General features: G+C 43.2%; 11 protein-coding genes, 14 long non-coding RNA genes, 2 other non-coding genes and 2 pseudogenes across 61 annotated transcripts; 12 read left to right on the forward strand and 17 right to left on the reverse strand.

The window, feature by feature from the left end:
• Positions 1-1,239: 1,239 nt before the first annotated feature.
• LOC145511616 (uncharacterized) lies at positions 1,240-27,279 on the reverse strand. Its single transcript, XR_014057996.1, has 7 exons — positions 24,575-27,279; positions 22,816-23,571; positions 22,117-22,225; positions 21,501-21,856; positions 2,095-2,254; positions 1,848-1,937; positions 1,240-1,569 (listed from the first exon to the last, which is right to left on the reverse strand). It is a non-coding gene; the product is annotated as an uncharacterized LOC145511616 (long non-coding RNA).
• Positions 27,280-29,594: 2,315 nt separating this feature from the next.
• TSPYL5 (TSPY like 5) lies at positions 29,595-34,748 on the reverse strand. Of its 2 annotated transcripts, none has more exons than XM_081505180.1 (2): positions 32,475-34,748; positions 29,595-30,303 (listed from the first exon to the last, which is right to left on the reverse strand). In XM_081505180.1, the coding sequence occupies exon 1, from the start codon at positions 34,650-34,652 to the stop codon at positions 33,408-33,410; it is 1,245 nt and encodes a 414-aa protein (XP_081361306.1). In that variant the 5' UTR covers positions 34,653-34,748; the 3' UTR covers positions 29,595-30,303; positions 32,475-33,407. The 2 variants fall into 2 exon arrangements, with proteins under 2 accessions (XP_081361306.1, XP_081361307.1); XM_081505181.1 differs by having other exon boundaries at positions 29,595-30,463.
• A 137-nt stretch (positions 34,749-34,885) lies between these two features.
• LOC145511615 (uncharacterized) lies at positions 34,886-48,406 on the forward strand. Its single transcript, XR_014057995.1, has 4 exons — positions 34,886-35,165; positions 43,137-43,337; positions 43,439-44,646; positions 46,457-48,406. It is a non-coding gene; the product is annotated as an uncharacterized LOC145511615 (long non-coding RNA).
• A 72,438-nt stretch (positions 48,407-120,844) lies between these two features.
• LOC145511625 (uncharacterized) lies at positions 120,845-140,078 on the forward strand. The gene is made up of 3 exons (XR_014058010.1): positions 120,845-121,115; positions 134,127-134,219; positions 135,520-140,078. It is a non-coding gene; the product is annotated as an uncharacterized LOC145511625 (long non-coding RNA).
• On the reverse strand, positions 125,876-168,625 carry LOC145511623 (uncharacterized). Its single transcript, XR_014058008.1, has 7 exons — positions 168,402-168,625; positions 167,721-167,909; positions 163,656-163,722; positions 160,137-161,858; positions 157,326-158,581; positions 156,435-156,632; positions 125,876-126,152 (listed from the first exon to the last, which is right to left on the reverse strand). It is a non-coding gene; the product is annotated as an uncharacterized LOC145511623 (long non-coding RNA).
• A 5,893-nt stretch (positions 168,626-174,518) lies between these two features.
• On the reverse strand, positions 174,519-312,600 carry LOC145511619 (uncharacterized). 11 transcript variants are annotated; one of them, XR_014058000.1, is made up of 10 exons: positions 271,010-271,796; positions 264,809-264,881; positions 263,764-263,874; positions 245,345-245,560; positions 234,301-234,484; positions 233,169-233,441; positions 191,032-191,305; positions 180,569-180,703; positions 178,626-178,725; positions 176,756-178,057 (listed from the first exon to the last, which is right to left on the reverse strand). XR_014058000.1 is itself a non-coding variant. In XM_081505196.1 (6 exons), exons 3-5 carry the CDS (start codon positions 299,923-299,925, stop codon positions 263,801-263,803), a joined length of 276 nt encoding a protein of 91 aa, XP_081361322.1. In that variant the 5' UTR covers positions 299,926-299,972; positions 301,302-304,293; positions 305,491-305,833; the 3' UTR covers positions 232,776-233,441; positions 263,764-263,800. The 11 variants fall into 11 exon arrangements, 2 of the variants coding, with proteins under 2 accessions (XP_081361322.1, XP_081361321.1); XR_014058002.1 differs by lacking the exons at positions 176,756-178,057; positions 178,626-178,725; positions 233,169-233,441; ... (1 more) ...; positions 245,345-245,560; positions 271,010-271,796 and adding exons at positions 174,519-175,818; positions 225,384-225,464; positions 299,797-299,907; positions 301,302-303,487; XR_014057998.1 differs by lacking the exons at positions 176,756-178,057; positions 178,626-178,725; positions 191,032-191,305; ... (2 more) ...; positions 245,345-245,560; positions 271,010-271,796 and adding exons at positions 221,147-221,298; positions 225,384-225,480; positions 299,797-299,972; positions 301,302-304,293; positions 305,491-305,833 and having other exon boundaries at positions 180,444-180,703.
• On the reverse strand, positions 182,374-182,969 carry LOC145511620 (transcription factor BTF3 pseudogene; annotated as a pseudogene).
• LOC145511569 (uncharacterized) lies at positions 257,853-260,747 on the reverse strand. The gene is made up of 2 exons (XR_014057961.1): positions 260,663-260,747; positions 257,853-258,932 (listed from the first exon to the last, which is right to left on the reverse strand). It is a non-coding gene; the product is annotated as an uncharacterized LOC145511569 (long non-coding RNA).
• Positions 290,282-294,124, reverse strand: LOC145511627 (uncharacterized). The gene is made up of 2 exons (XR_014058012.1): positions 293,546-294,124; positions 290,282-292,687 (listed from the first exon to the last, which is right to left on the reverse strand). It is a non-coding gene; the product is annotated as an uncharacterized LOC145511627 (long non-coding RNA).
• LOC145509304 (small ribosomal subunit protein uS11 pseudogene) lies at positions 304,274-304,738 on the forward strand (annotated as a pseudogene).
• Positions 308,042-363,208, forward strand: MTDH (metadherin). 10 transcript variants are annotated; one of them, XM_081505182.1, is made up of 13 exons: positions 308,042-308,758; positions 324,054-324,152; positions 337,250-337,334; positions 338,060-338,236; positions 339,664-339,729; positions 341,197-341,433; positions 343,918-344,007; positions 345,953-346,051; positions 352,055-352,179; positions 355,193-355,300; positions 356,956-357,096; positions 359,245-359,401; positions 360,107-363,208. In XM_081505182.1, the coding sequence occupies exons 1-13, from the start codon at positions 308,372-308,374 to the stop codon at positions 360,175-360,177; spliced, it is 1,842 nt and encodes a 613-aa protein (XP_081361308.1). In that variant the 5' UTR covers positions 308,042-308,371; the 3' UTR covers positions 360,178-363,208. The 10 variants fall into 10 exon arrangements, with proteins under 10 accessions (XP_081361308.1, XP_081361309.1, XP_081361312.1 ...); XM_081505183.1 differs by having other exon boundaries at positions 341,206-341,433; XM_081505186.1 differs by lacking the exon at positions 343,918-344,007.
• On the reverse strand, positions 355,633-422,972 carry LOC145511621 (uncharacterized). Its single transcript, XR_014058006.1, has 7 exons — positions 422,435-422,972; positions 408,232-408,278; positions 392,650-392,725; positions 389,721-389,856; positions 387,783-387,979; positions 358,030-358,088; positions 355,633-356,225 (listed from the first exon to the last, which is right to left on the reverse strand). It is a non-coding gene; the product is annotated as an uncharacterized LOC145511621 (long non-coding RNA).
• A 118-nt stretch (positions 422,973-423,090) lies between these two features.
• Positions 423,091-427,663, forward strand: LOC145511626 (uncharacterized). The gene is made up of 2 exons (XR_014058011.1): positions 423,091-423,241; positions 424,289-427,663. It is a non-coding gene; the product is annotated as an uncharacterized LOC145511626 (long non-coding RNA).
• A 1,568-nt stretch (positions 427,664-429,231) lies between these two features.
• Positions 429,232-430,362, reverse strand: LOC145511624 (uncharacterized). The gene is made up of 3 exons (XR_014058009.1): positions 429,993-430,362; positions 429,768-429,883; positions 429,232-429,489 (listed from the first exon to the last, which is right to left on the reverse strand). It is a non-coding gene; the product is annotated as an uncharacterized LOC145511624 (long non-coding RNA).
• A 7-nt stretch (positions 430,363-430,369) lies between these two features.
• LAPTM4B (lysosomal protein transmembrane 4 beta) lies at positions 430,370-493,165 on the forward strand. The gene is made up of 7 exons (XM_081505193.1): positions 430,370-430,693; positions 455,036-455,147; positions 464,853-464,926; positions 465,269-465,391; positions 468,345-468,443; positions 473,013-473,108; positions 492,573-493,165. Exons 1-7 carry the CDS (start codon positions 430,595-430,597, stop codon positions 492,648-492,650), a joined length of 681 nt encoding a protein of 226 aa, XP_081361319.1. The 5' UTR covers positions 430,370-430,594; the 3' UTR covers positions 492,651-493,165.
• On the reverse strand, positions 491,087-506,742 carry LOC145511622 (uncharacterized). Its single transcript, XR_014058007.1, has 3 exons — positions 506,515-506,742; positions 501,365-501,422; positions 491,087-491,350 (listed from the first exon to the last, which is right to left on the reverse strand). It is a non-coding gene; the product is annotated as an uncharacterized LOC145511622 (long non-coding RNA).
• LOC145511777 (U6 spliceosomal RNA) lies at positions 499,205-499,308 on the reverse strand. The gene has a single exon (XR_014058158.1). It is a non-coding gene; the product is annotated as a U6 spliceosomal RNA (small nuclear RNA).
• A 2,848-nt stretch (positions 506,743-509,590) lies between the features above and the next one.
• On the forward strand, positions 509,591-675,207 carry MATN2 (matrilin 2). Of its 4 annotated transcripts, none has more exons than XM_081505204.1 (19): positions 509,591-509,824; positions 525,884-526,054; positions 564,317-564,886; positions 576,263-576,385; positions 601,124-601,246; positions 617,952-618,074; positions 632,574-632,696; positions 639,245-639,367; positions 643,519-643,641; positions 643,866-643,988; positions 656,695-656,817; positions 658,018-658,140; positions 660,633-660,755; positions 665,407-665,820; positions 668,618-668,770; positions 671,853-671,924; positions 672,258-672,392; positions 672,772-672,870; positions 674,629-675,207. In XM_081505204.1, the coding sequence occupies exons 2-19, from the start codon at positions 525,910-525,912 to the stop codon at positions 674,682-674,684; spliced, it is 2,874 nt and encodes a 957-aa protein (XP_081361330.1). In that variant the 5' UTR covers positions 509,591-509,824; positions 525,884-525,909; the 3' UTR covers positions 674,685-675,207. The 4 variants fall into 4 exon arrangements, with proteins under 4 accessions (XP_081361330.1, XP_081361332.1, XP_081361331.1 ...); XM_081505206.1 differs by having other exon boundaries at positions 672,315-672,392; XM_081505205.1 differs by having other exon boundaries at positions 525,910-526,054.
• Positions 675,208-681,869: 6,662 nt separating this feature from the next.
• RPL30 (ribosomal protein L30) lies at positions 681,870-685,145 on the reverse strand. Its single transcript, XM_081505215.1, has 5 exons — positions 685,108-685,145; positions 684,949-685,000; positions 684,408-684,553; positions 682,706-682,836; positions 681,870-681,969 (listed from the first exon to the last, which is right to left on the reverse strand). Exons 2-5 carry the CDS (start codon positions 684,967-684,969, stop codon positions 681,920-681,922), a joined length of 348 nt encoding a protein of 115 aa, XP_081361341.1. The 5' UTR covers positions 684,970-685,000; positions 685,108-685,145; the 3' UTR covers positions 681,870-681,919.
• On the reverse strand, positions 682,149-682,280 carry LOC145511809 (small nucleolar RNA SNORA72). Its single transcript, XR_014058183.1, has one exon. It is a non-coding gene; the product is annotated as a small nucleolar RNA SNORA72 (small nucleolar RNA).
• A 9,793-nt stretch (positions 685,146-694,938) lies between the features above and the next one.
• On the forward strand, positions 694,939-727,354 carry ERICH5 (glutamate rich 5). 4 transcript variants are annotated; one of them, XM_081505209.1, is made up of 4 exons: positions 694,939-695,118; positions 715,215-716,354; positions 719,686-719,802; positions 725,910-727,354. In XM_081505209.1, exons 1-4 carry the CDS (start codon positions 695,061-695,063, stop codon positions 725,918-725,920), a joined length of 1,326 nt encoding a protein of 441 aa, XP_081361335.1. In that variant the 5' UTR covers positions 694,939-695,060; the 3' UTR covers positions 725,921-727,354. The 4 variants fall into 4 exon arrangements, with proteins under 4 accessions (XP_081361335.1, XP_081361337.1, XP_081361334.1 ...); XM_081505211.1 differs by lacking the exon at positions 715,215-716,354; XM_081505208.1 differs by lacking the exon at positions 725,910-727,354 and having other exon boundaries at positions 719,686-721,184.
• Positions 727,355-730,248: 2,894 nt separating this feature from the next.
• RIDA (reactive intermediate imine deaminase A) lies at positions 730,249-737,692 on the reverse strand. Of its 2 annotated transcripts, XM_081505212.1 has the most exons (6): positions 737,557-737,692; positions 736,102-736,207; positions 734,683-734,737; positions 733,048-733,116; positions 731,883-731,938; positions 730,249-730,670 (listed from the first exon to the last, which is right to left on the reverse strand). In XM_081505212.1, the coding sequence occupies exons 1-6, from the start codon at positions 737,619-737,621 to the stop codon at positions 730,608-730,610; spliced, it is 414 nt and encodes a 137-aa protein (XP_081361338.1). In that variant the 5' UTR covers positions 737,622-737,692; the 3' UTR covers positions 730,249-730,607. The 2 variants fall into 2 exon arrangements, with proteins under 2 accessions (XP_081361338.1, XP_081361340.1); XM_081505214.1 differs by lacking the exon at positions 733,048-733,116.
• A 168-nt stretch (positions 737,693-737,860) lies between these two features.
• Positions 737,861-776,170, forward strand: POP1 (POP1 ribonuclease P/MRP subunit). 4 transcript variants are annotated; one of them, XM_081505199.1, is made up of 16 exons: positions 737,861-737,947; positions 744,309-744,449; positions 746,059-746,226; positions 747,434-747,609; positions 748,810-749,058; positions 752,540-752,627; positions 753,014-753,201; positions 753,885-754,141; positions 754,236-754,347; positions 759,203-759,314; positions 760,062-760,181; positions 765,043-765,158; positions 767,192-767,383; positions 768,677-768,831; positions 773,151-773,492; positions 774,450-776,170. In XM_081505199.1, exons 2-16 carry the CDS (start codon positions 744,311-744,313, stop codon positions 775,099-775,101), a joined length of 3,066 nt encoding a protein of 1,021 aa, XP_081361325.1. In that variant the 5' UTR covers positions 737,861-737,947; positions 744,309-744,310; the 3' UTR covers positions 775,102-776,170. The 4 variants fall into 4 exon arrangements, with proteins under 4 accessions (XP_081361325.1, XP_081361326.1, XP_081361327.1 ...); XM_081505200.1 differs by having other exon boundaries at positions 754,254-754,347; XM_081505201.1 differs by lacking the exon at positions 737,861-737,947 and adding an exon at positions 743,327-743,843 and having other exon boundaries at positions 754,254-754,347.
• On the reverse strand, positions 775,496-780,342 carry LOC145511633 (uncharacterized). Its single transcript, XR_014058013.1, has 2 exons — positions 777,309-780,342; positions 775,496-776,909 (listed from the first exon to the last, which is right to left on the reverse strand). It is a non-coding gene; the product is annotated as an uncharacterized LOC145511633 (long non-coding RNA).
• A 28,714-nt stretch (positions 780,343-809,056) lies between these two features.
• On the reverse strand, positions 809,057-890,708 carry NIPAL2 (NIPA like domain containing 2). Of its 3 annotated transcripts, none has more exons than XM_081505216.1 (11): positions 890,287-890,708; positions 865,049-865,117; positions 862,981-863,152; positions 847,996-848,055; positions 838,078-838,199; positions 826,490-826,586; positions 820,702-820,837; positions 818,673-818,761; positions 813,417-813,480; positions 812,198-812,292; positions 809,057-810,457 (listed from the first exon to the last, which is right to left on the reverse strand). In XM_081505216.1, the coding sequence occupies exons 1-11, from the start codon at positions 890,419-890,421 to the stop codon at positions 810,345-810,347; spliced, it is 1,152 nt and encodes a 383-aa protein (XP_081361342.1). In that variant the 5' UTR covers positions 890,422-890,708; the 3' UTR covers positions 809,057-810,344. The 3 variants fall into 3 exon arrangements, with proteins under 3 accessions (XP_081361342.1, XP_081361343.1, XP_081361344.1); XM_081505217.1 differs by having other exon boundaries at positions 862,981-863,149; positions 890,287-890,536; XM_081505218.1 differs by lacking the exon at positions 812,198-812,292 and having other exon boundaries at positions 810,356-810,457.
• Positions 835,676-840,751, forward strand: LOC145511635 (uncharacterized). The gene is made up of 2 exons (XR_014058014.1): positions 835,676-837,240; positions 838,380-840,751. It is a non-coding gene; the product is annotated as an uncharacterized LOC145511635 (long non-coding RNA).
• A 7,408-nt stretch (positions 890,709-898,116) lies between the features above and the next one.
• Positions 898,117-914,982, forward strand: LOC145511636 (uncharacterized). Of its 3 annotated transcripts, XR_014058017.1 has the most exons (4): positions 898,117-898,225; positions 907,295-907,425; positions 908,734-908,829; positions 914,434-914,982. It is a non-coding gene; the product is annotated as an uncharacterized LOC145511636 (long non-coding RNA). The 3 variants fall into 3 exon arrangements; XR_014058016.1 differs by lacking the exon at positions 914,434-914,982 and having other exon boundaries at positions 908,734-910,605; XR_014058015.1 differs by lacking the exons at positions 907,295-907,425; positions 908,734-908,829; positions 914,434-914,982 and adding an exon at positions 900,611-900,791.
• Positions 914,983-999,052: 84,070 nt separating this feature from the next.
• LOC145508612 (uncharacterized) lies at positions 999,053-1,031,727 on the reverse strand. Its single transcript, XR_014055475.1, has 2 exons — positions 1,030,688-1,031,727; positions 999,053-999,747 (listed from the first exon to the last, which is right to left on the reverse strand). It is a non-coding gene; the product is annotated as an uncharacterized LOC145508612 (long non-coding RNA).
• On the forward strand, positions 1,017,772-1,021,893 carry KCNS2 (potassium voltage-gated channel modifier subfamily S member 2). The gene is made up of 2 exons (XM_081500376.1): positions 1,017,772-1,018,414; positions 1,019,059-1,021,893. Exon 2 carries the CDS (start codon positions 1,019,102-1,019,104, stop codon positions 1,020,533-1,020,535), a length of 1,434 nt encoding a protein of 477 aa, XP_081356502.1. The 5' UTR covers positions 1,017,772-1,018,414; positions 1,019,059-1,019,101; the 3' UTR covers positions 1,020,536-1,021,893.
• Positions 1,031,728-1,053,402: the final 21,675 nt, after the last annotated feature.

Here is a 1,053,402-nt window from a genome sequence, read left to right on the forward strand (position 1 = left end):
ACAGAATCATTGATCCAGAAAACGGACTGGTGGCTGCCAGGGGAGGTGGGGTAGTGGGGGAAGGATGGAGTAGGAGGTGGTGGTTACACATGTAAGATTTTATGTATAGAATGTATAAGCAAGGTCCTAATGTATAGCACAGAGAACTACATTCGATATCCTATGATAAACTATAATGAAAAAGAGACACAGATGCATAGAACAATTTTATGGACTCTGAGGGAGAAGGTGAGGGTGGGACGTTCTGGGAGAATAGCATTGAAACATGTATATTATCATATGTGAAACAGAACACCATTCCATGTTCGATGCATGAGACAAGGGCTCAGGGCCGGGGCAATGGGATGACCCAGAGGGATGGGATGGGGAGGGAGGTGGGTGGGGGGTCCAGGAAGCGGAACACATGTAAACCCATGGCTGATTCATGTCAATGTATGGCAAAAACTATTACAATATTGTAAAGTAATTGGCCCCCAACTAAAATAAATAAATTTATTTAAAAAAAATAATAGAAATAAAATAAAATAAAATAACAGCTCAAAAAAAAAACTATAATGGAAAAGATTATTTTTAAAAAAAAGAATGACTATATATGTATAACTGAATCACTTTGCTGTACAGTAGAAATTAACACAATGTGGCAAATCAACTATACCTCAACTTAAAATACATATATTAAAACTGGAAAAAAGGAATTCAGGGACCCTTATAATTTGTGAAAGTCAGGATCCCCACATAATACCAGTTTTACTTAGAATCTTTCTAACAAGAAATCACTATTTTGTCAATGTTTCTTTGGTTGGTTATAGGTGGGTGTTCAGTCGTGTCAGCTCTTTGTGACCCCATGGACTGCAGCCCGCCAGGCTCCTCTGTCCATGGGATTCTCCAGGCAAAGATACTGGAGTGAGTTGCCATTTCCTTCTCCAGGGGATCTTCCTGACCTAGGGATCAAGTGTCTCCTGCATTGGCAGGAAGATTCTTTACTGTTGAACTACCAGGGAACTGGGCTTCCCAGGAGGTGCTAGTGGTAAAGAAACAGCCTGCCAGTGCGGGAGACAAAGAGATGAGGGCTCGATCCCTGGGTTGGGAAGATCCCCTGGAGTAGGAAATGGCAACCCACTCCAGTATCTTTGCCTGGAGAATCCCATGGACAGAAGAGCCTGGCGGGCTACAGTCCACAGGGTCACTAAGAGTCGGACGCAACTGAAGCGACTTAGTATGCACACCAGGGAATTAGACTTAATCAATTTTTAATGTATTGGAAGGATTCCTGGGATCGCCAGTAGCATCTGAGAAGAGAAAGGCTGGACCTGGAGAGTGCAAGGTTTTCATCTGTGGCTTCCTGGATTTCTGCTTCTCTCCATGTGTTAACAACACTTCTCCCCAACTTATCCCTTTTCCAGCTTAAAACAAGAAGGTGATGCTGGCCCACAGTTGTCAGTTATGGATTACCTCTGTGCCAGACACCTGCACCTAACAATCATTAAATGTCAAGTCCAAGTTCTAGAAGGGAGATTCGGCTCAGCTTTGCCTAGACGAGGCGCCATCTCCGGGTCCAGTTAGCTGTAACTGAGAAGAAGGGGGTGTGGGGAATATGAACATGGGCCAGGGGCCATTTTCTATTTGGGGAAGGAAAGTTCTCAGAGAAAAAGAGTCTTTGGAGGTTGAAAAGGTGCCCCGCATAGAGCTGCTGATGTAATGACTGTGAATTCTGTATCTCTTAAATGAATTTTTATTTTATTCATCCCAGAGACACCGGAAAACATTTGAAATACTGCAGTGCAATACAGAGCTGGATGCCCTCATGGGTGCCCAGACCTACTGCAATGACCCCTCGGTTCTCTCACGTGCAAGGCCTGCATACAGGAGCCAGTGTTTCAGTGGAGGAAGAATAAGCTGAATGGTTCCTGTTAGTCCTTGACCTCTCTGGTTGTGTCCTGGGAAAGATATGGGAAAAAGAAAGCGTCACCTGCTAGAAATGATGAGAAGAAATTCTTTGCCTCCGCTTCCCCCAGAACCCTCCCAAGGGCCCCCTCCCCATCCTTGGCGTGCCTGGAAGCCCCCCAGCCACTGTGCCTCTGTGGCTAGTTGTACCAGTTCATCCTTGGCCGGCAGTGGACGGCTCACTGGGTGGCGGCTCCAAACTGCTGGAGGCTAATAAAACGAGCCCTAATGAATGACCGGCTCTGCTGATGATATGGAACTCTCAGATTTATTCACGTTGATGACTTGCGTGGAGTAGACCAAAGGGACTCTTAGCGGTGTAATGAGGAGATAAAATTTTGATGAATGAAGCATTAACTTGTTGCTTAAGGAATAGTGCCTAATTAAGAGGGTTGTTGACCCTAATTGAAATGACGTTGCCAAGGTGAACCAGAGAGCGATGCTGGACCAGAGAGAGTTTCTTGCTCACAGCAGACTCTCCTGCCAACAGAGGACCTAACTTTGGTTTTGGTAAAGTTTATAAATGAGCTTTGTTAATGGGGCTTTTTAACCCGGGGATGGAGCTAGATCTGAGGAGGGCTAGGTGTCAGATTTTGCCATATCCAGGCCTCCTGGTTAAGTGGAAGGGACCAGGACAGAATCAGGGAGGGGGTCTCTGCCTTTCTCCCCTCCTTTCAGGATGTGCTGCTGCTCTGCTGGGTGCCCAAGTGTGCAGGGGCAGATAAAGAACTTCCAGAGTGTAAACACTGAAAAGACACAGCCCTCCATGATACACAATTTAAAATAAATGTAGTAGTAAACTTTAAAATTAATTCAAGAAATTCTAAAGACGTTCTGATTTTTTTTTCTACTACAGCTTCGATGCATCTTTTTGAAATATCAAATTCTTTCTTTCAAAGGCTCTATTAGTTCCCCTTGGGTAAGCCAGCTCTGCGGATAAGCGAGAGAGAGAGAGCCAGGACTGACACCAACAGCCCCAAGTTCCAGGCCTTGGCTCTGCTCCTCCAGTGCCTGAGGGACCTTGGGCAAGTCAGGTAACCTTTATGGCTCTCAGAAAGGTCATCCAGAAAATAATGGTTCCTCACTGGGCAGTTCTGAGGGTCAAATGAAATGTCAAAGTGCTTCATAAACTTTGAAACACGACGCAGGCTCACAGAGGAGGCCTTGCATGATATTCATCACGCAAATGCTCGACACAAGGAGTGGCACCAGAAAGCGACAGGGTTCATATCCCAACACTATCCACTGCTGAGGTACAGGACTTAAAATTCTGTCCCCAGGCCAAACCTCCTTACAGTTAATCTAAGCACTCCTTCTTGCCAGAAGGGAAAGGTCTGCCCCTTCCTGAGCGTCTGATGCCCTCAAGAACTCACCGTATTTGCAGATGCAACGCAAATAGATGGCAAAATGAAACTGCAAATCTTGCAATAAATGAGGGATTTCATGAAGTCGATGAAAGTGATATTGGGGACTGCACAGTTCAGGGAGCTAAGACACTGACCAAGGAGTATGGGCAGAGGTAGGCAGCTACCAACAAAGAGAGGAAAAGTGCAAGGTCAGTGATGCATCAGAGAAAACCATTTGAATAGCAAAAGCTTTTGAAGGGGCTTTTTGAGAAATGATAAATGCTCAAGTATTTTTAAAAGTTGCTAGTTTTTGGATTGTGGTACAAAAGTTAAATGTGAAGAATTTAGTATTAGGTAATCATATGTTTTGTTGGAAATTTTTCACATGTAAAAATGTTCATTCATTCTTGAAGAATTAATAGTTGTTATTAACTCCCTAAGTTTGATCAACAGAAAATAATTTTTATAAAGTTATGTGTGTGTTCAGTTGCTCAGTGGTGTCCAACTTTTTGCAACCCCATGGACTGTAGCCCTCCAGGCTCTTCTGTCCATGGAACTTTCAAGGCAAGAATATTGGAAAGGGTTGCCATTTCCTTCTCCAGGGGACTTTCCCAGTCCAGGGATTGAACCTGCATCTCCTGTGTCTCCTGCATTGGCAGGCAGATTCTTTACCACTGTGCCACCTGGAAAGCCCAATTTTTATAAAGGTTTTTATTAAATATTTCATCTTCTAGGCAAAATCACATTCAAGATTTTGGGGTTTTGATTTTTTTTGTTTGTTTTACTATCTTACCATGATCTTTTGATCAACATTTTAAGTGGATTCACTTTCACATAGCTTTTTTCCCCCATTAATATCAATCATTCTCAGATAATGAGGACTTTTTATAATTATTGAATTGCTGTTGCTAATTTCATTATTTCTCAGTCTCCCTCCGTGGAAATAGTGTTGACAGTCTCCTCAAGCCCAAGGGAGGGAAAGGAATGAGCTTCCAGCCCTTCGGAAGTGGAAAGACTCAGCGTGTCACTCTGTCAGAGATAAAGCCACATGTCTTGGAAATAATACAGTAGAAGCGAACCCAATTTTCCGGGCAGAATTGACACTGGAATGCCAGGCTGGTGCAGAGCACCCTGGGAGAGGATGTGGAGGGGACTGGCTTTAAGGCATGAATGCCATGGTCTCTGTACCACTGGGACCACCAGGCTGGACTCGGCTACTCCGGCTGGCCGAGATGCTCCTGCATCCTCTCTATGGGCTACATGGCTCTCTCCCTGAACCTCAGTCAAAAGAGTCAGGTCTCAAGGGGTCTTGGTGACCCCTCACAGAGGCTCTAACTTAGATGTGCTCATCAGTAACATTGGAAACAACAGGGTCCCACCTCACCAGCAGGCTGGTATTCAATTCAGGCTGAGGAATTCAATGTGCCAGAGTCCTTGGAATGTGACCCCAAGAGTTCTGGTCCCACATTCAGAGAAGATGTATAGCTAGAAAGTAAGATCTCAGGTGCATCTAGGTGGAGTCAGGACCACATCACATTTCTTCGACCTTACTAGCTATATGACCTCAGGCAAATTACTTGGCTTGTCCAAACTTCCACTTTCCCTCTATAAAATAGTATATGTATGGCTGAGTCCCTTTGCTGTCTACCTGAAACTGTCACAACATTGTTAATCGGCTATCCTCCAACATAGAATAAAAGGCTTAATTAAAAAAATTAGTAAAGGCCTTACAAATAGATCGGTCTAATGGGCTTTGAGGTGTATCTTAAGTCAGACTCACCAGAAGTGGATTCTGAGAGGAAGATTCACATGCAGGTGGTTTATTTAAGACATGCCCCCATTACAAGAGTTGAGAAAACAGGCAGGGATGGGCAGAAGTCAAAGCGAGGTATGGTTTCCTAGCCTGATCCTCCCAGGCACTTGGGAGGATGCTGTACATCAGCCTGTCCCACTCACAAGGAAACAGGATTTTTGTGTGCCTGCACTGGTCATTTGGGGGCTCAGGGCGTGCAGGAGATATAGTCCAGGCACTCAGGCACTCTACCCTGTGGACAAACCAACGCCAGGAGTCAGACCTGATGAGATTCACAGGTGTGAGCTCTGGAAGCATCAATATGGTAAAAGAAGTCCCAGGACCTGGCAGAGGACACATGGCATCTAACACAGGCAGGCTTGTGGGAGAGGATTTGTGCAGAACACCTTGCACAGTGCCTATGCACAAAAGTTGCAGGACACGTGTCCCCTCTTACTGTTGCCTGTGCCTCTGTGGTTGTAATTATGAAATTGTGATTGTCATCCCCTTGGGCATTCTGCCAGGGAATGTGTCATGAACCTCAGCCAAGGAGCTGGTGGTCCTCCATACAGGGAGATAATACATTCTAATGCACAGGAAAGAAAAGGGCACTAACATTCATTGAACAACTACCACTCAAGCGTCAGTCATGCCGCTGAGCGCTTTCATAAGCCATCTCATCTACTCCTTATAGCCATCCCTTCAGGTAGGATTACTATCTTTCATTTTTACCACTAAAGAAACATATCCAGAAAATCATAATATATTGTCTGTTATCACACAGTTAACGTCTAGGTTCTAAAGCAATACTCTTTCTCCCTAAGAATAAGCATGTTAGTCATTCAGTCGTGTCTGACTCTTTGCATCCCCATGGACTGTAGCCCACCAGGCTACTCTGTCTATGGAATTTTCCAGGCAAGAATACCGGAGTGGGTTGCCATTTCCTACCCTAGGGGATCTTTCTGACCCAAGGATCGATGCCGGGTCTCCTGCATTGCAGGTAGATTGTTTACCATCTGAGCCATAAAGGAAACCCTTAAAAGAGGTGATATGGCAGAGCCTGCCTATTGCTAGCCCAGCATGTTCTGAGCAGCAGTGTCAGTTCAGTCGCTCAGTCGTGTCTGATTCTCTGCGACCCCATGGACTGCAGCACCCTAGGCCTTCCTGTCCATCACTAACTCCCAGAGTTTACCCAGACTCATGTCCATCGAGTCAGTGATGCCATCCAACCATCTCATCCTCTGTCGTCCCCTTCTCCTCCTGCCTTCAATTTTTCCCAGCATCAGGGTCTTTTCCAACGAGTCCGTTCTTCACATCAGGTGGCCAAAGTGTTGGAGTTTCAGCTTCCAAGTCAGTCCTTCCAATGAATATTCAGGACTGATTTCCTTTAAGATTGACTGATTGGATCTCCTTGCAGTCCAAGGGACTCTCAAGAGTCTTCTCCAACACCACAGTTAAAAAACATCAATTCTTCGGTGCTCAGCTTTCTTCATAGTCCAATTCTCACATCCATACATGACTAATGGAAAAACCATAGCTTTGACTAGACAGACCTTTGTTGGTAAAGTAATGTCTCTGCTTTTTAATATGTTGTCTAGGTTGGTCATAGCTTTTCTTTCAAGGAGCAAGCATCTTTTAATTTCATGGCTGCAGGTCACCATCTGCAGTGATTTTGGAGCCCCAAAAAATAAAGCAATGAGCAGCAATGTAGCCAGCTAACGTAATAAATAACTCAGCTTCCCCTGCAACTAAGGATGACCAATAAAAGTAAAAGTGGGGCTTCTTTAAAAAATGAATTCCATCAGAAGGCCCTTTTTTTTTTTTTTTACCTGTCCTTCTTCCTTCTCCTACTTAGAATACAGATGTGATGACTGGTACTCCAGAAGCCATTGTGGGCCATGGAAGCTAGAGATCTGAACTTATTCTAGGTATTTGGACTTAGTTTATATGAGAGAAAATGAACCTCTATATTATTGAGGCCTCTTTTATTTCTGTTGTCTGTTTCTGGCAGCTGGTCCTAATCCTTAACAGATACAAACTGAATGATATTTACAAGTTCTTTCAAGAAAGACTTCACTATCTTGAATCAAAGTAAACTTCCCATTTGTCCCAAGCCCTCTGTCCTGAACAATGTGGATGCATGTCTATAAAATTGAACCCATCAAGTTTAAACACAACGGAAAATGTCAAACTGCTAGCAGCTGGAGGTTTCAGAATTTCCAGGACAGGTATAAGTTCTTTTAAAACTGCAGAAACTGGAGCGTCTGCTGAGAAAGAGAAAGCCCTGATCTGACAGGGTTACCTGAAACCTCACTACCGCTATGACCTGGAATTCTATCATCACATCTTCACCACACACCATCCTTTCTTGGTCTCCAACAACTGGCTTCTCCCCAGGAAAGCAACAGCATCTCACCCTGTATCTTGCAGCCCCCTAACCTCCCCTCTATTCAGCAGCTTATTTCTCTGAGTGCAGTCCCAGGAGATGGTGCATGCCTCAATTGGAAGATGACTTCCAACTCTATTGTGCCATTTGCAGGAAGAGTTGATCAGAAGCTCCAGTCGATAGTGGAAGCTCCGTGATCTGGAGCACAGAGGGAGGCTTACATAATCAGGGATGGTTTGTCAAAGCAAATTTCACATACAACGGATTCTATCACCTCGGGACTTGCTGGTGGAATAAATAATCACCATACACATTTTGTTAGCTACGCCTCGTTAGAGATGGGTGTTTGGAAACGACATCCTGAAGGCTGCTTATCTGTCAGCACTCTTTTTAAGTGTGGTGAGTGCTCCAGATAGGATTTTATAAAAGAAAATTAGACGTTGCCATGGCCAGATGCTGCTCGTCATGGTTACTGGTGTCGAGGGAGCAACGTGACGGCTGGAGCTCACCTTCAGAGCCTGCAGCTGCAAGTGCTGGAGGAAAGCGGGAAAGAAGTTTCCACACAAGGTGGAAGCTTGGTCAGAACTCTTCCAAAGAAACATCTTGACTTCAGTGAAGCTTCAAGTCGCTGTGAATTTCCCCACCTCTCTTCTGTGGACCTCTTGCCTCTGCTAATCTTCAGGATGTGTCTGACGAAGTCTGATAGGATCACCTCAATACAACCAAAAATACGTCGGTGGCAGATGGCTCTGTCCTTGATGGGTCACACCTGAGTCAGAAGGCGGAACATTTCTCTTTCGAATCCAAGCAGGGCTCTGTCAGGGGCCCTCCCTTAGTGACCACGTGAGGGCAGAGGCAGGTCACTGAGGGCTCCATTCCCGGGCACAGTACAGCACCTGGCACTCAGTAGGTGCTCGGTAGGCAAGTTAAACTGAAGTGGGTTGTCACACCCTCGGTCTGGGCTTCTCTTCACTGTGAATAGCTCCCCTCACGGCTTGCCAGGCCCTTGAAAACACACTCTAATCTATCTCCCTGTTCCCCGACAGGAACCTCCAGCCAGCATCAGTGAAAGACTGAGGACTGAATGGACTCTGCTGACAATGTTGGTAGCAGGCAGCGGGGCTGAGAGCACCTGTTCAGCCTACCAAGTCAACACCCACAGTTGTCCTGTCAGCAGATACAGGGGAATATCAGTATTATATTACTGGTGAGAAAACAAAGAAATAGAGTAGTTATTTAGTCCAGGGTTTCATATGATGTCCAAATGTAAAGATTATCGTGGACTGTGAAGATCTGCATTTGTCATAAAAGGCAAGTTAAGAAATGCTAACTTGCTTCTCAAAAGGATTCCTTTACATTTCCTTAAACTCGCCAGGTTGGTTTTTTTTTTTTTTTGCATTTATAATATATAGTTGTTAACAAAAATCTGTATACAACTTTTAGCAAACTGTTTGGTCCGCAAAGCAAAATTGTATGTCCAGTGGAATTTTGTCCTAGTCAACCTGTATCGATTAGGCTATTCCCACACATTTCCAAATAGGAGCCTGGGGTTAACTGGGTGTCATCAAAGAGTCTTCAGCCCCCTTTCTTTAGGTGAAAAACAAGGAACATGATTCCTGAGCCCTGGCGGGAATGGCCCTGCCTTCGATGGGTCTAATGCTAAGCTGAATCACTATTGGCTGTTTTGTTCATCTTTCAGGGCCTTATTTCCTCAGGGGAATAAAAACACTGTGTTAGATAAGGCAGTCTCAGGTTAAAATCTGATGCCTTAAGATTCTAAATCTGGAAGAGCAGAGACAGAGAGGTGGGCAGGGTGAGAATGAGCAGTCACCTGTGCAAGAATAAAGAGGATGAAGCCCTTTTAGTCAAATTCCCACCAAAGCCCTATGAGTGGCTGCAAGAATAACTGTTAGGAATACACTGGCCAAGTGCATTCCATCCGAGCTCTCCTTGAACTTGGGAAGGGTGGTGTTGGTGAAGGATCTGTTTCTCAGCATTCACCACAGAAGTGTTCCCATGATCTATTCACCTTCTGAAGCATTAAGGGGAGAGGTTCCTGTTTCAGGAAAATTAGCTCTGAGGCTGGGAGTCAGGAGAACTTTCAAGTTCTCTCCAGAAGTGAAGCTGCAGTCATTAACCGTCCTGTGCGCTGAGGCCGGCCTGCCTCATTCAACAAGATGAACCATGAGAGTGTGCAGAGCTCACAGAGCATGCAGCTACCGCTGCGGCCCTGACTTACGCTCTTCCCCTTGAAAAACAAAGGCATTAAGCTTATGGATGTGTTTGTGAGCGACAAGGCCCCTGCAAAGAAAACTCCTAGGATGTAAGTAATCCCAGTGACAGAAGGGGCTTCAGGGATTTCTGACAAATGAGTGCTCCCCACATTTCACACTGTCTTTTCAGCCTGTGGCCAGCTGCCCAGACCTCTCCAGCTTCTCTAGAAACAGAGGGAGAGCTCTGTCTTCCCTGAGCCTCTGAGCCCGCTTCCTGCAAGGAAGGACGAAGAGGTGATGATTTGGGTAGGGCTTAGCCTGGGGACTTCCTCTCTCGTGACGCCATCTCTTTCCCTCTACTGTGATGACTTCACAGCCCTTATAACTTGAGTGGAATCCCATTGAGGCTTCCCAGGTGGCTCAGTGGTAAAGAACCTGCCTGCCAATGCAGGAGACACCGGTTCGATCCCTGGGTCAGGAAGATCCCCCGGAGAAGGGAATGGTAACCCAGTCCAGTGTTCTTGCCCAGGGAAATCCCACAGACAGAGGAGCCTGGTGGGCTGTAGTCCATGGGGTCGCAAAGAGTTGGACACAACTAAACACGCATACACACACACACACACACACACACACACACACACAGGATCTCATTGAACAGAAGGTTGGATGAACAATCCCCATAGTTCTATCCTGCTTTCCATATTTCTGTGAACCCTAGCAATGTGGCGGGGCTGTGACCATGTTGCACAACCCCAGAGGGCTCCATTCACACAGAGACCCCAGACGTGGTTTGGAGGGCTTATTTTTAACCCCACTTGGCACCTAGTATGTCATTGAACCACAGTCTACATTTTCAGTCTTAAAACCTGGACTTTATCTGTGTACTCAGTAATTTTTCTGCTTGAATTCTGATAATATTGTATACTGTTCTCATCTCCAAGGTCATACCTGCCCCAAGAAAAATCAAACTCTTGGGCTAATTGACAAGGTCGCTGGCTCCACACTCACTCAATTTTGTTAACAGGCTAACTATCCTTACTTCACTTTCAAGTCATGTTCCCACCCCCACTCATGTCACATGAAAACCTTTATAGGTCCTAGACCACACCTACATCACGTCAAATATGTTAAAACATACCCACAGTGTTCATGGATGAATAGATAGATAGACAAATAGATAGAATCATACACATATATTATTTACATTATATTCTATATTTTTGCTATATATTTTTGAAAGGAGATTTAATTTTCATAAATTTGAGTTTGCAAAGAATAAAGAACTGTTTTATTTTTATAACCCATACTTTTATATTTATGCATAACTCTATGAGACCTATACAGAATCCATTATTAGATGACAGTGTTACATTTTATATACATTTATTCATGTATTCATTTTAGCTTTGAACTTTTCTTTATACATTTATAGTTAATAAATATTTTCAGAAGTCTTGAAAAACTCGTAGGCCTACGTATAAGGACTAATGTAGGAATGGTCCCATAATCTCCCCACCCCTATGCTGCCGCAGCCAGCCCAAATCCTTTTCTAGTGGATCCCGAGTAACTCCTCCTCCGACATCCTGGCTACTGGGTGGCTGCCGCTGCTGGGCTCATATTTCTGTTTGTGCTGGGCTCTCTGGTTACCTAAGAAGACCACACCCCCAAAAGTTGCTGCTCTTCCTTCTCCATTAAGGATGACATCTCTCGCTTATGGAGAGTTTATATTAAGTTCCCTAAACTTTGGGCCAGGAGGTTATTCATGAGCCACTGCTCAGAACCTGTGTCTCAAGGGAGATATGAGAACTTGACTCTGCCCTGCATAGGAGGGAATTCCTGACTCCCCAGGGCAGCCTTCACCTCCTCACCCAGCATCATAAGCAATCTCGTTATCTGGGAGTTTGACCAAGTCCCAATGTACCTGCTCTCCAAAGGCTCATAGAAATCTCTCGTGACGTCTCAGAGTGACCCACACTCACATTTTCATAACATTTAACACTCCTCAAAAGATCCTTATGAAAATATGAAAGATGTTTTGAGTCAGAAGGATGTTCTGTTATGAGGATATGTTGACTCCTAAGAATACTACAATTTAAACCACAACAATATCATCATGGATACATTTTTGTACTGGAAGTATTTTCTGGAAAAAGCTCCACTCAGTCAATCTGATTCCTTGATCAATTTTTTTTTAAATAGTCCAGTTAAATCCATTCAAAGTCTTTTCATTTTCGTTGATATTGAACTTCACAGAAGTTATTTTCATTGGGGGTTCTTTCCCATGCAAGTTTTACAATAAAGCTGTGACCCATCAATATGTGTGCTTTGTTTATATCAAATATTATGATTGTTATTTCTGCCTTTGAATGGTTCCTTTATAGACATTACTTCTACAAAGTTCAATGTTCCCAAGTCAGGCTTCACAGATTAGAATTTTACATCATATAGATTTTAAACACAGTTGGCTTTCATTTCTGTCAATCCTCTCTTCCAGTGATGTTCAGCATGAACCATATAGAAAACTGAGACTGTGTCTCTTTCATGGCAAAGCCACAGACTGTCATGGGCTTTTACACCTCCCAGAACAAGCCTATCATTTAGGGCTGGGTTGAGTGGATACAATGAGTGGATAAAGCATAAGCACTGGAATGAGATCATCTGGGTTAAATTGGGCAAATTATTCAATCTCTCAGTTTTCCCATTTGTGAAATGGGATCATCATTAGTATCTAAATCACCGGGTTCTTGTGAAGATTAAAGCATTAGCATTCAATTTTTCACACAGTACATGGTATATAGAAACCATCTAAGAATTGGTAGCTCTTGTTATTACTCCAGTCACCTTAAAAACTGTATCAGTTATCTATTACTAGAGTTACAAGCCAACCTCAAACCAAATGGCTGAAAATAGTAGTAACTATGGCTAAATAATCTCAGACAGTAAAGAATCTGCCTGCAATTCAGGAGACCCAGCTTCAATCCGTGTATTGGGAAGATCCCCTAGAGAAGGGAACAGCAACCCACTCCAGTATTCTCACCTGGAGAATTCCATGGACAGTGGAACCTGGTGGTTACACTCCATGGGGTCGCAAAGAGTCAGAAATGACTGAGCGACTACACATGGCTAAATAATATTCTGTTGTATTTATATACCACAGTTTACTTATCCATTCATCCATTGATGGACATTTGGATTGTTTCTCCCTTTGGCTATTGTGAAAGTGCTGCTATGAACATTCACAACTATTTGAGCACAAAAATGAATGAAATACTGACACCTACTAAAACATGGGTGAATATGGAAAACATGCTAAATGAAAAGAAGCCAGTCATGAAAGGTCTGTCTCCATAGAGACAGAAAGCTCTTGGTGGCCACCAGGAGCGAGAGGGAGGGGACAGGGAGTGCCTACTTAAAGGTCACAGGGCTTGCTTGTGGGGTGATGATAATGTTTTGGAACTGGAAGGAGGTGGGGGTTGCACAGCATTGTACTAAATGCCATTGGATTGCATGCTTTAAAATGGTTGATTGCATGTTACATGAATTTCACTTCATTTAAAAAATAATGTAATAACCGCAATTTATTCTTTCTCATAATTCTGTGGGCCAGCTGGCAGGCTCTGCTGGCTTCACCTAGGCTCCATTCAGCCTAGGGTTGCCTGGGAGGGCAGAGCCTCTCTTTCCAACTCATCCTCAAGGAGTTAAGTCCAAACCTCAGCAAACCCCAGTGCCCTAGCACCTACCAAGTCTCAGCGTCTGTTATGTGTGCTGATATCTCATTGGCCAAAACAAGTCACATGGCCAACCCCAGAGCCGATGTGGGCGGGAACCACACAGGGGTGAACGCCAGGAAGCGTAATCTCGGGGCCATCACTGGGACCATCTTCTGTAGGTATCCTTACATTCACCTACCCCAACTCAGACTTGGATCTGAAATGACTCTTGCTCCTGACTGATGTAGAAGAGAAAGCCTTATGCTTTTAGAACAGTGAGATGTAGGTCTTATATACATCCAGAAATCTCAGAATGTAATGAAACTCAGTTTTCTTCAGCATTCCTCTTTTCTGGATTTCCTCCATATCTAATCTCACTGGTTTTGATCAGAAACCACCTTACTCTGATCTGCACAGCCATTGAATGTGAAACATCTGAATGAAGGATCAGCAGAGACGCAATAAAATGTTCATCTTCACAGCATCCAATTCTGCAGGCTCTGGATCCACCATTCCTGACACTCGCAGGGGGTTAATCCTATCAGGACGGACTGGTCAGCTTGGGGACTTACCCAAGTCTTTCTCCCAGGGCTTCCCTGGAGGCTCAGATGGTTTTAAAAAAATGCAGGAGACCCAGGTTTGATCCCTGGGTTGGGAAGATCCCCTGGAGAAGGAAATGGCTACCCATTCCAGTATTCTTGCCTGGAAAGTCCCATGGACAGAGGAGCCTGGTGGGTTAGAGTCCATGGAGTTGCAAAGAGTTGGACACGACTGAGCGACTTTCACGTTTCTTTTCTCCCAACTCTGCCAGGAAGGGCTCCCACATCCAGGGCTGCCTGGCTGGGAGAGTGCTCTTAGTGCCCATAGAGATGACTGATGCCAGTTTACAAAGGATACACATGCACATTCTCTAACTTAGACCCTGTGAGGCTGGTCCTGTTACCACCCCATTTTGCAGATGGAGAACGTGATGGAGGACGAGATGCAGGCTCAGACCCCAATTTGGGAAAGGACTAGTTGCCGCCAGCCGCCAGCTCCTTCCAGGCATGCCTAGCTGCGGAGGGCTGCTTCATCCAAGGGCAAGACTTTCTTTTCTGGGCAGTCACGCACTACAGACAGTGTCAGGACACCCAGGCCCTGGCATTCCGGCCCACAGCAGGACCAGTGATGCAAGCTGTATGCTCTAGAGACCCCGTGGGGGTTGCTGACCGACTCCTCCCCTGCCCAGCTCTACGCCGTCCACACACACTGATCCGTTGTGATTGTCCTGGAGGCCAGATGCTATCCCATGTCTGCTCCCAGAAATCCCACCTGCTACAAAGAACCCTCCCTGACGGCTCAGATGGTAAAGCGTCTGTGCGCAATGTGGGAGACCTGGGTTTGATCCATGGGTCAGAAAGCTCCCCTGGAGAAGGAAGTGGCAACCCACTGCAATATTCTTGCCTGGAAAATTCCATGGATGGAAGAGCCTGGTAGGGTACAGTCCATGGGGTCACAAAGAGTCGGACATGACTCAGCCACTTCACTTCACAAAGAACCTGAGGCTCCTCCACACCCCACATCCAGAAGCTGGAAGTCGGAACTGCCAGTGCCAAGGCCTGGGCTCCTCTCACCAAATCCTGCTGCCTGGTGATCACTGCCCCTCTGGGCAGAGGCAGGCCCATTTCACTGCAGAGAGTGTGGGTGATGGACTGTGCAGGGACTGGTTTAGACACAGCAGGACAGTAGCCCCAGAAGACTTTTCCATCCCACAGGAGCACCAGGTTGCTCACCCACCATGAGGGGGACGGGTCTGGCAAGGCTGGTCCTGACAGCAGGCTTTGAGAGGAGTAGGGGAACCTGAGCCTGTGGGTGGTAGGGCCTACTGTGGGGATGGGGGCACGCGGCCACCATCACAGTGTGTGGAGGCGGGAAGGAAGAACGAAGAAAGAGTAGGTGCAGGAGGGCGCTCGAGACAAACCTCAGACTCTGGAGATGCCAGACCCCCTGCTTCTCACGGGAGCCAGGAAGCCAAGCTCAGAATGCCCCCAGGATGCTCTGAGGCCTTACTCAGCCTTCTGGTCACCCGTGCCCAGCCCCCAAGAGCCCCCACAGTGAGCCTGCACCCCACAACCCTACGGACAGCCATGACGAGCCATGCTGAGCCTGGAGCCAAGAAACTTGCTGCCTCAGATAGGAGAGGGTTCAGCCGTGAGAAACAGGGACCCAAGGTAGCGGTGGCTGAAACAACAAGGAAGTTCTTTCTCTCACATATAAAAATGCAGAGGAAAGCGATCCATGACTGGGATGCTGGCTCTACATGCTCTTGGGGAGCCCAGCCTCATTCGGGCTCACAACTCGGCCATTCCTGGGACGGCCATTCCATCCATGTTAACAGATAGGCGGATGGAGGAAGGGGTAAGGACAAAGGGAGTGGAGGGTGGGCTCCTTCTCCAGAGGATCTTCCCAACCCAGAGATCAAACCCGGGTCTCCTGCATTGCAGGTGGATTCTTTACCATAAAGTCTCAGGGCCAAGATTCAAATCCACTCCTGTCTTGTTGCAAGGCCAGTGCTCCCAATCAGTACCCCTACTGTCCTTGTCCACCATCACCCCCCTACACACACACACACACACTGCCATCCTTACATGACTAAGCATGGTTTTCCCTCCAGGTCCAAGCCCAGCTGAGGAGCTGAGCTGCCAGCTGGCAGAAGACCACTGCTGGGGTACGAGGTATGGGGTCTACAGGACAAGTCCCTCTGGTGCCAGCGGCGGCTTCACCTCTTACTTCAACTCCCAGTGGGCCCCTCACCCTCCATGCCCACAGCTGTGCTTCCTGCCCGGCAGGTTGATGGAAAGAAAAATCCCCCAGAAGAGGCAGGTGGAAAGCAACAGTGCCTTCTTTTGAAGGCGAGGGGAGATCATGGAAGATGCCCAGGATGCATCTGCGGTGAGAGCCCTCCAGCAGAGGAGCCAGGGCAGGGCTGGCGGGGAGGAGGGGCTCACTCCTGGAGACAGGGAGGCCCCGGCGCTGAGGACCACATCCCCCAAGCACTCCGCTCCCGGGGCTGCATCCTGTCCTCAAATAAACAGCATCACAGCACTGCCCAGGGCCAGGGCCACGAGGCCAGGGGCTGTCAACGTTTCCACCAGACAGCTCTCATCTTTCAAGCTGAAAAGGCAGCTTTCAGAGTTTATTCTGGATTGAGACTTTTCTGTGTCATCTTGGGACCCAATTTTTAATTTACTTTTCATTGATTTAGATTCTCCAGGGATGGAAAAACGTCCTGAATCAGCTGCCCCTCAATCCTCACTACACGTCTTTCCAAAAATAACCAAATAACTGCCACCTTTGTCTCAACGAGGGCTGAGTGGTTACAGATGTCAACCATTCTGTTTCATCCCTGGAACAAATGATACCATCCACCCCTGTGTCCCAGAGTCACAAAAGCCATGCTGCCAAAGGTTCCCCTTGCCTCGGCCGAAACTGCTTACCCAAGTCGACCAACTCCACCTGAGTATGTGGTCAATATGTCGTGAACTCAGTCACATTGGGGGCCCCTTGAGGATGCCCTCCTTGGGCCATGGGCTGCTCATGCTTCACTTTCTGCTGTACAATGGGCATTGCTGCCAAGCGGGGACCGGTGGTCTCACAATGTTCCTCATCCTCATCCTTCATTACCTCCTAGTCCAAGGCACTGGGTTCCTCAGAGCCACACATCTCTTGCTCCAGCACGTGTATACAATGCCCTAGCTCCTCCTCCTGTCTCTACAACTCATGCACTTGTGCAGCATCATGGAGGGCACTATCCATGTTCACCTTCAAGGCAATCAAGAAAATCCATCCCATGGTGCCAGCAGCAGTACCTGCTGCTTTGTCCAGCAAATGGGACATAACACCTGTAACGCCTTCTCAAGGCTATCAGGTGACCAGTCCACTGCCTCCCAGTCTTTACCAGGAGGACTGCAGCCACCGGGTACCACTACTGTGTGGTGGCCCCTGGCTTCCTCCATCCATTGGAGCCTCAGGCTCCTCTACCTACTGTGTAGCCTGCCCACTATGCCAACTGCCTCGCTGTTTACATTGCTCACTGAACCCAGAGTAGGCAAGGCATGAGCGGGGAAGCTGGAAGAAAACTTGAGGAGCCGTAGAATCTGCAGACATGTTTATTCTTTCTGGGCTGGTGCAGCAGCCGTAATGCAGTCATGCTGTATTCTCTCGTGGTTGACCCAGTGGACAGAGCTGTAACTCAGCCATAACACAGCCACAAGGGCTTTTCAGGTGGAGCTTAAAAGGGTACACAGAACAAAGGTGGCCCGTGGCCAACTGAGTACATCGTTATGTGCATGCGCAGTGCTATAAGTGATCTCTGCTGTTATATAACCATGTAAAGTCACTGTTTACAGAACTTGGGGGCGAGAGCGAGAGGACGTGGGGTGAGAGAGCCTGACCACCACCATCTTGGCTAATTTGCTCTTTCTCTACAGTTAGCATGGGTCACCATGGCTCCAGCTTAGCTAGGGCTGAGGAGCAGTTAAAATACCCAACAGGCTGGGATAAGGTAACAAAACACTCCACACTCTAACTACAACTGTCCCTGAAAAGAGAGCCTGAGAAATGCTACCCTGGGCATGACCCTCCCTGTTCTCTCCAACCCTCAACCAAAAAGAGGCTGGAAAAAATAAGGTTAGCATCTCAGGGCGGGCTGGGGGGGCGGGGGAATAACATAACAAAAGCCCCCAAAACAAAGGGAGATGTCTCCCAGATTATGATCTTTCCAAAGTGAGTGGGCTATAAGGAAGGTTCTTCACCTGGAACTCTAAAGAAATAGGAGTCTATATTCTGGATCACGGGCTTCCCAGGTGGCACCACTACTGATAAAGAACCTGCCTGCCAGTGTAGGAGACATAAGAGACATGGGTTTGATCCCTGGGTCGGGAAGATCCCCTGGAGGAGGGCATTGCAACCACCTTCAGTATTCCTGCCTGGAAGATCCCATGGACAGAGGACCCTGGAGGGCTACAGTCCATAGGGTTGCACTGCTGCTGCTGCTGCTAAGTCGCGTCAGTCGTGTCCGACTCTGTGCGACCCCATAGACGGCAGCCCACCAGGCTCCTCCATTCCTGGGATTCTCCAGGCAAGAATACTGGAGTGGGTTGCCATTTCCTCCTCCAGTGCATGAAAGTGAAAAGTGAAAGTGAAGTCACTCAGTCGTGTCCGACTCTTCACGACCCCATGGGCTGCAGCCTACCAGGCCCCTCCGTCCATGGGGTTTCCCAGGCAAAAGTACTGGAGTGGGGTGCCATTGCCTTCTCTGTAGGGTTGCACAGAGTCAGACAAAACCGAAGCAACTTAGCATGCACACATTCTAGATCACCCTTTTCAGTTTAAAATGATAAACAATTTCTAACCAATTCATTTTAGGGTCAACACAATTATCAGCAAAGTATGTGTTTGTGTTTATCTATTCAAAGGGTTTCTCTAGGAACTGAGACCAATTTGAGACGACTTCCCTTCATCAGAGACCAAATTAAAGTTTTGCCTGCAGCTATGGCATTTTTTAAAGCATTATTCAAATGCCTCTAATGTAACTGTTGAAATGAACGTTCATACTTAATTTGAGTACTGTTTAGATCCACAGGGGGATTCCCTGGTGGCTCAGACGGTAAAGAGTCTGCGTGCAATGCAGGAGACCCAGGTTCAATCCTTGGGCTGGGAAGATCCCCTGGAGAAGGAAATGGCAACCCACTGCAGTATTCTTGCTGGAAAATCCCAAGGATGGAGGAGCCTGGAAGGCTACAATTCATGGGGTCGCAAAGAGTCAGACATGACTGAGCGACTTCACTTTAAATGTCAGCCTTACACCATAAAGCTACCAGGGCTAATGCTTAAATTTAAGATTGGTTCAGATCTCTTGCTAAAGCACCAAATATTTTTTTTCCAGGAAACCAGCAATATTGTGTTTAACACCTAAAAATAATTTCCTTGGCCCCAAATACTCTCAAATCATTGAGAATTTTATGTCTTTCTTTGGAAGGAAATAGCAAAAACCCAGCAGAAGATACAAAAATAAATCTTGCTGATTGAAACTAGTTTTTAAAGCACTTCTGTCCAGTCATGAGTAAGACAAAGAAATCACAAAATACTTTCAAGAAGAATGTGCTGTAAAAAGGAATGAATTTGAGTCGATTCTAATGAGGTGGATGAACCTAGAGCCTATTATACAGAGTAAAGTAAGTTGGAAAGAGAAAAACAAATATCACATATTAACATATATATATGCAATCTAGAAAAATGGTACTGATGAACCTATTTGCATGGCAGCAATGGAGATGCAGACATAGAGAACACACTTGTGGGTACAGTCGGGGAAGGAGAGAGTGGGACGAATTGAGAGAGTAGCATTGAAACATGTACACCACCATATGTAAAATAGCTAGTGGGAAGTTGCTGTATAACACACTGGTGCTCTGTGACATCCTAGAGGGGGGTAGGCTGGGGATGGGGGTGGGAGGGAGGTTCCAGAGGGAGGGGACATACGTATACCTATGACTGATTCTTGTTAATGTATGGCAGTAGCCAACACAATATTGTAAATCTATTATTCTTCAATTAAAAATAAATTTTTAAAAAAGAAGAATATGCAAAATTATCCTCTCATCCAGAGACCATTTAATCCTGTACTGGTTTTGGCTAAATTTTTGTTTCATGCTTTTATTTAACTGTTCACTAACTCCTCCTTCATTTAGATTATAAAGTACATTGCACATCTATATCCCACAGTTCTTTCAACGCATCATGATACCTAACTCATGTCTCAGATCAGAGAAGGTACTAAACAAGCATGCTGTCCAGATCTATGAATAAATAGAATGTTGTCAGTCCTCCCAATTATTCCATTCTGGCTATGCCAGTGGTCGCAGAGCCCGGTGAGACCTTGAGTACCATGTGACAAGTGCCCACCCAACAACCATGCTCCTTTTTTCCCTAGAAGCTGTGTGCCCAGCCCCTGGGAACCCATCCTGGTTGATCTAAGTCGGTCATGGCAGTAACATTCTCCTTGGCCAGAAATTGGTCTAAGAGGGGACATATATGTATGTGAGACTCGTGTCTGGCCAATGAGATGAATGAGGTGTAAACAAAAGTGCACTAGAGACTCCAGAAAAGATTTCCCTCCCCAGTTAAGAGGGAGAGAGGGGGCTATGCAGGAGAATTCCCTGTTTGCCCCCGTGGCTACTTTTCTATTTTAGATACTGTCTCTGAGAACATGATGCCTGGAAGTAAAGCAGCCATCTTGAGACCATGAGACAAGTGTGAAGACATAAAGTCTTCACTGAGTGTATGCCAAAAATGTTAGAAGGATGGAAAGAGCCTGGGGACTTGATAAAATAACAGAACAGCTAAGCCAAGCATGGGATCACTTGCCTCCAAATTCCTTTTTATGAAAACATTCACTGCCCTTTATCCTTGGGCCTCACCAGTCAAAGTTTCTGTATATACTTGCATTACAGTTGCATACGTTACTTGCAGTTACAGAATACTGAAAGCATTCTATCTGATTCATATTACTCTCACTAAAATTTGGAGTAATTATGTCTCCTTCCTATAAGGAAGAGAACCTCTCTTTTTACACCAAAGGCTCTCTCATCTGTAAAAATTCTGGCTGAGTAACCCTGACCAAACTTTTTAACTTTCAGAGCTTCAGTATCATTAACTATAACGTAGATAATGCAGATTTCATAAGCTTACTATTACAAAAAGTAAAAAATAATTTGTACATAAGCCCCTCAGTCTGGTATGCAGTAGGTATTCAATAAATGCTCACTACCTTGCTTCTTTTCCCTCCATGTGATCCCCGTGTGGAGCAGAAAGGTTCTGTGAATTTTTGTCAAGTCCCACTCTTTGCGACTCCATGGACTGTAGCCTGCCAGGCTTCTCTGGCCATGGGATTTACCAGGCTAGAATACTGGAGTGGCTGGCCGTTCCCTTTTCCGGGGGATCTTCCCAACCCAGGAATCGAACCTGGGTCTCCCGCTTTGCAAGCAGATTCTTTACCATCTGAGCCACCAGAGAAGCCCATAGGGAAGCACATCCCTAGGGCAATGTCAAGAAAGAATGATTTCTTACCATTTTTTCTCACTCAGAGACAAGAGCAGTGCTGGGAACGACTGTTTGTGTGGGAGGCTGCAGCTCAAAGACCAGCTTAAGACCAGCAGGCCCATCTACGCTGCCCACAAACAAACAAATCCCTTCATTTCATAGCTGCGACACCCTTTTGTTGAGCCTGGTGCCTTCTAGGACTCAGCTTCCCTGTCAAACCATCTACTCAGGGCCTCAGTAGGCTTCTTACTAAATGGCTTCAGGCCAGGAGAGTCTGTTTCCCGCAAGCGGCCCACAGCTGGGAGCCTCTGAAGCGTGGGCTCCACAGCTCAGCTGGCAGTGTCCAGAGTGAGTATGCCCAGAAGCCTCAGGGCACCATGAGCCTGCAGACAAGAAGCAGGCAGTCGGCAGGCTGTGTTCCAAAGCCGGCTTCAGACACACACCTGGGCACACCCAGGACCCATGCCCTTCCTGTTCACACACCCAGAGATGGCCTCCCACACACGCATGCACACAAACACACACCCTTTCTATCTGTGGTGAGTGGGCACCTTCAGAAGAGCTGGAAGCTGCCTGCGGCCACACAGCCTCCTCCCTCCTTTCCAAATTCAGGAGACATTGTTAGTCTAGCTCACCAACTCACCTGCAGACCCCAGCCTGAGAGGCAGGGCAGAGTGGTGGGTAATTCCCTCAGCTTCAGGAGTGATAACTTCCATGACACTGAACACGTTCTTGGGCTCTTTTTGTCTCATCTGGAAAATGCAGGTAACAACTGAATGGTGGTGAGGATGTGATAAAATGCCTTAGCACTGTGCTTAGCATGTGATATGTGCTTAACAGAATAGACTTAAGTGCCAGTGCCTATTTAGTAAGGGACGGTCTCCTCCCGCCAGAGGACAGCTGCCAGGCACAGCCCATACAACAACCATGGTATCAGGCCGGAGCTCCTATAAGACTAGACGACCCCCGGCCCACACTCTTTGTCAAGCAACTCCTGTGCCTACGCACTTAGGATTCAACAGTGATCAAAGAGCCTTGAGATCTTACAGTCCAGAGGAAGAAACAAACTCAGAGACAAAGTCATCGTCTGGACTTGTGATGAGCCCTGTGAAGGAAAGGAGGAATACAGCGAGCGGCGGGGCGTGGAAGAACTGTTTTATCGAGGAGTCAGGTAAAACCTCCTCCTGAGAGAACGCCGCGTGACCCCTGCGGAACTCAGAGTCCAAGGCGGGTTGGATGCGTATATGGCGCCCACGCCAGAGGCGGCGCTGAGAGCAAAATGAGTTCACAGGGCATAAGACGAAGAGCTCCCACAGTGACACACCCGGCCCGAAAGCCTCACCTCCTGAGGGACAAGCAGCCTGGTCTGGCTCCTCCCCATCCCCTAAGTGTTCTGAATGCTCTCCTGAGACTTCCGATGCCACCGCATAGGCCACGCAGCACCAGGCTCTGAGGACCGTAGGTGAGCTAGCATCTCAGAATTCAGGCTTCTTAATACTGCAACTCAAGGCCCCTCTCCCCTACATCCACTCCTTGGATTTCACTCAGCAGGTCACTCTCTAGTCCAGGTGCTTTTCAATGACATCATTCTTTTGAGATTGACTTGCTTCTAACTCAATTTGTTCAAGTGATTTGAATTCAGAGGACCTCTTAGGAGATCTCAGACTCTATATACACATCCCCAGATAAAGAGAGAGAAAGCTCCCGGGAAAGTCATCACATGGGCTTAGCTTTCTCTTATTTTCCATTAGAGACCTGTGTGCTATGGAAATTACTAAAGCACAGCATACCTGGTACATTTCCAACTTCCTGCTCACCTCCATCTTCCTACTTGATTTCCAATATGCTGTGAGAGTCATTTGGTGCGGTTTTGGCCTGAAGTTTTGTGCAGGTAATAGCTTCCTTTCCCCACCACCCTTTAATGCATTTGTATTAGGTTCGTGCTCCTCCTTCACTTGAAGTTATTCCCAATCTCCGCTCCTGGGTACTTCTAACGTCTCTGCAGTTTGTCACCGATGCCTTCATGAATTGTCAGGGACCATTCATTCGCTCACTTGTTCAGGACTGGATGAGCTTCTACTGTGCGTAAGCCCTTGAGCTATGGGAATGCCAGAATAAATAAGACACACTGCTAATTACTAATCTGCTGTCTCAAGGACCTCATAGTCTCTGGTGGAAGCAGACATGTAAATGGGCAAGAACAAGTCACCCCATCAGGTACCATGAATCGAAGTGTGAAGAAAATATGGTGGAAATAAAGAAAAGGGAGGGATGAATTCCACCTTGAAAGATTAAAAACTACAGCACAGACAAAAATATCTGAGCCCTATCTGAGCACCCAAGAGGAGCTGTGAGGGTGTTTTTCCAGCAAATGGTATGGGCAAATGTGCAGAGTGTGAAGAAACACTATGGTGTCTGGCGAACTCACAGTGGTTCGTGATGGCTAAGGCGCACCCGGGGAAAGGGGAGAAAATAAGGGACAAGGATGAGAGGAGTCTGCCGAAAGTGAGTTTGGAGCAAAGTGGGAGTCAGTTGTGTAGCCAAAAGAAAGATGACCATAATTGATTGTGAAACATTAAATACATAAAATTCCACAAGTTCACAGACATAGTAAAGAGGAAAAAAAAAAAATGCCCTTATTTGAAAGCATTAGAGATTATTACTACACCAACTTCTGATTCTAAACACTGGAAACTAAAGGGAATAAGTTAAGCATTTATCTGCCTTTCTAGAAGGAGGTATATAGAGTTCATCACCAAATGATGAGGGTGAGGTCTTCTTTATAGAATATCAGCTAAGATATGTAAAAGAACTGCCAAGATTAGAAAACCACTATTTAGTAACCCACAGAGAAATAACTGATTTGGGCAAACATCACCAATGGCTGCTAAAACCTTGAGATGACAAGTTTAAGGGAACAGGATATTTTCACAGTGACCAAGTACCATCTCAGAGATGACCTACTTAGAAGGGGAGATGTATCTTTACAAAGGGAAGATCTAGTGATCACCCACCTTAACCAAGAGATGGAACTAACAGCGTGATAGTGAAACAACCTGCCATGCGCCTTCTGAAGTGACACCTTATAATAAAGTACACACCTCGTTTATGCAATATCCTCGCCAGAGGTGTTTCACCCAAATCCTCAGTTTTCAGGAAGTACAGGAGACAGAATGAAAAGTTAAATTACACCAAGAAGATGCGATCAGACAAATCCAGAATGTGGGACAGCCTGTGAGACACCTGCCTAACCTGTTAAGAAATTCAGTGTTATGGCCAGGTGGGGCGAGGTGGGGAGAACGTGAGGGAATTTTTCTTGTTTTAAAAGGAATAAAAACAGCAAAATGCAATGCCTGAACATTATTATACCTTGATTTTAAACCTAATACTATAAAATGGGGCTTCCCAGGTGGCACTAGTGGTAAAGAACCCACCTGCCAATGCAGGAGACTCAAGACACATGGGTTTGATTCCTGGGTTGGGAAGATTCCCTAGAGAAGGAAATGGCAACCTGCTCCAGTATTCTTGCCTGGGAAATCCCATGGACAGAGGAGCCTGGCAGGCTACAGTCCTTGGGGTTGCAAAGAGTCAGACACGACTGAGCACACACACACACACAATAAAATAATCTTGGGAGCAATGGAGAAATCTAAATTTGGACTGGATACTAGACAGAACTGTAACTTCCCACAGTCTGATAATGGTTTTTTGATCATGTAGGAGAATATCTTTATTTCTTATGAGGTTCATGCTGGGTATTTAGGGGTGAAACATCAAATTATTTTCAGACGGTTCAGCAAAATACAAACATACACACATGAGTAAACAAATATGGCAAAAAGTTAACATTCACTGAACTTAAATGGTAGGTATATGATGGGTGATCATTGTACTTTTCAATCAACTTCCATGTAAGTTTTCATAATAAAAAAGTTTGAAAGAAAAAAAATGTAGGGTCAGATAACAAAGGGCCTGTTTTGAGCTTCTTGGAAATTTGGACCTTACTCCTGGAGGCTGAATGGGTCACTGACAAGATCAAATTTACATCTTAGAAAGATTATTGGCTTAATGTGTTGACTCAGCTAGCGTTTACTGACCACCTCTAGCTCAGTTGGTAAAGAATCTGCCTGCAATGCAGGAGACCCCGGTTCAATTTCTGGGTCAGGAAGATCCACTGGAGAAGGCATAGGCTACCCACTCCAGTATTCTTGGGCTTCCCTTGTAGCTCAGCTGGTAAAGAATCCACCTGCAATGCAGGAGACCTGGGTTCAATCCCTGGGTTGGGAAGATCCCCTGGAGAAGGGAAAGGCTACCCACTCCAGTATTCTGGCCTGGAGAAGTCCATGTACTATATCCATGGGGTCGCAAACAGTTGGACACAACTGAGCGACTTTCACTTTTCACTGAACTCTGAGAGAAGCCTGGGCTAAGTGCTGTGGGAGATAGGAACACCAAAAAGGCATTGCTGGCTTGAAAAACATTTACCATAAACAGAGGAGGTAAGACACACAACAAGCTTTCTTGTCAGAAGAGGTGACGGGGGAGCTGGGGAAACCGCTGACCCATGCACTCCCAGGTATTATTAAGCGGTGCTCTGGGTCAGCAGCACGGCCATGTCACCACAAAAAGGACGGATCTACAGGTGACTAAGATCGCCCCTCAATTCTAGCCCTTTGATCTCTTATTCCTTGATGGCAGAACCCCACTGTCATGAGAGATGCTAAAAAACGCTAATTTCCTCAAATCAGAGTGTGGGAGCATGACTCATTTCTGGCCCAAGGGACCTGACTCAGGTCTCCTGAAATCCACCAGACACTACAGGCAAAGATTTTCTTCCCTGATGACAGAGATATGGGAGAAGACCCCTTCTCCTCCTTCCTGCCTGTCTTTAAGTGCAGCTGGGTGAAACTGTGGTGCTTGGAGTTACGGAACCCCAAGGGGAAACCCAAGAGAAGCAAAGCAGAGAGGGGGACCCAGAGCCCTGATATCATGGTGCTACTGAAGCAAGCCTGTCACTTCCTACCACCCAACTTCTTGTTGCGGAAGAACTTCTTGTTACCCTTTTTTCCAATACATTCATATTCGCGTATTGATACTTAGAGCCCCAAACCTCCCCACTCAGCCTCCATCTGCAGCCATGTGTGCTTGGAACCAGTCCTGACTCTGGGACATTCTGAGTTGCTCAAGTCATCGAGTCACTGCCCCTCGTCGAGCTCCAGCAGCTGTGGACAATCAGGAAGGTTCACATTCACGTCAGCTCCGATGGATGGGCGATGACCGGTATGCTGTGCTGAGGGTTCTGATGCACCGAGTGAAGGGTTAAATGCAGGTTCTGCGTGAAGAAGTGCCTCCAGTCCTGTGCCAGATGACTGCCCAGGCCTCAGGATTACCAGTGTATGTTCAGAAGGTGTTTGGAAGCAGGAGCCCTGAGTTTGAGCCCCAGCTCTGTGATTTTGGTCATTTAATCTCTTCCAGCCACCCTTATGGGATAATTGTTATCCCTGAGATGGTGAGAGTGACTGTGCTTTGTAAACCATGAAGTATCACACGTAGGAGTTATTTCATCTTATATTTGTCAAACCTCAGCTCAGGACCGGCTTGACATGAGGCAGGGAGAGGAGGAAGGAATTCAAGTTTCCAGCCTTGGACAGTCCATAACTGAACCCCTGACCAGTCGGTGCTGGACCTGGGGTACAGAAGCAGGACGAACGTGAGGTTGGGATTTCAGGTCAAACTGACTCAGCAGAAGTGAGCTGTGAGCCTGACTGGTGAAATGTAGTTGGAGAAGATTCCAAAAATGAAGACGCTAAGGACAGAGACAAAAACCACAGACTGGAGACGGAGTCTCTGGGGTTTGTTTTTTTACTGCCTCTATACTGGAGGGATGTGGCTCCACCCAGCAGTACCAGTGACTCCCCAAGGCCAAGCACCTCCAGGGATGAGAGTGTGGAAGGAGTTTCCAAACTCTTCAGAGGGCAAAGGAGGGGGGAAGTCCCCTCCCTCAGTGAGGCCACCCCCAGGCAGGGTACCTCCTTCCCTGTAACAAATCAGTGCAGTGGACCAGAGGGGGAGCCCATGTGTGAGGGGAGACAGAAGTTGAGGGAGACCTTGGGTAAGCTACAGGGAGTAAGACGCTTATTTTCTTCTCTCTGCTCCCCCATGGCATAGCACAAACCCACTACATTCCAGAAAAGCCCAGCAAGTAAAAAGAAATCAGGTCTTTGGCAATAAAACTGGGTGAGAAAGGGGTAAGGGACTCCTAGCATAACAAGAATTACTGGGAGAAGCCCTTACTCTCCAGGTTATTAAAAGTCCAAATTGCCTTGTGAAGTCAGACCTAGAGGCCAGAGTGAAAAGAGGTTTACTTTAGCCGCCCCCATGTGGATCTGACACACTCACTGGCCCCACGTAGGAAAAGGGAAACAAAGGATTGACTGACAATTTCAGGCAAAACCGAGAGGAGGCTGAAACCCGGAACGAGGGGCCGAATTCAAAGCTGTATTTGTCCATTGCTGTATCTCTAATGTCTACAGCAGAGACTGACACACATAGGAGGCAATCAGTGAGTAAGACCCTGGGGCAGCAGGGGGATGAAAGCCCACATCAGATGGGTTCTGCAAGGAACTGAAGGCAGGCCTGTGGAAGGGGTCTTGGGAAGTGGAGGCTCTGAGCCTCTGAAGAAGCAAGTACATGAGCTGAACTGGGCAGAGGGCCGTCCCGGTTCGCAGCCCTGGAGGACTCTGCATGGGTCCTGAGAGGATGCTCACACCCAGAGAGGCTGCCCCCCGGGACCCTTCTGCACTCCACCTACCACTAAGAGCGAGGCTCTGGGTGTTCGATTGTTTTTTTAAATTGAAAATATTCCAAACTGGGAGATTCTGATTCTTGCCACTCTTTTTTGAAGATGCAGCAACACCAGGCCTGCTGGGCCCCAAGTAAATGACCTGGCACTGCAACACAGCTGCCCCAGCTACACCCACCCCCCGACTTCTTCCCACTGCCCCCCCAACACACACAGAGCTAAGACCTCGAAGAGACAGGAGACAGACAGCCAAGGACAGAGACTTCAGCAGAAATTAGCCCTGCCGCCACCTTGATCTCAGACATCTAGCCTCCAGAACTGGAAGTCAACTTCCGTTGTTTAAGCTACTCGATCTGTGTTACTTCATTATGGAAGCCCTAACGAACTAACACACAACATCCTTATAAAGCAAATATGGCCCTCTTCACAAATTCAATTACCAGCCTAGCCCAAAGGCATTTGAACATAAACTGTTTTAAATTCATTCTTTCATTCAACATTTGAGCACCTGAACACTGCACATTTGTTGATTCATGCCCAACATCATACAAACCAAATTTTATTTTGTTAGTTAACAACTCACTTCTAATTTTTTTTTTCCAGCCATTTTCAGCTGGGCAGCTTTATGTGGCATTTGGTTGTCTGCTGCTGATCCTCCTGATTTTTGGAAAACGGTCCTTGTTATGAATCTGTTAAGAACAGCATCAGACACTTTAGTTTTCAACTCTGGCTAGACATCAGAATCACCTAGGATGTTTCCGGAATAAATAGCTACACCTGGATCAATCCCTTTACCCATTCTGATTCAGCTGGTATTTGTGAGCTCTGCCAGTATTGTATATTTAAGCTTCCCACATAACTCTGATGTGCAAACAAGACCGAGTGTTGTTACTCTAGTTTGAAATGTCCTTGAAGTCACCTCCTTTGCTACTCCAAGTTCACAAACCACCAGCACCAGCATCACCTGTAAGTTTGTCAGAAATGCAGAATCTCAACTTCACTCCAGACTGCTGCATCAGAATTCATATTTTAACAGGATTCCCCACATGATTCAGAGGAACTCTAAAATTTGAGAAGCACTGGCTTTGCACTAGAATTACCTGGAAAGTAAAAACAAGACTGCCTGGCTTCTTCCCAGAACCACAGGATCTCAATCTCTAGTAAAGGCTTGGGAATCAGAATTTTATATATTGTTATAGAGCTAGTCACACAAGGGCCTGAGGCTTAGGAATCACTCATGTATGCCACAGTATACATGCCATCAACTACCCAGCCTCTGCTTAACCTTCCAATTCTTTTTTAAAAATAATAAAATATAATAGAGATACAAGCTTTTATTGTTTCCATCACACATGCAAGCTTACAACTATTTATACTGTTTCAGAACAGAGAAATAATTGCATTATTACCAGAGTGCCAAATTACCAAGTAAGACAACCGGTTACTGATTACTTTGGGGAGGTTATTTTCACAGAACACAGCAACAATTTCCAAATTATACTTTACTTTCAAGTTCAGAGTTATATCATGAGACCAGGACACGCTGATAATTATAATAGTCACACAAAGTCTACATCTTACAGGGGAAAAAAAAGACTGTTATTCTGGTGAAAGGTCTCAAGTAAGCACCTTATCAAAGACTGATAGGTAAGTCTTTGAAAGAGTTTACAACAGAGCAGTCTCTCTTTCCTCTTGTGGACACAGGGAAAAGGCAGCTTCAACACTTTTTGAGACTTCTTGTCAACTCTGAAGACTTTCATTTCTAAGGCCAATCTCTGGAACATCATTAGTTAACATGAAAAGCAAAAAGCAGACCTGATGTGACAGTGAGAGTGCGCCCCACCACGATCACCGCCAGCAGTGTCTCAGTCTCCCAAAGTGGTCCCGGTTGAACTGGCACAGTGTCTTGGACTTTCGATAAACAATACAGGCGGGGAGACGGAGATGCAGATGAAACTGGGTTGACCATAACTGATAAATGATGTAGCTAGGTGACTGCACACGGGGTCTCTCCACTTCTGTGCATGTCTGAAAATGTCCATAATAAAGAGGAAAAAGCTTTAAAAAAAAAAAAATGCCAACTTGTACAGCTCTATTTTCCCATTAGGCAAAAAATAGGGAAAATGGTAAGATTTACTCAGAGACAAAATAAGTAGCATATAATCTTCCACAAAACACAAGGCCACACCTAGAACAAAAGAGAAAGTATCCAAAGTAATGTTATTCAGACTCTGTTTTTGTGATTTACAAAATCTACCAAAAATGCGAGATTGGACAAAAGTTTGGGCATACCCTCACCTTGGCAAAACATTTGCCCACTACCCTTTAATTCTCCCGTCCCTGTCCTAGGGAAGGTTCCTCCCCCTCTGTCTCTGAGAAATAGCTGTACTCTCCTGGAGGCTCCTCAAGCCACTTCTAGCTGCTTTGCCAAGCCCTCTCCACACCAGGTTTATTCCCGCTCTAGGTTTTTGCCCCAACTCCCCTGCCCCAAACACCCTCTTGACAGCTCTTGAGGCAAGACTTCCCTAGCCCATGGGAAACTCTGAACGAGGTCTTCCATAAGGAGAGAGAAATTAGGGTGAAAGCAAGTACACCCTGAGTACTTACCCCACCCGCAGGGATGAGGGGGAAAGAGGGCAGAGAGAAGCCTGGGCAGAGAGGGCGCAGCTCAGCCTTTACACCCGCGAGAAATGAGCCCTGGAGATTCAGAAAAGTACTCCCTCCTCCCCCATCCCCACACCCCAGGACAGCCTTGGGATCCCCATATTGGAGACCACATCTACTCCCAAGGGTATGTAAAGGTAGAGACCTCACTGCTGAGGGTGAGAGCTGGGGAATCAGAGTCCAGAGGGCAAGAGGCGCTTGCCCAGAGGAGGAAACAGAAGGCAACTGGGTCTTAGGGGGCAGAGGAAAAGGCCAAAGCAGGAGTAACCCTAGTCCACAACACTGCTGCCTGGGGGGTGACCGTGCTAGCAGATGCACCGCCATGTAAAGAATCTCCATGTCAGAATTACAGAGGGAACCCAGCAGGTGGGAGGGAGCAGGATCTGACCACAGACCCACTTGGCCTTCTGGCTTCCTCAACCCTCTTCCAGCCAAGTGTGTGTGTGTGTACAGAACAAGGCCCCAGCCAACTGGCTAACTGTATGCAGAAAACCCTGGTTTCACAACTGTTTTCTCTTTCTGTCTTCTCTTTCAGATGTAACACTACTGAGACAAAACAAAAGAAAGGGAGGGACAGGTGAGCGACAAGCACAGGGACAGAGGGAAGGAGGGAGGGAGGGTGAGGAGAAAGAGAGGATTGAGGGGGAAGGTGTAGAAGGGTGAGGTGAAGCAGACACAGGCCCACAGATCAGAAACAACGCTTCCCTAGCAACCCCACCATAACACTCTGGTCATGTGTGAGGCAGGGATGGGGGGAGTGGATAAAGGCACCTAGATTACAGATGAGTCCATCACGTGTGAGACACGGATGGGGGGGAGTGGATAAAGGTACCTACATTATAAGTGAGTCTGGATGTGTGTGAGGCAGGGATGGGGGGAGTGGATAAAGGTACCTAGGTTATAGGTGAGTCTGGTCATATGTGAGGCAGGGATGGGGGGAGTGGATAAAGGTACCTACGTTATAAGTGAGTCTGGATATGTGTGAGGCAGGGATGGGGGGAGTGGATAAAGGTACCTAGGTTATAGGTGAGTCTGGATATGTGTGAGGCAGGGATGGGGGGAGTGGATAAAGGTACCTAGGTTATAGGTGAGTCTGGTCATACATGAGGCAAGGATGGGGGGAGTGGATAAAGGTACTTAGATTATAGGTGAATCTGGTCACACGTGAGGCAGGGATGGGGGGAGTGGATAAAGGTACCTAGGTTATAAGTGAGTCTGGATATGTGTGAGGCAGGGATGGGGGGAGTGGATAAAGGTACCTAGGTTATAGGTGAGTGCAGTTACGTGTGAGGCAGGGATGGGGGGAGTGGATAAAGGTACCTAGATTATAGGTGAGTCCGGTCACATGTGAGGCAGGGATGGGGGGAGTGGATAAAGGTACCTAGGTTATAGGTGAGTGCAGTTACGTGTGAGGCAGGGATGGGAGGAGTGGATAAAGGTACCTAGATTATAGGTGAGTCCGGTCACATGTGAGGCAGGGATGGGGGGAGTGGATAAAGTTACCTAGGTTATAGGTGTCTGGTCACCACCCTCACCTGGAGCCACAGCTTGACGACAGTGAGCACATGTCCACACGTACCAGCCTGCCCATCAGTCCAGCAGCCAGCAGGGTTCCTGGAAGGCTGGAAAGGGTAGGTGCGTGTCTCATGCACCGGCAGAGGGCCTGTGTCCACAGGTAGTTCTTGAGGTCCTTGTTGCCCAGGAAGCCAATTGGGGCCGACTGGCAACCTAGACAAAACTCAATGGCCTGACAGTGATGAGGTATGGTGCAGACCTTGACAAAGGTTTACCAGAAAGGAGAAAGGCCCAGAGGCAGGATGAGATGCAGAACAGTACAGAACCCACAGCAAACTGCTTCTCATCCTGAACCTAAACCCATGTCTAGGAGGGCAGCATGGGTCCCTGGCCAAAACCAGAGATCCCCCTGCAGGTGGTACCTTGGCTGGTGACCCCAGAGCCAAGAGACAATCAGTTTTGGCTGATGGCCAATGCCACGTGCACTAGCTTCATTCTGCAGTGGCAACTGAAAACCTTGCCACAGATGGCATGCATGGCTGGCATGAACTCGAAGCCCAGCAAGTCACTGGCCCTGAAGTAGCAGCGCTTGAGGATGCGCTGGTCCTCTTGCTGATTGACTCATGAGTGTCCATGTTAAAGACAGGTGGGAAAGGCCAGAGCCAAGAAGAGGGTCCAAGCAATGTAGAGAAAGGCAGCACACACTGCAATCACGTTGAGTTTAACATATAAACAGGAGGGGCGAGATCACGTAACATGTGATACTAATGTAAAGAAAAAGCAAGAACGTCACGGGGAGGCAAAAGAACATGATCATAAATGCCATATTCTTGTAACTGAAGTCCAACAGGAGTAGTGTGCAGAGGCCAACACGAAGAGAAGGCAGGCAGCCAAACACCCAAGGCCAGCCGGGCATGGGGCCAGCAGGAGGTAGGACGCAGATTTGAGCAGGATCAGTTGGACTTGTTTATCCCAGGCTCCGGGGTCTCCCCTGGCGGCCTCGCAGGACCCGGCCTGCCCTCCTTTCCTTTCTCTGCACGGGCCCCCTCACTCATAAGATAGTACTGTAACGGATTGGGCCACAACTCCTCGTTGATTATCTCCACAATCTTGTCAGACTCGATGGAGCTGTGGTTTGAAAACCAGCCAAAGAAGCTCCGGGTGTTGTCGGCGTTCCCCTGGCTAAGGGTCTGGAGGTCGTGCCCGGGGAGCCACTGGATCGGAGTGGAACGAGACACCACCTGACCCGAAGGGCCGCACCCATATTCCTTGATGAGCACCTTATTTTGGAAATAGGGGTTGCGCCCGAAGTAGAACTTGATTTTGTAGCCCAGTCTCGCCAGGCCAAGCTCTTCCACCTCCAAGCTATTCAAATAGCTGAGGACCTCTTTATCCTGGTTGTTCAGGAAGGACGAGAGCTGGGGGTGGTTCTGAAAGGCCTGCCCCCAGAAGCCTGGAATATTCTGGATAAGGAGGTTCCGGCGCTCTAGGTGGTGCAGCCGCAACTGCCCAAACTTGCGGGAGAGCCGCAGGTAGGCCCGGTCCGCCTGGGCGTTCATGGTCTCCAGCTTCAGCTGGACGTTCTCCAGCGTATCCATGCTGCCCTCTGTCGCCGGGGGCCCTGACCCCGCGTTCTCCACCTTCTTCTCCTCGCCCACGGGGACGGAGGCGGCCTCCGCCACGGCCCCTTTCTTCGGCTTCCCACCGGCCAAGGCCGCACACCCCTTCCCCACTGCACTACAGGTATCTGGAGCCTTCTTCGCGGCGAGGCCGCGCCGGCTTCCGACGCGGGGCCCGTTTCTCGGCCTCGCCACGGTGCCCACGGTTCCCACGAAGACAGTGTCGGTCACCAGGCGCTCCGGGAGGAATGTGGCCTTGGCCGGGCAAGGCCTGGTCACCGCCTGCCCTCGAGTCCCCGCCGCCTGGGCCCGGAGCGCGAGGCCACAGTCTAGGGGCAGCCGGCAGGCAGCCTCTTCCCCGGGCTGGCGGGGCGGCGCGGGCGCGGCGCCTTCCGGGCCACCCCAACCCGCGCCAGCCTGCACCTGTGCCGCCTTGGTCTCCTCCCCGAGCCTCTGGCACTCTGGAGGGTCCGGGTCGCGCGGGGCGTCGTCAGGCGCGGCGCGGACTCGGCCTTTGGCGCGGCTCTTGCCACGGCCTTTGGCGCGGGAGGACCTTCTCCCCTTACTCCGGCCGCTCATGGCGGCGGCCGACTGGACCTCAAAGCCGTGATGCGACCCCGCGGCCCCCCTGGCGCCAACTCGCGGCCCTACGGAGCGGTGCGCTCCATGGCAACCACCGACGTCACAACGGCACGACTGTACCGTCGCGCGAGGACGGGATGCGCCCGCTGATTGGCTCCGCCGCCGCAGCTGCGCAAGAGCCGCCGACCCTCGCGGGCGCCCCCACCCCCCATCTCACCCCTCCCCAACTCACTTTCACCGGTTACAGAGGGATGTGCTTCCGTTTCCTTTTTTCCCCCTCCCCTTTGGTCTCAGGTGTGCTCTCAGGGTCCTCTTCTACAAGATACCCTCAAGACAGCCATCATTATCAGTACCCCCATCATATGCTTTCTAAACTAACCATCTAAAGTTCCTTCGATTATCTACTGTAACATCTGTCATGATGAACCTGCTCCTGGTCTCTCTGTCTCATCTTTGAAAGACTTTGCTGAGGGATGTGCCCTGGTACTTTCAACTCCAGGGACTTTAAAGGTAAGTACCATAATGCCAGGCCACAGAGCGATGTGACATGTGGTCGGATTTTAATAGTAATTATCAAACTAATAGCGACTAGTATTTTATGAGTATCATTACATCAGGCACTTTACTATGTGCTTCATATGCATTCTCTCAATGTATGAAGGATGTATCGTTATCATTCTCATTTTCCAGGTGAGAAAACTATGGCTCAGAGATGCCAAGGAACATTCTTGACATAACACAGTAAGGCATGGAAGCATAATTCTAACCCAAGCCTATCAGACTCATAACCTTTGTTTTATATTCACAAGTGTCTAGTCCTTCCAGACCTGCTCAGCTGTAAATTACTGCATTAGTTTTTATGAAAGGCAGCCTCAGGACTCCCCTAGTAGTCCAGTGGTTGGTACTCACCTTCCACTGCAAAAGGCAAGGGTTCAATCCCTGGTGAGGAAGCTAAGATCTCACTAGCTGCACTGCACAGCAAAAAAAAAAAAAAAGTTCGACCTTACCTGTTGCACCAGCATCAGCTGAGCACCTCTTCATCCCAGGACCATCACCCAAATCCTCTAGCTGCCTCAGGCCTAGTTTACAGAGTCAGGCTATCACTCAAAGTATAGGACCAGGAGTGAAGGCTACAAGTCAGAATTACTTGCTATAATTGGAGTAAGACAGGAATGTGTTCAGAGAACTATTATCATTCAAGGAGTAGAGCAGGGCTTCCCAGGTGAAGGTTCAGAAGCAGAGCCTCCATAGTGGCAGCAAGGAGGCCCTAGAAATTTCTTAGACCCTGCATGGAAACAGCCAAACAACATATCTCATATTCCCAAGAGAGCTCTGGACCATACCCTTACTAGCCACGTGAAAGGACATGAGTGAGGCCAGTGACGAGGTTATGACCAGTATGAAAGCTTTCAGGATGTCCTTTTAAGCTCAAAGGGAACAAGAAGGCCCTTGCAACCAACTAATGGAGGAGAAAGCCCCAAAGCCCCTTGGTTTTCAGTACTTCTTTACTCTCATTACTCGGTGTGGGGTTGTTGACTGGCACTGGCATCACCTGCAAGCTCGTTAAAAATGCAGAATTTTAGGCCCCCCTCAGACCTACCACGGAGAAGGCAATGGCACCCCACTCCAGTACTCTTGCCTGGAAAATCCCATGGACGGCGGAGCCTGGTGGGCTGCAGTCCATGGGGTCGCTGAGAGTCAGACATGACTGAGCGACTTCACTTTCACTTTTCACTTTCACGTATTGGAGAAGGAAATGGCAACCCACTCCAGTGTTCTTGCCTGGAGAATCCCAGGGACGGAGAAGCCTGGTGGGCTTCCGTCTATGGGGTCACACAGAGTCGGCCACAACTGAAACGGCTTAGCGACTTAGCAGCAGACCTACCAATTTAGAATTTGACTTTTAGCAAGATCTTAATTGGATTGTTTCCGCATTCAAATGGAAGTATAGGAGACGAGGAATAAGAGGAATTGTTTTGATTCAGGTGGACTTCCCAAGTGGCGCTAGTGGTATAAGGAACCCACCTGCCAATGCAGGAGAGGTAAGAGATGCCCGTATGTATGATCCCTGAGTCAGGAAGATCCCCTAGAGAAGGACATGGCATCCCACTCCAGTATTCCTGCCTGGAGAATCCCATGGACAGAGGAGCCTGACGGCTTACAGTCCATGAGGGTTGCAAAGAGTCAGACATGACTAAAGCAACTTAGCACGGCACAGGGCCTTATTTTAAACCAGCCTAATACAAGTGACTGCTATCTTTCTCAAAGACTTTACAATAGCTTGCAAGGCCCTCTGTGATTTGTTCAGTTCCCTCCCTGCCACTACCCAGCTTACCTCTCTAATCACATCCTCTTGTCTCTCCCACCCACTTCCAACTACACTGGCCTACCTACTGTTCTTCAGACTCACTAGGTAGGCTCCTGCCTCAGGGCCTTTGCACTAGCTCTTTCCCCAGGTATGGTTCAACTCCCTTGGCTGGCTCCCTTCACACTTTGTTTAAATGTAACCTTGTCAACGACTGTCCTATTTAAAATTGACACCCATCCCCATCCTTCTAACTCTGCACTACTTTTTTTTTATTCCTCAGCACTTGACACGTTGGTAGCCCTTCCCTTCTCCAGAGGATCTTCCCACTCCAGGGATCAAACCTGGGTCTCCTGCATCTCAGGTGGATTCTTCACCATCTGAGCCATCAGGGAAACCCATAACACACTATACCAACTCTTCATTATGTTTATTACTTAACTGCCTCTCCTCTCTAGAATGTCAGCTCCATCAGGGCAAGGATCTTTGTTTTGTTCACGTGTGACTACAACAGTGTCTGATGTCTGATACATGAAAAACACTCAATAAATAATTGTTGAGTGAAAGAACCAGTCAAAGCAGAGTTTTTAAAGTGAGTTTATTTTACAATATTGTAGTGGTTTTTGCCATACATTGACATGAATCAGCCCTGGGTTTACATGTGTTCCCCATCCTGAACCCCCAACTAAAATAAATAAATTTATTTAAAAAAATAAATAAATAAATAAAGTGAGTTTATAAATTGATTTTTAATTTACTGTGAAATCAGAATATGCCTCTTTTCCCCACAGAAGCAATTTTATAGGTGCAGGTTTTGTATTCAAATCAACGCATGGAAACCTGTTAAACTGATAATTTAGCTTTAGAAAGCATCTTTTGATATGGGCACCATTCAGGGACAGTCTTAGGTAAAAATCTAGAATGATGCTTTAAAAATTAAGTTGGGGGAATTAATATTTAACTTAAAAGGGATTAAGCCAAGAATCACCTTAAATCTTGTTGAAGGCGCTTTCATAATCACTTCTTCCCAAGCCTTCCATCATCATTTCAGAGCACAATAAGCAGCCCTCGATCTCACAGAGTTGTTGTTAACTGTAATACATTCATTTGGCAATTAGACATGCAGTTTTGTGCTAGTTCTTGAACAGAATTACCTCTTAAACCAGATAACCGCAGTCTGGAATTCTCTGTAAATCTCAGCAGGGAGTCTGAGGGTGGGGTGGGGTCAGCTGAAGTCATCACCATCCCTGTATAAACTGCAGAAATTGATGGATTGGCTCACTTTTCAGAGCACTAACAGTTGGACTAACCTCCGTTGTCAAGAGCCTTAATCCAGCATTAACATCTGCGTCATTCTGCGTCATAACGCTTACCCATGACTAAACCACTGCAGGATTAACATAGGCTGACCACTGCAGCAGTGTTTATTATACAATCTGCTTCAGCCTTTCATCATGTCAAAGAGATAAGCATTGGGTAAAGGGAAGCGAATGTGAAACTGACACCTTATATACACTTCTCTGTTCCTTGAGAAGCTGGTCTGTGCTACTGAACTAAACTGTTGGTTTTCTTCTCAGGCATTAATAGTTAATTTATATGAGACTGCATCTTGGGTTTCCAGTTAGACAGTAGACTGTATAAGGGTAGAGACCGTGTCTCTTTTTTATCCCTCAAAGCACCTAGCATGGCCCTTACACATACTAGTAATTATAACACAATTTCACCTTTATTTTGCATTTTATCCAGTACCATGTTCCAATTCACTGAATCCCTAAACCACTCCGTTGGGCAGGTACAGTTATTTTTCCCATCTTAGAGCTGAGGTTACTGATGTACAAAAGATCCTGGACCTTGCCCAAGGTCACACAGCTAATAAATGATCTTAGCCCAAGCAATCCAACTCCTGCACCCACGCTCTTAGCCACTAATCTGTGATCTAAAATTATGGCTTGACAGATTGAAATATCAGACTCTCTATAGTGGGTAAAGATACCTTTTAATTTTCAAATATATATTTTTAATATAGTTATACATGCACATGCCTTCATGTACACCTACAAATATGTATAAACTGATATATATGTTAGTTGTGAATTATTTTCTACGTTGTGTATATGTGGCATGATGATGCTGAAGAGAAGTGAGTTTCATTTCAGCAGTCCACGTTGGGAATAACGCATCTTCATTTGCACTGCATTTGTGAAAATCGTTTTATGAATGTTATGAAAGAAATACAAATTTACTGTCATGAACTCAGACCTGGAAGCATTTTCACCTTTCCCCAATAACTAGTCTTCACTGTTGTTCTCTGAAAATTGTACTTCCTCCATTCCTTTTAAGGTCTGATTTCTTCCAATCATAGAAATTAGCACGCTGGGAAAAAAAGACATTCCAGTCATCCAACCTATTCCCCAGTCAAGAGAAGCACATTCCTCACTGACTCCCTGCTGATGGACTTTAAGATCCCAGATGACATTTTTTAGCCACGAAGATTTTCTCTTCCCCAAGGGTGATAGTTTGACTCTGTTAGATGAGACAGTGAGTACTGCTTACGGTATGAAATTTTACCAACTAACCCTCCCAGATTATGGAAGATCATCAAAAAGGAGAGACGTAGGGCATATTTTCAAAGCCAAAGAGGGAAAGAAAAAAATCTGCCTCTTAAAGGTAAATTTCAAAAACTATTTAAACTTAATATCTTAAAAAATGTGCCTAGCTTTTTCCCAGTTCCCTCCCCCTACCCTGCCGCCCAAAGAGCAAAATTTTATAGCAGACTACCTAAGTCACTCAGTTCACGTCGTATTTTGTTGTTGTTGTTCAGTCACAAGTTGTGTCTGACATTTTGTGACCCCATGGACTGCAGCATGCTAGGCTTCCCTGTCCTTCACCGTCTCCCAGAGTTTGCTTCAACTCATGTCCATTAAGTCGGTGATATCCAACCATCTCATCCTCTGCCGTCCCCTTCTTTTCCTGCCTTCCATCTTTCCCAGCATCAGGGTCTTTTCCAGTCAGTCAGCTCTTTGCATCAGGTGGCTAAAGAATTGGAGTTTCAGCATCAGTCCTTCCAATGAATATTCAGGGTTGATTTCCTTTAGGATGGACTGGTTTGATCTCCTTGCTGTCGAAGGGACTCTCGGTGTCATATAAGTAGTCTCATGTCATATGCTGCTGCTGCTGCTAAGTTGCTTCAGTCGTGTCCGACTCTGTGCGGCAGCCCACCAGGCTGCCCCGTCCCTGGGATTCTCCAGGCAAGAACACTGGAGTGGGTTGCCATTTCCTTCTCCCTCATGTCATATAAGTAGCTGCAAAATATTTTAAAATATTGGTAGACATAATCTTCTTTCCTGGCATTTTCTTTTCACCAAAAAAAAAATGAGATCTTTAGGCTGAGGCTTTTGTTATAGAGAAGGGAAAATACCAAAGAACCCAGAAAGAGTAGAATTTAGCAACTTAAATTCTTCGCTTTGAATTTCAAAATAAGTTCTTGAGAGGGGAAGATATAATAGCATTGAAAGAGAAAGCTTTAGCTCTGCAAGGGCAAACCATGGAGCGTTAAGAGTTTATAATATAAATCATAAAGAAAGAAAAACATGTAATGATACATGAGCCAAATCTCTACCACACAAAGAGGAGACAAAAATCTTTGCTGGCTGGAGTTGAAGAGCTTAGGGAACATTTAGAGAGTGCCTTGTTGGTTTGTTGGTGCAAGATCTTGAGAAAGAAATTCTCACAGTTACCCCTCCAGGGGTCAAAACTCTTAGGAAGCTGGTAGAGACCACCCTCCCTGGGAAGGAGTAGGGACTACTCCTCTCAGAATAGGGAGAACTAGTTCCCAACTTGAAAATTTGGACTCAGAAGAGAAATACTCTTAGGGGGCTTTATTCCCATTATAGGGCAGCCATAAGAGTTTGCACAGGGTACATGTTGCCAAAGGAAGTTCTTTGAATTTTGTGTTTTAAGTGTTGTTACCTAGTTACTTGAATTGCCATGTTTAAGTTCATCTGAATTTTATAAATTGTTGCAACTATGAAAATTCATATTCACTACAATAATATTACCTGGACTAGACCGGGTATCTAATGGGTTTAAGCCATGCAATACCAAAGCCAAAGAAACTTAAGGGACAGTTGACTTCAAAACTCCTTAGAAGGTAAACGACATTGATTATTTTAGAAAATAACAGAGTATTAAAAGAAGATCTCATAAAACACGGTTATGATTGCAAAAATTAAGAAATTTATGAGACTCCAATCACCAAACATGAAGATTTTCACTACAATTTAGGAAGGGACCCTAAAGCAAAACTAAGTGCTGTCCAAAAGAGTCTTCCATTAATTGCTTGTATGTAGAACTTAGAATCATGGGTGTACCCTATTTATTGCAGTTGCTACTTTTATATGTAATTTGGTAATTGAATTTCTCTCTGGTTGGGATATACATATGTCAGGCTTCATCTCCAACCAGAGTAGAAGCTTGGTGATTTACAAAATCTGATCTTGCCCTCTATGTCAGCTGTATAGTGCCTTCCCTGAATCACCCTAGAGCTATTCCAAATTGTCCCACAGCCGTCATCACTTTCCAGAACAATAAAGCTGCCCTCAGTGAACACCTCCACGTGCTGTCTAGTGCAGAGAGCTGTAGGTGCAAGGTCTCTCTTTTCCCTACCGTCTCTTTTCATGCCATACTTTGTTCATATTTTACCTATAATTTTACTATCTTTATTATTCCCTTTCCTGTATGTACACACATACTCTTTTTTAATAAAAAGTTATAATGTTGTGATAGTTTCAAGTGTATAGCAAAGTGATTTAGTTTTTTATATATAGGTATATATATATATGTTCTTTTTCAGATTATTTTCCGTTTTAGGTTATTAAAAGATATTGACTATAGTTCCCTGTGCTCTACAGTAGATCCTTGTTGTTTATCTATTTTGTATATGTATAGCCGGACACGACTGAAGTGACTTAGCAGCAGCAGCAGCATATGTATATGTCAGTGTGTATATGTCAACCCCAAACTCCTCATTTATCGCCCCCCTCTTCCCCTTTGGTATCCATGAGTTTGTTTTCTATGCCTGTGAGTCTATTTCTGTTTAGTAAATAAGCTCATTTATCATTTTTTTAGATTCCACATATGAGTGACATCATATATTTTATCTTTCCCTGTCTGACTTACTTCACTTAGTATGATCATCTCTAGGTGCATCCATGTTGCAACAAATGGCATTATTTTATTCTTTTTATGGCTGAGCAATATTCCACTGTGTGTGTGTGTGTGTGTGTGTGTGTGTGTGTGTATACACACATACCACATCTTTATTCATTCATCTGTCAGGTTGCTTTCATGTCTTGGGTATTGTACATAGTGTTGCTATGAACATTGGGGTGCTTTATCTTTTCCAATTACACTTTTTGTGTTTTCTGGATATATATCCAGGAGTGGGATTATTAGATCACATGGTAATTTTATTTTTAGATTTTTAAGGAATCTCCATACTGTTCTCCATAGTGGCTGCATCAGTTTACATTCCCACCAGCATGTACATACACACTCTTAACATACTTGCGCCTTCTCTTTTTTCCCAACAACACATTAATAGTACAGAAGAATTCCAGAGAAAGAAGTGAAGTTGGTAGATTTTCACTTGGAAGATTAATTGGGAAGAAAAGATCCCAACAGGACTTAGATATGAATCTTGGGATATCCCAGAAAAAAAAAGTCACTGAGAAAGGACAGTATGGCAAACAGAAGCTGGACATAGAGAGCAGACCTGTAGACCCAGTGCAGGAAGGAGCAGGTGGGACGAATTGAGAGAGTAGCTCTGAAGCATGTACACTACATACCTGAAATTAGAAAGCCAGTGGAAATGTGCTGAATGACACAGGGAGCTCAAATCTGGTACTCACTGACAACCTAGAGGGGGTGGGAGGGGGTGGGAGGAGGAGGGAGGTTCAAGAGGGAGGGGACATATGTTTACCTGTGGCTGATTCATGTTGATGTAGGGCAAAAATCAACACAATATTGTGAAGGAATTGTCCTCCAATTAAAAATAAATAAATTTAAATACAATTTTTAAAAATCCTGTGATAGCCAGACAAGACAGTTTGGCTTGTAGAGTCTACTTTGCCACACCTGTTCCTCACCCCTGTTTTGTTTTGTTTTTTTTAATTCAGTTTTTAAGTGAAATCATGAAGGAGTGGCTAGAAATTACCTAAATCCCCCCAAAGGAGAGCAACTTTTGTGGCTGTCACTCAAGAAAAGCCAATGAACGTAAAGAACGGTAATCCCACTCAAGCTAGACTCCATCTTGTGTTGTTAAGGCAAGTGAGGAACTGGTGGGAACCGGGAGACAGCTTTACTCAAGACGAGCACAAGTAAGGGATCATATTTTTGTCGAGATGTTTGTCCCTTTTCATTTTAAACTTCAAAGATAATGATTGTTATTTTTAACTGGTTTTATCTTCTCATACCTAAGATTCTGTGCTACCTCTGATTTCTTACCGTGTGTGACTTAGACTCCGAAAACATTTTTCATCGCCCTACAATATGAAGGCTTTGCGAGATCAACTCAGAGACACATCCATACTGCTCTGCTCACCCAGCAGCCATATCTGCAATCTCTACCAAACAAGTAACAGGATTCTGACACAAATGGTAGATTTGTGTGACTAACACTGCCTCTCTGGGTTGGTTTTTTCTTCCCCTTCTCAACCAATACCCACATAATTGATCAGATGGCCCACATGGCCCCTCTGATTCTCACATTAAGACAGTTAGGACACCAGCAGGTTATTGCTCAAACTGGCATTTTTCATAATCACCGCACACTAGTCAGAATGACTACTGTCATCAAAAAATCCACAGGCAGCAAATGCTGCAGAGGGTATGGAGAGACGGGAACCCTCCTACACTGTGTGTGGGAATGTAAATTGGTACAGCCACTGTGGAAAACAGTATGGAAATTCCTTTAAGAACTAAAAATAGAGCTACCATATGTCCCTGCAATCCCACTCCTGGGCATATATCTGGAGAAAAATGTGATCCAAAAGGATGCATGCACCCTAATGTTCATTGCAGCACTGTTTACAATAGTCAAGACAAATGGACAGAGGAATGGATAAAGGAGATGTGGTTGATATATACAGTGGCATATTACTCAGCCATTAAAAAGAATGGAATAAAACCATTAGCAGCAACATGGATGGACCTAGAGAATGTCATACTACGTGAAGTCAGACAGAAAAGGAGAAATATCGTACGGCATCCCTCATATGTGAAATCTAAAAAAGAAATGATACAAATGAACTTACTTACAAAACAGAAAGAGACTCACAGACTTAGAAAACAAACCTGCAGTTGCTGGGGAGAAAGGATAGTTAGGGAGTTTGGAAAGTTTGAATATATACACTGCTATACATTCAGAACAGATAAGCAACAGGGACCTATTGTATAGCACATGGAACTCGACTCGATGTTATGTGCCAGCCTGGACAGCAGGGGTGTTGGGGAAAGAATGAATATATGTATATGTGCGGCTGAGTCCCTTCGCTGTTCACCTGAAACCACCACAACATTGTTAAACAGCTATACACCAATACAAAATAAAAAGTTTAAAGTTTTTTTAGAAAACGGAAGCCTAACACTTTGTCTTCCTCAGAAAAAGCCAACCCCATCTGGCCTTGGGTATGATTCAGCACTAATTTTTATAATATCCAACTAAAAAGTGGTATAGCCACATTTAGAAAAAGATATTGCATAAAAGTGAATTGTGTGGCAGTAAGTTTCCCACTGCAGAATCCAGGCTGAAATGTGATAGTAAAAATCGAACTCGAGAAGAGTATACAGTGTCGACTAAGAGTTTACACACACTCTGAGAGAGATGCTGGTCGCTGGAGAGTAAGTAGACTCTCCTACTCTAAGACTGCCTCTCAGAGAGAGCAAGAGTGTGGAGACTGGGGAAATCTCAACAGCTGTGAGCTCCAGAAGGATGGGGGCAGGGGAAGACTTAGAAATAGAAGGCCAAATATAAGGAAAGATAAAAAATCTATTTTCTGGCATGGGGATTTAAAGAGGGAATTGCTCCCACACTGCAACCCTCTTTAATAAGAGAAAATAACTAAAGCTAAGCAGCATGTCATAGTTGAGATTTCTGGAAACTCAGCCATTCCCAGCATCATGGGATCTGTGAGTCCAGAGCCAATGGCAAGCAAAACAAGTAGCAGTTGGAACATAGAATTATTACTTTATGTAGAACAGGAAGAGAAAGTGAACTGTCCTGTGGCTAAACATATGACCTGTTGGCCAAGAGATTCCTGCTTCCTTCCGTTATGTGTTCTCTTCACTCCATCACCCACACCCCACCCTCAAGCAGAAGGAAGCAAGAACCCCCACTGCAGGGCTAGTCCTGGAAAGGACACTGGGCACCAGCAGGCTTCTTGCACAAGGTTGCCAAGCACTGGAGTACCTGGGCAGCCCACCTACTCCTGAAAGAAGGTGAAAATGCCTGTGGAAAGTATTAGTCGCTCAGTCATGTCTGACTTTTGCGACCCTACAGACTGTAGCCTGCCAGGCTCCTCTGTCCATGGAATTCTCCAGGCAAGAATACTGGAGTGGGTTGCCATTCCCTTCTCCAGGGGATCTTCATAACCCAGGGATCGAACCCAGGTCTCCTGCCTTTCAGGCAGGTGCTTTACCATCTGAACCACCAGGAAATCCCCTGTGGGAAGGATAAAGCAAATATTCCTCTTGTTTCTTGTCTTCCATCACTCAAGCCAATTAAAAAGTAAAAGTACCTGAAAAAAAAAGCAAGCAACAACAATCATTTCTCCCAGTTTGTATAATCAAACAGGATTTCAGCAATCAATGATATTAAAAAAAAAATTACTACCATATGCCTCACGTATTACTCCAGTAATTGAATTCTTTCATCAAGAGAGTTTATATGGCATTCTCTTGATGATGAAAGAATTTATTTCCTAGGAGAAAATTCTGGAAAAAATCATGTTAAGAATCATGCTGGCATAACTCAGTTTTATCTGAGTCTGGCTTTCTGCCTTAATTTTATCATTCAGTCATGACTGGCAAATATTCCCAACCACCCCCTAAAACTGCAAACAGCAAAGTAACATGCCATTTGAAAATTAAGGTAGAAAATTCCTTTTATGATTTTGCAATTGCATTTATGGGACGGGATAGGATGGGATCACATGAGATGGACGAGGGGATTGGCAGGAACAGATAGCAGCTTAATGCAGCATATGTTAGGGTCTAAAGAAATTTTTCCCAAACCTGTATGATTTTGAACTCAGATAACCCAGGCTTCCCAAGCTTTTCAGGCTTTCCAAATGGCTTTGCCATTTCCAAGGCAAACCATTCAATATCACAGTAATCCAAGTCTATACCCTGACCAGTAATGCTGAAGAAGCTGAAGTTGAATGGTTCTATGAAGACCTTCTAGAACTAACACCCAAAAAAGATGTCCTTTTCATTATAGGGGACTGGAATGCAGAAGTAGGAAGTCAAGAAATACCTGGAGTAACAGGCAAATTTGGCGTTGGGGTACATAATGAAGCAGGGCAAAGGCTAATAAAGTTTTGCCAAGAAAACACACTGGTCATAGCAAATACCCTCTTCCAACAACACAAGAGAAGACTCTACACATGGACATCACCAGAAAAGGTCAATACTGAAATCAGGTTGATTATATTCTTTGCAGCCAAAGATGGAGAAGCTCTATACAGCAGCAAAAACAAGACCCGGAGTGGACTGTGGCTCAGATCATGAACTCCTTATTGCCAAATTCAGACTTAAATTGAAGAAAGTTGGGAAAAGCACTAGACCATACAGATATGACCTAAATCAAGTCCCTTATGATTATACAGTGAAAGTGAGAAATATATTCAAGGGATCAAATCTGATAGAGTGCCTGAAGAACTATGGATGAAGGTTCATGGCATTGTACAGGAGGCAGGGATCAAGACCATCCCCAAGAAAAATGCAAAAAGGCAAAATGGTTGTCTGAGGAGGCCTTACAAATAGCTGTGAAAAGAAGAGAAGCAAAAGGCAAAGGAGAAAAGGAAAGATATACCCATTTGAGTGTAGAGTGCCAAAGAATAACAAGGAGAGATAAGAAAGCCTTCCTCAGTGATCAGTGCAAAGAAATAGAGGAAAACAATAGAATGGGAAAGACTAGAGAGCTCTTCAAGAAAATTAGAGATACCAAGGGAACATTTCAGGCAAAGATGAGCACAATAAACGACAGGAATGGTATGGACCTAACAGAAGCAGAAGATATTAAGAAGAGGTGGCAAGAATACACAGAAGAACTAAAGAAAAAGATCTTAATGACCCATATAATCACAATGGTGTGACCACTCACCTAGAGGCAGACATCCTGGAATGCGAAGTCAAGTGGGCCTTAGGGAGCATCACTACAAACAAAGCTAGGGGAAGGGATGGAATTCCAGTTGAGCTATTTCAAATCCTAAAAGACAATGCTGTAAAAGTGCTGCACCCAATATGCCAGCAAATTTGGAAAACTCAGCAGTGGCCACTGCTGAGGACTGAAAAGGTCAGTTTTCGTTCTAATCCCAAAGAAAGGCACTACCAAAGAATGCTCAAACTATCGCACAATGGCACTCATCTCACACCCTAGCAAAGTGATGCTCAAAATTCTCCAAGCCAGGCTTCAACAGTACATGAACCTCGAACTTCCAGATGTTCAAGCTGGTTTTAGAAAAGCCAGAGGAACCAGAGATCAAATCACCAACCTCTGTTGGATCATCGAAAAAGCAAGAGAGTTCCAGTAAAACATCTACTTCTGCTTTATTGACTATGCCAAAGCCTTTGACTGTGTGGATCACAACAAACTGTGGAAAATTCTGAAAGAGATGGGAATACCAGACCACCTGACCTGCCTCCTGAGAAATCTATATGCAAGTCAGAAACAACAGTTAGAACTGGGCTTGAAACAATAGACTGGTTCCAAATAGGACAAGGAGTACGTCAAGGCTGTATATTGTCACCGTGCTTATTTAACTTGTATGCAGAGTACATCATGAGAAATGCTGGGCTGGATGAAGCACAAGCTGGAATCAAGATTGCCAGGAGAAATATCAATAATCTCAGATATGCAGATGACCCTTAAGGCAGAAAGCGAAGAAGAACTAAAGAGCCTCTTGATGAAAGTGAAAGAGGAGAGTGAAAAAGTTGGTTTAAAACTCAACATTCAGAAAACTAAGATCATGGCATCTGGTCCCGTCACTTCATGGCAAATAGATGGGGAGACAATGGAAACAGTGACAGACTTTATTTTCCTAGGCTCCAAAATCACTGCAGATGGTGATTGCAGCCATGAAATTAAAAGTCGCTTACTCCTTGGAAGAAAAGTTATGACCAACCTAGACAACATATTAAAAAGCAGAGACATTACTTTGCCAACAAAGGTCCATCTAGTCAAAGCTATGATTTTTACAGTAGTCATGTATGTGTTTGAGAGTTGGACCATAAAGAAAGCTGAGCACCAAAGAACTGATGCTTTTGAACTGGGGTGTTGGAGAAGACTCATGAGAGTCCCCTAGACAGCAAGGAAATCAAACTAGTCAATCCTAAAGAAAATTAACCTTGAACATTCACTGGAAGGACTGATGCTGAAGCTGAAACTCCAATACTTTGGCCACCTGATGAGAAAAGCTGACTCAGTGGAAAAGACCCTGATGCTGGGAAAGATTGATGGTGGGAGGAGAAGGGGATGGCAGAGGATGAGATGGTTGGATGGCATCACTGACTCAGTGCCATGAGTTTGAGTAAACTCTGGGAATTGGTGATGGACAGGGAGGCCTGGTGTGCTGCAGTCCATGGGGTCGCAAAGAGTCGGACATGACTGAACAACTGAACTGAACTGAACCCAGGCTACCTGTTGGAAGCAGCAATACTGAAAAAAGCTAATGACGTACGGGGGCCTGAATTTATTTTCTATCACTTCTGTAATAAATTACCACAAATTTAGCGACTTAGCGCAACATAAATGATCTTACAGTTCTTGAGGTCAAAAGTGCAAAATGGCCACACTGGACTGAAATCCAGGTGTCAGCCAGTCTGCATTTCTGACGGAAAACCTAGAGGAGAATCCTTTCCAGCATTTCTCCATCTCCTGCAGGTTGTCCTCATCCCCTGGCTCTTCAGCTCTACTCCGTCTTCACATCTGCATCTCACCAGCCTCCCTCTTCCGCTTATCAGGCCCCTCCTGTCGCAACAGTCCAACCCAGCTTCAGTTCAGTTCAGTAACTCAGTTGTGTCTGACTCTTTGCAACCCCATGGACTGCAGCACGCCATGCTTCCCAGTCCTTCACTATCTCTTAGAGTTAGCTCAAACTCATGTTTGAGTCAGTGATGTCATCCAACCATCTTATTCTCTGCCACCCTCTTCTGCTCCTGCCCTCAGTCTTTCCTAGCATCAGGAAAGATGCTTCGCATCAGGCAGCCAAAGTATTGGAGCTTCAGCTTCAGCATCAGTCCTTCCAATGAATATTCAGGGCTGATTTCCTTTAGGATTGACTAATTTGATCTCCTTGCTGTCTAGGGGACTCTCAGGAGTCTTCTCCAACTCCACAGTTCAAAAGCATCAGTTCTTTGGTGCTCAGCTTTCTTTATGGTCCAACTCTCACATCCATATATGACTACTGGAAAAACCTTAGCTTTGACTATACAGACCTTTGTCAGAAAAGTAATGTCTCTGCTTTTTAATATGTTGTCTAAGTTTGTCATAGCTTTTCTTTCAGGGAGCAAGCTATGACATATTGTCTGACAATATACATCCTTGACGTATGCCTTTCCCAATTTTGAACCAGGCTGTTGTTCCATGGTCATTTCTAACTGTTGCTTCTTGACCTGCATGCAGGTTTCTCAGGAGACAGGTATGGTGGTCTGGTATTCCCATCTCTTTAAGAATTTTTCACAGGTTGTGATCCACACAGTCAAAGGCTGTAGCACAGTCAATGAAGCAGACGTATATGTTTTTCTGAAATTCCTTTGCTTTCTCTAAGATCCAACAAATGTTGTCTTTTTGATCTCTGGCTCCTCTGCCTTTTCTAAATCCAGCTTATACATCTGAAAGTTCTTAGTTCACATACTGCTAAAGCCTAGCTTGAAGGATTTTGAGGGATAATAACAATAGGTAATGTTTATTGTTTTCTCAGTACCAGGTACTTAGCTGTATGTTGTCACCGTGCTTATTTAACTTGTATGCAGAGTACATCATGTGAAGTTCTGGGCTGGATGAAGCATAAGCTGGAATCAAGATTGCCAGGAGAAATATCAATAATCTCAGATATGCAGATGACCCTTAAGGCAGAAAGCGAAGAAGAACTAAAGAGCCTCTTGATGAAAGTGAAAGAGGAGAGTGAAAAAGTTGGTTTAAAACTCAACATTCAGAAAACTAAGATCATGGCATCTGGTCCCATCATTTTATGGCAAATAGATGGGGAGACAATGGAAACAGTGACAGATTTTATTTTCTTGGGCTCCAAAATCACTGTGGATTCTGCAGCCATGAAATTTTAAAAGATGCTCCTTGGAAGAAAAGCTATGACAAACCTAGACAGCATATTAAATAGCAGAGATATAACTTTGCCAACAAAGGTCCATATAGTCAAGGCTATGGTTTTTCCAGTAGTCGTGTATGGATGTGAGAGTTGGACCATAAAGAAAGCTGAGCGGTGAAGAATTGATGCTTTCAAACTGTGGTGTTAGAGAAGACTCTTGAGAGTCCCTTGGACTACAAGGAGATCAAACCAGTCAATCCTAAAGAAAATCAACCCTGAATATTCATTGGAAGGACTGATGCTGAAGCTGAAGCTCCAGTACTTTGGCCACCTGATGCAAAGAGCCGACTCATTGGAAAAGACCCTGATGCTGGGGAAGATTGAGGGCAGGAGGAGAAGGGGGTGACAGAGGATGAGACGGTTGGATGGCATCACCGATTCAATGAACGTGAGTTTGAGCAAACTCTGGGAGACAGTGAAGGGCAGGGAAGCCTGGCGTGCTTCAGTCCATGGGGTCGCAAAGAGTCAGACATAACTGAGTGACTGAGCAAATACCAGGTACAGAACTTACTAAGGAGCTTACGTTCATTTTCATATTTACTTCTGGCAACAACCCAGGGAGATAAGTGCCATCATCATCCCCCTTTCATGGGTAAGAAAACTGAGCCTTAGAGAGGTTAAGTAGTTTGTCTAATATTAAACAACTGAAATTCAAAGTGAGGTCTGTCTGGCTCTTAACCCATTAAGAAGCAACTCAACTGGATTGAGGTTCCTATCAGAGAAGGTGTATTTCTTGCTCACGTTCCATATCCATCACACCTCTGTCAAATCGTCACCATTCTGAGACCCAGCAGCCTGATCTGGGGTATTGTCTTTCTCAGATATTGTCCTTGATTAGAAGAGAGGAAAGAGAGAAATGATGGAACCTCGTATAGGCTTTTGGAGCATTATCTTTGAGGTGACATGATCACTTTTCACATTTCATTGGCCAAAACAAATCAGTGATTAAGCCAAACAGCCATGTAGCTAGGAGGTTTAATCTACTGCCAAGTAAGGCAGCAAAATATTTGGATAGAATAATATAGTCTTTAACAGCTTTACATATGATGCCGTATGTACCACTCCTTGAAGACAAGAGGAAAAATGTTTGTTTACCCATGAAGTCAAGGTGATGAGGGACCTCCCATGATGGCACAGCGCTCATCTCTCAGCCACCTGGACTTCTGGGTCTGTTGTCACCTATAGAAGTCACCTATATGGAGGGAAATTCTCAAATACTGAAATTTCCCTTCATCCATGTGCCCAAAGTGTTTAATGCTCCACTATTAGGAAGCTGTATCACCTGAGGATAGCTATGTGGTACTAGAAGTTATGAACTGTTCTTCCAGGGAACTTTCTCCTGATTGGTAAAATCTATTAATAGATGGATTCAGACCTCTCTTAAAGCAGCAGATGAGAAAGAGTGGGGTTTCCAAAGGTTCTCTGTCATCCAAAGATTTCCTGGGATTCTAATCCAAGCGGAGAATACACTTGTCGGAGGACAGTTTCTAGGACCCAAGGATTCAAAGTGATGGTTGCGTCTCGTTCAGTGGTCCTCACTGTGCTCCGAGAAACCATGCTCTATACAACCTGAGGTTCTACAAAATTGTCTCAGAAATGGCCACCAGAGTGACACCCCCAGATAAGTCCTTGCCCTCATTCCTGGGGCTTCCCACACAAGCTGAAAGAGAAAGTCCCTCAGTCGTGTCCGACTCTGTGCGACCCTATGGACTGTAGCCCACCAGGCTCCTCTGTCCATGGGATTCTCCAGGCAAGAATACTGGAGTGGGTTGCCATGCCTCTCTCCAGGGGATAGTCCCGACCCAGGGATCAAACCCAGGTCTCCTGCATTTCAGGCAGATTCTTTGCCATCTGAGCCATCAGATGAATTAAAAAAAAAAAAATGGGGCTTTCAGTAATGATACTCATGATGGAAGGAGAGAGAGAAGAGTGCCTTTTGGTATATCCATTGACAGAAAATCTGCGAAGCAAGGCTCCATTTTAGTAGTCTGGCAGATTTGTCTGCCTAGGGTTGGTTTCACCTGAAGTTGTAAATGTTCTGCCCACATGGCCCATCCAGAGAGGACAGAACTGAATCGCTGGCCATCCCTGCAGAAAGCTGAGGAGCAAAGGGTGATAGCAGGGAGGAGGGAGTGGAGGATGTTAAGGAGGCAGGACCAGGGGAGGGAGAAAGAAGAGAGGGTGCCGAAGGGGAAGGTTTGTTCCCCATGCTGCTGAGAAAAGTGGCCCTGGAGCCGAGCCCATGGCTCTCGAGGCAAGGATGGGTGAATGCCACAGGGGTGCACGTCTGACACCCCACCTCCCTCTGAGCTCCGTGGGGTCCAGCGTACCCTGGGATGGCTGTCAGTGAGGCTGCTTGGCATACGCTGTTAGGACCACTTCCTCTCACAGTTGGCTTGAATGCACGTGCATAAAAGGCTTCCACTTAAGATTTAGTTTGAGCTTTAAAAACGAAAGCTTAAAACCCCCACAATTTAAGCCAGTCTCACTTCATGGAAAAGGAAATAGGAGTCTAGATTGAAATTGAATTGGCCTGTTGATGTGAAATTGATTTGAAATTTCAAATCAACCCTTGAAATTGAAAGGCTTGTCCAAGGTCAGGGAGAGAACAAGTAGGACCCAGAGCCCAAAACCAGGACTCTGGGCTCCCAATCCATTGTCCCTGGCAGGCGGTCTGAAGATCCTGGCGTGCGTCTCTGATGGTCACAGCCCTGTCACTTAGGGGCGACCACCATTTGCTTTAACTGGGTAACCTCGCTTCCAGCTCGCTGATGGGGGAGAGGGAGTTATTTGGATTTTGCAGTGAAACCTCAGCTTTAAAAGGAACCAAACCTTCATCTTCCAGGGTGACTAGGCTCCTCTAAGAGCCGCAGCATCCACGTGTGAGCTCTGGCTCCCCCTGGTCCCCACGGCCCCCCGCGGCCCCTCCTGAGGCCTCCTCGCAGTCCGCAGAAACACCGCCTGGCTGGTGGCGATGCTGGAGCCTGGGAGCTGACCGCCAGTCGGAGCTTTCTCAAGTTCGCCACGTTGCCGTGACAGGACTGTGTCAAGGCCCAGATGCTTGGGCATAAATAAATAGCACATCTGGGACCGAGAAGGGGTCCAGCTGCGTGTGATAGAAGAAACCGGGGTGAGAACAGGGCCAAATGATACACAGCTGGAAACTGTTAAGTTAGGAGTGAGGTGGGGGAGCAGTTGAAGCAGAGAGGGGAAGAAAGAAATGGAAAGGGGGGTAGGGAGATCAAACCAGGGATCACGGCTCTCTGAAGGCTCTGAGTTATAAGTGCTGAGAAACAGACCCATGGTTTATACAACAGCTGAATTAAGAGCATTCCTACCAAATGGTAGTTTATAATAATTGATCTCAAAGCAGAGAGACCGGGGCAGGGAAACTTGACTCGTGGACGTCTGGCAGCCTCGGATGTGTCAGTTTGGTCACCTCCCAGCTCTCTGCATCTATAAATGGCCTCGTGGTGAGCCCGGTGAAGGAGTTCAGCCCTCCATCGATGAGCACCCCGGGGCTCCCTGCCTGGGGTCGCCTGGCATCTGGGAAGCTGAGTGAGTTCGCAGACTCCCCGGGCAGCCTCAGCGGCCTGCACCCGTGGTGATCATGCAGAGAATTAAAGCAGGGGGCGGCGGGGGGTGGGGTGGGGGGTGCAGTGACATCACGTCATTCAATCCCAGCCCAGAGGCCCCCGACGGATGAGTCACCGAGATGAATCAGCGATGGCTGCAGGGGGAGCCACACACCCACGGCCCCACCAGAGACTAAAAGCTACCTTGGCATCACCACCAAACAGAGGAGAGGAAGTCTGAGTAAAGGGGAAATTCAGCCCAAAAGAAGAGACAGGAAAACAATCTGTTCCTCCTGCTCTTAGTGGAAATCAAATGCATGGATTACCTCCTTAATGAGGACTCGGTTTAATCTCCTGGATTAAAAATGCCACAAATGAAGCCATCATTAAGGGATGCCAGAATCCAGGCTTTCTAAACAAAGCCCAGTGTTGCAGGGTAAAGCTTTTCTAGATCCTTCCAGCCCCTCCCAGCTCGTTCTTGTAGCAGGTGATACCAAGTAAATCCTGGCTATAAAATGCAGGATTGCCGTCTTTTAAGGAAAGCAGATGACTAAACAGAATGGACCCCATGACAACTCATACTTGGTTTGGCTGAGATTCCAGGTTTTCTGTATTCATAGGGAATCTGAAACTATAAATGGCTTCGTTTGGGTCTTGGTTGGGAAAAGTTTCTAACTGGCGGTGATTACACTTGGAAGAATTCTCAAAATGATTGAACAATAACAGGAGAACTAAGCTTGGAGGCTAATTCTTAGTTTATAAGAATTCCAGTGGAGAGGGGAAACCAGTCAACCTTCACAGTATCATTTCTAGTGATTCTGAAAGCTCGAAATAAATAGGGAATATGGTTGGAAGTTGCTACAGTTGATCTATGAATTATTTAAAAACCTTTCTTCATTCATTCAAGAAATATTTATTGACTACTTTCTATAAACCAGGCATTATGTTGGAAGCCGGGGATACTCTGTTGAATGAGACACAGCCCCTGTTCTCAGGGAGCTTGTAATCCATCAACCCGAGTTCCTACAACCATTGTGACTGTGAACACTCAGCTGTTCATTCTGTTCAAAATTAACTTCTTGGAGCATCAATTGATTCTAAAGTAAGAAAAAAGTCTGCACAGAACTGAATGTATCCCATGCCTCAAAATAAAAATAGAATTGTATTTAGAAAAATCTTAATTTTGTGGTATTCCAAGAACACAGAAACTGCATAAAGAGAGGTAAGCCAAAATTCTTTCTATAGCCTGATAATTAATTTGCAGCTTAAAATCTCCTACAAGAGACTCCAAACCAAAGTGGTATTTTAAAGAAGACGAATTAGGGAAGTTGATGGAAAGCATGTTTCCTAAAAGTATCTCATTGTTCAAAATCCACACAATTCAAAAGCAATCACAACCACAAATAGGTAGATATTACAGTTTGGGGGGCTTGGGGGCAAGAGTGCTATTTACCAGCTGAAAGGGCAGGGCCATGTGGCAACAGCAGAAACCCTATTTACAGTTTGTCTTCCTGCTGGTTTGAAATTATATCATACTTTCCTCATTTTGGGGTTTAGTTTGGGGGCCTCCCAGATTTTTTTCCATCCTCTTCCCCCCAGGAAATTGATCCGTATGGGCTACACCAACAAGTCTCCTTGCCCTCTGACTTCCAGGCAGGTCCCACCAACAGACATTAGGGTGATGAAGGGAGAGGTTTAGGTGTCTCTTCCCAGAACCCTCTGCCAGGCCACCACAGATCAGCTGTGTCCCTTTACCAAAGTCCCAGCTCCTGTCAGGTGACCCTCTTCACGCAACTAACCCTTCCAAGGGGTGCAGTAACTGCTCCTTCCCCTCGCCTTCAGGGCAGGAAGGGAGATCGGCACAGTCCCTTGAAGTTTCCCTACACCCTGCCCATGCCTTTGTCAACGGCTCTTTCATCCAATTTAAGCTTGCCATCTATTTGCTGTTGGGACCATGGCAAATCAAGGAGATTTATGTTATCACAAATGTTGCACCTAAAGGGAGACTTTATTACTATCTTCACATTGCATGATTTCAAATTTGCTTGGTTCAAACTTGCATGAAAAAGCAATAAATTTCAAAAGATCCACAGGCCCATCTGCGTCAGTAATAGGGCTGAAAATCAAGGTTTACAACAACCTGTCTTAGATCTCCCTCGGTAGCTTTAAACTATTGTCCTTTATGACTTTGGGGACCCTCCTTTTCTGCTTTATTTTTAGCTTAAATGGCAGATGTTAGGTTCTCCAATAACAATTCCTTCTGACCTGGTTTCAACATTAATTTCTTGGGAAGAAGACAAAAAGACTTTACAGGCAGTACATTTAAGGCAGTCACCCCTCTGCCTTTCCAGACACTGGCATCCCATTCCCAGGCTACAGTAATCTCTGACACATTCAGAAAAAGACATGTGACATCTCTTCTTCCACTGCAGCAATGCACAGGGGTGGATTTTTATCTGGCTTGACTTTGCCATAATTTCAGCCCCTCTTGTTGGGTCACTGATTGGCTGGTAGACAACTTGGCTTCCACTGCAGCTCAGAGAAGCCAAAGCAGACAGTTTAGCTGCGGGGCAAATGGGTGTCTGTCACCAAGAGCCAAGGCTCATCTGCTGATTCATGGTCATGGCCCATCATCTCAGCTTTTGCCTCCTCCATCTGGAGCTCCCCATCCATCCATTCATTCCTGCACACTGGTGCCATTTCCACTTCATCACTTGCAAGGAAACGCATTCTGGAAGCTTCATGGGAAAGGGCAGTCAGCAATTTCCTGAGATGCATGTCCAAAGAATATGGACATGAATATGTATATATTCATATATATACATATATCAGTTCAGTTCAGTCGCTCACTCGTGTCCAACTCTTTGCAACCCCATGAATTGCAGCACACCAGGCCTCTCTGTCCGTCACCAACTCCCGGAGTCTACCCAAACCCATGTCCATCGAGTCGGTGATGCCATCCAACCATCTCATCCTCTGTCGTTCCCTTCTCCTCCCGCCCCCAATCCTACCCAGCATTAGGGTCTTTTCCAATGAGTCAACCCTTCGCATGAGGTGGCCAAAGTATTGGAGTTTCAGCTTCAACATCAGACCTTCCAATGAACACCCAGGATTGATCTCTTTTAGGATGGATTGATTGGATCTCCTTGCAGTCCAAGGGACTCTCAAGAGTCTTCTCCAACACCACAGTTCAAAAGCATCAATTCTTCAGCGCTCAGCTTTCTTCACCATCCAACTCTCACATCCATACATGACCACTGGAAAAACCATAGCCTTGACTAGACGGACTTTTGTTGGCAAAGTAATGTCTCTGCTTTTAAATATGCTATCTAGGTTGGCCATAACCTTCCTTCCAAGGAGTAAGCGTCTTTTAATTTCATGGCTGCAGTCACCATCAGCAGTGATTTTGGAGCCCCAAAAAATCAAGTTTGACACTGTTTCCACTGTTTCCCCATCTATTTCCCATGAAGTGATGGGACCAGATGCCATGATCTTAGTTTTCTGAACGTTGAGCTTTAAGCCAACTTTTTCACTCTCCTCTTTCACCTTCATCAAGAGGCTCTTTAGTTCTTCTTCACTTTCTGCTATAAGGGTGGTGTCATCCGCATATCTGAGGTTATTGATATTTCTCCCGGCAATCTTGATTCCAGCTTGTGTTTCTTCCAGCCCAGAGTTTCTCATGATGTACTCTGGATATAAGTTAAATAAGCAGGGTGACAATATACAGCCTTGACGGACTCCTTTTCCTATTTGGAACCAGTCTGTTGTTCCATGTCCAGTTCTAACTGTTGCTTCCTGACCTGCATACAGGTTTCTCAAGAGACAGGTCAGATGGTCTGGTATTCCCATCTCTTTCAGAATTGTCCACAGTTTATTGTGATCCACACAGTCAAAGGCTTTGGCATAGTCAATAAAGCAGAAATAGATGTTTTTCTGGAACTCTCTTGCTTTTTCGATGATCCAGCGGATATTGGCAATTTGATCTCTGGTTCCTCTGCCTTTTCTAAAACCAGCTTGAACATCTGGAAGTCCACGGTTCACGTATTGCTGAAGCCTGGCTTGGAGAATTTTGAGCATTACTTTACTAGCATGTGAGATGAGTGCAATTGTGCGGTAGTTTGAGCATTCTTTGACATTGCCTTTCTTTGGGATTGGAACGAAAACTGACCTTTTCCAGTCCTGTGGCCACTGCTGAGTTTTCCAAATTTGCTGGCATATCGAGTGCAGCACTTTCACAGCATCACCTTTGAGGATTTGAAATATATACATATATATACAAATATATACATATATATATATGTATATGTATTCATATATATGTGCATCACTGTCCAGGGATGGACAATGACTGCCTTTGTGACAGACAGCCATGTAGTGAACCAAATGACAGCACTGAATTTAGAATCCGATCTGAATTTCAATCCTAGTTTCATCTCCTGTTAGCTGAGTAACATGGACTTGTTGCTTAACCTTTCCAGTTCTTACTTTTCTCCTCTGTTAACTGTGGGTATTTTTAGTACCTGGCTCGATGACTGTTGAGATTCCATGAAAGAGTATTGGTAAAGCTCTTAGCACATGACGTGGCTCTGGGATCACTCAGTAAATGAGGGCTCTCATCCAGGAGCCCCTAGGTGGTTTTCTACAGCTCCATGAACCCCTTCATATTCAACACATGCTCCCCCTTCCCCTGCCTAACTACCAACACGCAGATGCAGTTTCTCCCCTTGGTGTGTCTAGATTCTCTAATCACAGGGGTTACGTCTTCCTGTCCCATAGAGATCACAGATGGATAAACCCACCAGTACAGGAAAGGGCAGTGTCATAGGCACGAAAGGCTTTGCCCTTTTAAAAGCATTATCTTTGAGGGGTGAAGGGTTAGGCTTAGCTGGGCTCCTCTGATGCCTCTCTGAGTAATGGAAAGACAGAAAAACACCATTCAGTCTATAAAACTGTCTAATCACTAACCCTATCTACCTACACCTCCTCTGCTGCTGCTACTGCTGCTAAGTCGCTTCAGTCATGTACGACTCTGTGCGACCCCATAGACAGCAGCCCATCAGGCTCCCCCGTCCCTGGAATTCTCCAGGCAAGAACACTGGAGTGGGTTGCCATTTCCTTCTCCAGTGCATGAACGGGAAAAGTGAAAGGGAAGTCACTTAGTCGTGTCCGACTCTTTTCGATCCAATGGACTGTAGCCCACCAGGCTCCTCTGTCCATGGGATTCTCCAGGCAAGAATACTGGAGTGGGTTGCCATGCCTTTCTCCAGAGGATCTTCCTGACCCAGGGATCGAACCTGAGTCTCGTACGTCTCCTGCATTTGTGGGCACATTATTTACCACTAGTGCCAACTGGGCAGCCTTATCATTGAAGACTTTTAAGCAGAGTGTTTAGACTTAGATCTTCAAAGAACACTCTGGGAGCTGCATAAAGGATGGAGAGAAGGGGGCATAACTATCTAAGTGCTTCTGGAATGTTTGAGTGCGCCTGATCAGCTGGTGACCTTGTGAAGATGTGCAGTCTTATTTGCAGGAGGCCTGGGGTAGGGCCAAGATTCTGCAGTTCTAATCAGTGCTGCTGGTCCATGGTTCTTGGTCCCAAGAAGTCAAACCATTTAGTCCAGCCTCTGATAGTCCAAGTTTGACGGGGGAGAGTGCCTGTGTGCTATCTTGCTCAGTACACCTCCTAGCATTGGGTCCAGTATAATCAGCGTGTTTTGTAACTGCTTTCTGACAATGCTGATGTTGACCTATGACAGTGAAAAATAAAAAGAATTAAATTGCTGAAAATGTGCCCCAAAGATTTCCAAATGCTAGATATTTGTTTGAGAGTGAAGAAAAACAACCCAAGATTTACTGATCTTAGTTTAGGTTTTGCTTTCCAACAGTTTCAGACTGTTTCTATGGGACCACTAAATCATTTTTTTTTTCAACTGAATGTTTTTATTTAATGAAACAATGGATTTTTAAGTTTATTGAAATAAAAAAAAAATACCTGTCACCATGGTTCTATAATAATATTGACAGATCAGTTCAATGCCCCTTGTAAAGAAGGACTGAATGTCAGAATGGTAAAAATCCTTTTTCTCAGTCAGCTCTTCTCTTCCAGGTCTGTTGTGGAAACAAACCATTGGGGCTACATCCCCCATTCTGTCACTCACACATCTCCATGTCACTCAAAGCACAAGGAGTTTGCTTGTCCAGGCAAAGAATGACTGGTCTGCCTCTTGGAGGATATCTGCGTTTTTATCGATCAAAGTTTCTCAAAGTGAGGTCCCTGGACCAGTAGCACTGGCATCACTTAGGGACTTGGTAGAAATACAGATGCTCGGGGGACACCCCAGACCTCCTGAATCACATTCTGGAAGTGACCCAGTGATCTCTGTTTCAATGAGTCCTCCAAGTGATCAAATTGAGAACTGCTGTCCTGCATTTGGGTTTCCGGGTGGAGAAGCTTCAGCTGAGTGACCCTCCTGATGATATTCCCTACCTTTTGGAGAGGATCTGTGTCCTCCTGGTGAATCTCAGGGAAGGAGTTGAGCGTTTGAGGTCAGCCACTGCTGGAATTTCTGATTCTCATCTTCCTTCCCACAAAGGGTGCACTCAGCTGGAGAACAAGAATTTGAGGGTGCAGAATCTTCTAATTCTTCCTACCCATAAGCAATGAATATGATGGCCTTTAAGGATGACCTTGATCTGACCTTGCAAAAGCCCTTCATACCCGAGCAGGCGTGGCTGTGACATAAATTGCATTCCAGGAAAAATGGAACATTTTAAACCTAGTTAAAACTAATCCCCAAATCGGCAGAGCTGCAGCATATGTGCTTTTTTAGACATTGGGGTAGGGAGGTTTTTTCCCTACTGGGATTATGTCTCTTTGACATTCCTAGAGGCCTAGTGTTTAAACAATAGTCAGCTATGTTCTTCCTGGCTGCAGAGTAACAGTGGTGGTTTCATGCCAGACCTTAATCTAGAACTGCATTCAGGGACAAGTGTGAAAAGAGGGAGCTGATCCCCAGATTCAAGTCACCCCCAACCACCAGGCCTCAAGGTTATCCTGTTTATTCACTAACATAAATTCTGGCCCGAGCTTTACTTCCCAGGGACACTAACATTGGTGACACTTCCAAAGGATGATAGATTTCACTAATGAAGACATCAAAGAAGGGGTAGGAGCCATTGTTTTTATAAAGAATGTCCCATCTTCTTGAGTTTACATAAAGAAAACAACCCCTGACTCCCCAAAGAAGCTCAGCCCCAAAGCTAAGAAGGCAACTGAGAAAGCCTGAGCCCAAAACAGTGTCGCTGAAAACGGGCTTGCTCAGAAACTCCAGGAGGAACTGGGCTCGCTGTCAAAATATGCTTCTGCCTTTTTAGCTCGCTAGAATTGAAAGACAAATAAAAGCAGATGGGCTGATGAAGCAGGAGGAAGAGAAAGGTTTCCTTAGGAGAAGGTTCGGGGTTTAGAGACAAGGTAGGTGGATATAAAGGAGATCAGGAGGCATATCCAGCTCCAGCTGCTCATAAAGAGATTAGGAAGAAAAGTGATGAAATGTAACAGAGCTAGCTAGAAAGACTCCTCCCCCCATCCCCACCCACAAAGGGATCCCAAGTTTAGGAAATTGTTGAGAGAGGCAGGCTCTTACAGCTACAGGAAGAAAGTCCATAAAGAGAGCAATCAGAGAAACCACACACAGGGACCTGCGGCAGCAGTGGTTACAGAAATCTTAGATTTGACAAGGGAAGATCCATCTAAAATACTCAGAAGAAATACCGGGTTAGTTTCAAGATGAAACCGTTAGCACAAGTGACAATGCAGACAATACCTGTGACCTGAAAGAAATGCCCAAGAAATCCATGGAATCCCCACAAAATCACAGTGAAAATGAGACATTTTAAAAAGAAGCCAAGCAGTTCGAAAGTAGATCAGGTGCAAGCCTCAGGTTACATATTGGTCTACCAGAACTACACCCCCTAGGTTAGATTATCCAACTCATGATATGAAGATGGAAAACCTTTTTTTTGAATGATAGATACTGGAAATATCCAGAAATCTTTGATTTCTTAGCTCTCAGGATGAGGTTAGAGAAGGAAATGGCAACCCACTCCAGTCCTCTTGCCTGGAAAATCCCATGGATGGAGAAGCCTGGTAGCCATGGGGTCGTAAAGAGTCGGACACAACTGAGCGACTTCACTTTTCTTTCTTTCAGGATGAGGTACCCTCAAGAGAAAAAATCTAAAGGTTAACGACAGAAAAACAATCCTAAAGTTTCTAAGTTTTAATTTGCTTCATGGGAGAGAAATAGACTTTGAATTAGGCTTAGTGACTGGGGCTGCCGCTGATGTAAATCTCTGAACTCAGCAAGAAAACAGGAATGTTTCAACGCCCAGTCTCTAAAGAAGGAAAAGGTATTTTCATGTGGATTTCACTCCTACTCGTCCACCCACCGCACACATGCTAAACTAGTGCCATAAGTAATCTCTCTATGGAAGTTGTCTCCCAACTGAGTTTAAGTTCATAGGTCATGGATGATGGAAAAGTGCCCTGAGTAGACTGGATGGCATTCTGAAAAAGGTGAAACCGAAAGTTTTTCTATGTCCTCCCTTTCTTAGAGCCTTTACTGTGATCTTCAGGATATTAAATATAGAGTTGTGGAGATAGAATTTGGCTAGGTATACCTGTGCTGGAAAATGAGCTTTTGATTATGTTCCTCTAGAAGACGGTAATATTTTGTAGAAGAAAGTAACTATAACTTTAGGTGTCTGAGAGACTTTGGGTTGGATTAATTCACTTCAAAGACACCAAAGGAACGATACATCTTTCACTTAAAGGAGCCCCATCTACAAGAACCTCTGAGAATCCTTTTGGCCCAATCTGAGCCAAACACAGCTGAGCAGCAGAGCTCCAGCCATTAAACCAAAGATGCCCCAGGAAACTTTCAAAGCACATTTTGTCATATTCCCGATTTCCAACTCTCTTCCCCATTCTCTGGACAATTTCTACTGACCCCTGGCTCTCCCCATTCTCCTCCCAATTTCCAGTCACTTTCAACTGGCACAGATCTGTGCTGTCCGATATGGTAACCATGGATGGCTACTGGACACTTGAAACGTGGCTTTTCTGAATTGAGGTTTGTGACAAGATTAAAATACACACTGGATTTTGAAGACAACATTAAAAAAATGTAAAATATGTCACTAATGATTTTTGTTTTGATTACATATTGAAATAATATTCTTGTGTATTGATTAAATATATTAAAAATAATTTCACCTGTTTCTTCTTCCTTTTTCAGTGTGGCTACTAGCAATTTTTAAATTACATATTACATATGTGTTTCACACATTTCTAATGCAGGCCTAATACTCTGGGCCCCAAACATCTCATGCTCACATCCTACTCCTGATTCTCAAAAGCACCCAAACCAACTTAACTTTTCTTCTCCGGGGTAAGCACAGATTTCAGTGTTCTTAGTTGGAGAACTGTTTTATAAACGAGCCATATGGTGCTAAGGGTTAACTATGCTTAGCATAGTCATATGTTAGGGCTCTCACGTGTATTTATTGAATACCTACCGCGTTTATAAATTGTACTTGAACCAACTGGGCCTGTTAAGGAAGCATCAGCTAGCCCTGACATCCAACAGCTAACGATCTAGTTGGCTATCACCATTTGATGACAGTAATCTGAAATATTGACCTATCTTCCCCTAAAAGAATAAATCAAATAGGAATTCTAGGCACAGTGGTAGAATCATGGAAACTACTTGTATTATGGTCATAGAGGAAGTTCCATGGAACCTTTCAATTCATATCACATGTGTCTGCATACTTCCAGTCCACTGCATTATCAAGCATTTGGAAATCTTTTTTTGTTTCTTTTTGTCCCTGACAAGAATTACAGGGTCTGCAGTTCTCTGGTGTAAATAGTATTCTGAAGAAAGATAAGTGACTTCAGCCAAGTTCAAAAAATAAAAACGAAATGGCAAAATACCTTCTACTTTGTCTCTTCTGTTTGTAGACACAGGAGTCTGGTCTACCTTGCAACCTCATCTCCATATCTACTCATAGAAAAATCAGAACAGAACCAATTAAATAAGAGACCCACTCAGAGAGGAAACACATTCTGAGAAAATGATTCTTCCTTCTCTTTTTCCCCTTTTATTGAGGAAGCCAATCATGTCAGTTCAAAAGGCCAAAGATAATTTCATTTATAAATCGTACATTTTAACCACATGAATTTTAGCCCAAATTAGGAACGGGATTTAGTTTCAATTCTCTTTCCTTTGAACTTGATTAGTTTAAAAGAGGAATGTTTTGCTTGAAGCAGTTAGTATTTGTAGCCCAAACACTTTCTGCTCACTGCTGTCCACAGGGTTGCCTTTGGATATAAATGTCCCTAATAGATCACACTTTGGGGCTTAAAATATCCATGTTCATCCCAAAGTGTTTATTTTCTTTCTCCTTCTACAGACACTGTAGTCAATTTCTTTTCCAACCCTTTTTATCTCAAAGAAAACAAATTTCATCATTTGAAAGTGTATCTTATGCCATAAAACCAGGTCAATATTAAGAGAAGAGTTGTAATCACATAGATCAGTATCAGTCACAAAACACAGGATTTAAAGTGGAGAATGTTGAGATCTTATCAACCACAGTGATTAATTACAAATAAAAGAGAAAGCAGAGCCCAAGCTTCAGTGTAGAGATCTTATTTATTGGGATTTGAGACTGTTCCAGGAGCAGAATGAACAATTCTGCCTACCTGAAGCTACCATAGTTAAGCTGGAGTCCCAGATTCTGATTATAATCAATCGTTGATTTATTTTCCATGTTATGACAGATGTTCCTAGCCTGAACACATGCACACTTTCTCATGTCTCTTTATTTTTAGGTCTATACACTCTTTTCTCTGCCTAATATGCTTCTCTTCACACCACTTCCCGACCCATCCATGCCTGCCAACCCACAGGTCCTCCCATCTCCCAATTCAAACAGCATCCCCTCTGAGGAGCCTTCCCTGATGTACCTTCCAACCATCCCCAGGCAGAGACAGGTACCCCAGCATGCTCCCTCTTGATGCCCTTTGCACAGACCCCACTGCTGTAGCACTTCTCACTGGCTGGATTATTATTTGCCCGTATGTCCTCCCAGGATGGTAAACTCTTGAGATAGGAAGTGGGTCTTGTTTACCAAGGTATCAATAGGGCCTGGTATAGCATCTGGAACTAGCCATGCTCAGCCAGTCTTTTTTGAATGAATGAAGTCAACACTTCATTCATATTTTCTTCTGTGCTCTGGAGTATAATAGTACTGAGGGCAATTCAAGAGGGCAATTAGACAAAAATCTCTTCCCTATGGAGTCCAGAATTTCAAGAAGCTGTACCCAACCAGCATCATGATGGAGCAGGTGATGATTAAGCTCTAGAATGGGAGGGAGATCACTGCAGGGTTGAGAGCAGGAAACCCACAGTGGCCACGAATAATAGCCAGAGCCCAATGTGAATGTTCATTCACTTATTCAGTAAATATTTATTGTGGGCCAGATGCTGATTTAGGGGCTAAGAATACACCAGAAAATGAAACAATTTCCTGCCCTCATGGAGCTTGGACAGCAAGGAGATCAAACCAGTCAATCCTAAAGGAAATCAACCCCAAATATTCATTGGAAGGACTATGTTTAAGCTGAAGCTTCAATACTTTGGCCACCTGATGTAAAGAGCCTACTCATTGGAAAAGTCCCTGATGCTGCGAAAGATTGAGGGCAAGAAGAGAAGGGGATGACAGAGGATGTGATGGTTGGGTGGCATCACTGACTCAATGGACACGAGTCTGAGCAAACTCTGGGAGATAGTGAAGGACAGGAAAGACTGGCATGCTGCATACAATCCATGGGGTCACAAAGAGCCGGACAAGACAGAGTGACTGACCACCAACAACATGGAGCTTACTTTTTGTTAAGGGGAGACAGGCCAACAAATTAAAACAATCCCCAAGAAGGCACATGCTAGCCCAATAAGGGAAACAGAGACATCAGATTTTGTTAATCTGCTTCTTCCTGCTTCTTGTCCATTATGAGCTGGCTACTCTGTTCAGTTGACATAAAAAATGGAAGACCCATTTGCAGATGCCTTTGTGCTCACATTTGGAATTATCTTTGCAGCATTCACACTCCCAAACAGCTATTTCCTTCTCCAACTCTCCTTCCCTTCTCCAGGGAGTTGCCCAGGTGACCAGCCTGCCCAGGTCTGTTCATAGGTAGTAATGGGGTTTGGGCTGCAAAGTTGACACTGGTCTTCATTTTCAGTTTCTAGGCTCTGTAATACTGAGGAATCAAGAAGAGGATGTGGTGTGATGCTTGTGGCAAGCTTCTGGCTTCTTAATTCTTTAGACATATTTTTGAGCATCCTAGTGCTTGCCACTGAGCACACCAAGATAAATAAACCACTGATTCATTCAACAAATATTTAATGAGAACCTACGAGAGTCCAGGAAGTAAGTCTATCACTGGAGATTCAACGGCAAGCAAAAGAGATGAGGTCCCTGCCCCCATGGAGATTGCAGTGCAGTCAGAGGGACAGATATATACAAGAAAATAAGTGTCAGTCCATTCATCACACAAATGACAACTCGCTCACTCTTGAGAATTGGTGCAGTAAAAGTGTTCCCTTTGCTTTCATGTAGATTTTCTTCTTACTTCTCTTCTGTTTCTCTGGTTATGTCTCTTTGCCTCCTTTATCCCACTTTTTCTTACTTTTTCCTCTTTTCTGTTTCTAAAGCTCATGGTTGTTCAGTCGCTCAGTTGTGTCCAACTCTTTGCCACCCCATGGACTGTGCTTCACACCAGGCTTCCCTGTCCTTCACCATCTCATGGTGTTTGCTCAATCTCGTGTCCATTGAGTCAGTGATGCCAGCCAACCAAGGAGGCAGCTCTTCACATCAGGTGGCCAAACTATTGGAGCTTCAGCTTTAACATCAGTCTTTCCAATGAATATTCAGGGTTGATTTCCTTTAGGATTGACTGGTTTGATCTCCTTGCAGTCCAAGGGACTCTCAAGAGTCTTCTCCAATACTACAGTTTGAAAGCATCAATTGTTTGGCCCTCAGCTTTCTTTATGGTCCAACTCTCACATCCGTACATGACTACTGGAAAAACCATAGCTTTGACTACGTGGACCTTTGTCAGCAAAGTGATATCTCTACTTTTTAATATGCTGTGTCTAGGTTTGTCATAGCTTTTATTCCAAGGAGCAAGCATCTTTTAATTTCATGGCTGCAGTCACTGTCCACAGTGATTCTGGAGCCTAAGAAAATAAAATCTGTCACTGTTTCCTTTGTTACCCCATCTGTTTGCCATGAAGTGATGAGACCAGACACCATGATCTTGAGGACCCTCAGATCTCTCCAGGTGAGACCTCACCTTGGAGCATTTGGCTTCAGTCCTATGTATGAAACTTCCCACTAGAAATCCTCACTTGTTTGTCTTCAAAATTCTCAAATGTAATACATTTAAGTTGAATTTATTATCCCTATGCCACCCTTAACCCATAGCATGCTTACCAACTATTTCCCCAAGTCTTGGAACCAACCTGTTAATTTCGTATCGCAATGGCAAAAACCACTTTCCCCATGGACACCCACCAGAAAGCCAAGGGTTGGCCTTTTCACCTCCCTCTGTCTTCCTCCCACATTCAGTCAGATTTCAAGTCCTGTGGAGTCTGCTTCCCTAACATCTCCCAAACCTATCCCTCCTCTGCTTCACCTTCACCACCACCCTTTCCATTTCTAGTAGGGATTACCCTACATGTTCTCCATTTCATCCCAAACCCCCTGATCTGCCTTTATGTGGCCACAGAGTTATCTCTGCACAATCAAATCTAAGCAAAATCTTCAATGGTCCCCAGGTTATTTTAGGAAACATTTGTAAGCTTCTTCTCATGGCACACAAGGTTTTGCATTTCTCTCCAGCCCCATCTCTTGCTATTGTCATGCTTAAAGTACTTGTGATTCCCCAAACATGCTACTCCCTTCCCCAAAAACGTGTTTTTAAACCTCTATCTGCCAGGAACATCCTTTACCCACTTCTTTGTCTGGTTAAGTCTCACATCCTCTTCAAGACTCAGCTCAGAACTTCCTTCAGGAAGACTTTTGTATCAGCTTGGATATTTTCAACTTCAGCTAACAGAATATCAAGCTAGATATTTATTATAGTATAATGTAGAGATTCTTAGATTCTGCCATTCCAGAACTAGTTCATTTAGCAGCTGAGCCCTAGGCTGCCTTTTCTTTGTCTCCATTTCAGAATGCACACCTTGATTCCAAACCTGAAATCCACACAAAATTACATACAAAGTCAGAAAAAAAAAATAAGAGCTTCTCCTTGAATATCTCTTTTATTTTTAAGCAGAGAAGAAAATCTTTCCCAGGAGACTTCTCTTCTGGTCCCATTGAATAAAGTCAAGGTCACTATCTCACCCTGAACAAATCACTGGCAAAGGGAGAAGAGTTACTGTGGTTTATCTGTGACTGGAGGAGAAGCTCCTTTTCTCTGAGGGCATTACAGAACCAAGTCCCTATTCTGTGTGTGTGTGTGCATGTGTGCATGTGTGTGTGCACCAAGTCCCTTCAGTCGTGTCTGATTCTTTGCAACCCTATGGACTGTAGCCTGCCAGGCTTCTCTGTTCATGGAATTTTTCATGCAAGAACACTGGAGTGGATTGCCATGCCCTCATCCAGGGGATCTTCCCCACCCAGGGATAGAACACGTGTCTCTTAAGTCTCTTGCATTGGCAGGCAGCTTCTTTACCACTAGCGCCACCTGGGCAGGCTATCAGGTTCTGTAGGCAAGAATGAATGACAGAAATGGAGGTTAGTAGGCTAATGACAGTTTTGGCTATTCTTCCTCTCCTGTAGCTCTTCGCTCACCACTCTCTCACCAAAATGAATTAGGTTCTTGTCAAGTACTCTGTCATTGTGCTTTCCAAACTGTTTTGCAGTGTTGATTTGGTTATCTGTCTCCTTACACTGACCTCTGTACAGTTTATTCATATTTGATTTCTCAACACCTAGCAAAAGCCTAGTGCATAACAGGTACTCAGTAAAAATTAATGTTTGAATGATTGAGTGCTTGAATTAATTAATAAGATGTCCAGGACACTTTCCACATGGTTCCATTAATACTAATAATTTGACCCATGAAATTTCTATTGTTTTATTGCTTTTGTAGCTCAACCCTATGGTTGGCTACCCTTTGCAGCAGCAACCAAATGACCACTTTCTTCATTAAAAAGGATCAATGTCTGTTGACTCCCAAAAGGATCATGCTGGGGTTGAACCATTTTTTCCTATTATTCTGTTAGTGTCTGCCAAGCCAGCAGGGATCAACACCATCTATCAGCTTCCCATCTTTGGGGTGGAACTTCAAAGGCAAGGTTTCTTTTTCTGGGTCAAATTGACCTGTAACTTTCATCTTCTTCACACTAACCCTCCATCTGCAGAACTGCCATCATCTCTGCAAAGTGGCCAACAGCGTCTCATTCAGTGCCTTAGCAAATATTTATTGAGAGAGCTAGTGAATGAATCATTTAACTGACTTGTGTGTAATCTTCAAAAACAGCCATAGCAGACAAGAGTTCTTATTTAAAAGGTATGTGCCACAGCGGAAACACCTTTAAAAATAACCAAATTAGCAGCTTTTATCAATGTTGACATTCTGTTCACAAACTAATTACCTGCTTATGTAACTGACCTTATTAAGGGATGTTGACACCTTAAGTTATCTTTGGAAACCAGAATCATACCCAAATACAATTACCATCTCACCAGTTTTAAAAACTGCCATTTTGATGTGACCAGAATTCCCTATTGACTTCAGAAATCCAACTTAAATCCTTCAGTTGGAAGAAGAAGAAATGTGGATCAAATCAAGATGAATCATGAATAAAAATAAAAATAGAAGTGTCAACAGAAGCAGGCACTGCTAATCTTCTAATGTAAGACAAACATTAGCTAGTTGGTGGAAAATTTGTTTCTGGCTCTTATATGGAAGATGGTTCCTTAGTAAGCCAAAGAACTACGGAACAATGTAGATATTGCTCTTGTCAATATCCCATGTGACAATAAGCATTATCCCTGTGGTAGAAGTCACAGCCATCCCCTCAGCACAGTCGAAACATGGAAGAGAATACTCTATTAGAAGGTAGGGTCCATGAACACAAAGTGAAGGAATCCTGCCCCAGACTACCAGGCAGGAGTATATCTTCATGGAGGTCCCGTGAGCAGGACTTGTCAGAGGCTCAGTGAGACCCAAATGTCATTCCAGCCATTAGGTGTGGTAACTCCCACTGGAATGGAGTGGCATCCTCATGAGGACATGGCCAGGCACAGCTTCAACAACACAGCAACTGGAAAGGGGGCTTATGTGGCACAAGATATAAACCAACCTATGAAGCCAAGGAACAGAACTGCCAGTAAACACTGCCTCCAACAACAAACCAAAGGCTGATCTTGGCTCATCAATATCATAAACTCCTAGAGAGTGGAAACTGTTAGATGATGGCATTATTATTCATGAGTAGTATTAAAGTTGAGCTAACTCTGAAATGCACATTCAGAAAATTGTCATGAGAGAGGCAAACTATTATACATAGAATGGATTAACAAGTTCCTACGGCATAACACAGAGAACTATAGTCAGTATGCTGTGATAAACCAGAAAGGAAAAGAATATGAAAAAGATGGCATATATACATAAAGCCGAATCACTATGCTGTACAGCATGAATTAAGACAATATTGTAAATCAACTATGCTTTAATAAAATAAATTTTAAGAAGCAAAATCTTGTCCCATGAAGATGAGCTTTAGAACTTATTTAATCCACACTCCTCCTTTAACATAAGAAGAAATCAAGGTTTAAAGAGGGAAGGGACTTGCCTTTTCTCAAACAGCTCTCTCTGGGAGAGTTAGGACTGAACTTCTGGACCCTTAACTCCAACCACATCCCACTTTAACTCTGCACCAGAAAGTTCCCCTCACATTGTTATGGCTTTCAACCAAACTTGATGAACAAATCCTGTCAATCATGATTGTGTGCTAGCATGGGGAGATCCCGGTTTTATGGGGCTTAACACATATAATTTGGAAGAAGGGACTTCTTTAAGACAAAGAATACAAAATGAGGAATATAAAATTTGGTACAAAGGTGAATATTTCTTCAGACTGAGAGAGCAAAGTACAACAAATTACAAATGTAACAAAGTTAACTAATAATACAAGTATTATAAAATCCATAAATGTAAGATAATACTCTTATGAATTAATTGCCTGGCACATTTTCTATAATACTTTCTTGCCCCACAGTTTTTGGCTCCATACTGTCAATATAACTCTTCATATAATAATTGTGTAATCTTCTCCAGAGAGAGATTAGAAAATTTACTCTTGCTTCTAAAAAAAAAAAATTTTACTGTCAATGGTTTAGAAAAGTAACTCTGAGCTTCACGAATTATTATTGGCAATTTTGTACTAACTTTTAGGGTTTTCAAGTCTGGGAAACTATCTAGTTGCTTTCAAAAATGAGCCATAGGATTTCAGGACATTTCTTGGCTAATCTTAAATACTTTTAGAATTCACGGCACACATTTACTAGAGAAAATGCACTTTAAAATGGTTGTTATGTTGTAATGAGCTACATAGTTGTACAACAAATTAGTCGTATGCCACACAATTATTCGAAGATGAATATGTGTAAGAGTTTTGTTCAGAGATACACTTGGTTCCACAGGCTGTTTCTTACATGCTGTTTTATCTGGAATCACCAGACTTCATCAGAACAAGAGATATTATTACATTCATAAGAACATGGTCTGCTAGGCATGCAGAAGACACAACTTTGCATTTAGAATGGACTCTCCATTTAGAGTATTTATGAGACTCTGATTATAATATTTTAAAATGTAAGGAGCATTTATCAGTGTACACCCCACATCGTTCAAGTATATATCTGACTGAGGAGAGAGCTTTCATTTTGACAGAGTCATTGAGTGCCACATTCTCTCATTACAATCTTGTACATCTAGTGATTCAAAGACTTCTTCACAGACAAGTGTCTAGATACACTTGAAACCTTCTTTTCATCTTCTCCCTGGCATCAGGTCTGGACACGGAAGGACACATGTGTGACATGGGGCAGCCTCTGGCACAGTGAGTGGGGGAAAATTTCAGAAAGTCATTGACACCAGGAGATCTAGCAACAACTTCACTCTACATGCAAGTGACTGGAAACCACATAAATATAAGCCACTGAACCAAACTAAAAGTATCTCCAAGGCTACATCCTCTTAGCAACATCCCTAAAAGTTCAGGCCATGATAAAGTCACCTGATCCAAGGCAAAATCAGAGAGGGAAAAGGCAGTGCTCTTAATTTACTGTGGTTAAAATGCCATTTTGAAATATTTACAGAAACTATAATCATGTGAACACCAAGCTGGAGATCCTCACATGCCCTTGGAACGGAGCTTGTATGTGAGGACCCTTGAAGGTTAAGCTTTATGAATTTCCTGGTCCTTGTGCTTCTGTGTGCCAACCTTTGTATCATCTCCATGCAGCGACAGGGAGAAAATCAGCAAAGTCAGCTTTAAATGTGAAGGGCATGGAGTGATCAGATGTGCTGATAGGAAGTGTGTTCATTTTGTGGGGCTCCCACAAGAGCACTGCGTACTAAGTGTCTCAAAACGACAGGAATTGATTGCCTCACTGTTCTGGAGGCCAGAAGTCTGAGTTGAAGGTGTCAGCAAGGCTGTGTCCTCTCTGATGGCTCTAGGGAAGAATTCTTCCTTGCCTCCTCCACCTTCTGGTGGCTCCCCAGAACCCTCGGCATGCTTCCCTAGAAGATGCACCACTTCAGACTCTGCCTGCACCGTTGTGTCTGTGTCTGTGTCCTTTTTCTTCTTCTCATAAAAACACCAGTCATATTGACTGAGGAAAGGAAAGGAAAGTGGAAAGTGAAGTCGCTCAGTCGTGTCCGACTCTTTGCGACCCCATGGACTGTAGCCTACCAGGCTCCTCCGTCCATGGAATTTTCCAAGCAAGAGTACTGGAGTGGGTTGCCATTTCCTTCTCCAGGGGCTCTTCCCAACCCAGGGATTGAACCCGGGTCTCCCGCATTGCAGACAGACGCTTTACCATCTGAGCCATCAGGGGAGGAGCCCACCCTAATCCAACGTGGTGGTGGTGGTGGTTTATTCTCTAAGTCATGTCCGACTCTTGCGACCCCATGGACAGTAGCCTACCAGGCTCCTCCGTCCATGGGATTCTCCAGGCAAAAATACTAGAGTGGGTTGCCGTTTTCCTTCTCCAGGGGATCTTCCCAACCCAGGAATCGATCCCAGGTCCCCTGCATTGCAGGCAGACTCTTTACCAACTGAGCTACAAGGGAAATCCAACGCAACTCCATCTTAATTACATCTGCAACAACCTTACATCCAAATCAGGTCATGTTGCATGGGACTAGGAGTTTAGACTTCAGCATATCTTATTTGGGGAACATAATCAACCCGCATCAGAAAGGATGCAATGCTCTCCTCACAACGCATTAACCCCGGCTGTGTGATCCTAAGCAGCTAAAACTTGCGATTCAATAAGCATCAGTTAGCACTGAGCATGTGCTGGGGATCCGAAGAAGAGAAAGATCAGGCCGCCACTCTTACTGAGCCCCCAGACTAGGAGAGAGACATGTGAACTGACAACACCCCGCAGGTTGGCCATCGCCACTGCAGGCACATGTGACCAGTGTGACTGCCCACTGAGGAGAGGACCCACAGGCATGAGGGCTTCTGCAGAATGCCGTCTATTCGAATTGCCTTTGAGAACGATTGGATGTTCACCAGATAGACGAGAGAGGGGAATAAAATTCAGGCAGCGGTCCTGGTACATGAAAAGGCTTGGGTTGAGGGGAAAGGGTATGTTTGGGGGGAAGTGTGTGTGATTTTGTAGGTTGGAAGCGAGGCAGTACTTTACAGCAGCAGATTAGATCAGAAAAGTGGAGGGAGCTGGTCATGAAAGCCTTGTGAACCACAATAAGGAGTCTTTATAGTATGGAGGGGAACAGGAGAGGTACCAAAAGGAAAACAAAGTGATTGGATTTGCATTTCAGAGAGATGGCATCAGTGTAGAGGGTGGGCAAGACAGAAGAGGAAAATGGGGGATCCCGCCCTCTGAGACCCTTCCCAGGAAGATGCCCAGGTTCATGTCTTCTTTAATCTCAACAAGCTTCCAGATACACTTGCAAGCTGTGGGAACTGGGACCCAGTGAGGGGAAGGAACGCTCATAGCTCAGCCAGGCTAATGCACGCTTGGTCCATGGGCTCAAACCACAGCTGTCGTCCCAGGAGGAGGCAGCCAGAGGCTGGGCCAAGGCAGGAAGAAGCATGATAAAGAGGAGAGGACTGACGCAAAGGACAGACTAGAACTAGAGTCCCATATGGGTGTGTGTGGAATAAGAGAAAAGGGAAAGCCCACGGCCTCTTAGAGTCCTACTTGCTCGTTTCTTATGGTCCCTGCAGCCTGAAGTGACATGCGCACCCATGATAGAGCACCCCGGGGAGATCAGAAAGCACCAGACCACCCAAGCGTCACCTTAAAGGAGAGGCTTGGTTTTGTCTCCTTGGCTTCTCCTTCTGGAGTCCTCACATTGTAATAAAATGAATCTGGACCTTTACAGGGATCAGCCAGGGAACGGGAAAATTCCAGGGAGGAAGAAGGGCAGGGAAGAGTCCAGTGCCTTGGAAACAGGTGTGTGCGTGCGTGCACACACATGTGAGCCAGAGTTAAGAGAATCAAGGCTGCTCTTTTCTCTTGGTTTTTCCTTGCAGTTTTGTTTGCCTTTTCCTTTCTTTTCTTTCCTCGGGTCTATTCTTTTCTGGGACATTCTCTGAAAGATTTTGGGTGAAGTATCTTCCCTGACACTGGCCTGAGTGTGAAGGGCCAGGATCCCCAAGCTCATAATGCAGGGAGGACCTCAGGGAGTGGGCTGGGTCTCCTACTGGCCCCACCTTCGGAGTTGGTTAAAGTTCATACCTGATTAATTGTATATTCCATACATATGTAATATGCATCAGATTAACTATTATAAGGTTTATTATATTGTGGTAATCAATCATCTCCACAAATCCTCAATCTTTATACTTTCTGCTCAAAAATTCATCTCCTCACAAAGGTTAAGAGTTGGAGAACTTCAGTTTTTATCCTGCCTTTTCATTCATTCATGCATCTATAAATCATCCTTCACTTATCAAATGTGTATTAAGAAACTCTTCTGTGCAATCCTAGGTGGTGCTAGTGGTAAAGAATCCGTCTGCCAATGTGGGAGACACAAGAGACGTGGGTCCGACCCTGGGTCAGGAAGATTCCCTGGAGTAGGAAATGGCAATCCTCTCCAGTATTCTTGCCCGGCACATCCCATGGACTGAGGAGCCTGGTGGGCTACAGTTCATAGGGTCGCAGAGAATCGGACACAACTGAAGCAAAGCAAGCAGGCATGTGCTATCCTAAGATTATGAAGACAAAATCATTCTATAAAACAGAATAAAATGTGTGTTTAGTAGAACATGTATTGAACTTTTAAGTCCTCCTCTATAAATTTGTGTTACTGTGTCTTCTCTTTTATATGCAAAGGTGAGGTCACCAGCCTGCCCTCAGGGACACATGCGCTCTGAGCTCCTTTCTGGGCATGGCAGGGGGTACCCGAAACCATCCCTCTCATGCCTCAGGCTCTTTGTGACCCAGTGTATGTGCAATGATTATGTTCTGAGACTCCATTCACTCATATACTCCAAGCTTGTGTCTCCACATGTGCTGGTTCTGATGGCTTCTAATTCATTTAAATGTTAGGGTTGTCTCCTTTAAGTTTGTAAAGGTCCCCAAAATACCTTTCCTTTAACCATAATGGTCAACTGGTAGTGTATGTTGAAACCATTGGTTTTCCAAACATAGTGCCTGCAGTTAACACTGACGTTAGCCCCATCATAGCTACAAAGCCATACAGTATTTGGAGAAAGCTGCCCTTTGGAGTGCCCCAGGTACTGGGACAGAGGAGCCGTGTGTGCAGGCCCAGTGTAGCAGGCAGACCCTCGGCACGTGGAGGACTGGACCCAGACAACAGGGGAGCCAGCACACTGATGCATGACCAAAAGACGGGAAAGGCATCTGGGAACAGGCCACGCTCAGAAACAGGCAGGCAGTGGGGTTCAGTGAAGGCAATCAGCAGGGGCAAGGGGCAGGCCTTCAGATGGGAGCGAAGGGATAGCTCACATCAGGGACAGAGAAGAGGGCAGCGAAAAGAAAAGTTGACTCTGGAAGCAGACAGACCTGGGTTTGAATCCTGGACTGGCCACTCCGAACTGGAGAAGACTGCTGCCAAATTCCATACCTGATTCTCTTCCTTCTGAGCCAGCGTCCTTTGTGGTGAGTTGTGGCCATGTGACTGCCTTCTTGCCAATGCCCCGTGAGCGGAAGCCATCTAAATTGGTACCTTAACATTTCCCATACCAATCCTCCATTCTGCTATACCCTCGGCTTGACCTTGGTACTGAGGGAGCACTCTAAGATGATTGCATGCGTGCATGCTAAGTGGCTTCAGTTGTATCTGACTCTGTGCCACCCTATAGATTGTAGCCCGCCAGGCTCCTGTGTCCATGGGATTCTCCAGGCCAGAATACTGGAGTGGGTTGCCAGGCCCTCCTCCAGAGGATCTTCCCGACCCAGGGATCGAACCTGTGTCTCTTATGTTTCCTGCATTGGCAGGCAGGTTCTTTAACACCAGTGCCACCTGGGGAGCCCATATATAAATATGTTCTATTGTAAATAATATAAATATATAATCAATAAATGTAAAATACAATATAAACTTTATATCTTTTGAATTTAGAATAGTAGCTAATCTATAAGAGCCCTTCCCCAGTGGCTCAGAGGGTAAATAAATCTGTCTGCAATGCAGGAGACCTCCTGGGTTCAATCACTGGGAGTGATCCCCTGGAGTAGGAAATAGCAACCCACTCCAGTATTCTTGCCTGGAGAATTCCACGGACAAGGAGCCTGATAGGTTACAGTCCATGGGGTCACAAACAGTTGGACACGACTGAGTGACTCACACTAACTAACTATAAGAGGCCCTCAGGCAGTATTTGTTGGCTAAATGGATGCATGGAGCAGAGCCCAGCTGTAATAATAGGAACACAAAGTCAAAGACAGCTAAACAGCATGAGTGATGTCACGTGGAGCTAGGGTCCTAGGCTGGCTCTCTTATGGTCTTCTACACCCAACTGGCCCAAGAGTGGGGAAAACAAATATATTCCTGCCTGCATGTCTGTACTGCCTGGAATACTGAGTCAAGTAGGATTCTAAGGCTGCAGCTTTCTGGACTTATCAACAATGAATGTGGTGGTCCATTAATGATGTCTATCTCAGAAAGGGAAGCAGGAAATAGAGGTAAGCGTATCTACAACTGTTTTCCTGGAAACTACTTATGGGACTGAACTTGCTGGTGTGGGTCAAATTATCTCAGCTGTATAGGGATGTAAGCTACAGGGAAAGCCAGGACTTGACAGCATTTTTGAAATGCCATTTACCACCTGTGCGGGCTATGATTACACCAAGGCTGACAGTCGTGTGATTAAACGTTCTGAGATGATTAGTCTGAATGCGCTTTGGGCTCCCAACTTTTTTCCCATTGATTTTCAACGGGTAATAATAACACAGCGACAAATTCTACGTTGACAAAGGGCACAGGGGGACTTTTATGCCCACCGTAACCAGGTCTGTGTTCCCCTGTGACAGTGGCCACATTTCACTAAATTAGAACTTGAGCTAACCTCCTTTTCATTCCTGCGGTACGATTTTTTTTTCCAACGGATGGCTTGGCTTGAGGCAAAGCACTTGAAGCCTGATGAAGCCTCGTCTGATAGTAATTGAAGATTAAAAACTAAGCCTTCACGTTTTGAAGCATGCCGCGAGTAATTCAGCCTTGTTACAGCAAACCGTAAAGCTGAGGGGTCTCTTATTACCATAAAATATATCTTGCAAAATCATTTTCTATTTGTCCAAGACCAATCACCTCTTTCTCCATGAGAAAAGAAAGAGCCACTTTTCTCCAGTCAGTTTTAACTGACTAATATTCTGCAAGGTTTTAGGATTTGCATAGCTCAGAGGCTGAAACAACAAAATATAAATGAGTTGTTTAAGTTCTCAAGGCTTCCTCCTCAAAGGTCACAGAGTCTCTCCCTGGAAGAAAGTCAAGAGCCTGCAGTCCTTATTTTACAAACCTTTAATTTATGCAGTGGACTTGCTTGGGGATACTGTCATATCTGTCATTGCCAGGTTGACACCTGGACCCAAGCCATATGTGTGCTTATTTCATTTTTTAAATGTATTGCCAATAGTCAAAATTCAATTGTATTGTTGCTATTCTTGATTTTGTTAGTTGTTTATCCAGTCACTTTGCTAAACTTTATTAAGTTTAATAATTGATCTGTAGATTACTTTGGATTTTCTTTTTTATTTTCATTTTTTTTAATTAAGAAAGTATGACAACACATTTACAGGAGACTTGGAAAATATAGAACAAGATTGCATACAGTTTCACTATATATTACAATTATTTTTTAAGATTTTTAGTTGGAGTTTCAGTATCAAACTCTCAAAAATTAGTAGAATGAATACACAGAAAAGTAGAAGGACATAGTAAACCTGAAAAGTACTGTGAACCAACTCAACATATAATTAAGATTTATACAATTTTTACACAATAGTAGGATATAATTCTATTCAACTTCCCACAGACTGTAAACCAGGAGACACTGGAACATATCCAGGGACATAAAACAAGGTACAAAAATTTCATGGTCTGAAGTTACTGAAATCATACAAAGTCTGTTCTCTTATCACTATGCAATTATGTTAGAAATCAGTATCAAAAGATATTTGAGCAATCCCACTGCTGGGCATATACACTGAGGAAACCAGAATTGAAAGAGACGCGTGTACCCCAATGTTCATCGCAACACTGTTTACAATAGCCAGGACATGGAAGCAACCTAGATGTTCATCAGCAGACGAATGGATAAGGAAGCTGTGGTACATATACACAATGGAATATTACTCAGCCATTAAAAAAAATACATTTGAATCAGTTCTACTGAGATGGATGAAACTGGAGCGCATTATACAGAGTGAAGTAAGCCAGAAAGAAAAACACCAATACAGTATACTAATGCATATATATGGAATTTGAAAGATGGTAACGATAACCCTATATGCGAGACAGAATAAGAGACACAGATGCATGGAACAATTTTATGGACTCTGAGGGAGAAGGTGAGGGTGGGACGTTCTGGGAGAATAGCATTGAAACATGTATATTATCATATGTGAAACAGAACACCATTCCATGTTCGATGCATGAGACAAGGGCTCAGGGCCGGGGCAATGGGATGACCCAGAGGGATGGGATGGGGAGGGAGGTGGGTGGGGGGTCCAGGAAGGGGAACACATGTAAACCCATGGCTGATTCATGTCAATGTATGGCAAAAACTATTACAATATTGTAAAGTAATTAGCCCCCAACTAAAATAAATAAATTTATAAAATTTAAAAAAAAAAAGATATTTGAAAATAACCCACAGAATGCAAACTAGTACAGCCACTATGGAGAACAGTGTGGAGATTCCTCAAAAAACTGGAAATAGAAATGCCATATGACCCAGCAATCCCACTGCTGGGCATACACACTGAGGAAACCAGACTTGAAAGAGACACGTGTACCCCAATGTTCATCACAGCACTGTTTACAATAGCCAGGACATGGAAGCAACCTAGATGCCCGTCAGCAGACGAACGGATAAGGAAGCTGTGGTACATATACACAATGGAATATTACTCAGCCATTAAAAAGAATACATTCTAATCAGTTCTAATGAGGTGGATGAAACTGGAGCCTATTATACAGAGTGAAGTAAGCCAGAAAGAAAAACACCAATACAGTACACTAGCGCATATATATGGTATTTAGTCAATCGATAAAGATAACTCTGTATGCGAGACATCAAAAGAGACACAGATAAATAGAACAGTATTATGGACTCTATGGGAGAGGGCGAGGGTGGGATGATATGGGAGAATGGCATGGAAGCATGTAAATTATCATGTGTGAGGCGAATCACCAGTCCAGGTTCGATGCATGATACAGGGTGCTCAGGGGTGGTGCACTGGGATGGCGCACCAGGATGGCCTGGAGGGGTGGGATGGGGGGTGGGGGTGGAAGGGGGGTTCTGGAGGGGGAAAGCATGTGTACCCATGGTGGATTCATGTCAATGTATGGCAGAACAAATACAATGTTTTAAAGTTAAAAAATAAAAAAAAAATTAAAAAAAAAAGAACCCACATATTTTCAAATGCATTGTGACATTTACTAAGAGAGATCTTCGACTTAGCCGTTGAAAGCCTCGATAAAGTTAGACTGAAAAAAAACACAGAGGGTGATTGCAGAGTTTTCCTTTGAATTTTCTACCCTAACAACTTCAGGTGTTCTTAGTATGACTTTCATGATGCTAGCATTACACTTACTGAAATAGTTAAGTCTACTACTATAATATGAAATAGAACTAAAGATGGTAATCCCTCTAGTCTTCATCTTGATGTTAAAAGGAATAATTTCAGTACTTCTCCATTTTTTATGATTTTGCTGTTGGCGAGCTTTTAAAGACTTTTTTTTTTAAGTTAACGAGGTTTTTTCCTGTTGAGCTTTCCTCCTAGTTGCTAAGAGTTTATATCATGAACACATGGTGAATTTTAGCAATCAATTTACAGTGACTATTGATATAATTGTACCTTTTCCCTCTTTTAATTTTTTTGGCCATGCCACGTGCTTGTGGGATCTTAGTTCCCTGACCAGGGATTGAACCCCTGCCACCACAGTGGATGTGCTGAATCCTAACTACAGGACTGGCAGGGAGTTCCCATCCCCTTTATTTTAATATGTAGTAAATCATATTAATTGATTTTCTAATGCCTAACTTTATATCATTGGGGTAAATCCAACTAACTCATGACCTACTATCTTCCTACATCGCTGAATTCAGTTTGCTAATATTTTTGTGTAGAATGTTTGCACCCATGTTTATAAGTGACACTAGACTGTAATTCTCTTTTCCTGTACTATCCTTGCCAAGTTTGATATTGTTACTGTGCTAGACTCATATATTCTGAAATAATTTTTATAAAATCAAGATTTTTTTCAATGTTTGATAGCACTTAGTAAAACTGTAAAATTGTTTTTAAAAACACAATAAAACTAAAAAATATTATCTATATTTTGTGGCAATATTTAATATTACTGAATGAATATTTTTATTTATTATAAAACTACTCAGATTTTCTCTTAAATCAGTTTTGGTCAGTTATATTCTTCTGGGATTTGTCAATTTAATCTAAATTTTCTAATTTAGAGGCATTAAATTGTTCAAAGACCATATTTTCTTTTTAATATATGCAACATCTGTAGTCAGATTTTTTTGTATTTCTAATGTTATTAACTTGTGGCTCTTCTCTCTCTCTTTTTCATTATGTTTTCAGAGTGTGTCAATTTTGTTAACCTTTCAAAAAACCCTTTGACTTTGTGAGTCTTCTTTATTATTTGTTCATTTTCTGCTTTAACCCTGTGTTATTTTTTCCCTTTACTTTTTTGAGTGTATTTTAGTCCTTTTTCCTAACTTCTTAAGATATTTAATTAATCCATTTTCTACCATAATTTTTGTCCGACTGTTCTTTAGACTATAAATTTCCCTCTAAATATAGCTTTAGTGGAAGCTTAAAATTTTTGATAATATCTTTAATATGATTCAGTTCTAAATATGCTTTAATTCTCTTTGTTATTTCTCCTTTGGCCTTGGAATGTTTAGAAGTATGGCTTTTAAATTCTAAATAATTGGAAAATTTTAGTCATAGATTTTTTTGTAGCTTAATTAAGCTTGCCTAAAGAATTCCATGGACAGAGGAGCCTGGAGGGCTATAGTCCATGGAGTTGGAGAGTTGGACATGACTGAGCAACTAATCTAAGTGTAATATGACATGATCAGGTAAGACTTATTTCAGAAATGGAAGGTTAATTTAACATTCCAAATCAATCCCTATAACTCACCAAACTAATAGAATAAAGGAGAAAAATTACATGTTTCTTTCAATAGGTACAGAAAGAAAGTAAAAGCATTAGTGGCTCAGTTGTGTCCAACTCTGCGACCCTGAGGACTGTAGCCCACCAGGCGCCTCTGTCCATGGAACTCTCCAGGTAAGAATACTGGGGTTGGGTGGACATTTCCTTCTCTGGCGGATCTTCCCCACCCAGGGATCAAACCTGGGTCTCCCACATTGCAGGCAGATTCTTTACTGTCTGAGCCACCAGGGAAGGCCCAGGTACAGAGAAAGCATTTAATAAAACTCAACACTCATTCACTATAAAACCTACTAATAACTAGGCATAGATGCAAATTTCCTGCAAAGTGGATTTACCTACAGCAAGTGCCACAATTAGTTTTTGGATTATTAAGCTATTTGATGATTATTAAACTTCAAACCCACCTTTTTTTTTCTTCATTTTGTGTTTTGGGAGCTTGGACTCTGCATATCACATTTTCCTTTGCCAGCAAGCTCCCTGTTAGGCTTAAGGGGACACAAGAGAGGGGCTGCTACTCTGGAGAAGGAGGAAGGGACTTTCTCTTTCCTGTTTTCTTCCTATTTGTTTGTGTTAAGGCAGCCAAAGCTCCTCAACCTGGAAGTGCCGGTTGTTTAGTTTGCAGCTTTTTTTAATACTCCAGAATCTGTCTCACCATGCCCCGTCAGAGCTAACAATACCAGCCCTGGTTGCCCCTCCTCACAGGTCTGTAAGCAGCTCCAAGGGGCTCTCTTCAAGGTCCTCAAGCACTGGTCAGGCAATGTACCATCTCCAGGGGTCTGCAGCCAAATCCATAGAGTCTGTTATCTAAGCTTTTGAGTTTTACTAATATCAATTTCTTTCCCTTTGTTTTCGTAGCACAAGGGTAGCAGCTGCTTCTCTGAATATCACAATCTCTGGGATATTCAATACTTAATGTCATCTCTTTGCCTTTTCTCTTCTCCAAAACATGGATGACAACTCTTTAAATTAAATTCCCTCTCTTAAAATAACTTGTATGGTTTCTGTATTCTAACTGACCTGGACTGATAAATACCTGATGGTAAAATAGTAGAAGCTTCTCCCCGAGACACGGAATTAACAAGGATATCTGATGACATCTCATCTACACAACATCATCTTGGAGGACCTAGCCAGTGCAGTAAGAAAAGAAAAAGAAGTAAAAGGTATAATAATTAGAAAAGAAGAAATAACAGTATTTTGATAATATGATGGTATACATGTGTGTAAGGAGATCAAACCAGTCAATCCTAAAGGAAATCAGTCCTGAATATTCATTGGAAGGACTGATGCTGAAGCTGAAGCTCTAATACTTTGGCCACCTGATGCAAAGAACTGACTCATTTGAAAAGACTCTGATGCTGAGATAGATTGAAGGGAGGAGGAGAAGGGGACAACAGAGGATGAGATGGTTGGATGGCATCACCAACTCGATGGATGTGAATTTTAGCAAGCTCTGGGAGTAGGTGATGGACAGGGAAGTCTGGTGTGCTGCGGTCCACGGGGTCGCAGAGTCACACGGAACTGAGGAACTGAACTGAACTGACCCATTTGTGCATGTGTGCTAAGTTGTTTCGATTGTGTCCGACGCTTTGCGATCCTATGGACTACAGCCCACCAGGCTCCTCTGTTCAAGGGATTCTCCAGGCAAGAATACTGGAGCGTGTCGCCATGCCCTCCTCCAGGAGCTCTTCCCAACCCAGGGATCGAACCCATGTCTCTTACATCTCCTGCATTGGAGGCGGATTCTTTATCACTCACACCACCTGGGAATAGAAAATACGAAGTACCTTGGGAACTATGAATAAGTAGATTTAGTCAGATTGGGATTATATACATATGTACATATGAATATAGATAGATAGGTAAATAGATAGATAGGTAGATCAAGATTAGTATTTGTAAAATTATATTTCCAAATACACTGGCAACAAATTATTAGAAAATGGAATTTTTAAAAAGATAATTCTTACAATAGTATCCGAATCCCCCCATATCTATAAACTTAGCAAAAGATGTAAAAACCATTAATGACAAAAATTTTAGAAGACTTAAATAAACTAAAAGATTCCTACCCACTAACCAGGAATACCTGCTTTATATTTACATTGCTGTGGGTAGAAAATAAACTTCTACTGTGCTAAATCCAATGAAATTTAGAGATTTATTTGTTACAGTAGCTAGTATTATTCTAATTTAAATGTTTTGGCTGAAAATGCCAGTATGATATGATTTTTCCCAAAGGTTAATTAACTAAATGTGCAACCCGTAAAAATAAGGTTTTTATTAGGTTCCATTTCAAAGGCTTTTAATTAAAAATCACCCTGTCATTCCCCAGCTTTCACTTTGCCCACTTCAGAGCCGGAGAGGCTTTTCTATTTGTTAGTCCTCAGAGGTTGGCTGAGCCAAACTGGTCCCAAGATCATTCTCAAGTCCAAGGGAGGAAACTCTGGAGAGAACACTTCTTTCATCATCTGTCTTTCCTTAATCTCTTTGCGGTGCTGTGCTTCCTCGCTCAGTCGTGTCCGACTCTTTGCGACACTGTGGACAGTAGCCCATCAGGCCATGGGATTCTCCAGGCAAGAATACTGCAGTGAGTTGCCATGCCCTTCTCCAGAGGAGCTTCCCGACCCAGGGATCAAACCGGCACATCTTATGTCTCCTGCATTGGCGGGCGGGTCTTTTATCACTAGCGCCACCTAGAGTATCAGAGGTAAATTCGCCAGCCTTGCCCACTGGTGCTTTTTAGAAGATCAGCTCTAACCTCAGCTCCTGGTTGGATGGGTGAGCTGAAGCGTTGTCTCTTCCCCGTCTCCCAGCAGGCGGGCATCTGACCCAAATCCAGCTGATTTCCTGGTTTGTCAGGGACTGGAAGATCATTCAGATCCATTTTAAGCCACATTCATGCTGATAAGTAAACAGGGAAACCAGTCTATAAAGAAGCCAGAATGCAGTGCTTATTCCTGGAGAATATCAGGGGCCAGAGGGCATTGGAGTGAAAGAATCTGAAACTAACTGACAGTTTTCCACTCCCCTGGAGCCTCACTATACTTCCTGCAAATGAGGCTCATGAGACTCCTATAGGCTTTCGCTAAATCCCTCCTTCTTTACGATTATTCAGGTTGGCTTCTGTTGTTTGTAACAAATAGACCCTGATTGCGACACAGAGCGTTATGACAGTATTTAGCCAGGAGTCTGAGGAAGAGATGAATCCCTGTCTTTTCTCAGTTTTGCTTCTGTTACAGTATAATTCTCTAAATATTAAAAACCTAATTTTCATATAGATAGATAAGTAAGCCTTTGTCATACTTTTATTCAATTCATTAATAAAGGAGCAGGCAGGATGACGATGCTGGATCAAAGGAGAATATGAGAAGGCAGCCCTCTGCTGTCAGTGGGGGAGGAACAGAGGGCTGGGGTAGGATTGCAAATCCAGATACAAAACTGGTTAATATCCAAGAGAGCAGCAAAACCATAATATTTGGAGTTGTCTTTTCTACCAGACAGTAGATAAAATCATCACCATCTCACCCATACTGTAACATGTCTGAGGCCAAATCAATCGTATAAATTATATTACATTCCCCCAAAGTGGGAGGGGATCCCTAGACAAGCTTCTGTGTGAAAACACAGATGTCTAGGCCCAGCGCCCCAGAAAGTCTGATTCAGTAGGCCTTGGGCTGGGCCTGAGAATCTGCATTTTAACAAGTTCACAGGTGCCACCGTTAGCAAACCACACTTTGGGTAACATGGCCTTAGATGACATTAAAAGGTCATGAAGTCATCATTTTGCTTACTTCCAAGTTTTGAATAACTTTTCTCAACACTCCACTCAGAGTCCCCAAGGGAGATCTAAACCTCCAGATGAAGAAAAGCAAAGTAAGGCAAATAGCACTTCACTCGTGGCTGAAGATTTGAGCTCAGAATCAAGTGGAGGGCTTAGGTGAACACAGCTGGCTTGTACGGAGGAGTCTTTCTTTTCTGTGTAGGTAGGTCACACTCTGAACCAGTCACACTGGACCGGAATAGCCATTTTCCCTCCAACTCATATTTGAGTCCCTGGAATTACGATTGCAATGCAGGGGAAAATCTTATTTAAGCCACACTACCCAGAGATGGAGGAGAAGGAATTATAGAAAGAGGGAGAGAGTAAATTCCTTTCAAAATCAGGAACCAGGCTGACCTAGGCAGCCTTCCCGGGAGGCCTTCTTCTGGTGTTCCAGCAGAGAAGAGAGCTTCAGCTGGGAGAGGACAGGCAATCGGGCCTTGTCCTAAGGGAGCAGTCTTGACTCTGCTTGCTATCCTGGCTCCAGGGAATAATGTTGCCAGATAAATTACAGGACAATTGACTAAATTTGAATGTCAGATAAGCAATGAGAAATTTTTAGTGTAAGTATGTCTCCGATAAGCACGAGAATATATTTACACTAAAAAAAAATTAGTGTTTAATCTGACATTCAAATTTGACTGGGCATCCTATATTTTCATTTGGTTATAGTAACACCAACTTTCTATGGCTATTGTGAGGATTAAATGAGATAATGAAAGTAAAATATTTAAAACACAGGAAGTGTTTGATCTGTGTTCCTTGTAAACATCTTTCCAATGGTACAGAAGGTAGGTCTTAGAGAGAGAGGGTTAGCTGCCAATACTGGACAGCAGGTGCCCCACCCCCTCCCTGAAGTCCATACACTGAGTCCTGACTCTCAGTACTGTGGAGTAATGTGACTGTGTTTGGAGAAAAGTCCTTTAAAGAGGTGGTTAAGTTAATATGAGATGGTTAGGTTAATATAGGGCTTCCCTTGCGGCTCAGCAGGTAAAGAATCCACGTGCAAGGCAGGAGACCTGGGTTCGATCCCTGGGTTGGGAAGATCCCCTGGAGAAGGGAAAGGTGACCCACTCCAGTATTCTGGCCTGGAGAATTCTGTGGACTGAACAGTCCATGGGGTCACAAAGAGTCGGGCATGACCGAGTGATTTTCACTTTCACTTAAGTTAATATGAGACTGTTAGGATGAATTCTAATGCAATCTGACTGGTGTCTGTATAAGAAGAAGAAATTTGGACACAAAAAAGAGGCACTAAGGATTCAGGTAGACACAGAAAAGATCAGGTGAGGATGCCACGAGAAGGCGGCTGTCTGCAACCATGGAAAGAGGCCCCAGGAGAAACCAAACCTGCTGACCCCTTGATCTTGGACTTCCAGCCTCCAGAACTGTGAGAAAACAGATTTCTGTTGTTGAAGACACCCAGGCGGTGGGATTTTGTTATGACAGCCCTAGCAAACTAACGGAGCAGGTAAGGGGTCAAGCTGGGTTCCAACTCCAGTGATCAGGCCCCAGTGGTTAAGCGGTGCCTATCCACTAGACAAGACCACCTACACTGTGGTGGTGGATTCATCCTAACATTTAAAGTTAACTATCGGTTGTGATGGCAAATGCATCTGTTTCCACCATCCCCTTCACCCATCATCTCCTCCAAGGTTCACACTCGCTGTCCCGGTTGAGTTTAGCTTATCAAATAATCTAGACCATTCTCTACTTCACCTTCCACCACCTCCTTTAACATTCCTGGCTGCCAAGAACCCCTTACTGAGAACGACTGGTGTTACCATCTGATGGCTGCTGGCACAGAGTCACACTCAATCGATGGTCACTGCATTGCCGCCGCGGCTGTTGGATGAACGTGGGAGTGACAGAATGCACGGTGTCCACCTGGCTCTCACTCCTGGGCTCTCCCAGAACCCGTCTCTTCTCTGGCCGTGCTGTTCCCACCCAGCCCTCCGCAACCCCGCCCCCAGGGGGAAAGCCCCGTGATTGGCCCCGATTAGCTGTAGAACTCCTGGTCTTTGTGACAGTGTGTGTGCACGTGTGTGTGTGTGTGTGTGTGTGTAAGTGTAATAGAAGTGGGGCAGTGCAGGGAGTGCCCACATTCTTGTCTGATTGCTCAGTATTTTTATACAATTACAGGCTGTAACAGGCAACAGTGTGGACTGTTTTAGTTCCCCCAGTCTTACCAGTGTAAATATGTCTACAGGCTATCCATGAAACATTTCCAATGAAAGTTGGAAATAAACCTCTCCCTAGAATGTTGAACGCTTTCAGTTCTTGAATTGAAAACCAGAGTAAAAGCTAAAACTGGACTAGAAGACAACAAATTATTTAGCTCTGCTAATAATTTGGGAAATGTGTTGTCCAAGAGAACAGCCTTTTGACTGCTAGCTGACTTCTCACTCGTCCAGCACACCTATTACGGGTTGAATTGCAACCCCCTGTAAAACACAAAATAGGTTTATATTCTGACCCCTAGTACCTTAGAATGTGACTTTATTTGGAAATAGACTTAATTACTTAAGTTGAGATGAGGTCATACTGGAGTAGGGTGGACCCATAGTACAACTGGGTCTTTATATGAAAAAGAGAGACAGAGACCCAGGGAGAATGGTGCCTGATGACAGAAAAAGTTATTGCAGTGATGTGATCCAAGGGTGCCAAGGATTGATGGCACCCTTGACCACCAGAAGATGGAAAGGGGCAAGGAGGATGTTACCCAGAGTCTCAGAGGGAGCATGGACCTGCTTTTATCAAGATTTTGGATTCTGGCCTTCAGGACTGTGAAGTACCTTTGATTTAAGCTGCACGTTTTTAGCTTTACAAATGCTATAACAAAGAACCAACACAATTTTAACCCTGATTTTTTTTTTTTTTTTTTTTTGCTGGAAGCATATGTAAAGTTAAGGATTCACAAACTCATTTTCATCCATTTTCCTTATAATTTTTGCTAGATTATTCATTTGAGCTGTTATGTGATATATCTGTCATAAGCAATTAAAACACAGTCTTAGAACAGCAACAAAAAAGTTTGTGGTTCTTTGTTACAGACACCCTAGGAAACTAACACAGTGCCCCTTTGCTTTTACAGGCTTGTCTGGGTCAAAATATCTTCAGCGGTTTTGTAAAATTTTACAAATTGTTCTGTTAGTTATCTGTTGCTGAGTAACAAACAAACAAAAGCTTAGGAGCTTAAGATAACAAATTATGACTTTATCTCAAGAGTCTATGAATCAGAACTCAGAAAGGACACAAAGGACAGCTCATTTCTGCTCCACAGTGTCTGAGATTTCACCTGAGATGACTTGAATGCTGGGGGCAAGAACGTCTGTGAGGCTGTCTAGTCTCTCTCCTCCTCCCTTTCAGGGTTTGCTGGCGTGGATTCCTCAGAACATGGTGGCCTCAGGGTAGCGTGAAACACCCTTGGAGAGCTCAGGACTCCAAAAGCATGTTCTAAGAGGCTAAGCTGCTAGTTCTCATAAAAGCTAAGGGCAGAACTTTCGTAGGACCTCATCTGCCATACTCTATTGATCAGAGCCGTCACAGGCCACCCTTAGAGTGTCAAGGAGGAGAAACAAACCTTCTCCCTCGAAAGAGGGACTGTCAAAGAATTTGCAGCCATCCTTATTTCACGTTACGTGTAATTCTAAAACATGTATGTACTCAGGGCAGTTTTTCCTTAAGACAGTGGAGTGTAGCCCCACTGTGTCTGGCTTCAAAAAAAGAGTGGGGAAAGTTTGATAGGAGAAGTGTTGGATCTGAGTGGGACACAGTCCTCTCCGATGGGCCCCCGTCTTTTCCACTGCTTGAACTTTATGCAACGCCAGAAAGAGTCAAAACAATCTGGAAAATCAAAATGCAAACCCCAAAAGAAGGCAAGAAGCTTTGATTTCAACGCGTAAATTATATGGTGTGAGGAAGCTCGAGAAACACCGTGCAGAAACTACAGTGGGGTGGGCGGGAGGGACCCCCATTCACGTCTTGTCTGAGGGACTCTCATTTCCTTCCTCCTGAGAGGGTGGAAAACCATCCAAACTAGGACCTGCTGTTCCATCTTCCCTCTATAATTCCTTTGTGAGAGAGCAGGGAAGGAACGGAGGTAGGCAGCAGGGACAGGAAGAAGAACTGCTTCTAAACACATCATCCTGCTCACCAGCTCTGGGGTCAGGTAGACCTGGATTGGAACCCCAACTCTGCTCCTTCTTCCTGTTGTCACCTTGGCAAGTCACCTCACATCTCTAAGCCTCCATGTCCTCACCTGCAAAACAGGTATAATATTGCTGGCTTTGTGGGATTTCTATAATCAATAAATTAGATCATGTTGGAAAACGCATGTAAAGTAATTAGCATAGGGTTTGACATGGAGAAATAAGTGTTCCACCCATGCTTTTTGTTGTGGTCATCACTCTCGTCTTGGTCATTATCATCTTTAGGATCTGGTGATTCAAGATGAAAATCTAAAGGAACTGATCAATATGAAAACAGTGGCTCACTTTGAGGGGGTCGGTTTTCTAATTTTTTATAAGTTTTCTAGTTCTCTGACTCTAAAATGAACATATATTTGTTTTTCTAAACAGGAGGAAAACAGATGTTATCTTTTGAAGTTGATCAATATGTCCTTTTAGTATTCCCTTGAGCTCACACTGCTCAAAGCTCTCTTCCTATTTCTCACCCCTCCTTGCCCAGAGAAGGAGTGGATTATATAGACTGCAAGCACCCATAGCAGTGGGTCCCCCCCAGTCCCCTCTTGAATTGTAACCACAGTTTCCTAGGAGTCTGGAAGCTGCAGAGAATAGAACACCCCTCTCCACCCTGATGCTTTCCAGATTTGGCCACAGCTTCTCAAGACTCCAGAGAGAAACACAGGCTCCAAACTGCCTTAGTTGACCAGCAAATGTGAAACAAAATACATGACCCCAACCAGAGCCAGCACTAGGGTGGGGGGAGTGAGGAACTTCAGGCACAAAGTATAACAACTTTCTCCAAGACACTGGGAGTCAGCGCCTCCCTCCATTCTGCACCCTGGGCACCTCACTCCCCTGACCCTCCAGTGGTGAGTCCAACATCACGATGCCCAGGAAGACACCAGGACCCCAAACAGTTCCCACCCCACCCTTCCCCAGCCCCTAGAGGAGAAAAAGGGTTGACCAGACTGTTTATTGTGGCAGGAGTACCACCTCGACACTTAACAGAAAAGCTACAGTCCAGAAACCAGAGAACGTATGCACTGGAGGGAGCAAGCTGGCCTTGGGTTCTGACCCACATGGAGACAGTGTTGTCGTATCTTGTCCAGCTCCTGGGGTTGCCATGGCCTCCAGCAGGGTCAGCCTGTCTCCCAGACTGCAGAGTGCGTGCCCTTTCTCTACCCGTGAAGTTCTGCAGGGCCACTCCTGGGGCCAAACCAAACAGCTCTCATCTCCAGGAGCTGACATCATCTCTCCTTTCTTCAGGAAGGGTTGCTGGGCCTCCAACAGACCATCTCTTCTCTGTCTGCAGGATCTGCCGCTCTGTCAACTACAAAGCTCTGGGGCATTATTTCCTTCCGAGCATCATAGACTGTCCCCGCCCCCATTGCAGCTCTCTGTCTGCGGGACAGCAGCCCCCCACTACAGGAGCCTTCAGGCTCCAGAGCACATCTTCTGGCTTTTTGTGGGATGTTTTTGGTTTGTGTTGTTCAGTATGATTTTCAGTGTTGAACTGAAGGTGGTAGATGATTACTTTCTGCTAATTATTTTCTGCTTGGCCTCCTAGACTCCTTTCAGTAACTCCCTCCAAAATTTCAGCATTAAGTGATTTGGTGCTTCTTATTTGTCTAATGAACTCCCCACCCAGATGTCTATGTGGCTTGCTGGGACCTCCCCTTGTCTTTACCTTGTTTCTCTCTCTTCTTCCCAGACATCTTTTTTTTTTTTTTACTCTTTTTATAATTTATTTTTTAATTAAAAAAAATTTATTGAAGTATAGTTGATTTACAATGTTGTGTTAGTTTCAGGTGTAAAGCAAAGTGAATCAGCTGTATACATATATATCCACTTGAGATCATGGCATCTGGTCCAATCATTTCATGGCAAATAGATGGGGGGGAAATGGAAACAGTGGCAGATTTTATTTTCTTGGGCTCCAAAATCACTGGGGACAGTGACTGCTGCCATGACATTAAAAGATGCTTACTCCTTGGAATAAAAGCTATGACAGACCTAGAGAGCATATTAAAAAGCAGAGGCATCACTTTGCCAACAAGGGTCAGTACAGTCGAAGCTATGGTTTTTCCAGTAGTCATGTATGGATGTGAGAGTTGGACCATAAAGAAGGCTGAGCATCAAAGAATTGATGCTTTCAAGCTGGGGTGCTGGAGAAGACTCTTGAGAGTCCCTTGGACAGCAAGGAGATCCAACCAGTCAATCCTAAAGGAAATCAGTCTTGAATATTCATTGGAAGGACTGATGCTGAAGCTGAAGCTCCAATACTTTGGCCACCTGATGTGAAGAGCTGACTCATTTGAAAAGACCCTGATGTCAGGTAAAATTGAAGGTAGGAGGAGAAGGGGCCACAGAGGATGAGATGGTTGGATGGCATCACCAACTCAATGGACACGAGTTTAAACAAACTTCGGGAGATGTGAAGGACATGGAAGCCCGGCATGCTGCAGTTCATGGGGTCACAAAGAGTCAGACATGACTTAGCGACTCAACAACAAAAACTTTTTTAGATTCTTTTCCCATATAGGTAATTACAGAGTATTGATAGAGTTAACTCTGCTGTACAGCAGGTCCTTATTAATTATGTATTTTACATATAGTAATGTGTTTGTCAGTCCAGATATCTCAATTCATCTCCCTCTCCCTTACCTTTGGTAACATAAGTTTGTTTTCTACATCTGTGACTCTATATCTGTTTTGTAGATAAGTTCATTTGTACCCCTTTTTAGATTCTGTGCACACACAAAAATGATATCATGTGATATTTGTCTTTGTCTGACTCACTTCTTCCAGTATGATAATCTCTAGGTGCATCCATGTTGCTGCAAATGACATTATTTCATTCTTTTTCAAGGCTAAGTAATATTCCATTGTATATATGTACCACATCTTCCTTATCCACTCCCCTCTTGGTGAACACTTAGGTTGCTTCCATATGTTGTTTCTGAACCTCTGTTCTGTCCTCCAGCATGGCCCATGTTCCTGCTCCATGAGCCACCCCCACCTCCTGGAGTCAAATAAGACTGGACTAATAAAAAGAAAATCTGATTTCTCCAAAGAAGACATACAGATGGCCAAAAGGCACATGAAAATATGCTCAACATCGCTAATTATTACAAAAATGCAAATAAAAGCTACAGTGAGGCACTACCTCACACCAGTCAGAATGGCCATCATTAAAAAGTCTACAAATAACAAATGCTAGAGAGGGTGTAATGAAAAGGGAACCCTTCTACACTGTAAACCCTTCAATTTACACTGTAAATTGGTAAACCACTATGGAAAACAGTAAAAAATTGAAAAATAGAATTTCTGCATGATCCAGCAATCCCATTTCTGGACATATATCGGAGAAAATGCTAATCTGAAAAGATACATACACCCTTATGTTCATAGCAATGCTATTACCAATAGCCAAGACATGGATGCAAATGTCCACTGACAGATGACTGGATAAAGTAAATGTGGTTCATATAAACAATGGAATACTGCTCAGCCACAGAAAGGAATGAAGTAATACCATTTGCAGGAACATAGAATGACCTAGAGGGAAGTAAAGTTGGAAAGAGAAAAGCAAATATATAATATCACTTATATGTGGAATCTAAAATATGACACAAATGAACTTATTCACAAAACAGCAACAGGTTCACAAACATAGAAAACAAGCTTATGGTTACCAAAGGGGGAAGGCGGTTGGGGAGGCATAAATTAGGAGTTTGGGATTAGCAGATACAAACGACTATATATAAAATAGATTACCAACCAGGATCTACTACTGTATAGCACAGGGAACTATACTCAATATCTTGTAATAATCTATAATGGAATGCATGCTCAGTCACTCAGTCATGTCTGACTCTTTTGTGACCCCATGGACTGTAGCTCCCCAGGCTTCTGTATCCATGGAGTTTTCTAGCCAAGAATACTGGAGTGGGTTGCCATTTCCTCCTCCAGGGGATCTTCCCAACTCAGGGATCAAAGCTACGTCTCCTGTGCCTCCTGAATTGGCAGGCAGGTTCTTTACCACTGAGCCATCTGGGGAGCCCTATAATAATGGAAAGGAGTATCTATCTATCTATCTATCTATCTATCTGTATGAATCACTTTGCCGTACACCAGAAACTAATATGACCTTATAAATCACCTATACTTCAATAAAAACTAAAATAAATTAAAAACAAAAAGAAAGTCTAATTCTTCCATCTTTGGCATGCTTTGTGAATTCCTGTCAATAACTAGCAATTTAACAGGTGTCACTTTTAATAAAGATCGTCTTTACCAATTCTCTTTCCTCTAACTGGCTTTCCAGGATGGCCCTTGATAGTGAAGTGACTTAGTCATGTCTGACTCTTTGTGACCCCGTGGAATAGTCCATGGAGTTCTCCAGGCCACAATAGTGGGAGTGGGTAGCTGTGCCCTTCTCCAGGGGAATCCTCCCAACCCAGGGATTGAACCCAGGTTTCCCGCATTGCAGGCGGATTCTTTACCAGCTGAGCCACCAGGATAAGTACATGCAAGAAGGTGTCATTCCTCTTGTCTTTTCTGCTGTGCTTGTTGGCCTTACTTAGCAATGAATGACACTTGGGTCTCAGGAAACAGACCCAAGTGTATCCTAAAGCTTTGCATGTCATGGCCAAGCTCTGAAGGATTCCTCTACTGTTTCTACATGCCGTTGGGATTAGCACCACAGAACCAGACCTTTAACTGGAGTTTATGGCCACGTTTTGTCTCGCTAATGGTGAAACAACACAATGCCATCACACTCCCCCTTTGTTTGGCAGTTGCCATGTTTTAGGAGTCAGCATTATTATCTGAAAAGTCATCTCTTTCTCTTACACTCAGACCCCCAGATATATGTAGCTACATTGAAAGACATATGAGCTAATCGAAAGACAGAGGATCTCCAAGGGTAAAATTTACAGAGGACACTTTATTCTCACTTTTGAGCCTGTCCGAGTCAAATCCTTTTTTCCACTTGTTTGTGTTTGTCCATAAAGGAGAGTGCAACCTGGTGTGTAATGGAGAACCTGAGAGTCTGCTCAAAGCCTCCAAGAATTACCTTCAACCCACAGCATGAGACGAGGTGGTTGGTGCCATGATGCTAGACTGATATCTGGCCAAAATTATCAATGTCATTGTGAGAGGATCGTCTTACTGGTCATTTAAGGATGCCAGTGTATTTGGTTTCATTAACTCCAAATCGAGATGAGCAGTTTCTAAACTGCTTTCCCCCAGTAAAAAACTCATGTCTCTAGAATAAAAGAAGATTTGTGTGGATGAAGAAGTATCCCTGGTCAGGAAAGTACAAACAGATCATACTTACATGACACTGAATAAATGGCTAAAAAGGACCAAATCTATTTGGAGTGATGACTAGTCATCTGATGTCAGACTCTGTCCGGAGCAGCTGAATAAAGTGGGATTTTTACCCCATAACTGATTCTGGCCCATTACAAACATGGCTGGTTCTGCCGCTCCATAGCTGCTGCTTCTAAGTTCTGCTTCCGTGGCCCACCTTAGATGATTCAGCATTTATTGTTCCATCAGTTTACTCTAAAAACATTTATTGAGGACCTCCCTGGTGGTCTAAGGTTAAGACTTGGCACTTCCACGCTGCAGGGGGTGCAGCTTCAATCCCCTGGCCTGGGAACTTAAGAACACACATGCCCTGCAGTGTGGGGAAAAAAAAAAAAAAAGCAGAAACATTTATTGATCCCTATTCTATTCATAGCACTGTATCAGATTAAGCAGAAATGTAGAGGTGAAAAAGCTAGTCTATACTCTCAAAGATGTTAGAGCAACCAGGGAGATACACAAGTGGACAAATAATTAAAAGACAATAAAGAAAGTTAATACTGTCATTAAAGAACTGTAAGAAAGAACAAAGGAAGCAGTTAACCCTGCCTTGATGATGCTCATTTTGACCTAAATGGTGTTAAGGTTATTTGCCTAACAGGGGATTTGTGATTTTCCAAGCAGGGGTTCTAGTGTGCTGTGTTCCCTCAACTCAAGTTCATGTCACACGGTGCCCTTATTTAAGGCAAACTGGTGAATCCCTCCCCGTACTCAATCTGTAAATGCCAGGGAAAGATATCATTGTGCAAAGGAAGCTGTGTTTGCAAAGGGAGGCTGGGGTGTCATGGGAAAAGGTCTGGAGATTCCCTGCTCTGAGGAAACTGGCTTAGCCTTCTTGGCTATGTTAGGCTTTTCTGAGGCAAAAACTAATTGTCCAGTTGGGGCCTGCTGGGGTATTTCACATGAGGCAGAATTGGTTCCTTGGGGGGGTTAACCCAGCCTGACCTCAGCTAGAAGTCCCTCTCAAGACCCTTTGTTTTCTTCAGCCAGTAAGTGTATTTACTTACATGTCAGTGGACCCAAAACAAATGTTGAAAGCCAAATTCACAAATGACACGCAAAACTACCAAGTCCTTTGCTAAAGAATACCTCTCTAAAGGACACATTCCCCATTTGAAAATCCAAATATGCAGATCACAAAGGTGAACAAAAACAGTTCAAGGGAAAAACAAGGCATTTTACCCCTTTGAAAGAAGAATATATAACCCAGATAATATAAAAAGGTAAAGTTTGTTAGAATATTGCCTTTTACATGAAATTAGTTCATGGATTTTATCTGCAATCCAAGCATATTTTCTAAGTCTGAGTTGTGTCAAAACATGGCTGGTTGAATAACAGGCCACTTAAGAAGAATGATTATCTTGGGCTAGTTTCCACCAACGTGCTAATAGTCATGTCTGTATTGTGTTTGCAGTTGTCCAAGCACTTTTGTATCCATGACCTTGCTTCATCCTCACAGCAAACCTCTAAGAAAGTTAGGACAACTATTTTACTCTCGCTTGATACATGAGAAAACCAAGGTCTGAGCACAGCAAGCAAGACCCATGAGCCTGGAGTGGTCCTAATGCTGTAGCTCAGCAACCTTTCCACTCCCTACGCTATCTCCTGGGACGAGTGCCAGCTGTTTATGGAACTAGGCATCCCGTGGGGACAAAAAATCTCTCAGCCTTCTCATTAATTCAATTATTTGTTCATTCGTTTAACAAACCCTCACTGAGTGCTTCCTGGGTCGGGAAGATCCCCTGGAGAAGAGATAGGCTACCCACTCCAGTATTTCTTGGGCTTCCCTGGTGGCTCAGCCAGTAAAGAATCCACCTGCAATGCAGGAGACCTGGGTTCTCTCCCTGGGTTGGGAAGATCCCCTGGAGAAGGGAAAGGCTACTGACTCCAGCATCCTGGCCTGGAGAATCCCATGGACAGTCCATGGGGTTGCAAAGTGTCAGACATGACTGAGCGACTTTCGCTTTCACTTTCTTTCGCTGAGTGCTGCTGGGCAGGAGATAAAGTGCTGACAGGACACAGCTCCAGCCTCATCCAATTCAAAGTCAACTGTAGAAGACACATAACTAAACAAATACTTTTAATAATAAAAGTGCAGTGATGCGATGACAGGGCAGCCAGGAACTCGCTGCCCTAAACTCAACACCCACACTGTGTGTGGCATTCAGCTGTCTCTGGGCTCTGCTGCCTTTTATAAAATAATAACAACCATCCACAAAGTGCTATTATGTGCCAGGAACTACTGCATTTGGCTTAGATGCATTGTCTCATTGAATTCTTGCTGTGACTCCTACAAACAGATACTGGGGTTGCATTTTATAGAGGAGGACCCTGGAACTCAGGGAGTGTGACCTGATGTGTTTGCCATGGATTGCTGCATTGAAAACTACCCCCCAACTTGCTGACTTAAAACAACCAAGTATATTGTGTTGTTATGTTATGTTAATATGTACATAGTTAATCATATTGCAGTCTTCAAAGCATTAGTACACATGTGATTTATCTTATTCAAGATATATGTTCACCCAGATATTTTAATTTTCATTCCATAAAGGAGAAAATTGCGATTCACAGAGCGTAAATGACTCATGGATTTGTGTTAAGTCGTTATAATTTTTAGTGTCAACATTAATGACATTTTAGTGTTGGAGCTTAAATGATTTTCCCACGCTTGCCCCAGATGGAGCCTGGATTCCGGTTTTCTGCCTGCAAATCCCAGGAAGCCCAGTGCTATGATTATCCTTTTCACTGATATCTGAATGTTCTCTATTTCTACGAAGCCCTCATGGGCAGCTTTTAATCCCCACTCATCTGGGTGAGGCACAGTCAGAAGATCTAAAACCTCCTAAATCCCTTCACAGGGGTCCTCAGCCCCTCTCTGCCCTGCCAGTTTCCCAGTGTAACTGCAGCACCAAGGCCACCATGATGGAAAGACTGGGGACAAGGAGAGAAGAGAAGCTCCCAGAACTTCAGGAAGCCCCCTGTGTGTTGGGGGCACATCCCACTGTCCCACCCAAGGGTCACAAGGTAGCCTTTGCAATCAGAAGTGGAAACGTGTCTGCCCAGGACTCAGAGCAAGCGTTGATCTTCGTTCATTCTTTTGCAAATAGCTCTGGCCCTTCTTCTCTGTGGTCCTCAATCACAACCAACCACTAAGAACCCCCCATTGTACTTCAAACCCACACTGCGTCTCCTGGTTGACACAACAGCCCCCTTACTGGGTGGTTCCCCTAGTTTTCACTCTTCAATTCACTCCCCACAGAATCCAGAATAAGCTTTCTAAACTCAAATCTGATATTGAAACTCTTCTGCTTGAAAATTTTCAATTCATTCTCACAAGTCTCAGCATTTAGCTATATTCCTTATCAGAGAGGGGCTTCCCTGATAGCTCAGTTGGTAAAGAATCCACCTGCAATGCAGGAGATCCCAATTCCTGGGTCGGGAAGATCCACTGGAGAAGGGATAGGCTACTCACTCCAGTATTCTTGCGCTTCCCTTGTGGCTCAGCTAGTAAAGAATCCGCCTGCAATGCGGGAGACCTGGGTGCGATCCCTGGGTTGGGAAGATCCCCTGGAGAAGGGCAAGGCTACTCACTCCAGTATTCTCGCCTGGAGAATTCCATGGACTGTATAGTCCATGGGGTCACACAGAGTCGGACACGACTGAGCGACTTTCACTTTCACTTATCAGAGAAGGCAAGACCTCGGCTGATCAGGCTCCTCCCCTTCCCTCACCAGCCTCACATCATCACTTCTGCCCCAGGCACACTGACCCGGCATGGCCAGTGTCTCTTGAGTACCACTTACTCTCGCATTTTCTGACTGTTCTTGCCCCCACCCTCTTCCACCATTTACCTAGTCAATACAGCCATTCCTGCAGAAGCTTTCCCTGTTTCCAGCTCTGGACTGGGTCTCCTTCCTTTGTCATCCCTTGATGTGCCTTGTGCCCATCACTTACGTTGTTACTGTGTCAGCGCCAGGAGAACAGAGCTTGGATTTGCCTTGTCTTTTCTATCCACCATGGCCAGCCTGGCATTACAACCCAGAGTAGTGACTTAAAATTTTATTGAAATAATGAGTGAACGAATGTGCCCCCCTGCTCCATGTTCCTGGGATTCCAGGCCTCAGCGGCTTTAATACTCATCAACCCACAGGTCACCAAGGTTCCTTTGGTCCTAATACCTCCGGGGAGATTAGCCAGTTATTGGTGGAGACCTCCCACAACTTGAGGCAACCTATTCATTCATTTGTTCCATCAACAGATATTTGTACCAGGGATGTTCTGGGTGCTGGAATAGAGTCAAAGATGAGTTAAGCACATAAAAGTTCAGACCAAAATGAGTTCTTAGTCTGGTGTCTAGAGCTTATGTTATTTCAGACAGTTCCTCGGGGAAATAATAGGCTCATGTTTATAAAGTACCTTAATAAAGACACCACCTTGGTATTACTACTCTTTCTCAAATACATCTGGTCTTTAGTCACTGTAACATTACCAGCCTGTGCTAGAATATTATCATCTTCTACTGTTCCATTTTGCTTTATTGCTTAAGTTTTGGAGTATGTGGCTCATAGCTAGCAATACCCCCCTCTGAATTGATGACAGCATACACACCAGCCGCAGTGTTATTGTTTGGAATTGTTTTTGAGATGGTAATAATTTTAGGAGTTACTATTAACAAGTGATATAGGTCAGTAATATAATCAGCAATATACTGTAACATTTTATGACCCTTCCTCCATGCCCTTCTAGTTAAAACATAAAGAAATAAATATTTTTCTCAGGGACTTAGGGGTTTGTGAGCTTCTATAGGATTTTAAGTCATCTTCATTAGAGTTTATACAGTTTATTCTCTATGCTGCCTCAGCCCCTGGGAACACAGGAAATGTCTCAGTAAGACAAGATTGACTTTTTCTAGTCCAATAGATACATTCATTTATTCAAGTATTTGTTTATTCTCCCAATAGTTTGAATACTTCTGTTGTTTGTTGTTTAGTCATTAAGTTGTGTCTGAGCCTTTTGCAACTCCATGGACTGTAGCCTGCCAGGCTTCTCTGGGATTCTGTCCCACTCTCTATCCATGGGATTTCCCAGGCAAGAATACTGGAGTGGGTTGCCATTTTCTTCCCCAAGGGATCTTCCCAACACAGGGATTGAACTCACATCTCCATTAGCAGGTAGATTCTTTACTGCTGAGCTGCCAGGGATAACACTGATTCAGTGTAGTTAGCTCCCATATGCCCTGATGCAAAACCCACGTCTATGGGAGAGCTGATCGTACTTCATCATTTTATAGAAGGGACTTGGCATCCGTGGATTTTGGTGTCCAAGGATTGGGGCGGGGGGGGTGGGGGGGCAGGTCCTGGAACTAATTCCCTGTAATATCCAGGGTTAAGTGTACTTACTATCTGCCAGGAGCTACAGTAAATGCTTTCTAACTACTACCCACAGCAAACTTTAAAAATTGGTGCCATTTTACAGATGAGGATGCTGAGACTGAACAAGATCAGATAAACTATCCAAGGTCACATGAGTCCTAAGTGGCAGGGGAGGAATTAGACTTCAAGTCATTCTGACTCAACAGTTCACATTTTTAATCAGTGCACCTTTCTCAGTTTCCTTAATTCCAGAAATATCTGAGGTGACTTAAAAAACATTCAGTACACAAGATGACAAATCAGTGAAGTAAAGAGATAAGAGGAAATTTAAGGTAGAAACAAATAAGATGGAGCTGGAATTAGCACACAAAATATACACTCGAGAGTCCTGTGTACTTTGAAGCAGAAAGCAGCAAGTTTGCCTCTACATTTCTCAAAGAGGGACATATATTCATTTACATACTTTACAGTATTCATAAAATGAAAAAACTAGGTTCTTGGGGGAAAAAAGTCTCTATGTTGGTACTGAGTTGTTTTTATTGTTCAGTTGCTCAGTCATGTCCAACTCTTGGTGACCCTGTGGACTGCAGAACACCAGGCTTCCCTGTCCTTGACCGTCTCCCGGAGTTTGCTCAAACTCATGTCCGTTGAGTCAGTGATGCCATCCAACCATCTCATCCCCTGTGCTGAGACTTACAGAGAATTTCTCACTTGAGACTCTTAAAAAGGGCTGTGTGATGTAATGATAGACTGTCACCAGCCACAGCATCCTGCAGCAAATTCGACAACAGTTCCATGAGGCCAGTTCATGGATCCCTTTATAACACATCTCAGTGCCGTGAAGAAGTTGAACCTCATAACCCAGGTGAAAAGAACCAAACCCAGATTTTACAGCTTTCCAATGGCCCAGCTGAATCCCAGGAGGCAGAGTTCCATAAACACATTTTCTAACACCACGGGTGCAGGCATTCCATGGCACCGCTAAAGGCAAGCCCATGGTCTTCCGCTGGGTGTCTACGTACTGATAGACACTGATAATGTAGCTAACCAACAAGGACCTCCAAGCTTCTATGGAGAATGAGAAGCATTTTGAGGACAGGCACCTGGTACACACACCCCATCCCTCTCCTGTACAGAGCGAGACACAGGAGAACCCCGAGTAGGGCTCAGATTCTCTCTGAAAATAATTTCAGGCACATCAGGGTACTATGCGTGACTGAGCCCCCAAAGCCTTACTCAATAGAGTATACCTGTAATCATTTCAGGCTAGAACAAATTCAATCAGCTATTAACAAACTCCAGGTGCAGTCATTAAAAAAAATCAATAAATACACTGATCAAGCCAGATAATGAACTTTAAGCAATGTCACTTCCTGGCAACCCCTCCAAGATACACCAGTAACTAAACACATTGACTTGTTGGAGCAGACTGTCAGAACAGGTTAGTTAAATGTTGAAAGATATTAAAAATATTGTTGGTGGGACTCAATTCCAGCATCTTGAACAATTTTTTTCCACCTGCTTTGAAAGCAGCTGCCAGGACCCAGACTGGCATCTTAGAGCCTTAGAGCCAATTTTGCCACTTGGATAGAACAACTTCACTCCTGGGCACTCATTGGAAGTGTGGGGCAGACTGTGCTGCTGTGCTTTAAAGTACAGCATTATCTGAACTCTTTTGGACCTATATCCAATCAATAAAATATGATATGGGCTTTCCTGGTGGCTCAGACAGTACAGCATCGACCTGCAATGCAGAAGACCCTGGTTCGGTCCCTGGGTCAGGAAGATCCCCTGGAGAAGGGAATGGCTCCCCACTTTAGTATTCTTGCCTGGAGAATTCCATGAACAGAGGAACCTGGAGGGCTACAGTCCTTGGAGTCACAAAGAGTCAGACATAACTGAGCGACAAACACACACAAAGTATTATATGTATATGTGTGTGTGTGTGTGCGCGCGTACATGCGTGCTAAGTCGCTTCAGTCATGCCCAATTCTTTGTGACCCAATGGACCGTAGCCCACCAGGCTCCTCTGTCCATGGGATTCTTCAGACAAGAATACTGGAGTGGGTTGCCATGCCCTTCTCCAGGAGATCTTCCTGACCCACGGAGCAGACCTGTGTCTCTTATGTCTTCTGCATTGGCTGGTGGGTTCTCACCACTAGCGCCACCTGGGAAGTATATATACATACATATATACACACACACACATATATATACACATATACACACACACACATATGTGTATATGTATCGTTTATAATACTAGATTATATGTATCAACTACCATACAAGCAATACAAAACGGTCATTAAAAGAGACATTACGTGACCCCCACTCCTGGGTATATATCCAGAGAAAACTCTAATTCAAAAAGATACACATACCCCAGTATTCAGTTCAGTTCAGTTCAGTTCAGTCGCTCAGTCATGTCCAACTCTTTGCGACCCCATGAACTGCAGCACGCCAGGTCTCCTTCTCCATCACCAACTCCCAGAGCCTACTCAAACTCATGTCCATTGAGTTGGTGATGCCATCCAACCATCTCATCCTCTGTCGTCCCCTTTTCCTCCTGCCCTCAATCTTCCCCAGCATCAGGGTCTTTTCAAATGAGTCAGCTCTTCACATCAGGTGGCCAAAGTATTGGAGTTTCAACTTCAACATCTGTCCTTCCAATGAACACCCAGGACTGATCTCCTTTAGGATGGACTGGTTGGATCTCCTTGCAGTCCAAGGGACTCTCAAGAGTCTTCTCCAACACCACAGTTCAAAAGCATCAATTCTTTGGTGCTCAGCTTTCTTTATAGTCCAACTCTCACATCCATACATGACTACTGGAAAAACCATAGCTTTGACTAGACAGACCTTTGTTGACAAAATAATGTCTCTGCTTTTTAATATGCTGTCTAGGTTGGTCACAACTTTCTTTCCAAGGAGCAAGTGTCTTTTAATTTCATGGCTGCAGTCACCATTCACAGTGATTTTGGAGCCCAAAAAAACAAAGTCTGTCACTGTTTCCATATTTTCCCCATCTATTAGTCATGAGGTGATGGGATCAAATGCCATGATCTTAGTTTTTTGAATGTTGAGTTTTAAGCCAGCTTTTTCACTCTCCTCTTCCACCTTCATCAAGAGGCTCTTTAGTTCCTCTTTGCTTTCTGCCATTAAAGTATCATCTGCATATTTGAGGTTATTGATATTTCTCCCAGCAATCTGGATTCCAGCTTGAGCTTCATCCAGCCAGGCATTTCTCATGATGTACTCTGCATATAAGTTAAATAATTGCATATAAGTTAAATAAGTAGGGTGACAATATACAGCCTTGACGAACTCATTTCCCAATTTTGAACCAATTTGTTGTTCCATGTCCGGATCTAACTGTTGCTTCTTGACCTGCATACAGGTTTCTTAGGAGGCAATAAAGTCTTAAAAATAAAAATTAAATAGTAAGAGTAGAAAGTGATTTTTTAAATAGAAGAAAATGTCCCAAAGTTCTAGAAAGGAATTTCCAAGTGCCCAAGAGTATTAATGAAAGAGACCCCTGCCCAAGCATATCCTAATAAAATTTTTCAATGGTAAGACTAAATGCCTAAAGACAAAGGAGAAATACATTAAACCTTCTGTGATGTACACTGAGCAAGTCTCTCGATTGGCCCCCTACAAGTCAAGTGGCCTCTGACAGACCTGATTCAAGCAAAACAAAATTCATCCCACCACAATTGGTAAGCAAAGAAACCAAGAGAATCTGCCGTTAAAACCAAATAACTTGGTACATGATTTACAGTTGACCAAATTTTAGAATTTCACTATCTCAATTATAGATTATACAATGATTCTTTGGTTCACGAAGTAAGTTTCAAAACATCAAGAGACAGGCTGGTTTCAGATCCCTTTATCCACTGTTGTATGTAATGCTTAAATGATATTTAGATTCTGCCCACACTGAGTTCAGGCTTCTGCTCAGTGAAAAAAACCAATTTTGGAAACAGTCCCAGGACCCAGATCTGGGGTCGTTTGCACAGAGTTGCAAGTGGAGCATGCAAGAAATGCCAGGAGCCAAATCTTAGCCCTCTAGTGAATTTTCAGGTTATAATTCCAGCAAGCAGATTATAGAGCTACGGTGAAATTTACTTAAAACCACTACCCATAGGGAAATCAGTCATGAACTCGGACCTTGACAAAATCCCTTACAGCTTTCTCCTGATACAAAGACACATAAGAAAAGAGCAAGCAATCAAGGATCCTAAACAAACAGCTTCAAGCAAATATATTTTCTCTCTACTGCTGCAACATAGGGCAGAAAACATTTGGTCTACATTGCTGAAAAGCAATGGTCACAATTAGCATCTTCTATTAAAGGGTTTTGTTTGGTTATAAGTTGTAGACACAGTCACACCAAAGGCTGCCTCCACTACCTTAGTGACACACTAGAAGCCATTTCAAAGTTGTGAGCTCATGCTGATGCTTCACTTTAACTCTAATTTTATTAACTCTTTCATCATCTGATTTTATGTAAGCATTTCCTGATTCATTTTTCTCTAAAATGCCAGCTTTTCTCCTGTCTTCTGTATACAACATATTCATACCAATTTTAATACTTTCTAATATATATTAATATATATATATTAAAATTATAACACTGTCCTTCCTGGTGGCACAGAGGGTAAAGCGTCTGTCGGCAATGCAGGAGACCCGGGTTCAATTCCTGGGTGGGGAAGATCCCCTGGAAAAGGCAATGGCAACCTATTCCAGTACACTTGCCTGGAAAATCCCATGGATGGAGAAGCCTGGTAGGCTACAGTCCATGGGGTCGCAAAGAGTCAGACACGACTGAGTGATTCCACTTAACACTTAATATATGATTATATATATTATATAATCATATATTATATATAATCACATATCATATATTATATATCATATATATAATAATTATATAATTATATTATTACATTATATATTATAATTATATTATATTATTGTATATTATTATATAATAATTATTTAATATTATATAAATATAACATATTAATATATATTATATTATATATAATATATTCAGTTCACTTCAGTCGCTCAGTCGTGTCCAACTCTTTGCAACCCCATAAACCGCAGCACGCCAGGCCTCCCTGTCCATCACCAACTCCCTGAGTTTACCCAAACCCATGTCCATTGAGTCGATGATGCCATCCAGCTATCTCATCCTCTGTCATCCCCTTCTCCTCCTGCCCTCAATCTTTCCCAGCATCAGGGTCTTTTCAAATGAGTCAGCTCTTTACATGAGGTGGCCAAAGTACTGGAGTTTCAGCTTCAACATCAGTCCTTCCAATGAACACCCAGGTCTGATCTCCTTTAGGATGGACTGGTTGCATCTCCTTGCAGTCCATGGGACTCTCAAGAGTCTTCTCCAACACCACAGTTCAAAAGCATCAATTCTTCGGTGCTCAGCTTTCTTTATAGTCCAACTCTCACATTCATACATGACCACTGGAAAAACCATAGCCTTGACTAGACGGACCTTTGTTGGCAAAATAATGTCTCTGCTTTTTAATATGCTATCTAGGTTGGTCATAACTTTCCTTCCAAGGAGTAAGTGTCTTTTAATTTCATGGCTGCAGTCACCATCAGCAGTGATTTTGGAGCCCAGAAAAATAAAGTCAGCCACTTTGTTTCCACTGTTTCCCCATCTATAATATTATATTTATAATATAATATAATTATATATTATAATATATAATATATATAATTATATATCATATGTTATATATTATATATCAATTAATACATGATATTATATAATATATAATATCATATATAATATATTATAATATTATGTTTATATAATAATTATAAAATATATTATATATTATACTATAATAATATTATAATATATTATATGTTATTTATTATATAAATATATGTGAATATTTAATATATATTTATATATTGTATATATATTATATATAAACATGTACATGGAATAGTACAAGGAACTAAATGCCTCCAGTCCTCTAGGGGGCAAGATTATTTCTACATAACAACCTCTACCTCCTCTCACTCACCCTCCCCAGCTTCTGGAGCTGCATGATCAGTGAAAGGGGAAAGCTTGGGATTAAGAGCACCAATAAGATTTCTGCTAAAAGGGGACATCGTGGGACTGGTAGATGACAAAGTTGGCATTGTAGACTGATGAAGCAGCAGTTTCAAATGAGTTGTGTTGTCTGTGCAATAATTATGCAATGGCTTTAGAATTCTCTGGACACAGAACTGTCAGTGATGTCATAGGCATGTAAGTAATCCCCAGCAAGGGCACAGATCTAACCTTTACCCCATGTTTTGGTTTCATGATTTCCATTTCATAATAGCAATAAGATATGACAGGTGGTGCAGTTCTTGAGGGTTTATTATACTTCTTGGGTGGTTGAAGCCACTCAGACTTTGGCCTGAACCTCCCAAGACATCTGAGAAGTATAGTAATTTCCCCCAAATGCAATGCCTGACATATCTTGCTGCTTAATTGCTTTGCACTTACCAAGTAATTCTTAAGGTGAATGCAGGTAACAGTGTTCACATTACAGTTTATACTGGTAGCAACTACTTTCTATTGGAATATTCCTTTAATCCAATACAATCTAGTGGATTAAAAAATATTCCAATATGTTACCATTATAAACCCTAAGATAAAAGGTTACTTAAAATCACGAAAAATGTTTATATTTTGTAACAGTGTGTTGGAGGAGAAAATAACCAACTGAAATTCAAGAAGTTAATTTGAAATAAGACAATCTTCAAGTGACAACCATGTTGATGAGTCAAATATGTCAGTTATTCAAGAATATCTCAAACTCTACCATCTAAAAGACATGAGAGAGCTTAATTTACAAATAATATGTTCAATAAGAAAAGAGAGAACAAAAACATAAGTATTATAAAAGGGAAGCAGTTCTAATGAGGTGGATGAAACTGGGGCCTATTATACAAAGTGAAGTAAGTCAGAAAGAAAAACACCAATACAGTATATTAATGCATATATAAGGAATTTAGAAAGATGGTAACAATGACCCAATGTGTGAGATAGAAAAAGAGACACAGATATAAAGAAAAGACTTTTGCACTTTGTGGCAGAAGGCGAGGGTGGAATGATTTGAGAGAATAGCATTGAAACATGTATTTTATCATGTGTGAAATAGATGAACAGTCCAAGTTCTATGTATGAAACAGAGCACTCAAAGCTGGTGCATTGGGACAACCCAGAGGGATGGGATGGGGAGAGAGGTAGGAGGGGAATTTGTGACGGGGGACACATGTACATGTATATATAAAATATATTATATATTAAATATATATAAATATATATTATATATTTCTATATTGATATATATTTTTATATATAGTAAATATAATATATATTATATATGTTATATATAATATATATTATATTACATATTATATATTTTATATTTATATTATATAATATTATATATTATAATAAAAATATAATATATCTCATATATTATAATATATATTATATATATTATATTTTATATATATTATACTATATATAATATATATTTTTATAAATATATTTATAAATTTATATATAATGTATTATATTATATATAAATATATAAATAAATATATATAATATATATAAATATATTATATGTATAATTATATGATATATAATTATATAAAATATATAATATATATTATATATTAAATACAATATATATTTCATATATTATATTTTATATAGACATATATAAAATATAATATATGAAATATATAATATATATAAATATATACATTACATATATTATATTATAATATATATAAAATATATATTATATTATATATTATGATATATAATAGGTATAATATATAATACATATAATTATAATATATAATATAAATACATATAATATATATATTTTTATATGTATATATTTATAAATATAATATATATCATATATATTATATTGTTATTTATATTATATTATATTATATTATTATATATTATAATATATTATATATTATATTATATTATATTATATTGTTATATATAAATTTATAATATATATAAATTCTATTATAAAATTATGCTCAAACTACCGCACAATTGCACTCATCTCACATGCTAGTAAAGTAATGCTCAAAATTCTCCAAGCCAGGCTTCAGCAATACGTGAACCGTGAACTTCCAGATGTTCAAGCTGGTTTTAGAAAAGGCAGAGGAACCAGAGATCAAATTGCCAATATCCGCTGGATCATCGAAAAAGCAAGAGAGTTCCAGAAAAACATCTATTTCTGCTTTATTGACTATGCCAAAGCCTTTGACTGTGTGGATCACAATAAACTGTGGAAAATTCTGAAAGAGATGGGAATACCAGATCATCTGACCTGTCTCTTGAGAAACCTGTATGCAGGTCAGGAAGCAACAGTTAGAACTGGACATGGAACAACAGACTGGTTCCAAATAGGAAAAGGAGTACGTCAAGGCTGTATATTGTCACCCTGCTTATTTAACTTCTATGCAGAGTACATCATGAGAAACGCTGGGCTGGAAGAAACACAAGCTGGAATCAAGATTGCCGGGAGAAATATCAACAACCTCAGATATGCGGATGACACCACCCTTATGGCAGAAAGTGAAGAAGAACTAAAGAGCCTCTTGATGAAGGTGAAAGAGGAGAGTGAAAAAGTTGGCTTAAAGCTCAACGTTCAGAAAACTAAGATCATGGCATCTGGTCCCATCACTTCATGGGAAATAGATGGGGAAATAGTGGAAAGAGTGTCAGACTTTATTTTTTTGGCCTCCAAAATCACTGCTGATGGTGATTGCAGCCATGAAATTAAAAGACGCTTATTCCTTCGAAGGAAGGTTATGGCCAACCTAGATAGCATATTTAAAAGCAGAGACATTACTTTGCCAACAAAAGTCCGTCTAGTCAAGGCTATGGTTTTTCCAGTGGTCATGTATGGATGTGACAGTTGGACGGTGAAGAAAGCTGAGCACCGAAGAATTGATGCTTTTGAACTGTGGTGTTGGAGAAGACTCTTGAGAGTCCCTTGGACTGCAAGGAGATCCAATCAATCCATCCTAAAAGAGATCAATCCTGGGTGTTCATTGGAAGGTCTGATGTTGAAGCTGAAACTCCAATACTTTGGCCACCTCATGCGAAGAGCTGACTCATTGGAAAAGACCCTGATGCTGGGTAGGATTGGGGGCGGGAGGAGAAGGGGACGACAGAGGATGAGATGGTTGGATGTCATAACTGACTCGATGGACATGTGTTTGGGTGGACTCCGGGAGTTGGTGATGGACAGAGAGGCCTGGCGTGCTGCGATTCATGGGGTCGCAAAGAGTCGGACACGACTGAGCGACTGAACTGAACTGAACTGATATAATATATAATATAATAATACATATTATAATATATAATTATATTATATTATGATTATAATATAATATAATATACATATACTACATATTATATATAATATATATGTATTGTATATAATATATTATATATTTTTATATATTACATTTATAAATATATACATATAATAAAATAAATATATATTATATACATTATAATAATATACTATATATAATATCATATATTATATGATATATAACATTATATTATATATATTATATATTGATATATTGATATATATTTTTACATGTATTGCATGTTTTTCTATGAATATCTATGACTCAAGAAGAGATGGGAAAACTTAGTGTACATGTAACCACTTAACAAATTTTTTAAATTGCCGAAGATATATCCTGAAAATGATAATCGGTTCAGATGACTTCAATGGCAAATCTAGCAAGCACACAAACCCTGTGTTACGTAAAGTAAGGGCATGAAGTGGGGGATGGGCAGCAGCGAGAGCATATGAGGCTGACATAACCCCAACACCAACATGGAGAAGATAAAATAAATCAAAGAAATGACTGGCCAATCTTTCTTGGAAAAAAATTTTAAAGTCATACATGTAAAAGCAGCAAAGGTAATATAGTAGTAATTTTTTAGAATATACATCATGGTGAAGTTGAGTTTATCATAATTATGCAAGTATTAAGCAATTATGCAGTATTATAACATCTATTAATTTAATTCAATGCATTGTGAAGTTAGAGATGAAAAAATTATGAAACCCAACATATTCTAAAGGAACATTAGATTTTTAAAAAGCCTATCCTAAAAAGCTGAGCTAAGAATAGAAGCAAGCTTATTAATATGATAAAGCTATCTAAAATCTCTAACAAACTTATATTGAAAACATTCCCATTAAATTCAGGTAAAAGACAAAGAAATCTCCTATCATCATTGTGTTAGATAGCTAGCCAGTGCCATAGGATAATAAAAAGAAACAAGAGGAATTATTTGCAAGATTCAAAAGTACCAAGAGAGCTGTACTGAGTATCTGATATATGAAAAACTTACAAAGGAAGAGGAAGAAGATGAGGTAAACAGCTAAGATCAGGTCAGGACATAAAATCTGGGGTAATACTATTTTGAGGATGCCAGATAAGGTCAAGGCAATGGTTCCTAGGTCAGGTAAATTATTATGTTAGAGCCTTAGCCTTCCCCCCTTCTTTTGCCTCTGTATGTGATCCAAATGTGAGGTTTGGGAAAAAATCTATCATACACACATATACACTCATGCACACAAATGTCATTATTTGCAGTGGATAATGATATCTTCTAAGAAATATCAAGATAAATTTATTAATGAAAACTACTAATGGATTCATCAAAGGAGCTGAATTCATGATCAACAAAACCAGTCTTTTTCCAAAATTAATCAATTAGAAAATTTTATAGGAAGAGAGACTCCACTCACTACTGTAGCATAAAAATATCTATGGGGAACATATTAGATAATACTCAGAAAAAAATATGGAGAAAGCTTTGAAAAACAATACATTGAAGGATGTTTTTTAAGAGACCAGAATAAACAGCTATCCATGTTCTTAAATTGAAATGTTTATTATTATATGGACTCCAATTCCCTCCAAATAAAATATAAACCAATGTAATTATAATCAAAAAGACTCTCAAACTATTTAACAAGCTGATTCTAAAATTCCACCAGGAATAAAGAACAGATTAGAATACCCAAGTAAATTCCAAAAAAGAACAATGAAGAGGGACATGCTCTACCAGCTTTCAAATCATGTTATAAAGATAATATAATTTAAAGTTAGATACTGGAGCAAGAATAGAAAAATAAGTCAAAGAAAGAAAATAGAGAGTACAGATGCAGTCTAATGCACCCATGAAAATTTAGTATATAATAAAGGGCTATTTTTGTTTTTCCAAATCTTTGTTTCAATAAAAATGGTATGCAACTGCCCATTCCAAAAAACAAAAACTCATAACCCTGTATAACACAATTTAAAAAAATTAAATCTAGATATACTGAAGAATTAAACATCAGAAGAAGAACCATAAAATTTTTAGATAAAAATAGTGGAAAATTCAAAAATCCATAAAGAAAGAAATTGAAATATTGAATACATAAATTTTTTAAATTGCTCTGTGGGAAAAGATGTCATAAAAGGTTTAAAGCTAATGTGAAAAATTTGAAAAAATATTTTCAATAAATATGAGGACAAAGGATTAATATCCAGATAGTGCAAAGAGATTCCACAAATTAGTAAGACAACAACAGTCCATTAAAAAAAAAAATAGATCAAGGGAAATAAATAAACATTTCACAGAAGATACAAAAGCCAATTAAGAGATTAAAAGATAAGAAAACTCACAAATGAACAAGAAATCCCAAATTAAAACAACTATGAAATATATTTTTACCCATTCCTCTGACACTAATTCTTAAGTATGAAAATCCAGTGCTAGTGAGAGGTTATGAAAACGAGCACTTTCATCCAATTTTTATGAGATGATAAATTAGTAATGCTTTATGTATCAAAACTAAACAGCACCTACTCTTCCACCGAGAATTTTCAATTATAAGTGTCTACCCGAGAAACATACCCACATATGTGCACAAAGACATGTTCACTGCAGCATGATTTGTAACAGAAAATCTTGGGGGAAAACTAATTTCAAATAAAAAGAAAATGGTTGACTAAATTTGTGGAAGGTAATATATGTAGCTAGGTTTCTAGACCCACTTGTTCACTAAATACAACTAAAACGCAGGAGGAAATATGACAAATATCTTAAAGGCAAAGAGAGCTGCAAAATAACTAAGAATTACTAACATCAGCTCATAAGTGAGGATGGGAACTTCAAAAGGCAGACAGAACACAAAAAAGGTCCTTTCACCAGAGCATATTTCCCAAACTTAGAGTACTTCTATTTCGTTTTTATAGTCTGAGGAAGGCCAAGACCCACCAAAGTTTGGAGGACTAATAGAAAATTCTCATCCCCATAAGCTGTACCCTCAGAAGGAGAAAAACAAAGTCCCAGAAGTTATATCCACAAGCCATTCCTCACTCCAATTTATTGCCCAAATTCATAGTGTCTGAGGTGGGTCTTATAAAATGCTCAAAACAAGTATTTGGTTTAAAGTGGTTCTGGGACTTCCCTGGTGGTCCAGTGGTTGAGAATCTGCCTTCCAAGGCAGAGGATGTGGGTTTGATCCCTGATTGGGGAGCGACGATCCCACACGCCCTGAGGCAACTAAGCCCACACACCACACTACTGAGCCCATATGCCACAACTAGAGAGTCCGTGTGACGCAAAGAATGATCCCACATGATGCCACGAAGATCCCATGTGCCACGACTAAGACCCAATGCAGCCAAATAAATAAGTAAATATTTTAAATGGTTCTGAACTTGAACTTGTAATGCTCTCAGCTGTGTTGCAAAGGCAAATATTCACTGGAAGAATTCACCTTCATTCCTGCCTCAAGAATATTTCTACACATATACACACGCACATACATGCACACACATACACACAATGAAAAGTGTGTGAGCTTTTCGCTAGAGGTCCTGTCACCAAGTTTGAGAAGCAGCTGAAACAATAGACAGACAGCAAAAATAAACCCCCAAATTTAGATATGTGAATTATCAGTCAAAAATGTAAATAGCTCTACTTACTATGACTAAAGAAAGAAAATAGAAGCTTGAAAAACATGTGCAATAAATTTAAAAACTATTTTAAAAAGGTTTTCACAAAACTGAACAATGTATCTAGAACTGAAAAGACGTTAATCAGCATTTGAAGCTCAACAGGCAGATTTAACGGCAGAATAGATGCAACAAAATCGACAATAAACTGGAAGATAGACTAAAAAGTATCTGGAATGAATTAAAGAAAGACATATATGGAAAAGATGAGCAACGTAGTAAGACACAGAGGATAGATTTAACATATATTGAATTGAAGTTCATACAAGAGGAGAGAAAGGATAGCAGAGGAAATAATTAAAAAGATAATGGCCAAGAATTTTTCAATAGTATTAAGAGACATCAATCTACAGATTCAAGATAAGATACACAATGAAACAACACACACACACACAAACTACAGAACACAGAGAGTCTCTATGTTAATAAGAGAAAAAAGATAGATGACCTCCTACCAGTTGAGCTGAAAGCTGAAATGCCAACAGCCACAATGAGAGCCCAAAGTCAAAATTCAACAAAATGACAGAAAATCACTGTCAAACCAGAATGTTATATCCAGAAAAAAATTTTTTCATGATACATCTGTAGTATGGATTATAAGTAGAATTTTAAAAGAATACAGTATGTCTATTGGGCTTCCCTTGTAGCTCAGTTGGTAAAGAATCTGCCTGCAGTGCAGGAGATCTGGGTTCCATCCCTGGCTGGGGAAGATCCCCTGGAGAAAGAAATGGCAACCCACTCCAGTATCCTTGCCTGGAAGATCTCATGGACAGAAGAGCCTGGTGGGCTGCAGTCCATGGGGTCACAAAGAGTCAGGCACGACCGGGCAACTAACACTTACTTACTTATGTCTGTCTGTGCTGAAGGAAAAAATTATGTAAGGCATATCATCATGGAAAACACATGTTGCAGAAAATATTGTATAATTCAATGTATGCAAAATATAGACCATGTTTGCATAAGTATCTACACTAGTCTATAAATATATTAAACAGAAAGGCTTTGAAGGAGCCATTAAAGGGTGAAGAATGATTACCTCTGAGGGGGAGTGAGCTCTCTGACCACTGAGGCAGGGAAGTGAGACAGGAACAAACGTGGCTCTGCCTGGCTCTTTCACGTTCTAGGTCAGGCTGTCTGCAGGGCGCTCATGTCCTTCCCTCTTCCAGGCAACAGGCACTAGGCCAGACTCTGCCTCACACCACGCCCAGGGCCCTGGGCCTGCCAGTGTCCTACTGCTCCATCCTCACCTCGACTGACAAGTTCAACTGAAACGGGGAAGAAGTGGATGGTCTATTTTGCCCTCGGGTCCAAATAGCATTTTCTAGTCCTGTCTTGTCAGAAATAGATTTCATATTTTGATCCCAATCTGACATCTGTGTCTTTTTTCTCAACAAGCTTACCAACTGAACAAGAAATGACCTGAATAATTGGTCACTTCAAAACTCCAACAAGGAGAATGTATTTATGTATTAGCTTGGAGAGTCCCTGCTCATAGTGTGATTTCAAAACATAGAAAACCAAAGTTATTTGTATTGAAAAAGAAGCAGTTTGTCTTTGATTCGATTCAGTTCAACATCCACATTTTAAGCACCAACTGTGTGCAAGCAAAGCACTACTTTTGGTAGGTACTTTTGGTAAGACAAGGTCTAATCTTAGAGGCCATTACAGTGCGGGGGTGGGGGTGGGCGTTGGTAGGGCAGGCAGCAAACAAACGCTAAGGCAAAGCAGAAAGAAAACAAATGGTCAAACAGAGGTAGAATCAAAGTTCTTCGAGAGCAAAGTGAATGGTCAGTTAGTTCCCCAGGGGGTCTGAACAGCCTTCACACAAGAGAAGGCATCCAAGCTGATAAGCAAGACGAGTGAAACTGTGATGGAGAAAGACAGGCAGAGAGAAGAGGAGACATGAAAGCATAAACCAAGAAGATATATCCCAGGTTCGTAAAACTCTGGGTTGCATGACACAGTTGGAACAAAATAAGAGAGAGACAGACGGAGTGACCAAAGGGGACTGCAGTCAGGTTAAAGGAGCTGGTGGCTGTTGGGCTCAGGAACTTAACATTGTGCTGTATACAGTGGGAAGCCATGCTGGACTTTTGGTATGGTCAGATCTGGGCTCTGGAAAAACAACCTTGGCGCTGGAGAAAGAAGGATGGATTGGAGAAAGAAGAGAGGGCTTCCTGTGAGGAATTTTGTAATGATGACCCACATAAAAGACGCAAGTGGTCTGACCTACAGCACTGTCACAGTCAACTGTAAAGCTATGACGAGGGCAGATCTGTGGGCATCATGTGAGATGTGGGGAAAAGAGAACCGTTTCAGGCTCAATCAAGTGGCTTTGGGAGAGGGGGCAGAGTTCTCTCCAGGTGCCACCTGGCCACCCAGGAACAGGAGGCAGTGCCAGGAACCCAGCAGCCAGTGGGCAGCCTGGTTTCTGGAAAAGGCTGAAAAGATGTCACCACAGAGCAAAGTGAAACCTCAGGGAAGTTGCAAAGTGGCCTCAGAGCCCAGAACGGAAGCCAAGTGACCTACTTTTAATGTTTCCTTTTTAAACAGAGGGCCTGGACGCTATGATCCTGGGACAGAGTCTACCCTCAGGGCTTTGGCTGGTCTGGTGGGATCCAGCTTTCTGAACAGAGTACCTGGACAGATCCTGCAGCAGAGGGCTGGGTCTGAGGCATGGCTGGGTTTTGGGGTGCACCACCCCTTTCTCCTGAGCCCCCTGAGAGCAAGTAGGAGGGTGGAGGAAAGTTCTCCAAGGCGAGGTCTGCCATCCTGGGTGACACTCAGCCACACCAGAGTAATATGGGACCAGACGGATACGAACAACTTGGTCTGATCCTCCCTGGTTTTTCTTTCAGTTTCACTGTCATTAAGTCTGGACAAAATAAGCCTGGTTGGGTATCTCCCAGATCTCCAGAACATGCATGGCTGAGAGCCTCCAGCAGAGGCTTCGTTGATCCCTATAAAGAACTTTAATTATGCAAAGATCTCAATCATTTGATTAATTTTCAATGTGCACAGAAGCTGTTCATTTCCATCAAGCCAAAACACTTTTCATAAGCCTGAACAGCCCCTATCTTTACAATTTATCACCATCATTTTATTACCATCGTCTTTGGGGACACCCAACACCAAGCCTTAAGGCGGGAGCTTAAAAAAAAAAAAAAAAAAAAGACCTTTTTCACATTTCTGTGGCTGCCACGCAATATTCAGCTTCCATAATTCCCCACCCACCTTGGCCCTCTGGGCCCCCCACTCTGTTGAACACGCAACCCACAGATGTGCTGGGAGATGGCCAGACCACAGCTGGGGAAGGTTGGCTGCATACGCCTGACCTTGGCGTCTGGGGATGTGTGCGTTGCTCAGGAGCCCTGTGTTACAATAGTCTCAGTGTTGGATGAGAGCGTGCCAGGGGAGGGTTGAACAAAGAGTGGCTTGTGTGAGCTGGACCACTTTGCTGCTGTTTCTGTTAGCTGGATCCCCTGGCCATCAGATCCTCCAGCTCTCACTCCATCCCCTTCCTTTTTCTCCCAAGGACTGTTCTGATGGTACCCAGACACCAGTGCCATCCAAACTCCAGCTGTTCTTAGGGTCAGGGCTGCGCCACGATTCCCAGGACCACAGAGAACAACCATAACAGTAATGTAAAAAGAGCAGCTCGAATTTACTGAGCACCTACTACACATGTGCCAGACATGCTTTTGTTCATGGAATCCACACTTGACAACACTAGGAGGTAGATTCTGTACACTGTACATATAATAGATGAGGAAGCTGAGGCTTGGAGCACTCCATTCACTGATTCTGCCTTGCACTATGAGCTGGTAGACGCTGACGCCCTTAGCTGCTGACTCCCCTCCTGGAGCTGGTAACGGTCACTCTGTACTTCCGAGATGGTTGGTTGAGCTTCCCATTTCTCCATTTATATTCTCCACTCCATTCCCTAATGCTCTAGAGAGGCCAATGGAAAATAAACGCTACCTTCAACCATGGCCAAGGTACAAATTTGGGCAAGACATGGAATAGACTGCCTCACTGAGCCAGAGTCTGAAATTAGCAGGAAGGGGTTAGAATAATGGGCAGAATCATCTAACATGATGCAATTTCACAAAGACAGAGCCCCACATTGGACTCCTAAACACCACATGGGTACATCCAGATGTCTACAGGAACATCAGGTATGAAAACACCCGAGCCAGGGACATTCCTGGTGGTCCAGTGTGAAGAATCAGCCTTCCAATGCAGGGAACATGGGTTCGATCCTTGGTCAGGGAACTATTAATAAGATCCCACCTGCCGCAATTGCCCTTAATCAATTGCCCTTAATTGCTGCAGGGCAATTAAGCCCATGCGCTGCAACTGGAGAGCCCCAGCACTGCAACTACTGAGTCCGTGTGCCACAACGAGAGAAGCCCACATGCTTCAATGAAAGATCCTGCATGCATAAATAAATAAATAAACATTTTTTAAAGAGAGAGAGGGGGGGAAGAGGAGGTGATTCCTATGCCCAGAGGACATAAAAAGAAAGAAAGAAACATCCAAGGCCACACAGATGCTTGAAGCAATACTAACAACAATGGCTCTAATAGCTAACGTTCACTACACATGTCCTAGATTCCAGCACTGTGACAAGATCTTTCCTTTTACTAACTTATTTAGTCCCCATTTAAAAGGAACATATATACTTAGGAGGTTAGGGCCACTTGCGCTCCCACAGAAGAGGAAACTGAAGCTCCGGAAGTTCCTGAAGTGATTTCCCATAATCCCTCACTAGCCAGTGGCTGAGCCAAGCTCTGGAGACAGGCAGCTGGCTAAACTCTGCTCTAGCGTCCTCTCAGCTTTACAGAAGTTCATTAGATAACCTGCTGCAACTGTACACTGCATGCACTAGAGTTTCTAGAATGAGGGAAGCGCATCAGTGCCGGCCCGTGCCACATCAGGCAGCACAGAAATCTACCACATCCAGCCCAGGAGGCCACACTTCACAGCAAAGATGACTGAACAAGGAGCTCTTTCAGAGGAAAGTGGTCAGGAAGGCAAAGGAGCCAGACCCACATCCCACCAGGAGAAGCTAAAGGAGTTGGCCAGAGCTCCCTGAAGAAGCTGCTTCTTCAAATACCAAATGGGCTTATTCGTGGAAAAGGGACTGGATTAGTTTTCACTGGCCTCAGGGGTCAGAACTAACAAGAGAGATGGGATGTCACAGGGAGAAAGCTTTCAGCTCAATAGTTTACCAACCCTGGGGAAAGTGAAAGGGACTGGTTTACCCTTCCCTGGAGGGACTCACACAGGCTTGACCACCAGGAGATAGAGTGTGGTCGTGGGGGACCCAGAGCAGCAGGTGTATAGCTAGACAAAGCACAGAAGCTCGTTCTATGGGTAAGGATTCTCTGATCTTTGAGGATGACCTGCCCCCTCCTCTCACTCCCAGACACCGGCCAGTCTAGAACCACGGGGTGTTGCCTGAGCCCTCTTGCAGCCCCGCACCCACCTGGCCCCAGATGATCGGAACAGAGGCAGATGCTTGATACAAACACAGCCATCAGAGTCGCATCCTGGGAATCTGGGCTTAGAAATGGCAGCAGTGGACAACATCTGGGTAGCTGACCCTCTATTGTGTACGCTTGAGAGCCTTAGAGCAGCCATGTTTGCCAAGTGGCCAGAGGAGCAGAAAAATCAATCCGCATGAAAGAAGGAGGGCATATAACAAGATGCTTCCAGGTCTGGGTGCCAAGCACCATCTGAGGCCAGCTGCTCCCCTGCTCCTAACCATAGAGGGACATCCTTGTATCCTTTTATGAAATATTCCCCAGGGAGCTTGTGACGCTTGTAACCGAGAGAATCCTGATAAGAGATAGTGGCTGGCGGTCAGGTCCCTCCCACGGAGGGTCTGTGATGGGAGAGCCTGTCCCAGTGCAGCCCTTTGAAGTCAGCTTCTAAACAGCGAGGAGCCTGTGTGCTGAGATAAGAGCCTGAAATGGTCATCTTGGGGCTTTATTTTTTTTTCCTTCTCTCACTTGCTGACCTTGAAGGGAACAGAAGGCCCTGAATGGAGCAGAACTTCAAGTCTGCTGCCATAACAGAGATTAGGGACAGGCCACTCCCCCTTTAGGGCAGCTAAAGTCCTTGAGCTGCAGGGACACAGAGAAAAGGAAAGAGCTAATAACCAGACTCCTTTACTTTCAGACTCGTGAGAATCAAGAGCAAGCCCTGAGTGGAAGAGAAGAGAGACTGAATTAATTCTGTAATTAAGACTAGAAAGTCACAGAGGAGGAGGGAGCCGCCAAGCGGCCCTCTCCCTCAGACACGTGGGGAAAGTCAGCACGGGAGGAGGGGTACTAGCATGGTGAGGCCCTGACCTTGGCGGGGAGAGGGGGTCTCTGTACTCAGAGACAGAAGGACCAGAACTGGGTGGGGTACAGGAAGGACTCTTAGGGAGGGAAGTCTGTGTTGAGAGGCGTCTTGAGCCCCTCACAAGCCCATATAAGGCCTGGCGCTCAGGCCAGCCCTTCAAGGAAGCAGTTCCAGTGCAAAGGTCACGTCCACCAGCCACTTCCATGGAGGCAGCCTGCACGCCCCCGGCTCACCTGGCAGCCTGTGCTCCAAGGATAGTTTAGTCCCCATCAGGACAGCCCCATGTGGCTCCTCCCCTATCAACTGCCCTAAATGTACTGATGTCCCTAAAACAGAAAGTGGAGCCTTATCCCCAGGGGCCATGGTGTATGGAAGCAAAGGTCCAGCCCCTGGGCTGGGCAAGACAGCCAGCAGGGAGCCCTACCCCCAGCCCTGATGTACACAATTCACAGGTTCCAGTGACTGGAACTGGAGACCACTGGGGACCGTCTTCAGGGAAGATCACAAAGGAGGGACCCTGAAGGATGTGAGTACTGAGAAAAAGAATGCCATGGAGTCAAGCGTCTGTTTTTGTGTCTATGAGCAATGTGCAAGCATCAGTTGCTTTGCTCAGTGTACAATGTAGGAAACTGAGGCTCAGTGACAGGAAAGGAGAGAAGGAAGAAGGGAAGCAAGTTTGTTGAAACCCACAGAGTGGAGGGGCTGTGCCAGGCATGTCGCTGCCCACATCGGTTCCCCTGGGTCACGTCAGCTCGTGTCCTCAGTTTCTGTCCTTCTTGGCACCTCTGTCGACACAGGGGCTCTCATCTTGCCATCCCTTGGACCGGTCCTGCTTCCGTCTGCCTCCGCTTCCCCCCTTTAGACCTGTGGTCTGCCGCGAACACATCCACCCTGCAGAGTGCCCTCAGCCATGCCCAGCTCTCCAAAGGCCATTTACCTCTTCCTCCTCTCAAATCAGGCTACTCGTCTCACCTTGCCCGGAGACACTCACAGGCCCAGAGGCAGCATCAGTATCCCCACGCTGTTTTTACACCTCTGTGACTCGCCCTTCTCCCCATTGAACACCCTCTCCCTGAAAGCTCGCAGCTCTCTCTGACCCTCCCTTTCACTACATCTGTCACTCTTCTTGATCCACTACAGTCACTAATTCTGACATCTGATTTATCGTCTTCACACACTATCCACAGCCCCACCCCCAGCTTTCCCAGGATCTCAGCTTCCTGCATCCCGTACCTCACAATTTATTTTTTTCCCTTTTTTGCCATCAAGCATATTTTATTTTATTTTTTTTGAAGTATAGTTAAGTATAGTTGATTTATGTTGTGTTAATTTCTACCATATGTCACAGTGCTTGTTATACATATACATTTTTCATATTCTTTTCCATTATGGTTTAATCATAGGATATTGAATACAGTTCCCTGTGCTCTGCAGTAGGACCTTCTTTGTTTATCCATTCTATATATAATAGTTTGCATCTGCTAACCCCAAACACCCACTCTCCATCCCTACCTCCCTACCCCCTTGGCAACCACAAGTCTGTTCTCTATGTGTGTGAGTCTATTTCTGTTTTGTAGTTAAGTTCGTTTGTGTCATATTTCAGATTCCACATATAACTGATATCATATGGTATCTGTCTTTCACTTTCTGACTCATTTCACTTAGTATGGTAATCTCTAGGTCCATCCATGTTGCTGCAAATGGCATTATTTCATTCTTTTTTTGTAACTGAGTAATATTCCATTGTATATATGTACCACATCTTCTTTATCCAAATCTCTGTCGATAGACTTTTAGTTTGCTTCTATGTCTTAGCTATTATGAATAGGGCTGCTATGAAGATAGGGCTGCATGTATCTTTTTAAATTTTTTTAATGTATTTATTTTTAATTGAAGGATAATTGCTTTACAATATTGTGTTGGTCTCTGCCATACATCAACATGAATCAGCCATAGGTATAATATGTGTCGCCTCCCTCTTGAACCTCCTTCCCACCTCTCGCCCCACCTTATCCCTCTAGGTTGTCACTGAGCCCTGATTTGAGTTCCCTGAGTCATACAGCAAATTCCCATTTGCTACCTATTTTACAGATGGTAATGTATATGTTTCCATGCTACTCTCTCCACTTGTCCCACCCTCTCCTTCCCAACCCTGTGTCCACAAGTCTGTTCTCTACGTCTGCATCTCCACTGCTGCCCTGCAAACAGGTTGATCAGTACCATCTTTCTAGATTCCATATATATGCATTAATATACGATATTTGTTTTTCTCACTTACTTCACTCTGTATAATTGACTCTAAGTTCATCCACCTCATTACAACTGACTCAAATGCAGTCCCTTTTATGAATAATATTCCATCATATATATGTACCACAGCTTCTTTATCCATTCATCTGTCGATGGACACCTAGGTTGCCTCCGTTCCTAGCTGTTGTGAATAGTGCTGCGGTGAACATTGGGGTAGATGAGTCTATTTAGGTCTTCTGCCCACTTTTTGATTGGGTTGTTTATTTCTGTGGTATTGAGTTGCATGAGCTGCTTGCGTATTTTGGAAATTAATCCTTTGTCAGTTATTTCATTTTCTATTATTTTTCCCATTCTGAGTGTTGTTTTTTTCACTTTGTTTATAGTTTCCTTTTCTATGCAAAAGCTTTTAAGTTTAATTAGGTCCCACTTTTTTTTTTTCCATTACTCTAGGAGGTGGGTCACAGAGGATCTTGCTGTGATTTATGTCATAGAGTGTTCTGCCTAGTTTCTGGTCTTACATTTAGGTCTTTAATCCATTTTGAGTTCATCTTTGTGTGTGGTGTTAGGCATGTTCTAATTTCATGCTTTTACACATAGCTGTGCAGTTTTCCCAGGAAGAGGTACATGTATCTTTTTGAATTGGGGTTTTCTCCAGATATACGCCCAGGAGTGGCCTTGCTGGATCATGTGGCAGCTATATTTTTAGTTTTTTGAGGACCCTCCGTACTGTCCTACACAGTGGCCGCACCAACTTACATTCCCGCCAAGAGTTGGGGAGGGTTTCCTTTCCTCCACACTCTCTCCAGTATCTATTGTTTGTAGATTTGTTTAATGATGGCCATTCTGAGCAGGGTGCCATACCTCACATTTCTGAATTACATCTACCTCTGCTCCGTCTCCACAAACCCATTCCGTGAGCACACCTTGGCCCAACCCATAGCTGCTCCTCTGCTTACATCTTAAACTCCATCATTTAAAATCTGAACGTTTTTCTCCTACTGCAAACAGCTTAACCTCCATCAAACTGCTCATGAGGAGTATCGACTGACATTCCCAAGTTTGACCCAGGCCTTTTGATGACGTGCTCCTACCCCAGCCCCTGGACCCTGATGGGCAGTCTCTGAACACAGATTCATACAGACTCCTAGGGAGGGTCTAATGGGGAATGACAGTGTTTCCCACTCATCTGATGTTGGGAAGCACCATTCTCCCGGAGAGGCCATCTTCAGATGGAGGTTTCGGCTATCCTGAGAAGCTCTTTCAATCCTACACTCTCCCTGAGCACAGCTCTCCTTGATAATTCTTATTCTAAGTGAATGCATATTTCATTGTAAGCACTAAGTATTTTACATGTACAGTATACAGTAACTCATTAGTCTTCCTGATAATCCTCTGAACTCAATACTATTATCCCATTTTACAAATGAGAAAATTGAACCACAGAAAGGTTAAACAACCTTCACACAGGTAGTAAGTGGCAGGACCAAAATTCACACTCAGCATCCATGCCCCAAAGCTCATGCACTTGACCCCAAAGCTCAATGCACTGCTGCTGTTGTCAAGCCAATGGCAATTGACACCACCAGGCCCCTCAAGATAAGGTCAGCTCAAACTTCCATTCCTATCTTGAGGAAACTGCAGTGTTCTCCCCACATCCTGAAATTTTTCAAAAGGTCAACAGTCTCATGGTCACCTCTGGCACTAATTGAGCAGCTCCACTAAACTTGCCATAACCCCCATTCTTGTGATGCCACATCTCATGGGTATTCATTTATCTCCACTCTGGCATTGACCCAATGGGGAAACTCAACCCCTTTCATTGACTGTGTGTTTTTCAAACTGCAGGCCCCACGTCTTAGCAGGTCTTAAAAATCAATGGTCACTACCAGCATTTTTTAAAAATTAACTGAAAAATATCCGAGTTCATGGGAGGAATCCTGGCCATGCACATTGTACTACAAATGCTGTGCTCAGGTTCTCTCTCCCAAGCAAGAGCCACAGTGGCGGGCACCTGATGGACACACACAGTGACCAGGAATGGGTCGATTGTTCTTTTGCTCATGGAAGCCTCATTCTATCTCTCTACTTATGATGGTCAATTTGACCATTACCATAATGTGAGGGTTAATTTGGTGTCCTTTATATGAAAATTTGCATTTTCCCTGTAGGCAAAATTGTCAAATCATTCAACTGAGTTTTGGTGTGTCGAGAACTTAGTTAAACTATTGCATAGTATTGCTGCCTCAGCATCTATTCTGTGTGGCCAGTAGCCTGCAGGACCTTGGACCCACACTAGCTTTTCTCCCTGAGTGCATTGCTGGATAACAGCCCACAGAGTCACAAACAAATGTCAGTTCTTGATGCAACTCCCCTAGCAACCCTTGTGATCAAGTCTTTCCTGCCTCCCATGGCCTTCTCTTGTGCCACTTAGATAAGACCCCCTTGCAGCTTGCAAAAACCCTGCTTTGGGGGGTTTGAATGGACTGATCCAGGCTTAGCCCAGGAACTCCAAAGCACTCCATCCAAGGACCCAGATAAAGGCATGTGCCCCAGGTCCTGCCACTCTCTGTGTCTGCACCCCACCTGGACCTCCTCCCCATGCGGCCCCTGGAGGTGAGCTGTGTACCTCCCCTGAGATCTCTCCATTTTAATTTCTATCATGGTCCATTATTGAACTGGGGGTCACCATTCTGTGACACCCCCTAGGCTCTATGTAACAAGTGCTGGTTTAACAAAGTCACAACAGCTTGCAAATTTGCAAAATCTTTTTCAAAAGGTACGCTATCAAACATGTCATTTTTTATATTTCTCAACAATTGTTACCTTTCAGTACAAACAATATAAATTGACCATAAAAATGATATTTTATTGCTAGAAGACAGAAGAATGATGAGCTGAAAAATCCCGAGGCACTTGTGCAGCTCAGCTGCTGGATTTGAAGTTAAAACTAACCATATCAAGTAAAATGGCAACTTTATCAGTAAACTTGAACTTAACTTGAACAGCATTCTAGAAAAGTAAAAACTGAATGCAAGATTTTATAATGAAGAGTACATAGAATAAGGACTTTATCTAATCCCTTGAAAATGAGAGAACCCAATATATTTTTTGTGACAGTATATTTTCTACAAATCCCACAAAGTCTTTTCAAATAAAGGGAAAAAAGACAAATTATTGACACAATTCCTAATCTGAGAGGTAGTTCAAATCAATCTCTCGAGTTAGCTTCCAGAGCTTAAATTCCAGATCCCCCTCTTATAGGCTGTGATCACTTGGGTGAGCTTCTTCACCTCTCTGTGCCTCATTTCCTTATCTGTAAAGTAAAAAATAATAACAGTAGTTAACTCATGGTGTCATTGTAAAGATAAAGCTTGTCCTGGGACTTCTCTGATGGTCCAGCAGTTAAGATTGCTAATACAGGGGACACAGATTTGATCCCTGGTCCAGAAAGATCCTACCTGCCACCAGGAAACTAACCACAGCTACTGAGTCCCGCATGCCTAGAGCTTGTGTTCCGTAGTAAGAGAAGTCACCGCAATAGGAAGCCCACCCACCACAGCTAGAGAGCTGGCCCCCACTCACTGCAACTAGAGAAAGTCCTCATGTAGCAGCGAAGACAAAGCACAGCCAAAAGCTAATTAATTAACTTTAAAAACAAACAAAAAAAGGTAAGGCTTGACCCTAGGGAGTCCTACATACAGGCCTTTGTTTATGGTATTCTTAGTCATTCTACAGCAGTTAATAAGAAAACCGTAACCTCATAGATAGTGACATACTGTGCAACAAAAGAGAAAATCGAATACACAGCTCCTAAAAATATTATTTCTTCAACATGCATAAATATGGTGAATGCTATTTTTAATGATAAATCCTCAGTTTTGATAAAATCAAAACTCTTCCTCTTAGTGAAAACCCAGTATATTGTGCAGAACACATAGACTAGCATAGATTTTGAGATCCAATTTGAGGGCACCAGTATTATAAGAGAAACAATCTCTGGGGCTTTCCTCATGGCCCAGTAGTAAAGAATCCGCCTGCCAGTGCAGGGGACACAGGTTTAATCCCCGGTCCAGGAAGATCCCACATGCCATGGGACACCTAGGCCCTTGTGCCACAACTGCTGAGCCTGTGCTGTGAGCCCGTGCACCACAACCACTAAAGCCCGCATGCCTGGAGCTCGTGCTCCGCAACAAGCGAAACCATTGTACTGAGAAGCTCATGTACTCCAACTAGAGAGTAGCCCCCATTCACCACAGCTAGAGAAAGCCGACATGCAGTAGCGAAGACCCAGGGCAGCCATAAATAAATAAACCTTTTTAAGAAAGAGAGAGAAACAACCCTTTTCATTTATGTCAGATATGTGTGGTAAGATAATACATGGAGAAATTGTTGAACAATTTAAATTGGGTCTCACACAACTGAATTAAATAGTTATAAAATTAGAAACGGGGCTTCCCAGGTGGTGCTAGTGGTAAAGAACCTGCCTGCCAATGCAGGAGATGTAAGAGGCAAGAGTTCAATCCCTGGGTTGGGAAGATCCCCTGGAGGAGGGCATGGCAACCCACTCCAGTATTCTTGCCTGGAGCATCCCATGGACAGAGGAGCCTGGCGGGCTATGGTGCATAGGGTCACACAGAGTCAGACATGAATGAAGTGACTTAGCACACACACACGCACAAAATTAGAAACACATGTTATTGATCAATATGAATTAAACTGGGACACTATAATGAGATTAAAAGACACAAGACAGTAAATACAACTAGAAAAAATAGTGGAGTTATTAGAAAATGGATAGACATTACTGTTTGGAATGTGGCTTAAATATCATGAGGCTTGGGCATCTAAAGATATTCTACGAATCTCATGGACAAATTGAAAAATATAGGCTAAGTTGTTAAATTTATTAAAAGAACCTCACCAAAACTGACTTTGGGAATATTTTATTCAGAGATTAGAGCTAATCATATCCACTGAAAGTGGTAAGCAGGGTATATGAATTCCAGAATGAAATTCACGTTTTTCTAATTGAGAGGTAGTACCAATTGATCATTTTTTCAAAGATGATATTTGTTAATAAAATTGCATATGTTGCTGATGTTTTCAGTATTCTTAATGAGCTAAACTTTAAACCATAGAAGAAAATCCACTAGATAACATATCCAAGGGTTTCAAACGATTTTAGCCAAGTAAGTAAGAAACAATGGCTTTCGCTACTAAATCTTCCCAATGTTACAACATATCAAAGAGAACATTACTAGTTAACACAACCCAAGTGAAATAGAATTAGAGATATTTCACAAGTCTCTTCCACCCCAAACATTTAATTTTTAGCTTTCCAAAAGGGAAATTGAAACATTAAAGAAAAACACTTGGATTACAAATCCATTTTCTTTTCCAAACCCTGATTCAATAACTGAGTTTAACTTGATGCTGTCCAAAAAAGAGAACAAATTACTGCAGCTTAGACATTTGCCTTGAAGAAAGATTACAAGATTTGTTTATGTTCATTACTTTGGATTAAGACTAAGAAGTTTTTAAGCAGAAAAAGTATGTTGCTAACATTATCATTCATGGTAACCCATTTGGGTGAACTAAATTTTCAACCTTGACCACATGAAAAACAAACAAAAATTGTGATCAATAGCTGACCAGATATGCCAGAAGTAGATGTGCCTTAGGATAAATTTATGAACAGGCGAGAACTATCTCACTATATCTTTATTTGTTTGAAATTATAATAATTTTCTTTATTTGAAACTGTTTCCATTTGCACTTAAGAATTAATACCGTAGCTGATATCGAAGCTTATGTTTGTAGTTTATCACATGAAGTACAGCTAAGTATTGTATCATGGAATAATAGATGTCTTTGTACATGTGTGGGGTGGGAGGGGTGCAGTCCTGGACTGAGTGAAAACTCCTTCCAAAAGGATGACTTTAGTCAGTCACCTCAACCCTACGCTAAACCATCCAGGAAAACATCAAGCCCCAGGCAAGGGGCTGCATAGCATAGGAGGGGTTACATGGCCACAACATAGAGCTATCAGCTTAGAATTGCAACTTAATTGTCTTGCTCTTCAGTTTCGGCCACTGGGGTCACTTTTGGACCCCGCTAACCTGCTGCTTGCTGCCTCTTCTCCCCCCTTTTCCATCCCTTCCCCTCATCATCCTCCCAACTCACTTCTCCAGAGCCCCAAGAAGCTCCAGATTCATTTCCCTCTACTGAGCTCAGTCTTCCCACTCCCCTCTGCAACCCCACGTCTACCTTGGCATACCCAAAGCCTCTCAAGGTCTCAGCTAAATAAACATAGGCCCACTTCCCTCTGGAAGATCTCTTCTTCACATTGTCAGGCCCCAAACTCTTGGACCCAACCTACCTTCTTTTGTTCCTGGAATTCAGAGTCTGTCTTTCCAATCTTTAGTCTCCTCAAGGCCACCTCTTCCACATCCTCAGACTCACTTGGCCCATTTTTCTTGCTCCAGCCCTGCTTCTCTCCCTCCTTTCTTACTGGACCCTGCTATTGTACGATGTCCTTTAGTAACAGCCAATCCCTGGGGAATAAATATGCCTACATCCAGGACCTCTCTAAGGAATCCTCCTTCCTGCGCTAAGATCTGAAACTCTCTCCCTCGGGAGCTGTTCCCTCCTTGTTGTTGTTGTCGTTGTTTAGCCTCTAAGTCGTGCCCGACTCCATCCATGGGATTCTCCAGGCAAGAATACTGGACTGGGTTGCCATGTCCTTCTCCAGGGGATCTTCCCAACCCAGGGATCGAACACATGACTCCTGTATTGGCAGGTGGATTCCTTACTTCTGAGACACTAGAGGAGCCCATTCTCTCCTTGACCTCTCCTTAAAATGGCTCCACCAGTAGTAACACTTACTGAGCACTTAGCTTCCCCTGGATCCAAGTGCTTCACATAGATTATGCTCACAGCAGCCCAGTGGGGTAGATTCCATTGGTTCCTGCATTTTACTGGGGAGACGAATGAGGTTTATGGAGGCAAAGTAACTTTCCTATTCCTGCAGCTGTAATTGGGGCAGTTCAGTCAGTTCAGTCACTCAGTTGTGTCTGACTCTTTGCAACCCCATGGACTGCAGCACACCAGGCTTCCCTGTCCATCACTTAACTCCCGGAGCTTGCTCAAACTCGTGTCCGTTGAGTCAGTGATGCCATCCAACCATCTCATCCTCTGTTATGAGCAGCTGGGATGTGAAAATGCCATGACCCTCCCTGACAGCCAGGCTCCTACTCGGTCTCTCTCCTAACACTCTACTCCACCCCTCTGCTGCTGTTAAGACTGCACTTTCTGGTATTGATTTGTATGACCTGCTTGTATATTTTGGAAATTAATCCTTGGTCAGTTGTTTCATTTGTTATCATTTTCTCCCATTCTGAAGGTTGTCTTTTCACTTTGCTTATAACTTCCTTTGCTGTGCAAAAGCTTTTAAGTTTAACTAGGTCCCACTTGTTTATTTTTGTTTTTATTTCCATTCCTCTAGGAGGTGGGTCATAGAGGATCTTGCTGTGATTTATGTCATAGAGTGTTCCGCCTACGTTTTCCTCTAAGAGCTTTATAGTTTCTGGTCTTACATTTAGGTCTTTAGTCAATTTTGAGTTTATCTTTGTGTATGGTGTTAGGAAGTGTTCTAATTTCATTCTTTTACATGTAGCTGTCCAGTTTTCCCAGCACCACTTATTGAAGAGGCCGTCTTTGCCCCACTGTATATTCTTACTTCCTTACATTACCATATGTAAAATAGATAGCCAATGGGAATTTGCTATATGACACATAGAACTCAAAGCAGGGCTCTGTAAAATCCTAGAGGGGTGGGATGGGGAGGGAGATGGGAGGGAGGTTCAAGAGAGAGGGGACATATTTTATACCTATGGCTGATTCATGTTGATATTTGGCAGAAAACAACACAACACTGTAAAGCAACTGTCCTTCAATTAAAATAAATAAATATAAAAATTTTTTTTAAAAAGATTGCACCTTTCACCCAAACCATGCCCTAGTGAAGCTGGAGCAAAGAAGAAAAAAGAGAAAGATATCTGATCTTCTGAGAAACTGTGAGCCCCAGGAAGACAAGAACTTTGCTTATTCACTGCTGTATCCCAGGACCCTCATAACCTCATCTAAACCTAATTACCTCCCAAATACCACCAATACCACCTCCAAATACCATCACATTGGAAGATAAGCCTTCAACATATGAATTTTGGGGAAACACAAGCATTCAGTCCATAATACCTACTATGCAGGGAATACTAGGGCATAAGCTAGTGCCATGAAGAAGTTTAGCCATGCCACCCACTCAACCATTCATCCATTCAAGAAGTATTTATTTATTGAGCACCTGCTCCAGGCCAGACACTCTTCTAGATGCTGAGATGGCAACAGTGAACAAGACAAAGTCCTTGCCCTCATGGAGTTTAAAGACTAGTGAAAGAAGTTAATATATATATATATATATATATATATATATATATTTATAATACAATACAAAGGGGATATGCTGACCATTAAAAATAGTCAAGCAGCAGAGAGTTAAGATTTAACAAGGTTGGTAATACTTGAACACAACCTGGAGTGACAGACGTGGGCAGGGCAACCAAGCACATACCTGTAGGATCGGGTCAAGGCAGAGGAGAGCAGTGCACAGCACATGCAGGTGAGTACTTGGTTTATCTAAAGAGCAGCCCCAACAGAGGATGGCAGGAGTGTAGCCTGATAGAGGGAAAAGTTGTTACAGCCTTGCCCACTAGCCCACCAGATGACTGGGTACAAACTAGACAACAGTTCATTGTCAATTGCCAGAAAGTTATAATAATGACGACACAGATCTATGATTGCCTCCAATACCAATGGTGCCCTCTGGAATTGTGAGAAGCATAACCTGAACAACTGTATGGCCCTGGGTGGAAATAAGACCAGAGAGAGGTCCAGGCAAGTGATATCAGCTGGGGAGTCATCAGCCGCTAGATGGTCTCAAAAGTCATGGATCTGGAAGAGATGATCTGGAAAACGAGTCTGGCTAAGGAAGAGACAAGTTCGAGACAGAGCCCAGGCATGGTCCGACAGGCAGAGGTCCAGAAGAGAAGGATCCAGGTGGTGAAACTGGGAAGGAATGGGCCGGAATGTCGGAAGGAAACCAGGAGAGTGCAGTGTTCTACAAGCCAAGGGGAGGATGCCTCAGGAAGGAAGAAGTGACATGCCGAATGATGCGCTTAGGTTGAGATAAGGAGTGAGAATTTTCCCCTGGATTGATCAGCGTAGACATACGGAGTTTTGATGGAGTAATTAGGACCAAAACTTGATGAGAATGGATGAAAGAGAGAACAAAAAGGGAGGAAATGGAGACAGCAAAAAAGAGACAGCTCTTTAGAGGAGTTCTGTGTTTAGAAAAGGAACACAACGTGAGTCTGGAGGCTGAGCACGATACGGGGGATGAAGACAGGGGGTAGTACAGTAGGTTTAAAGCACAACAGAATGAAGGGGTAGAGGACGAGATGGGTGATGCAGAAGAGACCAGACAGGTGGGAGCAGGGCCCTTGAGCAGGTGAGAGCAGCTGGGACACAGGGCGCGGGTGGAGAGCCAGCCTTGAGTAAGAGCTTCTGTAAATTCTCCCTCAAGTTATGGGGGGACAGAGAAGACAGGAAAGCAGGCAGTGGTGGATCTGGCTAGTGAAGCCTACCAGAGTTCTCGTCCATCGCTTTCATTTTCTCGGTGAAGTAACAAGTAAGGCTGTGGGTGATCACTGGCAGACTTAGGAAAGAGAAGAAAGTGAACCAGTTCTCTCAAAGGGTAGATAATGAATTGACAATGGAAACAAAGTCATTCTGCCGGAGGCTGAGAGCCTACCTCAAGTCCGTAGTCATGAGTTGAAAGCCTGGTCAGACACAAGCCACACTCAGCTGCTGCTGGGAGCAGGTCTGGCTAATGAGAGAGGTGGATTTTACCGGAGTTGGAGTTTTGCCAACAAGTACCAAGAAGGGAGAGATGAATGAAGGAGTCAGGTGGCAGGAAAGAAGATATATGAAAGATGCGCTGTGAAATCTCAGCTGGGTACAGAGAGATGAGACAGCAGTGGAAAGAAGGAAGATGAATGGAAGGTCTGAGATGGGCCAAACAATTCCCGAAGTTGGCCTATTGAAGGGAGTGGACTAGGACAGGAGGAGACAGAGGTCAGAAAGCACTTGAAGTGAAGCTGAGACTTTGAGGTGGTGAAGGAGAGGGTGCTCCAGAGTCTGGAGGATGCTGGCCACAGAAATAAAAGGCTGCTGTGGTTGGAACATGAGATCCCTGCAACAGAGAGGCCCAGGGCTAGATGCATCACGCACATGGATTTCAGAATACTAAAAGGAATGACAGGCTTCCCAGGTGGCATAAAGAACCCTCCTGTCAATGCAGGAGACATAAGAGATGCGGGTTTGATCCCTAGGTCAGGAAGATCCCCTAGAGGAGGACATGACAGCCCACTCCAATATTCTTGCCTGGAGAATCCCATGGACAGAGGAGCCTGGCAGGCTATGGTCCATAGGGCTGCAAAGAGTCAGACACGACTCAAGTGACTTAGCACACACCACGCAAAAGGAATGACAAAAGCGGCGGTGGAAAGACTGAAATCTAGGGGTTAAACTTATCAATGAGGAGGAAGAAAGTGGGTGACGCAAAGGGAGGAATGGGACGTGGTAGAGCCCTATGGCCTGTGCACTCGGGGCCCTGACGACATCAAGGAGTGGGAAGAACAAAGCCTTGGAAACAACAGTGAGAAGCCAGGAGGCCACCTTACCCACCTCCCAGCCCAGGGTCTGAAAACAGTAGGAGAGAAAAAAAGCAACCAAGAAACACCCCTCGAGGGAGGTGTGGGGGATTTCAATCAAGCTGCAAGAAGATGAAAAAAATGTTCTGAAAAGAATCTGAGGCCCTAGAAGACTTTGTTGATGAGAGGCCACAAGTCCAGGAGGCACAGTGGGAAGCTTTGGAGGGCTGGGGAGTCAGAAAAGGGGGCAGTGGCTTAAAGGCGGCAAGAGTGACATCAACAAGGAAGGGTCTAGAATGCTGGACTTCTGATGGTTCCTGAGGTAAACAGACAGTGGTGCAGAAAGGAGTCCTAATGGGTGATCACTTCTCATCGCTGCCTCTTTACAGACTGGCCTCCGAGGGCTGAGGGAAAGGAAGTCAGCATGTCTCCAGAAGCCAGGTTGAAGCCAAAGTGTTTCATTTCTGATCTGAATTATTCAGGAGGTTTCCTTATTCTCAGTCTCTCTCTGCCGACAGAGTCCCGACTTCCTGGCCTGGTTAAGCTGGTGTGAACCCCCGAGCCTTCTGCTCCATGGACCGACTTTCAAACCCGAGCTCATCGCTATATCGGTGACATACGTCTCTTTCAATCCACCTAGAATACACAGACTGTGGAAATAAGTATTTAGGGGACAGTTCTGGTTGCTTTCTGCCTATGCTGGCCCAACACTAAGGGCTTTTCACAATGTGAGTAAAATTACCTGAGTTTCATTTTCAGTGGAAGCACTCAGACTCTTGTCTATGGTAGACAAACAACATGGGAAAGAAACCAGGAAGTGGGCAAATACAACCTGAGCCACAGGCCACAGTATTGAGTATCCTTTTTTTGTTTTTTCTGAAGGATGTGGTCATCCCAGGTCAGGTCTTTTCACACCTCTCTGCCTTTAAGCAAGGCTATTTTGTCCCTGAAATGTGTGTCTCTGTTCTCTCTGCCTGAGGAATTCCTACTCAGACTTGAAGGCTCAGTTCCAATGCCATCTCCCCTTCGAAGTCCCTCCTAGGTCAGCCCCCTCTTCCTCTGGCCAAGTCAGCTCTTCCGGCCACGCAGACCCATGTTATCCGGCAGGTGGTGTAACTGGCCTCTCTGTGTCTTCAACTCTTCCCTCCCCTGGCTCAAGCTCACCATTATAATCTCTCACTTCCTTCTCTCCACTCCTCCCTGGCTCACCTCTGCTTTTCCTTCAGGTTCCTGCTCGCAAATCACTCCTTCGGAGGCTTCCCTGGCCCCTTATTGACAGGAGGTCCTCCCTGTTAAATTCTCTCAGTCCCTAGTTTGCTTCCTTCCAGCCCTGATCACGGCTGACCACACTGCCTGCTCCTCTTCCCGACAAGCAAACAGCCAAGCTGCAGCCTTCACCCCTTGCCTGTCCCATCTTCCACAAATACTTCCATGTCACAGAAAAAAAAATCCAGAGATAGACACCCATCTAGAAATGAAAAGAGTTGTTGCCAATCTATCTTCCACCACCCAAACTGCACCTTTTAACCTGAAGCTGCATTTTAAATCTTTTCTCAGCATCAACAACTGAAAAGATTAGATCATCACTATTCAAAGTCAGCCCTGTGTGTCTGAGTCTATTTTAGTCCACTAAAAGGAGCCAGGGGAGGGGGGTGGGGTGGGGGGCTGGGGGAGTTGAGGGGGGTTGTGGGGGGGCAGGCAGGGACCCTCAGCTGCTCCCTTCAGCCAGAGCTCAGGCTGGAGGAGAAAGATCTGCTTCTGACTCTTGCCCTTCTGGGGGCCCAGGACAACTCACTGCAGTTCTGCCTGCTCTGAGATCTCCTGAAGCAAGACCTATGACAATTTATTCAAAGTCAGAGGACAGAGAAAGAGGTGCACCCAGGATGAAGAATCTCCCATTCTGTTCACTAGGGAGCAGCCAGAAGGAACTTCTCAAAATGCAAGTCTGATCAGGTCCTACTCTTGCCTGGAAACCCCTTCAAAGACTTCCATCCCTCGTAGGATGAAATGCAAACCTCTAAACAAAGACTGTGAGGCTCTCAATGGTTTGAACCCTGGTCATCTCTATGGCCACAACCTGTCCCTCTTGGGGTCTTTGTGGGCCCCATAAATCACGTCTCTTTTTCCCACCCAAGTTTTGGACAGTGGAGGGAGAGAACATAGGAGAAGCCGATGGAGACCATAACAGCATCTTTGTTCATACGAATGGCAACTTAGAGGATGAAGCTGGGGTCTCTGCACTGCTGTGCTTTCATGCTCCGAGACCCAGAATCGGGCAGACTTCCCTGCCCCAGGGAGGCAGTGCTGCTTGACACAGAGTAGACATTTGAGAACTATTCATGGAATGCAATGAATGAATAAATTAATAAGTGAACAAGAAACATCTTGGAGAGAAGTAATAACACACACAAGTGTGTGTGTGCTAGCTTCGGTGGTGCCCAACTCTGTGCGACCCTATGGACTGTAGCCTGCCAGGCTCCTCTGTCCATGGGATTCTACCAGCAAGAATACTGGAGTGGGTTGCGATGTCCTCCTCCAGGGAGTCTTCCCAACCCAGGGATTGAACTCATGTCTCTTACAGCTCCTGCATTGTCAGGCAAGTTCTTTACCACTAGTGCCACCTGGGAAGTCCAACAACAACAACACACACACACAACTATGGATCCCACAAAGAGAACTACTAGAGTACAGGTTGTTCTTCATCCTCAGGGATGTGGCCAAAACTCGCCAGGCCTCTTTGTGCACAATTGGGACCAGGCAGTTGCAGTCTTTCCCTTGGAAATGGCCTTGGAGATGGAGAGTCTCCTGTGGGAAGATGATTGGCAAGGGCTCTCAGGATCAACACCCCTGGAAAGTGAAAGAAGCAGGGCCAGACACAGAGAGGAGTGACGCAATTGTTATGCATACAGTCATAACAGGGCTTCCCTGGTGGCTCAGCTGGTAAAGAATCCGCCTGCAATGCAGGAGACCTGGGTTCAATCCCTGGGTTGGGAAGATCCCCTGGAGAAGGGAAAGGCTGCCCACTCCAGTATTCTGGCCTGGAGAACTCCATGGACTGTATAGTCCATGGGGTTGCAAAGAGTTGGACACGACTGAGTGACTTTCACTTCACAGTCATAACAAAGGCCTCGCTGGAACCTACAGGGAGAGCTGGAGCTGGAATTGCCTTTCAGAGATATTTCAAAAAGGTGGGGACTTCCTGGCCTTCATAGCCTGTGTCATTAAACGTAGGTGGGATATAGGCTGACTTTGGGAAGGGGGAATGACCTTGGGCGAGGTGTCCTCTTCAGTTGAGGACAGGACTCAGAGAGGGACTCAGCTGAGAAGTATCAGCTGCAACACCCCCAGCAGCCTTGGAAGAGGAAGGGGGCCCTGGTGGCACCCAACAGCATCTGCAGCAAAGATCATTCATGACCTGCTCTCCAGGTCACACTTGGGCTTGCCTTCTGTTTAGAGATTTGTTCACTGGGCACTAGGTGACTCATCCAAAAAAATTTTTTTGAACAACTGTTATATACCAGACACTAAGCTTTATCAAAAAATATCTAGGCCCTCCACAAGAACTTCAATAAAAAGGTTCAAGAAGGATGCTAATAAAAAGAGCTACTAGTTGGGCACGTTCCACATGTCAGGCACAATAGCAGGTGCTATCCAGACTCAATTAGTCCTTGCATCAGTTCTGTGAGAGTTGGTCCTTGCATCAACTCTGGAAAGATATTATCTCCATTTTACAAATGCAGAAAAGGCAGTTCAGAAAGGTTAAGTGACTTGCCCAAGGTCACATAGCTCCTAAGCAGCAGAGCCTTCTTTGACTCCCAATTCCATGCCCTTAAACACCATCTTACACTGCCCCCGTTTGAAGAGAGAAAAGGACTCCCAGAATACTTGCATATATTTATGTCTGTTGGAAATGCATGCAGCTGAAGGTAATAGTATTTCCAGCTTATAGTGGTTCAAACAAATCAAGATTTCATTTTCTCATATCACAAAATGTCTGGAGGCAGCCCACCGCTAGGGTTGGTTCAGTGGTTGGGTTATGTTAGGCTATCTCTGCAAATGGATTGGCCTTTTCTACATACAGTTTGCTTCCTGGTTGCAAAATGGTGGTTGAACCTCTAGACACCACATCCATATTCAAGAAGAATGGGAAGAAGTAGCATTTGTGATACATTCTCCTTTCATCAAGAAAGAAACATAAAGCTTTCTCAGAAGCATTCTCAGATTGTCTTCCTTTTACATCTCATTGACAAGACTATTCATATGACCCACCTTCCTTCACAAGATACTTGAAAACATTTAGCTTTTTGAGCCCCTATGAGGGTGGCAAACAAGGAGTCTAGAGACGGGCACTAAATTGGCCAACACCTGCCACAATCACCTACATTATCAGTCTGCCTTATAGTCATTGTTTGTGTGTCTGTCTCCTTTACAAACAAGAAGATGGTAGAAACTCCTTCCAACTCAGTTTGTTTCTTGAAAGTTCCTGGCACATAGTAAGTAGAATTCCAATAAATATATGTTCTACGGAATTAAATGTCCCATTCCCCAGCTCCTGCTCCAGGGCTGACTCCTAGAGAAGAGACCATTCCCTCTTCTTAGATGGCCCTTTACCCAATTCACAAGCACAGCAGCAATGGGAAGGATGTGCTTCTGAGCTCCTAGCAGTCTTCAGAGCATCCTCCAGAAGTCCTGGAGTGGAGATCTCAGGAAGAATGTGGGGAGCCCAGACTTTCACCTTAAAAACTTCGGTACCACAGATGGGTCTTTATTTAGCCTTGTTAATAGAAAGAAAATAGATCTCTAAGTCAAGAAACCTAACTCTAGTCCACTATTTTCAAATAACTAAGTAGGGTCTTAGGGAAGTTTTTTCACACACCTCTGGGCCTCGGGGTCCTCATTTATGAAATAATGACCATCCAACTATGGGTGCCTAGGAGACAGTTTCTTAGAATTGGAAGGGATATTAATCCCTCCTTTTTAGAGATTAGAAAATTGGATCATAGGGAAGAAAAGTGACTTATACAAGGCTTTCTGGCTACAATGAAATGGAGTTGCCTAAATAAACATTTATACAAACACAAGAACCACAGTGGAAAATCACATAATCATAAACTCTGCCACTTTCTGCTAGTTGGTGACTTTGAAGAGTCTCAGAATACCTCCAAGCTGAGGTGTCACTGGCACCGTCATGGAATCAGACTCGAGGATATCATTTTCTGGTACCCAAGAAGTCAGATTACACTGAGTTACATGTATCCTAAAAGAATCTTCTCATTTCTACATAAGTCAACAACAGCAGACAGGCTAGCAAGGCTAGTGTCAAAGCTTGTCTGCAGCCAATCATTGAGCCTTTTCATCAATTCTGGTGAAAGTCTGGGCTCCTCACAGCTGCCCTGCTTCATGCCCCTCTTAGGTCTAAATCAGTGGCTCCCAACCTCAACATGGCAGTAATTCACATGAGAGAACACAAAAGGTCAAAAGCTACTCTGAATTTAGCAATGCTTCTAAATAAATTTGTGTCTTACTCACCAAAGCAAGTTCTACATATATTTTCAAAATAGTACTTTTAAAGTGTCACAGTTTACACTTAATTTCATGCAGAGAGTCATAGTTCAGGAAATATAGTTCTAAAAGTTGACAGACAAGGTCATCAACGTGCCATCATTCATGTGTTTCCATAAAGAATCATGCTGGAGCAACGTGGTATGATGAAGAGTGGATAGTAATTGTGAGACTCAGTAGACATCCTTTCCCTACAACTGTTACTATATGACATCGGGTGACTCACATTATCTCCCAAGGCCCTTGTTTCCTTTTCCTTAAAAAAGTGTTTCTCAACACTGGAGGCGTTGGGAATCACGATGGCCCTATGCCCAGAGATTCTGATTTAATTGTCCTGTATGTGGCCTGGAAAATGGGATTTTTTATGCCCCCTAAATGATCACAGCATGCAACCATGTTGAAAACCACTGTTACAAGGGGAAAGAGGTGAACTAGATGAAGACAATGAACACTGACCCAACTTCTGCCATTGCCCTCCTCCCACTGTAGACACTACTGCCAACAGGGGAGTTCCTTACGCTAAGTCCACAGGTTATCTCCCTCTCTTCATCAACACGACGACCCACACAACCACTGCCTGGCACAAAGGATGAGATGTTTTAGCCCCAAGATATTAGATAAGTTTTAGGCTCCATTTCTAAAATTCTTAGATTCTGAGAAGAGAAAAATGATACAGAGTTCACAAGGAAACTCATGGACTAGTTGATGCAACTCAAAGCTATTTCTTCTTATTTCCCTGCTGATGCCTACGTGTGCTGTGGGTAACCACAGTCTTTGCTTATCAGACACTTTGGCCAATTTATTTGTTTTAAATCGTACAAATAAATTTATTTGTAATATTTTATTTGCTTTAAATTGTACAAATATTTATTTGCAATAAATTGTACAAATAAATCTTCTGGAATTGAGAGCTCAATATTCATCGTGATTATCTCAGTAAACAAAATCTATTATAAGCCTCCTAGTGATGACAATACACAGCTTGGTTGTTTGAATGGCATAAAAATTAATCCAATCACAATAGGAAAACATGATAATTAACAACGTGGCTGCATCTAAGTATATTTTAAGTCACCTAATGTAAAACAACTTCCTAAGCTTGAAATATAATTTTTTGAAATTTATTTCCTTTATTCTATTTTTGGAGAAAAGTGAAAGTGAAAGCCGCTCAGTCGTGTCCAACTCTTGGCAACCCCATGGACTATACAGTCTGTGGAATGAATTCTCCAGCCCAGAATACTGGAGTGGGTAGTCGTTCCCTTCTCCAGGGGATCTTCCCAATCCAGGGATCGAACTCAGGTCTCCCACATTGCAGACAGATTCTTTACCAGCTGTGTCATAATCACTCAAAGACATTTAAGATGATGGTTCTCAACTGTGGCTGCACTTAAGAATTACAGAGAAGCTTTAAAAAAATATTGATGCTTGGGTCCCAATCTCAAGATTCTGACGTGACTGGGCTTGAAGGCAACCTGCATGTTGGGCTCTGATCAGTGACTGTAAGTTCACCAAAGACAAGCACCAGAGTCTCGGGAAAACACCATCCACCTTAAGAGGAAAGAGAGCTACGTAAACAAGGACTTGTACTCTGTTCCTTTGCGTGCAGCCAATGCGTACCCACTGCTACTTGGCTAAACCAACAGTTGGGAATGAGTGGGAATTCCCTGGTGTTCCAGTGGTTAAGAATCCACTTGCCAATGCAAGAGACATGGGTTCGACCCCTGGTCCAGGAAGATCCCAAATGCCTGGGACAACTAAGCTGTGAGCTATGACTACTGAGCCCATGCACCACAGCTACTGAAGCCGTGTGCCTCAGCCTGTGCTCCACAACAAAAGAAGCCACCGCAATGAGAAGCCCGAGCACCGCCAGGAAGAGTAGCCCCCACTTGCCACAACTAGAGAAAGCCCACACACAGCAACGAAGGCCCAGCGCAGCCAAAAATTAATTAACTAATTAAAAAAAAAAAAAGAGCTGAGAACTAGAAGGTAGGGAACTCAGAGAGAGAGACTGGTAAGCAAACCCAGCAACCGTGAGCTAAACCATCAAAGTGAGCACCGCAGTTTAGACAGGGAGACCCCTTCACCCTCTGTTAGGACGTTCTGGCAGGAAGCCATGGGCCAGGTCATAGGACTTGACAACTAAGCTCCAGAAGAAACAATATCAGATCCGGCAGGGTCGGAAAATCTTCACAGGGAGAGAGAGCTGGACTCGTCTGCTCACTCACTCTGCCAAAGAGGAGCCCCAGATGGGACCCAGAACAGTTCCCATAGTGAGAGCCGGCGGCTGCAGTGAAAGCAATAAATGGGAAAATCTGAAAACCGATGACCAGTGTGTTTGTTTATATTTTGCCCCAGAACAGGGAGACCTTTGAATGTCTCCTCTGCTCAAAGCGCCTGTTTTCCACATGTCCCAATGGTGAGTAAAGAGTAAAAGAAAAAAGAAAATGGAATTTGAAGACATATGGGCCATAAAGCCCTATTGGTCAAACACCCCTTTTGCTCCATGCCAGACGTTTATCATTCATGCAGTCACAGCAGCTCGCAATGAAAAACATTGACTTATAAAGATCACTTTATGGGTAACAGTCCCAAAGGCAACCTCATTGGAATAATTTTGCCATCATCTGGGCACCATGTTTTCCAGTCCAGCACTGAGTTAATTTAAAATAAATGACCACTTCAGTGTATTAGTGCCATATAAGATGGGGTGTAATTTCAAGGGAAAGGTAGAAGCTTAATGGAGCAGGGAAACATGTACAGAGCCAACACCTGTTTTATACGAAATTCTAGCCTTTATACAAACTGTCATTAGGTTGCAAATACTTGTTGGGAGCTCAGTTTTTGCTCTATAAACAATCCTAGCTTGCAAAAGCCTCTGAGAATTTTCCTGATTTGAAAACGCATTTAATGATCTGAAGGGCAAAAGAAAAATGCTGAAATCCAAATACAAAATAATACAAATAATAATCCTCATGTTCAACATGGAAAAATAATGACATATCGGTAATCATTAGGCTTTGTGTTTAGTCTTCCTCCAAGAGGATTGCATGTTTTTACAGCTACATTGAGAAACATCTTTAAATAAATAATTGCTCCCTAAGTTAGGTCTTAAGAAAACAATAAGAGATGGGCGGCTTCTCCCTGAGCCCACATATCTCTCCTCTTGACTCTTAGCTCATTCTCCTCTTTTCCTATTTTTCTGACATCTCCTATCAGATCCCAGTTTCAGCTAGAAATAGCAAACATGACATTTCTTTACTATCTTTCTCTAAATTGATTCTTTCTTTCATATAACAAATTAGCTCTCATTATTGTCAGAGAAAATTTCAGAATAATCTTTGACTGAGTTCACATATTCACTTTGAAACAGCAAAACTGCAAAGACTGTATTGTTAGGTCGCATTCTGGCCCCTTTAGGGCTCCAAGAGTGAAGAGAGCTCTTAAGCACCAGTTCCTCCTTTGCCATAAAAGCCACCTTTCTTGGGCCCAACTCTGGTTGGGCCAAATGCAAATCAGTACAGTAGGACTTGTCATTGTCTTCCCTTGTCTGATTTGTCACTGACTTCCGTCGTTTCTTTCTCTGTGACATTGGCAAAATCTGTCTTCCACATTCAATCCTACCTCCAGCTAGAAAAGTAGGTAGAACTACATCTACCTAGACATACGAGAGGCCTGTTCAGTTCAGTTCAGTGGCTCAGGCGTGTCCGACTCTTTGCGACCCCATGGGGTCACAAAGAGTCAGACACTGTAAAATAAGTTACTTATTCCCACTAAAAAGTACCATATCATGCTTTACATGTGTACTAAGTCGTTTCAGTCATGTCCAACTTTTTGCTACTGTATGGACTGTAGCCTGCCAGGCTCCTCTGTCCATGGGGATTCTCCAGGCAAGAACACTGGAGAGGGTTGCCCTGTCCTCCTGTCCTCCTCCAGGGGATCTTCCCGACCCAGGAATGGAACCTGTGTCTCTTTTGTCTAACCTGCATTGGTAGGCTGGTTCTTTACCACTAGCACCACCTAGGAAGCCCATATCATGTATTACTGAGCTTCAAAATATCCATTCCCTACAAGTGCCAGCTTCTCACAATTGTAACAGGAGCTAGACTCAAGGCTGATGGTACAGAAGGCTGGAACACGCAACTTACACATGCATGTTGCAGATATTCAGAGATGAACTGTGAGGAGTCAGTCTTTATTTTCCACTCGAGGGCTTGCTTGTTTAAGTGGGAGCAGAATCAGTCTGCCTTCGGCCAGTTATGGAAGATATCGCATGGAAACTTGAGTTACTCTTCACCATATTTCTCGGATGTTCTCGTTGAAAGAATGGCACCTGGTCAGCTTGCCAGTCAACAACCCTCCAAATTTAGCTCTGCCTCCAGTCCAAGTTGTGTTCATTCAACATGAGAACCACTATTGATTCCTCATCATTCCCTTCCATTAGTGAATGGGAGTCTCTGCCTCCATTTCCCCTCCCTTCAAATAAAATCCACTTAAGGAGGGCATGGTAACCCACTCCAGGATTCTTGCCTGGAGAATCCCATGGACAGAGGAGCCTGATAGACTATAGTCCTTCAGTCTCAAAGAGTCGGGCACAACTGAAACAACTTAGCACGTAGGCACACAAGCTGGAATTAACCTTGTCTTAGGGCTTCCCAGATGGCACAAGTGGTAAAGAACCCTCCTGACACTGCAGGAGATGTAAAAGATGCAGGTTCGATCCCTGGGTTGGGAAGATCCCCTGGAGGAGGGTATGGCAATCCACTCCAGTATTCTTGCCTGGAGAATCCCATGGACAGAGGAGTCTGGTAGACTACAGCCCATAGGGTCTCAAAGAGTTGGACATGGCTGAAGCAACTTGGCACGCACACACTTGCCAAGTGCGTGCTGACCTTCAGTCTGAAGTCCAAAATGGGTTTCTTTGTGCCTCATACATTTGTGGGGAAGGTGAAAAAGAAACCCAGCTCCCTCAACCAATGCGACTGTCCATACATATGTGGCATTTCTATGGGCGTATAGACTGAGGCCCCAGAGCAACAAGAAATGGAAACCAACAACCGCTGAAGGCCACTAGCTGGCTCCACTGCGCCCCCTCCAGGGCATCGCAGGTCTTCACCACTACAGGCAATCATTTTTTGTCAAACAGGTGCTGCTAAAAAGCCCTCCACTCAAAATGAAAAGAGGGAGAATTCAGCTGACAAGAAATAATTTCACCCATCACACATGTGTCTTGGGAGGAGAAGAAATGAGCTCCACCCTTTTAAAAAAATGAAGTAAATCCATTAAGGGCCTCTCTGTGATGAGTTACTAAGAAATAGATCACTTGCCTCAGAAACTCAGGCAAAGATCGTGCTGCACAAATCCCCAAGAGCATCATACTGGCCAGAGCAACGTGAAGAGAATTGGAATTGAATAACCCCCTTTGGCCGCTAATGGATCACCACAGGCAACCCGCTCAGCCTCCCTGGGTCTGTTTCCTACCTGCGACTTAGGAAGAAAAATCTCCCAAACATGGGCTTTAAGACCCTTGGGAAAAAAAGATATATATCCTAAAACAGCTCTGTTTTCCACAACCCGTGCATTTCAAATGGGACATTGCTGAGTGAACCACGTTAATTCTTCCAGTCTAATCACTCAGTAAAAAAATAATGCACCTTTAAAACAAAGAGGAACACCAAAGCTGGTGGTTCTACTGAGAAGAAAAAGAAATGTTTTGACAATATCAAAACACCTTTGCTGGACCACAGTGATGAAGACATCAACTTGCTTGAGCCATTTTTCTGCCAGCATCGCTGCCTCTGCCAGCCCCCAACTCAGCTGCAGTCCCTGCGCCTGACACTGAGAGGAGGGTTTTCCAGCCTGATTCATCTGCCCAGAAGGCATTCCTTGGGCCATGTTTATTAGCGGCGGGGGGGCGGGGGGGTGGTGTCCTGGGAGATGGGGAACCATCTCTGTGTCTTAAAGGGAGATCCCTTAGACCTCATTTTCACAAAAATCCTAAGATAGGGAGAGGGGATTGCTGATGGTCATAGAAGGATCCAGACCCAGATGGAGAAAGCAGAGCAAACTGGTACAAGTGGCCAGTTTCCTGAGAACTGTGGAGGGAGACTGCAGGCTCTTAGAGCAGCATCACGACCAGCAGGGCCTTGCCTCCAATCGGGCACAACTGCAGGGTGCGCCCGGGCGGAAGGAGGAGCAGGTGTATCCTTGGGGAAGGGGTCAGTTGGCAGCAAGAGGCCCCTGACATGACTCCTTTCTTCTTCCCATCCCTGCCTCCATTCTGCACCACAATGGGGGCTGCCCACATATCCACACATCTCCCCACAGACCAAGGTTGCCCCTTGGTCATTCATGGGCCCAGCTTTGTAACACTAGTGGCCTGGGAATAGGCATGCAAGGCACTGGAAGCAGCCTCTGCACTGTTTGCACAGGAGTTTTCAGGGACCTGGGTACCCAAAATGTAGTCTAGAGAAAGAACACATTTTTTGGCCCACGGGCTCCTTCTGGCAGGAAGAGGTGCAGCCAGTGGGGTGCCCTCCAGAGTGTGGGGCCCAGGACAGAGGTCTCATCTGGTTCAGTCTAAGGGCGATACAGGAAGAGGTCTGGACAGAGAGACTGAGATGGCCCTCGTGGTTCTCCACGGCTGGTCTAGAATTTGCAGGCATTGCAGAAGTCCCCATGCACCCTGGCTGGAGTCACAGAAAAGGTAAGAAGGACTGAAGAGGCCTGGAGTTGGGGTGATGAGACTCCCAAGAGCAAGGACCTTGAGACCTGAGGCAAAAGCCACCACTGATGTTAGCACGTGACCCAGCAGTAGATTCTGTGAGGATGGAAGCAGATACACAAAGACAAGCAGGCCAAGACTCCTCAATCAAAGCTAGCAAGGATCCAGCCTATTGGGCCAATGGACCACACACCTGTACACTGGCAACCACATGGGAGTAAAGGAGACGGGATGAGAGAAATGCTGACGATCCAAGCGTCTACATGGACCACACTGAGCTCACCTGAATGAGGCAGATTAAACTGGGAAAGACTGAGGTACCACGAGACTGTACGTTGAAAACAGTAGTACTCTTCACCCGCCTTTCAGTTTCACCATTTAGAGTGGTCTCAGGAGAAAGGTCAGTTTGTAGCAGCACTACCCAACCGTTCTCCCATCATGGTGCACAGAGCAAATGACAATATGTGCGTGGATCATGGGAGAAGGTAAGTGGCTGGGAGCTCCTGTCCCTCCCAGCTGCCCTGAGAGTAGAGGTATCAATATCTATGCACCTCTGAGGGTTTGTCATAGCTCTTCTTCCAAGGAGCAAGTGTCTTTTAATAGAAATATAGACCCCCAGCTATGGGATGAGCGAATGAAATGGACAAATTAATCTACATTTCATCACTTCCTGAGTAACTTCAGTCAAGATTCTTTACTGCTCAGTTTCCTTTGGAGAAGGAGAGATAATCATCACTACCTTGAAACGCCATGGAAACAGTGACAATGGAAACAGTAACAGACTCTATTTCCTTGGGCTCCAAAATCACTGCAGATGGTGACCACAGCCATGAAATTAAAAGATGCTTACTCCTTGGAAGGAAAGTTATGACCAACCTAGACAGCATATTAAAAAGCAGAGACATTACTTTGCCAACAAAGGTCCATCTAGTCAAAGCTATGGTTTTTCTAGTAATCATGTATGGATGTGAGAATTGGGCCATAAAGAAGTCCGAGTGCCAAAGAACTGATGCTTTTGAACTGTGGTGTTGGAGAAGACTCTTGAGAGTCCCTTGGACTGCAAGGAGATCAAACTAGTCCATCCTAAAGGAGATCAGTCCTGAATATTCATTGGAAAGACTGATGTTGAAGCTGAAACTCTAATCCTTTGGCCACCTGATGCGAAGAACTGACTCATTAGAAAAGACCCTGATGCTGGGAAAGATTGAAGGCGGGAGAAGGGGACGACAGAGGATGAGATGGTTGGATGGCATCAGCAACTCGATGGACACGAGTTGAGTGAGCTCCGGGAGTTGGTGATGGACAGGGAAGCCTGACATGCTGCAGTCCATGGGGTCAGACATGACTGAGTGACTGAACAGCAACAGCAACACCTTGAAACGCTACTTGGTGAGGCTGAAATGAGGCAAGGGATGCACAGCCTCTAGGAAAGTTAGTATAAACTCAATCCACATTAGGTTTTTGGACCACTGTTCTTTATCAACTCTAAGCAGACATTCCCAGGGGGACTCAACTAGTAAAATGGACAACACTAAACTTTTTGTCCCTGCCCAGTATGGCCCTTCCCTGAGAGACCCTGGTGTCCACAGTTGCTTCAGACTCTGCCTGGCTATTGAGCTACAAATCTCTCTCCCTCTCCAGCCAATGGTGGACCCATATGTTAAATTGCCTTTTCTCTTAATTCATTCTTCCTTTGGTGCCCAGACCTCACTCTCCTCACCTTCACAACTAACTGATCCCCATTTCCTCTCTCAGAACCTACACCTCACTCTTCCTTTAGAAGGTACAGAGGAAAAAACCGTAACAATACATCCTAGATGGAGGTTGGCAGTTTGGGGGAGAGGCTCATGTCAGGAGCCTATGAAGTTGCCTTGGGAGTCCTGGTAGACCTGAGAGAACCTCAATGATCCATCAGAACAGGACACTTTGAGGTCAGCAGATTTTTTCCTAAGAAGTTTCACATCCTTCCCTGAAGATCAGTTATAGCGCCAAATAAATCAGCCACTCCTTCACCCCATCTCCTTGAGGAACTGTCCCCCTGATATCTGTGAGCCATCTCATCAAATCAGTCCTCCAAAAGCTCTGAGACTGAATATCCCTGCCCTGCAGCTAATAAGGAACAGAAGTATAATTAAGGCTTTTCATTTAACAATGAATCAACCAAAGCACTTGGGAAAGGTGTGACATTTACAAGAACATTTACATTTCTGTGCTAAAATATTATTTTAAAACTTCACACTATATCACCAAATATAGTGCTGAGTGGAATTAAACACATTTCAGGTATTTCCGTATCATAGGTTTTGTTAAGCCTGGTGCTCTGGAAATACCTGAGTTTGCACTGGAATCAAGGGAAAAAAAGTGGCTCAGGAGAGGGAAATGTGAACATACATCCAGTGTTCTTCAGTTCTTACGTGTCTAGAAAACTAGAGCCAGTATGAGGGGATTAGACGACCCCAGCGGCTTGACTGGATGCCTTACCCCGAGGCTAATACACAAGTAAGTTCCAAAGAAGAACCAAGGACGAGAAAGCTTGTCTCCTTGACAAAAACAGAGCTGAGTTTCCTGACTCCTCAGTCAATTGCTTCTAATCTGCCCTTCCTGACAGCTCATTACTTTCTTTCCTAAACATGCCAGATGCTAGACGGTCTTCTCGGGCTGAGGAAAAATGAAGTGAACCTTTACGAAGTATGGAGCTGAGCTTCTCTCCTCAGTAGATACCACAAGGGTCACTCAGGGAGCTTGTACAGAGACAAATGGTCTGGGGTTCACTGCCCCAGCCCTAAGTGCTCCCTGGAATTTAACACCTTTCACATTTCTCTGTTTCTTTGGAATTTATGCCTTTAGCAAAGCAACTGGTGCACGTAATTCAGAAATCTCTTTTGGGAGACACTTTGAACATATAGACATAACTAAGGTCTTATTTTTTTTTTAACAAATTTATTTATTTTAGTTGGGGGCTAATTACTTTACAATATTGTAGTGGTTTTTTCCATACATTGACATGAATCAGCCATGGGTTTACATGCGTTCCCCTTCCTGAACCCCCCTCCCACCTCCCTCCCCATCCCATCCCTCTGGGTCATCCCATTGCCCCAGCCCTGAGCATCTGTCTCATGCATCGAACCTGGAATGGCGTTCTGTTTCACATATGATAATATACATGTTTCAATGCTATTCTCCCAGAACGTCCCACCTTCACCTTCTCCCTCTGAGTCCATAAGACTGTTCTGTTCTATGCATCTGTGTCTCTTATTCTGTCTCGCATATAGGGTTATCATTACCATCTTTCAAATTCCATATATATGCATTAGTATACTGTATTGGTGTTTTTCTTTCTGGAAGGTCTTATTTTAAACAAATTTTTCCCATGAACTGTTCATGGCACATGGAGACGTTTCCTTTTTAGAATCATGCATTGTATACAGTGTGGCTGTAGCTTTGTTCTCAGTGACCTAGCTTGTTTCTGATTTGTTTCTCTCTCCCACTTAGACAAGGCTTCCAGCATGACTAAGGGTGGCTAACCTAGCGCACCCATGTTCTGGGGACCCCTCTGCGCTGTGTGGTTCTCTTGTGTTCCATTTCTCCTCGGCTCTGTGGTATACTAATATCAGACTACTTTCAACGAAAAAAGCTGGCCATGACATCATTATGCTGCAAGTCAAGTTTTCTTCCCAAACTCCCTTCCCTCCCCTGGAGCCAGTACTTATGAAAGATTTTGTAATGGTACTTAGGAGATTGAGGATTCTGTTATCAGTTAGGATATGAGTTCAGTTACCTGTGACAGAGACCCAGACTCACATTGATTTAAATATGATAGAAATGTATTTTTCTCTCTCTTATGAAAGCTGCTCTCAACTACCTATCCCTGGAGACTTCATGGAGGCCTCAATCCAGCCACCAAGAAGGGAGAAGGGAAGGGGACACACCTTCCTTCTGAGATGTATGACCTGGAAATGTCACATGGCACTTTCACTTATGTCTCACAGGCCAGAATTTAGTGACCTGGCTACACCTGTCTGCAAGAGAGTCTGGAAAGTGTAGTCTTTACTCTGGGATAGCTTGCCTGATAATGTACTTGTTGTTCAGTTGCCAAGTCACATCCGACTCTTCACGACCACATGGACTGCACCATGCCAGGCTTCTCTGTCCCTCATCATCTCCCGGAGTTTGCCCAAGTTCTTGTCCAATGAATCAGTGATGCCTACCAATATATCAAAATAATGTCCCATACGATAACTGTAAAGCCAAAACAATTTGTGATTTTGGACCAGATTCTTCCCCTGAACCAGCATTTGTGAACATACTGCCTTCGTTTTACAACTCAGGGAGCAGATGTACACCAAATATGAGGCTTCATATTTAGGGATATGGATTTCTTGATCCAAGGAAACCTGTATACAGGATGGAACGCATGAAGGAATTATCCAGATAATTCAAGGCAAAAAAAAAAAAAAAAACCATCAGGTTCTTAGAAATAACACTTTCTATTCTAACTACCTAACAGGAGGATTTGGTGAGAAGTTTTATAGCAATAGTTCAAGGGTAGGTTTGCTGATAGGATTAGGGTGTGGTGCAGCCTGTTGTTGTTTAGTAGCTAAATTGTGTCCAATTCTTTTGAAACCCATGGACTATGGCCTGCCAGGTTCCTTCTCCGTGGGATTCTCCAGGCAAGAATACTAGAGTAGGTTACCATTCCCTTCTCCAGGGAATCTTCCTGACTCAGGGATCAAACCCAGGTCTCCTGCATTGCAGGCTGATTCTTTACCATCTGAGCCACCAGGGAAGCCCTTTGGTTCTGTAAAAGCCTCAAAGATATTTTTATGTGTATCCCTTGAGGCAGAACCAGGACCCTGCCCCACAGCTACACTATTGTTTCTTGGCTGCTCCTCCCTTGTCTCTGCTTGCTTAGCAGTGGTTTGAATCTGACCTTTGGGATTCAGGGAAAATCTTGGGAGACTGGAGCCTGTTCCCTATGAACAAAGAACGAAGGACACAGAAAGGCTCCCAGGAGCCCCACAGGGTCCTGCTCGGTTTCAGAAACAGTTTACACTGCAGATTCCAAAGTCACTGTGCACTCAGCTCAGTTCAGTTCAGTCGCTCAGTCGTGTCTGACTCTTTGCGACCCCGTGGACTGCAGCACGCCAGGCCTCCCTGTCCATCACCAACTCCCAGAGTTTACTCAAACTCATGTCCATAGAGTCGGTGATGCCATCCAACCATCTCATCCTCTGTCATCCCCTTCTCCTCCCACCTTCAATTTTTCCAAGCATCAGGGTCTTTTCCAATGAGTCAATTGTTCTCATCAGGTGGCCAAAGTATTGGAGTTTCAGCTTCAGCATCAGTCCCTCCAATGGATATTCAGGATTGATCTCCTTTAGGATGGACTGGTTGGATCTCCTTGCAGTCCAAGGGACTCTCAAGAGTCTTCTCCAGCACCACAGTTCAAAAGCATCAGTTCTTCGGTGCTCAGCTTTCTTTATAGTTCAACTCTCACATCCATACATGACTACTGGAAAAATCATAGCATTGACTAGACGGACCTTTGTTGGCAAAGTAATGTCTCTGCTTTTTAATATGCTGTCTAGGTTGGTCATTAGCACTGTGTTTAGGAAGAAAAGTTAGCAGTCACTTTGTCAAAAGTCACAATCATGACATTAACCTGCCTGGGTCCCCACGTGGGGCAAAGGTGCTTTCTCGGTCACCCCCTGTGGTAAGGCTGCTGGCAGCTGCTTCTAGACAACACTTGGATAGGCACTTAGAACTGAGAGATGACACTTCTTTATACCACCTTGAGTTCAGGAAAAGATGTCAAAAAGGGAAATGTTAGGTTCCTTGACTGCTGAAGTTTTGTGTGGCAGAAATTACCTAAAGCAGTGATTCCTAACTCTCACTGTACAGTGGAATCACCAGAGGAAGTTTTAAAGCATCTACATCCAGGCCCAGCCCCAGGGATTCTCATCCAGTTATCCTGAGGTGGAGCCAAAGGACCAGAATTTTTAAATGTCCCTGGGGGATTCTAACATGCAGCCAAGGCTGAGAACCAGTAATGTAAGGAACCTCCTCCCTGTGTTTTGAAGTGAGCCTTGATCCACCCCAATCTTTACAGGATGTGCAACCAAGATTAAGAGATTTCAGATGAAGTGAGCAGGGAGCCCCATTGCCTTCAGTGGTTACAGCCAATTATCACATACTTACAGCTCTGATGTTGAGCCCTAGGAGAGGGTAGGTTGAACAAAGGGAGGAAAAAAGAACAGAGGGAAAAGATTAGCTTTGGTCATGCTCTTGTTGTACAAGGAATCCAATTAAAGCACCCCTCAAAAGATGTGGGTTTAACATAATCCTACATAAGGACCTGAAAAGGTTGCAGAAAATGAGATGACTCTAGGGACCAGCTCTTCTGTCAGTTTCCCTCAAGGGCCTGATATTGAAGACTGCCGGTAATGTCACCTGAACTAGTCACCTCCCCATCACGTTTCTCATTGCTTCCCTGCACAACCCAACACTCTAGCCAACCTGGACCACTTTCTGTTCCCAGGGTCCCAACTTCATCATGGAGTCCTTTTCATTCCCCCCAGTGGGATGTGCTCTGGGCCTCTTCTTAATCCCATATGTTGTATCTTTATTATGACATGAGTTATATATCCTACTGATGTTACACTCACTTGTCTTCCAGTCTTTTTCTCCCAATAGTACAAAAGCATCTAGCAAACAAGCCCTGTGTCTTACTCATCTTTGCATCCCTAACATGTGATTGACCCTAGCAAATATTTATGGAATACATATGAATTTCCAGAAGCTCCTCCGGAAGTTTCTTTCGTGTGTAGGTCCCAAGAAAAGGTACTTCGTATCTTATCTCCTGCTTCTGAGTCATGAGAGCCTTAGCAAGTCACTCAGACTCTTTGAACAAAGGTTCTTATTAGGCCTGCCCTGGAGAAGAGAAATCTCTGGACTGGACTGCCACCTATCATTTATTTATCTATCTCATATCCATTTAGAGCCATTTAGACTCTCTCCCGGCTGCTGAGTCACTTGACCTTTCAGGATGGAAAGGAAAAAAAAAAATCCCGAAGTCCCCCTTTAAAAACCTTGGGGCTAGTAGAGAAAAAAAGATGCAAATAGGTGGGGTTCAGTGGTGGACACACAAAGAAAGTTCTTCAAATGACAATGTGTGCATGCTAAGTCACTTCAGTCATGTCCAACTCTGTGACCCTATGGACTGTAGCCCGCCAAGCTCCTCTGTTCGTAGGATTCTCCAGGCAAGAATACTGGAGTGAGTTGCTATTTCCTTCTCCAGGGGATCTTCTGGTCCCAGGGATCGAACCCACGTCTCCTGTGTCACCTGCATTGGCAGGTTGGTTCTTTACCACTAGTGCCACCATGACCATAAAACCTTTAAATAGCTATTGCAAAGGAAGGAATGCTTTCCGGAGGCCAAGAAGTTTTTCAGTTAAATGAAATTCTCCATCTACAAGGAGGCATGGGCCCCCGATCTGAGCTGTAGGTAGGAGAGAAGAAGGGTCAGCAAAGGTGGTTATTCCTAAACACATTCCTGTGTTTTAAACTTTAAAAAGCCAGCCAAACATTCTGCCTCCTTGGGAAATAGGGATAATAACTATATCCACAGAGTTTGTGAGGACTGATTGATTAATATTATTGTCACAGTAAAACTAGCATAACTGATATTACATGTATAGGACTCCATACAGTTTACAAAATTTTCTTACTCATTGTCTCACTTCAGATTCACAACAAGCTGGTGACTCATAACTTATCTCAGAAAGAGAAAAGGACTCACAGACATAGAGAACAGCCTTGTGGTTGCATGGGAGAGGGAGATGGGGAAGGGGCAGAGAAGGAGGTTGGGATTAGATGCAAACTAGTATACATAGGTGGAGAAGGCAATGGCACCCACTCCAGTACTCTTGCCTGGAAAATCCCATGGACGGAGGAGCCCGGTAGGCTGCAGTCCATGGGGTCACGAAGGGTGGGACACGACTGAACGACTTCACTTTCACTTGTCCCTTTCATGCACTGGAGAAAGAAATGGCAGCCCACTCCAGTGTTCTCCACTCCAGTGGAGAATCCCAGGGACGGCGGAGCCTGGTGGGCTGCTGTCTATGGGGTCGCACAGAGTCGGACACGACTGAAGCGACTTAGCAGCAGCAGCAGTATACATAGGATGGATAAATGACAAGGTCCTACTATATAGCGCAGGGAACTAAATTCAGTATCCTGTGATAAACCACAATGGAAAAGAATATGAAAATAATATACCATTATTAATAACAATATTAATTATTATGCTGTCCCTTCAGTCGTGTCCAACTCTTTGTGACCCCATGGAGCATTGTCCACCAGGCTCCTCTGTCCATGGGATTCTCCAGGCAAGATTACTGGAGTGGGTTGCCATGTCCTCCTCCAGGGGATCGTCTCAACACAGGGATTGAAACTGCATCTCCTGTGGCTCCTGCATTGCAGGCGAATCCTTTACTGCTAAACCACCAGGGAAATCTTATATATATATAGATAATCAGTTTACTGTAGCAGAAATTAATGCAACCTCGTAAATCAACTGTTATCAGTTCAGTCGCTTAGTCATGTCCGACTCTTTGCGACCCCATGAACCGCAGCACGCGCCAGACTTCTCTGTCCATCACCAACTCCCGGAGTTCACCCAAACTCATGTCCATTGAGTCGGTGATGCCATCCAACCATCTCAACCTCTGTCATCCCCTTCTCCTCCTGCTCTCAATCTTTCCCAGCATCAGGGTCTTTTCAAATAAGTCAGCTGTACTTCAACTGTAATTCAGTTAAAATAAACAATAATAAATAAATAATTTTTTTAAATTATGATCTCCATTTTACAGAACATGAAACTGAGGTGCTGGCTGCTGATGTAGAGGAGGACCACATGTTCTTTCCAACTGCACCACACCCCTGGTGACACAGGAGGCAAGACTTAGGGAACCCCATGCAAGAACCTCACCCCCATTCAGGTCCTGGGTCAGTACAGAGCTCCAGGCTCTGGAGTCAGACACACCTGCCCAGGATCCCAGCTCTGCCTTATAAGAAACTTGGGCAGGGGACTTGTTAACTTCGTTGGGTAGCAGGCTCCTAATTTGTAAAATGGACATAATAATACCCACAGGTTTTCCTCAGGATTAAATGGGTTTGCAAAATGCTTAACACGGGGTTGGGCATAAGACAAACCCTTAATGAATGGTAGTTATTAATATTAGTATAGGCTTCAGATATGGGCAATAGCACACCACACATTGCAAAGTGCTCTGTAATTATGGCTTCCAGTTAAATACACAACTTAATGGAAAAAACATCTGGGAGTTTTCTCTGGCTGAAAATAAACACTAATTTCAAATGAAAAATCTGTGCTAAACCATTATACCTCAAAGGGGACTCCAATATTTTTTCATGACTATGTATCCTGTTACCAAAAGTACACACACTAATCAAAGCTGGGTTTTACTTATTTTAAAACACCCTGTGTTTTAAAATGTCTCCCCATAAACCATGTCCACTAGATTACCCCATATTTCACTGTACACTTCAATAATCTTTCCATGGTAATCAGCCACCTTGAGTTTGCCCCTTTGTATTTATTATGCCTGAGTTTTATTATTTCCTTGGTAAACCTTGTGTTTCAAAGGCTTTCCAAAACAACTCAATCACAAAAATACGCTTTTGGGTGACACTTAAGATATAAGGTTTTAACCCCATGGTGAAATAATTTTAATTATAAAAACAAAACCATGAAATGGAATCCTGGTGATTAAACAAATCTTTCGTTATCCAGCTAGCTTGTAAATCCCTTCTCTCTTCCTTCTCATTCAGCTTGCAGACCCGGATGTCATCTCATTAGATCAGCGGCTCAGTTGTGCACACAAATGTCTTACACCAAATACACATATCTCTTTCCACCTCTCTCCCAACATCTAAGCCTCTTCTTACACAGAGGCAACACCAAATTAAACCGGAGGGGAAAGTAAATAAGGAAATCAGGTAACTGAAGCAAAATAAAGCAGCTGCAGCTGCTGTTTCAGGTCAACAGTACCCAAGTGTCAAAAGGAGATTTTGTGATGTGAATACTGAGTGTGTGTGCGCACATATGTATCTCAATAATTACTAAATTCCCCCCATTCCCAGTACTGAGGTACATGCCTGGCACGTGTAAGTCTTGATAAAAGTTTATCAAATGAATCAATGAAGTACAAATATTCCACTCAATTCATATTCTGTAATAGCCCTTGTAGGATGCTATGATCCCACGTAATATCTGTATTCAAGACTTTTTTTGGCAGTTTAAAGTCTAAACAATTATACTTTGTTCAAGCCCCAAATACCACTCAGATTAGATAACAAGTGCCTCATGTGTTGGCTTCCGGATTGCATCCATCAAGTCCCCTCCCGCCTTACCCCAAGAGCTTGCCAAAGTTTTGGAAAGACGAGGAAATGAGTGTTACACGTGAAAGGAAAATGGAGGAGAGGGTGCTGACTGACGTGCTGAGAACAAACCAATACTCACTTCCCTCAAATCCATGACTCTGTGGGCTGAGTCGTCCACGGTCTCCAGCTGGAAGCCCTCACCCTCCTCTGCACTGGTCCCAGGAGAAAGGGCCCCAGAGCCTGCGGATTGGGGATGGCTTGCATGGCAGGAAGTAACACAGGGAGTTTGCTTTGGGGCGTCCTGAGCTCTGATGCTCCGGGGAGCCCTGGGATGTCACTGTAAGAAAAGACTCTCAGTGAGGAAATGAGGAACTGGTCCCAAAGACATTTTAAAAATACATCTGCTCTTGGGAAGAGAAATGAATCTAATATCTTTCTCACGGAACTGACTTGCAGATAAGTGGGAAATTTTGGTCATTCCAGGGGAAGCCTCACCCAGCTACACAGCTGGAAATGATCCTTATCCTCCCATATAAAACTCACACGAAAGCCCAAAGCCATTATGTCATCTTCTTGTCATTTAATGATCAGTTGTTTGGGCTTTTTTCACTTTTAATAATCTTTCATTCTCACCATCTGGAACTGGCACCTGAGCAATGTTAGAATTTTTTTTTTTTTTTTGATGTTAGGATCTTTAATATCCTCCTCTGAGTTGGTAAAATTGGATGAATTTCTTTAGGAGGGGAATTAGTAGTTTGGGAACTGTTTTCTTTAATTTCAGACTCAAACATCTCCAAATTTTCAATGAGCCGGGGGATTATGTTTGAAATCAGAGTGGTTTCAGCCTGACTTGGTCCTTTTGACTTCTTGAGAAGAACATAAATAAGTCCTTTCTTCACTGTCAGAAAATGGATGGGTGCTTGCTCTTCACAAAAAGACTCCATTTCATATCAATTTATAAAGAAGTGTTTTAGGGATATACAGTCTGTACTCCACTTTCTGCATCTATGCTAAGAGGCCTCATTCTCACCGTGAGAGGCACTGGGGTGACACCATATGTGTGGGGTCCAGCAGGAGGGCAGGCGGATTAGATAGAGGACCCTGACCACAGACTGAGAGGCACAAAGAGAATATAGTAACAGGAGGGGCTGCTGGATGAGGCGGTGTTGCAGGACAGCTACTCTGGCAACAGGAAATGGGGCAGGAGGGAGTAGGAAAGGATGCAGCCACAGTGGAAATCCAGGCCCCGTAGTGTCAGGATCCGGCCAAGAGAGGAGGCAGTAGAATATCCCCCAGGAGACACTAAAGAAAATGGGACTTGACCTTGCAGCACTGTTTACAATAGCCAGGACATGGAAGCAACCTAAGTGTACGTCAACAGATGAATGAATAAAGAAGGTGGTACATATATATAATATACTCAGTTCAGTTCAGTTCAGTCGCTCAGTCATGTCCGACTCTTTGCGACCCCATGAACCGCAGCACGCCAGGCCTCCCTGTCCATCACCAACTCCCGGAGTCCACACAAACCCATGTCCATTGAGTCGGTGATGCCATCCAACCACCTCATCCTCTGTCGTCCCCTTCTCCTCCTGCCCTCAATCTTTCCCAGCATCAGGGTCTTTTCAAATGAGTCATCTCTTCGCATCAAGTGGCCAAAGTATTGGAGTTTCGGCTTCAACATCAGTCTTTCCAATGAACACCCAGGACTGATCTCCTTTAGGATGGACTGGTTGGATCTCCTTGCAGTCCAAGGGACTCTCAAGAGTCTTCTCCAACACCACAGTTCAAAAGCATCAATTCTTCAGTGCTCAGCTTTCTTTATAGTCCAACTCTCACATCCATACATGACAACTGGAAAAACTATAGCCTTGACTAGATGGACCTTTGTTGACAAAGTAATGTCTCTGCTTTTTAATATGCTATCTAGGTTGGTCATAACTTTCCTTCCAAGGAGTAAGCATCTTTTAATTTCATGGCTGCAATCACCATCTGCAGTGATTTTTGAGCCCCCAAAAATAAAGTCAGCCACTGTTTCCATTGTTTCCCCATCTATTTGCCATGAAGTGATGGGAACGGATGCCATGATCTTAGTTTTCTGAATGTTGAGCTTTAAGCCAACTTTTTCACTCTCCTCTTTCACTTTCATCAAGAGGCTCTTTAGTTCTTCCTCACTTTCTGCCATAAGGGTGGTGTCATCTGCATATCTGAGGTTATTGATATTTCTCCCAGCAATCTTGATTCCAGCTTATGCTTCCTCCAGCCCAGCATTTCTCATGATGTACTCTGCATATAAGTTAAATAAGCAGGGTGACAATATTACTCAGTCATTAAAAGGAATAAAATGATGCCATTTGCAGCCACATGGATGGACCTGAAGAGTATCAGAAAAATAAACCAGACATAGGTCTTTTACCTTTAGGAAACTCAACCTAGAGAGGAGCTTAGAAGAGCCACAGGTACTATTTTTTTTCCCCAGAAAAGGACTTCAGTTTGTACCAACTCATATTTTTGGGTGAATATTTGTTATGGGTTGAATTGTGTTCTTCCAAAAAAAAAGATATGTTGGCATTCTATCACCCAGTAACCCAGAAGATGACCTTATTGGGATACAGGTTCTTTACAAATGCAAGCAAGAAAAAATGAGGTCGCTAGGTTGGGCCCTAATAGAATATAACGGGTGTCAGAAAAAAGGAGAAATCTGGACAGAGGGAAATACACACACAGGGAAAACTTCATGTGAAGATGAAGACAGAAATTCTGGTGATGTTTCTAAAAGATAAAGAAGGCCAAAGATGGGCAGTAAATCACCAGAAGCAAGAGGCCTGGAACAGAGCTCCTTCATGGCCCTCTGGAGGAACGGACCTTATGGACACCTTTATCCCTGACTTCTAGCCTCCAAACTGTGAAACAATACCTATTGCTCTTTAAGGCTCCCAGTCTGTGGTACTTGGTTTACCACAGCCTTGGCAAACTAATATAAGAGTCCAAGCTCTCTGCAGGGAACTTTGGAAGGTGTAAAATAAGGTGCAAAATCAGAGAGAAAACTGGTTGTAATAGTGTCATGTTAGAGTAGCACAGAACAGGAAGGGATTAACTCTAGTGGGAGGAGGGACGAAAGCAAGACAGTCTTTATAAAAGAGGTGACATTTGAGCAGGGTCTTACAGAATGAAAACTGAGGCTGCATATGGGGTTAGTGGGGCTTCCCAGGTGGTGCTAGTGGTAAAGAATCTGCCTGCCAATGTAGGAGACCTTAAGAACCCGGGTTTGAGCCCTGGGTCAGGAAGATTCCCTGGAGGAGGGCATGGCAACCTCCTCTAGTATTCTTTGCCTGGAGAATTCCATGGACAGAGGAGCCTGGTGGGCTACAGTCCATAGAGTCAAAAAGAGTCAGACACAACTGAAGCGTCTTAGCATGAACGTACGCATGGAGTAAACGATGTGCTGTGTGCTCATTCATGTCTGACTCTTTGTGACCCCATGGACTGCAGCCCACCAAGCTCCTCTGTCCATGGGATTCTCCAGGCAGGAATACTGGAGTGGGTAGCCGTTCCCTTCTCCAGGGGATCTTCCTGACCCAGGGATCAAACCCAGGTCTCCTGCATTGCAGGTGGATTCTTACCATCTGAGGCACCAGAGAAGCCCTGGGGTAAATGGTGGTATCACTAAATAAGAAGGAAGGAGGGGGGAAAGCAGGTTTGGTGAGAGAGAATAAGGTCAGTTTGATTTTGAACATTTTCATTTTGAGGGACCACTTAGACATTCAAGAGGAGATTTCTATTCTGTGCACCCAGGATTAGGAATCATCTCACTGTGTCTATTAAATTCAATCCGTCTTACCTGGGGGCCACAGAGAGCTAAATCCTTCTTGACTTTTGAGCAGTCATTATCGTGAGGCCTGAAGTTCCCAGTGTAATAAGCAAGCCCTCTGGGATCCTGATTCTGCCTGCCGGTCCATGCCTCTCGCATTCATAGCTTTGTTCTCATCCTCCCTTCAAAGAGTCTGAGCTTGATGACGATCCAGAAAGTGTCCCACTGCTGCAGAATCGGAAATGAGGGTCCTCCACCTCACAGCTGGGGCTGCATTCTGGGTCGCCAGCGGTAACTTCTTGCTTTTGGAATTCAGAGGGAAGGGCTACTATGGAGCAGGAGCCTGACCTGGGAGCAGATTCAGAAGCTCTTCAAGGCCGGCAGAGGGAAGTGAGTCATCACTGGCCATCAGAGCCGAAGGACTCCCTGCAGCTGGTCCCCCCACAGCCTGCTGGGCTTCCTTAAGGGAGCCAAGTGTGCTGGAAAGGAGGACGGAAAATTGCGCTCATAGATTACCCCTTAAAAAAAAGTGTATGGAACTGATCAGTATGTTGTGGGAAATTCTGCGCTCCCAGGACAGAGAAGACATAAAACTGGGCTTTGTCAGAGTGGAAGCAAGAAAAAAAAATCATTAGAGAAAAATGTAAAACCTGCGCCATGCCCTGTGTTCTTCCAAGAAACCCATCCTGATTCTACTAAATCAGCTCCCTCTTTCTAAGTCCTTCTCATTTCTTGCTTTCCTCTTTTTCCCTTTTTTCTTCCCTGTTCTCTTGTGTGGGTTAAATTTTTTTTTTTTCAGGAGGGTCTATGGACTTGACGAGTTGCTGAAGTGAGGTAAAGTGAAAGTCGCTCAGTAGTGTCCGACTCTTTGCGACTTCATGGACTATACAGTCCATGGAATTCTCCAGGCCAGAATACTGGAGTGGGTAGCCTTTCCCTTCTCCAGGGCATCTTCCCAACCCAGGGATCGAACCCAGGTCTGCTGAAGTGTCTGCCAATGAGTCAACTGCATTCTCCCCTGCGGGGTCAGACTCCCCGCTTCTCAGGAGCAGAGGGGATGAACAGAGCTCCTTCACCTGCCAGGAGCCGCTTCTGTGCATACCTGTTCGCTTTTGAGGGGCTCATAAATGGTGCCCCTGTTCCCCAACAGAGTTCTGAAACGTTCAGAGGCAGACACGGGAATCTGGCAGACGAAGTTGGAAATGGAAATACCACCTTCGATACAGATGAAAAGCTCTCCTGGAGGGCACGGCTCAGCTCCAGCGTCACCGTCACCCGCCAGGGACAGGCTCGTCCTTCGAGACCAACCCTGAAGGACTTCCCTCATAACCAAGAACTGATGAGACACCGTCCCTATATAAAGGCTCATCCGTCAAGTAAGACCCTCCTCTTCCTCTGGGGAAGAGTGATGTAGGAGCAGAAGGAGGCCAGGGTGTCCCTGTAAAGAAGGACCCTCTAGAGAAGGAAGCACCGAGAGTGGGGAATATGTGCTCCCCTCACAGCGCCCCCTGCAGGAGGAGGCTCAGGAAGTCAGGATTTCGAGCATCAGTGGAGGAGATACTTGTGGAGGTTTTTGGACAGTTGCCTCCTCCTGTGGTAAGGTTGGTCCTCCTCTGCTCTGGTCTCACTATCATCATAAATCAAAAAGAAATATTTATTCTCCATCCCAGAAAGCCCTCGGGAGACACTAGAAGGCATTCAGAACTGAGCTTGATCATTTCTGCACTAAAACTCTCAATAGGTTTCTGCGTCCTATAAGACAAATGCAAACATGTTAGGCTGGTATGATACAGTCTGTATATTTTTTTCCAATATCCATCTTCTTACTTTTTTTTTAATACCTCTCTCATTCCCTGCCCCCAACACATCTGAGTTTTAACTGGTCCTAAGACTGCTCAGCTGTGTCTGACTCCTTGTGACCCCATGGACTGGAGCCCTCCAGTCTCCTCTGCCCATGGAATTCTCCAGGCCAGAAGACTGGAGTCGGTTGCCACTCTCTTCTCCAGGGGAATCTTTCCGACCCAGAGATCTAACCCAGGTCTCCAGCATTGCAGGCAGATTCTTTACAGTCTGAGCCACCAGGGAAGCCAAACTAATGCAGGAGCCCTGGGTCTGATCCCTGGGCCGGAAAGATTCCCCTGGAGAAGGGGATGGCTACTCACTCCAGTATTCTTGTCTGGAGAATCCCATGAACAAAGGAGCCTGGCAGGCTACAGTCCATGGGGTCACAAAGAGTTGGACATGACTGAGCGATTAAGCACACAACACAATCTTGTGATTAGAGGCTGCGTGCTTTGAGCCACCTGATATCAGTCTGGCCTTTGAGGAAAGGAGGAGAGACTAGAGATTGAGTTGAATCACGTGGCCAATAATTCAATCAGTCATGCCTACATCATGATACCCCAATAAAAGCTCTGGACATCGTAGTGCAAGTAAGCTTGCCTGGTTGGCAATACTCAGTATACTGTCACACACCAATGTACCCAGAAGGTGAAACATCGTGACTCCACAGGGAGAGGACATGGAAGCTTTGTGTTTGGGACCCTCCCTTTATACTTCTTCTTTCAGCTTGTTCTAATTTGTATCCTTTGTGCTATAATAAAACTGTAGTCATTAAGTACAGCATTTCCTGAGTTTTGTGAATAGTTCTAGCAAATTATCAAACCTAAGGGGTGGTGTGAACCCCAAAGTTTGTTACTAGTTGAGCGGAAGTGAGGGTGGTGCGGGGACCTCTGAACTTGCCACTGGCCTCTGAAATGAGGGTAGTCTTGTGGAGGACTATGCCTTTAATCTGTAAAGCTTAATTTAACTCTGGGTGCTTAGTGTCAGAGCAAACTCTGGGAGACAGTAAATAGCAGGGAAGCCTGGCGTGCTGCAATCCATGGGGTCACAAAGAGTCAGACGCAACTTAGTGACTGAAAACAAAAAAGTGTCAGAAGTCATGACAGTATTCTTTCTGCTTGGGCTGGATATCTGACTTGTCTGACTGTGTGTTGCATTCAATCAATTAGCAAAAATAGATTCAGCATCAGATGAATTATAATCTCTGCTCTCAAGGAGCTTGAAATCTAGTACAAAAGGAAATTACAATAGTATATGTACTCATAGAATGATGCACAAAGTATACCATCAAGGGAAGATAAATTGCAACTTGTGGCTAGAGGACAGTTGAAGAGAATTTTGTAAAGGAGGTGATCTCTGAGCTGACTTTTGAAAGATGGATAAGTGTTTGTCTCAGACAAAGAGAAAAGCATATTCTAGTCCACAGGGAGCACACGTGCAAAGGCACAGTGGTGAGAAAAGATACAGTGTGTTCAGGGAAATCCAAGCTCATCTGCATTGTTGGAGCACAGTGTGGGAGTGAGAAGGGGGAGGGGAAGGCAGTAGGTCTAGAGAGGGAGGAAGAGGCTTCGTGTTCCACAGCAAGATGCTGGAACTTTATCCTGGGAGTTTCTCGCCATGCAGCCCAGGGTCCAACCATCAGTGAATAATGTTTAACAAGTAATCCATTTAGGGAATGACTGTACTATGTGATGAGCAGAAACTTGCCTTAACTTGCATTTTGAAAGATCGTGGTGGCCTCCCAGACCAAATGTTGCACAGATTAAACTTGCAGCTGAAATCAAAGAAAATTGACGGATAAGATTGTAAAAATGAAAACAACTTAAAAACATTGACTATCTATCTGAAAAAAACATGAAGAACTTCCGGGCTAATTTTGGGGTGAAACTCTGTAACCAGAAAGGTAAGCCAAAAGTGAGACCTACAAAATGGCTTATGACCTGAGGGCACTTGCCAAGGACACAAGTGACCCCAGTCATCAGCAACAGACCTGCAGAGAGAGGAGTTGGGCTCAAGCCCACTGACAGTGAGGAGTTTGGGGAGACCTTTCCCACACTGTGCTGAGATCCAAAAGGAATATAATCTCAAGACAAATGCAACCAGATCTCATCCTGCCTCTCCCCCCAAAAACCTCTGGAAACTTCACAAAGGGTTGTTTCAGTGATTAAAAAAAAGAGAGAGAGAGAGGAAACAGAAAAGAAGAAAAACAGCTATTCTTGGGTATATTTAGTCACAGACAGCCCTCTTAGAAATTCGAACCTCATTCTGTACAGCCTGGATGTTGAGTCACTGGGTCTCAAACCTTGAACCTTGCTCTAAGGTGTTCTGACTGATAGCTCATCTCAGGAGAAAACACGTCAAACTGAGACCTCAGAGCACTCACACAGATACTTTTTCAATAGAAATGACCAGAAAAGAGAGGGTGTGGAGAAAAGGGAACCCTCTTACACTGTTGGTGGAAATGCAAACTAGTACAGCCACTGTGGAGAACAGTTGGAGATTCCTTAAAAAACTGGAAATAGAACTGCCATATGACCCAACAATCCCACTGCTGGGCATACATGCGAGGAAACCAGAAATGAAAGAGACACATGTACCTCAGTGCTCATCACAGCACTGTTTACAATAGCCAGGATATGGAAGCAACCTAGATGCCCATCAGCAGACGAATGGATAAGAAAGCTGTGGTACATATATACAATGGAATATTACTCAGCTATTTAGAAGAACGCATTTGAGTCAGTTCTAATGATATGGATGAAACTGAAGCCTATTATACAGAGTGAAGTAAGTCAGAAAGAAAAACACCAATACAGTATATTAACGCATAAATATGTAAGTTAGAAAGATGGTAATGACAACCCTATATGCTAAACAGCAAAAGAGACACAGATGTAAAGAACAGACTTTTGGATTCTGTGGGAGAAGGCGAGGGTGGGATGATTTGAGAGAATAGCATTGGAACATGTATATTACCATATGTGAAATAGATGGCCAGTCCAAGTTCGATGCATGAAACAGGGCACTCAAAGCCGGTGCACTGGGACAACCCAGAGGGATGGGGTGGGGAGGGAGATGGGAGGGGAGTTCGGGATGGGGGACACATGTGCACCCGTGGCTGATTCATCTCAATGTATGGCAAAAGCCACCACAATATTGTAAAGTAATTAGCCTCCAATTAAAATAGATTAATTTTTTTTTAAAATGAAATGACCGGAAAACAAAGATTAACAGGCATACAAGAAAACAAGACAACCTGAACATAAAAAAGAACCATCAAAAAATCACAGATCACAGGAATAGACTCACAAAGATTTCAGATAGTGGAATTATTAGATCAGGTTTATTTTAAGAAAAAGAAAAAAACTGATGACATGTTTAAAGAAATAAATAACAACACGAATATATATGCATGGAATTGTTGTTTTAGTTTTATAGTCTCTCAGTTGTGTCTGACTCTTGCGAACCCATGAACTGTAGCTCTCCAGTCCCCTCTGTCCATGGGATTTCCCAGGCAAGACTACTGGAGTGGGTTGCCATTTCCTCCTCCAGGGGATCTTCCCAGCCCAGGGATCAAACCCAAGTCTCCTGCATTGGCACGCAGATTCTTTGCCACTGAGCCACCAGAGAAGCCCAGGCATGGAACAGGAAACTCTACAAAGTAACAAGCATATTTGAAAAAGAAATGAACTTCCAAAATGAAAAATATACAAGAACCAAAACAACAGTAATAATGGTTGTATTTGGCTGCAGGTTGGACACATCAGAAGAGAAAATCAGTGAACTGGAAGAAATTGTGGACATCCTCTGAGTCAAATAGAATCTCACTTTCCAGGACTTTAAAACAGAATTGTTCCCTATTCTTTCAGTGGAATTCTGGCAAGTTTTTGGGTTCCCTGGTGGCTCAGAGGTAAAGAATTCACCTGTAATGCAAGAGACGCAGGTTTGATCCCTGAATCAGGAAGATCCCTTGGTGAAGGAAATGGCAACCCACTCCTGTATTTTTGCCTGGGAAATCCCATCCATGGGGTTGCAAAAGAGTCAGACACAGCTTAACAACTAAACAACAACAACATGGCAAGTTTCCACAGGTTGAGCTGCTATTTTGTAAAGCATATGTGGATAATTATTATCTCTGCTTCTTCACAGAAGCTGTGATTCTCAAATTATTTAAGGTGGTGGTTGACTGCACCCATATTTTTGGTCAGCAGCTCAAAGAATGAGGCAATTCATCCTCCTATGAAGTACATGCAATCTCAACACTCAACCCAGAACTATGAAAGAGTGAAAATTTGCCATCTTTGGCAGGTGGAAGTATCAGGAGGTGCTTGATGAATGCCTAGTAGGTCAATTTGATAATGTTTTCCTTTTTGATTAAGAATCAACATTTTCTTGTGTCTTCATATCACCAACATCCAGTGTCTGGGGTTTTGAATGTTACAGAAGTCAACAACTCTCCTCCCAGCACCATATGGCCCCTGGAGGGCTGGGGAAATTTATCTGAAGTTTCCACAAGCAAAACTGCAGTAAGGGCCTCCTTGCCCTTTGTTAATTGAAAATAAACTACTGTCTTTTGGAGAGGGACACAAGCCTCTGAGTCAAGGCTATATATTGTCACGCTGCTTATTTAACTTATATGCAGAGTACATCATGAGAAATGCCAGGTTGGAGGAAGCACAAGCTGAAATCAAGATTGCCGAGAGAAATATCAGTAACCTCAGATATGCAGATGACACCACTCTTATGGCAGAAAGTGAGGAAGAACTAAAGAGCCTCTTGATGAAAGTGAAAGAGGAGAGTGAAAAAGTTGGCTTAAAACTCAACATTCAGAAAACTAAGATCATGGCATCCAGTCCCATCACTTCATAGCAAATAGAGGGGGAAACAACGGAAACAGTGACAGACTACTTTCCTGGGCTCCAAAATCACTGCAGATGGTGACTGCAGCCATGAAATTAAAAGATGCTTGCTCCTTAGAAGAAAAGTTATGACCAACCTAGACAGTATATTAAAAAGCAGAGACATTACTTTGCCAACAAAAACCTGGCTAGTCAAATCTATGATTTTTCCAGTTGTCATGTATGGATGTGAGAGTTGGACTATAAAGAAAGCTGAGCACTGAAAAGTTGATGCTTTTGAATTGTGGTGTTGTAGAAGACTCTTGAGAGTCCCTTGGATTGCAAGGAGATCAAACCAGTCATTCCTAAAGGAAATCAGTCCTGAATATTCATTAGAAGGATCGATGCTGAAGCTGAAGCTCCAGTACTTTGGCCACCTGTTGCGAAGAACTGACTCATTGGAAAAGACCCTGATGTTGGGAAAGATTGAAGGTGGGAGGAGAAGGGGATGACAGAGGATGAGATGGTTGGATGGCATCACTGACTCAATGGATATGAGTTTGAGTAAACTCTGGGAGTTGGTGATGGACAGGGAAGCCTGGCATGCTGCACTCCATGGGTCGCAAAGAGTTGGACACCACTGAGTGACTGAACTGAACAAGCCTCCAAAGGCTGCCATGGAAACTCACTCACTAGAGGATTTGGCAGCTGCTTACACATTTTCATTTCACCTACAGCAGGATGGAATCCAGGCAAAGAAATGCTCAAAGTATAAAAGTATTTATTAGCATGGGACTACGCATGTGTGTTGCCAGGTACAGGCTCCACCCTTCTTTTTGAGGACGCCCAGCTGGAGGGTCCAGGGGGTAAGATATCCTAGGAGCATTATCACAAATCAGCTCTGAGGACTGACCAAGAAGAGCACGGGACATACCCTGCAGGAAAGTGAAAAGAAAAGGTAAATTGTATGAGAAGTCACCAGCTTCTGCCCCTCAGGAGATGGGGCGGTTCAGGTCAGGACCAGGGCAACCAGAGGACTCCAAGGGAAAACTCATCTCTGATTCATCTTCTGCTCCACTCGCAAAACCTTCCATCAGTTGCTGAGATTTTTGGAACCATTTGCCTAAAACAAAAGAAAACACTCATATTGCCAACTCAGAGGGGGAACAAAGGGCTGGATTAATAAAAAGCAAAGGAGGTGGAAAAATATCTTTGGAGGGGAGGGCAGAGCTTGACTATCTTTTATATTCTACCAGTTTCCAGGTTCCAAACCTCTTGGCTATACTACCATAACATTCAGAGCTGGAAGGAAAATGAGTGTTAGAGCAACATTTTTACATTTCAGGGAAGGAACTGAGATCCAGCCATGTGGATGAGTGACTTATCATAAGTCATTAGTGACAAAACCCGACCCAGGACCCAGGCTCCCTGCACTGACCCTTCTTTGCCTCAATGTCCCAGATCCCAGCAATCAGCAAGTTGTACAGGGTCTCATTTCCTCATCCTTTCCCTTGCCGGTGCTACCACAGGGCCATAGGCCCTTACCACCCAAGACAAAGGAAGAAGAAGGTCAGTTCTGTGCTAAGCCCTTGGCAAACATGCATTTAATACTTACAACACACTGTGAGTTGAGTAATAATTCCTGTCTTGCATATGAAGGAACAGAGGCTTGGAGACCGAGGTCACACAGCTGGCCAGTGACAGAATTGAGACTCAAACCCTTTATTCATCTGACTCCAGGTCCACATTCTTCGCCTCAGCATCTCCCGCCTCCCAAGGCTATTTCAGTGGCTTCCTACTTGGACTCCTGTACTTCCTCCTGTTCCCATTTCAAGCCCCCTATAATCAAAGCCAGATTAATCTTCTTAAAACTTGCTGTCACTCCCAACCTCTTATCTTGTCCACCATCTGGTCCAGCCTGCCTCCCAAGGCTGGTACTTGCTGCTCTGTGGGTGTGTTTCTGCATGCCTCATTTGCCCCCCCTACACTGCCTTCCCCCTGCCTTTTCTTCTTCTCAAAGCACCAGCGGTGGTTCTTCCTCAATACTAATTGAACGCCTACTGATTCCTCTATAAGATTTATTGCCAAGGGACAGTATAACTCAGCAGGCAAAAGACAGCCTGGAACAAGCTGCCTGATTTGAATCCTGACTCCACTCAATATGAGCTGCATGACCTTGAGCAGGTTTCTCAGCCTCTCTGTGCCTCAATTTCCCAAAACACAGACAGGATCACGATGACTCCTACTGAGAGGATTAAATTAGTTAATATACATGAAACACTTGGAACAGAATAATAACTCAATAAACAGGAGCTAGTCCTGGCAGTAGTAGTAGGTACCAAGCACGGGGCTAGCTGCTAGGATACAGAAGTGATAAATCACAGTTGGTCCCTTTGCTCAGTCTGGTGAACAAGGTGGGCATGTCCACCAGGAACCGCAGCCCAGTGCTCTTGCTGCTGTCATAGGCAGGTACAGAGGGCTGAGGGAGGTGTTAAGTATCTGAGGTAGGGTGTTAAGGTTTCAGGAAAGAATTTATGCTTTACCTCGAAATTAAAGCATAGGAGTTCTTCTGGACACACAGAGTGATGGTGTAGGCATGACATCCAAATAAACATGGCACGACCATCCAGGGGCTACAGGGAGGATCCAGAGGCTGGGGCAGAGTAGAGCCTCATCCCATGAAGACCTTATGCCATTCAGAGAAGCTTATGCTCAAGATAGAAAGCAGAGGAATGCCCACCCCAGACCATAATGATCTCAGCTACTGCTGACCTGGTCAAGAACATGTATTGCCAATTTAACTAATATGACACTTACTTGCTGTCTGTCTCATTTCTGAGTGCCAAGCAGCCCACACAAGCATTTCTGAGAAGCTTTGCTATGCCAGCCCACCACTGGCCCCTCTCTGAAGCCCCTCTCTCATCATCAACAGGGTGATATGTTTTCCACCAGGTAACTCTGCTACCTTGACCACAGCTGATCGGACCAAGGACTAGCATTTGATTTATAGGCATCTGACCTCTTGATTGGCCAGTGCCCAAGAATGGGTGCCCAGGACCAAAACCAGACTCAGTGGGTGCCATTTCTTTGGGACGCAGACTGCCCAAACAGAATCTCTCTCTTAAGGAAATCTGAACGTGAAACACACAGAGAGGAAAACAGACATAGAGGCGATGGAAATGGGAAAACTCCCTTTGGAAAAAGCAATAAGGGCCTTCCCCCTGGTGGTCCAGGGGTCGAGAATCCATTTGCCAATACAGGGAATGCAGGCTCCATCCCTGGTCCAGGAAGATCCCACAGACCCCAAAGCAACGAAGCCCGTGGGCCACAACTGCTGAGCCAGCACTACAGAGCCCAACAGCCACCGCTACCGAGCTCAGGCGCCGCAATGAAGAGTAGCCCCCGCTCACCACAACTAGAGAAAGCCCGTGCAGAGCAATGAAGACCCCGTGCAGCCAAAAAAAATGTTTAAAGAAATCTCTTTTTAAAAGCTGAGTAATATTTCCTTGTATATAGGTACCACATCTTCTTTATCCATTCCTCTGTTGATAATGTCCTTTGGTTTTAAAGAGTACAGGCCTTTTATTCTGGAAGATGACCACAGATAGGATTCTATTTGATATTTCCTTTTGGTCAGACCTCACTATGCATTCTTGGCAGCAACACCATGGAAAAGAAACTGGACTTTACATGTTATGGTGTATGATGTCATCCTGTCTAGCCATGGGACATTGATCTTGATAGCTTGGTTGTGCAGGCACCTTCCAGATTTCTCATAATGCCATTTGCAGCAACATGGATGGACCTAGAGATTGTCCTACTGAGTGAAGTAAGTCAGACAGAGAAGGAGAAATACTGTATGACATCCTTATATGTGGAATCTAAAAAGATACAATACAAATGAGCTTAGAACAGAAAGAGACTCACAGACCTAGAGAAAGAACTTACGGTTGCTGGAGGGAAGGATAGGGGGAAGGATTATGTAGGGAGTTTGGGATATCTTCAAAAGGAATAACCAACAAGGACTTATGGTATAGCATTGTCCCCCGCTCCCAGGTCCCTGCTGGCTATTTGCAGAAGTTCTTCACAAGCAGGGAAAAGGCCTCCGCAAGTGATGCCCGCTCCATCACCGTAGGTTAATCAAGGCTCTCTGTGCAGTTTCTGCTCGCACTGCCTTCTCTCCGAGACTTGGCAGGGAAATGCACACTGTTTTTCATCCTAACTCAAAGACAGCGAGGTTTTTCATATCTGTGCAAGTTGGCATTCAAAGAAGCAGTGCGGGATGAAACAGAAAAACAGCAGAGGCCCTAAGCTGCAACTCGTAACCAGCTTCCCTGATGCGGCACTTTGGCCAACGTTAGACTGGAGAGCCCTCTTTTCTTTACGTCCTCTTTTCTTTACGGGTTAAATCCTGTCAAATTTGATCCAGCTCCAACCCAGACTTGTCTCTAACAAAATGATTGTTTTCTAAGCCCCAGCTGCTGGCAGACTCATTTCAAGACATATTCAATATAAGGGAACCACAGTATAAGGTAAGATGTTTAAGCGGGGTGTCTTAGACTGCATTTTCCTCTTGTTCTCTGTTCCTTTCTATTCCTTCCCCACTTCTCAGCACTGTCTTTCCATTCTTGGCCTTTGTTAAGTGCACTCTTGGGGCCTCATTTCTGCTTCATTGTCTAGACGTCTATTCATCCTTTCCTGCTGCCTTCGCCCTCATTTATTTACCCTTCACTCTCTCTTTTTGTCTTATTTCTTCCTTCTCCAGTCTTAACGTTGAGAGGATCTACAGTCCTAAAGCTAGGATTTAGCTTTTATTCCAAACCCTGGCAACAGGTACCACTCGGGCTCTGATTCATCAGGACAGACACTAGCAATGGAACTGGAACAGGATCTAGAAGGTTCTCAACTCTGCCACTTGCCAGTGGTTTGTGGGAGGTGGAAGGACAGGGCAGGAGAGTGCCCTCATGGCAGTGGACAATTACTATTATGTGAGTGATTCAGAACTATTTCTATCTTTTAATGATCCAGAGTGGACCAGATTGAGAACAAGAAGAATAGTCACTGACATCCCAAACGGGCCTAGCTCTATCAGCCAGGCCTCCGTGTCGCTAGGAGCTGGTGCTAATATGGGTGGACAGACCTTGTTGAATATGAGTGACTTCACAGAACACCAATGACTGTGATGGAACCAAGGAAAAACAAGACCACGACAAAACATGAACATCATCCAGAGTACAAAAATGACCCTGCATCCCCCTATCCTGCTAGTGAGAGATCCCTTTTCTTTACCGGTTACAGCTCCAGCCTTGACTCATTCATCGCACCTCCTATGGTTGGGTTAAGATCCCCAACCATACCCACTTCCGGAAAACATCCAATCCTGATTTCTTGAATGTTCCCCCAAATTATCAAACATCAAGCACAGTCCAAATCCTATAGTAGGTTCTTCCCAACACCCTTTAACCAAGTCTCCCCAAGTTCCCTGGGGTGTGTGTCTCCCTCGTCACAACAAGCAACAAACCCAACTAGTTCAACCACCAGGGTGCTCCTGGTGGGCTTTGGCCGGAGGTCATTGACGAGGTGCATTTGTGTCCTGCCAAAGCCTCGAGATCACTTTGAGAAGGGGATTTCTGACAAGAAGGGCCTGAACCCTCAGTGAAGGCTGTCATATAAGTTCCCAGGGAGGAAGAGAAAGGGGACCTGCTCCTCACCCTCTCCCGCTTCCCACTGGTAATTCTGGAAAGCTACCAAGAGAAGAGCATGAAGTCTCCCAGATCTAGCAGGAAATCCCGACCTCCTGGCTATGGAAGCCTGTTGTCAGATGCCGGAGAGGAAAGGACATAGTTCGGTGTAGATGTATCCTTTCACCTGCTCAAGAGTTGGGGGACAGCTCCCTAAATGCTTAGAATAATTCCCTAGCATCTATAGTACTGCTGCCTACTCCCCACCACAGCCCACTTCCACTCCAGAGCTGATCCTGCTTCCTCCCCATACTAGATTTTCAAGTTTGGTCCTGGACTTCCAGCAGGCATTATTTTCCCTTTCTTCACTGCTTTCAACTAACACACAGGAAGGAGCAAACAGAAAACTTACCAACTCATCAAAGCCAGTGTCAGGAGATAGGACCAAGCCTGCGTTTTAGAACACAACTGAATCTGAAGATAAGCACTAGGCTTCCAGGAACCTGAGTGGCCACGTGGTATGCCCAAGTTCATGTAACAGTGAGTCTTGTTTCTGCAGTTCCTTCCCGCCTTCAGACACTTGAGTGAAATATGCTTCAGAAGAACTCATAATTGCTAGACACCAAATTAGCCACCAACCCAGGCTTGCTCCTAAATTATTCAAGATGTTGGAAAAATACCTACACAAAACAGATCAATCACAGAAATCAAATACCTACCCTGCAGTTCTGAGACAATTAGGTGGAAACATTCTGCAATTGCACACTAACAATTATTTCTCCCACTGAGTGGTATCAGAAAACTTGGAAAAATTAAATGTGGTATCATATCACCAACCCACAGAGTGGAAGGCATCACCCTGAGCACTGGATGTTAGTAAACAGAATTACAAAGCCTAGTAGAATCACGGAACAAATGCAAACCTCAGGGAATCACTGTCTTTCAAATAAACAGAGATTAGCTCCCTGTAAGTTTTGGGGGCCGGATGGTGGCCGGGGGAGCTGTTCCTAATTCAAAGTTCTCAAGGTCACAGGAGTAGCACCCAGGAATGTCAGAGCCCAGTGGCCACTCCACCGCATCGCACCAGCTGCCCAGTTTGGGACAGTTCAATCCAACAGAACAAAGCAGCTGGAAGATGCTGGAGCAGAGAAAATCATGGCATGCTAAAGAGGCATTCTCCCTGAGCTCATTAAAAAGATATATTAATTAGGATAACTAAGCTGCTGTAACAAATACACCTCAAATTTCCAGGGACTTCTTAGCATAAAAATTTCTTTCTCTAAGTGCCATTCCAGCGTGGATTTCATTCTTATGTCAGTTGGGGCCCCTCTACCCCTCCGGAGCAGCAGTTCTCCGCCTTGGTCATCCTCTAGAACATCTGTGCTTAGCCTCTCAGTCACATCGGACTCTTTGCGACCCCATGGACTGTAGCCCGTCAGGCTCCTCTGTCCCTGTGGATTCCCCAGGCAAGAATACTAGAGTGGGTTGCCATGCCCTTCTCCAGGGGATCATCCCAACCCAGGGATTGAACCCAGGTCTCCTGTACTGCAGGTGGATTCTTTACTGACAGCCACCAGGGAAGCCCTTTAGAACAACATCTGGGGAGCTTAAACTGTTGCTGGCACCATACCTCAGATTGATGTAATTAGCATCAAAATGGGCAACCAGGTCTTTTTTTTTAAGCTTTCCAGATGTTTCCAATAAACAGCAAAGGTTGAAACAACTTCACCAGGGCCCTAGAGACCTCCACCTTGAGCTGGTGGAAGAGGAAAGGGACAGTGGAGAAAGCAGACCTCCTCCCCAAAGTCCCAGCCTGAAATGACAAACACTCCTCTGCTCACCTCTCATCATCGGGAACTTGTCACACAGCCACACGTGTATACAAGGAGGGCTGGAAAATGCCATCCCTGTCTGACTTGCCTGCTCCCAGTAACAATGCCACAATGGGGAAGAGAGAGAACACATGTTTGATGGTTAGCCATCTTCTAGAATGAATATATGAGAGGGGTCATGCAGAAATAGAAGGAGAAAAATGACAAAAGAGGCGAGCGTTAGGAGAGACCAAAGTATTTATAATAACTGAATCACTTCGCTGTTATCTGAAACTAGCACAACATTGTAAATCAACTATACTTCAATTTAAAAAATTGAAATAAAAAAAAGAAAAGAAAAAAGAGGAAAGGGATAGGGAAAAAACCCTGAGTACTAGGAGGGAATATAGCATACTCTAATAGAAACTCAGGCATGAAGAAAATGCAGACTCTAGTACAGTCTCTGGCAAAAATTTTTGTGACCTTGGACATGTCCCTTATCCTCTCTGGGCTCAGTATCCTGTAAAGAGGGAGAGTTGGACTAAAATTTGTAAGGCTCTGTGATACTTCCATTCAATAGGATGATTATGGAAAGCTGAATTTACAGAGAACTTATACAAGAGAACTTTATGTCTTTCTGTAGTCATTTCTAAATGATATGTGAATGAACTCAGTTTAGAAATGCTGCAGGCCTCTGTTTTCTCTCCTTCTCTGCTCCTGCTACCCTTGACAATTACTGAAGCTTATCCAGGTTGCCATTTGGTGAATAGCAAAAGAAAAGAAAATGAACTACAATTCCATCATATGGTTTTCTTTACTCAGTAAAGAGCAAATCTCAAGCAACAACATGCTAGTAAGTACATGCATGGTAAGTTGCAACAGTTCGACTCTTTGCGGCGACCCTATTGACCGGAGCCCACCCAGCTCCTCTGTCCATAGGATTCTCCAGGCAAGAATACTGGAGTGGGTTGCCATGCCCTCCTCCAGGGGATCTTCCTGACCCAGGAAGTGAATCCACATCTCTTACATCTCCTGCAATGGCAGGTGGGTTCTTTACCACTAGCGCCACATGGGAAGCCAAATAAGCACAGGTGGGAACTTAATACATCAAAGAAGAAAAGCAGAAGGAGGAAGGAAATGTTAAGCATTGCATTACATAACACAGTGGGCTTCTCTGTCCCAGGCACGCAGGGAGAGCCAATACGTAACGGCCATCTTTCTTCACTGTCTGCCGAGGAGACCCAAAGAGCATGCGTGAGCATTAAATGTGTGATTTGTCATGATAACTCAGATTTGGAGTGTGTCTTCCCCTTATAGATCTGGTCTTCTCATTCTTACAAATTTGTGCTTTCATGCTGTTTGTGCTGTTTCCCATTGTGCATAAAAAGGCAGCAGTAACTGTGTGAATGTGCCCATCGCGCATGTACCAAGCTCAGTCGGTCAGCGTAGCCCTGGTGAAGAGTGCATCTTCCGAGACTTTCGTATTCGGGAGGCAATGGGGCAGGCAGCCTCTGTTTACCTGGATAGATTTGCTCTCGGCCTGTAAACAGAAAGATGGCCACAGCTACAAAGGAGAGTGTTACACAGAGGTCTGTTGTCTCTCAAAAATCAAACCTGTACTCGGTCATTGGATAAATGAGGGTGAGATATTATTAAGTTATCCTTACAAATAGCTGCAAAGATTTAGGAGCCTAAAGACCAAAAAGTGAACTTCTTTCTCCTGTGAGAGTCCAGGTGCCCAGGCTGACAAAGGCTCCTCCATCTTCAGAAGGCGGCTGCATAAGTCTCCCTGAGAACTGCCCTCCCGGTTCACCAGGAGGGGGAAGGAGCATGAAGGACCCACAAGGGCTGTACCCACTGCTTCCACTCACACCCCAGTGGAGAGGACTTGGGTACAGGGTCACACCTAAATATACAGAAGGCAGAGAAACGTCATCTCACCGTGTGACCGGAAGAGGAATGATGGATTTGTGTGAGCAGCTAGTGGTCTCTTCCACTGGGTTTTCCAACTGCAGGTTGGAATTCATTCGTGCATCATAAAATCAATTTAAAAAGTGCAAATTAGCATCTTTTAAAAATGGGATGGAAGAAAGGAGAAGGGAAAGAAAGAGTAGGAAAGGGGAGGGTAAAGGAGGGGAGAAGAGAGGAGAGTCCAGAGACTATTGCATGAAGGAAGGCTGCTGTTGGTGTTTAGTTGCTCAGTTGTGTCTGACTCTTTAGTGACCCCATGGACTATAGCCCACCGGGCTCCTCTGTCCATGAGACTCTCCAGGCAAGAATCCTGGAGCAAGTTGCCATTTCCTCCTCCAGGTGATCTTCCCAACCCATGGATCAAACCTGCATCTCCTGCAGCTCCAGCACTGGTAGGCTTACTCTTAACCTCTGAGCTACCGGGGCTTTCCGTAAGAAGGTTAAGTAGTGTTTAATGAAATTTGCATCAGTTGTATGTGTGTTGATAAGTTACTGGGTCAAATGAATTTCTTTTTCTTTTTTTTTTTTTTATTTCATAACTTTTTTTTTTTTTTTTTTTATAAATTTATTTATTTTAGTTAGGGGCCAATCACTTCACAACATTGCAATAGTTTTTGCCATACATTGACATGAATCTGCCATGGGTTTACATGTGTTCCCCCTCCTGGAATTTCTTTGTTTAAAGTTTTTATTATGTATTGGAATATAGTTAATCAACAATGCTGTGTTAGTTTCAAGTGTACAGCGAAGTGATTCAGTTATACATATATTGGTATCTAGTCTCCCTCAAACTCCCCTCCCATCTAGGCTGCCACATAACATTGAGCCGAGTTCCACGTGCCATACAGCAGGTTCTCATTAGTTACCTATTTTATACATAATAGTGTATATATGTCCATCTCAAGCTCCCAATTCACCCCACCCGGTCGTTCCACTTAGGTATCTCTAAGTTCATTCTCTACATCTGTCTCTATTTCTGCTTTGCAAACAAGTTCATCTGTACCATTTTTCTAGATTCCATATGTAAGCAATATTACATGATATTTGTTTTTCTCTTTCTGACTTACTTCATTCTGTATAACAGTCTCTAGGTCCGTCCACATCTCTGCAAATGGCACTATTTCATCCCTTTTCATCGCTGAGCAATATCCCATTGTATATATGTACATCTTCTTTATCCATTCTTCTGTTGATGGAGATTTCATTTGCTTCCATAGTTTAGTTATTAGCAAATCAAACAACCTCATTATAAAGCAGCCTCACCTGGTGTTGTGGGTTTAATTATGTCTCCTACAAAAAGATATTTTGGAGTTCTAACCCCCAGTACCTCAAAATGTGACCTTATTTAGAAATAGAGTCTTTGCAGGTGTAATCAAGATAAGGCCATAGGATGGGCCCTAGTCCAACATCACAGGTGTTCTTATAAAAAAGGAAAAAGGCACACACAAGGAGGGCACCGTATGAAAATGAAGGCAAAGATCAGTAGGATGTGTCTGCAATCCAAGGAACACCAAAGACCAGCAGGAGATCGCCAGCAGCTGGGAGAGGCAGGGAGCAAACGCTCCCTTATGATTCTCAGAAGGAAGCAACCTCCGAACCCTGTTGTAGGGCTCCTGGCCTCCAGAACTGTCCCAGAATCCATTTCTGTTGTTTAAGGCACCCAGTGGCACTTTGTCAGAGCAGCCCTGGGAAATAAGACAGGCAGCTCACTTGGAAACCACGACCCCAGACAGGCAACTCCAACGGTACAGACAATTCTGTACCTGGACTTTTCCTGGTGAATGATTCTAGGGCTCAATCAAGCCTATCTGACAAGAGAAAAAAGTGAGAATTAGGGCCATTTTCATTCAAATGTTCCTTGTTTTCTTTTTCCCTTTAGCCCTTTCTGGAATAGAGTAGTCATAAAATGGATATAATGCCATTATTAACATCATTATCAACAATTCACATGTACAGATCTTAGTGAGAATTAGATTTTAATGTCTCCTTACACTGCCGAGTGCTGGAGCCAGCTACACCCAGCTAATTCGTGGCGACAAAACTGGTTATGCTGATGCATGATTTATTTTTACTCCTATAGAAAGTTGACACTTTATTCATTAAACTGCTCCCTTTAACACATTTCTAAATCATTGCTTTCCACTCTGATCCAGTCTAGTTCTCATTTCTGAATTTCAGCTGGAGTGGCTTTGATAATGAATTCTTTTTTTACCTGACAAGAGAAGTTAAAACCTTCCCCTCCTGAACATTTAAAAGGGAAATTCAGGCCCTTTTTTGTCAGGCTGTTTATCATATCTCGCAAATACTCAAATCCATTTCCTTTGGAAAAGGTTTGTCTTTCTATGACAGGCATATAAAAAGGTTTTATTACAGTACCTTATTCATTGGCACTGCTTGGCCCAAAGATAAAAAAGGAATTCATTTTCTGGATTTTCCTTGAATGTCAGCTCTATACTTTTCTTCTATTATCAGAGTTCTTAACCCAAGAAGAATGGAGGAGAAGGAGAATTCAAGTTAATAACACAATATCAAGCTTCATTATTGACTAACATGAATATTGAAAAATCCCAAGATAAAATATGAATTTAAATGAAAGTGGTAAAGACAAAACAAAAATCTCTGTAGGGATTTAATGGCAAGCACTCACTGGGTTTACTCGAGACATGCTACGCTGCATGGCTCCCCAAATCTGGAAAATCATTTCAGCATCATTTTTTAGGTACAGCCTGATCTGTCAGTTACAGCATAGAGCAGTGCCGCTCAGGCTTAAATGTCTATGTAAACCACCACAGGGGCTGCTTAAAATGCAGATTTATATTCAGTAGATCGAGGCTGGGGGCTGAGACTGCATGTCTGAACCATTCCGCTGCGATGCGGGTGCCATAGGTCAGGGACAGCACATGGAGTAGCCAGAGCTAAAAGGCCAAAGCAGTGTGTTCCAGGCCAGAATGGAAACATCGGCTTCACTCTAACCCTTAAGCCGAATTTGTCAGAGTAACATAATTATGTCTTGAAATTACATCACAGGCTGCGATCCCAATCTCATACTAATTTTCACCCGCTCTTGGGATGCACCGTTGTCTGGGCATGTCTGATGGGCTGGTGGAGATGCTGTGTCTGGTGCTGACACGGGCCAGCTCCATGGACTTACGGCTGATGCTGTTGGGGAAGGCTGCAGACAGAAACCCAGGAAGCTGTGTGCAGTAGGGACCTGGGAGACTCGGAGACCCTGCAGGGGAGAGGGGCACACGCCATGGTGCAGAACGTAACTTCACCTCTGCATGGAGCTTTTGTGCAGGAAAACTGCAGAGGGATTGGGCACCATACCCGCCCACCCTTAGGGTTTGCAAGTTGAGAAGCATTAGGAGACCACACGGTTGGGGCAACGATTAGAGGATCCAAAATAGAAACCCAGCTCAGTGCACAGGGATGACCCTGAGGGATGGGATGGGAAGGGAGGTGGGAGGGGGGTTCAGGATGGGGGACACATGTACACCCATGGCTGATTCATCTCAATGTATGGCAAAAATCACTACAATACTCTAAAGTAATTTGCCTCCAATTAAAATAAATTAATTAATTAAAAAAAACAGTTTATAAGCTCCTGGCAAAGCCTTGGTGGCAGTCTAAATGGGGCTGGAGCTCATTCATTACACATCGGGGTGCAGGGGTGTGGTACTCATAGTGGTGAGGCAGGAGCAGGGCCAATTGAGTCCCCATCCATGTAAACACAGGAGGCTCGAGGAGGTTTGGTTACACTTGCTTCTAGAGGCAGGGAGCTTGAAGCAACATAGTATGGGTGACTCACTGACAATCTATCTCTTTGCCTGGGAAAACAACTCAAGCACAAATAGTAAGGCTTCAAATGATGAGGCATGTGTACACCTTTCAGTTGCAGACATCTCTCATTTCATAAGTCACTGAGATGGCCAACCTTCAGATCATAAAAGGTAAGTACAGTGTAGGGATAAAAGAGGGGCTTCTCTGGTGGCTCAGATGGTAAAGAATCCGCCTGCAATGCAGGAGACCTGGGTTCAATCCCAGGGTTGGGAAGATCCCCTGGAGAAGGGCATAGCAACCCACTCCAGTATTCTTGCCTGAAGAATCCCCATTGACAGAGGAGCCTGGCAGACTGCAGTCCATGGGGTCGCAAAGAGTCAGACAAGATTGAAGCGACTAAGCACAGCACAGGGATAAAAGGGATTGGGGGGAGGGGAAGGGACCACCCGTTTATTCTCTAAAACACCAAAGTTTGGAGCACAGTAACTTCAGGTGAAGTTCAATAAAGGATAAATGATAAAATTCAGCTCTCAGCCAACCTTGCTAAGTCAAGACACGTTCAGTAAACTTCTGTCCCTGAACCTGTCCACGTGGGTTGGGAGCATCTTTGTCATCTTGAAACGCTGCTTTTAGTGACTTTTACATTCTATTGATTGCTGGTCCTCTCTTCTTGCCTGAAAAAGATGGAGAATAATTTTGGCAACAGGAACCAAGTGATGTAGAAGAACCTGAAATTCCTTCTTTCTATCTATTTTGTATTTATTACAACAATCAGAAAAACAAACCAAAGATACTGTCTGTCCACCGGCAGCACCAAAAGGTTTCCACTGAACCCTGAGCAGTGAGCCACTCAGAGCAGAGAGACCCAGGGTGGTACTGGAAGTCATTGCAGTGGGAGGCAGAGCAGAAACCTCAGGGCAACCTCTGGGTAGCACCACCCAGTGAGAGAAATCCCACAAGTTTGCAGGGTCTGAGCATACTCATGACCAGTTATGTGAGGCCTCTAGGTTAACCTTTATGGAAACTGGTGTATGTCCTTGCTAGAGTTGTTAGTCATTCTGATGCTTAGCTGCAGAAGTTCAAGCCCAGCTGATGCTTCATTCCCACCCCCACCTGCAGCTCCATCATACTAATCATGTGACCTATGTCCTGTTTCCTCTTCTGTGAAATAGGAATCTAACAGAACCGACTGCACAACGTTATTAAGAAAATAAGTGAATGATGTATAGAGAGGCTCAGTGCAGCGCCTGGCATATTGTAGGCGCTCCAAAAATGCTGCTGCAGTTTTTGCCCTGCCTTCAGCTGCCAGGAGACAGGAGAGCATAGTGGTTAGAAGCATAGGCTAAGGAGTCAGACCGTCTGGGTGCGCAGTCTCATCTCCAGTGCTAACCACTGACAAGTTAATCAACTGCTCTCTGCCTCGGTGTCCTCTCCTATGTAATGAGGATGATCATAACTGACCACCTCACAGGGTGGTTTTGTTAAAAGACCAAATGGGATAATCCATGGAAAGTACTTAGCACCCAGTTCCTGACACACAGTAAGTACTCAGTACACTTATGTGCACTTCTATTACTTCGCCACCAAAGGTCCACATAGTCAAAGCTATAGTTTTTCCAGTGGTCATGTATGCATGTGAGAGTTGGACTATAAAGAAAGCTGAGTGCTGAAGAATTGATGCTTTTGAACTGAGGTGTTGGAGAAGACTCTTGAGAGTCCCTTGGACTGCAAGGAGATCCAACCATTCAATCGTAAAGGAAATCAGTCCCGTATATTCATTGGGAGGACTGATGCTGAAGCTGAAACTCCAATACTTTGGCCACCTGATATGAAGAGCTGACTCATTGGAGAAGACCCTGATGCTGGGAAAGATTGAAGGCAGGAGGAGAAAGGGTCGACAGAGGATGAGATGGTTGGATGGCATCACTGACTCAGTGGACACAAGTTTGAGCAAGCTCTGGGAGTTGGTGATGGACAGGGAGTCCTGGCATGCTGCAGTCCATGGGGTCCCAGAGAGTCAGACACGACTGAACTGAGCTGAACTGATTACTCCCTTACTACTCTGACCTGAAACCTTTATTTTTTTTTTACGAGGCAAAGAATTTTATTTATCTTTGTCTCAAACTTTATTCTTAGGCTTCTTCAGCTTAATTAGCTGCAAAGAATGAATTGTATATAAGCAAAAACTGAAAAGAGCTGCAGTGTCCAGGGGCTTAGGCTTAAAAATATTAGAGATCTAGATTTTATCAGATCCATAAACAAAATTTTAAAAAGCAGTCATGATATAAAATAGCAGCTCCCAGTAACTTCTTCAAGATTTGCCTTCTTCAGAAGTTACCTCAATTCAGTTTGTTTCATTCTTGGAAGCCTCATCAAAATTCTCCACAAGATCTGGAACTTCATCATTCTCCTCCTCTCCAGCAAGCGGTGCTTTTCCATCCACGGATTGTTTGGGCAGAGCTTCAGCCAGTCTCCTTAAACTGGTCCGACTGTCTGCACCAAGTTGGTTTAAGATGCTGGGGAGCATTTCCATCAGTTGTTTTGTCTCAGCGTGGCCTGTAATGGTGAAAGTGTTTGCTGCCAGAGATGCCTGAATTTTAGGGTTGTTAAAGTGGATCACTGTTCCTTACTTTGTGAACATATTCACCTCTTCAATACCAGAGATATTGTTTACCCCTAACTTCTTTAAAGAGAACTGAAGTTTTATGTCATCTGCTGTGGCTGTTCTGTGAACCACCTTCTTCTTTCTGCGAGCAGCTCCTTTCCCACCAATGCACACTTGTGCCTGCAGTTTGTCGAGTTTCTCTTGGTTCATGATAGTTTCTTTCACCTTGTTGGAGCGGAAATGGGGCCGTGCTGAGGTTAGGCGCACACACGCGGGGCCTCCCTCTAGCTGCCATCTTGAGTCCCCGCGCGCGCGAGAACTGAAACCTTTAAAGACAAAGCAGCTTCCGGTTGAGCTTTGTGCAAAATGTCACAAACTAACACCCTGGTGCAAGTCACTCTCGCAGTGGCATTATTCGCCTGCTCATCCTGTGGTTTATTTATTTTTCATCTACATCAGGTTTTAGTTGCATTACGCGGCAGCTTTCATTGGGGCACACACACTCTCCAGTTGTGGCGCACAGGCTTACTTGCTCCATGAGATTCCATGACACAGAGGATCTTAGTTCCCCTACTAGGGATCGAACCCGCGTCGCCTGCATTGCAAGGTAGATTCTTAACCACTGGACCACCAGGGAATTCTCTGTTCATACTGTTTTTAAGGATGCTACTTGTTTGTCCCAGTCTCAGTGAAGACAAAAGTAAAGTCGCTTTCTCCAGCGATACTTTACACTCCCAGACAGAGAGCTGAGTCAAGGGAGGAGAGATCATTTTCTGGAGCCTTGAGGAAATCTTTACCTAAACCTTATGAACACTGCAAAACAGTGTGGAGGGGTTTTGGATTTTCCCCACCTGCCAGTTCCTCACAGTTTATCTAAGGAATAAAGACATACACTTAGGTAAATGAGGAGATTTTAATAAAAAGATTCTGCCCCTTTTGCTTTTTGATATCAAAATTATTTCCCAGAATCCTCTAGTAGACTGTAAATAAGCCTTCTTTGAGAATCCCTTTCACTCGGACCTGCCTTCTCTCTAAAGCATAATGAAAGGGGTGGGCAAGGGGCAGGGGTCCCTAAACCTAGAAATCCTCCAAGAAAAGATTCATGGGATTCATAGGCCAGCAACACAAAACCTGAAATCTCATCTGAGAAGCTTATTCCATTACAAGTTTTCAGAAATTACAAAAACTAGTAACAATAGTAGAAGAAGACCAAACTTACACCTGGCAGTCACGGCTAGCTCAAGGCATGTTCATCCAAGACCCTCCACTCTTCTGCCATCCCCTCGCCTACAACTTTCAGAGACCTCCTCCCCCACCACACTCCAGCCCCCAACCTCACCCCCAACACACACCCACACTCCATATTCTTAATACCCTTCAAATGTCTAGGATTAGTGGTAGGGAACATTACACCTATTCTAGACCTGTTCTCTTCCCTCCCTTTATTAAAACTTACCCATGCCAGGTCCACACTCGCTTCTATGGGAAATGACTCAAAACCTATGTTACACTGAGGCTGTAGAGGTGTTTGCTTATGTGATAGGATTTAAAGCACACTGTCCTGCATGTTCTCTGCCCCCACTATAAAGTTCTTTCCCATACTCCTCCCACAGGTCCTGAAATACTGTCAAAGGAGTCTTTGCTGCTTTGGATTCAATCTTCACCATTTCTATGAGCCTTCTGTTGAATTACAATAAAGTCATAACCAGGAATGACAGGCTTAAAGACAATGGACCAAAAGACAAGGAAGTTGTAACAGAATGGTAAAAATCAGAAAAATAGTTGTAGAGCTTAAGGAATTGTTTTCTTTAAAAAAAGCAGACATGCTCCTTGAGCCAGCAAGGGATGACATAGCGGCCCTATGTTACAGGGAAAGGGCCAAAAGAGAAAGGGACATGAGAAAGGATTAGGAAGAAACCCCCATTTCACAGTCGTGCTCAGCGCCAGCTTGGTGCTAGACCACAAGTGGAGCAACCGTCAGATAAAGTACTCCTCATTTCAGTATGGCTAATGTGTCACCCTCCACTGTCTTGCCCCCATCTGCTTCCTCTTCTCTTGCTCCACCCAATGAACTTCTCCCTAAAACCAATCAAAATATATACCTTCCTTTAAAAATGACATCAACATGGGAATCCAGTACTGCAGCAAGAGAGCAAGGGATACATTCTGGTGGGGAGATGCAACTCTATCAATGAGTTTCTCAAATCACTACATTGTTGTGACAGCTTGTTTCATACTACACAAGACCAGGTTGGTTGGTTTCATTCTATTTGTGTCCTAGAGAGCCTGCGTCCCTTCATTCATTCAGCAAATAGGTATTGAGTACCCATCACATGCCAGACACTGTAAGTCTTGGGAGATCCAAACATAAAGCCATATTGCTGACTTCAAGGACCTTATGTGCTGGTAAAATGACTCTCAAAAAAATTCTTAGCCCTGATTTTGTAGCTTTTGCCAAATTTCATGATGTAAATATTTCCACTATGGCCAATATCAAGCTACCCGTGGTTTCCCAGGTGGTGCTAGTAGTAAAGAACCTGCCTGCCAATGCTGGTAGACTTAAGAGATGCAGGTTCAATCCCTGGATCATGAAGATCCCTGGAGGAGGGCACAGCCACCCATTCTAGTATCCTTGCCTGGAGAACACCACGGACAGGAGCCTGGCAGACTGCAGTCCATAGGGTCACAAAGAGTTGGACAGGACTGAAGCAACTTAGCATGCACCTATGGTTTAACAGCAGGCTCACAACACTCTTGAACACGTAACATAGCACTTGATTCAGGTACAACCACTGAACCTCACAGTTGAATGAGGGAGACAAGAACGTCAGGATACAGGGGCAGGCACAGAGTGCCATGGAACCACACAGGTAAATGACAAGTTCTACCTGCAGAGCATCAGAGAAAATCTTAGTCTCCAGTCATTGAAGTCAATGAAGGAGAGAGTTTAAAATTTCAGTGCCCACTAGGCTATAAGCTCACTGAGAGCAGAGCTTTCTGTTTTACTGTATCTGTCTTGTAACGTCTTTAAGTAGGCTTTTCTGTATATCACATAGATCCATGTGACAGCTAGTAAACTGAGATTTTGAAGGAGACAGAATTAATACAAGTAGCTTGCCCCTTTTTCCTGGTGGCTGTACAAGTGGTTTGGGTTTTGCAAAAGGAAGCCTTACCACTGCTAAGTGCACTTGAAAACTCATTTTATTTTTTCAACCTCAGTTCTAATTAACTGTGCATATGGCTGCCCACTCATTAGGGTCAGACGGCCCAGCTGGGGCTGGATCTTCCTGGCATCTGGACTGAGTTAGCATGTGCCTTTGGGACTTGAGTCTGTGACAAGAGCTTGTGAAGGAGAAATTCAAAAGAGGTTACAGACTCAGGTGCCAAAAGCAGCTGCATTGACTCCTCCAAAGTGAACCCAAAAGAACAGGCAGCCATGGAAAAAAGGCCCAGAGCAACAGATCAAACTCACTCTGCCACAGAGGTCAACTGAGGACAAATCAAGGCCACAGGAGGGCTGGACAGGGGCTAAAGGGCCTGAAGGTTTTAAGACTTGACAACTTTAGAAATAAGAATTCACTGATGTGTCACTAAATCCAAGAGCAGAGAATGCCCAGTGACCCAGAAATACCACTCCACAGAGATGCAAGTCACAATGACAACCCCTTCTGTTGGTGCTATTTCTACATCTCATATTTTAATGCAAAACCCAAAACACATTTAGTGGAAAACAACTTTGTGACCCTGATAGACCACATGGCTTGCTACCTTCCAGAAAAGGGGATTCCTTTCTGAAAAGTGTTTGTTTCCATTACTTATTTAAATTGTATACTGGAGTTGTATCTGCATGCCTGCATGCTAGGTTGCGTCAGTTGTGTCCAAGTCTGTGCTACTGTAAGAACTGCAGCCCATAAGGCTCCTTGGTCCATGGGATTCTCCAGGCAAGAAAACTGGAGTGGGTTGTCGTGCCCTCCTCCAGAGAATCTTCCGAACCCAAGGATCGAACCTGTGTCTCTTATGCCTCCTGCATTGGCAGGTGGGTTCTTTACCACTAGTGCTACCTGGGAAACCTAAAGTTGTGTCTACCAAAGTCAAAACAACTACCCTGTTTATATTAATTAGGAAAAAATCCATTAATCCATTATTGGTATTGCATAGACAGACTGTTGATTCACTGAATTTTCAACTGACTGCTAAAGTACCTGTAATGAAGACACCACTCCAGAATATATATAAGAAATGTGAAACCGGAAAATACTTAAAAGTAACTAGCAAAAGCTTCTAGCATCCTGAAATAGCAATTATAAAAGGTGAATTACTCTCAGGTTTTCTTTGATTCCTTCATGGAATAAATAATTCTTCACCAATGGCTACCAACCTCAGCCCTTCCTCTTTCAATAAAAATCTTGGTGTGAACTCTCTTTAATTCCCGTTTTCTACAACTTAAGTACATCCTCAGATTGCTCCAGAAGCCCTGTAGACATTTGCTTAGTAGCAGAAACACAGTAATAACTAATATCTCATTTACTACATGTTCAAGCATAAAAGGTTACTAGTCTGGAGATTACCTAAACCATCAAAAATTCTCCTGAAATCATTAGAATTTACTCTATAAAGCAACAATATTAGTACACAGTACATATTAAATCATATTTATTATTTGCATTCTTGTTGTTGTTTAGTCAGTAAGTTGTGTCCAACTCTTTTTGACCCCATGGACTGTAGCCCTCCAGGTTCTTCTATTCATGGGATTTCCCAGACAAGAATACTGGAGTGGGTTGCCATTTCCTTCTCCAGGGGATCTTTCTGCCCCAGGGATCAAACTTGGTCTTCTGCATTGGCAGGTGGACTCTACGGCTGAGCCACCAGGGAAGCCCATTCTAGCTACTCCAAAAAGTATTTGCAGTGGTTTAGCCAACAGATACATATACTTTTCAAACATTACAATAAGGATAAAACATAAAAAGCATGTACCACAAGGAGGAAGATTATTATACAAAACCCAGACTACAGAGAGTTTCTATAACTGAATCCTAAATTTTGCTTTAGATTTTTCTAGAGGCAGATAGGAAATTTGGTGAATTATATAATTCTCATTCATTAAAGTAGAAACAAAGATTTTGTTCTTGGGACTAAAATCCAAGAGAAAATTATTGCCTGAATCTATATATCAAGAACATTAAAGAACAATAGTAGGCAACATTTAAAGCAATTTTAAAGATGCAAACATTCTTCATGTAACCATTTCTTATATTAAAGCCCACAGGTAAAATATTAGGTCCATTTTCTATGAAGGCATTTCTGCAGAGGAGTAAATTAATGAGCTCCAGGTTTGTGATTTTCTGTGCTAGAATTTGATGTGGAGATAGAACCTGGAAACTCTAGAACATTAGATGATTAGAAATTCTGTTAGATTGTCTTCCTCAAATATAAAATATCATGGCTGGGCTTTAGAGAGACAACCCAAGACTGAATTCTCCTAAGTATATTTGTTTATAGTTCTGTTGACACCTGATGTCAGATCCATGTGCTTTCAATAACAGAAATGCAGGGGGCACAATGCTACTTGGTCGTGGAAATCAAAGAGATCTCAGTTGTGGTCCTTGCCTGACCCACCTAAAGCCCTTGTGGACACCTTTGCTGAAGGGGTTCTGTGTGTGTACCTGGCCAAAGCTAACTGGACCAGGGGCAGTCACTTGACTTATAGGCTAATGAACCATAGGCCACTTAAAACTTATGACTTGGCTCAGTCATTGAAAACAAAAATTTGTCCACTGCAATCCTCTCCCTCCATCATTTAAGCTAAAAAACAAAAAAGAAAGAAAAGAAATACTGAGGTTGGGACAGTCAACTGTGAAAAAAGCAGCTGAAAGATGATGATGTAGATAGAAGCCAGGATTGCTGTTGCTCCATGTGTAAAGCAAAGATAAAAAAGAGGAAATGCTATGAGAAGCAGAAGATAGGAAGCAGGGAAGTGCATGGAGATACAGAAAAGAAAACTGAACGGAGAGAATCGAGGTGCAAGTCTGCAGACGGGCTGAAGGTTCATTGGTACAAGGCTCTAGAATTCAGACCCTCTGTCTGTCTGTAGTCTCCACACCTTGCCCTTTCCTGTCCGGTTATGCAGTTTTCCCTGATTTCCTGTGTGCAGTTCTCCTTAAAATAAGTGGTGAATTACCTAAGACAATATTCTAAGTCACTCTTTCCTCACCCAAAGAGGAAAAATTTAAATATATTGCTTTGTCTGTAGAAAGAAACTTCCACCTCTCCAGCAAATTGGTTGCTGGTGTCACTAAACCAGAGGCAAATTGTCCTCAAGCAGTATCTTCTCAGTGGTCTGGACAAATTGAAATACAAAACAAACTTTCACTTGAGAGAAATATTTAAGAACAAATATTGCTAGTGATTTGCCTTTGTGTGTGTGTGTGTGTTGTTTGTGTGTGTTGGTGGGTGGCTTGTGGGAGAGGGATATTAGTACCCTTTCCTTGAATAGTTGATTTGAAGTGACATTGTTTCCTGACCAGGGCCAGCTGGAGTGGTTAGCTGAGGGTAGCTTAATCCTAGATAAACTAAGACACTTTGCAGTATGGTCCATCTGAGTATTGAAAACTGTCAACCCAAAACATCAACTTTGATTTGGAAGAACTAATGGAATGAAAAAAGATAATGAAGTTGACCAAGGACACATTTTCCAGGAATATACAGCCTGGATTTGAATTCTGGCTCCCAAATCTGTTAGAGGTGGGACTTTCAAGTTACTGTGGCTTTGTTTTCTCATCTGCACAAGGGAATCACTATAGCATCTCCCTTACTGAGTGGTTATGAGTTCTAGGTGAAAGGATTCAACAACATCACAATGTCTGGCACATGGCAGGCTCTGGATAAACGCAAGGGCTCATTATTACCCCTCCTGTGGGGAGCCTTATTTCTGTTATTTCAGTCTCTTTATTCTCAGATACTGTTCTCAGGAGTCATTTTTGGGAAAGATTTCAAAGGAGCAAAACTTAAAAGGCAAAACATACTTAGGGAAGGTGGTTATACTGATGTGATGGCATGAGGATATTTGGGGATTAATTGGCTGATTTTGAGGAACTTAAGTTCTAAGAATTCCATGGACACAGGAGCCTGGAGGCTAAACACTCCATGGGGTCACATAAGAGTTGGACACGACTGAGCAACCAACGCATTGACTTTCAAAGTTCTAAGCGCTTGGTTGAGGATGAAGCAACCCTTTTACAATAGTGAAGATTCAAATATCCTTCCTGTAGGAAATTACCCATCTTAACAACACCAACCAAAACAATTCGATTTTTAAAGCCACCTTCTGTTCCTTTCTCCTTTCCACACTCACTCTTTCTGGAGCTCACTATCACTAGGTTCTTACAAGCTCACATCCATAGAATTTCTCTGACTTCCCAAAAGAAAGAAAGTCCCCAATCTGAGAACCTGTAGCTGCCACTATTAGTGCCCCAACCTTAACCCTCAGACACAGACTTCTGACGGCAGATATGTGCATCTCCGCACCAGCAGGTTTCATAGAGCCGAAGGGCTTCTCTGCTTCACATGGCAGACCACAAGGGCTGGGAAGACACACCCAACTCCGCACTCTTCAGACAGGATAACTCAAAGGCAAGTGTTTATTGTGCTTCTCGGAGTTTCCCCTCCGAACTAAGTTCCAGGACCCATGGGGTGGCTAAGTTAATAACACACCCTTCAGTTCAGTTCAGTCGCTCAGTCGTGTCCGACTCTTTGCGACCCCATGGACTGCAGCACACCAGGCCTCCCTGTCCATCACCAACTCCCGGAGCTCACTCAAACTCATGTCCATCCAGTCGGGGAGGCCATCCAACCTTACTGGCTGTCTTTTCTTTTCAGTATTACTTTTCCCCTCTCCCTCCCCAACTAATGTTCTCAAATAAACTACTTGCCCTTGAATCCCTGTCTCAGGGGTCTGTCTCTAAGTAAGTAAGTGTTAGTCGCTCAATCGTGCCCAACTCTTTGCAACCCCATGGACTGCAGCCCACCAGGCTCCTCTGTCCATGATATTTTCCAGGCAAGGATACTGGAGTGGGTTGCCATTTCCTTCTCCAGGGGATCTTCCCAACCCAGGGATCAAACCCAGGCCTCCCGCACTGAAGGCAGATTCTTTACCGAATGAGCTAGGAGGGTCTGTCTCTAAGGGAATGCAAATGAAGGCAACATCTCTGAGAAATCTTTTCCTTATTAAGCAGTCCTAAATGTCCTAGAGAGCAGTTGAGGCTCCCAACTTGCTTTCTGCATTAATTTTTTTTTTCTCCATCTTCCTCATAGGTTTGCCAAACTGCCAAAAGATGGCTGTCAAGGACTAAGAACTGAGAAGGCTCCTCAGTGGGTCTGTGATGAAAATCACCACCGTACCTCTGCAGAGAGGCAGGCTCGCTTGGTCATGGAAACGATCCCAGGAGACAGGGACAGCGCTCAGTGGTGGCCCTTCATCTTCACCCTCCAGGACAAAAGTGGCCGGCTTGCCTTTGCCGAGGTACCAGTTCTCCCGTGGTGAGGACCGCCAGGCAATTAGGTTCTGCTCTCTCCGAATTTCAGCAAGAGCACAGAAGTTTTATTTTTAACTGTGCAGGCAGGCATTGCCATGGTAACGTAAGAACTCCAAGCGCAATTTGATTGATTGATGATGCTGTGGTGAAGGAGGATTGACACAAAAGACAGTGAATAAAAAAAAAAATCATTCAGCTTTATCACCCTGGACTGAGTTTATAGATCTTAGTTATTAGATACTAACAGTATGTATTATCTGTTTATACATATGCGGAAGGAAGCACGGCCATTTTCCTACCCTGGTCCCCTAGAGCAAAATGATAAAGAAAGAGTTGATCATCAGGGAAGTGAGCTGGTCTCATGAATTTACGAGTCACGAGATCAATGTAGCTGAAAGTGCATAATACTTGCTGGGCTGAAGAGCAGAGCATTCAGACGCCCCACCCACCACACAACTGATGGGGCGCATTCTGCCGCTCCCTCCCCCAAGGACATTTAACTTTCAACCACCTTGTCCTTTCAATTAATTTTCCTCTTTGTAGTGGGGATGCATTCATGCATGCTCAATCATTTCCATCTCATTCAACTCTGCAAACCTATGGACTGTAGCTCGCCAGGCTCCTCTGTCCATGGGAATTCTCCAGGCAAGGATACTGGAGTGGGTTGCCATTTCCTCCTGCAGGTGATCTTCCCAACGAAGGGATCAAACCAGTGTCTCTTAGCTCTCCTGCATTGGCAGGCAGATTGTCTATCACTAGCGCCACCTGGGAAGCCCCTGTAATGGGGATAGTATATTTGAAATAACCCTCTAGGTATTTTCCCTAAATCCAACTTCTTTCTTTACAGCCCAGACAATATTTTTGCCCCAGGGAAGGTAAGGGACTCTCAGACACAGTCGGTGGGAATAACAAAACTAACTATAGAATTACCACATGACCTAGCAATCCCACTACTGGGCATTCAGTTCAGTTCAGTCACTCAGTCATGTCCGACTCTTTGCAACCCCATGGACTGCAGCACGCCAGGCTTCCCTGTCCATCACCAACACCCGGTGTTTGCTCAAACTCATGTCCATAGAGTCAGTGATGCCATCCAACCATCTTATCCTCTGTCATCCCCTTCTCTTCCTGCCTTCAATCTTTCCCAGCATCAGGGTCTTTTCCAATGAGTCAGTTCATCACATCAGGTGGCCAAAGTTTTGGAGCTCCAGCTTCAGCATCAGTCCTTTCAGTGAATATTCAGGACTGATTTCCTTTAGGATGGACTGGTTTGAGTTCCTGGCAGTCCAAGGGACTCTCAGGAGTCTTCTCCAACACCGCAGTTCAAAAGCATCAATTCTTTGACACTCAGCTTTCTTTATAGTCCAAATCCATACATGACCACTGGAAAAACCATAGCGTTGACTAAACAGACCTTTGTCGGCAAAATAATGTCTCTGCTTTTTAATATACTGTCTAGATTTCATAGCTTTTCTTCCAAGGAGCAAGCGTCTTTTAATTAAAAATTTCATGGCTGCAGTCACCATCTGCAGTGATTTTGGAGCCCAGGAAAATTAAGTCTGTCACTGTTTCCATTGTTTCCCCATGAAGTGATGGGACCAGATGCCATGATCTTCGTTTTTTGGAATGTTGAGTTTTAAGCCAGCTTTTTCACTCTCCTCTTTCACTTTCATCAAGAGGCTCTTTAGTTCCTTTTTACTTATACCCAAAGAAAACCATAATTCATAAAGACACATGTACCCCAATGTTCATTACACAGCTATTTACAATAGCCAGGACATGGAAGCAGCCTAGATGTCCATCAACAGATGAATGGATGTGGTACATATATATAATGGAATATTATTCAGCCATAAAAAGAAATGAAATTGAGTCAGTTGAAGTGATGTGGATGGACCTAGAGCCTGTCATACAGAGTGAAGTAAGTCAGGAAGAGAAAAACAAATATCGTATATTAATGCATAATATGGAATCTAGAAAAATGGTACTGATGAATCTATTTGCAGGGCAGGAATAGAGGCACAGACATAGAGAACAGACTTGTGGACACATGGAGGGAAGGCGAAGTAGAGACAAGTTGAGAGAGTAGCATGGACATAAACACACCACCATGCGGAAAATAGAGAGCTGGCAGGAAGTTGCTGTATAGCACAGGGAGCTCTGTGATGACCTAGACAAGTAGAAGAGGGGAGTGGTGGCTCAGGATGAAGGGGATATATGTATACATATGGCTGATTCATGATCTTGTACAGCAGAAACTAACACTACATTGCAAAGCAATTATATTACAGTCAAAAATAAAATTTTAAAAATTTAAAAAGAAATGATATAGTCACTCTGGGAGATAGACTGGTGGTTTCATAGACAACTGAGCATACTCTTACCATACACTCCAGCAATCACACTTCTTGGTGTTTACCCAAGGGAATTGAAAACTTATATTCACACAAAAGTGTGCACAAGGATGTTTATAGTGGCTTTAATTATAATTACCAGAACTTATACACAGAGTACATCATTCGAAATGCTGGACTGGATGACTCACAAGCTGGAATCAAGATTGTGGGAGATACATTAACAACCTCAGATATTCAGATGATACCACTTTAATGGCAGAAAGCAAAGAGGAAATAAAGGATCTCTTGATGAGAGTGAAAGAGGAGAGTGAAAAAACTGGCTTAAAACTCAACATTCAAAAAAACAAAGATCATGGCATCTGGTCCCATCACTTCATGGCAAATATACAGAGAGAAAGTAAAAACAGTGACAGACTTTATTTTCTTGGGCTCCAAAATCACTGCAGACAGTGACTGCAGTCATGAAGTTAAAGCTGGAAGAAAAGTTATGACCAAGCTAGACAGCATATTAAAAAGCAGGGACATCACTTTGCTGACAAAGGTCTGTATAGTCAAAGCCATGGTTTTTCCAGTAGTCATGTATGAAAGTGAGAGTTGGACCATAAAGAAGGCTGAGCAATGAAGAATTGATGCTTTCAAACTGTGGTGTAGAGAAGTCCCTTGGACAGCAAGGAGATCAAACCAGTCAATCCTAAAGGAAATCAGTCCTGAATATTCATTGGAAGGACTGATGCTGAAGCTGAAGCTCCAATACTTTGGCCACCTGATGTGAAGAGTCAACTCTTTGGAAAAGACTCTGATGCTGGGAAAGATTGAGGGCAGGAGAAGGGGATGACAGAGGATGAGATGGTTGGATGGCATCACCAACTCAATGGACCTGAGTTTGAGCAAACTCAGGGAGATAGTGAAGGACAGGGAAGCCTGGCATGCTGCAGTCCATGGAGTTGCAGAGTCAGACATGACTGAGCGACTAAACAATGAACAACAAACTTGGAAGCCATCAAGATGCCCTTCTCTAGGTGAATGGATAAATAGTCTGTGGTACATCTGTGGTATGCTTTTTATATAGATGCAGAAGAATTTATTGAAATGCCAGACAAATATTTTGAAGCCATTGTATTTGCATTTCATGGACATGAGAATAAAACATTTGTAAATTTCAATAACAGTTAAATCTTGGTTAATTGTGGATTATCCATTAACATTTTTTTTAAACTTTGGATCAGACTTAAATTTGACCTACACCTTTACAGCTCTCCTGGTGACAAGTTCATTAGTTTAATTAAAATTAATTTGAACTTTGGTCTAAACAAAAACACACCGGGAAAATAAAGATGTAAAGGAACTTTATCAAGCATTGCAAAACCAGCTAGAAATTACTTGTAGTTTTCTAAGTGAGTATTATCTCTGTCAGTATCCTTGATTGGAAGTAATCAAGATGCCCTTCACTGGGTGAATGGATAAATAATCCATGATACATCAGACGAGGGAATATTATTCAACACTAAAAAGAAATGAGCTATCAAGTCATGAAAAGACATGGAGGAAAGTTAAATGCATCTTACTAAGTGAAAGAAGGCAATTTGGAAAGCTACTCGCTGTATGATTCCAATTATACGGCATCCTGGGAAAGGCTAAACCACAGAGAGAATAAAAGATCAGTGGTTACCAGGGCTTAGTGGGGAGGGATGAACAGGCAGAGCACAGAGGACTTTTAGGGCCGTGAAGCTGCTCCATATGACACTATAGAATACATGTCATTGCAAATTTGCCTAAACCCATAGAATGTACAACATGACCCCTATTGCAAACTATGGACTTTCAGTGATTATGATGTGTCAGTATAGGTTTATCAATTGTAACAAACATACCACCCTGGTGTGGGGCTGTTGATAATGGCCCATACAAAAGGTTTTGTATGTGTGGGGCAGGGGTATATGTACCTTTCCCTCAATTTTGCTGTGAATCTAAAACTGCTCTTAAAATGCTGTTAAAAATCAATAATAGATATTTCCCCGGAGGTCCAGTGGTTAAGACTCGGCACTCCCAACGGAGGAGGAATGAATTCGATCCCTGGTCAGGAAGCTAGATCCCACATACCACAACCAAGATCCATTGTAGCCAAAAAACAGTCAATAATAAATAACATACAGAAATATATATGGGCTTCCCTGGTGGCTCAGATGGTAAAGAATCTGTCAGAGATGCAGAAGACCCAGATTTGATCCCTGGGTCGGGAAGATCCCCTGGAAAAGGAAATAGCAACCCACTCCAGTATTCTTGCCTGGAGAATTCCGTGAACAGAGGAGCCTGGTGGGCTATAGTCCATGGGGTCACAGAGAGTTGGATACGACTGAGTGAGTAACACACACTAGGAATATATAATATATATATGTATGTATATCACACACCTGAGTATATGGAATAACCAAATAAGGAAGATTCCTAGGTTACAGCTGGTTGTTCCCGTTTCCATAGATGTGACTGTTGTTGTTGTTATTGTTCAGTCGCTAAATCGTGTCTGATTCTTTGCAACCCCAGTGCCTGACTACAGCACGCCAGGCTTCCCTTGTTGTTGTTCAGTTGCTCAGTCATGTCCAACTCTTTGTGATCCTATGGACTGCAGCACACCAGGCTTCCCTGTCCTTCACCATCTTCCAGAGTTTGCTCGAACTCATCTCCATTGAATCGGTGATGCCATCCAACCATCTCATCCTCTGTCGTCCCCTTCTCCTCCTGCCCTCAATCTTTCCCAGCATCAGGATCTTTTCCAATGAGTTGGCTCTTTGCATCCATCAACCAAAGTATTGGAACTTCAGTTTCAGCATGAATATCCAGGGTTGATTTCCTTCAGGATTGACCTCTGATCTCCTTGCTGTCCAAGGGACTCTCAAGAGTCAAGAAGACATGATCGTTTACTCTACAGTGCTTAGCTGTCCTGCCAAGATCATATAGTGGTTAGTTCTCTGCATTGTATTTACCTGTCTGGCACCTCCACGCCTCATCCTGCACGCTCCAGATAGACTCTCTCCCTAGAGATGAAGAGTAGGAGGAGGGATAGTAAAGGGCAGGGGCAGAGCTTACCTGAGAGGTACTGTTGTGTTTTGGCCTTGGTGCCCTGTGGACTCTTCATGGTGTGTATTGGTGGGTTCACCAGAGACTTCCCTCGAGATCTCTCACACAATCCCCTTAACACATCTGACACTCCCTCCACTCAGCAATTGTTACCAACCTTTAGCACTCTGTTTCTGACAGGTAACACCTTCCAGGCTACCTTCTTGAGCAGAATTTCTCTAAACTTGCTCCAGGCCATAGTTCACACTGGATTCATTGGAAATATGCACCCTTTCTTTCCTACAAACTGGGGGGCAGGCCACTCACTAAGCAGCCACTTTTCTGTGCTCTGTCATCACTCAGGTCAGCTAGCTCCTGCAGTCTTCTGTGTGGTCACAGATATCTATGGCATCACAGTCTCCAGACTTGACATGCCCACCCTCATATTCATAACTCTTCTCTTCTACAAGTACAAAAGCACTAATTACTTTAACAATTCTCTATAAGATATCCTTTCAAGGCTGTATCAGTGATCCATTGCCGTGTAACAAACCAAAACTTGTGGTTTTAAAAACATTTACTTAACTCATGCATCTACAGGTCGGCTGATGGCTCTTTATCTTGGACTCATGTATGTATCCTCAGTCAAATGCCAGGTCAGCTGGTGACAGGCTAGTCTACAACAGTGCCCTTTCACGTGAAGCCGTTGACTGACTGTTAGCTGGGGTGATGACTAGGCCATGTGTTTCTCATGTTGGGCTTCCCTGGTAGCTTAGCTGGTGAAGAATCCACCTGCAAGGCAGGAGATGCTGGTTCAATCCCTGGGTCAGGAAGATCCCCTGGAGAAGGAATAGACTACCCACTCTATTATTCTTGGGCTTCCCTGGTGGCTCAGATGGTAAAGAATCCGCCTGCAATGCGGGAGACCTGGGTTCAGTCCCCGGGTTGGGAAGATCCCCTGGAGGAGGGTATGGCAACCCACTCCAGCATTCTTACCTGGAGAATCCCCATGGACAGAGGTGCCTGGTGGGCTACAGTCCATGGGCTCACAGAGTCGGACATGACTGAGCGACTAAGCACAGCCTGGACTTGTTCACTTGGTAGAGGCATGATTCCAAGAGAAACTGTGGAAATGTGCAAGGGCTCACAAAGTTTAGGCTCAGAACTGTCTCACCATCATTTCTCCCGCACTCTATACAGGCCAAAGAACATCACAATGCTTGATTCAAGGGGTGAAGAAATAGGTTTCATCTCTTGATGGAAGAAATGACATGTTCAAATGGCAGAAAGTATGGAAACAGAGAGGAGGTTGAAAGATTGGGGACATTTTTGTAATTCATCTACTACACAGGCAATTTTCTATTTTGGTCTTTGTAATAAGCTCTAGCTCATGTGGATCCCTCTTAATGCTATTTTTATTAGTCTAGCCTAAGATGGACATTAATTTGTATGAGAAACCACAAAGAAAATTTCTGACTAACACTGATATTACTATTGACTAGTTTCTTTCCCTTGCTCCTGATGCTGTTATGCCACTGAACTCATGTAGCTATTTTTCTGGCTCATTGTTCAGAACATTACACATGTAGAGGAGGCAAAAAGAACTTCCTCTTCCCTCTCAGGTCTATCAGCTGGGGCATGCAAAGTAAAAAGACAAAAGGCTGATTAACGGGAATAAAAGCATTTATATTTTATTGTTGTCAATTTTTTAATTTTACAAGCATGGGGTAGTGGGGAGGGTCACAGAAAGGAAGTGAAAAACCCAAAGAAGCATTCAGACTTTGAAACTTATATACAATTTTAACAAAGGGTGGTAAGTTGCAGAGAAGTAACTAGACAAAAAAATGGCATTGCAGAGGTGGTAAATTACGGGAAGGTAAACATGTGAGGAAACTAATGGTAGATAAGTGTTGCTTAGTAAAGCTTCTCAAGCGGCTCAGCGGTAAAGAATCCATCTGTGAATGCAAGAGACTCAGATTCAATCCCTGGGTGGGGAAGATCCCCTAGAGGAGGAAATGGCAACCCACTCCAGTATTCTTGCCTGAAAAATCCCAAAGACAGAGAAGCTTGGCAGGCCACATCTGTGTGATGGCACAGAGTCAGAACAACTGAGCACGCACGCACATAAACACACACACGGTAAGAATTGTGTACAGACTCAATTTGGTGCCCTCTCCAGGGATGTGATGTCTGGAGTGATCAAGAGTCATTCTCCTTTTCCTGATAAGAAAGAGTGAGACACCTTTGCAAAGAGAAATTTATGTTAACTTTATGAAAGGGAAATTTATGTCCTGCTTTTAGACAGACAGAGTCTCTGTATTTCTTAATTGCCTTCAGCTCACACTATTCCTTATGCCAAAGTAGAATATTTAAGGATGCCATATCCTGATCTTCTTTATATACATACATTCCTGTTCAATTTCTTCTTGCTGGTCTAGGCCCATTTCTTCACTTTGAGAAGCCTGAAAGTGTAGTCCGGGCTGTTTCCTATCAGAAAGTATAGGAAAACTGGGACCAATCAAACATGAAAGTTCTTGGTCAAAGAAACAGCTCACTCCACACTTATAAGGCCCCTCTGACCTCATGCAGCTCAGAGAAGTAGAATCAAGAGCTGTGGTCTTATTAGTTTGTGGTGGGAGGTCTATGGTTCCTGTTAAAAAGACCCTCTTTATCCAGAAGAAGCCAGTAAGACTCAATACAGATGTGTGGTACAAGTCAATCCAGCAGTCTTTTGTAGATATAAACCTAAGACAATTCAGAAAGTGATACAAGAGGAAAGACAAAAAAAAAAATCAGACTGGACTGCTACATGCAAAAGAATCAAGCTGGATTACTCTCTCATCCCAGGCACAAAAATAAATTTAAGATGATTTAAAGACCTAAACGTAAGACCTGAAGCCATAAAACTAGAAAAAAATCACGAGCAGTAAGCTCTTTGACACTGGTATTAGTAATGTATTTTTAGATATGTCTCCTCAGGCAAGAGAAACAAAAGCAAAAATAAACAAATGGGACTGCATCAAACCACAGTGAAGGAAGCCATCACAAAATGAAAAGGCCACCTACTGAAAGAGAAAAGATAGTTGCATACAATATATCCAATAAGAGGTTAATATTCAAAATAAACAAAGAATTCATATAATTCAACATCAAAAAGTAAACAACCCAATTTTTAATATGAGCAGAGAACCTGAACAGACAGTTTTCCAAAATAGACATACAGATGGCCAACAGGGACATTAAAAAGTGCTCGACATCACTAATCATCAGGAAAATGCAAACAGAAGGCATGGGTATCATTTAAAAGACCACATATAACAAGTTTTGGTGAGGATGTGGAGAAAATCCTCACGCACTCTGGGTGGGATTGTAAATTGGAGTAGCTGCTATGGAAAACAGTTCTGGAGATTCCTCACCAAAAAAAAAAAAAAATTGAACTATCATATGATCCAGAAATTCTACTTCTGGTACGTATCCAAAGAAAACAAAAGCACTAATTAGAAAAGACATGTGCACCTCTATGTTCATTACAGCATTATTTACAATCCAAGATATAGAAGCAGCCTAAGTGCCCACCTCATAGCTGAATAGAGAAGATGTGATATGTGTGTATATTTATACACACACATTAATATGGGGGCTCCCCTGATGCCTCAGTGATAAAGAATCCACCTGCCAATACAGGAGATGCAGGTTCGATCCCTGGATCAGGAGCATCCCCTGGAGGAGGAAATGGCAACCCACTCCATTATTCCTGCCTGGGAAATCTCATGGAGAAAGGAGGCAGACTGCAGTCCAAGGGATCTCCAAAGAGTTGGACACAACTTAGCAACTAAAAACAACAAACAAAAAAAAAAATAAATAAAAATAAAAAAAATAAAAATAAAAACAACAAACAGCTAGACAGTTAGATATACACAGTGTGAAATATTTGTTGCTGTTTTTGTTCAGTCGCCAAACCATGTCCAACTCTTCGTGACCCCATGGACTACAGCATGCCAAGCTTCTCTGTCCTTCACCATCTCCCAGAGTTCACCCACGTTCATGACCATTGAATTGATGATGCCATCCAACCGTCTCATCCTCTGTCACCCTCTTCTCCTTCTACCTTCAGTCATTCCCAGTATCTGGGTCTTTTTCAGTGAGTCAGCTCTTTGCATCAGGTGGCCAAACTACTGCAGCTTCAGCTTCAGCATCAGTCCTTCCAATGAGTATTCAAGGTTGATTTCCTTTAAGATTGATTGGTTTGATCTCCTTGCAGTCCAAGGGACTCTCAAGAGTCTTCTCCAGCACCACAGTTGAAAACATCGATTCTTCAACGTTCTGCCTTCTTTATGGTCCAGCTCTCACATCTGTACATGATTACTGGAAAAACCATAGCTTTGACTATATAGACCTTTGTTAACAAAGTAATGTTTGCTTTTTAACACACTGTCTGGGTTTATCATAGCTTTCCTGCCAAGAAGCAATGGTCTTCTAATTTCATGGCTGCAGTCACCATCTGCAGTTATTTTAGAGACCAAGAAAAGGAAATCTGTCCCTGTTTCCACCTTTTCCCCTTCTATTTGCCACATAATGATGGTACCAGATGCCATGATCTTAGTTTTTTTAATATTGAGTTTTCAGCGGGCTTTTTCACTCTCCTCTTTCACCCTCATCAAGAGGTTCTTCGGTTTCTCTTTGCTTTCTGCCATTAGAGTGGTGTCATCCACATATCTGAGGTTGTTGATATTTCTCCCGGCAATCTTGATTCCAGCTTGTAACTCATCCAGCCAGGCTCTCTCATAATGTTCTCTGCATATAAATTAAATAAATAGGGTGGCAATAAGCAGCTTTGTCTGCTCCTTCCTCAATGCTGAACCAGTCAGTTTTCCATACAAGGTTCTAACTGTTGCTTCTTGACCCACATGCAGGTTTCTCGGGTGACAGGTAAGATGGTCTGGTTATCCCTACCTCTTTAAGAATTTTCCACAGTTTGTTGGGATCCACACAGTCAAAGGCTTTAGAGTAGTCAATGAAACAGAGGTAGATGTTTTTCTGGAATTCTCTTGCTTTCTTTGTGATCCAGCAAATGTTGGCAATTTGATCTCTGGTTCCTCTGGCTTTTCTAAACCCAGCTTGAACATCTGGAAATTCTCTGTTCATGTAATGCTGAAGCGTAGCTTAGAGAATTTTAAGCACAACCTTACTAGCATGGGAGATGAGTGCCATTGTCCGGTGGTTTGAACATTCTTTAGTACTGCCCTTCTTGGGAATTGGGATGAGGATTGTCCTTTTCCAGTCCTATGGCCACTGCTGGGTTTTCCAGATTTCCATGACATACTGAGTGCAGCACTTTGATAGCATCATCTTTTAGGATTTTAAATAGCTCTGCCGAAATTCCATCATCTCAGCCATTAAAAAAAAAAGAAATCTTGATACTTGCAACAACATGGATGGACCTAGAATGTATTATGCTAAGTGAAATGAGTTAGGCAGAGAAAGAAAAATTATACTTTTATACATGAGATCTATACATGTAATTAATCTTATACATGGAATTATTACTTATACATGGAATCTAAAAGACAAATGAGCAAACATGACAAACAGAAACAGAGTTATAGATACAGAGAACAAACAGGTAGTTTCCAGAGGGGTGGGGGTAAGGAAAGAAATAGATGAGGGAGATTGAGGTACAAACTTCCAGTTGCAAAATAATGAGTCACTGGTAAGAAACATATAGTGTGGGGAATAAAGTCAATAATTATGTAATATCTTTGTATGGTGACATATTGCAAGTAGGCTTATCAAGGTGATCATTTTCAAATGTATAGAAATATTGAATCACTATGCTTGTAACAGGAACTAACATAGTGTTGTAGGTCAATTGTACTTCAAAAACAAACTAATAGAAAATGATATCAGATTTGTGGTTACCAGAGGTAAGAGTAGGGGAAGGGGGAATTGGATGAAGGCAGTAAAAATGTATAAACTCCCAATTATAAGATAAACTAGAGGTGTTTACCACAACCTGATAAATGTAATTAACATGGCTGTGTGTTATATATGAAAGCCATTAAGAGAGTAAATCTTAAGAGTTCTCATCACAGGGAAAAATAATTTTTTTATATTTCTTTAATTTTGTATCTATATGAGATGATGAATGGTCCCTAAACTTACTGTGATAATCATTTCATGATGTGTATAAGTCAAATCATCACTCTATACACCTTAAACTTACACAGTGCTGTATGTCAATTATATCTCAATAAAACTAGAAGAAAAAAATAAACCAAAGAGTGGGAACAGTAAAGGAATCAATCAAAAGGAAGAATCCAGAAAAAGAAAGAGAAATTAGTGACAATTAATTACAAAGGGGAAAAAGCATATTGGGAAATAAGACAGGAGCAAGGAAGTGGGACAAATCTCAGGTTCATTTCCTGCTAGTCCTTCAGAGTGTGAAATCTATTGCCTATTCGGCAGACAGTTTTAAAAGGCCCTCCTAATTCCAGTCCCAGCAGGTAGGCATTTAGAGGGGAAGGCTGTCTGATCAGCTGAGTGGATGGGTAGTATCTGGAAGCCTCTAGGCAGCCATTTCCATCTCTCTTCTAAGGGAACCAGTTACTGTTCTGTCACCAGAAGAATGCGTCCTAAAGACTAACGGTCCAGACCACACAGAACTGAAATGGCTCTTCACAGGGAGCCTTTGTAGAAACCAAAGCTGTTGGCGTGGATCTTAGGGATGATTCTGCTGGATGAATATCAAGCATAATTCAACAAGCATAATTCAACAATGCATTAGCTCTTTTGGAAGCCACATCTACCACTGACTCTGAATGAGCTTGTCTTCTGAAATCCTAAGACATTTCTTCTTGTGTAGTCCACAGCTCTCCTATATTATATGTGGGCTGCTTTTCTCTAACTCTTTTCTCAAAGAGGCTTTCTGATTAGAGAAAATGCATGTTCACACATAGACTGAACAATTACGAAGCAAACACTATAAAGGAAGCGTGAAGGAGTTACAGCAGAAAGCCTTCACAGAGGCAGGAGGAGACAGTGACGTAAAGACCTGGGCCCATCAGTTTCCTGTGACTGCCATCACACACCAGGTGGCTTAAAACAACAGAAATGTATTCTCTCATAGCTGTGGAGTTTGGAGGTCTGAATACAAGGTGTTGGCAGGTCCATGCTCCCTCTGAGATTGTGAGTAGCATGACCTCTTGTCTCTTGTAGCTTCTGGTGACAATTCTTGGCATTCCTCAGCTTGCAGTAGCATCATTTCAAAAGTCTCTGCCTCTCCTATCATATGGCCATCTCCCATGTGTGTATGTTTCTCTGTCCAAATCTCTCTTTCTATAAGGACGTCCATCAGCTTGGATTTTTGACCCACCCTAATCCAGTGTGGCCTCATCTTAACTTGATTACATTGGCAAAGACCCTATTTCCAAATGGGGTCACATTCACAGATTCTGGGCAGATGTGAGTGTTTGAGGGACACTGTTCAGCCCAGTGCAGGGGTGAATAGCAATTTCCCCAGCTTTACTAAGAGTAGAATAAGAAGAAATAGATTTAAAGTAGATTGTGAAATACTGAGGTTTCTTAGGCAATAGCATAGTGAATCTGGGCTTCACAGGTGGCTCAGATGGTAAAGAATCTGCCTGCCAAGCAGGAGACATGGGTTCAATCCCTGGGTCGGGAAGATCCCCTGGAAAAGGGAAGAGCAACTCAGTCCAGTATTCTTGTCTGGAGAATTCCATGGACAGAGGAGCCTGGTGGGCTGCAGTCCACAGGTTGCAAAGAGTCAGACACGACTGAGTGACTAACACTACCACTGCTATAGGATGAATTCAGGGCTCTGGGCTACCAGTAGTCTACCACCAACTCTTGGGTGTATACAGGCCTATGTGACAACTCCTACTCATCTGTGTTCTACTCATCTGACCACAATGCCACCTCCCATTCAGAGTGACAATCATCCTTTACCCTGTATGTCCCTGTAAGTGGTACCCCGGATAGTCATCCATTCCCTCTCAGGCTTCACTCCATGGGTCAGGCAGTCCCTGACTGCCCTGCCTACCTCTCCCAGGGGCTTTCTGAGACAGTTGCCCAAGTGGCTACTCCCAACTGATACTCTCTCCAATCTCAATCAATTTGACAACACCATGCTCTCCCAAGTGGATCATAAGTCGTGTTGGATGGAGGTGGGTTGGGTGAAACCACTCTTCCCATCCCACCCCTCTCCTATCTTTCCTCCTAGGGGCATTGTGTGCAAAGCAGGAGTTGGGTCAACACGAAAGACATCACATCCTAGGAATGCAGTGATTACAGCCCAAAGTGTTTCAAGAGAAGACTGTGTTGTTTTGTGTTCATTCAATAAATTTCTGAGTGGTAAATTTAACACAACCAGAAAAGAAAGTATCACATTTTCCTGCATGCTCTGGGTGAGACTTGCAGTTGACATGGTCAGCAACGAAGCACAGAAATAAGCTCTGATAGAGTCAGAAGCCAGTGTTCACTGGCAACATAATGAATGATGCAGCCTCGTGAGTGGTAAGATAACATTTATTAAATAAAAGGTACTAGGGAAATTCAGAGGCAAGAAGATTGATATTATTTTAATATAAATGGATTCTGAAGAGCCAGGGCAAAGTAATTGCAGCCTTACTACCTTTTCATGTGATAGGAAATGTGAAATTAGCCTGAAGCATCAAAGAGATGGTCCCTGGATCTGAACAGGAAAAAAATGGCCCCTGGACACCATGAAGCCTCTTCACTTCCACCGGCGGGACAATAAACAAATACATAAGAACTTCAGCTGTAGTCCTAAATCTTCATCAACAAATCACTGCATCTCCCATGGATTTTGTATATGAATTTTGTAATACATCTTTTACTCAAAAATGTCATATAGACAGAGGTCCCACACACACAAAAAAATTGCAGTGTCCCTTGTGGAGCCCTATACCAAGGTCACAGGTGCAAGGCCTTGTACCAAGGCCACAGACTCAGAGTCTGGCACCAAGGTCATCTCTGGAACTGACTGAGCCCCATAGCAACTATTTCCATGAGCCCCTCCTGATCTAAACCGGCTAGCTTCTGGACCCCATGTTAGGTAACATACCTGCCCTATTACCCACCCTATAGCATTCTAACCAATCACCTAATGCCACCATTCCAGCAGGAATTTTGTCTTAAAGCTATAAAAATTGGCCACTAGCCCACGAAAGCAGTGGCTCTCCCTTGAGCTGGCCCACTGTTGTAACAACTCTGATAAATTCTATTCTCCTTTCATTCTGCCTCTGGAAATTCTTTTCCAACCCACACACAGACCATGACATCCCTGAGTAGCTGAGAGGGGATGGGTGCTGTGCGAAAGTAGAAATGCTCTTCATAGACAGAGCACAGACAACTCATCCAGGGAGGAGGGCAGGTGGAGTGTGTGGACACAGATGCAATTAGCTGGGTAGATATGGTGATGGAAACATGTAGAAATCCTCTTCTAATTGCTTCTGTTAGTGAGACAGGCAGCAAGCTGAGAGTAAGGACTACAGAAGAGGCTTGAGATGAGAGAAATAGATATGAAATAGCTCACTCAAGGAGCGGGAGCATAAATGAAGTAGGAAAATGTAATGAGACTGCCAAGCAGCAATAGAGGCCCACTTGAGGTTAGTGGCCATAAATTGGAAGGGGCTCCAGTCAGCAGGATCACGAGCTTTACCAGCCATGCTCAGCTGAACAGACACAGAATCAGTAGAGACTTGGATTTAAACAGGGTTTTGCCAAGAGAATATGATGAAGGGAGAAAAAGAAAGGAAATTAAGAGTATATATTGTTGTTCAGTCACTCAGTCATGTCCGACTCTTTGTGACCCCATGGACTGCAGAACTCCAAGCTTCCCTGTCGTTCACCATCTCCTGGCACTTGCTCAAACTCATGGCCATTGAGTCGGTGATGCCAACCAACCGTTTCATCCTGTGCTGTCCCCTTCTCCTGCCTTCAATCTTCCCCAGCATCAGGGTCTATATATCAAGAGTATACATAAGGGACTGATAAAATTTCGACCATGGAGCCCAAGTCTGGTAAGGTGGCAGGTGAGGACATGAAAAGGCTGTGAGAGACGGTGAGAAGTGGAAGGACTGATGGACTGTTGGTGCTAGTGATGCTGGAGAAGTCATGCGTCTGGGATACTTAGAGGTAAACTACAGAGAGAGAACTTCAGAGTGGTTTGCTTAAAACTAGCATGTAGATGCAGCAGAGTCATTGGTAATGGTGAGGTCCAGGGCATGGCCAGGAAGTGGAGGCTGAAACAGGGTGTAGGGCAAGATCATTGGAGGAGGGAATTCCCTGGTGGTCCAGTGGTTAGGACTCCACACTCTCACTGTCGAGGGCCTGGGTTCAATCCCTGGTGGGGAACAAAGATCCCACAAGGCACAAGGTGCAACCAAAAAAATTCACTGGAGGAAAAGAAGCCAATGAACTGAGAGGTCAGAGTACTAGAATAGTTATTTTTGCAGATATTGAAAACCTCCAAGATTACAGTGAGTGGTTCTAGTCCTCTTAGCAAGCATGATATTGAACATGCTTCTAGGAATGAAGAACAGAGGGAGGTTGGGTTGGAAGATGTCTGTCACAGGAGAAATACAGGTTACAATCTGATTGAAATTCAAATCCAGGGTTTTCAGGAAGAAGATAAGGAGAATGATCTGGCCACGGCAAGAAGAATCAGGAGGAGATGGAATCTATCTCCAGGCTCCATAGTGTGAACAGTATGTCAAAGAAAGCAACCTCCAAATGAGAGGGAGGCAGAGAGGCCAGTCATGAGAGCAAGATGATAAAGGGAAACTTCAGAGAAGAGGCTGGAGAGAGAAGGTTGATGACTGCCCTTGAGTTCCAGAGGGCAGAGTAGAGCAGATGATTTAAGTGTCCTTTTTGTTCATTTGGTTCTACCATAAAAGCGTATCCCATTTGTGATAAGAACATTTTTTCTAATATGTGACTTGAAAATTTGAGGAGTTGGGTCAGGGAGATAAGGTCAGAGAAGGCCGTGCACAGAGCCTTACAGGCATCAGAGTCCTGGGGACAGAGGGGTGAGCAGGGAGACTGAGACAGCTAACTCTGGGACGATTCATTCTGCTGGTCTCCAGGCAGGGAGGGGCCAACGCTGGGAGAGCTGTGGGGGAGGGAGTGGAAGGGAGTCTGCAGGGCTCTGGGGACCCTGTTTCCCTTTTGCCCACAGAGGTGGAGACCTCCAGGAGGGCAGGTCTCACCTGCCGTGTGTGGATTTCATCACTCATTGGGTAGGGAAATGACAGATGATTTAAGTGTCCTTCTTTTTGTTCATTTGATTCTACCATAAAAGCATATCCCATTTGTGATAAGAACATTTTTTTCTAATCCCAGAACCCTCTAATTCTTTCACCTACTGTATGACTTTGAATTGGTCATTTTTTTAAAACACAGATCATCTCCACTTATTCACAAAATTGTGAATCAACTATACTTCCATTTAAAACCTGAGAACAGAAGATTAAAGTATTTCCTGCACATACCATTAGAGGAACATGTTCTACCATTCACATAGCACAGGCTCTCCCACACATATATAAATCTACATTCCAGAATCATTACCAATTGGCCTAGAATCTAGACTTTCCCTGCTGTCACTAAAATATTTAACCCTTAGGAATGACACTGCTCTAACTCCCTTCTAAGTGTTCTATTTCTCTGTATTAACTCATCAAAATCGAGATAATCCTGAAGAGAACCAGAGCAAACAACCATGAGGAAGCAACTGTTTTAATTAAATCAACCTGAGGAAGGAGACGGTGCCAAGTCTCCCAGGTACCTATTTCAGGATGCTGGAACGAATTCATTTGTGAGAAACCAACAAAAGTCAATCCAAATTATTTTGAAAGCATTATGAGGTAGATTATTACGAATACCAGGAGAAGCTACTCACACAGACCCAGCCCCTTATAAAGCCAAAGACAGAACATTTCCTTCTCCACTAATGACAGGAAGGTACACTACATTGACCGGTCCTCTTGTGAATTCCTTCCCAACAAGAGAGCTCCATCAACACTCCCATAAAATCTGTTCCTGTATAACCAACAGACTATTCGACTCTCCAAATTGCAAAAAGGACTTCTAAATGGGTCCTTTAAGAATAATATGTGTTTCCTGAAAAAAGAAATTGGAATGGCCGTTTGGAGTGTTGAAAGCTTGTATTTATTCAGGGAACAGGAACTTCTTTTGGAATTATTTTCCCCTGAAATGTTCAATATTGTTGCTATATTTTAAAAAGAGACGGGGAGAGAGAGAGAAAACCCTCCCGGCAAGTATTAACTAGCCCGTCCAAGCCCTGCACCATGACAGCAGCAAGGCCTCCCTTGGCCTGGACTGGGGAGCATTACCAGTGCTCCAGTGTCCCAGGCCGTGTGCCAGCTTTTACAAGACCAACTTTAGTCCAACTCCTTTCTAATCCAAAGCCCATTAACCTGGACCCCTTGTCAGGTCTGTTTGTGCCTTACATCTAGCTTTAAAGGAGAATGTTCTGGGTCAAGAGATGATTTCTAATATTTCCTCTTTTAAGTTGTCTAAAATTCACAGACGGATGTAATTAGACAGCAGGCAGATCACTGGGGACAGGATAGCTGCCCATCTGTCTAATGAGACTTGGAGGCTCAGCTTTACTGAACTGCAGATTCTAGTCCCCATCCAGTTGGCCAGAGGTTATTTCCACAATATGTTTCTATTTTCTTCTTCAGCTACATTTAAAACTGTGAAAGCAAGGGGGCCCCTAATCCTTCCTCAGGAGCAAAAGTGATGCGGATCTTACCGGGAAGACTTTTTCTGGGCCCAGCTTAAGTTTTTGTTGGCTCAGCATTGACACATTTTTTCCTAAGTGTTTCCTCTTGGAGCTCAGTGGACTGTTGAGTTCAGTCTTGCTATTTGTGCTTCAGATGCTTGAAGAGAGTTTATATACCCACTCCTATCCCTGGCTGGCTGCATTGTAACATACCTAACTATTTCGTTGCTCTTTTTTTGTTTAATATTTATTTATTTGGCTGTGCTGGGTCTTAGTTGCGGGAGGTGGGATCCTCTATCTTCCTTGTGGCACGTGGAATCTTTAGTTGCAGCATGTGAACTCTTAGCTGCAACATGTGGAATTTAGTTCACTGACCAGGGATCGAACCTGGACCCCCTGCATTGGGAGCATGGAATTTTAGCCCCTGGACCACAGAGAAAGTCCCTGTTCCATTTCTTAATCTCCCTGACCCCTATTCTGTCCCTGTATATAACAGGATAAATCTATCCTCAACTAATTGTGGCTTCTGAATTTCCTGTTATTTTTCAACAGTTCCCTAGCATTTGGTGAAGAGCAGCTGTATTGGCTTGCTATTGCTATGCAAAAAATGACCATAGTATCTCAGTGTTTACCATTAACCATTTATTTAACTTACACATCTGTGGGTTGTCTGGATCCAGCAAGGCTGTATGACTGGAATGGTTCATCTGGGTTGGCACTGTTTCACATGTCTTTTGTCGTCCTCTATGGCCAGAGGGCTAACTGAGCCATACAGCCTTGCTGGGTCCAGACAACTCACAGATGCATAAGTTAAATAAATGTGGGAGACCTGGGTTCGATCCCTGGGTTGGGAAGATCCCCTGGAGAAGGGAAAGGCTACCCACTCCAGTATTCTGGCCTGGAGAATTAAATGGACTGTATAGTCCATGGGGTGGCAAAGAGACGGACATGACTGAACAACTTTCATTTCATGGCCAGAGGGCTGAGACGTGTTCTCCTCACAGCAATGACAGAATACAGAAAGGAAAATGGAAATACACAAGGCCTCCTTAAAAAGAAGTGCCACACCATCACTTTCACCCTTTTTTATTGATGAAATCAAATCATATGACCAAGCAAGAGGGAAATAGACTCCATCCCTTTAGCAGGGCAACTGCTGAGCGGATAGAGCGAATTAGCCAAGATGGCGTGTTCAGGCTCTCTCACCCCACGTTTTGTAAATAATGGCTGTGTAACAGCTGAGATCACTCATAGCTCTGTGCATGCGCGTCACGGGATACTCGCTTGATCACGGGCTACTTTCTGCTGGAGGGATATGTGAGCTCCACCTAAGAAGCGGTGGTATTACTACTGCCTCATGGCTGTGTCCGTTGGGTTAACTACAAGAGGACAGAATATAGCATGAATACTGGTACGTCTGGGGCGTCAGCCAGGAGAGAATAAACATGTCTGCAGTTCCTACGGCTCCTCGAGTGTCCTTCCAGCTTTTTAGTTTGTGCCTTGCCTACCCTGGGTTCAACGAACCATGTGGACAGTGTGAACAGCGAGGCAATGGGAGCTGTGAGAAAGATCAGCAATACAGCTGCAGAGTCACATGTCTAACGGCATGGATACAGGAAAAGATGAAAAAAATAGTCACAATGGCCAACGCATCTGAGCCATAATACAAGCTTCAGTTTAAGATCTGGTATCTTTCATTGTTCCATCTGAGTACTGCCAATTACCTTCACAGCATCACTGATGCTCATCCGAGATCTTGAAGCCTCCAAGGACTTATAGAACCTCATTTACCAAGTGCCTGACAGAATGGAGATGGAACTTGTTTAGGAGAGAATCATTAAACCTCTCCAGAACCAGATCAGGATGATGACTGGGGCACTGAAGAACAATAAAAGTCATTCCAAACTCATCGATGAAACAATAATAATAATGATAGAGGTTACCTACAAGGAAGTGGAATAGGGGCAAGAATGGGAGGGAGAATTTCATGGCAAATCAATTGATACTTTCAGGTTCTTTGAAAAAAGTGAATGTTAAAGCTACTCATAAACTTAATCTAAAGAGAAATAAATAAATAGTGGGCCAAGCTAGGGTGGAAGTTGGGATAGTTTTTGTTGATCATCTACTATGTTCTAAGCCATTTATATACAGCCTTTCATTGATGGCATCACCACAAGGTTGCCAGGTATTATTGTTACCACTTTCAAAGGAGGAAATTGTTCTAAAAGATCAAGGAACTTGCCAAATATTACACTGAATTTTTAATCTGAATCAAAAATATTTTTAAACTGAAAACGTTAGTTTCAAACCCATATTGGTCCTAATCCCAATCATCTATATTCTATTCAATGAAAGAAAGTGAAAGTGTTAGTCGCTTAGTCGTGTCCGACTTTGCGATCCCAAGGACTGTAGCCCACCAGGCTCCTCTGACAGGCAAGGACACTGGAGTGGGTTGCCATGCCCTCCTCCAAGGGATCTTCCCGACCCAGGTATTGAAATGACAGAACAGCCCTTGGAGAAGGAAACAGCAACTCCAAGGACAGAGAAGATTGACAGGCTACATCCATGGGGTCGCAAAGAGTCAGACATGACTGAGCGATTTCATTCACTCACTCTGGCATTGCAGGCAGATTCTTTACCATTTGAGCCATGAGGGAAGCCCACGGTTTAAGAATTCTCTTACTGCTTGTAATATATATAGTCAGACAAAGAGACAAACTCATCATATAATTATCTGAGGGAAAAAAATCTGCAAGAGAGGTAGTTATATGAAAAAACCAAACAGCAGAACAGGTTATATAATATATTATCTTTTGGTGTTTAAAAAAGGCAGTGGAGCAAGGGTAGGTAGGGAAGAAAATATAAGTCTGTATTTCTCAATGTATTTGCTATTCTATGCACGAAGAAACTCTAGGACAACACCTAACAGACCAAGGATAGAGGTTACTTACAAGGAAGTGGAATGGGGCAAGAATGGGAGGGAGAATTTCATGGAAAATCAATTGATACTTTCTGATTTTTTGAATAAGGCAAATGTTAAAACTACTCAATATTATTCTAAAGAGAAATAAATAAATAGTGTGCCAAGCTAGGGTGAAAGTTGGGACAGAAAGATGAAATAAGGCTTTGAGAAGTTTTCACTACAAAGCTCCATCAAAAGGGCAGTGGAACACATGTAAACCCATGGCTAATTCATGTCAATGTATGGCAAAAACTATTACAATATTGTAAAGTAATTAGTCCCCAACTAAAATAAATAAATTTATAAAAAAAAAAAAAAAAAAAGGGCAGTGGAGGCTTCCCAGGTGACTCAGTGGTAGAGAATCTGCCTGCCAATGCAGGACATGCAAGAGATGCAGTTTCTGGGTTGGGAAGATCCCTTGGAGAAGGAAATAGCAACTCCAAGGACAGAGAAGACTGGCAGGCTACACCCATGGGGTCGCAAAGAGTCAGACATGACTCAGCAAGAGAAAAAAAAGAAAAAATGATTTTCTTTTTTTAGAAAAGTGCAGCAGATTAGAAGGGCATTTAGAAATCCAAATGACCCTCCATTCACTATCAGACCATCATTTCAACAGGAAAATGTATGGCATACACAATCCCATCTAAAACAGTGCTATGGAGATAGTGACCTAGAGCTTTTAAAAGGAGATTCCGTATCATCCCTCTGCCCTCCATGTTGACCAGTCCTGCTGTATGTATCCCCAAATTGTAAAGCCATTTAATCTGAAGCCTTGAATCCCCTTGAATTGTACTGTGGCAGATTCTCAGTTCTCTTTCTTCCTCCTGTAGAATTCTTTTTCCTGATGTTCTTGTTTGAACTTTCTTTTTATCGTTTATCAGTTCCTTATAGCTCTTTTTTACAAATTCATTGGAATTATATCTCTTGAAGCAGTGACTCTTTTTACCATTTACAGATTGTTGTTAAACATATATTTAGTGTGAAGTTGGCTATAAAGTGGACATTTCTTATGCAGTATAACTTGTGTATGTAAATGAGTGTTTTTGTTTCAAAGTAGTCACTTCAGGAGGTTATGCCCACAAGAATTTAAGAGGTTATACTCATATAACTCTGTTTTCCTTTGCCATCAAGTAAGGAACAGAATGATACTTAGTCTTGCCAAGTCCAACCCTTAAAACTTAGACCTGTGACAACCTTTCTGAAATCCTCAGGTGTTCATTCTTTATAACCCCATACTTCCCAATCATAGCAGAGTTTATTTGCCAAAAATGGTTGTAACAGCATCTCCCATCCACATATTATTCTTCAATAACTTTGACCTTTTCTCCATCAAGAAAGGGTCTATATTCCTTCTCCCTCAATCTGAGAAGGCTTGCAACTAGAGTAGAAGAGACGTTATGTGACTCACAGAGTTAAATCTTTAAAGTGTTACCGTTACTTCCTGGTTCCCTTTAGAATTCACTCTTGGAGTGCAGAGTGAATTCATATGAAGCCCAAGCAGCCGCAGGGAAAGGCCATGTATAGGTGGTCTGGCTGACAATCCCAGCTAAGATCCCAGGCAACATCCAGATCAAGTACCAGACACATGGGTGAATGAGTCTTCTGATGATTCTAGTCTTCAGCCATCAATCTACCCTCAGTCTTCAAGATGTTCCAATTGACATTTACTGTCCCAGTTCCAAATTTTCATGAAACTAAGGTGAGAGATCTATGCCTGCTCAGAATTCTTAACCCACATAACAACATGTTTGCTGTTTTATGCCACTCAGTTTAAGATGGTATGTAGTGTGGCAATAGTATCCAAAATAGATTTTGATACCCCGAAGTAGGGCACTGCCAAAATAAAACCTAAAACATATAGCATTGACTTTGAGACTGGTTGGTTGGTGAAAACCTGTAAGGCTTAAAAGAGGTTATTCATGAGGGATTAAAGGAAAGTTTTTCAAAATGTTATTGGAAACTGGAAGAGAGGGGACCCTTCTTATTTAGAGACAGAAAGTTTAGCAACATTGTCACTGTAGTAATGTGGAAAATAGGACATATATCTAACAAACTCAATGATCTAGGTTAGGAGAATTCTAGGCAGAATATTTTTTTAATTTTTATTTTGTATTGGAGTATAGTTGATTAACAATGTTGTGTTAGTTTCAGGTATGCAGCAAAGTGATTCAGTTATACATTACACGTATTTATTCTTTTTCAAATTCTTTTCCCATTTAGATTATTACAAAGTATTAAGCAGAGTTCCCTGTGTTATACAGTAGGTCTTTGTTAGTTATCTATTTTAAATATAGCAGTGTGTACAATAAACCCAAATTGCCAATCTATCCCTACCCTGCACCCTTCCCCCCGATAACCATAAGTTTATTCTCTAACTCTGTGAGTCTATTTCTGTTTTGTAAATAAGTTCATTTGTATGGTTTTTTTTAGATTCTGAATATAAGCAGTATCACATGATATATTTCTTTCTCTCTGACCTGCTTCATTTAATATGAATCTCCAGATCCATCTTTGTTGTTGCAAATGGCATTACTTCATTCTTTTTAATGGCTGGGTAGTATTCCATTGTACATATGTACCAATCTTCTTTATCCATTCATCTGTTGATGAACATTTAGGTTGCCTCCATGTCTTGGCTGTTGTTAACAGTGCTGCAATGAACATTGGGGTGTGTGTACCCTTTCGAACATGGTTTTCTCTGGATATGTGCTCCAAGAATGGGACTGCTGGATCATGTGATAACTCTATTTTTAGTTTCTTTAGGAACCTTCATTCTGTTCTTCATAGTGGCTATACCAATTTTCATTCTCACCAACAGTGTGGAAGAGTTCCCTTTTCTTCACACCCTCTCCAGATTTTATTATTTGTTGAGTTTTTGGTGATGGCCATGCTAACTGGTGTGAAGTGATAGCTCATTGTAGTTTTGATTTGTATTTCTCTGATAATTAGCAATAGTAGCATCTTATCATGTCCCTGTTGGCCAACATTGTATGTCTTCTTTGGAAAAATGTGTATTTAGGGCTTCTGCCCATTTTTCTGATTGGATTGTTCATTTTTTTTATATCGAGCTGCAGGAGCTGTTTGTAAATTTTGGAGATTATCCCCTTGTCAGTCGCATCATTTGCAAATATTTTCTCCCATTCTGTGGGTTGCCTTTTCATTTGGCTTATGGTTTCCTTTGTTGGGCAAAAGCTTTTGAATTTAATTAGGTCCCATTTATTTTTGTTTTTATTTCCATTACTTTAGGAAACCAATCCAAAAAGATATTTCTGCAGTTTCTGTTATCTAGGCAGAATAATGAAAATGACATTTGGATTCTTCTTGCTTTCAATAACGAAATGTGAGAAAATAAGAATGAAATGCTAAATATAACGGTCCAAGGACTTACTAGGTTCAAATAGAAAACATTTCTCATTCCCAGCCTCTCCAACAGCAACCAATTCTTAAATTAAGAAAAGATCTCAGGCCAAAGATCAAATCCAGGGTAGAGTTTGATTTAAGAGACTCTAAGATCCTTTATTCAGACTTCAGAGAACATTTCAGATAGGCGACAGGCCTTTTAAGGATCTTAAAGACATACTTCACAGATTTTCTCTGTTAAACAATATGGTTCCTAAGAACCATAAGGACATGGTCCCACAGTAGTGCCAAGTGAGCCTGAGAGAGGAGGGTGCTTATCTCAACGAGTTTTGTAGGTATGGTTTTTGTTTAATGGAAATAATAGAGGCACAGGAAACTCGCAAAATCGTTTAATGAATTATATCAGATTTGATATAAAAGGACAGAAACAAGAAGCTTTTGATTCTTTGACCTACTATTTGTGGTAAATCAGAAAAACTACTCAGTGATAAGCACCAGCAATTTCTTATAGAAAAGGAAGGATGACTCAGAGGGTGGAACCAAGAGAACAATTCCCAAGCAGTAGGGATAAGCCCTGACCGAGGAACTGACAGTATATGCCAGGTTAATTTCCAAATTGCTAAGGACCAGTAACTGCTGTGTACCACTCATTTTCCCCTTCTCAAATAAGAGGGCTGTAATAGCTACATAAGGCCTTGTCCCTCCAATGTATATCGGGTGGGGAGGAGGAGGGTGGGTAATTTGTCTCGGCACCAGAGGCGCTGCATGGAAGAGCTTCATCCACACTGGATCTGATTTAAATAATGAGATCCTGGACTTCAAGCTGATGCGAAACTGGGATGAGACTTGGGGTTCTTGGAGAAGGGGATGAGTAGATTCTACACGTGAGAGGACTGTGAACTGCTGTGGCCAGAGAGAGGGTGGATGGTGGCAGATAAATTTTCCAATCCTGCACATTCTTACAAATCAACTTTGACACGCCTCCCATTGAGAATGGTGGTTATGTTCCCTCTCCTTAACTATGAGGTGGGAGTGGAGCCTATAAATGACACCGTGTGACTTCCAATAGGTTGTTAAAAGCTGTGCAGCTGAAGCCTGGTTCCCTTGGGGATGGTTGCTCTTGAAACCAAGACACCATGCTGTGAGGAAATTCAAGCAGCCGCTTGAAGAGGCCACATGTGGGTGTCTTGGCTGACAGCCCCAGATGAGGTCCCAGCGGACAGCCAACGTCAACCATGTGAGTTGGGACATGTGAGTAAGTTGGCTTCCAGCCCCGAGCTGTTGAGTTTTCCCAACCTTTCCGTCTGCCCACTTGAGGCCCAGACACCATGGAGCAGAGGCGAGCTACTACTGCTGTGGCCATGTACGGACTCATGACTCACAGAAATCCAGGAGCGTAATAAAATGGTTTTTGTTTTGTCACTCAGATTGAAACAGTATGTTACACAGCAATAAAACCAGAACATCTATGAAGTCACTGCCAAGTGCAGTATCAAACCTTAATAAACTTTGGAGATACGCTTAGATTTCAGTACCAGGATCATCCTTTGCCAGCTGTGTAGCTGTGGGCAAGTCCCCTAGATAATTATTACTGCCTCATGGGTTGATTGTAAGAGTTTAATGGGATAATACACATAAAGTACAAAGTAAAGTATGTGACACCTACTAACACTCACTAAGTGTCTGTCACCTGTGATTACTCTTCACCCATGTCTTTATCATTGCACTCACTGTTGAAATTACCTACTTTTTTTCTTTCTCTCCCAGTAGACCATAAGCTCCATGACACTAGAACTTATTTTTTTCTTCAAAATAGTTTAGTGCCTAACTCAGGCTGCTTGGTAGACTACTTTAAATCCCAAATAATAGAATGTGTCCAAAAGTGGTATTACCAAAGTTTAATTATACCTGATTAACTTCTGTTTCAATTCACATCCACAGAGCACTTAATACACGTATTGTCATAAGTCATCTTCTTAGCAACATTATAAAATCTTATTTTCATTTGATAAATGAAGAAACTGAAACTCAAGAAAATTAAGGACTTGCTCAGCCTCACCAATGGGAGTTCAGGTTCATCCATGCTGACTTCGCCCCCCACCCCCACCCCCGCCAGCATTTCCTCCCGCACGTCAGCTGACACAGCGGAACCCTCAGGATCCCACCCTTCCAATTTCCCCTTCATGGACAAATTTCCATCCTTGGAGATGGTCAAAAATCAGATAAAGATTACACAAATAAAGAGGATATCTATTTTTTTTCCTCCAAAACCAGACATGACAACACAGTAATGACAGGTTTTCTTGCAAGTTCTAGAAACTCTTCCAAAATAAAAGCACAATGGTTTTAGCAATTTTGGATTAAATACCCAAAGGTGAAGAGACACTTTTTCAATGTACTCCTCTATGGTTGAACGTCATATTTTCATTCTTCTAAGTGTTCCCTGTAACTATTACACATTGTCTAAAGGGAATATGAAGGTTTGGAAAGATACTTTGTAATCTTTCACAGAGGAAGGTGGAAGGCAGTGAAGAAAAGGCAAGGAAAATAGTTTCAAGTTGTTGACTCATTTCATAGTCAATGAATAGCCTTGTTACTCCCTTAAGTGGTAGATCCATCAAGAAGAGGATATTCAAAATATATTCTAAATGGCATTTTATGGAGGAGGGAGGAGAGGAAGACTTCAAACAATTTAAGCAAGGTTTTTTTTCACACTGCTCCCATCTTGAAAACTATTTATATAAAGGAACGCCTAAATACTTTTCAGTACTTTGAAAAAATATTATGACTAAGTATGAAAAGAGTGGGTTTCAGACTTCAAAAAAAGCAATCCCTTCTCTCAGATCAAGTGAACTTCACAAGAAAATTTCTACTCTTAAAGTGTTAGCCTCTTGATGATTTTGAAAGGTCAGAAATGAAATTAAATAGAATTTACTCATTATTCTTTGGTTTGGTAAACAAATATTTAGAGCGTGGCTACTAATAGTAGTTGCTTGGAATACAATGATGAGTCCCGAAAACATCATCCCTGCCTTCAGAGCCCGTACAGTCTAAGAGAAGAGGTAAACCTTGCAGTAACTGCCAACTGGGATAAGTGCTATGAAGGAAAACTAGAGGTGGTAATGGACCATAAAGGAGGAGAATACGCTAAGCCATGGAAAGATCTGTAAGGCTTCTCCAAAGGGTGACATTTGAACTCAGACCAGGATGGTGTATTAGTTTCCTGTGGCTGCCATAACAAAACTCCCCAAACCACAAGTCTTAAAATGATAGAAGTTTATTCAATCACAGTTATGGAAACTAGAAGTCCAAAATGAAGGTGTCAGCAGAGCCCCAATCCCTCTGAGACCCTTCCTGGCTTCTGGTGGTGGCCGTCAATCTTTGGCATACCTGGGCTTGCAGCTGCACCACTCTAGTATCTGCCTCTATTGCCACGTGGTTTTTCTCCCTGTGTGTCTCTTAAGACCTTCTTTTATGGACACCTTCATATTGGACCAAGGGCCCACCCTACTGTGGTAAGACCCCAACTTAACTAGTTCATCTGCAATGACCCTATTGCCAAATAAGATCACATTCTGAGGGACTGGAGACCAGAACTTCAACATACCTATTTTGGGGACACAATTCAACTCATAACAGATGGTTAGGACCTAACCAGGAGATGATAAGTGAGCCCGAGGGAAGGGCCTGTCAAATGTCCTATGGCAGGAAGGAGGATGACATTGGAGGAACAGAAAGAAGGCAAGATGACATTACCTCACAGTCACACTTCTTTTTGGCTTATCCATGTGTGATGATCTTTTCTCCTGACGACTCATCAAAACTGTAGTGATGGTTACCTTGATCAGAATCCAAAGGGTAAGATATAAACCTGACATTTCTCTATGTTTCTGAGATCCTCATGAGAAAAAAGTCCCCAAGGATGGAGCACAGAGGTTTTCTAGATAATATTTCTCTCAGCAGCATTGACTGAAACATAATTTAAAAGTTTTCCTTTTATAACTTCAGGTCCTGGGAGATTTCATGTGTAGCCTGAAGTCTCCGAATAAATGACTAAACCAAGTCTCATTAAAAACAAAATAAAGATGAAAAAAAAACACCTTGATGGTCCCTCTCATGGTACAAAATAAGCTAGTTTCCAGAAGGCTGTATCTAAATGAACATCCACCCTTATTTTTATGACCAACCCACATCCTGATTCTGTGGTCATTCACTTCTTTGAATCCAGATCAACTCCAAAACCAATTGTAAGACCACAAATCAAGATGCAATGTCTGGTTAGGCGATTCCTGTAAACCCATTGTCTGCTTACAGCTTTTGAAGTTGCAACAGATCCCCAAGGATGGGGAAATTAGATAGTTTACGCTGGACTAATGAAGAGGGCTGGAGTATCAAAGAAGTCGTGGGCCACAGAGTACCTAAGAGCTGGATCCAATTCTGGGTTATTGTCCCGGGGGGAGTGGGTGGGTACATATGTGTGTAAGCATCCGTTCTCCAGACCACAGTTGACTTTGGAACAGGTTCTTCTAAGAAGTTACACTGGACACTGAGAACATCATGTATTCTCAGGTCGGCTTTTCCTGGAATATTCAACACAAGTAGTTTGAACTCCATCCTGTAACGTATTTGTCTCCCATTCATAAACTTGATTCAACTTCCAGGAGCTAATGCACAAAAGTAGCCCTAAGGCTTGTTATTGACACGAAATCCAAAACTGATTTCCTCCGGACTGTGCCAGGTCTTGTTTGACTGAGATCACAGGACCTGACTCTTTGTAACTCAATCCCCCTTTCTTTAACTGGGCATAACGTGTGCCCTGTGTACTTCAGGGTTATTGAAAGGACGGAACAGGTTTCTTATGGGAAAGCGTTTTGAAAATGCCATGTACACGTAAGGTCTGGTGATTGGTTCCATTCCCTCCAAGCATCTCTCTGAAATCAGTTCCTCCTTTCCTCCCAGTCAGCCTTGGCCTCCTTCGGTTGCCCTACATACACACACACACACACAGGGTCAGAGGAGGACGAGCATCCCTGTGGGTCCCCACAGCCTTCTTCCTGATCCCACATCTGTTCTCTTCCACCTTCAGGTGTCTCACCCACAGCTGCACGTCTTAGCCCAGTGGTTGTCAAAGTTACAATTACTGGGATAATTTTTTGAATTACCAGTGCCTGGACCCCAGCCCAAAAGCTTTGATTTAATTGGTCTAGGCTATCGGTAATTTACTAGAGCACTCCTAGTGATTCTAATGGATAGTCCTGATATTTTTTTTAATTACTGTTTTAGAGGCTCACAAACAAAAATCACAATAATGATAAATATTTATTGGGCAATTCCCACTTGCCGGGTACTGTGATAGGTATTTTAATGCATCATCTCATTCAGTCCTCACAACTGCCCTCTGAAATAGGTGCTTTTCCTCTCCTCTTCCCAGAGAGAAACTGGAGCTTGCACGGCTTACCTGCCTCATTCTCTGACACGCAGCTACTCCATGGGGGATGGGATTCAGACTCCATTCTGTCTACACCAGAACCCAGGCAAGGTTGATCACCAGGGCACCGAAGAAGCCACAGAGTTAGTAAATGAGCTCAGAGAAACCCTGAAAAATCTAACCTTAATTAGGGAAAAAGAGGAGGTGAAGAAATTTGTCATACCAAATGAACTTAAAATGCAAAGGCTTTTTGACACAACATTGTTAGAGCATTCTTCTTTATCACATTTCAAATGTACAGTTGACCCTGGAATATATTAAAGCTGGGGGTTTCATTTAATTTTCTATTGCATTCCATAAAGCAGTATCTTACTCTCAGATTTCATAGTCCAAAGAAAAGCATAAATGATGAGGTTTGGGGGAGGGAAAGGGCCCAGGGACCACCAAATTTTCCTCAGTTAAGGGAGATATCCCTTTCCTTCTCTCTCCCCTACCTCCCCACAAGCCACAGTAATGCGTAATAAGTGTAGACCATCCATAAGCTGTAGAATCTCTTTTTTCTGTTATGGTTGTAACAAAGCCCATCCTCATTAAAATAATGAGGTTCTGTGGTTTTCTAATTGTCCTCACAGAAGACTGAAGATGCTGAGGGCCCTCCCAGGTGGGGGCGCAGGGGAGAGGCAGTAACTTAGAAGTAAGACTGAGCTGGGGATGCTAGAGGCTCTCCATCACCGCTCTACCAGAGCAACTCAACTTGTTTTTCCTTGACCTAGTAAACTTCACATTAGTTTGGGCTTGAAGAACAGACTGTCACTCTGTTGAAAGGAAAGTTTGGAAACCACTATACTAGTTAAGTTCCGTGACCCAGACCCTACCTGAATTACCAATGTTGGAATAATTGGATTACAACAAAGTGTGCGAGTGTGCTAAGTCTGACTCTGCGACCCCATGGACTGTCGCCCACCAGGCTCCTCTGTCCATGGGATTCTCCAGGCAAGAATACTGAAGTGGGTTGCTATGCCCTCCTCCAGGGGATCTTCCCAACCCAGGGATCGAACCCGAGTCTCTTACGTCTCCTGCATTGGCAGGTGGATTCTTTACCACCAGCACCACCTGGGAAGCCCACAACAAAATGTACTTCACCCTAAACCTGTACTGAGCCAATGTGGATGATTCAGGAAGTGTTGCAAGGTCTTATTAAGGAAGTGGTGGTTAATAGAAGGATAGTGCCAGCATTAACCACTCTTGGCTCTCCCAATACGTTATATGTTCACATAGTAAACTCTCCAAGTTGCTCTTTTTTATTTTCTTTCTTGAAGTATAGTTGATTTACAATATTGTGTTAGTTCCAGGTATTCAGCAAAGTGATTCAGTTATACACGCGCGAGTGTGGGGGTGTGTAGGTGTGTGTGTGTTAGTTGCTCAGTCATGTCCAACTCTTTGCAACCCCATGGACTGCATCCTCCAGGCTCCTCTGTCCATGGGGATTCTCCAGGCAAGAATACTGGAGTAGGTTGCCATTCCCTTCTCCAGGGGATCTTCCCAATCCAGAGATCAAACCCAGGTCCCCTGCATTGCAGGCAGATTCTTTATAGTCTGAGCCACCAGGAAAGCCGAAGGACTGATGCTAAAACTGAAACTCCAATATTTTGGCCATCTGATGTGAAAAGCCAACTTATTGGAAAAGACCCTGATACTCAGAAAGATTGGGGGCAGGAGGAGAAGGGCGCGACAGAGAATGAGATGTTTGGATGGCATCACCGACTCAATGGACCTGAGCTTGAGCAAACTCCAGGGAGGTGATGAAGGACAGGGAAGCCTGGCGTGCTGCGGTCCATGGGGTTACAAAGGGTCAGACATGACTGAGCAACTGAACAACAACAATACATGTATTCTTTTTTATTCTTTTCCATGATAGTTTATCACAAGATCAAAGTTGCTCTTAATAGAAGTTGAGAGGACTTCCATGGTGAAAGGATGAGGAAGCCTCATCCTTTCTCCGGGGTTCAGGAGCCTCAGGCAACCTTCCTGCCCTCTGAAAACGTAGCAGCAGCAAATGACCAGGACCATTCGGGGGCAGCAGCTGAGGCAGCTACTTTGGAGCAGGCTGTGCGCACCATTTTGCCAAATGGCATTGCATAATTTTTTCCCCGATGTTTAAAGTGGAACTGTGAGTAGTAGCTTTTAAATAACACTTATGCCATTTTCTGATTATGAAAGTAATATTTTCAAAGGTAATTGACTTCAGACTGTTTCTGCTTACTGCTCATATCTCCAAGGCCAAGAATGACAAAATCTGCCTTCTTATTAAAAATGGGACGGGGGGAGGAAAAATTATAGGGAGAAAAACAAATTACTATTTCAACGAACTAACCTGCAGCCAAAAAACAAACTTCTTTGTGTACATGGATGAAATTAAGCTGTGTGGATGCCACAGATATTTTCACTTGAGTAAAAATTTCCAAAGAACGTTCTCTTTATGGCTGCATGCTGCAGCATACCGTATGGGCACACTGGCCTTTGTTTGATCATTCTCTTATTGTTGACCTTTAAGACGATTTCCACTTTTGAGCTGTGGTAAATAACATTGTGATGAACATCTTTGAGCATAAATTGGGGCCTGCACAGAAGGCTGTCCCCCCGCATAAGTCACAGGAAGTAGAAACAGTAGAGTTTTTACACTATATTTTAACGAGATGCCCCTTCCGGTTCTCCTCCTTCGTTTCACCGGTCCATGTTCTTTTATTCTTTGTGATCTTTCTTTACTTGGTGCCTTTAGCAATTTCTAGATATGCCTCTGGGATTCTGTCCTATTTTCTTTTCAAAGATTCTTCGGGGGATTCTATTTTCATTCAGCTGTTTCAGGTGTCCTGGCCGTTAGATTTGAGCTCTTAATCAGGGACAGTGCCCTCAGAGCTGATGCAATCTCTTACCATCTTACATTCTATTATACCTTGGAAGCTATTCCCCAGGATCTTTCAGGACATAACTTGGATTTTACTTACATTCTCCTCTGCTTCTAATACTCCTGCGTTATCCAAGCATATATTAAAATGGGTAGGAAACAGGCTTAATAACACAAAGCTGCACTTTCTGAACTCTATCTCTTTCCCTGGGAAATCTCTTATGCTTGGAAAGTGTGGTTTCGTGTAATTCTTTTAAATCAGCGTTTCACTGGGGAACACGGCAGAGTTGTTGAAATTTGCACTCATTCACCTTCAAGTTGTAGTTCAACATCTCTTTATATTCTGCTCTTGAGCAAAACAGGCCCAGCGATTATACCAGCCATCTCCCTATGGCTAAATTATATGAAGCCAAATTTAAAGTCTTTGGAAACACAAAGAGGTTTCAAATATATCCAAGTGTCTTCATTTCTTGATGATTTCACACTTTACTTTGGCACTTTCAGGCTCTGAAAGAAATCAGTTTGGGGGTTGTCTGTCTGTTTCGAAACTCTGATTTAAAGGTTGGTATCCTTCGGAAAGCTCAGGGCAGCATAAGGGCCCCCAATACTGCCCGACTGCCAACATTCCCACCACCGACTTCCCCAAACTGTTACACCTTCTGTCAAAGCATGGGGCTTACTAACACCGATGTCAGGGACGGTGGTCAGCATGGACCCCAGTGAGGCCCCACAGCCTGGCATTCTAGTGGAGAATTCTGGACAAAATCGATGTTTCTCTGCTTTGCCATGGAAACCGTATAGAGTCCTCCCTATGCATAAACATATCTGATAAGATTACACAGAGCATCCCACCAGGGGAATCTAGGGTGATTTAAAATGCAGTCTTTCTCCTCCTGCTAAAAACTCTGTAGCATCCATTTTATTTATTTATTTATTTATTTATTATTATTTTTTTTTTTGTAGCATCCATTTTAATGAGAAAATGAACATGACCAGGGCTGAAACGTGGCCAAATGCATCTGGATGACCATGACAGTTGTTAAAATATTAAAATGCTTTAGTATCAATTGGTAGATATACATCTTTCCATCATGCCCCACCCCCTCAACATCAGGCTCCTCCCTGGGGGACTCCCCACATCCTCAAGATCCAGCAACTAAAAGGTTAACTTCCTCCAGCATAGCTGGGGCTCCAGCACCTTAATCCAGCCCCACTGAGCCAGGGTCTCTTCCAACTGATGATCTACTTCAGTAGTAATAAATATTTTGAATATTATTCTCAAACTAGAACATGTCAGTCAACCTCAAAAATCATGGAACATATGTTCACTACCATTTTTAAAAAATGTTATTTTATTCTCACCTTCAATTATTCAGCAAATGTCTATTAGGCGCCGGCTCTGTCATGAGCAGAGTACAATGCTGCCTCCAGGAAATTCACGATCTAGTGACAAAGACATCTAACAATAAATAACTTCAGATAAATAACTTCAATACTGTGTAATAAATGCTACACATTTATAATAATACAGCTCTATTATACAGTATTCTTTATTATTACATTTATTACATGTATTCTTCTACAGATGAAGAAGATGAAACTTCACAGGGGAGGAGGCAACTGTTATCCCGGGAAGGGTGTCAAGCAAACTAAATAGCCCACGGGAGAGCCTAGAAGCCAAAGAGGAGAAAACGTGCTCAGGGAGCTAGGAATAGTTCCCTGGGGGTAGATGGAGGGAAGTGATGAGAACAGGAGCTGTACAGTGAACCCAAAAATGATTTGCTTCTACATCTCACAACTGCATTTAAGCTGAGGATAAACTGTAGGTGAGTCCTAAGTCATGTCTGACTCTTGTGACCCCATGGACTGTAGCCCGCCTGACTCCTCTGTCCATGGGATTTTTCAGGCAAGGATATTGGAATGGGTTTCCATTTCCTTCTTCAGGGGATCTTCCTGACCCAGGGAGCAAACCCATGTCTCTGGCCTCTCAAGTGGATTCTTTACCACTCAGCCACCAGGCCAGCTCTGTAGTTGGCGATGCTCTTTCCTGGGCATCTCAGAGAACTTGGGTCTCAAGCTGTAGTCAAACTTGCCAAGGTTCTGCTATTTCATTCTCAAGATGGCTCTGGAGGCCACCACGATCCCTCTGCATAGAAAACCCATCAGCTACAAACAAGAAGAGGCACAGGAAAGAGTTGCGAGTTGGCTCCTGGTGGAGACAGGGCCCTCGCCATGCCTCTTCCAGACTGATGGCCCCCACATGGTGCCTGGCACGCAGCGAATGTCTGTTGAAGGGATAAATGAATGAATGAGTGGGGAATAACTTACAAGGACAGTTTGGGAGATTGAGCTCTCACTAAGCGCCCCATAAGTGCTTGACTAAGTGATCATGGCAATTCAATAGTCATCATTTCCTGGTAAGACTGATGCTTTTAATACACGTTTTAATCGGAAAAGATCAACGTCTTGTTAATTGTCTCCATCTCAAAACTGTTTTCACTCAGTTTTCCAAAGCCTGAATCTCGTGATGAATTTTGAAGCCTGAGGGAGGATCCATGAGACCTTGGTCACCGTTTCACCCTCTCCCTCGCCTACTACTTCTTGCTTCCCAACCCACCTTGTCTCTCTTTCCTTCTTACTCTTAAGTGGCTGATCTCCTAGGATTACCAACATGTGCCAGTTTTCCCTGGACTTTTGTGGGTTTGGCACCGAAAATCCCACGTCCCCGGACACTCTTCCCTCCCAACTCAGGCCCAAGCGAACTGGGACAGTGTGTCATCCTTTTGATGAAGAGCTTTTTTTTAGACTGGAGACATTCCGCAGACAACAGAACGCTTTAGTCACTTGAGTGACAGAGAATCGTTAGCGGGAGAGAACTTCCAAAGCCCAGATCCGAATCGAGAAAGAGGAGCATGAATTTGCCAGGTGATCGAGGCAGGGGAGGTCATTCTAGAAAGGACCAGTAGAGGCCTGGGGGTGATTTCATCAGTGAAACAGAGGTCCAAAGAGCAGCAGGAGGACAGAAGGGAGGAAGTAGAGAGATTGCTGATTCTGGAGCCAGATTTTTTAGTAACAAAACAGCAGGTAACACACATATCCATATGCAAGTCATAGTTGCCAAAAAGAAACCCTTTTGACTGCCAGTTTAGATTAGCTGTGCTCTTGCTTTCATCCGTTGCTGTGAATAATCAAGAATTTGCAGAACTTCCCACTATGCCCAAGGGAGAGTGTGGTACGGATCCAGTCCCACATGTTATACTCATCCTGTTAGTTCCTACTGTTAACGTGAATAAATAAGAAATCTGATATGACTAAACACCACCCCAGGCTGCATGATGTAGCAAAAGGCTAATTTATTTTTGACCTACTACTTATGTGTGAACATCTGACTCAGAGCCTCTTGCCTTCTCTCCAGAGACTCAAGCAGCTAAGTTGATGAAACACCTGAATATTACGCAGCAGAACTTGGATTCATTTCTTCTCTCTTCTAGCTCTTTGCTCTAAACATCTGTTTTCTCCTGCAGAGGCCTGGATTCATCAGCAGAATAATAACACAGCAATCCTATATACAACTGTATTCTTGACAATGAAACTCCAATGCCTGCAGAGTGTTCTCCTACTCTCGACTCTCTATGACTTCTTAATCCCTGAAAATCTAGTCACTGACACTAATGTTTCTGTATTTTACCACAGTCCACCAAAATTACCAGTCATCTGTACCATATTGATTCATGCTGACTTTGCTGGAGTGGATACCTTTGCTGCCTACCAAACACCCATTCTCTTTTCTTCCTTCCTAACAGAGCCATAATTTTGCTCAGGTGTAACACAGCCAAGTGCCTCAGAGGAAGGTGACTCCCACCAAAGTCAATCCCACCAAGGATAATGCCACTGTTTCTGGAGTGAGTGGATCAGGCACAGGCTAATAACCCAGGGACGGCCAATGAGATGCAAGAAAAAGCCTGCGAAGACCCCTCCCTTGTTCTCCATAAAGAGCCTCTGGAAGGCTTTGTGGGTCGTCTTTTTTAAATGGCTGCCTGAAATTGTGGCAGCTGTCTTGCTAATTAGCCTGAAGATGCAACCAGCACTGAGGATGGCAGAACAGAGACCCAAAGAATCACACTCCAGATCGTGAGCTTCAGGCCAGTGCTCTTATCCTAAAATACTCTACTCCTAGACTCTTTCTGAGGGATGATTTGGGGAGGGGGCGGTCTTGAAGATATGAGGTAAAGGTCCTAGACTTATTTCTTGGAACTAATTCGACTCAACTAATTCAGTGCTAGTCCAAGAATCATTTTCATTAATTCACAATAGCTATAATCATGGTCAATGCTAGTATTTTTAGGAAATATTCATCATTGGTAGCAATAGGATATTCAAACTAAAAAATGTGAAAGGAAATGGTATCATTGATAAGGACAAAAGGAAAGTAGGAGCTTAAAGTGAAAAGGTAAAGACCTCTGAGAGCTCTCCTCTCCTGTTAACAGAAGCATTCTGTCACCTGAGATGTAATATATGAAAAACCCCTGAGATGAAAGCAGAAGTTAACTGTACCGGAAAGAAGGGTAACACACAGAACAGAACTCACTGAGATCCAGATAGTGACATTTGACCAAATGGTAGAATTGTAGAAACAAGGATGCTGGACCAAAATTAACTATAAATTGATGATGGATATTAAAGTCCATGAGATTGTAAATCAACTATACTTTAATTTTTTAATGTAATAAAAAATAATCAAGGAAAAAAGTGAAAGCAATGAAATACCCTTTGTGTATGAGATGATATTGTTAGTTCATGATCGATAAGACAAGCCTTTCAGCTACTTTTTCATTTGGTGAAGGATTAGCATTGAACCAGCCACCCTGAACTATCCGATGCCTCTTTGAAGACAGGTGGCCAAGGGGAAATGTACAGATTCCTGAATACCTGAAAGCTTCAGCTTCCTTACCTGTAATTAGAGATAATACATAATCCGACTGTTTGTGGAGAGGATGAAGTAAGATGGTACATGTGAAGCCCAAAGCAAGTGTTCTGTATACTGTAAAATCCCAATTTTTAAGTTCCTTTTCTCTTCTCCTCCCACCCCTAACTTGACTGAAAGGATCATTGTTCCCTTGGAGTATTAGTGAGTAATTAGAGCCATAACTGTAGAGAACTATTTGATTTGGGGCAGCCATTCCCCACAGATGGCTGCAAAGCAGAACTGAAAGTCAGCTAGAGTTTCCTCAGCTCCTCAGAATCAAATGCTCCCCCAAAGGACTCTCTATGAAGAGCCTAAGAAAGAGCTTATCTAGTATAATTATACTAGAGTCTAATCATTTGTTTCTATGAGTTTCTTCACCACTCAATTAGAAGTGGTTAGGAAGAACCCAGAACCTGAGCATAAAAGATGCTCAGTAAGGAAGGGAGGAGTGGAAGGAAGGGAGAAGGAGGGTGGAGGCAACAACCAATCAAACGGTGATGCTTGGCTTCTAGACCAGGGCTGTCTGCTGTAAGTGTAATGCCAGCCCTGAAAGTGAGCTACATTTATGACTTGATATTTTCTGGTAGCCACATGAAAAATGTAAGAAGAAACTGATGAGATAAATTTTAATAAGACATTTAACTTAGTGCAATATATCCAAAACACTATCATGTCAGCGTGTAATCAATATAAAAAATGATCATGGGATTCTCAACTTTTTGTATTGTCTTTAAGGTCTCGTGTGTATTTTACACTTATTGAACATCTCAATTCAGACTAGACACATTTCAATTGTTCACTAGACACGTGTGGCTAGAGACCTCCATGTTGAAAGTACAGCTCCAGACTCGATTCACCTTCTCTCCATGCTTTTCCCATTTCAGAAGCCCTACCTCCGCTGCAGCAGTCCCACCCACTCCCCTCCATTATATCACTCCAGTCGAGAGCATTCCTAATTCACTCTGACTTATGACATGTACTCACCCCAAATCCCAGATCCCTGCCCTAAAATTTGTATTTAATCTGGTGCTGTTGGATATTAATTAAAGTGGCCAGCAGTGCCAAGTGACAGCCTGAGTGTTAATAGATGGTGGGACAGAAGACTCTTTCTTCCCACAAAGGATTTATACGCATCCTATATTGGGAAAAGAAATGGGAACAGGAGTTTTAGCTAGCCCGCTCTATGAGGGCACCTAATCAGCTCCCAAGGTGCACCTGAAGATGTGGGTAAAACAGAGCACAGACACTCTCATTTGTCTTCATATCCCCAGTACCAAGCAGGCCGACTCTTTACAACCCCATGGACTGTAGCCTACTAGGCTCCACCATCCATGGAATTTTCCAGACAAGAGTACTGGAGTGGGTTGCCATTTCCTTCTCCAGAGGATCTTCCCAACCCAAGGACTGAACCCGGGTCTCCCGCATTGCAGGCAGACGCTTTCCTGGTGGCTCAGCTGGTAAAGCGTCTGCCTGCAATGCGGGAGACGTGGGTTCGATCCCTGGGTTGGGAAGATCCCATGGAGAAGGGAAAGGTTACCCACTCCACTATTCTGGCCTGGAGAATCCTGTACAGTCCATGGGGTTCCAAAGAGTTGGACATCACTGAGCGGCATATAAAAAGGGCAATAAATATTGGCATTAAATGTGATTGAAATTAGTTGAGAATAATAAGTGAGAGTTCAGTCAGAGCTACTTAGGGAATTCATGGAGTGTGACTAACAGATTTCTTGGGATTTAAGTGAAAGAGTCAGTCTTTTATTAGAAAGCAGGAAATACAAAAATAACATAGTGGGAAAGAAATAAGATGGCAGAAATCCCTTAAAGTCATGAATCAGAAAACAGAGGGCATATGTTTAACATTCAGGGATTGTGGAAATGGATATTTATGTATTCATTCAACAAATATTTCTTAAGCCAGTCTCTGTGCTAGGCACGGCCACATAAATGTGAATAAGACATTAGCCCTGCCCTAGGGAGTTCTAGACTAGAGAAGAGACAGACATGGAAATAAATCTGATGCTCCTACCTTCCTACCTTGTGATGTGATGAAAGGTATGCTAGAAAGGAAATATTTACAAAAATAGAATGGGGTCAAAAAGGAAGGCAGAGAAGGCAATGGCGCCCCACTCCAGTACTCTTGCCTGGAAAATCCCAGTCCGTGAGGTCACTAAGAGTCAGACATGACTGAGCAACTTCACTTTCACTTTTCCCTTTCATTCACTGGAGAAGGAAATGGCAACCCACTCCAGTATTCTTGCCTGGAGAATTCCAAGGACAGCGGAGCCTGGTGGGCTTCCATCTATGGGGTCACACAGAGTCGGACACGACTGAAGAGACTTAGCAGCAGCAGCAGCAAAAAGGAAGGAGTGACTATTTAGGGGGTTCTGGGATGACTTTATAAAGGAAGAGAAGATAGACCTTGAAAGATGAGTAGTTGTCTGCCAGGCAAATTTAACAGGTACAAAGGCACAGAGGCAAGAAAGTACGTGCAGCATTCTACAACTGAAAGTAATTCAATGTAATTGGAGCAAAGCATTGGGTACAAAGTAGAGAGTGGTTGGAGTTGATGTTGAAAATGCAGACTGAGCCCAAATCACAAAGGATCTTACATACTCTGAAAGGGATTTGGACTTTAGTCTAAAAGCAGTGTGGACTCAGACACAAATAACAGACATGTAGCTGCCAAGGGCAGTGAGAGGAGGGAAGGATTGAGAGTTTAAGATTAACAGATATAAACTAGTATATATAGGGAATAAACAAGGTCCTACTGTATAGCACTTGTTCCTTGGAAGGAAAGCTATGACAAAACTAGACAAAATATTAAAAAGCAAAGACATCACTTTGTTGATAAAGGTCTGTATAATAAAAGCTATGGTTTTTCCAGTAGTCATGTACAGATGTGAAAGTTGGACCATAAAGAAGACTGAGCACTGAAGAACTGATGCTTTTGAATTGTGGTGCTGGAGAAGATTCTTGGGAGTTCCTTGGACTGCAAGGAGATCAAACCAGTCAATCCTAAAAGAAATCAACCCTGAGTACTCATTGAAAGGACTGTTGCTGAAGCCAAAGCCATCAGTTTGGCCATCTAATGTGAAGAGCCAACTCACTGGAAAAGACCTTAATGCTGGGAAAGATTGAAAGCAAAAGGAGAAGTGGGTGACAGAGGATGAGATGGTTAGATAGCATCACTGACTCAATGGACATGAATTTGAGCAAACTCCAGGAGATAGTGAAGGACAGCAGAGCCTGGCGTGTTGCAGTTCATGAGATCACAAAGAGTCAGACACGTCTTAAGAGACTAAACAACAACGATTGGATAGAACAGAGAACTATATTTAATATCCTGTGATTAAACCTAACGGAAAAGAATATGAAAAAGAATATGTGTATAACTGAGTCATCACTTTGCTATACAGCAGAAATTAACACAACATTGTAAATCAACTATACTTCAATAACATTCAAAAAATAAATAAATAAAAGCAATGTGGAACCAGTCAAAGTTTTAAGCTGGCACATGATGGATAGAATTTCCCTGCCCACCTGAAGTTAGAAGTGATCATATGACTTGTTTTGGCCAGTGAAATGCGAATAGAAGTGCTGGGTGTCACTTCTGCATGGATGTTTAAGAGCCAGTGCATGCTTTACCGCCTTCTCTTTTACCTCCAGCCAGTGACCAGCAATCTTAAGGTCCTGGCTTTTCTGTCAGACTCAGTTCCTGAGTGATTACAATGAATAACAGTGGACTTGTAGCAAGAGTAAGAAACCTTTGTTGTCTTAACCACTTCGATTTAGAGGTTGTTTATTACTGCAGCAAAACTTCAGGCTATCCTGACTGATACGGCAATGGAATAACATGATCAGATTGATACTTTTAAAAGGCAATTGATGGCAACATGGAGAATGAATTAGAGGTAGGAGAGGAGGTTAATCAAAGGCAAGAAAACCAACAGGGAAATACTGTAATAATCTAGTAAAAAAATTATAATGGCCTAAAATTAGAACAATAATAGTGGCGATAAAGAAGATGAGTTATACTTAGGAAATATTTAAAGAGCAAAATCAACAAGAATTCAGTGATTAATAAAATGTGGTTTATAAATAGTTTAGTCATCTGTTTCTTTGTAACAAATTCCTCCAAAGTGTTTCTGCTTAAAATAATGATAAATATATCATCTCACAGTTTTCTGTGGGTCAGGAGGTTCAAGAAGAGCTTAGCTGATGGTTCTGGCTCAGGATCTCTCAGGTTGCACTCAAGATGTTGTCCAGGGCTGCGTTATCTGAAGGTCTGACTGAGGTTAGAGGACCCATGACCAAGATGGTTCACTCGTATGACTGACAACTTGATGCTCAGTGTTGACAGGAGGCTCCAGTTCTTTCCTAGAAGGACCTCCCCATAGGGCTGCTTGAGTGTCTTTATGACATGGCTGCTGGCTTCCTCCAGAGCAAGTGGCCTAAAAGACAATGAAATGAGGTGGCGCTTTCTCTGATAACATAACCTAGGAAGTCACACACCATCACTTCTAATGTATTCTTTGGTCAGACAAACCAACCAAGATACACTGTTGAAGGGGGCCATAAAAAGATTCAAATAGCAGAAGGTGAGGATAATTGGAGGCCATTTCGGAGCCTGACTACTACAATGAACAAGATGGAAGTTAACAAAAAAGGCTGACTCTGAGAATTCTGGCTTGAATGATTCAACAATGGAAGTAAGCATGATACAAAACACAAGAGAAAAAAATCAGCTTGTGAGAGGAGAGAGGAGATAAATATTTCATTTTTAGATCTGTCATGTGGAAGACATACACAGATGCCTAATCATCATTTGAAAATAGGAAGTTCCTAAGAGAGGTCAGAGTTGAGGATTTAGGAATCAACGTTATCTAAGTGGTGGAGGAAGCCAAGGCAGAAAATAATATGGTCCAGAAAGGATGTGCAGAAAGAAAAGGAAGAGAGGGAAAGAGGAAAAGCCAGCAATAACAATGACACAGCAAAGAATCAAGGAAGGAGGCAGAGAATGAGGGCTGTCTGGACATGAAAGACAATAAAGGAGGTAGTTCAATGAAAGTTTCAGCAGCAATGCCAAGTGACGTGCATAAGCAGTCAGTAATATGAGCAAGCCCACTGGACTTCACAGTTAAGTAGACTGGCCATGTAGTAAACAGTCTCAGTAGAGGAGGGTTTTGGGGCTTGCCTAAATGCATTTTTTTCACCCTTGAGATTAAACATTTCTTCTTGTGCAATGGAGGTGGCTTTCCTCATAACAGATCCACAGTGTAATATCATGAGTACAGAACAACCACAACTCACCCATTATATAACAACTAGAAGGTACATTAATGAAAAACTCTTTATCACGGATGCATCATGCTCCATCCATGGGTGATGGAGAGGTAATGAATGGGTCAAAGAACTGTCTCCTTTGCCCAGATAACCATGACTTCAGGAAAAGCTTAGGACATTGATAATCTTCTTAGGGCAACCAGGAAGCTGTCTAGAGTTAAAGGATAGAAATACCACAAATTAGAATCACCGGATGAAAATTATATGAGATCATCTTAATGAATTTTTCATTTTAAAGATAAAATGAGACCCAAGAAGATTAAGTTATATGCTTATGGTCACATAGCTGTTTTTTTTTTTTTCTTTTTCCTACAGCTAGGTCCAGGCATCCAGCCATCCTGTCCAGTGCTCTTTTAACTCAATCCCATTTCTTCACATTCACGTGCATGCACTCACACACATATCAACAACTCCGACATCAAGAGAAAACGATATTCAGAAGTCTAATAGGCATCTCCAATTTAACACGGCTAAAACAGATATTGACTTTGTTCCTCAAAATGTGCCTCTCACAGTCTCCCCAATAACTGTACAATGTACACCCACCCACACCCTGGAAATCTCCCTAGATGTCTCTCTCACACCCTCACATCCCACACTTCATTTGTTAGCAAGCCCCACTGGCTCTACCATCAGAAAATTCCCAGAAAAAGACCACCTCCCACCACCCTGGTCTGAGCACCTTGATTTCTTTCTGAGCTGCTGCAGTGGCCACCTGGCCATGCTCCATGCTTTGAATCTTCTCTGTCATGGTCACAGCAGCCTGAGAAATTTTTATTCTTCAAACCATAAGCCATGTCAAGTCATGCCTCATCTCAAAACCCTCCAATGGCTTCCCATCTCACTCAGAATAGAATCCAAACTCTTTCCCATGCTCTGTAGGCCCCCACATAGGCTGCAACCTCATTTCCTAGAACTCCAGACTCATTCATTTCACTCGAGCCACACTGGCCTTTTGGCTGCTCTTCAAACACCTTGAATTCATTCCTAGCTTAGAGTCTTCACAAGCGCCATTCTCTCTCCCTGAATGTCCTTCCCAGAGATTTTCCCACAATTCACTCCCTCACTTCATTTAAGTCACTGCTAAAATATTACCTCTTCAGAGAAACCTTCCCTGGCCACTTTATCTATATGAAATAGAGAAGCCTGCACAGACAGAAAGCAAACTTAAGGTTATCAGAGGAGAAAGGGGGTGGGGGAGGAATAAATTAGGAGTTTGGAATTAGCTGATATAAACTACTATACACAAAAGAGATAAGTAACAAGGTCCTACTGTATAGCACAGGGAACTCTATATTCAACATCCTATAGCAAACCATAATGGAAAAGAACATGAAAAATATATATATATAAAACTGAAATTAGAAACTAACCAGTAATTAACATAACATTGTAAATCAACTATACTTCAATCAAAAATAAAATAAAATAGAGATTCCTGCCTCCCCAACATTCTCCATCTTTTTATTCTGCTGTTCTGCTTCATAGCATGACCAACACCTGACACTGTTTTACACTTTTATTTATTATTGCTCTTTTCCTGGTGGAATTTAAGCTCTATGGAGGCATTTTGTTTACTAAAAAGTCCTCAATACCTTAAAAACATCTGGCCCATAGTTCTTATTCAGTTGCTAAGTCATGTCCGACTCTTGGCAACTCCACAAACCAGGCTTCCCTGTCCTTCACCATCTCCCTGAGTTTGCTCAAACTCATGTCCATTGAGTCGATGATGCCATCCAATCATCTCATTCTCTAATCACCCCCTTCTCCTCCTGCCTTCAATCTTTCCAAAAATCAGGGTCTTTTCCAATGAGTCGGCTGTTTGTGTCAGGTGGCCAAAATATTGGAGCTTCATAATAGGTACCCCCAAAATATTTGTTGAGTAAATCAATTAGGATTGAATCCTAAGATCAAGAAATACTCAAAGAGCAATATTATTTTTAGCCAACAGAAACTTAATCCAGGGAGGGACTTAGCAAAAACTGGAAGCAGAGATGTCATGGGCATTGCTACATTCGACATAGTTGCCTTTGGTTTTGAAGACAATGCATTACAACAGCCCTGAAATCTTTGTCTAGGATCAAATCCCAGCCCACTAATATGCTCAGGAGCCAGTGACCCTGAAAAGACAGGAGGTGATATAGAAAAACCAAAACTCATTAATAGCTTGAAATTAATAGCTTTGGGCCTGTATTGTCAGTATTTACTGAGCCTCCCTCACTCCTAGACATCCTGGTGAGAAATTACAGAAATAAACTCAGTCACAAAGCAATAAAGGGCACTGCTATAAGGGATTCAAATCCTCATTCATTTATTCATCTTTTTCATTTACCCAGCACTTTCTTTGAGTGGATACTATGTGCCAGATACTGCTAAGTTAAAATCTTTTCTGAAATAAATAATATTTGCTATTGTTTTTGTTCCAGTGATCATGCTTATTTTATCCCTGTCACCATCATCTTCATCATTATTTCTGCCATGCTGGAGGCATGTGAAGGTCACCATTGGAACCCAAGGAAAGTTATCTAGATGTCTGCTGACTTATGGTTCCTACGATCGGGAGAAATGATGACATATATCAAGCAGTCTCAACTATACCTCCCAGAAAGTCATTTTATTTTGAGAATTTTGATCTTTCTATCTTGGATCGTAAAACCTAAGTTACCTGAGTTGTAGGGGTGAAGGGGAACAATTGGGCTAATTTCAGAGAGGAAACTCCATTCCCCTTGTTGTTGTTGCTGTTCAGTCACTCAGTCGTGTCCACCTCATCACAATCCCATGGACTACAGCACGCCTGGCTTCCCTGTCCTTCACCATCTTCTAGAGCCTTCTTTGTGATCCAACTCTCACATCCATACATGACTACTGGAAAAACCATAGCTTTGACTAGACGGACTTTTGTAGGCAAAATAATGTCTCTGCTTTTTAATACACTGTCTAGGTTTGTCATAACTTTTCTTCCAAGGAGCAAGCATCTTTTACTTTCATGGCTGCAGTTACCATCCACAGTGATTTTGGAGCCCAAGAAAATAGTCTTTCACTGTTTCCACTGTTTCCCCATATATTTGCCACGAAGTGATGGGACCAGATGCCATGATCTTCATTTTTTGAATGCTGGGTTTTAAGTCAGCCTTTTCACTCTCCTCTTCCACCTTCCTCAAGAGGCTCTTTAGTTCCTCCTCACTTTCTGCCATAAGGGTGGTATCATCTGCATATCTGAAGTTATTTCTATTTCTCCCAGCACTCTTGATTCCAGCTTGTGCTTCATCCAGCCCGGCATTTCACATGATGTGCCCTGCATATAAGTTAAATAAGCAGGGTGACAATATACAGCCTTGACATACTCCTTTCCCAATTTGGAACCAGTCCACTGTTCCATATCTGGTTCTAACTGTGATTTCTTGACCTGGACACAGGTTTCTCAGGAGGCAGGTAAGGCAGTCTAGTATTCCCATCTCTTTAAGAATTTTCCACAGTTTGTTGTGATCCACATAGTCAAAGGCTTTAGCGTAGTCAATGAAGTAAAAGTAGATATTTTTCTGGAATTCTCTTTTTTTCTATGATCCAATGAATGTTGGCAATTTGATCTCTGATTCCTCTGCCTTTTCTAAATACAGCTTGTATGTCTAGATGCTCTCAGTTCACAGACTGGTGAAGCCTACCTTGGCAAATTTTGAGCATGACCTTGCTAGCATGCGAAGTGAGTGCAAGTGTGAGGTACATTGAACATTCTTTGGCATTGCCCTTCGTTGGAATTGGAATGAAAACTGCCCCTACTTTGGCAATCCTTTCCCAGTTTTAGTTTAATCCTAAGAATCAATAATAACCTTAGTTAGGATGATAATAGATAAATGAATGGCTGCAGTACCTGAAATTCTTGTTTTCCTTCTGAGAGTTTGAGCTGGGTGGGTACCATAATCTTAGCCTTTCACATCATGTTTTCAAATATATCATGATACAATAGAAACTATTTAAGAAATAAGAAGATGCCAGCCACTGTTGGCATTTAGAAATAGTCTGTGATGACACAAGAGAAATCAAATGTTTCACTTCTGCAACATTTTTCAAAGACCTTCAGTCAGGCCTAATGCCTTCAGAAATAAATGAAGGGGAAAGATGGATTGCCATGCTAAAATTCTGGCAAAGAAACAAACTGAAAGCTAACTTTGAACCCATCAAACACATCTGCTTCTGTCTGATCCTCACCAAGAACTCTGTATATTTCCTTCAAATTCTATTCTGACTTCCTTCCAAATATCCATAGGACTTCCCTTCACTCCCAGGGGGATTTGTTGTCACTGAGTGTTCCAAACATGATGCATTTATTTCCTTGGGCTGCTGTCACAAATTACCATTACCACAAACCAGGTGGCTTAAACAAATGGAAATTTATTCTCTCACAGTTCTAAAGGCTAGAAGTCTGGGATGAGGGTGTCAACAGGGCCATGCTCTCTTTGAAGACTCCAAGGAAAAATTCTTTGCCTCTCCCAGCTTCTGGTTGTAGCTGGCATTTCTGGCTGGTAGAGGCATCACTCCAAGTTCTGCCTGGTCATCACAGGGTCTTCCCCCTTCTCTGTGGGTCTCTGTGACCAAATTTCCTTTTTCTTACAAGTCTTTGGGTCTTGGACCCATTCTAATCCAGTGTGGTCTCATCTTAACTTGATTACATCTGCAAAGACACTATTTCCAAATAAGATCACATTCACATTCAAGGCATTAGGACCTCAAGAGATCATTTCAAAGGACACGATTCAGCCCACCAAAATGCCCAAACTTTGGGTTTCCTACTCTGAGAAAATCTCACCACTGGCCTTCCCTCTTTCCTTCCTTTCAAAGGATGAAGTGAGAGTCCTACATTCAAAAGATTTAGACCTACCTAGTAGGAAGATTCAGCTGTACATATAAATCACAGAACAAGGCAGAAGGTGGTAATTGTCATGAGAGTCACAAACACAGTGACACAAAAATACAGAGAAAAGAAATCAATTCCTGCTGGGGGGAATCAAACAAGACATTTGAGCTTGACCTTGAAGACTATCTTACATTTGGATTTTCAGAGATTAGTAAAAAAAAATCTCCAGTTGAACTGGGTGAGCAAAGGTACAGAGGCAAGAAAGCATGGCATGTTGATATGTTTCTCAGTATCAAGAACCCCTCCTGTGTCATTGCTACAAATACATTTCATAAGTTTTCAAAGAAGAGAGATTAAAAGGAAAAGCACCAAAAAGCAAACTAACAGGAATCCTCTCCAGGAGGTGAAAATGTCCTTTGTGGTTTTATATTTTTTCTAATTTTCTTCAATGCTTTATGCCTTTTTCTCTTTGCCACACTTTGTGGCATGCCAGGATCCAAGTTCCCTAGTTCCCTGACCAAGGATCCCTTCAAACCTGTGCCCCCTGCAATGGAAGTATGGAATCCCAACCGCTGGACCCTCAGGGAATTCCCTGCATTTTTAAAAATATCCTATATATTTTTATTTTTTTAATTTATTTGTTTGGGCTGGGTCTTTGCTGGGGCATGCATGATCTTTAGTTGTGGCATGTGGGATCTAATTCTCTGATCAGGGATCTGAACGCAGGCCCCCTGCACTGGGAGAGTGGCATCTTAGCCACTAGCCCACCAGGGAAGTCCTATCCCTCCTGCATTATTTTTAATTAGCAAAACAATACTTGCTTTTTTCATGAAAGATTTTCAAATTACCTCACACAATCGTCTCCAAAAAGAACAAATTAAATCTTTCCTGATACAGAATTATTACTGCGTGACTTTAATCGTGTCACTTGTGACCGGGAGGGAGGAAACCACCCGAAGATGGGAGTTGATGGATCAGCCGGTCGCTGAAGATACCGGCATTTCATCCTGTTACTTGACTGAGAAGATGGGGGGAAACGCGGGTTTTCCTTTAGGTGAGCAGTGCCTGCCCTCTGCTGGTGATTCAAAAGTTAGTCACCAAGGGCGGGAGTTTTTCTTCCCAATTTCCCAAAGTGATGAAGAGACAAGAAATATAAAGTCTCCCTTCTGATTGGAAGGGGCTTCCCTAAGGGGCTTCCCTGATAGCTCAGGTGGTAAAGAATCCGACCGAAATGCGGGAGACCTGGTTTCGATCCATGGGTTGGGAAGATCCTCTGGAGACGAGAAAGGCTACCCACTCCAGTATTCTGGCCTGGAGAAGTCCATGGACTAGATAGTCCATGGGGTCGCAAAGAGTCGGCCATGACTGAGCGACTCTCACTTTCTGGCTGGAAAGCCGTTCGTTTTGATTCCTCTGTCTGGGTTCTGCATTACTTTACGCGGAGGAGAGAAGAGTCTGTTGGTCCCCTCTTTCCTTCTTGGGCCAGTAGCACAGCCTGTCCTCGGGGCTGGGACTTCAAAACGTCGCTTCCCCAAGTGAGAGGCGTTTGTTCAGTTGGCGGCAAGGCGGGTTGCTTCTGTTTGCAGGAGGGTAAGAAAGCAGGGCTGAGAGGCGGCAGCCGCGAGCTCCATGAGGCCTGGCCCGGCGTGGAAGCCCGGCGCAGTCCGGGAGCCTGAGGCCGGGCCCTCGCGTGCAGGCGCTGCCTGGCTGGGCCGTGAGCCGGCCGGCCTGGGCGGAGAGGCCTCCCCGATGGCGGCTGGGGCCCTGCGAGGCTGAGCGGAGGCCGCGCCAGAGCGCGCGGAGGCGACTGCGGCAGCGGCGGACGCCCCAGAGGAAGAGCGCTCCGCGCCATCCTCCTCCGCCTCTGACGCAAATTTGATGCTGCGGTTGGATATTCGGCCGAGATTATCATGGATGATGATTTCCAGAGATTACAGAAGCATTTCATGGACAAATACTACCAGGATTAGAAGACAAGGAAGACAATGAGCTCACCTACACGCCTGTTTCTAACAAATACGTTGGTAGAAAAGTATATAGAAGAACAGGTGTGGAGCGGCTTCCCGGATTTAACATGGCAGCTTCAAAGCGCCATGAAGATGAAGTGGTATTTTCCACAAGGTGCTCACCATGATGGACTCTCTGGCTTTTAAAGAGATATTTCTGGACTGTCGAGCAGGAAAAAAGATCAGGGACTGGACTTCAGCTGCAGTTTAGCGGTGACTTCATTGTGTAAATCATCTTCTATGCACCTTCCCAGAACAATCTGCCACCCTAGGTCCTACCTCCAGACAGTGGGATCTTTCTGGACCTCACCAGCCCAGTAGACTGGAGAGGCTTTGGATAATGATGTCGGAAGAATACATCTCGGAAAGGCTGACTCTGTTTTGCAACTCTTCATTAATGTTAAATATTGATGGGTCAGAAGAAAATTACCTGACCTTCCTGGGACATGCACTTATCTTCAGTAACCCTAGTACTCCTCCCCAAGTGGACACCTCTCAGGGGCTTCTGAGTCTGGCTCCTGCAGCAAGCCCAAGTCCAGCTTTCCACCTGGGGGCCCTTCCCCAGCCTACATGTTGGTGTGTCCCTGGGCTAAAGAAGGGTCAGCTAATGAGCACCCACAGGCCAGCTGCACACCTTTATAAATAAAGGTTTACTGGAACCAACACATCCACAACATTGAAACCTCTAGGTGGCATTTTGGGGGGTGAGGCTCCAAGGAGCTCCAGTCTTTTATGTCTCAGCACAGAAAGAATTTAGCAAGAGGAAAAGTGATAGATAAAAAGTGATTTATTAGAATAGGATCCTTGTGAGGTTTACAAACAGGTGGGCAAGAGGGTGCCATGCCAAGAACTTAGTGGGATAGTTTTATACTCAGAGAAAGTGAGGAGGGCAGAAAAGACCACCTTCTTCTGCGTTATTGAGTAGACGTCACACTTTCATCATCAGCTCCTCCTCCAGGTTGGACAGGGGGAATTTTTTGTCCCTACACGGTCAAGCCAGGACTGTCATGGCACTATGGAAAAATTATTTCAGATCTCAGCACAATGAGGGTCTTTCATTTTGAAATATGGAAACTCATTTCCATACATTATTATTTTTTATGTGGGCAGACCACGTTCCAGGGGTCATTAACTTACTGTGCTCACTGGGCAGGATGTGGATCTCATGCCACCATCGTTTTACTGTTCAGAGGCATGTCCATGCTTCTGCTGCCTAGGTTTTGTTGCTAAGCAAGCCTGCTTAGTTTTGTGGTTAAGCAAATCTGCTTTCTTTTGGGGGGTGGATTTTTTTTAAGTTGTTCATTTTTAATTGAAGGATAATTGCTTTACAGTATTGTGCCAGTTTCTACCAAAAATCAACATGAATCAGCCATAGGTCTACCTATGTCCCCTCCCACTTGAACATCCCTCCCACCACCCCCTTCATCCCACCCCTCTTTGTTGTCACGGAGTCCCAGCTTGAGTTCCCTGAGTTACACAGCAAATTCCCATTGGCTGTATATTTTACATATGGTAATGTATGTTTCCGTGTGACTCTCTCCATACATCCCACCCTCTCCTTCCTCCCCACACCCTCTCAGCCGTGTCCATAAGTCTGTTCTCAATGTCTGTGTCTCCATTGCTGCTCTGCAAATAGGTTCATCAGTACCATCTTTCTAGATACCATATGTGTGCGTTAATATACAATATTTGTTTTTCTCTTTCTGACTTACTTCACTCTGGATAATAGGCTCTAGGTTCATCCACCTCATTAGGACTGACTCAAATGCATTCCTTTTTATGGCTGAGTGATATTCCATTGTGTATATGTACCACAGCTTCTTTAATTCATTCATCTGTTGATGGACATCTAGGTTGCTTCCATGTCCTAGCTATTGTAAACAAAGCTGCAATGAGCATTGGGGTACATGTGTCTTTTTCAATTTTGCAAACCTGCTTTCTCGAGGAGTCATTAACTTTCCAGGGTCTCTTATACTTCTTTCTTTACTTATAATCCCCTAGCGGGATTAACTATTTAATCACCTACTTTGTCCCTCTATTCTGTCCCTATCAACATCATTTGTGTGATGTCAGGGCAGCTTTCATACTGCACAAGCAGAGTTTGGTCTGCTTTAAGTATGTTACATAGGCTGTATGATTCTCAAAGCCTAAAATATCTCCTAAAATGCCTGTAAAGAAAGGTCCCCAATCCCTGGGTGTAAGGATAGCTGGAGGGGTTATGGTAGGGAAAGCTGTGAAGGGAGATAAAAGGGCAGGAAATTGCTGAATCAAACCCCTGAGAAGAATAGCAAAATGGCAGTACGTAAGTTAGCACTTGGCTCAGCTGCATGTAACAGAAAACCCAATCTTAGACTCTAACAAAATAAAAGTGTCATTGCTCTTACATAAAAGTAAGCAAGAAGTTGGCAGTCCAAGGTTAGTTTGGCAGCTCTATGATCATCAGGGACCTAGTTTCCTGTTGTCTTTCTGTTTCCATCATCTTTAGCAAGAGGTTTTCTTCCTCCAGGTTGTCTCATGGCCCAACATGGCTCCTAGAGCTCCAGCAATTATATCTGTGTTCCCGAAAAAGAAAGGATAGGGCCAAAGAATCTACCTACCTTCTACCTAAGTCAACTCCCTTTAAGAAAATGACCTGGATTTCCCACTCTGCGTTTCATTTCCAACTCACTGGCCACGTCAAGCTATAAGAAAAAGGGATATGTGGCCTCCCACAACACCGTGTTCATGAATCCTTCATATTTTTTCCCACTGAATCCAAGAAGGGGGTATTAGATGTTAACAGGTGCACTAGGATACTCATGTAAGAAATAGATACATCTCCTTGCGCATCTTGCTATATTAATATTTGTTCATCTCTCAAATATTTGTTGAGACTCTACTGTGTACCAGACACTGTGCTTGCCCCTGAAATGTTCTTTTTCTTTCTTTTGTTTTTTTGAATATGTCAGTGTTCTTTTTAGTTATTTCAGAAAATGGAAGGATAGAAGGAAATTTTCAGGTATCATCTGAACCAATATATTATTCCCTGATTAACACATGTGAGTTCTTTTTCCTTTATGTGTAATTGTTACCAAGTGGTACATGTCTTTAGACAGTATGTCCAAATTCTGTGGGTTAAAGTGGTTTTGTGTTATGGTTAATGTAAAGGGAATTTGTCTTATAAAAGCGTTTGTTCACTGTAACTATTTTTCTGATGTTTCTCTCTCCCCACTAGACTATCTACTATTTAAGAACTTTTTTGTTTTTGCTAACTGCAGGTGCTTAACTAAGGTTTGATGAGGGAATGAAAGAATGATCTTCCAGCCTTAGGGCTGAGGATCTTCTGCCTTTATAATTGAACTTGGTGACTATTTCCTATTCTCCTGAGATAGATGACAGAGATGCAGATAAGACTTACATATGTGCAGAACTTTACAATTTTCCAAGTACTCTCACATACATTAAAAATCATTTTAAGTTTCCATGCTATGTTGCTTCAGTCGTGTCCGACTCTTTGCAACCCCATGTACTGTAGCCCGCCAGGCTCCTCTGTCCATAGGATTCTCCAGGCAAGAATACTGTAGTGGGTTGCCATGCCCTTCTCCAGGGAACCTTCCCGACCCAAGGATCAAACCCTCATCTCTCAAGTCTCCTGCACTGGCAAGCAGGTTCTTTACCACTAGCGCCACCTGGGAAGTCATTTTAAATTTAAATGAATCCAAAAACTACAACTTGACCACAGGAATAGTAGCAGGTTTTCCTTTTACACTGACTGTCATTAGGAGAAGTTGTTTCCTTCCTTCCAATTGGTCTACTAAATTGGTCTTTCCATGCAGAATTTGAAGGTGTCCATTTCAAATGCTAGAAGAAGCATCACTACCTTCTTCAATTGAAGAAAAATCAAGTAGCGAATTTAAACAGCATCAAAACTAATCCAGGTTGAGACTTAGTAAAAACAAATTTTTAACATAAAATATGTGAAGCAGTGGAATGCTTTCCTAAAAGAGGTACAGAATTACCATAAAAACAGTGGTTCTAAAATTACTCTCATCACATAGTTTTCCTATGGGAAAACCTGCAGGAAAATATTTGACCACCAGAGGGTGCTCTACAAAAATCCAAAGGAACTCCCTAAGCGAACTCCCTATGAAACGCTCAGATATGAAAGACCTACCAAGGGCTAGGCGCAAAGATTTCATGGTCGTTTTCCCAACCAGTTGTTGGTAAACTGTACTCCATGGAAAAGCACTGTATCTTCGGCTCTCGATTTCCAGATCAGGACACCATTTCTTAGCGGAAGAGAGTCAGGTGGGATCAACTTCGGCCCAAACTGGAGTTCTGTGCCAGCTATAACCCTCTTGCTCTAGTGACACCTGCTTTATTGTTGCATCTGCTCATGAATATAGAAATTTACATATGGTTAATTTATGTTTTCCGATCCTCTTAAGTACATTGATGATGAATAAATCAGAACAATATGAGAACATATGAGGCTGTTACATTTAATTTAGCAATTAGTATTTAAGATTAACGGAACTGTTTATCATTTAGAAACACCAGGATTAATCCTTTTAATTACCATCTGGATTTCTTGCAAATTATTTGATTTGTTTAATCCTTGTTTGCTTCCGTTCAAAAGCCCTCCGATTTCACTAATTTGGCACACCAGATTTTCAGCTAATCATCTTTAGTCAAAAACAAAACAAAATATAAGAAACTTAGCACTGGAACCACTCTGGTGGTTGAGAAAGGATGTGGGATGGGAGAGATCCCCATAAGCCATCAGTTACCTGTGGGATCCTGGGCAAATCACTTCCCGCCTCTAAACCTCATCTCTTCCCTCATAAAATGAGAGAGGGCTGAACTCTTTTTCAATTAAAAGGGAGTGCTCACCAGACACCAAGAAATCCATTATCAAAACTGCTCCTCGTGGGGGATGTAGCGCTTACTCCAATGAAGACTTGACTCCTTTGGGACCCAACACAGGGAGCCATTCATGAATGACTCATAAGCCAGGGGAGCCTGGCAGTCACTAGAAGCTGACTGACTGCCTCTGTCAGAGTCTATCAGGCCCCACAGACCGCCCCACTATTCACGACCCGCTTACCCCCCTCCCAGCTCTGAGTCCTTCCTCAGGCAGGAGTCTTTGCCTTTCCTCATTTCCCAAATTCCTATTCTATGCACAGGAATCTGCCCTTTTGGAACCCCAGGCCTTTGAAATTTACAACCAAAGAATGCTTTCTTTTCCTTGTCCCTCTGTTTTCTCTGAATCTTCTTCTCCTAAGGCAATGAACACAGAAAGTATGCTCACCAAATGGGTCAAGGAGCCAGGGATATAAAGAAACACCAGAAACAAAAAAACAACTTAGATTTTAAAATATTATCCCTCTGTTCTTCATGTGAAATCTCATCCAGAAAGCCAAAATGTAAGAGAGATAAAAAACTAACCATGTGGCTAAGGGGTGGATGGGAGATGGGAGGGCCCCAGGGCCCTCCCCATGAGACCTAAGAGAAGTCAGCCAAGGAAAGTTTGAAAATTCATCAAACTAGAAAATCTCTATGGTCTCTTCCAGCCTGAAAGTTCTATGATTCAAAGTTAAAGAGCAAACTTTTAGTCTATTTTCCCAAAACTTGAAAATAGCCCCACATAATGAGTGTGACAAATGAAATAAAGGATGATTAATGCAGGCATGTTCCCAGCCTTTCCTTAATCCTGACCCTACTCTTTGGCTTGTTGTGGGATTTACAGCTGAGTAGGGTTTTGTGATGGTGAAGGACAGGGAAGCCTGGTGCACTGCAGTCCATGGTGTCGCAAAGAGTTGGACACGACTGAGCAACTGAACAGCAACACCAACAACAAAGGTTTTGTGATGAGGAATCAGCATGGAAAAATGAGAAACAAGAAGAGACACTCCGTCAAAAAGTCAAACACAGAAGTGATACATGTTGTTGATGTTTAACAGAAAACAACAAAATTCTGTAAAGCAATTACCCTTCAATTAAAGAATAGATTTTTTTTAAAAGTCAAAAAAAAAGGCTATATGACCCAACAATTGTACCCCTAGATACAGACACAAAACAACTGAAAAGAGATACTCAAACAAACCTTGTACATTCATGTTCATAGCACCCCTCTTCACAATAGCTGAAGGTTAAAAACAACCTAAATGCCCATCAACAGATGAATGGATAAATAGACTGTGGTACATAGTTACATACCCTGGGATGTTATTCAGCCATCAAAAAGATACAGTGCAGATACATGCTGGGTGAATCTCAAAAACATTATGCCGGTAGAAAGGTAAACGAGACACAAAAGGCCACATGTTGTAAGATTTCATTTATATGAAATATCCAGAATAGGTGACTCCATAGAGACAGAAAGTGGGTTGGCGAATGCCGGGGGCTGGGGGAGGGGAGAGTGGGGAGTGGCTGCCCCATGGGTACCCGGTTTGGGAGGATGAAATGTTTCAGAGGTAGAAGTCCCATAATGAATCCCACACTCATTATGTGAGTCCCTGTGTTGGGTCCCAAAGGAGTCAAGTCTCCCACAGACTTTCAGAGGTAGCGGTTGCACAATATTATAAATTTATTTATTAAATACCACTTAGTTCACCTTAAAATTGTTAATTTTATGTTTTGTGGATTTCATGTCAGTTTTTTGTTTTTTTTTTTTTAAGTCAGTTGAAGAAAAATCATGAGACAGGATCAGGGAACATTTGCAGGGAGAGGGTTTGAGGGAGCTGCTGAGGAAGGAACAACTGTGAGTGTGAGGGTGGGGGACAGTGGAAAGTTGCTGGCCATCTTATGTCCTTCCTCCTCCCTGAAGTCCACGTGAAGGACTCTAGTACTGTTACAGTCAAGAGCACAAGTTCTGGAACCAGACTGCTCGGCTTTAAATCCCAGTCCTGTCATAGACTAACTGTGACCTTGGCCAACGTTCTTAGCCTCTCCATACCTCAGTTTCTTCATCTGTAACTTGGAGATAATAATAACATGTAGTTCATAAGAGTTGTTAAAAAGGTAAATTAATTAATCTATGCAAAATACTTAGAAGAGTGGGCAGGTTACCCCACTGAAACCTTCTTCCTGGGCTTCCAAGACCATGGAAACTCCTAGTTTCCTCCTTAAGTCTTGGGAGATCCTTCTACTTCTTTCTTACAGATTTCTCTTTCCTGCTTGTACTTTGAATGTGGACGTTCTCCTAATATTCTCACCTTGGTTGTATTCTCATTTGCTCACTTGGGAGAGCTCCCTCTCATTCTCACACTTGGGGACTCTCCTGGCTATTAATTACACGCAAGCTAAAAATATCCATCTGTATATATATTATTTCCAAACTCCAACTGCCAACTGGACATTCTTTATTTTGATGTCCAAGAGACCCAAAACAGCACATTCCAGTCTGAAATTCTCTGTTCTACATCCTTCTTTATATTCTGTATCAAGGTTTTAGAACGTCACCACCGACAAAGAATCTCTCTTTGACTAAACTCCTTAGGACTTTCAGAACTCTCTTCTCAATGGCTGACTTGGGCTTTCAGATTTGTCTATTATTCAATTTTAATTAAGAATCCTGTTAAGTCACTTTAACCAGAACCTCCCATCCCGAATATCTGATCAGGTTTCTCATCCTCTACCATGCCCCAGGTGATGGCTGATCACCTTGGTCTACATTTAGCAAGAAACTTGTTAGGTTGGTTTACCCAGAATCCTCCCTTACCCTGGTATTTCTTCTCAGTATTTTTCCATCCATTGGTCCCCACTCTGCTCTTTGGCTATAAATTCCCACTTTTCTTTGTTGTATTTGGAATGAGTCAGTCTTTCTCACCTACTACAAAACCCCACTGTAATAGCCCCACTTGAATAAAGTCTAACTTACCAGTACTTTAAAAAAAAAAAAAAAGAAGAAGAGTGTGGGCTATCACAAAACCACAGTGAACTTTAACTTGTGTTCTTTGTCATTTTGGTCTCATAGATCTTCCTCACTGACCAATCCATTCAAGAAATGAGTGTGTCAGTTGTGCTCTATAAATCTAATATCAATGTGAACCTATTCCATGATTTTTTAATGCAGACTTCAAGGCAATTATAAATAACACCACCTCCTAAAAAAAGGTGCTTAGTTTCCTAGGGCTGGTGTAACAGGGTACCACAATCTGGGTGGCTTAGAACAACAGAAATGTATTCTTTCACAGTTCTGAAGGCTAGAAGTCAGATACCAAGGTGTCAGCAAGGCCTTGTTCCCTCCAAAACCTCTAAAGATGGATCCTTCCCGGCTTCTTCCAGCTTCTGGTAGCCCCAGGCATTCCTTGGCGTGGCTGTAAAACTCCAATATCTGCCTCCATTGTCACAGGTCATCTTCCTGGGTGTTTTCATATCATCTTCCCTCTATGCATGTCTGAGTCCAAATTTTTCTCCTCTTATAAGGACACCAGTCATATTAGATTGGGGACCCACTCCACTGCAGTATGACTTCATCTTAATTTAACCAATTACGTCTGTAAAGTGCTGTGCTGTGCTAAGTCGCTCAGTCATGTCTGACTCTTTGCGACCCCATGGATCGTAGCCTGCCAGGCTCCTCTGTCCATGGGAATTCTCCAGGCAAGAGTACTGGAGTGGGTTGCCATGCCCTCCTCCAGGGGAATCTTCCCAACCCAGAGATCGAACCCGGGTCACCTGCATTTCAGGCAGATTCTTTACCATCTGAGCCACCAGGGGAGCCCCACATCTGTAAAGAACTTATTCCAAATAAGGTCATTCTGAGGTTCTGGGGTTAGAACTTCAACATATATCTTAGGGGTACACAACTGAACCCATAATACCCCCTCAATTGCTATAGTTCTCTGAATGTGTTCATCAACTTCACTGCCATCCATCTGTGGTCCATTCCAGGCGACCAGCTGCTGGAAGAGTCCTGAAGGAGCAAAACAGTTTCCTTCTGCAGACACATCTCTCACATGATGCAGGCGTACTGTACTATAACAATTGGTTACAACAGGTACAGGCACTGTGACCATTGGTCACACTTGGTTCCTCATCCACTGTGAACTCCCTAAGGGTAGGGGCCATATAGTATTCGACTCTGAAGAGTGGAAAAGACTAGAAGAGTACCTAGTACTCAGTGGAGTACTCAATGGAGCCTTCAACAGGAAGAAGGGAAAGGAGGAAAGTAAAGCTCTGCTGTCTGTGAGCTCAGTGGCCCCCACCTGTGAGTGACACCAGGCCCTCGGTGCTCCTTTTCTGTTTGTTCCACCTCTTGTTTATCTCACATGGGCCCCAGCTTTGCATTCATCAAGGTTTTGCTCTGGATTGCCAATAGCCATGCTGACCACAGGCTGGAGCGGATAGCTCCCTGCAACTCCTGCATGAAATGAACTCCTCTTACCACTACAGCCAAGTCTCTGATGGCCTTACAGTCACGGCTGTCTTCCTTACAAGACCAGGACTAGAGGACACAAGCCCTGATCACCTGCACCTCAGGCCAATACCTACATAAATAACAGTAGCTTAGCCTTATTGAGAACTTACTATATGCAATTCTATTCTATTCTGTTCTCACATGGATCAGCTCATTGACACCTCACAATAATCCAATGTGGTAGAAACTGTTGTTATCTCAACAAAGATGAGGAAACTGAGACTTAGAGAAGCTAATAACTTGGCCAAGGTCACAGCTCATGAGAATGGGAACCAGGATTTGAATCCAGACAACCTAACTAATGTTAAGACAAAAATATCCAAAACTTGGAAAAGATGGCTGCCCATCTTTTCAGTGTCATGCTAGAACATTACAGAGCCACTCCAGAATTATTCTAGTGCCTAGGGGGTTGGTTTACCCTAATGACTGATTCTCTACTCTTGATTAAGATATTCTACAACTTCATAAAAGTAAATGTTAACTGGGGGTGATTCAAATGATTCTTGACCTATACCAGTGCAAGTGAGGTTTTCTCTAGTGGAAAAGATAACTCCCAACGATTATAGTTGTATTGTTCTCTAGGAGATTAGCCTGTTTTGTATCTAATTTAGCAGTCTCAGTCCAGCATTCTTTCTTTCAGGGACTATAAATACTTCTGTTTCAATTACAATCCTCTGAATCAGGTCTACCATCCTTCTAATTCCCTCATTAATGAGTTAATTAAATGTGTGGCACATTCATTCTATATTTGTATGAGAATTATGTTCTTAATATTTTACTTGGCACACCAAAGCCCACATGCTTAACTACTATACTAGAATGAATGAATGATTGAATGAGTGACTGAAATTGAATATATGTTGATATGTTTAAGAAGGGAGTACAGGGGAGTTGGGGAGAGATGGATTAGGAGTTTGGGATTTGCAGATGCAAACTATTATATGTAGGATGGGTAAACAAGGTTCTACGGTATAGCACAGGATATTCAATATCCTGTGATAAACCATAACAGAAAAGACTATGAAAAAGAATGTGCCTATTTATTTATAACTAAATCTCTTTGTTGTATAGTAGAAATTAACACAACACTGCAAATCAACTATATTTCAATAGAGTAAATTTAAAAAGAAGGGAGTGCAAACCACAATTGGAACCCATCCATCCCTGAAAGGGCAATGAATAAAGTGGTGAAAAAGAGAATTACATATAATCTATTAGAATACATTATATATTTAAAATATATATCCCACAAAATATCTAATATATCCCCACAAAAGACTGAGTATAAACACAGAATAACAGAAACTGCTTCAGGGAAATCCTGTTGGTTTATTTGGGAATTTGGTGGAAGCAAGACAGACCTTTGAGACCAAGACGGGTACTTAACAAAAAGCCAGGTCTTCCCCCTGGAGAATGAACTGTGTGTCTCTCAAAAGGTGTATTAGAAAACAAAATTCAACTGAGTAAATTTTAAAGATCTTATTAGCTTTATTCAACAATTAATGAATCAGACAGCATCACATCTAGCAGATTAGGAAGAGCTCCAAGGAGCTATACAAAATGAAGGACTTTTATAACCAGAAGGGAACAGGAATAAGAACGTTATGCTAGGCAAAAAGGTAGGTGGATTATTGGAAGGTCACTTTCCTTTAGGGGATGGTAGGGAGCATCAGGAGAATTACCTAACTAATGCTGATCAGGCGACTCCTGATTGACTAGATTCCATTTCTGGGAAAGCCAAAACTGTAATTAAGTCAAATTTCAGTTTGATAATGTGGGGCTTAGCATAAGCAACTCCAGTGGGGCCCTTCAGCTTGTTTTTAACAGGTATAACCTCCTGGGGATTCTTAAAAGGAAAAATAATTAACACCTTTACCAACGACCTGGTTCAGCAGAAGCCAAACACCTTAATTCAAGATGGCTAATAGAAGTTAACAAGTGAAATAACAACCCAGTGCATGAATGATATTGTTGCTTGGAATATAGAAGCTGCTTAATAAATATTAAATGAGTTCAAAAATTGACCCCAATGCAGAAAAATCACTTCTGCAGAAAATAGAGCCAAGTTGAACCAATTCAGTCAAAGAGGTCTTACAGAGCTATTAAAGTTGTTTCCTTTATTTGGGGAAAGATTATGACACATCTACTTAGTTCCAACTCACTGCTAATAACTTGCTAATGGTGCTAATGGAGTTCTTAATGATATGGGAAAGACTATGAATGACCTATTTACCAAGTGTTCAGAAACACAGGCATACGTTAAAAATCCATTGTGCTTCTGTTTCTTCTGCATCTCATTTCTGGGATGGTTGCAGACATTTGTGGTTTCTATTTATAAATAGAAGGATACCAGTGGCACAACATGGAAGGGAAACTCCAGGCAGAATTAAGGGATGACCTTGTAAAATGTTAGCAGGCTTCCTGAAACATGTCCCTCGTTAGGCAACATACTTACTGATTCATTCAAGGCGCTCTTAAGCCAAAGGAATATAACAATAAACAAAATACACAAATTGCCTTGTCATCTTAGAGATTATATGCTGGTGGGGGGAAACAGACATGAAAAAAATAAAAAAAGAAACGCCCACAATGATAGATGGTGACAAGTGCTGTGGAGAAAAGAACAGAGGGACAGCACAGAGGGATTTCCAAGTGAGGGTTGGGGGGCTTGCTACTTAAGAATAGAATGGAAAGCAAGGTGAAAAGATAGCTTTCAGAATGGAGGAAATAATAGCAAACAAAACAACTGACAAAGAATTAATCTCCAAAATATAACAGCAGCTCATGCAGCTCAATACCAGAAAAACAAACAACCCAATCAAAAAGTGGGCCAAAGAACTAAACAGACATTTCTCCAAAGAAGTCATACAGATGGCTAATAAACACATGAAAAGATGCTCAACATCACTCATTATTAAAGAAATGTACATCAAAACCACAATGAGGTATCATCTCACGCTGGTCAGAATGGCCATCATCAAAAAGTCTACAAACAATAAATGCTGAAGAGGATGTGGAAAAAAGGGGACCCTCTTACACTGTTGGTAGGAATGCACACTGGTACAGTTTGGAGACTGTACCAGTTTACAGAATGCAAACTGAAACAGTGTGGAGATTCCTTAAAAAACTGGGAATAGAACTGCCATACCAACCAGCAATCCCACTGCTGGATATATGCACTGAGGAAACCAGAACTGAAAGAGACACATGCATCCCATGTTCATCACAGCACTATTTACAAAAGCTAGAATATGGAAGAAACCTAGATGTCCATCGGCAGACAAATGGATAAGGAAGTTGTGGTACATATACACAAAGGAATATTACTCAGCTATAAAAAAGGAATGCATTTGAGTCCGTTCTAACCAGGTGGATGAAACTCTATACAGAGTGAAGTAGGTCAGAAAGAGAAACACAAATACTGTACATTAAGGCATATGTACAGAATTTAGAAAGACAGTAATGACAATCCTATATGCAAGGCAGCAAAAGAGACACAGATGTAAAGAACAGACTTTTAGACTCTGTGGGAGAAGGTGAGGGTGGGATGATTCAAGAGAATAGCATTGAAATGTGTATATTACCATACGTAAAATAGATGACCAGTGCAGGTTATATGCATGAAGCAGGGCACCCAAAGCTGGTGCCCTGGGACAACCCAGAGGGATGGGGTGGGGATAGGATACGGGAGTGGGGGTTCAGGATGGGGGGGCACATGTGTACCTGTGGCTGATTCATGTCAGTGTATGGCAAAAACCATGACACTATTGCGAAGTAATTATCCTTGAATTAAAATAAATTAACTAATTAAAGAAAAAAATAGAATGGTCAAGGATAGCCTCAGTGAGTAAAGACTTTTAAGGAGATGTGAGAACGCAAACAATAGGATTCAGTTACACATATACATGCGTCTATTCTTTTTCAAATTCTATGCTCCAATATACATTAAAAAATACATTTTCAAAAAGAAAACTTCACATTCCTTGTGAAAGATAAAAAACAAGCGAGACAGAATAAGAGACACAGATGCATTGAACAGTCTTATGGACTCTGAGGGAGAAGGTGAGGGTGGGACGTTCTGGGAAAATAGCACTGAAACATGTATATTATCATATGTGAAACAGAACACCATTCCATGTTCGATGCATGTGACAGATGCTCAGGGCTGGGGCGATGGGATGGCCCGGAGGGATGGGATGGGGAGGGAGGTGGGAGGGGGGTTCAGGATGGGGAGCACGTGTGGACCTATGGCTGATTCATGTCAATGTATGGCAAAAACTACTGCAATATTGTAAAGTAAAAAAATAAATAAAAATAATAATTAAAAAAAGAATGCCTATATTGAAGATGCTATTATTCAACAGAAGAAGAAGCTATTAGTTCAAACTTCACTGAATAAGAATTGAGAGGCTTCCTCTCTACAAAACGCCTTCCTTAAAAGACCTGTAGATTTTATAGTATTTCATTTTCCATATTTAATAAATGTCTTTAAAAAATAAAAGTTTAAAGAAAAAAAAAAAACAAAAAACAGTGTAGGTGTTTGAGGAAAGCGCATTCTAGCAAGAACAGCAAGGACAAGGTCCTGAGGCAGGAGCATACCTGTTGTGTTTGAGAGACAGAAATTTCACAGGAGACAATAAATAAGAACTCTTTTGATTTGGAAAAAGAAAATTCCACAGGGGAAGCGGAGTGAGGGAGGGAACAGAGCAGAAAAAGGTGGAGGGAGGAGGACAGGTGGGGTAGGGGGAGAACTCTTATGAGCAACTGGTGTCTTACCAGGATCACCCCGGCAGCTGGATTGAGAGCAGACTGGAGAGTGTCAGGGCCAGAGCAGGAAGAGGAGTCAAGAGCTGTTACCCCACAGAATGGAAGCCACTCTTCCCAACAGCCTTCCCCTGCAAATGTGTCCAGCCTGCTCTCATAAAGTCATCCCATAGTGTGCACATTAATCCCTGCTTGGTAAGAAAATCAAAAAAAAAGAGAGAGAGAGAAAACGGGGCTGGACATGAGGGCTCTCATTTCCAAGGAAATGAGAAATAAATAAATAAAATTGCAATTTGTGTCTTTGATGGGGAAATTGAGTGGACTCAAGTCTCCTTAGGAAGAAAAAAAAAAAGCTTATGCTAGTACGTTAAAAATAACAGTGCAATACAGAGTGTGCTGGAATAATTAGCTTGGAAAAGGGGTTGCCCCAGTGATCTCATTACATTTCCCCAGATGACTTTTCCAAGCAGTGGCAGGTGAGTAATAGGAAACCACTGGATGGTCAGGCACAATGGTCTAGTTTTAAAAAGCTATAATTTAATGTGGAAGTAAATGGCAGAGTCCCCAAACATCAAAAGCAGATGATAGTTAAAGAAAACAACATGTACTCAGGCCCTATAAATGGCTCTCTTGGGATGTACTATCATGCTGTCTGTCCTTCGCTGCAAGCCAAGTCCATGAGCCGCTGGTATCCTTGGATGCCTGCCGAATGCACGTGGGTGAAGGTTCCTGCCTGTTTAAATTGTCCAGCGCCCATTCAGCTTAGATGCAGAAGGTCTGTAGAGCTTTTTCCTACACTGCACTTATGGAAACAATATCCACTGCTTGAAGGTTAATGTTTTGCTGCAGGTCAGTGCTTTTTTCACCCTGCCTGCTGACTTGCATGAACCGAAACAAAAACCAATTACTCTTCAAGATCAAAATCTTCAGTTGCCTCAGGAGCAGTTTTAATTTAGTTTTAGAACTTCCGACCAGCTTTCTCCCTCGCCTCCTGGTGTCAGATGTAGCCAAATTAAAAACATTGCCAAGTAATGGAAAGTTACTTAAATCTTTCTCTTCTGACTGTTTTCTCTTTACAACCATTATGATCATATTCTGGCTGGCCACAGACACATTTCTTTTAAAATGGAATGCCGCTTGGCTTATTTTGAGCTTTTTTTCTCACCCCCTTTATATTGACCTCTATTCCTTTATCTCATTCCCTTGGAAGCCTGAACCTCAGTTCTATAAATACATTAAAAATAAAAACTGATCCCATTTGGAAACAGGTAATATCATTGAATTTATTCTCAGATCACATCATTGCAAACAATTCTGGTTTGCTCTATAACATGCTTAGAATGCAAATGTGACCAGGCTACAACCTCTTGACATCTGTACTGGTCAAAGGGGAGCCCTCACGTTGTGCTATTCCCTCCCCAACCCAGCTGACCAAGACCCCCATGCTGACCCTGCCTGTGCTCCAGGATTGACTGTCTTGCCATCTCTTAGCTGGTGGACTGGATGCCACCCACTTAGTAGCAACAAGCGGTTGTTGTTCAGCTGCTAAGTTGTGTCCAACTCTTTGTGACCCCACGGACTGCAGCACACCAGGCTTCCCTGTCCTTCATTATCACCTGGAGTTTGCTCAAACTTGTGTCCATTGAGTCAATGATGCCAGTCAACCATCTCATCCTCTGTCACCCCTTTCTCCTCCTGCCCTCAATCTTTCCCAATATCAGGGTCTTTTCCAATGAGTCCTCTCTTCACATTAGGCAGCCAAAATATTGGAGCTTCACCTTCAGCATCAGTCCTTCCAAAGTATATTCGGGGTTTGATTTCCTTTAGGATTGCTCTCCTTGCTATCCAAAGGACTCTCAAGAGTCTTCTCCAGCACCACAGCTCAAAAGTATCAGTTCTTCGGCACTCAGCCTTCTTTATGGTCCAACTCTCACGTCCATACATGACTACCAGAAAAACCATAGCTTTGACTAGCTTTGACCTTGGATGGCAAAGTGACGTCTCTACTTTTTAATACAAGCAGTTACTAAATAGGAAGCAGTTCCCTGCCTGTAACTCCATCTAACTCAGCATCTCAGAAACTAGCCCCTGCAGAAAGATGGTCTCTAGCCTCAACTAACATCTCAGTATATTGCCCAAGAATTCCTCTACATGTGTCTACTCATTAACTCAAGTCATTTAATTTCACCTACTGTGTGCAAGGCATTGAGCCAAGCATAGGACAGTTCCATCTTCTGTTCCTCCCTCAGCTATTTCTAACCTACACTGTTCTCCTGGAAGCCCCAGCCCCAACACCTTCCTCATTCCTCTTGGAAGTGACCTAGCTGATTCCAAAGAAGGGCTCCCTGAACTTCCTATCCCATCTTGACATCTACATACATATCAGCCCCTCACCTGCCTTTCCCTCCTTGCTTCCCACCTCAGTGGAAAAGGTATGATCTGGCTTCCGTTAGTTTCCATTTCCTTAGTGGTCTGACTCCACCAACTTTTCTCTCTCTTTTCTACTTTCAATCTCATCCCGCTAGTGGTTCTTTTCCAACAATATTTTTACCTCTTCAGGTCTACCTCAAATTAAAAATTCACCAAAAAAGTGGGTTTTGCCTCTACATCCTTCTCTAGCATTCAGCCTATCTCTGTCTCTCTTTAGCCAAGCTTTCAGAGGAATCTACGCATTCAGTCCCTACTTCATCATCTCAGTGACAACATTAACATAACTGGTTCCCAAATGTCAATCTATGTCCTGGGTTCCTCCATATGTGATCAAGGACTTGCTGGATATACCACCATTTAGATGGCCCAAGGCACCTCAAAAGGCATAAGCCTGAAAACAATCTCATCAACTAGCTAGGACTACAAGAGTTTAGATCCACCTCCACCATTTGCTGGCAGAGTGACTTTGGGTAAGTTATTGAACTATTTGTCTTTTAATTTCCTCCTGCGTGAGCATCGAGAACTATGAAGAATCTGACATGGTACTCTACTTGCAAACTAGCAAGTTAGCCTGCCATACTTTGACAGATGCTGGTAGAATATATGGAACTCCTTGGTCAGAAATAAATGACAGTTTATTGCCGACAACAACTGCAGTAGCCAGAGTATCAGCGTGTTTTATACTGGTTCCTTGAGCCCCAGTTCTGGCAGGGAGATGCAAAAATATGCACGTGCCATGTGCTTACAGGAGAGGAACCTTGAATTTAGGGAAATTGCTCTTTGCTCCAAAAGGAGACAGTATGTCTCCCAAGGCTGCTTGTTTTATGTTCAGTAAAATGTGGGGAATGTTACAGTAGCTACACTGCCAGGTTGTTGTAATAAATGTGTTTTTTAAAAATGCCTTTAAAACAGAGCTAAGTACATATAAAACCACATAGGTTTTTTTATGTAACCTAGGGGCTTTCCTGGTAACTCAGATGGTAAAGAATCTGCTTGCCATGTGGGAGACCTGGGTTCAGTCCCTGGGTTGGGAAGATCCCCTGGAGAAGGGAATGGTTACCCACTTCATTATTCTTGCCTGGTGGATCCCATAAACAGAAGCGCTGAGCAGGCTGCAGTCCACGGGGTCACGAAGAGTCGAACACAACTGAGCAACTAAGCGCACACACACACGTTATTTCATAACCCTGTTTCCCAGTAGCTCACTGGTTGAGGGTGTATGTTACTTATCTCTATGTACCACGTCAATGTCCAGCACTATGTGCTGTATGTGTATACAACAGTGGCATGTCTGCTAAATAATTGGTTGTCAAATATCTGAAGATCTTGAAATACCACGTGTGCTATTTTACATTCCAGGCTATGCTCAATGCTATAATGGTAGAAATCTTAAACACTGACTCATCTTGGGCTTCATGAATAAATTACAATGCTGATTATGAGAGCTGTTAAGTTGACGTGAGTTGTATGGGGGAAAAAAATCACTTAATATCCTGCTTTTCAGAAGATTTCATAATTCCTAAAAGCTTGCTTTAAATATCTGTTCCATGAAAAGGACTATTATCCCTTTAAACAAGTTACAGGTTAATAGGAGCAGTTTCAGACAAAAAAATCGCTTTTGCCCTTACAGTTCATTTGACCAATAGCACAGTAAGTCTCTGATGACCCACAACCAAAAGTCAGTGACTGCGTACATTAACATGAAACTTATCTAGTAAATAAAGGTTAGAGAGTATATTCTTTGTGCCAAGCACTCTCTCAGGCAGCAGGATTATCTCAGGCAGAGGAAAGGGCCATTATCCTTCCTGCCCCAGAGGACTCACATTCAGAAGGGAGGTTAAGCATCAAAAGCTCAAATACAAAACCATCGGGGGAGTTGAATGGAACACCAACAAATAGCATCCCCTTTTCCTGCCCACATTCTGAACAAACCAAGAAGTTAAAGGATCCACATGTGGAGATAAAAACATCATCCTTAAAACTGACGAGGCTAAACCAAGAACCCGGCTTTAGACGAAGGCGCCTCGGTGCCCCTGGAGAGTCATCCACTCAAGTCACAGAAGATGCTGGACCACCACAGGCAGCTGGGGAACACGTGTCCCCTGCAGGCAGGCAGGTCCCGAAAAGGAAGGTGGCAGAAGGGCCGTCTCTGCTGTTCACGGTGCACGTCCTCCTCAGGCTCACCCCTCTGTCAACCCACTTCCATTGCTAGGGATTGTTACAACCCACCCCCAGCAGCACTTCTTGCCTCCCTTTCCTGCTTGTATTTTTCACTAACATTCATCTTCACCATCACCAATGCACTTTTAAAATTTTGGTTATTATCTATCCCTTTCTTATTCCGTACTAGAATGTAAGCTCCATAAGCTGTGGTACACATATACAGTGGAATATTACTCAGGCATCAAAAGGAATAAAACTGGGTCATTTGTAGAGATGTGGATGGACCTAAAGACTCTCATAGAGAATGAAGTTAAGTCAGAAAGAGAAAAATGAATATTGTATATTAACACATATGTGTGGAATCTAGAAAAATGGTATAGATGATCTTGATTGAAAAACAGAAATAAAGACATAGACATGAAAAGCCAATGTATGGACACCGAGAGGGGGAGGGGTTGGATGAATTCAGAGATTAGAACTGGCATATATACACTATTGATAATATGTATAAAACACATAACTAATGAGAACCTCCTGTATAGCTCAGGGAGCTCTTGTAACTACTCTGTGGTGAACTAAATGGGAAGGAAATCCAAAAAAGAAGGGATATATGTATACGTATAGCTGATTCACTCTGCTGTACAGCAGGAACTAACACAACATTATAAAGTTGCTGCTGCTAAGTCGCTTCAGTCGTGTCCGACTCTGTGCGACCCCATAAACAGCAGCCCACCAGGCTCCGCCGTCCCTGGGATTCTCCAGGCAAGAACACTGGAGTGGGTTGCCATTTCCTTCTCCAATGCAGGAAAGGGAAAAGTGAAAGTGAAGCTGCTCAGTCATGTCCGACTCTTAGCGACCCCATGGACTGCAGCTGTACTCAAATAAAAATTAACTTAAAAAAAAAAGAGCAAAACCTTTGACCTTTTTTTTTTAACTGAAGTCTCCTGGCACATACATAAGCACTCAATAAATTTCTATTAAATGACTGAACAAATGATTGAACAAAGGAATGAACTGAATAAATGGGTATCTTCCCAACTATAGCACTTGAGGGGGATTCACACTCACCAGCTAACGGGGTCCATCCTGGGAATGGCCCAGGGGAAGCAGATGCCTACTGGTCTGATTCTGGCACAGAAGTGAAGCGGGGGAGCCTTCCTGAGAGCCACATACACTGAAGGCTTTCAGAGGGACAGCTCTAGCCTGTTCACAAGTGACCCCAAGTCCTGAGCCTCCAAGAGTCTTCACATGCGGAAGACTGTACAGGAACACCAACGGTTTGCTGAGGGCAAGGCCCAGGGCCTGCTGGCCGGCCTGCTGGGTATCGACAACACGGACAAGAAGCTCATTGAGTGGCAATCCCCAAAAGTACATTGTTTTGCTAAAATTTTACTTTCATTTTACGTTCGAGGGATTTGCTAACAAAAGAAACCACTCGTTACACGCATAAACAATTTCAATTTTCTTATAGAAGATTATTTGACTTAATTTCATAGACAAAAGTAACAGCATATGTATCACCAAATTGGGTCGACCTACATCCAGACTTGAACAGCTCTGGGAAGTCCCTCATGAACAGCAATCTGGAGTCCCAATTGAGAAAGGGTCCCAGGTGGTGTACCCACCCCATCCGTGAGACTTCAAATCGCAGTTTAGGGGGCTTTCCCCCCACCTCCCGCTTAAAATCCCAGGTTGCAAACTGATAGCATCATCAGTTTGTGTGCAAAAATGCAGCTCTGGTTTTACTTAAACCTTTTTACAATGCTGTTTGTTTTGCCTTGTGAGTCATAGGATTTCATTAGACCCCAGGGAGTTGGCCAGACCCTCAGGGCTCAAAAATTCCAAGACCCACTGCCTTTCTCATCTATTGTGTCACCTGAGTTTCTGTGCTTGAGGGCAGGCAGGAATCCAGGCAGTGTCCAGGCAGATCAGAAGCAGGTCTCAGTCCTGCTCTCCTGCTTCTGAAGCCTGAGCAAGACTTCCTCCATTTTAATTTCCCTAACATAGATGGAGCAGAGAAATGTTATAATTCTCATTTATGGAGAGAAATCTTGACTGGTTTAGAATCATATAGCCATAGGATGTTAAAAAGTGGGAAGAGCTTATAGATTGGGGGATTTTACCATTTTGGGGTTCCAGAGCTCTATGTCTGGTGAACCATATTAACCCCTTCTGAGGCAAATGCTTTCAAGCGTTATTTTAAAAAAATAGAATTACAAAGAAACCTATTACACTAAAATATAGCTACCAAAATATTTTTAAAACTTGGTGATAGTTGTACAACTGTGTGGATGTAATTAATGCCACTGAATTATACATTTTAAAAATGGTTAAAGTGGCAGATTATATATTTTTACAATAATAACAAAATATTTACAGTTTGTAATAGAATAATATATATTAAAAACCAAGACCTAGTCACAAGTCTCATAACTACTGTCAGTCTAAAGCGGAAGAGAGTAGATATTTGGAGACATCTCCCCGGTGGTGCTAGTTATAAAGAACCTGCCTGCCAATGCAAGAGACATAAGAGACGCGGGTTCGATCCCTGGAGAAGGATATGGCAACCCACTCCAGTATTCATGCCTGGAGAATCCCCGTGGACAGAGGAGGCTCGTGGGTTACAGTCCATAGGGTCGCAAAGAGTCAGACACGACTGAAGCGACTGCGCACACAACTACTACCAGAATGAAATGAAAATATCTGATTTCTGTACTCAATATTACATAGGAACCTATAAGGGAAAAGCATCCGAAAAAGAATTTTATATAACTGAATCACTGTGTGCTACACCTGAAACTTGTACAATATTGTAAATCAACTATATTTCAATAAAAAATTTTAGAAAAAAAATCTGTGATTTCTATTGATAGGAAACTCTCAAACACTGCTAAGAAAACTGTGGTTTGTGGCCTGTATTTGTAATTTAAGGAAATATTGAATTTCAGTTAGTAGCCAGTGAAGAAAGAGATAATCATGATCTCCCATTACAGAACATCTTTCTCTGCCTGTTCCTTTTGGAGACGGGAGGTCTCAGATAGGTGGATATCTGAGAAGTCTAAGATGAAAAGTCTAAGAAAGTCTCAACCCCCAGGCCCCTGACTCCCACACAAAGCACACAATGTCAGAGAAAACTCAGTGCCAGAGAAGGATCTCAAGTACTCGGATATATCATTTTACTTGTCCAGGAATGAGTCAAGTAAATGGGAATTCAGCTATCTCCATCTTCTCTGAGGACCATCTTCCCTCAACAAACGTTCTGCATATTGATTCTACTATTGAGACCTAGTACATATTTTTAGGGGTTTCCCTGCTGGCTCAGATAGGAAACAATCTGCCTGCAATGCAGGAGACCAGGGTTCTATCCCTGAGTAGAGAAGACCCCCTGGAGAAGAGAATGACTACCCACTCCAGTATTCTTGCCTGGAGAATCCCATGGATAGAGGAGCCTGGCGGGCTACAGTCCATGGGGTCACAAAGAGTCAGACATGACTGAGTGACTAACACACACACACATATTTTTAATCTCTGCATTTGAGATTAAAATCTGTAAAATGAGACCAGTAACTACTTACCACACTGGGTTGTTAGGATTATGTGAAATAATATATTTAAACCTTGGTCACAGTACTTCGCAAGTTGTTTAAGATAAATAAATAATGCTTACTAAAATATTTCATGGTTCCTTAACCCTCAATTCTTTTTTAATGTCCACAGGTAATCTGTCAATGCAGTGTGAGAGTTAAATGTCTTGGGACTCTGTAAAAAACGACTGGTTAAATTTAGAGATATGTTTTCTGTCTTTCCAGACCTACTTTAACATCCAGACTGCTGTCGCCAGCCTCCACAGCTTCACTCCTCTGCAGCGCGAGCTGTCACAAAGTCTTGAAAGCCCTCCTTTGGAGTCTCTCCAGGCCTTCCTGAGTCTGGTGAGACAAAGAACACCTGTGCAGGTAGGCAACCTGTGCAGGTAGGCATGGCCTCTCTGCCCTCAGCCAAGGAGCACACACTTGATAGACGTTTTCTAACTTCCCGATTCTTCAGGTCTGAGCGTAAGTGTCGGGCAAAGTAAACATATGTATATCCTTCAAAATATTTTGTGTAAATATTTAGTGTATTAAGCTGAAAATTCTGCTGAATTCACAGGGGGGAAAAAAACACAACTACTCTAAATGAAGGCTCTTTGACGATAATTTTCTGTGAAGGGGAGAAAGAGTAGATGCTGGAAAGCGGGGCTGGGTGGGGGCTATGGGATACACGAGGAGGCTGAAAGGGACCCAAGGATCCAGGTAATGGGTGGAGCCTTTGGTGGGAACTCGGGAGACTCGATGTCTTTGTGGCAGCCACTGGGCAGGGGGGCCCCATGCCCCTTTCTTTTCACACTCTGCTCTTTTCCCCCTCGACGCCGCCTCTCATCTTCTGTCCCCCCCACCTCTAATCTGTTCCCTCCCCAGGATCACCTACACAAGTTGCAGGGCCCAGTACAAAATGAAAATGTGAGGTCCCTTGTTCAAAAATCATTTAAAAAAAGTTTAGGATGGCCAAAGCAAAACTTAAAGTAAACCTTCTGTGTGTGCTGGGGGCCTGTGCCACAAGGCGGGGGTCACACACCCACACAGCCAGCCCCCAATTCTCTGCTGGTGCCACATGCCTCCCCCAGCTTTCTCTCCAAGGTGACCCCCTCCCTGGCCCCACCCCACGCAGATGTTAGGACCATAGACTCCCTCACCCCTCAGGCTGCAAAGGACCCCAGAGGCCAGCCCCTTCACTTACAGCCCAGGAGACCAAGGGGGTGGCTAAGGGGCAACCACAAGGACATGCCGGGTGGACCACGGCCCCCAGCTCTCCCCACTCACTCACCTGGCTGCCCGCTTCTCTCACCACCAGTCATCCGGGGGTTCCTTTTGTCTCTCATGCCCGAGTCTACTGAAAGCTGTAAAGGGAAAAGAAGAGGGAGAACAAAGCTCAGAACAGCCCCAAATAATCAGCAAATCAAAATACTGAAACTGTTTCCCCTTAAGGTGAGATCAAGCGTTGCATAGCCTAGGAAACATAACCTCGTAAAAATGGGAAGGAAAAAGAAAAGACATGCTGATTTCAGGTCTTACAAAACTTGCTTGGTCAACCAGTATTTGCCAAGAATTATTGCAGGTTTTAATACCATAACAGTAAAGAAGGCAAAGCTCCTGATCTCAAGAGTCCCAGGAGGCAGTCAGATCAGTAAGCTACAACCCCTCCTCAAAAAATGAACTTGAAAAAAAGGCAGGTTATTAAGCTGTGTACATCTATTACACTAACTTTGTTTTTTAAAATATTAAAATAAAATTTACTTAAATGGTCCCTTAGAAGTGGTTCTGTTTGCTGATGAAGTTATTCATTTTATTTTTTCTTATAATTCAATGTAGTTTTCATGCTTTATTATATTTATAATACGTATTACATTTATAAGACAAAAAATTGAATGTTTTTACCTTTGACAGTGTATAGAATTTCTATGACTCTACTCCCAGATGAAGTGATTTTAAATATGAATAAACATAATCATCACCATAGTATTTATCATAATGAAAAATTAAGGACGTTTTGCTCAACAACTTCCCTGGAGAGTTCTTGAACGACCTGGGAATGTTGCTACTACAACTTAGAGATGGTGCCACTAGGTGACAGCAGTGAGTCTCTGACGTGTGAGTCCAACTTCAAGGCTAGCTTGCAAAGCCTTCAGAGCCCAATGCTGGTGGAACGCTCATTGAAATTCTTTCTCAAAATGAAATTACAGTGTTACTCCCCAAAAGCAATTAACCTAGGAATCCCACTTGTAGGAATACATTATTAAAATAATGGAATAAATGAATAAAGATGTATGTATACAATAGCAAAAGTGAAACCGCCTAAATTGTCCACTCATGGAAGATTGAGTACATACATTGTGACACTTTATTAATGATGAAGTTCTATATTGACAGAGAAGGAGGCCCATTAAATATAGTTTTTAATTGAAAAGAAAGCAGACTATCCAATGCTGATAAGGAAGATAATTTGCTATAAGGATCAAAAGCCTCTAGCGTCAGATGGTCAGTGATCAAATACCAACCACACCAGCTGTGTGAATCTGAGCACATTTCTTAACCTGCCTGAGCATGATTTACAAAATAGGAATGATATTACTACCTCACCAGGTTGTTGTGAGGATTAAATGCAGTATTACAAGGAAAACCCAACAAGAACATTTTGCATATACTAAGCTCTCAGCAGGTCTTAGCTACCATTGTGATAGCAACTGTCAGTATGATACTATTGTCCTTTTCTTTTTTAATTATTATTTTGTTTCTGACTGTGCTGGATCTTCATTGTGACACACAGGCTTCTCTAGTTGCAGCACTCAAGGCTTAGTTGCTCCATGGTATGTGTGATCTTAACTCCCTGACCAGATAGCTAACCTACTTCCCCTGAATCGGAAGATGGACTCAACCACTGGCCCATCAGGAAAGTCCCACGGCTGTTTTTTTAAATATCCAAAATATCTATATATGGACACATGCCTTTTCCAGGAGGATACATATCAAAATGTTACATTGATTATATTGACAATATCGGGGTGGTGAGATTACAGGTGATATTTTAATTGAAGCTCCTAGTAATTTGGAGGAAAACTCCCGATGATGGCTCTATATGCTAAAATACATGGAGATCTGGAACTATATCTTCCACTCTGGTTTCCAGGAAAAAATATTTTTTCAATTTCTTATTTAATAACAACAACAAAAAATCACAGTTTTAAAACAAAGTCTACAACATATCTAATAATTTTCCCTTTTACTTTCTTTTTAAATTTGATTCCACCTCTCACCACACCAGAGCTTGGTTTGAATGTTTCTGTATATCCACCCTTAATTCTAACTTGTCATCAGGATCTTCCCCAGCCCAGGTTAGTCCAAAGCTGGGGTCAGCAGTGCTTTCCGCTCCGGGCTGGCTCAGCTGGTTTTCCCCCACCCCCGCTACAACCCGCCCTTCCTCCAGGTGCACTAAAGAGGGTTCTTTCCCTTCTGTTCCTACTTCCTCTTCCTCCCACTGGCCCCAAACCATTTCTTGTTAGAGAAAACCGCATTCGGCTCTTAGGTTCCCTCCAGTCACACTGTTTCTCTGGAGTTTTTTTTCTTTTTCTGTTTTTTGTTTGTTTGAACACCATTTCCCATTTAGTTCCTTTGAGCGACAGAAAGGGGTGAACGAGGATGAGATGGTTGGATGGCATCACTGACTCAATGGACATGAGTTAGTGCAAACTCAGGGAGATAGTAAAGGACAGGGAAGCCTGGTGTGCTGCAGTTCTGAGGTTGCAAAGAGTCGGACAAGACTGAGCGATTGAACAACAAGATAAAAAGAAGAGGTCCTCTCCTCTTCCACCGGCCACCCTTCCCTCAAAACCCCTTCTTCCTTTTTGTCTGTCCCTCTGTATTCTTTGTCCCAGTGAAGAAACATTCCTCAGCTCCCTCCCCTTGGGTTTTCTCTTTAAAACCTTGCCAACTCCTCCAGAAACAAAGATTAATGTGTCAAAATCCTGACATGCATAGGGAATTTTTTTTAGAGAATTAACATCAAATTAAACTGTTTTTCATTACTGTAATTCATGGCATTAGCTTTAGCTGCACCCCACTCAATTGCCAACATAGACTTGCTACTGGTTATGGAGTTATCTCAATTAGCTTTTCTACCTATGCCCTCATTCTCAATACAAAGAACAAATGAATGGCCTTCAAATAGTAACCTCTACATTTGCACCTTTGGAAGTAGAAGTCAGTGAATTCTCAGCAAAACTAAAGTTGGCTCCATCTGCTGATGTTGAGAATATGATATAGATACTGGTTCTGGCATAAGGCAATTTTTTGCATTGCCTTAGTGATTAAAATGATGGAAGAAACTGTTAGTACAATTTTTTAAAGTGAAGCCACCAAGTTTAATTCATATAAGTGTATATTGCAGGTAAGATAATGGTACGATTTTGTAAGGATAAAATACAGTAAATGAAAATAACTTCTACTCACGCAAAGAACTCACAGCTTGACACAACTTTTATAATGTTTAATAAGAGTTGCATATAATATAATTTCATTGATAAAAATCCTAGAATGTAAATCATTAATAATAATAGCTTCTGATTTTACTCTAAATCAACTTAGCAATTTAGACTTTAAAATAATTTAAATTAGTTTTTATAGTATTTTATGCTTAACTCAAAAATTTCTTTTTAATCAAAACAAAGATGACTCTGAGGATTTATTCATTTATCAAACATTAACTGGGAACTTATGACTAGCATAGTGTGTGGAGCAAAGTTGGGGAGGGGTGGACTACAAACACGGGCGACAGTTTCCACTTGCAAGGAGTTTGTCATCTACTTGGCAAAACACACACATAAAGTAACTCATGGGAAATTTTGAGAGCAACAAAATAATCAAGTGAAACAATATTTGGAGCTTACATGTTTTTTAAGACTTTGAGGTGCCAGATAAAGTGCAAGACCCCCAGTTAAAATTTTAATTTTATAAATAACAAAGAATTCTTAGTGTAAACATGTCCCATGTTAAAAGGAAGGGGGAAAAAGTATTCATTATTTATCTGAAATTCACGTTAACTGGGCATCTTGTTTTATTATTTTCTAAATCTGACAACTCTACATTTGAGGTTATATAGGGAACAGAAAGGATCCTAACAGAGTGGAGTAGGTCAGACAAGCTTCCTGGAGAATGTGAGTTTTAAGCCAACTGCTGATGAAAGCAGTGGATGGAAACAGAAGACGTTCCAAGCGTGGGAAGCAAGTGTCCAGGGCACTGAAATCGAGACGAGCAAGTAATTCCTGGTTAGGATGGCAACCAGATTAGCTTAGCAGGAGGAAGATTTTCAGGAGGACAAGAGAGCTGAGAACTGCTGATGTAAGTTCACTTCAGTTCAGTCGCTCAGTCATGTCCAACTCTTTGCCACCCCATGAACTGCAGCACTCCAGGCCTCCCTGTCCATCACCAGCTCCCGGAGCTCCCTCAAACTCATGTCCATTGAGTCAGTGATGCCATCCAACCATTTCATCCTCTGTCGTCCCCTTCTCCTCCTGCCTTCAGTCTTTCCCAGCATTAGAGTCTTTTTCAAGGAGTCAGTTCTTCACATCAGGTGGCCAAAGTATTGGAGCTTCAGCTTCAGCATCAGTCCTTCCAATGAATATTCAGGACTGATCTCCTTTAGGATGGACTGGTTTGATCTCCTTGCAGTCAAAGGGACTCTCAAGAGTCTTCTCCATCACCACAGTTCAAAAGTGTCAATTCTTTGGCACTCATCTTTCTTTATGGTCCAACTCTCACATCCATACATGACTAGGGAAAAACCATAACTTTGACTAGATGAATCTTTATTGGCAAAGTAATGTCTCTGCTTTTTAATATGTTGTCTAGGTTTGTCATTGCTTTTCTTCCAAGGAGCAAACATCTTTTAATTTCATTCCTGCAGTCACCATCTGCAATGATTTTGGAGCCCAAGAAAATAAAATCTGTCATTGTTTCCATTGTTTCCCAGTCTATTTTCCATGAAGTGATGGGACTGGATACCACGATCTTAGTTTTTTTAGCTGATGTAAGTAATCACACTTAACTTGATTTCTTTCTATGGAGTTTGTTTAAAGGACAATATTCCTACTTTCCAATCAATTAGACTCTTTTAAAAAATAATTTTTGTCTATAAGTCAAAACCACAGATTTCAATGGCTTAGATGCAGAATATTTAAATTGTATAGGTGTTTATCGCCACTGGTTATTTACGTGGGCATTGCAATTTGAGTTTTGTTGTTACACTTCTTAAAGATCAAAAATCTGTTTGAAGTGTACAATATGTCCAGTTGAAACATATATTTGTTTGTTTTCTTACTTATTGATTTATTTTCCCAGTGGCTCTAATGACAGGGTCCTGATAGCTGAATCTTTCTGGTTGTGGGGAGGGGTCAGGAGTGTTACAGGGAGGAGGGTGCTAGCGCTGCATAGTAAAAAGAGCGGGGAGCCTGGATCCTGCAGAGTGCTCCTATTGGGGTAGAGAAAGTACCAAGGAGAAGAGGATACTGAAGGGAATAATGAAACAAACCCTCTTTTTCTTCTGCCTTCAAATCTGCATTTCCTATATCTAGCAGCCCTATTTCTAGAAAGCTATCATAAGCTCTGGAGTATATTGTTATGTGAAGAATAGTATGCTAGACCTATAGGAGAACACAGTATAAAAAATATATGTGCTTATATTTTTAAAATATAAATGATTATATTTTAAAACAACAAAAAGATAATCAAAAAATAAAAATAATAATGCCTACTATAAGAGAAGTAGGAAATGAGGTAGAAAAAAAAATACAAACTAGACTTTAGATGTGCCTACTTGTTTAGTAGATTTAACTGAGATCATGTAAATATTTAAATAATTTATACTTAAAGAAAAAGCAGTACTTAACAAAAAATGAAAGGAAACAAATGAACATAACTGTATTTTCAGATGAGGGCATAACTACCAGAGAGGAACTATTCTAAATGACTTAAAAACATGTAATTTGACTGACATCCCCTGTGGGATACACCCTACAGATAGAAGGGACTGTTAAAAACAAAAACTAATAAAATCTTAAAGGTTTCAAAGTGTGAACTGTCACTGTCTGAGCTGTTGTGTCTATAACTTGGGAATAAGCAAATGAGTAATTATGTGATGCTCAAATTGTCTCATAACCAACATTAATGAGAACTGGGATTATTGGTGTAGAAAAAAGAAAACAAATGAATTAGAAGAGATTAAGTAAAAATCTTATAGTCATGAATTTGAATATAAAGTATCAATATGAACAAATGACTCATTTTTTCTTTAAAACAAAAACTATATTTCCTAGCTCTATCTGATGAAAGTTCTAGAAACAAGGATCCAAAAAAAGTAGAAATAAGCACCCTAGTGCTCCAGTTGTGAACTTGAAATACTATTTCCACTAAAAGAAATAAGGGCTCATTAGAAAGGACTGGGGCTTCCCAAGCGGCTCAGTGGTAAAGAATCTACCTGCAATGCAGAAGTCACAGGAGATGCAGGTTCGATCCCTGTGCTGGGAACATCCCCTGGAGAAGGGAATGGCAACCCACTCTAGTATTCTTGCCTGGAGAATCCCACAGACAGAGGAGCCTGGCAGACTACAGTCCATGAGGTCTCAAAGAGTTGGACACGACTAAAGCCACTTAGCATGCATGCAAGCACACAAAAAGGACTAATTCTAGGGACAGTGAAGTAAAAGGTGAGCTTGGAACATCTCATCAGACAACGGAGAAGTTGTCAATGACTACAGAGTCATGTCAAGGCATCAATTTGACCAAAGATGGAACCATTGAGCATCAATATGAATAATAATGGAAAAGAATTTAAATATATCAAATATGTTGATCTCATGAGTTTGTAAAGATAGTAATGCAAAATAAAATGTATTGGTCACTGTTGAAGGATACTAGTGAACTGGTTTATCATTCTGAACACTGATAAAGAGAATCAAATGTTTATCCCGACTTTCCTATGTAAACTCTACTACTTTGTAGCCAAATAGTATTCCAACTAAGAAAGGAAGAATGAATGACAGAATTAGAATACCACCAGTCTGAAACTTCACGTGAATTTATGGATCTAGGCATTAACCATCAATGTCATCCCAAAGAGATAACATTGGTGGTTAGAATATATTTAAACCAGACATCAGGTACCTCCTGACAGAGGGACCATGTGGTCTATGAAGGGGTCCTGCCGAAAACTCCAACCTGAATCTAAGACAGCTTCAAAAATCTAATTACCACTGAGCCTCCCTGGCTGCACAGGCAGCAATGCAATGAACCAGCCCCTCCCTCTAGTAGACGGGCACAAGCCCAAAGCCCTCTGAGCCCTGCAGAAAGCCATGCAGGAACCCAGGACTGCCCCCAGCAAGCTAGGAGCAGTCCTGTGTACTCCTCAAATGGAACTGGGGCTACACTGCCAACCATGCAGGAATACTACCCTACCTTCCAGTGGGCCCACAGCTACTGGACAAGGTACAACCTTGCAGCCCACTGGGGGCCAACCTTACCAGTGCACCCATGGTAGTTGGTCCCACCACAGTAGAAAGGTGCATACAACTCACATAGAGGCACTCCCAGAGCATATAGCTCTGGTGATTTAGAGAGGAACATGCTTCTGGGCCCACAAGACTTCATCTACATAAGGCCACATCTCCAAGATTGGGAAATGTAACCAAATGTAACACGTAGAAATAAACACAGGAAGTTGGGGGAAATGAGGCAGAGAAATATGTTCCAAACAAAGAAAAAGTGAAAGCAAAAGTCGCTCAGTTGTGTTTGACTCTTTGAGACCTCATATATATAGTCCATGGAATTCTCCAGGCCAGAATAATGGAGTGGGTAGCCATTCCCTTCTCCAGGGGATCTTCCCAACCCAGGGATGGAACCAAGATCTCCCACATTCCAGCTGAGCCACAATGGAAGCCCTCCAAACATAGAAACAAGACAAAACCTCAGAAGAACTAAGTGTAGTGGAGATAAGCAACTTATCCCATAAAGATTTCAAGGTAATGATCATAAAGATGCTCACTGAACTTCAGAGAAGAATAGATGAACACAATAAGACTGTCAACAAAGAGTTAGAAAATAAAAAGAAGAAACAAACAGAGCTGAAGAATACAATAACTGAAATTTAAAATACCCTACAAGGAATCAATAGTAGATTATATAATACAGAGGAAAGGAGCAGCAATCTGGAAGACAGAGAAGTGAAAATCACCCAAGCTGAGCCAAAAAAAAAAAGAAAGAAAAAACAATTTTTAAAAAACAAAGGTCGCTTGAGACCTCTAAGACAATATCAAATGTACTAACTTTCATATTATAGTAGGCCCAGAAGGAAATAAGAAAAAGACAGAGAACATATTTGAAGAAATAATAGCTGAAAATTCCCTGACCTGGGAAAGAAAATAGACATTTAAATTCAGGAAGCACAGATAGTCACAAACAAGATGAACACAACAAGATCCACATCAAGACACACTGTAATTAAAATGTCAAAACTTAAAGATAAAAAGAGAATTTTAAAAGTAGCAACAGAAAAGCAAATAGCTCTGCACAAGGGAATGCCCATAAGATTCTTAGCTGACTTTTCAGTTGAAAATTTGCAGGCCAAAAGAGAGTAGATAAAAGGAATAATACCGTATGGCAAAAACTACTACAATATTGTAAAGTAATTAGCCCCCAACTAAAATAAATAAATTAATTTGGAAAAAAAAAAAAGGAATAATACCTGCAACCAAGAATACTCCATCTGGAAAACTTACCACTCAGATTTGAAGAAGAGATACAGAGTTTTACAGAAGAGTAAAAGCTAAAAGAGTTCCCCACCACTAAGCCAGGTTTATAAGAAATGTTAAAGAGATTTCTCTAAGCAGAAGAGCCCAGAACTAGAAATATGAAAATTATAAAAATTCACTAGTGGGACACCCCTGGTGGGACTTCCCTGGGGGTCCAGTGGTTAAAACTCCACACTCCCAATGCAGGGGGCCCAGGTTCAATTCCTGGTCAGGGAACTAGATCCCACATGCCTCAACTAAGAGTCTGCAGGCTGCAACTGAGACCCAGCACAGCCAATTAAATAAATACATAAATAAATAATTTTCTAAAAGTCACTGGTAAAGACAAACATACAGTAAAGGTAGAGGATCAACCACCTAAAAGCTGGAAGGAAGCTTAAAGACAAAGTAGTAAACTCATCCACAGTAAGTAGTTAAGGGATTCACAAAAGGATATGAAATATGATGTCACAAAGAGTAAACATGTGTTGGTGGGAGTAAAAGGGTATGGTGGTTATAATGTATTCAAACTTAATTATCAACTTAAAATAAGCTGTGTTTACCTCACGGTAATCACAAACCAAAAACTTATAAACACATCCAGACAGAAAATCAACAGAAAAGTACTAACATTAAACAATACATTAGATCAGATGGACTTAATAGATATATAAAGAACATCCCATGCCAAAACAGCAGACTGCACTCTTCAAGTATACATGAAACATTCTCCAGGATAGATTATATGCTAGGCCACAAAAAAGTCTCAATAAATTTAATAACACTAAAGTCATATCAAGCATCTTTTCCAACTTCTGGTATGAAACTAGAAGTCAACTATAAGAAAAAAAACTGCAAAAAAACAAAAACAAATACATGAGTCTAAATAATATGTTATAAACAACCCATGGGTCACTGAAGAAATCAAAGAGGAAATCAAAAAGTACCCGGAGACAAAAGAACACGGAAACACAATGATCAATAATCTATGAGATGCAGCAAAAACAGTTCTAAGAAGGAAGTTTATAGCAATACAAGTCTACCTCAGGAAATAAATAAAATCTCAAATAAATAGTTTAACCTTACACCTAAAGGAGCTAGAAAAAGAAAAACAAAGAAAACCTAGTTACAAGGAAAGAAATCATAAAAATAAAAGTAGAAATTGATTAAATAAGTACTAAAATAAACACAGAAAAGATGAATGAAACTAAGAGCTGGTTGTTTGAAAAGATAAAATTGATAAATCTTTAGCCATTCTCATCAAGAAGAAAAGATAGAGGGCCCATATAAATAATATCAGAAATAAAAGAGAGGGCTTTCATGGTAGCTCAGTGTTAAAGAATCTGCCTGCCAATTCAGGAGACGCAAGTTCAATTCCTGATCTGGGAAGATCCCACACGCCATGAAGCAACTAAGCAATGTGCTTAGTTGCACCACAACTAGAGAGCCTGTGCTCTAGACCCAGGAGCTGCAACTGTTGAGCCCATGTGCCACAACCACTGAAGCTTGTGTGCCCTAGAGACTGTGCTCCACAATAAGAGAAGCCACCACGATGAGAAGCCCACACACCTTAACTGGAGAGTAGCCCCATTCAATGCAATGAGAGAAAAGCCTACACAGCAGCGAAGACTCAGCACAGCCAAAAATAAATAAATAATTTTTTTTTTTTAAAAAGAAATGAAACAAGTTACAATTGACACCACAGAAATACAAAGAATCATAAGAGATTACTATGAACAATTATACATCAATAAAAATGGACAACCCAAAAGAAATGTGTAAATTCCTAGAAATATACAATCTTCCAAGACTGAATCAGGAATAAATAGAAAATATAAATAGGCCAATTACCAATAATTAAACTGAATCAGTAATTTTTAAAAAATCTAACAAAAAGTCCAGAACCAGATAGTTTCACACCTGAATTATACAAAACATTTAAGAAGAGTTAACATTTACCCTTCTGATGATACTCCAAAAAATTAAAGAACCCTTCTGAACTCATTAGCCAAGGCCAACATTACTCTGATACCAAAACCAGACAAAGATACCATACACATATAACAAAGATAGTATAGGTCAATATTGCAGATAAACATAGATGCAAAAATCCTCAACTAAATATTAGCAAATCAAATTCAGCAATACATTAAAAGGATCATACACCATGATCAAGTGGGGAGGGGGAGGGGAAAGTAATACTGAGAAGAAAAGACAGTCAGTAAGGTTGGATGGGATGGCCTCCCCGGCTGGATGGACATGAGTTTGAGCGAGCTCCGGGAGTTGGTGATGGACAGGGAAGCCTGGTGTGCTGCAGTCCATGGGGTCACAAAGAGTTGGACACGACTGAGTGACTGAACTGATTAAAAATTTATAGTTATATTAATTTAATCAATATTAATAATATTACTATGACTTTATTTTACACAGAAAATAGATTTTCTATTTTATCAATTTTTCTACTGAACAGAATGTGTCAATATTTTATATTGCTATCAGAATAATAAATGTTGAATTGCTAAAAGAAAAAACGGTAGTTGCAAATCAAACCCATCATCACTTTATGAGATTACTGATGACATTTAAAAACATGATGCTTCTCTTTATCCTTGAGAAACATATATTAAAATATTTAGGAATAAAAATTATATGAAATCTGAAATCTGCTTCAAATGAATGTTGGGGAAAGGAATGGGAAATAAGAAGAAATCATATTGGCCACAAAATAATCATCTTTGAAACTTGGAAATGAGTACATGGGGGTATGTCATACTTTTCTCTCTACTTTTATACGTTTCAAATTTTATTTAATGAAACATTAGTAAACTTTATACTACCCACTAATAAACAGCTGCAATCTATTGAACACATAACATGAATTCTTTCACTTGACGTTGACAGCAACTTTGTGAGTTAGGTACTATTACCATCATCTTTATTTTAGCGATAAGGAAACGGAGGCTTAGAGAAGGTCATTAACATTCTGAAGGTCCCACAGTCAGAACAAAGATTCAGTTCACCCTATTAACCACCCTCCTATAGTGGACTTTCTAAAAGACTGTATAATGCTGCTAAGTCGTGTGTCTAGTTCTGCATGAAATGAGAACAGAAGTAGTCCTTGGGGAAAGTAGGCATCTGGGTTTCAGTCATTTAAAAAAATTTTAAATCTCCAAAATACATAACAAAAAATAATCGGGAAAACAATAGCGTGTCCAACCCATGCCAGAGAGAATGTATCACTACTACTATTCACAATAAAAAGCCTATTTAAGCCAACACATTATCCCTCCCAAAAGTATTATTGAGCCTTTCAGGGAATGAAAAAGCAGGCATAATACTTGTAGGCAGGCAAAAAGACACATGGTCCTTAAGGGAATATGAATTTGAATAGAAAAATTTAAACAATGGAGAACGGTCTGCTTCTTAGATCCCCTGATGTATGAAGTTTGGTTCATTTCCAATAGCAATCACAAGATGCTGGCAGAGGCCCAGCTGGCCTGCTTGCGAGACCATCTGGAAGAAAGAAAAGTGTCGACCACACACTGGTCAGGCTGACAACAGCACTGGATTGTTTGTCCATTTTTACATTACCTGTGGAACTACCAGCAAGGTTAAAGAGGAGTGACATCAACTTCAAATCATCCACCACTTCAAAATAATTAGAGAGTCTCGTCGAGATACTAAGGGAGGCTTTTCAGAAACAGAAGGAATCGGGCTTAGAATGATTTATTACCAAGTTTTAAAAAATTAGTCTGGAGTTTACCCCTGGTCTAATTTAGGGTCAATATTATCTTCTCCCCTGAATGTAATTCAAGAAAGCTATCTTTATGATTCTGTTCATATCTAACCACCCAGACATTATGCCTCTGACTTGAATATATAGCTTTGAGGTTGAAAACTGTTATCTGTCCTCAACATTCTGTTCTAGGAGGAAATAACTTTTATACTGCAAGAAACCAGCCTAATTTTTTATTCTAAGTAACAAAGATACAATTTTCACAAGGATTTCTCAGACACCAGAGATAAAATACTTGATCATAAAAAGGTGGTTTGTAAATCCCGTTAGATTCATGGAGAGAGCGTGTGTGGTATAGATTTCCAATTGTCCTTTCTCCATTGCAAAAGATATACAACCAGGGTCACTTTATCAGTTTTACTGAATTTCAAGTATGTCACATAGTAATAAAAGGTAAAAAATTAAGACAGTAAATTCAGAATCAATCAGTGTCTAAGTCAAATAGTCTTTGTAAGAACCTTACTGAACTCCCTGGTGGTCCAGTGGTTAGGGCTCCGCACCTTCACTGCCTATGGAGTGTGTTCAATCCCTGGTTGGGGAACTAAGATCCCATAAGCTGTGTGGCATGGCCAGAAATAATAATAATTATAATTTTTTAAATAGTGAAATAAATTAAAAACCCACTTAGATTATCTAATAATGCCCAAAGGGGTTAAGAAAGAAAGAACAATAGAAACTGAGAAAATATACAGTAGCATGCTGCTGCTGCTGCTAAGTCGCTTCAGTCGTGTCCGACTCTGTGCGACCCCATGGACGGCAGCTCACCAGGCTCCATCGTCCCTAGGATTCTCCAGGCAAGATTACTGGAGTGGGTTGCCATTTCCTTCTCCAGTGCATGAAAGGGAAAAGTGAAAGTGAAGTTGCTCAGTCGTATCTGACTCCAAGCGACCCCATGGACTGTAGCCTACCACGCTCCTCCATCCATGGGATTTTCTAGGCAAGAGTACTGGAGTGAGGTGCCATTGCCTTCTCCGATACAGTAGCATAAATGTAGGTAAATAAGGACATCTAAAATTATCACAGTATATTTTCTACTTTATCAATGTTTTCCACCAAAGAGAGTATGTCAATATTTTATATGCAGCTGGAGGAATAATAGACATTGAATTGTTATTGTTAAAAGAAAAGAACTATAACAGCAAATCAAGTTCACCATCACTCTATGGGATTACTGATAATGTAGGTGCTGTCTTCTTTATTTTCAATTTCTAAAAAACACTTATTTATCACTCACATAACTCTCTTTCATACCACAGGAAATGTACATTACATACATTTCCTATAGCAATGCAGATTACATATTTATTCATTCACTTAAAAATATAGCAATAAACTTGACAAGCCACTATATTATACGCCAAGCACTGTGCTAGTCCCAGGGAATACAACTATGAATAAAGTGGTCCCTGTCTACCTGAAGCTCTAGGAGAGAGAAACTACTCAACAGACAATTAGACAGTAATAGACATTAGGAACAAATGTAATTACAATTCTGATGACTCTCAGAAAGCAAAGTATAGGGTGCTTTGAGAGAGTGTAAAAATGGAACCTAAATGTAAACATTTATTTTACCAGAAAACTCACCAAGATACTTAGTATTGGGAGAATATCCTTGTTGCCTCCCAAATTTTCCAACCTATCTTGCAAGCCTGCAATTAGACAGAGTCATGAGATTGGTTCTGACCAGTGGCCTGGGAGGAGAAATATGTCACTTCCAGGAGGAAGTATATGAGACAGTGTCACCTTCCAGCTCTTTCCTCCCCAGCCATGAAGGTCATGGAGGTCACATGTTGAGATGAAGTTTCACAAGATACGAGCAGCCTGGAGTTGCAGGTCACAACAGAAGACAGGTACCCTGGAAAGTCACCAATTTCATCAAACTTCCTTTGATAAAGTCATTGTGCAAAGCCACTGAGATTTTGAAGTTCATTCATTACTACAATGTAACTATTGTTCCTTGGCCATATCCTGATAGAAATTATGCTTCAAAAAACCAACAAAACAATAAATCAAGTCCTGATTTGTAGCATTTGCAGATTTTGTGGTCTAAATTTCCAAGAAAGAGCCATGCCCAATTTCAAGCTACCAATGTGACATCCAGGTACATGGAGAATAGAGTTGAGTTAAAAAGAGACGTACTACTAGCGCACTGTTATCTAATTCTTCACCACAGGGACATAACGGACATAAATAAGCTCGAGAGTATAAATAATGGTATATTGTAGTGTAATATGTACGAAGCAAGGAACTTTGAATATTTATTATCTTTGTTTTAACACAATTTAGTTATACATAAGTTTTTAATAGTTAACTGTTTAACAACTCACAAAATTTTTGAAATATACATTATTTTTCATATTCTTTTCCATTATGGGTTATTACAGTTTGCTAAAGTCCCTTTAGCAGCAGGAAAATCCTTTTATTCAAAAGTTGAAGTTAAATGACTAAAAGTGTCTTTAAAAAACACAGTGATGGAAATGGTACCTAGTAGGGATAGGCATGCAGTCTGTCAACAAACAGTAAGAATAACATACGAGATCCTTTCTTAATTGACAACTTGAAGAGAACATGAAGGCTTCTGAAAGGGAGAAGAAAGTCACCCACAAAGAGCTAAAGTTGGACATCTTCACCATCTTACCTGGACAAACAGATGTTAATGGGGTACCTTGGTCTCTAGAGCTGTAGACCTTTACATCATGACTTGAGAACACAGCATCTGTATGACTTGGGCCTTTATTTTTTTTTAACATAATCCATCATAATAAAGGAATATCAGAAGATCCATGAAACACTAAAAAAACTTACTTGCAGAAATTTGGACAAATTCCCATCCCACTAAGAATTGAGGTGCTTTTTATTATTTTTTTCTCACATTGCATTGCAATGATTTGTGTATATTTTTGCTTCACAGGAAAATGGATTCTATTTTATTTATGTTTCTATATGTGACACAAAAGTATCAGCACAGGGCTTCCCTGGTGGTCCAGTGATTAAGAATCCACCTGTTAATGCAGGGGATGCAGGTTCGATCCCTGGTCCAGGAAGATTCCACATGCCGTGCAGTAACTAAGCCAGTGTGCCACAACTACTGAGTCCACTTGCCTAGAGCCTGTGCTCTATAACAAGAGAAGCCACTGCAATGAGAAGCCCACACACCACAACAAAGAGTAGCCCTTGCTCAGCCCAACTAGAGAAAGCCCACACACAGCAACAAAAACCCAGTACAGCCTAAATTAATAAATAAATGAATATTAAAAGGAAAAAAAAAGGATCAGCACAGAAAAGGGACTAAAAAAGAGGATCAAGGAATAAGTGGGGGAAAGTACATTGCATGCTTTTTGTTTGAGATCTTCAGACCTTCACTCCAGCTTCACTCTCTTCTCTCTGAAGCCCCAAGGATCATTCATTCTCCTATTCTTCTGTTCACAGGAAACTATCTCACTGGTAAATAACTCAAGACAAATGTTCAAGAGGCCTCTCTGCCCTCACTTCCTCCATGCTTTAACACCTGCCCTTCACTAGTCTCACTGTTTCCCAATCATAATTTTTTTTTAGAACAACAGCTGTATCCTATTCAGCCATGTACTGGTAAGTGTATAACAATCAGCTCTCAGGGCTGGGAAGTCAAATGATTTGTAGCATTTACCAATTTCTGGTGTAAACTGGTATAAATACGTTCACCATGACTGATTTCTAGCTACCAGTGTGACTTCACTGAACACAGATTTGAGAAGAGATGTACATATAGTCACATACGGATGTGTGTTGGACTGTAAAGAAAGCTGAGTGCCGAAGAATTGATACTTTTGAACTGTGGTGTTGGAGAAGACTCTTGAGATTCCCTTGGACTGCAAGGAGAGCCACTCAGTCAATCCTAAAGGAAATCAGTCCTGAATATTCGTTGGAAGGACTGATGCTGAAGCTGAAACTCCAATAGTTTGGCCACCTGATGTGAAGAACTGACTCATCTGAAAAGACCCTGATGCTGGGAAAGATTGAAGGCAGGAGGGGAAGGGGACGACAGAGGATAAAATGGTTGGATGGCATCACTGACTCAATGGACATGAGTTTGAAAAGCACCAGCAGTTAGTGATAGACAGGGAAGCCTGGCATGCTGCAGTTCGTGAGGTCGCAAAGAGTCAGACATGGCTGAGCGACTGAACTGAACTGTACATACAGTATATGCCCTCACAACCAACTTCAGCTCCCCACTGATTCACGTCTCATCAATCAGTTTTACTTATCAGTATGACCTTGGAGTTGGACAGAGCTGGAGTCTAGATCCAACGCTACCACTGGGTGACTTTGGATGCCTTATTTAACCTCTCTAAGCTTCCATTTCTTTATCCATAAACTGGAAATAAAAGCAGCTACTTTATAGTTCTTGAGTGTTAAAAATGAGATAAAATATGTGGTAAAGCACTTACCACAGTGACTAACACTTCGTAGGTGCTTAAATATCAGCTATCATTATTTTTATTAATCTCCTACCCTTGAAGGGTCACCATTCAGTGTTTCCACGGATCATCAGGACACCACCTTTGTCATCTGCACAGCCTGCCAGTTGTCACAGGCAACCCCACCCTATCTGACCTACTGTACAAATATTTGCCTAAGCATTAGTATACTAAAATCCAGCTCTATTTTAGTATGCCAAAATTTTTCTTTTCAAACTGGTAGGAGATAGGTCTGAAATATCAAGAATGGAACTGATTTACTTCCATAACAGGAAGAAAGAGATGGAGCCTGCGTTTTTCAAGTACCTACTTTGGCTCACAAGGCACTGTGCTAGGGATTTTGTTTGTTCCCTTGTTTAATCCTCACAAAATCCAGGAGATATTAAATCTTAGTCTCATTTCAATGGATGAGAAGACCTGGACTCAAAGGGATTAAGTAAGTTGCCCGAAGTCACACAGCCAGTGGTACAGAGCCAGGATTCTTCTGGCAGATGCTGAAGCCACTCTTTGCCCTGTACCATGGTGTTAACCTCTTCCAGAACACTCAAGTGGTGAGATGACAGGCTAAAGTCCTATGAGACTGCATCAGTTGCCACAGCTTACAAGTAGCAAATGGATTAGACATGTAAGAGTACATTTAGCCTGCATGTAACAGAAACTCAATTACAGTGTCTTAAAGAAAGGCTCTTTCTCATGAAATGAGAAGTCCAAAAGGATGTAGACTAGGCCTCATGCATTTATTCAAGGAGATCATCAAGATCTCCACCTCCTTTAGCCTTCTGCTCAGTTTTCAGCATGTGACTTTCTTCATGGTCATATGAGGGCTACCCCATCTCCAGGTAGTACATCTACTTCCCAGAAAGGAAGAAGTAAGAAGACGCAAATTTTCTAAGTGTGCTCTTTTTTCCATAAGGAAAATACTCCCTTTCCCAGAACCCTCACCTGTAGCCTTCTGTTTATATTTCATTGGCCAGAATTAGGTCACGAGGCCACCCCTAGTTGAGAAGGATCCAGGGAATTTTGTCTTTTTAACTGGATACGGTAAGGATCTAACACAGCTGGGTTTCTGTTACAAAGGGAAAAGAAGAGAATGGATATCAGGAAAGAGAACAGACAGCTTGATCTCCAGTGATCCCCAGAGCAGTCTGCAGTTTTTCAGGGTTGAAAGGAGAAAGAACAGCAGCATATAGAATCTTTGAGATCATTAGTCTAGTTCAACTTCTTGCCTAATGAAGGAGTTACTTCTACAGCTTCTCTAATATATGGTCACCCAGCTTCACAGTGTAGTAGACACAACACAGTGGTGTCTGGATGCTTGACTATTATACGAGAGAGAATAGGACTTTAGGCCCTAGCAATAAACTGATTACAGAATTATGGTCAACAGTCCAACTGGACAGCAAAGGGGAGTATTAGAGTCAAGATGAGAAAGTGCTGGGGTCAGTGAGTTCCAATTATGCAGTAAAAAGATTTCCATCTTCCTAAATCAGCTGATGAAAAGTGGAAACAAATTGAAAAAGGCTGAAAACTAAAAGATGCCTAAGGGACACATGATGAAAGGCATAGACTGGCCCCCACTGACACAGCAGACAAATCTACTGCAAGAAGAAGCTCAGCATGTGAACCCATGGCTTGGGTAGAATTATCCTGGTTACATAGCATGTAGGTCCTGACCTGATTATTTAATGCATTATTATATCTAACTCAATGGTTCTCAACGGAGAAGGCAATGGCACCCCACTCCAGTACTCTTGCCTGGAAATCCCATGGACGGAGGAGCCTGGTAGGCTACAGTCCATGGGGTCGCTAAGAGTCGGACACGACTGAGCGACTTCACTTTCACTTTTCCCTTTCATGCACTGGAGAAGGAAATGGCAACCCACTCCAGTATTCTTGCCTGGAGAATCCCAGGGACGGCAGAGCCTGGTGGGCTGCCGTCTATGGGGTCGCACAGAGTCGGACACGACTGAAGCGACTTGGCGGCAGCAGCAATGGTTCTCAAAGTGTGGTCTGGGGCTGTCTGAGACACTTTCAGGAGGATTTAAGGTCAAAACTATCTTTGTAATAAAACTAATAAGTTCTTGCCTTTCCTCTCTCATTCTCTTATTAGTATACAGTGAAGTATTCCAGAAGATACATGACCTGCGATATCACTGCAGAAACAGATATGAGAATCCAATTTTTCCTAATTAAGGCAGACACTTAAAAGATTTACAAAAATGTAAAACAATGCCTTCTCACTATATTTCTTCTCACTCTTCTCACTATATTTCTTTGGCATATCCCCATGTAGCATGTGGGACTGAACGCATATCCCTTGAATTCCAAGTGCAGAGTCTTAACCACTGGGTGTCCAAAGAAGTCCCTCAAATTTTTTAAGGAATTTTTTGGACTTCTCTGCTGGTCCAGTGGTTAAGAATTTGCCTGCCAAGGTAGGGGACACAGGTTGGATCCCTGGTCTGAGAAGATTCCACAAGTCACATGGGCAACTAAGCCCGTGCCATAAGTAATGAAGCCCATACACCCTCGAGCCAATGATCTGCAACAAGAGAAGCTACCACAATGAGAAGCCTGTGCACCACAACTAGGGAGTCGTCCACGCTCACCACAACTAGAGAAAGCCCGTGTGCAGCAACAAAGACCCAGCCCAGCCAAAAATAAATATTTTTTAAAATTTGTTTTATGCTTTGGAAAAAATAGTTTTTCCCATAAAAACTGTGTTATTTCCATTAACATGTAATGGGTTTATTATTGTTGTTTTTAAGTGAATCTATAACTTCTTAAAATTTCTCACATTTAATTTATATTATGGTGAATATTGATAGCAATAACCACGTAAACAAAATCCCTTTGGGGTTCTCAATAAATTTTTAAGAGTATAAGAAGGTCCTGACACCAAAAATTTGAGAACCACTGACATAATTTATAATACAATGGGGGTGTTTGAGAACCAGAACCGCAGCCCAAAGGAAGGAGTAAATATGCTCACTGGGTAAGTGATATGAAAGTACTAAGAAGGCATGGAATTTGAATGCCTTGAAATGAATGAATTGAAAAAAAATGTGAAGTAAAGAAACCCATTGTTAATTCTTTTGTGTTAAGTTTAGGAATAAGTTTTATAAACATCAAGAAAATCTTGGTGTATTTGCATTTAAGGTCTTTGAAATGTTTAAGAGAATCTGACATATTACAGAAACTGACATATTAGCAGTATGAGTTACTGAAATTTTCCACCTGTCTTTTTTTACTTATTTTAGAAAATGTAACAATTTGTTTGCATTTATAAACAGTATTTAAACACTTGAGATATACTACATTTAGAAGTCTGTACTTAAATCTGTTCAGGCTGCTATAACAAAAATAGAATAGACTGGGTAGCTTATAAACAACAGACACTTATTTCTCAAAGATCTTTAGGTCAGGAAGTTCAAGATTAAGGTGTCAGCAAATTAGCTGGTCCGATGAGAGACCACTTCCTGGTTTGTAAATAGACAACCTTTTGCTGAGTCCTTACAGATGGAAGGGGTAAGGGGACCCTTGGGCCCCCTTTAAAAGGGCACTAATCTCATTCATGAGGGTTCTGCCTTCATAACCTAATCACCTCCTAAAAGCCCACCTCCTAATACCTTCACCTTGGGGGTTAGGATTTCAACATATGAATTATTTGGTGGGGGGAGAGGGGTAACAAATATTCAAGACATAGCATGTATATTAATTTAATGTATATAGATTTACAACAGGTGCTTAAATGCTTAGAAAGATTTTTGTTTGAAACCTAACAAGTAAATTGCCCTGCATTTGTACTATTTGAGATATTCAGATATGCAATAATTGATACCAAGACCACACTTCTTTTTTTCTCATTTTAACAAATCTGCAACCTGAGTGTGACTTACAAGCAATGTGATAAGATAGTATTGGCATTATTTTTCCTCATGAAACTACGTGAAATAATGGTGCATCTCACAATCGATGGCATCTTAGATTTGATGTTATGGAATTAAACTTGTAATAGTAGTTTGAAATGTCTCAGGAAACTCAATAAACTAGTTCTATTTAGGAGAATTTAACTTGTTGAATTCGTAAATTAATGGAACATTGACTTAAAAAGCAAGAGAAAGCAATTTTTCTTGACCTTTACAAAAATTCACAAGATTTATTAATAACAAATGGCTTCAGAAGCTTAAGAAGATCAAATTTTCCCAATTTACATTATTTAAATACAAGCAAATGTGGATAGTATTTTCCTGCATGATAGCACCCTAGGTACAAACTGAAAGGATGTCACAGAGTGGCACACAGAATGAGGGGAAATTTTCAGTTGATATTTTTTCTCAGTATCCAGTTTAAAATATATTATTCCATATATATGCCTAAACCATTGTAAGCAATTTATCAATACCTTTCTCAGTGCTGAACTTTGAAGTTAATCTATAGGTTAATTGTTATCAGCTTTATACAAATTCATGAACTTTATTCCAAAACAAAAATGTTCAGCACAAGAAGCCCATCTGCACTGGACTATCTATCATGGTGTTTTCAGAGGTAGTATTTTTATCTTAAAAGACTTGCCATTGTAAGCACTGCTGAGACAGAGGAAGTTCATCTTATTAGAGAAAACACTCTGACTCTAATGGTATTACCTGAGAAAGCAATAAGTGTGCAAGTGAGAGAACATTGTGTTTAAACCCCTCAACTTGCCCAGGGTGAATGTTACCCACCATTCAAGTGATCAAGCTTGAATCCTTCTCTGTTTCCATATCTAATCCGGAACCAAAGTTTGGTTCTTCCTTCGATGTAGAATGGAGCCTTTCACATGATGTGAAACTTTGGATCTTCTTTTCACATGTTACACTGTAAGATGTTGGCATCCAGAGTGGAGTGGGGCTCATATCTAACCCCTCCCACCTCACTCCCCACCCTCACCCCCTCCCAAGCCAATTCTCACTGCCACAATTATACAGTCCAGCCTTTCTTCTTTCCCATGAAATGTGTTCTAAATATGGAAACATTTAGAACTTCAAAACCTAAATATGAAAGGCAGAACTCTCTCTTGATTACTGCAGGATTTAATTTAAATAAAAAGCTAGCTTAGGACTTCCGTGGTGGTCCAGTGGTTGAGAATCCGCTTGCCAATGCAGACGACATGGGTTTGATCTCTTGTCCAGGAAGATTCCACATGCCAAGGAGCAACTAAGACTGTGTGCCACAACTACTGAGCCCAAGCTCTAGAGCCCACAAGTCACAATTACTGAAGCCTATACACCTAGAGTCCACACTCGGCAACAAGAGAAGCCACCACAATGAGAAGCCCATACGCCACAACTAGAGAGTAGCCGGCACTTACTGCCACTAGAGAAAGCCTGCACACAGCAACAAAGATCCCGAGAAGCCAAAAATAAAAATTAATTAAAAAAAAAAAAAAAAGCTAGTTTTGCTTTTTTGAAGGTAGTATCTTTTGTCTTCAACAGATTGCTGAAGAACTGTTGCAGGAAGGGGGACCCTTTCCAGGGCTTTTGTCTAACACTCAGAAATGAATTCTCTGAGGAGACACACAAGCTGACAAAGCAAGAGACTTTATTGAGAAGGGGCACCTGGGCGGAGAACAGGAGGGTAAGGGAACCCAGGAGAACTGCTCGGCCACGTGGCTCGAAGTCTCGGGTTTTATGGAGATGGAATGAGTTTCCAGGTTGTCTCTGGCCAATCATTCTGACTCAGGGTCCCTCCTGGTGGAGCACACGTTGCTCAGCCAAGATGGACGCCAGCAAGAAGGATTCTGGGAGGTGGTAGTACATGTGGTGTCTCCTTTTGACCTTTCCCGAACTCTTCTGGTGGGTGCTGGCTTATGAGTTCTGTGTTCCTTACCAGCACCTCCTGTTGTAAAATAACTCACACAAATGGTTACTGTGGTGCCTGGCCAGGGAGGGCGGTTTCAGTCAATGTTTGCCCTAACAAAACTACTGCAGAATATGCATGTGGAAATTCTAACTTAAGAATTCTGCAATTGTTTTTCAGTGCCTAATCGCTGGTCTCTGCTTGAGTGCCAGTCCTTCCAGTGTCCATCAGATGCCCCTCCTGAGGCCATCAGAGTAGACCCTGGGGCTGCCCACACAGGTTTTCTTAGAATGACCAGCTCAGCCTCTAAGGCCAGCACCAGAAACTCCCAAGGGGGCCTTCACAGCCAATCAGCTGTTCCTTCTGGCTCTGTTTCAGTCTCAAACCGTGCTCTATTTAAAGGGCTGAAAGTTAAAACCGAGCCAAAGAAATAGCTAGGAGGTGACAACAGCTAGGCCCACAAGGCTTTAAATAGAGTGAGACACGGCATAAGAAGTCTCCCTAGAGTGTTCCTTCACAGTAAAAGGGACCTGTCACGAAAGTCGCTCCCTGTATACCACTCATGACTGCACTGGAGCCAAAGGCAGGGTTGCAGTCCAGTGAAGAAAAAGGTGGGCTAGTAGCGCTTCCATTTGACAGGAGACAGAGCTCTGTCATTATAAACTAGAGAAAATACCATTTGGTATGCAGAGAAAAAGACATTTCACAAAACAAATGGGAGGCATGTATCTATTGGTCAATTATGATTTCATCTTACTCTAGGAACTGTTGAACTTCAGATAAGTGATTCTTCACCACAGGAAACTTTATTATTAATAGCTCCTAAAGAGTCCTTCAACAGCAGGGCTAGGCAGCTCCTAAATGTGTGAAATAAGGTGGAAAATAAGAGTTGACTGGCAAGTTTGGCCCCACCTAAAGATATTCAAACTTTAAAATATTTAAAAACACTGAACCGTCCTTGACAAAACCAAAATACAGCTGTAAGCAATTCTGGCACACATACGCAGGCTTGTCTTGCTGGCTCTCAAGTTAAGTAAAGAGATTATAGAAAGTCAACAAAGGTTTAGAAACACCCTTTTAAATATGAGGTTAAATTTTAGACAACATGACTCCCTGATGTGAAAGATGAGGTGATACACTCCTGCTATTTCTACTGCCCACACTTTCCCTCATTCCATTTTTCAGTGCTTATAATACATTTTGCTTTGCCAGGTTATTAACCATCACATTGTGTTCTGTAATAGTGGTCCTTCTAGTTATTCAGCCTTTGCTCTTTTTAAAAACAGATCCAGTGCCCATTTCTGGTTTTTGTTCTTGTTACCAATTTTTAATTCTTGAGCTTCATTCGCTTCTTGGGCTGAATTTCAACATCAAGTGACTTTTCCTTTGTCACTTTGTTCAAGGACCCCCAGGTTTTATATTTCTTACACACTAGATTCTAAACCCTATTTTCCCTGTGTTTTTCATGCTTGAGAAAACCTACTTGCTAACTTTATACCCAGTGGTTCAGCTGGGTCACAGTCTCTTTTCCTCAGAAGTTTATAAATATTGTGGCGTTGCAACATGCCCTTGAATATTGCTGAGAAGTCTAATGCAAGCCAAATTTTCATTATAGGTGACTTATTTTTTCTTCCTAAACAGCTAAAAATTTATTTTCTTATCCTTGAATGTCAGGCTTCCCTGATAGCTCAGTTGGTAAAGAATCTGCCTGCAACATAGGAGACCCGGGTTCAATTCCTGGGTTGGGAAGATCCCCTGGAGAAGGGATAGGCTACCTGCTCCAGTGTTCTTGGGCTTCCCTTGTGGCTCAGTTGGTAAAGAATCTGCCCGCAATGCGGGAGACCTGGATTTGATCCCCGGATTGGGAAGATCCCCTGGAGAAGGGAAAAGTTACCCATTCCAGTATTCTGGCCTGGAGAATTCCATGGACAGTCCATGAGGTCCCAAAGAGTTGGACATGACTGAGTGACTTTCAGTTTCACTTTCATCCTTGAAAGTCAATAAATAGCTTAACATATGTCTTGATGTTCATGATGCTGTATCAATTTTTTCTAGCATACAATGTGCCCTCATATCTAAGAATTCAGTTTTTTTAATTTCAGAGAAAGTTTATTTCTTAAGTATGTAGCTCCTTTTATTATTCCATCCAGTGTCTGTGTTGGATGGTCTCTGACCTCCATATTGCTTGTCTTTTACGTATTTTAATCTTTGTCCTTTTTTCTCTGCATTCACAGGTTATTACAAGCATTTCCTCCACATCACTAATTTTATTTTCACTCACTGTCCATCCTGTTCCTTGCTCTTCGTAAATTATTTATTAACTGTATTATGGTGCTCTGTGGGGTCTCAGCAGAGAAGGCAATGGCACCCCACTCCAGTACTCTTGCCTGGAAAATCCCATGGACAGAGGAGCCTGGTAGGCTGCAGTCCATGGGGTCTCGAAGAGTCGGACACGACTGAGAGACTTCACTTTCACTTTTCACTTTCATGCATTGAAGAAGGAAATGGCAACCCACTCCAGTGTTCTTGACTGGAGAATCCCAGGGACGGGGGAGCCTGGTGGGCTGCCGTCTATGGGGCCGCAGAGAGTCGGACACGACTGAAGTGACTTAGCAGCAGCAGCAGCAGTGGGGTCTCAGTTTCTTTAGTGCAGAAATTTCACTTTATTCTGTTCTTTTATTACCTCATTTGAGGGCCTTAGTTTTATAAAATAATAGTATTATAAAGTTCCTCTACACCTTAAAGCACTCCCAGTGAATCTTTTTTTTGTTTAGAGAGGGTATATCTTTATTTAAAAAACCCCTTCTCCCCCTTAAAACTTCTATCTTTTTATACCAGGTTCTGTTCTTTTTCTTCTCTTTATCTTTTCTTCCTTCTTTTTGCCTAATGAGTTTGCTTACTGGTCATTGCATTCCTTTTCATTTTTCACTGGACAGCAGTGTCCTAAAGTCCTATCTACTCTGTTCTAATGCTTCCACCATATTTAGGACCAATCAGTCTGCCCCGTTTGGAGCGAATTTAATGTGTGGAGTTGCTTTCAATCCAAGTGTTTCTAGCCTGAGGGCACAGTGGGAGATGAGTGAGCATCCGGGTCAGGAGAAGCCTTCTCCTGTGAAGTCCAGTTAAATATCTTGCACCAGTGTCTACCCCACACAGTGTATATTTCTCTCATTCATCCAGCTCCCCACAGAAACCTGAAGATTCAGATGACATGGAGGCCTTCCTAAGGAGTAAGTAGGGTTGGCAACACGTGGGGCATTTTCCTCTCCTTTTCTCGGGGCTACCTACAAACTCTCTAAGACTGCTTTTGTCCAATCAGAAGGCATTAACAAAAATTATCAGTTTTATTATTACTATTCCTGTGAGTATGAAAAAAAGATCTACCCCAAAACCTCTCACATTCTCCTTAGCCATCTTTTTTGAAGCTTATTATGTAAAATTGTTCTCCTTCATTTGGATGCCATTCGTTCATAAATTGTTGTCTTCGTTTTTTTCACTATTTCTGGTCATTAGTTTTGGAGAAAGATTGTTTAATATGGATTTGTCTTGCCATTGTATTCAGATGTCAGTTTGCCCTATTTTCAGATCTTATAAGCCTATGATAATGTATGAACAGAAAATATCCAGAGAAATATTGCTGATACTTAATTGTTAAAAAATAAAAACTTTTGGTCAGTCTACTTATCGCTGTTGGTCAGACTATTTATATGCTCTAAACTTCTAAGACTGCAACTGTATGATAGCAAAGAGGCACAGACTTCAGCTTCCAAGCCCTGGAGTCCCACAGGCCTGTGTTCAAAATCTCAACTCGGCTACTCACTGGCCGTGGGATAGTGAGAAAGTTACGTAAAGCCTGTTTATCATCTTAATCTGGTGATAAAAAGGGGATGATAATAAGAATATCTACTTCATCAATTGCAAGGATGAAATACTTCACATTAAGTGTTTATCACAGTGCCTGGCACTGAACCGTCTACTTTGTAAGTTCTATGTGAGTCTTCTCATTTCCACAGAAGAAAGGAGATGTAGATGTATGATGCAGCCTGAAGGCAATGGCACCCCACTCCAGTACTCTTGCCTGGAAAATCCCATGGACGGAGGAGCCTGGTAGGCTACAGTCCATGGGGTCGCTAAGAGTCGGACACGACTGAGCAACTTCACTTTCACTTTTCCCTTTCATGCACTGGAGAAGGAAATGGCAACCCACTCCAGTATTCTTGCCTGGAGAATCCTAGGGACGGTGGAGCCTGGTGGGCTGCCGTCTATGGGGTCGCACAGAGTCGGACACGACTGAAGCGACTTAGCAGTAGCAGCATACAATAGGAATTTTTTTAATTGAAAGGAACCTTAAAGGTTATCTTATCTAAACCTCTGTTATAAAAAATGAATTAAGATCATGAGAAATTACATCAGAAATAATATTATACCTATTCCCAAATACCCTGATTAGTCTCTTGGTCAATAGATATGAATGTTCTGAAGGTGCATTTCTCATTGTAAATTATTAACTAGGTATCTTACCCACTAAAAACACAACAAAATCATTTTGGCAAGACCTGTGATAACTACTGAGGAACTCTGGATTTAGGTCCAGTGAACTTTCTATTGATTGACAGCTTATCTTACATTATTAAAGGAACTACCTTTAATCCATGAAGGTTTATAAAAATATTTGCACATAAATAAATGTAGTTTTTTACTTTTTTAGTTTGGGTAAAGAGACATAACAGTAAAGTTTTATACTATTCACAAGATATAGGTCTGTCATAGAGACACACTAAGCTCATCCAAAGCTTGATCTTGGCCATACCCATGATAAAAGTTTTACCCAAATTCATAATTATCAAAATATACCTTTTTAAAGATTATGGTGTCAAAAATGCAGTGATGTAACTAGCTAAAAGAAACTATGAATTCTTGGAGGAAAAATATTTAATATATTAAGCCACTACCATCATAATGTATGATGTTTCCAGCCCAGACATTCTATGCCTAAAAGAGGTCAGAGCAGGATAAGCCCTGGAGAATGTTTCACTGGATGAAACTTGTGTGCCATTCCTACTTTTCTGAGGCACAGTCACCAGTAGTCATCTTTATACAATGCAGTCTCCAGACCCTGCCCTCCTTAGCTTTGTTGTTATTGTTCAATTACTAAGTCGTGTCCAACTCTAGGTAACCCCATGGACTGCAGCATGCCAGGCTCCTCTGTCTTCCACTATCTCCCGGAGTTTGCTCAAATTTATGTTCACTGAGTCAGTGATACTATTCAACCATCTCATCCTCTGCCACCCCCTTCTCCTTTTGCCTTCTGTCTTTCCCAGCATCCAGTTCTTTTCCAATGAGTCGGCTCTTCAAAGTCAAGAGGCCAAAGTATTGGAGCTTCAGCATCAGTCCTTTCAACGAATATTCAGGGTTGATTTCCTTTAGGACTGACTGGTTTGATGAAACCAGTCAATCTTAAAGGAAACCAACGCTGAATATTCACTGGAAGGACTGAGGCTGAAGCTGAAGCTCCAATACTTTGGCCACCTGACGCAAACAACTGACTCATTTGAAAAGACCCTGATGCCGGGAAAGATTGAAGACAGAAGGAGAAGGGGACGACAGAGGATGAGATGGTTGGATGGCATCACCGACTCGATGGACATGAGTTTGAGCGAGCTCTGGGAGTTGGTGATGGACAGGGAGGCCTGGTGTGCTGCAGTTCATGGGGTGTCAGAGAGTCGGACACAACTGAACGACTGAAGAAGTCACCATCTGCAGTGATTTTGGAGCCCAAGAAAATAAAATCTGTCACTGCTTCCACTTTTTCCCCTTCCATTTGCCATGAAGTGATGGAATCATCAGATGCCATGATCTTAGTTTTTAGAATGCTGAGTTTTAAGCCTGCTTTTTCACTTTCCTTTTTCACCCTCATCAAGAGGCTCTTTAGTTCCTCTTCGCTTTCTGCCATTAGAGTGGTATCATCTGCATATCTGAGGTTGTTGGTATTCCTCCTAGAAATCTTTATTTCAGCTTGTGATTCATCCAGCCCAGCATTTGCATGATATACTCTGCATAATTTAGCTTATCACCCTCAAAACAGCCAATGGTCATTCAGGCTGTATTGTTGCCAAAATACTTATTCAAGCTTCTCTTACCCTCTGCCAACCAGGTAATGGGATAAACAAGTCAGTTATAACTGGTTATGAGCTAAAGGATTAGACCAGTGGTACAATATCCCACTGCCTTCCCTTCCCAGAAAACATATTCACAGACAATATCTTCACTGCTATGGCTTAACCTAAAGGAACGCCTTCAAGTGGTAAAAAAAGAAAGAAAAAAAAAAATCCATGCCACAGAAGCCAGAAGGAAGTTATGGCATCTCATAGCTGTCAGAGGTCCCTAGGGGCTGTCCTAGACTACTAAATGAAATGTGTCCTGTAAGACTTGGAGGACTCCTCACAGAAGCCCAAGCGTATGGCGACTTAGTCATGGTCTGGTATCAAACATCTCAAGCCATCGTGACTCTGGTGCTTCAGGAGATGGCCCACACAGGTCATTCGCTCACCACCTGCTGGGCTTCTGAGGTCTCAAAGGGACCAGATCAGGGAAGCATCACGTGAGTCTTCTCCCTACTGACCTTCCTAATCACCCTTTTCTCTTGTCTAATTGGGAAAGTAGCCCCCTGCGTCCTGGCACTTGACTTGCTCGCAGGCTGCTCTCTTCTTCCCCTTCCCAGAGAGGCACACAGAACCACAGCCGAGCACTGGCCAGGAGACCAGGGCGTGCGGCTTCCCTCCAGAGCAGCTCTGCTTAAGGTGGATGCTGATGACGCCTGACGACAGTGCACAAAGTCAAGGGATTTTCTATGGTTCAACAGAGAAGCCCCAGCTGGTGAAACCCACCACACTATCCTCCTAGGACTGAAACGTGGCTACTTAAAGCATTTGGCTTACCTGGTAACACTGATTATCTCACAATATTTCAGGACAAACGACAGCCAGAATGTCCCATACGGGGAGGTTGTTAATGGTTTTCATACCAAGTGTGCTTCCCTAAATAAACTCAAAGACCAAATCTTTGAAAGTCAAATTTTCAAGTTAGAAGGAGTGCACCCATTGCTGAGACCCATAAAATATATAAAATAGCTAATTAAACTTCATCTTTCAGACTCAGTTTTTGACATACTTTCAACATTTGCTTATGACGTATAATTTTGCTTTTTTCCTCCACAGATGAACTCACAGTCCACCAGCTTAGTCCAATGAGCACTCAGTTGACTAAAGTGTCACAACTTTCGGCATGCCACATCTATCTTCTCAGAAAGAGAGATTTTCTTTCTATCTATTTTCTTCTTAAGAAGAAAAACCTGAAGTTTTAGCCTGTAAAACCTGTAGCTAAGTTTGGCCATATGACTAAGTTCTGGTCAACAGACTGTGAGCAGAAGTGACATGCAATTTCTGGTTGTGCCCCTTAAAGATTATCTTTTTTCTTTAATTTATTTGGCTGTGCCAGGTCCCATTGCAGCACACATGATATTTAATCCTTGCCCCTGGCATGTGGGATCTTCATCATTTAGTTGCAGATTTCAAACACTTTGTTATGGCATGTGGGATCCAGTTCCCCGGCCAGAGGTTGAACCCCAACTGTATTGCAACTGTGGAGTCTTAGCCACTGGACCACCAGGGAAGACCCAGAAGACGTGTCTTTTTATCCTACTCCTTCTTCTCCCTTCTGAGTGCCTAGAAGTTAGACATAGTGACATGCCATCTAGGACCAAGCAGATAAGGCTAATATTTTAGGGCCACAGGTTGAACTGCAGGATAGAAGGAGCCTACATAACAATATTATACGAGAAATTAATTAGACTATTAAATTCTATATGATTCTATATTGTTTAAACACCTGTCTTTGTTACAGCAGCTTATTCTGTATCCTAATTGAAACACTTTACAATTTCACTTGTTTTACATTTAGAATTTATGCTTTTACTTACTAATTGCTATTTCATTTTCTCTAGATGTTGCAGAGCATTTCCATCAAGGAACAATAAAACACTCAAAGAAATACACACATTTCTGTACAAAGAGAGATGGCAACTTTGCTAAAATGGGTGGGTGTTAAAATCATGCAATAGCTCAGAATGATCATTTTGTCAGCTAATTATAAAAATTCAAGTTTGGGTAAAACAAATCTTATTCTCAAGGTTACGCACGGTGCTGTCACTTGTACAGAATATTAACATTGTCTGTTAAGAGAAAGTGTACCTGAATACTGAACTTGGTTCTTTTTGGAGCAATTAGGGCACAAACTAGAAGAAAACATTTCAGTCATTCAAGATAAATGATTTCCTGTTGTTAAATCCTCTTAGCAGATATAAACAAATTACTCTAAATCTATATTTAACAATCTTTTAAGTTTGTTTTTAAAGTTAGCTAGGGTAAGTTTGTTCAGAAGAGATAATGGACATGTTCAAAAAGTTTCTGATATAAATAGATATCAGTTTATATCAATTTCAGAAGGTATATTACTATGAGTGGCAAATTTATCAAATAGATAACTCAACTAGAGAACTAAGTAAGAAAGAAAATTTTGAGAGTTATAAAGACAAGGAAGCAGTCAGGAAAACAAAAAAGAGAAATAATTTTAAAATAAAAAGCACTAGTGCTAAAAGTTTTGTTTCACTGTGATGCCAGTTAGACCATAATTTGTTTCTATTACACTACCACAAATATAACACAGTAAAGACAGAAGTAGTATTATTAGAAGAGGAAAAGAAATGTGTGTCTCTAGTCTTTCTAATTCTCTTTGGGCTACCAAAATTGGGTGGGAGAGATAAGTCAGGTAGTTAAATGTTGATGGGTGAGAAAGAAATCACATAGCCTTCAGAGAAGTCATACAGAGTAGCTGGAAGACGCTACGAGGACTTTCAGTTTCACAAAATATAAATAAGTCTTAAGCAGGATCTCATCACAAAATGAAGATTCATGGTAATAAATTAACCTCTCTCAACTTTTCTTTTGCCACTAACGGAATCATGATCACCATGTCACTCAAAAACAGAAAGTCAATCATCCATGATTCTTCCCTCCCCTTTATCTCACATTCTGTCACATGTCACACTTCATCTCATTTCCACCACCACTGGATTTAGGCACTGGGTACCTCACATCCCAGATCACTGCCAACAGCCTCCACCCCATCTTCCTCTTCAGTCACCACATTTGTTAATTCATTAGTTAAACAAATGCTTATATTAATAGTGCCTAGTGCAGTAAGTGCTAGGGGTACCACAGTACAGAAGTTAGCCCCCATGGCACTTATGTTCTAGCAAGAGATACCAGCAAATCGATTTTATGGTATTCTTGCCTTTAAAGACTCCACAGAACAATCCCAGATCTTATCCTGTGTTATGAACTGAATTGTGTCCCCTTTAAAATTCCTACAGTGGAACCGTAACCCCTAGTGTGACTGCATTTGGAGACACAGCCTTTAAGAAGGTAACTGGAGTTAAGTGAGGTTATAAGGATGGAGTCTTAATCAGACAGGACTAGGGTCCTTATAAGAAGAGGCAGAAGGAATTCCCTGGTGGAACAGTGTTTAGGCCTCAACGTTCTTACTGCTGGGAGCCCCGGGTTTGATCTCTGGTTGGGAAACTAAGATCCTGCAAGCTGTTCAGTACAGCCAAAAAACAAACAAAACAAAGAAGGGGAAGAGACACCAGAGATTTCTCTCTCCCCATACACAAGCAAACAAAAGGCCATGTGAAGGCACAGCAAGAAGGCAGCTGTCTGCAGCCAAGGAGAGAGCCCTCAACAGAAACAGCCTTGAGGGCACATTAATCTTACACTTTCAGTCACAAGATCTTGAGAAAACAAATTTCTGTTGTTTAGGCCATCCAGTTTCTGGTCCTCTGTTACAAGGCAGCCCAAGCTGACTAAGTCTTTATTCTCATTCTCACCAAACAGGGCCTATTCTCTAACTACCAGGCTTCAGCTTCAGGGAGGTAAAATTCTCCACATGTACTCACAAAATAACTCATCAGGAATAAGAGTCACAGCACAGACAAAACTTGTACCATACTCTGAGCAAAAACAAAGCAACAAACAAACAAAAACTCATTGAGTCCAAGTGATTCATCAAACTTAGGATTTATTAGATATAGCTTACTAACTGCCAAGTTTCCTAGGATTTATTAGATATAGCTTACTACAGTTAGTAAATTTACCTTTCCAATTACAGTATCAATTTTTTGGTCAATTTTTGAGGATCTGAGGTTATTAATTTACATAAAAATTTTGGTCTTTGCCAGAACGGACACCTGTGTCTTTCCTTTCTGCTCAGCCACCAAAATAGCTACTCATTTTCACAAATGTTAGGTCTCAAATGAGGTTTGAGGAATTTTTTTTTCTCTCATCCAGCAGAGGTGACTCACCACATTTTAAAGAAGTTTTTCCTTTTAGCAATAAAGTTTTCACAAGTTCAAAAATACCTCTGAAAATTTAACAGAAACCTTAGAAGCCACTGGTTATGACATGAATCAGCATATCTTAAAGTTTAGTGGTGGCATTATTCAGCAAAATAGGCCTAAATGAAACAGAACACTTAAGTAAATATTATAACTCTAGAAAGCATTTCCCAGCGGGGCATTTTAAATTTATATGAAATTTTATATATATACATATATATATATATATGAAAATGATTATCATCTTGGGAGAAATTTTTCTATTGGTCAAAAATAAGTTTTTTCCAATTTTTGAAAGATGAATAAAACCTTTTAGGAAGAAGGAAGGAAAGAATATTTCAGAAGACAGAAGTTGGGCTCTCCAAGCAGATTCCTGGCTCTCCGAGCACATTCCTGCTATAACCCTGCCATGGGTGAAGCCCAAATGTGTACCATACAAAATAGTTCTTACTTCTTCAGATTTGGGCTTCCCAGGTGATGAACAGGTAAAGAATCCACCTGCCAAAGCAGGAGACACAGGTTTGATCCCCGGGTCAGGAAGATCCCCGGAGGAGGAAATGGCAACCCACTCCAGTATTCTTGCCTGGAAAATTCCGTGGACAGAGGAGCCTGACAGGCTATGGGGTCGCAAAGAGTTGGACACGACTGAGCATGCACACATGCTTTGGGTTTACCTGGTACAGAGAAAATTAACAATATTGTATGCTTCACAGTTTACATCTCACTTGCATCATTAGTTACTGCTCAGATTAAAATGTACCCAAAACTCAGTGACTTCTCTGGGTACAGAGGCACAGATGTACCATTATGTTTTGATTTTTGAGGCTGTTTATATGACGTGCTACACACTCACCTTGAAGGTAAAGTTTAAAAAAAGCAAACAGAACAAAACCTTTATCTTATTCTGATTAAAAGGATAGGATATATTCACATGGGCTTCCCTGGTGGTTCAGATGATAAAGAATCCACCTACAGTGTGGGAGATCTGGGTTTGATCCCTGGGTTGGGAAGATCCCCTGGAGGAGGACCTGGCAACCCACTCCAGTATTCTTGCCTGGAGAATCCCCATGGACAGAGGAGCCTGGCAGGAGACAGTCCATGGGGTCACAAAGAGTCAGACACAACTGAGTGACTAAGCACATATATTCACATAAAATATTCAAACAATTTAGAAGAGTATAAAGAAAAAGTTTTCAAAAAACCTCCAAAAAATCCTACTGCTGTACAGATTTGAGGGATTGTCTTTCCAGATGCCTCTCAATCCATGTATATATATACACATATTCTAAAATTGTAATGATCTGATACCCATGTTATTCTGTAACCTGATGTTTTCACTTAAGAGGTAGGCTTTTCATGTCAGTGAATAACTGATATACATAGATATATGTCATATTCTTTAATGGCTGCATAATATTCCTATCCTTGTATATGTCACAACATATTCAAACAATCACTTCCTTTGATTGCTTCCAATTTTTTGAGATTGTAAACTACAATGTAATGACTATGTGATTCTACTTTTGTGTATTTATTTGATTATTTCTTTGTGGACAATTTCTTAGCAATGGACTCTGCTGAATCAAAAAATCATTTGCCTTTTGAGCTTTGGCTTTCTAAAATGTCTGCGCCGCCAAACTGTCTTCAGAAAGCTGTGTGCCTATTTACTCTCATCAACACTGTACGAGAATGTCTGTTCCCCCACAGCCCTGCAAACACTGACTTTTGCCCACCTTTTCCAACTTGGACACTATCGTAGATATATTAGTTCTACTGCTGTGTAACAAATTACCACAAACTTAGCAACTTAAAACGCATGCACTAGCTCACAGTTTCCAGATCCGCTAAGGTCTCTTCAAGGCTGCAACCAAGGCATAAGCCAGGGCTGGGGTCTCACCTGAAGGATCACTTGAGGAAAGACTTGCTTGCAAGCTCACTTACATGGTTGTTGGCAGGACTCAGTTCTTTTTTGGTTGTTGGACTGAGGGCCACAATTTGAAACTGGCTGTTGCCCTCAGTTCCTTGCCACTTGTGTGTCTTCAACACAGCAACCTGCTTCATCAGAGCCATGAAGGGAGAAAGTCAGCTTGCCAGATGGAAATCAGAATCTTTTGTAACTGAATCACAGAAATGACATTCTCTCAATGTTAAGGTAGCTTATTGGTTCTCAGAAGGAAATTACTTAAGGGGATGAGATTACACAAAGTCATAAATACCAGAAGGCAGAGATCACTGGGGACATCTTGGAAAATGCCAACCACAGTCCACCCTCTGGTCCCCAGTGACTCATGTCACTTCTACATGCAAAACACATTCATCCTCTTTTAAGGCATCTCCTCAAATCCAGGATTTCATCATCTAAATCAGGTCCAGGTACAGATGAAGCTCCTTAGGTGTAGTTTTGTTCATGATATCTCCTGCAGCACAATCTCTTTCAGTTTGAGGGAACTGTGTAACTAAACACTAGTTTTCTTCTCCTTAGACATCCACCATACAATGGTGTTACAGCAAAGGAAAATAGCTATATACATTCCCATTCAAACTAGGGGGAAATTAGAGGTACAAAGGCATCAGTTGTCCATAGCAATCCTGAAATACAACTCAGAAATGTTGGAAGTTCCTGCATTAGTTTTCAAAGTCTAGAATAATTATCCGTGAGTCTTAACTCCACCCTCTGGACTCTTGATTTTATGCTCTGAGTCTCCATTTCTTTCTCAAGAAAAGTAGTGCAGTTTGCAACTGAGTAATTTTCTCAGCCTGCCTCTTGCCAGTAAAGTTTTGGAAGTTCCATACATTCTTTATGTTTTCTACTCTCTTCATCCCTTTCAGTCCAAAATGGCAGTGTTTGTGGTATATTATGTTCTCAAAAACTTTTTGAGCCTTCTGCAAATGTCACATGAATCAGTGTGAAATAATTTCAATGAGTACTGTGAAATTTCATGGTGCCATAAATATATGCAACATGAGGAGTGACCTGGTCAAGTGCTGGGCACAGCGTCTGGGAGAAAATGATGTTTCACTTGAAATAGGAAGGATAAGTGGAAATTGAGTAGGAAAAGCAATCAATGAATTTCATGCACAGTGCAAAGGGTTTGTAAAAGTAGAAAGCATCAATGATTGAGAAATGAGTGTGAACAGAGCAAGGAAACTAAGGGGTATCCCCAGCTCTCATCTCTCTCCTGGAGTCCACATCCATGTGTGATAACCTATTTGATAACTCATCTGGGTAATTTGTACTCTCAAAATCAATGTGTATAAAACAAAGTTACTAATCTCGAGTTGCCAAACTCAGCTCTTTCCCCAATATTCCCCATTTCAAAGAATGGTACCACCATCTATCCAATTGGAAGTGAGAAACTTAAGAGTCATTGTTAAGAATTCCTTCTTCTTCAAATCCCTCCACAAAATCTTACGGACTCTATCACTAGTTACAGACTAGTGCTCACCGTAATTCAAGCATCCCACGCTCTCTCACGTCCCAAAGCCTTCACTTTTGCTGGTCCTCATGCTTGGAAATTCCTCTCCACTTTCTTCCTTCTCTTCACAGCAACATCCTACATCCTCCTAGACTGAACCTAAATATATAGTATTTGAAAGTGTTCCACTGCTTGAAATACAGAAATAACCTTTCCCTTGTTGGTGATATCACTTTGTAAGTCATCATCACTGTTACAGACTGAGTTCTCTGTGAAGTAGACTTTTAGATGGACATATAAGGAAGCGCTCTTGGAACCAATACCAAGGGAAGGAGAAGGAGGAAACGGGACTGAGTAGCTCGAGAACTGGGCTGAGATACAGAACCAACAATCCTCAGTCAAGCTCAAGGAGTACTGCGGGGCTGGGATGGTCTTTCAAAACTGACCTAGGGTGGGACAAGGCCAGGACTGTGCAGGCCCAGGCTGAAGAGTCACTGGATGTAGGTTGTCCCTGAATGGGGACATGACCTTTGCTGAGGATGTTTTCCTCAGTCATTTCCCCAAAATCTGACACCTAAGAGATGGCCTCTGGTAGGTGTAGGCAGGTGGCTAGGTATGAGCAGAGAACTGAGGGCAGGGGCCAGGTGGCAAGAAACCTTGCTTAAATAAACTTTCACTTTACTTTCTTAACCTTTCTTCTTCATCTTCAAATTCTCAATGAAGAAAGAACCTCAAATTCACTGGCAACATTCCCAGAGTTAGGGGGAAGTCTTTCATTAGCAAAGCAGGACCTGGGAGGTACAGCATAGCATCCAGTACAATCTTTATGCTCAAATCTGTTTACTGTAGTGATACTCTCCTGCATTAAAGCCATTTAAGAAAGGGTCCATCATCCTCACTAGGCTGATTTTTGAGGATACTATGCATTTAAACCAAAGAGCTGGGATTCAATAGATGTCCAGTGAAGAAATGATTGACTAGGGGCTTCCCTGGGGGCTTAGTGGTGAAGAGTCCCCCTGCCAGTGTAGGAGACATGGGTTCAATCCCTAGTATGGGAAGATCCCATACGCCATGTAGCAACGAGCCTGTGGGCCACAACTATTGAGGCTGTGCTCTAGAGCCTGGGAGCAGCAACTACTGAAGCCTGCAAGCCTCGACCCAGTGCCCCACAAGAGAAGTTACCACAAAGAGAAGCCTGCACACTGCAACTGGAGAGTAGTCCTTCCTCCCCAAAACTAGGGAAAAGCCTGAGAGGCAATGAAGACCCAGCACAGCCAAATAAATATTAAGAAAAAAAAAAAAGATTGAATTAACAATCCAGGGAAACTGATTAACTGAAACCACAGACATCTAACTGATGGAACAGAGTGCCAATTTCTTCCTTTGCACCAGTATTTTTCAATCATTTTTTCATTATCACTCCTCTAAGGGCCTTTTTATATACTTTCCTATGAAGTTTTAATGTCACATATATATTGTGTATCTGTGCGTGTGGTATACTGTATCTATACTTTGTACACTAAAAAACATTTTTTTAGCCCCCAAAGCCAATACTGAGAAATCCCCTGGGGGAGCAATATTGTTCCACTGAGAATGTATGATTTACACTAGTTAAATATAACTTCAAAGAGGATCAGATTACTTAAGTCAGCTCATCTTACAGTAAGTAAAAGTGAAGTCGCTCAGTCTTGTCCAACTCTTTGCGACTCCATGGACTGTAGCCCACCAGGCTCCTCCATCCATGGGATTTTCCAGGCAAGAGTACTGGAGTGGGTTGCCATTTCCTTCTCCAGGAGATCTTCCCGACCCAGGGATTGAACCCAGGTCTCCCACATTGTAGGCAGACGCTTTACAGTCTGGGCCACCAGGGAAGTAAAGATACCTGATTACAAAATGGGTGTGGCATGCTGAGCATGAAATCAGAGCAAAAGGGGTTAAAAGGCCTAAAGGGATACCTGTAGAAATGGTCCAGCATACCATTCCCCACTGTAAGGTTACAGCAACTCCACAACTGTATAGTCACAGAAGCCTCCATTATTTTGCCTAGCTTCTGTGCAAACTATAGCTTTTGTCATTTTTGTCAGTTAAATTTAATTACAAAGTATCTCAAGTATACAAAAAGAAGAGAGAAGGAGCACTCTTGCATTCATAACTTAAGAGATAAAAACACTATATATTCATTTGCAATCCCCTACACATAATGTGTGTATGTGTCCAACTCCTTGTGACCCCATGGGCTGTAGCCCGCCAGGCTTCTCTATGGAATTTTCCAGGCAAGAATACTGGAGTGGGTTGCCATTTCCTCCTCCAGGGGACCTTCTGGACCCAGGGATCAAACCTGAATCTCTGGCATCTCCTGCATTGGCAAATGTATTCTTTACCAACTGTGAGACCTGGGAAGCTTTACTGAAATGCGAAAGTTTGTCCCCACTCCAAATTCACACGTTGGAACCCTAACCCCAACATGACTGTTACTTGGAGATAAGGTCTTTAGGGAAGCAATTAAGGTTAAATAAGGTCATAAGGGTGGGGCCCTAATCTGACAGAATTAGTATCTTTATAAGAAGAGATATCAGAGAGTTCACTGGCTCTCTCCCCACCATGTGAGGACACAGCAAGGAAGTGGCCATCTGGAAGCCAGGAAGAAAACTGGTCCCCTGATCTTGGACTTCCAGTCTCCAGAACTGTGAGAAAAGAAATCTCAGTTGTCTAAACTACCTAGTTTATGGAATTTTGTTTTGGCAGTCTGAGCAAACAAACACAAACACACTAATCCCAAGAATTAATCACAGAGTATACAGAAAAAGAGGAGAAACCAAGGGGTCAAGAACAGTTAAGACTGGGTTCTACTACAAACTCAGCCACTCTGACTCTGTGGTACAACTCTTAACCCTCTGAAACACCCTTCTTCTCTTCTATGAAATGAGAGGCTCTAGGTAGAACTTCTTCAGGTCTCTTAAAACTTCCAAACTAAGCTCTTTCCAGTGATAAGAGTCTGGAGAAGATGCACAGAAATGGCACCCTGCAGGGAGAAAGAAAAGAAGGAACAGGTCATCAGCCTTGGCCCTTGGGTGGCTGAAGGAGAAAATGTATTCGGTATGTGCCACACCTTTGCATCCGTCATTGACACTTTTGTCCATGTCACCAATTTTTCAGGCAAGGAAACCATTTGCCGTGTAACTGGCTGGCTAAAGGTGAAGGTTGACTGAGATGAGTCTTCCTCATATGCTGCCATGTTGGCTGCCTAGGATGTAGCCCAGAGATGCAAGGAGCTGGGCATCACTGCCCTCCACATCAAACTCTGGGCCACAGGAGGAAGTAGGACTAAGACTCCTGGACCAGGAGCCCAGTCAGCACTCAGAACCCTTGCCCACTCAGGGATGAAGATTGGGCGGATTGAGAATGTTACCCCCATCCCCTCCGACAAAACCTGCAGGAAGAGGGGTCTCCACGGTCACCATCTGTGAACAGGACTCCTCAAATTGTTGTTTTGTTAATAAACTGCCTTGATGTAAAAACAAAAAACTTGCAAACTAAAAGTGTTACATACTGTGAGCTATGGCTCAGGCAATGACAGTGCCAGGATTCTATCCTCATGAAATTCTTACGGGTATTCACAAAGCTATTTAGTTATAAGTGTATTCATGACAGAATTGCATTTAATGGCAAAAAACAAGAACAGCAACAAAAACACTTGTAAATAACCTATCCAACAATAAACTATGTTAAATAAACTATATAGTAGAGCCAGATCATAGAATAAGTGAATATTTATTGTGCAAACCTGTTAAAAAAATTAACATCAAGTATATAATGCTGAGAAACCTTAAAATTATAGATCGGCAAAAACTTTGTCAAAAATACTATCAGTGAACATGTAGCATGCCACTCCTGTATGCAGCTGTTCCTTCCACGTGGGTCACTTTTCAAAAAACTGTAAACTGTCTTATTGAGGTATATTTGACATAAACTACAATATCTAAAGTAAACATTTGTTAAGTTTTGACATATATAAACCCATAAAACCCATAGGCCCATAAAACCAGAATAATAAAGATAACATATCCATCACTCCCCAAAGTTTCCTGGTGCCCCTTTCTAATCACTCCCTCCCACCACTCCTTGCTCACTCGCCTCCCCAAATCACCACTGATTTGCTGTCACTATAGATCAGTTTGCATTTTCTAGTTTTATATACATGAAATCATACATTACATACTCTTTTTTGCCTGGCTTCTTTCACTCGGCATATTTATGTTGACATTCACCTATGCCTTCACGTATTTATTTCTGAGTGGTATTCCATTGTATGGGTCATTTTAACTCTGAATTAGCAGTCTTCATTTCCAACCCAGTTGCTTCAAGAAAAGTTTCAGCAACAACATCTAACATTTCTTTTAACTTTACTATTTTCAAGGAATTAGGATATTCCAGGCCAGGCTTGATATACTCTTTTAGAAACCGCTTGCTTTGCTTTGACTCTTTCAAAGCATCGCTTCATTTAAATTTTACCTAAATTTCATTCTGCAGCAAGTTAATAAACCTAACATTGTGGGGCTACTGGTATGTTCCTGGTGAGTTTTATCAGCTGAGTTCTATCAAGTGACATGAATGATGTCACTAAAATGTCACTTTGCATTTGTCATTAAATGCAAAACAGTAATCAGTGTATGAATCCATTTTTGTTCTTAAATTAAAATACTTTAAAAGATGACACAAAGCTATATGTGAAAAATTATTTTATCTGTATTACCAAATACAGTAAACATTTTCTTTTTAAGGTCAAAGGAGAGTCACACATACAAAAAAAGAAAGGCGATAGGATTTTACATAATCAGTATTTGCCAGACGGCCAAAGAACAGGGATATCCAGCTACTATTATTGTATAATAGCTTAATTCATAAGACCTCAGGTGTTCACCTAGAATGGGCTTCTTAGGAAAGATATTCTTCATGTCTCTGGAACCAAAACATAAATGTAAAATTGTAAACCTACTTTCATAAATGTAAATAGAATTTGGAACCTTTTAGAGATAAAGTAGTTCCAATGACATCTTCCAAGTTTTTGGCCTTGTGATTTGCACTGTCTTTAATTACAGTCTTTAATTATAAGTCTGTATAAAGCTTGGCTAGAGTAACAGTTTATCATTTACCAAACTCCCTTTCACTCATTAATCACAATATGCGTTACAACACAGTTGCAAAGTAGGTCAAAATACTCCTAAATACATTTTTGGCATTCAGTACTTACTAATACTACTCCCCTTTCTATTCTTTGAGAAAGCCTGTATTTAGTTCACTTAAGACACTTGCTTAACATGTTAATTATCATTTAACGAAAACACATCAAGTTTTCTCATAGGGAAATATAACGTCAAAACTCTAAGGCAGCCGTGAATATAATCTTTGTATTTTTAAGATCTGAAAATTCACTTCTTCCTAATGTTACCCAGATATGGTCAACGCAGCATACAAAAAAGAATTTTTGGAAATTCTGTGATCTTGCACAAAAGCTTGAAATAGAACGCAACAAGGGAACTACTTCATCTACATGTAAAACACAATCCAATATGCCTCACATTACTTATTAAACTGCAATAGGAAAACAATACCGCCCACGTGCCTTCCAACTTTTTTGAGTTCTGGCGAATGACAGGAACGCAAGGCAAGAGCGAAGGAGCGAAAACCACGCGAAAGCGCCCTTGGTCAGACTGGCAAACTGTAGACACGCAACGTGGGTAAGTTGAGACAAACCTAATTTGTGAACGAAACCTAGACCCCGAAAGAACAGTGCCCGACTTCGGGCTCAACTGAGCCCAACCCTGGAAGCGTCTAGCTGGACCCGTGATCCAGTTAGTAGAAGCCGCTTCCACCCCAACACTACTCCCAGAAAAAGAACGGACAAAAGCAGACAGCTACTAGGGCGACTTGGACCCACACCCCGTGACCTGGTTCCTCAGCTCAGTTCAGTCGCTCGGTCGTGTCCGACTCTTTGCGACCCCATGGACTGCAGCACACAAGGCCTCCCTGTCCATCACCAACTCCCGGAGTTTACCCAAACTCATGTCCATTGAGTCGGTGACGCCATCCAACCATCTCATCCTCTGTCATCCCCTTCTCCTCCCATCTTCAATCTTTCCCAGCATCAGGGTCTTTTCCAATGAGTCAGCTCTTCACATCAGGTGGCCAAAGTACCGGAGTTTCAGCTTCAGCATCAGTCCTTCCAATGAATATTCAGGACTGATCTCCTTTAGGATGGACTGACTGGATCTCCTTGCAGTCCAGTGGACTCTCAAGAGTCTTCTCCAACACCACAGTTTAAAAGCATCAATTCTTCGGCGCTCAGCTTTCTTTTCAGTCCAACTTTCACATCCTAGCTCTTCACCCTCTGGCACGCCCCGCCCCCCCTCCCCGGCCCGCCGCAGCCCCCAGGCTTCCCCAAGAGCCCCTCCCCTGAACCCATTCAAAGCGCCACGTCTCCTAGCTCCTGGCCACCAGCCATCCCGCAGAGGCTTCCTCCAGTGAACCCCTCCCAGCCTCCCGCCCAGAGTCACCGGTCCCCAGTGCTCGGCGCGCCTCCGGCAAACGCCGAAAAGCGTCCCAGCCGACCGCCTCAGCCGCGCGCTCCCTCCAACGGCTTCCCCTCCCGCCCGGCCTCGCCCGCGCCCACGTGACACCCACGCCCCGCCCACCAGCGCCCACGTGACCCGCGGCCCTGCTCCGCCCCCCTGTCGCCTCCCGCTGCGTGGATCGCGGCCGGAGCCGCCATTGTTCCGCCGAGGGAGGACAGCGGGGGCCCGGCACTGGCGCGGAGACGCCGCTTAGCGGCCGCCACTGGAGACACTCCCTCCCGCCGTCCCCCTCCTTCTGGCGGCGGCAGAGTGAGGCTCTGACGAGGGGGGAACCGGGGGAGCACCCCCCCGTCCTCCTGGCAGCGGCCGCGGCCGATCCCCGGCTCCGGCGCGAGGGGCGGCCGCAATGCGCTCGGCCTGAGGCGGTCCGGCCCCGGCGCGTCCTCGCTTCCCTCGACTGTTCCACGGCGTCTCGGCGGCCCGGCGTCATCCTGTGAGTCCCCCCGCTCCCCCTGACGGGGAGGGAAGATGGCTACACGGAGCTGGCTGGACGAGCTGGCCCAGCAGGCCGAGGACGGCTCGGCCCGGCTGCAGGAAATGCTCTCGGTCGGCCTGGGCTTCCTGCGCACCGAGCTGGGCCTCGACCTGGGGCTGGAGCCGAAGCGGTACCCGGGCTGGGTGATCCTGGCGGGCACGGGCTCGCTGGGGCTGCTGCTGCTCTTCCTGCTCGGCTACGGCTGGGCCGCGGCTTGCGCCGGCGCCCGCAAAAAGCGGAGGAGCCCGCCCCGCAAGCGGGAGGAGGCGGCGGCGGCGGCCGCGCCGGCCCCGGCCGCTGACGACCACGGCGCGCTGAAGAATCTCAGGAGCGAGGAGCAAAAGAAGAAGAACCGGAAGAAATTGCCGGAGAAGCCCAAAGTGAGTAGGGGAGGAGCGGCTGGCTGGTTGGGGGAGTGGGGAGCCCCCCGCCCCCGTCGAGCGATCGGGAGGCCAAACCCCCGCCGCCCCCGTTGGGAATCCGGCAAAGGGGACAGAGGGAGCATAGTCGAGAGCCGGGAGGCAGCCTCCCAGGCGGAGGCGGCGATCGGTGGACGCGTTTCTCGGGGATGGTGGAAACTCAAGAAGTATAGGACCCCGTGGGGCAGATGGGTCTGGAGGAAGGAAGTTAGACTGTTTTGGGGGTACATTTAAATAAAAGCCGCCCGGGACCCTTGACCTCCCGAATGACATGCCAAGCCGCCGCACCCCCCCACCCCCCGCCCCACTCCGAGGCCTACTTGGGTTAGGCTGCCTGTGTGTGCGGAGGCCGACGGGACCTTAGGGTGGCGTTGGGAAGTTGTGGCAAGACTGCGCCTGGAAGCCAAGAGCCTGCGTGCTTCAGGTCCCGCCGAGGTGGGAGGCAGTGGAGGAGATAACGGTGACCTCAAAACTCTGGGGCTTACTCGAGGATTAAAGGTACCCAGGTCTGGACGCGCTTCCATTTTAGTTAGGGCTCTAGAAGGGAAATGGTTGCCCACTCTGCTTCTGCTGCATGTGGCCCCTGGAGGCCGGAACAGGAGCCCGGCAAGAGGGAGTCTGTCTTCTAACGTACTTTGGGGTACACGGCCCTCTGAGCGGGCGCCAAGGCAGGTTCAGCGGAGCGGTGTGGGAGGTTTTGAAATAGGGTAAAAAGGATGACAGAGCAGAATGGTGCCGGGCTGAGAAAAGTGATCAGGCGCCCATTTACCGGACCACGTGTGGAAAGGCAGAGAGCATCACGACCGTCTTATCGTGCCTTCACCTTTTATTTCTGCAGCCTTGATTGCCATGTCCCTCATGGTTCTCCCATTAGAACTTTCATGGGTTTATTTTACTTCTTTAAACATAGCGTATAGTTGACCAGAGTATGGAGGGTGTGCAAAATTGGAAACAACTCCTAACCTATTTTTATAGCCGCTGGTTTTAGCGCCTCACCTTTTCAGCACAATAAGGTTCTATGTGAAATGCCCTCTGGTTTTTGCTGGACACTGAGTGGTATGTACGTGAAAGTTAGTTGGTCGTGGAAACGGATGAGGAGACAGATTCAAAAATAATTTTAGTACCTTGTGGACTGACAGGTGCTGTAGAGGTGTGAACAGTGTAAATGAGGTTTAGAGAGTGGGAGGGATTTGGAGGAATTTAGCAAAGTTATGGAGAAAGTCAGATTTGAATTCAAGCTAAAGTCATGAGGATATGGTTGGTAACAGTACAAAGGATGACACTGTATTAGAGCTGTGACAAGTCACAATTACCGCATTATTAGGTCTAGATTAGACCTGCTGGTTAAGAGGATGCAAGATATGTACAAGAACTAGAAAAGGATACAACTTTGTTAGTATGACTACTGCCTTAGGTTAGGAGAAGCGAAAATAGAAGTGATTTGGAAGCTGTGTAATTGTATTTAAATTTGTAGAGAGTATCAGGGTTTACCAGAAAGTAATGTTATGGTGGAAACCTGGCTCCAAGATAGGAAAGAAGGTGATCTTGAAAAAAATCACATTCATTCATAAGCCTAGGACCAGTGTGGATGAAACAGGTTGTGAAAATTTCAAAGCCCTGTTTGTGCCTCTCGAATTTCAGACAGACTTGGGTCAAGAGACAGGTGCTAACAAGAGCCCATTCGAAGTGCATCACAATGCTTAGAAGACCCATCTGAAGAAGGAACTTCTTCCTGTGGAACTTGTGCTGTGAAAAATACTCATCAGACTTAGTATTTGTGCTAGAGGGAAGGAATAAATAAATCCAGTGTTAGCTTTGGAGAATAGAGAATGGGAAGGCTGACAGAGTGGTTGAGTGTTAATTGCGTAAGCAAATGTGTTTGCCTACCTAACAGTAAAGATATGTTGGAGAAGTTTATCAACATTTACAAAACTGTGGCTTTCAAAAGTTTTTGACCACAACCTAGAGAAAACATTTTACAATACCCCCACACACACACTATTCTATTTTTCTTTAATGATATTTGTGACTTACTAAATTAGTTTCACATTTGATTTGACGGGTGACCCACAGAAAAACACTGCATTATGGGGTTAAGAAATCCAAGCTTCCATTTAGTTAGTTATTAGTTGGTTAGTATTCATATGCTTCAGCACTTTGCTAAGTTTTTATTTGGGGAAAAGCAGGATACTGCTTGCAAATTGAAGGCAGTAAAAAAGGAACACCATATTCATGTGTCTTACAGTGAAAGGGATACAAAAGCAAAAGCTCAGTTTTCTCCAAGGAACTTCTTATTCCAGTTGTGGAAAAAAGATATCAAAAACTTAACAGTGCAACCTTAGTGAGGGCCCAGGTAGCCAGGAAAAACCTTTCATGGAATTTGACTTTGAAAGTGGGGAGGAACTGGATATTGGGAAAGGCTGAAGAAAGAGCAAAGGCTTGAGAGTGGAAAACTTAACTCAGTTGGCCTGGCAGGAGTTGGAACTCTAAACTTGAGTGAGGCATTTAATCTTGCTTTCATTAGCTTATCTTGTTTATAAATTGAAGATCTTACTTGAGTTAAAATACTGCAGCATTCCTCAGAGTGTTCGCCCTGACTACTTGCAGTAGTTACTTTGAATGCTTGTTAAATTGTGTGGATTCTTGAGTCCAACTACAGATGTAAATTCAGTCTATGGAGCTGGGTCCAGGGAATCTGCTTTTTTAACAAGCTCCCTTGCCTATTTGAAAATCATTAACTGCAGTAGTGCCATAAGATTCAAAGTGTAAGAGAGATTTCTAGGTGCAGTCATGTAATCTTATAATCCATCTTTTATTACTACACCATTCTGATAAACATTTTGGATATACTTAATTCTGATTCAAGTGGATTCAGGGATGTCAACTTATACAGTTTTTTTGAAAGGACGTTGTGAATTGTTTATTTTTGTCCTTTTGAAGTTTTCTCTTAAATCTTTCCAGATTTCACAACTCAAATTTTTAGTTTGTTTCTATGCCTGTTTTTATGTATAGAGTAGATGTCATTTAGCTTTTTAAAATCTCTTCATAAGCATTTTTTTTTTCTTGTATTGGTTTGCTTTTTGTCCCCTAATACCTTGCCATAGGTTTTTGTGTTCATTCCCCTGTTAAAAGTGAAGGGGGTGACACTTTTCACTGGGCTTATCACTGTTTTCTTACATGTGTTTTTCTTGACACCTCATTCATCTTGAGTATTAAGTAGACACTCAGTAAATATTTTTTTCTTGACTTAACCTGTACAGTGATTTAGATGGATGTAAATGGCAACCCACTCCAGTATTCTTGCCTGGGAAATCTCATGGACAGAGGAGCCTGGTGGGCTATAGTCCATGGGGTCCCAAAGAATTGGACATGACTTAGCGACTAAACAACATCTCAAATAGCTGGTTTTTAGCAGTCATTGCTTTGTGTTTCAACTGGAAGCAGGTAACCAAGATCATCATCAAAGAAAATTCATTTTTCATAAAGATTTTCCATAGTACAATTAATATCTATAAGCTCAATAAATAGTGTTTTGTCTTATTTGCTACTGTATAACCTTGCACAGTGGTTGGCACTTAATAAGTAGTTATTGAATGTATAATATAGTAAAATGTCCCGCCAAAGTATTTTTTATGCCTAGAAAACATCCATGTGAGCCACCTTTTTATTTTTACAGTGAAAAAGGCTGTGTTTGCCTCATCTGGCGTAAATTCTGTAAGGTCCATCTTTCTATAGCCGATAAATCATTCTAATAGTAAGCTGTGTCTTTTGTAGTAGCTACTTCTTTTCCAGTTTCACTGCCACTGCCCTACTTTCGGACTTTATTACCTTTTGTTTAGGCTATCCTAACAGCATCCTAACTGGTTTTCCTGCTTCCAGTCCCTTTGTTGCCAATCCTTTCTACCCACTCATGCCAGTTAAATCTTTTAAAGTGTTAGTCACTCAGTCATGTCTGACTCTTGGCTATCCTATGGACTGTAGCCCACCAGGCTCCTCAGTCCATGGAATTCTCCAGGCAAGAATACTGGAGTGGATAGCCATTCCCTTCTCCAGGGATCGAACCTGCATTGCTTATGTCTCTTGCGTTGGCAGGTGAATTCTTCACCACTAGCACCACCTAGGAAGGCCAACTCTAATCATGTGACTTTCAAATTCACATCCTTTTGGTAATTCCCCAACACCTGTTGAATAAAATTCAGTGGCATGACTCTCAAGCCTTTTCATGATCTAATCCCGTCTTAGATTTTATCTCTTAGCATTACCTGTACGTGGAGAAGGAAATGGCAACCCACTCCAGTATTCTTGCCGGGAAAATTCCATGAACAGAGGAACCTAGCAGGCTGCAGTCCATGGGGTCACAAAGAGTTGGCCATGACTGAGCACATCAGCACATTACCCATAAGACATTACCATTAGCTAGATGTTAGAGTCTCTCTATTCATATTATCTTCTTCTTTTCATATGATTTCTTCTAAAAGGCCCCCTTTTTCTGTATCGCTACAAATTTCTACCTATCCTTAAATGGCCCAGCTACATTGCTACCTCTACTATAAAGCTTTTCTCTAGCTCCCCAGCTAGAGTTAGTCTGTCTTTTTTATATATTTATTTTATATCTTTTTATGAGAGCTAAAACAGAGCATTGCCTGGGAATGTGCTTGTAGGATGACTCAGATTTTTTCATAACTCTATGCATGTCCAAGAATGACAAGTATTGATTTGGGGGTTAGAAATAACTTTTAGCTAGTAGGTGAATTTGTGGATATGGAATCTCCAAATAATGGCAATCAACTGTTTGTTTGTATCTATAACTGAACTAATGGGCTTCCTTGGTGGCTCACTGGTAAAGAATCCGACTGCCAGTGCAGGAGATGAAGGTTCAATCCCTGGGTTGGGGAGATCCCCTGGAGAAGGAAATGGCAACCTGCTCCAGTATTCTTGCCTGGAAAACCCCATGGACAGAGGAGCCTGGTGGGCTACAAACCATGGGGTTGCAAAAGAGTTGGACGTGACTGACCAACTAAAACAACAACAGTAACTGGACTGTTTCTCCTACCTCCAGAACCTCATGTCTAGATGTATACTTGATTTCTTCAACAGGAAACCTGATGTTTATCTCAAAAACTTTAACATCGTCAGAACAGCACTCATAATTCCCTGCCTTCTCCCAGTTGTCTCCATTTCTGTAAATGGTAAATGACTACCTTTCCTTCAGTTATTCAGGCCAAAAATCTAAGAATCATTCTTGATTCTTCCCTTTTCCTTGTATCTTCATCTTCTTCACCTCATATCTAATCCTTCAGCAAGTTCCATCATTTTTATCTACAAAATATACATTTAGTCCAGCTACTCTCATTCTGTTTCCACCTTCACTCACACACACAGCAATAGCTTCTCTAGACTGCCTCCAGTCATTTCTCAACACCCTAGTAACCAGTCTTTTTAAAAGCAAATCGCCATCTTGTCTAAAACCAACATTTTAGTAGCTTTTGCATTTAGAATCTAAACTTTTTTCCTGTATGGCTTAGCAGCTGCATTTCTTCTAAGCAAACTTGAGTTGGCTTCCTCTCATTTGCTACTTTCACTTACAGTAATCGTTTGCACTTCTTCACGCTCTTTCACAACCTAGTGCTGCAAACTTGACCCACTGTTCTAATCGACCTTTAGATCTCACTTTGAAACTCACTCTCCTAGAAAATACTTTTCTGATCACCCTATTTAGGCATCCCCTTCTATTTTCTGTCTCAATCTTTTGTATGTGTTTCCTTTATTATAGTTTGTAGATTGTTTATTAACGTCTCCATTTACTTTTGCTCAGGGTCTTTTTTTTCCTCTCTAGATTATAAACCATGCTATCAGTGACTGGCATATTAGAGCCTTTGGTAACTATTTGTTAAATTAAATGCTGCATGATCTAAGATGATATCTTATTGTTTAGCTGAATGATCTAATCTGTTATTGATTTTACCAAAAAAAAAAAAGAATCTTGAGATTCAGAGAGATTAAGTGACTTATTCAAGGTCATAGAGCAAAGGCATTTCAAAGGCAAAACAATATCCTGATTTCTAGCTTTAGAACTCACTGTTATTTCCATTATACCGCTCTGGTTTTGATAGCATGTTCCAGGATATTACACTGCATTCAGAGAATGAATCTAATTTTTCTCAGTGAGTTACAACTTTATTGCTTTTAAATTTTACTTTTAAAAATCAGAAGTTTCTGCTGAAAATTATAATGACCTTTATAGCAGGTCCAGAATTTTGGCTTCATTTGTTTGGTCATATGACAGCACTTTTTCATCCTGTCATTTTCTTCTGCCAGAGGTGCTACAGAGAAGACCTTTAATAGTTCTGACAGAAAAGACCTTTAACAGTTGTGTTCATCTCAGATACCAAGAGCAGCAGTAAACTCTCAGTGCTTGTTTTTGTTGCACTTCAGCATTATTGGGTAATGTACTACTTTTCAAGGTTGTGAAAGTCTTGAAAGCATTTTAAAATTATTATTAGTATTATTCAAACAAACTCAAGTGATCTGTGTGAGGAATTGGTGTTGCTTGACCAGTGTTTTTGTTGTTTTGGTGGAGGGGGCTTGGTAGTTAATTTGTATTTGTTTGGTTTGGTTTGGTTTTTTTGGCCACACCATGCAACTTGTGGGATCTTAGTTCTCCAGCCAGGGATTGAACCTGGGCCCTCGGCAGTGAAAGCACAGAGTCATAACCCCTGGCTTGCCAGAGATTTCCTGACTCATTTTTTGCTCTGTTTTCTCTCCAACTGTGCTAGTAGTTTGGAGAGAAACTACTCTCAGATCCATCTCAGAAACTACTTTCTCAGATCCATCTGAGAAAGAACTACATAGATATGTGTATGCTGTATCACCTTTAATCCTTATCTCAGTACCCATCTGATATAAAACCTTAAAAACCAATGCTGTATTTGCTACTGCTGCTGCTACTTCTACTGCTAAGTCGCTTCAGTTGTGTCCGACTCTTTGCGACCCCATAGACGGCAGCCCACCAGGCTCTGCCATCCCTGGGATTCTCCATGCAAGAATACTGGAGTGGGTTGCCATTTCCTTCTCCAGTGCATGAAAGGGAAAAGTGAAAGTGAAGTCGCTCAGTCGTGTCTGACTCTTAGTGACCGCATGGACTGTAGCCTACCAGGCTCCTCCATCCATGGGATTTTCCAGGCAAGAGTACTGGAGTGGGGTGCCATTGCCTTCTCCGAATGCTGTATTTAGTGTTTCAAAAATTATCTTTAGCATAACTTGGCCATGTGATTGGTATTGAGTATCATCTCTCTAACCTATAAAAGTAGCCCTGAGCATCTTTGATGTTTTAGTCAACAAAGAGATGTTTTAGAATCCCTGGAGAGGGTTTAGTTAGGCTAGCTATTCAGAAGGCACAAGGATCTCTGTGTGTTCCATGTATTCAACTCTTTGTGACCCCATGGACTGTAGCCCGCCAGGCTCCTCTGTCCGTGGGATTCTCCAGGCAAGAATACTGGAGTGGGTCACCATTCTCTTCCCGGAGATCTTCCTGACCCAGGGAAAGAACCACATCTCTTGCGTTTCCTGCATTGGTAGGCACATTCTTTACTTCTGCACCACCTGGGAAGCCTGTACAAGGATCTTTATCTCAGGATATATAGCAAGATGTTTGCAAATTTGATTTATAGGCCATATTTATAAGATTATTGTCCTAGCTTTTAGGAGTTTAAAATTGGGGTTGAATCTAAAAACAAGTTGATAAATTACTGTGAGTGAAGCTGTGTACTGCGATGTTTAGCTTATGTAATTGATATGTGCACAGCATTTGACAGAAAGAAACACACAGTTTGTGTTTTTAAATAAATGACAAGAAATTGTTCTACCTTGAATATGTATCAGCACTCTTCCTAACTAAAGCTAAGAAACTGACCAAGACTAAGTCTTGTCCACTAAATGAGATAATGCATGTGATTGGCACATGGCAAATGTTGTTGTTGTTCAGTCGCTCAGTCGTGTCCGACTCTTTGCAACCCCATGGACTGCAGCACACCAGGCCTCCCTGTCCATCACCATCTCCCGGAATTTGCTCAAACTCATGTCCATTGAGTTGGTGATGCCATCCAACCATCTCCTCTGTCATCCCCTTCTCCTCCTGCCTTCAGTCTTTCCCAGCATCAGGGTCTTCTCCAAGGAGTCAGTTCTCCGCATCAGGTGGCCAAAGTATTGGAGCTTCAGCATCAGTCCTTTCAATGAATATTCAGGATTTATTTACTTTAGGATTGATTGGTTTGATCTCCTTGCGGTCCAGGAGACTCTTAAGAGTCTTCTCCAACACCACAGTTCAAAAGCATCAATTCTTCTGGCCTCGGCCTTCTTTATGGTCCAACTCACACATCCTTACATGACTGCTGGAAAAACCGTAGCTTTGACTAGACAGACCTTTGTGGGCAGAGTAATGTCTCTGCTTTTTAATATGCTGTCTAGGTTTGTCATAGCTTTTCTTCCAAGGAGCAAGCGTCTTTAAATTTCATGGCTGCAGTCACCATCTGCAGTGTTTTTGGAGCCCAAGAAAATAAAGTCTGTCACTGTTTCCATTGTTTCCCCATCTATTTGCCATGAAGTGACAGGACATGGCAAATACTTGGAAGTTACTAGATCTGTCAGCTAAAGATGTTATCTGTTGAATTTCCATAATGTCTTGCTTTTTTTTTTTTAATCATGGACATACTATGTAGAGTTGTGCTTTCCAGTATGCAAAGTATATTTTCTTGCTAAGCAAATTGAGACTTCAGTGAAGTAGTAGCTTGTCCAGGGTGATAGACATTTTGGGATTCAACCGTGATCTCAGCTTGCCTTCAAAACACACACTCTTCTCCTTTTTAGAGGCCCGGGGACGGGGAGGTGGGGAGCGGGGGCAGAGTGTACCTTTTGTCTGGCGTTATCTGAGCTATACTTGTCTTCCTTTGCTGGGGTCTAAGCTGTGTGAGGACAGGGATTGTGCCTCGCTTGTCTTTGTTTCAAGGCTTTAAGAGTCCTGCTTATTACTCTGCTGAGTTCATTTAATGAATATTGAGTGAATGAACACAAGTGAATATTGTGTAATCTGTTTTAGAAAACAGACTATAAGCAGCTTTTTAAGAAAAGAGATAGTATGACATGTCTCTCGAGCAAGCCTGGACTATTTCTAGCCTTTGAGAGGCTATATTTACTCATCAATTGTATTCTGTTAACTTCCCAAAAGAGTTTGTGTCTGCAGCATGGGGCCCATTGGATACATGTACAGTTTCTTAAGGCTCTTGACCATCAGGACTTAACATTTTGAGCTTGCTAATATGAAAAATGACTTGAATGTTGGAACATAGGATGAGGATATGGGCCTTCATAGCTTTGGGGAGAGGAAAGGATATTGAAGGGAAGAAACTGTTTCTTGAACAAGTATGCTTTCATACGTTCTCTCATTTACTTTAACAAGAAACCTGTGCAAGACAAGTTACATATTTTCTTCATATTTATAGATGATGAAGTTGAGGATTAAGTCAAGGAAAATGTTTAAAATCATGGCGATTAAATATAGAAGTTGGACCTTATTCCCAGGTTGTCCACTCCAAACCCCATAGTCTTTCCGTATTCCACTTTTTCTTGGTAGTTAATAGACTACCCTTGTAGTTTTGAAACTTAAGAAGTTTACAAGTAATTTGAAGTCATGGGTTTTACATTTTGTGACTAAAAATAAAAATTTACATAATTAAGTGAAAATAGTGTCAAATGTTAAACCTTAGATATACTTACTGTAGCTTTTGATTCTTTTTAAAAAAATTTATGTATTTATTTAGCTGCATCAGATCTTCGTTGGGTCATGCGGGATCTTTTGCTGCTGAGCATGGACTGTGTAGCTGTGGCACACAGGCTCTAGTTACAGCACAAGGACTCAGTTGGTTAGCGGCACATTAAAGCTTAGTTTCCTGGACCAGGGATTGAAACCAAGTCCCTTGCATTACAAGATGGATTCTTAACCATTGGATCACCAGGGAAGTCCCAGCTATAGTTAGAATCGGTTTAACAAATATGTAAAGGTCACTCAAATGGAGTAGAAGTCTATTATTAAGCATATCTTCTTACTCTGAACTTTAAGACTCCCAGAGGGCAGATTTCTTTTGTATGTCTGTGTCCCTGAGGCCCCTAGCCCAGTGCCTTGTACTAAAGTAAAGTACTTAGTGTGTAAAGAATTGTATGAAATTAATAAATTGGAAACTGACGTGAAGAATTTTATTTCCTTGAAATCATAGTTATTAAATAAAACCCTTCTCCGCTGCTGTGTGGCCCCCTCCTCCCTTTTATGTTCCTGATTGTCAGCTGGGTGTTTTCATTATGCATTATCACCCTCCCGAGAGACGCACCCAGACACACACACACACACACACACACACACACACACACACACTCTTTTGGGAATGTATTTTTAAGAAAGATCTGGGCTAGGAGTTGAGGAAATGTATTAATATTAAGGTTGACATGGCATTGTCTACAAGTTTATCCATGTAAGAAATTATATTTTTCTATTACTGGTTGATTTTTACCAAATTTGGAGGATGTTTTGGAGTGGTCTAATTTAAAGTATAGATTGCATGCTATATATAAAATTAACTTTGATTGGCCCTAGAGGGGAACACCTCAGAATTTTCCAGAGAATTTTAAACTGGGGCACAGTGAGAAGCTCATGTAATTCTAATCTGTAGAAGCGACACTGCATATGTTAAGGCTCCATGACCAGAGAAAATACTTTCATGTAAAACTGAGCATGGAAGTAATATTGGATTTGAAGTGTTAGTTTGTGATTAGTTCTTCTCATGTGAGCAAATCTGCATAATACATTTTTATTTGTTGTTGTTTAGTTGCTAAGTCGTGTCTGTCTCTTTTGTGACCCCATGAACTGTAGCCCACGAGGCTCCTCTGTCCATGGAATTTCCCAGGCAAGAAGACTGGAGTGGATTGCCATTTCCTTCTCCAGGGAATCTTCCTGACCCAAAATCAAACCTGTCTTCTGCATTGGCAGGTGGATTCTTTATCACTGAGCCACTAGGGAAGCCTTCATGCTTCCATTTAGGGATTTACTAATTTAAATGTGGTTAATGCTTTTCTGGATTACTGTGAAGGTGTGGTCAGCCACCCAGAGCCAGACATTCTGGAGAGCTAAGTCAAGTTGGCATTAAGCACTGCTGTTAATAAAGTTAGTGGATGTGACAGAGTTCCAGTAGAACCCTAAAGAATGATGCCATCAAGGTGTTGCCTTCAATATGTCAACAAATCTGGAAGACCCAGCAGTGGCCGCAGGACCAGAAAAGGTCAATCCTCATCCCAATTCCAAAGAAGAGCAGTACTAAAGAATGTGCTAGCCATCAGACTGTTACACTCATCTCCCATGCTAGTAAGGTCATGCTTAAAATCTTGCATGCTAGGCTCTGCATTATGCCATCCAAGAACTTCCAGATGTTCAAGCTCGGTTTAGAAAAGGAAGACAAACCAGAGATCCAATTAGCAGCATTCTCTGAATCATAGAGAAAACAAGGGAATTCCAGAAAAACATCTACCTCTTCCAGAAAAACATTGACTATGCCAAAGCCTTTGACTGTGTGGATCATAATAAACTGTGAAAAGCTCTTAAAGAGATGGAAATAACAGACCATCTTACCTGTCTCCTGAGAAACCTGTATGTGGGTCAAGAAGCAACGGTTAGAACCCTGTATGGAACAACTGATTGGTTCAAGATTGAGAAAGGAGTACAACCGGGCTGTCTGCTGTCACCCTGTTTGTTTAACCTATACACTGAGCACATCATGAGAAATGCTGGGCTGGATGAGTTACAAGCTGGAATCAAGACAGGTGGGAGAAACATCAACAACGTCAGATATGAAGATGATACCACTCTAATGGCAGAAAGCAAAGAGGAACTAAAGAGCCTCTTAATGAGGGTGAAGGAGCAGAGTGAAAGAGCCGGCTTAAAACTAATTATTAAAAAAACTAAGATCGTGGCATCTGACCCTATTACTTCATGGCAAATAGAAGGGGAAAAGGTGGAAGTAGTGACAGATTTCCTCTTCTTGGGCTCTAAAATCACTGTGGATGGTGACTGCAGCCATGAAATTAGAAGATGTTTGTTTCTTGGCAGGAAAACTATGACAAACCTAGATAGTGTGTTGAAAAGCAAAGACATTACTCTGCTGACAAAGGTCAATATAGTCAAGGCTATAGTCTTCCCAGTGGTCATGTACAGTTGTGATAGCTGGACCATAAAGAAGGCAGAGCACCAAAGAATTGATGCCCTGTAGTGCTGGCAGAGACTCCTGAGAGTCCCTTGGACAGCAGGAAGATCAAACCAGTCAATCTTATGGGAAATTAACCCTGAACACTCATTGGAAGGACCGATGCTGAATTTGAAACTCCAGTATTTTTGATCATCTGATGTGAATAGCTAATTCATTGGGAAAGTCCCTGATGCTAGCAAAGATTGAGGGCAGAAGGAGAAGAGGGCGTCAGAGAAGGAGATGGCTGGATGGCATCACCGATACATTGGACATAAACTTGGGCAAACTTTGAGAGATGGTGAGGGACAGAGAGGCCTGGCTTGCTGCAGTCCATGGAGTCGCAGAGTCAAACATGACTGGGCAGCTGTACAACAGCAATGCTTTTCCAGGACAAGGCCTTCTTGACCAGTGGTAGCAGAGTACGAGACCAGATTAGTGCTATTGGTGGTGGGTAGGAGAGGCACAACCACAAGAGTGTATCCTTTCTTCCTACTGTTGACTTTTCTTTAGGATAGGAGGCTTTTTATCAATATTTCATGATATCTGGCGTTTGCAGGAAGTTGTTGATGACTTATGGAGTCCCAATAATTATGAGACCTATATAAGCCCAAGAGATAGTGGAAAATTGGGAAATCTGCATAGACCAGAGGGAACAGCTGCAGTTCTAGCCGCTACACAAGTTGATTGTTGCAGAGAAGGAAAGAAAATCAGCAAGGGTTGGAACATGGGACCCCCTTTGGCTTGCTGATCATTGAAAGCCTATGAAATGGAAACTGAGTGTTCCTGATCACTGATTGAGGACTTCTGACTTTGTGTGAAAGGAAAGATGGTTTCATCTTTGATTTGGGAGGCTCTGTCAACATGTTTGCAGTTGTCTCAAATTTCTTTCAACTTTTTGGTGGTTTTTTAACATAGTTTTTAACCACTTAATTTCACCTTTTTACAGTTAGTATATAAATTGTTGTTATTTCTTAGTCCCTAAGTCGTGTCCAGCTCTTTTTGTGACCCTATGGACTTGTAGCCTGCCAGGCTCCTCTGTCCATGGGATTTCCCAGGCAAGAATACTGGAGTGGGTTGCTATTTCCTTCTCCAGGGGATCTTCCCGACTCAGGGATTGAACCTGTCTCCTGCAAGTGGGTTCTTTACCACTGAGTCACCAAGGAGGCCCAATATATAAAATGACTCAATTTAGTCATTTACATGAGTAAAATGAAAGTATTTATAAGTGACTATGATAGTTTCCTGAAAAGATTAGTTAAAGGAAGCTTCACGGATATGAGGCTTGTGAGCTGCCAAGTAAAGAGATGGAGAACTGTGTGGACTTGAAGCTTTGAGACTGTTCAGGTGGAGTAAAGCTTACATAGAAAGGTGAGGATGACCCCAGAAGACCTGAAAAAGGAAGTTTGGCTAGAGAGAGGATGGTCTGAAATAAATGGCATGTGAGAATTGACAGGTAAGGTGGTGATACTGGAAAGTATTGATAGAATTAAATAAAAGTTTTTGTATTCCTGATGTGGATATGGCTGTAAGTCCAATGCCTTTCTAGGGTCTGACCATTCTCTGTGCACTGTCTCCTCCACCCCACCTCATCCCTGCCCCCCAATATACATGAACAGAGAAATGAGAAGGGATGGCATTAAAGTAGCAGAACGGCACAGAAGAGAGAAAACCAAACCAAGAGTAAGGACACCCGGTTTCAGCATTAGCTGTCTGACTTTAACAGGTTGCTCAAAACTCAGCAGATTAAATTTGGATTAACTAGGAATTTAATCAACTAAAAGACACCTTTTGTTTTGATTTTTCTGCTATAAATCTTGTCTCTTTTTCCAACTGCATATCCCTAATAATTTAGCACAAATGTAGGTAATGTCACATTAAAAAAACTTAGCATGTTCATATTGTTTTCTTGACTATAGCTCTGCTATAATAAGTAATTGATGGAAGTTTGTTCTGCAAGAACTCGGAATAAAGCAATAGAAACTAGTATATTGATTATTAACTTATTGTGTTGAATATGAGAAGAATGGGCAAGTGAAAAGAAGTAATAAGATCCAGAAAGAAGAAATTAGAATACAGATTCTTGGTCCTTTTCTTCTGGGTCCTGAATCTAAGTACGTTTTTGGCGATGGGCTCAGAAATGCTTAATTAAAAAAAAAACTAGTGATTCTGATTAAAAGCTAGAATTGGTGTTCACAGACTTCATTCTACTCATGAAAACCTCTGAGTGCTATCATTTTGTTTTAGAGATGCTGGAAAAGCTGAGAGAGCCTTTTTAAACTGTGGCATTGGGTTGGTAAAGCTTCTTAATCCTAGAATAGTAGAGCCGTTAGATTGTAGGATTACAGGGGACATTAGAGATTATCTACTACAAAGACCAATGAACTATGGTCCATGGACCAAATATGGCCCTCCACCTATGTTTGTAAAATTTTTTGAAACACAGGCACACTCATTCGTTTATGTATCATCTATGGCTGTTTTTGTGCTAGCAGAGTTTTATAGTTGTAACAGAGACTACACGGCTCATAAAGCCTAAAATATTTTCTATTTGGCCCTTTACCAAAAATGTTCGTGGACTTTTGAATAGATCAGACCTATCATTTTTACAGATGTAGAAATAATACTCAAAGATAATGAAATACTCTGAGTACACAGCCAGTTGGTGGTCAGAGTGCAAGTACAATTTAGTTCTTGCTTCCATTCCATTATTTTTTGTTGGAGGTACTGATGCCTAGGTGAAATCAGAATATAAATTTGTGGTACAAATTTTGCTCATTAAGTTCATTCTTTTTTACACTACAAGTTCCTGGAAATGGTAGTCTGACAAGTCTTAGGTGACACAGCTGTACAAAAATCTTTTTAATTTGGGTTACGGGGTAGAATTTAATCATTGATTCTGTTTCCTGAGTACAAGTCTTTGGTTTGATCTGCCAAGCAGTTTGATAACAAAATCCATTTTTGTTGCTATGCAGCCAAATGGACGGACCATTGACGTGGCTGAGGAAGAAGTGCGAACTCCTCGAAGTGTAACAGCAAAGCAGCCGATAGAGACAGACAGGAAGAGCGAAAGGGTGAGTCTGGGGGCCTGTGACATTACAGGCAAGGCTCTTAACAAAGAGAGGGACACACAAAATGTTACATGCACACCCCCACCCACCCCCCATTTAAGGAAAACTAAAAATGTGAATTTATCCTAGTGGATGGGTAGATGGTGAAGGTTTAAGTAAGTTGTGTGTTTTTTAAGCAAGGATGTATCACTGTGTGTTTTTAAACATTGCTGTGGCATTATTAAGTATTCATTCTGCCAAAGACAATTTATTTATGACTTGAACATCTTTTATATGAATAAGGTTCCAGATATGTTACATACTTCTTACGGGAAAACAAGATTGTGTTACCTTGCTAACTGCACATGTGACATAAAAAGCTTGACAAAATTGTCCTCTTGTAGTAAGTGTTAAAGTAGATTTCTTTTGTGATAGCAGCATAATCATCTGTTTATTAGATACAGTTTCACTTTAACAAAGGAAAATGTTCTATCCTCAGGTCATTATTAAAAGGTTTGGGTGTGCACTGTTAAATTTTCAAATAAGACAGGGATTTTATTCATTTTCTAGTTGCCAGTGTTAGAACTGACCCATTTTTATTTGACTTAATTTAGCTTGTAAGTAGGCAAAATGTACAAGAAACTTAACAGTGGTACCTCCTGCTGTGGGCAAGAGACTTCTTATTTAAATCCTTTTGGTATATTAAAAACTGCATACATGACCAGTGGCACGACAACAGAAGAGATGAACTTGTGTGCCAACTTTTGCCAGTTTCTTACAATATGAGGGCTACCATATTAGAAGCTGCTGTCTCTTGTAGGCACTCCCTTACTATTACCAAACTTCTTGAAAATTAAAAAAAAAAACGGCACACACATCCACACCCTTTTCTTTTTTTTTTAAACCCTGTGCGTACATAACTCCTTTTCAGGGGAAAATAAACAAAGAAACAGCCACAGGTAGGTAAGTAGTTTCTAGGAACCAAGGTACTGCAGCTCCTGCCCCATAAAATAGTGGTATAAAGTGGTTGATACAGTTTCTTAATGCTTGTAATTTCAAAGTAACACTGAAGAACTGGTGAGATCAATTCTGCCCCCATAATCCAGTGAAATTGGTCTAGGGCCAAGATAACTGCAGGTGGGATAGCTTAAAATGAAGGATGGTTGTGGGAAAGAATTAAATATATTCCTGACTTGTCCTTTGGCAGTAAAATAAATAGAAAATTACTTGTATTAACAAATAAGCATACAGTTTAGGAATTGTGAATTTACACTGTGAATAGTTTATATGTTTAATATAGGTTTATACTTCTTGCATCTAATGTTTCCTTATTCCTGGGCTTTCTCTCTACTAGTGAGCATTTTATATTTTAACTCCTTCTACTGCCTGAATTATCCTGAAAAATCTATAGTTGGCATAATTTATCAGCTACCATTTGTCTCTGATTAATCATATATAGATTGTATGTATCAGGATGTAAAACCACAGGATGATTTAAATCATTCTGAAATCTCTTATGTTAGAAAATAATTGTAATAGTTGACATTTGTTAACTATCTATAATGTGGCAGGCACTGTGCAAGATGAGGTAAATGTATTTACTCATATAATAGGAACAACTTATTGAGCACTCACTGAGAGTACTTCTAAGACTTTCTAGAATATTTATACATGTTACTTTAATTATCCTTATAAGAACACTAAGGAGGTGGTATTATATCTATCTTACAAATACGAAACCTGAGGCTTAAGTTACCTAAGCTGTTACAAGTATAGTCACTTCTAACCCAGACCCATCTGACTCCAAAGTCTGTGCTTTTTACTGCTCTGTATTATTTCTAATCCTTTCAAAAACTCTTCCAGGCAAATAGTATTAGCCCCATTTACAGATAAGGGCTCTGAATCATAGAGGGATTTTGTGACTTCTCTTTAATTTCATGTATATTAATAGTTCCTGAACTAGGAATTGAACCCAGCTCATTCTGATGCCAGAGCCCATGCACTTTGTGATCACTTGACAGAACCACCTCCTTTTAGTTGCTGTTGCCTTTTCAGTACAAGGCTTCTACCTTTGGTTAGTTGCCTATTTGATTTGACTTTTTGCTTAATAATAAATGCTACAACCCATGGCTGATGTTTCTTTTTTCCATCTTTCATCTTAAATTTATCCTTTTTAACTTGGTTCAGTCCAGCTCTCTTTTCAGTTAATTTTTTGTGCTGTGTGCTTTTATGTGTTTTAAATATGTGGTGTTTTTTTCAGACTTCTTCTTGTCTTTTTTTATAAATAAACATTTTAGATCTATTATGTACCTTAATGTATATTATTATATATTTGTTTTTGTCTCAGACCCACATCTTAGGCAATTTGAGAAATACAATTTGCCCATAAAGCAGTTGGACTCTGTGCAGTGATATTGAATACCTTGTCTTGTCACTTGTTTGTTGTTGTTGCTTAGTCACTGAGTCGTGTCCAACTCTTTTGTGAATCCATAGACTGTAGCCTGCTAGGCTCCTCTGTCCATGGGACTTCCCAGGCAAGAATACTGGAGTGGGTTGACATTTTCTTCTCCAGGGGATCTTCCTGACCCAGGGTTCGAACCTGCATCGGCAGGTATATTCTTTACCACTGAGCCACCAGGGAAGTCCATCAGTTGAGTAAGCCTTATAGATAAAACTTTGTCTAAAAAGCAGAGAAGATGAGCTATAGATCTTAAGTGTATAAATCAAGTTAAGCCACCAGATTTTCATTTGGTTCAGTGCTTGACCCAAAAGTGCTTGAAGGTCAGTGTTTCATTGATGCTGGTCTCTAATAGAATATACATTGAACCGTTAGCCAGACTGAATGTATTGTGCTACTAGATGCTGAAGGGAATAAAGAAAAATGGAAGATGTACTTACCTTCAGAGAGATTACAGCCTTGTTAAGGAAGGGAAAACATAAGAGAAGGTATCAGGTAAGGCCTTGAGTGCCAGATATCCAGAGAAGAAAGATGATCCTGTTTGGGTAGCCAGAAAAGATAGGCTTATTGGGACTGTTGAGGATGGGGGTGGTATTTCAGTAAATAGAAGTGGGGAGCCAGTTTTGGCAGAGGAGAGAAACAAGTGAACACAGTCATTGTTCATTTGAAACAAAAGAATATATTTAGACATACTCAAGGGAAAGGCCAGTCAAGTTTGACAGATCAGGGTGGGGTGGGGTGTGATAAAAACTTAGATATGTTCAGCAATATTTATAATGAACGAGTCAGCATTGCATCCATGATTGTAAAGGTCTTAATTAAGACAGAAGTGTAAAGATGGTTAGTAAGAAAAACAGCAAACGCAAAAATGTGTAACATTTAGTCACTATCAGGTTGTTGAGGATGAACTCAGTGATTGTCCTACTGAAATATTCATTATAAGTATTAACAACTTCTTACATTTTGTGATGTACACAATGTAGAGAGTATTTCCACATCTCTTAATCCTAATGTACAACTCTGGGGAGGAAGGTATTATCATTTTTTTTTAATACAGCCTATTAAAAAGAGTTTAATGAATTTCCCAGGATCACATAGTAGTAAGGAATGGTCTCTCGATTTCTCTGAGATAGCAGCGCTCAAAGTGTGGTCCATGGACTCCTGGGCAGAGGTTCCAAGGGGTCCCAGAAGACAAAACTGTTTTTCTAATAATTGAGACATTGTCTTTTTTACTCTTAATACTTGCATTAATGGTCTGAAAGCAACAGTGAGCAAAACTGTTGACTCTGTAGGCAGTGACACCAAACCAATTGTAGTTGAATGCTTTATTGTAGTCTACTTACAGTTTAAAAAAAAAGCTTGTTCCACTTAAAATGAATCTATAAAAATAATAATTAATTTTATTAAATCTTGACCTCTGAATACATGCCTTTTAATTATTCTGTATGATGAAATGGGAAGTATGCATAAAGTATGCTGTGTACTGAAAAACAGTAGTCGTCTTAAGGAAAAACACCTGTGCAACTGAGTTGCAGCTGGACTAGCCACTTAGTTCTTGTTACTCCATTTTTACCTGAGAGAACAAGTAGTAGACAAGCCATGGGTTATTTAGACTTGGATATTTGTAGACTTTTCTCAAAAATAGTCAGGACACTTCAAGGAAAACAACTGATAGTATTGTTGAAAAGTGCTTTGTTTCCAAGTGAAAATTAGAAATTTGGAAAATGTCTACCACCATGAGTTTGACAACATCCCAGTACTTAAGGAATTTATGATGAGATCAGTGGTGATGTTAACAATTTTTTAAAAAATATTGTGTATAATGGAATTCTTTTTTAACCTTTTGACAGATGTATGTGCTCTGCTTAGCAACTCAGCAAATCATTATTTTACAAATGCTCAATGATTGCATGTTCTAAAATTAGATAAGTATAAAAGATTCACTTAAGATGCAAGATCAGTGGATTTTAATGTGGTATAGAAAGCTCATTGACGAAGTTTCAACTTCAACATTGCAACAATTTTTAAGAAACTACATTTGACAAGTTTTGTATAATATTTTTTCCTTCTTCTATCTAAAATCCTTCATGACTTCTCATTGTTCTTGTTCTACAATCTTGAACATAATCAAAAGCACTGTAGCTCAAGTCTTTTCCTACTTCTTATCTTCTCTAAGCTCCAGATACATAGGTTTTCATTCTTTTTGTTAAACAGCTTTATTTTGAGATAAAACTTAACCTCTTTCATGTGTACAATTTTAGTGTATTTACAGAGTTGTACAGCTGTGACCACAATCTAATCTTTAAACATTTTCCTCTTCCCAAGAAGAAAATGTGTGCCTGTTCAACAGTTCTCCCTGTTTTCCCTGTCCTCCCCTTGCAACTACTAGTCTTTGGTGTACTATCAAGAATATCACAATTACACAACATTGTAAAGCAATTATATTTAATTGCTTTACAAATATAGTTTTAAAATGCAAAAAAAATAGCACTATTATCTGGAAAACTACTAAAAAACTACTCCTTCCAGTTACATATCTGCATGTACGTAGCTATATTTTTTACATGCTTCAATCAAACAATGTATCAAAGTAAATTAATGCAAAAATATATATGTAAATCCAGGGTTTTTTTTTTAATGGAGCCAGATGTAAAAGATATTTGCACAATGTAAAACATGACATTCTTCTCACTAAAACGTTTGTTTTAGAAAATAAGTTGTTTATATAGGTACAATTATACAATATATAGGTTATTATACTTTGAAATAAGTTAATACATATCTAAACAAATTCTTAGTTTAAATTTATAATGGTAGATATCAATAGATACAACTCACACAAACAAAGGCTCTTGGATATTCTCAGCACATTTTAAGAGTATAAAAGATTATCCTATGACCAAGACATGTGGGGAGTAATTAGTGTTTAGAAGACCAAAGACAAAATTATTCTGAGGCAGCATAGATTTTATACAGGCATAAACTGTAGCAACTCTTAGCAAAATAGAGAAAAACCTGCATGCCCGGGGAACTTACATACATTTGTTTTATCTTCCATAATGCATCTTAGAAACTATAGTTTCAAACCAAGGATTGTCAAACCAAGAACCAACTGGTCATATCAGGCTCTCTCTGCTTGTTGAAAGTTTTATTGGAACACAGACAGACTCATTTATATATTGTCTGTGGCTGCTTTTGCAATACAGTAGCAAAGTTCAGAAGGCAATGGCACCCCACTCCAGTACTCTTGCCTGGAGAATCCCAGGGACGGCAGAGCCTGGTGGGCTGCCGTCTATGGGGTCTCACAGAGTCAGACACGACTGAAGCGACTTAGACTTAGCAAAGTTGAGTGAGGGCAAAAGAGGCCTTATAGTTTGCAAAGCCTAGACTATTAACTGTCTGTTCTCTTTTTTTTTTTTCCCCCCTGAACCCCTGTTTTAAACTCTCAATATAGTCTTTTGGGCTCATTAAAATGTCTCATTATCTGGAGTGCTTTAATATCATCTGATTCTCTAGGTCTTGGGCTCTGACCTTCCAGGCTCCTTTGTACCACAGCCTATAGCTTTGTGATTTGGGTTCCAACCAAGGAATTAATTTTCAAGGCCTTCTTTAAGGTTAACCAAGAGAACCCTCATTTCTGCCTTTAGACTTTTTAGTCTGAATGCCTAACAAATAGTGGAACTGAGACTAGAACCATGACTACTGCCTTAGCACATTGTTTTTCAATGATGCTATGGTTCTTTCTGGCAGGAAGTGGTAAGGAGTTCAAAAGTGAAACAGTGAACTTGTTTTTTAAAGTGCTTAGATTGAAGCAAGAATGGATCACCCAAGTGGAATTAGTTTAGGCTATTGTGCAGGACAAATCACAAGCTGGAATCAAGATTGCCAGGAGAAATATCAGTAACCTCAGATATGCAGATGACACCACCCTTATGGCAGAAAGTGAAGAGGAACTAAAGAGCCTCTTAATAAAGCTGAAACAGGAGAGTGAAAAAGCTGACTTAAAGCTTAGTGTTCAGAAAACAAAGATCATGGCATCCGGTCCCATCACTTCATGGCAAATAGATGGGGAAACAGTGGAAACAGTGACAGACTTTATTTTCTTGGGCTCCAAGATCCTGTGGACAGTGACTGAGGCCATGAAATTAAAAGATGCTTGCTCCTTGGAAGAAAAGCAATGACAAACCGAGACAACATATTAAAAAGCAGAGACATTACTTTGCCAACAAAGGTCTGTATAGTCAAAGCTGTGGTTTTTCCAGTAGTCATGTATGGATGTGAGAGTTAGACTATAAAGAAAGCTGAGTGCCAAAGAATTGATCCTTTCCAACTGTGGTGCTGGAGAAGACTCCTGAGAGTCCCTTGGACTGCAGGAAGATCAAACCGGTCCATCCTAAAGGAAATCAGTCTTGAATATTCATTGGAAGGACTGATGCTGAAGCTGAAGCTCCAGTACTTTGGCCACCTGATGCGAAGAGCCAAGTCATTGGAAAAGACTCTGATGCTGGGGAAGATGGAAGTGTCAGGAGGAGAAGGGGGTGACAGAGGACTAGATGGGTGGGTGGCATCACTGACTCAACGAACATGAGTTTGAGCAAACTCCGGGATATAGTGAAGGCCAGGGAAGCCTGGTGTGCTGCAGTCCATGGCATCACAAAGAGTTGGACACAACTGAAAGACTGAACAACAACAAAAAATTGGAAATGTGAGAACCAAATCTGGGAAAGAGTTAAGGGCTCCATAAAAGAAGTTCTTAAGAAAGGTTTCTTATAAATTTTTAAGATTATAAGTTGATAACCGTGCTGCTTCTGCAATGTACCATAACTTATGAGCTAACACCAAATGTATTTAAATAGTTTAATGGCTTGGTTGGTGAATCAAGTATACAAATATAATAGCTCAGATTTTATTTGAGGGGGCAGTGAAAGTTGGATAAATAGGGCTATATGTAATTCATTCTAGTTTTAGGCCCTTTCATTAATTAACCAAATATTAATGGAATACTTCTGTGTGCAGAATACAGTATTGTAGGCTCTAGCAATATAATGGTTGGTAAAACAGGATAAAAGGGTTGATAAAAGAGTCACTGTTCTCATGAAGTTTAGTGGGGAAAACAGTTAGAAACAAGCAAGTATAAATGCTGTGAAAGAAAATAACCAGGATGAGAAGAGTTAAAATGCAAGTTGTGTGCACTTCCCGACACCTGCAACTCTATGCTTCCATTCAAAAAAATTTGTATCAGGATAGTAGTGAGTGGGGTGATCCTGAGTCTAGTTTAAATCATACCCGCTCCCCAAAATGGGGGAAATCAGTTGCACGCCTCTACTTTTAAAAATATTTGTGACATTTTTCATAATCTCATCTTGATTTTGTGTCATCAAGTTACTGAGTTAAATTAAGAACTGCTAGTTTAGATAGAGGAGAGAAATGGAATTCATATGCCTTTTGGGCCTTTCATTCTTTGCTATTTAACCAGGCCCAGCTCGCCTGTATGTTTGAGACAAGTGAGGAAAATAGTGCCAAAATGTTGAGCAGTATAAAATTAGGGACTTGCCATATTTGTTTAGGCAGAAAGTAGATGAAATTGATCCTGAAGCAATGGTTTTCAGACTTTGCAAGTTCAGTTCAGTTCGGTCACTCAAGTCATGTCCGACTCTTTGCGACCCCATGAACCACAGCACGCCAGGCCTCCCTGTCCATCACCAACTCCCAGAGTCCACCCAAACCCACGTACATTGAGTCAGTGATGCCATCCAACCATCTCATCCTTTGTCGTCCCCTTCTCCTCCTGCCCTCAATCCTTCCCAGCGTCAGGGTCTTTTCCAATGAGTCAGCTCTTCGCATGAGGTGGCCAACGTATTGGCGTTCCAGCTTCAACATCAGTCCTTCCAATGAACACCCAGGACTGATCTCCTTTAGGATGGACTTTTCAAGTGGCAGTTGCTAAAACTTTCAAAATAAATTTCACTAACAGCTTTTAATTTTGTCAAGTACATTTTTTTTTTTTTTAATTTTACTTTATTTTTGGCCTCGCCTCGTGGCATGCCGGACCTTAGTTCCCTGACCAAGAATTAAATGTGCACCCCCTGCAGTGGAAGCATGGAGTCTTAACCACTGGACCACCAGGGAAGTCCCATCAAGTACTTTTTTTCTTCCTGATTTTTTAAAATTAATTTTTATTGGAGTATAGTTGCTTTACAGTGTTGTGTTAGTTTCTGCTGTATAGCAAAGTGAATCAGTTACACGTATACATGCATCTACTCTTTTTTAATTTCCTTCCCTTTTAGGTCACCACAAACAGTTGAGGAGGGCTCCCTGTGCTGAACCCTACTCAACCATTGCTCTGGGTTCTCATTAGTTAATAGTAGTGCGTATACGTCAATACCAGTTTCCCAATTTGTCCCACTCCCCCCACCTTGGTAACCATGTTTGTTCTCTACATCTGTGACTATTTCTGTTCTGCCAATAAGTTCATCTGTGTCATTTTTCTGGATTCCACATGTAAATGATATTATACAAGTACAGTTTTAAAACCACTGTCACCATTGCCAAAAAGAAAGAAATTTTGATACAATGGAAGAAGAACAAAAATCTCGGAAAAAAGTTTTTGCCATGAGTTAATGAAAAACCTCAGGTACCAGCCATTATTCAGCAGACCAAAACACTCTAGTATCCATTTCTAGCCTTTAGAAAATTCTCACAATTCCTCTTTTTTGTGCAGTATTTACTTTATCACTCCTAATGTTGCCAGCAGAGACTTTAGATAATTATAGAGTTATAAATATTAGGTCAGTTTCCCCAAATTTTAAGGACCAGTACTTTCCAAGTTAGAGAATAAATTGAATAAGGGATACATTCAGAACCTGGCTACTTACCTTGTGTGTTAATAGCTAATTACAAAATAAAATATCATTTCACTTAAAATTTGTACAGTATTCTTACGACAGTTTTGATGCAATACAAATATTAGATTATACTCCCTAAGTTAATCTTTTTAGCATTAATTGGGTACTGTTCTGCCTTTCTTTATACTTTGCAGTTCTTTAAAATAGCAATATCTGTTAAGAGAGCAGTTAGCCATTTAAGTAGATTTGCTTTTGTTGTCAGGGTGCACCTTTTGCCACTCTGATAACAATAGCATTTATTTGGGTATTGCCTAACATTAGGAATGTCTATGTTGAGATTGAAAGATGAGTTTAGTTATGGAATTATTTCTGTGTGTTTTCTTTGATTCCCAGCTCATATTTAAGTTCTGTGAATTTGATAGCAGATTATTTGTTGTCTTAGAACTGCTTTAGCACATGTGCTTTTAAAGACTGTGCTCTCCAAAAGTATCCACTGGGATGAAGGAAGAAAATATTAGGCTTTCTGTTTATACTGCTTTTTTTTTTTTAATTAATCTTTACTACATGTTTTATATATGGCTAGTCATTGGCACCTTTATTCGGGATGTTAAAAGGTATTAGGGGACAGGAAAGTGGCAGGGATAAAGCAGATTAGTTGGAACTTGAGCCGAGTTAAGAAAAAATAGTGAACATCATTTTAGGATTTGGCCATCAGTGGGGGGGGGGGGGATACATGGTAAAGGGTACAAAGAAAGTCACCCTAAAGCACCCAGGCTACTGTACTTTATTTTGAGAGAAAATTCATGATCAGTAGAGTTTGGGCAAAGAGAGGAGTATTAGAGGTGACAGTCCTGTTGGAACCAAATGATTACATGTATGTGAATAAAAGAGTATAAAGCTGAGATTAATTTGTGGAAGAGCTTATATGTCATATAAGGAAGGTAAACTTTATAGATGGTAGAAAATGGTAGGAATTTTGTGATGGGAATATAAATTAATTGGACTGGTATAAATAATGTTGGGAAGTGAGTAATAGCAGGGAAGCCCTTGAAGATAAGAATTTCTCCTAATGTCTCATTTACATGTCTATTTTTCTTATTAGATTATTATAGTACAGTTTCCACTAGTAGAAAGTTTTATTTAGCTATATATACTGAGCTCCTGAAACAATGTCTGACACATGGTGAGTATTTAATAAATCTTGATTTGCGTGAATACCATTCAAGAGAAGCTAGTTTAATAATTCACCCAGCTCGATGGTGAAGCTTACAACAATGTTGAGGGGAGGGGGAACTATGGGTAACAGTTAGCAGTCTGCTTTCACATCCTATTTAATCCTTAAAAGAACCTTATGTGAAGTTAGTAGGAGATTTTGTCCCGTATGGCCACTGGGGAAAGGAGTTGAGAGTGATTCAGCCTCAAATCACATAGCTAATACTTGATTGAATTTATATTTGGCATTAAATGTAGAGAGGCAGAAAGGAAAGATTTGTGAGGGTAGGCTCTGGAGTCAGAACTAGATTTTTAGTCTCAGTTTCAAAACTTAATAACCCTATATCTTAGGCAATTTATATTATCTCTTTATGGCCTCAGTTTCTTTATCCATAGGTTGGGGTACTTACCCTAGTTTTTGTAGGTATACACTGTCCAATGTGGTAGCCATTTGCCACATATGGCTATTTAACATTGTTTATTTTCATACTATCTTATTAATTTGTTGTCAGTTGCTAAGTCGTGTCTGACTGTTTTGTGACCCATGGACTTTAGCCTGCCAGGCTCCTCTGTCCATGAGATTCCCCAGGCAAGAATGCTGACATGGGTTGCCATTCCTTCTCCAGGGGATCGTCCCAACCCGGGGATCTAACCTTGCATCTCTTACATTGGCAGGTGGATTCTATTCTGCTAAACCACCAGGGAAGCCCATCTTAATAGTTATTAATATTGATTACATTTTGAAATGATAGTGTTTTGGATGGTGTGTTGGGTGAAATATAAAAATTAGTGTTACATATTTTAACTTTTTAATATATGCTAAAATGTTCATGGTTTGTATTATACTTCTGTTGGACAGTACTCCGCTAGACCAAGAGGTAGCAAACTCTGGGCCACCCCCCCACAAATTCAACCAAATGCCTGTTTTTATAAATAGAACTTACTAGAACACAGCCACACCCATTTCATTCTGCGTGGTATGTGACTGCTTTTCATGCTACAGCAGCAGAATTATTTGGTTGCTACATATATATCCATGCAGCCTGCAAGGCCTAAAATGTTTACGGTGTGATCCTTTGTAGAAAATGTTTGCTGGAAATTCCCTGTCAGTCCAGTGATTAAGACTCTGCACTGTCACTGATGAGGGCTCGGGTTCAGTTCCTGGCAGGGGAACTAAGACCCCACAAGCCACGCAGCCAGAGCAAAAAGAAAACTGTTGCCAACCTTTGCTCTAGGTTGTAATTGATAGATGCTTCGTGTGTTTTATCTTTGCTTAAGAGTGAATGTGAGAGACAGATAGTAGATCAGTGGTGGGTCATTGGATCAGAGGGGAAAAGATAGTGGGGAGTGAGTGTTAATGGGTGCCAAGTTTCTTTTGGGGGACAGTGAAAATGTTCTGGAGTTAGACAACAGTGATAGTTGTGCAACTTCGAAGATACCAGAAACCACTGAGTTGTGCACTTGAAAAGACGGCATCTCAGATTTTTCTTTAAGTGGATATGAGCCTGGTTTGGTAGATGTAATAAAGCAATAGATTAAAACATGTTCATGATAATGGGAACGTGCAAAGAAACATGCAAATCAAGTGTGGAGAATATAAGAAAAAATTGTAATACTTTTTTATATATTCTGATGTCACGAGAATATTTGTCAATAGTTTCTTAATAAGAAAAGCAATTAGCTGTCATTTATTGCTTACTCAAACTGTCATTTACTGCTTACCCTATTCTTTTTCATTGTAAACTTAGTGTACAATAATACATACATAGCCAATTTCAGTAAGTAAGTGTAAATTAACAAGTATAGATAAAATCTGTATTTTATGAATAGTAGTTCTCTTCTGGAAACACTTATCATGGCTTTGTGAAATTTTTAGCAAGCTTTTGAGAGGAGAAAATATTAGCAGAAGAGAATTGGAAGGCCATTCTAAAAATGTCCATATCTTGTATGCGTGTAGGTGTTTTTTCTTGAATGAATTACTATACATATACCATATTCAAATCTTAGATATTTTCACACTGCTTTGAAACTGACAAAATATTAGCTGCTTTGTGCAATTGACTCATTAATTTGTTATACGTAGAATATGCCAACAATCTGTTTTTTGAAATCAAAAAACCAATAATCAGTACATCATTTTCTTTCTGACCACTCGCAGTAGTCTTGTTTTACTGTGCTGAAAACACCATGTTATAGTGCCTTATTTATGATTTAGGGTAGGATAGCACGAGGTCTTAAGAGCACAGACTTTGGAGCCAGATAGACCTATTTCCTAATCCGTTAACTTCATCTGACCCAGAGCAGCCTATTTAATATTGAACATCTCTAAATCTTTGTTTTCTCATCTCTAAAATGGGAATAATACTGTCTCCAGTGATTTTTTTCTTTTTAAGGAATAAAGAATTAAGTGTAAAGTGCTTAGCATATAGTAACCACTGAATAAATGATAACCTCATACTATTATTACCATTTAATCTGTTACTTTTTTTAATCAAACATAAAGTTTTTATGGTTGTCAGCATCATACATTTCATTATGTATTTTACTGACTTCTGCCTTTTCAAAAACATAATGAAATATTAAGTAACATTCTATTTTATTTTCAGTCAAAGAAAAATAAGAAGAAATCAAAATCAGATGCTAAAGCAGTGCAAAACAGTTCACGCCATGATGGAAAGGAAGTGGATGAAGGTACTTGAGCGAGTGAAAGGACTGTAGAAAAATTTTTAATCTTTTTTTTTTTTTTAACCAAGGTGCATTATATAAAAGCTGCATTTGTTTTGCTTAATCGTGTATCTAGCTCTTCTGTTTAATAACTCTAGATTTTAATGTACACATCAGTGACATTATTAGGAGACACTTTTCCCCCTAAATTATTTAAGGATCTAATAGTTCTCTCCTTAAAGGGAACTGCCTTGAAGTTTAAGGTCTAGCTCAATATCTTGAGCAATTTAAAAACCATTCATTTTGTCTTTGTTTCCTAGAACTGTGGTTTGGGTTTTTCCCATTGTTCTTAAATATACCATCCCTAGAAGACTGTGTACAAAATTTTTAAGTAAGCCATTGTCCTCATCTAATAAACCCATTTTGTTAGTAAGTATATATAACACTCTCCTACTAGTTCTACCCAGCAAGATAAAAAAAGATACAAGATAACTTCTATCAGTTTTTTTCTAAACCAAAGATGACAGATCTGATCAAAATTACTAGAATAAATAATGGCAATTAGCTGCCGGAAACAGCACTATTAGAATAAATTCATAGGATAAATGAATATAATCAGCACTCTTGGTTTTTAGTTTAATATCTAAATTTATCATGATATTTCAGGTGCTCCACCCTGTTTTCCCCTGAAAGTTACAACCTTTTTGTCTTCCCCCTACTGAATAACATTTTTTTTTCTGGGGCTATGTTAGGAGCCTGGGAAACTAAAATTAGTCACAGAGAGAAACGACAGCAGCGTAAACGTGATAAGGTGCAATCTGATTCTGGTTCATTGGATTCAACTATCCCTGGGATAGAAAATACCATCACAGTTACCACCGAGCAAGTTACAACTGCATCATTTCCTGTTGGTTCCAAGAAGAATAAAGGTATATTAGTGGAACATAAGAGTGATACATCAAATCCAATTCCTTTTAATCAGATGTACAAAATATCATTACATCAAAATCTGGCTATTTTGAACTGCTTACCTCATTGTGCTGATATACCCTTCTTCGTGAGAGCATTGTGGACCACATATTGGTTTACCTGATACCAGCAGTGTTACTTGTTACATACTGCCTAATGAATGACCTATTGAATTAAAGTTGCCGTTCTGCCTTGAGTCACATGAGAAAATGATTGCTGCTCTTTTCTCACGTGTATTGCTTTGACCCAGCTCTCTGTAACATCTCTACTTCTTATAGTGGACATTCATTAAATGAAATGACTTGTCACCATTCTGCATGTTGGGTGCTTTCATTCCAAGATGAAACAAGCATGTTCTGGATAGTGTGGATTCTATCTGAATTTCTTGTCACCCCAACTCTTTGAGAATGCTGTAGGTGTTTGATAAAGCTAGACTGGAACTGCAAACATTATTGAGCTAATGCTCTTCGGGAGTTTTCAAATGTTCAAACTATCCAATACTGATGGCCTCTTGGTAATTCTTACATTGCTGTCATTTTTACCCTGAAGACATCAGTCTGCCGAGTGATACTGTTCATCTTGCTTCAAAGCATTGACTTTTCTCCCTTTACCTTTTCATTCATTGCCAGCACTTCCCACTTGTCTTCAGACCTATTTCTTAGCCTTGATAGCTTTTACTGTTTTGCTTCATGGTTTGGTGGAATTTATTGCTGTGGTACAGCATTGATTTCTGCTTATCCATTTTCACTGTCACCTGTTAGCCATGCTATAGTGTTTGTGTTGGTGACCCTTTTTCACTGTTTCATGCATGCCTTCCTTGCTAGCACAGTCCTGTGTCATGCTGATTTTTTGATACATTGTGATCATTATGCTTTTTAGTGTCAGAGAAATATCAGCAATGTCTTTGTTATAACGTGTGGTCTCACCTCTTGCCATATTTCGTAAATCCTGGTCCAGATATTGGCAAAATTGTTCTTAAGTTGATGTGTTTGCTTCCAGGATTGTTGAAAAGGCAGCTAGCTGGTATTGTTGAGAGGTGACAAAGTTGAATCCAATTACAGAGCCCAGTTCTCCAATTCCTCCTTTAAAGAATCTTGATAACCATTGTAGAACAGGATACTCGATATCTACTTGGGCAATTTTCCAAGTCCTTTATTGGCATTTTAGTTGACTAAGAATATGGTAACTAGAGAACTCAATTCCTAAGAACATGTGAAATATGTTGTGAGTAAAACTCTTTTCCAGTATAAGACTTTAGTACTTCAAGGAACAATTTATTATAAATAATTAGTAAAAAAAAAAAAATTTTAATTTGTATGTTACTCCTAATTTTAATGTGCATATAGCCTATTTAGTATTAAATAAATTTTATTTCTATTTTAACCAGGTGATTCTCATCTAAATGTTCAAGTTAGCAACTTTAAATCTGGAAAAGGAGATTCTACACTTCAGGGTGAGAGAAATTACGTGTAACTTAAATTGAAGGCCCATCAAAGTGTTAATAGAAACATATGTATATGTCTCTTTCCTCACATGAATAACATCGACAAAAGAGAAAAAAGGCTTAGAAATGATTTTAATTATTAAAGTAACATAATCATATTTCAGAGATTTTGGAAAATAGATAAACAGAAAAGTCACTCCCACTTCTAACAGTCTTTGGTATATTCTCGTTGTTCATCCCTCTCCCTTGTATGAAAAAACATTCTTTTAGTAATAGTTTATATGCAATTTTGATTCTTGCTTGCATTGTTTAAGCCAATAGAGAAAAAGATTTCTTTTTTCCCATGGACTTGCATTTTATACAGGCATATATGGGATAAAAGACTTTATTCCTGTTTATTAAATAAGAAACCTTAATACCTTTAATCTTCTAAACTACTTCTGAACAATATCAAATATTTCATAATAAATGGACTGTAGTCTAAAATTATACAGTACTTCACAAATAGAAAATATATTTTAATTATTGATTTATGATAAAGATTAAATTAAGTAGAGAGTGGTATCTGTTACCTAAAAAGTGTTTGTAGTAAAACAAAAATTCAGAAATGAAGAAGCAACTTATTTCAGACTTGTTCTTAACACTTTCATCTTCCTTCGTTCTCAATCCTGGCTACACATTACAGCCATCTAGGAAGCTTAGAAAACCACACGTGTATATAAAAAGCAACATGTACTTATATACACACCTGTGTGTGTGTATGTGTGTGTATACACAGATACATGCATTACACATATGTATGGATACCTGCATGTAAATGTATACACACAAACATACTGATGCCTGGACTCTACCCCTAGTGATTTCGATTTTGATTGATTTGGGCTGAGGTTCTAATGTCTTCAGTTCAGTTGCTCAGTAGTTTCCGACTCCTTCTGACCCCATGGACTGCAGCATGCCAGGCTTCCCTGTCCATCACCAACTCCCAGAGCTTACTGAAATTCAAACTCCAGTGTCTACATCTAAGAAATTTTTCATTGGATTTTAATGTGTAGCCAGGTTTTAGAATCACTGCCTTAGACATAACATATATGATAAACGTTTAAGGAAAGAGCATATAACTAGGGAGAAGCCTTTGTGTTTTTAGTGGGTGAGTATTCTGAGTATACCAGAGTATTTGTTTTCCTGTTTGCTCTGTTGTACTTTTGAGCAGGTCTGTCTGCTTTTGAAAACATTATTAGTGTGTAAATATATATATATAAGCTCAAACCTACTTGTATTTTTTAAAAGTCATTGATGGTGGTCATGTCACTTTTCAGATCCTTCATTTTATCTTTAAAGCTTGATCTGTTTAGAGGACAGTAGGGGGAAAATGAGTGATAAATGTAAGCCAAGCAATTATGGAAATTTGGAAATATCCCAGTTTTAACAAGGAGTCATGTATCCATTTTTAATCTTTGTTTTCTCTTCTTTAAGTGTCTCCAGGATTGAATGAAAACCTCACTGTAAATGGAGGAGGCTGGAATGAAAAGTCTATGAAACTCTCCTCACAGATCAGTGCAGGTGAGGAGAAGTGGAACTCTGTTTCACCTGCTTCCGCAGGCAAGAGGAAAACCGAGCCATCTGCTTGGGGTCAAGACACTGGAGATGCTAATGCAAATGGAAAAGACTGGGGAAGGAGTTGGAATGACCGATCAATATTTTCTGGCATTGGTAAGAGCTGTTAGAAAATTTTAAGTTAGTTTAAAATGCTTATCTGGTACATTTAAAATTTTCCGAGAATGAAAAACAGATCCATTGGTAGAAAAATTAGTCAAGCTATACAGAAAGAAAATGATTAACTCATCTCAGATCCTTCACATGGAGCAAACTGGGAACTAAATAAGTGAATAATAGCATTTATTATTTACTCTTAATGCTTTCATGTGCTTTTATCACATTTGATTATCAGTGTAGCTAACTGGTATAATTGTGTATTTTTAGTTTTATAATAAGTGTAATGTGTGAGCAGACTTCTTGATTAATTTCAACAGTACTACTATTGAGTTTAAATAAAAGTAATAAATGGAGGTACAGTTTCTAGCATCAATTATACATACAGTTTTACATACAAAATGACTGTTGGTAATTAATTTTTCCCCTGGATTCTAAAGATATAGACTAGTGAGAGCCTTATTTCTGTTGAGAGCCTTCAAGTTAAAAGCAACTTAATTTCAGGTTGTCTGTATGATAGAAAAGAGACGCATATTTAATATGGAAAACTACAAAAAGAGAAGGAAAAACCTACTCTTAATCACATCACCCAGTGACAACCTTTCCTTATGGCTTTTTTTTTTTTTTCTTCTGTGTACAGTTTCAGTATTTTTTTCCCCCGTAATCCAAATCACTTGTGCATTTTTGTTTTCCTCCTCCCTCACTTAATATTGTACCTCAAACATTTTCTTTACTTTCTGTATTTCATTTAATGATCCTATAATATATTGTGTAAGCATAGCATAGACTATCACTATTCCCATATTATCAGAGAAATAACTTTTCTTTTTTTTTAAAGAAATATAAATGATGTTGTACTGAATATATTTGTTGAGGGTTACTTCTTTAGGATAGATTCTTGAAAGTGATATTATTGGATTAAAGGAAATATGAATGTTTACAATGCTCTACGATATGTTGTCAAAGTATTTTCTAGGAAAGTTCTAATTTATACTGTCAGCATCAGTATGAGTGTCATTTATCATATGTATATTACCAAGGTTGAGTAGTCTTCTTTTTTTTTTAATCTTTTCTAATTTAATAAGAAAAAAATACATAAATTATTTTGATTAAATTTTTTAAACTACTAATGGGGTTGAATATTTTTCACAACTTCCTTGATCATTTCTATTTCTTTCATAAATTGTTTATTCATGTTCTTTGACCATTTGTGTAATGGCCTCTTGTTTTTTGTGCTTTAATTTGTAATTCCTTGTGCATTAAGCATATCTTTTCTGTTATGCTCATTGCAGGTTTATTTTAGTTTGGGGGATTGATAATTACAGAATTTTTAGTGTTTAAGTAGAAAAAACTATTTCTTCCTATGTCATTTGCTTTTCCCATCACTTCCAAGCTTAGAAAAACTCATGTTGAGCAACATCCCCAAGAAACAGACCTCAGATCATTTGCTAATATTGTTCTTAAGCTTGTTCTCTTTTCCCCTGCAGTGTCCAAAAATTATGTAGAAATATCAAAATTTGTTTTGTAAAAGACAGTCCCTAAATTCCTAGCCTCATTTTCAGCAGTGATAAAAGAATAACTTTCTGTGGTATAAAGCATCCTTTCACACTTAATAAAAGAAATGGTCATGTTTAATCAAGTAATCTTAAGAAGAACTATGACCTTTTGAGATATTTGTAATTTACTTGTAAAAGCTATGTAGCGTTATCATAATTAGGACATAAATTGGATGGTAGTACTTGCTTAATGTTGCTGTAGATAAAATTAAGCATCAGAGTTCCTGCCTAGATGGATTAGGACTGTTACGAAAATTGAAAAGAACTGTATTAAATGAGGATTGCAGTTAGTTTCTGAGAAGAGGCAGATGTGACTGCCCTCATAGATGTATATGTTCCTTAAAATACTCATATGTAAATAGGAAATTGCTTTAAAAATGTTGAGACGATATTATGGTATAGTGGAATGAGTGTGTTCCTAGTTCAGACAGACCTATTTGGTACAAATTCCTATTTTTCCACATACTAGGTTTTATGGAGATTAGGCTAATTATTGAACCTTTGTGAACCTCATATTTAAGTAGTTTAAAGGATGGGCTATGATGAATGTCAAGTACCAAGTTTCAGTGCCTGATCCAAGCTAGTAGTAGCTTCATTGTGGCACGCGATCAAGTGTGTTGCCATAGGAGAGAAAACATGGACTTGGAAAGTTGGCTCAGGTTCCAGGCTGGCTCGGGTGTGTTCTGTCAGCAAGTCACTTAACTGCTCTGAGACTTTGCCTCGCAACGTTGCCCTAAGGATTAGAGGTAGTTGGTGTCAAGAGCCCAGTACATAGCAGACATTCAATAAACAGTCGCTGTTGCTGTACTAGGTGGTTCTGATTTCTCAGGGTATCTTTAAATATTATTGTCATAGTTTTAAATCTGTACGTGTCTTTCAAGTTTCATTGTAAATTGAAGGTTCCAAGTGACGTTCTTTATTTTAACAGCTGCTTGGTCTAGTGTGGATAGGGGAATGAATACCTCTGAACAGAATTCTGCTTCTTTTGCATCTCTCACACTTAACTCTGCTGTTTCTGGTATGTGAAAACAGTCTTTCATTTAGTTAAAAAAAAATTTTCTGTTTAATTTTAGCACTTGTTCTTTGAAAAAATAATCAGAGTCAAGTACTGCTAGCCACATAAATTATAGATAAACAATATAAAGTAGCAAAGACCTTGAACAGAAAGTGAAAGACCTAAACTCTTACCTGCTGGTGGCTCAGTTCCTTTTGTTGTGTAGATAGGAAGATTTTGTGGCCTAACATAACTGAAAGCATGTTGGCACACACGCAGGCGAATGCAAACATTAATAGAAGGCCTTCCTTCAAAGTCATGCACTTGTTACTAGTTTATTCCATTATTACTACCAAACTACCATCAATCCAGCATTACTTATGTAGATATACCATTTATTAATAATAATTCATGGACCCAGTGTGCTAATCTGTAGTTCCACAGCATATGGAGCCACTAGTCTAGAAGAGAGGTCAGCAAACCTTTTCTGTAAAGGGCCCAATAGTAAATATTTTAGGCTATGTGGGCCATTCTGCCTTTGTAGCAGGGAAGCAGCCAGAGGCAATGCATAAACCAGATGAGTGTGTCTGGGTGAAATTTTGTTCTTTTGACTTTTCTTTCAACCATTTAAAAATATAAAAACTGTTCTTGGCTCCTGGGCCCGTACAAAAAGGGAGTGGCTAGATTTGGTTTATGAGTTGTGATTTGCCAACCCCTGGTCTTACAGGCTACATTGTAGTTCCAGAGGTACAAGTTAATTTCTTCCTTCATTTGGTGACTTTGTACAATACAGATGCTGTTCTCTCCATATATTCAGAGAAAGCTGCTAAAGAAATAGCAACAGTGTTACTATAGTCTTTCTAAACAACTAATGTGCTAATTATATATGAATTTTATAGGGTTGCTCTAGTTGTTAAAGTTTATTTTTAAAATATGTAACCATTTTGAATTTATGTCAAGCATGTTAGTGGTAAGCTAATAAGCTAATCTACAACCAAGTGAAAATCTGTGAGTGAGGACTGTTATGAGAAGAAGTGATTATGCCTAAGTCTCTTACACAAACATATTCTTCTTAACCTTTTCTTTATATCAGTGGCTCTGAATCCAAAGTGAGTATCAGAGTCACCTAAGAAGGACTCCAAAACACATGCAAATTCTGATGCAGAAGGTCCAGGGCATATAAATCCCTGATGGAGAACCACTGCTGTACATTTCCATGCTAAAATGAGCTTATGACAGTAGAGCCAAGGATTTTGACCTGGCATCTTTGAATGTGTATGCCCTGAAAACTGTATGCAGAATTTTGTGTTAAGTCTTGGACAGTAGTCTAACCACAGCTTTCTTCATACTGCTTAAGGGCTGTGTGACCCCCACCTCCCAAAGAAATAAAAACAAAAAATTTAGGAGATAATTTTGTCTTTAAGTGCACTTGAACTTAACTTGGTCTCCAAACCTCCAGCACAACTCTAAATTCTCTTTGGCTTCTTTCTGCCTCGCTTCTCTAAATATCATCTATTTCTTTTGTCTTTTTCCGTAGAAAGTTCTAGCAAACTCAGACATTTTCTCGTTCTCTCCTTCAGGGTTCTAAGTATATAGGCATATTCTGAAACATCTAGGATTTTTTTTTTTAATGCTTTATTACTTTTCGTTAAGAAAAATAAAACTTTCTTGACTTGAAATTTGGAGATAGCCAATTTGAAGTATATATTATAAAAGATAAAATCTAATGGATCGGTACTAGGGAAAAAATAGATTTCTGATCAGTGAATTCAATCTAGTGATTATCATAATCTAAAATTACCCTCAATTCTACTTTTCTATATCTTAACTCTTTTTCTAATGTCTGAATTTTTCCTTTTAGGAGAAATGAAAAATAATTAAATCTTCGTGTGCAAAGTATAGAACTATTGTTATGAAACATCATTAGAAATTTCCATTTTTAATTTTATTGCATTCGTTTTCATTTAAGGGTCTACTGCTGAGCCAGTTTCTCAGTCTACCACTTCTGATTATCAGTGGGATGTTAGCCGTAATCAACCCTATATCGATGATGAATGGTCTGGGTTAAGTATGTCCTTTTATCAGTTTGCTTTTGTTTTTATTTTCAGAATTTTCTTTCTAGCACCCTGAATTCATGTTTATGTTTTAATTTTAATTCTAATTTTTCACCTTTTAGGTCATAACAATATAACTTAATACCAAATGTATACTACTTATAAACCAATTATTAAATACCTGTAGAATTTTTTTAAAAAACTAAGTTCAGTTTTCATGATTCAGGCAATATTTAAACATGAAATTTTCTTATAGTTGCACTGTAGTTTTTACAGTTTTGAAAATTGTTTGTTTTAAATAAATGTTCTATTTATTTCCTTAGTTTTAATATACTAGAGTGAATAGAATATATAAGAATGGCTTTGAATTTGTGAGGTATGCAGGTTATTATGTTGGTAGAAAACCATTTTCTTAGTCTAATTTCCAGTAGAAGCATAAGAAAGTTAAAGGCAAGAGTCACAAAAAAGAGGAAGGGAAAAAGAATATGAGTTTTATGTTCAAAAAGCTCATACCATCTTCATTTTAAAAACATATTTTTTTCCCCCACAACCTCAAATCTTAGAATTTAAAACCCTCTGAAGACAGGAACTCTCTTTGCCTTTTCTTTCTGTCAGTACTAAGTGCAGTGCTTTACACAGGTGTTCAGTAGTGATGTTGCTAATAAAGGCAAACTCCTGACTGTGCCAGGCACTGATCTAAGTGGTTTAAGTCTTACGTATGTTATTAGTTGTGTAGTACAGTTCTATGAGGTATAGGCATTATTTTTTACCCACACTTTCCAGATGAAGAAACTGAGACAAAGAAAAGGTATCTAATTTTCCCCAGCCACACAGTTAAGTTGGAGGAGCGGGTATCAAACTTTGGTAGTCTGGCTCCAGAGTTCATGCTCTTAACCACTACATGTACAGCCTTGGTGATGATAGTAATCATGAAGGTAAGTTTGAAACACAGTCTGAAAATTAGTCAGACTGGTCTCTGTTAGATTAGTTGAGGGAGATGAGGTTGGAAAGGTAAATTAAGAAGGACCATACTGTGAAAAGCCTTGAATGTTAGTCGCTCAGTCGTGTCTAACCCGACTCTTTGTGACCCCCATGGACTGTTGCCTGCCAGCTCTTCTGTCCATAGAATTCTCCAGGCAAGAATACTGGAGTGGGCTCCTGTTTCCTCCTCCAGGGAATCTTCCCCACCCAGGAATCGAACACAGGTCTCCTGCATTGTAGGCAGATTCTTTACCATCTGCTGACTAAATATTAAGGAGATAAGGGTCAGAATACTAGTTTAGAAGGTAGATCCTAGTTCTAATCCTGACTTTAAAAAGTAGTAACTCATATGTCTTGAATTTTGTCACTTATCTTGGAATCTATATTAACTGACCTGTAAAATAGAGCAAATAGTCTCTCATATCTGTTTCCATCGAGTGTTACGAGGTTTTAATGAGATATTGAATGAACATGAAAGTTCTTTGAAAATTATAAAGCATCAGATAAATAGGAAGTATTATAAGGATATGAAAGCAATTTTTAGAGGAAAAAAGGCCTTAACTGTACTTTGGGAAGAATGAACAGCTATGTGCAAAACAGACTTGAGGAATGAGTATAGGACTAATGGGTAGTGATTGTAAGAAAATAGCACTGAGATGTCTTGGGCAGCTGTGGGTTAAAGCTGAGAAAAACTGAGCAAGCAGGGCTCTAGGCATCACTGCTTGGACACAATAGGTCTACTTTTTTATCCTTGTATAAAAAACACAATTGGCTAATAAATAAGATACTGAAATAAGCATATCCATGGGACTCTATTCTTAAAGTAGTAAGTGTTAAGAACACTTTCTTTGTTCGTTATGCTGTATTGGCAGTCTTTTACGTCCTCAGTTACTCTTTAACCACATTTTCTCTGTGAATTTTATTTTTTGTGTTACCTTCTTTAATGTCACTAATTTTGGTGCTCAGTGAATTTAGTCATTCCTTCTAAATTTATAGAATGCATGAAGTATTTGCAATTACTAATCCCACAAAGTATATATATTATTTAACAGTGTGATTTGAGTAATATATTGACCCCCTGGTTTGAGGCATAGATATCATTATCTGGCAGAAAGGCACTGAATTTACCGAAGCACTTGACTATAAAGTTAGGATGCGAGGCTTCCATGGTGGTCCAGTGGTTAAGACTCCATGTTCCCACTCCCATGGAGCACAGGTTCGATCCCTGATCAGGGAACTAAGTTCCTGCCTTGCAGCCGAAATAATTTAAAAAATAAAATTAAGATGTTAAAGTATAGAAGTTAACGTTTTTTAAAGGCAGGCGTTAATCTGTCAGTTATCTTGACCATAAAGGAACAATATCATAACCCCTATTAAAAGTCAGATTTTGAATAGAGTTTTGTTTTTGTTGACACATCAGAGTGAAAGAATTAACGGCCCCATAGTGAAGAGGTTAAGAGCATGAGCTTTGAGGACAGACCACCTGAGTTTGAATCTTAGCTACTTTGTTTTTCTGTGCTTCAGTTTCATCATCTGTAAATAATATTTCTTCCCTCACAGACTTGTTGAGAGGATTAAATGACATAATACATATAAAGCCCTTAAAACACTGCCTGATACATGGTAAATATTCAGTAAGTGTTGTGGTACTATTTATTGTTTTCTAGGAGCATAGTCGACTCAGTGAGGTTAATTTGTATTGTCTGTTTAAACACTGGAGAATGTCTTTCTAACATAATTGTTTTGTTTTATTAAAGTTAATGCTGAATTAAGTTTTGAACAGAAACAACTGACAACCATTTTATTACTGAAATAGAAAGGAAAACAGCTATGAGATGCTTAAACCTAAAACATTGTTTCACAAGCAAATTAAATGGAGAGATATTCCTTACCATTTTGAAAAGACAGCTGATATAGTTCTTTGGAAACACTTAGCAAACTAATGGAAGAATTTTAAGAAATGAGAAATTATAATTGGAGAGAACTATGCTATGAATGAAACTGTACTACACAATTTCAAGGAAACTGTCTAAGAAGTAGACAGGCCCATGAACTGTTATTACATTAGGCCCATGAACTGTTAAGAATTATGCATTGAGAAGTTGCCTGGTGACAATTTTTAGACTTAGGTGATTGACCTGTTGTTTTAAAGTAGTTTTATTTGAGGAGTTCCCTGGTTAGGATTCTCTGCTTTTACTGCCGAGAGCCCAGGTTCAATCCCTGGTCGGGGAACTAAAATCCTACAAATGGGGCAGGGGTGGGAAGCAGTTTTATTTGATCTCCAGTTAATTTTAAAAGGTGGTCCAGTAGTTTCCACTGCAGGGGGCACAGGTTCAGTACTTGGTTAGGGAACTAAGATCCCACATGCTGCACAATGTAGCCACAAAAAATAGATAGGTATATCAACCTGAAATCAATAAACATGGAAAAATCACCATAAAGCTTTAATAAAGCCAGTAGAGATTTATGTCTCTGTTAATGTTCTGATAGAAGTTGAAGCATGGGCTACAGTTATTCCTCAAGCTTTATGGTTGTCTAAACCTTTAAAAAATAATAATTTTACCAAGTACTCTATTAGGTTTTTATCCCTCACCACCCCTGCACCACTACCATATTTATTAAGAGTTTATATTGTTCTTATTTAGTCGCTAAGTTGTGTCTGACTCTTGCAACCCCATGGACCCGCCAGGCCCCTCTGTCCATGGGATTTCCCAAGCAAGAATACTGGAGTGGATTGCCATTTCCTTCTCCGGGAGGTTTTCCCGACCCAAAGATTGAACCCGTCTCCTACGTTGGCAGGCGGATTCTTTATCACTGAGCCACCAAGGAAGCCCCATTTGCTTAACCTTATTTTTTTCTTGACAAAGGTTTTTTCCTGATAAGAGGGCTTAAGAGACTTGGTTTATGAACACCAGTTTTCCAAATCTAGGTTTCTTATTTGTGAGGGTTAAGCAAAATCATTGACAACTTTGGCATTCAAATCTCCTAAAAATATTGTTAATGAATGCTTGGTGTAAGGTGAGCAGTTAGTTTCAGACATCTACTAGATCCATTTTTACTTATAAAAATGACTTCTACATTAAGACATAACCAGGTGTATCTTATTGGGGGATTTACAGGATTGTGAGAAATAAATTAATTGTATATGCTTGATAACTTTTAAACTGGCTTTCTATTGTTAATGTCATCAATAATGTATAAAAGCAGTAGATACCATTTATTAAGCACTTACTGCATTGTCCTGAACTGCTTGACATGTATCTTACATAATCCTTTCAACAATCCTACGAAGTTGGTACATAGCCCGTTAAGATTAAGAAATTTGACCCAAATTACATAGTTATTAGGTAGACTCCAGGAGTTGGTGATGGACAGAGAGGCCTGGCGTGCTGCAGTTCATGGGGTCGCAAAGAGTCGGACACGACTGAGCGACTGAACTGAACTGAGAGCAGTATTCAAATACAGATCTGTTTGACTCTAAGACACCTTAGAGTCTTACCCTCTGTGCTGTCACTATGTGATACTGGCTCTGGATACCCGCTTGTAGTAGTAAATATAGAAATACAGAAAGGAACTTCCTTTGTTGTAATACATTTCACACTTGCACTGGACCATAACTCTTATGTTTTCAGTCTCTCCCCATCCTCTACTGGTTTAGCCCTCTTCCCTCTGCGCTTCTCATGACAGAACCTGTCCCTCGATACTTAACTGTCTGTTGTGCTTCATCCCTGAGTAAACTGACTGTGAGCCTTTTGTCATACTCATTTTTGTATCTCTATTACCTGTCTAGCTCAAGTTCTAGTACTTAATGAGGTGAAATTCCTATAACTCCATTGTTAAGATGTATCTATTATTAATGTATTCTTTAATCTCTTCCTCATATAAGTTTGGGATCATGGTGCACAGACAGTTTTGTCTGCCTTTTTTTTCCTATGAGCATTTTCCCAGATCATTACATACTTTTCTGAAACAGACTTTTTAAAAGTCTTGATAAAGATGTATCATAGTACCTCCCCTCTAAAGAAAAATTATAGAATTCATGTGGAAAAATAAGAATAGTGAAGAAAATAAGAGAAATGCAGGCAGATTTGTTTTTCTAGATGTTAAAATGCATACAGAGTTACATTTTGTATGCCACCATCCCCGGAATAGATGAATGGAACAGAAATTCCAGAAACAGACTGAAGTATATAAGGATTTAATATTTGGGAAAAGTAGCATTTGGCATTAATTGGGCAAAAGTCAGGGTTTGGTTTTTGGGTTTTTTCCCCCAGTAAAGAACAATGTTAGGATGACTTGCTAACCATTTAGAAATAAAGCCTAACTTCTGTTATCTTGACAGTAAGTAGTCATGGGTGTATACATGGATGTGTATGAAAGTCTAGGTTAAAATTTTTTTCTTAAAAAAAAAAAATTGTTCTTGAGAATAGGGTGATAGAAGCCCTAAAAATGACTCACATATTTGGAAAGATGTAAGTAGCATTGAATAATCTGAAAAAAATGTAAGGTAGAGGTTAAATATTTTTAAAAAGAGGAGAAAAGAAAGAGGTTGACTATTCTACATGATTTGGTGAACTCGAAGAAGAGCCTAATCTTGAAATAGTTGATAAGGAGGGGAAGAGTGTGATTTTGGCACTTCTGTTCAAGACTCATTTTGTACCCTGGGGGGAAGAATCAGAAAACAAAGAAAAAATGACCAAGTCCTTCTTATAGTTAGACGTACACAATGAAAAGACAGCAAATTCAGGAGACAAAGTTCCTTTGATAATAAAGGAAGTAGGAAGAATGGAATAAATGGTTAATTAATAAGTTTTCTGGAGTTTCTTAGTCATTCCATCTAGTCATATTATGTGCCCAGCAGAAGTTGGGGAAAGATTTTTACCATCGTGTTACTGGGTTTTTCCCTAGCTGTTAAAATGGGAGGAAGAAGAGTAATGGTTTAAAATTACAGCTTAGTTCAACATAAAGAATTTGGGGTTTTGCATTTGGTTTTTGGCAGAAATGACAGATACCTGATTCACACTGTTAAATTTTAGATGGTCTGTCTTCTGCTGATCCCAGTTCTGATTGGAATGCACCAGCAGAAGAGTGGGGAAACTGGGTAGATGAAGAAAGAGCCTCACTTCTGAAGTCCCAGGAACCAATTCCTGATGATCAAAAAGTGAGTAAAAGGATCGGTGGGTATGTTTATTTCTCTGTGCATCCACCTGTATTGGAATTACTAAGGGTTACATTCTGTATTATAAATGTATCCGGGGTAGAACTGCTTCAGAGAGGCATTCTAATCATACTAGCTTCAGTCATCTTAGGGTCACATGCCTTCTCTCTAGTACTGTTTCTTCTTTCCACAGATTATTGAGGATTCTATGTGGAAAGCACTATTATATACTGATAAGAAAACAAACGCGCAATTCCTGTCCTCACCAGAATTATTATATCAGCCTACCAACTCTTGGTGTGTTTAGATAAAAGCAGATTGGTTCTCAGTAAAAAATTAAGGAAAGCGCAAGATAAGACTGAGAACATTATGAAAAAGGGACCAAGGAAAGGAACATGTTTGATGGAGAGGAATATGGAATCAATTGATGGTAGGATCCATGGTTTATATGTCAGTCTTCCCCTTCTAGGCTTCATTCCTTAAAGAAAGGGACTGTGAAGTTTCTATTTTTGTAGCTCTAGCAACATGTTTGGCATTTAGTAAATAGATGAAACGAATGATGTATATTGCCACAGTTTTATGGAATTCTGTAAGGAGAACCTACGGACAGCCTTTAAACCATGGATAACGTCATTGCTAGGGTTAGAAAAATTAGGCTAGATATTGCAGAAAATTGAGAAGACTGATTTTGGAGCCTATTTTGTCCTATTTGATTACATAAATCAGGGCAGGAGATAATTAACTAGGTTGATAGATTTGAAAAAGAATGGAAGTGGTATTTACAAGAGACACTAAGCTACTGATTGAACTTTTCTGCTGGTTAGTTTTTCTATTAAAAAAGTCGAAGAGAAGATAATAAGGCCATTATTATTCAACAAAGATTAATTGCATCTGCCTTGGGTCAGATATTGTGCTAGTAGAGAAACAAAATATAATTACTGCTTTCAAGGAGCCTACACTCCAGGTAGGGAGATGAGGAAGGAGACCAGCACTCTGGATGATAAAGGTAATGTTATAATGTATTAGGTATTATGAAAGCACTTTGGAGTTTTAGCAAAGGCATCCCAGAGGTAAGAGCAAAATGTATAGCAAAGAGAGGTCAGAAATGAGACTGGAGAGAGAAGCAGAGGGAAGAGTCTACAAGCCCTTGAATATCATGCAAAAAACCTTGGATTTTGTCCTATAAATAATGGAAGAATATTAAAGTGGTTTGTTGTGTTTTTGTGGGATTTTTTGTTTGTTTTTGTGGGGGGTTTTTTTTGCTTTTTGGCTGCTTTGGTAATCCTTGTAGATAAAGGAATGGAGGCATATGAGAATAAAGGCAGGAATACCAGTTTAAATGTTGGTTAAGTACACCTGTACAGTAGTGGTAAGAATGGTATACAGAGTAGGGGAGAGGTTTGAAAAATAAATTGAAACAAAATCATCAGAACATATGGTTAGAATTGATTGGAGAAAGAATCATCAAAAATGTCTTCCAGAATGCTTAGGTAACTGGGATGGTGAAAGTGGTGCTCCCAACAGAGAAAACAAAGCCAGTTAACTGAGGGGAAAGGTGGCTGGTTCAGTTTGGGATGTCTTAGATGCGGGGTGTTCTGTAGATTTGCCTAAGAAAAGTTGTGGCACATGGGCTTAGTTGTTCAGCGCTATGTGGGATCTTCCCAGACCGAGGATCAAACCCATGTCCCCTGCATTATAAGGTGGATCCTTAACCAGTGGACCACCAGGGAAGCCCAGAATGTCAATTTTTTCATGAGTTAAAAGATGTTAATTTCAGCCTTTTCCCCATGAACAAAAATACTGTTCTACCATGAGGAACCACATTTCTCTTATGGATGGATTATAAATTGGCTGAAAAGCAGACTGACCAGAGTTCTTGTGACCTGAATTTCCTTCAGAGGATGCATCTTTTCATATGATATTTTCATTATTATGAACCTGTGGTAAAAACTTCTGTGGAAGTTTCTCCACAGCGAGCAACTGACTTGGACTGAACGTCTCTTAACCAAGGCTCTAATTTGCTATTTTTGTCATGCACAGTATTATTTTCAATGACATTCCTTCTCACATTGTTTTTTTTTTTTTTAATTAAGCCTTTTGTTTTGAGGTAGTTTTAGAGTCACGTGTACTTACAAGAAATAAAACAGAGAAAAAACACCTGTACTCTTTACCTAGGGGCCCCCAGTGATAACATCTTGCAGAACTCTAGTACAATATCACAACCAGGACCTTGACACTGATACAGTCAAGATACAGAACATTTCTAGGGCTTCCCTGGTGGCTCAGTGGTGAGGAATCCACCTGCCAAAGCAGGAGACAGGGATTGCATCCCTGGTCCGGGAGGATCCCACATGCTGCGGAACAAGAGAGCCCAAGAACTACAACTACTGAAGCCCACATACCGCAACTTGAGAGGAGCCCCCACTCGCCCCAACGAGAGAAAAGCCAACACAGCAGTGAAGGCCCAGCGTAGCCCCCAAAATAAATATAAGTAAAAACTTTTAAAAGATGCAGAACACTTCTAGTCTCTTTGTGAAATACCTGTTCATATCTTTTGCAACGTTTTCCAACTGGATTGTTTGTTTACTGTTGAATTTTGAGTGTTCTTTATATAATCTGGATATAAGTCCTTTGTTGGATATATGATTTACAGATACTTTCTCTTCCTCTGTACCTTGTCATTGTCTTAACAGGGTCAGATTCAATCTTAATGCAAATAGCTCTGTGTTTAAATAAAATGAATGACCTATGAAATGAACTTTTAAAAACCAAGGTTTGCACAGCTCTAATTGATCATGTAGTGAGTAATGAAAGATGTAAGAAAAAAGGGTTTATCATAAACAAATAGAAGAGTGAAGAAGAATTTTGTTATTTTTGTGTGTGATTTAAGATCAGTTTTATTATGACTAATATGTAGAATTTGGGAGAAAAAGACTAAACCTAATAAATTATTTCCTAATTTCTGAATAAAGAAAACTTCATTGATTCATTTCAGTATTTTTGCTTTTAACATCAGGTTTCAGATGATGATAAAGAAAAGGGAGAGGGAGCTCTTCCAACCGGAAAATCTAAAAAGAAAAAAAAGAAAAAGAAGAAGCAGGGTGAAGATAACGCTCTTGCACAGGTAAAGTATCAAAACAACAGACATCCTTCATTAAGCACCTACTACTCACTTATGAAAGGATCATTTGCAGATGCTAAGAAAATGTAGAGATATAAACACAGGATGTGAGCCACCAGATTTACTTAGTGTTTGAAAAGTCACAGAATGTTTTAAAGATTTTATATATCATACTCTAATAAAAAGATTATTGCTCTAAAGAAAGTTATATCGAAGATGTAAACCAAAAGCAGTTAACTAAAATTCTAAATTAGTGCACTTGGGTTTATGTTATGGTGAAATGAAACAGAGGTTACGGTATTTCACACTTAACAGAAATTCTTTGAGCAGTGGAATTTAGCAGATTAGAATTTTAATACAGTTATAAAAACCATGTGCATAACAAAGGACATCTTGCACTTGACTCTGAGTTTGCTGGCTGTTGCACTTGGTATCCTTTCCTGATATTTTTGGCTTTTAACAGAAAGTTTTCCTTTTCTTTGGTCTTTTCCTATCTGGGAAAGTATTTCTAGATTTTAACATAGTTGAAAACAAAGATTAATTTCAAGTGTACTAGATTACTAGAAATATGCATGGCTTTGTTTTTGAAAGCATTATCACTATTACATTGCAGCTTATGAAAATCTTGTATCTCACCTGTAACTTTGTGGCTAATTGTTTTCATTCCTTTAAATGTAGGAGATAGCCAAAATATTTAGAGAACAGGCTACGTAGTAATTTTCCTACTGAATTAAATCGTGAAAGTTCCTTTGTGGTGTTCTTTTCTTTATCATTACTGCACTGGCTCTTGGTTGCTTCACACAGACTAATTGCGGCAGCTGGGGGCTACTCTGCGTCGTGGTACACAGCTTCCCACGGTGGTGGCTTCTTGTTGTAGAGCACATGCTCTGGGCGCGCAGGCTCAGTAGTTGATGAGATCTGTGAAGTTCTGTAAAGTACATAGCACATGGTAGCCTATGCATAAGTGATTATATTTTGGACTTTTTTCCTTACTATTTACAATGATGTCGTATTTAATATATTCTTATTCATAACCTCTTTCACATACCTAAGCATATAATGTATTTTTAAAAGTCTATAAAGGCCTAAGAATGGAAATGTTTAAACTTGGAAAGGACCTTAGAATATATCTACACAAATTTTATTTTACAGTTAAGAAAACTACAGTTTGAGGAAATCAAAAATTTGTTCTTGATATTTTATGACATGCCTATCCATGTCCTTTCTACTGTGGAAGCTTAATTTATCTAGAAAGTGCACTTATGTATATATATATTTCATGCTTTGAAGAAGTTGTTAAGTGAAATGCTATTTCTAAAGTCTTAAAGTATCAACTAATTCACCATGTAATTTTTCTAAAAGTACTAGTTTTTTGTTTGGTTTAGTAAATTAAATGATTCCCATTTGAGGTTGTGTGTTGTTTTGTAGTTTACAGAAGATTTAAATCCCTGAAGAAAACAGGAATGATGAACATACCAGAGATTTTTAAAATCTTTGAATAATAATTGTTCTTTTATGCTCTTTTAAGCTATTTGGGCAGTTTCTATAATAAAATTGTCTTCTTGAGAAATATCTTCTGGACATTGGTATTATGAACCAAGTATATTTTAATTTGTAGAAATGATTTATGTCATCTAATGCACTGCTTTTCTCTGTAGGACACAGAAGAATTAGAAAAAGAGATCAGAGAAGACCTTCCAGCGAATACCTCTAAAGTCCGTCCAAAACAGGAAAAAGCTCTTTCTTTGAAGACCATAAGCACTAGTGATCCAGCTGATGCACTAATCAAAAATAGCCAGGTAACTTCTTGATATCCAAGAAATAAAATTTTGATGACTGGAGAATTGTATTAATACTAATATTTTATTGAAACACCATGCTAAACATTTTTAATATACCAAATTGCCCTCATAGCAACCCCAAAAGAAAAGATACAACCCATTATATCAATGAGGTTAGAGAAGTTGAATGAGTTGGCCCAAGTCCCACAACTGTCAGCAGCAAAACTAGAGAAAGCCACTAGACTGTTTCTTTTTCTTGTTAAATATCTAGGCATACAAGGGATATAGATGGATGGCTTACAGAAAATGTGAGTAGTTGCACTTTCCCAAAAGCATGCACATAATGTATTATGACTGTGGTCCAATCTCTAAAATGTAGCATTTTTTTAAATGTAGTGACAATATCTTGAAATGTGTGTCATCTGTGGAAAATCTTGATATGTCAGAAGGGACCATTTTATAAAAGGTCTAGAGCAGTGACACAAAGCCCATAGTGCTTTAAAGTCTGATTTCTAATTTGGTAAGTTGTATCATTTAGAAATATATGAAATATTAATAACTATGAAATTGTGCGTAGTTCTCATTCAAAACGTATATTGAGAATCTCCCACACTATTTAAAGTTCTGGAGATATATATAGCAGAGAACAAAGCAGAAAAAAAAAATCTCTGCCATTATGGCGCTTACATATTTATTGAAACAGCTTTAATATTAAGACCACAAAGGGTCATGTGACATTTTGATAAGTCATTTTCAGAAGTCACCTTGTAAAGGATATTGGAGTCCTTCTGTGATTTAATATAGAGACGTGAGAGAATGGAGGGTGGGAAGAGATTTAAAATGAGTACTAAAACTTTGGAATAAATACAGGGAACATTAATAAAACTGAACAAAGCGACATAAATGCAGCTTCAGATGCCTGAAATAGAAGGAAGGAGTCCTAGTCGTTACCTAGGCATACACGTTGTCTTTGTTTCCTTTCTCGTTTTGCTTTTTTGAATTCATGGAGCCTGGAAGAACAAGGGGCAAGAAAAGTATGACTTACCCTTGTTTGTGTATTCAAAATCGTCATCACAGATAGAGCGTAAGGGTGACATGGTCTCTGACTCGCCTGTGCCAGCCTCACCCCACATACCAGTCTCCGTCCCTCACCGGCCCTGAACACCTGTCACCAGTCCGGCCTCACTCCGGCTCATCAGTTAGCTGGCCGCTCTGCTCCCAGGTTGGAGAGGAGAAGCAAGACCTAAGTTTGGCCCTAAGCGTCTATCATTTCACTACCAGACTCAATGAAATACTGAGGATTTGAACCTGAGGTTTACTAGTTGCTTTAATAGATTAGGACTAGTAGCTATAGTCTGCTTTATCTGAGGCTATCTTTTTCCTTGGGGAGAAAACTGAAGCTGTTGCTGCTGCTGCTACTTGAGATATCCCTACCTCATGAGAAGGAGAAAAGGAGATGTCACTACTGGTAGTTCAGAAATTTGCTATTTTTGCCTTTATAAGAAAAGGTTTTGAGGAGGTGAGAGTTTGTGGGAAATGGATGGAACCATTGAATACCAACACGTGAAAAAATCCTGTTATTTGTAATGAAAAAGACAAATGTAAAAGTTAATGAAAATTGAATTATTCACTCCTCTTTGAGATTCAGTAGACATCTTGTAATTTTACACATTTCATCATTTTTATCTCAACCTGTATTTGTGGATCGGAGAAGGCAATGGCACCCCACTCCAGTACTCTTGCCTGGAAAATCCCATGGACGGAGAAGCCTGGTAGGCTACAGTCCATGGGGTCGCTAAGAGTCGGACACGACTGAGCGACTTCACTTTCACTTTTCCCTTTCATGCACTGGAGAAGGAAATGGCAACCCACTCCAGTATTCTTGCCTGGAGAATCCCAGGGACGACGGAGCCTGGTGGGCTGCCGTCTATGGGGTCGCACAGAGTCAGATATGACTGAAGCGACTTAGCAGTAGCAGCAGCAGTATTTGTGGATATTGTGAAGATTTATTCAGTTATATGTCACTAGAGGGCAGGCATGAGTTGTAGTGCTTCTGCTGGTAAATGATTTATTCACCATCTTTGTATTTCAGCTGAGCAGCCTCTTGTTATTACTATGACATTTGATTTTTTTATGAAAACCTAAGATAATTTTATTTCAAAATAGCCTATCAAGACTCTTCCACCTGCTATTTCTACCGAGCCATCTGTTGTTTTATCAAAAAATGATTCTGACAAAAGCTCTTCCCAAGTGCCACCGATGCTACAAGAAACAGATAAATCCAAGTCAAATACTAAGCAAAATAGCGTGCCTCCTTCACAGAGTAAGTAAGCTTCATTTTTGGTTCTTTTGGTGTTCTCTGTACTGTTTATAGGTGTCACTGTCTTAGAAGTCTGAAGGATTACTTAGTTCAGTTCAGTCACTCAGTCCTGTTGACTCTGCGACCCCGTGAAAGGATTATTGGAGCAGCCCTTTCCTCCTCTGCAAAGCCTAGATTCCTTGGAACCTTGCAGAGCTCAGTTGTGAGGACCAAGGAGCTAAAGTCACTTCAGGCCAGAGTAGGTGGCTAAGGACATACACGGAGGAGCTCTTGGTATCTGCCCCTACTCTCCGGGTCCCTCCCTTTTCTGTGCACAAGGTCTTGAAACTGTAAATTGTTCTGTGCCCCCTTCCCCACCTTTTTCTCCCTTCAGCTACCTTTAGTGTCCATTTTACCCACTTTCACTCTTATTACTTAGATTGAGTCTTTTAAGTGGTGGTTCTTCTAGGTGAAAATGATGAACATCCATATGGTTAAACCAAATAATACATTGGAATTGAGGGAAAGAAAGGAGGGCAGCCAGAGAAAAACCTAAAAACCTGTAACTAGAACTTGAAAATGTGAACATAAAATTTGAGGCATTATAAGTGGATTTCAGAGCATGTTTTTATTAACATTGCTTTTATTTTTTTGAAACAGAACAGTAGTTACTATCCTAACCTCTCACTCTCTCCCCCTTTCTCTCTCTCTCTTTTTTTTTTCTTTTAGCCAAGTCTGAAACTAGTTGGGAATCTCCCAAACAAATAAAAAAGAAGAAAAAAGCCAGACGGGAAACGTGAATTTTTTTTCTTCCTGAATTGGACATGTGTTTGCAAACACTGTCTTGAAGATTATGCTGTTTATGCAATAATTTGTGAACATGTACAGAGTTTTATATAAATTTAAACCAGTTTTTAAAACAAAACTGTGAACACAACCACCATAAAAATGGAATCAAAGGAAAGTTAATTTATGAAATTAAGAGGTCAGCAGAACATACTACAGTGCTGGAAGACATTTGGGGAAGGTCAATCTAACAGGAAGGATCTTAAGATTATCATCCTGGTTTTACAGCAGTGCCCTGTTTACAACAGATTGTGCCCTATCTCATCTGCAGCTAAGGAATAAAGGATTCTGATTAGAGAGAAGGTTGCCTACAAATGAGTAGGCAGCTTCTTGGATCTTATGCACGGAACTTAAACCATTTGAATCTGTTTTATGCTTAAATCAAAGTGCTTTGATCAAATGCATAATCTGCCATATCTTTACATATTTGTTGGTAGCAATTTGTATTAAAGAAATCACAAGTGCAAATAAAAAGTCATTTATTATTTAACTAAACTGTCATGGTTTAGTTTGCAATTTTTAAAATGTTCTTAAAACATTCAAAATGCAGTTGACACTTGTATGGCTTATGAAGTTATTTTTGATAGTCTTACTTGAATTGTTCAAAGTACAGTATATTTTAAGTTAAGAAAGGTAAACTGTATGTATTTGTTTTATACTTTTAAGGTTCAGACTCAAAAATAATGCTCTTGTGTATGATTTGAAAACTTTCAGGCAAAATCCAACTTATATTTTTTTTCCTTTCCCTAGCAATTACTTTTTTCCAGCATCAATTCTTCTTTGTTACTAATACTTTTTGACTTTACAAGTGAAATCTTTCACAAACTAGTTACACAGACAGAACTTTGAGTACATGATGGAGAATGAAAAACTAGAGTCAGACAGCTTTAATTGACATTGTCAAGACCTCCAGTTATCAGGAATACATTTTTTTACTGCCTTAACCTGTAGTGCGTAGAATATGCATCAATTTCTTGAAGGGGATTCGTGTTTTTATAAGAATTTTCGTGTAATTATTGCAATCGTGATCAAATAAGGAACGTTTCCTGCTTGAAACTGTATTGATTTAAATGATGTGTGAGACGTTTCACCATTTTCAGGCACTGTGTAATTCTATTGTAATAAACTGGCAGGTATCTTTGTAACTATGAATAGTGCATGCTCAGCCATGTACACTGTAAATAGCCTTTACCAAACGTGTTTGACAAGGACCATAATTAACATCACTTAGTGAATTGTGATAAAGAAAAAAAGCCATGACTTATTTGATGTGATTGGCTTGATTGTTTTCCTGTGGCGCCAAGAGTGAAACCGTTTAACAGCCGTAGCCAGCGGCACTGACCCGTCCCTCCCGCTCTGTCTCTTCTCTTCGGTTTGACAGTGTTGCGTTACCACCCTGGGAAAGCTACGGAAACGAAATGGTCTAGTGTTGCTGAAGACCGGCCTTATTAATGGACAGCTTTCCTAACAAGCGATTATTAACTTGTATCAGGTGTTAACATCTGTTTCAGGAACACGGCAGTATGTTTACATGTCAGAAGTTTTGTTTCATTCTATGGTATTTCTAAATTGATTTGTTTAAATAAATTCAGCAAATGGATAGCATTGTTTTTATTTGCTTCAGTATCGGGATAAAGAAGCTAAAGTCCAGGAGTAAATTTCTTGAAGTGACTGTATGAGCTTTATATAGCTGCTTCCTAAAGAGATCCAGGGATTCCTGCGTTGCAGCACTTTGTAAAGGTATCAGCAAAGGAGAATTGAATAGGAAGTCTGTGTAATTTTAGCGTGTGCCAAAAGATCTAGCTCGAAAAATTTAATTGAACTCTCTCAACTCTACCTCACCATTTCTTTATCTGAGAATTGTGTTGGCTGTGTCGAATGTCAGACTTTATATTTCTCCAGCTTAGTATCTCTCATTGAACCACCGACGCCGGGTGTTACAAACACCTTCTTTTGAGGGGAGATGGGTGCAGAGACGAAGAAGTGCCCTTCTAAATTGGGGTGGATCCGAGATGGAAATACCCATCCCTTCTCTCTGGCTCAAGAACTAGGGCATGGCTTTTATATTTCAAGAGATGGCAGCTATGAGTGTTAAAATTACTATCGATTCATTCTCTTACATATGCATGAGGTGCAGACTGTTGCACAGTTAAAATATCATTGATTGTTCATCACTCTTCACTTGTTCCATTAATGTTTATGACATGGAAGCAGTTTCTGGCATCTGAACCAGAGGAATTGTTTTCCAGCATCAACTCAAAAGACACTAAAATCCAGGGAGGAGGGGAAGAGAGAATTGTTGTCCTTTGGAGGCTTGGATTAGATGCTCCCCCGGCCACTAGTAGGGAGATAAGTGACCCCCTTTAAAACTTCTATCAGGCCTGAAGGGGATCCTTGTTCTGATTAACAAACAAAGCCTCCTAGAGAAAGACTTAAATAAATAAAACTCGCCTTCATCCTGACCTGTCTTCCTGTACTTGGTGAAAGTCCTTCCTGTCCTGGAGCAGGGAGTAATGGGTCAGGACTTCCCCAGACTGGAATCCTACCTCTCTGTACCCTACATTGAGCAAAACAACAGTTGAGAGAGTCCAAAAAACAAGTATTGAAATAAAATGTCATTAATGTAATTGACCGTGTTTCCTTTGTGCATGCATTTTATTGGATGGGGAGTGGGAATAAGTCATCTGAATCGAATGGTATTATTTCATAGACTAATCCAGTTTGTACTTGGGTTAAAGATATTGAAGGGCAATATTTAATTACAGAGTTTAGTTTTTCTTAAAAGCAATTCTCTTAATATAGTGTGAAATGTCTTTCAAATTTTAGAATTTAGGCTTAAGATGTCTAATAGATGTCTTAAGACTTTCCTATAAACTCATTGCACAAACTGGAATTACCTTCCAACAGACTTAGGGAATGCAAATATGTTATTTGTAAAATGCATTGAGTATTGTAAATAAAACAAGCCATTTTTGTTTTGTTTAAGTTGCTTGTTACAGTTCTCTTACGGGAGGGGACTTCGCATCCTAAGCTAGTCTAAAAAGGCTTCTTGATGTTGTTAATGTTTCTAAATTCTAGGTTCTATATGTTTCAAATGTTCTTGATGCTCTGAAACCATAGGTGCGCTTGGAGGTTTTAACCACTGGAAAAGGCAGAAGTGTTCAGAGTGAAGCATCTCTTGAGCTGTCCCTGTTTGTGACACAGCGTTGTCTGTGGGAAACAGCTTCCATCATCTTAGTAGATGTAACTCACCAGGTGCAGTGTATCACTCGTATCAACCCTTTTAAGTTAAGGAAATGAGACTCAAATTTGGCATCATTATTTTAGAAGTTTATTTCTCTTTCATGTCCATCTGAGAAAGCAGTCAGAGCTGCTCTGGACTGCGGGACCAGACATCCAGGGTCCGTCCTCCTGTGTTGCTCTCTTGCGTTCTCAGCATGCAGCATTCGTGTCACGACTGCAGACAGCTGCACCAGTTAGAAACCCCCTCTCAGCCTTTCTGCCCCCTTCCTTAAAGAGCTCTTCTTAGCAAGTTATTCACACCACACAGGCTTATCCACGCAGTCACTTGATCCTACTAGCTTCAGAGGGGCATGGGAAATACTAAGTCTCCATCCTGGGCTGTCACGGGCCAAGTTAACGTTCAGGTTTCATGACTGAGGAAGCAGCAGAGAGCCGGCTGTCAGGAACAGCTTGCCGTCTTCCGGCACAGGGTTGACATACGTCGTATCGTGTATATTATGCAGCCAAGCATCGCTTTCAAGGTCAGGTTAGCTTTTCCCATTGAGCAGAAATTTAAAATCTCTTGGATGCTAGCTTATATGTAATAGATTTTGAAAGAAATTTCTGCCACTCAATGCTTTAAATTCTAGAGACCTAGAGGCTTAAAGAAACTTACTAGCCTGCTATCACACATTCACTGCAAGTATAGATTATAACAATTTTCAGGGAAGTTACCCTGGTGTATAATCTTTTAAAAATTAAAAGGCGTTATTACTATTCAAAATACTTTAATAAAAGATTTCTAATCCTAGCATCAAGACAGGTATATGAGGTGCTTGTAAAATGTTTGCTACCTACCTAATAATAAATACTGAGGTTCATGAACAGGCTAATCTGAAGAAAAATATAAGCAGATTCAAGGTCATCCCCATGATAATGGCATTCTTATTTGTATGTGTGCTTTCCTTTTTTATTTATTGTATCAAAGCCTTCAAAATGAATATATGTAACATGTACATAAATTATAAAGCATAATAAAATGAACACCTCTGAAACCACCATTCTGCTTAAGAAATAGAACGTTACCAGTAGGGGTATTGGGGGTGAGCTTGATCTTTGGTAACAGGATCAAGCGGCGAGGGTGGGGGCTGTTGGAGCGGGACTGCAGAGGCATGGACGAAAATAGCTGCTCTCAGATACCCAGGGTTGGCACAGGTCCTTTTTGGTGCCAGAACTGACTAGGGGTCCCAGGTAACACACGTCACCAGGTCTCGGAAGGCTGTCTTGGCAGCCTCACTGGTGCTGTTTCCTAAAGTCATCCCACCGACATCTAGTGGGAAATTGTTGGGATGAATATGCATAGGTACACACTGAATCACTGTTCGTGAAGAGTGCCCTCGGAGTTGTGCGATGCACACTTGACGTGGCAGCCTTTCCACAAGGAAGGATAGCGAGGCTCTTTGCTAGAAGGCGCTCCCCCAGGATCAGAAGAGCAGTGTGTGTCCTGCTTAGGGCAAGGGCATCTTGTGAAGTGTGCCAGGGGCTACAGACTTTCTAACAAACACCACAGGGCTTTATGGCAGATCAACCAGAGCACTGAGCTCCTTAAGACACTAGAATTATGAATAATTTCTTTTCTCTTCTAAACTGTCTTCAATAATTTTAAAATATATTGCTGGGAATAGTTGGAGCTATTCCCACTTCTCATCAAAACTGAAGTGACCACGATGATGAACAATGGCAGAAAACCTGCCTTAGCACTGAAACTAGGAAAGGGACATACAATGCCAGAAACTGGGAGGCATCTGATTATTAGCAGTCAAAATCCAGAAATTTTTCAAAAGAGATGCAATAGCAGGAAATCTAACCAACCATTTAATCACCGAGTTACAGCAGCAAAATACATGATCATGACTCTAAGCTGAAGTATTAAATCCAACAGCTATTCCAAAATTAGATTTTAAAAACTTAAAAGTAGGTGAAATACTTATGTCAGATCCATTAAAGTCAAAACCAAGGCAGGGTTACTTGCTAGTCAACATTGTCTTACATATTAGCAGTTAAGAAAAATTTTAAATTGGTACATCAAAGAAGAAAGAAATCATTTTTTCCTGATTGCATACCTAGAAAACCCAAGAGGTTGTAATAAAAAGCTTATGAGCACTAGAAAGAGGATACACAAAGTGGCAGATAAACAAAAACAAAATTTTCTATGCTAGAGTAAGGACCTACAAAAGGAAATGGAAAACAAAAAAATTACATCATAACTAAAGATAGCAAATATTTAAATGTGGACAATCTTTTGTCCACATTTTTTTTAAGTTTTTATTGAATTTGTTAGCGATGTTGCTTCTGTTTTATGTTCTGTTTTTGGCCATAAGGCACATGGGAACTTAGCTTCCTGATGAGGGATCAAACCTGCTGCACCCCCTCCATTTGAAAGCAGGAGTCTTAACCACTAGACTGCCCTTTTATTTATTTTTTGGCTTCACCCTGTGCTTGCAGGACCTTAGTTCTCTGAACATACTCAGGCCCTGGCAATGAAAGTACCAAGTCCTAACCGCTGCACTGCCAGGGAGTTTCCATAACTACCATATCTAGAATTAAATGTTTCAAAAAAGATACAAGGCCAAATGAAAACTAGTCTTTTCAAAGGTCAGAATAACAATCTAGCAAATGAAAAACTGTCCTTCTTTATTTGGAAAACAAAAATATCATTAATTCCCAAATTTATAAGTTAAATTCAACTCCAGTTAGACTGCAAATGCAACAGATTTTTAAGTACCTCAAAGACTATGAAAACAAATAATGTGAAAAAAATGAAGTGAGAAAAAGTAGTGGGCGGTTACAGGAGAGGGCCAGGGGGCCCTCCTCATGAATACCAGTTATGAGAATAAACTTTGAAATGTCTTGTATCTATCAGGGTTCTCAGCTGTAAAACCCAGAGTCTCCTCTGGCTAGTTGATGCTGAAAAAGAATCTGGAAGCACAAGAGATGTAGATTCCCTTACCACCAGGAATAACACCCAGCCTCTTTCAAGGGCTGCTCCAACAAAAACAGCCCACCCACCAGCTCCTCTCAGGATGCTCAGGACTGACTCCTGACTCCACAGGGGCTGCCTCTACGCTGCTGGAGGCCACGCCATGTGTGTCCACAACAGGGTTCTGCCCAGGCCTTCTCTTCCCTCCCTCCTCTCATCGAGTTGGGCAGAGGCAAGTTCCCATCTATGTGTGTCAAGCAGCAAGGGGTACTGGAGAATGAATTTTGGCAATGTGAGGAACTCCAAACATAAGAATGTTCAAAATTTATCGAGCACTACACCCGTGTAATTTAATAAGTTGTCAATAAGAGGATAGGTTGGAAGAACAGGATGGGGAATCTAGAATTACGTTCATGGGAATTTTATATACAGTTTAGGCGGTGTTCTAGTTTCAGTGGTAAAAGGTTAATTTCTTTAATAGGTGGCACAACACAACAAAGAAAGCTGGATTGCATCATGCCTTATATATGAAAATAAACCCCAGTTGGATTTAAGACCGAAAAAAAATGTTTTTTTAATCTTAAATGACAGTATAGGAAACTACATGTACAACTCAGGAGTGGAGGAAATACTCTTTTTTATATAAAGGAAATTTTTTTTCCAGTTTCATTAGGAGAAATAATTAACATATATCACTCTATATGGGATGTTCTTAACCAAGAACTGGAAACGTAAAAGCTATGAAAGAGAAGATACACAATTTTTTTTAAACTTTCAAAATGCTTGATTTTGAAATAATTACAGATTCACAGGAAGTTGCAAAAATAGTCCAAAGAGGTCCTGTGTCCCCTCACCCAATTCCCCCCAGTTGCAATCTCTTACAAAAACATGGAACTAGAAAAAAAAAAAGAACTATGGAGCAGAGAAATGCAAGCAGGGACCAGGTGGCAGGAAATCAAGAATCTTTGTAAACAGCAGGAGGACTTGAGCAAACAAAGAAAAGCAGGAACCTCCAGACTGACAGGAAATCGCACATTTTGGGCGATAAGGCTCCCAGAAGCAGACAAAGAAAGGTGGGGAAAGGCAGAATCTCCTACAGTCCACGGTAACCCCTTGCTCATTATGCTTTCATTAAAATAAAATTAGCCTTGCAGATAAAAAGTATCGATCTTGTACTGATTCCATGACACTTCTGATCTAAGCTAAATAAGGGCAAAAATCTGTCCTCCTGAAACCGAGCGAGGCCCTGGAGGGCTCTCAGGCACGGAGGGGTTTTTTTTGTCCCCCATTTCTGGTAGGCAAGACTCCAGCCCCATGACCTTCCCTGAATTCCAAAGGGCAGATTCCAACAGTTGCTAATCATGGGAGGAGCAGCCAAGAAACCACCAGAGGCAAGACTAAAGGTCCTGGAGAAGCTCAGCAAGACTTCCCTGGAGGTTCAGATGGTCAAGAATCTCCCTGCAATGCGGGAGATCTGGGTTTGATCCCAGGGTCGGGAAGATCCCCTGGAGAAGGGAATGGCAGCCCACTCCAGTATTCTTGCGTGGAGAATCCCATGGACAGAGGAGCCTGGCAGGCTACAGTCCATGAGGTCAGAAACAGTCGGGCACGACTGAGCAACTAACACAAGTTCATCAAGTTTAGGAAACGGCGACTTCCCTGGTGGGCCAGCGGTTAGGTAGGACTCTGCCCTTCCAATACAGGGGGCATGGGTTCGGTCTTTGGGAAGTTCTGTGTGCTGCTTCTTGTTGTTGACTCACTAAGTCGTGTCTGACTCTTTTGTGACCCCAAGGACTGTAGCCCACCAGGCTACTTTCTCCATGTATGGTGTTTAGCACAGCAACCCATCCCCACCACCACCTCAAAAAAATATTAGGAGACCAACCACTTGAGATTAAGGGAGTGCAATCCTGCACCCTTGAACCATTGTGATAAAACCTGTCACCAAACTTCCCTGGGTTGGGACACATCATTTTTTGAGGCAGGAGTCTACGGTGTCCGGCTTTGCCTGGCAACGTAATAGAGATCTCCTTTCCCACTTCACCCGAAACTCTGCCTCTAAGATTTGACTTGGCACCGGTGTACAGAGAGACTGAGCTTTCCATATCACTCCCCTTGGGAAGATGGAGCTAGGATGAAAATCAGGGAATATAGCCCCCAAACTCCTCCTTCCCCAGTGAATATTCCACCTCTTCATTCGTATGCTCATCACTGGTTTTCCAAAGAAACCCAGGGCAGCAGCTCCTCACCTCTCTGCCTGCGCTCCCTCTGATAGACTATTCTTGCTTTCATAAATTCTCACTTTACTTTCTTAACCTCCCTGCTTCATCTCTGAATTCTTTTCAAGACAAGGCAAGAACCTTAAATTCACCAGAAACAGTACAATACCCAAACCAGGAAATAGATCCTGTTGGTGCAATCAAAAGATTTTATTCAGATTTCACCAGCTTTTCCTTCAGTATGTATATTTGTGCAGTTTATGCAATTTTATTGCATTGGGATTCATGTAATCACCACCATGATCCAAATACAGAACTGTTAATGACCACAAAGGAACTCCCTTGTGCTTCCTATTGTCAGGGGAAACACACTCACTGAAACCGCCCTCCCTGGCCAGGCACCATGGTAACCATTTGTGTGAGTTATTTTACAACAGGAGGTGCTGGTAAGGAACACAGAACTCATAAGCCAGCACCCACCAGAAGAGTTCGGGAAAGGTCAACAGGAGACACCACGTGTCCTACCACCTCCCAGAATCCTTCTCGCTGGCGTCCATCTTGGCTGAGCAACGTGTGCCCCACCAGGAAGGACCCTGAGTCAGAATGATTGGCCAGAGACAACCTGGAAACTCATTCCATCTCCATAAAACCCAAGACTTTGAGCCACGTGGCAGAGCAGTCCTCCTGAACTGACTGTGGTTAATTTAAAGGGGCTGGAAAATTTTTTAGGTTAATGAGTGGGAGGGTTTATTTCAACTATTTTGGGGAAGGCACAGGGATTTCCAGGAATTGAGCCACCGTCCACTTTTTGACCTCTTACGATCAGCCTCGGAACTCTCATGCTACCCATGGATGTGCTGTTTAGCATATGCTAATGCATTACAATGAACATAGAATGAGGCTCAAGGTCCACTGAAAGTCGAATCTTCTGCCATCTTGAATCTAGTTAGTTCTAACCGGTTTTTGTCATGTCCTATAACTCTGCCATTCTTTTTAAGATTGTGCCCTGCCTCTTTCTGCCCTGTTTCACCCTGACTGCCATTTTTACAACAAGAAAGAACTAAAAAAATGGTTCTAGGCTGGGCCCCCAGAAGCTACCAGTGAAATGTCAAGAGGACATTGCCTAAAATATAAAATTCCTTACACATTAGGCACTGCTTTAAACTGGGAGACTGGGAACAGTCCAGACATCCATCAGGAGGTGTTGACTGAACAACATACATTACATGTAGAGATGGCGTTCTAGCGAGGATGGCATTCTATGTGGCTGCAGAAAAGAATAAGGAAAATCTCTGTCTCCTGATATCTCATGATCACTGGGTGATCAAAACAATGAAAGGTGCTGTTCTTCACACTCCCGAACTTTCCATTCCTTCAGACACTCCACAAATCTGATTCCAAGCTACCTTTTACCTTCATGCCCACTGCTTCCCTGCACATACCCCTTCCTGACTCTTCTTTACCTTCTCCACCTAGAATACCCTTCTCTTGGGACTTCCCTGGTGCCCCACTGGCTAAGATTCCACACTCTCAATGCAGGGGGCCCCGAGTTCAAACCCTGGTCAGGGAACTAAATTCCACATGCAACTAATGGTTCACAGGCTGAAACTACAGATCCCACATGCCACACCAGAGATCAAAGATCCCAGGTGCCACAACTAAGGGCAGTCACATACATGCATATATACATTTTAATAAATTTGTAAGTAAATAAAAAATAGAATACCCTTCCCCAGCTACCTATAGTTGAATTCCAACCAAGCACAGCCCTATAGAAACTTCTCAGTGGAAGAAATGTCCTATATTCGTACTGCCAAATACAAAGCCTCTAGCCATATGGTTCATTGAAAGCCCTTAAAATATGGCAAGTGAAACTGCAGGACCAAATTTATAATTCAATTTATTATATTGTATTTCATTCTCAAGAGCCATATAGGCAATCACTTCAAGATCAGTTTAAGTCTCTTGGAATCCTCTCCTGATCTCCTCAGTCCTTATTCATTCATAACTTTTACACACAAACACAGACACACACACACACACACAGATTGCCTCCTTTCTGCATGGCCCTGGCCTGCATCTGTACTTGGATCCATTATACTCCGTGTCACTGCTGCCCTGTCTTCCTCTGCAGACTCCTACATTCTTTGAGACCTTTTCTGTCCATCACGTTTCTGGGCCCCCATGGTGTCATGCCTACAGTTAGGAATTGGAGAGCCATTTGCTAGACGATTTTGAAGTGTGACAAGAATAATTGTTAACTTCTCAATATAGAAATTGCTTATGCGCAAATCTGTAGTTGGGACCTGCAGCAGTATAGAGCCCAATTCTGAGCTTAAGGAATATGAAAGGAGATTAAATGCTCATTTTTAGAATTTACTGAGAATTTATCTGGGTTACTTTCACTTTATGTGCTGCTCTTACCCTTCTATTGACTTACAGAAGTTACTGACACCAAATTGCTTCCTCAGTAACACAGATGATTTATAACTTTCCTTAGGCCTACAGTTCTATTTTGCAATGTATGCCATTACTTAATAGGAACTGGTGGAAAAGTTTTGTGCTATGTAATAGTCTTTTGAATTGAAAGAATTGCTTGCTCTGCAGTATTTTCAATTTTATAAGCAAAGCGTTTAATTCAATTAAGCTTTTTTTTTTTAGATAACGGTAGATCCCTGTGCAGTTTTAAGAAATAATATAGACCCCTTCACCAGTTTCCCTCAAAGGCAATATCTTGCAAAACTCTAATGCAATGCAGCAAACAGGAAATGGACATTGGTATCATCCACCACTTACTTTATTCAGATTTCCTCAGTTTTAGGTGTCCGTCTGTGAGTGTATTTAACATTATGCAATTTAACCATTCAGAGATTCCTGTGAAAGTGAAAGTGAAAGTCACTCAGTTCATGTCCGATTATTTGCGACCCCATGGACTGTGGCCTGCCAGGCTCCTCTGTCCATGGAATTCTCCTGGCCGGAATACTGGAGTGGGTAGCCTTTCCCTTCTCCGGGGGATCTTCCTAACCCAGAAATCGAACCCAGGTCTCCCACATTGCAGGCCTATTCTTTACCAGCTGAGCCACTAGGGGGGCCCAAGAATACTGGAGTGGGTAGCCTATCTCTTCTCCAGAGGATCTTCCTGACTCAGGAATAGAACCGGGGTCTCCTGCATTGCAGGCAAATTATTTACCAACGGAGCTATCAGGGAAGCCCCGGAGATTCGTGTAATCGGCACCAATTAAGCTACACAACAGCCCCATCTCACAAGTTTCCCCTTCTACCATCACACACACTTTCTCCAGCCCCACCCCTGTCCCTAACCCATGCCAACACATACTCTGATCCTTATCTCTATGATTTTGTCATTTCAAGAATGTAATACAAATGGAATTATACAAGGTACACCTTTGGGATTGGCTTTTTCACTCAGCATAATTCTCTTCTGATACACCCAAAGTATTGTATCAATAGTTTATCCTGTTGTTGTTGTTGTATAGCATCACATGGCATGTATGTACACAGTTTATTTAACCACCCATCCATTGAGGACATTTGGATTGTTTCTAGATTTGCACTATTACGAACAAAGCTGCAGTGAACATTAGCGTACATATTTTAGTGTGAACTCAAGTTTTCGTCCATCTATGATAAATGCTCAGGAATGAAATTATTGTTTTCTCTGATGATTGCTTGTTTAATTTTGTTAGAAACTGCTGAACTATTTTCCGGAGTGGCTATATAACATTCCCCCAAAACAAAGCTTTTAACATAAGAGCCATTTTGAAAATAAGTTCAAATCCTGTCAGACATCAGGTACTTCAGTAAAATAAATTTGCTTTAGACCCAGGTAAGTTCTGGTCTCCGAAATAGATCCTACTGCTGCACAATAGACAAGAAAATGCACTTGGGGATGGTTGATTTGGTTTGTTATCAATCACCTAGAGCTTGATAATGTCAAAAATAACTGAACTGAATAGAAAGTTCTGCACAGTCATCTCCTCTGCACTTTATGGGTAGCTGATAAGAAGTGTGGTGAGGTTGGTGAGTTCTGGGAGGATAGAGGTCATTAAGGGTAGTAGAAAAAGTGACAAAGATATTTTTTTCATGGTGAAATGTTAAGCAGTGTTGAATCAAAAGGAAAAAGAAAATTGTAAATCTGTCACACAGGACAAATACCACATGATTCCATTCTCAAGAGAAATCTCAACTAGTCAAACTCAGAGAAACAGAGAACAGAAGGTGGGTCCCCAGGGTGGGGGTACAGGAAACATGGGGAGCTGTTCTCAGTGGGTATAAAGTTTCAGTTATAAAGTTCCAGAGCTGAGCTGTACAACAACTGACTGTCATCAGCAATACTGCAGTGTGCACTGAAAATTCTGTTGAGAGTAGATTTCATGTTGTGTTCTTACCACATAAATAAATAAATAAATTTATTCCTTTGACAGAGCCCTGATTAAAACCAAGAACACAGATTCGCAGGGAATTCTTTGTTGTTCCAGTGGTTAGGGTTCCTTTCTTCCCCTGCTGGGGGCACCGGTTTGATCCCTGGTGGAGCAACTAAGAGCCACGGGCTGCACCAGGCCAAAAATAAAAACCAAACTCCCCTCCCCAAGACCTGCGAGATTCTAACAGCAGCAACCTTGGAGATTGAGAATCTCTGGGGTCTGATATTAGATCCTGTAAAGAGAAAGCACCGACCCCTACCTCCCTTTCTATTATTACTTAAGAAAGGACTGTGGACTGAAAAAGATGCACAGCATGAGAATTGCAAGTTAAGCTGTACTGGGGGCAAAATGAGGACTGCAGCCCAGCAGACAGCACCGCAATTAGTTCTGAGAGACTGCTTCAAAGAGACAGTGGGAAAAGGTCAATATATAAGATTTTGGTGAAAGGGAAGTTTCATACAATTAAGCACTCATTTTACAAAAGGTTTTCTGCTTTTGTAATTTTACCATGAAATTACAAGATGCTTGCCCTTTAGAGGAAAAGCTATGACAAACCTAGACAGCATATTAAAAAGCAAAGACATTACTTTACCAACAAAGGTCTGTCTAGTCAAAACTATGGTTTTACCAGTAGTTGTGAATGGATGTGAGAGTTGGACCATGAAGAAAGCTGAGCGCCAAATAACTGATGCTTTTGAACTGTGGTATTGGAGAAAACTCTTGAGAGTCCCTTGGACGGCAAGGAGATCCAACCAGTCTATCCTAAAGGAAATCGGTCCTGAATATTCATTGGAGGGACTGATGTTGAAGCTGAGGCTTCAATAATTTGGCCCCCTGATGTGAAGAACTGGCTCACTGGAAAACATCCTGATGCTGGGAAAGGTTGAAGGCAGGAGGAGAAGGGGACAACAGAGGGTGAGATGGTTGGATGGCATCACTGACTCAATGGACATGAATTTGAGCAAACTCCGGGAGACAGTGGAGGTCAGGGAAGCCTGGCGTGCTGTAGTCCATGGGGTCCCAAAGAGTCAGACAAGACTGAGCAACTGAACTGACTGACTAAAGCACTCATTTTACAAAAGGTTTTCTGCTAGTCAAAAGGATCTGATATTATCATGAAGGGATTTAGTGCTTTTCTAGATATGAAGAGATGCAAGGATTGGTCTTATGAAATCTGTTCCTGAAAACATCCAACGATCTAAAGACCTGTCCCACAGATTCCCTGGAGCACAGAGGGCCTCACTCCATCCTGAACTCCCTCAGAGGGTGTTGAAGTTCAAAAGCTGCAGCAGTACAGGGTTCATTCTCTGCCGGGAGCCAGCTCACGAGATCCCACCCATGACAGAGTCATGAGGAGAAGACCTGATGAGCAGAGCAACTCAGGCCTCAGGGAATTCTCGGAAGGCTGCCTCAGCGCTCACCTTAAAGATGATGTCTATCTTTCTAATAAGCCTCTTCTTCTTTTCTGTGACTTAGGTAGAAGGCCTTTCCTGATCTCTTGCTAAATAAATCAATCTGAAACCCTGATTGATAGGGCCCCCGAACGGTGGCACCCTATTAGATTATCTAGGTTATAGAGTATTTTAATCTAAACTCCTCTTGCTAGCATATTAGTTTGTTTAATAAATAAGCCTGTGCCTTTGGAGCTAATGTGCATGACTGCTCCTTAATAATAAAACAGCATTGAAAGCCTCCGCACAGAAAGCCCCAATGGGCACAGAACCCTTCGTAAGAAAAAAGGCTTGTTAGGAAATATAAGAAATATTGCTTTATGAAACTGTTACTTAGTCTGTATTTACTCACTATGTTTTTACTCTTAACTTTTTTAGCCTATATAATAAAAGCATAATAGTTAAAAATTTATATAAATAAAAGTTTAGCTTTAATACAAATAATAAGACAATTGATGATTCTTACTTAGAGCTGACCTTCAGCTTGCTGTACTATGACTTTATGGAACCACATTCTTTTCTGTTAGGCTCAAGGCGTAGGATAGATTACCGAAGACAGGTTTTACTTTGTACTTTGAAACTTTGTTAATAAATTCTAAAAAAAAAAAATAAATAAATAAATAAATAAATAAATTCTTTCTTTGTCATAATCTACTGTGCCTGATACAAAAGTGTTCTGGCTGATCAATCCTTATCAATAAAGAGTCACAAGATGTTAGCAGGCCTCCAGGCCGGAAGATGATGTAGATAACTTGAAACTTTGGTAATTAAGATATGCAAATAGTATCCTGGTTTCGATAAAGGTCAAAATTTCTGACCCATTAAACTGATTTGGTATGACTCTACACTTTACATTTGTTTCTTTGTACCGCTAAAAATATAAAAGCTGTCTTAAAAACAATAAAGTCGGGAGACACTTGGAGACGCTAAGATATGCTGTGTCTTCTCATTCACATCGCCGCCGCCGTCCTTCCTGAGGGAACCCCTGGACCAGCTGGAGCTGGACTCCAGCAATTCTCCACAGAGGCAGACAGCAAATGCCCTTGGCAATGCTCTTGAAAGTCACTCAGTTGTGTCTGACTCTTTGTGACCCCATGGACTATACAGTCCATGGAATTGTCCAGGCCAGAATACTGGAGTGGGTAGCCTTTCCCTTCTCCTGGGGATCTTCCCAACCCAGGAATTGAACCCTGGTCTCCTGCATTGCAGGAAGATTCTTTACCAGCTGAGCCACAAGGGAAGCCTGACTGGCAAGTGCCAATTTACAGTTGACAGGACAAAAGGCTGGAGAATATTACAAGTCAGATACCTTGAAGTCATCAACAATATAAACAATGATCAGTTCAGGATAAAAGCCCTTCTTGGAAAGTGTATACATACTCTGTATTTTATCATCATAAATTTAAATATTTTATTTGCCAGAAGCTTTCTGAGAGTTTAAACTCTAATGCTGTTGCTGCTGCTAAGTCGCTTCAGTCGTGTCCGACTCTGTGCGACCCCATAGACAGAAGCCCACCAGGCTCTGCCATCCCTGGGATTCTTCAGGTAGGAACACTGGAGTGAGTTGCCATTTCCTTCTCCAGTGCATGAAAGTGAAAAGTGAAAGTGAAGTTGCTCAGTCGTGTCCCACTCTTCGCGACCCCATGGACTGCAGCCCACCAGGCTCCTCTGTCCGTGGGATTTTCCAGGCAAGAGTACTGAGTGAGTTGCCACTGCCTTCTCCGTAACTCTAATGATTAAATATTATATAGCTTTTGACATCGATGCTGTGTAAGGCAGTAAACATCCAGCCATAATGTAGATATGGAATCCAAAATGTTTCATCCCATGAATCACATTAAAAAAACAAAGATCATGGCATCTGGTCCCATCACTTTATGGCAAATAGATGGGAAAAAATGGAAACCGTGGCAGATTTTATTTTCTTGGGTTCCAAAATCATCATGGATGGTGACTGCACCATGAATTAAAAGACATTTGCTCCTTGGAAGAAAAGCTAGCGTATTAAAAAGCAGAGCCATCACTTTGCTGACAAAGTCCATATAGTCAAAACTCGTGTTTTTCCAGTAGTCATGTACAGATATGAGAGTTGGACATAAAGAAGTCTGAGCACGAAAAAATCAATGCTTTCGAACTGTGGTGCTGAGTTTTGAGAGTCCCTTGGACAGCAAGGAGATCAAACTAGTCAATCCTAAAGGAAATCAACCGGAATATTCATCGGAAGGACTGATGCTGAAGCTGAAACTCCAATGCTTTGGCCACCTGATGAGAAGAACTGAATCATTTGAAAAGACCCTGATTCTGGGAAAGATTGAAGGCAGGAGAAGGGGATGGCAGAGGACGAGCTGGTTGGATGGCATCACCGACTTGATGGACATGAGTTTGAACAAATTGTGGGAGATAGTGAAGGACAGGGAAGCCTGGCGTGCTGCAGTCCATGGGGTCGCAAAGGGTTAGAGATAACTTAGGGACTGAACAACAAATCACATGAAATATAAAGTGTTTTTGTAAAATAATGAAAAATACTAGTTTTTCAGCCAGTCTATACTGTCTCACAGGCATAAAAGGAAAGATGAAGGAACTGTATCATATCTGGGCAAACCTTGGTCTGAGTAAATTTTGGATTAGCATCACTGGTGGTTCTTTTCCAGCCTTCCCCACAAGAAGGAAGTAATCCCCCTTCACTGTTCCCTCTCTCCACGTGAGAGAGGGGCTGGGCAGAGGATGGAAGCAATCTAACTAGATCTAGGTTCCTTTCATCTCAGGGTTTCTCAGGTCTGGGCTTTCCTTGTTTGTTTGTTGTAGGAAATTGTGTTTACTCATTGCATGTTTGTAAAAGGAAATTGAATTTTCTACCCTTCAGCCCACTCTGTGTGCCTTCATCAATCTCTTTAAAATTTATTTGACTGGTAGAAAAACTGTGCAGATCTTTTTGGAATTAGGAAATATGCACCAGATTTCCTCCATGTACCAATTTTGAAACATGGAAAATTTAAGAGTGATTTTAACAGAAAGGTTTGTGAAACACAGTTTAGAATTTGAACTTAACAACATATCACACATTTGATTATTACCCCAACAAAACACCATCAGTAAAATACACTTGCTGATGGTAGGATGGATTATGAATTGATTCCATCTGCATGAATCGCATATCTTGTACCCAATCATAGCTATCATATATGGAACATCTTTTCTGTAGTAGATGCTTTAAGTGTCTTATCTCATGAATGTGTGCTAAGTCACTTCAGTCATGTCTGACTTTCTGTGACCCAATGGACTGTAGCCCACCAGGATCCTCTGTTCGTGGGATTCTCCAGGCAAGAATCCTGGAGTGGGTTACGATGCCCTCCTCCAAGGGATCTTCCCAACCCAGGGATCGAACATATGTCTCTTATGTCTCCTGCGTCAGTAAGTAGGTTCTTTACCATTAGCACCACCTGGAAGCCCCATTTGTTATCTCAGATGCTCACAAAATCTAACTTAAGGAACTTTGAGTGTGTGCTCAGTCACTCAGTTGTGTCCGACTTTTTGGGACTCCTTGGACTGTAACCTGCCAGGCTCCTTTGTCCATGGAATTTTTCAAGCAAGAATACTAGAGTAGGTTGCCATTTCCTTCTCCAGGGGACCTTCCTGACCCAGGAATTGAACTTGCAACTCCTGCATTGGCAGGCAGATTCTTTACCACTGTGCCACCCAGGAAGCCCAAAAGAAACTTAAAGTAACAGTCTCAAATTGCAGAGACGTTGTGCGGTTCAGAAGGTTCAAGGAAGAGAACCAGCATCTCAGTCATCTTGCTAAATCAGTATTTCCCAAGCCACTGTTGTGTGAACACTGTCTGGGAGTTGCTAGTTGAGTTTCAAAATTTATTTCAGAGTCGAAGTTGAGGAATTCCTGTATACTGTCTCCTCCCTTAGGAGTCTGTCTTTCATATCGGCATATTGAAGTTTCAGAAAAACCCTACATTTAAACAAGTGTTTTGGACTTCCCTGGTGGACCAGTGGCTAAGACTCTGTGTTCCCAATACAGGGGGATCTGGGTTTGATCCCTGATCAGGAAACTAGGTCCTACATGCCGCAACTAAGAGGTCAGATGCTGCAACCCAGGGCAGTCAAATACATTTTTTTTTAAAGTGTATAACTCTGTTTCACTGAGTAGCCCACAAATATGTTTGAACTTGAAATTCTTTATTTTTTTAAGGAATGCCTGTCGCGTCTTGGAAACTTACTGTGATTGACGTTGAGTTGACTTTTACTGAAGAAGTGACTACTGAGACCTACAGCTGAGGACCAAGGGGGCATTAAGTACCATGCGTTCTAAAGAGAACTGCCATCACCATGGCTCCATCCTGGTCTCTCCACCCTTTCATGGTGTCGGTCCCCACCCCCACCCAAGAAGACTAGGGAGGGGAGTTAGGAAGTCACAAGAGCAGAACGCTGTTGTTTCAGAGCGGGCTTTCCCTGCCGTCTTTGTGAGGTGGATGGAGCAGGTCCCCCACCACCACCCCGACCAAATGACGAGGGGTTCCCAGAGAAATTCTTCTGAAGATTTGACTCCCCGTGCTACACATGGAGGTCATTGGCACAGACCAGTCAGTGATGGCAGAGAAGACTGCTCATCAGAGCTCTCCAGAGAAACAGAACCAGCAATGTGCGTGTGTGTGTGTGTGTGTGTCTAATAGTGCAGATGGGCCTCATCCAATCAGTTGACAGCCTTAAGGAGCATCATACATGTATGTACATATATATATAGTTTTTGTAAAAAATTAAGACTTTATTTTTAGAGATGTTTTAGGTTTACAGCAAAATTGAACAGAAAATCCAGAGATTTCCCATACACTCCCTGCCTCCCTGCTCCACAGGCTTCCCTGGTGGCTCAGCTGGTAAAGAATCTGCCTGCAATGCAGGAGACCTGGGTTCAATCCCTGGGTTGGGAAGATCCCCTGGAGAAGGGAACGGCTCCCCACTCCAGTATTCTGGCCTGGAGAACTCCATCCATGGACTGTATAGTCATGGGGCTGCGAAGAGTTGGACATGACTGAGCAACTTTCACTTTCCCCGCTCCACATGCACATACAGACTCCTCCATTATCAACATCTCCCACCAGAGTGACACATTTGCTGGGGGGAGGACAAGGGACACCTCTTTATTACCCAAAGTCCATAGTTTCCCTTGGGGTTCACTCTGATATTATACATTATATGGGCTTGGAGACATGGCAAACCATTATGGCATCATACAGAGTATTCTCACTGCCCAAAAAATCCTCTGTGCTCTGCCTAGTCATCCCTCAGCTGCAAACTCTGGCAACTACTGATCTTTTTTTACTGTCCCGTAGTTTTGCCTTTTCCAGACATCACAGAGTTAGAATCATACAGTAGGTAGCCTTTTCTGATTGTCTTCTTTCAGTTAGTAATATATAGCAATTCCTCCATATCTCTTCAAGGCTCCATACCTCGTTTCTGAGAGAGAGATTTATTTTAAGGAATTGGCTCATGCAGTTATGACAAGTGGCAAGTCTGAAATTGGCAGGCCAGGCTGGCAATCATGCAGAAGTCAATGCTGCAGTCTTAACAGTCAAAGACAGTCTACAAGCAGAGTTGTTCTTGTGGGGACCTCAGTCTTAGCTCTTAGGGCCTTCAAATGATTGCACGAAGCTCTTCCACATTACAGAAGATAATTTGCTTTACTCATACTGCACTGATTTTGGAGGCGAGCTGAGCGGCATATGGGTAGTTCCCAGGGCTCAAACCTTAGCCCCTGGTATTGGAAGCATTATGTATTGGAAGTCTTAACGACTGGACCACCCGGGGAGGTCCCAACATGCAGTGATTTAAATGTTAATCACATCTAAAAGTTGCCTTCACAGCAACATCTAGACTTGTGTTTGACCAAATAACTGTCATCATGACCTAGCCAAGGTTACACTTGAAATTAACCATCACAACCCCTAGGAGAGGATAAGTAATCAGGAAAAAAAAAAACTCAGAAGCTGTCTCTCCCGTCTAACTACCCTAACACCCTGGAGAAACTGGAGTAGAGAAGAGGAAGGAATCCCCAAGATAGATCACAAGCTCCTTCCTCCACTCCAGTTGGGAGAGAAAAGACGAGAAAGCTCAGAGCAGCTCCATCTACCTCCACATCCCTAAGTCATAAACCCGGCGAGTGCTTGGAGGTGGGGAGAGGAAGTTGCGGGACAAGGGGCAACGTCTAACAGGAGCTATAAACAGGACTGGACTGTTGTTACTAGAACTGACTGGAAAGTGATGGAATCTTCTAGAAATGTTTCTATGGAATAGGGAAGGAAGATTCAACAGCAAATGGATGAAGGAAGGCGTGAATGGAACCGAAGAAATCATTTTGTGTTTAGACCCTACTGCTCTGACACTCGTTAATAAAAATGATGGCATCTGACTTCCCTGGTGGCCCAGTGGTTAAGAATCTGTCTGCCAATGCAGGGGACATGGGTTTGATGCCTGGTTGAGGAAGATTCCACATGCAGAGGAGCAGCTAAGCCCATGTGCCACAACTACTGAGCCCACACACTCTAGGGTATGCCACTACAGTAAGAAGCCCACCCACTGCAGCTAGAGAGTAACCCCCACACACCGCAACTAGAGAAAGCCCACATAGCAACAAAGACCCAGCACAGCCAAAAATAGATAAGTAAGATATATATTTTTAAATGGTGGTATCTTGTTTTAGAGGCTCAGTTTCATGTTTATACCCCATTTGCATTGACACCACTAGACTAGTAATACATTGGCTAAGAGACTCCCAAGTTAGGACACATGCTTTAATTCACTTTTGTCAACATTACCATAAGAAAGACAAGTGAGCAAAAAAAAAAAAACATTTTATATATATATATATATATATGATTAAAAATTTAAAAATACTTTTTTTATGGCTGAGTAATATTCCATTGTATATATGTACCATGACTTCTTTATCCATTCATCTAGGACATCTAGGTTGCTTTCATGTCCTAGCTACTACAAATAATGCTGCAATGAACATTGGGATACGTGTGTCTTTTTCAATTATGGTTTTTTCTGGGTATATGCTCAGTAGTGGGATTGTTGGGTCATGTGGAGGTTCAAGCGGGAGGAGACATATGTATATCTATGGCTGATTCATGTTGATGTATGGCAGAAATCAACACAATATTGTAAAGCAATTATCCTCCAATTAAAAATAAATAGATTTTTAAAAAATAGAAAAAAGTTACTTTTATTTCAATAACTAGTAGGAGGTAAATTTATTTTCTCAGACATCAGGCTTAGGAAAAATGTCTTTGAAGAATCCATACAGAGAGGTGATGGTGGCCGGGGGTTTCATGCCCACGAGACCTGAGACTTGAGGCCCTGGAACCATGAGAGACAATACTGTGGGATGTTGTAGGGCTCCACTCACTCTAAAATCCTATTCTGTATAAATTTCTACAATATCCAAAGTCCAAAGGAAAACAGTACAGGGTGTTACAAAGATACATTCCAGGAAAGAGAATTAGAATTTATAATCCAGCCCTTATCATCCATCCAACTGCTCATTTCTTTAGGGCTATAAAACTTAAAAGGGAAGAATGACCCAGTAACATTTTAAACAGGAAATTGGGATGATAATGAGGACATTTAAAATCTCCCACTTTGTCCTTCTTGTTTCAATCAGCAGCTCGATTGAGATTTATTGAATACTTACTGTAAAAAGCATAGAATTAAAGTCTAAAGGAAAGAGCAAGATGAGCCCAGCAATGCTTAGATCTGCTGCCAGGAATTTATTCTAAACATAGTACTGAATAAACAGCCACGTCTGTTTAGCTCACTGCTGTATCTCTGGCATCTAGAACTAGTAATTAGCCTGATATAAGTGATCAAATGTTTTTTCAATGACTAGATAAATAAAGGGATCCATGGCAAAAGTGTTGCCCATATTATACAGAAGGTGTGCCTAAGCTAATGATGCAGACAGGAGTTGCCTCTGTTTCCAACTCAGTAGCCAACTGCTCCACTTGCCTTTTGCAGTGCTAAGTACCTCAATGTTCTAGGCACTGTGTTAGGCGTAGGGATACCTCCGTCAACAAGGATCTCTCAAATCAATCCCTCACTTTACAACTTGTACTTAAAGAGGCAACACGCAAGTAAGCAGGTAACGGAGGGACAAGTGGATAAAAGCCAGCAAAGGAGGACCGTACAGGGCCAGGAGAGCACACGTCACTATGAGGGAACCCTGATTTATTGGGGACAGTACCACACCCTCCTCGCCTCCTCTGGAGATGGTTGTGGGGAGCAAACTACTTTATACCCTGCAGTGTTATGTAGGCCAAGGAAGCCTACTTGAAGGGATTTGTGTGATTTTGTTAGGAGAAACACCGACTAAATCTACCCACCCTGGCCAGGCACCACAGTAACCATTTGCACGAATTATTTTATGACAGGAGGTCCTGGTAAGGAACATAGAACTAACAAGCCACCACCAACTGGAAGAATTGGAGGAGGTTAAAAGGAGATGCTGTTGGGGCCAGTGTGAGGAAAGCAGGAGAGACTCCATCTTGAAGCCTGTCATCTGTGAACTGGGCCTGAACCCTGCCCAAGAGTGAGAAAACCGTTGCTAGGGAAAACCAGGTCTCCTGGAGACTTCCCTCCCTACAGATGACAAACGGAGATTGTAGTTGAGGTCAGACTGCCCCTGTTACATCAATCATGGAGACATACCCCTTGATGTATAATCATTATTCCCCACCTTTTAACCTTAATTGTTTGTTCTCCTAGCACCTGCTTGTTGTCAAACTCAATCATATACAAGAAAGAGGTTGCTAACATGTAACCAGTCATGTAGTAGGGGGTATAAAATTCAGCCTCACAGAAACATCAGGGTCCTTGTTGGGAACTAATTCCCTTTGGACCCGCTGGTGTAATAAACTACTCCACTGTCATGAGTGTCCTCCAAGGTATGTTTTGTGACTCTGGATTCCACAACGATGCCAGTCCATATGTCCTACCAACCTCCCAGACTCCTCCTCGCTGGCATCCATCTTGGATGAGAGAAAAAACTAAGATCATGGCATCCGGTCCCATCATTTTATTGCAAATAGATGGGGAAACAATGGAAACAGTGACAGACTTTATTTTCTTGGGCTCCAAAATCACTGCAGATGGTGACTGCAGCCATGAAATTAAAAGACACTTGCTCCTTGGAAGAAAAGCTATGACAAACCTAGACAGTGTATTAAAAAGCAGAGATATTACTTGCCAACAAAGGTTCATCTAGTCAAAGTTATGATTTTTTCAGTAGTCATGTATGGATGGGAAAGTTGGACCATAAAAAAAGCTGAGGGCAGAAGAATTGATGCTTCTGGACTGTGGTGTTGGAGAAGACTCTTGAGAGTCCCTTGGACTGCAAGAAGATCCAGCCAGCCCATCCTAAAGGAAATCAGTCCTGAATATTCATTGGAAGGACAGATGCTAAAGCTGGAACTCCAATATTCTGGCCACCTGATGCAAAGAATTGGCTCGTTGGAAAAGACTCTGATTCTGGGAAAGATTGAAGGCAGGAGAAGGGGACGACAGAGGACAAGATGGTTGAATGGCATCATCAACTCAATGGACCGGGGGTTGGTGATGGACAGGGAGATGTGGTGTGCTGCAGTCCATGGGGTCAGAAAGAGTCGGACACAACTGAGTGACTGAACTGAACTGAACTGAGCTGAATCTTAACAATCCTGAGAGACAGCCAGGTGGCTACATTGTAGAAAGACATAAGGAACGGAGCTCATACTTGCAAGTACCTAACTAAAATAAATAAATAAAGAGAAAATAAATCTCACCCTAAATATTGAAGAGACTCTTTAATGGGTATGCAGTTAGAATCTGCATTGCAGGCAGATTCTGTACGGACTGAGCTATGAGGGAAGCCCACTTTAGGTAGTATAGTAATATCAAGTCTTGTTTTCATCACATAAATGTCTATTTTACCTATTCTATTCTAAATAACCATCCAAATAATTTTTTTTAATTCATTGTGGAAACTCCTTTTTTAAAAAGAAAAAAATTTTTTACCTCATTAAAATAATAGCTATGCATTATGAGCAATTGTTTTGTTGGTACCTATAAAGCAAAGGAGAAGGAAATGGCAACCCACTCCAGTTTTCTTGCCTGGAGAATCCCATGGACAGAGGAGCCTGGTGGGCTGCAGTCTGGGGGATCATGGAGAGCTGGACAGGACTGAAGTGACTTTGCATAGCAAAAAGCAAAAGTCAAATTAACCTAAGAGCTTATTTGAATGAGAAAAACTGGTTTAGGAAGCTTCATTGAAGTCTTCTCAATGGGCCTTACAGATGCTAAAAAGAGCGATTAAGAATATCAACAAAAAAATTGGAAAAAAAGAAAAAAGGTCTAGCTATTATTTCCCACCAGATTCCCTGGAGCACAGAGTGCCTCACTCCAGCCTGAACTCCCTCAGGGGTTGTTGCAGGTCACCAATGCAGGGTTCTCCAGGATACAAGGCAGATGCCTTTGTTGTCGTTGTCGATGCTCTTGGTAAGTGCCAATTTGTTGCTGACAAGTTATCTGGGGCCAGTCGGGCTAAGGGCCTGACTTCCTCATCTCTACCCAACTCTGGGGATCCCAGAGCCTTTTATATACAAGTAGGTAAAATAGGGAACAAAAAGCAAACCTTCTAAATTCTCCCCTAAGACCAAAGCTTGTTGATTGGATCCTTATGAAAGCTAAAGATACAAAATTTGCTGGAATCTAGATTAAGGTATATAAATTGGTACATGTAAATGGGCTTTATGTCAGGTGGTGACAGTTCTTGTTTACTTACATTTTGGGATAAACACCCCCTGGTAGCTTATCTGGTAAAGAATCTGCCAGCAATGCAGGAGACCTGGGTTCGATCCCTGGTTTGGGAAGATCCCCTGGAGAAGGGAAAGGCCATCCATTTCAGTATTCTGGCCTGGAGAATTCAGTCCATGGAGAAACAAAGAGTCAGACACAACTGAGCGACTTTCACTTTCACTGGGATAAACAAGGCATATAGATTGCCGCTAAGGAAATATTAACTAAACATCCCTGGGAAACCAACAGTCACCCGATTCATACAAAATAAGTAAACTGGAAACTTAACATGTAAGAGTTAGTAAATACAAAAAATTATGATTTTTGCCTTGGTTTAATTTATAAACTCAGAAAATGTGTACGTGCTAAATACCATGTACAAACCTTTAAAGATGTGACAAATTAAAACTCTAAAGTTAGAAAACAGAACTTTGTAAATACATTTCAGTTTGATAAAAATCTTGCCACTGGTTTTAGTTACTTTAGGTGATAAAACCATTCTTTGAAAAACTAAACAACTGCCTTTGTCTTGCAAATGTATGAATCAGAATGTGAATACAGACCTCAAGGACTAGACTAAGCCCAATTAAGAAGGCAAGACCTGAAAAACCAAGAAAAAAAAACGCGGCAGTTTTAAATCAACTGCTTAAAAGGTTCCCACGGTCAAACTTTATAGATAGTAAGCCTTAATCATCTGAGCAAGCAACTTTAAGGTATTCCAACTGTTTGTCAGAGCGTAAGTTTATATTAATATTGTAATACCTAGTTCATATCTAAGCTTTTAATAAAGACATGAGATCTCTAGTTTGTTTATGTCCGTGTACACCTTATACATATGAGATATCTCTACTTCTAAAAGGTATTTTTAGAATGGGAATTACAAAGAGCTCTATTTAATTTTAATAAAAAGCGATTACGTTTAAAGAAAAACTGGCCAAGATGACTTTCAGGTTCGCGTGAACTGGGAAATATTCAATATTAAGTTGATCATTTCAGTTCAGTCGCTCAGTTGTGTCCAGCTCTTTGCGGCCTCATGGACTGCAGCACACCAGGCCTCCCTGTCCATCGCCAACTCCTGGAGTTGACTCAATCTCATGTCCATTAAGTCAGTGATGCCATCCGACCATTTCATACACTATTGTCCCCTTCTCCTCCTGCCTTCAATCTTTCCCAGCATCAGGGTCTTTTCAAATGAGTCAGCTCTTCTCATCAGGTGGCCAAAGTATTGGAGTTTCAGCTTCAATCTCAGTCCTTCCAAAGAACATTCAGGACTGATTTCCTTTAAGATGGACTGGTTGGATCTCCTTGCAGTCCAAGGGACTCTCAAGAGTCTTCACCAACACCATTGACACCTGATAGCAATGTTTAAGTTTGTTGATACAAATTAATGTATATGTCATTAAGAGTCATCAAAATTAAGTATAATACTTTATTGTACCTAGGTTTAATAAATAAGATCTTACTAATCTTTTTCAAGAGAATCTCTGAACATGATGAAACTTCCAGATAAATGTAAATGTGATAAAAAATTTGGGATAAAACTTTAATCATATTTTAGAAATGTCTAATTAATATAATTTTCCAGATGTTTGATAACTTAAGATTCTAAAGCTCTGCCAATTTAAGTTAAGTGATAGAAGCTTATTTATTTAAAAGATACTGATATTGATTACTAAAAAAAAAAATTAAAAGTATTTGAGAATATTATTGAAAATGTTTGGTATCACCTGAGATGTTCTCTATAAGAAAGCAAATGTTTTCAGAAATTATCACTGGTATTTATACTCACTGTTCTATTGAATGCTAATATAAAGGTCAGTTTCTGGTTGCTTAGGGAAAGTAAGATGTGTGTTTTCAGTAAGGAAGTTATGAGAAATGGAATTCCATTTTATGAAGGGGAAAGAAAGGAGCTCTGACTTACAGTGGCTGTTTCAAGATGGGAGAACAAAGTAATGGGTACATAAAGTGATAAGAAGGTTTGTGGAAAGTGGACGCTGAGAAAAGAGTTTTGTGCATGGTTAGGACGGACTAAGTCTAAAGTAAACTTAATTAAGTTTACCTTTAAATGAATTTAAAAGTAAGCTGGTACAAAACTTGAATTTGGCTTTTCTCTCCATTAAGAGGACACACACACTTTCTTCAGATGTTGAACTGCCTTTGTTAATAGATTTAAGTTTAAAGAAAAAGTGAAGACACTCAGTCGTGTCTGACTCTTTGCGAGCCCATGGACTATAACCTACCAGGCTCCTCAGTCCATAGGATTCTCCAGGCAAGAATACTGGAGTGGGTTGCCATTTCCTTCTCCAGGGGATCTTCCTAACCCAGGGATCGAACCAGGGTCTTCTGCATTGCAGGCAGACGCTTTACTGTCTGAGCCACCAGGGAAAGATTTAAGTTTACTTACCTCTTAAATGTACTCTGCATATAACTTATATGCAGAGTACATGATGAGAAATGCTGGGCTGGATGAAGTACAAACTGGAATCAAGATTGCCAGGAGAAAAATCAATAACCTTGAAGGAAGAAACAGAACAGGCTCCATCTTGAAAGCAGGACTCCATCCTGGGCTGGACTGTGGACTTTGAGCTATATGCCCAATATCTATGGAAACGACATACCAACTGGAAAACCAGACCCCCAGGATGGAAGAGCCCCAGTGCTCGTACCTAGACTCTCTGTCGCCTAAAAGAATACCCTAATTATCTGTATAACCGAATAGAATCATAAACTCTATTACACTTATTGGGGTATGACCACAGGCCTATTGATAATTGTCCACTGTTAACTACCTAGGCTTAAGGCATAGGAATCACGGGTGAGCCTTGATTGTATCTTCCTTTTCCTTTGTCAGACTAGTTTCAGAGAATTTGGGGAGTTGAGTTTGAACACGTACACTTAGAGTATATAAAGGGAAGGGAAGTCGCTCAGTCGTGTCCGACTCTTTGAGACCCCGTGGACTGTAGCCTACCAGGCTCCTCTGTCCATGGGATTCTCCAGGCAAGAATACTGGAGTGGTTTGCCATTTCCTTCTCCAGAGGATCTTCCCGACCCAGGGATCGAACCCAGATCTCCCGCATTGGAGGCAGACGCTTTAACCTCTGAGCCACCAGGGAAGTCCTAGAGTATATAAGGTTTTCACAAAAACTGGTTGGGGAACTTGGCTAAGAGGAGACTCTGCCTTGGGCCCGTCAGTGTAATAAACTGCACTCCACTATCTGCATTGTCCTTCTGAGTGAGTTTGTTTCCCGGAAGGTGTGGCTACAACATTATCAGTTCCGCCTGTTGGGAGGTGGTGTGAGGTGGCAGAGGTGAAGCTTCAATTGTCTGGGTCCCGTGGTTGTGACGAAGGTCCCCCTGGATGATGGCATATACTGTCATGAAGGGTGGGGATTTTTGAGAGCTGCCATCAATGAACCAGTGTGGGTTGTCTGGGTCTAGGATGGGCTGATCTGTTAAATGTTGGAAGGGGTTTTGGGTACGATCTACTGTTAGGCTGCCGCTATGTAGGAGGGGGTCTATTGTAGAGGACGTGGGTAATAAACTGGGGGGGTTAAGGGGAGAGCAGGGGGAGAATGAGAGCTGAGGGTCGAGGAGAAAGGCATGTAGGACCTGCACCCTGGAAGGGGGAAGGGAGAGGAAAGCCCGATGTGATGTAAGTCTCGGAAGGTGTGTGGAGAACAGACTGTTAAAGGCGCATGCCTAGAGAGTTTGTTTCGGATACAAGGGCTGCAATAGCAGCCATGGCCTGTATACAGGGAGGCCACCCCTTGGTCACCATGTCAAGCTGTTTTGACAGATAGGCTATAGGAGCCCAGGTGTCTCCGGCCCACTGGCATAGAAGTCCCAGGGCAAAGAGAATGGGCAAAGAGAAAGAATGGCCTGGTGTGATCTGGCAGGTGGAGAGTTGGCACTCGGGGGAGGCTCTGGGTGAGCTGGCAAATAGGATTGGCCAGCGAGGAGGGGTTGAAGAGAGGCTCATCCAGACATCCTTTAGTTGCCTCACAGAGCAGCTTTGCAATGAGGGAGAAGTTAGGGATCCAGATATGGAAAAGGGCTTGTTAGGAAATACAAAAAATATTGCTTTGTGAAACTGTTACTTAATCTATATTTACTCACTATGTTTTTACTCTTAACGTATTTAGCCTATATAGTGAAAGCATAATAGTTAGAGATTTATATAAATAGAAATTTAGCTTTAATACAAATAATAAGACAATTGTTGATTTAACTGATGATTCTTACTTAGAGCTGAACTTCAGCTTGCTGTTCTATGACTTTATGGAACCACATTCTTTTCTGTTAAGCTCAAGGCATAGAGTAAATTACCAAAAACAGGTTTTACCTTAAAACTTGCTGTTGATGAATTCTTTCCTGATGTGCCCGATACAAAAGTGTTCTGATTGATCAACCCTTATCAATGGAGAGTCACAAGGTGTTAGCAGACCACCAGGCCAGAAGATGATGTAAACAAAATGAGGCTTTTTGTAACAAAAGACATGCAAAGGGCTGCGATGAGGGTCGAAACTGCTGGCCCATTGAGCTAAATTGATAGGCCCATTAAGATATACCCATTAAGCTAAGTTGGTATGTCCCTTAAGCTAAGTTGGTATGTCCCTTAAGCTGAATTGGTATGACTCTATACTTTACATTTGTTTCTATATACCACTAAAAATATAAAAGCTGTCTTAAAAAACAATAAAGGGAGTAGACACTTGGAAAACGCTAAGACTCGCTGTGCCTTCTCATTCGCTTCGCCGACACCGTCCATCCTGAGGGAACCCCTGGACCTGCTGGAGATAGACTCCAGCAGGCCTCATTGATTTTTTGCAGATCCTGGACCAGTCTCCAAGAGTTTGGTCCCTTCCTTACTGCCAGAATAGGGGTGTTGTGTGGTGAATGGGTAGGAATTAAGATAGAGGCCTGAAGAAGACGGTCCATGATAGGCTTAAGTCCCCTGTGGGCTTCCAGGGTGAGAGAGTACTGTTGTTGGGTGATTATAGTCGAGGGGTCTTTTAGGGTAATGTGGACTGGGGGATGATGCTTGGCTATGGATGGGTGATCCATGTCCCAGACTTGGGGGTCTAAGGTGGGTAGATTCAAGGGAAGGTCAGGGGTGAGGGAGCGGGACGGTCCAGGTGCCATCTGCATGCAGAATATAGACTGTATCGAGGAGGGGTATGGTAATAAAGACCCCCAATTTGGATAACAAATCTCTCCCTAGGAGTGCCATTGGGCACTGAGGCATTATGAGGAATGAGTATATGAGGGTCAATTTTCCAAATTGACAGAGTAATGGAGGGCTGATTTTTGGCCTTAAGGGAACTCCAGAGACCCCCTTGATTGTGAGTTCTGAGTCTTGAATTGGGCCCGAGTAGGAAGTTAAGAGAGAGAAAACGGCTCCAGTGTCTACTATAAAGGAGGTCTTTTTCCCGGCCACTACCCTGTCTACCCTAAGTTCCGAGCTCGTGTCTGGGACACGGGTCAGGGGCTGGAACCCGGGGCCCGTCATTGGAACCACTCTCATAGGGTTGGGCTAGGGTTACGAAGAGAAGTGGGGATCTCCCCAGGGCCGCCAGGGCGTCCCTGGTGACAGTCCATCTTCCAGTGTCCCCACTGACCACAGGTTAGGCATGCTTTTGTGGAGGGCCATGGGTTCAGGCAGGACTTTGCCCAGTGTCCCGACTGGTTGCATTGGAAGCAGGGTCCGGGGTGGGGGGGGCGGTCTTAAGCCCCGGTCTGGGATGACTTGGGCCAGGCTGATCTCTTCCTTTAATTGCTGCCACCAAAAAGGCATATTTTGCTTTTCTCTCATGGTCTTTTTCTCTCTTAGCCTCCTCCTCTCTATTATTGAACACCTTGAAGGCTACTTCTAGAAGGTCTCTTTGGGGGTTCTCAGGGCCCTTCTCTAGTTGTTGAAACTTGTGTCTAATGTCAGGGGCGGACTGGCTGATGAATTGAACATGGAGGTAGAGTAACCCAGCAAGGGTTGGTGATGACTAGGTTGGTATACTTCTGGACTGCCTCTGTGAAGTGTGCCAAGAATAAGGCTGGATTTTTGTCCGCCCCTTGGGTGATTTCCCTGACTTTATCATAATTGACGTGGATATGAGTATTTTTCTGCATTCCTTCTAGAAGGCAGGTAATCACATGATTGAGTCTCCTGGTACCTGGATCACAGTGCTGGTATGTCCAGTGGGGATCTAACTGAGGTACCACCTCATCAGCAACTGGGCTATCCTGGTCTTGGTTATGTAAGTGATCGGCATCGGCTTTCTCTGCTTGCCAGATACGATCTTTTTCATCTGGGGAGAGAGTGGCATTTAGGATATAATATATGTCAATCCACGTGAGGTTATAGGCCTAGGAGAGTCTCAGGAATTCTTTTCTGTATCTCGTAGGATTTTCAGGAAGTGATCCTAACTTTTTTTCTATCTGGCTCATGTCTGACAATGAAAATGGCACGTGGACTCAAGTGGGGCCCTCTAGTCCTGCCACCTCTCTCAGGGGAAAACTGTGTTGGGTACGTGACCGCGTGGCAGGGGGAGAGAGAAGTGGGGAGGGAGAGTAGGGAAGATGGGGTAATGGGGTTGAGCGGGAGTCAGGAGAGGTTTCGGAGCCAGTAAGTGAGTTGGATGAGGGGGAAGGAGAGGCTTGGCGGGGTGGCAGGTGGGAAGGGGGGTTGTCCACGGGGTCAAACTCCAGGGGTTCAATCGGTGGTTAGTTGAAGAAGAGCCCTGTTTTCTTGGGAGGCAAGGTGCATAGAAGGACTTCGTGGGTAGAGCAGGCCCTGCATAGGGAGGGCCTGCTCTGAAGGGCCCAAAAGGCTTGGGCATATGGGACCTCCGACCAGTTGCCATTCCGTTTAAGGAAGTTGGTGAGATTTTGAAGAATGTTAAAGTCAAATGTGCCGAATTCAGGCCAGTGGTCTTGATTGTCCAATTGGTATTGAGGCCAGATCTGCATACAGAGCTGTTTTAAGCGGTTGGCTTTGAGTTCAGTGAGTAAGAGCAGTTTGAGATTTTGAGAACACAGGCCAGAGGGCAATCTTTTGGGACAGATTGGCCAGACCCCACAACTGAAAGGCAAGCAGAGGCTCCTATTGGGAGCTCGAGTCGTCACTCGTAGTCGCAATAAGAGTTATGAGAAGAGAGCTCTGTGTCGAGGTGGAGCATCTCCCACCGTCGCTTATAGAGTGGCCTTAGGCCGGGGGTCCCCGGGACCCAGAGAGGACTAGGTTCTAGGGCGCCTCTAGAACACCGTCTGGATCTTACCTTAATCTAGGGGCCGGCCTGAGTAGACTGTTGCATGTAGAACGGTCGAATGGCAAGAGTTCCCTGTTCCAGAGGTCTGTCAGAGAGAGAGAGAAAGAGGACAGAGCTGGAGGCCTGGGGGCACAGAAAGCACCAATAAAGTCTTAGGACAAGGCTTGCACCGCTGGCGAAGGCACTAGGCGTCCCTGAGGGGAACTTACGAGGCCTGGCAGAAAGTGAGTTCGGCGGGTGTTCACATTCCCAGATTCCGGGAAAAGGAAAAACAATGAGAGGGAGAGAGAGAGATAGATGTCTCGCCCTCTCCCGGGTTTTGGCACCAAGAATGTAAGGTATAGTTCGGGCCGAGGCAGAAAAGAAGGAGAGACGACCTCAACGGAGGTAGGTTACCTTTATTCACACAAGGAGGGGTGACAGTCGGCCTAACAACTGGGCTGAGCGCAAGAGGGATCAGGGAGGCTTCATATTTAAAGGGAGGTTTGTGGAAGTGATAAGGGAAACGTTAGTCTGGCGGGACCCTTTTTGGGTAATCTTTAGTTGAGATGGCATTTGTAGTTGAACAGGGGGTGGGAGGTTTTGGGCAGGGGGTGATAAGTCCCCTGGGCAGGGGTGATAAGTCCCAGGTAGATACAACCGGCCTGGAGCATTAGGGTGGGACTTAAAGTTCGGTTTTGTTTTCCCCAAAGTTAGATGATTCAGCAAAGGCCTTTGAGATCATTGTTTTCTTTTCTAGGCTCAAGGACTCCTTCAGCAACCAGACTATTAGTCTACTAAATTCTGAGGTCTCTATAATGAGAAAAGCCATCTTACAATATTGTATGGCCTGTGATATCCTTAGAGCAACTCAAAGGGGTACCTGTGCTATAATTCAAACTGAATATTGTGTTTATATACCAGATGAATCCTCTAATGAGTAATCCTCTAATGGGAAAATGGTTTGGTTCTGAAAGCTCCTGGCTTAAATCCATATTTGTAACTTTAATCACGTTATTAGCTGTATTACTTACAATCTGTTCATTTTATAAGAATGTTGTCTTTTGCATTACATAATGTACAACCAGGCCTCCAGCCAAATTAATGGTAAGTAAACATCTTAAAGAAATAGATCACATTTATAATGTAGAATAATTGTAATAGCATGGTTCTAGGTATGGGAAGAGGCAACAAGGGAAATATGTCCTGAATCCTATTAGGTGAGAAGATAGAGGATCCAGAGAATCTTTTATTATTTATCAATGGGCCTAATCCAGAAATTAAGACCTGGAGCGATTTATCAATAAAGACCTTCACCTGATCTAGGATGAGTCTCACAGAGCCATGGGACCAAAAAAAAAAAATAATGGTCACGAACTGTCTCCTAAATATGATTGAATTTATTACCATGGAGCGTGTTAGGTAGTTAGAATAGGAAACAGGAGTCCAAAATGGCGGTGGCTAAAAGAAAGGAAGGGAAAAGCCCGCGAAAATGGAACAAAGGAAGGTCAAAGGAAGGTCCGAGGACCGGAGTGAGAACTTCAGGTAGAACAGCACTCCTGGCTAAGCCCAATTTACATAGGGCAGGCTCAGGGGGAGGAAAAAAAACATAAAAAGCGGAGCCAAAGCACTCTCCTTCCCTTTCTCTCTCCTGCCTGCTGGAGCGTAGTTCTCTTTGTGTCTTTGGGGGTCGACAGTCGGCAGGCCCTCATGCTTCAAGGATGGATTTTCCTGCTATCATCTAAATAAAATAGAGCTGTAACACTGATTTGTCTAAGAGCTATAACATGGTCTCTCTAAGACCCGAGAGCCGTGACCTGCCGAGGGCTCTAATGTCCGTCACTGCAAATTTTTGTTGTGACGTGACAAGAACCGAGGAGCATACACTCGCGTGACAGGGAGGGACTGTGAAATGAAAATATCTCCTGCCATATTAATCAACAAGAAATGTCACAGCCATCAGTGACTTCTGATGTGAATAAGGGTTCCCATCCAGTGGATGCTGCCACCTCCGAAAGTGACTGCAGGGGAGCTGGAGGAATGCAAGAAGCAAGGCGAACAATGAAACAGGATTGGCCCCAGATAGCTGAGGTGCATATGAAAGGAATGAATTTAGTGAGCCCAGAGGCTTGCATCTTCCCATACAAAGAATGCTAGATTCATTAACTTGATACCTGGTCTTTTATGTTCAGACTGCCTGCTCCTTTTGTTGCAAACTTGTGTATAGCCTGAATTCCCCTCAACTGCCTCCTTGGAGCAGTTTCTTAGAGCTACTGAGATGCTGTCTCCCGGGCCCAGAGTCCTAAATATTCCCACTAAATAAAATAACTCTCTACTTTCAGTTCAGTTCAGTCATTCAGTCATGTCCACCTCTTTGCAACCCCATAGATTGCAGCACGCCAGGCTTCCTTGTCCTTCGCCAACTCCCAGAGCTTACTCAAACTCCTGTCCATTGTGTTGATGATACCATTCAACCATCTTGTTCTCTGTCATCCCCTTCTCCTCCTGCCTTCAGTCTTTTCCAGCATCAGGGTCTTTTCCAACGAGTCAGTTCTTCGCATCAGGTGGCCAAAGAATTGGAGTTTCAGCTTCTGCATCAGTCCTCCCAATGAATATTCAGGCCTGGTTTCCTTTCAGATTGATTGATCTCCTCGCAGTCCAAGGGACTCTCAAGAGTCTTCTCCAATAGTATAGTTCAAAGACTTCAATTTTTCAGCGCTTAGTTTTCTTTATAGTCCAACTCTCCCATCCATGCATGACTACTGGAAAAACCATAGCTTTGACTAGATGGACCTTTGTTGGCAAAGTAATGTTTCTGTTTCTGCTTCTTTTTTTTTTTTTTATGTCTCTTTTTTTAAATATGCTATTGCCTAGATTGGTCAAAGCTTTACTTCCGAGGAGCAAGTGTTTTTTAATTTCATGGCTACAGTCACCATCTGCAGTGATTTTGGAGCCCTCCAAAATAAAAGTCTCTCACTGTTTCCATTGTTGCCCTATCTATTTGCCATGAAGTGATGGGACCGGATGCCATGATCTTAGTTTTTTTCAGGTTGTGACTGTATTTTTTAGTTGACACCTGTTAAGCTACAGTAGACAGGCCTCTGTATCGAGTAGCCAAAAATCCTCTTAAGGATAAAGGCACTTAACTCACATAGGGTAAATCAGAGAAGACTGGACTGAGGAGGTAACATCAAAAGCAAGACACTGGCAGACAAATCAAAGAGGTGGGGAAGAGGGTTCAGTTAGGGGTCCAGCGTGAGTGAAGAAGGCCTGGGGAGGAGAGGTGGGCCTCGTGCAGGAGCTACGGAAGCCAGTGTGTGGCTGAGCCCACAGAGCAGCTCGCTAGAGCCAGGAGAGCAGGGCAGGGGTGAGGGTAGTGATGAGCGAGGAAGCCAGGGAGGCAGCAGGGCAGAACCATTAGGACCTCGGATGCCTGGTTAAGGGCTTAGCTTTAATGACTCTAGGAGGCCATCAAGGGTTTCTAGCATGGAAGCGACAGGGCCAGATTTTCTTATCTTTCTGGTCGTTCTGTGGAAAACAGGTCAAGGGGGAAACTAGCAGAATGCAAAGAAACCAGCTAGGAGTCTGCTCAGGGGAACCGAGTCATCCCTGTTTGCCCAGGACTTTTCCAATTTTATTTTTATTTATTTATTTTTAATTATTTCATTTTTGGCTGCAGCACATCATAGTTGTGAGCACGCGGACTCATCACTGCAGCCTGTGGGGTTCTCTCTAGTTGTGGTGCTCATGTGGGATCTTAGTTGCCCCACCGGGGATCAAACCTGCATCCTCTGCATTGGCAGGTGGATTCTTAACCCCTGGACCACTAGAGAAGTCCCATGGATTTTCCCAGTTTTAGCACTGGGAGTTTGGCATTCCAGGAGCCTCCCTCTCCACCCCTATGTGGGGTCAACAGGAACAGCTGGTCACCCCAAGGCTGCTGCATGACCCCAGGAGAGAACTTTGGTGGTAGAGATGAGCATGTGGGGAAAGCTTCAGGTTCCTGCAGATGAGATGAACACCAGCTATCTGCTCTTGGTCAGACAGAACTCCTGCACTCAGAAATCACGCCTCACTCAGCCATCAAAAAGCACAAAATAATGCCACGTTCAGCAGCCTGGACGGATTTAGAGATTATCATACTAAGTGAAGTAAGTCAGAGAAAGACAAATACCATATGATATCATTTACATGTGGAATCTAAAAAATGAAACAGATGAATTTGTTTACCAAACAGACTCACATAGAAAACAAACTTACGGTTACTAAAGGGGAGGTGGGGAATAAATTAGCTTAGGAATAATAGATACACACTACTATATATAAAATGGATAAACAAAAAAGTCCTACTGTAAAACATATCATTTCTGTAAACACAATTCCAAAATAGTTTATCTTAAAGTCTTATCCTATCTCATTTCAAACATTTCTTCTGCACTATAAGTAATATACTTGGTTATTTAACAGCACAGCATTGTTCTCCCTATAAAACATTTTGCTTTCATAGCAAAACCTTCTATCTTGCAATAACCTATAATATTTCAATAGTATATTCGATATCTTGCAATAACCTATAATGGAAAATAACTAAATCACTTTGTTGTACACCTGAAATTAATGTAACATTGTAAATCATCTGTATTTCAATTAAACACACACACACACACACACACACACGAGAACCCTTTGTGAACAGAAGACTGGGTATGGCTTCCACAGGCCACCAAACTCCAAAAGGTGAACAAATCACCATGGTCAAGGTGTAAAGCAGTTCCTTTTCTCAAAGAATAACATTTTGCTCTAGATGCAAGCAATCTTATTCTGAGTCTCGTACTCTTTCCTTCTTGTTACAGTTATCCTCATCTGATGGTTATCCTCATTTGACCTGTTCACAGCCAGGACACTGAGAGCTGAATGAAGCGCAGACGAATTCTGACCTTTGGTCTCACACCACAATATGGGAACATTCTATAAATAAAATCGATGCGGATACCCAGGCTTCCAAACACTTAGGAACTCTGTATGACTTCAGCTGCTGTGTCTCCAGCTCTCATCTCATTTTGTAACCCTCCCCTTGACATGTCTGGACTTCTTGAGGAAAGTCATATCAAGATAACAGTGTTTAATTACTACTTGTATCACAAGCTTTATGCATTCCCTGAAATCCAAAACAAAAGTAACTGCAGTCATTGACCTGAGAATTATAGCATAAGGGGAAAAATGGCATAAGGTCACAGAATCAAGAAGGTTTTGCTATGAAAGCAAAATGTTTTATAGGGAGAACAATCTGTGCTGTCAAGGAACCAAGTATATTACTCATAGTGCAGAAGAAATGTTTGGAATAAGATAGGATAAGACTTTAAGATAAACTATTTTGGAATTGTGTTTACAGAAATGGAATAAATAACGTTATTTATTTACTATTTATTTATTTTGGGTGTGCTGGGTCTTCATTGCCATGCAGGCTTTATTCTAGTTGCAGGGAGCAAGGGCTACTCTCTAGTTGTGCTTGGGCTTCTCATTACAGTAGTTTCTCTTGTTGTGGAGCACAGGCTCTAGGGTGTGTGGGCTCAGTAGTTGCGGTTCCCAGGCTCTAGTTGCCCCTCCACAAGGTGGGATCTGCCCAAGGTGGGATCGAACCCATGTCTCCTTCATTGGCAGGTGAATTCTTAGCACTGAGCCACCAGGGGAAGCCCCTGATACTTCAGTGTTAATTGTCTCAGCAACACCTAACTAACAGAGCTCTTCCGAGTGTTAGCATTTGAAATCACAGAGTGAAATGCATGAATCACCAAATATTAATCTAAAATCTACTATGCTCCACTAGCAGACATTTCTAACAAAATTGTGGGGGAGAAGTGGTCAGAGAAAAGAGAAAGTGGAGGCTTGTATGGAGGGTATTTATGGGCAGGGCCTAGGAAAAACTACACACCACTTCCACCCACATTTCATGGCCCAAACTCAGGCATAAAACCTCACTTAACTATGATTTTACTATGAGAAAACCTGGAAAATACAGTCTACACATCAGTGCAGAGGGAAAGGACTGGGTTTGGTGAATTCCTCTCCATCTCATCCAGTAGAACATATGCTACACACTCAATAATTGTTGAATGTGTCTGGTCTGAAGTTTCACAACCAAGTGCTACAGCTGGAATTTCAGCTTCCTCCACTCTCCCACTCTTCCTCCTACACGCCCCACCCCGATTTGCTTCCCCATTTACCTGCCTGTAATGACTGAAGGCGGGAGGGGAAGGGGGTGACAGAGGATAAGTTGGTTGAATGGCATCACCGACTCTATGGACATGAGTTTGAGCAGGCTCCGGGATTTGGCGATGGACAGGGAAGCCTGGTGTGCTGCAGTCAATGGGGTTGCAAAGAGTCAGACACGACCGAGTGACTGAACTGAACTGATACCACTCGTGTTTAAACAATTAGAGCCCAATGACAAACTTCTCTTTTTTAAAATTTTAATTTACTTATTTTTGGCTGCTCTCAGTCTTTGTTGCTGCACTCAGGCTTTCTCTAGTTGCAGCTAGCGGGGCTACTGTCTAGTTGTGGTGCACAGGCTTCTCATTGCAGAGGCTTCTCTTCTTGTGGACCACGGGCTTTAGAGGAAGGGCTCAGGAGTTGTGGCCCACAGGCTTAGTTGCCCTGAGACAACTAAGTGGAATCGTCCATGTGGAAGGTTCTATATGGAATCTTCCCAGACCAGGAATGAAACCTGTGTCCCCTGCATTGGCAGTCAGATTCTTAACCACTAGACCACTAGGGAAGTCCTCAATGACAAACTTCTACATCAGGAAAACCAATTAGACAAAATACACGCTGTGTGTGTGTGTGTGTGTGCTCAGTCATGTCTGATTCCTTGTAACCCCGTGGACAGTAGCCCACCAAGCCTCTCCGTCCATGGAATTTTCCAGACAACAATACTGGAGTGGGTTGCCATTTCTCCCCTATCCAAAGATGGAACCTGAGTCTCTTGTGTTTCCCACATTGGCAGGCAGTTTCTTTAACACTGTGCCACCTGGGAAATCCTGTAGAGTTGGGTGCTAATCCTGTAATGAAGGCAAGATACAGAAGGTAGAGTAGGCTGCAGTCTGAGCTCTGCAAAGGGCTTGTGTAAGGAGGCAGGGAGGAAGCAAAGGGCCAGGTGAGCAAAGCAGGAGGGTGAGAAAAACATTCAACTGAAGTCTTCTTTGTCTCGAAAGAAACAAAGTCTAGTTTGGGATTCCTATTTTCATTGTCAAACTAGGATGAACATTTGTCAATCTGGAGGATATAAAACTAGCTTTGTGAGTGATTTTTGGAGGAAAGCGTCCTTATGTGTTAGTTTCATGGGTAGGGGAGTGAAGTCTGGGGTCAAGACAGTGGAGGCTGGACTCTCACCTCTGACATAGCCCACACTGTGTCTGTGGAGCGTGTCTCTCTCTTGGCCACTAGCACCATCTGAGACTGAGTTCTGTCTATGCAATGTCTATTTTCTCTAAATAAATCAACTTCTTAAATTATCAAAAAAAGACAGTTGGGGGTTAATTCCTGGGATTCCCTCCTGGCTGAGAGGGTAAACAGTCTGCCTGCAATGTGGAAGACATGAGTTCGATCCCTGGGTTGGGAAGATCCCCTGGAGAAGAAAATGGCAACCCACTCCAGTATTCTTGCCTGGAAAATCCCACGGACAGAGGAGCCTGGAGGGCTACAGGGCCACAGTCCACAGGGTCAGAAAGAGTCGGACCCGACTGACTGACTTCACTTTCACTTTGAGCTGGAGGAAGTAACCCAGTCTCTGTGCCTTGGTTTCTTCAGTGAGAAGTTGAGCTAATAACATCAGGTTGTTGCGAGGATTAACTGAGGTATACATACAGAAAGTAGTTAGCACTGTACCTGGAATACAGTAAGTTCTGGATGTATTGGCCATTATTATCATTGTCATTATTAACCAGAAGAATCTTGTGTCACAGGGCCAGAAAACTGGTGGTCTCATTCTCCTCCCTCCTTACGCCACTCTACACTATTTCCCCTCTGCCTTCTTGTAAAAAGCCCCCTATTCCTTGAGGTCCATGCCATTCACTAAGCCCTTGACCTGGCCTCAGCATGGTCATGTCCCCAGGGCTGCGCTAGGGTGCCTTCCTTCCAGCTGAACACAGCCCCACGCCGGGGCGCCTGGCTCTTCCAGTGGTCAGCAGGCTGGGTTTCAGCCCCAGGTGGGCAGGGCACACCCACCCGGGTACAGGGCATCCTGCGTCTACCAAGCTCCAGGTCTCTCCCCACGGGGAACTGAAGGCTCCGGCCCCTGACTCACAGTGTCTCCCTCTAGCCTGTTTGCCATAACAGCGGGTGAACTCCCATCCCTGGGGACCACTCGGCCAAGTCCCTGCCTCTCAGTCCCTTGGCCCCCCTTGGGACCTTCCGCCCCACACCTCTGTGACCGCTGCTTCTACGTGAGCGACCTCTCACCCACGTCTCCCCACCCCCAGCTGCCCACAGACCCTCGGACCTTCCCCCTTCCCTCAGTCTCTCAGTCATCCTCCTGGACGCTTGTTCCTTCTGGGTTGATGACTGAAGAGCTTCCCTGAGCCTCTGTTCTTCCACAGCTTCCCCGGCTCAGCGCCACCCTCTAGGTTTCACTTCCCTCCCCCATCCGCGTGGGCCGCTGAGCAGACTGGCCACCGGCGGAGACCCAACCGGCCATCTTAGGGGGCGCCTCAATCCCACCTGAGAGAAGACACCACCTCTACATGCCGATGCCTTGCTTCTGGAGATCTCTGGGGTTTTAGTGGAGTTTTAGTGGTTTTCTTCTAGAGGTAAGAGGGAGCTGTTCTCAGATACCTGTGATCCTCCAGTCAAGGAAACTCTCCTGCTGGGGACGAGGGCCACAGGGCAGCCCAGTTAGGAGGGAAGAGTCCCCCTGACTCCGGACAGAGTCCAGCCCGGCTCTGTTCCCTCTGGACAAACGGGGTTTGGAAGCGATGGCAGCCCCGCCCTGGGGCTGCTGCAAGTGAGGCTCATCTGAGCCGCTTTGCAACCTGTGGGCGTCACTGGAGCAATAGGAGGAGTGGGGGAATGGAGGGATGTGAGAAGCCTGACTCGGACAGGCCAGCTGTCAACACTGAGAGGCTCCTCCTTCCTTCAGGTCGATGGGCGGGGACTTGATTGAGGGAGGAGGTCCCAGTAGAAGCAAGGGCAGGAGCCTGGACAGGGCTGCGGATGTGAGTCAGGGCCTGGGGACTTTCACAGAGTTGGGTACAACTTTCCCTGACGTCCCCTGACTGGTTCCCACGCTCAAGGAAGGGGGAGCGCCTGTGTCTTAATCCACTTAGGTCCCAGGGATATGGTGCCAAGTGGTTGCCAATAAATGCTGTGAAAATGGACTGAAAGTTCTCCAAAGTGTCCCCACACCGTTCCCATGAGGAGGAAGTCCTAGGGACCCAATCTCAGCCCAATCTAAACGCCATATTGGAATTTTTGACGCTAAAATTGAGGGCTTCTCCCATGTTCCCATGAGTTCATCTTCTGATGTCTGTGCAGAACATTAGGGAGCTCTCCTCCTGTTCTTCTTGCCACTGTCCCCAAACCTAAAATAAACAGGAAATGTTCTCAGCTACTCATCCAAATAACAACGTGGACTGCTACGAGGTATTTGAAAGTGGAGGTGTTTTTCTTCTCAAACACTGTAAAACAAATATTTACTGAAATTCTCAATTTCTGAAATATTTCATGATAATCTCCAATCTTGTACATGAAGTATCAAATCTTGAGAGATCACAAGGAAGAATGTATTGATGTTACTTTTTTTAAAAGGGGGGAGTGGCAAGGGAAATGTTGCCAAAAACAATTCCAAGAAAACTGTGAAGTCAAGTGAACTGTAAAATAAAAACTGTCTCACAATGAGCATTTTTATTTGAATAATAAAGACTTAATAAAAAGGCAGAAAAAAGCTGAGTTAAATGAGAAAGATATTTGAAGTCGAAAATGGCGTATTTCTTTTCTTTAAATCCTTTGCTCAATTAAAAAAAAAAAAGCATATAAATTTACCAGGGACTCAAAGGGGGCATTTGCAGCATGATAAACAAAAAACACTTTGAGGAGTACCATGGGTTCATTTAATTTATTATAATGTGTATTTATCATATTTTCATTAACTCACAATACATCCTTTTCTCTCTGTAAAGAGGATGATGTTAAATTACTTGGAATAGGTAAGTCCTTCAAAAAGTTTTGTTTCAATTATTTGTTTTGATTATCTAAGCATTAGTAAATTTGTCTAATATTGTTTTAAAATAATTTCCTCTCTCCTCATTACAGCAAGGCTTACTTGTTTTGTTGTTTTGTTTTTTTTAACTGTTTGTCATACTTCGAAGCTTGCAGGATCTTAGTTCCCCAACCAAGGATCAAATCCATGCTCTTGTCTGTGAGAGTCCTAACCACTGGATTGCCAGGGAATTCCCTCTTTGGTTTCTTTTTTTTTAAATGAACTTTGCTTTTTAGAACAATTTAGATGCACAGAAAAACTATGACTATAATACACAGGGTTTCTGTATACTCTACACTGTTTCCCCTGTTACTAACATCTTACGTTAATCTAGTATATTTGTCACAATTAATGAACCAACACTGGTACATTATCATTAACGAAAGTACACATATAATTCAGATGTTTCCATAGTTTTCCTCTTCCAAGATCCCAACCAGGTACTGCATTGTATTTAATTTAATCTCCTTAGGCTTCTCTTAGTTGTGACAGTTTCTCCTTTTCCTTGTTTTTGATGACCTTGACAGTTTTGAGGAGCACTGGTGACATATTTTGTAGAAAGTCTCTCAATTGGGATTTGTTGACGATTTCCTCATTATCAGACCAGGGTTATGGGTTAAGGGGATAAAGACCACAGAGATAAAGTGTCCTTCTCAAAATATCATATCAAGCATAGGTACAGACCATCGACAAGCCTTATCACTGTTGACCTTGACCTCGATCATCTGGCTGGGATAGTGTTGGTCAGGTTTCTCCAGGTCACTTTCTATACTGTGCTCTTTGGAAGGCAGTCATTTGTGCAGCCTACACGTATGTTCAATCTCCTTGTGAGTGAAGCAGGCACATAAATTATTTGGAATTTTCTGTACCAGGGGATTTATCTCTTCTCCTTCATTTATTTACTTATTCAGTCATTTATTTATATCTGTATGGACTCACAGATATTAATGCAGTTCATTTTTCAAGGTGTAATTTTTTCCCCATGGGAAAAATAAAACGGGCTGCCAAACATTTCCATAAACAAAGCGCCCTCAGCCTTTTCTCAAGCACATCTTGAGAATGTGTTAAACCCTCTGCATAGCAAGGGACTTGGCATAGGTAAGGAAGAGTTACTTGATGTAATCTAAAATGGCTGACTCACTAAATGAAAATATCCTTGTGAAAATTTCCCTGGTATGTGCTTAATCTAAATCCCTCATTTCAAGAAAACGAAATGTAAATGCATTCTTTGTTTCTGAGTATTATACAAATCACAGCAAAATAGAAACAAATCAATGTAAAAAAATGAAGACCTGATTATCTTTCTTAGAGTTTAAAAACAAAAATAAAACACATCCATAAAGTCGAAATGGTGTGTGATAAAATTCCTAGCAAGATAAATAGATAATAAGTAGAAAAAAAAAAAAAGAAACCCACATCTTCACCACCAATGCCCAGGAATGATTTGATCAGAGAGAGAGACAGAGAGGAGAAGCAAAGTAATGAACTTCCTATCCCACAGCCTTCCTGGGCCCCCAGAATCCTGAGACCCTAGGAACTCATTTTCACTGCAAGTCTTTCCAAGTCCTAATGAAAGAGTCGGGGGGGGGGGTGGCGCGGGGGGTAGGGTGGGGAGGCCGGCTGATGGCCCCTCAAAAGCCAATAAACAGGCCAGGTGGGTAGAAAGGAAAGTTTGCTTTATTTCAGATGCTGGCAACTTGAGGGGTAGGGTGGCAGATATCTATTCAAAGGCCAACTCCACCCCCCCCCCGCCCGCTCCCTCCCCCGACAAGCAGGGGGCGAGGGTTTTTATAGGCAGAGTTTCCGGTAGGGGCTACATGCAGAAATAGCACAGTCATCTCTGATATCATCTACAGACTGGCCGTCAGTGGTCTGACCAGCGTCAACTGTTTTAAGTACAGTTAATCTTCAGTTCCAGGGTCATTTGTTCCTATTTCTTTGAGGTTCGTTCTCGGAACTGTGGCAGCTTATATCTTGGGTACAGTCCGGTTCTCATGTAGTTAACTTCTCCACCTGGTGTTTTAGTATCTATAACACAGCTCACAGGATATGGCTCAGAATATTATCTAGAGCCCTTGAGAAAGAACTAAAGGTCCTTGACTATGCTTAATGACTACATTATTATTATTTAGTCTCTTTTGACTGTTTTTCTTTGTTTCATCATTTCTCACTTCTCTGATTAAACTTATTCTTTGACTAAAGTTTCCCACAGGCAAAAGGCAGGCAGAGGACATGGGGGTGGGGGGGTGGGGCAAGGACCACACAGTCCTGCTCTGTTTCACTAAGACCACCCAGCCTTCCAGTAAAGCTCTTGGTTGTCAAGGTGACCCCAACAGGTAACACTGTCTTCGGATAATCACCACTAGCCTTGGGCCTGGGCACAGTTATCAGGCCTCTCCTGACTTCCCACACTCTCCAGGCCCCTCTGGAAGACCAGTTTTTCTTCGTCTTTTACATATTTATTTGGCTGTGCTGGGTCTTAATTGCAGCATGTGGGACCTTTTTTAGTTGACACACATGAATTCTTAGTTGCAGCATGTAGGATTTAGTTCCCTGACCAGGGATCGAACCTGGGCCCCCTGCATTGGGAACTTGGAGTCTTAGCCAGTGGACAACCAGGGAAGGTCCCAAGACTAGCTCTTTCCACATGACTGCCCACTCCTTTTTTCACTCCATTGCCTCTGACACCTCAGGATTGCTCCTCAAAGTCAAAGTGTTAGTCTCTCAGTCGTGTCCAACTCCTTGTGATCCTAAGGACTGTAGCCCGCCAGGCCCCTCTGTCCATGAGGTTTCCTAGGCAAGAATACTGGAGTGGGTTGCCATTCCCTTCTCCAGGAGATCATCCTGACCCAGGGATTCAACCTGGGTCTCCCACTTTGCAGGCAGATTCTTTTCTTTTTTTAGGGCCCTCCTAAAGCCGCTCTGTATACTCTGCACTGACAGCCAGCCGGCCCTCCCTGTCCCTCTTCCTACTACTCTTGGAAGATAATGTTATGTGGAGACAAAGGTCTGGCATGGACACAGATATCTGTGTGACTCTGGGCAAGTTGCTTCACCTCTCAGTTTCTCAAGCAAAACATGAAGACACTGGGCCAAGTCAGTCCCAAACTCTTTCACTCTGAAATGTCATGATCCTGTTAAATCCTTAAAAGCCAGGATAACTGGATAAAACAGTGATGTAGTCATGAAATATTATCTTATCTTTCCCTCAGTTCCCTCTCTGATGAGGGCATTTTTAATGATTATCTGATATTATCAAATATAATAAATTGTGGGTTTTTGTTTTAAGTATGCTTCTCAATTTTGCCATCAAAGAAGTATATTTTTTTCAAAGTGGGATTTTCATTTTGATGGTCTCTAGCTTTTTTAAATAACTAATTTAATTTTGTGAAGGAGGGAAATAGGATTGGGGAGGGAGGGGAGTACAGGAAGCTTAAATCTGTATCCATAATATTGTATTTCTTTAGGAAAAACAGGAGGCACAGACAGAAAAATCTTAGATTGTGATGAAGTCTGAGATACAAAAATTGTTCGTTATATGATTGTGAATAGTTCTCACTTTGCTCTAATCGTTTTCTTCTTAAGTATAAAAATTTAACTTCTCGTATCCTTTTTTCTTTTGTTGGCCTTTCGATTATTGGTATTTAAAAATCGATAGCCAGTCAATTAAAATAGGACCAAGAAGAGGTCTAGGTTCTCCTTTTCCTTTGCAGCTCTTATTAGGTCCCAACTCCTCTAGGGAGACTTTCAGTTTACCTCAGTCTCCTGTTAACTTTCAGCCAATTGCCTGGTGACTTTGCTGGAAGGTGCCACTTCTGGGCTCTTAATTCACTTGTGCAACACCCACATTTTCATCCGTGGCACACTGATAACCTGTATTATCATAATGGGCGAGGTCACTGTGCTAACAAACAACCCCACAAGTCATTTCTTGCCCACACTGCATGTCTACGGTGGATTGGCTGTGGCTGTAATCCATGTCATCTTCACCCTGGAACTGCTGATGGAGCAATCTTAACCTGCCACCTTGCCTGTTTCCTGGTTATTGTTGTTTGGTTGCTCAGTTGTGTCCAACTCTTTTTACGACCCCATGGACTGTAGCCCACCAGTGTCCTCTGTCCATGGGATTTCCTAGGCAAGAATAATGAAGTGGGTTGCCATTTCCTTTTCCAGGGGGATCTTCCTGACCCAGGGATCAAACCCCGGTCTCCTGACTTGGCAGGCAGATTCTCTACTGCTGAGCCACCAGGGAAGCCCCTATTTCCAGATAAAGGAGGAATAACCTGGTAACCATCATCCAAGTCTGAAAACGCCCAGCCACCTGACTTCTAACCGTATTTATTGGCCAAAGCAATTCACATGGAGACTCCTGAGTTTAGAGGGCTGCTGCTGCTGCTGCTAAGTCGCGTCAGTCGTGTCCGACTCTGTGCGACCCCATAGACGGCAGCCCACCAGGCTCCTCCGTCCCCGGGATTCTCCAGGCAAGAATACTGGAGTGGGTTGCCGTTTCCTTCTCCAGTGCTTGAAAGTGAATAGTGAAAGTGAAGTCGCTCAGTCGTGTCCGACTCTTCGCGACCCCATGGGCTGCAGCCTACCAGGCTCCTCCGTCCATGGGGTTTCCCAGGCAAGAGTACTGGAGTGGGGTGCCATTGCCTTCTCCGAGTTTAGAGGGCAGGGGTATCTAATTTTCCTGGTGGGAGGGGCACCATGGCAAGGGAACCAGACTGTTGGGTGTACGGGTCAGTAACACAATCGACCATCCCTTAGCAAACATTTCTTCTACTGAATTTGAACTTTCATCTCTCAGTTGACAACCTTCCTGTGATCTCACCTGCTGATGCTGCCAATTTTAGCAGTGTTGCCCTCTTAAGGAACTCTTTGTACAAGCATTTAAATATTTCATTGCATTTTAGCCCTTATTAATTTATAACCATGGATGGAAAATGGAAAATGAAAGTGCTGATATGAGTCATAAGGAACACAGGTCTCATAACTTCAAACACTAGAGAGGAATCCTTGGGTATGCCAAAGCTGTGAATCTCTCAATCAGAGGGTCCCTGGTCAATGTGGGCTAGTTGGCTCTTCTCATTTGTGAAGGAAACTAATTAAGAAACTTGTAAAGAGCTAGGACAATATCATCAAAGCTCGCATTGTAACTAGAAAGATTCTTAACTCTCTGGTAAGAGAAACTACTGCATCAGCTTTTTAACATACTAGTTTCATATGTATATTTTCAGAAACAATTGCCTGTGTTGGCTGGTGGTTTTATCTAGTGCTTTACACATGTGGTCTATTTCCTCAGGTTGTAAATCCCTGCGGACAGGATCTAAGGGGCAGCATGGAGAGCTGAACATACTCACGTTCTGCAGTGAGACACCCTGGATCCAAATCCTGGCACTGACGCCACCTGGCAGCAAGACACAGGATAAGTGGCTTAAAGCTTTGGACCCTCAGTTTCCTCATCTGAAAAAATTGGGGTTTTAATACTTAGCTCATAGTTTGTTGTGAACTTTCCTAATACATGTAAAATACTAGCAGCTGCTACATAATGCTAACTTTGTCTAAATCCACCATTTACTATGCTTACCATGTGCCAAGCATGGAACATGCTCTATTCTTTAATAACCTCTCAACAACCATAAAGGTAGGATTATCATTCACATTTTATAAAAATCAGGAAGATTAAGTGATTCTTCCAAAGACACAATCGTTGGCAAATTATGTCTTGAACTCATGCCCTTTTATTACAGAATTCTATAAACTGAATAAAGGGAGATTAACTGATCTTCCTACTTCAGGACCTAAGGCATTGCAAGATCCTGCTTCTCTAGATCATGAAAGAAGATAAATTACTTGATAACAATTTAGAGTTAGATGTCTCATTGCTCTCAATTCATTTGGTTCCCCTCTGCTGCTCTTTGTGTGTGTAGTAAAATATACATAAGATTTAGCCTTTTAACCCTTTTTCTGGTATAATTCAGTGAGATTAAATACATCCACAATGTTGTGTAACTGTTATGGCTGTTTGCAGAATTTTTTGTCATCCCCAAAAGACATTCTGTACCCATTAGCTCCCCACCTCCTTCTAACCTCTGGTAACCTCTATTCTACTCTCCATCTCTAAGAATGTGCCTACTCAATGATACCTCATTGAAGTGGAATCATACCATATTTGTCCTCTTAAGACTGGTTTATTTCACTTGGCCTAACATTTTACCTTGCTGTAGCAGGTATCAGAATATCATTCCTTAAACAAAAAAGTCTATTATGGGAAAAATCACATAACAAAATCTACTGTCTTAACCATTTTATTTTTATTTTTAATTTATTTGGCTGCGTCGGGCCTTAATTGTGGCATGCACACTCTAGGACCAGTGGGCTTAGTTGCTCTGCCGCGTGTGGGCTCTTAGTTCCCTAACCAGGGGATGAACCCGTGCCCCCTGCATTGGAAGGCAGATTCTTAACCACTGGACCACAGGGAAGTCCCTATCTTCACCATTTTTAAAAAATTTTGTTTATTTATTTTTGGCTGCACTAGATCTCTGTTGATGCGCCTGGGTTTACTCTAGCTCTTATCTGCGGTGCGTGGGCTCCTCCTTGCAGTGGCTTCTCTGTGGAGCTCGGGCCCTAGGGCTTGTGGGCTTCAGTAGTTGTGGTTCACAGGCCTCGTTGCCCCACAGCATGTGGGATCTTCTCGGACCAGGGATCGAACCTGTGTTCCCCGCATTGGCAGGCGGATTCTTAATCTCTGGGCCACCAGGCAAGTCCTATCTTAACCATTTTTAAACGTATAGTTTAGCAATGTTAAGTATAGTCACATTATTATGAAACAGAACTTTTTCATCTTGCAAACCATGAACTTGTATCCATGAAAAACATCCCCTCCTTATCCCCCTCCCCTATGTTTCGTTTCTACGAATTTGACAATGTTGGATTCCTCGCATCAGTGGAAGCAGACAAGATTTGTCTTTTTGTGATTGGCCCGTTTTGCTCAGCGTAAGGTTTTCAGGGTCCGCCTCTACTGTAGCATGTGACATGATTCCCTGACTTTTTAAGGCTGAATAATATTCCCTTATGTATCTATACCTGTGTTTATCTCACATTGTGTTTATCCATTCATCTGGACACTTGTGTTGCTTCCCCATTTTTTGTGAATAATGCTGCTGTGAACACAGAGTACCACCTGCTGTTTTGGTAAGCAGGAAAGTATGTCTCCCAGACTCCTTGTCAGCTGGTTTCTGGGAGTTCAGCCAATGGAAAGGTCTGGCAGAAGCCTGGAGGAGGGGAGGAGCGGAGAGGCCAAAGCAGTCTCCTCTCTCTCGGCTTCAGGAGGCACTTCCACCGGCAGCAGCCTGTCTAAGAGATCTGCACCACCCACGCAGCTCCGCCCTTCCCACCGCTCTAGCCGGGTGGAGATGGGAGTGCCCTTCCTAGTTTTGCCAATATCTGGGTTGCCTCAGTGTCCCCTGTCTGCCTTCTCATCTGGGTGCAGCTGTGGTATAGGATTTAAGTTTTCTTTCACTGGTGGGACGTAACACAATGACACTCAGACGGAAGGCAGAACTCTGTGACTGAAGGCTCCCCAGTAGAGAAGACATCCAGACAGGACCCCCCGGGGACAGGGTAACAGCAGGTTCGACTGTAGCTTCTGTATGGCAAGCAGGGCGAGGTTCCAAAGGTTTTGAGGGCTTCCTGGGGACTGGGTATTTTGAATAACTGCTGACCCAAGGAAGAAAGCGCCACCCTGAGTGTTGGGTATCTGGGGCCTCTGACCTTGGGTAAGTGCATATTGTAACACAGGCATGTTAGAGCCTGATAAGGCAAGCAGTTTGGGTGGGGGCTTAACAAACTGCCTGCAAAGTTGAACTGAGCGTTTGCAGCCATGTCTTCAAAAGTGGGTCAAGATGGCACTGGTGAAGTATGTTATTATAGGAACCAATTCCCTGCAGTACCTTCCCTTTGTGTAAAATGTCTAGATTGGCTTCTGTTTTCCTGACTGAACTCTGATGGGCACAGTTGCATTTGATGCCATTCCAAATCTTTAAACATTGATAAATTGAAGAGTATGCCATGCTAACACCACTATTCATCCGAATGTTGTGGTTGTGTTGTTAGCCACACTATCTACCACTGATGACTCCCTCTGCCCCTCTTGTCTCTTTCTTTACTCTATGAGGTTCTTGGAGGCAGAGGTTGGGTCTTAGGCTGTCTCTCTCACAACCCCCAGTCCAGAACCTGAGCAAACCCCAAATGTGTGCTTTAATAAATATATGATTCATTACATGGATCTCAGAGCGTATCAATCACCCTTTTTGACTTCCGCCTTGGCTGCAGCTCAGGGCTGGAGCCAGCTCCACACTCTGACCTTCACAGTCCTGACCCCTGACTGGGACAAGATCCAGATTCTTTAATGAATCATCTGGCATCCTACTTATTTGCTTCCACACACTCCTATAAAACTGGCATTGATCATAGCCTCCATGAAGCAATTCTTTGTTATTTGACAGAAACAAGAGACAGCTCTCACTTTTTTTGTTGTTGTAGTTTTTTACTGTTGTTTAGTTTTGTGTTTAATTTCTGAGAGAAATATGGGGCCTGTCCCTAGGGCCAGCTTCATGGGCCTGCGACCTGGGCAGTACTACAGGGTCCTCCCACTTCAAAGGGCCCATGCTTGGGTTAATGTTTCACTGCTGTCATCTTCAAATTTCTGACAACCTTTAAACCAGAGGCCTCACAGTTTCAGTCTGCACCCAACCCACAGGTCAGGTCGTAGGTCCTGCTTATCTCATTTGTATGTCCCTCAGGCTCATGGCATCAACTTTTTTTCAAGTCATACGGGCTTAATATTTACGAAAACCTCAGTGGTTTAGAAGTTCCCTCAGGAAAAATAATCCAAACCTCTCCGTGGAGCATGGCATGAGAAGCTTTTCATCTTCTGTTAACGTCTCCTAGCTACACTGACACCCATAGGACTTCCTCAGCCCCATCACTCTCTCATCTGCCCCTTTTCCTTCCAAATGTTAAATCCCAGCTTTTGTACTACTTTCTGTTTCTAACCTCGGGGCTCACCAGCCCCTAGACCCTTGGGTATCCTGCTCCCATCCTGCCCAAGTTGTCCTCTGTCTCTCTCCTTGGCCAACCCCAACTTATCCTACAATCTGGAATTTAGCTGTCACCACCTCTGGGAAGTCCTCTCTGACCTTTCCAAAGCTGAGATCTGAGGTTCTCATAGCACCCTGTGCTAAAGATTTCCAAGCACTTATCTTGCTATTATGTTTTCTATTTATTTCATGTCTCCCTCATTAAATGATGAGCTCCTGATAGAGACCATTTCATGTTCTGAGATGGTGGCCAGACTTAGTTCCAAGGAGATACTTAATAAGTTCTCGCTCATCAAATGAGTGAACGGGTGAATGGTCTTAGACCTAGAAGAGAAGTGCTTCCATGATTGAAGAAGACATTCCAGAGCGCCTTCTGGCATAGGCATGTGGACCCCCTTTCCAAAGCATCTAGGGAAAGCATTGAGCCCCCTTTTACATTTCCACAAGTTAGGTAGTAGCTCTTGGGATTTCTCAGCTTTTTTATTTTTAAATTTGATTTATTGATTTTTGTCTCCACTGAGTCTTCATTGCTGTATGCCTTGCGGTGAGCAGAGGCTACTCTCCCGTTGCAGTGTGAGGGCTTCTCATCGCAGTGGCTTCTCTTGTTGCAGAGGATGGGCTCTAGGGCTCTCAGGCTTCAGTAGTCACAGCATGTGGACTCAGTAGTTGCAACTGCCATGCTCTAGATAGAGCACAGGCTCAGTAGTTGCGGTCCATGGGCTTAGTTGCTATAAGATGTGGGATCTTCCCACACCAGGGATCAGACCCGTGTCTACTGTATTGGCAGGTGGATTCTTTACCACTGAGCCACAAGGGAAGCCCTGAATTTCTCAGCTTTGAGAGGGCTCCTGAGGTCGCTCCTGGGACAGCTACTTGCTGAGGTCATGGAGGTAGTTCAAGTGAGACCTTCCCTCCCCCAGAGGACTGCCTGGCTCTATACAAATCCCAGATCAAGTGTCTGTTGCAAATTATTACAGAGAATGGATAAACAAGGTCCTAATGCATAGCATAGGGAATTATATTCAGTATCCTGTGATGAATCATAATGGAAAAGAAAAAGAAAAAGAGGGAATCCCTGGAGGTCCAAGGATTCGGACTCAGTGAGTCCACTGCCGTGGGTCTGGGTTCAATTTCTGGTTGGAAAACTAAGATCCCACAAGCTATATGACACAGCCAAAATAGTAATAACAGTATGAAATATATATATATATGTATGTATAACTGACTCACTTTGTTGTATAGCAGTAACTAACACAACATTGCAAATCAACTATACTTCAACAAAATTTTTATTATTTTTTTTAATGTCTCTTCCTTCACCTTTTCTGGTCTGCATTCTATTCACCCTTTACAAGGCCCGACTGAAACGCTAATTCCCCACAGTTTTAATGTAATTATTCTCTCTGCTTTCCCAATGCGTTTTGTTTGTGCCTGTAAGGATACTTGGCACACATTCTAAATAGCATCACAGTGACTTGTGCACTAGGCTAAACAGTCAACTTTGGGAGCAGGAGCAGAATGTTCTAACATTTGTAACCTTTATGTCTTATGCACAGTCACCACTCAGAGTAACACTGGGTAATTTGGAGCTCAAACAGATAGATTGAAATGTAATTTGTCCTAGAAAAGAAATTTGACAAAAGAAAGAGAGTGGCATTATCTGACAGAAAGAAAAAATTCCCCCTACTCATTGGAAAATTCCTGAACTTGGAAGAAGGGGGGCAGGGGAGGATCTAGGGAGAGAAAAATTGGAGAAGAAGACAAGGGAAAGGACCTGGTGACAAAGAGGTTGCAAGTTCTGATGTCCAAGAGGTAAGAAGAGCTTAAAATCGAAATGAAGGCAGGTGGCACAGTGGTAAAGAATCTGCCTGCCAATGCAGGAGATGCAGGAGACCTGGGTTCGATCCCTGGGTGGGAAGGGTCCCTGGAGGAAGAAAAGGCAACACAGTCCAGTATGCTGGCCTGGAGAATTCCATGGACAGAGGAGTCTGGCAGGCTACAGTCCTTGGGACCGCAGAGTTGAACACAACTGAGCAAACAGAGTGAAGGCACCACGGGGACAGTGAAGGATGGAGAGGAGGCATGACAGGTGAATTGCAGGGCAACCTGACCAAGGCCATGGAGGCTGTTGTCCTTCACCCCCGCAGAAAGGAAGCAAGCGTGTCCCAGGAAGCTGAGGCTTCTGATAAAATGGAGCAGGGTCCTGTGGCTCCCCACCCCCCACCCCCATGTCCTCAGACTGCCATTTGTCTGTGGAAAAGCTTTAGTCAAAAAATAAGTTTAATCAGAGAAGTGAGAAAATGCAGAAACAAAGGAAAACAGTCTAACTAGACAAAACAGTAATAGTTTAGTCGCTAAGCAAAGTCAAGGACCTTTTGGTTCCTCCTCAAGGGCTATAGATAATATTCTGAGCCATATCCGGGAGCTGTCTTGTAGATACTGAAACCCCCACCGGGTGGACGAAGTTAACTACATGATGACCAGACTGTAGCCATGACATGCTGCTGCTGCTGCTAAGTTGCTTCAGTCGTGTCCGACTCTGTGCGACCCCATAGACGGCAGTCCACTGGGCTCCCCAGTCCCTGGGATTCTCCAGGCAAGAACACTGGAGTGGGTTGCCATCTCCTTCTCCAATGCATGAAAGTGAAAAGTGAAAGTGAAGTCACTCAGTCATGTCTGACTCTTTGCGACCCCAATGGACTGCAGCCCACCAGGCTCCTCCGTCCATGAGGTTCTCCAGGCAAGAGTACTGGAGTGGGTTGCCATTGCCTTCTCCGGTAGCCATGACATAAGCTGTCACAATTCCGAGAACTAGCCTCCACGAAATGAAACAAACCGACCCTGGGACTGAAGACTAACTGTACGTAAAACAACAAGATGATGCTGATCAGCCCTCTGCATAACCAATCCCTCCTCACTTCCACCGGGCCACCCCATTGCCGGCATCCGAAATAAAGCAAACTTTCCATCCACTCGCCTTGCCTCTTTATTGGCTTTTGAGCAGAGCACTTTTGGTTACACTAGGGATGAAATCAAGGTGACTTGTCTAAATAGCACTGTATGACTGCAATCAGTGTTCCAGTTACGTCTGCTACTGTTTGAAAAACAAGTGACCGAGAGAGCTGTGACTAATTACCTTGGGAAACCACTGTTTCTCTTTTTGTGGCCAATCCGCATATTCTCTTGCATCCAAATAAATACAATTCCAAAGGCACGGACATAAAGTGTTTGTTTGTTCTAATTTTATTTGCATTTATATTTTGCTGCATTCCATAAGTTTTTGATTCTTCGGTTTCTTCTGGGGTACCTTTTTCTTCTGTGCAGCCTCCTCTTCTGGTTTAGGAACAATGTGATCTTTCCCAGTAAGTATCACCTCAATGTGGCAGGGAGAGCTCATGGATAGGTTGATCCGAGCATGAACTCTGTACATCCTGTGCCACATCTCTGGGGCTTTGTTCACCTGGATGTGCTCAATGACCAGAGAATCTACATCTCATCCCTTAAGTTCAACTTTACCCTCTGCATTTTTGAGCAAGGGCAGGAAAAATCTCAGCACTCTTTTTGGGCCACCAGCCCTGCGTCCATTACCACTCTTTGGCCCGTGCACACCTACCAGCTCCACCATAACAACAGAATGGACACATGGCTTCTTTAAAGTGATATCCTTCAGATTCTTGGTGGCTTTTCTGATATGCGTACCGTTAAAAGCCAGCGGCAGTGGGGTAGGGGTGGGTGGGGCGGTGTGGGGGGAGGGTTCACAAGTGTTCTTAAAGTGAACGTGAAGATTTGCATGATTTTGTGGGGTTTCTGGATCAATTTTTAGAGGTCACTTCAGGCTGCTTACCGGAAAAGCTTAAGTGTTCTGCTGTTGTTGTTTTTAATTTTTGATGGTGCAGCTCAGCTTGCAGTATTTTAGGCCCCCTACGAGAGATGGAAAAATTGAACTTGATGTTGAAAGTGCAGAGACTTAACCACTGAACCACCAGGAATTCCTTGACATTAAATTTCATTGAATAAACTTCACTTGCAGATGTACTGTTTCTCTCTCCCTGGCTGCTTTCTCCTGCTAAGAGTACTTTACTCTGTCTCTTTTCTTATCAAAAGCAATTTGGCTAGAGTCTGTAAATTTCGAATATTTGAAGATTAAGCTCTCAGAAGTACAAAATTCCTTTGAATCAATGAGTCACTTACTTAATGAACGTGAAATTCTGGTGGGGAGGGCAGAGCAGGAGATAACTATGGGAATTTCTTCTCAGAGCATTAATGCTTGTCCTAGAGCTGGTTAAAAGTGGTTTTGAGCATCATTAAATATTAATGGAAGATTGTGGGGAGAAAATTATCACTAACGTGAAATAAAACAGGAATTTGAAGTGAAAAACAAAGCACAAACTGAAATTTCTTATTTGGTACCTCTGATTAACGCCCACAATTACGTTCTTGTTGTTCAGTAGCTATGTCATGTCTGATTCTTTGTGACCTCAGGGACACTTGCTCCCCTGTCCTTCACATGCCAAGCTCTCCTGTCCTTCACAATCTCCCAGAGTTTGTTCAAACTCATGTCCATGGAGTTGATGATGGCATCCAAACAACTCGTCCTCTGTTGCCCCCTTCTCTTCCTGCCCTCAATCTTTCCCAGCATCAGGGGCTTTTCCAATGAGTCAGCTGGTCGTATCAGGTGGCTAAAGTATTGGAGCTTCAGCTTCAGCATCAGTCCTTCCAATAAATATTCAGGGTTGATTTCCTTTATGATTGACTGATTTAATCTCCTTGCTGTCCAAGGGACTCTCAAGAGTCTTGTCCAGCACCACAATTCAAAAGCATCAATTACTGCCATATCAGTAAACAAGGATGTCACAATCCTCAGCAATTGCAGCCCTCCAAAGTGAGCTGGTGAGCCCTGAGGGAACTCAGGACCAACACCTGCCATCTAGTAGCCATCAGACTACAGCTACTCCCTACAGTGAGCCCAGAGGAACTCAGGATGTGAAAAAATACAAGAAACTGGCCCCAGGTAGCTGAGGTACATATCAAAAGAATAATTTCAGTGAGCTCAGACTCTCGCATCTTCCCATACATAGAGAAATGTACCTTAACTTGGGACATCTAATTTTCTTTAGTTTACAAAAAGTTTTTGATGTTCAGACTACCTGCCCTTTGTTGCAAAATTACTATGTAACCTGGCTCGTCCCCTTTGCCTCCTAGCAGCAAGTCGCTCAAGATTATTTGAGATGGTGTTTCCCAGGCCTGAAGTCCTAAAAATTCCCATCGAATGAAATATAACTCTCAACTTTTAGGTTGTATTTTTTAAGTCAACATAACTAAAAATAAATAAATAAATACATAACCCTTCCCTGAAAGCCACAGGGGAGTTTAGGCCTTTTGAACATGAGCTGCCTATACTCTTTCCTTGCTGCCTGCAATAAATCCTGTTAAAGTACCCTCACCACAACCCACTATCAGTATATCGGCTTTACTGTGCAGCAAGTGACCTGACCCAAAATTCAGTCCAGTAACAACATAATTGCCAACATTCACTGGATCATCAAAAAAGCAGGAGAAGGACTTCCCCGGTGGTTCAGTGGCTAAGACTCTTTGCTCTCAATGCAGGGGGCCTGGGTTTGATCCCTGGTAAGGGAACTAGGTCCCACATGCCAAAACTAAGACCCAGCTCAGCCAAAAAAAAAAAAGCTTTAAAAACAAAAGAAAAAGCAAGGGAATTCCCCCAAAATATCTACTTCTGTTTCATTGATTATGCTAAAGCCTTTGTGTGGATCACAACAAACTGTGGAAAATTCTTAAAGAGATGGGAATACCAGACACCTTACCTGCCTCCTGAGAAACTTGCAGGTCAAGAAGCAATAGTTGGAACTGGACACGGAACAATGGACTGGTTCCAAATTGGGAAAGGAGTGCCTCAAGGCTGTATATTGTCATCCTGCTTATTTAACTTATATACAGAGTACATCATGTAAAATGCCTGGCTGGATGAATCACAAGCTAGAATCAAGATTGGAGAATTATCAACAGTCTCAAATATACAGATGATACCACACTAATGGCAGAAAGCAAAGAAGAACTAAAGAGCCTCTTGATGAAAGTGAAAGAGGAGAGTGAAAAAGCGAGCTTTAAACTCAGCATTCAAAAAATGAAGATCATGGCATCCGGTCCCATCATTTCATGGTAAATAGAAGGGAAAAAAGTAGAAACACTGACAGATTTTATTTTCTGGGACTCCAACATCACTGCAGACAGTGACTGCACCTATGAAATTAAGACACTTGCTTGTTGGAAGAAAAGCTATGACAAAGCTAAACAGCATGTTAAAAAGCAGAGACATCACTTTGCTGACAAAAGTTCATACAGTCAAAACTATGGTTTTTTCAGTAGTCATGTACAGATGTGAAAATTGGACCATAAAGAAGGCTGAGTGACAAAGAATTGATGCTCTTGCATTGTGGTGCTGGAGAAGCCTCTTGAGAGTCCCTTGGACAGCAAGGAGATCAAACAAGTAAATCCTAAAGGAGATCAGTCCTGAATATTCATTGGAAGGGCTGATGCTGAAGCTCCAGTACTGTGGCCTCCTGATGTGAAGAGCTGACTCATTGGAAAAGACCCTGATGCAGGGAAAGATTGAGGGCAGGAGGAGAAGGGGACGACAGAGGATGAGATGGTTGGATGGCATCACCAACTCAATGGACATGAGTTTGAGCAAACTCTGGGAGATAGTGAAGGACAGGGAAGCCTGGCGTGCTGCAGTCCATGGGGTCACAAAGAGTCAGACACAACTGAGCGACTGAACAACAACATTTTTTTTTTTTTTTTTTACAGTTTTTGCCTCTGTGAGAAATTCAATTTTCACTTGGGGGCAAATATCCCGGAAAAAATAGCTTCTAGCCTTTACTCCCCCCTGCCGATCTGATGGCTAAGATTCCTGGTTTCCATTCAAGCTACCCAGGTTCAAGTTCTTGTTAGGTGATTAAGATCTCACTTCATGCCACCACTCATGGCTGCCTTGCCAAGATTACTACTATAACCATATATCTTTAACTTTTTATTTTTTATTGGTATATAGCCAATTAACAGCGTTGTGATAGTTTCAGGTGCACATCAGAAGGACCCAGCCCTCCCATTCAGTCTGCCCTATATCACTGAGCAGAGTTCTTTGTGTTATACAGTAGGTCCTTGTTGGTTATCTATTTTATATACACCAGTGTGTACATGTTGGTCTCAAGGAAGCATTTTTTTTTTTCTTTTTTTTTTTTTTCAAGGAAGCATTTTTAAAGGTGACATTTGGGGTGAGAACCACAGGGGGCATGACTTTCTTCTGATTGGTTGGTGGTGAGGTTAGAGGGTGATGTTTCAGGAATGTTAATCATCTGGGGTCTTCTTCATCATTGTCCACCTGGGGTAGGGAGGTGTGTCTTTGTTTCTGCACAATGACTCAAAGGTATGTGTCGGATTGTTGTGCATACACCTTGAGGAGGAAGTGGGATTCTGTTTGAACACTGGACTATTATGACTTTTCTTGCTGAGCTGCTTTTCCTCTGTTTCTGCATTCCCTCACTTCTCTAGTCGGCAAGCACTCCTGCCTGCTCTTTGAAGCTCAGGGAAGGCTTAGAAGACTAAAACCTTTTTCTACAAACAAGAAATGGGAGCAGTGGAGGGGTTTTTGTATCCAGAGGGCCTCGCAGGGTCTTCCTCGGCTTTCGAATTCACTATTATTTCTTATTAGGGCTCATGGCTGACATCTCTGGGGAGGACTCTAGAGTTCCTTGAGATCCAGGTTTACACTACACAATAAGAATGTGACAACTTTACAGCCTCGTAAAACTATTCTTGCACTTAAGCAGCCTTATCTCATAGTCCTCTTCCTTTCTATATAATCTGTCTTCAAGAAATATAGATCCAACTGCTGGAGTCCAGCTCCGGCAGCCAGGGAAACGCCCTGAAGGGATGAACAGGTCGGCGAACGAAAATGATGCAGTCTCTCGCTCAAAGCACTGGGCTGCATGTTTATTTTAAGCATCAGGTTTTCTTTTATACTTTTACAAAAGCATTAGGTCAGAGGTATGACATCTTCAGTTTCCCCTCACCCATATTTACTGTCACCATAAATCATTGTTGTCCTTCAGAGTTTCTTCTTAAGTGTCCTTGTGATAACACTGTAACTCAAGTTTGTCTCTGGGCTGTATATTACATTCCTCAGTTTATTTCTTATCTCTTTAAATCCTGCTATCCCCTAGTAACTTAAGTTCATCATCTCCTAAAAAGGCTTTTGGCTGTTAGTATCTCTAAAATACCTAGTTTCCATAAGCTATAGTAAAATATGCCAACACTACAACATACCTTAAACCTTTAGCTTCTAACTATTCTTAATTATTCCTAACCCCTAAACTCAGCAAACTTCTTTTGCCATAAACATTCCCCTTATAGGCAGGTTTCAGATAACAATGTTTCCCATGATCTCAGGCTGCAGTCTATGTGCTCATCCTGGAGCATTCTTTGTAAAGATCCTTGAACAAACGTCAATAGTTAACGTTATGGATTATAACATTCTTTCCAGCCAACTCAACCGGAGGAAGGAAAGGACAAGTCAGAATCACAAGACCTAACTCCTTCATCCCGGGACCGTGCCTGCGGGATGAGGAGAGGGGGTTGGGGCTGTGCCTCCATTTTGTCAGTAATGCCTATCGCGGCTCCCGACATCTCCCCCTTTTTTATTTTTTAGAGCATAAGTGTGAAACTCAGTAGATAAAGCAGAAACACTTTGGTTGAGTATTCTGAAAAGGCACGGGGCTAATAGACAAATCAGAACCAACAGACATAAGCACATGGCTTCATTAATCATTATTGTAAAAAAGGATCCATGGGAAAGATATCCCTCTAGATTTTTAAAAAGGGAATTAGAAAGCCATTGAGAGGAAAAGTCAGACTCCGCCTGGTTCATATTCTGGATATTTTGATGTAACTTAGAAATATCAATACTAGAATCTGAGTGATTCCAAACGCCTAAAATATGGTTTCTAATGCGTTCCCAAGAATGCACAGAATCATTCACTTGTAGAGGGGTAACGCACATCTATTTAAATTCAGCATGGCACCTTAAAGACAACTCTATTTTTAAATTTGTAATTTCTTGCCCTACAAGCAGGACTGCTTCTTCTAAAGCATTGACCTTATTTTCTATCTTCCTATCTATAATTTCCTGTGTAGCAAGAGCTACGGAGACATTTTTGGACAGGTGATCGACAAACGAGGCAGTATGCACTTGTTTTGACAGGGCAACAGCAGAAACCGTAACTGAAGCAATTGTGGCAATCAAGGCAGTTATTCCCACAATCAGAGCTGCAATGAATCTCTTAGGTCGAGAAATTAAGCCATTAAATTCATACAAAACTTTCAATGCATAATCATCAAACCATTGTCCCTCTAATTTTACAGGAACCATCAAATATGGTGGTTGTTTTACAATCATCACAGCCTTATAATTACTATAATCGTTCCCATCAACACAATTTGATATAAAACAATTCACACATTCAACATTATAAACAGTTTCTCCTTTAAGAACTCTCAAATCATTCCGATTTTTGGCCAACAGAAAGGCATAGGGAGAATGCATGCAGGCCCGTACAATGTATCTTTGTTCATTTAAAGGTCTGTGTAAAATCACAGGTGCCATAGCAGCCAATGCTCTCCATAATTCAGGTTGTATGGGACCTGTTTCATCGAAACTCACTAAAGGAGGAACCCATCCATTAACATGCCACCTAGTAATTGCTAAAGGATAAGGGATAAATAAATTATTTCATATGGATCTATAAGCTTCTTCAAAAATTAAATTTAATCATTGATCCAAAAGATAGGGGCACCCCCATTCAATCAGAGAATGTCTGGTGGCAACAATGGGAATAAATAATTTTAGGGCATACATGCATTCTTTCCAACGAGGAAAGCCAGAAATTTTGCTTATACTTTCCCAGGCCTGTAGTCCTTGTTCATCAGAATCCGGGGTGGGGAGTGCACACCTTGGAAAGTCCTTTAAATGAGGGGCTGCCTGTTTTATGGCATCATATTGTCTTTCTTGCGTCCCCAGCATCAACAGCTATAAGGACCAAGTCTCTCTTGCCATTACTTCTCGGAGAATCAGTAAGCATGCCTTTCAAGGAAGTGCTACCACATCCATTCAAAACCGGAGGAAGGTGTGACAAAGCAAATAGGTGGATAAACGGACACGCCTGAAAAATTGAAGGGAGCCCTGACCACTGTTTTTAACATTATTAGGATAGATGGAAGCCCCGCCCAAAAGATGAGTATCATTAACAAAAACACGAATGGGCTCAATTATCCAATCTACAGGCTGGAAAAAAGGTGGATTAGGCAAATAGGTCCAATGAACTTTTTCTGCGCTGGAGGGCCTCGGCTGACAAGCCAACACAACAAGCATAGCCACAAACATTACCATAGGAGTGGCCTCATATCTCCCCCTTCCTATTAATTCTTCAGCCTGCTGAGCGAGGTGTTTCAGCTGGCCCCATGTTGGCACCGTGCTGGAGGTAGTTGCTTGAGTACGATGATGGCAACGAGGTGGAGCAGAATATGGTTGGACTCCATCAGCGTCTCTTTTGAAGCGCCAGGTGCCTGAAGCGATGTACTAGCAGCGAAGCCTCAGGTGAAGGGTCACCCGCCCTTCGGCTTTCTTTGGTTCCTTCAGGTCCGGACTCGACAAGCTTCTGATCTCGCCAATATCCTTCAGTCCCAGACTCCAGGACTCCAGGGATCTCAGCGACCTCAGCGGTCTCTGTGGTCTTGGAGATCTCATGGGGCTGGACATGTCAAATCAGTCTGTCAGGAATCTAAACAGGAGAAGTGGAGTCCTGCGGAAACACACAAGCATACCCTCTCCCACAAGTTAACAGCACATCTGGCCCTTTCCACTCTCCGATAAGGAGGTCTTTCCACTTGACCAGGGGCCGAGTCGCAGCCTCCTCAGGAATCCAGTGTCTCATAATTGCAGTCTGCCCCTGTGTATCTACGTTTAAGTGATTACAAAGGTATCCACGGTAACATGCACACAGGACAGTTTCCCAAAGACCGGGGTGTGAGTTGTGTCCATTTGCCAGAGAGCGTTAGGCCTAAGGCCTCGGGGATTTACTCCTAATGGTAGAGATGGATTAGATGTTGGGCAGTTTGGACATAACTTGACTGTTTGTCTAGCCGCCTCCCTAGGGATATGAAACTCATGCCTTAAACCAGCTGCATTTTGATGGTGAATTTTGTGAGAATTTTTAGCCTTGTCAATCTTTTCATTTAAGTTTGAGGCAATTACTTTAGTTAATGCATCTGCCAAAGCATTTCCCTCATGTAAAGGGCCAGGCAAGCCGGAATGGGCTCTATTATGTCCCACAAAATATTTCTTAACTCTATGCTTAATCTCTTTCGGTGTAAATCGAGTAACAAGGAGAAAATAGTAGTCTTATTTTCCGGAATATTAGCAGTCTCAATATGAGGAAACAATCTTACAATATATCGGGAGTCAGTTAAAAGATTGAAGGCACAGTCTCTCAAATGTTGAAAAGCCCAAATAACTGCTCTTAACTCAGCTCTTTGGGCAGATGTCTCTACAGTTACCTGAATATGGGATTTTCCGGTAATAATTGTAACTGCTTTACCATTAGAGGAACCATCTGTGAAAACTAAAATTGCCCCTTCTAAAGGTTGAATAGAAAATTTCTTTGGAAAAATCACGGGATGTGTTTTTAAAAAATGCAAAAGGGGGTTTGAGGGTAAATGAAACAAAATTTGTCCCCTGAAATCTATCAGGGCAACTTGCCAATCATCACTATTTTGTAAAAGAAATTGCAGTTGATCATTATTAGATGGAATCACTGTATTTGCTACCTCTTTTCCAAAAAGTTCCACACTTCTTTTTCTACCTTTTATAATTAATTGTGCCACCAAGCTGGGATAAGATAAAACTATTTTTGGGGGGTCACTGGTAGATGGAGCCATTCTAATGGGCCTTCTTGCCACAAGCATCCTGTAGGTTTATGTTCTGTGGCAAGAATAATTAAATCCCATCCTCTGGTAATACTAATTCTAATTAACTGATCATTCAAAGCCTCATCCACTTTAACAAGAGCCAACTCTGCCTCATTAGTCAATTTTCTCTTAGAACTGGGATTAGGATCGCCCCTTAAGCAATCAAATAAAGGCTTTAAATCCGAAGTAGTCAGTCTTAAATGGGGCGTATCCAATTAATATCCCCTAATAATTTTTGGAAATCATTTAAAGTTAGTAAATGATCTCTTCCCAGCTGCAAAGGAGCGTGACTCACAGTATGGGTATTTAACACCCTTCCTAAATAAGAAAAAGGAGGATTTACTTGTATCTTATCTGGAGCTATCTTCAAACCCCAGTTTTCCAAGGCCTCAATCAATTCAGGTAAGATTTGTTGCAATAAGGCTCTATCTTTATGGGCAGCCAAAACATCATCCATATAGTGTATCAAATATAAATCTTTATACTTCCCTCTAACATTTTGCACAGCTTGATCCACAAATTTTTGACACAGGTGGGGCTATTTTTCATCCCTTGAGGCAAAACCTTCCATTGAAACCTTCTATAGGGCTGTTTAAAATTAACTAAAGGAAGACTGAAGGCAAATCTCTTACAATCTTGGACAGCCAGGGGGATGGTAAAGAAACAATCTTGTAGATCTATGACTATCACATTATATTGAAAAGGTACAGCTACTGGGGAAGGGAGACCAGTTGAAGGCCCCCATGTCTTCCATAGTTGCGTTTATAGCTCTCAAATCTTGTAACAATCTCCACTTTCCTGATTTCTTCTTAATGACAAAAATAGGAGTATTCCAGGGACTATTAGAAGACTCTATATGGCCGGCCACCAGTTGCTCCATAACTAAGTCTTCAGCTGCCTGTAGCTTTTCAGCTGTTAAGGGCCATTGCTCCACCCATACGGGATCATCAGATTTCCAGATAATAGGATCGGCAGCAAGAGCAACAGCCTCTAGGATAAATTTGAATATCTTAAACCTTTTTATTCTTGTTAGGAACCATTTCTAATGGAGAAACAATTCCCTGCTGATCTTTACCAAGCCCCTTGTCAGAATTACACCTCATTTGCAGCATTTGGTTAGTAACTTTTTCATCTGGGCTATATAAAAGCATTCCCATCTGAGATAATATATCTCTCCCCCATAAAGAAAAAGGCAGTGAGGGAATCACATATGGGCAAAAGGTGCCTTGTGCCCCCTTTTCATCTGACCATGTCAAAATTTGTGAGCTCTTAACAACCGAGGGCACTGACCCTATTCCTACCAAGCCGGCATTGGTCAGACATGTTGGCCAGGATGAGGGCCAGTCTTTTCCAGCAATGCAAGAGACATCTGCTCCAGTGTCTAACAGCCTTGACATTTTATTTCCTTGAATTAAAAGATCTTTCAAAGGCCTTGAAGCTGTAATTTCTTGCACCCAAAAGGCTAGATCACTAGGTCCAAATCCTCTGGGGCCCCTAGCTTGAGAAGTCAAGGTTTTTCCTATCTGATAATAAGGTAAAAGCAGAAGTTGTGCTATTCTTTGACCTTTATTAATTTGCACAGTTTTGGCAGGCTTCGAAATCAAAACTTTAATTTCCTCAGTATAATCAGAATCTATTACATCAGGCACCACCGAAATTCCTTGAAGGGAAATCGAGCCACGCCGGAGCACAAGTCTTAAAATGCCCTCAGGCAGGGGACCAGCCACTCCTGTTGAATTGGAGCTTCCTCGCCTTCCCTTTTTGTTTTGGTAAAAACTACCGGAAAGGCCATAGAGAATTCTAAGTCTCCCCGTTGTTTTACTCTTTTTTTTTTTTTTTAGCCTGGGTGAGGGCCCCCTGAAGGGGCTTTCTCCAAGGAGCTCGCTCTGTATATTGTACATGCGTCTGCTTTAAAAGCTTCTTTGTTTCAGAAAACTCCTTATCTTTCTCAGCCTCAGGCAATGCTCTGGGAGGCTTTGGGGGCAAAGTGGGGAACTCCTGGGCCCTGGGAGGCTTTGGGGGCAAAGTGGGGAACTCCTGGGCCCTGGGAGGCGCAAATGGAGGCAGCGGCGATCGCCTTAAATCAGAAAGTGATGGATAAATTTTTAAAGGTTTGCGTAGAGGAGGAGGGGCCTTGCTAGGGCGCTCGGCCGCAGCGTCCTGCAAGTCCTCTCCTTCCTCGGGAGGTTGAGTACAGTCTCCCTCCTTTTCTTCGCCAATGGCAGAAAACATACTCTGCGCGGAAGACGGAAGCCCACCATCCACCATTGCAGCCTCTCCCATAGGCTGTCTAACAGCCTCATGCCGAGGGTCCAGTACGTCCCTAATCATATTCCACAGAGCAAAAGCATCTACCAGAACCTTTTCTGGCCCATGCAAAGTAAAAAACAAATGTAACTGATCTCCAACCTTAGCCCAGGTTTTCAGATTTCCTCAGGAAACCATGGGCATTGCTCTTGGACAGAAATTAGAAGTTTAATGCCTCTATGGGCTAACATGTGAAGTAATATTTTAATAAACATTTAGAGAATACAAAATTTAGAAGTTTAACGCCTCCATGGGCTAACATGTGAGTAACGTTTCACTAAACATTTGTCTATTCTTGGATGCAGAGAGTCCCATTTTCCTAGAGAATATTTTTACTGATTCTGTGCTCTCCTCACCCTGCCTAAACTGCAGAGGGGTCCTGGTCACCCACGAACACAATCCTACCTGTCCCACTTTGCATTTATGAAATTGCTTAATTAATTACTTACCTACTTGATTAATTACTTATGCTTCAGGTGTTCTCTGTTCTGGCGCCAGAGTCCAGCTCCGGCAGCCAGGGAAACGCCCTGAAGGGATGAACGGGTCGGCGAACGAAAATGATGCAGTCTCTCGCTCAAAGCACTGGGCTGCATGTTTATTTTAAGCATCAGGTTTTCTTTTATACTTTTACAAAAGCATTAGGTCAGAGGTATGACATCTTCAGTTTCCCCTCACCCATATTTACTGTCGCCGTAAATCACTGTTGTCCTTCAGAGTTTCTTCTTAAGTGTCCTTGTGATAACACTGTAACTCAAGTTTGTCTCTGGACTGTATATTACATTCCTCAGTTTATTTCTTATCTCTTTAAATCCTGCTATCCCCTAGTAACTTAAGTTCATCATCTCCTAAAAAGGCTTTTGGCTATTAGTATCTCTAAAATACCTAGTTTCCATAAGCTATAGTAAAATATGCCAACACTACAACATACCTTAAACCTTTAGCTTCTAACTATTCTTAATTATTCCTAACCCCTAAACTCAGCAAACTTCTTTTGCCATAAACATTCCCCTTACAGGTAGGTTTCAAATAACAATGTTTCCCATGATCTCAGGCTGCAGCCTATGTGCTCATCCTGGAGCATTCTTTGTAAAGATCCTTGAACAAATGTCAATAGTTAACGTTATGGATTATAACATTCTTTCCAGCCAACTCAACCGGAGGAAGGAAAGGACAAGTCAGAATCACAAGACCTAACTCCTTCATCCTGGGACCGTGCCTGCGGGATGAGGAGAGGGGGTTGGGGCTGTGCCTCCATTTTGTCAGTAATGCCTATCGCGGCTCCTGACATCCAACTAGCTTTCTCTTTTTTCAAATCCAAAATGAAACGTTGACACGTGCTCTGTAATAATCTTAACTTGTCTGAGATGCTTGGCTTAAACAGCGATTAGCGGCTAACATAGGATAAGGATTCTTCTGAGGTAAGAGATAGATGGGTTGGACATCTGGTGTTTGTCAATTAGAGTAAAGTTCAAGTTTTTTCTCACCCAGACACTCCACGAACAAGTGGTAGTCGCTCACTCGAGTCCAATTCTTTGCAACCCCGTGGACCCCATAGCCTGCCAGGCTCTTCCGTCCTTGTGATTTTCCAGATAAGAATACTGTAGTGGGTTGCCATTTCCTTCTCCGAGAACAAAGCTAGAGGTAAAACCTGAGCTCTGCTAAAGAAATAAGGTGCCCAATCCTGAGGTCAAGGAAGACTTTCCTGTCTGCACAAGTGCAGGAAGTCTTCTTGAGGGTCGAAATGGGAGGGAGTCCAACCTCACAGTAAGTGTGGACATGTGCCCACAGGCCTCTATGGTCAGATTCATCTTAGCAAAAAGTTGTGAAAGCTTCTTGGGGATGGTCCAAGGAGAAGTCAGATGTGAAAACAGAAACAAGATAATTGACCAAAGGTAAGCAATGACCTGGGCTTCCCAGGTGGTTCAGTGGTCAAGAATCCACCTGCCAATGCATCAAACAGAAGAGATGAAGGTTCGATCCCTGGGTCGGGAAGATCCTTGGGAGAAGGAAATGGCAACCCACTCTACTATTCTTGCCTGGGAAATCCCGTGGACAGAGGAGCCGGGCAGGGGACAGTCCTTGGGGTCACCAAAGAGTTGGACAGGATTTAATGACTAAACAGCAAGGAAACAAAGATCCGGAAGGACTGTCCTATATGAGTGACTTAAATCACCTCTTTACTGGGCCCCTCCTCACTCAGGCCCCCTATCATCGCTCTCCAGGTGCGTGTCCCTGCCTAGCTTCTGACGTAGTGTGGGCCTCGTCATTCATGACAGCCGCACTCCTCTTTGAGTGTGTATTTTTGCCTTGCTTTGGACTTACTGCACTCCTCCTCCTTAGAAAGGATGCCATACCCTTTCTCTCTGGTGTGTATCTCTCCCCTGCTTCTGACTTCAATAAACTGTTTTTCTACTATTTGTTCTCCCATACACTGTGCTGTGTCTGTGATAATAAGCTTTGTAACTGTTTTTTACAGTTTTTGCCTCCTTGAAACTTTCTTGCTTTCAAACGTGGAAAGGATCGAGGGCCACTTTGCTTCTAGCCTCTAGTCCTGCGTGGTCTGGTAGCTAGGTTTCCTGATTTTCATTCAGGCGACTCAGATTCAATTCCTGGAGAGGAAACTAAGATCTCTCTTCAGGACCACTCTCTCTCCAAGATCACTTCCAGACCAAACACTAGATGGGAGGAAGTAACTGCAAACTGGAGTCCTAAGAGTATCTCAACTCTGTGTTGGGTCTCACATGCTACCCAAAAAAACTGGGTTCACCTCTTGATGGGTGTGAAGCCAAATGATAGAACCAAAATAAGGATTGTGAGAAGAAAGGATTTATTACTTGCAGCAAGTAAGGAGAACACTGGGGATCTTCCCCAAGCAGTGTCTAAGAGCAAAACCTGGTAAGTTTTAAGCTAAGGTTATAGGTTATGTATTCATGAAGGGGTTTGAGTGATCAGAGTCCAAACTTAAGTTGATTGAAGTCATGAGGGTCAGAAAAGGTCGACAACATCATCCCTTAGAGCAGTGGTCCCCAACATTTTTGGCACCAAGGACCAGTTTCGTGGAAGACAACTGCTCACCGCATGCTGTGTGGTCCCGTACCTAATGAGGGGTGGGGGGTGTTGGGGACTCCTGCCTCAGAGGATGGTTGCACACTGGAAGGGGTGTAAATTCTGCAAAACAGTTCAAGAAAGTGAGTCAGCTTAATGGTTACCACTGAAACACACCTGGGAGTCTTCACACCTGATTTGTTATCTTTGCTATTGTTACTTCTCTTGCCCCTTAACAGTCTTTTCTTGTGTTCCCTTAAGACCTTTCTTGCTGAGGCCTGTTCAAGGACAAGCACTGGGGTCAGTCTTAGATCACAAAATGGCTTAGGCCAAAAAAGGCTTCTCTTATGCCAAGAAAGCCATGGCTGGTTCTCTCTTTTTTTTTTTCCTGGACTCCTTACCTTATACTCTTACACAGAGACCTTGTGGCAGTACTCGGCTTGATGACTGTTTCTTTAGAGCTGCAGTCACGACTTAAAAACGCTACCTGAAGCACAGCAAGTACACATCGTATTTTCTGGGAAAAGAGTAGTAGCACAGTGATTGAGCTGGGAAGCAGAGACAGACTGCTCTGGGCGGCTTCAGCAGCGGTTCAAAGGACTGCAGTTGGCCGGAATCACCCCTACCGTTTCCCTCCTCCAGCCAGTCTGCAAGATAACGGTGATGGCACCGAACCTATAGAATATCTGCAAGATACAAGTGGAAGGAGAAAAAAAACCCCACCACCAACTAGACTGTAAAAGAATCTGGAACCGGTGGTGGAGTTACACGAATGACCAAACAAAAGAGGGGAGGCCCGGAACTCCACCAGGGGCCGACTCAGGGACTGCCAGGGCTGAGGGTTGATTGATTTCTGTTCCCCGGGGCGGGAGGGCCGACAGCCGGCCGGAGCCCGCGGTGACGTCACAGGGCCCCGGAGCCCGTCACGTGGTCCGCGGGCGCCCGGTCGACCCCGCCCCTTCCCCGCCCCCTCTCCCTGGCCCCGGCCCCGCCCCCTTTCCCCGCAGCCCTCGGAGCGCAGGGTCCGGCTGAGGTTCCAGCTGCGAGCTCTTCGCTGGGAGAGGCGCGGGGCCCGGGGCCGGTGGGCGGCGGACGGGGGCCGGGAAGAGGGAGCGAGGGTAGCCGGGGAGAGGAGGGCTGGCGACAGCCGCGCGGCGCGCCGGACCGACGGCCGAAGCTTCTGCGAACTTGGGCGCAGAGTCGGGCCACTGCGCCCGCGGCCCGAGCGATGAAGATGGTGGCCCCCTGGACGCGGTTCTACTCCAACAGCTGCTGCCTCTGCTGCCATGTCCGCACCGGCACCATCCTGCTCGGCGTCTGGTACCTGGTGAGCGCGACCGGCCTGGGCGAAACCCCCCGGGGTGGGGGTGAGGGGCGCGCACCTTCCCGGGAGGAGCGCGGGCGCCCCGGGACCCCCCGGGACCCCGCCTCACTTTTCACACCCCCTCATGGGTACTGGCTGCGGCCCTCGGGGTTGGGCGAAGCCAGCGTTAATCCGCCTAAAGTTATATTATTAGAAACTTAATTCTCTGGGCCGGCGGCTCCACGATGCGCCCCCCCCCCAACCACCCCCCCACCTCCGGGCTTAACATCCTGTGGCAGGGATGCGGTCAGGGCCCGGTGTTCGGGGTGGGGAGGGTTTCGGGGGGCGGTGCGCGTGGGCTGGGGTCGCGCTGAGCAAGGGGGCGCCCCGAAGCCCTCCGCCGGGAACCGGCTGGGCCTCCCGGAGCTGCGCGGTTTCCGGCGAAAGTGCGCTTTGGTGGTCTGCGAACTCCCTCCCGGCACCCCGATTCTCGCCTGCGGAGCACGTGTCCGCCTTTCCTTTCTTCTCCGTGTCCGCTGGGCTTTGTGCTTTCGACGGGTCGGGAGAGCTGTCGAGGCAGTGAGCCGGCACCTCTTGCTGCCCCCCCCCCCGCAGGTGCTCGCGGATTTGCTGCCGGATCTCCCGCGCGTCTTCGCATCCCGAGTGGGAATGGCTGGGGATGGAGGTGCCCTACCCACACGTTTGTTGTAAAGCCCTTACCCTAGGAGGGGCTTGCCTTGTGATTCACTGCGTTTCAGTCGGCCCTGGACAGCCATTTTGCACCCACTTACCTCCCCCCAAACCCCCGATTTGCAGGTGATCCCCACTTTCTTAGCCGACCCCGAAGGCCCATCTGGTCTGTTAGTTTGTTTCTAGGTTGGAGCTCTTTATTTGTCTGGGGAGCAGTGATTATCAGGCGCTAGTGAGGCAACCTGATGGAGTCGTGCCCTGTACCAGCTCCAGGTTGATTGGTGCCTCCCACCCAAGACTGCACCAGCACCCGAGTCGGGTTCCGCTGCATCGTGATTTCTGCTCCATTATGATGGAGAGTTAAGCCCGAGCCTCTTGGCGCTGAATGCCTCTGCAGCACGAAGAAACACCTTAGACGTGGTAGTAAGATGGCATATAGAACTTTTTAGTGGTGTGGTACATTCTGATCTTAGTCATCAGAGTGTTTTGGTCGGTTCATAATTCAGTGTTTGGATATAACACGGACCTAAGTCGAATTGTGAACTCGTCTGTGGTGCCATTGTAAGCAAAACACCCCTCTCCCCCCATATGATGTTCTCTGTGCTATTTATAGTTTCAAGTTTCCTTTAGTCAGTGCCTATCACAGGCCACACAATAGAAATATTTGGCCTTAAAAGCTTTCAGACAGATCTTTAGTATATGTGGGTTTTTACTGTGCAGCTTGAATGCAGAGAGAACATCTGGGTATTGGCTCTACCCTGGTTTTACTGAAAGCAAAAAAAAAAAAAAAAAAAAAACCCGGAAATTTAAAGTTACACCGAAAAATAGTGGGTGGTCTCGAAATAGTGCTTTTATTGATGATCAAGACAGACAATTTTATCCACATGTCTTGTGTCCTCCTTGAAGATGTTGAAATCTGCAGGCTTGCAAGTAAATCTATGAATGTAGTTTGTAAAATCTAGGGCACTGCATTAGGCAAATGGACTACGTGATCTACAGGAAAGATAAATCTACTTGAGCCCTGTTGTTGGCTGTAATCCAGTAGGACACATTAGCGTGATAAAAGGAGAGGACTCTGCATGCTTTGTCCACAGCTTGAGTGTGCTCTTTGGGGAAAGCAGTTATTGGTATGCAGGTTTTAGCATTTGGAAAGATGGCTTTTTGAAAAATAATGAGAAAGCTTTACAGCAGATGTGAATAAGCAAGCCACTTTGGGGATTCCCAGGTGGCGCTAGTGGTAAAGGACCCGGCTTCCAATGCAGGAGACGAGAAACTGGTTCGGTCCCTGGATGGGAAAGATCCCCTGGTGGCAGAAGGGGCAAATCACTCCAGTAATTCTTGCTGGGAGATATCCTAGACAGAGGAGCCTGGTGGGCTACAGTCCACCAGGGTCACTGATTGTTGGATACGACTGAAACGACTTAGCACAAACACAATGTTTGGGAAATCTGCTACAGGTCATCTTTATAAGTCTTTAGCTTTTCTCAAAACAATTTAACCTTTTTTTAAACTAGTGAGTTTCCCTCATCCTTTTACATATAATTTGGTTATCCAAAACTTCGATTTACACATACATTTTTAAGATGAAGGAGCTAAAGAACAAGGCATCTCTTTCTTTTTCCACCAGTCATCTGGATGGAATGAAAGAAAGTGAAGTTGCTCAGTCGTGTCCGACTCTGCGACCCCATGGACTGTAGCCTACCAGTCTCCTCAGTCCATGGAATTTTCCGGGCAGTAGTACTGGAGTGGGTTGCCATTTCCTTCTCCAGGGGATCTTTCCGACCCAGGGATGGAACCTGCGTCTCCTGCATTGCCGGCGGATTCTTTTACTGTTGAGCCACCGAGGAAGTCCGCTGTACTGTTGATAGCAATCCTTTTTTGGCCTCCCGCTGTGGCTTCGCGGAGTCCTCATCACTGGGTCTCCAGAGAATGCCCTGGATTCCTTGATTTAAAAAAACCAGAGTGAACTACGTAAGGGCTAGGAGTTGAGTTTATTCAGTGTCTTACTCTGTATAAAATAGCCCAGGGGAACAACCTCTCAGAAAGCTCTGAGAGACTTGTGAAGACCTGAGGGAAGAGCCAGAACACATGAATCTTTTTGCTGTGAGAAAATCTGTAGTTGAAATCCTAAGATGAGTGTTCATCACAGAACAGGCAAATCAGGTTAATGATTTTATGTATCATTTTCTAAGTATGGGAAGATGCAAGAATCTGGGAAAGTTGAAATTTCTCAGGTATGGATCTGCATTGTCTTGGGGCAGGTGTCCAAAACACAGACCGCTTCCTGTCTCTCTCTCTCTCTTGAATTCCCCCGGTCCCAGAGTCTGGGTGACTGCAGTGGCTAATGGCTTGATCCTGGTAGAACTGGAATGGCAGGCAACATTTTTCTCTACAGTGCTTTGCAGAAGCTTAATTTTTACATATTCCTGGTAGATTTTTTTTTAATTCCCATTTTATAGAGGAAAATCAAGGTGAAGAGGTTAAGTGATTCACAGCTTGTGGTCTGAGTGATGTATTGGTCTGTGCTGTTCCCACAATTTTACCTTTTAAAAGTTGTGTGTTTTGTTTTTGCTTTGAAATGATAAAGGTTTCCTTGAGTCCAGTTTTTAAAAAAAGCATATTGATTTCAGGTATTTGTATTAGCGATCACTTTTCATTTACTTTCTTTTATTTTTTTCCCTTTAAAAATTGAAGCATACTTTACATATGGTGACAATCACAGGTGTTAAGTGTGCAGTTCGTTGACATGACCAATGTATGCACCTTTGTAACCCACACCCTTAGAGAACATTCCCAGAAAGTTCCCTCGTGCCACTTCTCAGTATATCCCCTCCATAGACACCTCCACCCCATAGGTGTTTTGCCTATTCATATCAATGGAATTATATTGTAGGTGTTCTTTTGTGTTGGGTTTCTTTAACTTAGCATAATGAATTTTACATTCATTCATGGTTTTGGAGTGTGTCAATATTTGTGCCTTATTATTGCTGAGTATTACTTTGTTGTAAGAATATACCACAATCTGTTTATCCACTTGCCAGATGATAGACATTTGGGTTTTTCCAGTTTGGGGCTATTATGGATAAATCTGCTCTGAACAGTCTTGCAAAAAAAGACTTTGTGGACATCTGTTTTTGTTTCTCTTGAATAAATACCTTCCAGTGGGGTTCCTGGTCGTTGTGTGTTTTTACTTGATAAGAAACTGCCAGGCATTTTCCGGATTACCATTTTTACACTCCAGTCAACAGGGTATAAAGTTCACTGGGTGCGTAGTAGTAGCTATTGGTGACTTGGGTTTGAATTCCCCTATGAGACTGATGACATGAAACAGCTTATCTTTGCTTCTTGGCCAACTATATATCTTCCTTTGTGTTGATTGCACATTTTTTTAAAAACTGAGTTTTATCTTTTTTTTTTTAATCCTACGGATTTGTGAGAACTCTGTATTTTGGATACCAGTCCTTTGTTAAATATATTCTTTGTGAATATATTCTCTCAGCGTGGCTTGCCCACTGATTTTCTTAATAGTCTATTTTGATGAACTGGAGTTTTTAACTTCAGTTAAGTTCAATTCGCCTTTTTTCTTTTATGGTTAGTACTTTCTGTGTTAGTACTTTCTTTGCCTACCCTGAAATTGTAAAGATACTCTCTTACATTTTCTTTCGTAAGCTTTATGGCTTTAGCTTTTCTGTTTCCATCTGGTTTAGTTTTGTTTTTGTAGAGCTTTTGTGTTTTGTGTACTACAATGTGAGGTGGAGGCTGTTATTTACTTAGAAAGGCAGTTTAATCATTAAACCTAAGAAAAAAGTTGATTTCTCCCATCACCTTTAATAGCTACAAACTTTTTTTAGAAAAACAAGTCAGATGCATAGCTATCCTCACCGAATGAGGACTGATTTGCCTTGGTTTCCGGAGGGATCGTGATTTGAAAGGAATACTTGAGGCAGAATGCTTGCTATGTGGGCTTCTAGGATTTCCTCTCTTCAACAAAACTTAATATTTTAAGCCTGAATCCATTAACTTTCCCAAATTTGCCCAGACTCAGATTTGCCCACGCTAGTCTCCTTCGACCCCTGTCTCAGATTCCTCGGATAGCCTCTGTTCCCCCTTGCCATCAGGATCTCTTCCTTTATTCCATCTCCATGTTATATTGATTTTTTTCCCCCAACTTCCTGAGTGCCTTGTTCTGTCCTGTTCTGATTCTTGCTACCACTTCTCTCATAGGCTCTCATTAGCTCTCAGTTAACTATTACAATAGAATCATAACTGGTCTCTCTGCTTCTAGCCTTGCCATCAATAATCCATTTTTTCCCCCAGTCTGTTGCATATGCAATTTCCAGAGGTATTTTTCTCAAACACAAATACGGGCTTGTTATCCTACTCCTAAAAAATGTGGGCTCACTACCTCCAGGAAATGTGTGTGTTTCATGACGCATCTGTTTCTCGTCCGCTGAAGTCACCTTACACAATTAACCAGTGTGGTGCATTTCACCACGTCCCTTTCCCTCCTCTCTCCCATCCCTCAGATTACCTTCCTTTAGGATACAAATACCTGCCATATATGCCAGCCAGTACTTAAGCTGTGAGTCCTGAGATTCATTCAGATTTGATAAATTTATCTGTACAGTCCTGAACCAAACAGTCCATGGTTATGTGACTAGAATATACTGATGAATTTAGATCTGGGATATGCTTCCCTTGAACTATTGGTTAGAAGGGATGTGAGTGGGGGGTGGGGTGGGATTAATTTAAAATATCAGTGTGACAGCAGAGGGTTGAGACATCCGGAGGCTGTTACTGGGAGGAGGAAGAAAGAAGGTTTGGAGAACAATAATGAACAAAAATAAATCCCTGCTGTATTCCTTATGCTAAAGGCCACATTTTTTTTTTTAACTCTTTATTTTGTATCAGGGTATAGCTGATAAGCAAAAAAATGTTGTGACAGTTCAGGTGGACAGCAAAGGGACTCGGCCGTACGTATACATGTATCCATTCTCCCCCAAACTCCCCTGCCATTCAAGCTGACACAGCACTGAGCAGGGTTCCCTGGGCTCTACAGTAGGTCCTTGTTTGTTTTCCATTTTAAACATAGCAGTGTCTGCATGTCCGTCCCAAACTCCCTAACTATTCCTGCCCCCAGTCCTTCCCCCCAGCAACCATAAGTTCCTTCTCTAAGTCTGTGAGTTTCTTTCTGTTTTGTAAGTAAGTTACAGAACACTTCTTTTTAGATTCCATGTATAAGGGACGTCATATGATAGTTCTCCTTTTCTATCTTAACCTCACCCAGTGTGACAATCTCTAGGGCCATCCATGTTGCTGCAAATGGCATTATTTCATTCTTTTTAATGTAAAGCCTGCATTTCTTATGGAATATATTTTGCCATCAGGACTTGCATTGCTCCTAACACCCTCAAGTATACTTTTTCCTTTGTAATTCCTTTCATCTTATCAGATAATTTTCTTAGTATGTTTTAAAAAGTAGTGCTGATAGTTGGAAGAATCTGTCATTGACACCTAGCATGGGTCCTCCTTTGGGCATACTGGCCTTTTTATCATTCTCGAAGTGTATTTTAGGTTAGTCTTCAGCAAATACATACTGAATGCCTCTTTGTGCCAGACACTATTCTTTGGGGAGCTGGCCATATATCAGATTATAAAGGATAAAAGAGCTCAGAGTAGCTGGTCTCATTGGCTTTATGACCTGGCCTGTCAAATAACCAACTAGTTCACTTTGAAAGTCACAGCTTGCTTGTGTACCCAAGCCTGGTGGGTTCTTTTTGTATCCTTAGAAGTCCTGGTGCAATAACTATTGATTTCTGTCTGGATAGTAGTACTGGACAGTAAAACCGACATCTTGCAATTGTAGAGTGATTGATACATAGTTTTCAGAAGACTTTCACATTTGTTCCTGTTTAGACCTCAAAGCAACCCTGGGGTCAGGCTTGAAAGGTGGTGATATGCTCCGTTTAGATGAACAGTTTCTTTCCAGCTGTCAGATTCTATAACTTGGACCATAAGTCCAGGGCAAAATAGGGACTAACTCATAATACGTCGGTAATTCTTACTACCTCCTGTTTTCCTGACTATATTAGATTGTGAAAGACTGAAATTCTAAGGTAAGGGTATGGATTTTATTCTGTAGATAGTGAGAGGCACTGAAGAATTATTAACAGGGGTGAGAAGGTGAAAGCAGTTTTTAAGGAAGGTGGAAAGGGCCAGCTGTTTTAGATGGCCAGGTGACAAGGCAGGGTGCGGGCAGCCTTCCAGATGGGAGATGCTGCTATGTCAGGTCTTCCCACCAGAAGTTTCTCATTTGCTAATGATGCAAATTATATGAATGGGAACTCTCATTGGTTAGTTAATGATACAAGTCTATCTTGCCATCTTGCTTCTCTCCATCTGAATTAGGAGTCAAACAGATTTGGGACAGAAATGGATACTGGGTTTTCAAGAGATGTCTAATGAGTCCCTTTAAAAAAAATACAGACTTCCCCACCCACAAATAAAAAGGATCGAGGGAAGTTTTATGAAATATTGTCTGGTGAAGATTTCAGTGGTATTTACTACCATTTTTAAAAAGTTTTAAAAAATTATTTCTATTTATTATTTATGGCTGCACTGGCTCTTCGCTGCTGCACACGGGCTTTCTCTAGTTGTGGTCCGTGGGCTTCTCATTACCGTGGCTTCTGTAGTTGCCCAGCCCAGGCTCGAGGGTGTGCTGGCTTCAGTAGCTGCAGTGCGTTGGCTCAGGAGTTGTGGCTCATTGGCTTAGTTGTCCCTCAGCCTGTGGGCTCTTCCCCTGACCAGAGATCGAACCTGTGTCTAATATTATGATGGATGTTCATCCAGAACATTTTAAAGGCAAGACAACCAAGAAATAGTTTATTAATATCAGTTTCTCTGGGTCCCACTTGAGATACAGTTAACGTAACATAAAAAGGCTTGAATATTCATTGGAAGAACTGATGCTGAAGCTGAAACTCCAATACTTTGGCCACCTGATGCGAAGAACTGACTCATTTGAAAAGACCCTAATGCTGGGAAGGATAGAGGACGGGAGGAGAAGGGGATGAGAGAGGATGAGATGGTTGGATGGCATCACCGACTCGATGGGCATGAGTTTGAGTAAGCTCTGGGAGTCGATGATGGACAGGGAGGCCTGGCATGCTGCAGTCCATGGGGTCGCAAAAAGTCAGACACGACTGAGCAACTGAATTGAACGTAGCAAAGTGGTTAGCGTGAGTTTTGCACCAAGATGTGGATTCTGTGACACACTCATATCCCAGTAGCCCAAAACGAGGCAAAGGACTTAGCTGCATGGGAGGCAGGGAGATGGTATCTTCAGCTGGGAATTTACATATCCAGATACTCCTGTTATTGTGAAGGAAGGGGAGAACAGATTCCAGGGGTATCTACTAATCTGATATGACTCCTAACAATAGTCTTATTGCTCTGATCCCGTTGCCTGTTGGGCAACTGGTACTAATTATCGGAGGCTTTAATTCCAATATACAAACCAGTACTTGTTGGGCTTTCCTGGTGGCTCAGATGGTCAAGAATCTGCCTGCAGTGTGGGAGACCTGGGTTCGATTAGTGGATCGGGAAGTTCCCCTGAAGATGGAAATGGCAATCCGCTCCAGTTTTCTTGCCTGGAGAATTCCGTGGACAGAGGAGTCTGGCAGGCTACAATCCAGTTAATAATTCTAACAATAAATAATTGCAAATAATCATTAAAAAGTATCACAAAGCAATTTAAGCAAGTCATAAAATGGTTGCAACTACTGATAAAACCAAGTAGTATTCAAATGCCAGTATATCTTTCCTAAGGTCTGCTGCATCAATGGAGTTTTTAATTGCTTGTCGAAAATTTATTTAAAGATAAAATGAGGGCCCGTGGTAGCATTTTTAGTATGAAAGCACCTGTAGTCATCTGTGTAAGACATCAGATGCAGCTAGCTAATGGATCTGGAAACCATAACTGTGCTTATGGATAAGGGTTTCTCATCTCAAAGAAAATGAAAGTGAAGTCACCCAGTCATGTCTGACTCTTCGTGACTCCATGAACTGTAGCCCACCAGGCTCCTCAGTCCATGGAATTTTCCAGGCAAGAGTACTGGAATGGGTTGCCATTTCCTTCTTCCCATCTCAAAATAATTGTAGAAAATTTAAGCCTAGAAGGAATGTTGATGGGTATCCAGTTATTTTCTTCCCTTCATTCCTCCTCTTTTAACAGCTTTTGAGAACTTCCCGTTTGTTAGGAACTGTGTGAGCTGCTGGCAATACAATATGATTCAAAATAGACCCAACCCAACCTTGCTGACATGGAAACTAGGGTCTAGTAAGAGGAAATTGCCAGTAATGAATGTTTGTTAATTAGTAATCACAAATATTGGAACGTAATTGTGTTAAGCAGTTTTTGGCTATCTGCTGTTTTTTATTTCTATGGCTATAGTCGTTCACTCAAGAAATTTAATATATGCACTTATCAAAAGTCTAGACTTAATAATATCTTTGTCTTTCTTCTGAACAGTATATGTCCTTTAACTTGTCATTTCTTGTATTTTAGTGTCTTTTCTTTTTAAAGCTTCCCAAGACACTGACCTATACAATCGATGTTCGCTTCGAGTTACCCACATATTTACACATCTGTCCATCATTTTCTTTTTGCAGTTACTACAATTTTTATTCAAAAAATAGACATTCTAATACTCCACATGTGGAAAGTACATGACCCATCATTTTCTTGACCAGCTGTTCATGATCACTATCCTTCTGTCTGATATTTAAACATTTCCTTTAGCGAGGATCTGTTTTATTTATTTTGCTGTGCCAAGTCTTAGTTGTGGCTTGCGAGTTCTCAGTTGAGGCACGTGGGACCTAGTTCCCTGACCAGGGATTGAACCCGGGCCCCCTGCATTGGGAGTACCGAGTCCTAGCCACTGGACTGCCAGGGAGGTCCCAGTGAGGATCTGTTGATGGTATACTGGTATTCTCTGAAAACATCTTTATTTGGCTCAAGTTCTTGAGAGATATCTCAGTCCTTGTGTCTGTGCTTAGTCGTTCAGTTGTGTCCAACTCTTTGTGACCCTTGGGACTGTAGCCCCCCAGGTTCCTCTGTCCATGGGATTTTTCAGGCAAGAATACTGGAGTGGGTCGCCCTTTCTTCCACCAGGGGAATCTTCTCAACCCAGGGATCAGACCCCGGTCTCCTGCATTGCAGACTTGATTCTTCACCCTCTGAGCCATTGGGGAAGCAATGCTTGGTTGACCATTACTGTCTCTTAACACGTTCAAGCTCTCCATACACTGTCTCTAGAGTTACGCTTTGCTGCTAAGAGGTCAGCTGTCAGTCTTGTTGACATTTACTTTATTTTCCTTCCTTTTTACAAAAATATTTATTTAGCTGTGTAAGGTCGTAGTTGCGGCATATGGGATCTTCATTGCTGCACGCAGGATCTTGTGTTGTAGAGCGAGGGCTTTTCACTAGTTGTGGTGCAAGCTACATAGTTGCAGAATGGAGGCTCAAGCATGCATGGGCTTAGTGGTCCCACGGCATGTGGGAATCTTAGTTCCCTGACCAGGGGTTGAACCTGTGTCCCGCATTGGTAGGCAGATTCTTAACCACTGGACCACCAGGGAAGTCCCTTGACATTTACTTCTGATTCACTAGGTCTGGGGTTGGTCTTGGTGGTTCTACATTAGTAACACATGTGGGATGATGCTGACACTTCATTTTGCTGACAACACTTTTCTCTCTCTTTTTTTTTACTGAAGTATAGTCGATTTACAGTGTTGTGTTCAGTTCTGCTGTACAGCAAAGTGACTCAGTGATACAGACCACACTTTTGATAGCAGTGGTTTGTGGACTCATACATTTCTGATGCTGATTTTCTTTTCTTGGAATCATGCATGTGTAGTCAAAACTTGACTCTTGATGCCTTCAGAAGGTATTGAACAGAACAAGTAACTGAAAGGCTTAGTGATAAGAGGCAAAGTGTCCTTACAAGTAACAAATTTTAATAGAAAGATCATTAGCGCCTTTGTGAAAATGTTTAAGAGATTGCGGGTGGGCAGAGATAAATGGGAGATTGAGATTGACATATACACACTACTATTTATAAAATAGATAACTAATAAGGACCTACTGTATAGCACAGGGAACTCTACTCAGTACTCTGTAATGACCTATATGGGAAAAATTTTTTAAAAAGAGTGCATAGATATATATATGTATAACTGACTCACTTTGCTGTATAGCAGAAAGTAACATAACATTGTAAGTCAGCTATACTCCAGTAAAAATTTTTTTTCAAGTTAGTAAAATTTCAGTAGGTGCTTTCTTTGATTCTTCTGTTACTTACCTGAGAATATTTCTTTACCTTATTTTTTTTCTCCTTCACAGCTCTTTAGAAACTAAAAGGAAGTTTCTTAGATAATCTGTTTGTTATAAAGTAAGTATGTAAATAGGAATAGAATCGTAAAAGATACTTATTTATAATAGTGACGGTTAACAATTTACTGGATAATCTTTTCATTAGTTTACTTTGAGAAATAGCTTAGAATGGTGATCTTCAGAAGCTGTTTACTTTTGAAGTTATCTAATACTGTTTTCTTTTAACTAAAAGTAACAATGTAAGATATTAATATCACCTTCAAGAATGTTTCATTACCTAGATTCATAGTAGTGAATATTTATGGCACGCATTTTATGTATGGAAAGGAAAAAGCATTATTTAACAATTCAGCTTTATGATTGCAAAGTATTTCTTTGTCTATGAGTAGTTAGACTGTATCATTGGATTTTATTTTAATTTGACAATTAAAATTTTTAAAAAACTTAGCTATCAAGTTATACATTAGCAGCTTTTTATTCTAAATTTCAAACTATGTGTGCAAACTAGAAGTCATTTTTTGGTCTTTAATTTCAACTTTTGAGTTTCTTTTTAGGTGATTTAAATGTATTGCTATTTTGTAAGAAAAAGTTTAACTCCAAAGTACAAGTAGCAACACTGTTCTTGAATGGGATGCAAAATTTGTATTCCAGTGGTTATCTGTTATTGCCTCTTCCCTTTCACTAGTAAAGACATTCTGTTTTATGAGTTTCAGTTTTGTCTTTGGTAAATAGCTGTGGGAATAAAGTATTCTTTTATGTATTGAAGCTAAGCAGAGAGTAATAATCACTTTAAATAGTCTTTCGAAGCATGTTTCTTTCTTTTTTTTTTTTTAATGATAATCCAAGTTGTTGGAATAGGATGGTTGCAAATAGGGACTAACAGATCTAATATATAGAGCATCTCAGAACACAAAGAGCACCAGGTTTACTGCCCTAAAAAATTAAATTAGCCATTTTTGCACTTTATTTTTTTTTTTTATTTTCCATTTTCTTTTATATCTAGGTCTTTAAGAAACAAGGAAGATAGCTTTCAAGTCTAAACACTGAAACAACCTAAATCACATTAATATAACAATCATCCTCTCCTAAAGGAAACTAAACGAATATATGAGTGGAAAATAGTATTTATTATGTAGCTTTCAGAATATAGAAACATCTCAGAGAAATTGTGACACCAGTGTATGTATATATGAGGTGAAGTGAAGTTGCTCAGTCATGTCCGACTCTTTGCAACCCCATTGACTGTAGCCTACCAGGCTCCCCCATCCATGGGATTTTCCAGGCAAGAATACTGGAGTGGGTTGCCATTTCCTTCTCCAGCATTTTTGCACTTTATGTTTTCTCTTTTCCAGATGCTGGCCTTCTAAACCTTCTGGTGTTTGATCCTTCTTTATGTACATTATAAACTAGGCTCTGGCTTGGCCTATCTCTTTATATTCAGAGATCCAGAAAGTTCTTTAGGGCACAAAGGGGAACACAGTTGTTCTTCCTGTCCACACCTGCCTCTCAGGTCTCCCAGTGGCTCTTTGGACAGCCTTCTTTCTGGCTCCTGCCTGAGGACTATCCTTTGCCTTCTGTCCACCGTACAGACATCTTTCTTATCATTCCAAGAGAATATAGTGGTGATTCAGCCCAAGCATGAAGATCAGAGCCCGACCAAATCCGTTCAGGGAAATTAGAGTTGCAAATCTGTCTCCCTCTGCTTGCCAGCCTCAGGTCACATGAGATCGGCTCTCTGGAACCCTCCCTTGAAAAGAATTCCGAGCCTGCTGCCAGCGGATTGGTTGACAGAGTCGCCAGGGCTTGTGAACCGGGTGTGGTAGTAGCTTCTTGGGTGGATCCTGGGTTACTGGAAGGAGCATGTATAGCATTTGCAATCAAAGGACCCATGACTGAGTCTCAGCTGAAAAGGTCACAGCTCCCTGCAGGTTTCCCATGAATCCTGAGAGTCCTCGTCTGCGGAGTGGTTGTAGCAATGATCACACCGCTTAGGGCAGGCAAAACTGCTTCAGTAATAGGTAGAAGGTGTAGTGGTGGTGGTTTCCTGACTTAACCCATCACCCATGGGGAAGGTATATGGGAAGGATGGCACTAGGCTCCAAAGTGAATCAGAAGGACCACATTGAATTTGCGGGGCGGGAGGCGGAGGGAGAATCTGTTTAATACAGTTTTAAAATTCACCTACTGAAATGGGGCCCTAAGGAAAGATACAATGTCGACTGCTTAAACTTTCTCCTGCACGCACACTGTATAAAACAAGAGGATTTATAGGTTCTGTATTGAAAACACCGGCTTTACTTACAATCCAACTCAAAGGACTACCAAGGGCTGTTCATTTTTACATTTTTGTTTCCTTGAGCTTTCTCTTAACATTTAGTTCTCAGTCACTTAGCCTGATTCCCTAAAATTGTTTATTTGTGCTGTAATCTTTGTCTCTCGAGATCTCCAAGTCTCTTACTTTCTGGTGTTAAGAAGGTCCTCTTCCTACGGAGGGTTTCAAGTGCCTCCCTCTTCTGCCCAGCCACGAGAGTAGCAGAACTCCTTTTTACTCTAAATGGAACAGCCAGTTTATTTGACTGTCCTCCCCACTAGACAGCAGACTAGCTTGAGGGGGGATTAACATGTACTTATGTTAGCCTGCTGCTGCTGCTGCTCCTGCTGCTAAGTCGCTTCAGTCGTGTCCGACTCTGCGACCCCATAGACCACCAGGCTTCCCCGTCCCTGGGCCAAGAACACTGGAGTAGGTTGCCATTTCCTTCTCCAATGCATGACAGTGAAAAGTGAAAGTGAAGTTGCGCAGTCGTGTCTGACTCTGAGCGACCCCATGGACTGCAGCCTCCCAGGCTCCTCTGTCCATGGGATTTTCCAAGCAAGAGTACTGGAGTGGGGTGCCATTGCCTTCTCCGGATGTTAGCCTAGTGCTTGGCATATATTTGTTGCCTAATAGCTAATTTTTGAACGATTCAGTGGATGAGTTAATGAATGTTACAACATTTATTCTACATTTTATTTTGTTTACTCCCTGGACTACCAGGATTTTATGGTGAATTAAATTTTCCCCAGCATATATTTACCACAGTTGTTTGAGTTGAAATAGTTAAGTGTCAGAAATTTATTTCACTATAGAACAGAACCACGTAGACAGGGTCTTACTTGAATAAAATCACATTTGTATCAGAATTCTAAAATTTAAGTAAATTTCAATTAAAAAGTAAAAACTTGGGACTTCCCAGTGGTCTAGTGGATAAGAATCCACCTGCCAATGCAGGGGACACAGGTTCGATCCCTGGTCTAGGAGGATTCCACATGCCACGGAGCAACTAAGCCCATGAGCCACAATGACTTTTTTTAAGTCAAACTTAATTTCAGTTTTCCCATTGAAATTGCACTCAAGTGAAAGGCACATCTGCCATTGATAGTTTTTAGAAAAGATTTCCAAATATTGCTGCAAAAAAACTAGACAGCTGTCTAAAAACAGTATTATCAGATTATAATTTATATTTTAAAGTTTTTAGCCATTTTACTGTGAATATTGCACGCATAGAGAAAGTGCACAGAATATAAACACCTTGGTTATCAACTGAGCAAACACTTGGTGTATCTACCACTCAACTGTGACTTCTAAAAGGTTACTCTAGAGGTGACAACATATATCCTTGACTTTTAAAAATTCTCACATTAATTGGTACAGTTCTCTACCTGGACAATACAAGGACCTACAGTCAGTTCAGTTCCAATTATTCCCTCTTGATCTATATGATATTATGTATTGTTTGTATTTTGTACTCATAAGTCATTATTGTTATTATTTGTTATCAGTATTCACAGTTGCCAATGTTGGTATCAGTTTTATTGTTCTTAACTTTTTGGTCCACCTTCAGCCTTCTATCTGGTATCATTCTTATGTTGTCCAAAGAATACCCTTTAATGCTTTCTTGACTGCTCAGCTGCTGATGACACGTTCCTTTGGTTTTGTCTGAAGGTATTTTAGTTTTGTTTTCATCCTTGAAAGATTGTTGTTGTTTTTAAGCTTGTAAGGTGGTCCTTTCCTCCTTAACATTTTGGAGATGTAACTCCATTGTCTTCTAGCTGCTTTTGTTTTTATTAGAGCCAGCTGTCTGAATATGTTCTTCTGTTTTATCCAGCTCATTTTTTTTTTTTTTGTAACCCTCTTAATGGGTTAAACCCATCCACTAAGTTCTTTATTTGGCTACTGTATTTTTCATTCTAGAGTTTCTAGTCTTTAAAAAAAATCTCTCACATCCCCCCTCTTTTGTGATTCAAATACCCTGACAAAATTCTTATTCTGTTTTTTTCTTTTTAATCTCTTTGAATATTGTAAGTGTAGACACTTTATATGGGGAGCCCATTAACTTCAGTATCTAGAGCCGCACCTATGGTCTGTTTGTGTTGTCTGTTGATTTTGCTGGTCCTCATTGTTAGCATTCCTGTCTTCTCCTGTTTCTTATATTTGGGACATTGTATTTCAAAAACTGAAGAAGTTATTCGAAGCGTGGTATGGCATTTTTTCTCCACTAAGGGTTGTGATAGATTCTTACAGGCAACTGGCAGTGCCCTCCACCCAGTCTCAGATTCCGATGAGGCAAAGCTGGGGCGGTGTCCCTGCCGTGTCCTCATGAATGAAGACTTGTCTCAAGTGCATCTTACTGCAGCCCCTTCCGATCTGACAGTGAAGCCCTGGGGGTTTCTGCCCTCCATCCCCACCAGCGCCCCCCTACTCCAGGTCTTAATTCTCTGGCCCAGCAAGGCTGTCAAGGTGCCCTCAGGGTCTTTACTCTCCTTCCTCTTTTCTGGAATCCACAAATTGCCCTCAGGAGTATTTCTGCCTTCTCCTGAATCTTGACGGGTTAGTCCCTCACTGCTAGAGAAAGCCCGGGTTCGATCCCTGGGTCGGGAAGATCCCCTGGAGAAGGAAATGGCAACCCGCTCCAGTATTCTTGCCTGGAGAATCCCATGGACAGAGGAGTCCTTGGGGTCACAAGAGTCAGATACCCTTACTGAAAGTGGCAGACCTCTTAATTGTTCTTATTTTTTTTTACTCTGACTTTTTCTTTTCCTCTGATATACCTATTTCCAGGTGGGTGGTTTCTTTTTTTTTTCGGTTGTGCTGCGTGACTTGTGGGATGTTAGTTCTCCCACCAATGATCAAACTTGGGCTCCCAGCAGTGAAAGCCCAGAATCCTAACCACTGGACTGCCAGGGAATTCCCTATTTAGTAATACTAATTCCCTATTAGTATAGGGAATTAGTAATAGTAATTCCCTATTAGTAATACTAATATTTTAAAATATATTTTATATTAAGAATATTTTTGAAGCTTGAAATATTTTTTCCTGATCGTAAAAGCAGCTATGCTCTTGTTAGGTACTCTGAAGAGTACAAAAAAGGTACAATGATAATGAAAGGTAAAAGGTACCAGCAAAACTACCACATGGTTTATAACATTGTATGTTTTAGTGTTTTTAGTCTGTGATTTATGCCTGTGAACATAAATAATAAATTGGAATAAATTTTACACTGTGGTTATCAATTAACATAGTGTGAACATTTTCTTGTCATTAATATTTTTTAATACAACTTTTAATGCTTATGTAGCATTCTCTTATTTGGTTGTAATCTTATTTAGTCATTCTAATTCTGTTTAAAATTTTCATTACTATAAATACGTCTACAGTGATCATTTTTGGACACAACTTTCTGTGCAGAACTCTGATTTTTGTGTAATTATCATTCAGTGGGTTTGAGTGTTCTTAAGTTTCTTTTACTGAGGCTTTTAAAAAATGATAATTGCATTTTATGTTTTCAGTTGTTTAGATTCAAGCTACAAGTCTCCCTGTTCATTTAGGGTCTGGTATGATTTAAGGGTGAAGAGCACTTTGGATCCCCAGAGAATATACAAGGGCCTGACACCACTTAAGTATTTGGACAGACGTTGAATTTATTTGCATGTGGAAGTAATCATTGTCAAGAACAAGGGAAAAAATATGTGACACCACAGGAACACTTGGTAAATAGAACAGGAACAGTTTGTACGTGACCTCCCAAAACGGACATAGAAAGCTCAAAGGTTGGTAAACATTAACCGAACAGGAACGTAAATATTCCCTCTCTTTCTTTTACATTTTGATTAGCTATGGTCATTGCATAATCTGCTCCTGGCAAGTCCTAACCATCTTCGTGGTTCTCATTTGGTGGTGATGTTTCATTCTTGGTCAGAATGGATGACTGGGTGATTTCTGTGTTCTCTTTTTTGGGAAGTGCTTCCTTCCCATTGTTCTTGGGGGCTTTGACTTGTATTTGACCATTTCCATCTGACCACATTTAATATCTGCCGCGGCTAGTCCTACACACACACACCCGTCTCCCCTTCACACACACACCCGCCTCCCCTTCACACAGACCTAGGTCCTCATGGGTCACCCTGTCAGCGTTCACATCCCATGTGGTGTCTTACATTCCCATCCAACACCTGAGGTTTCATATAATAACTCAGTAAACGTGTAGCAACACACAGACCTTCTGTTACGGAGGTTTCACCCTGGGATTAAAAGGGCACAGTGGTGAGTCTTTGGTGATGTGTAATGACCTTGCCATTACATCTTAGTATTATCTGTCTCCCTTCTCTGGATTCTGGAAGAACAAGAGCAGCTGGAAGGGAACCTTGGCCCCAGGAGTGTGTGAGCACAGAGGCACAGGACGAGGGGATGATCATGACTGAAGCAGCCGGAGCGCAGCCCACGTAGGACCTGGGACCCGCTCGGGAGCAAGAACTCAGACATCGGGAACGATGTGACTTGTTCAGAGACTGATCAGGAGAGAGGGCAACAGCATTGAGGACTGCGAGTCAGGCCGTCAAGAAGTGGGTCAGACCAGACACACCCAGAGGTCGGGCCTGAGGGCCAAAGACTGAAGAAAAAGGCTTTGAGGCCACGTGGCTGAGCTAACACAGGATAATTCGGACAGCCTACAAGTACTGTGGGCTTCCCAGGTGGCTCAGTGGTAAAGAATCCACCTACCAGTGCAGGTGGCCTGGGTTCAATCCCAGGGCTGGGAAGATCCCCTGGAGGAGGAAATGGCAACCCACTCCAGTGCTCTTGCCCGGGGAAATCCCATGGACAGAGGAGTCTGGTGGGCTACATAGTCCATGGGGTCACAAGAGTCAGACATGACTGAGCCATGCACATATATGCAGGTGCTTTTCCCACCTAAATCTGCCTTGTCATAGTCCTTATTTCTGATAATGACTAGATTTTGTCACCCAGGCTTGAGATGTCGAGAGTCTCTTTTTTTGCTTCTTTTTTATCTTTGCAGCTCGTCAGTTCCTATGTCTCTAATAATTTCGCCTCCACATCGAAAGGCCTTGGTTCTTCCACACACACGGCCTAAAGAGAGAAGTCACTTAACCTCCCAAACCGACGCCTAAGATGACAAATGTGAAGTGGATCAGAGCCTCACTGCTGCTCAGCCAGACTGTTGAGGGCCTTCCAGGTTGCTTTCCGGCCACCAATTTAGCCCCCCAGCCACTCCCAGCTTGATCTTCCTCACAGCAGCTCAGATCACGTCATATCCCACCTCAAAAACCTTTAAAGTTTCCTCATTAACTATTTGGATACAGCCCTACATTCTTCGCTTGGTTTGAGGACCCGCCAACCCCGCAGCCTGCCTTTCTGGTCTCAGCCCCTCACACTTTCTTTTGTCTACTGTGTTCTAACCAAATCCAGCTGCTTGCTAGTCTCAGCACAAGCCCCTGTTCCAGCGGCCTCACTCACACTTTAAATTTTTCTTTCTGGTTTTTTTTTTTGGCCCCACCACACGGCTTGCAGGGTCTTAGTTCCACAACCAGGGATTGAACCCCGGCCCTAGCAGTGAAAACACCGAGTTCTAACCACTGGACTGCCGGAGAATTTCCAAAATTGTTCTCTTGGGTTCCAGAACCTTCTCACTTTTCCAGTCCCTGTCCTAATGCTCCTGTGTCCACTGCACCTCCCCGTGACCCCGGTCTCAGCCGCAAGCTTCTGTAGTAACTTCTTCCGATTTTCCATTATTCTTTCTCTGAAGTCTTGTCCTGCTTCCTCTTTTTTGCTTTGTGTTATTTGAGTGTATGGTTTACTTACCCTCCTGAATCCTGGAAGGTTCTTCCTGAGCGCTTAGCAAAGCATCTGCTCAATTTTACTAATTGTTGGAGGCAATTAGTGAAAGTATTATGATAAGTAAACCAGGCAAGGGGATAATAACAAGCTGATCAAGAGTTGACAGGCCCATTGGAACCAAAAGGACACGAATGCAGCTGCATAGCCCTGTCTGGAGATTGAACCAGGTAATTTTCTGATGCCAACCAAGAGCCTCTATGTGGTTCTCGTTGAGGTCTGTAGACATAAGGCAACTAATTTTAAGTCACTGTTATACGCAAGCCACTCTTCTAGGAGTTTTACCAAATGACTATACCAAAGCCTTTGACTGTGTGGATCACAATAAACTGTGGAAAATTCTGAAAGAGATGGGAATACCAGACCACCTGACCTGCCTCTTGAGAAATCTGTATGCAGGTCAGGAAGCAACAGTTGGAACTGGACATGGAACAACAGACTGGTTCCAAATAGGAAAAGGAGTACGTCAAGGCTGTATATTGTCACCCTGCTTATTTAACTTACATGCAGAGTACATCATAAGAAACGCTGGGCTGGATGAAGCACCAGCTGGAATCAAGATTGCCAGGAGAAACATCAATAACCTCAGATATGCAGATGACACCACCCTTATGGCAGAAAGCGAAGAAGAACTAAAGAGCCTCTTGATGAAAGTGAAAGAGGAGAGTGAAAAGGTTGGCTTAAAGCTCAACATTCAGAAAACTAAGATCATGGCATACAGTCCCATCACTTCATGGCAGATAGATGGGGAAACAGTGGCTGACTTTATTTTTCTGGGCTCCAAAATCACCGCAGATGGTGACTGCAGCCATGAAATTAAAAGACGCTTACTCCTTGGAAGGAAAGTTATGACCAACCTAGACAGCATATTTAAAAGCAGAGACATTACTTTGCCAACAAAGGTCCGTCTAGTCAAGGCTATTGTTTTTCCAGTAGTCATGTATGGATGTGAGAGTTGGACTATAAAGAAAGCGGAGCGCTGAAGAATTGATGATTTTGAACTGTGGTGTTGGAGAAAACTCTTGAGAGTCCCTTGGACTGCAAGGAGATCCAACCAGTCCATCCTAAAGGATATCAGTCCTGGGTGTTCATTGGAAGGACAGATGTTGAAGCTGAAACTCCAGTACTTTGGCCACCTGATGCGAAGAGCTGACTCATTGGAAAAGACCCTGATGCTGGGAAAGATTGAGGGCAGGAGGAGAAGGGGACGACAGAGGATGAGATGGCTGGATGGCATCATTGACTCGATGGACATGGGTTTGGGTGGACTCTGGGAGTTGGTGATGGACAGAGAGGCCTGGCATGCTGCGGTTCATGGGGTTGCAAAGAGTCGGACATGACTGAGCGGCTGAACTGAACTCCTTTGAGCCTCAAACAGAGTATTTTCCATTGGCTTTTTTTTTTTTTTTCCTGACTGCTCCTCAAGGCATGAGGCATGTGGGATCTGGGATATTAGTTTACTGAACAGGAATCAAACCCAAGCCCCCTCCATTAGAAGTGTGGAGTCTTAACCTCTGGACCACCAGGGAAGTCCCTCTACTGGCTTCTGGTTATACTTAGAATAAAACCCAGACTCTGAAACTAGACCTACATGATCCCTAAATCTGGCCTGTATTTTCTAACCAGACTCACTGCACTGCCTCCTGACCCCCCCCCTTACCCGCCTTACTCCGCTCCCTGCTACATTAAAGCTTCACCCATGAATCCCAGATTTATGTGTGTTTTTTTCAGACCCAGTATGATAACAGAAGTAAGTGCATTGCCTTTGATGTTTTACTTTTAGAAACACATTCTGATCTTATTTCAGTCCATAATCTTATCCAAAGATAATAATGAAGAGAGGATAAAATGCCAAGAAAACTTGATGATTTCGCAGAGATCTTTGCTAAATCATCTGCCAGTTGTGGGACGAAATCATACTTTCCTTTAAGCTTTAAGTATTTCTGAAAGGTTTTCTTCAACTAGAATTTTGCTAATCATACTCTTTAAAATCTGCTATGAAATTTCTTGGCTCTTTGGAGGGAAACAAGAAACTGGCAGTTCTAATAGCCATTGTGGGGAGGGTGACGGTAGGAATAGGAGAGAGACTTGATTTTCGCTGTGTACCTTTTTGTACATAAATTTTAACCACATGCTTGTGGTATCTATTTAAATGAGTAATATATATATGTTCTAGAAAATTACCACTCATTATTATAACTCCTTGAAAAAGCAGTCTGGCCACGTTTGGAAAATAATGGAAGGAAAACGGTTATTCCAAATTCTACAACAGTTCTAAAACAACCACTTGGGATTGCCATTTCAAAATTGGATTCTAGAATGGGTATTTTGTAAAATGAATAACCTAACTCCGCATTTGAACCTCTTCTGTACACTGGCATTTCCAAATATGATTTTTAATAGTGTACGTGTGTGTAGTGTATGTGTGTGTGTGTGCTGAATTATGTCTGTCTCTTTGCGATCCCATGAACTGGAGCCAGCCAGGCTTCTCTGTCCATGAAATTTTTCCAGGCAAGAATACTGGAGTGGATTGCCATTTCCTTCTCCAGGGGATCTTTCCGACCCAGGGATTGAACCCTCATCTCTTATGTCTCCTGCACTGGCAGGCAGATTCTTTACCAACTAGTGCTGCTTAGGAAGCTGCCCAGTTTCTATAGGAGGAAATGCCTTTAGTTATTGTTGTTAGTAGAAGAATTTTCTTTAAGTATGAAAGGTTATTCATCTTTTTCTCCATTTTGACCAATGTGAAACACAGAGCTCTATCACAAGTGTCTCAACTCAGAAAAAAGGAGAAATGACCCAATCTCAGCCGGAGCCTCACCTAAGCTCTAAAACCTGCCCCCACCCCAGCCCCATCAGTGTTGGTCCCTGTGTGTATGCATGCAGCGGGGCAGTTGGGAAGAGAGGGCTGGAAATGCCACAGTGAAATGGGCAGAATCTCGCAGTTGGTGGGATGTAAGGAATAAGGAGGATGGGGAGCCCAAAGATAATCAAGGTTTGAGTAAAAAGAGAATTAAAGATGCTAGGTTTTTGAATTGAAATTCTTGGAACTCAATCCCATTTCTACAGTTTATTCGCCTGATCTTCGGCAGCGTTCTTAACCCCTAAGCATCAGTTTTCTCATTTATAAAACAGATAATAAAGCACCTACTTCAGTTAGGTTATTGGAGGACTAATGAGAAAAACTCCACATAAAGCACCTAGCATAGTGCCTGAATGTTTTCCACTTCCAATTACTAATGGCAGTTCTGCATTTTAATATTTATTTTTATTTTATTTCTGTCTGTGCTGGGTCCTCATTGCTGCATGCGTGCTCTCTCTAGTTGCAGCGAGCACGGGCTACTCTCTATTTGTGAATCGCAGGCTCTGGGGCACACAGTCTTGGTTGCCCCGAGGCATATGAGATCTTCCCAGACTAGGGATCGAACCCGTGTCTCCTATGTTGGCAGGTAGAGTCTTCCCCTTGGACCACCAGGGAAGTCCCTGATTCTGTTTTTAAAGGTAGAGACTAGGGGCACCGAGCCCTGCCTGACGCGGTGCAGCGTGTCTGCGGCCCCGCTGGAGTCCGCGGGGGCATCGCGGGACGCGGGCGTCGTGTGCTCGGAGTCAGTGGCCCTGAGGCTTCGAGGTGGCGCCGGGCCCTGTGCTGGTTGGTTGGACGTGTTCCACAATGGAACGTGGGGGGCCGTGTGCAGTAACGGCCTGAAGGACGCCTCCTTGTCCATCGTCTGCCAGCAGCTGGGCTGTGGGGAGCAGGGCTGGCTGGAGAACAGGCCGGCGCTCACCAGCCTGGGCACCTCCTGGGTGGACAACATCGAGTGCCGCCGGCTGCGGAACGCCACGCTATGGCAATGCCCCTCAGGCCCCTGGCACCCGCACTCTTGTGCCCGTGGAGAGGAGGCCTGGATCACCTGTGCAGGATCATCAGGGACAACGACACAGGATTCCGGGGAGGCCCTCAATTGCTCCTCGATGGGCAGCTGCCCAGGTTCTGGAATGTCGAGGAGTCTGCCCTCAGAAGGTGTTTATGAGGACATTGGAGCTGCCCCCATGGGGGAGAAAGACGAGGCTGCTGGAGCGTCTGGGGCCGAGGTGCCGCAGGAGGAGTATGATGACGCGGCGGAGCCGGAGCCCGAGGAGGGCGACGCGGAGGAGGGGCCCCCCTGAACCCCGCGGATGTGCAGCTCTGCGCCATGGCGTCCATGGCGCTCCTCCTGCTCTACTGCTGCTACGCGCAGGGCTCTGCTCCGGCCAGCCCCTACATCTAAACGGGCGCTCCGTGGGCGGGGCTCTTCCTAACCCGGGCCTCCTCACACCTCGGGCTGGGAAGGAAGACCCCAGTGGCCTCTGCCCCGGGACGTGCTGACCACGAGCCGGCTCCAGGGGACATCAGCGAGACTAGGGCAGGGGAGAGGGCAATGTGCCTGGGGGCTTTCATTCTCCTTGTTTCTTAAAGAGTTTTATTAAATGTCTCATCCATAAAAAAAAAAAAAAGGTAGAGACTAGAAAAGGAGGATATGAGAGGTGGGCAATGGTAAGGAAGCTGATTTCTGCTTAAGACAGGTTGGGTTTGAAGTACCCAAGGGAAATGTATTTAGTAGTTTCCAGAAAACAGAAATAGGGGCCTGGGATAGATTGGCCTGTGCCACTGCGGGAGTTAAAGATCTTCCACGAAATAGCTTTGCATTCATTCTCTGTCACCCTTCCCTGGATGGGCTCATAACTCTTGTTTTCTGAACCTGTGGAAAATGCTTGGTCACCTAACAAACTTGAGGTTGCTTGAAAAGAGTGTGCGTGGCTAGCTGGGGAGTTTTTCCAGCCACTGGCCTCAGGGCTTCTGCGTGTTTCTGCAGTGCTCCAGGGTGCCCGGCCAAGGGGACAGTGAGCTGAAACCAGCTGTCTCCTGCACACCAGGCTGTGTGCCCTTGGCTGCGTGAATGGACTGGCCATGTCATGTCTCTGCCTTGGGAATGTTTGTCTGCTCCCTCTGAGGGTGGGGCTTCGTGTTGAAAGTCCAGCAGCTGTTGAAGTTAAACTCCACGTGGTTCCTCTAATTTTCTATTGTAAGGGCCATATACTGGAGTTCGTTAAGGTTTTTTTCTTTTCCTCTTGCAGATCCTCAATGCCGTGGTACTGCTGATTCTGTTGAGCGCCCTGGCTGATCCAGATCATTATCACTTTTCAAGTTCTGAACTCGGGGGTGACTTTGAGTTCATGGATGATGCCAGTAAGTACATCAGACAATTGTAGATATTTTGGTATTTTCAAGGGCAGGGAATCCGGCTGCCACTTCTCCCTGTTAAATTATAAATAGTGATTCATGGGTCCATTTGAACTGATGCTTCACTCTCTTCCCGTCGTTACAAATCAGGACGACAAATATTTACGTATTTACGTGCTGCGTGTGTTCTGCCTCTAAGGGCAGGAGTCTCAATCAGATCTCTTTTGTCTTGTCTTTTTTTTTTTCATCTTATGTTAACTTTCTTGTTTTTTTAAATTTGTTTTGTCTGAATCTTTTTACACCCTGGGCCTTTTGGCTCTTTAAGGGGGAGAGGGACTCAGGAAGGAAGTTTCATATCTTATTGTGTCTTTATCTCTCAGTATTGACCTTTCCGTCAGAAAGTGACCTAACTACAGTCATGCTGTGTCCATGCTGACTGAGAGGAAGAGGACTGTGCACAGTCCCGGACAAAAGGTCATGCAGATTTATTTTCACTGGCCTTGCAGAACTTTAAATGCATTAAAAAAATGTGTCTGGAACAAAGTGAGTAAGGTGGAGAATGGCTGAAGGTGCAGTTAAGAGATGGACTGAGAGCCTTCAGCAGACATGGTGAGACTTGCGAAATTTATTCTCAGAGAGAGAAAGTCAGTTTTAGTATTTCGTGGTTATGAACTGGTGTGTGTTTTCCAGAAGATCCTTTTTGTTGCTGAGTGGAGGTGCATTAGGGGGCTGGGTGTGTGAGTACAGGGGCCTGGACACTGGTTCGGGGGGTGTTTCTCTGCAATCCAGGCTACACTGAGGATGGGGAAAGAAGGTCGGTTTGAAGATGGGATCAACAGAACTTACTGCTATGGCCAGTGAGAGAAAGGGAAGAATCAAAAACGACTCCTACTTTCCAACTTGAGTATATGACCTGCATCTTTTCAGGGGTGAGAGAGTCTGGAAATGGTACACACCTTGCAGGAAACTCAACTGTTTATTAATTTATTTCAACTTATTCAACAGATCTATTATAAGCATTCCAAAATGAACAAGAGTGTGTCCATCTCAATCACTGGCCTAACTTCATTTCCTTCCTAGATGACTTTTAGAAGCCTAGTAAACCAGTTCATTGCTTTGATATTAGACCTACTGATTCCATGAAGGCATTGGCGAAGAAAACTCAAATGACTTAATTAGCTTAGCATAGTTGTTAAGAGTGTGGCTCTGAAGCCAGAGACCATACTTTGAAACCTGACTCTGCTGTGTATGAAATGGGCTAATATTGGGCTAGTTACTGATGTTTGTGTGACTTAGTTTCCCCCTCTGAATATAGGGATGACTGTAGTATCTGCCTCGTCAGATGGTTCTGGTGGCTAAGTTAGTGCATGAAAAATGCTTCAAATGGGATCTGGGTCATAATAAGGGCTCAATATATTTCACTGGTTTATAGGCTTTTCTTAACTTAGATATAGCAAAGTGGAGAGATTAAAAGGGTAGTTGGGTATGTGAATCTATAACCCAGATGTCTGGGAAGGGGTAAATTTGAGGACATAAGTTTCAAAAAGACATTTACCTTAGGGAGATAGTAAGGAGAAAAGGGCAGGATCGGGTTGTGTAGGAGCGCTGACATTAGAAGTAGGAGGAGCAGCCGGAGAAGAGCTGAAGTGAAGTAAAGGCAAAACCAGTAGATACTTTATAGCCATTCTCTCCCACCTCCCAGCTTCAGAGTAGAGACCAAGGAGTCAGGGCAGTTATATCATCTGGGGGCGGGACCTGTCAGACAGACGTGGTTTCTGCTGTAGCATTGCTCATTCTCTCTGTTCTGGACAATCCTGTTACTCTGGTGAATTCCCCCAGAAAGGATAATGAGTTCCATTAATATTAAATTAATATCTCTCTGCCTTTTCTTCCCTTGAGTTAAAAGACCATGCAAGCTATAAATGTAATATTTGATTGACGTTTAGAAGTAATTTATCTTTCAGTGTTTCCAGTAGCAGGCTTCCTTTTCTAAGTAATTGAGGTTAGAAGAAGAAACTTGAAATGATACAGCTACGGTTGTTTCTGAATCAAGTAGTAATACTGCCTGCCTTGTTCTAATTGCCGGAGATTAAGCTGAGTAGTGACTGTCCAACAGTATTGGCTTAATTTAGCTGACTTCAAAGGCTTGCTGGTACTCAAAGCTTTATAACAGTAATTATTTTGTAATAACCTGGATACTAATTCCAGTGCATTTGCAGTTTCATATCTTTGAAAGAAATGAATGGTTTATAATTACTTTTATGACAATCTATTGATCTTTTAAATCACATGGTTGAAAAGATACAGAAGGATAAATGTTTATTCACTTGAGTGAATCATTTTCTTAACTGCCCTCACATTTCCTTTTTCATACGTTTTGATCTCTTTTTAAAAAGAAGTTGGTCAGGGACTTCCTGGTGGCTCAGTGATAAAGAATCCACCTGCCAACGCAGGAGACACGGGTTCAGTCCCTGACAAGATCTCATATGCTGTGGATCCACCGAGCCCATGCGCCAGAACTGCCGAGCCTTGCTCTGCAACGAGAGGCCACGGCAGTGAGAGGCACACACACTGTGGCTGGAGAGTAGCCTGCGGCTCAGCACAAGGAGAGCAAAGCCCGCGCAGCAACAGAGACTCAGCACAGCCATAAATAAATGAATAAGTGAATTTATTTTAAAAAATGTAGGTCAAGGGTCATCATGGCCGACAAGGCTGCTATATTTAACATACACGAGTGTAGAACTAAATAGTCCTTGAAATGGATACAGTCATTTGCTTTGAATTGTGCTTGAAGGTTATGGGATACAGTATAGCAATTTAACCTTGTTACCTTTTGGAATGGGTAGCCACCTCAAGATTTTATCAAGGACAGAACAGGAGTGTTTCTCACTTTTCCATGTGCTCTTTTCCCAAAATGGTCGGGTAGAAGATGGCCAGATCCCCATGATTTACATTGAAATGGAGGATATAGGAGAATCCGCTGGGATAAAGGAAAGAAAATAAAGATTTCTCTTTTTAAAAACAGCTAGCTCTTGAACATTTGTATTTTTACGTGATTTATATACAAAAACTTGTAATACATTTATAACTTATAAACATACTTATATGGTAAAAAAAAAATGGAAAGTCTAGGAAAGACTAGAAAACTGTCAGAGATTTAAGGAAACAAAGGAGATCCAGCTACATGCAGTATGAGACCCTGGATTAGATTCTGGAACAGGAAAAGGACATTAGGGAGGAAGCAGAAACAGGTAAAATTCAGATAAACAGATTTCATGGTTTTATTTGTGCAATATTAGGGGAGTGGCAAGGAACTGTAACAGGAGGTTTCAGAGCCAAACATAATGCCAAATAGCAGATTACCCCAATTCATTTCTGATTCATTTTGCAGCTAAGTTATCTTTCAAGCCAAACTTAACTTGTGAGTGTGTGTTAATTGCTCAGTCATGTCCGACTTTTTGTGACCCCACAAACTGTAGCCCTCCAGGCTTCTCTGTCTGTGCGAGTCTCCCAAGCAAGAATACTGGAGTGGATTGCCTGCCATTCCCTTCTCCAGAGGATCTAACCAACCCAGGGATCAAACACGGGTCTCCTGCATCGCAGGCAGATTCTTTACCATTTGAGCTGCAGGGAAGTCCAAAACTTAACATTATTCATTGGGCAAATAATATATGGCCATTAAAATAATAAGAAATTTGTTTCTGGGAAGGAAATGACCATTAGAATAATAAGAATTTGTTTACCATATATATGCATCTCATTTAAGATACACTTGTTGAAGAAAGGATGGTCTTTAAATTGTTCTGTGTGAAACCAAGAAAGAGAGAAACAGATACTTCACAAAGGAAGGTATTCTTATGAGTAAGAAACATGAAAATAGTCTTCACATTATTGGATATAAAAGAAGTGGAAATTATAAGCCCAGTAATGAATCACGATGCCCCTTCAAAATGGCAACATGAACAAAACTGACAATGCCACCTGATGGCTGTGGAGCCACCGAAATTCTCAAGCTACAGCCGGGAGTGTAATCGTACAACTTTGGGAAAACCAAAGCTAGATATACACCCACCCTATGATCCAGCAGTTTCATCCCTAGATATGTAGCCTGCGGATATGAACGCTTGTGTCCCTCATAAGCCGTGTGTAAAAATGGCCATAGTCTTTTTGTTCATAATAACCAAAAACTGGAAGCAGTCCACTTGTTCCCAGTGGTAGAATGGTCAGGAAGTGCAGTGATCAGAGATGAGACAATCCAAACCAAATGGGTGCTGAGGGTTCATTATAGCACTCTGTATACTTACATACTTCTGGGTGTGTTTGAAAGTTTTGATAATAACTAAGAAATAGAAGGGAAAAAAAAAGATCAGCAGGGGCCTTCCCTGTGGCTCTTGGCACCACATTGGAAAAGGCCCGGGATGCCTACCTGCTCTCTATTAACGTACCCCCAAACCAGCTGGGCAGTCAGTCCACTTGTGCACAACATCCCAATGTTTTGAGGAAATAGACATCCAAATGCAACAGCAGAGGAAGTGGAGCCATAGGAACCATCCTGGCCCTTTATTTTCTCCATCTACCCTCCCACCCTTCCACCCTTTTCATCTTTTTATCCTTTAAATCACATGGCTCAAAAGATTGCGTATTCTACACCTTGCTGCTGCTAAGTCGCTTCAGTCGTGTGCGACTCTGTGCGACCCCATAGACGGCAGCCCACCAGGTTCCCCCGTCCCTGGGATTCTCCAGGCAAGAACACTGGAGTGGGTTGCCATTTCCTTCTCCAATGCATGAAAGTGAAAAGTGAAAGTGAAGTCGCTCAGTTGTGTCCGACTCTTAGCGACCCCATGGACTGCAGCCCACCAGGCTCCTCTGTCCATGGGATTTTCCAGGCAAGAGTACTGGAGTGGGGTGCCATTGCCTTCTCCAATTCTACACCTTGCAGCCATCTTATTTTTCTAAAAACGTAATTCAATGAATATTTATTTTCAAGATCTTTTTACCAAGATGTAGATCTAAGAAGACCACTAGGGGTAGTGATGTAATTTGCTTGATCAAGGCTGGCTGTTAACTGTCCCTAGGTATGAAGGAGCCTTGACCTCTTTCTAGGGAGCACAGAGCTATCTTTGGGTCAGGGCCAACCCGAGGCCACCTCACAGCAGGGGGCAGCCTCTTATTCTCTCCAATCCCTTGTCTGGGCTCCTCCTTGGCTGAACTCAGCTAATGCCAGAGGGTAATGCAGGCCTGTTGATGATGGCCCGTATGAGTCTGGCTGCTGGGGGCAGAGAACTGGATGAGGACTTGGAGAGAGAGAGTGAGTGAGTGTGAGTGAGTGTGTGTGCCTGTGTGTAGGGGGCGAGGGGGGAGCTTTGTATTTTTCTCTCAGTAGCTCATATTATTGCTGTGAATGCATCTGAAAAGAGTTCTCTTCTAGACTTAATTGTGAAAATATACTTCAAATATTGTTTCCAGAAGCCAAAAATGTGGCCAAAAATTAGAGAAAAGTGAGCTGTAAGAATGCAGGTAAGAATACAAGTGTAAATCAGGTAATCATCTACCTAGCTACCAGTTTTATGGGAAGAAAACAAATCCAAGAAACGCAAAGGGAGAGGAGAGTAAGAGCTGGGTTCACGTCAACAAAGGCATTTCCGGAAACTCCTTTTCTGTTTCAGTGATTGGCTAAGTATCAGGAAATGTTTTCTAATTAAGTCTTTTGCAGCCTGTGGCGTAGCGTTTCTTCTGAACCTTTTCAAATTAGAACTGCATCATTAAGCCAGGAATTTAATGTAGGAAACAACTTGCGGGCCGTGTGATCTGACTGGTTGGTGTACTGTGCACAGAATAAGTAAAGGATATTTCTGTCACTGACCAGTAGTTTACTGGTTGTAAAAATCCCTGTTATTCGAACCAGTTCCTCATTCCTGTGGACGGAATTATAAAAAGAATGAATTTTAATTCTTCAGAGTACCTCTTGTATTTGCCACGGTATGCTTCACCTTATTCCAGAGGAGTTGACTTCTCCTCTAGATTGCTAGGAGATGCAAGATTTATTAGCCTGTTTTATCTGCTCTGCATTTTTATTTGACTTAAACTTTGATCCTACCTAAGCTGTTTCATATGCTGATGATTTATTCATTCTGTTCACTGTGGTTGGTATAGTTACTTATAGGAATAGAATTTTGAAAATTTCCTTATCTCAAATTAACATTTTTCTGTTATCTCATTGTGAGTGGTGATAGGATACCACCTAGGTGGTATAGGATAATTCTATTTATGCCTTTTAAATTTTTCCTGAGTTTTATATTTTTGAGAAAGATGGAAATTAAAAAAATTTTTAATGATTATGTGAGATTTAGTTCTGGAATGGTTTTCTTTTTAGACAGAATAGGACATAAAGATACTCAAGATTTTAATTTTTCTATATTAACATTGATATGTCTAATATTAAGAGATAACTTATCTAAATTGTATTATAACCTTATATAAATTATATGTTAATATAAAGGTCATTGATATTATTTTTTAATAAAGCCTTGGGTTTGCTTGTTTATCTGTCTCTGTTTCTTTTAAAATCTATGAGGGAGTCAAAGAGTATCCCACAATGGGTTGGCTTTTATAAAATTAATTTTTCTCAGTATAGAAGATACTTGTACAGAATTTAAAAACCATCAAAGTAAGACAAACAAGAAAATAGTGAACTTCTGCTTGAGTTCAAGTTTCAGAGATTGCTACAGGTTCTAACAAGCTTTGCACATAATAAAGGATGTCCAGCTCCTCTTAGCGAGGCTCTGTGGCTTCCCAGGACTCTGGCCTCTCCACCACTGTATTCGCTGTATCTCCTTCACAGCTGGGTAGCACAGAAGAGCATCGCTTCTGGAGGTAGACTTTTCTTGGCTAGTGTATCTCATCCACCACTTGCTAGCTGGGCAGTCTTGGGCAGGTTACTTGCCTGGCGAGAAGACTGTGAGGCTTATGTGAAATGCCCCGTTGGTACCTCTTCCCACATAACAGGGGAAGGTGAGGTCATTTAGCATTAAAGTTATAATGTAAATTATCAATACATGTGTATCCTAAAGGAAATCATACTCTTTAAGTACTGATCAGTATTCATTACCTTTTTTTTTTTAATTAATTAATTTATTTGGCTGTGTTGGGTCTTCATGGCTGCCTGCAGGCTTTCTCTCATTGCGGAGAGTGAGGCCACTCCTGTTGTGGTGTGTGGGCTTCTCACTGTGGTGGCTTCCCTTGTTGCAGAACTGTGGACTCTAGGGCACGTGGGCTCAGTAGTTGTGGCTCAGGGGCTTAGTTGCTCCATGGGATGTGGAATCTTCTGGGACCAGGGATCGAACCTGTGTCCCCTGTATTGGCAGGCGGATTCTTAACTGCTGGACCTCCAGGGAAATCCCATCGTCTTTTGATTCTCTTATAAAAAATTTTTTTGAGAATTAAATTTTTACTCCATTAATAAAAGTCATCAGCTTTATTATTAATTTATTGCATTAAATCTGTGTCTGTGTTAGTCACTCAGTTGTGTCCGATTCTTTGCAACCCCATGGACTGTAGCCCGCCAGGCTCCTCTGTCCATGGAAGTCTCCAGGCAAGAATCCTGGTGTGGGTTGCCATTCTCTTCTCCAGGGGATCTTCCCGACCCAGGGATCGAACTCTGGTCTCCTGCATTGCAGACAAATTCTTTACCAGCTGAGCCACCAGGGAAACCCTATATATCTGCTTTTTTTCTTTTCTTTTCTTTTTTTTTTTTAAACTTTTTTTGGCTGGGCCTTGGTGTACATGGGGTCTAGTTCCCTAATGAGGGAATGAACCCGCGACGCCCCCCCCCCCCCCCCCCCGCCCGCATTGGAAGTGCAGAGTCCATTGGACTGCCAGGGAAGTCCGGATTTATCTGCATTCTCTTACAGAAAGTACTTTGACCTTGTGCTTCTGTTTGTAAACCTCCCATTTAAAATATCCTCTCATCTCTGAAGTTGAGGATATAGAACAGGTGATTCTGAAGTTGGAATACTTTGGAGAAATACCTATAGGAAATGGCAGACTAAATTGGTTTATTTGGTTAGTTCAAAGCTTAAGGAGAAACAGCATAGAAGAGTAAAGTCAGAGATTTGAAGTCATAAGATCAGGATTAGTCATAGTTTAGCCTTTTAACGCAGATGCCATCTCAGCAGGTTATGTAACCTCTGAGCCCTGGTTTTATAATCTCTTCATTGGGCACAGTAACATCTACCTTCGAGTTAGGAAGACTCAATGAGATAGCTGTGAAAATGCCTCGGGAACTGACATCTGCACTCTGCAGATAACTTTACTGCAGGGTTTTTTGTATTCTCTTAGCCTGATGATAACCCTACATGTTATCTTCAGAAACCCAGCCTTATTGTACTTCTTATCAGAATCTCTTAAAAAAATACATGACCTCTTGAGTAAGTCTTCAGTTTGTGCCTCCTGTGATATAGGCTTTATACTAGAGATGCACTGTTCAGCAGAAATACAGTGCAAGCACATAAGTCACTCTAATTTCTTAGTAGCTTCGTTTAAAAAGGTAACTCAAATAGGTGATTGCCTTTAATAATATATTTAACTCAGTATATCCCTAATATTACTTCAGCTTGTCATCAGTATAAAAATGATCAATAGGATAGTTTAATTTTTTGTATACTAAGGCCTTGAAATCTGGAGGACATGTCAATCTTAACAACACATCTCATTTTAGATTGACTACAGTTCAAGGGCTCAGTGCCCACGTGGGGCATGTCACCTCCATGCAGTAGTGAATGAGTCATAGAAACTCATTTTCGTCAGGAAGGTTCCTCTAGCAGAGGAAGACAGACAGTCCATAAACACCAAATATAAGTAGGACAATAGTGATGTGTTCTATAAAGAAAATAACAGCAGTCTTGTGGGCATGACTGGGAGGCCACATTAGCCAGGATGACCAGGGACGATCTCCTGGAGGTGTTGAGTCAAGACCTGAATGATTAAAAAGGCAAAAGCTGATCATGTGAAAATATGACAGACATTACAGGGCAAGTGTGGGGCCCTGAAGTGGGATGAGTCGGCTTGTTCAGTGAACTCAGTGATACGTCTGGATTAGGCTGAGCAGAAAAACGTGGGAGGGGATGAGAGGTCAGCAGGTTCTAGACTAAACACAGACATAAAGGCCTTGATAAGAAATGGAGATTTTTAAGTGAGGTAGGAAGCCTGTGGAAAGTTTTAATAGGGATCTGAGACACGTGAGATTATAAAATACAAGTTATATACCTATTTGTTAAAAGAATACCTCAGTTTATATATATATAATTCAGTGGACCAAAAGACCAAACTGTTTAATATATAGAGATGTTTATATATATATTTAATATAGATGTAGATATATTTAATATCTGTTAAATATATATATCTATTAAATATGTTAAATAGGTTTAATATATCTATTAAATATATCTATAAATAGAGTTGAACACCACTGAGTGACCGACACAGATATTTTATATAGACGTACAAACATGATTTAAGGAGGACATCTTTCAGGCACTTTGCTTCCATTATCATCTTCTCAAATTCCAAAGGAACACTGGTGATTTACTTAGTAAAAAGTTCTTGTCTATAATTGCTTTATAAACAAATTGCCTTTGAAGAATGACTAAAAAATGTTAAAACAGTAGAGCTACAACTGATTTTCTTTCTTTCTTAAAAAACTTTTGACAGACATGTGCATTGCCATCGCGATTTCTGTTCTCATGATCCTTATCTGTGCAATGGCTACGTACGGAGCATACAAGGTAAGCGGCTTGGGAACAAGGTCCTGGGCCTTTCCCTCCATCTCTTACACGTATAATCTGTGTCGCTGTCTGTAAGAAGTAAGTTATGGTTGTTCTCAGTTTCCTGTAGGAATCTTTGGAAGTTTAAATCTCTTATTAATGTTACATGGAAAACCGATGTTACAGTCTCAGAAACGTTCGCTGGAGGCTTGTGGTTGACTGCTTTTGTGTGGTTTACCACGTTGCCATCATGACCCACTTTAATGTATTTCTACTTTTCCATTTCCCTTCATATTAAGATTTCTCTGAATTAATGTTTTTTAATACCAAGCATATTAACACATTCTTCTCTCTTCTGTTCAGCAACACGCAGCCTGGATCATCCCATTCTTCTGCTACCAGATCTTTGATTTTGCCCTGAACACCTTGGTTGCGGTCACCATACTTGTTTATCCAAACTCCATCCAGGAATACATACGACAGCTGGTATGTGTGACCTTCAAAATTGCAATGTCTCTTCATGACATCGAAGAGACATCCCTATCTTTGGTCAAGATAGGGATATAAAGGAAGTAGAGATAAACATACACATAATAATTTATAAAAAAACTTGCATCTGAGATTAGAGATTTTTGAATAAAGATTTTTAAATTTCTTAGAATGCTTTTTGGGAAAACTTAACCCCCTAAGGTAGATCAGTGGTGATGATGGTATTGGAGGCACCTACCTAATTTACAAGCTGCTTACTAATTGTCTTGTTTTTGTAAAATTCGATTTGCTCAGTTATCAGCAGAGGGTAGCTTTTTGCCTCTGCTGTGTATGGAAAATGGGAAACTTGATATACACTGGTTCCCACACTTATTGACTGTAGAACCCCTTTCTTCCTCCAGCTTCTTTTTGGGGCTGGTTTTCTATTAAATGTCCTCTGTGACCTTATGAGTGAATATGGGTGGCTTGCTATTAAGAAGCTCACGGAGGGTGTGAGGTTAGGATACAGCCATGCCTTCACGTTTTTAAATTGTTGTGTTTTGAATTATGAATGTATATGAAAATGTAATTTCTTCAAAATCAAAGAACGTTTAAATGGAGAGAATGTTCAGTCTTTGGAGGTTGTAATAGTAGTTTCTGAGCATGGGGGAAGAAGCAGGTTGTCTTCTGGGATGAAGACACAGACTTGGGGCTTTGATGTGGTAACAGAGGTCAGGACGGTCAGTGGAAAAGAGATGTGGAGCGGATGGAGGCAGGCTGGAAGTGTGGCAACAGTTCCTGACCTTTCGGGAGCCTGCCCGGATCATGGGACTAGTGCTCCGTGGACCGCGTATGAAAAGCCTCTAGAGTTTTGTCCCTTTAAAATATCAGGTGGTCATTGCTGTAGGAAATAGCTTTTTTTTGTTTCTTAGAAAACAAGTCTATGTTTTCATAGAGTGTAGTGTCAAGGAAATTTTGGTGTTTTCCTATTATCTAACTTAACGTATTATTTCTTGTGATAACAGCTAAGTGTTTCTGCGTGAGGGGGTTTATACGTGACCAGCAGGTTGTAGAACTACCTCTGTAAGGACTCGGGCTTGAGTCTGTAAAGATAATCTGGCACTGAGCTCCTAGCGCCACCCGGGAATTGTGGAGGAAACAGGATTGCCACGTAGCCTGTCATGTGAGGGGGTTGGGAAAGGGTTTCATGCAGTAGAGGACATCAAGGCAAGACACGACTATAGTCCTGATTACTGTAAGGTTTCCAAGGAGGAGAAAGGCTGACGTGCAGGCAGGCGTTTAGAGCACTCGTGATGCTACCTAGACTTCCTGTCACACGCGCATCATTCAGTCACTCTGTACTCACTTCTAAAATGATAATGTTAGTGACGCTGACAGTGATCCTAGTGTCAGTTTAAAAAATCACTATCTACTCTTATTTGTAAATATAAACCAAATTATACAAGTAGGTATCTTCCGAAACTCCTACTTGAAGATCCCTCTGGGCGGAACGAGCAAGGCCTCCAGGTTATCACAGTGCCTAAGCGGCAGACAGCAATGAAAGGGGACATCAGACTTCCCCTGATACTGCGGCTCTTGTTGACAAGTTGAGATATAGTGAGTCTGGGGAGACTTGTCTGAGAAGGCTGATGGAGAGAAGTCCCAGTGCCTGCTCTTTTCATGTGGAGCCTTGTAAAACAGATAAAATAAGCTGTGCATGTGTTTTTGTAGGTCTTAACTGGATATAGAAACCATGTTCACTTTTCTGGGGTAAAGAGTGTAAAAGATCTTTGTGGAAAGGGTCTCACCCACTTTAATCCCGGTTTGTTTGATTTTTCCCCTATGTTTCTGGAAACAGTAAGATTTCATGTTGTTCTTATAAATAACATCCATTTGTTTTCTTCTTAACCCTTTGAGATCAGTACTACAGACAGCCCTTTCAGGTTCCAAGGGGCAAGGGCCCGTTTGATGACCTGATCACAAGGAATGACTTAGATTTTATTTCTTAGGTATTTTGCCAGGATGGAAGTAGACTCTGAAAACCACTGGGTGAGGGTCACCCTGGAGAGGGCCAGCCACATGAGTCACGAGTTTTCTCCTTTGTTAAGTCTCAGATTACTGCTAAAGTGGGATCCAAACATATAGTATTGGGTGACAGGGAGAGGTGAAGGGTGACCGCACAGAGCTGCCTTCCACATACACTGTCTAAGCCGATTACCGTGAGAGCGTTGATCTGTGCTGAGCACATGGTTTATGGTGATGTCCTGTCATTCCCAGGAACTATATATAGTAGCAGATTTCAATCCTCCTAAAAGGGTTTCATTTGCCCTGGTAGTTAATCAATTTGGTCAGATGGTAGGACTTTTTTTTTTTTAATTCAAGTGTAGTTGATTTATAATGGTAATTTACAGTGTTAATTTCTGCTGTACAGGGAAGTAATTGTTATACATAGATATACATTCTTTTTACTAAAAAAACTTTTTTTATTGAAGTATACTTGATTTAACAATGTGCCAATCTGCTGTTCAGCACAGTGACTCAGTTATAAACATACATGAATTATTTTTTTAAATATTCTTTTCCATTATAGGAAATGATATTTCCATTATAGGAAATGATATTCTTTTCCTAAAATGGAAAAGAATATTTTCCTGTATCCAATATCACAAAAGAATATTTTCCTATTTCCAGTATCATAGGACATTGAATATAGTCCCATGTGCTATACAATAGGACCTTGTTTATCCATTCTGTATATAATAGTTTTGATTCTTTTTAATGCTGTAAATACCTATTAATACAAGATTCTGCTCTTTGAGAAGTAGCATCAGTAGAAATGCTCTATATAAAGAAGGCAGTATTTTATTTTAGTTTTTATTTTTAAAAGTTATTTATTTTTGATTGTGCTGGGTCTTCATTGCTGCACTTGATAATTAATGGGATTTGCCAATAAGACTCTTCTCTTTTCCAGCCTCCTGATTTTCCTTACAAAGATGATATCATGTCAGTGAATCCTACCTGTTTGGTCCTCATTATTCTTCTGTTTATCAGCATTATCTTGGCTTTTAAGGTAAGCGTGAAGATTTTACATATGGTCTAAATATTATTGAATGTATTCATGAATGCCACAGAAGTAAGCAAATTTCTGTCTATTTATTATCTTCCTTTAGATTTCTGAACTGCTTTTTGAATTCCTAACAGTTTTGTTTCTTCTCTTATCTGTATGACAGAAATAAACACTAACCACACTTAACACAGGCCAACTCAAAGTATTCTAAAATCTGTTTGGATGTGAATAAATTAATGTTGTGCATTTATGCAGTATGTATTATGTATCATAGCATCCATTACTGTGTCTCAGTACACATTCCTTTGTAATTTGATTTTTAAAAAATATTTTTTTCCATATTTAACTTTTTGAAAATTTTTTTAGTTGAAGGGTAATTGCGTTACAGAATTTTATGGTTTTCTGTCATTTGTTTTTTAAAACATAATAAACTTTGAACATTATTCTGTAACAATGTATTAGATGAACTTAGTTTTATAAATTAGTTGTTTTTGGACATTGAGATAGTTTCTACTTTTTTACTTCTAAATAGTACTTCAATGAATATATTAAATTAAATGTATCTTCTGTATACTTACACATTTATTCCCTCAAGATATATTTCTTGACATTAGAAGGATATGCATAATTTGAAGGTTTTCTGTAGGTTATCAGATTGGTCCTCCCCTAAAGTTGAATGACTTAACACTCCCTTCAGCCACATTTCCCTCACCTTCAGCAAGTGAGTGGCCTGTATCTTTTTCCTCTTTGTAAATCTGGTAATAAAAACATCATAATTACTGGAACTGGTGTGCTACTAAGTAGAAAATTCTCAGGTTAGACTTTGAACTTTTAATTCTGAGTATCTTTCATTGTCTTTATTTAGGCATAAAGTTACCTGGTTCTTTAAAAATCAAGCCTCAGTGAGCTTGAATAAGCTGTGTTTCGGGAGAAGAGTCATAGCGGTTTGTTGAAGAGGAGTAGAAAGAAAATGATTCATTGAAAGTCACTTAGGTCTGCATTTTCTCTCCATAAAGCACACTCTGCATTTTTTGATATTGCACGTATGGTTTAGTGGTGAGGATTTGGGTGAATTTTATAGACGGATGTTGAGGCTTACCGCCCCTGCAGCTCCTGCCCCCACACCCCAAATTCTTGACTCCTCAGTCAGCCCCAGACCACCCCTGGCATGAGGCTTCAGACTGTCAAATCCCACCCCTTGAGCTTTGTCACTGAAGGCTAGATTCCTCTTTAGCTTCTGCCCGATTGAAGCCCTTCAGCCATGCCTTCCTGTAGACTCTGTGTATTAATTCCAGATTTTCTCATTTTTACCGGCAAGAAGGTTAATCTGACCAAGCTACCCTGTGCCATTGCCCAGAAACTGCTCTTTAAAAATGCATTTTAATTGTGTAGCCATTTACATTTTTATTGGAAATGCTTACTTGAGATTTTAAGTCAGGGGACCTAGATTTAGCTTCAGTCACTGCTGTATCTAGTTGTGTGACCAGAGCCTCGGTTTCTTCCTTTCCTTAACAGCAGTAATAGCTACGAAAACATTCTGTAGGGCAGGAAGGTGCATCACTCATTTACTTACCCAGTAAAGCCCTGGTGTGCCAGGCCACGTACGGGCAGGAAGGTGCATCACTCATTTACTTACCCAGTAAAGCCCTGGTGTGCCAGGCCACGTCTTAGGTGCTGGTGTAGGCATCATGCGTTTATCAGTTGCAAATCACAATGATCTAATAAAAGGCTTCATACAAATTGTTCACAGCACTGTCTCCAACCTGTGAGTAACGTGTTACACATAATAATGATAATACATAATAGCTATATTATCTGTTCTCGACTAACCAGATTGCATTTCCTTGAGAACACAGATCCTACCTTCATTTTTCTCTCCCTTGTGGAGACTCAATAATTGTTAAAAAGAAAATGTGAATACATATATGTTCTGTGCTGTCACATATCCGTTTGCCTGATTAGTAGCTCTCACAACCTAAATTCACTGTTAAACTCTTCAGTAAGTTTTATTGCTGGCGGTCCCTGGGAGCCCAAATAGGACTTGTGTCAATTTCACTTTGTTCTTGGTTGGCAAGGAACAACGCTTACCACCTAGCTCTCCAAATAAATGACGGGCTTACTTAACCTGTCAGTACAAGTTCATTTGGAAAATAGACCAAATATTTCTTTTTCTTTTTTAAACATTTTTATTTTTTTGTTAACTTTTGGCTGTGCTGGGTCTTACTGCTTTGCGCGGGCTTTCTCTAGTTACGGTGAGCAGGGGCTACTCTTCGTTGCCATGCACGTTCTTATCATTGTGGTGGCTTCTCTTGTTGCGAAGCACAAGTTCTAGGCTCACAGGCATCAGTAGTTGTGGCCGGCAGACTCCGTAGTTGCAGCCTGTGGGCTCTAGATCACGGGCTTAGTTGCTCTGCGGCATGTGAAATCTTGCTGGACCAGGGATCAAACCTGTTGGCAGGCAGATTCTTATCCACTGTGCCCCAAATATTTAATGCTTTAATCAAGATTACAGAAATGTCAAACGGAAGTAAGTTTACTGCAGTAAGTTATTGGGGTTTTAGAGACATTGGGCCAAGTTTTTCTCCTGTGGGAGTGTTGAGCGAATGTGTGCTCCGAGTGTTGCAAGGGGGCCCTCGAGAGTGCAGACTGGACGTATGAGGCCCCAGACACCAAGTACGTCCCCTCCGGGTTTAACCTTCATTTGGAGATTCATCATTTTGGAGGCCTCACATCAGAAAGAGTTCTTGCCTTAAAAAGAACCTTCTGTTCACTGCTAAAATAATGGACAAGTTCTTGCATAGGACACAACAGAAAATGTTCAAGCATTCCTTTTTTATTTGTATTAAAATTCTCACTGAGTCTAGGGTTTTTTGTTTGTTTTTGATTTATGGAGAAGCAAGAACATTGTTGGGTTAACTGAAGATTCGTGTAAATTGAACATACTGTGTACAATGTTCCAGAAAAATACCCTTTCCATCTCTTTCTCATTGTTCTCTGGTTTCAGATTATTGCCATTCAGAAAACATTTTACTAAAATAGCATTACACAGTAAATAACATTTTCATCTTAACATTATCACAGAAAGTTTAACTGTAGGAAATAATAACCCCCAAGTACAAATGCAGCTTCAAACCGCTTTCTGAGTACACAACAGAACGTTAACCTCACTCTGCTGAAAAGTGTTGACACATACCCCATTTGTCTTTAAATGTCTTCTTTTTTGTAAAGCAACTTTCTTGAGATAAAATTCACATATCATGTTCTCATATATCTATATTCTCATATATATCATAAAGTTCACATATCATAAAGTTCTCCCATTTAAATATACAATACAGTGGTTTTCAATATATTCACAGAGTTATATAAATACAGCTCAGTGGTTAAACAGTGTAATTGTAGAACATTTTTACCATTTGATGTTTTCCCTCACCCCCACCCCTTGCTCCTGGTAACCACTAATCTGCTTTGTGTCTCTGTGGGTTTGCCCATTCTGGACATTTCTTGTAAATGGAATCATACAATACGTGGTCCTTTGTGACTGGCTTCTTTGACATTTCCAAGGTCCATCCATGCCGTAGCTTGTATCAGAAGTTTCTCTCTCGCTGAATAATATTCCATTGTTTAAACATCATACAATGGAATATTTTGTTTGTCCAGTCTTGACAGATACTTGGATTGTTTTACTCTTGATATTATGGATAACATAAACTTTTATGTGGACCTACGTCTTCATTTCTCTTGGGTATATACCTCAGAGTGGACTCTCCAGGTCACGCGGTAACTATTTAAACTTTTGAGAAACTTCCAGGCTGTTTTCCACATGGCACCATTTTACATTCTCGACAGCACTGTAGGAGGGCTCCATTTTCTCCATATCTTTAAACGTCTTTTAATCAAAGAATTTCAAAGCTAGAAAAGGCCTTTATAATCATTTCATTTTAATCTAATTACACATGATGGGAATGAAAGTGCAGAGAGTTCATATTTTAAACATTTCCCATGAGCTCATGCTTTATTTCTAGTATGTCTTTATTCTGAACCTGAATTTTAATTATCCTCTTTGGATATTTCATTATGAAAATGGAAATGTTTCAGTGAATTTTATTGACCATGAAGCAGATTGACGTGCTATGAACCTTTTTTTTTTTTTAAGTTGACTTGTATAATAAAATTATATATAATGATGCAGAGTAAAAATCCCAATGATCCAGAGTTAAAATGTGATGAGAACTGGCTAATGAATTGGTTGTTCTGTGACTGAGGGGCAATAAATATTTGTAGAGAATGCTCCTTTCACTCCTTTTTCCTGGAACTTTTCTCCTACTTTCAGCCCATTCCTCCCCACCACCTTCTGCATGGTGTGGTAGAATAAGGCTGTAGTGTCACCTTTGGCCAGAAAGTTACTGTACCCAAAATGTGTAATTTTAAAGGCTTTTTGGCCTAGTAGAGTTAATGTGTGTTTAAAATTTATGTAAATAAATATTTTGCAATATGGCTTTATCCATGGTGATATTTTAAATTATCTGAAGTTTGAAAATTAAGGTCCTAATAATGACTACTTATTTGCAGGGTTACTTGATTAGCTGTGTTTGGAACTGCTACCGATATATCAATGGCAGGAACTCCTCTGATGTCCTGGTTTATGTTACCAGCAACGACACTACGGTAGGTGTGACGTCACTTCACATGGAGATCTCCACATGTCCACTCTGATGGCTTCTACGCGTTTCTAGTGTTTGCTGGTTTTTTCACTGTTGTTGAGACATATTCATGAGCTGCTTAGTCATCAAAGGATTCATAGTTGAATGAAATGTGTTTTGTTTTCCTTACAGGATATTAAAATCTAGATGGCTCAGCTTTTGATTCATTTAAAAATTATTACAAATAGATAATATGTGCCTCTCCACATTTGTGTATGTTAAACTTGCATTATTAAACCATGGTAGATAATTCTAGATATCCATTCTATATGACTATATACCTCCTCCTTTGACATGTGAAATTAAACTTAAAAATGTGATGGTATAGGTAGAACAAATAGCAGAGCTTACTGCGTTTTAAAGTCTTAGGCTGTACCAACTGAGTTAGCCAGGTAATGGAATTTACTGTGTTTTTAAAACTTGTCCTGCTTATGTAAACTTTAGTAAAAGAATTGAGATGATATCTGTTATTAATACTTAAATTTTTTAGACCTATTAAGTATGATTTTGCGCAACACATCTTCACTGGAAGAGTCTTCAAAAAATCATTTGTCCTTAATGTAAATGATCTTGCCTGCCTTTAGCCCATTCCTGACCTGACTTCCTTGTGTATAAAATGGGGATAAAACAACTTCAGACTTTATACTAAATAGACAGGTGCTAGCTGGTATCACTGAGATGTATGTGGGATTTCTGCAAGAAAGAGTATTTTATGTGAATAGTTTTCCTAAGTCCTTAGTAAGCAGGTGTTGACTTGAGTGAGAAATGCATGAGCAGTGGTTTAAGAAGAGGCTTCACTATGATCAGATGTACTGACCCAGTGTGCCATTTGGGACACCTGCAAAATTGTGTGCACTGGTCACAGGAAAATACGTTCTGCCTACTAAACCTTTAACCTTTAGATAATTCCTTTTGGGTCTGTACATCTCTTTAAAAAAATAACTTCACAATTCAGTTCAGTTCAGTCACTCAGTCGTGTCCGACTCTTTGCGACCCCATGAATCGCAGCATGCCAGGCCTCCCTGTCCATCACCAGCTCCCGGAGTTTACCCAAACCCATGTCCATCGAGTTGGTGATGCCATCTGACCATCTCATCCTCTGTCGTCCCCTTCTCCTCCTGCCCCCAATCCTTCCCAGCATTAGGGTCTTTTCCAATGAGTCAACTCTTCCCATGAGGTGGCCAAAGTATTGGAATTTCAGCTTCAACATCAGTCCTTCCAATGAACACCCAGGACTGATCTCCTTCAGGACGGACTGGTTGGATCTCCTTGCAATTACTTCACAATTACTGTAACTTTTTTTTTTTAACTTTTATTTTATATTGGAGTATAACTTGTGACGGTTTCAAGTGGATAGCAGAGAGACTCAGCGGCACACATACACACATCCATTCTTCCCCAAACACCCCTCCCATCCAGTCTGCCACATAACACAGTTACTTAGAGAATGTTTTCCTTCTCTCTCAGTTTCTAGGGTATTAGTTACCTATCAATATCTTTCTATTTTTCCTTTAAAAATACATCTCAGAATACATTTTTTGTCCTGCTAAACTAGTAAAAAAAGTTTGAGATTGGGGATTTGAGGAACCAGTAAAGTTGCTAACAAGCAAAATATTATCAGAGCCTCATCCTAAATATTATGAATGTGTGGAATTTATGATACTCCATTTTTGAAAAGTATTTCAGAGAAGATAATGCCCATATTGCACGTGTTTGTTTGGATGTACTTTTGGTGGTTTTTCATAGCTTTTTGAAGGGTTTTGTGTGTGAATAATATATGTATGTATATATCATATATATATATATTGTGTATATACACACAAACACACACACATATATAGGTTTTGCATATTTTTAGTAGAAGCAAAGCAGAAGGGCTACATAGATAGATATGTGTTATATAGATACACCTCAAATCACAGGATATTCTGAAATTTATAAAAATTGGGGTGCCTAGAGAATTTGAGAAGCAGGAGTGAAATGCATCCAACTAGTTTTGTAGAGGATGCTTTTATTTTCTGTTCTTTGAGATTCAAAATTAGGTAAGAATTAACAGGTATATTTTATTTAGGCTTACATGCTCTCAAAAATAGTTGTACTTAAAAATCATTGAGATATCCCAGCTCTTCTAATAATAGGCCTTTCTTCAGAAAGGTTTCCAGCTTGGCAGTAGTTAATAGTAGCCAGGATTTGGGACCATGGACTGGGGCCAGCTGCGATTGTTTCCTGGTGTGTTGACAGCAGGTCCTGGGGAATTGCCTGATGGTGGTTCTTGGTCATTATCTTAGGCATTCTCTATCATCTTATCATTTTTAAGATAAGGAAACTGATGATGTATTTTTGCTTTTCTCAAAGTTCCCAGTGAACCCCCACCCCCGCCTTTTTTTTTTAAAATGAATGGTATTCCTGGGAAAGGGAGAGTTATCATTTCTCATAGCTTGCATGGATAATGCAAGATAGGGACAGATTACCATCTAAAGTCTTAGCTTTCTGGAAGCATTTTTAAAGATTTATTTTTTAAAATAATGGTATTGTGGATATTATTCTAAAGAGTCCTTATTATATCTAAACTAATAAGTCCTTAACATCGTAAAATATCCAGTATGTATTTAGATTTTCAGTTGCTTCATGTTAATTTTCCTGGCAGTTTATTTGCAACAGAATCTGTGGGTCAGGATATATTTTAAGACTTTATACTTTTTTTTTTTTTTAAAGAAACAACTTTGGCCCACAAACGAGACTTAACTGATTGCATACCTCTAATACAGTTCTCTGTATTTTCAGTAAATTAATAGTTGGATCTAAGGACTTCTTGTATTTTTATTTCCGTATTTCTTTTTTGCAAGACTATAGTTGATACATTTGTTCTTCCATTAGGAGAGAGATAATGGCTGGTTGATTGTATCTGAGATGTCAGCAGCCATTGATATAGATTCATTAGGAATTGAAATATGATATTCTATTAGTTTTCATTTATTAGCTGGAATATCCCTACGAAGAAAAACTTTCCCTCACTTGCTATTTAATTACCCAGTGGTACATGGGGCAATGATAAATTTTGATGGTTTTTCTCTTTATCAGTTTTCAACAAGTTGTTCCATCATTTTCTAGTGATGACCAGTGGGTTTTTTTTTTTTTAAGTAATAAATGAACTAATGAAAACAGGCCTCTTATATTAGAGCTGGGGATGTTCTGTTAAAAAGGACAGCTATTTTGATTAATGTTACCAGTAAGCCTAAATAGTAAAATTTACCTACTATTCCATATTTTAGACTTTGTCTAAGTGGAAAAGCAAAATGGTTTTCTAAATAGCTAGTACATTACCATCCGTATTAATGCTCAAATTGTGCCATCTTTCCCACTTAGACCATCTTCAAGTTGGTGCCTTAATATAGCTGGTGGTCTGATTGCTTCCTTGCTGTCTCGTTGACATTGACATTGTTCTAGGCTCACCTTGTCCATATCCTGTCCCAGACCTGGAATTGGCTGTTTCTCTAAGGAACCCTGCTTCCTTTCAGCAAAGACCATAATCTGCATTTCTCAGGTTGGAGAATAGATTTTTAAGAGGGTTCTACATGTATAAAGATTGTTTTAACTAGTACTAAATGAATTCTAATTTGCATTCTAACTTAAAAAAAAAAAAAGCAACAAATACACTGGACCCTAAATAGGGATTTGAATGATGTAGTTCTGTCATTTCCCCTGGTCTCCTAGCTTTATTAAGATCCTCATAGTGTGTAATAATGTATGTTTCCCCTTTGCCGTGTCTTTATTGGGAATCCACATGGACATAATAATACGTTGTGTCTTTCATTTCCTATCAAGTGTTAAGCCAGATGGCTTTTCTCCCAGGCTGAAGAGTCTCAGGGTGACCTCTGTGGGAAGATAACTGGGGCTCTGGTTGGTAGAAAATAAATGTGCTTCTGTTTTCTTCTCTAAAACAGTACACGTGTTATTTGCCAAATACCTACTTTTCCAGATACTACTCAGGGAGAATAGAGTTATTAGATATTGGAGATTATTCTCTGGGTTAATCACTCTAGTTTCTTAACTAAACAAAAGCTAAAATCTTTGAAAGAAACGCCTGAAGACAGGTCACAAGTACTATTAGTTCATAATGCCTCTTGGGGTCTTGGGTTTTTTGTTTTTTTTTCCCCATGATGCTCTTCCAATGTATGTGTGCTCAGTCGTGTCTGACTCTTTGTGACCCCATGGCCTATATACCTCCTCAGGCTCCTCTGTCCGTGCAATTTTCCAGGCAAGAATACAAGAGCAGGTTGCCATTTCCTACTCCATGATGCTGTTAGGCCAAAAGAAATACCTCGCTGTTGATTTCATTAAGTAGTCAGGTCCAGACTACTTTTGAGTGTTAGTTAGGGTAGTACCTAACAGGCTTTGTAGTGTTTTACTTGAACATTTAAAATATCCCTTTGAGTCACTGCCATACAGGGCTAGGCACCCTAAGGAGACACAGTCTTTTCTTTAGAATGTTGTAGAAGTCACGTTCTGGATACATACTACATAATACCACATTCACTCCCTTGCCTTCATCAAAATCAAGCCTTAGGAGGAAGAGCATATTAAAATACTAAACATGTGGATTATAGAAATAGATTTCTTTCTATTAAAGTTTATGCAGATTGAGTTGTTAAAACCTCTTTTAATCAGCTAATACCAGCGAAAACTTGTCACTCTAGCATTCTTGCCTGGGAAAATCCCGTGGACAGAGGAGCCTGGTGGGCTATAGTCCATGCGGTCCCAGTCAGACACGACTGAGCCCAGACACGCACAGCCAGGCCGACTCTAAAGATCTCTTCCAGTCCTGGGCACCTCAGATTCACGTCCATTGACCATCACCTCACCCAACAGCCCCTTCACCACTGTCATCTGCCTGTATGAACCAGAGGGTCTAGGAGGCAGTGTGGAGGGAATGGGGGGAAGAAGGTTCTTTAAAAACAGGACTCCTAGAGGATTTGAAACTTCAGCCTGTAAGTTACTGGCTCTGTGAAGCTTATGACCTAGTGAGTACAAGAATATAAGAGAGACATCTTATTCGTAATATCTCTGTTTTAGTTATCTTCTTTTCCCTTGTAATTTAGTTAAGTAGTTGGTGCATTACCTAAGCTTTTCATTTTTAATTTTAAAATTGTGAGAGGTTGATGTGGACTTGGCAGCGTCTCAGAGAAGCAGAGAGAACATTCAGGAGACCATGTCCATGGTCAGGATCAGTGTGATGGTGAGGATGAAGGCAGTTGTGATGCAGGGTGGTAGCAAAGGGGGTGAAGAGGAGGGGAGATTGGACAGGGCTGTCAGAGGCCGCAGCGATCGTCAATAATGAGGGAACGTGGAACAAGCGTGATTGCCCAGGACGCCGCTTGCTGTGATTGTGACTAGAAACGTCATATCCCTCACCTGAAGGGTGGGAGCCGTCTCTGGGACTGAGAGTTAACTGGCCAGCCCTCGTCTCCTCAGCAGTGTTCCCACAAGCGTCATCCAGCCGAGCGCTGAAGAACCCCAGTGAGGGTCCTCCCTTCTCTGCCTCTGTCCTGTCTCCCGCTCTGAAGCTTTTGTACTGTGGGTTTCTCCCCAGACACTTAGGTCACAGTTGCCATCTGCCAGGCTCTGGGCCGAGTGCTTTACGTATATGAACCAGGTCTCATAAGAGTCCTTGAAGTTGACCCCCTGGGTACCAAAGAGGAAACTGAGGCACCAGGTGGGTAACTTCCCAAGATGACACAGCTGGTGAGAGCCTGGGGCGTGGGGGACAGTGATCACCACATCCTCAGCCCTGCTCCAGTCGGTTCTTCACCCCACGGTCCTCCTGGACCGTCACCGGTGCAGGCTGCGGCCATGGCCCCTGTTCTTCCCTAACGGGAGGGCATGGGGTGGGCTTGGACAAAGAGGAGTGAAGCAGGGAAGCGATGTCATTTAGATGATTCTTCTCAAGGAGAAGTCACAAACTTTCAGAGCAGGGGGACTTTTTGGTTTTGCTTGTTTTTGCTCTCTAGCCCAAGGGAAGGAACGGGAGGGTGGCTTAGAGAAAGAGGTGTAAGGAAAGTTAAAAATGAACTTGGTAACACCAAGGCAGCTGCCTTGTTTGTTTAGATACGTGTATATGTATATATGTATACATATATATTCCTTATATATATTCTAAGAGTTTGTATAATCTTTTTCAAATTTTTCCCCCATTTAGGTTATTATGTAATGTTGAGCAGAGTTTCCCGTGCTAACAGTAGGTTCTTGGAGTTCCCTTGTGCTAAATAGCCCTGCCTTTTGTAATTCAGCTTCATATGTGCACGTGGCTTCAGATAGATTTCTCTGTTGGTTTTAATAGAAAAACATCATGGACTGGATGCCCGCTGAGTTTTTCCCTGGAAAGCATTTTCCCTGCTTTAGTGTATTCCATGCTTCAGTCGGACAGTGCGTGACATTAACTCAGCTCATATTTCTTTCCTTCCTCCTTCAGTAAAATATAGCATTTGAAAAAAAAAATCGCAATCTGTTGGAAGTTATCTCTGACCCATATAACTTTACAGTTACTTCATCCAGAGAATATCTGGAGCAGTCAAATCAGCACATTGATATTTTGACACCTAAAGCTTCTGAAAGAAGAGTTCAAATAATTCAGTTTCCATTGTGAACCTGGATAAAGAATATTAATCAGTTGCTCAGTTGTAACCTTCTTATAATAGCAAGTGAAGAAAAGTATAGAGTAGCTTTGCAGTGAACCAAGAATAAAATCACCCTCCACTTTCATTGTGTTTTACTTTAAAACACACTCAGAACTTGATTTCTTATTTTATCCCACGTGTCCAAAATAGAATTCATGTTGACTTTAGGAACAAAGACATTGAATTTTATCTTTTAACATCCTGAGAAAGTTTCTGGGAATATATATTAAGGAAGTAAAAGTAAAAAAAAAATATGCATAAGATGTTCATGGAGCATTGTTTTTGTAAATTATTTAATTAATTTTATTTTTGGCTGTGCGGGGTCTTCATTGTTGTGAGGACTTTTCTCTAGTTGCGGCAAGCTGGGGCTAGTCTCTGGTTGCAGTGTGTGGGCTTCTCACTGTGGTGGCCTCTCTCGTTACAGAGCACAGGTTTTAGAGCTTCAGTGGTTGCAGCACATGGGCTCAGTAGTTGTGCCCTTTGCCCTGAGGCACGTGGGATCTTCCCAGATCAAGGATCGAACCCGCATCTCCTGCACTGGCAGGTGGATTCTTTACTACTGAGCCACCAGGAACCCCTGGCATTGGTTTTTAATAGCAAAAGTATCTAATCTCATTGTCTAATAATTGGGAACTGGTTTGATTTAATAAAGGCATGTCCATTTGATAAGATGTCCTTATGGCCATAAAAATCATGAGCAGTGTAAACAGCAGAAGAAAGGCTTTTGATGTTTTTTAAAAGCAGAATCTAGAAGTTTGTGCTCCAGCTATGAAAAAGCAAAGCTTGTAGACAGCAGATTCGATTCTAGTAGAAATTAAGCAGTTGATTTCTTGAGTAGTAGAAAGCACAGTGGAAGACATTTCTTCCTTCCTGTTGATTCCAGGGATGGATGAAAGAAGTGTGTGGTGAAGGAGACCAGGTAAAAGGGGGATCTGAAGTTTGAAGCAGTCCTTCCAGTCCAAAGGGCCCTGGCGGCTGCTGAGCAAGGCAGCTGAGCCCAGCCGGGCGGGCAGCCCCTGGAAGACAGGGTCAAGTCCCATCTTGCAGAGGTGGGCACAGTAGGTGGCGAGGCACATTCAGGCCTGGGCGCCAGGGAGCGGCTGGAACCTGTGGTCAGGTGTCTGTGGTGACAGCTCACAGAGCGTTCCCTCACCCGCCTCAACAGTCAGGTGTTTTCATTTGAGATAAAAAATGTAGTACTTTAGATATTTATTTTGATCAAGGTATATGCATATATATTTAGATGTCATGATTTGAGATACATTCATTTGAACATGAGATACTTAAGTGCATTTTAACTTTCTCTTTGGGCACCTATATTATTTTGGTGTTTTCCTGCCCAAATATCTCACCAGGGAGGACTTCTGACCCAATTCAAAAGATATGAGGTATGAATTCTATATAAGTATAATCTGAAAGAATTTGAATAGCTTCTCTGCTGAGAATTAAGGGAAATAGTAATTTTCTCCTGTAATATCAATTTATAGTGGTTTTTTGTGAATTGATAAAATCGGTGTGGCTTGTGGGATCTTAGTTCCCCAACCAGGGATTGAACCTAGGTGCACCAGGAAATTCCTGCTGTAGTCGGGAGTTTCCCCTTCCGTAGTCAGAGGTGAGGACATGGGTGGTCCTCACTAGAGCCCTCCAAATTTGTTTATGTTCTTCCTGACTCCTGATGAATTCATTGAGTACAAGATGCCATTGGCTATATATTGCACTATTATTTTGGGTGCCTCTTATTGTAAAGTGCTGTGAGTTACAACGCACAGGCTAAATTCAGGTGTTAAAATGTATGAAAATGTGTACCTTGGAATCAAAAATATATGGTTATGTGTATGTGTGTCTTTACTTAAATACGTGTGTGTGTGTGTATTACAGTGGGAGTGTTTGGAAAGTTTGGGAACAGTTATCTTAGATGTCTTCGATAAAGTCAGGCTTTCTTTTGTGATGATCCTGTCTGAAATGCCCAAATGGCAATTTTTAGTTAATCACGGAGAGTCATGATTCAACTATCCCTCCTTTCCTTTTTGGCCTAAATAAAAGGGCAAATGTGATAATGTAAATGTTGCCTGTTTTTTTTTTATAACTTTTTGTTTTGTATTGGGGCATAGCCGATTAACAATAATGTCATGGTAGTGTTACGTGAACAGTGAAGGGTCTCAGCCACACATAGACACGTGTCCATTCTCTCCTAAACTTCCTCCATCCAAGCTGCCACATAATGGTTGCCTGTTTTAAACCAGGTGCATTGTAGACTATCAGGGGTGTAATAAATGGTGAAGACATAAATAAATATTTTGACTACTCGGGATTAAGTGGACCTTTGTTAGATTCTAATGCTTCTAAATGATTTGAGTGATTTGGGACTGTGTACTTTCACATCTCACATTATCACGTCTTCTAAGGTCAGAATTTTTTTCTATAAAAATTTTTTTGTCCATAAAAAACAAACAACTGCCTGCTCAGTTGCTCAGTCGTGCCCAACTCTTTGTGTGTGTGTGTGTGTGTGTGTGTGTCCGTGTGTCCGTCCAGCTCTTTGCAGCCCCATGAACTGTAGCTCCCCAGGCTCCTCTGTCCGTGGAATTCTTCCAGACAAGAACACTGGAGTGGGTTCTCATTTCCTGGGCTTCCCAGGTGGTGCTAGTGGTAAAGACGCTGCCTGCCAACGCAGGAGACACAAGAGACATAGATTCAGTTCCTGGGTCGGGAATGTTCCTTGGAGAAGGGAAATGGCAACACTCTCCAGTATTCTTGCCTGGGGAATCCCTTGGACAGAGGAGGCTGGCGGGCTACAGTCCTTGGGGTTGCAAAGAGTTGGACCTGACTTGAACACACTGCTACTCCAGAGGATCTTCCCAACCCAGGGATCAAACCCACATCTCCTGTGTCTCCTGCATTGGCAGGTGGATGCGTTACCACTGCGCTACCTGGGAGCCCTCTGTAACTAAAGGGTCATCTTTAAATTTGTTAGGGTTAGGGTTTTAGCCTCTAGTCCTGAACTCGACTTTCTCTTAAGTTTTTTTTTTTCTTTTCTCTCTGTTGCTGTCAAATTGATCTGAAATGTAAATCTGGTTTTGTCATCCCCAGATTTAAAAGTCTTCAGGGTTTCTGCTGTTTATTACTGTGTTCTCAACTGTGATGTCCTTCCCACTTTGCTGTGTGACAGTCGTTTGTAACTAGTGGGGTTATATTTTAAATCTGAGCTTGCCAGTGGTTTGCTTTCTTTTTTTTGTCCTTTGAATAAATAAGAACAGATTTAGCATTATCTCTACAACAACATCAATCTCCGCTCTACAGTCTTACATTGTAATATTTTCTTGAAGCCAGAGGAGGGAGTGGAGTGATAACTTCATCCTGCCAAGTTCATCTTATTTGTGAAGCAGCTCTGAGGGACTGTTAACTGATGTGTTATCAACAGCTGTAGGTCTCATGAGCTGTGGTGCTCTCATGAACGCTGTGCCCCTTGCCTCCTTCCCCCCAAAGGAGCCAAAAAACAAAAGGATAAGGAGGTTTCCATTTATAGTGGTGTTTTCTTTATTTGTCCACACTTTGGTGAGAGCGAAGGGCAGTTGGTTTTGTGCAAGCTCGCTTGTGAATGCCCACGGGCGTCTCGCACACGTGGCATCACCAAAGCTCCCATCCCCTCCTGGTGGGGAGGACTGCAAGTTTATCAAGAAGGTGGTTCCACTTCCAGGCCTTGCTGACAAGTCTGGCTGGGGTCTTGCCTGTTGTTCCAAGGCTCATCCCTTGTAATCTGAAGCACCCAGGTCTTTAAAGCACACCATCTACACCTTTGCCGGTGTTTCTCAGTCTTTCGGGGACAGTTCACATATGCTCTCCCTAGCTCCTCAGTGGGCTTTCTCCAGCCTTCAGTCCTCATCTGTGTCCCCAGCACTGGGCACAACAGCTGCCCTCTGGTGGCCGCTTGGGTGTCCTGGGGTGAGGAGTCAATGAATGGACGTGGCGGTCCAGCCACAGGCACTTCTGATTTTAGAACCATAACTAAATGAGAAGTGCCAACACCTCTGCAGACGTGGCAGCCTGTAGGGAAAACGGAGTCCATCTTGTCTTCTTTCTCATCATTCAGTTACTTTTGTTAAGTTTGGTAAAGGAGGTAAGGCTAGGGGTGGTGGGCTGGAAGATCAGCTTTAGGGGAGGTGGGTGCCACGTCCACTCCCAGCTTTTGAGGTCAAAGGAATCATGACCTCAAAGGTCTTTTCCAGAGGAGTTACTCATGGTTCCTCTGCCAGGCCCTAGACATATCCTTCATAGTCAAGAATGGAAATACTGTCAGGATTCTTGAGAGAGAGAGAGCCAGTCAGTTAGGTCAAATCGGTGGTGAGTTCAGTGACCTTCCCCTGAGGCTTTTATCCAGCCATCTGCTTGCCTCATTGTGTGTGGTTCAGAGCAGCTTGCGTGTTACCCTGCCACGCTTCCTGCAGCCACCAGAGCCGAGCGCGGGAGAGGAGCTCCTTTTGTGACCCACGTGAAGCCGCTTGTGAGGAGAATGTTTATTGGTGTCGCTTTCTTAAGGAAGGGGTGTAACTGAACTGGTTAGACAGAAGAACACTGTGTTGATTATCCTGCAGTTTTTGGAGAGTTGCTTCCATTTATCTAGTGCCCAGCTGCTCAGCCTGTGTGTTAGGTGTGCAGCCTTCCTGACGTCCTTACAACCATCTTTTGAGGAGTGTCAGTTGTGCTTTCCGTTTTATAAGCACGGAAGCTGAAGTTCAGGTAGATTTTACTAACTTTCTCAAGACCCCAGGGTTCATACCGCACAGAGCTGGAATTTGAACCCAGCTCTAATTTCAGAGTTTGAGTTTCACCCCCCCACCACCACTACCACCACTACCACCACTGCCTCTAGAATTTGACCACAGCCTGTAGCTGAAATGCAGTGAAAGAACTCACATCTGGACACATCTTTGTCTAACAACCTGTGCTGACAAAGGACATGGAAACGTAAGACTCGCCTTTTAGAAATTTTTTGGAGGGGAGAGCTGTAAACATACAAGACAGTTATTACTACAAGAGAGGATATTATTTAATTGATAAGCTGCTTATGTCAGTGCTTCAGAAGAGTGGTCTTGTATTTGAGTTCAGAGTGCTGTACTATAGTTACTGCCGTTTCTAGTGTTGTTCTTATGACCTCATATTATCTGTAAAGAATATGGGAATATCTAACTGATGTTTTCATTTTAAAAACTAATTTATTTGTCTGATCCCAGGTGGCACTAGTGGTAAAGAATCTGCTTGCCAGTGCAGGAGACGTAAGATACGAGGGTTCGATCCCTGGGTCAGGAAGATCCCCTGGAGTAGGAAATGTCAACCCACTCCAGTATTTTGCCAGGAGAATCTCACGGACAGAGGAGCCTGGCGGGCTACAGTCCATGGGATCGCCAAGAGTCAGACATGTCTGAGTTTCTGAGCCCACACAGTTGCGTAGCATAATCCAGAGGAGAAGAGTAATTGCAGCTAGAATATTTCAGATCTCTGCAAGTGATTTTATTTGGGCTTTCTGTGGAATGACATAAGAAGGACAACATTTGGGAGAGAGAAATCATAGGGAAAAGGAGTCCGATTGGTATTGAACTTGCCATGCTAGGGAGTCATAGAAATAAAGCAGACAGGACAGAGCCAGACAGTGGGCTGCTCGTGGCCTGGGCCTGAGTGGCGTGAAGAGCATGTACTAAATGAGGAAGTCCTTTGTTTCCCAGGGCTCACATCTGTTTCCTGGGGGCCCCTCAAGGCCTCCCAGTCCTCTAGTTTCCGGTCGTGTTTGGGGCACCCTAGCTGAGCTTGGGTCTCACAGTACGGGAGGAGAATCTCACACAGGCCAGGGGCCCCTCTGGGCAGGGAGCTCCAACTGCGCTCTGCTCCCTGGTTGCTTTATTAGTGTCTGCTCTACACGTGTCCTGTGCCCACCACCCTTCCTGGCTTAGACGGGTCATCTCCGGCAAGTTGGGATCCTTTTCCAGGCCCCTGCAGAAGCTCAGAGCGAATACGTAACCTACCCACCAGCCAGGAAGCATGAGGGATGCAGTGGCCCTGAGCCTGCCCACTGGCCTCAGGTTTGCAAGTTGCCCCTTGATGATTGACTTCTTTCCTTCAAGACTGCCATGATTATTCTTTTATTTTTAAAATATTTTTAGCACAGCATAACCTGTGCATAAAAATCATGGTAGTGCAAGGTTTACTTCTCAATGGTCTGCTGCCATTTTCTTGCCCATTCTCCACTTTTCCAGCCCAGAAGTAAACACTGTCAACTCGTTTCTTCAGGTATTTACCTCCATATTTCATCTACATTACTAATTTTTCAAGGATCAATTTGAGATCCCTTTTGACTTGTTGAATAAGATTTAAGTTTTATTCTCCCTATATTCTCCACTACTTCATCTGCCTAATACAGTCACGTGAGATTTTTTGGTTACCTCTCCAGTTAGTGTTTTCCTTGATTTTAAGAATACTGCTCAGTGCAGAGCTCTGTCATGTACTTCCCTTTTCTTGTACAACTTCCCCCCCCCCCCAAACATTGCTTTATTTTTTCAGGTGCCAAGTTTTTAACCTTTTACCTTGCCCTGATCTGTCAGATCTGTCCACTACCTAGTAATATTTCCCAAATGTTTGACTCTGTGAGATAATCGATCAGTTCTTCTTTTTTTTAAACTAAGGCTTCTCCTGCTCCAAGGTGGATGAGGTGCCACAGGCCCTCATCCTGGGCCTTGACTTCTTCTTAACCTATTTCACCCTCATTAGGATGTGGAACCAGCACACAGACTGCCAGTGCAGTTTGCCTTATGCCCTGTACCCTCCTCCCCTATAGTCTGGGACCCCAAGATCTTCGATGGTTCTTTGAGAATCTGATGAGAGCTCTGAACACTCTGCCCAGGAAAATAAATGTGCACATATAAAATTTGGCACATAATTTTGTGAATGTCGAAAGTTAGTTTATATAACATTACCTACAATGTAATCCTGTCAACCGTAGAGTTCTGAATAAGCCTTCAGAACTTAACTCTGATATTACAGTGAAATTACGTTTACTGATTGTCCCAATACATACTTCTTTACTCTTAAGCATTTTATCATTTCTTAGTGTTTGATGGAATGAGTGAGTTTTCCTAATTTTAATGACTTGCAGACGTATGGCTAGTTGGAATCACTTCTATTCCAGGTGTTCCATTTTGTAGCCTTTGATGTTAATCTGTTTCTCCTTCCAACTGTTCTGTATGTTGATGTAGCTGAGGATGAAGATTCTCTGTATAACACTCTCCACATTTGTTGAGTTGAATCAAAATGAATCATGAGCTACTTTACTGGTAGTGCATGTCCCCTAGCATGACAGCTCGCAGTGAAAGAAGATACTGTATATAGATAGATGCTCCTAAGGAGCAGATGCCCTGCTGGGGTCATTGACAAGAGGGATTTTCCATCTGCATGAACGGGAGTTCCACCATCAAACACTCACTCTGTAGTTGAGATCCTATTAAGACAAACTCCTGGGGTCTGTGCTTAGACTAGAGCTTGATTGTATAGAATATTGCTTGAAGTAAAGCGGTGCATGGCTGAGATATATAATGCATTTGTGTTTATCCACTCATTGATTTGTTGTTCAGTTGCCCAGTTGTATCCAACTCTTCGCGACCTCGTGGACACACCAGGCTTCCCTGTCCTTCCCTATTTCCCAGAGCTTGCTCCAACTCATGTCCAGCATCAGGGTCTTTTCCCAATGAGTCAGCTCTTCATATCAGGTGGCCAAAGTATTGGAGCTTCAGCACTAGTCCTTCCAATGAATATTCAGGGTTTATTTCCTTTAGGATGGACTGGTTTGATGTCCTTGCAGTTGAAGGGTCTCTTGAGTCTTCTCCAGCACCACAGTTAGAAGACATCAGTTCTTTGCTGCTCAGCCTTCCTTATGGTTCAACTCTCACATCCATACATGACTACTAGCAAAACCATAGCTTTCCTTCCAAGGAGCAAGCATCTTTTAATTTCATGGCTGCAGTCATTTTCCACATTGGTTTTGGAGCCCAAGAAAATAATGTCTGTCACTGTTTCCGTTGTTTCCCCATCTATTAGCCATGAAATGAATGGGACCAGATGCCATGATTTTTGATTGTTGAGTTTTGAACTGGCTTTTCACCTTCTTCAAAAGGCTGTTAGTTCCTCTTCACTTTCTGCCTTAAGGGTGGTTTCATCTGCATATCTGAGCTTATTGTTATTTCTCTTGGCAGTCTTGATTCCAGCTTGTGCTTCATCCCCCTGGACGTTTAACATGATGTACTCTGATTATAAGTTAAATAAGCAGGGTGACAATACGCAGCCTTGACATACACCTTTGCCAATTTTGAACTCACTAAGTAGCTGCTATTTATTAGACAGCAAGGTAGGGACTGAACGACTTCACTTTCACTTTTCACTTTCATGCATTGGAGAAGGAAATGGCAACCCACTCCAGTGTTCTTGGCTGGAGAATCCCAGGGACAGCGGAGCCTGGTGGGCTGCCCTCTGTGGGATCGCACAGAGTCGGACATGAGTGAAGCGACTTAGCAGCAGCAGCAGGGCATAATGTATATTTTTAGTCTTCAGAGATTATATTTTGGTCATTCAGTATGAATGATCAAATTTTTTGAAATAAAAAACAGGGTGTAACTAAATGCCAGCTTCTATCAATGTCAAAATAATTACATTTCTGTTAAGTTTTGTGTTGTAGGGCATCTTAATTGGCATTTTCTATCTTAATAGACCCTATAGTTATTTTCTCAGATTCCCAAGTTGCTTCATTGATTTTACTCGAAAAGGACAATAGCCAGTGTTTTCCATAAGTTTTAACACACTGTAAGAGAAGCAGTATGGCAGTCCTCGTTTCACCAACGCTTCCTTGAAATCATCATTAAAATTAACATCGTGTAGCTTAAACAAAGACACTATCCCTTCAGAATTTAAAACCAACTCCATTTGGAGAACTGTTCATTGAAAGTAATTTAGGAGTATGAAGTGTTCTGTGAAGAGTATTTTCTGGTCTGCATTTAGTATGTGGTCATGGGGAGGTGAAGACAAGTGTGAGGGTATCAATATCTTCACCAGGCATCTTGACTTTGGATATAGGGTCCAAGGCGACAGAATATTTGAGAGAGAGAGCCCGTGAGGATGTTAATGATACGAAATGAAACTTGAAAATGAGTTTGAAAGTAAACAGCAAGAAACAGTGACATACGGCCAAACCTAATGTGAAAATAAGTTTTTGGCAAAAGCAGAAGACAAATTTGCAGCACTTTTTCTTCTTCAAGACAGTTTTGTGTTTAATCGTCCATGAACATTTTGGAAACTTTGAGTGTTCCATTTGGCTCGTGGCGGGGAAAAAAAATAAATTGGCTTTGATGGCTGATTTCACTTCGTTTTGAGTGGCCTCACCTGTTTTATGGTAACTCCTTCAAGGAAAGTGACAGACAGGAAGCTGCTGATTGCTCAGTGAGGTGGTGCAGCATAAAGCTGACACCGAGTCTTGCAAAATCGAATGTTTCTATTGCTGATCACAGCTGTTTCTGCTGGTTGTACCTTACACATGTGTGACATGCTCACACACACGTGCCGGAGGCTGAATCTTCAGGTCAGACTTGCAATCGCAGAGAGCTGGGCTGGCGCTTTAAAGTAGAGAATACGCTCTGCTCCAGCCGAAACCAGCAGACTTCCTAGTGGACATGCTACTGCCAGAGACCAGAAATGCTTCTCGAGGGGACATGGGTCCCCTTCATGCTCTGACCTTGGCCTGTCTCTCCCGTCCCTTCTGCACCACCCTGAGCATCACATCACAGCCCCTGGGTTCCCAGGAAGCGCTCTGCTCCCAGCCCCCTCCTTGCGCCAGTGCCCCCGCCTCCCTGCCCGCCCGGCGGCCCTCTTCACCCTCTGCCTGGTCCTGCTGGTCCTCCTGAGGAGCTTCCCTGCCCTCCAGCTCGCCTCAAGCTGTCCCTGTCTGTTCCTGAACATCTTATCCACACCTGCATGTCAGTCTCGCTCATCAGCGTGATGCACCCATCGCTGCCCTCCCCAGGCCATGCGCTGAAACACAAAACACAGATCTTGGTAAAGTTACAGAGTCACAGGCGTTTGGCTTCATAGTAATCTTAAGTGGGTCATATAGGGCTACAGAGGAGAGGTGTGAAATTTCCGTTTTTCACCTAACATGGAAAAGGGCAAATCCACTTCCATAAATTAAATAAGGTCCTCATTTTGCACCCTGTAAACCCTTTCATGATGCTGTTAAGGACAAGTGTAATCTCACCAAGGGTGCCACGTCAAAGATCAGTTCCTCGAGTTCTCTAGAACAAATGTTCCTCCACAGACAGCGAGGTGTGTTCACGTGTGTGTATGTGTGGGCATGACCCAGCACCCTCTGTGTCCTCAGTCAGCGTTGGCTTGTTGGATGCAGGTCACACAGGGTGGTTTTGTGAGGGCACACGGGGATGCTTCCTGGCCTCGGCCTGGTGCCTGTACTGAGTGCGCCCTGGGCGCTCTTCCCTTCCAGCGCTGCCAGCAGCAACTGAGCCCTGGCCCTGAGTCTTCCTGGGCAACGCCTGGGAGGAAGGAGTCATACAGGTGCGGCTTTGCCACGACTCCGGGGAACAGTTCTCAGACCCATTTGACGTTCTTGTGTGTGCTGAGCCAGTTACCCGCTTCCCACTGTGTGACCCACTTCCGGCTGTGTGACCCACGTCCTGCGGTGTTACCCGCTTCCCACGGTGCAGCTCCTAAGTCCATCTCCTCCCTACCCCCGTTAGCCCACGCAGAGCTGGCCTGGTGCCGTCTTACCTTCGCCCGCCACCTGGCTCTCCAGCCTCCCGGGTAGAGGGCGCCAGAGGAGGAAGGCGTTTTCCCTCCCAGTTCATGTGTGCCCCGCAGCGTTCAGATCTTCCTGTCCGTGGCCCCCGGGGCAGCGGCACAGGCAGCCCGTCTTCCCGACAGCCCTCCAGCACACACCTCCTCTCAGGCAGTTTCCAGGGCCAGCGGCACCTCCCTGTCCCCATGACCAGCGCCTCTGCGGCCGCCTCCCAGCGTGCCGTCAGGTGGTTCGCTTGCTTGGCCTGGTTCTACCCAGGAGGCTTCTCTACCGTCCAGTGAGTTCAGCCACACCGTCTCCAACAGTGGTTCCCCAGCCTTTGGGGGAGACCCCTTTCCATGTTTGCTCCTCCCGTGAGTTCCCTCAGTCAACACTGATATCTGGCAGGGTTCTCCTTTTTTGCTCCTCAGTGAGTTCTCCATACCTCCAATCTCCTGTTCATACAGTAATTTTTTATTAAACTTTTTTCTGTTTGAACCACGGGGTGGTTTCTGTCTCCTGAGGGAACCCTAACCATGCAGATGCCCCCTACCAGCGTCCCAGCTCCACACCGCCCCCCGCCAACCATACGGAGACTCCACGGGCCAGCCTGCAGGACAGTGCACTCAGGTATCCACCGACCTCATCTGTGTGCCTACTGGCAAACAGGCCCTGGGTTCAGGAAGACAGGACTGCAGCCCGGCACTTGTTGAAACACTAGAAAAGGAGAAAACCAAATAGTGAAGTATATTGAGTTTGAGTGTGTGTGTGTGTGTGTGAGTGTGTGTGAGTGTGTGTGTGTGTGTGTGTGTGTGTGTGTGTGTGTGTGTGTGGTGGGAGGTGGGAGTAGTGTAGATAAAACCCAAAGAGAAACTTGAGAGAATTTTAGTGTCCTCTAGGAGCCCAAGGGGCTAGATACATGGCATGGCAATTCATGGGGTTGATAAACATTTACCACTTTTAAGTCACATCCTAATAGAAAAAAGTATTAATGACAAAATGTGGTTTTGTTTTGTTCCGCTTCATTTGTGAATATTCTTTCTTCTTCCACAAAGACTTTGAGCTGGGTAGGGTGTCTCAACGCATCTCATCTCTGAATTCCTAAGGGAAGGAACCATCAAGTAGTGGGTATACAGTAAATGTTAGTTGACTAAATAGAGGCCAGTCATACGGAGTTGATGTTCTCTGTTTTGTAAACACTCCGCAAAGTCAAAGTCACCAGTGTCTTCTTACGTTGACAGTTCGTAAGTGATTACTGACAGTTCGTAAGTGATTATGGGCAGTTGTTTTTGTCCTTGAAATGTGAACAGAAAGGTTGTTCATCAGCTTAGGATTTTTCTTTCTTCTCCAGCCATTTACAGAGAACATCAGCGGCATCGGGTGTGGATCACAGCATGTGAGGTGTCTTTTTAGACCTCTAATTCTCAGGGATCCCTGTGGTGCAGACATAGAAACAGAGGTTGGCTCGCTTACCTGTGGTGATACTGATAGGATGTGGCTGAGTCCCCGCTTGGAGTCCAGGTTGATACCAAAGCTCTTGTGTTTCCCGCTTCACTGCCCAGGTCTCACCACACGTGGCCCTGTGGTCAGTCAGGCGCCTGCCCTACTTGTGTGAACACACATACACGTCACCCCAGAGCCTTTGTTCCTCTTCAGAGCCACTCCCGCGTGTTTCCTTGTCCTAGAAACACAGCCCTCTGGCCCCCGCAGGCACTGTGACATCCAGACACAAGTGGACAAGGATAAGAAAACTCAAGAGAAGGCCAGAAGTCTCTTTCCTTTACTTTATGGATTCAAAAATCTCTCCTCCCCCAAAAATCCAGCCACTTGCTGAACAGTTGATGCTGGTACATGTCATGGGGAAACTTCAGCTAAAATAAAGACCAGGGGAGCAGGTGTGCACCCTTAACCACTGACCCTTGTCTTCCCTTCTTCCCAGGTGCTGTTACCCCCGTACGATGACGCCAGTGTGAATGGCACCACCAAGGAGCCGCCGCCACCGTACGTGTCTGCCTGAGCCTGGAAGTTGGGCGGAGCGAGAGTGACAGCTGGACTTTTCATACATCAGAGCAATAGTTCTTTAATTTTTCTTCTGAGATGAGCTCTCTGAGCTTATTTGTCATGGAAATGCTACAGTTTAAAATTTTAGATGTTAAGTTGAAACTCTGTAGTTTGAAACCTATGCTTTAGCTGGAGCACCGTGATAGAGTAGCTGTAGAAATTCTCTCTGTGGGGTGGGGTGGGGTGGGGTGGGGTGGGCTCCCCTAGTCTTCCCTCGGCATCGGAACTACCCGACAACCCGGATGAATCTTCTGTCCGAGGCATCTGTTGTACGTCCTGAGCCCCAGAGTCGAAGACTTTCCGACGCTTTTCTCTTCATTCCCTCTTTCTCTTTTGAACGTGTATAATCAAGTCAAAATTAGACAATGCTTTTCCTCGGCCATTTCAACTTATAGAAGAAACCCTTAGGACAGGAATGTTATTTGTGTAGAGTCCACATAAATACATAAATAAAACAAGAATTTCCTTAGACATTTACTTTATGATTTAAATTTTGTGACAGTTTTTGAGTTTGCTGGTCAAGGATTGGATTGTGGGCCAAACTGAGACCCTCTGATAATCCACGGCAAGGCGGACAGTCGGTGGCCGCCCTGGTGGCTGCTCTTGTCCGCGCGTGTCTGGGACCACAGTGTGGCGTGTCGGGGGGAACTGATGGATTTGGTCCCTTGTGGTGTCAAGTCTCTCTTTGTTCCCCTTTTCCCTTCCCCGCTCAGAAACCCCTCTCTCTGAGTGTTCTGCCCTTGCCTGACTCGGGGAAGACACCCACCACCAGCCTTTGTCAGGTAGAATTACTGATATATATTTACCTAACACTATGAAAGAAGGTTTTCTTCTCTCCCTACAAGGTACAGCCTGCTACTGTGAACTTCAGAGTATGCCTTGTGATCTTCAAAAAGTTTCTGAAAAATGGGAGGCGGAGGCCGGAGGGGGGGTTGCTTTTCTTGTGAAATACCCTTGTCTTGACCACCTGAATTTTCACAGATTTTTATATATTCACATGTTAAAAAGTCACAGCTCTTCTGTTTGTTCATTACTGGATGTGCTTATAAATGAAGGCATTTGCAATTAAAGTGAGATTTTTCCCACATCCAAGAAGACCACCTTTGACTCCGGTGATTGTGCCTGGAAACACTTCTTGCCCACCCGGGACTGTGTTAGACACATACGACTTGGCCCAAGGAGGAGGCTCTGTGGCTTGTCTCACACATAGGTGTTTTTTAATATCTTCATGTTGATAAAATCAGAGCATCTTGGTCCAAGAGAAATGGAGAGGAACAGACATGAACTTGTAGCATTCCTAACCCCCTCCTCTGCCAAGCTCTGCCAAACTCTGCCAAGCTCTGCCAACTCAGCTGCTTCGAATCTGATTGCTTTCTGTCCGCAGTGCAGTTGCAACAAGCTGTTTAGATTCTCCTGTGTTCCAAGGGAGGTTAAAATAGAAGGGATTTTGGCTTGTTTCTGGATAGGTGTTTCAGATAATTTGGAAATGTAAGAAAAAATAAGAGGTGAAGCGGGGGTGGTTTTTATCCCTGAGAATTAGCCTCGGTCATTTCTTTTGGTGCATCACGTTAGTATTCCATATACACTCAACCTCAGAAACTCTATTCCTTGAAGCCCTGGACCCAGAATATTCCCACCAAGTTAAACACATGTAGGGTTGTTACGGATGAAAAAGGCCTATCAGAACGTTTCACTGATCCCTTGGAAGGCATGTGGGAAGTCACAGTTATTTGCATGTTACTCCCTGTGATTTTCCGGCACTTTGCTTAATCATGTTTTACACTCTGAAAAATGACATGTGATCAAGTGGAGAAAAATGCTGGTTTTGAGACTCCCTTCGTAGGGTCCTTGGAGGGGATCTCGTTCACATGACACTCAGCACCACTGACCACAGGATGTCATGTCATACTCAGAGACCCCACAGGTGCTGATGCTGCTGGGCCTTCCTGAAAGGACAACTCAAGCTGACCCCCAAAGCTGCCCCCATCCTTACCTCTACAAAGTAAGGAACTGTCTTCATGTCTCCACTATGGAGAGGTTGTGATGCTTGGATTAAAGTTACCCTCCAGAGCATACTCAGCAGTTCGCTATGTCCCTGTCTTATTACTAATACAGATGCATACCTCTTTAAATGTATTTGAAGCCCCACTTTAATATCTACCTCTGTTCTTCTGTTTTGTTATCTACAGAGAACAAGAACAGTCATTACCTCAGTTGCTCTTGTGCTTATATACTTTCTGGTCACTTGACTGATGAGAACTGATGAGAGATCTTTGGGTTTCTTCATCTTGAAACCCCCAAACCCCGTTTTAAGGTCATGGATGTTCAGCTCAGCACCAGGAGGTGTGCAAATGGGCCTGCCAATAAGCAGCCTGTGGGAGGGATTGGAGTCTGTTTGCTGGACAGAGGGAAGAGGAAAACACATCTTTGGACTTAGATGGGGTCCGCCCACACTAGAAATCCAGCTTCCATTGAACAAGCCAGTCCGGTTTCCAGAATGTCGCGTCACATGAAAGGGCTGGTTGACTAACTGCTCCCCTTCCTGTACCTTCTTCCTACATAAACACATGAGCAGCATCTCCCCCAAATTCCTTGTCCCTGCCCCCACCCTATCCTGTTGTCCTGCAGAATGCCAGACAGGTTCTCTCCACCCTTCTTTCTTCCCCTATTTTTTTAAACTGTAATGGTCCCAAAATTTGTTTGGTTTGACTGCTTAGCCGAACCGCACCTCATTGCATTTGTCTTTCCACCTTCAGTTCATTAATCAACAGTACTCAGTAATATTCTCAAGAGACCCTTTTTAGAGACGAAGCATTCAAGTTTTCTCCGTGGAGGGGATGTATTATATGTGAAATAGTCATCATTGGAGGAAAAAAATTCTGCTATACAAATGGAGCTTTTATAAAAACACTATTTCCACTTGAAAAGATAATGTTAGCTTTTGCACCCAATCTGGAAAGCGACCTAAATATTGTGACTTAATATTGCTGCTGGTCACGTAGACAAACATCTGCGTTCTGGCAGGGAGAGGACAGGTGAGGTGTAATGCCAAGGGACAGCCAGTATAAAGTGAGACATTTCAATACCAGAAGTAGTGCCTGCTTCTGTGTAAAATGGATTTTGGGCAGCTCACATGCATGTTCTAAAAGGGAAGGAGAAAGGAGGCATTGCATAGATGTCGCCACACCCATGAAATTACTTAAAGTGTTTTGCCTGTGGGCCAAGTTTTCTGCCAAATGACTGGTATGTGGAAGCCAGCCAGGTCTGCAACCTTCTGCCGAGAAGCCACACATGCCTGCTGCTGAGTCGTGTACAGAGACAGCAGAAGAGAAACTATTGCCTGGCCAGCCCTGGAGAAGTGACATCAAAGCAAAAGTCTTAGCTCTCTACACCCATCAATACAACCCTAATTAGAGGAAACGGCTGCTGCTTCAGAATGACGAGTTGGGCTCAAAACAGCATGATGGACTAAGGTTTTATTTTGTCCCATCTAAAACCTAACATACTTTTTTTTTTTTTTTGAACACAGGCTTTTAAAAAAATCATTAGCAGGCTGATTCATGTTGAGGTTTGACAGAAAACAACAAAATTCTGTAAAGCAGTTATCCTTCAATAAATGTTTTTTTAAAAGCCATTAACAATAAACACGACAAAACAAGTTTTTACTTACTAAGTAAAGTTTATTATCATGGATCTTCTTCAGCTGAGCAAATAGAACATATATACTCTTTGGTGTTTGTCAAGTTGTCCAGGGTATATTGTTGCAGTAGAGTTTGGAGTGGAACTGTGTGACCATGGGTAGATTGGGTGTAATTAGCCAGCACTGAGGGCCTCATTTCTCTTAGAAGAGCCTGTCAGTGAATGTACCATCAGATTGTCTGCTAGTCAAGGTTCAGTGCTATGGCATATTGAGTCCTGCTGTGACAAAAGATATGCAACAAGAGGTGCTGGATTCCTGGGACCCTAAGTTTGGGGCCTCCAATCTAGACCTTCTAAAGAGCTGATGAGGCTCCGTCTGTGGTCTCCACCTGAGAAACCCCCGGCTCTGGGAAGACTGGGAACACTGGGTCTGCTCTCTGTGTGACCCACCAGCACAAAGGACAGTGTGTCTTGTGTGTGTGGGGGGGACACCCTCTGATTCAGTGTGGGGGCCTTAGTGTGATGTCATGTTTCCCCCAGTATCATTTTAGCTAAACAAATGTATCTTTATTTCACTATTTTACTTTCACAAGATAATTTCTTTAGTTCTTTTAAATGTTTGTTCAGTCACTAAGTTGTGTCCAACTCTTGGCAACCTTGTGGACTGCAGCACGCCAGGCTTCCCTGTCCTTCACTATCTCCCGGAGTTTGCTCAAACTCATGTCCATTGAGTCAGGGATGCCATCCAATCATCTCATCCTCTGTCGTCCCCTTCTCCTTTTGCCTTCAATCTTTCCCAGCATCAAGGTCTTTTCCAATGAGGCAGGTCTTCGCATCAGGTGGCCAAAGTATTGGAGCTTCAGCTTCAGTATCAATCCTTCCAATGAATATTCAGGGCAGATTTCCTTTAGGATGGACTGGTTGGATCTCCTTGCAGTCCAAGAGACTCTCAAGAGCCTTCTCCAACACCACAGTTCAAAAGCATCAATTCTTCGGCACTCAGCTTTGATGGTCCAACTCTAACATCCATACATGACTACTGGAAAAACCATAGCTTTGACTATATGGACCTTTGTCAGCAAAGTGACGTCTCTGCCTTTTAATACAACACTGTCTAGGTTTGTCATAGCTTTTCTTCCAAGAAGCAAGCATCTTTTGTTGTTGCAGTCATGTTAGGTCTTTTAAATTAAATCTTTCTTTCCCGCATATTTAGTGTTAGTCTCTCAGTCGTGTCCGACTCTGCGACTCTGTGGACTGTAGCCCACCAGGCTCCTTTGTCCTTGGATTTCTCCATGCAAGAATACTGGAGTGGATTGCCATTCCCTGCTCCAGAGGATCTTCCCAACCCAGGGATTGAACCTGGGTCTTCTGCATTCCTGCATATAGTCCCTTGCAATGAATAATAATGGCAGCTCTAACCCTGCTTACTCCCGGTCTTCTCTTGATGACCTCATGTCATTAAATATTCACTGTGCCTGAGATGAAGCATTGTTCCCTCTTCCCCCAGATCTGCTTGTGTTGACCCCTGTATCTGCTAGTGGCCTCCCCTTCATTCCTGTAACCCCAACTTGAGATCACAAGGCCTCTTTGCTTGTCCCTTTCTCTCTAATTAGCCCCCAGACCTGTGGCTTCTACCCTGTTATCTGGCAGAATGACATTTACTATTCCCTGCACCTTTCTATCGGAGAAGGCAATGGCACCCCACTCCGTACTCTTGCCTGGAAAATCCCATGGACGGAGAAGCCTGGTAGGCTACATTCCATGGGGTTGCACAGAGTCGGACACGAATGAAGCGACTTAGCAGCAGCAGCAGCAGCACCTTTCTATGTGCCAGCTGTGCTGCTAAGCACTTTACACATATTAACTCTTTTTTTTTTAATTGTTTTATTTTATTTATTGGACACACAGCATGTGGGATCTTAGTTCCCCAACCAGGGATCAAACCCATGCTCCCTCCATTGGGAGCTCAGAGTCTTAACCACTGGACCACCAGGGAATCCCCACATATTAACTCTTAATCCCCATCTTACAGATGCAGAAACTGAGACTTGTGAAATAACTGATCCCAAGTTTCCACAGTACATGGCAGAGCCAGGATTTTGTTGCCAGTTGAGTCCATCTAAGCATCTATTTCATCTCTTCAAGACATTAGGAATCTCCGAGTTCTGTACCTAACCTCTCAGTTCTTACTAACAAGGTTGAGTTCTACTAACTGGAATGAAAACATTACAAGAAGGAAGTTAAGTCATGTAAAGCCGTATGAAGTTTGTAAACTTGGGGTGGATTTTTTTTACTTGAGGTTTGTGTTACACAAGTAAAGCTGTCAATTTCCTATTTAATCAGGCTTAATCATGTTCTGCGAATATCAGCTTTTAATTCTTACTATAAGGAAAGTATTCAGCTAGGAAGAAAGATCAACTGAGGTGGGCCTTTTGGAGCAGTTAATTGTTTTAAGTGAGCGATTTTCTTTTGAAAACATTAGACACACTTTAAAATGCACTAGTTTATCTTTTCTTTTTTTTTACCTTTTTTTTTGTGGCTACGTTGTGCATGGGCTTTCTCTAATTGCAGTGTGTTGGCTTCACATTGTGGTGGCCCCTCTTGTTGCAGAGTACGGGCTCTAGGGGCAGTATTCAGTAGCTGTGTCCGGACCAGGGATCTAACCCGTGTCCCCTGCATTGGCAGGTGAATTCTTTTTTTTTTTTTAATTGAAGGATAATTGCTTTACAGAATTTTGTTGTTTTCTGTCAAACCTCAACCTGAACACACACCCCCTCCCTTTTGAACCTCCCTCCCATCTCCCTCCTCATCCCACAGAGCCCCTGTTTGAGTTTCCTGAGCCATACAGCAAATTCCTGTTGGTGATCTATTAAAAATATGGAACACATCACGAATTTGCATGTCATCTTTGCATAGGGGCCGTGCTAATCTCTGTATCATTCCAATTTTAGTCTGTGTGCTGCCAAAGCAAGCACTGGCGGGTGAATTCTTAGCCACTGGACCACTAGGGACGTTCCTGATTTATCTTTTAAGAAGAGTATGCACTATAAGGTTCCAAGCATAAGTGAGTAGATTAGTGATGTAATGTGTTTACATTATCTTGGAGGAATGATTGGGGCCTTGAGACCCAACTCCCTTCCCTCCCCTGCCTACCCTAGAAAGCCTATCTCACAGGGTCTGTTTCCACATTTACCAAACAGAGGCAGAATACAGCAGCCCTCTCCCACGAAGCTGTAGGCTTTCTTCTGCCCTGTGAGGTTAATACACTAAATCATCTGTGTCCCTGAAAACCAGCTTCCTTGAACATCTTAGGGGTGAATCCAGGTCTGACATCATTAAACTTGTGCATTTAACAATAACATTACAATAAGGGAATTTCCTGGCGGTCCCCATGGTTAAGATTCAGCACTTTCACTGCAGTGGCCCAGCTCAAGGAAGATCCCACAAGGCGCAAATAAACAAAATTGCATAAGTAATATATTGCAAGAAAAAATAGAAAATAAAACCAATAATTTATCCTTTGGGTCTCATCTTGAATGTCACTGCCTTCTGGAAGCCTTCTGTGACCCTCTAGTCTGGGAGGGATTCGTTTTCTGTTCTGCCATAGCATAACATGGGCTTCCCTGATAGCTCAGTTGGTAAAGAAATCGCCTGCAATTCAGGAGACCCCAGTTCAATTCCTGGGTTGGGAAGATCCACTGGAGAAGGGTAAGCTACCCGCTCCAGTATTCTTGGGCTTCCCTGGTGACTCATCTGGTAAAGAATCGCCTGCAATGTGGGAGACCTGGGTTCGATCCCTGGATTCAGAAGGTCCCCTGGAGAAGGGAAAGGCAACCCACTCCGGTCTTCTGGCCTGGAGAATTCCATGGACTATATAGTCCATGGGGTTGCAAAGAGTCAGACACGACTGAGGGACTTTCACTTTCATGGCATAGCATACCAGAGCATCCCAGTCAAGGCACACCTTACACTCTGGTTCCTGTTCCCTTTCTCATCTGTCCTCTCCCAGTGGATTAGAAACTCAGACAGAGGCTGTGTCTATGTTCCTTAGTGGTCTGTCCCCAGCGCCTGGCATTTGTTTGGCAGATAGAAGAAGCTCAAACATAGTCACTAGAATAAGAACAGAATAAGCATAGGAGAGGAATTAAAACCATCTGTAACCTCACCCATGGTGATTGTGGCAAATGCTTAACAATTCAGTGGGACTCAAGCTCCACAGAGACTACTTTTCCCAGAAAAGACCACTGGGGGAATAAAAAGACTTCATTCCTATAGACCGTGCGAGGGAACAAAGGGAGGTCTCTCCACAGACCCTACCAGTGTGTTTACTGTGGGTTGGGGGTGGGGTGGTGTCTCAGCTTCTAGAAGTTGTAAAGGTGATGGGCAAAACCCAGCAAAACAGAAGGACTGATCTCTGAAGAAAGATTAAAGGACAGCTGAGATGGGATAGATGACGCCCTGCTGCAGTTCTCATTCAAAGGAAAATGGCATTCTTAGCTCTATGCTTGTGATCGAGTTCTTTTGTGTGAGTTTAATGCAGGAGGGCTCTGAATGAAAAATTAAATCACTAGATGTGTGGCTCCCTTGAACTTACTCTTTTCCCTTTCCTAGTAGATCAGTGTATTGTTAAAACAATCGGTAACCAAGTCTGAAACCCTCTGGAACTCTGAGGACTTGGGGACATGAGGGAAAATTTCGAACAGCCAACTTGCAGCTGAAGTCCAGCTGATACGTTCTACTTCCTGGGCACTTCAGATTTAAATAAAACCCCTGAGAGCCTATGTGTGATAGAGCATGTTTGTCTTTCAGCCTTTACAAGAGTAATCTCAAGATTCCATCCAAAAAGCCTTGTGCATTTCCCTGTGGCAGGGACCACAATCACTGGTCCAGAAATGCCCCCCAGCTGGCAAGTCCTGTGGTGGAAAACAGTCATCAGAGGAGGGGTGCAAACTCCAGGACCGGTGTGTGAGAACACAGGAATAGGAGCTGAGGAGCGGGGCAAGAAGCCCTTCCTGCCCACGCGCAACATACCTGCTTCCAGGAAGGACAGCATTCCGAGAGGGGTGTTCAAACGTGGAAGAGGAGCAGTCTGTTTCAAAAAGAGATGAAAACGTGTTTACATGAGGACTCAGAATTAAAACCTACCCTCTTCCCATAAACCCAAACTTTATTAAGATGCAATTCACATGCCATAGAATTGTACAACTTAATGGTTTCTTAACATTATCCAGTCATGCAACCATCACTACAATCAATTTTAGAACATTCCCATTACCCTTCAAAGAAACTTCTCATGTATAAATAGTCATGCCCCCTTCTTCCCCCAAACTTCTCACCTCAAGGCAACCACTAATTTACTTTCTGTCTTGATGGATTTCCCTGTTCTGGACATGGAATCATACACTGTGCAGTTTTGGGTGATCTAGCTCTCACTTAGCTATGCTGTTTTCTAGATGTATCCATTGTTGTAGGACATATCAGCATTTCAGTCCTTCTTATTGCCAAATAATGTTCCATTTTAGTTATCTATTCATCTTGGTGCCCATGAAGGTTGTTCTCACTTTTTGGCTATTATGAATGCTGCTATGAACATTTGTATACAAGAGTTTGTATAGACATATGCTTTTATTTTTCTCTTCTACGTACCTAGGAGTAGAATTGCTGGATCTTATGATAACTATATGCTTAATTTTTTGCGAAGCTGCCAAATTGTTTCCCACAGTGGTTGCTCCACTTTATATTGTTACCAGCAATGTTACTAGGGTACCAGTTTGTCCACATCCTTGCCAACACTTGTTTTTGCTCATCTTTTTTTTTTTTTTTTAATTACAGTCATCCTAGTGGGTGTGAAGTGATGTCTTGTAGTTTGGTTTTTCGCTTTTGTTTTTTGACTGCACTGCGTGGCATTTGAGATCTTAGTTCCTGGGCCAGGGATTGAAACTGTGCCCCCTGCAGTGGAAGCGCAGAGTCTTCACCACTGGATCATTAGGGAAATCCTTTGTGTTTATTTAATTAGAGTATAATTGCTTTACAGTGTTGTGTTAGTTTCTGCTGTACAACAAGGTGAATCAGCCACGTGTATACATATATCCCCTCCCTCAGCGTCCCTCCCACCCCTCTAGGTCATCACAGAGCACTGAGTTGAGCTCCCTGTGCTATACAGAGGCTTCCCACTAGCGGTCTGTTTTACACATGGTAGGGTATATATGTCAGTCCTAATCTCCTAATTTGTCCTCCCCCTCCTTCCCCTCCTGTTCTCTAGGTCCACATCTGCAAATAGGTTCGTCTGCATCATTTTTCTAGGTTTTTCATGTATGCATTAATATACAATATTTGTTTTTCTGACTTAATTCACTCTGTATGACAGACTCCAGGTCTATCTACATCACTACAAATGACCCAGTTTCATTCCGTTTTATGGCTAAGTAATAGTCTATTGTATATATGTACCACATTTTTTTATCCATTCATCTGTTGATAGACATTTAGGTTGCTTCCATGTCCTGGCTATTGTAAATAGAGCTTCAGTGAACATTGGGGTACATGTGTATTTTTGGATTATGCTTTTTTCAGGGTATATACCCGGTAGCAGGATTGCTGAGTTGTATGGTAGTTCTATTTTTAGTTTTTTAAGGAATCTCCATGCTGTTCTCCATAGCGGCTGCATCCATCTACCTTCCCACCAACAGTAGAATAGGGTTCTTTTTTCTCCACACCCTCTCAGCATTTACTGGTTGTGGATTTTTTGATGATGGCCATTCTAACTGATGAAAACAAATCTAGGGACGTCTCTGGCAATCCAGTGGTTCCCTGGTGGCTCAGCTGGTACAGAATCCACCTGCAATGCTGGAGACCTGGGTTTGATCCCTGGGTTGGGAAGATCCCCTGGAGAAGGCAATGGCTACCTACTCCAGTATTCTTGCCTGGAGAATTCCATGGACTGTTCCATGGGGTCGCAAAGAGTCAGAGACGACTAAGTGACTTTCACTTTCACTTTCATTCTGACTAGTGAGGTGACATTTCATTGTGGTTTTGGTTTGTATTTCTCTAGTAATTAATGATGTTGAGTATCTTTTCATGTGCTTTTTGGCCATCTGTATGTCATCTTTGGGGAAATGTCCTTTTAGGTCTTTTACCCATTTTTTGATTGGGTTGTTTGTTTTCTTTGATAGTCTCTTGTGGTTTTGATTTGCATTTCTGTGATGGCAAATGTTGTTAAGCATCGTTTCACTTGCTTATTGATTATCTGAATATCTTCTTTGTAGAAATGTTTATTCAGAAACCTTGTCCATTTTTTAATTTATTGAATTTAACTTGGAGTCCTTTGTATATTCTATATACAAGTCTCTTATCAGTCTATGATTAACAAAAAATTTCCCTCATTCTTTTCAAAAAATTTCCCCCAGTCTTTTCTTGACAGTGTCCATTGAGGCACAAAAATGTTTAATTCTGATCAACACCAATTTAACTATTTTCCTTTTGTCATTTGTGCTTTCAAAGTCATATCCAAGAAACCATTGCCTAATACAAAGTCATAAAGATTTACTTCAGTGTTTTCTTCTGGTTAATAGCTTTAGCCCTTACATCTTTGATCCATTTTGAATTAATTTTTGTATGTGGTATGAGGTCAGGGTCCAAGTTAATTCTTATCGATGTGTCTATCCAGTTGTTCTAGCACCAATTGAAATTCTTTCCCCCATTAAATGGTCTTGGCACCTTTGTTGAAAATCAATGAACTGTGAATGTGAAGGCTTATTTTTAGACTCTCAATTCTAGTTCAGTTGATTTTATGTCTATTTTATGCAAGTACTACATTATTTTGATTACTGCAGTTTTGTAGTAAGTTTTGAAATTAGGAATTGTGGATGCTCCTACTTTGTTCTTTTTCAAGATTATTTTGGCTATTCTGGGTCCCTTGAATTTCCATATGAACTTTAGAATCAGCTCATTAATTTCTGTAAAGAAGCCAGCTGGGATTTTGATAAGGATTGTGTTGATTCTGTAGATCAGTTAAGGGAGTATTCCATCTAGACAATACCAAACCTTTCAATCTATGAATATGGGATATCTTCCCATTTGTTTAATATCCTCTCATTTCTTTCAACAATGTTTTGTAATTTTCAGAGTATAGGTTTTATACTTCTTTTGTTAAATCCTTTTCTAAGTGACTTTTTCTTTTTGATGCTATTTTCAATGGAATTGTTTTAATTTCATTTTCAGATTGTATAGAAATATAATTGATTTTTGTCTATTGACAAAGTCAAACTTGCTGAACTACTTCCTTAGGTCTAATACTTTTTTAGTAGATTCTTTAGAATTTCTACCTACCAGGTTGGGCTTCCCTGATGGCTCAGTGGTAAAGAATCCACTTGCCAATACAGGAGATGCAGGTTCAGTTCCTGGGTCGGGAGAGGAAATGGCAACCCATCCCAGTATTCTTGCCTGGAGAATTCCATGGACAGAGGAGCCTGGTGGGCTACAGTGCATGAAGTCACAAAAGAGTCAGACACAACTGAGCGACTAAACACCACTATCACCTACCAGATCGTGTCTTCTGCAAATATAGTCTTACTTTTTTCTTTCCAAACTGGGTACCTTTTATTTCATTCTCTTGCCTTGGCTAGAACATCTAGTCCAGTGCTGAACAGAAGTGGTGAGAGAGCATGTCCTTGTCTTGTTGCTGATCCTAGAGGAAAAGCTTGCGGTATGATGTTAGTTGTGGATTTTTTGCAAATGTTCTTTACTAGATTGAAGATGTCTCCTTATACTTCTAGTTTGTTGAGTGTTTCTATCATAAAGGAGTGTTGAATTCTATCAAATACTTTCCCTGCATCTACTGAGATCATGTGGTTTTGATTTTTTATTCTGTTGATGTGGTGTAGTACACTGACTGATTTTCAGAAAATTTTCTGACATATTCTCTTCTCCTTGGACAGTCTGGAGTTAGTGGTGAAGCAATGTTGGCCCATGCCCTCTCATTAGGCCTGGCCAGGATGCTGAGCTGTCTTGGAACTTTTGCTTTAACTAAAAGAAAATTTCAGGTTTGTCACACTTTGGTTATTGCATCTTCTTTTCAACATCTTTTTGTTCACAAATAGCGTTCATGTAGCCAATAATGTTCTGGCACTTTCTGTACTTAGGAATTGCTTTGTCAATTCTTGCTTTAAATGAGACAAGACATTTCCATTGCTTCTTTCCTGAGTGTGCTCTACCAACAAAAAAATTGTTCACTTTATTGCATTACATCTTATTTTTCTCCATCTTATGATTTATTGTGGCTCTCAGGAGTTCACTGCCTTATTCCTTATTCTTTCCACTGGACCATCTGTAGTGTTTCCCCTTCTGTTGGACTCCGGTAATAACTGTGTCCCAGTTATTTTCTTCAGCGAGACAGAATGTACAAAATTTCTGACTTCTGATATTTTTGTTATTCTTGAGTTTATTGAGCTCTGCCAGCATGCTGGAGGATTTTATAGGACACATACACATACTCATTGCCCAAGTCTCCTGCAGTCTGAATTAACACCAGGCAACCAATGCAGACAGAGATTCAGCAATGGCAAAAGGTGAGAAGACAGTTAGCTGAGTGTCACAGACACGACACTGTTGGCTTCTAATAGCAGACTGCTTTGTGCCAATTCCTGGGCTTCAGGAGGAAAGAGGCAGCAATCTGTGTTGCTGAGTGATGCTTCCACGCACAGCAGGTCCATCCTCCACTTCAAAAGTGAAAACTAGTCTCCAGGGAGATGGGCAACGTTTCGGCCTTGTTAATATCCAAGAACTCCACTCGAGCTTGCCCAAGTTTTAAGGCTCCCCAGTCCATCTTCCTATCTCATTTTTGATAAGCAGCCTTATCAGCTCGATTTCACAAGAAACTACTCTAAACTCCAGGTTAAAGCTGCAGCAGCCCAGTCTCTTCCACAGCACGGCCTAAGGAAGATGGGTAAACAAGCTAAAGAGGGCCTTCTCTCCGGAGCCCCTGGTCCAAGTTCAAGGTCACAGCAACACATTGGAGTCCGCTTTCCAAGGTGGGATGATATGTTTATTTAGAAATCATTTCACTTGGGGTGATGGCGCCATCAGTCAGCCTGTCGTCAAGGGGACCCTCTGACATGGAACCTGCTGTCTATGTTGAGGGGCATCTGGAAGGAAGCCCTGCCCCAGGTGTGAGGGTGCCTCACCCAAGGCTGGAGTGGAAACCGAGCCACTGCGTCTGCAGAGCTCCACTGTCTCCCTTCTGTCCTGCTCTGACCAATTGGCAGGTGGCCCCAAGGAGGGGAGGCTCCTCTCCCAGGTGAGACGTCCTTGAGCGGGATGGGGACGAGCTCCAACAGTTTACATGGGACTCAAACATCAGGCCCCTTCATGGATCACAGCCTTGTCATGGCAAAGGGGCTTGCATAACTCAATGAAGCTACGAGCCATGCCAGGCAGGACCACCCAAGACGGATGTGTCATAATGAAGAGTTCTGACAAAACGTCGTCCTTTGGAGGAGGGAATGACAGAGCACGCCAGCATTCTTGCCTGGAAGATTGCGTGGACAGAGGCGCCTGGCCTGCTACAGTCCATGGGGTCGCAAAGAGTTCGACATGACTGAGCACACACACCCATTAACAGTCTCCTAGAGAAACACAGGGCGAGTGAGGTGACGTCCCAGTTCTAGGTTCCTCTTCGTGTTCTGCAGAGCTTGCCTGGTATGGCCCTATCTTGTCAACAAAAGCGATGTTTCTATTATCAAGGAAAAAAAAATCAATACAAGGTTTATTTGAGGCTGTGAGTTCTGTGAGCCAACCTGTCTGCTCTTTGTTTTGCTTATATGCTGGTCCTCTTCTGTTTGGTAGTCTCATTTTAATCTGCCCTCTAGGAAGGATTCTAATGCAACACAAAACAAAAAGTTCTACTATTTATGAGGAACGAATGAAACAGGCAAAGTCTGTATTTGAGGCTCTTCATGAATGTGAGGTCTGGGTCAAACGACTGCCCTCCCAGCCCCGTCCTTACTCCACAATAGACCCCCCTGCCGGAGACAGAGAAGTGAGGTGAACCCAGGATAGCTATCAAGGGGTAAGTCATTTCAACAGTTACAGATTCTAACTAACTCAAGAGTCCCGAGATCCTGCACACCCCCATTCTTGTCTGCCTGCGTGAGTGCCCAGGTAAGAACTGGAATCATAACCCCATACTTTATATAAATAAGGCTCTCTACACTAAGCCAGGAGCAGAGCCTCTGGTACAAAAGGCAAGTTTGGACTTTGCCTAGCAGGCTTTATTATTATCAAACTGCACTCACCCCCAAAGGTAACTGGGAAATGAACACCATTGTTTCATTCTGACCATATTTCAGGATACTGAACTCACTTTTGCTTCTCCTTTTTTTTTTTTCTTTTTCTGGCAGACCTGAAGATCATTTCACAAGGTAGAACAGCTCACTGACCTATTTGACTCAGCCCCAGGCATACTTTGTGCAGAGACTTCTTCTGAGGAATTCTGATAGAACTCCCTGGGGCAAAACATCCATCTTAGTTGGCATACACCAGAATCACGGAAATCTGTTACTAAACTACAATTCGTTAACATTTGGAAGGATTTCAGAATTGCTATTGTTTCCCTGGTAAATTACTGGATCATACTGGTGTCTTGGAATAAGGCAATGCACTTAAACTGTAAGTTTCCATAAACTGTAACTCAACTTCCCCAGCTCCTAAGGGATTTTCACTGGCTCAGACTCAGGAAGAATTTTCATTTGTGGGATCCAAGACTTCAGAGACCAAACATTTCCTGAAGGCTTTCCTCTGCTTTCCGACCTCCACCTACGTCCTCCCAAAGACATACAAAGAAACTATTTCTGATCAGTGCAGGCAGCCAAGAGCGCCCAGTGTGCCTAAGGTACAGGGTAAGGGAACAGGAATCCAGTATTCTTTCTTGGCTTCATGACATCACTGAGCTGCCTTGATGGCTTGAGTATGTTGACCCCTTGCCTATGGCTAGAATTTTAATTACCCATCTAGAGCTTTCCTGAAGAATCGCTTTTGTACATGTTTTTTTAATTCATATTCCAGAAACCAAATCATCAAATAGGAGTGATGATTCGGTGTCAGGCAGCTAAGAGTACTTAAATGATCAGACTCGGGCACTGAACATTTTGAAACTCGTTAATTCTACTGCCTCTCATGCCATAGCTTGTTAAAACCTGAACTGGGTTAATGGTTTGGGGTTATAATTTTGCCCGATTATTAGAAGATGCCCTAGCCTGTTGACTTTCCTGGTGGCTCAGACAGTAAAGACTCTGCCCACAAGTCGGAAGACCCAGGTTCGATCCCTGGGTTGGGAAGATCCCCTGGAAAAGGAAATGGGAACCCACTCCAGTATGCTTGCCTGGAGAATTCCATGGACAGAGGAGCCTGACAGGCTACAGTCCATGGGGTTGCAAAGAGCCGGACACAACTGAACAACTAACACACTAGCCTGTTGTACAGACCTGCACTCACTGCAGCTGGCCAGAAGCAGGGAGAGCTGGCAGGTTGGCAGTGCCAGGCCCTTTCCTTGCCACTGACCAGCCCTGTCTCCTGCATCCCTCCAAAATCCCCCTGGAGACCTCTAAGGTCATGTTGCCCTCACTTTACCAAACTGCAAACACCTTTGCCCATAATTTCAAAAGTCTGGCCTGGACCAGACCTTCTCTGCTCCTTCAGGGTAGGAACCCTATTTCCCTTCCCTCCTGGCATCCTTACTCTCCTCCCCACTCGGGGGCCTGGTCTCTGGCCAGTGGACGCTCTGTTAATATGAACTGGCAGCGGTGCTCTGGCCACTGCCAAGACAGCTCCTGGCACTTGTCACCAATTACCCCAATTCTTGCCGCTTTCTTCTTCATCATCATCGACAAACGACCAATCATGCCCCTCGGTTCAGGACCGGGACTCTATCATGCCTGCCTTCCTCCAGAAGATGCTCTCCATCGCACCCCAGCAACCCCCACGCCCCCCGCCAAGCCCCCAAAGCTCCTGGCTGTTCTCGAGCCTGCGGCCCCCGACCCCGGGAAGCAGATCCCAGCCTGGGCTCGCGCAGAGCGAGGTGGCAGCCGGCAGGACGCGCGGCCAGGGCCCCCGGTTCCGGGGCTGCCTTCGGGGTGGGGCGGTCCTCGCGCCGCTCCCTCTCGGCGCCCGCCCCGTCCCCAAAGAGGACACCCCTCCTCCCGCCGGCCCGCTCCCCACCCTCCGCGGCGCCGCCTCCCCCGCCCGCCCGCCCGCGCTGGCCCCGAGCCGCCCCGGCAGCCAGCGAGCGAGGGGAGCGCTCTGGGATGGGACTTGGAGGAAGCGACCAAGGAGGAGACAGCGGCAGCGCCTCGGGCTTCTTCCCCGGCTCCCACGAGCGGTCTCCCGGAGGAGAGCCGTGGCTCTCGGAGTGGCGCCGAGGCCGGCGAGGAAGACGCGGGCGGCTGCGCCCCTGTCTCGCTTCCCAGGCGCCGGCGGCGGCGGCGGCGGCGGCTGCAGGTGAGCGGGGCGCGCTCTCCCCGGGGCCCCTGCCTGGCCCCGCGGCCCCGAGGCGGTGACGGACCGACCGACCCCTACCGACCGACAGACTGACAGATAGGCAGGGCTTGGGCACCCACGCACGCGGGCGCCGCCCCCGGGCTGGCTCCCCGGCCTCCACCGCTCCTCACGGCCCCCGCCGCCGGGCGCCCCCAGACCACCACCTCTCGCCCCAGGCCCGTGGCTCCCGACTCCTCGGGGCAGACAGAGCCCGAGAGGGATGGCGGCGCTGCGGGACCCCCGGCCGGGGGCAGTCGGGCCGCTGGGGCCGGGCGAGCTCCGCGCGCGCTCCCCGCGCCGCCGGGCGCACCGCGCGGCAGCCACCCCGCGGGGTCCCGTGGGGGCGCTGTGTCCCGCCGCGGGGAAGCCCGGACCCGGGCTCCGCCGACCCCCGGGAAAGGCAGACTTGCGGAGCGCGATTCCGCGGTGATTCCCGTTCGGCTGGCGAGCGGATCGATTCCGACTCCCCGCCTTGGCTGGCTTGGTCTTTTCACGCCCGTGTCAGTATTTTGTTCTTGGTTTTCTATGGAGCTAAAGCTCCAGCTTCCTTACGTGATGGGGAAAGGAAAGAAAGATGAGGGCATTTTTTCGTCGTTGCTAGAAACCCCCAGGATAGTATGGAGACAGGAGAGAAAAAATGAGGGAAACCCTCCACCCCTCCCGTTAAGGTCTCCGGGACTGGACTCCCAGGAAGATAGCTCCTCGGGAACACACTCCGGGCCCTGAGCAAACCCAACTGACCGAGTTCCAGATCGTCATAAATCAGGGAGCTGGGCCGTGTCTGCACCAAGTGCATTTAATTGGCTTGCAGCAGCGGGGCAGCCAAGAGACCCGCAAGAGGCTGCAGGGGGGTGGAGATGGGGGGACATGGTCAAGACCAGAGACTCTGGGTTGGCCTGCTGAGGTTCAGACCCTGGCTGTGAGCGGAGCTTACAGGTTGGTAACCTTGGAGTTACCCAACTACTCTATGCCTCACTTTCTTCATCTGTCTAATGGGATGATCATCCCTACATGGCGGTGAGGATTAAATTCAAGTACTTACAACCGTTCCAGGCTTCTTAAGACTAGTTCCATGACCTGACTCTCCAGAAGAGCAAGGCATTTCTTTCTAGGAACACAGTCACCTCCTCTCCAACTCTGGAAGGTAGGCTCTGAGTGGATACCTGAGGCTGGCAGGTGATCCGCATGTATTTAACTGGAATTTTGCACTCAGGAGTGCCCCTGCACAGTTCTCCCTGCCTGCTTCCAACAGGACAGCCTCAGAAAATCATATTGCTGTTCCAAGATGGGTTTATGGTCTGGAAAGTTTCCTTTCAAACCCGGAAGCTTGATCTGTTGGAATTCCCTGTTGAGACTGCAGATAGATATCTGTGGCTCTTCACCTCTGTTTCCCCATCTGCCCCAACTTTTTTTTGCTGCCAGTAGAATTCAGGCAGGCCACTCTGCTCTACGAAGCTAGGGTCCCTGACTCTGGAGTCCAGTGCCCCTGGAGGCACTGAGGCTGGAGCTCGCTGACCGGAGGTGCAGAGTCCACCTCAGAGGTACCCTCAGATGGTTGCCATGCTCTGAGCTCCATCGTCACCACGTATCTCCGTTCACCAAAAGGTAGTTGAAATGAGGCTGAAGACTTAAAGAAGAGGGAATCGAAGATTGCTTCTTTTTTTTTATTTATTTATATATTTTTGGCTGTGCTGGGTCTTTGTTGCTGCAAGGGCTTTTTTCTAGCTGGGGAGAGCAGGGGCTACTCGCTAGCTGTGGTGCATGAGCTTCTCATTGTTGGCTTCTCTTGTTGCGGAGCGCGGGCTCTAGGCATTCAGGCTTCAGTAGCTGCAGCTCCCAGGCTCTAGGGCCCAGGCTCAGTAGTTGTGGCCCATGGGCTTCATTGCTCCACGGCATGTGGGATCTTTCCAGATCAGGGATTGAACCCGCGCCACCTACATCGGCAGGCAGATTCGTTACCACTGAGCCACCAGGGAAGCCCCGAAGATGGCTTTTTGAAAGATAGAGAAGGAAGAAGAGGATCATTGAAGGTTCTGGAAAGAAATCCCCCCTTTTTCCTAGAATCAGCAACCGGTGGGGGGCCTATGAGAAGGCAAGGGGTGAGGAGGGGCGGGGATGAAGGCGGGGTAGAGACAGGTGGTGAGGGAGCACCAGGGTCAACGCTGGCCTGCAGGGGCACTGGGTGTGAGGCTGGGTGGGCGGCGAGGGGGACACGCTGGGGCTCAGGGCTGAGTTGCTGTTTGAGAGCAGCCGAGTGCACCGGAGTCTCATGCTTTCACTGGGATGGGACTAGCGGCCTCTGGTTTTTAGCATGTGCGTTTGAGAGAGTCCTTTCCTGGGACTCCCTGTTTTTAGGGAAGCTCGGGAGGGCTCCTCTGTTTGTAACATAAGTCAGGACGGTCAGAAAGAAAGGGTGGAAGTGCCAATGAGAGAGTGGAAGCTATCCTTGCTGTTGCTAGTAAACAGGGCCAGGGAGGCCCTTCCAAAGGACCAGTTGCCACTTGGAGCTCCAGCCGTGAGGTCATCTTTGAACCTGCCATGTGGCTCGGCAGACAGCCACCGCTGCCTTACCCGACAGGACCCTGAAGGTGATTCAGAGAGAGAGAAGGGCAGGTCTGTGCTCCATCCCAGAGGCCTTGGTTGTTGGCGGTAATGATGCAGACAGTGATGAGGGGTTGTGGGGTACGACCTTGATCTTGGCACCTGAGGGACCGAGGTTCTGGTCTCAGACCCGCTACTCATTACTTGCAAGGATTTTGAAAAGTCACTTAGACTCCCTGCCTCAGTTTCCTCATCTGTAAATGGGAATAGGACTGTTGGGAGAATTAAATTAGTTAACACACATAAAAATGCTTAGTGTAATACCTAGCTCAGAGTCAGTGCTCATTATTAATTACCTGTAATTATTGTTATCTGAGCCTCAGTTATGTCATCCATCAAATGGGATGATGCCATCTGTGTCATAGTGTTGTTATAAGGGTTAAATGAGTTAATTAACTGTGAATTAATCTGCCAGTGTGTAGTATATAATAATGCTCAGAGTGAACTGGTTGAAAATAAGATTTATACCAAACTATCTGCATATTAAAGCAGTGGTTGAGCAGGTGAACTAGCTAACATTTTTCAAAAGTTCGTTTAAGAGTCTTGTCAAAGAAAACTTTACCACTGGGGGCTGTGGCTCACTCCCCACTGGAATACCCCACTGCTATTTTAGGTTACTGTACTAGTTTCTTATTGCTGCTGTAACATATTACTACAAACTTAGTGCTTAAAGCAACACAGATTTATTGTCCTTCAGTTCTGCAGGTCAGAAGTCTGAAATGGGTCTCACTGGGCTAACATCAAGGTGTCGGCAAGGCTGTGTTCCTTCTGGAGGCTCTGGGGGAAATCTGTTCTCTTGCCTTTTCTGGCTTCTGAAAGCTGCCTGTGTTTCTTGGCTCCTAGACTTTTGTTCCATCTTCGAAGCATAGCAGCTTCCAGTTCCCCCTTCCTTCCCCCTTTTCTACCCCCCCTTTCCCTCCGCACTTCTCTCTCTTATAAAGACCCTTGTGCTTACTTTGGGCCGACTTGGATAATCCAGGCTACTTTCTCCATCTCGATATCCTTAGTTTAATCACATCTACAAAATCCCTTTTGCCACAAAAGGCAAAAACATATTCACAGATTCTGGGATGATTAGGTCATAGACATCTTTGGGGGCATTATTCTAATAAACAGTTACTATTAGAGAAAATGATGTCAATCAAAGGATTTTATCTCATTTCTGTTTAGGGCTTATCCCTGCACCTTCCCAGTTAGGTGAGTTTGTTTTCACTTGTCTAAAAGATGAGACCACAGGGGTCAAGACTAAGGGTCACTTCTTCTGTGAGCCCTGGGTTTCTGCAAACGCAGTTCTCAAGTTGCTACTTGCAGTTTCTCCCTTTCCAAGACAAACCTTAACACTGGCCCCTCAGCATGGTCTCCTTTTCTAATTCCTCTTCTTCTCCATTTAGTGAAACATAAAGAATGCTCCCACCCCCCAAGATCTCCTCTGAGAATATCACCACCTTTCTGAGATCCCTAGACAATGTCTGTATTAGTTTTCCATTGATGCTGTAGTAACTTACCACAGACTCACTGACATAAAACAAGTTTATGCAACCTATATGTCCACTGACAGGTGAATGGGTAAAGAAAATGTGGTATATCTAGCTGAATTACTCAGCTATACAAAAGAATGAAATAATGCCAATTTCAGCATCATGGATGGACCTAGACATTATCATACCAAGTGAAGTAAGTCAGACAAATATCATGTGATATCACTTAATATGTGGAATCTCAAGACATGGTATGAATGATACAAAACAGAAATAGATTCAGAGACAGGAAATAAACTTATGGTTACCAAAGTGGATAGTGGGTGAGTGGGGGGAGGTAAATTAGGAATAACACACACACACTACTAAATATAAACTAGGTAAACACCAAGGATCTACTGTATAGCACCAGGATCAATACTCAATATTTCATAACAACATATAATGGAAAAATCTGAAAGAGAATATATATACATATATGTGTGTGTGTGTGTAAATATACATGTATGTATAACTGAATCACGTTGCTATGCACTTGAAACTAACACATGGTAAACTAACTATATTTCAATTTTAAAAAGTCTCTTATCTTCTGTTTCTGGAAGTCACAAGTCTGAAATAGTTCTTACTGGGTGTTATCATTCCTTCTGGAGGCTTTAAGGAAGGATCCATTTCCTTGCTTTTTCCAGCTTCTAGAATCCCTCCTCATTGCTTGGCTTACTGCCTCTTGTCATCTGCAAAGCCAGCAATGTCAGGCTGAGTACTAATCATGCTGCTTCCCTCTTAGGTTTTTGAGGACCTTGACGACTGCATTGGGCTCACCTGGATAGTTCACAATACTCTCCCTGTTTTTTTTTTTCTTCTATTTTTTTAATTGAGATATAGTTGATATACAGTAGCTCCCCATTTTTAAAGTCAGCTAATTAGCAACCGTAATTCCCCTTTGCTGTGTAATGTAACATATCCACGAATTCTGGGGATTAGGACACGGACATCTTTGGAGGGACATTATTTTGCACATCCCAGGGCTTAAGAAGGAGTTCCAGGTCAGGACCACCAGTACAGCCTTATTCTTTTTTTTTTTTTAATTTTTAATTTTAAATAAATTTATTTATTTTAGTTGGGGGCTAATTACTTTACAATATTGTAGTAGTTTTTGCCATACATTGACATGAATCAGCCATGGGTTTACATGTGTTCCCCTTCCTGGACCCCCCTCCCACCTCCCTCTCCATCCCATCCCTCTGGGTCATCCCATTGCCCCAGTCCCGAGCATTTGTCTCATGCATCGAACATGGAATGGTGTTCTGTTTCACATATGATAATATACATGTTTCAATGCTATTCTCCCAGAACGTCCCACCCTCACCTTCTCCCTCAGAGTCCATAAGACTGTTCTGTGTCTCTTATTCTGTCTCTCATATAGGGTTATCGTTACCATCTTTCAAATTCCATGTATATGCATTAGTATACCGTATTGGTGTTTTTCTTTCTGGCTTACTTCACTCTGTATAATGGGCTCCAGTTTCATCCATCTCAATAGAACCGATTCAAATGTATTTTTTTTAATGGCTGAGTAATATTCCATTGTGTATATGTACCACAGCTTCCTTATCCATTCGTCTGCTGATGGACATCTAGGTTGCTTCCATGTCCTGGCCTTATTAACACCCCTTCCAGCGTGTGCACAGTAGCCCATTCAAGAGAGAACACCCATTAAACTTCCTCCAAAATCTCTGCTGCAGCTCACATCTCTCCCTGCATCCCTTTGTCCATGGAATGATCTGGGAGCAAGGCGGGCAGGAGTGGTACTGCACACACTTCATTGTCAAGTAAACTTATAATCAAAAGCACATAGAAAATGATGCAAAAAAACCATAAGGAAACAGTTCAATGGATCTTTTGCAAAATGAACACTCTCATATGACCACCTCTCAGACTGGCACCCCAGAAGCCCCCTTTGTACCCCCAATTAATTATCACCTCCCCCAAAGGTAACTGCTATTCTAACTTAGCATTACCTGTTTTTTAAGAAAACATTTTATGGAAGCACACATATAAGAAAGTGCACTAATCAGGGACGTAGCTGAATTATTTTTCATTAATTGAGCAATCATTAATTTCATTAATGAGTAAGCGTTGAGTAATCAGCAGAACATTTCTAGCACTCCACAATCGGCCCTCAGCTCCTCTCTTTTAAGGACACTTCTCTGAAGTTGTGCACGCAGCATTGACTTCTATCCCCCTGACCCATGTATAGTCACCTGATAGGGAAGAAGGGAAGACTGAGCATTTGGTCTTAATTCCCACACATGTCCATTGAATAAGGGAGCATTCTGTTACTAAAGAGGAGGGGAAATATTGGAGGACAACTAGCAATGTCTACCAAGACCTTTGTAGTCTCTCCACTGTGAATAAGGGGCAGGTCTAGGGCTGTGACCCTGGTATGGATGGAAAGGGGAGAAGGAATGTGAGACATCACATGGTAGAATGTGGTGCTTACTTGTCTGGAAGGGAGAAAAGATATGGTAGGAATGCCCTGCATACCAAAATATGAGGTGAGGATATTTTCCCCCAGAAAATGATTCTTTGGAAAAGAGGAATTTGCTCTGTATTTGAGTCCTTGCAGAATCTCTTAAAGTAGGGGAGCTCTGTCAAATATGTTGAACATATTTGGGATGGAACATTGGCTTGAAATGTCCTCAATCAATGTACTAATTTTGGATACACATAGAAGTCAACTGACCAAAACAGTACAAGAAAAATCAATTCAAATTTAGTCATTATTCTTCTGGACACAATTTCACAATTACAAGTGTTGGATAACACTGGATACAATACCTTAAGAGCAATGCAATGAATAAGTTGCAGAGATGGTGAATTTATGTTTCCAGGACATTAAAAAACCTAACTGTCCTCATGTTACATAAATGGGGACTGGTGGCCTGAGATAAAATTTCCAGTGACAGTATCATATATAGATTCAGAAAGTACTGTATCTCACACAATTTAAACAGAAGTGAAGGTGGCAGAAGACTCAAAAAACATCTTTAGTGTTGATGAAATACTGATGTTGGAAAGGCAAGCATTTGAAAACTGTTTTATGAAGTGAGAAAAAAACAGTTTTATGAAAAACACTTTTCTTATGAAATATTTTTAATGAATAAAGCATTATTGCTACACTAATCCATATTTTGCAATCTAAAATATTTTGAATATGCATGTATGATGAAATGGATACTTAATTATTATAACTAGATATTTGATATTTCATCGATACCATTTAACAATTATGTGTTCAACATGGCCAAGAAGTCTGGGGGAGAGGCTCCTCCCATCATAGGGCAGAGCCTTTGGGGTCACCCCCATTCTGGCAAACAGCGTACATAGATGAAGACATGCTTGGCCTTGTCAAGATGTTGGATGCAGAACTAGAGCCAATTTGATTCAACATTTATTGATCTTTTGCTGATCAATAAATGTGTTTATTCAGCATTTACCTATTTTCTAAAAGTTCATTTACAAAATTCAGCACCCGGGATACAGAGATGACAAGGTGTAGTTTCATGGAATCGCTCAGAGTCTAGTCAGGGAGGCAGATACGGAAGCAAGAAAAAGAAACCCAGGGCCAGAGCGGACAGCCAACCCATTGCTAGGAGGGTGTAGGAATATCAGTCCTTGCTGAGAAAATCAGAGAATGTTCTGGAGAGTGGCTGACGTCTGAGCTGAAACTTGAGGAATGAATGCGATTTTGTTTCTTTTTTTTTAGCTACATCGCGTAGCATGTGGGATCTTAGTTCCCCTACCAGGGACCGAACCCAGGCCCCTGGCAGAGGAAAGCATGGAGCCCTCACCCCTGGTCCTCCCAGGCAGTTTTGATGACTGTGTAGAAGGTAGACTGGACCGAGGGACCAGTGTGAATGAAGGCGCCCAGCTAGGACAGGAATCTGAGTTCCTCTGGCAGTGGTCAAGTGGCTGGGGTGTGTGGGGGGCTGCCGTGGTTGGAGGGCGGCCAGTGGGCCTTGAGCATGGACGGTAAGCTGTGAGGTTGCAGTTGAAAACCAAGTGGGGAAGGGGCAGGACCCCAGGAGGTAAGAGCAGTTCTAAAGCTTCTGGAGGAGTCTGGGTGAGAAATCGAGAGACCAGAGCATTGCTGCAGTGGCAGGCCCCGCTGGGAGGGCTGGAGTGGGGAGCCGGCTGGAGCGGGGAGCCGGCAGGCGCAAGAAAGACAGGGTGCGTCCACCCATGGATGTGGTTGTGACTTGAGGAAGACATGGGAGCTGAGGCCAAGTCTCCTGTTAACGTTGACTATGGAGTCATTGTACTATGAAAGGACTTGAACCTGGAAAGGCCGGGCTGGCAAGCAGACCTAGACCATGGGGCGAAAATCACAGTCAACATCAGGTCAACATCTAAGTGTCTAATACTGAGAGCGTCCTGAGCACCGTGACCTCGAGTCCGTCCCAGCAGAAGCTGGGCTCCACTTGCCGGCCCTGAAGGAGCTGGGGATTCCGGTCTGAGGTGGGGACCAGCAGGAAGGCCTTTGGGGCCGTCCGGTGAGACAGATTCCCGGTGGCTGCAGTAGCAGTTAGTGTGGACCCGAGGTGTGCCAACGGAGCAGCGGCTTGCGAGGGATACACAACTATTGTATCTGATGTCTAAGAACTTTCGGCACAGAGGAGGGGACTCAAAATCTCTTTTTTTTTTAGCAAGTAGGCTGGCTGCCTGAGAGATGGCGGGGGTGGAATCTGGGCTTTGTCACTTAACTAGCTCTGAGGCCCTGGGGGAGCATCTTTCCATCTGTGGCTCTTTGGTGTCCCACCCAAGGAATTGGGAACTTGTCCACCTCACAGAACGGTTGTGGGACCACATGAGATAATAATACACAAAGTGCCCTGCTCACTGCCCGGCCCATAGCAGGCACTTGGAAAATACTAGAGCTTTAGCCCCTTTCTCATCCAGGGGCGGGGTTTATGGCCTGGGAGGGTGTCAGGCCCAGGCTTCCTCAGGAGAGCAGCATCGTCCCCGCCTGTGATCTGGTTTAGGCTGGGAAACGTGGCTTCCAGGTCACGCCTCTCATTTTATAGCTGACCAGTTAAAGCCCGGAAAGTTAAATCACCTAACTGAGGTCACAAGGCGTGTTGAGACAGAGCCAGGCCTCTCCTCTCAAGGCCCGTGGCACGCAGTGCTGGCTCCCGTGAGATTCTAGGCATCTGTCAATTGACTTGGAACAGTGATGCTTAGAAGCAGTTATACCAAGACGATCAGAACAATCTCCTCTCTCTCTCCTCCACCCTCTTGGTAAAGCTAAATGAAAAGACTCATTGTCTCATGGAGAGGAGAAAAATTGCTAGAACAAAAGTCAAAGCTGTTGTATTTTTTTTTTTTTAATATTCTTTCCATGCCCTCAAATGCTTCATGGAATCTGTTTTGATTGAATTAACCTCTATTTCTCAGTACAACAATTCTTCTCATATGCCCATCTATGAAAGGAACTGTTTCTCAAACATCATTCCATTTTCTGGTGAGAATTGGCTCTGGCTTCTGTTGTTCACATGCTAGCAGTTATAAATGCCACACTGAGAAACAATGATTAGTGTGGGCTACATGTATTGACTTATTTTTTCTTGTTTCACTGCCACTGAATTTTTTAAAAAGATCTATCTTGTCAGATATTAATATTGCCATACTGGTTTTATGTTGATTTGAATACAGTATCCTTTCCCCTACTTCTTTAGATTTTTTTTTTTAAACAGCTTTTTTGAAGTCGAACTTAAACAATAAAATTCTCCACTTTGGGATCTTCCCTGGTGATCCAGTGGTTAAGAATGTGCCTTGCAATGCGGGGGACACAGGTTCGATCCCTGGTCAAGGAACTAAGACCCCACATGCCATGGGGCAACTAACACCTGATGAAGCCAAAAATAAATATTTTTTAAAAAGAAAAAAATCTTCAGTTTTAAGTGTATAATTTGATGGGCTCTGACCAATGTATAGAGCCATGTAACCTCCACCACAATCGTGGTGAATGCTTACGTCACCCCCCAAATTTCCCTCCTGCCTCTGCGTTGTTGTTCAGTTGCTCAGTTGTGTCCTACTCTTTGTGGTCCCATGGACTGCAGCACGCCAGGCTTCCCTGTCCATCACCAACTCCCGGAGTTTGCTCAGACTCATGTCCACTGAGTCAGTGATGCCATCCAACCATCTTGTCCTCTGTCGTCCCCTTCTCCTCCTGCCCTCAGTCTTTCCCAGCATCAGGGTCTTTTCCAAAGAGTCAGCTCTTCACATCAGGTGGCCAAAGTATTGGAGTTTCAGCTTCAGCATCAGTTCTTCTAATGAATATTCAGGATTGATTTCCTTTAGGATGGACTGGTTGGATCTCCTTGTAGTCCAAGGGACTCTCAAGACTCTTCTCCAACACCACAGCTCAAAAGCATCAATTCTTCAGCACTCAGCCTTCTTTAAGGTCCAACTCTCACATTCATACATGACTACTGGAAGAATCATACCTTTGACTAGATGGACTTTGTTGGCAAAGTAATGTCTCTGCTTTTTAATATGCTGTCTAGGTTTGTCATAGCTTTTCTTCCAAGGAGCAAGCATCTTGTAATTTCATAGCTTCAGTCACCATCTGCAGTGATTTTGGAGCCCAAGAAAATAAAGCCTGTCATTGTTTCCATTGTTTCCCCATCTATTTGCCATGAAGTGATGGGACCAGATGCTATGATCTTCATTTTTTAATGTTGTTTTAAGCCAGCTTTTTCATTCTTTTCTTTCACCTTCATCAAGAAGCTCTTTAGTTCCTCTTCTCTTTCTGTCATAAGAGTGGTGTCATCTGCATATCTGAGGTTATTGATATTTCTCCTGGGACTCTTGATTCCAGCTTGTGCTTCATCCAGTCCTGTATTTCACATGATGTACTCTGCATATAAGTTAAATAAGCAGGATGACAATTTACAGCCTTGATGTACTCCCCAATTTTGAACTAGTCTGTTTTTCCATGTCTGGTTCTATCTGTTGCTACTTGACTTGCAAAATTTCTCAAGAGGCAGGTCAGGTGGTCTGGTATTCCCATCTCTGTAAGAATTTTCCACAGTTTGCTGTGATCCACACAGTCAAAGCCTTTAGTGTAATCAATGAAGCAGAAGTAGATGTAGCTGACCCTCTTTTCCCATCCAATCCCCTGAGATCAAATCAGAACCATTGATCTTCTTTCTGTCATGGAATGTTGCCCTTTGTTGGATGTCACATAAGTGGAATTGTTCACTATGTAATCTTTTTGAGTCTGGCTACTTTCACTCATCCTAATTAGTTTGAGATTCATCCAGTGTATCATTCCATTAATTGGTAAATATTAGTCCATTTTATGGATGTACCACAATTTATTTACCCGTTCATTAATATATGGACATTTGTGTTCCCAGTTTTTAGCTTTCACAAAGAAAGCTTCTATGAGCATCTGAGTATGTCTTTGTGTAGATGTGTTTTTATATCTTTTGGGTAAATATGTAGGTTGCTGGTTGGCCCAGTTTGCCCACAGCTGAGTTTTCTGGGATGAAAGGCTTTCAGTGCTAAAACACAGGCAATTCTAGACAAACCAGGCCAGTTGGTCACCTTGTGTTGTCTCATTTGGGAAATGTATGTTGAACTGTGTGAGCAACTGCTATATTGTTTCCCTAAATGACTGAAGCATTTTGCATTCTTACCAGCAACATATTAGAATTCCAGTTTTTTACATTTTTGTCAATGCTTGGTTATATCAGTCTTTTTAATTTTAGATATTCTGGTGAATTTGTCATGGAATGTCATTGCGATTTTTTTTTTTAAGTTTATTTGTTTATTTTGGCTGTGTGGGATGTTAGTTTTAGCTCAAGGGGTCTTCGGTCTTCATTGTGGCACTCAGGATCTTTAGCTGTGGAATTTGAGATGTAGTTCCCTGAGCAGAGATCGAACCCAGGCCTCCTGCATTGAGAGTGCAGAGTCTTAGCCACTGGACCACCGAGGAAGTCCCTGTCATTGTGATTATTAATTTGCGTTTTTCTAATGACTGAGAATGTTGAACATTTTCTCATATGTTTATTTTTATCTGAACGTCTTCTTTGGTGATGTGAGTGTTCAAATATTTTGCACGTTTTCAAGTGGGTCGTTATAGGAATTTATGTCTGGAATATAAATGATATATAGGTATATAGACATATAAGGATATATGTCTTGGAAATCTTTTCTACCAGACTGTGACTTGCTGTACCATTGCATTTTGAAAAAGGAGTTTTTAAAATTTATTTTATTGAAGCATAGTTGATTTACAACGTTGTGCTAATTTCTGCTCTACACAAAGTGACTCAGTTATGCATACATTCTTTTTCATATTTTTTTCCATTATAGTTTATCACAGGATATTGACTATAGTTCCCTGTGCCATACAGTAGGACCTTGTTGTTTATCCAGTCTATATACAGTAGTTTGCATCTGCTAATCCTAAACTCCTCTACTTCTCTCCCTGTTGGCAACCACAAGTGTGTTCTCTCTTCTGTGGGTTTGTTTCGTAGATACGTTCCCTGTGTCATATCTTAAATTCCACATATAAGTGGTATCATATGATATTTGTTTTTGTCTTTCTGACTTCGCCTTAGTATGATAATCTCTAGGTCCATCCATGTTGCTGTAAGTGGCATTATTTCATTCTGAAGAAAGAAAGTTTTAAATACTTTAAGATACTAACTTGTGTTTTTAAATTATGGATTTGTGTGTCACTGTTTTATTACAGTAGTCATAAGTCAGCATCAGAGTTAATATAAGGTACATTAAATGGCTCAATATGACAAAATTAACAATGTGTACTTCGTATTAGTTGGTTTGATTGCATAATGATGATAATAATAATAACAAGTAGCTGTCACTCTTTGTACTCTTACTATGTACCGGCAGTATTCTATGTGCTTTATTTTTTTAATTTTTTAGTTTTAATTGGAGGATAATTGCCTTGCAATATTATGTTGGTTTCTGCTATGTATCAACATGAATCTGCCATAGGTATACATATGTCCCCTTCCTCTTGAACCTCCCTCCCACCTGCCACCTCATTCTATGTGCTTTATATATTTGAGCTTATTTAATTCATACAACAACCAGTTTAAAGATGAGGAAACTGCGGTAGAGAGAGGTAAAGTAACTTGCTCAGGGTTAGACAACTAGAAATCTTTAGTTCTGTTAATTCTTTTTTTAAAAAAATTTTATTTATTTATGGCTGCACTGGGTCTTAGTTGCTGCTCGTGGGCTTTCTCTAGTTGTGGCGAGCTTTCTCCAGTTGCACCCTTTGTTTTTGGTGCACGGGCTGCTCATTGCCCGGTGCAGTGGCTTCTTTTGTTGCGGAGCACAGGCTCTCAGGCGCTTGGGCTTCAGTAGTTGCTTGGTTTTCGGGCTTAGTCATCCCTTGGTATGTGGAATCTTCCCACATCAGGGATCGAACCCGTGTCTCCTGAATTGGCAGGCAGATTCTTAACCACTGTACCATCAGGGAAGTCCAGTTCTGTTTATTCTCAACTCCCTATCCCTCACCTATCTCCAGGGCCTTTTGGTTAGCAATGGTGACTTGAAAATGCAAACACTTCTTGAAATCCACAGTAAACCCAAGCCACATGAAATGATGTTTGTTTTTTGAAAATGATAATTATCCACCACAACGTGTTCTAAATGTTTGGATTTAATTGCAGATGTGTTGGGATGGATGTGGACCCTTAAGAGCGTGTTGTATATATTTTGAAAGACATAAACATGGACTTTGTACATATGGGAAGAAGGAGACCATCACTAAAATAATAAATCACATATAAATGACATAATACACTTCGAATTGATTAAACCAAGGAAACTTGAAATAAACAGTAGGTTTAGGATCAGAGAAAGAGGGAAAATCTTTTAAGTTTTCTTCCTTTTCTAAAAAGGAACCTCATAGGTTAAGCTATGAAAAGGGACCAGTTAGTAAAGAGTTTTATTTTGTTTAGAAGGGGTGGGCACTAGTTATCCATAATGAACTAGCAATGCTCTGGAGCTTCACCCCTGTATCACCTGCATAACCTTAGGTAAATTATTTAACTTCTTTACTTACTGTAAGAATTAAATGGCTTACTACATTTAAAACACTTGGCTCAATGCCTGGCACATAGTAAGCACTGAATAAACATCTGCTGTTTTTAACGGAGTCTTAAGGCAGAGTGAAAAATGAGCTAGTGCCACACAGCAAGTGTGAAAAACTGGTCTTTGAAGGTCGACAGGCCTCGGTTCATCTCCAGGTCAATTCCTGAAAGCAGCTTGCTGAACAAACAGTTTACTGAATTATTAAGATTTTTTTTTTTTCCCCACGTTTTGGGAAGTGATCCCTGCCCTTGTCCTGCCCTGATCCCACCTCTGACAGTGAAACAGCTATGACCTTTCATGAATTGACTTCTGGGGACTTGACTTGCAGCTAGCCAAGTTTTCTGTTAATTGGTCAATTGGTAAATTAGCCGCTTATCCTGGGTTTGAATCCCTTCTTTGCTACTTATTTCAGCTGGGCGACCTCGGTCAAGTTACTAAACTTCTCTGAGCCTCAGTTTCCTCTTCTCTTAAAAGCAGAAACAGTAATTCTGATTACTGCAAGATAGGTATGAGGATTAGATGAAATCAATTGGGTGAAATGGCCAAGCACAAGATGAGGACTTAGTAAAGAAACTTTACAGGCAGATGATCTTCCTTAAATGTTGTTCCTCCTTAAATATTCCCTCCTCCCCACCAATTTGTGTAAATTGATAAATTGCTGTGACATCCATCGTGATGACTGAAACTAGAAGAAAAACAGTTTAAACCTAGTCCCAGGACATTGCCTTCTCCATGAGGGTTTGCCAGGCGGAAGAGTCCATATCATTCACCACATGGCAAGTGCCTTTCTCATCCCATGTGAGGTACTGAGACTGGCCATCCTGGGAAAACCTGGATCTGATCATGTTACTCTGCTCAGAATCCTTCCCCCAGAGCCTTCAACAGCGGCTACTCTGCAGGACCAGTACGAAAAGAGTTCAAGTCTGGTCAAGAGTGTGCTACTCGGATTGAAACTCCCTCGCCTCTGTGTACATCTGAAACTCAAGTCAGGGCTAAAATTCTTTCTGCATCTGAGAACTTCTTGCTCAGCATTGCATTAGATCCTGTTCTTCTCTGGTCTCCTAGTGCTTTTGCTTGCTTGCTTGTCCCCACCTCCCCATGTGTGCCGGACACTATCCTGAATGCATCAGTTACATGGATTAAGTCACTCAATTAACTAATATTATTCCATATTCCCACATGACATGGGGAGATTAAGTAGCTTGCCCAAGGTCACACACAGTTAGCAAGTGTCAGAGCCATGATTCAGAGCCCGGCAGTCTGGTGCCAGAGTTCAAGCCTTTAACCACTACACCATGCTCCCTCTTAATAGACGCGGGTGGGAGGCAGAGAGGCTGGGAGGTTAAGTCATGTTAACTTATGCAACTATATGTGAATTCCTTGGGAAACATACAGATTAATTCCTGCCATCCACTATAATTAGACTAAGAAAATATTGTTACTTGGACTCCTTGGGTGGAGTTTTCCCTTTTTCAAATCCAGGATATAGAATGTGACTACGAATAATTGATAATAAACTTGACTGAAAAGAAACTTCAGGGTAGATTTTTGTTTTTCTTCCCCCAAGTTTTCAGTTCAGTCTTATGGTGACCAAAGTGGCGAAAAATTCCAGCTATGCACGCCCTGCTCAGACCATTCACGAACCTAGTAGTGGGGTCTGAGGGTCACACACACAAATGGCGTTTTAAGCACGTCTGATTGGGGAAAGGCAGGGGGTGGGAGGGTGCGTGGGTCTACCGCACGTCGGGTTCAGGGAGACCCGGAAACCTCACCCAGCCTCCTTCTCCTGTTATGTTTGTCACAGCCTAGCCCCTCTTCCTCTTCTTGAAGATGGAAAAGATGCTGGTGGGCTGCTTTCTGCTGCTCTTCGGACCGACCCTCCTCCTCCCCGCTGAGGCCAGGGAGCGGCGGCCTCCTCCCAGGTCCATCTCCAGAGGGAGACACGCTCGGACCCACCCTCAGACGGCCCTCCTGGGTGAGTGACGGGGGGCTCCACCCCAGAAACAGCCCAAGGTGGTCGAGGGCGGTCCTCCAATGACGGCGGGGGCCTGCCCTGGGTGCCCACTTTGGGTGTGCTTGGGGGAGAGGGCATCTCATTGGCAGGGAGTTGTCCTGCACTGAGGATGTGGTTGTACATTGGTTTTCAAGTGAAATTAAAACCTCTTCTATTGCAAAACTTTTCATGTAATCTGAAGCTCAGGACTTTTCTCCAGTAAGCAAGGGCGTGAGTTTTCATCTGAAAAGGTCCTGGTTGGACTTACCCGGACAAGGGTGTTGTGAGAATGTTTTCTTGGGTCTGTCTGCTGATCTGTGTTGATGATGCTTCCCGACCTGGCACCTTGGGAAGAAGAGCAGGTTTGTGGAAGGTGGAAGCTGGCACGAAAGAGAGGTGGAATCAAGAGATTAGAAATACAGGATGTCAGAGGTCTGTGTTTCTCTCCCAGAGAACGTGTTTCCTTCAGGCGAATTTTTTTCTTTCTCTGAGAGAAAGGCAAGGTCCTGAAAACACATAGGATATAGAGGAATATGCCTGGTTCTGAAGGTGGGCTCTGGAAGGCTGAGGATTCGGGGGTAACAGGAAGGCTGGCCCGTGGAAAGATGGTGGTTTTGGCATAGACCTGGGTTCGTAGACCTGGCTCTGGTGCTGACCAAGTGGGTACACTTAGGCCACGTAACCTCTCTGAGGTTCAATCTCCTCATCCATAAAGTGGGAATGTTAACGCTGATCTTTGTGAGAAAAAGGCATGGTAATGAATATATGTGAATTAATAGGTACGCAGTGAATGAAAGCTTTCCCACAACCATCATTCCATGAAGTTGTTCTCCAAAACTGTGTTTTTTTTTTTTTTTTCTGACTACATGGCATGCAGGATCTTAGTTCCCCAACCAGAGATTGCATTTGTGCCTATGTAGTGAAATAAGGAGTCTTAGCCCCTGGACCTCCGGAGAAGTCCCTCCAGAACTGTGTTTCATGTTTGTACCTTGTTGGCCAGCCCCTAAAATCTGACCCCCGCCGAAGGCCACTGAGAGAACTGCCACGTGTCTGGTTGCCTCATCGTCTGAAATGACAAGAGGCCAGAGGACCTAGAAGCTCCATTCTGAGAGGTCAGAATCTTTACGGTGCTATAAGCGATGACCCCAACGATGCTGGGCCCTCCATGTCTTTAGTCTTCTGAGAATCTGTCTCCATAGTGACATAAACAAATGATTTCTTTTTTTTTTTAAATTAGTTTATTTATCTATTTTTTTTTCTTTACAATGTTGTATTTGTTTTGCCATACATTGACATGAATCCACCATGGGTGTACATGTGTTCCCCTTCCAGAACCCTCCTCCCACCTCCCTCCCCATCCCATCTCTCTGGGTCATCCCAGTGCACCAGCCCTGAGCACCCTGTATCATGCATCGAACCTGGACTGGCGATTCGTTTCACATATGATAATTTACAAGCTTCAGTGCCATTCTCCCATATCATCCCATCCTTGCCCTCTCCCACAGAGTCCATAATACTGTTCTATATATCTGTGTCTCTTTTAAACAAATGATTTCTGCAAATGTGGAAAGGACTAGGGGACGTTTAGTATACTGATTAAAGGACTTTTTAAAAATGTTTCAAGATGATAAACATATATCATCATATGATAAACATATCTGTCTATCATCTCTCTATCTGTAAAGAGAGGTGGCAGAGGTGTGTGGGTGTGTGTGAGGGAGAGAGAAAGCTAGAAATGCCTGATTCCTAGATCAACAGCAGTGATTATACAGTTGGGTTTCTGATGGGGCTGTTTTTGGAATGAGCCACCCCACACTTGGCCAGAAGAGCATACACGTGCCTCTGGTATTAGCTATCTCTGCCCCTACTCCCTGCCTCTCTCTCTTCCCCCCACATACTTTTTGAACACACACATGCACATAGACACACACACTCACACACTCTCACCTCCCCCCACACACAGACACTGGGCCTCCCCTAGTGGTCAGCATTCACTGCTCTCTCCTTTGACTTGAGCTCGGGCTCTGAAATAGAAACCCCCTGGTCTTCTCAGGTTAGAGATCCTGTTTCGCTAAGGGCATCAACCCCGAGTCTAGCATCCTCCCCCTCCGCGTTTCTGATTTTGCAGCAGAATGTGTCAGGGACAAAGAGGGGGTAGGATATGGCACACCTCTGCCCCCCAAGGAATGGCGTGGCCACTTCCTGATGTGTGGGAGGGCAGCTTGACTTGGGAATGTGGTGAGTGACTGCGAACCATGAAACTGATGGCAAACGCCACGGTTCTGGCCTGGATTCTCTAGTGCCATCTGCTTTCCGTCTACCTTTGACAGCGAACAAAGATGGAGAAGCCGCACTCCTTGTAGTCCTCACCCTGACTGCTTTTTTGATGGCTGGATTTGTGGTATCCACTGCAGAGTGTATTTCACCAATTACTTGCTTGCATGACTGTCTCTGAATGTTTAACAGAGTAGAACCAGAATTGTTTCTTAGGCTAATTTTTCATTTGAATTTTCTGATTTTCTAAAAAAAGAAAATTTATATTTATGTCTAAATTCAACTGAGGGGCTGGATAACAACTCGAGCCTATTAAAAAAATAATGCAGATATTTTTCTGCCTTCCTATAGATGTTTGCATGTCACTCAGGTGGTAGTCCGTGATGTGTGTCCAGGCGGGCTTACCTTCTACTTCATTCATTGATCTGGAATTTCTGCTCTGTGCCAGACATGAGGGGGTTAAAGTGCAACCAAGAAGTACACATGCAGTGGGGAAGACAGATGTGGGAAAGGCCATTAACTTGGTGGAATCTGTAGGGGCATAGCTAAGTTACAGCTCTTCTGTGCCTGCTGTTGGCTCAGTTTAAGAAAGTGGTTCTCAAACTTTTAGGTCTCAGGACCTTTGTACACTCAAAAATTATTGAGGATTCCAAAGAGCTTTTGGTTCTGTGGGTTAAGTCTACTGAGGTTTACTGGATAAGAAATTGAAATGGAGGGACTTCCTTGGTGGTTCAGTGGTTAAGAATCCACCTGCTGGGCTTCCCTGGTGGCTGCCTGTACCTCAATGCAGGAGACTCAGGTTCAATCTCTGGGTCAGAAAGATCCCCTGGAGAAGGAAATGGCAACCCAATCCAGTATTCTTGCCTGGAAAATTCCATGGACAGAGGAGCCTGGTGGGCTATAGTCCATGAGGTCGCAAAAGAGTCAGCCATGACTTAGAGACTGGCAAGGATGCATGGGTGAGTACTCAGTTGTGTTCAACTCTTTGCAACAATAACAAAAAAGAATCCACCTGCCAATGCAGGGGATAGGGGCTCAATCCCTGGTCTCAGAAGATTCCACATGTCGCGGAGCAACTAAGCCCATGCACCATAACTACTGAGCCCGAACTCTAGAGCCCGGGAGCCCCAACTACTGAGCCAACACTCTGCAACAAGAGAAGCCACCACAATGAGAAGCCCACACACTGCAGTGAAGACTCAGTGCAGCCAAAAATAATAAATAAATTGAAAAGGAAAACTTTAAAAATATTAATAAATTTTAAAATAACAGTAATAAACACACAGGGCTTCCCTGGTGGCTCAGCTGGTAAGGAATCTGCCTGCAATGTGGAAGAACTGAGTTTGATCCCTGGGTTGGGAAGATCCCCTGGAGAAGGGAAAGGCTACCCATTCCAGTATTCTGACCTGGAGAATTCCATGGACTATATATTGTCCATGGGGTTGCAAAGAGTCAGACATGACTGAGCGACTTTCACTTCACTTCAATAAACACAAAACCTGATGCATAATGCAAATAAAGATATTTGTACAACGATATTTTCAAAATAAAAATATTATGAGAAGAATGGAGGATTTTACATTTTTGCAACTCTGTTTAATGTCTGGCTTAATTAAAGGCACCTGGATTCTCATTTCTCATCCATTCAGTCTGTCATGAAATACTGTTTGGATTGTGTTACTTGAAGAAAATAGGGCCTCACACAGATATGTAGTCAGAAAAATGAAGAACTTAATCATAATAGCCATTTATATGAGTATGGGTTCTTTGACATGACACCAAAACTTGGCAAATGATAGTTTCTTCAAGATTAATAGTAGTGTGGACTCTAAAACCACCTCAGTATACAGTTTTGAACTATATACACATGTTTGAGAGAGTATAAAAGGCAAACATTAGTGTTGTTACAAAAATAGTTTTGATTTCATGGACCCTCTGGTGGGGGTCCCCAAACCACCTGTTGAAAGTGGCTGGTTCAGGGGAGCATTCCCAGGGAAAGTTGGGACCGCGTGAAGCTGGTAGATGAGCTGCCAGGGAAGGAGTGAGGATGGAGCATGGAGGTGGGGGCGGGTGAGGCCATCGGGACCGCCATGTCTGTAAGGCAAGTGGTCTGGGCTGGAGACAAGCCCAGAGAAGGTGGGAACCAGGTAACTTAGGACCTTGGGGGCACCAAGGCAAAGTCTGGACTTTGTGCTGCAGAGGTGGGAGCCCTGGAAGACTTGAAACTGGCAACAGTGGTGATCATGCTGATTCCCTTTCTACCCACTGTGCCACCTGAACAGCCTAAGTAGGGTGTGCTATGTGTGTGTGTGTGTCCGGCTCTTTGCAACCCTATGGACTGTAGCCCACCAGACTCCTCTGTCCGTGGGATTCTCCAGGCAAGAATACTGGAGTGGGTTGCCATTTCCTTCTGTAGGGGATCTTCCCAACCCAGCGATTGAACCTGGGTCTCCCACATTGCAGGCAGACTCTTTACCGTCTGAGCCACCGGGAAAACCCAGGGTGGGCTATATGCAAAGCCTAAGCTCATGGAAGCTGTTAGATTCTTCCCTCTGCACCTCTCCTGCCTCAGTGGCAGCTGTCCCCTCCTAGACTCCTTCCTAAGTTCCCTTCAGGGTGGTGCTAACTGGAAGTCATGTTGCTCAATACTCCTAATTACTGCCTGCTCTGCGTCTGCACACTTTTCTCTTTATTATGTCACAGTCATATGGGGGTGGAGCTGTCACCAGTGGGGCCATATCAGCCTTTCTGGAAACCTTAACCCTCCTTGCCCAAAGTCCCACTGTATCAGTGATGCCCCTCACTCTTGGAATGAGAGTACATGCAAACCGTCTGTGTGCTTCCACCTGCTGGCTCCCCTGTTTTGTTTGTCTTTTACGAGGTCCTGTTGACATGTGCTGTCTTTTCTAAATTTACCAAGCTCGCTCATTTTATTTCTACTAACTAACCTTGAAACCTTTTCCTTTGCCTGCAATAGACTCCCCTTTCGGATCAATGGCACCCAAAGAATTCATGTTTGTGATTTAAAAGAGCCCTTTGTGACAATAGGACAATAGCTTTGAGAAGTGGGAGGTGGTGCCCCAGAGTGTGTTGGAGAGGGGACGATGGGAGCTGACTTCCCATCCCCTCAACTCTTCTAGGAAAAATTCCAGAGGTGTTCAGGGGGTAAAGGTCATGGAATTTAGTAAAATTTCTTCGAAACAGTTAATTCACTACTTAAAAATAAGCTAATGAAGACAATCGAAGAACTCACAGTATACATCCCCAGATTCTGTTCCTGGGAAGGCATAGTACGTTACTACGCCTTTATCTCCAATTTTGCATATGTCTCTAATTAAACCTGATCTCAGAACATCAGAAAAAATGAAATGTTTCAAACAAGGGGCTGAAGCCTAAGTTAGCAATGTGACCGAAGGAATTGGCTGGCCTAGGGAGTTAAGGGTAAGAATGCCCTACTCTGTGTTGCCAGTGGAAGTTCTTGCCTAGGTTGATAATTATTAACATTTTCAAGCATTGGCTGCCAGTAAATGAATTTCCACATCCTGAAACAATCCCCTTAATTGACATTTGTTGGCACCCTCAGTGAGGGAAGAAAAGCAGATGCCAGAAGACATCTGAACTTTTGGCTTCTGGAAGGACAGACCCATCGAGGCCACCAGTCTTAACATGCCCTGAAGCCACTGGGTCACGGATACAACTTTTGTCTCCTTCCTCGAGCTTTCTGGGGCTTTGTTCACCCTCTTCTACCTGGAGTATTTTTCCTTTGTTGTTGTTGTTCAGTCACTTAGTCATATCCGACTCTTTGCGACCCCATGTACTGCAGCACGCCAGGCCTTCCTGCCCTTCACCATCTCCTGGAGTTTGCTCAAACTCATGTCCATTGAGTTGATGATGCCATCCAACCATCTCATCCTCTGTTATCCTCTTCTCCTCCTGCTTTCAATCTTTCCCAGGATCAGGGCCTTTCCTAATGAGTCGGTTCTTTTCTTGGGGTAAGGCTTATTTTCAGCCTTGGAGAAGGAAACAGCAACCCACTCCAGTACTCTTGCCTGGAAAATCCCATGGACGGAGGAGCCTGGTAGGCTAGAGGCCATGGGGTAGCAAAGAGTAGGGCATAACTGAGTGACTTCACTTTCACTTTCACTATTGTCAGCCAAGGGCAGGCTAAATGCCACCTCCTCCCCCTGCCAGCCAAGCAGGACCCTCCCATCCTGGGATGGGCCACAAGCACTCAGATCCTCTGCCAAGATGTCAACTCACTTTGCTTTATATTCTGAGGGGTAATAATGGCACCTGCCAAGGATTCCTATTCTGGTTATTTTTGTACTTGCCTTGTTTTTAGCATCAGATTGTAAACCCTTGAAGGAAGGGACCGTTTCATGTCTCATGACACCTCTGGAGGTATGATCACTTACTGAGACCTTGCTGTAAGTAGGGAGAGGCCACTCACTTGATCTATGAAAAAAAGACAAAACACTGCAAGGTGGTTATAGGTTTATCTCATTTTTAGACGAGGAAGCCAAGGTGAAGAGAAGTAAAGCGATTTGGCAAATTTGTTAAGGCTTCTGAAAGTGAAAGTCGCTCAGTCCTGTCTGACTCTTTGCGACTCCATAGACTGTAGCCCGCAGGCTCCTCTGTCCATGGGATTCTCCAGGCCAGAATACTGGAGTGGGTAGCCGTTCCCTTCTCCAGGGGATCTTCCCAACCCGGGGATTAAACCCAGGTCTCCCACATTGCAGGCAGATTCTTTACCACCAGGGAAGCCCAAGAACACTGGAGCAGGTAGCCTATCCCTTCTCCAGTGGATCTTCCCAACCCAGGAATTGAACTGGGGTCTCCTGAATTGGCAGGTGGATTCTTTACCAGCTGAGCTACAGACTTCTGAAAATCCAGAATGAAAAGGTGTCCCTCCCAACCCCACCCCACTCCGCGAGAGGATGAGTGGCTAAGGAGTTGTGTGTTTGAGCAAAGAAATACTCGAGCTTGGTACCTGACCAGGAGTTTTGAGCAAACCACGAGATGCCCATCAGTTGTTGGAAGTGTTGCTGCTACTGCAGGTCACACTGAGGTCGCTGACCTCAAGCCCCCTCTTTGGTCCCGCCCACAGTGGAAGGTCCGCCGGTGTTGGACCGCGGAGAGGGTGAGGCATACAGATGGCTGATTTCATTCTCCTGTCCATGGTTGCAGTCTCTTAGCACGTGACCCTGGGAAAGCTACTTTTTGCTCTCCAGTGTATTCATCTATAAAGGGAGGTGGCTGGAGTCAGGGGTCTTTCCTGTCTCATCGGGAGCGTGGTTACATCACCTATTCCGGCCTTCCTGTTGTCCCTTCTCTGGCTCCCAGTGGTAAACCTCTTCTCTCTGCCATCCCCATGCGATCTTTGGCCTTCTTTCCTTCTCTCCAGATGAAAGGGAGAAGTTTTAAGATAGAAGGGATGGGGCCTTAGAATCAGGCAGGGGGTTGGGTTGGGGGTGGGGTAGGGGCGTGGTGCACAGTAAGATCCGGGAAACTGAACACTGGGCCTCAAACCTAACTGCCTCTCAGAAGCTCCTGAAAGACTCATTATACACAGACCGCTGGTTCCCAGGTCCAGAGTGATTCATTCAGTGGGCCTGGATTGGGGCTTGAGAAGTTGCCATTTCTGGAGACCTCAGTTTGAGAACCTTTGCAGGGGAGAAATCTAGGAGTTGGGGTGGGGATGGGCAGAAGGAAGGGATCTTAGTAAGAGATGCTAAGCATGAACCAGAGAGACAGTGCAGGATGAATAACATTTGCTGAGAAAATTGCAGCTGTGGAGTATAGGCGAACTGTCAGCTGGGTCGACTCTTTCTGCGACTTTGAATAAGCCACTCACATTTTCCTACCCAGGGGGAGTTAGCAAAGGGGCAGGGGGCCTCAAGTCTCTTACAACACAGCATTAGCTCACATCTAAAGAAGCCAGTGGCCAGTGTGTGTCTTTATCATCAGAACTGGTTATAAAAATGAAGGTTGATGCGTAGAGCTGATCAAATTGTTTTTAAGTAAAGCAAAGGCTTAGAAAAAAATAAACCCTTTGAAATGAGATCATACCCCCTTTATCAGTCTTCCTCTGTGCATCCTCAGTGACACAGTCAGGGCAGAATTATGGACCCAAAGGAGGGACTGTCATGGCGGCTCCTCAGTCCAGACACAGAAAGTACATCTCATCTCCTCGCTCTCTGCCTGTTTTATGTATAAGGCAACATCTCTGTTATCATTCAGTTGTTATAAACTATATGAAGTGAATTCTTCATTCCTATCTTGTGATTAATACCGAGAAGCTCCAGAAAGGATAGTATCTGACTTAAAACAAGCCACAGAGTTAATAAGTTTCCTAGCCAATGAATATATAACTTGACTTTCTTTCTTCTACAGAGTCTCTCACCTTCTCTTCTCTAGTAAACTTTGTCCCCTTCCTGTTCTGTAACTCTCTTTTATCTCTTCTTCTCCATTCCCTCCCTCCTTCATTTCCTTCTTCAGTTCCAGGATGTTTGATCCTCAGCTTGCCCATGTGTTTGGCATCTACAGTGTGTATGTGTGGGCAGATGGGCTGAGGGGGTGTCCTTTCAGTGGGTGACATAGCCACTGTTCTTTTCTCCTTTTTGATGGCTGCTGCTCTTGGGGGGCAAGGCATACAGCCTTACCCTTCCAGAGCCAATCATGTCCCAGGTTTCCCTACCGGATGATAATAATAACAACATTAATGATGGCTGCCCCTTTTGGGAGAGCATCTACTGTGTGCTAGGCACTGTGCTAGGCAGTTCATTCTTCCTTCTTCGTGGTATTAGTATTATTATCCCCATTTTACAGATGAAGAAACTGAGGCTTAGGTTAAATGTTTTGCTCAAGGTCATGCAACCACTGAGCAGCAGAGGTGGGGTTGGAGAAGCCAACGTAACATTTCCTTTGGCTCAGATTCTTTTCTGCAACCCTGCTCCTCTGTTTTAGCCAGCCGAATTGGACTCATCTTATGAGTGTCCATGGAGGGCAGCCCTAATTTCTCAGTTGGGATTTATTAATAGTGTCCCAACAACACACCCCCGCAGCAGGCTGTCTGCCCCAGCTTGTCAGCCTGGACAGTGATTGCCAGCATCATTGTCTGCGTTGTGTCAGCGATGATAATAACGTGAGAGGTACACAACAGACACTCAGTGAACACAGAGAAGGAGCAAATGAACCAACCAGCAAAGAGGAAAAGTCTCCAGAGAGGAGCCATGGACTGGGGAATATTGCTGAAGACAAGGCATGTGGAAAAAAGTTGAAAGATCTGAGGATGTTTAGTTTGAAAAAAAAGAGAAGATGAGGGGCTCTGAAGGCTGTGTTATGGCACAGTTCAGACTTGTTATTAAGACACTAAGACCTTAAAGAGGAAATGAAGACCCAATTACCTGAGTTTTTAAGGAAACAGATTTTTCTTCCCTGTGAAACTCTGTCACCACCAGATTAGCACAGGGAATGAATTGCCTCCTCAGGCTGTAGGGATATCAAAGGCCTTGTGTGTAGGGGGTTAAATAAACATCTCATCTGTAAACTGCTACATTCCAGGATTCTGGGGAGATGCCTGCAGAATTAAGAAATGAACCCAAAGATAAGGACTTTCTCCTCTATTAAAAAAAAAGCTAAATATTTGCTTTCCAAGAAAAATCTGCCTTAGGAACCTTTGAAATAATGTTTTTTTAAGCAAGGGAGAAACTAAGCCTTTTTTAGTGACGTGCAACATATAATTTGTCGAATTCCTGGGTTTCTCTTCTGGCAATGTTAAGTGAATGAGTGAAAGAATGATTACAGGTAAATTGCCTTACCTTTTTTGGTTACTTCAATGTAGAGCTTGCAGTCAACAAAAATCACTAAGCCTTTATTACAGGTGCTTAGTATCACATAGCAGACTTTTTTTTTTTAGCTTAAGTGGAATACTTTACAATTTTTTGTATTAAATTTTACCTTCTTTGTTTAGGTTCATCATTCTCAGCTAATACGTTTTTCCTCCTTAGCAAGTTTGAATCATTTCCAAATTTGATGAAATGTTTTCTGTATCTTTTTCCAAGTCCCTACTGAAAATATGAAAAGATATTGATATTTTATATTCTTTTGAAATGATTATAAAGAATGATCAATTATCATCTTTACTTAAAAAATTAATGTCTAAATATTTAATGACCCAGATACTGAAAATACAAGGAGAGCTAGTTCCAAAATTACCTGAATAATCAACCCATAAACATTTCATGTATTCATGAGAGGAAATATTATAGAGACTTGAGTTGTATATTAGTTTCTAGAGCTGCCATAACAATGTGGCACAGACTTGAACAACAGAAATTTATTTTCTCATGTCTCTGGTGGCTAGAAATCCCAGATCAAGGATTGGATTCTTGGTGATGTTACCGAATGCAAATCTGTGTGCCTGAGGCACTGTGAGGCCCAAAACCCAAAACTCTTGGAGTTTGAAGCAGAGAAAGGTTTATTGCAAGACCAAACAAGGAGACTGGGTAGCCCATGCCCAAAAAACACCTGAACTCCCCACAGGGTTTCAGCAAAGTGGTTTAAAAGGCCAAGTGAGGAAGGACATCCCAGTGTCTGTGATCAGCTCATGCATAATTCTCTTATTGGTTGATGGTGAAGTAGGAGCATGGTTAACAGTATCAATCCTTAGGTGCCAGGAGGTCTGGGGGCTGCTTGCTCACGATCATCAGGTAATTGATTTCTTCCATTTGGTGGTTTTTAGCATCTGAAAAACTCAGGAAATATGCATGACATCCTATTCTCTGGGTACTTCAGAGAGGAGCTGGGGGGTAGGGAGGAGGGGTCTGTCTCTGTGGAGTCCTGCTCAATTAAGTGAGGCCTCTCCTCTGGGTTTGCAGACAACTGCCAGCTCCCTGTGAATTCACATGGGCTTCCCTCTGTCCCCATCTGCATCCACATTTCCTCTTCTTATAAGGACACCAGTCACACTGGATTAGAGGTGGCCCTAATGATCTCATTTAACCTTTGTCATCTCTTGAAAGACCTCATCTCCAGATACCGTCATATTTGGAGATACTAGACTTCAACTTACGAATTTTCCAGTTTGTGGAAGACAGTATGTCTTCTCTGACATGTTCCTAAGTAGCCTCTTTTCCCTTTCTGATTCACCTCACCTTCCCATTTCAGGGTGATATGACTGTTCCTGACATGTTCAAAGACTCCAGCAGTGTGGAACTTATTAGTTTACTGTCGTGCATTCCTGAGACTTTAAAGCAGGTCGGACAAACCCGATGGGTTGGGCAGCCAACATCTTCGGGCTGCAGATGGGAAACCAGTGCCATCTGGCCAGGATGTGAAACCAGGTCCAAGTAAGATCTTTCAAAAGCCAGGAATTAAAACCACTAACTCAGAAAAGCTTCCTTTCAGTATATCCAGAGAAGGCTGATTTATAGGGAAGGATGAAAGGAGGGTACTGTGTGTATTTTGGCTCCTCGGAGGACGGTGAGGCTGGGAAAGGAGGAGGAGGGAGACGTTTTCGTAAGCCCGCAACCAGCCAATGAGTAAGAACATCAAAGAGGAAGCTGGACGGCCAGACACACAAAGAGCTGATGCAGGGGACAGGGCTGGGGGAGAAACCAGAGGGATCTGACCACTTGGGCTGGGAGGCAGGAGGGGCCTTTGGAAAGGCACGATGGAGTATGTGCAGTGAGCGACATTTGGCCAGGAGAAACCCTGGGAGGATGAGCTCCAGAGGCCTTTCAAGTCAGGCTGGACCATGAAGTAAACTGCAGAGGAATCCTGTCCAAAGGGCTCAGATCTGGCCAAACCTATGAGAGGCTGCTTTCCATCTCCAGCTCTTCATTCCCCAGCCCTGACCCTGGGCCTCCTCCCAGTCTACTCCATCCATTCATTGAATAAATATGTTCTGAGAGCCCCCACGTTCCAAGCACTGTGCTAAGCCTGGTGCAAAATGAAGAATTCCTACATCTTTGGGACGTGTTAATGGGACAGCCAGGGAGGCACCCCCTCCTCCTCAGCCTCCCATTCGCCAGTGTCCTGCGGCTGTCCTGTCTGGGGTTGCCCCAACCACTGAAGGTAGCCGGCTCCTTCACTCCGTTCTTCCAGTCCAACTTGAATTTGTCTCCCCTCTTCCAATCAAATTTGTCTCCCCTCTTCCAATCAAACCTGACTTTGTTGCCAAAAAGAAGAGAAATAGACAGACCATCCATTTACCAGCTGTTTTTCCTAAACCAAAATAATTTAGTTCTAATACGTGATCTTCATTTAATAATTTGCCTTGGTTTTATCATTTATTCATTCAGGGAACACACTTTGAGTATCCTGGCAAGGCACTGTTTAGATGCCAGTGATACTGCAGGGTCAGACCTGGTCATAGCTGTCTCACTCATGCTTTAGGGTTTGGTACACATTCCTCCGTTTTCAGGCAGCCTAGGTCTTTTGGGGGAAATAGGATCAGTGAGAGAAGACGCCCTCAAGAGCCAGTAAAACTTAGTCATAAAACCATCTGGGCTTGATGCCCTCTGTAGAGAGGATGCATTTGACAAGTTATTCAATTTCTTGAAGAGTCATTAGTCTATTCAGGTTTTCTATTTCTTCTTGAGTCTATTTGATAATTGGTATTTTCCTTAAAAATGGTCCGATTTGTCTGTATTTTTGAATCTGCTGGCATACAATAGTTCACAACACTGTATTTTAACATGGGGCATGCATTCTATTCTTTGATTTTCTTTTTGGCTGTGATGGGTCTTTGCTGAGGTTCTTGGGCTCTGCATTGCAACGTGCAGGCTTTCTCTAGTTGCATTGAATGAGCCTAGCCATCTCGTGGCATGTGGGATCCCAGTTCCCTATCTAGGGATTGAGCCCATGTCCCTTGCATTGGCAGGCAGATTCTTAACCATGGACCACCAGGGAAGTCCCAGGAGATGCTATTCTTTAACAAAGAGTGCCCAGCATTTTTTCCCCCATAGTCCACAGAACTCTGAGCAAAAATTCTGAAGGAACATTGAGCCCTGGCGGACAAGTGTGCAGACGATAGGGAAGGTGTCTTCATGTACTCAGGTTTCCCTGATACTACGTGGCATTTGCTTTACAGTTTTACAAAGATCTTTGTAAGCTCTGAGAGCTTTACAGTTTTACAAAGCTCCTACTGAGCAACTGACACACACACACACACGCGTGTGCAAAAGGCTTTCCTTACTTCCTTTTCCTCACAAAGCCCTTGAGAGATAGATTTTGTAATAATCCCCAGCTACAGATAAGAAAACAATCCGATCAGAGATGTTAATTTATCTGTGATATTCAGACAAAGCTGGAAATCACTCCTAGATCACACCATTTTAATTAGAAGAGAGTTTAGAGGTCATCTCATTAAAAAGTTTCTAACCTGGGGTCCATGGGCTTCCAAAGATCCCTTGGATAGACTTCAGTGGGTCCAGAATCTGGATGGGAAAAAAATAACATCCTTTTCCACTGACCTCTAACTGCAATATAGCATTTCCTTCTATTATAATTGTAAACCACAAACCACAGGAGCAGCAGCAGTGCTGTCTCAGCGATAGAGATCACAGATCTGTTCATGGCACGTTACAGTCATCAGAGATAATTCAAAATAGTGCTTACACTCCTCACTACTTCAGAATAACACTCGTTAGGAACTCACCTTTCTACCTTGTTATTTAATGTTATTTTTGAAAGTCCATCTGTTACTCTATCCCCAGTTTTTTTTTTTTAATATCTTGATTCACTGTAGTTCAAATAATTGACCTCCTTTTTCATCCTTGGCATTTAAAAAATTTTTATTTATTGTGCTACTATACACATAACATAATATTAGCTATTTGAGTCATTTTAAAGTGTACAGTTCAGTGGCAATAAGTACATTTACATTGTTTTGCAACCATCATCACTGTCTATTTCCAGAACATTTTGAACATTTTCATTATTCCCGAGCAGGAATTTTCTATCCATTAAGAAATAACCCCCATCCCTCCCTCTCCATCCCTCAAGAGTTTCTTTTCTACTTTCTGTCTCTTTGTTGCCTATTCTAGATACCTTGTGTAAGTAGAATGAGGTCATATTTGTTCTTTTGTCTGACTTTTCACTCAGTGTAATGTTTTTCAGGTGCATGCATGTTGTAGCATGCATCAGAACTTCATTGTTTTCTGGCTGAGGAATGTTCCAGTATATGTATATACCACATTTTGGTTATGCTTTCACCTCTTGATGGACACTTGTGTTGTCTCCACCTTTCGGCTACTTGAATAACGTTGCTATGAACATTGGCAAACAGGTATCTGTTTGAGTCTCTGCTTTCATTTGGGAGGGGATATGTACCAAGGATGGAATCGCTGGGAAACATGGTCATTCTGTGTTTAACTTTTCTGAAGAAATGCCAGACTGTACCACAGTGGTACACTTTGCACCATTTTGCATTCCCACCAACAGTGCACAAAGTTTCCAATATTTCCACATCCTCACCAACACTTGTTATTCTCCTTTTTTTTTTTCTTTTCTAATAGCCATCCTAGTGAGTGTTGCATTTCATTTTGGACTTTTAACAGCTGTATTCTGAGAAGGCATCATGGGCTTCATTAGGCTGCCTTGGAAGTCCCTGGTACAAATAAGGGTTAAGTGAGGGAGTCAGAGTCCAGAAATACTGTTCCTTGCTCAAGGTGAAGTAATTGACCAGCAGCAGCCTTGGGCTTCACACCAAGTCTTCTCGGGCTCAGGGGAGCACTTTCCCCTCCTAACACATGGGCTGTTGTCATGTAGACATTTGCCTCAGCCAGTGGTCAGACTGAGTCAGGGCTGGAACAAAGCCATCAACCAGCCAGTCACTGAAGCTGAGGCCAGCCCCAGATGCAGACGAGACGGACATAATCCCTGTCTGCAAACCACTGCGATGTAAAACTGCCACACGCAACCACGGCAGCTATATCTTTATTTGTTCAACAAACATTGAGTGCCTTGTGTGAAATCAAACACCATCCTCAGTTGGAGTGTCTCAGAGGCACCCAAGGGGACATCCCTTGGAGATGCTCAAGTGATAGTTTCATTTCTGGGTTAAAGTTCAAGAGGGAAAAAGAACGCTGCCTGTGTTTCCTTTCAATACAGAATTGCGTTCTGACCTGTTGTTTCCTGACCAGGAGCCTCTAGCTCTGCAGAGACAGCCTAAGATGGCTTCAGTCTCATGGCCCCATTTTCTTACTGACCTTCCAATCAACCATGGCTCCTGAACCTTTCCACACCTGCCACCACACTTGTCAGCTTGGTTTTATAAATAACCATAGCTAAGCTCAGTTGGTAAAGAATCTGCCTGCAATGCAGGAGACTCGTGTTCACTCCCTGGTTGGCAACCGGGTTCGATCCCTGGGTTGGGGAGATCCCCTGGAGAAGGAAATGGCAACCCACTCCAGTATTCTGGCCTGGAGAATCCCATGGACAGAGGAGCCTGGTGGGCTACAGTCCATGGGGTCATAAAGAATCTAATATGACTGAAGAGACTAAACCACCACCAACTTTTAACAAGTGTGAATTCTAGCTTTCCACCATGTGATCATGGGTAAGTAAGCAGAACCATTCTAACCCCAGTTGTCTTGTCTGTGAAATGGGGATGATAATCACACCTCCCTCAGAGTGGGAGTGAGGATGGAATGAGATCCTGCAGATAAAGGGCTTTGCACAAAGCCTGGCATGGAGTTAGCTTTCAACACATGCTTATTGCTGCTTATAGTCGCATTTTAAAGTTTATTTTTAAAAAACATTTTGTACATTGCAAAGTGGTGTTAACAGCTCCCACTCTACTGTGAGATCTTTAAAACTAGGAGCTAGGTCTTTTCATCTCTGGCTTTAAAGCATCTGGTGTAGTAGCCTCACAATAAATGTGTAGTGAAGAAATGAATGAGAGAGGACATTTATTAATATTATTAGTACTGTTACCTTTATTTGAGCATCTACTGATTTAAATATAAAATAGCAATTTTTTTCTTTTTCAACCTTAAATCAGATATTGATCTTAGAGAAGAATGTCTAAAAAACTGGTTACATGAGCATTTCAGAAAATACGCTTAGTTAGCAAAACAGTTTAATAAAATTTTATTCGTAAAATGTCAGAACATGTACCATGAAATTCATTCATTTATACATAGAACACATTTCTGTTGAGTAACTACTCCACAGCAAGACTGGTATCAGTAGTGAAATTTCTGTCATGTTTTATATGGCAGAAACCAACACAGTATTGTAAAGCAATTATCCTCCAATTAAAAATAAATAAAGTGGAAACTTACATTACCATATGTAAAATAGATAGCCAATGGAAATTTTCTGTATGGCTCAGGAAACTCAAATAAGGGTTCTGTATCAACCTAGACAGGTGGGATGGGGAGGGAGGTTCAAAAGGGAGGGGATATACGTATATCTATGGCTGATTCATGTTGAGGTTTGACAGAAAACAACAAAATTCTGTAAAGCAATTATCCTTCAATTAAAAAATTAATTAATTAAAAAAATGAAATTTTTAAAAAGTAGTGAAATATGTGGATATTAGTTAGGGTGCAACTGGCATAAGCTAACAGTGTTTTTATTAAAAGATACTTGAATATCTTACGAAAAATCTGGAGGTCAGTAATTCCTGGTTTGTGGCATTGGCTCAGCTTTATTATTGACACCAGGGTTCTTTCCAACTTTAAGCTGCCTCATCCTGGGATATTGACTTTCCTTTCTTAGGCCTCAGGCTTTATAGTCGCAAGATGGCTGCTGCAGCTCCAAACATCACATCCTTCCATGGTCATGGTCAAGGCAGGAAGAGAATAGGGGTAGAGGAAAGAAAATTTTTTCATCCCTTTACGTACTCCTTTTATCAGAGACCAAAATCTTCAGTACCCTTTCCTTTCCTCCCCACTAGCCAAAACTGGATTGCCTGCCTATCCAACTACCTCATCTGGAGGCTGGAATAACCATGTCCTGTAAGGAGTCATTCCTGGCAGGGGATGAGATCGCTCCTCACAGAGTTCATGGTCACTTCTTTGTTCCCTGGAATCTTAGCAAGGGAGCAGGAAGGGAATGGGAAAGAAATGAAGTTTAAGAAGGCACCTATTAGTGTGATCCAGTCTACCGTGTTAAGCCATTTTTTTGAAGGTGGCAAGGAGACCGCTTCTGAATCCAGGATGTTCCAGACTCACCTGAAGCATTTAGAACAGCAATGCCAGTGTAGTGTGGCTCAGGGAAGTAACATGCGGGCCTTGGTGGGTCATTGTTAGGACTTGGGTTTTCTCCGAGAGATGAGGACTAAAGGAGTGACATGATTTCACTTTTGTTTAAAGTATCGCTCTGGCTATTGGATTGACTACAGTCTGCATAGGAACAAAGGCAAATACCATTTAGGAAGCTAACACCATCCTCCAGGTGAGGGATGTTGGTGGAGGTGATCACTTCTGGAGTGTAATGAAAAACTAAGAAATACTTCATTTGTGGCAAGTTTCCTCAAACCTTCTGGGAATTGCTGGGAATTTATGGGTATAGCCCACAGAGTACCTACAGTTACAAGGAGGGAACATAAATGGAACATAAAGTCATGTGGGTTGCCCCTTTCTGTAGCTGCGTGTGTACATTTGTTGTTCCCTGAAGGCAATGGCAACCCACTCCAGTACTCTTGCTTGGAAAATCCCACGGGTGGAGGTGCCTGGTGGGCTGCAGTCCATGGGGTCACGAAGAGTCGGACATGACTAAGCGGCTTCACTTTCACTTTTCACTTTCATGCATTGGAGAAGGAAATGGCAACCCACTCAGTGTTCTTGCCTGTAGAATCCCAGGGACGGAGGAGCCTGATGGGCTGCTGTCTATGGGGTCACACAGAGTCAGACACGACTGAAGCGACTTAGCAGCAGCAGCAGCAGCAGTAAATCAATTATGAAGAGTATGAATTCTAGATTCCTGGATTCAAACCCATGTTCTACCACTAACTAACTGTGTGACCTCGGGCAAATTACTCTAACCTCTCTGAGCCTGTTTTCCCACCTGTTAAATGGAGATAACAGGTTGTTGTGCAAAGTAAGGGGTTAGTACATGTAGCATTGTATTGATATATAATGGTTACCAATTAATATTAGCTATCATTGGTTGGTGGTTGGTTTAATTGCTAAATCGTGTCCGACTGTTGAGACTCCATGGACTGTAGCCCACCAGGCTCCTCTGTCCATGGGATTCTTCAGGCAAGAGTACTGGAGTGGGTTGCCATTTCCTTCTCTAGGGGATCTTCCCGATCCAGGAATCAAACCCCGGTCTCCTGCATTGCAGGCCGACTGTTTACCAACTGAGCTACAAGGGAAGCTCCAGCTATCATTATATATATGTGTCTAGTCACTTGTAAAAGTCAAGGTATATCTCTATTTAATTCATTTTTCTTAAAACCATAGCACGCAAGAGCTGGAAAGGAACAGAGAAATTATTTAGTCCAACCCTAGAGATCAAAGTTACATAGCCACTCTCCCTCCAAAAAAGAAGGTTTTGTGGCCCCTGTCATCTAGCAGGTGGCAGAGTGGAGACCAGAAGATGGGTCTCTGGGCTCCCAGTCCACAGCAATGCTTTCATTGCCTTGCCGTGTTGCTTCCATGCAGCCCTCAACACAATACCAGGTAGAAATAATAAAAATAACAGAAATAATTATTTGATTTTCACTTCATGCCAGGCACCATCGTAAGCACTTTACACATGCTCACTTATTTAATCTTCATGGCACCCCTCTGAGATAGGTACAGTCATTGTCTCTGTCTTGCAGAAGAGGAAACTGAAGGTTAGAGAAAGCAAGGACCTTGATCAGGATGGAGAATGTGCATGGTGTGCGCCGACAAGGAGTCAGAAGGCTGCCCCAGCGTTAGCCCACATGATCTTCCTCATTGTAAAATAAGGAAACTGAACCCAGTCTTTCAAGTCCCTTTTCAGTTTTAGAATTTGCATATCCTAAGTGCTTTGTGATGATTAATTCTGCAAGAAATACCGTTTCAGTTCATTAAATTTGCTGTCTTATTAACTGCTCTTCATTTTAATTATCAGCTGCAAGAAAGAACTATTTGTGAAACTGCCTAGAAACCAAAGTCACCCAGTCTGTGAGGGATTCCTGAAATGTTATTTCGGGTTTCCATGGCAACCCTAACATTGGACGGATAGCTTAATGGAGTCAACTGCAGCAGCTGGAGCCCAGCATTCGCTGGAGCACCCAAGTGATGAGGAAACAAGTCGCTGGCTGAGTAGATTTCCTTTTGTGTCGACTGTCTCAGTGTACTTAGAGAGTGGAAACCTAAGCCCAGCTAAGTAAGAATGGAGGAAGTGGAGCGTCATCTGAGTGGAGAGAGAAGACAAGTTTCCAAATGAAATAGTGATGAGAACAACTCAGGTGCCTGAGGAAGTCACTGTAGAGAGGAGCGTAGCGTACAGAGGCTTCAGGGAAGGGGAGTAGCGTTAGCCCCACTTCTGCAAAGCTTGGATGGACTGGGCCTTCAGGTGAGCTTCGAGGACTGAGCATGTCCTGTTGTGTTTTTTTGTTCCAGTATATTTGGAATTTTCATCGGGTACCCACTGTGGATGAAGGGGGCATCAAGAAGGCAGATATACTGAGGAGCTGATGGGACAACCAGGGCCAGTGCAGGAAGCAAAGCTCTCTTGGTATATTAAGCAGAAAGGGATTTCATACAGAGAATTAGGTGCTTGTGTAGTTTTGGAAAGGTTAGAAGAGTGGAAGTTCAGGGCCATCACCTAAGAACCGTTGCTGGAATTGGGACGTTGTTGCTGCTGTAACTGCATCTGTGAAGCTGCTGGGCTGACACTGGGACATGGAGTCTATGCTCCTACAACCTTACTTGCCAGCAGAAACAGGCTCCACCTCCCTTCCTCCTTTGTGAGTGTTATCTAGTTGATGTTACCTAATTCTCACCCAGAACCCTAGCTGCAAGGGAGTCAGGGAAATGTGTTCCTTGTCTTTTTAGCTTCTGCAGTACAGAGGACTCATAAAAAGAGGTGGGGGTTCATGCTGAGTGCAGTTGTCATTCAATCCATAGTTATTTCCTTGAAACCTTGAATTAACTAGGGAAAGAAATAGAGAAAGAGGAGTTGGACACCCAAGAGGGATGAGTTGGAAGGGCCCAGCTGCTGACCTAAGGTTTCTGCTCCACCAGCTGAAAGGCCTTCAGTAGACTCAATCCAGGATTAGGTAACAAAGGGGCAGAAACTCAACTCCTAAAGACAAAGGAGTTGTCTTTAACATACAGAAGACTAACAAACACATGAAAAGATGCTCAACATTGCTCATTATTCAGTTCAGTTCAGTCGCTCAGTCGTGTCCGACTCTCTGCGACCCCATGAATTGCAGCACGCCAGGCCTCTCTGTCCATCACCAACTCCCAGAGTCTACCCAAACCCATGTTCATCGAGTCGGTGATGCCATCCAACCATCTCATCCTCTGTCGTCCCCTTCTCCTCCTGCCCCCAATCCTACCCAGCATTAGGGTCTTTTCCAATGAGTCAACCCTTCGCATGAGGTGCCCAAAGTATTGGAGCTTCAGCTTCAACATCAGACCTTCCAATGAACACCCAGGATTGATCTCTTTTAGGATGGATTGATTGGATCTCCTTGCAGTCCAAGAAACTCTCAAGAGTCTTCTCCAGCACCACAGTTCAAAAGCATCAATTCTGCGGCGCTCAGCTTTCTTCACCATCCAACTTTCACATCCATACATGACCACTGGAAAAACCATAGTCTTGACTAGACGGACTTTTGTTGGCAAAGTAATGTCTCTGCTTTTAAACATGCTATCTAGGTTGGCCATAACCTTCCTTCCAAGGAGTAAGCGTCTTTTAATTTCACGGCTGCAGTCACCATCAGCAGTGATTCTGGAGCCCAAAAAAGTAAAGTCTGACACTGTTTCCACTGTTTCCCCATCTATTTCCCATGGAGTGATGGGACCAGATGCCATGATCTTAGTTTTCTGAACGTTGAGCTTTAAGCCAACTTTTTCACTTTCCTCCTTCACCTTCATCAAGAGGCTCTTTAGTTCTTCTTCACTTTCTGCCATAAGGGTGGTGTCATCCGCATATCTGAGGTTATTGATATTTCTCCCGGCAATCTTGATTCCAGCTTGTGTTTCTTCCAGCCCAGCATTTCTCATGATGTACTCTGCATATAAGTTAAATAAGCAGGGTGACAATATACAGCCTTGACGTGCTCTTTTTCCTATTTGGAACCAGTCTGTTGTTCCATGTCCAGTTCTAACTGTTGCTTCCTGACCTGCATACAGGTTTCTCAAGAGACAGGTCAGATGGTCTGGTATGCCCATCTCTTTCAGAATTTTCCACAGTTTATTGTGATCCACACAGTCAAAGGCTTTGGCATAGTCAATAAAGCAGAAATAGATGTTTTTCTGGAACTCTCTTGCTTTTTTGATGATCCAGCGGATATTGGCAATTTGATCTCTGGTTCCTCTGCCTTTTCTAAAACCAGCTTGAACATCTGGAAGTTCACAGTTCACGTATTGCTGAAGCCTGGCTTGGAGAATTTTGAGCATTACTTTACTAGCATGTGAGATGAGTGCAATTGTGCAGTAGTTTGAGCATTCTTTGGCATTGCCTTTCTTTGGGATTGGAACGAAGACTGACCTCTTCCAGTCCTGTGGCCACTGCTGAGTTTTCCATATTTGCTGGCATATCGAGTGCAGCACTTTCACAGCATGCTCATTATTAGAGAAATGCAAATCAAAACTGCAATGAGCTATCACCTCACGCCAGTCAGAATGGCCATTATCAAGAAGTCTACAAACAATAAATGCTGGAGAGGGTGTGAAGAAAAGGAAACACTCTCACACTGTTGTGGAAATGTAAATGGATACAGCCACTATGGAAGATGGTACGGAGATTCCTTAAAAAACTAGGAATAAAACCACCATAGGACCCAGTGATCCCACTCCTAGGCATATACCTGAGGAAACCAAAATTGTAAAAGACACATGTATTCCATTGTTCATTTCTGTACTATTTACAATAGCTAGAACATAGAAGCAACCTGGATGTCCGTCGACAGATGAATGGATAAAGAAGTTGTGGTACATATACACAATGGAATATTACTCAGCCATAAAAAGGAATGGCTTTGAGTCAGTTTTAATGAGGTGGGTGAACCTAGAACCTATTATATAGACTGAAGTAAGTCAGAAAGAGGAAGATAAATACTGTATTCTAACACATGTATACAGAATCTAGAAAAATGGTACTGAAGAATTTATTTACAGGGCAACAGTGGAGAAACAGACATAGACATGGGGAGAGGGGAGGAGAGGGTGAGATGTATGGAAAGAGTAACATGGGAACTTACATTACCATATGTAAAGTAGATAGCGAACAGGAATTTGCTGTATGGCTCAGGAAACTCAAATAGGGGCTCTGTGTCAACCTGGAAGTGTAGGATGGGGAGGGAGATGGGAGGGAAGTTCAAAAGGAAGGGGGTATGTGTATACCTATGGCTGATTCTTGCTGAGGTTTGACAGAAAACAACAAAATTCTGTAAAGCAATTATCCTTCAATAAAAAAAATTAATTAATTAAAAAAAAAAGACAAAGGAGTTGTCTTTAAATTCTCCCTAGTGCTTTCTCTATAGTATATACACAGGGGGCATCTATTTACACCTGAGACCTGGCTGGGAACTCTGGCAGGAGGGCCTTTGGGTTAGCCAGGAATGGAGAAGACTGAAGCCTGGGCTGAGTCAGGAGCCCTTAGAACGTGCCCTAAAAGAGGATGGGCACATTTAAAAGCCTTCTGTGTCTCCTTAATGGAATCCAAACTTCTTGGTAGCAGGCATGTGTGCTCCTCTCAGCCACTGCTGTCCAGTCCTTTAAGATGCACCCATGGCACCCCACCTGCGTTACCTGTGCACAGGGCGCCCTGCTTGTTCTGGCTCCCAGGCCTTTGCTCATGCTGACCCTTTGCCTGAAATGCCCACCCCAACTCTGCCTGGCCAGTACCTGCTCAGCCTTTGATAATGGGATAAGATTGTAAGATATAATATAATATAATATAATATAATATAATACGGTACCCATCAGCTTCTTTAGGAATCTTCCCACCCACCATCTTGGGATCATGCTCTCCTCCAGGTTCCAATTGCACATGGCTTTTTGTGAATCTTATGAAACTGTCTTCTCTACAAGGTCGTAAGCATCTCCTAGGCTGAGATTCGTTCTTGCACTGTATCCCTAGCACCTAGCACAGAGAGAAGGGTTCTACAGTGTATGCATAACTCAAGTAAACAAAAATGATGAAAGGAATTTTTCCTTGGCCAGTACACCTCTGCCTCTACGTGTGCCTGCACCCCTCTCCTTCCAGGGAAGAACTACAAGACTGTATTTAGCGCGGCCCCTTCCTGTGGCCCTCATCCCTCCCAGCCCAACCCAGCTTTGTTATTCACGTGTCTCTGCTCTGCGCCCGACTTCCATCTGGACTCTCAGAAAGCCGATGAGGCTGTTGCTCAATGTATTAAGTTAAAATGCTCCTATGGGCCGAATGCCAGTTTTAAAAGCTGCCTATGCTCTTTTTTCACTTCGAAGAGAGGAGAGATCACCTGTTTCCCTGTACTTTCTGTATTCTCTTGTATTGGGGAATGGGCACTGTGTATGTGTAGACAACAGTTTTAAGAGATGAGTCGTTTCTCAATTTGAGAAAGGAGGAAACCTGGTGAGAAGGGTTTTGCTGGAGAATACCTAATCAATTCTGAATAGTCAGCTCAAGGAATTTTAAAACCGTTGTCTATTTCAAGACTTCTTTATACTTCTTTTCTCAATTGGAAGAAAGCCTGTATTTGTAAGACACTCTGAGAGGAGATGTGAGGGGTGGTTTTTTGTTTTGTTTTGTTTTGTTTTAGCACAACTTAAGCAAACTGCTTTACCTTGCAAGGAAATTCAATTCATTGGAAATTGTTTTTTTCTCCAGGGCTAAACTGGGGCAGCTTTCTTTCTGGCTCTCTTGCAAAGAAAATTGTCCAGGGTTCTGGAAACCACAGTTGTTGAACTTCATACGATGTCTCTTTTCTTTCAGCTCATGTAACAGTTACGAGAGGAGACTGGTGTGATGTGGCATGTTTTTTTCCTTTCTTCATTTTTTTTTCTTTTCCATTTCACTGGCTCGTTGGTGCACACTCCCCGAGGGCTTTAGAAAGCTGTGTTCCTAAAGGAATTTATGACGGTCTGCAGGGAGAATAGAAATTTGAGCTGGTGTCAGCCTAGGTTCCCTCAGGGCACTACTGGCCCATGTCTCTGGTTTATGGAGCACCATTGCTAGCCAAAGATGCAGGCTCATCCACTAGAATCTTCTTTTAAACAAAAGCAAACGCATCATGACACTGGCAAGTATATTTTACATAAAAATGTCCCAGTGTGGATCTCTACAGCAGACAGAATCCATCCTGCAGGGGCTCTTCTTGGTTTGGGTTAAAGAGTACACAGATCAAATCTGGCAATAAGTTTCACCAAGTGTCTGTGAACGTTGGTGCTGCTTGTAGGTGTTGGAAAGGTGATGGAATGAAAGTTGACATTCAGACCATATCTCAGTGCTTGAGAGAAGCACGTGAATGGTATCAAATGGCTTTCAAAGCAGGTCTTTGTGGGCGGAAGACCACAGAAATCACCTCTGTGAATGTACACTGATCCTTTTATCCTCAGTAATGGGCCAAGACATAGAAATATATTTGCTCTGTGTCTTTGCTGGATTCATGCCTCCGTGTTCATAAGTACAGTCTCTACTGACTGTTCCTTGTGGTTGAAGGTTCAGCTGTTCTGGCTAAGCATATGTTGTGCTTACCAAATAATAATTCATTTTCCCTGCCTCATTCTGCAGTCATCTGTATGTGAGCGCCGCTGAGACCCTGGACTGTGGCCCTGTAAGGCCAGGGACTGCATCGTCTATGTGTCAACAGCCACAGAGCACCAGCATTGTACGGACAGACCTTGTTTTATTGTGCTTTGCTTTATCGTGCTTCACAGATACTGTGTTTTTTTGACAACCCTGCATCAAACAAGGGATCAAACCCGCGTCTCTTATGTGAAGAGGACTTTGCACTTAGGGGAGTATGTCTTAAGTTGAGCTTTAACTCCTGAGTCTCATTCAAGTCTTTGCCACTGGCCCTCCCATATATTTAGTTCAGTTCAGTCACTCAGTCGTGTCCGACTCTTCGCAACCCCATGGGCTGCAGCACACCAGGCCTCCCTGTCCATCACCAACTCCTGGAGCTTGCTCAAACTCATGTCCATTGAGTTGGTGATGCCATCCAAACATCTCATCCTCTGTTGTCCCCTTCTCTTCCTGCCTTCAATCTTTCCCAACATCAGGGTCTTTTCCAGTGAGTCAGTTCTCCACATCAGGTGGCTGAAGTATTGGAGCATCAACTTCAGCATCAGTCCTTCCAACGAATATTCAGGATTGATTTCCTTTAGGATTGACTGGTTTGATCTCCTTCCGGTCCAAGGGACTCTCAAGAGTCTTCTCCAACACCACAGTTCAAAAGCATTAGTTCTTCAGTGTTCAGCTTTCTTTGTAGTCCAACTTTCACATCCATACATGGCTACTGGAAAAACCATAGCTTTGACTAGACAGAACTTTGTCAGCAAAGTAATGTCTCTGCTTTTTAATATGCTGTCTAGGTTTGTCATAGCTTTGCTTCTAAGGAGTAAGCGTCTTTTAATTTCATGGCTGCAGTCACCATCTGCTGTGATTTTGGAGCCCAAGAAATAAAGTCTGTCACTGTTTCTATGGTCTCCCCATCTATTTGCCATGAGTGATGGGATCGGATGCCATGATCTTAGTAATGGTAAAGAATCCGCCTGCAATGAGGGAGACCTGGGTTCAATCCCTGGGTCGGGAAGATCCCCCAGAGAAGGAAGTGGCAACCCATTCCAATATCCTTACCTGGAGAATTCCATGGACAGAGGACCCTGGCGGGTTACAGTCCAAGGGGTTGCAGAGTCAGAAACTTTCACTATCACTGTGTTAACTGCTGACCGGGAGGATAACTTCCTTAGGCTCTTCTCTGGGACATTTTTCTGTTCAGAAGAGACACTTCATGCTAGGTCACCTGCTGAGAAACAGTGGCTAAAAATACAGGCACTGGAATCAGACTGGCTAGGGTATGAAATCTCTTCTCTCCACCAATCATTCTCCTCATGCCAGCAGACTTGTCATTTAGCCTCCCTAAGACTCAGCGCCCTCAACTATAAGTTAGAGGTAATAATGGTGCCTATTTTGCTTTTACTGAGTCTAATCAAAAACCAGGAGAAAACTGACCTGTGCATGATCTGACAATGGATCAGAACCCACGAGAGGTAGGACGGGGGTTCAGGGTGGGGGGACACATGTGCACCCATGATTGATTCATGTCGATGTATGGCAAATACCACCACAATATTGTAGAGTAATTATCCTCCAATTTAAATAAATAAATTACAAAAAAAAAAGGAATACAGGATGTAAGGTTTCCGTATTTACCAGGTTTCTCCTGGCCTTGGGGAGGGAGTGGGGTGCCGGGGCATAAGAAGGGGTCTCTTCTGGATTCTTGCTCCCTGGCTTCTCTGATCGTCTTTCAGGCTCACACGTCCCTTGGGGTAGAGTCTTCTTATTCGCTGCACCTAAGAATCACCAGGAACAATTGTCTAAGTGCAGATTCCTGGGCCTCAGCCTCAAAGACTCTAATTCACTGGGTCTAGGGTGCTGCCTAGGATTCAGCATTTTAAATAAGCACCCCCAGGTGCTTCTGATGTGATCAGGACATTGAGGGTCCCCACTGTGGGCTGTGTTTATTGTACCTGCTCTGACCAGCTGCCACAGCCCACTATGTGGAGGAGAGTCTACAGCTTCTCTTTTCACTCTCCCACACCTCCCTCCACATAGGCACATTGACAAAAAGAAGCCAGGACCAACTGAGCATCTATGTGTGTTGCACTCTGCTGGGTACTAGGGATTCATAGAAGACATTGCATGTGGCTAGTGTCTCCATATATGAGATGCTGGGAGGAGAATGCTTAAGACATAGGTGACCACAGGGCTGAGTCTTAAGCTGAGGAGGTACTTGAAGGAGGATGGTGTATAAGGAACTACTGAGTTGGCCAAAAAAGTTTGTTCGAGTTTTCCATACTGTCTTATGGAAAAGCCTGAACAAACTTTTTCTGGCCAACCCAATACAGACTGTTAGATATTGCTGGGGTTTAAGGTATAGGACAAGGCAAGGTGGGCGGGTCTAGGAGGCTCAAGAGTTCATTAGTTCACTCTCCCATGACCTTGCTGTCGGTGACCCTTAGGAGGGTGGCTGTTGGAGAAATTGCTTTGAGGAGACAGCATCCTGGGCTGGTTTATACTGAGAACTCACAACTGCCAAATTGAGCTACTGTGACTGACAAAACTCACCAAAATATTTATTCAGAGGAAAGTTCTGCTATAAAGAGGGGAAGAGCAAGGTCCATTTGTTGGGAGAGTCTCTCTTATCTCCCAGGTCAGGAAAGCCATTGATAAGATGATGGGGCCTTAAGGTCTGGAGAGGGATCTAATGGGAGTGAGTGGAGAAAATGGCTGGCTGGGCAAATTGATCTCATTTTTGTAAGCCCCCCGGTCCCCGACTCCAGGCACTGGGTGGTGGGAAGGGGGTGAGGGGTGTTGTGCTGAGAGGACTCCTGTGGCTGAGCTTCGATTCTGAGGCTGGAATGGATTAGTGCAAGGGGAGAGGGCTGGGATTCTTGGGTTCAGTGTGCGAGGCTTGGGATTTGCTCTCCTGACTGGAGATTTTATCGTGAGACTGGCTGTCAATCCGATTGTCTCCTTTCTGTGGTTTATACAGTTGATTTTTTGAACTTTATGTGCAGGGTGTGACATTTATACCACTTAGATATCCTCCTGTTCATTTTGACTCATTATTCCAACCTTCAGAAATCCTTTCTGGCCCTGATTCTGTTATTCAGCTTTTTACCGATTCCTTCCAGCATTGTGTGTAGTGGTGTACAGAGAACCACAAATACTCCCAGAGTTTGGAAAACGGTGTGGAAAATGTTACCAAGCGGGGAATGATTTGCTAATGAGTCTACGATATGTCTTCAATCCCATTAAGAAGTCCAGGGTGTCTCCCTAATATAATATAATCAACTTTTCAGATCACTCCCCAGGGGTTCTTTAGGGAGATGTGAGTGGAGCATGATTGATTCGGAGAAAGCCATGGCTCATCAACTGCACTGTAAAATGGCTGGCGTGAGGTAACTCAGCAGCTGCTGACTGACTAATAGGGGAATAAGGGAGGGAAGGATTGAAATGGAGTCCTTTCAGCCTTGGCCAAGGACCACCGTGCTCCAGTCAAGTGCCCTAAGTACAGGGCAGTTGCAAGCTAAGTCTCACTGGGAGGAAAAATCAAAGGTGCTCCAAACTGCCTCTGAAATATCCATAAAATCACCTGTAAACCTCAGGGCTGGACACAGTTTGCAGGCACGTGGGGAGAGAACACATGAGGTAGCCACAGGGGCCACACCTCAGGCGTCCGTGGGCAGGTGCACATGGAGTGTGATGGTGGGTGTTACGAGGTAGTCTTTTCTCTCAGTCTGTCTGTCTGTCTTTGTTAGGCCCATCTAGTTCAATACACACAGACTAAATGCCTATGGGATGCAATTTCCTGAATTCCAATGTGCTATTTTATATTCTTATAATGGAGAATACATACCACTTGTACAGTTTGAGGAGACCATTTCTTAGGACATTTCTATTTGCTTTGTCCTGACCCCATGCCTACAGCAGCCCTCCATCCCAAGTGTGTCTTTGTCTAGAAGTTTGTGTGCACACCGTCTACATGGCCACCCTTCTTATTTCTCATTGAAAAGTGGTTAAGTTTGCACTAATTCTCAGACAATGTCTCAAAAGTATGGTTAGCTAACTTACCTTTACTCGGCTTCTTAGAAGTGAATAAAATTGAGCACTTGAGCCTTTGTTGCAGAGGCCCCCAGACTCTGTAACCAGGTTGGCAAAATAATTCCATTATTTGCAGGGAAGTGTTGACAGTATCCTGAGGCTGAGTCCAGGCTGAGTGGGAGAGGACAGGGATTGATTAGTAAAGTCTGCCAGGGACAAGGGAGGAGAAGGGGGCCTTGCTGAGCCTGCCTTAGAGCCTGGGTACCCACACCAAAGATGGCCACCCACGCTCTTCCTCTCACTCTGAGCACTCTGTTTATCTTTTTCCTCTGCCTATTTTATTTAATTCTATTATTATTATTTGTCTCTATGCCTGCTATTCGCAATTGGGAGTCTTCCCTTCATTCTGTCCCCAGAGCCTGACACATAATGCTAAGTTGCTTCAGTCGTGTCCGACTCTGTGCGACCCCATAGACAGAAGCCCACCAGGCTCCGCTGTCCCTGGGATTTTCCAGGCAAGAATACTGGAGTGGGTTGCCATTTCCTTCTCCAATGCATGAAAGGGAAAAGTGAAAGTGAAGTCGCTCAGTCGTGCCCGACTCTTAGCGACCCCATGGACTGAAGCCTGCCAGGCTCCTCCGTCCATGGGATTTTCCAGGCAAAAGAGTACTGGAGTGGGGTGCCATTGCCTTCTCCTTGACACACAATAGGTCCTCACTAAATATTTGTTCGAAGATTGGCTCTCCTTAAGTGTTCTACCTAACTGGTCTGGATATGTGGAATCTACAATTCTTCCCCACTCTGCGTGTGCGTACGTGTGTGCTCAGTTGCTTCAGTTGTGTCTGACTCTGTGTGACCCCATAGACTGAAGCCCACCAGGCTCCTCTGTCCATGGGATTATGCCAGCAAGAATACTCGAGTGGGTCGCCATTTCCTTCTCCAGAGAGTCTCCCTGACCCAGGGACTCAACATGCATCTCCTGCATTGGCAGGTGAATTCTTTACCTCTGAGCCACCAGGGAAGCCCCTTCTTTCTCACTGGAGTCAGTTAATTGCCTTGTTGAGATCCAAACTATAAATTTCTTCTGATTCTCCTGATCTATCCCATTTAGGAATAAAAACATAAATTGTGCATTTTTACCCCTTCTCAATCTCCTTCTGGTTCACAATCATCAAGTTCTCCCTCCCCCTCAGGTCCCCACCCCCACTTTCTCTAATCATAAAACTGCTTTTCTCCCTTTGAAACTCTTGGTAAGCTAGTTTTTCCTCTGTCCCTTTGTGACCTTTGAATCATGTTTCACAGTGTTTCTGGTTACTCTTGGGAATTAAAGTCCTAATAATAAGAAGAGCTTTAGCTCTTGGCTCACTGCCACTGTCTCCAACATTACTCTTATAATTCTTGGTGATTTCAATATCTGCATGAACGCTCCCTTCTTCGCGGGATCGTTCCTGGAGTATTCTTGTCCTCCACCATATCTCAGCCAGCGACCTCTCTTATCATACTCCTGACCCTGCGATTACAATAACCGCAGTTCCTTCATAATCTCAATTTAAACCTCCTATTTCCCCTCAGCTCACCCCTTCTAGGATTCCAACTTCAACAGTCCTTTGACCTTATCTAGACTTTCAGTCCCTTGACCCCACTGCTTTTTCTCTGCCCTTCACCCCTTCCTATCTTCTACTTCATATTCCCCCAGCTTAATTTCATAGGAAACCTTATAGTTGCTCTGTCACCTACCTTTGTTGCTTTCCTGATCCATCAACTCTTGGCTGCATGACAACCCTGGTTATATCAACTTCCTCGTGCTTTCCTCCTGTACCCGTGTAGCCAAGTGTAGCCAGAGCAAAGCACACAACCATGCTATCAGTGTCCCTTCAGTTTCATGCTCACTACCCTCAAGTTGGCCTTTAATGCCACCTGGAAATCCTATTCTGGTGCTCTTGTCCATTCACTGTTGCGCTGTCCTAGAAATTACTCCATTTTTCCCCTTGTATCATTCCTTTTTTTAGTTCTTTTTTTAAAAAAAATATTTATTTATTTTGGCTGCATCAGATCTTAGTTGCAACTTTCGGGATCTTCATTGCATCATGCAGCATTTTTCGTTGTGGTGCACACACTCTCTACTTATGGCTTGGCCTTCAATAGTTGCAGCACATGGGTTTAGTTGCTCTGTGGTATCTTGGAGCCAGCTCCAACCAGGGATTGAACATGAGTCCCCCCACATTGCAAGGCAGACTTTCCACCACTGGATCACCAGGGAAGTCCCCACAGTTATTTTTTCAAGTGCCCACACACCACCTACTTGTGGGAACTTTGCTGGGAATTGTTAAGAAGCATCACGTTTTCTGAAATCTGTCTCCCTTCTCCACCCTACCTTGGGCATTTGCCTGTGGTCCAGGTCATGTTTCTCCTGTTCCCCACAGCCCATCAAAGGCCAGCGACCTTGACTTTCTATTTCCCCCAGGGCCCTGCTTCTCCTGATCTCACAGGAGGCACTTGTCAAGCACAGGAGAATGTGAACAACTAGCAGCCTCATTTACTGAGATGCTGCTCTTCAGGGAGGCAAGCATCTGTTTTCATCATTTTATTAAATTAAAAAAAATTACAAATAGGCATTTAGCAGGGGAGAAGCACTTGGCAGGAGGCAGGCAAGTTCGGGCCATAGCTTCAGGCCCCGATTCCAGGGAAGGAAAGAACTGACCTCAGAGAGCCAGTGCTGTTCTGGTGCATCTTGAGTGTGCTGGGAAGGGCAGGTCTAAAAGGACAGAAACCTTTCTGAGCATTGCTTGGTGCTTAAGAGCATGGGCTATGGAGCTGGGTTCAGATGAGACCCTAATCTAGGCATCTAACCTTTCTAGACTCACTGTTCTCATCCATAAAATGGGAATAGTACCTACCTGCTAAGTTGGGTGTGAAGAATAAATAAGTCACTCTGTGTAAAAGTACTCAGAACAAGTCAAGTACTTTTAGGTACCCAATAAACAGTCCAGCTATAAATTATTATTATATTCTCTTTTGAGTCTCACGATAGTCCTGTGAGGTATTATTATCCTCATTTCACAGAAGAAGAGACTGAGGGCCAAAAAGGTGAAGGGAAGGCTATAGACCACATGGATGGTAAGTGACATTGGCTGGGCTTGCCCTGAGGTCACAGGGCAAGCCTGTGTTTGCTTGTTTCACTAAGCATTTGTGACCTTTGAATCATGTTCCATAGTGTTTCTCATCATTCTTGGGAATTAAAGAAACCCCTCTGGTTAGTCCTAGTAACAAGAACAGTTTTAGCTCTTGGCTCATGGCCACTTTCTCCAGCATTAGAGAAATGTTGCTGTTTCACAGAGCCCCTTTCAGTGTCTGGATGAAATTATTTTACCCTCATCATGGAGATTCACATACCTTCCTTCTCCAAACCTGCCCTGACCTCTCTGGGCAGATGGTACCAAATATTTGCTATGCAATTACATGGCTATAATTGAATTTAGCCGCAGCAAGAGAGACCCGATTAGTAACAAATCTACAATCCTGAGAGGAAAGAGATGGTTCCAAGGCTGCACATTGTAATCCTTCTGGGGTGGGAATGTGGCTTAAAATTGTTCTGGCTCAGGTTCACCTTCTCTGCGAGGGGAAGAGACACTTGTTTGCCCAGTGAGTAGGCTGTGGAGTCGAGCTGATAGAACTGGAAGTACTGTTCACAAGGCTCAGACCGTCACTTTTTGGCTTGGGGGATGGCGTTTTATGATGTGCCCAATACCCTCTTCCAACTGCTGCAGAATGTCTACAGTGAAAGGCAAGATGGAAGATTGTGTGTATTCTTCTCTTGGGCTAATTAGACAGGGATGCTGTTTATCAGAGCTGATATGTGAGAGGAACACACACAGGGGAGATGTTTCTGGAAAGATCTCTCAGCAGTTCCTGGATGGAGAAACTGTGAAGGCAAATATTTCAGAATGTCCTCGAGTATTTACAAAGCTCGTATTCCAATGCCAGCAGTATCGAGACTTTTCCCAGGCGCCTGCCATGAAGTGGGGAGAAGGCACCCGGATGGTCCCAGGCCCGACCCTAGTGAGCCCTGGGGCCTCGTGGAGGTGGAGTCACCTCTCTGAGCCTCAGTTTACCCTTCTGTAAAGTGAAATACTTGGACTCTATTTAGATCCTTCCTGCCCTAAGACTTTGTTAGTCTGTGAGTTCCTGGACCAAAAGTTCGAAAGTGGCTGCGTTCCCTCATAAAGTGGCAAAGATTTGAGTCCTGGACTCAGCAGGACCTAGACCTGAGGAGAACGGGACGACAGAGGATGAGATGGTTGGATGGCATCACTGACTCAATGGACATGAGTTTGAGTAAGCTCTAGGAGTTAGTGATGGACAGGGAAGCCTGGTGTGCTGTAGTCCATGGGATCGCAAAGAGTCGGACGTGACTGAGTGACTGAACTGACTGAACTGAGACCTACTCTAGCACTTTTTGACTCGGATTTGAATCCGTCTCCTTGAACTGCCAGTTCTGACTCAGTGCCTTCCAGCTGAAGCCTTGCTGCATTACCCGGAATTCCGCTTAATTCTACAAACGTTGACTCAAGACTTAAACTGTATCCCCACTGCATGGCTGCAGAGATGACCAGTTTCCCACATTGGTAATCCACAGTAAGATATGAGGTCAAGACTTACCAGAACTTCCTTTCTCCAGAAAACTCTCTAGGTCCTACACTCATGGTTTCCCAGAGTGTGGTCCTTGGACCAGTGACATCAACTTCACACAGGAACTTGTTAGAAATCCTTATTTTTATGTGCCAGGTTAGGCCTACAGAATCAGAAACTCTGGAAGTGAGGCCCACCAACCTTAGTTTTTAACAGTCCTTCAGGGAATTGGGAGACACCTCAAGTCTGAGGACCACTGAACCAGCTCTTTCCAGGACAGGCTGCAAAAGCTATGTTTCTGAGCTCTCGAGGGAACCGAGGAGACGTCCTGGAGAAAGTCGGTCACTCGGGCTGCCAGAACTCATTGTTTTCAACTCTCAGTCACAGCTCCCTGGAGGTTCCCTCCAATACCCTTTCGAACCTCTGAGGTGCTTTTGTAAATGCCAGGCGTTGTGGAAAACTCCCCATTTGTTTTGATGGGAAGGAATCCAGTGGAGCACATCATTCCCTGTGCAACTTCCAGATTCCCCTTTAAATTGATTGTGATGCTTGCCGAGATGCTGACGTGGAAACCAAGACCCACAGGAAGAATCCCAGTTCCGGGGGGACCTCTGCTTCCAGAGGAAGAGCGTTCTTAGGGAGCCAGTCTGCTGTCTCCATCCCACCCTCCCTTCCAAGGAGCCTTTCGTTAATATCCTCCCACGTGGCCGGGTCCAGGCTGGTTCCAGTCCTCCTGAGCAGGTGGAGATCACTGGGTCCTGTTCTCCCCGCAGTCAGTTCAGACTGAAGCTGGTAGAGCAGGGGGTGGGTGTCCAGACTCAATCCTGGCAGGTCTGTCATGTGTTGCCCTGACCCAGGGCCACATGCTAGACCACAGACACTTTGCATGGAAATTAGAGAACGGCAACCCCTCCAGGGGCCTCCAAAGTGGACGCAGCCCCTGGGGCTCAGGACTGGGCTGGATTTCAGGCCCTCGCACTTCCTCGGGCAGGTACACAGCTGTCCGCGGCCACCCTGCCCCTCCCCAGCTGGAGCCTGGCACAGGGAGGACTGAGGAAGGAGAGGGGTGGAGGGCCCTGTGGGTGGAGCAGAGCCTGCCTGTGAAGCTCCCACATATTGGGGCGGGGGGTCCCACCTACTGGGCCCAAGACTTAGCTCTTTGCCTGCAGCTAATCCTCAGAGCCTCACAACCGCCCAGTTAGGTGTTGGTCCTCCACAGAGTTTTTCTGTTCCTAAAGTATAAGAGATTTTCAAACTCTCAACACCTTCATGCTCTCATCTATCCAACGGATGTGGTTCCCTTGCTCTTCAGAGCTTGTTCTGGAAACCACATGAGACCATAGTGATGAAAGCCGTCTGGAGTCAAGATGTTAAAATGTCAGGGTCGATATTGATCTTATCCCTGGGTCCTCAAAGGCAGTTTCTGGAGGCTCTGGTTTGAGAAACTCACCTTAAATTCACCCAGCCCCCAGTGTTATATGTGGGTGCCACAGAAGGTCAGCTTTCTGCCATGATGCTGGTCTGAGGGTTGGGGGGGTATATGCTTCTGCCCCTGAAATTGTTAGGTGTGTGAGGCTGCAATGCACGAGGTGTGTGCATGCAGGCGCTCAGGGGCGAGGCAGGACCTGGCAGGCTGGCCTGGATAGGGTGACCTCACTGGCCTTTCCCACTTGTCATTTCAGTGACTGGGCTCACTTCATTTTTGGCTTTCTCCCTCTTTCTTGCAGCTGTGCTGATTGGGATTTAGGGCAGGCATTTGAGATCCCTCTTCTAATCCCTGTTAAATTGGGATTTACCAGCGGGAAGTCTGGGAAAGGGAGGGAGGAAGGGGAGAGAGGCTGGAGGCCATCACTTAGAACATGGGAGAAATTCCAGGAGGAACGCCCAGCCTCCACCTCCACCCTGTGCGGCAGGAGGCCTGTCATCTCATTCTCTTTCCAGACTGCCTTCTTGCTTCAGCGCTGGAGGAGTAAGCTGGCAATTGCGCTGGTAATGGAGAGACTCCGACACTTGCCTTTTTTCCAGTTTAACTGTGTCCTTTGTTGAAATGTTTCTTGGCCAGGTACCGTCTCCATTTCCACTGCTGCCCCCACCTGCCAGCCCCCCACCCCTGGTTGAGATTGTCTCCTTCTCAACCAGATTAGTGCAACAATGGTCTGGATTGTCCACACTGCATACCCCTACCCGACTCAATTGACCTTTTTTTTCTTTTTTTTAAAAAACCTAAGGTATAGTTGATGTACAATATTATATGTTACAGGTGTGCAACATGGTGCTTCGCAGGTTCTAAAGGTTAGCCTCCATTTATACTCATTATAAAGTATTGGGGAATTCCCTGGCAGTCCGGCAGTTGGAACTTTGTGCTTTCACTGCCGAGAGCACAGGTTTAATCCCCAGTCAGGGAACTAGGATTCTGCAAGTTTCATTGCGAGGCAGAAATAAATAAAATAAAACATTGACTATATTCCCTCCATTGTACGATATATCCTTGTAGCTTATATTGTGCGTAGAAGTTTGTACCTCTTAATCCCTAACTGGTGTATTGCCCCACCCCTTCCCTGTCCCCACTGGTAACCGCTAGTTTGTTCTCTATAGAGAACTGTTTCTTTTTTGTTTTATTCACTAGTTTTATTTTTTAGATTTCACATATAAATGATAGCAGTTTGTTTTTCTCTGTCTGACTTATTTCACTTAGCATAATACCCTCGAGGTTCATTCATGTTGTCACAAATGGCAAAATTTCATTCTTTTTTATGACTGAGTAATATTTCATTGATTATGTATACCACATCTTCTTTATCCATTCATCTGTTCATGGACACCTAGGTTGCTTCCTTATCTTGGCAGTTAGAAATAATGCTGCTATGAACATTGAAGTGTGTATATCTTTTTGAATTAATGTTTTTGGGTTTTTTTCAGATAAATATGTGGGAGTAGAATTGCTGGGTCATATGGTAGTTCTAGTCCTAGTTTTTTGAGGAACTTCCATATTGTTTTCCACAGTGCCTGCACCAATTTACATTCCCACCAACCATGTATGAGGGTTCCTTTGTCCATATTCTCTCCACAAACTTCTGCCCCATTCAACTGACCTTTTATTACATAACTTCCCTACAGAAGAGATAAGTTACATAATATAATGCTAATCATATTATGCCCATCAGCTGTGGTAGCAGTACAAATTTCAATCTGAATTTAAAGTCATTTTTGTAACTGGCTTCAAGCTACCCCTCCAACTTCATTCCTATCCATAACTCTTAGCAGTGCCTTCAACACTCATTCTATCGTCTGCTGTATTCATGCCATCTTGGGCTTTTGTTCATGGGTTCATCTGCATGTGTTCCTTCTCACAGTCCAGACACTATACATCTGTGAAGCCAGCTTGTGTCCCATCTCCCTGACCCCAGCCCACTAATATCTCTGTTCTCTGAACACCTAGCATCAGCACTACACAGTTTCATACTAGTTATTCTTTCCTTTTTCCATTAGTTAAGTCTCCCCAGGTAGACTGTATACTCCTTGACTTGGGTCCCCGTCCTAAGCATCTTCTATACTTCCTGCCGTATCCAGCCAAGCTAATGTGCTGTGCAGTAAATAATAAAGTAACTTTGACACTGCTCAGATGTTTGCCCACCTAAAAACTACATTGATAACTTTCTAGAAACTGAAGTTCACTTATTTTGTAAAAAGAAATAGTATCTTGTTTGCTGCCAATATTCATGATCATCCAGTCATGCACATATACATCCTTACAATCTTCCTGAGTGAAGAAAAATGATGAAGATTTGAAAGGTGATCCCTGGCCCTAGGATTTCCAACCTGCATTGGTTCCTTAACAATCTTATTTTATTTATTTTTAATTGAAGTATATTTGATTTGTGATATCATGTTAGTTTCAGGTATATAGCTCAGCAATTCAGTTACACAGATAGATATAACTTCTCCAGATTCCCTTTCCTTATAAGTTATTACAAAATATTGAAAATAGTTCCCTGTGCTACAGGAGGTCCTTGTTGGCTATCTGTTGATAATTTATTGTTGTTGTTCAGTCTCTCAGTTGTGTCCAGCTCTTTGCAGGCCACAGGGACTGCAGCACACCAGGCTTCCCTGTCCTTCACCATCTCCCAGAGCTTGCTCAAACTCATGTCCATCGAGTCAGTGATGTCATCCAACCATCTCATCCTCTGTCGTCCCCTTCTTCTCCTGCCTTCAATCTTTCCCAGCATCAGGGTCTTTTCTAATGAGTTGGTTCTTTGCATCAGGTGGCCAAAGTATTGGAGCTTCAGCTTCAGCATTAGTCCTTCCAATGAGTATTCAGGACTGATTTCCTTTAGGACTGACTGGTTTGATCTCCTTGATAATTTATATATAGTTGGATATTTATGCTTAATACTCTTATGATATGTTTGCCCTCCCCTCTTTTCCCAGGGAGTACCTGTGAAAACAAGCGAGCGGACGTGGTCTTTATCATTGACAGCTCGCGCAGCGTCAACACCCAGGACTACGCAAAGGTCAAGGAGTTCATCATGGACATCTTGCAGTTCTTGGACATTGGCCCTGACGTCACCCGTGTGGGCCTGCTCCAGTATGGCAGCACGGTCAAGAACGAGTTCTCCCTCAAGACCTTCAAGAGGAAGTCCGAGGTGGAGCGCGCTGTCAAGAGGATGCGGCATCTGTCCACGGGCACCATGACGGGGCTGGCCATCCAGTACGCCCTGAATATCGCCTTCTCGGAAGCAGAGGGGGCCCGGCCCCTGAGGGAGAACGTGCCTCGGGTCATAATGATCGTGACCGATGGGAGGCCCCAGGACTCGGTGGCCGAGGTGGCTGCAAAGGCCCGGGACACGGGCATCCTGATCTTTGCCATCGGTGTGGGCCAGGTGGACTTCAACACCCTCAAGGCCATCGGGAGCGAGCCCCACGAGGACCACGTCTTCCTGGTGGCCAACTTCAGCCAGATTGAGACGCTGACCTCAGTGTTCCAGAAGAAGTTGTGCAGTAAGTCCTGCTCCTCTGTGGCTCTTCTCGGGGCATCGCTGGGATGAGGTCATTCATCTTCCCGTGTTCATTCTGTGCTCCCTGGTCCCAGGTACTGTGCTGGCAAGGGGTCTTTAGCAAAGGTCAAGGTAAGACATAGTGTTCTCTTGGGGTTCACTCTCTGGCCAAGAACACTCATTAATAATGATGCAGGTTACAAATAAGTAAGTAACTACAGTTGTAAGTGTAATGGAGGAAGAATTCAGGGCAGGACCTGACCTAGGCCAGGGGCTCAGAGAGATTTCCCTGGGGAAGGGACATTTACACTCAAGCTGCATAATGAGTCAGAATAGGGAGGGGAATTTTTCCTCCAGCACCTTGGATTGGCCTGGCATTACCTAGGTTGGAATTCATGAGTTGGAGTAAGTGTGAAAATGGGAAAAATGTAACTTCTCCTTGGATGGCGTGGAATACCAGGCATTTTTGCTCTACAGTGGTGCTAGCTGTGGATGTTTTCTCAACCCAGAGAGAAGCCTAGTGTTTGGGGGGGACAAGACGTGCTCCTGGTGCCTCCTCACTTGATAGGATGGCAGGTCCCTCCCAACTTCTCCTGCAAGGTTATGCCTCCCCAAGTCCTTGAGCTGCCTTATTCTGCGCTAGAGGTCTTTTCCCCCATCCTGCTTTCCAACCCTACTCTCCCTTCCTTGCCAGACTCCTCCCAGTAGCCTCCAAGCCGAGCTCCTGTTCAGCTCTCCCAGAAGGTCAGCTTGTCCTTTCTCGGTTTCCTGTTTCTGCCACTGTCTTCTCGTCCCTTCTTCCTCCAGAAGGGCAGGGGCCCAGGGTGCCAACCCAGGCTCTGTGCTAGTCCCTGGAAATGGGATGAGGCTCCTGACCTGGTAAAACAGTGTTCAGTCCTGCCTTGTTCACCCCCACTGGCCTCTGTCCCCTCCAACTGTCTTGTTTCTTTGATGAGAAAACAAAAGCGAGTGTCTATTCTGAGATGACTAGTATTTCCCTGGAGTCTGAGTGGAGGTTGGCCTTACGGACCAGACTCATCTCCGACTCCCCAGGAGCAGGAACCTTTGGACCACTTCTCAGAATGTGAAAAAGTCCCTCCATCACCTCTCCCCCGCCCCACCCCGTCGAAGCCTCAGGACAGAAGAACAGTGTGCTTTTGATGTGTCTTTAAAGTTCTCTACTGAAAAAATTGACTTCAAAAAGCAGAGAGCCCATTGATTTTTTTACTCCAAAATCAAAAGGTTTACTTGAAAAATCAATGCCATGAAGGAAAAAGAACCTTTCGCTCTGCAATGTCACTTGGAAAATATTCAGAAGTCCCATTTCCCTGGCGCCGCAGAGGGTCTGGGCTGCTATGGCATGCCGTGGCCTGAGTCACCTGGAAAACTTCACCCAGTAGAACGCGCTGCAAACATTTTTAAGGTTTATGACTTTAAATGACTTCTGCAGAATTTATGCTCCCCCTTTCCTGGAAATATTAAAAAAAAAAAAAAAAAAGAAATTGGTCCTGTAACAGTTTTGACGGGTTTATTCATTTGTCTTGGAAAAATGTTAATGGAGGAGTTCTTTTCTAAGCTCTCTGAATTGAACAGCAAAGGGAAAGGTAATGTGATGAGGGTGAGGTTGTGAACTTGCTCATAGAAGAAACTTCTCTCTGCCTTTTGACCAGGCAGCAAAACTAAAAGACAGTTTGGCTACCTACCTCATTTCTGTAAGAGCTCTAAGAGAACATCAGTATTATGCCATTCATTCATTCGCCAGGGCCCAGAAACTGAATCCCCCTTCCCACCCTGCAGAAGGCCGGCTCCTGTCTCTCCGCATAGCAGGGCTCCGCTGAGCAGACCTGTCAACTGTCTTGAAAGGTTAAGGGGGCCCCAGGGCCTCTTTGTCAACTGTGCAGGAAAGATCACAATAACTAACATTTACAAAGCATTTTCTCTTGTGTTTTCACACTTGATCCTCACAAAAATCTGGGGAGGCAGCACGGTACTATCCCTCCCTTTTATATGACTGTAAACTTGTTAAGTGGATTCCCCAAGAACAAGCAGCCAAGAGATGGGGGGCACTAGGCATTCTGCTTCCAAACCTCTTGCTTGTTTCACCCCTCTTCGCATTGGGAGGTAGACATTCCTCCTTTAAGGTAAACGGTTTTCTGCGAGCAACCTCTGCAGTCCAGCCACGCTAGGTCCACCAGCTCTGAGGTCGACATTCACGCTGGAGTTGGATGGGACGCCTTTGCGGGGGTGAGGGTGGAGGGCTGTCTCAATGACTACCCCCCATGTCAACTGTGCAGATGCTGAGCAAATCTGTAAAATGGGGATGTTACCTGCGGAGTGTGGATGCGTGAACAGATGGCATCAGAAACTGTAGACTCCTATTCAGTGTGCACCGTGTTGTGTGTGATTACAGTCAAACACACGGAGGACCAGCAGGGCAGGCAGATGGCCTCCGCTTTGACCTGCCCTCCAATCCTCAGACAACAGCGATGAGTGTCTTCCATGTTGCAGATGGCAGTTCTTTGGGGTTTCGGAAATCTCCTTTGCTCCTTAAACATTTATTGAGCTACACTCTGATAGTATGCTACTGCTGCTGCTGCTACTAAGTCGCTTTAGTCGCGTCCGACTCTGCGCGACCCCATAGACGACAGCCCACCAGGCCCCTCGTCCCTGGGATTCTTCAGGCAAGAACACTGGAGTGGGTTGCCATTTCCTTCTCCAATGCATGCATGCATGCTAAGTTGCTTCAGTCGTGTCTGACTCTGTGCGACCCCATGGACAGCAGCCCAGCAGGCTCCTCTGTCTACCAGATTCTCTAGGCAAGAATACTGGAGTGGGATGCCATTTCCTTCTCCCTCTGATAGTATAATAACAGCTAATTTTGTCCTGAGCTAGGACCTTTCCATACATTATTTGACTGAATACTTATAACAGCCCTGTGAAGCAGGTACTATTATTACCCCATTTTACAGAAGTAGAAACTGAGGCTTAGAAAGGATAAGCAGCTTCAAGTGGCAGAGTTGGAGTCTCTCTGGTTCCAGAGCACTTACCCTCCAGCTGCCAGGCCTGAGGGTTTCAGGCTGGTGGGAAAACGCTCTTATCACAGGTAAACAGGATGTTTGCTGTATGAAGGGTATACTTCAGAGACTTGGGAAGTCACCTGGCTCTGATCACAGAATGCCTGGTTCTTCCTAGGGAGTCCAGGAGGACTTTAAAGAGCAGATAATACTGATGATAGCTTTTATTCTCACAACAAACCTGTGAAGTAGGTGCTCCCATAATTCTCACTTTACAGAAGAAGAAACGGAGACCCAGAGAAGTTCAGTAACTTGACCAAGGTCACACAGCATCCAATGGTAGAGCCGAGGTGTGAACCCAGGCAATCTGGCTCAGAACCTACATCTTAACCACGATGTGCTACATAGATGTGAAAGAAGAATGGCCGTTTATTGGATACAATGTGTAGGAAGGGTGATTGCAAGGAAAAGAATGAATCTTTAATGGTTTTTTTCTCCTTTATTTAAAAACAAAAACAAAACAAAAAAATGAGTCCAGAGTCTCTGTTAATTTCATGACTTCTAAGGAGACACAACCCACAACTTGAGAAGTGCTAAATGAGAGGCTAGGCAGGGACACAGGTCAAAATAGAGATGGAGAAGAGATTTCAGAGGGAAGATGGGCTAAGGCTGGTGTGCTTTGGGCGGAAGTGAAAAGCACGGCTGGATCTGTGGATTGGGAGAGACAAGGTGTCTCCAGGTATGATGAAAGCAGACACTTCTATTGTACAATTAGAAGGTCTGACCTTGACTGGGAGTCCTGGCTCTGGCGCTCACTGGTGTGGACATGAACCCGGGCACAGCGGTGGCCTTGTAGCCACTGGCAGTGAATTCCTATACCAGCCACAGCTGAGGGCGGGGAAGCGGGGGCCTCCTGAGGTTGTATTCTCAGGCTGCCAAGAAAAACTTAGAGGCCGGGTGCCCTGTGAATGAGGCCCTGTCTGCAAGGTGACCAAAACCTACCTGTGCTGACACCCAGCGTTTTTGCCACCCAGTGAGAGAGGACACTGAATTTAGAGGCTGAAAAATGCATGTCTATCCTGAGCCTCCTGACAACTTGTAACCTGGGTAGGGCTGTCTGTTTTCTTTCTTTCTCTTTTTTTTTGGCCGCACCAAGCCACTCACAAGACCCTAGTTCCCCAACCCGGGATTGCAGCCGGGCCCTCAGCAGTGAAAGCACAGAATCCTAACCACTGGGCCACCAGGGAATTCCCAGGGCTGCTTTTAATTAACCTCTTGATATCGGCTTTATCAGCTTAGCCTGGTATTTAAAGCCTGGAGGTTGGTCGTTCCTACCCTAAGAGCCCCACCTTACCCAGGCACAATGGAAGGCCCTAATGGTGTTCCTGGGCTTCTCTGGTGGCGCAGTGGTAAAGAATCCGCCTGCCAGTGCAGGAGACGCCAGAGGCGCATTTTGATCCCTGGGTCAGGAAGATACCTCGGAGTAGGAAATGGCAACTCACTCCAGTAGTCTTGCCTGGAAAATTCCATGGACAGAGGAGCCTGGTGGGCTGCAGTCCATGGGATCACAAAGAGTCAGACACGACTGAATACTCACTCACTCCATGGTGTTCCTAAGAAACATCTCCCATCAACCCGCCTGGGTAAAGCCCACACTTCTGCAGCCCTTCAAGGCCCTGTCACTCAGTGGGAGGCCAGATCGACTTCCACAGGCCTTGACTTTCCATACCCAGTAATAGTTCAAGACCCCCAGTCAGCCCACCCCTCCTTTGATCATTCCTTTGGTCAATCACATATCCATTAATAAACATTCATGAATGTTCAGACTTCCTAGTTAAAAAAATCCAAAATCCAATCCTGCCAATGAGTTAGTCTGCTCATTAGTGATTCTTTCTCCTGAACACAAAGCCTTGTTCCAGCTTCAACCTACAAGGCCTTCGAAGTGTGAGACCCCTGCAGGCCACTCTAGGAGGCAGGACAATCCCCCTCTCTTCAGTCACGTCACAAAGGCCTGTCCCCCAGGAGAGGAAGGCGCTAGGGTCAGATGCTCTTAGGATCACTCATTCCTCACCTATAGAGTTTTAGAGACAGAAAATTTTTATACTACCTTAGTAAAAATGTTTGGGATTCTTTTGGCTGAAAATAATAGACATTCAACTTGAGCTAGCTTTAGAAGAGAGGGGATTGAGTTATATTATTCATGGAAATAAGAAGTGTAGTGAATGACAGTCCAGGTTTGCTTCCATATCCACTCTCTGCTTCCCCTTGGATTTATCTGATTTCCTCGGCAGACAGCATGTACCCTGTCAGCCCTCAGATATGCTTGCCCTTGGTGGAAGCCCCCCTTTCCTCAATTCTTGTGCCTAAATGCCAAGAAAAGGCTCCAGTCATCAAACCCTGTACACTTAACAGTGGCCAGGAGTGGGACTGCCTCTAACAACACATAGCTCCCCCTGTCATCACACATTTAAAATGAGAAGAAAGGACAGCTTCTAGAAAATAGAAGTGTCTGTACTAAAGGCCCCTAGACACCAGACATGCCTTTATTCTACAGGTGAAGAAATAACTCAGAGAGAGCTCCCTAGCTTACCTGAACGTCCCTCACTTGTTCTAGGCAGAGGGAAACTGGAGCATTGGTCTTCTGGCTTCTAATCCAGTGCTCTTTCCATTACACCAAATTCCTGGTTCCAATTTCTTTTATAGTACATAGCCAAAACAAGCCTTAGTAACAAGCTGTCACTCCAAACCTTATGCAGTAGTTCTTTTAATTTCCCTATTCAACAAGTGAAGAAAGCACAGCTCAGGGAAACTAAGGAATTCATGCAAGGTCCTGGCGAAGCTCGGCTTTAGTCTGTTCCCAGAAGCCGTCTGCTGTGCTGTCTGCAGCTGAGCAGATATTTTCTCTGCCTCGTGTCTCCTGTCTAAACAATCCTGTCAGGGTCTCTGTGAGAAGTCAAGCAGCAGGCTCATCACTTGGGCCTCGCACCAGTGGATAGCGGGTGTGTTGTCGACTTTAGATTTCCTTCATTACAGAGGAGAATCGTGACACGCTGAGAGTTGCACAAGAACCACCTCTATGCCCATGGGTAATTTGATGCCAGCAGCCTGGGAAAAAAGAGAGCTTTCTAGGGGTGCAAAGCAAATGCAAATTAAAAACAGGATAATGATTTTTCCCTGTCAAAACTTAATGTTTGCTAATCCTGAGTGCTAAAGTTTGGAGGAAGTGGGAATCATTACTCTCATACATTGCTGGTGTGAGCTACCTTACAAGGCAATTAGGTGATACCTATTTAAAGCAGGACCCAGTCCTAGAGAAACACAGTTGCACATGTGCTCAAGGAGATGTGTTTGAGAATGCTCATCACAGCACTGGGAAAGTGAAAATGTGGACTGGTTGGGGAAATGGCTAAATTAAATGAGGCATAGTCATGTGACCAATGGATAAAGCAATTAAAAGGAATAAACCAGACCTAATGTACTTGATCACCTGCTTCCCAGGTGGCACTAGAGGTAAAGAACCTGCCTGCCAATGCAGGAGACGCAGGTTCGATCCCTGGATTGGGAAGATCCCCTGGAGAAGGAGATGGCGCCCCACTCCAATATTCTTGCCTGGGAAATGCCATGGACAGAGGAGCCTGGAGGGCTACAGTCCGTGGGGTCACAAAGAGTTGGACATGACTGAAGGCGACTTAGCAGCAATGTACTTGATCAAATCTAAGATGTACAGTTGATTCTCATTATTCTCGGTAATGATGTTCCATAAAGTCCTGGTGAATACTGAATTACTAAGTATGAACCACTGCTCCTAGAGGAAATACAGGATTAGGTTCCTCTGAGCCTCTGGTCCAGCACTGTTGTCAACTGATCAATACATTATCTTGTTTCATGTGTGATTCTGTTTAAAGACACCTTAAGGACTTCCCTTGTGGCTTACCTGGTAAAGACTCTGCCCACAATGCAGGAAACCTGGGTTCGATTCCTGGGTTGGGAAGATCCCCTGGAGAAGGGAAAGGCTACCCACTCCAGCATTCTGGCCTGGAGAGTTCCATGGACTGTATAGACAATGGGGTCGAAAAGAGTCAGACATGACTGAGCGACTTTCACTTATTTATATATTGTGGATTCATTAACATTGAACTCACAGCCAACAGCACTATCACTCATGCCTAGATGAAATTTATTAAACACACATTTTCTCCGAAAGGCACCTCACAGCCTTCTCGCACTTAGGAACACCAGACACACTTCACTTCAGCAAACACCAGCACTTTAGCACTATGCTTGGGGCCATCCTAAACAGCAAAATCACTGACAAAAAGCACAAAAACACAAAAGATGTGGCATCTAATAGACCTTGAAAAGGACACTTGTTCACAGACTGAGAGCAGAAACGAGTGCAGGGCATCGCTTTTTCAGCTGCGGGTGGGAACGAGTGTAATCAGGCAACTTAAATTTTTCATTGCTCTGTGCGTGTCCTTAAGTGATGATGAAAACACTGTGAATACTAATTTTAGGGTTACAAATAAATTCTTACAAGTAGGCAAATTTGCAAATATGGAATCCATGAATAATTAGGATCAACTGTCTGTGTCCTCACGTTTGAACATCTCCGGAAACTGGATGGATCTTAGATTCCATGAAAGAGAGTATATATCAATAGAGGCAGCATCTGTTATTAATGTTGAGTGAAAAGCCAAGTTGAAGACAAATATATATAGGACGAACCCCAGCATGTAAAATAAAAGTCCGCCACACTTCTCCTTTGTTACATACAGTTAATACATATCAAACATTCCCCTGGGCAGTGTTTTAAGCACTTTACCATCTCAATTACTTTAACCCTTACAAGGCCCTTATGAAGTTACTACTATTTTTACTCCCATTTATCATTAAAAAAGTTAAGAAAATTGCTCATGGTCACAAAAACAGATATTTCAGGACTTCTGTGGCGGTCCAGTGGTTAAGACTTCGCGCTCCCAATGCAGGGGGCCTGGGTTCCATCCTCAGGAAACCAGATCCCACAGGCACAGCTAAGAGTTCACATGCCATGAGAGATCCCATGTGGCACAACTAAGACCTGGCACAGCCAAAATAAATAAAAAAATAAACAAAAAAATCCCCAGATATTTCTTTCACACTGAAGTAAAAATGACTGATTTTAATCTATAAACTTTCCTAACGTTATTTATGGGCTTACCAGGTGGTGCTAGTGGTAAAGAACCCATCTGCCAATGCAGGAGACATAAGAGACACCGGTTCAATCTCTGGGTCGGGGAGATCCCCTGGAGGAGGGCATGGCTCCCCACTCCAGTATTCTTGCTTGAAGAATCCCATGGACAGAGGAGCCTGGCGGGCTACAGTCCGTTGGGTCGCAAAGAGTCAGACATGACTGAAGCAACTTAGCATGCACTTACAGTGTTATTTATATCTTAGGAATTAAAACACAGATAATTGTAAACTCAGAACAATCGCAATCATTCTAAATTGTTTTGGTATGAAATTGAAAAGTTTTACCTTCATTCACTGCCCACCATGTTTCTTACTTTGAAGTAAAGGGACATATACTTAGGATATGCCATCAATTTCATCAGAAACTGAGTTTTCCAACACAGCGTTAAGGAGACTGTTCTTAGCTTTTGAAAGCCTCTTCTGTTTTAGCTTTATAAAAATAAATTTCTATACATGAACGTCCTTTTTGTTTATGAGAACATTTGCATAACTTGTACTCTGTTTATACTGATGCTTGTTAATTTTAAATATGTTCAGGTTGAATTATATGAAGCCAAGTAATAAATTTAAGATGTAAAAAACAATAAGAATTTTTGTTAGCTCTGGACAGACTTATGCAAGAATCGATGAATCTGAAAGCTGAGGTACTTCAGAAACTAAATGTGGAAATATTTTTAAATTGAGACATAAAGATTATGGAAACATATGAATGCATTATTTTACTCCAAAAATTTTGTAACATTTTTGCCTATTAAAAAATTACATTATTCTTGGGATTGATGAGCCTGAGACTCTGGTGATCTTTATTACATCCTCATTTAACCAATAACTTTTCCTCCAAGCCCGTTGCTGCCTATGAAAATCCACACACGAACCAAAGCCCCTTCTGGTATCACTAAACCCTCTGCTCACCAGTTGGATATTATTAATTGAGCTGTTGAAATTTCTGTTTTCATAGGTCACTTTTGACCTGCTTTTAGTTGTTATATTGTTTAATTGCTAAGTTGTGTCTGACTCTTTTGCAACTCCATAGACTGTAGCCCACTAGGCTTCTCTGGCCATGGGATTTTACAGGCAAGAATACTGGAGTGGGTTGCTGCCGGAGTCCAGCTCCAGCAGGTCAGGGTTCCCTCAGGATGGACGGCGTCGGCAATACGAATGAGAAGACACAGCGAGTCGTGGTGTTTCCAAGTGTGTTCCAACTTTATTATTTTTAAGACAGCTTTTATATTTTTTGTGGTATATAGAAACAAATGTATAGAGTCATATCAAATCAGCTTAGTGGGCATACCAATTTAGCTTAATGGGCATATGAATTCAGCTTAATGGGCCTATCAATTCAGCTTAATAGGCCAGCAGTTTTGACCTTCATCGAAACCGTTTGCATGTTTTTAGTTACCAAAAGCCTCATTTTGTTTACATCATCTTCTGGCCTGGGGGCCTGCTAACATCTTGTGACTCTCCATTGATAAGGGTTGATCAGTCAGAACACTTTTGTATCAGGCACAGCAAGAAAGAATTCATCAATAGAAAGTTTCAAGTTTCAATTACCTGTTTTCGGTAATTTTACTCTATGCCTTGAGCTTAACAGAAAAGAATGTGGTCCCATAAAGTCATAGAAGAGCAAGCTGAAGGTCAGCTCTAAGTAAGAATCATCAGTTAAATCTACAATTGTCTTATTATTTGTATTAAAGCCAAACCTTTATAAATTTTTAACTATTATGCTTTCATTATGTAGGCTAAATACGTTAAGAGTAAAAACATAGTGAGTAAATATAGACTAAGTAACAGTTTCATAAAGCAATATTTCTTATATTTCCTAACAAGCCTTTTTTCCTGCGAAGGGTTTTGTGCCCTTAGGGGCTTTCTGTGCGGAGGCTCTCAATGTTATTTTATTATTAAGAAACAGTTATGCACATTAGCTCTAAAGGCACAGGCTTATTTATTAAACAAACTAATATGTTAGCAAAAGGAATTTAGATCAGCATACTCTATATCCCAGATAATTTTATTTAGGGTGCTACCGTTCAGGGGCCTTGTTGATTTGAGGTTTCAGAATGATCTATTTTAGAAGGAAATCGGGAAAGGCCTTTTGCTTAAGTCAAAGAAAATAAGAAGAGGTTTTTTATAGTAAACATCAGAAAGACAGATATCTTTAAGGTGTGCGCTGAGGCAGCCTTCCGAGAATCCCTGAGGCCTGAGAAGCCGTGCTCAATCATTCCTCTTTCCCATGACTCTGTCATGGGTGGGATCTCGTGCGCTGGCTCCCGGCAGGTTGCCATTTCCTTCTCTAGGGGATCTTCCCAACTCAGGAATCAAACTTGTGTCTCCTTCATTGGCAGGCAGATTCTTTACCCCTGAGCCAGTTGGGAAGCCCCTATTTTTAGTTGGATATCAACAATTTCATATGACTTAGCCTAACTTCATTTTCCTTTGACCCTCCATGACCCTCTATCTATACATATTTTTTTTTTATTGGAGTATAATTGCTTTACAATGTTGTGCTAGTTTCTGCTGTACAAAGAAGAAGTGAATCAGCCATATGCTAAGTGCTAAGTCGCTTCAGTCGTGTACAACTCTTTACAACCCTATAGACTGTAGTCTGCGGGGCTCCTCTGTCCATGGGATTCTTCAAGCAAGAATACTGAGTGGGTTGCCATGCCCTCCTCCAGGGGATCTTCCCAATCCAGGGATCGAACCTGCATCTCTTACCTCTCCTGCATTGGCAGGCAGGTGCTTTTCCACTAGTACTGCCTGGGAAGCCCTATATATATACATATATCCCCTCCTTTTTGGCCCTCTCTCTGAACCCGCTCCAACCCACCCATCAAGGTCATCACAGAACACAGAGCTGAGCTTCCTGTGCTTTATAACAGGTTTCCACTAGCTCTCTGTTTTACACATGGTAGTGTATATATGTCAATCCCATCTCTTAATTTATTGATGATGGTATTTAGTGTAGAACTGTCTTGTCCAACCAAAGGCTGTAAACCCCCCTTGATGGCAGAGCCTGCAGCTTGTTTCTCTTTGGGTCGTGCTTGCCCCTTCACGGTGTAGCTTCTGGATGACTGTTTGCTGGAGGATGAAGTTAGAGAAGACATCATTGTTGCTCTAACGTCCTGCGTCTTCCCTTTCAGCGGTCCACATGTGCAGCATCCTGGAACATAACTGTGCCCACTTCTGCATCAACACGCCGGGCTCGTATGTCTGCAGGTGCAAGCAAGGCTACATCCTCAACTCGGATGAGAAGACCTGCAGAAGTAAGATTGCTTTGCTCATGTGTCTCTTCTGTCCTCCTCGGCTCTCTTTCATTATCTGGGCCCGTTTAATTCACCTGTGACCCCCACTCAACCAAGTCATCATTTCCCTAAAGAACAGAAACAAGGTTGTCTAAGCCACATATTTTGTGTTGCCCTGTCCCCCACTCTGCCTTCATAGCACTAAGCAGGCAAACAGCTTCCTTGGATTCTTGAACTGCTGTCCTTGACTTCTAAGCTGTTCTTTAGGGGGGAACCGCTGAAGAGCCTTTTCATGCGCGGTTGTTATGAACTCTTGTTACCGAAAGGTGTGTGGAGTCTGGCTGCTCACCACCCAAAAAGCCAATAAACGGGCCAGGTTGGTGGAAAAGGGAAGTTTGCTTTATTTCAAATGCTGGCAGCTGGGGGTGGAGGGAATGCTGGCAACATCTGTCCAAAGGCCAGCCCCCTCCAGGAGCAACCAGTGGGGCAAGAGCTTTTATAGATAGGAGGGGGCTACATGCAGAAACAGCATAATCGGCTCTGACAGTCACCTTCAAATTGGTCATGGGTGGTAGCGTCGTCGTGGTCGTTTTAGGTTCAGTTAATCTTCAGTTCCAGGGTCCATTTGTTCCCATTTCTTTGAGGCCAGTTCTTGGGATTGTGGCAGCTTACATCGTGGGTACAGTGGGATCATCATATAGTTAACTTCTTCACCCTGGAGCGTTAGTATTTATAAGACAGCTCACAGGATATGGCTCAGAATATTATCTATAGTCCTTGAGGAGGAACTAAATGTCCTTGACTTTGCTTACTGACTATATTATTATTATTTGGTCTCCTTTGACGGTTTTCCTTTGTTTCTGTATTTCTCATTTCTCTGGTTAAACTTATTCGTTGACCAAAGTTTTCTACAGATAAAAGGCAGGCAGAGGACATGGGGCGGTGGAGGGAGGGGGCAAAGACCATAGGGTCCTGCTCCGTTTCACCCTGAGGAGTTATTTCTGTATTTTTTTATCTTCCTTGAAGCATGGATTTAGGGTGAGCTATTAATGTTGGCTGGGAATGGTTATTCAAGTTCTGTTTTAGAAGAGTGCAGGAATCTAATTGGTTTGGTGAGGGACACTTTATAGGTCTCCTAAATAAAAAAGGGCAAACAGATATAAAGTGTTAATAGAATTCACATTCTCTTTTTGGCCAAGCCCCCGTACTGGACAATATACTGACATTAGAGCCGCATGAGGTAATCCGCCTCTTAGAGGAGAGAATTACGCATACATTGAGTGTTGTGCCTATATTTTTTTTTTTCAAGTTATAAATAAAGACACTAATAGCCTAGAAAACAACCAGACTTCCTCAGGACATGAGGAAGACTGGCCCACGTGGAGGCAAATAAAACTCAGCAAATCTGACATGTAGGTCATGTAATGCGTAATTGTGATTATACTGCATGGTGAGTAATTAAGCCCTAATGGAAAGCAGTTTGCACAAATGGCTATAATTAGTATCGCGTTTATGGAGCCAAACCACATTTTCCTTTTGTCTTCTCACTTTTCAGTGGGTTGAGAGTGGTTGGCTCGGGGCCTCCCTGCCCCCCAAGATTAGGGAACATCTGCTTGACTCCTCTGGTTGGTGGCCTGTAGAAGCTCAAAGCCCCCAGTCTCTGTGAGGCCCTGCTGGGGGAGGGGTCCCTGTGTTCTCCAGCTCCTCCCAGAACCCAGGACCCCAGGTTGTTTGTTGAGTGGGGCCTGAATCATCCTGGTCTTCCGCTTGAACCCCTGACCCTTCTTTGGTTTCCACAACGAAAATCACTCGTACCATATGTTCACGGGTTTAATGGAATTTACTGGAGGACTGGGGAAGCTCAGGCGGGGTCATCTCACACACTGCTCAGCAAACAAGCTAAACATCCCAGACATGCCCCATCCTCTCCGGGAGCCTCCCCCACCCTGGCAGGGTTTCTCTGCAGAGCACTCAGCCTCCCTCCACCTCACTAACTCCTGTCCTGCGCTTCCCTTCTTTCAGTTCAGTCGCTCAGTCGTGCCTGACTCTTTGCGACCCCATGAACCGCAGCACGCCAGGCCTCCCTGTCCATCACCAACTCCCGGAGCTTACTCAAACTCATGTCCATTGAGTCGGTGATGCCGTCCAACCATCTCTTCCTCTGTCGTCCCCTTCTCCTCCTGCCTTCAGTCTTTCCCAGCATCAGGGTCTTTTCCAATGAGTCGGTTCTTCGCATCAGGTGGCCAAAGTATTGGAGCTTCAGCTTCAGCATCAGTCCTTCCAATGAATATTCAGGACTGATTTCCCTTAGGGTGGACTGGTTGGATCTCCTTGCAGTCCAAGGGACTCTCAAGAAATTCTTCCCTTTGTCGCCTGCTCCCTTGATCCACTGGGATCCTGGCATCTGCCAGTGTCCATTTTCCATGCTCTGGCTTAGTCAATCTAGAGGAATCTTGAGATCAGCAAATGAAACGTAAAAAGTTCTCCCCCTGATGTCATGAGCAGGCCTTCCCCACACACCAGGTTTGCCAGCCCCCTGGCCTGGTCCCACCTCAAGTTCTGAGGCCCCAAGCTCTCCCGGGTCTGGGGCCTGGGTTCTCTCCGGTTCTGGGGCTGTTGGCGCATCACATGGCATGATGCAGAAACTGTCTGGGCTTCTGACAGACTTATCAGGTGGAGGGGCGGGGAGGCCCAGCTCGGAGGGCCCTGAGCCCAGGCAGTGGTTCTCAAGCTTCAATAACTAGGGAAGAGCCACCCAGGAAGCTGACCCCTGCTCTCACCCACCCCCTGGCCCCTCAGATTGACAGTCAGCAGGTCTGGGTGGGACCTTGGCATCAGCATTTGCTATGAACTTCTCACACCCAAGTACTAACCAGGCCCGACCCTGCTTAGCTTCTGAGATCAGGTGAGATTGGGCGCGTTCAGGGTGGTATGGCCGTAGACTGCTGTGAATTTCTGACCTAGGTTGCTGCTGCCATGGTTTGCGATTCCCTGGCTTCAGCCAGCCAAGGTGGTTGGGAGGGAAGGGAGCAGAGTAGGAGGGGAGCAGGGCGCTGCAGTCCCAACCGACCCCGCCCCCATCCCAGCTGACCCCGCCCTCCCGTCCCAGTTGACCCCACCCTCCCATCTGAGCTGACCCCGCCCCCATCCCAACTGACCCCGCCCTCCCGTCGCAGCTGACCCCGCCCTCCGGTCACCTGGAAGCAGTGGCTGCTGCTGCTGCTGAGTCGCGTCAGTCGTGTCCGACTCTGTGCGACCCCATAGACGGCAGCCCACCAGGCTCCGCCGTCCCTGGGATTCTCCAGGCAAGAATACTGGAGTGGGTTGCCATTTCCTTCTCCAATGCATGAAAGTGAAAAGTGAAAGTAAAAGTGAAGTCGCTCAGTCGTGTCCAACTCTGTGCGACCCCATAGACAGCAGCCCACCAGGCTACTCCGTCCATGGGATTGTCTAGGCAAGAGTACTGGACATTTATTGTCTGCACAAGACTCACCTTAATACGTCCAGTCAAAAAGAGCATTTCTTTCTCTTCCCATAATAAGGAATCTTGTTTGCACACCTGAAATTGTACACCGGGGGCCTTGTGGAAAGATTAAGGCCTTCAGAGTCTGCGGACCCGAGTTTCAACCCTGACATCCTAGCTGTATGTCACCCTGAGCTGGTGATTTAAACTCCTTGACTTAGCTTCCTCACCCATAAGATGGGAAGGGTGGTGACAAACCATCAGTTGATCCTTGTCAGCCCCTGAGTTTGGTCTGGCGGACAGTTCAAAGTTGTGGCGAGGGGAGTCTGGGCCAGACCCTGACCTCTGTTTCTGAGCTGCTCTCTGCCAACACAGAGAGGAACTCTCTGGGCCTGGAGAGGAGTGAGACACAGCCCTTTCCAGCTTTGAGCCCCTGAGATGTGCCAGGCCCTGGGAGGTCCCTGGCAGTCGAGTGGTTAAGTCTCTGCACTTCCACTTCAGTGGGCATGGGTTCGATCCCTGGTCAGGGAACTAAGATCCTGCAAGCCATGCAGCATGAAAAAAGCCGGGGGGGGGGGGGAGATGTGCCCAGGCCCCATGCAAACTTCTAGAAATGAAATAGTGCCTAAAACATCAATATTCCTGCTCTCTTGAAGTTGCGTTCTTGCATAGAAGTCAAATAAATGACCAAGATAACTGCAGCCCAAAGTGACTGCAGTTGCTGCTTAGCCCACACAAGCAGCATGGGCTGCTTATTAAATAAGGCCACTTATTTAATAAGTGATTTATAGTCACTTATTAAGTGTTTATACCGTGTGCCAGGAGCTCTCCTGAGTGTTTTATATTTGTTATCTCATTAATTCTGACCTCAAGCTCTTAAAGTTTAGCATTTCATTTTACAGATAAGGGAAATTAAGTTACCAGAAAGGTTAGACAATTTACTCGAGGTCATAGGGCTAGTAATGAGACCAAGCAAGAACCCAAATCCCGTTACATGGTCCTGGCTTTTACCCACCATTCTACGCTGTCCCGTGATCCTTGAGGGGCAGGCAGTCCTGCAGCCAGAGACACTCCTCCAAGCCCAAGAGGACAGGCAGGTTCAAAGTGCTCACTGATCCCAGAGGAGACTCAGAACCACTTCACCAGGTCTGACATTCAAATGATGGTCATTCCCCCAAGTTCACTACTAACTCCTGTGATTCTATCACGCACAGAATGATTGTGAGAGGGACTCTCAGGCGATGGCCTTCAAACACACACACACATGCTTATAGCTGCCATTTTCTATTCATACCCTGCCTGTGTGCAGAGAGGAGGCAGACATTGCTGAGTCTTAGGTTCTTCAAGTGGAAACAGACCCTGTCTATCAGACTCTTAGTGTCCTTTCCCCCTTAGCCCAGGAATTCTACTTCTCCCTGGTGTCCCAGGGTGATGGTGCATATCCATCCATCATCACCCATCTGGAACACAGATCATTACAAAGCACCCATATCCCACCTCCAAGGTAGCTCGGGTCAGTGGTTGAGCTGAAATCCTACTCTTTATAATTCCCACCTTTGATCCTATTTCTGAAGGATCATATGCTGAAGTACATGGCCAACTGAAGCCATATACTAAAAAGTTCATTTCCTTTCCCAGCTAAAAAGAGAAGCCCTTTGATTATTGAAGAGTGTAACCCACCCCCCTGATTTAATTTTCTCTTTTTCAGGGGAGGCGTGAACACATCTTTAGATGACCTAGATTTGGGTCTCTTCATTGTCCAAACAACCCTCTTTTGGACACTAGTTAGTCAGTGTCTCAAAATGTGCCCCTTTATTTAAAGACCAGATCAAGTACATTAAATAATTCTACCTTTAACGTTTTGCCCATACCATATGAGCTATTTGGAATGTACTGGAGGCTGCACTGTAAGATTCTTTGGTCCTCCAAAAAGTCTTCCCCATCCAAAACCATGAGATATACATAAAAGCATTACCAAGCGCATAGCCCATATGGCCTCAATAGAAGTTTATGTTCTTCTCTTTCCCCATTTAAAGATGTGAGGGGGAGTTGGAATCCTCATGAAGCGCGCCAGTCTTCATATATCTCTTTTCCTCCACCATTCCCCTAGCCTTGAATTCTTTTCCCACTAACAAGAAAAAACTTTATCTTGTTTAGTTTTAAAAAATAAGGAATTTTCCCTTTTTTGTCTCCCTTCTGGAATATTTAATCTGTCTGGAAGAATAATGAAAATGCAACACTTAGAAAACTTCACTTGGCAAGAAAATGTAAACTTTCTGGTCCAGCTTTCTCATTTTTTCTCAAGAAACATATCAAATGCATTTTACAGTTTTATTGTTCAGATATGCTCCTGAGATTATTTTCCCAAGTTATATAAGCAATTTAATAGCCTTTATATTACAGTTTAATCAAAGGACATGATCCCTTTGATGTGACAGAGAAACAGCCACATTATTAAAAAGGGAAAATAAAACAATAACGACATTCCTCATGAATGTGAATGCAAAAATTCTTAAAAACATCTCAAATAGAATCCATATATATTATATAATCAAGACCAAGTAGAATTTATCACAAGCATTGGTTTTAACATTTAAAGTTACCATTCAAAAATCAATAAATAAGGCTTCCCTTGTTGCTAAGTGGTAAAGAATCTGCCTGTCAGTGCAGGAGACATGGGTTCCACCCCTGGTCTGGGAAGATCTCATGTGCCACAGAGCAACTCAGCCTGTGCGCCACAACTATTGATCCTGTGCTCTAGAGCTCAAGAGGTGCAGCTACTGAAGCCCACGTGCCCTAGAGCCCATGTTCTGCAGCAAGAGAAGCCACTGAAATGAGAAGCCTGAGTGCTGCAACTAGAGAGTAGCCCCGCCTGCCACAACCAGAGAAAACCCTGTGTAGCAACAAAGACCAGTACAGCCAAAACAAGTAAATAAAATAAAGCTTTTAAAAAAATCAAGTAATATATGACTGATACTATACATAAAAAATCATAAGCATGCCACCATAAAACTACTAGAACTCATTAACAAATTTGGTCAAGTTACAGGATACAAAATTAATATACAGAAATCTGTTACATTTCTGTACACTAACAATAAAATATCAGAAAGAGAAATTAAGGAAACAACCCGTTTACCATTGCATCAAAAAGAATAAAATATCTAGGAATAAACCTAGTTAAGGAGGTAAAAGACCTGTACTTGGAACCTGTAAGACGCTGATTAAAGAAAGTGAAGACAGGAAGTTCCTTACAGTCCAGTGGCTGAGACGCTGCACCTTACTGCAGACAGTGCAGGTTCAATCCCTTGTTAGGGAAGTAAGATCCCACATGCTTGTGGCACAGCCAAAAGAAAAAAAAAGTTGAAGATGACACACATAGATGGAAAGATATACTATGTTCTTGGATTGGAAGGATTAATGTTAAAATAACCATACTATTCAAGGCAATCTACAGATTCAATGCAATCCCTATTAAAATACCAGTGGCATTTTTTTTTTTACAGAACTAAAACAAATAATTTTAAAATTTGTATAGAAACACAAAAGACCCTCAATAGTGAAACAATCTTGAAGAAGAACTGGAGGAATTATACTCCCTGGTTTAAGACTATGTTACAAAGCTACAATAATCAAAACAGTATGTAATCTCTCTCTCTCTCTCTCTCTCACACACACACACACACACACACACACACAAACCACACAGATTAATGGAACAGAATAGATAGCCCAGAAATAAACCCATGTACTTATGGTCAATTAATCTATGACAGAGGAGATAAGCATATACAATGAAGAAAAAGAGTCTCTTCTAAGTGGTGCTGGGAAAACTGGACATCTACATGTAAAAGAATGAAATTAAAACATTTTCTGACATAGCATACAAAAATAAATGCAAAATGGATTAAAGACCTAAATGTTAGATCAGAACCACAAAACTCCTAGAGGAAAACATAGGCAGAACATAAATCATAGCAATATTTGGGGGAGGGGGCAGATCTGTCTCCTAAAATAAAGAAAATAAAATAAAAAATAAACAAATGGAATCTATTTAAACTTAAAATAAGTTTTGCACAGTTAAGGAAAAGACAAAACAAAAAGACAACCTTTGGAATGGGAGTAAATGTTTGCAAATGATATGACTGATAAGGGGTTACGATCCAAAATACATAAACAGCTCATGCAACTCAACATCAAAACAAACAAACAACCCAATTGAAAAAAAAAATGGGCAGAAGGCCTGAATAACCATTTTTCCAAAGAGGACATGCAGATGGCAAACAGGCACATGAAAAGATGACCAACATTGCTAATCATCAGGGAAATGTAAGTCAAATTCACATTGAGATATCACCTCATATCTGTCAGAATGTCTATCATAAAAAAAAAAAAACAAAACCATAAATAGCAAATGTTGGTGAGGATGTGGGGGAAAAGGAATCCTCATACACTGTTAGTGTAGCCACTGTGGAAAACAGTATAGAGGGTTCTCAAAAAACTAAAAACAAAACTATATATGATCCAGCAATTCCACTCCTGGCTATATATTTGAAAGAAACAAAAATACTAATTCAAAAAGATATATGCACTCTGTTTTTCATAGCAGCATTATTTACAGTTGCCAGGATATGGAAGCAACCTAAGTGTCCATCAGCAGATGAATGAATAAAGAAAATGTGGTATACATATACAGTGGAATACTACTCAACCATAAAAAGGATTAAATCTTACCATTTGCAACAACATGAATGGAGAGTTTTATGCTAAGTGAAATAAGCCAGACAGAGAAAGATCAATACTGATACTGATATCACTGATATGTGTGATCTAAAAATATATAACAAACTAGTGAATATAGTAAGAAAAGAAACAGACTCACAGGTATAAAGAACAAATTAGTGGTTACCCATGGGGTGAGGGAAAGGGGAGGGGTAAATAGGGATAGGAGATTGAGGGATACAAACTATCATGTATAAAATAAACTGCAAGGATATATTGCACAACACAGGAAATATAGCCAATATTTTATAACTTTAAAAATTGTGAATCAATATATTGTATACTTGTACCTATTGACTATACTTATACAATATTGACTATACTTCAATAAAAATTAATATAATTTAATTTATCATATTAATGGACTTAAAAAAATGTAAAAGCATAAGATCATTTCAATAGATGCCCAAAAAGCATTAGACAATACCCGATGTTCATTCATGATAAAAACTCTCAATAAACTAGAAATAAAAGGGAAATTCCTCAACCTGATAAATAGCATATATGAAAAGACCTTAACATCTTGGAAAAGATCATGATGCTGGGAAAGATTGAGGGCAGGAGAAGAAGTGGGGGACAGAGGATGAGATGGTTGGATGGCATTGTTGACTCAATGGACATGAGTTTGAGCAAACTCCGGGAGATAGTGAAGGACAGGGAAGCCTGCTGCAGTCCATGCGGTCACAAAGAGTCAGACACGACTGAGTGACTGAACAACAACAAGAGTTAACATCATACCCAAGGGTAAAAGACTAAGTGCTTTCCTTTTAAGGTAAGGAACAAAAAAGTACGTTCACTGCCATATTTTCATTCAACGTTGGACTGGATGTTTTAACTGATATAATAATGAAATAAAAAGAAATTAGAAATTAATACAGATTGGAAAGGAAAAAGTAAAACTGTTTTTACAGACTTCAGTTCAGTTCAGTCACTCAGTCGTGTCCAACTCTTTTCGACCCCATGGACTGCAGCACACCAGGCCTTCCTGTCCATCACCAACTCCCAAAGTTTACTCAAACTCATGTCCTTTGAGTCGGTGATGCCATCCAACCATCTCATCCTCTGTTGTCCCCTTTCCCGCCCGCCTTCAATCTTTCCCAGCATCAGGGTCTTTTCCAATGAGTCAGTTCTTCACATCAGGTGGCTAAAGTATTGGAGCTTCAGCTTCAGCATCAGTCCTTCCAATGAATATTCAGGACTGATTTCCTTTAGGACGGACTGGTTGGATCTCCTTGCAGTCCAAGGAACTCTCAAGAGTCTTCTCCAACACCACAGTTCAAAAGCATCAATTCTTCCATGCTCAGCTTTCTTTATAGTCCAACTCTTACATCCATACATGACTACTGGAAAAGCCATAGCTTTGACTAGATGGACCTTTGTTGGCAAAGTAATGTCTCTGCTATTTAATATGCTGTCTAGGTTGGTCATAACTTTTCTTCCAAGGAGTAAGCATCTTTTAATTTCATGGCTGCAGTCACCATCTGCAGTGATTTTGGAGCCCCCAAAAATAAAGTCAGCTACTGTTTCCACTGTTTCCCCATCTATTTGCCATGAAGTGATGGGACCAGATGCCATGATCTTAGTTTTCTGAATATTGAGCTTTAAGCCAACTTTTTCACTCTCCTCTTTCACTTTCATCAAGAGGTTCTTTAGTTCTTCTTCACTTTCTGCCATAAGGGTGGTGTCATCTGCATATCTGAGGTTATTGATATTTCTCCTGGCAATCTTGATTCCAGCCTGTGCTTCATGCAGCCCAGCATTTCTCATGATGTACTCTGCAGATAAGTTAAATAAGTAGGGTGACAATATACAGCCTTGATGTACTCCTTTCCCTATTTGGAACCGGTCTGTTGTTCGATGTCCAGTTCTAACCGTTGCTTCCTGACCTGCCTACAGATCCCTCAAGAAGCAGGTCAGGTGGTCTAGTATTCCCATCTCTTGAAGAATTTTCCACAGTCTGTGGTGATCCACACAAAAAGCAGAGACATTACTTTGCCAACAAAAGTCTGTCTGGTCAAGGCTATGGTTTTTTCAGTAGTTATGTATGGATGTGAGCTGCTGCTGCTGCTAAGTCGCTTCAGTTGTGTCCGACTTTGTGCTACCCCATAGACGGCAGCCCACCAGGCTCCACCGTCCCTGAGATTTTCCAGGCAAGAACACTGGAGTGGGTTGCCATTTCCTTCTCCAATGCATGAAAGTGAAAAGTGAAAGGGAAGTCTCTCAGTCGTGTCCAACTCTTTGCGACCCCATGGACAGCAGCCCACTAGGCTCCTCCATCCATGGGATTGTCCAGTCAAGAGTACTGGAGTGGGTTGCCACTGCCTTCTCTGATGGATGTGAGAGTTGGACTATAAAGAAAGCTGAGTGCCAAAGAATTCATGCTTTTGAAATGTGGTGTTGGAGAAGACTCTTGAGAGTCCCTTGGATTGCAAGGAGATCCAACCAGTCCATCCTAAAGGAAATCAGTCCTGAATATTCATTGGAAGGACTGATGCTGAAGCTGAAACTCCAATACTTTAGCCACCTGATGTGAAGAACTGACTCATTGGAAAAGACCCTGATGCTGGTGGGCGGGAAAGGGGACGACAGAGGATGAGATGGTTGGATGGCATCACTGACTCAAAGGACATGAGTTTGAGTAAACTTTGGGAGTTGGTGATGGACAGGGAGGCCCGTCATGCTGTAGTTCATAGGGTCGAAAAGAGTCAGACATGACTGAGCAACTGAACTGAACTGAACTGAACTGAACTGAACACAGTCAAAGGCTTTGGCATAGTCAATAAAGCAGAAATAGATGTTTTTCTGTAAATCTCTTGCTTTTTCGATGATCCAACGGATGTTGGCAATTTGATCTCTGATTCCTCTGCCTTTTCTAAAACCAGCTTGAACATCTGGAAATTCATGGTTCACGTACTGTTGAAGCCTGGCTTGGAGAATTTTGAGCATTACTTTACTAGCGTGAGATGAGTACAATTGTGTGGTAGTTTGAGCATTCTTTGACATTGCCTTTCTTTGGGATTGGAATGAAAACTGACCTTTTCCAGTCCTGTGGCCACTGCTGAGTTTTCCAAATTTGCTGGCATGTTGAGTGCAGCACTTTCACAGCATCACCTTTGAGAATTTGAAATAGCTCAACTGGAATTCTGTCTCCTCCACTAGCTTTGTTCATAGCTTTGTTTTACGGACTATGTGACTGCATATGTAGAAAAGCTGATAGAATCTTCAAAAAAGCTACTAAAATTAATTAATGAATTCAGCAAGGTTGCAAGATAAAAAGTCAATATACAAAGTTATTTGATTGTATTTTTATATACTGGCAACAAAAATCTGAAATAGACATTTAAAAAGTTTTACACGAGTATCAGAAATATAGAAATTGAGATAAATTTGCAAAACATGATATGATCTATACATTGACAAATACAAATAATGTCTGTAGTAATTAAAGACCTAAAGAAATGGAAAGATATAGCAAATCATCAAATAGAAGACTTACTGTTGCTTAGATGTCAATCCTTCCCAAAATGATCTATAGATTCAAAGCAATCCCTATCAAAATTCTAGCAGACATTTTTGAATAGAAACTGATGACCTGATTCTAAAATATAGATGAAAATTAAAGAAAACAATTGAATAGTCAAAAACAGTCGATTCTTATTACTCACAGTAGGTATGGTTTGTAAATCTCTGTGAACACTGAACTAATGATTACTGGATTATTGTTCCTAGGGGAAATATAGGGTTAGTTTCCTGCAAGCCTCTGGCCACAATATTTCACAAATCAATACAGAACCTTATTTTATGGGTGTTTCTGTTTAAAGACACCTTATCGAGTATATATTGTTGATTTATTAACATTAAACTTACCACCAACAGCACTATTACTCACGCCTGAATGAAGCTCATCTAACATCTTCCTCCATAAGGCATATCATGGCCTTCTTGCCTTAGGAACACCAGTCAGCGCTTCAACACTGCTCGTAGGGGCCATTTTAAACAGTGAAGTCACCAATAGCACAAAACTTTTAAAATTATGGCTTTAAATAGAACACAAAAAAGATATTTGTTTATAGCATAAGCGCTAAAACAAGAAGGCAGAGCACTGTTTGACTTTCACTAGAAAAGTGCATCAGGTGGCTCAATATTTTCACCACTCTGCACAGATCCATGAATGACCACGAAAATGCTCAAGTATCGATTCTAGGTTCCAAGTAAATTTTATAAAGTAGGTAAATTTGCAAGTATGAAACCTGCAAATAATGAGAATAAAGTAAAACTTTGAGAAAAATACAGTTGGAGGGATCAAATTATCTTAAGACTGACTATAAAGCAATTGTAATCAAAGCAGTGTGGTAATTATGTAACAATGGACATCACTGGCACAGAATATAGTCCAGAAATAGACCCACACATTTATGGTGAAATAATTTTTGACAAATGTACCAAGACAATTCACAGGAAAAGAATAATGTCATCAACCAATGGTGTTACAACAATTAGATTGCCATGTGTAAAAAAAATGGACCTTGACCCTTACCTCATACCATATACAAAAATTTATTTAAAACTGATTTTAAATGCTAATATAAAGGAGAAACATATAAATGTCTGGATTAAAATGTAGGGAAAAAAATTGATGACCCTGGGTTTGTCAAGGATTTTTTAAATAGGGCACAGAACACAAAGGAGAAACTCAATAAATTGAACATCATCAAAATTAAAATGTTTGCACTGCAAAATACACTGCTACTAAACTGAAAAGGCAAATCACAGACTGAAATTAAATATATCCAACAAAGGACCTTAGAATTTATAAAGAATTCTATAATAGGAAAATAAACATCCCAGTCAAAATGGGCAAAAGATTTGAATAGACACTAAACCAAAGAAGATATATAAAGAAGAGATGCTCAATCTTATTAGTCACTAAGAAAATACAAATTAAAGCTATAACAAGATACCCCCGCTCTACTTCCACTAGATTGAATACATTTTAAAATATTGACCATGTCAAGTAATGGCAAAGTTGGGAACAGAATTATCATTTTTCCTAGTAGGAGGATAAAATGGTTCAACCACTTTGGAAAACAGATTAGAAGTTTCTTACAAAATTAAATATGTACTTACCATGATATCGAACCATTCCACTTTTAGGTATTTACTCAAAAGAAATTAAAGTTTATGTTCAAACCAAGATTTGAGCACAAATGTTTACTTGCAAAAAGCTAAAACTGGAAACTAATCAAATCAAAACAACACAAATCATCAACAGGTGAACTGATAACAAATTGTGAGATATGCACACAGTGTAATACTACTGGGCAGTGAAAAGAATGAACTACTGACACATGTTGGAAAAGGAAATGGCAACCCACTCCAGTATTCTTGCCTGGAAAATTCCATGGACAGAGGAGCCTGGCAGGCTACAGTCCATATGGTCGCCACAAAGAGTCAGACACGACTGAGAGAATGAGCACAGCACATTGACACATGCAGCAAGCTGGATGAATGTCAAAATAACCCCGTTGAATGAAAGAAACAAGACCAGAAAATGAGTACATATTGTAGGATTCCATTTATATGAAATTTCAGAAAATGGTAACTAATCTGTGTGATAGAGATCAGCAGATGAGTGGCTCCCTGGGGCCAGGGGGAGGAATGGGTCAGGTGGAGGGGTTACCAACGGACACTAGGGAACTGGGGATCTGGAGGTGATGGGTATGTTATCTTGATTATGGTGATGATATGTGGCTATGTCAAATTTATCAGATTGTATACATTAAATATGTGTAGTTTATGGTATAGTTTATATATACAGACACGTACACACAGAACAATGTGGTTTTGGAAAGTAAGTGGTACTGAGACAGAAGGCTGCAAGAGGAGAGATCAGAGAGTCATGGAACAATCGGGGAAGATGTTGGGGAGGAAGGGTTTTTCTAGCAAGTCAAAGAAGAGAAGAGAACTGCAGGGCTTGTGGGCTTTGGAGGATGCTAACAAGAACAGACTGCTTGTTTGGAAGAGCATGTTTGGGGCATTAGTGGGGGATGAGAAAAGGAATTTAAGCTGGAACAAATTACGGGGTGATTTGATTTCTCAAGCTGACTTCCAGCTGCAGTCTTTAGTGGATAAAGGGGCTGAATACAGGATGTCAGAGGGAAAACCACGTTTTACTACATTGACCCTGGCAGTAATACATAATATAGTATTAGATTTAGGTAGAGAATGGGTGCAGAAATACCATCTACCTATCCCCTCACTCATTCATTTATTCATTCAGTACTTATTCATCCCCCTCTCTGGGCCAGACACTCTGGTGGGGTGTGGGAGAGAAATAAGTGTGTCTCTCATGTTGGAGATGCAAGGAACACTCAGATCTTGGCCTCCCTGGTGCTCTGCACGTGCGGAGCAGAACGTGGAGGATGCAATCAGTTTACAGTTCAAATCAGTTCAATCAGTTCAGTGCTTATGTTTCTTATGCCCGTGGAATTAATTAGATCATAGCAATAACCCCCATCAAGGGGAAGAGTTTATGACTTAAGATGGGGAATGGTGGCTGAGGAGGGTTTGTTGTTTTGGGTTTTTTTTTTTTTTTTTGGTGAGGGGTGTTTGATAACTTCAGTTATCAGAGAGGAAACTTGGTTTTGCTGGGGAAAGCAGCGAGTCTGGGCAAGAGCCCACACAAGTGGTTGGGTGCAGCTGGAGATGAGGGTTAGAGTTCAAGGAAAATGCCTGGCTGGATATGCTTGGGGTGGTCATTGGCCCTGAAAACGCATGGAATCTTGGAGGGAGAGAGGGAGTGCGGAAAGAGGAGGTCAGGGTCTCAGCTTTGGGGCAGCCCACAGAGCGCAGACCAAGTGCAAGAACGAGCAGAGTGCGCAGGCGCACACAAGCAGGCGGCTTTGTGGCGGCGGGGGCGGGGGCTCGTTAGGAATGTACATTCCCACGCGGTACCTATCCCAGATCTACTGAATCACGGACTCCAGGGGTGTGGCCCAGGAGGATGTGTTTTAACAAGCCCTCCTGGGAATTCTGATCTTGAAGTCGAGTTTGAAAACCACTGACCCAGCTGTTCTAAGCTAGATCACTTCCTGAGAGATGGCTGCTCCGTTGGGAGTTCATAATGAGAACGGGATGCTGTGATTGACAGCCGTTTAGAACTTGCAAAGCGCTCAGCACGACTAGGGCCTTATTTGTTCACACTTATTTCTGATTTTGATCAACCTCATTTGGTCAGATACACTTATGTTTTCAGGCGATGTTTTGGGGTTCCTCCTCTTTTCCCTCTCTCAAACGGAAACTAAAATCTCAGTTCGTGAATAGGATAACTGATTGAAAAAGCATGAAGCTTTGGGGGAGGAGGGATGAGAGCAAGGCACAGCTGGAGTTTGCCTGAAAGGACAGGTTTGTTTTTGTGGGTGACATTGGCTTGCTTTTGTTTCTTCCAGCGTGGAAGCACAAGGCTGATGACTCACATTAACTGCTGAAAGTCTTTAAATTCAAACTGCAGCTGTCAAAATACGATTAGGGCTTTCAGACATAATGAAAGAAGGGGGATGGTCCCTAAAAATGCAGACTTGGGTTTCTCAGGCTTTTGCGGAGCCCTAGCTCCAAGTGAGCTTTCAGGTTGGAGCAGGCAGAGATCCCATTGTTTCCCAGCGGAGAGAAATAGCAGCTCTAATAATACATTTGTCTTCTCTCTCGCTGTGATAAATAATTTCTGATTTCTCCGTCTCAGGCTCAATAGCAGCATGTGTGCGTACTAAGTCGCTTCACTCGTGTCCGACTCTGTGTGACCCAATGGACCGTAGCCTGCCAGGCTCCTCTGTCCTTGGGATTCTCCAGGCAAGAATACTGCAATGGATTGCCATGCCCTCCTCCAGGGCAGCTTCCCAACTCAGGGATCAAACCCTCGTCTCTTACATCTCCTGCATTTGCAGGCAGGTTCTTTAGTGGAGCGTGTCTTTAAAGATGTTCATTTTGCTTTAACTCCAAAGGAGAGATTAGACTGTCACTGGTGTCAATAGCATGCCATGTGGCTTGTCTAAAATTCTGAAAAGTCAATAAAAACCCTTTGATTTCGTCTAGGATGATGTCAGCTGCAACCGCCACAGTCTTTGTCCCGTGCTTCTTGTCCAGGGTAACCAGATGAAAGTTTTCCAAGTTCTCCAGGCTGAGGCACTGTGCCAGGCTTTCAAGATCACACAGGGAGGAAGGCCCTTAAATCTAGAATGCCTGTGAGCCTCAGGGGAAACATCAGGGATGGATGTGAGCACAGCCCTGGGGCTCTTAGTTATCAAATCCTCCCTGATTTATTTCATCTGGGAGACAAAGCAGATGCGGTTTATATCCCTCCTAAAACTCTCCAGCAAGAGAAGCAAGCAGATTTTGCTGACTATCAGCCATGTACTACTATACACCCTCTGGCAAGGCATTGTTTGAGTTTGTTGAGATCTTGTGCTGTAAAGTTCAAAATTGCCTACTTTGCTGTATCGGGTCAAGTTAGCCTAGAACTCACAAACCAAAACTTAGTCACAGATACACTGATATTGTTTCAAGTAATCTGAATCTAATATCCACATACGGGGGGTTTCATCGGCACCCAATAAAGTGATATCGTGTTAGAATTGTGACGTAGGCAAAATCTGGTTGGGGTCACCTCTTCTCCATGCTTAACTAGGCCTGCACGACTAAGGCATTTGGCACTAGTGGTAAAGAACCCACCCACCAATGCAGGAGACACAAGAGATGCAGGTTCGACCCCTGGATCAGGAAGATTCCCCTAGCATAGGAAGTGGCAACCTACTCCAGTATTCTTGCCTGGGAAATCCCATGGTCAGAGGAGCCTAGGGGCTGCAGTCCATGGAGCTAAAAAGAGTTGGACATGACCAAGTACAAGAAAAAAGGAAGCTTATATTTGCTGAGTACCTACTATCTCTCAGATATATTTTATAATCTATATTATCATCTATATTTATCATCTACTTTATCATCTATATTATCTCATTTAACCCTGCAGTAAGATGTTTTCTCTACTTTATTATTTAACCTCCGTGAAGATTCAGTCTCACGGAAATCACTTATGTGAAGTCACACAGGTTACCTCGCTGAAGCCAGGTCTGACTCCAAAGACAATATTCTTTTCATTCTATCTGATCGCCTCCCTTGTACCCTATGTAAAGAAACATGGGACTTCCCTGGTGGTCCAGTGGCTAAGACTCTGCACTCCCAATGCAGTGGGCCCAGGTTTGATCCCTGTTGAAGGAACTAGATCCCACATGCCACAACTAAAGACCTGGTACAGCCAAATAAATAAATACTTTCCTAAAAAAAGAAGAAGAAACATAACTGTCCCTATCTCCTCCTCCAAGATTCAGTCCTCCAGACCCCTGCTTTTTCATATTACCTCCCTCAGGTCCTGGTATACAGTCATCTTTTCTGTGAGATGGCCTTCTGACCACACTATGTAAAACAGAAGCTCCCTTCCCTCCACATTCCAACTACTCTGTCCTGCTTTTGTTCCACAGCGCTTCTAAGATCTAAGAAATATATGGTTTAAGCGATTTATGTTACCTCTGGCTGCTGTCCATGGTATGCTAGTAAATGTTTAACAACCAGATCTCCAGGGGGAGAATACCCAATTTGTAATGTTCGCCAATTCCTGTGGTGTCAATACTGCCACCATGGCTGATTTCCGCTACCCACTTGGCCTTGCTGAATGCAGAGTTGCGAAGAGGTGGGCATGGTCTGTCAATGTGAGTCAGTAGGAGCCAGCTTCCCACTCGAATATCAACTCCATGGCGACAGGGATCGATTGATTTTTTTTAAATCAAGGGATCGATTGTTTCGTTCACTATTGTTTTCCCAGCAGTTTGAACAATTTGATGAATGACTGAATTCAGTCATTCAAATACATTTTAAAAAATTGACCACATGCCAAACACCATGCAAGTTATTTGATCTGGAGGGCTGAACAGAACAAGCACTGGCTTCAAATGGCAGGGGAAGTAGACATTACATTATCAATTGCAAATTAAGTGTTATATTGTAACTGTGGTAAGGGAAACTATGACAGGGAACTTGACCTCTAACAGGGAGTGGTCAGATAAGACACCTCCACCCCTGAGTACTCCAGGCTGGCTACTGTCAAGTCAGTTCAACACACATCCACTAAAGACCTGCTGTGTGAAGCGTGTGGTATCATGGGTACCCTGAGAACCACCAAGACTTATCTTGTGCCCCTCAGAGCTTACAGCCTGGGTAAGAATGATGAGGGAGGGATGCCTGACAACCCTGTGTTTCAGGTGTTGGGTCCATTCATCCATTCACAAGCACTTGATGAGCATCTGTCATGTGCCAGGCAATGTGGTGGGTAGCAGGGATGTGGAAGACAGCGAGACAGCTGGTTCCTTAACTGTTGTGAGGATTCCAGTGTCTGCAGCTGGAGACTGGCTCCCTGATGTCACTGTCCTCTGCTGGGAGAGGAGTATCTCTTGCTGGGGACGAGGAGAGGTAGAGACTCGGGAAGAGTTTTGTTCCCGTCTCACTCCTCTTCCCAGCACCCAGGACCCCATATCTAGTGGAGGAGATATTGTAGGACTCTAGGACATCCCCATTGGGAGGCAGGGGGGATGGGACTCTATCACTGTTCATTCAGCAGATGAACTCTTATGGGGCACCAACTCCATGTGCTAGGATACTAGGGAATCAAGATGAGTCACACCAGCTCACATTCCCATGTGGCAGTCAGACTTGTGATCAGGTCCTTCTAACACTGTGGGATAAATGCATAAGTGCTGTAGTGGAGCCATGTGTAGAGAGCTCGAGGAGCCCAGAGGAAGGAAACTCGAAGCCCCGCCAACCTGGAGAAAGCTTCCTGGAGGAGGTGACATGGGATTGAAGTCAGTAGCCATGAGTGGGGGTCATGGGGTAGAGAAGGCTTGAAAGGGTAATGGGAACTCTGAATTTAGTGCTTTTCCCACCCCCCAGTTTTATCATCTTTCAGTGAAATCCTCCCAGGCTGTGAGAAAAATAAGTGCTGTTTTTCTAAAAAATAAAGAATCATCCAAAAACATCTGTATTTGTTTCCAATGAAAGCGACCACTGCCAGAAAAACAACAAAGTTGTTTTGTCAGAACCTAGTCTGTATTTATTCCTTTGTCTTTGTTTAATTAAATTAATCCCTCAATGGTTTCCTTTGGGACAGTACAGATCACTAGTGGCCATAAATCCCCAACGTTCTAAAAACAGTATGAAAGGCCCGAGGCCAACTGGCAGGCCTGCTGTTTGTGGGATGTTCTTCTGGAATGCAAGCCATGATCCTCCTGTTCCTACCACACTCTGAGCCCTCACGTAGTGTCCAGGGTCTTTCAGACACTTGGAGAGAGGTCCAAGGACGGCAAAAGAAAAAATCAAGCTTTGTTTAAAAGAAGAATCTGAGCCTGGAGACAGTTGATAAAGGCTGACTCTTGTGTCTTTCCCTGGATGAACATGAGGACTTTTTACCTGGGAGTTTCTATGACTTTCAACCTGGCCGCACACTGGGGTTATCTGGGAGCTTCAGCAACACTATTGCCTGCACCCTGGCCCCTGCTGTCTGACTCAAGGTGGTGAGCTGGGCATCAGGATTTTCCAAAGGCCCCCAGATGGTTCTGGCGGACCACCGAGGTGGTGCACTGCTTCTCTGATGGACGGGACCCTGCAGGGCTTCACAGCTGTCCTGTCCTGGAAGGAAGGAGCACCTCATGACCTTTCTATCTACCCTGTGGGGGGACATATTGGGGGAAAAATGGTTATTGCTTCGAAGTCTTGGTTCACTGCTTTTATACAATCCACAGTTTTCAACCTATTTCAGTTGGGATTGGGAACTGGGCACAGAGGGATAGATGTAGTTCAGGCTACTATGTCTGTGTGCTAAGTCGCTTCAGTCGTGTCTGACTCTTTGCAACCCTATGAACCGTAGCCCATTGGGCTCCTCCGTCCATGGGATTCGCCAGACAAGAATACTGAAGTGGGTTGCCATTTCCTTCTCTAGGGGATCTTCCCGACCCAGGGATCAAACCCAGGTCTCTTTCGTCTTCTGCACTGGCAGGGTTCCCTGCTTTTCAAATGCTTCTTTCAAAGGGGTTCTCTTGTAACACTGATTATTTTTTCATTATTATAAAAGCTCTTGGTACAAACTCTTGTTAGAAAATTCAAAAACAGGTAATTATAAATAACAGAAAAAAATGAAACTCTCACCCCTCCTTGGTAACCACTGTTAGGCAGAGTTCCTGCTGGACACAGAGAGGAGGCCAAGCAGCTGTGGAGCCGAGAAGGGGGACCCAGGTGGAGAAGTTCCCACCCCCCACCTTCAGAGATGGGCTTGGGACTTGGGGGTTGGTTGTTCCAGTGTACTAGGGTGTCACTGTCCAGCCATCAGGAGTTTGTGCAGGGACGCTCCCCTCCTGATTAGGGAGCCTGGCAAGGGAGACACAGTAAATACATCAGTACATACATGCCTACGTAGTTAACATGGTGATACATGTCAGGAGGGGCTTCCCAGGTGGTTCAGTGATGAAGAATCCATCTGCCGATGCAGGAGCTGTGGGTTCCAACCCTGGGTCAGGAAGATTGCCTGGAGTAGGAAATAGCATCCCACTCCAGTATTTTTGCCTGGAAAATTCCATGGACAGAGGAACCTGGCGGGCTGCAGTCCATGGGGTCACAAAGAGCCAGACACAACTGAGTGACTGAGCACGCACGCACGCACGCACGCCAGGAGGGGAAAGTCAGAAGTGCACAGACATGCACTGACAGCCGGTGGGTGTGGCCAACACCTCTGACAAACAGTGGAAGGTCCTCATGTCAAGAAGTTGATTTTCCCATCCGCACACATGCAAGCTACTTTGGCATGAAATTCAGAAAACTACCACTTTGTTCCCAAAGAAGTGGCTTTCATTTATCCGTACACTAAACCCTTTCAATTTCTCAGAGCTAAAATAAACTGTGATGCCACTAAAGTTACTCTTCCACAGCACGAGTCAGGGGAAATGGCCCATCTCCCTTTCTGAGACGTTCACCTTGAGTGGTCCCCGCCGCCTGATGAGCAGGGTTGAGCCCGGGCAGCCTGCTCCCAGGCCCTCTGCTCTCCGGTGTCAGCTGTTCCTTCCGATGCCCTCTCCTGCTGCTTCCCTTGGAATTCCCAGAAGAGGGGTCAGCTCCCCTGTCTGTCCTGCTTTTTCCTCCACTTCTGCACGTTTACTGTCCCCTCAGCTCCGGGTGAGTCCTCTTCCTTTCCTCTGTGTCTCTTGCTTGCCCGTCAGCCTCTTCTGATTGATCCAGCTTTGGCTGGCCGTAATCCATCCCCGTTCTGAACTCCCATTGTATTGGCAGCACCTCTCTTGTGGATTTCTAGCATGTTCTATTTTGTATTTTAGTTATTTAGGGTGCATCTGATAGCTACTCTGGCTTTCCCAATCCTCAAACGGGGCTAGCTTTTTCCACATGAACGACTTTTGCATTCACTGATCTTTCAGTCAGAAACACTCACATATATATATATATGGTGGTGGTGGTGGTTGTTAGTCACTAAGTTGCGTCTGACTCTTGTGACCCCAGGAATTGTAGTCCGTCAGGCTCCTCTGTCCATGGGATTTCCCAGGCCAGAATACTGGAATAGGTTCCCAATTCCTTCTCCAGGGTATCTTCCTGACCCAGGGGTTGAACCGGTGTCTCCTGCATTCCAGGCAGTCTCCTGCTTTGCAAGCGGATTCTTTATTGCTGAGCCACAAGGGAAGCCTATATATATACTAGTTTAATTTCAGGTATACAATGTAGTGATTCAGTATTTTACATTTCCACTGTATATATTATGAAACAATCACCACAATAAGTTCATTTACTATTTGTCACCATACTAAGTTGTTAAATATTATTGATTATATTCCCTATGTGTACATTACATCCCAGTGACTTATTTATTTTATAAACTGGAAATGTGTATCTCTTAATCCCCTTCATTGATCCATATCCCCAACCAGTACCTTTGGCAACCACCAGTTTGTTCTCTGTATCCATGAATCTGTTGCTGTTTTGTTATGTTAGTTCATTTGTTTTTGAGATTCCACATATGAGTGAGATCATACAGTATTAGTCTTTCTCTGTCTGATTTATTTCACTTAGCATAATACCCTCAGGGTTCATCCATGTTGTTATAAACGGCAAAATTTCATTCTTTTTTATGGCTGAGTAACTTGACTATATGTAGCACGTCTTTATCCATTCATCTGTTGATGGGCACTTAGGTTGCTGCCATGTCTTAGCTATTGTAAATAATGCTGCAATGAACATAGGGGTGCATATATCTTTTTGAATTAGTGTTTTTGTGTTCTTTGGATAAGTTCCACTTCTAGGTTTTATCAAAAATGCTCTTCCTAGAAATTCACCTTCCTAACCCTTAGAATATAAGCTGCATGATGGCAGGAGCCCCTTTGTTTGGTTCACACTACATCCCCAGTGCCTGGGACAGAGTAGGTATTTTGTTGATTCAATAAATGAAAAGTATCTGATGATTCTGATTTTTCTTGTATCTCTGGCTTAGGCTTGTAACTAACTGTAAATTTTGTCATTCTTCAATTATTCACTATGATTTTTGCATGAGCTGAAGTTTCTTCTGATTATTGTTATTTTCCCTATATTTGGATCCATGGGAAATATCAATTGGATTTCCCAATTAAAAATATAAGATAGAAATAAGATAGGTAAAGAGAGGAATTTGCATCTATAATTTTTTCATCTACTTCATTGATTTGGGAGTGAAAATAATTCTTTTAGCACTTTAAAACCAGAATCCTTCTTTGGGGACCTAAATGTTTTTTAATCTTATGATGTAGCTTTTATTTTTTTAAAAATTAATGCACTTGATAGAGGTGATAAATATGTCAGCTTTTATCTTTTATCAATTTGATATTTTATATTTATCTTAAAGTGTAATAAACTATAAAACTCAAAGACCTAGGAGGTTACATTAAAGTGTAGTCATTGGATTCAGGAATTAATCAAACTTTCTAGTGAATTAAGTTTTTACCATTGCTGTCACAGTGATAACTTTTAACCAGAGGAAAAAAAATTTTTTAATGTATTCAATCCCTTTAATGCTGTCTGATTTTCTCGAACTTTAATGGTAAAGTCACTGGAAGAGCTAGTTATGAAACCAAGTCGTTATCCTTGCTGAGAAATAATGTCATCATGTCAGCCAATTTCTTCAAAGGAGAGACAGAGTCGATGAAGGATTAAAAATGCCTTTAAACTTTTCATCCTCTGATATATTCTTAGTTCTTTGGCAGTAAATACCCTACTGTGAATGTATTCTTACATTGCATTTGAATAAAGAGCCAGAGCTCAGCACTTTGTGGATACATAATAAATATTTGACTGGAATAGCATTGTTAATCACCATAGAGGAGCCTGGTGGACTACAATCCATGGGGTCAGAAAGAGTATGACGTGAGTGCATGACTTTCTCTTCACTTCACCTTATACCATACATTGATTTCTCTCTATCTTTGTTATCTCTACCTAAATTCTTCTGGCTTCCCACTTTCCTCCTTTATTACTGGGATGCATAAATAGAGCACAAGGAGGATTTTCAAACATCCTTCTGATAGAGAAATGGAATGAGGAAAAATTATGTCCAAAGAGACCAATGCAGACGAGAATAAGGGACTTTTCCAGACCTGCCATGTTTTGGTGGAGTAGCAGGCCTTTTCACTGTGCTCTCTCCCAGCTTCTGCAAAACGTCAAAGACAGCGCCAAATGATCTTGGTGAGACTGTGTACGTAGGTGTGTACATTGGTGAGACTGATTACAAAGCCTTTAGGTTCTCAGAGAATATGAATGGTACTTGATGTGGACAAGCATAAAGGCCTGCCCATGATAACTTCGGTTCTCAAGAACCATCCGTCACTCTCCTTGACATGAGAAATACATATTGATGTTAATTTAAAATTTTCTAGTGCATTTAATAGAGAAGAAAAATTCCAACTTTGAAAAATATGCTTTTATGTATACATAAGTGGCTGTGTGTGCTCAGTCACATCTGTCTCTTTGTGACCCCGTGGACTATAGTCCGCCAGGCTCCTCTACCCATGGGATTTTCTAGGCAAGGATACTGGAGTGGTTCCTACTCCATTTCCTACCCCAGGGGATTTTCCCAAGCCAGGGATCAAACCCGTGTCTCTTGCGTCTGCTGTCTTGGCTGGCGGATTCTTTACCACTGCACTACCTGGGAAGCCCTTACATACATAAAAACTCACCCAACTATTAACAGAGGTGGTCTCTGGATGGTAGGTGGGGAGATTACAGTTGAATTTTCTTTTCTATTTTTTTTCTGTTTTCCGAAATTTCCACCATGATCTTATATTGCTTCCAGTTAAGAGTTATTTTGCCAAGTGCTGTAGAATTGCTCATTGATGGCCCTGAGCCAAGAGTCACCTCCTTCTGAGCCAAGTTCTAATGATGCCACTTTGCCCCAGTCCAGGATCTGTGTGCGGCAGACGACCACGGCTGCGAGCAGCTCTGCGTGAACCTGCTGGGCTCCTTTGTCTGCCAGTGCTACAGTGGCTACACCCTGGCTGCGGATGGGAAACAGTGTGAGGGTGAGTGTCCCGTCCAGCCTTGCCTGATGGGGAAACACAAGGAGGGAAGGGGGGTCCACGTATCCAGCTTGAAACTCCTTCGAGTTTCAACCAAGTGCTCCAAATTCTCTGTCCTAGTTGTTAGTCACCATTTGCATTTTAAAGACTTCGTTTGTAAAATGGCTGAGGTTAGCATTTTCCCATTCTGGGTCCTCAGCAAAAGGCATATTTATGATAATCTATGTTAATAGATCAATCCATTACTGCTTCCCTTGGCAAGGACTGGGCAGATTTGCATTCAGTTTGGAGTGGGTGTCTGGGCTGGTCTGCCTTCAGTAGAGCTCAGGTCAGGAGGTCAGGTGGTGATGGGTGACGTTGCTGAGTGGCACCTCAAAGAGGTAGGCAGCCTTCTTTCTAAGCATGGATCTGCAATTCAGTCACGGCCCCAGTGACCACCAGCTGTGAGAGGCCCACTGTGTGTAGTAATAGTAGTAGTGTTAGGTGCTCAGTCGTGTCCGACTCTGCAATCCCACAGACCGTAGCCCACCAGGCTCCTCTGTCCATGGGATTCTCCAGGCAAGAATACTGGAGTGAATTGCCATGCCCTTCTCCGGAGGATCTTCCTGACCCAGGGATCGAACCTGGGTCTCCTGCATTGCAGGCAGATTCTCTACCATTTGAGCTATAGGGAAGACCAGAAAACAGACAGCAGCCTCAAACACCGGCTCCAGCTAAGAAGCCTCAAGGGCAATGCTTGGAACCACAAGCACCGCTTGCAGTCAGCTGAGTGGCTTCTCCACATTGCGGGGCTGTGAAAAGGGGGGTGACATCTCATTTCTTCAGTGATGGGTAATGGTTTTCCTCGGCACCTGTAGGACAGACCAGTGAATTCCTAATGTGCATGTGGCACCTCCCAGCTTGTCTGCAAAGCCCTTTAAGTTCACACAGACTCATTCATCTTTCCACCATCAAACAGTGCCTGGCATAGTAGGTGTTCAACAAGCTGAGCAGGGTACAATCTGTAAGGAAAGGAAGGAAAAGGACTTGATTGACATCAGAACTGGAGCCTTCCTTTTCTAAGTCTAAATCCTCCATTTCTTGTTCCCTACTCTGTTGTTTTCAGAGGACCTGTTCTGTCTTGCTTCCCACAAACAGTAAATGATAATTTGTTTTTGCGCATAGAACTTTCCAGCACACTGTGATTCATAGCTGGGGATGTGGAAGGAAAAAGCAACAAAACAAAAGTATAGGTGGGAAAAAAGAAGTATAGGTGGTGGCCTGTTCTTTGTAGGTGATGATGAGAATAAAATGGGTTTGTTTGCTTGCCTTTACACACTGATGGAGATGAAAACCACCTGCATCAGAAGTCCACAGTGGAATTGATCTCCTAAGCCTTAGAGTTGTTTTTTCCCTCCTTATTCTGTCCATGGTGACCGTGATAGGTAGCAGGGTACCACATCAATTAACACTGGCAAAACAAGAAGTCAATCTGGAAACACCAGCTTTTTTTTTTTTTGCTACATTAATTTTTATTATGCAAGTACCTATTTTCATTGAGGAAGTTAGACGAGAAAATAACTATTAATAGCTTGTCGTATTTTCTGCTAGACCTTTCCCCACAGAAATATCTACTTCTAGACATTTTGTTAATGCTTCACAAAATGAGGTCATACTCTCTATTTTGTTTCACATATTTTTCCCTTGTGTGCTTAGTCACTTAGTCTGACTCTTTGCAACCCCATGGACTGTAGCCCACCACGCTCTTCTGTCCATGGGATTCTCCAGGCAAGAATACTGGGGTGGGTTGCCATTTCATCCTCCAGGGGATCTTCCTGACCCAGGGATTGAACCCAGGTCTCCTGCATTGCAGGCAGATTCTTTACCCACTGAGCCATAGGGGAAGCCCGATTTTTCCCTTACAGGTTGTTAAATGGGTAGAAACTTTGGGTGCTGTTGGGTCAAAGGAAATTCTACCATTGGAAGTAAGGCCAGGGGATGAGCTTTAGGAAACAGATCAAGGGCATCTGGAAACTTACGGTGAGGGAAGAGGCAGGGCAGGCCCAGAGCTCGTGTGCATGACAAGGGTCAGGGTCAGTAGGAGCCAGGGCTGGGGCAGGGGACCTGCCTTGGCCCTTGAGGAACTGGAAGGCAGTGAGAAGCCCGGTTCTCTGGATGTTGCCAAATAATCGTCTAAGGGTCCTCTGTGGTAGAGAGCCTTTGAGTCTCTGCGGCTTTTGCTGAGACTTCTGGAGTTTGACATTTACTGAAGAGCAGCAAGCATGAGAGGCGAAGCTGTGGTTGCCTGGGATCCATCGTGGGCCGTGTTTATCAGATTGCACTTTGCTCTGGCTGCGGCCGTCAGCATGTAAGAATGTCCGCCTTCCTCGGAGCCGCAGTCAAGCCGAAGAAGGGGAGAACGGGAGAGACTATACATGACCCCGGCCTCATCCATCGGATGTTATCCTCATCCTCTTCAACCAAATATTTGACCCGTTAGAAGCTGAGCGTGCAATGATTGAGTGGCCGTGGACCTCTGTTGCCAGTTACTTTGGTTAGGGAGACTGAACACAATTCCAAAGGGTCAATTGCTGCTCCGTGGGGCTGTGCTGAGTACAGAGCAAATGATGGAGGTATCAATAACAGAGGCTCTAGAAGGTCAGAGAGGAGGGAATCCTCATGGCCAGCATGGGGAAGATCTGGGTGAGGAAGGAAGGGTAGCAATTGGACAGATGTCCAAGGCGAGGGAAGACATGCAGGGCAGCAGTAGTGTAGAGGAGGGGACTAAGACCACATGTGTGTGTATGTGGTGGGGAGGGCGGCAGACAGAGATCTAGTAGATAAGAGAGAGACTGTCACCGTGAGAACGCCAGGTTGAAGGCTATAACCTGAAGACATCTGTCTGATGGGACTCGTCAAAGATGGCAAGTCCAGGTATTATTACACCAGGAAGTTCAGAGGAGAAGCAGAGGCTGCTAGGGACCCTGGGAGCCTTCCTTTAGCCCCTGCTCTGGGTGGTCTGGATGTGGATGGGCAGAGAACAGTATGACTGTGGGGACGATAATCCCAGTTCATCTGGAAGGATCCCAGTTTATGGCTGTTGGCTCATTTCTCAATAGCACTTTCTCTCACTTTCAAGGGGATTCCATTCTGAATGAGAGATTATAAGGTCACCCTAGTTAAGGCCAGCCTGACTCAAATAGCTGAAAAGACTAGCTCTGCTGAAGCAGAGATTTCTCTGCAGGTGCAAAGTAGGAGATGAAGTTGAAGACATCAAGTGGGCCCAGAATATTCAGGGCTTTGAAAACCAGGCTGAAGGGTCTGAACTTTATCTCTGATAAAAAGACACTAAAGGGTTTCTGATTGGGATGGATAAAGGCAAAGCCTTATTTTAGAAACCTCAGTCTCATGGTGCAGGGCAGGATGGATTCTAGGAGGAAGAAAGAGGGCTGGAAAGACCGATTAGGAGACTATGATAGTCCTCTGCTGGAGGGTGACCAGGGCCAGGTTTGAGTAGCGACTGTAGAAATGCAGAGAGAAGGAAGGGGTTGAGAAATGAAAGGAGGTGCAGGAATGAAAGAAGGTGCAATGAATAAAGAGGAGGAAGTCACAATCGAATCCTGGGTTTGAGCTGCCATGATTCTGAGAGTGATGGTGAGAATGATGAAAGAGTGATGGAAACAGATTTTTTTTTAATGTTTTCATTTCGGGCTGTGTCAGGTCTTAGTTGCTGCATGCAAGCTCTTTGTTGCACGGACTCTCTAGTTGTGGCACACGGGCTCAGCACTTGCCTCGAGAAATGTGGGATCTTAGTTCTCCCACCAGGGATCAAACTTGATCCCCGGCACTCGAAGGTGGATTTTTAACCCCTGGACCACCAGGGGAGTCCTGGGAACAGATTTTTTAGAGAAGATAAGGAGGATACGGTGGGTTTCAGGCTGAGATGGAAAAGCTGCAAGGACACCTCGAAGGGAACAGAGGCAGCACCAACGCCAGGAGGAGAGAGTGGGACCAGCGGAGCAGGCAGGAGGCAGCACAGCCGTTTCCTTCTGAATTTCCATTTCCAACATTCACTTCTGTGTTTGTTCTGAAAGTGTCTGGACTTTCAACACAGTAAGACCTGGGCTCAAATCCTAGTTCTGCTACTTGCTAGTCATGTGTCATTTTATTTCTGAGCCTTGGTTTTTCTCATCTGTAACGCAGAGTAATAATACCTACATCATAGAGTTGGTGGGATTAAATAAGATAACAAGTACAGTTCCTGATACGCTTGGGCAGTTGTTGTTGTTATTGTTATTACAACACATGTGATCATCATCATTGTTTCCTAGATGCCATGAGGTGTGAAGTAAGAAAGAGTGAAGCCTGAGCCTTGGGCTCAGTCACATGCAGGGAGCTGGAGGGGAACATGGGGACAGGGAGGATATCTGCAAAGGAACTGCCTAAGGTAGGGATGGAGGAGTTGGGGAGAGTTGGGCGGGAGAACCAGAAGTCATGGACTAGGATGCGAAAGAGAATTTCTAGGCCAGGTCAATATTAGTGTCATGTCCCAACGAGGCCAAATGGAACAGAACTTAGAGAAAAAGCCACCGAGTTGAGTCATTGGTAATTCATCTCAGCCGACATTTCCAGACTCTCTGCCAGGCACTCTGCTAGGCATTAGGGACACAAAAATGACCAGGAGGCTGTTGCTAATGATCAAGAGGGGTGAGGTAAAGGGCAGATTTCAAGGGGGGAGTGGTGAGAGGGTGAGAAAGTGGGGACAGCAAATCTAACCTCATTTGAAGAGGTTTGGTAGAAATTCACCATGACCAGCTACTGGTGAATGGACCCCATGGGAGTACTTTGACTCATCCCAGAATTATGACTGTGACTGCATGAAAAGTCAGTTCTGAGCCAGGCTCAGGACCTTTTAGCCAACATTTCCACACTTTCTGAGTTAGTGGAACCTTAATGTCAAGTGCTAGAGTTCCATTTTTTCTAACTGCTCATTTAACTCTGGATAGAACTGAATTTGTTTCAACATTCAGGTGATCAAGGGTGGACTACTCACTAAAGAAAGTTCTCATTTTGCTTTAGTGGAGCCTTGGTATTTGTAACCCAGCAGCTTCCACTAAAGCTGTGTTAATTTCCATCCAAAACTGTACATTTTTCAAAGACCCTTAGACTTCTGTAAAGCAGTTAAAGGGCAGAGTCTGTACATTTTTATGAAAAATTTCCTGGTCCTTTACATTTTTCATCTATGCCTGGTTCTAGAGTAATTTTGGTTAGCAAATTGCCTTAGTTAAGCTCTGTCTTTGAGGGTGAATTTTTTGCTGTGCTTGCTCTCCTGGTGTTTATTTACTGCCTTGTCTTTTGGGGTAACTTGGGTCCTGTTTGCATCTTACCTGCCCAAGCAGATTGTAAACCCTTGGGGTGAAGAGGGTGCAAAGGCCAATTCCTTTAATTTTCATCTTTCACACAGTAGACTTGCAAAATGTTTTTCTTGAATCATTAAGATTGACTGATCACGATCTCAAGCATTCATTTTTCTAAAAAAGCTTTTCTCCTTGATTGGTTTCTAAATTACAAAATCAATTTTTGTTTATTAAAAAAATTCAGAGTACATACAGATGTGAAAGTGAAAGTCACTCAGTCATGTCCAACTCTGCTGACCCCATGGACTATATAGTCCATGGAATTCTCCAGGCCAGAATACTGGAGTGGGTAGCCTTTCCCTTCTCCAGGGGATCTTCCCGACCCAGGAATTGAACCCAAGTCTTCTGCATTGCAGGCAGATTGTTTACCAGCTGAGCCACAAGGGAAGCCCAAGAATACTGGAGTGGGTAGCCTATCCCTTCTCTAGGGGATCTTCCCAACCCAGGAATAGAACTGGGGTCTCCTGCATTGCAGGTAGATTCTTTACCAACTGAGCTATGAGGGAAGCCCACATATAAAGCCCAGATTGATATGAAATCAAAACCTGAAAGACCTTCCTCCTCAATTTCACTCCATGGAGATAATCACCACTGAAAGCTTGGCCTCTCCTTCCTGCCTTTCTTCAAAGGTGTCTTACTATCTTATGATGCTCTTTGCTCGTCATTACATCCAGGGATTAGCATGATGCCTGACACACAGTAGTTGTTCAGTAAATGGTTGTGGAACAACTGAGTGGTATTAAGGTATCTCTTTACTCCCAAATTCAAACCTGATTTTATTAGGCAGGCAATGTGATAAAAATATAATTTCTACTCCTTGAATGTTACTAAATTCCAGGACCTGTGTGAAACATTTTGTATATAACTGAGACCATCCTTTGAAGTAGGTACTGTGGTCATGCATATTTTATAGGTCTCTTCACCTGTCTGTTTCAGAGACTTCATCTGTAAATTGAAGATAACAATACCTCCTCCAAGGGTTGTTGTGAGGGTGAGATGAGTTAATACATGGAAAGCCTCACTATTCTGTAGAGACCTATATAGGAAAAGAATCTAAAAAAGAGTGGATATGCGTATATGTATAACTGAATCACTTTGCTGTACACCTGAAACTAACCCAACGTTTTAAGTCAACTGTACTCCAATTAAAAATTTTATATATATGGCAAGCACTTGGAACTGTACTATACATGGGCAACTGATACACATTAGTTGAATCTGAATTTCTGCATCTTTTTTGAATTTTTATCTTCTCATGAATGCTTACATGTAATAATGCATCAAACATGTGGTACATTTGAAAAATCACATTGAGATCCATACCCCAAATGATGGTGGCACATAGCACTGGTATTTAGCATGCTGCTACTGCTGCCTTCAAAACTTTCCTTCTATATTCTTCTATGCCAGTCACCTTCAGTGAGAAGGGAATGCTAAGTCGCTTCAGTCGTGTCTGACTCTACGCAACCCTATGGACTGTAGCTCACCAGGCTTCTCTATCCATGGGATTCTCCAGGCAAGAATACTGGAGGGGTCGCCATGCCCTCCTCCAGGAGGGAATCTTCCCAACCAAGGGATGGAACCTGCGTCTCTTACGTCTCTTGCACTGGCAGGCAGGTTCTTTACCACTAGTGCCACCTGATGGCTGATATTTAAGTTGGTGACAAGGGATGGGAGGATCAATCTTTATATTGAAAGTCAAATTTTTACTTCATCAGCTTACTCCTCATGCGTAAAGCTTGATCTCCCAAGAATGCAAAGATTTCTCCGTGCCTTGGTTTGCGAGGGCTGCCATAACAAACTACCACAGAGTGAGTGGCAATAAAAGTTTATTTTCCCAGTTCTGGAGGTTAGAAGTCCAAAGTCCACATGTCAGCAGGGTTGATTTCTTTTTTTTCTTTTTTTTTTTTTTTAATTTTTAATTTTTTTATTTTTATTTTATTTTATTTTTTTTAGGGTTGATTTCTTTGGAGGCCTCTCTCCTTGGCTTGCCGCTTCTGCATGTGGTCTTTGCTCAGTGCCCAGGCATCCTTGGTACCTCTGTGCGTGTCTAAATTTCCATTTCTCCTGAGGACACCAGTCAGATTGGATTAGCACCCACCTTAATGGCCACATTTTAACTTAATTACCTCTTTAAAGGTCCTTTCTCCAAATGCAGTCACCGACTGACCAACTGGGGATTTAGGACTTCAACAAATGAATTTAGGATGGGACATCCAGCCCAGAACATTTCCCTGTTGTTATCAAAATCAATAGGAAACTTTCTCCGAGTTTTAAACTCCTACATATAGGAATCCAGTCATGCCCTGGGAAAGAGGTTTGTGAAGCTGACTCTGTGCGTGTATCTTATATATACTCAGCAAGTAAATTGGTTCTACAATTTCTCTAAATGACATATTTGGTTTTTCTTACTCTGTCATCAACAAGCTAACAAACCCAAATGCTCCTCTTTAAAATATCCTGTTTCTAGTGAGGCCATCCTCTTTGCAGACTAATGCCTGCTGAGGAGACCTTGGAATTCAACTAGATAATAAACCAGAGACTGTCAATCTTAGGCTTTACTACCTTGCACCAAATATGGTTTATCCTTGGAAACAGCTGGGCGCTTTCTCACGTGTTAGGCAGAGATTGAACACAGAAAGACTGGCTTCCAACCCCGAGATCTTAGCACTCTGTGATCCAGGGGGGCAAAGAGCTACAGTCAGAGACTTACTCTTTCTGGTTGTTTCAGGCAAAATTACCAAGGAAGGATTTTGCTGAAATAGGAGAGGACTTGGAACAATGGAGGATCTCTTGAGCTACACACACTGGTCACCTCCATACATCCACCCCCTAAACTTGGTGTCTCTTTCTATAAATTGGCAACTAAGGAAGTTGTGCAAAGAACCTAAAACATGCATCGAAGGATGACAGAGTTGGATTGACTGGAACTCTCTCAACCTTAGAAAGCTTTTAGGTTCACATGGGCTCCTCCACGTCTCACAATGGCCTCATCTGCTGTCCTCAGAGGCCTGGCAGAGAGCCAGTAGGTGGCCCTCAAATCAAAGTGGGATTTTGACACCTTTAGGTTTTGTGGGCCAGGATCTTAGACCCAGGAATGCTTGAGTCCTGCCTTGCCAGTCTCTCCTCTCCCCTTCGGTTCCCCCAGAGAGCTGTGCACACGAAAAACAAAACCAGCAGGAAAATCAGAGTCCGGGAGAAACCTTCTTGTCCTGTGAGATCAGCTGGTTGATGAGAAATGCCATTCAAAGAGCAGAATCATGAAAAGTGCATAACCAAATCTACCTGAAGTGTTTACATTTTCTTCAGAACACATAAATATGCTTTTAATAAAAACTTCTTTTGATTACCCTTCCAAAAATTACAAATTTTTAGTTCATTTAAAAAATATGATTTAAAAACATCTTTCTTACATAAACATACCCATAATATGTTGTCTATGGTTTTCAACTTTGATTTCTTTAAATTGGAGCAAGAATTTGAAGACTTCTGTAAAGTAGTCTAAGGGCAGAATCTGTATAATTTTTATGAAATTTTCCCTAGTCCTTTACATGTTTCATCTATGCCTGGTTCTAGAGCAATTTTAGTTAGCAGGTTGCGTTTAAGTGCCAAAAGCTTTCCACTTGGTTTTTATTTTTTAAAAATTCTATCTGTTTTAGTGCTTGCTTATATATTTAATTAGTTTTTATAGTATTTCAATTAATTACAATAAGGTGTACAAATAGCACATAGAGGTTTGAAAATAAAAATAACTTTGACTCATTTTAACAATGATTTAAAAATTTTCACATGCATCAGTGTCACCTAGAGAACCTACTGAAGTATATATTCCTGGGTCCCATACACAGATTTTCTGATTTAGTATGTCTGGAGTGGGGCCTGAGAATTTGCATTCCTAACAAGTTCTCAACAGTGGCTGCAGAACTGGAGAAGGTCAGTTTTCATTCCAATCCCAAAGAAAGACAATGCCAAAGAATGTTCAAATTACCATACAATTGCACTCATTTCACATGCTAGCAAGATTATGCTCAAAATCCTTCAAGCCAGGCTTCAGCAGTACATGAACTGAGAACTTCCAGATGTACAAACTGGATATAGAAAAGGCAGAGGAACCAGAGATCAAATTGCCAACATCCGCTGGATCATAGAAAAAGCAAGGGAATTCCAAATATTTCTTCTGGTTCATTGACTACGCTAAAGCCTTTGTGTGGAACACAGCAAACTGTGTTTGCTAGAAATGGCAAATACCAGACCGTCTTATCTGTCTCCTGAGAAACCTATATGCAAGACAAGAATCAACAGTTAGAACTGGACGTGGAAAAACAGACTAGTTCAAAATTGGGAAAGGAATATGTCAAGGCTGTGTATTGTCACTGCTTATTTAACTTATGTGCAGAGTACATCATGTGAAATGCCAGGCTGGATGACTCACAAGCTGAAATCAAGACTGCTGGGAGAAATATCAACAACCTCAAATATGCAGATGATACCACCTTAGAGGCAGAAAGTTAAGAGGAACTAAAGAGTGTCTTGATGAAGGTGAAAGAGGAGTGTGGAAAAGCTGGCTTAAAACTCAACATTCAAAAAACTAAGATCATGGCACTTGATCCCATGTGCCAGGAAGTCCCATCACTTCACAGCAAATAGATGGGCAAAAAGTAGGAACAGTAACAGATTTTATTCTCTTGGGCTCCAAAATCACTGTGGACAGTGACTGCATCCATGAAATTAAAAGACGCTTGCTCCTTGGAAGAAAAGTTATGACAAACCTAGACAGCATATTCAAAAGCAGAGAGATCACTTTGCTGCCAAAAGTCCATAGTCAAAACTATGGTTTTTCCGGTAGTTATATATGGATGTGAGAGTTGGACCATAAAGAAGGCTGAGCACCAAAGAATTGATGCTTTCAAACTGTGGTGTTGGAGAAGACTCTTGAGAGTTCCTTGGACTGCAAGGAGATCCAACCAGTCCATCCTAAAGGAAATCAATCCTGAATATTCCTTAGAAGGACTGATGCTGAAGCTGAAACTCCAATACTTTGGCCACCTGATGCAAAGAGCCAACTCATTGGAAAAGACCCTGATGCTGGGAAAGACTGAGGGCAGGAAGAGAAGGGGACGACAGAGGATGAGATGGTTGGATGACATCAGTGACTCAATGGACATGAGTTTGAGTAAGCTCCGGGAGATGGTGAAGGACAGGGAGGCCTGGCGTGCTGCAGTCCATGGGGCTGCAAAGAGTCGGAGACGACTCAGCGACTGAACAACAAAAAGTTCTCAAGGGAGGATTGTTGCAGCTGGGTCACCACCACATTTAGAGAACTGAATAAGCGTGCAGCCAGTCAATAAGAAAAGTACACAGGTGCTCTGGGGCATGTGTTCCTCCGAGGCTGCTTTATAAGCATGCAGCCCAGCCAATGAGAAATGTGCACAGGTATTCAGAAGCACAGCTATTCCAACAGCCTTGAGCATTTAGCATGTTCTGGGCATCAGGTCCCATATTTTTCAGAGGGAACGAAAAGCAATGATCGATCAGGAGTTGGTTATGTGGTGGTCAATTAAAAGAGCTTCTTCTGTGCAACTTTGTGTTAATACCTGATTCAACATTGGATACCCTGTTGTAGAACATTCTGGGGGAAAAAAGGTGAGGTTGGAGTATGTGGCTTAGACTTCAGGCCCAAGCAAAGCTACTGGTCTCTCCCCAGTCTAATACGGGACCAGCACACCCAAGTGTCTGAGGGACAAAGACGGCTGGGCTCAGAAATTCCAGAGAGAGGTAGGGTCTGAGTTTTAGGCTTTTAGGTACAGCGACTTGCCCACTCATCACTGTGGTACTGTCAGTGGCCTGGAACATGGAAGTCAGGTAGATCAGCAGCTCTTTCTGTGGAAGGGACACTGTTGTTGGCAAAATCTTGGCTTTCTCTGCCCACTGAAGCCAAATAAAAAGTACAGAGGCAGAATTTGGAGGAGATAGAAAGGTGGCTTTCAGCTAGCAGAGAGGAGGACACAGTAGGCTGATGCCTCAAGAACTGTGCCCCCCCACCCCCAAGAAGAGAGTAAGGCCTTATATAAGATGAGGGTTCGCAGTCAGGAGTCAGTGATGAGGAGCTAAGGTGTTAGGATCTTGATTTCTTCCTCTCATATTGTTTCAAAGACTGGCGTCAGTAACCCAGTGATTGAGTCTGGCGGTTTGTTGGCTCTGCAGGCTCCTTTCTGATATGTAACTACAAGGGGAAGGGTGTTGTAAGGGTAAACACCAGATCCAGGATGTATTTAGCATAAAATCAAAGGAAAATAGGTGTGAAGGGTGTAATTCCTGCAGAATTAAGGGGCAGAAAAGCAAACTTAGTTACAGACATGCAGAGTTAGGAGCAGTTAAACTTAAAAAAAACAAACAAACTAGGAATGTTCAGGCCGGCTCACTGTTCTCTTTATCTTCTTTGTTCTCAGGAAAGGGAAAGAAAAAAAAAACCCCTCATTCCTCTTTTTTTTTCCTTTTCACTGCAACAACACTAACAAGTAGGTAACCTGAAGTGGGCCCAGCTAGCTGACAGCAGACAGCCAGGGCTCAGGGTGAGGAGGTTGGAGGTGGGGAGTTGTTGTTGCTGTTCAGTCGTCCAGTCGTGTCTGACTCTTTGCGACCCCATGGACTGCAACACGCCGGGCCTCCCTGTCCCTCACCATCTCCCAGAGTTTGCCAAGTTCACGTTCCTTGCATCAGCGATGCCGTCCAGCCATCTCATCCTCTGATGCCCTCTTCTCCTCCTGCCCTCAATCTTTCCCAGCGTCAGGGACTTTTCCAATGAGTCGTCTGTTCACATCAGATGACCAAAATATTGGAGCTTCAGCTTCAGCTTCATCCTCAGTCCTTCCAGTGAATATTCAGTGTTGATCTCCCTAAATATTGGAGCTTCAGCTTCAGCTTCATCCTCAGTCCTTCCAGTGAATATTCAGGGTTGATCTCCCTTAAGACTGGCTGGTTTGACCTCCTTGCTGTCCAAGGGACTTCAGGAGTCTTCTCCAGCACCACAGTTCGAAGATAGCAGTTCTTTGGCGCTCTGCGTTCTTTACGATCCAGCTCTCACAACTGTACGTAACCACTGGGAAGACCATAGCCTTGACTATACTGACCTTTGTCGGCAGAGTAATGTCTCTACTTTTCAACACACTGTCTAGGTTTGTCATTGCTTTCCTGCCAAGAAGCAACCATCTTCTGATTTCATGGCTGCAGTCACCATCCTCAGTGATTTTGGAGCCCAAGAAGAGGAAATCTGTCACTACTCCCACCTTTTCCCCTTCTATTTGCCATGAAGTAATAGGGTCAGATGCCACGATCTTAGTTTTTTTAATAATTAGTTTTAAGCTGGCTCTTTCACTCTGCTCCTTCACCCTCATTAAGAGGCTCTTTAGTTCCTCTTTGCTTTCTGCCATTAGAGTGGTATCACGCATATCTGAGGTTGTTGATGTTTCTCCCGCCTGTCTTGATTCCAGCTTGTAACTCATCCAGCCCGGCATTTCTCATGATGCGCTCAGCATATAGGTTAAACAAACAGGGTGACAGCAGACAGCCCGGTCTACTCCTTTCTCGATCTTGAACCAATCAGTTGTTCCAAACAGGGTTCTAACCATTGCTTCTTGACCCGCATACAGCTTTCTCAAGAGACAGGTAAGATGGTATGGTTTTCCCATCTCTCTAAGAGCTTTCCACAGTTTGTCATGACCCGCATACTCAAAGGTTTTAGCATAGTTGATGAAACAGAGATAGATGTTTTTCTGAAATTCCCTTGCTTTCTTGATAATCCAGTGAATGTTGGCAATTTGACCTCTAGTTCCTCTTCCTTTTCTAAACCCAGCTTGGACATCTAGAAGTTCTTGGTTCAAATAGTGCTGAAGCCTAGCATGCAAGATTTTAAGCATGACCTGACTAGCATGGGAGATGAATACAATTACAACACTAACAAGTGGGTGACCCGAAGTGGGCCCAGCTGACAGCAGACAGCCGTATCCAGGGTTGGGAGATTTTCAAGACAGCAGTTCAGGCTCAGGGTGAGGAGGCTGGAGGTGGGGAGTGTCTCCTGCTAATACAGGCTCGTGTGGGCTACACCAAGGCCCGTCCTGTGGCATGCAGCCTGGGTCACATGCCAGGGCCTGATGTCCTTGACCTCTATGCCCTGAGTGTCCCCAGCTATTCATTTAATGATACATTAGTTCTTGAAAGCTGATACATTAACTTTTAGAAAGATCTGGTGCTAGATCAGTATTTATGTTGTAACTCAACTCCAGCAACTGGCTGATGTCCATGACATTCAGATCCTGAGACTGACTGTGTGAATGTACTGTTCCCACCAAAATGGCTTGTGTGCTAAAACCACAAGTATCAGGCCTTATTAGAACTCTTTAGGAAGGGACATTAGAAAAAACAGCACCTTAACAGAAACTTAATGAAGCCTGGGAGGAAAAGAATAAACACAACACACGTTATTAGCCTTTAAAAATCTTTAGCTTTTCCCTTTGTGCCTTTTGATTACTATGTTTGTATGTCATTATTTTCTCAATGCCTGGTTTTGCTTTTTAAAACCGTACATGTGCATTAATTTGCAGATTCGATTTCCTTGTTATTATTTACAAATTTTGGTATTCAGATAGCCTAAATGGTTATTTAGAGGGAAACATTTTTAAGGAAAAAAAAAAAAAACCCATCCATAATCCTACCACCTTAACACAGGAAGCAAAGCATTTTTATTTTTAATTTTCAGGTTTTGCCTTAGAGCTCTATTGTAAGTGGATCTAATCATGGTAAATATACAATTTTCAAATCTACTTTTTTCACCAAATTTTGTATCCCTATTTACAGTTATGTTATGCTACTAATAACCATCTACTACCTCAAATGGAACTCTTGAGTATTCCCTACAAAATCCACCCTACTTACACCTTCCCCACCCCTGAGTCAGCCTGAATCTCCTCTCTTTCTCCTTTCACCTCTAATCTGAAAGGAATCTGACTGGCCCCACTTTCAATCTGGTGTACTGTCCCTGAGGGTTGCCATAACAGAGAACCACAAACCCAGTAACTGGTAACCACAGAACTGCATTGTCTCCTAGCTCTGGGAGGTAGAAGTCTGACAAGGTGCTGGCAGGGCCGTGATCCCTCTGAAACCCGTGAGGGAGAATCCTTTCTTGCTTCTGATGGTGTCTGTTGGTCCTCGGCACTCCTGAGCTACAGCTGCTTGCTCTCATCTGTCTTCACGTGGCGTTCTTCTCTTCCTATAAGGACACCACTCACCCTGAATTTGGAGAAGGAAAAGGCGACCCACTCCAGTATTCTGGCCTGGAGAATTCCATGGACTGTATAGTCCATGGGGTCGCAAAGAGTTGGACACGACTGAGCGACTTTCACTCACTCACTTGGATTAGGCCCCGGACAGATGACCTCATCTTAACTTGATTGTATTTGCAGAGACACCAGTTTCCAAATAAGATCACATTCACAGGTACCCGGGCTCAGGACTTCACCATAACTTTGTGCCGGGGGTGGGGACACACAAGTCCCTAAGAACCACCCAGAACGCCACACCCTGCTCTCTTCCCTGCCTCCTGCCCACCCTGTGCTGCTTTAAGTATCCCCCACCCTTTCCTCACTGGGATTATTATAGTCACCTCCTAACTGGTTTTCTTTCTCTGTTTTTCCTTCTGGCTGTGCTGTGTCTTTGTTGCAGTGTGCAGCCTTAGTTACCCTGTGGCATGTGGGATCTTGGACTTCCCAAGTGGTGCCAGTGATAAAGAACCTGCCTACCATGCAGGAGATGTAAGGGATGTGGGTTCGATCCCTGGGTTGGGAAGATTCCCCTGGAGGAGGCCATGGCAACCCACTCCAGTATTCTTGCCTGAATCTTGTCCAGAATCTCATGGACAGAGGGGCCTGGCGGACTGCAGTCCGTAGGGTCACAAAGAGTCAGACACAACTGAAGTGACTTAGCATGCACCCACACACATGTGGGATCTTACTCGTCCCCCCCAGGGATGAACCAGCATCCCCTGCACTGGAAGGCGAATTCTTAACCACTGGACCACCAGGGAAGCCTCCTAGCTGGTGTTCTGGTCACATCTGATGCCATGGTCTCTTCTCGATTTCTTTATTCAAAACCCTCCCCCTCGGGGGTTTACCCCCTGCTCACTCAGAGTAAAAGCCAAAGTCCTGGCAATGGCTCTACGGTCCCTCCTGACCTGCAGTCTTTCTGTCTCCCACCCCTCTCTGCTCCAGTGACTCTGGCCTCCTCGCTGATTCTCCAGCTCACAGGCATATTTCCATCTCCGGGCCTTTGCACCTGCTGTCGTTCCCTTTGCCTGGGGTGCTCCCTCCCAGTTATCATCCTGGCTCTGCCAACTGCCGCCTTCCTGGTGAGCCTTTCCTCACCCCAGCTGTTACATCACACCCTTTCTCTCACCCCCCGACAGTCTCTTTTCCTTTTCACCATTTTACTTTTCTCCAAAATGCTCTCTACCTTCTCAGAGGCTATGTTCTTTACTTACTTATTTTCCTTTTTGTCTACAACCAGCATCCAAATGGAAGCTTCTCAAGGACTGGAGTTTTCGTCTGTTTTGTTATTTGTTTCATCTTTAGCACCTAAAATAGGTTGGGGCCCAGAGTACGTACTCAATGAATATTTGCAGGATGAATGAGAAAAGAGACCAGTGTATTTTCTCAAAAACTACTAAACCACTTATCCTTATTAAGTGTTCATCTTATTTTCCAGAATTTTTTTGGTCACTTGTGAATGATACTGCTATAAATAGCTTATTCCATATAGTTAATTTACTCCTTTTTTCAATTATGCTTTGGGGTCACAGTTCCAGAGTGAATATTGTCAAATGTCCTTCCAGAAGAGTTTTTATCGGTTTATGTCACCCACTATAAATAAGTCTGACTCTGTTTCCCTGCTGCCTTGCCACCACTGGATTTTATCTTGTCTTTACTTTTGCATTTTACTAAGTTTGCCTTGTGATTGTTTTGATTTGCATTTCTTTAACTTCTAAGGACAATTGTTAGGGAATTCCCTGGCAGTCCAGCGGTTAGGACTCAGTGCCTTCAATTGTTCTTATGTTCTTTAGTACCTTCTGGTATGAATTGTCTGATCCTGACTCCTGATTTTTTTCTCAAGAGGAAAGTTTTAGTTTCATATTTATATATCTCTCCTTTTTGGGGGGCAGTGGTATTCATCCTGACTTATATTTGTTGTAAGTATGCTTCCAGTCTACTGTGCCCTTTACCTCTCTGGGTTTCTACTTAAACCCTGTGTTTTCATCTTTACAGCTGTGGACTATTGCGCCTCAGAAAACCACGGATGTGAACACGAGTGTGTAAATGTTGACGGCTCCTACCTTTGCCGGTGTCCTAAAGGATTTGCTCTTAATCCAGATAAGAAAACATGTGCAAGTAAGTTACACGCACATTTTTTGATGCTATTGCTATAGGCACCCCAGCCGTGGAAATCTTCCAAGCAAAGAGTAGCATAGGATTATGTGGATTATGTGCTGGGGTTGGGGGACCTTACACCTTCTGCCCTTGTTCCTCCTCTGTCAAGCCTTTCTTAACTTGTTCTAAGACCACCACTCACTCGGGCTCAATGTCACCCTTCCCAGCATCTGACAATGCCATGTACCTGTTATCAGAGGCCACGTGTGGGAGCACTCCTCCGGCATTTGCAGAGGGTGCTGGTGATCAGATTGTCTTACTTCATGCTGGCTCAGCCTGGCTGTGCCCACCAGTATTAACAGGCCTTAAGAAATTCTTTCACTGAGGCTTTGTGGCTTGTGGGCTTCAGCTCTGACTTCACACAGGTAAAGGAAACTCTCCGAGCCAGAAGGAGTTGACTCTGGTTGCCCCTGGGTGGGGGAGGGGTAGGTGGAGGGCATTCTGCAGTGAAACTGCTCAGTCTTTGTTTAAGCTATTTAGTTCTATTTGATTCTAACTATACACATCCACATGGCTTCCCCAATGGCTCAGTGGTAAAGAATCTGCCTGCAATGCAGGAGACACAGGCTCAGTCCCTGGGTCGGGAAGATCCCCTGAAGAAGGGCTTGGCAACCCACTCCAGTATTCTTTGCCTGGAGAATCCCCATGGACAGAGGAGCCTGGTCGGCTACAATCCATGGGATTGCAGCATGGGAGACAACTGAAGCAACTGAGCATGCAAGCATACACATCCACATCACAATTAATTTGACCTCCCCAAATCTGACCAATTTATAAACTGAGGCTTGTCGCTCATTTCACCGAAGGATTCCAAAAGCATTCTTGTGAATGTGAAGCTATGTCAGAACATTCAAGGGACTGTATATGGATAATCATCATGCTATAGAAAAGTTCACTCGAGACTAGTTTGTTTTTAAAGTACTAGGACCCAGCATTTTTTAAAAGTGAAGTTTAACAGCAATTTAGAACGTCACCTCTGAAGCATACATCAATTGGAAAACAGGATTTCAATTCATTAAAGGGTCATGTACCCACAACCTTTCTAAAAACATCTATTATGTAAAGCAGGATGTGCTTGCGTAGTTTTTAGAAAGCATCCCCCCAAACTCCTGAAACATCACCTTGCTCTTCAGTCCCTGTGTTTGTCATGTGCTCAGTCTCTCAGCCATGTCTGACTCTTTTGCAACCCCATGGACTGTAACCTGCCAGGCTCCTTTGTTCACGGGATTTTCCAGGCAAGAATACTGAAGTGGGTTGCTAGGGACTCTTCCCAACCCAGGCTCTTATAGGGGCTTTTCCCGACCCAGGGATCGAACCTGCATCTCCTGCGTTTGCAGGTGGATTCTTTACCACTGAGCCACCTGGGAAGACTGGTGGTTCTTCAATCCCTACATCTCAAACAAACATCAGAGCTGGCGTCAGGGGTGGAGGATGGAACTATAAGGGACACAGGAAGTCAAAGCATGGATTTCTGGAGCCCAAACCACATGCCAGTAGCAATGAAGAAGGCCAGGTCCTTCCTAGAGAAGATATCTTGGCTGAGTCTTGAAGATAGAGCCATCCTTCACAAGGTAAAGAAGAGTGAGGTGGAGGTGGCTGGGAGGAGGTAAGATGTGCAAAAATATCGGCCAGAGAGACTCAGTGCCACGCCTGGCACCTGACTGGCCTACAGTTGCTTATTGAAAGAATCAATGACTGTGTGAATGGACTGGCCCGTCCCTAGTCTCCCTTCCTTTGTGAATGGTCTGCGCTATGAGCCAGCAGCCTGGGCCAAGGTAGCGTTCAGGGAGTTGTGGTTGCTGGGCTGATGAGTCAGTTCTGTCAATCAAAGTGGAGGCCATGTGCCACCAAGGGCACTTCCAACCCCAGATCATCTGTTTTTGCTGGGTGATCTTGGGCAAGTGTTAATACCTCAGTTGCCTCAACTGTTATAGGGGAGGTATTACTGCCTATTTCATAGTGTTGTCTTGAAGACTAAATGAGAGAATTCATCTAAACCATTTAGCTCATGGTCTGGTGCCAAGCAATTCTTTTAAGAGATGACACTGGCTTCAAAGACTTTAAATCAGGACTTACTGAACATATACCTGAATATTCATTGGGAGGACTGATGCTGAAGCTGAAACTCCAATACTCTGGCCACCTGATTCAAAGAATCGACTCATTGGAAAAGACCCTGATGCTGGGAAAGATTGAAGGCAGAAGGAGAAGGGGACGACAGAGGATGGGATGGTTGAATGGCATCACCAACTCGGTGGGCATGAGTTTGAGCAAGCTCTGGGAGTTAGTGATGGACAGGGAGGCCTGGCGTGCTGCAGTTCACAGGGTCGCAGAGTCAGACACGACTGAGCGATTGAACTGAACTGAGCATATACCACATGCCTGGGCTGAGCTTAATAGGGCATACAAAATTCAAAATTCAAGACTTCCACTGGAGGTTGGTTAGGAACACAAGCCAGGCGGAGCAGCTCAGTCACCGGCAAGGTGTTACCTGACTGAAATCTCCCAGGGTGACGCAGACAAGACTCTCGGCAGGAGTTAAGGGAAGGAGGAGGCCAGTTGGACTAGAAGAGGTGGAGACGTTGCTGCCACCCTGGGATAAGGCCTGGAGGAAGGCATGGATGCCATCCAGTCTCCTTCCTGCCCCTATAGAACGCCTTCCCGGGCCAGGCTCACCTGACCTCACCCCAGCCCCTGGTCCCAGAGCCTCACCATCAGTGTGTCCCGTAGCCCAGAATCTCCCAGGACGTGGAGAATGACAAGCCCCAGGGGAGCAGAAACCAGGAGGCCCTAGAAGTAGACAGTGCAGCACAGGGGGCCTTGGAGAGGCGTTTGGCTGAAAGTCAGGGGTGGTGGGGATGGGTGCCAGGAATTGTCCAGCTGAGAGGTCTCACCAGCTAGGCATGGAGGCTGGCAGTTCAGCTGTCTCTAAGCCTTGTTGGAGTCAAGGCCCAGAAGTGGACCACCCACGTGTGTGGGTAGAGAAGAGTAGCTAGGCAGTCAGCCTCTGGGAGATGTGTCCCCTAGGAGGGTCCCCTTCTTGCTGTGCTTGGGGCAGGGCAGGGAGCCCGACCTGGGGAGGGGACTGGTACAAGAGCAGAGACCCCTGGAGGACTCGGGGGGCTGTGAGAGTGGGCAACAGGCAGTTCAGTTGTAAGAACCGAGACACCTGGGAATGTTCCAGATGTGTGACAAAAACAGGAATGCAAGCTGAGGAATGGGAACGATTAAGAGGACAGACACACAGGATGGAGGTGGGAGCTCAGATATCAAGGCAGGGGTCTTGTTAGTAATTCATGAGGTATCGTGTTGGCGTCCAGCCAAGCCAGAGCCTGGCCGCTGCTGTGATGTTGAGAGATTTAAAACAATCTCTTTCCATTCCTCATTAACTTGCAAAAAATGAAATAAAAAAAAACTTAGTTCTTTAATTTTGAGTCTCTATTTTTAATCAGAAATATATTTGAAAGCTAATCCAATTAGTAAGTGTGCAATTATTGTCTAAAAAAGGTAGACTAGTCAATCTAATAATATACCAAGCATAATTAATTTATGATGAAGCCAGAATGTACATAATGGAGCTTTATGTTCCTAAACAAATCATATAATTAAAATATGTAAGTAGCATTCAAAAAAGCACCACCTTTTATATCAGTTCCTTACCCTAAAGCATCCCATACAAATCTATCTGAATATTTTCTAGACGGGAGAAGGCTAAAAATATTCAGGTGCCATCAATTTGTGAAATATTGGCAAGACTTTTTTTTTATTATGGTAAAATATACATAATATGAGATTTACCACTGTAACCCTTTTTAAGTGTGCAGTTCAGTGGCATCAAATGCATTCATGTTGTTGTACAGCCATCACCATCACCCAGCTCCAGAACTTTGTCATCTCCCTAAACTGAAGCTCTGTGTCCATTAAACAGTAATTTGCCCCTCCTCCACCTTCCCCACCCCCTGCCCCTGGCAATCACTTTTTAAAAAATATTTGTGTATTTTGGCTGTGCTGGGTCTTCACCGCTGCATGGACTTTTCTCTAGTTGCGCAGAGCGGGGGTTACTCTAGTTGCGGTACGAGGGCTTCTCATTGCGGTGGCTTCTCTTGTTGCAGAGCGGAGGCTCTAGGGCCCGCAGGCTTCAGCTGTCATGGCTCCCAGGCTCGAGAGCACAGGCTCAATAGTTGTGGCCCACACTTCATTGCTCCATGCCATGGGGAATCTTCCTGGGAGTCTGGCAGACTATAGTCCATGGGATCACAAAGAATCGGACGCGACTGAGCACACAGGCACATCATCCAGTAGGCAAAATAGAAGAAATCAATCTTTGAGTTTCCTGGACGGCTCTTCATTAACCTGCTGTGCCCCAGGATCTTCCTACCATCTGCAGTGTGCCACTTACAATCTACAACGTGAGACCTGTGTACATGAATCAAAGACTCTTGGTTGGTAGAAATAGAGTTGCTGTATGATCTAGCAATCCCACTCCTGGGCATATATCCAAACACAACTATAATTTAAAAAGATACGTGCACCTCTATGTTCACAGTAGTGCTATTCACAATAGCCAAGACGTGGAAACAGCCTAACTGTCCGTCGACAGATGAATGGATAAAGAAGACGTAGTGCATATATATGATGGAATATTTCTCAGCCGTAAGAAAGAATGAAATAATGCCACTTACAGCAAGATGGATGGACCTAGAGATTAGCATACTAAGCAAAGTAAGTCAGAAACAGAAAAATATATACCATATGATAGCAGTTGTATATGGAATCTGAAATATGACACAAATGACCTTATCTACAGAAACAGACTCACAGATATAGAGACCAGACTTATGGTTACCGAGGGGGAGGGAGAGTTGGGGAGGGGTGTGTTGTGAGTCTGTGACTAGCAGACGCAAACTATTATATATAGAATGGATAAACAGCTAAGTTCTTGTGTGTAGCACAGGGAACTCTAATATCCTGTGCTAAACTATAATGGAAAAGAAAATAAATGATTTTTTTTTTTTAAAAAGACCTAATTGGAAGAGGCCTTCAGGTTCAACCTACTCCTAGCCCAAGCATCCATCCTACAGTATCCTCACCGTGTCATCATCCAGCCTCCACTTGAATACCCCTAGTGACAGGACACTCACCACACCCCCTGCTGTGCATCCCACTTTGTACAGCTCTGACTCTGAGAAAGCGAGTCCTTACACTGTGCTGATAACTACTTTCTTGCACTTTGAGACCAACAGATCAAATTAAGCATCTCACATTTTCTTGGTCACTAGGAATGAGTCATATCAGAATAATTTTATTTCACTTAGTAGACGAGCCAGGCATAGAAAATGTGGGAGCCACTATCTAGACTCTAATAGAGAGTCTATCGGTTTCCTAAAGAGATCCCTGTACCCTGTAGACCAGATGGAGAAATGTGTGCTGGATGAAAGAATCATTGGTTGAATTTTTAACTGGCTGGATGTCTCAACTGAGATCCTCCTGGGGGGATGTGTTTAAGCAGCCTGGCAGGAAGAAGCATCAAGCATGAGTTGTCTTCCACTCTTAGTGACTCCTTGTTGGTTCTTAGTGGGCAATGTTTACACATCTAAACTTTCAGAAAGCGCTCATTAAGAGTAATACCAATAACCATTTATTTATTCAACAAATATCTATTGGTCACCTACTATATCCCAGATAATTCTGTAGACACTGGGAATGCAGTGGTGAATAAAACAGACCAAGGACCTCCTGTCTTTATGGAGCATAAATTCTATTGGAGCAGAGTGACAGAGGATTACAGATCTCAACAAGAAAGTCCCATTTGGTCAAAGACTTGAAGGAGGTGAGAGAAGAAGGAGATTTTTGAAGCAGAGGAAACACAGCACTGGTGCAAAGGTCCTGAGGCAGAAACTGATGTCAGGAACAGCAAGGAAGTCCGTACGACTAGAATAGAGTGAGAGATGGTGAGGTAGATGATGTGGTCCATGGAGCATATAGCTTGCCCTCTTCACAGTTATCCATTTGCTTCCTATCTCCCCAAATTCCTGCATTATCTGGAAGCTCATAGTCACTTCCCAAACAAACTGGCTTTGTTCACCTGTATCTTGTATGTCTGGTATAGACAAAAGCAATACATGATGTCTATACCAGACATACAAGATACAGGTGAACAAAGCCAGTTTTTGATTATTTTCTTCTCCAAACACTGGGCACCTCCCACATTGTTCCTTTTTCCATTTTACTTCTGCCATTATCCAGAGCAACTAGTTCACAATTATGTATGTATATATTTATTTTTAACGTTTTTCTAATTGCAAAAGTAATATAGACTCATTGTAGAAAACTGAATAGTATAGAAATGAAAGTACATGAAATGAAATAGTCTGTAATCTTGTCACCCACCGATAACCATTGTTTAATACTGATTTGCTACATGTCTCTTGGTCTTTCTTTTTAATGCATATGTATATATTTTTATAGAGTTGAGATCATATAGTGTAACATAAAGGGCTTCCCTGGTGGCTCAGACGGTAAAGAATCTGTCCACAATGCAAGAGACCTGAGTTTGATCCCTGGGTTGGGAAGATCCCCTGGAGGAGGGTGTGGCAACCCACTCAAGTATTCTTGCCTGGAGAATCCCCATGGACAGAAGAGCCTGGTGGGCTACAGTCCATGGCGTCGCAAAGAATCAGACATGACTGAACAACTAAGTACAGTGTAACATAAAATCATGAGCATTTTCCTGTGTCATTTAAACTTTATCAAAAACATTTTAATGTCTGTATAATATCATATGTATGTATCACAGTTTATACAGCACTTTTTTAACTATTCAAATTGTATTGTGATAAATGTTCTTGACTATAAATCTTTGCATTTCTGTTCATTTTCTTAGGAACAAAGCATGAAAGGAAATGTATTGAACCAAAGGCTATTAACACTTTTAAGGCTTTTGATGTACATTACAAAATTATTTTCCAAAATCTTTGTAGCAATTTTTATGCTATACCATAAAATTGCCTGTAAAATTTTTTTGCTAACTTACTAGGAGAAAACTTTTTCTCGTTACTTTATTTATTAAGTCTTTAGTTATCATTTCTTCATAAAATTATGTATGTCCAACTTATAAATGTTTATTTATTGGTGTCATTTGATTAATGAACAATCTATTTCATTATAAGAAATTATAAGTGACTCCTATTAGCTCTGTGAGGAAAAGGACGGTGCCTTTTTGTCGCCTGCTGATTCCAGTGCCTGACCTATGGTAGATGTTCAGAGATATTTATTAAATGAATAAGTGAATGAATTAATGAATAGTGGGGTTAACACTTTTTCACATAATTAATTGATGTGCAAAAGAAAGGAAATAAATATCTGAGCTGAAATTAAAGAAATAGATGATGGGTAACCAACAGAGAAAACTAGTAAAATCAGAAAGTGGTTTTTTGAGATTTAGTAAAATTGATGAATCAGTAGCCAGACTGGTCAGGGGGAGAAAAGAGAGAAGACACAAATTTCCAGCATCAGGAATGAGAGAGTGGATATCACTCCAGATCCTATAAACATTGAAAGGATAATAAGAGAAATTAATGAACAAATTTATGCCAGTAACTTCAGACAAATTCCTTGAAATACTCAAACTACTCATTTTTTCTTTTCCATTATGGTTTATTATAGGATATTGAATATAGTTCCCTGTGCTATACAATAGGAAGGACCTGTTGTTTACCCTTTCTATAGACAATAGTTTACATCTGCTAATCCCAAACTTCCAATGCCATCCTCCCCTACACTCCCTCCTCCTTGGCAACCACAAGTCTGTTCTCTATATCTGTGAGTCTTTTTGTTTCATAGATAGGTTCCCTGTGTCATACTTAAAATTCCACATATAAAGTGATACATGGTTTTTGTCTTTCTCTTCCTGGCTTCACTTAGTATGATAATCTGTAGATCCATCTATGTAACTGCCAATGGCATTATTTCACTCTTTTTTATGGCCAAGTAATATTCCATTGTATGTATATATACTGTATCTTTATTCATTCATCTGTCAATGGACATGTAGATTGTTTCCATGTTTTGATTATTGTAAATAGTGCTGCTATGAACTTTGGAGGGCACATATCTCTTTGAAATATAGTTTCACTTGGATATGTGTCCAGGAATGGGATTGCTGGATCCTATGGCAACTTTATTTTTAGTTTTTTGAGAAACCTTCATATTGTTTTCCATAGTGGCCACATCAATTTACATTCTCACCAACAGTGTAAGAGGATTCTCTTTTCTGCACACCCTCTCCAGCATTTGCTATTTGTAGACTTTTTAATGGTGGCCATTCTGGCCAGTGTGAGGTGGTACCTCATTGTAGTTTTGATTTCCATTTCTCTAATAATTAATGATGTTTGTCATCTGTATGTCTTCTTTGGAGAAATGTCTATTTGCGTGTATCCGTGCTAAGTCACTTCAGTAATGTCCGACTGTTGTCCATGGGATTCTCCAGTCAAGAATACTGGAGTTGGTTGCCATGCCTTCCTCCAGAGAATCTTTCTGACCTAGGAGTCAAACCTGCATCTCTTATGTCTCCTACATTGGCAGGTGAGTTCTTTACCACTAGCACCACCCAGGAAGCCCCTGATGTCTATTTAGGTCTTCTGCCAAATTTTTTATTGGGTTGTTTGTTTTTTGTTATTGAGCTGTTTGTATATTTTGGAAATTAAGCCCTTGTTGGTCACATCATTTGCAAATATTTTTTTCTCCCAGTCCATAGGTTGTCTTTTAATTTTGTTTACAGTTCCTTTGCTGTGCAAAAGTTTGTAAGTTTGATTAGGCCCCATTTGTTCATATTTGCTTTCATTTCTGTTATCTTGGGAGATTGACATTGATATGATTTATGTCAGAGACTGTTTTGACTATGTTGTCTTCTAGAAATTTTATGGTCTCATGAGTTATATTTAAGTCTTTAAGCTAGTCTTTATTGTGTATCGTGTAAGGATATGTTCTAACTTCATTGATTTACATGCGGCCTGTCCAACTTTCCAAACACCACTTGCTGAAGAGACTGTCTTTTCCCCATTGTATATTCTTACCTCTTTTGTCCATAGGTATGTGTGTTTATTTCTGGGCTATCTATTCTGTTCCATTGACTCATATGTCTGTTTTTGTGCTAATACCATGCTGATTTCTTAAAAATATTTTGTTTTAATTAATTTACTTATTTGGCTCTGCTGGGTCTTAGTTGCAGCACATGGGATCTTCAATCTTTGTTGCAGTGTATGGGATCTTTAGTTGTAGCATGTGGGATCTTTAGTTGCGGCATGTGGGATCTAGTTCCCTGACCAGGGATTGAACCCGGGCCCCTTGCACTGAGAGTGCAGAGTCTTAACCACTTGACCACCAGGAGAATTCCCCATACTGTTTTGATTATGGTAGCTTTATAATTATTTTCTGAGGTCTTATGTCTTATGCTTTGTTCTTTTTCCTCAGGATTGCTTAGGAATCTTTATGCTTCCATATAAATTTTAGGTTTATTTGTCTTAGTTCTGTGAAAAATATCATGAGTAATTTGGTGGGGATCATATTAAATCTGTAAATTGCTTTTAGTAGTATGGCTATCTTAACAATATTAATTCTTCTAATCCAATAGAAATGGGATATTTTTTCATTTCTTTAAATCATCTTCAGTTTCCTTTAACAATGTTTTGTAGTTCTCAGCATACAAATCTTCCACCTCCTTGGTCAGGTTTATTCTAAGTATTTTCTTTTTTTGATGTAATTCCTTTTTTAAAAGGAATTAGCTTTTTCCTTTCCCTTTCTGACATTTCACTGTTACTGTAAAGAAATAAAACCAGTTTCTGTATGTAACCTTGTATCCTGCTACCTTGCTGAATTTGTTTATCAGTTCCGCTAGTTTTTGTGTGGAGTTTTTAGGTTTTTAAATGTATAGTATTATGTTATCTGCATATAATGACAATTTTGCCTCTTCCCTTCCAATTTGGATACTTTTTATTTCTTTTTCTTTTCTGGTAGCTGTGGCTAGGACTTCCAGTACTATGTTCAATAGAAGTGGTGAGAATGGGCATCCTTGTCTAGTTCCAGATATTAGTGGGAAGGTTTTCAGCTTTTCACCATTGAGTATTATGTCAGCTGTGGGTTTGTCATAAATAGCCTCTATAATCACTTTGGTAAGGGTTTTTAATCATGAATGAATGTTGAATTTCATCAAATGCTTTTTCTGCATCTGTTGAAATGATCATGTGATTTTTTACTTTTTTTTTTTTGATGTGGTGTATCATATTGATTGATTTCTGTGTGCTGAGCCATCCTTGTGACTCTGAGATGAATCCATCTTGGTCGTGGTGTATAATGTTTTTTACATGTTGTTGGATTCACAAACTTCTAAAATGAACTCAAGAAGAAATAGATCATCTGAATAAGCCTCTCTCTAGTAAAAGAAATTGAACTTGTACTTATAAACCTTCCCACAAAGAAAATTCCAGGGCTAGCTGACTAAACTGGTAAGTTCTACCAATTTATATCACTTGAGGAAGAACTAATGCCAGTTTTATACAAATTCTTCCAGAAAATGGGAGAGAAAGGATCACTCTTCAACCTATTTTATAAGGCCTGCATGATACCAAACCCAGAAAGGGACATTATAAGAAAAGAAAATGACACAAATATCCTTCATGAAATACATGCAAAAGATCTTTATTTTTAGCAATCAAATTCTACAACATATGAAGAGGATAATACTTCCTGAGATTTATCGCAGGAATTCAAGGATGATTTAACATTCAAAGCTTGATTAATGAAATTTAAAACGTTAACAAACAAAAAGCAGGAACTGTATGATCCAATTCAGTATATACAGAAAGAGCACTGGACAAGACCTGACACTCATTTATGATTAAAAAACCCAAAATCTCAGCAAACTAGGATTGAAGAGAACTGCCTCAGTCTGGTAAAGTGCATCAGTGAAAAAATTATCCGCTAACGTCATGCTGACTGATACAAGATTCAATGCTTTCCTTATTAGATGAGGAGTAAAACAGGATACCCACTCTCACCACTTCTATTTAGCATAGTCTGTAAGGTTCTGAGGGCTTCCCTTGTGGCTCAGCTGGTAAAGAATCCGCCTGCAATGCAGGAGACCTGTGTTGGATCCCTGGGTTGGGAAGATCCCCTGGAAAACGGAAACGCTACCCTTGCCAGTATTCTGGCCTGGAGAATTCCATGGACTGTATAGTCCACAGGGTTGCAAAGAGTTGGACACGACTGAGCAACTAAGGTTCTAACCGTTGTAATAAGGAAGTAAAAAAGAAAGGAAGAAATGAAATCTAGATTGGAAAGGAAGAGTTAAAACCACCTTGATTATGGTGACTGTAAGTATAGCACTTTCCTGAGTTCTGTTGAGAGGAACTAGTTGTGGGAAGCCCCAGGATCGTAGGTGATTGTGCAGAAGTGAAGATAGGCTGGGCACCCCCTGAAAACTGGTGTCTGAAGTAAGGTCAGTCTTGTTGGGGACCTTACACTTTACCTTGTGAGACTGGATGTTAACTATAGGTAGTTAGTGTCAGAACTGAATTACATTACAGGGCTCTAAATTGGTGTTGGAGAATTGCCTACAGAACACAAACTGAAGCAAATGAGCCTAACTGTAAATCAGGTTGTTAGCATAATCACTAGGAGAATTATTTTAAGTGATGGGCATGGAATATATTGACGTTACACTCCAAGTGGCAGATATCCAAAAAACAAAAGAGTTTTAACTGTTTCCAGCAGTCCTAGCATTCATAGAATTGTTATTCTTACTTTGAAATTATACATATACACATATAAATATGTGAAACAATAAGTATATATAATGTTAATGTCACTTTGTACCTATATTTTCAGTATAAGGGAAAATAAACACAAATGTAAAATCAAATGTTTTTAATTTTTTAAAAAAATTTATTGAAGTATAGTTGATTTACAATATTATGTTTAATGTCTGCTGTACAGAAAGTGATTCAGCTATATGTATATACGCCTTCATATTCTTTTCTGCTATGGTTTATCACAGGATATTGAATATAGTCCCCTGTGCTCTGTACTTGTTGTTTATCCATCCTATACATACTAGTTTGCATCTACTAATCCCAAACTCCCAATCCTTCCCTCCCCACCACCCATCTCCCTTGGCAACCACAAGTCTGTTCTCTACATCTGTGGGTATGTTTCTGTTTCACAGATGTGTTCATTTGTGTTGTGTTTTCGATTCCACATATAAGTGATATCATATGGTATTTGTCTTTCTTTTTCTGACTTACTTCACTTAATACAATAGTCTCTAGGTTCATCCATGTTGCTGCAAATGGCATTATTTCATTCTTTTTTATGGCTGAATAATATTCAATTATTTATATACATATAAATACACCACACCTTTATCCATTCATCTGTCAATGGGCATTTAGGTTGTTTCCATTCCATTTTAATTTAAATGGCCACAATAGACAACATGGTTTCCAGATTAAAGGAGGCTAAGCATACATGAAATTAAATATAATCTCTGACCCTTTACTATATTCTATACTAGAGGGTAAAAAATACTATAAAGAATATTATTAGATCAACTGAGAAGACTAAAATGTGGATGGTAGACTAAATAAAAGTCTTGTATAAATGTAAATTTATGAAGGTATGGCTACACTGTGGTTATATAAGAGAATATACCTACTCTTAGGAAGTACAAGCTGTGTTTAAGGAAAAAGGGTGGTGATATGTATAGCTTTGTTGAAGGAAATGGCAACCCATTCCAGTATTCTTGCCTGGAAAATTCCATGGACAGAGGATCCTGGCGGGCTACAGTCCACAGGGTCGCAAAGAGTTGGGCACGACTGAGCGACTAAACAACAAATGTATAGCTTACTCTCAAATAATTCAGAGAGATGAACAAATGATAAAGCAAATGGGGTAAATATGCACAGTAGATGAGTCTGGATAGAGAGTCAATAGGTGCTTCTTTTACCTGTCTGCTTGTATTTTTATGTTTGTAACTTTTGTCAATTTAAAGTCATTTCTAAATAAGAAAGTTTTTAAAAAATACTTTATATGTGATTGTGGTATTGCAGTTATATTTTTAAAGAGTTCCAGTCTTTTAAGGATACATTATGAAATATTTCTGGACAAAATGATATAACATCTGGGGTTTAGTTTCAAGTTAGATGGCATCTTAGCATGGGATATGGGAGTATACAGGAAACAAGGTTTGCTGTAGATTGATTCTCTTGAAGCCAAGTGATATGCATGTGGATTTATTATACTATTCTGTTCTTTTTTTTTTAATGTTTAAAATTTTCCATGACTTTAAATTGGGAAGAATTGGCTGTTCTCAATATTTTTCCTTCTAAGAATACTGTGCACTTTTCTCTTACTCATTTTGTTTCCTTTCGTATAGGCTGGGAAAACTCATTTATATCAAATGCTTCATTATGAAAATGATATATGTAGTTCATATGTTCCTTAAAACAATGAAAACCCTCATCAAAACAAAAAGACTTCTCTTAGGACCCCATCAGTGGCCACTTATTTCAAGCAATTTTAGACAACACATTCAAGTTTCAGACCCATCGATAGAAGAGTCCCATTCCATATCTACAAAATACTTACACAATAACATCTCATCATTAAAAATTCCGTGTGACCTTTTTTTCTATTTTGGTTTAAATTAATGTGTACCTGGGCTTCGCTGGTGGCTCACTGGTAAAGAATCTGCCTGGCGATGCAGGAGGCACAGGAGTCCTGGGTTTGATCCCTAAGTCAGAAATATCCCCTGAAGGAGGAAATGACAACCCACTCCAGTATTCTTGGTGGATAATCCCATGGACAGAGGACCTGGTAGGCTGTAGTCCATGAGGTCACCACAGAGTCGGACGTGACTTAGTGACTAAAACAACAACCCTGTATACCTAGAGATGTGAAATTCTGATATGATTTAAGTGCAGATGAGGCCAATAATGTAACAGGGAGGTGTTTTGCCTCAAAATATATCTTTCACTTTCAGGCCTTCTTTTTTCCACGATTTCATTTCGTATATTGCTTGGCTAAGTGTTTCACTCAGTTAAGTGGTTTGAAGTTATTGTTTTAGTTGCATGCCTTCTTTAAATGTTCAGCCAGGATCCCTCTGCCCAGCCTGCAACACAACAAACAACGCTTACATTTTGGTGGCTCTGACATGAACCAGGACAAGGAAAACCTTCACAAGGCATAAACATTTTGTAATATGTCAAGAAAATCCTCTTCCTGGGAGGCCGTATCCCTAAACACAGAAATAGCTTCATTGAGAGATCCCTCAATGGCCTGAGTGTTTTGAGTGTTTGAGGTCACAAGAATGTATCTGTTTAGGGAAAGTTAAGACTGTGAGTCCTTTGGTTTTCCTATGCTAGATTTCTAGTTTGGTTCATCATTATGATTTTTCTTTCTTTGTAGAGATAGACTACTGTGCCTCACCTAACCATGGATGCCAGCACGAATGTGTTAACACAGATGATTCCTATGCCTGCCACTGCCTGAAAGGCTTTACCCTGAATCCAGATCAGAAAACCTGCAGAAGTAAGTTGCACTGCGTGTGGAAGAGGGGCTTGTTCCACAGATGGCCCCGTTGGTTTTCCTTTTTCTTGCAGATCTCCAGCAGGTGTACTGGTTCTCAGCATTTGTGCTCACTGACATCATTCTGTCCTTGTTTCACCTTTTGTCTCACCTGATCCTGTGATGGGGTTGACTTTTAGACAGTGCATAGACTGGGTTTGCCCACTGGTTTCCTTTAGTGAAGTTGAGGCACCAGCTGAAGCTCTGGCCTATCTGAAATGAGGACACATGCCCCCACCTCCTTACCCTCACAACATGTATTTGGGACTTTGAGAAAGAAAAGGCTGGGTCCAAAGTTGGAGGGAAAAGGAGCTGGTTTCTTCCAGTCCCACCTGATGAGACACATTTTAAATTTAATGTTTACTTTCATTTATTTGAGTGTGCCAGGTCTTAGCTGCAGCACGCCAGATTTTTGATCTTTGTTGCAGCATGAGGGATCTTTAGTTGTGGCATGTGGGATCTAGTACCCTTACCCGGGATGGAACCCAGGCTCCCTGCATTGGGAGCTCAGAGTCTTAGTCGCTGGACCACTAGGGAAGTCTCAAGATGAGACACTTGAGGGCTGCTAAGAAGGGGGACATTGCATCTTTCCTTGATATAAAGGAAGGAAAAAATAGACTCTGGGGCATCCTCGCAGCACTGGAGAGGTGCCTGGCGTCAGCAGGGTGATATTAAGGATGTGGTGAGTGGCTCAGATGGTGTCCTCTGGCACCTCAGAGGGCTTGATGGGGGGTCTAGAGCAAGAAACTCCAGTGGGATCTCTTTAAGTGACCTGTCCCTGAGAGACCCCCTGGAATAGAAGGTCTACAAGGACAGCGATTCTATTTTTCTCACTCATGAATCCTCAACACCTGAAGTATTCAGCACATGCTGGTGTGACATAATATTTAGTGAATGAATGAAAGAGTACATAGATCTCTGAGATTTATCATCCTGGAGAAACGGCAACTATCATCTGAATTAATCTTATTAGAAAGGTGGCCTTTGTAAGGCACACAAGTTGTGATTTTTTTCAAAAAGCATTCCCAAAGTTAGCCCACACATATGCACACTGAATTGTCCCCATTCTCCCGACTGTTGACTCACAGAACTCTCTGGAACTCCCATTGAGGGACATATCCCTCATCCACTTTTTCCTAGTGATGGGTGCAGCAATATTCTGCACCACAGGCCTGGATTTTCAAAAGGCTGACCACACATCGTTTTTTGAAAAGCGCCGTGGGCTACTGAACTGAATCCACAGGCCACAGCCTGCCCACAGCACATGTTGACTCACGTGCTCACTCAACTACGTGTGAGATCTTGTAGGGTGGTAAAAGGTAACAGAGCCCATATTTTGAAACTGAGCCTCTCTTACAAAAGAGAATTCCCACCACCTTGCCTGGATGCAAACTCTGGCGATGTTCAAGCATCAGATGGGAATTTTAACTGAGAGGTTCAGAATGTGAAAACAATTAGATAGACTATTTTCCATCAGACCACACATGCATGCAGTCAGTGGGAGAGGCCAGCCCGGCCGCTCTTCTCTGTGCTATGTACACCTTTTTCTCAGGGCGAGCGTGTCAGTGGCTGGCAAACCTCAGGGAAAAATCGCTCACCAGGGGGACGCATTTGTGGACCTAGACCTCTTCCATGGGGGAAAATTAGATCTGCTCCAACTCAGTCACTGGAGTTGCAGGCTTCACTCTGTGTTGCTAGTGGAGGGAGGAGGAAGTGAGCTGGGCACGTGGCCATTGGTGGAGGGGAGCTGGCTTGAAGCCCCGCATCACTTACAGTCATTTGAGATTCCCTTACCCTCTGCCCCGCCCTCCACATCCTGCCTGGAGAGGCACTTGGAATAAGAAAAGGGTCCAAGGCAGTGCTTGCGTTGCATCGTTATCAAGGGAGGAGGGAGGCCAAGAACAGAAGGATAAGTGGAGAGGAAGTGATCATTTGGAAGCAGTGTGACCACCACAAATTAGCCTGGAGACAGGCCTGTCTCCAGCCCACAGTCCTTAACACTCATGCCTATATATTCAGGGATAGCTCCATTTCCTCTTCAGCCAGGTGCCCTAGTTTTTCATCCAAGAAAAATGGAATTTGTTTCTTAAAACCAATGTCCTCATCAGCCCTTCTCCCAACATCCTGCCTCATCGTTACTTTTTCCATTGTCTTTGCTGCAAACCTAGCCCTCCACTTCCAAGATCCCTCTGAGAGCCACCCCTGCCCTGGATGTGTGCACGCTGGTGATTATGGCAGACAGCTGCTAACGGAAAGTGAGCGCTCAGCGCCTCTCTGGAGCATTCTGTGGGATCAGGAAGCAGAGAAATGGGGTTTAAAATCTGGGCTTGGTTGTTAGGAGCCTGAGGATCTTCAGAGCGTTAAAGATCTCGAGCTCAGAGCACAGCCATTTACATTTAATGGGCGGTTGATGGATGTGGGCTGTTTTCAGATCTAGTAAGAAATCTATTTTTCAAAGGAATTTGATGTCATCCAGTTAAACCAGGGGGAGGGGGGGAAATTCAAGGCACAATCCTACTGAAGAAAACACTCTTGGCTTGGATTTGTTCTTTCTCCTCATCCAGGCATAATTTCTTTTTCTGGAAAGTGCTGTCATTGACTTAAAGCATAAATTATTGAGGCAGGGATGCAGAACATAGAGCCCAGGACTGACTGTCTAGGCGGGGACCCCAGGGTGGAGTCAGAGGTGGGTGGGACTCCAGGATTGCTCACGCTGGCACCGAGGCTGGTGCTCCCCCCGCACCCCCACTGGAGGCATCACACTCTAAACAGCAGGGTACCGGGTGCACAGGTTGAACTGAGTAAGGGGGGCCAGTCTTGGCAGTGTCACCCATCCTGGCCGTGTGACCTTGGACAGACTGCTTTGCTTCTCCAAACCTCCATTTCCTAAACTGAAGGAACATGACTTTCTGCTTTAACATTTTGTAGCCTGTCCCATCTTTCTAAAACCCACTCTCTGTGCCACTCAGTCAGCATGACAGTCTGCAGTGACCCATCTCTGATCTTTCGTGTTTTTATGTCTTACCTTCTCAGTGAGGTCTCCAGCTCCTTTTTGAGCTGGCACTCATACGCGCCGTTTAGTTGGCCTTCTGACAGCCCAGCTGTCTCATCTCGCAGGGTTACTGGACACTCTGGACTGAACTGAACTGGGCTTTGCCAGATAAACCCACACCCAAGCCCGGCCCATGTGTAGCTCGTCACAGTTAGTGAGCAGACTGGACCAGAGGTGAGGGGCATAGTGCGTACCCAGTGAATACTGAGTGAAGGAATAAGTAACTTACATACATGTGAAGAACTGGGATTCAAGCACATAAAGAAGACAGAGCTCTACAGGTCAACCTCTGTGGCAAGGAACCATCAGAGAAGAGGCATTTTGGAACTGTTGTTTGCCAGATAGCTGAGTGCTAACCTGAGGATGAGATGGTTGGATGGCATCATCAACTCGATGGACATGGGTTTGAGTGGACTCTGGGAGTTGGTGATGGACAGGGAGGCCTGGTGTGCTGCGGTTCATGGGGTCGCAAAGAGTCGGACACAACTGAGCGACTGAACTGAACTGAACCGAACCTTTTAAAGAATCGTCAAGTTTTAAAATTATTTATTTATTTTTGACCATGCTGGGTCTTTTTTTGCTCTGGGCGGGGGGCTTTCTCTGGTTGTGGCCAGCCGGGGCTACTCTCTAGTTGTGGTGCTCGAGCTTCCCATCGCAGTGGCTTCTCTTGTTGCAGAGCATGGGCTCTAGAGTTTGCGGGCTTTGGTGGTTGTGGCGCATGGTGGGCTCAGTAGTTGCGGCCCACGGGCTTAGTTGTTCCATGGCACTTGGGATCCTTGTGGACCAAGAATCGAACCCATGTCCCCTGCCTTGGCAGGCGAATGGACTCTTTACCACTGATTTACCAGGGAAGCCCCAAGAATCTTCATGTTTTTAAATTTAATTAGAGTATGTTAAATCTTTCTTAAAGATAGTGTTGGCCCTTTAGAAATTGTGGTAAAATATACAGAACAAGGGGCTTCCTGGGTGACTCAGTGATAAAGAGTCTGCCTGCAATGCAAGAGATGTGGGTTTGATTCCTGGGTCGGGAAGATCTCCTGGAGGAGGGCATGGCAACCCAACTCCAGTATTCTTGCCTGGAGAATCCCATGGACAGAGGAGCCGGGTGGGCTACAGTCCACACGGTCACAAAGAGTTGGACACGACTGAAGTGACTGCCTACGGAACAAAGTTTACCATTGTAACCGTTTTTAAGTGCACAGTTTGGGCTTCTCTGATAGCTCAGTTGGTAAAGAATCCGCCTGCAATGCAGGAGACCCGGTTCAATTCCTGGGTCAGGAAGATCCCTAGAGAAAGGATAGGCTACCTACTCCAGTATTCTGACCTGGAGAATTCCATGGACTGTGTAGTCCATGGGGTCGAGAAGAGTTGGACACGACTGAGCGACTTTCACTTCACTTCACTTCAGTGGCATTAAGTACATTTATGTTGTTTGCAACCATCATCACCATCCAGCACCATCCAGCTTTATCTCCCTAAACTGAAACTCTGTACTGATTAAACAGTAACTCCCCATTCCTCTCTCCCCGAGTCCTGGCAACCACCGTTCTATTTTCCATCTCTACGACTGCCTACTCTAGGTACCTCATATAAGTGGAATCTTACAAGATTTGTCCTTCTGTGACTGGCTTGTTTCACTTTTACCATAAAGCTCATTTCGTGTCAGAATTTCCTTCCTTTTTGAGGCTGAATAATATCCACATTCTGTATTTGCCACATTTTGCTGATCCATTCAGTAGACACTTCGGTTGCTTCCACCCTTAGGCCATTGTGAATAATGATCCTGTAAACATAGATATGTTCAAGGCCCTGCTTTCTGTTCTCTTGGGTATAAACCCAGAAGTGGAATTGCTGGATCACGTGTTTAATTTTGTTTGAGGAACCTCCATACTGTTTTCCATAGTGGCTGAATGCTGGCTTTTTAGAACAGCACTTACTGAAGATAATTTTACTTTCCTCTGATGGTGTAATGTAGAGATTCCTACACTATGTGGCCCAGACTGTGGGGCCCTTTGTGTTCTGTGCCTCTTTACTTGGCTCTTTGTCTCTTTGCCTGTGGCCGGTGTTTTTTCTTCACTGTATCTCATTCCGTGTTTTCTGACATTCACTTCTGTTTCACACAGGTGAGGCTGTTGATGAACTGAGAAACTGCACACAGCTAGCAATAGTCTGCCTCTCCGCGTGCAGAAGGGATGCAGTACAGAGAGTGCCCAGGGCTCGTGACTTGTGGAGGCATCTCTTCTCTTAGCCCAGCCCCTGCAGGTCATGGGGGTTCTCTCCATGTGCCCAGTCTGCAGCCACTTCTTCTCTGCACGCACGGAAAGTTCCATCCACCAGTCACGTGGGAGGGCACATCATGGACCCTTTACGGGATGGTCTGAGGTCCTTTGAGTATGGGTTTCATTTCATTTCTTTTCATACATCTTTATCTTCTCAGGAAGAGACATCTTTCCTAGGTGCCCCAATAAATTCTTCTGTCTCGTTGGCGAGAACTAGGCATCTTCCCACCTCTAGACCAATTACTGGCAAAGGAGAACACGCTTGCCAGGCTGGCTTATACCACTCATGACTCATGCCTTGGGGGGTCAGGGTTCTGGTTTCAGGAAGACAGGGTAATGCTTATTGGCAAGGCAACCAACAGTGTCTGCCACATCCCCAGGAAAAAGAACAATGAAGTTAAATGGCTCCAGCTCAGCCCCTGAGGTTGGTGACCAGTCTCACAGAGGCCCTCCAGAAGCTCATTTTATTTCACTTTATAGTTCTCCGTCTCTTCCATTACCTTCTCTGTATGTCGGGGTAGGGAGGGGGTGACCTAACATGTGGTTTTAGCATTTTCTACCAGAAAATGAAACTGCTAATTGACTGCTGGTGGTGATGCTGCTGATGTCTGCCGACAGAAATGCAGCTTGGATGGGGATGGATAGGACAGAGCTGTAACAATCTGGGCCAGCATCAGAGATACGTCTTCTCCAGTTTTTTTATTATGGATGGTGTCATGCTCTCACCCAGAACCGGGTGGACTTTGGACCCTCCTTAATCACTAGGTATCTTGCAAGATCAGCTGTTGTTTATTGTGCCTCGTGCTGTCCCATGTCATTGTCAGATGTCACTGCCAGCAGCAGTGACATGCTTTGAGCCCTAGTAATCAGGTTACCTGGAAGAAGAGACTGAATTTTCCCAGCGTTTCCATCATTCTTAGGAGGAGATGGGCTGGGAACTGTGGCACTCAACCCATTTCACCAGCGTTTTGGCCATCTATTGAGGAAGAGACCCCTGCTGGAGAACGCAGAGGGACATACTCTGCAGGTGCCAGGTTCTCCCAAACAAGCTCGTGGAGAACAGGAGCTGCTGTCTGTGTCCCGCGGAGCACCTTCCTTACTGAATATTTACTGGGAGGGGCCAACCTCAGCCCTGGGAGAAGCCCTAAACCTGAAGGAGTGTTTGCCCTTTCTCCCTTCAGGGATCAACTATTGCGCGCTGAACAAGCCGGGCTGTGAGCATGAATGCATCAACACGGAGGAGGGCTACTACTGCCGCTGCCGCCGGGGCTACACCCTGGACCCCAACGGCAAGACCTGCAGCCGTGAGTGTACCCGGGTCAGGGGCTCATGGGAGGGCCAGGTTCACACACAGGCCGCGGGGCTCACTAGCAGTCAGTCACTTCTGAAGTTCCTGGGTTTCCTATGAGCGTGACGGTCTAGCAGCCTTAACTTTCCTGGTCTCAGTTTCATCATCTGTAAAATGGGACTACTCATGCTGCCTACCTCAGAGACTGGATTGTGACGAGTGAAAGAATCAGCACATAGAAAACACTTAGAGAAGTGCTGCTAGACACATAATAAGAACCCAGTAAATATTAGCTGGGCTTCCCCGGTGGCTCAGATGGTAAAGAATCTGCTTGCAATGCAGGAGACCTGGGCTCCATCCCTGGGTCATGAAGATCCCCTGGAGAAGGGAATGACGACCCACTCCAGTATTCTTGCCTAGAGAGTTCCATGGACAGAGGAGCCTGGCAGGCTACAGTCCACGGGGTCGCAAAGAACTGGACATGACCGAGCAACTAACACACACACAAATATTAGCTAATATTATTATTTGCTCTTGAGAGCATTGATTAAGTCAGATCAGCCTGATTTCATCCAAACTGCCTCATACTAGGCATGTGACCCAAGGTAAGTTATTAAAGTTCTCCAAGCTTTGACTTTCCCATCCGTTTAAAAAAAGTGAAGATGATAACAGTATTGATTTCCTGGAGTTGTTAAGGGGGATAATGAGGACTATTTCAACCTCTTAGCACAGTGCTTGACACAAGGAAAACATACAATTAAAAATAAGAGCTCTTTGTTGTCACAGAGCCTGGGACAGGAACCAGAAAGGAGACAGACCTCAGAAGTCCCTTGGGCCACTGCAGACCTGGTCTGAGGGTGGAGCTGAGAAACATGGGACTTTTTATGAAGCATTGTCTTAATTTTCTTGTGTAAGAGGCGCAACACAATTCGGTCCGGTGATGTCAACGTGGAAACTTGCAGAATGTGCCAGCTGGATGGTTCCATCTCTTTTTACAAGGCACAGTCTCCACTGGTCCAAGCCAGCGGGGGTGGGGCGCGTGACATGGCGGGGGACGCCCTGACCCGGGGGTGCCGGCGAGGGGCTCGGTGACATGGCTGGCACAGAAGGGGCCCTTTGTGTGGCTTTCCACCCAGCGAGCTGCACATCTGCTCCAGCTTTGGGGACAGAGATAGATTGTGAGTGAGAACAGTACGGCTGTTCAGTACAGACCTTCCACCGCCTGGAGGGGAAGTTTCACAGATGAAGTATTAGGTGCAGAGCAGCCCTCGGGAAACCTCATGCCCCCTTCGGTCTTCAGAGGGAACAGAGTCCTCGATCAGGCTTTCAAAGCATCAATCTCGGAAGTCAAAGCATTTTTGAACCAGAGAGTCGGCACTGCTCTACACTTGCCTCTGGAAGTCTCTGAGTCCTTGTGAGAAGCCAGTGGTGAGCAAGGGTCCTTCCGCTCGACGAAGAGACGCCCTGGTGAAGATGGATCTGTGTACAGTCTGTCTGTCTTCTCTTCCAGGAGCATGGGCCTGCCAGCTGACCGCTCTGCAGGCATCCCAGGGCAGGCTAGGCGTGACTTGCAGGAGCCCACGTAGAGCCCCAGGGGCCATGACCTGCCTCTCCCTCCCCACACACCTTGGGGCAGAAAAGATTGAGCCATCTTTTCTTTCTGGAATCTAGTAAGAAGGACCATCTAGTCAGCTTCAAGAAAGTATAAACCAAGCCATTTCTTCCTAGGAGTCCCCAGAGACAGCCTGGTAATCCTGTTCCCCATGGGGGCTCAGGGAGCCCACAGACCATCACGATAGGAAGCCCTTATGAGGTGCTTGCTCTTTGCAGGCGTGGCCGGGATCACTTCCCAGGCACTCACTCACTTTATCTGCACCAGATCCCAGTGACGCATCAACATTTTTATCCCCATTTAAAGACGAAAAAGCAAGAGAGTTCCAGAAAAACATCTACCTCTGCTTTATTGACTGTGCCAAAACCTTTGACTGTGTGGATCACAATAAACTGTGGAAAATTCTGAAAGAGATGGGCATACCAGACCACCTGACCTGCCTCTTGAGAAACCTGTATGCAGGTCAGGAAGCCACAGTTAGAACTGGACATGGAACAACACACTGGTTCCAAATAGGAAAAGGAGTACGTCAAGGCTGTACATTGTCACCCTGCTTATTTAACTTATATGAAGAGTACATCATGAGAAACGCTGGGCTGGAAGAAGCACAAGCTGGAATCAAGATTGCCGGGAGAAATATCAATAATCTCAGCTATGCAGATGACACCACCCTTATGGAAAAAAGTGAAGAAGAACTAAAGAGCCTCTTGATGAAAGTGTAAGAGGAGAGTGAAAAAATTGGCTTAAAGCTCAACATTCAGAAAACTAAGATCATGGCATCCAGTCCCATCCCTTCATGGCAGATAGATGGGCAAACAGTGGAAACAGTGTCAGACTTTATTTTGGGGGGCTCCAAAATCACTGCAGATGGTGACTGCAGCCATAAAATTAAAAGACGCTTACTCCTTGGAAGAAAAGTTATGATCAACCTAGACAGCATATTAAAAAGCAAAGACATTACTTTGCCAACAAAGGTCCGTCTCATCAAGGCTATGGTTTTTCCAGTTGTCATGTATGGATGTGAGAGTTGAACTATAAAGAAAGCTGAGCACTGAAGAATTGATGCTTTTGAACTGTGGTGTTGGAAAAGACTCTTCAGAGTCCCTTGGACTGTGAGGAGATCCCACCAGTCCATCCTAAAGGAGATCAGTCCTGAATATTCATTGGAAGGACTGATGTTGAAGCTGAGACTCCAATACTTTGGCCACCTCATGCGAAGAGTTGACTCATTGGAAAAGACCCTAATGCTGGGAAGTATTGGGGGCAGGAGGAGAAGGGGACGACAGAGGATGAGATGGTTGGATGGCATCACTGACTCGATGGACATGGGTTTGGGTGGACTCTGGGAGTTGGTGGTGGACAGGGAGGCCTGGCGTGCTGTGGTTCATGGGGTCGCGGAGAGCTGGACACGACTGAGCGACTGAACTGAAAGATGGAGAAACAAACACGGGGGGAGTATGTAAGTTTCCCAGGGTCACGTGACTGGTAAAGGGTGGAACTGAGATGCGAATACAAGTCTCTGGCTCTTGAGATCTTGTGAGTGTTTGCAGTAGGCACAGCCACGGGTGGAATGTTCCAGAAGGCACAGTCCCAGGCCCTGTGGGAGTCAAAGAGGCCCACCCCATGGCCCTGTACAAGGCCTCCAGTGTCTCTCCAGTCTCTGGGAGTGCGTTTTCTCCATCAAGGAAACCTGGGAGGCAGCCTGTAGGGCTGTCTGGTGGGAACCAGTTCACCGCAGCTGTGTGTCTGTTACCCTAGCTGGGCCAGCTGTGCAGGGCTCGGGTGCCAGGACTGACCACACATGCAAGGCCTTGGCGTTGGTTTGTTTTTCTGAATCTGGATGTCCTGGTTATGGGAGATAACAGCACTTTTTTTCTTTCAGATACAAAGGAACTGTACAATTATTTCTTCCCCAGCCATATAGTTAGTAATGATGAGCATTCACGAAGTGATTATGTATGCCAGCCACTGTTCTGAGGGCTTTAGGTGAATCAACTCCTCCCACCATGTTCCTAGAAAAAAGCTAGCCTCAACCCCATTTCTCAAGTCATGAGATGGTGGCAGAGAGGCCAATGACTGCCCAGCAAGCATCTCACAGCTGGGAAGCTGGTGAGGGGAGGTGGGATTTGAGCCCAAATAGTGTGGTGTGGAGCCCTCCCCAATCCTGAGACACTGCTCTGTCAGCTGCAGGGAGCCAGTGGGGTCTGCGGCTCCACCTTCCTGAGCCTGGCTCTCCTCTCTGTGCCATGGGGAGGGCACCTGCTCTCAGCCGAGCCCCGGTGATTGCAGGTGATGTGTGCCCAGACCTGGCGCAGGTGCAGAGGGCTACTGTCACTACCACCTTGGCCAGAGTCACATGCACGTTTATTCCTCAAAGAAAGACGAAATAAAACAAACCAGGCCAATGGAACAGGGTGGAACGCAACCTTCCACATCACTCTTTTGGGCATCAGAGGAGTGAAACTGCCGGGCAGCGGCTCTCCAGGGGAGGTAGTTTTGTTCTCTGATGTCCTCCTGGCTTACTTCAGGGGGTTTTCCTGTGTGGTCGCCCGCAGGGGTGGATCACTGCGCTGAGCAGGACCACGGCTGTGAGCAGCTGTGTATTAACACGGAGGACTCGTTCCTGTGCCAGTGCTCGGAAGGCTTCCTCATCAACGATGACCTCAAGACCTGCTCGCGTGAGTGCCCTTCGTGCTTCTCTTCCAGGGAACAGGTTTGCCACCGGCGTGGAGAATGTGACAGCCTCAGGGGACGGCGGGCCTCCCTCTGGCCTCTGCTCGTTGCTCCGGGGGAGATGGTGGGGCTGTCCCCTGGGGACCGCGCACCTTCCCGGGACAGGAGGAGGAGGGTTAGGGGGGTGTGCAGGACCGTGATCTGATTCCCTGGCTGTGGGGTTTTGCAGGAGTGGATTACTGCTTGTTGAGCCACCACGGTTGCGAGTACTCCTGCGTCAACACAGACAGATCCTTTATCTGCGAGTGTCCCGAGGGACACGTGCTCCGCAGTGACGGCAAGACCTGTGCCAGTGAGTGTTGTGAGGTCGGACGAGGGGGACCCAGCACGGGCGATCGTGGGTGGGGGGCGCCGAGGACAGTGACCATGGGTGGGTCTGTGCCCTCGGGGTTCATGGGTGAAAGTGTCCGAAGGCCCCCTCCCAGCGATGTCAGCCCTGGTGGCTGCTGCTCCCCTGCCCCAAGACGGCTTTTGCCTCTTCCTGTCTGGCCCACGGTCATTTCGGAGCTGGCATGAGTTATAGTAAAGTAGATGCCTTCCTGACTGCGGACTTCCGGCTGCACTGCACGCTGAGCATGTGCTTTCTGTGGACCTCAACCTCAGCGGAATCCTCACCTCACCTTCAGACTAAGTGAAAAGCCTAAAGTGACCAGCTGTTACAGGTTGGGTTCAGACTCTGGACTCTTGTGACTCCAAAGTCAGTTCTGCGAGAAGGGGAGGCTCCTGAGAACCCTGTCCCCTCCCCCAATCCGGATAGTTTGGCAGCAGATGGGGGGTGCGAGGTTGGCAGTGAGGTTTCCTGGGTACATATTTCCCTGTAGCTGGTCCCAATTCCTGTCTCCATTGCTTTAAAAAAAAAAAGCTCCCAGATGTCCTCCTCTTCACTCAAGGATGCTATGTTTTCTGCCCTGCAGTCCTGTTTCCAAGTGGACCAAGATAAAGCCTTAAAAATAGTCATTTTGAGAGAAGGGGTCAGAAGTGGAGGAACAGGATTGCCATGTACCTTGCAGGTCCTGCTAGTCTTTCTAGTTATAGGGCCAGGTTGCCTGACCGCTGATACAGCTGTGGTCACAGCCTAACGTGTCCACCTTTTTATGGCATCTGTTCACTTGGGCAGGTGCCCTGATTGCATAGCTGGGTGTGCCTCTTGAACTCCGCCGCCTGTGAGAAAAGGTTTCCCCCATTTGGGATGGAGTCTTGAGTTTTATGGCTTGCTTGTGGCTGCCTGCCCGGCTGTCCTGGCCAGCACGGCCAGCATAGGGAGGGGCTGGACATCAGGGTGCAGAAAGAGAGTGGGTGTGTCGAATTGCATGTACATTTGACTGCATGCCAAAGCCAGAAGCCTGCTTTTTAACTGATTTATTTTAATTCTCATCATCTTAGATTATCTATGCATTTCTTTGGTCCTCCCCATTACTGTGATGACCAAGAACTGATTATATGATAGTTGCAGGACATGTAAGAAATTTTCTTGACCCTTCCAAACAAATGCCACACCTTCTCCTTACAATTGCGTGTCCCTCTCCCTCCTTGAAGCCACATCTGTTATGGCCACTGACACCTTCAAATGTCCATTTTCTCATTTATAGGGCTTGTAACTAATATAGTGATATCATCCATTTGAGTAAATGTACAACAATGCCATTAGAAGTGAATTTTGATATGTATTTGTTTATTATATATGGTGTGTCTACATGAGATAATCAGATGAGTTAGAATTATCCTATCCTCAGGCAATGGTTGGAGTAGGAAATGGTGAAAGAAAGTGAAGTCACTCAGTCGTGTCCAACTCTTTGTGACCCCATGGACTGTAGCCTACCAGGCTCCTCCGTCCATGGGATTTTCTAGGCAAGAGTACTGGAGTAGGTTGCCATTTCCTTCTCCAGGGGATCTTCCCAACCCAGGGATCAAACCCGGGTCTCCTGCATTGTAGACAGACACTTTACCGTCTGAGCCACCAGGGAAGTCGGAGCCCCCTCGTAGCTCAGTTGGTAAAGGAAATGGTAACCTACTCTAACACTCTTGCCTGGGAAATCCCATGGACAGAGGAGCCTGGAGGGCTGTGGTCCATGGGGTTGCAGAGTCGGACATGACTGAGCACACACACAGGCAATGGTGGTATTTGTAAGAGATGCATTTTACCCACCATCTGACACGTATCTGTTGAGCTTGTCCCCTATTTGAAGACTCTATCTGCCCTGGGTTGATTCAGTCTAGCTGCCCTGTTCTGTAATAATGGGCTGTGTTTTCAGTGTGGCCATAGTAACTGGGATTGGGATATGTGTTTCCCAGCTCTGTCCCAAATCCCAAAGAGCCTGACACCATGACTGTGTCTTTCTCATAAATCATGCTGGGCTGTGGGTGGGGAGCCCGTTGGGGTTCAGCTACGCCTGCTCAGCAGATAAAGGTGTCTTTGGCCCTTCATAAAGGCAGCCTCCACTTACCGCTTTGATAGCAGGTGGCCTGAAGAATACTCCGCTCACTTTCTGGAAGGTTCTCTGAAGCACGGAGAGCAAGTGCAGTTTCCCAGGACCCTGGAAGGAATGGACACTGTTATTCCCACACCCCTGCAGGCACCTTGGGCTCTCTGGCCTCTGGAGTGACACCCATCCTCCCTTCCTCTTGGTCCCCTGACCCCCAAGCTGCGATCACCCCTTGGAGGGTTGTTCCACAACCCTTGAGGGGGATGAGGTGGGGAGGGAAATCAGGGGGTTTCTTCTGCAAAAGCTGCAGCTGAGAGGACCCCTGGAAATTGCTCTACCTCCTGGAAATTGCTGAAATAAACCTAGTGCAAGCTCATCTCAACACCAGGAAAGACTCTCTAGTCTAGATGTGCGTAGAGCACACAGCCCACAGGCCTTTGAGCTTCTGGAGGTTAGAGACCGGGTCTTACTCAGAGACTGAGTTCCGGGCCTCGCCCACAGGAGATGCTCCATACAGTTCAATGAATGTTGAGTGAACAGGCAGAAGCCACCTGTGTTTTCATCCTGTGGCACCTGGAACAGGGTCCATCTTCTGTCTCGGACCCTTCAGTGGACCTTGCCTTGGCAGGTGGCAGAGAACACCTTCCTACACCTCCTGAGCCCCACCCAGGTCTTCCCTGTTCCCTCCGGTTCTTCAAAGGAGGCAGCTCCCCTCTTCTCTGAGCAAGGCCTGAACCTCCAGCCCAGCCTGTCTCCACTTAGGACAACCTCCGTATCACACCTCTGCTGGCAGAAACCCAGCCCAGGGCCAGCATCACCTCCATGGGGAACTTCCCGCCCTCCTAGCCTGCTGGGAGCAGCTCTGCTCCACCCGCTGCAGTGAGACCCCATCAGGACCTCTCCCTGCGGCCATCTGTGCACAGATCTAGAATCAGCATGACAGAGTAGAAAGAACACTGAACTAAGAGCCCAAGGATTGAGTTTAAATCTTGGGAGGGAACTGACCTCTCTGGATCTGACTGCATGCATGCTAAGTTGCTAAAGTCGTGTCTGACTCTGTGACTCTCTGGACCATAGCCTGCCCGGCTCCTCTGTCCATGGGATTTTCCAGGCAAGAATACTGGAGTGGATTGCCATGCCCTCCTCCAGGGGATCTTCCTGACCCAGGGACCGAACCCACATTTCTTAGGTCTCTTGCCTGCATCTAACTGTTCATCTGTAAACTGGGAATGATCATTTATGCCTCTTTCTCAGGGTCACTTTGTGGCACAGGGAGAGACGTTCACTGAAGTGCTTGGGGAACTTGTAAATTGCCATAAACCCGAAGATATTCTTGTTGAAATCTTACTTCCCACTGTTAGACGGTCCCACACTGGGAGAGGGCTGATGTAGCATCCTGCTTTGCTGCCTGGAGACCCGCTCCTGGGGCCAGGCCTACCCTCCTTGTGGAAACTACCTAGGAGGAGTCAGACTCAGGAGCCCAGGCACTACCTTCTTCTAGCAAGTGGATGGTGCTGATGCAGATCTGAGTGACAAGCATAGAGCACTGGGAATTTCAGCTGGGGATACTCCTACTGGCCACCAGAGGTGGTGTGCAAAGGCTTTTTCCTACCTGATGCCTCCCAGTCTGACTTTGAAGGACCGAAGCATCCCTGAGCAAGACAAGAGCAGTGTGTTATTATATTTAGGCAGTCATCAAAAAATACTGCACACTTGGTGACTTAAACAGCAGAAATGTAATTATCTTGCGGTTCTGGAGGCTGGACGTCCAAGATCAAGGTGCCAGTATGGTCAGGCTCTGGTGAAAACCCTCCTCTGGGTTTGCAGATGTCTGCCTACCTGCTGTGTCCTCCCATCACACACACACACACACACACAGAGTAAGCTCTCTTGTAGTCTCTTTTTAGAAGGGCACTAATCCCATCATGGGGGTCCCACCCTCATAACCTCATCTAACCCTAATCACCTCCCAGAGGTCCCACCTCCAAATACCAGCACATTGAGGGTTTGGGCTTCTACTTGGAATTTGAGGAGAGCACAATTCAGTCCATCACAGAGACTGAAGACAAAAGACCACTTTACTCTTTACCATCATGTATTCACATTAGAGGTTGAAAGGAACAGAAGGAAACTTAGAGATCTTTTCTTTCTTTTCTGGCGTGGGGAGAAAACTGATGCCCCCCAAGCTGACCCTGGGGGTTGATGACAGAGTCAGGGCTAAAACTGGGGTCCCCTGACTTCAGAATTTCTTACCTGGGGTGACCTCTAAAACTACGTCTCAGTTGAGCTGCTTCTGGTTTGTCTGAGAAAAAAATCCTACACAGAGTTAGCAAACGAATGGCTGCTGCTAGATTTATTATTTTTAAAAATGCCAGCAAATGGTGTAATTCTGTCTCTCAGGCTTGGTCACCCTCTTGGCAGGTGGCCACTGTGGCTTTCTCCCTCTGGGGTTGGGTGGTTTTAATAACCTCCTATGTGGAGCCCCAGACACAGGATTGCTGTCTGTCATCGCCACAGAGGTGCGAGTCCTCGGAACACATTACCCCATGATTGCTGCACCACAGCCCGTGCGTGAGTCACCAGATGTGGAATCCAGATGTGAGGAACAGACTGTATCAGTGTGTGGGGCTGTGAGACTCAGGCCCTAAAACCTGTGCTACGTCCTGAAATGTCTGCTTGTCTTGATCACGAGTCGCAACCCCCTTCATGAGAAGGCTTTAATTAATATGTAGACCTGCCTTCTGACATGTTTGTTTTTTTTTAAAAAAAAAAAAAGAGGATCCTTCTCTAAAGGGAAAATGTTTTATTCCTGCATCCTGAGATCTCTGCTAAGTCCTCACATCCATGTCACATAAGTGATGGTTCCCAGTCTGTCCTCGTTCTCGTCCCTGGATTCAAGTCTAGGTACTTCTGGTTCATTGATGCTGAGTCTCCACAAGTACTTCCTGTGGACCTGTGTTGTGCTGGTCATATTGTGCTGACCCTGGGCCTCCACGGGGTTGATGCAGGTTCAGTTTCTCCCCTGACAGAGTTTAAAATTTCTCAGGGAGGAAGGATATTAAGGATGGATCATCCATTCTGTGTGATGAGAGTCATGATGGGGGAAGAAGAGGTGTCACGGGACATCTGGCACCTGGTTCAGAGGAAGTCTCCTGAGAAAGAGGTGCTTGATCTGACCTTTAGAGACTGGTTCAGAGGAAGTCTCCTGAGAAAGAGGTGCTTGATCTGACCTTTAGAGACTGGTCCAGAGGAAGTCTCCTGAGAAAGAGGTGCTTGATCTGACCTTTAGAGACTGATGGAGGGAGCTATGCAGAGATGGGGGGTGTTATGGGCTGAATATTTGTGCCCCCCACCCAAGTTCACATGTTGAAAGTCTAACCATGGAAGGTGATGGTGTTAGGAGGTGAGGCCGTTAGGAGGTGATTAGGTTGTGACGATGGAGCCCATATGAATGAGATCCCTGCCCACAGAGCTCTCCAGTCCCTTCCACCATGTAAGGATACAAGACGTCTGTGACCTGGAAGAGGGCTCTCGCCCAACCATGCTGGCACCCTGACCTCAGACTTCCAGCCTCCAGAACTGTGAGCAATACATTTCTGTTGTTTGTAAGCTACTCAGCCTGAAGTGTTTTGTTAGAGCAGCCCCAAAGGACTAAAATGGAGAAGGTGGTCTTCCTAGGCACAGGAAATAGAACATGCCAGCCAGGGTCCAGAGAGTGAACTGAAAGAAGCTGAGGGTACTGAGAACAAAATATTGAGTACTGAGTACTAAGTATCGAGTACTGAGTAGTAAGTACCGAGTGCTGAATTGAGAGGGAAACTGGAGAGATGTGAGCCTGGAGGAGCCACTGAGACAGACCCCTGCAGCATTTAGAGTTACATTATGCTATTTGGAGGTTCAGCTTCCCTTGAGAAAACTGTTTTGGTTTGCCTTCTGAGAATCTATCAGCCTATCTGAGCAGCCTCTGCTGAGTCTGCTGGGCAAGGATGATCCCTGGACCAGGGACCACGGAGATGACAGAGCTGTGATCTAATCACACCTCTTCCCCCAGCATGGCTGAGACTAATCATCTCTGCAGGGTAAGGGGCCTTGGGAAAGCCACACCCGCTCTGTGTCCTTCAGTTTCTGTGACTTTAAAGGAAGGTGTTGGACCAGTTCATCCCCAAGGTCCCTTCCAGCCTGAGAACGAGGGTAGAGGCTGGCAGGGTAAGTGCTCCATAAACACTCACTGAATGAATGAACGCTTGTCAGAGTGCCACCATTCTCCCCAGGCTGAAGGCCACCCATAATCGTGCGTCAGGGATGGTGGCTCTCTTTGCCTGTTAGCGAACCACTGACTTGGTTTCCTAGCAGGGAGTACCCTTAGCTCCAGGGAGACGCTGACTCCAAGCTGGTTTCCAGACTTGGTGAGTGAAAGGCAGCTAAAAGCCTGTGGTCAGGGAGTTAGTTACAGCACAACTTTGGCCTTCTCTAATTTACCATGTGTGGTTCTTTAATTATGAGTGACAGGAATGTCCCTGATGTGCAAAAACTGGACGTTTTGCTGAACAAATGCAAATTGCACTCTGCAAGGCTGGAAGGAGGGAGAGAAAGGGGAGCCTAGCTGACCGCCAGCATCCACACGCCGTGGGTTCTCATTTAAAACTCTCAAAAAAAAAACAAAAAACACTCTCATGACCCTTGGTTTTCAGAGTAGAAAGCTGAGGAAATGTTTCCTTTTACTCAGCAGGCATTTGCTGAGGACCTGCTGTGGGGGCCAGGCATTAAGTTAGGAGCTGGGAGATGCAGGTGAGGAGGGCAGGTGCAGCCCATGGTCCCCTGGAGGTCAGAGGCCGTGTGAGTGTCATCCAGTGAGGAGGCGGGCACAGGTCCAGAGCAACCAGTAACTGGTGATAGCTGTGATGCTGGGCTTTCCTATAGCTCAAACGGTAAAGAATCTGCCTGCACTGCAGGAGACCTGGGTTTGATCCCTGGGTCAGGAAGATCCCCTAGAGAAGGGAATGGCAACCCACTCCAGTATTCTTGTCTGGAGAATCCCATGGACAGAGGAGCCTGGTAGGCTACAGTTCACGGGGTCACAAAGAGTTGGAGACAACTGAGTGACTAATACTACTACTACTAGCTGTGACGTTACCAGAGGGGGCAGGTGCCTGGTACTGTGAGGCTCTGTGCAGGGAGGTCCCGGAAGATGTCTAGAGGAGGTGGAGGCGGAAGGAGAGGCAGATGATCGGCTGGGCAGAGCCCTGTAGGGGATGGGCTTTCCTGGTGGCTCAGTTGGTAAAGAATCCACCTGCAATGCAGGAGACCCCGGTTGGATTCCTGGGTCAAGAAGATCCACTGGAGAAGGGCTGGCTACCCACTCCAGTATTCTTGGGCTTCCCTAGTGACTCAGCTGGTAAAGAATCTGCCTGCAATGCAGGAGACCCTGGTTCGATCCCTGGGTCTGGAAGATCCACTGGAGAAGAGATAGGCTATCCACTCCAGTATTCTGGCCTGGAAAATTCCATGGACTGTATAGTCCATGGAGGTTGCAAAGAGTCGGACACGACTGAGCCACTTTCACTTTCAGGCTTGGTCCTGAGGTGCTGAAAGAAAGTACTCAGAGCTGGGGGGAGCGTGGCTAAGATAAGGGAGTGGGCAGGTCCTGCAAACCTCACCAGTGAGTCCTAGCCAGACTCTCGGGAAGCACTAAAGGGTGTCAAGCAGATGGAGGGAGGGATGTCTGCATGCACGCTGTAGAAGAGGACTCTGCCCGAGTCCGGGAGAGTGGGCTGGAGAGGGTAAAGTAGGTTTGTGAAGACCTAGTTGGTAGATGGAGTAACAGCCCAGGAGAAAGATGATGGCAGGTGGTTCATGATGGTGGAGGAGCAGCATCATCTATCTGGACACTTGGGAAGATCTCTGAACCTATGTTCTGGGTCCCGTGCTGGCATCTCACTTCTGGCAGTTTGTTGGTGTCATCCATGGGGCTTTTAAAACATCTGAAAGTCCAGGCAGCACCTTGGACCTCCCGAAATAGAGATTATCTTATGTTGATTGATGCAACCTCCTTGTAGGACAATCTGAAAAATATTTATCCAGGGGTCAATGTTCCTACCCTTTAGTGAGGCAATCCTACTTCTAGATGTTTATCTTTGGGACATGCTTTCCCACTGTATGCAAAACTACAGGCACACGAATATCCTCTGCAGTAACATTGGTAATAGCAAAGCCTAGGAACCACCTCAGTGCCCTTCCAATAAGAAACTGGTTAAATGAATCACGGTGCTGTCTTTAAAAATTAATGATGTAGGGTGTCAAAGGTGAGAGAGAAGAGTACTTTTATAAGATTTTTTTTGTTTAAATTTTATTTTTAGAATGGGAAAAAGGCATACATAATTTAAAAATCAAAACAATACGAAAAGACGTGCATTAAGGAGTTTGGCCCCCACTCTTGCCCACCCTTCCATCCCCCTGCCTCCCTCCGGTTCCCAGGTAACTGGAGGTGGGCAGCCTCCATCCAGGGTGGCCCCTCCTGTATTCCTTCCTTCCTTCACTGTCCACCTGTGTGACCGACAGCATATGGACATAAAAGTGATGTGTCACTTCTCCAGTGAAGTTATCAGAAACTCTGTGGCTGCTTTCTGGAGCTCTCTCTGGCTTCTTGAAGTCATGTTGGCTTCACCCTGAGGGAAGCCGTACTGGGAGCAGCCCTGTGGAGAGGCCCACATATTGAGGAACTGAAGCCTTCAGCCAACCACCAGAGAGGAACTGAGGCCAGTGCACAGACCAGTGAGCTCAGAAGCAGATCCTCCAGCTCCAGTGGAGCCTTGGGATCAATGCAGCCCCCAGGGGACCAGCTCGACTGCAGCTTCACGAGACACTCTGAGCCAGAACCTCCCAGCTGAGCCACTGCTGGCTTCCAGATCCTCAGAAACTGTGTGACATCACACATGTTGCCTTAAGCTGCTAAGTGTTGGCATACCTTGTTTCACAGCAATGGAGAGCTAACATTCCGTTTTATTTCCATTCCGTTCCTGTTTCCTTGGGGCTTCCCTGGTGGCTCAGCTGGTAAAAATCCGCCTGCAATGCAGGAACCCTAGGTTCGACCCCTGGGTTGGGAAGATCCCCTGGAGAAGGGAACGGCTACCCACTCCAATATTCTGGGCTGGAGAATTTCATGGACTGTACAGTCCATGGGGTCGCAAAGGGTTGGATACGACTGAGCGACTTTCACTTTCACTTTTCTTTATGTGATTAAAAGCCAATACAAATATCTGTTTATATTTTTCCCCTTTCCTTAGGCACACACAAAATGGTGCACTATGTACCACATTCTATGCCTTTTTTCATTCACTCAATGATATTTATTGGCGATTTCTTCAAACCATTACATAGACAACTTCCTTATTTTATTTACAGCTGCTTAGTGTCTCATTGGGGTTTCCCTGGTAGCTCAGCTGGTAAAAAATCTGCTTGCAACGCAGGAGACCCTGGTTCAGTACTTGGGTCAGGAAGATCCCTTGGAGAAGGGATAGGCTACCCACTCCAGTATTCTTGGGCTTCCCTGGTGGCTCAGTCAGTAAAGAATCTGCCTGCACTGCAGGAGAACTGGATTCGATCCCTGGATTGGGAAGATCCCTTGGAGGAGGGCATGGCAACTCGCTCTAGTATTCTTGCCTGGAGAATCCCCATGGACAGAGGAGCCTGACAGGCTGCAGTCCATGGGGTCACAAAGAGTCGAACACGACTGAGCGACTAGGCACAGCATCTCATTGTGTAGAATATTTATTCAGCTTGTCGCCTGAGTAGTCGTGGACGTCTGGGTTGTTTCCCACTTTTCATTATTACAAGTGATGCTGCTGTGAATGACTTGAAAGTATATCTCTTCATATGGTGCCAGGGTATCTGCAGGAGAGGATCCCAGAAGTGAAGCTGCCAGGTCTAAGGTACATTTTGTACCTTAAGTAGGTACTGCCAGATACCCCCTCCAAAGGGGACGTCTCCCCTTAGTATGTTTGAATTTTGAATCATGGGCCCTTTTCGCCTTTCAAATAATCTCTGCAGGTGACTGATGTTCCCCTGAGATTGAGAACCATTGCTCTATTCTCTTGATCAGGTGCCCTGAGCGGGTAAGAAGGGAAAAGGTTAAAAACCCAAATTCTCTACATGTTTTTAAAACATGCACACAACAAAATTTCCAAACAGCTTTTAGTACAAAAGCCCAGGAGAGCGCCAAGGCTGGGCTGGGAGCTCCCAGGATCGTCTGCAGCCAAAGGTGAGGATGCCCCCTGAGAACAGTGCTTTCAGGCTCAGCAGGCTCCCGATAGAGGAAAGCAGTGCCCCTCTGCCAAGTCCAGACCCATCCTGCAAGAGCCTGGGGGGCCAAGGACCTTTCAGGATCCCTGTGGGAAGACTCAATCACCCTTCAAACCTGCAGCCTGAGATGAAGCTATGGGGGCAGCACAGGGCCCGGGGGATGCTCTGGAAAGAAGGGGCATACTCGGGCGGGGGGGCTGTCTGCATTATGGCTTGACAAGGCTGGCCTGAAAGAGTTAGAGCTATTTTATTACATTGGAAAATAGAGTACTCTTAATATAAATTCATGGTGAGGAAAAAAACCCGCTCACCTCCACAGCCAGCCGGCTGTCTGTATTATGGATCACTCAATTGTATTTCCACTCAACACTACGTGAGGGATTACCCCAAGCCATCGAGAAATGATCTGCATCAATAATGAGTCTAGATTGTGCCTGGAGAAGTAAGTCATGTTCTGAGCAAAGAGCAAGGGCCAGCTCTGCTTTGACTTTCGTCTGCAGTTATAATTTCAGTTGATACAACACTTTCCCACTGTTCAGATTTTGGCGGCCCTTCTGCCCAAACGAAGGCAAAATTCCCTTCATGTTTGGAAGCTTACTTTAGAGTATAGCAACGCAGTGTAGCTGGGGAAAACATGGGATTTATTATCAGAAGATTACATTTTTAATCTGGTGCTGTCACTTATTAGCAACTGATGTTGGCAAGCCATTAATCTTCCCAAAGCATAGTTTCCCTGGCTGGTAAATGAGAATAACAACAGCTGCTTTAATTAACCCATAGGGTAGTTCTCAGGACTCCCCTCCAAGAAAAATACTGCAAAAATGCCTTAGAAAAAAGTGTATGGTCTGTCCCTGGCTATAAAAGTGATTATGTGCTTTGGAGCATTCATTTTAAAACCTCACTTCACAGCCACTGTAGAAATTCGGCTCTATCTGAAATGATCGTGTTGACTCTCAGAATTATGTTTGGTTCTTAGAAAAAGTCCCTTTCCATCTGTCCTCAGTATCAGGCTTTAACATATCAGCCTGGTTTTTACAGCCTGCTGTCACAGAAGCTGCCCCAGCCCCATCGATGGAGGTGCCATTCTTTGGTTGCTCAGTCCTGTAACCTCAAGGGTCACTGACGACTCTTCTGTCATATCCATGTGAAGATGGACTCTTTATATTAACCCATCAGCAAAGCTTGCAGGCTCTGCCTGCAAAGTCCAGCCACAGTCTGACCCTCTCACCGGCCTGTCTGGGCCACCAGGGTCAGTGCAGTGGCTCTCTTCCTATTCTCCCTGCTCCAGCCTTACCCATGGCCCGTTCTGTGCACAGTGGTCCTTTAAGAAAAAAGTCAGTTCGCGTCACTCCACTGCTCAGAACCCTCCAGTGACCCCTTCTGACTTAGATGCAACCACTGCGTGTGACTCCCACGAGGTCTGTCCCGGCTCATCGCCTGCCCGGTCCTCTGGTCTCCTTGCCTTTCCTGAAACCTGTCCCACCGTTCCTGCCACTGTTTGCGGATGCTGTTCTTCCCTGGGTGTCATTCTTTCCAAACACCACGCATTTACTCGTCTCTTTCTCCAGAGCTCTGCTCAGTGTCACCTTCTCTGACATGGCATGGAAAATAATAAGCCCTCCGCACGCCCCAAATCAGCAGGCCCTCTCCATCCCCCTCATCCTGCTTTTCTCTGTAGCACCTTCTCCTGGCATATACATTTGTCTGTCTTGCCCCTCTTTCCTTCCGCGCCTGCCACCACATGTAAGCGTCACAAAAGCAGAAACTTGGTTTTACTCATTGTTACGTCCCCAGAGACTAGAAGAGTGCCTGACTCAGAGAGAGGGGATTCACAAATTAGTCCACAGCTCAGTGAACAAATGAATGAATGAAAGAATGGATGGACGGATGGCCGAAGTAGGACACATATGTGCATACATAAGCAGATATGCAGATAATTATGGTTATCTGATAATCTGACATTATGGTTACATGATAATCAATGATGTGGAATTTATTTTCTAATATTTATAGGCCATTTCTATCTCTCCTTTTGTAACTTGTCTTTCCATGTCTTTTGTTCATTTTTCCTATGGAGATGATCATGTTATTTTGTTTTACATGCTTTTTATATATTAAGAAGTTTTGCTCATAGACATGCTTTCTATTTTGAAATGTGCCCTGTAGGATAAAGTACTGCTTTCATTTAAGGTGTCTGAAATATCTTAAAAGATTAAATAAGTCACTAACGTATGAATCATTTCCTTCTTCTGTTTCTGTTTCCACTTGGATTCTCAGAGCTGGACGCTTGTGCTTTGGGCAACCATGGTTGTGAACATTCATGTGTAAGCAGTGGAGACTCTTTCATGTGCCGATGCTTTGAAGGGTATATACTCCGTGAAGATGGGAAGACCTGCAGAAGTAAGTTCTTACCAGAGTGGGTTCCCATTATTATGTCTGATCTGTGCCTGAAATCCACCAGCCTGATCTCTTTGTAAATCAGTTACTCTCAAAAACCGTTGCCACAAGACCACTAAATGTAATGTGGGATCCTAGATCAGAAAAAAACTGACATCAGGTTGAAAACTAAGGAAATGTAAATGAACTATGGGCTTTGTTTGATATTACTGTGTCAGTATGGGTCCATTCATTACAAGTGTATCACACTAACGTAAGATGTTAATACTAGTGGAATCTGGGTATGCGGTTTACAGGGAATCTGTGTACTGTCTTCTCAATTTTCCGTAGATCTAGAACTGTCCTAAAAAAAAAAAAAGAAAACCTGTTAAAAAGAAAACAAACAAATGAACAAGTGACAAAAGTCAAAGCCAGAGCCACAACTGAAGGTGATATGCCCTGTGACAAGAAATAATAGGCTGGCAATGTGCTCTACTGGAAGGATGTCCAGTCTGAAATCTGGATTCTATCAGCTTCTAGCGCTGCCATTTATTAGCTAGGCAAGCTGCTTAACTTCTCTGAGCCTCTGCTTCTTTATCTTTAACAATATTGTTGCTATTGCTTCTGGTGGCACAAATCCATCTTAGAGACCACCTTTTGATGAGGCCATTCTTACATCTCAGAAAGCACAGTCTCTTCCATAGGGCCAACCACGTCTCCGTCAAGTCCAAGGGGAGTGGGTAACCCTGAGCAAATGATTCCCGCCCTTGTCAGTCATCTTCTCAAGCTTCTCAAAGTACTTTACAAAGAGAAACTCATATTGATGCATTTGAAGAAAAGATGGGTACCTGGAAGTATTACTCTCATTTTTCATAAAGGAAAGGTAAGCCTGCAAGAGGTTAAGTGATTCTCCAAAGTCACGTTGTCAGGGAAAAACCCAAAACTAGATTTCCGCATCACCAGTCCAAATTGAGGTTTAATCTCCTAAGTAATCATACCAGCGCCCGCGGAAGGCCTGTGATGGATTGCGTTTTCACGAGACGCTGAAATAGGTGCTGGTGGATGGCGGCGGCTGTGACAGTGAGGAAGCTCGGAGAGTGAACCCAAATTAGAGCTGCTGAGCTCAGATGGCCCTGGAGTCTAGGGGCTGGGAAGGACGGATCCTCCCAGGTGAAGCCCAGGGAAAACTGTCGTTGGTGAAATTTTTAACTTTGCTGTCCTCAGGGAAAGATGTCTGCCAAGCAGTGGACCACGGCTGCGAGCATGTCTGTGTGAGCGCTGGGGGGTCGTACGTCTGCAAGTGCATGGAGGGATTCCGGCTGGCCGAGGATGGGAAGCGCTGCAGGAGTAAGTCGCTTCAACTCAGGACAGTTAGAGAGCTTCTTTTAACGTTGCAAGTTTTCCATTATAGTCAGTGTCACTATTGTAAGTTCCTGCCTCGGATGCTCTGAAACTGTTGTGCTCGTGATCAGTACACTGGACCCTCAGTGCTTCAGGAATTTCTCAGCCAGTGTCCTGAGTTGTCAGGCTTTTCGCTGCTTTCACTTTCTCCCAGGTGTAGGCCCTTTCCATAGGAGTTGTGTGGATGCCCAGAGCCTAGCAGAGTGCCTGGCTAGTCATTGGAAGGGATTAAAATCTGGGTGAGCAATCGCGGTGAAGGTCAAAGTATAGTTGTAGTGTTTCTGCTTATTGGAAAACTTTATAAGGGCAGAAGGTGAGAGAAGGGATGAAGGGGTTTTTTTGGGGGGTCTGGTTTATCCATTATCATTTACTTCTGTGGCTCACTCAGAACAGATTATGAGAGTTTTCTTAGAAAGTATGTTGCTCAGGGTTCTCCAGAGAACTGATAAAATATATGTGTGTGTGTGTGTGTGTGTGTGTATATATATATATATATATATATATACACGTGTGTTTGTAGATAGATGATAGATCGATAGATAGATAAGGAATCTGCCAGGCAGGTTGGTGACCCAGGGAAGAGCTGATATTGCAGCTCCAATCTGAAGGCAATTTGGAGGCAGAATTCCCTCTTGTTTGGGGAAATTCAGTCTTTTTTTCGGAGAAGGCAATGGCACCCCACTCCAGTACTCTTGCCTGGAAAATCCCATGGACGGAGGAGCCTGGTAGGCTACAGTCCACGGGGTCGCTGAGTCGGATGCGACTGAGCGACTTTACTTTCACTTTTCCCTTTCATGCACTGGAGAAGGAAATGGCAACCCACTCCAGTATTCTTGCCTGGAGAATCCCAGGGATGGCGGAGCCTGGTGGGCTGCCGTTTATGGGGTCGCACAGAGTCGGACACGACTGAAGCGACTTAGCAGCAGCAGCAGTCTTTTTTTCTCTAAAGGTCTTCAAAATAGGGCCCACTCATATTATGGAGGATAATCTGCTTTACTCAAAGGCTCATGATTTTAAAATTATCTCATCTAAAGAAGTACCTTCACAGCAACATTTAGACCAGTGTTTTATACAACAACCAGGTGCCATAACCTAGCCAAGGTGATGCATAAAATGACCATCACAGCCCCGAGAGGGAGAGACGGGGACGTGTGAGCTCAGTGAAGTGGGCAGGACACCAGCACGGGGTCAGGATTTCCACCCCCTGGTGAGATTCTGAGCTGTTAACCCTTATTTTGGGGGGGTCTTGACATGGTCTACTTGTTTTTGTGATACTCTGCTCCAGTGGGCAGGATGACCCTTCTTTAGTTTAAAAAAAGAAAAAAATTCATCTGCTGTGGAGGTTGATTTGGGGGAATTTCATCGCAGATTGCTGAGATAACTTGGGGCTTCCACAGGTCAACACAGAGGGGGAGAGGAGAACTCACTCCTCATTATTCTGCCAGGAGGAGGGGCTTTTCTGCCTTTAGCAGGAAGTTCTGTTTGCAAGACCGATTCCTGGGATGCCCGTGGGTCCATGGCCTGACTCTGCAGGGCACCCTACGCAAGGCTGTGTTTTGCCTTCACACTGTGGTGTCCTTCTGCGGGGACCATGGCTACAGTTCTGCCCACTATGTCTGCCTGAGCCGTTCGTTCACGCTTCTGTTTTTGTAAGCATGGAACGCACATGTGCGTCATTTCTACACTCAACACGCTTTTTGCTCAATAGGGTGAGCTTGTACAACTTGTACAACAATAGGTTGAGGTTGTACAATTGTACACAAGGCTCACCTTCGTCCTCTGAAATTTAATTGTTAAATCAAATCCTCCCATTCCTCCCCGCAGAGGGATCTGTAGTCACTGACTCCAATTTTGTAGGAAGCTTCTCGTCTTAGAGAGCTAATGACAGAAAGGAACCAGAGAACAGACGGCTTTCATACCGTGGAGGAGGACCACTCAGGACTCTTCCTGACTCAGATGTGTCATGAGTGGCTGTGTGACCTTGGGCCGTGCTGTGAAACTTTGTTTCTTCATGTATCCATTGGGCATAACTACCCCTGCCCTCCTCTCTCCACAGGATGTTGTGAGGATTAAAGAGCTGTCACTACTTTGAAGAGTCTAAAGTGCCTCACACATGAGAATTGTACATTAGACAATTGAAACTGGGATGTCTATGGGGAGATCAGTAGGTTGGGAAAATCAAATCTCAAAGCACATTGAACATTTCTAAAAATTATTAAGAAATCCAGGATACCTGATCACCCAGCTTACCATTCAGTTTCATGGAAACTAGAGGTTTCTAAGAGATTTCCTTTACCATGCCCTCTTCTGAGTATTAGACTGAAAGGGGGGATGTTACAGAGGTGGGAACGGAGGTTTTAATGGTTTATTTCCATGACTGTTCAATCCAGCTCGTTTCTACACTGATAGGGTTGCTTCACTTCCTCTGTTCCCCTCAGGGAAGGATGTCTGCAAATCAACCCACCATGGCTGTGAACACATTTGTGTTAACCGTGGCAACTCCTACATCTGCAAATGCTCAAAGGGATTTATTCTAGCTGAGGATGGAAGACGGTGCAAAAGTAAGTGATCTGAACTGGGTTTTTTTTTGCTATAATTTGGTTTGAGAGCAATTGTTTTTTGGAGTATTTGCAGGAAGTAAATCCCTCACCTCTGCTTCTCCCATAGATATAAATGTGTTTGCATAGATACAGAATGGGGAAGAGAGCTTAACTGCACCTGTGAAAACACTTTTGGTTTCAGTTGACAGTAAGGTCACTATCAGCTAAGAGGCTAGAGTGATCCTAGCTGAACAAGAAAATCGGGAATGAGGGAGGTAAGACTTGTGCTCTTAAACTTAAAAGATGATATCTCTAAAGTGGCAGAAAAAGCCATGAGAGAGGTTTATAATCTCACAGTAGAGAACTTTCTAAACATGACACGAAACATAAAAGAAAAAGGAAAATGTATAATGAGAGATTAAAGCTACAATACATTTTTTACCTTTTAGTTATCAGAGTTCAGTAAGTTCGATGATTCCTTACGTTGGCAAAGATATGTTGTAATAGGCAGTTGTAAATTTATCACTAGGTGTCTGAATTGGTACAACTTTTAGGAGGGCAGTTTGGCAAATATTTTAAAGGCAGTTCCTGCCCGGTCCTGGTGTCTGAGTGATTCCCTGGCCCAGCAAAGGGACCACGTTTCCAGAGCTCTGAAGACAGGGGGTAACACCCCAAAGTATGGCCTCATTTTCCACTCTAGCTTCATTGGCCAAGCAGCTGCCAAGAACAAAGGCCACAGCTCTCAATACCTGGCAAACAGATGCGGGATTACCTCAGGAACTGGTTGCTTCTCTGAGGTAACCCCCGCCCCCAGTGTATTTGGGGAGGAGCTTCGAGAACAAGCTGGGGAGTGGCTGTCCTTCTATGAGACTGGAGAGATTCCACGAAAGAATCTGGATGTCATGGAGCAGACAGTGGTTCAGGCAGAGGAAGCAGCTGATGAGATTCCTAGAAAGCTGGAGAAACAGGAGAAGAAATGCTTGAAGACAGAAAAGACTGGCTGCGATTGCCCTGGCATCACCAGAAAAAAGGAGTGTGAGGAGACAAGTCAAAGACCCAGAGAGAAGCAAAAGCCCCAGAAGGCTCCTCAGGAGAATGGAATGGAAGACCCATCTGTCTCCTTCTCCAAACCCAAGGAAAAGAAACCTTTTTCCAAGAAGGAGCTGGTTAGTAGTGATCTTAAAGAGACAGCTGGCAGTGAAGTCTTTCTAAGTGAAAGAAATCTTTCCCCAAAGAGGAACCAGTTAGTGACCCAAAAGAGTCAGGAAACAAGAGGGTCCCCAAGAAAAAAGAGGAAAAATTCTTTTCCAAGGGGAAGCCACTCCGCAGTGGACCTGAAGACGCTGCTGCCAGCAAGAGCAGAGGCTCCAAGAGAAAGAAAAAGCTCTGAAAGCTATCCCAGGAAAAATAGAATGGACATTTCCCTAGTGGGGTGTAACTTGCAGAGTTATTTCCTAACCATCCCCTAGAGCCCAATAAAAATAAAAACAAACTCATAAGAAAATAAATAAAGGAAGGCAGTTCCAGTTCTAGGAGTTTATGCCGCAGAGAAGTGCATGTGTTCACAAAGCCACAGATGAAGGAATATTTTGTGCAGTGTTATTTGCAGAGCAAAACTGGGAAATAAGTGCCTATTCATAAGATGCTGATTAAATAAATTATGGTGCATCTCTACATTAGAATACTATACAGCTGGTAAAAGGAATGAAGCAAAACTTCCCTGGTGGTCCGATGGATAAGAATCCACCTGCCAATGCAGGGTTCATGGGTTCGATCCCTGGTCCAGTAGGATTCTACATGCTGCAGAGCAACCAAGCCTGTGCATCACAACTGCTGAGCCCATGTGCTGCAACTACTGAAGCCCAAGCACCTAGAGCCTGTGCTCAGCAATAAGAGAAGCCACTGAAATGAGAAGCCCAAAGCACTGCAACAAAGAATAGCTCCAGCTAGCCGCAAGAAAGACCCAGTACAGCCAAGAATAAATAAATATAAAAAAGGAATGAAGCAGCTCTAAATGTATCCTCAGGATATTTTAAGTGAAAAAAAGCATGGTGTCGAGTGGTTTTTATAGTGCTACCACTGATGTATTTTGCAAAAGACTCCCTCTAACATACTCTCTCTCTCTCAAGATAGGTATCGCTATAGAGATAGACATAGATAGAGAGATATAGATATAGATAACCTTTGTAGTGTTTGAACTTTGTTCCATGTGCATGTAATATTTTTTAGAAAAAAAATGAAAGATAAAGGATAGAGACAAAATCTCGAAAGCATCATGGTGAAGAAGGTCAGTATGATGTCAAGTGAAAAATAAAGGAAGAAACTGGGATCTGTGTAGAAAAAAGACTTGAGGTGCCTTTCAAATACCAAAGTGACAGTCACCTCATCCCTTATTTATAGGACACCCCCCAAACCCTGGGAAAAAAGGACATTGGGGAGAAGCCTCAGCTCGGTACAGGGACAAAGACACCTTGTCTCAGAGAAACTGTGTGATTAATTAGTTAAGATCATGAGCTTTCATCTTACGGATTTTCGTGGATTTGAACCCACTATTCCTACATTTGTGTGACCTTGGAGAAATTATTTAACTTCTCTTGAGTCTCAGTTTCTTCCTATGATATTAGTATAACACCTTACAGAATCGTCATGAGAAACATATGACATCGTGTGTTTACAGGTGTTTAGCCCAGTGCTGGCACCTTCTCAGTGCTTGACAGATGATAGCTACTGTCATCCTCACCGCACAGCTGTGAACAGATGGGGCTTTGGTGGTTCCTTATCAGAAGAGGTGTTCAGGCCCAGACTGAATGAATGGCTATAGAGATGCAGTAAAGATATGGGCAACAGCGGGGCTGGAACAGTGACCTTTAAAGGTCTTGTCCAAACCCGAATTTCTGACACTCTGTGAAAATTAAGTTCAGAAAGCAAATCACAGCTCTGTTCCGGTCTCACTGACTTAACTACCAAAAGAAAACATCCAAGGAAAACTGAGTGACCTTCCTGCAAATAGGTAGCCAGCTAGCCGGGCTGTCATTAAAGTGAGAATACAGCACCTCCCGCCCTGGTGCTGCTCCACTCCATCTAGGATTCTTGTCTCCTGGTGAAGTCGCCTGCTCCGCTCCCTGCAGGGAGGCTGCAGGTGTTCGTTTTATTCTCTAAGAAAATAATATATGAGGAAAAAGAGAAAATGGATTTGCCACTGAAAAATTATTCCACTATTTCTGAAATCTGCTAGAGAGCCAGGTGCACACTGCCTGAGATTTAGGCTATGAATGTAAATGAAGTTCTGAATTGGCCGTTTCCTCTTTCACTAACAAGAGGTCAATAGGTTGAGTAATGAGGACAAGCGCTTAAATGGGGAAAGACAGGAACCCAACTCTTCCAACATACATACACAATTATTTTAGCATGTTAGTTGAGCCAAGAATAGAAATATTTTTGCATATGTGTGTCTTTACTTCCTAATATTGCTGTGCTTCACTTTCAAGTATTAGACAGCTGCCTTGAAATAGAATGTTACATTGAATACTGTAGACTGTTTGAAATTAGATCATCCATTTGGAATCTGTAATTTTTTTCTTATGCATTCCTAAATAACAAAAAATCTCTATACCCAGCTTGCTAATGTATTTGCATAAAACTTTTACTGTCAGCCATCTGAGGTGCCTGGGAAACGTCCATGTAGGTCAAGAATTCACAGTGATAATTCATTTTAAAACTTCAAAAGGTCAATGATAGGGCCCTGGCGGTCCAGTGGTTGGGACGCCTGCTGTCACTGCCAAGGCCCTGGGTTCGGTCACTGGTCAGGTAGGTAGGATCCCACAGGCTGTGCAACGGGGCCAAAAAAAAAAAAAAATGGTAAAGAGGGTACTTAGCGGTTGTACTACCAAATGGATACCACCTCCTTCATGTATTTTGTCAACAAGCATTTACTGAACAACTATTGTGTGCCAGGTATTGGAAGTATAGAAATTAACGAGAAATGGCTCCTGCTGAGCAGGAACTGGTGGACTAGAGGAGGGAGCTGACACTCAGTTAGCCGGCTGTTGTACAGTGTGGAACGCTGCACAGAACACCCTGGACTATGAACAACACGGTGTGGCACTGGGTCTTGATCACTTGCGGTCCTTCCACACTGACTGCTTTACACAAAGCAGGAGCTCAATAAATAATTTTTGTTGACGGACGCAAGCTGGGTTACGAGGAAATCTCCTTAGAAGATCGAGATGACTGAGCTGAACTGGAAGTCCACTGTGTGTCAGATGCCAGCACTGGGGTGATGTCACCCTCCTGGAGTAAAGTTTTTGGAATCTTTTGGGGGTGCTTTCAGACCCTGCAGGGTACTGTACACACAGTCCCTCCGAGGCCTGACTGCTGGTGATCTGGGGTACAGTGTGGGTCTGGTTTCCAATTTGTATATCTGCCATGTGTTTTTGCTTGTGGAAAATACTATTTTTAACAATTTGACAAGCCACATGTAAAGGAACCATGAACATTATGGTTGTTTGTGACTCTCCCGACACTTTCTATCTATCCTGTGTTACTATCTAAAGAATAAAGATAGCTCTCCAAAATAGTTATGCCTCCAGTGGAATAATTTTCTTCTCCTCTTGTGTATAATGATTTTTTTTTTTATCATTTAACCGTTACAACTTTCCTTTTATTCCCGTAGGATGCACTGAAGGCCCAGTTGACTTGGTTTTTGTGATCGATGGGTCCAAGAGCCTTGGAGAAGATAATTTTGAGATTGTGAAGCAGTTTGTCACTGGAATTATAGATTCCTTGGCGATTTCTCCCAAAGCTGCTCGAGTAGGGCTGCTCCAGTATTCCACGCTGGTCCGCACAGAGTTCACCCTGAGAAACTTCAGCTCAGCCAAAGACATGAAAAAAGCTGTGGCCCACATGAAATACATGGGCAAGGGCTCTATGACTGGGCTGGCCCTGAAACATATGTTTGAGAGAAGTTTTACCCAAGTAGAAGGGGCCAGGCCTCTCTCCGCACGGGTGCCCAGAGTGGCCATCGTGTTCACGGATGGACGGGCTCAGGACGATGTCTCCGAGTGGGCCAGTAAAGCCCAGGCCAATGGTAATATGGGGTGGGGGTGTGTTTTACACCACTCAGGGTTCAGATTTCTTAAACTCGCTTGGTGTTCACATTGGGGTGGGGGAGCATGGGAGTGAGATTCCTTGAGGGGACAGAATGGCTTCCTGTCACCGCGGTTACACACCTTTACTAAACTGCCACCTAGTGGCCTTAAAGGGACCCCACAGGAGTTAAAGGACTCGGGGAGGATGCCAATGTCTTGTGGACTGTAAGGTGGTCTGCACACAGATCACACCTGAGTATCGTCTCCTGTGATGATTTACCAGCCAGGCTGTGATCTGCAGAGCAGAGAATCAATCCTACATGTGCTGTTTAACCAGAAAAATAAACAATGCTTCCCAGACACTGGTCTGGTTGTTTTAGAATCACCTGAAGAACTGGATAAAAATAGATTCCTAATAGGAGGAGCTCTTACCAATATATTTTTTTAATTTTAAAAATTTTTATTGGAGTAATATACCTTTTTTTTTTTTAAGCAATGCTACCAGTAAACATACTGGGAGTGCAGTAGCCTTAAGACAGTGAATAGTCTTGTGTTTGCAGGAGGTAAAAGTGAGCTTTTGAGAAAATCAAAATGTCAGATGAGATCATGGACTCTTAAACTCTGTTGCTCAGTAAAGCTTAGCCTCTTTGAGGTTTGTCTGACTCCATGTATAATGCAGGGGGGACTTGAGGTTGCTTTAGATGTTTGACTATGTTGCTTTTGAGGTTTGACTATAGATGTCAAATGTGGCAGAGGAATATGGCTCTTGGCAAAAGGAAATCCCAAAGCTAGGATGGTTGGTAGACAGCTTGAGGGAAAGTGTCTGGATTCCTTGGGAAGATGGGAAGACCTGAGGGTTGTGAAGCAGTTTGCTTGAACGCTGCTTTCTTTAAGAACTTGTCGGGAGCGCATTGCTTCAGCAGTTCCTATGAGGGGTAAAGTGTGTGCACCAACTTTATGGACTCAGTGTCTCAGTCAGGCCTGGAACATACTACTTGTGTGATTAATCCTTGCTGAGTGAGTGAACAAAGGATCAAAGTGCTGAAGTGCCCCTGGTGAGCTCCATTCCTCCTCACAGAAAGGCTGGTTCACATCAACCTTCAGTCACTCGTTTGTGAAGGGGGCCATTTTACTGATATTGCTTATTTCACTCTTTTTTTCTGAGCCCCCAAAGCGCAGGAGCCCCCAAAAGTGTCCTGCCTGAATCAGCTGGGTAGATTGTAAAACTGGCTGCTCACACCTGGTTTCTCTGCTTCTGGACTAGCTTAGCTGAGCTCATGTCAAACCCACCAACCCCTCTAGCCTGCATTCTTAGAATGTACTGGGGCAACACCTTGTCTCCAAAGACAGTGGTTAGTCCTTTTATTTCTCTTATGGAAGCCAACCTACCTTACTCTTTTCCCCACTCAAATTTCCACAAATCCTCCGAAGGCAGGTGGTGGGAGAAACAGATATATGCTTGGTTCTTGAATCAACAAGACTTATCTGAAGTGACTTCCCCTGATTAATTTAATTACTCCTATGTATAATGAACACAATCTTAAAATAGTAGTTATCCTTTTTAGGAGACTGTGTGTAAAGTCACTGGGTTCTCAAACAAATATGCTGAACTTGGCTGTTTGACCTTACATAGGCTTTAGAATGAGGCACAATTCTTGCCCTTTGACTTAAAGACCCATTTTTATGTCTATTTTTTTTAAAGATCTAGTTTAATGAATTAGCCAGAGTAAGATATCTGCTGAGAAATGTTGAAAATCAAGCAGAACTTAAGTTCTTATTAATGTTTAATTTTCAAATGAAAAGGATATTGGAGAAGGGAATCTAATGATTAATTTTGTTTATAAAAACTTTTGGAACAATCTCATATGCCTGCTGAAATCTAAAGTCGATACTTGTGTTTTTTCTTTTTTTAACTTAGAGGATTTCCAATGGTCTGCAGATTCTCCTTTTCAGCTTAGCACCTTCTTACAAGGCTTTATCCTCCCAAGAGGGGTGGGCAGAATAGTTTCATTTGGCTGCAGGTCACTTAAGGTTACTATCTATACCTTTGACAAGCAGAAACCAGGTTATAAGGTCATAAACTGACCTGTTTCTTAGAATTCTCCCAGAAGAGATTCTTATTTAGTAAGCCATGAGATAGTGTTCTTTTTTACTTTATCCACAAGACTAATTCAGGGAAATGTTGAAGATTTGCTAATGACCTTGTCCAGAGCTGAGCAGGTTGGTGGTCTAGTTCCCCAGCCTCTCAATGCCTCACCTTCCTCTCTTGTATCACTGTCATTTGCTCACAAGGCCAAAATAAAAATGATGGAAAAATAAAGGGAGGCTGACATGGATGCTTCACATCACACCAATTATTAATATCTAGCTGGCTCTGAGTGCAGAACACACAACTTTCAGATGCTGAGAATACAACTCTCACTATTGTGTTCTTTTTAATTTGGCTTACAACATGTATTAGTTTCAGGTACACAGCAAAGTGATTCAGATAATACATATATACTATATATATATATATATATATATATATATATATATATATATATAATAGACAACAAAGTCCTACTGTATAGCACAAGGAACTATGTTCAGTATCTTCAGATTCTTCCCCATTATACAAGATATTGAACATAGTTTCCTGTGCTATACAGTAGGACCTCACTGTCTATTTTATATATAGTAGTGTATATCTGTTATATACCCAAGCTCCTATGTCATCCCTTCCCCTTTGGTAACCCTACGTCTGTTTTCTATGTTTGTGTAACTACTCTGTTCTTAATTTGCTTTGTACCTTAGGTATAACTATGTATGCTGTTGGGGTAGGAAAAGCCATTGAGGAAGAACTACAAGAGATCGCCTCTGAGCCCACAGAAAAGCATCTCTTCTATGCGGAAGACTTCAGCACAATGGGCGAGATAAGTGATAAACTGCAGAAAGGCATATGTGAAGGTACTACAGGTTACGTCTAGGAGAGACCTTAGCAAGCAGAGCAGCGTGAACCCTTGAGTGAGAAATTCTCAATCCGTTTCTTCAAAGTGCTCAGAAAAGTGCCTCCCTTATGGGCAGGGCCAGTGCTGTCTGGAAACAGTAAGCACAAAAAGTAGAATAGGGGAGACAGAAGACAATAACAGCTCACATTGAAAATGAAAGTATTAGTCCCTCAGTCATGTTTGACTCTTTGTGACCTCATGGACGGTAGCATGCCAGGCTTCCTTGTCCTTCACTGTCTTCTGGAGTTTGCTCAAACTCACGTGCATTGAGTTGGTGATGCCATCCAACCATCTCACCCTCTGTCATCCCCTTCTCTTCCCGCCCTCATCTTTCCCAGCATCAGGGTCTTTTCCAATGAGTTGGCTCTTTGCAGCAGGTGGCCAAAGTATTGGAGCTTCAGCTTTAGCATCAGTCCTTTGTATGCTTCAGCATCAGCATCATATTCATTGGAAAATGAATATTCAGGATTATTTCCTTTAGGGTTGACTGGTTTGATCTCCTTGCTGTCCAAGGGATTCTCAAGATACTATACTTATTAGCTATTATTAATAGCTAATAATAATACAAAAAAGATCTTCACGACCCAGACAATCACAATGGTGTGATCACTCACCTAGAGCCAGACATCCTGGAATGTGAAGTCAAGTGGGCCTTAGAAAGCATCACTACGAAGAAAGCTAGTGGAGGTGATGAAATTCCAGTTGAGCTATTTCAAATCCTGAAAGATGATGCTGTGAAAGTGCTGCACTCAATATGCCAGCAAATATGGAAAACTCAGCAGTGGCCATAGGACTGGAAAAGGTCAGTTTTCATTCCAATCCCAAAGAAAGGCAATGCCAAAGAATGCTCAAACTACCGCACAATTGCACTCATCTCACACGCTAGTAAAGTAATGCTTAAAATTCTCCAAGCCAGGCTTCAGCAATACGTGAACTGTGAACTTCCAGATGTTCAAGTTGGTTTTAGAAAAGGCTGAGGAACCAGAGATCAAATTGTCAACATCCGCTGGATCATTGAAAAAGCAAGAGAGTTCCAGAAAAACATCTACCTCTGCTTTACTGACTATGCCAAAGCCTTTGACTGTGTGGATCACAATAAACTGGAAAATTCTGAAAGAGATGGGAATACCACACCACCTGACCTGTTTCTTGAGAAACCTGTATGCAGGTCAGGAAGCAACAGTTAGAACTGGACATGAAACAACAGACTGGTTCCAAATAGGAAAAGGAGTACGTCAAGGCTGTATATTGTCACTCTGCTTATTTAACTTATATGCAGAGTACATCATGAGAAACGCTGGGCTGGAAGAAGCACAAGCTGGAATCAAGATTGCTGGGAGAAATATCAATAACCTCAGATATGCAGATGACACCACCCTTATGGCAGAAAGTGAAGAAGAACTAGAGAGATTCTTGATGAAAATGAAAGAGGAGAGTGAAAAAGTTGGCTTAAAGCTCAACATTCAGAAAACTAAGATCATGGCATCCGGTTCCATCACTTCATGGCAGATAGATGGGCAAATAGTGGAAACAGTGGCTGACTTTATTTTTCTGGGCTCCAAAATCACTGCAGATAGTGACTGCAGCAATGAAATTAAAAGACGCTTACTCCTTAGAAGGAAAGTTATGACCAACCTAGACAGCATATTAAAAAGCAGAGACATTACTTTGTCAACAAAGGTCCGTCTCATCAAGGCTGTGGTTTTTCCAGTGGTCATGTATGGATGTGAGAGTTGGACTGTGAAGAAAGCTGAGCGCCAAAGAATTGATGCTCTTGAACTGTGGTGTTGGAGAAGACTCTTGAGAGTCCCTTGGACTGCAAGGAGATCCAACCAGTCCATCCTAAAGGAGATCAGTCCTGGGTGTTCATTGGAAGGACTGATGTTGAAGCTGAAACTCCAATACTTTGGCCATCTGATGCAAAGAGCTGACTCATTTGAAAAGACCCTGATGCTGGGAAAGATTGAGGGCAGGAGAAGGGGACGACAGAGGATGAGATGGTTGGATGGCATTATCGACTCGATGGACATGGGTTTGGGTGGACACTGGGAGTTGGTGATGGACAGGGAGGCCTGGCATGCTGAGGTTCATGGGGTCGCAAAGAGTTGGACACAACTGAGTGACTGAACTGAACTGAACTGAATGCTAATAAATTGCTTGAGCATTTGCTCTGTGTTGAGCAGTGTAGTCAGTGTTTTAACACATGGCATACTTAATCCTCACAAAAACCCTATGGAGATGATCAGGTAACTACAACCAACCGTTATATAAATCAGGAAAGCTGATGCACAATTTCGGGATACACCTGTAATTAGAGTGGGAAGGGATGGTAGTCCTTCTAAGCCCACTGATAAAAATTTAAAGAATGCCTCTTGTATGGACTCCTTCAGTTCACAGAGCATTAGACTGCCCTTTGGAACTCAGATGTCCTTATGTATAGGAGCCCCTTGTGCTTTTCTCCGGTTCACTATTGTGCCGGTGTGCTTACATAGAGTTCTCCCAGGTTTGTCTGAGTCCATGTATAATGCAGGGGGACCTGAAAAGCAGTTCTGCCCATTTTTCCTTTTATTCCTGTCCCAGGTTCAGTGGCCATAAAATCCCGGTCAAAGTGATGTGTCTTATTCCTCCCCAGCAAAGAGCACTGGGATGAAGGGGGCCAGGAACGGAAGGCCTCTCGGATTTCTAGTGCAACTTGATGTTCAGCCTCTAAGCTCTTTAAGTGGAGCTGCTGCCAATGCAACTTAATAACTGGACAAACTTTTTTCCCACCCTACTTTCTAGACATAACATTTAGGGGGACATTCTTAAGTAAGAAGATGCATTTAAGGGGTCCAGGCTTCTCTTACTAGAGAGAATGCCTCTGGAAGGTCTTGGGTTATTGGGGTAACCAACTGCTTTTCTGAATTGGTGGTGTTACCAAATCAAACCAGAACGTCCTGGGTGGTGGCAGGCAGGTAAACAGTTGGTCTGGGACCAGTTTCCTAAGAACATACGCACCACGTGGACAACTGTCACTCTTTTGGTCATCTTTTACCTCTCAGCTCTGGAAGACTCTGATGGAAGACAGGACTCCCCAGCGGGGGAACTGCCAAAGAGGGTCCACCAGCCAACAGGTATATTTTTTAAAAGCAGTATTTTTAGCATCTTCGGTGGCTGCTTCCACCATGGTTTCCCCTCAGACAAATGAAGTGTAAGTAAGAAAGATTTGAATTACATTAACTATGGCTTTTCCCCCTCCATCACATAGGAAACATTTACTCTACCCTTTTTTAGCCATAGTTGCTAACAGCCTCTCTGCTGATGGTCTTTCTGCCATAGTAAGTCCTAAAGTAAAGCTATGTACCTCATTCTAGGAATAACAAGTACCCTACTCTGACAGCTGATGGCTGTTTTATAACCACAACCATGTAAAACAGGTTTGACTTCAGTTTTCTTTCTCTTTACAGAATCTGAGCCAGTCACCATAAATATCCGAGACCTACTTTCCTGTTCTAATTTTGCAGTGCAACACAGATATCTGTTTGAAGAAGACAATCTTGCACGGTCTACACAAAAAGTTTTCCATTCGACAAAATCCTCAGGTAATTCCAAGTAAAATATTACTATAAGGTAGCTTGCTATCAGCCTCTCAACTTGTCAACAAACTCAGCTTAAGGGAGAACAGGAAAGGAGCAAGTAGGCAGTAGGTGGGGTGGGGAAGAGAAGAACTTAAGAAAAAGGAGAACTAAAAAAATAAACAAGAAGAAACTGCAGTAGTCTTTCCGCAGTCCACAATAAAGGCCACTTCAGTGATGGAAGCATATACAGCTCTTTCCTGATATCTACTGGATCTGGCTGCATGGAAAAAGTTGAACATTGCTTTCATCATGGTTTCCTCCATGTGCTGATTCAGTCCTATTACAATGTGTCTGGGAAGTCTGGTGGGATATAGAGGTGAACACTTTCCATCTACTTTCTTAGGAAGTCCTTTGGAAGAAAAACAGGATCAATGCAAATGTGAAAACCTTATAATGTTCCAGAACCTTGCAAATGAAGAAGTAAGAAAATTAACGCAGCGCTATATCCTTTTCTAATGTTATGCCTCTGTATGGAATGCAAATACCATCAAAACCTCAAACATTTCTATATATGGGTATATATCAAATGAAGTCACTTCTATAAAGCCAAGAATAGTGAACTCCAGGAAAGGCTATTTCTTAAGCAGTCTGACAGGTGCTTGAGAACCGAGGGCAAGCCAAACTGCTGACACAGGTCAAGCTATCTGTGGTTGGTTCTAGGAGGTTGAGCAGTAAGGCCAGTTAGCCAGTCAGTATGCAAAGTAAAGAAAAAACATGTTTACTTAATTCTCTCTCTGCTGGGAGGAAATGAAAGATAAAACTGAAGTGCATCAAAGATACAGTACATGTAGGCAAAGATACAGATACAGATCTGAAGTGCATCAGAGATACAGTACGTGTAGGCAAAGAATGCTGTAGAATGAAGAGGTTTCAAATTCTACCTAAACTCCAAACCTCTCCTTTGGCCCCAAGTCACCCTCAGCCACATTTGGTCAATGTGTAGTTTCTACAGGACTGGGGTTGGGATTTTTTCATTTGGCAGCAGAGATTTTATATCGGCACTCCAAGATGAAACATTCCACCGAGGGAACAGCAGAATCCAATGATTCATTAGAATAGTATTACAAATAAAAGGAATGCTTTGGGATGATGGAGAAATGAGATTCAGTGCTTTTATGCACTGAACACTCTGCCAACTGTTCTGAACTTGAAACTGTAGTAAGCTTACTAAAACTGCCCGATATCTAGCTCAATACACATCAACTAGTCTAAAGGGAAATGGTTTAATTCTGAACTGTTTCTGTGCCAGTGAGTTTATAAAGAACAGCATATAGCCATTTTCTTCCTGAAAACTGGAAATATGCTTCATAAAGGAAAGCAAAATAATCTGACTGTGGTTAATCTAGATGATGAATCCAGGCTCTCATTCTGCCATGGAGGGGGCAAGTGGAGGGTATTAAGAAGCTTCAAGAAGGAAGACAAATGTTTATTCTAAAGCTGCTCTTATTGTTTGGTCGCTAAGTTGTGTCCAATTCCTTGCGACCCCATGGACTGTAGCCCGTTAGGCTCCTCTGTCTATGGGATTTCCCAAGCAAGAATACTGGAGTGGGTTGCCATTTCTTTCTCCAGGGGATCTTCCCGACTCAGGGATCTAACCCCTGTCTCCTGCATGGGCAGGCAGGTTCTTTAGCGCTGCGCCACCAGGGAAGCCCTAATGCGCCTCTGTTCTACCTTTTCCCAGCCCGCCTCTGAGGGTTTACTTCACAAGGTACTAAGGAAGTTATATGTGTCAGAGGTCCTCAAGGCTGCTACCCTATGGTCTCATCTGGCCTCATGGGTGAAAACTCCCCATCTTCTTCTCTTCTGATGTCGTATCTTAGTTTCCAAGACCTAAGCCTTTTGTTTTTTTTTTCTCCTCTCCTCATTCCCAGCCTTATCAGTTCAGCTCCCAGAGGTGTGCTATGGTAAATTAATTTATAAGCAACAGGGGAGTGAGTAGAATTAAAATTTTTTAAAAAGAAAAATTTGAACTGAGCTATCTGGATTTAATGTTAAAAAAAAAAGTATTTAACTCAACACAGATCTATAGTCTTAATAGTATGTACTAATGGGTTACTATAAAGTTATAAGTCAGAATTACAGAAATAGAAAAAACAAAAGCCTTGTATTTTGCAGGACACAAATTCTTTTGTAGATAAATCAAGTTGTATTTGAATGTAAATAGGCCATTCAGATTCCTCTTCCTTAATTTGAGATTTACTAGAAGAAATGACACAGAGAATGGAAGCCCTGGAAAATCGCCTGCGATACAGATGAAGATTCAAAATGCTCTATGCATTTGTACATCACTGTATCAAGGATTACAGTGAAACCAGTTCAGAGCCCTCAAAGCTCAGGCTGTCATTAATTCTGTAAGGTTGTAAAGTAAAACATAACAAGAGTTGAGAAAGCTGGTTTGCTATAGAACAAAGACAAAAAGTACACACTAACTTGTATGAATTCATTGAGGAAAAAAAAACCTGTCAGAATCCTAAAATGAGTTTTATCAAGTGAGAACAAATAAGCTATGCAAGATACTTTGTAACATACTGTGGACAGGATTTGCTTTGGTCTTGTTCTGCCTTAGTGTTACATATCATTTGACAACAAAATAAAATCTGCACAGTCTTACAGACTTATCTTCTGTAGAACACTGGCCATGGGAAAGCTATTTTCTTTTTTATCAGACTTTACCTTGATATATGTATATGGATGTATGCATAAAATCATAGAACATATGTACGTGTATAAGAAGTTGGATTTTTTTATACAATATTAAAATTCACTTCAGAGAACAGTATTCTGTGTAAAATTCTTAATCTTAAATGCAAGATATGTATACATGAGAAATGGCTAAAATAACGTAAGAAAAAAATGTTGAATCTCACTGAATCAGGAAAATGCAGGTTAAAGCAATCAACTTGGCAAAAGTTAGTGTCTGACCACAGTATCGGTAAGGCTGAGGAAACACGGGGCTCTCACACACTGCTAATGAGAACACAAATGGGCAGTCTCTGGAGAATAATCCGTCTCTACCTAGTAAAACTGAAAATGCAGCCCATTCCCTATACTCTAGCAACTGCACTTACAGGTATCTAACTAGATGATTTTCGCACATACATACAAGGAGGCCTGTATGAGAATGTTACTAGAGTTTGTAAAAGTAACAAATTACAAATAACCTAATCATCACCAGAGGGGGAACAGATAAATCGTGGTATGGTCCATAGCTCAGAAATACTATGCAACATTTAAAAGAATGTACTCAATCTACATGTACATGGTAAAACTTGAAAACAAAGATAAATTTTAAAAGCCAATGGGAGGACTTCCCTGGTGGTCCAATGGTGAAGAATCTGCCTGCCAATGCAGGGAACACAGGTTCAACCCCTGATCCAGAAAGATCCCACATGCCTTGGAAGAACCAAGCAAAATGTGCCACAACTACTGAGCCAGTGCTCTAGAGCCAAAGAGCCGCCAACTACTCAGCCACATGCAGCTACTCCTGAAGCCCAAGCGCCTAGGGCCCGTGCTCGGCAACAAGAGGAGCCACTGCAGAGAAGCCCGAGCACTGCAACTACAGAAAGCCCATCCCCAGCAACAAAGACGCAGCACAGCCAAAAAACAACCATAAAAAAAAAAAAAAAAATCCTCCCAAAGGGCAGTGTAGCAGAGTAGGAAGACCGTCTCCTAGGCCTCCATCGTATCTGGAAACCATCTAATTCTTTCCAAGTATATAAGTTGTGATTCGAAGTCTTAAACCTTCAGTTTATATTTATATTTGAGTCCTCCATGTGATACTGAACACAGGATCACTTTGGTTTTCACCCAAAGTGTGGATGTGGGTTGGCACTACCATTCGAGATGCAATCCTAGTTTAGCCGTTGCTTCCAGTTGTCTCGTCTACTTTGCGTTGAGTCCTGGCTCCCTCTAGTGCCTCTAGACGGCATGCACACAAACACACTCGGCCGCTCCCCCTGCCCACCCCCAACATGCGCTTTAGCTGTTTAGTACGTTTCATTGTACCGTTTTCAACTTTCTCCAACTTGGAAAAGAAGGTGCCTTCGTGGAAGACGAAACCTCCAACTAATCCGTCAAATTCACATAGTAACCCAAGGTATTTAACTTGAGCATTGTCTAAAATTTAACATAGTTCTCGGACTTCCCTGGTGGTCCAGTGGGTAAGAATCCGTCTGCCAGTGCGCGGGACACCGGTTCCATCCCTGGACCGGGAAGATTCCACATGCCGTGGAGCGAGCGAAGCCTGTGCACCGCAACTGCTCAGCCCTCGCTCTTGAGCCTGCGAGCTGCAACGACTGAAGCCCGTGCGCCAGAGCCCGTGTTCCGCAAGAGAAGCCACTGCAGTGCGGCAAGAAAGATTAGCCAACATTCACTGCAACTAGAGAAAGCCCGCACACAGCAGTGAAAACCTAGTGCGACCAAAAAGAAAAAATAAAATAGTTCTCCATTTCTCGTTTGCTCTCTGTGTATCTCAGGTATAAAGGTTTTGCTTTCCACTTTCACTATTTGTGTGACCAACCCTCATCTAATAGTAGTAACTCAGGGCTCTAATCAAGTCGGTGGAGTATAAGGATGTGGAAATCATCTCTTCCCACAAATACATCAAAAACACACTGACGTACGCAACAGTTCTCACAGAAGACCTGCTGAACACTAGCAGAAGACCTCAGACACCTGAAAAGACCTCCACATAACCGTGGGTGGGACGAAAAGAAAAAGCAGGATGGAACCTAAGAGGAGTCACCAGGACAGAAAGGGAGCTTCAGGGGCGAGTGTCACAACTGGTGCGTGACAGAAAAACAGAGACAGAGCTGCACAGTCTGTGCCGCCTGCCTGCGCTGCCCGGCCCGAGACACACGTCTGCAGGCACAGCTGGGGCCGGGTGCGGACACCTGGGGTTAGCGCACAGAGCTGGGGAGAGGGCTGGGGCTCAGCCGCTTGGAGACAGCCAGAGAAGCCAAGTGCCGTTGTTAAGAGGAGGGACAGGGCCCACCGTAGCAGCCTCTTTGCTCCCTGCGCCAGCCGGCTCCGGGATCAGGTGCCGGACGCAGACTGACACCCGCACTGCCAGCTCTGTAAACGGGGTGCTGCAGGATTGCTGTTCAGTCACCCCGCTGTGTCTGACTCTTTACACCTACACTGCCTGCTTTGTAAACTCCGTGCTGCGCAACATCCAAGTGGAAACCAGGTGCTTCCGTGGCTGAGATGGATCTGCTCTTGGCAGATGTGGGCTTCCTGAGGGCATCCATGTGGGGGCTAGGCTGGGACAAGGTCTGGGCTGCCTCCGTCGCTCCCGGAGGGTCTAGGTGCATGACTATTGCGCTCCTGGGACCGGACTAGAGTGGATCTGCATGGTGGCCTTGTGAGCCCGCACACTGGGTGACAGGTGACAACGCGGCCCTCTCCTGGTTGACAGCTCTGGTAGAGGAATACTCAGGGGCTCTTCTCCAGGTGTGAGCGCTCCAGTTCTGCCTACCTCACACCACAGCTCAGAAACACGACTCAGAAACGGATCTGGGGGCCTCTACTCCAATAACCAGGGAACAGACTCTGTCCCCAACAGGGCTGAGGCAACTACAGAGCAAAGAGGAGGCCCCACTCGACATCCACCACAGACTGGTCATCACATCAGTCACACTCTTCACCAAAGGGATATTTAAGGCACACTGAGGAAAGAGGCAGTAGGCATTCATACAAAACACAGGCCTCACATCAAAAATATTAAATCCATGCAGACTACACAGGGACATTCCCACACACCCCTCCAAGATCACAGTAAGTAACTGTTTCTCCTAAACTCACAGTAAGAGAAATACAAGTAAATTGAAACAGAAGGACCACTCCCAGTTAAAAAATCAAGAGAACTCCCCTGAAAGAACAATGGAACAGATCTCTTCAGTCTGACAGACATCAAGTTCAAAAAGGAGATAATGAAAATACTGAAGGAATTAGTGAAGTCTATGAATAGAAATGCAGATTACTGTAAAAAAAAGAACTACAAATTATAAAGAGGAGCCAAGAAAAATCAGAAAACTCATTTGCCAAGATGAAAGCTAAACTAAAAGGCAATGAAGACCAGATTAAATACTGCAGAACAAATAAGTGACCTGGAAGATAGAATAAAAATCACCCAATTAGAACAGCAGACAAAAAGCCAGAATTGGGGGGGGGGGGAGATGAAAGCATTATGAGACAGGTAGGATAATATAAAGTGTGCCAATCTACACATATATAGGAATTCCAGAAGGAAAAGAAAGTGAAAAGGTTTAAAAAAAAAAATGTACTCAAAGAAATTATGGCTAAAACTTCCCAAACCTAAAGAAAGAAACAGATATCCAGATACAGGAAGCAAAGAGTCAGTCCTTCAAGTATTTTTTCTGATCACAGTGACATGAAACTAGAAATCAACTGCAGAAAAAGAAATGAGAAAAAAAATGGTTACATGGAGACTAAAACAACAAGCTATTAAAAAACCAATGACTCCCAATGCAGGGGGCCCTGGTTCAGTCCCTGGTCAGGGAAATAGATCTCACATGCTGCAACAGAGAGTTTGCATGTCACAAAGATACCACATGTCGCAACTAAGACCCAGAGCAGCCAAATAAATAAATAAATAAAAATAATTAAAAAAAAAAAAAACCACCAATGAAGCAAAGATGAAATCAAAGAAGAAACTAAAAAATACCTTGAGACAAAGGACAATGAAAACACACCCATACAAAATTTATGGGATACAGCAAAGGCAGTTGTTAGAGGGAAGTTCATAGTGATACAGGCCTTCCTCAAAAACATAAGAAAAATCTCAATCTTACCTATCACCTAAAAGAATTCAAAAAGGAACAAAATCTAAAGACAGCAGAAGGAAAAAAATAATGAAGATCAGAGAGGGGACAAATAAGATTAAAAAAAAATTGAAAAATCAATAAAGCCAAGAGCTGGTTTATTGAAAGGGTGCTCAGTCGCATCCAACTCTGTGGTCCCATGGACTATAGCCTGCTGGTCTCCTCTGTCCATGGGATTTCCCAGGCAAGAGTACTGGAGTGGGTTGCCATTCACTTCTCCAGGGGATCCTCCTGACCCAGGGATCAAACCCAGGTCTCCTGCACTGCAGGCAGCTTCTTCACCACTGCGCCACCTGGGAAGCCCTTGAAAGGGTAAACATGGTCATGCTCACCAAAAAAAGAGAAAACCCAAGTAAACAAGAGGAAGAGGACTTCCCTGCTGGTACAGTGGCTAAGAATTCACCTGTCAATGCAGGGGATATGAGTTCGATCCTTGGACAGGTGAGATATCACAAGCCACAGAGCAACTATGCCTGTGTGCCACAACTACTGAAGCCAATGGGCCTAGAGCCTGTGCTCCGCAACAGCAGTCGCTGCAATGAGAAGGCCATGAACTGCAACCAGAGTAGCCCTTACTCTCCTGCAACTAGACAAAGCCAGTGCACGGTGACAAAGATCCAGTGTAACCAAAAACAAAAATAATAAAAACAAAGAGATGAAAAGAGAAGTAACGACTGATACCGCAGTGGAACAGAATACAGAGCCCCAAAATAAACCTACCTGCCTATAATCAACTGGGGCTTCCCTGGTTGGCTCAGTGAAGAATCCACCTGCAACGTGAGAGACCCAGGTTTGATCCCTGGGTAAGGAAGATCCCCTGGAAGGAATAGCTACCCACTGCAGTATTCTCGCCTGGAGAATTCCATGGACAGCGAAGCCCAGAGGGCTACAGTCCCTGGGGTCACAAAGACACAAGACTAAGACACCAACATGCTGACTTTAAATTCAGTAAATATTCGACTTTTTGGATACTGTACTGAAGGCACTCACATCTCCTGTGTCTCATTCCTCTACCATCAAAAATTGCCTTCACAAGTTGACTGACTCGAAAGTCCAAAAGACATTTCTAACACTTCTGCAAACTTAGAACCCAACACAACATGTCCTGAGTATACCCCCCAGCAACATTCAAACTCTATAAATCTGAGTCACCATTTCCCCCTAATTCCTTTCAGTGTTTCAAAGGGTATTATTACATGTGAGAAAAAGATTATACAGGACATACTTGGGAGTTGTAGTATGTGGTATCCCCCTAATTTGAATGCCAAACCTACTTCACAGTACATCTTTTAGGACTGAAAATATATAAAACACACTTTGCGGAACTGTGAAATACTGAAGATCTGGGAATATTCTGAAGTTTTTCCAAGTATATTTTTTCTACAAAGGCTTCCCAGTGACAGACTTTTATTTTCTAGGACTCTTAAGATTATTGCAGATAGTGACTGCAGCCATGAAAACCAACAGGACACTTGATCCTTGGAAGAAAAGCTATGAACAACCTTGACAGCATATCAAAAAGCAGAGACATTACTTTGCCAACAAAGGTCCGTCTAGTCAAAGCTATGGTTTTTCCAGTAGTCATGTATGGATATAAGAATTGGACCATTTGAAAGCTGAGGGCTGAGGAACTGATGCTTTTGAACTGTGGTGCTGGAGAAGACTCTTGAGAGTCCCTTGGACTGCAAGATCAAACCAGTCAATCCTAAAGGAAACCAGTCCTGAATGTTCATTGGAAGGACTGATGCTGAAACTCCAATACTTTGGCCACCTGATGTGAAGAAATGACTCAGTGGAAAAGACCCTGATGCGGGAAAGACTGAAGGTAGGAGAAGGGGACGACAGAGGATAAGATGGTTGGATGCTATCACCAACTCGATGGACATGAGTGTGTGAGCAAGCTCCAGGAGTTGGTGACGGACAGGGAGGCCTGGTGTGCTGCAGTCCATGGGGTCGCAGAGTCGGTCACAACTGAGCGACTGAACTGAACTGTACTACTACAAACCCTTAATTCATTAAAGTTCAATAGAATTTCTCTCACCCTGTGAAAATCCGGAGGTGGAAGGAACCTATTTCACTTAATCCTCTTTGATACTCAGATTCAGTGGATTTAAAGTGGACTGTAAAACTGCAGTTCTGGTTAGATTCTGGGTATTGACCCTTGTTGCCTCTGACGTACTCAACAAAATGACAACAGTATCAGAGACTTCTCTGGTGATCCAGTGGTGAGGAATGTGCCTTGCAATGCAAGGGACACAGGTTTGATCCCTGGTCGTGGAAGTAAGATCCGACACGCTGCAGTTAAATCTGTGTGCATACTGCCACTAAGACCCAACGCAGCCCAATAAACACTTAAAATGACAGCAATATCCTGGGACTGAAATTATGAAAACTAAGTTTTAAAAATCTAGTACTGCAAAGGAACTCAGTGCACTGCCTTTACAAAAACAGGGAAAGTGAAACTGGGATATCTGGCTCTTAACCCACAAGTTTTGCCACTGTATCTCGATGCCCCATCCTCACTAATCTAGCTTCAGGCAAGTATACTGGAACAAAAGAAATGAAAATAAATAAATACATAATTGCAATGAATACAGTGTTTTTAAAACAAGCTCTGGCCAGTTTTATTAAAGAAAAATTGTACATGATTTACTTTTCACCCGTCTGTTCTGGCATGCTTCTAATAATATCAGAATCACCTAAAAAATAAAACACAGTAATTTTTACAACTCATTTAATGGCAACTGGTCATCATCAAACTAGCAATGGTTATCTTCAAAAGTTATCACACTAGCTGTGCTACCATTTCTCAAGGTTGATCAGATACCTAGAGTCACAGACATTTCCCACAGATGATGCGTCATGTAAATCAGACTTGGTTTATCACCAGCATTTATAAAACCAGACCTAGGCAAAGAACTAGGTCTGGGGACACATGCATGGTCTTAATATAGCGAATGTTTAGCCTGCCCTGATTATTACAAAATCAGAACAGCGAGAATATTCGCAGTAGCTTCATGAATTAGAAATTCTTGAGTTCAAAACATGACATGTATTTGTAGGCCCTTTTTTCCCCCCTCAACCTAATTTTATCTATTTTCAGGCAGGCAGTAAGGATTCCTTTCTTCTGTTTCACCTCATTATTCTCCCCCTTTATAATTTCACCTTTTACCAAGGCCCTAAGACATAATTTCTTAGGTGCAGTATGAAATTAATCTCATGATCTCAAAGTAAAGAGAATTTCATTTATAACAAAGATAATTATGTACTGACATTCACTACTAACTCTTCATTACATAAGCCTTCAGGATATCCCTTGCTATATACAAATTCTCAGTATCTGAACTTAGGAACCAAAGACATTTGTATAGTAAGAAATCCTTGTATTACATCATAAAAAAAAAAAAGACTTATTTTATGACTGAAAAAGCATACCTGGATCAATGATAGCCAGTGTGCATACTCTGTAGTATTTTCCACATGCTGTGCCCAATTCAATATTATTGCCACTGTAGTGATGGACACCAGTTTTGGCCAACATGGCATAATACTCTATTTCAGATTTCCTTTGGGAATTAAAAAAAAAAAAAGGCAAATAAATACCATACCAAGTGACACAGATTAAACGTTACCTCTCTCATTAGTTCCAATGTTGGTAAGGCCTTCAAACAGAAAGCCACTTATTATTCTTAAAAATATCATGTTCATTATCCAACACCAACCATCCTTTGGGTCCTCTACAATATATATCTGTGCTCACGGAACAATAGGGTACAGAATAAAATCATCGTTTGCTTAGCATTTACTATATGCCAGACACTTCACATTACATAATTCCCATGACAATGTCTAAACCATTTATATCACCCTCTGGTGCTCAGTCCTAGATGGAGAGTAATAGAACAGGTATACCTCAGATACTGCAGATTCCTTCCAGACCATTGCAATAAATCAAATATTGCAATAAAACTAGCTCCAGGAATTTTTAAATTTCCAAGCGAATATAAAAGTTGTTTAACATATATGTAGCCTCTAAGTGTTCAACAGCATTATGTCTTAAAAAAAAACCCCAATGTACATACATAAATTATTTTATTGCAAAAAAAAAAAACCCAAAAAACCCAACCATTAACCATCACCCGAAACTTCAGGGAATTGTAGTAGTAACATCAAAGATCACAAATCATCATAACAACAAAGAAAAAGTCGGCACCTACAGACTTATACAATGCAAGGTTGCCACAAGCTTCAATCTGTATTAAAAACAAAGAGCAACTATGAAGTGAAGAAAAGCTAAATGCAATAAAATAAAAACAGGCATGCCACAGGCTTGCACTTGCCCAAAGTTAACGTTTTTGTGACCACTAAGTAGGTAGAGAGCCATCAAGAAGCTTGTTAAAAACGCATCAGGCCCCAATCCAGATCCATTAAATCTGAACTTGCATTTAAACCGAATCACTTGCGATTGCATGTACATTCATGCTGAAAAACACTGCTCTAATAGGTAAGTGTGAATTTTTTGGAGTAAGACCAAAGGTTTGGGATGGGATGGAAGAGAGCTCTCCAGGCTTTGCCCACTAGGTATAGACACCATGTATGAAATGCTGTGAGGTTATACATTACGGTAGAAAATCAACAAGCACAGGGGACTGAAAACATGGCTGATACTCTGCATGGTCCAATTTGAACTTATGTACAATACCTCATAAGTTCAGCTTCAAAACAGTGAATCAGGCAAAAACTGGGTGAACTGGGAGCGTGCAGGTCCACAGGCCAGCCTGAACTCTTCTGATCTTAGCTTCTCTATACTACAAGTGGTTCATAAAATGAAGTCCTTTTAAAACACCTCAAAGTTAAAAGAATAAGCAAAAAAAGGCAGGACATAAGGAAAAGCAACTTACATTTCTGCGCTACCCTCAAACTTTCCCCTTCTTTGGTTTCTGCCACACATTTCTCCCAAAGAGAATCTCATAGGAGGAGACACTATCAGGGGGAGAATCCTGCAAATGTGCCCCTGTAATACAAATTCTACTTGACACCCAGTTCATGCTACCCAGATTGCAAGCTCACACTCCTGGATATTCGCTCACGACGAATTTACAGTGGAGGACACACACCCTCAGGTTCTTTCAATTACCTCAAGGCTGGGCAGTTGTTGGCGAGGATGACCAGTTTCGCTTTGCCTTGTCTGATCATTTTCAGAGTCTGTTTGTACCCCAGCACGTACTTTCCACTTTTCATAACCAGCTGGAGCCTAGAGTTGATCGACTCCAGTGACTTTTTCTACAAAGCAAACATTTAATACGAACTTGAAGGCCTTGTTTGTAACCACTCAAAACTGGATCCAGGGACTTCCCTGGTGGGCCAGTGGTTAAGTCTCCCGCGCTTCCAAGCAGGGAGCACGGGTTCCATCCCTAGAAAGGGAACTAAGATCTCGCAAGCCACGGTCAAGAAAAAAAAAAACCCCACAAAACTGGATCCAGCTTCCTGGAACCGGAGCCCCTCAATAAAACCTCCGAAGTAGAGGGTTCCAAGGCACTGAGAAGGTCTCTCGGGTTCTTTTTGGAAGCCTCCAAAGCTATCGGGGACGCTGTCCGCCCAAGGTGCTCAGATTTGCCCGCCCCAAGACTCATCTCTCCACGTGAAATAGGCTTCCGGCCCCGGCCTGCTTCACTTACCGTCTTCTTTGCGGCCACCATCTTCCTGCCTTAGATGCGGGACGTCCCCAACCTAGAACACAGAGGACAGGACAGGAAGTTTACTATCCGAAGTTCCAAACCGGCAACTCCCTGGGCTCCCCGCGCTTCCAAAACCTCGGCCCGGAGGAGCCCACTCACCAAGAGCAGCCGCCAAGATGGCTGGGGAGCAAGAAAGGAAAGCGTTCCCACAATTCCAAGCTCTTCACGGCGGGGCCGTGCGTCGTCACGCCGCGACCGGAAGCGGAAGCAAATGTCCAGCGGAAGGGGCGGGACAAGAAGAGGCGGGGCGGTGCTGGTTACTATGGCGGCTCAGACGTGACTCTTTGCGACTGTAGCCCGCAGGCTCCTCTCTCAGTGGGGATTCTCCAGGCAAGAATACTGGCGTGGGTTGCCATTTCCTTCTGCAGGGGATCTTCTGACTCAGAGATCGAACCCAGATCTGCATTATAGGCAGGTTTTTTTGTTTTTGTTTTTGTTTTTTTTTTTACCGCCGGAGCCACCAGGTTTTGCAGCCGAGTGGTCTGAAATCTCCCCTTGCTGTGTTCTGCTTCTCTGAAGCTGCGCGCTGCGGAACTCAGGAAAGTGGAACAGGACGGGAGTTGGAGAAGCCGACTGAGAGTGAAGCGGGAGGACGCTGAGAAGAGGCTGCGTCTGGACCTTGGCCTCAGTGCCACAGAGCGCACCTCTGCCCGAATCCCCGGCTCCTAGGAGACACTGGGAGGACCCAGGTGCGCCTCAGCTCCCTGGACTACCCTCTGCCGCTGGCTCCCTTGAACTCACCTCTTCTGTATCGATGTCAGTGTGAACGTGTAAGCCGGAGCGAGCGATAAAACAGGTCTAACTAAAAATCTTTTTGTTGTGAACGTTGGATATCGATTTTAAAAAAATAGCCCAGTGACGAATCATTCAGAATATTAGGCACAGAAAGCCTCTCACCACCACACACGCAAGCAAAAAAAAAAAAAAGGTAAAAATCAAACCAATAAGTAAGCTATAATCATGTGTCAACTTTTAGGAATCTGTCCTACAGAGGCAATCACTCGTGCCCAAAGACATGAGAATAGGGATATTTATTTCAGCATTGGTTTGCAAAACAGAAATGGAAACATCAAATGTTCATCATTCTTAACCAATATATATGTTTGCATATGCAGAAAATTCATGTCTTGGGACTTCCCTGGTAGTCCACCCTGCAGGGCAGGGGACTCTGGTTGGATCCCTGCTGGTAGGGGAACTGGGATCCCACCTGCCACAGGGCAAGTAAGCCCAGGCGCCACAACTAGAGAGCCTGCACAGGGAAAGGAAGACCCAGTCTAGGACAACAGAATAAATAAATAAAATAATCTTAAAAAAAAAAAAAAAGAAAATTCAAGTCTTGGAAATTCCCTGGTGGTCCAATACTTAGGACTGTAGGCTTCCACTGCAGGGGGCATGGGTTTCATCTCTAGTCAGAGAACTAAGAGTCCACATGCTGAAGAGCCAAAAAAAGAAAAACAAATTCAAGTCTGGAAAAGTTAATCATTGAAACACATCTTTGGATGAGAGATGAGAAGAGTAGGTGGTGAGAAAAGAACATTTAGTTGTACTTTATATCTCTCAGCATTGTTTGAATTATTTAAGCATTCATTGTTATGTAAAGAGCTCATTTTTAATAAAATAGTGGTTGATTTAAACAAATCTTGTGAAACTTCAGTTATTTCTTAAAGCAGTAATTTTCAAAGTATGGCTTCCAGATCACCAGATTCAGAACCACCTTGAATTCTGACTCCTGGGCTCTTGAATTCTGACACCCAGGTGTGTAAAGAAATCCTGGGATGTGGGGCCTGGAAATCTGAGCTTAATAAGCAACCTCTATGGTTTTTTTAAATGTATTTATTTGGCTGCGTTGGGTCTTAGTTGTGGCACATGGTATCTTTTGTGGGGGTGCCTGAACTCTAGTTGTGGCTTGGGGTTAGTTGCTCGAGGATGTTAGTTCCCCGACCAGGGCTGCACACCAGGGCTGTGTGCAGTGGATGTTAGTTCTCTTCCTCAGTCCCACTCTTGTCTCCCCAACCTCCCCACCACAACCACTCACACACACTAAAGTCATCCACGGCATTGCAAAACCCAAACACTAGTGGAAGAAACACTTGTCATGCAAGAATGACTGTCAAATCCTTTGGCTTGTGAAGATTTAGTAACTATTTCCACACTTGTACTTTTTAGAGCTGGAGTTGGCAAGCTTTTTCTGTAAAGAGCCAAATAAAGATTTTAGACTCTGGGGCTGCATGGTCTCTGTGGCAGCTACTCAACTCTGCTGACACAGCACAAGAGCAGTCAGAGACAATATGTAAATGGATGAGCATGGCTGTGTTCCAATAAAACCTTTACAAAGTCAGGATTTGGCCTGCAGGCCATAGTTTGTTGACCCCTGTATTGGAAGATTACTATTACTTTTATTTAAAATAGCTACTTTAAGTCATCCCTTTTCTAAAGAGATAAATGAAGTATTTATGGTGCCCCCTGCAGTGGAAGCCCAGAGTCTTAACCGCTAGACCACCAGGGAAGTCCCTGCAACTTTCAAAATGCTAAATACATGTAAATAAAATCCTAAAATAAATGTAGATAAATAAATGGAGTAAATGCAGCAAGTGAAAATCGCTCAGTCATGTCCGACTTTTTGCGACCCCATGGACTATACAGTCCATGGAATTCTCCAGGCCAGAATACTGGAGTGGGTAGCCTTTCCCTTTCCCAGGGGATCTTCCCAACCCAGGGATCCAACCCAGGTCTCCCACATTGCAGGTGGATTCTTTACCAGCAGAGCCACAAGGGAAGCCCAAATGCAGCAAAGAGTTAATAATTGTTGAATTTAAAGTCAAAGATAAATGAGTATTCGTTGCACTATTCAACTTTTTGTGAGTTTGAAAATCTTCATACCAAAAAGTAAAAATCCAGTGTGTCTTTTACACTTACATCACATCTCATTTTAGAATAACAACATTTAAATACTCAGGAATAATTTGCTATATAGATGGGCTTCCCAGGTGGCGCTAGTGGTAAAGAACTCTCCTGCCAGTGCAGGTAGATGTAAGAGACGTGGATTCCATCTCTGGGTCGGGAAGATCCCCTGGAGGAACATGGCAATCCACTCCAATATTCTTGCCTGGAGAATCCCATGGACAGAGGAGCCTGGCGGGCTACAGTCCATAGGGTCGCAGAGTCGGACATGACTGAAGCAACTGAACATGCATGCATGCGTCTTTTTTTTTTAATTATTTTTTATTGAAGGATAATTGGTTTACAGAATTTTGTTTTCTGTCAAACCTCAACATGAATCAGCCATAGGTATACATATACCCTCTCCCTTTTGAACCTCCCTCCCAATCTCACCCCTCCAGGTTGATACAGAGCCCTTGTTTGAGTTTCCTGAGCCATACAGTAAATTTCCGTTGGCTATCTATTTTATATATGGTAATGTAAGTTTCCATGCTACTCTTTCCATACATCTCACCCTCTCCTCCCCTCTTCCCATGTCCATAAGTCTATTCTCTATGTCTGTTTCTCCACTGTTGCCCTGTAAATAAATTCTTCAGTACCATTTTTCTAGATTCCGTATATATGCGTCAGAATACGATATTTATCTTTCTCTTTCTGAATTACTTCACTCTGTATAATAGGTTCTAGGTTCATCCACCTCATTAGAACTGACACAAAGGCTTTCCTTTTATGGCTGAGTAATATTCCATTGTGTATATGTACCACAACTTCTTTATCCATTCTTCTGTTGATGGACATCTAGATTGCCTCCATGTTCTAGCTGTTGTAAATAGTGCTACAATGAACAACGGGATACATGTGTCTTTTTCAGTTTTGATTTCCTCGGGGTATATGCCTAGGAGTGGGATTGCTGGGTCATATGGTGGTTTTATTACTAGTTTTTTAAGGAATCTCCGAACCGTCTTCCATAGCGGCTGTATCAATTTACATTCCCCCCAACAGTGCAAGAGCATTCCCTTTTCTCCACACCCTCTCCAACATTTACTGTTTGTAGACTTTTTGTGCTGGCTATTCTGACTGGTGTGAGGTGATATCTCATTGTAGTTTTGATTTTCACTTCTCTAATGCATGCATGCATCTTGCAAAGAGTTTTGAGAGTGGTCACTGAAGCACACTGGTCAGAAGTTTAATAGCTCCACTGCAATGCCAAAGAAACCATGTGTTCAGTTGAAACATGGCTGACTAATAAAAAGGAATGAGGGCTTCCCTGGTGGTCCAGTGGTTAAGATCTGCCTTGCACTGCAGGAAATGGGTTTGAGGTATACAGGTATTCATCAAACTATTCAACCACTTGTGAGTTTGAAAATCTTCATACCCAAAAGTCGAGGAATGTGTATGTTTCAAGAAAGGACTTTGTGGACTTCCCTGGTGGCACGGTGGACAGAAATCTACTTGCCAACACAGGGGACACAGGTTCGATCCCTGGACTGGGAAGATTCCACATGCTTAGGAGCAACTAAGCCCATGTGTTCACAACTACTGAAGCCCACATGCCTACAGCCTCCACAAGAGAAGTCACTGCAATGAGAAGCCCTCACATAGCAACTAGAGAAAGCCCATGAGAAAAAGCAACGAAGACCTGGCACAGCCAAAAATCAGTAAAAATAAAAAATAAAAAAAAAAGGACTCTGCCATCCAGACTTTATTTTATTTTTCCTGGATGCTAGTCTGAAGCATTTCAGAGTGATTTAGAAGGAATACAAACAGGTCAACGTGTTAGGACAGGCTCTCTAGTTCTCCTTCACCAAAATCGCTGCTCCAAATTTCTGACAATTCTCCAGGCACCTGTGTTATTGTGCTTCTGGTTTTTACTTCATGTGAGAATGAAAAGTGACAGCCTGCATTCCCTGTTAGAGCAAATACTAACAAGTTCATCTGATATTCATTGGTTCAGTACACTGGCCCATCCCCTTATTGTGAAGCAGTTAAGCCTATTATGTTTATTACCATCAACTATTACTTCTTCAGTGTCCAGATTAGGAAGGAGCTGATTAGTTACTTGGAATTCTACTTGCCTAACTCAACCTTCATATTCTTCAGTCACCATGAATGTTAAAAATGCTCAGAAATACAGCAGGGAGAGGGAGGGACAGTGAATCCAAGTGAAAAGACCCCGTAAACTCAGTGAATGTTGATGGCCCTTCAACTAACTAAACACATATACACTGATACATGAATTCTGAACCTACAGGAAACAAGAAGGAACGAATGTTTACATATTCCTCTCTACCCTTTCTGCCTCCACAATAATGAAGAATCCAAAATATTTCTTGTATACCCATTCCCATTCAGACTGGGAATACTCCAGACTGCACTGGATTAAAAATAGACCAGAGAAACACTTCCTCTATTTTCTTAAAAATCATTTGTCCATTTCTCAAAAAGCATATGTTTTTTATACTCTTGGATACAAAGAAGTCAGAGCACTTTATTCACTATTTTACTGTGGAGGAGTGACACTTTTGGAAAGTAGATTGGTGTCTATAAAGGTTGGTCTTTTGCTTACTTTAAATTTCTTAGAGTCAGTTTTTGAAATTTTAGTAGAAATGGAATCCCAGTCTAAATGTTCACAAAGGAATGATACTTCACATTTTATTTTTAATAATTTGAAAAGTCTGCCATTTGGGACCTCCCTGGGGGGTCCAGTGGTTAAAATTCCATGATTCCGTTGCTGAAGAACTAAGATCCCTGGTTAGGGGACTAAGATCCCACATGCTGAATTGCTCACCCCCCAAAAAATTTTTTTCTTAGATTTAAAAAAGAGAAGTCTGCCATGTACTGTTATCCTTAATAAAGCTGTAATGTATAGGCTAAGACATCAATTTTTTTTTTTTTGCTTTTAACTAGAACTTAATTCTGTAACACCACGTCAGGCTGATCAGAAAATGTCACGGATTACTTAAAGAAGAAAAAGAGAACAAATGCAATTTTGTGACAACATCCAAACATGAGTATGTCTAGGAAAAATGGTAAAAGGAGTCCTTGAAGTTAAGAAGATTCATGAACTATACCTCTAAGATATAACACCTTTAAAATCATAGTACCAGTTTGATTCAGTATTATCAAGAAAAGACTAAAGGAATAAGAATGAGTGTGGTCTGTGTGAGGGAAGGTAGTAAGCATTGTATCTCAGACTAGATGCTTATTTGGAAGCAACAGAAACAAGTTAGCTCAGTTAAGCAGAAATGTGTTTTGTAGTCTACCAAATGAACAAGACCCCATCTATGTATACTGGTTATGGGGAAGCAACACTATTTATTAGTCATTAATTCAGAGCAAACCACAGGAAAGCACCCCTTCAAAAGTGCTTTATCTTGACTATGCCATAACTGAGTGCCATCCCATCATTCTACAGGTTTGCCTTCTTCTGGATGATGAAGTATAATGAAAGAGCAGTAAATCACATAGAAAGTAACCTGTTACCTTGCTTGTCTCATGGTAAAGTGAATTTTTGATAAGATATGATACTAAATAATGTCTTGATGGATGTGTGATGTCTTGATACCATCCCCTAAATTGATGATGCTGTTAGAGGCATGATGAGCAGGAAATGCAAACCTAATCCAGTATCTATTACAATAATGATTCTCCACTGTCCCCAAAGAGGTCCAATCACTCTTCCATGAAGAAGATCTTAAAAAGGAAGCATACCATTTCAGAGGCTTACAGTTGGTCACTCTTGTTGCTGCTGACAATTTTGGCACTCAGGTAAACCATGTTAAGTGGTTTGAGCCCATACATGGTCTCTGTCCCTGTCATTTTACCCCTGAGCCCATTGAGTAGGCATTGGGATGGCTCATGAGAAAGACTTCCTAACATACACAGGGCACCTGGTGGCTCAGATTATTGTTCACTTGATTATAAAATGCTTACTCTGAAGGAAATGGCTTGACTAACAAATTATCTCTGAGGAAAAGCAAGATACCCAAGTCTACTCCTAAAAAAATACTTAATAGGCTCAGTAAGCCCTGGTTACTCCAATACTTTGGCCACCTGATGTGAAGAGTTGACTCATTTGAGATGCCTTGATGCTGGGAAAGATTGAAGGAAGGAGAAGAAGGGGACGACAGAGGATTAGATGGTTGGATGGCATCATTGACTCAATGGACATGAGTTTGGGTGAACTCGGGGAGTTGGTGATGGACAGGGAGGCCTGGCGTGCTGCAGTCCATGGGGTCACAAAAAGTCAGACACAACTGAGCGACTGAACTGAATTGAAGCCCTGGTTTAGCATGAAAGCATTAATATTCAAGTTATGTATTTATGTTTAACTAATCTGTGACTTATTGCATCTCTCTCTCTCTCTTTTTTTCTTCTTTGGCTGCAGGGCATATGGGATGTTAGTTCCCTGACCAGGGACTGAACTCACACCCCCTGCAGTGTAAGTTTGGAGTCTTAACTACTGGACCAGCAGGGAAGTCTCTTGCACCTCTTTTTGTGACAGTGGAGTTTTGAAAATTTTCATTATCTAAATAAAATTAAATGTGACTTAAAAAAAAAAAAGAATCATCTGAAGTGGGATGAATCATCTGAAGTCAGCTATGAGCTGACTTGCACCCCTACGCCAAAGTCCTACTTCAACCTAACCCCCACTGTGACTCAATCTGGAGTTAGGGTCTTTAGGAGTTAATTAAGGTTAAATGGGGTCATAAGGTTGGGACCCTAATCTGATCTAACTTAATGAGAAGAGGAAGATCTACCCCTCACCCCTCTTATGAAGACACAGTGAGAAGGCTGCAATCCACAAGGTGGAAGGAAGTCGAACAGGCCAGCATCTTGGTCTTAGACTTCCTAGGTTCCAGAAATATGAGAAATAAGTATTTGTTTAAACCACCCAGTTTATGTTATTTTGTTATGGCAGCCCAATCGAATACAGGACCTTCTGATAACATTTATATAGCACACAAATATTTCCTAAATCTAGGCCTAGTCCACATTCCTCTCCCCTAAACTTCCTGGTACCAATCCTGTAATCATGCTCTTTCCAAGTTTTTGACTTGGAATCCAGCCAAATCATTAGCCATTTTCAAAATACTTCTCTTTCCTTGGGGCACAGTAACCCCAGACAGAAGGTAAGGAGAAGAATCACAGTCCATATTTGTAATGTTGTGAAATGTATTTCCTCATAGATACCCAGTCTCTTCTTCCCTTGAAGGGATTTGTGAACTGATTGTTAGGTGGCCAAGGCATCAGTGAGGCTTGCACTGCAGAAGGGAGACAGAGATGAAGATGGAGAAAGAAAAAAGAGAGAAGGGACCAGTAGGGGGAGGAGAAGGGAAGATAAGAATGAAGGGAGGGAGGAGGGAAAAATCTCTAAACATACACTAAAGACCATAGCTGTGTACCCCATGACCCATATAGGGAAACACGACACATTTCAGGCAATTTGAGCATCAAATAAGTAAAGATGATGTCATGAGGTGAATCATGACCTCCCCCCAATTCATATGTTTAAGTCCTAACCCTCCTATACCTTGTAATGTGGCTGTATTTGGAGCTACTGTCTTTAAAATGATGTCAATTCAATATGACTGGTGTCCTTATAAGAAGATCATTAGAACACAGAAACAAATGGCAGGAAGACCATGTGAAGGTACTGCCATCTACCAGCCAAAGATACAGGCCTTCAGAAGAAACCAACCCTGCTGATACCTTTATTTCAGACTTTCAGCCTCAGAACTGGGAGTAAACAGATTTCTGTTGTTTAAGGCACACAATCTGGTACTTTGTTAAGGCAGCCATAGCAAATTAACACAGATGGTAACACAGCTCATTGAATAATGTAAAAATAAATGAATATTTATTGCTATAAATAAATGAATAATAAGTGGAGAGAAAGGGAAAGTGCTTCCTTAGAGTAGCATAATGAGAAATTAGGAAATTACAAAAATCACCATTTAATAATCATAGTAGTAATTGATCCAAGCAAGACTATTAATGCATGCTAAAAGTAACAGATAGAAGTTTGATGAGATAAAGGATGCTTAGTGTTACACTCTCTTCCCATACATTACTAAGGGTAAAAGAGTAACTTTTCAGTGGAGAGACCTGGCAGACACTACCTTAACTAACTGATCAAGGTTAACATCACCAATAATAGGGCAAATTGATATTATGGGCCTGTTGATATGAATCCACAGACAACATAACAGTATTCCAGCCCAAACTGCATAAACCGAAAACAACCATGAGGAAACATCAGACAAACTCAAACTGAGACACCTACAAAATAAATGGCTTGTTCTCTGAAAAAAAAAAAAAGTCAAGGTCACGAAAGACAAAGACTGAAAAACTAGTTTGCTTTAGTTCGTTAAAGCAAACTAAATGCAAGGTGTAGTGAAGGACAGGGGGCAGGGAAACCTGGCATGCCGCAGTCCATGGGGTCGCAAAGAGTCCGACAGGACTGAGCGACTGAACGACAAAGTCCTGGGTTGGACACTTGACCACAGTTGAATAAGGAGTAGATTAAATAATATCTTCTCAACGTTAAACTTCCTCGTGGTAACAGTCTTGAAGTTATGTAAGAAGCTTGTCACCACAAATCTAGTCACCAATCAATAGCCACTGGCCACCATCGCCTCCTCCCCTCCCCAGCTATTTAGGGGATGACTCAGACGTGAGCCCTCCCAAGCCCTTCACCCCCTCTCCCGGAACTCAGCATCTTTATCCCTGCTTCCGAGGCAACTTTCCTCTCTGCCTTCACCACCTTCTCCACCTTCGCCCTACCTGGCTCCTTTCTTGTCTCTGTCCTCTTCTGCGTCCCCGCTGTCCCCTCCCTGGCACCTTCTCCCCACGAGCAGCTCGCTTCCCTCTCCAGGTGCGCGCCCCCACCCAGTGGTGCGCGCCCCCACCCAGTGGTGCGCGTTCCCCAACGCAGCGGTGCGCGCCCCGACCCAGCGCTCCGCTGTGCGCTTGCGCTCTGCAAGCGCCGGAGCCGGCAGCTCAGAGTTGAAGGAACTTGAGCTTCGTGAGCGTTTCGCGCGGAATCCCGGCTCAGGGTCCCCAGCACGCGCGGTGGCCGCGCTCGCCCTCCGGGCGCCCTCCTGCCCGCGATGGGCTGCTCCAGCAGCGCCCTCAACAAGGCCGACGACGGCAACAGGCTTCGCAGTGGTGAGCAGGGGACCCGGCCCCACCGCCACCCCGCCCGCGCCCTGGGGCTTGAGTGGGTTCGCTCCCCCGGTGTCCGACGGTTGTGACTCGTGCCCACCCCGCCGAGCAGGGGGCGGCTCCTCCCTAAGGATGCCAGTGAGACCCGTAGCGGCGCTGCCGCGGCCCAGAGTACGGCGGTCCTGGTGCGCTCCGCCGCCCACGGTGCCCGACGCGGGAGGGAGCCCAGGCGTGGCGAGACCCCGCTGCCCGTGGCAGCGCGGGGAGTTGGCCTTAAGTCCCTAACGCGGTCAGCCACAGCGCTCTGTTGAACAGATGGAGAATTTCCTGTCCTTCAGTGTACGAGATTTCAGATTACTGTGCAGATGGGCATATTTACTCAGCGCACAGGTTCCTGAATTTTTAAAGAGGTCAGATGCACTATCCCCTATCCTTGACTTAAGTATTTCTTGATGAATACGCGTGTGATGAAAAGTGGTCCTCACTGAAACTTACGTAGAAATGCACCACACGCTTCTGACTGTCTCTATACAATAGCCAGGTGCTTGGCTAAGTGCTGAAGATGCAAAAGACCTTATTCCTGGAGTCTGGGATGGGGGTGGGGAGGAAGACGGACATCAAACAAGTTGAACAAGTGATTACCATAGTTTCTGACAGTGATAAGTGCTGTGAAAAGAATGAAAGATGAATGAACCAGAGAATGGCTGGGTTTTATAGCAGCCTCACTTCTTAGATTTTGAGTGGCTGTTGCTTTGAACAAAGCTCTAAAGGTTAAGCACATTCCTTCAAGTTAATTTATAGTCTTCTTCAAAGCTAACTTTATGAGAAATTCTACTCTGGTTAATTCCTTTTCACAAGTTTTCTTTTAACACCTTGTGTTATTCCAATCACATGTCTTTCTGATTTTGTAGTAGGGAGCGCTCAGGCTTTTCAAGAATGCTGTTTCAAAGCTCAGACACTGTGTCTAGTCAGAAATAGGCCGTGTTACAGTCATTTTTGTGGTGTGTGATAATTTATTTTTAATTTCGTAGACAACAGAAAGCAATAGAAATGTGGAGGTAGGCCAAATATTTAAAGCCCTCTATAAAAGTGATTCTAAACCCCTGGTGAACTGACAACAATGTGAAGAGATGGAAAAAAATCCATTTCTAATGTACAGGGCTTGCTAACCTTTCTCCTAAAAATGATGAATGCTTCTGTCCCCAAAACCTGCTCTCTGGAGGCCAGGGCAGGGAATAATTTCTTTGATGTTTTATGGAATCAGATGGGTTCTGTTTTTTTGCATTCTGTTCCATGATCAGTCGTTGTTGGTTTCAGATGAAAAACTGATGCTTCAGGAAGATATACCGTATTACTTTGGTTTCTCTTATCCCCCAGCCACGCCCCCAGATATCCTAGGAATTTAAAAAGCAGAGCATTAAATCATCATTGTAGATTTTTTAACTGATAAAAACTTGTAGGGAATGTTACTCTTGGGGAGGGGCAAAATGTTCAGTGGCTGGAAGGGTTTCTTAATCCTCTTAGAAAACAATGAATAACCTTGTTTTAATAAACATCTTATCACCAATATAAATAACTGTCCACATGAGTCATACTGTTTCATTTTTTTTATTCATACTTTCGTTGCAGTTCCAAGTTTTCATGGATGTTGTTCTGAAAGAAACATTAAAACAACTGACAACAAGCTTTTGTGCATAGAAAATTAATTAATAAATTGCTTGATGCACATATTGAATCAATCAACAGGTGTATTTTGCATCTGATCCTCAGACAGTATTCCCTTGTAATTGGATACTATTGTATGTTCATCAACTTTTCAACTCCGTGGACTTGGAGGCCCCATAAATAATTCATTCCTGTTTCTGTAGATCAAAACTTCTTTAAATTCTGTATACAACCCAAAGCCTGTGCGTATGTGCTTTTAGATTAAAATAGTCCAAGTTTATTAAATGTCTGGCACATGCCTTTACTCACTGTACCCCCAGTGCTTAACAATGCTTGGCACATGATTGTTGAATGATTACATTTAATCCTTATAACAATGCTTTGACTAAGTTTTATGACTGTTCCCATTTTATAGAGAAGAGTAATTTGCCCTACTTGTGGGGCTCCTTGAGAGTCAGAGTTGAGCTTTGAACTCAAGTACTCTGATTCCATAATTTGACTTCTTATCTGTTCTTTTCCTCCTTAAATCTGTTTGTGACAACTTGATTTAAACCTCTTTTTGTCTCACATTATTCTGGATCCCCATTAGGTGTATGGTCATTCACTGTGCAAACAACAAAAGAAATACACGAAAGTATAATCAAGTATCTAGTATGTAAATTTAATATTATAATAGTTTATTATAATCCCTAAATGAAATATGTAAGAAATATAATATTCACCTAGTATACTAGCATATACTAGTAAAATATTTATTTATCCCTAAATAAGAATCAGTGAAATATGAAGTTATATTTGCTTCCAAGTTTAAACTAGGAATATTTGGAGGACATGTAGCCTTAGAGGTATTTTCAGCAGCTACATCAATGTAGAGAAGTTTCCAGTGGCCTCCCATAGAGATACAGATAATCTTCATATCATAGGAGATTCTTTTAAAATTCACAATATCATGAGTTAAAGCTGTGTGGGTGTGTTAATCTCTCAGTCATGTCTGACTCTTTGAGACCCCATGGACTCCCCAGAGGACCCACCAGGCTCCTCTGTCCATGGACTTCACCAGGCAAGAACACTGGAGTGGGTAGCCATTCCCTTCTCCAGGGGGATCTTCCTGACCCAGGGGTTGAACCAGGGTCTCCTACATTGCAGCACATTCTTTACTGTCTGAGCCACCAGGGAAGCTACCATGAGTTAAAGCTAAAACATATCAAATCGGCTGCAGACTGAATCTGTGTTTGAATAGTTCTGCTTAACAATTTTCTGTAACTGGTTTAAGAACTATTATATATAAGATAGTATTAACCTGGAAGCAGAAGAATCATAAAATAATGGGTTGGACTAGATTACCTCTGAGATTTCTTACAACTCGAAAATTCTGTAACACTAAAATATGGAGGCACTTATTTTCTGGGCTCCAGTGAATCAGATAGTTACTGCTGGTTAGGTAGCTGTTAGGCTGAATAGGAATAACCCATTCTGTTGATCACATGGAGATGTTTGCTGTGGTGCATGAGACACCGAATCCCCCTGAGCTGCTTTTCATCACCCCCAAAGATGACTCACTAGGAAAAGAGATGGTTGTAGGGGAAGGGGACTGGGTTGGAGTGGCAGTGTGGAGACTGGCTCTGATGTAAATAATTACCCAATGCTACTCAAAGTGCAGATCACTACTACTACTACTTATGTGGCAGTCATCACACATAGATGTTTACTGAATGCCCTGAAATGGGTGAGGAAAGAGGCTTTTCTTTCCAAAAGGACAACTAGACAGATTAAGTTTGGAATTTCTTGTGTTCATGGAAGCATGTTCTACATATTAGAACAATTTTTGTTCTCTTCAGTGCCCCGGGAGCTTATGAATCTGAACACAAAGATTTTGATGACTTCACAGGTGTTAATGGAACTCAAAAGTTTCCAGGCCTTTGGCGTCGAACCTTCCTCCCCGTGCTGCCAGCCCTCTGCTTCTCAGTGTAGTTACTGTCCCACTCTTTCCTGATAAATATGCTACTCATTTCTTGCAGACTTCTTCCAGAGGTTTCATAGGTTAAACACCAATGCTGCTGCTGCTGCTGCTAAGTCGCTTCAGTCGTGTCCAACTCTGTGAGACCCCATAGACGGCAGCCCACCAGTCTCCTCTGTCCCTGGGATGCTCCAGGCAAGAACACTGGAGTGGGTTGCCATTTCCTTCTCTAATGCATGCACGCATGCTAAGTCGCTTCAGTCGTGTCCGACTCTGTATGACCCTATGGACAGCAGCGCACCAGGCTCCTCTGTCCATGGGATTCTCTAGGCAAGAATACTGGAGCAGGTTGCCATTTCCTTCTCCAAAACACCAATGTGGACAGAGTAAATACATGGTAATTATTGATGAATTCATTGCTAGGTTCATGTGTACATTTCCACTGACAGCTGTAATCGTGTGTTTGTTCTTATCTGATCTCTCACTAGCTGCTTAGAGTCCACTGCCTAGATAATAAATAGAATGAGGCTTGAATTTCACAGTTATGTGAATTGACCTTTGTGTAGCAGAAATACCTTTAGTTATCAACCGGTATTTTCACACAGTGATATTTCAGTCCTGAATACTTCTCCTTTGTAATTGAAAAACAAAAATCATTGACGTTAAAGTAAGTTTTAGAGGCTTTTCTTGCATACGAGTATTATATAAATGGGATTTCTTTGGTTCAAGTGCAGAGTCTCTGGACTGAGTCGTGTATGTCGTTGTGTTGCCTCTAGAGCTTAACATAGCGTGCTTGGTAAGTCTTTGGGTGGGCCTGATTACATACAGCTAATTGTAATGGAATATTCATAAAATGAAAGCATTTGAAAAATGCACACAGTGAAAAGTCCACCTCCCACCCCAGCCTCACCATCTGCTCAGTACAATCACGTCTGTGGATAAAAATTTTTATTAGGGTGTTTTTTTTTTAATGTATTCTTCCGAAGTTTCTTTATACATTACAAATATTGTTTCCCTCTCCCATATTTATTCATAAAATGTGGTGTATTATACCCACTATTCTTCACTTAATTTCTTTCGCCTAAAAATATGGAGCTCTTTCTATAATCTCTCTATAATATAGAGAACTTCTTTCTCTTTTTTTACCCTTGGTTAAGAATCCACTGTGTAATTTATTTAACCAACCCCCCAGTGAGGGACATTTGATTTGTTTCCAGCAAATGAAGCTGCAGTGAATTCCTTTACACATACATCATTTTGAAAGTGCACAACCGTAACTCTAAGACCATTTCCCAAAAGTGGCATTATGAGGTCAAAAGGTATGCACATTTATAATTTTGAGAGCTAACTACCTAAATGCCTTCATAAGGGTTGTACCAAATGACACTCTCATCACCAACACATCTTTTCCTAAAATTGAAGGCTTTTGACACTTAGTACAGTTGCATCAAAACATGGTCATGGAGCGGAAATCAGGAGACGAGGTAGGAGCACCCACTTGGTTCCAGATACTTTAGTCTGTATTCTCATGTAATCCTCATAAGAACCTTAGTTTCACCGAATTCAGCTAGAAAATTGCAGCCTAGGGAGGATAAGTAACTTGCCCAAGGTCTCAGAGCTAGTGAATGATGGATCTTGTTCTTTTCACAAACTCCAGTCCTGTCTGGGTCCAGTCCTGGTTCTGCTAGAACTCATCGTGTGGCCGTCAAAATAGCAGACACGCAGTCCGTATCGGAGGGGTGGCTGGGTGAATGGATGGACTGACAGAGATGGGGATTCAGGGAGATGAGAGTACTCCTGAGAAAAGCAGAGGGAGGGCAGGCATCAGGACCTGCAGAATAACAGAGACTGGAAGGTAACGTTGGTCCAGCTGGACTTGAGAAGACAGGGTCGGGTTGTGAAGGGACTCCTAGGTCATGCAGATAAAGACCAACACAGCAAAACAAAGCTTTCTTGTGTTCTCTGAAATCATGCTTTTGCAAGGTTGCCACACATCCCAGCTCACGTGTACACTTTCACTTTTGTGTTAATGTTTTACAAGTTTAAAATAAAAACCTAGTACTTGAAAGGCTCACCAAAACTGATAAATAAAACATCAAACTTGGCCAGGATTTGAATCCCAGTGTATATAAATGTAGGTAGCCCAGGTAATTTTGGTTTTTTAACGCGAAATATCTGAATGTAACTCTCCAATAGGGTGTTAATGTCAGGAAAGGACCATGAGGCTTCAGAAGCTTCCTTACTTCCCTGGAGCTGTTACTGTTCACATTCCTTAAACCCTTCCTTGGGAATTGCCCTCCGGCCCTAGACTTGATTCTTTTGTGTATGTTCTGGGGTGTCAGAGCTGTGTCCTTTAAGGATGAAGATTGGGAGGGAAGCCCCCCAAAACCCAAATCAAAAAGTGGGTGAAATAAGCCAGGCAATGCTGGCATGCTCAGAAACAAGGGTGGTCGTGGGAGATGGAGAAAAGGGCAGTCAGTGTCACGGGGTCATGTTCAGCAGACACCATTTTCTTCCCAATGGAAGGGCTCATGGGGCTCTGGGGTCCTCGGGGTAACCGGGCCGGGCGCTGGTGGGGTGCTGACTGCATGCTGACAACCTGGGAGGGATGACCCTCTTTTCTTAGATGTCACACTCAACTGTCCTTGCAGCCCCTCCTCCAGCCTAGTTTTTCAAATAAGACAAAAGACCCCACCTGAGGCCTGATAACATCCTCTTTATTCATACCAAATACTTCTTGACTTTCAAATCTGTATGATTTTACTTGCTTTGAGACCATCAGATTGTATTAGGTCTGTTTAGATAAGTTCAGTTCAGTCACTCAGTCATGTCTGACACTTTGTGACCCCATGGACTGCAGCACGCCAGGCCTCCCTGTCCATCACCAACTCCCGGAGTTTACTCAGACCCATGTCCATTGAGTCGGTGATGCCATCCAACCATCTCATCCTCTGTCATCTCCTTCTCCTGCCTTCAATCTTTCCCAGCATCAGGGTCTTTTCAAATGAATCAGCTCTTCACATCAGGTGGCCAAAGTATTGGAGTTTCAGCTTCAGCATCAGTCCTTCCAATGAGCACTCAGGGCTGATTTCCTTTAGGATGGACTGGTTGGATCTCCTTGCAGTCCAAGGGACTCTCAAGAGTCTTCTCTAACACCACAGTTCAAAAGCATCAATTCTCCGGCACTCAGCTTTCTTTATAGTCCAACTGACACATCCATACATGACTATTTAGATAAGAGACATGTCCAAAAGAACATTAAGTAGGAAAGTCAAGATATAAAAAGGTGTAAGAAGCATCATGACACGTCTGCCCTATCTATCTACTTTCCGGGTCAGTTCAGTTCAGTTCAGTCGCTCAGTCATGTCCTACTCTTTGCGACCCCATGAACCACAGCATGCCAGGTCTCCCTGCCCATCACCAACTCTCAGAGCTTACTCAAACTCATGTCCATCGAGTCAGTGATGCCATCCAACCATCTCATCCTCTGTCACCCCCTTCTCCTCCTGCCCTCAATCTTTCCCAGCATCAGAGTCTTTTCAAATGAGTCAGCTCTTCGCATCAGGTGGCCAAAGTATTGGAGTTTCAGCTTCAACATCAGTCCTTCCAATGAACACCCAGGACTGATCTCCTTTAGGATGGACTGGTTGGATCTCCTTGCAGTCCAAGGGACTCTCAAGAGTCTTCTCCAACACCACAGCTCAAAAGCATCAATTCTTCGGCGCTCAGCTTTCTTTACAGTCCAACTCTCACATCCATACATGACCACTGGAAAAACCATAGCCTTGACTAGATGGACCTTTGTTGACAAAGTAATGTCTCTGCTTTTTAATATGCTGTCTAGGTTGGTCATAACTTTCCTTCCAAGGAGTAGGTGTCTTAATTTCATGGCTGCAATCACCATCTGCAGTGATTTTGGAGCCCAGAAAAATAAAATCAGCCACTGTTTCCACTGTTTCCCCATCTATTTGCCATGAAGTGATGGGCCCGGATGCCATGATCTTAGTTTTCTGAATGTTGAGCTTTAAGCCAGCTTTTTCACTCACAGCATCATCTTTTAGGATTTGAAATAGCTCAACTGGAATTCCATCACCTCCACTAGCTTTGTTCATAGTGATGCTTCCTAAGGCCCACTTGACTTCACATTCCAGGATGTGTGGCTCTAGGTGAGTGTGAGTGATCACACCATCGTGATCATCTGGGTTGTGAAGATCTTTTTTGTACAGTTCTTCTGTTCTTCCGGGTCACTGGAAGTCAGATTTCATTTACATACTATTTACTCTATGGCCATGCCAGTATAATTCAGAGTGGACATCAGAATAGCACCAGTTATCATCATCTAAGACAGATAAGTACAAAATGAACTTGACTTCATAGGCTAAGGAATGAAATGACTCCCAGTCAAGAGGCTGCTCAACAAGCTTCTTCTATGACTAGAGCTCTCTGCCTCGGCCAGCTTCTTTGTGGCTGTTCCAGGTGCCCCCATGCCAGGCCCCTGAGAGGTCAGTGATAGACCTGCCTCCTGTCCACTGAAAGAAAGGTTATCTGCTTCCTTCCCTTACAGGCATAAGGATGTACCGTCAAATCAAGTATTTATTTATTTATTTATTTATTTATTTTTGTCTATCAGTTAATTTTCTGCTCCCTTCATCAGGGCACTCATTTCAAGGACATACTTTTACAAGCCTGTAATGTATATTTGTCTTTATACTCAGGGAGAAAGCCCTTTCTGCTCTCCCCATCCCTGCAGGATGAGAGGGTTCTACTGTTTGCAGACCACCTTGCTTCGTCTACCTTCTCAGCCTTACCTGGCTAATGCTGCTCTGGTCTGTCTTTGGTGATTGAAATATATCTTTGTCCCCTGTGTCGTGTGTGTGAGCGCTTCCCAGCCTGTGAGCGTGGGATCCAGTGTGCCAGCCTTCCTCCCGGCCTCTCGGGCTGCAGGGCAGGGTGAAGATGGCCCGAACCCCCTCAGTGTAGCTTCTTCCACTGCTCTGTGTGTGGCACAAATACCATATTCCGTGTGTGCTATGACATCAAAGAGATGGGCTAGGCATTCCAACTGCTATGTCAGTTTCGCTAGTAGTTTTTCTTATGGCGAGAGAACACACGCCTTCGCCTTCCCAGTGAGGACCTCTGTTGCAATGTCCTCCCCAACTGCTCTCCTCGCTCCCTTCTCACTGTCATCAGTAATGATAAGGAACTTTCCCCTCCGTACTTATTCTTACCTTTTTCATTTCCCTAAAACTGATAGGAACTACATAATTTCTTTTGGCCAATTTCCTTTTCCTTCGTTTGCCCTGGAGTAGCTCCTACAGACTAGATAGTTATGAGAGGCTGTGATCACCTTTGGGGGCTTCCCTCATAGCTCAGTTGGTAAAGAATCCACCTGCAATGCAGGAGACCCTGATTCTAATCCTGGGTTGGGAAGATCTGCTGGAGAAGGGATGAGCTACCCACTCTAGTATTCTTGGGCTTCCCTTGTGGCTTAGCTGGTAAAGAATCCACCTGCAATACAGGAGACCTGGGTTCGATATCTGGGTTGGGAAGATTCCCTGGAGACGGGAAAGGCTACCCACTCTAGTATTCTGGCCTGGAGAATTCCATGGACTATACCCATGGGGTCGCAAAGAGTCAGACACGACTGAGCTACTTAGTGTGTATGTGTGTGTGTGTGTGAAAGAGGTTTAGAGTGGAGGGAACATGTGAGAGAGAAAATTTCAGCATGCTAAGAGAAGTATAGAGTCCAATTTAAAATGTGGGTCTGAAGTGAGACTGGGTTCAAATCTGGTTCAGGGTATCAGGGGGTCATTTATTATTTGTGTGACACTGGCCACTCAACCTCTTTATGCCTCAGTGATGTCATCTGTAAAACAGGATTAACAAAAGCTCCTATTTCCTCATTCCTCATAAATGAGTTAATATGTATAATGTACCTGGAATGTAGTCTAAGTATTGCCTATAGCAGGGGTTGGCAAAGTGGCCTGTTGGCCAAACCAGCCCACCACCTATTCTTATTTTAATACCTATTTTTAAAAATTTATTTAGTTGCACCAGGTCTTAGTTGCAGCGTGTAGGATCTAGTCCCCGGACCAGGGATCAAACCCAGGCCCCCTGAATTGGTAGTTCAGAGTCTTAGCCACTGGACCAGGAGGGAAGTTCCCCACCACCTTTTTTTGTAAATAAAGTTTTTTTGGAACATAGACATTCCCATTGATTTACACATCATCTAAGACTGCTTTCTCACTATGATGACAGATGACAAAGTTGAGTAGTTACAATAGTAACCGTTGTGGCTCAGTGGTAAAAAATCTGCCTGCAAGCCTCCAGAGCCTTGGGTTCGATCCCTGCTAGGGGAAGATCGGTTGGAGGAGGGCATGGCAACCCACTCCAGTATTCTTGCCTGAAGAACCCACGGACAGAGGAGCCTGTTGGGCTACAGTCCATAGGGACTCAAAGAGTCGGACACAACTCAAGTGACTTAGCACACACACATGCAAATAATGACCCTAGAAAAGCTGAAAATATTTGCTCTCTGTCCCTTTATAGAAAAAAATTCTGACCCCTGGCTTGGAATATCATCTAATAAGTCCTTAATAAAGATGATCTCTCATTAATATCAATTTTAGTAAATCTCTATTTTTCTTTATTGCTTTTCCTAGATGACAATTTGATTTTTTTTCCCCTCAAGATCAAATTCTAGATCTCTAAATTTTTTGAGTTCCTGACCTTTTTTTCCTTTCTGATAAATTTTTCAAAAGAAAGTGTCAAAAATACTGTTAATAATAGCATTAATGGTACAAAAATATTCAAAAATCATAAAAATGGTTATGCAAATGGCCAAAGTTTTATGAAACAGTTTTTCTAAGGCTTCTAGAACTTATTTTACTTGCTTTTGTATTTTGCTACTACAATTTTTTAAAAACAGACGATTTTAGAATAGTTTTAGATTTACAGGAAAATTATGATGATAGTATAGAAAGTTCCATATCTACTTCACCCTATTATTATCATCTTACCTTAGTAGGGTGGCTTTGTCACAAACAATGAACCAAGCTTGATACGTTATTATTAACCAAAGTCTATACTTTATTTGGGCTTTCTGGGTGGTTCAGACAGTAAAGTATCCGCCTGCAATGCAGGAGACCTGAGTTCAATCCTTGGGTTGAGAAGATACCCTGGAGAAGGGAATGGCTACCCACTCCAGTATTCTTGCTTGGGAAATCCCATGGACAGAGGAGCCTGGTGGGCTACAGTCAGTGTGGTCACAAAGAGTTGGACATGACTGAGTGAATAAGCACGCACACATACTTTTAGATTTCCTTAGTCTTTCTCTCCAGAGAAGACAATGGCACCCCACTCCAGTACTCTTGCCTGGAAAATCCCATGGACGGAGGAGCCTAGTAGGCTGCAGTCTACGGGGTCTCGAAGAGTCGGACACGACTGAGCGACTTCACTTTCACTTTTCACTTTCATGCATCGGAGAAGGAAATGGCAACCCACTCCAGTGTTCTTGCCTGGAGAATCCCAGGGGCGGGGGAGCCTGGTGGGCTGTCGTCTGTGGGGTCACACAGAGTCGGACATGACTGAAGCGACTTAGCAGCAGCAGCAGTCTTTCTCTCGTGTTCTATTTCTGTTCTAGGTTCCATCCCCTGCATTGCATTTGGTTGTCATGGTCATGTCTCCTTACACTTCTCTTGACTGTGACATTTTCTCAGGCGTTTTGAGGACCTTGACAATTTTGAAGAGGTCTAGTCAGCTACTTTGTAGACTGTCCCTCAACTGATACTTGTCTGATGTTTTTCTTATGATAAACTGGGATTATGGCTTTGGGGGAGGAAAAGAGCAGAGGTACAGGACCCTTCTCATCACATCATCATCTCAACACATCATCAAGGTTATGTGTTCTCAACATGACTTACCACTGCCTCCTGAATTTCTCTGATACTCTTTTTGGGGATTCTGAGCCTTGAAGAGGTGGAGAGTAGATGTTTGTTTTATACTCTAATCTTACTGAAGTCTTCCAGTTTAATCGTTTCCATGATTTTTGTTTCAACCTGCTTCTTCCCAGGTCCAAGCCTTTTTAATGCTCTGCTTTATGAAGAAGAGAAAACCTCATTCAATTTAGGTTTCATGCCTAGGCCGGGGAGAGGAAGACTTCTGCTTTGGTACAAGTGACTCTTCATTCTGGGAAACAAAGCCCCTCAGTTCCATTAATATAATCAGTACTGACCATGGCAGCAAAGTCATCTGAATTGCATGTGGATCCCTAACCCAGGAGACGAGTAGCAGCAGTCAGCAGAGAGGCCTGGGCTTACAGGCCTGCTTGGTCTGCCCACTGCTCTTTCTAGAACCGGCCACACCCAGGGTGCACTAACCACCCAGACTTGAGGTCCACATGTCTGAGGTGACTAATTGCTCTGTTGCAAAATTTAAGCATTCCATCCCAGCCACGGACTCACTAACTGAATACTCCCTGCTCCAGCGCAGACCCCTGCTCTTTGTACACGACACCCCAATGGAGTCAGACATGAACACAGTGGCCAGGCTGGGAGAATGGCCACCACTGCGAGCGTCAGTGGAGCCCCTTGGTCACTGCCCTTAGAGGGCAAGACACAGCAAGTGTGAACCTTCATTTCAAATGAGAAATTAGAAGACCTCTTTGTCCTGACCTAGCCAAGATGGAGGCTTAGCAAACCCACCTAGTTGTGTGGTGTGAGGAAGCTTGAGAAAAGTCTTGCTCCCTGGTGTGGAGCTCACTTAGACCAGCTCTGACCCTTGCTTCATTGTTGAATTAATATATTCACCTTATATTTTGTGCTGCCCATGACATGCTAGCGTGAGGACAGAGACCAGGCCCTATGTCTGAAGATGGGCAGCAATGCCAGTGGATCTGGGGGAGGGCCTGTGAGTCAGCACTAAAACAAAACCCCAGAACCTCCTAGGAAATGCTGATGGTACAGTTTCTGGGGCCACGGTTTGCCTGAAAGCACGGAAATCTTCAAGGTAGAATCCTACTTCCTTAGGCTCACATCTGAGACTCTGCTACCTCTAACTGGGTGCCCCTCCTAGATAAAGGTTCTTAGTCTTTCAGTGTCATTATTTCTTCTGCTGTGTAATGGAGATAATAATGACTTACTTTGTGGAGTTGTTGGGAAGGTTGAGTGAGATGATTCCTGTAAAGCTCTAGGCACAGTGCCTCAAGTAAATGTTAGCCACTCTGGTTCCTAGTGAAGCATCATGGGTGAGACCCGTTTAGGTTGGTGAAAGGTCACAGTGTGTGAATATCAGAGAGATAATCTTCACTTTGTCTCTCTTCTTCCTTGTTCATTGAGACGTCTTTGATTTTGTAGACTGCATTTCTGCCCAAACATTGGATCCCTGTGTGCCAGTAATGACCATCAATCAATGAAACTTGCCTTTTTGAGTACAACTGCTGTTGGTATTTTTTAATGTGATGTTTAATGCAGCACCTTTTTTGAAATAAGAGTTTATCTTATAGGAGTTTAGAGGAAACCAAAGACAATGAAACTGGAAAGTCATACCTGAGGGAGGTGACTATTCGTCATGGCTTGAGGACTGGCTCTGCAGCTCTTAATGTCAGCCTCTCCCCTCGGCGGAAGCCTCCCGCCCCCATCTCCATGTGTACTTATCAAATATTCCAGTAGTATCTTTCCAACTGCATGTTCTTGTTTCTCTGTACTTAAATTTCAAAATTAAATTTACCTTCAGACTTTAACACATTTACCTTGTGATGTCAAAACTGATTTTAGATATGTCAATTCAGGTAGTACTATTGAAAAATGAAGAGTGGTTTGTCTGACTTTTATTTGCCCTCTGTAGGGTTTTTTGGCTAATGGTTTCACACTCCAGTTACATGGGATATTGCATTAGTTCACCTCTCTTCAAAATGAGTGCCTTTTTAAAAATTTTTATGTATTTATTATCTGTGCTGGATCTTAGTTGTGGCACACAGGATCTTCACAATCTTCACTGCCGCATGCAGGATCTTTAGTTATTGCATGTGGGATCTTTAGTTTCTGCATGTAAGCTCTTAGTTGTGGCATGTGGGATCTAGTTCTTTGACCAGGGATGGAACCTAGGCCCCCTGCAGTGGGAGCACTGAGTCTTAGCCACTGGACCACCAGGGAAGTCCCAAAATGAATGCCGTTTTAAATATCTATTGACTGATAGAACACACCCTTGAGGATTAGCATTTGTGCCATGGCACACAGGGTCAGTATCTTTACATAATTTGATGAGGGAAAAGGGCAGAAACATGCAGTATAGGCCCCACTGTTAGCTCCACAAGGATTTGTTGGATGGATGGATAAATGATGGAATGGAATTGAGGAGAAAGCAAAGAAAGAACATGAGAAGATGATTTGGACTCTTCCTTTAGAGTGGATTCATGCTGCATCACTGGTTCCCAAAACTCAGAAGCTACCCAAACCTAGAAATAGTGGCAGCAAGGGAAAATACGAGGATTCCCCTATTCAATGATTCTCTAGAAAACTCAGCAGACCATCCAGTGAGATCTTTGGGATGGTTGATACATTCTAGCCATGGAATAGGAAATGTTGACCTCAAGTTTTTCTCCTTGCTGGGTAGAAACTTCATTTTTGATTAGAGTAATGAGAGGAGTAGAAAAGCTTCCACCATAATGTGAATTTCAGGTATGTTAGCTCTGGTTCTAATCCCTTCTGTAATGTTGCCTAGTATTTAATTTCTTTGTGTGCCTATCACAACAGTGCTTGCAACAAGGGTTCTGTTAGTTCAGCTGTCACAACAAATTTGTGCATGGATCAACTTAGAACAGAATCAAGAGAGATAATGAGCACCAAAGAATTACACCCAGAGCAGTGTATGATTTGATAAAACATAGGGTTCAGAAAACAGACATATCCTTAAACAATTTTGGATGTGGAACAATGCCTCTGTCCACAATATTTATTATGTAATAATACAGATTAGGCATAGAATGTCTCCTGTTTGTGAACAAAAGATGTAGAATCTTCTATCTCCAGAAGGTATATTGGGGATTCACAAAACCGTGTGGACAGAGCATGGAGATCCTCACATAAGAGATTGTGCCTAGGTACCAAGTTGTGCTTAATAAGGGAATGGATATTATTTGAATTTCCCTGCAGACAGGGAAGTCTAGGATGACAAGGACCAGGTCTTCCTAGTTAACTGCTGTAACCCTTGTGCTTAGCCCAGAGCTGGCATATAGTAGGCACTTCAATAAATGAAATCAAAGCCAGCAAACAGAATGAAGCATATTTACTTATATAGCTCAGTTGGTAAAGAATCCACCTGCAATGCAGGAGATCCCGGTTCGATTCCTGGGTCGGGAAGATCCGCTGGAGAAGGGATAGGCTACCCACTCCAGTATTCTTGGGCTTCTCTTGTGGCTCAGCTGGTAAAGAATCCGCCTGCAATGCGGGAGATCTGGATTCATTCCCTGGGTAGGGAAGATCCCCTGGAGAAGGGAAAGGCTACCCACTCCAGTATTCTAGCCTGGAGAATTCCATGGACTGTATAGTCCATGGGGTCTCAAAGAGTCAGACATGACTGAGTGACTTAAGCACACATGCATTTATATAAAAGCTAACATTGGCCTTTATTGATACCAGTCAAGTCCAGTCAAATCATGGCTGATGTGAATACTACTCCATTATCTATCAACAGTCTGATTTAAAACTTACCATGGTAAAAACAGAATTTTATAGGTCAACAATGTTTTTAGGGGACTATTTAGGGGATTTTATAGTGTTTAGGGGACTGTTTATCCAAGCTCTTTAATGTTGCAGTTCATTCTTTCTGTTGCAGAATTATCTTTAATTGATTGACAGGGCCATTGGTAGCCCACAGAGGACATTTATGAAATTAGAAGAAGCTGCTCGTCCCACCCCTGAGGTCTGCACCCCTGCTGGTACACACGGCTAGGGTTTAGGCCTCCCTTGCCCCTTCAGCAGGACACCCCCATGCAATGAGAAACCTGCAGAGCCATTTGCTTCATCCCGTGTTTACTGAGTACCTTCTCATGTCTCATACCACGTTGGGTAATGCCACATATAACCCCTCAGAATTATCAATTATCCTGACAATCCTGAAAGGCAAAGATCATGTAAGGAAACTGAGGTCCAGGGAGTTTGAATTGCATGGTTAAGTAAATGATGGGTGAGGATCACACTCAACAACAGAAGTCTGGAACGCCTGGCTCTGGCTGAAGAGGAAGGAGGACGAACAGATCCGAAATGTGTCCTTCATCAGCAGCTGGGGATAAAAACCTTCTAAGGATAAGAAAGGAAGTGCAGTGGTCACCGTTGTCTTTTTTGTGGCGTTCTCTGAGAGATGGTTTGAAACCACCATTTGTTTTCCAATCCTTTTCACTTATTTACTCTGATCTTCCATTCTTTCTGAATAGGCTCAGAGAAAGGTAGTAGGATTAGGATGAATATAATGACCTTCCTTTTCTTTGTGTCCACCAGGACTTCTTCCTTGCTGGGGCTGTAAAGTGAAGTGTAACGCTCACGATGGCTAACTTGATTGATGCTCGGGGGTACCAGTCACTGTGCTGGTGGCTTTCCAGGTGTTAACTCATGTAATCCTCACAACAGTTCAGCTGCCCCTCTTCCCACTCTACAGGTGATGAAACTGAGGCACAAAGAGGCTGAACAAAGCTAGTAAGTGGAAGAACCAGGATTCAGACCCAGTATGTTAGAGGTGTCACTTTCAGGGTCATAAGATATCTGTCCTCCCTTAAGAGCAGCTTATTCTCTTCTATTGCATAGGAAAAAGAACTATTGAGTGATTAGTGAGAGGTCATTACCTCCAAAATACATTTATTTCAAAATTCAGGGTGTAGTTAATCAACATGAATTACCAAATGAGTGTGTCACTACACTTTCAGCATTTTCTCTAATTTTCGATGATCATTTTGAAAATGTTTTAGCTTTTGGGGGCTACCCCCAAATTATTTGAGACAGTGACTTCTTTTGTAATATTTCTCAACTTGGTTGACTATTTTCAGGTTGCAATATAAGAATATTATATGTCAAGGACATTTTCCTACTTCAGGTCTGCCAGTAAGATTAGGAAAAGTACATAAGAATGAAAATTCATTCTGTGACCATGGGCATAAATGTTCTAGTTATGGAAGAAATTGATAGATCCCTTGGACACTTAAGACACCATCTGTGGATAAACAAATTTTCGCAAAGCATTTGGTTTTTTGAGAAAAAATACCTTGACTTATCTTGATAGCCCAAGTTCATGTCCATTGAATTGGTGATGCCCTCCAACCATCTCACCCTCTGTCTCCCTCTTCTCCTTTTGCTTTCAATCTTTCCCCGCATCAGGGTCTTTTCCAGTGGGTTGGCTGTTCGGTGCTGTTCAATGGACATGAATTTGGGTAAACTCTGGGAGATAGTGAGGGACAAGGAAGCCTGGTGTGCTGCAGTCCATAGTGTCACAAAGAATCACATGACTTAGCGACTGAACAACAACAATCCTGATAGCACAATATATGTTTCAAAACATGAAGTTGAGTGGCTATGATTTGGGTGTGTCAACACATTTTTTTCCCCACAGCTTCTGCTCTAGAAAAATGATGACATTAGAGTACACCCACAGCTGGCACTGCTGGTTGAAAGTCATTTGTCTCATTTAACTGACAGTGCTGATCACTGTAATAACTGTTTTCCCAGAAAATGTAATTTGGAAGACATTTGTGATTAGTATAATAGTACATTTCCTTGTCAGTTCCCTAAGGCAACCATCACCTAAACATCCTTTGTGTGGTATCTAAATGAATTGTCTTGTCATAACGAATTTCTTTATAGACCTGAGAAATCACTTTTGTTAAGTTGCCTTCTGTGCTGTTAATTTGAAGGCTCCATGCATGATGAGGCCAGAGCAGGGGGAGTGAAGGATAGCCCTCCTCCCAGCTTTGTCCCATGGACCCCAGGCCCACAGCATATGCCTTGTCTCAAAAAATCCTCCCTAGACTGTGCTTCTCCAGCTTCATGTCTAATCCCTCTCCATGGAGGGATCCACACACATTTTCAGAGGTAGGCTGGGAGACTGTTTGATGTGAGTAAATGTATTAAAAAGAGAAACAATTGGCAGTGAGTTGAACTCATGAGAATACATAAACTAAGGAAGTAAAGAACCATGACAGTTATTAACTCAGGGAAAAACAAAAAATTGAATAGCTGACTACCTGGCTCAGTTCTTCATCGCAGACATACTCATTATATGCACATATAACTGAATATCAATATAATCTTAATTACAGCTCGATTTCTATTTTAAATCAATACTAATGTGCAATTTCTGAATTGAAAGGTAATGAGAGAGGGTGAAGGGTGATGGAGGCAAGGGAAAAAAATGTTTTTCATAGTGGGAATTAATTGAAATAGCCAAACTAAAAAACAAAGAAGTAGCAATTCTCTTAGAAATATGGGGGGGGGGAATCCCTCCAAAAACAACTAAAAGAATGAAAATATTTAACCCTAGAGAAGGGAATATGGGAGAGGAGACCTGAGTCTTAGTTGTATATCTTAACTTACACTAGATAAGCAGATAACTCTTTAAACTATGTACCTGCATAACTTAGGTCAGGGGTAACCTAGGAAAGAAAAGAAGAAAAAATATTTTTGGAGGAAAAAAGGATAGAAGAGGAGTTGTATCATCTAGAGGCCCATTTTAACATGCTGGCTTATTTTCTTCAAATATCTCCCTATTTTTCTTCTGTTTCTCCCTTCCAATGATCAACACTGTTGAAAACGTACTATATATAAAATTAATAGCTACCTTATTGAACATTTAATTGCAAAACAGACTTTGTGGTAGTACACATTTTTTATGCATTATTTTATGATAAACCAACTGCAAGTGCTGATTTTTAAGCTTATTATATAATCATTATCTTATTTTAGCGTATGGTCAGCATAATCACCCCTTTTCATGGCACAATAATATTCCACCCAATGGATTATTGATCTTTCTCCTAAATTATTAGACTTTTAAATTGTTTCCCCAATTTTGCTATTCGAAAGAATACTAGGCTGATACACTTTCCCCAAGGCATATTCCTTGTATTTTTGTTTTTAGGATGAATTTCCAGAAGCAGGATCACTGGATCAGAGGGTGTAAGCATGTTGCCATGCTGCTTTCTTAAACTGTTCAGAGAACATTTTGCCTTCATTGTTTAATGTCATATGATGCCTCATGCAACTATGACACAGGTGGGAGAAACAGAACACTGCCATTTTACAGACATGATTATTGGGAACAAAGTTCCCAAGGTCACACAATTGGAGGAAGAGCCAGAAATGCAGAAAAAAAAAAAAAAGCATTCTACTCAGCTCTCTCTTGAGCTCCCTCCCAATTGGGCACCCCCCCACACACACACAAATGAATGAAACTCAGACTGATCCGTGCCCAGACATCTCAGTCTTTACATAGTAGGGCTTTGCTGGCATGGGGCCTTTCCATTCACTGAGGGCCATTCTGCTTTCAGTTCAGTTCAGTTCAGTCACTCATTTGTGTCCGACTCTTTGCGACCCCATGGACTGCAGCACACCGGGCTTCCCTGTCCTTCACCAGCTCCTGGAGCCTACTCAAACTCATGTCCATTGCGTCAGTGATGCCATCCAACCATCTCATCCTCTGTTGTCCCCTTCTCCTCCCGCCTTCAATCTTTCTCAGCATGAGGGTCTTTTCCAATGAGTCGGTTCTTTGTATCAGGTGGCCAAAGTATTGGAGTTTCAGCTTCAACATCAGTCCTTCCAGTGAGTATTCAGGACCGATTTCCTTTAGGATTGACTGGGTGGATCTCCTTGCAGTCCAAGGGACTCTCAAGAGTCTTCTCCAACACCACAGCTCAAAAGCATCAATTCTCCAGCTCTCAGCTTTCTTTATAGTCCAACTCTCACATCCATACATGACTACTAGAAAAACCATAGCTTTGATTAGACAGACCTTTGTTGGCAAAGTAATGCCTCTGCTTTTTAATATTCTATCTTGGTTGGTCCTTCTGCTTTAAGGGGAAGATAAGACCTCTCTAGCAGCCCAAGGGCCACTACTTAGGCTGTGAAATCTACTCAGCCTAAGGAGGAGAAAGGGCAGGACTGAGGAAAGAGCGTGAGGAAACAAACTACACTAAGTTAGCATATGGGACAGGAGCCATGAGCAGGTGCACAAGGAACAAACAGGGGGAAAGAATGTGTTTTAAGGACTTCATGTTTAAGACGAGGTATTTGAGCTGAAAACACTAGAGAGACTTGACTTGTGGTGTGTTAGGGGCATGGTATGGCCTCTGTGTATTCGATTCTACTCGGGACTTTCTTGACCTGTTAAACCTGCTTCTTGATAGCAATATACTTTCTCAGGATAGAAACTGAATAATAATTTGTATTTTTCTTTTCGAATGAATAATAAAAAGTAACTTCAAATATCTATTTTTCAGCCACAGAAGAAAGTGAGTCCTGCTTTGTCCAGCCAAAACCACGTGCACTGGGAAGAGAATCTACTTTGTGTGGCAAAGTACAAAAGGAAAGCCTTCCTCCATTAGAGAAGCTCAAGATCTCAGCCGCCTCCACAGCTAATGGTGTTCAGTCCCTCCCTGAACAGCCCCTGGCAAAGGAGGCTGCAGAACCACCAGGAGCCACAGAGGAAATTCAGCCTCTGGAGGGACTGAAGGGGTCTGAGCTAGGTGGCAAAGATGGTGCTCCAGGAGCAGGAGGAAAGGAGGAGGATGTGGAAGCAGTGACAGAGGCTTTGCCTTTGAAAGCAAGTGCTGAGACTGAACCTTTAGGAGCAGGAGCCAAAAGTCAACCTTTGATAACAGCAGAAGAGAGGGACTCTCCTGGAGCAGTGGAGGGTACTGAGGATCCACAAGCTGCTGGAGAGATGACGCCTCTAGGAACAGCTGAGAGAGGTCCTCTGGAAGCAGCCAGAGAGCCAGGATCTCAAGAAACTGGGGGAAAGGGTGAACAGTCCCAACTCCCAGAGACGGTTCCCAAGGAGACAGAATCTCTGGAGATATTGGAAGGCAGTCAGCCTGTGGAAACAGCTGAGATGCAGCAACTTCAAGAAACAGTGGGAGAAGATGAGCAGTCCCAACTTGTAGAAACAGTTCCCAAAGAGAATGCATCTCTGGAAGTGTCGGACAGAAGTCAGTCTGTGGGAGCTGAGGAAAAGAAGCAACTGCAGGAGACACTGGGGAAAGATGAGCAGTCTCAGCTTCGAGAGACGAGTCCCAGAGAGCATGGCGGACCGGAAGTGTCGGACGGAAGTCAGTCTGTGGGAGCCGAGGAAGAGAAGCAACTTCAGGAAACGCTGGGGAAAGATGAGCAGTCCCAGCTTCGAGAGACAAGTCCCAGAGAGCATGGCGGACCGGAAGTGTCGGACGGAAGTCAGTCTGTGGAGACAGCTGTAAAGGCTGATTCACTCCATAAAACTCTCGAAGATCCTGGGGACATGCAGAAGATCCAACCTGAAAGAACAGTTGGAAGCATGGAACATCCGGCAGGAATTCTAGAGACAGGGGCGAAGGTGGAAATGGTCAGGAAGATTCACACTAACGAAGAGGACCAACACATTGAAGGTAAAAGTCATGCTGTCAGATCAGGTTGTTTAGACGTGCTCCATAAGAGATCATCTCTGGGGAGCGGGGGAGGCTGACACACAGTCCCCCTTGGAGTCTCTCTGGTTGAAGTTCCAGTGACCCAAACTAAAAAGGCTTCCAGACTTGAACAGCAGGCACTTGGCTTGCCAGCAAAAGTTTTCTAAAGCATAGTCTTTAGAAAAGTATCTAGATTTTTAACCTAGTTTCATTGTTAAATGAAATGGGATATTGAAGGAATGTTAAAATTTCTGAATTTTTCCAGGTTCACTCTTCATCAGGCCCCATGTATGGTATGAGGATCCAAAGTAAAGATGGTCAGTGGAGGAACTGACTTTTTTTAATATATAATTTTATTTATTTTTGATTGCATTGGGTCTTTGTTGTGTGCGGGCTTTCTCTCAGTTCAGTTCAGTCGCTAGTCGTGTCCGACTCTTTGCGACCCCATGAATCGCAGCACGCCAGGCCTCCCTGTCCATCACCAACTCTCAGAGTTTACCCAAACCCATGTCTATCGAGTCGGTGATGCCATCCAACCATCTCATCCTCTGTCGTCCCCTTCTCCTCCTGCCCCTAATCCTTCCCAGCATTAGGGTCTTTTCCAATGAGTCAACTCTTCACATGAGGTGGCCAAAGTATTGGAGTTTCAGCTTCAACATCAGTCCTTCCAATGAACACCCAGGACTGATCTCCTTTAGGATGGACTGGTTGGATCTCCTTGCAGTCCAAGGGACTCTCAAAAGTCTTCTCCAACACCACAGTTCAAAAGCATCAATTCTTTGGCGTTCAGCTTTCTTCACCGTCCAACTCTCACATCCATACATGACCACTGGAAGAACCATAGCCTTGAAGAGATGGACCTTTGTTGGCAAAGTAATGTCTCTGCTTTTAAATATACTATCTAGGTTGGCCATAACCTTCCTTCCAAGGAGTAAGCGTCTTTTAATTTCATGGCTGCAATCACCATCTGCAGTGATTTTGGAGCCCCCCAAAATAAAGTCTGACACTGTTTCCACTGTTTCCCCATCTATTTCCCATGAAGTGATGGGACCAGATGCCATGATCTTAGTTTTCTGAACGTTGAGCTTTAAGCCAACTTTTTCACTCTCCTCTTTCACCTTCATCAAGAGGCTCTTTAGGTCTTCTTCACTTTCTGCCATAAGGGTGGTGTCATCTGCATATCTGAGGTTATTGATATTTCTCCCGGCAATCTTGATTCCAGCTTGTGCTTCCTCCAGCCCAGCGTTTCTCATGATGTACTCTGCATATAAGTTAAATAAGCAGGGTGACAATATACAGCCTTGACATACTCCTTTTCCTATTTGGAACCAGTCTGTTGTTCCATGTCCAGTTCTAACTATTGCTTCCTGACCTGCATACAGGTTTCTCAAGAGACAGGTCAGATGGTCTGGTATTCCCATCTCTTTCAGAATTTTCCACAGTTTATTGTGATCCACACAGTCAAAGGCTTTGGCATAGTCAATAAAGCAGAAATAGATGTCTTTCTGGAACTCGCTTGCTTTTTTGATTATCCAGCGGATGTTGGCAATTTGATCTCTGGCTCCTCAGCCTTTTCTAAAACCAGCTTGAACATCTGGAAGTTCACGGTTCACATATTGCTGAAGCCTGGCTTGGAGAATTTTGAGCATTACTTTACTAGCATGTGAGATGAGTGCAATTGTGCCGTAGTTTGAGCATTCTTTGGCATTGCCTTTCTTTGGGATTGGAATGAAAACTGACCTTTTCCAGTCCTGTGCCCACTGCTGAGTTTTCCAAATTTTCTGGCATGGGCTTTCTCTAGCTGCAGCCAAGTGGAGACTACTCTCTATACTTACAGTGCACAGGCTTCTCTCACTGTAGTGGCTTCCCTTGTTGTGGGGCACAGGCTATAGGTGAGCTGGCTTCAGTAGTTATGGCCCATGGGCTTAGTTGCTCCATGGCATGTGGTATCTTCCCAGATCAGGGATCAAACCGTTGTCCCCTGTATTGCAAGGTGGACTCCTAATCACTGGACCACCAGGGAAGCCCAGGAAATGACTTTTTAATTAAAGAACACACAAATAATGCCTCTTAGAGTGTCATTTTCATCTTTGCAATCTTATCCTTAGAAATTACTGTTACTCTCCCCCGTCCTCCTGTACTCTTTTTATCTTTATGAGATGACTAGAGAAATGTACTATGTCTTAGCAAATGGTATTTTTAAAACATGTACATTACATGTATAAAGCAAATAGAATCTACTGTTCTTTATTGGAGTTACAATTAAAAAATTCTTCTGGGGTAGGATTTACATTTTGGTAAATTTTAGCTTCACCTTACAGTAGAATTAAATGAAACATTTATCTATTTCTTAATTCTTCCATTTGTTAATGCAGCAGTTTTTGAGTGTCTAATCATTTGCTTGGTGCCCAGTGCAGGAGTAAGGGATAGTCCCTGTTCTCAAGGGGCTCACAGTCTAGTGGGGAGAAGGCAGAATTTAAACAAAATACCACAATCTATTGAGGGAAGTGCTTTAATGAAGGTGTTTAAAAGTGCTCTGGGAATCAGAAGGCAGAAGCAAGTGAAAGCATATATTTGTTATATAGGCTTGGCACACTCAAGTCTTTGGGGCCTAGGATGATGACAGTGGGTGAATTGAGGGGCACATATAATGTTGTGGGGAGCCCCAGGGACCTTGGTGAACAGGAGCACAATCCTATCAAAAGAGGCAGCTGCTTCTTGGCTCCATTCAAAGCATAGGGGCCAGTGTACGTCTTAGGGAAACATTTGTATGTGCAATACCTGGACTTTTAAATGTTTCAGCTCTTTACAAGTTTGATGACTGTTTTGTTTAAACACCAGAATGACCAAAAAGACAGGTTTCTGGGCACCCCTAGACCATATTTTGAACTTTCTATTTGTACTATGTTTTGCCATCACTTCCTGGATAATTCTGCATCCTGATTTTATATAAGAGAGTGCCAAGGGACTTCCCTGGTGGTCCAGTGGTTGAGACTCTAAGCTCCCAATGGAGGGAGCATGGGTTCAATCCCTGATTGGGGAACTAAGATCCCACATGCTGCATGTCCAATAAATATATAAAATAAAATATTAAAAAAAAAAAAAAGAGAGTGCCAAGACTCAGAAATGTAAGTGATGTCAGCCCTCTGAGGATCTCAGACACCAGGGTGATTGCTTTTCTTGACATCTCCAGAGAAACTTACTGTTTAGACTTAAAGAGCAAGAGCTGCCCCTGTTGGAAACCAGGTGTGGGGGACTTGGTTGTCAATGCTAAATAAGTATCTCTTAATATCCCCTTTGGTTAATTTTCCAGGTGAGACAGGAGAAGAGGTTGAAACAGAGATGGAGAATGAGAAAGGGTGTGAAGGGGCTGAAACAAAAGAAGAAGAAACAGGAGAAGCCGTGGATCTTTCAGCAGCCACGCAGATAGGTATGGACGGAAGGGTGAAGGGACACAGCATGTTATAACAGAGAAGACAGAAAACTGCAGTGAAGTTGTGGTTACAGATGGTATCTTTCAACATCGACATGTTTTATACAAGAAAAATGTGGTTATCATGTTCTTGATTACATTGTTCTGTAGAACTGCTAAGCTGTAAATGGTTTTCTTAGCTACTTAGAATTCAGAACTACAGTAGCCAGAGCCGGTACTGACTAGAGTATATGTTCATTTAAGAGTGTGAGGGCATTTTCTTCATTGTGGCAATGGGTCCATTCAGTGTAGAAAAGTGAGACCCCTAAAAGAAAACATACACCTTTAAATATAGGTGGCTGGAGAAAGGAGTTAAGCAAATTTTAGGCAGCTCATGATAATAAGTCACACAGAATTAGGATGGAATAAGAATGATCAACAACAATGGGGCAAATTATATCTAGTATTTCTTTCCTATCACAGAATTTAAAGCTAGTAGGAACCTGGGAAAGTGTGTCATTTAATTATCTTCTTACCTTAAGTCTATCTACTACCAAGGATCCTTCATGATCATGGTGTATGAAAAATGGTAACAGAATTCTTGTAAAAGGAATACAGACTCTGGTGCTGTTATAAAATTAGGCATTTTTCACAATAAAAGGCTACACGTTTTTAATGTGCCATTTTGAATCATCTAGTGGTTTTATATATATATGAAGTGTTTCAATTGGTGTTATTCCTTTAACTGACATTAAAGGTATTTTAAATTGACTTTTAAATGTATTTCAGAGGCAACAAACAGCAAAAATTAAAACCTAGATTTGTTGCCTATGTGAAGTCTATTCCTTGGGCTCTATTTTTTTTTAAGATTACTTTGATTTAATATTAGGCTTTAGAGGTGGGAAAGAGCTAAAAAATCAAGATTTAAAAACCATTTATAACATTTCATTAAATGTTAAAATGATACATCATAGAAAGTCACCTTTCAAGAATTTCTCCAAAGTTGCCAAGGCATTTTGGTAAATTATTATCTGTGATTATATGTGAATAAGACTAATGATAGCAATCTTTTTCACCAATGAGTGCCTTGTGCTTATGACTATCAGGATGGAATTACATTCTGGACACATTTGGTATCTTTATCTTATTTGTAAATATATAGCTTAAAGGTAACTTCTTGGATGAATTAACTAGACTCTTTTACTTTAGCTTCTGTATTAAACTATGAAGATGATGTAATTAATTTTAAGAATATAGAATAGAGGGAAGAAATAGCTTTACTCTGATTTTAATGTTTTTATGTTTCTGACTTTAAAGAGTTGAATTGAGGTAGGTAACAAGAGGAGTTACTTGAGTAGATGACCTCATCCCTTCTGCAAAATAAAGAAGCTGGATTGTGATTTTATTGAGAAGGACTATTTTATGTGTCTTTGAATTCATGCATTTTATTGTTTTAATGGAAAAGATGGGTGCTTTCATGAAAATGATAGGTGCTTGATAAGTATTTGTCGAATCAGTAAGTGAATAACAAGTACCAAGGGTTCCCATTTGTACTTAATTCATTAAAAAAAGAAAATATTTAAAATATGGATTTATGTGATTCTAATGTATTCATTCCAAAGCTGGTCAAGCTTAGTAACACTATATATTTGGTGTAGTTCCAAAACTAGCAATAATTTGGGGGTCAGAAAGTTATATAACTCAGAACTGTTACAACATCTCTTAAGCTACATTTTGTCATCCAAAGGTGTTTTTCCTGACCTAAAGATATTTTTGTATAGGTATCTAGTAAGTAGAAAATGTCAGAGCTTAGTATAAAATATGAATGATCACCTTAGACAGTTTTTGTACTTTGTATCAAGTACTGAAATAGTAGGATTCAATTACTTAATAGGCATAAAGGTCCGTTCTTCATTGTGTGGATTTTTTTTTTAATCTCTAACATATGTTAAAGAGATCAACTCAGAGCTCATTTTTGGAAGAAGTGTTTCTCAAAAGCACTATTATAGAGTGGTAAAGTAGAAGTTTTCAAATTATTTATTAATCCCATTATTTTCCATAATAATTAAAATAATTTATTCTCAGAAAAATTTAGAAATTTGTATAAGTTTCTGATACTTTCTATACTTTTGTTTTTGGCCTTTAATGTGGTTACTAAGACATTTTTAGAAATTGTTCTTATTATTTTAGATAATATTAATATATTTTAAATTCCAAACCTAGAAAGAAAATTGAAACGTTACATAATATTTGAATATTCCAAAATTAAAATATTATATCTAAATAATCTGCTAATTAATTTTTTAAAACAAAATTAAAGTAATAATTGCCTGTAATAAAACTCAAATAATACAGAAAGGTATGAAAAGTTGTTCCCCCCACGTCCTTTAGTCCTTCTATGAAAAGATAATGAAGCTTCTTGCTTCTGATTCTTCCATGAGAAGGTAATGTATATGCTAGGCTATATGGATATGCTAAAACAGAAGTGTATGTGTACATATCCACATTTTAAAATGCAAATGACAATTTATTTAGCTCTTATATTGTGAAAAAGTGCATATAAAACCACAAAACCATCCTTTCCTATGCTAAAGTTTTTATCTTTTGCCTAAAACTGATCTATCATAGCAAAGTGCACTCTGATTCTTAGTTCCCAGACTTTGAGAGAAGTTTATTAATTTTGCTTCCAGATTCAAAATGTAGAAGCTGGATTACGACTTGAGCTATTTAAAATGAATTAATAGAAAAACTACCATCAGGGCTGGATTTTCTTGCTTTTTTGGTTTTTTAAGTTTTTGTTGAATTTGTTACATCATTGCTTCTGTTTTATATTTTGGATTTTTGGCTGAAAGGCATGTAGGGTCTCACTTCCCCGACCAGGGATTGAACCCACACTCCCTGCATTGGAAGGTGAAGCTTAACCACTGGGCTTCCAGAAAGTCCCCAGGACTGAATTTCCTAATTCCAGGGTGAGGTATAGCCACTTTGTAGCCCAGTTTGTGTTCTGTTTAGATGATTGCAGAATTTTCTATATGTAACTGGGAAGGAAATGATGAACAAATGATTTGCCAGCTGACATCCCCATTTGGACTGCAAGGAGATCAAACCAGTCAATCCTAAAGGAAATCAACCCTGAATATTCATTGGAAGGACTGATGCTGAAGCTGAAGCTGAAGCTCCAATACTTTGGCCACCTGATGCGAAGAACTGACTCACTGGAAAAGACCCTGATGCTGGTCTGAAGGCAGGAGGAAAAGAGGATGACAGAGGATGAGATGGTTGGATGGCATCACCGACTAGATGGACATGAGTTTGAGCAAGCTCCGGGAGTTGGTGATAGACCAGAAGCCTGGCGTGCTGCAGTCCATGGGGTCGGAAAGAGTTGGACATGACTGAGCGACTGAACTGAACTGATCCCCATTAGGGAGAGAACGTTGGCCTTTACCAATAGGTAGTGCCAGTTGCCAATCTAGGAATTCCCCAATCCAGACTCCAGACTCTTGGTCAGAGGTGCTCTGTATCATCTCCTGGGGGACCCACAGGATAGGAGCATGTGACCCACCTGTGACCTCACTGCTTTTTCCATTCAAACTTCGGAGTAAGAGTCTTAGCATAGCTAATAGCCTTGAGCAATCAAAACACCCACATCATTTATTTTTTAATTTTTTGGCCATGCAGAATGGCTTGTGATATCTTAGTTCCCTGACTAGGGATCGAACCTGGGCCCTTGGCAGTGAAAGCACAGTGTCCTAACCACTGGACTGCCATCATTCTTTTTGTTTTTTCTTTTTTTTTCTTCACACATCATTCTTAACAGATGCTTTATTCCACACTTGGCCTTGAGTTAAGAATGGCTTTTAAAGGAAAAAAAATTTTCCACATTGAAGTAATCAAAGAGTGTTGGATGGTCATGGTCAAATAATCTCTGCTCTTTTGGCAAATACAATAGATGGTCAGAGCATCTAACATTACAAGCATCTCATTATTATAAAGCTAATTTGGTGACCCAATTCTGAATTGTTTCACAACTGTCAACACTGTGAACACCATAACGCCGTTTCATGTAGCCCATGTGCCTCTGTTGGGTAAAAGGAGAGTGATCCTTTAATAGCAAGGCAGGGCTGTGTCTGAAAAGTTGAAAGCCTTTGCTCAGAAAGTGTCATTTCACCTAAAACTTTGTCAGCTCCTCTTGTCCCCAGAGCTTATAAAGTTAAGGAGTGAGATTGGCTGTAATCTCAACGTTTTAATTGCAGGAACAGAATCAGTATAATCTCAGAGAGCCGTTGACAGATATGGAATTTCTCTTTTCAGTTCTTGTTACTTCCAGCAAAAGTTAAAGAATTCCCTGGCAGTAGTAACCCACATGAAGTCAAATTGGAGACCTTCAGCTTTACTTCAGAAACACCACCCAGCAAATGTATTAGGCAATAGCTGAGGTATTGCAAGCTAACAACCATATCATTATTTCTGCACCTACTGAAAGAAGTCTCCAGACATCAAAGCCAGGCTTTAATAACTGTTGAAGGTCGAGGGGGGGGCCAGTGTGTATTATGTTCGTCTAAATTACCCTTTCAGTTTAATAGTGTGCAACTGATGTGAATAAACACACAACTCTATCCTTTACTAGGACAGAGATCTGCCTGCCTCACCGGTTTCCAGAAAAAGAGTTTTGAGAAACCAGTTAGGGACCATAATTTTGGTTTGAAACCTGTCTCATTTTTTTCTTTTTCCCTGGGGAGGGGGTGAAGTTAAAAAGGATAGTTTTGTTACTTTGCCAGGCATAGGAGGGAACAGCTGGAGTCCTGCCTCAGTGTCCCCCACCCCGGAGGATTTGATGAGGGGTTTTATAACAATGCTCAAAGCCAGGGTCTGTGACAAGATTCGGGTGTGTGCAGGGCTTGCACTCCCTTAATCTCATCTCAGGTGGTTGGCCTCCTAATTTTTAAAATTTTTTTTTTCCTTGTAAAATATGGATTGTTGTTGTTTAGTCCCTAAGCTGTGTCTGACTCTTTTGTGACCCCATGGACTGTAGCCCGCCAGGCTCCTCTGTCCATGGGATTTCTCAGGCAAGGATACTGGAGTAGGGGACTTCCCTGGTGATCAGGTGGTTGGGAATCTGCCTGCCAGTGCAGAGGACACTGGTTCAACCCCTGGTCCAGGAAGATTCCAGTGCGCAGAGCCACTAAGCCTGTGTACGCCACAACTACTGAGGCTGCCCTGTAAAGCCTGTGTTCCACGACAAGAAGCCACCGCAGTGAGAAGCCCGAGCACTGAAGCTAGAGAGTAGCCCCCACTTGTTGCAATTAGAGAAAGTTCGAGCACAGCAATGAAGACCCACTGCAGCCAAAAATAAATAAATAAAATTTAATAAATAAATTAAAAACAGAATACTGGAATGGGTTGCCACTTCCTGCTCCAGGGGATCTTCCTCACCCAAGGGTCAAACCCACACCTGCATTGCAGGCAGTTTCTTTACCACTGAGCCACCAGGGAAACCCAAAATGTAGTTCTCAAATTTTTCTTAACAAAAGAGAAGTAGCTAGCAAGATATAATAATTCATACTATCATATAAATTTATGAAAAAATAATGCATATTATATTGAATCAATATACATGATCTTGATTCCAAATACTTAAAAAAGAATTCTTCAGTGACAAAAGAAGAAGCTGTCCACTGCAGCTGTCCAGCTGTACAGGAGCTTTGGGCTGCGAGGGTGTTTCAGCCCAGCACCTCACTAGGAAGTCATAAGGTCCAAAGGTGAACTCATGGCAGTTCAGTGTGGGGACTAACTGAAAGTTTATTTTCAACTAGTAGTTATTTAGTGGATCACTGTGGATTTGCTTCAGGTTTTCTGGACATCAGAGTTTTGGTAAAAAGGTTTTTTTTGGAGGGGTAAAAACACTACTTTTATCTAAGTACTTGTAGGTGACACAGTGACTGCTTCGGCAATAATCGCAAGAAAGAATTCCTTGATCATTAAAATTTTTCTCTTAGTAAAAAATGGATACATGTTCATATTAGAAACTTCAGAAAATATAAACTTTAAAAAGAGGGAATCTAAACATTACACATAATTCAGTCAAAAATCATGTTGATGTATCTGAGGGATTATTATTTTTTTAGTGTTGGAATAGCAGAGTACATCATGAGAAACGCTGGGCTGGAGGAAGCACAAGCTGGAATCAAGATTGCCAGGAGAAATATCAATAACCTCAGATATGCAGATGACACCACCCTTATGGCAGAAAGTGAAGGGGAACTAAAGAGCCTCTTGATGAAAGTGAGAGAGGAGAGTGAAAAAGTTGGCTTAAAGCTCAACATTCAGAAAACTAAGATCATGGCATCTGGTCCCATCACTTCATGGCAGATAGATGGGGAAACAGTGGAAACAGTGGCTGATTTTATTTTTCTGGGCTCCAAGATCACTGCAGATGGTGACTGCAGCAATGAAATTAAAAGATGCTTACTCCTTGGAAGGAAAGTTATGACCAACCTAGACAGCATATTAAAAAGCAAAGACATTACTTTGTCAACAAAGGTCCATCTAGTCAAGGCTATGGTTTTTCCAGTGGTCATGTATGGATGTGAGAGCTGGACTATAAAGAAAGCTAAGCACCAAAGAATTTATGCTTTTGAACTGTGGTGTTGGAGAAGACTCTTGAGAATCCCTTGGACTGTAAAGAGATCCAACCAGTCCATCCTAAAGGAGATCAGTCCTGGGTGTTCATTGGAAGGACTGATGTTGAAGCTGAAGCTCCAGTACTTTGGCCACCTGATGCGAAGAGCTGACTCATTGGAAAAGACCCTGATGCTGGGAAAGATTGAGGGCAGGTGGAGAAGGGGACGGAGGATGAGATGGCTGGATGGCATCACGACTCGATGGACATGGGTTTGGGTGGACTCAGGGAGTTGGTGATGGACAGGGAGGCCTGGCGTGCTGCGGTTCGTGGGTTCGCAAAGAGTCAGACACGACTGAGCGACTGAACTGAACTGAACTGAATAGCAAGCTAGCCTAAGCACAACTATTAATCGAACTTTATGTCTATTGAACCACTGAGCATAGTACTTCTGAATTTTCCTCATTGGACTCTATTGGAGATAGTAGGTTACAGAGAATGTTTCAGTAATACTTGCTATATTAGTAAGTATTGATTAGTGTTACAGAGAGAGCGATTATGCCCAAGCATATTAGTACTCAGCTGACTACAATTTATGAGAACTAATTTTTTGATATCTTAGAAACACTGAAACTAAGGTTTTTATTTGAAGTTATTTTTTAATGCTTTCTAATTGTTGACCAAATGTTAGGAAAAAGACTGTTAAGCCCTTTAGAGCGGGGAAAGTGCCTTACAGGGCTTAGTACCAATTTCACATTATGAATACTTGTTGATGCTATTTATTAATAAATGCTCTTTATTCTTATATAATCATGAAAATTTCCTCAGAACTGAGTATAATTGGCTATAGGGAAAATATGGCCAAAATTTTTATAAAATTATTTTGTACTGCTGGATCAGTATTAACAATTTTGATGGAATGTTACTAGAAATAAAGTATTGGAAAGCTTCTCTATGTGAATTTTTGTTATAGAAACGTATTACTTTTGACTTGTGTCCTTGAGAAAGAAAAACATTTTTTAAATCACACACTCCATCAAAGGTAAGGAGTATAACACAGGGAAATATAGGTGACTCTTTAGACATCTTGTGATCATTTAGTAACACACTTCAAAGAGATTACTGTGTTTGTATGTTTGAAAGGCTAACATGCAATGTGTTCTTTTTCACATTGAACACAATCATAATTTTCCTTAAGTGTGGGAAGAAGACTCAAAATCCCAATCAAGCCACTAACAAATCAATCAACATGGATACCAGCATTTTATTTCCAGTTTTCTCATTGCAGAGTTAGAATCTGAAGTCATGATTTATCTATAAGGATGCCCCTTGGACCCTTATTGGTCAGTTTTATTTGATTTCCTGCCTACAGTGATTGGTTTAGGAATGGGTCCTTATCCTGGACTGGACCAATCAGAAGCTTCTCAGACTCTCCTGCCTGCTTTTCTGCTGGGGTCGGTACCTTGGTGGTCTCTACATTGAGTCCGCAGCATCTTCCCCTTGAGACGGAGCCAGGAGGTTTTTGGAACACACATACCTAAAGTCAGCTGTACTCGGGATTTCTCTGTTACATGATGCTATGAATTCCTCTTTTTTCCCTTTTTATACTAGTTTGAGTTGGGTTTCCGTCACGTACAAATAGAGTCTTAATATTAAAAGCAGAAAGAAGTGTCTTATACATAAATTGGCAAAAATATTAAATACAAGAACAGAAATTAATGCTAAAGATCAAAGAATAAGCAAAAAAAACCGATTCTTTAAATAGATTGATAAAATGGATAAACTTCTGGACAAGGCTGGTTAAAAAAAATAGCACAAATAAACTATATTAGATGAAAAGAAGGCATTGAATACAGATGCAAGAGATTAAAAGGTGAAATTTAGATGAAGTGTGCAAATTCTATAACAAATGACCAAAACTGACCGAAGACTAGAAAATCTGAATGTCCCGTTACCATTAAAGAAATTGAATCAGTAGTTTAAAATTTTTTCCCAAAGAAAATATCAAGCTCCAACAGTTTTATAGGTAAACTCCATCACACATTGAAGGATATCTACAACAATGAACTCTTACATAAAAGAAGAAAGCCAGTTTCACGGATGAATATAACTGTGAAGATCCTAAACAAAATACCTCATTCTGAATTTGAGTGTATGAAATGTTATAAATGTGTATGTTGACCAAGGTGAATTTATCTAGGAATGAGAGTTGGTTCTATACTATAAAAAACTGATTACTATGGGTGTATTTTACCATTATTAGCAAACTAAGTGAGAAAAATCATATGATCTCATTGTAGTTGTTGCTGAGTTGTGTCTGACTCTTGTGACCTCACGGACTATAGCCCACCAAGCTCCTCTGTCCTAGGCAATACTGGTGGTTGTCGTTCAGTTGCTCAGTCACGTCTGACTCTGCGACCTCATGGACTGCAGCATGCCAAGCTTCCCTGTCCTTCACTATTTCCCAGAGGTTGCACACTCATGTCCATTGAGCCACTGATGTCATCTAACAATCTTGTCCTCTGTTGCCCCCTTCTCTTCTTGCCTTCAATCTTTCCCAGCATCAGGGTCTTTTCCAGAGTTGGCTCTTTGCATCAGATGGCCAAAGTATTGGAGTTTCAGCTTCATTATCAGTCCTTTCAATGACTGTTCGTGGTTGATTTCTTTTAGGAATGACTGGTTTCATCTCTAGTCTCCTCCAGCACCACAGTTCGAAAGCATCAATTCTTCGGACTCAGCGTTCTTTATGGTCCAACTCTCACATCCGTACATGACTACTGGAAAAAACATAGCTTTGACTATACAAACCTTTGTCGGCAAAGTGATATCTCTGCTTTTTAATATGCTGTTTAGATTTCTCATGGCTTTCCTCCCAAAGAGCAAGCGTCTTTTAATTTCCTGGCTGCAGTCACCATCCGCAGTGATTTTGGAGCCCAAGAAAATAAAATCTGTCACGGTTTCCACTTTTTCCTCTTTTATTTGCCATGAAGTGATGGAACTAGAGGCCATGATCTTAAGTTTTTTTTTTCTCTTAGTGTTGTAGTCCTTATGACATTCCTTTGAAAAGGTGCTATTATTATCTTTCAGGAAACTGAGACTTAAAAGAGGTTAAATAATTAGCTGAAGGTCATAAAGCTAATAAATGGTAGATCCAGGCCTTGAAGCCTGCTGGAATTACTCCAAAGTCTGTGGTCTTTTAACACTGCTCTTCAGAAGTGCTTCTAACATTATCTTTTGGTGACCAAACTTTACAAATTAGCAAGACATTTCTAAAACAACTTGAAACAAATAGGTATATGTAAAATGTTACATGTGTAAGTAAGAGTGTTACTACACACTGATATGTTAATTTTGTAAACATGGAATTGTTTGGAGCCACGGTTAAATCACCTAAGGTATATCTACACAAAAGAGTCTGCAAGAGCTTTAAAAATGAGGTAGGTCATTATGTATCTATATGGAAAACCTTCAAGACAAGAAGAAAGAAATCTGTAGAATAATATATACAGTAAAGCTCCGTTTATATAAGTCAAAACCAAACTAGATGATCAAGTATGTAATGGATAGAAAACTATCTGCTGGTTACACTCAATCAGAATCCTCAGCGGTGGTTGTCTTTGGGGAGGTAAGTGCAATAGACAGTGAGTGAAGGGAATTTTTACTTCTTAAATCTATAAAATTCTGTGTTGGAATTTATCCTACAACAAGGAGGTATTCGTATTCATGTAGTAGTTTCTATGTGAAAAGACTTCAAAGAATAAACATAAAATGGTTATACAGAGCCTTTACAACAGTGTAAAAATGTAAAGTCAGAAGTAAACTTTGAGAAAAAAAATAGTTGGGAGTTTCAACTTCATAGTTTCTTCACCTTTATTTAGGTAATGTAATTTAATGTATACATTAAACTGTTAAAAAAAACAGTGAATGGAATCACACCAAGGAAAATCTTCATGCTATTTTATTTCCACTAGAAAAATATTATCTATATAAAATTTGGACCAGTTTCTTCTCCTTTATCTCTGCCATTCAAATTTAAATGCTTTAATTTTATTCAAGTAAAAATCACATATCTGACATAATAAAATACTTCACATCATTAAATTAATGATTTGATTAAATTCTTATCCTTACACTTTCCAACAAGGATTAAGCCATTAGTTTAAAAATACTATTAAATTTCCAGACTAAGTAACACTTGGCCCACTTAGAGTGATGCTGTCGTGAGAGGTCCTTGCACAGCTATTGCTTCAATCTCAACACGGCCTCCCTGTTGGGAAAATAACAAACAGATTAAGAGAGCACCATAATATCTACTGAAAACATATGCATTTTTAACATTAAACTTTTCAAAGAAGGAAACAAGAGGGCACATTCACCAAGAATCGCTAAGAGGCTAGGCTACCATGCTCAGCATGTTCATTTATGTTAGCTCATGCGATTCCCCTAGCAGCTCTGTTATCAGGGTTCTCTCAGTGCAGAGGATGATAACACTGAAGCTAAGAAAGGTTGTTTAACCCATCCCAGAACACAAAGCCAAAGGGCAAAGGTTCAAACCCATGTCTTATGTCAAGTTCAGAGCTCCTACTATCTCATTCTGTATCTTAACAAATTTGATGATACTGATCATTCCAAGTATCAGTCAAAGCAACAAAAATACCATTCACAGAAGCTAAATTTCTTTGGTGCAAAATTTCCAGTAGAAGTCCATGAGAATTGCTTCTTCATAGGTAGAAATATCGTGCTACTAAGGGGCACATGAAGTGCTTCTAGTTCAATTAGAAAACCAAAGTAAGAACGGTAGAAATCTATGAGCCATTGTTTTTCAGATGATTTTTCCTAATGGAAAGCCTAGTGTTGTTTTTGGCCATGCCACGCAGCTTGTTGGATCTTAGTTCCCCAACCAAGGATCAAACCTGGGCCCTCGGCAGTGAAAGCGCGGAGTCCCAACCACTGGACCGCCAGGGCATTTCCTAGATATTTTATTATACAATAGAAAATTAAAATTTTAACTGTAGAACTCACAGACCTGGTTCAATTTAGAGTCATTAAGTAATAGTAAAACAATATAGCTGCTGTTTTACTTCTCATAGTTTACATAAAATGATTCGTTGTATTCACATTCATGTGTGGCCTTGATTTTTTTAAAAAAAGATTTATTTATTATTTTTAGCTGTGTTGGGTCTTCATTGCTGCAAGGGCTTTTCTCTAGTAGTGACGAGTATGGGCTGCTCTCCAGTTGCGCTGCCCGGGCTTCTCATGGCGGTGGTTTCTCTTGTTGTGGAGCACAGTATCTAGGCATGCGGACTCAGTAGTTTTGGCAAACGGGTATAGCCGCCCCGTGGCATATAGGATCTTCCCAGACCAGGGACTGAACACATGTCCCCTGCACTGGCCAGTGGACTCTTACCACTAGGTCACCAGGGAAGCTTGTGGCCTTGATTTTTAATTTTCTTAATTTTTAAGACAAATGTGTACTTACTTTGGGCAAAGCAGCAACCTGGTAAGCAGCTCTCGCAGGAAAACTACTCTGGAAATCTAATTTAAAAGAATTTCATTTTAGTTTTTTCAGATACTATATTGTAATTCAACACTGCAGGATCAAGAATCTGGTAAGTGATTCAGATCTATGTCAGTTCTTAGATACAAGCAACACTGAAAAAAAGAAGCTCACGTTCATATTTGTTTGACAAAATAGTTTGCCATGAGTCCCACAGTATTTAATATTCTTAAAAATATCTTAGCTTTCTGGGAAAAAAATGAAAATATACACTCTGCAGAATCTGTTCTAACATGTATGCTTACAGGCTGTATTAACTCATTTAAAATTCCAACCTTATAAGGTGTTATCCCCATTTAGGATATGAGAAAACCAAGGCACAGAAATATTAACTGACCAGCTAATGGTTCTGAAAGAGCAAGACAGATCGTGGCTAGACCTCATCACAGCAATAATAAATGCAGTCATGTGTTGAAAAATGATTAGGAGAGTACAGAAAACCTGAGAAGGATGTAATAAAATTAGGCTTAAGGAACATGGATTTGTCTGGTTGCGGTATGTTTTTCTAGGGAATGCAATAGAAATGTCTTGGATCTTTTTCATGGGGACACACTTCGTGTTTCTAATCAGCTATTAATTCTTTTAGGACAGGATCTATGACCATTTCTTTAACCTCGCCCAACATTCTTAATGTATTGCTGTTGTTTAGTTGCTAAGTTGTGACCCCATGGACTGTAGCTCACCAGGCTCCTCTGTCCATGGGATTTCCCAGGCAAGAATACTGGAGTGGGTTGCCATTTCCTTCCTTAGAGGATCTTCCCGACCCAGAGATCAAACCCACCTCTCCTGCATTTGTAGGCGGATTCTTTACCACTGAACCACCAGGAAAGCCCTTCTTAAGTTATAATGGACACTTATTAAGGTTAATATTTATCTTTTTAAAATGTTTGTTTATTTGGCTATGTTGGGTCTTAGTTGCAGTGCATGGGCTTAGTTGCCCTTCAGCATGTAGAATCTTCTGGGACCAGGGGTTGAACTCGCATCCCCTTCACTGCAAGGTGGGTTCTTTACCGCTGGGCCATCAGGGAAGTCCAATAGATACACTTCTCTTTAAAATGGAGAATAGTAATAAAGCCAAATAACTTACATTGTTTGTAGACATCATTGACAGTATTGAAGTCATTTATGTCAGCCAGCAAAACAGTTGTTTTTACCACTAGGAGATACATACATTGTCATTAGGTTTGTTTAGTTATTTGGTCTGATCCAAAACATCACTTAGAAAAATGGCAGTGATGAAATAAAATTCACATTTTAAGGCAAGACAAGAAAAATGTTAACATAAAATTTCTTTTCTCTGCCCATTTAGTCCTCCTCTCTCCCCTCTAGTGTGCACTGGGTGTCTTCATAGAGTATTAGCCAGACCTCTTCAACAACATAAATACCTGTTCAACCATAAAGTTCAATTCTTCTTTTGCTGGTGCTAGCCATGCAACTCCCTAGAACATAACATAACTTACTTATGAGCTTATTCATGTCACTAGCTATACTTACTACCTGTGTTCTATTTTGCAAGATTATTGTTTCTTGCATTATCAAATGTGACTGAGTCTCCAATAAAAATAACTAGACGACTTGAAATTATTGACCTAAAATACAGTTCTTCAAGATCGATGATTATAATAGTTGTACTCTAGATATGGGAAGCAGCAACAAGAGAGAATCATTTCCTGGCTTCTGGCTACTATTAACAGAGCTTTAGTCCACTAATAGCACACCAAGTGACATATCAACAAAGTCCTCGCCCGACTGGTCATGAAATACCTCCCAAACTCTGATTGAAATTAAGATCAAAAGGGAGGGGACTGTATGGTAAGAATGCTGCCCACCATCCAGTTCTACAAGAATCAAGTCATTAGCCACTGTAGTCACTGACCTACAATATATCCTGAAAGGAATTCAGGAAGATGATCAGGATAAGGCACTTCGTACTCTAGGGAAATTGGCAGAACCAGCCCCCAGATAGATATTTTCAGGAGAAAATGTTATGAATCTAGTTTTACATATGTTCCCATACCTAGCACTGAAACCATTAACTTAGCTATCTGTTCCTCATGAATCACACTAATCTTCTGCCAAGATGTGTGTCAAGTCATGTATACGCTGGCCTGTCCCCTTACCTCTACAGAAAAGTCCTCAGAGCTTTCTGAAAGACTGTCTGCCAGGTATCATCCTCAGGTTGGGTCAAATAAAATGTTCCATTTTTCTCTTAGATTGACTACTGATTAATTTTTTACTGGTATTGTGTATATGGCTCTAGATCGACTACTGATTAATTTTTCATTGGTATTGTGTCTGCTACTGCTGCTGCTGCTGCTGCTAAGTCGCTTCAGTCGTGTCCGACTCTGTGCGACCCCACAGACGGCAGCCCACCAGGCTCCGCCGTCCCTGGGATTCTCCAGGCAAGAATACTGGAGTGGGTTGCCATTTCCTTCTCCAGTGCATGAAAGAGAAAAGTGAAAGTGAAGTCGCTCAGTCGTGTCCGACTCTTCGTGACCTCATGGACCCTAGCCTACCAGGCTCCTCCGTCCATGGGATTTTCTAGGCAAGAGTACTGGAGTGGGGTGCCATTGCCTTCTCCAGTATTGTGTCTATGGGACTGAAATTCAGCCAACTTCAAACAACAAAAGATATGGCAGGACATATTATTAGATGCCATGTGTTCTTTAAAAAGACCAAAGAAATACCAAACAGAAATGTGAAATAATTTCAAGTTGCTCACCATTCGTGAAGTCACAGCCGGCTGCTTTCAGAATTTCACCTATGTTTGTAAGAGCCTGCGAACCAAGGCAAGAAAGCCCTTAGGCACTCATGCTGCATGAGAACTTTAACTCAATTCAGTTAACCATCTTCTACTAATACTTCCTATGTTGCAGAAAAATCTTCTTTTCTAGGAAATTCACTCTTCATAAGCCACCTCTATACAAGTAAACTGCCTCTTGGCTTTCTTTTTATTAGTAAATTTTGTATATGTTTGACACTTCAGCCTTTGGAAAAACATTAGATTTTCACTCTGTCCTTAATTTATTGTTTTTCCAATTCACTCTTCCACTTTGACTGGTCACATTATAGTAGTTGATGATTTTAAAAAATTTAATCTTCTAAATGGGTTATACATGGATATGGCAAAAAATTCAAAAGCTACAAAAAACATATACAGTGAAAAGATATCTTTCATCCTTACTCCCCCTCCTGAGTTTCCTTTATCAAAGGCAACCACTAGAAAACTGTTTCTAATTTCTTGGATATCCTTCCAGAGACAGCCAATGCCTATACCAGCATAAATGCATATATCCTCAGACAGACAGAGACAGAAACACACACACGGTGGCCTATTGTGCAGGCTGTTCTGTATCTTGGTTTTATTATGTAACAATTTATCTGGAAGATATTTCCATATTAATTTAGCTGTACAAATCTAGCAGGACTTCTTTAGCTAGTTCCTCATGATGTACATTTTAGGTTATTTTCTACCTCTGGACATCACAAATGACTCAGTGAATGTACTAAATGATAATTTAATTCTATTTATTTATTTTTTCAAATTCTATTTATTGGATTAGAATTATACCTCCATCCTTATTAATATTTTAGAAAACGCATTGCATACTGCATGTAACCTTTGATATTTCTCTCCTTCTAACAAACATTGATTTTTACTTCTGTGGTGGTGGATTATTTTTGCAGGTCATTGGACCTGAAAAAATTTCCCATTGGCCCTAAAAAAATTTCCCAACTTGTACAAGCGGCAAGATGTTTTCACAATTCACAATTGTTTTCACAATTTCCTTCCCGCTTCACTGAAATATAACTGAGATATAACACTGCATTAGTTTTAGGTAAATAACATGATGATTTAATACATATATTGTGAAATGATTACCACAGTAAATTTAGTTAATACCAATAATTCAGGTTTAAAGTCACCTTGGCAAGTAAAATCTTTTTTTTTTAGGTTGTTAAATGATTCACACATTTCCAACTTTCTATTGACGTAAAACTATCTCAAGTCAACCAATAACTTAAAAAGCATCTATCTGATAATCTCTATAAAACAAATCAGCCAAATGGATTCTTAACATTCCTTAATATGATGAAAAAGAAGTAGAAAAAGGAACTTCAAATGTGGAAAATGACTCACCTGTTTAGTCTCTTCTGCCACCCCTCCTGGCACAAGCTGTCCACTTGCAGGGTCCATGCCTAGCTGTCCTGAAATGTAAATGGTCCTGTCGACTAACACAGCCTGACTGCAAAGAACAGAAATCCAATATATGTAAAATATAAAATGGAAAACTCAATGCTAAGAGATTTCTTTGCTAAGATACAAAAAGTACAAAATATAAAATAAAAAATTGATAATTGGACTTCATGGAAATTAAAATCTTTTGCTTATTGAAAGACATCTTTAAGAAAATGGAAACCCAAGTCACAAATTGGGAGAAAATATTTGTGAAACACTTATTTAACAATGGATTTGTATTCAGAATATATAAAGAACTCTTATATAATTCAATAATATAAAGACAAACAACCCAGCAAAATATTGGGCAAATGATCTGAACAGACACCTCATAAAAGAAGACATACGAAGAGTGAAGGAGTAATGCAAACCAAAGCCACTCTACCATACCATTACACACAATAAGGCATGACTGATAATAAGTATGGATGAGGATGTGGAGAAAATGGAACCCTCATACTTTGTTGGTGGGTATGCAAAATAGTACACACACTTTGGTAAGTAGTTGGGAATTTCTTAAACACTAAACAGGGAATTCTCTGGGTCCAGTAGTTAGGACTTGGCACTTTCACTTCAGCGGCTGGGTTCAATTCCTGGTCAGGGAACTAAGATCCCATAACCAACAAAAGAAAGCACTGCCAAGCACTCAAGAAAAGTAATTAGACAAGTTTAATCATTGCTGAAGGGTCAAGAAGGATACACCGCTTCCTTTCCAAACTGTTCGTTTGTGTAGTGAGGAAACTAAGTATCAGAATTAGTAACAAGATCACAGGGTAGAGCATAAGCTACACTGAGACCTGAAAGAGAGCCAAACAAATCAACTTTAAAGGCAATTAATTCTCTTTTAGATAAAAAGTCCCACCTTTGTTTCTAAACATAAAATCTACCATTTGAACCACTTTTAAGTACACATTTCAATGGCATTAAATGTTTAAAAATTTTTTTATTAAGAAACCTTAACTTCGCTTTAAATTTAGAAGTAAAATCTGTTTACCCCATTTCACGGTTATTCAGAAAATAAGATATTCTCATTTCTAATGCCCTAGTTCCCTTCATTTTGTTCTCCAACATGCTCCCAACTCTCCTCTTTTATTTCATGACATCTCCCCTCATACCTTTTTTCCTTTATAACTTTAAATACAATTGGTAATTTTCTAACACAATTGGTATTGAGTCTCTCGGTGTGTTGCCTGCTATGGTTCAGTCCCAGTGGGCACAGTGAACCCCTCGAGGCCCGCAGCAGCTCTGACCCGGACTAGACCAAGCCCCAAACTCCAACCCACACGCCCCGAGTCCCCGCCCCGGGGTCGCGACCCCAGACTCCTCGAGTCCCCGGCTCCCACAGCCCTCCGGTACCTGTAGGGACCAATGGCCGCGGGGGCTTTCACGGTGCTGATCACCCTTCTGACCAAAGACGACATGGCTAACCCTTTTCCCTTGCTGGCCCTCGGAAACAACTACGCAAAACACGGTTCTCGTTGGCGCCTCACCTGACCACCCGGGGCCAGAATCGCTGCTTTAAAGCGTCGCCGGGGTTCGCTCGGCATTCTGGGAGTTGTAGTCTCCGTGCGACTCCGGGCCTCCTCTGGGAGTTGTAGTCTCTGTGAGACTCCGGGCCATGTGGAGGCCGCTGGCGCATGCGCTCTCCAGTTCTCTCTCCGAGCCTGTCGCGTCCGTGACTGTGGCAGAACCTTGTCATCCTGACTCGGGGGGAAGTCCTGGTTTCCTCCCACCGGGCGTCTGGCAGGTAGGTCGTGAGGGGCTGGCGTCCTCCAGGGTTTGGGAATGTGGGAGAGAGTGTGTGGCCGCCCCCTGCGGGTCCCCAGTATTGGCCGGGCTCCTCTCATTTCTCTCCCTCACACCCAACTATAACCTACTCTTCTTCCCTTGCTGCCAGCGCTGGGGCCCCTTCTTGCCGCTTGGCACCTCCTACTTTTACCAGAGAACTGGGGTCACGTCTTGGTGGGTGTCAAGCCAAAAAAAAAAACGAAACAAAAAGACCCAATGAAGCCAAAGATCAGAAGGAAGGATTTATTACTTGCTTCAAGTGAAGAGAATACCGGGGATCTTTCCCAAAGCAGTGTCTCCCCAACAGAAAATCCGGGACCTTTTAAGCTAAATTAAGTTAAGTCGCTTGAGTCATGTCCGACTCTTTTGCGACCTCATGGGCTGTGTAGCTTGCCAGGCTCCTCCGTCCGTGGGGATTTTCCAGGCAAGAATACTGGTGTGGGTTGCCATTTCCTTCTCCAGGTTTTAAGCTAGGGATACATGCATATTCATGAAGGGGCTCCAGCCGAAGGGAATTCAGCATCAGTTCAGTTCAGTCGCTCAGTCGTGTCCAACTCTTTGCAACCCCATGAACCCGCAGCACGCCAGGCCTCCCTGTCCATCACCAACTCCCGGAGTCCACCCAAACCCATGTCCATCAAGTCGGTGATGCCATCCAGCCGTCTCATCCTCTGTCGTCCCCTTCTTCTCCTGCCCTCAAATCTTTCCCGGCATCAGGGTCTTTTCCAATGAGTCAGCTCTTTGCATCAGGTGGCCAAAGTATTGGAGTAGACTTGTGGCAAAGGTCAACATAGTTCTAGTTTTAGTGGAAGCCACGGGGTGGCGGGGAGGAGGTGGTCATAAGAAAGATCAGCATCATCATCCCAGTTGATCTGATGACTGAGTGCCCAAGGGGGTTCAAATTTTGCAAAACAGCTGGAGAAAATGCTTCAGGCTAATCTTGGTCATGGAAATAGAAATGGGAGTTGACAACTGATTTTTATTATTGCTACTTCTCCTGCCTGATAATAGTTGTTTTTTAGGTCCCTTTCAGTTGCTTCGTCAGTGTCCGACTCTCTTTGAGACCTCATGGACTGTAGCCCACCAGGCTCCTTTGTCCATGAGATTTCCTAGGCAAAAATACTGCATGGGCTGCCATTTCCTGCTCCAGGGGATCTTAAGATCTTTTTTTTTTTTTTAGGTCCATTAAGATCATTATTACTGAGCCATGCTGTTCAGGGACAAGCATTGTGGCCAGGCTTAGATCACAAAATGGCTTAGGCAAGAAATGTCTTCTCTAATGCCAAGAAAGCCTTGCCTGGTTGTTTTTCTGGGGAACCCCTACTCTATCTGTTTACACTTCAGCCCCGGTAATCTTGAGCCCACTCTGTCTGTCATTTCTCTGCATTTCCGCACCAGACAGAGGCTCTCCTAGGACTGGGCTTGCATTCTCTAAATGAATAAGATGGGTCATTTGGAGGACCTTGAGGAGACTTGGCACTGTTCACCTCCCCCCTCCCCCCGCCCATGCTTCCTCCTCTGGAGAGCTCCTCGAGATTTACAAGATGTTTCTGCAGAAGCCTAGTGATGGGCATCTGATTTCAGGTAGGAGATTATTGATCTTGGTGCAGCAAATGGCCCCAGAGCTGTTCTCTTGGCAGATATTCAGTCATGCAGTATCAGAAGCAGTGGTACTTGGCTAAATATTTTTTACTGTTAAAATATGCATTATAGGCACGTTTCACTTTTTCATTTATGCATACACATGTATATTCAACAAATATGTATATTGAGCCCCAGCTTTGTGCAAGGCACTCTGCTAGGTCCTGGAGATGCGGCAGTGAAAAAGACTGGCAAAAATCCCTGTCCCTCCCCTGCTTCTGAAACATAAGAGAATCGTCTTTTTCCCACCTCTTTTTGTTCTACGTACAGTGGGGTTTTGGCTTTCCAACTCTGACTCGAGAACCTTCAGAGCTTTTTCTTTGGTTCAAAGGTTTGGCCTCCAAGCCTCGCCTACTCAGTTTTGTCCTCTCCTACTGTCTCTTTCCACTCTGGTTATCCAGAGTCCTCACTCCTGAAGTCACGAAGCAGATTCTTGAATACTTTCTTCCCTAAGTTCTGACTAATGAACTCTCATTATCTCATTGACTTTTCCTGTAGATTCACACTTTTTCTTTCCCCTATCCTGTTTCCTATCATGCTGTACTGCAAAATTTAGTCTTTTAAAATTAAAAAAAAATTTTTTTAATTCATTTTAGACCCCCGTGTTGTGTGTTAGTTGCTGCCCGGGCTTTTCTCTAGTTGCAGCAAGTAGGGGCTACTTTAGTTGCGGTGCGCAGGCTTCTCACTGCAGTGGCTTCTCGTTGCAGAGCACAGGCTCTAGGGCACACAGTCTCTGTAGTTGCAGCTCCAGGGCTGTAGAGCACAGGCTCAGTAGTTGTGGTGCAGGGGCTTAGCTGCTCCTCAGCATCTGGAATCTTCCTGAATCAGGGATCAAACCCAGGTCTCTTGCATTGGCAAGAGGATTCTTTATGACTGAGCCACCAGAGAAGCCCTTTCATCTTTTGCTATATGTGATCTTATTCTCTAATCGTTTTTGTTTTAAGAATAGTGCATAGAGCCAAACTGCTTGGTTTGAATCCCCACACAATCACAAGCTTCGTTTTACCTCTCTGGGCTTCAGTTTTTTCATTTATGAAATGAGGGTAGTGCTAGTACTTCCCTCACAGGCTTGTAAGAATAGATGAGTAAGGCATGGGGAATAGGGCCTGACACACAAAGTTCTCAATAAATATTGGTGCTTAAGATGAGTAATTCTTTAAGGAAAGAGGCCACACCCATGTTCTACTTTGGTATATACACAACCCAAAGCTATTAAGTACATATAGGTACCCCCAAGCTTATTAAATTTGATTAAACTGGATAATTAGGAGGTGTTTTTAATTTACAAAACACTTCACCATATGATTCTTTAAATAGGCACTCTCTTGAAGTATTACAGATAATTAAACTTGAGTGGTATTGGAGAAGACTCTTGAGAATCCCTTGAACTACAAGGAGATCAAATCAGTCAATCCTAAAAGAAATCAGTTCTGAATATTCATTGGAAGGACTGATGTTGAAGCCGAAACTCTAATACTTTGGCCACCTGATGTGAAGAACTGACACATTGGAAAAGACCCTGATGCTGAGAAAGATTGAAGTCAGGAAGAGAAGGAGATGACAGAGGATGAGATGGTTGGATGGCATCACTGACTTGATGGACATTAGTTTGAGCAAGCTCTGGGAATTGGTGATGGACAGGGAAGCCTGATGTGCTGCAGTCCATGGGGTCGCAGAATCGGACACAACTGAGCAACCGAACGAAGTAAACTGGAAATATTAATATTTCTTGTGAAACAGCATGCCTGTATTCATTAGGCAGATTTTATTAAGTCTGAGTCACCAGTTTTTTAGATTAAAAGAAATCAGAGATCACCTGTTTAATTCCCTGGTTTTCAAACCAGATTCTACTCTACCAAGGGTTGTGTCTGATCAGTCAGGGGATAATATACTGGATGGGAAAACATGACATGCCCAATTTATGTGACTATTTGAGAGAAAACACTTTTATAAAGCCTGGCACATACTTATTAGTGCTCATAAAGTTTTGACTAAAATGGCTATGAAAACAAACAAAAACTGTGACTGTTAGGAGTAGATGTAAAATTCACATGAATGTTAAAAGTTAAGAGTTAAAATTCCTGCTGGAAGCTATTTTAAACTAAATCCTCAGGCTTCATAAAGATATATTCATATTCATTCTCTTCTGGCATCAGAACTGCTTGAGAATCCTTGCTAGTTCAATCTGCTTATTTTCTACTCTCAAACCTAAGCTCAGAGATATGATTTCTGGTTCCTAAATTTGGTGTCCCAGCCAGGGCTCCCAGGTAGTGGTGTGTTTTGCTGGGAAAATTCTGATTCAAGCATGTGGACTAAACTGTTTTGTACGGTAATTTTGAATGGTTCTTAACACAGTCTGATCTGAATCATGACCTTCACTAACCAATGAGTTCTGCAGAGCTCCGTTTACTTACTACACATTTTTAAGTTTGGAAAATATTTTGGAGTGTAGATCAAGTTGTTTTTCATGTAAGTGAAAACAGAATGGAGTGAGAAAGTGAAATGAGATACATTTCTGTTAGTTCATTTTTTATTTAAGAGTAAGAGTTACCATAAACTGAGCCCTTAGTTTATGCAGAGCCCCATGCATTGTGTCGGGTACATTACCTTACAACCATTTGTAGATTATTCCCATTTATAGAAAGGGAGACCGAAGCTCAAAGAGGGAAAATAATTTTCCTAAGATTATATGACTAAAAAGTGTTAAGAGGAAGATATTTGAATCCAGGTCTTTCTCATTCTGAAGTAAAGGCTCTTAAACACTTTGCCACATAGATTACTCTTAATTTTGTATGAAGTATTGAATTGGAAAGAAGATAAGTGAATTTAACTCAGTGGCACTCATCGGATGTGGTGCAAATCCTGATGTGAATTTTGAAAGATTGTGCAGGTGGTCAGCGTAGTGATTGGGGTAACACTGCTGCCATTTACTAGACAGGGGCCAGGAATGTTAGCTGTCCTGCAGTGTACGATACCTGACTCTGCTTTGCGTAAAGCAGTGGCTGCATGGATTTAATATGCACTGAATTTTCCAGGAATACAATAAAAAGGCAAGATTGAACTTTAAAAATAAAATTTGTGCTTTACCAAAGAGCGTTTACGAATTTAGGGAACCATGTCGCCAGTGGCATTACTACCCTGTCTTAACAAGTGCTAGTTTACAACTGTATCTCTTTGCCTTTGTAGCTGTTGTGGGCATGAAATTCTATGTATAGGTATGAGTAAAGGCTAGTATTAAAACATTTAAATGCTTGGAGAATAGGGTGGTTGTGGCTGCACTGAGCTTCCCAGCTTCCTAGTGTCTCCTTCCTGCAGGACCCTTCCCTCCCTACAGTCAGCAAGGAAAGAGTTAATGACTGTTGTGTGGGGGCTTCTAGGACCCCGCTCCAGCTCTATAGATCGTGCCCATGCCTCTGTTGGCGCCTGTATCTGTGATTATCCCCCTGGGTTAAACATACCTCTATTTCATAATGTCATCTAGTTATGTGAAATACTTACATGTAGAAAATAAATATTACCTTAATTACTTTGGGGCTTCCTTTGTGGCTCAGCTGGTAAAGAAACCGCCTATAATGCGGGAGACCTGGATTCGATCCCTGGATTGGGAAGATCCCCTGGAGAAGGGAAAGGCTACCCATGCCAGTATTCTGGCCTGGAGAATTCCAGAACTATATGGTCCATGGGGTCACAAAGAGTCAGACATGACTGACCGACTTTCACTTCACTAATTACTTTTAGTTCTCCCCTACATCACAATGAGGGCACATATTGTAGGACTTGTTTTGATAAAAGTTATGTGTCTAGTAGGTTATGTAATTAATGAATTTCATTTAAAAATAGAAGACAGGTGTTTCAAGCTCTTCGGTAAAAGAAGCGGGGCATTGACTCTGAGAGCTGAGAACCGCTGTGGAATCACACTCCACTAGGCTTTTGTCCCTTTGTCCTTCTTACTCTAAATTGAAATCTTTTGCAGTTCTGGATTAAAGGTGCAGCTGGCCTCATCTCAGTAGTAGAAATGAAAATGTTAGTAATCTATGTTCAGTTTTTGGTGAGGGTATCATATTGGAACAGTGTATTTTGTTTTTCATCCATTCACATGGCTCTTGTTTCACTTAATTTTGATAAACTGTTTTAGCTAAATTGTTTTACAAGGGCATAGGGATCTTATCTTCATTTTTCATCCTGCCAACAAACTTTATGCAGTGTCAACCCTGGTACGTGATTCAATTATTTGACAGTACAACACAGTTATTTTCTTCTGTTGAATTAAGAGTTTTTGGTGTTAATACTAGTCCCTCTGGTTATAAATCCCTGCTGTAGATCAGTATCATAGTAACTTTTTTTTAGGTTTTTTTTTTTTTAAATGTGGACCATTCTTAAAGTCTTTATTGAATTTGTTACAGTGTTGCTTCTGTTTTTATGTTTTGGTCTTTTGGCCATGTGGTATCTTAGCTCCCTGACCAGGATCTAACCTGTGCCTCCTCCACTGGAAGGTCAAGTCTTAACTACTGGATCACCAGGGAAGTCCCCTATGATAACATTTTTGTGTCATTAACCCATCTATAATAAATGGAGGTGTATCATATTGAAGATTCAAATTCTAAGTCACATGAACATTTATTCATTAAATTTATTTTTATTTTTGAAATTTATTTCAAAATTTATTACTTTCTTTCCAGAAATGTCTAATGCAAAAGAAAGAAAACATGCAAAGAAAATGAGAAACCAGCCCACCAATGTGACTTTATCCTCTGGCTTTGTGGCTGACAGTGGTGTAAAGCACCATAATGGAGGTGGAAAACCTTTCCAGTGTCAAAAAGGTAAGATACACATGGTACTCTCTACACACACTTCCCTGTGGATCAGATTGCTTTTGTCAGCTCCTTTTGGTAATCATAATCTAAATGATGGAGGAGCTAGATTAAAAATAGATACAGTTGACCCTCATTATTTGCAAGCTTTGTATTTGCCAGTTCTGCTAGGTGCTAAATTTGTAACCCCAGGGTGAATCCTCATGGCACTTTGGTGGTCATGCCAAGAGTGGGAAAATTTTTGATTCACTTGATGCGGGTATTTCCAGTGGAGTTCCCAGTGCCGTCCAGTTTGACGACCTTACCAGAAGAAGGAGACTGATGGGGCAGGGCCGTGTAGTGTAAGAAACTTCCAGCTCTCACAGGGGTTTGAGTGCCGATTGTGCGGCGGCCCCAGGCAGGTCACTTAACACTCCTGAACCTCATTTTCTCTTTGGAAAAGAAAGGAAAGGCTGAGTTGTTCTCACGATTTAAGACCGTAATCTCTGAGATATGTAACCCACATGCATGCATGGACACGTACATGTTTTCTCCAGGAGCAAGGGCCCAGTGTTCACTTGTTCACTGTTGGCTGTGACTGTCTAGAACGCAGCGGCTGGGAATAATGAAAACTGGCTGTATGTATTTTAGAGCTGATATATTTTATCTCTACCTTAACAGTTTATTAAATGACAGTGGTATGTTTCTTAAAAGAAATACAGTGCCTTTCTCGTGTCTGCATTTAACTTTTGTACTGATTTTAGAAATTTTATAAGGTGATGTGAAGGGGATAGCTGTTTATTAGTCACCAACAGGAAATAGAAAATAGATTGAGATGCAACACTGATGCCCAACAGGCCAGTGAGAAGCCTTAACACATATCTCATTTATATCTCACAGTGACAGACTTTGCAACATATTATAAGCGCTTAATAATTGTTACCACAACGGAAATAAGCAAGAATGCAGTGAAATTCTCCACTAATCTTTCCCTGTGTTCGCAGAGAGGGATTTGATGATATCTTGAAGTCAGAATGGTTTGAATGCCCAGGCATATGTATAGGAATTGCCTTTCTTTCTTAGCATAGCGGCTAACTGTTGGAGTGTACCAGAGAATTAAGAAACACTAAATATGCGCAAATACTACAGGTGAACTGTAGTATTTAAGGGAATTTTAGGTGTAAAATTCACATTGCACTATTTATATGGAGAAAATTTCCCTCATATCCGTTATATCCAAGGTTCTTCCATGTGTTACAGGGACATGGTTAGCTAGCATGCCGCTTCCTAGCTGTGTGACCTTGGGCAAGTCACTTCACCTCCCCACCTGGGATCCCTCCTCCTGCAGGGGATGACAGGAATAGCCATCTTCCAGGGGGGTTACTGGAGAAGGAAATGGCAACCCACTCCAGTGTTCTTGCCTGGAGAATCCCGGGACGGCGGAGCCTGGTGGGCTGCCATCTATGGGGTCGCACAGAGTCGGACACGACTGAAGCGACTTAGCAGCAGCAGCAGCAGCAGCAGCAGCAGGGGGCTTACAGGACTAAAATCCCTATCAGTGTTGTCACCCAACACTCTCATCCTTATCTCTGATAAAAGTGATCTGTTTCTTCTTGTTTTCTTTTTGAAAACATACTAGACTCTCATCCTGGAACTTCCCGACAGCGGCAGACCAGAACGACCCACCGTCCGCTGGCTGAGTCTGGTGCAAAGGAGCAGCCTTCCTCCAGGGTAACCTTTAGGAAAAAGGGAGGATGGAAAGTGGGTCCCGAGGGCACTTCTCAGGAGATTCCCAAGTATATAACCGGTAGGTATTTGTACGGAAGCCAAGCGTGATTGGACTGTGAGCTCTGTTTCTCCTGCAGCCAGATTTCTAGTGCCCTCTGGTAGCTCAGTTGGTAAAGAATTCGCCTGCAATGCAGGAGACCCCGGTTCAATTCCTGGGTCTGGAAGATCTACTGGAGAAGGGATAGGCTACCCATTCCAGTATTCTTGGGCTTTCCTGGTGGCTCAGCTGGTAAAGAATCTGCCTGCAATGTGGGAGACCTGGGTTGGGAAGATCCCCTGAAGGAGAGACAGGGTACCCACTCCAGTATTCTGGCCTTGAGAACTCCATGGGGTGTGTAGTCCACGGGGTCTCAGAGTCAGACACGACTGAGCGGCTTTCACTTCAGGTGTGTCTCACCTGCAGCCTGGACTCACTGCCTGGGCCTGCTTGCTCTCCCCCTCTCTCTCACCATCTTCTTACAGGTCCTCATTTGTCTTTTTTGTCTTAAAGATGTCTTTGGCACCACCCCCTCCTTGTTAAAAAATATAAAATACCATCCATATTCTTCAGCACGCATCTCCAAAGATAAAACCAAATTTAGCGCAGTCTGAGGGCAGCCAAGGCCTGTAAGTTCCTGTCTGCAGGCCCTTTCTTGCCTTGTTTCCTGATGCCTCCTCGCTTCACTCTCACCCCCACTACCTCATAACCCTGTGTTCTTATGGTCTTGATGCCTTCCTGGAGGAATTCACTTAAGTGTCTCAGCACTTTGTTAATTCTTTAGGAAAAAAAAGAGTATTTTTCAATAAAGAAAACTAAAAATAATTATGGTTATTTGTAAAAAAACAGAAACTATTAAGGAAGAAAACCCTTGGAATCAAAACTAAGATTTTGTTTTTTCTTTGTTTTCTTGTGGGATTATTACACTTAAGAATGGTTGTGATTATATTGCACGTAGCCCTCTGTTTTAAAAAAGAAAACCTTTCAAACTTATTTTTTAAACTTTTTTTTTCTGATTAGGAAAGTAGAACTGAATCCTTGCAGAAAACTTGAAAAATATAAGTTGAAGGACAGTTTCACAATCATGTAACACAGAAATAACTACTATTGGTGTTAATCTATTAGGGGGTTAGGGTAGTGGATGAATTGTAAGCTCGTGTACTTAAAATCTATTTTCTTTCTGAAATCTACCAGAAAAAGTATTGATTCAAGATGAGTTTTTAAATGGCATTGCTGTTTCCTTCGACAGCTTCTACTTTTGCTCAAGCCCGAGCTGCTGAAATCAGTGCCATGTTGAAAGCAGTGACCCAGAAATCTTCTAATTCGCTGGTTTTCCAGACTCTGCCACGGCACATGAGACGAAGAGCCATGAGCCACAATGTCAAGCGCCTTCCTCGGCGGTTACGGGAGATCGCCCAGAAAGAGGTATGAGAGTCTCTTGATATGAATGTTTAGGTTAGTAGTTCTTTAAAGAAATTGAGAAGTATTAGCCTAATAGAATTTATTAAAATGAAAACTAAGAAACAACTTACTCATTTTTTTGCATATTTTTTGGTTTATCATTATCTTTCCCCCCTTCACCCCATACCCCCCAAATTAGCAGGCTCCTGGAGTTATACCTACTTTTAAATATAGCATTTGAACCCTCTCTCTCTTTATGATGTTAAACAGTTGGTGTTCCCCAGTCAGATTTAAAATAAATTTTGACCTTACCAGATAAGTAATTTAGCTCTGCACTTTGGCGTGTGACCCATCTAGAGCTGAAAGGTTAAGAGATTGCCTTTTGTCTTTTTTAAAACTGAAAACTTGAACCTGGATTTAATTTTTGTTCAAGTCCTATTGTTTTCGGCTTTACCAGAATGCTTGGCTTGGTCATTCTATGTTTGTCCAAGCACCCTCTGCTTTTATTAATTGATTTAAAATTTCTTTATCAAGTGCCTTCTAGGTACTGGCATGACGCTGGTGGTGGGGTTAGAGTCCGTTAAGGTAAAATCCTTATTCTTAAGGGGCCCACAAACTAATGGAGAAGAGTTTTTCCCACAGAAGGTTAGCTTAGCTATGAAAGAGAGGAAGAATGAAAACTAAACAGGAATTCTATACTTTCTAGATTTAATGAGAAGTCTGTTTCCTCAGGATAGCATTTAGCATTTGTCTTTCAGTACTTAAGTGATGTGAATTGTGTGGGTTTTCCCCACTTTTACATTTTTGGTCCTTAGTTTGGGGTTTAGTTATGATCTTAGAGGTTAAAAAACTATAAAAAGAGAACAACAAAGAGCTAGCATTTGATTTATTCTTTCTTGCTGTCTGATATTAATAGCCACACATCAGTTTGACTTACTATGTTGAACATTTGTAAATATTCTAATCTTCCCTGGCCCCAAAGTTTGCCCAGTTTGTGAGTGATAGAACTGAGCTTCCTTCCTAGATTTGCCTTTTCCTAAAATCTTCATTCTTTCTGTGACCTCCTCTACTTTCATTGGAAAAAAATCACCAAGTTAAAAAATTAAACAAACCAGTGGAGTCCGTAAGGTATTTCACCTAAAATTAGCTGTTTGAATTCCTAACACTTAACTTTGTTTTGAGATGGTCACACACAGGGATCTGCCTGTCTTCTTGAAACTGTAGGCAGAGAAAGCAGTTCATCACAAAAAAGAACACTCAAAAAATAAGTGCCATAAAGCTCGACGATGTCACATAAACCGCATCCTTGAATTTAACCGGAGACAGAAGAAGAACAAATGGCTGGAAACTCACATCTGGCACGCGAAGCGGTTTCACATGGTCAAGAGGTGGGGCTACTGCCTGGGGGAGAGGCCGACAGTCAAGAGCCACAGAGCCTGCTACCGGGCCATGAGCAGCCGCTGCCTCCTTCAGGTATGCTTCTCCGAGGCCATCGGCCACTCAGTCACGCTCCCCTTTGTTTCCATGTAGACTCTTCCTGACCCTTTTAGAAGAGTTCGTGGTAGGCCAAAGCCCTATCTAAGATTATTTAATTTAAAAATAATTACTCGGCAAGAACCATTGTGCTAGATGCTGGAGTTGAAGCAGCCTCAAGTTTTGGGAGGAGACTGACAATCAGATAATTAGCCTAATATTCAATTATAAGGGAAAACTGTACAATATTATGAGTATTCATAACAGGAAGAGGAGCGCTTCCCCATGCACGTGATGTTTGAGCCGAGCTCTAAGGGATAAGGAATTGCCAGAGTGGGGAAGGCAGAAGGCAGCCAGATAGGAGGGAACGATCGAAATAAACAAACTGTGACAAAGAGGAAGAGAGTGAGAGCAGGGCTAACATTAGGGCGAGATCAGTTCTGGAGAAATAAGGAGAAACCAGAGCCTGCGGGGTCTTGGTAACAGGTCATGCTCAAGGTTTATTCAGCATTGATTCATTTAGCAGCCATTCGCCACCGTAGATATTTGAGAACCATCTCTGCTGGGAAGTGTGTTTTAAAGTCTTTGAGAGGACAGTTGATTTTAGAGTTGATTTTAGAGCTGCATAATAGTCTTTGTCTGTCTTGGCTGTCGTAGCTCCTCCACCCCAGCAGCCTGCCCCAGTTCCCCCAACTCGGCATGAAACTGCTTCCTCTCTTTTTCAGTACATGTCTAGCAATCTGTTCTTTGCAGAGGGCCTTTCAATGGCAGGATGGCCTTGGCCAACTTTAGAAAGCTATTAGTATTATCATCCTCTGATACCTCTTGAGAGCAATATAGCAGAATAATCAATACAAGAACCTGAAAAAAAATTGTGGTAAAAAAGACATAACATCAGATTTGCCATTTTATTTTTAAGTCTGCACTTCTGTGGTACTTATTACTTAGGTCTTAAGTATATTCACATTGTTGTGTGACTGTCATTACCATTCATCTCTGGGACTTGTTCATCTCCTCAAGCTGAAGTCCCACATCCATTAAACACTAAGTTCCCATTCCTGTCTCGCCCCAGTCTCTGTCAACTACCATTCCACTTTTCATCTTTATGAATGTGACCCCTCTAGGTGGCTCACATAAGTAGGATCATATAATACTTGTATTTTTGAGACTAGCTTATTTCCCTTAGCATGATGTCTTCAGGGTTCATCCATGATGTATCATGTGTCATGTGTCAGAATTCCCCTCATTTTTAAGGCTGAATGATACTCCATTGTATTTTATACCACCGTATGTTTATCCATTCACCCATCAAAGTTGATCCACTCATGAGTGGTTTCCACTTCTTGGCTATTGTGAATAATGCTGCTGTGAACACAGGTGTACAAATATCCCTTCAATTCTTTGCTTTCAGTTCTTTTGGGTACATACCCAGGAGTGAACCTGCTAGATCATGTGGTAGTTCTTGGTTTAAATTTTTGAGAAACCATCATACAGTTTTCCATAGAGGATTTACTATTTTACATGCCCACCAGCTGTTTCTCCACGGCCTCACCAACCCTTGGTGTTTTCTGTTTTTTTTGTGTTTTTTTGATAATTGCCATCCTAATGGGTATAAAGTAAAATACAGGGACCTCTTAAGAGCCTTTGATTTGAAGTCTCAGCAGCAGAAATCATGGATTAGAGTCAAATTCTTCATTTTACATTGTGGAACTGGGATTCGGAATGATCAAGTGACTTGCCTAGGGCCACACAGCTTGTTGGTGACCTGCCTAGCTCTTGGAAGCCTACTCCCCTGGCCCATGCTTTCTCCACTATCATCACTCAGATTTTAAGGCAGACATAGTTACTTCTCATTTAGGACAGAATTTTTGCTGAGGTTATCCCATACTTTCTTTACATCAGCCCTAAGTAATAAAAATAATAGCTGATAATAACAAATATTTTTGAATACTTAATGTCTGTTTTGGAGAAGGCAATGGCAACCCACTCCACTACTCTTGCCTGGAAAATCCCATGGATGGAGGAGCCTGGTGGGCTGCAGTCCATGGGGTTGCGAAAAGTCAGACACGACTGAGCGACTTCACTTTCACTTTTCACTTTCCTGCATTGGAGAAGGAAATGGCAACCCACTCCAGTGTTCTTGCCTGGAGAATCCCAGGGACGGGGGAGCCTGGTGGGCTGCCATCTATGGGGTCGCACAGAGTCGGACATAACTGAAGCAACTTAGCAGCAGCAGCAGCAATGTCTGTTTTAGTACTTTACGTATGTTTACTTGCTTAATCCTTACAACAATAGTATGGGGTAAGTGTTTATTATTATTTCCATTTTACAAATGAGGAAGCTGAAGTACAGAGAAGTTGGGCAGTTTACCCACAGCCGTACAACTAACAAGTGGTGAAGCTGGGATTTGAGCCCAGCTAGTCTGGCTCCAGAGTTCCATGCTCTTAGCCGTTGTTCTCTGCTGTATACACTCTGGTGGGTTTCATCTGCCACTGATAGCTGGGAGTGGATCACTGTTGCTGGACGATTTCTATCAGCACAGATGAGCATGAGTTTGTCAGAGCCTTTGCTGTACTTTGCATTTTAGTTTCCATGTGTACTGGATTTGCTTACAGGAGCTGTGGCAGAGGGGTTGGCTCGGGGGTCAGTGAGCCTGACTCGAATGCCAGCTTCTCCACTTTCTGATGATATGACTGTTCAAGTAGCAGTCTCTGTCTCAATGTCCTCACCCGGCAATAAGTTAATGCTGGCATCTGATCATCAGGTGATGGGAAGATTAAATGACAGTCCAGTAAGGAGTTAACCCCGCACTGGCACTCAGTAACCTTTCAGTAACTATTAACCATTATTATGTCTTTAACATAATTGATTTTACTAGTTCAGTCTGAGCTCTCTTCATCCTATTGAAATTGATAAGGCTTTATTCTCATTACTCACATTTTCCCTGGTACATTGCTTAATCAAAGTTGGATATCGTGGTTAATACTGAGCAGGAGATGGGACTTCCCTGGTGGTCCAGTGGCCAAGGCTCCATGCTCCCAATGCAGGGGGCCTGGGTTTGTTCCCCGGTCAGGAAACTAGATCCCTCATGTCACAGCTAAGATCCAGTGCAGCCAAATAAATAACATTAAAAAAACAAAAGAGAGAGACTGAGCAGGGGAGAAATGTGGGATAAGTTGCCTCATGTGTCTTTAGGCTCAGTGTTGAATAATTCTAAAGTCCTAAAGTAGCTAACCAAAGTGAGCAACCTTAACATAACTTTGCTGAATTTACTACAGTCTTGCTTATTCTACTTTGATTTTTCACTTTAGGTAGATTTTGGGGAGGGATAATCCTTAAAGGCAGTAGTTTTTACATACCACATGGAACTTATCTGTGACTACAGGATAAAACACATATTTCCTTTCTGAAAGGTAAGGCACTGTCACTTATATTTTAAATGGAAGTTCAAGTATTTAATTGTATCTTCCTCTTTTTACAGGATTTATCCTACTACTGTTGTTTGGAGTTGAAGGGCAAAGAGGAAGAAATACTAAAAGCACTTTCTTCAATGTGTAGCATAGACACAGGTAAACTCGTTTCAAAGCTGAGTCCTGCTTAAGTCTGTATATTTATTCATTTCATGAACAGTGTCTGCTGTAAGCATTTTGGCATTTACACAGGCTTTACGGAGATAGTTCTTATTCCTAACAAGTATGTTCATGTAAGGAAAGCTTGGGGTAGCTTTTAAATCATTTCTAACATTGCTAAGTATAAAGTGAGAGAACCATTATTCTGGTGCAGTAAATCTAGATAGGAAGAAACTCAAAATTCATTAAATCATTTTCTCAATGAATTTTTATTGAGAACTTATCAAGTGCCAGAGTTTAATCTAAGCAGCGACCAAAGCTAAAACCTCATCTATCATGAAGATAGACAGTAAATAATCTTGGAATTTTGTTTTTGTTTATGTCAGGATTGACTTTTGCCGCGGTCCACTGTTTGTCTGGAAAGTGCCAAGGGAGTGTCATGCTTTACCGGGCAAATAAATATCCCCAAGAAATGCTGGGTCCTGTGACATTTATGTGGAAGGCCCAGGGGACCCCTGGTGACAGTTCTGAGAGCAGGCAGTTGTGGATCTGGCTTCATCCAGCTCTTAAACAGGTATAATCCTTGACATTATTTCTCATCACTTAGTCATATATTCTTGATTACTGTTAGAAATCAGTGCTACAGAAATTTAAATAGTGTGAAAGTTTGACTGATTGCTTGGTATTGGAATATAGGGAAGATAGTTATGTTAATATTAATAAGTAAAGCAAATCTTGACCTGACTTTTGGTAAGCCCTGAGTAGAAGTAGAGATGAAACCAGTCTTATACAAATGGCTTGAAATGGTGCATTGGACTAGTGCTTCCATCATCCTTAACTGGTTCATTGGTATTCATGTGCTTGTTAGAGCCAGTTTGATGATGAGAATCTGTTTTGAGTAATTCTGATGATTTTTTAATACTGCGTTTAGCTTAGCTTCTCTCTTTTAACATACTCATTGCTTTTATACAGTAAGACTGTAAATTTTCTCCAAATTCGTCTTTAAACTAGTTTAAAAAAAAAAAATTGATCAGAGTAGTTATGTTGTTTTCATTAATCTTGGGCATTTACAAGTTCTTTTTTTTTTCTGTGTGTCAAGCAGTACTCAGAGGAATCAAAAAAGTTTTTTGACAATTTTAAATTTAGCTTCATTTGTGTGAGATAAGAATATAAATTTTTACAGGTAGAAAAAATAAACTAAACCAACTTAAACTTTTATTTAAATTCAGAGTTTAAAACGTTTGAATGTGTCCTTAGGATATCTTAGAGGAGATAAAAGCAGTGTGCCAGTGTATGGAACCTACCAAGGCAACTGTCTGGATCCCAGATCCCCTTCTGACACCGTCTCAAGAGAAAAGCCAGATTGACCTGCCTGAAGAAAAAATTGGCAAGAAAAGAAAACGGAAAGATGATGGGGAAAACGCTCAACCAGTTAAAAAAGTCATTGGTGATGGAACTAGAGATCCGCTTCAACCATATTCTTGGCTCTCTCCAACCTCAGGCATCGTGATCCGGTATGGGCTGAACCTACTCTGAACCGACCGTACGTTTTCACTGAATGCATGCTCTGTTTTTGTCAGTGAGACAGACATTATATGCAGTATAAAGCCCTTCTCTTTCTTTCAGTGATTTGACGATGGAGATGAACAGATTTCGGCTGATCGGTCCTCTTTCTCACTCCATCTTAACTGAGGCGCTCAGAGCTGCTTCCATCCACACTGTAAGAGTAAACCTGATTGCATTGCTTTATTCTGGTCAGGTCCTTCTTAGCAAATTTGCAAAACCTAACATATAATTTGGCAACATTTGGGGCCATAGCTTAAATGTGTTTGTTTGCCTAGTTATGCTTATTATCAAAGACTTTTATCTTTCACTTCTCCTAGAATAGCAAATCTAAGTGAGTTCAGTTCAGTCGCTCAGTCGTGCCCGACTTTTTGCGACCCCATGAATCACAGCACTCCAGGCCTCCCTGTCCATCACCAACTCCCGGAGTTTACCCAAACCCATGTCCATCGAGTCAGTAATGCCATCCAACCATCTCATTCTCTGTCGTCCCCTTCTCCTCCTGCCCCCAATTCTTCCCAGCATTAGGGTCTTTTCCAATGAGTCAGCTCTTCGCATGAGGTGGCCAAAGTATTGGAGTTTCAGCTTCAACATCAGTCCTTCCAGTGAACACCCAGGACTGATGTCCTTTAGGATGGACTGGTTGGATCTCCTTGCAGTCCAAGGGACTCTCAAGAGTCTTCTCCAACACCACAATTCAAAAGCATCAATTCTTTGGCGCTCAGCTTTCTTCACCGTCCAACTCTCACATCCATACATGACCACTGGAAAAACCATAGCCTTGACTAGACGGACCTTTGTTGGCAAAATAATGTCTGTACTTTTAAATATGCTATCTAGGTTGGTCATAACCTTCCTTCCAAGGAGTTCAGTTCAGTTTAGTTCAGTCGCTCAGTCGTGTCCGACTCTTTGCGACCCCATGAGTTGCAGCACGCCAGGCCTCTCTGTCCATCACCAACTCCCGGAGTCTACCCAAACCCATGTCCATCGAGTCAGTGATGCCATCCAACCATCTCATCCTCTGTCGTCCCCTTCTCCTCCCGCCCCCAATCCTTCCCAGCATTAGGGTCTTTTCCAATGAGTCAGCTCTTTGCATGAGGTGGCCAAAGTATTGGAGTTTCAACTTCAACATCAGTCATTCCAGTGAACACCCAGGACTAATCTCCTTTAGGATGGACTGGTTGGATCTCCTTGCAGTCCAAGGGACTCTCAAGAGTCTTCTCCAACACCACAGTTCAAAAGCATCAATTCTTTGGCGCTCAGCTTTCTTCATCGTCCAACTCTCACATCCATACATGACCACTGGAAAAACCATAGCCTTGACTAGACGGACCTTTGTTGGCAAAATAATGCCTCTGCTTTTAAATATGCTATCTAGGTTGGCCATAACCTTCCTTCCAAGGAGTCAGCGTCTTTTAATTTCATGGCTGCAATCACCATCAGCAGTGATTTTGGAGCCCAAGAAAATAAAGTCTGACACTGTTTCCACTGTTTCCCCATCTATTTCCCATGAAGTGATGGGACTAGATGCCATGATCTTAGTATTCTGAACATTGAGCTTTAAGCCAACTTTTTCACTCTCCTCTTTCACTTTCATCAAGAATCTCTCTAGTTTTTCTTCACTTTCTGCCATAAGGGTGGTGTCATCTGCATATCTGAGGTTATTGATATTTCTCCCGGCAATCTTGATTCCAGCTTGTGCTTCTTCCAGCCCAGCGTTTCTCATGATGTATTCTGCATATAAGTTAAATAAGCAGGGTGACAATATACAGCCTTGACGTACTCCTTTTCCTATTTGGAACCAGTCTGTTGTTCCATGTCCAGTTCTAACTGTTGCTTCCTGACCTGCATGCAGTTTTCTCAAGAGACAGGTCAGATGGTCTGGTATTCCCATCTCTTTCAGAATTTTCCACAGTTTATTGTGATCCACACAGTCAAAGGCTTTGGCATAGTCAATAAAGCAGAAATAGATGTTTTTCTGGAACTCTCTTGCTTTTTCAATGATCCAGCGGATATTGGCAATTTGATCTCTGGTTCCTCTGCCTTTTCTAAAACCAGCTTGAACATCTGGAAGTTCACGGTTCACGTACCGCTGAAGCCTGGCTTGGAGAATTTTGAGCATTACTTTACTAGCGTGTGAGATGAGTGCAATTGTGCCATAGTTTGAGCATTCTTTGGCATTGCGTTTCTTTGGGATTGGAACGAAAACTGACCTTTTCCAGTCCTGTGCCCACTGCTGAGTTTTCCAGATTTGCTTAGTGAGTATAGCAAATAAACTGATTGGTTCTTATTTAAATACAGACTGCTCCTGCAGCTTCTGGATTTTGTAAAGGGTCTTAACTTCTGCTCCATAGGTAAGTAGGTAACAGGGAGCGCCCCTAAAACCCCTGAAAGTATATGCCAGGTTTCTTTGTTTGTATTTGTGTGATGCATATTCTCTGGGGTCGTTTTCAGGGTGGTCTCTAGCAGGTTGAGAGCAATGTGTCAAGTGTACCTCTGTCCAGTAGAACTTTCTGCAAGGATGCTGTTTCTTTGTGCTGTCCAGTATGGGAGCCACCAGCCACAGGTAGCTACTGAATGGCTCATATGACCGAGGAAGTGAATTGGTACTTTTACTTATTTTAATGATTAACCGGTAAATTCAAAGCTCTCTGTGTCAAGTGGCTGCCATGTTGATTGTGCAGGTCTGGAGAGTAGAGAGTAGATGAGGAATCAGACTCAAATGTGAACAACCTTGGATTCAGATTTGGTTTGTTTTCCTGTATCAGTGCCTCTCAGTGTCCATGCGTCTTGCAGATTGGACATGTCTAATAAAGTGATAGAGCTGATCAGAGTTTGAGCTGTTGGAATACTTTAAAAACCAAAGGCAACCTCTCTCTCTTCACTGTTTCCACACTAGTCTCAACCACTGTCATCTCTGTCCTGGGTCCTGAAGCAGCTTCTCAACTTTCTTTCATTGTTCGCATTTTTTGCTGCTTTCTCCACCCAGGAGGCAAAGTGATATTTTAACAATTTTTTGTTTTTTTTTTTTAAAGGAAAGTGAAGTGTAATTTTCTTTTTTAAATTAATTTATTATTTTTGGCTGCACTGGGTCTTCGTTGCTGTGCAGGCTTTTTCTCTAGTTGCGGCGAGCAGGGACTCCTCTCTAGTTGTGGTGCAGACTTGTCATTGCAGTGACTTTTCTCGTTGCAAAGCAGGGGCTCTCGAGCACGCAGGCTTCAATAGTTGTGGTGCACAGGCTTAGTTGCCCCAAGGCATGTGGGATCTTCCCAGACCAGGGATCGAACCCATGTCCCCTGCATTGGCAAGCAGACTCTTAACCACTAGACCACCAGGGTAATCCCATTTTAACAATTTATGCTCTTCGAGCTACTTCCTGATTAAAAGCTTTTGGATAGCTTCTCATTGTATGTGAGAAAAAAAAATCCAAAGCCCTTAATTTCACTGGTAATCTTGTGCTTTCATGCCTGTCTGGCCTTATCTCTTCTCACGTTCGGTGCTTCAGCCACACTGGCTTCTTCCAGTGGTTCCTGGTTCTAGAATATGTCAGATCTCACGTCCATTTGAGACTGTCTGAATTTTCTGTCTCTGCCCCTCTTCTTGGCTGAGTCTAAAGGTTTCAACATCTATATCATTTTCTCTAGAATTCTTTCCTGATCTCCAAGTTCAATTAAATCCTTCCTGTTGTTTTCATTCCATCTTGTGCCGTTCCTCAGTTTTTGTTTTTTTTTTTTTACCTGTTCATTCACACTCTTTTAATCCCTCAGCCCCCATAAAACAAACATTCTAAAGTGTAAGCAGTGGGAAATCATGTAAACTCTGCAGAAATAGAAAATAAATTAGTTTCTTTCAAGACTTGGGGGAGGTCCTTTTCCTGAACGTTAGCTGCTGCTGCTGCTGCTAAGTCGCTTCAGTCATGTCTGACTCTGTGCGACCCCATAGACGGCAGCCCACCAGGGTCCACCGTCCCTGGGATTCTCCAGGCAAGAACACTGGAGTGGGTTGCCATTTCCTTCTCCAATGCATGAAAGTGAAAAGTGAAAGTGAAGTCGCTCAGTCGTGTCCGACTCTTAGCGACCCCATGGACTGCAGCCTACCAGGCTCCTCCGTCCATGGGATTTTCCAGGCAAGAGTACTGGAGTGGGGTGCCATTGCCTTCTCTGCATTCCTCAGTTTTTATATCTAGATTTGTTCACATGTCTTGGTGATGTCCATGTCTCAAGACTCTGAGCTTCATGCTGGCAGGCTCGGGGCAGTCCTCTTCTTGATTCCACGCTAGCTAGTAAGTTGCAGAGGGAGGATTTGAACCTGCAGAGTTTGGTTCCAGGATCTGTACTTTGAACCACCTGCTACCTGAGTTTCTGTGAGGTAAAGGGCTCAGTGTATTAATGTTACAGGTTAGACTCTGTAGGGGAACATCCCCCTTCAGCAAACTTTGGTATGAATCACAGCTGTAAAGTTCTCTTCCCGGGCATGCATATGGTACTCAAAGTGCTGTTTGAAACCTCAGTTCCTAGTTCTGTTCAGAAAAAAAGGCAAGTAAAATACATTATTTCTTGAAATTTCTAGAAATACTATAGTAGTAATATCTTCCTTTGTTGAAGATTTCTTTAAAAGGGGTTTTGTTTTGGATTTTCTTCAGTGAGGAAAATTTTATTGCCTAGTCTAGCAATGAGGTTGGTAGTGTTGGGAGAAGAGCAAGGAGCAAGGTCTCTTGTTGGCGCTGTCCTCCAGAGACCACAGGGGTGTGGTAAGTTAGTCAGGTAGTCTCTCAGAAAACCGTGGATATTTTTCTTAGTATATGAAATCTTGAGAGAAGTATAGTCCTACATTCTTGTCTTTGATTAGAAGTGTCATTAGTTTGATGTGACAATTTCCCTGGTTCCTCTCCAAAAACATTCATTCTAAGGAAGGAGGATGAAAGGATAGAGGCCAATAACACAAACGTTTTAACCAAAATTATTAAGCCTGATCCATTGTTTGTCTGCTGAACAAGAGTTGTTGTTTTCTAGGAGGGAGAGAACACAGAGAAGACACCTCACCGTTGGTGGATTGAAACCTGCAAGAATCCTGATAGTGTTTCCCTTCATCGCAGACAAGAAGCCATTTTTGAATTGTTGGGAGGTATACGGGGGAATGGGGCTTCCCAGGTGGCGCTAGTGGTAAAGAACCCACCTGCCAGTGCAGGAGACGTAACAGATGCGGGTTTGATCCCTGGGTTGGGCAGATCCCCTGGAGGAGGGCACAGCAACCTGTTCGCAGTATTCTTGCCTGGAGAATCCCCTGGACAGAGGAGCCAGACAGGCTACAGCCCATGGGGTCACAAAGAATCGGACACGACTGAAGTAACTTAGCACTCAGCATGCATACAGGGAAACACTGGGTTGTACTGGAGAAGAAGGGAGGAGTGGGAGCTGGGTTAAAAGAGCATCTTGCAGCTGAGCTACCTAAATGTAGTGGTGCTTTTTACTTTGATACTGTTAAAATACAGCAGGAAGCATGAATGAGATGTTGGTATTTTAAATAAATAACTGATATTCCGTTACTATAGGTAAATGCATATACCAGCTATTAAACTGAAATCTTACTTACCCGCACGTGATTGCATTTGTGTGTAAAGCTCCTGTAGTTATTGATAGGAGCATACATGTTCATGTTGTAAAATGACCTGTTATGTTAACTTAATGTTTTTGGTAAGAAACTTCACTCTTTATGAATGTTAATTTATTCTTTGAAAGTATCATTGGGAAGATAAAAAGGACTGTGTGTCAGCCCAAGAGGAAAATTTCATTAGAGACATTTGAAAATGAAAGCAAAATATGTATGTATTTGTGAATAACTTCCTGTTTGTGTTTTGTTTTGTTGCTAAAGGAATAACATCACCAGCAGAAATTCCAGCAGGTACTATTCTGGGACTGACAGTTGGTGATCCACGAATAAATCTGTCTCAAAAGAGGTCCAAAGTTTTGCCCAATCCAGAAAAATGCCAAGGTAAAGTTGCTGAGACAACCCTGGTTTTCCTTAACAACTGTTCTGACTAGTCAGTCCCATTAGAAGAATTCCATCAGTGACAACTTCTGCAGTAACTTTATCTGTAGAAAATTTCAGGTCATCTTTTTACCTGCCTACCTTTTCAAGGTGATCATGATAAAAGGAAATGGTATATCAGGAAGTATCTTTAGCTGTAAACGTGTAGCCTGATCCTCATGTTCATTTTTTCCCGAGTTCTCTATTTTCAATATCTAGTAAAAACCTGCCTCTGCAAACGGGGTGCTCTGAAAATGCCTGGCTTTTCAGAATTTTAATTGTGAGGAAGGGACCCGCACCCGCAGCTGGTCTTGTGCTCTTTGGAAGCCTCTGTCTGACCATACAGATGACCCAGGTTCGAATCCTGGCAAGGCCATCCCAGGTGCTGAAGGGTAAGAGGTCTCGGCGTAGACTCAGTAGCGTGGCCTGCGGGGGTTTCTTTGGGGTGACGTGGTTGGGGGTGGATGGGGGCTGGTGGAAATCTTAGTCTAATCTGCACAACTGTGATAATGCCTCACTGTGTTTACTGTCATTTAAGCCCAGCTAATTGGAAGAATAATTAAAATCAGTCTATTGGTTTTTAGAGAAAAGATACTGGTGTGTGTAGTAACAACTTGAGATTGGTTTTTTTTTTTACCTTCACAAGTAGGTAGATAGTTTATTAAGGGGCAGTACAGTACTCTGCCAGAACCTTAACATGAAAGGTGGATTGGATGAAAGAGGAGTTTTAAGATATATAGGTAAGTTAGTTAATTAGAGAGTCTAACACTTTAATCAATGAATTGTTGGCTCTTTCTTTTCTTTTTTAATAACAATATGGTTGGGTACAATCCCAGTCTCCCAATTTATTCCTCCCCTCTTTCCCCCCAACCCCATAACCATAAATTTATTTTCTACATTGTAACTGTTTCTCTTTTGTAGATAAGTTCTTTTGTGGCCTTTTTTTTGAGATTCCACATATGAGCTGTATCATATAATATTTGTCTTTCTCTGTCTTACTTCACTCAGTATGACTGTACCTAGGTCGATCTATGTCGTAAATGGCATTATTTTGTTCTTTTTGATGGCTGAGTAATATTCCCTTTATATATGTACCAAGTCTTCTTTATCCGTTCCTCTGTTGATGGACATTTAGGTTGCTCCCATGTCTTAGGTATTGTAAATAGTGCTGCAGTGACATTGGGGTGCATGTATCTGTTTGAATTATGATTTTCTTTGGATGTATGCTCAGGAATGGGATTGCCGGATCGTATGGTAGCTCTGTTTTTAGTTTTTTAAAGAATTTTCATACTGTTCTCCATAGTGTCTGTACCAGTTTTGGGAAAAGGCAGTTATGGATTAAATTCTTTCTAAGGCTTTCATTATTCATTTGCTAACTTGTGTTCAACTCTGCAGCCCCATGGGCTGCAGCATGCCAGGCTTCCCAGTCCTTTACTATCTCTTAGAATTTGCTCAAACTCATGTCCATTAAGTCGATGATACTATCCAACCATCTTATTCTCTGCCACCCACTTCTGCTCCTGCCTTCAATCTTTCCCAGCATCAGGATCCTTTCCAATAGTTGGCTCTTCGCATCAGGTAGCCAAAGTATTGGAGGTTCAGCTTCAGCATCAGTCCTTCCAAGGAATATTCAGGATTGATTTCCTTTAGGATTGACTAGTTGGATCTCCTTGCTGTCTAGGGAACTCTCAGGCGTCTTCTCCAGCACCATAGTTCAAAAGCATCAGTTCTTCTGCACTCAGCCTTCTTTATGGTCCAACTCTCATATCCGTACATGACTACTGGAAAAACCATAGCTTTGACTATACAAACCTTTGTCAGCAAAGTGATGTCTCTGCTTTTGAATATGCTGTCTAGGTTTGTCATAGCTTTTTTCCAAGGAGCAAGCATCTTTTAACTTCATGGCTGCAGTCACCGTCTGCAGTGATTTTGGAGCCCAAGAAAATAAAATCTGTCACTGTTTTCACTTTTTCCCCTTCTGTTTGCCACGAAGTGATGGGACTGGATGCCATGATCTTTAGTTTATTGAATGTTGAGTTTCAAGCCAGCTTTTTCACTCTCTTCTTTCACCCTCATCAAGAGGCTCTTTAGTTCCTCTTCACTTTCTGCCATTAGAGTGGTATGAGCTTAATATAAATCAGTTCAGAGAAAATTAAAGTCTATCTTGAAAAAACATTACAAAATGATAACCAAGATAAGTCTAGTTATCGTCTGTCATCATACAGATTTATTCAATATCATTGGGTATATCCTGTGTCCTGTGCATTGCATCCCCATGACTTGTTTATTTTGTAACTGGGAGTTCATGTCTCTTAATCTCTCTCAACTATTTCATTCATCCCTCCACGGATCTCCCCTCTGGCAACCACCAGTTTGTTCTCTGTATCTATGACTCTGTTTCTGTCTTTTGTTTTTTAGATTCCGCATACTAGTGATATCATCCGGTATTTGGCTTTCTCTGTCTGGCTTGTTTCACTTAGCATAATATCCTCCAAGTCCATTCATGTTGTTGGAAATGGCAAAATTTCATTCTTTTTCATGGATGAGTAGAATTCCATTGTATATACGCCACATATTCTTTAACTTTTCATCTGTTGATGGACCCTTAGGTTGCTTCCATACCTTGGCTATTAAATAATGATGCAGTGAGCAGAGGGGTGCACATATCTTTTCAATTTAGTGTTTTTATTTTCTTTGAAAATGTACCCCAAAATGGAATTGCTGGATTGTGTGGTAGTTTGATTTTTAGTTTTTTTGAGGAACCTCCATTCTGTTTTACACAGTGGCTGCACCAGTTGACATTCCTACCGACAGGGTATGAGGATTCCCTTTTCTCCACGTGCTTGCCAGGTCAATGTCCCCAGGAGGACTCCCAGTTGCCTCCTGCCTTTCTGGGAAACTTTAAACAGCAAGTAAAGGCTCTTTTCAGACTGCTTCCTCTCTACTGGTTCTTGGAACATGTAGACTTTGTGTGCACCTTTCAGAGTGGGGTCTGTGTTTCCTGTAGTCAAGCCCAGCTGGCCTTCAAAGCCAGATGTTCTATGAGCTTGTCCTCTCTATACAGCTCCCCCAGGCTAGGGAACTTGATGTGGAGCTTGGGCCCTTTTGCTTCTTTGGGAAAACTCTGCAATTGTGATTCTCCTCCTGTTTTCTGTGGGTCATCTACCCCACCCGCCTCCCCCGGGGAGTGTGTGGCTTGACTATACCAGGTCTCTACCTCTCCTCTCCAGTTCCTTCTTTATTTTCTTTACCCATAGGAAGTCTTTTCTGCTAGTCTTCAAGATGTTCTCGTATGTAGTTGCTCTGTAAACAGTTGTAGTTGTGCTGTGCCCACGTGAGGAGCCATGGCACCCCACTCCAGTACTCTTGCCTGGAAAATCCCATGGATGGAGCAGCCTGATAGGCTGCAGTCCATGGGGTCGCTAAGAGTCGGACACGACTGAGCGACTTCACTTTCACTTTTCACTTTCATGCATTGAAGAAGGAAATGGCAACCCACTCCAGTGTTCTTGCCCGGAGAATCCCAGGGACGGGGGAGCCTGATGGGCTGTCGTCTATGGGGTCACACAGAGTCGGACACAACTGAAGCGACTTAGCAGCAAGTGAGGAAGTGAGTTCAGGGTCTTCTGAACCGTCTTGACCACCAGTCTCACAATCTCACCACATCATAACAGTGGAGTCACTTCCAACTTTTTTTTCAGCCATCAGACCCATGTGGGTATGTTCTGTTGGGTGATCTTTTGTGTTGGCATTTTAGGACCTTAACCTAAACCCATGAATTGTCTGATTTTTGTTTTTTTCTTTTTTTCCTTCTAATTCTTCAGTCCAACAAAATAAAATCTGAAAGATGTTTTTCCCCCTAGTGTTTAAATAATTGCATAGAGGATATCTCTTCTATCATTATACATGTTTATAACTGAAACGATTCCTCCTCCTTTCCCACTGGAGTACTTTTTGGCCGATGTGGCTCATTTAAAGGGATGAAACAACAGTTCACAGAAAATACATTCATTTGAAAAGAATGAGAGCAATACATTTTACAGAAAGGGAATTCACTCAGTTCAATAAAAGTAGGGTCATTAGAGACTTGAAATAAAAGGACAGAAAAAAAGGATGGTAAATGTTAGCTCAGGACTTTTGGGTCAGGGATGATATGAAGAGCCCTGAAGCCTGTAGTTGTATTTGTGCAATCAGAGCATATGATCTGGAGAAGGCAATGGCACCCCACTCCAGTACTCTTGCCTGGAAAATCCCATGAACGGAGGAGCCTGGCGGGCTGCAGTCCATGGGGTCACTGAGTCGGACACGACTGAGCGACTCCACTTTCACTTTTCACTTTCATGCCCTGGAGAAGGAAATGGCAACCCACTCCAGTACTCTTGCCTGGAGAATCCCAGGGACGGGGGAGCCTGGTGGGCTGCCGTCTATGGGGTCGCACAGAGTCGGACACGACTGACGCGACTTAGCAGCAGCAGCAGCAGCAGCGTATGATCAAGAAGTGGTTCTTCGCCTCTGCAGTGATACCTAGAATTTGATTATCTTCCCTGTGGAATCAGGCAGTTATTTCAAGGCAATTTAATGTAATATTTGCATCTTATACACTAAAAATAAATGTCAAGTAAGTTTAGGAGCCTGCACTGTTTCACAGATTATGAAACCAGCTGTAAGAATAACAGTTTCTATTCAAGTAAATAAATTCCTCTAGAGAAGTAAATGTCTGTAGAATATTTTCCTCTAACAGCAGGTCCTCTAGCATCATTTAGAATTTGACCTTACTGACCTAAATTAGAGAATGTGGTTTAAGGCTGTTTCTTTTCCCTCTTAGATAATGAGAAAGTTAGACAGCTGCTTCTGGAGGGTGTGCCTGTGGAGTGTTCGCATAGCTTTCTCTGGAACCAAGATATCTGTAAGAGTGTCACAGAGAATAAAATCTCGGATCAGGTAACTAATGGTAAAGTCATGAAAACAGGTTGAAATTCGTCACTCTAGAGACCATGAAAGTTATTTCATACTTTATAGATGCCCATAGACTTCCTTTTATTTTTAGACTTTAAATCCCTTACTTAATGATATAAACAATGATTTTTTTCCCCTGTTTTAGAGAAGAATAATCTCTAGAAAAGATGAATACAAAGACTTTTTCTTGAAAATGATAATCTTATGGTTTAAATATGTTTTTCTTTCATTATTTTTTTCCCCTTAAATGTTCTCTGTCTTTAATCTCACCATGATTGAGCTCCTGCCAGCACCAGGTATTGTATTCAGTGATGGGGCAAGTGCCTAGGGTACGGTTGAAGAAGTACAGAGTACGAAGGAAGCCCAAAGAAGGGCTTCTGAGCCCGGACTAGGGAAATTGGGGGAAGCTTCCCAGATGGCGGAGCCGGTGTTTGAGCTAACTCTTAGGTGGATGGTCGGGATTAACCAGACTTTTGGGGGCCAGGGGCCAGGAGCCAAGGCTACAACGGAGAAAGGATTGTCCAAGTTGAGAGGAAGGGCAAGGGCCCAGGCCAAAAACAAGGTGACCTGTTCAGGAATCTCCAAGCAGATCAGTATCTCGGAGTTAAGGGTGAGGCAGGAGATGGATCTGAAGAGATTAAAATGGGGATCCAGTGTAAAAGACCTTGAGGCATCTTTGGATTTGGATTGAAGATTTTAAACTCGGCCATGACATGATTAGATTTCATTCTGGCAGTGTTGTGGAGACTAGGGATGGGGAAGAGGGTGCCCGAGGAGCTGGAGAGAGGACGTGTGGTTGGATGGCCTTAAAAGAGATCCTTAAAATAGTCCAGATGGCGTGGTGGGGGCCTGAAGTGTGGCAGTGCAGCTGGAGCGAAGGGGCTGGGGTTCAGAACATACACCTGGGAAGTAAAACTGACAAGAATCAGTGGCTGATTGGAAGACGGGACGTGAGAAAGAAGGCTTGTGGGTTAGCTCCCAGCAGTCTAGCTTAGATTTAAGAGCTCAGCTGCAGGAGAGCCGGAGCCAGGTCTGACTTGTCGCTCCTGTCTTCCCAAGCGTATCACAAGTGCTCAGGAAATGTTTGAATGAACGAGTAAATGAATGAACAGTAAATATTTGAAAGGATGGATGAATGAGGGAATGAGCTGTGAGGACTGTGCGTCGTTCCGCTGGCTGGGGCACACAGGAAGAGAGTGACAGCGGGGAAGAGGGCTCGATCTCAGATAAACCGGGTTTGAGAGGCCTTGGGCTGTCCCAGGAGCAGATGTCCAGGAGACAGGTATCTGTCTCAGGAGGAAACACTGGGGCTATAGACATAGATACTTTGGAATCACTAAGGGTTAAAAAAAGGAGGCCCAACACTTGGTCATGCACGAAGGGCGTTCCGGAGTTAAACTGTAGCTGGTGGAGGTGGTCTCTGGTGTAGGCTTCTCAGTCCATTGGCTGGCCTCTCCCACCTGCTCATCTCCTTTGACAGCTGGCAAGAAAAATCTGAAAGGATGTTGTTACTCACTCCCTCCAGTCCACCTGACAGATAATTTGTAGCATCTTCTGTTTTAAGACCTGATGAGAAATTTTCTCAAGAGCTGGAATATTATCCAACTTGCTTCCCTTGAGAAGTTGTTAATTATTCATACCTCCTTTACTCCATGACCACCAATCTTAACCAAAGTAAATGTAAGAGTGTTAAAATATAAGATTAATCCCAATATAAGAAACGGGCAGAATGAATGAATATTGTTTTAGAACGTTGAATCATCTAGTATATTCTAGACCAAATTTAAGACAATGTGGCATTTTCTACCAAAGCACTTCTATGGAGGAAAACCATCCTGGGAGGAGTACTCTGTACTTAAGGAGGAGTACTCTGTACTTAAAATGGCTCACATTTATTTATTGAGAATGCTTTCTTCCTAAAAGAGTGTTTAATTTTCTAAAACTGCTTATCGGGAGACCCAGTAGGATCTCCCAGAAGACTAGAGTTGTTTGTCTTGAATTATTTTCTTCCACTTCAGGATTTAAACCGGAAGAGGAGTGAATTGCTGGTGCCCGGGTCGCAACTTTTTTTAGGTCCCCATGAATCCAAGGTTCCTATACTTTTGATTCAACAACCAGGAAAAGTGACGGGTGATGACCAGCGAGGCTGGGGAAGCGGCTGGGATGTCCTGCTCCCAAAGGGCTGGGGCATGGCTTTCTGGATTCCATTTGTAAGTGACTCTTTTGATACTGACTAACAGTTACAACATTCAAGATACATTCTTAGGGAGTGCCAGGTGCTGAAAATGCTCCTGACTGCAGGGCCTAGAAATTGAGTGCTAGTTTTCTGCCCTTTGAGCTATAATCTTGGATATGAGATAATTTCATAAAGTCGCTGGAGCCAAGTTCATTAGTAAGAGTTGTGCTGACATTTGGTGAACTTTTGAGGTTTTAAGTGGCCTGATTTTTGAATAGTAGTGGCAACAAATGAGGTGTTTTTTGTTTTTTTTTTACTTGAAATTTGTTATAGTTTAAAAGCAAAATATTTAATTTTTATAGATGTGTAGAATACAATTGTTTTTTGTGTTGATCCATATATTCCTCTTTATTAACTGCAGCTAAAATTTTTCTAAAAAATCTAACGTGTGTTTGAGTTTCCCTGGTTAGTTTAAATAATTACTTTGAGAACATTAAGGACATGTAGGACTGTTAGATTCATGCAGGCAATTAATTTTAGTCCTTATGCATAGTGCAAAAGATCTTTAATCATTTAGGAGTGGGGTTATTTTTAAAGATAACTTTAAACTTATGAGCTGTTTCAAGTATACAGAAAGTGACACTTGTGTACGGTCCACCTTAAGAAATAAGACATTAAAGGGTCATTGGAAGCACTCTGTGTCTCCAATCTCATTTCCCTCTCTCCTTCCAAAGGAATCACTGGCCCTATTGGTGTTTGTTCCTATCATGCATGTTTTTATAGTCTTATTAATTGTGTGTGTGTATCCCAAACTAAAATAGCTAAATTTGTAACGTGGAAACTTACATTACCATATGTAAAATAGATAGCCAACGGGAATTTGCTGTATGGCTAAGAAACTCAAACAGGTGTCTGTATCAACCTGGAGGGATGGGATGAGGAGGGAGGTGGGAGGGAAGTTCGAAAGGGAGGGGGTATGTATATACCTATGGCTGATTCAGGTTGAGGTTTGACAGAAAGCAACAAAATTCTGTAAAGCAATTATCCTTTAATAAAAAAATAAATTAAAAAAATAGCTAAATCTGACATATTTTACTTGTTCTGTTCACTCAACATTGAGATTTTTTTTTTTTTCATGATGACTGATGACGCTCTAAGTCATTCATTTTTACTATTGTATGGTAACTCATTGTAGAGTAATTCGTCAGTGTGTTTATCCATTCTCTTTTTGATGGGTATTTAGGTTTCCCACTTTCCCCATACAAAGAATTCAGCAATTTCCCTGTAAGTTGGTATAATGACAGAATCTTTCTGGCATTTCTTTTAGATCTATCGAGGTGCAAGAGTCGGAGGGTTAAAAGAAACTTTAGTGCATTCTCAGTATAAAAGGTCGCCTAATGTCCCAGACGATTTCCCAGACTGCCCTGCTGGGGTTCTCTTTGCTGAAGAGCAAGCGAAAAATCTTCTTGAGAAGTACAAGAGGTAAGAAACTGGCTTCTCTAGTTTTCTCTCTTAAAGGAAAGACACACTGCCCAGCAATGTTTTTCCTGGCTTCAGGGACTCTTAATGTATAATGTGGAGTTCCTAGACTTGTCAGCATTCCCGAAACATAACTTAAGAAAACATCACTTAGTTAGGAGATGGCCCTATCGCTGGATTTTCTAGTCCATGCAGGTTACAAACCCTTCTCTTGGTTATTTGATTCAGTGATGATGGTGTACTCCTAAACTCTGGACCTGAGTTCCAGGCGCTTGTTAATGGATTCCCACTACTGAGCCCTGCCCCTCAAAATGGACATTGTATTTTTTTTTTTTTTGTAATGGTTATAAATGTAGTGTATATTTATGAAATTTTAAAGAAAGTATGGAAACATATAAAAATACTTTATAAACTAGTGTATTCCTTTTATCCAGAGAGATATGCACTGTTTTTGCATTTTGGTATCTATCTATCTAGACTGTTTTCTTTTTCCATTGGAAGAGCGGCCAGTGAGAGGCTCTGTTTCCTTTATACTCTGGAAAGGAAACCTTGGGCACGTGTATTTCCTGCTGAAGTACAGTAGGCCCCTGGAAGCACAGAAACCCTCTAGTTTGTTGTGGCATCTGCTGTGTCCAGCCAGTGCCCAGTGCACAGTGGACCTGAATACTTATATTTGTTGACTGATGAGTGGGTGAATAATTGAATGTTGTATTTCCTTGACTCTGAGCTCCACTGTTGTGCTCTCCTGTACATGACTGCAGCCACAGAGACGGGCCCTGCCTGACTTTCCAGGTTTGAATGATGGACAGATGAGCTGTGGTTTGAATGATGGACGAATAAGTGAGCAAGTGAGTGGCGAGAGGTTCCTGGATTCTGGCTCACAGGACTTTTGAGGGCAGCTGTCCTGCACCTCCCATGGTATATAGGGGCTTCTCTGTGCTTGTTAAATAGTCATTGGCAGAAATACTTATGTCTCATCCTTCAGATTTTTCTATGTATATAAGTTTTTTAAAAACTTAATCAATTTTTAAATTACTTGTTTATTTGGCTGCACTAGGTCTTAGTTGCAGCAGGCAGGATCTTTGATCTTAGTGGCAGTGTGCAGGAGCTTTAGCTGCAGCATGTGGGATCTAGTTCCCTGACCAGGGATTGAACCCGGGCCCCCTGCATTAGGAGCATGGAGTCTTAGCCACTGGACCACCAGGGACGTTGGAATTTATTTTTTTTAAAGCATTATATGACATATACTATATTGAAACCTACTTTTTTTCATTTAACTGTGTATTATGAAAAATTTTCCCATGTCAGTAAATATGACTCTACACCAAGTGTTGGCAAACTTATTCTGTAAAGGGCCAGATGATAGCTATATCTGGCTTTCTGGGCCTTGTGGTCTCCATGGGAACTGCTCAGCTCTGCCAACATGGTGCAAAAGCCGCCACAGAGGATGTGTAAATGAGTGGGCCTGGCTGTGTTCCAGGCTCACTCTGTGAATTTCCTATCATTTTCATGTGCCATGAGATATTATTCTCTTGTGTTTTTCTCAGCCATTTAAGAGTGTAAATCCATTCCTGTCTCATGGGTCATACCTGGCCCTGGCATTGGGCCAGGTTTGGCTGGCGAGTCAGTTTACCAGTGCAGCGTGGCTGTTCTTTGATTTATCAGTGGTCCTTTATGTTTTTTCTGCTTTTTTTCTCTGTGCTTCTGTGAACAGATTTCCCTATGTATCTCTACATATTTGTCCGATTTATTTATTTAACACATGTTTATTTAGAACCTGCCATGTGTCTAAAACCTTTCTAGGTACTGAGGCTCCAGCAGCAGTCAGGGCAGGCAAAGTCAGTTCTGCCCTTGTGGAGCTTACTCTTTTTGGAAGTGCATGTCTCTAGGCTGGTGGGAGGGATCCAGGAGAGGTGAGGGAGGCTAACTTGCAAGAGCAAAGCCCTCAAGCAGGGAAGAGGAGGTGGCCTTGGGGCACGTGGGGAAGGGTTGGCGTTCCATGGGATCAGGCTCAGCACTCTCATTTAATAGGCTGGAAGGCTGACTCTGAAATACTACAGATTTAGGTAGGCTAGACTCTGCAGAGAGGTTGGGTAGTAATCTTCTAACCGTGCCTGTCTTCTCAGTGAAAAATAGGCAAGGCTGTCGTCTAGGAATAAGGTGCAGAGAGGCTGTCAGAGATTTAAGGAGCGAGGAATTGATGTAAACGGTGTTCTTGGAGAGTGGAAGATGGAATCACCGGGAGAACCCTAGGGGATTTGTAAGAAATGTAAGAGCCCACTTGAGTTTTGTGTTGATAGTGAGACCCTTGAGGACTGTTGCGTGCTTTTCCCCAGCCACGTTCTGCCAATCTGGTGCTGGAGTGGGGAAGGGAGAGGGTTGCATGTAACCAGGATGGGCTTTGCCGGGGGAGGGAGTAGAGAGTATGTGTAAAGGGAGTGACTCTGTGAACTATGGAGAAGGGCACGGCAACCCACTCCAGTATTTGTGCCTGGAGAATCCCCTGGACAGAGGAGCCTGATGGGCTGCAGTCCATGGGATTGCAAAGAGTCGGACACAACGGAAGCAACTTAGCAGGCAGGCTCTGAACTGTGGAATCTAGGCTTATAAGGAGAGAGATGTGAGGATGGTGGTGGGCAGTAATGAAGTGGGAGAGTAAACATGCAGTAAGTCTCCTGCGTGTGAACCTCCAAGTTGCCAACTTTCAAAGATGTAAACGTGTGTTCCGTCAGCATCAGGTATGAGTGAAATTGCAGCCTGCACTCTGTCTCCTATTGTGTTTTCACCATTTTTTATCTCTTTCTTGTAAACTGTCCGTCTCTCTTTTTAAAGGTGTTGGGGTGAGGCCGGTACCCTGGGAGAGTTTTTCACCAGGTGCCCCTCTCAGAGGCCAGAGCACGTGTGGTTCCATCTCCAGGATATAGGCTCGCACTGAACCCCCGGTACAGGGTCATTTCCATTTGGGGTCTTAGGGTGCAGCACATAGTAAGAAGCAAAGACAGGAAGGATAGTCTGGGCCTGTCCCCGAGGAGACCATCAGTCTGCAGATGCAGGCTCTCACAGAGTCCCCCGGCCCAGAAGGGCCCATAGCCAGGCTGCTCCCTACCTCTTGGGGTCATTACGTACCAGAGCAGGCCCTGGTTCCCACTTGTCTGTGGTTTTCTGAAGGTTCTCCCTTACCTGTTGCTGGAAAGGTCAACTGGTGTCACTCATATGGAGGACAGTTTGGAGATAATCATCAAAATTGCAAGTGCTCATAATACTCACCGCTTTAGCACTTCCACTCCCAGGACTTGATCCTGTGAATATACTTGTCCTTGTGCAGCATGTTCAAGGTTGTTCATGGCAGCAGCATTTGTAGAAGCAAAAGCTTGAAAATAACCAAAATGCCCTGCAGGAGATAATGCCCTGTCTGTCTAGATAACCGAGGCCATAATCACCCAGTGGGATGAGCCTCATGCAGAAGAGTGAGGGTGTCTAGATGTGCTAATATAAGGTGATCTCCTAGATATTTGTGATAAATGAATAAAGTTAAGCAAAGAGCGCAGGATCTGTTTGCCACTGTTTGTGCAGGATGGGTAAAACCAGAAAGATATATGTACATTATTGGCTTGTATGTTCATAGAATGTCTGTAGAAGGATATATAAGGAACCGATGATGATAGTGACTGTGGAGGATAGTGGGGTCACCAGAGGTCAAGGGTGAGAGAAACTTCACCATCCTGCATCTTGCCCCTTGGAAACTTCAAACCCTGTTGAGTGTGCAGGGGGCGTCACTGCACAGCTGCAGGGGCACACCTTACCTGCAGTGCTTCGGGGGGGTGCTCTGTGGAGGGGTGCCCATGGGGCGACTTTGTGGGTGCATTATCTATTACAGTAAAAGCCGAGCAATAAAAAAAAAGCTCAGCCAGGAGAATTGGTTATTATCATTAAAAAAGAAATCATATTTCTTTGAAAACTTTTTTGTATGTTTGTTATTTATTTTATTTATTTTGGGGTTTTATTGATTAATTAGTTTCTTTGGGTGCACCGGCCTTTCTCCAGTTGGGGCGAGTGGGGGCTGCTGCTTGGTGTGCAGGCTTCTCATCGAGGTGGCTTCTCTTGTTTTGGATCATGGGCTCTTGTGCTCTTCAGTAATATTCCAGAACCAGGGACCGAACCTCTGTGCCCTGCATTGGCACGTGGCTTCTTAACCACTGGACCACCAGGGAAGTCCCTGCAGGTTTGTTTTTTAAATAGAGATGGGAGTTCAGTGGCCATGGTTATTTTGATTGTCCATCCTAAATCGTTCAAAATTGGTTTTCCTCTTTGATTCCCATTAGACGTCCTCCTGCAAAACGGCCCAATTACGTGAAGCTTGGCACCCTGGCACCTTTTTACTGCCCCTGGGAGCAGTTAACTCGAGACTGGGAGTCAAGAGTCCAGGCTCAAGAGGAATCGTCCGCAGCTTCCTCTCCAGGTGGTGGGGAGATTGGCCTGAGCAGAGATGGGGTGCCTTGTGTTCCCGAGCCTGGAAGGACTGCTCCGCTGTCTGATGACCAGGGCACACCCCCGCGTGACCCCAGGGAGCCTGAGGATGTCATGGACACAGGTTGTCCAGCCGGGGTGGGGACCGAGGGGGCGGCCAGCCAGAGTGCCGCCAGCAGCCCCCTTTGCGTTCTGAGGTAAGTGCACAAGACTTCAGGATGTATGTTTTGCATTGTCTGTTTTTTGATACTGACCCTGGCCACAGGATGTAGAAGTTATCATGGTGCCTTCACACAAAGGCCAAGTGAATTTACAGACCTTCTAGCAGGGAAAGTCAGTGGATCCTCAAGGGCTGGGGGAAAAGCCTAAAATCACACACACTTTGGGGCATGATGCAGCTGAAATGATTTAAAAGACTGCCTCAATAGACCTAAACCAAGGCCATTTATGACCTGTTTTATTTAGTCTTTGCTCACAAAGCAGTACCGTCATGGTTACGGTCTTAAGTAATGAAGAACCCCTGCAAGCTTTCTTTAAATCACTGAATTACATTTCTTCTCATCGGTTTTGAATGGCCTGCGTTTGTGGCCGACGAGGTGATTCATTCATTCATTGTGATTCTGTTGTATCGCAGAGGGGATGGTGTGGAATGTGTGCTCATACTATTGCTGCAAGCTATTCCATCTGCTTATCATTTACCCTTTGTTCTGTGCTCTGATTTTAAAAGTGTGCCACCCCTTTGCTTTATACTGGTTTTTCTGTATAATACCTTGTAATTTCGTATCTTTCCTTCTGACTTTTCATGTTTAAGTGTCCCGTAGGCTTTCTTTTTCCATCAAAATTATCAGTTACTTTTTAACCCTCCCACTGTGAATACAGCCGTAGATTCTACCCCACCGTCTTATTTTTCTCTGCCTTTAGCTTTAAACCTTTAGTCCTTCAGTATCAAAATAGTAGACACCTGAAATGGATCATTACAAAAATGTAAAAATGTGTAGTTTTAATTTTTTAAAAATTGAGGCTTTGATCCTTTTCCCACATTGAGCATTTAAAAGAAAAAAAATCGAATGAACTCTAGCAATGCCCAGTCTCCTGATTGCTTATTTTCTCCATGAACAAAATATCTCACAAGGCTTGTCTCCCACTTCACGCAGGAGTAGAAGATTACTGAGGCAGCTGTCAGCCTGGTGCGGGCCCAGGCCAGGGGGCCGTCAGGCCACCCAGAGAGCCGGCAGAGGGCAGCAAGGACTGACCGGAGAGGCCTGCCCAGCCATGCTGGACAGCTTCCCCAGGGCCCTGGTGTGGGTCAGGCTGGCCCTGCAGGGGAAGGGCAGCCCCGGCCCACACACCCTGATCTGCGTCCCGGACGAGGAGGATCTCCTGCAGCTCGGCCGCGATCGGCTGTACCGTGGGCCCCAGGAGCCCAAGCACAGAGACCCATTCAAGAGCCAGATCCGGGAACAGAAGGAGAAGAAGAAGCTAGAGAAGAGGCCAAACCAAGGGGATGCTGCGTCTAAGGGCCTGGCAGAGGGCGGCCCTGCAGCCGGTCCCCAGCCCCTGACCCTGGGCTTGTGGTCAGGCCCCCTTCCCGTTGTGATTTCTCACTGCTCCAGAGTTCTCCTTGGCTTTGTCACCCAGGGAGATTTTTCCATGGCCGTCGGCTGTGGGGAAGCCCTGGGGTTTGTTAGCCTGACAGGCTTGCTGGACATGCTGTCCAGGCAGCCAGGGCTGGAGAGGGGCCTCGTGTTGCTGAGGCCGCCTGCCTCCCTGCAGTATCGGTTTGCGAGAATCACTATTGAGGTGTGAACATGGCTTCACATCATGGCACAGAGAAGAACTGTGTTTGCCAAGTCTTACAACCAACCAGAGAGTTGTTCCCCTCCCTCTGCCCCGCCTTCTGTTTCAAGACATCAGGCGAAATTCCTTGGAAATGAGAATGAAGAAACTTATGTATTTATGCAAATGGATGAAATGTTTATGTCATTCCAGTAATCTCATAGATTTCCATCTTTCCCCGTCCTCGCTGTGATCCTTTAAAATTATTTGGCATATAGAGCCAAAAGCTTTTGTATTTTGCTTTCTTGGCCTGTATAATTCTTGCTGAAAGTAATTAGAAACTCTGTTTTCTTGCATTCTTTTTTTTTTTTAATCAAGAACTAAGGGCTATCAAATCTATTTGAAAAATCTTGTGGTCATGTGATAAGAGAAGATGACAGTTGTTTAATGATTTGATTGTTACCAAAGTGGAAAAGAGGGCTTCCTGGGTAGCTCACATGGTTAAGAATCTGCCTGCAATGCGGGAGACCTGAGTTTGATCCCTGGATTGGGAAGATCCCCTGGAGGAGGGCCTGGTTACCCACTCCAATATTCTTGCCTGGAGAATCCCACGGACAGAGGAGCCTGGCAGGCTACCGTCCATGGGGATGCAAGAGTTGGACATGACTGAGTGACTTTCATTTTCAAAGAGGAGAAGACTAGAAACGTCTGGTCTCTGTACTTGACTTGTGGGTCCCCTGTGGGCCACATTCAGTTCTGTGCTGTAATCAGCATTCCCGCCACTTCACACCATAAAGAAGGACATCATGGAAAATGTATTGTTGCTTCAGCGGTTTGGTTTACAGCAAAGGTGTTGAGATGGAATTAGAGTGGGCATCTATGGTTTCGTGACCCTCCGTCCTCTGTGTTGTTGACCAGCACATGTTTCCAGGAGTTACTTAATTTTTCTGTGCTTTTTGTTTTTACAAAGTGTTTTAAAGCCATAGAGGAGCGTTTCTCAAAACATGTTGTATGAAATATATGACCTAAGGAAAAGAGTCCAAGGACTGAGTGATTTTGGAAACCCTGGGTTAAATAAAGTTGAGTACTTCTTTTTAAAGGAATTCTAGAACCTTCCATGTGATAAGGTACATTGTGATTCTCTAAGAAGTGGATAATAGTCCATAGTATCTTCTAATTCCAGATCTTAAGTGAGGTTATTATTTCTATTTAAATGTACAGTTACATTTTTTTTTTAACTTGTAAAATTTTTTGACTGTGCCACCAGGCGTACAGGATCTTAGTTCCCCTACCAGGGATTGAACCTATGCCCCGGGAAGCCCAGAGAATTAACCACTGGACTTGCAGGGAATTCCCTCCAGTTTGGTGTTATGTTAACATAAAGGCATTGTGTTTTTGCAGTAGTGTTTGGCAGTGACTGTCTTTGGGAGTGATGTGTTGGGGAGAGAGACAGCATTGCTGTAGCCCATGATGAAACATCCGTCATTTCCGCTCTCACCCTGCCTCTGAAAGTATTTGTGCTCCATCCAAATGAGACTGAAAAAAGCAGTACAGCTAAGTGGTAGCTGTAAGCAGAATATGTTAAAATGTCACCTGATGCTCAGTTATTAGTATTTATCGAGCTGTTCCTCTTTTGTTTTCTAGGCTCTAAGTCACTTCATCTGTGGCTTCGCTCACTTGACGATGAGTCTGAGCGAGCTGTATCACTGAATCCCACTCTGTACAGCACCTCTCTTGGGCCCTGCTGCCCTGGTGGTGGCGAAGAAATATGCACTGAGAGAACAGACTAGCATTTCCCAAAATATATTCCTGGGAGCACTGGTCCCTGGAGATGTTTCCTGGGAAAAAAATGTTTCATGGCTGCATAAGTTTAGGGAAAGATATGCTGTATGGGCTTTCCAGGTGACACCACTGGTAAAGAGGCTGCCTCCCAATACAGGAGGCTTAAGAGACCCTGTTCGATCCCTGGGTTGGAAAGATACTTTGGAGGAGGGCATGGCAACCCACTCCAGTATTCTTGCCTGAAAAATCCCACGGGCAAAAGAGCCTGGAATGCTGTAGTCCATGGGGTCACAAAGAGTTAGACACGACTGAGTGACTAAGCATGCACGTTCACTTCTAAGCTTTGAGATGTGTGTCCGTAGTTTTCCTTTAAGGAAAGTATCATCAGCAACATATAATACATAAAAACCCATGCAGTGTGTGTACCCCTTAAGTGTATGTTGCCATTTCCTTACCTTGTTGTGTTCGACTCTCTGCGACCCCATGGACTGCAGCACTCCAGGCTTCCCTGTCCTTCACTATCTCCCGGAGTTTGCTCAAACTCATGTCCATTGAGTCAGTGACGCCCTCCAACTATCTCATCCTCTGTCGTCCCCTTCTCCTCCTACCCTCAATCTTTCCCAGCATCAGGGTCTTTTCCAATGAATGGGTTCTTCGCATCAGGTGACCAAAGTATTGGAGCTTCAGCTTCAGCATCAGTCCTTCCAATGAATATTCGGGGTTGGTTTCCTTTAGGATGGACTGGTTGGATCTCCTTGCAGTCCAAGGGACTCTAGAGTCTTCTCCAGCACCACGGTTAGAAGCCATTTCCTTATGGAGCTTGATTATCGTGAACTCAGAAGTTCGTCCTCCTCTTATCAGACGTTTGTAGGAGCTGGCCATCGTGTCCTTAATGTCATGTTGCTGTCTCAACTGCCATGTGCCCAAGTTGAGTTCTTCCCGGCCAGTGGGAAGGGAGGCGGGCAGTGGATGGCCAGACAGACTCCATAGTCATCTTACCCCTTCTGAAGCCTGTGGCAGCCAGTCTGAGGCCGGGGGTGTGCAGGAGCCCAGGCCAGGACTGCGCTGCTTGGCCCATGATAGGAGGGAACAAAGGCAGCAGCTAGGGCTGCCCGGTGTAGCCACAGCTCCCCAGTCACACAGCGAAGCTGGTGGCCCCAGGACGCGGAGGACCGGGCCCTGTGTCATCTTTGACAACAGTGGCTTTTATTCCTGGAGGCATGTTTGAACCACCTAATAACCCAAACTTCCCCTGGAAAGCAACTGTGGATTGGGCCCAAGCCTCAGGGTTTCTTACGAGCTCCCAGGCCATTTTGATATGTGACTTGGGTTGAGCTTCAGAGAGTCTGGAGCCCCTGCTGCTTGAGAAAGCAACGGGTCTGTGGGCTGGGTAACCGGGCTGTGGAAATGGGGCACACCTATAACCCAGTTCCCTTACCAAGCGTATGGTTAATCTCCTTTCCCTAGATATTGTTCCCTTGCTTGTCTCTTCTGACTTCAATCCGTTTCTCTTTCTTTCTTTTTTCGGCTACACTGGGTCTTTCATTCAGTGCGTGGGAATGTGGGATCTTCTCAGACCAGGGACCGAACCCTTGTCCCCTGCATTGGTAGGTGGATTCTTAAACACTGGACCACCAGAGAAGTCCCCTCAATCCCTTTCTTGACCCTTTTGACCTCAGTCTTGAACGCTAAGCAACTGCTCAGATGACTGAGGTTGTTATGACTACAGTTGCTGCATTGATAACATAATGGATAACATCATTAACGTACAAACTCTTGGGCTGTATCTCCCAGGTCAAGATGAGCTCACAGGCCCCCCACCCATGGGCCACCTGGTGAGAGAATGTAAACCAGAAACATCCTGAGACTGCAATTGAGAAATGTCTCAGGACATGACTAATCCCAGCCTCTTTGTTCTTCCCCTTTGAAAACAGCCCTAACGCAGACCCCCACGCAGACCCCGTGTGGGAGTGGGTCTGAGGCTTGACTTCCACCCCCTTGCTTGGCTGCCCTGCAAATAAAACTCTTACTTTGCAGCAAACTCCCACTGCCCTGGAGTTCAGCTTTCTGCGCCTCCCACACACCAGCCTTTGCTCAGTTAACCAGTCCTTACAACTCTAGTGCCTGTAGCTGGCCCAGCTCACAGGTCTGTCTGCCTGTGACACAGCCAGGTGGGAGCTGAAGCCGAGCAGAGCAGAGTGGTGAGGGCTGGGGGCCCAGAGAGGGGGCTTCTGCCTGGGGAGGAGGCTTCATCTCAAGGAAGAAAACAGCCTGCTTGCTTCTATCAATAAAACCTTCACTACTTGGGGGGGGTTTCCCTGGTAGCTCTGCTGGTAAAGAATCTGCCTGCAGTGCAGGAAACCCCAGTTGAAATCCTGGGTTCGGAAGATCTCCTGGAGAAGGGATAGGCTACCTACTCCAGTACTCTTGGGCTTCCCTGGTGGCTCAGCTGGTAAGGAATCCACCTGCAATGCAAGAGACCTGGGTTTGATCCCTGCGTCAGGAAGATTCCCTGGAGAAGGGAAAGGCTACCCACTCCAGTTTTCTGGCCTGGAGAATTCCACGGACAAAGGAGCCTGGCAGGCAAAGAGTCGAACACAACTGAGTGACTTTCACTTTCACCACTTCGGAGTCATTTTTCTTTGTTTTTTTTTGGGGAGATCAAATCAGCTGTCCTCAACCTTGGCTGAGCATTGAGATCACCCAGGGGCTTTCGAAACTCTGGTGCCCGGATCCACCTGCAGGCCTGCCAACTTCCCAAGTCGGGGGTGTGGTCTGACTTTGGGATTCTCAGAAACTCCAGGGGACTTGCAGCCAGGGTTGAGACCCGTGCTCTAGACTTGAATATGAGGTTCAATGCAATTATCCCAGGACACAGAAGCTTATCAGCCTGTCACGCAGGGTCGGAGCAGATAGACGTAGGCTGTCTTGAGTGGGGTGGGCACCTGTCCCTGATGTCCCTGGAAGGCATCCTGCTGCACTGGAGCAAATGGCCAAGTTCACTTGGTGGCGTTTCCTTTCTTCTTTTATTTTTTGGGGCTGTACTGGGTCTCCGATGGGGTGCACAGACTTCTCTTGTTGCGGCGAGGGGGCTTAGCTGACTCGGAGCATAAATCTTAAGTCCCCGACCAGGGATGGAACCACGATCAAACCGGACCACCAGGGAAGTCCTTCTTTTTTAAGAATTAAAATTCAACCAGGTATTGTTCTGGAAGAACCCACTCTAACCACCTGTGTGCTTACGCCGGAGGGAAGCATTTATACATAGGGACCACTCCTGGGTCCTCTCCGCAGCCTCATCACATCCCGCTTCGTCCTCCTCACTTCGCACTGATGAGAAGCCGGGCTTGCAATGCCGCCAGGCATGAGCTGTGCTTTGCCTCCTTGGGATGTTCTCACCCCTCCCCCACTCTCCCTGAACCCCGAACCCGCTCACCCCATCCCGCCAAGATTGACCGAATGTTTCTCAGGGAGGCCTCCTCCTGGCTGGGTGATTTTCTATCATGCAATGGATTTATTTTCCGATGACATCACAATGTACAACGATGCACTTGCTGTTTACTCGTTTGCTGCCTATGCCATTAGGCTGTAAGCCTCATGAAGGGGGGCCCACATCTTATTTGCTAACTGTTGCACCTCAGATTCTAGCACAGTCCCTCATCTACATCTCGTATTTAATATATTTTTATTGATGTCTGAATCAAAGAGGGTTCAGCTACAATAAATTTTATCTCCAGTGTATGCTGTAGTGGGTGATTGAGCCACTAGGTGGTGCTAAGACCTCAGGAGAAAAAGGTCTGCTCCGGGGGAACATCAGAACTAAAACACAATGCAGTCGTGTGTGTGTGTGTGTGTGTGTGTGTGTGTGTGTGTGTGTGTGTGTGTGTGTGTGTGTGTGTGTGTGTGTGTGTGTGTGTGTTGTCTGACTGGGGGAGTTTATGAGGTGACAGATCAATTAGTATTCCCTCATTTGGGGCAGACCCCCTATTCCCAAGATCCTAGTTTGAAAAGGTTCCGTGCTTTTTAAAGAGGGGACTAGAGAAGAAATGGGGCTTCCCTGGTGGCTCAGCTGGTAAAGAATCCGCCTGCAATGCAGGAGACCTGGGTTCGATCCCTGGGTTGTGAAGATCCCCTGGAGGAAGGCGTGGCAACCCACTCCAGTATTCTTGCCTGGAGAATTCCCATAGACAGAGAAGCCTGGCAGGCTATAGTTATGGGGGTCACAAAGAGTCAGACACAACTCAGCAACTAAGCACAACTCAGCACAGAGAAGAAACAACTTTAAAAGCTCTCATCTAAAAAATAAATCCCATCCATATTATCCCTGATAGGTTTGTCCCTTACCATGAGCTGAATGCCTCCAATGACGGGGAGCCCATTACTTCACCCAGAGATGCCGTTTCTCCATTGGCCACATGCTGATGGGTGGACTGCCCCCTAAGCCCCCATTTCAGCCTGTCTTCCCTCTTCTTTGCTTCTGTCACCTAAAACTGGGAGTATGTATGTTAGCCACTCACTCGTGTCCAACTCTGTGATCCCATGGGCTGTAGCTCTCCAGGCTCCTCTGTCCATGGAATTCTTTAGGCAAGAATACTGGAGTGGGTAGCCATTTCCTTCTCCAGGGGATACTCCCGACCCAGGGATTGAACCTGGGTCTCACACATTGCAGGCAGGTTCTTTACCATCTGAGCCACCAAGGAAGCCAGCCCTTAATTTTTAGGAAGTCAGTTATTACTCTTTTTGCTTTCTCTTCTCCAGGCTAAACAAGCCTCATTTCTTTCAGCTTCCCTGCTCTTGTTTGCCATATCTCACAGAGGACTTTATTTTTTGAACAAGACATAATTTGTTCTCAGAACACCCTTGCACAGCTGCGTGAGCCTCAGGCAGGGGTGCTGGCCTCAGGGAGCACCTCAAACACTCTGGGTCATTCTGGGCCCTCTCTGAAGCCTCCAGCCTTCTACTCCCTTGCTCTGCAGGATTTCGTTGCAAATGCTGGAGGCATGTGTGAGGGTGGTTTTCCTCAAAAGCATAGCCTGGATGGCTTCCATGCAGGTAGTCTGTTTTAGGAAGTGACCTAAGGGAACAGGAATACAGAGATGGGGGACGGGGAAGGAGTGAGAGCTGATGGAAGCGTGCATTATTCAGCCGGTCACAAGGTGGAGGCGGGGGCAAGTGAGGGTGCCCCACACTGTCCACGAGAGGCCCAGGAGAGGGCAATTTCTTTACCAGCTCTCATTCCTCCTGGGCAAGGGCTGCCCCAGAGAGTCTTCATTTGCTTACGCCTCCAGGTTTGCACAAGGGCTAGAAGGGCCGAGTTTGTGGGCATTCTAGGAAGGCCAGCATGAGGCCTGGAGGCAGAAGAGGTGCAGAGAAGTCAGGGCTGTAACAAGCACTGAAGAGAAGCTGAGCCCAGGGGTAGAGCCCTCAGGACAGGGGACTCACTCATGGTGCCACTTTGGTGAAGCCCAGGTGTGTGTGTGTGCACGCATGCTTGTATGGGGGGGAGGTGTGGGTGCTGGATGAGCTTTCTGGAATAAGTGAAGCTGATCTTACCAAGGTCGGGGCAGCTGCAGTCCAACCCCACCGGCTCTCAGTCGTTGGGAAGGGTGTCCCTGCAAAGAGCCTTTCTCCTTTCTTGAGCCCCGCCTGGCACAATTCTGAATATTGTCCATTGTATACCTGCAGCCATCATTAGGCAACAAGTCCCAAGACTGTTGTCTGGTAAGAAAATCTTCCAGCGGAGGTGTTCTGCTGGCTCAAGGACCACTCTCCCATCATTTTTGCCCAACGAGCTTCCAGCCTCCCTCTGGTTCATCCCCACCCACCTGTTTTTTCCCTCCTAATCAGCAGTTCCCCTCTCAGCCTCCCTGCATGCCTGGAGCTCAGTTTTTCTGGGACAGAGAAAAGGGCCAAAGTAGGTGGTTAAATAGTTCATCCCGCTAGGGGATGGTAAGTAGACAGCCAAGTACGGGAGACCCTGTAATTGAACGATCACTCAAGAAAGCAGGCTTGCTTAGCAACCAAACCAAGCGGCTTGTTTAGCAACAAAACATGCAACAGAAGCATGAAACAGGCACCAAAACAACAAAACAACGGTAAAATGAGACCCACGTCCTGCCCAGCAAGATCAGTAAGTCCAGGATTCCTATGACAAGCTCCTCTGTGCACATGCAAAAAGAAAATACAAGGAAAGGTGCATTGTACTGAAGTGAAAGTCGCTCAGTCGTATCCAACTCTTCGTGAGCCCACAGACTATACAGTCCATGGACTTCTCCAGGCTAGAATACTGGAGTGGGTAGCCTTTCCTTTCTCCAGGGGATCTTCCCAACCCAGGGGTTGGGCCCAGGTCTCCCATGTTGCAGGTGGATTCTTTATCAGCTGAGCCACAAGGGAAGCCCAAGAATACTGGAGTGGGCAGCCTATCCCTTCTCCAGCGGATCTTCCCTACCCAGGAACCGGGGTCTCCTGCATTGCAAGCGGATTCTTTACCAGCTGAGCCGTGAAGGAAGCCTGAGATGATTTTCCAGGTCTTAGTATACGTTACTGCCTTTTAGCTCATTTCCGTTGCATCATGACAGTCTCGTTTTGACCATGTCGGGACAGGAAAACTCTCCCGTCTGACATGGAGGAGGAACTGATGATGGAAGTGTGACATCTACTCAAGAATGAGGAGGAAGGTGGTCTTCTCCTCCCCCCATCACTTTTCCTCTGATTATAAAACTGTAGCCTGGGACTTTGCTGGTGGTCCTGTGGTTAAGAATCTGCCTTCTGATGCAGGGGACATGGGTTCCATCCAGGGACACAGGTTCAATCCCCGATCAAGAAATTAATATTCCACATGCCTAGGGGCAGCTAAGCCCTCAAGCCACGACTACTGAGCCTGATGCCACAACTAGAGAAGCCCGTGTGCCTCAGTGAAGAGCCAGGGCAGCCAAAAAATAAAAACAAAGCTGTAGCACACGAAGTTCTTGGGGCGGAACTCTTGCCTGCCAGCTAATAGCTCTCATACTAATAAACTCTTTCCTTACCTGTCACTCTGCCTCTCAATGAATTCTTTCTGCAGCAAGAGAGAAGAACCTGTGTTCTAGCCCCTAGATGTATTCTGTCAGTTTCAGTAGAGGGGAGGTTGCAAAGAAACCTCTTACTACTTAGAACATGGTCATAAGACCAACAGCATCAGCATTAGAACTGCTGAGTCTCAGGCCACACCTCAGATCTCCTGAAACAAGTCCGCGTGTGAACAAGGTCCCTAGGGGATTTGTGTCCACAGGAGAGTTGCAAGAGCAGTGGATCAAAGTGGTTTCTAAACCTGGTTGTCATCAGAAGCATCTGGGCACTTTGATAAAAGCACACATTTCTGAGCATCGATGATCCTAAAATCAGTCATTTTTGCGAAGTTCCCTTTGTGATTCCTACACAGGCTGTTTGTGGGATCATGTCTGGGAATCACCAGAATAGACATCTTTTGGGTTTTTTCCACTTCTAGGATTCTGATGTTTTTGCCACTCGCTGACTTATCACATATTTGAATGTCACTCTTTTTGGGTGTTACGAATTACTGGGGCCTAAGTTTTTTTGGTTTGTGTATGTATGTTTTCAGCAGGCTTGGTTTCTAATTTCTGAATATTCTGGTCAGGAACTTGTTTTTCTTCCAACATCTAATAGACGTCCCTTCATGTGTACTTTGGCCAGTCCCTGCCAGCTCCCACTGGGGACGCTTCGGTGGTGCCTGGGATGGTGTTTTGCCTCAGCTCCCCAGGCGTTAAGTGCTGGATGCTGTGTCTGAGATGCCAAGTCCTGACTCCCTGGTGATGCTGTTGAGAGATGGAGCCCGGAGCGTCTACGGAGAGAAGTCAGAGTGTCTGTTTGCATTCTGGCTCGTCTCAGACGCCCTGAGTCCGTCCTGTCCACCCACATCACACCCTCGCAAGCCTGAGCGGCCTTTGAGAGGCAGCTGCAATCCCTCTCTCTGGGTGCCTTGGTGAGGGCATCTGGGTGGCACCCCACCCCGTGGAGAGTGGCTCGGCACTGCCTGGCTGGCCCCAGGGTGCAGAGCACTGAGGCAAGGAGGAGAAGGCTGAAGACCTCGGGGTACCCCAGCCACGCTGAGATGCTACAAGGTAGCATGAGACGCCAAACCCAAAGGAAGATTTCTTCAGAAGGTCCTCCTGGTACTCGGGGTCTCATGCGAAGCCCGAATATCTCATCCCATTACATTTCCTTTCTGTTTTATTCATGGTTTTCCGCCTCTCTGGGGCAGGCAGAGCTAACCCTTTGGAAAAGAAAGGAGAGAAGGTAGGAATTTTTTTTTCCCCCTAAGGGCAGAGGCTGGCTCCCCCGCCAAACTTGCCATTTGTTCAGCTGAACACGCTGGTGGGTGGGGTACCCCGACAGGGGAGTGGGTGGCTGTTAATAGGAAGCTGTCCTTTTAGCTTGGGGTCAGTGAGGGTTGGGATCTGGGGTTTGTTTCTCCCGGGCCAGCATCTTTACAGAGTGTTCTGCCCACCTCAGCCTCCCAGAGGCTGGAGGAAAGGGTGGCAAGGGCTACACGTCTGCCACATTCACAGCCTGAATCAGGGGACGCCTCCCCAAGCCTGAGGAGGAGTGGAGAGAGGAGGGAGGGGAGTAGGGATGGCCAGGCAGCCCCCAACCCTAGCCTGATGCCTCCCTCATCACCGTCACCATTGTTTCCTCAGCCTGCGTCTCCCTGCAGAGTGAAAAAAATTAATCCCACCAGCGTGGCATGTGGGATGGACTTTCAGTTTCCAGTTACTTCCTTCAGTCGTTAGCAGCCACAAACAGGGGCGCCAACAGGCTGTGCACTAGGTTCTGTGTGCAATATCCCAGTCACAATTCACAAGCACACCCTTATCGCGTGGCCGACTCTTTGCGACCCCAAGAACTGTCACCCGCCAGGCTCCTCTGTCCATGGGATTCTCCAGGCAAGAAGACTGGAGTGGGTTTGCCATGCCCGTCTCAACACACTCTTAGCACTGTCTCCATTTTACACATCAGGAGACTGAGGTTTAGATAAGGTCAGTACGTTGCTGGAAAGACACAGCTAACACAGCCACATGCCAGGCTGTGAGGACCCCCCGTCTTGCACTCATTCGGACCATCAGGGTCGTGTCTGTTTTGTGGCAGGCACCGGGGGCGGGGGGTCAGATGCAAGTGTGGATCAGACGTGGATCAGATGAAGCCATTTGAGGTCAAAGAATTGCTCCTTTGGTGCCACGTGAGGAGCGTTCAGAATTTTGGCCCTTGGTCTGGCACAAAAATCAAGACTTTCTCCTCCTGATGTTTTCCTAGGAAGGATGGCCCTGGAGTCCCAACAGATTTATTTCACTCGCTTTCCTCTCTTTTGTTTTGCCCCATTCGCCGCTGTTATTTACTATTCGAGCACCACCCAGGCCATTCATCTTGCCATTGATAGGCATGTATGAAAGGCCCATGATTACATCTCCCTGCTGGCCCGCTTGTATTTGAAACATCAGCCAAAGGCAAAGCAATAAAAAAAAACAAACCACACAGCCACCCCTCCACCCACAAAGGAGTGGGTACCCGGCATAGTATTGTCTTCTGAACCCAGAGGACTGGGCGGGGGGGGTCTCTAAGTGCTGGCCTCTCCTCCCACTCAGCCCAGTGTGGGTCTTCGAAGCCTCAGCACATTTAATTCTTTTCATCTTGCCTTGGAGTTGCTGGGCCGGCTCCCCCACCACCACCCGCCTCCCTCAGAGTTGCCTGCTCCCCTGGCTGCTTGGGTGGGCCTCCTCGGGCCCAGCACTGCGGGCCCGGCAAGGATTAATGTTAATCTCCTGTTCACGAGAGTGACTTGAGTTATTCTTTCCATCTGTCACCCACCCTGGGGCCAGAGTGCTGTGTCCTTTCTTCCTTCCAGCCGAGGTCTCTGAGGGCCATCGGTGATGACTCCCCCGTCCTGGACACGTGCAAGGCCAGCGGCCAAGGGACGGGCTGGGGGCTGAGGGGCTCTGAAGGGCCTCTTGGCTGACACCCCTGGCTCATCTTGCCAAGGAGGGGAGTTCACAAAGTGGCCCAGTCACAGCCGCTGGGTAACGGCCGAGACCAGAGCCCAGGTCTCCTGACGTGGCCAGGTGCTTCTCAGGACCGGCTTTGAAACGAAAACTTCTGGCAAGACTGTAGCATCCAGAAGGAGACGGAGCGGGGCCACGCTGTGCTCCAGTTCTACGTATCTGCTTTCTTCCTCTCCTGCGATCTCCTGACTTTTCTTCAGCAGCTCTGCCCTACTCATCTCTTCTTTTGAGGAGCCACCTGGAATGATGTTGGGAGAACAAGAAGGCTTAGGTTCAAGTCCTGGCCATTCCCTCCCAGAAAGGCCCCAGGCAGGTAGGTCCCTTGGGGCCAGCGGTCCCCAACCTTTTTTTGGCACCAGGGACCAGTTTCGCGGAAGACGATTTTTCCCACCCACCGGGGCGGGGTAGGGAGTGGTTTTCAGGATGATTCGTGTGTATTGCACTTATTGTACACTTTATTTCTATTATTTATTACATCAGCTCCCCTGCAGATCATCAGGCGTTAGATCCAGGAGATTAGGGACCCCCGGCCTAAGCGATCGGACCCTCAGTGCTCCTGTCAACAAAATGGAAAGAATGTGAACGTCCACCTCACCGCCTCAAAGCGAGACTCAGGTGGAGTAATAGAAACACGGTGTTTTGTGTTTGTATTTGTCGAGCCCGTGCCCGTCACTGAGCCTTAGCTCACCTTATATGGCTTATGGTCTTTAGTCCTCGCAGCCAGCCGTTCTGTGATCTGTATAATCTGCATTTGATAGAGAGGTAAGCTGAGGCTCGCTGAGGTGAGGCAGTGCCCAGAGTCACACAGCTAATCGGGATTAAACCCACTTCTCTCAGCATCCTTAACCGGGTGGTCACAGGCACCTCTCAGTAAACAGGGGCTTAAGGTATCAAGGGTCAAAATAACCCAGGTCAACACTGCCTGTCCATTCTCAGAGACTTCATAGGGGGAAGGAGGTGGGGCTGAGGATGACCAGCTCAGAAACCCTATTTCCCTCAAAACCGGGGGCGGGAGGGGGGGCTGTGGGATGAAGATGACTCTACTGACGAGAGGGGGGCAGCCTGTGGTCCGAAACGATGCAGTTCCCAGGCCTGGCCGCAGGGTGGCGCCGTGGACCGACACAGACTCCCCCAGGTTCCCGGGAGAGGAACCTTAGCTCAGCCCTGACACCACCTCTTGAGAGCCCCTTGGACAGCAAGGAGATCCAACCAGTCCATCCTAAAGGAAATCAGTCCTGGGTGTTCATTGGAAGGACTGATGCTGAAGCTGAAACTCCAGTACTTTGGCCACCTGATGCGAAGAACTGACTCATTTGAAAAGACCCTGATGCTGGGAAAGATTGAGGGCCAGAGGAGAAGGGAAGAACAGAGGATGAGATGGCTGGATGGCATCACTGACTCGATGGACATGAGTTTGAGTAGATTCCAGGAGTTGGTGATGGACAGGGAGGCCTGGAGTGCTGCAGTCCATGGGGTCGCAAAGAGTCGGACACGACTGAGCGACTGAACTGAACTGAACTGAACTGACACCACCGATACCACCCTGCATGGAGATTCAGGAAAGCTGACCCTGGAGGAGCATTCCGTTTTGCTTTCAGCTCTGGGGTTCCTTTGGATTCAACAGGCCTTTGATGAGCTCTGGCTGCAGACCAGGCCCTGGGCTCTGGGGACCCAGCGGCATGTATGACCAGGCCTGTCCCTGTCCCCTGGGAGCTCACAGTCTACCTGTGGAGGCAGACAGGGATGCCACTGGTCCCTTCAAAATGAACACAAAGAAAACGGGACAGTTTTCACAGCCTTTAATTTCCAGACCCCCCCCCCCCACCAGCCCTGCCTGCTCACTGGGAGTGACCCATCCTCATAGGAAGTGGAGTCTGGGCGTCCTGGGGCTTACATGACTGTTCTAGAGGCCCATCAAGGGCCCTCCTGTCTAAGCACATCCTGATCAGTCCCCGTCTCACCTGGGGGGGGGCCTCTGTCTCCTTTCTCCTGGCAAGCTCTGGTTCTTCCTCAAATCTCTACCCATCTGTTCTTTTTGTGTCATTTTTCTTGAATCCTCCAGAATTAAGCACTGTTTCCTGTGTATTGCATACCCTCCAATAATGGGACATTTGCCATCTTATAGTAGACAGAGGAGCCTGGCAGACTGCAATCCATTGGGTTGCACAGAGTTGGACAAGGCTGAAGTGACTGAGCATGCACGCACGTAGTGGTCTGTCTGTTCACAGGTCCGCGCTGCTGGACTAACATGTCCCTGAGAGCTGGGTCCCTGGGCTTGCATCCCTCGCACCCAGCGCAGTGCCAGGCAGGTAGAATGTGCTCCTTAGGCACTTGCTGAATTTAACTGAGTTACCTGAGAGAGAATGCAGGCAGGATTTTTTTTTAACAGTGACTACCTGTTCAGGCCTAATAACACCCTGTGAACTTGCTTTTTTTCTGCATTATTTTAGAAACGAGGTGATTCTACTTGCTGCAACAAGTCAGCCCTGAAATCTCAAGGCCTAACACAGCAAAGTGCCACATCACAGCTACAGCCTTCTTCAACCTCTAAGCTACTTCATCTAGAATATATCTGCCCAAGACTGCTGCTCTGGCTGCTGTAACAAAATATCACAGACTGAGTGGCTTTTACCATAAACATTTATATTTTCAGGTCTGGAAGATGGGAAGCCCAGGATCAGGGTGACAGGAGATTTGGTGCTTGGTGAGGACGCTTTCTGACTTGCAGAAGGCCACCTTCTTGCTTGTGTCTTCCTATGGGAGAGAGAGATATTAAATGAGAATGCTCTGGTCTCTCTTCCTCTTCTTAGAATAACACTAACCCCGTCATGGGGGCTTTATTCTCATGACCTCATCTAACCCTAATCACCTCCCAAAAGGCCCCACCTCCAAATACCATCGCACTGGAGATTAGGGCTTCAACTAGGAGTCCAAGGGGGGGGGAATACAAACATTTGATTACTAACAGCTTCCACTACATGGACACATGGGCTGCCCTGGCCCAGAGGTCCCTCCTTTTCATAATTCATTGGTCAAAACTAGCATATGGCCCCAAAATAAGGCAAGGGGAGCTGAGAAATGTGAGGAGCACATGTGTATCTGGTGAGGCTATCAAACTGCTACAAAACCACGTTGTGTAGGTGGGTATGTACTCACAGACCCATCTAAACATGTACCCACATATAGATGCGCATACAGGAGTGTACACACCTCTGAATCGTGCTGCAACACAAGTCCTGGCAGAGCACCTCTACAGACACAGAGAGCCTGCAGAACACCGTGTGTCCCCAAAGAAGGGACTTGTGTAAAAGAATCTGCAAGTTGGAAAACCAAAAGGGCTGCATTTCTTAAAGAAGCCATCTTTCTCACTGTTATTTGCGGGCTCAGTCGCTTCCGTCGTGTCAGACTGTTTGCCACCCTCTGGAGTGTAGCCCTCCTCTCCTCGCAAGAATCCCAGAGTGGGTTGCTATGCCTTTCTCCAGGGGATCTTCCCAACCCAGGGATGGAAACTGCATCACCATTACTTAGCAAAGTGTTACGCTTATGATGGAAAAGAAAAAGAATTTGGGGAGAAAATTTGTAGTGCAGCAGATGAGCGGATGAAAGCAAGGAGGACACAGAGAGATGAGGCTGGTCTCTGTGTTTTGAGGATAACAGAGCTCTGGAGACAAGCCTTCCTGCGTGGCGTAAGGAGGGAGCAGACGGACATCATCTTTGCAAGATTTAGCTTGAACATCAGAGACAGTGGTCTTATTTCTGATAACTGTTTCGTGTATATATAGAAACAGGAGAGGCAGGAAGATGGGGTAACTACACCGCCCCCTCCCTGTGGCTTTGTGCTGTGCCTGCCCCGCAGGCGTTGATGGCTGACGCCAAGGTTAAGAGTGACTTGGGTAGATTACCCGATGACATTTTGACATTATAGAGACTGGAGGTGACATGTCTTTGTGGGAATTAAGGTTTTGGAGCCGATTATAACAATAAACATGCCTTAAAGAGGAAATAAAAAAAAAGCCAAGGTTTTAAGCCCACAGTATTGATTTATCTCTCCTTTCCACTCTCCAGGGAGGCCTGGAGTGAGTGTCTGGGACACAGAGACCTTCTTTCACCCGGGCGTTTCTGGCCCTGCTCAGGCGATAATGAGATTCCCTGAGAGCTTTGGATTTCACTCCAACAGCTCGATCCAGTTTGATAAACATTCCTGGAGCGAATGCCGAGGGAGCCTGGCATGTCCCTGGACACTCAGAACACGATGTTCTCTTGGATTCTGCCTGCAGGGAGCTTGCAGTTTGGTAAGAGAAAGAACACACGAACTCTAGTGACTGATAGACAAAGAGGAAGGTGGAGACCCCGTGGGGCCGAGGTGGTGGTGGATGTGTAGGGGGGAACTGGGTGATTTGGGGAGTCTTCACACCAGCTCTTGGAATGAGGTTCCACTTAGCTCTGACGGGAAGGAGCACAGACTGAGGGACATGGGAGCTCGCTCAGCACCACCCGAGTGGCCGACGCCTGATGGGAAGCACATGGAAAGGGTGGGAAGGAGGCCGGAGCCATGGCCAAGGCTGCTCTACGTGTCAGAGCCCTGACTTCCTTGGGTGGCCTGAAGTCCCCATGTCAGCACCAGTGGAAGAAGCTGCCTCTTGCAACTGGGCTGTGACTGATGGGAGTGAGGGAGGGTAGAAAGTGACACCACAGTTTGCAGGGGTGGGCATGGCTCAGGGACGGGGGCTTGTCCCTGGGGGGTGTCCCTCAGTGCTCAGGCAACAGCGGCTGGGTGGCTGCCTGAGCGAGAAGGAGACCGTGGTCCTCAGCATTGGCGGCGCTTCTCTTGAGTGTCCCATCCTGCATCTCTCTGCCTCGTGCCAGGAATCACACCAAGTGCTCTCCGCACGGACCCTGGAGTCAGGGAACCCGGACTGATGGCCCAGCTCACCTCTCAGGCAAGTTTCTTGTCTTCTTTCATTTCAATTACCTTGTCTTCTTTCATTTCAATTACCTTATGCATAAATCCCGTGGATGGAGGAGCCTGGTAGGCTATAGTCCATGGGGTCACAAAGAGTCGGACACGACCGAGCAACTTCACGTTATCCATAAAGTAGAGCAAGTAATGACAAATCCTGCCTGGCCTGTTCTGTATGTCAGGCAGGTAGTTTCCAAGCTGGGCTGTTAGCCGCGAAGCTGGCCTGCCTCACGCCACCCAGCTGGGCTGTAAGGAGGGCCGAGGGAGGTCATGAGGATCAGGGGTTAGCACTTGGCTCGCAGGGAATCCCCAGTGTACGTTACTGCTGTAGACTGGAAGCTTTTTCCTGCCCCCAACTCTCTCATTCATATGTTGCAGCTCTAACCCCCAAAATGTGATGGTATTTGGAAATGAGGCCTTTGGGCATTAATTAGGGTTAGATGAGGTCATAAGGGTGGGGCCCTTATGATGGGATTGGTGCCCCTTTAAGGAGAGACATCAGAGAGCTTGCTTGACACTCTCTCTCCATGCTCACACAAAGAGCACCAGCAAGATGATGCTACATACACACCAAGAGAAGCCTTAAAATAAAACCTACCACACTGACATCCTGATCTCAGACTTACTTACCTCTAGAACTATGAGAAATAAGTATCTGTTGTTTAAGTTGCCTGATCAATGATATTTTGTGATGGCAGCCCAAGCCAACAAAGACCGTTACCTAACCTAATCCTTGAATCCCCATGACAGTATCATTGGACCCACATTCCAGATGAAAAATGGAGGCAGAGGAAATTTAAGTAATGACATGTGGGCAGCACAGCTACACAGCTCCAATTCTAACTCAGGCTTGAAACCAGAGGCCCATTTACCTCAACTCAGGGAGATGACTTGATGGCACAAAAGGCAGTGTGCTCATTGGCTTCTGAGAAAGCTCCCAATGACCTTCACCCTCAGGTATCTGTACCTTGTGTAGCCCCTCTCCACACTGGATCAGGGCTGGCCTGTGTGAGGACTAGACCATGGTAGAAGTGATGATGGGTGACTTTCAAGGCTATGTCAGAAAGGCATTGCAGCTTCTGCTTTGGTCCTTGGATAGCATGCTCTGGAGCAAGCCAGCCTTCATGCCAGGAGGAGACTCATACTGTCCTGTGGAGAGGCCCACACAGGCAGGAACAGAGGCCCTAGGCCAATAGCCCAGCACCAGTTTCCCATGTGTGTGAACCTCTTTGGAAGTGGATCCTCCATTCCCAGCCAAGCCTATAGGTAGCTGCCGCCTTAACGGGAACCCAATTGTAACTTCATGAGAGACTCTGAGACAGAACCGTCCAGCCAAGCTGCTCCTAGATTCCTGATGCACAGAAATGATGAGAGATAATCAATGGACATTGGTATTTATTTTGTGTGTTTATTTAAAGAAATTAATTTTTTGGCTACCGTACGCTAGGTCTTTGTTGGTGAGTTGGGGGTTATTCTTCATTGTGGTGCTGGAGCTTCTTATTGCAGCGGCTTCTCTTGTTGCAGAGTTCAGGCTCTAGGGTGCGTGGGTTCAGTAGTTGTGACACATGGGCTTAGCTGCTCAGCAGCACGTGGAATCTTCTCGGACCAGGGATCGAATGTGTGTCCTCCGAATTGGCAGGCTGATTCTTATCTATTGCGCCATCAGGGAAGTCCTACTGGTGTTTAAATGCCTATGTTTTAGAGTGCTTTGTTACACAGTGTTAACTAACCAGTATAGACAGGACTGGGCTTCCTTTGTGGCTCAGCTGGTAAAGAATCTGCCTGCAATGCGGGAGACCTGGCTTCGATCCCCGGGTGGGAAGATTCCCCTGGAAAAGGGAAAGCCTACCCACTCCGGTATTCTGACCTGAAGAATTCCACGGACTGTATAGTCCATGGGGTTGCGAAGAGTCGGACACAACTTTCACTTTCAGTAGGATTTCAGACATGTAGACCCTTTCTTTCGGAGAAGGCAATGGCACCCCACTTCAGTACTCTTGCCTGGAAAATCCCATGGACGGAGGAGCCTTGTAGGCTACAGTCTATGGGGTCGCTAAGAGTCGGACACGACTGAGCGACTTCACTTTCACTTTTCCCTTTCATGCACTGGAGAAGGAAATGGCAACCCACTCCAGTATTCTTGCCTGGAGAATCCCAGGGATGGCAGAGCCTGATGGGCTGCCGTCTATGGGGTCGCACAGAGTCGGACACGACTGAAGCGACTTAGCAGCAACTTAGTAGCAGACCCTTTCTAGAACTGAGCTGCCTACTCCTAGAGTGAGGCTGTTGCCATGTGGCCTGGAAGCATTTTAAAATCGTACGGCCACCACATGTGCTCCCCATTGTCGCCCCACCACCAGCCCTCCCCTTCACAGCCTCGGTGTTGCTCTGTGGTCCCCACGCCTGGGTGTCGCCAACATTCCTCAGCGGCTGCCCCAGTGCTCAGTACCACTGGCACGTCAGCTCTGCTTGCTGTCAGCCTTCTACCCCGGCCCCAGGCTGGCCGGTTTGGGCAAAAAACATAAGACAGCAGATGACTTTCCTCCTGAGTCCTTCAGCATTTCCATCATGGGCCACAACTGTTTTGGAATAAAGGGCTGAGATCAATGAGATTTTCTGCTTGGAATCTGGAGGCCAGGGCTGCAAATGCTGACACATTTTTAAACATTTTACGAGAGAAATGAGCTTGTGTTGCTCCTGGAAGGTGGCTCCTGGGTCCTGTTCTCCCCTGTAGGTCCTTCTTGTTTCTCAGCTCCTACCAGTGGGCCTGGTGGACTTTGAATCCAATGTTTAATTTAATGTTTAATCTCGGAGTCACATAATAGGTGCTTGGTCGCTTTTGACATAGCCTGAGATAAATCTGTCGGATCATCATACACATACTGGGTGTTCTCTTTGTGTGTTTGTGGTTTGCATATTATACATGGATCCCGATGACAACCCTTTCCTGAGCAATTTTCAGACTGGGCTGTTATCTTTGCAGCTCTGGTCTTGTTGCCATTGTTTTCTTCTTTATTCCTCGGCCCTCATCTGAGATAAATCTTCAAGCTTTCCACCCCTCCCTGAGCAGGTTTATGACTCACCAAGTCCCATCTTTGGGAACAAACAGCCTGTCCCCGCTTGCCTGCCCCCGCCCTCCGTGACCCAGTGGTCTCTCCAGCAATCATGGACCTTTACTGGAGCGATGGGTCAGGGTTTGGTCCTGGGTTGGCGATGTTATTAAAAACAGATTTAGAAATGTTCCAAGCAGCGAGTCCCCCTGTCTAATAACGGTTCATCATAGTCATAAAGCTAAACGGGACGATTAGGAGTCAGCTAATCTCTGCTTTTAAAAGGCATGACCATACCTACGTCATTCCAGAGAGAAGGCATTATCTTTTATTTGTTGTTAGTTTTTAAAGGCCTCCAGAGAGAGCTCAGCCTCCTTCGGAAACCACTCGGGTGATCCAATGTTCCCTAGGCCACGCTGAGCCGAGTGTGTGTGTGCGATGTGTCCACACCAGGGTTTTGGCGACCGTTCGGTCCCCAGCACTCCCCCTCTGCCCCCTTTTGCAGGCACAGGGTCTGAGACGAGGCGGCCGTGGAGCGCAGAGAACAGAGAAGGTGGGAGCAGCTGGGTGTGTGAAAAGTCTGCAGGGTCTGGTGCCTGGATTCAACTCCACCTACCTCTGATTTGCTCTGTGACCTAAGTAAGGCAAGGCTGGTTAGAATCCCTGAGCTTCAGTCCCACCATCTGTGATGGGAGAGGAATCACAGGTCCTTTGCAAAGTTGTGGGGCTTGGAAGTAATATACATCAAGTGCCTTATCCATAGTAGCTGCTCCATAAATGCCCGCTGGTATCAGGGATAGAGACAAAGGTTGCCTGGGCAAGGCAGTGGGGACATCTGTGAGGAATATGTGGTCTGTGTGGGCGCACTTCAGTCAGGGGTGAATCCTCCCCAGAGTCTCTACCACTCACAGCACAGGGCTCCCCCCCCCCCGATTCCCCGGGGGAATCCTGAGGCCACCCGCTGAGCAAGGTGCGGTGCTGGTCCCGGGGGGATCCTGGGTGCTCCAGCTGACTGGCCACAGCAGCCGAGCCCCCAGTTGTGGAGGGCACGGGCACACATCCGTGGGTTCTCTGGGGGGTGATACACGTTGCCTGACTTGATGAGAAGCAATCTGTCCCTGGGCTGTTGGTTTCCATGGCAGCGCAGGGAAGAGCAGCCAAGCAACCAGGCAGTTATGCTTGAAAAAAAAAAAAGAGTAGCACGATTTGGGAACCTAGTGACTGTCATAGCTCTGTGTGTGCAAAATACAGAGATTCGTTTATGAAACAAATATTTATTCAGCATCTACCACGTACCAGGCACATGGGATGTATCAGGGAGCATAACAGAGATCCTGTTCCCGAGGCGCTCACAACGTGGCAATTGGGGGTGGAGAGGCAGGCAATGAAGACCAGGTGTGATGAACACATACATTATACAGTGTTTTAGGAGGCAAGCTATGGTATGAAGAGAAAGAGGTAATAGGAACTATGAGTGCTGGGTGGAGGTGGGGGGGGTTACGACGTGAAATCATGTGGTCAGAGGAGGCTTCCTTGTGGAGGTAACATTTGAGCAAGACCTAGAGAAGTTTCCGGAACTAGCCTGGCAGAGAGAGAACAGCATGTGCATAGGCCCTGAGGCAAGAGTGTGCATGGTGTATTGGAGGTGCAGGGAGGAGGTGGTGAGGCTGAGGAGATGAGAGAAGAAGGCAGGGGGGCCCTCAGGACATCAGACCACATCCGGTCATCTGACTTGGGCTTTCCCATGGGCTTCACTGGTAGCTCAGTTGGTAAAGAATCCACCTGCAATGTAGGAGACGAGGGTTCGATCCCTGGGTGGGGAAGATCGCCTGGAGAAGGAAATGGCAAGCCACTCCAGTATCCTTGCCTGGAAAATCCCATGGACAGAGGAGCCCGGTGGGCTGCAGTCCATGGGCTCACACAATTCACACACGACTTAGTGACTAAACCATCACCATCGCGTGACCAGTTACAAGTCTGCGGCGCTCATCCAGTGGGAGATGATGGTGGTGGCATTGGAGATGAGTCCAGGGCAAGTCACGTTCCACAAAAAGCTGACATTGAATACCAGAAGTCAGATGAGTACAAAGATGACCATGACTCAAAGCGGAACAACCCAAGTTGCACATGAACAAAAATAAAAAAAATAATAAAATAAAATATAGAAGGGAGGGAAGGAACACATCTGGCTGATGAAATCATGGGAGTCTTCAAGTGTTCAGGATGGGCTTTGGAGGATGGGTAGATTCCAACTGGGAGCAGGGCTGGGAGGGTGATGAGAGCAGGTGTGGCATCTGGGCAAAGTGTGAAGGTGGGAAAGGTAGGGACAGAATCAGGCCTTTTCCATCTATCCTTTCTCTCGGGCTTCCCCCAGCCCACAGTATGCACCAAGCATGCAGGGCAGCAGAGAAAGTGAAGACAGCTGGGCTGGGCTGACTAGAGGGGAAGCTGGTGGTGGGCAGAGGTGGGTGCTTCAGGTGGGAGGTCGGGGAGGACATGGAACAAAGTCTGTGGCTGGGGGGTCTGGGGAGATGGGGAGGGTGGGGTGCTGGCTGTCGGCCAAGGTTGGTGTTGGAGACCACCCTGAGGCCCAGCCAGGGGTAGGGAGCACAGGGGTGTCACTAAAACGGGTAGCTGGCAGAAAACAGGAGAGGAGAGAGGCAATGGCTTTGCCTTTGAACATACAGAGCAAGATGTCAGGAGGCAGCGGTCAGGCAGGAATTGAAATGCTGATCAAGGAGCTGTGCCCACACTTGGCTCTCTGTTGATTTGCACTAATCTGTTGGGGGCTTCCAGGGTCAATGGAGAGCCTGCAGGATCAGGATGGGAAAAAGACAGAATCCAAATGAAACCAAATAGCCAAGGTCAGGCCTCTGGCAAATGCTGGGTAGCGTCGCTGGCACCTTCACAACTGGACGTTGGATGCCACCCCTGCTGGTGGCAAAAAAAGACATTTTTAACAGGCCCTTGCTTTAGACCCAATATTCTGGAGGAAGTGTCAACTGCCAGAGGTGGGGGACAGGTGATCTTGCCTTTCAGCTTCCATGGTGGAAGTGTGGGAGGGGTCTGCTCCCCAGCAAGATTCTCTCCATGGTCGATTCCCCAGTCACAGGGCACAGGGCATGTGCTGGAAGCTGAAGGAAATGAAAGTCCCCCTGTTGGTTCACCAGGGCTGCTGTAACAAAGGATGGCGGACCGGGGGCATACAACCAGAAATGTATCATCTCATAGTCCTGGAGTCTAGAAGTCTGAGGTCAAGGCGTGGGGAGAGTTGGGTGCTTCCAAGGGCCTGAGGAAGGCTCTGGTCTTCGCCTCTCTCCCAGCTCCTGGTGGCTTCAGGTTTTCACTCCTAGGCATGTAGATGGCTGTCTTCTCCCATCTGTGTCTTCACAGTCTTCCTCTGTGCATCTAAATTTCCTGTTTTTATAAGGACACCGGTCATATTAGATCAGTGAAAGAAAAGTGAAAGTTTAGCCGCTCAGTCATGTCCGACTCTTTGCCACCCCATGGACTGTAGCCCACCAGGCTCCTCTGTCCATGGGATTCTCCAGGCAAGAGTACTGGAGTGGGTTGCCATTTCCTTCTCCAGGGGATCTTCCCCGTGTAGGGATCAAAACCGGGTCTCCCATATTGTAGGCAGATGCTTTACCGTCTGAGCCACCAGGGAAGTCTATATCAGATCAGGGCCCACCCTAATGACCTCATTTTTAACTTGACTGCCTCTGTCAAGACCCTATTTCTGGGACTTCCCTGGTGGTCCAGGGGTTAAGACTCTGTGCTCCCAATGCAGGGGCCTGGTTTCGATCCCTGGTCAGGAAACTAGATCCCTCCTGCCACATCTAAGACTGGGCGTGGCCAAATAAATTAAAAAATAGACCCTATTTCTAAATACAGTCTCATTCTGAAGTAGTGGGGTGTAGGACTTGAGTGTATTTTCGGGGGCTGGCTACTGTTAGTCGCTTAGTCCTGTCCAACTCTTTGCCACCCCATGGACTGTAGCCCGCCAGGCTCCTCTGTCCATGGGGATTCTCCAGGCAAGAATACTGGAGTGGGTTGCCATGCCCTCCTCCAGGGGATCTTCCCAACTGAGGGACTGAACTCGGGTCTCCCGCATTGCAGGTAGATTCTTTCCCATCTGAGCCACCAGGGAATCCCTGGTGGGGTGAAAGGGGGACACAATTCAGCCCACGACAATAGCATGTTGGTTTAGCTTTTTGTAACTTCTATTCACTTCTCCAGAAGAGGATGATTTTCATCCTGATGGTTTTAGGAAGATAAATGTGTAATTGTCAATTTTTAAATTATGGAAATGAAATAAATCTGCTCTGCTGTTTCAATCATTCACGAAAGTCAGTTAACAAGCTCGGGTTTGCCCGCAGCAATTTCTGTTGATAGGTTGGAGCGCCAAGGCACAGCTTGAGGAGTGTCTCTGGCCACGGGATAAATATTTTCCCATGATTTTTATTGTGGTGGTGCAGAAATGAAGGAAGTGGAGCTGTTCTCGTTGCTTTTGGACCGAGAAAACACGTTCAGCATGTGGGCTGTGTCTAGGGGCCAAACACCAGTCTGCAGCAGAGACCTGTCACCTCGGCCCACCCGGGGCGGCTGCCTCGCCAGTCAGACCTTCTCCCCACACGTACTTGACATCCCCATAGTTTCCAGAAAGGACTCAAGTCACACATGTGTTAGACATGACGTCTGGGCGCTTCTGCTCAGTCCGTCTGGAAGAGCTTCTCCCGTCTTGTCACCTAAGGCTTTGCCATCCACTCCACTCTCTCTCAGGAGCATTTCCCTGAAGGAGGATATGAGGCCTTGGTGGTGGCAGACCTCTAGTCCCCTCTTTCTGCCATCCCTTTAGCGTCCCTGCTGGTTAAGATGGTAAAGAATCCACCTGCAATTCAGGAGACTCGGGTTCAATCCCTGGAGAAGGGAAGACCCCCCTGGAGAAGGGAACGGAGACCCACTCTTGCCAGGAGAATCCCGTGAACAGAGGAGCCTGGTGGGCTACAGCCCATGGGGTGGCAAAGAGTCGGACATGATTGAGCGACTAACACGTTCACTTTCTCTGCCGTCTGTTTACGTGCATCACCTGCTTTTTCTTCCACATCTTCCCTCCAGGCCCAGCAGGCCAGGAAGATGGGGTGTCAGAGGCAGGCAAGCACCCAACAGCAGGCCAGGAAGATGGGGTGTCAGAGGCAGGCAAGCACCCAACAGCTTGTTGCTGTTCAGTTGCTCAGTCGTGTCCGACTCTTTGCGACCCCATGGACTGCAGCATGCCAGGCTCCCCTGTCCTTCACCATCTCCCAGAGTTTGCTCAAATGCACGTCCATTGAGTTGGTGATGCCATCCCACCATCTCGTCCCAGCAACCGGCATGCCTCTAAACAGGGAGAGAAATGGGAGGTTTGGGACTTAAGCCAGTTGACTACCCACCCCCCGCAAATGAACCCACCTGCCATCAAAGGAAGGCGAATAGAAACACGGGAGGAAAGTTCTTCTCCTTCCAGTGCTTTCTGGAGGGGGTGCCAGGCCCATCGGTCCTAGCGGGCTTCTTGGCTCGGGGCCCAGAGCAGCAGTGCTGAGTAAACAGGAAAGGCCAGGAATCTGTTTTATTTGGGGCAGTCTTTACTTTCCCTCCTTGCAGTGGAAAATGAGTCTGCATTCCACAGGCTCCTGAGTGAACAGCAAATAGACGCAGAGGAAGCGCCAAGGCTGTGGTTCCTCCGCGGTGGTTTTGGAGCCGGTTCTCCTGTGTAGGGAGACTTTGGCCGGCTGGGTGGGCGGGCGGGAAGCAGGTGGCTTGCTTTAGAGGAGACTGAGCGGGGCAGACGTTGGTGCTCTGCAGCCGCCTGCTTCCCATCAATCAGCCTCTGACGGGGGGTCAGCTCCGCTTCTGGTCCCACACCAGTCAACTGTGCAGGGGGTGAAGTGGGGGGCGCCATGAGGAAAGGATGGCCATGGCCACCTGGTCTGTAAGGACACCCAACCCTTCCTGGAGGCCGCGAACTTGGCCTACGGATGTGGCCAGAGGCTGGGGTGGGGTGGGCTGGGGTGTGTGTGATGCATAGCCGGTTTTGCCCTACGGCCCACCTGCTCAGGTCTGCACGCCCTGGTGACAGAGTGGAGGAATGAGATATTTAAAGTGCTCTCTTGTGGTTGAGCTCCTCAGTTTTCTTCCTGTCTATGTGACTTCTCTCTACATTGAGAAGCCTCCACCTATGTCTCCTGCCCCTCTCAGTACCCCTGTTCTTCTTCCTCTCTCTCACTCAGTAGATGCCTTGGCCATCCTTCGGTCACTATCTTTCAGGATTACTACACATTTAAAAAAAGAACAAGGTTGTGATGGAGAAAACTCTTGAGAGTCCCTTGGACTGCAAGGAGATCCAACCAGTCCATCCTAAAGGAAATCAGTCCTGAATATTCGAAGGACTGATGTTGAAGCTGAAACTCCAATACTTTGGCCACCTGATGCGAAGAACTGAGTCATTTGAAAAGACCCTGATGTTAGGCGGGAGGAGAAGGACGACGGAGGACGAGATGGTTGGATGGCATCACCGACTCAATGGACATGAGTTTGAGTAAACTCAAGGAGTTGGTGATGGACAAGGAGGCCTGGCGTGCTGCAGTCCATGGGGTCGCAAAAAGTCGGACACGACTGAGCTACTGAACTGAACTGAAGCTGTCATCAAGCCTGGTCGTTTTCTTGCGCCCACTTTCTTCTGCCTCCTGTCTGAAGACTGTACCCTGCCTGTTATGGACTCCTGGTGAACAGGTCCGCATTATCATTTGAATACTTCAAAGAATGTCCTCTTGCTTTTAATGAAGTGTTTCTCCAGTGGGCTCACCTTTCCCTTCCTGTGCTGCAGCCACATCCAATGCATGTCCAGAAGGAAACCCAACAAGCCCTGGGGAAGTCAGGCTCTGGGAGCAGCTGGCACACGTGTTCTCTGCAGCCAGCTGTGAAGGGCTTGGCCGGTGTTGTAAGTGTGCCACGAGCGTAGGTGGTGAGCCTCACACACTCGGGCCTTCCCGACACAGGTCTGGGCCTTGGCTCTTTCCTGGTCGGCCCCTCAGCCTGAGTCTTTGCTTTTCTTGTCAGACCTGCCTGATTGCCCTTCCTCTGCTAACAGATTTGGCTCTTAGCTCTTTTACTGTCATGATTCCTTCTCTGCTATAATTTTAATTTGCTAACAAGCGTGGCTTGCCCATGGCCCTTAGCTGTCTTTCTACCTTCATACCTTTTGAAGAAGTCTTTCTTTTTTTTTTAATGTATTTATTTTTCATTGAAGGATAATTGCTCTATGGTATTGTGTTGGCTTCTGCCATACTCTAGGAAGCCTTCCAGCTTCAGCTCCCACTCCTGACTCCTCAGCTCTCTCCAGGACTTCCAGTTCCGCTTCTGGAGTGCCTGGCTCTGGTTGGCCCAGTTCACCCTCCTCTGGGTACAGCTTTCTTTGCCCCCAGGCCCTCTCAGTGGTCACTGTCCAGCCTACAGCCCTGCTTCTGTTGGTCATTTCTCATAAGACCTGAGTGAGTGAGTGGGTCAGTGAAAGTTGCTCAGTCGTGTCCAACTCTTTGCGACCCCATGGACTATATACTCCATGGAATTCTCCAGGCCAGAATACTGAAGTGGGCGGGCAGCCTTTCCCTTCTCCAGGGGATCTTCCCAACCCAGGGGTCGAACCCAGGTCTCCCACACTGCAGGTGGATTCTTTATCAGCTGAGCCACAAGGGATAAGACCTGGTGTACCGCAATTATGCTATCTGATATTGCTCACCAATGACTAAGAAAGATACAGGGAAGACGTCCTTAAATTCTGATAGGTGAGTTTTCGAAAAGACACCAGTGATGCCCACAGGTCCACCCCACACCTCCAGAAATGAAGTTTAATGCCATCGAGTATGTCCCAAATCAAGTCCAGATTCTCAAGTCTCTGTCAGAGCTGGCCACCAAAGGTTCTCTTAGCTGCCTTTGGAGTCCTGCGGAGCCATCTTCCTCTTCACATGATCCACATTCCAGACATTTCCCAAGCTTGCCATGAGTTAATCAGCTTTTTTTATAGGGCTTCCTGTAACATCCACATTCTGCCCGTGCTTCAAAAGCTAATTCAATACCTATGTTCCCTTCCTAAGGCTGCTGCAACAAACTACCATGAACTTGGTGGCTTAAAACAATAGCAATTTCTTCCCTCGCAGTTCTGGAGGCCTGAGCTGAAATCAAGGTGTCGGCAGGGCTGTGCTCCCTCCAAAGGTTTCAGGGGAGAACCCTTCCTTGCCACTTCCGGTTTTTGGCGGCTCTATGCATTTCTCTGTCTCCGTCTTCATGCGGCCTTCTCTTCTTTGTGTTTGTGTCTTTTCTGTTTCTTATGAGGATCTTTGTCATTAGATTTAGGGACTATCCAGGTAATCCAGAATGATAGCATGTCAAGATTAATTTAATTCCATCTGCAAAGGCCCCCTTTTCCAAATAAGGTCATATTCGTAGGTTCAAGGAGTTAGGAGGTGGACATATCTCTTTAGGGTGTGGGGGCATCATTTAATCTACTACAATCCCCCATTCCCTTGAAGACTGTGACCTAGCCATAAGTGACCCTTTTCGCTTTTGGGTTCCAAAGCCCTTTATTCAAGACTCTTAAAGGCCCTTTGACATTCTACTATGCCATTTAGATACTTTGGTACTAGTGGTAAGAGTGTGGGTTGCAGAGTTGTCCTGGGTTCAAATCCCAGCTCAGCCACCTACCAGCTGAATGGCTCTTGTCAAGTCATTTAACTTCCTCTAGCCAGGGCCAGGACACAGAGAGGCTCCTGGGGCACACGGCTGAGGGGGCCTTACTCTGTGGGCCTGCACGTATGGAGTCGGCTCTCTCTCTATCCTGGGAGGGAGATTTCCATCAGCCTCCTTACACTTTGTGCCCCAGGCGTCTCTCTCGTCTTACCCTTGTCCCTGCCCTGCCTCTTGCCCTGGTCTTTTAATCTGTAAACTAGGGATAGCAACCTCCCTGAGAGAGAGATGATAAGAACTAACTAAATGAAGGGCCAAAGTCAAAGACTTACACAGTAAGGGGTCCAGAGATGAAAGCTGTTCATTCTCTGACCTAAGTTCCCCAAGTCTTCATGTCTAATTCGTTTTTATATTTCTAATAACTTTAAACACATTACATTGAAAGGAGCATGTGATCAATTACGTGTGAGTACATTAATGCGGGTTTGCTGTCTGAGGCATGTAATTTGGGTTAGTGTCTATCACCAGGCAGACAAGTCAAGCTCCGAGAGCCTGGATCAAGACTTCTTGAACTGATTCATTTCCTTGTTCGTGTTCAGTGTTTAGCGGATTTAGGTGAGGTGCTCTGGACAGCAGCAGTAGAGCCCAAAGCCTCAGAAAATCGCTGAGGCTGGTTTTCAAATTAGAGCCATGAGGGAAGAGGCTCCCAGAGAGGGATGCGTGCGCCCTGGGAGGATTAGCTCGTGTCTGGAGAGCAGCGGCTCAAATGTGCGAAGTGGCGTGGGTCCACGCGTGCCGGTTGGTCAGGGACAGATGGGCTCCTGCCCCGTTATACGCACTTGCCAGCTCCCTGGGAAGCAAATTCTTTCCTGGAACTCAGAGCCTATCTTGCATCTTGCCTGGAACCCCGTGAAACTCTTGGCGGCATCTGCCCTGGCTGTGTGCCCCCCACGCCCCCGAAGCATCACATTTATTTGATATTGGGATTGATATTCCTCTTTTTACATTGTGGTTGGGACTCAGTAACTCTCAATAAGGACCAACGTGGAAGGCGGAGTTTCCTTCTCTTCTAGGAAAAAAAAAAAAAGTTTCTTTGGACGGGCCACAGCTCCTGTAACTGATTTGGTCTGCTGGCACGGGACCGCATGTTGTGTGGCACCCTGAGGCTGGTGAGAAAGGGGACAGACTCAAGAATTCCTGGGTGGAAGGCTCTACCCTGTACTTACCACAATTACTAAAACACCACATTTAATACCCCAAGACTGGTCTGTATTTGCATGGAAACCGCATATATGTGGAATTCTATTTTATTTTTTGACTTCAAGATGGCCATAATAGGAGCCAGACTGTTGATGACTCTAACAATTAGAAGCAGCTTCTAAATTTCCCAACACAGTCATCTTGTGTTCAATTCTGAGATCTTGTTCTAAAAGTTCAAACTACGTGGTGTTTATCTAGCAACCTCACTAAAGCACTCACATTGGCTGGTGCCAGACATGTGCATTCAGTTTGCCATTGCCCAGTTCAAGGATGGCTCTATAACCACCCCTGGAACTTAAATCAAGCAGTCTGGAAGGGTGTTGGAAAGTTTCACTTCAAAAACTGCTTGTATTTATGTCCATAATATCACTATTAAATTGGCAAGTAGGAGGCAGCCCTCGGTGTGGGCAAGCCTGTATAGTCACCACCCCTGGATGATCTGTGTGCTTTGAAACAGGGAGTATAAAGAGGGTTCTTGGCTTCAGGAATTTGGCTCAATGGTTCTATCCATCTGAGCCATGTCCACCATTGCACCTGCTTCTTCTGGAGCCAGACGTACACATTATCACCATCACTCATTCAATAGTACTGAAATGACATCAATCTATGAAATCTGTCTCTTTCCTTTCTTTCTCTGCCACAAAATAGAACCTCCAGGAGCTTGTGGGGATGGGTTGAGGGGTTGAAAACTACATTCTCAAGTCACTATTTGAGACATTTTTTTATTTTTTCAAGTGACTCTGGTGACGAAAGTAGTATAGTCACAGGGCAAGCAAACATTTAAACTGAAAACAATCAGATGGTAAGGATCTCTGCTTTAATCCGCTACATGAGAGGTGACTGCTACTCGTTTATGAAGCAATTATCCACTTGGAGCGTGGGACTGGAGAGGTTCCTCCAGTACAGTTATTGGTGCTCACAAAAGAACCACTGCCTTCAAGAGAGAACAACTCGGGCACCAGTGATGAACTCATTGCTTCTGTTTGTGTCTTACATAAGCAACAAGATCCTAATGTAAATATCAACAGATGGCTAACACTCCCATTGTATCCAATTTGTTTTTCAAACTCTTGAATGCCCAAGGAGTAAGAAAGAAGCTGCACAGCAAGAGCAGAGCCATCTAGACTGAGGGTTGGAAAACGATAGTCCACGAACTGGCCACCTGCTTTTGTCAATAAAGTTTTACTGACACCAGCCATGCTCATTCGTTTATGTCTGGTCTATGGCTGTTTTTGTGCTGCAATGGGAGAACTGAGTGGTTGTGACAGACACCGTATGGCCAACAAAACTCCCAAATATTTACTCTCTGTGTTGTTACAGGAAGACTTCACAGACCCCTGGTCTAGACAGTCAGTTGAGCCAAGTGTTGGCTAAAGGTCCCCAACTCACAACGCCAAGAGAAGGACTGGATTGGCTTTGGTTGTTGTCACGCGGTGCATAATTTAAAAACTCTTTACAAGCTGGTACAATTAAAACTCCTATTCACCTTACTTTGGAGGAGCAATATGGAAAGTAAAATTAGGTCTGACTATATTTTATACGTTACCTAAATATATTTTATATGTTACCTAAACTTCTAAAGCATTTCTGGGTTGCCCAACTGTGCATAAGTCAATGTCATTTCTTACAACTTTTAAAAGATACAAATGTTGGCGACCGCTAAGTATTGGCATTATGCTTGTCTCAGTGCAAAATTCTACAATGTGCAAAACCACGTGCTGTAGCTATAAATACAGTCCCATTTCAAGTCAAACTCTTCTGTCTAATTATTTTCCAAATCTTTGAAACCAGTCTTAAGAGTCACCAGAAATATGTAGTTTAAGACACCAGACACATTTCTTAGCTGAGCCTTCCAATGCTGACATGCTGGACCAATTCAGTGAAGCATGCCATAAATTATATGACTATGTTATTTGAATTAATGGGACATTTTCTACAATGGCAGGAATTGTTACCAGGAGTTCAAAAGCCAGACATGGGCTCTAGGTTATTACTCATACTTCAGTGATAGATTTGAATCTCACCTTTGTGGCCAGGTTTGGTTGGTCTGGTCAGGAGTGCAGGTCATGACAAAGAACAAAGATTAAAGACCTAAAGCAGCTGAGACTACAGTTTCAATAGCCCTGAGTTAAACAACCAAACAAATGCAAGACAACTGGCTGGAACAGTATTGGACTGGCGTGTGATCTGAAGGTTTTGAAATGTCATCAAGGATAGGGCTTATTATTTGATGTTGCTTACAATGAAGGCTAGCTCTTTTCTCCTCATTTCAATATTAGGAGATCATAAATAATAACAGATATGATTATGGACTCTACCTGCAAATGTCTCTTAGTAGACCTGTGTCTATGGCAGCAGAAGAGCCATTCAGGGTACAGAAGCATCTGGACTAGACTCAGGCTGGACCCCCTGGCTGTGTGCTATGTCTGCGGATTGAAAATGGCTGAAATCCAGTTCTCTAATCATAACAGTTCTTTCACCTAGAAGGATTTGATTCTAAAACTTGAAGTAATGAGTTGAGGAAAAGATGGAGTGTTCATGAAAATATCACTAAAAATTTAAATATGATTTTTGAGACTTAACGTTGAAAGTTAAAACATTAAAAACCCACTTGATGAATTATAAGATCTAAACAAATAAAGGCATAGGATATGAAGTTTCTCTTCAGTTTCAAGTATGATAGGATCATACGCTGAAGAAAACATCACTGCTCTATGCTCTTACTTAAAAAAATTGATACTGATTCATTTTTTGGTACTAATTCTTAAGTTTTTCCTTTCTTAAGCTTAAAAAGTTCACCAGCCAAGGTCTTCGAGTTTGGGTATACCCCATCATCAAATGAGGTATAAACTGGATCTTGAATCTTGTCATACAGAGTAAAGTAAGCCAGAAAAAGAAAAACAAGTATTGTGTATTAATGCTTGTATGTGGAATCTAGAAAATGGTACAGATGAACCTATTTCCAGGGTAGGAATAAAGATGCAGATGTAGAGAACAGACATATGGACACAGTGGGGGATGGAGGGGAAGAGGAAGGTGGGAAGAATTGGGAGGTGAGGATTGACATATATACACTACCATGTGTAGAACAGATAGCTAGTGGGAACATGCTGTAAAGCACAGGAAGCTCAGCTTGGTGCTCCGTGATGACCCCGAGGGGTGGGGTGGGAGGGTAGGAGTGAGGCTCAGGAGGGAGGGGATATATGTATACATATAGTTGGTAAAGAATCCACCTGCAATGCAGGAGACCCTGGTTTGATTTCTGGGTCGGGAAGATCCGCTGGAGAAGGGATAGGCTACCCACTCCAGGATTCTTGGGCTTCCCTTGTGGCTCAGCTGGTAAAGAATCTGCCCGCAATGCGGGAGACCTGGGTTCAATCCCTGGGTTGGGAAGATCCCCTGGAGAAGGGAAAGGCTACCCACTCCAGTATTCTGGCCTGGAGAGTTCCATGGACTGTATAGTCCATGGGGTTGCAGAGAGTCGGACACGACTGAGCGACTTTCACTTTCATAGCTGATTCACTTCATTGTACAGTTCACTTTGTTGTACAGCAGAAACTAACACAACACTGTATAGCAATTATACTCCAATTAAAAAAAGGAAAGATGAAAGTGAAAGAGTGACATAAGTGTAGTCAAAACACAGATGCTTAATTATGAAAAAAAAAACACCTTTACTTTTCAAAGGATAAATATGATAGGGCTAGTTTTCAGAAAAGATGATTCACTACTCTCATTTGGGAACAGAAAGGTGAAATCTTTATGGGAAGGTTCCTAAAAGATGTCTAAGGAAAAATGAATGCTTTCAAATCTTTGGCTTAGGAATGAGGTTGTGGGACTAAAGCATCTCTTTAAAGTAAAGCAACTGACCTTGCAAGCTGTATGGGAAAAGCAACCTACATGTTCTGCAGCCAAATTGTGAATGCACGTTTTGGTGTGACATTCCTGCCTGGGCAGCCAGGCTCTAATTAAGATCTAGCCAGTTAGATGATCACCAGGGAGAGAGGTCCAGGGTGTGGGGAACACTTCAAATTACATTCCATGAAAACATCAGACTGTCAAAGCTTAGGAAGGCCCTGATCGTCCAAAGACATGGAGGTGGGGTCAGGGACTGAAACGAAGGCGAGCACATGTCAGCATAAAATAGCTGACATAAATTGAACATGTGCAATTTTTTATTTTATTTTATTTTTTAGGTATTCAACCAATATTTACTAAGTTATTTAACCAAAGGAATGGAAACACAGTATGGTTTCTGCCCTCCAGCGCTTACAGTGTAACTTAAAGATTATAATTATATATAAAAGAAATTTTAAAATTATTAAGTATCATACATTTGTCAAGTTAGGCCTGTGGTATGACTTTTCAACTTACACATATTTCTGTCTTAAAAACTTGGGAAAATGTTCCATCAATGTAAGGCATAACATGAATTCTAGAATAATCTTCACCCTTCATTCTAGATAACACAGGCATACACACTGAATCATCTTCACATAAATCATCACCCCCAAATTTATAACATACAATTGTCTCCTAGAAAGCAGTTTAAAATCCTCTTATAAACTGATTATGGGGAAAAAAAAATAGAAGCACAAATTTAAAAACGTTCCATGCAAAAATGGTAACCCTAGCTTTAACCATAAACCAGTTTCTAAAAAGCCTTCGATCCAGGCTGGACTGTTGGCGCGCAAGCGCCAGATAACATCTGCAGATGAGTTTTCTTGTCAAGAAGTCACTGAAGCTCTTGAACCTCTGCACATGACTGACAGCTGACACCCAGCATCAGCATCTGGTCAGGAGTACCCACAGAGGCCGAGGCTCCCCATGCCTGTTTAAGTCCTCACTCCACCTTCCACCAGTCTGATGGCAGTGGGAGGGGTGGACAGTTTAAAAGGGGTCATTTCTCAACGTGTGAATACACATACCTGAACGTTAAATCCATCTGTAATTCATACCTCAGTGTCGTTATTTCAAGTGGTACCTGCTTCCTTCCTGACCACCAGCCAAGGTGACCTCATGAGGAGCCAGAGAGGGGAGCCGGCCCGGGGTCAGCGCTGGCAAGGCGTATCCTGTCCACGGGAGCTTGAAAGCACCCAACTGCTGCTTTCCTACCCAGTCAGTTCTGCATGGCACTGCCATGTCTGCACTTAGCAGACAGCCTGGTTGATAACAGAAATTCACTGACCTTTTAATCTCCTAGACTTCTCTAAGTAAAGACTATTTTGAAGATCAGTTTAAAAGAATTTTTAAGGAATCACGAATCTTGATTTAGAACACAGGTTTGACTTAGGAAGGCCCTGATCGTCCAAAGACATGGAGGTGGGGTCAGGGACTGAAACGAAGGCGAGCACATGTCAGCATAAAATAGCTGACATAAATTGAACATGTGCAATTTTTTAAAAGGTGGTATTGAATAACAGGCCCACAGCCGTCCCTCTAAACATCTCAGACCCCTTTCTTCTCTCCACTCGGGCTCTTTATGGAGTCACTTCCATCAGGCAAAGTTCCATAGGATAAGCTGCTTGAATCTGGTTGTATTTTATCCAACATTTGTTTCTCTGTGGAGATAATAATCACAAAGAATCTTTTGAGCTCTTGTAGAATAATAAGTCTTAATAATTTCTCCTCTATCTAGGCCACATTTTATTCCTTTTTAAAAGGACATCGTGGTCACTCTCTAAATAGAAGAGATAAACGTCAGGGAAGAAAGGGCCACAGAGCTCCGTGCCCCTGATGTAAGATCGTGGCTGTTCGCATGGGCAAACTGTCTTCCCACCCGGGGAGCACGTGCTGTCCCCATGACCACGCTGGGGACAGAAATCAGGCTGGACCAGTCAGGAGACTAACATGAAGCATGTGTGCATCTGCAAACCTCTCTCCCCGTTGTTCTGTCTCCTGGTTCATGTTTAGTCTAATGCATGTAACAACAGAGGAAAACAGTCTTTCAGAACGGCTTCTAAAGCTCTTACTGATTCTACATATAGAACTGTGTGAAATGAAAAAGAGCTAAAAGTACATAAGCTTCATTTCCTACCAAAGAACCCCTAACCATAGAAGGCATCTTTAAGGCACACCCTTGCCACGAATGCCGATTCTTGTGCTGAGTGTTCATAGCTGATAAGATGGTTCAAATGGGAAAGAGAACACAGAACTCATGGGGCCATGTTTTCTCAGTCATAGGCACAAGGTTGTAATGGTTTTTGCTTCAAAGGCTTGGTCCTAACTGCATGGTGGAGGAAGCTGTGAGAACATCACTACTCTTCATCTAGAAGCCTATGGGTCACCCCAAACCCCTAGCAAAGCCAGAGATTGTTGGGGGTGGTGAGCAGGGGAGGAAGTGAGGACATAGCAGCCTGTTTCCTTTGTTCTGGACATCACTTCTGTTGTGTCTGTTCTGTTGTGAAAGTGAAAGTGTTAGTCGCTCAGTTTCATCTGACTCTTTGTGACCCTATGCACTGTAGCCCTCCAGGCTCCTCTGTCCATGGGAGTCTCCAGCCAAGAATACTGGAGTGGGTTGCCATGCCCTCCTCCAGGGGACCTTCCCAACCCAGGGATCGAACCCAGGTCTCCTGCATTGCAGCTGGATTCTTTACCATCTGAGACACCAGGGAAGCTCAAGAATACTGGAGTGGGCAGCCTATCCCTTCTCCAGGGGACTTCCCGCCCCAGGAATCGGACCAGGGTCTCCTGCATTGCAGGTGGATTCTTTACGATATGAGATACTAGGGAGGTCCCAAGTCTACATCACAGAAGTGTTATTCTCAGTGGGAGTGGAGAGCTGGGATGATGATGCATGTTAAACCCCTCTGGATGAATCAGGTGAGGAAGAGGGGAAGAAGCTCTTCATGTTCAGGTGACCAAGAAGAACATCACTCTTGGACCCAGTGCATGGGCCACCTCACGCATCCCAAGGGATGATGTTCCTAAGCTTCTGGTCTTAGATGTAGAATCCCCCTCAAAGATTCTCCAAGCAACAATGGTCTGTTCCTGCCATTCCCACTCCTTTCCCTACCCTTTTCCAATTTAAAGAAACCAAAAATGGAAATTCTCACTACCGCCCGAATCAAGAAAACAGGGTCGGTTCTTTTCTATCCCCAGTGTTCTGTGCAAAACTGATAGTCAAATAAATGATTATTAACATTTACAGTTAAACTATCACCTCTGCTTTCATCATTAAGTGTACATTTTCTGAGGGTAAGAATTACGTTTTATATTAATTTAACTCCAGAAATCATACCAGCAATAATTCATTTGTAGGATAAAATTTTCTATTATAAATTAAGGAATATACATCTTACCTGGAACATTTCCAAAATCAATGTAAGACTGTGGCAGACGTTCCTTTTCTCGATTTCTTGTGACCAAAACCACACCAAGGAATGACAGAAAACACCTGTAAGAATAATGTTAATAAAGAACACAAGGTCACTGTATTAAATAACTGAACGCATGGTATTAAGTAACTGAACTCCATCTTGTACATGATGACATACATTCCAACGGTTTTGTTCCTTCTGTTTCTCATGGTAAGCTGCCTAGAACTTGTCTTAATTGCTGCAGCCAATAATATTTGTCCCCAGAACCAAGACCTGGGCAGCTTCCAGTAAGTCTCTGCCCCAGGTTTTTACCATCTGGAGGTTAATTCAGGCTCTAAACCCTTTGGGTAGACACTAAGTCTCGTTTTCTATCCATGCATGCCCAGACCCATTACTGGCATGCAACACGAGCAAAAAAATAATTTATTCTTTAATTTTCTAAGAAATCTCATTGTCCTTGGCCATAAGCATAGTCATAGTTTCCAGACCCCAGAAGTTTAGCTTCGCCCAAAAATCTCACGAAATTGAATTTTCAGGATAGCTTTCTATGTTGAAAATAGTCTGGGCTGAAGTTTGCATAACAATGGTCATGCAGAATACCACATCAAGAAGCAACTAAGCATTCAGAGGGTTCCAGGTGGGAACCAATGGAAGAATCAATACATTGGTGATATTCTGTCAAGGTTCTACTCTCTATTTGCCAGAATACCAGCAGTGATTGTCCAGCAAAATTCCTAGGCAGGGTTAAAGCTGGGCACCTCGACCCAAGAGAGGGATGGCACCAATCTGATGTTATTAGGTCTCAAGGCAGAGATCTGCCCCAGTCTTGGCCTTGCATCCTAGGTGATCCTAGATGCATCTGTGGTTCCCTGATTGAGATCTAACCTAAGGGTTCCTAAGGCTGGGACAGGTCTGACTGAGTATAAAAAGGTGGAGTCGCTACAAGGGCCTTTGATTTACCTTGACTTTGGCTGGAACTGAAAATCCCCCGTGTTCCAGATCCCTCACAGAGATATTTAAATCACAAAGACACTGAGCTCTGGGTAGGGTGTTAAGTTGAAAAATATGCTTCTTTTAAGAGCTTGGGAAACTGATGTTTCTTATATTATTTTCCAATTTTCCATGCCTCAGGTCCAGTGCCAAAAGTCTCACGTAAAAGTAATAGGATTCCACATACCTTACTTCTGAGACATTTACTTACCCAAAAAGATATATAAATATAGTGAGAAAAGCCGCACCAAAGAACTCCTGATAAAATATGATACCTACCATAGTGACAGAAGACAAAATTAATTTTAGGGTAAGAATATTTACAATAGCTACATATTGTTTTTCAAATTACTATATTATTTTTTTCTAAGTAAATAGTTACCCTTAAAATGCACATCCAGTTGTTGCTGCTTAGCTAAGTCATGTCCTACTTAGCTTTGCGATCCCATGGACTGTAGCCCGCCAGGCTCCTCTGTCCATGGAATTCTTCCAGGCAAGAATACTGGAGTGGGCTGCCATTTCCTTCTTTAGGGGACTCTCCTGACCCAGAGATCAAACCCACATCTCCTGCATTGGCAGGTGGGTTCTTTACCACTGAGCTACCAGGGAAGCCCTAAAAATGCACATTCATTAGCTTAGTTTAAAAAATATTTGCATGTGATACTAACATTTTCAATAACTCCAAAGAACACAGATTTGTAGGCTTTACATAATGTAAGTATCATGATTATAAAATTGGCATCATATAACATAGCTTTTGCCAACAGAAATTTTTTATCCAGTCCAAGATTTGTCCCACTGGAACATGCAGGAAGAGTGACATTTCCCACCTCCAGCTGTGTAAGCTGGGGGTCAGCAAGCCTGACCTGAGCGTCTGGGTGGACGCTGGGCCTTTCACACAGCACTCGCACTTCAGGCCAGCCACTCCCCGTGCTGTCAGCCTTGGCGTCACCCTGCGGTCTGTGGCTCTGGTCACGGGCTCACGTGTGCACTGGAGGATGCTAACGTGCTGCTCGAGCTCCATCTCTCCCTGCCAATCCCTCTCCCATCTCCCTCTGCTGGTCTTTCCTTCTGGGTGAGGGGAAATGTGCATCTATCCTTTATTCCAGAGAGCTCTCCTTTTAGTATCAATGATTCCCTTTGGGCCGGTAGTTCCCAAAGCCTTCACAGACTTTTTTTTAATTTTTTTTACTAAATAAGCTACCTTTTTTGTTTGTTTTAAATTTTATGTATTTAAAGCCCTGCACGTGGGCTTTCTCTAGTTGCGGCGAGCAGGGGCTACTCGCTAGTTGCGGTGCACGGCCTTCTCATTGCGGTGGCTTCTCTTCTCGCCAAGCACAGGCTCTAGAGTGTGTGGGCTCCAGTAGTTGGGGCACGTGGGCCTTGTTGCCCTGTGGAATCTTCCCAGACCAGGAATCAAACCTGTGTCCTCTGCATTGGCTGGTGGATTCTTAGTCACCAGACCACCAGGGAAGCCCTAAATAAGTTATCTTTTAATTATCTACTACCTGGAATCACATTTGTGTGTGTGGTGTTAGCCTTGCTATCCTGTCGACAAGTATTTACTGAGAGTCTCTCAGGTGCCACAGAGACCAGGACAGGGGCTTCCTCAGCCTGAGGTCTGTCTCCTCACTTCCTGCAGGAAGAAGCCATGTCCCATTCTGGTGAATATTTGCTGAGTGAATCAACATTGCTGAAGCATTTTTCCCTGTGATTACACATGTCCTTGAAGTCATTTGAATGTTTTGTTATTCTAAGCTGGTGCCCCATAATATTCATTTCTCGAAGGACATTTTAAATTGCTTCAAACGCTTTTGCTTTTGTGATGTTAATAAACTTCTTTGCACATGTTTTTTCCCCGGTATTTTAGGATTTTTGTTGCTGTTGTTGTTGTCATCGCTTAAAGAGGAATTTCTGTCTTCAAGAGTAAAAATTTTTCAAAAACTGTAGTAAAATACACATAATACACACAATAATAGTCGCTTCCCAGGTCATGCAGTGGTAAAGAATCCACCTGCCAATGCAGGAGATGCAAAAGACACAGGTTCCATCCCTGGGTCAGGAAGATCCCTTGGAGAAGGAAATGGCCACCCACTCCAGTATTCTTGCCTGGAAAATTCCATGGACAGAGAAGCCTGGCAGGGTAGAGTCCATGGAGTCGCAAAGAGCTGGACATGACTGAACATGCAAGCATGCATGCATACATAGCATAAAATTTACCATCCTAAACATTTTAAAGTATACAGTTCAGTTGTGTTAAGTATACAGTCACCACTCAGTATACACAGAATTTGGTTGTAGGACCCCTCAGTGGATACTAAAATCTGAGGATGCCCAAGTCCCTTATATAAAGTGGCATAATATTTGCATATAACTTATACACATCCTCCACAAATATTTTAAATCATCTCTAGATTACTTATAATACCTAATACAATATAAATGCTATGTGAATAGTTGCTATCACTTGGCAAATTAAATTTTTGCTTTCTGGAACATTCTGGAATTTGGGGGGAGAGGGGATATAGTCTATCTTCTATTGGTGGTATCCATAGATGCAGAAATGTGGATATAGAGGGCCAACTGTATTCACATTGGAGTGCAGCCAATTTTCAGAACTTTTTTATCTTGTAAAACAAACTCTATATTCATTAAACAGATTCCCATTTCTGCCCTCCCCAGCCCTTGGCAATCACCACTCAACTTTCCATTTCTATAAATTTGACTACTCTGGATACCTCATATAAGTGGAATTATACAGCATTTGTCCTTTCATGATTGGCTTGTTTCAGTTAGATAATGTCCTTCTTAAGGTTCACCCATGTTGTAGCATGTATCAAAAGTCCCTTCCTTTTCGATGGCTGAATAATATTCCTCTGTATGTATATACCACACTTTCTGTATCCATTCATTTGTCAATTTAGGTTGCTTCTGCCATTTGTCTACTGTGAATAATGCTGTTATGAACCTAGGTGTACAAATATCTGTTTGAGTCCCTACTTTCAATTCTTGTGGACATACACCCAGAAGTAGACTTGTTGGATCATATGGTAATTCTATATTTAATTTTTTGAAGAACTGCCACAGTGTTTCCCATAGTGGCTATACCATGTTATGTTCCCACTAACAGTGCACAAGGGTTCCAATTTCTTCATATGCTTGCCAACACTTGTTATTTTATGTTTTTGTTTTGTTTTTGCTAGTAGCCATTCTAATTGATGTGTGGTGATTTGTGGTTTCAATTTGCATTTCTCTAATGATTAGTGATATTGAGCATTTTTCCATGTACTTGTTGGCCAGTTGGACATCTCTGAAGAAATGTCTCAAGTCCTTTGCCCATTCTTTAATTGGGTTGTTTTTTGTTTTTGAGTTGCAGGATCAAAGAGGAGAGACATTTTTAAGGCTCTTGATAAAAACTATGAAACTCAATTCTAGGAAGGTGGTACCCCCTGGTACCCGACTCCACAAGAGTGCCTGCAACACTTTAGCCGTGTCAGCATTGCTTATTGCAGTAGAAAGAAAAAAGCTTTACTAATTTAGCAGACAAAATATGGTATCTCATTTTAATTTTCGGAGAAGGCAATGGCACCCCACTCCAGTACTCTTGCCTGGAAAATCCCATGGACGGAGGAGCCTGGTAGGCTACAGTCCATGGGGTCACTAAGAGTCGGACACGACTGAGCAACTTCACTTTCACTTTTCCCTTTCATGCACTGGAGAAGGAAATGGCAACCCACTCCAGTATTCTTGCCTGGAGAATCCCAGGGATGGCGGAGCCTGGTGGGCTGCTGTCTATGGGGTTGCACAGAGTCGGACACGACTGAAGCAACTTAGCAGCAGCAGCAGCATTTTAATTTTAAGCTATACTTTTTGACGGGGACAAAGAGGAGAAGTCAAGAAGCTTCACCTCCATTCCATACTTCAGTAACAGATGAACTGTTATCACTCCTGGAAAGTTCCAGCTTCCCTGACTCATTGATTGTGTGAGTGTGTGCTAAGTATTCATCAGTGTGCTAAGTATTCAGATTCTGCCCTGTTGATCCTCTCACAAAACTTTCCTTTCAGGGGAACTATATGTTTTACACATCTTTAGCACAGTAATTTTAACTATTATGCTGTATGTCATGCCTCTAACTGTTTCTGGCCTTGCTTTTTTCCTTAATCAATAATTCTAGGGCACATAAGTATACAGTCTTTTGTTACTTTCTTTTGTCAAAAATGCAAAAAAATTAGACGTCTTCAGATATAACCTTTCTCTTTAAAAGTAAGGTTCAATTTTCGGAAATGAAAAGTTAATTAATTACATTTAAAAATTTCCCACTGGTAGGAACACTATTTGCCATGAAATAAAAAGGACATAACCATTAGGTAAAAATAATCCCTCATTACCTCCAAAATACATAAATTCTGCATGGGGAAATGAAGTCCCAATACAACCAGGTAGAAAATACATCCAATAAGCTAAAGAACTAAGGTATACCAGTACCAAACTTAGGAGTGATATACCTGCTGCTAAGTCACTTCAGTCGTGTCCGACTCTGTGTGACCCTATAGACGGCAGCCCACTAGGCTCCGCCGTCCCTGGGATTCTCCAGGCAAGAATACTGGAGTGGGTTGCCATTTCCTTCTCCAGTGCATGAAAGGGAAAAGTGAAAGTGAAGTTGCTCAGTCGTGTCCGACTCTTAGCGACCCCATGGACTGTAGCCTACCAGGCTCCTCCATCCATGGGATTTTCCAGGCAAGAGTACTGGAGTGGGGTGGTGATATACCTGAATCTACCGTATTTTTGCTTGGACCAAGTTTCAGACTTATATTTTTGTAATAGTATTGTGTCTGACATATTTAGACATTTCTATGGACATTCTTGTCCATAGAAAGACAAGAACTGCAATAGTAGGAAAACAGAGGCCATAACTGCAAAGGTAGTAGTTCCTATTCTTGTCTGTCTGGCCTTCTGTGCAACGCTGGATTCATTTTTGGACCCCCCTCTCTGATGCAGGTGGTGAAGGCCAGGGAGAGAAGAGTCATGGAACTGGGGATGTCTGACCCAGAGACAGGACACAAGAGGACCCTCCCGCTGCTCTGATTATCAGAAGGACTGACAAAGAGAAGACTTCAGAAAGCAGAACTAAGATGAGCTTCTTGAATTCACAGGGAGGCTAATTTCAGCTCCAATACAAGGCAGTACTTCTAATGATTAGAGCTCTCCAAATATGTTGAGTGATTCAAACTGGGACTGAGCTGCCTCTGGGAACAGAAAGCTCTGGGGGATGTTCACGCAAAGTAGGATAACCTCTCCTAGAGGATGCTATGGAAGAAATTCAGACACTGGGTGGTGGCTAGGAGGATTTGGGCTATTTATCCCTTCTAACCAAAGATTCTTTGATTTCCTTATTACTCTGAGCGAGACTTCATTTATGCTTGTTGTAGGGGTAGAGTCACCTAAGTGTAGAAAGCCCAAACTCACCTGCGATAATGGCACTGATGGTAAAGAAAATATGGTTAACAGGCACCACCGTCGCTGTGTTGTAGAGTTTCGTGGCTTGATTCAGGAGCCTAGAGCAGAAGACACGTACTGAAGCTCTGTCTTTACGAGATGCTCAACAATAAGTTAACAATAACAATGAGTAATGCATGTTCTTTAGCTGCGACTACAAAGGGAAAGGAAGTGCAATGAAAGGGCATTTCCAATCAGCAGTCATAGCTTATATGCATCTGATGTATGAGATCAGATGTCAGGTTTTACGGTCTGTTTAAACCAACAACAGTAACAATGAAAAGCAATTAATCATCTTCAGAGGCCACAGAAGTTTGAGTTGGAAGCGATTCAAGCTGCTGGACCGGTATCATACTGGGGCTGATTCATTAGGATAGACCCTAGAATCTGTTAAATATCATATCTGGGGAATGGTCTAGCTATCCCTTGACATGCCACGTGCCAAAAGAGAAGATGGAGAAGCAAAGGAATGTTTAAGGTTTCAAAAACAATGCTCAGCCCTCCAGCTGCAGAGCATATGTGGGAGGCTGGCTTCCCACTCTGGTTGCCAACAGGGTTCGGGTTCCCACAACGGCGCGCTGCGGCCCTGACAGGGACTAGACCTTTTCTGAAGCAGTGCACTGCACTGGCATCACCTGGACACTCAAAACAGCACTAATGCTTAGGTCCTATTCTAGAGCAATTGGGAGATCAAATTTGTGGGTAGAATCCAAGTGCTCCTTTGTGTGTGTGTGTGTGTGTGTGTATACATGCATGCAGGTATACACACATATGCAGGTATACAGGCATGTAAGTATACACGTACATGTACAAACAAACCTCCTCAGGTAATATAATTGTAATGGGCAGGCAGGGCTGAGAACCACAGTTGCACAGTTCTACTGTGGTCACAGAGTTCTAGTGTGAAAGGTGTAGGGACTGAAACAAGGGAGACAGGAATGTAGTTTACCTTCAATTGTATCTGGCTTTTAAATGCACGAAGCAAGAGTTTCAAGTTAAGGATGCTAATCACTCAATTCTGAAAGCTATTATAACAGTACTGATTAATTCAGAAGAAGAGAGATGAAGCAAAATAGCAAGACGCAAGTATTAGAAATACACTTGATCTGATAAACAAATGAAAGAAACAGTTTGTTTATGACACACAAAACAGTGACAGGACATTGGATTTCTCCAGTAACACACTCCTTGTAACAGAGTCCATAGTCAACCCGTAACAATTACACTTGACTTCCAGCACCTAAGGCAGGAACCACTCTCTTCAAGGTTTGGGCTCTGATTTCCCGGCTGGTGCTCTTGCATAGCACTTTAGAGTAAACAAAAAGCTTAGGGGGTAGACTCAGAAGAATCCAGCAGCTGAAGGCAAAATCACAGTGTGAAATGGAGGGGAAGTGATTGGAGCCGATGGAGGTGAGGGAAGAGAAGAGCAGAAATTAGAAACGTTCCATGTTGCCACTGTGAGGCCCCAAGAGAAACATAAAACAATCATTCTGCAATCCCATGGGTGCAAAGAAAATTCTGGCTAAAGATGCAAAGTTTTGGAGAAAGGATTTCCCTCCCAGCCAAATGTCTGGTTTTGTCCATCTCTGGGCAATTAATGAGTATGAGCTAAGAGATGAAGGTGAAGGGTTCATGTATTTTCCATATTTAGAATGAAATCCTTGATGTGGACCTGCCCCTTTGATTTATTGCTAATGACAACCTGTGTATGATGGATATTAATTACAAGCAGAAGAGCATCAGGAAAGTATCAAAGTGCACTTAGCTGGATTATGGCCACACTTTAGAACTCACAAAATGTGGAGGCAAAGCTTCGCAAAAACTCATTATTGGATGTGAAGGATAAAGCCAGGCATATTGGCTGAGGATAAGCTTAGACCCCTCACCCTTAGAAGTCAGTTGCAGCTAATTTTAATTATCATCTGAAGCCAATACAGATTACTGCTTAGAGAAGCACAGGAATGTTGAAAGATCAGTGAGTATGCAGGAGCTAACTTACTTGACTTGGAAAACACAAGATGCTATCATGATGATACACATGATATAGAAGATTGGATAAGTTAGTTGCATTTTATCCGTCACAGAAAAAGTGATCATGCCTGAGACGGCTTTTACGGAAATAACAGTCACCGAGGCTGAAAAAGAAAACACAAAACCCAAATAAAATTCATAGTTGAGAGAGAATTACAAATAAATATCTTAAATTTACACGGTAGAGTAGTCAATATTCCTGGTATGCTCTAAGAATGAAGGCTGCTGTGAGAGGTGTAGGGAGGAATGAGACGCAGGGCAAGCAGTAGCCTTGTTGCTCAAGCTCTGCTGGGCTTTCCATTTGCTTAAGTCAACGTGCTTCTTATCTTTGGGGCAAGAGGCTTATTTCCCAGCTCTCACTGTTGAAAGGATGCTGCGGAGGCTATAATTACTAGTAGACAGAAAGGAGAAAAACCATGAAGGGAGGAGATAAGAACAGGCAGACGGCCCATGTGACGTTAATGGGAAAATAACCACTAGACTATACTGAAAAGACTTAACGCCAAATAGATGAGAAGACTGGAAAGTGAAAAGCAACTCACTCAGTGAGTTTATTAAGAGTTGTACTAAAGTCAACCTGTGAGCCCTTCTGTTAAACTTTCTGTTAATTTTTTAATTGGAGGATAATTGCTTTATGATGTTGTATTGGTTTCTACTGTACAACAATGCTTGTCGAGCCCTTTTGTTAGTAAAGGCTTAGAAGTTTCACTGAAAATATTTTTTTACAGAGACAGACACATGGTACAGCACAGAGCTGAGTATTCATTTCTCAGAGTCAACCAGAAGTCTAAGATTTACATAAGCAATGTCTGTTTATTTTCTATGTTGAAGAAGAACCTATCTCTAGGAGAACATAGGTTCCAAATATCAGTGAAGAAAAAGTGACTTGATAAGGTTCTGTCAATATGACAGCAAGGAAGCATTTTCTGGAAACATAGTTTTTCTGCAGGAAGAAGACAGTGTTCTCTTTTTGTCTTGGGTCCCTTGAAATTACTGTTGCATATAATTCCATAATTTAGCTGAAACCCACAGAAAGTTGAAAAATAATTTTTACATGATATCAAATATCTGTAAGTCAAAGGCAATGTGATGAAGAAATACTACCTTTGATCTACTTGGTCATAATATATCTGAGCTTTACTCCTTTTAGCTCTTGAAAAGTGTGTGTGTGTGTGTGTGTGTGTGTGTGTACAGTGTTTAAAATAACAGGTGGTGGCCAACTAGAAAAAGCTTAATTTTCCAAAAACTAAAAATATACTTTGACTTGAAGGGTATCAGGGAATACTTCCAAATCAGGCATTTTCTCTCTGTTAAAAGTCATAATTAACAGAAGAGACTAGGTGATAAATTCTAAAAATAAACCCTCTACCTAAACAAAGAGGCCCTTACAGCTGGGCCTGTCTTTACCTTAAATGTTTTCGACCCAATCACTTTCCATATTTTCTATAGATTATGAACACAGTCATACTTTAGCTAATCCAGAAATTTACAATATCTATAGACAATGTATGTCACTGGATGGTTTCTGTTTATAAGGGTAGCTCTCAAGGGACCTAGATTTCCTCTTAAACACTTGGCTTGAAACTAGAGCATGATGTGGTGAGGGGCTTGTGGTCCAAAGAGCCAGGTTTCCCAAACGGATCATTAACCGAGAAAGAGTTGAACACACTGTTCCTTCCTCTCAGAACCTCAGAACTGTAAAGGCCACCTAATTCAATCACCATCTGATGTTAAATTATACTTAAATACAAAACAAAAACAAAACTAGAATTCTTTAGCGAAACCAACTATCAGTTGCTACAGTTAATCATTGTATTTTCAAAGCATGCACCATCACTACCTGATTAATCACTGTTTATTGTAACTCTCCAAGTTATTTCTAGGCTGGTGTTGAGTTCTAAATGAGAGAGGGGGGTGGCTGGGGAGCATGGTTAATGAGGATGGGTGGGAATACTGAATTGTAATACAGTATCATTCTAATGCTGTAGATATAAAAATAGGAAGTACTTACATATGCACAGGAAAAAAAAAAAAGAAGAAACTACATCAAAATACTATCAGTGGTTATCTCTAGGCACTGGGATTATGAATAAACTTTAAACTCATTTTTTCAAATTATAAAAGTATACATGCTCATTCAAAAGAAAATTGGAAAATACAGAGAAGTCTAGAAAGAAAAATAAAAATCACCTGCCATCTCAACAGTCATCCTCAAATCATTTTTAACATTTGAGACTTGTAGTTATTTTTCTATTGCTAAGCACAAATACATCATAACATGTGAATCATATAATATATATTACTTAGGAACCTGTTTTCCATTGCCGTTAAGTATTCTCTGTGCCAGTAAGTATTCTTCTAAAACATGATTTTTATTGGCTGGAGAGTATGCCTTTGTACAAATGTATACTTTATTTTGGTAACCCACGTTCTTGGATATTTATATTGTATCCATTTTTTTTTGGTATTAAAAATGAAGCTGTGATGAATATCCTTGAATACAAATCTTTGTATATCATTCTTCTGGTATCTGTAGGAAAACACTAACAGGCAACAATTACTGTTCTTCTGAAATCTCTTGGCAAACTATCTTCTACATAGGACCAGACACACTTCCATCATGTCATGCTGCAGTGCTCAACTACATGGATTTTTATGTTTTACATGAAAACATTTTACATTTTCTTGGTATCTTTCTCTGTTTTCTTAATTCTCAACAATAGATGTGTATTACTTTCATCATTATAACAGTACCATTTTTTGCCCGACATTATACTGACCCATGTTTGAAAGTCAGGCTTCTCAGTTTATTCCTAGTTCTTCACCAGAACTGATTCTTGGGTTTATTTACCTGTCCGTTGCTTTCCTGTTTTCTCTTTCGTTAACTTTTGCCTTTATCTTTACTAACTGATCTTTTCTGCTGCTGCTGCTACTGCTGCTAAGTCGCTTCAGTCGTGTCCGGCTCTGTGCGACCCCATGGACTGTAGCCTACCAGGCTCCTCCATCCATGGGATTTTCCAGGCAAGAGTACTGGAGCGGGGTGCCATTGCCTTCTCCATCTTTTCTGCTAGCCTCAGCTTTATTTCAGTGCTTTCTCCCTGACTGCTTACTTACTTATTTATTTAATTATTGGCTGTGCTGGGTCTTCGTTGCTGTTCCTCAGGCTTTCTCTAGTTGTGGCCAGTGGAGGCTACTTTGTAGTTGCATCATACTGCAGTGGCTTCTCTTGTTGTACAGCCACGTGGGCTCAGCAGTTGTGACTTGATGGCTCTAGCATGGGCTTAATAGTGTGGTTCACGGGTTCAGTTGCCCCATGACATGTGGGATCTTCCCCGACCAGGGATTGAACCAGCACCCCCTGCTTTGCAAGGCAAATTCCAAACCACTGGGCCACCAGGGAAGCCCTCCCCTGACTTCTTGAGTTGAGCGCTTAACTGACTTATATTTAAAGCAATGAATTTCCTTCTGAATACAGCATTAGTCATAAACTATAGGTTTAATATTGTTTTCATAATAATTTAAGAAATAAATGTTGTAATGAAATTGAGGTTTCTGCTTCAGCCCAGCTGCAGTTTAAGTGTAGTGTTTAACATTCCCAGGTGGTATGGCATTACTGGTTTCTATTTTTGTTATTATTTTCGGCTTTTCTTTCACTGTGATCTGAAAATGTGGTCTGTACTATTTCAACTTCCTGGAATTTATCAAAAATTTCTTTGTGGCCAATTATAAGATCAGCTTTTATAAATGTTACACTTGAAAGAAGGTATGTTCTCTGCTTTCTGGATTTAGAGTTCAACAATAGAGCTGCCAGATCAAAATTAAGGATTCAGTTTCTCTAATTTTACATATTTTTCTGTCTACTTATTTCCATGAGCTAAGAACAATATTCTACTTACATTTCTGTTAATGTACTTTCTGAAATAGCTGCTGCCCAGTCTACTGAAGGCCTCAGTCCCCTAGGGCCTCCCCTTCTAAGTTCCAGTTCTACCTAGATCGGGCTTCCCAGGCAGCTCAGAGGGTAAAGAATCCTCCTGCAATTCAGGAGATGTGGATTTGATCCCTGGGTCGGGAAGATCCCCTAGAGGAGGACATGGCAACCTACTCCAGTATTCTTGCCTGGAGCATCCCACGGACGGAGGAGCCCGGCGGGCTACAGTCCACAGGGTCGCAAACAGTCAGATGTGACTGGGCACACATACCTCAGGAGGGTGCCTCCAGGACCCTCTGTTGCACTGACCACTTCTGCCTTGATTTTAACTTATATGGTAATCTCACAACCTTCTGCCTTCTTTCACTTTCAGTCTGAGTTACCTTGCTTTAGATGAAATTATATATGAAGTCAAAATATTTCACGACCAGCAAGGGCCAATCAGAAAGGATGCTATTTCAATAATCCTTATGGAGCTGAACCAGAGCAAACGGGATGAATCCAAGTTTAGAATCTTTTTCAAAATCAATAGGGGAATTTTTCTGAAGTCCAATTTGGAAATCTTTCTTTTTCACTTGGTAAACTTAGCCCATTTATCTTTATGATCAAAGCTGATATGTGTGGTCTTAATTCTGTTATCTTACTTTTTTTTTTCAAGAAAATTTAAAATTCCCTATTTTCAATATTTTCTGGGTAATGTACATCTTCTCTCTTAGTTTGCTTTTGTTCTCCCTGTCTGGTAATTTGGAAGAAAACAAAGTTTCTTTCCTGTTCTTTTGATCGACCCATACTTAAATGTGTTGTAGAGTAAATTTGTTTCTATAAGTAACTACCACAAATGCAAATCTTCCAATTCAAAGTCAGAGCAAACAACACAGGATGGATGGGCCAAGTTATTGGCAAAGAAGAGGCAAAAGGAGGATTATAAATAAAAATCTTTAAAAAGGGAATTTCCCAAATGATTAGTGAGATCTCCTAGTGTTGATACATATATGAGAGAGAGAGAGAAATAGAGACAGACAGAGAGACGGAGGAGTGGGGAAGGAAAATAGATTTTAAAATATAGACAGGGCTTACGTAGGCATCAGTTTTCAAATCTTATAAGGTATATCTGGAAAAAAGGAAATGGGTAGGTAAATGAGTGAGAGAAATGTTGTATTTAAGAAAATCACTGACTTGCCTGGTGGTCCAGTGGTTAAGAATCTGCCTTCTGATGTAGGGGACATGGGTTCGATTCCCTGTTTGGGGAACTAAGATCCCACACGCCACGGGGCAACTAAGTCTGTGTGCCTCATCCGCTGAGCTCACAGGCATCAGCTAGACAACCCGCATGTTCTGAGCCTGCATACCACAATGAAAAATCCCGCATGCCTCAACTAAGACCTGACGCAGCCAAAAATAAATAAATAACAAAAAAAGAAAATCATACTGCTTATATTTGTGTTTCATATTAACCATGTGTTAAAATTTTCTTAAAAAAATGTAAACAGGGTAGGCTTTGATAGTTCATTTCTGATACAAAAGTTTCAATTGGGTTGATTCAGTTGTTTCTTTAATTATTTACTGCGAAAACCCCCTCAAATTGTCAGAGAGCAAAGAGAATGATCAAGAAGTAAAATTCCTTAAATATATTAAAAAAAACCACACATCCATTGTAGCAATGGACATGCAAAGTATAATTGGCATAACTGAGAGTTTCTTTCTATAGATCAGAATTGAAAAGTAGAAACAATGAGAAAGAACAGAATGCTCAAATATTTCTCCTTTAAACTCCTTTACGACTTAGCATGGCTAGATTAGAGAATTAGAAAATAAAACATATCCTTACCTAGGAGTGCCACCAGGGTTAGCAGAATCACAATGTGTTTCATTCCTTTTCTTTTATGAAAATACAGGAGAATGCAGAAAATTAATATTTCCAAAATCTAGAAAGGGAAATAGGAAGAGAAAAGTTTAAATTATTCTACACAAAGTCTTCAGAATGCCACACTTGTCTTTTTGATTTTGCAACAATTATCATATGAGAGTTGAGGGTGACTAGAGTTCCCAAGGACTATTCTAAATATATGAGAACAACATAAGGAGCCTTAGCCATCCACACTGAGTTCTACCACCACCTATAGGGCAATGACACCCAGCTCTAGATCTCCAGGTCCCCCTGCAACTCCAGTCTCATTTACCCAGTCGTCTACCAGACGTTCCCACGTGCATGTTCAACAGCCGTATCATATGAATATGGGCAACAGTTAAATCTTTTTGAGGGAGAGGGGCTGTACCACGGGGCATGTAGGATCTTAGCTCCCTGACCAGGGATGGAATCCGTATACCATGCAGTAGAAGTGTGGAGTCTTAACCACTGGATTGCCAGAGAAGTCCCAACATTTAACTCGTTCTTTCCCTCCTCTCCATCAACAAGGTTGAATTGTTATGGCTCATTCCAGTGATAACAAAAATAAAGAATCAATAGTACAACATTTAGAAGACTATTTTTTTGTGGTTCTGGAAACAAGTTTTTTTCTTCTTTTTTAATATATTTATTTATTTGGCTGTGTGGGGTCTTAGTTGCAGCATGCTGGATCTTTCATTGCAGCAAGTGGGGTCTAGATCCCCGAGCAGGGATTGAACTCGGCCCCCTGCACTAAGCGTAGAGTCTCAGCCACTGGACCACCAGGGAAGCCCCTGGAAACACAGTTTGACTCCTGTTACAAAAATAATACACCACTATCTATAATACTTTGCTTATGCCCAAGGGGTAGCTGATAGTATGGAAACCAGGACTCAATACACATTTTCTTCACTGGTTTGGCCAACACTTAATTCATGACTGCCTAGCTTCTCTGCCTGTTCCGCCTGAGCCCCCACCCCCTCAGGAGGTGCCCTGTTGCACAAGCTGAAAAGTCCTCTCTTTCCCTCCCTCTCCCCATCCTCTCTGACTACTGTAATAGCTTCTACTTCGTCTCTGATTTGACTCCTGTCTCTTTATCATCCAGCCATTGAGCAACAAGAGGATTCATTTAAAAATGCAATTTGGATAATGAACTATTTCATTCATAGAGACTCATTACTTGTATGATATACATATTAAGTATTTACAGTGTTATGACAAATACCACTGTGCCCTCTACCCAACCTGAGAACTAGAACCCATCAGTCTCTGTGAAGTCTTCCCTTCCCAGTTGCTCTCCCCTCCTTCTGTGACCTCCCCAGGAACCACTACTTTGAATTTTGTGTTTACCATTCATTTTCTTTAATTACATTTCTATGTATTCCCAAATGACACCATTTATTTTTGCACATTTGTCCTTTATACAAGTGGAGTCATATACTTACTTTCACTCATTTGTTTTTTTTCACTGTGCATTATAAGATTCATCCAGGATGGTACATGTAGTAAAAATGTAATTTAGACCTAGTCATTCCTTTGCTTAAGACTCTGGGACCTCATCATCGTGTACGGCTGGCTCATGGATGGTCCACCTGCAGTAGTTACAACGGCGTCCCCACTGCCCCACTTCAGTTCTTTTTGGTTCTCAGGCTGCTCTTGCCTTTGGGCCTTTGCACTGACAGTTGGCCCTGCCTGGAATGTGCTTTCCCTGAGCCATTGTTTGCACGATGACTCCTAGTCACTCAGTCCCTCGGAGAGGTCTTCCTACATCACACTGTTCTAACAGTCACCTAGTCATCCTATCACAACCTCGGCTTCAGGTGGCAACGGTAGAGTGTCTTAACCATGACCTGTCCATGTGCTTATGTGTTTCTTGTCTGTCTACAACAGCACATCAGCTCTGTAAGAACAGGAACCTTTTCTGCCTCCAGCACCCGGCACTCAGTTGGTCACTCAATAAGTATTTTTGGAATTAATGAGTCCATTACACGTCAAATTTATTATCAATAGTTTCCCAAAAAACAGACCTAATGTCTAATAAACTGAGTATTCAATAAGTATTAATTGACTGAATGTCTAAAATTTTCCTTCCTTTAAGAAAACTCTAGTGTAATTTTGAACGCTCAATTTTTTTTTTAGTGTTTTTTTTCTTTTTTGAGGTCCTTAAGATACCCAAAAGTTGTCTGAGAAGACCTTACACCTGAGAAAAGAAGAGAAGTAAAAGGCAAAGGAGAAATGGAAAGATATACCCAACTGAATGCAGAATTCCAGAGAGTAGCAAGGAGAGATAAGACTTCTTAAGTGAACAATGCAAAGAAATAGAGGAAAACAATAGAATGAGAAGGACTAGAGATCTCTTCAAGAATATCAGAGATACCAAGGGAACATTTCATGCAAAGATGGGCACAACAAAAGACAGAAATGGCAAAGACCTAACAGAAGCAGAAGAGGTTAAGAAGAGGGGGCAAGAATACACAGAACTATACAAAAAAGATCTTAATGACCTGGATAGTCATGATGGTATGATCACTCACCTAGAGCCAGACATTCTGGAGTGTGAAATCAAGTGGGCTTTCGGAAGCATTACTATGAGCAAAGCTAGTGGAGGTGATGGAATTCCAGCTGAACTATTCCTAAAAGATGATGCTGTTAAAGTGCTGCACTCAATATGTCAGGAAATTTGGAAAACTCAGCAGTGACCACAGAACTGGAAAAGGTCAGTTTTCATTCTAATCCCAAAGAAGGCCAATGCCAAAGAATGTTCAAACTACCATAGAAATGCACTCATTTCACATGCTAGCAAGGTTATGGTCAAAATCCTTCAAGCTAAGTTTCAGCACTTCCAGATGTACAAGCTGGATTTAGATAAGGCAGAGGAACCAGAAATTAAATTGCCATCATCCATTGGTCATAAAGAAAGCAAGGGAATTCCAGAAAAACATCTACCTTCACTGACTATGCTAAAGCCTTTGACTGTGTGGATCACAACAAACTTTGGAAAATTCTTAAAGAGATGGGACTACCAGACCACCTTACCTGTCTTCTAAGAAACCTATGTATACTTCAAGAAGTAACAGTTAGAACTAGACATGGAACAATGGACTGGTTCAAAATTGGGAAAGAAGTTCGTCAAGGTTGTATATTGTCACCCTGCTTATTTAACTTATATGCAGCGTACATCATGTGAAATGACAGGCTGAGTGAATCACAAGCTGGAATCAAGACTGCCAGGAGAAATATCAACAACCTCAGGAATGCAGATTACACCACTCTAAAGAGAGAGTGAAGAGGAACTAAACAGCCTCTTGAGGAAGGTTAAAGAAGAGAGTGAAAAAACTGTCTTAAAACTCAACATTCAAAAACCTAAGATCATGGCATCCTGTCCCATCACTTCATGGCAAATAGATGGGGAAAAAGTGGAAACAGTGACAGATTTTTATTTTCTTGGGCTCCAAAATTACTGTGAATGGTGACTGCTCCTTGGAAGGAAAGCTATGACAAAACTAAACAGCATATTAAAAAGAAGAGACATCACTTTGCCAACAAAGGTGCTTGTAGTCAAAGCTATGGTTTTTCAAGTAGTCATGTACAAGTATGAGAGTTGGATCATAAAGAAGGCTGAGCACCAAAGAATTGATGCTTTTGAACTGTGGTGCTGGAGAAGACTCTTGGGAGTCCCTTGGACAACAAGGAGATCAAACCAGCCCATCCTAAAGGAAATCAATCCTGAATATTCATTGGAAGGATTGATGTTGCAGCTCCAATAGTTTGGCCACCTGATACGAAGAGCTGACACAGTGGAAAAGACCGTGATGCTGGGAAAGATTGAGGGCAGGAGGAGAAGGGGACGACAGATGATGAGATGGTTGGATGGCATCATTGACGCAATTTGAGCAAACTCAGGGAGATAGTGAAGGACAGGGAAACCTGGTGTGCTGCAGTCCATGAGGTCACAAAGAGTCAGATATGACTTAGTGACTGATCAACAACAAGATAGCTGAAGCAAAGCTCTTTTCTTTCCCCCAAAGAGACAGTATCTCTGGACTGAAATTATAAATATGAATGTTTACATTGGACAAATAAAAATATCAGCACTAGTTTTTTTTTTTTTCTTAAAAATGACGAAAGTTGGGGATTTCACTACTTTCAGGATTGCATTTTACTCATGGAGTCTTTTCTAAATAAATACAAGTGTCTCCTGTTCCAACTCAAGGTTTTACCCATTGCTTTGTTTCTCCCTTTAATCCTCTGTGGGTACGGAAAGCAGAAGGACTATATCTTCCTCATTTAAAACCTTTTCATCTAACATGGAAGATTAGCTCATCGCTTAGTCTTGTCTTTTCCTGGCAAATGAAACCAATTATTTTAACTTTTTCTTATAGGACTTATTTGCCAGACCTTTAATTTAATCAGGTTGTGCTACAAAATCTATTCAACTCCTATCTCTTCACCTTCCTGAAAGCTGGCATCAAAACTGAAACATCCCTCTCAGCTTGGTCTCCCTTCAACCACAGGAGTCCATTTCTCACGTGACGCAGTTACAGACAGCTCCCAGCAGCCTTTGGGATCACGGTATTTGTGGCTGGAGGGAAGGAAGCCATTCCTGCACCAAGGCACAGAGCATGTTAGCTCAACCTGTTAGCACGCCAATTATTTTTTTGCAGGGGATGGTGGTAGCTATCAGTTTAAAAAATCATATGTGACTTTTTTTTTGCAAACTTCATCTCTATGATTGCAGATCAATAAAATATGGGTTTCTGTTATTCACAGAATGACCGTTATTTGCCCTGGGTTCTGTCCTGTGGCAAGAGATCACAGAGCTCCCAGGAGTAAGATATCCAAGCCTCATCAGTTAATGTTAATTTTTCTCCTAGTAACATTTTCCCTCCTCTCTGATCAAAACTTCAGTATTAAAGAAGCTGTGACTTCTGCAGGTTGCTGCAACCCAGAAGAAGCAGCTTTGCTGACTGCTATCTCAGAGGCCAGAAGTAGTAACAGCACAGGGTGCACGCTCTCCACATGCTTTACTTGTACGAATTCATTTAATTCTCACAACCGTCTCAGGAGGTGGGTGCTATTATTATCCTCATTTTACGGATAAGGAAACCAAGGTTCAGAGGGGTTTCCTCTGGTAGCCAGGATAATGCCCCACCCCACCTCAAGATGTCCACGTCCTAGTCTCTGGAACTTGTGTGTATGTTACTTTACACAGCAAAGGGGCTTCCCAGACACAATTAAGGCTGGACCTTGAGATGCAGAGATTATCCTGGATTGTCCAAGTGGGCCCAGTGTAGTCACAAGGGTCCTTAAAAGCAGAGAACCTTCCCAGCTGTGGTCAGAGAGAGATGTAACATGAGAAAGACCCAAGTCAAGGAATGCTGGCTGCCTCTAGAAGTTGGAAAAGGCAAGGAAATAGATTCTCCCTCAGGGGCGCTAGCAAGGAATACAGCTCTGCCAATATCTTGATTTTAGTCCATGAGACCCATGTTGAATCTCTGACTTTCAAAACTGTTAAGAAAATAAAATTGTGTTGTTTTAAGCCACTAAGTGTGTGACAGTTGGTTATAGGAAAAATAGGAAACTAATTCAGGTTTGGGTACTTGAAGTCTTTCCAGAGGAACAAAATCTTCAGGATGAGTTTTCTGAATTGATTCTGGGTTTTCTGGATTCATTCTCTAATTGAATTTAATGGCACTCCTCACCCTGTTTTCGGCAGAGGATGAGGTGGTTAGCTAACATCACCGACTCAATGGACATGAATTTGAGCAAACTCTGGGAGGATAGTGAAGGACAGAGGAGTCTGGTGTGCTGCAATCCATGGGGTTGCAAAGAGTCAGACACAACTTAATGACTAAACAACAACAATAACAATCACTTCGTTGTCAGTGGCAAAAAGAGCGCTGGCAGTCCATGGGATGATGTGACAAGAGAGATACACAAAATTTCACCACTGGAAACCAAATTCCGAGCCTGCAGTCATCTCATCTTCTCTCGTCAAGTTCTTTCTGAAAGCGTAGCTTTTGATATAGTGTCCTTGTCCAAAAGAAATGGGCTCTGCAAAGATTCTCTCTAAAGCCAAGTCTGGTCAAAGATCTGATGCTTGGAGGTCAGCCTGTATTGATTCTGCCTGGAGAGGTGGGTGGGGAAATGAATTAGAGCGTGTACCCCAGAAGTGGTCCACCTGGTTTTGAATTCTGGCTGTTTCACTTAGTATTTAGGTGACCTTAGACAAGTTACTGAACCTCTCTACTTCGGTCTCCCCATCTGCCAACGTCTAGGACTGCTGCCCAGGCACAGGGCTCAACCTGCTCAGTGAGGTTGTTGACCTCGGCTGCAGAAGTGGGTCCAAGTGCAGACCTGTGAGTGCTTACATTCAGACAACCAAGCAGATGAACCTCACACACCAGACACAGAGGACTTACACAAACAGTTTTCTCCTTTCAGGTTTTAACACCTGCCGGTGGGTGCTGAAGCAGCTTTTGCCAGAAAGGCTGACTTAATAATGGGCTTTAGGGTAGAAAATCACACCAAACGACAGGCTGGGCCCCTGTTTCTGCTTATTTAAATTTTTCTCTGGTGGAGAGAAAATGAGCACCATGCAGATTATTTTGTGAAGGAGAATAGTCTGTGGGGAAATCTGGGTATGCAAAAAAAAAAAAAAAAAAACCACCCAGCCACAATCAATCTTGCCAAAGAACACAGAGTAACTGAGACTCAGAGCCACGGCCCCTCATGTGGGTTCTGCCGAGGTATTCATAGCTGCTGTTCAACAAAAGGCCCTTCGAGAAAAGGGCCTCGTGGTCAATCAAATAAGCCTGAGCAGGGCAGGATTAACAAGGTTAAGCCTATCTCTTCCCTAAAGGATTTCTAGTTTTTAATATGCTAACGGAAATGATGAATTTCTCAGGGGGCCATGTATGTTTCATAGCATCTCTCCAAGCTAGTTTGACCTTGAAAACCTGATTGTTTTTTGCTTTTTGGCAAGCACCAGGTGGGAAAGTATGTTTTAGTGGATGGGCAAAGGACACTTCATTCCTCCCTGACTAGTAGACACCAGGCTTCTCAAATCCTCTTCCTTCCCCAAAGAGTCCCAGCTCAGATGTTGGGCCTTGTTTCTGAGGCTTGCACTTCATGTAATCCTTAAAGGGAAGATGGATATTGACCTGAGACAGCTAAACACATGATAAAAGGAGATGCTCTTAGCTGGTCTATAATATGACTTTACAATCCCCTTTTGAGATACGTAAAATTTATTTAGATTTTAAAATATGTTCATTCATTTTATTGCTTATTTGATCAGTCTCAAAAGGCAGTTCAAGTGTTGTATTTATACTTGGTGTAATACACAAATACAAGATATAGTACAAATATTGTATAAATAATATGCAATATAAAAACAGATGAACGATTCTTCAAAGAATTGCCTTAATTATTATAATTATGATCTTCGCAATCACAGTTTGCAGAAAAAGTACAGAACCTGGCACAATGAAGGATTAAATATTAATTATGTACAGGTTAACAGACTTAAAACCAAACTTCAATTCAAGATCTTAGTATATAATTGATAACTTCTAGAGTCTTTAGAGATGCAACATATAATGGATTAAATTCCAAACTGAGATAAACTAAGATAATATAGATCTATTCCCCTAAGAGTCTAATGCCAATAGTGTTATTCAAATGTGACTCTATTAAAGGTTCATTTTATGCTGTCTTATAAATATCTGGAATTATTTGCATTTCTGGTGACATTTATTTTCAAATATACTTTCATTGTTTTACAGGAATACGAGTCTCTCCCAGGACTGTAAAATTCCTGCTTCAGGAATTTTCCTCTATATTCTAGGTGACTAAACTAGTCGGATGAATTTGTGAATAAATTAACTTAAGAATTACTTTTGGAAAATAGAAAAATGCAATTATTTCAGCATACATTTTTGTGGAATTATAAGGCTTAAAAAAGTAGTTTTGTTCTTTTAAAATGTTTTCTCTGGTATTAAAACAATATAAAATACATCATCATCAAACAATGCTGTTTATTCCAGGAAATAAGTCTTAATGCATCTTTAATCTCCAAAGGATTCAGTGCAGGCTTTTAATTTTCTGGTTACAGACTCTGTGACCCTTTTCTTACCGGATGAAGAATTTGTTTTGCCCCTAGGCAGAGAATAATAATGTGTTGGTAGGACTTCAAGTCTAGACTATCACGAAATGCTCAAAGAGTCCTTCTCGTGCTTAGATTTGATTGATGAAAGCTTTAATAGTTACAGGACTGAGTACAGTGGGCGAGCAGGAAGATAAAAGAGGGAAGAGAGGCACAAAGGACGACAGACCTGAGGAAGCCGACTCTGAATCGGAAAGCCTGCGCCTAAAGTTTGAGGGCGGATGAGAGTAAGGGGAACCTTCCAATTTAAGAGAGGAGGACGTTTAGGGGAGAAGATATTAAGTTCAGTTTTTGAGATGTTAGTCCTGCAGACTCTATGGAATATCCAAGCAGGAATAAGGAATAAGTTGCTGTTGTTGTTCAATCCCTCAGTCGTGTCTGACTCTTTGAGACCCCTTGGACTGTAGCATGCCAGGCTTCCCTGTCCTTCACTCTCTCCCAGAGTTTGCTCGAACTCATTGAGTTGGTGGTAATAAGCGGACAGATGAAAACACAGCTTTGGGGACCGGAGAGATCTGGGAAGGAGATGCAAGCCTGGATTTGAAAGTCTTTCTAAAGAATGATGGTGGTAAAGTAGGCAATGAGATCACTCCAGAAAACCCTGGAAGAGTTGTGCAGCATGGAAAGATAAGAGAGGATGCTGAAGAGAAGGAGGTGCCCACCAAGAGCCTGGGATGGACTGATCAGACAGGAGGAAGAGAAACAGGGAAAACAATCTGACAAAGGCTGGGAAGAGAGCGATGCTGGGAGAAGAGAGGGGGCTGTCAGAAAACGCCGCCTCAGAGGCGAGAAGAATGAGGACCAACGCAGCACCTCCATCTGGCAATTCATGGGGAGGGATCCAGTACATTATGATGAGTGAGGAGTGACTGGGAGCTGAGGGAGTGAAGGGGAATACATTTTTGGTGGTGTTTAGAGGGGAAATAGGTTAGTTTATTAACGAGTGTGTAGTGTATGAGGAATTTTTTTTTTTAAACAGATCTTTGTTGAGTAAGAGACAGGAGAAGAGTGGGAGATGCAAACAGAAAAGCCCTGTAAACACTTGTGTCCCAGTGGTTAGAATTATATATCAGAGATGGTAAGATATACAGGCTTCTGGTCACCTGACTAGGAATGGCCACACGATAGTGTAATACTGTATGGTTCCTGCTGTAACATCCTGAGTCACATCACACTGAGAGCAGAGTTCACCATGTCCTTGCAAACGCCAGGTATAAACAATAGGTATAAAGCAGGATTAAACTATTTTACAAAGGCAATGCCAAAGAATGCTCCAACTACTGCACAATTGCACTCATCTCACATGCTAGTAAAGTAATGCTCAAAATTCTCCAAGACAGGCTTCACCAATACGCGAACCATGAACTTCCAGATGTTCAAGCTGGTTTTAGAAAAGGCAGAGGAACCAGAGATCAAATTGTCAACATCTGCTGGATCATCGAAAAAGCAAGAGAGTTCCAGGAAAACATCTATTAATGCTTTATTGACTATGTCAAAGCCTTTGACTGTGTGGATCACAATAAACTGTGGAAAATTCTGAAAGAGATGGGAATCCCAGACCACCTGACCTACCTATTGAGAAATCTGTATGCAGGTCAGGGAGCAACAGTTAGAACTGGACATGGAACAACAGACTGGTTCCAAATACTAAAAGAGTACATCAGGGCTATATATTGTACCCTGCTTATTTAACATATGCAGAGTACATCATGAGAAACGCTGGGCTGGAAGAAGCACAAGCTGGAATCAAGACTGCTGGGAGAAATATCAATAACCTCAGATATGCAGATGACACCATCCTTATGGCAGAAAGTGAAGAAGAACTAAAGAGCCTCTTGATGAAAGTGAAAGAGGAGAGTGAAAAAGTTGGCTTAAAGCTCAACATTCAGAACACTAAGATCATGGCATCTGGTCTCATCACTTCATGGCAAATAGATGGGAAAACAGTGAAAACGTGGCTGACTTTATTTTTTGGGGCTCCAAAATCACTGCAGATGGTGACTGCAGCCATAAAATTAAAAGACGCTTACTCCTTGGAAGAAAAGTTATGACTGACCTAGACAGCATATTAAAAAGCAGAGACATTACTTTGCCAACAAAGTCCGTCTAGTCAAGGTTATGGTTTTTCCAGTAGTCATGTATGGATGTGAGAGTTGGACTATAAAGAAAGCTGAGCACCGAAGAATTGATGCTTTTGAACTGTGGTGTTGGAGAAGATTCTTGAGAGTCCCTTGGACTGCAAGGAGATCCAACCAGACCATCCTAAAGCAGATCAGTCCTGAGTGTTCATTGGAAGGACTGATGTTGAAGCTGAAACTCCAATACTTTGGCCACCTGATGCTAAGAGCTGACTCATTAAAAAAGATCCTGATGCCGGGAAAGATTGAAGGCAGGAGGAGAAGGGGACGACAGAGGATGAGATGATTGGATGGCATCACCGACTCAATGGACATGAGTTTGGGTAAACTCCAGGAGTTGGCAATGGACAAGGAGGCCTGGCGTGCTGCAGTCCATGGGGTCGCAAAGAGTCGGACATGACTGAGCGACTGAACTGAACTGAACTGAACCTGTTTTAAAGGCAGAGCACTGGGCCCTTTAGCTTTTTGAAGTCACTTCTAACCCTAAAAATGTATGACTCTGTGTGCTTTGATTCTTTTTATTGAATTCACAACTATTTTACCAGTTCAGTTCTTGGTTAAATGCTCATCTAGACAACCCCATTTTTCTTCTTCCTGCCTGCTTTTCCTAGAATGTTCTTATTTTCCAATCTAAACTGACTTCCATAACAAGGTATATGCCAACTGTTTCAATCACATTCTCTCTTAATACCCACCATAGATAGTCATTGCATCAAATTAAAAAAAAAAAAAATCCCAGTTAGTGGCTTCCTATTTCTACATCAGCTCATTCTGGTTTTTCTTTTCCCCACCTCTCAGGATTGTCCTGTTTCTCTTCAGACTGGCTATTGCATGGGTCTCAATGAGTGCTTTTTTGAAGAGAATACCTACCTTAAATAAAATTCAGTGAAGTAAAATATGTCTTCAGGTATTTCCTTTGACTTGGGAAGAGAGGTTTTTTTGGTTTTTGAGTTGTCCTAAAATACGTGACTCTGGAATTTGCTGGATTAAATTCCATTAAATCGTGGAAATTGTTTCAGTGATAAGTTATCCCCAAGGACAGAGTACCCAGGGAACAGGGGTACTTCTATTGTTGATTTAGTGTTTCAAATACTGGTCAAATATATTTACATTTTAACGAGTTATTAACACTGAGAAGAAAAGATTATATAGTTCTCCAACATCTCCATGTACCAGTGGTCTAGACAATATTGCTTCTGGGATAGTAAAATTTTTAGAATTCTTACCATGTAGATCATGAACTGCCAGCCAACAAAGTAATACTGTACTGTTCTTGCGGAGATAGCCTGAGTTATATTTGGAGCAAAGTTCACCAATAGATATGTTCCTGCAAATGCCAACGTCATACCTTTTAAATTGAAAAGACAAACCATGTTGAAAAGGGCCATTCAAGCCTTTTTGTTTATGTAAACATTTCTTATACACTGAGCATTACTTGTGAAAGTCATGCAAGTCATGAAAGTGAAAGTCACTCAGTCGTGTCCGACTCTTTGCGACCCCATGGACTATAGTCCATGGAATTCTCCAGGCCAGAATACTGGAGTGGGTAGCCTTTCCCTTCTCCAAGGGATGCCTATGAAAACGCAATCCATCAAACCATCCCAAGAACATCACGCATTTACCCGACATTACCTTTAGAAGGGGATAAGATAAGGGCCACGGGATGGATGGGGTAGCACATAACTTCTGATTTTTCTTTGTTGTTCAAGATGAATCCTGACCTCTACAGAGAAGCTTTCCTCAGAGATGGGGACAATCAGAACATGTGCATATGGAGACATGGAAACACATCCAACCTGGCTGTTTGTTTCCATGTGGACCAGGAGGTACATGAGGAATCTAGATCCACCTAGATCTAGACGGCAGGGCCCAGAGAGCAGGGAAATCCATCACCTGATGGTCCACTCTGCACTCACTCACCTTGGATCCTTTACACACACATACTTGGGTATTTTACACTTTGAAACTCTGCTAAATGAATACCATAATCATTGTCATTTTTTGGAGTCCTTTTAGAAGAAATAACAAAGTGAATGCTTACTCTGAGTCAGATGGACTTGATCTAATTTAAAATCTAGAATTCCAGGGATAGCTTGGTAAAATATCACATAATAAACCTATGTAGGAATGTGTTACTGTCATCACCTTAACATTACTTACAATAACGGAGGAATGGAAAATGTGGGGGAGAAGTGGCCACAGAGAAGCGGGCTTGGCTTTCCCAATAACACTGGGAACTGCTTATTTATTAATAATTAGCAGCCTGAGAAAAACTGATTTATGTAGCATTTTTTGGGTAGCACAATTTGAAAACATAATTCAACCTGTTTCACCACTGAGGTCAGCATGGTTGTGTATATAATTTACAACCAGCATATACTCCAACCTGAAACAATTTGGTTTGTCTACACAATCTCATAATTTGAAGACATCAATTTCCTATTGTTCTCAACCTAATGATTTAGAGTTTTGAACTCTAGTTTCTGAGAATCCATTTGATTTTTTATACAAGCTAGACAATAGCTATTCATGGTATAGTAGGAGCTATAAAATAAGCTTACTCTAATGTAACAGTTTATTCAGTACTACTTTGTGAAGACAGAAATTATACACTCAATTTTAAAAGCTATTTTATAATGAGAATTTAAAAAAAGAAAACACTATACATTATTAAGCATTGTAATGAATGGAAATAATAAAAACCATATATAAGAACTTGGGCAAAATTACTGGTCAGGTCTGTCCTTTCTTTGAACAACAACAAAAAAAACCCAAAGATCTTATAAGATAATTGTTCAATATTACATTCCTAGGAAGAAGTGATATATTAAAAACCCAGCTTTCTAAACTTAGTAAAGCAGAATAAATGCATTGAATACAATTTCAAAATCTCAGAGACTTCCAACCTATTCTTGTGAAATCTAAATTTCTTATTTATATTGAGTTCCTCTGCCAGTTATTTCTTTATCTCTTCTAACTGTATCCAGTGTCAAATTTCATTTTTCAAGAATTTGGTTTTTATTTGTTTATCTTTGGCTGTGCTGGGTCTTCATAGCTGCGTGGGCTTTTCTTTAGTTGAGGCAAGTGAGGGCTACTCTTTAGCTGCAGTGCATGGGTTTCTCATTGCGGTGACTTCTCTTGCTGCAGGAGCAGGGGCCCTAGGGCACGCAGGCTTCAATGGTTGTGGCCAGTGGCTCAGTAGTTGTGGCTTCCAGGTTCTAGAACACAGGCTTAACAGTTTCGGCACGGCATGTGGGATCGTTCCAGATCAGGGATTGAACCCGTGTCTCCCGCATTGGCAGGTGGATTCTTTACCACTGAGCCAGCAGGGAAGATGTTGAAAATTTAGTTTTGAATGGATAACACATGCGTACAGTAAAAAACTCAAAAGCCATACAAGAGGGATCAGTGAAAGGAAAATCGTTCTCACATCCTTGTGGCCCACGAGGTCCCCTCCTCAAAGTGAGCTACTGCTGCTGGTGCTTGAGATTTTCTTTCCAGAGATGCTTTAGGCAGGCGTGGGTGAGAGTGCATGTGTTTTGATTTTTTTACCCAGAATGATGTTAGCATATTATACAAACTTTTCTGTATCTTGCTTTTTTCCTACTTAACAGAACATCTTTTTCTACTCCGAGAACATCTCCAAAAACGTTTCACATCATTATATGTCGGGCAGCCTCATTCTTTCAGAGTCTGCAGAGTGTTTCATTTATGGAGGCGGCGTTATTTCCAACACGGTCACTGTTTCACATCCTGACACACCCCTCCCTGTTCCACCTCTGCGCTCTCCTGTGGATTCCGTGCCCATTTCCACCAGTGCAGATCTTCACTGCCTTTCAAAGTTTGTTAACAACAAATACAACGACCGATGGTTTTGCGAGTATCCTTTCAAAGTAATTTTTCACACGTATTATCTCATGTGAACCTCACATCACTGCGAGTCCAATGAGTAACTCTATGGCAGCTCAGGAGGTCACACGTTCTTTCTTGCTAATAATTTTAATTTCAGCAACGTCCTACATTTACAAAGGCAGTTTTGGATAACTGCTCTTATTTGCTTGTTTCTTTCGTGTCATTTTTATTTTCTCATGTGATTTGCTGTCTCCTTCATGAGTCATGTGCACATTTTTCGTAAGTGTTTAAAAGTGTTGCAGACAGCCACCAGCAGTTGCTTCAATAAATTTCTGCAAAATATTTTTATATCCCACCTTTTCCTAAAAGTGGTATGAAACATCACGTTGTTGTTGTTTAGTCGCTAAATCGTGTTTGACTCTCTGTGACCCCCATAGACTGTAGCACCCCAGGCTCCTCTGTCCGTGGGATTTCCCAGGCAAGAATATTGGAGTGGGTTGCCGTTTCCTTCTCCAGGGGATCTTCCCAAGCCAAGCCAAGGATCGAACCTGTGTCTCCAGCTTGGCAGGCAGATTCTTTACCACTGAGCCACCTGGGAAGCTAATATAAAACATCACAGTTCCTGCTATTTTTATTTCAGTAAAGCCACAAACCTTTGGAAAGGCACAAATTTCTGACTTAGAAAACTTGCTAGTTTACCTTCTGTTGGCCCGTTTGCCCAAAGGAGTGCTCTGGAAGTGCACGATACTAAAAGAAGGAAAGGAACACTTGACATGCCCCTGGCCCAGGGACATGGTTAAATTTCAAGTCCAGACTTGGACAGTGGAAGTCTAATCTGAACTCAGACTGGCTCCCCAGAATTAAAATCTCACTGCTACGACTAGCTGCAAGGGCCAGGTTAGTTGTTTATCCTTCTGTGACACAATCTCCTCATTTCTCACTACTTAACTTATCATACCTGCTAGACTCCAGGAATTTGGCTCTGCAAGTGGCCATCCTAGGGAGCAGAATATGTTTGAAAGCTCATCTGGAGGCCTGTGACAAAGGACCCTGGGACGAATGCAATTTAGGATGCTGACTGCCAAGGGTCAAAGGCCATCTGAGTCAAACTTCAAAATTAATCCAAACTTGTATCTCTAATATTGGTCTAGAGATGACTAGGGACTGTCCCCTGGGCTGTCTGTACAGGGATAACAACTCATTTTGAAAATGCAAGGACATGGCAGGAAGGACTCAGCACTTTCTGATTATCTAGTGAAGACCTCTCTCCATTGGTCTTAAAAAAAACAGAGAAGAAAGGAAATGATGTAACTGACAGAACACAGAGAAGAAGAAACACTAGCACTATTTGCTATCCATGCCGACCTCAGGGAGGATGTATAATATATAATATATAATATATATAATATATAACATTGGATACTATTAAACTATTACTAGCCATATTTGACATCTGAGAAAACTGAGTCACAGAGGGGATAATTATCTTGTCTGGGCTAAGTGAAGAGCTTGAATTGGAACCTAGGTAACCTACTCTTTTTTAATATATATATATATATAAATATATATACATTTATTTATCTATTTGGCTGTGCCAGGTCTTAATTGTGGCATGTGGGATCTAGTTCCCTGACCAGGGATCAAACCCGGGCCCTCTGCATTGGGAGTGTGGAGTCTTAACCACTAGACCACCAGGGAAGTCCCTAGGTAACCTGTTCTTAATAATTATACTCTTCTGCCTCTTGTACGCACAATGGACTGGGGCTGATAAATGGACTACACAAGTCTGTCGTTCACCTTGTAGTCTCAGTGAGTGGCACCCCATGAACTGTACTGAGCACAACATGAGGCTGGATGAAGCATCTCCACAGGGGACAGAAGGAATGGACTCCTTCTGGCAGCAGTTCCCGAAGGCCCTGACTGGCCCTGAAGTTCCTTGAGAAGAGTGTCTCCAAACTGGTGTTCCTACAACCAGTTTCATAAGATGGACACACCACCAAAAAAGTTTCAACTCAAATCTATTTGGAAAGAAGTGAGTTAAACAAATTTAAATCGTGATTTTACTGGAAGACCCCTGAGAGCCTGAATGTGTTAGCATTCATTGTGAATCTCCTTGGGGAGGATAGGGTTGTAATATTTTCTAAACATATTTGACCATTTATATCATCCTGAAGTAGTGTTTGGAGGAATATTTTATACTCTGAGAAATGCCTGACATTTAACTGGATCCAGCTGTGAGAATACAGCCTCTGTTTCAAGAGGCTACTGAAGCTCTGTTGCAAAAGTCTCCTATAGATGCTTGCGGACGGAGGTTGACATATAAAGATGGGGGAAGAGAAAACAGCCTATAGTCAGGCTCTTTCTGATGCGTCCGTTCACCAGCATCTACAGCCTGCTGAGTTCCTCACCTGTGCAAGCCTTGGATTCTAGAATCCATTTGCACAGTTCTTCCTCAAAAGGCATCCAGTTTCCCAGCCCACCGTTCTCCTTAAGTAAAACCTGAAATCACTTTTAATTTTGTCCCCACTCTCCAGCTCAATGCCAGCTAGTGTTAACTGCTGTTTAGCTAGCTTCTGGAATCTGACTTGACCTGACTTCTGATAGCCTCAAGAGTTGAAAACTTCAGCTAACCTGACCTTACCCTACATTGCTGTCTGGTTCTCTTAGAGCCTGCAATATGCCGCTTGATCAATGGCAGTCCAGCTATTGCTTTAGTGGTATACCACTGAATACCACAGCATAAACTGGATTCCTTCACACCAAAGGGTGCCTTCTCCTCAGTATAGTCTCTCCAGGTTCCTCAGGCTTAAGGCAGCCAAGTTCTGAAGAAGCCCTGGATTGGCACGTCTCAAAAGTGTTGTTCAGTTGCTAAGTCATGTCTGATTCTTTGTGACCCCCATGGACTGCAGCATGCCAGCCTTCCCTGTCCTTCACCATTTCTTGGAGTTTGCTCAAACTCATGTCCATTGAGTCAGTGATGCCATCTAACCATCTCATCCTCTGTCATCCCCTTCTCCTTTTGCCTTCAATCTTTCCCAGCATCAGGGTCTTTTCCAATGAGTCGGCTCTTCACATCAGGTGGCCAAAGTATTGGAGCTTCAGCTTCAGCATCAGTCCTTCCAATAAGTTAAGTAGGGTGTATATTTTCACCCTGCTTATTTAAGTTATCTAAATAATATAATGAATTTAAATAGATCCAAATCTACTATCATAAAGTCTCCCATTCTTGAGGCAATTTTAAAATGAAATAGCCAATCTGTCCTCTCAACCAGAAATGATTTTTTGTTTGGCTAGATTAGTATTCTAGGTCCTGGCTTCAAACCAAGCTGACCTCTGGTGTGGGAGAAGGAAGGAAGGAAGTAGTCTTCGTCTCACTATTAATCTCTTGACATTCTATCAATGGGGAAACCATATATAGGTGACTTGAAATAATCAAGTTACTGGTCTCTGGAGAGTGCTGATGTAATTTTTATTTTTATGATGACAATATCTGGACTTAAGTCAACTAGGATCTCACAGACTATTAGATTCAGTATTTTTGATGACTAAGGGAGGAGAGGGGGAAATACTATAGTTTTGGCTGATTGAAGGGGAGAGAATTTTTGTGCATTTTAGAGGAAAAATAATCATTAAAATAATTTAAAGTTATTAATCCACTAAGAATCAGAGCACAGTCCAAAGCCTGTCATTGAATTAATAATAGTTGGCAATTTCTTTCAGACATAGCTTTTGTGAGGTCATTTTTTGAGGCTAGTGGTGAAAAGCTTCATAGCCACAGATCAACATTTGGCAATAAATTAGTTCAGCTTGTTTCCACATGGTCCAAAAAAAATCTTCATTTGTTCCATCATGAAAAACAAACTTTCATTTGCTTGAAGCAGGGAAAAATAATGATTTTCTTTTACACATTTTGACAATTTAATTTTTAGCATGCTTATATTAATCTTTTACAAAATGCCACTAACTACTCTTTTCCCTGTTTGGTTTTAGTCCCTGTAAAGAAAAAACAATGCATTTTTAGCTTTTAACAGAAAGAGCCAAGTTTTCTCAAGGCAATAGCAATACAGGTCCCAAGAAAATACACGTGACCTAACACACTACTGAGGATGGTTGGGGAAGAGCTCTTCCCTAAGCCCGAAAAGGGTTATTACATCTCACATCATGACAATCATATGGTATTGCTGTCGGAGGCACAGGTATGGAATCGGTGACTATATCCTTTCTTATTCCTGTGACATTAATCAAGAATTGATCACTTTTAACTACAGTATGATACAAATAATATAACAGATAAATCCCTGCTCAAAAAGCATTCAGGTGAAAGGCAAAAAAACTCAATCAGAGTTGTGGGAAATGTTACCTGGATTACTAAAGTTCACTAAAATATCCTAATCAAGGTTTTCTCTCATGAAGAAACAGCACAAAGTGGTGAGTGGTGGTATTAGTAGCTATGATAATAATAGCTGCGATTATTGAGGACTTATTACATGACAGACCCTCTTCCAAGAGTCTTACATACACAAGTTTTATATACTTGTTTAATCCTATGATGTAGGTAATACTATCTTCATTTTAAGGATGAGGAAATTTGGGGCTTAAAGGGATTAAGTAATTTAGCAAAAGTCACATAACTCTTTGAGTGGGAAATGGCAACCCACTCCAATATTCTTGCCTGGGAAATGCCATGGACAGAGGAGCCTAGTGAGCTATAGCCCATGGGGTTGCAAAAGAGTTGGACACGACTTAGCAACTATACAACAACAACAAAGCAGATCTATAAATGAATGTTCCTACATTTAAATGAGACGGTTCATGCAAAACACTTATAGTACCTGAAAGAAGCAGATATTTAATAAATCTTGTCTATTTCCAAAGTAAGAAAAATTAGCAAAGAATCAAAGAATTAATAGAGGGTTTTTTTTTGGTTACATGTGTAGTACGTGAGTGTATTTCCTATTTCTTATGTTTTTAGTATTACCTCTTAGGAATTAAGTTAATCATAGAAATAATAATTTTATTATTAATAACAGGGCTTTCCACGTCTCAAAGTGCTTGTATCAATTATCCAATTTGACCCTTAAAATAGTCTTCTATATTTGTCAGCAAACTGGCTTAGAGAAGTTAAGTAATACGTTGGCCACACAGTTGATAGCAGAAGTTGAATCCAGCTTTGAACCCTTGAGAGTGAGTTTATTTTATATCCTTTGATGTTGAACTAGTTTACTACTTTTAGTAATATTCAGTTGATCCTGGGTTTTATAAGAATATATGAAATTGATATTTCTATTTCTTTCCTTCCTATAGCTACGACTTTCATTAATTTTTCTCCTAATCCTCATTGGCAGTGATTGTAGCACAGTACTACACAGAAACTTGTCTTACCTTTTTGTACGTTTGTCAACAGTGCTTATGTTATTCCCTCTGTCTGCCATCCTCCAAATGCTTGGAGGTGGTCCATGCCTGTCCTATTCAGCTGTCGGAACTAATTCAAATGGTATCTGTGCTACAGAAAATCCTCTCTAAGCTTTCTAACTAGAGTAATCTCTCTTTATTCTAAACCAATGGTTCTCAACCGGAGGCAATTTTGCCTGCCCTCTGCCCCCTAAGGGAGATTTGACAGTGTTTGAAGTTATTTTTGGTTGTCATAACTGGAGCAGAGTGTGCTACTGGCAGCTAATGGGTAAAGGCCAAAAGGGATGCTACTAAACACACTACAATGCACAGGACATCATCCTACGATGAATTATCCAACCTAAAATGTTAGTAGTGCTGAGGTTGAGAAACTCAGTTCTAAACTAATGGTTCAGGCATTATAATACATATTATTTTCTGCTTTTAAAAATGTATTTTTGTATATATTTGATCATTGACCATATTACTTGAAGGCAGGGATTCTGTCTTAATCATTTTATCACAAGGGTTCATAATAATTGGCAAGACTTCCTCTATATCCATCTGTATTACTTTATTAAATACCTTACATTTATTTAAACATTAATCAGCCATTAATTACAAAAGATGACATATGTAAGATTAAACGACTTAAAGTTTCCATAAGACTTTTGATAAATGAGAAACATAACATAGGACCTAATTGCTTTAATCTATAAACTCAGGCATTGCTCATTCTTATTTCTGATTCCCTACAACTTCCCCAAATAAGGCCATAACCATAGCACAAAAAAATAATGTATTTGAAAAGCCACAATTCACATATGCATACATTTGGAAAAACATTTTAACCATGAAAATTTGACAGTGTTGACTAAAAAACTCTACTAGCAGAATCAAATTAAGGAGGAAAAAGAAAGAGTGAAAACTCCTTCAAGACACTAGGCTCAAGGGAAACATGATCAGGGAAACAAATGTTCAACATACCAACACTGGTGTCACATTTAAACTCAAACAGTTCTTTTTTTAATATGATCTCCTTGGAACTGAGTAGACATGGCTTTATTTAAAGTGCCTAAAGTCTCATACTCATTATCATATGTCGGCAGTATTTCAGACAGGATTTTTTCAAGGAAGAAAATATGAATTTTTATAATTCTTCTCACCAGTGATATTTCCAACAAGAGGTAGAAAATACAATCAATATGTGATGGCTTTGCTGTGCAGCAGAAATGTTTTTTACAGCCAGTAAGGCTACTGTGATTTTCCATTAATAGCTGTATTTCTAAATTAAAAAAAAAATTTTTTTCGGCTATACTGCACGGCTTGTGAGATCTTAAGTTTCCTGACCGGGGATTGAACCCATATCCTCAACAGTGAGTACGTGGAGTCCTCACCACTGGATTGCCAGGGAATTCTCTCTAAATAAAATTTTGAAGATCAATATTCTATGTCACTTTTGGAAAAGGCTAACAAAAAATTAGGTAGTTAATTGATATATCTAATTTTTGGATGTGGTTTTTTAATTTTCATGCAGTCCCTTCATGCAACAATCTATCAAATATGTCCTTTGAAGTGGAATGCTCTATTAGGTAACACAGATGTTTTCTTGGATTTTATTACGTTCATAAAATTTTCATAACATTCACAATAGTAATAATACTGTACAATAATGATCTGCTGTGGTCAATAGCTTGGGCAGCAGCCACAATGAAGATGCGTGTATTTCATGTCAAAGAGCAAATGGCAACTCCAAGGCAGAATAACATCTGCCTCTAGATGACACTATATCCATTTCAGTAATTTGTTCCTTGCTTTTAAAACACATATTTTTAATGGATAGGATTAGTTATTTCCTCATCAAACAGAGCTTTAATTACCCGAATTAAATAATTACTTACCTAGTAAATCCGAGGCTCTCAAATTTTCTCTCAGAAACATAACAGAAATAATAGCACTACCTAGAAAGAAAATGGCCATTAGAGGTGTTTCCAAATATAAAAACACGTATTATGCAACACCATTTGAAAGGAGTTAAGTAGTCTCAGGTCTGACTAGCTGTGTCCTGGTCAGAGCCGCCTGGTGACTGTGGCCGTGGAAATGGCCTCTTCCCCCTCATGGCTGAGGATTCACAGGAATGGGCCTGGTTCATAACGAACCTACAGCAGTGACCGGGATAGCGCATGGCATACAGTGAGGGCTTAATAAAGGCTGACTGAGTGACTAAATGCCCGAGTGAAAAGAAAGGAAAGAAAGAAAGAGGGAGGGAGGGAGGAAGGAAGGAAGGAGGAAGGTAGAGACAGAAGGGAAGGATGGAAAGGCAGAAAGAGACAGAAGGGAAGGAAAAAGGAAAGGACAAAAAAAAAAAAAAATCTTAACTCTGTATCTCAAACTGACACACATTTCCCCTTATATCCTCCCATAATCATCCCTCTTCCAAGGATACCTCCATTGAGCACCAGGACCCGAGGGCTCCTCCTGGTCTCCCCTCTCCTTCACACGACACGCCCAACAGCCTACTGGGTTGGTTACGCTGGGATTTCACTGTCTCTCAAGCCCACCCCTGCCTCTTCATTCCCTCTGTCACAATTCTGGCCAGCTTCACCTCAGGCGCAGACGGTGGTAACAGCTCCCGTCTGGGGCCTCCCATTTCATTACCCCTTCCCCACAGCACTAGAGGCATCTTTCTAAAAGGCAAATCAAATGTAAATCCACAGCTTAAAACCTCTTAATGGCTTCCTGTCATACAGAGGACAAAAGCCAAACTAGTAAGCATGACGTTCAAACACAGCCACAATTTTACTCCTGACAATTTCCTTGCTATGTTTTGCTCTCGATCTCTTTTATATTCAGTGTCCACTGTTACTAAATGAATCATAATCCCCAGAACCACCACTGAGTTTCATGCTAAAGGACTTTTCTACCAGCAGTTCCCTGTGCATCTCCGCCTCCATCTTTTAACCCAACTCTAGACGCAAGCGTCACCTCTGGATTCTTCCAGACTCAGTTGACCACACCACCTACATGCATCATTACCCCTCATACAGCGTTCTCATTACGTTAAGACTTTTCTGCAGAAGATATTTAGGCTCTTTTACTCTAAGATATGTCTTTTTTAAAACTATTTATCTGGCTGTGTTGGATGTTTGTTGTGGCATGCAGGCTTAGTTGCCTTACCGTGTGTGCAATCTTAGTTCCCTGACCAGGGATTGAACTCACAATCCCTGCATTGGAAGGCAGATTCTTAACTACTGGACCTCTAGGGAAGTCCTGAGACATGTCTTATTTTTTGAAGATCTCTTGCATGTGGTTAGTGTGTGTGTGTTAGTTGCTCAGTCGTGTCCAACTCTTTGGGACCCCACGGACTGCAGCCCACCAGGCTCCTCTGTCCATGGAATTCTCCAGGCATGCATACTGGAGTGGGTGGCCAGTCCCTTCTCCAGGGGATCTTCCTGACCCAGGGATTGAACCCAGGGCTCCTGAATTAAAGATGGATTCTTAACCATCTGAGCCAACAGGGAAGCCCAAGCACATAAACAAAAGTGTTGGTGGGATCTCCTGCATTTGTTGACCTTTGTGATGTTTAGAACCCTCTTTCCTATTACTGATGCTAATGAACCTCAAACTTACAACTGAACCATGACCTACTAAGATGTGTGGGGTAAGCTGAATCTGAGTTGTTCCTCCTCTGGAATCATGAGAAAATGGGAACACCCAAATTTGCAATAATACAAACACAAAAAACAAAACCTCCCAACGTAATTTGCATTTAAAATTTTTTAAAAACCATTAGCTGAATTTTTTGTTTTTTAATGCAAAAATACAGAAAGAAAAATCACCGTAAAATAATATTATCATCTAGTAAAAAACCATAGTTAATATACTTGTGTGTTTACTTCCCTTTTGTTGAGATCAAATCATAATGCAAAATTTCTTCTCTCAGTTACTGTATTAAAAATAATTTGCCATATCATTAAAAACTCTTCATAGGTATAATTTTAATGAGTCTGAATTATAATCCACTAAATCAGTTACATCTGAATGTAACTATCTGGTGTTGGGGTTTCCCTGGTGGCTCAGATGGTAAAGAATCTGCCTGCAATGCAGGAGACCCGGGTTCAATCCCTGGGTCAGGATGACCCTCTGGAGAAGCGAATGGCACCGTACTCCAGTATTCTTGCCTAGAGAATTCTACGGGCAAAGGAGCCTGGCAGGCTACAGTCCATGGGATCACAAAGAGTCAGATATGACTGAGCAACTAACACACACACATATCTGGTATTCTGGCAACTGATTTAAAATAAAAGCACAAATCCATACCAGAAACCTTCATTCAAGATAAGCTGGGATCTCCATATGCTTCCTTCATCTTTTTCCCAACCTAGATGTCTCTCATTCAAGGGAGACACATCCTTGCAAAGCTTTCCTGGGCAGGTTATTTATAGAAACAGAAGTTTCACACAAAATAAACAGAGCACAGGAAATGTCCACCAAGCATGAGTTTGATTGTGTGGTATGGCTGCTCCTTGGAAGAAAAGTTATGACCAATCTAGATAGCATATTAAAAAGAAGAGATATCACTTTGCTGACAAAGGCCTGTATAGTCAAAGCTATGGTTTTTCCAGTAGTCATGTATGGATGGGAGAGCTGGACTATAAAGAAGGCTGAGTGCTGAAGAATTGATGCTTTCAAACTGTGGTGCTGGAGAAGACTCTTGAGAGTCCCTTGGACAGCAAGGAGATCAAACCAGTCAATCCTGGATTGACGCTGGATATCAACGCAGGATATTCATTGGAAGAACTGATGCTGAAGCTGAAGCTCCACTACTACTTTGGCCACATGATGCAAAGAGCCAAGTTGCTGGAAAAGACCCTGATACTGGGAAAGATTGAGGGCAGGAGGAGAAGTGGGTAACAGAGGATGAAATGGTTGGATGGCATCACTGACTCAATGGGCATGAGTTTGAGCAGATTCTGGGAGATAGTGAAGGACAGGGAAGCCTGGTGTGCTGCAGTCCATGGAGTCGCAAAGAGTTGGACACAACTTAGCAACTGAACAACAACAACAACAGTGGCTTTAGAACATTAAAGCAATATTTTCTACAGATAAATTAATGTAAAGATACATAGCTCATTGTATTAAAAACTGAGTTTGGGACTAGCATAAGAATGTATGAAAAATTTCTATTTCAGATTTGGACCAAAATGATTCAAGGAAACTAATTTCACACGTTAGAGCATTAGAAAAGGTATTAAAAAATCAAGACCTCACTCCCAACTCCCATTACTGACTTCCTGTGTAATTATGTAAGGAATGTTTCTAAACAAGCAGCCCTTCTCCAGGGGATCTTCCCGACCCAGGAATCAAACCGGGGTCTCCTGCATTGCAGGTGGATTCTTTACCAGCTAAACTACCAGGGAAGCCCTTCCAAGCAGAGAGAGATGGAGTAACAATAGGTAACAATAAAAAAATAGGTAAAGTATCATTACACTAACACATACTAAATGCATTCCTTTATAACAGTCCTTGAGATGTCTACTTCACAGTGAAGGATTCCAGCAAGAAGGGAGACACTGCTTACATGGAATAAGGAGATTTTAAAGCTAGTAGGAGACATAGAGATAATCTACTCTAGGTTCTAACCTTTACAGTTGGGAAACTGAGGTCCAAAGGTCTCATATTTATTGATCTGTTCATTTAACAAACATTTATATTACAGCACAGCTGGAACCAGCACTCATATTTCCCTGTCCCACTTCAGAGCACTTTCTAGCGTACTATACTCCATTTCCTTCCTTAGAGTAAGAAAGGCATCATTTTCTTTCTTATTGCTAAGCTACAGTTTCAGAAATAATGTCACTTTCAGAAGGAAGACAGAAGAACGCTATGTAGTAGACAATTTCATTGCTAAAAGCAAAAAGGACATGATTGGTAACAATAAACTTGAAATATACTATATACACCAAATTATATCAATTGCCATAAAATAGTTACCAGAATCTTATGAAACACAAATAGGCTACTTTTACTTTCTGAAAGAATTTATGTGCCTGATTCATTTTCTGTAAGTTTTGAGAGAACATGTAATTTGCTACAAAATTTTAGCTAAGATAAGGGAATGAGACTTTCAAAAATTTATCTAGCAAAGAAAGTAATGAAAAAGAACATTCTATTAAGATACATCTACTTATAACTAATTTATCTTGCAAAACATGATTAAAATGAGATCTGTGTTGAGCAAAAAGACAGTTTCTGAGCAACAGCTAATAACATGATTTCTAAGAACAGCAGTAAACTTTAATTTTATTTATTTTTAATTGGAGGATGACTGCTTTACAATTTTGTGTTGGTTTCTGCCATACAACAAGAATCAATCATAATTATATATACACACCTTCCCTCTTGAGCCACCTTCCCCACTCCCATTCCACCCCTTCAGGTTGTTAAGAACAGTAGTAAATTTTTTAAATGAGAAAAAAAATAAGCAAACTGAACTGCTCCCATATACATCTGTGATCCGAGATCTGTCAAACTCAGCCCTGTCTAGTTGTTGCTATAACAACAACCTTGCCTTTTAAACACGTATAAGGAGGGGAAAACTATTACACTTTGATTTCTATAGTAAAAATCAATATTTAAAAATAGAGCATCTTAAGATCAATAGTTTAAAAAGCATTGAAACAGATAATACTGGTAATTGAACAGATTTTTACTACGACTAAACTAAAGTTACTACGGAGCCCTAACTTCAGCACTCACAGTTTCATGTACATTTTCGACTAAAGGCATCGTTGAGCAAAGGCTCATAAATCCTTTCCCATGCTGGCTTTCACAGGTCATGCTTCTACACAGAGAATGCTCCCAGACACAGGCCTACATAGAGTGCTCCTGAGCACAGGAGTTAATTCACTGCATGGTGAACACAGTGACTCCAGAGGCACTGTGGACCACAATGATCAAATGCATTAAAAAAAAAAAAAAAGGTAGCCTATGAAAGATAACAAACCCAAATTCAAACAGTGGTTATGTAGGAATCATGGGAAAAAATACAGCAGGAATACTACGTAAGAGAAAAGGACAAAAACGTGTCTTCTTGTATTTTCTTTGGTGCAAAAGAGTGCTCCCATGGTGCCATTTATTAAAGTATTCACACAGCCTTGATCATAATACTTCACGGTCAGGAGAATCAACAATAGTTATAACGGACTGACTTCTATTGGGAAGTCATCTATATTCTTTTTGGTGATGAAGCATCACCTGGCTTGCAAGCAGAATGGAAACAATTTCCTGTCATGGCTGTGCACAAGGGTGAGATACATGGACATTCTGATTTGGATTTCCAGATGAAAACAGGCAGAGACCAAGCCAAGATCCCTGTGGCTTCAGCTGCACCAGGTATAGGTATGAGGAGCTGTCAGTCCCAGGTGTAGACATGTTTCAATTTGCAGCATGATGATATATGTGCACATTTTACTTAAATTCTCCCCTCCAACACAAACAATAATTTTTTTTTTATTAAGGGTTTAAGAACACAAAAGAGGCTTCAGTAACTATTCAAATGTGTTATGGTATGGCTATTTTTTCGTTCACATATATTTACTTCTCTCCACTTTTTTACCCTTTAATGACCACTGCTGTAAAGATAGATTTAACCCAAAGTTTTAAAAAATCAATTACACTTTATTTAAATGTGATTATGTGTATGACATTCTTATCTGATTCAGCTGGAAAGGAAAAACCTTTGGTTCCAGGGTCACAAACCCAAATGCCTACAGGGGCCAGTTGGGTAATCCTCCAAAGAAGGAACAAGGAGGGTGGTGGGCTGTGGCAATCAGGGCCTGTGGGCCCGTGGTGACCTGGCGTACAGAAGATCAATAAAAGGCGGTAGCCAGAATTCAGTCCTCACCAACTTCAAGTCCAGTGTTACCAGATCTGATTCTTTAAGACATAAATCCAGTTTTTGTGCATCACTGTCCAATTTTTAAACATGGGAAATTAATTTGTATTCTTAAAAAGCATTCTTTGAGCCAAACAAACACAGCAGAGGCCAGATCTGGTCTACAGGCCACCCGTTTGTAAACTCTGATCTAGTCCGCAAATGAAAATTCCATCAGCTTTCCTGCCTAGATATTCAATTTATTGTTTAACCTCTATAATCTGAAGAGAAACCAGGGTATATGTTTATAATACAGGAAAGCAGAACACAAAGTACTAAAGAAAACACTCTTTTATAAAAAAAATCCCACGACATGAAAAGAACATATTTATATAATAATGCTACAAACAGTTCCTCACATGTAAATATCTGGCTTGTGGTTTCTGACCACTTAAAATGGCAACTTTATTGTACTGCTAAAAAGCAAACCACAAAAGCACTTTCATGTCAGTCACAATCCAACTTCAAATACGTGGGCATGTTGAGTGCACTCACGGGCTCAAGCAACTCTAACCATTTTGAGGTACTGACTTCTCCAAAAGGATCATTCCTCTTTAGTTGCAGAATTGGAGGAGAAAAGTATATCAATTACAATGAATTCCAAGGAATTAGGATTCAAAAATCTGAGGATGTGACACTCTGAAAAATGTTTCTTTGCAGAGAAAAAAGTTGTCCCACCACCTATATTGGCAGGAAGGAAAGTATCCAATAATTCAAGTTAATAAAAAAAATTGCTAGAGGGTGTGGAGAAAAAGGAACCTTCCTACACCATTGGTGGGAAGGTAAACTGGTACAGCCACTATGGAGAACAGTATGGAAGTTCCTTAAAAAACTAAAAATAGAGTTACCATATGATCTGGAATTCCACTCCTGAGCATACATCCAGACAAAACTATAGTTCAAAGAGATACAAGCACCCCTATATTCATAGCAGCACTATTTACAACAGTCAAGACATGCAAGCAACCTAATGTCCACTGACAGATGAGTAGAGAAGTGAGTGGATAAAGAAGGTGTGGTACACATATACAATGGAATATTACTCAGCCATGAAAAGAATGACTAATGCCATTTGTAGCAACATAGATGGACCTAGAGATTTTCATATTAAGTAAAGTAAGGCAGACTGAGAAAGACAAATATTGTGTTATCACTTATTTGTGGAATCTAAGAAAATGATACAAATGAATTCATTCACAACACAGAAAGAAACTCACAGACATAGAAAACAAACTTACGGTTACACTCTAGATATAAATATAAAAAAGGTAAACAGCAAGGACCTACTGTATAGCACAGGGAGATACACTCAATATTTTATAACACTCTACCATGGAAAAGAGTCTGAAAAACACACACACATATATAACTAAATCACTTTGCTGTATACATGAAACTGACACAATATTGTAAATTAACTACACCTCAATTTTTAAAAAAAGAAAAAACCGCTATGGTCATTTATTGAAGATATGAAATTATAGGTAACATGCATAATTTCAAATGAGGAAAGTTACCTGGATTAAGAACAAACATCTTTTCTATATTTTTCTTGATATACATGAGTGATTAAATTGAAAGGACTCCAAAAATGTAAAAATACTATCACTGACAGGACTGACTCTGCATTATACATGTAATAGTGCAATATATCATCATCAGAAATTTCTTTAGAAATACTCTGTGGTGTTCTCAAAACATAAGGATGGGTGGAAAAGATGTTTCAAATAAAGATTTTTGGGTTTTAGGAATGCTTTAAGCTGAGAGTGTATGAGCAGACATAAAATGAGGACTTCAGGGATTTATTCCACACATTTTATTTAGGCAGGTTTTTGGGACAAATGTGCTAAGGCAGACAACCCAGCAAGCCACCAAGAAAAGGGATATTTTCCACATATTTTCAATGTAAAAATAAGCGTCCGTGTAAAGTGCCACTATCATAGGCAGCCCATGAGGTTTAGAGCTCTGACAATCTCATTCAGGCTGGCACCGAGCACAGGGCATTAAAGGACAGAGAATCCACCGCATCGAGGTTTGTGGGACGCTACAGGTCACTCGCTCATTGGCCTGTTTGTGTTTTCCTTCATTTGTTTCTAATAAAAATCTTGGAGACCAAAGTTACTGCTTGAGATGACTTCTCTGGAATTCCAAAAGGCCTCACCAGGGTTTTCTGGCTGTGCTATGACCATTGTTTAATGGAATACAGACACATTGCAGCTTACAGCTTCATAACGGCACACAGAAATACATGAAACAACATATATTTCCACATCATGAATTTCAATTTGAACAAAAGCCAGCATGTTAGGGAAAATGCAAGATGGAAAAGACTTACCAGTCATCTGCTTCATTCTCGCCTCATTTTCTCAGTGCAGTTCAGATCTCCAGCCTTAATTCAAATTAGCCGAATCACAGGATAACTACTTCTCTTAGGAAATTATCCCAGGGCCAAGGAGACCTCACTGCTATTAATTTTATCATTCTATATAAAATTCCAAGTGTTTGGTCTCATATAATTCATCGTGAATTTAATCTACTTATTGCTCACTTCTATTCATCTGGGCAGTAATTAAGTAAAATAACAAGGTTGTATGTCTCATACAATACCTGGCATGGTGGATGCTCATTCAGCATTAGTTTCCCACCTTTAACTATTTCTAAATTGTTACCTGAATTTAACTTGGAAAAAGGTGATATATTCTCTGAACTCTAATTACTTTCAATCAATACACTCAGAGGTATAGAACTGAAAAATGGCCATCATGTTTTATTTCTCCCACCCTTCCTGCCCCCGCAACAACATCCCTTCATATTCCATTCCCTAGCTACCCCTAGACAAGTCAATTTTATACTGAGAGAAGTCTACCATGAATCTCCTTCATTTTTTGTGGCTTCAACTCTTCAGTTTATTGATAATTTTATTATTTTGACTCATCTCTTAATGCTTATGGATAGCACAGGTCACCATCAGGGGATAAACAGAAAAAAAGAAAACATGAAATGTAAGGGTACACTTTGTATTAATAGAGGCACAAATAATCTAACTCAATCCCCCAAAGGACAGGCTTATAAACCTGTAAGTATTTATAGAAGTGAGTATTCACAAGTTCTTTGCAATAGATGTTTAACCATTGCACTTCATCAGGAATTGAAATCTTTTAAATAACACCTCGGAAAAGGAAATGGCAACCCATTCCAGCATTCTTGCCTAGAGAATCCCATGGACAGAGGAGCCTGGCAGGCTACAGTTTATGGGATTGCAAAGAGTCGGACATGACTGAAGTGAGAGAGCCCACAAACAACACCCTAGAACAGAACAGAACACTTCTCTTTCAATATCTTAAAACAGGACATCCTAGAACACTCAATCCTCACTTTATCAAAATTCAAATTCAAACCAATTCTGTGAGGCTGTATTGTATGATTTCTTGTATCGTTTTCTTGCTCTCCTGAAAAAATCAGACAGCAGGCAACATGACACATAGTCCCAATCTCAGCTGAATGGCCAAGATGAACATTGGTCATCTGAGCTCAGGTCATTCTGAGCATGATGAGAGCTGCCAAAGGGGAAGTAAGGGTCAAAGCTTCTACATGCAGTTGAACAGATTGTGCACTGCACGAAGACACGACATTTGAAGGGGCACCACCCACATCTCAAATCTTGGTGCTTCGTATATTTCTCAGGGCAATTTTTTGACAGATGGCACCAGAGTGTCCTGCTCCAATCAAATTATTATATTAAGATAATCTGCAGACCAAAATAAAGTATCATGAGAAAGGCTGCCTTTTTCTAATTCACAAAAAGGCAACAAATAGATGAGAGGAGGGCCCATGTAGGGTGCTAAGGGAGCAGAGAAGAAGTGGTTTAATTTAGTACAGAAGCAAAAAAAAAAAGGCCTCCTGGGGAAGAGGGACAGGAAAGATTAGCAGAAGTTTAAAATTTTATTACAAACTGCACAGAATATCCAACTTATTTCTCTTTATTGGATTTTTGGTGTAAAAAATAGTTTCTCAGAAAAACACTTTCTCAAATTGCAGTTAGACCTGAATGTCTCTCTGAAGTTAATTAGCAAGTGAACAAAAGTGCTCTGAAGCCAGAGCAAGAAGACAGAAAGTTGCACGCACATTTCAGACTGTTTTCCCTTGGACAAAATTCTGTGTCTGTTTTTTATATGTATTTTGTTTTGCTAGGTTATTTGGAAATTCTGGTATTTTCCAACATATTTTGGTGGGGAATTTGTGGAGGAGTCAAAGGATAATTGCTGCTTAATGGCTGAACAAATGAGCTGTGAGGAGCCTACCCTTCTTCTCCCTGAGAATTAATTAATTACTGAGGACTGATGCTGAAGCTGAAGCTCCAATACTTCGGTCACCTGATGCGAACAACCGACTCATTGGAAAAGACTCTGATGCGGGGAAAGATTGAAGGGAGGAGGTATAGGGGGCAACGGAGGATGAGATGGTTGGACGGCATCACTGACTCAATGAACATGAGTTTGAGCAAAGTGTGGGAGATAGTGAAGGACAGGGAAGCCTGGTGTGCTTCAGTCCACGGGGTTGCAAAGAGTCGGACACGACTTTAGCGACTGAACAATGAACAACAACAATGGTAAGGAGAATAAAAGGCATTTCTTGAAGTGGTTCATTCATTTTTGAGAATTTAACAACTAGCCATCTTCAGAAGCTTTTATAAAGCTTATAAAGAATAAGAATATAAAGAATTCCTTTATATTCTTTATATTATAAAATAATTCCTCTCCCTTATAAAGAATAATGTACTGTGTTTCTAGTTCATTAAAAATATAAATCACAATGACAATGGCTAGATTTGTCACTGTGTCAAACACAGCACTATGTATCCAACACCGTTCTTAAGTGTTTGTGTTTACTCAGTTCTTCCCCATGACAACTTCTGAGGGAAGAACTGTTTTTATTCCCATTTTACAGATGAGGGAACTGAGGCATAAACCCATCTAAGTAACTTGCCTGAGGTCACAGAGCTTTCCAGGCGCAGGTCCTAGAGCTTGTACTCTTCACCATTCTACTGCCCGGTCTTATTGGGAAGAGTATCCAGCCAAGGCTTTAGATGAAACTGAAACACCAACTCTAAAGACTTCTTAATTAATGGAAAAACAAACTCCTAGAATTAACCATGAAAAAAAGTGAAACTTGTAGTCACTCAGTCATGTCTGACTCTTTGTGGCCCCATGGATTGTAGCCCACCAGACTCCTCTGTCCATGGGATTCTCCAGGCAAGAACACTGGAGTGGGCTACCATTCCCTTCTCCAGGGAATGGAGGTAGCCATTTCCTTCTCCCGACCCAGGGATCGAACCCAGGTCTCCTGCATTGTGGGCGGATTCTTTACTGTCTGAGCCACCAGGGAAGCCTGCCAGCATATAATCAGCATTTTAGTCAGAATAAGCTTTTGTACTTAATATTCACTGAGAAAGCCCTTCAGGGAGAAAAGGAAGGTAAAAGTATAAGGTGATACAAGAATATGAGGGCTCTGATCCTGTTTCTCCAAAAGAGGACCCAGGCCTGGGCATTCAGATCTGCCTGTGTATCAGGATTACTCAGATTATCCACCTCCCCACCCTGCTGTCAGTACCGGCCAGGTATCTATCCTGTCTAAGTTTCTATAACACTCTGACTGCTTGTGACCGTTGCCATAAGGACTCTCTAGAGAGTTTTCTGCAGAACTGTTGTCCCTTGAGATGCTTCTTATAAAGGCATCTTGTGGACAATAGATTTGGAAAGCTGGCTTACTGCATTTGCTTCTGAAAAACTGACAGCGTGCCTGGGCCTATCCCACAGCCTCAAGAAATCCTCTACTCAGGAAACCTGTGTAATGTTCTAAATCCAATATTGCAGAAACCTACTTGATTAGAGAATTCTTTGTTTCTTAGAACGCCTATGAAACCATCAGTAAAACTGGTGCTTGAAAAATGCCACCTCCAGGTAAGCATGCCAGTGTAGACAGCAGGACACACACAGAGAAGGAAAGACTAGGAAGGAAGACGGTTCAAGGCGAGAATGTGGGTAGAGTACAAACTGAAACATCCACGGTAGTTACTGTAGTGCTTCTTACGTGCTAGTCCTAAAAAAAAATAATCTGTTGCACTGAAGTGTACAAAGGGAGGAGGAATTTTGATTATGCAAGACAAAGCAGTGGGACTGACATATTAGCAGCCTGGGCGTAGTGAGATGATGACCCACACAGTATCGCCTTACTTCTGGAGAGGAGAAAAAAGAACACAGTGTGTTGGTATGAGCCAAGCTACCCAAGGAGAATGAAGAAGATGGAAGAAAGTTCCTTCACTTGGACTTAAGAGCTAAAACTTAAAAAAAAAAAAAAAAAAAAAACAACTGTTTTAGACTTCAGTTTTCTTTCTTATTTTTTTCTTTTCAAACTTTGAAAGCCACAAAAGACAGCAGAAAAGCCAGAAAAGAATATGTAATCTCTCATGCAACATTGCAACAAATATTACCTTTTAAAAAACAAAAAAAACCATAGGAAGGTTTGATTTCCTTCTTGAAGCTTCCAAGAAATGATAGGGAAAATAAAATTAGTAAAGTGTAGACACTTTTCTGCCTCAGCTGTAGACACAGCCATAGGATAACATATTTATTAAAAAATACTGTCCTCTTTGCTTCACGTTTTCTAGAGTTTCTAGAACCTTTATAAAGACTTATAAAAGCGGTAGGGGGTTGTTCTGGGGAAAATCCTCCATCTCCAGCATCCCTTACCCACTCAAAACACTGCACAGTGACCTGAATTCAATGCAGGAGTGCTGTGGGAATATTATTTATGAGCATATATTACCGTGCACAAAGACTGTAAAGCAGGAAACAATTTGTGTTTGAGGCTATGGTTTTACTTCTTGGAATCATTTTAAATGGGTAGAGAGGGAGGCTGCTAAAAATGTTCTAAAGTTGAAACATTAATCCAGGCCAGGGGTAGACAAGGAAAAAGGAACACTAGCAGGGAGAAAAGCCCATCTCCAGTCTGAAGGTGGGTGCACTGCCCCACCCCCTCCAGGAACCCTGGGAGGACACTGTCCCAGGGCAAGGCGATTAAACTGAAAACCTCCCATTATTAATGAGAGCTTCGAGCAAGTCATGCCAAGATGAGCAGCTTCACAGGCGGCTTCACTGAAGGGCTGCGAAGAGCTTATCAGGGCTGGCCCTTCATCTCTGATAATTTCTGAATTCTCACTTCGAGTCCCAAGAATGGCTTATCTTCATTTCTGTGAGATCTCTGGGTCTTTATAAGAAATCCAGCACATCCCCCTTCCTTTGTGCTAGTTGGAATGGCTCTTTTTTTGTTCCCAGAAAAAAGCTTCCCAGGACCAGGGGATTCGAGATAAACGAAAATTTCAGTACAGTGTGGTGCACTCAGCCCTCCCCCAGGCCTCTGTTTGATCTGCCTGGACACTTCTGTTTCAGGCTATTGCATGGAAACAGCATGAAGCAGAATAAGAAACGAAACTAGAGATGAGCTCTAAACAGACAGTCGCTATGAAAAATAATACAACATTTTCAGAACAGTTGGGGCCTGTAGAAGTCTCAAGGTGACAAGATAACTATGCGTGCGAACTAAGTCACTTCAGTCATGTGCAACTCTTTGCGACCCTATGGACCACCGTCCTCCAGGCTCCTATGTCCATGGGACTCTCCAGACAAGAATACTGAAGTGGGTTGCCATGCCTTCCTCCAGGAGATCTTCCCGACCCAGGGATCGAACCTGCATCTCTTATGTCTCCTGCATTGGCAGGCAGGTTCTTTAACATTAGTGCCAGCAGGGAAGCACAATATAACTATATCTTTTTATCTATTATTTCTCAGATTTTGAGGAGAAAAAAATACAAAGAATGTCCCTGTACACAGTGTATGCAGTAGTAAATAGAAGATAAGATACCTTCAAATTGCTGATTTTATCTGAATGTTAAAAATGTCAAATGATTACATAAATTGTGTGCCTATTCAGAGTAGGGTGATTTTAACTGAACAATTTCTAGAAAGCCAAAAAAGCATTCTTTGCTAACCATTCTATTATTGTACATTATGAAATTATTTTAAATAAGATATTTTAAATGATTAAGAAGGGGAAACTGCTTTCAAAATGAAACAAAATTCCCTTTGAGTATACATTATTTCAGTTTAAACTATGTTTTTAAAAAGAATGTCATATAATTTCTTGGAAAATATTACACTTGGGATAGTATGCTTGATCTAGTTGCTACCAGACAATAACCATCAACTTGTTTCTATTTCAATGAAGATTCCAAGTTCACAGAAACTTAGAAACATGCTGTTTCCATAGCAGCAGATAAAGGGTGAAACTCAAAAAGATTTTATTGATTTTAACACAGCTTAGAGAATTTGCTCTCTTTTTTGGCAGTAATTTTTGCTTTTTCTTTAGTCTTTAGCAACATCTCATATTCTCTTGTCTAAATGTATCTAGCAAGTCATAAAAAATTTTGAAAGTGGGTTAATTGTGACATTACTGTAAAATTACACATTCTCATAGTAATATATCTAATTCTTAATGTAAAAGAGATGCTAAACTATGGATCAGGCATCAAGGACTCTACATGTCATGTCAGTTTAACATATGAATAAAATATTTCATTCTATTACAAATGTTTTAAGATAATTCATTAATGATTAAAAAGCATGTATAACATTTGCTGTGGCTGTTGATTTATTGACTCAGACACCAGGAATTAGGCTTTTAAACATAAACACTACAGCTACAAAATGGTGGTTAATGGGGCACCATGACAATGAATAACTGAAATTCGGAGTATAATTGATCCAAGGGAGCATGCTAAGAAAACAGGAAGCAGACTTTTTTCTTTTGGGCCTGTGTTCAGTTGTATGTTTTTTCACCAATTATTCTGATCTCTTAAAATTTCTATTTGTCAAAACACAGAAAAATGGCCCACCTGTAACAGACATACAGCCCAGTGGAGCGATGAGAGTAATGGGGGCGAATCCATAGGCTGCGAAGTTTCCTGTCTCTCCCAGGGCCATCAGTATGACTCCGCCCCACCACAACACGCTCCTGAAGTATGGCCTTGGGTGTTCTTGCTGTGCTGACCGCAGATGTGAATACTTCTAGAAGTCAAACAGAATGTAAATAAGAAAACATTTCCACACAACTAAAATTTGCCTTGAAAATTTTGTTCCTATAAAATTGCTTCATGGCTCTTAAATTTATTTGCAGATTATAATAGAGCAATTATTATGATTTTCTGTTTTGTTCCAAATCTACTAAAAGTGACTCATACTGACAGTATTTTATAGTTTAAAGGGCCTTCTTCATATTAATTAATTCTCATAACTCTGTGAAATATCATTATTACTATCTAAAGACAGGATGTATGTTAAGGAGTTACAGTTCAGTTCAGTTCAGTCGCTCAGTTGTGCCCGACTCTTTGCGACCCCATGAATTGAAGCACACCAGGCCTTTCTGTCCATCACCAACTCCCAGAGTCCACCCAAACCCATGTCTATCGAGTCGATGATGCCATCCAACCATCTCATCCTCTGTTGTCCCCTTCTCCTCCTGCCCTCAATCTTTCCCAGCATCAGGGTCTTTCCAAATGAGTCAGCTCTTTGCATCAGGTGGCCAAAGTATTGGAGTTTCAGCTTCAACATCAGTCCTTCCAATGAACACCTAGGACTGATCTCCTTAAGGATGGACAGGTTGGATCTCCTTGCAGTCCAAGGGACTCTCAAGAGTCTTCTCCAACACCACAGTTCAAAAGCATCAATTCTGCGGCGCTCAGCTTTCTTCACCGTCCAACTCTCACATCCATACATGACCACTGGAAAAACCATAGCCTTGACTAGACGGACCTTTGTTGGCAAAGTAATGTCTCTGCTTTTTAATATGCTGTCTAGGTTGGTCATAACTTTCCTTCCAAGGAGTAAGTGTCTTTTAATTTCATGGCTGCAATCACCATCTGTGGTGATTTTGGAGCCGAGAAAAATAAAGTCAGCCACTGTTTCCACTGTTTCCCCATCTATCTGCCATGAAGTGATGGGACCAGATGCCATGAGCTTAGTTTTCTGAATGTTGAGCTTTAAGCCAACTTTTTCACTCTCCTCTTTCACTTTCATCAAGAGGCACTTTTAGTTCCTCTTCACTTTCTGCCATAAGGGTGGTGTCATCTGCATATCTGAGGTTATTGATATTTCTCCCTGCAGTCTTAATCCCAGCTTGTGCTTCCTCCAGCCCAGAGTTTAGTGACTTTTTATTCTACCACACCAAAACACTTTTTTTATTAGACTGTCAAAAAAAAATCAGGTTCCCAAAATAAACATCATTGAAATAAATATAATAAATTATTAAATAAACACTTTTGGAAAAGGGATTTAAAGAAAGCATATCTTAGGATGAGTCAAAGTAGCTACCACAATAAGTGTAACAGGGCAGAAAGCTCTGGTAGCAGAGGGTTGGGATGGAGGAACTCATTTATATCTGGTTTGAGTATATCCTTTTATTGCAAACATGTGAATTCCTGAAAAACTGGCCATTAAATAAAGCCCTATTTCCCTCTTGATTTTTATGATAACTGAACTCACTTCTTTAAGAAGTATGCACAATTCTAGATGACTTTAAAATTTTTTCTTTAAAAATCTTTTAAAAGCTTCAGAAGTTATTCAGAAAATAATAAATGTACTATAAGAAAATGTAGAACATTAAAATAAATCTCAGTTTATGCCAACATTATGAACATTTTTTCTCAGTGTGATACAAATTCACATGAAGTTTGACTGGGGTATACAATACTATTAAGAGGTTCACAAAAACATCTGACTTCTTTTAAAATCAGAAGAAAAAGCATGGATATAATCCGGTCAGCATTACTTTTGTCTTTATATCAATAACAACATAAGATACACTTTCTTTAATGGAGGAAGAAGGTAAGAGTGTCTGAGGCTTATTAAAGTCATAATGTGTCCCTGGATCAAACCACCGAGTTAGAAAAATAAGCTTCTTCTTACCTGAATATTTAGAGAAATGCTGATTACCAGGTTTCCTAAAATGGCCAGCAAAACTCCAAAAAGGTGAATCTGTAAAAGAAAATGCTTTCTTTAAATAGTACTTGTAAGATATTCACAAGAAAAAAAAACCTACAAAAATTTAAGTTGATACTTTCATTCCTTTGTTGATTCATTCTGCAAATATTTCCGTAGCACCCATTTGCCAGGGTCATTTGGAATATGGATAACAGTTTTATTAGGATTAATTTCTCACTTTAGTCAAATATTATCTTTTAGAACTAGTTCAGTCTATATTGAATTCTCTAGGTACTTTCTCCATTTACTAACATAAACAGTCATCAGGTTCTCACTTTTTCCCACTAAGATGCTTCTACTTATCCTGTTTCAGTTTTCCTCAGCAACCCCTGATTGGGGTGTTCATTGCCTCAAGTATGTGAGTGCTGTTCTCCCGCTTTTCTTTCTTTTAAGATATTCTGGTAGACTGGAAGATATTCTGGAAAATTGTGGTATGAAAGAAAGTTCATTGGCTTTGGAGTTAAAGGATGAATCTGAGATTCAGATCTGCTATTTTCTACTGGGCAAATTTGAGCAAGCTATTTCAGCTCCCTGGATCCAGTAGACAGGGGCTGTTGGATAAGATGTTTCCAAAATTCCTTTATCTCTAAAGTGTTATGAACTCTACCGGAGACAGACTAAATTTTCCACTGCTCCCCTGGTCAAGAACCCACAATCCCTCTCTACAGTCAACTACATCCAATATAAAACTACTCTCCCAGCTCCCCATAATCCATCCTCATCCTGAACACTGGCTGTCCACAGCACACTCAAGGTGCTCTCTCTGCCTTGGGTACCTGGTTCCCGGCTTCTCGGGTCAGATGTCAGGCTCTGCTCATGTCATTCCTCTCATCCAGACAGCATCTCCTTCCCTCAGCCCATTCCAAACAGACCTCACCCTCCTGGCCATCTGAGCTCCACCTCCTTACAACCGTCTCAGACACCACAGCCCATCTTTACTGTCTCAGTATCTAAATGGTGCACGTCCCTATTTCTTCTTTTATACTGTCATGTGTATCATTAGGCTCTATAAAGAGATGGCAAATTCTCCAAGGGAAGAGGGTCGTGTCTTAGACTTCCACTGGGTCTTCTACATCATCTACTATACACAATGAGGGGCTTAAAAAAACACTTGCTTGAAAAAGTATATAGTGGTTTAAAACAAGAACTACAGAGGTTAAAAAAATAAGTTCTGACACATTGCCCAAGATGTTTACTATAGATAGCATATGTATTATTTGATAACTTCAAAAGATGCATTTACTGTTCCTATCTAGGTACAAAGATGTAATATCTGCTAGTAATAAAAATTAGTAATGATAGAAGGGCTCTTCCCCCTTCTTCTTTAGTAGAGAACTTTTAACTAGCTTCAAATTCCAAAGCATTATTTGAATTTCAAATGAACATTCAAATGAACATTATATATTCAAATGAACATTATAAGCACAAGGAACCCTTTTCAGAATGCAAAATGTCTTTGAAGTTTTAGAACTTTATTATGCGTGCTGAAGTGAAATTCAGTATTTTTTAAAAAATGAAGCACAAAAGCTGAAAACCTATTTAATAGCTGACATATAATATCCATAGTCTTTAATCAGTTAAGAATTTTCTTTTCCTAATAAAGGCAGTTGGCAACAATTTTGATCACTATTCCTCATGGGGAACAATTGTATCATAATATAATGTACTATTTCCATGCTTTCGATTTACAATTGAGTACATTTGGCAGTAATCAGGAAAATAAAAATTTAGAAGAAGTTTGGGATTGAGTAATTATGAAAATCTTCTGTAATTATAAAAGTAAATTGGTGAATAGAAATAACTTACTTCAAAATTCTTTAAATGATTCACTGAGTAGTTTAAACACCACCAGGCCCAGTGTTTAGAAATTGGTTAGCAGGATTTGGCAATGATTTCTTGGATATGACATGAAAAGCACAGGCAACAGAAGAAAAGCTAGATAGGCTGGACTTTATCAAAAGTGAAATATTTTGTGCATCAAAGGACACTATTAGCACAATGAAAGGCAACCCACACAATGGGAGGAAATATTTGCAAATCATATATCTGATAAAGACTGGTATCTAAAATATATAAAGAACTCCCACAACTGAACACCACCAAATAAATAAACAATGCAGCTGAAAAATGGTCAAAGAACTTGAATAGACTTTCCTCCAAAGAAGATATATAAATGGCCAATAGGCACATGAAAAAATGCTCAACAGTACTAATCATTAGCAAAAGGCAAATCAAAAACAATTAAAAAAAATAACAGTAAGCTTTGGTAAGGATGTGGAGAAACTGAAACTTTTGTTCACTGCTGGTGGAGATGTAAAATGGTACGGCTGCTGATCTCACACCATATACAAAAATCAGCTCAAAATCAACCAAAGACCTAAATGTAAGAGCCGATACTATAAAATTCTCAGAATAAAATACAAGGGTAAATCTTTGTGACCTTAGATTTGGCCACGGATTCCCATAGATAAGACATCAAAAGCATAAACAACAAAGAAAAAATAATTGGACTCATCAATATTGAAAAATTGTGTATTTCAAAGGACACAATCAAGAAAGTGAAAGATAATCTACAAAACGGGACACAATATTTGGAAATCATACATCTGATAAGGGACTTATACCTAGAATCTATAAAGAACTCATACAATGCAGTAATAATGACAAATGATCCAATTAAAAATGGGCAAAGGATCTGAACGGACATTTCTCTAAAAAAGACAAATGGCTAATAAGCACACTGAAAAGATGTTCAACATCACTAGTCATTAGGGATTGCAGATCAAAACCATGGTGATAAACCACTTCATACTAAATGAGATAGCTATAATAAAAAGTCAGATAATAACAAGCATTAGTAAGGAGGTAGATAAATCAGAACTCTCACACACTGCTTATGGAAATATAAAATGGTGCAACCACTTTGGAAAACAGTCCGGCAGTTCTTCAAAAAGTTAAACACAGAATTTACATTTGACTCAGCAATTCTACTCCTAGGTATAAATCCAATAGAAATGAAAATGTGTCCACACAAAAACTTGTACACAAATCTCCAAACCAGTATTGCTCAGATTAGTCAAAAGTGGAAGTAACTCAAATGTTCATCAACTAATGAATAGATAAGCAAAATGTGGTATATTCATACAGTGGGATACTAGTCATCCATAAAAATGAATGAAGCAATGAAATATGTTACAACCTAAGTGAACCTTGAAAAGTTTATGCTGCGTGAAAGAATTAAGTCCCAGAAGACCATGTATTTTAAGATTCTGTTTACATAAAGGTCCAGATTAGGCTAATCTGTAGAGACGGAAAGCACCTTTGTGGGAAGGGTGGGAAGGAAGAGGGGCTTGGGCATGACAGCTAAAGGCTGGGGCTTTCTTTTTGAGGTTTTAAAAATGTTCCAAAGTTGATTGTGGTGATGTTTGTACAACTCAGTGAACTGTACACTTTAAATGAGTAGATTATACGATATGTGAATTATATTTCAATAAAGTTGTTACTAAAATATAAAATGATTTTAAAAACACAGGCATTTACTTTTTTTGTCCAAAGAAATAAAATGCTACAAATGTAACTAGCTCTACTTGAGTCTCTTCTCCCTCCCAGAGATAAAGGACTGTTTTTATGAAGCTGACATAAATGTATTTCTTTCCTTCCTTGATTTATTTTTATTATCTTCATTTTGTTTACTCAATTTTTTTTTGTTTTCATTTGAACTCTTAACTCATTAGCTTTTTCTGCTTCTTTCTATCCAATGATATATGCAAATAGGGATACTCATTTCTAAGTACACCTTCTGTTCTAGCTGCCTGCATAGCTTTGGCATCCACAGTTTTCACCGGTATTTAGTTCTAAATATTTTATGATCATCTTATTTTAATCTGATCCTATATTATTCAAAGGTGTGTTTTTTAATATTTCTAAATGGAATGGGGTGTTGATGATCACTTTATTACTAACTTCTAATTTTACTGAATTGTGGGCAGAAAACATGCTGTGTATAGATTAACATTTGCCTTTCACCTATTATACAGTGTAAATTGAAATTTGTGACTGGCTGGTGTAGGGTCAACTTTTATAAGTGTTCCATATATGTTTGAAAATAAAGTACTTAATAGTTGAGTTAATATATTTTAAATATTCTATCTCCATTAACTCATTGCTCAAATCTTTGCTATTCTTACTAAATTTTGGATTGTTTGTTTATCATTTGCCTAGGCAGGTATGTTAAAAATTTACTCAAATGTGTACTTACCCATTTTTCCTTTTAATTTATTGAATTTTGCTTTATATATTTTAAGACCATAGTGCTAAGTATATATAGGTTTAGGACTGTTTTATTGTCCCAGCTAATTGTTCATTTTATCATTAAGTATTAATTCTTTTAATCTCAATGTTTTTTCCTTAAAATCTACTTTAGCTGATATTAATATAATATAGCTACTTTCTTTTGATGTTTGCCATTTTCCACATCAATTTAACATTTCTGTGTCATATTTTAGTCAAGTCTCTTATACACAGAAAATAATTGGATTAAACAAACCCCTGACATTTTCTGTAAAATGGGGAGGTGAGTCCATTTTGTTTATTGTGAATATAAACATATTTTCAGTTTATTTCTATACCATTTTTGTTTTTGCAGTTATCTTGCTTTTTCTTTCCTTTCTAATTTCTCTTTTCCTGAATCTCATTGAAATGATTGAGTTTTTTTTTTATTCTTTTCTTTCCCCTACTCTTCTGGCCAGGAAATTACACATCTTGTTTATATTCTTTTAATAACTACTGTTAAATGTTTTTAACTTTCAATTTTGAAATAGTTATGGATTCACAGTAGGCTATAAAGAAATGTCCAGGTAGGTCTAGGCACTCTTCCTCAAACTTTCCCCTCGATGTTAACATTTTACACAGTTACAATCCAGTATCTATGATCTCTCTATCCTTTCCATGTGGAACTCCTCTTACAAGTATGTTAGAGTTTTTAATTCTTTTTTTCCTAAAATAGCTCTCATATTTTCCAACTCTTCTCTCTTTGTACTGAATTATGGATAAGTTCCTCAGATTTCTGACCTCCTTTTGAGTTTTTATACATGCCCATCAGTACACATATTAAACTGTACTATAATCATTATCTTTAAAAAATATTTATTTGGTTGTATTGTTGGACTATTAAGAAAGCTGAGCGCTGAAAAACTGATGCTTTTGAACTGTAGTGTTGGAGAAGACTCTTGAGAGTCCCTTGGACTGCAAGGAGATCCAACCAGTCCATTCTAAAGGAAATCAGTCCTGAATATCCATTGGAAGGACTGATGCTGAAGCTGAAACTCCAATACTTTGGCCACTTGATGTGAAGAACTGACTCATTTGAAAAGACCCTGATGCTGGGAAAGATTGAAGGCAGGAGGAGAAGGGGACGACAGAGGATAAGATGGTTGCATGGCATCACCAACTCAATGGACATGAGTTTGAGTAAACTCCAGGAGTTGGTGATGGACAGGGAGGCCAGGCGTGCTGTAGTCCATGGGGTCACAAAGAGTCAGACACAACTGAGCGACTGAACTGAACTGAACTGATTGGGTATTAGTTGCGTCATGTGGGATCTTTTGTTGCAGCACGAAGGCTCTCTAGCTATGGCGTGGGCTTATCCCATGGCAGGTGGGATCTTAACTCCTGCCAAGAATTGAAACCCCCTCCCCTGCACTGCAAGGTGGATGTTTAACCACTGGACCAGCAGGGAAGTCCCTATAATTATTCTTTTTTTTTTTTTGAGTTGATTTGGTATGTGAATTTTATTTCAACTAAATTGCTATAAAATATTTTCAAAAGCCCTAGGAAGTTACAGTGGTTATAATTAAATGGTAACAAGGACTATATATTGAATACCACACATGCGGTTAGAACAGTCAGCACCTAAGGAACATCATCATTGTATCTAAACTAAAGAGCAAAACTATACCTTGCCTTCAAGCATCTCTAGTGGAGGTTAGCACTGGGCATTTCAAAATCTCTTTCCAATCCTGGCCCTCTTCTCCAGCTCCCACAGTTACCACCCTACGAGGTACTTCTTCCTTATCCCTGGGATCAGAATGAATAGTCTCAAAACTGATCTCCCCAACCTCAGACTCTCTGTAACAGGAGAGAAAGGGACAGGGCACAACTTTTCACAGAATGACATAGTCCAAGGACACAACATAAACCACAAGAATCAAATGGGTCCAAGATGACAGACAAGTTGACTTTAAGTAGACTTTGATCCTCAATTAGCAAGCTAAATGACACACCCAGAGGTACCATGACAGTCCCAAGGCACTGTCAAAAGACCAAGGAGTGGGGGTGGCCCAATTCCTGGAAATTTCCACCTCTTCCCCAAAATAGTTGGAATAATCCTCCCACTCATTTAGTTCAGTTCAGTTCAGTTGCTCAGTCATGTCTGACTCTTTGCTACCCCATGGACACCAGCATGCCAGGCTTCCCTGTCCATCACCAACTCCCAGAGCTTGCTCGAACTCATGTCCATCGAGTCGGTGATGCCATCCAACCATCTCATCCTTTGTCGTCCCCTTCTCCTGCCTTCAGTCTTTCCCAGCATCAGGGTCTTTTCAAATGAGTCAGCTCTTTGCATCAGGTGGCCAAAGTATTGGAGTTTCAGCTTCAACATCAGTCCTTCTAATGAATATTTGGGACTAATTTCCTTTAGGACTGACTGGCTGGATTGCCTTGCATTCCAAGGAACTCTCAAGAGTCTTCTCCAACACCACAGTTCAAAAGCAGCAATTCTTTGGCGCTCAGCTTTCTTTGGAGTTCAACTCTCCCATCCATACACGACTACTGGAAAAACCATAGCTTTGACTCGACAGACCTTTGTCAGTAAAGTAATATCTGCTTTTTAATATGCTGTCTAGGTTGATCATAGCTTTTCTTCCAACCAGCAAGCATCTTTTAATTTCATGGCTGAAGTCATCATCTGCAGTGATTTTGGAGCCCAAGAAAATAAAGTCTCTCACTGATTCCATTGTTTCCTCGTTGATTTGCCATGAAGTGGTGGGACTGGATGCCATGATCTTAGATTTCTGAATGTTGAATTTTAAGCCAGTTTTTTCACTCTCCTCTTTCACTTTCATCAAGAGGCTCTTTAGTGGCTCTTCACTTTCTGCCATAAGGGTGGTGTCATCTGAGGCTATTGATATTTCTCCCGGCAATCTTGATTCCAGCTTGTGCTTTATCCAGCCTGGCATTTCACATGATGTACTCTGTATATAAGTTAAATAAGCGGGGTGACAATATACAGCCTTGGCACACTCTTTTCCCAATTTGGAACCAGGCTGTTGTTCCACGTTCAGTTCTAACTGTTGCTTCTTGATGTGTATACAGATTTCTCAGGAGGCAGGTAAGGTGGTCTGGTGTTCCCATCTCTTGAAGAATGTTCCACAATTTGTTGTGATCCACACAGTCAAAGGCTTTGGTGCAATCAATAAAGCAGAAGTACATCTTTTTCTGGAATTATCTTGCTTTTTCTGTGATCCAATGGATGTTGGTAATTTGATCTCTGGTGACCTTTTTTGTGTAAGTTACTTAACCTCTTAGAACCTGTGAATAGGCTTCCCTGGTGGCTCAGATGGTAAAGAATCTGCCTGCAGTTCAGAAGACCTGGGTTCAGTCCCTGGGTTGGAAAGATCCCCTAGAGAAGATAATGGCCACCCACTGCAGTATTCTTTGGACAGAGTATTCCATGGGGTTGCAGAGAGTCAAACAAGAGGACACAACTGGACAACTGACACTTTAACCAAAGAGTGGTTTGGGTCTCATAGACACCAGTTATTCCTCTGATCCAAAGCATTATCTAGCAGCCTGTAATGCAGTCCAACCTTCTTCTCAACAGGACAGGGCACATATAGATAATGATAATATTCATATAGTCTTCTGGTATGAACAGCTGGAGATTCAGAATCTCTGATAAAGTCAGAGGCCATCAGCTCCAGGTCACTCAGGCCACTTCAGTTCCTGCTCGCCCAGACACTAAGAAAGCTGCTTGTAGATGTCCTCCCGGCTGGCCTCATACTTCTGCTGCATGCGCTCCTCCAGGAAGTAGATGCGCAGCTTGAGGCTGAAGTTCTCCTTCTTCAGGTCATTGAGGTGCAGACTGTATGAAGACCTGCCCCCACAAACCTTCAGTCTTTTACTTGGATAGTAGAGTGCAGTTTATTACATCGGCGGGCCCAAGGCAGAGTCTTCTCTTAGCCAAGGACCCCGACCAGCATTTGTGCAAATCTTTGATACTCCATCCCTATAATTATTCTTTACAGGTGTATTTCCCCTCTAGACTACAAGCTCCTTGAGGGCAGAGCTGTGACTTACCAATTCATCTTTGTAACGCTATTGACTAGCACAGGTCTCTGGCACAGAGAAGTTGTTTATTAAAGGCTATTTGAACTTAACTACTCTCAGATTGATGAAAAACTGCCTAGAAATAGTAAATTCTGATCTTTGGCTTTAGGAAGATCTCAAACGGAGTACTTTATGATCAACCGGGGTTGGAATTCAGTAAACACTCAGTTTCATGAGAGAACGAGCTTGTCCCAGAATTCAGATTTCAACAATTAAGTGTCCACTAGTGTGCAACAGAAAGCTGCCTGCTGACTTCTAAAGTCTAGTTATTTCATATCTACTGAAATATATAGGTACAAAGCAGGTGTCAGAAACAGTTTCCTGCTAATAGAGACATACTTCATTTACTGTGCTTCACTTGATTGTCCCTCGCAGATAAGCATTTTATACAAATTGAAGGTTTGTGGCAACCCTGCATTGAGTAAGTCTATCAGCACCTCTTTTCCAACAGTCCTTGCTTACTTCGTGTCTGTGTATCACATTTTGGTAATTCTTGCAATATTCCAAACATTTTCATTATTATAGTATTTGTTATGATTGTCTGTGATCAGTGATCTTTGATGTTACTATTGCAAAAAGATTATGACTCACTGAAGGCTCAGATGATGGTTAGAATTTCTTTGCAATAAAAAAAAAAATATATATATATATATATATATATATATATACATATTTTAAATTTAGTTGGCTCTGCCAGGTCTTAGTTGTAACATGCAGGATCTAGTTCCTTGACCAGGGATCAAACCCAGGCACCTCTGCATTGGAAGCATGGCGTCTTAACCAATGGAACACCAGGGAAGTCTCAGCAATAAATTATTAAGGTATGTGCACTGTTTTTTTCTTTTTAGACACAATGCAAAATGCAATATAATTGCACATTCGCTAGTCTATGCAAGTGCAAACATTACTTTTACATGCTGGGAAACCAAAAATTCATGTGACTCATTTTGTTGCAATAGTGCTTTATTGCAGTGGCCTGGAACCGAAACTGCAATATCTTAGAGGTATGCCTGTGTACAGTATAAACTGGCATATCTTATTCTTTGTCTTTCTGAAAGTTTACCTAGCTATTCAAGGTTAATTGCATACTCATTAAATTCATTTGACACATACCTGTAAATAGTAATAGTTCTGTAAATCCTCATTAATGTCCCTAGTTGGTTGAGATGGGGAGGTTCAAATTTGCAATGTTTTCCCAGAAAAGGTGGTTTAATTATCTTCAAGGACATAGAATAACTTGAAGTAAGCACTACTAAATACTGTTTCCAATTAGAGGCTCTGGTAAATGTGCTTTAATGATTACAGAATCCTCATCAGAAATCAGTGGTATCATTTGCATCTACCAAGCAGCCCTTATAAACTTGCCACTTAAATTAAGAGACATCAAGTTTACTTCATTACTTTACTCAGAGTGCTATCTGCCTTCCAGTGTAATAGAATTAATGGAAGCTTAGGTTCCTCTCCTCTCCTGACCCCCTTTTCTCCCCTCCCTATTTATTTGAAGACTAGTGGTCAGGAAAGAGAACAGAGAGCTGAAGAAAGAAAGTGACTTGTGCAAAGTCACACAGCTAGATACATACCAGACCAATTTTGGCCCCAGGCACCCAGCTCACCTCACCGTTTCTTCATAGACTGCAATAGGTAACTGTCTGGCTAGTCAAAGTTAGTTTACCGCAATTTTAAACTTAGCAGAATCTGTTTCTTTTTTCCAGCGCACATAAACTAAAGCAAAGATAATAGAAGCAAAGATGGCTCAACATCTTAACAGTGCAATTAGAAGTGCAGACCAGAAACACAGAAAGATGCCCTTTATTTTTGCAGGGTTCACTCCTGTCACTACTGTAGCTTAAAGTCTGGCTTTTCCAGGATGTCTTGGCAAAGAGATGGTGGGAGCCACAGCAAAAATTTCTGGAGAATGAGCTTGAAAATATCAGCACTAATAAGTACTCAGGATGTTTTTGTTTTATTTGGAATAACAATCTTCTATCCTACTTTTTGGTGCCAGAATGGTCTTTAGATATTTCACATAAAGTTATTGACCTATAACCATGGGTGGAGGAGTTTGGCCAGATGGTGATGGGATATGATAAATAGGGATGTGTGGAATTGGTCATAGACTGTTCCAGTCTCTGGCTCTGCCTTCAAAACATAAATTCGGAATCAGACCCTGGTGGAGCCAGTATATGGTTCAAAAGAAGCATAGATTCAGAGCTAGTTTTGAACATTGTAATAGTCATATTCAACTCACAGCTAGAATAATGCTATCTCCTGTTCCAGGCAGTGAAATATCCCTGAACATGGAAATGAAAGATCCAGTTTTTAATATGGGAAGTATCACAGGTTAAGTGATTTAAGTCAACTAATCACTGAAGGAGTGATCTTACAGAACCTGAACCTAAAAGGGGATGATATGCCTGAGAAATGAGTATTCAGTTCATCTCATCTCACAGGAAACTCTCAGGAATGAGCTGGGGTGGTTTTGTATTTGCACCTAGTAAACAGGTGCAATCTTACTTTCAGAAAGTTGGGAGGGGATAGGAGGACATCCAAAATCTTCATGATACATCCTTAAATTTGTAGGAATAAAGATTCATAATCTGTGCAATTTACTTTCAAATGATACATGACAATAAAAATAAAAAACAGGAAGAGAGAGGGAGAGACAAAGAGAATGAGCAAGAACAAACAAATGTGGTATAGTGTTGACAAGTCAATCTCCAGATTTAGACATGTAGTGTTTACTCTATTATTCTTCTGAGTTTTCTATAGGTTGGAAAAATTCCAAACTCAGAAGTTAAAAAAATCTGCTTTAGAGGCTCAATGAATTTTTTAAAGAGAATATGGGTTCATTTTAAAAGAGTTAAAAGAGGAGATGATAACAAGGAAAGAAAAAAAAAAAAACGAGAAATAAATAGGAAGCTGGCTGAACTAAGGAAAGAGATTAATGAGAAAAATAAGACCACTGCACAACTTAAAACCACATGTAGACACTGGTTGGGAAAAATACACAAGGTGGAGGAAAAAGACATGAAATGTAAGTGACCACAGAGAAGATGGTGGATACGGGAGACAAAGTCCACGTCAGAGGCTATTTGCTCAGTCATGAACCCATTTGGTATTTATTTAGCAACTAATAAATATTAGGTCCTATTTCAGGAACAAAGGATGCAAAGAATCCTCGAGAAGCTCAGAAGAGGTAGAAAACGTGACCAAGAACAGATGGCTGCTGCTGCTAAGTTGCTCAGTGGAGTCTGACTCTTTGTGACCTTGTGGACTGTAGCCCACAAGGCTCCTCTGTCCGTGGGATTCTCCAGGCAAGAATACTGGAGTAGAGTGCCATGCCCTCTTCCAGAGGCTCTTCCTGACCCAGGGACAGAACCCACATCTCACGTCTCCTGCATTGGTAGGCGGGTTCTTTACCACTAACGCCACCTGGGAAGTCCAGTAACAGCCTGGTGGTGGTTTGGTCACTAAGTCGTGTCCAACTCTTGGGACTCCATAGACTGTAGCCTGCCGGGCTCCTCTGTTCATGGGATTTTCCAGGCAAGAATACTGGAGTGGGTTGCCACTTCCTTCTCCAGGGAATCTTCCCAACACAGGAATCAAAGCCAGGTCTCCTGCGTTGCAGGTAGATTCTTTCCTGACTGAGCTATGAGGGAAGCCCCCAGCCTACCACCTGTGACATCGGAACAGAGCACAAGTCTGCCTAGATTGGGGAGTATATTATATTATATTATATTAGCTTCCTGAGGCTGCTGTAACAAGTCAGCATAAACTTGGTGGCTTAAAACAACAGAAATTTATTCTCTCACAGTTCTGGAGCCTGGAAGCTCCAAATCAATTTCATTGGGCAGAAATCAAGATGGAAGGGCCACACTCCCTCTAGAGCTTCTAGCAGAGAATCTATTCCTTGCCTCCCCCAGTTTCTGGTGGCTGCTGGCACATCCTTGGTTTATGGTTGCATCACTCTAACCCCTGTCTCTGTGGCTGCACTGCCTTCCTCTTCCATGTGAAATCTCCCTGTGTCTCCCTCTCATAAAAAAAAAAAAGATAACATGTGATGGCATGTCCATCCAGATAATCCAGGATAATCTTCCTGTCTCAAGATCTTTATCTTAATTACATTGGCATGACTCCAGTATAGCTGGACTGGAGGGGCAGGCAGCAGCCTTTTTATGCCGTGGGTCTGCAGGTGGTGCTACAATATGAAGGATGCTAAACCAGAGAAGGATAGGTCCAAAGGAGACATTTAGAAGACATCCTGGTTCAGTGTGGAGGATGGACTTGGAGGGAGCAAGACCAGGGAACAGGAAAACCAGTTAGGAGACACTTTGGGATCTCACAGAAGAAGTAAGGGAAATGTGGAGAGTTAATTACAACTGAGCCATGAAGAAACAATATTTGTATTCAATGCAGCAAATGTTGGAAATACATAATGCTTTTTAGAATGCCGAATGGGTTGGACTATTCTTACCCCTAATCTCTTTTGCCCTTGTAGATAATTGCGTTGTCTGCAATACTAACCCAAACTAAGTTAAAACTATAATCCCATACGTGAAAATGAAGAAAGAAAAATTATCATTCCAGAAGAGATTTTTAATTTGTTATCTTGGTTTTTGTATGCCATAAGGTTATTGCCTTTCTATCCTGAGAAAGTCTCATAGCATTGGATCCAAATCTGGTGATTTAAAGCCAACAGAAAAGGTCAGGGTTACAAAACACAGTGTATCATTGCTATTCTACAAGCTGTTCTATGCCAATTTTTAATCAACCTTAAAAACCTAGGCAGAAAAGCCCAACATACCGCCTTCCCATACAATTAAGCACTGTTACATTTTGTCTTTTACTCAGGAACACATTTACTTACATAATTGTACATTCGTTATCTTAAAAAACTGAACTCCATTAAGGATAAGCCTTTAGCTTACTAAGCCACCATGTTTGTTGTTTTTGAGAAATTTAAGTTGCAGCAGAACAAATTTATGGGAAAAATTTAATAAGACATCATTTGGGGGCTTTTAACACTTTATTAAAAGGAGAACAATAGTCAAGAAAGGTGAGATATCACTTAAGGAAATCTTAAACTTGGGTCTATTACAAAACAAATCAATCCTGTTTAACATTGGAAAGGGGATCTTTGAAACAAGGGCTGACATGCTGAACACAAAGAATGCTATTGTTTGCATCCAGATCAATATGAGGTCCCCTAACTTTCAAATTTTTCAAGAACATATTCTTACTAATAATTTAACAAAATCGGTCATTCTTTGTTTTCAAAGAAGCAGGATCGCAGGCTGCCTTTTGCTGGGAAATCCCAGGGTCTGCAAGAGGCTTCCTCCCTCGAGCTGGAAAACCTGGGAGCTCGGTGAATTACAGCTCATTGCCCCGCACCTGATTGGGTTTCAAGAGTACATGACCCTTTTGAGAGTGATGCTGGCCTTGAACTCGGGCTGTATTTTGCCAGCTCCATCCTCCTGGAGACTAAACTCCACTGTCTATGTCAGGCCCCAGCCCCTGGGTGAGTTTTTGCCTCAATATTGGGGAGGGATCATGACACTGCCTCTTACTGACATGCATCTGCCAGAGACTCTTGAGGCCCTCTCCACCCACCAGACCAGATCTTTCTGACATCAAGGCAGGAACCAAGTTCAGATTTTCTCCTCTGGGACACTGTGATCTGGACACTCCATTGCCTCTAAAGGGCCAGTCCTCATAACCAAATAAATTCCCCTAGCCCCAAGCTCCCCCTTTCCTGACAAAATTCTCACATCCCACTGGTCCAGCAACCAGGTCCCAACCCACCTTATGGTCAACCCACCTCTGATACCCAAAGAACTCATCGATGGTGGCTGTGATTTGGGTCTGCAAGTACAGTTCAAAAGTCTAATAAAATGCTGTGCATGTAACTCAGAATTATTCTTTACTTCATGGCTGCGGCCGCCGCTTGTAACATGAGGTCCACTTCTACCTTGTTCACAAAGAACCACTCGTTTCTCCACTGCTGTGACTCAGGCAGTCACATCCAAATGCACTTCACACTGTTTCCTCTTCTGCTTTGGCTCTCTTTACTTACAATTATGTAACTGTACTATGCTAGTCCTGGAAGCACAATGGAAGCAGTCCATCAGATTGTATAAGCAAGGGCAGCTTCACACCAGTCCTTCAGCTGTGGTTTTTTCAAGTATTTCTAATGCATTCTCATTCTCTGTCTATATCTTTCACACACACACATTGTACATTGTATAATGTATGCCTGCATGCGTGCTAAGTCGCTTCAGTCGTGTGTGACTCTTTGCGACCCAATGGACTGTAACTCGCCAGGCTCCTCTGTCCATGGGATTCTCCTGGCAAGAATACTGGAGTGGGTTGCCATGCCCTCCTCCAGAGGACCTTTCTGCCCAGGGCTCAAACCTGTGCCTCTTATGTCTCCTGCATTGGCAGGTGGGTTCTTTACCACTAATACCACCTGGGAAGCCACCGTATAATGTATGTGCTGTGCTGCGTTTAGTTGCTCAGTCATGTCCAGCTCTTTGTGACCCCCATGGACTGCAGCCCACCAGGCTCCTCTGTCCATGGGGATTCTCCTGGCAAGAATACTGGAGTGGGTTGCCATGCCCTCCTCCAGGGGGTCTTCCTGACCCAGGAATCGAACTGGGGTCTCCCACATTGCAGGCAGATTCTTTACCAGCTGAGCTACCAGGGAAGCCCTGTATAATGGATATGTGATCTAATTTACGTATATCACACCCCATATACAGCTACAGTTTGAGGACAGAGTCCATGTTGCTGATTTCTCTGATATCACTGCCCAACACTCTTGAGAAGGGCTCTCTACTTGTGATTTTTACTGAGTGGAATGTTGGCTGCATTTGGGCCATCACTGTTGACTAGCTGATCAAACTCAGTGTGGGCTGTAATGAGGGAACAGAGTATCACTGTCTCCCAAATAGCTCCGGAACAATTAGAGCCCTGCAAGTCCAGAGGCTGAAGAAGAAATAAAGACCTCCCAGAATTCACAGGACTGACCTCAACCTTGAATGACATTATCGGCAATGCTGACGTGGCTTCTAGGACTCCGAACAGCGTTGCACTGACATACCACACCTATTTCACCTAAATCCACTAAGCTTTTAGGAGGCTCGTACCTTCTGAAGAGGTGGTTTTTGATGGTAAAGACATCACTAAGCAGGTAGAGGCAAGACTGAGATACTGCTTTTGCCAGCGGATACCCTCTGACTTCTCTGTCTGCAGAAAGACAAGAGGCTTTTCTAGAAGTCCTTCTTGGGGGAGAGAGCATGGGCGGGGGTGGTAAGTCTAGAATTTAGAGATAAGTCACAGCTTAGAGTTGACGCTAAGAAAAATATTTCAGAAACTGATCCTATAACTAAGCTTTTAAGGAGATTACTGTTCTGGTTCACCCACAACAAGGCAGGCTACACTGGGGTGACTTTTCTGGGGCTGCTCCTCTGAGGCAGGATGTAGAAAGTGAAGGTCCCAGATGAGCTGGGGGGAGAGGTGGCAGCCCAAGAAGACAGTGAACCACAGGAGGAGGACTCCAGCCTACCCAGTGGGGACCACTGTTAGGGCCACGTAGTGCCTCTAGTCCTGGCTATGGGACCTCTCTTTCATCCAGCCCTTCCCAAGGGCTCATGTTCTTTGGGCCTTGGCGACTGGTTCAGGAAAGGACATGGACCTAATCTCGTCCAGTCAGACTAAAGGCAATGGATTTTCATTGGTTGAGAAAGTCAAGCTTTCCTTCCTGAAAATGAAAAGGGAGGATGAAGGCTACAGGGGCGAGCCTACAAAAAGTGGGATCAACAGCCGCGAGGAACAGAAGTGGAAGAGGAGAGTGAGAACTTGCATTTGCCATGCAACTGCAGCCTGTGGATCAAGACTGGTGTGGACCTGGAGTTCTTCTGGGCTTCCACATCATCCAGACTGATTAATTTCCTCTATTATTTAAGCCAGTTAAAGTTAGGTTTCCTGGGACTCGCCAACCAAAGCCTCTTAACTTACAAAGCATTCTTGGTCGGGAAGCCAAGTGCCAGAAGAGAGATGGACCCCTGCTGCAAGCTACAGAGGTCAGGCCAGGGGTCCAAGTCACTGAAAAAGGGAAACCATTTGAGAAGTGCTGAGAAGGGGAGGGGGCGGCTTAGGGAACCACAGTGTTGAGGCTGCTGGAAGACCTTGGAATGACCCATCAAGACCAGGGTGGGTCTCTGAAGGAGGCATGCCAGGACAAATACAATATTTGGTGAGGTGTGAAGCTCATGACTAAACATAAGCTAGCCTGTGTTTACACAAGCCTGTGTTTGCGTCTCCTGACGTGTGCCAAAGATGACAGGAGACCCACGCTGGGAGTGACCATGGTCCAGGCCAAGTGACAAGATGAAGCAAATGCACAGGTGTGCACGTGCTGAGAACTAGGCAGAGGGGAAAGTGGAGTGTTATCTACCAGCCTCTGGGCAATTAGGGGACTCTAGTGGTCCAGGACAGAGTGCTCAAGAGTTCTGACTTTATGTAAAGTGCAATTCTCTTGGATGGAACAGAGAATTACATCCAAGAGAATGGGGCAGGTTATAAAAGGTGTAAACTGAGTGGAGGAATACTGGACCTTTAGAAAACAAAAACAAAGCCAAAACAAACAAACAAAAACACCCAAGCTAAAATAAACAGCATTTAAGTCTTAACGCTGACACGGCATGAGCTTTCCCAAGCTGGGGTGCTGGTCCTTAGTTGGTTAAACTACAGTCAGCATCTGGAGATGTCATCACACTTCTGACACCAAATACTGTCAGCTGTTCCCAGGGCCACACACCCATCCTCCCCAATCCAGAAGTCTGGAAAGCGGCAAAAGACATGGGGGGAATCCTCGCCTTAGTACACTTGCCTTAGATGACAAGTGTTCCAACTAGGAAATTACTGCAATCAAGAAGTGTTCTGTAATGTGACTATGTCTGGAGAGTGAAGGGGAGGAAAACATCAAATGGAGTGAGGAAGGCACTGGAGGTAGAGAAATAGTTGGTTCTGGATTAAAGAAAAGAGTGTTGCATCAAATAACTGACAAGATTTGTCTTATTTCCATTTGCAATGAGTTAAATGCTCAAAATTCTCCAAGCCAGGCTTCAACAGTACATGAACCGTGGACTTCCAGATGTTCAAGCTGGATTTAGAAAAAGTAGAGGAACCAGAGATCAAATTGCCAACATTCCTTGGATCCTTGAAAAAGCAAGAGAGTTCCAGAAAAACATCTACTTTTGCTTTATTGACTACGCCAAAGCCTTTGACTGTGTGGATCACTACAAACTGTCGAAAATTCTTCAAGGGATGGGAAGACCAGACCACCTTATCTGCCTCCTGAGAAATCTATATGCAGGTCGAGAAGCAACAGTTAGAACTGGACATGGAACAATAGACTGGTCCCAAATTGGGAAAGCAGTACATCAAGGCTGTATGTTGTACCCTGCTTATGTAGCTTATATGCAGAGTACATCATGCAAAATGCAAGGCTGGATGAAGCACAAGCTGGAATCAAGATTGCTGGGAGAAATACCAATAACCTCAGATATGCAGGTGACACCACCCTTATGGCAGAAAGCAAAGAAAAACTAAAGAGCCTCTTGATGAAAGTGAAAGAGGAGAGTGCAAAAGTTGGCTTAAAACTCAACATTCAAAAAATGAAGATCATGACATCCAGTCCCATCACTTCATGAAAAATAGATGGAGAAACAATGGAAACAGTGTCAGATTTTATTTTTGGGGGCTCCAAAATCACTGCAGATGGTGACTTCAGCCATAAAATTAAGATGCTTCCTCCTTGGAAGAACAGCTATGACCAACCTAGACAGCATATTAAAAAGCAGAGACACTACTTTGCCAACAAGGGTTCCTATAATCAGAGCTGTGGCTTTTCCAGTAGTCATGTATGGATGTTAAGAGTTAGACTCTAAAGAAAGCTGAGCGCCAAAGAATTGATGCTTTTGAACTGTGGTGTTGGAGAAGACTCTTAAGAATCCCTTGGACTGCAAGGAGATCCAACCAGTCCATCCTAAAGGAAATCAGTGATGAATATTCATTGGAAGGACTGATACTGAAGCTGAAACTCCAATATTTTGGCCACCTGATGCAAAGAACTGACTCATCTGAAAAGACCCTGATGCTGGGAAAGATTGAAGGCAGGAGGAGAAGGAGATGACAGAGGATGAGAAGGTTGGATGGTGTCATCAACTCGATGGACATGAATTTGAGTGCGCTCCAGGAGTTGGTGATGGACAGGGAAGCCTGGTGTGCTGCAGTCCATGGGGTCGCAAAGAGTCGGACACGACTGAGTGACTGAACTGACTGAAGTTCAATAATGACTTAGACTTTCTAATCATTAGAAATATATATTTTATGATACTTCCTGTAACATAGGTTGACTGTAATACTTCTAATTATAGCTAGTTTTAAAAAACAGTTTTGCAGATTACATTTAATTGGTCGGGCCAGGTCTTAGTTGTCTTTGAGCTGTGGCATGTCAGATCTAGTTCCCTGACCAGCGACTGAACCTGGGCCTTGGAAGCAAGGAGTCTTAGCCACTGGACTACCAGGGAAGTCCCTAGCTAGTGTTTATTCTGTGCTTTCTATATGTCTGGCACTGCTAACTATTTGTATATCATGATGTAGGTTATTCCTACATCAACCCTATAAGGTATATAGTGTTATTATTATTACCATTTTGATAGAGAAAGTCAAGATATGGAGAAATTAAGAAAATCGCCAACACATCTAGTAAAGAGGCCAAGCTTTTTAAAACACCCTATCCTAGAACAAAAAGGATAGCTTAGGGGAAAGTCATCTTTTCCATGGTAAACTCTCAAATGCCAATTTGAACAATTACCAACCCTTTAAAAAGAAATTGCTTAAATAATTCTCCTAAGCAAACAAAATGAATACAGCATACCATTTCCCACGGTATCTGGGTAAAACATGCAAGTTGAACAGTCATAGCATTGATAATATTTTTAAAAATGTTTAAGTAGTAGAATATAATAGATGCAGGCAACTGTAAAGAAAATGATATAGACGAACAAATTACTAAAATGAATTATTATAAGGCAAACACCCTCATAACAGCATCCAGATCCCAAAACAGAAACTGGGTGCCCACCCAAAGGCCTCCCTTTGCTTCATCCCATCACAGCCTCTCCCTTCCCCAAGGAAACCCTGGTCTGACTTCAAGTCAATCACTTCCTTGCTTTTCCTTATGGTTTCACCACAGAAGTGTGCATCCCTGAACACTGTGAAGGGAGGCTGTCTTTTTCGTCTAATACATCTTCTAGTTGTATTTTAATCTGCAAGGAGAATCTCTATCCTTGCTCTCCCCTTTTTTTCTCTGTAAAAATGATTTGCGAAGAAACAGCCACATAAACCTGTAAATTGGTGAAGTTTCCCATAGCCTGAACTTAGCTGATTGCATGAATGCAACTTTATAACTAGTTAGTAGGAATCGGCTTCCCTGGTGGCTCAGTGGTAGAGAATTCACCTGCAATGCAGGAGAAGCAGGAGATAACGGGTTCGATCCCTGGGTTGGGAAGATCCTCTGGAGGCAGAAATGCAACCCACTTCAGCTTCCCTAGTGGCTCAGAGGTTAAAGCGTCTGCCTCCAATGCGGGAGACCGGGGTTCAATCCCTGGGTCGGGAAGATCTCCTGGAGAAGGAAATGGCAACCCACTCCAGTATTCTTGCCTGGAGAATCCCATGGACAGAGGAGCCTGGTGGGCTACAGTCCGTGGGGTTGCAAAGAGTGGGGATGACAGGTAGATTTAAATGCAAACGGTGTGACAAATTCACAACAGCATTAAGAATCTGTTCCTCAATTAAGGACCATGGGATGACAACCATGATGATAATGGTGACAAAAGCTTTGATACAGTTGCTTTGAGGTAATTGATTTTTCCTTCCTCCTTTTTGCTGCCTTATATTGTACATACATCTTGAAGAAAACCTGGTAAAGGGAAAATGCCACATTGGATACATAAGGAAGGTTAAAAAAAAAAAGGTCAATAAGTATAAACAAAATTTAAAAAGAGACTTTTCTTGGGAAGGAAATGGAAAGGACCAGTAACCTCCACCTCGCCCTTTGGTTATTTGTAAGTTTTGACACTTTTCTGTCTCTAAGAGGCAATCAGATGCAATGACCAGCAGAAAAGAGATAAATGGTAGCAAAGCAAAATCAATAAAAGGGCACTATAAAACCCAATGTGATTTTTCTTTAGTCCAGTGAGACAAGCCATGTTCATTTTCCCTTACCACATTCTTTTCAAGCTTTAGTTTCTAAGCAATGGCCTTCAGGCATGGAATAAAAATAGCTCTGCAGTTAAACCTACTTGCTGTAAGATCTAGGGGCAAGTTATTCGACACAAATTTCCTTACATGAACAGTGAGGATAATACGTATCTTACAAGGTTGTTGGGGGGCTCGAATGAGATAATAGCTATAAAGTGTCACATAGCAAATGCATAACAAATGTCAGTCTCTTCCATTCCCCTCTTCCCTGCCAAGATGTATCATTTTCCTTTAAATATGTTGATGTTGAAAATTCAAGCCATTGAAAAATCAAAAGTTCAAACAAAGGACATTAAAAAAATCTGAATTCTTCATTTCACCCTATGCAGAAGAAACCTTTCTGACAGCGTCTTTGCGAATTTAGATATTTAGCAACATGCATAAACTTAAAGAAACAGCCACGAAACCCCTCCTTTACAATATTTCCCACGTTCATCCTTTCCTGTCCATTCCCTCTACAGCCTGGCTGGATTGGCACTTATTTATTCAAACAGATAACATGAAAAAGACTGTGGATCTTTCATTCTAAGCCTAAGTTTACCAGCAAGGAAAACTGAAGCCCAGTGTGACTTGCCTACATGCAATGAGCTAGTTGACAGCAGAAACTAGACAACAGCCTCAGGCGCTTGTTGCAAATTAAGTGCCTACAGGGGTCAGTAGGTAAAAGAGAAGAAAGCAGGGGTGGTGGGGGGAGCCCAAGTGGGGAGCACAGATGTTCTGAGCTGTGAACTCCCCCTCACAGTTATCATGTGGGGAAGAGGGCCAAGTTGCTAGCACTTCTGATGTTTAAAAAGATCGTGGAAATTTGAAACCTTACATACTCATTTTTTAAATGTTGGCAATGTATTAAACATTTTTAAACCTCTGTGCAGGTTGACAGAAGACACATATCTACAGGCTGGAGTCAGTCCACAGTTGGCCTGTTTGAGGCTCCTTCACACTGCTAACTCTAATTCAAATGTGTTTCATTCGCTTTGGGAGAAAGAAATGGCAACCCACTCCAGTATTCTTGCCTGGAGAATCCCAGGGACAGAGGAGCCTGGTGGGCTGCCGTCTATGGGGTCTCACAGAGTCGGACACAACTGAAGTGACTTAGCAGCAGCAGCATTTGCTTTGATTGTTTCACTCCCTGTTCACAAAAAAACCGTCAATGGCTCCCCACTGTCTACCAGACAGAGTCCAAACATCTTAACCCGTTGTCCTTCAAGACAACTTATGTCGATATCTAAAACCTGAAACTGTACTTCCACTTTCCAGTCACTGTCAGTTTTCCACTGCAACCAGAATGGCCACTGACTTCTACTTTACGTACAAAAATGTTCAGAAGGGCACCCTGTCCAGACCATGAGGGCTGCTCCTTGGTCTCCAGACTTTCTCCTTTCTTGGAGTGCCTTCCATCTGTGCACTCTCATCAATGAAATTCTGTCTTTAAGTGTCCAGCTCAAATACCACCTCTCTGTAAAACATCCCTGAAGGCCCCTGCTAAAAGCCACCTTGTTCTGAATTCCTAAAGGACTTTATATCCGTCGCATGACACTTAAAACATACTGCCTTGCTTTAGAGTTACCTACACAGCTCTTTTCCCCAAGCATCTAATAACAAGAGGAAGGAAGGGTCTGCGTCTAAAGACTATGTTGAATATTCCACAGTGCTTTGTACAAAGTGGGGAGTTCAATAATCATGTTAGAAGCATTATCTTTTTATACTGAAAACTTGTGGATCAAACATAAAGAAAATACCTTTGCAGAACTTAATTGCATTTATACTTGTATAGGCAGATGCCTAAGTGATGCAGATTGGGCAAAAGCCTTGCTTCCCTGATTCCCTAGAACACTTTCCCCACCGAACTCCCACTTATTACTTGTCTGGGGATTTCGTCCTCTAGAAGCACTCACATCTTTGCCTTAGACGCCATTGATTCTAAAAAGGCACTGTTAAATATTCGTCTGTCACCTGAAATGTGTTTCAGGGAAGTTGCTCTTTTTCTGTGAATAAGGTTAATTTATCAGATCTGATGGTTATCTCTTGAAAAAACACAGAGAGCTGAGCTATCACTGAACAGACACTGTCCAAATATTTCAGTAGTGATAAAATTTACTAAACTCTGGCTATCCAGTAATCAGGGCTTCCCTGGTGGCTCACTCAGTAAAGAATCTGTCAGCAATGCAGGAGTACTGCTTGCAATGCAGGAGACTGGAATTCGATCCCTGGGTTGGGAAGATCCCCGGGAGAAGGAAATGGCAACCCACTCCAGTATTCTTGCCTGGAGAATCCCATGGACAGAGGAGCTTGATGGGCTATAGTCCAAACGGTGGCCAAAGTCAGACACAACTTAGCAACTAAACCACCACCCAGTAATCAAGGTTAACTTTGAGTGTGGAAGTCCTAAACTTATATCCCTTATTTTGTTTTCTTGAAGTCACTCCCATTTGCAGCCATCTATAATCAGTTAGGACTTCCCTCTTGGCTCAGATAGTAAAGAATCCGCCTGCAATGTGGGAGACCTGGGTTCAATCCCTGGGTTGGGAAGATCCCCTGGAGGAGGGCATGGCAACCCACTCCAATATTCTTGCCTGGAGAATCCCCATGGACAGAGGAACTTGGTGGCTACAGTCTATGGGGTCACAAAGAGTCAGACACGACTGAGCGACTTAAGCATAGTACATAATCAGTTAATGTCCAAAAAGAAAAGAAAAATTAGATTCCATTTTATTTCTACTGGCCTGCTCAGCACAAGAAGCTCTCAAAATGTTTGCTGAATGGATTTTTAAAAATCAAGTTTTACTTTTGCTTAAAAACAAATGCAATCACTGAAAGGTTAAAATACTACAATCTTATAAGATAGTCTAAATTTGTATAATAATGGACAAAGTTGATACAGTCTTACCTCAAACTAGCTATGGTTCAGGTGTCAGCTGAGTAGTTTCAATTAGCATATTCCTGATGCACTGTTTCTAACCTCTACAAACCTATACTGTCAAAGGCAAGTTAAGCCTTGCAAACATAATGTTAAGTTTTCACATTTATGTCACATGATAAGCTATGTTTGGTGTCAGAAAGCCAAGACAATCTCGAATTCCAGGAAGCATTAAAGAAAACTAATGTCTACAGAGGTTTCTGCTCTGCAAACAATGTTTTCTCCTGTTTTGGATGATGCCATCTGAGGTCACATTTACTAACTCTTTAATTCCTTTACCAAAAAGACAAAAAAAAATCAGTCTTAACTTTTATTGGGACTGTTTCTAGCATAAGCATATAACATAAGCTAGCATAAGCATAGTATAACAGATATGCTCAAAGAACTTCCCATGAAAAGCAGTCTTTGTAATTCTTCTTGGTAGAAGGAAGGAGAAATAGCATTGAACAGGTTCAGTGTCCTCTCATTTTTCCTGTTTTAGTATATTTTGTGGTAAAATACACTCAAAATGACATTCTCTCCTCTGTTGAAAACTAATAAGGGGGACACGTTTATTCTGTCTTTACATAAGTAAATTATCTTCTGTGTTAAATTTTTGAAAACAAATGTCTAACATTTCAGAAACTAACATTCAAAACACTTGGCAAACATAAAGGCTTCCAAGTGTTTGATTATTGGTTAAAGCCCCTGATTTAGACCAACAACAGATATTTTATAATTACACTGTTGTAAAATAAAGACCTATTCATTTGTTAAAGAACAAGAACAAAGTAACACATTATGAAAACAGAAAGGAGCCTGGAATCCACCATATCAAGATCACTTGCTCTTTCTTGAAAGAACATAAATGTGGCTAGAAGAAGGGTGTTTTTTTTTTCTTCTCCTGCTCTTAAACCAAGCCTGAAATACATGGGCAGCTCCAATCCCCTTTGATCTTGTTAAATGTGTGTTTCCAGCATGCATGGGCGTTGGTGAGGCTGACGACGTTTTCCCACAGGGCCGGTGAGCAAGGAGAGTCTGGCAACTGCAACCTGAGAATGTCAGTGTTCCTTGTGTGGAAATGGAAGGAGCTGAGCTGAGACACTGGGGACACACACACACACACACACACACAAACACACACACAGTCACGCTCAGAGCATCTTCACAGAGGTGCTATCTGGTGGCCTTGAACGAGTTCTGTGATTCTGAGAATACAGTGTCACTCATGTTTTCAACTGTAAAACGATCCTGGGGGCGAATATGGGTGGAAGAGGTTTGCCCCCACATGCCTTCGAGTTCATCTGGGAGAAGAGGGCGGATTCAGGCTGGAGAGGCGGGATGTCTGGGGACACAGAGGCCCTGAGCCGCCGGCCTGTGTGACCCACTCCCCGGGGCGGCTCCCCAGGGCTTCCCCGCTCTCCCGAACGCGGGGCAGTGAGGTCCATGTGTGGAAACAGCCTGTCAGCTCTGCCCACGTGGCGGCCCGGTGTCCTCGGGACCGTCGGCGGGAGGGCGGCCCCAACCCGGCCCCCACCGGGCGGCCGGCCCTTACCTGGTTCCGGCGGTACCACGCGCCCGACAGGGAGCCATTGCCGGCGCCCCGCGCCCCGTACGTGAAGTTCCGAGCCAGCTCGTCCAGGACGGCTGAGGCGGCGGCCCCGGGGTCCCCCGGTGCCGGCGCCGCCATGAGCGCTCGCTGTTCCTCCGCTGGGGCTCGGGATCTGGCCGCCTCCCGGCCCGGCCGCACCCGCCAGGCGCCGCGAAGGAGGCGCGCCCTGCGGTGGCCGCGCCCGGGCCGCGCCGGAGCCACTTCCTGCTCGGTGTCCGGGCGAGGCGGGCGCACCCGGGCCACCTGGTTCCCGCCCCCGCGCAGCGCCAGGTGCCCCGGGAGCCTCCCCGCGCTGCAGCCTCCCGGGGCGGCGCGGCTCGGCTCGGCTCGGCCCGCAACTCCGCTTGGCCCGGCCTGGGCGCTAGGGCCTCACGACGGGCCCCTCTCTGCGCGCGGGGTCGGGATGCGTTCAAGGCCAAAGCGCTTCCAACCCCAGGGGCGCCGAGTCAACACTTAAAACTAAGTGAACAGGAGTGAAAGGAGACATTCGGTTCAGTTCAGTCGCTCGGTCGTGTCGGACTCTTTGCGACCCCATGGACTGCAGCACGCCAGGCCTCCCTGTCCATCACCAACTCCCAGAGTTTATTCAAACTCATGTCCATTGAGTCGGTGATGCCATCCAGCCATCTCATCCTCTGTCATCCCCTTCTCCTCCTGCCTTCAATCTTTCCCAGCATCAGAGTCTTTTCCAATGAGTCAGTTCTTCGCATCAGGTGGTCAAAGTATTGGAGTTTCAGCTTCAGCATCAGCCCTTCCAATGAATATTCAGCACTGATTTCCTTTAGGATTGACTGGTTGATCTCCTTGCTGTCCAAGGGACTCTCAAGAGTCTTCTCCAACACCACAGTTCAAAAGCATCAATTCTTTGGCGCTCAGCTTTCTTTATAGTCCAGCTCTCACATCCATTCATGACTACTGGAAAAACCATAGCTTTGAATAGACAGACCTTTGTTGGTGAACCCAAAGCAGCCACCTTCTTCGGTAGCTGGCAATCCAGCTCTCTATCTCAGATGCAGTGTTTCTCACTTATATTTTTAAAATTGTTTGCATATGGAAAATTCAGGAGTTCCCAGCAAATGTTATATGCACCAGGACAATAAAGATCGCAGAGATTACATCTCAGGGCCAACACTTGACAGAACCTTAGCAAATATTCCTAGAAGGAAAGAAGGACTCTCCAGTGGTAGCTGGAGGACCCCGGCATGTATCTGGGACTGGAAGGGCTTCCCTCTGATGGAACAAGAAGGACTTGCTAGAAAGTTGCCAGCCACTGCGTGTAACAATTTAGGTTGGGAGATAATTTGTAATGGGCTTAAGGAACTCTAACCAGATGTTCTGGTTTTATCTGTATTCAAATAATACTGAGTTATTACATGTGATGTTAGGTCCCTCTGGCCTTGGGAACTCCACTGTTCTCTATTGTTGCCCTGGAACTTGCGATTCTTTCGTTGGCACAATGCTGACTCTTCTTATATAAGATGCTTTGATTGCCCTGACTTCATGAAAGAGAGACCTACAAGAAGAGAGAACTAACTGCTGCTTAGCAGGGAACTATGAGAAAGTTTTCAATGTTCCTTAGGGAAATGTGCAAATGAGAGAATAAAATGAGAAAAAAAATCATTTCAGATGGAGGAAAAACAGGGCATCTCTGAGGTTGTAGTTTCCTGCTTGAACACTCAAAATATTCAGTGAACAGTTAATATGGTAGCTAACTATTTCCAATTTCAAGGCTCATTTATTTCCAAAAAATATCTGAAGGGAACAGTGTCTATTTTTAATATTTCCTAGAACGTTATATTACTTTGTACTGATGACTTTATTAACATTCCTTTCGGTTGAAATGGTTTGGGGTACACGTAACAGAATATACAAGTAAAAGTGGCTTAAGCAATGACCGTCTGTTATCTCCAGCAGGAGGGTGGCTCTGTGCGGTTCTATCATGTTGTCACCTCCATCTTTCTGCTCTGCCGTCCCTGAGGTATTGGCCTTGTCCCTATTCGTGATGGCAGCTCCAGACACTGCATGCAAACATGATCACATTTGGAAAAGAAGTGGGGCTCTTCTCCTTAGGCATCTTTTCGCTAGACAGGAAAGCTTTTCCAGAATCCCCCCAGCTGCCTCCCCCTCTCCGATCCCATTAGCCAGGACTGGATCACATGCCAGGGAGGCTGAGAAAGTGACTGGTAGGCATTTCCAGGCTTGGGAGTGGGAGGTGAGCCCCGCTGGTGAGGAAGAACCGGGATGGGGTGGGAGGGCATCCCTAGCAGAGCTTGGCACAACCATTCTATAGTGTATTCTATCAGCCAGATTGTAACTAGTCATAGGGTCTGTAATGAGCAAACTAATAAATGGATTGCATTACTTTCCTAAACTGCCCACTGCCACAATAAAGTTCACACTTCTTCAGTCTATCAGTAGGAGACTCTTTATGTTCTGGCCCCCATTCTCTGCTACATTTAGCTCATTCTCATTTTATTTTTGAAATAAAAAATCATTTTCAGTTTCTTGGCATTTTTTTTTAAACCTTTACTTTTGGAGGAAGATGGCACTTGGTGCAGAATAGGTATGATGTATGTAGCCTGTGATGTGCTCTGCTCTAGATGCCAAGATGTCACTGCAGTTGCTGTGACTGTCCTAGTGTGTGGGGGTGGTTGAAACAAAGGATTCGTGACCAGCGCTGCTTCCCACACAGTTCACAAGGAGGCAGCAGGAATGCTGTGTGAGCTATTTTGGTTCCAGGAGTGTAGGCAGCGCCGGAGGCTGTTCCGGGCATTGTGATGGCCTGTGCCTCTTGCAGGGTTTCTTCGGGGGCTGTTCTGTTCACTTTACAAGATGCCAAAAGCCTTTGATCAACCTCCTGTTCTCGGCACTGGAACAGTGGAGGTCTGCCTTCCTCAGTTAATTCAAAGGATTCTATTCTGAGGCCACATCATTTGAAGCTGGACTTCGCTGTGAACTTGGATAGCAGGGTTACATTTTGCCCACCTTGCCTAGGATCACTTCCTTATAGCCTCTACAAAATAGTTTTGTTTTTTTAATTCACCTTTAGCATGAGTCAGTCAATGATAGTTTCACCAATGATGAACGTCTAAGGGGATAAGATAGATATTAGGGTAAAGATTAATTCAGGTATCTTACATCATATACAAACGCCAACCTCAGAGTAAGTAATGAGAAAGGTAAATCTCTTAATTCTTTTGGACTAACCAGATGATCTCTACAGCTGATAGTATAAACAGTCTTTAAAGTGCAAATGCTAAAGGCAGATGGTCAGGTTCACATTCTTATTCCACCACTTATTTACTGTGTGACAGTGATCAGTTTGCTTAATTTCTCTGTGTCTTACATTAATCATCCATGAAAGGGAGTTAAGAGTACTGAAACATAGTACTCAGTAAGGAACTTCCCTGGTGGTCCAATGGTTAAGACTCCGAGCTTCCAATGCAATGGGCCAGGTTCAACCCCTGGTCAGGCAACTAGATCCCGTGTGCCACAACTAAAACCCAGCAGAGCCAAGTAAATAAATATATGCTACTCTTGAGCATCTATCCAGTGAAAAACATGGTCCAAAAGGACACATGCATCCCAGTGTTCATTGCAGCACTGCTTACAATAGCCAAGACAAGGAAGCAACCTACATGTCCATTGACAGAAGAATGGATAAGACTTAGAGAACTAGCTTATGGTTATCGAGGGAAGGCGGAGGGAAGGGGTAGTTAGGGAGTTTGGGATGGACATGTACACACTACTACGCTAATAGACAGCCAACAAGGACCTACTGTATAGCACATAGACTTCTGCTCAATGTTATGTGGCAGCCTGGATGGGCGGAGAGCTTGGGGGAGAATGGATACATTCATATGTATGACTGTGTCGCTTTTCTGTGCACTTGAAACTATCACAACATTGTTAACCAGCTATACTCCAATATAAAATAAAAAGTTTAAATGAAAAACAAAATCAAATCCCCCCCCAAAATCTTATAAAAAGAAAGATAGGACTCAGTAAGTGCTGATGCTTACTATTACCTTGGAGGCGGTTTGATCGCTAAGTCGTGTCTGATTCTAGTGACTCCATGGACTGTAGCCTACCGGGCTCCTCTGTCCATGGGAGTCTCCAGGCAAGAATACTGGAGTGGGTTGCCATTTCCTTCTTCAGCGGATCTCCCCAACCCAGGAATCGAACCGAGGTCTCCTCCATTGCAGGTAGATTCTTTACTGACTGAGCTACAAGGGAAGCCCTACTATTACCTTGGGTACTACTATTACCTTAGAATGGGGAAGTGTTCCTTAAACAAAGAGAAAAAAATGCAAACCACAGAGGAAAAAATTGATGGATACCATTAAAATAAAATTAAAAACTTTTATACATCAATAGACCATAAAGTATAAAAAGATGTCACAAACTAAGAACGCTTATTTGTTGCACATGTGATTGACAAAGGATTCACATTCAGAAAATATAAATAACAGGTAAAAAACAAAAAAAGTCAGGCAGCCTTGTGGAAAAATGGGCAAAAAATATAAATAGGCATTTTTCATGAGAAAATACAAATGACTCATAAACACATCAAATGCTTCCATCTCATCAATAATCAGGATAAGGCAAGTTAAAATCCCAATAAGAACCATTTTACACCTGCTGGTTTGGCAAAAGAAAAAAATTTTTTTTAATTTACAAATTGTCTTGGTACATTTGGGAACACTACTGATTGTGTAGCTTATAAACAACAGAAATTTATTGCTCTTAGTTTTGGAGACTGGAAGTCCAAGATCAAGTAGCCAGCAAGATCATGTTCAGGGAAGACCTCTTGCTGGTTCATGGCCAGCACCTTTTTGCTGTGCCCTCATATGGTGAATTGAAAGAGGCTAGGGATCCCTCTGGAGCCTTTTTGTCAGGCATTAATCCCATTCATGAGGGTTCCCCTTGTAAAGCCTCACCTACTAATACCAGCCCCTTTTGGGGGGGTTGGATTTTAAATAAGAATTCTGGAAGGACACAAGCATTTAGACCAAATGCTGGTGATGATACGGAGCATCAGAAACTCCTATTCATTGCTGATGCTATAGATATTGGAAATAGGACGTTGTTTGGTAAAGACGAAGATGCGCATATAAATTTCACTCTTACAAATATACCCCAGAGAAACTTCTGTGTGTGGATAGCAGAAATGTACAAGGATAACAGGACTCTTTGTAATAACAAACAAGCAAACAAACCTGGAAGCAGTTCAAGTGTCTATCAACAGAATTAGTGGGCAAATGAATTTTGATACATTTATATGACGAAATACAATACATTGAGTACATCCATATGTGGGAAAATTTGAAGAAAAGCAAGGGAATGAAAAAATTTGGATAGTGTTTCAAAGGTATTGGCAATGTTCTATTTCTTAAACTGGGCACGGGCATTCATTTTATTATTAAAGATATACATTTATGTGTAATATGACATAACTTTCTATGTATGTTTTTATATTTCTATGTATATTTCTATGTAAAATATACTATGGTATATTTTATAACTAATTCAGGAAAGCACACAGTTTTGTGGTCAAAGTTTCCAAAAGTTCAGGGTCCATAGACCTGGATTTAAGTTCAGTCTTCTGCTCTTCATCAGTTACATGGTTTTGGACAAATTGTCTTGGATTCAGTTTCTTTATTCATAAAGTGAAAATAATATTTATTTCAAAGACTGTTGCAAAAATTCAGTGGTAGGTAATGCTAGTGAAAAACATCTTTTAGTTCAGTTCAGTTCACCAAACACTTTGTGCAGGAGCCAAGGACACAAGGATGAATGAAGCATGGGCCCTGTCCCTGGGGCTTGCACTGTAGTGAGCAGATAGGCAGGTAAGCTGGTAAACTTGAATTTACCTCTGCCTGGAGCTAGGAGAGAGAAAAGAAGATGCACTCAGTTCAGCTCAGAAATGCAGGTGCAAGCCTGAGATGGCTTCCTAGAGGGGGATGATGTCTGTTGGAATCCCGAAGGACGAGTTAGCCGAATGAATGAGAGAGATAGGGGGTGAGCAGGGCAGGAAAAGAGTAAGCAAAGGCCAAAGGTAAGAAATAGCATAGTTTGTACATTTTCACGTTAGTCTCAGGTGGGATGAGATGTACCCTAAAATAGGGACAGAGAGACTGGCAGGGCCAGGAGATTTAGGATTTCACATGTTGGTTTATTAAAGTTGGACTTGATTCTTAATGGAAGCCATGGAACAACTTTAGATAAGACAGCTGCAGGACAAGATTGGTGCTGTTAAAGATCCTCTGCTGGAAGGACAGTTGGAGAACGCCAGAGATAAAGAGACAAGTGAGAAGACTGCAATGGCTCAAGTGAGGATATATAGAAAGGCTGGAGAGAAACAGAGAGAGTTTAAGAAAAGTTTAGACATAACACTAGAGCAACCTGTTTATGGGGCAGGGGAGGAAGGCAGAAAGAAGAACCTAGCTTGGGTGCTGGGTGCCAAGCCAAGGGAGAGCTGATTTAGGGGGGAAAAGGATGAGTTCAGTTTAAGTCAGAAACTTACTGAATTTGAGGTGCTTGTGGGGCATCCGTGCAGAAAAGGGTGTACAGAGTTATCCCAAGATGCAAGGTGAGGTCAGGGCCAGGGAGATAGATTTGGGTTGGGACTCACCAGCTTGCAGGTGAATGAGACCGACCGGGAGAGCACATGGCCTCCACTTTTTAGAGTACGTAGGGCTCAGCACTGTTTTTCTGTAAAGGGCCAGGTAGTAACTATTTTAGGTTTTGTGGACTGTATGGTCACTATCATAACTATTTACTTCTGATATAGTGTGAAAGTAGCCACAGACAACACATAAGTGAGTGCAGGGGGATGTGTTGCGATAAAGCTATTTACAAAAACAGTTGGCCAGCCAGATTTGGCCCATGAACCATAGTTTGCTGACCCTTGTTCTAGAGAGACAAGAGCTGAGTGCAGAACACAAGGCCCAAAAGGACCACTTGAGAGAGAAGGGACTATATTTTCCAGGCCTCTTAGCATGTGAATGATAGAATCGCAATTCAAAGGGAAATTCAATAGCTCATAACTAAGATCTGGGAAGGGGGTGATGGAGTCAGACCCCTGGATCGAGAAACTTGATTTTTTGAGTATGGGTTTCATCCTCAAATCTGCTTCACATAACGGGGGCAGGGCCACAGCAGCTCCCGGTGTTCATCTTTAGAGCCTGGGTTCAGAGAGGTAAAAGGAATGCTGCAGATTGACTATTATTCCAAGTTCTTCATGCCCCTACACGCAGGGATATTCGTATGACACAACCCCTGCAATTCCTCTCACCAGAGGTGTCTTCCCAGTGATGGTGGGTGTGGCCATAGGACTTGCTTTGAGAGTGTGGACAGAGTCACAGTGTGACGGTTCTGGCCAAGGCTTGAAGAAACGTCACATGTTTCTGCTTGCTCTGTGCCCTGTCCTGAGAAGAGTGTGTCCCAAGTAGCCACTGGTCCAGAGAGAATAAAGAAATCTGTGAAACATACCCAAAGGCAACCTTTGCCACATCTGACTGTGGACTATTGACAAGAAAATAAACACTGGGTGTCACAGGCCACTGAGATTTTGAGAGTGTCTGTTACATAACAAAAGTGATTGATTGAAGGTATTCCCAACCAGCTTCATTAGCAAATTCTGGCGAAAAACTCTGATTGGCCTGATTTGGGACACGTGACCCATCTCTGAACCAATCAGTGAGGACAGAGAGATTTGGTATTATGATTGGCCCAGCTGGGTCATGTGCCCACTCTTTGGGGAAGTGGGGCACTTAGGGAGGTGAGGAGAAGGCGTACTGAGCAGAGGAAACCATGCCGATGAGAACCAGCATAGAGTGGTGCCATGGAAACTCGGCAGGAGAGAGTAACAAAAACAGGGGTATGTGAATAATTTCATCATCAGCAAAGAGAACACCAAGACAACAAACGAAATGTGTTTCTTGGTTTGGGCAATGTGCACGCATGCGTGCTTGGTTCCTCAGTCATGTCCAACTCTTCGTGACCTCATGTACTGTAGCCCTCCAGGCTCCTCTGTCCGTGGGATTCTCCAGTAAGAATACTGGAGTGGGTTGCCATTTCCTCCTCCAGGGGACTCTTCCTGACCCAGGGAGCAAACCCACATCTCCCGCGTCTCCTGCAGTGGCTAGTGGGGTCTTTAGTTTTGGCAATAACAACGGATAAAAGTCATTGGTGATCTTTGCTTGAGCAGTTTCAGTTGAGTATCGGATGACAGCCGGATTGTAGCTCACAATGATGTTTCAGTCAACTCTAATCCACTATAGGAGTGCTAGTTGTAACCAAAAAGGACCTTCAATAGGAGCAGATTAGGAGTCTGTTAAGGGAGAGCCAGGAGTTTCATTTAATTGTGCATCACTTGGAAGCCACAGAAGCCTTAGGACAGGGATCATCCACACTCTACAGATACGATTATCAAGGTGTGAGAGGTGGAACCAGGTAGAAGGGTGGAGCCCCCGACCTGGCATGACCCTCAGGGCCTGTGGGCAGAACCAGACGTGAAGACAGGATCCAAGCAACAGGAAATTTAAAACAGCAGAGCTTAGTGAGAGATCACAAAGAGGTGGGAGAGGCCAAGGGAGGGGAGAGCTGATAAGAGTCTCTGGTCCTAGGCCTGGAGAAACAGGAACACAGCCAGCCTCGTAACACAAGGATCCAACTGACGGAATGTTCATGCAGTGCCCACCCCTTTGGAGGAGTCTGACTTTTTCTTGACTTCTTTTAAGACCTCTTTCCCGGCCCCGCCTCATGCTCTGTCCTCCATATGCTCCCATCCCTCCTGCTTTCACTAGTGTTGGACTCTGTACAACTTTCCAAAGCTGTGTCCCATCGGGGCTGGTCCCCGGCATCTCTCCTTCTGCCTCATCGTAAATGGTACCATCTCAGGTCCCATTCCTTTGCTCTCTACTTTCATCTGGGGATGAATCCATGCCAAGATGTTAAAGTAACAGCTCTTCTTCTTTTGTGCTTATTTGCTTTCTAAATAGAATCCTGGTAATGCAATGTCTTCATCCAAAAGAGTATTTCTGTCAGGGGAGTAAGAATTGGGGCTGTTGGCGGTGGGGCAGGCAGAATTGTCCCTCAAATCTTACCACAAGAAGAGCTGACTTTAAAGTTCAAGTTTGAAAACAGGATAAGAACAGCATCCCAGCTCAGCAGTCAGCATCATTCCCTCTTCTTCCACTGACGGGATGAGGCCCTCCCACATGAGGGAGGGCAGTCTGCTCGTCTCAGTTTATTGAATCAAATGCTAATCTCACCCAGAGACACTCAAAGGAATGCTTGACCAAATGCCTGCTTATCCTGTGGCCCAGTCAAATTGACACATGAAGTTAGACACCATAGCAGGCTCCCCGAGAAAGGGAATAAGAGAGACAGTCCTGTTTGCTTTTAAAACTGATAAAGTGGCCTGCCAGCTGTGACGAATGAGGCAGGCAGAAGTTTCACAGACAGAAATTTGATTATTTCTACCATTTTCCTTTGGCCTGGAGTTTGATCTCTGTAGTAATCTGATTTGTAGGCCATTCTACCTGGATAGAATTTCTTTTCTATCTTTGTCCTCCCCTCCTTTTCCTCCAGCAACGTTATCATCATCATATTGTCCTTGTCATCAACATCCAAGATTTCTTGAGTGCCTACTGCTTACCGGGCTCTGTGCTAGGAAGAAATTTGGAATTCCCAGGGGAAACTAGATCTGTCCCTTGTTTTGAGTGGCTAAATGTCAGTTTAGGAGCCAGAACATGTACATAAAAAGTACATATCAAGTATGAACTGGATAACTAAGTGCAACATGCAGGAGGATATTTGTCTTAGACTGGAGGAGGGCATGGCAACCCACTCTAGTCTTCTTACTTGGAGAATCCCATGAACAGAGGAGCCTGGTGGGCTACAGTCCATGGGGTCACAAAGAGTCGGCCACCACTGAAGTGACTGAGCATGGGTAGGTTCACCTTAGGTTCCAGAAAAATGAGTGCTTAGCAGGCTGACCATGGTCTGGAATAGCTTCAAGGAGGTCATGATCTTTGGGCAGGGCCTGAGGGAAGAGTGTGACCAAAACAGGTGTTGGGAAGGAGGAAGACTGTGTCAGGAGTACAGAACACTGGATGCAAGTGGAGAGTGCAGGTGTGGGCGGGGACTGACAGAGGCTTGGTGGCACCTGTGCAGGGAACAGCTTTACTCCTGGGGCGCAGCCTCCAGGAACAGCTTTTGGCCCAGCTTGCTCATTAAAATCTTTTGACTGTGTGTGAAGTTTTCCAGGATCAGCACAGAGGGTCGTCTGCATCTCCTGGAGGCGTCTCCTCCCAAACACGCCTTCTGAAACCTGCCCAGCAGGTCAAGCATCAAGGCTGCTCCACGGAGTGATACACACACCCTCTGCAAAGCCCTTCTCCTGGATTTGCACATGATTAAAAGAAAGAAAAGCAATGAAAGCAAAAGCCTCGACTTGTTTTCCCAGGTGCAGTCGTGCTGGTTTTATACTGTTAGTCCGGTGTATCTGGCTCCACAGCACTGTCAGTTCTTAGTGAGTGCTTGAGGGATGGGATAGAAACTGTGTGAGCCAGGAGACAGTGCAAACTGTGCCTCCTGCGGCCAGTGAGGCAGCCCCTACACCGGCCCCGAATCTCCCCCAGGCCTTCCTCGGTCCTCAGGAGGCAGTGTGGTTTGCAGAGAGTCATGTTCTATGAGAAACCATACGAGCTCCAGTTCTGCTCTGCCAGGAATCAGCTGCATGACCTTGGGCAAGTCATTTGATTTCCCTCAGCCTCGTTTCTCATCTGTGAAATCAGAGGTTTGGACTAGATGATCATGCAGAATGTTTCCAACTCTGAAGGATGAGTCCAGGAGAATTTTATCTTCCTTGGATTTTAAGAAGCAGCTTTTTTTTTCCCTCCCCTGTCTACTTAGGGAAAGAGAGAGCCACTTGAGAAGGGACTAATCCCTCTCCCTGAGACGTCTTGGGATGTCTGACAGTCTCCAATCAAAGAGGGTTGGCTTTTACCTACCAGCCACACTTAATATCTTTTACGCGTATCTTAGAGAGATGGAATATTTAGATAAATATTTAGATAACTTTAAATAAAGGAGAACTAAGATTCAAGAATGCTATAATTGAGTAGCTCTGTGATCTTGGACAGGTTACTTCACTTTTCTGAAATTCAGTTTCCCTTTTTGTGGTGGCGCTAGTGGTAAAGAACCTGCCTGCCAATGTAGGAGATGTAAAAGACGCAGGTTCGATCCCTGGGTCAAAGAGATCCCCTGGAGGAGGGCATGGCAACTCACTCCAGTATTCTTTCCTGGAGAATTCCATGGACAGAGGGGCCTGGCAGATGACAGTCCATGGGGTCACAAAGAGTCAGACATGACTGAAGCGACTTAACACGCAATAGGAATAATAAGAACAATAAGAACCACACTCCTTAGGGTTATTGTGAGGGTTAAATATGTAAGCTAGGTCCTGAGGACAGTACCTGTACATCGTGAATCTCCACAGACTGAAGCCACAAGGGTGCCTGTCCGCCGTGTGTTTGTGAGGAGATGAAGTGTAACGTACAGTGGTACAGGCGGATCTAAGTTGCACTCTGGGCTTTGTCCCTTTTGTGTGGCCTCGGGCAAGTTATTTTCCTTCCCCAAGCCTCAGTTTCTGCCTCTTTATGGGAATAATAATAGTTCTTGCTTTGTAGGATTATTCATGAAGATTCAGGGAGACAAGGCATCGAAAGTGCTTAGCCCGCTTACAGAGTAAACATTCAACTAATTTAATCACAATAACAAATAAAAATAGTAATAATAAATGTTGTGATTCCCTCCTCCACTGGCTCTCCTCCAGGGATGGCAGTAGGGGAAGGAAAATCTCCTGACTGGTGAGAGGGCCGAATCATGTGGCCGGATAGTACGTTTCATGAGCATAGTGCCATGTCCATCTGGTTTATCCTGAAGCTCCAATACCTAGCACAGTGTGCTCGCATGTAGCGGTCACTGGAAAGAAAGCCTTTACTTATGATGGAACCAACACAAACATGCTCATACATCTCCTACTTTTACAAGACATGGCTTAGCTGCCAAGCTTTCAGGTCTATTCTATCCGCTGCCTTAACAGCTTCACCCAGGAGGATATTCAGAGATGTCTAGAGCTCCTCTTAGATCTAGACCAGCACTGTCCCAAAGAACTATAAGGCAAGACACACATGGGAATTTTAAAAATCTTAGTAGCCATGTGAAAAAAGTAAAAAGGAAACAGGTGAAATTATTTTTAATAACATTTTATTTAGCCCACTATATACAACAATATTGAGGGCAGAGGGAGAAGAGGGCATCAGAGGATGAGATGGCTGCACGGCATCACTGATGCAATGGACATGAACTTGGGCAAACTTCAGGAGATGGTGAGAGACAGAGAGGCCTGGCATGCTGCACTCCATGGGGTTACAAAGAGTCAGACAAGACTGGGTGACTGAACATCAACAACCACATACAAAATATTATCATTTCAACACAGAGTCAACATGGAAATGTTAAATATTTAATTTCTTCGTACCATGCTTGAAATCTGGTTTGGATTTTACACTTGCACCTCTCAGTTCGGACAGCACAGTTCAAGGCAGAAAAGCCACATATGTCTAATGAATGGCTGCTGTATTGGAAGGCGTAGCTCCAGGTTAAGCTTGATGAAGCCTAGCCTTCCACCCTCCATTCCATTCCTCAGTTCTACATCCTGTTTGAGAACCCAGGTCTTTCCCAGGTGGCTGTCCTGAGAAAGGCTTTGGGCTTCTTTGAAGACATGCCCACCACCCACATGGGCATGCTTTAGTCTTACATTTCTTACTAGAAAAATCACAGCACGACACCATAACTGTAATATCCATTCCACAAGATACCTGTATACCATGAGAATAAAATTTTCAAGGCCCTTCAAGCTTGTTATTTGAAGTATCAACTATCATCAAATATCAATTACCATCCTCTTTTTCAGACATGCTTTTTGGAGAGCTTGATTTACTGTGATCTTGGCTTACATTCAACCTTCTCTGATAATTCATTTGTTCATTCAATTTATGGAGTGCCTACCATGTGTAATGGAGTTAGGATGTTACCATATGCAGGAAGGATTCAAGACCCGCCCTTGGGAGGGCCTTCAACTCGAGTTGGATGAGCATATCAAGAAACAGGATTTTATAACACAGAGTAGTGGGGGAAATACTCAGTACTCTGAAAGTTTGTAGGAGAGCAGCTAACCTAACAGAGGAGTGTGTGTGTGTGTGTGTGTGTGTGTGTGTGTGCATGCACGTGAAAGGGGCCAGTCAGGGAAGCAATATCTAAAGTAAGACCCAAAGTATAGAGAAAGGGAACCCTCCTATACTGTTGGTGGGAACGTAAATTGATGCAACCTCTATGGAAAACAGTATGGAATTTCCTTAAGAAACTAAAAGCAGAATTACCAAATGATCCAGCAATCCCACTCCTGGGTATATATCTAGAAAAGAGAAAGACCTGAAGGTTGAGTTGAAGTTGGGGTGTAAATTATTGGGACGTGTGGGGCTGGGGAAAGGAGGAGAGCCTTCCAGATAGGTGAAGAATGAGTAGGCACATGTCCCAGAGGGTCAAGGACAACATAGGGGGTCTGCAAATCACTCCATCCAGCTTGAGTCCAGGAAAAGTACATCTTTTGCTTGGGTAGATATAGGGAAGGCATAGTCAATAGTTTCGACTTTATTTACACTCTACAGTAAAGATACTGGAAACTTCAACTTTGGTTCTGATTTCTCCACCTACCTTCTTAATCTGTATTTTCTAGCTGTTTACAGGCTATCTCCCTGTTCCACTTAAGATCAGCATTCTCAGAATCACTTATCACCCTCACTCCTCTACTAAATATTCCAAACTGGTTCTCTGTCCTAATTTCTCTATTCTTCATAATGAGATCAGCATAATTCTAGTCTCCTACCCAGCTAAGACATCTTTCATCCCTTCTATATCTTCACCCCTGGTACCTAAGCTGTCACTGACTCTCGCTAATTTTTTGATTGAATAGCTGAAAGCTTTTGGTTCAAGCACTTTCTGGCTTCCTTGAATTCATCACTCATCTTTCTATAATAGCTTTCAATTTTCACCAAGGCTATCTGAACTCCAAGTGGTATAACTTGTACTCCTTTGAGATATCATTCTGGAACAAAGCAGCAGTTTTAAAGATCACATCAGATTATAAAGTAGGAAAATAATTTCTGCAGTCCAGAAAAGCCTCAAGTAATTTTTACTGGAAAAAAGACAGTTCTTAATGTTTTATTTAGTTTTTATTCTACCATCATCTTTAAAAAAAATTCATCAACCTTCCTCTTGAAATCTGAAGCTTTTATTACCTGCACAGAGGATTCAGAAGTTCAGATTTTTACTTGTCTAATTGTGTCCCTCCCTCTCTATTCAAGGTCTTTCCTGGATGCATTACCTGAATGCTCACTCACACTAAAAAAATGTTCAACACTGTTTAAACTTGCCCTGATTACCAAGTATCTTACTTCATACTGGCTCAGCAATTCATTATAACCACACCCTGAGAACTGGACACAGAAAATTTAAAACACAAGAACCAGATTGCATTTTGTGTCTCAGGAATAGATGCGAAGAGAAATGATAATTTCCCCCAGTTGTATTTTGTCATATTTTAAACAAAATGTCCACTGGTTGGAAATTCCATTTCAATCAGTTAAGTACTAGGTGAGGTTTAAGTAGTGTGCTCAGCATGAAACTACTTGTTAGAGGTATGGTCATCATGTTTGCTACATCTAAAATCAGGACACATGGTGTGACAATGGGACAGAGGGTTTGAAATCAATGTTACCGTGGAAAATGTGGGTTATGTGACTGCCATAGTTACAAGAAAAGGAAGAGAAATATCATCCCTCAAGTTTACAGTATTATTGGAAATACAAGTCTAACACATTCATTTATTCCACCACTAAATAGTGAACATTTAGTATAGGAGGTATTTTCTTAGCCAGTGAGATTACAAACATGAAAAATATAGTCATTTTAAATGCATTTTTAAAAAGGTAGGCCCATATGAGGCTAATTTCATGTGCCAACTTAGCTAGGCTATGGTGCCAAGTTGTTTGGTCAAACACCATTCTAAATGTTGCTGTTTTCAGTTTCAGTTCAGTTGCTCAGTCATGTCCAACTCTTTGCAACCCCATGGACTACAGCACACTAGGCTTGCCTGTCCAACACCAACTCCCAGAGCTTGCTCAAACTCATGTCCATTGAGTCAGAGATGCCATTCAACCATCTCATCCTCTGTTGTCCTCTTCTCCTGCCTTCAATCTTTTCCAGCATCAGGGCCTTTTTTAATGAGTCACTTCTTCTCATCAGGTGGCCAAAGTATTGGTGCTTCAGCATCAGTCCTTAATTTTTCAGATGTGATTAACATTTAAATAAGTACACTTGAGTAAGGCAGATTATACTGCATAACATGAATGGGCCTCCTTCAATAATTTGAAGGCCTTAAAAGCAGAGACTGAGATTCCCCTCAAGGAGAGAGAATTCAGCCTTCAAACTTAAGGCTACAAAATCGACTCCTAGGGGAATTTCCCGCCTACCAGCCTACCCTGCAGGGTTTGGATTTACCATTGCCCACAGTCATGTGAGCCAACTCCTTAAAAATAAATCTCCTTCTCTTCTCTCTGAAGAATTCTAATACAACCCTCATAAGAATTATTTATTTCCCACTCCTGAGGTGTATATTTAAGCATACTTGTATAACCTTTTATTTTTTTCCACAAACAGTAACATTCCCCTTCACAATATGTCTTCTAGCAATGTTTTTAAACATATGGCATTCACTTTCAAGGCCCAGCTTGCTGCTGAAGAGAAAATTTAGAAGCTGATATGTAATGAACTGATGGAACAAAGTTGCCTAATTTTAAGTGGAATGGAAAAGAGGGACTGCAGAGAACTTGAGGAAACCTGACAGCGTTCAAGTCAGAGAGGCCGTACAAAAAAAAGCACAAAGAAGGCAACTTCCTGATGATGGAATGTGGAGGCAAGAAACTGCGTGAAAGATAGGGCCTGTGTCTATGAGGACATACAGTAGAAAAAGACAGTGTGGGGGAAAAAAAAAAGAGGACAGTAGAGTGAAGCTGGTCAAAGCAATTTGGATAACAATCAAAACTGCTTGCTGGTAAAAAATAAGCAAAAAATGTCATTTAAGATATAGAACTATGAGTTCAAGGCTGGATTAGTGTTTGGGGGTTTTGAAGTTTCTATGAGCCTTTCCAGCAGAAAATGATACAGGTTGCTGCTGCTGCTGCTGCTGCCGCTAAGTCGCTTCAGTCGTGTCCGACTCTGTGCGACCCCATAGACGGCAGCCCACCAGCCTCTGCTGTCCCTGGAATTCTCCAGGCAAGAATACTGGAGTGGGTTGCCATTTCCTTCTCCAGTGCATGAAAATGAAAAGTGAAAGTGAAGTCGCTCAGTCGTGTCTGACTCTTCGTGACCCCATGGGCGGTAGCCTACCAGGCTCCTCCGTCCATGGGGTTTCCCAGGCAAGAGTACTGGAGTGGGGTGCCATTGCCTTCTCCTGATACAGGTTGAGCTGTCCTAAAAGGAAATGTGGGCGCCTCATAGCAAGAGAATTTTGGAAGAAATAAGTGATAGCTGACTTCCACATCTGGTTTGAGCACATAGCGAGCCCACTTCTCTGAACTGGAGATAGAACCCACTTGGAAGAGGGAAATCTTAGAAATAATTAGACTTAATTAGGTTGTCAGTTCAGATATCATTATGTCTTGCTGCTCAGGGATGTTTTGCAAATTTAATTAGTTAATGTTTGTAAAATAAGCTACAAGTGCCGTGTGTCATTGACATAGAATTTGATTTTCAGTATGATGAATCTTCAGTGTGATGTAATTAACTCATACTGATTTCATATGAACTTTCATTGCAGGGTAATTATCTGTTCTGGAGTGTTCTGGGGGCATGGGCACTTGGGCTCTCATACTGGCATTTCATCAGGCAGAGCTCTGACTCTGGGGCACGGTGGCAGGCATTTTGGCTGGAATGTGATACACAGATCAGGTGAGACGAGACATTTAAACTGTCAGATGAGAACTGTGACTTCTACTGATGCATAAACGTGATGTTTGTAATGATACCCAGTTGGACAGTATAGTAAATAAAAACAAACGCTTTATTATCAAGATTTGCATGAGAGAAAACACTAAGGATCTTAGTTGGGGCCCTATGATCTCTTTGCCTATTATATGACATGTATATTAAATACTCAACTAGGAAATTAATTTTTTAAATCCGAAAATGACTTCAAGTGTTACTCCATCCATATCTGTTAGTAAGCTCTTCTTGTGTGTGTGTGAAAGTTGCTCAGTTGTGTCTGACTCTTTGTGACCCCATGGACTAGAGCCTGCCAGGCTCCTCTGTCTATGGAATTCTCCAGGCCAGAATACTGGAGTGGGTAGCCATTCCCTTCTCCGGGGAATCTTTCTAACCCAGGGGTTGAACCCAGGTCTCCCTCATTACAGGTGGATTCTTTACCGTCTGAGCCACCAGGGAAGTCAAGAATACTGGAGTGGGTAGCTCATCCCTTCTCCAGCAGATCTTCCTGACCCAGGAATCGAACCAGGGTCTCCTGCATTGCAGGTGGATTCTTTACCAGCTGAGCTACCAGGGAAGCCCAAGCTCTTCTTAAGCAGTACAATTTATTACTGACTCAGAAACTCAAAAGTGTATTCACAATTTTGGACTTGAGAGAGGAGTCAAATAAGGTCTAGGATAGGGTTTTTCAAACATTTTAGTCTCAGCGTTCTTTATAGTCTTAAAAATTGTTAGAGATCCTAAAAAGCTTTTGTTTATGTGTATTATATCTATCAATGTTTATTAGAAATTAAAACTAAGAAAAAGTTTTTTGTTTAATTTACACATTCATTGAAAATAATCCCATTGTATAATAACATAAATAAGAGACTTTTAAAGAGAAAAGGTGAGAAGAGTGACATTGTTTTACATTTTTATAAATCTTTTAAATGTTTAGCTTAATAGAAGACAGCTGAAGCTCCATATCTGGTTCTGCATCCAATCTGGTGTGATATATCAGTTGCAATAGATGAAAAAAGTTTGGCCTCACCCAAATACGTAACTGGAAAGGGAGGAGTATTTTAACAGACTTCCTAGATGATTGTGGATATTGCTTTTTGACTTGATACTATAACACAACAACTGATAGTCTTTAAAGGCTGATTTCTTCGAAGTTGATGGATTCTGCAACTATATCAATGACTTTTTAAAAATATTTTTTTTATGTGGACCATTTAAAAAGTCTTTATTTAATATATTACAGTATTATTTCTGCTTTGTGTTTTGGTTTTTCAGCCATGAGGCATGTGAGATCTTAGCTCCCACGCCAGTGATTGAACCCATACCCCTTGCATTGGAAGGTGAACTCTTAACCACTGGACCACCAGGGAAGTTCCTATATTCCATTACTTTAAAATCCATTGGTTTGTCTTGTACTTGTATCATGCATTGGTCATTTGGAAAATATTGATTCACTGAGTTGTGTAAATCTTCCAAATGTTGACACATTTAATTATACACTATCAAACAATCACTTTGGTCAATATCACCACCAATTTCATCTTAAAATTCTTTAAATATTGGTATACTGCCAAGTTTTCTAAAATTTTCATTTTTGCTATAAAGTTGGAATTTTATTATTGGCAATAAATACTTTCAGTTGTTTTCCTTGAAGTGATAGTCTCACTTTGTTCATTTTAGAAAAAAATGTCTGCCAAATACCCACATCTGAATAAGCATAGTTTGTTTTCAAGTAAAAATGATATTCCATTAAAAAAGCAGCCAGCTTAGCTCACACCCATTGTAATGGATACACACGGAGGTCTTGTTGGAACATCCCATTTTTCACACAGAATATTAAAATGATATGTGCTCAAGGGTTGACATTTAATAAAGTGAATACTTTTTACTGCCTTATCAAGGTCATCGTTAAGTGAAATTTGTACTTTAAGATAAATCCAGGACTACACGGCAGTGCCATATATACTAGTTATTATAGTTTGGTACTATTGCCTCAACTGGTGCTAAGACCCAGGTATTGTATTCATTTTACCTTTGCTCCACCAGTGCAAATATAAGCACAGTGAAAATACAAATAACGATGAACTTGTAGATCTATTCAGAGACCTCCGGAGTCTGTGGACAGCACTTTGAGAATCACTGTTACAAGAAATGCACTAAAAGGAGAACAGGAGAGTCAGGGTATTTTTTTAAAAGCAGCTACTTCAGGAGTACATAGGATGATGTAGGGCAGTATAGTGAAAAGTGAAGTCGCTCAGTCGTGTCCGACTCTTTGCGACCCCATGGGCTGTAGCCCACCAGGCTCCTCCATCCATGGAATTTTCTAGGCAAGAGTACTGGAGTGGGTTGCCATTTCCTTCTCCAGGGGATCTTCCCGACCTGGGGATCGAACCCAGGTCTCCCTCACTGCGGTCAGACACTTTACCATTTGAGCCACCAGGGAATCCCCATAGGGCAGTATAATCTGATGGAATTTCTTGTTGCTACTGTTTGCTTTTTAAGCAGCAGGAAGCATAATATACTGCCCTAAATCAGTTTTTTCAACTTTTGGGACTACAATACACAAAAGAAATATTTTCTACATTGTAACAGTGGGTACATACATACATATTTACTGAAATAAAACTTTCATGAGATATCCTTACAATTTGTGATGAACTTTAAAATATTTTTATTTTCTTCTATTTCACATTTTTAAAAAAATGTTAGTTATGACCCACTAAATTGATTTTAGCAACTCACTAATGGGAAATTACTGTTAGAAAAAAATCTGCCTTAAATAAAGATGCTTTCATTTTGTAATATTTAAACATGGAAAAACAGACTGGTTCCAAATTGGGAAAGGAGTATGTCAAGGCTGTATATTGTCACCCTGCTTATTTAACTTATATGCAGAGTACATCATGAGAAATGCCGGGCTGGATGAAGCACAAGCTGGAATCAAGCTTCCTGGGAGAAATATCAATAACCTCAGATATGCAGATGACCCCACCCTTATGGCAGAAACTGAAGAGGAACTAAAGAGCCTCTTGATGATGGTGAATGAGAAGAGTGAAAAAACTAGCTTAAAACTCAACGTTCAAAAAATGAAGATCACGGCATCTAGTCCTATCACCTCATGGCAAATAGATGGGGGAACAATGGAAACAGTGAGAGACTTTGTTTTCTTGGGCTCCAAAATCACTGCAGATGGTGACTGCAGCCATGAAATTAAGAGACACTTGCTCCTTGGAAGAAAAGCTATGACCAACCTAGACAGCATATTAAAAAGCAGAGACATTACTTTGCCAACAAAGGTCCATCTAGTCAAAGCCATGGTTTTTCCAGTAGTCATGTATGGATGTGAGAGTTGGACCATAAAGAAAGCTGAGTGCCGTAGAACTGATGCTTTTGAACTGTGGTGTTGGAGAAGACAGCAAAGAGATCAAACCAGTCCATCCTAAGGGAAATCAATCTGGAGCATTCATTGGAAGGACTGATGCTAAAGCTGAAACTCCAATACTTTGGCCACCTAATGCTAAGAACTGACTCATTAGAAAAGGCCCTGATACTGGGAAAGATTGAAGGCAGCAGAAGGGGATGACAGGGGATGACAGAGGATGAGATGGTTGGATGGTATCACTGACTCAATGGATATGAGTTTGAGCAAGCTCTGGGAGTTGGTTTTGGACAGGGAAGCCTGGCGTGCTGCAGTCCATGGGGTCACAAAGAGTTGGATATGGGTTGATTGACTTTGGTTGGAGACTAAATGTATCTAGGAGTTTTTAATGGCTGCTTATTCTGCTATTTCTTGGGTTAGTTTAAATGATTTTAATGTGTAATCAAATGAGAAATGATTTAAGGATGCAACATGTATATTATTACATTAAATATTTGATTGATTTAGTCTTGTCTGCTAAAGTCTAGATGTTTACCTGGAGTTGATGAAACCTAACACTTTCCCTCCAGCATTCGTGGATAAATATACACACTGTGCTGTGTTTAGTCACTCAGTTGTGTCTGACTCTTTGGGACTCCGTGGACTGTAGCCCACTAGGATCCTCTGTCCATGAGATTCTCCAGGCAAGAATATTGGAACGGGTGGCCATGCCCTCCTCCAGGGGATCTTCCCAGGAATTGAACCCAGGACTCCCACATTGCAGGCAGATTCTTTACAGTCTGAGCCACACGGGAAGCCCAAATATATACACTACAACCTTATAAAAGATATTGTGTTAAGATTGGTACAGTAGTAACTATTACTCTCATAAAAAGAACACTTTAGTACATTCTTAGGATTTAGGTTTATATCCCAAGATTTAATACTGCTCTGACTTACTATTCCAGTTTTTTGAAAGCATTATTTTGATGGGTGCAACTAATTGTAAAAAACCAAGATGAAGTGGCTATCAGTTGGGGATTTTATGTTTTAACAGAATTATTTCTTGCTAGTGATAAGACTATAGATGGTAAGCAAGTAGAATGTATCAGAGATAAAGAAGTAGCTTATTTGATCTTTTCAGTATTTGGCTCTTTCCTGCTTCTCCTCCTTGGCTTTCAAGATATCCTTTCAGAATCTCTCTCTCTTCCTACATTTTTCAATATTTTAAAAATATTGACTTATTGTTGTATTCTGCTTCAATCTTTAAAGTCAGTTTTTTTAAAAAAATTTAATCAGAATATAATTGATTTACAAAGTTGTGTTAGTTTCAGGTGTACAGCAAAGTGGATCAGTTATATGTATATTCACTCTTTTATAGATTCTTTTCTGATATGGCCATTGCAGAGTATTGAGTAGAGTTGTCTGTGCTAAACAGTAAGTCCTTATTCATTATCTGTTTTACATATGGTAGTGTGTATGTGTCAGTTTCAATATTCCAATATATCCCTAACTCCCCTTATCCCCTGGTAACTATAGGTTTGTTTTCTATATCTGTAACTCTATTTGTTTTGTGAATAAGTTCATTTGTACCCTTTTTTTAAGATTCCAGTGTAAGCAATATCATATGATATTTGTCTTTCTCGGTCTGACTTCACCAAGTGTGACAGTGTCTAGGTCCATCCCTGTTGCTGCAAATGGGCGTTATTTCATCCTTTTTCTATGGATGATATCCCATTGTATATATGTACACATTTTTTTTATCCATTCATTGATGGACATTTCGGTTGCTTCCATGTCCTGGCTATTGTAAATAGTGCTGCAATGAACAGTGGGATACATGAGTCTTTTTGAAGTACGGTTTTCTCCGGATGTATGCCCAGGAGTGGGATTACAAGATCATATGGTAGTTCTATTTTTAGTTTTTTAAAGGAAACTCCATATTGTTCTCTATAGTGGCTGCATCAGTTTACATTCCAGCCAACAGTGTAGGAGGGTTTTCTTTTCTCCACACGCTCTCTAGCACTCATTGTCTGTAGATTTTTTGATGATGGCAATTCTGACTGGCATGAAGTGATATCTCATTGCATTTTAATTTGCATTTCTCTAGTAATTAGTGATATTGAGCATCTTTTCATGTGCTTTTTAGCCAACCGTGTCTTCTTTGGAGAAATGTCTATTTAGATATTCTGTCCACTTTTTTTTTTGAGTTGTTTGTTTTTCTGATATTGAGCTGCATGAGCTGTTTGTATATTCTGGAGATTAATCCCTTGTCAGTTGCTTCAGTTGCAAATATTTTCTCCGATTCTGAGGGTTGTCTTTTCATTTTGCTTATGATTTCCTTTGCTGTGCAAAAGCTTTTAAGTTTAATTAGGTCATTTTCTCTCTGTTCAAGGCCAAGGTACTTACTTAGACTTGCCTCCTCTGCTTTGGCATCACTTTGATGATGGATAGGAACGCCTGGGCGGGGATATGGGAAGTGAGAGTTAGCTATCTATTGCAGTTGTTCAGAAGAGAGGTGAGGAGGCCCTGAATCCGGGAGGTGCCTCTGCAAATGGAAAAGCAGGAAGAGGCCCAGAAGATTTGTCTGGTCATTGCAGAGTGGGGATGTAGGAGAAAGAAAAGATTAGTTTGAGATTCTCAACTAGAGGAACCTGATAAGGTAGGAGGAGGAGCTGAAACCAGGAAAATAATTAGGTCATTTTAAAAAACATATTACAGATGTTAAACAGGCATCAGAAAATACAATAGTGGAACTAGAGAGAGTGCAGGCCTAGGGCCTTCAGCTAAATTATCTACACAGGAGCAGTTGTTGCGCTCATGGGTATAAATGAAATCAATGATGTAGAAAACACAATAGAAGAAGATGACTGAAGATAAACTTTGGGGAATTTTGAAACTGGAAAGAGCAATGAGAGATGAGGAGCCCCTGCAGGAGACATTCAAGGAGCAGAGAACCAGTTAGAAGAATGGAACTTGGACAGCACATGAAAGCTAAGTTATAGTCCTTTGGGGGAAAGGACAGCTTCTTTCTTTTTTTCTGAGCAAAAAAATAACACAGAAATGTTCAAGGAGATACATGAAGTGGAGAGAAAGATCCTAGAATCTGGAGCCAGCAGCCATGGGTTTTCATTTCCGCATAAGAGCTTACTAGTAATGTGACTTTGGGTAAGCCACAGAACACAGATATGAAGCCTTTGGAGAACAGCTGCAGGAAAATCTGTGTGCAATATATTGTCAGAAATATGTCATATCAGAGGGAGGAGAGCTTTCTGGTAGGAGGAAGGCAGAGAACATCACTGAATATATAGAACTTGAGTGAAGTGTCAGAAGATGAATAGGATTTTGGCAGATACAATAATGAAGGGAGAATATGTGACTTAGAAAAATGAGGGTTTGTCATCTGTAGAAGAGAGAGTTGAAGACAAAAATTTTCCTAAAAGAGAATCTTTGTGCTTTCCTTTTCCTTGTTTTGGGACCTATATGGCTTGTTTATTTGAAATGTTGATGTGCCATAGTATATACAGAAGAAAAAGCAAAGTACGAAGTTATAGGAAAAGCCTTCTTTTAGGATGAATGGATTAATCTATGTTTTATTTTATTCACTTTCATTTTAGAAATGTACCATGAAAAAGTTTCCATCAGATGCTTCTTATGTTGCTGTTATGGAGACGGGAATGGCAACCTACTCCTGTATTCCTTCCTGGAGGATCCCATGGGCAGAGGAACCTGGCAGGCTATAGTCCATGGGGTCCCAAAGAGTCAGACATAACTGAAGTGACTTAGCACCATGTTTTTGTTAAGGAGATTAGCAGTACTTTATGTAGAAAGTTCAGCAACCACTTAAAGATCCGTTCACTTTTCTAGTTGGAGGTACAAATAAGCAACTTATTTAACTTCGAGATCAAAAGTGAAAGTCACACTGTGGAGGTCTGGGAGATGCATATTAGATGTGATAGGAAAGTGCATCTTCTTGGATCACAATAATAGAGAAAAAGAGGAGTTGATTGCAAACTGAAGAGAGACACAGAGGGAATACAATCCAGAGGAATAAGTTGTTTAAGAGTATTGTGACTTTAAGATAAAATATCAGTTTGGTAGTAAACCAACATTCTTGGGCCATGATGCTGGTTCTTTGGGGGAAAATTAAATCAAGCAAACATAAAGGCATTTTATTCCACTATCTTTGGGGAAAATGCAGTTACACATTTGACCTCTCAGAATCCATTCCAGAATCCGATGGGCTTTGTGGACCACGCACTGGATCAGCAGTAGGGCGTGTGACAGGCACCCTGTCTGCGGCTAAGAATTGTTCATTAGGCATTACCGGAGGCTTCAGAAATGATCTCAGTGTGGTTCACCTTGCTTTGAATGAAACCAGTGAGATCACTAGCACTCACTTTAGTTGAGGACAAGATGAGGATTAGCAGCTTTTCAAAATGAAAACCAGAGAGTACTAAATGTGTCATCATTGGGAGGGGGTGCTCTGGGTTTAAGAGGATTTGGACTCATACAGAGATCATTACTATGTTATTAAGCAGTTATAGGTTAGTTTATATTTGCCAAACGCAAATTTAAAAATCATTTCTTAATTATACAGGCATTAAAGTCTTGCATCATTAACCACATATTTAAAACAGCTTTGCATCACTTATGAAAACAATTTAAAATATCAGATTATTGAATTTCCTCTGTTCTAATGGCCCATTGCCTCACAGCCAGCCTTAACCTGTTTATTGTCTTATAATTAAATGCATTTTTTAAAAAAGTGTTATTCTGTCATTTATCAAAAATTGAAGTGCAGGGAAATGAAGCAATTTGTGTGTATGTATTCATCCATCCAGTGTTCAAATTCAAGAATCAAACTCAGATTATTTTTTAACCTGGTCTATATTTGTACAGTATGCCAGGCAGGCAGCATACTGTTAAGGGAAAAGAAGGAAAATAATAAAAAATTTCAAAAAATGATTAGCTTTGAGTTAAATAACAAAGGAGCACCAAATGGAAACTCATCCACTAGCCAAGAAGGGCTATAGTTCACTCCACCATCCATCACCACCAGCTGGCAGATGGGCTCAAGAGTAATGCACTCCTGCGGAGATGCCAAGTTCTCTGCTTATGCAGCAATCTTTGTCCTTGCCATCCAGGGTGGGAGGACAGGGAGTGGCTGGAGCCTACAGTTCCACGTAGCAGTACATCCCACTTGAAGGAAACTCTTGGGGTTAGCCAACAAAAATGGAATTCAAATTTGGAACCAGATCTCACCTGATACATTTTAATTGATTGCCATGTGATTGGCCATCTGTTTATAATTTGTCCTTTCTTTGTATGAGAAATGCTTTTGTACAGGGTGGGACCAATGTGCCTCTCAATTTCTATATGGAAAAAAAATATTTTCTATCTTTTCATTGCTTTGCTGAGTAGCTTTCAACAAGCTTTTGGAAAAAGTCTGGATCCAGATTTATAAAGTATCAACTGATGCTATGCTAAAACAATAGGATATTTTATGGGTTGTAAAGCTCTTATTATTAAGTAATTTTTGGTTGCGGTAATTTTAATAATAAGAGTAGTAAACTATTCTACAGGGTGGAAGGTTGATGAACCTTTTAAAATCAGTTGAGATTGTTTAAATTCAGTTTATGCCTTAAGAACTAAACCTTAAGTATCATTTGGCTCTTGCTATAGTTCTATAATTTATTTAAATGTCACCATTTCGATGAGGTATAGACATCGATGCTAGCTGGAATTATGGAGCTAAATGATCAGTCCCTAAAATTTCCAGGAACGCCAAAAATGTTGTATTTTTACAATTTAAAATATGCTAATCTTCATTGGGCCAAATTTCATCCTCTTGTCTAAACCTCCCTTTTATGAATCTCTCATTAAAACCATGGTGGTTAATATAAGACCAGGGAGCTGCATTTCTTAAGGATGAAGAACAGAATTTCTCTAAATTTGGGGCATCAGAATAATGGTGGGAGCTCCATGACCTGGCCCAAATCCGTGAAATCAGAATCTGGGGTCTGGACAGCTTTTGTTGTCACAAGTGGCTCAGGTCATTCTGATGCACACCAAAGCTTGAGAACAAGTGAACTTGAGAACAAGATCAGCCGAAAGGCCAAATATACCCACTGCCTGTTTTTGTAAATAACATCTTATTGGAACAGGGCTACAGACATCATTTTTGTACTGTCTATGGCTGCTTTCCCAATACAATGACAGAGTTGAGTAGCTGTGACATAAACCATATGGCCCACAAACCTGAAAGTATTTACTATCTGTCCCTTCACAGAAAAAGCTTGCCAACTCCTGAGCGAGATGAATGATACAAAAAGAAATATGTTTTTCCAGATCTAGTTGTTTCAATTCACCCATTCATTCACTCATTCACTCCTTTGCCTGGACAAACAGGAACTAAAATTCTTCAAGTCACTGAGGGGGTTGAAAACGACTTTAGATATCACCTTTTAATATTCTTCAAACCTTTACGTTGTTTCAAAAAAGAAAGGAAAAACAGCTGAATAATGTTTTATAAAAATTAACTTTTTAAAATTCTGTATTTGATTAAGATTTTGGATATTTAATGATTTTCCAACTTATTGCAAAAGGACCCATGGGCAAGTTAAACTCTGTAATAGCATGTATTTTAGCAGCAACTTAAATAAAATTCAAATATAAGGAAAAAATAAACTTTTCATCTCAAAAGGTGCATAATGTTAAAAGACTAAAGGGGCTTAGGAATGCATTTGGATTCAGCAAGGCAGTGAAATGAGGTAAAGCGCTAATGATCTTTAGGAGCCAGGGACAGCCATCATAAAACAAAGATGCTTTCTGGTGATACAGTACAAGAATGCTCTGTACACAGTATGGAGCATCTTGAAATGTGAATAAATTGGATGAAGTTCCAAAAACAATAGATATGCTCAAGTGAATGGGAGGACTGAGCTACAGGAAGGCTTTTGATTTACATAGCATGATTGTTTCAAGGTGCACACAGCCCTTCCCAAGAGCTGGGCTGGATTTTCCTCCCAGTGTCTGCAGGAGATGTTGAATTGACATCACAGAAAATTGTCAGCAGAGAAGAGAGACTGATTGCCTGGCTGTAGGAGGGAGTTGGAGAAGGGAATTAGATTCCTTACACCTTGTTCATCATGTCATTCACTCCCTTCTTCAAAGATCTTCAATGACTTCTTATTACTTAAAGGATTAAAGGCAAGTCCCTGCTGGTATTTCAGGCTTTCTCTAATATGTCCCTTATGGGGTATCAGTAAGCATTTTCATGCCTACTACCTCATTTGATCTTCACAGTATCCTCATGCAAGTCAGAGGGGGGACATTGCATTCCCATTTTACAGATAAATAAGCTCAGGTATAGCTGGTTTAGGGGCTTCCCATGTGGCACTAGTGGTAAAGAGCCCACCTGCCAGTGCAGGAGACATAAGAGATGTGGGTTCGATTCCTAGGTCGGGAAGATCCCCTGGAGGAGGGCATGGCAACCCACTCCAGTATTCTTGCCTGAGAAATCACATGGACAATGGAACCTGGTGGGCTACAGTCCATGGGGTCGCAGAGTTGAACATGACTGAAGCACACACATAGCTGGTTTAATGGACCAGCTAAAAGCCATACAGAAGGAGGGGGCTGAGTCAGGGCGAGGACTCCTGTCCCCTGTGTGACATTGTGTTCATGAATCTTTTCCTCTAGGCTAGCCTAGTTCCTGAAACTTGCCTGATGCTTGCCTGGTCTTTGCTTGTGCTGTGGAATACCTCCCCCTTCTCCACGTGCAAGGCCACCTTTTGAGTTCCAGTTCCCTTTGGGGCTTACTTGGTGGCTCAGTAGTAAAAGAATCCACCTGCAATGCAGGAGACGCAGGAGATGCGGGTTCAATCCCCAGTTCTCTTGGTCTGCTAGCGAATGTTTCCTGAGCTCCAGTATTCTGTGCTCTCTTTCTCCTCCTCTGAGCTCACATACACTTTGTTGACACTGTTTTCTGTTCCTCCCAATCCTACCATGCCAAAGCACGGCTCCTCCACTTTCCTGGGTGTTCGTCTTGTGCACTGAGACTCTTCAATCACTCTTCAGCTTTGCTCATGTGTACGCCCCATGTCTCTGATGGAACTGTCTGCTCTTTGAGGGAGCATCTAGATAGCATATATCCCTTTTCTCCTCCACAATGCCTTCTGTGATGCATCAAGAAGGTGGGAGGTCCATAAATATTTGTTGGACAAATGAATAATTTCATTCTCAAGCTGTCTCTGAATATGATTAAGAGAAATGAGATGAAAAGCGGAGACCAGGTTGTCTTTTTAACAGCAAATTTTTTTCTAATGAATCAAAGTATTCCAAGGACAGCCACTGACACTCCATGTTCAGCTGAGGCCTGGAGTCATAGGGCTGAGTGGTCCTAACCTGGACACAAAAGAAAAACCAGCCCCACAGGAAACTGACTTGGAATACACACTGGTAAGACAGCTCTCACAACTTTCACTTAAGGCCAGCAACTCCCAGGCAGTTGACCTAACAGGAAGAAACAGGAGCAGGTTTTCCCCTAAAAGGCTGGTTTTGCCATTTCTCCACCTTCCTGGAGGTGTGAGCAGCTCTGTGCTTTCCTGGCCAGGAACCCGAGGTGCAGCTGCAACAAAGCAAACCTTCCCTGGAGCATCACCAAGGTCTTCTCATCTCTCTCTGGTTGTGGGAGTAAGAACTAACATAGTCTCTTTGTGAGGTCTGATACATGGGAAATACAGTCCATGGGGTGACCCCTCGTGGGAGTGGGTGGTGCTTGCCTCTGAGCAGGGTTGGCTAAGCCTTCATGAAGCCTACTTTGTGCACAGTGCTTCCCCCCTCAACTTTTGTGCATTTCCTGCCCAGTTGCACTGATCCCACCCTCACCCCCAGGATTGGTGCACGAAACGACCACACCTGTGATCAGCATTCTCTGAGTTCAGGGCCCCGGCCGGGTCACCAGGGCTATGTGGTCTATACCAGGGGTCCCCATGCTTTTTGACACCACTGGTTTCGTGGAAGACAGTTTTCCCACTGACTTGGGTAGGGGATGGTTTGGAGATGATTCAAGCACAGTATGGTCCGTGTTCCTATGAGAATCTAATGCCCCACTGATCTGACAGGAGGCAGAGCTCAGGTGGTAATTCGAGCTACGGGGAGCGGCTGTAAACACAGGTGAGGCTGGCTGGTTCTGCTGCCCACTGCTCATCTCCTGCTGCACAGCCCCAGGGGGTTGGGGGTGTGTGTTGGGGACTCTTGGTCTATACTGTTCCTCCTACTTCTGGCTGAGTACACTGACCAAGTTGCAACTAAATTTGAGGTTATACCTCTGTACATTGATGACTTCCTCTTGGTTTACTAGATCTTTCTGCTGCAGAAAGTGATTATATTAGTCTGAGTGCTACCTGGGAAGCTGAAAATTTATGTGGTTTTTGTGTGTGTAGAATATAATTGAGAGGTTTCTTCAAGAGCCTCTCAATTATATTCCACACACATATTTCTTCACTTAAGAGTAAAGCAGAGCTGTGTAAAGTGAGCAGCGTGTTTACACTAGGTCCCTATGGCTTGCTATCAAATTAGTGGCAAATCAGTATTATAGTAAACAGAGGTCAAAGATCAAACCCACAATTTCACATAAAATTCAAAACACAAGACACAAGACACAAAATAGAAGGCTCGTGTCATGAGACCATCAACTACTCTTAAAAAATAATCAAAACCAGGAAAAGATGAGAGGAAACAAAATTTAAACATGATTTTAGTCCAGGATCTGATGCAAAAGCCAGACCTTACAGAGATCTTTTAAAAACCATGACCACTGACTACATGTCACTCATCTTAACTGGAAACACACATCAAAAGGTGGCAAGAACCAAGACTTAGTAACTCCCGGATTCTATTCATGGACTTGACACTGACTTTGGACAAATCAGAATCTGTCTTCATTTTTCACTCTGAAAATTAGGGTGGAAACTATTGTTTTACTTCTCTTGATGGACAACTCTGGAGAGAATCATGCTAATAAGGAGACAGTGGTAATTCTCTCCTAGATTTGATTAGATGTATTTTTGAAAGGTCAAATGATTTAGTAGCATAAAATTGTACACACCACACCCCATTTTTACTGTGGGCAGCTCTCCACTCTTGGCTTCTAAGCAGGAAATGAGAAGAATCACATTTATTCCATGTTAAAGCATTCCTTGAAACAACAACAAAAAAAACCCATAAAAATTGATTACTGCTTAGCTCTTATTATTGAAATTGGGGTCTTAAATTAGTCAACAGTTCATACCTATCATTATTAATCTAGGTTTAATTAACCTTGAGTTAAAGCATAATGTTTACTGAGCGGCTTAAATGAATGGGCTAAGGCAGATGATAAATATTATTGGGAAACAGAAAAGCCTTTTTAAAAGAGTTTAGAAAAGCTCCAAAGGAATGCTGAATATTTTTAAGTAATTTAGTCAATAATTTTAATTACAGTACTGCTTATTAATTCTTAAGTATTTGCTTAATCAGTACCACCAGATGTCAGTATATTCTGTATGATTAGCACTGTGTTCTCAAAACCAGCCAGAGTTGTCATTCCAGTTAATGAAAATGATGTAGTGGCCAAATAATTAAAGCTCTCTAGAGGATTATAAATCCTCTCCCTCAGTGTTGGTTATGTTATGGTAGAGGCCCCTCAGTTTAGATACAAATTCCCAGCTTCCCAATAAATCTTGGCACTGAGGTTCTTGAAAGTAAGAATGCCATTCTCTGCAAGTGATGCATGGTCTTTGAGCTCACACAGCGTGTTGAGGGACACAAACAAGCACAGCTTCAGCTGTGCCAGCTCTGGATCTCTACTTCTGTGCTTTTTTTCTAGCCTATTGACTTGACTTTTCCATTCAGACGATGTCTGATTGGCATTTGATGTTTAAACCAAAGGGGCTATCAGCTAGATAAGGGGAATTTTGTTAACGAAATAATTTTTACTAATTCTTGGATATATACTAGGACTTTTACCTGTGTTATCTTATGGAAGCAATAAGAAGTTAAGAAATAAAGTTTAAAATATCTGAGCTTATGGTGTGTCTCTTTTTGACAATATGAAGAACTCAAACTAAGTTCTCAAGCCTTTCATTTAACAAAAGTGATGTCATGGTAGAAAAAAAATTAAGAGTTTTAGTAAAACTGGCAAAATCTTGCATTTTCAGGTTATTATTAAGCAAAAATCGGTCCATTCTTTAACAGGATAAACCTGGAAGGCGTTTAAAGCACTAGTAAGGATAAGATTTTAAATGCTATTTAACAGAATGCTGTTAATTGTGAGATATGTGTGCATTTTGATAACTGTAAGCTTTAGAAATATTCGAAGTCTCTGGCACTATGCTATGTTTTCAGAAAAAGAATTTTGTATAAACAAAACCCACATTGGAGCTTCACATTATGGAGGCTCAGTGTGGGAGCATCCTAGGTGTGGTCTGGGGAGACAGCATAGCAAGGTAACTCCAAGCTTCTTGCTGCATAATGAAGAATTCACCTCTCAATTAGAAATAAAAGGGTCCTCGTTTATCCTAGAATTCGATATTGCTGCAGGCTTTACCTTTGAAGGGAAATCCTTTGAAATATCCCATCTTTATTGTATGAAAAATAGTTATAGTCTTGTTCCTTTAGGACAAGAGGAAGAAACATTCAACAAAATTCATTGGATTCTACTTACAAAAATATTGAGACACCTACAACTGTATTAGTGAAAAGATAACATTGAGGGGTTTTTTAAGCTTTTCTGACTTCAAAATGTTTGTGGAATTCACTGCAAATAGAATTCCCCCTTCCCCAAATGCACACGCACACATATTCTTTCATTGGCACCTGGAGACCGCTGCACCAGATAGTTAAGACTCTCTATTGCACAACCTCAAATCAGAAGTTTTAATTTGGTAACATATATGTTTCATGAAATAGACCACTGAAGTCATTGTATTTCAATATGTGCACTCATATACCATCTTAAACCCACAGAAATCAGAATGTTTGTTGTTATCTAGTAGCTAAAAGAAGATGTTACAAAAGCCACTCTTAGATAAATCTTACTTGTCCTGAAACGTTTCCTTATAAAAACACTTTAAGCGAACCACAGAATTAGTCACTGGTTGAATCAAAATTGTGCCAGCTGGGGAGGACTTTGGTCTTTATACAGTGACAGGCAAACCCACTGCTTCCCCAAGCCCCACTATTTTGGGGGGGACACTGATGCTCAAAGGAATAACTTGCTTAGGACTCATAGGTCAGCACTGGGATGTGAATCCGGAACACTCTCAGACACCTGGGCATTTGCACTATTTCACTCTTTTATTGAAGTATAATTGATTTACAATCTTGTGTTAGTTTCAGGTATATTACAGAGTGGGTCAGATATAGATATTTATCTGAATATATACATATTCTTTTTCATATTCTTTTACCCTTATAGGTTATTATAAGATAATTAAGTATAGTTCTCTGGGCTCTACAGTAGGTCCTTGTTGTCTATCTATTTTATATATAGTAGTGTGTATATGTTAATCCCAAATCCCTAATTTATCCCTCCCACTCCCTTTCCTCTTTGGTAGCCATAAATTCGCTTTCTGGGTCTGTGAGTCTATTTCTGCTTTGTAAATAAGTACTTTGTATCATTTTTTTTCAAGTTCCACATATAAGTGGTATCATATGATATTTGTCCTTCACTATCTGACTTACTTCACTTTGTATGAAATCTCTAGGTCCAGCCATGTTGCTACAAATGGCATTATTTTTCTTAATTCTTAATAATCATAGTTTTGTTATAAACTAACTTGTTTACTCACTGTAACTGGTTTCTAGGCATTAACTAATCTTGACTAATCTTCATAATAGATCATTAGCCAAGTAGATAGCAAATATAATTCATCTTTAAAAGCTGAAAAAAGAAAATAAGAAGAAGAGGAAGGCATTTTACACACATCATCTTATTTATTTTTCACAAAACCATATGAGGGAAGGTAACCCTCTCCATGTGACAAACAAGGAACCTGGTTCAGAGAAGTTAATTAACATGCCCAAGGAGCCAGGGTTAAACTCAGATCTGTCTGATTCCAGAAACCATGCTTTGTCCAGTCCAAGATGTTTCCGATTAAGTTGCTTTTCCAAAATTACATGATGAGAGATAATGGAATTGGACACGAAAGTCACTGCCAATGTACTGGATTATGTTTGAACAAGATCTTCACAATTAAGTCCAACATTATAACTCTTAGCGCTAACCAACAACATCCTAAATTTTTCTCTCTCTTTTATTGCTAGTCCAGATATATTCCACATATTCAGTGTCTTAACTAAATTACAGGTTTGCTTTTTTCTTGCAGTCTGTAAACTCCCCGACGACAATCCATAGGAAGGAAATTCACCAAGGAAGTAAAATGTGAAAAATACCAGCTAGAAATACTGTTCAAATGTGGTTTTAAATGCAGATGCGTATGTTCAGCAGGCTTCTGTGTGCTCAGAAATTTCAAATGTGGCAGGAAGAGGGAACATGAAGAGCCCTCATGGGGCTCAATGCTCCAGCTGTCCTGTTCTCACTCTGTTGCTCATCTTTCCCGCATTTTTCACCGCTAATTTAAATGTCATTTCCAAAACAGAAGTTGATACACTCTGATGATTTTTTTTTATTATCAAGTTATGTGAGGTTGATATTGCCTTGACGAGTTTAGGGTTCAAAAATGGATGTATTTTAAAATTCAGCCTTGTTTATTGAGCATGGGTCTCAAAAGTCTCAGGAGGTACAAAGTTCTTAAATAGACCTCAATACCAAGGGTGCAGTGGAAAATAAACCTCTTCCTTCACCAGATAGCTGTTTGTTTTTAATTGGATAACAGAGGCAGTTTCTAACTCTGGTGTCTAATTGATGATCCCCAGTGTTTTGGAAAAGCAATAAAATCCTTCCTGGCGCCAGTTTGGAGTGTGCCAGAGAGGCTCCTAAGGACACGGGCAATTGCTGAGTAAACACTCATGGCCCAATGGCTGCCATGTTGTTCTTGAGTACACAGAGAACAGGGGAGTGGAAAGGAAAATAATTTCACAAGATTGTGCAAGTATTACTTATAACTTCCTGCTGGGGAAATTCACGAAGTTTCAGAAACCATGTTGCTTGGTATTCATTCATCAGTTGGTCCTGGGGGTGGGATGTGCGTGTGGTATTGACCACTTTACCCAGCAATAGCCTTGAAAGTCATCTCATAAAATTCCAGCTGTTCTGACAGAATGGAAGAGAAACGCTTATTCTTATGGTTTTGCATATTCTGTGCAGGAGAAACGGTTCTGCTATGCTTCATCCCTCTGCAGGTCCTTTGCTTATGAATGACCCAAAGCTAGGTCACAGTCCCTGTGTCACTCTGGAAGGCCTTCCATAGCAAAGTGGCCCTTCCCAAGGTTGTCTTCAGAGCTGTCGTCAGGGCAGCTGAATAGAGGGCACCCTGAATAGAGCCAGATATTTTAAATACCGCACCTCTTCTTTGTTTTTAGGGTAAGCAGAAACTCCTATGTGCAGGTAAAGGGAAAAATAACCAGTTGACATTTTATTGACCCAAAAAGGACAAGCTTTGAAATCTCCACGAAGCAAAAAGAATCTAGGCTGGAAAGAAATGACTGATTTTTGCAAATGTTTGCACTAACCATATAGTCTTTGTATTAAATTTTTTCTAAAAGATCCTCAATATAGGAGTTTGAAACGTATCAAATCATTCTCACCATATGCTTGTTTTTCTTAATCATATCATAATATTTCAGAGTAAATTGGCTAGCTTTCTTACTTCCAACTGCTCTGACACAATGAAAAAAGAGCTTCTCTCTCTTTTTTAATTTTGGAAAGTAATTTTATCAAATTTTGTATTTCACCAGGGAATTGCTGACAAGATTCCTTCCCTCTGGCTCTCCCCTGTCATAGCACTAGTTGATGCTCTCAACATTAATCGTTACATAATAGAACTAATAGTAAAGTCATTATTTATTGATTAATTTTGATAGGCCATGAAAGTGAAAGTGCTAGTCGCTCAGTCCTGTCTGACTCTTTGTGACCCCCATGGACTGTAGCCTGCTAGGCTTGTCCAGCCCTGGCATTCTCCAGGCAAGAATACTGGAGTGGGTAGCCATTCCCTTATCCAGGAGATCTTTCCGACCCAGAGATCGAACCTAGTTCTCCCACACTGCAGGTAGATTCTTTACCATCTGAGCCACCAGGGAAGCCCTGTACAGGCGATAACTCTGCTGATATAACATAATGTCTGCTGTCATAATATACATTATTTTTTTTTGTCTTTTAAAATCTTATTTACTTATTTTTTTAAAATTAATTAATTTTAATTGGAAGATAATTACCTTACAATATTGTGGTAATTTTTCCTATACATCGACATGAATCAACCACGGATGTGCATGTGTACCCTCATATTTATTTATTTGGCTATGCCAGGTCTTAGTTGCAGCCTTCAGGATATTTAGTTGCGGCATACAGACTCTTAGTTGCAGCACGTGGTATCTACTTCACTTACCAGGGGTGGAACCTAGACCCCCTGCTTTGGGAGCATGGAGTCTTAGCCACAGGACCACCAGGGAAGTCCCTACATTATTTAACCCTCATAGCAGTAAGTGAACAAATAAGGTTAACAATGAGAGCTTACTATGTGTAATGGATAATTTTATGTGTCAACTTGATGGGGCCATGGGAGGTCCAGCTCTCCAGTTAAACATTATTTCTGGGTGTATCTGGGAGAGTGTTTCTGGAAGAGATTAGTGTTTGAATTGGTGGACGGAGTAATGCAGACTGTCTTCCCCATGTGGGTGGGCATCATCTAATCCATCAAGAGCCTGAACAGACCAAAAAGGCAGAGGAAATTTGAATTTGTTCTCTGCTTGATTGAACTAGATGTCAATCTTTTCTGCTCTCAGCACTCTTGGTTCTTAAGCCGTCAGGTCCAGACTGGAATCTACACCCTTTGCTCTCTGGCTCTGCTCTCAGGCCTTCCTGGGTCCCCAGGTTGCAGATGGCAGGTGGTGGGTCTTCTCAGCCTCCGTAATTGAATGAGAGAATGCCTGTAGCAAATCTCTTTGTAGTTCTGTTGTGTCATCTAGTCTGCCTCTCTGAAGAATCCTGACCAATCCACTATGCACCAAACATTTTTCTAACCATTTACACATATTAACTCATTAATTCTCTTTAGTTCTATTTGCTAGATTTTTATCCATTTTCTCTTATTGTGGGTCTATTGCATCTGGACTGTGACATTAATTTCCAAAATGGAAGCAGTTTCCTCTCTCTTGCCAATTTATCCTTCAAAGATAATCAGGGTTAAAATCTTTTTGTCAATCCTTTGATGGTTTACCACTGCCTTTAGTGTGAATTCCAAATTATTTGACATGGTGCTGCAAGTCTACCAGCATCTAGGCGGCCTTGATTCACATCAATTTCTACCATTCACTCTGGGCTGTAGCCAACTTATGTGGTATCTGTCAGCTCCACTGTGTTCTTGGTGCCTATGGGTGTGTGCATGTGTTCCGTCTCTGCCATTACTGCTCATTCCTCAGTTCAGTTCATTTGCTCAGTCATGTCCAACTTTTTCCGAACCAAGGCACACCAGGCTTCCCGGTCCATCACCAACTCCTGGAGTTCCTAGGTCCCCATTTTTCATGACTGCAGCTGGCTCTCAAGTGGTCTTCTTGCCTCTATTCCTTCTCCGCTCCAATTCATTTTCTATTTGGTGGCCAGACTAACCCTTCTATTAATAAAAATGCAAAGATGAACATGGCACACCCATGCTTAAGGCCTCTCAACCTTTTCCCATTGTCAGAGGTTGAAGTCCAAATGCCTTCAAAATACCCTTCAAGACCTTGTCCCAGCTTCTCTCTCCAGCCTCGTCAATCACTATCCTCCTAAACAGACCTTTTCACCACCAGACCTTTGCACAGAAAAGCCCTATTGACAAAATATTCTGCTTTGTCCTCCTTTGCCCAATGCCTCAGCCTTCATGTCCCCACTGAAATGTCATCTCCTCTAGCCCACCATCCTCTAGCCCATCATCAACTCTTGCCCCTACTTAATGCCCTCCAGGGTGGGAAGCATACTGTGCCATCTATGTACCATAGCACACTATGATGATTACCCACTTTGTCCCCCTGTATGGTCACACCTGGCTGTCATCAGCTTCTAGCCCTGGACTCTGCATTTCCTAACTGGCAGGACTGTTATTTTACCATCACCGCCCCAGTGCCTGCCACTTAATAGAAACTCAGTAAGTATCCAGCAAGGATGGTGAGCGAATTAACAGATGAATTCTGGCTATCTGGATACCTGCCCTGTCTTCACTCCCTGATGAAATCCCTGCTTTCCTTCTTTGGCTCCAACTTCAGCTCTTCTCTAAAGCTGCCCTGCCCGCTCTGTGAAATTAGCATATCCTTCTCTGTGCCCTTCTGAAAATGTGCTGCATATACGGTCCTGTTAAAATGTAAGCTCCTTGAGGGCAGGGACTGTATTTTTGCCTACTTCAAGCTTAGTCTCTGGCACAGGACCTGGCACTTAGTGGATTGTCAGTAAATTTTTGTCAGATGGAATCCTGAATTCACTCATTGCCTCTCTATTCACATCAGTTGAGAGTTTTCATTAGCATTGCCACATGAAAAATGAAAAAAATACCTACAGAGGGTGCAAAGAGAAGAAAATTAAGGAAGGATGTAGCATTGTGATGAAACAATGCACACTCCACCCCCCAAATAAACACCCAGCACTCTGTTCCTGGGGCTTTCTGCTCCCTCCACCTGGGTACCAGGGGCACCTTGACTTTCTCTTCTACCTTCTCTCCACCAACTCCCCTGCATGGGTTTTCAGCCCAGCACATCCTCAGCCATTTAGAAAGCAAATTGTGTTTTTTCACCATTGTTGTTGTTCAGTCCCTCAGTAGTGTCTGACTCTTTGCGACCCCACGGACTGCAGCACTCCAGGCTTCCCTGTTCTTCACTATCTCCCGAAGTTAGCTCAAACTCACCTCTGTTGAGCCAGTGATGCCATCCAACCATCTCAACATTTATTGCTGAGCAGAAACTATGTGCAAGCAGATGGCAAGTGCTCAGAGGGCTAAACCTTGATGTCATCTGATACATGCATCAGTCTGGGGCTCAGCCACTCAAGGAGGTTTCTCCTCCAGAATCCCTTCACCTTAACTTTGGGTTCAGTCGAGTCTATACCTTCCATTCAGCTAGAAATTTCCTCTCCTTTGCCATCCAAATGCCAACACGGATGCTACCCCACCTTGGGGTCCCCCTTCCACACATTTGTTGTACTGCTTCTGTCCTCTTGAGAATTCCCCTCAGCCGATGCATTTTCTAGTTTCTGTTTCTTTAGAGATCTTCCTTCCTCACTAGTTAATTTGATTTTTTCCTCACTCTCTGTAAGTAACCTCCTTCTCCTCTTTATTCCTGTTCCCACTGGCCCACCCTTCCAGCTCTTCTGCAGAGGGTTGCTCCAGCCTCTCTGTCCATTTCCCCCTCAGTTTACTTCCACCAGCGTTTGTAGAGGGTCCACCATTTGACAGGAACTGAGGATAAATAAATAACGCACAGGGCTTGTCCTCAGAGGAGCTCGCTGGAACACACAGAAATAAATAATTAAAACACAGAGCTGTCACAGTATAATGGAAGTTTGTATAGGATCACGTTGGTATGGATTCTCCTAAGAAATAGAACTTGTGATAAAGATTTGGGTGCATTCATTTATTCAAGAGGTGATCCAAGGCAGCACAATGAAGGTGTGAGGGAGTGAAACAGAGGAGGAGGAAGTGCCAATCAAAAGCGTTTTAATAAGTGGGTAAAGGCTGTGGGTAACCGAGCCTCAGACCTACTAGGAACCATCTGAGACACAGTGGAGAACATCCTTCAAAAACGGTTTCTTTGTAGACTCACAGACTTAGGAAATGAACTTATGGTTCATTTCAGAATGAGGGGAAAGGATAGCTAGGAAGTTTGGGATGGACATGTACACACTGCTGTATTTAAAATGGATAACCAACAAGGATCCACAGTACAGCACATGGAACTCTGCTCAATGTAATGTGGCAGTCTGGATAGGAGGGGACTTTGGGGGAGAATGGATACACATACATATAAGGCTGAGTCCCTTCACTGTTCACCTGAAACAATCACAACATTGTTAATCAGCTATACTCCAATACAAAATAAAAAGATTTCTAAAAAATGGTTTACTTGTGAAGTCAGGGGTGAATTCCTGCCCCTCAGTGGTTAAAGATTACTTCTGAGGCAACCCCCTCACTCCACTCTTGCTTGTCACATGCAGGAATGACATGCTCTTTTGGTCAGAGAAAGTCCTCAAGTCAAGAGACGCAGAGTCCTGAGAAATGAAGCCATACATGTGCCCAGGAATGGTCTGCTGAATCTCCAGGTGGCTTCTAGGGTAGCCAGAATATGAGCCAAGTACCAGTGACACCTGCCATATGGACACAGAAATATGTGTGTGTGTGAGAGGGTATTACGGGTCAGCAGAATATTCATAGAAGTGCAGTCCTAGCAAGGTCTTGAAGGTGAAAAGTTCTCCAGGTGAACAAGCAGGGAAAATGTTTAAGAACAGGAAGACAGGACAAGGGCTTAGAGATGTGAATTGCATCCTAGTGTTGGTTACAGATGAGTCGCTGGTGGGTGGAGGTGGAGCCACAAGGGGCGAGGTAAGGTGGGCAAGACTCGGTAAACATCCGCGTTACGTCTTTTCAAGGCAAAGAGACAAAAATCCACAACAAGGTGGTGAGAAAATGTTGTCAGCCTTGGCCGTGTGACGTGGTGGTGGGTTTCAGGGAGAACGGGCTGGATGGCCAGAAGGTTCAAGTGTAGATGAAGGATGTTTCCAGGTTGTGGGACACATCTTAAACCTTTTACAAATACATTTCAGCTTCTGGAGCCTTGTTTGCCTTTAGATTGTTTACTTACTTTGATGGAGGGAAAGGTTTCCTGTTCCTGAACTTCTCAGTTTTACTCTCGTCATCAGCAGAGTCATGTGGAATAAAGATCGCAAGGAAAATGTGGCATTTTCATCTCTTATGAGGAAGTGTAATTTGGGGCTGAAGGAGAACTGAACCTGGGTTATTGACAGAAGAAATATGACCCTCTCCGGGGAAGGCAGAACAATATGGATTGGGATGTTTGTTCTTCTTACTTAAAATATACACCACTTGTATTTAAATAAATAAATAACCCAGACACACCTACCATAGGGGGAAAGCACAATTAGCCAATCGTGATGATCGTAGTTCCCCTGTGCATTTCATCTCCATCTGAGCTGTTTGGCTCTCTGAGTACTTCACATAAGCAAGGCTTTTTCTCTGCTCCATGAGCCCCCACCAAGCCTCAGCAGAAACCTTCAGAGATCTTTCTCTATAATAGTGTGTTTAACTCTATCTGCAAAAAAAAATAAAAGGGAAAAAAGGTCAATGACATAGAGGGTATTTTGGGGTTGTTCTTGCTTATTTAATTTCCTTTAAAAAAAAAAAAAAGACAGCCAGAGGCAGCAAAGGGAAAGGTGGGAGAGAGTCTTTAAAAGCTAATTATAGCATAAAAATCATCCAATAGCTCTGTTCTGGCCTCTGTCAAAGTCCCAACTTTGTCCTTATGCATGAGTCAAAGCTGCCCAGGGGTCAAGCTTGTGACTACCAAACACCATTGCTGCATCTGATTGCTCCTTTGGAATTTCGGAATATAATTAGTGCCCCCCCCCAACTCCGTAATACAGAACAGGGTTTCTCAGTCTCAGCAATATTGACATTTGGGGCTAGATAGTTCTTTGCTGTGGGCTCTGTCCTTGCACTGTAGGATGTTTAGGAGCATCCCTGGCCTCCAGCTGATACACAGATGCCACAGGCTATCCCTCTCAGATGTGACAACCAAAAATGTCTCCCGACATTGCTAAGTGTCCTCTCGGGGAAAATCGCCCGTTTGAGAACCACTGACATAGGGCTACAAAATCACTTCTCTGGAAGCAAATATTCCACAAAATCTCTCTAAGTGAGTTGTTCAATTATTTTTTTCTCAAAATAACAAAGAAAACCCTTCTTTATGTTTCCCCCCTTTGGTCTGTGGTTGCTTTTCTACTTCTGTTCTTTGTTTATTGCCTGAAAATAACATTCCCCTATAATACTTTGTCTTCATTTGATTTTCTCAGTTCTCTCGGGCAGACTGAGGCTGTGAAACAAAGTCCAGAACCCTATAGCTTGGGAACCTTAGGCAAGCTGATAATCAAACATTTTTCAGACATGAAAAGGGAAAAGAGGGTTTTTTTCATGTCTTTTCTACTAAAAATGCTGTGCTGTAAATGATGTTATTTTCAGTTTCCAGAAAAATTATCAAGGTTTCCATCTCCTTGAAGATAGGAACCTCTGAGCATAATTATGTAATTGTTCAGAATGCTTGGCACATAGTAGGTGTTCAATAAATATATAATAATGGACTGTTTGATTGATTAAGATAGATCTACTAGTAATCTGACTTCTACTAGCCCCAGTCATCAGAGAAGGAAATGGCACCCTACTCCAGTACTCTTGCCTGGAAAATCCCATAGACAGAGGAGCCTGGTAGGCTGCAGTCCATGGGGTCGCGAAGAGTCAGACACGACTGATCGACTTCACTTTCATTTTCACTTTCATCCGTTGGAGAAGGAAATGGCAACCCACTCCAGTGTTCTTGCCTGGAGAATCCCAGGGACGGGGGAGCCTGGTGGGCTGCTGTCTATGGGGTCGCACAGAGTCAGACACGACTGAAGCAACGTAGCAGCAGCAGCAACAGCAGCAGCCCCAGTCATAGGGGGTCCCAGAAACAAGAGACCTTTGAGTGAGTCACTCATGAGGAAGTAAGTATCCCCCCAAATTCACATCTTCTCAGTTTGAATCTGCTCAGTAAATATTTAGAGATTGCTTGGTGCCATGGGGCTGAGACACAGAGGTGAAAAAATGCAGTGCCCACTTTTAAGGAACATAAAGACACATTAGTGGATAATTTTAATGCAGTGCTGTACATTCTAAGATACAGGGGCTAAACCAATACTGTGGGTGTTCGGTAGAGGGGCCCCACCATGGCCTTCGCTGAGAGATAGGAGTAGGGTCAGAAGGTGCAACACATACACGTGTGTCAAGGGACAATCCGAGTTGGTCCTGTGAAGAGGGGCGGGCGGTGAGGAAGTATGGTGATGGCAAGGGCATCCAGGCAGAGGGCCAGCATGGAGACACACACGGAGGAGTGATCTACTGTTCCTGAAACTGGGGGTGCTGGGAGATGAGGCTGGAGACATGGAGAGGCAGCCCTGGAGTGGGAGCTTTCTTCCACCTGGGGAGCTGTGAAGGTTTTTGTTTTTAAAATGGAGTATAATTGTTTTACAATGTTGTGTCAGTTTCTGCTGTACAACAACGTGAATCAACTGTATGTATACATATATCCTCTCCCTCTTGAGCCTCCCTCCCACCTCCCTCCATCTCACCCCTCTATGGTATCACAGAGCACCGAGCGGAGCTTCCCACTAGCTATCTATTTTATGATTGTTAATGTATATACAGGGGTTCTCTGGTGGCTCAGATGGTAAAGAATCTGCCTGCAATGTGGAAGACCTGGGTTCAGTCCCTGGGTTGGGAAGATCCCCTGGAGGAGGGTATGGCAACCCACTCCAGTATTCTTGCATGGAGAATCCCATGGATAGAGGAGCCTGGCGAGCTACAGTCCATGGGATCACAAAGAGTCAGACACGACTCAATGACCAACACTGACGTATATGTGTCAATATATCTACTCTTCCAATTTGTCCAACCCCAGCAAGAGAATTCCAGAAAAACATCTACTTCTGCTTCATTGACTATGCTAAATCCTTTGACTGTGTGGATCACAACAAACTGTGGAAAATTCTTAAAGAGATGGGAATACCAGACCGCCTTACTTACCTCCTAAGAAACCTGTATGCAGGTCAAGAAGCAACAGTTAGAACTGGACATGGAACAATGGATGGGTTCCAAATTGGGAAAGGAGTAAGTCAAGTCCATGGAATCTCAGAGTTGGACACGAATGAGTGACTGAACAACAGCAACCCTCACCCCCACTGTGTCCACGTCTATTCTCTATGTCTGCCCTGCAGATAAGTTCATCTGTACCAGTTTTCCAGATTCCATATATTTGCATTAATATACAGTATTTGTTTTCCTCTTTCTGACTTACTTTAACAGACTCTAGGTCCATCCACGCGTCTGTGCTCAGTTGCTCAGTCGTGTCTGACTCTGAAAGTCCATAAACTGTAGCCTGCCAGGCTCCTCCATCCACGAAACTTTCCAGGCAAGAATACTGGAGTGGACTGCCATTTCCTACCCAGGGAGATCCTTCCCAGCCTGGGATCAAAGCCACATCTCCTGCGTCTCCTGCACTGGCAGTCAGGTTTTTTTTTAACCACTGAGCCACCTGGAAAGCCCGTAGGTCCATCCACATCCCTACAAATGACCCAGTCTCATCCCTTCAGTGAAGGGTTCTATGCAAAGGGTAAGGCCGCCTGCTTTGTGTTTTCCTTCAGTATGAAGCATGGATTTAAAGACCAGAGGCTGCATGAGAGAACAACATGACTCTTGAGGGAGGAGGTGGTTAGGGTCTTTTCTAGATAATGGAAGGAGGAAAGGCACACAGTCAACAGGTGGAATGGAATGCCCCAGGATAGACTGAGGCCCAACGGGCAACCCTCTGAGGGACAGACCAGGGTGGTTGGTGGCCTTTGAGAGATGTGCCTGATCTGTTGTGATGAGAAAATATTTCTCCCTCACCTTTGTGCCACTCCTGCTCAGATCTTTGTGTCTTTTTAGGTAGAGAAGGGGCTTCCGTGGTAGCTCAGATGGTAAAGAATATGCCTGCAATGCAGGAGACCTGGGTTCAATCCCCGAGTTTGGAAGATCCTCTGAAGGAGGGAATGGCTACCCACTCCAGTACTCTTGTCTGGAAAATTCCATGGACAGAGGAGACTGGTGAGCTACAGTCTATGGTTGCAAAGAGATGGTCAAACCCAGTGGAGCAACTAATACACTTACTTTCAGGTAGAGAAGATCAGCTGTTTTGCAAATTCCTGATAGAGGCCTTCGTGCTTTCAAAATTCTCAAAGAAGATAAATAGAGTTGGGGACTTCTATGGTGGTTCAGTGGTTAAGACTTCTTGTTTCTAATGCAGGGAGTGTGAGTTTGATTCCTGGTCAGGGAACTAAGCTCCCCCAGGCCATGTGACCAAAAAGTTTAAAAAAATAAATAAATTTGGGTCTTAAAAACAAATTTTTTTTAAAGGAAATTTGGATGTCAAAGAGGGATCAGATGATTCCCTTAAATAGTGATGTTACAGAAATGAGAAGGAAAAGGGGATTCAGATTTCGAAAGAAATAGAGGCCTGGGTTTCCTAGGCTCAGTGCCTTGGATGGCAGAGGGCAGGAGGGAATGAGTCAGGTGGGCACATAATACTCGATGTGCTCCATACTCACAAATTGGGAAGTACTTGTGAAGTTCAGGGCAATGCTAAAATCTGGAGTTCCAGTGAAGGTACTCGGAATTGAGGAGGCCAAGTACCTCAAAACACTAGTAATGCGTTGGACGGGCCAGGCACAGTGTGCTAGAATACAGCAGAAATTCGGTCCACCCCTAGGGTGTGTGCCCCTTTGTCAAGAGTGCTCACGGTGGTATTTCCATTCTCTTCCCAGCCCCAGCCCTGTTCCGTTCCCAGACTGGGTTGGTGGGGGTTTGCTCTCCTACTTGTATGACTCAGCCTGCACATTCAAGATCCTCCCACACCCTCCAATCACAACAGCATGGTCCACCCTTTAGAGGGAAGAGGCCCTGGACATGGGTTCAAGGCTCTGTGGGCAGGGATTCCCAGGGTCCCATGTGTCCAGAACAGGGTCTTCAAAGAGGGAGCAGGAACTCCCTAAGGGACTCTTCCCTTGGCTGCTTGAATTCCTTGCCTCTTGGGAAGGGAGATGGTTATGGGAGGGCACAGCAGGGTCCTGTAAAGGAGGGGTCCAGGGTGGAAACCCTGGTGGGCTGGGGGCAATGATGGCAGGAATTGGGATGGAGAAAAAGGCTGTGAGTCAGGGCCTTGTCCCTCCGTGAGTGTCTGCTTCTGTGTGTGTTTGGGAGGGGGGTGGCACTAATGACACACAGAGGGTGAAGAAGAAAAACTACTCTTCATCAAACTCTATGGCTTTAGAATCAAATGAAATATAAGGATGCTATTCTAGCAGACTGATTTTCTCATTTTCCCTGGTAACCTCTAGCTCCTGCAGAGTTCAAAGCCAAGCAAGCAGAGTGGGAGATGCTGGGAGATGACATGCTGAGAGTGGTAGCTGCAATAAAAAAAAAGAGACAAAAGAGTCCCCGAATAGAAAAACACATTAGTTGGGGAGTCAGTTAGTGCCAGGGAAAATGGCCCTGCATGTGTCCTCGGGACACAACTCCATTACAGCATGGAACAATGATGAATGCGCTTTTAGGAGTTTCCATTTTGGGGAAGAAGCATTTGCTTTTAGTTGTTGAAAAAAAAAAAAAGCATTAATTTAGAGCTCCTATTCTCCAACAACTCAGGGTAAGTTGGGTGTTGCTGCAGTTTCCATTTAATCTGAGACCGTCTGTTGCCTCTCCTCTGGCTCCTGACGGCTTGAGCAAGTTTTGCCATCACCCATCTTTCTCCCCTTCTCCCTCCTGGAGAATTCCATGCAGAGCTGCATTGCTGGGCTCATTTCCTGGTCAGGCTGCATAAAATCAGCTCAATTCATCTAAGCCCGAAAATGAAGTGACAATTCTGTGGTTATGGCCTAATTCACAGCTGCAGCATTAAATGGTTCATCACAGCCTCAGATGGGACTTTTCATTCTCTTACGACAGCTGGCAAATGATAGGAACAGACATGCCCACTCAACCCGCTTGGCTTCAGCAGGAGCAGGGAGAAGAGTGAGGATCATGGACCATCACAAAGAAAGGTCAAGTCATCCCTCTTCTCATCAGCTCTTAGCCTTGGAACATGTGGGCTTCCACGGCGGGGGGCTCGGCACAGTTCTCTAGGACCAGAGTTGTAGCATGGCTCCAAGAGACCTCTGGGTCTGGGAGAGCCTTTGTGTGGTGTTGAAGAGCTCATCATCTCAAGGTGGATTCCCACCCCTTCTCTGCTCTCGTCTCCTCTCCTTTGAAGATCAGGAGTGAAGATGCTGTCCCCACCTCATGGCAACTCAGTACTTAGCCTCTTTCCCTCGAACAAAAAGACATGGGTGGACCAGCCTGCCACTCTGTCCATAGTATGCTATAGTTTATAGATTTGATGGCCAGGGGATCCAAGTGCCAAACAACTGGTTTGCAAACACCTGAGTGAGATGGGGCTATCTTGCTGGAACGCGTGCAGGCATTTTGGGCCTATTTCTCCCCGTCACTGCTACAGCTCTGGTGCCAGTCCTGTTCTGAATGGGCGGGTGAGATATGACATGATGATGATGATGAAGTTTGTGGGAGGAGAAGAAGAGCTTGTATACTTTACCTCCCTGCTCTGCAGTACCGGTGCCTGAGAATGATCATGCCATGTAATGTCTATGACTCTTCTGTGCGGGAGGTATTTCTAACCCCCTTTTAGAGATAAGGAGACTGGCCTGGGATTACTGAACTTTCCTGAGGTCACAAAGGGGAAGGGTCAAAGAGTTGGGATCCCAGCCCAGCCCTTGCTCTCAATCAGTATCAGGCAGCATCTCCTACCAGACACCTGGGCACTTATACTTTGTCCTGTGTGGGCTCCGCTTCACTCAGTTTTCCTAGGGCCCAGCTCTGATCTTGTCCCTTCATTCTAAAAACTAGGCTCTGCTTTGTCTTCCCTAAGACCATCTGCTTTAGGCTCCATTTCTGGTCACTGCATCCTTTTCTAGTTCCCCTGCATGGAGTGCCCGTCATAGCCAGAACCTCCATTTCTCTGGGACAAAACGTGTGCCTTGATCTTTTCAGCACTGCCCACGAGTCCCAGCTTACCAGGAGGGTCCCCCAGTACCTTCTAGGCTTGTTGATGATTATTGCTTCCTTGTGGCTCCTAGTGGACCATCCTGTTGCAGAACCCCATTGTCTCTCTCTGACCTCTATACTCCTCTCTATCTCAGGCCCATTGTAAGCTTGTGACCATCTCTGATCACTGTTAATACCTCATCAAGTTTTCCCATCCATCCCCTAGGTTTAAACTACCCCAGATAACACTGAAACATTTCTAAGAGGACTATAAGCAAAACTGGATTTTCCTAAAGGGATGCCAGGGAGCCTGGACCACACACTCATTTCTATAACAAGCAAGGTCACTCTCCAATATCCCCTTGGAGGTCTGCCCTTTGGAAGACCTCCCCATCCATTGGGTTGGTAAATAATGCTTTTGCCCAGCGTTAGTACCCTTCTTTCTTGCCTGGAGAATCCCAGGGACGGTGGAGCCTGCTGGGCTGCCATCTATGGGGTCGCACAGGGTCAGACACGACTGAAGCGACTTAGCAGCAGCAGTACCCTTCTTACCACTATCACTGATGCCAGGGGCTCATTTGGAAGCTTTCTCAAGTGTGCTTTCCATTATTGATTAAACGTATAAAGGAGGAGAGCTTTATTCATTAGTAATCTCCCTTAGACTTACTCACAAGGCAAGTGTTCAGAGCAAGCAGAGAATATAATTCCCAGGGGTCTTGCCAGCCTCCCTTGGGCAGCAGAGGAAGACCACGGAATAAGGAGCCACAGGTCTCTCAGCTTTCCCAGGGCAGCTGGTAGGTGTGGTAACTCCTCTGGCAAATTCTGGTGAGGCAGCAGAGCAGAGTGAAATGATAGTGGAGAAAATCATGGCTGGAGCCCCTGCAGGATGGATGTCCAGGAAGGTTTTGGAGAAGACTGGGAGAGTTAGAGGCTATGCAGTAGCTGCGGAATGAGAGAATTGGAGACGAGTGAAAATTTTATGGTGCACTGTGTTGCCTAGGATTTGAAATTGGATCCCTGTCCTTGAAAGATACAATAAAGAGTAGTGTGCTTTTAAAATTGTTTTTAGTTTCTGAAGTGCATTTTCTTTGAATGTGATTGTTGAAAAGAGACCGGGCCACTTGGGACCCTAGAACCATAAAAACCCCATTTGGACATTGTTTCAGGCCACTGAAGAAAACATAGTTGTTTTGCAAATCATCTGACAAGTCCTTAGAAAGGCATTGTTTTCATCTGGAGATAAAGTTTGCCCTAATTCCGCCATGTTTTCCAATGCCACATTCCCCTTCATCTAGGAATCCATCCCATTTCCTTCCCTGGCTCCCTATAGCTCTGCTTAAATGAGACGTGGAGTTACCTATGGCAAACACTGAGAATCCTCACAAAGTTAGGCTGGCAGGAGAGCCCAACAGCCCAGAAGGAGAAAGACTGGGCAACACGCTCAGCATAATTGAGACATCTTTACTGCTCAGTGCCTTTTATCCACTTGGCAAATGGCCTGGATTCTTTTCAGAAGTGGGATAGACAAACTCAACTGGAAAAGGCAACATGGCCCAAGGAGGAATGTGAGTGGGAGGTTTGAGACTCATCAATCTGACTCTGTACTGCTAATCTCATCACTCATATCAATGAAATATAGGGCAGTAAAATATCTTCTTGCTGTTGTTGTTTAGTTGCTAAGCCATGTCCAGCTCTTTCGTGACCTCATGGACTGTAGCCCTCCAGGCTCCTCTGTCTGGGATTCTCCAGGCAAGAATACTAGACTGGGTTGTCATGCCCTCCTCCAAGGGATCTTCCCGACCTGGGGATCAAACCCATGTCTCCTGTGTCTCCTGCATTGCAGACAGGTTCTTTACCCACTGAGCCACCTGGGAAGCCCCTTTACCACTGCGCCACCAGTGAAATAGAGTCCTGAATTGCATCTCCAAGATCATTACAGGAGGAATATCATAAAAGATCTAGCAAACATTTTGAGATCCTTAGGATTACAGAATGTAGAACTGCAGGTCCTAGGTATCAGTGAGAATGTGGAAATAGGCCATTTTAATTTTAAACAGAACAAAATACTGAAGCAAAAGATTTATATATACTGGATCTAGCAATACAGACCCAAAGTACTGCAGGTCCTCTTGACTTTCACGATGAAAAATGAGCTCATATCTATTGTGTAGAAGTAAATAAAGCAGCTCTTCACATACCAACACCATTCCTTTACCCTCAGTACCCACACTGAATGCACTGAATAACCTCCTAATCCTTCTCTCCAATTCATCTTAGTAGGAATTCTATCTCTCACTCTCCTTTCCTGGTTTTGGTCTGTCTGGTGATGGTGGTTTAGTCGATAAGTCGTGTCTGACTCTTGTGACACCATGGACTGTAGCCTGCCAGGTTCCTCTCTTCATGAGATTCTCCAGGAAAGAATACGGGAGTGAGTTGCCATTTCCTTCTCCAGGGGATCTTCCTGACCCAGAAATTGAACCCAGGTCTCCTGCATTGCAGGCAGATTCTTTACCGACTGAGCTACAAGGGAAGCTAGGGCTTTGCCAATGGAGAAGTAGCTCTTTTAAGATATTGTACACCAGATACAGAATCTTTGGCAAATTGTAGTTGTACAGAAGAGTTTTTCAATCTGTCTGAATCCCTTCATAAATATAGGACAACTAGATAGCAAAACTGAAAACACACAGACAACATTTAAACAAAACTAGGTGACAACCCAAAATACAATTAGATACAGACAAACGAACAGCAACCACAAAAACTGCACGGAGTCATAGGTCTACACAAGAGGAGGAAGAGAGAAGCAACTTGACAGTGTTTCATGGGCCCAAGAACAGAAAACCAGCAGGTAAACCTGAAAAACAGGGTGAGCCAATTTGAGAAGGGCAGCTAAAACACAGAGGGAGTTGTTTCTTCCAATACCAAATGAAGGAAAAGGGCCCCCAGTCAGAATGACCTAGAGGCTGGAGCCATCTAGTCCTTTGAATTCTCAAAACTAATCCAGAGCTCCCTTCTAGGATAGGGTAACACAATTAGGAGAAACTTATGGGAATGCAATGAAAATTGAACAGGATGTAGGTAAAAAGAAAAGAGGGAAGAAAATGTCCAGTCTGACATGGAGGAAAAGAACAGAGCCTGCAAATGTCAGAAAAGAAGATTTACACAATAACAACAGACGAGGATGCTCTGTGTGGTTAGAAAAGCTTTCTCGAACCTCATTTCTTACCTCATTCTACAAGCCTAGGAAAACTAATGTCACATAAAAATGATCAACAGTCAAAGCCCATACAAATTTATTATTTAAAAACAGAAGTCAATGAGAATAACATCCCTATGAAAACACACCATAAAGATGTGTCCACAAAACATATCAAAATTGTAACTGATTACTTCAAAATGAACCAAAGGACACTTAGAAGATGACTTAAGACTTGAAAGAACAACAAAAGTCAGAAATGGAAAAACTTAGAAATGAGCTGACAGAACTCAGGAAAGATGTTTAAAAAAGAGAAGCATTATTTCAGAAATAAAGACTAAACGATAAATCTGAGAACAAAACCACAACAGATAATGTCTTAAGAAAGGTAAATATGAGAGAGAGGAAAAATTTAAAGTCAGAAAGAAGTGAAGAGTGAAATAAAAAGAATCTGAGGAAAAAAGAACGAAATATTGAAGATGGGTAAAACAAATCCAATGCACAGATAACAGAAATTCCTGAAGATGAAAATTAAAACAAGGGAACAGAAAAAAATACTAACGTGCATAATTTTAAAAATATCCCTGAAAAAAAAAAGTTGAAAAGTGCATCAGTTTTCCACTTCATGACAAGATGGAATAACAGGGACTAGATTTACTCTCCAATATGAAAAAGCCAAAATACTGGACCAAATGTATGAAACAATGGTTTCAAGACACTGGACATCAGGCAGTGAAGGACAGTGACCCCTGAGACATGGGAAACAATTGAAGTGAGCCCTGTGCTTGCTCCAACTTGCTGCCTTATGAGAGTTTCCAGGTTTGGGTGCAGAGATGGGAAATCCAGGAGGCGTCAGGCAGACTCCTCAAGTTGAGGAGATAAACCTATGAGTCTAGGGAGAACAAAATGGGCTAGAGTTAGCAGAACAGAATACTGAGAAGAGAGTGGCATGGAAAAAGAACTCTAGTGATCTAAAGAGGGTATTCAGCAGAGTATTGACCAGTGCTACCCAAAGCTGGTGAAAGAACTACCTGAAAAGATTGGAGGGAAGAGTAACTGATGGTTACACAGGATTGGGAATAATGCCTACTCTGGCCAGGCGAGAAAAGAGGCAGGAAAGCACAAGCCATAATGAGAAGAATAATTAATCATTATTGAAGCCAACCCAGAACTGACATAGATGTTAAAATTAACAGTTGAGAACAATAAAATGTTTTTTATAACTATGTTCCCAAAGTTAAATAGAAAATATAAGAGATCCAAATTCAATTTCCAGAAACGAAAACTATAATGGACATGCATTTGAGCAAGCTCCGGGAGATGGTGAAGGACAGGGAAGCCTGGCGTGCTATAGTCCATGGGGTTGCAAAGTTTCAGACATGACTCAGCGACTGAACAACACAACATGTCCACTGAGTCAGTGATGCCATCCAACCATCTTATCCTCTGTTGCTCTCTTCTCCTCTTGCTCTCAATCTTATTGGCAGGGCAGACATGGAGAATGGACATGTGGACAAATGGGAGTAAGGGTTGTTGTTGTTCAGTCACTCAGTTGTGTCCGACTCTTTGCAACCTCATGAACTGCAGCACACCAGGCTTCCTTTTCCTTCACCATCTCCTGGAGCTTGCTCAAACTCATGTCCATTGAGTTGGTGATGCCATCCAACCAACACTTCCTCTGTCATCTCCTTCTCCTCCTGCCTTCAATCTTTCCAGCACCAGGGTCTTTTCTAATAAGTTAGCTCATTGAATCAGGAGCTTCAGCTTCAGCATCAGTCCTTCCAATGAATATTCACAATTGATTCCCTTTAGGATTGACTGGTTTGATCTTGATGTCCAAGAGGCGCTCAAGAGTCTTCTCCAACACCACAGTTCAAAAGCATCAATTCTTTGGTGCCCAGCCTTCTTTATGATCCAACTCTCACATCTACACTTGACTACTGGAAAAACCATAGCTTTGACTAGATGGACCTTTGTAGGCAAAAGTTTCTGCTTTTTAATACGATGTCTAGGTTGGTCATTGCTTTTCTTCCAAGGAGCAAGTGTCTTTTAATTTCGTGGCTGCAGTCATCATCTGTAGTGATTCTGGAGCCCAAGAAAATGAAATCTGACACTGTTTTCACTTTTTCCCCATCTATTTGCCATGAAGTGATGGAACCAGATGCAATGATCTTCATTTTTTGATTGTTGAGTTTTAAGCAAACTTTTTCACTCTCCTCTTTCACCTTCATCAAGAGGCTCTTTCGCTCCTCTTCAATTTCTGCCATTAAAGTAGTATCATCTGCATATCTGAGGCTGCTGATATTTCTCCCGGCAATCTTGATTCCAGCTTGTAAGTCATCCAGCCCAGCATTTCGAATGATGTACTCTGCATATAAGGTAAATAAGCAGGGTAACGATATACAGCCTTGACGTACTCCTTTCCCAGTTTGGAGCCAGACTGTTGTTCCATGTCCATTTCTAACTGTTGCTTCTTGTCCTGCACACAGGGTTCTCAGGAGGCAGTTAAGGTTATCGTATTCCCATCTCTTCAGGAATATTCCACAGTTTGTTGTGATCCACACAGTCAAAGCGTTTAGCATAGTCAATGAAGCAGAAATAAGTAGATTTTTTTTTTTAATTCCCTTGCTTTTTCAATGATCCATTGGATGTTGGTAATTTATCTAGCCTTAAAAAGAAAGGAAATTCTAACACCTGCTACAGTATGGATGAACTTTGAGGATGTTATGATAAGTGAAATAAGCCAGTCAAAAAAGACAAATGCTATATGATTCCACTCACATGAGGTTCTTAGAGCAGTTAAATTCATAGAGATAGAAAGTAGAGTGATAGTTGTCAGGGGCTAGGGGAACAGGAGAAGGGAAATTGTTTAATAGGAATAAAGTTTCAGTTTTGCAAGATGAAAAGAGTTCTGGAGGTTAGTTGCACAACAATGTGCATGTACTTAACACCACTGAAATGTACACTGAAAAACTGTTAATTTTGTGTTATATATATCTCATTACAGTTAAAAATAAAAATATCTCAAAGTACAGCTAGAGATGGTATATGAATATCACACAAAGTAGACTTCAGAGCAAACAATATTATTAATATCAGGGATAAGCAAGTCTATTTTACAACAAAGTGACCAATTCATCAAGAGGAAAAAGCATACCATGTACCTAGGATCATTGACTTGAATGCCCAACTCTTCAGTGTATTTTAACAAAATCATACAGCTTTAAAGAAATAGAAAAAAAAATTGGGGGCATTTAGAAAACAGAGCATATGGCATAAAAAAGGAAAAATTAACTTTGACATGACTGTATGCCAGAAGAAAATGGAGTTACTTGCTTAAGTTACTCAAGGAAAGAAAATGTGAGCAAAGGATTATATTCAGCAAAACTGACTTTCTAGTGTAAAGGGTACAGACATACTGTTATCAACACATGATAATTTAGGGAAACTTGTCCCTAAGATTTCACTAAGAAGTCTACTGGGGAGCAACTTTGAACTGTCAAAATATCTAGAAAGACACTTGCATGGACATAAAATATATAGCCACTTGGCACTCTAATTCCTTTCTTGTTGTTCAGTCCCTAAGTCGGGTCCTACTCTGTGACCCCATGGACTGCAGCACACCAGGCTCTTCTGTCTTCCACTATTTCCTGGAGGTTGCTCAAATTCATGTTCATTGAGTTGGTGATGCTATGTAACCATCTCACCCTCTGCTGCCCCTTTCTCCGTTTGCCTTCAATCTTTCCCAGCATCAAGGTCTTTTCCAAAAAGTTGGCTCTTCGTATCAGGTGGCCAAAGTATTGGAGCTTAAGCTTCATTCAGCGTGCCTCTCCTTTCCACAGCTATTTGTAAAACCTCCTCAGACAACCGCTTTGCACTTGCACTTCCTTCTCTTTGGGATGGTTTTGGTCACTGCCTCCTGTACAATGTTATGAACCTCCATCCATAGTTCTTCAGGTACTCTGTCTATCAGACCTAATCCCTTGAATCTATTTGTCCCCTCCACTGTATAATCATAAGAGATTTTATTTAGGTCATACCTGACCTAAATGGCCTAGTGGTGTTCCCTACTTTCTTCAATTTAAGCCTGAATTTTGCAATAAAGAGCTCATGATCTGAGTCACAGTCAGCTCCAGGTCTTACTTTTGCCGACTGTGTACAGAGTTTCTCCATCTTCAACTGCAAAGAAGATAATCAATCTGATTTCAGTATTGACCAACTGGTGATATCCATGTGTAGAGTCATCTCTTGGGTTGCTGTAAAAGGGTTTCCTATGACCAGCATGTTCTCTTGAAAAAATTCTGTTAGCCTTTGCCCTGCTTCATTTTGTACTCCAAGACCAAACTTGCCTGTTGTTACAGATATCTCTTGACTTCCTACTTTTACATTTCAATCCCCTATGATGAAAAGGACATCTTTTTTGGTGTTAGTTCTAAAAGGTCTTATAGGTCTTTGTGGACCTGGTCAACTTCGGCTTCTTCAGCATCAGTGGTTGGGACATAGACTTTGATGATTGTGATGATGAATAGTTTGTCTTGGAAATGAATTGAGATCATACTGTCATTTTTGAGGTTTTCCCCAAGTACTGCATTTCGGACTCTTTTGTTGACTCTGAGGGCTACTCCATTTCTTCTAAGGGATTCTCACCCACAGTAGTAGATATAATGTTCATCTGAATTAAATTCGCTATTCTCATCCATTTTAGTTCAGTGGTTCCTAAGACGGCACTTTTCACTCTTGCCACCTCCTGCTTGACCATGTTCAATTTATCTTGATTCATGGACCTCACATTCCATGTTTCTATGCAATATTGTTCTGTACATCATCAGACTTTACTTTCACCACCAGACACATCCACAGCTGAGCACCATTTCCGCTGTGGCCCCACCGCTTCGTTCTTTCTGGAGCTGTTACTAATTGCCCTCTGCTCTTCCCCAGTAGCATACTGGACACCTTCCAACCTGGAGGGCTTATCTTCTTGTGTCATATCTTTTTGCCTTTTCGTACTGTTCATGGGTTTCTCAAGGCAAGAATCCTGGAGTGGGTTGCCGTTTCCTCCTCCAGTGGGCCACATTTTATTAGAACTCTTCAATAAGACCCATTCATCTTGGGTGGCCCTGCGTGGCATAGCTTGTAGTTTCATCAAGTTTCACAAGCCTCTTCGCCACTACAATACTGTGATCCATGAATGGGATTCTAAAACTAGATGAAGGCTAAAAGAGAGAATAAGTATATAATAGCTTCCTGTTCTGATCATGCAGATGTTATTGTTGTTCAATTGCTGAGTTATGTCCAGCTCTTTGTGACCCCATGGACCACAGCATACCAGGCTTCCCTGTCCTTCACTATCTCTCAGAGTTGCTCAAACTCATGTCCATTAAGTCAGTGGTGCCATCCAACCATCAGATGTAGTGTAACCAATTTTTTTTAAGTTGAGGGGATGGAGTGATTATGCTTGTATTTTTAAAAATGTTTTTGGTCATTGTAGTGACAGTAGGATTGTTTTTATTCTGAGATGGCTGTGCATCCAATATGAGATAAAACAAATGAATAATTGCACAATATTATAAATTCTATCATCCACTGCATGCTTGAGAAACCAGGACTCTTGGCATGGAATAAAGGAGATTGATTTAAGAGGTTAATAAAAGCTCTGTAATCATATATAGTCCCTCCCTCAGTCCCAGTAACTCTGTCCACTGAAAAGGTCTAGAAATGAAAATCAACCCAGTAGCAATGGATATCCTTCAGCACCCAGACAGCCCTCTAAATGCTGTTTCTCACTCAGAAGAAATAGAGCTACTTAGAGAAATGACTGACTCCAAATATAAGACAGGAAATATACAAGGTGAACAACTTGTCAGACCAGTTAGCAGGAAGCAGAAAGCGAAGACTATTAGGGTTATGTCAAAAGGACTCAGGAACCAACTTGGAGAGAATCCCACCAATGAAAGAGAGGACAATATGATAACAATTTTAGTATCTTGAAATCTATTACATATGTTTAAACCCACAATTTCATAGTGGTATTTAAATTTAAAAAAAAAGAATTAGTCATCTACAGAGGAGACAGTCTCTATATCTTGCTTTTCCTACTTAAAGTGTACCTTTGCATAACCAAACAATAGATGAGGGTAAGAGTTTCTTTATACAAACATTCCAACTGGTAAATGAAAACAAATTCTTGCAATTAGAATATCGCCAATTTGCAACTCCTAATGAATTAACAAATGCAGGTTAATGTAGGTACAGAGGCCATAGGAACCAGGAGAAGATGTATCGGAAAGACAAATCTTTGTTGTTCTGTAGGCAGACAGAAATTATAGTGACCACATCCTTTCCAAGTCCAGATCAGTTAGAGGCAAAATGGTGAACCATCAAGGTCATTCTCTTTCTCTTCTCTCTCCTGGAAATGCTCTGACATGAATTATAATACATATGATTATTACAATAATTCCTGTATTAATCAGGCTGTTTAAGGTTTGATAAAGAAACCCTCCCAGAAACCCTCTGTGGTGTTGGAGAAGACTCTTGTGGGTCCCTTGGGCTGTAAGGAGATAAAACCAGTCAATCCTAAAGAAAATCGGTCCTGAATATTCATTGGAAGGACTGATGCTGAAGCTGAAACTCCAAAACTTTGGCCACCTGATGCGAAGAACTGACTCATTGGAAAAGACTCTGATTCTGGGAAAGATTGAAGGCAGGAGGAGAAGGGGATGACAGAGGATGAGATGGTTGGATGACATCACTGACTTGATGGACAGGAGTTTGAGCAAGTTCTGGAAGTTGGTGAAGGACAGGGAAGCCTTGCGTGCTGCAGTCTATGGGATCGCAAAGAGTCAAACATGACTGAGTGACTGAACTGAACTGAAGGAGGCTTACTGCAAAGATATACGAGACAGGCACGGGCCTCTAAGATGACATCCCCTGAGAATCCCGGGACTTCCAGTCAGGGATGTACAACAGAACTTACGGTGATATGGGGCAATGGGTCGGCACCATGTGGGACATAGCCTGAGCCTGTGTGACTCCCTTCCATTCTGTGCGGTGCATCCTCCAAGGAAGGATCTGGTCTGGTCTCCATGTCACCATTCACTACATAGGGCTCCAGCTGTTCAGAAAAGTTCCAACTAGACAGTTTCAGACCAGCTCACCATCAAGGCTGGCTTTCTTCATGTCTGGTGTGCCCATCATGGTTGTCTTGATTTGGCCCTGGTTCCTGTTCCAATGAGTTGGAGCCAGTGTAACACAGCTAATTTTACTGCAAACGCCTGTTGGAGCCCAGGCAACTCCATATAGAAAGAGATTCTTGGAGCTGTTTTTCCTACCTTTCTCATCTAAGTGATTAAGCTCTGGCCACTGAGACTTCTGGGGGGCCTTAAAAGAAGGGGACACAACTGTCCCTTCTTCATCCACCCGACAGGAACCAGAATACGGAGGAGCTCTTAGAGCCATCAGCTTAGAACGTGAAGGTGACATTTTTAAGGGCAGGCAGAGTTGAGAAATGAAGGTAACGAACTGCATCAGTGGTGCTTGTGTTGAGTTGCCGTGCTGGCCCAAGAATGCCTACCTCTTTGTATGTGAGGGAAATAATCCACTGTTATCTGGGAGCTTCTTGTTTTATGCAACTAAACATTTCTTATTATTAGAAGCCATACATTCCAGTCTATCAAAACTGACTAATCTGGGAAGCTCTTTTCTCTAAAGATATCACCAAATGGCTGCCTAACCTGCTAAACTTATCCATCAGAAAGTGGCTGTGGCTAGTAATGGTGCCAGACGCTATCTTTGCCATGAGTGAGAGTGTTGTAACAGGAATCTGCCAGACACTCAATGCCCTTGAACTAAGAAACTACTTTCTGTGGTGGATACTTGTATTTGCCCACACGACGTTCATTTTTCTTTGCTAACCAAGTGCCAGTTTTGAGCTAGAATCAAGTGTCTGTGTGCTAGACTGAGGCTAGGATTCTGTCTCTCCCCCCTCTATAGTTCTCACAGTTACTTCTCTCTGTATGCCTGACTCATTCTCCTGCAGTTCAACTTTCTTAGTTTCTCCGTGCATATGGCAGAAAATGCCTTTAGTAGAGCTCTCAAATTTACATGCATCACTCAGACTAGCTGTTTCTGAACCACAACTCTACATTTCTGGAACACAGGATCCTAGTAGTTCTGCTTTGGTTTAGGTAGATTCCACTGATCTAATCAATGGATCTAGGGAGGGCTTGTGCAGTCCTGACAAGACAGCAACTGCTGGGGCCACCCTGATCAGTAGTTTGGGTGTAATACTCAAAGAAGAGGTTCAGGAAGACACCCCAAGAGGGTATTTACTACAAGCCTGACTGCTCCCTGTGACCACATTGGCTCCCTATGACCCTACTCCCAGAGCTGTGACCTTGTCATTCCATCAGTTGGATCCTGAACTAACTATTACAGACGCAAGCCATTGAAATTTGGGGCTGTTTGTTAGTGCACCATGCCTATCCTATCCTGGCTGATACCATATGAACTGGGCTAGGATCAGCATCATTTATGAAAAAAGGCATTTGAAGACTGCAACTCAGCATCAAGTCTGTCACACAGACCCCTCTCCCCTCCTTTGTTCTGTTTCCTATGAATCTTTCATCCTCAGCTCAGCATCCTCTACCTCAGCATCCACACATGCTTAGCAATTCTCACTCTTTGTGATCCCATGGACTGTAGCCCACCAGGCTCCTCTGTCCATGGGATTTCCAAGCAAGAATCCTGGAGTGGGTTGCCATTTCCTGTTCCAGGAGATCTTCCTGACCCAGGGGTCAAACCCACATCTCCTACGTCTCCTGTACTGGCAGGAGGATTCACTACCACTGAGCCACCTCGTCGTTACATCAGAAAGAAAAGTGTTAATGCCTAGCGGTGATGCCACCAAAAATAATGCAAGTGAAAGCTATTTCTTACTTGAATCGGGGTGTGCCCAGGGGTGTGCATACATGAGCAGAGTTTGAGTAGAGGAGACTGGTGCTCAGCCCAGACTCAGAGAGAACTCTGCCTGGTTTTCAGAAGGACAAGGTCCTGGGCAGGGGATGCAGCATAACCTCAATGGCCAGGTAAGGCTCCTGGTGTTGTCCTCCGCCCTGTCAAAGTCACAAAAGGAGGCTCAGGAGTCTGGAAAGACGAGCTGAAAGTCATGGGTGCTCTAGTGCTCATGCAGATCCCAAATGTGGGAATGCGATGTGATGATTTTATGAAATATAAAAGTCAAATGAATTTTTCATGAAGAAGTTATCTTCCCAAGATGCAATAATGGAAAATTCCTTTCAAGAACTGGTGTTTAGACCTCACAAAAATGCGCAGCAAATTGCATTGTGATTTATTTGTCAATGTTTTTATAGGTTAGGCGTTACTTTCTACCCCACAGCTGGAGTCAATTTTTAATATTTAAAAGTGGAAAGAAAGCAAAACCTAAACACATCCAGAGCTGTCTGTTTTAGATTGAGCTTTTCCCAAACAGTGCTGTTTAGAACTGAACCCTGAGCATGGTCGGTCAGGAGCCAGCTGGCTCTTACTTCCCTGCAACATAGAATTAAAATATCTGGGAATGGGCAGATTACATATAAGACCTCCTAAATTGTAGCTGGTGGGTCTGGTGTTTATAACTGCTTTCAAATGCGTGTAGCCTGTCTGCCCTCTCGATTGAAGAAGGGAAGACTCTTTGTGCTTTTTATTCTGGGTTTCCCTTCATGCTCTGAGCTCAAGGTGCCGTGAACATAATTTTCAAGTCCAGTGGTTTCTGGCCTCCTTTGATGGCTGAGTTAGCAGGGATCCCACAGACGGTCTCCTTGGTGATTTCCAGCACACCCACCCACTATAGAGAAGCAGCCTGGCCTTTCTAGACTCTGACTTCCACAGCGTCTAGTCTGGGAACTACCCAGGGCCTACCTTCTTGGGCCTCTAAGTGAAACCACGACCTTGAAGGCCTTGAAGGTGGGTTCTCATGGCAAGAATTCAAATCACAAAAAAACAAGCAGGCCTTGAAGCTTAATTCCATTGATCATTCCTTCGGGCCAAGTCTCCAGGCTCAATCAGGGGCTTTATTATATCTGGTGACAAAGAGTTCACAAAGGAAAACTGGGTCTGTGCTCTTGAGAACACCACAGCATGGTGTTGTCAGAGGCACACACTCCTACCTCAGTGCATGGCACATCATACTTCATGCTCAATTGCAGCCCCATTGTTGAAACCTTCAGCTGGCACTGGCTGCTGCTACGGCTGCCATGTGTGTGCTTACCAACAAAGGATTCTGTAACACACAACATCTGCAGAGAGGAAAAACAACCCTAATTGTGACAGGCGCAATCCCTTTGGGTAAGGGTTGATACCCTTTCGATGGTGGGGGTGCTTCTCTTTGCCCTCTCCTTCTTGCTCCCTCCTGATCATTCTATAGCCAAGGCTCACAGAGAGAGTTGACCCATTTCCAAATGTGTGCATGGTCCAGCTGGATCAGCCAGTGGAGGGCTCTTGAGGTTGCTGAGAACATTCCCCCCATCAGGTTCTGAGAAGCACCAACCATGTCACGGAGACAAGCTTTGAGTTACAAGGAGCCTCAGCAAACGATGAAAATGTCAGATGTGCAAGCATTTTGAGCTCAGTGTCAGCTCCTGCAGGCCTTCCCCGGCAACCATGCTCATAGTCTTTAGAAGGAACACTAGCATCTAGCAAACCCCCTTAATAAACCCCTAAATCTACAGTATCAACCAAGGAAGGGCTGGAGAAGGGCAGTGATTATTCCCCATCACAAAAGGATTTCTCGCCTCACAAAAAGAATTTGACATGGATTTCTGTTTTTTTTTAAGGCACACCCCAAGAACACTCACCATGGGATTCGATTTAATACACAAGTCTCCAGGAACATATTCAACTGTGTAGAGTAAGGTACTTAACATGGGCAACTGGGGCGAAGGTGCAGCAGAGCTGCCCGCCAGCAGGGGGAGCGCTTCCCCCGGTTCAGGTGGCCATCACCGGTCTCTTAAGTTACCCACACTCGACCCGATAAAAAGCCTGCTGGAGCTTAAAGGGTGAGCAGTCAGGGCTGAAGTCCACTGTCCAAGAGATGAGAGGTACCCAGTGCATTTGTGCTTTCTCTTAAGGGCCATGAGGAGCCACCGACGGGTTCTCAGAGATGTAGGGAGTTGTACTGGGTCATCTCGACTTTTGTGCCCCGTGTCTCTGAAGTCTTTGAGGAATCCATTTTCAGGAATGGTGTTCTATTTCCAGCATTTTCAGCTCCTCTTAAACTGAATTACAGTGATGACCCAGGAACCAAATACTTCTCAGGGCCCAAGGGTAGTCTCAAGTTTAGGGGGGTTTCTAAGGAAATACATAGCTTGTTGTTGTTTTTGTTGGGGGCTAGGCGAAAGACAAGCATGGTTTAGGGGAATGGGAGAGAGCGGAGGCAGAATTATTATCATTTTATGCTCCAGTGGTGCTCCAAACCTTGAAGCAAGGAGCTTGGCACTGAAAATGGTGTTGTTTGAAAGTTAGTGGGCAAGACCTTCTGAGAAACGGGTTGTGGAGATAAGCATCAGGAGGAAACTGCATTGTTTGAAGTTTGCCTGCATCCAGGAAACCAAGGAAAGCAAAGCCACCCATCAGCTGGACCACAGTGCATACACGCACATGTTCATGGAATCCAAACACTGTCCAGAGCAAACATCTCAGAGAAGCAAATGGAAAGTGACTTTGTCGAAAAAGGAATTGAGGAAATGGCATTTCCCTCCTGTTCTGGGGAGGGAATATCACGGTCATGATATTCTCTGGGAGAATGAGCTGCCGAGGGCAGGGAGTAGGCACTGTCCCTTTAGTCCCACTGAGTGTTGATTGTAAAAGTAATATCTTGACTTCAGAGAGTCCCAAAGATGGGGGAACCCAAGGGGAAGTGATGAAATGAGACATGAGTGTCCTCTTGAATACCTTACACCCGAATTAGGCCCCTGTGACATCTCCTTTCAGGATGACCACAATGGCTTTCCCACCTCTGATCTTGACCCCCTCCCCGACTGCCCCTACGCGGTGCTGCCAGGAGGATCTTTCTAAATCTGACCTGCTTAGCATCCTTCGGTGGCTCCCAGGACCCTCAGGATAAAGCTCCAATTCTTTGACATAAGTTACAAGGCCCTCCAGACTTTTGTCTTGGAGGAGATCTCCAAATTTCATCTCTTGTCCTTTCTGCTATAGTCACTCAGAAAATGTTTTCAGTGCCATAGGAAAGGGAAGTGATGCTTTGGGCACTGCGGTGTAGTTTGAGTCCTTTCTCTTTACACTGACTAGAAGTTGTCTAGACCCACATCTTTAAGGGACCCCCAGAGACAGGAGCACACACCTTCTCCTGCGCCCCCTTTGCTGTGCCTCTGGATAGCTGTCATTCCCCCTCTCTGATCCTTGCATGTACCCCGGGCTTTCTGTTTATCTCCCCTACCTCCACCACCTCTATTTTATCTTTTGAAAGTTGAACTAGACATCGTTCATTACACAAGTCTTTCCTGACTCACCAAGATGGGGAGGGCCACCCCTGATATCTCCCACCCCCGTCACCCTGAGCCTCTCCCTGTTGTAGCTTTGCACACTGTGGGTAACCACATGCTGACCTGCCCGCTGACCCCTCAAGACTGTGAGCCCCACTGAGGTGGGACTTCTCTACTGTGTCCCCATGTCTAGGCCAATGCCCATCATATGTAGTAGCTCAAGTAATCTCTGAATGAAAATATTCCTTTCCCCCAGACTATTGAAAGACTACCTTGGCATTTGAGGCCAGTTTTTTTTTTTTTTTTTTCTGATCAAGTATGATCTATTATTAATGATCCCACAGTTTGGCCTGTGAATAGGACATCTATGGACAAATGGGCCTGGCTGCTCTGTTTAGGCTTTAAGGAATATCCCTCCTTCCTCGAGAGCTCTCTCTGCAGGCACTTCCATCACCTTAATATTTCATTATGCAGCCCTTTTTCAGGTCATAAGGGCATCATCTCTGTTTAACTGAACATCAGAGCAGAGTAGCCAAGGCTAGCGGTTCCTGTGGCATTCCACCAATTAGAAAGCTTTGTTAACAGGCCAGTTGGGCTGAGGCTATGTGATTATGTGTTCTCAAGTCTACTTTGATGCAAAATGACATGGAAACAAATAGGGATCAGGGATGGCTAAAACATTTTCCACGGGTGTCAGAAGGTCATGAAAATGAACTTTCAGTTTCCTCTCTTACATACTCTCCATCTATAGGGCTCAAGCTCTACAGAATGTAAAACCACAAGGTAAACACCTGATGTCTTCCATCTGATAACCTGTTATTGTCAGACTCCTGGAGACTCATAAATCTGCAGGATGAGCCCAATCAGAGTAAGAGATTTCAGCAAACAGCCCTTTCTCAACCAGAATGGATGACAGAGAGGTTAGGTGTTTGACTCCAGTGAGTGCTCAGAGATGGCCTGCACCCCAGACCAACAACCTTGGGGGCTAAAGAGCTGCTTACTGGGAGTCCAAGGCCCACATATCCTGTAGGCCAGGCCCTACCTCCTGCCCACAGTGCTAGGGCCTGTGGCTCTCAGGGTTATTGAGAGGATTAAATTAGCGAATGAGGTACTTAGAACAGTGCCCAAGACAAGGTGAGCATCACAATAAACATGCATTATAATTATGAAATTAACAAGAGGTGTGGATAGTCTTTAATATCTCATTGGGTTGCCTTTAAAAAAGTCAGAAGAGCTCAAAATGCTCACCTCCAGCTCTCCTGCTGTGTTGATGTGCCTACGTGCTAAGTTGCCTCAGTCGTGTCCAGCTCTTTTGCAACCCCATGGACTGTAGCCCGCCAGGCTCCTCTGTCCATGGGATTCTCCAGGCAAGAATACTGGAGTGAGTTGCCACTTCCTTCTCCAGGGGATCTTCCCCACCCAGGGACAGAACCTGCGTCTCTTACGTCTCCTACATTGGCAGGTGGGTTCTTTACCACTAGCACCCCCTTGACAGTGATGAATAAAGCAGCATGTCTTGTGTAAATGTGTATATTTCATCAGGACACTGGATGTTTTGACCCCTGGCAGGCTGGCTTTTAGAAGGAACTTACAAATGAAGCAATTTTGCTGGTCAGATCAGGCTGGCGTGAGCTGTGGGAACAGGCTCCCAGAATACGGCCTTATAGTTTCAGGACAAGGGAGCCACGGGTGAGGGCTGTTTGCTTCTCAGCTCAGGCAACAGAGCATTTGAACTCGAGCCAGTCCCAAGGGTTTGGTGATCTCAGCTTAGTCCTCGCTGTCAGCAGGAGACCTCTGTGAACTGGGGCTGGCTTTGTGGATGCTGCCCCAATTTTCTTCATGCAGCCACTTAGCTTGGATTCCCGGGGTGGTGAACATCCCTCAGGGGAGGCTTGGGCCAAAATGTTTTTTCCTACAGGATGTTTGAAGGTGGATTGACTCAGGAAGAGAGGTACTTAAAAGAGAGCAGAGGAGGGTGGTTTGAAAGGAATTCAGAGCCCTTTAACAATAAACAGGCCCCTTGGGGAGAACACTGAAATGAGAAGGGTAGCTCTGTGGGAGGATGACAGGAGATGTACAGGTCTGCGATTTTTACTGGTACCAGGCCTCATGGGACTTGTTGAAGGATTGGGTGGGGTCGGGAAGAGATAGAACAGCTCCAGGGGTTGTTTCTTGTTTTTTGCTTTTTTTGCTCTATTTTTGGAACAACTGAGTGGCTGGTGGTAACTATCTACACACTGCCTTCCCAGGCTGAGCAGGATGGCCGTGATAGCTCTGACGGCCCTGCTGGTCCCTCCGCCATCATCTTATGAATCCAAGCTCCCCTGCCCAGAAGTCAAGACAGACCCACTGGCCTTTAGAGGATCCAGGGTGATCGGGGGAGGGGCACACTTCGGGCACACTTTTTCTGAGATCAAGCCTGCATCCATCCAGCAAAATCTCTGGGTCCTGATCCCCCAGGTAGGTTGCTGGGACAATGTCCATCTCTTCCTAGATACAAGGCAAGGGCTTTTTATAGGAGGGGAGCGCCAGCTCTTCCTGCCTCCCACAGAGGATCCTGCAGTGTAGTGTTAGAAACTGGGGTAAAGAGACAAAAAAGAGTCTGGTGCTTCCTCCTGAATTAAGAGCACAGAATCCTGGCTCAGCCCAGGGCTGCCGGCAGAGGCGTCTTCCCCCTTTCCTCCACCACATCTCTTCCGTGTCTACGGAGGATACCCTACAGGTCTAATCTGCAGAAAATCCTTTCAGCTCTGAAAACAGTTAGCTATTTCTAGAAAGCTCCTACATAAGCATTATCCGTGGCTCCCCCCCCCCCACCACCACACTCACTCACTCACACACAGTTTATTTACAGTCCAAGAAAAGCCCATACATTCTGAATATATACTCCACCCTCCCCACAAACCACTGTAAAAGTCTAAAAACCTACACATGCTTGTAAATAGATCACCCTTAAATGGAGCAGGATCTCTGAATAATCTCTGAACACCCCATGAGTCATGCAGCTAAAACTTTCCCCCCGGGGGAGCCCAACTTGGCAGCACACATTTTTCTATTAAAAAAAAAAAAAAATTAGTTCAGAGCTTTCCGAGACACCCAGCTTTATGGCAGGAAGAGCCCATCTGTGTTTGGTGGGGAAGCCGGCTGTTGGGAAACCTGTGAGGCCAAATACTCTGCCCTTCACCTGGGTGGAAACATCCCAGACCAGAAGTCACGGAGTGGAGCAGTGAGGAGAGCCTGGCTGGCAGAAGAGAAAGACCAGCAGATAAGAAACGGGGGCTGGGGTCCACCCCAGGCTGTGTCCTCACAGAGATCCGCTAGAGAATATGCCTACCTTCCCTGAACTTTTATTTCCTTGTCTCTGAAAGAAAGGGGCTGGGCCAGATTAAATTCCATTGTCACCCAGGGCCAGAGATGTGCTATATATTTTTAGAAAGCCAAAATTCAACCCTAGGTCTTAAGGAGCCTGCAGTCTTATGGATGGATAACTATGGTGCTACTTGTTTAGGATTTGGGGTCCCCAAGGAGGCTAAGAGGCACCACTCCCAGCTTTAGGAACCTGAGTTTCTGTCTCCCTGGGGTGAGTGCAGGGAGCAGCCTCAGGTTGGGGTGAGTGGACATGATGCCACCACAGAAATGTCACAGTCTGTGGACGGCTTCTCTCCTACCACCGCTGGCCACTGCTAAACTACAGAGGCTCTAAAATTTACACACCCGACCAGACACTAGAGAAGTCCTGATGGGGACAAGGAGAGGGGTAGAGAAAGGGCCAGATTCAGCCCCAGCCCAAGCTGTCCCCCAGCACCCTTCTCTCTGTGTCTCAGACAAGCCAAAAGACCTTATCCAAGAAGCCCGAAGCTGAGAGGAATCTTCTTAATGAACTGGTGGGTGTCGCATGGTCTGCTGAAGGGCAGCCGGGAGAGGAGGCAGCCAGCCTGGGTTCCTGGAGGTACCGCTGGCCCTCCTGGTGCCTGGTGAGTGGGACCCGCACTGTTTCCCAAGGGGTCCCCGGGCAGCCTCAGACTGAAGGGAGGTCTTGGCAGCGCCACCTGCAAGTTCTGGGTCTCACGCAAGGCCCTTCTCCCTCCCACTCACCTGCCTTCCATTGACTGCCTGCTTCTTTCCTGTCTGTGCACCCAGCAACCACGGCTGCTTAAGCATTCCCACTCAGAGCAAACAGATCGGGGCTTTATGACCCCTGGCTTCCAGCTCCCTCTGGTCCCACCTTGAAGCCCCTGCCCCTTTCCTTCCGCCCCTCACACTGGCACTTGTGTGGTCTATCATCCTTTTCCCCCAGAGGTTCTGCCAAAACCCAAATCCCAAGCCCTAGTCCTTTTTCCTCTCTGGTTTCCACTTCCTTAACTTAAAGGAACTTCCACTTCCTTTGATGTCTTCAAAGGTTATGGCCCAGGTCTTTTTTTTTTCCTGTTCTTCCAAACTAAATGGCATGACTGTCATTCACTAACTCCATACCGAGGACTCTTTTTTAACTATCAGGCTGGGTAGTCACTATTTGCGTGCACTCCCACCGGCCTCTTCCCTGCTCTGAGTCCCTAAGGGACTGCCCCCTGTGAACTACATCTCCCAGAATGCCTTGCAATCTGCTTCCTGCCAATTAGCCAATGGGAGGTACCTGGAAAAGGTTAGAGGCTGAAAGATTGGTCAAGGTATTTCTTCCCATCTATTCCCTATCCTCTGTCTGCTCTGGTTCTGTCTCTGACTTTGCATAACTTAGCCTCGACCAGGCGGCCCCTCCTCTGTAGTTTCAGTTTTCCCCAGGCCACAGTTCCATTGTTCCTTCTCCTCCTCCCCTTGCCTTAGGGTGGTGATGACTTCCCACTGCCCCTGGCCACCGGGTGCTTCACCATCCGTGTGTGTGCCCATTGCAAGGCCACGTGTCTGTAATCGTCTCTGAGCCTCCTGGGGTGAATTTCCTGTTGTGACCCTGCTGATGCAACAGTCCTCTAGTTTTTAATTTCAGAGTTTGACTCACTGCCCTTCTAAAACTACATAATTTTTCCACCGAGATCACTAAATGAAATGCTTTGCTTTTAATATGACACCTGCTAGAAGTTCTAGAAGGACTCTAGAAAGGTCAAATTCCTTGATAAAGCCATAAGCCATGGAAGAAAAGGTGATTTCTCCGAGACAAGATAAAAAGGCCCCCCAACAACAGAAAGAAGTGTCTCCCATGATTGATGGGATTCTTGGCTCTTACTCCTTGATGAAAAGAACTGCAGGAGAGCCAGGCCCTGGAAGAAGAGAGTGAGGCAGAGTGATCCCAGATCTGCTTACTTCTAAGGAAAAAAAAAAACAAACCTGAAAGAATCCATGTGCCTGCCACCCGAAATGAACAAATGCTTGCTTTTAAATCTTTACTTCAGATCTTTAAAAAAAGAAATAAACCATTACAGAGTTAAATACCTCATTTTCTTGTACCAGATCTTTTCCTCTTCCTCCCTTCTCAAAGCAACCACTGTGATGAATTCCATGTGTCTCCAGTCCTTGTCTTTATATTCTCCCTATACATCCATGTATTGATAAATGATGTATAACATTATTGCATGTTTTTAAGCTTGTATGAAAAATAGTGTCTCCTATATGTAAGATTGTGCAACTTGTTTTTATCACCCAACATTGTGTTGTCTAATCTGGCTCCACTGCCAGATAGAGATTGGATCCATGTATTCTAGTTGCTGTATAGTATTCCACCCTATGGGGGTCCACGGTTTATTCATTGTATCCATACTCTCACTGGCGGGCAGTTTATGGCTTTCAAAGCTTTGGTTTCTATAAGCAATGTTTGTAAAACATGTACAGATTTTTCTCTTGGAAGTGGAGTGCTCAGTTGTTGGGTATGTGTAGTTGCAATTATATTAGAATTTGCCAAAATCGTTCTCCAATGTTGTTTTACCTACTGCTGAATTTCTGTTTCCCTACATTTTGACCAATACTTTGTAGTGTCACAATTTTCCATTTTTACGAAACAAAATTGAATTTCCTTGTTTAAGTTGAATATCCCTGTTTCCTGGTGAGGCCCTAATTTATACTGGATATTCAGGGTTGTTTTATAAATTGGTAATTTAAAGTCTTTACTTACATTTGAGTTGGGCTCTTTGTCCTCTTGAAAAACTGACTTGAAGAATTTCTTTATATATTTCAAATATTAGTCCTTCCTTATGACCTGCCTTTTACTTTATTTTTTCAGAAGTTTTCAATTTTGACATTTCCTTTTTTGATTTTCATGTCTTATAAAATAAATCCTTCCTTATTGCCATGTCCTAAAAGTTCTCTCCCAACCATTTGAGTCTTTAAGGCATTTGGAGTTTATTTTTGGGTTTGGTGTGACACAGTGATCTGACGAAAATTTTTTTTCCATAAAAGAAGCTGGTTGTCCTAACATATTTATTAAATGGCTCATAATTTCTCCACTAATTTATAGTGTTTCTGTTATCATAAACTAAAGTCCAATTTAGGCTCTATTTGGACTGAAGTCCAAGGCTCTATTTCTGGGCCTTCTATTCTGTTTTATCGATAGGTTAGTCTGTCCCTATTCATTCCAGATGAAAGTGATAAACCCCACAGCCTCCTGTCTTCACTGCCCATCTCCAATATCTCCCTCCTCACTTTTGTCCTGCACTCTGTACTTATGACTAGACTCATCTTTCCAAGCATCTTCATTACCTAATTTGAGCACTTACCGTGTGCCAGGCAGTGTGCTACACATGTTGTTGTTCAGTCACTAAGTTGTGTTTTACTCCTTGCCACCCCATGGACTGCAGCACACCAGCCTTCCCTGTCCTTCACTGTCTCCCAGAGTTTGTTCAAACTCACGTCCATTGATTTCGTGATGCATCTACCATCTCATCCTCTGCTGCCCTCTTCTCCTTTTGTCTTCAATCTTTCCCAGCATCGGAGTCTTTTCAGTGAGTCAGCTCTTCAGATCAGGTGGCCAAAGTACTGGAGCTTCAGCTTCAGTGTCAGTCCTTCCAATGAATATTCAGGGTTGATTTCCTTTCAGATTGACTAGTTGGATCTCCTTGCAGTCCAAGGGACTCTCAAGAGTCTTCTCCAACACCACAGTTCAAGAGCATCAATTCTTTGGTGCCCAGCCTTCTTTATGGTCCAGCTCTCACATCCATACATGACTACTGGAAAAATCATAGCTCTGATTATTCAGACGTTTGTTGGCAAAGTGATGTCTCTGCTTTTTTATACACTGTCTAGGTTTGTCATGGAGAAGGCAATGGCACCCCACTCCAGTATTCTTGCCTGGAAAATCCCATGGATGGAGGAGCCTGGTAGGCTGCAGTCCATGGAGTCGCTAAGAGTTGGACACGACTGAGCAACTTCACTTGCACTTTTCACTTTCATGCATTGGAGAAGGAAATGGCAACCCACTCCAGTATTCTTGCCTGGAGAATCCCAGGGTTGGGGGAGCCTGGTGGGCTGCCGTCTATGGGGTCGCACAGAGTCGGACACGACTGAAGTGACTTAGCAGCAGCAGCTAGGTTTGTCATAGCTTTTCTTCCAAAGAGCAAGCATCTTTTAATTTCATGACTGCAGTGACATCCACTGTGATTTTGGAGCCCAAGAAAATAAAGTCTCTCATCGTTTCCATTTTTCATTTATTCCTCACAACTCTATTAGGCAATCCCTGTTTTGTCAATCAGGACACTGAGGTTCAGCAACTGAGTAACTCACCCATGTCACATAGCCAGTAAAGGACAAATCCCAGGTGGATGTGTCCATTTGTCCCCAGAGTGCTGATGGCGCTCCATTTCCATTTTTAGCCTTCACGATTTCCATGATCTGGTCCCTGTCTAATCTCAAAATTCTTCCATCATAAAAACCACTTGCAAGGTTGTCATAAGGATTCTGTGAGATTATAAATGTGAAAGTACTTTAGGACAACACCTAGCGCATAAAGGTACTGAATAGACATTAGCTAAATTGGAATAGGAAGTAGGAAACAGTTGCCGAAGTTAAAAAAAGAAAGAGAGAAAGAAAGTTAGTTTACCCCAGTCCTCTTATCCCTCCTTCATTTTTAAAATTAACTTTTACTGGCATATAGTTGCTTTACAGTATTGTGTCAGTTTCTGCCGTACAGCTAAGTGAATCAGCTATAAGCATACATGATTGTGTGCACACATGCTAAGTCGCTTTAGTCACGTCCAACTCTTTGCGACCCTATGGACTGCAGCCCGCCAGGCTCCTCTGTCCATGGGATTCTCCAGGCAAGAATACTGGAGTGGGTTGCCGTGCCCTCCTCCAGGGGATTGTCCTGATCCAGGGATTGAACCTGTGTCTCTTATGTCTCCTGCACTGGCAGGCAAGTTCTTTACCACTAGTGCCACCTGGGAAACCCCCTAAGTACACATATATCCCCTGCTTTTGGATTTCCTTCCCATTTAGGTCACTGTAGATCATTGAGTAGAGTTCCCTGAGCTATACAGTAGTTTCTCATTATCTCTGCTTTAGAATCCCAGTGAGAGTTGGGGAAGTGTGAGTGGGAATTAGTGAGTAGGGGTGTGTGTGTGTGTGTGTGAGAGAGAGAGTTGATCAGTCGTGTCCATCTGTTTGCTACCCCATGGTTTGTAGCCTGCCAGGCTCCTCTGTCCATGAGATTTCCCAGGCAAAAATACTGGAGTGGGTTGCCATTCCCTTCTCCAAGGGGTCTTCCTCACCCAGGGATTGAACCCGTCTCCCACCCTGCGGCAGATTCTTTACCCTCTGAGTCACCAGGGAAGCCCGAGCAGGGGTAGAAACCATCATTGGATACCTACCACTTCCTTGCTGCTGCTTCTGGTTATGGGCTCCCAAGAGCAACAGGATGGTTGACAAGGAAAAGCTGACAAGGTTGAGACACCCTTAGATATCTTATTTATTCCTGCTGAGCCTCCAGGCTGCGAGGCAACTCAGCCTGAGCTGTTCTGTATCTCTGGCCGCTGAATGGCCATCATGACCCAGGTTTCACATCTCCAGGCACCCAGAGCTGGAGGGGGACATCTTCCTCCCTCTCCGGGCTGTCTGGGCTCACAGTGTGGCCAGCCGTGCCTTCCGCCACTCCCATGGCAACAAGAGGACTACAGGACTCCCTCGGAGGAAGCAGGTGAAACCAAGAGAGCCTTTCCAGGCAGCCCTCTGGCTAATGGGAACCACATTGGCGAAGGAAGCTGACTGACTTGAAAAATCCCGTGCTAGTACACAGACTCCCCTTAGTGCTAGGAGATAATGGCCACTTGCAATTTTCTTGCTAATTGAAGTTTTCGTAGGAAAAGCAAACACATACATACACATGCATGTTGCATTTCCCTGCGGATTCTATTTCAGAAGCAGTAGGCTGTACACTTTGGTTCCCAACTCTCTTTGACTCCACCACTCACATCTGCGCTGTGTCATTGGCAGCTCTAGCCATGGCCCCAGGACACTCTGCAGGGGTTAGAATAAGAGGAAAACCACAGTGAGGAGGACAGTGCCCTCTCTCCCTCGTTTAACTTGGAAATACTGTCTGACTCTTGAGCGGCAATATGTTGGGTCCTAAAAGAGGTGAAAACATCAGGCTGCTGCTCAATGGGAAACCCAGAAGGGCTGCAGCCTGTTTTCCTTTGCTGGTGGTCTGACTTGGTGGGTCAAGGCAGCTGCTCACGGCCAGGGGGCCCTTCTCAACATGAGTGATTCTGAAAGAGGAGGATTTTTCCTTCAACAGTCCCTACTGTTCCCCCAAGCCAAGCGGAGGTCCTGGGTCCCCAGAACCTTTTTAAATTGGTTGCAAGGAACACTCAACCTGTGTTTAAAATTGCAAAGTTTGATGGAAAAGCCGTCCATGAGAGGGAGACAAGGGCTTCCCAGGTGGCGCTAGTGGTAAAGAACCCTCATGCCAATACAGGAGTTGCAGGAGATGCGGATTCAGCCCCTGGGTAGGGGAGATCCCATGGAGGAGGGCATGGCAAAGTATTCTTGCCTGCAGAATTCTTGCCTGGAGAAGATGCTCATCATCAACTAATTATTCAGTTCAGTTCAGTTCAGTTAAGTTCAGTCGCTCAGTCGTGTCCGACTCTCTGCGACCCCATGAATTGCAGCACGCCAGGCCTCTCTGTCCATCACCAACTCCCGGAGTCTACCCAAACCCATGTTCATCGAGTCGGTGATGCCATCCAACCATCTCATCCTCTGTCGTCCCCTTCTCCTCCCGCCCCCAATCCTTCCCAGCATCAGGGTCTTTTCCAATGAGTCAACCCTTCGCATGAGGTGGCCAAAGTATTGGAGCTTCAGCTTCAACATCAAACCTTCCAATGAACACCCAGGATTGATCTCTTTTAGGATGGATTGATTGGATCTCCTTGCAGTCCAAGGGACTCTCAAGAGTCTTCTCCAACACCACAGTTCAAAAGCATCAATTCTGCGGCGCTCAGCTTTCTTCACCGTCCAACTGTCACATCCATACATGACCACTGGAAAAACCATAGCCTTGACTAGACGGACTTTTGTTGGCAAAGTAATGTCTCTGCTTTTAAACATGCTATCTAGGTTGGCCATAACCTTCCTTCCAAGGAGGAAGCGTCTTTTAATTTCATGGCTGCAGTCACCATCAGCAGTGATTCTGGAGCCCAAAAAAGTAAAGTCTGACACTGTTTCCACTGTTTCCCCATCTATTTCCCATGGAGTGATGGGACCAGATGCCATGATCTTAGTTTTCTGAACGTTGAGCTTTAAGCCAACTTTTTCACTCTCCTCCTTCACCTTCATCAAGAGGCTCTTTAGTTCTTCACTTTCTGCCATAAGGGTGGTGTCATCCGCATATCTGAGGTTATTGATATTTCTCCCGGCAATCTTGATTCCAGCTTGTGTTTCTTCCAGCCCAGCGTTTCTCATGATGTACTCTGCATATAAGTTAAATAAGCAGGGTGACAATATACAGCCTTGACGTACTCCTTTTCCTATTTGGAACCAGTCTGTTGTTCCATGTCCAGTTCTAACTGTTGCTTCCTGACCTGCATACAGGTTTCTCAAGAGACAGGTCAGATGGTCTGGTATTCCCATCTCTTTCAGAATTTTCCACAGTTTATTGTGATCCACACAGTCAAAGGCTTTGGCATAGTCAATAAAGCAGAAATAGATGTTTTTCTGGAACTCTCTTGCTTTTTCGATGATCCAGCGGATATTGGAGAAATACAAATTAAAACTGCAATGAGGCACCACCAAACACCAGTCAAGAGAGCCATGGTTAAAATATCTAAAAATAGAATCCCATGGACAGAGGAGCCATAGACTTGCAAACGGTTGGATGTGACTGAAGAGACTTAGCACACATGCATATGTGCACAGGGAAAGAAAGTGACTCCATCCCTTGTTACGCTAACATGACAGCACACGGGTCCCCATTGTGCACCTGCTGTCACAGCCTCCCGCACACACTCTCAAACAGCTGCCATGCTCATATGCACACCACACCTCTACAGTCATGTCAAGACCCGGGCCAGTTCCATGCAGTGGCAAGTCCATTTCTTCTACAGTCCCCAAAGCATATCAGAACACAAGTGAGCTCCAGTAATGTTTTAGGAAAAGAATTTACTCACAAAGTTCATTCTCTCTCTCTCTCTTTTTTTTCTTTTTGACCACAATGCACAGCTTGCAGAATCTCAGTTCCCCAATCAGGGGTTGAACCCCGGGCCATGGCAGTGCAAGCTCAGAATCCTAACCACTAGACCACCAGGGAACTGCCCTGAAGATTGTTCTTGATCATTTGTGTCAGATTAGTTGTGATGCGTGTCTTCATTCATGGTGTCATGGTGGAGGCAGGAGATTTCTAGTCCTGGTCCTGGCGCTAGCTCGGTGATCTTAGGTGGGTACCTCTCTGAACATTGGTTTCTTCATCTGTGAAAATGTGAGGCTGGGCTGGCAGACTCTGAGTACACTGGCGGCACTACCTTTCTCAAGGTCAAACTCCTTGTGGGCTTTGTTACTTCACACATTTGAGGGCCCTGGAAATCAGGACAGACCAGAATTTTCAGCTGTCTGACTATTGCTGCTGGGGGCCCCGTAACATTTCCCCCATGGAAGTTGCTGTTGATTTGCTGCCCCTTGACTACCAAACATTCTCCAGGTCTCCATCCCTTCTTCCTAAAATTCTGCCCTCGGGAAAGGATGTGATCATTGTGTGCACGCTGGGTATCAGTTACTAATGGGGGTGGAGGAATTGCCTTTGAAGAGAAGAAGGAGCTTTGAAGCAAACGAATGAAGCCCTCATTGTGAAATTTTAGCTGGAGAGTTGAAGGGGGAGTTGTTTGGCATGAGGATCCGAACTGCAGAGACGCTTATCTTATTGCAGATGCCTGAAATCTCAGCTTTAACAAGTGAGTCCTTTTGTTGAAACTTATTGGAGGTTTTCTCCCCACAAAAGGAATGTATTAAAATTCAGAAGTCATTCAGGCCTTGCTGGGAAGGAGTTATTCGGAGGCTTTTTTTTAAGTGCCTTTTAAAAAATACATTTATTTATTTAAACTTTATTTATTTTTGGCTGTGTTGGCTCTTTGTTGATGTGTGGAGAGCCGGGGCTACCCTCCCGTTGTGGTGCTCAGGCTTCTTATTGTGGTGGCTTCCCTTGTTGCAGAGCACGGGCTTGAGGGTGTGCAGGCTTCAGTGGGCTTGAGGGTGTGCAGGCCTCAGTAGTAGCTGCAGCAGATGGACTCAGTAGTGGCGGCTCAAGGACTCCCGAACTCAATAGCTGTGGCACACAGGCTTAGTTGCCCCATGGCTTGTGGAATCTCCCGGGGCCAGGGATCAAACTCGCCTTCCCATCATTGTAAGATGGATTCTTAACCACTGAGCCCCCCGGGGAGGCCCTCCAGTGCCTTTTTTAGTTAGGATGGGGAGGGGAGCAGGTGGAGGTGGGCAGATGGCTGGGGGACTTTGCCACTGAAGGAGGTGAGAGGATTTGCCCTGAAGGGAAAAACCAAAGGGCAAGCTTGGGACCCCAGAAAGCGAACCTCAAGTACCGCATAGTGTGAGGACCTGCTCACACCGGTAACTCCCCTGCAGGGAGGAGGAGGAGGGCCCAGGAAAGGACTCAGAAGGAAAAATTCCAGCCGTGTTAGAGCAGCACAGGTCCTGAGAGATAAAACAAGAGTCACTGCATAGAGACGAGATTTACCTGCCCCTCAATTTCTTTCCATGTCAAGACTGAAGACATGACGCATGCACCAAGAGGATATTAAAAAGGTCATTATTCACAGAATTAGTCTTTCTAGGAAGATCAGGCTCTTTCAGGAAGAGCAGGCTCCCAGGAAGACCTGACAATGGCTGGTGATTTGCAAGTGGTTAGGGGGTGGGGCTGGCAGAAGGGCTCCTGTCTGCTGGCAAGGGCTTGGATGGCTTCGATGGTTTGAACTTGCTGCTGTGCTAAAGGAAGGTGTCCCTGGGCATTCTTATCAGCTTGCCCAGATGTGGGGCAGAAGGGGAAAGGGAGTGATGGGATTTGAAGGCTGTTTGAGTCAAAAATAAAAGATACAGTTTTGTTTTGTTTTATTATTTTTTAAATAGGCCTGTGTGCGCTGTGTGCTGAGCCATGTCCAAGTCTCTGTGACCCCATGGACTGCAGCCCAGCAGGCTCCTCTGTCCCTGAGATTTCTCAGGCAAGAATACTGGAGTACGCTGCCATTTCCTACTCCAGGGGATCTTCCCGACCCAGGGATCAAACCCGTGTCTCTGCATTGGCAGGCAGATCATTTACCACTGAGCCACCTGGGAAGCCCCTTTTACAGGCCAGGATGGAGCCCTGGGCCTCCCAGGTCTTCAGTCTTGAGCAAGAGTCAAAATGACTTCAGCCTGCTCAGTTTAGTGGACCAGGAACTTTCATTCTTTTAAGAACTAGGGAACCCTGTTAAAATATTTTCTGAGTCCGCAGACCTCCTGGCCTTCTGTGTGTGTGTCTTTAAAGAACACTGGCTTTAACACTGACCCCCAAACCTTACAGTCTTGTATAATGAGGTGACCGGGGCCTCCTAATCAGAACTGGCTCATTTCATGTCTGAAAAATTGAATTATAAAGAGAACAGGATGGCAGCTCACAAGGTAAAGCTGATCCTCTCATAGGTACTCATCAAACATATATCATCCAGAGTAAGAGTAGAGAAGAGACCAAGAATGTGAACGCAAATGTGGGCCATCCTTCCAAGCAGGTCTTGAGAGGGTTAGGCAGCATCTAGAAATGCTGACACGGCCTCTGTTATTCTTGGAACCAGCTCCCCTTTGGGCAAGGCTTCAGAGCCAGGTGAAATATAATCTCATTCCCCAAAAGCCATAGTTTTGAAATTGTAGGATAAGGCCTTTGAGTTCAATCAAGTCATTTCAAATCCCAGGTAGGTGACCTTATGTTGTTTTCTTCTGGTTTGAGCCTCAGTTTCCTCACCTGCAACATGGGATATTACGACCATACAGAATGTTGTAAAAATTAAGGCTGTGCCAGGTAAAGGACCTTGCATAGCGCAAGCACTTCATATACATACTTACTTGCACTTGGCTGTGTGTCCCTACAGGACAAGAATTGATCTTACTGTGTGTGTATCTCCAGTGCCAGCACAAAGCCAGAGATTTCTTACATGCTCGGTAAACATTTGCAGAATTGGACCAGTGAAGTGACTGATGACTGGTGTGTCCATCCTTCTGATCCCATCTACCAAAGACAGGGAAGGGCAGGAAATGAAGACCTCATTCAACACTTAACTGTGTATACTTACATCCACTTTTGTGTACATCACACTATTTCATCCTCAGAACAACTCCAATAAGTATTGATGGTCCCATTTTGACAGATCGGAGGAAAGTGAGGCTCTTTCTAAGGTTAAACAGCTCGTGAGTGATGGAGCCAGGCCTTCCCTCGAAAGCCCAGGTTCTTTCTAGGCCCCATTCTTCCTGGAGCGGTAAGACACAACGCAGGCGCAGTGCGTGGGGGGAGCTACCAGGCAGGAATGTTGTGCTGGTATTTTCTTCAGATGTTCAACTCTTTCAACAAAAACACTTCCCGGATGTTTCCAGGGCCTGGCGAGTCTTCAGTCGAAAAGAGAAAGATGGTCCCACACCTGCAGGAGAGCAGAACTCTCGAGCCTGACCTCTCTGGATTAGGCTTTTTAATTTGTCCAAGGGTCCCCTGGCAGAACCCTTGTCTCAGCTGCACTGAGGGCTCCAAGGCAATCCTTATTGTGAGGCAATACGTTTACCCCATCTGAGTGCTAGGTCATGGGGGCTGTTATGGATTGAATTGTTCCCCCCTCCCTAGCCCACAAAGACACATTGATGTCCTTACCCCTGGTAGCTGTGAACGTGGCCTTATTTGGAAATAAGGTCTTTGCTGATATAACCAAGTTAAGATGTCTTGTGTTAGGCCTTCAGTCATGTCCGACTCTTTGCAACCCCATGGACCGTAGCCCACCAGGCTGTTCTGTCCATGGGATTCTCCAGGCAAGAATACTGGAGTGAGTTGCCATTCCTTTCTCCAGGGCATCTTCCCAACCCAGGGATCAAACCTGGGTCTCCTGCATTGCAGGCAGGTTCATTACCATCTGAGCCACCAGGGAAGCCCAAGTTAAGATGAGCTCATAATGAATCAGGACCTTAATCCAATGTGACCAATGTCCTTATAAGAGGAGGGAAATTTGAATGCAGACACCAACACCGGCAAGAGCTCTGTATGAAGACAAAGCAGAGACTGGAGTGATGCAGGAACAAGCTGAGGAATACCAAGGATTGCCGGCTCCCACCAGAAGCTAGAGGGCTTCCCAGAGGCACTAGTGGTAAAGAACTCACCTGCCAATGCAAGAGACAAGAGATGCGGGTTCGATCCCTGGGTCGGGAAGATCCCCTTGAGAAGGGCATGGCAACCCACTCTAGTATTCTTGCCTGGAGAAGCCCATGGACAGAGGAGCTTGGCAGCCTACAGTCCAGGGGTCACAAAGAGTCGGACACAACTGAAATGACTTAGCACACAAGCATGCATGCCCCAGAAGCTAGGAGGCAGCAAGGAGGGATTGTACCCTGCCTCGGAGACAGCACGGCCCTACTGACACCTTGATTTCAGACTTCTGGGCTCCAGAACTGTGAGAGAATAAATTCCCGGTGTTTGAAAGCAGTCTGTGGTACATTGTGAAGGCAGCCCTGGGAAACTAACACAGGGGCAGCTTTCCAGGGCCTGGCGCCTCAGCCATCAGCTGAGAAGGCTCACAGATTGCATCAGTCAGGACCCCAGAGCTCCCCACCCGCCTCCCCCCATCCCTGGGAGACAAGAGAGACTTCAGCTCCTGGACACATTTCTCCCTGATAGGCTCTTTCCCGATGGGCTATTTATTCATTTTTTAGCTCAGATCAAAACCTGTCTTGAATCTGAGAAACGCACTTTTCTGTTTCCATATGCACCACTATCCTTGCTACTATTTATACCCTCCTCCAGGGTAGGCGGAGGGTCTAGGGCATGTGATCCACTCTATGTCTGGAGAACAGAGGCACTTCACACTGTGCGGTGCCCAGGGGACAAGGAGATGGGAAATGAGAACAGCACAGGTTTCAGACTCAATTCAAATTCTAGCTCTGTTCCCTAAAAACGATGTGCTTTGGGAACTGCCACTTAGTTCAAAGGCTTGGTTTCCTCATCTACAATATAAGGAAAATAGCACCCACACAGTTGGGGTTATTATGAGGATTAAATGAGATCCTATGCACAGTGCCCAACATACAAAGTAACCCATAAACATTATGATTACTGTTACTTTTGCCGTGGTTGTTGTTACCATTTCCTCTTTATTATTAAATTCTCTGGAATGGCACAGCCCACACCACGAATGAAAGTATTATTTGAGGGGACAGACACAGGAAGCCTCAAAAATGAAAGGAAAGAAATTCACTGCATTGTCTGCTCAGCTCATAAGCCTATTTCCTGAGCACGGCCCCTCCCGCCATAGCTGATGCTTCGTAAATGGCAGCTATTACTATCTTTTTATTATTGTTGTTTATTATTGCTGTTTACGTGCTGTCGAATATGTGAACCAGATCTTTGCCATTAGCTGCTCCTTTGCCCCAGCCAGGGTCAAAGTCCCAGGCACTTGTGGTAAATTGGATTACTGCTCTCAATCTTCACTCCCTGTAACAGGATTATGCATTCCACACCCTTTTCTATGCACGGTGCATTTCCTGAGAGCAGCGTATGCCTCCTACATGACTTGATTTGGCCAATGGGATCTCAGCAAACATGACGTCTGACTTATTCTCTCGTATTCCTGCTCATATCTATTGAACACTTCGTATATTCTGGGCACTACTTTTCATTATCTTATTGAGTTGTCATAACCTGGTAAGCTGGGTACTATTTTCATACCATCGATCACAGATAAGAAAACTGAGGCCAGGAGAGACTGAGTATCTTGCCCAAAGTCACGCCAGTATGGACCCATGGCTGAACCCAGAGAGCCTGGTGTGCTGGCCATGTCACCTCATAGTCTGAAGACATTGGTAGAAATGCCTCTCTCCAAAGACACAAAAAGGTATTATCTACTTTTTTGTTTTTTTAAGACAGCAGCAACAAGCCAAGCACCTGTCTATGTGTTTTATGTATCTTATTTTTCCATCCCTAAAACTTGCCCCTTTGGGTTTTATGGATGAGGAAACTGAAGCTTAGAAACTGATTTAGTGGCATGCCAATGTCACAGAGCTAGTAAGAAGAGCTAGAGCTGGACTTCAGATCTTGAATATCTGACCCTACACCTGTATTCTTTCCATCTTCTCTCTATGACACACCATCTCCTCCCTCTGCAGATTACTGTATTATAGGGGCCTCTGCTTCTCTGGATAGAAAAATGGAATAATCAGTCTAGAATCTAGAATTTAGATCTTCCATTCACATTGGACCAGTAGCAATCATGTCTATGTATGATCAAGATTTCATGTTAAACAAAATCTGTGTTATGTTTTGAATGCTTACCTGCTAAGTCACCTCAGTCATGTCCGACTTTTTGCGACCCTTTGGACTGTAGCCCGCCGGACTCCTCCATCCATGGGCCTCTCCAGGCAAGAATACTGGAGTGGGTTGCCATGCCCGCCTCCAGGGGATCTTCCCGACCCAGGGATTGAACTTGCGTCTCTTATGTCTCCTGCATTGGCAGGCGGGTTCTTTACCACTAGCACCACTTGGAAAGCCCCTATGTTTTGAATACATGGGTAAATTTCTGGGGAGAGTGAGGAAGGGAGTATTTTACAAGTCTTAGAAAGAGCAGAAGGTTAAAAATAAGCAAAGGTCAAACACTAAAATTAAGAAGTATCCTGGGAGAAGCGTGTTGGGACGATGCTTATCGTGTGGCCTGGCCAATAACGGGGCGGGTGTTGGGGAGCCAAGGTGTCCTGGCCGTAGGAAGGGCTGAGTTGTCTGAGTCAATGGGCCAGGCACCAGTGTCTGCTATCTGGTGGGTTTACAGAATGGACAGACAATCTCTTGGAATTGAATGGGGGCGAGTTCCCTTCCAACTCATATTTAAATGAAGCCATTTGTTCTACAAATATTTATCAGATAAGCCAGGCAGTCTGAGACAATAGATGTTTGAACCGGAGCCTTTATTTCTGGCAGTAACTTAGCCTTGGCACATTGCAGCGGGCCTGTGTGTACCATGTACCTGGCTGAACCCTTTAGTAAATAGACCCTCCCTGCCGCTTGGGTGCAGTCAGTCCTAGAGAACAAATCTGTCTTCCCTAAGGATTTTGCATGTGAATATGTGAAAAGCCTTCAGCTAAACTAAATCCAAGACTACAACTAACCTTCTCCCAGAATTCAGGTGCCAAAGGGTAACCCTCTACTGCTGATGTGGGGAGAGCCCCAGGACACATGATTAAGTAAAATAAATACAGTGTAAATTGTGTCACTCTTGTGAGAAAGCAGAGGAAAATAAAAGTAAGATTCATATTTGCTTGTATATTTGTAAAGAAACTGGAAGAAGGCACGAGCAGCTCGAGGCAATGGATATTTCTGGCAGAGGGCTGGGTAGGAATGGAGTGAATGAAAGTAGGGATGAAGACTTCATTACATATGTTTAAATTTTTTAAATATACAAACTATTATACAGTAAAATTGACTCTTTCTGAGAACTTTTTGTAAAGTTTTATCAATTTTTTAAAATACAAGTTTCTTTTTTATTTTATTTATTTATTTTTGGCTATGCTGGGTCTTCGTTGCTGTGAGCAGGCTTTCTCTAGTTGCAGCAAGAGGGGGCTGCTCTTCATTGTGGTACACGGGCTTCTCACTGCAGTGGCTTCTCTTGTTGGGAACACAGGCTCTAGACAGGCAGGCTTCAGTAGTTTTAACGCATGGGCTTTGTTGCTCCGTGACATGTGGGATCTTTCTGGACCAAGGATCTGAACCTGTGTGCCCTGCATCGCAAGGTGGATTCTTAATCACTGCGCCATCAGGAAAGACCAAGTTCTATCAATGCTACCTGCTAAGTTGCTTCAGTCATGTCTGAGTCTTTGCGACCCTATGGACTATAGCCCTCCAGGCTCCTCTGTCCATGGGATTCTCCAGGCAAGAACACTGGAGCGGGTTGCCATTTCCTTCTCTGGGGGATCTTCCCAACTCAGGGATTGAACCTGGGTCTCCTATGTCTTCTGCATTGACCAGTGGATTCTTTACCACTAGCACCACCTGGGAAGTCCCTTTGAACACACATAGCCTCACTTAAAATACCAATATGATCAAGATACCAAACAATTCCATTACCCCGAAAACTTGCTGTGCTATTCCGTAAATAGCACTGCCTTCCACTGTCCTTAACTCCTGGCAACCAGCCATCTATTCTGTATCGTAATAGTTTTCTTTTCAAGAATCTCATGTCAGTGGAATCATACAGTATGTAACCTTTTGGGTATGAGTGTGGGTGGGAAAGCCACTCAGTTGTGTCCGACTCTTTGCAACCCCATGGACTATACGGTCCATGGAATTCTCCAGGCCAGAATACTGGAGTGGGCAACTTGTCCCTTCTCCAGGGGATCATCCCAACTCAGGGATCAAACCCAGGTCTCCCACATTGCAGGCGGATTTTTTACCAGCTGAGCCACCAGACTGCTATTTTTTAAATCACCAAATTTCTTTGGGATTCTTTCAGGTTGTTGTATGGATCAAAAGTCCATTCGTGTTTATTACTTTGTATCATGCCTGTATGAATGCAACACATATTCCCTCCCCGCCCCCCATTCACCCACTGAAAGACATTTCATTAATTTCTAGCTTGGGACAATTACAAATAGACCTGTTATAGATGTTTGTGTATGGGTTTTTGTGTGGACATACCTTTTCATTTCTCTAGGGTAGATATGCAGGTGTGTGATTATTGGATCGTAAGTACATGTTTTCTTAAATGAAAAACCATGAAACATTTTCCAACGAGGTTGTGACTTTTTACACTCCTGCCAGCAATGTATGAGAGCAACTCAATGTTTGGGTTTTTTCAAATCTTCCTTGGCAATTGGTGCTGTCAGTACACATTTAAAATAAAAACCCACTCTAACAGGTGCATAGTGGCACCTTGTAGTGATTTTAATTTGCATTTCCATAATGACTAATGATGCTCAACATCTTTCCATGTGCTTCTTTGCCATCTTTCCATCCACTTATGTGAAATATCCATACATGTCTTTTACCCATTTAAAACCTGAATTTATTTCCTTGCTGTTGAGTTTTGACAATTCTTGATATATCCTGTACATAAAACCTTTGTCTGATACATGATTTGCAAATATTCTTTCCCAGTCTGAGTTTGCCCTTTTATACTCTTACTGATATCTTTCTCAGGCACTGTTTTTAATTTTGATGAAGTCCAATTCATCATTTTTCAAAAAGAATTGCTTTAATGCCATGTCTAAGAGCTTATTGCCAAACTCAAGGTCATATAGAGTTCTCCTATCTTTTTTTCTAAAAGTTTTATAAATTTGTTTATTACATTTTGATTTATGAACCATTTTGAGTTAATTTTTAGTTTCTGAAGCTTAGGAAGTTTTTTTTTTTCTTTTTTGTCTTCAGATCCATTTGTTCCAACATCATTCTCTTGAAAAGACTATACTTTCTGCATTGAATTGTTTTTTGTACCTTCATTGAAAATAATTTGGCCTTATATGTGTGGGCCTATTTCTAGATGTTCTATCCTGTTGTATTGATTTATCCATCTATCTCTTTGCCAGTACCACATTGTCTTGATTACTGTATAAGTCTTAAAATCATATAATGCAATTTCTCCTACTTTATGCACCTTTTCCAAAATTGTTTAACCATTCCAGATTTTTTTGTCTTTCCATATAAATTTTATGATCAGCTTGTATATATCTATAAAAATTCTTATGAGGTTACCGTTGAATTTCATTTAATCCATAGATCAAGTTGCAGAGAAGCAATATCTTTGCTGTATTGAATCTTCCAATGCAGGAACATGAAATGTCTGTCTACTTATTTAGTCTGTATTATCAATATTTTGCTATTTTCAGCATTCAGGTCCTGTATGTATTTTGTTAGGTTTACATCTAAGTATTACATTTATTGGAACTATTTTAAAATGTTATTGTTTTTCAATTGCACATTGCTAGTGTGTTAATGTGAGTTTATTTTTTGTGTTGACTTTGAATCTTCAGTTCAGTTCAGTTCAGTCACTCAGTCGTGTCTGACTCTTTGCGACCCCATGAATCACAGCACGCCAGGCCTCCCTGTTCATCATCAACTCCCAGAGTTTACCCAAACTCAGGTCCATTGAGTCGGTGATGCCATCCAGCTATCTCATCCTCTGTCGTCTCCTTATCCTCCTGCCCCCAATCCCTCCAAGCATTAGGGTCTTTTCCAATGAATCAACTCTTCACGTGAGCTGGCCAAAGAATTGGAGTTTCAGCTTCAACATCAGTCCTTCCAGTGAACACCCAGGACTGATCTCCTTTAGGATGGACTGGTTGGATCTCCTTGCAGTCCAAGGGACTCTCAAGAGTCTTCTCCAACACCACAGTTCAAAAGCATCAATTCTGCGGCGCTCAGCTTTCTTCACCATCCAACTCTCAACACCACTGGAAAAACCATAGCCTCGACCAGACGGACCTTTGTTGGCAAAGTAATGTCTCTGCTTTTTAATATGCTATCTACGTTGGCCATAACTTTCCTTCCAAGGAGTAAACATCTTTTATTTTCATGGCTGCAATCACCATCAGCAGTGATTTTGGAGCCCAAAAAAATAAAGTCTGACACTGGTTCCACTGTTTCCTCATCCATTTCCCATGAAGTGATGGGACCAGATGCCATGATCTTAGTTTTCTGAATGTTAAGCCTTAAACCAACTTTTTCACTCTCCTCTCTCACTTTCATCAAGAGACTTTTTAGTTCCTCTTCACTTTTTGCCATAAGGGTGGTGTCATCTGCATATCTGAGGTTATTGATATTTCTCCCAGCAATCTTGATTCCAGCTGTGCTTCTTCCAGCCCAGTATTTCTCATGATGTACTCTGCATATAAGTTAAATAAGCAGGGTGACAATATACAGCCTTGACGTCCTCCTTTTCCTATTTGGAACCAGTCTGTTGTTCCATGTCCAGTTCTAACTGTTGCTTCCTGACCTGCATACAGGTTTCTCAAGAGGCAGGTCAGGTAGACTGGTATTCCCATCTCTTTAAGAATTTTCCACAGTTTATTGTGATCCACACAGTCAAAGGCTTTGGCATAGTCAAGAAAGCAGAAACAGATTTTTTCTGGAACTCTCTTGCTTTTTCAATGATCCAGCGGATGTTGGCAGTTTGATCTCTGGTTCCTCTGCCTTTTCTAAAACCAGCTTGAACACCTGGAAGTTCATGGTTCACGTATTGCTGAAGCCTGGCTTGGAGAATTTTGAACAGTATGAAAAAGCAAAATGATAGGATACTGAAAGAGGAACTCCCCAGGTCAGTAGGTGCTCAATATGCTACTGGAGATCAGTGGAGAAATAACTCCAGAAAGAATGAAGGGATGGAGCCAAAGCAAAAACAATACCCAGCTGTGGATGTGACTGGTGGTAGAAGCAAGGTCCGATTCTGTAAAGAGCAATATTGCATAGGAACCTGGAATGTTAGGTCCATGAATCAAGGCAAATTGGAAGTGGTCAAACAGGAGATGGCAAGAGTGAACATCAACATTCTAGGAATCAGTGAACTAAGATGGACTGGAATAGGTGAATTTAACTCAGATGACCATTATATCTACCACTGTAGGCAGAAATCCCTTAGAAGAAATGGAGTAGCCATCATGGTCAACAAAAGAGTCCAAAATGCACTACTTGGATGCAATCTCAAAAATGACAGAATGATCTCTGTTCGTTTCCAAGGCAAACCATTCAATATCACGGTAATCCAAGCCTATGCCCCAACCAGTAACGCTGAAGAAGCTGAAGTTGAACGGTTCTATCAAAACCTACAAGACTTTGAATCTTACAACTTGCTAAATCTACACGTTCATTCTGGTTTTAAGTTTTCTCATTCACGAACATGAGATGTGTTTCCATTTATTTAGGTCTTTTTTAATTTCTTTCAGTAATATTTTTATTTTTTATCGTACAAGTCTTTCACATCCTTGGTTAATTCCTGAGTATCTTGTACTCCTTGATGCTGTTATAAATAAAACTGATTTCTTGTTTTTCCTTCTTTGCATTTTTATTTAAGTATCATTAATTTACAACTGAAACTGATCTCTTCATTTCCTTTTTACCTTGTTGATTGTTAGTGTATGCAACTGATTTTTATGTGTTGACCTTCTCTCCTGCTACTTTACTGAATTCAGAGATTAGTTCTAACAAACTTTTTTGGTATGGAATCTTTGGGGTTTCTTACACATATGATCCCATCATCTGAAAACAGAAATAATTTTACTTCTTTCCTGATTTGGATGTCTTTCATTTCTTTTTTCTGCCTAATTGCTCTGCTAGAGTATTGCTAGCCCTCGGAATTTTGTCAAAAGCTTTTTCTGCACCAACTGCGACGCTAGTGTGGTTTTTTCCTTCATTCTATTAATGTGGTATATTACATTGGTTGATTTTTCATATGTTGAACCATCCTTGCACTTCAGGACAAATCCCACTTGGTCTTGGTGTAGTAAAATCTTTTAAATATGCGGATGAATTCCATTTGCTAGTCACTCTGGGTTTTTTTTTGTTTGTTTGTTTGTTTCTCTTTTCTGCCTCCTTTTGTGTTATTTGGACATTTCTTATCTTTCAATTTTAATTTATTATTTGATTTGATTATATCTCTTTATACTTTAGTGGTTATCATAGGGACTGCGAAGGACACATGTAACTTTTTACAGTCTGCATGGAATTGACATTTTACCATTTCGTTTGGAATGTAGAAATCTTACCACTTCATCAGTTCTTTTACCAACCCTCTTTTATGCTAGTTACCTTCGGTATGATTCCATCAGACTATATTACAATTTTCCCTTTCAACTGTCACATATATTTTAAAGAACACAAAAGAAGACTAGTATTTCATATTTACCTAGGTAGTTACCATTTCTGTTTTTCCTTTATTCTTAATATTTTAAAATTCTTTTAGGTATCATTTCCCTTTGTCCAAAGTGTGTTAGTCACTCAGTCGTGTCTGACTCTTTGCGACCCCCCCCCACACACACCCCAACCCCGACTCCCCCTGCCATGAACTGTAGCCTGCCAGGCTCCTCCATCCATGGGATTCTTTAGGCAAGAATACTGGAGTGGGTTGCCATCTCCTTTTCTTTGGGATCTTCCCAAACCAGGGATGGAACCTGGGTCTCCCGCATTACAGGCAGACTCATTAGGGTCTGAGCCACCAGGGAAGCGTAAAACGATGGTATGGTCGTGTGGGGGAGGTCGGTAGGTGGCAGGGGCAGAGGAGGAAGAAAAACTTTCCTGACAGAGAATCAAACCAGGGTGGCGTCAGTGAAGGTGCGAATCCTAACCGCTAGACCACCAGAGAGTGTCATAGTGAAAGTCACTTAGTTGTGTCTGACTTTTTGTGACCCCCATGGACTGTAGCCTGCCAGGCTCCTCTGTCCATGGAATTCTCCAGGCCAGAATACTGGAGCGGGTAGCTGTTCCTTCTCCAGGGAATCTTCCCATCCCAGGGATGGAACCCAAGTCTCCCGCATTGCAGGCGGATTCTTCACCATTGAGCCACCAGGGAAGCCCAAACAGCTTCTTTTAAAAATTATTTTAGAGCATATTTGCTGACAATGAATTCTTAGTTTTCTTTCATTTGTGAGTGCCCTAATATTATTTTGCCCTCATTTCTGAAGAATACTTTTGCTGAATACAGAATTCGAGTTGACTCTTCTTTTCTTTCAGCCTTTAAAAAAGTGTTAAGAGAATTCCTTTTGGCCTCTGTGGCTTTCTATGAGAAATCTGCAGTCCATTTGAATTGCTTCTGTATGAGTAATGCATCAGTTTTCTCTGGTTATTTTCAAGATTTTTTGTTTGCTTGTTTTTAGTTTTTAACAGTTTGATTACAAAGAATTTGGGTATGGGTTTATTTAGATTTAGACTGTTTAGGATTTCTTTGACTTCCTGAATCTGTAGATTTATATCTTTTACCTAATTGAGAAAGTTTTCAACTATATATTTTTTTTTATGTTTTTCAGCACTATACTGTTTTTTTCTCCTTCTTTTTTTCTTTTTTAATCTCATGACATGAAGTTGGATCTTTTGTTAATGTTCCACAGATCTTGGAGGCTTTGTTAATTTCTCCCCCCTATCATTTTTCTTCTCCATTGTTTGGTTTCTATAATTTTTATTGATCTATCTTCAAGTTCATTGACTGTTTTATCTGTTATCTGTGTTCTGTTAGTCAGATAGCAGAGACTTTTACATGCTATTATCTTTTTTTATTTCCATTCATTCTTCTTTATATCTTTTATTTCTTTTCTGAGACTTTATTTTCTTAACATTTGCTGCAGAAGTGTTGGAAATTGCTTATTGAAGCATTTTCATCATAGCTACTTTAAAGTCTTTGTCAGATAACTCTGATGTCTGTATAATCTCAACATTGATGTCTATTGATTGTCTTTCCCATCTAATTTTCTTAGTTATTCATATGAAGTTTTAAATAGCATTATGAATATTTTTTTTCATTCTTAACATTTTGAATATTGTGTTATGAGGTTTTGGGTCTTGTTTAAAGTCCATGTAGAATGTTTATGCTTTTGTTTTAGCAAAAAAATTATTCTGGCTAATTTCGGGTTGCAATTTACAATCCATCTTCTATAGGCTATGGTTCCATTTTAAGTTCAGTCCTCCAAAGCCATTGTATTGCGCTATGGGTCTGTCCCACATGAGTACCACCCAGTGGTCACTCTGGGACCTAGGCAGATTTTGTTCTCAAAATCTTTGATATGCTAACAAGGATCAGATTCACAGTGTTAAGCTCAAGGGTGAGCTCTTGAACTCATAAATGCCTTTGTTGGGTCGTTTCCCCAAGCTCCTCCTATCCGCGACCTCACAGAGAGTTTCCAGTTCCCTCTGGGCTTCCCGTCCGGTTCTCTGGCCAGAACCTGGAGCCCCACTTACTCTACTCGTTGCACTTTGTCTCCCGCTCCCTCACTTGGCCCTTGTGCTCTGTTGAGGGAGGACAGAGAAAGGGGTAACAATCAACAATCAATGAGGTTTGTCCCATCCTCTTGGAACTGCAGCTCTCCCAGAGAGGAAGGCTCTCCTCCCTTAGAATTTTGGATCTTCTGGATTCTCCTGGGTTGCTACTGATACTGCAATCACCAGATTGCCTGGAGGCTGGAGCATAAGAGAAAGGAGATGAGGGAAAATAAGATGGAATATTTTCCTACTCTTTGGAGCATTTCAAGTGTCTTTGTCTGGTCCTTGAGCCAAAGCTAGAGGGCCTCTCATGGAGCTCTCTCTGCTCAACCGTGCTTACTTCTGGGTTTCTGGACGCCTTGCATTCAGGTCATGGGATATTGAAGGAAGGGAAAAAATACTGTGAACTCACCATTGATGAGATTTGACAGTATTTTGAATTCTGAAGTTCTTTCTCAATCTGCCTGCTGCTACTTACTTTTCACAGTTTTCAAATCGTGTTTCATGTTTCTGTCCAGGCTTTATAGTTGCCGTCAGAGGGAGAGAAAGGGTGAAGTATACCTACTCCATCTCACATGGAGCTGGAGCCAAGCATATTATACTTATGTACCATATGAGTGTATTACCTATTCAAAATTTAGTCAAATCATTTTAAAAATAAAAAATACTTTATGCACAACTTATGTAGGCTGTTATACCAAGGCACTGTGAACACTGCAAGAGGTGGCACTTACCTCTCGTGGGTCAAACGGTTTCCAGGCCCACACCTAGCCCTATTGTCCCGAGATAGCTTCTTCTTTCCTTCATGAGATGAAGCAGTTCTAGCCTCTTGACATGGGTCATCAGTAGCAGCACTCACTGGGTTTGGGCCTCAGGCTACTCCCAGCCTCAGCCACTTTCCTCGCAGGTGAAGCTTTGCAGAATGTGGACGCGGAAGGCCTCAGGGAGGGGAGCGTGTTTCTTTAGTAGCTAGTAAGGGTGAAGTTCCACTGACCGTCTCCTGTCTCTTGTGGAAAAGCTGTTAACTCAGGGACAGAAGGTTCAAGCCAGTGACCACACCCACCGGGTGCCCAGCTTATTTCCCGAGAGAGATCTTCCACAGCAGGGCTGCGTTGTCACACGTCTCCTTCAGACCCAAAGGAGAGGCAAAGAGAAGAAGCAGAACAGGGGACTTCCCTGGTGGTCCGGTGGTTAAGACTCCACACTCCCAATGCAGGGAGCCTGGGTTCGATCCCCGGTCAGGGAACTAGATCCCACATGCCACAACTGAGACCTGGGCACAGTCAAATTTTTGAAAAAAGAAGAAGCAGAAATGCTCCATGGCAGCCACAGATACGAGAAAGAGATGGGCTAAACTGAGACGTGCTACTCCAGGAAAGGGATCAGACCTTACTTAGAAGGCTGGGCCTGCAGCCCTATAGTAACATCCAGCGGAGACATCTACCCTGAGCAGTTCATCGGCTTGCAGAAGGGTCCACTTTTTTCTGTAGTCAAAAGCTGGGCAAAGATCCACAGCATGTGGCTTTCTGATGAGTTACTCTCTCCTTTTAAGACACGGACCAGAGCGCCCTGCTTGTCCTTTTCTCCTTACTGCCCTTCTCTGGGATGTTTCAAGACCAGTATCATTAAGGTGGTTCAGAGCTGGGGCCTCAGAGTCAGAGAGACTTCCGTTCATATGGTAACTCTGTGACTTTCCAGCCGTGACTCAGACGTGTTATTTACATTTTCTAAGTCTTGGCTTCCTCGTCTGTAAGATGGATATAAGAATAGTGCTCAGACTGTGAGACTAATACAAGGTAATACACGTGAAGCACTTAACCAGCTGCCTGACACAGCGCATGTGTTCAGTGGATGGTGTCAACCTCCTCCTCGCCACCCTCAGCATTATGATTGTGAAGACTCCGCCTCCTTCTCTGACCTGTTTAGTATTGGGAGGACTGTGACTGGAAAAACCACTCACTGAGAATCACCTACGAATATCTGCTTAGAAAAGACAGCTCCCTACAATTGCCCCTCTCTTCAGGATGGGGCATCTCCACCAGGTGGGCATTGCCAACCTTCAAAAATTCAGAGATTGGCATGAAAACCCCACTGAGAGCCCTATGGTATTTGGGGCTGGGGTAGATAGGAGAGGAAGCTGGGCATAACTCGGGTCTCAGGAGGCTCCCAGCCCTTGCTTCTGGAGGCATCACTGGGCCCAGGTCTGTGGGCTTACTGGGTATTGGTCTCAGGTCTTCTGCCCCTCACTTTGCTCAGGACTGGGCATGGGGGCAGCATAGTTTGGGTAAGCCAAGTAGCTCAGGAGTTAGCATCTGAGGGACTTACAGAATCATTAGAGAATCTGGATTCTCAGCCGCTGTAAAGTACTTACAAGGAAAAATAGGCTTCATGAAAATAGGTTAGACTCAAAATTTGCTTTGATATTCCCACAACAATGGACTGATCTGTTTGTATAACTTTCCTGAATGTGCCTTCTAAGATACATAAGCACTATATCACCTTTAGGGAATAATTAGCTTAAAACAACTATTAGTAGGTTTCTCCTCAGCCCCTGGAGAATGAAATAACGCAATCATTTTGCTCAGAAATGTTGTTCTTTATTAATATTAGTTCCAGTGGACCAAATGCTGCAGTAGCCTATACCAGGCTTTGTGACTCCCTCCCACATGGCTCTGGCCACCTTGGTTAGCAATGACCTGTTGGTGTGCTGGGAATCTGCGCCCACCCTCCCCTCATTCTTCCTACAAGTGTCTTGGGACTAAAGAATTGGACATAATTGTTCCAAAGGTCACAGGTGCAAGGTCATCCACACCACACTCTCCTACTCCCCAGGTAATCAGATTCTCAATTTCTTTCACTCTTAAAACAAAAATATTACAAAAGGCAATACATGTTCATTGTAGAAAATTTGAAATACCCAGAAAAGCAAAAAGCAGAAAATACAACTCAAAATCTAATCACCCAGTACTTTATTGTCATCTACCCATCTTTCTATATACATTTTAAAATCCCCTATTATTGAACACTTAGGTTATTTTTCACACCCTGGTGAACAATTCCTTGCTCTATATCCTGCTAAAGAATTCCTGGTAAGATTTTTTTGCTCACATCTCCTATTATTACCTTAGGATAGATGTCACTTCAAGGAATGTCATTATCAATTCAAAGAGTTTGCATATTTTAAAAGCTTTTTTTCAAGGTGACTTCCGGAAAAATCATATCTGTTAACTCTCCTTTCAGTCATGAATGAGATTGCCTGTTTCTTCAGACTCTTACTAGTTCTAGGAATTGTACTTTTTTTTTTAAGTCATAGTTTGAGACATAAAAATTGCTCTTCTTTGATTGTTGGTAAAGTTGGGTACACTTTCATGGGAGACTTGGTCCTTTGCATTTCTTTATTGTGAATTACCTGCCTGTTGTTCATTTTTCCATTGGGTGTTCTTCATCTTTTTTCTTGTAGATTTATAAAAACACAGCATACAACAGGGAAATCAATCTTTTGCCTATATTGCCATGTTGTGCTAAGTTGCTTCAGTCATGTCTGACTCTTTTTGACCCCATGGACTGTAGCCTGCCAGGCTCCTGTCCATGGGATTCTCCAGGCATGAATACTGGAGCGGGTTGCCCTTTCCTTCTCCAGGGAATCTTCTTGACCCAGGGATTGAACCTACATCTCCAGCATCTCTGTGCAATGGCAGGGAAATTCTTTACCTCTGAGCTACCTGGGAAGCCTGAAAAAATCTATAGGCCTTCGGATTTTGATGGGAACTATCCTATAGCCTTCATAGGTCTGGATTTCTCAGCTTCCATAATCACATAAGCCAATTCTTTACAGCAAATCTCTTTATTTATTTATTTGTGAATGGCAACCCACTCCAGTACTCTTGCCTGGAAACTCCCATGGTTGGAGGAGCCTGGTAGGCTGCAGTCCATGGGGTCGTGAAGAGTCAGACACGACTGAGCGACTTCACTTTTACTTTTCACTTTTATGCATTGGAGAAGGAAATGTCAACCTACTCCATTGTTCTTGCCTGGAGAATCCCAGGGATGGAGGAGCCTGGTAGGCTGCCGTCTATGGGGTCACACAGAGTCGGACATGACTGAAGCGACTTAGCAGCAGCAGCAGCAGCAGCATACATTTATTTATATATGTGAAATTTGTATATACACACAAAACTTGTATATGTATGAAAGGTAAAAGTGAAAGAGTTGCTCAGTTGTGTCCGACTCTTTGTGACCCTATGGACTGTAGCCCACCAGGCTCCTCTGTCCATGGGATTTTCCAGGCAAGAGTATTGGAGTGGGTTGCCATGCCTTCCTCCAGGGGATCTTGCCAACCTAGGAATTGAACGTGCAGCTCTTGCATTGCAGGCAGATTATTTACAGCTTGAGCCATGAGTGTGGCCTATATATGCACATACATAGCCCATTGATTCCATTTCCCTGGAGAACCTGGACTCAATGTCCTCATTTTACAAACGAAAATACGGAGGCTCCAAGAGGTTCAGTCACTTAACCTAAAGTCATCCAGCCGGGAAGTGGCAGAATGGAATCCTTGTCTGTTTGGCGTCCAAGTCCACGTTTCCTGCGCTCCACGTGGGTTCTGAGGATGGGATGCTTCAGCAGGGCTGTGAATGAGATGAGTTACGCAGGTGCAGGATCAGATCTTGCCTTCATTTAAAAGTTTTCATGAATTTATTTTTGCACGACTTTTTATTCTTAAAATGTAACGCATTAAAATATTATCTTCAGTGTTGAATTTTTAATTTTGTGCCTAAGCAAGTGCCTCACTTCCCTCACCCAAAAGTAGAAGGACCTCCATCCTTTTCAAAGAAATAAAGCTGAGGACACAGGGAGTGGAGAGGTTGGTGAACTGAGTGCAAACCAGGGTCAGGAGACCTGGGTTTGGGAGCACTTCCTGACGGTGACTCTGTGCGGCTCTGAGAAGTCCACTTGGCCTTCTGTGCCTCTGGGCCTGTCAGGAGCAGACCTGACTCCCCCCAGCCCCCTGCCCTTAGAAACAGGACTGGAAGAGGAACATGGGGCTCGACAGGCCCGTTCCACACAAGAAGGACATTCCACTTACCACACAAGTTTGTGATGCTTGGTTAACGAGCCGCATTTGAAATGATCGAGGTCTCCATGTCATTTTGTTCAGAAGGCCCACTTCCTTCCCGGCCCTGGCTCCCACAGGCAGGGGAGGTCAGACGAGGCGTTCCCAGGCCCAGGTAGTGGGAGAAAAAAAGCCCTCTGAGTCCAGGCCGCCTCCTCCAGCCCAGAACCCAGCCTTCCCAGGAGCGTGTGTGCTTCTACGATGGGAAGGAGAGGGTTGGGGACCGAGGGGAGGCTCTTTTCAGCTCTCTGACTGGAGAGATCAGCCCAGGCTGCTTGCGAGGTGGGGTCTCCTCCCAGGGCTCCCACATTCTGCGTTCTAACCATTCTCCCCTCTGACGAACATCCCCGCTCCCCCTGCCTGGAGGATCGCCTGACAGCTAATCGCCTTCCCACCCACTTAGTGCACGCCAGCGGCCACATGACTGAGGGGAAATGGCAAGAGACTCAGCCCCTGAACCTGGGCCCAACTGATAGGGCCCAGTTCCTGGAATCGCAGCCGAGAGGCGGCCGGCCGGGTGGGGGCCAGCCTTCCCAGGGTTTGGGCTCCGTCCTGCGTGGCAGGGGTTCAAAGTCCATGCAGGCCCCAGCTGGGCCACGGCCTCCCACAGAAGACAAAGAAATCCAGGCCTCCAGGCCCATCTCGCCCTGGAAGCCTCCCCTGTCCCACAGCCTGAGGGGCTTGTCCGCTCCTGACTTCCTTGTCGGGCCATCCACATCCCTCAGGGTACAACCTGCCTTAGACCACAGGGCCGGAGCCCTCACTTGCCTGGAGGGGCAGCGCCTGGTCAGGAGGAAGCTGATCATCTCACTCATCTCTAATGACTCCCACTTGTTAAATAGTTTCTACACATGTGTTATCCTATTTGCTCCTTACCCCAAGAGGTAGGCACTGGTACCAATAATATCACCATTCTGCACATTAGGAACGGAGGTCTCAGGGGGTAAAATAACTTCCCTAAGGTCACCAGTGGGGCTTCCCTTGCGGCTCAGCTGGTAAAGAAGCTGCCCGCAATGCAGGAGACCTGCTTCAATCCCTGGGTTGGGAAGATCCCTTGGAGAAGGGAATGGCTACCCACTCCAGTATTCTGGCCTGGAGAATTTCATGGACTGTATAGTCCATGGGATCGCAAAGAGTCGGACACGGACACGACTGAGCAACTTCCACTTTCACTTTCAAGGTCACCAGTAGGTGGCCAAGTTGAGAATTGAAGCTGTGTTTCCATTTATCACCAAAGCTGATGCATTGAATCAAGAAGCCAGAGGTTTCAGACACCAGACACCAAAGATGACAGACTAGAAGGATACATGTAAGATAAGGAACAGGCAGGATCTATCATAAGGTAGGAGGTGCTTGTCTGTCTAAGGGAGCAGATACTTCACCCTCCAATTACTCTGCCATGTAGGAATTCAGGCCCACTGCAGCTAAATGAGTTTTTCTCGAAGAACTTGAAATACACACTTTCAGGTAAAATGTCCTGATTTTCAAATTGTGGAAACAGTTAAAAATAAAAGGAAAACAGGACTTCCCTGGTGGCACGGTGGATAAGAACTTGCCTTACAATGCAGGGACATGGGTTTCATTTCTGGTTCAGAAAGATTCCACGTGCCATGGAGCAACTAAGCCTGTGGGCCACAACTACTGAGCCTGTATGCTGCAAGTACTGAAACCCAGGCACCCTGAGCCTGTGCTCTGCAACAAGAGAAACCACCGCAATGAGAAGCCCAAGCACTGCAATGAAGAGCAGCCTCTATTCACCACAAGTAGGGAAAAGAGCCCACGCAAAAGCAATTAAGACCTGGTGCAGCCAAAATAAATGAATAAAAAATAAAAGAAAAACAAGCAGCAGCATTATGTTGGCTAAACAGCAGACGTCTTTGGGTCAGACATAGCCCATGAGTAGCAATTTGCAACTTCTGTTCCATGCATTTGCACACACCATGCTCTGTATATTGGAGATGAGAAGGGAATGCTTGTTTCATTAAATTGAATGTAAACTAACCGTAACTATGGGACAGTTGTATCTTCAGGGGGAAAAAATGGTATAATCTCAAATATTCCTAAGGGTTCAGTTCAGTTCAGTCTCTCAGTCGTATCCGACTCTTTGTGTCCCCATGGACTGCAGCACGCCAGGCCTCCCTGTCCTTCACCAACTCCCAAAGTTTACTCAAACTCATGTCCATGGAGTCGGTGATGCCATCCAACCATCTCATCCTCTGGCATTCCCTTCTCCTTCTGCCTTCAATCTTTCCCAGCATCAGGGTCTTTTCAAATGAGCCCTAAGGGTATTTATTCTTAAGGGTATATAACTGTAAATGACATGGCTCTGGTGTTAATCTACCTGCAATGTGGGAGACTTGGGTTTGATCCCTGGGTCAGGAAGATCCCCTGGAGAAGGAAAAGGCCACCCACTCCAGTATTCTTGCCTGGAGAATTCCATGGAGAGAGGAGCTTGGCGGGCTACAGTCCATGGGGTCACAAAGAGTTGGACACGACTGAGTGACTAACACTTTCCTGGTGTTGCCTGCTAGGGTAGTAGACAGACAGATTCACATATAGACCACACTGGTGTACTCATCGGACACTCTGAAATGAATCCATTTCCCAAGTATCCAGAGTGAGACTGTGTCCTGGGAAGGAGGTCATGTGTACACGGTGGTCAGCCCTGAAGATACTTGGCCTCTCTGAACTGTCCTCTTTGTCTCCCCATCTCTTACCTGTGGAAGCACCCCAAGACTCAGCCCTGGGACCTCAGCACCTCTTTATCCCTGTCTTGTCTTCCAGGAAGCAGGGATCTCAGCCCCCCTCAGGGATTTGACTGTGACCGCTACACCTCACCCAAGCCTAAAGCCAAATTCACTCTCTTTCTCCCAGAATCAGCATGCCCACCTCCAGCTGGCCTCATTTCAGTCACTGAACCATCAGTCTTCTGCTTGGGCAGCTCCAAACCCTAGTCTCATTCTTGATGTTTTCCTCCCTCCCCCTTCATCAATCAGGCCCAAACCCTCAGCCAACATTTCATTCCACTTCTCATCACGTCATACCTGGCCATTGCTAAATGCTCCTAAGTAATGTAACAGGGATAATATTTGGAGGTAGTAACTAAGCCCCCCCCCCCGCCATTCCTCTCTTTAACTTCTGTGGCCCTCCCCCATTCAATCTAGACTGTGGGACATCCATCCATTGCTTCAAGAGACGGTTGTTAGAACTTAATAAAACAGTTAAGTTACTGCCTTTTGAGTTTCAAAAGCCAGTGGTCAGATTTCAAGACCAGGAGCCCAATCGGAGAAAATTCCCTCTTCTCTGGGTATAAATATTCCCTGTGTTGGGCGTCGGGGAGGTGTGAAAGGGGAGGAATCCGTGGATTTCTGAGAAGAAACCCTGTGCCTTCATCCCACACCGGATCTGAGCCCTAGATAGATTGGGGAGGCATTTCAAGAGGAGACAAAACGTATGTCTCACTTTCCAGGAAGGAGCCCAGCACAGCCTAGATGCAGAGGAATGGAAATGGTTACACAGGGTGTCCAGAAGATAAGATCTCAGTTGTCCTCCCAGAGTCTCCTGTGGTCCCCAGGAGGTGCAGGAGAACAGTCAGACATCCTTCGGTTCCTGAGAGAGGAAAGAAAAGAGCTAAGAGCCAACCAGAAAAAGGTGCTCTAGATGAATGTTAAGGAAGCCATACCCAATTACAACTTCCTTGGCCAGTGACTGAGGACCTACCAGGAGGCAGGGATGTCTCAGCAGGTGCCCAGGTGGGCAAGAAGCTGACTCGCCTTCCCAGAGCCCCAGCCCACTGTTGTAACACTGACCTAAGACCCTGGAATTCAGACATCATCTTACGTGTGAGGGGATAGGGCAAATCTGAACTGACAGAGGTTATTAAATCTATGCTTTTGTGTGGAAGAGGAAATGTAGAAAAATAAAGTTGTCTTTACAATTTGGTCTTATGTCCTGAAATTCCTAAGTGCTCCTTGCCTCTCTTCTCTCCATATTCCTATTCTGTACTTTGCAGCTAGATCAATCTTCCTAAAATACCACTTCATACTTTAATGGATTCGAAGAGTAATTATTGAACAGCTACAGTGAGCCAGGAGCTGTGTTAGGAGATTAAAAACCTTAAATGGAGTGTAATAAGAAATATGCAAATAACATTACACTGAGATACAATTTTTCAAGCAAAAATCCAAAGTTTGACAACATACTCTAGGGAAGCTGTGAAGAAGTAAGCACTCAATACATTGCAATTGGAAATGCAAAATGGTACAACCCCCATGGAGGGGAATTTGGCAATACCTCGCAAAATTACAGATGCATTTGTCCTTTGAACAACCTATACCACTTATAAAAATCTGTACAGAAGAAACACTGGCAAAACTATGAAAGGATGTGTGCACAAGACTGTTAATTACAGCACTATTTATATTAGCAAAAAATTGGAAGCAATCCAAATGCCTATCAATAGGAACCTGGTTAATTAAGTTATTGTAGTTTGCTTTTATTAAAATACACAATAGATTACCATGCAGTGAAAAATATTTCTACATTCTACTATGGAGTGATCTCCAGAACATATTATTAAACGGGGGGAAAAAATGTGCAGAATGCTACACACATATAGTACGTTGCCTTTTATCTGAAAGATTGATTACATATACATACCACTTACATATTTTTAAATGTAAAATAATAAAAACTAATAATGGTTACTTATAGATGAGGAAGAAATAAAATGGAGACAGGGATGAAAGTAAGACTTCTCTGAATGTACCTTGTTTTATAAATTTTTTACCTTGGAACAATGAAAATACTTTACGTAATTATGAAACAAAATCAGGTAGAAAATGCAGTCCTTAAACATGGAAAGTAAGTAAAACAATTACACCTGTGTATCAATTTGGTGGCTTCATTGCCTAGGGAAAAATTATTTCAAGTGACTTCAAAACTCAGTAATTTGATTATACAATTCAAATGATATATAGCCTAAGGATTAAAAAACAAATCCAGAATAGAAACATTAAACTGTTTTTAGTGGTTATATTATTAAAAATATTTCTACCATTATTCTGAGACATACCTATAATAAGATAAAGTAAATAAACAGCTCATTTTAGAATTGGATTTTCAGAAAAAGAGAAGAAAGGTATAAATATAAAATTAAAGAAGTAAAAATCATATGGTTTTAAATTCAAATTGAAAGTATCAGCATAGTTCAGGATATATTTTCTTCTTAAAAGAAAAAAATTATTTCCTTTCTTGGTTTGCTGTAAAGACCTAGAGACAATGACCTGCCTAGGAATAACAAGCCCATTGGGATGAAGTCTGCAATATCCAGAATGTCATAAATAAATTACAAGGGAAAAAAGAGGGAAAGGAACCTATAAATTTTAAGAGACTTGGAAGACCTATCTGATTAAATGCAACTTGTGAGTTCTGTTTAAATCTTGACTTAAACACATCTAAAATTTTTTTTTAATTTAGGGGGGCTTCCTTGGTAGCTCAGATGGTAAAGAATCTGCCTGCAATGCAGGAGACCTGGATTTGATCCCTCAGTCAGGAAGATCCCCTGAGCAGTAAATGGCAACCCACTCTGGCATTCTTGCCGGGAGAATTTCATGGACAGAGGAACCTGGCAGGCTACAGTCCATCGGGTCCCAAAGAGTTGGACACGACTGAGTAACTAACACTTTCACAAATTTTTTAAAAAGACAATTGAAAAAAAATCAGACTACATGGTATTAAGAAATTGTTGTTGAATATTAGCTGATGCCTTTTGGAAATATGATAAAAATTCACTCTCTGACCTGGCATTTAGTGCCTTCCACTTGAACCAATGAAAAGCTATGACAAATCTAGACAGCATACCAAAAAGTAGAGACATTACTTTGCCAACAAAGGTCCATCTAGTCAAAGCTATGGTTTTTCCAGTAGTCATGTATGGATGTGAGAGTCGGACAATAAACAAGGCTGAGTGTCAAAGAATCGATGCTTTTGCACTGTGGTGTTGGAGAAGAATCTTGAGAGTCCTTTGGACTGCAAGGAGATCAAACCAGTCAATCTTAAAGGAAATCAATCCTGAATATTCATTGTAAGGACTGATGTTGAAGCTGAAACTGAAGCTTCAATATTTTGGCCACCTGATGCAAGGAGCTGACTCATTAGAAATGACCCTTATGCTGGGAAGGAGGAGGGGATAGCAGATGATGAGGTGGTTGGATGGCATCACCGACTCAATGAACATGAATTTGAGCAAGCTCCAGGAGATGGTGAAGGACAGGGAAGTCTGGAGTGCTGCAGCTCTGGGGTCGCAAAGAGTCGGACACAGCTGAGCAACTGAACAACAACAACTTGAACCAAAAGATTTTAGTCCTAGGTGTGCCACTTTCTAGGTTATGCATCCTTGAGGAAGTCGTTCAATGACTCAGAAATTTGTGATAATATGACATCAAAATACACCACCTTACTGGATTCTTGCAAAAACATGAGATGATGAATGTAAGAGCACGTTATAAACCACATAAGCCACCTCTCAAAACTAACCTACACAATTCCTTCAAGCATACCTCAATCTCTGCCTTTATTCATGTAATTTCCCCTTACCCCGAGTATTCCCCTTTTCTACCTGTTCTATTTATCAGTGTGCTTATTTTATCTTACCTGGAATGTGAATACAGGACACTTATTTAGATTCATCTCAGAACTCAAGCTCAGCAACAGGTAGTGATGAACTTTTGAAGATTTTAAAAATTAGACTCATTTCTTCTGCTCTAACCTGGCTTCTATAAAGCTCAGAAAAAACGATTTGGCCCGTACACTTGAGCTGCAGTGTCTGGCACACAGGAGATACTTAGTAAACATCAGCGATCTCTACCTGTCTGTCTGTCCTCTTAGCCCCAAGAGCTGAATTTATGCTCAGTAGAAGAAACTTTCATTAGTCTAGTTTGGGGATATAATGTGCCTCACTCCCATGCCTTTTATTACTTGGCTTTTCTTGCAGTTCTGTGACAGTAGTTTGGGGGCTTATTTTTACCATACTAATATCGTGAGCTGCCTTGAATTCTGTTTGGAAGTAGTCGAGCTATCCGTGAACAAATAAATGAAAAAAAATACTGTATTCATGGAATGTTTCATCTGCTTTCACACGTTTCCATATTTCATATTAAAAAAAAACTGGATGTGAGTGAGGAAGAAAAGGTAGCACACGCCTCCTCTATAGGAGAGAAACTGGCATCCAGCCCAGACAAGCTGGCTTGAGGATTCTCCAGGTACACATCCTGCTAAACCAGAGATGAACTGCTTTATGTTTCCGTCTTCTGTGGAATGCAGTACCAAGGCTACAAGCAGTTTGGAAGCCACACTACTGATCTCTAGGTATCCTCTGGGACCCCATGCCTCAAGAACTCCAAGACAAGGACTTCCTGCCAAATCTTCTTTTCTCAGATTGACCAGATCCATAACTGGTTTATCCATACTTTGGGATCCAGGGACCTGCTAGAGATGATGGTTGTTTGATGTCACTTAAGAAAGCACGATGATGGTTTCTCCACCTTCCCATCTGACCTAGAAAGTTGACCCACAGCTGGCCATATACTTGAGAAGAAGCCCAGCCAAGACTAGAGGAGTTGCCCATTTAATTCTAGCCTAATTGTCAATGTATAGACAGAATCATGAGCAAGAAGAAATGGTTCCTGTTTTAGGCCATTGAATTTTGGGGTAGTTTACTACCTAGCACTGCTAACTGATGCAGGAGCCGAGCACTAAAAGGGCTATTTCTCTACCATTTCTTGGGATATCCGAAGCACAAGGTTTTAGTGGTACCATTCATTCCACAGAGATAGGAAAGGATGAGAACAGTTGTTAGTAGCAGCACAAGGTTGTGTCTCTGTGGACATTGCTGCTGTTTCAGCACTCAGACAGGAGTAGCCCAAGCAGGAACAGAATGGGATAAACGGGAGGATTAACTGGAGAAACAGTCTTAAAGCTATCTCCAAGGACTCCCAGAAATATTTAGGACAAAAATGAAAGGGCTGGTGGTCTTATGGGCTTCCCAGGTGGTGCTAGAAGTAAATTCGCCTGCCAATTAAGGAGACATAAGAGACTTGGGTTTGACCCCTGGGTCAGGAAGATCCTCTAGAGGAGGGCATGACAACCCATTCCAGTATTCTTACGTGGAGAATCCCATGGATAGAGGAGCCTGGCAGAGTACAGTCCATAGGGTTGCAAAGAGTCAGACACAACTGAAGCGACTTAACACCTATGCACGACGGTCCTACAGAGTAAATATGGTTGGAACCAGATTGACCACGTAATTTGAATATTATATACATATGAGGGAAGAGTCATTCTTTGAATGTTTTTTTTACCTCAAATAAGAATTTAAGTTTCATAAACTTATTACACATAAATTCTTCTAAAGATTTTTTAAAAACTCAAAGAATCCTGAATTTTGTCTATACTGCCAATTCCTAGGGGATAGTTAAGAATGAAAAATGGGAAATGGGTGCAAGGCTGACAGCATCTATCACATATGCTTTGCAAACATCGAAAAACAAAGTGCACAACAATAAATATTAAGTTATTGTGGCAGAGAATTCTGACGCTTGCTCATGCTTGGATCTCTTTTCCTTCCCGGCAAGCATGAGGCTTATACATCTCTGCTCCCCTTTCATCAGGATCCATGTGACTGGCCAATGCAGGGTGCAACAGCAGTGATCCTATCACTTCTGAGCTGAAGCATTTGCTTGTTGGTCTAAGTCACTCCACCATTCTCACCTGCATACTGACGGTAAAGTTGCAGGAGAGTGATGTCTCTGTCCGCCTAGATCACTGAGTCACAACATGGAAGGCAGCTGACTTAGAAGTCAACCAGATCTGCAGTGGGTGTTGCATCAGCGTGGGAAATCAACTTTGGTTGTGCAGATCACCAAAGTTTTGGCCTTGCTTGTTCCCAAAGCATTCCCAGACCCAGTCTGCCTATTAATATTTAAGGACCTGAAATTTTAAAAATCTGATTTAAGGGGAAAGAAAACTATTGATACTGCAAATAAATTACAAAAATGGGAAAAAAAAACTGTTGTGCTATTGTTGAATGCAGATTATACATGGTTTAATTTTTGGCAAGCAAGATCTAGTGTTCAGAGGAGCATCCAAGAAACTTTATGAGCGTGAACATGATAATGGGAATTTTATCCATTTGGCAGAAGTCAGAGGAAAATTTGATAATATTATGGTAGAACTTTTATGCATAATATAAATATCAACACCAAATAATACTGTACCTATTTAGGGATGAGATACAAAACTAAATAATTAAAAGTGTGGCAGATGCAATGAATGAAATCAGTATGAATAAGGTAAGAAGAGCTAAACTCTACTCATTAATTTGGCTACAAACCTAATGTTGTTGTATTTGAGACACACCCCTGATGAATATAGAATAAATAACAATTTTATTAGATTTGTAGATTCCTAAAATGCAAATATTTTAAACATACTTGGGGACTTTGTTTCCCAGAAGATGACACAACTAAAGAGGGATTATAAACAGTGTCAGTAGACCACGTACAAAAACAATCAACAATAAAGGAATTTGAGGGGCCGTGGATATCACAATATGGCAAATATGCGTGGAAAACATGACAGATTGAAACAGATGATTCTAAGAAATGATTCTAGGGCATTTTCTGTTCCTTGACTGGATATTTTAATCTTAGTGGTAAATGGTGCAATAAAAATCTCTTCTGACACCACTGATTTTTTTTTTTTTAATACCATCGAGGATCTATACAAGTGCTTTTCAGCTTCACTGAAACCTTGTGTATTAAAAACACATTTACCAAACATAAATTTGAAACATTGTCAAGCGCATGATGGAAAAGTTGAGCTTATGCCATTATGGCACTAAAAACTCAATTAGAGACTCTGAGCAATTCTTTTTCAGAAAATGTTGCTATATTAATAAAGACATAGATTGTAGAATTCAAGCCAGAGTTACGCTTTCAAAAACATCCACTATTAAATTTATTTGCTCAGGGTTAATTTGGCAAGATACTTGAAGTAAAGTTAGTGCTATATGCAAAATAATACAGGAGCTGAAATTCAACATAGGGTCTGAAGAAGCATCCACAGAGGCTGTGTATCTGTGAAGGCTGATTGGTGTGACTGGGTGAAAGCGTGGGGGTTTTCTCCTGTTGGAACCTAGAGCAGGTTGTGGAGACCAGCCTCAGGGTGAGGGGTGTGGTCAAAGCCCCCCTCTGGGAGGAGGTGAGCTTGCCTTGCAACACAGCAAACAAGAGACTAATCCCTGTGGAAGGGCCTTTGCCATTGAGATTCTGGAATTTTCAAGTCTGCCCACCAGTGGTCAGCGATCTTTTCTACATAGACCTGCTATCAGCTTGAGCCTTCAGACACACTTTATCCAACTCCAGAGCTTCAACTTAGGTCTCCACCATGTGTGCACACCAGTCTGGGAGGCAGTGACCCCAGGAGAGGATGAAGGATGTAGTGAGATACTGTGAGAACAGCTGGCAGAAGTGAGAAGGCAACATAGTTCCCAGAGCAGAGCTTGCTACTGGTATGCATTCCTGGTGACCAGCAAGATGTGTTGCAGGCCGCCATACACAGCCATCGAATGTGTTTGATTCTGCATCTCAGTCCAGTTCCATAGAAAATATTTTTTGAGTAAGCACCATGTGGCAGACCCTATTCTAAGCTCTTCATGTGCAGTAATTAATTTAGTCCTCAGCCACCCTATCAATGTGCCCATTTTACAGATTAGGAAACCGAGGCCCAGAGAGGCTCTCTTACTTACCCTAGGTCAAACTACTGGAAACTTAACCCCAGCTGTCTGGCTCCAGAGTGTACATGCTTAGTCAGGGTGCAACAGAATCTGGGTATTGCACTTATGACAAAAGGGTTTACTATCACGTTCTGAGTTTTTACCCCTAAAACACACACACACACAATTTCCCCCGCAAGAGACAAATGCAAAAGCTGCCACCAGCTTGAAACTGCTTCAGACCATCAGGGTTTCAGGAATGCTGACACCCAGCTGCAGAAGCTGCCCCCTCACGGGGTCACGCCGTCTTCCCAGTGACAGCTGCTGCTTGTCTGTCTCCCCACACAGACGTGAACTTCTCCATGTCTGAGGGCAGGCTGAGACCTTGTCAATGCCCCACAGCCAGCAGGAAAACCATCTGCCAGCCCTTCACAGACAGAGCAGATGACGGGCGCTAGGGACACAGGAGGGACTCGTGAGCACAGGTCCCCTCTCACAACAGTGGGGGCGGATGGGGAACTTGCTCTTCAGTGCCCGAGGCCCTGCAGGAGCTGCTTAGGAAGGCCCTTCCCTCCCATCCCATGACCAAAGCGCTGGCTGCCTCTTAAGGTCTAACTTGCCAAAATCAAGGGACACTAAATTTAAGGTGACCAAGTTGTCCCGGTTTGCTCAGAGCTTTCCTGGCTTCAGCACTGGAAGTCTCACATCCTGGGACACCCCCCCGCCCACCACCAACAGCGAGGCCCCAGGAAACCCAGACAGTTGGCACCTTAATGAAAGCAGACATCAAGGGAAAGTCTTCTCACCACAGCCTTAAGCCTGGGCATTTCTCCCCAAACTGTCACCATCAGGCTACAGACCAGTTCCCACTGCTCTCTGTACAAAGGGACGTGACAACTCCCTCGGAGCACTGAGAAAGAGATGCTGAGGACATAGGCCCCAAATTCCATCCGCCTGTTCCCATCTCCCCAGAGGGTGCAAAAAATTGGACCCTGGGAGATGGATCTGCTTGGCGGCTGGAGTCACTCCCAGCCTTGGGCAACATTTCCAGGTTTTTCGATCTTTGGATGAGATGGCAATATTCCCCCTTCATTTTGGAGCCACATGGCTCAGGGTCAGAGACATGAGAACGCGTCCAGAATGCTCTCTGTTGTAAAGAAATGACAGATTTAAATCAGTGAGTTAACATACAGGTGAGAGACAGTTGGCATGATTTGGCTGGTATGGACAAGAAACCCCGACTAGCTCCAAGGTGCCCTCTGTTCCCAGGGATTCTCCTGAGCGGTCTTGGTCCTCATCACAGCTACAGATACTCACTGTATATAATCCAGACCCCATCTAATGATATGAGTAAATAAACTCTGGACATTCAGCGGGAACAAATCACTAGTCCATCAAAATCCTTGGGGTAAATTAGTTCAGCAGACTGGCCTAGAGACATACGCCGTGACTCACTCTCACACAGTGTAAATAAGGGAAGATTAAGCACAACTTGATTGAATCATACTGAAGCTTGGCATAGCTCAACAAACAGATCAGCCTGAAATCTCACATTAGGAACACATAATCTCATAAAATTTATGACTGTTATTGCTCACCACATATGTTTCTGGGTTACTGTGTGCCGGGCTCTGCGCAAGTTGCATCGCTGGGGTCTTGAGGGGCCTGCCTGCTGATCCACAGCGTATTTCAAGAAAGAAGACACGTTCCTGGTTGACACTCTTTGGCCTGATCGTCGGCTTGGCCTGGCCGCTGTGAGGACTGAGACAGGAGGGGGATGTTGGCAGTGGGGTTGGAGGCTTACACCATGCCCCAAGCCGGGCCCCTCTATTAGGGCTGGAATGCTGGTGGGATGACTGGCAGGCAAATCCTCTTTCCCTTCTCTAGGCCTCAGTTTCCTCCCTTGATAAGAGGGAGTGGTAGAATTAAATGATCTCTAAGGACTTTTCAAGACTTACAGGATCAGTCTATGAAAGAAGATCAAGGGGGTAATTTATTTAAAGAAAAATCAATGGACTTCCCTGGTGGTCCAGTGGCTAAAAGTCCATGGTCCCGATGCAGGGGTCCCTGGGTTCAATCCCTGGTCAGGGAACTAGATCCCACCTGCCACAGCTAAAAGATCCCATGTGCTGCAACCAAGATGGAAGACCCTGTATGCTGCAAGACCCTGTATCCAGAACAGTCAAATAAATAAGGAATAAGTATTTTTAAAAAAAGAAAGAAAAATCAGAACTGACATGTCATCAATGAGATCAGTAGAGCATAAAGATGCAGGAGATGTAGGCGTGACTTTCTGAAGGGTACAGGAGGCCGTGGAATGTTAGCCTGAAAATCTGGGAGGGAAAGGTAGACGGCCAACTGCTTTGACAGATGTCTGCCCAAAGCTTAAATATTTAGTCAAGAAATGTTGTCTGAAGTTTCATCCCCACTCCACCTTCTCCTGCCAATTGATCTGGGCCTTCTTTCTGCTGAGCCTAAACGCAACGTCAGGATCCTTCTTAACACAAAAGCCAACACCCACCCAACAGATATACGAGTGAAAGAGAGCTGCTTTCCAACTCAAATGACCCCGAGGCCCCCTCCGGGTCCAGAATGAGAGATTCCAGGGACTCAGAATGCAACCGGTGAGGAGCAGAGCACGAGAGAGGAAGGGATTTCCCTTCAATGAAGCATCCTGGCTTGCAGGAGACGGCCACTGAAGTCAAGGTTCAGGGACTCCAGTGATGAAAAGGGGCAGGGACCCTTAGCCCTTGACTCACTTGCTGGAGCGAGGTTCTGCCCATTACCCCCTGGCCCCTAGGTCATGTGCTCCAGGTGTTCCCTGCCGTGTTGAGGCTGGTACCCCTCACCCCTTCACTCCCCTCATCCCCATCCCCACCCCAGTTCATCCTCACAGCTTCATCTCATCAGTCCCAGGCCCCTCCACGCTTGCCCTGCCAGCAGGCAAGGTCTAACCCTTCTGACCCTCCGGCCTGCTTCCAGGCATTTCTTGCACCATTTCCAGCACTGTCAACTCCATCCAGAAAGAGTTTTGAGCAAGAGAATAACCTTTTTCTTTCTGGCTCATTTATTTTCATTATGATTTTCACAGCCAATTCCAGTAAATCTGCTACACAAAAAGTCCCTACTCATCATTAGATTTGACTTGAACTCTACTTCTGTTAATATTTTTCCTTTCGAAAATGAAAAAAAAAACCAGTCCTGTTTTGTCTTGACTGTAACTCAACTGTCAGTTGGGGACTGCCCTTGCTCCTCGACATCTGTGAAGTGTCTTGTGGCAGATTGTATTTCCCCCCAAACTGGCCGCAACAATATTTTCAATCCCACATGCTTGCTCCAGATCCTCCATCAAGAGATGAAGCCTGTGTCATCTCTCTTGATCTTGGGTGGGCCTTTTGACTGTTTTGACTTGTAGAACGCAGTGGAAGGGACTTGATGTGACTTCCAAAGCTGGCTTAGAAAGCCGATACAGCTTCCACCTGGCTCTCTCGAGACATGGTTTTGGCGCCAAGACTGTCAGAAGCCCAGCACCCCTGAAGAAGACTGGATGCAGGTACCACGTGGTACCACCCTACAGAGATAGATACTATTGGGGAGCCTCAGCTGCTCAAGCCTCCCGAGCCTTCAACACAGACACATGAACAGGGAAATCTTTGTCGTGACCCCAGCCGCATCCATCTGAGTGCAACTGCAGGAAGGATCCCAAGCAAGGACCATGCTGCTGAGCCCAGGCAATCTCCGTAACTGCAAGAGAGAGAATAATAAATGATTGTTGCTTTAGGGCTCCTCTGGTGGCTCAGATGGTAAAGAATATGCCTACAGTGCCAGAGACCAGGGTTCAATCCCTGGATCAGGAAGATCCCCTAGAGAAGGGAATGGCAACACATGTCAGTATTCTTGCTTGGAGAATCCCATGGACAGAGGAGCCTGGGGGGCTACAGTCCACTGGGTCACAAAGGGTTGGACACCCCTGAATGACTAAGCACATAAGCACATTGTTGCTTTATGCCACTAACTTTGAGATGGCTTGTTATGCAGTGGTTGATAACCAGGGCAGTTCAACTCAAGCTTGAGCAATTCCCTGTCCCATGGAACTCGAGAAGCTTCTCAAGATTTCTGCTGATTGCTATTGGAGTAGAATTGCTTGTTCATCATGGGCTATGTGTCCCCAGATGCTGCCTCTGTCCTGTCCCACATTAACTCTTCCATGTAGTCCAGCCCCAGTTTCCATTCCTGAAACAAAAGTCACTCATACCAAGCATTTGAGTGAGTAGTAAACTTCATGGAAAACTTAAGGAGACAATGCTGACCACACAGGCCTCTGCCAACTGGCTGCCTCTTCCCTGCCCACACAAACACCTCTTCCCATTCTCACTCTGCCTCTCGGGTGGCTCCGGGAACCCAAATTCTTCTTCTGCCCTGAAGAGTCATTCAGCTCCCCCCAAGCTTCTCACCCAAGATGTCCACACTGAAGCATATCAAGAATCTAGCCTTTGCTGGAACTCATTGGGTGATTTTTCTTATGTACACATGCATTGTAAAAAAAAAAAAAAAGTTTTAAAGAGCACACAGATAAAAAATTAAAAATTGTCCCCAACTCCCATTACCCAGAGGTAAGTACAATTAACGTTTGTGATACATGTCCTACTCATACACCACAATTTTACACAAATAGATTACACTATCCTTGCTGTTCTTTGTTTTCTCCAGGCATCATTAGTAACAATAATAGCTTTACCATTTATTTAGTGCCCGGTATGTATTAGGCTGGCCAAAAAGTTTGTCAGGGTTTTCTGTAAGATGTTACAGAAAAACGTGTACGATATTTTTGGCCAACCTGATACATACTAGTTGCATAAAGGAGACATCATCTAATCCTTACCACATCCCTAAAGTGTATGCTCATCACCATGGGACTTCCCTGGTGACTCAGAGGTAAAGAATCTGCCTGCTGACACAGGAGATGTGGGTTTGATCTCTGGGTTGGAAAGATCCCCTGGAGAAGGAAATAGCAACCCACTACAGTATTCTTGGCTGGAAAACTCCATTAACAGAGGAGCCTGGCAGGCTACAGTCCCTGGGATGACAAAGAGTTGGACATGACTTAGAGACGAAGACCATCACCATTACCTTCTTTTTCCTGAGGGACCTCAGTGAGAGGCAGGGCTGGGATCTGAATGCAGGCCCACCTAACTCTAGGTCCTGAGGCTTCCCTCATAGCTCAGTCAGTAAAGAATCTCCTGCAATGCAGGAGACCCACGTTCAATTCCTGGGTCGGGAAGATTCCCTGGAGAAGGAAATGGCAACCCACTCCAGTATTCTTGCCTGAAAAATCCCATGGATGGAGGAGCCTGGAAGGCTACAGTCCACGGGGTCACAAGAGTCGGGGACACGATTTAGCGACTAAAGAGAGAGAACTCTAGGTCCTGTGCTCGTTCCATGGAGACAGAGGCTCCTCTTTGTATCCTTTTCCCAAACCCTCACACCACCCTGGAGAGACCACCCTGGCCTTACATATCCTGAACCAGACCTGGTGCTCTAACAAGGTCCTGTCTCTGCAAAGGGCTCAGAGCTCCTGGGGGGTGGGGAGCCCTGGGACTGGCTCATTTGCCTGGTGGGGCTGCGTCTCCGAGAGAGGAGGGTCTGGGCCCACAGGAGGAGCAGGGCAGAGACAAATAAGCACTCCTTGTCTCCATGTCTGCTGGATCGAGAGGGCCCTGCTGTCCTGAGATCTGGGGGTGGCCTCCATGTGTCATCTGCCTCCATGGCCCGCCCCCCGGGCACACTTGTCCTGAGTCGTGAGGGCTGCATCTGTCCAGGCCAGCTGTACAAGGAGGACATGCCTATGGGGAAGCGTCTGTGCTGGTTCCCTCCGCCCTCGAAGGGACTTTGCTAGGTGGGACTTGGTCTTCCCTGGGAAGGAACACGCCACATGTCCTCTGTCATCCTTCCCTGATGAGGATATTTTCTGAGAGGAGCCCCGGGGGACCAGCATCCGCTCTGTCCACTTCTGCAGGGACGCTGCGGGGAGGCCAGGGTAGGAGAAGCCACGCTGAGTGTACTGTGGCCCCAGAAGAGGAGAAACAGCCTCCGGGGAGAGCTGACCTTTCCTTTGACAGCTTTCCTGAGCCTCCAGCTAATTGTGAAGGAGATTTCAAAACTGAGTTATCAGCCTGTCTCCCAGCTGTTTCTGCAGCTGCTGACGCTGGAAGGAGGCCAAGGGCAGCCAAGTCCTCCCCGCTGCCCCCGGCCTGAAGGTGGGCCTTGCCTTCCATGCCCGGGGCTGTCAGACACTCTCACCTCAGTGTGGGAGTGAGAAAAATCAGGCTTGGAAGCCATAAGCCCCAGATTTGAATCCCGGCTGTCTACTTATTAATTGGCAACCCGGGACAATTTGCTTAACTTCTCTGATCCTGGGGTTTCTCGTCATCTTGGTTTGGTTTCTGCTAGAGGCTGACCTTGAAAGAGCACTTTCAGCGCAAGTAGTTTGACTGGGAGGTGATCCCAACAAGCACCAGCAAGCGAGTGGGCAAGGAAGGAAAGCAAGCCGTGGGAGATGCATTATCAAGCAAGTGAGCAAAATTGAAGCTTGATCCCCCACTGGGGATTCTTGGAGATCGTGTAAATGTCCTGAAGTTATCCGCCATCACCCCCAGAAGGGAGGGAGCTGGACTGTTGATCCACCAGCTGCTATCAGTTGCTGATCAGTTGAGGGCTGCCCCTGGGGAAGGAGCCAGGGGCGACCCCGTGTCCCTCTGGCCTGTTCTATGTGTGTGCTCCATACACAGCCAGGGATGCCCTTCAGCAGAACCACATTACAGGCCAATGAGATGCAAGGAGAGTTTGTAGCAATGTCCCTTCCTTTTCCTTCTTCTTTCCAGCTAATGTACAGACACACGTCTGGAGGCACAGTGTCTTCTTGAGACTCCAAGGTAATGGCATGAGGAAAAGACTGGGAGAATCACACAGAAGCCAGCCCTAGGGTCCTTGGGCCATTAAAGGTGTCTCCAGTCAGCAGACTTCAGGTTATTTGTGCAAAAGGCTGCAGTTGAGTCTTCCATGACTTGCATTCAAGGGTGGGGGAAACTTGATTCTTTCCCGAGGAGCTGTTGATGGGTAAACGAGACATGGGTTTATCTAGTCGTCCTGCCACAAATGAAAAAGAACACCTCTCCCGGGTAATTTAAGTCTGGAATTAAGCTTGGACCTCCTGTTCTGCAGAAGAAGGGGTTTGGGCCAGTTGATGGCAAACACTGGTACCAGCCCTGGAGTCCAGCATGGAGGAGGAGGCCACAGCGGGGGCATTCTGTGAGCTCCAGCCTAGCCCGCCACTCCAGCTGAGCTTGCTAAGAGGTGAGAGTATCCCAAATAGACTATCCCAGCTATTGTGATATCTTTCACCAAACTTTGAAGCAAAAGGACCACCTGGCAGGCAGTGGGGACTCTTCCAGCAGAGGCTTCAGGCCCGGAGGTCAAAAGCTGTGCACAAGTCAGCAGGCAAACGGAAGGCCTGATGGGCAATGAAAGCCAAGGACTTGGAGGGGTTGTTCAGTTTAGATCTGGAGAGTGGCTTGCTGTGATGTATGTGTGGTGGGCGAGCATTTACGGAGCTGGTTTAGAGACTAGACAGTAGCAGATGGGGAAGATCTGTGTTCCTAACCTGCTGCAGATTTGAAATTCAGAGGTGCTCTGCCACTGGCGCACACATGTGTGTATATATGTGCATGCTGGCAGGTAGGTGTATATATACACACGTGTGTGAGTACATGCATATGCATGCATGGGTGCTGCAGTTGCTGGCTCCTTGGCCTCCAGGCTGGTTGGGAGGAAACCCTTAGTTCTTGCATCTCAGCCTGGGGACTTTAGGACCTCAAAATGGTACCTGCAGTTGCGTGGAGATGAGAGGAAAAAGGAGCAATTAATAAAGCACCCCTCTAACATCAGGGGCTGTTGCCAGCCCCTCTGCACACATCGCACTCACAGTGAGACAGAGAGGCAACGCTGAGCTCACAGACTTTGAAGACAGGGCTGAGACAGAACTCGGGACTGGCAGGGCCACTCACTCTGCGTTCTGTTTCTGCTCCCATAGCTTACATCTGCATGACCATGGGCGTGTCACCTGGGCAATGAGAACCCTAATTTACCAACTAGCAGAGGGGGCAGTTTGGAGTCGGAGGGCCACTGAATCATTCCTACTCTCCTCAGTCCCCCATGGTATAGTGAGGCTTGAATTAAATAACATTTGGAAAATTTTTTAAATCATCAAGTGCCATGATACTTAAAGGATTATAATTATTTTCCAACACAATAATAATAAGCTAAATTTGATTCTGGCATAAAAATGCAAATAGCTGAAATTCAATGATGTAGAACAGATAAATTTGGGGGAAATTATATCCCATATGCATTTCACAAAGCCTGTGGACGTACACATGGCCACGGCCATGAGAAGGACTAGAGAGAGGGAAAGGTTCATTAATTCAGCAAGTCTGTCCAATTCCTGTTGACTCAAAGGCATAACGATTTATTCATGGATAACTCTGCTGGGCTTAGGGGAAGATTCAATGATTAAAATATATTTTTTAAAGCCTTTAAGAGACTTTAAGCAATCATTTGTATTCCAAATAGGTCTCACTGACACAAGCTCTTTAAAATGTCAAATCGCAAAAAAATCCCAAAAAACCCCACCAGCATCCAAAGCCAGAGCTGGCTGGCAATCCTTCTGCTAGTTTTATGAAGTTGCACGAGAGTTCTCATTCTGCTGAGACAATAGACTGCATAAATAAGCACTCATAATCAGAGTGCAGGGATCTAATCCAATGAAACTTTCAATCAATTTAATCTGATACTGCTTTGGCAATTTTTCTGGAGCAGTCGTGAATTCAGATCATCTGTCTTATTATTCAACGGTGAATACCACCAGATGACCCAGTTTTGAGTTTGAAAGAAAATGTCCCCTGTTGTTCTGTGGTCTTCTATTTGTTTTCCTATAATGCAGCTTGCCTTCTTTAAGCCTCATAAACATCAATGACCTGAAATACCTACCCCTATTTTCTCACTCAGGACCTCACATCCCTAAATTGTCCACTAAGCCCCGTGCCCCCATTTACTCGGCCGCAGCTCTCTCGGAACCCACTGCTACGTGGTGCCCGGTGGACAATGATATTTTGGGAGGGAGGAAGACACCATCTTTTGGAGCAACTGAAGTCAATATCCCCTGAGATGCATGAGCAGTGCGGGGTTCCATGCAAAGTTAGAAGAATGGAATTGCTTGTGTGTTTGTGGGTGAGCCCCAGAGCAACTCAGCTTGTACCCAGAGTGCTTTCACCTTCCTCACGGAAACAGCCCCTGTGGCTTCCTTTCTAAACCCTCTGTCTGTGTGGGGGCCCCATGGAGCCCTGAGCACTCTGCCATTCCCTCCATCCTTTGGTCTTCCCCTCTCTTTCTTCCCAAGACAACTCTGCCCCCAATTGCCCCCCAAAGGCCCTGTGCACATCACTTCACATAAACAGATGCTTGAAGTTTGACAGATGGACCATCAATTCAACCAACAGTCAACCTCCAAATCCCATTCGGGTCTCAGCTACAACACCCTGCAATGTGAATTTTCAAATTCCAGACTTTTTGTCCTATTTTAACCCATGTGGCAAACCATGTGTTTCAATTTTAAGACTTGAAAAATACAGTCAACATGGCTCTGAGGTCGTGTACTGGCCTTAAGTTCCTTCTGACTCATTCACAGCTGTCTTTAAGCTCAGGACAATCTCCTACACCTTCTCTGCCAAATGCCTTCTAGGCCAGGCTGAGTGATGGATGGAAAGCTTGGGTCTCTCAAACACCCTCAGTGGGCCGTTCCTTGGCCAGAGAGTGCCACACATCCAGGACGAAAGAACTGACCCAAGTCAGGGGCCCAACAATCAGATTTTATTTAGGATAGAAGGCCACTGAATCAGTCTTATTTTCTCTAACTTGTGCTGCCTAAGTTTTTCCACATTATTTCTAATTTGGGCTGTGAGAAAGGGGGAAAAATTTAAAACTACTGATCTAGAGATAATGGAATATCTTTGTGGTTATTGCATTAAAAACTAGCCAGTTAAAATGGGTTTGGAAGATCTTAGAAGGCAATCTCTGACTCAAACTCTGTATAAGCACTGAAGGCAGAACAGATGCATGATTAGATGAAGTACTGAACAGCAGAGATTATTCACAGCTCCCAAGCCACTAGGCATCTTGATTTAGTGGTCGATCACCTCACTGGCCTAATGGTAGGGCATCCTAAGGGTAGGGTGGCAGGGGGTGGGAGGGGGCTAGGACTTACAGATTGTCTTCGTAATTAGGAATCTACCAGCAGCACAAACGTCCTCCTATGCTGCAGAAGGAGCAGCTGCTATAGCAGGGCATCCCGGAAGGAGCCATAGAAGCAGGCTTGGATAATGAGAAGCACTAGGATCAGTCCTTGGGGGAGAAAGATCAGCAACTTTTAGCAAAGAGTGCCTGAGCAGTTTGAGATCTGATCTGAAACTTGGAGAAACTTCCTCATCTCTCTCTGTTGGTATGGCTAATCACACTGAGAAACAAACAAGCAAAAAGGCAATATGGCATCTTCTGGAAGCAAGATGGAATAATAAGATTTAAACTCAGGCAGCCAGGATGGTTTAGGGGGTAGTGTGGCTAAACTTGAGAAGACAGCTTGCTTAGTACCATTCAAGAGACACCCCAGATCCAGCCCTGGACTTAGGTTGAAGACAGTGCCCTTGAATTTGCTCCCAAGGAGATAATGTTGGTCACATGAGAGGCATTTCTCAGAACTCAGCGTGAGTGAGGCTGCCCTAAATATTGGAGTTAGTGACATGTTCATCACTTTTTATGCCCATAAAGAAATTTTGAACTTGTAACTATGTGGAGACCACCAAGGAGCAGAGACAGGTGGGTGTTTGCCCATGCCTGAAACCTTCCAAGAACCACTAGCGCAACTCAAAGTCCTTTTTCTCTGAATCCTTGCATGGAACTTCCTGTGAATTTCTTATGTTTCTAGCAGCAATTAGTTTGTATAAACAGTTCAAAGTCGACTTGATTGCAAGCCTCACAGTAGCAGCCATGCTCCAGGGGAGCTGGTCCCAGCTAGAGCAGGGCAACGACTTTGAACTAGCTTGAGTGTGCTTATCATTGACTTCCTCATTCCTTGCATAAATTCTCTTATTTCTTAAAACAGAGCTGGGCATCTGTGAGGATTAGATTAAATGTTAATGTCCCATTTGCAAGTTCATGTAGGCATCCTTCATCTAGCAAAGTTGCAGTTCCCTGTATTCATTTACTCCTCAGTGTGGATTAGAGAACCACCTGTTCTCTAAAATTCTAAGTGTAATGTCAGAGAAGACTCTGTCTTTCTCTCAGGCTTTCCTGTGCTGGAGTGCTTTTACCCAATTCACCTACATTTGTTTATTTTACCGTTCCAACACTTTGCAATCCCAAAAGGTGTATCTGTGGCTCAGAAAATGACTATTATTTTCATCTAAGAGGCAGAAAACTGTGCCTAAGGCAAAACCCCACTCAGGCCCTTCAAATCTAACCTTCATAAAGTTGGATCCACTTAACGCTCCTGTCTACTTGAGTTACATTCTAAATGTACATCCTGGTTACATTCTAAAAGAAAACTCCAACCCAAATTTGGAAAGAATGGGAAACTTTTGTGACATAAACTGACCAGTTCTTCACCAAACCTGATTCTTCTTCCTCCCGGCCACATGGCTAGGTGATATTTCCCAACCTCCCTTGCAATTAGGAGTGGTCATGTGACTGGGTTCTGACCAATGAAATGCCAGTGAATACAGTGGGTACTACATCTAGGCCTAGGCTATTAAAACACCCCACATCCATCTCTACCCTCTTTCTCCTTCTCCAGGTTGAATGTAGGTAAGCTCTGCAACATTGGAAAGATGTGTTGAAGATGGGAGAAGGAGCCCAATTCCCTGAATCACCACTTGAAGGAGAGCTGCCCACCAATTTGTAGCAAATATTTTGGACTTTATGTAAATAAGTAAATTTCTATCATATTTGAGCCATAATACATTTATTTACTATACTGGTTGGCATCACTTTAACTAATAGCACATCACACATAAAAACTCCTTCTTGAAACATCTCACTTCCTCTTTCTCAACCATTCAATCACTGTCCTCTTTTGAGAGGACCTGGGCTTCCCTGGTAGCTCAGACGGTAAAGAATCTGCCTGCAATGCAGGAGACCCAGGTTCAATCCCTGGGTCAGGAAGATCCCCTAGAGAAGGGAATGGCAACCCACTCCAATATTCTTGCCTGGGAAATCCCATGGACAAGAGAAGCCCGGTGGACTACAGTCCATGGGGTTGCAAAGTGTTGAATATGAAAGAAGAGCTCCCTATGTTTCCCTGGTGGCTCAAACAGTAAAGAATCTGCCTGCAATGCAGGAGGAGACTTGGGTTCGATCCCTGGGTTGGAAAGATCCCCTGGAGAAGGAAATGGCAGCCCACTCCAGTATTCTTGCCTGTAGAATTTCATGGACAGAGGAGCCTGGCCGGCTACAGTCCATGGGGTCACATAGTGTCAAGTAGTGTCACATTAGTCACAACTGAGTGACTAATACACACACACACACACACTCACTCACTCTGACTTTTACTTTGAAGGGCTGCTTTTAACCTTACCCTGGAATTTTGATAAATTTTAAAGCCTTCCTGCTGACACAAAAGTTTTGCTTAAATAAGTTAAATATGTTCTCCAAAAATCTTATTTAGATGAACAAAAGTAAATTTCATCCCATTCCAGACTTAACAACGTGGATGATTTTTGAAATTCCAAAATAGTCTAACAGGCGATAATTAAAATAACATGGTGTTGCTGTACAATGATTATTAGAAAAGCATTATTCATTATATTAATCAAGTTAGGAGAGACTCTGCTTGTAAGAAACAACCAACTCTCCTCAATCCTCTGTGATATTATCCAACCAAAATGCATCTCTCAAACATATCAATACAAAGTCTGTTTCGGATCCAGGAGACTGCAGGGCAGCTGTGCTCCACGGGGCAGCTCAGGGATCCAGGCTGCTTTGATCTTGCGGCACCATCATCTAACTATGTACTTCCATGGCAGGGGAAGAGAACGCTGCAGCCTCTCACATTGGCAGAGCAGTTAAGTGCTCTGGCCCACACATGACACATCACCGCTAGATGCACTGTGTTGGCCAGAAGGAGTCATGTAGTTCCTCCAAACCTGGAGAGGGTGGAGAAGGAAAGTCACCCTTCCATATGCCCTGAGTGGGAGAAGAATTGAATACAGTGAGCAGTTTCTTTCTTTTTTGGGGGGGAGGGGGGTTTAAGTCATTAAGTTGTGTCTGACTCTGCAACCCCATGGAGGTAGCCAGCCAGGCTCCTCTGTCTGTGGGATTTCCTCTGTCCATGGGATTTCCCAGGCAAGAAAACTGAGTGGGTTGCCATTCCCTTCTCCAGGGGGTCTTCCTGACCCAGGAATCGAACTCGTGTCTCTTGCATTGCAGGCGGATTCTTTATCACTGAGCCATCAGGGAAGCCCAGAGTGAGCAGTAGGTACTAGAAAACTCGACCTTTGAAACTTTTGATTTCGGTGTCTTAATATTTATGCTGTGAACTTCTGGTAAGTCCAGATTTCCGCCACCACCCCCAAATTCCTTTAATTTAAGCTTGTTTTGCTAAGTCACTTAGATTTCCCAGCTCTGGTTAGTTAGAATAAGTGCAGTGTAAGGAAGTGAATTTCCTTTAGTAAGAATGACAGCAAAGGAAACAAGAATCCCAAGAGGACTGCAGCCAGGCTGGGAGGCCACTCACGGTGGTGGGGGGGCGGGGGCAGAGGAGGCGGCTCTTCTAGCGCTGAATTCCCCACCTTTCCTGGTCCCAAGTCACACAGCTTCCTACCATGATGAAAATATCCAGAGCCTCGTCATTCAGCCAGATTTAATTAAAGCTGCCCTAAATTAAGAAAATCTAGTCATTGTTTGCATTCCTAGATGCCTATGTTTAGTTGAGTCACACGTAAGCAAAGAAATGAAAAAATTAGCTTAATTTTTTGGCTGCAGGGAAGAGTGTGAATTGGTTTTCTGTCACTTGCGGGGAACATCTTGCGTCTTCCCTCAGCTGGGTGTCTCTGAGGGGATTGCTTCTTCCCACCCTCCTGAAGGCCTCTGAGGACGAGCTGCTGTTCGGCTCTGACCCGAGGAAACCTCTAGAGCCCACGGACAGCCCAGCCCATCGTGGGCAGGGTTGGGCAGCTCCTCCAGAGAACGACTGCCCACCCACCCAGGGCTCAGAGCAACCGAAACCTCATGCCAAGTGGGTCACTTATGAACGTTTGTCCCCACCGCCCAGGGCTGAGCTGAGCACAAGGGAAGGGTTCTGAATCCTACTTCCTATCTCAGGAATAAAAATGAGTCAGGAAAACTTCTAGACTCCCTGGCTGGGGAGGAACGGCTGTAATGGCTGAGTGAGGTATGAGTCTCACCTCTAGAGTCAGCCTGACTTGCTTTGAATCCCAGCAATGTCACTGGCTAGTTCTGTAACCTTGGACATGTTACCCCCCGTTTCAGTACCTGTTTATCTTCAGAAAATTGTAATATATACCCCATAGGCTCATTGTGAGGATTAACCTAGTTCACAGATCTGAGACCCTTAGGAGGGTGCCTGGCTTAAGGAAGTGACCAACAAATGTTACTTCCGCTGTTATCATAAGGGGAGGGGTGCTACCTACCCCTGGGAACTCCGACTTGGTTGCTTGTGGCAGCCTCCCCAACACTGTACTTTCAGGGCACCTCTCTGTTCAAATACTGGAGAGCTTTTAATTTTTATTTTAAATCCAGGAAGCTGATCACTTTGACGGGCCGATGTGTAAGCAATGTATGATCTGAACAGATAGGGAGAACTGTAAGAAGGATGGGACACCATTGGGTATCCAGGGTTGGAGTCCAGCAGTAAAGATGTCATAGGAACAGCCTAGAGTGAAGAATCTCTCCGCAAACCCAGAGCAGAATCAGGCCCTGGAGTAACCATGGAAACAGGAGCCCACAGAGGGATGGGAAAGTGGGTGGATGGATGGATCCATCAATGGCAATGGATGGGTAGTTGGGTGGGTGTCACTTTCACAGAAGTGAAGGCCTGTGGGCTGCTGTGAGCGCCTCTGAGCTGTGGGGAGCTTTGGGAGGGGGGAGGAGGGTGGGAATGTGGCCTAGGGTAGACAGTTGGCCATGGTAAAGGACAAACGGGCCAGGGAAGAAAGAGAATCTTTCCCTGAGAGATTTCCCCCAAGTTCTCAGCCTAGGGAAGAAGTGGCGATCAAAGGAAGAGGAGGGGAGCAGGCTTCCAGCCTCTGCAGCTTCCAGGTTGAGTTTCTGGCCCAGAGAGTCTTGACCTTTTTAATATCTTGTATTCCATGGTTCTTCTGCCTGATTCTCCGCTGCTTGCAACCAAGAACTGGGCTTGACCCTTCCTCAGACCTGTGATGTGGTTCAAGGCTGAAAACATTCTGAGAAAAGGGCAACAAAGTCTCATCTGACCATCTCAGTTCCAGCTCAGGGCTCCCCTGGACCCATGGCCTGAAGTCCTTGCAGCTGGGGAAACCTTCAGCCACACCCCGCAGTGAGGAGAAGGTGGGGACAGTCCTGTGTTCCTTCCTCCCACCTTGGGAGAAATGGATACAGGGTGGCCACCAGCATCTGCTACCCCTACAGAAATGGGGGTGCTGATGTCCCCAAATTCTCCTCTTCCTGCAATTTCCTCCACCTCTCCAAGTTACATGGGGCCAGTAGCTGATTTCTGGCCAAAGGAAAGTGGCAAGAGTGAAGTCTGCCCCTTCCAGACCTTGGAAATGTCTCATGCCATCATCCACGTTCTTTCCTCATCTCCCATCTGGATGTAGAGGACCCCGGGGAAGGATTCCAAGGCCCTAGAAACTGACAGAGCTCAAGATAGAAGCAGCCTGGGTTCTAAACATCACCAGGTGGAAAGCTGCTCCCAAACACCCCACTGAACTATAATATGAGTGAGAAATGATACCTTTACTAACTGAAGATAGTGGAATTGGCCCAGAGGGCCCAGTGGTAAAGAACTCACCTGCCAATGCAGGAGACACTGGAGATGTGGGTTTGATCCCTGGGTTGGGGAGACCCCCTGGAGAAGGAAATGGCAATCCACTCCAGTATTCTTGCCTGGGGAATCCCATGGACAAAGGAGCCTGGAGAGCTACACTCCATAGGGTTGCAAAGAGTCAGACATGGCTGAGCATGAGCACGCATACAAAAAAAAAAAAATACAACTGGGATTGGGATGTCTGGTTATAGCAATTACCCTGCACTTGAGATCATTAAGAGGCTTTGGAACCAGAGAGACATGTTTGAGTCTAAACACCTCACTTTATGGGCATCAGTAAAATAAGGTTAATAATGGTACCCAAGGGGAGGAGGGCAGGAGGCAAGCAGAGAGCTTAGCACGGGGCTGATCACATCATGAGCACTCAGCAGCTGATACTAGCCATGGTTAATGTTCTGAGCACTTGCTATGCACAGGCCTCCCTCTATCGCTACCCTTAACCTCATCTCTCTCAGCTTCATTTTCACCATTATCTTCATCTTCTTTGGCCACCTGCCCTGGTGGATGGTTGCTGAGATGCTCCACTGCCTGAGGGCCTTGAGGTAAACACTCCTGATCTGGTATTCCCCACCCTGGGCCCAGAGAGGAGGGCCAGTGGGAGGGGCTGGGGGCTTCAGTCCAGGTGGTCAGTCACCCAGAGAAGGGTCAGGAGAGGAGGGACAGTGAGGCAGATGGAGAGGGAGTTCCCGAGGCCCTGGGGCTCCGACTCCACATGGTGGGTTTTGAGGAGGGCGTAGTGTAGAGAGGAAAGACAGCCAGACCCCAGACAAGAGTAAGACGGCCAGACCCCAGACAAGAGGAAGATGGCCAGACCCTGGGCAAGAGTGTTACTGGGAGACATGCTGTCCTCTTGTGAATTTCCCTGGTGGCGACCTTAATTCCAAATTGAATTGAGTTCATCTTTTCTCCAGCCTTGCTCCAGGATGTTCCGGGGAACACAGTGAAGGGCCCCCCAAAGGAGCAGTACCCAGAGGGGGGCTCATAGGGAGAGCCTCCCATGGAGATGGGACTTGGAGCAGCAGGTCCAAGAGCTGTGACCTTGAAGTCCCAACCCTTTAGGAGCAGGCCTGGTACATGCCAGCTCGGGGACATCTGATCCCCTTTGCAATAAGAGGCTCAGAGAGGAGCCCTTTGGAATCAATGTTCATTCCCTTGTCAGCCTTCCGGGGGCACCTAGGGGATGGGGGCTGCAAGAGGAGAGGAGGGTGGTCTCTGGGAAGAAAGCCAAACAGCCTAGGCAAGGACTTGCATGGTATAAATTCAGTCTGGCATCCAAAAACGATGCAACAGCTATATGAAAATTTACAGTTGCCTCTTGAGAAAACACTTAATGAGGCATTGCATTCACAATGCAGCAAAACTTCTTAAAACCCATTATTTCCCAACTTCCTCTCAGTCTCCCCCATCAGCACCCCCCCGACACCCTCCTTCCCAAGCCTCAGCCCCACTTCCCCAGCACAGGTCTCCCCGCCTGCTTCCCTCTTCTGTTCAGCCTCTGCTCCCAGCAGCTTCTCTGTGCCCGTTTCCACCCTAAATCCAAGGGAAGGAGCCAGATTCTGAGAGGTGCCATCGCCAGGAGGCCTGCAGGAGACAGGAATTGAGGGCAGGCGGTGAAAAAGGCCCCCAGCCTTTACGGTGCCCCTGACTTCAGGCAGGCACGGACCCTAAAGTCAGGACAGGAGTGGGTGCTTACTGAGCTAAGACATAGCCCCTGCCCTCAGTGCTGATCACGGGGCTGCACTCGGGCACACAGCCCTGTGCCAAGTCCCCTAAAGACAGGCTGCTCAATCTCTGAGTCTCAGCTCCAGGCTCCACACTGTGAGCACTTGCGGGGTGGGGGGCACTTAGAGAAAACCCTGACTCCATGGGCCCAGCACCAGTGATCATGATTTAATTGGCCTGGGTGGAGGCCCAAGGCATCCAGGGGCATCAGTTATTTTAAAATCTCAAGTGATTCCAATGTGCAGCTGGGAATGAGATCCATTAGACTAATCAATTTCCTGGGATAGCACCCTGGAGCCTGGGAGATCCAGGCCACAGCCCCAGGCACAGCAATTCTTCCCCCTCCAGCTGCTGTCCTGATCCCCCTGGAGAAAGAAGGTGAGGCACAGGATAATGTGAAACAGAAGATGGAGCCTCATTCATATCCATCACACAATCACATATTCAATAACTGCTTAATATGAGTGCTGCGGGGAAAATGGTAGAAACTGACGGAGGCATCCGTTTAGACGGGGCAGCCAGGCTTCTCTGAGGAGGTGACGTTGAAATTGAGACCCGAGTGACAAGAAGGCGCCTGCCCTGTGAAGGTGCTGGGGCAAGCAGCGGGAACAGCAGGTGCAAAGGCCCTGTGGAAGCAGCCAAGGGGCCCGGGGCTGGGGGCATCCTTGATGTAGAAGAAGCCAAGGGCTGAAGTCTGCCGGGTAGGGGGCGCATTCTGGGGGATCTTGGAACTCGGAGAGGGGGTGCCTCTTATGCTTAGTTCCGTGGGAAGCCCCTGGAAGGTTTACAGGAGGGAGTGGCAGGACCTGATTTGCGTTTCTAAGAGACATTCTGGCTGAGACGAGAAGGGTGGCTGGTGGGAAGCAGGGTGGAGGCCCGTGAACAGTCCACTCCGGCGAGGCAGGAGTGCGCTCGGCTCCTCCACGTGGGGGAATGTAGGTCAGGCAGCCCAGCCCCCTCAGCCAAGCTGCCAGGGCAGCCCCCTCGCATTTCTCTCTGTCAGAGAAAGAAGCCGGCTCTGAGATATGTGGGCTCCACCGAGAGATCAGTGTTGGCAGAGGAGGCAGAGATAACAATCGTCCAGGTGCAGGGGATCTGGGCCGATGCCTGGGGCCCCCTCTGTCCCTTTCCTGGGGTGACTTCCCCACCCTGCCACATCTCCAGGATCCCCCGAGCAGGCCAGCCCAGGAACAGGCCGTGTCGGTTCCTGGAGCAGGCAGCTGTATTTTAAGATCGGGGCTCAGGCCTCTAAATAAACCATAAACACAGCCAGCTTCCCAGGCACAGAAGGAGGGAGATGGCTCCATTTCTCTTCAGTGCAGCAATTGGGAAATAAACCAGTGGCTCTGCCTGTTACACACACTTAACCCTCTGCAAAGGCGGCTGTCAGACCCAGAGCCTCTGCCTCGGCCTTTGCAAGAAATAACTGACGTGCCCTAGACCCCGGCTTCTCCTTGGGGCACCAACTTCACGTTCCCATTCAAGAGAGGGCGGGCGTCGGGCCTTGTCCTTGATCCCAGGAAAGGCTGACAAAGGACAGGAATGGACATGGGGTCCCTGATGGGCTGGGGCCTGTCTGGGTCAGCTGCTGAAGGAGACCAGGGAGAGGGAGAGAGGGAAGGAAGACACTAAGAAGGGGGCAGAGGGAGGCTGGCCAGAGCAGAGGCAGAAAAGAGGCTTGTGGACCCCATCGTGGAGCTGGTGGGCACTCTGGGGGCCTGGCAGAGCCCTGGTGTCTGCAGGCAGGTGGGTGGCCGTGGGTGTGGGAGAAACAAAGAGAACCAGAAGGCGGGAGGGGGCGGGGGAGGCTCTCTCTCCATGGGTGAAATCTCCCACCACCACAAAGGAAGAAGGAATGAGCAAAGAACAAAAGCAGACAGGAACAGGAGACAGGCAAATAAATAGAGCAGGGGAGGGAGGAAAGCCACACAGTCATCAAACCCAAGAGCTTCTGGGGGAGAGGGACCCTCCAGATGGAAAAGATGATTTACACTTTAAGCTCAACTAGAAGAGTCAGGGGTGAGGCCAAGGCCACGACGGGAGTGGCTGGGAGCGGGGGCCGTGCTGCAGAAGCCACGCAGACACGTGGTGGTGAAGCAGAAGCGAGGCTGTGAGCTTCCGGGCAGCCTGGAGCCAGGCAGGACACAGTGAGGGGATGGGGAGAAGGGCAGAGAGAGTCACAGGCACTGCTGCTAAGGGCGCCTGCAGAAGGGGGGGTCTCACAGCTGCCACCAACTCAAGGTAAGGGAGGGGGTGGAAACACAGTGACAACACACTGATCATGCATGCATTTACACAAACACACCCTCGGCAAGGGCTGGCGCACTCTCAGCAGCACTCCTAAGGGATAAAAGAGACCCAGGGTCCCCCAGACTGCAGGCTGGCCAGGTGCGAGGAGAGCCGCAGACTTCAGTGATAGATCCAGCAGACCAAGGTGGAAGACCTAAAAGAAAGACCCAAGACCACCGACCCAAAAGAAATAGAGACGGAGACAAAGACAGCAGATACCAGATGCTCCCTTGCCCTCTATCTGTGTGTGTCTCCTTCTCTGTCTCTGTCTAGTCTGTCTATCTCTCTCTCTCTCTCACACACACACACACCTCCCTCTCTAAAAACTTCAGATAAAAGAGAACGGAAGCTCATGTAGACTTTTCCACACTATTCTTCCTCCCACCTGCCTTCTAGGGATCCCCGTGCCTGCAGAAGCCTGTAGGAACATGAGTGTGGAGCCCTCGTGCAGGTAACACACTTGTATACACAACCCCCCCTCCCCCATATCCAGAGGCAGGTGGCTAGCACAGGGACAGGGTGCCTCTATATAAAGCCAGGCTTGGTTCCAGAAAAGTCCATATGAAACCAGCTCGAGGGTCCTCCCCAGGCCCTCCAAGGAGTCCTAGAGCACTCAAGCTCTGCAGAGCACCTATCTAGCTGAGGTGGCATTACTCGGGTGTTGTAAGTAAAAGACATGCTGCCCGCAGGGGCTGTGGTGGCTGCTCTGGGAGTCCAGCGCCGCAGAGGGCTTTCCCGGGACCTGGAGCCCACAAGCTCGCGCTAAACTCACGCTGTGCTTTCCGTCTTGTCAAATGGGGACCACACAAGGGGCTGAGACCAAGGGGAGAGGGCTCCCCAGGGACTGTGGGTCCATTTTTCAGCTCTAACCCAGCGGCAGTGCTTTGAGGAACAATCGCAGGAGACCAAGAGCTCAGGTCGGGGCCACAGGTCTCCTGGGGAATGCAGACATGGGTACTGAGCACATCTATGCTGGATCCACACTTCCAAGTCCCCACGGAGTCCGCATACACACGGTTCTCATTTCATTAGGCACATGGACCCGGTCACAGTCCCATGGAATACTATGCTGTATACAGCACGCTGTACACACAGCTCACAGTCTGCCGCTGTGTACACACACCACAATGACAAGCCCCAGGTTCCCCTGTTCTGACACACTGTACACATTCCCCCCGTTACCCCAGAGGTTCTATTTTTAATTAACGCTGCGCAGACCCTGAAAAGTCCTACTTTCCTCAGTCTACACACACACACACACACACACACACACACACAGTTCCCAGCCATCCTCCGAAGCTGGCACACCACCCCGACCTGCATACACACAGTGCCCACACAGAGCTCCCAAACAGAACTCCGTGACTGCCTCCCACGCCGGTAGGGCCTGCGCTGCCGCCCCCAGCAAGCTAGGCTGAGCTCGACCTTGGGTTTCCCTGCCCCCCGCTTCGCCCTCCTCCCCCGCATGCCTTTCCCCACCACACCGCTTCCCCCGCAGCCTCAGGAAACTTTTCAGCAGGTCCCTAAAAGGGGGAAACCTGGAGTTCCTCGCGTCCCGCCCTTCCCCCCCGGACGGACGCAAGTCGCCGGTCATTCCCCAGCTCGGCTCCGCCCGAAAAACTCAAGTAGGGAAAGGTCACCGTAGGCAGCCCCCTGCCTGCGCCCTGGGAGCAAGAGGGTGGTCATAACAGCTTATCATCAGGGGAGGTAGGTGAGTGATCAGGAAAGGTGTTGGCTCGGCCTCGAGCCGCGGGGGCGAAGGGGTCTCCGTGACGCCGCAGGGGAACAGAGACGCCGAGGCGGCAGCCTCAGTCCCGGCGGCTGCCTCGCGCGGAGCTGGGAGGCGCGGAGCTGTCCGTTCAGCACCACCGCGCCGCGCCCCAGAGCAGGGCCCGCGCAGAGGCGCACGGGCTCGGCTCCCGCCCCGGATCCCGCGGGCTGCGGCGCGCGTCGTTGTCTCTCCTCGGTGCTGAGGGGGGCGCGGATTGAAAGAGGGGGGGCTCTGCGAGCGTCGGGGCCACGCAGCCACCTGTGAGCCTCCCGCAACTGCGGACGGCGGCGGCCTCTCCGGCCGGAGACAGGAGGCGCTCGGCGGACCCCGCCCGCCCGCCAGGCGCACACAGGCGCACACACACTCAGAGCACCCTCGCGCACACGCACAGCCAGCCGGCAGCGGCGGCCGCAGCGATGCTCGCCGGCAGGTCGGGGAAGTTTCCCGCCGGCCTCGGCCGCGGGCCCCAGAGCTCTCAGGTAAGCGCTTCCAGAACGCGCAGGGCGAGCCCGGGTAGCTCCGCCGGGTAAGGCGCGGCGCACGCGGCTCCGGGGCACGGCGCCAGGAGGGCGGGGGAAGCCCGTGGCCGAGGACGAGGGGGGCTTCAGTCTCGGGGGGCTGGACTCCAGGGACGCCGGCCGGCCCCCTTACCCTGTCCGGGGGTTAAGGACTCGAGAGGTGGATTTCCCCGCCCCACCTCCCGAAGCTACGCGCCCCCCCATCTCGGCCCAGCCCTGCCGGTGCGCATCCGAGCTCTGGTCCCGCCTGTCTGCGGCGAGAGGGCGGGGGCGTCTCCTCGGCCCGCCCACGGGCAAGGTCAGCCCGCAGCTCGCGGAGCCGCTGGGGTGCGACCCCGGGCAGCGGAAAGCGACCGACAGAACCCCCAGCTTGGGGGTGCGGGCGCGGCCATGCTAGTGGAAACATAACCCATCCCCGCCACCCCCAACTCCAAGCCTTTCTTTGGGAGGCGGGGAGGCAAACGGTCCTCCCATCCCAGTGTCCTTCAGCACTCAGAGACCCGCTGGAGAGCACTGGGCACGCTAGAGACGGATGGGGAGAAAGGAAGGGGTGCCTGAGCCCTGAGCGCCGGGCGCTCACCCGACGCTCTTCCTTTGGCTTCCAGGTGTAGCGCCCCCGCGCGGCGCGGGCGGCCGGGCGCCTCCAGCATGACCGGCCAGAGCCTGTGGGACGTGACGGAGGACCACGTCGAGGATGGAGAGATCCGCATCAACGTGGGCGGCTTCAAGAAGCGGTTGCGCTCGCACACGCTGCTGCGCTTCCCGGAGACGCGCCTGGGCCGCCTGCTGCTCTGCCACTCGCGTGAGGCCATCCTGGAGCTCTGCGACGACTACGACGATGCCCAGCGCGAGTTCTACTTTGACCGCAACCCCGAGCTCTTCCCCTACGTGCTGCACTTCTACCACACCGGCAAGCTTCACGTCATGGCGGAGCTGTGCGTCTTCTCCTTCAGCCAGGAGATTGAGTACTGGGGCATCAACGAGTTCTTCATCGACTCCTGCTGCAGCTACAGCTACCACGGCCGCAAAGTGGAGCCCGAGCAGGAGAAGTGGGACGAGCAGAGCGACCAGGAGAGCACCACGTCCTCCTTCGATGAGATCCTGGCCTTCTACAACGATGCCTCCAAGTTCGATGGGCAGCCCCTTGGCAACTTCCGCAGACAGCTGTGGCTGGCGCTGGACAACCCCGGCTACTCGGTCCTGAGCAGGGTCTTCAGCGTCCTGTCCATCCTCGTGGTGCTGGGGTCCATCATCACCATGTGTCTCAATAGCCTGCCAGATTTCCAGATCCCCGACCGCCAAGGCAACCCCGGCGAGGACCCCAGGTTCGAAATCGTGGAGCACTTTGGCATCGCCTGGTTCACCTTTGAGCTGGTGGCCAGGTTTGCTGTGGCCCCCGACTTCCTCAAGTTCTTCAAGAACGCCCTAAACCTGATCGACCTCATGTCCATCGTCCCCTTTTACATCACGCTGGTGGTGAACCTGGTTGTGGAGAGCACGCCTACATTGGCCAACTTGGGCAGGGTGGCCCAGGTCCTAAGGCTGATGCGGATTTTCCGCATCTTAAAGCTGGCCAGACACTCCACTGGCCTCCGCTCCCTGGGGGCCACCCTGAAATACAGCTACAAGGAAGTAGGGCTGCTTCTGCTCTACCTCTCTGTGGGGATTTCCATCTTCTCTGTAGTGGCCTATACCATCGAAAAGGAGGAGAACGAGGGCCTGGCCACCATCCCTGCCTGCTGGTGGTGGGCCACTGTCAGTATGACCACTGTAGGGTACGGGGATGTGGTCCCGGGGACCACGGCAGGGAAGCTGACCGCCTCTGCCTGCATCCTGGCAGGTATCCTGGTGGTGGTACTGCCCATCACCTTGATCTTCAATAAATTCTCCCACTTTTATCGGCGCCAGAAGCAACTTGAGAGTGCCATGCGCAGCTGTGACTTTGGAGATGGAATGAAGGAGGTCCCTTCCGTCAATTTAAGGGACTATTATGCCCATAAAGTTAAATCCCTCATGGCGAGCCTGACGAACATGAGCAGGAGCTCGCCAAGTGAACTAAGTTTAAATGATTCCCTACATTAGCTGGGAGGGCTTGACATCCTCAAACCCACATTGCTGAGCTGTCTCTTGTGCCTCTGGCACAGTCCAGGTACCCTAGGGTTATGGCGTGAGGAGTATGCCCAGCCCCAAAGGTGAGAGAATGCATGGGATCTGCACCCCAGGTTGCTTTTACAGTATTTAGGATCATTTTTAGAGGGTGGTGTGTCTGACACCATGCCTTTGCACCTTTCAGTGAAATGACACTCACTGGTCTTCGCATCGTGAGCATAAAATGTTCACCTTTCTGCCGGATGAGTACCACCTAGAATGCTAATTTCTCTGTTCATTGTGTTCTCTCATCTAGTGTTCATGGCCCAGGACTGTCTCTGAGTTGTTTGTGCTTTTGTTTCTGAGGTTGTCATGTGAGTTCCGTACAAAAAGCCCCCACAAATACGTCCCGTGGAAACACATCTGTAGGGCCTGCAAGGATAGGATGAGGTTTTGCTCACAATCAAGTGAAAACAAAATCTCAATTCTTTAACCATTGCTTTCATTTAGTTTTAATATCAAAGCAAAGAGAATGTGAAGTTAAGTAGACATGACCTATTCAAGTCTGTGAGTTGTTTTTGTCGATGACCTGTAGCCTCGTGACTTGCATGGGTACCCTGCCCACCTTTCAAATGATTTACACCCCTGTTCACCTCTTAAATGTCGCTCGTTAGAGAATGTTATTTTGTTAAACATGTAGTGAAGATTGAAATTTTCCCCAAGAATAGATGCATTAGGGCCAGGGACTTCAGCTAAACATAGGCCAAATCGCATGATGCTTGAAGATCTTTCAGAGTCAGTCCTCCTTCTTTCCTGGGTAGTTGAAGGGACATTTATTTCTTGCTGAGGTTGCTGGTCTAGGTCATTTGACCAAACTTTGCTGCGTCTTAGATATTAGCATGTTTCTGAAATGTTTCTTTTTTAAGGTGTTTAGAAATAAGATCGTGTTGTCTTTCTCAACTAACAAGTTTACTGTTGTACTGTCTTTCTGAAGCAAACATTGTTGGGCTGCTAGCAAGGGCAGTAGCTTAGAAAATTTTGTTACCTGCTCTGAAAGCTTAGATAAAGCTTTTATTTCCAAGCAGAGTTTATTTAGATAATTTTGCTTCTAGGATACAGTATGCAACACACAATGCTCTAATCACCCCAGAGTTCCTGGTATGACATGGATACCTGGTGGCATGGAAGTGTGTACTCAAAATATAGACAAGTGGCTTATCCAGGATGGAAATATTATAGTTCTTATTTCCATTTCAGCTGCCTTTTGTTGGGGGGAAGGTTGGTGGAGGCCAGGAGAAAGGAAAGAGTTGTAAAACAAAAAAGCATTGTAAATAAAATGTCATAAATAATTGCAAACTTTTTGAAAAGCTTGATGCTATTTTAAAGACCCTTAAACTTTCAAACTTGGGTTGAAGGTTAAGAACTCTTTCCTTCTCCAAAATGCCCTCCCTCTTTCTTCTTCAGTTAACCAGCATGTAGCATTTTGAAGGGTTAACTTGGATAGTTCTCTGTTATATTCTAGGTAATCAGATGGTGTTCCAGTTGGCCTCTGTTGTTCTTCTTCTTTGGAAAGGCTATAGAATCCAGGGGTCCATACGTGGAGTTAGGCAGGCTTTTTCTTGAGGGCTTGGATCTTACTTTTAAGTTTTTAAACGTCCATTTTGTGTCTTAGTTGGTTGAAGTTAGTACATACCCCTCAGAGATGGAGTGAGGATCTCGTCAGAGGCTTTATGTACTTGTAGTTGCCGTGGCTACTACAGAGCGGGCCATTTGTTGGATGAATGTACTAGTCACTTATGCCTTTGGGTCCCCAGCTCAAATCTTTCCATCAGACTGGAGCCTCATAGGGAACAGGGAGGCAGCCACCTCCTCGTGCTGCCTGATCTACCATCTACTCTGTTTCTCAGAAATATCAGGAAAGGTGAGATGTCTTAGGGGCAACCAGCCACCAAGTCAGAAGAGCAGGGTTATTTCTCAGAATTTGCACATGTAGCACTTGGCTTTGGCTGATGTTTGCAGCACTGGAAGGCAGAGAATTTATGAAATCATCTCCAGCTGTACTGAGGCAGGTGATAGTAAAACTCATGAAGACTGTTCTGTTTGCCAAGGCTGATGGTATTGGGTCACTGAGCATGGTATCCACAGTCACTGACCAGAAAACTTGTGAAAAGAGGAAACAAGGCAGGAGGCTGAATAACTCAGTCACTCTCCTCAGTATTCTTTTTAAACAGGCAGGGTTTTACCACTGAAACAGAGATACTTCTAGTGGTTACTCTTTGCTGATGTGAAAGCTGGAAAATGACTTTTCATTTTGGTGATGACTTGCATTTATCTGGTGCCTTTCATTGGGGGAATCCCAAAGTGCTTTAGAGACTGTCTTTTTAATACCTTTTGTACATATATATATATATATACTCTTATAAAATATTATTTTGCCCATCCTGGAATTTCAGTCACTTCTGAGCATGAGAATAGCCTTGAGGGCTCCAAGCGGTGGTTTCAGATAAGAGGGCAAGAGACCAACCCAGCTGGCTTGAACACTGGAGTTAATTCCCACAGAGGCTGGAGACAGAACTCTGATCCAGGGAGAAAGAGGCCTTCCTTTCCCACAAAGTAGCACCGAGGTACCAGGTACGCAGTTCACAAGAGCTCTCAGTGGGGCTTCGATTAACCTTGTTAGATAACATTTGATGGAGCAGTTTCTTCTGGTCCCTGAAACTATTCGGTGCAGGCAAGGGGTAGGGGAAGGGTCAGGTGAATTTTCTGCTCTGTTTCTGGAGTTGAGAATATGATTATGAGCTGACAGCTTTGGCCACCAGGCTACCAGACTGACCCATCCACCCCCATTGGAGGACACAGTCAAGGCTTCAAAGCACCTATGTCCAGCTGTGGGCTTGAGAACAGCTTCACTGCCAACATTTGAAGGTTGTTCTTTTCAATGCCATTGGGACAAAGATATAGGTCATGCTTTTCTCGAAATGTATGTGATGAGCATTTTGAAAGCGCTGGCTGGGAAGTGACGCTGTGTCTTTACCGCATAGATGCATGTTGGTTATCGTCCAGTGTTCTGTCAACCCCCTACATCTCCTGGCTTTGTAACCAAGGAGGGGCATGTTGTAATGCCGAGCTGATGTGTAGCTAGCTCCTAAGGCAGAAATTGGCATTTACCGCTTGGATTTGTTATTTCTACTTGTCTTAGTGTTCAAATAATGGAACTACCTGCTAATTCTTGCCTCACTTCGAAGAAAATGGTATGTTATGCACTTTGGGATAGCCATGATCTGTACAGGCTGTGTGTTATCTACTTGAAGGCTTAACTGGTGTTTCTTGTATGTTTTAACAGCATGACTTGTTACAGAGTTGTAATTTTAAAAAATCAAGAACGCTGTGTTTGTGCTGACAGCTTTAACACTCATTAACGCGCTACTGTGCAGGCATTGATGCAGCCCCGAGGAACCCTTCTGTGTGATGGCTGCATTTTAGCCTCTGCGCCTCGTCTCAGCAGTGAGGGGGTAACACTGACACGCTCAGGATTCCAGCCTCGAAGAGTATGAGGATTAAATAGAAAATGATTGCTGACGCTCCCTTAGGGCACCTCAGTTACACATGGAGTGGCAAACACAACAAGGGCGTTCGACACTGGGGCCCAGACTTCCTGGGGAAGACTGGGCTTTCTGAGCATTTGTTGGGAAGGTGGGAAGGAAGAGGTGTTCATTCCTCTTTGGGGGTATGGAGAGGTGGGAGCCCCTTTTCACTGGGACCTGGAGCGGCCAGCCTGCTCTGTAGTGGGAATGGTTATGAATTGTTGGAGCCCCCGTGAAACAGACACCCCTGGTAGGGTTTCCCCCTCCCCTCCTGTCTCATTCAGTACCACCGACGGGCCTGCCAGTGCCAACCTCACCCCACCCGATTGCCATGCCCCCCACTGCTACAGTGCCTCCCCGGTGGCAAGTTGGGGTCCTGGGTAACCTGAGTGTTCTGCTTGGTTTGCTGGGACTATTGCTGGGGGATTTGGCCCTTAGCACCTACTTAACCCAGTAGTGACCTAGCCTATGGGGCTTCCCCAGTGGCTCAGTGCTAAAGAATCTGCCTGCAATGCAGGAGACGCAGGTTCGATGCCTGGGTCGAGAAGATCCCCTGGAGGAGGGTATAGCAACCCACTCTGGTATTCTTGCCTGGCAAGCCCACAGACAGAGGAGCCTGACAGGCTACAGTCTGTAGAATCTCAAAGAGTTGGACACAATTGAATGACTGAGCATGCACGCATGCATGACCTAGCCTGTGAGCCATTCCGAAGGCCACGTGAACCTGTAGGAAGGTCCCTGGGCTAACTGGGCTTTGCTCCCAGTTTTGCCTTCAACTCTGTGATCTTAGGCACCTCACTTGGCCTCTCTGAGCCTCATATCCCCCTGCTGCAAAATGAGGAGGCTGGATTAGATCAACCTTAAAGCCCTGCCCAGTTCTTCATCTCAGTGCAAACACAGAATTTCTGCATGGCGCTCCACGTCCTCCTTGTAGCACCAAGTGGAACTCAGTAGCCTTACTTTATTTTTAACAGAGCAGGGGGACTGCTCTGTTTGCTTCCATTTCTCTTTTCAACAGCCAACCACAACAGATAACGGTGTTAGGGACAACGATACCAGAGAAAACACTTGGGGTGGTGTCTGTGTCGGGGAAATAGAGGTTTAAAAGAATCAAGGCAGTCTCCTGTGGCTTTTAGGCTATTGACACTGAATCCAAATTCCTGCTATTAAAAATCACTAGAGAGGAAAATCCCGTTGATCTCATGTGGCTTCAGGGCTAACTCTGCCCATTTATGTTTGCTGCCTCTGTGAAGCCTGGCGGGTCCCCCCAGCCAGTTCCCATGAGGTTGCTGGGCCCCGATCTGGACAAGGGCAAGTGGGTTGCCCGCCTCCCACACTGATTTCTCACTGAGGGGCAGTGGCATCTGCGAGTGTCCCCTTCTGTGTAACCTCCAGGAGGGTGTGCCGACAACCTGGTCCCATCTCATGGCAGCTGAAGGAGGGGACTGGCAATCCAGCATGAGAAGGTGCTCACGGCCACCACAGACCCTGTGTCCCCCAGACACAGGTGTCCTCCCTCCAGCGGGGGGCATACCTGGATGTTCAGGGATATTTGGGGGGATTCCTTACCTCCTAAAAGGAAAAAAAAAACCCAAATACCTCCTCTTAAGGAAAGAACTTAAATACTGCACTCGCATGGTTATTATCTTCTTCTATTTTTAGGAGGACTTTTAACCAGCATTTCCACCCAAGGATCTTATCTGGGTATCAGATTCAGTTAATAGTGTAGATCTGAAAACAGGCAGTGTGTTCTTCCTTCTGTGACCTCATTTGTCAATATCACCCTCCTGGTGAAATTCTCCAAAGCAAAGGACTTTGTCTGCCGGTGACAAGTTGATGCTTTCAGAAGAACATCCACACACACAGTAAGATGGGAAGAGAAAAGGGCAGGTGTGCCCAGGAGCTAGTGCACATTCCTGCAGAAGAAAAAGGGGACTAGGAAGAAGCCAGGGAAAAGAGGAAAAACAGAAGAGGGTACAGAAGGAGAGAGTGAATACAAGAAAAGGCAGAGACGAAGGAAGTGAAAGAGCAGTCAGTTAGGGAGGCTGAGAGAGGCTATGTTTAATGCAGTTATTTCAGGCCTTCTTTTGAATTCATTTTATTTCCAGGCAACAAAATAGGCTCTGAGTCCAACAGTGGCCTCCTGGGAGGTAACTATTTCTGGAGGCAACTCCCACCCCTCCCCCCAGCCCCTCCCCTCCCCTCCCCATCAAAAGGGTTCATGGTCTGCTAGAAGAGAGATATGGAAAGCACCGAAAACCTTTGGCATGAAGAAGGCAGTGAGGTCACACGGAAAGGAGGGGCGAATAGTCTCTCTTGAAGATGGGACTTCTGGTCACAAATAGAAAGAGGACTAAATGGTGGCCAGAGGTGGTGGGGCAAGTCAGGAACTGAGAAGTGGAGGGAAGAGAAGGGGAACAAACTTCCATGCCCAGGGACCTGCACCAACAAAGACTTGGAGACCTTCCTGGCCAGCATGTGTGAGACGCATGTGAGCCAGTGTGGTTGAAATGAAGTGTGGTGCAAAAACAGTCCACGGCAAAGCCATCAAAAGAGCTTGGGCATCATTCTTTTGTCACAGGGTTGGGACACCCTGACCAGCTAATGCTGTTGGGATAGGACCCTGAGCACAGCTTGGAGGCCTGGGAGGGGCCAGAAGACCTGCCTGAGGTCACTGCCATAGCGCAGGCCAGCTACAAAGGAAGCGAGCTGGAGAAGAAGGGGCAGAATGAGCTGCCCAGGAGGTCAACCCTACCGGACTCCATCAACCACTGGATGTGGAGAAGAGAGATGGAGGGCTGGGATGGCTTCTGGGTGCAGGGGAGGGTGATGGTGCACCAAGGGAGGCTTGGAATACTTGGATTCATCCCCGAGCTGGAGTTGTGTTGCCACGTGCCTGGGCAACACACAGATGGAGCTTGCAGAGGGCAGAGGGAAGCCTGGCACGGGACTCCTCTCCGGAGAATGGAAGTTGAGGCCGTGGGTGGGATTACCTGGGAAGTGAATGGAGAGACACAGAAGAAAACGACCCTGCAGAAGACCAGCATCCGAGGGGCAGCCACAGGGATGATGAAGTCCAAGGCCTTGCCTGTCTCTGCCGGCTCATTATAGCTGTCATCCTATTTCTCTGCTTTCCCCTGAGAAATCCCTGGAGGGTGAACTCTGCCGGCGGCGGCTTCAGCTTTCCTCTTGATCTGCTTCCTTGCTTTATCTCTGTGATTGGCTTCTGTTCCCATCACTCTTTCCAAACCGCCCTCTTGAAGGCCACCAGGGGCATTCCTGATTGCTAAGCCGGTAACCCATAGCTTATCAGGTTCCCCATAGACAACCTCTCTGTTCTCTGCCCTCCCTCCTCTTTTTGGACCCTGCATCGCAGGTTCTCTGAGCTCTGCCATTTCCGGTCATACCCCCACTGGGTCTTTGTCCTCCTTATTGACCCTTTTCAGCAAGCATGTCCCCCAAACTTTGGTCCAGCAAGCCACAGCCTTAACCAGTGTGCAGGCGCCAACTTGCCTGACCCCAATGTCACTTCCGGGGTCCATGCACATTACCCATGGGCATTTGGAAGTCACCATTTCTAGCTCCCTTGTGGCTCAGGTGTTAAACAATCTGCCTGCAATGCAGGACACCTGGATTCAATTCCTGGGTTGGGAAGATCACCTGGAGAAGGGAAAGGCTACTCACTCCAGTATTCTGCCCTAGAGAATTTCATGGACTGTATAGTCCATGGGGTCTCAAAGAGTCGGACACAACCAAGTGACTTTCACTTTAATACCTAGCTCCATATATCCATCCCGAGCTTCCTCTTCCTCCTGCCTTCTTCACATCTGTTAATGGAACCTCGGTGCTCTCAGCCACTCAGATTGAGATTTCAAGACATCTGTGAATCTTCTCCATTGAGTTAGCTACTCACTCACCATAGTAAGCATTTCTTGACAGCTGACTAATTGCCAAGCACCATATTAGACATGAGGGTGATACAGGTAAAGGGCATTGCTCCTGACCTATCAGCAGTGTAGACTTTATAGCTATTTTATTGTGCATTGGAGTCATCTGAAAGTGAAAGTGAAAGTGAAGTCGTGTCTGACTCTTTGAGACCCCATGGACTGTAGCCCACCAGGTTCCTCCGTCCATGGGATTTTCCAGGCAAGAGTACTGGAGTGGGTTGCCATTTCCTTCTCCAGAGGATCTTCCTGACCCAGAGATAGAACCTTGGCCTCCCCCATTGTAGGCAGACGCTTTACCACCTATGAATGTGGGGATTCCAAGAGAAGTCCTTGGAATCATCTGGGGAGCTTTTAATAGTATAGATTCCTGGGCATCATTCTATCTACAAAATCAAACTCTTACGAGTGAGCCCCAGGAATTTACACTATTAAGCTCCCAGGTGATTTTGATGCAAGTGGTTTTCAGATCCACATGGAGAAACACCAGGGTCTCAGGGATACCCCTTGAAGTTCTCTCACTCTCCCTCCATCACACGCACACCCTCTTGAATAGCAAGTTTTATCAATGCTTTCTTCACAGGATCTCACAGATTGGTCCCTTCATATCCATTCTAAAGGTGCCCACCCCACCTCAGTCCTTAACTCATGTTTTGCTCATTTCCAGCAGATTCATGCCCATTCCCCTCCAGTCCATCCTTTTCTGCAACCCCCTCTCCCAGGCTCATCTTTCCCCTTCCTGTATCTTAGACTTACTGGTGACTTCTTCATAAGCTGGTGCTGATGTTCAAAATAAGCACCACAGATATTAAGGGGCACAGCTGGCGAGGCGAAAAGTCTGCACAGACCCATTAAGGCTCTAGACAGAGAAAAGGGCCCATTTAGGAAGGAGTGCCTTTCAATGGGGCAACCAAGGACAGGTGATAGGGACATAAAGATCTGTAACAAGGAACACAAAAGTTGATAGCATGCAGGGCCTGAGTGTTGGGTGATCAGGCTCCCCACTTGTCCAGCGATGGCCAATCCTGAGTCTTAGACAAGCACGTGAAAGGGTTAGTCACTCAGTGGTGTCCGATTCTTGTCACCCCGTGGACTGTAAGCCGCCAGTCTCCTCTGTCCATGGGATTCTCCAGGCAAGAATACTGGAGCGGGTAGCTATTCCCTTCTCCAGGAGATCTTCCCAGCCCAAGGATCGAACCTGGGTCTGCTGCGTTGCAGGTGGATTCTTTACCATCTGAGCCACCAGGGACTCCTAGACTACTCGTTTCCCAAAGACACTGGTGGGTCTGTTCAGCACAGAGTCGTCCCTGACATGCAGGCATGTGGTGTGAGGCAGGCAGACTGGGGGAATATGGTAGAAACAGAATTGGGCTTCACAGGGTGGGGAGGTTCCCACTCAAAATTCTTCTCATCATCGCCTACATCTCCAGACATTTAAAGACCTCTGAGCTATTTCCAGACCTACTATGAAAAGAACTGAAGTCTTATCCGTCAGACACCTATCTAACCATTTCCGAAGAGGAGGACTGGCATGAATCACTTTTGATCTCTCAGCTTTGTATTGATTTTCCTGGCAAATTTTGTGGGTCTGCCAGGGCCAACTCCACTGGGAGCAGCTGAATTGTAGCCCACCGTGCTCAGGGTCAGTTGTTACAAAGGCCAACGGCACCGGGTTGCTGCCTGCAGTTCTTTTTGTGGAACGTGTGGGAGGAGAGGCGGGAAACCGCCACGCAGGAAACCAAGGATGTCCCCAGGCTTTCCCGTTGCTTTCCCATATGCTGTCCTCATGGATCTCCCAGATCTGAGGTCTGCTTTTGGAATGCGGTGCTGCTGGGAACCAGGGGATCCCCAGAAGTCATGCCGGATTCTTCCTCCGCTCTCTTCCACTCTGCCCTTCCCTGCACCCTGGGACCTGGGAGCCAAGCTCAGGCATTTAAATGTTACTATGTAATTTGCCAGTTTTAAAACATGAAATCCCTGATTATTCCATAGTCTTTCTCATCTTTTAAAAAAGCCCTCTCATGTTAAAAAGATAAAAAGAAAAATACAAATTCCAAACCATTGCACTGCCCCTCATCTTTCCCTGACCTCACCCGCGGGAATATGTAAACGTGTGTCAGAGCTTTAGAACTAGCAAGACGCTCTGAGTCCTGGTGCTTACAGACTCGTCTGTGCTGATATTTCAGGGATGAGCTTGATGCCTGGAAACTGCAGTGTGCAGATGTCATGTGTTCAGAGAGACTGGGGAGCCAGTCTCAGCAAACAGTGACAGGAGGGGACCCCAGAGGCAGAATTAAATCAACCGAGAGCCCAGAGCTATCGTTTAGCTGGGAGCCAAACTCCTTGCCCAGCCCAGTGCTGAGTGCAATAGGTGCCCCCAGTCCCCAACACCGTCATGGGTGCCATCTCTGAAAATGTACTTCAGATGCCCCCCCTACCCTTGCCAGCAGCACAGGGGGGAATACACATGTGTATGTGCCTGTATCTAAGTTTGTCCATGTGTGCATAGCACAGGGGTCTCCGTGAATTCGTGTATGCGTTTCAACGTCCGTGTGTGTGTGTGTTCATGCCTTCGTGTGTCTGTGAACGTGGGGGTGCAATGACAGGGGGCAGCTTACCCTTTAAAGGAAAGAGGCGGCACCAGCTGCTCTCCGGGGCTTCCGCCAGATGCGACTTTCATAGAGAGGCTTTCTCTGCACTCGCCCTGACTTCAAAGACATCTTTCTACCACTGTGTCTCTGCCTTATTTCTCACAGCGTTCAGTACTTTTCCTTCTTAGCTCTTCTTGTGACTTGTCACTTTTGCTTATTGGGTGATGTCCGTCACCCTCACTCACTGGAAGCTCAGAGGGCAGGGACATTTGTCTCCAGGGCTCAGCACAGTGCCTGGCACAGAGTAGATGATGCTGGCGAGTCAGAAATGAACCAAGGGCAGGGTGGCCAGCTAAAGTATGGGGTTCAGGCCCTCTCACTGGAAATGATGCTGGAAAAATCGCAGGTCCTTGGGAATCAGGGTGAGCGGCTGCGTCCCTGAAAGGAGGGTTGGGAGGCCTTTGTAACAGGGGTCTTTGTAAAGATGGCCATTGCATGGTCTCCCAGGCTGGAAGACCTGTGATGTGCTGGTTGGGCAGTGCCGCCTTTGAGGCTGGAAAGGACTGCCTCCCTGTAAAGTGCATTTCTAAGTGTTCCCCAGAACCAGAGAAGGCTGCCAAGACATTCCCATTGAATAAGGACTAATACACGAAGCAGTGTGCAGAGAAATAATGTCGACATGGGCCTGTATACAAGCACCCCATTCCTCTGTGGCAGGACCCACAGGCACGCCTTCATTGCCATCCAGAGAGCAGAGAGCGCCGGATGTGCTTGCTGGTGGGATGGCAGGCATCACTTCATACTGGTCAGAGGAACAGTCTTGGCATTGCTGCGCAGCTGGTCCTCCACCACAAGCCAGAACCTGAATCCGAACCCTTCCTTTGACTGTGTCTTCCTTGTGGCTTTGTTGTTGTTGCTCAGTCCCTAAGTCGTGTCCGACTCTTTCAGATCTCGTGGACTGCGGCACGTCAGGCTTCCCTGTCCATCCTTGTCTCCTGAAGTTTGCTCACACTCACGTCCATTGAGTCGGTAATGTCCTTAGGGATAGTTAAGCAAAACGCGCCTGCGCACTGACGGGACCGGCTGCTCGCGGCTGAGATGCTGAGGAAGCGGGTGGGGCTTGTGCTGGGGTGGGGAGGAGTACTTCCGGTGCAGACTTGTGTTCCGCGCGCTGTGCGATGTTGGCCTCATCTTTGGCCATCAGAGAAGAGATGGGACTAAGCAGGGACTTACAGCGGGAAGAAGGGCGTCAGAGAGAGGAACGTGTGCCCAGGTTCCTGGGAGGCAGGACTCAGAAGGCACAGACGCAGGCAGGATCAAACATGTTCCACTGGGCTCGGACAGAATGGAAGCAGGCTGTGGGGATAGAACCGGAGGCTGCTCCAGCATCCACGCAGAAATGAATGGATGCTGGGGACTAAGCCAGGAGTGCAGATCTGCATCGGGGAGGCCAGTGGCCAGAGGTCTCAGAGCTCCAAGCAGATGGGGGCCCTTCAGCTTCCATCCCAGATTCAAGGTGGCAGTCTTAAAGGCAAATTTGTTCCAAATTTAAGGCAAACATATTAAAATGTATACATTTATATTGTATAAAATATGCGCACAACAAACTGTGGGAAATTCTTCAAGAGATGGGAATACCAGACCGTCTTACCTGTCTCCTGAGAATCTGTATGCGGGTCAAGTAGCAATAGTCAAAACCTTACATGGAACCACGGACTGGTTCAAAATTGGGAAAGGAGTCCGTCAAGGTTGTATATTGTCACCCCGTTTATTTAACTTATATGCAGAATGCATCATATGAAATGCCGGGCTGGATGAGTTAGAAGCTGGAATACAAGATTGCCAGGAGAAATATCAGCAACCTCAGATAGGCAGATGATACGACTCTAATGGCAGAAAGCAAAGAGGACCTAAAGGGCCTCTTGATGAGGGTGAAAGAGGAAAGTGAAAAAGCTGGCTTAAAACTCATTGAAACATGTATATTATCATATGTGAAACAGAACACCATTCCAGGTTCGATGCATGAGACAGATGCTCAGGGCTGGGGCAATGGGATGACCCAGAGGGATGGGATGGGGAGGGAGGTGGGAGGGGGGTACAGGATGGGGAACACATGTAAACCCATGGCTGATTCATGTCAATGTATGGCAAAAACCACTACAATATTGTAAAGTAATTAGCCCCTAACTAAAATAAATAAATTTATTTTAAAAAAACCCACCTCAATATTTAAAAAACTAAGATCATGGCATCCAGTCCCATCACTTCATGGCAAATAGAAGGGGAGAAAGTGGAAACAGTGACAGATTTTCTCTTCTTGGGCTCCAAAATCACCACAGATGGCAACTGCAACCATGAAATTAGAAGATGCTTGCTTCTTGGAAGGAAAGCTATGACAAACCTAAATAGTGTATTAAAAAGCAGAGGCATCACTTTGCCAACAAACATCTGTGTAGTTAAAGCTATGGTGTTTTGTCATGTACGGATGTGAGAGGTGGACCATAAAGAAGGCTGAGCGCCAAAGAATTGATGCTTTAGAAATGTAGTGCTGGAGAAGACTCTTTAGAGTCCCTTGGACTGCAAGGAGATCAAACCAGTCAAGCCTAAAGAAAATGAACCCTGAATATTCGCTGGAAGGACTGATGCTGAAACTGAAGCTCCAATACTTTGGCCACCTGTTGCGAAGAGCCGACTCATTGGAAAAGACCCTGCTGCTGGGAAAGACTGAAGGCAAAAGGAGAAGAGGGCAGCAGACGTTGAGATGGTTGGATAGCACCACCAACTTAATGCACATGAACTTGGGCAAACTCTGGAAGACAGTGAGGGACAGGGAGGCCTGGCATGCTGCAGTCCATGGTGTCACAAAGAGTCAAATATGACTTGGAGACTGAACAACAACAACAAAATATGCACAGCATAAAATTTACCATTTTGAAACCACACAACCCAGATAGATTGGGGCTCAAATCCAATTGCACCTCAGATAGGATTTAACCCATAGACTGGGACTCAAACCCACTGTCTTTTAATTTAAATTGCAAACCTGGTCTCAGGATTTCAATGAAGCTCAGGTTTTTTGTGTCTAATTGCAGAAGGAACTCAGCTAGAGGCAAAGTGGTAGGTAAGAAATAGCAATAGATTTATTGAAAGAGAAACACTCCATAGATACAGACTCTCACACTCAGAAGCTGAGAATGTGGGCTTCCTCAGAAGGTGAGAGCCCCTGAAAGGCACACATTCATTAGACAAAAAGTGAGAGCAGCAGAAATATGGGGTGCTTAGTTTTTCAGGCTGGGTAATTTCATAGGCTAACAAATGGGAGGATTGAAAGAGGTAAAGCTTAGGCAGGAAGTCCAAGGCCCTTGAAGGAGGAGGTGAACATTCTCCCAGCATGCTTTTCTTAAACCTTGTGCAACAATGTATCTTATCCCAGAACTGGCCTTTCTTTAGATCCGGAACTATTGGTCACACAGCAGAATGTCTTACTCATGGAAATGCTTTTCTTAGGCACTATGCTAATAATTATAATTGTTACAAATCTTGCCTGGGAACCTGTTTCTCAAGACTCCTACCCCTGATTACACAGCAACAGTATATCCTGCCCAGAGACCATGTCCAGAACCCATTCTCTCTAATCTTGTCCTGAAGTTACCTCAGGAGGCATGCCTTGGGAAAGGGTCTGGTGGAACTCTTACAACCTTGAGGGTTCTTTTTATCTGTCCTCAGCAGCTAGTTGAGGAGCTCGTAAGGCCCCGCTTAAACTAGCTAGGCAGGTACTCTCCTGCTCCCTTCTGATGTCTGTGTCAGAAGCTTTCTCTGTCACTTTCACTTTTTAATAAAATCGACACAAAGCTCTGGGTGACTGAGACTGTCTTTGGTCCTGGAGTTAAATCTTCTCCTTCAGAGACCGTGAATCTGGAGCCACCGTTCACCATTCTCTGTAAGCTATCAGAATCATTACGACCATTTCAGGGAAGGAGCAGGGTTTCCAGATACTGGGGCACCGCCCATTTTTTGGCCATTTATGGTCGGCCTTGGGACTATTAAGTTGCCAGTGGGTGTGTTATTTAGCATATGCTAATATATCATAATAAGCATATAATGAAGCTCAAGGCCTATTGGAAGTTCAATTTTCCACCATCTTGGGCCTAACTGGTTCTAACCAGTTTCATCATATCCACAACAGCTATGTCATTCTTTCAGAGGCTGTGCCCCATCCCCTTCCCTTCTGTCTCACTTTTAGGTGTACAGTTCAGTGGTGCTAAGTACATTCATATTGTTTTGCAACCATCAACGTGGCCCATCACCAGAACCTTTTTCGTTTGCAAAACAAACACTCTGCAGCCACTAAACAGTAACTCCCCATTCCCCCTTCTACTCACTCCCCTGCCTCTGGTCCATATTCAGTTTCATGTTCAGTTTTACCACACATGGGGGTTCCCTGGTGGCTCAGTGGGTGAAGCGTCTGCCTGCCGTGTGGGAGACCCAGGTTCGATCCCCGGGTCAGGAAGTTCCCCTGGAGAAGGAAATGGCAACCCACTCCAGTGCTCTTGCCTGGAAAATTCCATGGACGGAGGAACCTGGTAAGCTACAGTCCATGGGATTGCAAAGAGTCACACACGACTGAGCAACTTCACTTCACTTATTACACACACACGTGGTGAGGGCAGGGGAGGAGGGGAGCCCTGGTTCAGTGGAGAAAAGCGTACATCAATCTGTTAGAATTCTAGGTCAGATGTCGCCTCGCTGTGAGAACTTGGTTAAGTAGCATCATCTTTTGAACATTTATTTTCTCAGGGCTTCGGACGGTAAAGAGTCTGCCTGCAGTGCGGGAGACCTGGGTTCGATCCCTGGGAAGGGAAGATCCCCTGGAGAAGGAAATGGCAACCCACTCCAGTATTCTTGCCTAGAAAATCCCATGGATGAAGGAGCCTGGCAGGCTATAGTCTATGGGGTCACAGAGAGTTGGACACGACTGAGTGACTTCACTTTCTTTCTTTCTAAAATATCAGGATAAGGGTGATGATGTTAACAGCCAGCACTCACTAAACACTATTCCGAGGGCCTGACATGTCTTTTGTTCACTTAATTTTCCTGACAACCCTATAAACTAGGTTCTTATATTGCTTTTGTTTTGTAGATGAGGATACTAAAGCAGTGAAGAGTTAAATGACTAAGCAGCCCAAGGCCACATATGTTGTAGAGAAGTCCTTTTTTGTTTGTTTTTCCTGTGCTGCTATCTCCCATTCCACCTTTGTCATGAGATCTCTACGTGTGTACCTAGAAGTCCCACCTGCATGGCTAATAGGCACCAAGTCCTATAAAGGCCAAGACAGGATCCTCGATTCTCCCTGCCCTCCAGTGGGTTGCTTCTTTAAGCTCCTGTTTCAGAAAGTGGCACCATTATTCCCTTAGTTGGTCAAGCCAAAACCCTTCAGCAAGTCAATGCACCAGTAAGTCCTGTTTATTCCTAAAGGTGCTTGCATCTGCCCCTTTCTACATGTCCTCTGCTGTCATGCCATCAAGATCTCTCACCTGGACCATTGCAACAGCATTCAAACTGGCATCTCTACTTTCTAGCTTGCTCCCTACGTGCTTTACCATTGCACAGATGAAATTTGTGAAGGTTGCTAAGAGTGAGGACTTTGGAGTCAGACAGACAGATGTGGGTTTATATCCTGGTTCTACTATGTATTTTCTGAGGGACTTTTTTTTTTTGCTATGCTGCAAGGCATCTGGGATCTTAGTCCCCTAACCAGGGATCAAACCGTGCCCCCTGTAGTGGAGGCTCGAAGTCTTAACCACTGGACTTACAGGGAAGTCCCTGTGGGATGTTTTGAAGAAAAAAAATGTTTATGTTTTCTATTGAAATACAGTTGATTTATAATGTGTTAGTTTCAGGTGTATAGCAAAGTGATTCAGTTATCATATACATATATCTGTTTTTCAGATTCTTTTCCCATATAGGTTATTACAACCTATATGAATAGAGTTCTTGGGCTATACAGGTCCTTATTGATGATCTATTTTATATATAGTAGTGTGTATATGTTAATCCAAATCTCCTAATTTATCCTTCCCTTCACCTTTCACCTTTCATACCACAAGTTTGTTTTCTAAGTCTGTTAGTCTGTTTCTGCTTTGTAAATAACTTCATTTGTATCATTTTTTAGATTCCAATTTGCCAGACTTTATTTAGTGTGATCTCTGTGTCCATGAATGTTACTGCAAATGGCATTCTTTCCTTATTTTTTATGGCTGAGTAATATTCCATCGCACACATGTACCGCATCTTCTTTATCCATTCATCTGTTGATGGATATTTAGGCTGCTCCCACATCCTGGCTGTTGTAAACAGTGCCGCTTTGAACACAGGAGTGCGTGTATTTTTTTGAGTTATGGCTTTCTCAAGCTATGTGCCCAGGAGTGGGACTGTGAGATCATATGGTAAGTCTATTTTTAGGCTTTTATGGAACCTCCATACTGTTCTCTATAGTGTCTGTACCAATTTATACTCCCATCAACAGTGTAAGAGGGTTCCCTTTTCTCCACATCCTCTCCAGCATTTATTGTTTGCAGACTTTTTGATAACAGCATTCTGACGAGTGTGTGGTGATACCAAATTATAGTTTTGATATGCTTTTCTCTAATAATTAGCAATGTTGAGCATCTTGTCATGTGCTTTTTGGTTATCTGTAAGTCTTCTTTGGAGAAATGTCTATTTAGATCTTCTGCCCATATTTTGATTGCATTGGTTTTGTTTTTTTATATTGAGCTGAATGAGCTGTTTATATATTTTGGTGATTAATCCTTTATTGGATACATCATTTGTAAATATTTTCTCCCATTCTATGGGTTATTTTTTCATTTTGTTTATGGTTTCCTTTGCTGTGCAAAAGCTTTTAAGTTTAATTAAGGTCCATTTGTTTGTTTTTGTTTTCATTACCCCAAGTAATATCATTACCACAAGATATTCCTGTGATTTATGTCAGAGAGTATTCTGCCTATGTTTTCCTCTAATAATTTTATAGTATCTAGTCTTCCATTTAAGTCTAATCCATTTTGAGTTTATTTTTGTATATAGTGTTAAAGAAGGTTCTAATTTCATCCTTTTCTGTGTAGCTGTCCAGCATTCTCAGCACCACTTATTGAAGAGACTGTCTTTTCTCCGTTGTATATTCTTGCCTCATTTGTCATAGATTAATTGACCACAGGCATGTGGGTTTATTTCTGGGCTTTCTGTCTTGCTCCATTGATCTATAAGTCTATCTTTGTGTTTTGATTACTGTTCAATCCAGTTGAGTCGCTCAGTCGTGTCTGACTTTTTGTGACCCCATGAACCACAGCATGCCAGGCCTCCCTGTCCATCACCAACTCCCGGAGTCCACCCAGACCCATGTGCATTGAGTCGGTGATGCCATCTAACCATCTCTGTCATCCCCTTCTCCTCCTGCCCTCAATCTTTCCCAGCATCAGGGCCTTTTCAAATGAGTCAGCTCTTCGCATCAGGTGGCCAAAGTACTGGAGTTTCAGCTTCAGCATCAGTACTACCAATGAATATTCAGAACTGATTTCCTTTAGGATGGACTGGTTGGATCTCCTTGCAGTTCAAGGGATTCTCAAGAGTCTTCTCCAACACCACAGTTCAAAAGCATCAATTCTTCGGTGCTCAGCTTTCTTTATACTCCAACTCTCACATCCATACATGACCACTGGAAAAACCACAGCCTTGACTAGATGGACCAGAGAAGGCAATGGCACCCCACTCCAGTACTCTTGCCTGGAAAATCCCATGGACAGAGGAGCCTGGTAGGCTGCAGTCCATGGCGTCGCTAAGAGTCAGACATGACTGAGCGACTTCACTTTCACTTTTCCCTTTCATGCACTGGAGAAGAAAATGGCAACCCACTCCAGTGTTCTTGCCTGGAGAATCCCAGGGACGGCGGAGCCTGGTGGGCTGCCATCTATGGGGTCGCACAGAGTCAGACACGACTGAAGCGACTTAGCAGCAGCAGCAGCAGCAGACGGACATTTGTTGACAAAGTAATGTCTTTGCTTTTTAATATGCTGTCTACGTTGGTCATAACTTTCCTTCCAAGGAGTAAGCGTCTTTTAATTTCATGACTGCAGTCACCATCTGCAGTGATTTTGGAGTCCAGAAAAATAAAGTCTGACACTGTTTCCACTATTTCCCCATCTATTTGCCATGAAGTGATGGGACCGGATGCCATGATCTTAATTTTCTGAATATTGAGCTCTAAGCCAACTTTTTCACTCTCCTCTTTCACTTTCATTAAGAAGCTCTTTGATTCTTCTTTACTTTCTGCCATAAGGGTGATGTCACCTGAATATCTGAGGTTATTGATATTTCTCCTGGCAATCTTGATTCCAGTTTGTGCTTCATCTAGCCCAGCATTTCTCATGATGTACTCTGCATATACATTAAATAAGCAGGGTGACAACATACAGCCTTGACGAACCCCTTTTCCTATTTGGAACCAGTCTGTTGTTCCATGTCCAGTTCTAACTGTTGCTTCCTGACCTGCATACAGGTTTCTCAAGAGGTGGATCAAGTGGTCTTGGATTCCCATCTCTTTCAGAATTTTCCACAGTTTATTGTGATCCACATAGTCAAAGGCTTTGGCATAGTCAATAAAGCAGAAACTCTCTTGCTTTTTTGATGATCCATCGGATGTTGGCAATTTGATCTCTGGTTCCTCTGCCTTTTCTAAACCCAGCTTGAACATCTGGAAGTTCACGGTTCACGTATTGCTGAAGCCTGGCTTGGAGAATTTTGAGCATTACTTTACTAGCGTGTGAGATGAGTGCAATTGTGCGGTAGTTTGAGCCTTCTTTGGCATTGCCTTTCTTTGGAATTGGAACGAAGACTGACCTCTTCCAGTCCTGTGGCCACTGCTGAGTTTTCCAAATTTGCTGGCATATTAAGCGTAGCACTTTCACAGCATCATCTTTGAGGATTTGAAATAGCTCAACTGGAATTCCATCACCTCCACTAGCTTTGTTCGTAGTGATGCTTCCTAAGGCCCACTTGACTTCACATTCCAGGATGTCTGGCTCTAGGTGAGTGATCACACCATCGTGATTACCTGGGTCGTGAAGATCTTTTTTGTGCAGTTCTTCTGTGTATTCTTGCCACCTCTTCTTAATATCTTCTGTTTCTGTTAGGTCCCTACCATTTCTGTCCTTCATTGAGCCCATCTTTGCATGAAATGTTCCCTTGGTATCTCTAATTTTCTTGAGGAAATCTCTAGTCTTTCCCATTCTATTGTTTTCCTCTATTTCTTTGCATTGATCACTGAGGAAGGCTTTCTTATCTCTCCTTGCTATTCTTTGGAACTCTGCATGCAAATGGGTATGTCTTTCCTTTTCTCCTTTGCTTTTTGCTTCCCTTCTTTTCACAGCTATTTGTAAGGCCTCCTCAGACAGCCATTTTGCATTTCTTTTTCTTGGGGATGGTCTTGATTTCTGTCTCCCGTACAATGTCACGAACCTCCGTCCATAGTTCATCAGGCACTCTGTCTATCATATCTAGTCCCTTAAATCTATTTCTCACTTCCACTGTATAGTCATAAGGGATTTGATTTAGGTCCTGAATCCTCCAGATCCATTTTTCCTTCTCAAGATTGTTTTGACTATGCAGAGTCTTTTTTGTTTCTGTACAAATTTTAAGATTTTTTTTGGTTCTCGATCTGTGAAAAATGCCTTTGGTAATTTCACAGGGATTACATTGACACTGTAGATTGCCTTGGGTAACATAGTCGTTTTTAACAATATTGATTCTTCCAGTTCAAGAACATGGTATATCTTTCCATCTATTTGTGTCATCTTCGATTTCTTTCATCAGAGTCTTACAGTTTTCTGCATACAGGTCTTTTGCCTCATTAGGTAGGATTATTCCTAGGTGTTTTATTTTTTTGATACAATGGTAAATAGAATTGTTTCCTTAACTTCTCTTCCTGATCTTTCATTGTCAGTGTATAGAAACAATAAATTTCTGTGTATTAATTTTGTATCCTGAAACTTTACCAAATTCATTGATCAGCTCTAGTAGTTTTCTGAGCTTCCCTGGTAGCTCAGCTGGTAAAGAATCTGCCTGCAATGCAGGAGGTCCTGGTTCGATTCCTGGGTGGGAAAGATCCCCAGAGAAGGGATAGGCTACCCACTCCAGTATTCATGGGCTTCCCTGGTGGCTCAGACTGTAAAGAATCTGCCTGCAATGTGGGAGACCTGGATCCAATCCCTGGGTTGGGAAGATCCCCTGGAGAAGGGCATGGCAACCCAGTATTCTTGGTAGCATCTTTAGGATTTTCTATGTATAGTATCATGTCATCTGCAAACAGTGACAGTTTTACTTTTTCTTTTCCAATCTGGATTCCTTTAATTTCTTTTTCTTCTGTGATTTCCATGGCTAGGAATTTGAAAGCTATGTTGAATAAAAGTGGTGAGTGGACATTTTTGTCTTGTTCCTGATTTTAGAGAAAATGCTCCCAATTTTTCATCATTGAGAATGGTGTTTGCTGTGTGTATGTTATATATGGCCTTTATTATGTTGAGGTAAGTTATCTCTGTGCCCAGTCTCTGGAGAGTTTTTCTTTTTTATCATAAATGGGTGTTGAATTTTGTCAAAAAGCTTTTTTTATATCTATTGTGATGATCATATAGTTTTTTCTTTGAGTTGTGAGTGTGGTGTATCACACTGATTGATTTGTGGATATTGAAAAGTCCTGGCATAAATCCCACTTGATCATGGTGTATGATCCTTTAAATGTATTGTGTTTGCTAGTATTTTGTTGAGGATTTTTACATCTATATTCATCAGTGATGTTGGACTATAATATTCTTTGTTTCTGGTATCCTTGTCTGATTTTGGTATCAAGGTGATGGTGGCCTCATAGAATGAATTTTGGAGTGTTCCTTCCTCGGCAATTTTTAAAAAATAGTTTCAGCACCACTAATTGAAGAGACTGTCTTTTCGTCATTGTATATTTTTGCCTCCTTTGTCATAGATTAATTGACATCTATGGCAATGCTAAAGAATGTTCAAATTACCACACAATTGCACTCATTTCATACACTAGCAAAGTAATGCTCAAAATTCTCCAAGCTAGGCTTCAATACTACATGAACCGAGAACTTCCAGATGTTCAAACTGGATTTAGAAAAGGCAGACGAACCAGAGATCAAATTGCCAACATTTGCTGGTTCATAAAAAAAGCAAGAGAATTCCAGAAAAACATCTACTTCTGCTTCATTGAATATGCTAAAGTCTTTGACTGTGTGGATCACAGCAAACCGTGGAAAATTCTTAAAGAGACAGGATTACCAGACCATCTTACCTGCCTCCTAAGAAACCTGTATTTAAGTCGAGAAGCAACAGTTAGAACCAGACATGGAACAATGGACTGGTTCCAAATTGGGAAAGGAGTAGGTCAAGGCTGTATACTGTCACCCTGCTTATTTAACTTATATGCAGAATATATGATGCAAAATGCCAGGCTGGATGAAGCATGAGCTGGAATCAAGACTGCAGGGAGAAATATCAATAACTTCAGATATGCACATGACACCATCCTTATGCCGGAAAGTGAAGTGGAACTAAAGATCCTCTTGATGAAGGTGAAAGAGGAGAGTGAAAAAACTGGCTTAAAACTCAAAATAAAAAAAAAAAACTAAGATCATGGCATCCGGTCCCATCACTTCATGGCAAATAGATGGGAAAACAATGAAACAGTGTCAGACTTTATTTTCTTGGGTTCCAAAATCACTGCAGATGGTGATTGCAGCCATGAAATTAAAAGATGCTTGCCCCTTGGAAGAAAAGCTATGACAAACCTAGACAGCATATTAAAAAGTGGAGACATGACTTTACCAACAAAGCTCTGCATAGTCAAAGCTATGGTTTTTCCAGTAGTCATGTATGGATGTGAGAGTTGGACCATAAAGAAGGTTGAGCATCAAAGACTTGATGCTTTTTTAAAAAAAATTAATTTATTTCAATTGGAGGCTAATTACTTTACAATATTGTAGTGGTTTTTGCCATACATTGACATGAATCGGCCGAATTGATCCTTTTTGAGCTGTGGTATCGGAGAGGAGTCCCTTGGACAGCAAGGAGACCAAACCAGTCATTCCTAAAGGAAATGAATCCTGAATATTCATTGGAGGGACTGATGCTGAAGCTGAAACTCCAATACTTTGGCCACCTGATGCGAAGAGCTGACTCATTTGAAAAGACCCTGCTGTTGGTAAAGACTCAAGGCAGGAGGAGAAGGGGACGACAGAGGATGAGATGGTTAGATGACATCACCGACTCGATGGACATGGGTCTGGGTGGACTCCGGGAGTTGGTGATGGACAGGGAGGCCTGGCGTGCTGTGGTTCATGGGGTTGCCAAGAGTCAGACACTGACTAGGTGAGTGAACTGAACTGAACTCCATTGTCAGACCCCTGTGAAACTTCAGCCCCTTTCCCTGAACTAGCACAGAGACCTCCCCCTCACCAGTTCTCCAAGCTCCTGAAGCCCCTAATCCATTCCTCTGTTAGCTTTCACTTCAGTGCTGAGATTACAGGTATAGTTGCTTCAGTGTGAACTGTGTAACTAGTGTGAACTGTGTGAACTGTTCTTCAATCACCTGCATGTCTCTGGCACATGAGTGTCTAGAACCCAGTTTCCCTGAATGTTTGCTGAGTGAATGGTAGCACTGATGATGTTCCCAGAAATAACACATCAAACCACCAAGGACGGTGCTTTATGTGATGCCCTACCCTTTTTCATCAGGGTTGGAGTAAAACAGTGGGAATAATGAAGCAGAATGTCTGGCTCCTATGCTTGACTGTGTTGTTAAACTGACTGGGAATTCCATACCATTATCTCACCCCACAGATTTGCATTTTAGGAGCATTAAAAGAAGATAGTATCTTCTTCACTATCTTTGAGTGGTGGAGATGGCAGGTCTGTCATCAATGCTTCCTTGTGTGTGTTAATTTCCCACATAGTAAATTTATACAATAAAAATAGAACTCGTAGCAAAATATATAGTATTGCTCTAGCTTTATTGCTTACAAGTAACATTTTAATTTTTTCATCACATTAACTGAATGTTTTACTTTATAAAGCACTTTTTAGTACTGTAATTGTTTCCTAATGATCCAGAAAGCCCTGAGATTCTTCCGAAAAGCACAGACATCCATTGCTTTCCATACAAATTTCTGCATCATTGACAACAGAATTATAGGGACCAAAAAAAGAAAGAACGAAAAGACTCTGCTCTCTTTTTCATATTTTTTTTGTGAAGCAAATGTGATGCATCAGTCTGTTTGGTATGAAACAGAGCATCCAGGACTCCAGTGATTTTTCACTATGTAGGACAATAAAAAAGCTCATGTTTCCCCCTTTAAAAGCTGGGGTGTATTCTTCCAGGCCTTACAGTACAGCTGTGTGCAGGGAACTCAGGGGTATTTGTCACCCACATTCTCACATACAGTTGGATAATTATTTGCTCAAGGGCAAAATCAATGCTTCCCCAGGTTCCCAAGTATTGAGTACTAAGTACCAACTCTGGTTTGGGAGATGACACAGATGTAAATTTGAGGATGTTGGGACTATTTTCATGAAACTGGTTTGTTTTCAGTTCATTTCTCTGCCTGTATCTTCGTTCATACACTTGCTTATCTTCCCATATACCCATCCGGAAAATACTGAATGACCTTAGAGACACTGTGATGAACTAAATAGACATAACCCATGTCCTCATGGAGATGAGCAAGGACATTCAGCACCTACAATTTGGCTTCTATGATTTCTTAGCCATTTGTTTAGATACAAATTTAAATCACATTTCTTTCACCTGTGGTTTATCCCTTATTCAACAAGTGTTTATTTAGCGTTACTATGCCAGGGCTTGTGCTGATGCCACAGAGAGGAAAACATGGGCACAGTTCTGGCCTTCAGACAGCTTAGCTGGTGGGAGATACAGCAGAATGAATGGCCACTGTAATACAATCTGGAAAGTGCAGTGATCCCAATCTGCATCTGGGCGCACAAAGGGGGTTATGCATACCTGACAGCATGAGCAGTTGGTCACTTCAGTCTCAGGATGGGTAGGCAGGAGCCATAGGCCACCTGAAGGGGTATTCCGAGCCGGGAAGGGAAACGGAGGCAGGGCTCCGGTGTCAGAGGACATATTTGCTTTAATGGGCTTTATCCTGCGGGTGATGGAAGTCTATTGCCTTCTGGATTGACAGTGCCAGCAGATGTGAGGGAGGGTGAGTTGAGGGGAACGAACTTGGAGCCGAGACCAGTTAAGGGGCCACTGCAATCATCTTGGCAAGAGATGATGGAAGACCCAGGGGCAGCAGCAGAGAGAGAAAGGAGGTGAGGACACAGACTTGAGAAACATCTGGAAGCTGGAATCATCTGGGTGGTGCAGGGTGAAAGACAATGGTGATTCAAGGACCCCCAGCATTGAGAAAATAATAGCAAATGAAGCAACAGACAAACAATTAATCTCAAAAATATACAAGCAACTTCTGCAGCTGAATTCCAGAAAAATAAACGACCCAATCAAAAAATGGGCCAAAGAACTAAACAGACATTTCTCCAAAGAAGACATACAGATGGCTAACAAACACATGAAAAGATGCTCAACATCACTCATTATTAGAGAAATGCAAATCAAAATCACAATGAGGTACCATTTCACACCAGTCAGAATGGCTGCTATCCAAAAGTCTTCAAGCAATAAATGCTGGAGAGGGTGTGGAGAAAAGGGAACCCTCTTACACTGTTGGTGGGAATGCAAACTAGTACAGCCACTATGGAGAACAGTGTGGAGATTCCTTAAAAAACTGGGAATAGAACTGCCATATGACCCAGCAATCCCACTGCTGGGCATACACATCGAGGAAACCAGAATTGAAAGAGACACGTGTACCCCAATGTTCATCGCAGCACTGTTTACAATAGCCAGGACATGGAAGCAACCTAGATGTCCATCAGCAGACGAATGGATAAGGAAGCTGTGGTACATATACACAATGGAATATTACTCAGCCATTAAAAAAAATACATTTGAATCGGTTCTATTGAGATGGATGAAACTGGAGCCCATAATACAGAGTGAAGTAAGCCAGAAAGAAAAACACCAATACAGTATACTAATGCATATATATGGAATTTGAAAGATGGTAACGATAACCCTATATGCAAGACAGAATAAGAGACACAGATGCATAGAACAGTCTTATGGACTCTAAGGGAGAAGGTGAGGGTAGGACGTTCTGGGAGAATAGCATTGAAACATGTATATTATCATATGTGAAACAGAGCACCATTCCATGTTCGATGCATGTGACAGATGCTCAGGGCTGGGGCGATGGGATGGCCCGGAGGGATGGGATGGGGAGGGAGGTGGGAGGGGGGTCCAGGAGGGGGAACACGTGTGGACCCATGGCTGATTCATGTCAATGTATGGCGAAAGCTACTACAATATTGTAAAGTAATTAGCCCCCAACTAAAATAAATAAATTTATTGGGAAAAAAAAAAAAAAGGACCCCCAGCATTGGTGACTGAATGGTAGATATAGCACCCACTGGGCTGAAAATACAGGGGCAGTAATGTTTGGTCCCTTGTGGCTCAGACAGTAAAGCGTCTGTCCACAATGCAGGAGACCTGGGTTCGATCCCTGTGTTGGGAAGATCCCCTGGAGAAGGAAATGGCAACCCATTCCAGTACTCTTGCCTGGAAAATTCCATGGATGGAGGAGCCTGGTAGGCTACAGTCCATGGGGTCGCAAAGAGTCAGACATGACTGAGCAACTTCACTGGTTCACTGGTTAGTGTTCAGTCAGGCTGAATTTGCGGACATGTGTGGCATTAAGAATACCTGGGTGTGGTGTTTATGAGGACAAGTCAGGGCTGAAGGCAGGGATTTGGGAGCCATTAGTATGTAGGAGTTTACTGAGTTGAGGCTGTGTGATGCCGTTGACAAATACTGAAAACACTGCCAGCCCGGTGTTAACTCTGAGAATATTGATCATGAATATTGATATTAAATTGAATATGCACTGTGTGCTTTCCAATGGTCCCCTTAGGGAGACCTTCTTATCTAGGTACTAAGAATGATGGGGCTTCTTCTAAGCAACAGAGTTTGCTTTTGTCTTTTTCTTCCCTAAAACTAAAAAAAAAATAATTTATGATTTTAACATAGCTAAATATATTCATTTTCAAAAGCTTACAATTTATTGGTTATTAATATAGTCACAGAGTTATGCAATCATTACCCCAATCAATTTTGGAACACTTCTGTCACCCCCCCCCAACCCTCCTGTGCCCATTATTTCATTCCTTTTTACTGCTAACTATATTTCTTGGTATGGATACACCACATTCTATCCATTTATTGGGCACTGTCCAATAAATTCATAATGTGAATCACAAATATAAGCCACATATGCAATTAAATTTTTTTATATAATTAAAAAATTTTAGCTGTTTTTTTAAGAAGTGAAGAGAAATAGGTGAAATTAACTTAAGATATTTTAACCCAACAAATCCAAAATATTATTTCAGTATGAAATAATAAAAATTATTAACGGGATAGTCAACATTTTATTTTGCACTAAGTCTCTGTAATACAATGTGTATTTCATACTTACAGTTCATCTCAGTGTGGCTATCCACATTTCACGAGGCTACCATTTCAGACAGCATAGCTGGATAATGTAAACTGTTCCTGGTTTCCTTCTTCACTTTGGCTTTCAGGAAGCTTTGCACCAAATTCACAGTAAGCCATTTTTCTATTATCAATAATATGATTCATGGCTCCAGATTGCTTCTCTTGTTTTTGCTTTTCCTTTTCTCACTTGTTTTTAATTTATGCCACTTTATAAATTGCCTCATATAAAGGTGGAAAATGACAAAGGTCTTGAGAAGACTGTTGCTGACAAAAAGAAGATAAATGTTTCAGTCCGGCAAGTAGCTAGTGAGTTGATTTGAGGGACTGAGTTTAAGTGTATTTCTTTAGATGCCGTTGCTAATACTCTACCACTCACTTTCTCTGGCCCCTTTGATCCAATACCCAACCTTAGCAAGGCTCTGCACACATTATTTCTTCTAGATACTATCGAATAATAGAAATGAGTCTAGCTGAGGGTGACTGGGAGACAAGGGCACCAGGAAACAGGCCAGATATTACTTTCAATTAATTTATCTAGATAACATTCAGTGATTGGAGAAAACACACCCAAACCAAAAAACAGATCACACGACCTCCTAAATTGCAGGTGAGAGCAAGCAAGACAAATGGTCCTTAATGCATTTTCACTGAACACCTTCCCTGTGTCACGAAACTTCTTAGACCTTGGAAATATACCAAAGATTCTTTCTCATCTCTGCCTTTCTATGTGCTCTGCCCTCCCCACAGTGCCTTTTTTCCTCTCCTGCCTTCCCAAGCCTCAAGGCCTAGTTCAAGTACCCCTTCCTGAAACCTTCCTCGTCCTGTCCCATAGGGCTTGGTCTTTGTATACACACCCATGTATGTCTGCCCTGTGCCAGGCGACAAGCACCAGTTCTCAGGCAGGAGCCAGGTCACCTGTCTCCAAACCTAGCATGGAAGCTGGCTCAACAGATGTTTGTCCACAAGTTAAGGAAAGGGTCAAGTTGCCGGCGCTCCCTGGGTGTGGGGCAGTGTGCTAAGAGCTTCACGTGTGTTTCACATTGATTTTCACAAGACTCTGAGGCTGCCTTCCCTGTTTGATAAAGAAGATGAGACTTAAAGGGAGGTTAAATAACTCACTCAAAGTCATGCATCAAGTCGGTGGCAGAATGTCAAAGATGCTTACCTTTGAGGAGTTCCAATCTGCAGATGAGATAAGCTTGCATGACTTTTTTATAACAACCTCAAGAACTAAAGAAACAAATGTGCTTCAAATTGGACAGAGTAGGGATAGGTCTCTTCTGTCAGAAGTTTTTGATTCCTTTCAGCCAAGTTAGAAATGGTTACTATAAATTACCTCTGTATACCTTGCATATACTTATTACGAAATGGATACTATAGACTATCTCTGTATACTTTGTATATACTTATTACCATTGCTTTGGATAAAGGTCAGGGGAACTGGTAAGACATCAGAAGTCATTCAACAAAGTATATGACATCCCTTACATATGGAATCTAAAAATAAATGATACAAATGAGCTGACTTACAAAACACAAAGAGATTCACAGTTAAAAAAAAACAACCCAAACTAGGAACTCATTAGATTTGTGTGAAATTATTTTGCCTTATGGACTTTAAAAGTCTTGTTGGACTTCTGTGACTGCCTACCACATTCAAATTGTGAATCACATTCCAAATCAGTACTCACTTGTTAGAGCAAATAATAAACCCTCACAACCGAAAAGCCTTGCTGAAACTTGTTAAGGCCTACATTCATCAGTCCATTAATATCAGGCATAATTTCCAAAGGCCACATTCTAAGTGTGGAAACTGATTTATGGTCATTAGCTGGTATGCTTTTAGAATAAACTTCTATAAACTTTATGAAAGGTCAACTGAGAATGAACTCATGAATTTGCACACTGATTCATTAATAATGAAACTGTTCTACATTTTAGATTCCTCAGTGTATCTTGTTTTTCACATTTGAAGACTTTTTGGTTCCAAGTGTTATTATGTCTTCTCATTTGAATATTTTTGCTAAGAATATTTTCTTTTTAAATAGGAAAGAAAGCTGTCATGGAATAAATGGGAAGTCTGAAAAACTGCACAGCTGCAGAACTGCCCCCATCCAGCAAGCTCTGTATACACTGGGACATTAGAAAGAGAATATTTTAAAAGCTGAGAGCTTTAGTGTCGTTTTATTTAGCTTCCACTCGACTAATTACAGTTCACCTTGGAAAATTCTATAAAAATTTAAAGGCAACTAGTTGCTTGGTTTAAATACAGGCAGGCACTGAATTTTCTACTAGAAAAATTTTAGAATTGTAATTTTTAGTGTTTTCTCATAAAATGGAATACTTGTTTTTCTACCGTGGAAATGTAGGGTATGACACTATTTTGTAATTTTGGCTACAACTGTCCAATCTATCATGTTAAAAAAAACCCTATTTCCATTTGCTCTCTCCTTTTATTTTCCTTCACTGAGACTATGAAGTGGCTTATGGGGAGAACAGTACAAACGGGAAAACACTGAGAGATAGAGACGATTTTAAGGGATTCTGATCTGCTGGCTGGCCCTGGGTTTGGACAGCACGGTGTCTTGCCTGGCTAGCCTAAATCAGTTTTGGTGTAAGTGTGATTTGAGCAGCTGCCGAGAGCAGGAGGTACGAGGACAGGGGGGCATGTGGTATTCTCTCCTGGCTTGTTCCCAAGAGGAAAGACAGTGGTTATCTCCAAACCAGGGGACCTCACACCCTACAGATTTCTTTCTCCCCACGTGGTGATACTCTGAAAGATCCCAGCAGGGTCCCAGGCCCAGGGCCTAACCAGCAAATCCCCTTGACACACTGTGACCATATTTGACACCCACACGAACTCCATGAGAAGAGATAAAAACAGCAGATAGGGAACCAGAATCTTCTCGGTATACTGGAGAGACTCACACCTCCAGGTAACTCCTTCTCCTTAAAAAAAAGAGAAAACTTCCTATTTTTATAAATATAAGATCAGGGAAATGTAAACACATAGATCATAGAATCCTATAAAATTATTAGCTCTAAATTTGATTTCGAACTTCCCAGGATCAGAGTAAATTGGGAAACCCAATCAATTACATGATTCATACTTTTAAGGACCAGAATGCCAGAACTTTACTGAAATAAAACTACAGAATAAATTAGAAAATTTCCTGATGGTTCTTCACAAATGGGGCCAGAGATGTTGGCCTTAATAATATCCCTAAAATAGAAAGGATAATTCTTAAAGTGGGGGGATGGTATAGCTTAACCTAACTACTGACTTTACTCTAGGAAGAAAGGAAATACTTAAATCACTATCTATGAGCAGGTTAGACCCTTGATGGGTTCCAGAAGACTCTAATGCACTTTAGAAGTTACAATAAACTTGTTTATCAATGGAGACCATGGCCCTTTTCTTTATTCTTTTAAAAATAAAGTGTATAAACTGAAGAGTTAAGTTTATTTTTGAAGTCATATGCTAGGAACTTCACTTACTATTTCACATGTACCAGAATATTTGATTTTCACAATTGCTGCATTATTATAGATCAGGAAATTGAAACAGATTGGCTGAATGCTTCTTGCCCAGGATAACAAAAGTATAGAGCTGGAACTTGAACCCAGGTAACTGACCTTCTGAGGTCTTCTTTCTTCCACTATACTGATCAATGTTTCTCTAAAGTACTCATTATCAAAGACAGACTTTGGTAAGGGAGAGATGATAACATTTTAGTTTACAAAAAAAAAAAAAAAATATATATATATATATATATATATATATATATATACAGCTTTGAAGGCACAAGAACTCCAAATATATCCCAACGAAGGGTAAAAAAATCTTTTTGTACAAATCATCTTGGAAACTTCAGTAAATGCACCCTACTTCTTTTCCTGTCATATAGATAGGGTACCTTTTTGGAAAATTTAGGTTCCACTGAAATGGAGAAAAAGTTCAAATCAGCTAACAAGGTCCTCTCCTAAGTTTTAACTGAAGCTTCTTCCAAGATAGATCTGCAACCCTGTCCAGCAATTCTAAAGCCAGACCTGCTGTGTTTATTAGGCAATGTGGTCTAGTGGAAAAAGCAAAGATTTTGGAGACAGACAGTTTAAAGCTCATGCTGGCATTGACTAGCCTGATGATCTCATTTAATCTCTCTAATCCTGTCTTTTCCAAGAAAAAGACTATGCATCTTGTTGAGAAGGTTTGAGATAATATACCAAGTTCATGATTTGGTAGCTGTTCAAACACTGGTTGACGTTATTGTTCTTGTTACCATGATTACCAAGATGTAAGGAGAGGGATTAGCCTATATGATTAATGATGGCAATTTTGTTATGCAAGCTAGTTGCCTTCAGTGAAACTTTATTTACTACCAAATACATCTAACATCCTGGTAAGCACTGTGAGAAAGCAAGACAGATAAATATCAAGTTTCTGCTTTCAGCTACCTTACAATCCAGTAATAATGGAAATCAAATAGAGTTTGGAAGCAGTTTGGTTTGGTGGAAGAAAGGCCTCAAAGAAAGCAGTTAAGGCAGGATGGGCTTCACGGCTGGGACAAGCTGCAGGTCTTGAGGGGCTTCCCAGGTGGCGCTCGTGGTAAAGAACCCACCTGCCAATGCAGGTAGATGCTGGAGACAAGGCTTCTATCCCTGGGTCAGGAAGATCCCCTGGAGAAGGGCATGGCAACCCACTCTACTATTCTTGCTTGGAGAATCCCATGGACAGAGAAGCCTGGCTGGGCTATAGGCCACAGGATTACAGAGTCAGACATGCCTGAAGCGACTTAAGTGACACACACACAGGTCTTGAATGGCAGGAGCAGAGTTCATTCTTTTCTTTCCCTCCCATTGCACAGAGTTCATCCTTCACTTGGTAGGCAAAGTTCTGCGAACTGAAGAGTGACCAGCAGAAACAGAATTTTAAATTAGGGAGCTTAATGAAGTGAAAAATAAAAAGTACAGGGAGTCTCGCTAATGCCAGTGTGAGAAGAGCAATGGACTGGGAACTATTCTTCCAAGACTAGTGGAAGAACCAAACCGGTCACTTGCTTTCTCTTTTGGGGTCTTTTGATGACTCAATGAGTTGGTTGACTGACGTTAAAAGTGTTTTGAGTAGACACTGAACAGGGAGATAAGCTGACTGACTCCTTGGAGGATAAGCCATGATCCAGTACATCAGACTATGCTACTAAGGTATATAAGCGCCCCTGTATCTTACCAAACCACTCAGACAGCAAAGACAAGTAGTCCTCTTGTTAGACTCCAGATTCCTGGGCTTTGGGCCCCCACCCCCCAAAAAAATCTCCAAAATAGTATTTTGATAAAATATCTAATTAAATGTCTGTACTTAGAAGTTTAGTATGCAATGCAATTCCAATTATTTTAAAAAATTGTTCTATTTTAGAATGTTTTATTACGAGTACTTTCAGGATTTATTTTAATCATTACTCTTTAATATACAGGATAGGAAATGAAAATAGCACTCCTATTGAATGCTAACATGTCAGTAATTTGAAAAGATTTCCTGTGACTAAGTTAAAAACATCTTATTAATATATTATATAATTTCCACTAGAGAAGTTACATATCTTTCAGTGAGTAGAGAGTGATTTTAAAAGTTGGGGATATGATTCAGTAAACAAGCAGAAGAAAGAAATTCAAAAGTATGTAAATAATACATGTAAGGCTGTTCAGCAAAGTATCTGACACACATAGTAAGTGTCCCAAATAACAGGTATTATTATTTTGAAAACCATTTAAATACATTTTCTTGTCCAACTGGCCAAATTAGCTCATATTTTGAATATAAAATTATTTATGCTAAAATAAGCTAAGTGTATTGTAAGCCTGTAGAAATGAGTCATCTAAGTTCATTAAATCAAAGAAAAAATTGTCTCATCTAGAGGCCAACATATACAATGATGCTGACTTTTCAGCAAGATGAAATCCTTCTTCATTAGCTTCAATTACATCTACAATACTGCATCTATGAAGGGACGGGGGTGTACAGAAAGCACACTTAACTATTTTTGGAAT

This window comes from Giraffa tippelskirchi, chromosome 6 (genome assembly GCF_054371585.1).
Source record: "Giraffa tippelskirchi isolate mGirTip1 chromosome 6, T2T-mGirTip1v1.2.pri, whole genome shotgun sequence".
NCBI lineage: Eukaryota > Metazoa > Chordata > Mammalia > Artiodactyla > Giraffidae > Giraffa > Giraffa tippelskirchi.

Excerpts from the sequence above, each read along its gene's own strand:
- MTDH (XM_081505182.1), top strand. The coding sequence starts at position 308,372 with ATGGCTACACGGAGCTGGCTGGACGAGCTGGCCCAGCAGGCCGAGGAC. Across the intron at positions 344,008-345,952 it reads ACTTAACTCTGCTGTTTCTG|GGTCTACTGCTGAGCCAGTT; the intron begins GTATGTGAAAAC and ends TTTTCATTTAAG. Across the intron at positions 352,180-355,192 it reads CAATTCCTGATGATCAAAAA|GTTTCAGATGATGATAAAGA; the intron begins GTGAGTAAAAGG and ends TTTTAACATCAG.
- RPL30 (XM_081505215.1), bottom strand. The coding sequence starts at position 684,969 with ATGGTGGCCGCAAAGAAGACG. Across the intron at positions 684,554-684,948 it reads TGGTGGCCGCAAAGAAGACG|AAAAAGTCACTGGAGTCGAT; the intron begins GTAAGTGAAGCA and ends TTTGCTTTGTAG. Across the intron at positions 682,837-684,407 it reads AACAACTGCCCAGCCTTGAG|GAAATCTGAAATAGAGTATT; the intron begins GTAATTGAAAGA and ends TAATTCCCAAAG.
- LAPTM4B (XM_081505193.1), top strand. The coding sequence starts at position 430,595 with ATGAAGATGGTGGCCCCCTGGACGCGGTTCTACTCCAACAGCTGCTGC. Across the intron at positions 464,927-465,268 it reads CTACGTACGGAGCATACAAG|CAACACGCAGCCTGGATCAT; the intron begins GTAAGCGGCTTG and ends TCTTCTGTTCAG. Across the intron at positions 473,109-492,572 it reads TTACCAGCAACGACACTACG|GTGCTGTTACCCCCGTACGA; the intron begins GTAGGTGTGACG and ends CCTTCTTCCCAG.
- ERICH5 (XM_081505208.1), top strand. The coding sequence starts at position 695,061 with ATGGGCTGCTCCAGCAGCGCCCTCAACAAGGCCGACGACGGCAACAGG. Across the intron at positions 695,119-715,214 it reads CGGCAACAGGCTTCGCAGTG|CCACAGAAGAAAGTGAGTCC; the intron begins GTGAGCAGGGGA and ends TCTATTTTTCAG. Across the intron at positions 716,355-719,685 it reads AGAGGACCAACACATTGAAG|GTGAGACAGGAGAAGAGGTT; the intron begins GTAAAAGTCATG and ends TTAATTTTCCAG.
- RIDA (XM_081505212.1), bottom strand. The coding sequence starts at position 737,621 with ATGTCGTCTTTGGTCAGAAGGGTGATCAGCACCGTGAAAGCCCCCGCG. Across the intron at positions 736,208-737,556 it reads GCGGCCATTGGTCCCTACAG|TCAGGCTGTGTTAGTCGACA; the intron begins GTACCGGAGGGC and ends TGTTCTTTGCAG. Across the intron at positions 733,117-734,682 it reads CGGCTGTGACTTCACGAATG|TGGTAAAAACAACTGTTTTG; the intron begins GTGAGCAACTTG and ends TGTATCTCCTAG.
- NIPAL2 (XM_081505216.1), bottom strand. The coding sequence starts at position 890,421 with ATGGCGGCGCCGGCACCGGGGGACCCCGGGGCCGCCGCCTCAGCCGTC. Across the intron at positions 848,056-862,980 it reads GGGCTGTATGTCTGTTACAG|GTAGTGCTATTATTTCTGTT; the intron begins GTGGGCCATTTT and ends TTTTCTTTCTAG. Across the intron at positions 818,762-820,701 it reads TCTTGTGTTTTCCAAGTCAA|GCTCCTGAATCAAGCCACGA; the intron begins GTAAGTTAGCTC and ends CTTCTGCTCTAG.
- KCNS2 (XM_081500376.1), top strand. The coding sequence starts at position 1,019,102 with ATGACCGGCCAGAGCCTGTGGGACGTGACGGAGGACCACGTCGAGGAT.
- TSPYL5 (XM_081505180.1), bottom strand. The coding sequence starts at position 34,652 with ATGAGCGGCCGGAGTAAGGGGAGAAGGTCCTCCCGCGCCAAAGGCCGT.
- MATN2 (XM_081505204.1), top strand. The coding sequence starts at position 525,910 with ATGGAAAAGATGCTGGTGGGCTGCTTTCTGCTGCTCTTCGGACCGACC. Across the intron at positions 660,756-665,406 it reads GGATGGAAGACGGTGCAAAA|GATGCACTGAAGGCCCAGTT; the intron begins GTAAGTGATCTG and ends TTATTCCCGTAG. Across the intron at positions 672,871-674,628 it reads AAGAAAATTAACGCAGCGCT|TAGAAGAAATGACACAGAGA; the intron begins ATATCCTTTTCT and ends TTTGAGATTTAC.
- POP1 (XM_081505199.1), top strand. The coding sequence starts at position 744,311 with ATGTCTAATGCAAAAGAAAGAAAACATGCAAAGAAAATGAGAAACCAG. Across the intron at positions 760,182-765,042 it reads CAATCCAGAAAAATGCCAAG|ATAATGAGAAAGTTAGACAG; the intron begins GTAAAGTTGCTG and ends TTTCCCTCTTAG. Across the intron at positions 767,384-768,676 it reads TGGCTTTCTGGATTCCATTT|ATCTATCGAGGTGCAAGAGT; the intron begins GTAAGTGACTCT and ends CATTTCTTTTAG.
- LOC145511619 (XM_081505195.1), bottom strand. The coding sequence starts at position 309,321 with ATGGAAGCGCGTCCAGACCTGGGTACCTTTAATCCTCGAGTAAGCCCC. Across the intron at positions 264,882-309,117 it reads ACACAGGCAGCCTAACCCAA|CTTTCAGTAGACTCGGGCAT; the intron begins GTAGGCCTCGGA and ends TTCCCTTTACAG. Across the intron at positions 263,875-264,808 it reads TGAGAGAAGCGGGCAGCCAG|ACTCAGGAAGGCCTGGAGAG; the intron begins GTGAGTGAGTGG and ends TTGTCTCACCAG.